Source organism: Dermochelys coriacea, chromosome 2 (assembly GCF_009764565.3).
Source record: "Dermochelys coriacea isolate rDerCor1 chromosome 2, rDerCor1.pri.v4, whole genome shotgun sequence".
NCBI lineage: Eukaryota > Metazoa > Chordata > Testudines > Dermochelyidae > Dermochelys > Dermochelys coriacea.
Window position 1 is genome coordinate 174,258,616 of NC_050069.1, and position 1,044,418 is coordinate 175,303,033.

Genomic DNA, 1,044,418 nt, shown 5'->3' on the forward strand with positions numbered 1-1,044,418 from the left:
ATTTTAGGCCCTGCCCTCCCTCCTCCAGAGGTAGATGGAGAACCCCTGCAGGGACCCAGTGAAGTCCTGACCAAAAGAACTCCAGAATCGATGTCCGGAGGTTGGTCAGGAAAGCCGGGGCCGGGACGAGGGTGTTGAGCCGGTACCAGAGCATGGAAGGGATTAGTTGATTAAGCACTAGCGCTCTCCCTCGAAGGGAGAGGCACCGGAGTAGTCCTGTCCATTTCCGGAGCCGCTCTATCACCCCGCCCTCTAAATTCTGCCAGTTCTCCGGCGGAGAGGGATGCGTGGCAGAAAGGTAAACGCCCAGATAGAGCAGCGGACCCGTGCTCCACCGGATGGCCTGAAGCGCGGGGTGGAAGGGAGCTCGCCTGCCGCCAGTCCCCTACCACCAAGCCAGAGCTCTTGACCCAGTTGACCCACACGGAGGAGGCTGCTGAATAGATGGCCTGGCAAGCCTCCACCCGCACCAAGTCGCCCGGGTCCTGGACCACGAGGAGCACGTCATCAGCATACGCCGACAGGACCAGCCGCAGCTCCGGCTCCCTCAGCACCAATCCTGTCAACCTTCTTTGGAGGAGACAGAGGAAGGGCTCGATCGCCAGAGCATACAGCTGGCCTGAGAGGGGGCACCCCTGCCGTACTCCTCGCCCGAAGCTGACCGGTTCGGTCAGGGTCCAGTTGAGCCTTACCAGACACTCTGCGGAAGCGTACAGCACCCGGAGAAAATTCACAAACCTGAGTCCGAATCCAAACGCCTGCAGAGTGCTCAGGAGATAACCGTGATCCATCCTGTCGAACGCCTTTTCCTGATCTAAGGACAGGAGGGCGAACGACAGACCATCCCTACACCCAAGTTCCAATAGGTCCCGGACCAGATATAGGTTGTCAAAAATGCTGCGGCCCGGGACGGTGTAGGTCTGGTCTGGGTGGACCACATCCGCCAGCACGGACCCTAGCCTCAGCGAGATGGCTTTTGCCATGATTTTGTAGTCCGTGCTGAGGAGTGAGACGGGACGCCAATTTCGTAAATCGCGGAGGTCCCCCTTCTTCGGCAATAAGGCGAGCACGGCTCGCCTGCACGAAAGAGGGAGGACCCCGCTCTGCAAAGACTCGGCCCAGATGGTGACTAGGTCTGGGCCCAGGATGTCCCAGAACACGCGGTAGAACTCCACGGTCAGCCCGTCTATGCCCGGAGATTTATTGGTGGGCATGCGACGGAGGGCTTCCGAGAACTCGGCCAGAGTGAGAGGCAGCTCTAGCCGGTCTCGGTCGCCCACGCTGACTGTCGGGAGCTCCTCCCAAAGCACTCTGCAAGCGTTAGGATCAGTTGGATCCGGGGAGAATAGGCTTGCGTAGAAGGCTCTCGCCCTCTCGCACATCTCCACCGGATCCGTGAGGGGGGTACCATCTTCTGCCAGTAGGCAGATGATATGTTTCTTAGCCCCCCTCTTTTTTTCCAGGGCGTAGAAGAAGCGGGAGCCGCAATCCATCTCCCGAAGGAGACGGATGTGGGATCGAACAAAGGCAGCCTGGGCCCGATGGTCCTCGAGGGTCCGGAGCTCCTCCCGCTTCTCCCGGCACGCTCCGCAGAGGGATGGATCCTCGGGGCTGGCGGCCAGACGCCTCTCCAGCTCTAAGACCTCCCATTCCAACTGCTCTATCGCTGCATCCCTCCGTCGGCTGGCGCCCCGGGTGTAGTCACGGTAGAAGAGCCGGGCGCGCACCTTCCCTAAGTCCCACCACCGCCGTGCCGAGGGAAAGGCACGCCGCTGCCCTTGCCAGGCCAGCCAGAACTCCCAGAAGGATGCCACGAAGCCCGCATCCTCCAGTAAGCTGTTGTTAAAATGCCAATAGGCCGTCCCCGGCCTCTCCGCGCAGAGGGAGGCTGTCACGGTGGCTATGTGATGGTCAGAAAATGGGGCCGGCTGGATGCTGGAGGAGTGGGCTCGTGAAAGATGAAAGCGTGATAAATAAATGCGGTCCAACCAGGAGTGGCGCGACTGATGGGCCTCCACCCGGACAAAGGTGAACGTGGAAGTCTCATCCGAGTGGTGGTCGCGCCAGACGTCCACCAGGGAGTGGTGTTCGACTATCTCCTGGAGGACGGCGACGGCGGCCGGGCTCTGCTCGGTCCCCGAGTGGTCCCCCTCCTCAAGGGTGATGTTAAAGTCCCCTCCCAGGACCAGGCACTCCTGAGGATCCCAGGTACAGAGGAAGGCGGATGCCTGCTGATAGAATTGCAGCCACTCCGGGCTCGCTGCTGGGGCATAGATGTTGACGAGGTTGACTACCAGCCCCTTCATGCAGACCCGGAGGTGCAGCAGGCGACCCGGCACAGCCTCGGCGACCCCCAGCACCTCGGGCCGTAGGTCAGGGGAGAACAGGGTCGCCACTCCAGCCGTACGAACTCTGAGGTGGCTAAAGTAGACCCTGTCCCCCCAATTCAGCCGCCAGCTGTCTTCGGCGGTCGGATCCGTATGGGTCTCCTGGAGGAAAACCACAGAGTACCTCCCCTCTCGAAGGAAGGAGAGCACCTGGGACGTGCGGAGACCCATCCTACAGCCACGGGTGTTCAATGTTGCGATGGTAAAGGGTGCCATAAGGAGGGCTGGGGGGGATCCTCGCCGGCAGGGATGCTCGTGGCTCCCGGCGGACCATGCAGCAGTCCGTGACCCACCCCGTAGGTGAGTAAGGAGTCACAGAAGTGGCAGACCCGCTGGTAGGCCGCGGCGCCCTGCCTCCCGGTCCTTTTACCCTCCCCCATGAGGGCCCTTGCGGCCCGGAGGATTTGATTAAAGTCCCCCCATCGCTGGAGGGCAAGCTGGACTTTGTTGCTGGAGCCACGGACGTCTTCTAGGAACTCCCGCAACTCCTCTCGCAGCGCATGGGGGGCTGGGTTTATGGTCTGGTTACTCCCCAACGGGGCCCTTGGTACAGCCCCGTGGCCCACCGAGACGGGCAGACAGGGTGCGGACCCCCGACGGGGCTCCTGATGGATTGACCTGAATGCTGGGGCAATAGGGGGCGGCGGAGGGAGGATAGCAGCCCCTGGTGGGTCGGGACGGGTAAACACAAAGGCCACTCCCTGGGAGTCATCTGTTGGAAAGGGGAAGGAGACAGCCCCAGGGGTGGCAATAATATCTCGGGACGTGGGCGGGATAAGGGCAGGGGCAGGGGTAGAGGTGAGAATCTGGGGTGGGAGAGGGCTCTCACTGATGCCGGGCGCAAGCTCTCTGTTGGATTTGGCAGCCACGACATCAGGAGGTGGACTTTCTTCTGTAGGGTCCTCTCCCGGGAAGGAGGTCGAATGTTCCTCACCAGCGAGGGATGCCCCTGGTGGCTCAGGTTCCAGCCGCGTGGCACTGGCCGTCACTTCAACTGGCTCGGCGGCTCTCAGCGGGGTGCCCTCTGCAGCCGGGTTGATGGAGGAGTCCAGGGGCTCCTCGGAGGTGGGAGCAGAAGCAACGGTTAGGGGGAGGGAACATAGGGAAAGGGGGGCTGGAGTGAAGTCGCCCAGATCGAGGCCTGCTGGCATAGGATCATCCTCCCCCTGGGTGACCGGGGTCAGACCCAGGGCCTCGATCTCCTCATATATAGACGGGAAGTTGTTTTCCGCTACCCCGGGATTCTCCCCGCCAGTACCTGACGCGACGGTTGCTTCGGGGCACACTGGGGTTTCAGATGGCGCCTCGGGGGTCTTGGAGGGGAGGGACTCCCGTGGAGGGGAGATACTGCCTTCCATTGCTGCCACGTCTTCCCCAACCGGCACTGGTGGATGGAACACACCCGTGGGTAGAGCGGAAGGCTCGGCATCGGTGCCCCCCTTCCTGGTCTTCCGGGGGGCATCCGCATCAGATGGGAGGAGCGGAGCTCGAGCCTTCCGCTTGCCCCGCTTCCCCTGGACTAGGGCCCAGCCCTCCATGGCATCATCCAGGGGATGGCTAGCAGGGGTTGTGTCAGGGGGCAGAGGCGATGGCTCAGGGACTCGAGGGGGTAACGGTGGGGCAGCACAAGGGAGGGAAGATTCCCCTTGGGGCGGGCCCTCTCCCATGCTTGGCGGTGTCCCTGCCGCACCCTCCTCCACAGGCCCCGCCAGATGGCAAACAGCGGGGGCGGGGTTCTCCCGCTCGTCTGGGCATAGTTGGGTAGGTGCCCCTTGGGCCCGAGCGGGAGCAATTGAGGACTGGGAAGGAGGAGGGGTGGTTTCGGGCGCTGGGCAGCCAGGGGTGTCGGCGTGACGGGGCCGGTGCCCTGCCGAGGCTCGGGGGTCCTGGATGCCCCTCCTTCCCGGGCCAGGGGGCAGTCCCTACGGATGTGCCCCATCGCCCGGCAGAGGTAGCACCGGGCCTCCCCCGTGGACTAATGCACCCGGTAACGGGCCCCCTGGTAGGGGACTAGGAAGGACCCCTCCAGTGTCTCTCCGTCACGCGCCGCCGGCGGCAGTTGAAGCTGCACTTGCCGGCGGAAGGAGAGGACGTGACGGAGGGCGGGGTCTTTGCAGCCCAACGGGAGAGGGCTGATGACAGAGATTGACTTCCCCAAGGTAGAAAGGGCGGGTAACAGGGCGGCATTGGGGAGAAAGGGAGGGACGGAGGTCAGGACCAGGTGGACGCCCAGGTCCTCTAGCGGCTCTAAGGGGACGAACACGCCCCCAACTGCCAGGCCCTTCTACACCACCTCCTGGGCGGCGGCCTCCGATGCTAAGAAGAAGACGACCTTGCCATACATTTTGGAGGCTGCCACGATGGCCGTGGGCCCCGCCACCCTCGCCAATGCCTGCACATAGGTCTCCACGTGGGGTGAGGCGGGCACCAGGAGGCAACGGACGCCGTGCTTCCTGGTCATGGTGGGAAAGGGGCCCCGGCCGCTATAGATGGTAGCGGAGGCGGTGGGCTGAAGAAATGATGTAGCTGCAGGCGGGGGGGCTGCCGCCACCTGGGCGTATGCTCTGGGGGCCAGGGGAGGGACACCTGCAGAGCTGGTGGAGGGAACAGCGGGGAGGGGTGCCCCAGCTGGAGATGGGGCCAGGGCATTGGGGGCAGCCCCTGCCATGGAGGGCCTGGTCTTTTTAGCTGGGCCCTTCCCCTTCTTCTTCCCCTGGCCCGTCCCGCCGGCTGGGGGGACTCCCCCCGAATCTGAGGGGGTGATAGATGTGGCAGCAGTGGAGGTCACCCCGGTGCCCGTCGCTGCTGGTGCCCCAGCGGGGGCGATGGCAGATGGTTTGGCAGCGGAGGTAGAAGCTTGGGGGGGTGACAGAGGGGCAGGCGGGGGAGGGGGAGCTCAGGCTACTGGAGGGGTCTCACCCGTCTCGTCCCCCGCCACCATGAGCAAGGAGGAAAGGGGGGACACCAAAAGGAGGAGGGGAGAGGGGAAGCAGGTCGACCACTCCTCCCCGCTAGGCTGCAGGCAGGGGAGGAGGACGGCAAAAGGGGTGGGCTGGACGGGGGGCAATCAGGGGTTAGGGGTCAGTCACCGACACAAGGTGGAATTCCGGCTCCTCTTGGTGCACTACGGGAGGGGGGGATACAACAACATTGAGGGTGCAGTGAAGAGGGTTGCAACTAAAATGGGGAATTGCACAAGCGCATGGGACAGGGCATGGGCACATGGAGCGAGGGGCTAAGCGGTCTGGAGGTAGAACAGGGAAACCAAGGGGCTAGCTTCAGAGGCTGGGGCGGGGCAAAAAACAAGGCTGCAGAAGGAAATGGGCGGGGCAGGCAAACAAACTGAAGCTAGTAACGGGGGCTGGATCAAAAGAGGAGGCAAAGCAAGTGGCAAATGGGGCAGGTAGTAAAGGGCAAATCTGGGCGGTAGGCAGTCCGGGGGGGGGGCACATGTGCCCATGTGCACTTGCACAAGTCTTTTTTTAGCTGGCTGCTGCTTCTGCCCCTAAGGGTGGAAATAGGGCGTGGCAAGCCAAGCAAGCAGCTGAGTCCAGAGGCAGGAGCTGAGGCAGATGGTATACAGCCAGTGGGGGTGGTGGAGGGGGTAGCGGTGGTGGTAATAGTGGTGGGGGTTGGGCAGGACACACAGATGGATCAGGGGGCAGCTCCACGCCACACCCCCTGTGTCCCTACAAACACAGTCAAGACCCCCACCACAAGAGCACAGTTTGAAAATTACTCAGTCTTAGGCCCCCTCCATGGTGGTCTGTAAAGTCTCTAGGTGCTCCCCCACTGGCAGATGGTCCTCTTCTTCTCCTCCTCGGGCTTCAGCAGCTTCAGGTAGCAGACTCCACAGCAGCAGCAGCAGCTCCAGGAACTCCAGGTGGTAGTCCAGGCAGGCAGAATGGACCCCTCTCAGGTGGTGGTGGTGGTATCCACAAGAGCAGCAGTGGCTGGGGTCCCTCACTCCTTCTCTCTGGGGAGTGGGCTAGCAGTCCCCTCCCCACCCCAGGGCTGCAGTTGGAGCAGTAGCAGCACCCAAGAGTGGGGGGTCCAGCAACCAGGTAGCAGAGAACAGGGTCGGGGGTGTCTGGCCCAGCCAGGGAAGCAGCTGGAGCAGCAGGGAGAGCTTAAGGCCTAGCAGCAGCAGGAGTAGCAGCTTCCCACCTCCCTCCAAGCTAGAAGGCTATGGGAGAGCAGTGGGAGGGAGAGAGAGAGAGAGAGAGATTCGCTCCAGGCTAAACAAATCCCTGGTACCAGGATAAGTGAAATGGCAGCTGCTCCAGGTGAATTAAGACACCTGGGGCCAATTAAGAACTTTCCAGAAGGCAGGGAGAAGGCTATGTTGATTGGGACACCTGAAGTCAATCAGGGGCTGGCTGAAACTAGTTAAAAGTTTCCCCATCAGTCATGTGGGTCTGCATGTCAGGAGCTGTGGGAAGAAGTTGCGTGGTTGGAGAGGCTGAGTAGTACACACCATATCAGGCACAAGGAAGGAGTCCCTGAGGTAAGGATGAAGTGAAGTTTGAGGAAGTGAGGGCTACAGTGGGGGAAGTAGCCCAGGGAATTGTACATGTCATGTTTCTAAAAGGTCAGCTACCATAGCTGATACTATTAGGGTTCCTGGGCTGGAGCCTGGAGTAGAGGGTGGGCCCGGGCTCTCCCCCCCCCCCCAACACACACACCTTTTCCCCCCTGTTTAATCACTGAGACTGGGAGACAACAGAGACTGTGCAAGGAAGGATAACTTCTCCTCACCTCCCTCGCTGGCTTATGACGAAAATGGCTCAGTAGATTGTGACCCTTGTCTCTAGAGAAAGAAGGGTTACGTGGAGGGTCACAGTGAGCCTCTGAGACTGGATCTGGGGCTTATAGTGGATCACAAGACAAATATGCATCAACAGTGTAACACTGTTGCCATAAAAGTGAACAGAATTCTGGGATGTAGTAGCAGGAGCGTTGTAAGCAAGACATGAGAAGTAATTCCTCCAGTCTACTCAGCGCTGATAAGGTTTCAGCTGGAGTATTGTGTCTGGTTTTGGATGCCACATTTCAGGAAAGATGTGGACTAATTGGAGAAAGTCCAGAAGAAAGCAACAAAAATGATTAAAGGCCTAGAAAATATGACCTATGAGGGAAGATTGAAAAAAAATGAGTTTTAGTGTGAAGAAGAAAAGACTGAGAGGAGACATGATAACAGTTTTTAATACATAAAAGGTTGTTAAAAGCAGGAGGATAAAAAATTGTTCTCCGTAACCTCTCAAGATAGGACAAGAAGTGATGGGCTTAAATTTGCAGTAAGGGAGGTTAAGGTTGGACATTAGGAAAAACATCCTAATTGTCAGGGTAGGTAAGTACTGGAACAAATTGTCTAGGGAGGTTGTGAAATTTCTATCAATGGAAGTTTTTAAGAACAGGTTACTTACATCAGGAATAGTCTAATTATTATGTAGTCCTGCCTTGAATGAAGGGGACTGGACTAGATGACATATTGAGGTCCCTTCCAATCCTATACTTCTATGATTGCAGACTGTAGCAGTGCAGTTATATTTTTGTATGTAGTTTGGGTGTTACATTGCTTAATATATCAGTACTAGATTTCCCCTCCAATATGCCTTTATTTTTAAGTATATAGGAAATGCTATGAGTGTAGGTGGGTGGCTACCTCCAAGAAAGAAGTTTGTCAGTTGGCGACATATGATTCAATTCTAATTATGTAGGCTTTTTCCCTTTAGCAATTGAGTCTGTGTCCTTTCACACAGGTCTAGTGGACAGATGTGTATTTCTATTTTCTAAAGTCCTTAAATATTTAACAGGTCTTTTTTGCATAATTGAAAAGTTCTTGGAAACATTTCCTGGCATAGTGATCTTTAGCAAGATTATAAAGAATGAATCCCATTTTTGTTAGACTGGTAAATGTATTCAAAGTTGCAGCATCTTCAAGGTAAAGTTCCCAGCTCTATCCTAGTATTTGACATCATTGGACCGTCAATTAACCAAGTAATTCTGGGAGATGCCAACTAAATTGAAATGTTATATGCATTAGGGATGTCCAACTATCCAGAACTGAATGATATTCAATTTGTAATTGGACTTCATATTATTTGGAGGATAATTAGAAACTTCTTGATTTAAGAGTTGAAAAAAATCATCAGGGAAATAACTTGTTCACAACGTGAACTCTGATAGCAAGAGACTATGAACAGCTTTAAAATCTCAAGTACAGAAAAAGAGAAGGGGTAATCAGATTATTTTTTAAATTTAAAGGATTATTGTTAAGTTATAAGTGTCCGTAGGAAAGATGCAGGCAGCCTTGGGAAGCCAGGGCTCAGTTTCAGCAGCAAAAAAATATTGATGATGTACTTTTCAGAGTACACCAGGCCTCAGTTTCCACAGCTGTAAATTAAGATAATGAACTTTATCTTCTGTAAATGGCTTTGAGATACAAAGCATTAAATAAGAGCAAGGTAGTAGAAATTAGTAGTAAAACTTCTCACCAATGAAATAATACAATTAAAAAAACCCTCTTTTAGAAAAAAACATTTTTACAGGAGTCAACACAGCTATTTTAACTGTCTCCATTTTATATAGCAAGTAGAAATACAACTAGCAAGTCTGGTAGAAATATGGCTAGCTTTAACATCTCTCTTAAACTTTTTTGTTTCAAAACCACTTTAAAATCATTTGAAAAATAGAGACTACATCACTATTAGTTCTTGACCAGTTGACCAAAACTTGCAATGCCTTGCAAGGCATGAAAATGCATTTTTAACTTTCAATTTCTATAAATGTAATAAAATTCTAGTATTCTTTCATGTTAATTTTTAACAACAGCTATCAAATCTCTGACCTATCAGATTAGTTTAGCTGCAGAACTTGCCAGGCTATTCTGAAAGTGATGGTGGAATTCAGTCGACATCACAAGTAGAACAGTATTGCGGAACATGGGGAACCTTTAGAGTTGGATTTTCAAAAGCACTTGACATTGTCTTAACTCTGCTCTCATTGCATTCAATGGGTGATTTACGATTGACTTCAATGGGAGGAATGTTGGGCCAACATTGAGTGCTTTTGAAAATCCCACCATTAAGCTTTACATTTCAGCAATACATATTGATGGACCGTGTGTATCATACTGGAGTTGATAGATTGTTAGGCCTGAATTCAAATGCTGAGTGTTGCAACCATGTGCGAAGAGGTAACATACGGGTTTAACATATACTTTGAAGTGACATATTAGGATTAGAAGACAGCCATGTGCAGATAGCTATAGTATTAAGTCTGTGGTTGGAGGGGAGAATAGAAACATTGTAAAAGCCATTGTAATAATTACAGATGGGCAGGACCTGAAATACTAAATCTGACCTCTGGCCCCTAGTGCTTTGTGACATTTGTATTTGGATCAAGATCTAAAGTTTGCAACTTGAACCTGCCTCTCATATTTATTTGTTAGACTAATAATAAGCTATTGCACTTTCCCTTCATTTTGTGAATCCCTGCATTTATGACAGTTTTTGTGTATCACCATGAGTTTCATAAAATCTGGATTTACCTTCAAGCACTCTTGTTAGAAAGGCCAAAAAGGCAAAGATAACTCTCAAGCTGCATCCTGGTGGCAACAATTTTGCTTTTTTTAAAACTTCTTCTTTTCCTCATCAAACATTCCAGCTATATATTATATATCTCAGAGACTGTTCACATGGAACTCAACCCAATGACTTTCCCGCGAGACACCTGAATTAGAAGTAATGTACAACTCCCAATTCACCATTTACCTGAAATTAAATGAACAAAAAATAAAATCCTCTTATTGCAAAAGGCAGGAGAGGAAGGGCTAAGCCTGGCTGAGAAGGAGGGAAAAAAGATAAGGGAAACAGGGAGGGGTTCACAAGGAAATGAACTGAAGGCCCAGAGAAGAACAATAAAGGGAAAGTTAGTGCATGTAGTTATATATTAGTTTTACTTTTTAAAACCTTACATTTTGATTGATCAATAGCCATCGAGTGTGGAGGTTCATTGATATTACTAGTGACATGATTCAGCAAACACAAAAGTAGCTCTGACCCAGGCTGTAGTGCTAAGCTAGTGCTATGGTGAAAACCAGCTCATTGGAATACAGGATTTCCTACTGCAATTTTGTATTGAGGCCTTGCATTCTTCTTTATGTCTACGCTTGTAAGTGTAATTCTGTTATCAGCAACGCAACTAGACATAGTAGCTGTGGTGAACAATACACACCTTCACTGATGACTTAAGAAAGCAGGTGCTTAGCTTAAACAAACCAGGTTGAAATAGTCCTGGTAAAAACAGTAAGTTTCCATCTGAGCTTAGCCACGTCTCAACCTCAGTGCGCCTCAATTTCACCATCCCTAAAATGGGTGTATGGATGCAGAAAACAAATAGCCACATCACAGAAATGTAATAAGGTTTAATTAATGTTTCTAAAGCACTCTGAGATCCGAGGATGGAAGTGTAAAGAATTGTTATAAGAGGAGTCACCAGGCAGCGCTATTTTAAAGTTTTTATTTTTCAAAAGTTCTTGGCTTGCGAGCTGTGTTCAGTTTTTGAGAAACTATTATTAGTTTTGTGATGTTGTTTCTTCTGAGGGAACTGTTGGAAGTACAGGAGAGTTCACTTTCTGCCTTAATCTTTCTATCTATAGTAAAGTCTTTGGACAGAATTGTTCCCTGAGAAACAGGCATTGTGTTGGGCTGAAATGCCTAAAAGAGGGGATTGTCTGCATGCTGTCTGTGATCACCTCTGTTCTAGAATTGGTGTGTGTGTCTGTGTGTTTCATACAATATAGAAATAAAACAAATTACACTAAGAAAATATCCAAGCTCCTTGTCTCTCTGATTATTCTTTCAATGGGAAACAGACCTCCAAGGCCTCAACATCTACTACCACAGCGAAGGAGCAATACTGAAACTATTAAAGGCAAAATCATGCCTTTCTCTTGTGTAGGTGTTCTCCATGCAGATTAAAAGATATACATGCAGTCTCTGCTCTCTCCTAAGAGCAGGTAGTGCTTCTTACTAGTGCCCTCAGGGTTGTAACCACCTCAAAATAGTTGGAAATAGACAGGATGTATGTGGGGACAGCTCCCCAAGCTTCTCTCCAGATGGTCCTAAAGACCTGTCAACCTACACATGGGAGTATATGCTCCATCCCTAAAAGGGTGTCATAGAAACCACTCTCCCTACTTACGATTTGGAGCTCTTGGAAGAACGGTGCAGAGACACAATGCATCTGAGCACAGGAGTGATGGAACTCCATATGTTCCCCCAACAGATGATTATTGTGAACGCCACATCAGAGCCCTGAGCTCTCTAAGCCAACTTCTTACATGATGGGAGCTTTGCTTCCCTGATTAACATCAATGGAAGTGTTGCCTGAGTAAGGTCTTCACTGATCTGGATCACTGCTAGCAAGTAACAGCTATCAGGTGCTTCTGCATTACACTTTGATTAATTTGTCTGTTAACTTCCCCTTAGGTTTTCCCAGTGCCCAGCTTTAAAACCAATGAAAGCTAAAGATAATTTCTCCTTTTTTCTATGTCTTCATTTTATATTATATTTATATTTACTATTCATGTTTTCAGCTTTCTCTTTCAGAGTTTACCAGTCTTACAAGGATTTACAGCTAAGAACTTCATATCAGGAGAAATAATCTTCCTGAGAAATCAACTCTTCTCTTTTCTTGTTCTATTCTATTCTTCATCCCAGTTTAAATGTTGCATGGCTCTGATCAAGAAAGAATCTTTGGGGTTGCCAAGCAAATACACATTGAAAACATTTACGAGCACTTACAAATGTGTGGGTTTTTTTCCTGATATTTTTAACGGGGCATGATTTCTGCCTCCCTTATCCCCCCACTCCCAGCCTCCCCACCACCTTTGCAGTGCATGTTTGAAGCTAATATTATAAGACTGTATGGGACCTGTGAACTTTTACAGCAAGCTTTTTGTTGGTCTGATTTCAAGGGAACAGAAGACTCACTCTGACTTGTAATCAGCCTATGAGTTTCTGTAGGGAATGATTGATCAGTTGGGCACTACACTCTGAAGGCTCCTGTAGACCTGAAATTTGGCAGCATTTGCATGTATTGCAAGCAGTTTTTTGAAAATCAGCTCAGCAATCTATAATTTCCCTAGCTCTAGATGCAAACATAGACCTAACCTGCTGTTGTTCTCTAAGGACTGGATCCTGCTATCCCTAGACACATGAGCGGTGCTCTGAATGTGTGTATGTCAAAGGTCAACAGGCCTATAGAACAAATAGAAATATTAGCCTGCACTGTATGTTCAGTGTTTAAGCACAAACGAAGAAAGACCCAAGAGAATTAATCATTCCAACTTGAATTCTTCTTCCACATATGCTATCCTCAAGCACTTCTCATAACTATTTCTATACATAATCATACTATAGCACCCCCTATTGGGAAGCTATGTTAACACTGCATTTGCACATTACATTAACTGAACTACAGAAGCTGACATTACAAATAAATATGTATTTTAACTGAGGCACCTGATGGAATCAATGGAAGGAAGTTTTACCAATGAATTCAGTGGAAAGAAGATTATGCCTACCATCAGACCATGGCTGAGAAATTCTGCCTTTAGAATGGGAGGGATACAAATACAGTTGGTTGCATTTGATTATTTTTAATATTTCAATGGATAATATTGATGTTTACTTTTAGTTTATTAGATTGTTCTAGATTTATATTTTCACATTTTCAGGAAATTATGGGGAGGGTCAGACAATAGGGGAGTTGGCCAATTATTTAATGACAGTAGAAGTTCAGCTTCAAAAAGTTAGTTTTTAAACCAATGAAACACAAATGGCCAACTTCACATGTCAAAATATATAAAGTAAATAGTCTTTGTATATTAACTCAAACTCTAATAAGTTCCCAAGTAGCGTTTTTCTTTCTTTGCCCATCTGTAAAGTTCGATTCTTATCAGGGAAATATTTTTTTTCATCAGATTGTGTGTGTCTGTGTGTGTGTGGGGTGAAACTGACATTTACCAGTGATAATCTAATCCTTCCAAGCCTAGATATATGTATTATAAGTAAATGCAGCATGTCCATCTATCGTAGGTATTTGTATGGCCCCACTTCATAATCTTTTTATGTATTTGTGATGCTGGTAAATTGGGTGTCAGCTTTTGCCCGGGCTGCAGGCGTTGGCTAAGAACTGACAACCTCATCACTAGAGCTGTATGAAGAAAGAAAAGGAGTACTTGTGGCACCTTAGAGACTAACAAATTTATTTGAGCATAAGCTTTCGTGAGCTACAGCATAAGAGCTTTATGTTAGTTTTGTTCAAAACAGGTGTTAGTCTTATAAGAATGTAGGTAGTGTTTTAAATGCTATGAAATGCTTGTAAATTGCTGCACATATTAACCTCACTTCTAATATCGATATTCCATGCTAAAAGCAAAACTTGCCTATTTTCTTAATAACTCAGAAAATGTTTCCTCTGAACTTTTGTGAACCCAGGCACAGGAATCGTTGTTCTCTATCTCGCCCATCCAGAAAGATTATCAAAATCAGATGGGTCATCAAGGAACATCGTAATACAAAGGCTTGATTAATGGCCCTGTGGCAGCTTGGAAATGCTACATGCAAGGGAGCTTTGTCCTGTGGACTTGGAAGCTGAATGGAGGAAATAAACAAAGACGCAGGAAAATTTTCCAAATCTCCCTTCACTCCTTGAACTATGACAGGGCCAGATACTCTAAACTGAGGCCAAGTCTACACTACAAAGTTAAGTCGACTTACATTACATTGACGTACAGCTACCACTGTAATTAAACCACTGTTGCATGTCCACACTGTGCAGCTTGTGTCAGGAGAGCGCATCCATAATACAGGCTCTTGCATCAACACAGAGAGCAGTGCACCCTGGTAGCTATCCCACTCCGCCACTGGCCACAGGGTATTTTGGGAAGGCCTCCTGGAGGCAGGTTCAATGTCACATGATGTAGGTTTCTCAATCCCATCGTTCCATGGGCATCCTACTAGGTTTCCAGCCACTTTTCAACTGCCCTGGTAAACTGGGAGCCAGCTATCCCTGTAAGAAAGCATGAATCCTGCACTGCTCTTCAGTATTGTGCTGTGTGTTATGAACACAAGGCTATAAGAGGAGATCAATGGGGGAGGAGGGGGCTATTCCCCTGAGGGAGGCCTTGAAGGTGCATTTTAACTCTGAGCCACAGTAATGTGTGCTGAGCCTGGCATTGTTTGTTTGCACCATGCTATGAACCTTGCAATGATTACTGTGTGTGCCCGAAAAATAACACCTTTTAAATCAATTTTCAGAGTAGCACTTAGTAATATAACCAAACTGACATTGCTGAACAGTTGCACAAAAAGTCCACAGGTGAGTGTGTGAGAGAGATAAAGTATGTGTGTTGGGGGAGAGTGTGTGTGCCTGAGTGAGTTTGTCAGCTTGCGGTCTCTTTAAGTTCAGCTGCAGGGAGGTCAGCCATTCAGCCCACCCTACCTGCCTGCTGCTGCAATCCTAGTGGTGTGGAGAGCAGGATTCAGTGTAAATATTATGATTCCATGATTTCGTGTTGTCATAAAAATACAGGGAAGGGTAACCACCTTTCTGTATACAGTGCTAAAAAATCCCTCCTGGCCAGAGGCAAAACCCTTTCACTTGTAAAAGGTTAAGAAGCTAAGGTAACCTTGTTGGCACCTGACCCAAAATGACCAATGAGGGGACAAGATACTTTCAAATCTGGAGAAGGGGGAACAAAGGATCTGTCTGGGTGATGCTTTTGCCGGGAACAGATCAGGAATACAGCCTTACAACTCCTGTAAGTTCGTACGTAATCTAGCTAGAAATACATTAGATTTCCTTTTGTTTAATGGCTGGTAAAATAAGCTGTGCTGGATGGAATGTATATTCCTGTTTTTGTAACTTAAGGTTTTGCCTAGAGGGATTCTCTATGTTTTGAATCTGATTACCCTGTAAGGTATTTACCATCCTGATTTTACAGAGGTGATTCTTTTTACCTTTTCTTTAATTAAAATTCTTCTTTTAAGAACCTAATTGATTTTTCATTGTTCTTAAGATCCAAGGGTTTGGGTCTGTGTTTACCTGTACCAATTGGTGAGGATTCTTATCAAGCCTTCCCCAGGAAAGGGCGTGTAGGGTTTGGGGGGATATTTTGGGGGAAGACATCTCCAAGTGGGCTCTTTCCCTGTTGTTTATTTAAAACGCTTGGTGGTGGCAGCGTATGGTTCAAGGATAAAGGCAAAGTTTGTAGCTTGGGGAAGTTTTTAACCTAAGCTGGTAAGAAAAAGCTTAGGGAGTCTTTCATGCAGGTCCCCACATCTTTACCCTAGATTTCAGAATGGGAAAGGAACCTTGACATGATGGGATAATCATCATAGACTGCAAAAGTCCACGTTTCTGACCAGCCCTTGTATTGGACCGGCAACTTGGCTGTAGGCAAGTCAAAAGAGTTTGACTTGAAGAGTTGAATCGTCACTTGGATCTCTGGGTCGATTAAATTTGGGTCCACTAAGGAAGCATGGATAGCCAACACTTGTTCTCCAGTGTTCCTCCACATGGTGACCTTCTTTCCTCCTACACTCATAGTTTCCCTCCACCCTGAGGGTATCTGGCAGGCATCTGGGCCTGATGCCCTCTGGTGTGATTCTGGTGCAATGAAGTGTAATCTGTTGGGGTTCTTGGGGCATGTGGCCTTTACATGCCCTGGCTCATTACATTTAAAACATCGTCCAGCTGACGGGTCACTGGGCGAGGTGGGTTACTGGAGAACGGTGTGGCGGGACGATAAGGTGTCTGGAGTGTTCCTTGGTGTGTAGTTTGGGCCTTGGGCTGCCCCCAGTAGTAGGGTGTGGTCTGAGGGTGTCCCTTCTGGTATCTGCTCCAACTGTGACCAGGATTGTTCCTCTCTCCTCCCTCCACCCATTTTGTTCTGGCTTGCTCCGCCTCTCTGGTGGTCTGGGACTGCTCATATTGATCAGCGTAAGAAGCAAGACTTTCTGCTGAGTCCATTTTTTTTATCCCATAAACACTGTTTTATATCCTCCTTGGACATATTCAGGAATCATTCCTGAGTCATCAAATCATACACTTCTTCAAAGCTAGTTACACCCCTTCATTTGACCCATTTATCTAACAGATCCTTCATCAGGTTTACATAAGCCACATTACTTAGTCCAGGCCCTCTCTTAAGGGCTCTAAATTTTACTCTGCAAGTTTCAGGTGTAACTTGAAATTGCTTTAAAACCAAATCCTTAAATTTTACCATAGTCAGAAGCCTCCTCAATAGGCATCTTATTGAATATGTCCAGACCTCTTCCAGTCAATTTTGCAACCAAGATGGTCATCTTATGAGCTTCAGGAATTTGATGGAGTATGCACAGTCTCTCAAAGGTGAGAAAATATTCAGCAATATCACTGGAGTCATCATACTGTGGACATAGTCCCTCCCATTTGTGAATTGTTGGGGAAGGATTGATAGGGTTATTCAGAATATTCTGCTGAGCCTTTGCCTTCTCCATCTCCAGTGCATGCTTCCTCTCTTTTTTTCTCTTTTCCTCCTCAGCATGCTTCCTCTGTTTTTCCCTCTCCTCTATTTCTTTAGCCTTTGCCTCCTCAGCATGCTTCCTCTCTTTTTCCTTTGCCTCCATTTCTCTCCTGTGGGCAGGCTCCCTTTCTTTTTCTTTGGCTGCCATTTCTTTTTCTTTTGCCTCCATTTCCATCTGCCTGAGTTCTACCTGTCTTTCATGTTCCTTTTGTTTTTCCTCAGCCTCAAATCTGGCTAATTCCAGCTTCTGTTGAACAGTGCAGTCTATCATTGTAACTTCTCTGTTTTTAACTAACTTTACACCCAAGAGTTAGAAAGAAAACAAAAAACTGGCTTTTAATATTTTGCTGTGCTGTAATCTGATACCTTTTTCTCTGATAGCTGTTTTCAGCCTACAGAAAAATCCTTTTATTATGCCTGCTGCTCTGTCCCCCAGGCACAGAGACAGAATCTACAGCTGCAATCACCTTTTACAAAACCCTTTAAAATCCTGCTGTGCTTCTGGTTCAAAATGACCCCACCGTTCTACCACTCTGTCAAGGTTGCTTCCCCACTCTGAACTCTAGGGTACAGATTTGGGGACCCGCATGAAAGACCTCCTAAGCTTATTCTTACCAGCTTAGGTTAAAAACTTTCCCAAGGTACAAACTTTGCCTTGTCCTTGAACCATACTCTGCCACCACCAAGCGTTTTAAACAAAGAACAGGGAAAGAGCCCACTTGGAGATGTCTTCCCCCAAAATATCCCCTCCAAGTACTACATCCCCTTTCTTGGGGAAGGGTTGATAAGAATCCTCACCAATCGGTACAGGTGAACACAGACCCAAACCCTTGGATCTTAAGAACAATGAAAAACCAATCAGGTTCTTAAAAGAAGAATTTTAATTAAAGAAAAGGTAAAAGAATCACCTCTGTAAAATCAGGATGGTAAATACCTTACAGGGTAATCAGATTCAAAACATAGAGAATCCCTCTAGGCAAAATCTTAAGTTACAAAAACAGGAATATACATTCCATCCAGCACAGCTTATTTTACCAGCCATTAAACAAAAGGAAATCTAATATATTTCTAGCTAGATTACTTACCAACTTAAGAGGAGTTGTAAGGCTGCATTCCTGATCTGTTCACAGCAAAAGCAGCCCCAGACAGATCCTTTGTCCCCCCCCCCCGCTCCAGATTTGAAAGTATCTTGTCCCCTCATTGGTCATTTTGGGTCAGGTGCCAGTGAGGTTACCTTAGCTTCTTAACCTTTTACAGGTGAAAGGGTTTTGCCTCTGGCCAGGAGGGATTTTTTAGCACTGTATACAGAAAGGTGGTTACCCTTCCCTTTTATTTTTATGACACGTGTTCGCATTAACATGGATTTCCTAGGGCCCTGTGTACCTGATGCTGTCATTGTGTTCAATTTCCTATGGGGTGGAGTGCCTTGGGTAGTGCTGTGGCCCCGGAAAATACATTGAATCAAAAGGGGGATATAGGGAGGTTCTTGTGAGTCTCTCCCCCTGTCTCCATACAGTGACTTCTCCCCACAGACCCAGGAGATACGCCTCCCATGTTGTCCAGGCAAGAGTGTGTTTGCTGCCTGGAGTGGGCCTGTTAATCTGCACAGTTGCTATGTGAGCTCTTCAGCTGAGAAAACAGGAAGAGCAATTTCAAAACTTCCTGGGGCTTTGAAAGAGGAGTGATGCATGGCTTTGTAATTGGCTTCAGGACAGTGGAGTTTAAAACAGTGACCAGAGCAATCACCTTGGGCATTGTGGGATACCTGCTGGAGGCCAGTTACAGTGATGTAAGCAACAGTGTCTATACTGACATTGTGTCGCTTTAACTATGTCACAAAAAGCTCTATGCCTCTCGTGGAGGTGGTTGTATTATGTCTGCATAGCAGGTGAGTTAAATCGGTGGGAGGAGCACTAAAGTGTGTAGACCTCCAGTGTTTTGTTGACAAGTGTGTAATGTAGACAAGGCCTGAGGCAGAGATCCCCTGGAACCACCCAGAAAGACACTTTGAATTTGCAGATGACAACTCTGTCACTCTTAGGATTTAGACCAGGGGCAGGCAACCTCTGGCATGTGTGCCAAAGGCAGCATGTGAGCTGATTTTCAGTGGCACTCACACTGCCCAAGTCCTGGCCACCACTCGGGGGGCTCTGCATTTTAATTTAATTTTAAATGAAGCTTCTTAAACATTTTAAAAACCTTATTTACTTTACATACAACAATAGTTTAGTTATATATTCTAGACTTATAGAAAGAGACCTTCTAAAAACATTAAAATGTATTACTGGCATGCGAAACCTTAAATTAGAGTGAATAAATGAAGACTCGGCATACTACTTCTGAAAGGTTGCTGATCCCTGATGTAGATAACTCATTTGAGTACATATGTTTTCTTGCTTTAACCTATAAAAATTCTTATTTCTTTCTCCTAATTAAGAAACCTTTATATAGTTTGTTACAGGATTGACTACAGATGTTGTCTTTGGTGCAGGATTTGATGCAGGGTACCAACGGGTTCAGTGTAAGTGACTCGTTTCTCAGGACTGAAAGTAACCTAAACATTGTGTGATTTTTTTTTTCAGTGTACATGACCATTTGTCACAAAGTGCAGTTCGTCTAGTTGGTAAGATAGACTGAACAGTCTAAGGGGACTCTGTGACTCCATGGTAAGATTGTCATAGTGATCCAAGAGTTCACATTTGTTACTGGCTTGGTGAAATCTAATTCTAGAACACACCACCAGTTTGCCCTGTTTTTTACAGTCTGCCCTGAGTTAGGTACTTCAGACAGTGTGACAGCATTCTCACAACACCCTTTTGAAGTAGGGAAGTGCTATTATCCCTGTTTTACAGATGGGGAAGTTATGCACAGCGAGATTACAAATAATGTTTCCAAAAGGGCCTAAATTTCACTGAAAGTCTTTGAAAATGGGTTTATGGCACTTTTGAAAATATTACCCTATATGACTTGCCCATGGTCATGCAGCAAGCCTTTGGCAGAGCTGGGAATTGAACGAAATCTCCTAAGTCCTAGGCTAGCACCTGAACCACTGAGCCTTCCTTCCTCTATTAGTTTAAACTGCTAGTATTTAACTCGGTGAGCATATTTGGAACAATCTGGTCACTTTTATAAAGACGTAGGGCCTGACACCCAGTTATTTGGGGGCAGGGAGGGAGCCTTTACATGGAGAAAAGTCACATTTGTAAGCCACATTTGCTGTTCCCCTATTCTGGGGCTTTGCCAGACCCCCAAAGGGTTCAGGGAGCATCAGAGAGTAGGCAATGCGAGAGATCTCCCTTCCTCACCCTGTGTCAGCCAGCAACACTGGTCCCGCCATGTTAGGACAATATACTGCAGAGAGGTATAGCAATGTGCACTCTCCCCTGGTACACCAGGGATCTCTGGGAGGCATTCTGGCTCTTTGCAGCAGGATGCCTCTGGCATTCCCCTATCTTGGTGCAAACACGCACCACTTCCAATGCAAGGCTGTGATTTTAAATGATGTAATCTAGCATGTGAGTCATTTCTGACACTGGACTAGGGCCAAATGCTCATCCATTACACAATGGGCCTTATACAGGGCAGTACACTAGTATGTGGATCTTGTTATGGTGGACCCTCTCTGAACACAGTGGCAGCTCATGGTGAGATGAAAAAGAGAGTTTGCATCCAATAGCAAGAACAGTGTGCTGCAGTGGGTTTCTACAGGGTTGAAGACACTGTGCTGTTGTTCCACAATACAGGGCTTTTGGTTCTTGAAGATATTAATTATACCCCTGTGCCTTCCTCCCCAGTGGCCCACTGGAAATCCACTGAAAGAAACTGCTCTGTGACACAGGGTACTGAAACTCTGCCATCTCTCCATAACTGCCTTGCCCCATGCAACAGAAGCACACTTTCTGTGTTGCATTTGGGACTTGTATGACCATGGTGGTGGGAGAGTGGAACAGCATTTGGCTTTCCTATTGGTCGCTCAGAAGGAAAGTATCCAGTAAGTCTTAAAAGAAACAAGCTGATAAATTTTAAAACATTCTGACCAAGCCCATTTTTGCTTTGCTCAGAGTTTAAATTCAGAATCATAAGAAACAGAGAAACTAAAGCTCCATCAAATGGAAGCTCATTTGTATTGGTAATTTCATAGTCAGAGTTATTAAAGACCCATAGGTAACTTTTGAAGAATCCATAGAATCACATTGTAGATTCCCATTGCCTTTGCTTACAATCCTACTCCTGTTAATAATAAATATGGGCCTGAAAAGAAGCTCTGGACCTGAACGTCTGGTCTTGATCTCCCTTTGGATCCGAGTTCATAGCTTTAAAATCTCTATATTAGTCTCGCCAGATCATCAGAGGTGGACCACCCAAATTTAGGAAAGCTCAGATTCAAATATTTGTATTTATTTTGTGGAGGTGTTTTGAGCTGTATTTTTTTAAAGCGTTGCTTAATTTAAATGAATGAAACTAGCATCTTTCAATATTTTGAATGAATATCAGATGACTAAAAGGCCATAGAAGATTTGTGCCAAAAAAAAAAAAAAGAGAGAGGAAAAAAATGAACCCGATAATGCATGACTGTGTGCAGATGATGGTCCCCAAATGTATCCATAAGGTCACCACATAGTTGGAGGAGTGGAAAATAAAGCAGTTTTAAAAGAAAAAACAAGCTTCCAGATTAGAAAATAATGATTCCTGCAATCCTTTGTTCTGAGTGCCATACTCTGTGTACTGAAAGCACTGTCACTTTAATGAGTTTCAAGACTTTCAAATGGAGGTATTTAGAACTGAAGTCAACATATGGGGGAGGCAGGTGGTCATTTTCCTCAATAATGGGATATGATATGAGTTCATTTAGCACACTAAATTGAATAGCAGTAGGTTCCAAAATACAAAAGCAAAATAAGCAAAGCCTTTTTCATGTTTTAAGTGATATTAGAAGAGCTGTTTCATAGGTGTGGTTGTCAGTGGGTTGATATTAACTATTTCACCAGAATTGAGGCTGGTGAAGCAAGGTCTTTGTTACCACATTTCAGAAGCAGATCCACGTGGAAAACCTTAAGTTCTGTATCCACTTTACTAATTGACAAGCAATAGGAGAAGAATTAATGATAATTTTCAGACACCAGTCTCCATCTCAGAGTATGTATTCTCAGCAGGAAGTGAACTACATTATCTAGAGAATTTTCTCATCCACTATATCAGAAAAGTTAGGGTAATTTTGCTGAAAAGTTTAGAAAGATAGCAGAAACACTAAAATACTGCATGATTTACAGTCTTCTAAATTTCTGATATACTCCAGTATGGAGGTTGCTATATGAACACTAGAATAAAGATTCCATATGATACTAAATTCCATTGTAACCTTCAATCTAGCCATTCTTAACTTTCTGTCTCCGGGGATGGTTCCCATCATTTACCCCGGAAGACTATGCTACCCTATCATCGCACTCACTGAACCAAATGCTTCCCCCTTGTAGAAAACCCATGGAAAGAGAACAACTATTCCATTCAATGCATCCAGTCCTCCATACATGCACTACATGGTATAGGCCCCAATTCAGAAAAGCACCCCTATTCAGGATGAAGCTTAATTATAAGCACTGGACTTAAACACAATGTAATAGTCAACAGTATTGCAACTCATCACTACATGCAGGAAGCAAGAAGTGTAGGCTTGTAACTACACAGGAATCATGGATCCATTGGCAAATCCAGGTCTAACCTCCCAGACCGTGGGGGATATGCACTGCCATCCTTCAAGGCTGTCTTCCTTGGTTTACAGCGGCCCGCACCACCAGATTGGCTCACTCATCGGTCATGCTACCACTGATGTCTCAGCTGTGACTACATGATAACTTTTCTAAGGATGGGGGGGAGAAGTATAAACTGCCAAGCTGAAGCCATTACCACTTTAAAAAAATCCACCAATCCGCCATAAGGCCCCAAAGCAAACATCTGCTCCCTTGTTGCTTATACTCTGTCCAGCTCTGCCTCTCCAAAACTGCACTGACTGTATGGTGTTCCCATGGAAAGACTTCAAGGAATCAGGTTGTTTAGGGTTTTTTTTTTCCTCTCTCTCTCTCTCTCTGTGAGATTTTCCTCATCTCCTGCAGTAACTTTTTGTTGGATTGTTCATTAGTTTAGTATGGGTTTTTTTGCTCACCAGTAACTAAAAATATACAGAGGCTCAGAGACAAAAGCCTTCAGACTTGGCATATAACATGACCTCCGCCAGGAAAGTCTCTTTGCAAAATTAATTTTTTTAAAATTTAAAAAGAGAAGGACAATTAATTAAATATGTTTCTGAAGTGCATGCTCAGTAGCTAATTGTAATAACTATCCACCCACTTTCGCCTTATCTGTTGAGATCACATCAAAACCTGTAATGAAGTGGTCTCTGTCAGCATGGGGGAGTGATGTTATCAGTGTGCAAACAGTCATCAGGAAAAGGCCTGTGATTGGAAGAGCATGCCTCAGCTATGGTAGCAGAGGAGGTTAACTGGCCTAAGGAGACTCCTGACTTGGGCCCACATGCGTGTGTGTGGAGGGAAGGAAATGGTGGCCTGAGAATCCTGCATTTTAGGAAAAGGTATGGGGCAGGGTGCTTACCCATTGTGCCTGCCCAGGAGGGTGCCCCAAGCTTCCACTGCTTTTCTTTAGCTCCAATATTTCAGTCAGCAGAGAAGAAGATTCTCGATTGTGTGTGAGGGAAGGGGTCAAGGTGGAGAAGGGGAAAAGGACCCAGCTAGAAAACTAGCATAGATATTAAATCAAAATTACGTTAACCCATCAGGAATGGGTTGAGCTTTGGAGCCGCCAAATACTGAGGACAAAGCCCTGATTTTGGGGATTTATCAGTGCAAAGGGAATCATGGATTCAACGTTCAGAAGTATTTTCTTTCTTACATGTAGGTCTACCCGCAAGGAGTTTGTTGTGGCATTGAGGTCACAATGGCTAGGAACATAAGAATTGCCAGACTGGATCAGATCTGCGCTCCATCTAGTTTAATATCCCGTTTTTGACAGTGGTCAGCACCAGATGTGTCAGAGGAAGGTATAAGACTAACAGTAGGCAGATGTGGAATAATCTTCCTCCCACATTAGGTCTCCTGTTAATCCCTAATATTTAGAGATTGGTTTAAACCCTAAAGCACGATATATAATATCTCTGCCAGAATTTTTGTTCACAATAGTAATTCTGAATGTTCTTGCTAGAAACTTTATATTAAAATGAGTGTCCCTTCTACACAAATGGATGGAGCCATTATTGAAGTATCAGTGCAAAGTACCAATGAATATAGTATCTAATCCAATGCCTGGGATTAGCAGAGTAGAACATGATTTCAGTGGACTAATTTCTCAACAAGGAGTCACTATAAAAGGAATAAACTTACTCCTAAATTCACGGTGTTTAAGGCCAGAAGGAACCATTATGATCCTCTACTCCGGCTTCCTGCATAACAGATTCCATGAAACCTCACCCAGTAATTTCTGCATTAAACTCATTACTCCTGATTGAGCTATATCTTTTAGAAAATGTCTAATCTTGATATTAAAGACTTACATTATATGACATTACCTGGTTATGCTCACTATTAAAAATGTGCACCTTATGTAGTCTGATTAGTGATTTGTCTGCCTTCAGCATCCACCCAGGGGGCTTGTTATGCCTACTTCTGTTAACATGCATGAATTATGCTGTGTTTCCATTAACCAGCATTGAAGCAATTCTAGCCTTTCACACCTCAGATTCAGAATCCTATTTTTAAACAAATGTTCTTCTCTATGTCAATAACAGCATCTCGAATTACTGAACTGGAAGGATTTTGAAAATCTTTTTTTTTCCCTGTTCACCACTGACTCACTTTGTCAGTCATGTAATGAGGGAGCAGCTTGCTGTTTCGTTGCCATATGGGAGACGAAAATTTCAGGATGACCTAATTCCTTCATTTAGTGAGGGCTGGATGTACAGCAAAGCGAAGGGGAAGGCATGAAGAGCATGTTGCATCCTGTCCTGCCTTCTGTTGGCATACAGATGCAGCATCTGGGCAAACCAAAATAGAGAAAGAAATCCAATGTTTAAAAAAATAATCAAGATCAAACGTTTCTGAAAAGGACATGAACAGAGCTTTATGATACTTGCTGTGTGGTTCCTACTCATTTAATGAACCTTTTTCCTTAGTATTGTTTTGAGCTTCTTCACTCCCTTTGGATTGTGCTTTAAGTTTCAGCTTCATTTGACCCTATAGGGTTAAGATGAGACTCTAAAAATAAAAATCTTCATTGCATGTAGCTTTGTGATGGTTAGTGCCTATCAAGATTCACTCCACTAAGGATACATCTACACTTCATCTGAGAGCATGCTTTCCTGCTCGGGGAGCCAAACATGTCCAAACTCTGCTCAAGCTAGTGCGCTAAAAGTAGCAGTGTAGCTGAGGGTAGTACGGGCAGTCGTTTGGGTTAGCCGCCCAAGTACATGCTCAGGGAATCCAGGCATGTTGTATTCAGGTGGCCAGCCCAAGTTGCCAGCCCTGACTATGCTTTTTTAGCACCGTAATTCAAGCAAAGCTAATGTGTCTTTCTATCCAAACTGGGAAGCACACACCCAGCTTCAGTGTAGACATATCCCAAGATTCACCATGTGACTGTCTCACATCTCATTACAAAACCAAAATAAAAAAGTGTGATATTCAGTCTTGAAAAGTTAAAAAAAAATCGCTTGGCATTTCAAAGTTTGTAAACCCCAAAAGTTTAGCACCCAACTTAGCAACTTTTGTTTCCATATTCAAACCCTGAGCCAGCCCTATGTTTCGTGGCTTGGGGTTTTGTTGTGCAAAGTGTGCCTGGCTCAAACAGAGAACAGTTCTTCAGAAAGCTGAATTGCAACATGCTGGAAGGAAAGTCATGTTTTAAAACTATATTTCGGTCGAGTTTTTTTTGATAACTCTCCACTGTGCCCTGAGGAATAAGACTGCAGGCATGATCTTGCGTGATGCATTCACTCCACATGTATAACAACTCTTGAAGTCAGCTGTCATTATATATATGAAAAGTTTATAATCTATGGCCAGAGAAGCTCAGATAGGGACTTGATCCTGCAAAGTGCTCGGCACTTTGACCCAATCCTGTGAAGCATTTAAGCATGTGCTTAACATTAGCAGCCAAACAGACCCCCTTGACACTGTTCATCACCTTCCAGGACCAAGCCCTAGAAGAGTTCTACAAAAAATTTGCAGCAAGAGGAAAAACAGTAAACTGATCAGATTGTGCATTGTGATGCTGTAATAGCCATAAATGTGAGTAGTCCCACAGAGTATAAGGATCTTCCAGTGATGCAGAGCTAGTCTAGCAAGCCTCTATGCTACACCTCCTTTCTCCTTCTAGCACAGCTGTTATGGCTGGGGGAAAGGGACAGGCACAAGATTTCCTCACAGTCCCTGGCTGCCGTACCAATCCCTTGGGACTGTCGGCAGCCAGGTCCAGAGCCTCAAATCAGTGGAGTTAGGCACCTAAATATCTTTGAGGAGCTGAGCTCCAATCTAATTTAGAGCAGCCAGCTGCTCTAAATCATGGGCAGGGACTAGCCTAGGGTACAACAAGCCAATAACAAGGGAGCACACAGGCCACTTTTGAAACCCTTTCCTGATCCACACTGTACACTCCTTTAGGGGTTAGGTAAAGATCTGAGACTGAGATGTTTGGGGCAATTTTGTGTGACGTGCAATATTTTGTGGTTTCACTTGGGAAATTAACACGAGGCAGTTTTTTGAAAGGAAAATGAGACCAAAGAGTTAGGGAGAAGAGTACCAAGGAAAAGAAGATCTTAGACTGTTTGGCTAACTGTGCGGACTAAAGATCAAACCATGCAAGCATTTGTGCATGTGCCTAACTTTAAAGGGTGAGGTACTATCTTTTCTTGAACCAAACTTTTATTGGTGAGAGAGATAAGCTTTCGACCTACACAGAGCTCTTATTCAGATCTGGGAAAGGTATTCCAACCATCACAGCTAAATGCAGGGTGGAACAGATTAAGCATAAGTAGTTAACACATACCTTTTCTAGACCTGAAGAAATGCTTGGTGTGACTCAAAACCTTCTCTCTTACCAACAGAGTTGGTCCAATAAAAGAGATTTCCTCACCACCTTGTCTCTAATATCCTGGGATCGACACGGCTACAACTGCACTGCATATACCTTTAAACATGTGAGAAGTCCCATTCAGTAGGGCTGTTCATGTGGTGGGAATTAAATGTGTCCACAGTGTTGGGACCTAAATCAGCAAGTTGTAAGGTTCAGCCATCAGCGATTAATGCTGTACATAACACACAGCAAACAACTGTCTTTTGTTATCCAGTAGGTATTAAGTGACCATTTCACATAAGTCACGCTGCCTGGCAGCTACAATTCTCTATATTGGTTACCTACAGGTGCATTAGTTTTTAACTCTGACTTGAGTTTTCATTAGAGAGAGAGAGCACGTGCAAAGTTAGCAGCATTACAAATTCCCAGTTGAGCTTTTATTAATAAAAAGAAAATTAAGGGCTGCCACAGCTACAGGTCAGCATTATGGAAAGTCATGCCCAGGCATCAGTTATCATTTTCAAAGCAATTATAGGTAGGGAAAGAGAGGAATACCAAGGGGTTGCATCTGCTGATCATACTCTGGAAAATGCACACTGTGCACAGTGACTGCATAAAGCATGGATTAAATTGACTTTGATATACTAATGTTCTGGTGTGATGTAATGCTTCTGTTTGTGTGTGCTGGTATAATCTGTAGGAGGCAACTCTATTCTTGAAATTACTGAGCTAGACAGATTTTAAGGCAAAACAAACTTGACTGGTGACAAGCTCAGCATCTGAAAAGATGACAATTAGCATTTATCCAAGATCTAACTCCTAGCCACCCAGTTCAAACAAAACTAACAAGACCCTCTGCAACGGCTCCATCTAGTGGCTTCCCTTAGTGGTGCATAAATAAATTTAGCATATTTTGCCATTGTCAATATCAATTGTAAACATCACCTTGTTAATTCAAGATGTTACTAAGAATTTCTTCTGATAAGATTATGGTTCTCTCTCACCATCTTTTGGATTTTACACCAATGTGATTTTTATACTGTATGTCTAGGTTCTTGCATCAAGGGAAAACTGATGATTTTCTTTAAAAACTTTTTAGAAAATATCTCTGTCATGCCTGGGAATGTAAATACTGTTATTGCTCTATACTCCTTGTTATAATCACAGTTCAATGCTGATTAAGATGGACTCACTAGGGAAAGCCTAATTTGTTTGTCTTTCCCAATGTCCGGCCTGTGTAGCTATCAGGTTTCCCTGCTGTGGACAGGAAGAGGAATCCACAAAGGAAGTAGAAAAGAGTGCAGTATAGGGAGCCATCAGGGAAACTGAACATGGGTATGGAAATAGTAGAATAAATAGGCTTTCTGTAACATGAATCTTTCATGGTAACTTTGGTTTAGGAAAGATGAATTTTGTCTGGGTCTTGAAGTGGTTTGAGTAATACACATCCATTGTAAGTGGAACTGACTATCTGGAGTTTCTTTTCAGCAGCAACTGGAGATTACCACAAATGAGATATTGGAACAATATCTGAAATCCTTGTTACAATTTTGGAAAGTAAATACAATTTTCTTCTCCCAGCATGTTTTCCTTCTGAATTTTTTTTACATGTTGTAAGAGATTAGTTTGCAATAATATCTATTCTGAATAGCAATAGTAGGGCTCATTATATTACTACAGGGACAAATCAGCCAAAGAATAGATATCTGCAATGTAAATAAATTTTAGGAAACAATGAGTTTTACTAATTGAGTTCATCTTTGTAATTTAATAAAATTCTATCCAATATATAAAAAATTGGATATTGTTTGCCTGTGTAAAGACCATTAATTGTATACCTTCTGACACAGTGGGCACAGGTGAAATCCAGTGAAGTTGTGCAATGCTGAGGAAAATTACATTCTGAAAAGCACATAGGAAGAGCTTCATCTCCTAAACTGAAATAGTTCTAGCACAAGAGCACCTACTACATATCCTATTAATTTGCTAGTACATTAGCTTGATGGAAACCACATGACATTTGAGTTCATAGATCACACTTTATAGCAAATGTAAAGGAAGTTACTTTTCCAAAGACGCTTACAGCAGCACAACTTTCAACTCCCAGTGCTGTGTGAGAGAGAAAGATGAACAGTTGCCAAGAAACCACACTACCCAGCTCCTTGTCTCCCCGCTTGGTGAGGGGGCTGGCTGCCCGGCTCTCTGAACTGTCTGGCTCCCTGGATTCTGTAGCTGGTTGGCTTGCCAACTCCCCAGCTGCCTGCTTGGTAAAGGAGTAAGCTGGCAGTCTCTCTGGGCTGACTGGCTGGCCAATTTGCTGGGTCCCTGTTTGCCTGTTGGGTGGTTGGCTGCCAGGTAACCAGGGAGCTGGCAAGCCCACCAGCCAGCTCCCCAAAAGCTGGAAACCATTTCAACCTTATCAAAATGAAATAGTCCATTAAAGTTGAAATGAGGTGTCGTTTTGACTTGTCTAACTCTGCCGTCCATAACCGGTGTCCCACTAGAGCCATCTTGTCAGTATTCATCCAGACAAGAAGAAAATTCTTAGCCCACATGCTACCCTTAATAATGATCCAGGTGCAGTTGCTGTAGCACAACTTCGAGGAGCAGCCCTTGGAAAAGACCTCAATGTTTTAACTTTCTCTGTTTAGAGTTTCATATTGAATATCTTCACCAGTGCTTCACAACATGTATTACACTAACACCTTTGTATATTATTATTACCATTTGTTTTTTGCTCGACAAGCAGCAAATGTTTTAATCCACCCCCAGCAAATGTTTTAATTTTACTCAGCCACAGCATTTATTCTTCTTTGTAATTAGATTTCATATTAATAGTCATACATTTTTAAAGACAGAAGGAATCATTATGATCATCTAGCCTAACCTCATTCATAATATGGGCCCTAGATTTCATCTAGTGGTTTCTGCATCTACCCCTACAGCCTCTGGTTGAGCTAGAGCCTATCTTTTAGAAGACATCCAATCTTGAAAGACTCAGCTGGTGGTGAATTCCACATCCCTTGACAAACTATTGCAATGGTTAATTACCCTCATGGTTAAAAATATGCATATTGTAAATTGAAAAAGTTTTTATAAAAATGGAGTTTTCCTGTAAGTGGCTTTGAGAATTTTTAAGAAGTCTAAAGTTCCTTGAGAATTTTCAGATATTTCTTCTCTTTGAGGAAGCAGTGAAAATATTTCTGCAAATAAAGAACAGTTCAAAGTTGCCAATCTGAGGGGAGACAGGTGCCCTTTAATATTTAGAGATCTCTGGTGGCTGCCCATCTTCTAGGCAAATTTTTCTTTCTCCCTCCTGGATTTAATGCCGTTACTGCACTCCAAACTCCATGAATAGATATGGGAAATGTAAGAGTAAAACTTTAACTAGTAGCAGAATAGAAAGTCTGATCTGGTTTAACAGATTTTATATGGCTTTGTCAGTGGCTGCTATCATAGATTGTTAGTGCTTTATATATACTCAGTGTGTGTGGGTGTGTACACACACACACAATCTATATATATATATATAATGTCAAAGCTCTTATTGATGTCCAAGTCTCTCTGTGACAACAACCAACAACTGTTTTGGATGGCAGATCAGATGCCTGAACCAGTTAAATGGCATTTTATATGTTCGTTGCTCCATCATTTGAAAAAAAAATATCACTTTAAAAAAGAAAACTGACTTGCTAACTAGACATCTTAATTAACTTTACCTTGTCATCCATTAATGTTTGAAGTCATGAAACTACTTCACACTCACTTATTTTCTCTTTGTTTTAAAGCATGTATTTTAGTTGTCATTTCTGGTTTTCTTAAATAAAAACTGAGGACCATTGTACGGCAGCTTATACATTTTGCATTCTAGTCTTTAGACTAGACTTTAAGCAAAAAGTATATTTCAAAATCCTTTTTCTCTTTCTTCTTACTACATTCATTGTTTATCCTTCAGCTTTTTTATCTGCTAAACCTCCATGCATTCAGTCAAAGAGATGGATTAACCTGCAATATAATAGGCACATGATTCAAAAACATCGGATGTCAAGTTTTAAACTAGAGTGAAGAAGTCAATTTATATTCAAAATATAGAAGCCCTTGAAAAGAGGAAATCTCAGCTGAGAAAGAGGATGATGTCATCTCTAGATAGTATTTAATCCAAATGCTGTGCACTCATGGGTATAAGTGAGAAGAAAAGACTTGTAAGAAAGAGGTTCTGTATAAGACCATGAATTTTGAAATAGCTAGATGAAATAAAAGTCTTAACTAATCTGTGTCAGCAGGATCCCTGATTTTTGAACTACAGATGTTAAGGTTCATGTTGATTTTAAATTAGCAATGAACCTCAGAATATTCAGGGGATGCAGAATTCCAGAGGATCAAGCTCTTGGTTCAGAAAAGCACTAGAAAAACTTGAATACTTAAGACTTGTGTCTGCAAAACTGGAAAGGGAATCTTGTGAGAACAAGTTTTCTCATGAGATGTCTGCCATAAGAAGAGCCTTAGGCCAAAACTACAGTAAGACAAGTTGTTCTTCCTCTATCGGCTATGTTTTCCCACATATCGGCTTCCACACCTACCCAAAACCATTAGCAGAGATCTCTCTGTATCACAATGATCTTCCTGGGCTGGATCCACCAGTTGTATGATCAGATTCTGTCAAGGGTACAGTGGAAAGCATCAGCACTTCATGCAGGAATCTGTCCCAGTGTGTTTTCTGTGCTACTTTAATGGTATTCCATGAAGATGTCATTAATTTTGCCTATCAGTTCCTCCCCCAGCTCTTCCCCCAAAGGTGTATGCTTCTCTAACTTCTTGTTATGCATGAAGAGAAACCTTTCATCTTATCTGTACCTTAGCCTTGTATACCATGTCAGCCTTCAGAATATATATCCTTCAAGGAGACAGTGGCTTTCCCCTGCTGATATACAATAAATTCCTTCTGCTATCAACCCCATGGCTAGTGCTGTAGTGGATGTTCCATGTTTTTACTTTTATCTTAGCACTTCAAATCTCAGAATCCTGGTAGTGATTAAACTGAGTCCACACACCATAAATCTCCACTGACCAGAGCTACAGCCTGTCCCTTCCACACTTTCTCTAAAATAATGTTAGTATATAGCTTTATGAGCAGTAGAGGGTATCTTTGGGATCCAATGCACAAGTTGGGGGGAAATTTTAAAACTTTTTTTAAAGTTAAAATATTCTAAGGAGCAGTTCTATCATGAGCAAATGGAATAATTCAGAGGCTATTAGGACATGGCAGTAAGTGTAATTAGCAGGCCATCCTGATACTAAATCCTTTCTATTTTACACCATATGTATTTTAGATTTTTCTCAACAGCCTGTGTTATATATAAATGTTGTAAGAGCTTTTGGCTCTTCCATGCACTATTGCATTCAATCCTGTGAGGTACTTTAAACTGAGCTGTTAAAACTTTCAAAATTACCTACGTTCTCAGGCTTAAATCTTTTGAATAGCTGAAGTGCCCAGCTCCTCTCTGATATAGTTATGGACTACAAAGTCCTCCTAGCTGCTAAGGCCAAATTTATTTAAATATAGCAAAACATTGTCTCGAGTTTGAGGCAATGGACTAAGATTCAATAAATCAGGGTCTGGCACAGGCTTCCTATATGGTTATGGTCAAGTCACTTAATATTACTGTGTCTCAATTTTTCATGTGTAAAAATGAGAATAAATATGCTTCCTTTCTGCCATCTGTCTTGTCTGCTTAGACTCTTAAACTCTTCAAGGCAAGGACTGTGTCTTACTGTACGTTTGTACAGATCCGAGCACAACTGGCCCCTGATCTCAAAGGGGAATTGTAGTCATTACTATCATAGAAATAATAATTAATACAGTCTCAGACGTTATATGTTGTCATGGCAAACAGTCAATGACTCAACATTGTTTCTTGCTGGTATGGGGCCATATTTCTAACTTTGGTTACATGGAATTGTGTGTACCTATGGGATGCTATACAAACCCCACACTGGGCAACAAGAGTTTAAGGACGTGCTCTGGGCTCAGCCAGCCCCACCCTGCCACACTAGGAAGAGATGCACAGACTGGAGGAGGAGTTAAAAGGAAGCAGAACAACTCATCTGTGGGCAGGCCAGGGAAGGGAAAGGACCTTTACCTTGCAGCTCCTGATAAAGGGACTGACTGAAGGTTTCTCCCTGAGAGAAGGGACTGCTTCTATTCTACCTGGAGAAGGAGACATTTGCCCTCTCACCTACTCACCCAGTTTGTTTGTGTTGTGTTTTGCTTATGGACTATCCCTGAATGGGGAAAGACTTGGAAATGACCTGGCTGAAGGGCCAAGACATGAGAGGAGGCAGCTGCTTCCCCAAGAGGCAGAGATCTGCCATGCCATGCCTGGCTATGAAGAGATGTCAAGTGGTGAGCTGATCCCTTTCACAGCCTACTGCGATAGCCTGTGAACTTTGGACAATAGTGGGGTAGTAGGCAGTGGTCCAAGGAGGGAAGCCTCAAGATGCTCCTGGGTATCAGACCCATGTGTTGCCCTCACAGGGCCTTGGGCTGGAGCTAGGTGAAATTGGGTGGCTTGGACTCCTCTACCAAAACCCCCCCTCTGCATGTTGAATGCCCTAAGCCCTGACCACTAGGCAATGCTCCTTGCAAGCAAAGACCATAACCAACTAATATATACTTGTTAATACCCCATGTATACATTGAAGTCATCTATTTGTTCTTAAATTAGTTACCTATATGTGCACAAATACTAAATTTCCACCTGTTCATAGTAATATCTGCTACACTGTGGCGTGCCTGAATGAAAATCTACTCTCATATTAGGTACTGTTTGATATGCCTTTTCCTGGATACAATTATACTATTGTCTAGTGGCTGGATTTAAAAGGATATCATACATTTTTCAGTAGTACACTAAAGGACATTTTTGACTTAGTTCAAGTGGTGGAGACATGTATTTAGAAGCCAAATTAATGAGTTCAGCTGTGCAGAAATGTTGTTACAAAACCTGAAACTACGTAAATTCATATTCAACACAGGGCAGGTTGTTCTAAAGGTTTTCTAAACTTCATGCACCTTTTGAAGGAATCTAGGTTGGTTTTATAGTTTCATGTAGACTCCTGTTAAAACTTGGGTTCACTCAACTCTAAAACTCAAAGTGGATCATGAAAGCAAAGGGAATGGTAAAACCATGCAAACTGAAACATTCGTAGTTCTCATTATGAGTTCTACTCCCTATGTCAAGTGCAGCACCTATGACAGTGATTTCTCTGTGTATATCCTGTCATAGACTGAGACTATATGTCCTATAACTTTTAAACAGTGATGCTTTGATGTTGCAAACTTGTAAAGATATTGTATTCCGTATAACTATCTCATCATGTCTCAGATTTTCCAGGGAAGCAGAGTTATTTTCCTCTTCTGACTCTGAAGAGTCTAATTAGTTGGTGAAAAGAAAGCTTTGTTCTTTTTCCTTCCTACATCACTGACAAACAAAACAAAAGATAATCCCCAAACCAACGAAAAACCGCAAACCTATAGTTCTCTTAAAAATCAAAACAAGTTTCTTCTTATATGACTGAATTTTAGCTAAAGAAAGAAGACAACCTGATTTTCACAGCCCCCTTGAAGCTGGAGACTTTTAACTAGAGTCGTGACAGCCTGTTTCTAAACCAATTTAGACAGGAAAGCAATACAAACAAAAGATTTGTTTGCCGACATCCATGGCAATTAAGAATTTGTTTGGGTTCAATCTGAAGCATTCACTACAACTTCAACTCCCATTATTACAATTTGGTACTGTATCTTTATGTTTTAATTGCAGAAGCACTGGTGACTAAAGTCTGGAAAAAGCCACCCTTAGATTGATTATTATCTATGAACAATACAGGAATTCCAAATGACTGTCTGTTACAGAATCTTGTCTATGTTGGGATTAATTCCAGTTATAGCTATTGGTGGCCAGCCACTAGTGTAGCTATATTCATAAAAATGTCTACTGTAAACAACAAAGCTGCTATAAGCGGAGATTCACATTCTTGCAGTTTTCCTTTTTCAAGGGTACCTAATGTGACTGGCTACCTGAGATGGACCATACTGAGAATGCCACACTCAGGGCAGACTGCAAGAAATAAGACAATCCCCTTGGTTTACTCTATAATTAGATTCACCAAGCCAGTAACAGAAGTGCTTCTGCAGTACCACCCTGGTTAACCAGAAACCAAACATAGACCCCTTTAGGCACTCCAGCCCTTGGCTCCCATCCAGACAAACAGGTCTAATATAGTGAGAGTTTACTGAAAATCCAAATCACCATATGTGAGATTTTCACTAATCCCAAAGGATCAGACACATATCTTCAGGTCAATATGAATCTCAGATTTTACCCAGATATCACACTGTCAGCCAGTCCTTAGAAAACTAACTAAAGATTTGTTGTTAAAAGAAAAAAGAATAGAGTTATTAATGGATAATAGATAATATACATACAAATGATTGCAAAGTCCTTATATCAGGTTTGTAGTAGTGATGGAATAGACAGCTGGCTTGTAAAGTTTCTCCGGTAATTTACAAAAGATTGGAAGGTCCTCAGTCCATAGTTCTAAATATTCCTTTTAGAGGTAGAACCACAGTCCAGAGAATTAGAGCAGAAAAGAGACAAAATGGAGGTGTTTCTTATATCCTTTGCTATGTGCATGGAAATTTACTGTCCCAAACAATGCCCCCAGCCCCACTGCATAGAAAGTTACTGACCCAAGGTGGAGTCCAGAGTCACATGTCTTTATCACATGTCCTTACATGCTTTGCTGACTCACTGGAACAGCCATTGCCCTTATTCTTTCTGAGATGTCCACAGGAAAGGTTTACTGGGTAGGATGAATTTTTTCAATGGCCCATTGTGAGTTGAATATCCTTAATGGGTCAACAACACTTAGCTGTCTCGCCCTAATGTAAATCTGTTTGGGGGTGTCACCCAGGAATACAACACATGTTTAAGATACAAGTACATATCCAATATTTATAACTTCAGATACAAAGATGATATATGCATATAAACAGGATAATCCTACTTAGCAAATCATAACTTCTCCATCGATACCTTACATGTCATACTTTGTACTAGACATTTGGAAACTAATAGTGATAACAGTGATATAAATGTCTATCTTCAATCATACAGCATCACACCCTGTTCTATTGGTGCAAAATGTAGTTGATAGCTGTTCTGCCTTGTCTTCAGTAAAGGTTTCCACCAGTACAGCTATATCCATGGCTGGACACCAGTGGCTGAATTCCCCAGTGTAAGCAAAGTCTTAGGCCCTCAATCCTCAGCTCTGACCAAGATGTGCTAACTGATCTGGCTACACAGATGCTTATAGGCTTCACTGGCAACAGTATTTAAAAATTGTTGTAGGTCTGTTCAAATGGGGTGAAAGTCAGGGCATGGGTATATATGAATATATGTGAGAACCAAAGCACATAAATATCATGATATATTCAGGAATTTGTTCTGAACTATTGTGGGCAGTTAGCTGAATCTAATCATTACTAGTGCTTTGCAAAACTAATATTTTTTATAACTTATGATTTACAGGAAATATTTCTCTATTTATTTCACACCCAGAAATTTTGGTTATTCATACAAGTTGAAAGAAAAGGAGTATTTTGTTCGTCTCTAAGGTGCCACAAGCACTCTTTTTCTTTTTGTGGATACAGACTAACATGGCTGTTACTCTGAAACCTGTCAAATGTTGATTCATCTGTTTAAAAAACGATTCAAAATAATGGAATTTTGCCCTATTCTTGCAATCAAAATAACCAAGTCTGTTGAGAGAAGATCTAAACAAAACTGATGAGTGTTTAAAAAAAAAAAGCCAGCAGCTGCCAATGCCTAATCGACACTAGTCTTCCCATTGTTAATACTATCAGTGATAGCAAGAGTGGGAATTTTTTCTTGGGCTGGGAGAAATGAGTGTCAGTAAGATCACCGAGACTCAATCCCCCACACCTGTGGGCTAAAAAGTGGGCTCTGTCTGATGTAACTGAGGCAAAATGCTGTTTTCAGCTGCCCTAGTTAGCCTAATATTCAACTCTGCAGTCCCTTGCACTAGATTATTTTCATGGATTTTATGCCATTCTATTTCTAAATTCATATTATTCCTGAATGCTAATAATCAGTGTCAGCACATCCCTAATGACTGTTAGCTAAGGCCTTAATATTGAAAACGGAAAGGAGAGAAACTGGGCAAAAACCACCTTGGCAAGTGAGCCTGTTTCAATTATTCAAACAAATCCTCCAAACCTGCTAGGTCAGCAAAGCCTATACAGAGATTAATTGAAAGGACATTCAAAATTAAGTATTTGAAAGTAGTTTATCATGAGTTCATGAAATCCATTATCTATGATTATTGATTTATTTTGGGAGCAGAGGGGTTTTCAAAAGAGTCAGGGAATGCGAGTGCTCTGTTTTGGATGCTCTAGGTCTCTTCAAAGGAACAGTACAGGAGCTCTGAAAATCCAGGATGCCTGAATTGCCTGCATTCCCTAAGTCCACCCACTGAGATTTTCAAAAGGCAGCTTTACCAGTACTTTATGATACTGAGCTATTGCTCTGAGTGAAGGATGCTAGATGCTTGTGAGATCCTCTGATGTTCTGGAACTCAAGCATTGAGTAGGAAAGCAGACAGTCAATAGAAGGAATATTATATGAGGAATAGAAGGAAGATCCCACACAAGTCCTTCAAATAAGCAGGACTTCAGAGGCAAATACTGATCAAATGCATAGAAAAAATATCTACCACATTGCACATACCATGTCTGCTCAGGCTAGCTAGAAGAGAAAGGGTTCAGAAAAAGAACACAATCAAGATAACGGGCAACACCAGCATATATTCACCTCACAATTATATGTTTCTAATAATAAAAAATCCAGTTGTTCAATTCCATTCAGTCGTTCAAATATGGGAGAGTAGTGGCGGCATGACATGAATTTTTTCCCTTTTTTGTTAGTTTGGAGTACTCTGTGTCTCTTCAGATGTGTGCAGCAGCATCTAGACCCTGGGTGTGGCAGTCACTAGCATGCTTGGCTATTTTGAGGCTATGTAGGAAGCTTTCATTGTGGGCAAATCACCTGGCAGGACGCACCCATAGTCACCATCTGAGGGCTGAGCCAATTGGTGCTCAGTAAAGAAGTGGAGATGGCCTGAGAGAGCTCAGCAGCAGAATCAGGTAGGGATGAGAAGTATCTGCTGTGAGGTGGGCGTCTCAAAGACTGTCAAACTCCATCCGGATGCAGATGGTGTACTGAAAGGAAACTGGGTATGTCTACACTGGAAATGAAAACCTGCAGTAGTGAATCTCAGTGCCTGGGTCAATTGACTTATACTTGCAATACTTGTGCTGCAGGGTTAAAAATAGCAGTATCAATGTTTGGGCTCGGGTTGGAGCCTGAGTTCTGAGATCCTGCTAGGGGAGAAGGTCTTAGATCCTGGGCTCCCTTCTGAGCCTGATCATCAACACCTAGTGTTAGCCCTGCAGTCTGACCCCTGTGAGCCCAAAACAATTGATCTGGGCTCTGAGACTCGCTGTCATAGGTCATTTATTGCAGAGTAGACATACCTTTAAACTAACTACTGGATGTTAGAATTTGACTGTTGTTACCAAAGAAATGTGAAGGTGTTAGGAGGAGACTATGGAACAGCCACCCTGCCATAGCTGTAAGAAACTCAAAGAACATACAGATTTCAGAGTAGCAGCCGTGTTAGTCTGTATTCGCAAAAAGAAAAGGAGTACTTGTGGCACCTTAGAGACTAACAAATTTATTAGAGCATAAGCTTTCGTGAGCTACAGCTCACTTCATCGGATGAAGTGAGCTGTAGCTCACGAAAACTTATGCTCTAATAAATTTGTTAGTCTCTAAGGTGCCACAAGTAAAGAACATACATGTACTATACTTTGAATTGCACACCCTGCAAGGAAAGGCTGAGGATTCACCCCGAGAAAGTTGGAGGGAAGTCTATGCATATGGGTGAATACAATGTATATGATTTTTTTAATAGCAACTAGTGTGGAACCGTTTTAAGAATGTGTCACAATCAATTCAGATATTCGTCCTGGGGGTATTCTGTGCCTAAAACTTATGTGCACAATATTTTAAAATTCTGCAAATTTTGTCAAAATAATGCTATATAATCATACCAGTTTCAATTATTTTGGTAACTTTATTTCAAAATACCTCTCAGCAAACATGTCTGTAACAATACAGATACATAAAAATTCTCCCAGGAGTAGAGAGTTAAAGAAACCCCTATGACAACCCACTTACTGTTTCTCTGCCCCCTTACCTTCCAGAGCCCACCTGTGGGGCCCACCCAGCTAATACACCCTAACCCAACCACATACCCCCAGCCCAGATACCTATACCCCATCCCCCCCAGAGTTCAGCTGCAGCCCACCCCTTACCCAAGCATGCCCCCCCCCACAGAACCAGGGGTCCAGAGGGAGAAACAGCCTGACGCTTGGTCCCAGGCTTGAGCAGAGTTTCCTGTGTGCCACCCTCTCCTTCCCTCAGGGTTTGCTGGGAACTGCAGCTGCCAGGAACTCTCTAGCTCCTTCTCCCTCCCCACAGCAGTGTTCTCTGTGTGCAAGCTGGGCTCTGCCAAGTCCAGTGGCCCCTACTGGTGGCTAGCAGCACTGCAGCCCTTTTCTGTCCGGAGAAGAACATTCTGCGTGCACAACGTTAATTTCTGCAAAATTCTGCATTGCGCAGTGGTGCAGAATTCTCCCAGGAGTAAGATATTGCTAGTAGACTATTTATACTTATTAAATGTTGTTGTTTACGAAACTGTCGTACTCTTCCTCTCAAAGTCAATTCTGTGCAATGTTAAATCTCCATCCTATCCTTCAGCAGAGGAATAGGCTCAAGAGCAGGAAAGGGGAAGTAATCATAAATAATGTTACATCTCAGTCCCCTTACACCTTAAGCTATACAAGTCCATTTTAGGAATCATCCATTGTGCAGAGCATCCTACTCAGAAAACACCATAGTGATCAGGAAACAGGCACCCACGTTAGGGTAAGTCCTGATCTGTGATCTGCATAAGGACATGAGACAGGAGGGGAAGCTTTCTAAAGTCAGCAGGTCCTCAAGACATCCACTGCCCCGAGTTGTTGCAGAAACAACAATCAGGGAAACCACATGCAGAGATTTCTACTCAGCATTCCTCTGTCCACTGTCTACTACACACCATGTGGCTCTCAACCTTTCCAGACTACTGTACTCCTTTCAGGAGGCTGATTTGTCATGTGTACCCCAAGTTTCACCTCACTTAAAAACTACTTGCTTACAAAATCAGATATAAAAATACAAAAGTGTCATAGCACACCATTACTGAAAAATTGCTTATGGTCTCATTTTCCCCATATAATTATAAAATTAATCAACTGAAATATAAAGATTGTACTTATATTTCAGTGTATAGTATATAGAGCAATATAAACAAGTCATTGTCTATATTTTAGTTTGTACTGATTTCGCTAGTGCTTTTCATGTAGTCTGTTATAAAACTAAGCAAATATCTATCTGAGTTGATGTATTCCCTGGAAGACATCTGTGTACCCTCAGTGGTACGTGTACCCCTGGTTGAGAACCACTCTTAGACAACTCACTAGCTAGCTTTGCCATTCAGTTGTTTAATAGGATGATACTTACCCACATCAGGGTATAATATTACAAGCAGCATTCAAGCTTAAGCAGGGTCTGAGGAAGAAGGGCTTATCTTGATGCAGTGAAGATTTGCTGGCCACATGGATATACCAGAAATGTGCTGCTCTCACCATTGAGTTCTGGGATAATACTTGAAAGATCAAAAGCTTTCTGAAAAATTGAATGTTCCAGTTAAACTCCTTCTGTTTAAGCAGTACCACACTTCCAGGCACAGAGTACCACCAGCCAAGAGAATATGGTGTGGCAAAGCCACCACTGGTTTAATTCCTGTGGGGAATGGAAGTGAACCGCCTGCTGCAACCTGTTCAGCGTGCTCCTATTCCTGACCCAAGTCTCTCTTTGAGATGCCCAGGAGACCTGCATCTGTGTCATGACTGCATTTGTGAATATATCCCTGCAACCATTGTCTAGTTATTCAATTATATTTAAAGAATCCTTAAGGATAGGACTCTTTGGGGCTGGACTTTGCATTTGTGCAGGAGTCAAATGCACTGAACTTCATCGTAGGGCTTGCGTGTTGAATTGCACCCGCTTCTTGCTATCAAAGGGCCTCTTGTAAGTTGTGTTAAAGATCTGATATACAAGGTGTGCTAGGTGCAAGGTGCAAGATATATGCAATGTGTGTTAAAGATCTGATATATAAGCAGATAAGAGACTGGTCTTTCTATCCATGTTCCAGTCATATGGCATAGATCAGGGTTACTTCAGTGGAAACTGTTAAAGAAGGTTGCTTTATAGTGGAGCTGGACAGGACATTTCTGGCAAAATGAAATTTCATTCCAGTATGAAATAAAAACAAATTTCAAATCCTCAAAAATGGCTGTGAAGTGAAATAGTTGTCCTCTGGTCAGCACTACTTTATAGACACTTATCCATATAATTAACTGAGAATTCTATCATTTTCTAAAAGCTTTTATAACATTTGTTCCGGTAGCTATTTTCCTGGCACTGCAGAGCAGCTTATACTTACCTTCCAGGACTAAAGTAGCAAAGTTTGCTGTAGCCCACACACTCAGTGCAAACTTGCAAAGGGTTCCCTGCTGCCCTTGTGCATAAACTGTTGGTTCTTTGTAAGGGAACATAGCATTTTGCTTTCAAACCTGTCCTCAGTTAATGGGATGAGGAATCACTTTGTGGAGGTATAATCAGTTTTGTGACTCAGTGTTTATCTACTGTAGTCAATAACTCTTTAAAAAAAACAGGATCTGCAAAAGTAATTATTTCAATTCATATGTTAAACAAGGTCTTTATGCTTCTACTCTTTCCACAAATAGAGCCCAGAGGACAATGCAAAGTGTACAGTCAACTCTGTCCTGTAAAACTAAGTTAACAACATTAATGCAAAAGGAAGCACAAAATGGGCAATAAATCACCCAATTAATGTCTAAAACACATGTTGTTTATACATTCATTGATTTTTTTCCTCCTCTCTAATCTTGTCTAGCTCCTTCAGTCATCAGTCTCTTGACTGCCCCCTACAACCTAGCAACAACCTATCAGACTTCACCTAAACAATAGGTGCAATTTATAGGAGTGACAAGGAGTGCCTTTATCCCCCAAAGAGACTCCTTCCCACTTAAAGGGCAAACAGTTTGGGTGACTTTCAGACCCTACCCAAAAATCAGCACAAAGATAACATTTTTCTTCTAAACTGCTAATGAAGCAGTCAGAGTGCTAGCCAGAGATCTTTTATTTATTATTATTTATTATTTGCTAGTGCAATTAAATCCAGGGCAGAGTAGATGGGACAAAGGCCAGGAGGCTGTCTTCTTATCACAGACCACAGCAGATGTGTTCCTCAGATCACCCTGACTCAGGCAGACTGGCAGCCTACTCCTCCTCCTCCACAATACAGAAAAATAACCATATTCCTCCTTTCTTTTTAGAATGCAGGAGTGTCAAGGTTCCTTCCCCACTCTGAACTCTAAGGTACAGATGTGGGGACCTGCATGAAAACCCCCTAAGCTTATTTTTACCAGCTTAGGTTAAAACTTCCCCAAGGTACAACCTATTTTCCTTTTGCCCTTCCACTTTATTGCTGTACCCGCATCCGCACCCTCAAGCGTCTAACAGATGTATAACCGGGAAAGAGCCCACTTGGAAATGTCTTTCCCCCCAAACTCTACACCCCCTTTCCTGGGGAAGGCTTGATAAAAATCCTCACCAATTTGCATAGGTGAACACAGACCTGAACCCTTGGAACTTAAGAACAATGAAAAAGCAATCAGGTTCTTAAAAGAAGAATTTTAATAGAAGAAAAAGTAAAAGAATCACCTCTGTAAAATCAGGATGGTAAATACCTTACAGGGTAATTAGATTAAAAACATAGAGAATCCCTCTAGGCTAAACCTTAAGTTAAAAAAAAAAGACACAAAAACAGGAATATACATTCCATTTAGTACAGCTATTTTATTAACCATTTAAACAAACCAGAATCTAACACATATCTTGCTAGATTACTTACTAAGTTCTAAGACTCCATTCCTTTCTGTTCCTGGCAAAAGCATCACCCAGACAGAGAGAACCTTTGTTTCTACCCCCCACCCCCGCTTTTAAAATATCTTGTCCTCTCATTGGTCATTGTGGTCAGGTGTCAGTGAGGTTATCCTAGCTTCTTAACCCTTTACAGGTGAAAGGGTTTTTCCTCTGGCCAGTGTTTACCCTTCCCTTTATATTTATGACAAGGAGGTTGCCACTCTTAACCAGTCCTGGATACTGATGGGTGTTGGGAACTGTAACTGCTGAACAGTGTTGGTGTTGATGAGCGGGTGAATGAGACTGATGCTACCAAGCTTCCAGGACTGAACATTTTTTCTTCTGATCCTTGGGCCAAAGAGCAGGGTTTAGTCCTGATCCCATTTGTACTGCTTCTGCCAAAATGATTCTTCACCCTAGCAAGCCACAAGCCTTACAGCAGAAGTGGCACCTAAATTATTACATTTTCTGCCCTCGGTTTTTATGATTGAATGTTAATTATGTAAAACTTCAGCAACTTCGTAAAACTTGGAGTAATGTAAACATTTCTCTTAGCTCTTCCACCTAAAGCTGGTCTAGGGTTGCCAACCATCCTGGTTTCGCCGGGAGCCTTCTGGAATCAGGTCCTATTTCCTGGAGGTTACTGCTGCCAAACTAGGAGACTTAAGATGCTAAAAGTCCAGCAGCACAGCAGAGCTAACGCAGGCTACCTGCACCATCACATACCTGCAGCCCCGGGGAAGCAGGGGGTCTCTGTGCGCTGTCCCCACCTCAAGTGCCGACTCTACAGCTCCCATTGGCCGGGAATTGCAGCCAATGGGAGTTGCGGGTGCAGAGTCTACAGGCAGGGGCAGCGAGCGGAGACCCCTGACCCCCTGCCTAGGAGCCTAGAGGGATGTGCCAGTTGCTTTTGGGAGCCGCCTGAAGTAAGCCCCTCACCCCCTCCTTCCCCCCTCATCTCTGCCTTACCCACCCTGCCCCTAAACTCCCTCCCAGAGCCCAAACCCCATCCTGCACCCAAACTCCTTCCCAGAACCTGCATCCCCTCCTGCAACGCAACCCCTTGCCCAGCCCTCTCCTGAAGCCCTTGGCCTCGCCCCCCAGCCCAGAGCCCGCACCCTCTCCCACACTCCAACCCCGTTGTCCCAGCCTGGTGAAAGTGAGTGAGGGTGGGGAGAGCAAGTGACAGAGGGAGGGAGGGAGAGGGGCTGGAGTGAGCAGGGCGTGGGGCCTCGGAGAAGAGGCAGGGCAGGGACGTGGCTTTGGGGAAGGGGCAGAGCAGAGGCAGGGCAATGGTGTCTGGGTTTGTGTAGTTAGACAGTTGGCAGCCCTAAGCTGGTCCCCCAAAAAAGGGTGAAAATGTAGGGTTTTTTGGGAGGGATGGTGTTTAACTTCCCATATATCCAGATTCAAAATATTGAAATTTGAAAAACTTTGACCAGCTTTATAGTAGATTGAAAAATTTTGGTGGTGAGAGAGGCAGTTAAATCAAAATATTCTCTCCCCCCCCAAAAAAATTAAAATTTCATCAAAATTTAAAAATTTCATCCAGTATTACTCCCAACAAAGTGTAGGGCTATTTAAGTCCCATCCTGCTGCTGTGAACTGTCCTCATAAGCAGTCTCTGTTTCCATCTTCTCAATAGCCCTGTAAAATGTAGTATTTCCACTGTTATAATTACTCCACTGCTCTTGATGATATGCACTACTACCAGCAACATAGAATGTACAGCCATAGCTTACTCGAAGCATCAGAATTGGCCAGATCAGGATCATCAGTATGGACAGAATGTAGTGACGTAGCTGAAGTGTGCTGGATGAGTCAGGGCACCTAAAAGAGTTTGAGTGGCTCCAGAGCAGGATGATTGGAGGTCTGCGGCTACTGCCAATTTGAGGGGCAGGTCTGCTATTTGAAACAATGTAGTTTCAATCTACCAATCCTAGGGTTTACTGCCATGCCAAGCAAAGGTACACCAAAAATAACACTCAATCCTGCCATTTAATGATAAAAAGAAAAGGAGTACTTGTGGCACTTTAAAGACTAACAAATTTATTTGAGCATAAGCTTTCGTGAGCTACAGCTCACTTCATCCGATGAAGTGAGCTGTAGCTCATGAAAGCTTATGCTCAAATAAATTTGTTAGTCTCTAAGGTGCCACAAGTACTCCTTTTCTTTTTGCGAATACAGACTAACACGGCTGCTACTCTGAAACCATTTAATGGTGTGACTCTTGGTTTCATTGGATTCACACTGGTATAAAACCAAAGTAACCCAGTTGTGAATCAGGCCCCAGGTATCCAAATGGGGAGAAAAGAGTGTGTAGTCCTCTTCTGGGGGTCATTTTAACTGAATAAATGTCAACATAAATTGATATTAAAGCATATAGTTTCTTATCAAAACAAAGAGCACCTTGTCCATATAGAAAAAATGGCACAGTGTAAATAACTAGCAGAATAGTCAACATATGGAACACATAATTAAATATGGCTATCTTATAGGAAAACATACAGTGTGTTAGAAATAGGATGATCCAGGTTAAGCAAACTGAAAATAATTCAGCACTTCTATATAACTACATTTTATTTACGCAAGGTCCAACAATGAAAATTATATTTGTATTTCTTAATAAGAAGAAGCAAAAGTGTGTGTAAGCTGGAAGGATAATACCTGCAATGATGGAAAGCTTGAAATCACATAATAACGGGGCCAAAGTTCGAAAGAAAGCTAAGAAAAGCAGCCAGACTTGCAGAGGGTATTAGTCAGTAGGCCTGGGTGGCATGGCAGCATCAGTAGTGGGCTATAAAGTTTTTTACCAGTGCCACTGTTTCACATCCAGTCCATATCAGTAGTGCTCAAAAGTTGTCAACATCTGATGCCTGTTTAGTGGTCTGTTTGAAATGACTGGTGATCTTACTCCAGTTCTCAGCAGGTAGGAGCCCATAGCACAAGACTCATCACCAGAAATGGCAATCTTGTTGGCAATCTCAGTAGAGGAGTTAAGGACTGAACAGCACATGGAGACTAAAGCCTGGTTACACTACAGAGTTAGGTTGACAGTTAGGAAGGCAGCTTATGTTGACCTGATTATGTCAGTGTACACACTACAGACTTGTCCCGCTGATGTAAGGGCCCTGCTACACCAAGATCATAACTTCACCTTCACAAGAGGCATAGGGCTTCTGTTAGTGTAGTTAGCGTGAAGCAGTGTCTGTGTAGACACTGCATTCCTTGCATTGGCTGTTGGCTGTCTTGTCAACTGACTGCACCAAGGCTCCCAGCCAGGAGCCCAGCTGCCCCCTCCTCCCAAGCTCTCTGTTCCCCACCAGGAGCATGGCAGCTGAGGGGACTGTGGGTGCAGATCTCCCTGCCTGAGGTGACAAGCCCAGGTGACTTCCCCCTTGTTCCCAGCTGGGAGTGGGAAGGTGAGAAGCCCCGGGGGGAAGCAGGCTCCCAACAGGGAGCTGCGCAGAGTTGAGAGCCCTGTCTCTGTCCTCCACACTGCCCCTCTTCAGTTGGTATAAGCGCTCCTGGTGAGGACACACACCACTGATGGAAGGAGGGTAGTGTGGACAACTACGATGACTGTAAGTCGACCTAACTTAAAATTGTAGTGTAGACATGCCCTAAGTCGTATGCTAATGATTCTCTTTCTAGGTAGAGGACTATGAAAACAATCAGTCACACAAGATGTTACTGGGGAGCTCCATCTCTCTCATTCTGATAACCAAACTTTGGCCCTGTCTATGTTATGTCCCCTATGAGGGTATAGATACTGTACCAGTGCCAGCCAATTAGAATGGCCCTGTGAAAGTCAATAGATCTGCAAAGCTAAGTAGAATTTTCTTCTCTGTGCTCTTAGGCTGGGGGATGCTGAATGCTAGCCAACTGTAGTGGGGCCAGCCAGTGTTGTCTTTCTGTACTGTGGGGTTCGGGACCCAGGGGAAGTCTTTTCAATGTCCTCTGACCAACTACCCCTATTATCCAAAATTCAACTTTGTCCATGGATTTTGTGTCTCTCTTGCATCGTTTGGGTAAACAGGGTTGTAAAGTATGAGCCCAATCTGCATACCAGTTTGCACAGGTTCTGACTTTTGTTTTTGCCAGTAGATGCTCCTTTCTGCTTTCTTCCCCCAACCCCCCATGCGAGTGGTGGGTGGGGCCTCAGGAGGAAGAGGCTGAGCAGGGGCAGGGCCTCAGGTTGAGTGGGGGAAAGGGTGACAGTCAGGGTGCCAGGGCCACAAAAGATTAATCTGGCCCTGTGGGTGCAGAGCACCCCCTATTTTTTTTCTGTGGGTGCTTGAGCCTTGGGGCACACATGGAGTTGGTTCTTATGCCAGTTTGTACAGCAGTAAGATATGTAAGACCTAACAGATCTCATAAACTGGCTATGCATTGGGCTAAGCAAATTTTACAGTGCTTAGGCATGGTGCAAGAAGGGGACCCATACCTGATCTATAGGCGGATAATGCTTGGATGAGGGCAGGAACCTCACAGAGATCTGTCTGGCAAGCACCTCTACATGAGTCCTTGACTCTCTCTTGCTCAATTGTCTAGGGCCACAGATGGTAGGCATTAGGGGTTTCTGAATACCACTCTGCTCCTGTGGGGTCTTCTTCAAACTTAACAGAGCGTATAGAATAGGCCTTTCCTCTCCACTGCCTAATTGCCATGGAAGGTAGAATTCTAGAAGTCCCCATCTCAAGACACTGGCTGGCAGCACCATTTCAGAGACCTGTTCAGCCATCTCCATTAGTTGTGAGGCCCATTCATATCTTCCCAGATATCTTGTCGGAACCCAACCTACGCTAGGGTATTGAAAAGATGCTCTGTGTGCTCAGTGACCATGTCATCCCAAGGACCTACCAGTCATAAATGGCATCGAGGCTAGGAACAGTCTCAGACCTCATCTCCAGGAAGGGAGAAGACATAAATGGATGCACAGCAGTGGTACCCTTCCACCTGAAGAACCTCTCCATTTTCCACTGCTGGAGATGAAGCTCCTGCAGGCTCTGAGCTTGTGGATGCTGCAATTTGAGCCCAGGATCTGACTCTACATTATGTGATTTAGTGGCTGCCGTAGGTGCTTATAATTGAATTCTGACGTGCCTCACAAACATATCTGCAGGTGCAGAGAGGATGCGAAGTGATGCTGTTTTTTCCTCTCCTCAGCTGGAACTCGAACAAGACACTTTATGATCCAATTAGTGCCTCCAGGAGCTCTCTAATTGCATTATAAAGCAGCTTAACAAAATAGAAAAACAGAGGTTGGTTTTAACATTGGAAAAAATAGTTGTGGTATTTAACTATTCATTCCCCTCACTGTAATTGAGTGGTGACAGGGCCCAGCAATTCATCTGTGTGGTTCATAAGGTGCAAAATGTGTTCCACCAGCCTACAGATGAATGTTCTTTATTGCTCTATAATCCAAGCCTGAAGAATTCTGTGACGGAATGTAGCTTGTGGCATATGCCTCTTGCTCATTTAGGAAAAGCAAAACTGCTGCATTATCTGTGGCCATTTTTAGCCTACTAACTATGCTTTCTCTTGAATTTTGATACCATGCTCCTCTCCATTGTGTCAGAGATACATTAAATATAATGAGCTATGTGTTGCTTTCTAATTCAGAGCGCAACCACTGTATAATATTCATCACATACTTTATTGGTGAGTGGGCAGGAAGAAGACACTGAAATAATATTTAAACTTGTGCTTTTCATCTATCGATCACAAAGTCTTTTATATTGGCAGTTAAGCATTACCATCCCATTTCACAGATGGAGAAACTGAAGCACAGAGTTTGTGTGATCTAGGGTAAATCATTTAGAACCAGGAATAGAACCCAGTCTTCTGCTTCCTAGTTCAATGCCCTTTTCATTGATTATACTGCTTCCAAGTAGCACCTGCTGTTTTTCTCCATTGGTTGTCAATAGTACTAGGGCTTGTTCCTTCTTTTCAAGCTAGGCGTTAAAGAGTGAAATGTTTAAAAGCTGATAAACACTTGAACAGATCGGACATATTCCATCCTTTAGATAGCAGTGGTGTGTGTGGGTGCGCACACACGCACACAAGAGAGGGGCTGCTGGAGATTGTCGCTACAAAATCCGGACTTTCACCAACCCCCTTTTTAAGGGAGTTTGGATATCTGGCTTTGTTTCAATCATTACAGAGCTAAGACACAATGGCAACATTCTGTGATAAGATTAGATTGTGTGCTAAGCCCCCAGGAGTTTCAGCACACACAGCCACCGGTAACAGCAGCAAAGGTAGCTTTAAGCCACCTTTACATCCTTGGGATTCTGGGTTGGTCAGAGACTGAAACAGTCACTTTCATAACTTAGGTTTTGTCTACATTGGCAAGTTGCTGCGCAGTAAAGCAGCTTTCTGCGGTGTAACTACCGAGGTGTAAACACTGCCAGGCCACTTAGTGCACAGAAACTCCTCAGTTGCAGCATTGCAAAAAAAACCCACCTCGCCAAGAGTCGTGAGGCTTATAGTGCAGATGCTCCTGGGCTGCATGGTCTTGGCCTCCGGAAGTGTCCCATAATCCCTCAATTGGCCCCTCTGCTCATTGTTTTGAACTCCGCTGGCTTCCCTGAAGGCATGCCCCTCTCCCCTTTCAAAGCTCTGTTTCTGACAGCTCTTGCGTGCTGTGCTGATCTGCTCTGGGACACAAAGCAAACCATAATTGTGGAATGCTTGTGCTGTGGAACACAGAGAGATGTGTGTGTACGTGTGTGAGAGAAAGAGAGAGAGAGAGAGAGAGAGAGATTGCTGTGCAGAGAGCTGGGGAGGGAGGTGGGGGCTGATGTTGGGGTTTTCCACCTCCCCCTGCCTCAGGACTAGTTGCTTCCAGCCGCTGTCTAAATCCTGAATCCAGATTCAAGGTTGGATGCCAAACCCTCAAAAGGCTCAGGGGGGTTGGTTTGGGTTCAGTTCTAGTTGTGACGTTTTCCAAGCAGCAGAGGACATACCTATTCACAAACCATTTGGATTAAAGTGTCAATTGGGCTTATTTTTGGCTTAATTGTCTTCTCAGTTGCTTGTTGGCTAGTTTTTGGTTTGTAGCTTGTTGCTTTTTTTTTCTTGCTTTTTTTTTTTTAATCCGCTCATGGTAAGCAGGAGCAAGGAGGGACAAGGGGAGAGAGAGTCAGGAGTGCACAGTGGGCCCAGCACAGTCCCAAACAGCACGCCAGGGGGATCTAGTCACATACAAAGTTGAAGTTCTTAGTGATTGGCTTGTTTTGGCCTTGTTTTGAAATGGGATTAGCTTGATTTTTGGCTTATTGTGAAAGTTGGGGTGCTTATTTACCATGTGAAAGCTGGCTACTGTGCCATCAACCCTTTGTGGTTTCACTTCGTGGAACCTTATGGGAATATTCTCTTTGGTTTTATTCTGCTCAGTCTTGCACTGCCCTGCACTTTGCTCTGAGTTTTGGGTTCAGTCAAATTCAAAGGCCCAAATTAAAAATCAGTCACAACATGTTATACTCACACTAAATTACACACACATTGTCTCTCAAAACCGGATCTAGTTTCCACTGTAAAAATCGATAAACCTTACTCAGTGTTCCAACAAATCTGGTTTGCATTTCAGGTTTGTTCTTTATTTTTTTTTTTTAAACAACAGCTGTAATAAGAAAAAAATTTGCCCTCTTTGTCAATCTGTCATGAAATGAATTTCAGCTCAATCATCATGCTTCAGGGGTTTATGGAAATCACAAAGCATCTCATTCAGATGAAAGGGCTGACGCTATAAGCAGTACAATTAATATCTTCAGTTTTTGCCTTCAGCATGAAAAGAGGCTCCTAAGCCTTTCTGAAGCTGAATCACTAATGCTGTCTAATAGTCTACATCTGGTTTGTGCTGTTTCTGTAAAAGTTGTGATCAGCAGTGCATTCAGTGACACACATACTAACCTTCTTGCCTATTAAGGCATGAGATTAGAAGTGACCAAAAGTCATTTTCATGAAGGTGGTTTGGCAGGTTATATTTAGCAAGTTGACAGTCTCAATGCAGTTTTCACATCCACGTCCAAATGTTATCATCATGAATGTCTGAGTTGGAAAAATTTTGTTATACCATTTAGTTCAGGCCCTACCAGTGTAGGATTGTTCCCCATAATATATTTTCCACAGTTTACAAGAATCATACAATAAATTGGCAACAATCTGAGCAGAGTGGCCAGTATCAGCCATTATTTATTATGGATATAAAGATGCTGGCCTCCTTTGTAAAGTGTTTGAGATCTACTAATGAAACATGCCATATAAGCACTAGCATTATTATTATTATTATTTTATTTATTATGATGTGCATTATAATTGAGATTAGGGTCCCATTGTGCTATACAAAGACATAGTAAGAGACAGTCCTTGTCCCACAGAGTTTACATTCTAAAACTATAATGCTATGACCCTAAAACTCCTCAATGCCAGATAGCAAGGGATTTACCCATGCAATACCCTAATCTTGGTACATTCATGCTGGTTCACCAAAGACTGTCATGTAAGATCTTAAATGAAATAAATATACTTACAGTGAAAATATGTTTCTAAAGTTTATATCAAGGCAAGGTTGACAAACCAGTTTCTGCCAGACAAAGGATGTATATTCACCTGTTTCTTAGTTCTGAGTTTTGAAGCCAACACAATGGAAGCCCCATTTACATACAAAATCAACAGGGGGATGGGATATCAGCAGGGAGACAGGGCACCAGAGAAGGAACCTCAGGGGGTTGTCCTGTCTCTGGGGAGAGGATGAAATTTGGGGAATATAAGAATGCGGCACCTTTACCCTGCATCTACGAAATAATCAGGCAGTGCCATTACATTCATGAAAACAGGATCACAGACAGCCTGGTTGAAACACTGCAGAAGACGATTTGGGATGAAATTAGCTTCTTTAGACAGAAGGTTAATCTGCTAAATTCAGTTTCTAGAAAGCATGTTATTACTTTTGTTTTATATGGAACCTGTTTGTTTTATCCTTACTATCTCTTAAATCTTGGTCTTTGATGATAAATTTAAATTGTTTTCACTATAAAGATACCTCATGCTGTGATATTAAGTGGTGAGCTTGAGTTGAACTTACTATCTACCATCCTTTTGGAAACAGCAGACGTGGTATTCTGTGAGTGTTCAGGGGATAAGGGACTGGATACTACAAGGGAATACATTGAAGGGGCTCGGGGACTGGGGTACACCTATTGTTAACCTGCAAGGAAAGGAAAGGTTGGCAGAGCACCAAGGAGATTGTCTGGGTAGCTAACAGACTAGTGATGCCAGGGAGCTGACACCCATTTGAGCACAAGCAAGTTTCCCTCTCCCTGGAGACAGGAAGCTACCATGGTGACTCACAGTTCTGGGCACCCTGGGAACTCACAGATGCACCAACAACCAGGCACCTGTGTCTGCCCCTTTGGTTCTCAGTGCAGGGTCAGAGCCTATATAGATCAGGCAGACACACAATAACAACAAAGAAACGTTCTCCTCATTTGACATATGGAGAATGGAGGCACAAAGAGTAAATGACTTGCCCATCAGAACTCAGTGGCAAAGCTGGGTATTGAATCTAGTTCTCCTGTCTCCTAGTCCAGTGCCTTGACTATAAAATCATCCTTCCTCCATCCCACCCTATAGGATGTCTTCTGAGCCCTAGACATAATCCTCACAGGTCACTACTGATATGCAGTAGACAGGATCCTATGTTGCATTTGTTCTGTTGATAAACAAAGGAATTCAGTTTATACACCTCTGTCTCGCACTTTTGCTTAGTACAGTAACTCCTTACTTAACATTGTAGTTATGTTCCTCAAAAATGCAAATTTAAGTGAAATGATGTTAAACGAATCCAATTTTCCCGTAAGATTTAATGTAAATGTGAGGGATTAGGTTCCAAGGAAATTTTATGGGGGCAGACAAAAGGCATTATATACTGTACAGTACTGTACTGTACTGTACTGTACTGTGGTTGGGAAGTGCCCCTGGCTTACTCCTCACAGGCACAGCCTGCTGCAGGCAAGGATGCTAGGAAGCACCTTCGCAGCATCAGTGGCAGCTTACCCAGAGAAGAACAGGTGCCAACTTTGCCGGGGGATGCTCTAGGCCCGCCTCTTCCTGTCCCTGCTCCACTCCAGGCTCACCTCTTCCCACCCCCATTCCACCTCCTCTCCGGAGCATGCTACATCCCCGCTCCTTCCTCCCTCTCCCCCCCCCCCCCACACCTGAAAGTCCTAAGTGCCTTAGGACTTTCTGGGAGGGAGGGGGAGGAGTGGAGACATGGCACTTCCCCACTCTTTTCCCCTCCCTCCCAGTGCTTCGTGCTTAGGACTTTTTGGGAGGGAGTGGGAGGAGCGGAGACGCAGCGCTTCCCCGCTCTTCCCCCTCCCTCCCAGCGCTACCCTGCTGCCAGACAGCTGTTTGGCAGCGCTTAGGATTTTCTGGGAGAAGTGGAGATGCAGCACTTCCCTGCTCCTCCCCCTCCCTCCCAGAAAGTCCTAAGCACTGCCAAACAGCTGTTTGGCAGTGGGGGGGAAGCACTGGGAGGGAGGGGGAGGAGGAAGAAAAGAGGAACTTTTGCAATGTTCCCTGGTAAAGTCGCTGCTCTTCCACAAAATCTTACAAGCAGTGGACAGAGCAGGCAGCCAAAAGACGTTATAAGGGAGCATTGCACAACTTTAAATGAGCATGTTCCCTAATTGAGCAGCGATGCAACTTTGAAACAATGTTGAGCGGGAGGACTTTAAGTGGGAAGTTACTGTACTGCATTAAGCAAGTTTTTAAGAAAATCACTCTCCTTTTAATTGATGCACATTTAAAGCTTTTGTGTCAAAATTAATTGTGTTGGTGGACAAATGACCACAACTGGCAGAAGATAACATTTTTGTGAGTCTGCTCAATAAATAAATAAAAAATTAAGGAAAACACTTTTTTTTTCTGTTTCCCTCCACCCCGCTCCCCTGCCCATGATATGAAAAGTAGTTATCACAGGAGACAAATGGTTATTCCATTACCTGACTTGCTGAAAAATGGCAGAACTTCATCCTGTGCCAGATTTGGAAAAATTTATAACTGTCCCTGTCAGAATGTCACTGTGTTCCTGACAAAATCTGGGACCAACATTTCCAAATGGACGTGCCTAAATTTGTCAGCTGAATGTATGAGAGTCTGATACAATGTGTTTTATATGAGTTGGCACTGCACCCACTTCTTTGACTTTAGAGAGGTTCCAGGCAGACACAGCTCACTTAAGGATTGAGGCTATCGACACCTAACAGATTCTACATAGATGCCCAAATATGAATTTAAGTGCCTAGCGATGAGCACTTATTGTTGAATTTGGATCTGAGCGTGCTGACCTGATGCAGGAAAGAACCCTGGGTAATATTCCAACTCCCGCATTCCTCCTCCTTGGTCCTGGCTCAGATTTTCTTTGGTAACTTGTGTTTTGGCTTTTTGCTTCTCTTCATCCTAAGTAAAAAAAAACAGAAAGTGAATAAGGGAAGAAGAAGAAGCAATTGGATCCCATTGCTGGTCAGGAAGAACATGGTGGCTTATGTTAGTATTCTCAAAGACGGTCTCTCACCAGGCAGAATGGTGCATAATAGGCCAACCATTTCTAAGGAAGCTGCTCACAGTCCAACTCTATTTGATGAATGTTTTCCAAATTCTGTTCTTTTAAAATATAACAGAAAAAAAGTGAAGGAAATATTTTTTTCATCTTTCCTTGAGCTCCCTATATCCTCATTTAAGGTCTAAAGATACATCACCAAAGTTTACTGGCCAAAAAGTCAGGCAAGGAATGACAGCAGCACTTGACCTCTTCCTTGTGATTAAAGTGCATTGGAAAAATTCATGTGGTCAGCAATAAATTATCTTCTGCTTCCTATAATGAAACCAAATTCTGATCAGAGGTGTGCCTTGTCTGTGCAGTCATGACACTGAAATACATGAAGAGTTGCTGAAGAGTATGAGTTAATGCTTCAGTTCCAGGACATGAAGCTACCAGGCAGATGAAAGAATTCCTAGGGAGTTCCTAACAAAGTAAGTCCTGCATATGGTTATGAATAACTAAAGTTTTCACTTCCTTAATTTCCACAGGTGAAAACATATTAAGAATCTTTTTTTTGACAAATCACAATCTTGTCCTTGGAAGATGCTCATTGCAGAATTTCTCCAACACCCTTAGCTGGTTCTTTAACCCATCATAGCCTATACCGTGGGACTCTTTCTGTGCAGAGTGTGGGTGTATAACCCTCCTGATTGGGTGTAAATTGCTACCAGTGTTGCATTGATGTAAGTGGCTGTGTGCAATAGAAAGCAGTGGAGAATTAGGCCAAGATTGTCAGAAATGTTTAGCCTGTGTTTGAACTAAAACATATGTTGTTTGAGACAGGGACTATGTCATCCTGTGTGTTTATACAGAGCACAGCAAATCATTAAATAATAATGTTATGAGATTAACCTCCACCCTTCATTTTAAAATAAGTTCATCATGAGCTCCCATCTAAGACAAAACAATACATGAGCCCACTCAAAAATTAGCATCATGTGCGTGGAGGGTTCTGTTGGGTATTGTTTGACCAGAGGTGTCTGTCAGAGACAGACAAGTTGAAGACAAGAAACAGAGACACTGAATAGGCAGCTGGCAACTCAACTCTGAAAAAAGCCTAGAGAGAGAGCTGGCTGAAAAGAGTGTTTTGGGTGCTGTGGGCACCCCTGTTTGGCTTCTTCTGTGTTCAGGGAAGCATGGCTTTGTACATTCCTTGTAAATAAAAAAGATTGCATCAAAGAAAATACCAGACTCTATCATCAATTTCTTCTCCCACCTGGAACACCCACAGAGCCTCAAACTTTGACTAGCCACTCAGGTCAAAAGGGGTAACAATAATTTTGCCAGAGATGTAAATGCATTTCCTTCAGAGACACCATGGGCTAGGTACACCATGGGTGTATAGTGGGAGAGTCCAGTCAAAAGACCCTTTGCATAGCCCACCTCTGGGATGGATAATATTCCAGTTCCTGGGCTCCCATGGACTGCATTGCCTGCTCACTCACTGTTTCCCACAGGACATAGAGTCTCACAAAGGGGCCATGTAGGAGAACTGGCTAGACAAGCAAGGGGGGAGTATGCTGCACAGCATGAAGGGATGTAACAGTGTAAAGTCCCCCTATGTATCAGGGAACTGCTAGAGGCATTCTGAATTGGTTGGCTGGACTCAAAGAACCCTTCTTATGTTCAGGCTGTGTGGAATTGGTACAATCTAGCCAGTGTTTGCATCGGAAATGGCAACATATCATCCTAATGCAGATTGTAATTGTTCACAAATTTTCTCCAGGTGAAATGTTGCTATTTTCTATAGTAAATTAGTCATTTTTATTATGAGGATGGTTCCCATCCCACCCCCTCACCCCCCGCCACAAGGAAATGGTTGGTTCCTACTCATAATAAGCTGCCTTTCAGATGAGTGAAAAACTGCAAAAGGCTGGAGGCAAGATTTTAAAATGTATTTCTTTTTCACAAAAATAGAGCAAACATCTCTTCTTTTTTTCAGGTAGTTTTTCTGATATTGCAATTTTTTCCCCACCCTCATCTAGTCTTAAGTCACAAGTGAGGTCAAATTCTGATGGCCCTTTGCTGGTTTTAAATCAAACTGAACCCAATTTCCTAAACTTTAACTATTAATGGGTAGCACAAAATAGTTCAGTGTTTAGCACAGAAAGGAGGCCATTTCCACATGCATTAGCAGCAACAATTCTGGCCACAAACAAGAAGCCTGACTAAATTAGCTCTTTGATGACTTTTAAGATTCTTTAACTACCTCTTTCACATTCTCTTTGATAAACTCGAAAACATGTCCAGTCATTTTACCTTTTCTGTTGCAATTATCTTGACAATGTTGATTTGAGTGTATACATCAGGATAGAGTATTTACCAGTCTTTTTATATTTGGATCAAATCATCTGTCCTCGTTTCTATATTTCTAATGGAGCTTTAGAAACCTATTCTTTAATTGTTTAAAAATCCTTTCTTTTCCCAGACAGCTGGGTGAAAATACAAAGGTTTCATAAACATGTCTTCGCTGTGATTTATTACATTGTCTTCATTGTGGAAAGTCTGATCAGTAACTGAATGGGATTGCAGGTTCCATGGTCCACTCTGTAGCAAATGCAACAGAATCAGTGGCAGGGAGTCTAAATGAAAGAGAAAGAAAAGGAAAACAGAGGTGCTTGCAATAACATGTGGGAAGAAAAATGCTGTAGGCCTGACCCAGCTTCTGTTGAAAGTAAATGGGAATTTGGCCAATGACTTCAGTTAGGATCGGGGACTTGAATGTTCTGTGAGACTCATATTTTAGCAAACCTTAGAACTGGGGAAGGATAGGAGAAAACATCCATTGCATTGGAAAGATATAAAATAGAAATATATGTGGGGAAATTAACTGTTATCACTGCAACTCCTCCCTCTTTGTATTTATGTAGGATGACCAGATGTCCCGATTTTATAGGGACAGTCCTGATTTTTGGGTAATTTTCTCCTATTACCTCCCACCCCCTGTCCCAATTTTTCACACTTGCTGTCTGGTCACCCTATATTTATGTGACACCTATAATCTGAGGATCTCAAAGACTTTTACAAGTCTGATTAAATTATCACATATAAACAAATCTCATCATGAATTTACAGTCAGCTGATTGCCAACTCACATATAAGGAAAGGGCAATGAAATTAAATGCTCCTGTTTCTCCACTTTCAAAATCAAGCATTTGACTAATTTAAATATTAAGGCTGAATTCCCAAAGTTCCAATTGCCAAATAATCCAATCCTTTTTACACGTATAAATGAGATCAAGCCATGCCTGAATAAAAGATTTAGGGCGTGATCTAAAATCAGTGGAAAGACCCTAATGGGATTTGGATCACATTAATAAAGAGCTCACATTTCCTCACATCCTATGCTATCCTGAATCTAATATAATTTCTCTTATGTTGCATATTATAATGAAGAGACTCGTCTCAATTTTTTCAGTACTTTAACATGTTTTCAGTTATTATTCATGTTATTTAATTCCCAGTAGTATTAACTCCTGGTTTCACTTTGGTATGATTTAATACACCAAGACAGAAAAAGATGTTGTAAGTGTGGTCCTATCATCTACTTTATAACACTGAGTATTTTTAAACCGTTATTTTCAGGTTAAGCATCGGCCAAACTGTGCTCTCAATCACACCTGTGTCAATGTGAGATAATTCTATGAAAGGATTTACACCCGAGTAACTGAGAAAAAAAATTGGCTCTATACATTTAAAAAAACAACATGATGTCCTTATCTGTGTTAACAACACCTGAGATCATTAACAAAGTGAAAGAGCTCTCAAAAACTCATTTTCATTATTATTGATGCTGGTTATTTACATTTTGTATTTTGCTCAGGTTGGGCAATGACAATGGATAAGTCAATTTTACTTTCCTTTTCAGTGAGCTTTAGATTCAGCCCATCACACATTAGCAGAAGCCAAGAAATGTTTAAATTCAAATATTTTTTTAAAAGTTCCTATTAGAATTTTTAAAAATGGGGTGTATGAAAACATTTCTATTGTCTTTAGGTTAATCCTTGTTTTAAGAAATATTATATTTTAGCTTAGATCAACCTGGCAGTATCCTTTTAAGGCATCAGGAAGAAATCTTGTTTATATTGTTTGGCATATTTTCAATGCACCTTAACATTTAACACTCATTACCACTTCATATTCATTGGTTTATAGCTCCTCTTTGAAATTTATGGTTGAGTTCTGTTTGCTCATTACAAGGCTTCCTATACCTGCTCCACTAAGGGTCAGACTGTGATTTCCCCTCCCTCCCATCCACCCTATGCAAGGACCAGGCACAATAGTGGTTCCTGTGTTCTCCAAACAAGCCAGGATGAAGAACAGATGAGCCATGGCTATATTCTTCCATCTCCTGGGGAGATGATTAAGCAAGCAGGATATTTAAAGTCTGACTACAAGTCCTCTCTAGGACTAGGTGGTGTCATTTTCATCCAAAGCAATGGTACAGCGTGCATGTTCCCCTGTCCTTTGGAAACACAGTCCCTTGCAGAGCTCTCCCCCCGATGGTGGTGTGACTCTGTCCACATTTGGGTCATTGTCTAGATTAAACAGTCTGGCCTGAAAGGTGATTGTGACGCATGACCAGAAAGGGTTAAGCATCCTGCAGAATAAATGACTCAAATTCAACCCTTAAAGACATATGGGGAAATAATTTTTGTGTTTTTGTGTATTTACATATATATATATGGGTAGTGGTCAACAATGTAATCAACAGTCCCTTTCTATGCTGTATTCTATTAATTCAGAGATCAAAAGAGCATCCTAGCATTTAAATGAATTGTAAACACGGAATATCTCTGTATTCATCTCTTTGACATGTACAGCAAATCATCTGTGAATGGTGAAGAAACAGGCTATTTCCTTATGTTAATTCATATAGCAGTGATGGACCTACTTCAAAGTCTCACTAATTACCTATTGTAAGCCAAGGTACTCCGACCTGTCAAAGAAGGCTTAAAATTTTATAAAAGATCATTGGGTCCCATTCCTTTTTATCTCAGATCTGCTTGAGGTTTCATGCAGGGGAAGCCTAAGCCACAAGGACTGAGATCCCAATTCTGACTGGACTACCCTGAAATATAAACATTGGACTATAACCTATGGACTATTTCTGAAAGAACGCTTTGCAAAGCTCACCATCTCTGCTATGAATCTGAAGATTACTCATGTCTGTATGTATATTAATCTTTTAACCATGCTCTCTCTCTTTTCTTTTTAAATAAATTTTAGTTTAATTAATAAGAATTGGATGTAAGTGTGTATTTGGGTAAGATCTGGAATATTCATTAACCTGGGAGGTAATGAATCTGATCCTTTGCGAATGGTAGAACCTTTTCTTTTATATGATGAAATAAGATTTTCATTAATTCTCATCATATCTGACTTGGGTAACTAGGTGGAGACCTGAGCCTGGGTTACTTTAAGGGAACTGTGTTATGGACTTCTGAGTGACCAGTAAGGTATAACAGAAGCTGTTTTGTGCTGGCTGGGTAAATCTAAATATTGGAATATCTACCAGCTTTGGGGATTGTCTTCCCCCTTTGTTGCAGTTCATCCTAATTGAGTGACCTCAGCTGGCTCCCCTGGGATTCCGGTATTCAACGATATTCATCCCTGAGCAAGCAGGGTTGGCAGGTGTCTGGTTTTTGACCGGAAAGTCCGATTGAAAGGGGCCCTGTGCAGTGTCTGATCAGTACTGCTGACTGGACACGAAAACTCTGGTTACTGCAGGAACTGGCCTCTGCTGCTGGGAGAGTAGGAAGAGTAGCTGCTGCTGGAGGAGTTCAGCTGATGGACTGGAGAGCTTAGGAGCTGGCTCCCAGTTCTGTCAGAGAGGAGGTGTAGATACCTCCTTCTCAGACTCCTGGGACTCCAGCTCCGGGGACCAAAGCCCCCTGCCCCATACCCTGATTGCCCCTGGCCCCTTGCTCTGGGTACTGCTCCCCCACTCCCCGCCACCATTCTCCAATTGCCCCGGCCCCTCACTCCAGGGACCAACCTGCCCCACCAGGCTCCAATTTCCACTTACTTTGAGAACTGACACACCCCCTTGCCAGGTCCCAGTTGGGCAGGCAGGCTCTGCATCAGCTCCTCCCAGCCTGGCTCTGCAGGTGAGTCCCAGGGAAGGGGGGAATGAGCAACGGGATGGAGATGGGGTGGGATTGTAATGTTTGGTTTTGAATAATTGGAAAGTTGGCAACCCAGCAGTCCAGCATAGCCCTTTGCACCACTTAAAAGCCACTAAAATTGTCAATGTAAGGCTTAATTGGGGCTTAAGCGATGCATAGGCCATATTGTTGGCTCTCTGCACAGAGGACAATTTCACCTGTAGAGAGCATTTTGCAGGGATAGTGGAAGCGACCTTTCTCTTTTCACCTATTAATACTTTCAAACAAAAGTTTTACTATGCTCCATTTGGGAATTATGCAGATTAAGTGGGAATTGCCTGTGCCACAGTATATTTCTTCAGCAAACATGCAGTTACTGATAAGCAGTAAAGGTAAATGATATGACATGGAAACAAGAAAGCATTATAACCCGTATTGTATTATTACCTATCTGGAAGATTTATTTGGCCAACACTCAGGGGGCTTGAAATAGTGTCACAGGTTTCACACATGACTGTAGCATAGTGTGTATGCTTCATTTGCATTGGAGATGTTTCATTTTACTAAATGTAAAGGAAAGCTACAATAAGTAAGGGAAAACTAAATTAATTATTTAAAGTGACAAATCTGGTTTTGAAGTAGGCCCATATTACCACTGGGCTCTTTTCAGGTGTGAATGACTTTCAGCGTCGTCTAAAATTGGTGATCAATGAACCTCGATAAACGTTTCGGAAGTTCCATTCAGATACATTTATCTGACCTCCTTGGCTCTGCCAAAATAGTTCTCTCATGAGATTTTCAGTGATTTCTGCTCTGTTCGTGTTGGAAATGCAGGATAATGTTTTTTTCTCATGGTATTCTGATGCCTCCGCTTCTACTCAGAACATGTGAAAGTGAAAATTAAGTCCGAAAAAAATGAACCAAGTTTCTTCAAACCTCAGAAAAAGTTTTCTTCTGACTCCATTCCCATGGAAGTCAAGCTAGGATTTGGTTTAAATTTGGGGATTAAGGTCAAGTCCAGTTTTTAGTTTATTTATTTTTATTGAACTCATTCATCCATCCATTTAAGACACCCTCTTTCCCCCCCCCCCACCCCGGGGGATAATGCCACAGGTATGATCAATGGAGCTCCTTGAGCTGATGCCCCATTGATATAAGAGAGAGGGTGCAGCTGGCATTTTCTATTAGGGCTCTGGATCTTTGGAATGCCCTATGTCCACGACATCCTGAGTTTTAATCTTCAAAGCCCACCTTTTCTCTCTTGCTTGTGAAGAGGGAGGAGGCTCATTAGTGGTGATACGGGACTCTGGTGGGGGACTGTGTATGCAGGTTGATTAGATCTTGTGGTGTTTACATTATTGCTGGGTTATTTGATTTCATTGTGGTAAAATTCAGGGTGAAATTTTCAAGATTACGTCAGTACTCAGTAGGTTCCTAAATCCCATTTTCAAATGAAACTTAGGCAATTAAGAGTTAATTGGTGGTAAAGATAATGGCTAAGGCGTTTACAGTGCAAGAAAAGCATGAAAGTGCCCTCAATTCTGGGTCAACTACATGTTGCACTAGTCCCCCTGTGTCAGTTAAAGTGTCCTGAAGTTTGGTGCAATTTGCACCTGCAGCTAATTACCCAAAAAGCCTCTTATATGGCAGCTAGAATCACTAAGGTTTAGGGAAGTCCCACCCATCCTCCCTTTCCGCCAGTTACACCCTGTATTCCAGCAGCTGCAAGAAGGAAGGCTTGAGCCACAGTTAGGGTATTAGCCTTTGACTTAGAAGACCAAGGTTCAATTCCCTTCTCACCCCTGAATCTCTGTGTGATCTTGGGCCAGTCACTTAGTTTATGTCTACACCACAATTAGACACCTCCAGCTGGCCCATGCCAGCTGACTCAGGCTAAGTTCTAGACAGCTACACTGCAATTAAACAGCTCCACAGCACAATCCCGAGTTGGATTTTTAATTGCAGTGTAGACACGCCCTTAGTTGTTCTGGCACATATCTTCACTGGGAGTTAGGTACGTAAATACCTTACAAAATCTAGGTCTTGAGGCCTCAGTTCCCCATCTGTAAACTGGAGATAATAGCACTCTGTGACACACCTGTGATGGGATCCATACATTTAGCATAACTAATTAATACAGTTAGCAGAGCCCCAAACTACTGGATTGGGAGAAAGAGGAAAAACTGCCTCCCTCAACACTTCTTCTGGTGCAGGTATCATGTACTGAGATTCCTTTCCCATGGTCACTGTACCAGAATGGAAGAGTTATTTGGCCCATAAAATCTGAGCCCCAAAAAGAGAAGGACCTCACCCAATTTCTTGTGTTGTGTTTTGCTTAAGGCTGCCTAGATGAAGGCACTAGTCCTGCAATGAGTTGTACATGAGCAGACCGCTGTGCTTATGCAGAGACTTGTTGACTTCAGTGAGGTGCCAGGCAGACACCTGGATCACCTGTGTGGCGCTTCTTGCAGGACTGGGGCCCAACACACTACATTACAAATGCCTGTGGCAGGGAAGTAGGGTGTTTAAACAAAATTGATCCTTTTCCATTTTTATGTGTTTATTTAATCATTTGCCCATCAGACTGTCATATGGTAGAAATCCAATTTACAAATAGTTTTAGTGGTGTTTTCCAGTTTGAATTGTCATGCTCTTGGAGACTGCAGAAGTCAAGGACTGGAGTACACCAATAGACTTCTTGTCTTTGCCTAGACTAGCATTTTACTCTTGTACTACTACTTGTGGTAGCAATGGTGAGGGACTAATGTAGATTGGATTCAAGCATTTTGTGACCACCATGCTATCTAGCCCCATGTTCAACAGGGCTAGAAAATACAGTAGTGAAAAAGCCAGTGACCAGTTTGTGCCAACTCTCCCACTGCTGCTACCACTTATAGAGCTGAAGTGCAATGGTGAGATGATTTAAGAAAACTACCAGTGTAGAAAAGGCGCTTTCGGTTGAAGCTGTAATTTTACATTACACTTGCAGTCTCATTCAGGCAGCTCCTGGATGGGTTAAGAAGAGGTTCAGATAATCTCAAGCATCACTGGTTTAAATTGCCTTAAATTATCCCAGACTATATTTTCTTACATTACCAAGAATGATGATGTGTGTCAAGTGTACTCAGAGTCTTAGTTTTTTACTAGTCTCCTCTAGATAAATTCAGCTGAGGTGCATGAATGCCTATGTAGCATGAATAACATGCTCTGTCTGTATTATTGTTTTAAACTTTACCAACTTATTTTAATGTTCAGAAAACTGCCTTTTTCTTAAAATCTGAAATTAAAATGTCTCTGTTGAATCAATGTCAGTTCTCTTGGTAAAATTAAGGTAGACGTTAGAATTTTAGTAATCATCAGAACAATGTAAAGGCAGCCCTGAACCAGCACTTTGAAAACTGGTTAGGGTTCACCATCAAAATGAAAGAAAAAAACTATTCCAATAATTAATCTTATCCATATTCTGCATTATGGATATAACAGTCTCTCATAAAGTCCCTGATCCTCCAGACTTGTGCATGTTCTTAACCTTAAGCATGCGAGTAGACTTTAAGTGAGGCCAGTGCATAAGTGTTCTCATGACTGAGGCCAAATGCATGTGAATATTTGGCTGTTGAAGGATGCAGGTGAGCTTTTAGCTCAATGATAGCTGCTCATCCTTTCTCTGTATCGTGCACTTGGCACAATTCACCACTGTGCCTGTAAAGAGTGGCAGACTCTAAGGCCCTGATCTACAAAGCTACCTAGGTGCCTAAATCTGGGGATTAGGGCCTAAATCCCAGTTTTAGGATACACTGTGATCCACAGAACCCCCACTCAGCCCTGTAGGTGCTAAACTCAATGCCTAAGTTTTCAGGATAAAAGTTCCCTCTGTGTCCAAATTTCTGCCTCTGGGATGCTCCCCGCTGCCTCACTCTAAGTGTCCGGACACCTATCTCCTGCGTAAGCCCCAGAGTGATCCACAAATGAGGGGAAGATAGGCATTTGACCACCAATCTCATGTGAGGGACCCAATCCAATAGGCATGCTCAGAGGCCGCCTACCAGATCAGGTCCCATTCAAAATGTGGCTGCCAGAGGAAGTGGTGGTGATGCTGCCCACATTATTACTTTTAGCTTCATGGTTAAAGCACTCACTTAGGATGGGGGAGTCTCAGATTCAATTCTCCCCTCTCTGCCAAATGGGGAGAAAGGATTTGAACACATCTCCCATCTCTCAGGGGAGTGCTCCAACAATTGAGCTATGGGATAGTCTGGTGTGAGACTCCTTCATTGTCTCCTGTTGACGCTGTTCCACTGTGGATTACATAATGAAAGAGTGATTGGAGCAGTGGGACTTGACCATGGATATCCCACCTCCAAGATGGGTGCCCTACCCATTGGATTACAGTCATTCTCTGTCTGGCCAAGTGACTGTTCCAGGATGGATAAAAACTTAACTATTGGTAAATCCCTCAACCATTGGTAAATCATGGGAGATGTATTGTCTGCCAGGGAAGCTAGCCCACAGAGAAGAATGGGGACATGAGGTACCAGAATTACAACTCCCAGCAGTAGCATTTCCAAATAAAAATATTTAAGTTTTTAGACATTTGTTCAGTTTCCCACAAAAAAAATTAATTTAGTCAAAATCCCAATTTTCCACTGAAAAACTGTTTCAACATAACGTTTTCAACCAGCCCTACTTGCAGGATCACACCCTGGGTGAAAGAGACCCTGGTGTAGAGTGCCAGTACAAAGCTTATGTATTGCTTAAGTGAGATTTAAGTGGCACTGTGCTGGCCTTTTGAATGGGGATGAATGAATAGGAATAAGATACTTTGTGAGCATTAGAATAACAACTGTCAGGGTTATTACCACTTTTGAGGTATTTACATTAAAATGCTGTTTTACCTGGCTTGTAGGTAGCCTGGGAAGACTCAATAAGGCTATGCGCAGTCTCCTGAAATCCTCTGCACTAAACTGATCCTGATGAGCTGTAGTTGCAGCCCTAGTTTTACAGGCATTGTATTACCACTGGTCTTTAAATGCATACTTAGAGGGACAGAAAAAGTTTTTCACTTTCTCTGATGCTTAATAGGCCAGTGACCTTTATAAATGACAGCAAATCTCTGCTGAATGACAGATGAAGGAAAAGAGGAAAACATTAAGATATTTTGTCCTACTTTTTTGGTGGCATGTTGAAAACAATCATAGGCCCTATTTGTCATGCTCCAGCTTCGTCTCCTTTCCCCAGTAGCATTTGACAGGCTGAATGAAGAAAGTGTAAGTGAAGATGAATTGGCAAAGGTATCGCTTCTGGTCTGTCTAATTTTTCCCTAGATGAAAAATATATATAATATCAGATCTGTTAAGTGAAAGAAATATTAAGATCAAGGAGGTTGGGTGGTTGAAATAGGAACTCTGTGAGCAATTTAAAAATCAAACGAATAAAGCTAAATAAATCTCTCTCTCATAATTTAAGTAGTTTCTGCCAGGTATTTATATCATCAAAATAATAACCAGCTTGTTTACGATGAAATGGAACACACAGAAAAAATAGTTCTTAGAGCAAAGGAAAATACCGGTAAAATTTCCCAAACAGTGAGGATTATTAGACTGTAGAATCATCTCCCAAGGGGAAAAACATCTCTTTGCTCTGATTCACTTAGTACTAGACTGGGAAAAACACTCAAAAGCAGCCTGTAGAGAAAAATCCTGCATTAAATAGAGGGATTAATGAGATAACCTGCTAGGTCTTTTCTATTTCTAGATTCTACGAGTTAGTGTGGAGCAGACATTTTAAGCACTAAAGTACAGATACTCCTGTGTTGGGATGCTAGACATGAGACAGCAGTCCATGGAGTCCTTTCCTTAGTTCAGCCATATGGGGTCAGGCTTAGTCTGTCTGTTTCAGGAATCAGGATCTGTAGCTGTACCTGGAACCAGCTAATTGACCTTCAGACGAACACCCTGATTGACCAGCCACCCTGAGTGGCTGAGAGGCATCCCAGGCCTGCTCTTAAACCCAGAAACTGTAGTAGGCCAATGGCTTCTCAACACTTGTATCTGCAGCTGCAATCACTTCATTGCCTGCCTTGTTCCCAACCCTGCTCAGTTCCTGACTTAGGCTCTGGTTCCTATTTCCCAGCTCTGGCTATGACCATTTATTCTGACTCTGATTCTGACTCTCTGTACCATTCCTGGCCTCTGGCTGCCACTGTGCTGCCCACTAGGCCTGAGCACACATGCCCCAGTTCAGGACAGTCTGCCAGCACTGTGTGGGAGTGCGATGGTTGGCTCTGCCTTCTTCCCATCTCAGTGGCTGTCTACGTGAAAGTTTCAAGGTCCCCTGGTGGTACTTAGAAAAAAGACTGGGCTAAGGTCAGCAACATTCCCTCTATCAGTAAAATAGATTCTAATATCTGGGCCTGTGTGTGTGCTATCTGAGTGTGTTATGGCTGCCGTGTTAGTGGTTGGAGTCTGTGCTGTCAATCATTCATTATTAAGTACAGTTCTGTGGTATACCTTGAATAGGAAAGACACTAAAGTACACTTGTGCATACACATCCACCTCACGAGATTCAAGTAAAGAGAGAGGAGTTGCTGTTTCATAAATTAATTCAAAGCGGTGTCAAGTAATATTTGGTGTGCAGATTGTGGGCAAGCTGAGGCATGACGTTGATAAAGAATCTCCATACTCTTGAAGTATGTGTTTGTGGGAAGAAAATTCCATGGGTTCTGAAATTCTGGCATCCAATCAGAATGCAACTTTCAACAAGCCATTTTATACACTTCGGGGCTGTGCTTCTTTCTGCAATGGGAGCTCTGCCAGTGACTTAAATGAGAGCAGGACTAGCTCCTTAGTTATCCCATCATTTATAAGTAGGTTTGGGAGAATAATTTTTATATATATATAATGACAAAGTTCCTACTCTACCTTGGTGGGTCTTGCACTTATTGGTGGATTTGCTCACCTGGGAGCTTCATGGCAGCCCTCAGCTTGGCCGTTTCTCTGAACCCACAGTCCAGGGCAACTCCTCCTGTGTCTGACCAGAAGTTGGGAGGATTTGGGAGGAACCTGGGCCCGCCCTCTACTCCGGGTTCCAGCCCATGGCCCTGTGGAATGCAGCTGTCTAGAGTGCCTCCTGCAACAGCTGTGCGACAACTACAACTCCCTGAGCTACTTCCCCATGGCCTCCTCCCAACACCTTCTTTACCCTCATCATAGGACCTTCCTCCTGGTGTCTGATAATGCTTCTACACCTCAGTCCTCCAACAGTCCATGTTCTCACTCTCAGCTCCTCACACACACACCACAAACTGAAGTAAGCTCCTTTTTAAAACCCAGGTGCCCTGATTAGCCTGCCTTAATTGATTGGCTGCAGGTGTTCTAATCAGCCTGTCTTAATTGTCTCCAGAAGGTTCCTGATTGTTCTGGAACCTTCCCTGTTCCCTTACCCCAGGAAAAAGGACCTGCTTACCTTAGGACCAACATCTCTCCCTTCTATTGCACTCCTGCATCCCTCTGGCCTGGAGGAAGAAGGAAGGAGAGGGCTGATGCTGCTAGCCCTGTGCTCTCCTTGCTGCTGTTGCTACTCCAGCTGCTTCCCTAGCTAGGCCAGGTACCACCCCCCTTCTCTACTACCTGGTTGCTGGCCAGCTGCTGGACCCTTCACCCTTGGGTGCTGCTACTGCTCCAACTACAGCCCCTGGGGGGGGGCTTGCTGGCCTACTCCCTGGGGGAGAGGGGGGAGTGAGGGACCACAGCCCCAGCCGTTGCTGCTGTGGACATGACCACCACCACCACCACCACCACCACCTGAGAGGGGGCCTTTCTGCCTGCCTGGACCACCACCTGGAGTTCCTGGAGCTGCTGCTGCGGAGCTTGCTGCCTGGAGCTGCTGAAGCCCCGAGGAGGAAAAGGAGAGGACCATCTACCGGTGGGGGAAGCACCTAGAGACTTTGCAGACCACTGTGGAGGGGGCCTTAAGACTGAGTAACTTTCAAACTGTGCTCTTGTGGTGAGGGTCTTGACCGTGTTTCCAGGGACACAGGGGTGTAGCCTGATCCATCTGTGTCCTCCCCACCACTACCACCACCGCTGCCCCCTCCACCACCCGCACTGGCTGTTATACCATCTTCCTCAGCTCCTGCCTCTGGACTCAGCTGTTTCCTTGGCTTGCCATGCCCTATTTCCACCCTTTGGCCCAGAAGCAGAAACCAGCCTAAACAGACATTGTATAAGCGCACGTGGGTGTACATGACCCCCCCCCCCCGCCCGGACTGCCCACCCCACAGCTTTGCCCTTGCAACCTGCCCCATTTGCCACTTGCAGCTTTTGCCCCCCCTTATGCTCCAGCCCCCCCCTTACTAGCTTCAGTTTGTTTGCCTGCCCCGCCCATTTCCTTCTACAGCCTTTGTTTGTTTACCCTACCCCAGCCTCTGAAGCTAGCCCCTTGGTTTCCCTGCCCTAACTCCAGCCTGCTTAGCCCCTTGCTCTGTACACCCATGCCCCCTCCCATGCGCTTGTGCCACTCCCCATTTTAGTTTCAACCCTCTTCACTGCAGCCCCAATTTTGTTGTATCCCCCCCTCCCCTAGTGCAGCTAGAGGAGCCGGAATTCCACCCTGTGTCAGCGACTGACCCCAAACCCCTGATTGCCCCCGTCCAGCCCACCTCTTTTGGTGCCCTCCTCCCCTGCCTGCAGCCTAGCGGGGAGGAATGGTTGACCTGCTTCCCCTTTCCCCTCCTACTTCTGGTGTCTCCCCCTCCCTCCCTCCCTGCCCCCAATGGCTGGGGATGAGATGGGTGGGGCCTCTCCAGCAGCCTGAGCTGCCCCTCCCCCACCTGCCCCTCTGTCACCCCCCAAGCCTCCACCTCTGCTGCCGAACCATCTGCCACCACCCCCGCTGGGGTGCCAGCAGCAACGGGCACCAGGATGACCTCCACTGCTGCCACGTCTTTCCCCCACTCAGATTCGGGGGGAGTCCTCCCAGCCGGCGGAAAGGGCCAGGGGAAGAAAAAGGGGAAAGGCCCCGCTAAAAAGACCAGGCCCCCCATGGCAGGGGCTGTCGCCAATGCCCTGGCCCCACCACCGACTGGGGCATCCCTCACCGCTGTTCCCTCCACCAGCTCTATGGGTGTCCCTCCCCCAGCCTCCAGGCGTATGCCCAGGTGGCGGCAGCCCCCCCACGTGCAGCTACGTCATCTCTCCTGTCCAACGCCTCCGCTACCATCTATAGCGGCCGGGGCCCCTTTCCCACCATGACCAGGAAGCATGGTGTCCGTTGCCTCCTGGTGCCCGCCTCGCCCCACGTGGAGACCTATGTGCAGGTGTTGGCGAGGGTGGTGGGGCCCACGGCCATTGTGGCGGCCTCCAAAATGTATGGCAAGGTTGTCTTCTTCTTAGCATCAGAGGCCGCCGCCCAGGAGGCGGTGGAGAAGGGCCTGGCAGTAGGGGGCATGTTCGTCCCCCTGGAGCCGCTAGAGGACCTGGGCATCTTCCTGGTCCTGACCTCTGACCCTCCCTTTCTTCCCAATGCCACCCTGTTACCCGCCCTCTCTACCTTGGGGAAGCCCATCTCTGTCATCAGCCCTCTCCCGTTGGGATGCAAAACCCCCACCCTCCATCATGTCCTCTCGTTCCACCAGCAAGTGCAGCTTCAACTGCCACCAGCAGCGCGTGACGGAGAGGCACTGGAGGGGTCCTTCCTAGTCCCCTACCAGGGGGCCCATTACCGGGTGCATTACTCCACGGGGGAGGCCCAGTGCTACCTCTGCCGGGCGATGGGGCACGTCTGGAGGGACTGCGCCTTGGCTCGGCAAGGAGGGGCATCCGGGACCCCCGAGCGCCAGCAGAACACCAGACCCATCATCGCTGGCGCCCCTGGCTGCCCGGCACACGACACCACCCCTCCTCATTCCCAGTCCACCATTGCTCCTGCTCGGGCCCAAGGGGCACCTCCTCAACTATACCCAGACGAGCGGGAGAGCCCTGCCCCCACTGCTTGCAATCTGGCGGGGCCTGTGGAGGTGGGTGTGGCAGGGACACACATATGGGAGAGGCCCTGCCCCAAAGGGAATCTTCCCTCTCTTGTGCTGCCCCACCATTATCCCCTCGAGTCCCTGAGCCATCGTCTCTGCCCCCTGACACAACCCCTGCTAGCCAGCCCCTGGATGATGCCATGGAGGGCTGGGCCCTAGTTCAGGGGAAGCGGGGCAAGTGAAAGGCTTGAGCTCTGCTCCTCCATCGGATGCAGAGGCCCCCCGGAGGACCAGGAAGGGGGGCACCAATGCTGAGCCTTCCGCTCTACCCACGGGTGTGTTCCATCCACTGATGCCGGCTGGGGAAGACGTGGCAGCACTGGAAGGCAGTATCTCCCCTCCACGGGAGTCCCCTCCAAGGCAGTATCTCCCCTCCAAGGCCCCCGAGGGAGCCCGCCCTGCCCTGGCGCCATCTGAAACCTCAGTGTGCCCTGAGGCGACCGTCGTGTCAGGTGCCGGCGGGGAGAATCCCGGGGTGGCGGAAAATGATTCCTCATCCATATATGAGGAGATCGAGGCCCTGGGTCTGACCCTGGTCACCCAGGGGGAGGATGACCCTATGCCAGCGGGCCTCGATCTGGGCGACATCACTCCAGCCCCCCTTTCCCCATGCTCCCTCCCCTAACCGTTGCTTCCGCTCCCACCTCCAAGGAGCCCCTGGACTCCTCCATCAACCTGGCTGAAGAGGGCACCCCGCTGAGGGCCGCCGAGCCCGTTGAGGCAAGGGCCAGTGCCACGCGGTCGGGACCTGAGCCACCAGGGGCACCCCTTGTTGGTGAGGAGCATTCGACCTCCTTCCCAGGAGGGAGCCCTACAGAAGAGAGTCCACCTCCTGATGCCGTGGCTGCCAAATCCACCATAGAGCCTGCGCCCGGCATCACTGAGAGCCCTCTCCCCGCCCAGAATCTCGCCTCTAACCCTGCCCCGCCCCTATCCCGTCCATCTCCCGAGATGTTATTGCCGCCCCTGGGGCTGTCTCCTTCCCTTTTCCAATCGATGACCCCCAGGGAGCGGCCTTTGTGTTTATCCATCCTGACCCATCAGGGGCTGCTATCCTCCCTCCGCCGCCCCCTATCGCCCCAGAGTTCAAGGCGGGTCTAGTGGCGCCAACCCATCAGGAGCCACTAGGGGGTCCGCAGCCTGTTTGCCCATCTCAGTGGGCCATGGGGCTATACCAAGGGCCCCGTCGGGGAGTAACCAGGAGACCATAACCCCAGTCCCCCATGCGCTATGAGAGGAGTTGCGGGAATTTTTAGAAGATGTCCGTGGCTCCTGCAACAAAGTACAGCTTGCTCTCCAGCAACAGGGGGACTTACATCAAATCTTCCGGGCCACAACGGCCCTCATGGGGGAGGGTAAAAGGACCGGGAGGCAGGGCACCGTGGCCTACCAGTGGGTCCGCCTCTTCCGTGAATCCTTACTCACCTACTGGGTAGGTCACAGACTGCTGCGTAGCCCGTCGGGAGCCGCGTGCGTCCCTGCCGGCGAGGATCCCCTGCAGCCTTCCTCATGGCACCTCTTACCATTGCAACATTGAACACCCGCGGCTGTAGGATGGGTCTCCGCAGGTCCCAGGTGCTCCCCTTCCTTCGGGAGGGGGGTATTCTGTGGTTTTCCTGCAGGAGACCCATACGGATCTGACCGCCGAAGACAGCTGGCGGCTGGATTGGGGCGACAGGGACTACTTTAGCCATCTCACAGTTCGTACGGCTGGAGAGGCGAACCTGTTCGCCCCCGACCTACCACCCGAGGTGCTGGGGGTAGCCGAGGCTGTGCCAGGCCGCCTGCTGCACCTCTGGGTCCGCATGGAGGGGCTCGTAGTCAACCTCGTCAACATCTATGCCCCGGCAGTGAGCCTGGAGGGGCTGCAATTCCATCAGCAGGCATCTGCCTTCCTTGGCACCTTGGATCCTCATGAGTGCCTGGTCCTGGGAGGGGACCTTAACATCACCCTTGAGGAGCGGGACCACTCGGGGACCGAGCGGAGCCCGGCCACCGCCACTGTCCTCCAGGAGATAGTCAAACACCACTCCCTGGTGGACGTCTGGCGCGACCACCACCCGGATGACACTTCCACATTCACCTTTGTCCGGGTGGAGGTCCATCGGTCGCGCCACTCCTGGTTGGACCACATCTATTTATCACGCTTCCATCTTTCACGAGCCCGCTCCTCCAGCATCCGGCCAGCCCCATTTTCTGACCATCATTTAGCCACCGTGACAGCCTCCCTCTGCGCGGAGAGGCCAGGGCCGGCCTATTGGCATTTCAACAACAGCTTGCTGGAGGATGCGGGCTTCGTAGCGTTCTTCTGGGAGTCCTGGCTAGCCTGGCGAGGGCAGCGGCGTGCCTTTCCCTCGGCGCGGCGGTGGTGGGACCTAGGGAAGGTGCGCGCCTGTCTCTTCTGCCATGACTACACCCGGGGCGCCAGCCGACGGAGGGATGCGGCGATAGAGCAGTTGGAACGGGAGGTCTTAGAGCTGGAGACGCGTCTGGCCGCCAGCCCCGAGGATCCGCCCCTCTGCAGAGTGTGCCAGGAGAAGCGGGAGGAGCTCCGGGCCCTCGAGGACCATCGGGCCCGGGGTGCCTTTGTTCGATCCCGCATCCGTCTCCTTCGGGAGATGGATCGTGGCTCCCGCTTCTTCTACACCCTGGAGAAAAAGAGGGGGGCCAAGAAACATGCCATCTGCCTTCTGGCAGAAGACGGTACCCCCTTCACGGATCCGGTGGAGATGTGCAGGAGGGCGAGAGCCTTCTACGCAAGCCTTTTCTGCCCGGATCTGACCGATCCTAACACTTGCAGAGTGCTCTGGGACGGACTCCCGACAGTTAGCATGGGCGACTGAGACCAGCTAAAGCTGCCTGTCACTCTGGCCGAGTTCTTGGAAGCCCTCCGTCGCATGCCCACCAATACATCTCCGGCCATGGATGGGCTGACTGTGGAGTTCTACCACGTGTTCTGGGACGTTCTCGGCCCACTTGTCATCGTCTGGGCCAAGTCTTTGCAGAGCGGGGCCCTCCCTCTTTCGCACAGGTGAGCCGTGCTTGCCTTATTGCCGAAGAAGGGGGACCTCCGCGATTTACGAAATTGGCGTCCCGTCTCGTTCCTCAGCACGGACTACAAAGTCATGGCAAAAGCCATCTCGCTGCGGCTAGGGTCCGTGCTGGCGGACGTGATCCACCCAGACCAGACCTACACCGTCCCGGGCTGCACCATCTTCAACAACCTATATCTGATCCGGGACCTTTTGGAACTCGGGTGTAGGGACAGTCTGTCATTTGCCCTCCTGTCCCTGGATCAGGAGAAGGCGTTCGACAGGGTGGATCACGGGTATCTTCTGAGCACTCTGCAGGAGTTTGGCTTCGGACCCCAGTTTGTGGGTTTTCTCCGGGTGCTGTACGCCTCCGCAGAGTGTCTGGTCAGGCTCAACTGGACCCTGACCGAACCGGTCAGCTTCGGGCGAGAAGTACAGCAGGGGTGCCCCCTCTCGGGCCAGCTGTATGTTCTGGTGATCGAGCCCTTCCTCTGTCTCCTCCGAAGGAGGTTGATAGGGTTGGTGCTGCGAGAGCCGGAGCTGTGGCTGGTCCTATCGGCGTATGCTGATGACATGCTCCTCGTGATCCAGGACCCGGGCGACTTAGCGTGGGTGGAGGCTTGCCAGGCCATCTATTCAGCAGCCTTCTCCGTGCTGGTCAACTGGGTCAAGAGCTCTGGCTTGTTGGTAGGGGACTGGCGGTAGGCGAGGTCCCTCCCACCCACGCTTCAGGCCATCCGGTGGAGCACGGGTCCACTGCTCTATCTCGGGGTTTACCTTTCTGCCACGCATCCTCTCTGCCAGAGAACTGGCAGAATTTAGAGGGTGGGGTGACAGAGCGGCTCCGGAAATGGACAGAACTACTTTGGTGTCTCTCCCTTTGAGGGAGAGCACTAATGCTTAATCAACTAATCCTGTCCATGCTCTGGTACCGGCTCAACACTCTGGTCCCGGCCCCGGGTTTCTTGGCCAACCTCCGGACATGGATTCTGGAGTTCTTTTGGTCTGGACTGCACTGGGTCCCTGTAGGGGTTCTCCATCTACCCCTGGAGGAGGGAGGGCAGGCCCTGAAATGTCCGCTTACTCAGGTCCATGTCTTCCATCTCCAGGCCCTGCAGAGGCTCCTTTATGGTGCAGGTAGTCCGGCGTGGAGCATACTGGCGCACACCTTCCTGCTCCGCTTCTGAGGGCTCCGATACGACTGGCAGCTCCTTTATCTCCATCCGAGAGGTCTTCTGCGAGACCTCTCTGGGCTGCCGGTCTTCTACCAGGACCTCCTCCGGACCTGGAAACTCTTTTCAATGACCACGTCCGTGGCGGCCACCGAAGGGGCAGATCTCCTCGCGGAGCCCCTGCTACACAACCCCCAGCTCCATGTGCAGGTGGCGGAGTCCCGCTCAGTGCACCAGAGGTTGGTCCTGGCAGAAGTCACAAGAGTCAGAGACCTCCTGGATTACGACCAGGGAGACTGGCTGGATCCCCTGACGCTCGCTCAGCGCTTCGCCCGCCCACTTCCTGGATCCCAATAGGATTACTCTCCTATAGCCATTTGGCCCGACCCTGTCACTATATATATATATATATATATATATAATTATGATTCATAATATTGATGTTTATTTTAAGCATTTTTCTATTTTTATCGATTTTTAAATTTTCACAGTTGCAGGAAATTATGGGCGGGGGACAGACCATCATTTCAGGAAATTATAAAGAAGTTAAAGCTTTATAACTATAACTTTATAACTAAACCACAAATGGCCAACATCATAGGTCAAAATATACAGTGTAAATATCCTTGACTCAAACTCGAATGATTTCCTATGCATGGAGAAAAACTGCTGCTTATCTGTAAATTTCAGTTATTATCGATGGAAATATTTGTTCATCATTTTGTGATAGTACAGTGAAATCAAGGTTTACAAATGTTTACTGATAAAACTGTAATCCTTCCAAGCCTATTTGTAATACAAAGCAGAAGAGCTGGTTGAAATATTTCAAATCAAATTGTTTAGATTTTTTTTTTAAAAAGGAGGAGGAGAAACTTCTTTTTTTTTTAAGTGTTGGAAAAAATAGACATTTGAAATTTCTCTCTTACTTAATAAAATGTTTCATACCATGTTTGACCTTGTTTCAAATTTTTTATTAAAATATTTGCACCAAAAATGTGGGGGAAAAAACAAATATGGATCCATTTCAAACACTTCTAAATGCAAACAACTTCAACATTGTGAAGTGTATTCAAAAACTTTTTTTTATTTCTTGATCAGCTGTATAGACTAGTTTTATAGTTTGTGAATTCTTTAAGAACTGAATTTCTGCCATAGATACTTTTACTTTAAACTTCCTACCTGTACGTAAGAAGCAATCATAAGAGAAAAAGGCATGACAGAATGTCTAGTTCAAATTGTACTCCCACTAAATTTGATATGAGCCAGAGAGTGTGTGAAAAACAGAAAAATTGTCATCTGGATGTAGATTGATAGACTCCATATAACGTAACACCACAGGGCAGTGGTTGTGACAGTCACGTCATACACAAATGACTTGATGTATTCCACAGAGCGATTACTTTGGATCCAGTTGTGCTGCCTACATACAAATGCAAAATGATGTACCTGTTGTGTCCCCAGTTACTGGGGAGTTCCTGAAATTAAGGCATTGAGAGTCTAAAATGAGGTAATACCTGGGTTTTATTTAGCATACCTGTACTGCTTGAGTATCTACCAGTACTGAATTAACTTTCATAATGCTATAGGCTTAATGTAAAATGTGTCTGGGAAAAGGATGCTCCAGTGATAAGTGCCCTAGCTTTGGATTTAGGAGATGCAGGTTCCAGCCCCTGCTCCACTAGAGGCATCCTGTATGATCTACGGAAAGTCATTTAGTTTCTCTGTCTAGATCCTCGGAGGTAGTTAGATGCCTAACTTTTATGGAAAACAGTGGGAATTAGGCATCTAAATATCTTTGAGAATCTGTGCCTCAGGTCCGCATCTGTAAAATAGCATTTCCTTATCTCATAAGGATGCTGTGAGAATAAATACATAAAAATTGGTAGGTGCTCAGATACTACAGTAATTGGAGCCACATAAGTACGTAAAATAGAATCTCTGAGAGCAGTCACTTTGGATAGTCCATTGTTCTGTTTAAAGATTTCAGAGTAGCAGCCATGTTAGTCTGTATTCACAAAAAGAAAAGGAGTACTTGTGGCACCTTAGAGACTAACAAATTTATTAGAGCATAAGCTTTCATGAGCTACAGCTCACTTCATTGGATGCATTTGGTGGGAAAAAAAAAACAAAACAAAAAAAAGTTCTGGTTAAGAATCTTTAAGGGATATTCCCAGGACAGTAGAGAAACTATCTTGCAACAGCCAAGAAAGCAGGCCATGTCACGGTTACAAATACTTTTTATAGTTGTTCTTGAAAGAGGAGTTGAGGACCAGTATCCAGTTATTGTCCCATTGCCACATGATAACAGTGATTAAACAGCAAAATAATAGCCTTGCAGCTACTTTTCGGTCCATCTTATTTTCTCCCACATTAAAACGCAAGTGATAAATGTTTTATTTGGAGGTAGATGTCACTTCAAAAAGCACTGAGTCACAAATTAGTCATTTTGTTTTGTAGCATGTTTAGTTTCAGTTCTTCAGCCAATTCTAGTTTTCAGAAAATAATTGCTAGACTCAAGGTTGCGTAACTAGATATTTTGTGGCCTTTATGTAACAGTATTTTAATAGTGTTATACCCATATTAAAGTAATTTTAGTAAAACAATTGTCATCTCCAACTGTGGGGTTTTTTATAGCAAGCTTAAAAACCCTATTCCCTTTTAGAGTGTGTTATAAAATATTTAAGGTATGTAAATTTAGAAACTTCTAAACAGAAAAATGCTGCTATTTTAGAGATAGGATGGCCTTGCAATTAAAGCACTGGCTTGGGACTTAGGACATCTGAGATCTTGTTCTTGGCTGTCTAACAGTGTTCCTTCATGGTCTTGGGCAAGTCATTAAATCTCCCTGTGCTCCATTTTCCCTCTTTATAATGGGGATAATATTTCCTTTGTCTGTCTTGTCTATTTAGACGGTAAGCTCTTTGGGATATGAACTCTCTCTTGCTATGTGTATATGCAGTGTCTAGAACAATGGGGCCTTGATATTGGTTTGAGCCTCTAGAGTCTTATGTAATACATATAATTAAAAAGTAAAAAACTCTTAAAATAAAACTTCCTTGTGCTACTGTAATGCAGACAGACCCTGGTTGTCGGCGGGCAGGATCGAAACGGGGACTTCTTGAGCTTAGTGCGTGAGCCTCTACAGCATGAGCTAAAAGCCAACTGGCTGTTATCTAAGACTGCAGAGCAGACTCATTTCCTCTCTCTCTCTCTCTCTCTTTTTAAGTGGTCTCGGTGCCACTAGATGGGACAGAACACCACACCCAGAAAGTGTGTGGGTTACACTACTTTAAGAGAAAGCTGTTTCTAATATTATGTGTAGTTAGCTTGAGTTCTGTGCCTGGCTTTGACACAGTCTCCCCCTATACCCTCTCTATCACAAGTTCTTCACCTCTAAAAGGTTGTTTGCATCTGTAGCTTTGTTTTTACAGCTTCTATCCTCCCTTGTCTACAAAGTTTCCTTCACACAATTAATATATTTATTTGCCTGTCAACTCATTATTTGCTGATACTGTATCATTTCCACTGCAATGCTATTTTACACCTTGTGTAGATAACTCGTGGATTTCATTGCCACAGAGTATTACTAGGAAAAAGTTAAGATTCATAGATTTTAGGACCAGAAGTGATCATTATGATTGTAGTGTATATGAATTGGGTAACATCCCTTTAAATAGTTTGGGAGCCCTCTAGTTGACCTCCTATCTTGTGTTGCAGAAGCCACTAGAAATTAACAGAGCAGCAGTGTAGCTCTATGTGTGAATATATATATGTAGCTGAGCCTTGCATGTTTATATAGATATATAGTTAGTAAACACAATTATTTGGAACACAAGCATGTCCATATAATTTCCTCCTCCTTCATGTCGTATAGAGGGCAAAGACACAACAAAAATCATTTGGTTTAATCTCCACACAGGCCATAGAATTTCACCCAGTAAATTCCTGCACCTAGCCCATATCTTGAGGTTGAGCTAGATCACAGTGGTATTAAAAAGCATTAGTCATATGGATAAGAAAATCTCACCCACTGGTATAGTATTGCACTGTTTGATATTGTAAGGCTTTTTTACACCTTCTTATAAAGCATTCAGCATTATACCTGTGGGCGAAGGCTACAGGAGTTGATAGACAATTGTTCCATTCTGAAGTGGCAATTCCTGTGTTTCTAAGCTTCATTTTGTGGTATGGCACAACTACATATTGAGGTTGTTTTACTGTGTTACCCTTATCAGAATTAGGGATACTTTTTTCAAATGTATTTAAGAAACATTGATTTAAATCTCCTGATTAGCAGCCTGATATGAAACAGAGACCATAAATCAATGTGTAATATTTTAACAAAGAAATACTGAAGTTTCCAAACAACAGTACCTGTCTTTCTATAAGAAATGCTAGTACAGTAGCCTCAGCTTTTTATATGTTTAAAAAATATTTTATCTTATATGTGATATATTGCACTTCACTTTGTTCTCTGGAATGTAATTCTGAAAGCTAGTATTCAATTTATTGGTCTGACATGTCTAGCCAAATTGTGCTCAATTTACTCATTGAGTAGTCCCCTTGGACCCATATGCATAACTCTGGTATGAGCAGTCACCAATGTGATAATTTGCCAATAGTTACCACATACAAAGGTGTCTGCAATTCAGGGTTATTTCCTTACACTCTTTAAATAGAACATATGTGCAGTAACTCAGGTACCAGTGTATGGTCACTACTAGACAAAGAAAATTGGCTTTTTAGTGGTGGCAGGTTTAAAATGTTCATTCTCTTTAGATTCTACAACGTAATATTTTTAGAAATAAATTCAGGCAAAAGCTGAGATTATTGATTATTCTTGACTTTTTTACTCAAACAATCTCCCATTAGGGCTAATTTAGTTCACCACACTAGTGTTACGCTGGTATAACTCCATTACCTTCAGTGGAATTACTCCTGACTTCCAATAGTAGGAGAATATAAACAAGCCTACTGAGTTTAATGGGAGTTTGGCTGAGTAGAGCCAAATCCCAGGGCATCTAAGAATTCTTTCACGAAGGAAAGCATGAAATTAGGATCAAAAGAAAAGATGAAACTCTCTTGGTACTACATGACTCACAGGATAGTTGCAGACAAAAGCAAATTAATATAGTCAGAAGTGTAGTGTTGCTACATCTTGTTCTTCCACAGGTATATTTCATTCTGCTTCATGAGTCATGAAAAAGTGGCCATCTTAATTCATATTCCAGTATCCTTGTTGGTCATGACAATGGGGAGAGACAGAGCACACAGTTTAACTGTTTGTTTTCCAACATCATGTTGAGTTTGCAGTTTTGACACTTGGGAAAATCTAGTTTTGACTTGTAAAACTGAATACATTTGATGTAAAAATAATTGGAAGAGAATAAATAGGGAACATTCAGATGTCATTTTTTTCGGAGTCATTTTTATGGCCTTACCCAAATTTAAATGCAAGCTAAGGATTCAACCCTGTGATTAACCCCAGGAACAAGATGCAACTGATATATTAATTAACCTAATAAAATGTTCTATTTTAGGCAGCCTTTGTCTACATCCATTATATCACAGAACAGCCAGCCAGGCACATGAGTTATAATTCACATACAAAAAAACTGCGTTGAAGTAATAGACATAATGTGCCAGCCTATATAAACTGCCAAGTGGGAACTTAAAAAAATCGGCTACTAAGCCAATAATACTAGGAAATGCAAGGGTGAAGGTTAAATATCCTATTCTTAAGTTAATGTTTTACCAACATTTTCGTAGTGAACATTACTCACTTTTATGATACGGCTTGATTTTTCTCATTTTTGCCATTTAAGACGAGAGATCTGTTTAGTTGAATTTTCATACAGTTTGTGTATTTGACTAAGTTTTCTCTTTTAATATTTGTGAAAACATTTTTTCAAAAATTGTATGTTTTCCAGATTTTCACTGTGCGAGTACCTGATATGATCTCTTGATGATAGTCTCTTAGAATCAGAAAATATTAAATAAATCTATACATCTATGGGTCAGATATATCAGGCTTCTCTGAAAAGCCTTCCCACAAAGGGCATTGATAAGTAAAGTAGCAGTATGCTTACCCTATAAGTCTAGCCTGAAGAATTCTGAATTTATAAGGTTACTGAAATCCATGAAAGACAAACCCTTGTTGTTATAGCAGCAAGAGACCATTACCTATAATCTGTGCTACACTCCGGAAATGTAAAGTTTTCAGAACTACAGAGAAGCAGATGCAACATTAACTGCTGTGGTTAAAGTGGAGTGGAAGCTGTCAGTGCAGTAGGCCAAGGGAGTTGTGAGGGAGCACCGCTTACGCAAGCCTGGGTGAGGTGGGGAACCTCTTCTGTTTTGAACAGAGCTCCTCTGTTCACTCCTGGCAGGGCCGTCCTTACCCACATGCAAAGTACGCAGCTGCATAGGGCACCAGGAAATTTGGGGCACCAAATTTTCTGGTGCCCTGTGCAGCTGCTTGCTGCTCCAGCCCCTGCTCCAGCTCTTCCTGCCCCACCCCTTCCCTGCACCAGCCCCCTCCCCACTCCCCTGAGCTGTGCAGCAGGACAGGGCCTGCACTCACCGGCGGCGGGAAGTGCAGCGACCCGGTCCCATCCATGCCTCTGATGAGTGCTGGGGGATGGTTCCCCCCTGCCCCCCAAGCCAGCCCCTCCCTGCCGCAGAGCCTGGTGCCAACCCCCCTGCCCCCCCCCACAAAGGCCTGCCCCCCTCCACCCCCCCCCGCAGGGGAGCTGCATAGGGCCCCAGAATTGCTAGCGACAGCCCTGACTCCTTGTTACTCTTTAACATCTCTGAATTGGAAGCCAGTCTTTCCCAGAGACACGGAATCTTTCTGAGTGAAATCCTGGCCCTATTGAACTCAACAGCAAAACTTCCAGTGATTTCAATAATTTGGGCCAGGTCTCGGGAAGCTGTCTAGACTCCCAGCTGGAACACTGGGGGCTGGGCTATTTCTTTATCTGAAGCTTAATACATGACTTTTTTCAGCTTGCTGATCTACACTTTTCCACAAGTCTTCTGTTCACCCCACACTGACACTAATATGTAATATCTTTTATTAAACCAATACAAGTATAAACTTGTAATACACACAGTTTCAGACCTAAAGCACACCTACTTCATGTTACCCCCATCACCAATTTTTGTGATCATCAAGAATCAATTCAGTCACAAACACTCTTTGCAGGGGAACTGAGGATCAGGCTTGAAATATGCAGGTGGATAGCCTACCTGTACTGGAGCAGAAGTGCCATTTGCCTAATGCCCTTCTGTACTACTTCACTGTTCCCCATTTAAACATGTAAATCTTGCTCTGATTGGGACACACTGTTGGTGAACTTAAGATTTGCATTTTCCTAGGTACACCTGTTACTCCATCTCATGATAAATGTTTTATGAGGATTTTTTTCTTCACATCTCCAAAAATATAATAACCTCCATTCCCTTCCTTCCAAACTCTCTAAATTTTCTGCATTGTTATCTACATTGTCATGGATTTTCATTAACTCAAGCTGTTAAGCATCAGCTAACTACAAGCAGCTCTGAGAGCAGATATCTCAGTAACCTGGAGCTTGCTTCATATTTTTGTCAGAGCAAACTGTTTTCCAGTAGAAATATTCCAAATCTTAGCCACTCTAACACCTCAGAAGTTTCTGAAAGGTCTGTCTGGCTCAGGAAGTTCTCTGATTTATAAAAGGACCTAATCTTATTTGGGTGCAACAGTAATACAGGGGCACAAGTTACCAGTGTTTAAGATTCATTTTATCCTGAATCCAAGGAGAAAATGTTTACTGTGGCTTCGAGTAAGATTACTTTGTGATGACAATATCCAATGAAACTTTGGGAAGAAATAGTGATCGAGTTAGGGAGTGAAAATAGGGTTAGCTTCTATCTTTCATTTCACATTAGGTTTTCATAAAGTATCCAGCTAAAATGGAAATGCAGGCTCCTGAAGAATGACGGACAGCAAAAGGCATACTGGGCTAGATTCTGTTCTCACTTCCACCTGTATTGTGTTGTCTTCTGTGGAGTTATTCTTGATTTAAACTGGTGTGAGAGCAAAGTCAGGGCCACAGAAACATAATCTGTGGGAGATGATTTAAAATCTGTCATCAAAAGTGTGTATATAGCTTAAGAACAAAGTCTTACATTTCCTGCAACCTCACTGATTTCAGTGAGTCCAGGATTTGGATCTTAATAAAGAGGTTATTATAGTATGAGTTGAGGTGGACAAAGATGATCAGGGAACCTAGTTTAATGTGACACCAGGGGCAAGCTGAACTGTGCTGCTCACAGACAAACAAGCATATCTGCATGTAGCAGTGATCTTTCTGCAAGCTCCGTAAAGATCTTTTTCTTTTCCCTTTATGCCAGTTCTCAAGGAGCAGGATATTGCCTGTATCCTGAGAACAATGCAACTTGCTATCACCCTTTCTTGTGCATCATACAATTCTAAAGCATCCCAAGAGTCACTATTTTATTTCGGTTGCATGATTGGCCACTGTAACAGACCAACAGATTCTAGGACCCTGCAAAGGAGTAGAGGATTCCTCTGAGTATTGTGAGGTCAGGTTCTTGAGAACCTGGGCTGAAGAGTCTAAGAGACAAAGGAAAGTAGGGACTGGGACAAAGCAGGGGAGAAATGTAGGTTAAGGCTTATGTTTCATTGTCATTTGAGACTAACAAATTTATTTGAGCATAAGCTTTCGTGAGCTACAGCTCACTTCATCGGATGCATTTGGAGTGAACTGTAGCTCACGAAAGCTTACGCTCAAATAAATTTGTTAGTCTCTAAGGTGCCACAAGTACTCCTTTTCTTTTTGCGAATACAGACTAACACGGCTGCTACTCTGAAAATTGTCATTTGAGTTATCAGTAAAGCCAGAAATCTTCAAGTTTGGACTGTATATAGAGTCTACTCTCTGTTCAGACCCAGTGTGAAAACTACACTTGCTTACAGTACCCTAAATGGCATGATATTGTTTCTGCTCTCTGATTTGATGATAGGCAAATAAATAGTAATGCAGGATTTTTAGAGGAATAATAATATATGTTAAAATTAATGTGTCTTTTGGGAATTACAAACAGTTGTTAAATATTAAATAATATGACCCCATGAATCATAGTGACCCTTGATAAAATATAGTAATTTTAGAAACTACTCAAATTATTTACCTATTTCAGTGGTTTTAGAAAATAATTTGTAGAGAGGAAGCAGTGGTATCATACAAGTTAAAAGAATAGCAATTGGGTTGTTGTATCATATTTACAAAATTTTTCAAATATCATTAGAAAAGATAGCCAAGAAACTAATACGCAATTTATTTTTCCTCTTTTTTTCTCGTGTGTGTGCGTGTGTGTGTGTGTGAAATGATACTTATCTTTATAATACAAAACCTAATGTGCACTGAAACGTTATGTAATTTTCTTTGGTTGCAGTACAAAGGCTGATCAATCTTTTTTAATTCAGAAGAAAATAATGTGATTGTTTGACAATATTTATATTTCCCAGGGCAAATCAAAAAACAATGTTAAAATTAGCCAATGACTTCTTTTTGTACATTATTCCCCTCACTGGAAAGTCTGCTTATTCTGCTGGTAGACTTACACTGATGAATTATTAGGCAATATATTGATTTCAAAGTTTTGTTCTTGGTCATTTTATTATTTAGCTGGTAAGGCACATCCTTTTTTAAGAAAAGGTAATTCATTCTTAGATGTGTTTGGCTGTTAAGCAGCATCTTCTTCCACTTACTAACTTATCTTACTGCAAACTGCTATGAGCAACATCAAGTGAACTTAAAGTGCCATGAGCTGGACAGTGGAGAATTTCCACTGTGCAGGGGACCTCATTCAGTGGAAAGCTCGCAGAGACAGCTCTGCCACCTCTTATGCCAGCTGCCTATGCACCAGCATAACAGAGTGGGGACATGGTGGTGATGGGCTGAGAGTAGGGTTTGGCTTGGCAGAACATGGCTATCCTATGACCAGTCCTTCATTAGTGTAAGGTCTCTGAGCACCCTTGCAGCTCCAGCTTGTACCAGGGCCAGCCATCTTGAGATCAGGGGAGCTGCAGAGAGCTCCCTAGTTGTCCCTCTCTTTCAATGGGTCTGAATGAGAATCCAGCCTCCTGTCTTTTGCTATCTGTCTCTGCCTTGGGTATTTCTATAGTTCTTAATATTGGGATTATGGTAGCACCTATCTGAGATCAGGAGCCTGTGTGCAAGGCACCATACAAACATGGTAAGAGCCAGTTCCTGGGCTAAAGAGCTGTCATGTACCTGTGGTTCTTTCTGGATTGTGGTGATATGTAGACGTATTTGAACCATTTTCCTTTCTGATGAAGCTCATTAAAGTAAAGCTTTTCACAAGACATTTGGTGAGAAGTAAAGTAGTTTGCTAGCCTCTTATTTCAACCAGCATATACCATACTGTATAATTCCAGCATTAACAGAGGCAACTAACTGGCATTTCCATAGCTATTTCGAGTCCAGAAAGCAGTTCACAAGATCTAGTGTCAGACATGTCGACTGCAAATCACCAAAGAACTGTTTCAGGTTACTGAGTGTGACAAGATATTCCCATACTCTATACACAACCAAACTCTTATGGGAGTTTGGGAGTTTGAATTTCCTAAAGACTGGGCTAAAACCCACTTCATCGGATGCATTCAGTGGAAAATACAGTAGGAAGATATATATACACAGAGATCATGAAAAAATGGGTGTTGCCATACCAACAGTAATGAGACCAATTAATTAAGGTGGGCTATTATCAGCAGGAGAAAAAAAACTTTTTGTACTGTGCTGATAATAGCCCATCTTAATTAATTGGTTTTGTTACAGTTGGTATGGCAACACCCATTTTTTCATGTTCTCTGTGTATATATATCTTCCTACTGTATTTTCAATTGCATGCATTCGATGAAGTGGGTTTTAGCCCATGAAAGTTTATGCCCAAATAAATTTGTTAGTCTCTAAGGTGCCACAAGTACTCCTCGTTTTTTTTGCTGATACAGACTAACACGGCTACTACTCTGAAACCTAAGGACTGGATCTTCCATTACAGAGATTGGGGAGATGGGGGGATGAGAGATAGAGACAACATCCTCTGAGACCCATTCCTACAATTTCAAATGCTCTGTTTTACTCAACAATATCTCTATGTCCCTGCAATATTGAGGATAGGAGAAAGGGGGAGCATACATTCATTCTGATTCAGCAAGTTATTTAAAGTGTCTCATTTCAAGCATGTGAGTAGTGCCATTAAGGTCAGTGAGACTATTCACATACTTAGTTAGATGCATGCTTAAGTAAATTGCTGAACCAGGGCCAAACTACTTATTTACACACGCACACACACATCTTCTTCATCTGTGTGTCAAGCACACTTAACTTTAAAAAATTAATTAAAAGTGAGCTTTTTCTCTAGGCAGGCTTCCCAAAATGCTCTCAGTCCTAAGTCATAAGAAGTAAATTTACTATCCCATATATCACTGCTGGTTTATTACGGGAGGAGTAGTATAGCAGTGTTGGCAGCAGTGCTAAATTGGCTACTGTCTGCTTAAGCTTCCAGTTTCTGTCCAAACAACTGCAAGTAGTTCTTATAGGAACTGATCTTTGTTTGGGGAGGGGGGCAGGTGTTAAGCATACAATTCAGCTTATAGTTATCTTGTTTTATATTAGAGCTTAACTCAGACTGGAGCTTATGGAAATCAAGACCCAAACTTAGATCTGAATGTTCTCGTTTTGACCACCTCTAATTTATATGGCACCTGTCACTGCAAGGAAACCCAAAGTGCTCCAACAGCACTGCTAAACCCTTTTATGACAGAGAGCATCCAATAAGCATCACATACTACACTACTAAGAAAGGAATTGTTAGCAAAGGACAGTGGGATGAACTTCTTACAAAAGTGCCAAGGGAACTTTAATGTCCATGCAGAGAGTTCAGGACTTGGATTTTCAACATCTCGGTTGATTCCCCTCCTTGTTCAAGAGAGTCATTGTGGCCAAAGGGTGGCATGGAATTCATTCTCAAAGGAAAGCAGACCGTTTTTCTACCACCAATGCCCCACAGAACATTCAACTGGGGATCAGGGATAGTTTTATTCCCTACCAGGGGTTCTATAGGAGGAACAGACTGAGTCAGTAGAACTCCTCCATATCAGCTGTCCTGGCCAAAGTCTCTCCTTTGCTAGTGCTGCCCACTTTTGGCCAGGAAAGAGGAAGTAGCGGTCACCAGGCATTGGCACCCTGACAGCAGGATTGTCTGGCTATGTAGACTCCCTCCTCAGGCCCTTCGTTACCAGCACTCCCAGCTATCTTCGAGACACCACTGACTTCCTGAGGAAACTACAGTCCATTGGTGATCTTCCTAAAAACACCATCCTAGCCACTATGGATGTAGAAGCCCTCTACACCAACATTCCACACAAAGATGGACTACAAGCCGTCAGGAACAGTATCCCCGATACTGTCACGGCTAACCTGGTGGCTAAACTTTGTGACTTTGTCCTGACCCATAACTATTTCACATTTGGTGACAATGTATACCTTCAAATCAGAGGCACTGCGATGGGTACCCGCATGGCCCCACAGTATGCCAACATTTTTATGGCTGACTTAGAACAACGCTTCCTCAGCTCTCGTCCCCTAATGCCCCTACTCTACTTGCGCTACATTGATGACATCTTCATCATCTGGACCCATGGAAAAGAAGCTCTTGAGGAATTCCACCATGATTTCAACAATTTCCATCCCACCATCAACCTCAGCCTGGACCAGTCCACACAAGAGATCCACTTCCTGGACACTACGGTGCTAATAAGCGATGGTCACATAAACACCACCCTATATCGGAAACCTACTGACCGCTATTCCTACCTACATGCCTCTAGCTTTCATCCAGATCATACCACTCGATCCATTGTCTACAGCCAAGCGCTACGATATAACCGCATTTGCTCCAACCCCTCAGACAGAGACAAACACCTACAAGATCTCTATCATGCATTCCTACAACTACAATACCCACCTGCTGAAGTGAAGAAACAGATTGACAGAGCCAGAAGAGTACCCAGAAGTCACCTACTACAGGACAGGCCCAACAAAGAAAACAACAGAACGCCACTAGCCATCACCTTCAGCCCCCAACTAAAACCTCTCCAACGCATCATCAAGGATCTACAACCTATCCTGAAGGACGAGCCATCACTCTCACAGATCTTGGGAGACAGACCAGTCCTTGCTTACAGACAGCCTCCCAATCTGAAGCAAATACTCACCAGCAACCACACACCACACAACAGAACCACTAACCCAGGAACCTATCCTTGCAACAAAGCCCGTTGCCAACTCTGTCCACATATCTATTCAGGGGATACCATCATAGGGCCTAATCACATCAGCCACACTATCAGAGGCTCGTTCACCTGCGCATCTACCAATGTGATATATGCCATCATGTGCCGGCAATGCCACTCTGCCATGTACATTGGCCAAACTGGACAGTCTCTACGTAAAAGAATGAATGGACACAAATCAGACGTCAAGAATTATAACATTCAAAAACCAGTTGGAGAACACTTCAATCTCTCTGGTCACTCGATCACAGACCTAAGAGTGGCTATACTTCAACAAAAAAGCTTCAAAAACAGACTCCAACGAGAGACTGCTGAATTGGAATTAATTTGCAAACTGGATACAATTAACTTAGGCTTGAATAGAGACAGGGAATGGATGAGTCATTACACAAAGTAAAACTATTTCCCCATGATATTTCTCCCTCCCACCCCACCCCACCCCCCACTGTTCCTCTGATATTCTTGTTAACTGCTGGAATTAGCCTACCTTGCTTGTCACCATGAAAGGTTTTCCTCCTTTTCCCCCCCCTGCTGCTGGTGATGGCTTATCTTAAGAGATCACTCTCCTTACAGTGTGTATGATAAACCCATTGTTTCATGTCCTCTGTGTGTGTGTATATAAATCTTTCCTCTGTTTTTTCCACCAAATGCATCCGATGAAGTGAGCTGTAGCTCACGAAAGCTTATGCTCTAATATATTTGTTAGTCTCTAAGGTGCCACAAGTACTCCTTTTCTTCTTCAGTAGTAATCCTCCTGTGAGCAGATTTCCTGTCATCAAGGTCCCTCTGCCAGAGTCTGTGGCAGTGGAAACTAATACAGACCTTATAGTGAATCTAGCCCACAATCTGAAAGACCCAAAGGAAGTAAACTGCATGGAAGTCAATTTATCTATCTTGGAAGAATGAAGGGCTTAGTTATTCCTACTGGGATCTGAATTTTAGTACCAAGGAGTATGGAGCACAAATGCATCCCTGCTTTAACTCCATTAATTCCAGTGCAGTTAACACTACAGATGAATTAGTTCCTACATGTTTCAAACCTAAATTTAAAAACAAACCATCCCTCTGGCACATAGAGCAGCATTTTCCTCCCACACCTCCGTTGTTGTTCCTCTCTGTGCTTTCTCTTCAGTTTCACTTCTTTTTTTCAGTATTATTAAGCTGTGGAAAGTTGATCTGATGATGATATACATTAAGGATGCTCCTCCTTTACATGGGTGAATGGGTAGCTGTAATTGCAGCCTGTTGTAATTAATTTTTCTCAAATATGTTTTTACTCTTTTTTAGAAACAGAACAGATCCATGAGGATGGGGGATGAAATAAAGAGACAAAACAATGTGATTAACTCTATTTTCTCCAAAATGACACAACATAAGAAGGATGGCTAAAAATGCACAACTTTCTCAATATTCCTTTTTCCATGTAAGCAATTGCTGTAGTTCCCACAGAACTAACAGAGTTGCAGATGGGTGAAAAGGTGGTCCATGGGATTGCAACTGGATGGGCGCTGACCAATCTTTCTACAATGTGGTCCAGACTATTTAAAACTGTAGGAACCTCTGGTTTATTTGATAGCATAGATAGTATTTCCATTCATTTACCATTCATGGGTTTGTTCACATGTCTGTACAAGACCTGAAATATGTAATGGCTGCTGTACAGCACCTAGCATGGTTTGTGACACTTTGTATATTGTTACAATTTTTGTTTAGCATCTTTCAGAAACTGTAATGAGATATATAAATAAGTTGATAATATAAGAAATCATAAGTGGTATTTAAATGTCTGATTTAATTACTCAGGTTAGGTGTATTTTCTTCTACAATACTTCAGACGGTCATGAATATATTATAGATCATTGCATTGTAGGGCAAATTCGTCCAACATCAGCATAGCTTTGTCAGTTGTCCACCAGAAGGCAGTCACGTCTTAAGTGTCATTGTTTCTACTTCTGGTATCCTTGCTACAGTGCTTTTTTACCAGGGACACCAGAGAGGTGCTGGTAAATAACAGAAAAAGACACGTGCTGCCAATATACAAAAATAGAAAGATCCTAGTGATTACTGGCTAGTAAGTCTAGCTTCAATCCCTGCTAATATCATATAACAAATGTTAACAGAATAGCCTCTAAGCTTTAGAGCATCAGAATAAGAGTGGCTTATAAAGAGAACATCTTGGTGATAGAATGGGTGATGGAATTACCAAATAAGAGGATGAAAGGAATGTGGTAGGTGTAATAAGTTTTTTAAAGCATTTGATAATGTGCCACATGAAACCTTACACTCAAAATTAATTGACATTTTTTGAACATGAACAGTGTCACAAAAATTAAAAACTGGCCTAAGGACCCTAATCTAAGAATAATAAGCAGGAGGTAGAAGGAGGGGTGAGTGCATAAGGTGGAACCACTGGGATTGTTGTTAGACTAGCCACATCTTATCAGGTATATTAATTAATAATCTGAAAAGGAGGTGTCATGGTTCAGGGCTATTTCTGACCCTTCTCTGGTCTCAGTGCACACCCTTAAGTGTCAGGCCGTGCCTTTAATTCTGTGATTCTCCCACTCTCAGACTGGGTCCCTGGCCTGCAGCCCACTGGGTATCAGCCCTGATTGTTCGGGTCTTGCCACTCATGCCTTTGGGAGCTGCACCCAGTGTTGAATACAGTGACCCAGAACAACCTTTGTTAAAAGAAAGTACTGTTTAATCACAATAACAGGAACAAAGCATAACAAGCAGAAAGGATTTTTAAGATAATAAAAGGTATATCCAAGTCTACAGGTTTAGGTAAGTCTAGTTTATCCCAAACACCCCAGCTTCTGGGGGGTTGGGGGTCCTTTTCTGCCTCCTTTTCCCTGTTCTTCAGACGCTATTTGTTTTTTTTTAATCCACCCAACGTTTATTGTTCCCATTTTTTCTGCATGAATTCCCCCTCCTGTGGTTATCGACGGGACTCCCCCTCTCACCCATAGTCAGAAGTAAAACTTTAACAAGAATGACACCTGCATTGTCCTCTAAGGCTACATCTACATTGTGATACAGAAACATGCAGCACGGCCCTAGCTGGCCCAGGTCAGCTAACTTGGGATCTGTCTGCAGGGCTATAAAATAACAGTGTAGATGTTTGGGCTCTGGCAGGAGCCTGGGCTCTGATACCCCATGACGGGGCGGGACGGTCTCAAAGCCCGGCTCCAGCTGGATCCCAAATTTCTACACTGCTATTTTTAGCCTGCAAGCCTGAGTTGGTTGACCTGGGCTCTGAGACTTGATGCTGTGTTTTTTTTATCATATAGCTGTACCCTAAGTATGCGTAAATGAGGTGCTATCTGAGGCTGTTGTCTGCTTTCCTGCATATGTACAGTCAGCTCTTGCTTGAATTAACCCTTTATTCTCATCCAGCTAACCATTCAATAACAACCAAACAGATGAAACAGAATATTCATAAAATATTACAGCATCTCCCAGGTCCTTCTCAAGGAACAAAAAGCATGGGAATTAAAGATTCAGATAATATTAGTTTGGGAGCAGTTAGTAACACCAATAATCCCAGAGAAATAATATAAAGTGACCTTGAGAGAGTAAGGATAGAAAACAGCACAAAGACTCAAGATGACAAATTCCAGATAATAATTTGTCTGCACGGAGTCAGCAAATATTGAGAAGGAATTATGCAGGGTGGATCAAGAAAGCAGGAATAGGAGAAAATAGATGAAACTGAGAAAGGAAAAATGTAAGGTGAATAGTAGGAAGATAGTGAGATTTATAGGATATTCTAAAGGAATTGTATAAGCCCCATCACTAGAGTTGTTTACATCACTAAAAAATGTATTGTAGGAAATACTGGTAGGGGGAGAGACTAACCCAAAAGTTCCCATGGGGAACGTAAGTAGGTTGCAGGGGATCACAACCATGCTCCCTTACCGTATGGCTCAAGGGGAGAAGAGCACAAAACCCTTTTTCTGTTATATCATGGCATCAAAGCAAGGAAAAGGTTGAGAGTTATTGGTCTAGAATATCCTAACTGGTCTCTTTTATCTTTAATTTTTCATTGTAATTCATATTAACAACAAGCAGGGGAAGGAACAGATTAAAGAATATTTAGGTAAGTTAGATGGGTTTAAGTCAGCAGCGCCTGATGAAATTCATGCTGAGCTACTCAAGGAACTACCTGAATGTGAACAGCCTTCCCCTTCAGCTCTTGCAAATGCAGGCTGATAAGCTGTCCTGGTGAATTATACTGCACACTCAGTACATCGGGGTATCTTTACTAACTGTGTTGTTGTTGTTTGTTGTTGTTTCTTCCTCAAACTCAAAGTACAACCTAGTATGTAAGTTGGAAGCCTTGCCTGCTTGCTGGATTAGTTTTTTATACTGCTTACTTTCTTCTTTGAGTTCTGTAGCTGGTGAGCTAATTACCTCATTAGCTCATCAGGCTTCCTACATGTATAAGTGATCCCATCTACCCTTCCAACCCCAATCAAACTACCTAGCTCTCTCCTATTTTCATCATATTCAGTGCCCTGGGTGATCTAAGAGACCAGGATGCTGGCCTCTAAAGGGCTCTCTATATAGTTTCTAACGGCACCCTGTCACACTGAAGCAATTATCTTTGAGAACTTATGGAAGATAAGTGAGTTTTCAGAGGTATGTTTATGTCTTGGTTTATGCTGAAGTCAAGAAACTTTGAAGGTTGGGGCTCACCAAGGAACTCTCAGACCACCTGCTAGTTAAAGGATGTTGAGATTTTAATTCTTTTGGGTCTGCTTATACTTGTGCCAGCTGCTTAGGAGCTATTCTGGCAGTAGGGATTGAAAAAGTACAGCAGCATTTCAGCCACAAATCCTTCTCTTGACCATGGCCCATAAATCATTGTCTGTGAGGTGATGGATTCTCCCACATCAAGGTAATCCTCGATAGCAGGGTAAACCAGTTATACTTTGCATTGGGGTTAAAATGCAAATGAGGTGTAACAGGGGGTAGATGTGATCTGATATCTTCAAAATAAGTCAATGAGGGTCCCGTGCTGGCAGGAACTTAGAGGGCCCAGCCCCATTCTCATTTCACACTAGTTTATACCAGTATAGCTCCACTGACATCAGTGAGAATAAGGAGCACCTCCACTGGTTGAGGTGAGATCAGAATCAGGCCCTGAGCATGTCTTGGCAGTGTCCTGTCTAGCTAAGTAAAAGCTAGCATTAACAGTTTCCAAAGGTCCTCATTTTTTTTATGTCAAAGGATGATGGGTGGGATTCCTAGGGGTCTTGTAGGAAGAGATGTTCTCTCCACTAAGAGAAAACAACAAATAGTATTTGGATGCAAAAACTATGGTCCAGATGCTCAGCTAGTGTAAATCGGGGTATCTGCATTGACTTCAATAGAGCTTCGCAGATTTATACCACCTTGGTGTCTGCTCCTATATCCATTAACTGAACATTGTCAAACTGTTGAATGCTTTTTCCACAAGCCTTGTTGAGTTGATTTTATGCCCTCAGGTTTAATTTTCCATTGAAACTATTGAAACACTGAAACAAAATAGTGGGTTTTCCATTGAAAACATAGCAGAGTTCACATTTCAGTATTGGACTTTGGAATTAAGAAATATAGTTGCTTAGAATGGGCTCACTTTCACTCAAACATTTACACAGTTTTCTAGCAAAAACATCCACAAAATGTTTTTAAAAACTTCAGCCCAGTGGGTCTCTTCTCATATTTGTGAAGGAACTCAAAAATATTAATTAGTTTTGCCTGTTTGCAATGAATATTTAGACGCCTCTACTTTTAATGACCTTTAAGCCTCTGTATTTAATCTTTTAAAATAAAAAAGTGAGGCACTGCAATCCAGCTAAATCAACCCTGAGCTTCTCCAAGGGAATAGGTCTGAAATACTGCTTATAGAGCAGCGTGCCTCAAAACTTGAAGCAACTACAATCATAAATAAGGATAAAATGCCAATGCCTATTTTAAGTTAATTGGTTATGCCACTTTTAAGGCAGTTTCAAGCTTTGGGGCTTTAGGGCAAAAATATTATTTCTTTTGGGGAATATGTTGGAGTGTTTGCAGCTTTCCTACTCCTGGTGGTATAAGTAGCTGGTGATTGGCTGTTAGAAAATGAAAGCCAGATATTCAGCTGGAGTAAATAGGTACAGCTCTCCTGAAGTCACTGAAATCAATGGAGTTACAAGTGTATTCTATCTGAGGACCTGCCTCTGAAATTACACACAGTTTAGAGCAGGATTGAGAAGCCAATTAAATTCTGGCAGTTTTTTATTCATATTTGTTCTTCTCCTTTTTGGCTTGAAAGCAGAGGAGAAACTGGTAAGCCTACAGGGTCATAACATGTAATTATTCATTCCAGAAGATCCTTTGAAGTCTCTCTTTAGGGGCTGTGACAGATATGGCAATTTCCTGCGATGTTTTGGGGAGATTTTGCTGTATTCAGTTTATTTATCATTTTAGGCCAGGATTATATGTAGTATCATGGGGGAGGGTGATAACAGCACTTCTAGGAATTAAGAACTGTTGGAGTGATTAAGCAAATTCACTCAGGTTATAACACCTCCAGAGAGCTACCTCCCCCTGTAGAGGCTCACATATACTAGTTCAAACTGGATTCTCCAGAGACCAACAAAGAAAGGACTGTTGATTAAATAGCCTAAGTTTGAACTGACATAAGGCTTTCTTTCTGATCCAGCAAATAGACTGGATCTTCTGTCAGAGGGGGGACCCCAATCCTTCCAGGGAATTGTTGGAAGGACTTTGGCCTACTGGAGTCCTATTAAACTGATGGTGATGTTTTGTAAGCTTTTAGGAACTTCTATTGTTTTTTGTGTTTTTGCTGTACTGCTTTCTGCCCAAGAATAAATGTGCTTGCTTATAAAGAGCTATATGGTAACTTATATCTGCTGTCAATTATGTTGGTCATAAGCCTTTATAGAGAAATCAAAATGCACATACTTGTCTTTTAGGTACTGTCTTTCTGGGAATATCACAGCATAGGCAGGGAACTATGAGATTTGGAAAAATCCTTGTCAGAAGGAGAGAAATGCCCAAAAGAGGAGATAGCAGAAGAGCCAGAAGCCTACAGTGGGTGCTCTCCAGGGACCAAGGAGGGGGAACACAGGTGCAGTTGTCCTTGGCTGTGAAAAGGGCCATCCTCTGCATCCATGAAGTCTGCAGTCATGGGCTCATTAATATTTGTGATGCCTCCAATGATAGTGCTCTAACTGCTTTCATTTTTTAAGAAGACATTTATAACCCTTTCTCATGAGAGGGAAAAAAAAAGTCTTCAACTGCTAGGGCTGACAGCCTGTCTCCGTGATTCCCAAAAATCACTGGCTTTTCACAGATACTTTCCTGAATGGAACAAAATTTTAGGGCATGCCATTTTGGAGACGTGACACGGAAGCATTAGAGGCCTTCTCAATCCTATTTTTAAGATCCATATCTCAGAAACAATTTCTCTAATTCACCTCAAATTTTGCTACAAGGAAATCTATTTCATACACATGAAAAATGTAAAGTGCACAGGATTTCCTATTATGGAATTTGGGGCCACAGTGACATAAGCAGCCTTATTATGGAAAGCTTTGTCGACACCTGAGTGAAAAGATGCCCTCTCTCATTAAAATAACTTGTGGACAAAATACTGTACATCAAATGGTTTTGAAGTAAAAAGTTCCAGGTAGAAAAGGCCCTGTAGTGGCTGGACTAAAAATAAGGCATATATTTTTAACAGTGAACTTAATTAATCACCAGAAAACCTTACCAAGGATTATGGCAGATTCTCTAGCACTGGAATTTTTTTAATCAAGATTGGATATTTTTTCTAAAAGATGTTCTGTGGTTCAAATAGAAATTAATGTGGGGAAGTCCTATGGCCTGTGTTATACAGAAGGTCAGACTAGAAAGCCACTGTGGTCCTTTCTGGCTTTATAATCCATGAAATCTATGAATAAACTAACATGGGGTTCTTAGTCAAATTTTACTGTGGCCATGTTGATCATGTTCAGTGGTGACACAAAGATACAGAGCACTATTCAGTCAACATAACCAGTAGTTAGTCCCAAAGGCAGCTTCGTGGTTGATAGTGTAATTAGCAATGGAATCAGCCAAAGCGCTTACAGCAGAATCAGATATGCAGCCAAAAATTGGAAAGATACATTCCAGAGAGCTTGGCCTAATGGTGCTCAATCTGCCAACGTACCTCATGTGTAACCACAGCTGTTAATGCTGCTATTTAATAGGATACAACAGAAGGAGGAGGAAGCATCATCAAATAGATATTTCTGCTCACATTGTTGTCATTTTTTAAAATTTTGCTTTGCTAGGCTGATAAAATCCAGGTTGTTAATAATGGAGGCCACAGCATATAGCATATGAGGAAGTTTACGCTTTAATGATGTTGGGTGTGATAGCGTATTTGTGGATTGTCCAGGCCTCAGGAGTGTTTAGACAAGGACCTAAACTACAGACCTTAGTAACTATACATATTTATACAATGCAAGGCGTGTGACTGGATGCCTATTTTAGTAAAGCATCTGTTAGAAGATATTTCTTTAGAATAACAAAGATCTTAATTGTAATATTTCTTAAATAGAACATGTTTTTTGCTTCAGTTGATACACTGAGCTGATACATGTTGATAGAGTATACTGACACTTTTTTCCCTAGCTCTAGTCCCCCTAAATTTCAGTGTGGCTATGTGTAAACTACCAAAAAAATGTTTTGCCACAGAATAACTAACATGTATTGCCTGTCCTGGTATAAAATCCTAGTGGGGACAAGGCACTACCGGGACCTGCAGTTTTACCACAAGGTGAATTTGCAAGGTCAGCCATGGGTGCAGGCATAGTGTTGACCTCATCTAGCTACCTTATGGTAAATACTAAAGGTGCCTTCTCTCCACTATTTTACAGCAAGATTGCTAATGCACATTACTTTGGCAGTAAATACGTAGCATAAGAATTGAAAGTGGAGTTGAAATGGCCAGGCCAGAAGGACGTAGGCGCAGACATTCTGGTGAGAAACATTATGACAAGTTAAATTACTCTTGCACCTATTAAAAATAATGCAGGCAAACCAAGACCTCATTCAGGCCCAGCTTTTCTATGCCTCATGAGCTTACTAGTCCATTTATACATGGATCAAAAAAATCATCCCTCCCCATCAACTGTGGAAAAATACAGACTTTTACTTGCTATGTTTTAGACAATTGGGACAAGCATCTTGCTCTCGCTACTGGCACAGATGTATATGATCAGCATTTTTAATTGAAGTGGAGGCAGTGATGTTCCCAATGAACCCTATTCATACTCTTCCAGCAGAAAAACAGTGCTTCCCATACCTACTACATCTTTGTCACAAGTGAATATGAATTAGTAGATATCATGGGCTTTATTCTGCCCTGATTTACATGAATGGCAACCCCACTAACTTTAATGGGTGTGTGGAATATAAATGGTGATAATCTGTGGGATCAGAAAGCTGAAACATTACAAGGGAAAGTGCATCCCTTTTCTTCAATTATCATAGTGATAGTAATGGGCCTAACTTACTTGTGTTTTATGTAATTATAACTTTATTACTTCATTGGCATATATGGCTTTACTATTGCTTTACACTGGTGTAACTAAGAGGACAGCCAGAACTAGTTACTGGACCAAGCAGAAACAGAGATCATCATAAATACTGCATTTATTTCTATGTGCTGGATTTCAAAGGAAAGGATTTTTTCCATCCTTTGCTTTGTATCCAGTATCTTATGTGCCCACCTTTCTGCATCAGTTCTGAGAAGACGAATAGTAGACCTGAGGAAATGAATATTCATTCATGTAAATTAAAAAGTGAATTTTTATTAAATTGCATGTGTATTCCTTTCACATTCATTATCTGGGAACATTTGCACATTCAACCATTACTAGCTCTAATATGCTCTGAAAGTGGAGTTTTAAGCTCAAATATTTCTTGGAAAGTGAATTTTATAGTTCGAATCCAAAATTAGGCTCCAGTGCTGCAAACACCCATTTGCTTGACTAGGAGCATCTGAATAGTTTTGTAGAAATCAATGGGATTACTTGTGTGCTGAACGTTAAGCACATGAATAAGTGTTTCCAGGATTGAAAGCTTAATTTGAGATTTTTTCCTGTCTATTAGCAAAAGTTATACAAGCAGTAAAGAAAACACAAATTCAACAAATAAATTACTTATTGTGAATTATTCATTAAACTATGCTCTGAAGTTTTGTCAGTGACAAAAGAACTAATTGAAGCTGTGCCTGAAGCTTGACAATACAGAGGAACTAACCATTTCAAGGTTTAACATACTCATTTATTCCCATAAAAAGTCTGTCATTAATAGAGGTGAGAGTTTTGTATTTATTTTCTTCCATGGAAGGATGGTGTAGCAATTTGAGATAGTATTTCATATCTTCTCTCATGAAACCCATCCCTGCCGCTATATATTTTCCCCCAAATTAAACAGCTGCACAGGTGGAAAAATAACTTATTTTATGTACAAATTTTTATGTAATAAAAAATACACTGATTTTGAATACTCAGTTAAAATATGTTTGAGATAGAAAATGTGTGTTAAATCTTATTAAAAGACGCAGTTCTCATAGTATTTGATTATCCTCACTTCCACCAGTGGAAATCAGGAGCTACTGCACTGGAGCCAATGGCGTTTCACCAGTTTAAGACCAGTGAAAGTAAGAGGAAAATTAGACCCATGGCCTATATTCTCAGCTGGTGTGAATCAATGCAACTCACTTGAACTCAGTCGGGCTAAGCTGATCTACACCATCTGAAAATCTGTCCCACGATATGTCAAAAATGAGGTAAGATACATTCCTCTTGTGTCTGTGTTCCATGCTCTTCCTTTTCTTTTACTCTGATTCTTTACTTTTTATTCTCACTTCTGATTATTCTACTGTACTGCAACTTTCTTAAAGGTTTCAGCAGAGATGACTGTTGTATGCCATCAAAAGATCTGAAGTGGTGCAACTAATCTTCATTGATTCAATGTCCTTTTCTTCCCAATGTTTCTGAAGATCTCTAGGCAGAAGTAAAGTGTTTTTGGTGAAATAGTTTCTCCTTGTTTCCATGCTTCAAAGTGATATCCTTACTATTTTTGTCAAGGCTGAATTTCACAGTATTCTATATGGAAATGAATTTCAGGAATCTTTCTCCTTTGCTCTTTGAAACATTGCTTCTATTTCCATGAGTTTAAAACCCTCCTTATCCTCAACCACAGATATAAGAACAAAGGGTTGAGCAAACCAGTTTAGAAACAGCGAAAACTGTCTTACAGCTCTGATCGTGTACTAAACAATATCTGAAATTCTTTAATGCTTCAGATCAGTTTACTTATGAAAATTCCCTAGGTCAGGATCAGTTCAGCCCTAAACAAGGCATTCTTGCTTTAGCTGTTATCTTACAAAATCTATTGAAGGCCTCATCAGGTCTTCATGCTCTTTTGAAATGTCATATGCACTTTGGTTTCTCAGGGGTAGGAAGCTCACACTGTGTTCCTTTTCTCAGCCAATTGAATGCTGGAGAAAAATGACATTTGAAAATAGCAGCTGAGCCAGTAGACCAGAAGAGAGGCTATACCTGCTGGTGAGACTCTATGCTTCTTGGATCAGGTTGGGGAATGAATGAATGTAATAAGGGATTTAGTGAAAAGTGGGATGAAAAGCATCATAAAGAAGAGAGAAAATTGGAATCGGAAAGAGATCTGCCAGAGAACAGATTTTTCTTTGAGGGGAAAAAAGAGGAAATAAAGTGGGATCAAAACTGCAGGCAGTGATTTTTTCAAAGGAGACTTGGATGCCTAATCTTATATTTGAGCTTTTTTGAAAATTCCAGCCTACAGGAATAGTCAGAGGAAGAGCTAGGATGTTGTCAGAAAGATTGGGCTATGTGTGGAGAGAGAAGGATGGATTACAGTGAAGGGAAAGGTCAGAAAAGACCTCAGATAGAAGTAGATAAGTTCATTTGGATCTTCTTCATACTCTGGTTCAGTGATTTGTAGGTGAACTTGAAATAAACATTATTTCTCAACCTTCCTTGCTGAAGTGGCTGATTGAAGTTTAGGAGAGAGATCCATTGCTGCTGTAATGACAGGTTTCAGAGTAGCAGCTGTGTTAGTCTGTATTCACAATAAGAAAAGGAGTACTTGTGGCACCTTAGAGACTAACAAATTTATTTGAGCATAAGCTTTCGTGAGCTACAGCTCACTTCATCAGATGCATCGGAAGCTTATGCTCAAATAAATTTGTTAGTCTCTAAGGTGCCACAAGTACTCCTTTTCTTATTGCTGCTGTAAATTGGCATTGGTCCGTTGACTTTAGCTGAGGGTTTTCCCCCAGAAGTCCAGTAGGTGAAAAGTGCAAAAAAGACTCTTGTGAAAATGTTGAGGGAAAATGTGTCCCCCCCCCACCCTCTTTTTTTTCCAAAATGTAAAAGCTTCCAATAGAGCTTTTCAAAAAAGAGACACGTGGGTCCCATCTCCCCACCAGCTTCTCAGAATTGCCCCGTCTTCTCAGAGTTGTGAGGGATGATGTTCTTATGGAAATAAAAGCATTCCAAAATCTGAGGAACTCTGAATGCTGATTATGGTGGGTGAGATGGTATAACACTAGGCCAGGCTATACACACTTCACACTGGGGGCAGGCACAAGGCTCTCTTAATTCTCTGCATAAGCTTTCCAGACTGTGGGTGACTGTGTAGGGGGAGACTAGACTGCAGATGACTTCTGTGCCCCACCCTGAACAGGTGGCTGAAAAAGAGTGGGAAATGGAAAGAGCCTTGGCTCTGCCTCTGCAATGAACTGGCCAGTGAAACTGCACCAATCCATAAAAACTGTACCAGGTATGGAGATGGTGCAAGGTACATCCCACTTCAGCAGAAGAAGGGAGGCAGATTGTGATGCTCTGAACCATAAGCAAGCCCTGTGGGAGGCAGTGTTATCTAGTGGATAAGGTTCTAGATAGGGAGACAGCAGAGCTGTGCCAATTCCCAGTTCTGCCAGTCCTCTGCTGTGGTTCCTTGGGCATATACATTTAGTTTGTATACTCTCTGAAGCAAGGATGATCAGTCACTCAGTACAGTGCCTAGTACAATGGGTCCCAGGTCTCAGCTAGGGCTTCTGGTTTCAACTATAATACACATGAAATAACCAATTCACGTGAATGACAGGAAGGCCCACCCCAAATCACCAAATTCTGCATTTTTTGAATGACAACTTAATTTTAAAAGTAGAAGATATATTGATTTTTATTTATAGACTTATCCACTGTGCTCTTCACCCCAGCAACTGAGTGACTAGCCAGGATACTGTTCACAGAATGTATTTTGTTCTTTTAACTTGACAAATGTAATTTTAGTTTTTAATTATTTAAGGATTTTTAATTATTAAAGACAGTAATTCACAGTAGTTGAGTAAATTTATTGTTGTACATTTTTCTGAAAGTAACGAAGTCTTAGTTATCAGACCTGACTGTAGTTCTCCACTGCTTAATCTTTTATGAGAAGTAAGGTAGGGATGTCAGGTGTTTTGTTTTGTTTTTTCTTTCCTGTGAGCATAATTGTGTTTTCAAATTATCCAAGTGGGAAATGGTGTGATTCTGCCATAAGTGACCAGGTAGTAAATGCTTTCCGCTGTGAAAAAAGTTGATCAGCACATGTAGTTTGTAAAGTGTTCCCTATGGGCTTGTCTACGCTAGTCTTTATTCTTTAAAAATTCCTACCATTACTTACACTGCCCTTGCAATTCCACCAATGGAAGCATTAATACAAATAGTGTTCACACAACCACTGGTTATCTAACCCTGCTCTGAGTATGTCTAGACAGTACAGTACTATAAAATCAGATACTTGAACCTTATCTACACTAGAACTCTCTCTACTACTCTACACCTGAGCTGCACCATTCCTAGCACTGATGTGAAATGTTAGGAGGTAGGAGGGACTGGTATATACATGTCTTATGATATCATCATTTTAGGGGGTTTTTTTCTAGCATTTTCCATCTTATGGAGTCCAGAGTAGTCATCAAAGTTGGACTTCTTGTTTAGAAATGAGGTTATCATTTAAAACAAACCTTCTCATTGTTCAGTCCATCCTGTGTTAAGTAGTGAGTTTAATCACCAATAAACAAACACCAGAAGACATAAATTAAAACTATCAAGAAAGATTTCCTTATTTTTCAATTGCAATCCTATAAAATAAGATTATAAAACACACAAAATTCAATAGAACAAGCTGGCAGGCACAAATACTATTAGACTGAATCACACAGTTTATGGTTTTTTAATAGAAACATATTTAGGGAGCAGCAGTAAACACAATGGGCCAAATTCATTGCTGGTATAACTCAATTTTATTCAGTTATGTTACACACAGAATAAATGTGCCCAAAACGTTTTAATGAGAGATGGACTGTGAACATAACATATTTAACAATGACAAATACAACTTGTTCTTTCTCTGCAATATTAGGAAATCAGCAAACATATTTTTGGTAAGTATCAATTCCCGCGAGTTATTATCTTCGGTTAGATTGTAATCTAACTCCTAGCACTGTGAAGAGGAGGCACACAGCTGCATCTTCCCAAGAGAAGTCTGAAAGGGGAATCCTACCTGAGGATTCATACTGGAAGCCTGGCTGAATCCAAACAAAAGACTAGAGGCTGTTCCTGATACTCTGTCCCAGTTTAAACTGCTACTTGAGTGAGGTGTATTTATAAATATCCCTCCTGGATATTAATTGAAAACATGCAAAACAATACAAGGTGCAGCTCACTTTCCCATTTGCACCGGCTCATCTGTGTTATCTGATTGCCTGGGGGACAGAGCCAAAGTTCCAGCCCTTTCTGTCTACTGCCCAAACCATTTCATTGCTCACCCAAGTCGCATGGTTTTGTTTCTCCTCCCTGAATCTCAAATGACAAAGGATTTTCAAGACGTCTCCATGAACATTTCTCCTATGAATACTCTTCTGAATAGCTATTCACAGAAGCACTTGCAAAAATATGTCTGTCTGTCTACAGATTAAACTGTGTGTAACGGGGGAGGGAGAGGAATTCAGTCTAGTTCATGTAACTCAATTGAAAAATATCTTTTCTGGCCATGAAGATGGGACCTCTGGTATGTCTCGACCAGGCAAAAGGTGTGTTTACAAAATGAGCAATCTCACTCAATTTAAATAACATGATCTGAAACACCACTTAGCAGCTATCAGTTTAGAGGCTACGATGAGAAGGGTGGAATAAGAACCTGAATAAAAGCATGTGGACACAGTATAACCTGATCTTGTGTGATTAGAGGGAGGGGAGACAGACCCTTGAAAAACAAGTGTGCCAACAAAAATTTTCTCATAGACATGGTGATAGGTAAGGAATTAAAGGGTTACAAACAACAATTAAGTGATTTTTTTTTAATCCAAATCCAATATTTGAGAGTAACTTACTTCAGTTTTTGCCCAGCTGTATCTGAGGAGGACAGCCAGTGGTCTCTGAGGAAGAATGAAACCTCTAACTAAGCTTTCCTTATGGACGTTGAATATCTAGTCATGTAATCATGCAAAAATCTTTAGGCAAAATAAGAATGCTGGGTAACCAACAGTCAGCAGCACTCTATAGTCCCTTGGTTTCATCTACTCTCTGCTAGGACAATGGCCGGGGGGGGGGGAGCTTTTATTGTAGGGTTCTAGGCTAACTTTGTTTGTACAGTCTATTGTAAAGGCTTCCTGTTCATTACCATAGCATAGCCAACGTAAACGTGCCCAGATGCATTACTCCAGAGCACTGGTTCTTAACCAGGGGTACGTGTATCCCTCAGGGTATGCAGAGGTCTTCCAGAGTGTACATCAACTCAGGTAGCTATTTGCCTAGTTTTACAAGAAGCTACATAAAAAGCACTAGCGAAGTCAGTACAAGTTAAAATTTCCTACAATGACTTGTTTATACTGCTCTATATACTATACACTGAAATGTAAGTACAGTATTTATATTCCAATTGATTTATATCATAATTACATGGTAAAAATGAGAAAGTAAGCAATTTTTCAGTTATAATATGCTGTGACATTTTTTTGTAATTTTAAGTGAGGTGAAACTTGGGAGTACGCAAGACAAATCAAACTCCTGAAAAGGATAAAGTAGTCTGAAGCAGTGGTTCTCAACCCTTCCAAAGTACCTGAAGGAAAAACATTTTTTTCTCGTGTTAACAGCTGTGCAGTTTATTGCACCTGTACTAGAAGGAAGGATCTCTGGAAGTAATTGCTGTTTGGTATGCTAGCCAATTTTCATTTATTTATTATTTTTAAGTGTATTAAAATTACAAATGTGTGCATTTAGCGATATGAATATCATTCAACCAGATTTATAGAATGCAATGCATAGATCTGGATTCAGTTTAAATGAAAAAAAAATATTGTGTTCCCTCCATTTCTCTTTCTTTAGGAGGAAAGATCCCTTTCTAAGATTTAAAGAGCTCTGTTGTTGTTTCAGAGTTTCTTCTCTTTGTCATTACTTTTCTGTACATGGATGTGGTGCTGTCTGTGAACTGAAAGACTGTGACAGCTGATGGAAGTCTTTCAACGGGAGTAGGCTTCCAGAGTTGTTTCTGGGTGTGACTTTAAAAGAGGTTTTCATGCAATAAAACACACTGTGCTGTGTCAGGAGATGGAGCATATACCATGCATCTTAGGGTTTTTAAACAGCTTTGTACTGGCCCAGGAAGCCTATTTTGTAGAAGAATTTATAACATTCTCCATTATGTATGACAATCTATAACCATCAGGAGGTAAGATGTGTTACAAATATAGGCATACCCACCGACACAGTCTTTGCCTTTTAACTCTGTTCATGAATCGGTTTAGCATAAAAACTAGGGTTGTCAAACAATTATTTTTAAAATCGTAATTTATTGTGAGATTAAAAAAATAGTTGCAATTAATTGCAGTTTTAATCGCACTGTTAAGCAATAATAGAATACAAAATTAAATTCATTTTAAATATTTTAGATGTTCTACATTTTTCAAATATACTGATTTCAATTACAACACAGAATGCAAAGAGTACAGTGTTCACTTTATATTATTTTAGATTACAAATATTTGCACTAAAAAAAAGAAATAGTATTTTTCAATTCACCTAATTCAAGTACTATAGTGCAATCTCTTTATGGTGATATTGCAATTTACAAATGTAGATTTTTTTTATTTTATTTTTTTTTACATAACTGCACTCAAAAACAAAACCATGTAAAACTTTAGAGTCTACAAGTGAACACACAAAGGGGTATATGAATGTTTAGCATATCTGGCACATGAATACCTGTACCATGCAAACGCCTGGTCTCACTTTCAGTTGACGTTGTAAATAAGAAGCAGGCAGCATTATCTCCCATAAATGTAAATAAGCTTGTTTGTCTTAGCAATTGGCTGAACAAGAAGTAGAAATGAGTGGACTTGTATGAGGTGAATTGAAAAATTCTATATTTTTTTTTCTTTTTACAGTGCAAATACTTGTAATCAAAACTAATAGAAAGTGAGCACTGTCCACTTTGTGTTCTGTGTTGTAACTGAAATCAATATATTTGAAAATGTAGAAAAACATCCAGAAATATTTATAATACATTTAAATTGGTATTCTGTTATTGCTTAACAGTGTGATTAAAATTGCAATTAATTGCAACTATATTTTTTAATCTAGTTAATTTGTTTTGCGTTAAGTGCATGCATTATCTGCAATTAACTGACATCCCTAATAAAAACTGCTCAATGACAGAAGATTAGTTCGCATGGGGTATGAGAGTATATAAAACAAATAGTACTACGATGGCATGATAAGCCCTTTATATTTTAAAATTCAGCTTCACACTATATACTGTGAACTCATTCTAATTGATGAATCTCTACTATCTTGGAGGAATCCAAAGGTCTGATTCATTGTCCCAGTCTTGTGCTGGTCTGATTTCAAACAGGGGGGCAAAGAGTGCTATGTGGAAGGGGGTTCTTCAAAGCCAAAAGTGAGCTACTTCCCTATTCTGTGAAGCACTCCAGTTCAAATACTGGTCTCTGGGGGATTGTATTTTACTCATTCATGCATTCCAATTTTAGGCTTTTCATGGCCTTTTTGGTATTTGCTTGGTACAGTTAGCATGTTGTCTTGCAGTCATTTCTCTATATAGCATATCGTGGTTGCCAATAGCTGAGACAAATCTTTGACCTGGATAGATAGTATAATCCTGTCTTTATACAGTTTTAAAAAAAGGTTAAGCATGACAACTAGAAATGCTACAAATGCAAACAAGATCTAGACATCTTATATTAAAGCTAGAATGTATGGAAGATCAAAGATGCCTCCTTTAATCATTGAAATATGGGTATCAGTTACTAATACATTTTAGAAAAATGAGATTCATGTGCTATCCTCAAAATATGCTTGCACAAGGTGCTGAAACACCCCCAGTAAATATATATCTCCTTCATTTAAGGGAGTATGAGAACATGTGCCTAACCGCTCCTGAAAAACCTGCATAAAGGATTAAAAAACTGCCAAAACAGACAGTTTGTAATTCTTTAACAATAAGAAGCACGCTGTAGCTAGATTTGGAAAATAATGGCATTTGAACAACTGACTTGCACCTTTGTCCAGTATTTCCATAGAGTAAATATATATCAGGCTCCAAATGACATCTACTGACCAAGGAAATCCTCCTTGTAGAAAAGAGGATTGAGTACCCAGTTTCCTTGCTATTAATTTAGAATATTTCCCCATTGGATTCTACTTCCCATTGACTTACTGTTCAGATATAACACAAAGGATAGACGCAGGGATGATTGATTAAAAATAAAATAAGGCTAAGAATGTATCACAGTTCTGCAGTAAAACCTTGTCCCTTGCAAATAAGAGATGAGTATCACCCTCTGCACATGTCTTGATGATCTGCTGTATCTCTTCTAAAGGACTGCTAGTGTCCATCCTGCATACTAGTATGACGCTTCCCAGGGGTACCCAGGACCGTAATGCACCACACTTCCACCTGCCCTTGGGGTGAGAAAGCTTTGCCTGGGCCTGCTGTAGGTCAGCTCCCCCACCCCCCTGGTCATAGGCCACATAGGAATTCTCCTATCGGTCTTGCAGGCCCAGCTGTTTCTCTACAGGTCAGTGATTGGCAAACCCCTATCCCTGGAGTGTCCAGCCCCTGGTCCACTGGACACTTGTAGTGTTCACAGACTTGCCGCTCCCAAAGAAACAGTTCACCACAGCTTACCAGTTCCACCTCAGATCATAGCTCTGCTTAATCACACGGTACTTATGAGTTTATTTAACAAATCATGGAGAGTCAAATAATAGCAAGTAAAAGTATTAGAAACAAAAGGTTACATATAAAATCATAACGTGCATTCTAGAGCCTAGACTTAATTAACAAATACTCCCATGTCTAAACAAGTATTGCTCACCCAAATATCGCTGCAGCACTTTACAGCCAGGTTGGCTGTGACCCTCCTTTCATGAGACAGATCTGCTGTCAGCTTGCCTCATAGATGAAGGATTCCATGTGGGGTTTATTTATTTTTTGTGGACCCTTTCCCTTCCCCCTCACCCCCGCAAGATATCTGCCCCATCCTTTGTCTTTATTATTAAAAAGGACACCCTCCGCTGTTTGTTTCATCCTGTAGTATTCTCTCCTTCACAATCTCTTATTTTGCCTGGCCCAGTGTGCAAGTAGGCATACAGTGTGAAGTACACAATACACAAGTGACCAAACAGGGAAATACATGTCTGTTACCATATGTCTGAAAGGAAAATATCAGAGGTATGTCACCTCCTGATGACCTACCGTTACTCCACAACCTTAAGAACATATATATAAGATGGATTCCCCCCAGGGTATCACCTAGAACTGGGGTACCGCTGCACTGAGCCCTCTGACCCACCAGCCTGGGCTCCCTCTCACAGTTTGCTCCTGTGACAAGCTGCAAACATGTTCCCACACTTACATTTTCACTAGCATACACACAGGTGGGGACACACCTAGCTGCAGTTATATGCAGTGACATAAGATAGTTACATAACTGGCCTGGAGGTGGGTGAGGGGTTGAGTATAGTGTTTGGGGTAGGTGGGGAATGGTAATCTGGCATAAATAGCCCTTGTTAAATATGATCATTGAGATGGTAAAGACGATGTAAAAATGTTGTTCTGAGTCTCTAAGGCAGTTATCCAGACATGTCCTAAAAGCAGACACTGAATTTTTTTTCTTGTTGCCTTTTCTAGAACATCCATCCCAATCAGAAAATATGGAGGCAAATTGCTATTCCTTCAGGCTACCTAATTAACCAGTGGCATTCTGAACTAACTGGAAAGGGAAGGAACTACTATCAGTCTCTTTCATCCAGTCTCTGGATTGGTCACTGGAGAGTAACATGATCACAAACACTAATCTACTACGTTACACCAGGTCTTTGAAAGCTTGTAGACATGGATTTATGTTATTTGAAAGTCTCACTCTTTCCCAACCTTTCAACCTCCTTTTACCCCCGCAGGCTGAAAGGAGCCCCTATTTACCTTTATGTCTTTAAGCAGAGGCCTGACCACCAAACACCTACATATTGCTGTGGCCTATTACCTCCCTCCTAATAGTTCTTCCAAGACTCCAGTTTACCACTGTCCTCCACTTGTAATATGAGGAACAACAGTCTCCAGTAAACACCGTTTCCTCCATGTAGGGTGCTTTGGGTTTCTTTAGCAACTATGCAAAAACAATGCTGAGATTTCACTTCCCAAATATGTGGGAGGGAAGGTGTAGGGGGTTCACATAGGTTTGGTTTCAAGAGAACCCAGCAAGGCTTGGACTGGGGCTTACTTCTCTTACTGGATTTTAAGGGGATCTTAATGGGCATCAGTCATGTTCTTGTATTAATCTGAGAATCTGACATTGGCCTGTAGCTCAAGAGCAAAAGTTTCTGGTTTTATTCCAAGTTTCTTTCTGGATTTGAATGACCATCTTTTGCCTTTCCTGAACAGAAGTCAGGGTAACGGCACTGATTGGATATAGCTATGCCTATTGCCAATCTGCTATAGGGCAGATTCACACATTTCTTTTTTGAGGCCCTTGCAAATTTAGGGTATGTCTACACTACGAAATTAGGTCGAATTTATAGAAGTCCGTTTTGTAGAAAGTGTTTTTATACAGTCGATTGTGTGTGTCCCCATACAAATACTCTAAGTGCATGTAGTCGGCAGAGTGTGTCCACAGTACCGAGGCAACCGTTGACTTCCAGAGCGTTGCACTATGGGTAGCTATCCCACAGTTCCAGCAATCTCTGCCACCCATTTGAATTCTGGGTAGAAATCCCAGTGCCTGATGGGGCTAAAACATTGTTGCAGATGGTTCTGGTTACATATCATCAGGCCCCCACTTCCCTCCCTCCTTCCGTGAAAGCAAGGTCAGACAATCATTTTGCGCCTTTTTTTTCTTGAGTTACTTGTGCAGATGCCATACCACGGCAAGCATGGAGCCCGCTCAGCTAACCGTCACCGTATATCTCCTGGGTGCTGGCAGACGCAGTACTGCATTGCTACACAGCAGCAGTTTATTGCCTTTTGGCAGGAGACAGTGCAGTATGCCGTCATCGATGTAGTCCTGGGTGCCCTTTTAACCAACCTCGATGAGGTCAGGGGCGCATGGGCAAATATGGGAGTGACTCAGCCAGGTCATTTCCCTTTAAGTTTCGTCTCATGGCAATTGAGTACTACCGGCAGTGCACTGTCTTTTAATCAGCAACAAGCAGATGATGGCCAGCAGTCATACTGCACCGTCTTCTGCTGAGCACCCAGGAGATGATGATGGCTAGCGGTCGTACTGCACAGTCTGCTGCCAGCAAGATGTATAAAGATAGATGAAGTGGATCAAAACAAGAAATAAACCAGATTTGTTTTGTATTCATTTTCTCCTCCCTCCCTCTGTGAAATCAACGGCCTGCTAAACCCAGTTTTGAGTTCTATCCTTAAGGGGGCCATTCAGTTTCTCGCAAAGCCACCCCCTTTGTTGATTTTAATTCCCTGTAAGCCAACCCTGTAAGCAATGTCATCAGTCGCCCCTCCCTCTGTCAGGGCAATAGCAGACAATCGTTCCACACCTTTTTTCTGTGCAGAAGCCATACCACGGCAAGCATGGAGCCTGCTCAGATCGCTTTAGCAATTAGGAGCACATTAAACACCACACGCATTATCCAGCAGTATATGCAGCACCAGAACCTGGCAAAGCGAAACCGGGTGAGTGGGCAACGTCAGCCCGGTCACGAGAGTGATGAGGATATGGACACAGACTTCTCTCAGAGCACAGGCACTGGCAATGTGGACATCACGGTACTAAAGGGGCAGGCTCATGTGGTGGAACGCCGATTCTGGGCTTAGGAAACAAGCACAGACTGGTGGGACTGCATAGTGTTGCAGGTCTAGGATGATTCCCAGAGGCTGCAAAACTTTTGCATGCGTAAGGGCGCTTTCATGGAACTTTGTGACTTGCTTTCCCCTGCCCTGAGGCGCAAGAATACCAAGATGAGAGCAGCCCTCACAGTTGAGAAGCGAGTGGCAATAGCCCTGTGGAAGCTTGCAACACCAGACAGCTACCAGTCAGTCGGGAATCAATTTGGAGTGGGCAAATCTACTGTGGGGGCTGCTGTGATACAAGTAGCCAACTCAATCAAAGATCTGCTGATATCAAGGGTAGTGACCCTGGGAAATGTGCAGGTCATAGTGGATGGCTTTGCTTCAATGGGATTCTCTAACTGTGGTGGGGCCATAGATGGAACCCATATCCCTATCTTGGCACCGGAGCACCAAGCCAGCGAGTACATAAACCGCAAGGGGTACTTTTCAATAGTGCTGCAAGCTCTGGTGGATCACAAGGGACATTTCGCCAACATCAACGTGGGATGGCCGGGAAAGGTACATGACGCTCGCATCTTCAGGAACTCTGGTCTGTTTCAAAAGCTGCAGGAAGGGACTTTATTCCCAGACAAGAAAATAACCGTTGGGGATGTTGAAATGCCTATAATTATCCTTGGGGACCCAGCCTACCCCTTAATGCCATGGCTTATGAAGCCATACACAGGCAGCCTGGAGAGTAGTCAGGAGCTGTTCAACTACAGGCTGAGCAAGTGCAGAATGGTGGTAGAATGTGCACTTGGATGATTAAAACACGCTGGCACAGTTTACTGACTCGGTTAGAGCTCAGCGAAACCAATATTCCCACTGTTATTATTGCTTGCTGTGCGCTCCACAATATCTGTGAGAGTAAGAGGGAGACGGGGTGGGAGGCTGAGACAAATCGCCTGGCTGCTGATTATGCCTAGCCAGACACCAGGGTAGTTAGAAGAGCACAGGAGGGCGCAGTGAGCATCAGAGAAGCTTTGAAAACCAGTTTCATGACTGGCCAGGCTACGGTGTGAAAGTTCTGTTTGCTTCTCCTTGATGAAACCCCCTGCCCCTTGGTTCATTCTACTTCCCTGTAAGCTAACCACCCTCCCCTCCTCCCTTCGATCACCGCTTGCAGAGGCAATAAAGTCATTGTTGCTTCACATTCATGCATTCTTTATTAATTCATCACACAAATAGGGAGATAACTACCAAGGTAGCCCAGGAGGGGTGATGGAGGAGAGAAGAACCAGGAGGGGTGGTGAAGGAGGGAAGGACAAGGCCACACAGCACTTTAAAAGTTTAAAACTTTAAAACTTATTGAATGCCAGCCTTCTGTTGCTTCGGCAATCCTCTGGGGTGGAGTGGCTTGGTGGCCGGAGGCCCCCGCACTGCGTTCTTGGGCGTCTGGGTGAGGAGGCTATGGAACTTGGGGAGGAGGGCGGTTGGTTACACAGGGGCTGTAGCAGCTGTCTGTGCTCCTGCTGCCTTTTCTGCAGCTCAACCATACACTGGAGCATATTAGTTTGATCCTCCAGCAGCCTCAGCATTGAATCCTGCCTCCTCTCCTCATGCTGCCGCCACCTTTCAGCTTCAGCCCTCTCTTCAGTCCGCCCCTTACTTTCTTCAGCCCACCACCTCTCCTCCCAGTCATTTTGTGCTTTCCTGCACTCTGACATTGTCTGCCTCCACACATTCGTCTGTGCTCTGTCAGTGTGGGAGGACAGCATGAGCTCAGAGAATATTTCATCGCGAGTGCGGTTTTTTTTGCCTTCTAATCTTCACTAGCCTCTGGGAAGGAGAAGATCCTGTGATCCTTGAAACACATGCAGCTAGTGGAGGAAAAAAAGGGGGCAATGGTATTTAAAAAGACACATTTTATAGAACAATGGGTACACTTTTACGGTAAACCTTGCTGTTAACATTACATACATAGCACATGTGCTTTCGTTCCAAGGTCGCATTTTGCCTCCCCACAGCGCATGGAACATTTCTGTTCAGCCACAGGCAAACAACCCAGCAGGAACGGGCACCTCTGAATGTCTCCTTAAGAAAAGCATCCTATTTCAACCAGGTGACCATGAATGATATCACTCTCCTGAGGATAATACAGAGAGATAAAGAACGGATGTTGTTTGAATGCTAGCAAACATACACTGCAATGCTTTGTTCTACAATGATTCCCGAGTATGTGCTACTGGTCTGGAGTGGTAAAGTGTCCTACCATGATGGATGGACATCTTTTGCAAAGGCTTTGGGAGTACAGCCAGGAGAGCCACGAATGCCAGGGCAAATTAATCATTAAACATGCTTGCTTTTAAACCATGTATAGTATTTTAAAAGGTACACTCGCCAGAGGTCCCTTCTCCACCTGGCGGGTCTGGGAGGCAGCTTTGGGTGGGTTCAGGGGGTTCTGGCTCCAGGTTCAGGATGAGAAACAGTTCCTGGCTGTTGGGAAAACTGGTTTCTCTGCTTGGTTGCTGTAAGCTATCTACAACCTCATCATCATCGTCTTCCTTGTCCCCAAAACCTGCTTCCATGTTGCTTCCATCTCCATTGAAGGAGTCAAACAACACAGCTGGGGTAGTGGTGGCTGAACCCCCTAAAATAGAATGCAGCTCATCATAGAAGCGGCATGTTTTGGGCTCTGACCCGGAGCGGCCGTTGGCCTCTCTGGTTTTCTGGTAGGCTTGCCTCAGCTCCTTAAGTTTCACGCAGCAATGCTTCGGGTCCCTGTTATGGCCTCTGTCCTTCATGCCCTGGGAGATTTTGACAAATGTTTTGGCATTTCAAAAACTAGAACATAGTTCTGATAGCACGGCTCCCTCTCCCCATACAGCAATCAGATCCCGTACCTCCGTTTGGTCCATACAAGAGCTCTTTTGCAATTCTGGGACTCCATCATGGTCACCTCTGCTGATGAGCTCTGCATGGTCACCTGCAGCTTGCCACACTGGCCAAACAGGAAATTGAAATTCAAAAGTTTGTGGGCCTTTTCCTGTCTACCTGGCCAGTGCATCTGAGTTGAGAGCACTGTCCAGAGCGGTCACAATGGAGCACTCTGGGATAGTCCCGGAAGCCAATACCATCTAATTGTGTCCACAGTACCCGAAATTCGACCCAGCAAGGCCGATTTCAGTGCTAATCCCCTTGTTGGGGGTGGAGTAAGGAAATCGATTTTAAGAGCCCTTTAATTCGAAAAAAAGGGCTTCGTCGTGTGGACGGGTGAAGGGTTAAATCGATTTAATGGTGCTAAATTTGACCTCAACTCCTAGTGTAGACCAGGGCTTAGATGCTTCTCACCACAGGCTGGCTGTCCTTCAGCCAGGCTCTCCCCTTTGATCAGCGCTTCAGTCGCTTTGCGGTGATGTCTGTAGATGGAGGTGAAAGAGAGAGAGGAAGAGCATAGCAAACGTCTCTCCCTTTTATCAAGTTCACTTGAAGAGAGCTGTAGCTCACGAAAGCTTATGCTCTAATAAATTTGTTAGTCTCTAAGGTGCCACAAGTACTCCTTTTCTTTTTGCGAATAAACATACAGTAATTATAGTCACAAGCTACTGCTAAGAATTTCTCATCATCTCACTAGCTAGAACAACATTTATCTGGGCATATGTTCCTGGGTTCTAAAAGGAGATGAAAAGTTCTTGTAATGTGACCACCTATGTTCTAAGCTCACTGGAGAAAATCCTGGTAAAACACTCTACATAGAGGAACACAATATGCAGTTAACATGACAATATAGTTCTTTTCGACAATATAGCATCTTCCATGTGAAATTTTCAATGTATTTAATACACATATTTGCATTCATCTTCACCAGACCCCGGCAAAGTAGGACAATAGGAACTGCTACCTCCATTTTAAGGATGATGCAGTTGAAGCACAGGCAGGCCATGTTCATCCAAGGTGTAAATCCATTGACTTCAGTGGATGAATCTGGCCCAGAGAGATGTATGTGATTTGTCTTGTAGAAAAGCACTTCAGTGAATAAGCAGATGTGAATTGCAATCTGATAATAAAGTCTCTAAATATCTTCCCCTTTTGTTTAGTTTGTTGATCAAAATACTCCAATAAATAAAAAGCTGTTACATTTGGCAATATGTTCACATATAACACTATGTATTTTCCATATAAAGACTTCCAAGTCAACTGGCTAATTATTATTATTTTCTCCTTTGGTATTAGAAAAGCATCTCCAAATAAGCAAGAGACTCCTGTTGTTGAGCACTAGATAGTTCTTTGAGGATTTATAGACCAGATTAATTAGCAGATGGAACAGGAATCATTGTCTAACAACTTCCAGTTCCATATTAACAATCTGTGATTTGGTGCTAAATCTCAGGAGGCAACACTGCTATTTATGGTTCTATTTAGTGCAGGACTGCTCCTTCTTGCCTGCTCCAACCTGAATGAAAATGCAAAGGTACCCACAAGATGAGGTGGGTTGTAACAAACAGAATGTCCTGGATAATGCTAAACTCACTGCTGGATTTTAACATTCTTATGAATTTAGGCCAACATAATTTTTATTTCATGACTAAAGCATTAAAGTACAATAAAATGAGCTTCAGGGGAAATAAAAATGTGGACATCTTTTTAATACTAATTAATTAAAACCAAACTTCGAATTATTTACAGGAAGCTTTTCCTAAGTACTAATGTCCCATTTCCATTGGTTTAAAATTCTTAGGGCATGATTCTGGATTACAAAATGGCCATTTCAAGCTACTCTGGCACCATAAAGGGATCCAGATCTTGGGCCAATTCTTGAAGGGATCTTGAACTTGGTGGAAATAGTCCCCTAAGAATATACATTTCACAAAGGACCTCCCTGATTGGTATAGAGCTGCGAGAAGGGCTCTACGCTGGCCCTGCTTCCTGCCCCCTGTCGGGGAGGTGTTCGCAGAATAGCTGGACTGCACAGCACTCTGGCTATTCTCTGCTTCCCAGCGAACATGGGGATCCATGAGAAGATCAGTGTAAATAAAAGGAATTCAGAAGCTGATCTAACTTATGCCAGGAATGGGCAGGGCCCAGCACACAGGAAGTGCAATGGTGGCCTAAAGTCACATTTGCTCCTTGCACCGGGTTCCTTTCCCATGGTGCCCCTTGGGCTGGGCCCTTTTACCCACCCAGGTCTCGTATGTGTGATATCCAGGTATACCATCACACCAGTCCAGTTGTAAGATGCTCAACCCTCCGGATGCACCATGGACAGTCTGCCCTTTCCAGGATTGTCCATGAACACAAAAAGGAATTAACACAAATAAATTATCCTAGAAGTGGGCCATGGCTCTCATCCTTCAGAGAGGCTTCTGTTAAGCTGTGGCCCCAAGTAGGCTCACATGAAGAAATAGTTCCAATAGAGGCAGATCAGAATCTGTCTGTGTCTGCCTGTCTTCCAGGAGGGGCAGCCTAGGAGGAGCTCCTACCTTCAGCCAGCCCTCTGTTCAGGAGCTGAAGACTGGAGGTCATTAACCCTCAGTTGCCCAGTGTGGGGTTTGTATACTCTACTACAATCCCCCGTTCCCCACCACACACACATGCACACCATTCCTGCCCCCAAGTACAGTAATGGCGTATCGGAGTCAGATCCTTTGTTTCTTGCCCTCAGTATGAGATCTTGAATGTTAAACAGTACTGGTCCAGCAAATTGTGAAATGTGGAGCACTCTCATTTCACAGTGGGAAATACTGCACTTTCACTTTATTTCTTCCAGTGATTCCTTGTGTATCCTCAGCCATCTTGAGAGCCTCAGGCAAACAGTTACGCAGTACCTGAGTAGGAGACTTCCAAGGAGCACCTAGCTTCTTCTGGAAGTTGTGTTGGTGGTTCAACAGATGGCATTCTTCTCTCTGTTAGTACCAGGAGGATAAATAGTTTTGTGGTTAAACTCTATCACCGGAATCACTATCTGAACTTTGGTCACTTCTCGTACAGTACTTCAAAGTACCTCAGTTTCCCGCATCTGTGAAAAAAAATTGGTTAATAATAATACTTTTCTATGACATAACCAAACACTATGTGTTTGACATTATGTGTTATACATAAATAGAACTAATATCTTTTAATAGGAGACTATTCCCTTGTAAAAGTCAGCCACCATAATAGGAAGCTTAGAAATCTTAGATACTGTAAAATTAATGCTGTTCCCAATTTAATGTTGAGAATTCCAGATAGTAAGACTTCTAGCTTAAGGAAATTTAGACCTATGCGAAGACTACATACATATAGATAAAGAACAGGAGTCTAATATGATCTCATTCATACCAGCAAACACTGTGACCTGAGCATGGTTTCTACTGAAGGCAATTGCAGAATTTCCATTGACTTCAGTGGAAGCCAAATTGAACCCTTAATGGAAGACACAATTATTGTGTGTTTTAAATGCATGACAATAAGTACCAGCACAGAGATGTGGACATTTTCATTTCAAAAGGTATATATACACTTGGCTTTACATCACCTTTTAATTAAATAGTCCCTCTAAGAGGTTTTTTTTCAATTTATAAAGGAAAATAAGAGGTTTTTTTGAGGCTCAAGATTTTGAACCCTTTTAAATAATTCACCCTCTCATAGGTTAAATCAGTGGAATACCTAGCTGATTTCATTCCAGCAGTTTACAAGGATACAGAGCTATATTAAATCTTTGACTCAATATTCTATGGAACCAAAACGTAGCATTTTTATAAGTCTCGTCTTCTTCCACTAACATGGAATAATTTCACCAAAGTTAGAGATTGTGGGCAAGACTTTTGAAAGAGATCCACTCGCTGCTAGACACCTCAACAGGTTAGCTTTGTTTTCAAAACTGTAGGCACCTAGTTTTTCTGATTGGAAATTGCACATAAAATAATGTATGAGACTAAATGGGAATTGAACTCTTTTGAAAAACTGCAATTTTTTTTTTGCTTTATAAGCGTGTCTGTAGAAAATGGGAGCAACTTTTTCATGATGCTCTTTGAGTTTGAGCTGGGCTGGTCATGTCGTGGAAATCACCTGCTTTAAAACTTATGATACTTCCGCTTCTTTATTGACTCAGACTACCTGCAGCAGGTCCAATGCCTTGTGCTCTCAAAAGCAGCGTATCTGACCTTCCTTTGATAACACTTCCAACCTGCACTTCTCCCTATTTTCCCACCCACCTGATCCTCTGTCAAATTCCCAGCTACACAAACATCCCCTTCCCCACCCCACTCTCACTAGATCCAACCTCACCTCATTTCCTGGCTTGTGATGTAGCCATGTCCTACCACTAACTGAATTATAACCCTGTGACTATCCAGTTAGGTATGATATCCCCTCTTGGTTGCCACCCATCCCATGCCCAATCGTATCCTCTGATTCTTCTGGTCTCCCCCATTACACCTACCACCTCACTCATTCTAATCAGAATGAAGTTGGAATCTCAGGTGAAATTTCATCATGCTGCAAGTTACTTCAGAAATGAGGAATTTTAAAAAACCCCTATTCATCCACAGCTGAAATGTAAAGTAGACTTTCCATTGTTGTTCTGCCCATACAAACGTCACTTGGGACTCCTGGATAGTACAGAGTGGTTCAACTGCATTAATGAATCTACTTTTTCATAAATATCCGTAGGGCTTCCATGCAATACTTGTATCATTTTGATGCTTTCATAAAGGGAAGGCTGTAAAGTAATAAATTAAGTCATTGGGCTGTCTTGCCTTTCCCTAAGAAACTGAGATACCATGAAAATTCATGGTGGTCATGTAGTAACATTTGACACGCTCTTTGAAATACTCTAAGAGTATCCAAAAACATTCCTATCTGAGTTGAGTTCTGCAAGCAGCTTTCATACACTATGCTATAAATCTTTGAAAACCCAGGGCTGTTTTTGTAATGAGCTTAGAAAACAAAAACACCTTATAAATCAGCAAACATTTTCAGAGTAATATTAAGTACCCCAAGTTTAGATTGTGCCTCTTTAGGCATTGCCTATAGAGCAGTATTTCCCCAGAGAGAGCACTGGGAGGCTCTTTGTTGTCTGAATGTCTTTTTGAACTCCCAAGTGCATAGCCTTTTCGGAGTGCAGCTGACTACCCTCCATGCACCAGCCAGCTCTGCAGGCCAGTGATTTGGAAGATGGGGCCATGATCCTGTCTCCACCTTCCCCACACCAGACACAGGACTGGAATTCTTACAAGTCTTTTGCATGCACACACAACCCCCCCTCCCCACACACACACACACACACACACATACAATGTGCCCTCATACAAAGGACTGCAAGAATCTGTTCCCCAGTCTGCAGAATATTTCTCCACGCTAATGTGGATTCAGTTTCCAAGTTTACAAACATTTTTATCCTAAAGGAATAAAAATATCTTTCCTAGTAAAATTTCAAAGCACATTATTTCTTTGTATGCTCTAATCCCTCTGCATTACTGAGGACAAATCATGTCTAGAACGGATTATTTCCTCATCCATAATGCTTACAAACTATATTGAAATCTTGACACACCATTTTCATGGCTTATAAATACATCCTCCACTAACAGAGTCAGGCTGTCTCTCTCACAGAAAGCTTACATTGGCTTCCTTGGAATCAAAGTAATGTAACCTGGACCATATGAAAACCATAATTAGCGGTCATTAATGGCCAAGAGAATAGCTAACCATATGATGTTGCAGCCTTCTAAACCAAGGCCTCTACAGTTCATGTTTTGATTCAAAAAGTCCATCTTGGTCTTTAATTGGGAAAATTTGATAGTTTCAAAAGAATAAATCAGAAATGTATGCCGGGGACTTTACATTAGGAAACATTTAGAGAAATCATTGATTACTGTACTCATGGTCATGGAAAATAACATAGATGGAATCTGAAAATAAATCCCTGTTTCTTTGGGCTTATGTATCATCCCCAGCAATAACTATTCTGCAAGTAGAACTCAATGAGCACTTCTTCTCAAGATGCATAAGGCAGAATAGCATCCACTCTCCCATAGCTGTGCTAGCTGTGCAGTGCTCACAGGAGAGAAGAGTCGCAAAACTTTATTTTTTCCAGCAAATTATTTCCTACCACAACCACATTCTTTAAATGGTATGGGATTCATTCTACTCCTGCTGCCAATAACAGGCAAATGCCACTCAACTGTATATCTTGCTCTCTAAAAGCAGAATCTATGATCAGAAAAATCCCAAAAGACCTCAGCTTCTGGATACATAGCTAACTCAAATTAAGCCTGGTGAAAACAAAGGGATGCTCAGGAGATGGAAAATGCTTCAAAAAACTAATTGGGACACTATCTCTTGCTTCCACTGAAAGTATCCACTCCCCATTTAGAAAAGCTCTGGGTCCTATTTGACTTATTGTTAACTTGGAATAATCAGGTAGCATCAGTAGCAAAAAAAGAAAAAAAAAGCTTATATACTGAATATAGATGCAATGCTGAGACTTTACCTTTAGCAGAATATGGCTGCCTACCTCCCTAAGTGCATGGCCCTGTATGTCAAATCCTACTCTTGCTCTCAATCTGCCTTGGCTGTTAGTTTAAGACTTTAGTCTTGATCTTCCAAGCCCTCAACATTCAGACCCCAGCTACGTTCATGACTACCACTCCATCATGCCCTCTGAGGCAGCTGCCTTGCACTGAGACAATGCAGCTCAAAAAGAGCAGCACAAAGTGTTTGACACCCAGAGATAAATCAATCTCAGACAAGGGGATTCAGCTGTGGAACTAATTTCTGGAGCAGATTAGATTATCCAGAACCTGTTCATGCTAGAAAACCTTTTTTGATCAAACATTCCTCCCATAACCAAAAAGATTTATACGAGAACTAGTTGGGAATTTTCCAACTAAATGTCTTTTCATGAGAAAATGCCAGTTTGTTGAAACAGAACTGTTCACAGTAAAGGGTCACTTTTGATGAATCTCCCAATTACGTATTTTTAAATCATCAAAACATATTAGTATCATGAGCCAGTTTAGGAAACAATGGCTTTGAGCAACATGCTCTTTTAGATCTTAGTGTCAGCTGCATTCACATTTAATATTGAATTAATGCACATGCAAATAATATGAATACACACACACACACACACACACACACACACATAGGATATGTGTATCTTCAGAAAGGTTTCATACCTGTTGAAATTTATGGACATATCTGCTCTATTACGATGTATTGGTATCACCCTATTGCTTTTAATTAATGGCAATAATGTAAATAATTATTCCACTTCAAGTGAAAATAATGGCATTAGAAAAGCTATAAAAATGGCCATGTATTTAATGAATTCACACACAACTAACACTGGTTTTCAAACAGTTTTTTAAAACTGTAATAGAAACTTTTCCAAAACTCTCATCTCTGTGGAACAAACAGAATATTCCATGGTTTAATAAAAACTGTGTGTATATATCTTTATTGTAAGTGCTTTCACAAAGACTAATCCCATCAGTATCTGTGCATTACAGAGATCTCAGAGATGAAGTCAATTTTATGATTTTGTAAAATAACTGGTAGCACTGAAGGGTGAACCAACCAATTATGCCCTGAAGCAACCAGTATGACTTTGAATAGAAATAAATCACTGAAGGTTTTTTTAATACAATATTTCAAAGTGCATATGAAGATTTGCTCATCCTGTGAATGCAGTCAGTTTTCATTATACTGTGTGGGATATTGTGCTTAAATAATTGTGGACATTTTATACACATGCTGCATATATTCTGGCCTATAACAGTGATCAAAGATGCTGCATGGGCCACTGGAGATAGCTTATGACATTGATATAAAGCCAGCAAAGAAAAAGTACCAGCAAATGAAACTCACAGAAAGTCATATATGGCTAATAACAATTGTGTCTTCCTGTCACTTCTAGATGAGAATGAAGGCTGTAGCACAAAGCAACAGTCACCTTCTGCTTGATTGACTCTCAAGAAACATATTCTTTAGCGGACACATTATACCATCTGCCAACTTTGATAACTAGTCACTATGGATACCATGGTAGTCCTGAAAATCTACTATAGAGAGGTTATAGCCCTACTCTACAAACCCAGAATTCATTAGTTTGATGAAATAACTATGTTAATTGGCGCTAATAATATCACAGCTTTCACAACAGAGCTAATTCGTGGACAGCAGTTATTGCAGTGATGCACCGAGCATTTGCATGTAACAACAAATAAATGTTCTTCTAGTGGTAGAAGCATGTTCCATATACTTGCTCATTAGTGTTACCTCCCAAAACAGAGGCCTGTTTCCTCAAAGGTCTCCCTTCTGTCAGGTAGATTCAGAGATTTTCAGGCCAGAAGAGGTCATTATGATCAACTAGTCTGATCTGCATAACACAAGCCACAGAATTTTACCAAGTGGTTCCTGCATCCAGTTCATAAATAGTTTAATACATCTGAATAATAGACTAACAATAATATTAATATTTAGCTCATGCATGGCATTTCTCTTGTTTTTTTGCCAATGTTGACTAAGTAATAGTCATAATACCTCTGCAAGATAGGGGAGATATCATTCCTATTTTACTATGGGGGAACTGAGACACAGGTAGGATAAAGGATGTCCCCTCTAGTGAGTCAGTGGCAGTCAGAATTATCAAGTCTCTGTTCACTGTATCCCTTCCCAGGCCCCATCTCTTAGATCACACTGTTCTCCCTTCAGTTTATGCAATACCTATTGTTAGTACTAACCTGTAGACAGCTATGATTGTGGTGACAAACTGAGCAAGTGAAGACCCTTCATCAGAAATACACTCCCATAGATCAGGTTTCAGAGTAGCAGCCGTGTTAGTCTGTATTCGCAAAAAGAAAAGGAGTACTTGGGGCACCTTAGAGACTAATAAATTTATTTGTTAGTCTCTAAGGTGCCACAAGTACTTCTTTTCTTTTCTTTTCTTTTCTTTTCTTTTCTTTTCTTTTCTTTTCTTTTCTTTTCTTTTTCCCATAGATCACCTCCTGTATAAACCCTGGGGCTGTTAGCTCCACGGTATCACACAAGCAGGGAGCAACCTGATCCCAAACCTTCCATGGCTGAATATGCTAAAACCAATATCTGGAAACCCACTGATAAAGCCAGTACAGATCACTAAATAGAGGTGTAAGGTGCTTCTAAATAACTGGGACCAGGCCCATTCAGAAGGAAAAGGTTACAGCCTTCTTGCCAAATGCACATCTAAAATATCATCCTTTGGGTTGATCCTGTTATCCTGAATTTCTAGGAGAAAGTGAGAATCCAATGAGACCCAAAGGTTGTGAACCAGAATAGGAAATGGAAGGGTTAATCCTTCAAATGACTGAGCTGAATCGCTGCCCTAGATCTCACAGACAAATGCTCAGGTGGGGACTTCAGGGAAGAGAATCTCTGTAAAGACTCCCATGAAAAATTTCTCCTGTGTGTGTGTGTCGGTTTTTCTCTCCTCACACAGAATAGGCCAGGTTCTGTTCAAAACCAGGCAGGTCCGCAAGGTTTCACAGGCAGCCTCCACACCATCACTGTCCCCCTTCCCTAACAACTCCACCATGTCTCTGGCTGCACAGCTTCATTGAAACCACATTATCAGGGTTTCCCTTGTCTGCAGCGACTTGTGCAATTCGTGGGGGGGACCTCCACAAAACAGATAATAAATCTCTAGGATGCAGTATATTTTTTGGCTTAAACTCCTTAAGACTGGAGGGAAGATAATGTATGTCCATTCCTCTAAGAATCTTTAAATCTGAAGCAGGAGGCCAGGCAGAAGCTCAGCTGTGAGACAGAGAGAATGGGGCGGGGGGAGGAAGAGAGTAACTTTCAGCAAAATGTTTTCCTTATTCTAATAATATTTTGTGTTCGACTCCAGAAGAAAGCAACTCTTCTGTGATTCTTCATCATTATCACATGACACCTCTGGTCCTCCCACTCAAGCTTCCCCCCTCCCTTTCTGTAAGCCAAGAGATTTGACAAGGGCCTTCTACAATTTCCATAGGCAGAATGGGCAGTGTGACAGATGGGCAGGGTGCAATGCACCTTACCATTGCATGCGGGTGGTGAGATATCCATATGCAGAGGGGGCCTCTCTGTGTGTTAAGCTAGAGAGTATGATCCAGAGTCGACCTTGCCATTTTTCTATTTCCACAGCTCACAAGCATTACTTCAGTTTTCTCCATTTGAGTCTAATTCACTCCCTGATCCCCGTTAAACGTGGAAACCCTCAAGTTTGTTAGTAACTTTTGCCTTTGGGAAGATTTATCTTTTACAGTCTGTATTTTTTATTTAATATGCATAGAAATAAGATCAAAGTGGTACTTATACCCAGGTGTTAGTCTGCTATGGGTCCTGTAGCTCACTCCAGTACAATAGGTTGCTGTTGCTTTCAAGTAGATTTGTGTATTGCAAGCTTACCCCAGCCTCTTTATTTTCCCTTTTTCAACTAAAGAAAATAATAATGTATGTTCTGTGAGTTCCCTTATTCACAATCATTTCCACTTTCCATAACCCCTAAAATGAATAAAGTAGACTGCAATTCCTTTTTTCTTGAGAAATCTAAACTTACAGTATTGATTTTTATTTGTTTATTTATTTATTTTTATTAAAAAAGGTTTTGAACATTTTGCAAACAATTTCAGTTTCATCATGGACATTACGATTTCAGTTGAAGAAAACAGTGGGCTGTGTTACTTCCTTTGATAAGGTTAGATATTGCATTGTACCATGAACTGTGTACCAATCACTGGAAACTCAGCTATTAACGGAAGCTAGAACACAGAGTGGTGGCTTGTTACTCTGTGAAAGGGCACTGTAACCAGCAGAGCTGACTCAGCACACTGTCACTCAAATCCCTGCCAGTTTATGTTAATTGAGCTCTGATTGAAAGACGGGCAGTTGGCAGAGGAGGCCAATTAATTGACTGGAGCTACAACTGAGGGGTTAATTGGTTGAAAGGATCCCAAGCAGCTAGGACTATATAAGTAAACCAGACAGCAGTGCTGGGGAGAGAGCGTTATGGAAGGCAGTAGTAGGCATGATGGGCTTCTGCACCTGTGCCCTTCCCCAGAAGCAAGTGGGGAAGCTGGCTACTGATTGTCAATACATTAAAAGCATGGTGGTGGATAAGCATGGTTGTGATCAGTGACTGATATTGCAGAGGACTTTTAGGGGACCACCCCATGACAGGCATGTAATGAACATCAGTCATCACCTGAAGTGCATCAATATCTAAGCATAGTTGAGTTAAGGGTGAGTTAGTTAGTTTAAAACTGATTCCTACATATCAGTTTCACATCACTTTTACAGATTAGGACTGTTTCCCTTAACCCCAGTACTTCCCCCTAGCTGTTGTCACATCCACTCAGGAATCTCCATTTTTCCCAAGATAATGTTCATTTATAAATTGACCGAAAGACCCAACTAGAAGCTGCAGTCTCATTGAAAACAAGTTATCCATATCCATTTAATATATAGTACTGGAATAACAAAAGCCACAACAATGAAATGGAAGGGTTTGTGAGAATGTATTTCCTTTCAAAATGAGAAATGGCATAGTCCAAAAAACCATTTGCTTCACAAGGCAAGGCACCTCATGTGCAAAATCATAGGGTTAGAAATGTTCAGCCGATCGAGCAATAGGATTGGCTGAACATCCCTGAGGGCTTTTATAATTTAGGTCATGAGGTTTAATTAGCATATTACAGTTTGAGTAAATGAACAGTGTGACGATGCCAAAACCTAAAATTAGTAGCACGTAAATCTTCCTGCTGCGGTGCACACATGCCGCTGTAACGTAACTGATGGAATGGAAATTTTGCCTGAGTATAGCATTAGGGTTCTAAACAGCAGAGGAGCGCCACTAAACACATTTCATAGGTCAGCAGAAATTTATCTTGTTTGTTCTGTGGCTGTAACTCGCTCCTTCCCAGCTAAACCCCATAAAGGAGCAAAGGAAGCAATGAGTGCAAGGTAAAGGAAAGGGAAGGGAGTGACATCAAAAAGAAACTTAAGGAGATTTTTTTTTAAAGAGATGTATATAAAAGGTACTTTGAAAGTACACTGCTCCTTGGGAAAGAGAAGATGTAAAACAAAAGAACAGCAATAACTAGTATTTGGGGGTGTGGGGGACGGGGGCATGGGCAGATGTTGTCCTGTGTTTCATTTCATAGTGTTTTCTGAGGTATTCTGTCAAATACAAATTCTTCACCCTTCTCCATATAGTGGACATAGTAGTTCTACTTAAAGAGAAGTGGAACATAAAGCCAAACAGTACATTCTGTCACTAGTCATTCTGACATTTAGAACACCACCCAAAACAAATGTTTTCTTAAGAAAAAGGATAAAATGTTGGACTAGCCAATCTCTCTCTCTGTCTCTCTTGGTGGGCTTTGGCTCCATCTAAATAGTGCCAACCCAACTTTCTGTTTTCCCATCAATGCTATCGGGGGTCCAACATGACCTACATGCAGTATTGCCAACACCATGCATTCAAAAAATCATGAGACTGTCTTTAAAATAATGATGTAAGGGCTAGGAGACCTAGAGGGATGGAACTCTCAGCTCTCTTTTTAGTGGAGAAAGGGAACAACCAGCTCTGGCCAGTCTCATGTACATGAATTCCATCTACTGAATTTTGATGCTTTGGCTGGAATTTATTTACATATTCATGTGCTAAAGAGATACTAATTGTAATAATCTACTATACTTATGAAAGAGCATAGGAATTGTGCAGGATAGGCCTGGAAGTGAGGGGTCAGCCTAAGAGTATGGTACTGGACTTTGGTTTGATAACAAAATGCAAGCTCTGTACACAAGATTAGTTTGACATTTTGATCAGAAGTGCTAGGTGGAGGTACAGGGATTCTAATTTAGCGCCATGGTTTGGTTGTGTTTCCTATCTTGAGGTTGTGGTCTGTGTGGAGTTAATTGACTAGACTAGCCGTGCTGCAGGCTTTGCAGTGAGGATTAACTAGAGCAGGGGTGACAGTAACAGAGCTGAGCTGACTTTGCAGTGAGAACCAAGTGGACTAGCAGCAATATAGAGCTGACTGCACAGCAACCCGAAAGATGGTGGCAGTATTGAATTGACTTTGTAGTGCCTCAGAGAGGTGTAGCCTCCCGATTCAATGGGTCCACTATGCTAAAATGCTGAGGGGGCCTTGATCACGCACAGCATCCTCTGCTCTGGTACAGCAAACTTAGTCTTGGCCTGGTATGTAGCAAAGCCCCGGGGGGCAGTAGAGGGACCTGGACTCACACTCACACTGCCACGGCAGCTCATTTGCTGCAGGGCTGGGCCCAGCTCCCCGCTCTGGGCATTGCAACCTGACATGTGAGGTCACGGCCCCACAAACGTTTGGCCCAGGCACCTTCTGTCATGTCAGAGGAATGGCCAGGCAAAACCTGTAAGGTGCTGCAACCCCTTGCACCAGGTTACAACACCTAAAGCAGACAGCAAGGCAGAGCCTTGCAGGACAGGACCTACCACTGTAGGGTGAGTGCAGGGCAGGCTCACTCTCCAACCTCCCTCCACCCCTCCTCCCCCGTGGCCTCCCCTACGCACCAGGCCAGGAGAAATGTATGTTTGCCCCTGTTCTTACCCCCTTAGTTTAATAATTTCTGTGGGTGCAACTGAGCCATGAACCCACATTAACACCACCCCTGGCCCTCTAAGCCAGCAGAAACAGAGCTAATGTCACAAAGCTGCACAATGGAGCAGAATCTGACAGAGCGGTTCTCTCTGGTTTGGAGGAGACCTACCCTTCAATTACAACTAAGACCAACTGGAGAATTACTGAGACTAATTGGTGAACTAAGAGTGACTGTGGTTTTAGGAGGCTGGCTGCCATCACATGGATAATTAATATTAGTAACCCTGGGACTGACCAACTTCGTGATGCATTGATCTGAGCTCCAAATTTTCTTGCATGTAAACAGATGTACTGAGTTTTCATGTTTCCCTTTTTTCCAAGCAAAAAGATATTGTAGATCCATATTCCTATGGCTTCCTGAATGCTTGTGAAGGGGAAGAACCACCTGGAAAGGTAAGCAGGGAAGTTTCACTTTAATTTCCCAGAGCCAAGAGTAGAGCTCTGAGTGAAGACTTAAGCCACAGTTTCTTTTACTTTAGAGAAGGACTTCTGGACAGAGTGAACTCAGCTCATGTTCCTTCTATTGGCACCTAGCAAAAGAGATAATATGAGAATTCTTTTTTTAAAGTGGTAAACTTAGAGTTCTTATATAAGTCTTCTCGCACTTGAGCCTATAGGTTTCTCATGGTTGCAGAGTTAACTTGGAAACATAGGCTAGAAACACTTTTTATGAAAGCTGAAGATCTGGCATAATTACACAACTCTTCAGGCCTCAGCTCCTAGAAACAGAAGAGACACACTAAACACTGTAGGACTTACGATATAATCACAAGAGTTGGCAACACTATAATGTAATGCACACCATCAAAAATCCCAGAAGATGATCAGGGGGTTTCTGCACCTATTTTAACAGAGAGCAAGATAAAATTTGGTCTTAGATAACTTTTTCTTCAGAAAACATTTCTTTTGGCTAATGTCCTGAAAACTATCACAGCGATTACTGTAGAAAGCAGATGGTGAAGGGTTAAGCCAAGTGAAGCATGTGCAGTTGGGTTCAGTCACTGATCAGGCCTATCTGCTCTCTATAAAAAGAGAAGGAAGGGAGGAGCAGAGGGGCATTTTGGTTGGCTGGAAGGTGGGGGAAGGCTGTTCTTTTGCTTGAATCCCATGCATAAGGGAAAGAATTTTTATTTTAAAGCTTTGGCTGAATCCTAGTAGACAGAAAAGGACATTGGGTATTTATCTAAACTGTTGTTTTACCATAGGAGGGACAGTTCAGTTGGGAATTTTTGATTGTGTTCCAAAAAGAAGATGTAGGCTGTTTGCACCTTAAGGGAAGGAGAGTCCTTCAGTGACAGGCTTATTAACACATTCTTTCAGAGACTAAATGGAGTCTAAGGCTTTGTCTATACTAGCACATTTGTTGGCAAAACTTTTGTTGGTCAGGGGTCTGAAAATAACACCCCCTTGACCGACATAAGTTTCACCAACAAAAGCACAGCTGTGGACTGTGCTATGTCAGCGCGAGATGCTCTCCTGCCGACATAGCAACCGCCAATCATTAGGGGTGGTTTAATTATGCCAGTGAGAGAGCTCTCTCACACTGGCATAAGGTGGGTACGCAGGACACCTTCAGACCTCACCCAAGGGGTGTTCTGTGGTTCCTCAGTCCATAAAAGCTTTGGTTCATAACCAGCACACTCATAAATATGTGAATCTCTTTTTTATGCAGCTTGGGCCTTTTGGTCCTGAGAACCAGTAATTTGAATAGCCAGGTCCCCAGTCTAGGGCGAAGCTTCAGAAGGTTAGGTCCAAAGATGAGCATTTGGATTCCCCTCCTTTCACGTAATTTCTAGGAAACCTACTCAACTAACAGTTTGTTTTTGTTTTAGCCGCTTGTTTAAAAGAGTCTTTTAAAGCTCATAACATTTCCCCAGGCTTACATTAGTTAAGTGTCCTAGACAAGTTACATACAACCTCAATAACACTGAGATACTTGCATTTTTAATGCAATGAGCTCCTAAAATATTTAATTCAATAAGGTTTGTCCAGGATATTACAGGAAATTGCCATATCTGTCACAGTGATCTCTAGAAAATAGAGATGTAGCTATATATTTATTTTGTGAAATTGTGCCAAGAAACAATGTTTTATTTCTATGGAAAGCAAAGGAGTACAAGTTATAAAACTGCAAATACAAAGTCCTTCTTTTCTATTGTTAAGGGGGAATGAAGGTTGACAGCCATTCCAATTAAAATACATTATTCGCAGCTCGCTAATACTTTCAGATGATAAGCCTTATTCTCCCATAAGGCCTTGCCTACATGGGAAAGCTGATATGCATAGCTATAGCTGAATGGAAATAGCCCCTATCAGGCATAAGAACTTGAGCACGTTTAAACTTGCAGAATTTCCTCCCCACTTCCATTGGGAGTGGAATCTGGCCCTTACAGAAGAAGCTGAGGATGTCAATTGCCCTGCTTCTACTCTGCTGCCTGCATCACTGATTTTTCCATGTGGACTCCTCCAAAAGGGATTGTTAGCCTCAGGCTGTATCCGTTTGTGCCATTTTCTTCCATGGATCTGTGGGAGAATATGGAGGAGCACAGGTCCCTCCACTTGCACAGGCTTACAGCTTCCTCTCAGTCCTTTGTCCCCAAACAGAGATTTAAAAAAAACCCAAGCAAATCTAACAGTTACTTTGAAAATGTCATTGTTACTTTTTGTTGTGCTCTCATTCCTAGGGCCTCACCCTTTTATGTGTCTGTGCATGTAAAATGTATCCACTGAGGAATAAACAAATAATGATGGGGTGGACTCATTTATAAAATCACTGAGCTTAGTTCTTTCCTGAAGGTGTGTCAGTATTCATTTTCTCCTAAACCTTCACAGCTATAGGACTACTAATTGCTCTCTGGCCTAACAGACATTCTTCATGACTTTATCATTTAAAAGAGAACTCGGTTAGTGACCTTTGTGTAATTAGTTTCTGAACACAAAGGAGACATTTCAGAAAGAGGGAAGGGGAGGAGAGGGGGTCAGAGATTAAATGTGGTGTGAGGGACAGTGGAGGGGGCGTTATATTGTTTCCTCTATCTCTCCCTCTCTTTAATGACCGGTTATTTCCCTAAGCTGTAAGGTATATATGAGTCTTGACGACATAATACATCCAATTATTCATTAGTATTATCCTTCTGCATTCCTCTACAATTGTATGAAAAGGGATTCATTTTCTGTATTAAATCACGAGGAACTTTATTTTTACAGAGATAATCTTTCCCATCTTGTGCAGCTTGTCTGCATCCTGTTAATGGAAGAGTGTCTACTGTTGGGAAAAGAAAGGAGGGATGATAGGTCTTCTGCCTTCCCCATTCCAGTAATCTTTAGGAATTCATTTGAATCATCATCCATAGCAACGGGGGCGGGGCCTACCTGACTTTGATCCACGAAGCCTCAGTAGTGAACTCTTCCAGTTATATGCGCAGTTAGCTAGTGTCAAAGCAAAAGAAACATTAATATTTAAAGATCAGTAACAGCACAGAAAAAACAATTAAGATATCAATGATCCCTGCTAGCCACACCAATGGGAGTTGAGGGCATTCTGCTCCTCACAAAAGGTGCTCACTTTGGTCTCCATCCTGCAAAAAGTTATGCCCATGCTTAATGCTATACACAGTGACTGGTCCCACTGTCTTCACGGAAATACTCCCAGTGCATAAAGGTAAGTATGTATGTGAATTTGCAGGCTTGAGGCCAATATTGCAAGATCTGGGTCTTGCACCTAAATCTGTATCTAGATATTTAAAATGGGTAGTTTTACCACCTAAGTTTGAAGAAAAGAAGTACTTGTGGCACCTTAGAGACTAAAAAATTTATTTGAGTATAAGCTTTCATGAGCTACAGCTCACTTCATCGGATGCATTCAGTGGAAAATACAGTGGGGAGATTTATATACACAGAGAACATGAAACAATGGGTGTTTCAATTCTACGGCAATTCTAAATAAGGTGAGCGAATTAAGCAAAGGAAATCAGACACATTTTAAGTGCTCACTCATCAAGGAGAGAAAGAGGAGCAGTCTAAGGGTCAGATTGTGCAACCTTTACTCAAACAGAGTAGTGCCATATTCCATGAATAGGCTCATTTAAGTCAGGTATTACTCAGGGTCTGGCCAGTAACAAATGTGTGAGAGACCGAAGGCTGTGAATTAGTGCAGTGGATACTGTGATGCAGCTCGGAAGTAAACCAAAGTGAAATGGTGGTATCAACAGATTGGAGCAAGGACATGGGAGAAAGAAGGCATAGAGCAGCTGTTCACAATTTCAAGTGTGTGAAAGGAGTGAGAGACAGGACAAGAAGGAAAGTACAACACTGAAGTAGAACAAGTGTAGGTCACAGTGAGGGGATTCAATGACATAGGGCCAGGTTCACCAGTATGCTCTGGCTACTTTGCATCATTGTAGTAATGCAGAACCTCCATAGCTTAACCAGCAACTTTAAGACAAGTTTAAAGTTTTTTTGCTCTGCCAGAGCAGCACAGATCAGCTAGGGTGTGTAAGTGGCTACTCCATAGCCTCTGGAAAGAGAGCACTATTTGGGAAAGATTAGGATCCAGACTGATGGCTGGTGCAAATCAGTGTAGTTCTGTTGAAGTTAACAGAGTTATGCTGATTTAGACCAGCTGAGGTTCTGGCTCTAGTGCGAATGAGAAGATAAGTGAAAGGAAGTAAGAGGCAGCAGAATAAGAAATACAATAATAAAAATTCAAGTCAACTGTGGCAAGCGTGGGGTATTGAGGTGTGAGGATGCAAGGGAGCTATGCATCAGTCTGATTAAAAATTGAGTCAGCAAAAGGTGAAAGAGATTACGTAAAATGGACCTCCAAGTAGGCCAAGGATAAGGACTGAGGAGAAAAGAGGCTGAAAATGGCAAGAGGAGAACTGCAATGCCTCTTAGATAACCAGGGTGTCAGGGACAATATGCAGGAGAAATAGGACTGAAGCTGAGTCAGAGTTGTGATTAGACTCCAGAGAAAGAAAATACCCAGGGCAGTAGGTATGATCCTTTGTCTTTATTCCTGCCCTAACCTAGGTGAAACCTGTGGGCCCTTTACAGTATTTAATATTCCTAGCTACCTTTGTTTATAGCTCACTACTTGTTCTGTTTCATACTGGGGGGGAAGGGCGATGTATTTCCTTTGTTTTTTTCCCAGTATTTCTAATGTGGGTCTTTAGGGACAAATTTAACAATTGTGAACAAAATCTTTTCACATTCACATTTGCACCCACATAACTAATAAGTTATCTTTGCAGGGGTTAGCTCCTTTCTAGGCAAGCCTGTTCACCACCCTGGAAGACCATGAGAATATTAAGCTAAGCAGAGATAGGTACCTCTCTCCGTGAAAGGGATGGGGTTTAGCACACCATCTGGTTGGCATCTCCTATTGACTAGTTGAGGCAGCTCTCCCTCCCCCAGTATGCTGGCTTTTGTAGATCTCATTCCAAGGTGGCACCTATTCATTGCTTAGGGAGCCTAGTCACCTGACTCAGGATTTGTGGATGGCAATTTTGTTCCTGGGGTAACGTTTAGGTGCCATGTTTCTCAGCATTGCAGTGCCTAGTTTCTTTTGTGGATCTGGGCCTTACTTCACAAGAAGTCCCACTGGTTTTCAGTGGAAGAACTTGGAGTAAGATACTACTTGACATGAGTAAGGGTCACAGAATCAGTCCCTTAATAAGAAATCAATCACTAGCTCTTTTATAATCCAAGTTCGGATTAAGCAGAGAGAAGAGGTTGGCAGTAAAATAAATGCCTGGCCCCAGTCCAGTAATGCACTGAAGCATGTGCTTAACTTTAAGCTCCTGAGTAATCCCCATTGACTGCAATAGAACTGCTTTGTGTGCTTAAACTTAAGCACATGTTTAGTGTACTGGAATTTTGTAGTGACTGTGTAGCCTCCTTATTCTTGATGATGTGCTGAGTCATAACAACATGCTTAATTGCTTTGCAGGACTGTAAAATGTAAGATCAAGTGGCAAACTAAGTACAAGACTGTTTTGGTTTAACCTAACAGGGCATTTCTGGAGTGTAAGAATAATTTGTTTTTAACCCTATCTGACAGAGACACTTGGGAAGAGAGCAAGTGCCCTTTTGAGACCTGGGATGCATAGGTGTTAATGACTCTATTTTATAGAACAGAAGAAACCAAACTGTTTTCCATGAGATGGAATCTGTTTGAGCTCAGATGTGTCAAAACCAAAAATGACCATCCAAAAGTTAGTAAGATGATAGGTATTTCACTGCCCTGAGAACTTACTACAGGAAGGAATATTCTGCAGCATTAAAATACGAGAGGATATATGTTATTGGTCTGTGTGCGCATTGTAAAGCAGACAGCTATATTTAGAGGTAGATGAGTTGAAGTAATGGGTGAAATGGTTATATGCAGTCTCTATATTGTCTGTGATCTTTCTGAATGAAAAGCCATAAATAAATATCATTAACATTAGCTGCCTATGATATTGTGTAGATATAGTGATGACACAACATTTTTGAGCCACGTGAAGAACTTCAGACGTGTTCTGATGCATTCTTTTCCTGTATACAGACACAGGAGCTGCCTGGGGAATTTGTATAATGATATTAAAAATGTTACACCCAAGACAAACTTATAAAAAGAAAGGAAATTATTAGATAAAATTGTGGCAGCATCTTCACATTACTCTATATGTAGGTGTAAAAGCTTTTATTATGGTTTAAATGTGAATGGAGAGATCTGTCTGACAGCTGCTCTCCATAAGCAGTATACCCTTATTTTTGCGCTCTCTTTTACGATATTAAAAATTCACTGAGTTTCCTCCTTAGCTAATCCACAACATAAATAGTGTTGCTATTTTTAGCCTGAGTAGGTTACCCGATATACCGAACCCTGATGGGTTGTTTCCACTGGGAGGAGAAATTGAAGATAGTCTGACATTTCTTGGGTGCAATCCTGTTTCTTTACAAAGAATGTCCAAAGTACTGTTTCCTTGACCACAGCAGGAATAAAACAACAGGAGGCAGTTTCCTTCTTCAGAAATCCAAGCCTGCTTCCAGCCATTATTCTGCCCAAAAGAAGCAAACGCTTTTAGCATCCTCCCAGGGACATGCTTCCAGTAATTCCTTGTTTTTTTCTTTCTGCTTTCTCTGCTTTTTGCAGAGACAATTCTTTTTTTGCCTCTGACACTCTCAGAGATTGCCATCGTCCCCCAGGGAAACTGCTCTTCCCATATGATTCAGCTTCTGCACATGGCCTAGTCCTTTCGGTGGTGTCCTCTATTGTTTCAGCCATCTTACTCCATAAGGAGCGCCATTGCTTTTTACATTTATCCTGAATGAAAGGTGGCTAACATGCCCATCAGCCTGCACCAAAGTCTCTGATTGCCTACAGATCAAAGAGATGCATGTTGGTTGCTACCATCACCCTCCATCATGACAATAACCTGATAAATTATTCTGGGAGTTGCAGTTTTCAGAATCTTGGTACAGGAATGCCCATCAGTGAGTTGAATACAGAATGGCATTGAGTGAGAAATCCCATTCTAGGCCTTGGTGAGTGAACCCTTTCAAAAAGGCTGAGTGCCATTTCCAGAAATGCCTATTCAGCGTAATATTATGACTTAGAATAGACTCAGCACCGTATTGAGGATCCTACTGTAGAGAATATGAATAGGTTTGGAATATCCTATCTGATCTCCTACCTGATGTCTGGGTCGAGGTTGAAATCTCTTGAGATAATGAAAGAGTTGACCATCACCACCATGTTGGACAACAACTTTACCGAGGGAAGCCTTCGGTTTCAGAGGGATTATACAGTAGAAAGGTGCCCAGGTTTGTTCTGTTTCTTCACTATCTGATTAAGTGAACACACAAAGGATCTGAATGACCCCATGATACTAGCCTCCATCGCCTGCTTGCTAAATTTCCAGACAAGCACCATTGTGCTTTTTTTTCTGCTGCTCTTCATGCTTAGAAAGTGCTTCCCATAAACATCAGTAAAGCAACCTCATTGATCTCCTTCAAATCCCTCGTCAAAACTTCTCCTTTGCCATGATGCCTGCAAAAAACTTGACAACCGGTAGGCAGTGGTCTCGGCAGTCTGTCACACTGATTCCTTTTACTCCTTCATCTGTCTGTGTTCATCTGTTGTCTCTTGTGTTTTAATTAGATAGTAAACTTCTTGGTGCAGGGACTGTCTTTTTGTTCTATGTACAGCACTTACCACAATGGTGTCCTTGCCCATTATTAGGGTTCCTCAATGCTATGGTAATATAAGTAAACGATAATATTAATGAGTGAAATGATCTCTTTCTGTATTTCAGTCCCTGAAGGAATAAAATGACAACTCTGCCCCCAGGTCTGTCTGTGCTGGATCTGGAGCTGTGGTGAATGGAGTGGGGGGGAGGAGAGAGATGACATGAGCTAAACATAATACGCTTATCAGAAAATTAGCACACACACATCTATGAAACAACTGCTGTACTGGACACCTCACACCAAAACATGGGGGGTGACAGTCTCTTATTGCTTAAAAAGTAAGCAAGACTCTTATTTTTCTTTCCAACACTTAATGTATATGAAATATAACACTAAGAAAAAGCAAAATAATTCTAAGAAATAAAATCCAGGAAGAAGAGGAAAGGGGAGTCACATACTGCACCTGGTGGTTCAATAGCCCTCTCATCCCTTTTGTTTTGTTTTCAATCACTGAAGCTGGATTTGAAACTTTTGAACTTCAGAGATGCAGGAAAGAATGCCTGACAGCAAAGAAAACATTTTCCTGCAAAAATAAATTGATGATGAATCAACACCAAAAATAATCTGCATCTAACTAATGCCTTCCCTGCAGGCATCTCTGAAAACAAGAAATATTCAGAGTCAGAAAACAACAAACAACAGAAGAGGAAACCTAACTTCCAGACCTAACCACCCCTCTGTTTGGGGAAAATTCATATCTAAATGCAGTTCTCAATTTAGCATCTCAGGACAAGTCTAGATCAGAGAGGTTGAACAGCAAAAAGAAACATTGATAGGTTTAGATTTAAATTATGAAATAGTGCCAAGTTTAAGATCTAGATTACTACGATTGATGTTCAGGGTTTTTCAGATCCTGGGTTTTAGCTCTGCCCATGACAGGCCATCATCTTTGCCAGGAAGCAATTCAGCAGTTTAACTGTCCAGCCCAACCAGAATAGGCTGGCGACAATTTTTAGAGCCTTGCAAATTTAGCAGCATAAGCACTTAGCTGCAAGACAGTTTAATTGTTGTTTGTTAAAAAGAAATGAAAGCTTGCAAGATGTAGGCTGCAGTCAGATAGTTTAAGCTGGCCAGAAAGGCTAGCAGTAGTTTAATTTGACATCCAATCCAAAAACTAAACTTTGTAATAAAATAAACTACAACTGGATTACCTGATGCTACAACCATAATTTGATTTGGATTTTTAGGAGGGCAATGCCTTCTCTGTAATATTATGTTATAGCTTTTCAGTTACAAACTTAACTACTGCAGCCAGGACTACAGATCCTTTACTTGGGTGTTGTTGTTTTTTTCCAAATCATTGGTATATAATCTGTATGCACACAGACTTGGTTGGTTTTAAATATATATTTATTTGAAAAATGCCTACGACACATTAAACCACCCTGCTAAAATTAAGCCAAATTAACAGCCCTGAATATGTTAACTGAAGACCTTGGGCCAGGCAAGCATCAAAAATATGGCACTTGAGAAACTTGGACATAAACACACTTTCCAGAATTCATGGAAAGCCAAAACATCAGCTTCGATCAGAAAGATCAAATGTCTTGTGTAATTTGCCAGGAAAAAAAAAGAGCAGCTCTTTTATGGTGAGGTCTAAGACTTTTAGAAATTATTATCTACATGTATTTGACAGATCTGGAGTTCAGGTGATTCATGGAAGCAGAAAATGTGTTACATTGTCCACAGGAAGCTTTTCTCTCTGTAATGCAAGATTAGAAGGTCCAAACATTTACCACTTTGTTTAACACCACTTGTGCAGCTGATAACCATGATTTCCTTTTAAGAAATTTTGACATTTCCAAAAGTGAAATCAGGTTTAGTGACTGTGGGGCTGATGCCCAAGGTGTAGAGAGAGCAAGGGCTCCACTATACCTTAGCTGTGTCAACTGAAGGCAGTGAGCTGATAACTTTGCAAACAAAGGGAAGGTATTTGTGGCCTTCTGATGCAAGGGATGAAGGTCCTGTGTAGACCCCAGAGAGAGGGCTTCCTTTGAGAAGGAGGATTCTGTTGATCCCCTTCACCAAGGAAAAAGGCTTAATATTTGTGGTGGTGGTATTTGTACTTCCCTTTACCCCATAAAGAGAAGAGAATTTGGCCAAAAGGCTGAATTACCCAGGAACAAGAGGAAACAGAGGCACTATGCCATCTTGATGTCAGAGAGGTAGTGCCCTATCACAGAAACATTATATTCTCTTTGACATACAAGACTTAAAATATGGGAGACACAGGGAATACTACACAGGGAATACAGTTTTAAGAACTATGTGGATCAAGTCAGGAGAACTCAAATGAAAACTAGTTGGCCTGAATTTAGTTGGTGCAGCAGTAAATATGGGCTCTTTGTGCAGGGCAAGCTTTAGACAAAATACATCTTATGTTGTAGTTCAGCTCCATATCAGGCACTGAGCTTACTAGTCTGGATCATTACAAGTCTGAATTTATTTTGGAAGATCTTGTAAGACTTTACTATTTAACCCCTGAAAGGACATCTTAGCTTATTCCTTTGAGTTAACTGTTTTGGAGGTGTCTGCCACCTACGCTGAGTTACTAGTCAGGCTAGAGCAATGATCCATAATTGTCATTCAGCTGCCATTCACTTGGAACAACTGGCAGATACTGGGCTGGGGCTGATGTAGTTTGAGTCTGGGATATCCTTAGGAAGATCAAAAGAAACAAGTGTGTGGGCAGATAAATGTCATTAGACAATTCCAATAGCATCAGAACCAAATCTGAAGTCCTAGCTACCCATGGACAAGTGATCAGATTTCCCCTCCACTCCGTGGCTTTGTGAGAGAAAGGTGCATCTTATACTAGTTATGTTCTTCCTTTGTTCTAAAGAAGTTCTTTCCCATAAATATAATCACCTCCCTGAGTGCACCTAATTTTCTTGTACTCAGCCATGAAATACTGGAAATATTTCCCAGCAGAAAAGATAGGCCAGTCACCACTGTATTTTAAGAAAGGGAAGACTGGATATAAAATAAGGACCTGGCTAATGTTCTTTGTGTGGGTGTGTAATGCTTTCTTTTTTTCCCTTGCAAGTTTTCAGGAATTCCTTAGTTCAGTGGACAATATTTTTATTGACTACAAATTATGTCAGAGTCACCTTTGGTACACCATTTTAACAGACATTGACCCAGGTCCTCCAATCTGGCTGAGCTATGCTCAGAGTCCAGACTGGGAGGAAGGTGGCTTTGAGACACCTTTTGATTCTGAAGCTGGGTTAAGAGTTAGACCAGCTTTGGCCCAAAATGTTCTAAAAATCCTCTAGGGACTGTTCAGACTTCCCAAATAAAACTCAAAAACCCCTTTGGGCTGAAAAGCCGTGTGTGAAACTGCAAAGCAAAATATTTCTAGTTAAAAGGAAGTGGAAATAAAATAGGCTCTTTCAGCTTTCACTGAGGAGTCAGGATATAGCGATTCCATTAAGCCATTACTGCAGATCTGTATGTTTCATATATCAAGGCCATGTTCCAGAGTGCTCTGTAAGCCTATCAAGAGATATTCTAAGAAAAGTCATGTATTCCCTGGTTCTTAATTGGTGAGAGTGAACAGTGCTCTTCCAGAAAAAATGTTTTGTTTTAAAATCTTGTCTCTTCAAGGCATCTCACTGCACCTAAGAGCCATTCACAGTCTGGTTTTGTTCTTTTTTTGGAAATACAATTTAACATCATCTTCAGGCAAAGTACTTGAAAAGATTTTCTCTCCTAATAAAAAGCACCTGTGCCGCCTTTCCCTAACTTAACTGATTCTATTCAGCTGAGTCTGCCCCTAATGTGCAGTAATCCAACAGCTAGAATTGGTCTTCACTTGAGTTTATTTCCATTTTAATTAATTTCTGGTTACCTCAAATCCTGAGCAGCCCACACATAAATAGCATTTGCTTTAATTCTGCCAAGGCTCAGAGGCCACAGTCCTATCAGGAGCGGAGCATTTTCATTTCCCATTTTAAGACAGCTGAGCATCTCAGAGGAGTACCCCCAAGAACTGTAACATATTGGAGACCATGTCTTCTGCATGTTCAGTACCGCACTGAGCACTCTGGCCGCAGGCAATGAATAACAATAATTTTAATCTTGCTTCAGGAACACGATTGATGTTATTTTTAGCTCACTTATTGAGATGCAAAGTGTGTATCTGTAAAACTAAACTCAAGCCCGAACTTTCAGACATCGGCATCTGAATTGTCGCCCCAGAACCAATGGGCATCTAGCTGCATGTGCAAACTCACATTTACATATTCAAAATGGCACCCAAGTTGAGTGTGAAAAGAGTACATGTACATTTTTTGCAGATACAGGTTAGCTTCCAGTCTCTAAAAACTCCCCCCTTCATGATTGCTGTTGGCTTTTTAATTGAGAATGTGAATCATTTACTGTAATTAAAATAATTTGTATTTCACCTAAGCTGGGTATTATAAAATAGCAAGAAAAAGAAAGTCTGTCCAGTTAGGAAATGTGTTCATTGGAACATGCATACCTTTTCTCAACCTTCCAAAATGGATTGTATTGTCATCTTTTCACATCATTCTATCTATTTGGAATATACCCACAGGAGCAGGGTTTGCTTAAAAGCTGCTGTATAGCAGTGTTTCCACTGAGAAGCTGTTGCAGACATGAAACATGCAAATACCATTTTCAGAAACTCAGGCACTCTTTCGTCACAGCAAGACTGCCATAGGGACCATATTATGCACTCATCCCTCAAAGGGAGAGCCTAGTGCCTTTAGTGGACAGTTAAGCTGAGGGATGTCTTATATGCCATAACACACTGAATCCATTCATTTCTTTTATCATTTTGTTTACTTTCTTCTCGTGTTTTTTCCCCAAACTTCATCTCAACAATTCATCCTTAGCCAGCTTTATAGTCTCACTTATATCACTTATAATACAGTATCTCTCCCAGCATGGCAACAAGTTTTTTGCTTTCCAAAGTTGTTTTCTTGTTCCTTTCCTGCTCTTACAAATTCACCTTTTGTTTATTCTTGCAGCCTGTGTTCTCTCTTTCCTTTTACTTTCCGAAGTTGTTTTCATTCTTTTATCTTTTATTTCTACCCCATTCTCCCTCTCTTCTCAACTTGTCATGTTTGGACTTCTTCCAGAAAGTTTCAATTCTCCCTTCCTCTAAATCTCTAGCCAGACACTCAAATGCTGGCTTGCTTCCCATCCTTGTATCCAAGCTCTATTTTCTATAGCTCTGATTTGACTGATTTCAACATCTTATATTTCTATAATTCATCTTGTGGTCTGTCTCTCCATTTTTCTATCGTTAGGAATACTTCATCTAACTAGTCTATTCTCTCCTCTTCGTCTTTCATTTGTTACTGTACACCTCTCATTCTTTCCTTACTCTTGCATGCTCACTTCTCAATTACATTTGCAATCTGTGTTTTTCCCCCTTAGTTCAGCATTCTTTACTCACTGATCACTTTTTATACATCTTGCAGGCAAACTAAAAGTTTCCCATTTTCTGTTAAACTTGCCAAAGCAACCCATAGAACTAATGCCTGGAATTCAGATGAGGCATGGTTTTCTTATTTAAGTAGGTCTTTCTGTTTCCTATTTACCTGGCCCCAAAATTCCTGTTTTCTTGGCTTAATCCATATTGGAGAACTTGTTAGAAAGAATCTTATGAAAGCAGTGTTGATGGTGCCTCTCAAGGACCTTCAAGTGGCGTCTATAGGTTGTCCAAGTTTTGGATGCATACAACAGCACTGGGAGAATAACGGCTTGATAAACAAGAAGCTTGGTGTCTGTTTGAATGTCGTGATCCTCAACAACCCTGTGCTGTAAACGAGAAAAAGCTACACCAGCACAGCTCAGGCGATGTTGAATTTCTGCATCAATATCTGCCTTGGATGAAAGATGACATCCAAAGTCGGGGAAATGATTGACATTCTCCAGTGCCACTCCATTGATTTTGATAGATAGGGGATGTAATACCTCATTTGGAGAGAACTCATGGGCTCATGGAGCACTTTAATCTTCTTGATATTAAGAGTGAAATCAAGACATGTGTAAGCATCGGCAAATACATTCAAGATAGTTTGAAGATCTTTCTCAGAGTGGGCAAAGATTGCATTGTCATCAGCATACTGAAGTTCCCCAATAGATGTTGTGGAGATCTTACTCTTGGCTTTCAGCCTGCTAAGCCTGAACAGCTTTCAATCCATTCTGTAAATGATTTCAACGCCAGCTGTAAACTTTCCAGCAATTAGGTAAAGAATGATGGCAATAAAAACCGCAAACATGGTTGGAGTGATGATACAGCCCTGTTTCACTCCTGTTTGTACTTCAGCACTGGCTCCCAGAGTGAACCTTTCACTCAGAACAGTAACTTTCATGTTATTATGAAGCAATTTTAGGACATTGATGTATTTATCAGGACATCCAATCTTAGAAAGTAAATCCAGAGGCCACAGCGATTCACTGAATCAAAGGCTTTAGTTAGATCAATAAAAGCCACGTACAGTGGTCAGTTTTGCTCCTGACACCTTTCTTGCAGCTGCTGTGCTATGATCATATCCATAGTTCCATGACATGGTCGGAAACCACTCTGAGACTCCAGTAAAATTTCTTCTGACGGGGCAGAAGGCAGGTTGCAAGGATCCATGCCAGAACTTTGCCTGCAATGGCTAGGAGGGAGCTACCAAAATAATTTCCACAATCCACTTTATCCATTTTCTTTAAGAGGGTGACAATCAGGGCATCCCTCATTTCACTGGGTATCTCCTCCTTTATCCAGATTTTAAGGATAAGCAGTAAAGCTGCCAAATTAGCTCTGGTCCACCGTCTTTAAGGATTTCAGCAGGGATCCCATCTAGACCTGCTGCCTTGTTGCTCTTCATCTGCTTGGTGGAATTGTGTACCTCATACAAACTGGGAGGGTCTCCGAGCTTATTCCTAAATGGTCATTGAGGGATTTGTTCAAGGACTTCATCTGCAGCCATAGAATTACGATTAAGGAGATCTTCAAAATGTTCTTTCCAGTGAGAATTGATGGCTTCATTGTCCTTCAGAAGTGTGGTTCTGTCCTTAGAGTGAAGAGGATTCATACCATGGCAAATTGGTTCATAAACAACCTTGGCGGCACTAAAGAAACCACATGTATTGTGGATATCCACGAGATGTTGGAGTTCTTGTGCTTTCTCAATCCACCATTTGTTCTTGAGTTCTCTGGTTTTACCCTGGACTTTCACCCTCACCTTGGCATGGGCTTCTCTCTTTATATTGCAATTTGTCGTTCTGCCAAGCACAAAATGCCATTCTCTTCTCATTGATGAGTTGATCAATTTCAGCATCATTCTCGTCAAACCAGTCCTGATGTTTTCTGGTTTGGTAGTCTATGGTTTCCTCACAGGCATTGGTGATAACTGCTTTCAACTTGCTCCAATGTTCCTCAATTTCTTCTGGAAATTCTGATGGGAGCTTTTCTTCTAAGACTGCTTGGAAGTGGTCACGCTTAATAGGGTCCTTCAAATCTTGAACCTTCAACTTGACCCTGACCTGCTTCTTTTGCAGCCTCCACTTGGGATCGATCTTAATTTTCATTGTGGATCAAATAAGGCAGTGATCAGTCCAACAGTCATCAGCACTTGTCATTGCTCTTGTGAGAAGTACATCACTACGATCTCTGGCACGAACTATGACGTAGTTGAGGAGATGCCAGTGCTTTGACCATGGGTGTCTCCAAGATGTTTTGAACTTTTCCTTTTATCAGAAAAGAGTGTTCATAATAAGTAGCTCATGTTCAGCACACTTGGTCAGAAGCAGAATTCCATTTGAATTGCTTCTGCCAACTTCTTCTTTCCCGATTGTTCCTTTCCACAGGTCTGAGTCTCATCCAATATGTGCATTGAAAGGATGATTTTCTCTTCTGTAGGGGTCTGATAAAATGGTTTCCAACTGAGAATAAAAAATCTTCCTTTACATTCTCATCGGCTTCCAGTGTTGGAGCATAGGTGCTCACAATAGTTGCTTGTTGATTTTTGGTGAGCCTCAATCAGAGTGTCATAAACTGCTCATTGATGCAACTGGTACCTCAGAGAGACACCTTACAAGCTTATTCTTTATAGCAAATCGATGCAATCGGGGTTCATCTATAGATTTTTCCCTTCCAGAAGTAGGTGTATCCTCCTTTCTCCTCCCTCACCTGTCCTTCATCAGCTCTTCTAGTTTCGGGCAAAGCAGCAATATTGATGTTTAACCAACTCAATTCACGAGCAATAATGGCTGTACATCACTCTGGTCGGTCGTTGTTTGAGTTGTCCAACAGGGTACATATGTTCCAAGTTCCAAAGTTGAAAAGTTTCTTACATTTTCGACCGCTGAGGTGGTGATCCTGCTGAATGAGATCCAGCCAGGAAAAACAGAGGCAAGACTATTTTTAGGGTACCTTTTCTAATCCCCTCCCCATGTGGGCAAGTAGAGTGGATCCTAAAAAGGACTGCTCATTTGTGGGTGCAGCCGCCAAGATGCTCGACCAACCTCAATCCTTGAGCAAGACAACTGTATCATACACCCACCGCCTGTGTGTCAGTCTGTGACTAGGAACTTCCAGATTTCACTGTCCTGTTCCCATCACCACTCGCTGATCGCCACCGGACTTTTGACTTGTGCAAATGTTATTTTCCCAGAAAAACGGAAGATGCCTGTGCAGGACTTTTAAAGTGGGGAGACTGGTGCACAATAGTCACCACACTATCCTTGTAAGATAGAGGACTTGAAACCAATGGCATGAACATCATGACCGATTGGAGATCCTCTATCTGCTGTAGCCTTTATCCTGTCGAGCCAAAAGGCGGGGAGGAGGCTCAAATACACGCAATGAAGCCACACCAGGTGCATAAGTATATCCAGTTTTATTGCCAACGTATGATAAGCTTCCCAGCCTTCACACGTTACTAAATACGTGCTTTCCAGCAAACAAGCAAGCAAGAATGAATGCTTATGCCCCTTCTGCTATGGACAGTCCCGGACCCTCCAGCCTTGTCCTTGAGGGCTCATAGCAGGCGCTACTTCAGCGTGAGGAATTCCTTGGCACCCACAAAGCTAGGGTCCGCAGGTGAGACTGTTTGTCTAAAGCAATTTGCATGGTTTTTTATCATCATCTCTTTCAAAGGGGGGGGGCATGTACATCCACAAGCAGGCTCTGGCGGGAAACACTACTGTTTTCTATTCCCACACTTATCCCTCCTTATCTCTTTTCTAGTTTATCCAGTCGAGTTGCTGCAAGCCAGCCCAGCTGGTCAAAGCCAGTTCACTTTTAGCTCCCCCCGAACCTTTCTGTGCCAACAGGCCAAGGTAACTTGCAGTCAGCCCCAAAACATCCACCTTCACAGCCGTTGTAACATTACACAACAGTTTCACCTCCATTGTGCAGTTATCCTCCGTCTGCTCTGCCATTAGGGACTTCTTGGATCACACTTTGTCTGGAACCTTGTCCTTGACTGTTCTGCCATGGGTAGCCCTAAGGGAGTACATGACTCCAGGCAGCATTGCTCTTGGGTTCATTAAGACACGCAAGCCTCTTCACCTAAGATTATACCTGATTTATATCACTGACTTCTCTTAATAGACACAACCCTGTAAGGCCCCAAATATTGTCTGACTACACAGGCCAAAGGGGTAGCAGTATGACTTTAGAGTGCAAATTTAAAGGGCAAGGCAAAGCCAGTTTGAAAGATGTATGGCTCTGTGTATGATTGCTACACTTCAGCAATTTGCCTTTTTTAGATAACAAAAAGTGAACTGCATCACTCTAGACACTTAAGAATTCTAAACTATATCATGTCCCTATAAATAAATAACTACGAGACTATGTGTTGAGGTGAGGCTTCAGGTCCTGATGAAGTTGCAAAGAGAGACAGATAATTTATTCAAATATGCTATAAAATGAAGCCTTTTTTTAAACCCGGACAGGTGAAAATTCATTCATTCATTCAATGAAGTGAGCTGTAGCTCACAAAAGCTTATGCTCAAATAAATTTGTTAGTCTCTAAGGTGCCACAAGTACTCCTTTTCTTTTGCGGATACAGACTAACACAGCTGTGACTCTGAAATGTGATTTAGAGTAAAAGTTGTATGAAAATAATGTAATGTGTTTAACATCTTTTTCTGTATTCTTAACAAATCAGTACATCTTCATAAAAACACTCTCATATAAGGAAAACAAACACAAATTTGTTAATATTGCAGCAAATTTGCTCACATTTTACTAGATATGGGGGAGGGTTACAGTACCTTTCCTTGAACAATTCTGTATCCCATATTTTGTTCTCAAATGATAAAAGGTAAGTACATTGCAATACACTTAACCAGCACAGTGGCTAATTCTGTAAAATGCTAATGCCTTCAACTCCCATTGATTTCAATGGAAATTGTGGATGTGAAGCACTTTCCAGGGGGGACCTCTGTGCTAGAAATGTTGGAAACTGAGTTTCCATTCTGCAGAAAATTCTCACACTTTGAAACTTTTTCAACACAAATTCATGTTAGGTCAATCAAAATTGTGACATTTTGTTCTGATTTTGACTTTTAAAAAATTTTATTATGCGTATGATGAAATTTGAAAACAAAGAGATTTCAAAAAGAAAAATAGAAACATTATGACAAGGTCAAAATGTGATTTTTTTTAACCTTAGCAAATGCTTCATTTCAATTTTTTAAAACCAAAATTCCAAATCAACATATGCCCCAGGAAAGTTTTGATTTTGACAAAATGGCATTTTCCAGCATAAAAATGTTCCATTGGAAAACTTTTTTGACCAGCTCTGCCTGGTATCTTTAAGGCTCTGGTTCATGATCTCTTTATACACTTGGGACCTCATGTTCCTATTGACTTGCTTGGGACCTAGGAGTGCTCAGTCCCTTGCGGGCTCAGAAGCAATCTGGCCCCATTAAATCAGGCTTTTGCAACTTCAGTTGATTGCAATATTGCTAATTGCATCATTTAATTATTTGCCCATCCAACATAATTCCAAATGCTGCTCTTTTCATTGTCATCACTCTAGACAAGAGAGTTGTCTGTCCACCATCTTTTTTAATATCACTCTTACTGTGTATCTAATAGGAAATTCAAGTACTCTTTTTAAGAGCTTATGAAATGAAAATATTCACTGGAAAGGCAAGAATTTGCAAAACATTATAGTTAGAGGGGAATTTCGTCTGAATAATGACAAAGGCAAAACTGATCAAGGACTTCAGAATTTGGTCTTTTAATATTAGCTAGAATTTGGAATTCACAGGGTAGGTACAAGCAGATAATCTTCACACTGAACTGTGGGTTGTCAAAAAAGAAAGTAGCATTATGCTTGCTTTCATTTAAATCAAGGAAATGATTCCCTCATTTCAAATCCCCATATATTCTGTGCATTTAGAATATTGTGCTACATTGTAATACTGAAAGCAATTAGAAATAACTGAAGATATTGTTGCTTCATTCTAAAAAGAATGAGTTGCCACCTACACATCTAATTAAAAATCTGAAAAGCCAATTTCAAAAGTACTGTGCTGTATTTCATCAGCTACCTTAACTGTACTGTTATGCAAATGCACTCTAGTCAGAAAAAATGTAATGATTTCACCTGCAAGCAATGAAAATCCATCTTAGTTCATTCTTTCCTTAGTACAGTATGTTGAAGAGCTGGTGTTTCCACCATCTGGTCTACCTCATGCCAAAGTTAATTAGATATGACTAAAGCGTCTTTACCTTTTCTATTTACAGGTGTCCAAGGAAGGCATTTATGACAACTGGGAGTTCTATTTGATGATAACCCATAAAAATACATTGCAACCATTGTCACAACTAGTAACAGCTTCCAATATCTGGACATAATATAAGTTACTGTTGACTGCTAGATGATGCATACAGATGATTGCTGCATGTTAGTGTCCGATGCTAAAAAGAGTGACATCTTTTTAAGACTTCAGTCTTAGTATATTGGCTGTGTATCTTCAGATACTAGTAATCATATACGAAGTTGGTGAATGCCACGCTTATTTGTTTTCCGCTCTTCATATCTTTCCAGAATCTACTTCTAGACTTCAGTCTGTCAGATGACTAATATATTAATCAGTTAAGTCTGTATCTATAAGCCACTTTGGTATTACAAATGTAAGTTCAAAAATTTGGAAACATCCACACAACTACTTTTTCCTCTTGCTACTATTTGGTTAGGGACACAATTGGAAAAAAAACACTGTTCATGTCTACACAGCAAATGTTTAGCCATTAGTTAATAACTAGCTAATTTTGATCATGCACAGTCCCTGCTAGTAGGCTAATCTGGCACACACTTTAGTAGCTGTAAGTAGTTAGGCACATAGCTCTTTTTAGAATGGGTTGAAATTTTTCCAACAGAGTAGTAAACGATCAGGAAATGCCGATTTGCTAAAATTGAAATGTTTTGCGGGAACATGCCAACTTTGTCAAGATTTCCAACAAAAAAACTATCAAAAGATTTCATTTCAATAAGGCTGAAGTGCTTTGTTTCAAAATTATATTATAAAAAGCAAAAGTGAGGGCTTCAGCCTTACTGAAACAAAACACTTAGATAAGGTCACTCCAATATTTCCAAAAAAAAAATTTTCATTTCAGAATTTTCATTTCACAGGATATTTTGCCTTTTCAGACTAATTTGGGGCAAAAGTGGAATTTTGAAATGTTGAAAATTTTTGCAGAATGAAATACTAAGTTTTGACCAGCTCTAGTTATACTGTTGTATCGATGGTTGCCTCTAATGGGGCCACCGTAGCTGTCAAACCAGGTTCTCCTACCTCCCATAACTCTCAGCAGTTAGCTATCCCAAGGTGTACTTTCCCACATGTTCAGGGTGCTACTCTGTATATCTGACCTCTGGTAACTCTGTACTATGCATCAGGACTTATCTGAATATGTCACTCATAAGCCATAACCAGGCTGAAAATGCTCTGCATTTATTTTACCAGTCATATAACTCACTCCTCTTTGCGACAATATCCCACATATCCCTGCCTTTTAAGTATGTAGGGTCCCCAGAAATCACAGTTGGCGCAGAAAAACCATTAACATCCCTGTTGTGGCACAGGAAATGGTTGCTGAGGCACTTCGAGGTAGCTGCCCAGAATGCTGGATGGGGATGTGAAAGTATGATTCTGACAACAAATGTCACCATGTGGACACAAGCTAATTTTTGTAACTTCTAACCTAAGTTGATTGTGCTTTCAATAGGGTACATAATCACAGTATAGCTGCCGTATGGATGGGGCCTAACAATTGCTGCTTTTAGCACAAAACAGCTTTTGGCCTTTGTTAAAGACTTATTGACTGTTGTGATTATTATCTAGCATTTTATGTTTGAATGGAAAGCATAATTTGCAGTACCAAAGAGCAACACTTCTTGATCCTTTGTACTAGGTCATTAGAGCAAGCTGACATCATCTATGATACATAGCTTCCTCCATGATGTTCTTTTTCTTGTAATGCTGCTTAAGATTCTGGCATATTCCCTGGTCTATTTGTTGGATTAAATATGTGGCCTTAAGCAATGGAGAGAAAAAGGTGAAACATTTCCCAAAGAAACTTTAAAATGCGCTGCACACTTATCCAGAATCAGTAAAATTTCTTTTTCCTTAACTGTGACACTTGTCATCAATCTTATGCAGCTAGTCAAGTGAAAATCTAAATTGTCGTCCATGTATAGTATGATAGTCACAGCCAAGCAGCAGCAAATTTTTAAATTCAGCTAACTGAAGCCTAGGGCATCTTAATTTCACTGATAGACGCTTCCCTTTTGCCATTGCTATCATGTTGGCTAGCACAAGAGGGAAAAAAAAATCTGTCCTCTGGATCTGTTTCCTCTTCTGCTACAGCATCAGTTTTGAAAAGGAAACAATTAAAGAATAGCCTGTTACCACTGCAGTTGTAGAGTTCTCCAACAGATTTGCACAAACATCCAGGGTTGACAGTTTCGGTCCAAGATATTTCTGGAGGTTTCAGTCATATGACATCATCTTTAATTAATCTTTAATTCCTGGAGACTCCACGACAATCCTGGAGGGTTGGCAACCATGCCTCAGTCCCTAGTTATATGCTTAAAGGGGTGTGGCCTGACTTTCAGTGGTGCTAAGCCCCTGTAGTTCTCATTTGCATGAATGGGAGCTGGGGTTGCTCAGCATCTTTGAAAACTCAGACTTTCTCTAAACTTTCTCTGTCTTTTTTTCGCCTTCCTTTCCTTTTGTGGCCAAGCAATCTTACCACTGCCATGCAAACAGCAGTTACTGTGCTCTGTGGCTTGTTAGTGTTCTGCCATAATTACTGAAGAACATCAATGATCTTCACTTTCCAGTCTTGCAAAATGATAGCTTTCTCTCTCCTGTCATTTATTCGCCCACTCATCTGAAATTCCAGAGAACAAAGCTTGTGGCATAACATATCTCTATGAAAAAAACTGATCATATTTCTGCCTTGCAGGCAGGGCTTCCAAAACAACATATATTTCAACAACAATGCAGATCATTTCAATAGCTGTAACTGTAGGTAAAATGTCTTCAATAATACAACTAATTTCATACTTTATTGTACTTTAACTGTCATACCTATACTTGAATGACAATAGCCCTGCTGAGAAGCAATTGGTACAAGTCAGCTTATTGTGCTACTCTTTTTAATGTCAGGTACATTAAAAAAGAGTTTTTATTCTTGTCGATTAATATTTTTACTCTGTTCTAAAACATGGTCTGATGGGTTTTTCATAATAAAGAATGATAACCTTCATAGATTTGAGTAGGAGCCATATGAGGAGCCTGATTCTCTTTTCACATTGGTGTAAAATCTGGGATCACTCCACAGAAGTCAATAAATTTACAAGGGTGTTAGCAAGAAAAGAATCAGACCCTATGATTTTTACTATGGATATGTTGTGTGTGAACTAGGAATTATCTGAACTGAGCTACTATTTTACACAAACCACAATAAAGAATAGGGAATTATTGTTATCAAAACCCACTTGTGTGAAATAAATGTAATATTGTCAGTAAAACAGCAAGAGTGAAACTGACTGCACTGGCAGATAACTCGTATTTTCTGAAAATATTAGTTACAATTAATCAAAGTGTAAGCTGAAGTAGTACGTGGTATATGTTGCACTAAGAAGAAGATGGAATAGAAATTGTCTACAGATCCTTCCTTTCGCTAATTTTTATATTTCTATGAGTTAGTGGAGGTGGCAGTGAGGGAAATGAAGACTTTAAGAGTTAATATTATAAAGTGTTAGTTTTATTACAGTGTCTAATTTAGTGCAAACTAAACAGGCGATATTATACTGACTGTGTATTGGGTTGTGGTTTTGTTTTGTTTGTTTTTTTAAATCTGACACTTAATGTTGATAGATTTGAAGGAGAGGACAGATGAAGAAGAATAATCGCTTCTTTGGAACCCAATCTTGCATGGTGCTGACAGCCTCCTGTGTGGTGTTAGCACCCTCCGTTCTCATTAACTTCACCTTTCAGCACCTTCAGTGCTAAGTTCAGTATTCTCATTGACTTTATTGATCAGCACCTGGCAGGATCAGTCCCATATTCAGGCTGTCTGTACTTCTCCTTCATCCCAATCTTCCCATTCTTCTCTTTCTTGTCTTTGAGATCCCATCTCCTGGGCACTAGTCTCCTGGATGAACAGGAGAAGCTCTTTAGTTGGCTAGAAATATATCTCTTCAGTGACACAAGGTGCTTCTTCCTTCCTCAGAGGAACAGAGACAAGAATTTAAACTGAGCTCTGCTGCATCCCACTGCCTCTTGTAAAATGTTGGGGGACATCAGGAAGAAGGGAAGATACCTGATGTCAGAGACTGGATGTGTTACATACATTTTGTCAAAGAGTCACTGAAAGACCAGAGAAGCTGAGAGGATTGGCACTTGGAAAATATAAGCTATAGCTTATTCCTTGTATCTGCATGAACGGTGCTTCTCTGGGTTATCTCTGGCAGAGTTTAGGAACAAATATGTAATGCACACTGTTTCTCTTGTTATCTGATTATTTTTCCTCTCTCCTTAATAAATGTGAGGTCATTTTACTTAGATTGTTTTTTCTCTTTAGGAGCATTCTGCAATGACTTTAAAATCTTTTCTCTTTGGGACCCCATTAGGGAGGATATGACACTTATCCTGGAATTGCTTAGCTAAACCAACATCTAAACAGAAGGCATCCTGATACAGCCTATCAGAGTTCGTTGAAACTCTTTGTGAAAGAATTCTTGTGAAAGAATGAGAGAAACTTTTGTGATAATTTTGTGCCATCTTTCACTAGAGTTGGTCACGTTTTTAAAATGTTGATGAAATTTATTTTTTTTAAAAAAGTGGGGGAGAAATAGTTTGGAAAATATTTCTTACCTTTTTTTTTACTATCCTTATTATCAACAGGTCTGTTGGTTGTGATAAGCAGGACACAGGAAAGCCAGCCAACCACAAGGAATGGTGGGAATAGGAGACCAAGCATTACAGTCGTGCCCTGGAGAAAATAGCTGTGCATTAAATAACTGAGAATATTTAAAAGGTTAATTATGTTTTTGTTTATATGTTTGTGACAGACTGTACCCCTGTATGCACTCCTTGCATACTATTGTCGTAATATATTTACAAAGTATGCCTCATTGAGGTATCATTTGAAAACTCATAATTTGGCTGGTCATTATTGACCTGGTAAAAGGTGGGTAGCAACATTATATGTAGAGTTATAAGATTCCACTGTATGGTGTTACTAAAACATGTTCCGAGTCTGGGGAGTAGTCAAACCAGTTTCTCAGAGACAAAGGGCAAGCTGACGTCTCAGCCGGGTGTCAACAAGGTCAATGGACGGTTACTTGCTAAATGGCCATTCTTTGGCAGGAAAGGGGTCATGGGTAAAAACTCTACATCTTAGCAAAGAAACAGCATAGGGTTCCTGTCCACAAAGACTGCTGGTCACCGTGATCCCAGCTGGAAATGCTTCGCAAAGGGGAGTGGAAGACTAAAAAAGGAAGGGGAAACACCCCAAGGGACCGCTCCTCCTAGCTCTCTTCCTGTCCATTGATTCACTGCACCACAAGGACAAAGAAAGCAGCCATCTCACACAGGTAGGGAGCCTGGCCTTAGAAGTTTGGTCCATAAATCCGTTGAGAGCATGTGGTAAGAAAAACTTTGCTTTCAATTTAACATAGTTTGTTAAGTTAGGTATTAGTTTTGTTTCATCTTTATTGTTCTTGTAATGGTTTCTGACTTTTATGCCCCATTACTTGTATTCACTTAAAATCTCTCTCTTTGTAATTAATAAAATTGTTTTACAGTTTTATTTAAATCACTGTGTTTGAACTGAAGTGTTTGGGAATCTCCATTTGGGGTAAAAGGATTTGTGCATATAATTTCTATTCATAAAATGACTGACTTTATATGCACTTGTATTGTCCAGGAGAGAGCTGAGCAGTCCAAAACATACTTTTCTGGGGGGAAATCTAGGACTGGAAGTGTGTTGGGATCACCCTGCAGTATAATTCAGGTTACAATCACACATAGACCTAGCTGGGAGTGATTTACATGCTGGAAGCTGTTTGTGACCAGTCCAAGAGTAAAGCAAAGCAGTGTAAAGAGCACCCCAAGCTAAAAGGCAGGGGTGATAAAGCTACTCACTAGCCTATATTGTACCCTGAGTATATCACAATGTTAACAAGTGTAAAGATGTGCAATTTTCTATTATTTTTTAAACTAACTAAAGTGATGGTAACATTTCAAAAACAAGCCGTTTTCTTTACGTATTGATAAAGTATTAAGGCTCCAGCCTTCATATAGGTGATAACAGAATGGGAAAATAAATAAGTAGGTCAATCTCTGAAAGTAGTGGTAAAATTGCTGAAATAGAGGATTAATTGCATCTTTATCTTTTTACTTTTATTTCTGCACTATACTACTATGATGTGACTGTTTACTTATATAGATGATATAAATATTTTTGTCTTTCCATGCACAGCAGTAAAAAAGAAACATTGAGAATTCACACATTTGTTTCTTTTGCACTGTCTGTATTTCCTACAGCTCAAAGGGTTGAGAAACTTTAGATGGCAGTGCCAAATATATATGCAGAATGATGATATAGAGTGCTATTATGGTAAAAAATATATAGAGAAGAAACTGTTGGAGGCAATAAAGAATACTTTTTAAATTATTCTTGTTCACTCTGTTTGCATTTACCGTGACACAGGAACATTTTACAAATAATAATAAGAGCAAAGCAACCTGCTCATTTCTTCAAATTATACATTTTCAATACTTTATATTTTAAATTAAACATGCCTTCTTAAAAGGAAGGTGCATCTACTCTTGGCTTCCAGATGAGGCTGATTGTTACAAATGCAGAAAAAGTAGGAGCCACAACAGGTGCTGACAGCAGTCATGTTAGTGCTGTTTTGGGATCAATGATTTAGAAAGTGATAGTATTGCATGGCCTGTTGGCCAGGAATAGGCAGAAACCAGAATTGCTAAGTGATGAAACAATGAAAAAAGTATAATGAATTAGTCAATCCTTGAGAAAAGAGCCTTTAATTACTATTAAAATCTAAGAACCAGATTGTGATGTCCTTGTACTTCGCACCACGAGTAGTCCCATTAATGTCCACTGTAGCATTTGTGGCTTGTAGTATGAGTAAAGGAATTTCAGCTTGACCCTAAGTAAACGTAGTAGGAAGAAAAATATGTTGAGTGGACTTACAGAAATTTACTTGTTAATTTCTCCTATTATACCTAAAATATTTTTGATAATTCTTCATAAGGTGAGCAGGAGATGGACTGAATATAGGCAATCCCACACTGGCACAGTTTCAGGGCCCTGGGCCAGGTCCCAATGGAGCAGGAGAGCCTGGGTCCACCTATCCACCCCAGATCCCTCCATACCTAGTCCTGCAATGGGCAGGAATAGGGACTTACTGACAAGGAAGCTGACCCAGATGAACCCCATTCAGGGGGTCCCTGACACATTGAACTAAAAGGGACTGGAGCACTAGGCCTGCTGGCTGAACAGACAACTCAGCTACAGCTTTTTTTCTTTCTCATTTAAAATGCATTGTGCTAGTTATGCATCTTAAAGCTCTGTGGAATTATTAGTGGGTAAATTAGAGTCACCCTTGTGGGAGTAGATGGAGAGATTGTTATTTAAAACCATGGATAAGAAAATAAGAGCTTAACTATTGCCTTGTGTGATGGGGCGCCTGCCCCCACTGAATTCTAAGGGGTTAACAGAGCCCTTGGGAAGCGACCAATCAGGGAGGGACTGTGAGGAGCAGCCAATCTGGGCTGGGCTGGCCCATATAAGAAGGGTTGCAGAGTAGAGCAGCTTTAGTCACTCCCTGGAGCTTGAGGAAGGAGGAAGACTGGCTGCCTTGCAGGCTGAAGACAGCAAGCACCCTGGACCAAGCAGTGCTGTAGGCAGAGATCTGGGAATCTAAAGGCAGCTCCTGGTGGGCTGCAGGAATCTGCAGGTTGAGGCCCTGAGGCCAGGGCAAAGAGGGTGCTGAGACCATTGGGAAGTGGCCCAGGGAGATCTGCATAGGAGTCGGTAGGGAAGCAGCAAGTGGAGACCATTGGGTCCCTGGGCCGGGACCCAGAGTAGTAGGCAGGCCTGGGTCTCCACCCTCTCTCACCCCCCTCCCATCCCCCAGTCATCACCGCAGAAGTGGCAGAAATCTGGACTGCAGTTGCCACTGAGGAAAGTGGCTGGACAAATATTGCAGAGTCCCCAAAAGGCGAAAATGCAGAGCAGAGCTAATCCCCATGACAGTCAGCAGTAGGCACTGGAATGGTGAGTCGTACCCCATCACACTTTGGAAATGGGGACATTATATGTTATGGCTGAGTGATTTAAAAGTCACTATCTCAATCAACCTGTGATGGACCCAAGCTACAAAATCTACATCAAGATTTTAAACTCCCACTCTGTGGTCGTGTGTAGTATGTGGTGTTTTTGATTTAATACAATCTCTAGATTAAATAGTATCCACCTGAGGAAAATACTAGCAATAAAAAGGGACAAATGAGGATCAATACAATTAATAGATTACTTTCCTCAGAGCTATTTCAGTGCCATGTATTTGAAGCAGATTAATAGACAGGCCTAGATTGTTTCAGTGAAGCAATTTGGATGGAGGATGATTCACCTTGAAAGTGAACAGAAAAACAAAGGGCCAGACACAGAGTTTGTGGTGGCAGATTCTGCTAAACAAAGCAACCCAAAAAATGGGAACTTCAGCAGGAGAAGGGGCCTGGCAAAGGAAACTGCAAGCTACCCCAAATACATTGACACCAGTTCATATTCTACACTCTGTAAACATAGTTCTTGCTATTGGGGTATGTCTACACTGCAATTAAAAACCCAGGGATGGCCCCAGTTCTCTGACTCAGGCTCATGAGGCTGCCAGGCTGTAAAATTGCTGTGTAGACATTCATGTTCAGGCTTGGCCACAAAGGTTTACATAGCAATTTTTAGACCTGTGAGCCTGAGTTAGCTGACCTAGGCCAGCCATGGATGTGCCCTGGGTCTTTTATTCCAATGTAAACACACCCTTAGAGGCCATGATTCAGCAAAGCTCTTACGCATGTGCTTAAAGTTAACTTCAGTGGCGCTATCATGTTTGGAAAAATGGGAGACTCTTTCACAAATATTTTGCCAAAAATGTGTCCATTTTGTCAAAAACCTTCTAAATTGGGGGGGGGGTAGGGGAAGAAATTGACTGACTCCAATTCTAACTCTTCCCACAAATGGAAGCAAATAGTGGGTCAAGTAAGTAAAACAAAATTCTCAATAGATGTGTCTGTCCAAGGTTACACCGCATGTCTCAGCATTTTAAATAAGTAAACTTTATACAGTTCTTCATTTATTTATAATTAAGTGTAAATACTTAAACTTTGGTGGAAAGTTGTTAGAGCGTAGAGAGTATAGCCTTGATTATTCATCAAGTTCCTCTTGTTGGTCTTTAACTGGTGGCTTGTTCCTTTAAATGGTATTAGTAATATAGTTTTAAGGTAAATGTTAAAGGGACTGTCCAAATAAATTATAATAAAATCCACTTAGAATTTTAACATTACTAAAGTTAAAAGAATATTTAATGTCTAATTTAGGTTCACTGTCTATTCTGCTTATTTCTTTCATTTCCCCCAACTTGGATAAAGGGGGGGAGGGGGAAACAGTAAGTTATAGTTACTTAGTTCTCACTTTGTATCTAATGCACTAGGACTAGAGCTGGCTGGGAAATTTTCAACAAAGCATTTTTTTCTGCCAGAAAATGCCAATTCATCATAATTGAAATTTTCCACAGATGTGTGTATCATTTTCTACAAAAGTTTTCTCAGGTCCAGGATGGAGGTGGGGAGAGAGAGAGAGAGACCCAGGAATAGCCAATAGCCTGGTGGTTAGGGCACTTGCCTGAGTTTCCCATGCTCTGAGTGGGTGCCCTAATCGCTGTGCAATAAAGTTAGTCTGTCTGTCTCTAGCCCCAACAAGCATTTTATTATTTATACAAAGGGGAACTGTTCCAACAGGGGTGGAAGAGGGGGAGGGGACAGATACTAACTCCATAACATAAAGATGTAGGAGACTCAGGTTCAAATGCCTTCTCAGAATCAGGCAAAATAGGGTCTGGCTCTCAATGTGAGCTCTATGGAATAAATCCCTCCCTCCAGTGAGCAGTAGAATCTGTGGGATCTCTCTTTCTGCAGGATAGATGGGGTAGGAGAGAGGATTCTCAGAGCTGATATAGGGTGATGTATCTTCTGAGTGCTATAGGGCTCAGCTCCATAGCAGTTCCCATGCCTTACAGAGAACAGTGGGGAATCAAGGGTGGTCCATAGAAAGCCAGGGTCTGTAGATTAGTATTATTTATTTGTATTGAGACAGTGGTTTGGGTGCCCCATTCATGGACCAGAGCCCAGGAACAAACAAACAGTTCCTGCCCCAATGTGCTTACAGTCCTTCCACTGCCCTTGCTCCCTAAAGTGGAGGGTAAATGCATGCCACTCAGAGGCTACTCTAGATTAAAGTAGTAATGTGTCCCCTGCCACTCTGCTACATGTGGGTAGTGTTATGTTTGCAGCATGTGCACAGAGAATTTTGTTTAAAAACACATATACTCTTGCTGGAAGGTTACAATGTAACACTACCTTGTTTTTAGAATTCAGAAGAACCCTGGGGCAGGGAGGAACAGCCTGCTTCCTAAAACAGAGAAACACAACTCACCCCACCTAGCTTTAATCTAGCAGTCTGCAAACGGAATGTGCTTGAACACTGTGCTATAGAGCCCCCTAGCGTGCGAGCAGGAGCAGTGATAAGTGACAGGGTACTCTTCCCCTGTGTGCCTTTGTGGAGATCTGCATTGTGTTAGGCACTGCATACACCTACTAGGAAACAGTTTTCTGAGGCAGGAACTAACAGTCTAAATAGACAAGACAGGCAAAGATGAGAGAAAAGAAGTAATATTACTCCCCTGTGCCTCAATCTCCGAATTGTAAAAAAAAAAAAAAAAAAAAAAAAAAAGTGGTTTGGTAAGGTCACACAGGAAGCTTATGGTAGATCCAGAAATTCAACCCAGATCATCCGAGGCTTAGTCCAATGCCTTAACCACAAGAACACTCTTCCTTTCTTCTTAAAGTGCTGCACAAGTCCATTACGTAGTACATAAATACAAACTTTGGAAAGCCTGTTGTGTGATAGTTCCTTCCCTGCATGAATTACATAGTGAACCAAGCTTTAATGTCTTTATTAAACACCTCTTAATATTTGCTACTGTGTCAAATGCAAATTAGCATCAAGCTGAAACTAACTACTGTTGGCTACAGAACTATCTGAACTGAAACCAAGCAACCCAAAGGTCTGCTGACCTCTGTTGCAACATTTTGTCAGCATAGGCTGAGATGAACAGATTTAAACTGAGTGTTGGCATAGGAAATATGTCCGGCAAAAGGAATGGAGACTTTAGTATTCAATTAGTTGTCTGAATCAATCAATTTGCTTACATGAATGAACTTCATTTAAATGACAGAGTTCAGGTCACATTAAAAGCACTAATGAGAAGCATTGGGTAAATATAGAGAAGTTGTTTGTTAGTTTAGGGATGGTATCTATTTTATTTTCATGGTCTGAATTTTGAATAGTAAAATGATGGATAGGAAATCATTTAAAAACAAATCTTGTTTAGGTCTTTAGTTTGTAAAATAACATCTGATTTAATAGAGCATCTTATGACATTCCAGCGGAAAACTCATGAAGAAAATTCAAGATCTGGGCAACAGAATGGTTTTGCATTCTGTCAGAAGGTGAGATGATGCACTGAATTGTCTTAAAAGCAGGTGTATTTCTTTCATTGATTCTCTCAAAAACATTCTGGGCATTTTTATAGTTTTCTTCTTTCATTTCCATGATCAATCTATAATTAGTTTCAGGAAGCATGTTTTGTGTACCATTGTTTCTGGATAGTTTGTGAGGCTTCTTTGGAAGCAACCTCCTCTTACTGTTGTTGTGAGACAGAGGAGGACTCTGGTCAGGAAGCTCATGCTCAGCTCTTTCATTTCAAGCTGTACGGACCCCCTCCATATATGTGAAAATGCAAGAAGTACAGAAAGGGGGGAAGGAGCTCAAGGCTTTATTGCAAAATGTAACCAAACATATCAAACAGACATCAACTTCTTGTGATATTCTATTGTGTATAATAATACTACTGAAATGTATGTATAACATTTATCAATCAGTATTTTGGATACCTCTTAAAAATATAACTAAATCTAGAGATGGATAGCAGAAGCTATGCTTTGGTTTTGATTTTTTGCAATATGTTATCGGTTAGTTTTCATTTTGCAAAACCAAGGTGGTTCGATTCTAGGACCCATTCTATATGTATTGCCGTGTAGAGGGAAATTAGGATAAAAATCTCTCGAGCTCACAATCTAACGATAAACTATTAAACATGGCCAACAAAAACCACCAGAAAATAGATCTTTTTAGGGCCCCTTTTTAAATGAACCTCTCTGCTGAGCTGAGATGCTAAAGGGTTCCAATAAGATGCTGCTACAGCTGTAAAAATGAAGTTATAGAAAGTTTGTCACTAAAATATAACTAAAATATTAGCACTATTAATTGTAAAGTGGTGATGTATTTACCTGGTTTAGGAGGAATGGGAAAACATTGATTCAAAATTTACAAAGGGAAAACACAGTGCAGGCTGTATCTTTGCAAAGGCAAAGAGCACTCTCTGAATAGTTTTGCAATACATTCCATATTGTGGTATTTTATATTGTGAATATTACTTCAACCAACACAGACAGAAATCTTTCAAGAACTGTTGCCTTGCAACCACAGTAGTGATGCAGTTACTCTTGGGATGGTGCTGCTCTATAAAACTCACCTAGTGAATGATTTCTTAGCTGTGTTGACAGGCTCCAAGATCTGTAGACCTCCCCATGATAGATCTTTGTAATGTGCTGGTTTGTGAGATGAGGAGCTTAAAATTAGTAGGTATTTTTAAGTACCTTGTGATCACACTGAACAAAAAATGCAACTTGGATATCTTTGAAGGCCAAGATTTTCCAGTAGCTAGTAGAATGTGGAAAATAATGGATTATTTGGTTCACTAGCAATTCGGGGGGAGGGGGAAGATTCATTTCAAGTCAATCCAAAAATGATTTTTTCTTTAATTTTCAGTGAGTCAGAAAACATTTTAAGTCGAGTTGAATGAAATGTTTCATTTGGCCCAGCTAGAAATAGTTGCTGTTGTTAATGGCCTGAAATCAAAGGAGAACTAGCATCACGGTGGAGGAGGAAGAGGAGAAGGAGGAGGAAATTTGGTTACAATGACTAGTCATTAGGCCAGGGAAAGAGTGAGACTAATTCTAAAAGAGCTGCCCCATTGTAGGTGAGTGACTCAAGTTCAGGTCCCTGCTCCAGTGGCTAGGGCACGCTCCTGCAGTGTAGGTGACCCAAGATCCTATCCCTTCTCCACATCAGCCAGAGGTAGAAATTGAATCTGGGTCTCCCATATCTCAGCTAAGTGCCTTCACGATTGAGCTAAAAGATAGAATGAGACTGCTGCTCCCATATCTTCCTCCAGCTGGCTTGTGACTCCAGACTGAAAAATATCAAAATGGTTCACTAATGTCAAAACAAACCATTTTATTTCAACATTACAGCAACATTATAGTTTGTGTCAAAATTACCAGCCAATTTCAGTTTGTTTGGTCAAAACTGTTTGGCAAACCCAGCACAAACTACTGAATAGTTTCGGGTTAACCAAAACTGCACTTTTCAGTGAATAAACTATTCACTTAAAAAGTGTCCAGCTCTAGTAACTAGTAAAAATTGACTAACTTAAATTTTGGATACTCCATTAGAGACAGATTAGAGAGGCGTGATTTTCAGCAAATGGTACTCAGTGGGTACCTAAAAATTGAGGTACCCCAAATCACTAATCCTTTTTAAAATCTTGGCCTGCGTCTATAAAAATGAAGGAGGAGAAAAACTATGTGCCCTTGAATGCACAAGTGATGGAGCTTCTACAGTCCTTCCTATCCTTTGTTCTCCTTCCCTAGTTTTCCCTTCTCCAAAAAACTTCTCATCAGCATTACTCTTTACACTCCAGTATTTTCTGCTGCTTAGTGTGTAGGCTAAGATTCAGTATCATATCATTTTAATATCTGCTCTGTCTATAGATCTGGTCCTGTCTTCTTACATAATGACAATTTATAACTTGACTTCATTTTGCCTTGAAACGACTTGCAGTTTTCCCTGGGTACAGACTTCAGAATATCCTGAGAAATGTGTTTGTAAGATGGCAAAGAAATGCTGAGTTGTCTCTAGCAGAATCCAACTCCTGTTTAGCATCCCTCCCTTGCAGAAATTCCCATGGTAACAGCACTGGTGGTAACTTTGTAATACTTATAATTTTAGGTAGCAAATACAGGCCTTTGAAAAGTCAGCAATCCTATTCCCCTAACTATATTTAGGAAAGCTTTTTTTTTTTTGGTTTATTGTCAACCAAAGATTTTTTCAGGCTAGAGTGACCAATAATAGAATTTGATTTTACTGCTTGGGAAGCAGATCATTTTAATTATTACACTCCAGAAACACGTAAAAAAATATCTATTTCCAGAATTTGTTATTTTTCTAAAAATTTTACTAAAATATCATTTTAACTTTGTACAGGAAGCTTTAAATCGGTTCATTCAGTAAAACTAGATACATAGTTCTTTAAATGTGATTTCTTAAGACACCCTAATAGCCATTTTCCAGGTCTTAATTTAAACTGCCCTGAAATTTTTATAGTAATAAAATTGTCCGCATAAAAATAATCCTGAAGGAATTGTTTCTGCTGCTCGTATACTAGCATTAATAGACAGGTATAAAATGTTAGTAAAACCTATTCAAAAAATCACTAATTGCCCAGGGTCACTGTTTTTAAAAACTGTAATAATGAGCATCTTAATATAATAGGCAATATGTCTATATACAGGAAGCATGGAAGAGTGTATGGAATGTTACAGGTGAAAAATTTACATCTAATTTAGGGAAGTGAACTTCTGCCTTAATTTTCATGTCTGTTTGCTCTGCCATAACAGAGGAACTTCCGATGTGAAAACTGTGATTGCGTTAGTTTGAAGTCTCAGTACATTAGTTTGTGTGCTTATTCAGATATATCCTACCTACCGCTTTGGTCTTTGAAATTGGACTGAAATCTCAGAAGAATTAGTCTTTCTTTCAATTTCCATTATTGTTAGATTTTTGGACTCTGTCAGAAATAGCACAAGAACTAACTTTTTCAAAGGTTTTTAGTATTTTTGCCTCCAGCCAAATTCAGAAAGTGTCAAAGTGTGTGCTGCTGTTTTTTTGCTAAAAACAAACTCAGTTTTTCAAACCACAAGATCTATATTTGATAAAAGTTTGAGACTTGTTGATGTTACATGTTGATTCTTTTTTTTTATTTGAATTAGTGCCCCACATTAAATGACCCTGTGGCAATTTATGGCCCACATACAGCATGCAGTTTGAATGAAAAATGAACCAAGTTGAGCACAGTTTCAGACAATATTTTTCTAGACTTTTATACAACTGAAAGCTTTATTGCAGCTATCAATGAAGATACAGATTTTGAAATAAATCTGCTCAATATTTACCTCTAATTGTCTGTCTATTCCAGGTTTTTCTATACAATAATAATAAAACCTTTAAGAATTAAGAAAAAATAATTGCCTTAGGCAAGATTTTCAAAAGTGAATGGAGCATTTGGGTGTCCACTTTGAGATATTTATGGGGCCTGATTTTCAGATGGGTGCTATGCTCGTTTTCTGAAAATTGGGCCCCTTTAAAAGTTGCACCAAAAACCTGAGGCAAAAATCGCTAGTCACTTTTGAAAATCTTCGTCTCAGTTTATACATCTTTAAAGTGTGAACACCCAGATTTGGAAAGCACTTTAAGAACCTGGGACCAAAAGTAATACAAAAATGCTAAAGTTTAGTTATGTCATTATTTTAAAATATGCTTGGGAACACAGTCAAAAAGAAACTCTGCCTACTTTTTATTTACATATCTTTCCAATAAGGCAGATTTAAATATAAAATCCACACTTGAGAACATCATGTAAACTGGTGACTCTCTATAGAGGATTATAAATCCATAAAACAGTGACTGGATTATTCTCGGACACATAGGTAGCCATTTCATCTGTAACAGATGTATAGTAATATTGATAACATTCTTCAGTTAAAAAGTCATGCAATTATAATTCAGTATGAAGTATTAATGTAGATCAGAAATATTCTTGATCTGTTCCATAAAACCATATCTGAAAAAACCTCAATAGACTGGATATTGCTTTTTTTTAAAAAAAAAAGTGGAGTGCAGCATTTGATTTCTTGTGGCATCCTTCTGATATGAAAGACAAGTCAACTTTGGCTTCCTATTGAGGGATGCCACAGCTTACAAGATGGTTGTTTCCTATTCATAAATACCATATATGGTATCCAAGTTGGCAAAATATCAGGAAGGTTTCTCCCCGACACTATGACCCTCTCTTTGCTGCTATACAGAGGCCATGAAAGCCCCATACTTAGATCAGGAGAGGTTCCCCGAGAGCAACCACTGCATAGGGTCAACATAGGCAGCCAACACAAGCACCCTCAGCACAGGGGATGGATGGGAGGTGTCAAGAGGTGACACCTGGTAGTTCATACTGTTATGGAGGTTCTGGGCTGCTCCAGGATGCAGAGTTGCCCATAGGCAGCCATGAAGCTATGCTAGGTGTCTCACTGGCCCTCAGAGCAGCTCACAATCCTGGGGCATCAAGGTAGCTTAAAATAACCTTCACTCCTTCTTTCCTTGTGCTGTGCCTTTTAGAAAGAGATGAGCACCTACTATTGACTTCTTCATAGCAGCCACTAGACTCATTCTCTCCAACGCATCATCAAGGATCTACAACCTATCCTGAAGGACGACCCATCACTCTCACAGATCTTGGGAGACAGGCCAGTCCTTGCTTACAGACAGCTCACCAACCTGAAGCAAATACTCACCAGCAACCACACAACAGAACTACTAATCCAGGAACCTATCCTTGCAACAAAGCCCGTTGCCAACTCTGTACACATATCTATTCAGGGCACACCATCACAGGGCCTAATCACATCAGCCATACTATCAGAGTCTCGTTCACCTGCACATCTACCAATGTGATATATGCCATCATGTGCCAGCAATGCCCCTCTGCCATGTACATTGGTCAAACTGGACAGTCTCTACGTAAAAGAATAAATGGACACAAATCAGACATCAAGAATTATAACATTCAAAAACCAGTCGGAGAACACTTCAGTCTATCCGGTCACTCGATTACAGACCTGAGGGTGGCTATTCTTCAACAAAAAAACTTCAAAAACAGACTCCAACGAGAGACTGCTGAATTGGAATTAATTTGTAAACTGGATACAATTAACTTAGGCTTGAATAGAGGCTGGGAATGGATGACTCATTACACAAAGTAAAACTATTTCCCCATGTTATTTCTGCCCCCCCCACATCCCCCACTGTTCCTCATTTGTTCTTGTTAACTGCTGGAAATGGCCTACCTTGCTTGTCACCATGAAAGGTTTTCCTCCTCCCACCCGCCCCCCGCTGCTGGTGATGGCTCATCTTAAGTGATCACTCTCCTTACAGTGTGTATGATACAACCCATTGTTTCATGTTCTCTGTGTGTGTATATAAATCTCCCCACTGTATTTTCCACCAAATGCATCCGATGCAGTGAGCTGTAGCTCACGAAAGCTTATGCTCAAATAAATTTGTTAGTCTCTAAGGTGCCACAAGTACTCCTTTTCTAGACTCATTCTGTGACTGGAAATTTCCATTCCTGTGTGTTATGCAGACCCAGATTCTACCACCCTTACTGACACTGAGTAGTATCTTACACTGCCAATAGTTCAATTGATTTAAATTGTGAAATCTTAAACAACCCTGAGAAGCAACACTAACACAAGCTGCTGCTCCGCTGCTCACTGAGCATCAATCTTGACCTGGAGAGACCATCTTGAGAGGAGCTCAGTTGTCCATTCATTCCTTAGTCAATCTCCAAAATAAGTACAATAGTTTAACTGTTAGAGAATCCCCTGAAAATAAAAATCTGGGTCAGAAAGGTGCATTCTGCATTTTCCAACTAGTCCTAGTGTGTGAACATGTCCCATTCTAATACTGCCAAAATCACAAGAGGACCCAGCAAACATAATGGGGCCCAATTTACCATTGATACTTTGTGTAGTCACTTACATTGATGTGCAAGGGTTGCACAGCACTACTATGCTGATTTGATAGTATTGTACCTGCACTGGTATCAGTCCCCTACACATTGAGTAGTTAATGGTAAAGAAGGCCCAATAATACATTCCCAGGGAAGAGTGATTTCCTGAGATTAAAGGAAAGTTAGGAACTCAGCAACTGAAATATTTGGACCCAGCTACTCAAAGGTTGTTAGCTAAATCTCATTGAAATCAATGGGAGTTAGGCACCTACATACTTTTGAGGATCTGGGCCTTGGTTTGTATTAGGACTGCCTCATAAATAGTGGAGAGTTCTGGTGGGGAAAAACTGGATTGTTTTTTTGTTTGTTCTTCAGGTTTAGAACAGGAATAGATTCATTTATTTGAAACTTTTCACATTTTTTACTATCTCTTTTCCCCACCCCACTCTTTTTTTTCAGTTTTGCCACTGAAAAAGGGGGCTGAGTTGGAGGGTGAAGAGAACGATAAACTAAGACCAAAGACTCTTCCTTTTGGAGGTCTTCAAAAACAGTTTGAAAAAAAATACTTTGTCAAAATGTTTTTAAAACAATTATTTTTAACAGAAACTTTAGTTTAAAAAATATTGACCATGTTCAGTTTCTATCATGCCCTTGACCTCACTCAGATAAAATTAGTAGATAATTTTTTTAAAAATCAAGTTGAACTCGGTGGAACTTGGATGTATGCCTCAAGACTTTTCAAGCAATTCTCTGTAGTTGAGGGCAAAAGCCTTCTTTCTTTGATATTTTCTAACATGTTGCTCTATCCGCTCTCTTCCTCTCACATTTGTTATTTTGTCTTTCCTTTAAATGTGTAGTATCTCCCTCAGTCATGTGTGAAGGGCAGCCTCCATTCTTTTTGTTAGACACTCATTGGCCAAGTCTATCAAAGAATTGGACTGCCCGATGTGTCCACAGTACAGGAGGACCTAAGGACTAAGGAAGCAAAAGATAAAACTCATCTTTCATTCGCCTCCCTTCATTCCCATACTATTTCATCCACAGAGAAGTCAAGGGTTAGATTACAAGATACACCTGTATACATTGGGAGTAAGGCCAAATTTAGAAATTTCAGAAAGGCAACAGAAAAGCTTCCTTAGAATTGTCTTAAGAATAGCTGAGTTTGAATTATCTAAATTATGACAGACATTAAAGAAATGGAATATTATCTAGAAAAATTCTAGTGCCATGGCTTTCTTTTGAAATTTTTTTGTAGAAAGGGACCGGTAATGAGATCTACAAACTCCATTCTGAGGCTAGACAGAGGGGGGAGGAGAACCTCTCCTGTTTATAGGCTGACAACTATGGGAACAGGCACTGACAGCTGCCACCAATAAAGGAAACAAGGCCCACTATAAAGGAAGGAGTACAGAGAAGGAAGGGGAGGCAGAAATGCCTGGGATAGCAAAGGGGAGACAGCCCTTCACCAGCTGCCTCCAAGAAAGTAACCAAGTGACTGAAGCAGATTGCAAGCCCTAAAATTGAAGAGCTGCTTGCCTTAATTAAAGATGATGGTATTGGTATTGAATTGGTTGAAGACAAGCTAAGGAGGGTTAGCCAGGAGAAGCTGGGCCCTCTCGAAAGGCCACACCAAGAGACCATGAGAGGCCCAACGTTTGTAGGCTATGGGGGAAAACAATAGAATAGGCAGATTTTTTGACCAAATTACTTATTTAGATTACTATATATTTACCACTATATAACTCTCATTTGCGTCACTGCCTTTGCCCACTGAGTCTGATTGTGAGGAATGTTCATTGGTACAACTCACATGTTAACACATGGAGTCATAATTTAAAGTATCTTCCACCTAGCTTTAAAGTACTCCTTCCATCCTTTTGACAGCTAAATGACATCCACTTAAACTCCTTTATATATAAGTGGGGAAGCAGCTCTAAGCATGTCAATTCTACCAGGGATAACTTGGATTTCCTTACACATTACCTCTGAATTTGGCCCCTAGTCTTCACACCTCTTTACCTTGTCTTGGACCACATATGGAGGACACTAGGAACAGCAATCTCTTTTTATGCTGCTTCTCTAAGCGAAAACTCCTCCAGCTTCCAGATATATTACCTAATATCTGCAGTATCCTAAACAGTTGACCAGTGTTTGTGTGCTGTTAAACAGCTGCCACCCTTCATTGCTGTTCATTGGTGGGCAAAAGGCTTCTGACCCATCATTTGTGAAGTCATATGAGTACCTTCTGAATGGAAGGCTCACATGGGCATTATAGGAACAGCTCTAGGACAGCAGTGCAGAGTTTTTGCTATGGTTAGAGTTTTGAGGAAGGTAAAAGCCACAAAATTAGCAACATGAGACAATCCAAGTAAAAAAAAATGGGATACAAAAACCAGTTAGCATATCTATATTTTTCCCATATTTGTCTGGAATGCACATATGATAGCTTCATAGGATGAGCTCAGAAAAATCAATACTCTAAATGAAATATCATTGGAATCCTCTTCTCATTTCAGCTCTGGCTGGAGTGAGGAGTGGTAATGTATCCATAAATAATGTTTAGCTTCAATCTCTTTTACTCTCATTCCAAACAAATGAGCAATTTTTGAAAAGCAACTGTAGAAGATGCACTTTTGCCTCTTCATCAAAAACGTATAAAAATGATATATATTGCAGTATTTAATGCAATGTATTACAAACTTTCATGGTGATCCAATACAGATGCCTCTTTTCTCTGTGGCACCGACCTTCAAAAGTGATGATGTGAAAAGCCCCAGATTTTATAACAGCTTAACTCAGAATACATTACAGCTTCTATATTAATATGTATTTCAAGCTCTGCTATAAACTTCGGATATGAAGAGAAACTCTGTACCCTGTGTTCTGTTATAAACTTTAAATATGAAGAAAAAATGTTCATGTGGAAAGAAGCAGGTTTTGACAATATTTATGTGCAATAATATTTCCTCTTTCTCTTTGTCTAGCAAATGCATAGCTCTTTTTGGGAGTTCCATAAATTTTACATTTGCTGGAGATGTAACTCTAATAATCAGCGATATAAGGAACACAAGTAAAGAGAGATATATATATGATGCAGCATTATGGAGATCCACGAGTCACTCCATACTTACGGTTCCAAGCCCAGTTTTTACCCTGATAGTTTAAATGGGGAGAGAGGGAGGAGCAGAGGGAACTGACATCAACAACATTTTTGTGGTCTTTGCTTTGTCAGTGGTAGAAGTTCAACTTAAATTTAGGTTTCAGAGTAGCAGCCGTGTTAGTCTGTATTCGCAAAAAGAAAAGGAGTACCCGTGGCACCTTAGAGACTAACAAATTTATTAGAGCATAAGCTTTCGTGAGCTACAGCTCACTTCATCGAATGCATTTGGTGGAAAAAGCAGAGGAGAGATTTATATACACACACACAGAGAACATGAAACAATGGGTTTATCATACACACTGTAAAGGAGAGTGATCACTTAAGATAAGCCATCACCAGCAGCAGGGGGGGAAAACTTAAATTTAGTTTCAGTTACATTTAATTTCATCTAAAATGATCAAACCATTATTTTCAGCTGTAGAATTTTAAATGTGATCCTTGTTTGAAATTTGGATTAAAATGTTTTTGGAATCCCTGTAACACCAAAATTTCTTGCCTCTTGCACTTGTATTTCAGTATAAAACAATTTTCATAAAACATCTTGCATAGCCTAACTAAAAAAATCTAAAGAATTATTAACATTTTTCATTTTTAATGCTTCTGAGTTCCCAGTGCTTAAACATAAAGATCATATTTTTAAAAATGTTCAGTGTACAAAATATTCAATGTGAGCAGTTTCAACAGGGCAAATTCTGAATTTTGTTGCATTTGACAAGGAAAATGCTAAGTGTACTCCTGCAAAAGTTGAACTGTGGCAAATAATTCTTTACTTCTTAAGGACCAATCCAGCAAAGCTCTTCAATACAATCTTAATTTTAAGCACATGAATAGCATCAATGAAGCAACTCATGTGTTTAAAGTTAAGCATGGGTTTAAGTGCTCTCTTAAAAAGGGCCTTAATTGTTCCTTTTCTCCATGTGCTCCATGAGGCTAGTCTTCTCCCAACACAAAATTAAATTTGATGAAACTGGATCACATTCCCTCTTAGCAGATTTGTTCCATGCGGTGCTTGTAAGAACTTTAAGGACCACCATGGAACTTAGAAACACAGTAGCCCCAGTCTTTGTGGTGCCCCTACCATGGTTCAGGAGCCCCACTATCTGTGGACATTGCAGGGGCATTAGCAATCTTCACCACCCTTGGATGAACCAGAGTAATTATTTCTTTGCAAACCTCCATCACCACAGCACCAAGAGTCGACGTGCCAACAACCTGATTAGCCACAGACCCGTAGCAGTCTGGGACAGTCACTTTCCAGATGGCAATCACAACCCACTTTTGGACTGGTATGGCCTCCCTCATCTCTGTGTACAGGCACTGAGGGATTAGGGCACATTGCACACACAATTTCATGCAGAAATTCTGGACCCACTGCTGGTCATCCCTGGTCTGCATAACAATGTGATTCCTCCACTCTGTACTTGTGGTCCTGCTTCGGAACCACTGGTCAGCATAGGCACATTCCCCAGCTATTAAACCTTCATCAGTTATCTTCACTCCACCATGTCTGTGATCTTAGCAAGACACACCTTTGCTTTCCCAGGGTAACAAACAGCTACTGCTACCAACCATGTCGCATACCCTTCACCTGCCTCCTTTTTCCTCTTCTAAATGTGACTTGCATTAGCAACTGCTGGAATAGGTCATTATCCAGAGTAGGTCCATGCCTTGCCATCTCTGGTTTAACTTTACAAAATTGGTGAGCTAAGATCACTTCTGCACAGGGGCTCAGGAAGGACAAGCAAGTTCTCCCACAATATGCAGTGAATGACTTCACAGCGCAGTGCAGCTTGTGCAGAACTCAGAGCCATGGGCTGTCCTGCAAAAGTCTGGCTCAGGACATGGTTTAGTAGAGCCTGAATGTGAATGCACATACACAGCTCTGGCACAGATAGGGCTTTGAAGCAGGGATGTTCTAGTTGGACTAGCCAAGCCCAGGTTCACTCTGAAGTGAATACCTACTCCAATCCTTTCAGGAGCGTTGCAGGAAATTTTAAAGCCATAGGTCTTTTTGCAGTATGTAGAGTCTGTAAGTCTGGAATCAGTCATAAAACCATCCCAGACCATAAAGCTCATGAGCATTAAACTCAGTAAGTGATTAAAATAGTTCAGAATATAGACTGCTGCATATAACACTTTATGCATTGAAGTGCAAAAAATATTAGTATGAAACAATGGTCATACTTAAAGTGATCCATTCTAAGCCCTGTTTTTAGCTCCCTGTTACAGAGTGAGCTGATCCTCTAAGGGGGTGGGGGGAGGGTTGGGGCTCAGTCTCACCTCTGCCAGTTTTAGCTTGCCTTCCCAGGTGAAGGGAATGAGTACAGGTCTCATGAGAGAGGGAGCTTGTAACTAAGAGCCAAGCCTCCTGGGAGAGACAAGGGCAGCTTGTGCTCAGTAAGAGGAAATCCTAGAAAAAGCAACGTTCTACTAAAAAGGTGGAATCTGAATAGGAAAGTTTCAACAAGAAGTTATAGGATGAATAACTAGGAAGAGGTCCTGGAAAGGAAAGACCAAGCAGGTTGGATTATGGTGCAGGCAGCTCAATTGGTTTCAAATCCCGGGTTCAGAATTCCCCATGTACGATGTTATAAGCTCATGTTCAAAACAAGATAGCCTTGCCTAGGCAAAAGTTATTAAACAGGTCAATCCTAAAAAAAGGAATGGGTGTTTACTACATACTTATAAACAGGTTCCTCAAGACAGCAGTAAATGGCAGGAAAAAGAACAATTTGCATTTCAGCAATCACAAGTATGGGGAGGAGTCCGATGATGAAGAAAGCTCCATGGTGTATGTTGCCTTTGTCAGAGTCAGTATTCTCTCTAGTTTTTCCCATCCCTGGGCGGAATGAATTGTTTTATGTGCACCAATGGAGGTGATGTGTAGTGGGGGTGGGGCTGAGGGATTTGGAGTGTGGGAGAGGGCTCAGGCCTGGAGCAGAGTGTTGGGGTGCAGAGGAGTGAGGGTTCTGGCTGAGGATGCAGGCTTTGGGGTGGGGCTAGGGATGAAGGGTTTGGGGTGCAGGCTGCCCTGGAGATGCAGTGGGGAGAAAGGACTCCTTTCAGCCCTCTCTTGCTGCAGCAGCTCAGGGCTGGGTGAGAGGCACCTCTCCACAGCCACGGCAGCTCTGGCTGGGCTGGGAGGGAGAGGGCTCTCCCCACCTGCACAACCACGCAGCTTAAAGGGAACTCAGGTCACTGTTGAATAAACTTTACTTAAGGGATATCCTTCGGAAGAATTCACTTCAAAGGTTCACTGGACTATAAAAGAAAGGGGCAGAAACCCCAAGTTACATCTTTCATAAGAAGACAAAGGCACAAGCACCTTTGGACCTCTGGAAGAGATCCTGATCAAGGAGAGGGTCAGTCACCATCTTGCTGGAAGACTGTGAGTGAAAGAGGTTATTTTGAACAAAGCCTTGAACCAAAACTTGTTTAAGTTTTAGACTTCTAGATTTTTTTTTTACTTTTTTTGCTTATAACTATCTTTAACTTTCTGATACTTCAACTCACTTTGTTTAAACTTTTATTATTAATCTAAACCAACAGTGCTGTGTTTGTAATAAAATAAATGTTCCTTAAAGGAGCAAAGGAACCATATTATTTCTCTGAACATTCTAGGAGACAGCTGGACATTACAGAGCACACAGTTTTGGGAAAATTCTGGAATGGGGAGTGTGCCACGGTCACCCTGCAAATAATAATCAGGGTTTGTGTAAGCTGTCAAGGAGCTGTAGACAGGCTATTGGAGTCAGAGCTACTGACCCAGGGCTATCTAGCATACAGACACTCGGGGTGTGACCTGAGGCCGTTTGGGAGCAGCCAAGGTTGGGAACTACAACAGCAAAGCATTGTGAGGCACTGGAGTTCACAGGGCAGGTGGTGACACAACCCCTCACTGATCTGGATTGCATCCCAGCATGTGACAGTGGGCCAGCCACAGGTATTTAATTGCAGTGTAGACTTACCCATTAATATTTGGCACAATTATGGCACTTTACAGCTGGCAATGCAGAAGGACAAGAAGAAATGGCTATCAACATTGTACAAATTTCAAATTGCTAGAGGCAGCATGCTCTTGCAGTGAGGAACAGCCTCTACCTAGGTATGTTAGTAGAGATTCTTGACAGTGGGTCGCATTCAGCAACTGACATTTAAGGCAACTGAGTCACTTTCTTTGATTTGCATTAGATATTGTTTATATATATTGCTGCAGGAATATCTTACAAATCTAAGGAGATGTAAAAGTACCATAAGCTCCCATTGACACATGTAGTTTATTTTTATTTTAACTGAATGTGAAACTAAGGTGACTGTGGTCATTTGTCTCCTTAGCACAAAGCCACATAGCAGTCTCTATGCAGTTGACACTATGAAATGTATCAATGACATTCCTAATGTGTCCCACTGCATAATATTGATGGTAGGCACCAAGAGGTGCCAGATATTTAACACATGAAGGTTGATGGTTACTGTCAGATTTATAGGGTAAACTATGCTATACACCCCTATGCAGACCTGCTTATGTGCACCCCTCAGGTGCTAAGGTTGGATTCATTCACTTCTCTGAAAGCTGAAATTCAATCACTCTGAGCTTGGATTGTGGTTTGCAGTCCCCTTGTTTATCCACCATTGCTCTTCTGGGAGGACCACTTGGGTTTTGCCCTTGCAGGAAACTTTCTCGAGATGAGAGCACTACCTGACTTACAGAGCCTCAAAACACCTTTTTCAAAACTAACATAGCTTATTCAGCCAAAGATACATAACAAGTGGAGAAGAGGGTTAAAACAACAAAAGGCCTCGGTATAACTCCTATCCCTTCCTGATAAGTTCCACTTCGCCCAGGTTCCCTGGCTTCTGGGCTTGGAGGCTGTGCTGCTTTATTCTCTGTCTCTCTGTGTGTCTCCTTGTCAGTGTCTCCCCTCAAGCAGAAGCTAGCAACTCTCTTCTCCCTCCACCTGCAGCCGATTTCTGCTTGGCGTGCTTTTAACAGTTTATGCCCCTTTTGTGCTCTAAATTCTGGCCTTGGCAAACCAGCTGTGTAATTCCATTTGGTGCCTGGAAACAGCACTTTCCCAACCATTGGCACAGCCATTGTTTCCTTACCCGCTCTGACCCTTGTTTCATTTTCTCCTCGTTCTTCCTAACAGCCCCTTTGGTTTAACTCCATGCAGTCAGACAGATAAGATCAAGCAGGTAAACTGAGGTGCATATAATCATACAAAATAGAGATCTCCCTCAATCTCCTTGGGCACAAAATGAAACCATTGCTCTAATCCAACACAAAGGCAATTGCCCCGTGGGAAACTTGCTCCCCTTTGGAAGATACTGTTTGTTGTCACCCTCACTGGAGAAAGCAGGTCTAAAAGTATGGAACCTCCCAACAGCCAATCCCCATTAGATGCAACGAATTATCACATCTCACTGGGACCTGTTCATACTTCTTTCCTGCCCAACTATGACTGCTTTAGGGGTCTGTCATAGGGAACACCTCCTGCGGGCCACAGTATGGCAGGCACATCTGCCTCAGTTTGCCTTTTCAGAATCCATAGTAGCAAGACTGTCCTCTAGTGTATCCATATGTTTTTGTTACCAGAATACAGATCAAAACAGTCCATAATCAAAATCCCAAATAATTCCTTTCACCGCCCCCAGTGCAAATAATCATTAAAATCACCTAACATCTTGTCCCAGTATGATGCATATGCCATACACCAGTGCCTTCAGCCACTCCCAGTCTCTGTCCTCCCTCACCTTGTACTAGGACAGCCACCCCAGTCCTTCAAGTGGAGTACAACCTTGCCCACCTCAGAAAGAATCCCCACTCCCATCTCTACTAGGGAGCCTCCTTGCCAAAGGAGCAACCATCATTCGCAGGCATCCTCTAATAGTTCCTCTGGGTCCTGCTCTCTGGCCCTGGTATCAGTGAGTACGCTCCTCTTTTGCTCCCCTACCTTCAGCCTTCTCTAGACCTACACTGGGGACACCAGCCAGCTCTTACTGATCTTCAGCTTTCTCACAGGAACCAACCTGTACCTCCTTCCAGGACTCCTGAAGTCCACTGGTCTTTGGTAGCTCTTACGTTCCTTTCCTGAATGAAGCAATTTGCTCTGACTCACTGAGACTCTCTCTCTCACTGTGTCTCTCCTGACTGACCCAGGCATTCCTGACTCATTAGGTCTCTCTTGATCCTTTGCATACCCCAAGTGCTGCCTTGTCTGCTTAACTGGCCAAATGGGAGCACTTGTCCAGGGACACAGGCCCTACTTGAGATACTGCAGCCAGCTTCCTGTGACAGGTTCCGCTGACTAGCTTTATACCCTCCAGTGACATCTTGCACCACTATCTACCAGGCATACTTTCCACCACAGGGTCCCACAGTCCAGGGTCTGCTGGCAGAAATGAAGCAAATCCATTGTGTGGTGCTCTAATCATAGAAATATAGAGCTGGAAGGGACTGTGAGAGGTTGGCTAGTCCAGCCCCCTGAGCTGAGGAAGGACCAAATATATCTAAGTTACAAGAAACCACGTCCCAAACTCTAGCAAGTCTAACATTACATGATGGATATGATCTTTCTTAGGACAACAGAGGACAAATCTCAGCACTCCAACTCTATGAACTTTGTCCATGAATCAGAAAGGTTTGGGGGGGTTTTGTAATTTTTTACTTTTACAAGACCTGTAGCCAAGATAGGATCAAACCTCAGATTACAACACCCTCAGTCTTTGACAAAGCTAGATCCTCATCCAGATGTTAATTTTGTGACTCAGGCCCCTCTCTCTAGTTTTCAGGAAATCTCTATAGAAATATTAAATGTCAATAGCCCTTTAATCCTCTATTACATAAGACATGGTTCAAAAAGCACAAAGAGGAAAATATTAGACAAGCCAGCATTTAAAGTCTTAATTATTAATAGGAAGTTTGGCTAAATTCCATTTTTCTGATTCTCCTTTATCTCTCCCATTTGTAAATAGATCCTCAGCTTCAGATTTAGTCCGTTTTAATATTTTAGAAAACCAGTCAGGTTTGTTTCATTTTTAAAGATAGTCCTTAAAGGAATTAATTTGGCTTAATGACACTTTTTGTGTCTTTTTGCAATCATGTAACAAATATGAATTTCTAGTACAGTAAAACAGTATGAAGTGAACCAACAGAACCATATTTGTCATCAAAATGACCTGACTAGTTTCAGAAAACACTCAGCAGTTTGATAGAATGAGATATTTAACTAACAGAGGTCCAATTTAAAATAGACTGTTAATGAAATAATTTCAGTCTCCCACCTAGACAATCAACACGAGCAGCAGGGAGAGAATGGCAGTGAATGCTGCAGGAACCTGATGCATTTTGGGTGACAAAGAGAGGACATTAACCTTTATTTTCAAGTGCAAAACTGTGTAAATCAGAATTAATTATCCAGTAATCAAGCAATAGTTTTCTTCCCTATTGCAAATGGAAAATAGTGCATATCTGCCAGGACAATGTGGTTTACTGGCAAAGCAATGTATCAGTGGGGAGGGAAAGCTTATTGATCAATTAAGGGACAGCTAAGTGCTACCTTGAAATTTCATAAATCAAAATAAGAGTAGCTTCTTTGAAAATTAAAGAAGCTAGGTCTCCTGTAATGTAACATAATTCCTGAATAGGTGAGAGCTTTTATTTTAGTCCTCAGCTTTTATCATGTGCTTTCCTAACAATAACTTCTTCCTCTAAAACCCATCTCCTTTTCTGGTATGTGAGATACCAGGATAATGATTGTCTAATCCCATCAATTCAGAAGAGACTAATATTTCACATTACTGTGAAGAGAGAGAACAACCGGAGTCAAAAAAAAAAAAGGAAGCTAGTCAGAGGGAAAGTTCTGTGTTGCTCAGACTTCAGGGCAAAAGGAAGAAATTCTGGCAGCAGGTCAGAAAGCTATAGGAGTCCAAATAATAGCTATCAGAGCATAGGAAGTGAAATGGGGGAGCAAGAGGCCAGAGGGGCTCAAACCAACTCCCGTTAAAGACTCTCAGAATAACAACAGTGTGGTTTAAAAAACACACACAGCCATGTGGCAGCCAACTTATGAACTTTAAGAATTCAACAGCCTGTGTTGGCAGACACATTTAACCATCTTTACTTGGGATGAGGTTTACCCAGCAAAATCACAAGATAACATAAGGTAGATGTCATTAAACATCTGGAGGTAGCTGACAAATTATGAATAACAAATGGTTAAAATGGTTGTAAAAGTTATCAATGTCTGTCTTACAACAAATATGTTGGGAAGGTAGAATAGGTGTTGGGTAGGACTTTTGCATGTATAAGAATTGTAAGAAGTGAAACACTATTACTATTCTGCGAATGAAGGCTGAACTGGAGGAGAGGATCTGTGGTTGTACTGGGTTGCACATATAAAATGGATGGGTGCTGCAGTATGTTGAGTATATACCAAGTATTCATGTGGCTCTTATTGTCAGGGGTGAAGATGTACCATAGGATGCGTGGGCATAAAGCTGTCTCATGCTTTTGGATGGAAGATGGACAGGGAATACAGATACAAAGTGTAGACTCCTTGAGATACTTTAATTATATCACCATTATTTCTAATGATTGGTTTTTGTTTTAATTTCATCTGGATTTAGAATTTTCTAGTATCCGGTCAATAGGGAAGTTTAAACCTTCTTTAAGCTTTTTCCCCTGTATGAGTGATAAGTATTTTAACTATGTCTTAATCAAGATTTGTAAATAGAAACTTCATTTTTAATGTCATGTTGTGACATTTTAACATACGTTCTTGGTTTCAAAAGATGGAATGTATTTGTCTCTGTGAAATATTAATGTTGTATAAACCACTGCATCACTCCTGCCAGGTTTATAACCCGTGTGTGATTCTAAGCAGGCTTTCGCTGAGTGTTGGATTAGCGCTGTAAATCAATACAAGGATTTTCATTAATTTCAGTGGGTATTGGATCAAGTCCAGAATCCTCCCAAGAACCCTTGCAGGGATTACAAACTTTATATGACTCAGGCAGATTTAATAATTCCTGTAGGAATCACACAGGATTTACAAACTTCCTAGGAGTCACTGAAAGGCTTATCATCTCTGCCAAAGTCCCTGTAAAGATTATAAAACACACAGGGATTTTTACTGGGTTTATAAAATTTGCTGGAGTCCTTGTACAGCATCTGGGCCTTGCAGGAGTCCCTGAATAATACAAATTTGTTCACGCCTGGACCCGCTTTTCTATTCCTGCCCTTTCTTCTTTTGTTTTACTTCTCAGAACACTAAGTACATCCAGAGCCACCGCTTCAGTGCCTGAGCTCCCATAAATATGGATATCCACTACAGACATGACTATGTACATGAAACGTCCCAGGTTCACAAAAACTAGGTTAAGTAACACAAATTTCCTAGCCTGTCTTCCTCAGTAATCAAAATCAGTCTTTGCTGAGCGCTACATAACAAAACATATTCCTAGGTAGGTGTCTCTTTGAACTAAGACATTACAAATCAACACTAGATCAATTTTTATAATTGTGAAATGCCTCTAATTTTTAATGCTGTCCTATGTAGTGGTGATACAAACAAGGTGGATCTTATTAATGATATATGCACCACGCATAGGCCAGAATCCTTGGCACAATTTAGTCTTAAGCCTCCCACCCAGGAGCTATAGATTGACAACTCAACAGCTGACTTAACCACTGGTTGTCTATTAAGGCTTGACTTAATTTTTCTGACATACTTTCTTATACAAAACATTCTGTAAAAATCCCCTTCAGTTCAAGGAAGTTTCATTGCCTCGGCAACCTGATCACAAAGTATTGTAAATAGCTCGGACCACGCTGTCTTTTTTTAAATTAGAAATGTGATCAATAAGATACCTTTGTTAAATATTAGAGGTATTTAAAAAATACCATAAAGTATTAGTTTTGTATTAAAGAAGTTGATAAATTGAAGTGGTACATTGGCTTCTCAATATGAAGTACAAATCTTTAAGGTGAACCAACTGAAATTTTATACAGCCTACATGAGCATAAGGCCTGATTAACTGTACAATTGGCAATAGAACAGAGTTCCTCATATAATGTGATATGAGGTGCAGAGATTAATCAACTAGTGACAGGTGTGTACAGCTGTTTTTTTTATGATTTTATTAATTGCAGTCCCCTACTGGTGATTGACCAAGCAAATGAGTCAAATGACTTTATATTGCTGCATGAACTATTACACAAGGCCAGAATCATCAAGGAGTATGAAGATGCTTTACACAAAGATTCTGTTCTAATTTCAGAACTGACATTTCTGAAGATAGTTAAAGTGCTGATGGAAAGAGTATGGAGTCTGTCATGAGGTGTGTACCCACCACACACACATGCCTAAAAAGGTTAAAGTGGCTGGAGAGGCCAATTGACCTACTGAGCTACACCTGGAGGGGTTTTTGGCCTAATTGGAGATCAAGCTCAGCTATGGAGGAGCTGTGCCTTCATAAAGAAAAGAGCAAAGGGCTGTTAAAAAAGCGGCCAGGGAGGAGACTGAGGTGAGAGGTAGTTGTGAGGCTTTCTCTCTGGCATACGTCTGAGAGAAGCTGGGGCAGTTTAGAGCCAGAACTAGAGGGCCTTCAGCCAGAAAGAAGCCAGAGAAGCTATGCTCTGAAACAAGAGCAAGAGAAAACATTGTAGATATGAAGCTAAGTCCTGAGCTGGGAGCCTGACTGGAGAGGGAGAGGCTAATCAGGAGCTGCCACCTCCTTGAAATCCTGATTATAATCAGAACTGACAGTCCCCAGGTAGTGGGAGTCACACCCAAGAACTGGGGGCCAGGGTTGGAGCAGTTTTTATATGGACAGCATTAAGGTCAAGAATAGAATGCTCAAGAAATGGCCAAAGGCCAGATCTGCTCCTTCCCTTAGTGTTCTCAGAAGCAAAGCGGATGGTCTCCATCAAAAACAATGTTATCTTTCTCCAGTCTTTCAGGCAACTTCACCATCCAAACATTATTCCTGATTATTTTATCAGAATCAGCTTCTTTGCATTATTCTTTATCTTCTTTTCAATGCTTGGAATCCTGGCCTCACTGAAGTTATGAGTTTTGTCACTGACTTCAGTAGAACCAGAATTTCACGCATCAGATCGTCTTAAGAGTCCACTTGTTTGTTAAGAGCAAGATTGCATACACTGTTCCATGTACCCAGACCTGTGAATCCATATGGATCTCCACAGAAATCAATGAGGCTCTATGAAGATATAATTCTCTCTCCCCGTGGAATAGTTTGATGGGCTAGTTCTTAAATATAGATGACTAATATTTTACTGTTAATATCTCTGAACCTACAGACTCATTTGGTTTCTTCAGTGCACCAATATATTCTTGAACAGTCCAAACCTTTTATGCATAGAATCCCTATGTCTGTCATACACCTAATTTCAGGCATATTAGGAGTGGGACCAAGCCAAAATTCAAGATGTAAGCACAGCCTCAAACTGTGGGCAAGTTCTGATCTGAATTTGACTGGTGATCTGAACTCACAGCTCAGACGCATCTCTTTTCGATAGGTCTGTATGTTCATATCCATATTTTCATCAACAGAGGACAATGCTGCTGACGTTCTACAGCAGCTCCCACTTGTTTGCAATTGTCCCCAAACATGCACAAAAATATTAAATATTGTTCTTGCATTTCTGAAATATATGAGTAAAAAGAGAACAAGAAAGGAAGAGATGGGGCCACTATACAGTAAAATGGGGTTAAAGATTAAAGGTAATATGGGTGTGGCCCAAAAACTAAATGAATATTTGCCTCAGTTTAATAAAGTGGATAATCTAGAATAAGGGCACAAAGGTAGGATGATGGATAGAAATGTGTATAGAAATGGCAAAAGCTTAATGTGTTCAAATCAGAGGGACTGGATAATTTCAACTGCAGAATATTGAAAGAACTGGCACATGAAATTGCAACTTTAGTTACAAAGATTTTTAATAAATCTATCCATTTAGTGGTGGTAGCATATGATTGGAGAATAGCTAATGTTGTACTTATATTTAAGAAATTGAAATAAGATCCAGGCAACTACAGACCTGTTAGTCTGACTTTAATAGCATGAAAGGGTCTTGAAGAAATTTTGAAGGAAAAAAATAATTAAGTACATGCAGGTAAAGGGAATGAATTGTAACATTGGCTCACCAAAGATAGATCATGCCAGTCTAACTTTAACTTTAACTTTGATGATATGATTAATATTTTTTAGGCCTGGTCTACAGTACTCATTATTTCAGAATTAGCCGAGTTAATTTGAAATAAAATTGATTCTGTCCAGACGACCAAACTAGTTTTTTTCAATTTAAAGGGCTCTTTAATCCGATTTCTGTATTCCACCTCGGCAAGTGGAGTAGCACTAAAATCGAAATCGCAGTTCCGGATTACAGGTACTGTGGACACAATTCGATGTTATTGGCCTCCGGGAGCTATCCCAGAATGCTCCCTTGTGACTGCTCTGGACAATACTCTCAACTCCGATGCACTAGCCAGGTAGGCAGTAAAAGCCCCTGGAACTTTTGAATTTCATTTCCTGTTTGGTCACCATCAGAACAGGTGACCATCAGCACAGTCCACCATCACAAAGGACCACACAGTCCCGGATTCGCAGACAAGCTCCAGCTTGGCCCGAACAGGAAGTACGCATCTCATCGCATGTTGGGAAGACAAATCTGTTATGGCAGAACTACATTCCAAAAAAAAAAAGAAATGCAAATACATACGCTAAAGTCTCCAGGGCCATGACGGAAAGAGGCTACGCCAGGGACACAGAGCAGTGTCGTACAAAAATCAAGGAGCTCAGGCAAGCATACCAAAAAAACAGGGACGCGAATGGGACTCTGGGTCACAGCCCCATACATGCCGCTTCTACAGTGAGCTGCATGCAGTTATGTGAGGTGACACCAACACTACTTCACCACTGTCCGTGGACACCTGCAAGGGGGAGTTGAACGGAGCAAGGAGGATGAGTTATTGGAGGAGGAGGAGGAGGAGGAAGAGGAGGTGGACAGTGCAAAGGAGGCAAGTGGGGAATCCGTTTCCCCCCCTAGCCAGGAACTAGTCTTAAGACTGGAGCCAACAGCTTCCGCCCACTCCCAAGGCGGTCTCCTGGACCTGACCCAGGAGAAGGCACTTCTGGTGAGTGAGAGCCTGATCGGAGCCAGGGGGTGTAGGGAAACCCAGCCACGCTGGGCTGTTCGCGTTTAGTTTAAAGGGCTCATCCCTGCTCAGAGCCTCATTGGAGCCACGTGATGGATGTGGGGGGGAAGGGGGAGGGTATTGTATGAAACAATCATCCCAGAGAGCCTGAAGGCCCTCCTTTTATATGGCAAACCCACCAGGCATTGCTTGCTATGGGAAAGGGGACCCAGCAGTTTGAAAGCATTGAAATGAATGTGGAAGAAGCAAAACCCCGTGTGCCCCTAGGGCTTACCGTGGTTGCCTGCAAGCTGAATTCTATTGCCCGGCCACGTGTGATGGCTTACTCACACCAAAGTAGGAGGCACTTCAGTATAAGAGGCAAAATGCGACCTTGTACAGAAAGAACATGTGCTGTGTACTATGAATTGCCTGTTTCACTGAGAATGAGTGTCCCCTTTGTTCTCTAACATGTTTTTTTTAAATACTACCCTCCCTTTTTCTCCTCCTGTAGCAGGCGCAAATGTTTCGGCCCCTATCTATTCCATCCCAGAGGCTGGTCCAGATTAGAAGGTGGAAAAAATGAACTCGGGACAACATGTTCGCTGAGCTCATGCAGTCCTCCCGCACCGATAGGGCCCAGCTGAATGTGTGGAGGCAAACAATTGTGGAGTCCTGTAAAGCATTAAATGAACATGAAGAGAGAGGGACGCGCAGGAATAGAGCAGGCAGGATGCTATGGTCAAGCTCATGGGGGAGCAAACTGACATGCTCCGCTGTATGGTGGATCTAATGCAGGAAAGGCAGCAAGACCACAGACTGCAGCTGCAGCCCCTCTCTCCTCCCCAAGTTCCATAGCCTCCTCACCCAGACACCCAAAAACACGGGGGGGGGGAGGCTACTGGGACCCACACAGTCAACCCTAGAGGATTGCACAAGCAGCAGAAAGCTGGCATATCTGAAATTTTGATTTGGTTTCTGGACTTGTCCTTCCCTTCTCCTCCACCCCCCTAACCTAATACCCCCTCCCCCCCTGCAAGTCTACCTTCTTATTCCTCTCAATGTGTTGTGCAACAAATAATAAAGAACAGTTTTTAAACAATTGTGACTTTATTTCCTGTCATATATATAGGGGACGGGTAACTTGAAGAGAAACAAACACAACTCTCACACCATACCCTGGCCAGTCATGAAACTGGCTTTCAAAGCTTCTCTGATGCACAGCATGCCCTGCTGCGTTCTTCTAATTGCCCTGTTGTCTGGCTGTGCGAAACTGGCTGCCAGGCAAGTTGCCTCAACCTCCCACCCTGCCATAAATGTCTCCCCATTACTCTCACAGATATTGTGGAGTTCTCAACAAGCAGCAGTTACAATTGGAATATTGGTTGTGCTGAGATCTAACCGAGTCAGTAAACTGTGCCAGCGCACTTTCAAATGTCCAAAAGCACGTTCTACCACCATTCTGCACTTGCTCAGCCTATAGTTGATCTGCTCCTTACTACTGTCCAGGGTGCCTGTGTACAGCTTCATGAGCCAGGGGTAAGGGGTAGGCTGGGTGCCCAGCGATATCTATAGGCATTTCAACATCCCCAACAGTAATTTTCGGGTCTGGGAAATAAGTCCCTTCCTGCAGCTGTTCAAACAGACCAGAGTTCCTGAAGATGTGAGTGTCATGCACCTTTCCCAGCCATCCCACGTTGATGTTGGTGAAACGTCCGTTGTATCCACCAGTGCTTGCAGCACCATGGAAAAGTACCCCTTGCGGTTTATGTACTGGTCGCCCTGGTGTTCCGGGGCAAAATAGGGATATGCGTTCAGTCTATCGCCCCTCCGCAGTTAGGGAACCCCAGTGCATTAAAGCCATCCACAATGATCTGCACATTTCCCAAAGTCACTACCCTTGATAGCAGCTGGTCAATGATTGCGTTGGCTACTTGCAACACAGCAGCCCCCAGAGTAGATTTGCCCAATCCAAACTGATTCCCGACTGACTGGTAGCTGTTGGGCGTTTCAAGCTTCCACAGGCTATGGCCACTTGCTTCTCAACTGTCAGGGCTGCTTTCATTTTATTGTCTTTCTGCTTCAGGGCAGGGGACAGCAAGTCACAAAGTTCCATGAAAGTGGCCCTATGCATACGAAAGTTTTGCAGCAACTGGGAATCATCCCATACCTGCAACACTACGTGGTCCCACCAGTCTGTGCTTGTTTCCCGGGTTCCAGAATCGGCATTCCACGGCATGAACCTGGCCCAGTGCCACCATGATCTCCCAATTGCCACATGCCATGCTTCTAGGAACATCTGTGTCCATGTCCTCATCAGTATAGTAATTGAGCTGTCATCACTTCCTCACTCGGTTTTGCAGGTACTGCACATACTGCTGGATAATGTGTGAGGTATTTACAATGGTCAAAACTTCAGCAGAGATCTGAGCGGGCTCCATGCTTGCTGTGCTATGGCGCCTGCATGGGTAATCCTGGGAAAAGGGTGCGAAACATAGGAGAGCGGAATGGCAGTGGAAGAGGTGCTGTTTGGTTCACGATAGCTGAAAAAAGGTGGAAATGGTTGTCTTCTATAGTTTTCATGGAGGCGGGAGCCTGGGACAGACAACATGGAGAAGCTCGGTAACGTGGCAAGAGCAGGAGAGCAGAGCTGGCGGCAGAAGCTGTGCTGCTCGGTTCACGATAGCTGAGCAGAGTTGGCAGCGAAAGCAGTCGATGAGGAAGAGAAAGAGTAGATACTTAAAGAGATTACATAGAAAAATGAAAGGAAATGCAAGGTGGATTCACAGTACCAGGAGAGAGGCGGTACACCGTACTGCACCACCTGCCGAAAGCATCTGCATGCCAAAAAGGTGCAAAACGATTGTCTGCCGTAGCTTTCACGGTGGGAGGAGCAACTGATGACACACACCCAGAAACACCCGCGAGAATGTTTCTGCCCTATCATGCACTGGGAGCTTAACCCAGAATTCCAATAGACGGCAGGGACTGCGGGCACTGTGGGCTAGCTACCCACAGTACACCACTCCAACATTCGATGCTAGCCTTGGTACTGTGGATGCACTCTGCCAAATTCATGCATTTTAGTGTGGACACACAAGACCGAATGTATAAAATCACTTCCAAAAATTCGAATAGAATAATTTTGAAATAATTTTGTACTGTAGACATACACTAGGGAAATGCAGTAAACTGAATATATCTGGACTGCAGTAACACATTTGGTATGCTATCACATGGAAAATTAGTTGTTTAAACGAAGAAGGTGGGGTTTGGGACAAGAACTGTAAGGTGGGTAGGGAACTTCATAAAGGGGGTGATGCTGAAGAGGGAGCTATCAGGCCAGAGAGACGTTACTAGTGGAATCCCTCAAGGATCAGTCTTGCCATTGATCTTATTTAATATTTTTATTAATGACCTTGGTACAACAAGTAGAAGTATAGATTCATAGATTCATAGATACTAAGGTCAGAAGGGACCATTCTGATCATCTAGTCTGACCTCCTGCACAGCGCAGGCCACAGAATCTCACCCACCCACTCCTACAAAAAACCTCACCTATGTCTGAGCTATTGAAGTCCTCAAATCATGGTTTAAAGACTTCAAGGAGCAGAGAAGCCTCCCTCAAGTCACCCATGCCCCATGCTACAGAGGAAGGCGAAAAACCTCCAGGGCCTCTCCAATCTGCCCTGGAGGAAAATTCCTTCCCGACCCCAAATATGGCAATCAGCTAAACCCTGAGCATATAGGCAAGATTCACCAGCCAGATACTACAGAAAATTCTTTCCTGGGTAACTCAGATCCCATCCATCTAATATCCCATCTCAGGGGATTAGTCCTATTACCCTGAATATTTAAAGATCAATTAGTTACCAAAATCACATTATCCCATCATACCATCTCCTCCATAAACTTATCGAATAGAATCTTAAAACCAGATAGATCTTTTGCCCTCACTGCTTCCCTTCGAAGGCTATTCCAAAATTTCACTCCTCTGATGGTTAGAAACCTTTGTCTAATTTCAAGTCTAAAGTTCCTGGTGGCCAGTTTATACCCATTTGTTCTTGTGTCCACATTGGTGCTGAGCTGAAATAATTCCTCTCCCTCTCCTGTATTTATCCCTCTGATATATTTATAGAGAGCAACCATATCTCCCCTCAACCTTCTTTTTGTTAGGCTAAACAAGCCAAGCTCCTTGAGTCTCCTTTCATAAGACAAGTTTTCCATTCCTCGGATCATCCTAGTAGCCCTTCTCTGTACCTGCTCCAGTTTGAATTCATCCTTTTTAAACATGGGAGACCAGAACTGCACACAGTATTCTAGGTGAGGTCTCACCAGTGCCTTGTATATTGGTACTAAAACCTCCTTATCCCTATTGGAAATGCCTCTCCTGATGCATCCCAAAACCGCATTAGCTTTTTTCACAGCCATATCACATTGGCAGCTCATAGTCATCCTATGATCAACCAATACTCCAAGGTCCTTCTCTTCTTCCGTTACTTCTAATTGATGCGTCCCCAACTTATAACTAAAATTCTTGTTATTAATCCCTAAATGCATAACCTTACACTCCTCACTATTAAATTTCATCCTATTACTATTACTCCAGTTTACAAGGTCATCCAGATCCTCCTCTATAATATCCTGATCCTTCTCTGAACTGGCAATACCTCCCAGCTTTGTATCATCTGCAAACTTTATTAGCACACTCCCACTTTTAGTGCCAAGGTCAGTACTAAAAAGATTAAATAAGATTGGTCCCAAAACCGATCCCTGAGGAACTCCACTGGTAACCTCCCTCCAACCTGACAGTTCGCCTTTCAGTAGGACCCATTGCAGTCTCCCCTTTAACCAATTCCTTATCCACCTTTTGATGTTCATATTGATCCCCATCTTCTCCAATTTAACTAATAATTCCCCATGTGGCACGGTATCAAATGCCTTACTGAAATCTAGGTAAATTAGATCCACTGCATTTCCTTTATCTAAAAAATCTGTTACTTTTTCAAAAAAGGAGATTAGGTTGGTTTGGCACGATCTATCTTTTGTAAAACCATGTTGTATTTTGTCCCATTTACCATTGACTTCAATGTCCTTAACTAATTTCTCCTTCAAAATTTTTTCCAGGACCTTGCATACTACAGATGTCAAACTAACTGGCCTGTAGTTACCCCGATCACTTTTTTCCCCCTTTCTTAAAAATAGGAACTATATTAGCAATTCTCCAGTCATTCGGTACAACGCCTGAGTTCACAGATTCATTAAAAATTCTTGCTAATGGGCTTGCAATTTCAGGTGCCAATTCCTTTAATATTCTTGGATGAAGATTATCTGGGCCCCCCGATTTAGTCCCATTAAGCTGTTTCAGTTTCGCTTCTACCTCAGATCTGGTAATATCTACCTCTATATCCTCATTCCCATTTGTCATGCTACCATTATCCCTAAGATCCTCTTTAGCCTTATTAAAGACTGAGGCAAAGTATTTGTTTAGATATTGGGCCATGCCTAGATTATCTTTAACCTCTACTCCATCCTCAGTGTTTAGCGGCCCCACTTCTTCTTTCTTCGTTTTCTTCTTATTTATATGACTATAGAACCGTTTACTATTGGTTTAATTCCCTTTGCAAGGTCCAACTCTACTCAACTTTTAGCCTGTCTCACTTTATCCCTACATGTTCTGACCTCAATTAGGTAGCTTTCCTTGCTGATCCCTCCCATCTTCCACTCCCTGTATGCTTTCTGCTTCTTCTTAATCACCTCTCTAAGATGCTTGCTCATCCAGCTTGGTCTACAACTCCTGCCTATGAAATTTTTCCACTTTCTTGGGATACAGGCTTCCGATAGCTTCTGCAGCTTTGATTTAAAGTAATCCCAGGCCTTCTCTACCTTTAGATCCATAAGTTCTTCAGTCCAATCCACTTCCCTAACTAATTTCCTTAATTTTTGAAAGTCAGCCCTTTTGAAATCAAAAACTCTAGTTGCAGATTTATTTTTGTTAATCCTTCCATTTAGTTTGAACTGAATTAGCTCATGATCACTTGAGCCAAGATTGTCCCCTACAACCATTTCTTCTATGAGGTCCTCGCTACTTACCAAAATTAAATCTAAAATGGCATCCCCTCTAGTCGGTTCAGCAACTACTTGATGAAGGAATCCATCAGCTATCGCATCTAGGAAAATCTGAGCCCTATTATTATTACTAGCACTGGTCCTCCAGTCTATATCTGGGAAGTTAAAGTCTCCCATGATCACGCAGTTTCCATTAGTATTTACTTGATTAAAAACATTAAAAAGGGCTCTATCCATATCCAAATTAGATCCCGGAAGTCTATAGCACACCCCAAGCACCATCGTAGGAGAGGCTTTACTAGTTATCTTCCCCAATGTAATTTTTACCCAGACAGACTCTGTCTTATCCATTGCATCGCTTCTTATTTCTTTACATTCTACCTCATCATTGATATACAATGCTACTCCACCACCTTTACCTTTGTTTCTGTCTTTCCTAAACAGCACATACCCTTCAATACCTGTAGTCCAGTCATGACTACTATTCCACCATGTTTCTGTTATCCCTATAATATCTGGTTTCACTTCCTGCACCAATAGCTCTAGTTCCTCCATTTTGTTACCTAGGCTCCTCGCATTGGTGTACAAACATCTTAATTTTTGCTGTTTGGCCTCGCTCACATTTTGTACCCTATTAGGCACAGTCATTCTACAGCCAGTATAACCTATTAGACTAGTATCCACACCGCCCTCGGTCCTTATATACATTCTCCTACCCACGGCTGTATCCTTTCTTACTTCGTCTTCTTCCCTCTCAATGCTAAAATCTGGCGTGGAGATTACCTGGACATCTCCCAACCATCTCCCCCAAATTCCTAGTTTAAAGCTCTCTTTATCAGTTGTGCCAGCCTCGATCCTAGAAGTCTATTTCCTTCCCTACTCAGATGAAGTCCATCCCGAGAGAATTGTCCTCTGTCTGTGAACGCCTCCCAGTGGCCCTACATCCCAAAGCCCTCCTTATAGCACCACTGCCTAAGCCATCTGTTGACAGTCATAATCTTGTCAGACCTTTGTTGCCCTTCTCTAGGAACAGGAAGGATCCTGCTAAAGATCACCTGAGCCTCAATTTCCTTAAGCGTCTTTCCCCAGCCTAGCATAGTCTCCCTTGATACTTTTCAGCTAGAATCTGGCTGTATCATTTGTTCCCACATGAAGGATAACTAGGGGATTCTTTCCTGCTCCCTTTAGGATCCTTTTCAACCTCATGTCTACATTCCGTATCTTAGCACCCGGAAGACAGCACACCCTTCTATTCTCAGGATCAACTCTAGTTACAGGCCTGTCTATTCTTCTCAATAAAGAGTCCCCTATCACATAGACCTGCCTTTTCCTGGTGACAGTGCTATTCTCCAGTCTCTCCCCTGTTCCCTCTGGCTGCAAGTTCTTTCCATTCCTATTTTCCCTTATAATCCTCTTCAACCCATCCTGTATCCTCCTGGGGCTCATATTTGGTGTAGTCTCCCTTGACTCTTCTGCTTTTCCTACAGGACTAGCCTCTCTTCTCTTCTTCCTTACCCTTCCACCTTCAACAAGTACCTGCTGAGCCCCTTCTTCATTTGCCAACTCTGCAAACCTGTTCCTAAGCTCTATTTTTCCTTCACTAGCCCATCTTTTCCTCTGCCTGGTCCTTTTAGTCACATGTTTCCACTGACCACTTTCCTCACCCAGTCTCCCCTCAAAATTCCCCAGCCCTGCTTCCCTCTGTTAAAGTTAAAGTATGCTAATGAATTTGGCTGATGATACCAAATTCGGGGGGTATTGTTGATACTGAGGAAAACTGGAATAATTTCTAGGAAGAACTGGATGACCTAGAGGACTGGAATAATAGAAATTCGATGAAATGTAATAGTACAAAGTACAAGCTCATGCACTTAGGAATTAATAAGAAGAATTTCTGCTTTAAGCTAGGGACTCAGATGAATATGAATGAAGAGACCTTGGTTTATTAGTCATTTGCCAGATTACTATGAGCCACCAATGGAGTGCAGCTGTGATAAAGGCAAGTGTAATCCTAGGATATATCAGATGAGGTATTTCCAGTAGAAGTAGGGAAGTATTAATGCCATTGTACAAGGTAATAATAAGATGTCATTTGGCATACTGTATACAATTCTGGTCACCATGTTCAAAAAAGATTAATTTAAATTTAAACAGGTGCAGAGAAAATCTACTAGGATGATCAGGGGAATGGAGGATCTATCTTGCAAGAATAGGCTAAAAGAAAGTGACTTGTGTAGCCTAGTAAAACAAAAGCTGACAGGGGAGATGATTTACTCTCTATAAATCCATCAAGGGAGTGAATGCTAGAGGGGGAGAAGAGCTATTTAAGTTAAAGGAAAATGTTGGCACAAGAATAAATGTGTAGAAACTACCCATGAATAAACCTAGGCTGGAAATTAGAAGAAGGTTTCTAACCAACAGAGGAGTGAAGTTCTGGGTTAGCCTTCTGACAGGAATTGCAGGGGTAAGCAACCTACTTAGTTTCAAGGTAGAGCGTGATAAATTTGTGAATGGAATTGTATGAGCTGGGTTGTCTGGGGTAAGAGGATGCTGAACTTGGCAGCCCTGGATCACTCTTCCAATTCATGTCTTACGTTCCTAAATCTCATGTTTCGGAGCTTCAGCCAGACACCTGTAGGGGGTCAGGAAGCAATTTTTTTCCTGTTGATATGTTCTGTTTTTTGTTTATATGGTGTGGTGGGTTTGTTTTGTTTGTTTATCTTGTGGGAGGGGGTTTTCACCTTCCTCTGAAGTATCAGATGGTCATGAACACCAAATGGGCAGGTCAGTGCTCTGAGGCAGTATAGAGAATTCTTTCTCAGGTGCATAGCTGATGGGAGATGCTTACATGCACAAGGTCAAACCAATCACCATTTTCAAGATCAGGGAACAAAATTTCCCCCAGATCAGATTGGCAAGGACCTTTGGGTATTTTTGTCTTCCTATTCAGCCTGGGGTGTAGGTCACTTGCTTGCTTGGATCATCTGGGTATATATTCCCAAATGAATTCCCTGCCAGTGCAGGGGTCTCAGGTATTGGTATACCTTGGTCCCTCCTTTTCTCTGCTTGTGGTTACACCATATAGTTTAGTCTCCTGTAACATTTTAGTGTAATCCAGGTTACTGAGTATAATAGAGAGATAACCTGGGTGTGGTTTAGTAACCTGTGATGTGCAAGAGTCAGACTAGATTATCTGGTGCCCTTCTGGCCTTAAACTCTGGCTCTAATTAAACAAGTCTTTCAGACAAATATTTTATTCTAAAACTTCATTGCAGTCCAATGTGCAAAAGACACATTCTCTCTACTCACCTACTCCTGGCATAACAAACTGCAACAGAAGATTTACTACTGTTTAAATATTTTTATTTTTATTTCTTAATCCCATAGGTCTCCAAAACCAGTGCAATTTGTGTGGCTTTGGTATACAGGTCCAATTCAGAATTGCCCTAGTATAATTATAACTTTTTTTTAAATCGCCTTCCAACAATTGATTAGAACCGGTTCTGGGGATAAAACGTAACGTTCTTTAATCAGTTTGAACTTTAGTTTCAATCTGTAATACTTGAAAATAGAAACTATTACTTGGCATTACTGAACTGAGGGACTCTTTATCAAAGTCATCAAAAATGTCAGTGGCTCAGAGCAAGGAAAATATCAGGAAAGAAGAGCTAAGCTGCTACTTAGCTTACTAAAGAACAGATTAAGTGAATGGACTGTATTTTTATGGCTCCTCTCACTCAAAAAAAAAGAGGTATTCAGGAGGGTGTGTTGTGGCTTTTGTATGTTGGCATTTATAGAGCAGCTAAATAAAATATAATAAAATCTTCTGACTTAACTAACATCACACTGGGAAATAGAACATTTTATGTAAAAAGAAAAACATAATAAACAAGTTCCATTAGCAAGCCAATTAAATTAATCCATTGAAGTATTGTTTTCAGTGAGTGAGTGAATAGGAAATAAAAGAAGATTTTAAAGTATGTCCATACAAAGATCTACATTCTGAAGACCACCTAAATTCTTCTTCAGACCAAATGCCCACTGGAGTCAGTGTGACTTTGTGTTGCTGAGTTAGAACTTCAGGGTTTGGCCTGGTCTTTGTTCTTGGTTTTTTTCTGTTTTTAGCAGTCGAAGAATCAGCTCTACAGATTCAACATAAGTTAACAGAACGGAGTGTTTTACATGTCAGCAGGTGCCTTTACCAACTTGCTCTAAATCAAAGTAAAGCAGTGTAACATGCACAGATTTGGCTTTCAGAAAATGTGCAAAACATACACACACAGGGGGTTGTCACAGGAGAAAAGCAACTAACAAAAGGGGGCAAAACAGGGTAATGGGAAGCCTACTTGAACTTGCACACTTTTACGAAAAGCATTTCCCATTCCACACCTATTTTCACTGATTTTGCATGACCATCAAATGCCAGATCAGTGCAAATTCTACTCCTATGCCACTTATCCATAATTTCAGAATAATTTACAGCCTGGACTTGGCTCTCTGAGTTTCCATTTAGACCTGACTATTTCATGTACTGCTTACTGGGTAATAACATGAAAGGACTTCTTGCTTGTAACACTAAACTGGCTCTTTGTTAAGAAAACTATTTAGAGATGTTAAACTGCAACGAGCAGTTAAGCCATGTGCAAACTGACTGACTGCTGCCCATAGACGACTCATGCCTCCCGATACTGAGGAGGGCACAATCTAAAGTGGAGGACACATGACTGCCCCACATGTCTCCTCTGCCCAGCGACACTCCACTTTGCACCCAGCCTGGGGCTCTCCCCGCCCCACCATGTTTGGCATGTTCGGCCCCTGGCAGGCAGGCCTTGGTTGGAGAATAGGATGGAGCTGCTTCTCACGCCAGCTGAAGCTGGCCGCTCCCGGTCACTGCCTCTGAGAAGAGCAGAAGCTGTCTGAGAGGAAGCCCAGCTGGGGAGTTGGCAGTGGTGGCCAGCTCCATACCTGGGCCTGGCTGCTGGGGACGGGCCAAGTGAGCAGGAAATGTGCATGTGGGGAGAGGGGACTCCAGCTCCTTCAGTCCTGCTCCCCAGCAGCTGGGCCCGGGCAGGGAGCAGACCGCCGCCCCAGCCAGCCTCTCTCTTAGGCAACTACCAGGCTGCACAGAGCAGTGACCCAGAGCAGCCAACGTGAGAAGTGGCTGGTCCCACCTCTTCCACTCCCTACCCAGGGACAGGGGCCGAACGTGCCAGGTACCAGAAGCGGTGAGAGAAGGACAGAGCCCCTCCTGCACAGAGGGCTGTGCAGAAATCTGGTGGGGGTGAGGGGAACTATACTGCCTCCTCCACACTCTTCCCTCCTGCAAGCTGTGCTCCTCCCTCCACGTTCCATGCAGTTTGCTGCAATGCTGATCATTGTTAATTCCCAGGACAAAAATGTGGTTTCACCTAAGAGAAGGTGAGAGGATATGGGGGCCAGCCATGCTCTTCATGGGGAACCAAGTATTTGCTCCAGAGAAGAACCATCCCTACTCTCCTCAAAAGTGGATGGTAGTAACATGATTTTTGGTAGTAACATGGCCCAACCCTCCTCGGCACTGTTCGGTAAGAAGCTTGAATCTGAAATCCATTTTCATAGTCATTCCCATTCTCTTGCCCAGCATAAACACCTATTTTGGCATTACAGAGTTACTCAGTGTGGCAGAACTCCTGCCATTTTGCCTTTGGGGATAAAAGCAGCAGTAAAGTGTTTATTTTTATGGGGGAAAGCAAGATTTACAGAGTTTGCAAGTGAATATAAAAAACAAATTTTGTTGTCAATCTTGAAAGGGTTTGTTTCAGCGGAAATGTCTAAAGTTACTCAATAACTGATCAATGCAAGTGTCACTTAAACAGAAATAACAAAGGAAACAGTCTAAATCAAAAGAGCCCCTACTCCTATAAATAAAGTGGGATTTGGCCACTAATGGTCACATCAGATGTGTCAGGAAATAAATGATATGTTCATTGAAAGAATTAGATCTATAATGCCCCTCACACCAGAAAAGAGATTATTCTGCTGTGATCAATGTAAAAGAGAGTCTTTATTGAGACTGGTTTCAGAGTGTTAGCCGTGTTAGTCTGTATCAGCAAAAAAAACGAGGAGTACTTGTGGCACCTTAGAGACTAACAAATTTATTTGGGCATAAGCTTTCATGGGCTAAAACCCACTTCATTGGATGAATGCAGTGGAAAATACAGTAGGAAGATATATATACCCAGAGAACATGAAAAAATGGGTGTGCCCTACCAACTGTAACGAGACCAGTCGATTAAGGTGGGCTATTATCAGCAGGAGAAAAAAAAACTTTTGATAATCAGGATGGCCCATTTCAAACAGTTGACAAGAAGGTGTGAGTAACAGTAGAGGAAAAATTAGCCTTGGGAAATAGTTTTTACTTTGTGTAATGACCCATCCACTCCCAGTCTTTATTCAATCCTAATTTAATGGTGTCCAGTTTGCAAATTAATTCCAATTCTGCAGTTTCTCATTGGAGTCTGTTTTTGAAGTTTTTTTGCTGGAGAATTGCGACTTTCAGGTCTGAAATTGAGTGACCAGGGAGGTTGAAGTGTTCTCCGACTGGTTTTTGAATGTTATAATTCTTGACGTCTGATTTGTGTCCATTTATTCTTTTACGTAGAGCCTGTCCAGTTTGGCCAATGTACATGGCAGAGGGGCATTGGTGGCACATGATGGCATATATCACATTGGTAGATTCGCAGGTGAACGAGCCTCTGATAGCGTGGCTGAGGTGATTAGGTCCTATGATGGTGCCTCTTGAATAGATATATGGACAAAGTTGGCAACGGGCTTTGTTGCAAGGATAGGTTCCTGAGTTAGTGTTTTTGTTGTGTGGTTGCTGGTGAGTATTTGCTTCAGGTTGGGGGGCTGTCTGTAAGCAAAGACTGGCCTGTCTCCCAAGATCTGTGAGAGTGATGGGTCGTCCTTCAGGATAGGTTGTAGGTCCTTGATGATGCGTTGGAGAGGTTTTGGTTGGGGGCTGTGTGGGGGTAGGGGGCTGTATATGGCTAGTGGCGTTCTGTTATTTTCTTTGTTGGGCCGGTCCTGTAGTAGGTAGCTTCTGGGTACTCTTCTGGCTCTGTCAATCTGTTTCTTCACTTCAGCAGGTGGGTATTGTAGTTGTAAGAATGCTTGATAGAGATCTTGTAGGTGTTTGTCCCTAGATACAGAAAACTGGCATTCTCTCCCAGGCTTTTTAGTGCCCATATTAAATGTACAGAGTCAGCATTGCCTACTTTCCCTATACAAAGTCTGCCCAAATCCTCCTCTGGGCCAAACAGTCATAGAAGAGCCTGCAGACTACACTATAGGATCTGGATCAAATTTTCCCTACAGCTGGGGTGACCAGATATGAGGGCAAGGGGATGGGACTTAGACCAGCCCTTACTTGATACTGACAGTCACAAACTTCAATCTGGATATTGATGTGAATTTCCCAAAAATGTGGGTTTATATGATCCTGGTTTTTGGTATGATTGGGCCACTCTCTAATGGCAAATAATGGAATAGAATTAGTTTTTAAGTGATATCAGTAAAAAGCCTGACCAGGATGCCTTTAATTGCCATTTGGTGGTATTACAGGCTAAACTTGATTCATGTTCTTTTCACAATTAGAGATGTAAAAATTACTCTCTGTTGCCATGTCCAAATTGCAAGGGAATGTTCAACTAACAATAAAGGTTTCCTCACATATAGTCTCAGTCGACAGATCATAAAAGAGAAAATTGGTCCACTAAAAAATTATAGTAGGGAATTGGAGACAAGGATGGAGATGGAAGATTTGTTAAACAGTTATTTTGCTTCAGCCTTTTCAGAGGACAAAGAATATGGAGAACTACTTTTTAATGACAGGACATACTCCAGAGGACTGGAAAATGGCAAACCTAATACCACCATCTTATCAAAAAAGAAAGCCACAAAATATACTATAGCAGGCAATTATAGATTTCTTAGCTTCATAAATGGTGGAAATGTTTTGAAGGATGTGCTATGAAAGACCTTGAAATATGTAATTTGATTCTAAATATCTAACAAGGACTTATAAAAGTCTTTTTTTAACTCACTTTAGTTCTTGAGAGATATTGCTGCCATGGCAAACAAAGGAACTACATTGTGTTTTGTATACTTATATTTTCAAAAAGTAATAAGATTCTATGCTGAAGATAATTTAATAAAGCAGGGAGTTATGATACATGGGTTAAAATAACTTCAGGATAGAAAATTAACTGAAAAAGGAAACCATGAGAGGTAAAGAAATGTCTGAAAGCAAAGAGTTTATTAGTGATGTACCTCAGAGGTCAGATTTGGAATATCTTTTACCTCTAATGCATTAAAACAATTTGGATTACAAAGGGAAATTTCACCTCTTCTGTCCACTCTGCAGATCTCTCAGCCACAGGGCAGAAAAGAAACACAGAATGCCACGCAGGTTCACAGTGTAGGGATAAGAAGTGACGTTTGCATTGAGTTTGTTGATAATATAAAAGTACTAAATATTATACAACAGTATTGCAGGGCCACCTGGCAGTTTTAGATAACTGGGAGACCAGATTCCTGATGAAGTTGTGCCAATATGTGTTGTGGGTTTTGTTTTGTTTTTCTATGAGCAAAATTATGCAGGTGGGGAAGAGTTACGTTTATTTCATATTTTTCTTTTAAGTGTAATCCTGATTTGGGACATTCAAGGTAATATTTCTCCAACTACAATATTCTCCTAGAGTTTGTTTTCCTTTCAGTAAATGGATATATACAGCCTTAACTCCAAGTTAACAAAGTGTGGCTTTAAGTCCTGGCCTATGTGGCAGGGAGTGAAGAGATGAGCTGCAGATGGAAGAACTGGAAGAATGACTCAGACGGAATTTGTCCAGGGTCTCTGATAGCTAGCAACACAGATTCTGCATTCTGTGTTGGGTCTCTGAAATCTCTACAGTTTGTAGTGGTAGCTCACCTATGTTTTGATAGGAAGCAACATGTGCTCATTTATGTGACTGGGCAGCTCTGTAAACTTGGGACAGGTTATTACATATTAAGCAACGGGGTGGATCCTATGCTGTGTCCAGTGGCTCACTGGGAGTTGGTTAATGCTCTCTTTGCAGCCCCAACTCCAATGCAAATTTGAGCAGCTTAGGGGCTGCTCTAATTTTCCCTACTGGGTATGGCTTTCTAGGGACCATATGCTAGCTGGTGAAAGCTGGAGCACACTGTGGATTCAGTTGGAGAATGTGAATTATCTTCTTTTTTTCTTTAATGTACATTTCAATCTATACTTCTAAATATTTTTTCAATAGTATCACCTTTTCAGGTAAGGTTGGAGATTCCTTTGAGTTTCAATGGTCTGCATGCTGTCCAGCTTAGGGAAACCCTGTTTTGTGGCAAAGAATCCAATGTCATGTCTCCCCATTTCCCAGGTCCAGGGGGGAAAAGAGTGCATTAAAACTGGAGCTCTAGTGGTGCTCCCTTCAGATTTGTCCATTTCCCAACCAGAGAAAAACAACAATAGACACCCTCCCATTTGAAATTTATGAACATTATGCATATCTGTAATTATTTTAAGTACAGCTTTTATGTCCTTCCACGGACAAAAGAGCATTGCAATAAAAAAGCTGCAATTTCCCACTCTAATGCCAAGTAAAAAGGTAGAGAATTACTTAAACTCCACAGATCATTCACCTTGATTGTTTTCTTCCCTTGTTAGCCACTATTCTGATGGCTGCATTGGGGTTGGGGGAACTAAAGAAGTTAAAGTTCAAGAATCAGACGAAAGATGCTGAGGTTAAAACTTCAAAGTCAACCAGTTAAAGGTTGGGAAATAGTTTAATGGACCTAATAAAGGCTCAGTGCAGAAAGATTATTTTCTGTCTTCCCACTCAAAAACCTGTATCAATAAAACCTGAGGAGAAAGATATGTTTAAAAGTTTATGTGGCCTTTGGTCCATTTCAGACGGTTAGTTTTACTACAATTGGATCTTAAAGAAAATCAATTCTCCCTCTCTAAAGTGGGGATCAATCTATATTTAAAATTATGCTATGACAGAATGTCCCCAGGACTTAAGCAGCATCTTGACAGAAATGTGACTCTTTCAGCAGCAAGATGGCAGTCACTCAAACTATCTGCGTTGTTCCTTGGTGCAGTAGTGCTTTAACTCATCTTCAGTAGAAAAAGAGAACTTCTCATTAGTGAATTTAAGTTTGGGCCTATCAGCCACTCATGTACAGGAGCAGGCACTACGATCTCTTTGAGTCTGTCAGCTTCCAAAATGCCAGAGCTCCTGTCTTCTGATATGTTTTTCTAATTGAATCAGATTTTTATCCAGTGCATGGCAAGATACAATCATGCTTGTATCAATGTCGGGAAGACACGCTGCTACATTTTTGGGTCAACCCTGCACTCTGGGGTTCCAATTAAGTACCTAACTCATCATTGGTACTTTAAAGACTAACAGATTTATTTGGGCATAAGCTTTCATGGCTAAAAAACCCACAAAAGCTTATGCCCAAATAAATCTGTTAGTCTTTAAGGTACCACCGGACTCCTCATTGTTTTTGTGGATACAGACTAACACGGCTACCCCTCTGATACTGAACACATCATTATCCAGAACACATATACGCTGACAAATCTCTCTCTCAGATTGGTATAAATCTAAAGTAACTTCATTGACTTCAATTGGGGAATTATTAGTTAAATTGGAGAAGATGGGGATCAATATGAACATCAAAAGGTGGATAAGGAATTGGTTAAAGGGGAGACTGCAACACGTCCTACTGAAAGGCGAACTGTCAGGCTGGAGGGAGGTTACCAGTGGAGTTCCTCAGGGATCAGTTTTGGGACCAACCTTATTTAATCTTTTTATTACTGACCTTGGCACAAAAAGTGGGAGTGTGCTAATAAAGTTTGCAGATGATACAAAGCTGGGAGGTATTGCCAATTCGGAGAAGGATCGGGATATTATAGAGGAGGATCTGGATGACCTTGTAAACTGGAGTAATAGTAATAGGATGAAATTTAATAGTGAGAAGTGTAAGGTTATGCATTTAGGGATTAACAACAAGAATTTTAGTTATAAGTTGGGGACGCATCAATTAGAAGTAACGGAAGAAGAGAAGGACCTTGGAGTATTGGTTGACCCCCGATTTAGTCCCATTAAGCTGGTTCAGTTTCGCTTCTACCTCTGATATGGTAATATCTACCTCTATATCCTCCTTCCCATTTGTCATGCTACCATTATCCCCAAGATCCTCTTTAGCCTTATTAAAGACTGAGGCAAAGTATTTGTTTAGATATTGGGCCATGCCTAGATTATCTTTAACCTCCGCTCCATCCTCAGTGTTAAGCGGCCCCACTTCTTCCTTCTTAGTTTTCTTCTTATTTATATGGCTATAGAACCTTTTACTATTGGTTTTAATTCCCTTTGCAAGGTCCAACTCTACTCGACTTTTAGCCTCTCTCACTTTATCCCTACATCTTCTGACCTCAATTAGGTAGCTTTCCTTGCTGATCCCTCCCATCTTCCACTCCCTGTATGCTTTCTGCTTCTTCATAATCACCTCTCTAAGATGCTTGCTCATCCAGCTTGGTCTACAACTCCTCCCTATGAATTTTTTCCCCTTTCTTGGGATACAGGCTTCTGATAGCTTCTGCAGCTTTGATTTAAAGTAATCCCAGGCCTCCTCTACCTTTAGATCCATAAGTTCTTCAGTCCAATCCACTTCCCTAACTAATTTCCTTAATTTTTGAAAGTCAGCCCTTTTGAAATCAAAAACCCTAGTTGCAGATTTATTTTTGTTAATCCTTCCATTTAGTTTGAACTGAATTAGCTCATGATCACTTGAGCCAAGATTGTCCCCTACAACCATTTCTTCTATGAGGTCCTCGCTACTCACCAAAATTAAATCTAAAATGGCATCCCCTCTAGTCGGTTCAGCAACTACTTGATGAAGGAATCTATCAGCTATCGCATCTAGGAAAATCTGAGCCCTATTATTATTACTAGCACTGGTCCTCCTGTCTATATCTGGGAAGTTAAAGTCTCCCATGATCACACAGTTTCCATTAGTATTTACTTGATTAAAGACATTAAATAGGGCTCTATCCATATCCAAATTAGATCCCGGAGGTCTATAGCACACCCCAAGCACTATCGTAGGAGAGGCTTTACTAGTTTTCTTCCCCAATGTAATTTTTGCCCAGACGGACTCTGTCTTATCCATTGCATCGCTTCTTATTTCTTTACATTCTAACTCATCATTGATATACAATGCTACTCCACCACCTTTACCTTTGTTTCTGTCTTTCCTAAACAGCACATACCCTTCAATACCTGTAGTCCAGTCATGACTACTATTCCACCATGTTTCTGTTATCCCTATAATATCTGGTTTCACTTCCTGTACCAGTAGCTCTAGTTCCTCCATTTTGTTACCTAGACTCCTCGCATTGGTGTACAAACATCTTAATTTTTGCTGTTTGGCCTCGCTCACATTTTGTACCCTATTAGGCACAGTCATTCTACAGCCAGTATAACCTATTAGACTAGTATCCACACTGCCCTCGGTCCTTATATACATTCTCCTACCCACGGCTGTATCCTTTCTTACTTCGTCTTCTTCCCTCTCAATGCTAAAATCTGGTGTGGAGATTTTCTGGACATCTCCCATCCATCTCCCCCCAATTCCTAGTTTAAAGCTCTCTTTATCAGTTGTGCCAGCCTCGATCCTAGAAGTCTATTTCCTTCCCTACTCAGATGAAGTCCATCCCGAGAGAACTGACCTCTGTCCGTGAATGCCTCCCAGTGGCCATACATCCCAAAGCCCTCCTTTTAGCACCACTGCCTAAGCCATCTGTTGACAGTCATAATCTTGTCAGACCTTTGTTGCCCTTCTCTAGGAACAGGAAGGATCCCGCTAAAGATCACCTGAGCCTCAATTTCCTTAAGCGTCTTCCCCAGCCTAGCATAGTCTCCCTTGATACTTTCCAGCTAGAATCTGGCTTTATCATTTGTTCCCACATGAAGGATAATTAGGGGATTCTTTCCCGCTCCCTTGAGGATCCTTTTCAACCTCAGGTCTACATCCCGTATCTTAGCACCCGGAAGACAGCACACCCTTCTATTCTCAGGATCAGCTCTAGTTACAGGCCTGTCTATTCTTCTCAATAAAGAGTCCCCGATCACATAGACCTGCCTTTTCCTGGTGACAGTGCTATTCTCCAGTCTCTCCCCTGTTCCCTCTGGCTGCAAGTTCTTTCCATTCCTATTTTCCCTTACAATCCTCTTCAACCCATCCTGTATCCTCCTGGGGCTCATATTTGGTGTAGTCTCCCTTGACTCTTTCCCTTTTCCTATAGGACTAGCCTCTCTTCTCTTCTTCCTTACCCTTCCACCTTCAACAAGTACCTGCTGAGTACCCTTCTTCATTTTCCAACTCTGCAAACCTGTTCCTAAGCTCTATTTCTCCTTCACTAGCCCGTCTTTTTCTCTGCCTGGTTCTTTGAGTCACATGTTTCCACTGACCACTTTCCTCACCCAGTCTCTCCTCAAAATTCCCCAGCCCTGCTTCCATCTGTGAGTCTGAGCTTTTCCCTTCAGATACCTCATGTCTTTGCTCCATCATCTGCTCAAACCCCTTCCTAAACTCAACCAGACTTTCCACCTGCATCTCCAAACCTCAGATCTTTTCCTCCATCAGCTCTATCAGACGACATTTCATGCAGAAAAAACTCTTACCGGTTCCCCCCTCCAGGATCATGTACATACCACAGCTTCCACATCCAGTCATCCTCAATGTGTCTTCCACTACAGGAGTCACTCCCACAGCTGCCTCCATATCTGTCACCACTTTCCCACCTAAATCCTGTTAATCTGGGAAACACAAGGCACACCAAAAAGACCACCCCCCAGCAAAAGCAAACCCCAAACAAGCACCACAAGCCAAACTCCCCTGTTTAGAGCTCTGTTTGCTAGCTCCTGTGCCGCTGTAGCTGTCTGTGCCGCTGCCTGACTGGCTGGCTACCTTTATAGGGCCCCTAGTTAGAAGCCCCGCCCCCTAGGCAGGGCTCAGCTGCTCTCTCAGCACAAAGCCCCACCCCCTAATCAGGCTCAGCTGCTCTCCCAGCACAACCCATAGGAGTGGGTGGGTGAGATTCTGTGGCCTGCACTGTGCAGGAGGTCGGACTAGATGATCCGAATGGTCCCTTCTGACCTTAGTATCTATGAATCTATGAATTGAATCTGAAATCAGTGGCATTACTCTGGATATACATTAGTCTACATGCATAGAATTTGGTCCAATAACATCTTTAAAGTAATGAAATAGACAAAACTTTCAAATCTCTCAGATCTCCTGCATTCTCCTTTTATTCCTCTCTCAACATATACTCACACTCAGTGAATTGCAGAATGAAATCAGAGAAACTGCTGTCACTGGAGATTTCTTCTTTCCTTCCTTTACTCTCCCACACTTGCTGGTGCACAGGGAATCCACCAGTTTCTACCATTTATTTCGGTTTTGTGCTAGTCTGTTCAGGCTTCTGAGTGTCATGTTGATTGGATTTGGCCTCTTTCTCTATTGTTCTAAGTATTTTTTCTCTCTGTCACCCTTTTTTCCCTTCTTTCCAGGTGGTGTCCATATTATCATTTGCCATGGAAGTGTTGTTGGTGGGATCCTTAGAGCATGTCCTAAATATGTCCATCAACTCCGTCTTACCAAATTTGATGATTTAGATTGACTTGCTCTGCTTAGAATTTCTTCTTAGAATTTCTGATGTTCTGAAACTCTTCTGATGGACTTTGAATTAATCTTTTATCCATTTCTTCTGTAGATTTCCATGACTCTCCTCTGTAAGGAAGGACAGGCATGATGCTGCTGTTAAGAATTTGTATCCATGCCAGTTGTGCCACTTTGCCAAATCTTTTAACATTTATGAAAGTTGTTTGCTGCTTTTGATGTTCATTGCTCGACATCTAGCACTGGAGATATCCTCAGGACATTTTTCATATTCCTGATCAGAATAACCATAGAAAAGACTGTCCCCAGGTTTTATGCTGGGCCCAAAGCATGCTCGGACAGGACTTTGGGAGTTTAATCATTGACAAGTGACTATGTTCTGCATGCAAACAGGATCAATAAACCTCATAAGTATGTACCTCACTTCTGTATCTCAGTGCCTTGATTTAAGAGTTCCGTATATATTTTAAAAATCCACCAACAACCTTAAGCTTGTTCCTACTAGATGGGGTAAGAAAGATTTTTGTAGGTTTGTTTTTTGTGGCTGGCACTCAAATACTGTAGTGAGGGATGACCTTATAAAAACGAGGTGAGACAAATAGTAACCCCTGACATGCACTGCTACAACCTCTCCTTAGATGAGTTGTAATAAATCCAGATCAGGAGAATGCATCTTCCCTGCCCAATCTACTCTTCAGGCTGAACCTTGCTGCATAAGCCCACAAGCTAAATTATATCAGGCTTGTAAACTTCGAAGGGGCTGTTCATCTGAGAATCCCTGATAGCCCAAGGTCCTGCAATACAGCCAGAGAAGCAGGGAGTGTCCAGAGGAGAGATAAAAGAGAAGTGTGTGAAAAGGAGGGAGATTGCACAAAACAAGGTGTAGAAGTGATGAGATGTGCCTATGAGAGGCAAAGATCCTGGAAAGCAGTGGAAGATACTGTTTCTTAAAGTGGAAAATTAAAACTTCTGGAATACTGTCTCCTATCCAGTTTGTCTACATTCAGCCTGAGACCCCTTCACTGATCCCTGGAGTGACTGAAAATCTGAATTTCCAGGCAGTGGGAATTTCTGATATGTCAACACTTGTTTTCCTCCAGAATTGGAAGAAAAATTTGAAATATCAAACCTTTGTTTTATGGAATTAAGAGTTCTGAAAAGTTTTTATTTGGAAGTGTCAAAGTGTTGGTTTGTCCAAACTGAATTAAAACTTTTGTTTCAGGTCCATTTGACATTTAATCTGTGTCCTCCTGAGCAGTTGTGGTACCTCATGGGAGTAACTGTATGAATCCCTCATGTCCCTATTCCCTCTATGGTCTGGGCTCCAAGAGGCCTGCATCTCTCACGGTATACCTAGATATTTCCACCAGAGAGAAGACTGCAGTGCATCATGAGACATGTAATCTGGTCTCCTGGATTTGTAATGGAGTCCCCTCAACACACATGCCTATCAAACTCTTTTGTAAAAGAATAGCACAAAACAATATGTGACTCAGGCTATGTCTACATTGGCACTTTTGTCCCTAAAACTTTTGTTGCAAGTTTTTGGTGAAAAAACACACCCCTGAATGACGAACGTTTTAGCAATGAAAAGTGCCGGTGTGGACAGCGTGAGCCACACTACCATCGACGAAGCCTCTGCCCCTCGTGGGAGGTGGTTTTATTTTGTCTCTGGGAGAGCTGTCTCCTGGCAATAAACAGCGGCCACACAGCGCACCTTACAACAGCCTGGTGCAGCGGCACAGCCACACCATTGTAAGGTGCATGGTGTAGCCTCAGTAGTTAAAATGCACTAACCTCAAAGTTATGGCTCTGGAGGATGTTTGTTTGGTGGCTTGGTTTTCTCTTTTTTCATGTCTTTATTTCCTCTCTCTTATTAACTGTGTTTCTCACAGCTCTTTTCTTGGTTCCACTTGCTTTCTTTTCTTATTTATCAATATTATTTCTCTTTGTGTTTTTATTTACTGTTCTCTTCTGCAGTGTCTTTCCCATTCCTGACATCAGATCCTGATCTGTACTCTCTTTCCTTTCCTTCATTATCCCTTTTCCTGTGATAGCTCCTACCTCCTCTCACAATCTTTGTTTTAGTCTTCTACTATGTCCCATCCCCATCTCTCTTGGACCTACCTTTGCTCCAAGCAGCTCAATCCTGGAGTCCTCATTCAGTCATAACTCCCCTCAATTTTGGAAAGATCCCCACAACGGGATTTCTCAAGAGTTTTCCTCTCCCGTAGCTTCTGTAGGCATTTCGTACCAACTGGGAGGGGGGAAAGGTTAGTAATTGCTGTGGGGCAAAGTGGAATTCAATATGTTTTATGGAGAAAAAATATATACTCTTTTGTGTAAGGTGCACTTGACTTGGCTTTCCTGAAGACAGTATGGTGGGAAAGTAATCTTACTGTCTTAATTATGTCTTAATTATGGAATTGTTACCATAATGATACAAATGGTATGTGGCCGATTCTCCTCTCGTTTAATCTGGTGTAAACAAGAAGTAATTCAATGGAAGTCAATGGAGTTACATAAGTGTAAAACCAGTATTAGTAGGAAGAGAATACCGAAAAGGTATTTAGCCTGCACATGTTGAAGGGACTATTCAAGTTAAATGGCTCATCAAGGAACACTTAACTCACAGTGGACCATGGGAGAGTCTTATCTACACTTAATGGACTTTCCTGTGAACGTTCCATCTGGAGTATAGGTAATGGCTTCTGTTGTGACTAAGTGTAATCATGTATGGACATATGACTTGCCCATGTGACCCCAAACACCATCTTGCTACCTGTAATTTTCCACAGTGAGAACAATGGGTTTCCCTTCAATTGGCAGAAGCTATAGAAGGTGCTGGAAACATCTCCAGTTTGTCTCTTTCCTGCTCAAACCTCTGGATTATAAACTTGTACTAATGGGAGCATTCTAACCAAAGGACTGAGGACCTATGTTCCCTATAAGCTGTGCAGTTGGGCAGCTGCCCAGGAGAGATTCAAGTGCAGCCCAGTTCATTAGCAGAGCATGCACATCCGGCAGCATGTGTTCAGGTGCCCCTCTCGCTGCTGCTTTGCAGCCATGTTGCTCCATCCTGCAGCTGCTCTGGTACCCTTCTGCTGGCGGTGCAGAGTGGGTGGGGAGAGGGGTGCTGATGTCAGGGTGTCCTCCTCCCCCTGCCTCTGTACCCCATCTCCGCAGAGCAGGGGAGAGGGGACAGCCTGACTCAGGAGGACTCGGAGCTACTGAGGTCTGAATGGTGAATGCCTTTCTTAAAGAGACATGAGTTTGTCAGCCCAGTCTGGGAGGCTCGCTGCAGTGCAGACATACTGTATGTGCCCAAGTCACTTTTGAAAATGGGACTCGGGTGCTTATGAAAATTTTACCTTATGAACTGCAACTTTCTCAAAGGAGACTATCACCTTCTTGGTCCTGAGCCTATGGTGAGAGCCATGTAGAGAAACACCCTGAGCCTGCCTGGATCTGTACTGAACAGGACTTCTGTGGTTTGTATATTGGGGTGCTACAGGAAATGATAATAATAGAAACTCCAGGAATACACAGAGTTTATTCTGTGGCTCTTTGGCAATGTACATTGGTAAATTCTGGCTCCTTCTCAGGCTCAGGTTGGCCACCCATGTCCCAGACATTACTGACCCCCCTACCTGACACCTGAGCTGAGACTGCTGAATGGTGAACAATGCAGAGGGGTGGCAGATCCACAGAGGCAGCAGCAGCAGCTGAGGAGGTGTGTACAGGGCTAAGGAGTAGTGACAGTAGCTCCAAGGCAGCGCAGTGATGGCGACACCTTCGAGGGGATGGACAGTGCAGAGCTAGGCAGCTTGGGCTGAAGCCACAGAGATACCCAAGGGATACGGATACAGGCATCCCTGTCCAGTAACTATTCACCCCAGCTGGATTAGCCAGTAGAGCCTCCAGTGCAGCCAGGGCTGCTCTCGTCGGCTAAAATCCTTCGATTTCTCCAATCCAGAACAGCCAACTGTGAGCTAGCAAGCTGGGCCGGAGGGAAGTGGCCAGAAACATATCAGCCATTTACAACAGCCGATAGAGGACTGAGGTTCGAACTACTGTTAAGACACCCTGCATCAGTGCTCTCCAGCTGAGCGTTCTCAGTAAAAACAGTCAGATGTTCCATCTACTAGCAAAGTAAAATATTCCAGCAGTGTTCTTAGGGTCCTGGCAGCCTAGGATCTAGGAAATGGTCCTAAACTCTGATTTTATTCCCTTCATTTTGCTGCCAACTGCTAAACCATTACTTACAATTTGATATTAAATAAAACAAAGACAAAGGTGGACTGGCCTGTTAGGGCATCTTTGGGTTCAAACCTCTGTCCTTTGCAGTCTAGCTAGAAGTGCTTCAAAAATCATGAACTCCGCTTATCCCTCGAGGAGCAGAGAGTCTTTTGTGCAAACTTTCTGGCCAACTGACCCTGATGGGCTCTAGAGGGAGCCATGTCCAGACTTTCCCTTGCCCTAATGTTGAAATTGCCCAAATTATTGTGCTCACAAAGGGCCCAGTTCTGCAATCTTTACTCACACCAGTCAGACTAAATGGTACTGAGTGGAAAAGCTTCAGAATCAGACTAATCTCCGGTTTAAAAAATGATCCCTACAGTAAAATGACTTTAGGGAAGAAACCATGAATACATTTTGTGTGTGGTTGTGTGTGGGGGGGAGGGAGGGTTGGCTATTGTTATTCCATATGGCCTAAAACTCTTTCACTAGTTGATATTAACAGTCATTCAAGATCATGTCATACGAAGTGGTTAGTGAGAGCAAGCCTAGTAACTAATAAACTGATACTATTGGACAAGAAATGTGCAAAGCACCTAATATTGCAGAATGGCTTGCCAGACTGGGGGACCTAGTGACACATTATTATTTGAAGCCTAGGAGCCCCAGTCATAGACCAGAACCTCATTATGCTAGGTGCTATATAAATGCAGAGCAAAAAGACAGTCCCTGCACCCAAAGAGCTTAAATCTAAGTATAAGATGGGACAACAGATGGATACAGATGAGGAGCACAAAGAAACAATGAGACAACATTAATCAGCATGATGAGTAGGAGGTCACAGCATAGGAGAGGCCTAAACATTGCAAAGTCCTTTTTTAAACTCTTTTCAGGAAGTGTATGATTAGCCCTTTGTTACAAACTCAGTGCAATGTGAGCCAGATTTAAGAGTTCAGCTGCTTAATGCACTTATTACTGGTACTACATATAATTATTTATACACATTCAAAATAAATGCTCAGTGGGTATAGAATAGTGCCATAGCAGAATTCTCAGCCCACTTATATCAGAGGTAGCATTTTACTCTCGCTCTGCACAGATATAAATGACTATACAAGGCAGAGGAGAATCAAGTCCCTAGTGTAATGGAGAGGGTTGATGGTTACAGGTTAATGATCTTCTGCAAAAGTTCCTGTAATTGTGTGACATGCCTTAGGAGCAAATATTCATACATAGAGTTTAGAGGGTGCAACAAAGGGGATAAGAGAGGAAGCAGAAGGAGGGTTGAGGACTGACCTCTGTAAAACAAACCGTGAAACTACTGCTCTTTGCCAGTCTTCATCACAGTTTAGGATTGGATGTCAAGACCACTCTGGCATGTCCCTTGTGAAGCCACTAATCATTTCTAGCTTGATGATGATTATTTCTAAATCTTTCTAGCATAGGATAGCTGAGAGTGACCACACACAGATCTACTATTGGCACATGCTGCCAAAAAAACAGTTTACAATTGTCTGCGTTCTTACAAATTTGAAAAAAGCACAGTGGAAATTAATGAAAAGCTTTACTCCTGCATGCAGCGATTTCTCTTAAATACTTATGTAGCAACTGAAACTGGATAACAGTATACACACAGACATAAATCATAATAAGATCCATTACTGTTGGGACATAAAACAAGAACATGCAGTCTATGTATTGTTCCATTTTCAACTTGGCTACTAAAACACAATAAAACAGATTTGGATGAGGCAAGCTGGATAATATGTAACAAACCTTTTGAAATGGAAGAGTGATTTGCATATCCCTTAAGTCCTCTTTTTGTGTGGCTTTAGAAAACATATATAGGCTGGTGCCAAGATATCTCGTTCTTCTGCCAGTGCTTTGGCAACTTGCAGTGAGGGTGGTGCCAGGAAGCATGGGCTGCAAAATACTAAATAGAAAAAAGCAGATGCAGGTTGTTTGATCCACATGGAGTCCTGAGCTCCTTTGAAAAGGCATGCGTGTTTGCCTCTGTTGTGAGCAGTACATACTGAGCCATACAAAAATGTGCTCATTGTTATCTCAAAAGTTTATTTGCTAGGTTAGGTGAGGATACTTTTTAAAAAAAAATTAAAGTTTTATTGTGCTCCTCAGTGATCACTTCTGGTGCAAGCAGGATTTGGCAAAGTTGTGTGAAATAAGGCTTGCTTTAAAAAAAACACCATATCTGTACAGTGCCTGGGTAAGTGTTTGACATTTAACTAATTTCAGTTTTAATAAACATTGAACCTGCTGCACAGGAGCTTGAGGTCTGATTTTGAGCTACAGTGTGTGGGGAGGAAACTCATACAGAGAACAACCTCTCAACACCAGCCTCCTCACAGCTCCTCCTCCCCCACCAAGCTGCCCTTCTACCTTCCACCAAGCCTTAGGACCCACCAATGTATCTTTATTGTTGCAGAAGTAATGGTAATGAGGAACATGTGGGCTCCACCCTCATTTTACTATCTCTAGGTCTGGTAGCCCATTCCCCAAGTCTTCAGTGAGCTCTATATTTCTGGATACTGCCAGTCAGAAGCACTGTTTCACACTCCCCTCGCACCCATCCTCATAATTATTGTTTGAACAAGGATTGGCCAACTCCTTCATGAATCTCTAAACTTCCCTTCTTGAGGTATATAGTCTGGATTTTCTTAATAGCATAGCAATACACATAGCAGTAAGAAAAGGAGTACTTGTGGCACCTTAGAGACTAACAAATTTATTAGAGCATAAGCTTTCGTGAGCTACAGCTCACTTCATCGGATGCATCCGATGAAGTGAGCTGTAGCTCACGAAAGCTTATGCTCTAATAAATTTGTTAGTCTCTAAGGTGCCACAAGTACTCCTTTTCTTTTTGCGAATACAGACTAACACGGCTGCTACTCTGAAACACATAGCAGTGTAACCCAATCTAATTTACATGTGTATGTTTTATGTTACAGTGAATTTTATTTGCAAACTGCAATTTTTTGTGTGTTTGGGTGGAACTCACTGTAATACCAGTGTAATACCAGGAGCAGATACCAGCAAAGCAGTTAGGGCCTGTTGAAGCCAAGGGGAGTCTTTCCACTGACTTCAATGGGTTTTGGATCAGGCCTTTCCTGTTCTCTATCATCAAATACAAAAATGTGCTTGATCAGAACTGCGTGTGAGCACTCACACGTGATGCTAGCCTTCACTGGAGGACAATAGACTTGCTCTTAGAGTGGATCCCGAAGATCTGTTCCTTTAGCTGCCCACTTTCATTTGGAGTGAAAGATGCAGCTGTTGAGTCCTATGCATTGCTTCTGATTGATACCTACACCAGTTATAGCTGTAGGGATGAAGCCATATATAGCAGAGATAAGGTAGCTGAAAATGAATAGAAAATGACAGTGTTTTATGCCAAGAAACTGTCCTGGAGACTACTTATCCACAGAGAGTTACCCTAGTAGTCAATGGTACTACTCACATATACAAGTAGGTGCAGGATCAGGGACTAAATTTGACATGACATAAATGAAGATCCTACGCATATAAAAAGAGGTAAGGGAGACATAACAGGAACTATATGATTGCAAGAGTACCTAGGTCAGAAAGGCCAGTGCACCTCTCGATTGGCTGCTGAGTTCTTGGGGTGTTTTTTCCCCTTTCTCCTTTTGTAGGGTTAATGGCAGAAGCAAGTTTTTGGGAGGGAACTGAATGAGGTCAGGCAGTTTGCTTTGTTTTGGGTGGGCATTCAAAGGAGCAGCATGGAAGAAGGTCCATAGAAGGAGACAAAGGGGTAGTGGAGAGGGCAGGAGACAATAAGGAAGTAGAACAGGTCAGGGATATAGTCAGGAGGTGTGTGGTATACAGCAAGGACAAGGGTTGAGATTTTCAAAGCCCGTTAGGGTGTTCAACCATACAAGTCTTATTAATTCTAATGGGAATTTAGCTAAAACCTTTGAAAATCTCAACCAAGACAATTAAGCTTGATATGCAAGACGATAGGGAGCCAGTGTGGAAGTAAACCACATTAAAATAAAAATATTTGCTCCAGATGCTGCCCCTCACAATAGCATTATTACATCAAAACCCAATCATTTGGGTTTGAGAGAGCTTGTTGCATTTTACTGCTGCTCTTGTCTGTCTGTAAATTATAAACATGTTTGTTAGGCTGTGAAAAATAATGAGTTGGTTTCTTTCTTTCTTTTTTCAAGACTGGCTAGAATAGATCACCAGGAAAGTTGCGCTTCCTGACATACCACAAATATGTATCCTATATGATGAGTCTAGGCTCCAGGGGTTGTCAAAAGAAAATCTCTTGGGTTATTTTTTTATCACATTGACAGCAAAGACTGCTCTCCTGCGACACTAGAAAAAAACGTGAAGCTGACAATACAAGAACGAATTGGTTCTTTAATAGAAAGAAGCTGCATCAAGCAAGAAGGTAATCCATAGGCTGTGGGAGGAGAAGATAAATATGAATGTGTACATGAGCAATCTTTCCTATACTGAGAGTCAGAGGTCATTCTTCTCCTTTTTCTTTCTGTCTTCTCCAAGGAAGTATAAGTTTTTCTTAGGTTTCTACACTTTCTGCTTTACTAGTGATTGCCATGTATATATTATTTGTACCATCTGAACTTTTTACATATAAAACACCATCTAAAACTTCTCTTTTAATTCTGTATCATCTCATATTGTCCCTAAAATGGTGTTTAATCAATGACATGGATATAAGTCCCTCACTTACCCAACTTGCTAGATGTATCAGAAAGCCTAAACTGTTTCTATTTTAAAACCCCATGCTAAGCAGCAGTATTAAATGTTGACTTGCAAGGTTATCTTATCCTGTATTGGAGGCTTTGACTTTAATGCCCTGGATTGAATACTCCTTTTTGGTGCTCTTTTGTTTCTTCAGCTCTTAGTCAGTATGTAGAAATGGGCAACATTTTGATCTGTAGCTATTTAAAATGTAAACTTGCTAGCTTGGAAGCATATGTTTGAGACGATTGTTCAAATAATAAATGAAAGGTACAGTTGGAATTGTTTCCCTACAATTACAGATTCTGGAGACCTGGTGCAACCAAAATTAGTGACATTATTTTGATTCACCTAGGTATTAGTCCTTCATCCTGACTTAGCCTCATTGCTCCAATTAAGTTTACAGTGAAGAATGAGAGGAAAAAAGGAAATTTATGCTAATGTATTGGCAGCAAATTCTGACTGCATGAAGCAAGAGCAACTGAGCCACTGTTGAAATGTAGGGTAAGGTTATGATCGAGATTATATGATCTTACACTCAGTGAGACTTTCTTTGGTCTCAGAGAGAGGGTGGAGATTGCTAGCTTTCTGCTGCTTTACCCATACATGTTTCTATTGAAAACTCAGCTTTGTGCAAACTGAGAGATGAAAGTGGAGTATAAAATAGAGTTAAAATAAGAGAAACAGTCCTGTAGTGAGCAAGAGATGGATTAACAATTGCATAAATCTTTCCCACCTCTACATTCTATAACCTAGCACTCTATAGTCCCCTGTCCAAAAAAATGTGTCTAAATCATCTTAAATTAGGACAAAAGTTATCTGCTAACAACAGACTACACAGGCAAACTTTGAAGTGAAAAGAAGAATTTCACAGGGGAATAAAATAAATAAATTCTCTGTCTGAACTAGGGAGAGGCTACTTCATCTCCATGGTACTGAAGCTAGGTTTTTAAAATTCCAACTCAAAACAATTGCAACTTGTGAAACTTTGTCTTCCCCTCCATACCTTCCTGTGCTAGTCTACGCAGACATCCAAACCCCATGTTCTCACGAGAGGACAGAACATAGGGGGAATGTGCAGTTGTGCATGTAGCATAACCACTGGCCACACCATTAAGTCAATAATATAAGATTATGGCCTGCCATCCTGGTAGAGGAGACTGTTCAGAACAAACCTCTTAAAGCAAATAGGTCCAGTAACTTCTAAAATAAAGTAAAAATGTCTGAGCCCCATGCAAGAAACAAATAAATCACTCTCTAGGAAGGTAAGGAAGTATTTTTAATAAGAGCAATACTGTCCACTGAAGCACACCAGAGGTCAAATCAGGATGATGCATGGAATTCAAAGGCTCTTATTTTTTGTCTTGGAGGAGACTATTGCATATTCTATACATGGTTTCTCCTACCCATGTAAACAACCTAGCAATCATTTAATCATACATTTAAAAGATTGACATTTTCTGTCTGACATTCTCCTAACCTTCACCTACAAATCAAGCTCTGCCCACTTGAGAAACAGCATTCTCTTCCAAACTGGGCCACTGTCATATTGTACAGATCTTCATTATGTGATGTTCTTGTGAAGGGTTGGACCCCCCGCCCCTTCTGGGATGCCACCTGACGTACTGGGATTTCACTGAGCCTGCCTGTTCCACTAGCCTGGGCTCCCTCTCCTTGTTTTGCTGAATTAGGCTCTCCATCCTCTGGCAGCTCACACACAGGTAGGGATGCACCAGCTGTAGATTCACACAGAGTCTGGAAACAGCTCTCTATGAGAAGACTCAAGTGCAGCTCCCCTCTGGAAAGTACACCCAAAATAATATTGTCTTGTGCTGTAGAGAACTTTATACAAGTTAAGCTCATAAATTTGCCCCCTCCCTCAATGTAGAGGAAAGTATGCACAATTTCTCCCTCCCCACCACCAGTTAGAAATTGCACACACTGGGTTAAATAATAAACAAAAACAAGTTTATTAACTATAAAAGGCAGATTTTAAGTGATTGTAAGGGATAGCAAACAGAACAAAGCAGATTATCAAGCAAATAAAACAAAACACATATACTAAGCTTAAGATCTTAGAGACTGGTTTCATAAAGTAATTTCTCACCCTAAATGTTGTTTTAGGCATGTTGCAGAGTTTCTGTAGCTTAGAAGTCTAGTTATTTCTCTTTACAGACTAGACTCCTGTCTTAGTCTGGACTCAGCCCTTGCCTTTCTCTCAGCTCAGTTCCTTAGACAGATGAAAGTACCTGAAGAGACATTCTTCTTGGGCAGGAAGGTAATGGAGTGCTGTTTGCCTTCCTCACCAACCTTAAATAAGATTTACATAAGGCAGGAATCTTTTGTTTCCCAATCTTGACCTCCCCCTCCTTTTAATGGAAAATTACCAGAAGTCCACAATGGTATTTAGTAGCAGGTGACAGGACCACTTGACTTAGTAGTGTCACTGCTAAGTCCAGGATGCCTCTCAGGAATGAGAGAGATTAGTATCTTCAAAGTCCTATTGTTTCTTTCTAATGGCCCATCAAGGCTGGTGGCCTGTTGTCTGGTGGGTCTGTCCCAAATACACACACAGTTGTGATTGTTACATAGTCAATATTCCTAACTTTAGATACAGAAATGATACATGCATACCAGTTGGATAATCACATTCAGTAAATTATAACCTTTCCAATGATACCTTACAAGACCCAGTTTGCATAAAATATCTGTTATGCCATATCCATATCATAAGCATATTTCCATAAAGAATATGGGGTAATGTCAGAGTTCTCTCCCCTTTCTTGTGTGTTTTGATGAGCAGCAAAAGAAATATAACATTTTAAACTACCATTTTTAGGCTTCAGAGTCAACACAACTTTTGATGAATGGAGGCAGTTCACATCAGTCAACATTACTGTTTCTGTGTGCCTGCAGTCTTGGGTGGATATTGTTGCATTGGTTTGCACCCTGGTAACAATCTGAAGATTCTGTTTGTAACCATAAAGGTTTCAAGTCATAATTTATAAAAGAAACTCTAGAGAACAAGAGGGCAGCCTCCAAGAGGAGAGAGGAAGGTGGGGGGCCATTGCTAGCCAGACAAATTAGATTCTTGCCCATTCCTTTTTCAGTTCCCTCTTGACTATATTATTCTTCCCCTCTCCTTTGATACTGGCAAATGTTGAATAATTTTATATTGTAGTGTGATGGGCACTGTCTTATCCAACACACTGGGGACCTCTATAGCTAAAAGCATGAGCTGCTACAGTCTGAGCTGAAGAGCCAATACTCTGTAATTAGGTGCAGCAACAAATCTATATGCTCTATGGATTGTCATAAAGGGGGACTATGGGGTAGATAAACCCAACATTGTAACAGCCAGGAAAGAGTTGATATACAAACCAATTAGTACTCCAGCTGTACTGAAGGGGCCAATTAGCAACAGTTGGCATAAAGGCTGCTGCCCAGGCAGACAAAGGTGTCTGTCAGAGGCTGAAAGTTGCCTTGATGTGTCTCACTAGCAGGTTGGGAGACAGAACTCCAGAATTGGAGTAGTGCGGTCTGCAGCTCTGTGAAAGACTCAGACAAACAGCAAATAAAGTGGGAGCAGCCCAGGGAAGTGGCAAGAGATTGGAAGGAACAGGCATTAGCTGCCTAAAATAAGACCCTTGGGTTGGAACACAGAGGGGAAGGCTGGCCTGGGTTCCCCTTCCCCAGCAAGAGAAGCACAAACCTCAGGATTAAAAGAGGTAAAAACTGATGAGTCCAAGATGGGGCTGAAGACAATTAAACTGTATTTTTCTCAATGTATTTTTATCCCTGGAAAGGTGAGCTGGCTGAAGGGCTGGGCCATAGAAGCTGCAGACCGCTGGAGAACTAGAACCAGACAACAAGGGGTGGTAGAGTACAAAAATTCCTGCAATGCCACATTCTGGCTCAAGGGGACACTCTCGTGATGAGTTCTTCCATCACAGTGACATATAACACCCACTCACCAATGGGTTCTAGTAATACCTACAGTCCAGGATCAAGTGGGTCCCATCTGTACTAGGTTCTGTACATATATTTATTTACAGTCCCTGTCCCAAAGAGCTTACAAGCTAAAATGTCTTCCTTTATTTGATTCCATTTGTTCCCCTGGAGCCCAGACTCATGCTGTCCTGGTCTCCCTTGATTCACACCCTTTTCTCTTTGGATATGTCTATGCAGCAACTAGACACCCATGGCTGGCCCATCACAGCCAACTCGGGCTCACGGGGCTCATTGCTGTTTAAATTTCCAGGCATGGGCTGCAGCCTGATCTCTGGGACTTTCCCACCTGCTCTGGTTATTGTTAATAAATGCATGGTCTTTGAACACAGCTAAAGTCTCAGAATAAATAGGTGTATAATAGTTAACACTAGAAAAAGCCTTTATAATTATTGGTTCCCAGAAAGGAGAGCAGGTTTTTTTTTCAATAGCAACAAGTTTAGATAAATGTGTACCCTCTGCCCAACCAGAATTCCACTTAAATGCAAACTTTTTATTATAAGAGGTTTATCTCTTACCTATCTTTGCTCTAAAGTAAAGTAATTGAAAGTTTTAAAAGGTAATTACTATGTGTAAGGTTCCTCAACAGGGAGTTTAAGGGAATAAGAGACTATGTCAGTTCAAAATGTTAACAGCTACTAGCCACCTCTCTATTTCTCAATTTAGCTGCCAAAAACCTCCTTCTGTACTTTGGAGCTTTCAAGGGGTGGCATCCAGGGCTTCCTGATCATAGATGTCTTCTGTAAAGACAGTTCCCTTTGACGTACATCATGGGAATCACTCCATCTATATACATGGATAAAACTGCACTATTTGCTAAATGCTTTACTGCTTTGCAACCATATATTGAACTAAAATCTGGAAACTAGAGTGAAAGTTTCACTCATTTGCTCTAATGAATAGAAGAACCATTGCAGGTTAGCACTTGCTTTTTTTAAACGTTCAGTGGGCAAATGCTATAAATGACATCGTGGAATATAACTTGTCAATTTATATTCGCAAGAGTAGTTCAACTTTAATTTATAAGACTTCATCAGATCTGATCCCAAGGATGTGTGAATGGGCAGCTGTATGTGAAATATTCTTGTTGAAAAAGCTCCATTGGCTGAGAAAGCACCAAAGCTTGGAGTGGCAGGAAGGAAATGGAAAACAAGAGAGTGTATGGCATGCCTTTAGACCAGGGGATGAGCAAGTGGGTGGATAGAGCAATAGCCTTAGTTCAGGGAGAAGTGAGTCAATAGTGGGCATCTGAGTTGCTTAGATACTATGGTAATATACAAGATATGAAAACCAGCAAGATGGTGGGGAGGAGCAGGGGACAAAAGAAATGATAGGCCCTTCTCTCTACACGAGTGATTCTCAAACTTCCTTTGAATAGATAGAAGTCCAGTGTGCTGATGTCAGTGTATGGACAATCTTATTTTGAAATAAGTGTCTTATATCGATTTACTTTTAAGTTGGTTAAAAAAAATTAAGAAAATTTATATAGGACAGGGCACATTCCATTTGGTACAGTGGCATATTTTATTGTTATTTAAATCATGTGTTTTGATTGCATAAAATAAACTGGGATATTTCAGGTATGTTGAAAGAAGTTCCTGGGATAGTAGGACATCCATATGGAAAAACCAGAACTGTCCCAGCAAAAGCAGGACATATGGAGATAATAAAGTTCTATCATAGCAATAGAGTACTGCTGTTTAGACAGAGTAGTGATGTCAAAAGAAGACTCCTTGCTATAGTCCAGCACAGGGGTGGCCAACCTGTGGCTCTGGAGCCACATGCGGCTCTTCAGAAGTTAATATGCGGCTCCTTGTATAGGCACCGATTCTGGGGCTGGAGCTACAGGCGCCAACTTTCCAATGTGCCAGAGGGTGCTCACTGCTCAACCCTTGGCACTGCCACAGGCCCTGCCCCCACTCCACCCCTTCCCGGCCCCTCCCCTGAGCCTGCCGTGCTCTCCCTCTTCCCTTCTCCCCCCTCCCCCCCGAGCCTCCTGCAAGACAGGGAACAGCTGATTGGGAGTCCGGGGAGGGAGGGAGAGGGCTGATCAGGTTAGTGGGAGGTGCTGGGGGCGGGGGAGCTGACGAGGAGGCTGCTGACATATTACTGTGGCTCTTTGGCAAATATACATTGGTAAATTCTGGCTCCTTCTCAGGCTCAGGTTGGCCACTCCTGGTCCAGCAGTTTCAGTATCAAGTTCCATTCTTGGAGGAATTCCCTCAATCAAGGTCATGATCCACAAGCCATCTCTGATTCCAGCGTCTGATAACACATACAGTGCTAGGTGGTCAGTCTGACTAGAGCTCTTGTCTTTTTCCACATTATGAATTCTTGCCTTCCAGAAGGCTTAGCTTCTTAGCTTCAGCCTTCATACATTTCTTCTTGGATGGAGGATATTCTGTGTTGCTGATCATTAAACTATGCAACAGGTCATAGCAATGTGACCTTTCTGCAAATGACCTGGGCATGCCCAGCAATCCTTCTCAGTGAACCTAGCTTTGTGCATAACAGCCATATGGGATTTTTCTTAGATTCTCATGGACTTCTGTCCTGCCAATTCAGGAGATGAACTTCTCGGCTCACACTAAATTCCAGAGAATCCTTCCCTGTGGCTTCAATGGCAATATCTATCTCAACAACCTGCTTGATGTAAGCGTTGATACAGTCAGTAACTCCTTTTGGATCTGATCATTACATAATTCAGAGACAGACTGGTCATGCAGTGCATCACTTAATGTTTATCTGAACTGACAATGCTCTGACAACTTCCTCAGAGTAGAAATGAACTGTGCTACCTATGCTCCACTTCCCTGATGTTGCCGATGGAACCGATGTCATTCTGCTATCGTTGATGGGGTAAGAGAAAAATGTTGTTGCAGTAACTGTGATGTATACGGCAGTTCCAGGCACATATGGAGACAACAGGTCACACAGCAGTCCATATGCCTTCAGACCCGTCGCTGTCAGCAAGGTTGCAACTTGTTGTTTATCTGGAATGGAATTCAGGCTAAAAATTTCTCAAACTGTTTGAGGTACACCACCCGTGATTCACTGTTTTTTGCCAAATTCACTAACATTGCCCACACAAGTAGCCATTTTTCTGCACCTCCCCCCTCCCCCCATTGCACTTCACAGTCTCCCAGACATCTTCTCTTCCAAAGGAAAACTGTTTTATTTTTTCTTTATTGAGCACCATTTGCACTTAATCTCCTTTTTCTGGCTGGGTGCTTACACTGCAGAATCACTCTGTTGATTGTACTTGGGCTCCCACTGCTGGCTGTAGACCCTCAGCACAGGCTAAAGGTTGTCTCTCTCCCTAGGTTGCCTGAGAACAAATATGGCTATTCCCTCCTCATTGCTTTGTCTCTGGCAGCCACCTTCTGCTTTGTCTTGCCCTTATTCGCTTGCTGGCTTACACTGTCCCTTACAGCAAAAATAGCAGTCTGCCACCTTGTGCCTGTAGGTGAACTTTTTTCCTTTTATTATCAATTATTTATTTGTTTGCTTTTTCTCTTACTTTGTGCAGACAGGAGAGCATTAGACATTTGTGGGCTAAAAATTCTCATTGCCTATGTCTGTTTGGTAGAGTAGAGAAGGAGATAGACACAAGGGGAGCTGATTTAAACACAGCTATCTGCTGTGGTGACTTTATTGCTGTGGCAGCAAAACAGAAACCAAGACAAAACTGAGGCTTTGCGACGGGCGGAGTACAAAGTTCCCAAACATTTAAAGGGACAGGGCATCACAGTAACCCCATGTTACAACAGAAAAAAAGTCTTGGGAATGCCCTTCCATCTAACTTTATAGAAAGGAATGGTGGTTGTGACTGTCCCATTTCTTCCAGACTTATTCCGTTCACCTGGGTGACATGACCCATAGGATGAAAACTCATCTTCAGAAAGGATTTTTTTTTCTTCCAAGGAAATAACTCATTCCTTGAATTTCAATCTTCCTGACCACACAGAAATTGGGGCTTAAGGAAACATTTCCAAACAAAAAAAGACTATTGGGCTTGGGAATCGTTTTCCAAGGAAACGTGTGAAGTCTGGCTGCTTTGAAATTAGACTGAATAAAACCTCTTAGAATATGTTGTGGAACGCAACAGTGCCTTGGTAAGAGGTTGAACAAGATAATATTAGGCCTAGCTTGAGATCTTCCGTCTATAACTTCTGGAATTCTTTAGGAACCCCATAAACAGGTTGAATTGTTGAAATCTTTCCCCACAAGTCTCATTTAATTTAAAAGTAGAAATAAAAAAAAGTTTGGTGTAGATAATGATGGTTCCACAGAAGGACTAGGAAATTTTTTTTAAAATGGAACCTTTGGCAAAGGAAGAGACCACTGTAGTCTTCAGTGGTAACAGGAATTTATTTATTTATTACCACTTGGAGAGCAGCTTGTCTCAGGGTATGCCTACACTGTGATTAAAAAAAAAACTCTGCAGCACCGAGCCTCAAAGCCCAGGTCAGCTGACTCAGGCTCATAGGGCTCTGGTTGCAGGGCTAAAAATTGCAGTGTAGATGTTCGGGCTTAGACTGGAGCTAGAGCTCTGAAACCCTCCCACCTTGCAGTGCCTCAGAACCCAGACTCCAGCATCAGCCTAACTTTCTACACTGCCATTTTATAGCCCCACAGCCGAAGCCCCGTGAGACCAAGTCAGCTGACCCGGGCCAGCTGTGGCCCTGCTGCTGGTCTTTTATTGCAGTGCAGATGTACCCACAGGGCCATGATTCTATAATAATTCTTTCTCTATGTTATCAGGGGAAGTGAGGGGTGGGCGGAAGAGTGAATTATTCTATAGCAAATTTAGTTCTAACCCAACACATGTTCTCTTTCTTGCTCTGTGGAAACCATTCTATAACTTTTCAGGCAATGCAAGGAGACAGTGGCAGAGGGTGAGTTTTTATGATTAGTGTTGCATACTATACTATTTACACAGTAGTAAAAGGCAGAGGATTTCTTGCAACAGTAAGTCATACAACTTGTAAATACATGGATCAACTAGGGAAAAGACATCTTAGATGGTGAGAGTGGCTTTAAACATGACAGATAAAATATACTGTGAACTATTCTTTATATTTTGTGTAGAATAACTGATATTTTATTAATTGTGTTGAAATCACAGTTTCTCCAAACTCTTCTGTTGTAAGAAAAATGGCCTGAAGCTAAATCATGAGATCTTTTAAATATTTGGCAGTACAGTTTTTCTGGAACAGCTGGATGCAGTTAATAGGCATATACTTGCTGCTAGATCAAGCAAATTTGTAATCCCTCTCATGCTTACAGTATGAACTGTTCTCATATTGGCCCCAGAGCACATAATCACTGAATGTATTCTTATTGTCTTACAAGTTTTTTGTTCTCCCCCTTCACAAAGTTGTGCTTATGAGAGATGCTAAATCTCTTTTGTTCTTCTAAGCCATGCTTTCCTTTAATTATAGTGTATGTTGTTTATGGGGATGAGTAAAAGATAAAGCTCAGGAATCTGTATAATAGCCTTTTCAGAATTATAAAATATATAAGAATCTACTATATCTGACTTGCTTTTGGGACATCATTTGAAATGTAGAATCATTGCTCGTGTTACAGTTATGCAGTGGTATGTAATATTCACAGAAGTATCTATTGCACCAAGCATCAGCCTGACACGTAGGGAAATGATGATTTTTAATAGCAGTTTGCAGCAGAAGCTCATCATTCCTGGTAAACTGAAATCAAGTTATTCATAAGTGATCACTCACAGGGTGTCGGTGACAATGTGGTGTTTTATCATTGGAATAAAGAATCAGTCCAACAAGGAACCAAGCATGCTTGGCTCACCTTCTCATCAGAGAGCCTTCAGCACCCTCCAGGGAGATGCTCAGTGACTCTCTGGATCAGATAATAAATTATAGAAGCAAGCTAAAAGCAGAGCTGGCTGGGAAAAAATTTTCCCAGAAAACTTAGATGAAAAAGAATTATTCACAATTTCACTGGAATCTCTCAACTTTTTACTAAAAAAATTGAAACCCCAAAATTTTGATTCGGAAAGGCTACATAGTTTCTCATAAGAGTTGTAATACAGGTGCAGCATGCCAATGTTTTATATGGGCTCCCTGTCTCGACTATATCTCCCACGATGCACCACGATTTTCCCCTCTTGCTGAGTTGCCATGGTGCATTATGGGAGAAGTAGTCTGGCTGGGGAACCTGGCCAAAAGAAGAGAACTGGGGCACGAAGTAGCTGAACTATAACTAACGGGAGGAACTGTGGCAGCATATATGAATAGAAATTTGTCCATTGTTGGGTGGTTTGTTTTGTTTTTGATAAAATCAAAATTTTCCATAGAAAGCAAATACAATTTTTCGCCCCACAAAAAGTATTGAAAATCTAATTTTCTGTAAAAAACAATTGATAATTTGTATCAAACTGATATTTTAATATAAAATGTATATACCTGAACACACTCAGATAACTGCAAAAAGATCAGCTAGATCCACTTATTTGCAAACAATCTCACATTTGACAGCATCCACCCACCCACAATTCTCAACTAATATTGTCTTTTATTACTGGAAAATAGCCTTTAATAAGAACACACTTTATATATTGAAGAGTAGCCAAGCTTTCTAACCAAGTATACTTGCTATGCTATACAGACATCTCTCTCTCTCTCTTAAAGGGAAAACTAAACACTTTCTCTGTATTTTCTTCCTTTTTTGGATTTGTCAGTTTGCATTGAAAGCAGGCATTTATACAGATATACAAGCTAGCAGGCTTTTATGAATTGCATGATTATTATTGCTTTCCTCCATACTCATACAGCAAATGGATCATTTCAGCCTAAATGAATTTCAATTTAGTCTCGGGGAACAACAAAACAGGAAAGCATAACTAAATGTTCATGAGAGAGCCTAGTGTATCCTCTCTGCAAAGTAGCCTGTCTACAGTTAATATTGCTTGGACACTTCCTTTATAAAACTCTGTTTCCAGTTATTTATAACTTTGCCAAACAAAAATTTTCCATGCTGGGTGTCTGCCTCAGGCTGAGTTGGGGGGGTTGGTTTTTTGGGGGGGGGAGAAGTAAGGGTTGTTTGGTGTTTTTTTGTGTTTATTTTATTTTATTTTTTTAACATTTCAGAAAAAAATGGCTCCATATTTGCAAGAAAAAGAGTAGGGAAATAAGTTTTGAAATTTGGGGCAGTATCACCCTGGTGTCAGGGATATCCCTTTTGCTGTTTCTATGGGAATACTACCCAAATTTGATCAAGTTATGAACCAAAAAAAACCATGTTTGCATATGCTCAGATTTATTGTAACTTGGCACCTAAATTCTGCAAAGATTTTCTACTCGGAGCATGTACTATCACCTGTGACTGGCCTGCCAATGCACGGTCCCCACAGAACAGAGCATGTGCCATCCCAGAGCTGTAATGGGCTGAGCTGGGCTTTCCCTGCAATTGTTGATCCCAGTGGCTGTGGACTACTGTGACACATAGTGGCCTAAAAGCAGGGCTTTCACTTAGGATGCCAGAGAGCCTGGGTTCTCATCCCATTGGCTCCATGGCTTAGGAAATGAAACAAGCTCAGGAACTGAGAGCAGGAAGTCTGTCTCTCCCTGTGCTGTCAGTGCTCCTCCTACTGGGCTCCCAGGTAGCAAAGTAGAGAGGGCAAGAGATGGATGCACAGGGAGTGGCAGAAGGAATAGATTGGGACAGAAAGTGGTAAGAGGAAGACACTGGGAGCTGGGGGAGGGAGGGAGATTGGGATTGGTTGGACAAGGAGACAAATGTAGGAGCCTGTGAGTGGAAGTGTGGACGATTAGAGCTGGGATTTTTCAAAACACTTGAAGGAATCTGGATGCCCAGTTATCCCTAGAAATGAATGGGCAGCCAACTCAGTTAAATAGCTTCGAAACTTTCACCAAGAATTCTGTATCCTCTATTTCCCCCCTGAAAAATAATAGAAATAATTTTCTACCAGTTGTGAGGATCTCCAGCCTTTATCATACATTCACCAGCTGAGCAACATTTTCTTCATCACAATTAAGGGCCTGATCCTGGAAAGGGTTGAGCTAAAGTGTTTAAGTGGGTGAAAGCATGAACAGCTCTACAGTGCTCAAGTTGGCACAGCAGAAACAAGGTAAACTCCATTATAAATGGCATGTCTGCTAAATTCAGCCCCATTCATAATAGGGGGCTGTGAGGGACATATAGACCCCAGGTTGTGGCAGCCAGGAATGGTTTAGTAGATGGCCCAGCTACCTCTCCAGCTGCAACTAACTGGCCTATTAACCACAGCTGGAATAAAAGGCTGCAGCTCAGACAGGAGAGGGTAACTATTAGAGAGAATAGGAGTATCCCGAGAAAGTTCCTTGGCAACAGACTGGGCAAAAGCTGCAGAGAGACAAAACACAAGGCAGAGGGGACTGGAGAAAGCAGTCCCATGACAGATGTCTCCAGAGAGGTAAAGGTAGGACGCAGCCCAAGGAGCTAGAGAGGGACAATAAGAAATAGAACCTAGCTGCTTATCACAAGGGCCCACTAGAGCCCAGAGAAAAGTCCCAGCCTGCATTACCTACCACCCCCATCCAAGACTGTCCCCAGACAAGGAACATCTTTGGTGCTCCCTGCCTCATTTGTTTTCCATCAAATTTGCCCCTTGCTGCAAGCTAGATTGCAATTGAACTTTTTGCTTCCTACAGTGTGCTCGAAAGGCTTCTTCTTTTATTTTTCTGTAGGGAAAACAGATCGTATTAGGGAAAGCAAAAGTCTATGTTCTGCAGTCTTAGACCGTCATCAAATATTATGTGTTAAGCATGATAAAAGAAGTAAAAGTATTTCTTTTATATTGTTGGGTAGACAGGCATTGGATAGATATCTATGGAGTCTCATTAAATATGTCCTTTATTAGTTGCTACTTACACTCCTCATGTCTTAAAACACAAGTACACTTTCACAATAAAACAAGGTTCACAATATCGCAGCTGGGCTCTCACTTCACTTCAGTTTGTTCTTATTGTGATGTTGCATTCCATATTCTTTATGGAAATATGCTTATGATATGGATATGACATAACTGAGATTTACTTTAAGCAAGATGGGTCTTGTAAGATACCATTGGAAAAGTTATAATTTATTGAATGTGTCTATCCAATTTGTATGCATGTATCTGCAAATGGGAATATTGACCATGTCTATGTATTTCAAATGTGCTACATTGGATGAGGCCAAACAATGTTAGTGGTTTATTGAAGAAATGCACAAGCATAAGGATTACCCCAGGAACTGTGTTCAATAGAAACTTCTCAGACATAGCTCTACACAATGGGCAGGTCAGATAGCTCTATCCAATGGGAACTTTGACCCAGATCAAAGCAAAAAAGCTTTCCAGCAAGTGGGGGAAAGATATAAGAGGGAAAATGATAAAATGAGGGGGCCTAACTCTCCCTACAACAACATACCTGGAAACACCTTAGGAACAGAGACTAAACGGTGGGAAGTGATGGTCCCAGGCTGGAAGGATTTTTAGCCTGTGTGAGAAAACCTGGGAAAGACAAGGCAAGTTGTGCCTTAAGAATCTGCCAGCCGGTTTATCACTCAGGGTGAGAATTTGCTAATTTGTATCCTATCTAGTATGTCAAACTTAGTTTGCATGTTTTGTTTTATTTGCTCAGTAATCTGCTTTATTCTGTTTGCTATCCGCTGAACCACTTAAAATCTGCCTGTTATAGTTAATAAAACCTGTTTTGCTTATTATTAAACCCAGTTTATACAATTTCTAACTTGGGGATGGGGGGCAAGAAGTCATGCATATCTCTTTTCACATTGTGGAAGAGGGTGAATTTTATGAGCTTGCACTGTACAGATATTTCTATACAGTGCAAGACAGTATTTTCATTTTGTCTCCCAAAAGGGGTGGGCACGTGAGTGCTTGGGGGAGCCCTCTCACACAGAGCTGACTTCAGTCTGTGTCTGTAGTGGGGTATGACTCTACGGTGTGTGTGTGTGTGTGTGTGCTGCAAGAGGACAGAGAGCCTAATTCAGCAAAGCAGGGAGAGGGAACCCAGGCTGGTTGAGCAGGAGAGGCTCAGTTAAAATCCAGTACATCAGGTGGCATCCAGATGGGGGAGGGGTCCAACTTGTATCTTGCGTGCTAACTGACTGGCAAGGCCTCACCCCTTATGTTCCTGCAAGGGCATGGCTAACAACATTCTAGGAGGTTGGAGGAAAACATGGTTCTCAAAAGGTCTGGAAGGTTCCATGAGATTCTACAAAGGTCCAGAACATTCTAGGAGGTTAGTGAAAAGGAGTCTACATACAGAATACCTGAAACATTTTACTTCAAACATGCTATTTTTCTCTTTTGTCATGAACAAAAACAGCACACTGGACCCAGCTTCCCCAACCCCAGCACCCCAGGCAGTTGCACCAGAACCAAGACTGAAGAGCTGGGATACGGTCAGTGAACTTCAGGTTTTGTTTGGACTTTTCTGTTACCCTGGAATGGGTGAGGCTCCCAGCAACCCGTCTGAAGGCCTGAATTGAGAAAAGGAATAGATCACTGAGTGGCCTAAGCTGTGGCCCATGAGGCAACAGAGAGAGAGAGAGCCTTCTACATTGTCCCCGGCCACAAGGATGCACACCACCCAGTGAATGACTTTTACTGCTGCTTCTGCTGAATTTAATGCAAATTTTACCATTTGGCTTCAATGGAAGCAGGATCTGGCTCTTAGAATATGCCTACATTACAGCGGCACAGCTACAGCACGGTGCTGCTGTAAACCATAGCATAGACGCTGCCTACATCAACAGAGGAGGGTTTTCCATCGGTGTAAGTCATCCACCTTTCCTATCTGTGTGTACACTGAGAGTTGAGTCGACCTAACTATACTGATCAGCATGTGAATATTTTTTTCAGCCCTGAAAGATGTAGCTAAGGCAACCTACGTTTTAGGTGTAGACCAGGCCTTAATCTCATTCCTCACTTTCTGAATAGATTTGGCGGTATTTATTATCTTATACAAGACAGTTGACAAGACCAGTAAATCCCTGGTTGGATTTACAGCCTACAGCTTTCCTTGTCTAAATTAGAATTCATCAACATCTCTGGACTTCAGTCTATTAGAAAAACAAATTGGGTTGTGTTTAAATTGGGCTCTACCTGCTTTTGGCTTGGAATATTATACCTTCTATTCCCTCTCCTTCCTCTTTATTTTTTTTAAGGTTAATCTTGCAATTGAATCCAAATTTCTGTGAGTGTTTCTACCCTATTTTAAATGATGGTCACATTTTTTAGAGTCGCAGATAAAATTAAGGTTTCAGAGTAGCAGCCGTGTTAATCTGTATTCGCAAAAAGAAATTTTTTTTTGTGGCACCTTAGAGACTAACAAATTTATTTGAGCATAAGCTTTTGTGAGCTACAGCTCACTTCATCGGATGCACGTGAGCTGTAGCTCACGAAAGCTTAAGATAAAATTAAGTTGTTTCTCTCCTGTTTTGCCCTTTAGAGCCTACAGAAAATTCCTCAGCTGAAGATTTTTGTTTGTTTGTTTGTTTGTTTGTTTGTTTTGGGTGGGGGGGTTGGTTTTTGGCTTTCTTTCTTTCTTTTGCATGGCATGTGCTCAGTTTTCTTGGCTCTTTATGCTGCAGCAGTAAGCAAAGGGATTATTCCATCCACATTCTTATCATTGCCAACAATGAAACAAGATCTAGTGCTATCTTAGTTCCCCCATCTGCTACAAAATAGCTTTTTGAGCATCTATTCATTTCTAGGCTAACCTACAACATGCTGCTTTCTAGTCACATTCACTGTTGTTGTAACCAAGAACTATTTCCCATCTTCATTTTAAAGTTATCTGACCTGGGGTTTTGCTGTTTCTTTAGCTTTTGGATGTACAAAGGAGTCTCATTCAAAGTTAAGTGTGTCTCTGCTGGCTGGTTCCATCATAAATTCTAAAAGCTTCTTCTTCTTCAACTATGCACCTTTAAGGATAGGGATTATTGTTAGTGTCAACGGCTATTCTAATAAAAAAATGTAAGATGGGTATGGGAGTGACAGAGGCATCATATTTGCTTAGAACATGCCCTATGTGAATTTATGTTCTTAGATGGCTCAACAGAATCTGATTGAGCTGAGTGCCATGCAAAGTGCCTTCTCTCCAACCAACTTGAGTGCTTATTAAATATTACAGCACACAACCACAGAATTGGCTTATAACATAAATGCAAAGTTCTCCAGCATGGTGGTATAACCCACTGGTCAGCATGTGCTAGCATCCCCTTCTGCTCACTCCACAGAAGATGTGGATCTGTTATTGCTTTCAGTTAGTCTTTAGCTCAAGCTATAGAAATTCATGCATTCAGCTCTAGTGATCACAAGTTTATCCCCCAGGAAGGTGCCCAAGACACATGTTCTATGAAATTCTGAACATAGAGAACTGAGTCGCTGGCATCTTTCAAATCGCAGGTGCTTCCTTCTCCTCTAGACAGCCTTTAGCAAGCAGGTTCATGAAGCCAGTCTCCCTTCATAAGAGACATAGAAATCCTAAGTAGTGCTGAGCACTTGCAACTCATTGACTCTATGAAAAAAAATACAGATGCTCAACACCACTCAGGATTTGACCCATTGGAAGAAAATATCCTTTAAAAAAAGTGGGGAGGAGGGGAAGGAAAGTCTTCCTGCAGACCTGAGGCCAATAGAGACTGAATTCCCTGGCAAGAAATTACTTGGTCTATTTATGCACACAATCATTGTGACAATTTCATGAGATACACATCTCATTTTCATGTGGGCATTATTAAGGAAATTGCCCATAATATTGAATAGCAAAATGTAACAAAAAAAAGACATAATCTAGAACAGCAGACAAGATTTCAGTCAAAATTTCCCTGAAAAAACCTCTCAAAGGTGGAAAAAGTCTTAAAACAAAACTGTGTTGATACCTCTCATTGGAGCAGGTAATGTAACTTAATCCAGTGGGTAGGGGCTGCAGTACCAACAGCACTCCTCCCAGAATCAGGTTTCAGGCAAGGCACTTTGAAATGAACAGGGAAGGTGGAGCAAAGTGCAAGTATTTTGAACCCACAATTGTGGTATTTGATAGCTCAGGATGCTCAGAGAGGAAGCAATCATAAGGTTTCAGTTAATCAAGCTCAGCATCTGGGACTGTGTTTGAATAAAATTATCATTAATAGAAAAAAAATCACATCTTCACAAAATATATCAACATTTTGTATTTGACTCCAGTCCTTTCTATTTTGGCAACAATTAAAAATGACTTGTTTGTGTGTGTTAAACTGGAGTGAATTAGAGGTAAAACTTACACATTTGTGACACATTAAAGTTTGCTTCCTTTTACGACCTTTCTTCTTATAATTATGATATACAAGTGTGTCACAGCCCAACTTGAGCTCCCCTTTCTGCATGTTCACCTAGCTGCTGTTTTTGAGTCCCACCACGATGTACCTAAGTTTCCCTTAATCAAGGCAGAGTCAAGCACTGTCTGTCTTTGGTCTCCCTGGAATGCTTCCTTGGCACAGCCTCAGTCTGCTACCCCTTTGTGGAAGTGTGATCTTGCAAACCAGCTGCCCTAAGTCCGTGGGACTAGGATTGCCATCTGGCTGGTTTCTAATTGGCCTGGCCAGTTCTTGTACTACCTTCCCAGTTAAAAGATTTAATGTGCTTCTTCTCTCCCCAGGTGTTAGCTTGCTCTACAACTCACACCCCCTAGACTGGACTGCAGTGCAATGTTAGCATAAGGTCAGAACAATGATAAATTAAGATCAAAATACTGCATGTCAGAGAGAGCCTGAGTATGTAACATGGATCTCTAAAACATTTTAGTAATTAGCCAGAGTTGGCACCAGGACCCTTTTTGTTGGTGGGAATGGCCAATGACCAGTTTTTCTGCATTTTGGAGGTGGCAACCCTACCCAGGACCAGTGATGACCCCTAAGACACATCAGTAATTTAAGCACCCCCTTTCCAAGAGCTCTAAGCTTATGGGCATTCTGGTTTACTGTTTGCTGAACACAAATCGCTGCCTCCGTTTCTTTACACTCCAAGAGCTCTTTGGAATTGGCCAATATCTGTTCATGGCATCTGGGTTTCTGCTTTACACTCATCATCTTCGTTCCTCCTGGTGAGCCTGGATGTGGGGTCCTGGTCTCTTCACCCTCTCTCAAATGGCTGATCAGAGTGCCTTCCTTTTATAGGTCTCCAGTTTCCTTTGTCAGATAATATCCTGGTGAACCTCAAAACCCCTATCAGCTGATCAGTTGCTTATCAGCTCACCTGGGTAGACTGGTTCTTCTGAGCAGTAGTGAACTTTTTGTCCAAAGGTACTTTCTTTTGAATAGAGGACCAAAAAGGTTTAATGACCACCTCCTCCTCCTCCGCATTATTAGCACTCTGTTACTATCTCTTGGAATGTCAACTCAGGATGGAGATAAAAAAAGACAGCAGAGAAGGCAAACTAGCCTTTCAATCAAAATAGCATTTGTAATTTGATAAACATAGAGTTCATTATCAAACAGAATTAATAAGTTGTAAATAGAATCCAAATTGCTCCATCAACTTGTATGCAAAGGCTCAAAGTGGAAATGGGTTTTTTTTCAGCACAGTTCTACTTACAAGCAGACTTTTTTTAAAGATGCACATTTTCAACCTCATTTACATGAAATTTTATTCTCTACCCTAACGTCTTTTTCTAGACTCCCTAATATCCATACAACAAAGGGTACAAAGTGCTTTCAAAAGTTTAGACGGTTGCTTTCAGAGAAAGAAATTCAGTCAGATCTGCCAGCAAATATCTTGTTTGATTAAATCAACCCTATATAATTGCTCCTAATGCCACGATACTCATACGGAAAACTTTGTCATTTTGAAAGACTTCACTTCATTAAACCCTGCATATCGCTGCATGGTCTGAATTTAAGTTTAAAATATTGATCAGTTGTTTCCTTCCATACATTTGAAAAATGTATGAGGCATAAGACAGTCTTCCTTGGAATGAAATTATCTTCAAATCTGAAAATATATTGTTACCTTTTTGTCTTATTCAGAGTAGAAATAGGCATACACTTTTAGGACAATGTGAGCTGTCATATTCAGACCCTCATTCCAGATGATGTCATTACTGACTTGTCTCATACTGAGGATACCTCTCCAGGAGAGAGAACTCCTGTTAGGAAGAGACAGGTAATAGTAATCGAGGATTTGATTATTAGAAATATAGATAGTTGGGTTTGTGATGGCTGGGAGAACAGCATGGTGAATTTCCTACTGGGTGTGACAGTTGCAGACCTCTCGAGACTTCTAGATATAGACTTAGGTCCAGTGCTGCGGAGGAGCCCGAGGTCATGGTACATACCAGTGGCATAGGGAAAGATAGGAGAGGTCCTTGAGGCCAAATTTAGACTGCTAAGTTAGAGGCCAGGACCTCCATGGTAGTATTCTCTGAAATGCTTCCAGTTCCATACTCAGGGCCAGTTAGATAGGCAGAACTGTAGAATTTCAATGTGTGAATGAGATGATGTTGGAAGGAAAGATTTAGGTTTATTAGGAACAGTCGAACCTTTTGGGAAAGAAAGAACCTATACAGGAAGGATTGGCTCCACCTAAATGAAAAAGGAACCAGATTGCTTGTATGCAAATTTAAGAAGGTCATAGAGGAATTTTTAAACTAAGGACTGGGCAAAAACCGACATACATGGAGCAGCATGCAAATTGGACAGACAGTCTCTTAGGGAAGGATTTATTAAAAGGGATATTCTGTAGTCTAGTAAAGAGGAGAGGGATAGAAGTTGATAAAGTACAGGTAGGAACTGAGGAGAAACAGTCAAACAAAATAGTGTCATTGAGTTACATCATATCAAGGCTGTCTAAACATTGATAGATTTTATAAGTGCTTGTATATAAATGTTAGAATGCTTAAATACTACAAGGGTGAATTTAAGTGTGTGGTATTAAATGAGGAGATTAATTGATATAATAGGCATCACAGAAACTTAGTGAAATGATGATGATCAATGGGACATGGTAATACCTGTTTAAAAATACATAGGAATGATAGAGTAGGGGAAGTGCACTTTATGTGAGAGAAAGCATAGAGTCAAATACAGTAAAAGTCTTAAATGAATCCATCAGTACCACAGAATCTCTATGGCTAGAAATTCCATGCTTGAATAATAAGATCATAGCAGTGGGAATACACTACTGACACCTGAGCAGGATGGTGATGATGATTGGAAATGCTCAGGAAGATGAGAGAGGCTACAAAAACAGGAAATGCAATAACAATATAGGGAACTATCCCCACATTGACTGGAAACCAGTCATCTCAGGACAGGATGCAGAGATAAAACTTCTAGACACCACAAATGACTGCTTCATGGAGCAGCTAGTCATTGGTAGTCACAAGGGGAGAAGCAACTCTTGATTTAGTCCTAAATGGCAGATAGGATATGGGCCAAGAGGTGATGATTACTGAACCACTTGGTAATAGTGACCATAATGTAATTAAATTTAACATCCTTGTAGGGGAAGGAAATACCAGAGAAACCCACCATAGCAGGTGGAGAAAAGGAGATCTACACAAAGATGAGGTGGCTAGTTAAATGGAAATTAAGAGGAATCATCACAAGACTGAAATGTGTGCAAGCTGCATGGAGATTACAAACTATTAACTGTGGTATGTAATCTATCACTTAAACTAGCCTCTGTACCAGATGACTGATGAATAGCTAATGTGATGCTGACTTTTTAAAAAAGCTCCAGAGGTGATCCTGGCAATTACAGGCAATAAGCCTGACCTTAATACCAGGCAAATTGATTGAAACTATAGTAAAGAACAGAATTATCAGACACCTAGATTAACGTGATTTGTTAGGGAACAGTAAATATGGCTTTTGTAAAGGGAAATCATGCCTCACCAGTCTATTAGAATTCTTTAAAGGTGTCAACAAGGGTGATCCAGTGGATAGTGTGTACTTGGGCTGTCAGAAAGCTTTTGACAAGGTTCCTCACTAAAGGCTCTTAAGCAAAATATGTAGTCATGAAATAAAAGGTAAGGTCCCCTCATGGATCAGTAACTGGTTGAAAGATAGGAAACAAAGGGTAGGAATAAATGGTCAGTTTTCACAATGGAGATAAGTAAATAGTAGGGTCCCCCAAAGATCTGTAATGGGATGAGTGATGTTCATCATATTCATAAATGATCTGGGAAAAAGGATAAACAGTGAGGGGGCAAAGTTTGCAGATGATACAAAGTTACTCAAGATAGTTAAGTACAAAGCAGAGTGTCAAGAGTTACAAAGGGATCAAGAGTTACAAAACTAGGTGACAGGTTTCAGAGTAGCAGCCATGTAAGTCTGTATCCGTGAAAAGAAAAGGAGTACTTGCAGCACCTTAGAGACTAACAAATTTATTAGAGCATAAGCTTTTGTGAGCTACAGCATCTGATGAAGTGAGCTGTAGCTCACAAAAGCTTATGCTCTAATAAATTTGTTAGTCTCTAAGGTGCCACAAGTACTCCTTTTCTTAAAACTAGGTGACTGGACAACAGAATGATGGATGAAATTCAAAGCTGCTAAACGCAAAGTAATGCACAATGGAAAACATAATCTTAAATATACATACAAACTGATGGGGTCTAACTTAGCTGTTATCACTCAAGAAAGATATTGGAGTCATTGTGGCTAGTTCTCTGAGCAGATGTTTTTAATGTGCAGCAGCAGTTAAAAAAAAAGACTAATAGAATGTTAGGAAGCATTAGGAAAGGGATAGATAATGGGACAAAAAAGTATCATAATGCCACTGTATAACCATGGTATGCCTACACCTTGAATGCTGTGTGCAGTTCTGTTTGTTAGAAAAAAGTACAGAGAAGGGCAACAGAAGTGATTACGGGAATGGAACAGCTTTCACAGGAGAAGAGATTTCAAAGAGTAGGACTGTTCATCTGGGAAACAGATGAGCAAGGTTGGGGAGGGGAGTATGTTGGAGGTCTATAAAATCATGAATGGTGGAGAAAGTGAATAAGGAAGTGTTATTTACCCCTTCAAATAACACAAGAACCAGTGGTCACCCAATGAAACTAATAGGCAACAAGCTTAAGGGAGGGTTGTGAAGTCCAAAAGTATAACTGGTTTCAAAAAAGAATTAGATACGTTCATGGATGATCGGTCCATCAACGGTTATTAGCCAAGATGGTCAGAGATTCAACCCCATGCTCTGGGTATCCCTAACTTCTGACTGCTGGAAGCTGGGACTGGATGGCAGGATGGATCACTGGATAAATTGCTCTGTTTTGTTCAGTCCTTCTGAATCATCTGGACCTGGTCACCATCAGAAGACAGGATACGGGGCAAGATGGTATAAGAAACTGGGGTGTATGCAGCCTGGACGAGCAGTCACAGCTGGGCTGGGGTCTACACATCAGGGAAGGTAGTTGCTGTGGAGGAGCCAAAGGAATCACAAGAGTCAGGTTCAATAAGCAAGAGTCTGGGTCAGATTCAGGCTGGGGTCGGAGACCAGAAGTCAGTGGTAGAACCAGGCAGGAATCAGGATCAGAGTCAGGCTTGTTTTGGAGATCAGAAGACGAGGCAATGTCTGGAGTCACAGCAGGTCAAAGTCTGTGTGGTTGCCCAGACGACTTCCTGGGGTAATCCCTAGGGGTAAATAGGGCATTTGGCCCATCAGAGGGCTGCAAGGTACTATCACTCTGGCTTCCTTGGGTGGTACTTCCTGGAGAATGTGCTCTCCACAGTGCTCCCACGGCTTACCAGAGGCATGGTGGGAAAGCCATCCATCCCAGGTTCTGCAGACCTGGGTTCTTGTCCATGGACCCTTACCGATGGACCATTGGTCTGATCCAATATACCTGTTCTTATGTCCTCATCAGTTTCCCCTCTTGTCTCCTGCATGTACAGATACTTCAGAAATTTGTCATATGGTTGCAATACTTTTTCCTCTTTCCTTACCATTATTTCTTATACTGTTATATCTGCCATATATCAAGTAACTTCCTCTGTTTGTTCCACATAAACTCTGACACTCCCTGTCTTTGTCTTACTATCTTGTTTCAATCACCTTGGCAGAAGATATGTTCACTCTCATGGGCCCTCAGTTCATTGTGTAATGTGTTGAAATTTAGGGATGGGTCTGAGCCACATATTTCACATGTGGAGTCAGAGCTAAATCCTCCTTCAAAAAATGTAGAAGGTGTTCAAAGAAACCAAATATCACACAGGGATCTGAGGGACCTTGGCCTATATCATTCTTCAGCGAGTGGTGCCTAACTTTCCCTGTCATGGCCACCTCTTACCAGTAATGGAATCTATCTGTGCCCACTCCCAACATGACTGCACAGTTAGCTCAGCAGGGGAGCTTGGGGTGAAGGTGGAGCTGGGGGCAGAACTGGGGATGGGGGAGGAGCAGGGGCTTGAGGTGGAGCTGGCCTGGGGGCAGAGCAGAGCTGGGTGGCTCCCTTCCCACCCCGCATGGGGGCAGTCCAGGCCCTGCCATGTGCCTCCCACCCCCCTCCCCCAGTGTTCCTCTGCGTCCCCTTAGCGGGAGGTGTCCCACAATTTGAGAACCACTGACTTAAGCTCTCAAGCCTATATAGTTCTTAAGGGTTCTGCCATGTGTTACCTGCGGTTCCAGTGAATTCGAAGTTGTCAGTACCTGTGTTCCAGTGAACCTGAAGCTCTCCGTAACCCTTATTACCAGGGGTTCCAGTGAACCCGAATCTCTCAGTACCCCGGTTCCAGTGAACGTGAAGCTCTTGGTAACTTTTCTCTTTCCAAGTCAGTATCAGGACAAACCAAGGGAGACGCAGTCTGCTATGTGGCTGGCACAAATAAATCAAAACCACATGCTTTCACTTAAAGCCAGCACTTTATTAATTCCCTGCACTACCAATGGAATGCCTCTACTTAATCACTGCTTTATCTAGTCTCAAGCGCACACAAATACGATAGGTTATAGAGCACCCCAAACCGCAGAACACCACTCAGAAGTTTGTAGTGGTCTTTGGGTAATTCTTCAGCCACAGAGTTCCAGTGGCCAGCTTTCTGTCTGTGGCTGGAGATCTTCTCAATGTATCCATGATGCAATCCACTTAACTTTGACTCTCAATTCCTCTTTTATACGCCAAAGTTACAAAGACATGTCAATCAAAGGTGTTACATAGCTGATCAAATGGAATCATTTGCTGGTTACAAAGAAAGTGAAAACAGGATGCGGTTTTGTGGTTTCCAGCGATTAGTCTGGCAGATGGAAAAACAGGCATACTGGAAATATTTACACTGACACTTACCTCACACACATCAAGAAAATGGCACAGAGAGTCAGGTTCACCCCTCCTCCCTTTAGGCTTTGCCTTAACTAAGTTATTACAAAGATCTACTAAATAACTATTCCTACCAATAAGCAAAATAATTGATAGTCCATCCCAATAGTTGGTAGTGGCTTGGGAACCTGGTTGTTTGTTAAAATACCCCTCTACTCCATGCTTGTGCCTTCCCTACTCTGCTGAATTCCTAAGGCCCACAGGAGGGGAGCACTATCCAACCTGAGGTTCCATACACAGAACGGAGCAAAAAGCCTCTGATCTCTCTATCTTTTGTGTAAGTATACAAAGTATGTATGTTTGAGCCTTTTGAATGATCAGTACTAATGGTATTTAAAAGCTGATAAAGGAAATTACGTTAAACTGGCCTTGAATTTGACCATCTGTTACACCACAGCCAAAACTGCACTATAAACCTCAGGTATGCATTTAATTTACAAGTGAAACAATCCTAAAGCATGCTAGGGAGATCAATACACAACCACCTCATTCATTACACAATACTGCTTTGTTCACTGTGTACTGTCCATCCATGTGCCCTGAATGAGACAGAGGGCCTCTGGAGAAAATAGTATGTGATCATGTAATTAAAAACTGTATCAAAATGCACATGCACAAGGGGGACAATGAAGGTTGCACAGTCAACCTTAATCCTGGCATTTCCTAACTTTTGAGTGGTTGGCTTTGCAGCCTAAGTAATCCTTTACTCTAGTTTATGTTTTTGTGATGCATGTATGTATAATACGGTATTGTATGCTTTATTCTTGCACCATCATAATATAGCATAAAGAAGGGCCCAAGTATTAGGTAACAGCATATTGTTTTCTCACACTGTCACCCGCACACGAAATACAGAGAGAACTACTTTATTTGTAGATGGATTTTTTTTTAAATTAAAATGTAAATTAAACCAAAACCCTGAATCTATGTTCCAATTCAGATGTGAGTATGGTTTGGTGATGAGGTCATTTCTTTTATAGATGGCGTAAAAAAAAAAATTTAGCATGTGAGGTGCCTAGACATAATGGAAATTATAGTAGTCTTACCTATATATATTTACAAAAAGAGTGCAGCAATGATATCTTCATTAAAAAGAGATTCAGGTATTTGGCTAATTGCTACCAAGTAATAATTTCACCGCTTAGGTGTCAGCAACAATTTTGTAGCTGCTTTAAACTCCATATAGTGGGAGTAATTTCACTTGGGGGATAATGCTACCATTTGGCTCAATTACTATCAAACAGGTAATTTGTAATTCCTAGAGGCAAAACAAACTTCTGTTTCAACAATACAGTCAGATTCAGAGGGCTTCATCACCAGAACAATTTCTCAGGGCATGAAATATGTTTCATTTAAATCATAAATCTTGTTCACAACCAAGCAAAATCTGTAGCAAGAGTTTCTCCTTCTGATTTCTCAGAGTTTCTCTTCAGTGGATTTTAAGTATCTACCAGTAAAAGATAAATTATGAACTTATTTTTGCCTCATTATCAAGCAAGGTCTTAATTCTTTTTTTAGTCCTGTATGTGAGTGGGTTGCTCACACTGCCTATTATTAAGGTTGCCCAATGCTGCACATTATAACTCCATTTTTCAGAAGCTTATAACTTTGCCAAACTTTAACTGGCTGGGCTGAAATTTCACATGCCAGGTGTCTGCCGCAGGTTGAATTTTTTTTGAAAATTTTCACTCAAAATGAATCTGTTGTTTCTAAGAATTCGGCTTGGGGTGGTGGGGGAGGAAATTAATTGTTTTGCCCATGTTAAAAAATGTTGGTGACCTTTTCTTTGAGAAGCTCTAGCGCCCCCATGCTTTAGAGCAGGGATTTGAGATTTGGCTGGGTGGGACACTTTTCCATCACCATGAAAATCTATCCATAAGCCTTTTAAAAATTGCAGTTAGCAGGTGCTCGGTGGAGACTTGCTAGAGCTTTGCAGCTTAATTCTCCAAAGATACTGTCCATGAGCAATGCTTCAACTCAGGGGTTAGACAGACTTCCTGCTCTTGATTCTGGTGCATGGGCCCAGACCTGCCACAGCTGGGAGCAGTAACAATAGGGAAAGGCCTGCTCAGGCACATCTAGTCCTGGGCTTGATTATAAAGTATGTACTGTTATTGAGTTTAAATGCTGGGAGTGGAGAGGCTACTTTGCCTGTTTTATTCTTGAATGCTCAAGCTTTGCATAGCTGTGAACCACACTGGCAACCTAATTATCCTAATTGCCATATTCTTATTTAATAGAATTAATCACGGTGGGCTACACTGCCCAGTTAATGATTATGGTGGCCATGAGTCAGATTCAGCATTGCTATCACCAAGTGGCTCAGGGTTTGTTTGTTTTTTGGTAGTTTTTGTTGTTGCAGTTTTTTGGCTTAAAAAGGCAAGATGGTTCTTTATTTACCATCTGGGTTTTGTCAGGTTGGATTCATGTTTTCAAGCTTTTCTTTGCAACCAGCAGAGCTAGACACTGCCTTTCTTTAAAAATAAATAAAGCAAGCTGAGATTCTCATAACTCCAGGAGCAGAGGTTTTAAGAAAAACACTAAATATCATGATGCTTGCAACTTATTATTGATAGTTAGCAATAATGCAAACTATAGTGCTCTATGGGCTGCACCTTGTCACATACACTAACTAAAGAGATTTTATCTTATTTAGATCCTTATGTAGTAATCTATGATCATTCTTTTAAAAATGTTATGCTATAGTAGTAAGGTCAAAGTTGTAGCCATTTATTCTTTTATTAGATTTCATTAGAATTCATATGGGTTTTAGATAATATTTGATTTTTTTGGAACAGGTATCACATTTGTGGTCTCTTTACTCAAAAATGTTCTGCGTATCTCAAAGCCAGTGTTTGTAAAGTTTAATGACCATCCAGAGGAGTCACATTAGCAGAAAAAACTGCAAGAACTTGTCCTTAGACTTATTCGTACTGGAAAGAAGATTCTACTTCACCACAATATACTGTTGGTTCGTTATTTTCTAAAGAAAGAAAACTCAATTCTAATAATTGCTTACATAATCCAATGTAGTATGGTAACTTGTTTCCAGTGTAGTTATTATAGTTTAAATTTTACAAAGACAATTTACATAAGATGATGCAGCGATATATGTAGATATTTAAAGACCCAAAGATTAAGATGTCCTCCATGCATCAGCTTCCTTTTATGTCTGCCACTGGTTCCACAACTGGTATCCATCTCAAGTTTTTAAGCTCTCAAAATTTCCGTTGCCACTGTATCCCCTGGCCCAGTAAAGGGCAGCAGGCTCATCCAGTTCTGACAACTTCAGGCTCATCAGTACTTGGGGGGAGGGGGGAAATCTGTTCCTTCTATAAATTTGTCTCTTTTGAGTCTTGAATGGGAATGTAGTCTTCCAGTGCCTCCCAAGTGGCACTGACTTTTCTCCCAAATGATACTGAGGAATCTCTGACTCCAAAGATTTGACCTTTTCTGAAAAGTGAGTCCATTTGCTCCCATTGTCTGTGAAAGAGGAGGGTTTAAAAAAAGATAAGTGAGGCCTTTTTGTGTCTTTCTTGCTAAGAAGTTTCATTTAAAAACATTTTCCTTGTGCCTTTTCTTGAAGACTGTACTCTTTTTTTTTTCATACGCTTCCACTTAGCGTGCCATTTAATAATAGGAATGGTATGAGAGTTGGTGTATGTGTTTCCTTGGGAGGGTGAGGGGGAGAATAGACTGAATCCCATGTTTCTGCTCCACTGTTTGTGATAAGGATTTCATGAGGGCATTTTTTAAATGACTAGATCATGAAGTGGCCTAACAATGTGGCCACATACTGAAGGCTTTTTGCAAATGTTTCAGCTATTAATTTTACTATGAATATCAACTAGGGCTGGGTGAAATTTTTCAGCCAAAAGGTGTTTGCATTTTTGGTGACAAATTTTAAAAAACAAAAATTCAAATTTTTAAAAAACAAAGTCAAATTCATCTGATTGTCTTGATATTTAAAACAAAAACAAAAAAAAACATTTTTGATTTGCAGCCACTTGTCATTTTGAATTTGACTCAAATTTAATTTTTTTAAGTTTTAAAATGAAACTCAATGTTGTGTTCAACCTGAAATTCTGCAAATGTTTGGTCCAAATCTGAAATGAATATTATGTGCTATGGTGAAGAGCAAACAGTAAAGCCCTGATCCAGCAAAGTACCTAAGTATGTGCTTAATTTTAAGCATGTAAGTAATTCTGTTGAAGTCAATGGAACTATTTATGTGTTTACATGCTTTGCTGGATTAAAACCTAAACCCTTAAATTTGCTTAAAACTGAAATAGCATTCTAAAATTGGTCACAAATTTAGGGCCAGATTATGAAACTTTTTCTCACTAATGGGAGTAGTTACTCACTTGAGCAGTCCCACTAAATTCAGTGTGGTTATTTATGGCCTTTATAGAGGAAAGTACTTAGGCAGGCACTTAAGTCCCATTTGACTTCAATGAAACTACATACTTAAGTGACCTTAAAAGCCAGGGATGCTTTTCTGATTTGGGGGCGGCTTAACTGCTCATCAATAGGAATAAGTGTTTGCAATCTAGCCTTACCATTTTATTCTGATTGTAATGTCCTGTGGACATCTCCTCCAGATTGATCAGGACTCAGCAACAACTAAAGAGACCATATCAAAGAAGCCTTCCCCAGCTTTATACTGAGCCTACTATCTGCTGAGAAAAGACTTTGGGAGTTTAATAGGTGATTTGTGAATACTCATTCCAGACAGACTTGATCAATAACATTTAGTCACATACTTTGCCCCCATTATCTGATTTACTGTGCCTTGATATGAGTTCCCATTAACGGGGAACACAGCTATAAATTCTAAGCCTTTGGTGGCACTTGGAAGAGAATGCCCCTTATTCTCTTAAGGAAGAATGAAGGAAATATGCAGATCCTTGGCTCTTTGGTGTCCCACAAGACTGTTATTTAGAACAGGGGTTCTCAACCTTTTTCTCTCTGAGGCCTCTCCAACATGCTATAAAAACTCCAGGGGAGGGGAGCACTGGGGCTCAGGGCTCCCTGCAGTTCCACTCCCAGTTTCAGACCCGTGGGGGCACTGGGTCTCAGGACACTGGGCTTTAGCCGTGGGGGCCCCATGGCCCCCTGATACTGGTTTACGGTCCCCCAGGGGGATGTGGTTGAGAACCCCTGAAGAGGAAACAAAGTAAAACATTCAGAAGCAATGCCACTGCCGGATCTCTTGGAATATCCAGATGGAGCTAAAGAACCAATACATATGCCAGCAGATCTTTTTCAAAGTTGCTTCAAAATATGGTTTCAATTTATAAATTATATAGTATATTTAATTTATTTGGATAAGGGTATGTTTACAAGAGGGCAATAGAAATAATTGTGCCATCTTTAATTAAAATAACAAATTACACGCTATGTATTAAGCACGTGTAATAAAGATGCATTTACGAGGCGATATTGGGGGATTCCTCAGAGTTCTGGTAATGAAGAATGGATAAGTTTGGGGTTTGTGTTTTTTTCTTTTTCCTTGCCATTTGTGTTTTAAAAGTGTATGTGGTGGATGAATGGTGCAGAACACCCACCGGCAGCTCCCCACCCCGCGCCCGGCCCCAGCTCACCTCCGCTCTGCCTCCGCCTCCTCCCCTGAATGCACCACCCTGCTCTGCTTCTCCGCCCTCCCGCCCCTGGCTTCCCACGAATCAGCTGTTCGGCAGGAAGCCTGGGAGGGCTGAGAAGCAGGCAGCGGCTTCCTGCTCAGGCCGAGGTTGGCGGAGGTGCAGAGATTAATCAACTAGTGACAGGTGTGTACAGCTGTTTTTTTTAATGATTTTATTAATTGCAATCCCCTACTGGTGATTGACCAAGCAAATGAGTCAAATGACTTTATATTGCTGCATGAACTATTACACAAGGCCAGAATCATCAAGGAGTATGAAGAAGCTTTACACAAAGATTCTGTTCTAATTTCAGAACTGACATTTCTGAAGATAGTTAAAGTGCTGATGGAAAGAGTATGGAGTCTGTCATGAGGTGTGTACCCACCACACACAGGTGCCTAAAAAGGTTAAAGTGGCTAGAGAGGCCAATTGACCTACTGAGCTACACCTGGAGGGTTTTTTGGCCTAATTGGAGATCAAGCTCAGCTATGGAGGAGCATAAGCTTCTTTTAAAAAAAATCCCTGCAAAAAACAAAGATTGGAACCTCTTCATAAGACTGTATGAAATCAAAAGGAATGCAGAGGACTTATAAGAGAAGGACTTAATAAGCTATTGAGTGACAAAGCAGCATGCTAAAGAAAATTAGCTAAAATACCTTTTATGAAAAGAGCAACAAAGCTGAAAAAAATATTGGCTTATCTCCTTAGGAGAGCTCATATGAAAGCAATTTATCAAATAAGAACTGAAAAGGGGTACGATAAGGAATCGTAGACCTATTAAATCTGCTTTTCAGGATTTCTATACCTATTATATCATATCACATCCCAGTACAGAGTAGATATAATAATATTTTTAAAAGCGAAGCTGCCATTTATATCAGAAGATACAGTTAAATTAGAGGAGCCAATATCTCAAGTGGAGACTGAAACATCTACTTTTTAAAAAACTTTTAGAAAGAATGTCTTTCCTTTGCTGAAACTTTAAAAAAACAGAAAGCTGCCATTACATTGTTATTCAAGGAGATCAAACCTATAGATTAGAGCTGGTCAAAACGTTGCAATGGAAGAATTTTCTGCTGAAAAATGCTATTTTCTTTTAAATCAAAACTTTTTTGCAGAAACATTTTTATTTTGAGAACATTTTCAATGGGGAAAAAGTCACAACAAATAATTTTGACTTTCTCATTGCATTTAGATTGTTCTTTTAAAATTATATTTATTAGCATAATATATTTAATATTTTATACTGTTATATTATGATGGTTCTAAACTGACATTTTTCAGAACTTCTGTTCTGCAGAAAACTTTACTCTTTTTTGCTCTTACTTGGAAACAAGTTTAGAAATGTCAGAATATTCTGCACAACTGAAATTACTGTTTCTGACCAGCTCTGCTATACATGATTGTGGTTCTTAGTAACCAATTTCTCTTTAAATATAGATCTTAAAATCATGCTAAACTATAGGCAGCAAGAACGTAGACTAGCCAAACAAACAGCCTTTATTATTGGAGGGCAATAATCAGATAATCTACTACCTACAATTAACTTAATCTCTTTGGCCTAGTTAAAGAAACAGAAACACGTCTAATCACCTTGACGCATAGAAGGTCTTTGATATGGTTGAGGGCTATTATTAATGGATTATTATAAACTGTGTATTCACCGCAAATTTAGAAAACCAGTAATATGCCATGTACTTAACACCAAAATATAGTATTTTAGACTGGCATTTAGGAGACTTGAGTTCATTTTGTGGCAATCCATAAATTTGGACAAATCATTGGGGACGCATCAATTAGAAGTAACGGAAGAGGAGAAGGACCTTGGAGTATTGGTTGATAATAGGATGACTATGAGCTGCCAATGTGATATGGCTGTGAAAAAAGCTAATGCGGTTTTGGGATGCATCAGGAGAGGCATTTCCAGTAGGGATAAGGAGGTTTTAGTACCGTTATATAAGGCACTAGTGAGACCTCACCTAGAATACTGTGTGCAGTTCTGGTCTCCCATGTTTAAAAAGGATGAATTCAAACTGGAGCAGGTACAGAGAAGGGCTACTAGGATGATCCGAGGAATGGAAAACTTGTCTTATGAAAGGAGACTTAAGGAGCTTGGCTTGTTTAGCCTAACTAAAAGAAGGTTGAGGGGAGATATGATTGCTCTCTATAAATATATCAGAGGGATAAATACAGGAGAGGGAGAGGAATTATTTAAGCTCAGCACCAATGTGGACACAAGAACAAATGGGTATAAACTGGCCACCAGGAACTTTAGACTTGAAATTAGACGAAGGTTTCTAACCATCAGAGGAGTGAAATTTTGGAATAGCCTTCCAAGGGAAGCAGTGGGGGCAAAAGATCTATCTGGTTTTAAGATTCTACTCATAAGTTTATGGAGGAGATGGTATGATGGGATAATGTGAATTTGGTAATTAATTGATCTTAAATATTCAGGGTAAATAGGCCTAATCCCCTGAGATGGGATATTAGATGGATGGGATCTGAGTTACCCAGGAAAGAATTTTCTGTAGTATCTGGCTGGTGAATCTTGCCCATATGCTCAGGGTTTAGCTGATCGCCATATTTGGGGTTGGGAAGGAATTTTTCTCCAGGGCAGATTGGAGAGGCCCTGGAGGTTTTTCGCCTTCCTCTGTAGCATGGGGCACAGGTCACTTGAGGGAGGCTTCTCTGCTCCTTGAAGTCTTTAAACCATGATTTGAGGACTTCAATAGCTCAGACATAGGTGAGGTTTTTCGTAGGAGTGGGTGAGTGAGATTCTGTGGCCTGCATTGTGCAGGAGGTCGGACTAGATGATCAGAATGGTCCCTTCTGACCTTAGTATCTATGAATCTATGAATCTGTCATGTGCCTCAGTTCTGCATTCTTAAACGGAATAATGCTTTCCTATGCCATGGGAGTTTTGCGAGGTTAGACTCTATCAATTTTTTTAGGGAGCTAAGGTATTATGGTGTGGAGGACTATCTAAGTATCCAGAAAGATAAATACAGAAAAAGAAAAATACGTTGTCATCAATTCTATTTGTTGTAGCAATAGAGCCACTACCTTGAAAAATTAGTTGGTAGAGATATCTTTCTAAAATACATGCTCTAGTTCAAGCAAAATTTCTGGGCTTGATGAGGGAATTACTCAGTGAGATTTTATGGCCTGTGTTATGTGGGTCAGACTAGATGATCCCAATACTCCCTTCTGGCCTTAAAAATCTATTTATTTTACACAACCCAAAACTGAAACCAAGAACAAAAAACAGGTTTGTAAATGGACGATGTGTCATAGCTCTTATCCTCATTACCTCCAGTTCTCCAGGTGCTACTGTAATTAGTTTTAGTGAAGTGTCAGGTTATAAAATAAATAATCAGAAACCAGTGCTATCATCTATATTAATAAATCAAAGCACAGGGAAGCTCAAAGCTTCATGCAATTTCTCATGGGCTTCTGCAAAAATAAAAGACTTAAATGTATATGTAATAGATAAAACAGACTACATTTATGGCCCAGATCCTCCATTGTACTCAAGGTCTTCTGGGCCTAGCCAGAGGATGGGGAATGGAGAAGAGGGGCACAAGGGAGTTTATTAAGGTTCTTTCATTGTGTAGCCAGTTCTATGCAAGTTCAGGCATGGGTAGCTTGGAACAGCCTTGGGGCTGCTCTACCCTATGCCTTTTGTCTAATGTCTCCAAAGATCCATTTGCCCTAGTCATACCACTCCACTCTTCAGCACATGAGGGTTACTGGAGGAGAGGAAGAAGGCTGTGATAGATCTATCTTTCCCCCCACATGTATATACAAACCAGGGATATGCACAGGAGGAGTGATCCTGATGGTTTGACACCCTTTTGTGCCATCACAGTGTAAATGGGCCACAGCGTTGTAGAAAAGCTGGCTCTCTAAGATTATCTTCCTCCTCCTCCTCCTGCAATAATTCAGAAAGGAAGCCAGAGCCTGGGAAAAAACTAGTAATTGGCCATGTACCGACTTAAGTAGACATGTGAACTGGCTGTCTTTTCTATATGCTTCCATAAGAGTTTCTTTGAGAAATAAGGAGAAGACTGCAAATGTTCCTGCTTGTTTTCTTTAAATCCACAAGTTGAAAAGACAATTCTATAGTACTATCCAAAAAATGGAGTCACGGGACTCCCACACTTCAAGCTATATTATTAGCTAGTGAACTTATTGGAGTCATACTGAAAAACAGTTTCCATAGGCCAAGAGTAAAGAATATGTACTAGGTTGGAATTTTGAAAAGCAATTTCTGTTGGCCTAATTCTGCTTCCATCGAAACCAATGAGAAGTCTACCATTCCAACAACATTTCTTAATTATGACAATAGAAAGGATACAGCCTTCCATTAATAAAGAAAAAGGAAATAACATGCAAGATAACTACAGTTATGCCAATTACTGAATTTAAAATACTTGCTCCAAAGTGTTTAAGATAATTGAGAAAGCAACTTAATCAAAAGTGGCACAAAATATTACAATAATCTGTTATTTAATCTGAATAAAATAAGAAATAGGAAGGGACTTAATATTCCTTTTCCCTCCCCCATTTTTTCTGTGATAAAACTATGTAACTTTTAAAATATCTGGTTTGGGGATAATTTTATTCCTGGATACTCAAGGAAAGTGATTACAGATAGCATATATTAAATCTTACAGAGTTCAAATAAAAATATCAAAATGAGTTAAAGAAGAAGCAGAAAAAGCTTTTGACTTAGAAATTATGTACAGGAGGAGCACTATCACTGGGTGGAAACTCAATGGAAATTGAAAATTGTTTTTAGAGCTTTTTGAAAAAAAAATTTGTCAAAACATTTCTATGGAAAAATGGTTCTTCAACTGAAAACAGAAAATGATTGTTAAAAAAAGATTTCTACCAAACTTAGACCCAAAACCTGGCAAAAACTAATCTGTTTTCAAAACCCCAAAAGAAGTAGGTTTCTTCCTCCACACACCCACACTTTCTTGCAGTCTTCCTCCCTTCTCCAGTAGAAAAGGGACAAAAAGTTGAAAAAGAGATTGGTTTCATGAAAAAAAGACAAATGTGTCATTTTCATTTCAAATTTTAATGGAAAATATATTTATAGCTTTTCCCAATTAGCTCCAATAGATTCTATTATACACCAGAAAGGCTGTTGTGCATAAAATTACTGCCTCAGAAGCAGTGCTACACAGATTTCAATGAAGAAAAGAACTTAGAAAATAACTGTGTTTTCCCAAAAATACAGAATTATTGGTAAAAAAAAATATAAATGTTGCCAAAAATACTACTGGAATCAGAAATACGAAGTTCTCCCTAGAAATGGTCATATTTGAAGTACCAAATACTAAAACAGCCGGAGCAAAAACCATCAATATTCTAAGAATGTTATTTCTAGCACAGAAATGGAGTATTGTAAGAACCCTGGAAGTTTGAGGTAAAGAATCTTGTTGATAAAATTATTTGTAGATTCACTGGAGTCACAGATTTACACCAGCTGATGAGGATTTGGACCACAGAAAGAATTCATGCAGAGGAAAGAGCCAATGCAAGCCCCATGTACCACATAAGCCCTCAAAATAGGTTTCAGATAAGACTTAAGTCATGCATAGGCTTTCTGCACTGGGGTGAATTTAACCCAGAATGACAAGCTGTGCAGTGGATAGCATGTGATGAAAATGGACCTTTGATTTATTATTCTCCAAAAAAATAAAAGAAGCTTAAACTATGGACTCTTTAAGTTATGGGGTCAATAATCCTCAAATTGTGCAGAAGTAGAGAGACACGAAAAATGGACTGATGGAAAAGTTAAACTGAAATTGGACTAGTTAGTGTTAATTCTATGCTCTGAAAAGAGTAAAAACTTGCAAGGGTCAGCGGAAGAGAATGGAGAATTCTTCTTTGGCTGCGTATTTCATAATGCACAATAGCAATACTGGGCATTATGTAATGGCTTATTAGTTTATTTAATAAGCATCTGCTTTTTTGTTTAACTTCAGCTCAGTTTCCCAATATGGAGTAGGGGAGTTATAGCCAGAGTATAATAGAACGTCCAAGTATAAAGTTCAAACACAGTGTGTCAAGAAAAAAAAAGTTTCATACCTGATTGGTTTGAGATGTATGGATACAGCTTCAATAATAAGCAACATTTTAAAAATAAAATTGTAGTCAAAATACAAGCACAAAGAAGCCTCATGGGTGGAGAATTGGTTAGGAAGAAGTTGGGTGGGGAGAGCCCTCATTATGGAAGATGTTAAATGATACAAAATAGCTTTTCAGGAGATTTCCACACAATATGATTATCATGTCATGATTTTAATCTGAGTTTAAGATCCTGGAACGAAATTAAATTTTGAGCCAGTTCTTGCTATCTCTGAAATTGGTCGCAATGGTTTTATTGATGCCAGTGGGTTAAGGTCAAATTCATTATTGTAAGACAACTACTCAATTTTTCTAAAGTTTGTTATTTCTTAAATTCTATTTTATTGACCATCTTAAACAATTTCATAGATAATTATATGCCTGTTATATAAGGGAGTCTGAAACACCTATAAAATGAATATAATTCAGTATTAAACTTTACTGATTTTTTTTAAAAATAATTTCTATAGAACTCTCTTAGTTTCATTCTTATAAAATTCTGCAGGGCTACTTCCATAAGGGAAGAATACCAAGCCTTTAAAGAGGCTGTAATCAGATGAAGTCCAACAGCAGATAACTTGAGTAATGTGTGGTTTAAGTGTCTCATACAATAAAAACTCCTAGGTCTCAGTATACATCCTGGAAGAATTCTGTATTATACTGATGCCTCTAACCTCCTTCCTACTTAGTCTTATGTCTCCTATGCCTCTAAGCTTCTGCATACCTGATAATGATGTCTTATTGTTTATCCCAGTAGACATTATTAGTGTAGTGTTGTTTATAGTCCTGTTTCACAAAATACATTAAAGTGTGAAATATCAACTTAGTAGTAGAAGGGGGAGAAATAAATTTGCTTGTTTTTATGCTTCAGGCGTGAAATATTTATAAAAGTGTATGTTAAATATTTAATGGAAAAATTCAGGCTAGTGATAATACTACTTGGAAGATAAATTTAATATAGAAAGATTATGGAGTGGTTAAGCTAGGCATGTCCAACTGAAAACCACCATCTTTATCCTTACTATTTATACTTACTCAATAAAAGTGCATTTCACCCTAGTGCAGAGAACAAGCAAAAGGCCTATGCACTACTTAAGTCTCAAAATAGGAATTAATTTCTGTAAGTCTTAAGGTGGGAAAAGAGGAAGGTGAGGAGTTTGTTTTTAAAAGATATATAGACTAAAAACATTCCATCATCAATTTCCAGTGACTGAAACCAAGTACAATATTCTACGTTAAACCTATCCAAACAACTTTCAGAATTGTGACTTTCAGTTAGCTTCACTTGGATTGAAGATTTCTTTTAACATTCCTGAAACTTCTTATAATATTAACATGACCAACGTACATAAAGTGAGAAAAATAGACATGCTGAATGAATGAAGTTAAATAAAATACATCAGGTGAAAGTCTAAAGAAGAAAGTAGTGATATTAGCCAATAACTCTAAAGGTGAATGGTATGTGAACTGGAAATTATAGATATATATTTTAAAAGGCTTATTAAATGACTAACATTCAAATTCTGCAACACATGTTTAACTTTACTGCTGTGAGAAGTTCCATTGATTTCGTTGGGACTATTCTTGATAGAAAAGTTAATCGTTCATATATACTCAGGATTGGGGCCTAAATGTTTCCCTTTCCCCATAAAGTTCAAGTTTTCTTGTCCCCTACGAAGCACACTTTAACTCTGCGCTTTTGACACCACTTTCCTTTCCTTTCCTTCTCAGTAAGTCCACCTCAAAGTTCCTTCCAGCTCTGTTTGGCTCTTTCACCTATTGCTGACGGCATGTTGTCCTTCATACTGCTCCATAAGTCTGGAATCATATCTCAGTTAATATTCACCAAGTTTGTTCCCCCTCTTCTCTACCAAATGTCATGGAATAGGTGTGCTTAGTGATTCCAGATCTGATTCTGAGGGGCTACAGGGTTGTTCTGAAATGTGTAACATTATTTCACTAAGTTAACTTTAAAATGTGTGCAGGCCATAACTGTGTGATCTTTTTACTGTAACCTTTGTCCTTCATCACCCCATCCTCACTTATTTATTTCTCGCTTATTGCATCATGCCTAAAATCAGATTGTAAGCTCTTTGGGGAATGAACTATGTCTGTGCTGTAAAGTGCTCGGCATGCCTTTGGGCGGTGTATAAATAATACTAAGCCTATCGGCATTTTTTCTGAAATGTATAATAATTTAATGACCATATGCTACTCAAAGTTTGTTCAAAATTGTTTCTTTAGAAGATAAGCTATTGGGGCAAGACCCTATTATTTTTATGGCAAAGTTCACCCATTGTGTGATACCATCTACACTTATAATGCTATAAATATTAGGCTGTATACTACAGACTTTGCAGAATAACTAGTCTTTCTTATCTGGTTCTCTAAATTATAAAGACTGCTGCTAATTATTGTGTATTTAATTTTAGAAAACATAATTAATTTAAAATTCACTAACATTGATCATCCTATTAGGTTAGAGCTGTGAAGGTTTATTTAAATAGGGTGATTTCTGGTAGTGTAACAAGAAACAATCCTTGAATCCCACTAAAAGCATATCTGCTCAAACAGAGTAAGAAGACCTTCTAGTCATACTGTATGGGGATTATTTTTGTTGATTTGGGAATCAGAAATCTTTTAGATACAGCAGAGGTGAGAGAAAAGCTTTACTAGAATTTGATAGAGCTTAATTGATAGAGATTAATTATGTTCTAAATCTCGAATCATCTAAAACACCTCTGTATGTGTATTTTCTTTCTTTTACATGTTTCCCTGTCATTTGCAGATCGTTCTATTTCTTTATTGCCAATGGCTCAGTAGATAAAAGAAAGAGAGGAGATGGCAGTCCATAAGTGCAGCTAGCTGGAAGCACGAAAAATGACAGATGTTTATGGATCACTATGTATCATAGGAATCTGTCCTCTAAATCCATCACCTAACACTGTACAATGTCATTCTTGCTTAAACAGTGCCAATACATGTGTGGAAGAGGGTACAGATATATTTTTAGAAGACATGAAGGAATTGCCAAATATTTCTCCATCTTTGTTTATTAGTCAAAAACTCAACCCAATGAGCTACCTTCCTATTTTATCATTTATGATGTAGAATTTTCAGCTAAATCTACCAACCAGAGTTCAATAAAAACAGCAGAATGAGAATTACATGGGTATATTCATAGCTGAATATCATTCCTGTACTTCTGTTAGTTACTATATAGCTGAGGAAAAGCCAAAATCTTTTCTTTTCTTTTTGAATATCAGTGTTCTCTTAAAGTGTGATCCCAGTGAGAAGGCTTTAATAAAGCAGGCATAGTTTAATACAATTCAGCAGGAAATTCCTGTAAACCTTCAGACTCCTTCTCATTAATGCTTTCTAGCCTTTCATTCTGAAATAGGGCATTTTGCCCATTTGGTGTCATTTATCCTTACTAAATCCAGAGATTGGCTCTAAAAAAGATGTATATCTTTAATTGATAATCTGTTGACCTGTCATCAACTTGCCTCCATTTATCCAGACTGCCAAAATACGGTATCGCTTATTCAATTGCTTAAAGTCTAAAGCTAAAAATTTGCTTGGCTTCTCTTCCTCCTCCCAGGAGGAGTACATCAGATGGAAAAGTGCATATTAAGTCTCTGTATGGAAAAATATTACTAATAGGCATATTTAGTACAAAGACTGTTTCTTTGACAAAGGACTTCTCTTGGTGTTTGTAGTTGCCTGTTAGATATGCAGTTAACTGAACACCAAAGAATTCTAACTCATTCTGGTTTGCCCTGTTTAATGTTATTCTGTAGAGGCATTAATAAATAATGGACCCTCCAAGGTACAGTACATTTTAAATGTGCCACTCCATAATATATCCCCTGGATATCTCTTGTACATCATTATTTTCTGAGTTTAGTCCATTTCAATTTTTTGTGAAAAAACAAAAATCTTGTAGAAGAGAAAATCCAGCCTTCAATAATAAAATTTAGCACTTTTCATCCTTAAAGCCAGAATTCATCCTTTACCAGAAGTAACTAATTAATCCTGTAGGCACTTCAGTTTGAGGGGAAAACAGTAGTGGTAAAATTTTCAAAAGCAACTCAGTGATTTAGAATCTTCAAACTTCTTTTTTCCAAACTTCTTTTGGGGCCAGACTTTTAATGGTATTTAGGCACCTAACGATGCTGGTAGGCGTCCAGTAGGATTTTCAAAAGCACCTAAGCTGGTTAAGGGTCTAACTCCCATAGGTGCCTGAGCTCCTTAGGTACTTTAGAACATCACTCTAGGTGCCTATCTGCATCTCTAGGTGCCTAAATACCATTGAAAATCTGCCTCTTGAGCATTTATCAGCCTAAGTCTCAATGCCTTTCAATGAGATTCAGGCTGCTAACTGCCAAAGTTCCTTTTGAAAATGGGACTTAGTAGCGTAAGTTCCTGAGAGGCTTTTGAAAACTTTAGTCTAGATCTGAATGAAAGGTGTGATTGTCACTTTCCTATACCATAGTAGAAATTTTCAGACTTTCTTAAGAATGTGGTTTTGCCCAGTGTGTTTTGTGTTTTTGTTGTTTGCTTAATTTGCCACCTCCAGAGAAACATGGCAAGTGAAATCAACAAATTCTGCTTCTGGACATGAAGTTCTGAGATGGTGGTATATATTTGATGTACAACTTGTGGGAATTTGGCTTGGTTTATGTGCATATGTAATATATCCATCTCACTATCCATCCACACATAAAAGTTCAGTTATTTAAATGAAAAGCAACCCCAAGAACTCACATATTCTCAAAGAATGTATTTGATGGCTTAACAAAAAGTTTCCCTCTCCCTAGCCATCACAGGCTTCTGTACTCCATAACTTTCACTGCAGTATAGAAGTGGTCAGGAATTTTCCAACAAAACATTTTTTCTTTAGAAAATGTTGGTTTTTCAAAACTGAAACCATTAGTGGGGAAGGGTCAGTTTTTGGCAAATATACCAGTTCAAAACCTCTTTGAAAAGAAGGATGTTTGAAATTGTCAAAATGCCCCTTTTTGACATTTTCAAAATGAAGAAAAGTTATTTTTGTCTTCTGGTTTTGAATTTTTAGTGAATTTATACCTAAAAAGTCCAAAAAAAAATCAAAGATTGAAATTTAAACAAAACATATTTTGTTACAGTAATCTCTGAATGTTTCTATTGACCTGATCCAGTTTTTTTAGATTATTGGTTCATGAAAAGTCACAAATTTGACTTTTCTTCCAGATCTGGGACAAAACTTTGAAACCTCAAACACTTGCAGGATTGGAAAACTCATTTCTGGCCTGGCTCTACTGAAATCCAAAGCAATACCCTGACTCAGGACAATTTATCATCTCTTCTCAGAGGGTGGAAGCTTATTCTATTCCTCCACTAAGCACCTTTGTGTGAATTTACCCCCCAAAACAGATTAAATTCCAAATGTCATAATGAAAACAACTTAATTAGGAAAAAACCTGAAAAGTAATTATCAGATCTAATGAAAGCCATTTTAGTGCCTACACAAGGAAAAATTATGTAGGTAGAAGGCTAATTTATAGGCACATTTTTTCCCAGTTGAGAAAAGACAGGTATCTTACATTCTACATCTCCCTCATGTTGAAGTACTTGCTGGTCAGCACTGGAACCTGTTCATCACTGACCCCTATGTAGATCAGACTGACCTTATCAACCCTCTAAAGTGTTTTTGCCTACCCTTTCTCTTTTTCTCTGTTCTTATACCAGCAAGTTTTAAAAGTAAAGGCTGTGGTCACTCTTACTGTGTAAGGAGTGAATGAATTCCTCCTTAGTGTTCAACATCCTGACCATAGTGCTTGTGCAATAGGTGGGCAGATGCTGCAGTGATGGTTTTTGATCTTCATTTGTCCAGTCCCACTTTTTGAGTCTGCAGCTGTTGTTTTCATGTCCAAGCACTCTTGTCAAGTGTGTCTCTCAATCTGACACCAACCTTCTTCATGTCCTCCATCAGCACCTCAAACACCTCTTTCAAAATCTTCTCATGGTCTTCGTCTTGTGACTACTAGCTCTTCTGTCTCTAGCCAACATATCCACATCTCATGGCTTCATATGACCCAGCCATCTCAGTCTATCCTCCCTCAGCTTTTCTGTGATGGAGGCTACCTGCATCATGGCTCATACCATTTCACTGAGTAGCCCTTCAGCCCTTGTCCACCTAAACATTTTTATTTCAGCAGTGAGAAGCAGTTGTTGTTTTCTCTTCCTCATCAGCCAGCATTCCGACCTGTACATCACAGCTGCCCTAATCATGATCTTATGCACTTAACTCTTTTTAATTTACTTGGTATAGTCTTATCACAGAGAATTTCTATCAACTCCTTCCATTTACACTAGTTGCTCTTCATGCAGCTCCTAACATCCACATCCACATCCCCCATGACTCAATACTGAACCAAGGTATTGAAATTATTGCACAGATTTTAATGCTGTACCATCAAGTTTTACTGTCTTTTTGTTACCCCCTCTATGAACCATTACATGATGGATTATATGATTGTGATGGAATGCACCCCTGTATTCACACCCTATACTCTATCTTGTAGCAATCTTTGTACAAAATATGCCTTGTAAAGTATCGTATGAAAACTAATAACTTGCTGGTCAATAACATGGTAAAATGTATGTAGCAACATTATATGTAAAGTTATGAACATAAGCTGAAATCATGACTGAAGTATGTTTACCAGACAAGTGGGTAAACCTGTTTCTCAAAGTCAAAGGACAAGTTGATGCCCGGCCAGGTTTTGTCAATACTGATGGGCTATCACCTATCATTCTTTGGGAAAGAAAGGGGCCAGCAAAGAACAGTGTGACACCTTCTTTCCTTCCCCACAAGACTCCATGTCTCCTTACTCTCAGCTTGTAAGAACTTTGTCTAGCAGTCACTCTCAGGGAAACGCATTTCAAAGGGTTACTGAGCTATAGAATTGAGGGACAAAAATCCCAAATTCTCTCCTTGTCCATCTCTCTCTTTTCCACTGAAGAAGATAAAAGAAACAGCCTATGGTCTTTGTACGTACATCCTGACCTAAACTTGGTCAGCAATGATACTAGGAATCTGTGGTAAGAACTTCACCTTAAACCAAGTCTAGTTTAAGTTTAGAAAGCATTTTTTCTTCTTGTAACCATTTCTGACTTTAATTCCTTATTACTTGTACTCCCTTAAAACCAATCTCTTTGTAGTTAAATACACTTTTCTTTGTTCTTTAATCAAAATTAATCCAATGTTATGAACTGTGTGAGTAACTCTATTTAAGGTGGCAAGTTGTATATTGTATACAATAGACCTTTGATATCTGAACTGTCCAGAAGAGGGCTGGATAGTGCAGTACAGAATGCACATTTGGGGGTGGGGGAATCCAGATCTGGGAGTATGTTGGGATTACCCTGCATGTGGTAACCAGGCTGGTGGAAGACAGAGTGTGACTGGAGCATGCTGGTAGGCCACAGCTATCCACAGACACTCAAGGTGTGACTTGCATGCTGGAAGGCTGTTTATGAATGGCCCAGGCAGGAGCTATGGCAGCAAGGCTTTGTAAGGTATGCCATGTTGCAGGGCAGTGGTGACACAGCCCCTTACTGGTCTGGATTGCATCCCAAAATGTCACAATGATTCACCATCTAGATTAGAGGCATCTGAGAAAAGTGTGACTTCCAATATCTATTGCCAGTTACAGGGTCATTCAATATTGCATAGCACCCTGTTTCCATAAGTAGTTCTGGTGTTGTCATTCTCCTGTTCCTTCTCAAGCTAAATTGAAAGCATCTCTTTGACCTCCTTGAAATGGGAGCTAATTGTGCATATACATGCTTTTCTTAGCCTTGGTCAGGCTAAAGTTTATTTGCATAATAGTGGTCTTCTTCCACCAAACAGTCTCTGGGTTTCCTTGCTTAATTGTGAAGCAAAAGGTCAATTTTTTCCCAATTGTACACTTACAGTTGCAGCAACTATATCTGCTTAACTCCATATTCCTCATTGTCCCTGATAAATAAAGTTAATAGATAATACCCCATTGTGATGAATGGAATTGGTTCTTCCCATTTTGCTAAGTGATTGTTTGTCTATTCAGCTGCACACTCTGCAAGAGAGGAGTGTGTTGTTTACCTTGACATAATCTCCAATATAAGGACTGGGAACTTGATTATTCTGAGTGGGGAAACTTCTCTCTCCCCACAGAAAGGCTTTAGGCCCAGAATTTTAAAGCTATGTAGGCATTACTGCACTCAGCGTTGCAATGCCTACCTGAATTAGGAAACTAAATCTTGTATTTTCAAAAGGAATTTAGGCACTTGAGTCTAAATGCCACGGGACAAAGGCACTACCACAACATAAATGTTAATTTTGTGGTTCTGAATTTCTATATGGAGTCCAGGCATCTTTGGCCATTTTTGATTTTTTTGTGTGTGTTTTGCAATGTTTTTATGGTAAAACGTCTCAACTTTACCAAGGACAAGTGGATTGTTTCTCCACTTCTGTTTTTTACAAAATAAGAAATAGAAAAACAATTTAGACCCTTGTGGCTTATGTACCAAACTCTTTCATACATCCCCAAAAACCTTGAGTCTCAGTGGTATATAATCTGAAAAGATATTAACCCCTATAATCTGCCATATTAATTTCACAGAGTAAAAACTAATTAAATGTGAATGATCTTTAATGCAGGAAATAAACGTATTATAACCTTGTACCGCAAACATACTTAACTATACAGTACATATAACACTACTAGAACGCAGTCATCTCTGGCATGGCAGAGAAGTAACTATTAAGCATACCACACAACAGAGTCTGAAGGGAAAGTTTTGACCAAGAGCTCAGGGGCACAATCCTATTTTTACATTAATGTACTTAATGTTTATGGAAAGCCAACAGGATTGCTTTTTTAATGTCTCATTTGAAAGACACTACACACAGTAAACTTCATGGAATTCAATGGATATCTACTTCAGAAAGATGAAGCAACTCTGCTGGATTGCTTTTTTTGGTGCTCCTCCTGCATACAATAATGCCTGAGAAGATGAACTTTGATCTGGCTTTACACAAATCCTGAAGTTACCTTTTGTGATAAAATATATGCATCTGTCATTGAAAGTAACAGATATATGAGACCAAATTGAAAAGCTCAATCACTCCTGTTACAGCCATGAATAGAGAATAATGATTTTTCCCTTTTTTCCTTATTTGTAAATCCTTGTTATTGCCTTTGCTAATGATGCATCTCTCCTCTTTACTAGCCACTTGATGTGTGAGTAAACACGCCAGTACTTTGTACAATACATTTATTTTTAATTCGATATCAAGAAACCAGCTAGGTAAATATTACAGAATGTGTTTATAGATTCATAGATTCATAGATACTAAGGTCAGAAGTGACCATTCTGATCATCTAGTCCGACCTCCTGCACAGCGCAGGCCACAGAATCTCACCCACCCACTCCTATGAAAAACCTCACCCATGTCTGAGCTATTGAAGTCCTTAAATCATGGTTCAAAACTTCAAGGAGCAGAGAAGCCTCCCTCAAGTCAACCATGCCACATGCTACAGAGGAAGGCAAAAAAACCTCCAGGGCCTCTCCAATCTGCCCTGGAGGAAAATTCCTTCCCGACCCCAAATATGGCAATCAGCTAAACCCTGAGCACATGGGCAAGATTCACCAGCCAGATACCCAGGAAAGAATTTTCTATAGTAAATCAGATCCCATCCATCTAATATCCCATCTCAGGGGATTTGGCCTATTTACCCTGAATATTTAAAGATCAATTACTTACCAAAATCCCATTATCCCATCATACCATCTCCTCCATAAACTTATCGAGTAGAATCTTAAAACCAGATAGATCTTTTGCCCCCACTGCTTCCCTTGGAAGGTTATTCCAAAACTTCACTCCTCTGATGGTTAAAAACCTTCGTCTGATTTCAAGACTAAACTTCCTGGTGGCCAATTTATACCCATTTGTTCTTGTGTCCACATTGGTGCTGAGCTTAAATAATTCCTCTCCCTCTCCTATATTTATCCCTCTGATATATTTATAGAGAGCAATCATATCTCCCCTCAACCTTCTTTTAGTTAGGCTAAACAAGCCCAGCTCCTTAAGTCTCCTTTCATAAGACAAGTTTTCCATTCCTCGGATCATCCTAGTAGCCCTTCTCTGTACCTGCTCCAGTTTGAATTCATCCTTTTTAAACATGGGAGACCAGAACTGCACACAGTATTCTAGGTGAGGTCTCACCAGTGCCTTGTATAACGGTACTAAAACCTCCTTATCCCTTCTGGAAATGCCTCTCCTGATGCATCCCAAAACCGCATTAGCTTTTTTCACAGCCATATCACATTGGCAGCTCATAGTCATCCTATGATCAACCAATACTCCAAGATCCTTCACCTCTTCCGTTACTGCTAATTGATGCGTCCTCAACTTATAACTAAAATTCTTGTTATTAATCCCTAAATGCATAACCTTACACTCCTCACTATTAAATTTCATCCTATTACTATTACTCCAGTTTACAAGGTCATCCAGATCCTCCTCTATAATATCCCGATCCTTCTCCAAATTGGCAATACCTCCCAGCTTTGTATCATCTGCAAACTTTATTAGCACACTCCCACTTTTTGTGCCAAGGTCAGTAACAAAAAGATTAAATAAGATTGGTCCCAAAACCGATCCCTGAGGAACTCCACTGGTAACCTCCCTCCAAACTGACAGTTCGCCTTTCAGTAGGACCCGTTGCAGTCTCCCCTTTAACCAATTCCTTATCCACCTTTTGATGTTCATATTGATCCCCATCTTCTCCAATTTAACTAATAATTCCCCATGTGGCACGGTATCAAATGCCTTCCTGAAATCTAGGTAAATTAGATCCACTGCATTTCCTTTATTTAAAAAATCTGTTACTTTTTCAAAAAAGGAGATTAGGTTGGTTTGGCACGATCTACCTTTTGTAAAACCATGTTGTATTTTGTCCCATTTACCATTGACTTCAATGTCCTTAACTAATTTCTCCTTCAAAATTTTTTCCAGGACCTTGCATACTACAGATGTCAAACTAACTGGCCTGTAGTTACCCGGATCACTTTTTTTTCCTTTCTTAAAAATAGGAACTATATTAGCAATTCTCCAATCATTCGGTACTATTCCTGAGTTTAGAGATACATTAAAAATTCTTGCTAATGGGCTTGCAATTTCAGGTGCCAATTCCTTTAATATTCTTGGATGAAGATTATCTGGGCCCCCCGATTTAGTCCCATTAAGCTGGTTCAGTTTCGCTTCTACCTCTGATATGGTAATATCTACCTCTATATCCTCCTTCCTATTTGTCATGCTACCATTATCCCCAAGATCCTCTTTAGCCTTATTAAAGACTGAGGCAAAGTATTTGTTTAGATATTGGGCCATGCCTAGATTATCTTTAACCTCCGCTCCATCCTCATTGTTAAGCGGCCCCACTTCTTCCTTCTTAGTTTTCTTCTTATTTATATGGCTATAGAACCTTTTACTATTGGTTTTAATTCCCTTTGCAAGGTCCAACTCTACTCGACTTTTAGCCTCTCTCACTTTATCCCTACATCTTCTGACCTCAATTAGGTAGATTTCCTTGCTGATCCCTCCCATCTTCCACTCCCTGTATGCTTTCTGCTTCTTCATAATCACCTCTCTAAGATGCTTGCTCATCCAGCTTGGTCTACAACTCCTTCCTATGAATTTTTTCCCCTTTCTTGGGATACAGGCTTCCGATAGCTTCTGCAGTTTTGATTTAAAGTAATCCCAGGCCTCCTCTACCTTTAGATCCATAAGTTCTTCAGTCCAATCCACTTCCCTAACTAATTTCCTTAATTTTTGAAAGTCAGCCCTTTTGAAATCAAAAACCCTAGTTGCAGATTTATTTTTGTTAATCCTTCCATTTAGTTTGAACTGAATTAGCTTATGATCACTTGAGCCAAGATTGTCCCCTACAACCATTTCTTCTATGAGGTCCTCGCTACTCACCAAAATTAAATCTAAAATGGCATCCCCTCTAGTCGGTTCAGCAACTACTTGATGAAAGAATCCATCAGCTATCGCATCTAGGAAAATCTGAGCCCTATTATTATTACTAGCACTGGTCCTCCAGTCTATATCTGGGAAGTTAAAGTCTCCCATGATCACGCAGTTTCCATTAGTATTTACTTGATTAAAGACATTAAAAAGGGCTCTATCCATATCCAAATTAGATCCCGGAGGTCTATAGCACACCCCAAGCACTATCGTAGGAGAGGCTTTACTAGTTTTCTTCCCCAATGTAATTTTTGCCCAGACGGACTCTGTCTTATCCATTGCATCGCTTCTTATTTCTTTACATTCTACCTCATCATTGATATACAATGCTACTCCACCCCCTTTATCAGGAGGTGTTCAGCTCCTCCAATTACAGGCCGTTCTTTTTCATACCATAATCCTCAGATGTGTGCCAGAATCCTACCCACTGGATCCCATTATTCTTCCAAGCACCATGCTTCTCCATCCCCCTGAGTTTTACCCCTTGACATTCCTCCTCTGTTCCTCTCCCATCATGAACCATATTGTATAACTGAAGTTCCTACATACTTCAAGTGAGTACCTATATCCAAACAACTATACACATGTAGGCATGCATATATCTAGGTAAATATTTACATTTAGTAGTACTTTCAAGATGCCACCATAATTCCCTTGGTGGGAGTAACTATAACTGTTAACAGTTCTCCTTAGGCTGAGTTGGGCTCTTGAGGCAGGAAGAAGCAGCCTGGTTTGCCTAGGAGGGGTTGCCTCCTCCTGAGTGGCTGGGGTTTTAATAACCCATCTGGGTAGGGAGGTTGCACTTCTCCTCCTGAGTTCTGACAATTCTCTCATTACTCTTGAACCTTTTAGGGGAAGAAGACACAGTTCACTGCTGATTCTCCTAATTAGATCTGGTTACCAAGGCAGCACTATAGAGATCTCAGCCTCCCCAGGGTGCCAGCCAGCAACATCTTCCTTCTTGGAAGTGGCCACTGAGGTTCTGCTGCCCACTCTTGTAGTCAAGACCACACCACCCTGTGTAGTATCGCTACAAAAAGCCAACCTATGACCATTCCATTGAGAATGCTGGGGGTTCTCGTGTGGAATATCTATGCTGTCTCTCTTTGCCACTAGGGATAGTTTGAAGTCTTGGGACTCGCTGCCTGGGTCCCTAAGAACTGATTGCTTAAAGTTGTGGGATGGGGGCCCCACAAGAGCAGAGCCACTCCTCAGCGCAGACCCCAAGACTGTCCATAGTGAGGTCAGAGGCAATGGTGAAGAGCTTGAGAGACTTGTGTTTGGGACTGCACAGGCTTGATGACTTGACTGGACTAAACCAAGTCTGCCGGGCTGACCCAGTAGCTGCTCATTTGGAATTGCTGCAGAGGAAGAGGACACAGATGTGATATCCATAAGAGTGATGCCAGAACTGTGGGTCAGTGTCTATCATTGAATTTGGACTAGAGGGCTGGGCCAGGAGTCACCAGCTCTCAAAACAGATAAGTGGAGTCTTGCTGGACTAGGAAGGTTCTGAAGAATACCCATTCCATGAAGTCGTAACCCTCATGCATTGTCTTTCTCCAGTTTTCCTGCTGTCACTCCTCCAATCTATCTACCCTGGCCTTTTCTACAGAATCTCCTGACGATTACAACAATTCATGAGCAGTCAACTGGATGTACAACCATGGTAGGATGCAAAAAGAACTGGAGGACTTGTGGCACCTTAGAGACTAACAAATTTATTAGAGCACACGCTTTTGTGAGCAACAGCTCACTTCATCGGATGCATAGAATGGAACATATAATAAGATATACAGATAATTTGGAAGTTACCATACAAACTGTGAGAGGCTAATTAGTTAAAGATGAGCTATTATCAGCAGGAGAAAAAACCTTTTGTAGTGATAATCAAGATGGCCCATTTAGACAGTTGACAAGAAGGTGTGAGGATACTTAACTTAAGGAAATAGATTCAATATGTATAATGACCCAGCCACTCCCAGTCTCTATTCAAACCCAAGTTAATGGTATCTAGTTTACATATTAATTCAAGCTCAGCTTTTTCTAGTTGGAGTCTGTTTTTGAAGCTTTTCTGTTGCAAAATTGCCACCCTTAGATCTTTTACTGAGTGGCCACTGAGGTTGAAGTGTTCTCCTACTGGTTTTTGAATGTTATGATTCCTGATGTCAGATTTGTGTCCATTTATTCTTTTGCGTAGAGACTGTCCGGTTTGGCCAATGTACAGGGCAGAGGGGCATTGCTGGCACATGATGGCATATATCACATTGGTAGATGTGCAGGTGAACGAGCCTCTGATGGTGTGGCTAATGTGATTAGGCCCTATGATGGTGTCCCCTGAATAGATATGTGGACAGAGTTGGCAACGGGCTTTGTTGCAAGGATAGGTTCCTGGGTTAGTGGTTCTGTTATGTGGTGTGTGGTTGCTGGTGAGTATTTGCTTCAGGTTGGGGGGGCTGTCTGTAAGCAAGGACTGGTCTGTCTCCCAAGATCTGTGAGAGTGATGGGTCATCCTTCAGGATAGGTTGTAGATCCTTGATGATGCGTTGGAGAGGTTTTAGTTGGGGGCTGAAGGTGAGGGCTAGTGGCGTTCTGTTATTTTCTTTGTTGGGCTTGTCCTCTAGTAGGTGACTTCTGGGTACTCTTCTGGCTCTCTCAATCTGTTTCTTCACTTCAGCAGGTGGGTATTGTAGTTGTAAGAATGCTTGATAGAGATCTTGTAGGTGTTTGTCTCTGTCTGAGGGGTTGGAGCTGATAATACCGCATCTTAACTAATTAGCCTCTCACAGTTTGTATGGTAACTTCCAACTTATCTATATGTATGTATATATATATATATATATATATATATATATATATATATATATATATCTTACTATATGTTCCATTCTATGCATCCGATGAAGTGAGCTGTAGCTCATGAAAGCTTATGCTCTACTAAATTTGTTAGTCTCCAAGGTGCCATAAGTACTCCTGTTCTTTTTGCGGATACAGACTAACACTGCTGCTAGTCTGAAACATGGTAGGATGAGCCACCTGGGGCAACCAGACCCCAAATAACCTGGAACAGAAGCCCCCTTGGGTTTATAAAATAGCTCCATTATTGTGTATTTGTAAGACTTGTCCTCCTCTCCCTTAGCCCTGCCCCATTGTTTGTTTGTTGGCAACATTTTTTTTTTGTCGTTGTCCAGATATTAGGACCCAATCCTTGCGTGGACAGCAGTAGCTATGCAGCATCACACTGAAATTGACTGCACTCTGCATGATTTCAGGCTCTGTGCTAATGGATCTGGATGCAGAATCAGGGTCTTAGATGGTGAGTTCTTTGAGACAGGAACCATGTCTTTCTTCACGTGCCTGGATGGCACCTAGTGCCCTCCATGGTGCTCAGTGAATAAATAATGAATACTGTGTTCTGTTATGTGGGAGAGGTGAGATTCAGACCTTTTCATATCCTGGACACACAACATGTATTCTTTTCTTGAGAAAAATGCATTCTGTATTTCTAAGGCTCCTTTATTCTTGGAGGGAAATATTCAGGTGAGTAGGGATAGAGTACATGGTTTGCCCCAGTTCATTGCTCGCTTTACTGAAAAGCTAAAGCATATACTTTTTTTTTAAAAAAAAGGGAACTCCTTTTAAATTACAAAACGTAGCATGGGTGCTTGTTCTTCTTTTGGATGAATCCGAATCAAGAGAAGCAATTTAGGATTGGCGTGTAGACATACCCTGAAGCATAGCACATGCAGATATACCCTAGCTAGATTACGTACTGGAGACGTGAAACCATGGCAGCACAGGCTTCAGCACAGGTTAGCTGTGGTTACCCAGGATTCCAGGCAGCCATGGCCCGCCTGCACTGAAGGATGTGCTGCTGCAACGTCACTGCTCCAGTATCTGAGCTAGCTAGATTGAAGCTAGTTTGGGGGTGGGTACACAAATTACAATCACACTCCATGACTGCAGTGTACATGTATCTTTGGAGTGAAGAACAAAGCAAAGACCAGCATGTTCAATGGGTGAAAGCTGTTCTATGTGAAGAACTGTATGTAATTTGTTAATTATGGCCTCCCGGGTGCACTGGTAAAAGTTTTTTGACTCACTTTTAGCTGTTTTTAATAATCTTGGCAATGAAGGCTGTATATCCATAAGAGCTATTTATGGACCAAGGCTTTTTATATTTAAGACAATGAGTAATTCATTGAATGAAATCATCCAGAGGATTTCAGGGCAAAGTTAAGAGTGCTGTTAGTCCCAAGGTGATTGAGCAGAAAAGACTTGCTGATAGACTTCCAGGAACAGGAGCTTTTAAAGTGTCCAGCAGCTATAAGCTCTTGGATATGCATAAGAACTTGAATGTTTTCTAATGAATATGGAAAATGTAGTTGGTTAGATTCACAACGGAGCTTTACTTTTATTCTAGTGCTGTCTTTCTCCTCTCTCCCCAACATTCATAGGCCCATACAACTTCTAAATTAAGATTTCTGAAGTTGTTTCTGGCTGGTGATGTCATACACTCCCTTTTCTAATAAAATGGGCTACCATATCTGGTATGTCTTCTGACGGCTTATGATTTCCTGTGGAGCGTCTGAGCTTATCATCAGGCAAGATGGATACACTGCAGCTCTAAGATGATGCAGTGACGGTGGTTGTCTTTTGGCTGTCTAGTCGTATTGTCCATGATAAATTACATAGGCTTGTCTTTAAAAAAGATTATAAACTTCTAACTAGTTTTGCAAATGCCCAAAATGTACTGAGAGATGTGCTTGTATAAGGCAAAAGAATTCCACAAGACTGGTCCATTCCTACTAGATATGAATGCTACTTTCATGTCCATTATTTATCCAACATGTTTGCTTGAATCTTGATTATTCATGTAAGACAGAACATGTATTATTTTCCAAACAGTGGGTCGCAGCCCAAAGGTGTGTCATGACACAGTCCTCAGTGGTCCACTGGCAGGGATAGAGATTTTGAGGGCATGTAGGGGTGTTGCTCCCTTGCCCCTAACTGCATCTTTCCACTCCCCTTCCAACCCTGGCACATCAGAGCTCCAGGGCACACAGCCCCACCCACTTGCCCTGCCTGACAGAGCCTGCGTGGAAAGCATGTGTAGGTGGGATGGTCTGGAAGAGAGGAATTTTTCAGGGGAGAGGGGGAAGCTGGGATCAGGAGAGCAGCAGAGGCACAGCTGGAAGGTTTCCTCCTCCCTTCCTCAGTGTCTGGCTTACAGGTAGAAGGTGTTGCTATTTTGTAGTGGGAATATCTTGGACACCCACACACCCTGGACACTGAACTGTCCCCTCCATCTCAGTTGCCGGCAGTGGGGTGTGGGTTTGCTGTTTTGCAGTGGGGGGTTGAGTCCTTCCCCCACCCCAGGGCACTGACCTGTCCCCTTCCCCCTCCCATCTCTGCTGTCCATGTTAGGAGCCACCCCTGCCCTCCACTGCAGGCTGCGCAGGGTCACCAGCCATTCATCCCTCGCCAGGGTGGAGTAGGAAGCAGCCAGTGGGAGCATCCTCAGCATGTCCCCGGCAGCCGGGCTCAGTTGTTTTGCCAACTGAGGGTTCCCCTGCCCCATTCCCCCAAACTTGGGGTTTCCCACACACCCCCCAAAATGTTGCTGCCCCACCCCTTTTGAAACACCCTTAATTCTTCATACACCACAGGCCAGCCCACCCCACCCCTCCATCTCCCTGTGAGCTATCTGTCAGTGTCCTGCATCTGGGACTAAACCAGTCTCGGTATCACCCCCTCTGCCCCAGGGCCAGGCTGGGGTTCTCTGGGACTGAACCCCTGCTCTGACTGAGGTTTTCTCTGCCCCACCACTCCACCCATTTCTCCCCAGCTGGAGGAAAACTGGGCTGTGCAGGCTGAGGTGGCACTGTGGCAGTCCTAGAGCCAAGAGTAATGTGCCACGCCTGCCACCAGTGACAGGCAACACCAAGGGACTTCAGCCACCCCTCCACCAGCGCCCCTGAAGGGCAGACACCAGGGGTACCTCGCTTATCGTAAGATGGGGACATAGAGCTTTGGCCTGATTTTAGGGATTAGGTCCAGGCTTTTGCCCCTGGCTCTGCAGGGGAGGGGGTGCTGGGCATCAGTGGGGTGCTCTGCGTTTGGGGAGGATGGGTGGCACCAAGCCAGAGCACTGAAGGGCCAGTGTCAGGAGGGAAGTGGAAAGAAAGCCCCCCCCCGACTGGTACATATAATTTATATGTATGTAATTAAAATTAATACTTTCCCTCAAGAAGTGGCAATAGTGGGCCACAGTGCCTGTTACAGCGGCACACATGGCCTCAGTGGGAAAAAGTTTGGGATGCCCTTGTCTATAGGAATATTTTTTCCATTGTAATGAATTCACCTGCAAAATATTTCTTCCAAGAATGAGTGCACATCATTAATTTTAATTTATTTGACATTTTTACTGCAGTAACACCTAGAAGCCAACCAGATCGGAGAGCTGCACTTGGCCTCATCTCTGACCAATTACCTGCCTCCCAAGTGACCATATGTGAGGCCAGGGGTCAGGTGATAGGACCAGATAACCTGCAGGCTTAGACACAAGGCCAACAGGGAGACCTGCAAGAGATCCCAGGTCAGGGGAAAGGTGCCAGGCAGCATAACCTGGTTTATTTGTTTTATTTATTGTGGACTGTTTTGGTCGGTTGTGGCTGTTGGTTGGATGGCTTCTCAGAAACGAACCTGAAAAAATGGGACTGAAATTTTGTTGCCATTTGTGAGCTTTATTTGATGTTGTCTCACGTTGACCCAATGGCTTGCAGGCCCCATTATGCTAGTTATTGTATAAGTGTATACAAACAGTCTCTGCCCCAAAAAGCTTATCTAAACAGGCAACACATATAAGGTATATGCACATACAGGCAATTCTACATCATATCAGTGAGGTCTTATTTGTTCTCTTCTGCAGTTTTGGGGTTATTAATAAGATCTGTCATCTTACTATCTATCAGGAGTCCTGCAAATTCTAAAATATGCAGAATTATTTTTAGCCTTAGACCAAAAATTTCTTTGTTTTACATATTTTAACTAGGTCTTATTATTCATATTATGTTTAAGCCTCTTCCATCACATTAATAGTTTTACTTTCCATTCCTTTAATCATCCTGTTGTTGCTTCATTCTCTGGTATTGTCCTCAGGTTTCAGAGTAGCAGCTGTGTTAATCTGTATTCGCAAAAAAGAAAAGGAGTACTTGTGGCACCTTACAGACTAACAAATTTATTTGAGCATAAGCTTTCGTGAGCTACAGCTCACTTCATTGGATGCATTCAGTGGAAAATACAGTGGGGAGATTTATATACACACACACACACAGAGAACATGAAACAATGGGTTTTATCATACACACTGTAAGGAGAATGATCACTTAAGATGAGCTATTACCAGCAGGAAGGAGGGGGGGAAGGAGGAAAACCTTTTGTGGTGATAATCAAGGTGGGCCATTTTCAGCAGTTAACAAGAACCTCTGAGGAACAGCAGGGGTTGTGTGGGGGGAGAAATAACATGGGGAAATAGTTTTACTTTATGTAATGACTCATCCACTCCCAGTCTCTACTGAAGCCTAAGTTAATTGTATCCAGTTTGCAAATTAATTCCAATTCAGCAGTCTCTCGTTGGAGTCTGTTTTTGTGTGGTATTGTCCTAAATCTCTCTAGCATCTGAAGTGTTTGAGGATGGTTGGAATGTGTTTTTCTTCCAAACATACATGGAAGTATCTGCTCTTATTCTTTGTTTTTAAATGTGATTTCAGCAAGGAAGAATGATCTTGTGTTTGGGACTCAGGTGATCTGGGTTCAAGTCCCAACTCTGTGCAACAGACTTGCTGTGTGACTGTACAAGTCACTTAATTTCTCTATGCCTATGTAAAATAGGGATAATACTTGTTTTTCCCACACTTTGTCTTGACTGTGTAGACTAGGGTAGAGACTGTCTCTTGCAATGTGTTTGGATAGCACCTAGGAAGTAGGGTCCTGATCTCAGTTGGGGCCTCTAGGTGACACTGCAATAAAAATAAACAGTGAGCCACAATCTGCACTCTTCAAAGTCAATGCAAAGGTGTACCTGGGGACAGAATGATAACACTTTAGATTGGATTAAACTTTTGAGCAAGATAGCAGAATCCTTGTCACTTAGAGGCACCTAAAACTAGTCTGCACAAAGCCATAGGAATAGGGAACCTCTTTCACTGGCAGTAGGACAGATTAAATAGGTCCTTTAGAATATAAAATCTTTGTTTACTCTGGTGCTTGTAAAGCGCCTATACATCCTCTTCTTTCCTCTGGGTAGAGGCTGTAAAAGACATACCGAATTAGTTCTGGTAACAGGGTCAGAGGCAGAGCAATAGGAGAGAGTTCACCAAAAGCAAAGGTTTGAAAACCCACTTTCTAGGTAGAGTTTGTTAGTACAGGGGTCTGATTTAACCTGAAATTATGCTAACTTGGCAAAATTCTCAAGCTACATCTATTTCCATGCAGTTTTCGAAGCAGCTACTTCAAATTCAAAAACCAAGAAGTGCAGGCCATTCAGGATAGCTCTGTACATTTGCTGCTGGCCTTGATTATCTTGCCTGTCACTCACCTCTGTGCATACTACACTCTTCTTTTTAAGTTGTTGAGCCTAACTGGCTACACAGGCTCTTTGATCCAGGGGTTTGGCCCATCCGCCAATCCTCCCGATAGATTTCAGAAGAGGGATGTTGGGAGCCAGTGAAAGGGTCAGAAGTGCACAAGAGTAATCTATGGTAGAGAGAAGTGTTGCTTGAGTAGGGTTAGAAGTTCCCGTCTTATGCAATGCAGTCAGAGTTCCCCATTATGACATCTGCCTCCCTTTGGCTCCCTGCCTCTAGTCCATCTGTGGTTGTTTTTGCATCAACAGATGCAAAACCTGCAGACATATCTCCACTGCTATAATGATCAATGCACCTTTCAAAATCCATGGATCCCATGCATGTCTATCACAATACAAGGTACCTCATCCAGAGAATCAAATCCCCCAACAACTTCTATATGGGTGAAACTAGGCAATCATTATGCTCTCAAATGAACTCACACAGAAAAATGATAAAAGACAAAAACATCCTATCACTCCATGGGAGAATGCATTTCACAAAGTGATCACTCCATATCTTCTCTTTCGATACTCGTCCTCAAAGGAAACCGGCACAACAGTACCTTCAAAAGGTGAGCCTGGGAACTTAAATTCTTAACTCTGCTAGACACCAAAAACTGTGGACTCAACAGGGACACTGGTGTCATGGCTCATTATGATAATTAGTAGCACACACCTGCCTGCTAATCCTTAATGGCCCACTTCAAATTCTTTAAGCATAACAATCTAACCCTTATTGCTCACTCCATTTCAACATGCATTACCCCTTCTGCTTAACAATCTGTCCCAACTTGAATTTAGCTCAAACGCTCTCATTTCCTTCTCTAGACCTGAAGAAGAGCTCTGTATAGCTCAAATGCTTTCATCTTCTACCAACAGAAGTGGTTCTACTAGAAGATATTACACCTCTTCCACTTTGTGTCTCTATCTATCATGTCTTTCTATGTTCAGTAATAATGCTCTCACTGGAGTCAATGGCAGAACCTTCCACTGATAGGGCCTTTGGTGTAAAGTGTTAGCCCCAGGCTCTGGAACCAGATCTATGAGGGCAGATCTCTCGGCCCATGCAGGTTCAGCTGCAGGATCAGCCTCTACATTTTCACATCCTAGAATTTTTGTATTTTTAGTTTTAACTTACTGGATTTGGGGCAGGGAGGAATTAAATATAATAAAAGGACTTTTTTGAATCATGCAATTTATTGTGCTCAGGCAGACTGTGGCATCCACATGGAGCTTCACCAAAGCCTCTGGGTGAAATCCTGGTCCCACTGAAATCAATGAGGTCAGAATCTCAGAAAGACAAAGCAGTAAATCTGTAATTCCATTCAAAATATCTATCTACTACTAATTCAGTAATCTAGGTTATTGCCTAGTGTTTGTCACATACTGTGCTAAACCCAGGACAAACAGCTACAAAAGGGGGGCAGTAATTAGTCCCAGGGGATTAAAAGGCCCCTCCCTATCCACTGAGGAGAGAGAACCACCAAGCAATAAGATTCAACTGGAAAAGGGGTTGCTAGGGAACCAATTAGGTTCAGCTGACTCCAACTACTTGGGACCTTTTTTAAACCCTTCCCTGGGTTGTAGGAGGGAGAGAGTGAGGGAGTGAGGGGAGCAGGGAAGCTGCCAGTAGGCTGTTTGCAGCAAGACACTAGACCTTCCCAGTATGGGGGAAGGAAAACAAGCATAAAGGACTGACTGAGGAGAGGAATAGCAGGAGCCTGTGCCACCTATAAGGATTCGCCTTGCTCCAAACCTGAGTCTCCAAGGCTAAAAAGGACTGAGCCTAGTGAGGCGAACAAGGTATTTTGCCACAATACCTATGATAATTGGCTGATGGACCTCAGAGCTTGGAGAAAGGCAAGGCTAGCTCAACATATACAAATTTGTTTTAAAATGAGTATCATCTTTTATGCTGCTGTACCAGTCTCTGCTTTGAAATGGCTACCAAGTGTCTATAACAAGTTTACATGTCCTCCCACATAGATTCCAGTTTTTTTCTTCTTTGCTGCAAATAAATGTTCTTTCCCTCTAGCATCGGATGCCAGGTGAAGGTCAAGTATCAGTCTTTTGGGTTTTTTTACTGGACAATTTGAAGTCCGTGAACTCTAAACTCTATATTGAACGCTTGTCTTAGTTCAAGTTGTTTCTAACTCGAGCTTTTCACAGACTGTTATTGATCTGCTCCTCTAAAAGTAATAAATCCTGTAGTGTAGTAATTCCATAAGTACAGCAGAGTTTTGGGGGGCTTTGAATCTTCATCTGATCAAACAGTTTCAAATCTCTTAGATAAATTATTCCCCAGGCTCTCAATGTCAGCTCAGTATGTATTAAATCCTCTTCCCCCAGACATTAAATCAGATGCTGCAGGTTTATGTTAAACTTTTTTGTATGCTTTCGCCTGTTGTATGGACACTGAACACAAGTGAATGAGAAGCAAATAATAAATTTCCATTTGTTATTATTATGAGAAACAGGTTGGCCACATAAATTGAAATAATTCTTTCTCCTATTTAATTTACAGTCAATTCATGTTTAATTTAATTTGAGGTAGAGAGGGGCAAACATTTATAAAAATAAATATGTATAATACTTTTTTGTAAGAATCTTTCACAAATTGGATTTGTAAACTATATCCCTAGAGAGGAAACTAGTAAAATGTATAAGTCCCTCTGGAATTTTGTTTAAAAGGGTTTTGAATTTTTTACACTCTGGTTTTGAATTAATCTCCTGAAGATTATAATGAGGCAGTGCAGTTAAAAAGCAAGACTCTGAACCTATTCCTGAGTTTTCATCTCGGCTCTGTTGCTGATTGGCTGTATGGCTTTGGTAAAGAGTATCCATGTGAACTTTTTCAATGGGGGACAGTGTGCTCTGAAAATTGGGCCACTTCTTAATTTGTCTACATATGGGGGTAAGTGCCTAACATGAGGTATCTAAGTTTGATTATGTTGGCTGTAACCCCTCTGTGCAGCATGTTCTTTCCCACTAATCATGCAGATGCCCCTCCATGAGGGTTTGGCAAGGGTTTAGCTCTACAGAGTTGAAAGTATTTCTGGGGAAATGAGGCCCTCTACTAGATTCTGAATATATTTCTGCCACTGCACATGTATTCTTTGTTAGCAACAACAAATGTTCACAAAGAACAAAGCATCTCAAACATGAACTGCAAAATACATCATTTTGCATTTACAGAGATCCCGATTCTTATTTGTTGGTGCAATCTAAGGAAAAACATCTTTTTATGTTCTCTTCCTTTGTTAGAAGATGGCAGAAGCTGACTTTTTTTCCTCTTGACACACATGCACTCCTAACTAGAGCTGGGTGAATAACGGATTCTTCAGTTCACCAACAATTGTGAAAAATCAAATTTCATTTTAGATTGAACCAAAACCAGTGTCTTTCAAAATTTACAACTCAGTGTTTTTTGCTTTGATTTGGGGCATTTTAACAAAAGCAAATGAGAACTAGATTCACAGAGGAGGATGAAAGGAAGGTGGTCTCCTTATAACTTTTAGCCCGGGGGTTAGGGCACTCCCCTGCGATGTAGGGGACCCAGGACCCAATTTGTGCCAACTGGCAGAGGACACAGAAGGGCAAGAGTTTTACAGTGACCCCCTGGGTCAAGTACATACTAACCTTTAGTGAATTATCATGCATATAAGGTCTCTACTGAGAGCCAGTAGTACACTGGTCATTATAATCCTTGCAAAATGGATAACATTTAGGAAGTTATGTATCTATACTGGAAAACATGTTCTTAAAACCTTGAAGTTAAAGACAGGTCACCAAAAGGTGACATGCTGTGGACATATTCTGTTCAGGCAGGGGATGGCAGATGCTTATCTCTGTCTGGTCATTGTGTATTGTGTCTTTCACAATGTAAATCTATTTGCATACTAAGCCACTAGTTAATCAAGACCATGAAATCAACAAGATATCACAAAATCCACAGAAAGGAACATAAAGCAGAAGGGTGTCCCGTTTATGAATAAAGATCAAAGGACTGTTTTAATATATTTGGGTTTACAAAGAGACACATAGTATCCTTCACCTACGGGACAAGCGGGCAGCATGTTTGTCTCATGACAAAAGGATCACAGCCAGGGTTGGATGAAAAATGCAGGAAGGACTTTGGGGTGAGCTTGGCTCTATAGGCATGAACATATCTAGTTAAATAAGTCTAAATTCTACAGTGCATGTTATGATTTTAATTTATATGTAACCATTTGTTTCCAATGCTTCAATTTGCTATCATTTGAACCTTTGTTAATAAACTTTTGCTTGTTTTCACCATAAACATATCTAAGTGCTGTTTGTTAAATAGGGCAGTGATTTAGGTGGAACTGAGAAGCTGAGATACCCTGTTTCTTTGGGATAGCGAGTCTGTGAACACTGAGTGTCCTCTGGAACAGGGCTGGAAACTCCAGGGACATACTCTGAGGTTGAACAATGCCTATTGCTAGCCTGCAGAGGGACAGCCATGCTTGCATAGGCTGATTGTTTGAATTGCCTGTGGTGATGGTCAGGGAGATGACCAACAGAGGCACAGGCAAGGTTTCCTCAGTCTAAGGGCACGTGGTAGTGAGGTGCCTCACAATCTTCCCTGGGTACCCATGGGAAGTATCACACCTGCTCTGCTTGATATGGAAAAGGGAGTTGAACTCTGGTCTCCTACAAGTGCTGGAGAGTGCCCTAGCCACTGGGCTCTGCACTTTTCTGGTGTGGGTCTCTCTCTCTCTCTCTCTCTGTGTCTCCAGTTGAAGCTGATCCATTTCTAAATCTAAATGATTAAATAGTATTTGGAATAGGCACTTGAAGTTGGGTTGTAACTGGAATCACTTCATTTTCATATTACCCAACCATTTTGGTGGGTTTTTTGTTTTGTTTTGTTTTGTTAAAACTGTTCAGGGACAGTTGATGTGCAATTTCAATTGAGCCAAACCATTCAATTTTTGGTGAATAGTCTCTTCATCAAAAAATGTCATCCAGCTCTACACCAAACTCCTATCTCTGGATTTTATAAAAAGAATCAGCCTTTACATTGCTGAAACCAAATCAGGACACAATACAACCCCGGTAGTTTCATTTCCCAATTTCTTCTGCTTCTTCAGCTCTTTTTACAGTCTGTCCAGCTCCCTCCAATTATTCCTCAGCTACAAACCCTACATGCTCATACATTTTGTATGCCAAAAGGGAACCTTAATTGATTATTTCTTTTGGCTATTAAGCAGTCCTTTCAGCTTCTCATTCTAGTCCTCTCTCTGGATTCCCAAACCCTATTAAGTTAATGTAACCAAATTAAACTGTTATATCACAAATATAATAACTGTTACCATAGAAACACAGGACTGAAAGGAACCTCTTGGGTCACTGAATCCAGTCTTCAGCTATCACCTTGTCATGTAATTCCTTTAATAAATTTATCAAGGTCAATCTTAAAACTAGTTAGGTTGTTTACCCCTTCTAATAAGAGGCTGTTCCAGAACCTCACTCCTCAGATGGTTAGATATCTAATTTCCAGCCTATCTTTATTCATGGCCAGTTTGTACCGATTTGTTCTGAAGATCAGTTTCATTAATCCAAAGGGAAACTGCTCTACAGTACCACCTAGTGATGACAAGAGAGGTGCACCTTGCAACCAAGCTTTCAAAGCATTCAGACTAATGCTGCAGTTTTGAAGACTTTGATCTGGGTCTATTTCTAGCCACTTTCTGGAGTGGTCTTACTTTGTTCATGTTATCTTCCTGATATCCATTCTCCTTGCAATCTAATTGGCCTTCACTACAAAATGGAGACTGCTGCCTTTTGCCTACATAAACAAAATAAATCCTTATTTAAAATATTGCCATAATCTACAGCAATATCCCAAATTACTGCAGTAATACTACTGCAAAATGTTCAATAGGTCAGAGTGACTGACTACTGTAGAGTTTTTAATAAGAATAGAGAATACCCCAGAATTTGAAAGCAGCAGTCTTTTTTTTATATTTTTTTATTTATAGTGCTGAATATGCTGAATATATTTGTATCACAGTAGCATCTAAGGGCCCCAATCAGGGACTGAGCCCATGTACTAGAGACTGTACAGATATGAAATATAAAGACCCCAAAGAGCTAATAATTTAAAGCTACTATCAAAACTGTAATACAGTTTATCCCCATAACAGTCCATACTCCTTGCTGGATCTAAACAGAATGGGCCAAATTCTGTTCTTACCACTATAAACCAGTGTTACACTAGTGGTGTCTGGATTTGCACCAGTGCAATCAACAGCAGAACTTTGAATGTCTGAGCTGAAGGATGCTTAATGAAGACATCATTTAATGAGCTGTGTTTACATAAAACAGGATGCAGATCTGCATTTCAAAAATTGTTTTATATTGAATAACTCAATTCCCCTATATTTTAAATCGAATAGCGTAAATACTTTAAGAATCAGGCAATCCAATTTAGATCTCCACTTACTGTAAACTGTGTCTGACAAAAAGTGAGAGTCATGGGTCAGATCCCTTAGTAGTGTGGCAAATAACACCTGGTTTTCATCTGTGTACACTTCAAGAACTGTCCTGCTTGCAGTCCATCAACACTGCTTTTATCCAGTTTACCTCTTACCCCTCACTTTGAGCAAGTGCCTGAAAAATTCCACATGAATGAATTCCTTAATCTCTTCACTATAAAGATAAAAGAGAAACACAAAAACAACCCTAAAGAGTAATTGAGAAATAGAACCCCTTCGAAGGCTCCCTCATAAAGCAATTTTAGCAGTTTGCACATCTTCAGCTGTTGTAATTCACTGTTTGCTTGGTGTTATGTAGCTTAGTCTTTTCACCTGTATTTAGCAGAGGAGGGGAACACATTTTTAATGCATTTATTATTACAGTAAAGATGCTGACAAAGGGCAGTGACTGGAGAGACTCTGGGGCTCTCCAAAAGCCAATGAGTTCAGGAGGAGGGAACCACATGCAGAAGGTCTGAATGGTTTCCAGTAAACTAACTTTGCTTGTCCCCTATCAGGACCAATATATTCTCTACTGGGCTCAAATCCACACCCTTGAGCAATGCAGGTAAGCCAGCCTAAACCCTGGTGTAGACAGCATCTACATATTACTACCATATACATACTACTACTACTACCGGTGAATTAACTACCGCAATGGGAGAACCCCTCCTGTCACTGCAGTGAGTGTCTACATTGAAGCAGTACAGCTACAACTTTGCAGAAATATAGAAATATATTAGAAATAGCCTCTGTTACATTAGAGGAAGGGCTCCAAAGAATCCCATAGTTATTCCAGATTTACACATGTATAGCAGAGCAGAATTTGGTCGACATTTTATAGAGTGGGTAGAAAAGAATGCAACTCTCACATGGGAAAGGAGTTTAAGTTTTAACTAGAGCTGATCAGAAACTAGAATTTCCATTCTGTGGGCAATTCTGACATTTTGGGGTGGGAGGAATGGGAACTGTTCTGAATCTGAACAAAAATCAGAATTTTGAAATTTCCCATAGAATAAAACTTCTAAAAATGATGTGGATCATCAAATTGGTTTCATTTCAATAATGTTGAAACATTGTAATAATATATAAACATAATAGATATATTAATAAAACACTTTTTAATATAAAAATCTAAACAAATTGAATCGAAACGATGAAGTCAAAATAATTGATTTTCATTTTCCCATTCCGGAGAAACATTTTTATTCAACAAAACTGCATTTTCCAATGGAAAACTGTTCTATTGAAATATTTTCAACAAGCTCTGGTTTTAACCCTGTGTGCCCACAGCACTGTGCTCTATTTACCAGTGGTGAATTCAGTGTTCTTTGGTAACTGTTGACACATGATGACAATAAGATATAAGGCATAGGGCAAAGACCAGGAAAATCTTTTAAAAATGAATGCTACTTCCAGCTGGGGAAAATGGGGGGGTTGGAAAAGTGCCTCTTGCAACTTCTAACTTTCTTTCCTATGATAGATGTTGTAATGTGTTGATTTATTTTTTTGCAATTTCTGCTTGACTGCATCTAAAATATATTGTACCCTAAAACTGTCCTGACAACACTGTTAACTCCTAATTCTGGGTATTTTTAAACACTTATAGATTCATAAATATTCAGGTTCAAAATGATTTCTTGGGTCACACATGCAATGCTTCTGCAATATTACAGGATTCCATGGATAGATGCCTTTACTAACTATGCTTTTCCTATCTATTCATGCTTTAAGTTACTTCACTGCGTAATAGATATAAATGAAAGAGCTTTCATCTATTTATCCAAAATATTTGCATTCTTAATTTTAGGTGATGGTTGTGGATGTATCTGCTCTGGGACACCATTCTGGTATTGGTATCAGACACCCAAGTTGGTTAAAAATTGGCTTCAGTGAAGATTCATACTAGTATTGTATTCCTAGGAATAGAAGACTACGGCAAAGGCTTTGAATGCTTCCATATCTGGGTTGATGAAATTTCTCCTGCAGAATTTATAAGTGAGTTCTTACTACTTCAGCAAAAGAGCATTCCCCCCCCCACAAAAGGTGGGGCTGCCTCCTGGGTTATGAAGATGGTTGACTGGCAAGCATTGTTAAACATTCTGAAATCATTCTGGAGTTTAGCATCAGATTCCTAGTGCTCCTGACTAATATAGAAACAAATTCCCTCTTGCTTATTACTCTGCCTAAAATGATAAATAGGGCTGCATGAGAGGGCGCAGCAGAGCCTTTGAGGCTCTCCAGAAGGCCCTGAGGTCCTACCACAGCATGCCGCAGAAAAAGGCAGCGTGGGGTCCTGCAGCAGCCTAGAGAGGCTGCAGCCTATCAGGGCCCAGCAGCCTGGTATAAAAGAGCTGCAGGGCCAGAGCGAGGGCACTTCGTTGCTGGAGGAATGTGGATGGTGGAGTGCTGGCTGAATGAGCTATAGGAGCTTGGACAGAGCAGTACTGGCAGAGACTGTGGGGAGCAAGAAGGAGCCCCTGGCTGGCTGCTGAGACTCAACCAGGACAAGGTCCTGAGGTAAGGGTGAAGAATTTTCTGGGACTGCGAGGAAGTGGTGCAGGGTATCATAGCAGCAACAAAGCTTAGATAAAGGGACACTGTGGACGGCTGCTATGTATACGCTCCCTGGCCTGGATCTTGGAGCACAGGGGAAACCCAGTTTCCCTTCATTAGCCAGTGGGGAAGTGGCCTGGACTTTGATGCATCCCAGAAGAGGAACCGAACTGTTTTAGTGGCCCAGTAGGAGAGCTGGGGCCAGAAAGGCCCAGTAGGAGAGCTGGGGCCAGAAAGGCCCAGAGAGGGTGAGAACTTTGCCTCCAGGGAGGCAAGCCCTGTAATACGGCACGATACTCAGGCCAAGACCATCTGAAGTCTGTAGGACTAATTAAGGATCTGACCAAGGAGAGCTACAGGGGAAGAATGGACAAGCACACACACTCCAACAAGGGGTGCTTCCGAGAGGTGTGCCACGTCTTTACAGGAGGGTTGAAAATTTTCCATGAAAAGTGTTTTTTAACACAATTGGGTTTTAGCTAATCAAAATTTTTAATGAAAAGCATCTGATTTTGTCGGGAAATTTCAAATTTTCATTAAAATGTTGAACACCCAAAAAGTGAACAATTTCAGTTTGGACATGCCACAGTGGTGCTTCATGAGAAATATAGTTCAGTTGCCTCAGGTCACCCCTTCTCCTCTACATGTCCCATGATAAGCTATGGTCTCCACTCTTTCTCAGTCACCATTGTGCATCATGGGAGAGGTAGTCCAGCTGGGAGGCCTGGATCATAGATGGGAATAGGGGCCTGAAGCATCGGAACTAAACTCCCCTGAGGCCATAGCATCATTTCTGAATAGAAATTTTTGGTTTCAGACAAAAGTTTTCAGTTTCCAATTTTTTGCTGAAACATCCACATTTTTCATGAGGGACAGGGAACATTTTCTAATCACTTTGTTAAAATATACCTCCTTACATTAGCAGAGGAGGTTGAAAGGAAAAGATCTCCAGAATCATAGCCAAATTTTTCAATTAATATTAATGCAGTGTGATGCATTTCTATAGCACTATGCACCTGATGATCTTTAACTTTTCAGTCTAATAATTAAGCCACACAACACCACCATGAAGTAGGTGAGAAGAGTTATATCACTTTATAGATGTTTGAATTCATTTGAGACACAGGGAAACAGTAGCCTGCAGTCACGTAGAGCCAAGGAGCCTGATGACAAATCCTCTATAATTTACTCCTTTCCATAACATAATTCATCCTATTCCCAACGGCCATTTTCATAATTACTCCCTATTAGAGCAACTTTCTTCAAGCTAAAACATCAAAGCAGACATTATCATTCATCTTAACCAGCTAAAAGAGCAAAAACCATTTTAGCCTCTCTCTTTGGCAAATGTCTCTCTTAAATTGCTGTTTTTTCTCCTTTGGGCAAATATCTCAGGAGCATGCTGGTGACATTGTATGGGAGGCTGCCTTACCCAAACTCAGTAAGATTGCTGAATGTTTAGCATTAGTGCCCTAATGAAATAAGTAGTCTATTCTGGACTGGTGAAGAGCAGACCTATGAAAACTATTACTAGTGGCTAGTAACTGTTACATTATCTTTATTACATTATCCAAAGTGTTTTGTTTTGGGCATTTCTGTTGTCTTATTTTGGTCATGGCTCAGATATTTTTAAAGGCAGTGTGCCACCTTAGGGAGAATCCAAAGGGTTTTTTTTCTCCTGTTCATGTATTATGTGCTTTAATTCCATTTACATATTTGGAAAGTCATTGTCTTTGTTGTACCTTTTTAAAAGACAACTATTGTCGTAATTGTTTATGTAGATTGTTAACATTTCTTCCATTGTTAAGAGGTTTCTTCAGTACGGAGAGAATATAACTAATGGTAGAGCAGGTAATGAAGTCCGGTTATTCTTATTATTTGTATTACAGAGGCACCTAAAGGCCCCAAATGAGGCCTTCCATTGCACTAGGTGTTACATAAAGCTGTTCCATGCACATAGTATGACACCATTCCTGTCCCTGAAGAGCCTTATTAGCTACACTCATCGTTTCTTGCCCCTTAGCATGTAAGTTATAGCAACTTAGTCTCCTTTAGACTCAGATCATGGAAGGGGCCACCCAAATACACCAGGAAAATCCGCTTCCATACAGGGAAAAAAAATAAAACTCACCACCCCTAGTTGTCACTTACAATCCCACACTGGAACCCATATGGGGTTATGATGCTAGTCACCTTGATTTCAAGGGCAACATCAACAATCATAGTTTGTACTAATGGGTCTTCGTGTGACTCCATAAACCAATTCGGGAAGAACAACACTTACTGCATTGGCCACAGAAGCATTTGCCTAGTAGTGTTGATTGAGCTGCACATTGTTTTCATGCCTGGCATTTACTTTCAGCAGATCAACGTGATTCTTCACAATGTTATGGATGCCTGCCCTTAGGTGTGGTGCCATGCAATATAATCAATCACCAGTTGCTCAAAGATGGAGTCAGAAATATTTGTTTTGTGTAGATTTTGTTTCAGGGTATTTTTGAAGCAATTTATCTGATGTCTAATTTTAGATTTCCAGGGTTTAATTTGGAATATAAGACTTGTTTTGATAGATGGGTCTCGGGATATGAATTAAATATCCAGTCCATCTCAATTGGGTGCAGATCAAGTAGGTCTCAATGCTGACTGAAACAGCTTTTGCCATGATTTCAGTGATAGAAACCCAGTCTCGCCATTTGATTCCCAGTAATAAATATAGCTGTCACCAATGGAAACTGTCAAGCTTTTTAATTTGCCATTGAAAGCAGGTCCATATTTCACACAGGTAAAGCAATGTCATGAGAACAGCATTATAGACTTCAATTTTCGTCTGTAGACAGATTCCATGTTAATTCCTGATTCAGTGATGGAGACAACCATATATGGCTCCAGCTTTCTTAATTTGCACATCCACTTTGTGTTCACTGGTCGCTTCGTTGTTCAACATGCTGCCAAGATAAGTCAACTGTTTGATAGCTTAGAGCATGGTACCATCCAAGATTATTGATGGGCTTTGATCAAGTTGTTCAGAAGCTGGCAGGCACATAACCTTGGTTGCTCAAGTGATGGTGAGGCCACAGTTACAAGCCTCAGCAGCAAAGCAGTTTGTAAGATACTGTGCTGCTTCTTCAGAGTGTGCAATCAAGACACAATTGTAGGCATAGAGCAGTTCCTGAATCAACATTTCCATCACTTTTGTGTTTTCACGTAGATTGGAAAGATCAAAAAGCTTACCAGTGCAGAAGTGTCAAAAGGCACCATTTGAAGAGCCATGAAAGGGTTCCTCTAGCATCACAGCAAAGAATAAATGAAAAAGTTTAGGAGCAAGAATACATCCTTGCTTCACCCTGTTTGTGATTGTCTGATAGATAACCATCAACACTAAGTCTTCCAGCCAGGTCTTCCTGGAATTGCTGAATTATGTTAATTAATTTTTCTGGACATCCAAATTTAGTCATTTCCAGAGGGCGGTATGGTTGACAATGTTGAATGCCTTCGTTAGAATGAGAAACACAATATTCAAAGGTTGATGCTGCTCACAACACTCTTTCTGTAATTGTCAAATGATGAAAATCATGTCAACAGTTCTTGGCTGAGCACAAAGTCACCCTGACACTCAGGTATAACCTTGTCAATAATCTGGGTCAGGGTTGGTTCAAGAGGATCCGTGCAAGATTCTTGCCAGCCCCGGAGAGGAAAGAGATACTGCAGTAATTACCACAGTTGCTCTTTGAGACTTTATACTTATAGATAGTGATGATGTTGGCATCTTTCAACTGTTGCAGTATGATTCCTTGAAGCCAAACATAAGGAAAATTCAGAAAGCCTGTCAATGAGATTTCCTCTATATTTGAAAATTTGAATTGTAACAGCAACAGGACCAGATTTGTTGTTTTGCATTACTTGAACAGCTTTCAATACCTTGGCATGCGTGGGTGGAAATACAACCTCATCAGATGTAGGCAATTTGTGGGCATTATCCAGTAAATCATCAGAAACAGTAGAAAAATGATTAAGTAGTTCACTAAAATATTCGTGCCACTTTGGTGCATGGTAGTGCAATCTGTGTTGACAGATTCACCATCAGCACTTGTTAGTGATGTGAAGGCAGATTGGATAGGCCTCTCCACAACTTTAACTGCATAATAGAAATCTTTGGAGTCATGTTTATCAGCAAGGGCTTGTTGTTTATCCACTTTACAGTCAAACGATATATTTTGCATTTGGCAGAGTTTGCACTGGAGCATGATGCAAGCTGTCCTATATCTGGCCTTTTTCGACTCAGAGCTAAGATTGTGGCATGCACTTGTCACTTGACATCAAGGAGATTCAAGATTTCCGGGTCATTATCCTAGAACCAATCTCTGTGATGGTGTTTTATATATCCAAAACAATCCACAACGGTGCTATACATTTTGCCATGCAGGGATACCCATTCAACAGATATGTCATTCCCTGGTCATTGGAAGAATTTCTAAAACAGGAGTTAGTTATGCTGAAAATTGTTTGGTGATTGACAGATCTTTCAGCCAGGCAATATTTACATGCTTAACTGACTGGTTTTTAACCCATTTTCAGCCAAATAGAGAGGGAAAGCTTTCAATTAAACATGTTGGTGGTCAGTCCAACAATCATCTCCTCATACTATCTGAGTTATGTGCACATCTCATAGGTCATGCTGTTGGACCAACACATAGTCAATCAGATGTCAGTTATGTGAATGAGGGTGCATCCAGGTCATTTTGTATATGGCATGGAATTGGAGGACAGTGTTTCTGATAACTAGATGGTGCTTGACACATGTCAGCAGAAGTAGGCCTTTGCTGTTCATCTTGCCGATGCTACATTCGCCAAGAACACTATGCCACACAGAATCATCACAGCCAACATGAGCACTGAAGTAATCTAAAATCAATTTGTGTTCATGGGGAGTCGATCAGATCACTTAGTTAAAAATAAAAATGCTCCTTAACTTCAGAGTTAGCCATTTTTTTGCTGAATAAGCACTGATCAGTGAAGCATAATGTCCACCTCTCAGGGGAAGTTGGAGCTTCTCCAGTATGTCATTTGTACTGATAGGTAGGCACTCCAAACTAGAAACAAGCTTCTTTCTGAATGCAAAGCTGACTCCTGCATCCATGGCTCATTTTATGGGCATTCCTTCCAGAAGAAAGTATACCCAGCACTCTCCTCAGTCAGCTGACCCTCTTCAGCAAGTCACATCTTGCTCAGCAGCACAATATCTTTAAAGTTCTTGACCAATGAAAGCAGTCCGCCTGGCAGGCCAATTAATTTGGTTTGGACGATCAAGGAGTGTATGAATGTCACAACATAGAGACAAAAGGAAACTTTTTGAGGCTTGTTTGAATTTTGACCACAAGATGGGACACCCTCCAGCTATGGTAAGCTAATCAGAGCTGTTCAGGATAAGCAATTTTAGGGACCTTTTTTAACCCTCTTCATATTGAGGTCAGCTGTGCTGTCCCCAAATAGGACAGCCGAGTCAATCAAGGTGCTGCTAGACTATGGTGTCATCCCAGGTCAACACAGAGTGACCAAAGTCTTGACCTGTGCAATTCACAACTATTACTCCCAGCAATGTCCATTACCTGTTACTTTCATCATTATCCCATAGCAGCAGGACTTGCTGGATTGTCAAAGGCTCCATGAGAATTTGTTTAACGAGCAGTTGCGCACCAACACGGACACTCCCTTGACACTTCTAGTGGCAAGGTAAACGGAGAAAACAGAAGGAATTTGTTTTCAGAGTGACCTTCTCTTAGACCAGTTGCCCAATTGCCCAGAATAATGAGCCTGGTCTGCCAGACCAGAGCCCATGCGGGGTATCATCAAACAATTGCAACCCATACCTAATGAGGACCACATCCTGAAAGAAATCTTTTCTAAACCCCCTCTTCTAGACATCAAACAACCCCCCAACCTCACTAAGCTAGTCATCAGAAGCAAGCTCTCCACAGACCAAGAGACATCAACTCAAAGCAGCACCAGACCCTGCCAGAACACCAGATGCAAAACCTGCAGACATATCGTCATTCCTCTGATGATCAACGCCCCCTACAACACACTTTTCATGATTCATGGGTCCTACAAATGCTTATCACAACATATGGTGTATCTCATCCAGTGCATTAAATGCCCTAATAACAACTGAGTGTGTGAAATGCGACAATCACTACACACTCGAATGAACTCGCATATAAAAATGATAAAAGAAAAGAACACCCTATCACCCATGGGAGAACACTTATGACAAAGCGGTCACTATATCTGATCTTTCAATACTTGTCCTCAAAGGAAACATGACACTTTCAAAATGCAAGCCTGTGAACTAAAATTGATAAGTCTGCTAGACACCAAAACCCATGGATTTAACAGGGACACTGATTTTATGGCTCATTACAATAATTTGTAGTGCACACACCTGCCTGCTAACCCTTAATGACACACTTCAAACCCTTTTAAATATAACAATCCAACCTAACCCTTATTGCCCACTCCATTTCAAGTGACCTTCTACAACATGCATTACCCCATATGCTTAACAATCTGTACCAACTTGTATTCAGCTGAGGCACTCTGCTTCCTTCTTCAGATCTGAAGAAGAACTCTGTGTATCTCAAAAGCTTGTTCTTTCCATGAATAAAAGATTATAACCTCACCTACTTTGTCTTTCATATCCTGGGACCAATATGGCTACAATAATGCCGCAAACTCCAAGAAATTGTCATGGCCCCGTTTTTGTGATATTTCCTTGGGGTCTGCAAATACAGGAGAATTGTGTAGCCTGTATTTGCAACATTTATGAGAATAGTGGGTTTGTGAGGGTTTTTTTTAATTAAAAAAGCATGAAAATTATGGGATATGGATGGAGAAAGTTGCATGATGGAAGGTTGAGCCCTACCTCCCAGAGATCTCTGGGCAAGTCATTTCTATCCAACAATATATTGCAAAAATTTCCACAAAGGCATTGCACTGGATGGAAGTATGTGGCACACTGGGTTATCCGCCTATGGTGCACTGCATTTTGCATTGACACACTCACCCCTAGTGAGTACATGCAGTGCTGATGCAAGCGGCCAAGAATGCATGCACTCAAGCAATATACAGACTTTGGTGGCTATACTCTAATGTGACTTGCATAGACATGGCCTTAGGGTTCAAGCATACTTATATTACTTAATATGTAGTATAAGTACACTGATGCAACATTCATGTTTCGCAGGCCAAAAGTTGATCCTAAAATATACCACTTTTGATTCCCTCTAGACTTAGATGTAATTTGGCCCAATGTATGTGTGATACTTGATAGGTCTCAAGTATCGGGGGTAGCCATGTTACTCTGTAGCCACAAAAACAAGGTGCCATCGGACTCCTTGTTGTTTTTGGTAGGTCTGTTACTGTAAAAGGGATTTTAGAAGTGTAATTATTCCAGTACAGGGAAATGCTTGCCTGAAACCATAAGGAAGTTAATTTTATGCAACTGAAGTTGGATTTCTAAACCAATCTCCTACATACACAACATAAACATCCTCCCTCTCATGGAGATGGAGACAGTTAAATGAGGTTCCTAATTTATATTCAGTGTTACAATGCATCCCATAACAGGGACCCATACCAGTCTGTGCAGCAGTGTGCTGTCTTTGGAAAAGTGGGGAGTCCCCAGGAAGTGACAAAATGATGGAAAATTTTTATGGTTAGCATTGTGTTTTTGCTAATAGTTCCATTGATAATCATAATATTGAACGACAAAAGTTGGCTTTGGCTTTACTTTGTAATTTCCAGATTTTGACTTTATTGTGCTCCTGTTCTTATTATTCGCTACCCCAGTCCTATTTCTCTCTCTCTCTCTCTCTCTCTCTCTCTCTCTCTCTTTTTTAATTGGCATAATCAAGCAGCTGTTCTTAATGTGGGTGCCTGATCACTGCTGCTTCTAATTTGCCATAGTCCCTCCAGGATTTTCATGTCTCCAACACCTGCTTCTTATTCTTTAGAGCAGTGACTGAGGAGCACATGACCAGATCCCTCTGTGTCAGGGACAGAATAAGAATGAACATTGCCCAGATCAACCAAAATAGCATGGCCCGAGGCACTCTACCTTCTTCCTAGTGGCAGTGGACTTGCAAAATCCATGGACCCTTTCAGACAAGTTGGGGGCTGTGACTAGTTATTCAACACTGGCCTCCATTCCTTCAGCCATAGATAGCTCCTTATACCAAAAGTCTCGGCAGCTCACTCCATACTTAGGGTCTGCTTCTCCTATTAACATTAAGGGGTGTTTTTAGCTATCATGTTTTACCTACCCACCTTAAATTGCAGGTGTGTTTAGATATAATACAAGATACTAAATGTTTTCTTTTACTTACTAACTGAATGGAAACTGATTTTTTCCCCTCTCCAAATTTGTCAATAATCACAACCCTGCTCCTTTGTCACCCTGCAGCTGCATTCTTTTACTCCCTGGTCCAGATATAGCTCTCAGGCCACCCACTGTGTTGTGGTGTTTTTTAAAAGAAATCGTAAAAAAATCAATGGAATTTCTTTTTCCAGACTTGCACCTTATAACTGAAATCAGAATCAGGCACCTTGATTTTTATCTTGACAGTGGCCTTTTAAGAAAATATAGCAAGCTGAGGAGGAGTAGGTTTAACACAGCGTTAAAAAGCTTTGATAAGATGCTTAAAGAACCTCACCAAATAGGATACTAAATCTAGCAAACCCTACTTCTAATAGGCAGGAAATGCAATTAACCAGATTTCCCTGGAGTAGCAATATAACAGGGCTCCAGCAGGTGTGTGACTATTGTGTTGTTAAAACAAAAAAATCAAGTCAGCTTTTCACTACAAAAACAAGTAAAAGGCAGAACAGATGCTGTAATAACCATTAATTTACATTTACCAACTATATGTGTTATAAAGCTAGATCAAGAACCCTGGAAAAACGAATTATTTTTGGCTCGCGTGTGCAATAGCATAGCAAAGCTACTGGTATGCTTTTAGCAGAGCTAGAATACATATTAGCCAAACTATCTCCGATGGAACAACTGAAGTTCAGAACATATTTGGCCTTGAGTGCTAAGGAGTATCAAAACCTGAACAGTTTATATCCCCCAACCCCCACATTTTAGATGTCCTGAATCTGAGCTAACTCTGGTATGGTCTTTTTTTGAAACCTTGATAAAGAGAACAGAGCAAAAGACATCAAATGTTCAGGTTACTCAAATTCCATTTTAAACAAGTTTCTACAAATTCCATTGAAAAATTGGGCTTGGAGTTTGACAGAGAGCCCTGTAGGTACTGGCTTGCAAAAGAGAATGTTCACTATTTTGGGGGGGTCTGATTCTGCAAGAATTTTGATACTGGCTTAACAGCACAAGCATCTAAAAAACCCCACTATTTAGGAATGTACATAAAAGTGGCTATCTGGTGAAGGTTCAGGAAATATCTTTGTTTATATAGCACTTCTCATTTGAGGATTGTAAAATGCTGTATATGTTAATAAGTAAGTTTCTCCATGGGGCAGTTCAGTGTTCGTATTATTTTTTTCTTGTAGGTGAGTAAACTGAGGGATTGAGTGGTCTTCTCAGGGTCATATGAGTCAGTAGCTGAGCTGGAAATCAAAGCACTCAGAGCACCCTTCTCTAACCATTAAATAACTGGGCTTCAGACTTTTACATCTCGTATCCCATTTTTGACTGTCCAAATATTTGTCATCCTGTATTAGCTTTTATATATAACAGAAAAAATTTAAGGAGAGGTGTGAAGTAATAGTCTCAGAGATTCCTTGTTTCATTAAATACTTGTATTAAACTAAAGCTTTGACTCTTTGCAAAAAAATAGTGTGGTAATAGCAAGATAGCTATCTTGGTGTTAAATCCTACTGGAGACCAGGCCTAGATCATTTTTTCCTCATAGTTAGCTAGTTGAGGTGGGTGGTTATGACGTTCTGAGCTTATGTGTGTCCCCATTCTGACTTTCTGAAAAAAATCTTGTATTTTGGCCTCCATAACCTTGATTATGTCTTTCATTATATGCTGTACCACCATGTTGGGTTTCCTCATCACTCTTGTGTTACGGGACCAATCTGGAGTCTGACCCTGAAGGACCATGTTGTAGCCGTGTTTGTCCCAGGATATGAGAGAGACGAGGTAGGTGAGGTAAAATCTTTTATTGGACCAAGTTTTGTTGGTGGAAGAAGCAAGCTTTTGAGCTCCATTCTTCTTCAGGTTTGGGGTTCCAGAAGAGTTAGTGTAAATCAGAGTGCCCACAACTTGAGCATGGAGTTCTAGTTAAACTGTACATAAGCTATTGGGGAGAGTTGGGGGTATTCAGCATGGGTCCCAGGGACTACGGCACCTGGACTGAGGGGGTCCCATTTTTCAAGGAGGGAGCCAGACAATCTGCACCCCAGGAATGTTCCTGAGAGGCCAGACTTAGAGAGTATCTGGATGCTGTTCAGACCCAGTAAGCTTGGATGCATGCAGACTCCAAAGGTTGGATAGATTATAGTAGCTCAGTAATCAACTACAAGGACGAACTCAGCTCAGGCTTTAACAGGAACATGGGGTTGATCTTGACTAGTTACATCAAGGGGAAAAAAACCACACATTTTTCAGTGAAGACATAGCCACAGAAAAGAGCTTCCAAAGATAAGGGGGAATAGGAAACTGTGACTGGGAGTTGAATGGAGATTGCGACTGGCTGTTTAAAGAGACTGTGGACCATTGGAGTGGTGGGACTTAGATTGGGAGAATGGGAGGCACATCTGACAAGGAGACAGGATCTGGGGGAAGGGAGAAAGAACTGGAACCAGTTGGGCAAACAGATTAGGAAAAGGCACTGCGTGTTCCACCTGAGATGTGGCAAGAAGGCAAGGGAGGGAGACAGGAAATGTCGGTGGGAGGGGCCAAGTGCAGTTAACGGAAGAAGGTGAGAAAGACGGACTGGATGCAGAGCTGGAAGATGGGAGGAACTGGGACTGGTTAGGCAAAGATACTACAGCAGGTTGGGGGAAACTTGAATTAGGAGTCTAGAGTGGGAGTTTCTGCAACTAAATTAGGCAGGGGCCAGACAGACAACTTCGTTTACTACATAACCCTAATTAATCTCTAGAGTAGCTCCATCTTGAGCACTGAATGAGGCAGGTGTCCTAGGGAAAACATGATCACAGACTATTTAATTAAAGACTGGTCATGATGCATATTCAGAAGAAGGCCAAATTAAGGTTGCCTAGACAACCTTAATTCTGGCATTTCCTAACTTTTGAACATTTGACTTTGCAATATGGATGTTCTTTTAACTTAATTTTTTTTGTGTTAAAGAAAATATACAGTGTTGATTTGGGGTTTGTAGTGCTTGTTTGGGGTTTGCTTTTGCTGGGGGGGTGGTCTTTTTGGTGTGGCTTGTGTTTCCCAGATTAACAGGATTTAGGTGGGAAGGCGATGACAGATACAGAGGCAGCTGTGGGAGTGACTCCTGTAGTGGAAGACACATTGAGGATGACTGGATGTGGAAGCTGTGGTATGTACATGATCCTGGAGGGGGAACCGGTAAAAGTTTTTTCTGCATGAAATGCCGTCTGATAGAGCTCATGGAGGAAAAGATCCGAGGTTTGGAGATGCAGGTGGAAACTCTCGTTGAGTTTAGGAAGGGGTTTGAGCAGATGATGGAGCAAAGATATGAGGTATCTGAAGGGAAAAGCTCAGACTCATGGATGGAAGCAGGGCTGGGGAATTTTGAGGGGAGACTGGGTGAGGAAAGTGGTCAGTGGAAACATGTGACTAAAAGAACCAGGCAGAGGAAAAGACGGGTTAGTGAAGGAGAAATAGAGCTTAGGAATAGATTTGCAGAGTTGGAAAATGAAGAAGGGGCTCAGCAGGTACTTGTTGAAGGTGGAAGGGTAAGGAAGAAGAGAAGAGAGGCTAGTCCTATAGGAAAAGCGGAAGAGTCAAGGGAGACTACACCAAATATGAGCCCCAGGAGGATACAGGATGGGTTGAAGAAGATTATAAGGGAAAATAGGAATGGAAAGAACTTGCAGCCAGAGGGAACAGGGGAGAGACTGGAGAATAGCACCGTCACCAGGAAAAGGCAGGTCTATGTGATCGGGGACTCTTTATTGAGAAGAATAGACAGGCCTGTAACTAGAGCTGATCCTGAGAATAGAAGGGTGTGCTGTCTTCCGGGTGCTAAGATATGGGATGTAGACCTGAGGTTGAAAAGGATCCTAAAGGGAGCGGGAAAGAATCCCCTAATTATCCTTCATGTGGGAACAAATGATACGGCTAGATTCTCGCTGGAAAGTATTAAGGGAGACTATGCTACGCAGGGGAAGACGCTTAAGGAAATTGAGGCTCAGGTGATCTTTAGCAGGATCCTTCCTGTTCCTAGAGAAGGGCAACAAAGGTGTGACAAGATTATGACTGTCAACAGATGGCTTAGGCAGTGGTGCTATAAGGAGGGCTTTGGGATGTAGGGCCACTGGGAGGCATTCATGGACAGAGGACAGTTCTCTCGGGATGGACTTCATCTGAGCAGGGAAGGAAATAGACTTCTAGGATCGAGGCTGGCACAACTGATAAAGAGAGCTTTAAACTAGGAATTAGGGGGAGATGGATGGGAGATGTCCAGGAAATCTCCACACCAGATTTTAGCATTGAGAGGGAAGAAGACGAAGTAAGAAAGGATACAGCCGTGGGTAGGAGAATGTATATAAGGAGCGAGGACGCTGTGGATACTAGTCTAATAGGTTATACTGGTTGTAGAATGACTGTGCCTAATAGGGTACAAAATGTGAGCGAGGCCAAACAGCAAAAATTAAGATGTTTATACACCAATGCGAGGAGCCTAGGTAACAAAATGGAGGAACTAGAGCTACTGGTGCAGGAAGTGAAACCAGATATTATAGGGATAACAGAAACATGGTGGAATAGTAGTCATGACTGGACTACAGGTATTGAAGGGTATGTGCTGTTTAGGAAAGACAGAAACAAATGTAAAGGGGGTGGAGTAGCATTGTATATTAATGATGAGGTAGAATGCAAAGAAATAAGAAGTGATGCAATGGATAAGACAGAGTCTGTCTGGGTAAAAATTACATTGGGGAAGAAAACTAATAAAGCCTCTCCTACGATAGTGCTTGGGGTGTGCTATAGACCTCCGGGATCTAATTTGGATATGGATAGAGCCCTTTTTAATGTCTTTAATGAAGTAAATACTAATGGAAACTGCGTGATCATGCGAGACTTTAACTTCCCAGATATAGACTGGAGGACCAGTGCTAGTAATAATAATAGGGCTCAGATTTTCCTAGATGCGATAGCTGATGGATTCCTTCATCAAGTAGTTGCTGAACTGACTAGAGGGGATGCCATTTTAGATTTAATTTTGGTGAGTACCGAGGACCTCATAGAAGAAATGGTTGTAGGGGACAATCTTGACTCAAGTGATCATGAGCTAATTCAGTTCAAACTAAATGGAAGGATTAACAAAAATAAATCTGCAACTAGGGTTTTTGATTTCAAAAGGGCTGACTTTCAAAAATTAAGGAAATTAGTTAGGGAAGTGGATTGGACTGAAGAACTTATGGATCTAAAGGTAGAGGAGGCCTGGGATTACTTTAAATCAAAACTGCAGAAGCTATCAGAAGCCTGTATCCCAAGAAAGGGGAAAAAATTCATAGGAAGGAGTTGTAGACCAAGCTGGATGAGCAAGCATCTTAGAGAGGTGATTAAGAAGAAGCAGAAAGCATACAGGGAGTGGAAGATGGGAGGGATCAGCAAGGAAAGCTACCTAATTGAGGTCAGAACATGTAGGGATAAAGTGAGACAGGCTAAAAGTCGAGTAGAGTTGGACCTTGCAAAGGGAATTAAAACCAATAGTAAAAGGTTCTATAGCCATATAAATAAGAAGAAAACTAAGAAAGAAGAAGTGGGGCCACTTAACACTGAGGATGGAGTGGAGATTAAAGATAATCTAGGCATGGCCCAATATCTAAACAAATACTTTGCCTCAGTCTTTAATAAGGCTAAAGAGGATCTTAGGGATAATGGTAGCATGACAAATGGGAATGAGGATATAGAGGTAGATATTACCATATCTGAGGTAGAAACAAAACTGAAACAGCTTAATGGGACTAAATCGGGGGGCCCAGATAATCTTCATCCAAGAATATTAAAGGAATTGGCACCTGAAATTGCAAGCCCATTAGCAAGAATTTTTAATGAATCTGTAAACTCAGGAGTAGTACCGAATGATTGGAGAATTGCTAATATAGTTCCTATTTTTAAGAAAGGAAAAAAAAGTGATCCAGGTAACTACAGGCCAGTTAGTTTGACATCTGTAGTATGCAAGGTCCTGGAAAAAATTTTGAAGGAGAAATTAGTTAAGGACATTGAAGTCAATGGTAAATGGGACAAAATACAACATGGTTTTACAAAAGGTAGATCGTGCCAAACCAACCTATTCTCCTTTTTTGAAAAGGTAACAGATTTTTTAGATAAAGGAAATGTAGTGGATCTAATTTACCTAGATTTCAGGAAGGCATTTGATACCGTGCCACATGGGGAAGAATTAGTTAAATTGGAGAAGATGGGATCAATATGAACATCAAAAGGTGGATAAGGAATTGGTTAAAGGGGAGACTGCAATGAGTCCTACTGAAAGACGAACTGTCAGGTTGGAGGGAGGTTACCAGTGGAGTTCCTCAGGGATCGGTTTTGGGACCAACCTTATTTAATCTTTTTATTACTGACCTTGGCACAAAAAGTGGGAGTGTGCTAATGAAGTTTGCAGATGATACAAAGCTGGGAGGTATTGCCAATTCGGAGAAGGATCGGAATATTATACAGGAGGATCTGGATGACCTTGTAAACTGGAGTAATAGTAATAGGATGAAATTTAATAGTGAGAAGTGTAAGGTTATGCATTTAGGGATTAATAACAAGAATTTTAGTTATAAGTTGGGGACTTAGATCAATTAGAAGTAACGGAAGAGGAGAAGGATCTTGGAGTATTGGTTGATCATAGGATGACTATGAGCTGCCAATGTGATATGGCTGTGAAAAAAGCTAATGCGGTTTTGGGATGCATCAGGAGAGGCATTTCCAGCAGGGATAAGGAGGTTTTAGTACCGTTATACAAGGCACTGGTGAGACCTCACCTAGAATACTGTGTGCAGTTCTGGTCTCCCATGTTTAAAAAGGATGAATTCAAACTGGAGCAGGTACAGAGAAGGGCTACTAGGATGGTCCGAGGAATGGAAAACTTGTCTTATGAAAGGAGACTTAAGGAGCTTGGCTTGTTTAGCCTAACTAAAAGAAGGTTGAGGGGAGATATGATTGCTCTCTATAAATATATCAGAGGGATAAATACAGGAGAGGTAGAGGAATTATTTAAACTCAGCACCAATGTGGACACAAGAACAAATGGGTATAAACTGGCCACCAGGAAGTTTAGACTTGAAATCAGACGAAGGTTTTTAACCAACAGAGGAGTGAAGTTTTGGAATAGCCTTCCAAGGGAAGCAGTGGGGGCAAAAGATCTATCTGGTTTTAAGATTCTACTTGATAAGTTTATGGAGGAGATGGTATGATGGGATAATGGGTTTTGGTAAGTAATTGATCTTTAAATATTCAGGGTAAATAGGCCAAATCCCTTGAGATGGGATATTAGATGGATGGGATCTGAGTTATCCAGGAAAGAATTTTCTGTAGTATCTGGCTAGTTAATCTTGCCCATATGCTCAGGGTTTAGCTGATTGCCATATTTGGGGTCGGGAAGGAATTTTCCTCCAGGGCAGATTGGAGAGGCCCTGGAGGTTTTTCGCCTTCCTCTGTAGCATGGGGCATGGTTGACTTGAGGGAGGCTTCTCTGCTCCTTGAAGTCTTTGAACCATGATTTAAGGACTTCAATAGTTTAGACATGGGTGAGGTTTTTCATAGGAGTGGGTGGGTGAGATTCTGTGGCCTGCGCTGTGCAGGAGGTCGGACTAGATGATCAGAATGGTCACTTCTGACCTTAGTATCTATGAATCTATGAAATAAACATTGCATTCCCGGGAGCATAACCTGAATGCCATTGGACTTTCAATCATCCCCCAAAGGACGTGCTGCTATAAGATTTTTTTTAATGTCATTTAAAAACGTAAAGTGATTTTCTATGACTGAAAAAGAACAACATGCAGTTTCCTTTGCTCCTCTAGCCAGTAATCCGTATTCTGTCAGGCACATCCATGGGTGTAGAAATCAATACAAATTTAGGCTGGGCACCTATTTCGTTCCTCAAAGAAACCCCACAGAGCAATTACAAAAAACACTTTCTAGTATTTACTAACGAGGGAACCATTGCTGTAAAATAAATGAATCAGACAAGTGAGAAACAAAATCATGTCAATAAAGTGGTAGAAGAGAAAAAATGCAATTGTATATAAAATATCTCTTGATGACACCTTGTGCTTATTAGTAATAAAAAGCCTTCCAAAATATCCTGCACGTATTAATGGATTATGTTGGAAAATTCAAGTTGTAGTAATATATTAACATTAAAAAACTGGAAAATTTAGTGTAACTAGGTGTATAGAGTAATTTGCACACATGATTAAGGCCCATTCAGGAAGATGCTTAAGTTTTTTGAACTAATCACATGCTTAAAGTTGAGGATGGGTAACATTTTTAGAAGTGCTTAAGTGACTTGGAAATCTACATCCCACTTTCAAAAGGAACTTAGGCTCCTAAAACACATTTGAAAATTTTATCTGATATGCATAAGTACTTGTCTGAACTACGTGGCCCGAGTGAGCAGTGGTGCAGTTCAGCACTTAGGCACCGTGTAATGAATGTTAATGAATGGTAAAATGATATCACTGGGAAGCACAACACTAAGCTGTAGCTCATGAAAGCTTATGCTCTAATAAATTTGTTAGTCTCTTAGGTGCCACAAGTACTCCTTTTCTTTTTGCGAATACAGACTAACACGGCTGCTACTCTGAAACCTGTCATTCACAGCACATAGGCCTTACTCCCACTGGAGAATAGTGGGACTGTTCATGTAAGTACTTGCCATTGTGTAAAAAGGCTGCCCGACCCAGACCGAAGTTACCTGTGCAATTCATTTCATTGATTCATTTCCCAGCATCAAAAATAACAGGAGCAGCCTTGTAAATATTTTGCCATATGGAAACCAAAAGTACAGCCATGTTGTAGAGGGGGCAAAGAGTGTACTTAAAATACTATACAGATATGATAACGAGCACAGGTGGCAATGACCCTGCTCCTGGCACAATCTCATCTTCCTGCACATTGACAGTAGCTCACTGATCCAATCTCGGAGGTGATATAGCTCTTTTCATCATATCTCAAAGCACTTTACAAAGGGAACTCAGTATCATGTTACAGATGGGGAAATTGAGGCACAGACAGGGAAGGTGAGTTACCCAAGATCATGTTGCAGACCAGTGAAAGAGCTGGGAATAGAACTCTGCTCTCCTGAGCCCCCATCTGGTTCTCTAAGCACTAAATAATACTGCCTCCTAGTGGGTTACATGATTGCTAGACTTCAGTAACATACTGGAGATGAAAAGGACTAACAAATTTATTAGAGCATAAGCTTTCGTGAGCTACAGCTCACTTCATCGGATGCATTTGGTGGAAAAAACAGAGGGGAGATAGATATACACACAGAGAGAACATGAAACAATGGGTTTATCATACACACTGTAAGGAGAGTGATCACTTAAGATAAGCCGTCACCAGCAGCGGGGTGGGGGAGGAGGAAAACCTTTCATGGTGACAAGCAAGGCAGGCTATTTCCAGCAGTTAACAAGAATATCTGAGGAACAGTGGGGGCTGGGGGGGAGAAATAACATGGGGAAATAGTTTTACTTTGTGTAATGACTCATCCATTCCCAGTCTCTATTCAAGCCTAAGTTAATTGTATCCAGTTTGCAAATAAATTCCAATTCAGCAGTCTCTCGTTGGAGTCTGTTTTTGAAGTTTTTTTGTTGAAGTATAGCCACTCTTAGGTCTGTGATCGAGTGACCAGAGAGATTGAAGTGTTCTCCAACTGGTTTTTTAATGTTATAATTCTTGACGTCTGATTTGTGTCCATTCATCCTTTTACGTAGAGACTGTCCAGTTTGACTAATGTACGTGGTAGAGGGGCATTGCTGGCACATGATGGCATATATCACATTGGTAGATGCGCACGTAAACGAGCCTCTGATAGCGTGGCTGATGTGATTAGGCCCTATGATGGTGTCCCCTGAATAGATAAGTGGACATAGTTGGCAACGGGCTTTGTTGCAAGGATAGGTTCCTGGGTTGGTGATTCTGTTGTGTGGTGTGTGGTTGCTGGTGAGTATTTGCTTCAGGTTGGGGGGCTGTCTGTAAGCAAGGACTGGTCTGTCTCCCAAGATCTGTGAGAGTGATGGGTCGTCCTTCAAGATAGGTTGTAGATCCTTGATGATGCGTTGGAGAGATCTTGGGAGACAGACCAGTCCTTGCTTACAGACAGCCCCCCAATCTGAAGCAAATACTCACCAGCAACCACACACCACACAACAGAACCACCAACCCAGGAACCTATCCTTGCAACAAAGCCTGGGAAAGGAGTGCGTGGTTTAGTTCTTTGAGACAGAATAATTGAAGCACAATCAAGAATGAAAAGGAGTGTGTTCATGGTTTAGGTTTACCATATTAGAGGAGCAGCTCAGAATCTTACCCCAGGTCTCTAATTCAGCACAGAACTCACAGCTCAAAAACAGCAGGAATTTAAAGGAGATTTATAAAACCCCTTTTGTGTCCCCCCAATCCAGGGCTGCTCCAGGGACTGCCTCCTTATGTAATTTGTATCACCCTGGGAGCCTGTGTACATCACAGTAGCCTCCTCAAGCTGTTCTGTAGGCTGCAATGCTGGAACCTCCTCAGTGCTTTGTGTGGCAGAGCCCCCCCCCCCCCCCCCCCCCCCGACAAGCTTGCTCCCAGCACAATCACACGTGGCTAGCATGGGAGGCCTGAGAGGGAAACCTTATAGCTGCCTTCCACAGTGCCTGTCCTGGTGGAATCCTCCCCTGTTGGAACTGGGGCTTTGAGAGTCCCTCTATGCCACTTCTTTTACCTAGTATAAAGGGGCTAAAGCAGGGATCAGGCTCTCAGTTCTGGATGCTACTCCCAACTGTGCCTGCAATAGCCTGTGTTAACTTATTTGTAAAATAGGGCCTCTTATACTAGCATTATAGGGCTGGTGTTTATGGCCTTGGTTAACAATTAGGGTGAGGAAGTGCATGAAAATATGAAAAGCAATCAGGAGCAGTGAGATGTTAACTCAGTCTCCTGGCTGACAATTCATGGAACTTTCTGCAGGGATATTTGGTGAGAGTCTCTTTCTTCTCACTTTTCCAGAGTCAGTGTCTCCCAGTGGACGTGTTTATCATTGCTGCCAAAAACCGCAAGCTCTCCTTGGCACTTTTCAGTTTCTAGAGGAAAAAATGACAAATCAGGAGACAGACAAAATACTTCCTATATATATAAGTAACAATATATTAATGAGCACATGAGACGCAACATATGGAACAAACCGTGTTTTAGATTTATTGCAAAAGGTGATAAAAGGAGAGACAGTCCAATGTTTCAAAACGTCTAAAATTAACAACTCATTATTCTCTTTGTGTAACTCAATTTTCATCAAACCATCATAAAATCGTGAAATACTACTCAAAGGGTGGAAAGTGTTAAGAAAATCTCAGGATAGTCACAGCTATTTCTCCAGATTTAAAATGGAAATATCCATCACTGTAAGGTGCTTTGAGTTCCTCTCTTAATAGATGCTAAAAAAAACTACAAAGTATTATTTATCAAAAAGCTGTGAAAAATGTCATTCACAGGCATGACATCCCAAAGATGAATTATAAATATATGTGGATTTTGTATCAGAAAAAGTAAACTATTGAGTTTTATAGAAAAGACTCATTCTGAATGATTTCTTGTGGAGAAAAAATAATTGACACTTGCAATCTTTAGCTGGTTAGAGCTCCTTGGTTAAAAAATAAAAAAGAAATTCTATTAGTTTGTAAAAAGAAAAGGAGTACTTGTGGCACCTTAGAGACTAACAAATTTATTTGAGCATAAGCTTTCGTGAGCTACAGCTACCTTCATCGGATGCATTAGTTTGTGTTGTTCACAGGCTTGTTTTATAATACGTACACTATAAATTACAAGGAAGTACATGAAGCGGCTCGGTAATGTCCTTATCCAGATGACCTGTGCTCTTGTGATTTATTATGTCACCAGAACTCTGGTAATCTATAGCTGTCAGTCTCTTATTTATCTGTTTATTGGGCTATCAAATGCTCCTATTCCATTAACTGCTTGTTCTTCATTGAAAAAAAGCTTAATACATTTATCATCACTCTAGGCCTCCCTTTTCTGCAACTCCCAGCTGCCCCCTGTCTACCAGTAGTAGTACTCCTAGTCTGAGGTCAAGCCTTGCAGGATCATTACCATCTGTATAGGAATAAAAATGCGCCCTCTATGCCAAGGGGTTTCTTGCCTCTGTTGTAATATCCACAAAGTCCCAGTCAGCAGACCTGCTCCCAGCTGTAGGTGGGTTTATAAGTGCTTGCTGCCTCCAAAGATGATATAAGGATTTCTTATAAGGATTTTTCCTTATATTTTACTGGATTTACTGGATTCAGAGTGATCTCCGAGTTGTCAGGGGGACAGAGGTGCAAAGCACAGAATCGTCCCTATTTCCTCACTAGGGTGCTGGAGATGCTATAAGTATTTCCTGCAGGGAGAACAATACATCTGCAATATACCCCACTGTATTCTTCAGTCTACACTGGCTCCCAGTTCATTTGTAGGTGCAATTTAAGGTGTTGGGTTTTAACCTCAAACAGGTTAGGTCCCGGTTAAATTGGAGAACACCTCAATCCTGCTACTACACTACAGTAGTTAAGATGTTCCGAGGCTCTTGAGCCAACAAGCTCAACAAGCTATGATTAGGGGGTTGGTGACAAGGCGTTTGATCTCAAAAATATTCTCAATCTGTTTCCATTTTTGGTTGGCCTTAGGGGATCATGTGTGTTTGTGTGTCTACGTGAGACAGCTTCTGTTCCAAGTATCTGATAGTGTTGTACAAAGGTTGTAGGAAGTTGACCTTGTCAAGCCTTGAGTGAATTAAAGAGTTCGCCTCAACTGAGTGCCAATAAACACTTCATGCCACACTAAATCATCGTGAATTCTCTGTATCATATTTTACAGAGAACTATTTTAGATTTTTTTTAAATGATTGGAACTATTTTTGTATCCCTCCACTGAAGACCTTAGTTACCATGAACTCAGTCATGTAGGGTCCAAAAGGCAAGAAATAACATCTAAAATATTCAAAATAATGTTGCTAGACATTAAAAATTAGACTTTAAAGTTGTGCTACAGCTAAAATATGTCAGGCCAGTAGCAAGTACTTTGTACCCTTTTGGGAATCACCGAAAGGGCATCACCCCTTTTCCAGGAGCATAAGGTCCCTATTTCTAGTCCTTCGGGGTCACAAATGATCAGACCTTAATTCTGTTCCTAGTGCAGGACTGAAATCCCCCATTTTAGAAGGTGTGTGAGGGGGTAGCATTCGGTGGAGGGGAGACAAATGTCGCTGATAAAGACAAGAAAGGTGGCTATTAGAAACTGCTCAGAGATTTTGAATGTTAGTAGTCATGGAGGAGGTGGCCAGCGGGCAGAGGACAGGTAAGATGATAAAAGGGTGCATTTTAAATTGCTTTTAACGTATGAATATTGTCACCATATGATGTGTGTGTGTGTATGCATACACAAAAAGCACAGAGGTAGTTATACATCATTTAAAACATGATTTTTTTTACCAACACATTTCAATCTCAGCTTTGTTTTTTGGGCTACACTCTGTCATGGTTGCTGGTATTTGTACAGCTGCCTTCTATCCTCCAGATCTGCTGAATAAGGGTCTGGTTATTTTCAAACAACTTTTGCAATTATCCTTGAAGAAGGAAATTGCTACTTTATGTACAGTACATCTGTGATTATAACTGTTCCTTTTTTATACTATTACTGTGTGGGCTTTAATTTGGCAAGCTTTTGTAGCTAGTGCTTCATGAGCACCCTCTATATGCTCTGAAGAACAAAGAACAAATTTCAAAAAGCAATAGGACAATCCCAGCATGTTTAGCTCTTACCCAGTTTAAAGGTCTCGCTCTCTGATAACTCTGTTCAGGTGTTTTCTGTTAACTGTACATTGGTGCATAATAACCTCAAAAATAAGAAAAAAAATTTTTCCCTAGAATCTATATTCCCCCATATCCTTTTCCATTTGGCAAATAATGGGGATTTCTATAGATACAGGCCAGCCACCAGATTTGGATTCTGAGCACTTTGAAGGTACATGGTGTTTAAATCAAAGTCTGGAGGGATGGACCCATTTTGACTAGAAAATAGATGGTGCGAGGAAGAAAAGGAGAGAAATATGTACTGCACATTCTTTTATTAGGAAAATAAACCATTACTGAGCACAGTTTTTAGAAGAAAAATGCATAGAAAGTATGTAAGGGTGTATATTTCTCTCAATAAAGCATTATAATAAAGAGCCATTAGATTCCCCTGTTTAGATTCCCAAATGAGGTGAACCGGTTCAAACAATACAGTTGAAGGAAATTAGCATCACACACAAGACAGCGCTGTATATTATGAGTGTTAAAACAGTGCCATATAATTGCAGGTTTTACCTGTCAGAGGCTATCGTAATAGCCTACCTTTATGGAGTGAAGTGCTTTTCAACAAGATTCTCAAAGTGCTTAACATTAATTAAGCCCCATAAAACCTGTGGCAGGTACTGGTTTTACAGATGGGCATATGCAGATACTGAGAGCTTAACAGACTAGCTGAAGATCATACAGTGAATCAATGTCAGAGCTGTGGCTAGAATCAAGGGGGTTCTGACTCCTAGTACCCCACTAAAACTGGACCATATTTCCTCCTTTTTAAGGGAATAGAATTGTAAAATAAATTGTTTATACATGGGAGGTGTGCAAAAAGTGAGGGCATCTTTTCTGCAGCTGTTTAGATGAGCATCATACTACTGGCCATGACATGGGAACGTGAAAAGTAAAACCTGATCCAGCGCTGAGGGTGTCTTCCCATATTCTTCCGGAGATAACCTATACATAAAAGTGTCATGATGCAGTGTTGCCTCATATTTTTTCAAAACAATTCTCCCTAACATCCTCCCAAAAATAATTAAATTCTCCTGAGATTTCACATGCCATATCTCATCAAAGAATAGACTTTTGGGGGGAAGTTTTGAAAGCACCAGAAAAGTAGTTTTAAATGGTTTTTTGAGAGATGGAGCTTATTTTGTTTTTAATCCTCCTCTTGTTCACTTATTATGCATTATGTATTTAATCCTCCTCAGAGTTCAGAAAATGGCTTGGCCTATGAACACCAAATGTTTCTTTGTTCCTCTTCTTGGGGACAGGAAGTGGAGGTAGGGAGCTCAGGACTTGTCTACACTACAGGGGAGATTTGATCTAAGCTACGCAATTTGAGATACGTGAATAGTGTAGCTTAGATCTACTCACTGTGAGCTCCACACTAAGCAATGTGGACAGGAGACACTCTCCTGTCCACTCCCCCTACTCTTCTTGATCTGGTGCAGTACAGGAGTCGACGGGGGAGCAATCGGTGGTCGATTTAGTGGGTCTTCACTAGACCATCTAAATCAACTGCCGATGCATCGATCACCGCTCATTGAGCCCCCAGTAAGTGTAGACAAGCCCTCAGTTACTGAAAGGAGTGATATAATGGAGTAGAGAAGGTGAAGGGGGAGGTACAGGAGATTAAGGGAAGCATAGAGGAGGACAGAGAAAGCCAGTCACTTATCCATCCTTAAACTTCTAAATACATTACTAAATGATTAAAATATTCAGTGGATAAATTCATGCCCTTACTACCTATTTCCACCTAATCACGTTCCTCTTATAGTCTTGCAGGAGAAGAAACAGAGCATAGCTTCCCTCCTGTGGACTTTCTCCACCACTCAAATTTCAACTTTTGATGCTTTGTTTAAAAAAAAAACCAGCAGGGAAATTCCCAAACAAAGCATTTGGTTAAGAGAGTTACGGTTAAAAGTATGTTTCTGTGGAATCCTGTTAATATGTAAAATAGTACTTACCTTAACAAAAATAGATTTTTTTAATAAGTTAATGAATTAATAAATAAATGAACTTAAAAATGTTGCAGGTTTTATGTAAATATCAAAATAACACCTGAGTAGGAGATTATAATTTCCTATATAACACTAATATATACTATATTATCATTCACTCCCAAAATATGACACGTTAGGTACACAACAGCTAAAAGTCCCCACTTACAGTGTTAACATGCTTACATGCAATATCATACAGAATCATACAGAACAGATCAGTCATTCCAATTCTATTCATAAAAGTATTCTACTCCATCATCACATCACACTGTGAGAATTTAGATTGACTTAACACACCCTTTTTATTATTTGCTAATTCTATTACTATAGTACTTAGGAGCCCTTGTCATGGACCAGGACTCCAACATACCGTATTTCTTTTGAAATCTATACTATACACATAATAATGAATATATCAAGTCAATAGTACATATCAAGCAGCACATATGTATTCCAGAATAAATCAAAGGATAGTATTAAAATTGTGGAGGCATTGTAAGTCAGAGAGGGTGAAAATAAATGAAAAAGGATCATATAACACTGTTAAACTGAACTCCATAATTGTTCACTTCCAGTTTGTTGAATTTTGTAAAGAAATGGTAGGATTTCTTTTGAGTGATCACTGGACTCTTGTGGAACACACTTTCAGTGTTAACAAAGTATAGTTTAAAAAAGAGTTATCTGGGAAATCTTATTGAGTCAGATTTTTCAGGAGATGGACCCAAGCAAACAATTATATGCATTTTAACATTGCAAAATGTAAATGTATACATCTAGGAACAAAGAATGTACTTACAGGATGGGAGACTCTATCCTGGGAAGCAGTGATTCTGAAAAATGTTTGCAAAAAGAAAAGGAGTACTTGTGGCACCTTAGAGACTAACAAATTTATTAGAGCATAAGCTTTCGTGAGCTACAGCTCACTTCATCGGATGCATCCGATGAAGTGAGCTGTAGCTCACGAAAGCTTATGCTCTAATAAATTTGTTAGTCTCTAAGGTGCCACAAGTACTCCTTTTCTTTTTGCGAATACAGACTAACACGGCTGCTACTCTGAAACCTGAAAAATATTTGGCGGTCATTGTGCATAATCAGATGAATGTGAGCTTCCAGTGCAAAGCTGTGGCGAAAAGGGCTAATGTGATCCTCAGATGCATAACTAGGGGAATCTTGAGCAGGTATAGAGAGATTATTTTACCTGTATTTGGCCCAAGTGTGACCACGGCTGGAATACTGTGTCCAGTTCTGCTGTCGATAATCTGGGGAGGGATTTAGAGAAGAGCCATGAGAATGATTAAAGGATTAGAAAACATGCCTTATCGAAATAGACTCAAGGAGCTCAATCTATTTATTTTAACAAAGAGATTACACTTCATTACAATCTATAAGCACCAATAGGAGGAACAAATATTTAATAATGGCCTCTTCAGTGTAGCAGAGAAATGTATAACATGATCCAATGGCTGGAAGTTGAAGCTAGACAAATTTAGACTGGAAATAAGGTGTACATTTTTAACAGTGAGAGTAATTAACCATTGGAACAATTTGCCAAGGGTGGCTGTGGATTCTCCATCACTGAGAATTTTTAAATCAAATTAGATGTTTTTCTAAAAGATGTATTCTAGGAATTATTATGGGACGTTTCTATGGCATGTGTTATACAGGAAGTCAAACTAGGTGATCACAGTGGTCCCTCCTAACTGTGGAATCTATGAATTTGCAAAAGTACTCAGCAACCAGTCACTCCCATTAAGCATGCTTCGTGTAAGTGCCTAAATGAGAGTAGACCTCTCTCTGGCTTTGAAGCTACCTGTGTTTCCATATGAAAACACTTGTTGAAAAAAGAGTTCCGCTGAAAGTGTGTTTTGGTGGGAGCTGAGTTCTGTTGAAACCGTGTCCCTCAATCTGTTCATTTAAACCTGTGCAGAGTGTGAATACCTGATATTTGATATTATGTCTGGGTCTGATGCAGTATAGCAAATGCAGATGTTCCGGCAAGTATTCTGAGTAGTGGAATACAGCTGCAGGTTAAGATAGCCTTCTGTAGGTCCCATAGTTGGAGCTTGTTGCTGCTGCTGCTACACTTCACTACTTGTTTTAAATGGAAAACTGTGTAGCTAGCGAATAAAGTGCACCTTAAATTACAAAGGTAGTTTATTCACATTCATGGTAATGGATGAAATTAGTTTTCTTTTTCTTCCTCTTTTTTTCATGTTTATACTTAAAACTAAATTGAACAAAAGAAGAGAAAATCAAAGGTAACAAAGTAGGGGATGGACTAGGTGGTTTTAAGGCTAGGTCTACACTGGGCACTGGGGGTGTCATTCCCAGGTTGAGTAGACATGCTTGCGCTAGCTCTCATCAAACTAGTGTACTAAAAATAATAGTATCGCCATGGTAGCACAGGCAGCGGTGAGTCAGGAGTGGGTGGGTGCAATGTGGCCTGCAATGTGCAGGAGGTCAGACAAGATGGTCATGATGGTCCCTTCTGACCTTAAAGTCTACGAGTGGCCCTCCCAAGTACAAACCTGCCCAGACCCTTGGGGACCTGGTTGGGGTGGCTAGCCTATGCCGCTGCTGCCTGTGGTACCACGGCTGCACTGTTTTTAGTGTGCTAGTTCAATGAGAACAAGTACAAGTATGTCTACTGGAGCTGGGAATCGCATCCTCAGCTCCCAGTGTAGACATAGCCTCAAAGGGGGTTTTTTTTGGCCTCTAACTTGTATTATTCCAAGAATGACTACGTTCTGCAGTTACTGGGTCAAATTCTGATCCCAGTTACTGTTATAAATTCAAACTCAATTGAGTTGTGCTTGATTTAAACATGTAACTGAGATCAGAATATGGCCCAAGATCTCTGTGCTGTAGAAAGTTGGATGAAAATACTTTAGGAGAAGAATTAGTATCCTGCTGATAGTCTTCGGCAGTCAAGTAAACACTAATAATATTCCAAATTTAGCCTCACTTTTCATCCCTGTGTGGATACCACTGGCTGATGAGAAAGCACTGTGGAAATGAATAATAAGCATGAACTGCCAAAATTTGTCTTCACTCGAATGGTGCCATGGTCCAACTTAAACAGCTTCAGTAGTGGGAGACAAATGAGTCGTGATTATCATTTATTCTGTCAGAAACAATGGTGGTATGAATGGCTCTGTCCAAAATAATAATCAGGATATTGGACCTGAGCCAGAGCAAAGAAAAGAGCAACACATGGTGTTTATGGATTTAAATAGTTATGTTGCTTTTGTAAGAGAGAGAGGCTGATGTGCAGGGAAGGGAGTGAGAAGATGTGCATAATACCATCATTTGAGAAGACAAAGTACTGCAAGAGCAGCTTTAAGAATATATGTATCTTTAAATCATAAGCAGTAATAAATTGGTGTCTCTGTATTTTATTTTCAAATATACAAGTGGAACTCCAGCCTTTTTTCCATTTGAGCAGTCTGAAGCCTCTATTTATTCCCTCACTGACTCTGGTAAAGGTGTCTGCTACAGGTGATCTGCTCTTATCACTTTGCCTAGGCAATGGTTACAGCATGGAGAATTATTTAATCTGTAAAGGAGAATATTACATGATTTAATCCAGGCCTTAGTTTGGTCATTTTTCTCACGCCTCAATTCTAACTTGCATCCTCTCCATTGGTCGCTTCTCCATTGGCTACCAGTGGCTACCTCTCCATTGGTAGCCATACTGGTACTGCAGCTGGATAGGCAAGAAACCTTTGATTCTACAGCACAAGTGCCAGTTGACAGGGTGGGTAGCCTTTTCTTCCTACATTTGCAGACAAAGAATGAAAAGCATCATCTTTCAAATGCTTTCAGCTTCTGCTGGATCGATGAAAGTAATTGTGTCAAATTCCAGCCCTATGAAGGCAGATACAGACCCACTGGTGTCAGAGTAGTTGAACTAGATTCCACTAGGGCTTATCTGGGCATATGAGATTTTTTTTATCATTTAAATTATATATAATATGTTATATATGTGTATATATATTAAAAAACCCACTGTTTTTATATGGGGCAAGCTAGTTCTACTCCATATGTCTTTATTGGGGAAGGGTGCAGGAAGTCATTCTGTGCCCACATTCTAATGTGCAAAGGGGTTTCAGCATCTTGAATCTGCCCTAAGATTCATGGGAGCTCAGAAAGCTGTCAGAGGCCAGAGCCATTTGCACAGAGGCTATATCCCACATTGCCCTCCATGACTTCCCCACCATCAACAGGGCTTTTGTGTAGCTCCCTCGATGTGCTGCTGTCCCAGACAGGGCTCAGAGTGAAAGTGATTCAGCCTGAGGCTGGGATGCCGAGCTCTCCTGTCCTGTTCACCAAGTCAAGGAGCTGCTCTGCATATGGAAGGCGATCTTCTCTGTAGCCTAGGAGCCATGATGCAAAAGTGATTAAGTCCCCTTCTCGCATGGAGAGGGGATGGTCCTTCTCAAGCATGGAGCTCTGGGTGATTATTTAGCTACATAGTTTTAAATTTCTTTTTGGCTCTGCTCTTTCCAAGAAGAATGCCATTTTCATAGAGCTAATACTTGCCTTATATAGAGCTGCATAAATTGACTCGGTTAAACATTTGAGCAAATGGAAGAGAGGCAGGTTGAGGCGAGCACTTTATATCAAACTGGACAACCATTTGGGCTGCATGAGGCGGAATATCACTTAAAAGGGTGCTTTTTTTCTCAACATCTTGTGCTTGTTGGTGCTGATTATTGGGACTTCTTTGTACGTCTGGGTTCGCTATGTGGTCTTGCTGCAGGAATTGTTATCTCCTTTATTAACTTCTCCCAGGTCAAGCTTCCTGATCTTTGACCTTTACAAAGAAACAACTACAGCATTTTTCAGTAATGGTACTAAACAGTGCATTTTACAAAGTGCTATTGCAATGCTCTGGGCAATTACTGTAGAATAAAAGGTAAGTATGTCATTGAACATTGCCTATACCACTGACTTGCAGATCTATCTTTACACTATCTTTACACTTCTGATCTATTTCTTGTCCTGCATCTTAGCTTGTCCCTTTTACATCTCCTTCTTGGGGTCTTACCCTCCTCTTCCCCTTAATATGACCAAAGCTTCTCATTTTCACCTTCCCCCCTGCACATCACTGACAAGTCCACCATCCTTTCCATCTTTGAAGTCTGTAACCTAAATATTCAACCTCTCCCTCTTGTACCATTCATCCATTTTGTGTCCCAGTCTTGCTCCTACTTCCTCATAACATTTTTAAGATCCATCTTTTTCTCTTCAGCCAGCCAGCCAGCCAAAACTCTCATTGGTGCTATTTTTCTTCCACCTTGATTACTATAACCACCACCACCACCACATCTCTATTCTCCCCTAATATCCTTGTCATCCTGCACCAGTACATATAAAATGCAACTGCCAAGTTCATCATCCTTGCCTGTTGCTCTATCCGCACTTTGAATCCCTTCCCCGCACCAAGTTCAAGCTTTTTGTTCCCAGCTTCACGGCCATTCACAAGTCTCCCCATCCCTAGGTGTCTGCCTCTTATCACATTTCTCAACCAATAGTCTGCTGTGCCTTTTTCTGTGCCTGTTTCTGCAATGCCCCTTATATGTGGAACTTGCTGCCTGAACTGATCTGTAAGGAGATGACTCACCTCTAGTTTCATGCTTGTAAGAAATGAACCAGTTAACACTGGCTTGAAGGGCAGATGGGGTTAGATGATATTTAGCTATTTATAATAATTTTAAATCCATACAAATGAATATCAAAAATGTGTGTATGTGATTGTATCTTCTTCTCCACCCTTCATGTACCACTTGTATTTTTTTTTAATAACATACTGTATTGTTGCTATGTTTCTACAACATCCAGGATAATGCGGAGCTGATCTCAAATGAAGAGACAGGGTGGGATGGGAAATGGAGTCAGAGATAGGTGAAGTGACTTCCCCAAGGTCATGCAGCATGTCAGTGGCAGAGCTGGGAATACACTGGTAACTCCTGACTCACAATCTAGTGCCTTAGAGAGAGAGAGAAGGTGGGTGAGATCATATCTTTTATTGGACCAACTTCTGTAGTTGGGAGAGAAGCTTTCCAGACATATAGAGCTCTTCTTCAGGTCTGATCTGATCTAGTGCCCTATCCACTATACCATTCTGCTTACAAATATTTTTTAAAAAAAACTTACCAGTGATATCAAGAAAAAATCATATAGTACATGTCTCTGTTTATATATGTCTTTGCAAAGGAAAATATGTTCACTTTTGAGTAACAAGAGACATTTTCTGAAATGTTGTATGCCAGACTTTTGATTAGATGCTGAGCCAAAATGCTAACCTTTCATATCAAGCATGCATTTTAAAATATAGACTCCCCTTAGAGAATCATAGACTCTAGAGAGAGAGGAAGATCTATTACATCTCTTATCCGCCCCACGTCACTGTTAGGTTGTTCACAATACTCTGCTCACAAGTCCTTTGTCCAGATCTGTGCTTTAGCCAGGTGACTAACTAATTGGAAAAAGGCTGAACATCGTGTCCATTCAACACCAATAGATTGTTACATTATGCTTTCTGAATGGGTATTTAAGAACAAACATTTGATGTCTCTACTCGATTTTTTGCCAAAGTTGAGAACTGTCATGGTTACTCAGTGAGGCACAGGGAGAATCCTTTTAGGTACAAGACAGCAGTGTATTTCTGGATTAGATTGGTTTTGAAGGGCTCAGAAGCATACACCTCACAGTCGGGGAGCAGGATGGAATAGATGACCTAATACTAGCTCTCTTTCATCTCTAACTTCTATTGATCTGGGATTCTTTTGTTTTGCTCTTAAACTTAGAGCATGACTGTTCATGTAAAATCCACATTCAATTAAAATTGCCCTTGTCATAAATATAAAGGGAAGAGTAAACACCATTAAAATGCCTCCTGGCCAGAGGAAAAGCCCTTTCACCTGTAAAGGGTTAAGAAGCTAGGATAACCTCGCTGGCACCTGACCAAAATGACCAATGAAGAGACGAGATACTTTCAAAGCTGGGGGCGGGGGAGAAACAAAGGGTCTGGGTCTGTCTGTGTGATGCTTTTGCCAGCGACAGAACAGGAATGGAGTCTTAGAACTTAGTAAGTAATCTAGCTAGATATGCATTAGATTCTGATTTCTTTAAATGGCTGAGAAAATAAGCTGTGCTGAATGGAATGGATATTCCTGTCTTTGTCAGGTTTCAGAGTAGCAGCCGTGTTAGTCTGTATTCGCAAAAAGAAAAGGAGTACTTGTGGCACCTTAGCGACTAACAAATTTATTTGAGCATAAGCTTTCGTGAGCTTCAGCTCACTTCATCAGGTTTTGCCTAGAGGGATTCTCTATGTTTTGAATCTAATTACCCTATAAGGTATTTACCATCCTGATTTTACAGAAGTAATTATTTTTACTTTTCTTCTATTAAAATTCTTCTTGTAAGAAATGAATGTTTTTTTCATTGTTCTTAAGATCCAAGGGTTTGGGTCTGTGGTCACCTATGCAAATTGGTGAGGATTTTTATCAAACCTTCCCCAGGAAGGGGGGTGCAAGGTTTTGGGAGGATTTTGGGGGGAAAAGACGTTTCAAAATGACTCTTTCCCAATAATAAACCCGGTTAGATGTTTGCTGGTGGCAGCGAAAGTCCAAGGGCAAAAGGTAAAATAATTTGTATTTGGAGAAGTTTTAACCTAAGCTGGTAAAAGTAAGCTTAGGGGGTCTTTCATGCAGGTCCCCACATCTGTACCCTAGAGTTCAGAGTGGGGAAGGAACCTTGACAGCCCTAAACTGCCTCTCCTCTCCCTCAGAATTATCTTTTTAAGTATTCTGTTGTATCCAATTCCTGTATTGAGGGCATGCAAATCTATCACATTATAAAATCCGTTTCACTAATGATGCATACACAAAAAATAATGCAACATTCTGTGAACTGTTGGACAACTCCTTCATGTGCATTTTTAAGGCAGTTTTCAACTTTAACCCAAGCTTCCTTTTACTTAGCATGCTAACTAGGTGAACATTCCAAGAGTGGCTCATGGGGAGAATAATGCGTTATTTTAAGTAATTGAAATATTATCCAGGGCTCGGGAATCATTTTTCATGATTTTACCTTTTTCCTCTAGGTAGGTTACTTTGTTTGCATGGAAGTTTTTAAAGATAAACCAGTCCAGTGTCTCCTTTTTATAAATTTATTAAAAGAATAAGCAAGCAGTTAAAAAACGAATATTAGTTTAAGTGAAATGTCACTAGCTCATTTAATTTATAGTTTCCAATCTTAATTTACAAAAATACTATGCAATAGTCAAATCCAGGTTATCACTGAAATACAATCAATAAGTCCTTCTGGCAATCTTGCACAGAAACGAAATGATTTTTAGAATCCCACACATCCAGCATCTTTAGAATGACATCTGTAACAGGGTGGCTTGCCCCTTAACAGTTGGAAGGCTCTGGCTAACCAACCCTGATTACAGAATGAGCTGCAGCTGGGAGCAATGAGGGTGACTGCCTTATAAAGAGCAGCAGGAGGCTGCAATGAACTGGGGAATGCTCAGGGATTAGAGACTACTGGGCATGAGCAAGCTCTAGCAGAAGGTTCTGAGATTCCAGCCATCTGGGATGGGCTGTCAAAGCAGGAAAGGCCCCAGGCAGGAAGGCCTGGGCAGAGGAAGAGAAACCTTTGTTTCTGTGGATTTTTGGATGGACTTGAAAACTTTATTTTGAATGTTTGTTTATTTAATGAAGCACAACTTGATAAGGGCTGGAAACGGGCAGAAGTGTTTTTTGAATAGTTCATGAGAAGAAACAGGCAGGCTGCTATAGTGTAAACCTATGCAAAGGAGGCTGTCACTCCAGTTACACACTCCTTTAGCCTGGAGAGCTCTTTCTAAGGAATTTTCCTCCAGGGCAGATTGGAGAGGCCCTGGAGGTTTTTCGCCTTCCTCTGTAGCATGGGGCATGGTTGACTTGAGGGAGGCTTCTCTGCTCCTTGAAGTCTTTAAACCATGGTTTAAGGACTTCAATAGCTCAGACATAGGTGAGGTTTTTCATAGGAGTGGTTGGGTGAGATTCTGTGGCCTGTGCTGTGCAGGAGGTCGGACTAGATGATCAGAATGGTCCCTTCTGACCTTAGTATCTATGAATCTAGTTAGACAACGAGCTTTTAGGCATTTAATATCTACTTTGGGAAACAGTGACACGCACAGACACCACTCACGCTCATGGGACTGGGAATGATTTGAGCATCCTCACATTGTTTGGCAGAAGGATTTTTACACTTTCTTCTACTTAGTCTTTATTTTAGCCAAATCAGCTGGGAGGAAGAATTTAAACAGAGCAAGGTGAATGGTAATTGTGAATTATTTAAGAATACTTTACTAGATGCCCCAAAAGCTACAATCCCATAATCAGGAAGGACATGCTGCTTAAAAATACAACTGGCTTAAAAGGAAAGTGAAGGGAGCTGTAAAAAACAAACAAACCTATATATATAACAAATGGAAGAAAAGGGAAGTTGACAGATGAATAAAAATCAGAAGCTAAGAACTGTAGAAAATTTATAAGGGAAGCAAAGGTACACACGGAGAAATCTATGGCCAGCAGAGTAAAGGGAAAATAAGGAGTTCTTAAAGTGTGCTAGAAACAATAAGAATCCTAACAATTGGCCCATTACTAGATAGAAATGGTAGAATTATCAGCAGAAATGGCTAACGTGTTTGACACATTTTTCTGTTCTATATCTGGGAGAAAAACAAGATGATATATTTGTACCATATGATGACGATGAAACGCTTTCTATTCCAATAGTAATTCAGGAGGATGTTAAACAGCAGCTAATAAAGTTAGACTATTTTAAATCAGCAGAGTCCAATAACTTGCATCTAAGAGTTTTAAAAGAGCGGATTCGGGAGCTCATTGGATCATTAATGCTGATTCTCAATAATTCTTGGAACATTGGACAAGTTCCAGAAGACTGGGAGAAAGCTACTGTGCCAATATTTTAAAAGGGTAAATGGGATGACCCGGTTGATTATAGACCTGTCAGTCTGACATCGAGCCCTGGCAAGGTAATAGAGTGGCTGATACGGGACTTGATTAATAAAGAATTAAAGAGGGTAATATAACTAAGAATATGGGTTTATGGAAAATAGATCCTGTAAAACTAACTTGATATCTTTTTTTGATGAGTTTTGTTGATAAATGTAAGTGTTGATATAATAGACTGACTTTGTACTCACATTTTGATTAAAAAAGAAACAAACAATACAAAATCAACATTGCACACATTAAATGGATTTAAAATTGGCTAACTGACTTGGTCTCAAAATGTAATAGTAAATATGGAATCATCATCAAGTTGGTGTGTTTCTAGCAGGGTCCTGCAACAATCAATTCTTGGCCCTACGCTATTTAATATTTTTATCAATGACCTGGAAGAAAACACAAAATCATCACTGATAAAGTTTGCAGATGACAGAAAGCTTAGAGAAGTGATAAATCAGAGGATAGGTCATTGATACAGAGCAATCTGGATCACTTGGTAAACTAGGGGCAAGCAAAGCATTTTAATAAGGCTAAATGTAAATGAATACGTCTAGGAAAAAAGAATGTAAGCCAGACTTACAGGATGGAGGACTCTATCCTGGGAAGCAGTGACTCTGAAAAAGATTTAGAGATTATGGTGAATAATCAGGTGAGCATGGACTCCCAGTGTGACACTGTGGCCAGAGGGGCTAATGCAATCCTTGGCTGTATAAACAGGGGAATCTTGAGTAGGAGTAGAGAGATTATTTTTATCTCTGTATTTGGCATTGGTGTGACCACTGCTGGAATACTGTGCCCAGGTCTGGTGTCCACAAATGAAGACACTGTGGATAAATCGGAGAGTGTTCAGAGAAAGCTATGAGAATGATAAAAGGATTAGAAAACACGCCTTACAGTGATAGATTCAAGAAGGTCAATCCATCTAGTTTAACAAAGAGGAGGTTAAGGTATGACTTGAGTACAATCTACAAGTACCTACATGCAGAACAGAAATTTGAGAATGGGCACTTCAGTGTAGCAGAGAAAGGTATAATACAATCCAATGGCTGGAAGCTGAAGCTAGATAAATTCAGACTGGAAATAACACATACATTTTAATGGTGAAAGTAATTAACCATTGGAACAACTTACTAAGGGTCATGATGGATTCTCCATCACTGCCAACTTTCAAATCAATTTTTTTTTTAAAAAAAGATATGTTCTAATTCAAAAGGCATTATTTTGTGGAAATTGTATGCCCTGTGTTATACGAGAGGTCAGGTTAGATGATCACTATAGTCCCTTCAGGCCTTGGAATCTATTAATTTATTAATTGTAGTCATGCAGCAGAGGGTACATTGGCAAATGCACTGCAATTTGACCAGGATACAGGGATTAACACAACTATTCTTCAAATGTGGCATGGGATGTTTAATGAACCAATATGGTTAGTACAATGATGTGCAGACCACAGTTTCCAAAGAGAGAGAGAACCTCCACAGTATAGCTCACCAAATAGAGGTATAGCACAACTACTAGGGTGACCAGATGTCCCGATTTTATAGGGACAGTCCCGATTTTTGAGTCTTTTTCTAGGCACCTATTACCCCCCACCTCCTGTTCCGATTTTTGATACTTGCTATCTGGTCAGCCTAACAACGAAGTGCAGTGGTCACACAATAGGGGCCAAATTTTCAAAGGTATTTAGGCTCCTCGATGCAGATAGCTAGGTAGTAGGATTTTCAAAAGTCCATTAGGAATTAGGTACATTTGAAAATCCCACTAGGGACCTATCTGTATTTTCGGCTTCAAATACCTTTGAAAATCTAGCCTTAGTTCTTTAGTAAATAGCAAATATCTGACTATTAAGAGCAAAGAAATGTTAACTAGAAAGTTACTTGTTACAAAGTATTTGGTTTCCCCCTATGTCCCACCCCTTGAAACAGTTAACTTTGTGGGTTCATTCAATTTAAGATTTCTTTCCAGGAATGTTTAATTCTAGTTAGACTGGATCAGTGGGCCTTAACAGAAATGCTTTTTTTTTTTTTTAAACTTTAGACATAGGCAAAACATTTGGAATTTATCTAGAATATCCTTGCATTTTACATCCCATACACATTCTCTATTATAGCAGTTAAGGGGAGAGTGAGGTGGCTGATAACAAAGCTGACACTGATATTTGAAATTTGAAGCGCATAGCACTTTAAAATTAAGCTCATTAAAGATAATGGAGTGATCCATTGGTAGGACTTGAGCTGCAAACCCAGAGGTGACAGGCTATTTGGTGAACAATTTACTGAGTGTCTCACTCCCTCTTCCCTAGCCATGGACATTGTAAGTTCATTCTATTAACCTTAATAGGTTTTCTCTCAAAGTGCTTTACTCTGAACATTTAAATGTGAAGGCTTTCTTAGGTTAGTCTGAAGCTAACTTGAGCAACTAAACTAAAAGTAGAAGCAATTTATTCATCTATATAAGCATATTTGTATGTGCATACTCTGCCTGTAGGTGTTAACTATGGTGAAACCTATAAATGTAAACCAGGAAGTGGTGTGACAGCCAGAATGCATTGTCGGGTTTTTATTGTTAAATATTGTACATCAGTAATTTCTCCTTTTCCTCAAATCCATAAATGCCAATGGAAATCCTCTGCAGCTAGTCAGTGCTGCTCCTTGCTCTAGATGAAGAGAGTACTATAGTGAGATACTTTCCTCAACTCAAGTCCCCAGTAGATATACTTGAGGGTTTGGGCTCTGACAGCATGTCCCCTGTAGCATGTGCAGCTCTTGTCATCTTGGGACCCAAACTCAAAACCAGCAAGCTCGAAGAGGGTACAGAAACAGCTCTGGTGGCACTAATGGATGACCTCTCAGTGGCAATGGAGAAGGGCCAAGCATAATTGCTCATGCTGCTGAACCTCTGATCTGCAGTACCACTTTTACTAAATCTAGCAAGAACAGACAAGGAAGCAAGCAGAGGGCTCCAATCACTTTTGTCTAATAGATCCCCTAAAGTGGTTCCTCCTTCACAAAAATGATCACTTAGGATTGTTCGTCACAAGGACTTACATTTCCTCTACTTGTCACTACATACATAAAGCCTCTTGCAAAGCTCAGATCACAGTACAGGTGTAAATGTCAGCCATTGGTGATACCCAGCTTTGTCTTCTTTTCGACAGACATGTCAAATACTGTCATGCACATATTACAAAGCTCGGAAGCACAAGTTGCTCAAGCTAAATCCACACACGAGAGAAATTATCCTAATTCTAAGACACAAGCACTTACAGGAGCTCACTTAGTTCACTAACATTGCCAGAGACAGCATTCACCCTCCTATCATCAACAAGAAGAGTTCATGGGTTTGGAATTGTGGTATCTTGACTCCTGACTGCTGAAACAATGTTAGCAATAATTGTCTTTTATGGGTTGAGGGCCTGGTAACTGTGACACGTCTTCCTCATTGCTAAGTATAGGTACTGCAACTTTTTTATCAGTTGGCCGCATTCACTACATCTCATTCAGAATGCAGCAGCACTTGTTCTGGGTGGGACAGACATGTATCACACCGGGGCTTCATGCACCTTCCAAATTGTTTCCAGGCCTAATTCAAGTGCCTGGTATTGATTTACCAAAGTCTGCTTCCTCATCTACTGGCTAGTGAGAGAACTATACTTACCAGGGATAGAGCCACTATCAAGGCTTGAGGTGAAGCTATCAAGAACCAGAGGCAAGGCATTTTTGGTGAAAGGTCCTAGACAAGTGATACTTAGACTGAGGCTTCTGCACGGCAAGTGGTTTTTTAATGTGGCTCTTTGTAGCACATGATATTAAAACACTGTAAGATTTAATTATTAACCAGTCAGGATGCTTTTACTATGTTATTAACCTACTGTAGTTGATAAAATAACACTACTTGGTTAGTCATTTTGCTGTGAGACTAATATGTATATATAGTAAATGAAACAATGAATTCACACTACTGTGGCTCTTTTGGGTAATGCTGATTGCTAAGTTGGCTCCTGAACCACTGAGGTCTGTCCTAGACTATGGAATATATTGCCACAAGAAATTAGATTGAGTCAGAGACAGGTATTAAGAGGAAAATGCAAAACAGTTCATTACATTGGCCTTTCTACACTGAGGAGACAATTTTTTCTCAGACAAAATTTATACAACGCCCCCAAAAAGAATACCCTCCTTTTAAGTAACAGCAATAGGCAGAACAGAGTCTTTTACAGCATTTCTCTGGAATATTCTTATGTCTTAATTCTTGTGCCTAGACATCACAGTGAAGGGGCATCTCATCAGTTCCTAGCTAGATTACATACTAGTTTGCCTAAAACCACAGCAAATCTACTGAGCAGCATCAGGAATTGAATCCAGATCTTCTGCCTCAGAGATCACCATATACCACTTTCCACACTTATCATAGGTCTTTTTCTTCAACACTTAGCTGAACAGTTGGCTGTAGCGATTGTTCGCTGCTCAAGGACTTGACAGCCTGAGAATCTAACATTAGAACAGACTTGATGAACCCTCGTAATAGGGGGTCAGCTGCTGGGCCGCCTCCACCCCTTGGCTAGTGGAATTTTATCCCGGATGTTACAAGCCCCCCCCGGAGAACGGCGTTTGCAGGAACATCCTCTGGCATTCTCACATGTCCGAAAAGTGTAAGATGCCATCTGCGGACAATGGCCCCAGTAGTCTGTAGATCAGAGTTGGTTTTGTGAAAAAAGCATTATAGTGTTAAAAGCTATACTACTTATCCATAAGAATATCATCCTCTTCTTTTGGAAAGTTGCCTTGACAGATCTTTACCACAGAATATTATTACTGGTTGTCTTAGGGTTTTGTCAATATAACATATGTCATTCAGGGGTGTAAATAAACCACCCGCTAGAGCAACATGAGTTACACTGACCTAAGCCCTGGTGTGGATAGTACTATGTTGGCAGGAGAGCTGCTCCTGCTGAGATAGGTGCTGCCTCTCATGGAGGTGGTTTTATTATGCTGATGGGAGAGCTCTTTCCCCGTTGGCATACAGTGTCTTTACCATACGTGCTACAGTGGTGCAACTGCATTGGTGCAACTGCGCTGCTGTAATGCTTCTAATGTAGACTAGCCCTTAGTAAATGGCTTTCCCCCCTGATTCTTATACAATTAACTAATAAACTAAGACTTCCCTTTATTCTTTCATTAATAAGCATTTATATAGTGCCTTTGTCTGCTTTTAAAGAGTGGGTAAGCTTTATTAACTCCATTTTACAGAATGGTTAATTGACTTGCTAAGGTCACAGCATGAGTCAGTGGCAGAACATGGAACAGAACCCAGGTCTTCTGGCTCAGGGATCTACCCGGTGTTCACAGGATTATGTTCCACTGCTTTTTCCTACTCAGTTGTGTGATCTAAAATAATCCACAAGATTTACCTTTGGTGAGCAATCCACCACTGCAGCAACTGATTGCACTTAACTTTTTTAATCTGCATGAAAAGTTCTATCTGCTAAGGAGACTCAGAATGACTTGGAAGTTGGCTCCAGTGCTGATCTAGGAGATGGGCTTGAAAGCTGTTTGTGTTACCCAGTTTTTGGCTGGCGGTGATTGACTGTCTATTTGTGGGTGTTTCTTCCCTGAATTATCGTACCTCTCAAAATGCTGTTTCAGGGAATTGTGGGGACTTAAATGGTTGACACAGGAGAGTTGCACAGATATAATATCTATAATAAAGCATCCTATTTATTTTCTGATGTCTGCACTTTTTGAATTATAAAGCATTTAGGGATGTTCGGATAATCAGATAGCTGATCTGGCTAATCATTCCTAACCAGATTATTCTGCATAAAGACACTGGAATGAACTCTTCCCAGGCAGCTCCATTTTAACTGTGGGATTATTTTAAAGGAAGAGAAGGGGAAAATATTCTTCACTTTTACTTTCAAAGTGGGCTGGGGGTGTCAGATTGACAACCATGAAGACTGAATTTCTCCGTTTAGCTAAATAGGAATAGCACAGGCAACATCAGTGCAAATTTCTTCGTACTAGCCAACCAGCAAGCCTCAAGGAGCTCTGGAGCTGATATACATTTCTATGTAAATAAAACCACCTTACTAATCATCCTGCAGCTCTTCGTGTTTGATTGGTTTTAGTAACACTAAAGTGCAGTGTTAATGATGCAGCAACTGCATTCTGTGGCAACTGCCCAACTAATAGTTTTCATAAACAAAATTAGTCCACCCAAAGTCTTATGTATCCAAAATTAAACATAGTTCTGATTTTAAAAAACAACAAAACAAAACAAACCCAGTGTCTCCATATAAATGCCAGCTCACTAAACCTGTGCAAAAGTAAGAGAAGGGGGAAATGTTTTGAGTCTGTGGCCTGAATTGACTGGTTATCAAGGAAATTTTAAAGGGTCCATGAATTCTCCCCACAACGTTTTCTCTCAATCAACTTCCTCTATTAGATATGAATTCTATTGCCTGTTTAATGTATTTTCTTATGTAGGTTGAGCTTTACACCCTTCCCAAGATTCTTCCCTTCTAACTAAACCAAAGGAAAGAAAACCCCCAAACCTCTACTTTTTAGGCACCCCTCCACCATCTGCACCCTTGAGCAGCCTCACAGCAGCAACCTCCCAATGCCCTTCCAAAGTATTGGGGGCTGGGCAAGGACACAAACAGTAGAAAAAAACACCTGTTAGCTTCAATAGTCAAGTTGAAAAGGGGGAGGAAATCTTGCCAAATCTTCTATGCTAACCAGGGATGTTAATCTTCTATGCTAACCAGAGTCTGTACTTAATGAAGGACCTCCTCTGTGCAGTGGGAAGTGGTGATGGTGGTTATTAGGTGATGCTCTTACTCTGGAATATTAAATTGATGTCCAAGCATAGTGGTAAGGTGCAAGATGCTGCTGGAGAAGCTTGGTTTTTCAGAGCTACTGCAAAATCAGTGGCCTGACTGCTTGTTGTCATTAAAGGACACATGACACTTTCCGCACATTTTGTCTACATAGAATGTCCTTTGCAGTGTTCAGTGGGACACTGTATTTCTCTTTCTTTCTGTCCTGAACTGCGTGATACTGTTGCTGTTCTCTGTTAGATAACTGTCAGGTTCCACCCTAGAGGTGATGGCATTTCACTGTTGAGTGAACTGGTTCCTGTAAAGTTAACTCTTAATGTAAATCTGTGGTTGAGATCATCCTCGAATCAAGGGACAGCTGCTGCTGCTGAGTTAACTCGTAAAGAGCTTTAAGATTCTGTTGGATAAAAGAGGTGCACCCAAGTAAGATGATCGTTTTTTCAAAAAGCCCATCAATCAGCAAGAAGGAAGACTGGATAGCATGAATCTTCCCCTTCCTTGCAGCAGAGCCTGCAGATAAAGTATGTTTCCTTACAAATTCTTGCACATGCTGTAGGGATTGAAAGGTCCTTTTGTCAGCCCACTCACTCACTCACTCATGAGTGATTTCCCCTGTAACACTTCCCTTGTGATAAATCTTACATTACAATACACAGCAGTTAGAAAGAGATACAGTTACTTTGTTACAAAAGGTTTCAGAGTAGCAGCCCTGTTCGTCTGTATTCCAAAAAGAAAAGGAGTACTTGTGGCACCTTAGAGACTAACAAATTTATTTGAGCATAAGCTTTCGTGAGCTACAGCTCATTTCATCAGATGCATTCAGTGGAAAATACAGTGGGGGAGATTTTATATACACAGAGAACATGAAACAATGGGTGTTACTATAAACACTGTAATGAGAGTGATCACTTAAGGTGAGCAATTACCAGCAGGAGAGCGGTGGGGGGAAGCCTTTTGTAGTAATAATCAAGGTGGGCCATTTCCAGTAGTTGACAAGAACGTCGGAGAACAGTGGGGGGGTGGGGGAAAATAAACATGGGGAAATAGTTTTACTTTGTGTAATGACCCATCCACTCCCAATCTTTCTTCAAGCTTAAGATAATTGTATCCAGTTTGCAAATTAATTCCAATTCAGCAGTCTCTCCTTGGAGTCCGTTTTTGGAGTTTTTTTTGTTGAAGAATTGCAACTTTTAGGTCTGTAATCGAGTGACCAAAGAGATTGAAGTGTTCTCCGACTGGTTTTTGAATATTATAATATTTGACATCTGATTTGTGTCCATTTATTCTTTTATGTAGAGACTGTCCAGTTTGACCAATGTACACGGCAGAGGGGCATTGCTGGCACATGATGGCATATATCACATTGGTAGATGTGCAGGTGAACGAGCCTCTGATAGTGTGGCTGATGTGATTAGGCCATATGATGGTATCCCCTGAATAGATATGTGGACAGAGTTGGCAACGGGCTTTGTTGCAAGGATAGGTTCCTGGGTTAGTGTTTCTGTTGTGTGGTGTGTGGTTGCTGGTGAGTATTTGCTTCAGATTGGGGGGCTGTCTGTAAGCAAGGACTGGCCTGTCTCCCAAGATCTGTGAGAGTGATGGGTCGTCCTTCAGGATAAATTGTAGATCCTTGATGATGATGCGTTGGAGAGGTTTTAGTTGGGGGCTGAAGGTGATGGCTAGTGGCGTTCTGTTATTTTCTTTGTTGGGCCTGTCCTGTAGTAGGTGACTTCTGGGTACTCTTCTGGCTCTGTCAATCTGTTTCTTCACTTCAGCAGGTGGGTATTGTAGTTGTAAGAAAAGCTTGATAGAGATCTTGTAGGTGTTTGTCTCTGTCTGAGGGGTTGGAGCAAATGCCGTTGTATCGTAGAGCTTGGCTGTAGACAATGGATTGTGTGGTGTGGTCTGGATGAAAGCTGGAGGCATGTAGGTAGGAATGGCGGTCAGTAGGTTTCCTTAAGTGATCACTCTCATTACAGTGTGTATGGTAACACCATTGTTTCATGTTCTCTATGTATATAAATCTCCCCACTGTATTTTCCACTGAATGCATCCGATGAAGTGAGCTGTAGCTCACGAAAGCTTATGCTCAAATAAATTTGTTAGTCTCTAAGGTGCCACAAGTACTCCTTTTCTTTTTGTTACAACAATGGCTGGCAGGCAGTGGACCACTACACTTGGAACTTTCAGGGTATGTCTACATTGCATCTGGGATGGAGCCTCCCAGACTTGAGGTAGTGCAACTCTTGCTATTGCGCTAAAAATAGCTGTGTATATGTTGTAGCTACTTTTTGAGCACGCTAGTGCGAGCCCCACCATCACAAGCCTGTGGGGCCAGCTGGGGAGGTTCATTTCTAGATGCAGTGTAGACATACTCCGAGGAATAGAAAAATAACTCAGTGAAGGAGGGAAAGTTAGAGTGACCAGATGTCCCAATTTTATAGAGAGACAGTCACGATTTTTTTTTTCTTATATAGGCTCCTGTTACCCCCTGTCCTGATTTTTCACACTTACTATCTGGTCACCCTAGGGAAAGTAAAGTAGAAGAGGTAAAGGAAAACAAATGGAGAAGAACAGAACTTGAGATGGGGACAAAGACAGGATAGAAACAGCAGCAGAAAACTGGTGAAAGGGGGGCAGAAAAGACAAACAAGAGGCATGCTGTTCCAAACCAGCACCTCACATCAGGTGGACAGATTAGCCGCTGAGGACAGGTAGAAAACTCTTCTCAGAAAGGTTGATTCTGATGTTTGTGAAGCAGAAGCAGCATCAGGAGAGAATGAATTACTTGATCTATGGTTGGGAAAACTGAAAGAAAAAAAACGAGAATGTTAAATAAGAGGATGAGAGCAGAGGCACCACAGAGGCTGCGGTAGCAAGGTATGAATTACCATTCATTCTATTGCTCCCTGAGCCAAATATGTTGTGGAAGCAGCATACTCAGCCTCTGTATAATTTGCTCTTTACCCTGTTTAAAGAATGGTGTTGGTATGCTCCAAAATCCTGTCCAGATCTGATCCTTTGATTGAAATATAGAATCTCAAGAGTGGGAAGACAATTTTGAAATCGGGAGGTGATTTGTTCCTAAGGGCTGTCATGGGGATGGCCTTGCTGGTATGTGTAGTGTAAAGTAAGTCTGTCACCATTTTTTAATATCTTTCATTAAAATGCTTCCAGACTGCATCTGTTTTCCCCCCTCACTTCTTCAAGATGAGCACTCCATCTACCACTGCCCTGAGTTTCTTGCTAACTTTGAGTAAAATTTGTGTGAAGATTTTAATCTTTATTCTTAATGTCTTTGCAAACTGCTGGAGAACACACCTGAAAGATCAAAAATGCCTAAAGGCTACATCCTTTTCCAGAGACAATGGTCACATCTACACAGCAAAGAGAAACTCGCGGTGGGCCTGTATCAATTGATTTGGGCTTGCGGGGCTCAGGCTGTGGGGCTGTTTCAGTGCTGTGTAGACTTCTGAGCTTGGGCTGAGGCCCAGGCTCTAGGACCCTGGTAGGTGGGAGGGTCCCTGAATTCAGGTTCCAGCCTGAGCCGGAAGTCTACATAGCAATGAAACCGGCCGAACCCCGTGAGCCTGAATTGGCAGCCATGGGCTAACCGCAGGTTTTTCTTTGCTGTGTAGATATAGCTATGTTACCAAACCTAAAGCCATTGGAGTCTGTTAATGGGGTCCACAGCTAGTGACCATGCTTCAGGTCCATATGTTACGCAGCACTGGCTCTGTCATAACTGAGAGCTCGATATCTCTTGGGAACTGGGATGCTGTTTTCTTTATATTGGGCATATTAGCTCCATTATCCTCCAGTTTAACTGGAAACCTCTGTTCACTTAATTTGTCTTTCTTAATTTCCCCAATGCATCTATCAGTTCTGGATACATTATCTATTTCTCTTCTCTGACATGACCCCTGAACCAACATAATATAGAGTTTGAATGGAAGAGAGGGTGGCATGTTAAATTCTGGAGTAAGGTGTTCCAATTGAATGGGTTTGCCGGAGCCCCAGATTGCTTCAACTGTCTCTGTTCTTCTAGGAAATAAATGCAACTAGCAAATTTGAAAATAGCAATTGCCAGCTCAGTCCTTGAGACATGTTCCTTTACTGCCCTCTACTGCACGGCTCAGTATAATTCCTCTAAATTGTGCAAAAAACAAACAAAACAAAAAAACCCTTATATTTCCTCTGAGAAGCTGCCAGTCAAAGCAGGACTTGAACCCCAGGAAAACACCCTGAGAACTCAAAAAAGAAAGAGATGGTAGGTGATGTTAAGAAGTAGCATAGAATAAGAAAGGGCATTTGTTACAGGACAACCAGCTCTGAAATATCAGCAAAATCAGACATCAATCTAAAAGATGGCAACTAAAAGCCATATTTTCAGAGCCTCAAAGAGCAATGACAGAACCATTCAGAACCTTTTAAAAGTTAAATTTAAAGAGACGTTGTCAGATACTTTAGGCCTCATGCTGTTTTTCTGTTATTATATATTTTGCATATATTTACAATACCCAATCTTAAATGGAAACAGTTTCCATGACTTTCTTAAATATAAATGAAAATATGCTTCTTTAGATTTAAAGATCACCCTTCTGTATTGTGAGTGCAGGGAAACTAGAAAGTGAAACTGACTAGGACCAAAAACCTTTCATGTGAAGTCGTTTCATGATCCAAGCCAAAAGCATTGAAAAAAGTAAACCTCAGAAAGGATACCGTAATCCAGGCCCTGATCCTGCAATTGGTGCTCCTTTATACCTGCACGGAATCCCCCTGAAGACAATTGACAATTGCAACCTTAGGCCCCAGATTATTTTAGTTTTCATAGTTTAGGATAATACAGTTATTATTTGTAGGTTGACTGCACAATCATATAAAGAATCCTAAACCAGAATGTTTCTTACAGGTGTTGGTAGGTTTTTTTTGTAATTAAGCATGGTGGTTTCTCTCATTTGCTTCATGCAACACCTCCATTTGTTTGGAAAAGTTAATACAAAGGAAAGTTGATTTTTTTAAACCACCTTTAGATTTTAAATTGATTTTTATTAGCATTAGCCATTATATAATCACTTGTTATACCAACATGTACACATCTGAAGTTATCTTAATATATTCAGCTTTACATCTCAGAGCAACACAGACCTACAACACTGTTATTAATTTAAGCACTGATGACCTGTAAGCCTGTGCACAGTCGGGCTCTTTATATTAAACACAAACTTACTACTGACTATAGGCCTTAAGCCAAAGCCCATCAAAATCAGTGAAAGCCCTTCATACACTTGCATGCACTTTAGATCAGGCCCAAAGAGTATACCACCTTAAACAGTCCTAATAGGGTAGGATGGCTGCTGTAGTGGGATAAAGCACTCAATTGGGACTATAGATCTGAGATAAATTCTCAGCTCAGCCACAGCCCTCTTGTGTGACCTTGGGCAGCTCACTTAATCTACCCGGTGCCTCTGATCCCAATCTCTAAAATGGAGGTAGTACTTTCCTGTCTCACAGGGATATTCTTAAGAAATAAGTCCATTAATGACTGTAACATTCAAATACAGTGATGAGAGCAATATAAGTACTTAGATTGAAGTCAATGCCTTATATTATATAGCTTATAGTGTTGCAGAATCAAACTCAGACAATTTTTGTCCCCGAGATCTTGCAATCTGTTATCCCAGAACTGTACTTCCTCACATCTTAATACGCTTTTAAAACTGTTCTTTGCAGTCCCCCAGCTTTATTTAATAAACTTTTTCCCCCCTCAAAATATCACTCTGCCCAAATCTAGTTCAAGAGAAATAAAAACCTAATGGGCTCTCCCACAGTTTTCTCTTACCAAGTTGTTTTTTGTTACACACATCCAGTAATGACACTAACTGAAAAAATATAAAATATTCAAACATCAACAAAAGCTTTTCTGTATTCTTTGCAACCCTTTTTCTACACCTGTTTCTTCTGAGACTTTTTGTTTGTTGGCAGGGGTTGCAGTGGAAAGCTACTCTGACTTGATTTTACAGGGAGCAGAACTGGATCACTGCCACACTCTTCAGCATGCGGTTCTCAGGGGTTTTATCCTACACTATTATAGGTGATGCAAAAAAATCTGAGTTGTCTGCTATTAAAGCACCCCTTTTCTTTTGGCAGCTGTTGTCCTTTTGCTGTCTTTCTTTACAGCTTGATTGTAGAGCTTAATATTTTCCCTTGAAAGATAAGTCTCCCATTCTTCCCTCCCCACCAAAACAAAAATATAACATTGAAAAGCCAGTGCAAATCCCTAGTGCCCCCAAATGGCCAAGGAATCACTCCACATGGTCTAGTGAGCCCCAGGCACAGCACGCACACCAAATGCCCAATCAACGAGAAATGTAACATAACACGGTGCTAAAACCATCCTTATGGTGTGCGTGTGGGGTTAATAACGCGTTCATGCAAGAGGACAGAGCACAAATAAAAAGAGCTGCCATCTCTCTCTCTCTCTTTACAGCTTAGCTGGGTGGGTCAAAAGTCTCAGAGGTGGATGAGTGCCTGCAGTCAGGCATCTAACATGCACAGCCCAGGAACGATCTCGCAGGGGCTGGGCACCTGCAGCTCCCCCTGGAGTCCGCAGCAGCGGAGGAAGGTGCTCAGCCGGCCCACTGCACACAGCCTCCCGCTCTCTGCCCGCATGGGCTGGGCGCTCTCCCGCTCGCTGTTCCGGCAGCTGCTGCCGCCGTTCTAAATCGATCGCGGAGCAACGGATCAGTGCCGGAATCGATGCCCTCGCCGTTCCTCCCCTTCCCTTATCCTCGCTTCTCCCCCGGGCACCTGCGCGCGCCCGCCCTAGCGCCAGGCCCCGCAGCAGCCGCAGGCAACGGAGCCTCAGGTACCCCAGCGCGAGCGCCCCGCTGCCAGCCCGCCCTTCTTCGCGTGCTTGGCGCAGGGGCCGCGGCACGGTCAGCTGCTGCTGCTGCTGCTTCCTAGGCTGAAACCCACGTGCTCAGCAGCCCCCGCTATTACTGGGCCTCCAAGGCGCCTCTTCTCACCCTTTGCTTCCCTGGGGGATGGGGAGAGACCTACCCATCTCTCTCCTCCCCCCACAGTGGGGTACAGGCTCCTAGGGGAGAAAGGCCCCCCCCACCCTCTGCCTGCTCTTCCCACTTCTGCCTTTCAGATCTAAACGTGGAGCCCCCCCCCCAGTTTACGAGCCGAGTTTGCAGCTAAAAGCAGCTGTTTCAGCTCAGCAAACAGAGGATGCTCGTGGTTCCTCCTTCCCAGCTCCTGCTCGCTCTGCGTTGGCTTTAAGCACTGGCGCCGTGTGGCGAAAGGTCTCAGGTTTTGGCTAGAACCAGATGTGCCTGTGGTTTAATCCCCCTCCCCCATTGAGACGGGCTCGCCCTGGGTGCTGCAAATTATCCGCAACTCAGCCTAAAACGCTTTTAAAGCTTTGCTTATGTCTTTGGAAAACAAATATTGGTCTGTACGTTTCCTCCGTTTAGCGTAAACTTGAACTGTGCTTTTTCAAGAATATGCCGATAAAATAAGCGAGGTTTAATTGACAGCTGAGGTTTGCAAGAGCTTGGAATCTTTTTAACCCCCCGTTTTGTGTGTGTTTGTTTTTTAAAAGCAGAAAGTTAATAAGCTATGGAACGTGTGTTTACTCCGCTGGAATGTCTGCTTCCCACTGGTATTGTACCTCTTCTTACTGTTTAAATCAATTTCAAGTGTCTTTACCCTGCAAATAAGTATATTTTGTGTGCACAACAATAAGAATTCACAAAAAGAAAAGGAGTACTTGTAGCACCTTAGAGACTAACAAATTTATTAGAGCATAAGCTTTCGTGAGCATAGCTCACGAAAGCTTATGCTCTAATAAATTTGTTAGTCTCTAAGGTGCCACAAGTACTCCTTTTCTTTTTGCAAATACAGACTAACACGGCTGCTACTCTGAAACAATAAGAATTACGTTCTTGGTTTGAAGGACAGCTCGATTATCATCTATTATTTTGAAAGGTTAATAATATAAGGCCTAACAGTCCCCTTCATTTGTTGCTAGTAGAGCCAATTTGATATTATTGTGATGGGAATCATCCCTTGAGGAGGTAAAGAGAAGAGGCACATGTGGTGGAACTGGGGTACAAAGTTTAATTTAAAAATGTTTTAAACAGATGGAGTTAAATTGGTGCTAGTGCCTGTGTAGGCACTCTTATTTTGGTTTAAGATTGGCCTATTTCAGTTTAATGTAAACTGAATGTTCCCGCGGAAGTGCTTTGAAGTGCGAGTGTGGTCAGCTGCAAGCGCTGGGAGAGAGCTCTCCCAGTGCTCCTGGTAATCCACCTCCACGAGGGGATTAGCTCCCCAGTGCTCAGAGCCTGTTCACACTAGCGCTTTAAGGCGCTCAGACTTCCTGCGCTGAGGGAGGTGATTTTTTTCACACCCCTGAGCCAGCAAGTTAGAGTGCTATAAAATGTAAGTGTAGACCAGGGGTGGGCAAATTTTTTGGGCCGAGGGACACATCTGGGTGGGGAAATTGTATGCAGGGTAGGAGGTCGGGGTGCGGAAGGGAGTGTGGAGTGTGGGGGGAGTGCGGTGTGCAGGAATGGGCTCAGGGCAATGGATTGGGGCAGAGGAGGGGTGTGGGGTGTATGAGGGGCTCACGGAAGGGGGTTGGGGTGCAGGAGGGGGTTCAGGGCAGGGGTGCAGGAGAGGTGCGGACCGCAGGAGGGAGCTCAGGGCAGGGGTTGGGGTGCAGGAGGGGTGTGGGTGCGACGGGGGCTCAGGGCAGGGAGATGGGTGCATGGGGGTGCTGGGTGCAGCAGGGGGCTTAGGGTAGAGGGTTGGGGTGCAGGAGGGGTGAGGGATGTGGCAGGGGGAATAGGGCAGGCAGTTGGGGGGCGGGGTTCAGGCTCTGGCCTGGCGCCGCTTATCTAAAGTGGCTCCGGGGTGGCAGCGGCACACACCGGGGCCAGGGCAGGCTCTCTGCCTGAAGGAGCAGGGGGGCACAGGGCTCTGCGTGCTGCCCTTGCCACCCTCCGAAGCGCCCTTTGGCCGCGGTTCCCTGTTCCCGGACAATGGGAGCTGCGGGGGGCGGTGCCTGGAGGCAAGGGCAACATATGAAGCTCTCTGCCGGCTCCCCCCGCCCCCCCAGGGCTCCAGGGACATGGTGCCAGCCATTTCTGAGAGCAGGGCGGGGCCCACGGTGCTATGGGGGGCAGTCCCGTGGGCCGGATTCAAAGCCCTGAGGGGCCGAATCCGGCCCGTGGGCCGTTGTTTGCCCACCCCTGGTGTAAACATACCCTAAATGGAAATAAGATAAATGATTTAAACTGTAATAGGAGTGTTTACACAGGAATTTGCACTGGTTTAACTAAATGAGTTTAAAATACCAACTTTAGTTTAGTTGGTGAAATTTTCTCATGTAGACAAAGCCTAAAGCTGATGAGAAGGCCGGCCTCTGGCTGGGGATCTTTGGATACACATTCTAATATCTTAGTGGATCCTTGGGATATACTAGGTGAAGATCTTGCCTGGTACCTACTCTGAAGCCACAAATGTGTCCTCACCAATTCTGTAAGCTGAATCTCTGTTTTTGGTTTGATCTTCCACTCTTATGTTGTTGTGGCATGTTTTGCAATTTTGAAAATGCATTATTAAATATCTCCTTACCCTGTGTGTGTAATATATAAAAAGTGAAAGTACAAAAGTAACCTCTATGCTCTTTGTGGCAGGGACTGTGTCTTCGTATATGCTTGTACAGTATTATTGTTAATTATTATTGGTATTATCATAGCACATAAGAGCCCTAGTCATGGACCAGGACCCCATTGTGTGCAGTGCCTGAGACTATCTCTCATCATAACTGGATCCTTGGGAGTGCTATTCTAATATAAATATTAAATAATATGGCATTACAAGAGTTGCTTTGGTAAAGGGGACTGAATTCTTTATTATGATGCTCTGGCTTTGCTGAGAGTGGTTATGACAAGGCAGATTCATTTAAGCCACCATGGGGTAGGTGGATGGGAGGGGTGAGTGTATATAATCGTGTGTGTATATATGTCTGTGGTTTTTTTTTATATATATATAGTGTGTGTGTGTGTGTGTGTGTGTGTGTGTGTGTGTGTATATATATATATATATATATATATATATATATATATATATATATATATATATATATATATATATATATATATGTATAAAAATACCAACAAGCAGACATATTGGAAAATAAGAATTCTAAAAAATTGTCATCTTTTTGAGTTTAATAAATCTATTAATCTGTTTCAAAATCTTAAAACAAAGCATTTTCTCCAGAATTTTTTTGTGTTGTGTTTGGCTTATAACTTTACAAGTTTTTCCTTCTTGATCCAATTCAAGGACGGTTTAAAGTTACTAAAAAGGGAAGATTTACATGAACTCTTCTTAATAAAAACAGATACTGGACAACATAAGATGCATTTATTTTGGGCACTGTTGGTCTTGGTTAGAAAGGTGAGTGGTGTTTGGAGAGTTCATTGATTATCTTTTTCTAGTTACACCATAATCTGATTCTAAAACATAGCTACACAGTAAAAATGTTATTTGGTGCATCAAAAAAAATCTATGGGATTTAACGCTATCTATCTATACAGTCGAAGAGTGGGTATTTGTCACCATTCATTTTGTAAAACAGTTGCTGTGTGTAGTCATCTGTGTGCAGTAGTCAATTTTACATGGTAGTGTAGGGTAGGATACATCTAGATACTACAGATAAAGTCTTGTCCTCACTAGCAAAAGTTGCTTTGGTTTTCAGTACTTTCACTGATATGATTCTATACCAATGTAGCATGTCCAGATTACCATTCCTGACACAAGCCTCAGTGTGCTAACCGAATGGTTCTGAAACTTCAAGACCCTGGTGTACAATATCTGGAACTCAAAGCCAAGTTTTGCAAACTGTGTATCTAAAACTAGGCAACTAAATTAATATTTAGGTACCTGATTAAGTGTCCAGTTTTCCCAGCACTCCTATTGGCTGTAGTGGGATATGTTAGTGCTCAGCATCTCTGAAAATCAGGGTGCCTAAATAGGGAAAACCCTGTCTGTGCAAGAGATTGCACTTTCTTGAGATCTGGTCAAGAATGTGGAATGAACTTCTGCAGGAACTTTGAAGCATAGCAAACCTCTCCATCTTCTGCACCAAGTGCAAGGCTTACTCCTTCGACCTTGTCTTCACTAACATATAAACACACAGCAGCATATATGTATAATAATACCACCCAGCCAAAACAAAACATTATACTGTATTCACAGTAGCATAACCCTGGGGAGAGGATATGAGAGAGAAGGATCTACACGTGGCTGATGTTAGTTATGTGGTATAATGCACTTCTAGAAGGTGCTGAGATGCTACTATGATGATGGCTATAGAAGATCCTGTATTGAACAGAATAAAATAAATATGGGCTTGGGAGCCAGACTTCAGGTACCCCATTTTGAACTCATTGGCCCAAAAATACTTGCTGTGCCAACTTTGTAATTTTAATTCGTGTAGTTATAGTGGGTTTTTATTTTGGCAGTAATTTTAAATCAACCCATATAGCACCTGATTGTGGCCCAAGTACCAAAGGTTTGAGAACTGCTCTCCAAAATCATTATAGTCAAACCTCACGAGCTCTGAAGACAATTCAATAAAAAAGCTGGAGCACAATTTAAAATTGCAGAGGGGTGGACAGAAACTGTGCTATGTGCTTCAAAACAGTGTTAATTTGCTTAATGCCATTTAAAATGGATAGTGAAGTAGACCTTAAGAGCAGGATTGAAGTCTACAAAGCCTGGGAAAAATATTTTTTCTCTGTAAAATGAAACTGCAGTGGGATTCATTACTGTATATGACATGTAAATTATGAATTTCAGTGAGTGATAGGTCCATGCCAAAGCCCCATGTTCTTTTTGGGCCTGTGTTCTACGACCAAGATTCCTGCTCTGTGTGGCACCCTAGTGCTAAATTCTAGGACAGCTATAGGTAAATTAAAAAGGGAAGTTGTTATTCATTTAATTATTGAAGTGAGTAACACAATCAGTACAGTGCGCCTTGCATTAGTTATTTGCATAGTAAATTCAGATTTTTGTGTTTCACCCAAATTTTAATTTGTATTGCAGTGTAGTTATATGCATTGTAAGAGCATTACAGGAAAGAAATGGAGGAGCTGGAGAATATGACATGTGGCTGTGAGGTAGTTGACAACTTTTGACAACTGGAAAAGTGATGGAGGCGTTTGATTTTTGGCACCCAAGAGGATCGTTGAACTTTTTGGCCATAGAAAGAGGATGCATGTCCTCTTCTGCACTTCTGGTGGGCAGAAGTAAAGTTAGCATTCAAATTTCCTGGTAGGGCTTGAAGTCCTACCTCGCCACTCCTAGAGCAGATTCCTTCTTTCATGTTATCTAAATAACCACCTAACAGCAGTGGATAAGCTCATTAACTGGATGTTTGTGATAAAGTGATCTGCAATGAAATTGTTAACAATGGCTGTATCTTCACTGCCAAAAAGGTGTTGTTATTTTTACAGTGAGATAACTAACATATGATGGTTTTCCCACTGTAAAATCCTAACAGAGATAAGATCTCTGTGGTTTCTGTCAGAAAGCACTGACCTGACCTAGCTTCATAAGAAAGGCCATACTGGGTCAGATTAAAGGTCCATCTAGCCCTGTATCCTGTCTTCTGACAGTGACCAATGCCAGGTGCCCCAGAGGAAATGAATGGAACAAGTAATCATCAAGTGATCCATTCCCTGTCACCAGTTTCCAGCTTCTGGCAAACAGACACTACGGACACCCTCCCTGGCCATCCTGGCTAATAGCCATTGATGAACCTATCCTCCATGAATTTATCTAGTTCTTTTTTGAACCCTGTTATAGTCTTGACCTTCACAACATTCTCTGGCAAAGAGTTCCACAAGTTGACGGTGCGTTGTGTGAAGAAATATTTCCTTTTGTTTTTTTTTAAATCTGCTGTCTATTAATTTCATTTGGTGACCCCTAGTTCTTGTATTTATGAGGAGTAAATAACACTTCCTTATTTACTTTCTACACACCAGTCATGATTTTATAGACCTCAATTATATCCCCCCTTAGTTGTCTCTTTTCCAAGCTGAAAAGTCCCAGTCTTTTCTCATATGGAAGCCGTTGGATACTCCTGATCATTTTTGTTGCCCTTTTCTGAATCTTTTCCAATTCAGATATATCTTTTTTGAGATGGGGCGACCATATCTGCACTCAGTATTCAAGATGTGGGCGTACAATGGATTTAGAAAGCGGCAATATGATATTTTCTGTCTTATTATCTGTCCCTTTCTTAATGATTCCCAACATTCTGTTCGCTTTTTTTACTGCCGCTGCACATTGAATGGATGTTTTCAGAGAACTATCCACAATGGCTCCAAGATCTCTTTCTTGAGTGGTAACAGCTAATTTAGATAATTTTATATGTATAGTTGGGATTGTGTTTTCCAATGTTCACATTTATCAACATGGAATTTCATCTGCCATTTTGTTGCCCAGTCACCCAGTTTTGTGAGATCCTTCTCTAGCTCTTCGCAGTCTTCCTGGGATTTAACGAGCTTGAATAGTTTTGTATCATCTCCAGATTTTGCCACCTCACTGTTTGTTTACTCCCTTTTTCCAGATCATTTCCAATCTATGTTGAATAGGACTGGGCCCAGTACAGTCCCCTGCGGGACACCACTATTTACCTCTCTCCATTCTGAAAACTGACCATTTATTCCTACCCTTTGTTTCCTATCTTTTAACCAGTTACCAATCTATGAGAGGACCTTCCCTCTTATCCCATGCTTAAGAGTCTTTGGTGAGGGACCTTGTCAAAGGCTTTCTGAAAATCTAAGTACACTATATCCACTGGATCCCCTTTGTTCACATGCTTGTTGACCCCCTCAAAGAATTCTAGCAGATGGGCGAGGCATGATTTCCCTTTACAATAGACATGATGACTCTTCCCCACCAAATTATGTTAATCTATGTGTCTGACAATTTTGTTCTCTACTATAGTTTCAACCAGTTTGCCTGGTACTGAAGTCAGGCTTACTGGCCTGTAATTGCCAGGATCACCTCAGGAGCCCTTTTTAAAACTTGGCTTCACATTAGCTATCCTCCACTCATTTGGTACAGAAGCTGATTTAAATAATAGGTTATAGACTACAGTTAGTAGTTCTGCAATTTCACATCTGAGTTCCTTCAGAACTCTTGGGTGAATACCATCTGGTCATAAGTGACTTATTACTGTGTAGTTTATCAGTTTATTCCAAAACCTCATCTAATGACACCTCAGTCTGGGACAGTTCCTCAGATCTGTCACCTAAAAAGAATGACTCATGTTTGGGAATCTCCCTCACATTCTCAGCTGTGAAGACGGATGCAAAGAATTCATTTAGTTTCTCTGCAATGGCCTTACCGTCCTTCAGTGCTCTTTAGCACCTCGATTGTCCAGTGGCCCCATTGGTAGTTTAGCAGGCTTCCTGCTTCTGATGTACTTAAAATTTTTTTTTGCTATTACTTTTTGAGTCTTTGACTAGCTGTTCTTCAGATTCTTTTTTGGGCCTTCCTAATTATATATTTATACTTCGCTTGCCAGTATTTATGCTCCTTTCTATTTTCCTCACTAGGATTTAGCTTTCACTTTTTAAAGGATGCTTTTTTGCCTCTCACTGCTTCTTTTACTTTGTTGTTTAGCCACGGTGGCACTTTTTTGGTTCTCTTGCAATGTTTTTTAATTTGGGGATATACATTTAAGTTGAACCTCTATTATGGTTTCTTGAAAAAATTTCCATGCAGCTTCCAGGGATTTCACTTTTTGCTCTGTACCTTTTTAATTTCTGTTTAACTAACCTTCTCATTTTTGTGTAGTTCCCCTTTCTGAAGTTAAATGCTATAGTGTTGGGCTGCTGTGGTGGTTTCCTCGCCACAGGGATGTTAAATCTAATTATGTTATAGTCACTATTACCACGCGATCCAGCTATATTCACCTCTTGGACCAGATCCTGTGTTCCACTAAGGACTAAATCAAGAATTGCCTCTCCACTTGTGGGTTCCAGGATTAGCTGCTCCAAGAAGCAGTGATTTAAGGTGTCAAGAAACTTTATCTTTGCATCCCGTCCTGAGGTGACATGTACCCAGTCGATATGGGGATAGTTGAAATCCCCCATTATTATTATTGAGTTTTTATTTTAAGGGCCTCTCTAATCTTCCTGAGCATTTCACAGTCACTGTCATCAGCCTGATCAGGTGGTGGGTAATAGATCCCTGCTGCTATATTCTTCTTATTAGAGCATGGCATTACTATCCATAGAGACTCAGTGGTACAGTTTGGTTCATTTAAGATTTTTACTTCATTTGATTCTACGCTTCCTTTCGCATGTAGTGCCACTCCCCCACCAGCACGACCTGTTCTGTCCTTCCAATATGTTTTGTACCATCTCCCCTCTTACTCACACAGTGGGCCTCATATAGTTCATCTCAGTGTAAAACCACAGTGCTTTGTCTCCACTAGGAGATTGCAGCAGCATAGCTAAGGTGTATTAGTCATCCTGTTGTGGAAAACACATTTATTTTGGCAGTGAAGGCATAGCAAATGATGATATTTAAAATGTCAGTAGTAGGCATCAATTAATGCTCCATTGCAATGAATGGGAGGGGAAAAGTACTCAGTGGCTCTCTAGCTTTTTTCTGAGGCATTCTGTTTCTGCAGACAATATTCCATTGATTTACATTTGTTTCACGCTTGGAAAGTTATTTTTGCAACTTGGGGGCCTAGATACTTTTAAAAAAATGAAAGCTTAGATTCTGCAGCACAGCTATGTGGCATGGGGTAGATTGTATACATAGCTGTTCAAGTGTGATACAGCAAATGCACAGGGCTCATAACAGTTTGTTACATTACAGTTTGTGAATTCATTTTAAAAGCAGCTCTGTTTTCTTTTTTTTAAAAGATCTAATGCCTTCTACAGTGTACCACCCTTTGTTTCCCTCCTATGGTTTGTTTATAACCTTTGCGTTGGTGACCTTCATGTTGTGCCTAGATTGCCCATTGTGGGTTCTGCAGTGAACTAGTCTAACTAAACTTTAACTACAGTGGACTTTGAAAACTCTCTACCATGCCTTTGTCTCCTTAACATTGGTGTGCTGCTGTATGCTTTAGACAGGCCTGCACCTGATTAGTACTTGGAATCTTTGGGTAGTAGGGTTTGCTAGGTCCACTTACTCGGCAATATTGCTAACGTGGAGCACTGTATTGCCATAGTCTACACTGGATTTCTGTTTGTTCCCACATGTAATTCAAACTTTATTTTCTGATGTACAAAAGCCCTTTCATCTGCAGCATAAATGTTGACTTTATTTAGTTTTAAGGGGCCCCGATACAGCTTCTGTCATTTTATAACTTCTGCCAGATGAGGAGGATGAAAGAGAGAGAAACATCCTCCATTGCCCAAGTCCACCAGCAAGGTAGCTCCCTGGTGGACGCTTCCTTATCAGCTCTCCTGCAGAGGGGAAGGCTCTTTATAGCAGAGAATCCTCTTTCCTTGCTCTCTGTATCCTGGCCCACAAAGAGCTCTGTGAAACTACTTCTCACATCATGTGGGGAGTGTGAGTCATTGTGGGGGCTGTCTCCTTTATATCCTATTCCCCATACCAATTGTGCGTCAGAACCACACTAGTTCCTGGGGTGGTAGTTGTGGCTCAGATTTGATTCCTTCAAAAGAGGATGTATTCTTTGATAGTCTCTTTACCCTTTTCATCAACTTGAATGGGCTTTGAGGTTTTATCAAGATGATTATTTTAAGTATCTCTTAAAACTTAAGTTTATATGGTTATAGTTGATGATATAGTTATTTCACTGATGTCTGGAATCACATTGTCTCCAGTTAAATGAGCCAAAGCTGTTTCAGCTTTAAAAGAATATCGCCAGGTAACTGTCTGTAAAGCTGAAGTGTCCATTTATTGCAGGTAACTCTTTGCATCCTTTCCCCCCCTTTCTCTCCTTCTCCATTTAAAACTAGAGCTTTGTTCTGTTAAAGCAAGGTCACCTGTATGTCACAAGCGAGCCACAGGACAGAACACCCCTCACCCCATAGTTTAATGTTGTATATAGTCCGGGGTAAACTATTTTCTGACAGAGAAAAGACAGGCAGGCCTGCACCTGATTAGTACTTGGAATCTTTGGGTAGTAGGATTTGCTAGGTCTACTTACTCAGCAATATTGCTAATATTGCATCAGTGGTTCTCAACCTGTGGCCCAGTCAGCACACAGCTGCAGCCCATATGACCTCTTCAGGACCATACAGGTAGTATTGGATGCTGCCCACAATGGTGAATAGGTTGAGAACCACTGCTATACATGGAAGTGATATAACCTGGGAATAACAATGTTTTTAAGTGACATTTGAATTATATGAGAATTTTACCATTCAAGCAAGTGAATAGAAACTGTTACTTATGTTAATCTTTTAAAAAAAATGGGGTTAGGTGGGGCAAGAACATTTTTATTCATCATCCTATAACTCAAATGGGTAAAGATAAGTTGCTAGAAGCTGGGAATGGGTGACAGGGGATGGATCGCTTGATGATCATCTGTTTTGTTCATTCCCTCTGAAGTACTGTCAGAAGATAGGATACTTGGCTAGATGGACCTTTAGTCTGACCCAGGATGGCCATTCTTATGTTCTAAGTGGCTAATCAAAGTTCGGGGATGGTCCAGTTGGGAGTAGAAATTGGTAATGGAGTCTGGTATTGTCTATGATGTAATCTTATTTATTTACAACAAATGTACAAAGTCCTGCTTCTCTAAACGCAGATGGAACCACAAAATGTGACAGCTTCTTATAGCCCTAAGGCTCTTTAGCCAGCACTAGACCCAAAACTGTCCACTAGGCTTCTCCAGGGCCTCCTCCTTCTTACAGGCTATTGCTTGGGCCTTGTGCTGACTTTCTTCCTGCCTCTGAGTCTTTCTCAGTTCCTTGCCTGCCTGTTATACCAATAAAATAAAAACCAGCAGGATCTTATTAAAGGGGAAAAGGCAAAATGCCACATTTATTGTGAATACAGAAAGAATCATAGTAAGCAGTTAGTTATAGCTATAACATTCCATTCAATTTCATATTTATTCACACATTCATTCATACACACAAACACACAGGTTCTGCAAGGTTGTTATCATAGTTACCAGCCTTAGAATTGTTCATGCCAAGCCACTGGCCAGCTGGCCTGGACATGAGGAGGGAGCAGAGCCTTGTCAGTTGCTCATCTGATGCTCCTGGAAGTTGGTTTGCAGAATCAGACCCCAAAGATCTCACTTTCTAGAGTCCATTTTTATAGGAATTTTTTCCTATGCCAGTCTATGGGAATTGCTTCATCATGCTGTTACTGAATCAATCAGCAGATGGCAAATTCCTGACAGCTCCGTGCTGCCAGATGTTATCTTGTTCTTTGGTTCTCCCATTCTTGAGGCTGTTGGGTGGATTCCAGTCTGCCCTCCGGGGTCCTCTGGTTATTTCCACTTGACGCCTTCTTCAGCCATTGGACACTGGATTCTTAGGCTGGCACTTCCCTGATCATTCAGTTATTATCCACACCAAGCATCCATCCACATACATCCTCTATCTCTGTTTTAATCACAATTGTTAACAAAGCGAGATGAATACAACAAAATGGCAGGGACTCTCTGGGTGCTGTTTCTGTGGTTACAGAGTATTGCTTTGAGTCTCTCTCTGTGTGAGTAGTTGTTGTTGCAAAGAATTGCTTTGAGAACAGATTCTGTCTTAGAATGTACTAACACAATTAGCAGCTTGCAAGTTTCACACATAGAGGGAGAGAAACATTACCAAAAACCAAGAGACCTCTTAATTAGTAATACCCTGGAATTTAAACTATGGGTAATCAAACTCATTTGTGATTTTAATACAGAACTTCTTTAATATGATCCAACATGCCCCCACATCTCCCCAAGCTATACTTTTTCTACACTCACAATCCTGATCAGAAAAACGCCAAGGGAAACTCTTTTCTCACACGGTGCTAGTTTCTGGGCAGACTTCATAGTGCCTTGTTTTAGATGTGACCTCTTAAATATCTCTTACCGCTATCTTAAATGGAGGTCACGTTCACACACAATTTTTAACAAGGTTTTAACTTAACCCATAAAAATGTTTTACCCAGCTCATAACAGTATAATGGCCCTGCTGAAAGGACCAGGAGTTAATGAAGCAAACGTGCTTTCAGAAGAGTATTGTCTTCCTTTCTTAGTCCTGATGGTACCCTCCACAGTAAGGTTTTTAAAGATATATATTTTGTGGTTTCACAGCAGCTTTATTATCAAATCATATACAAACTGCATACAGGTTTCAGATACAAGTCCACATTTAGGCTTGATCTCTGAATATGGAAAACAATACAAGAAATTGTCTGTTTGCAAATATGAACCCAGTCTGAATAAAATAGAAGCTGAATATGAAGTAGGAACACGTGGTAAATTGTTGCAAAGGAAAAACTATGCTAGGTGACTGGTCCAGGCTTGGAACTCCTGGGTTCCAAAAATTACAAAACCCTCTATTTCCCCCATTCCTCCCAAAACCCTGTACTTGTATTTGTGATCTATTTTCAGCTTGTACGTGTGAAGACAATTAGCCCAGGTTCAGTGCAAGTTTTTGAATAGGTAAAACAGTGGTTCTCAAAGTTTTGTACTGGTGACCCCCTTTCACATAGCAGGCTTCTGAGTGTGACCCCCCCCCCTTATAAATTAAAAACACTTTTAAAATATATTTGACACCATTATAAATCCTGGAGGCAAAGCGGGATTTGGGGTGGAGGCTAACAGCTTGCGACCCCAGTTGAGAACCCCTGAGGTAAAATGTTGCACTTGATCACATCATGTTTGTAGAGTTTTAGACCAAAACCTAATACAAATATAATTCCTCACCCATTCGCTGAAAAACACAGTATCCAGCTGCCAAGTACGGTTGGTAATCCTCCTCCTACAGGCTTCCAGATTTAATAAGCTTATTAGGCATGGATCTAAGAGCCTCTTGCTAACAGCATTGTTGATTGACAGCTTAGTCCAGAAAACGTTTTTCAATTGCTAGTGAAAATTTATCTCTATTTAACACACTAAAAGAAGCCTATCTTAAAGGCTTCCTTGGCAATTATTAAGGACGAAGACCAGTTAAAACCAAAAAAAATATATAAAAAAAGAAAAGTAGTGGCAGATCTCGCCCACCACAAAATACCACAAGAAAACAAATATCTTTATTCTGCATACAACGACCTAGCCCTACTGTCCCACCTTTAGACATCCAAGTCAGATTTTTTTGACCTATGTCTTTCTGTAAATTGAGAATGACGTTTAAATACCATCTTTTTGATGCATATGTATTCCAGCATGTGTATGTGAATAGAGGATTCTACCCAGACAGGTGACCTCTATATTTGATGAATGCAAACAACTATGTTAATGCATCATTAAGTTTGCATCGTTAAAAAGTTAGCAAATTGAAAAGTTAAATTTTCTTCAGCAACATTCACTCAACTATGCTATATATAGATAGCTACATACAGCATTTTTGGAATGCTATACCAAATTGCTAGTGAGAGGCTCGTGCTGTCATTTCCTGGGATTGATTTTTTTTTTAAAACACCAGTAGCATTTTCTCAGTAGAGTGTCCTGCCTTTGTAACTTGTCTTCATGGATTTTCTGCCAGAACCTATATCTGGAAGGCATCGAGGTATGATGTAAGGCATGTTTGTCAGGCCACGTCCTGCTCTGATTGACATCCATGGGAATATAGTCAGTAACTTCAATGGGAGCAGGATTTTGGTCTCTTACGTTTAGTTTAATTTTTTTTGCTTACTCCTCTTTGGTTTTTTTTTTTTTTTTTTTTTTTTTTTACAATTTTCCTGGGGTTTTTTACTCTAATTTTTCATGTCTTCTCCTGCAACAAATTATTCTTTTTGGCAGCCACAATGGGAATGGAATAGTTGAAAAAATGTAATTTGTGTCAGAAGTGCTTAGTTGCTTCTTTGATAAGAGTTGGACGCATTTCTTTTTTAAAAGGGGGTAAATATTGTTTTAGCAAAAGATGTTAATGTTATGAGTCGCTGATGTATAAGCACAGTAGAAAACTTCCTATAGAAAGAGTTAAAGGCACCACATGCTGTAACCACAGTCACCCAGACAGTCAATAAACAAATTGCGTGGATTAAAGCACTCTCCTTTGGATGGGCACTGCAAACTTTCCTGAGGTTTCTTTGTGTTGCTGGATGGCCACACAACAGGAGAGTTATTCTTCAGGCTCACCTTTTTGAGACCTGGTGCTTCTTGGCAAGTGGTTTTGCCTAGGGATTCTTTGGTGAAAAAACCCCCAAGGCTACAATACCAGCTTCTGCTGGCATAGCTGTGTCAATGAGGGTTGTCAAGAGGAGTCATCCCTGAACGACATAGCTATACCACGATAAAGCCCTTAGTTTAGATACAGTTATGCTGGCCAAACTGGGCTTTTGCCGATGTACACTGTAGCCACACTAGGGGTGCTTTGTTGGTGTACATAGTGTAGACATAGCCTCAGGAAAACAAAGTGTGTTAAATAGGAGAACTAGGGAGACAGGGCCCAAGGGAGCTGCTTCTTGGCAGAGACTTGAAACGTGGTACTTTTAGTTGAGGTTTCTGCCTTTGTGTAGTTTGTGACCATCTCTGTTCCTTTTCAATAGGATTTGAGTACACTTTGTAACTGAACAGATTTACAGTAGGTAAAAAAAACCTTGATCCTGTATCTCTGATTTTTCCTCTGATGGGAAACCAGCAAGCCCCCCAAATCAGCCACCACTCGTTAAAGAGGCAACAATATATTTAACATAGCTTCATTATTTTTGTTGAGAGAACCGTAATGTTTGAATTTCCTGATATTTTTGCCGTTAAAATTGACGGGCCTGACTTACCACCTCATTAGTCTAGTTTTAAGCTGGTGTAACTGATTTAACTGGTTTAAAACTGGAATAATGAGGCCCAACTCTGTCATCTCATTCTTGACCCAAAATTTAGGTTCTGAAAAAAACAAGCTTTTACAAAACCAATAGTAGTAATTCTGTGAATGTTTTCATTTAAATTGTAAGGGAAAAATCGTTGATTATCATATAGGCTTTTGCTCAAAGTCTTTGAAACTGAAATTTTGTAGCAATGAGAACCCGAAAATGAAACAGACCGTGAACAAAAGCAAAACTGACTTTGTTCATTTTTTTCATTGTCCATGTGGAGAGAAATACAAAGTAAATGAAAAGCATAAACATGGAAGAGTGAACTGGAATTTGAAAAATGTCATCAGGGTTATTAATCTTTAGTAATTGTTATTAATAAACATTATTTCTAAATTGACACTTGCTTTAAATTCTCAGGGCCAGAGTGTGATGTTTCCCTCTCCACTTCCAGGACCTCAAGAGCAGGGCTGTAAACAGGCTGAGTCCCTCTTCAACAAAGCACACAGACCTTGAGTTAGGGCCTGATTCTGAAGTCAAGGGGAGCTCTACCATAGATTTCAATAGGTCTAGGATCAAACCCTTAATGGCCAGACTCATCTCGTTCATGGGGTTTTGTGCTGATAGTAACTGAAAAACAATAGTACAATGTAAGCTTTAGCCTAAGCTTCCTGCTTGAACTTGCTTGTTTTTAGGGTTTCCCCTAGAATCTGCCCTTCCTCGCTCTTCAATGGTTCTCTTTATGTCCTGATACAAGATGGTTGTGCCCATCTACCAGCATGACTCTTAATTCAGTGTTTTATCACTTGAGCCTGTGGGACACTGAAAAGAAGGACCTTCTTTTCTTCACATTCTTAGTCTGCTACCCTGTTACAAGGTCACAGTTTCAATTCTTAAATTTATGGGGACTAATCCAAATCCAAGTGAAGTTGGTGTAACTGGTTCTATAGAGCTGCAGTTTCCTAGCAAGAATGTCCCCCCAGAGGCTGCTGAAGGACCAAAACAAGGCAGAAACTGCTGCTACACAAGTGCCCATATCTTTCATGCATCCTCCAGTATGGTTTATGGCACTGTTGAAGTATTTGACAGTTGCCATCTGCTCGATGTCCCATCCGGATAGGGTAATACTGAGCTGGTTGTAATCTGGGACTGGAGGTTGCTTGATGGTAATGGCCAAAGACTTAGTTTTATCTGGATTCATAGCCATGTCAGTGTGCATTGCTTCTTGCCTGACCAGATTGGCCTTCAGCTCCAGCGATTCACCAAACTGAATCAACAAGATAATGTCACTCACGTATTTGAGATCTCAAAGCAGAATGGGTGTTCAGCTCAAGGCCATGGGCAGCTGAGTTGACTCATCAGATCCCATAAATTTGCTCGATGCACTAAATGAAAGGCTTCCAGGGTCAGTATGTTCATGTCATGAGGGTGTTTATGCTGAAGATCACCACTGTGAGAATCTGGTCAATTGTATATATGTTAAAAGAAAAGGAGTACTTGTGGCACCTTAGAGACTAACAAATTTATTGGAGCATAAGCTTTCGTGAGCTACAGCTCACTTCATCGGATGCATTTGGTGGAAAAAACAGAGGAGAGATTTATATACACACACACAGAGAACATGAAACAATGGGTTTATCATACACACTGTAAGGAGAGTGATCACTTAAGATAAGCCATCACCCACAGCAGGGGGGGGAAAGGAGGAAAACCTTCCATGGTGACAAGCAGGTAGGCTAATTCCAGCAGTTAACAAGAATATCAGAGGAACAGTGGGGGGTGGGGTGGGGGGGAGAAATACCATGGGGAAATAGTTTTACTTTGTGTAATGACTCATCCATTCCCAGTCTCTATTCAAGCCTAAGTTAATTGTATCCAGTTTGCAAATTAATTCCAATTCAGCAGTCTCTCGTTGGAGACTGTTTTTGAAGCTTTTTTGTTGAAGTATAGCCACTCTTAGGTCTGTGATCGAGTGACCAGAGAGATTGAAGTGTTCTCCAACTGGTTTTTGAATGTTATAATTCTTGACGTCTGATTTGTGTCCATTCATTCTTTTACGTAGAGACTGTCCAGTTTGGCCAATGTACATGGCAGAGGGGCATTGCTGGCACATGATGGCATATATCACATTGGTAGATGCGCAGGTGAACGAGCCTCTGATAGTGTGGCTGATGTGATTAGGCCCTATGATGGTATCCCCTGAATAGATATGTGGACAGAGTTGGCAACGGGCTTTGTTGCAAGGATAGGTTCCTGGGTTAGTGTTTCTGTTGTGTGGTGTGTGGTTGCTGGTGAGTATTTGCTTCAGATTGGGGGGCTGTCTGTAAGCAAGGACTGGCCTGTCTCCCAAGATCTGTGAGTCGTCCTTCGACTCACGTGGGTCGTCCTTAAGGATAGGTTGTAGATCCTTGATGATGCGTTGGAGAGGTTTTAGCTGGGGGCTGAAGGTGATGGCTAGTGGCGTTCTGTTATTTTCTTTGTTGGGCCTGTCCTCTAGTAGGTGACTTCTGGGTACTCTTCTGGCTCTGTCAATCTGTTTCTTCACTTCAGCAGGTGGGTATTGTAGTTGTAAGAAAAGCTTGATAGAGATCTTGTAGGTGTTTGTCTCTGTCTGAGGGGTTGGAGCAAATGCGGTTATATCGTAGCGCTTGGCTGTAGACAATGGATCGAGTGGTATGATCTGGATGAAAGCTAGAGGCATGTAGGTAGGAATAGCGGTCAGTAGGTTTCCGATATAGGGTGGTGTTTATGTGACCATCGCTTATTAGCACCGTAGTGTCCAGGAAGTGGATCTCTTGTGTGGACTGGTCCAGGCTGAGGTTGATGGTGGGATGGAAATTGTTGAAATCATGGTGGAATTCCTCAAGAGCTTCTTTTCCATGGGTCCAGATGATGAAGATGTCATCAATGTAGCACAAGTAGAGTAGGGGCATTAGGGGACGAGAGCTGAGGAAGCGTTGTTCTAAGTCAGCCATAAAAATGTTGGCATACTGTGGGGCCATGCGGGTACCCATCGCAGTGCCGCTGATTTGAAGGTATACATTGTCACCAAATGTGAAATAGTTATGGGTCAGGACAAAGTCACAAAGTTCTGCCACCAGGTTAGCCGTGACAGTATCGGGGATACTGTTCCTGACGGCTTGTAGTCCATCTTTGGAGAGACTGCTGAATTGGAATTAATTTGCAAACTGGATACAATTAACTTAGGCTTGAATAGAGACTGGGAATGGATGAGTCATTACACAAAGTAAAACTATTTCCCCATGGTATTTCTCCCCCCCACCCCACCCCCCACTGTTCCTCTGATATTCTTGTTAACTGCTGGAATTAGCCTACCTGCTTGTCACCATGGAAGGTTTTCCTCCTTTCCCCCCCCTCCTGTTGGTGATGGCTTATCTTAAGTGATCACTCTCCTTACAGTGTGTATGATAAACCCATTGTCTCATGTTCTCTGTGTGTGTGTGTATATAAATCTCTCCTCTGTTTTTTCCACCAAATGCATCTGATGAAGTGAGCTGTAGCTCACGAAAGCTTATGCTCTAATAAATTTGTTAGTCTCTAAGGTGCCACAAGTACTCCTTTTCTTTTTGCGAATACAGACTAACACGGCTGCTACTCTGAAACCTGTATATATGTTGTGTGGGTACTATATGTAATTATTTATAATGTAGTAGTGCTTAGATCAAGGACAGATGTATTTAGGTGCTGTACAAACACACAGTGAGAGAAATCTGTACCTTGAAAAGCTTGCTGTCTAAATAGGCAAGTGTAATGGGGTTCGTTCACCACTCTGGCACCTCCTGCTGGCTGTCTTGGGAATTAGCTCTGTGTGTTAGTGCACCCTCTTTGGGTGGTGCTTCGCTGGTGTCACTCCTGCTCTAGGACTACATCTCTTCCTGAACCACGGCGTCCTCTTCAGCTACATAGCCCTCTGGCCGTGCTACACGCTGTGCTGCCCCCTTCCGGGGGACCTGCAGTCTGCTGTTCAGCCACTTCCCTTAGTGGCTACTGCAGGGAATTGTCTGGCCATTTCCTTGAGGCCTCAGCATCCTCTTTGCCCTTGCCTCAGGGCCTCAGACTGCCAGCCCCAGCAGACAGCCTAGTTCCTGCTCACAGCATTGCTCTGTCCAGGGTGTTGGCAGTTCTCTCTCCTGTCCAGAGACACAGTCCTCCCCCCCTCGGCTCCCGGGAGAGCCAGCCTTTGTCCTGCAGCTCCCTTTTTATGTGGGCCTGCTTGGCCCTGATTAGCTGCTCCCTTCAGCTTTTATCTGATTGTTTTGTATGAATGTACAAATGTTTTAAGATTTGTAGTCTGAAGGGTTGGATCACAGAAACCCCCTTGGGATTGCCACCTCATGTACCAAGATTACTTCTGCTCCTGCTTTCCTGCCCTGTCAGTTTAGGACTTTAGTGCCCTGCCTGGTTTGAGCCAGACCTGCTAGCCTGCTGAAACCCAGACCCCTGTCCCCTAACAGCTCTAGGTTTAACTGAAAGCAGCTTACAGAAGTGTGCCTGTCTTTAACACTCAAATGCCCAACTCCCAGTGGGGTCCAAACCCCAAATAAATCTGTTTTACCCTGTATAAAGCTTATATAGGGTAAACTCATAAATTGTTCTCCCTCTATAACAGTGATAGAGAGATATGCACAGCTATTTGCCCCCCGCCTCACAAGTATGAATACATATTCTGGGTTAATTAATAAGTAAAAAGTGATTTTATTAAATACAGAAATTAGGATTTAAGTGGTTCCAAGAAGTAAGGGACAGAACAAAGTGAATTACCAAGCAAAATAAAATAAAACACACAAGTCTACGTCTAATTAAACTGAATACAGATAAAAACCTCACCAGTTCCAGTAAGCTCTCTTTTACAGACTAGCCGCCTTCTAATCTGGGTCCAGCAAGCACTCACACCTCTGTGGTTACTGTCCTTTGTTCCAGTTTCTTTCAGGTATCCTGGGGGGTGGAGAGACTCCTTAGCCAGCTGAAGACAAAATGGAGGGGTCTCCCACGGGCTTAAATAGACTTTCTCTTGTGGATGGAGACCCCCTCCTCTCTCCTATGCAGAGTCCAGCTCCAAGATGAAGTTCTGAAGTCATCTGGGCAAGTCGCATGTCCATGCACGACTCTCAGTTTTTACGGGCATAAGCCATTGCCCACATGGTATCTTGAACGTCTCCAGGAAGACTTCTTATGTGGATTGGAGCATTCCAAGATGCATTGTTCCTTAAGTGCTTCTTGATTGGGCACTTAACTTTGCAAATTCCTTTCTACAGAAACTGACCAAATGCATCCGATGAAGTGAGCTGTAGCTCACGAAAGCTTATGCTCTACTAAGGTTATTTAGAAATCAAGCAGTACATGACCAGTATTCATAACTTCCAATACAAAAATGATACATGCATACAAATAGGTTTAACAGATTCAGTAGATCATAACCTTTACATAGATATGTTACATGGCCTATGTAGCTTAGAACATATTCCAGTTATGTCATATATATTCATAAGCATATTTCCATAAAGCCTTATGGGGGGCACCATCACAGTTGCCTTGGGTCTCTTTGCATTAGTTTTTCACCATGTCACAGGCATTCCCTTAGCCACTCCATTGTGCCACACTGTCTAGACTATTTCTATCACCTAATGGTCATAAACTTGCCCAGGCTCTTTTCCTTTCACCATATGTATCTTTTATGCCTGTGGACTTTTACACACTGAACATGCCACAGGCATCTTGTAGCAGGAGCTTTCCATGCAGCCTCTCTCCTCTGTACAGCTCACCTTCTGAGCTTCTCCTCTGAGCTCTCCTTGCTTCCTGTCCTACTTACATCATTAGCCCAGTGATAATCACCTAGGTGCTCATAATCTTCCAACAAAAAGTACTGAATTGCTCCTTTAGCCTTTTCTGTGCTGCAGTAAGTTCAGTGATCAGGATGCCACTAATAGTACTCTGTCACTCCCTTTCCATTCCTATCCGCATGGTTAATCTTTGCAGGAGAGTATGTATGTTGTGCACAAAGCATTGGTTAGAAAAAATGTAAAATCTAGGAGTCCAATTGTTTGTGCAGTGGGGAAAGCTGTAGAAAGCAAAGAAGTGGGAGGAACACTCATGCATGAAAAGGGTTTGCAGGATCAAGCTTTACATTAGATCATTCTGCTGTCTGAATTTGCATTTTTAAGACTTAGAGTATCAATACATTTTGACTTGTTTTGTCCAACATGATTTCTAATGGAATTAATCATAGAGATAAAATTAAAGCTATGTAAATATATCAATTACTGAGACTGTGTCCAAGGCTCCATGGTATCAAAGTAAAGGGTGAAATATGGGAGAGGATGGAGAAGTATGGTGAGGTGCACCAGATGGCAAAATCTCCTGACGTAAATTCACTTTAGCACCACTGCTACTGATATTCAGCATTTACGTTGCAGAGTTGCATACATTAGATAGAGCATCTAGAGCAGTGGCTCAAGCTTAAGTGTACCCCTTTCAAGAGTCTGATTTGACTTGTGTTCCCCCAAATTTCAGACAAAAAGACAAAAAATACCAAGGTGTCACGGCACACTATTACTGAAAAATTTTAGTTTCTACTGACTTCACTAGGGCTTTTTATGTAGCCTGTTGTAAAACTAGGCAAATATCTAGATGAGTTGATATACCCCCTGGAAGACCTTTGACATGTACCTCCTGGTTGAGAACCACTGATCTAGAGTAACAAATGCTTTGAAGGAGAGTGTTAGATAATGAACTGCTGGTTCATGGGTTCTATTATGCATATATTGTTATAAATGAATCTTTGTATTATAACTAGAGTGTCAGCAAAGTTACTTGTAAAGAGTCTGACTGCACTTTTCTGGGACATCCTCTCTAGATTCCTAAATGGGACTTTGAGCAAACGGAGAAAAAAACATTCTTTACAAAATCCTTCCCAAAGTTTACACTGATCCTAGTGCATTCTAGGATGGGACTCAGAAGGTGAAAACTGGGAAAACGCCCATTGACTTCAGTAGAGCTAGGATGTTACCCTGAGAGTCATGACATAGTCAATACTGCTTATATAATAATGTACCGCTCTAAGAAGTCACAGTGTCTTGATTTAAGGGGCTCCCAGTGAGCTGGGACATAACAGTTATCTGTAAGATCTGCCGTTGTGATCATGTTATCCATAAACTAAACTGGTACAAGGGAGGTTGAGTAAAGTGAATGATTGGCCTCTACTTAGCTTAAGGTCATAATTGGTGGCAGCACAAAACAATACTTGAAGGGAGGTACACGATGGACTTCTGTCCCATGGAAAATTCTTATGAATTAGGTGTGGTTTTAAAACAGGTGAGTCAACCTTATCTCAGAGTATTCATATTTGGGTTTTTTGTTGCTTTTGCTTTTCTTTCCTGTCCTTTTTTTTAAATAAAAAACAAACCCCTCCTCCACACACCTTACCTACTAAGCGTAACAAAAAGATGATTATTATTAGAAATGGCTTATGCCCCTAGAACGGTTTCCCTAATATTGGGCATCAAGAGGCATTTCTGCTTACACCTCAATTGTATCTCACCTTCTGTCTGTAAGTGTAACTCCTAAGTAGGTGTGGCAAATGTTAATGGTTGGCAGTCCACAAAAATGGGGCTATGGTTACACTATAGAGCTTACGTGTGGATGCCTTAATACGATGGGAGAGAGCTCTGCCATCAACTTAATTACTCCAGCCTCTGCGAGTGGCAACCTGTGAGACATAATTTGTATCGACTTAAACTGTAGTGCACACACAACCTAAAACACATCTGGAAAGAGAGAGAGCGCTTTCAGAACTGCTGTATACCATGAAGCTATCACACATTTTTGGAATAGCCAGAATTATAGGTGATTTCACTGGGGATGGGAAGCAAAGCCTCTCTCCTGGCACCTTTACAGACGGATGTACATGAATGTAGAGGACAAGGGATAATGTCAGAGAACAGAATTTAAACAAAAATGAAAGGTTGTAGGAATGAATACAGGCAACAGTTAAGTGATATGAGGAATGGTATTAATTTGCTGGATGGCAAAGGCTAACATTTTTTCTCTTAAAAAAAAAAACCCAAACAGCTAAAAGGACAAAAAAAGACATTTTGTTCTTTGGGAGGTATATAGAACTAGTTTCCTAATTATTTTTGACATTTTGTCATTTGTGCTATGAGCTTCCGCAGAGGATAGAAGTAAATAGCCAGCCTCCTCTGAGAGCAAAGCATGAACTGTATGTGTTTAAGGTCTGAAATGTGCTAGCGTAGGCACCAGATCCTAAACTAATGCTGTCATATTTCCAAAATAAGACAGTTGGGAGCAATAGAAGATATACAGTGTAAGGTAGGGCGCAGATAGAGTAGTTCCACTGAATTGATGCATGCAAATTTTTCAATGTGAAGTTTTGGAGGAAAAATAATGGATGTTAGTAGTCATGAAGGATTACATCTCTAGCTATGGGTAGCTGAGGAAAACGAACTTGCAAAAAGCCAGCAGAACGGTGGTCAGGGGCTTCTGACAAGTAATATGTACCGTCAAATACTGACAAATATCATGACAGATAAGTGGGTAAAGCAGCAAGAGGGAAGCTCAAGAGCATGAATCTGGATCATTTTGTAACCTGCTAGTTAGTGTTTCAGCACGTTTAGCCACTGTTCCATTGAATGTATATAAGACTTTTTGATTTGTATGAAGCCTATACGCTTTTGTTTGCTCTGTTTAGGCTCCAATATTAAAATAAGCTGCACAAAGACCTCCAGGTCTTCATATAATTCCATTGACTTCACCATGTGGACACAGGGGTTTTTCCATTTACATTTCTTTTTAAATATTCAGGTGAATTTTAAATTTTCCACTAAATTTATCTGTTTGGCTCATCAGCTCTTGAAGCAATCCCTTATCCTGTAATAGTGATGACCTAACTCTATTGTGGATTATAACATCTGCTTCCACCCCTTTGAATGTCACCATGAGGAGCAAGGCCAATTATTTTTTTTTGTATTAAGGTTGAACAAGTGTGATGTGGAAAAACAGCAATTCCACCAAAGTTCTTTTTTTATTTCAAGCCAATCAGTTGTGCATTTTGTTTTGGCTGCTGCTGTCTGGTCATGATGCAGCTGAATTGTTGGACAAAAATCCCAAGAACTAGTTTAGGGAATTACATAGTATTATGGTGAAAGGTTCAACTTCTTTGTTGTGACATGTCAGAATTTAATTGACAGTTGTGTTGATGGTGCACAGCATGGAATAGAATGCAACTGACCACAACTGGATTGATCCAGGTGTAGTAAAAGTGATAGAAAATTGTTGTGTCAGTATAGCACATAGAAAGATAAATGTTTGGAAACTCGTATCGAATTAGAATTTCATATTTATACAGTAGAATCGTAATAACACTATTTTGATTATATACTGATGCAGCATGGTCTGATGGATGATGCTGAGTGTTAAGTGTACTTTCCATACTCTACCACTGTATTGCTGTGTGAACTTAAGCAACTCATTCAGGCTACAAGTACATTGTAAATGAAAGTGTAATTATAGCACAGGTAAGAATAGTAGTGAAGGCATAGTGGCACCTACTCAGCATGAGCTCCCTGCCTCAGTACAGCCCACTGAGGACCCTGGGTATGTATTTCAGTTTCGGGCCTATGCTGAAGTTTGTGCTGCCATGTCTTCACTGCTGTTGTTACCTGCACTAGCTGGACTAAAGCTGGCATGGGTCTGTGTACCTGTAGTATAATCACACCTCTTCTGTGCATCAGTTGCCTCACAGGCAAAGTGTATTTTACTCACCTTTTGTAAATGTATTGGAGATGTTTGGATGAAAAGCTAGATATTAGTAGTATTAAACTAATAGTATAATTATGAACATGAGTGTTATTCTGTGGCATTTAAAACATCCCTGTAGTATTAGAAGGAGGTGGTCAAACGTTTTGGCCCAAGGGCCACATCTGGGAATAGAAAATGTATGGCTGGCCATGAATACTCACAAAATTGTAGGTATTATTATTAAATCATTATTTTAAATCATGTTTCAGATTAGAATTTTACCCAGTTACTCCTGGGTTGAGCCCAATAACATAAGTTAGACTAAAGCATTTTTTTCAGTCCTTAGGAGACTAAATTGTTGTTGTGTGGAACAGGAGGAGAACAGGAGAAACTAAGGTGCCACCAAAATTCAAGGCCCCTGCAATGACAGGGAGTTGATTAAGTGGGATATGCCCAGATGATCCTAGAAGGTTATCTGTGCTCTGCGAAGCAGACAAAGGTTAAAAACTGCCAAGGTCCCTGCTAGTCTGACCTGTGTGGAAATTTCTTCACTAACCAAAATTTGGAACTGAATTGGACCATAAGCATGTAAGCAAGACACCCCAGCCAGGATTCTCTACACCACCTCAGGCCAGTGGTCCACCCCTCATCCTCATCCCCATCCCCATCCCCATCCCCTTTCCAGCTGTGGCCAATTCCTGATGCTTCAGAGGAAGATGGAAACGAAAACCAAAAAACCCAGAATACATCTAGCCAACTGTGCATCAGGGGAGCAAAATCCTTTTGTACCCCTGCAATTACAGGTTTTGTCTTAATGCAGAGCTGCAAGGATTGTGAGTAAGCTGAAGACAAGGTACAGCTTTCAATTCTTTCCATGGCCCAGGAAGGGAGAGAATGGAACAGGGGGGTTTGTAGACTTCAAGGTCAGAAAGCACTGACCACAACCTTCCAGCCTGACCACCTGCCCCACCCCCACATACATACACATAGGCTGTAGAATTTTCCCCAGAAGCTGGATTAAAATTTGTCTTTTAGAAAGATCTGGAATCTCAATTTGAAGACTCCAAGCAGGGGCGAGTCTACCACAACCTCTGATAAGCTGTTCCAATGTTTGATTACCCTGACTGGTAGGAAATTGCATCTTATTTCAAGGTTGAATTCGTCTAGGGTTGGCAGGTGTCCGGTTTTTGACCAGAACACACAGTTGAAAAGGGACCTTGGCGACTCCAGGCAGCATTGTTGACCGAGTGGTTAAAAGTCCGGTTGGCGGTGCAGTGGGGCTGGCAGGCTCTGCGCAGCTCCTGGGAAACGGTCAGCATGTCCCTTTGGCTCCTAGGTGGAGGGGCAGCCACGGGAACTCTGCACTGCCCATCCCCGAGTGCAGGCTCTGTAGCTCCCATTGGCTGGAAACCATGGCCAGTGGGAGCTGGAAGGGTGGTGCCTGTGGACAGGCGGTGTGTGAAGGCCCCTAGCTGCCCTTCCGCCTAGGAGCTGGAGGGACATGTTGCTGCTTTCCAGGAGCCACCTGAGGTCAGTGCCTCCTGGAGCCCGTACCAACTTTTTGCCCTAGCCCTGAGCGCCCTCCTGCACCCAAACTCCCTCCTGGACCTCGTGCCCCGAACCCCCTCCTATGCCCCAACCCCCTTCCGCAGCCCAGAGCCCCCTCCCACATTCCAAACCCCTTGGCCCCAACCCGCAGTCCCTCCTGCATCCCAAACCCCTCATCTCCGGCCCTACCCCAGAGCCTGCAACCCCAACTGGAGTCCTCCCTCATCCCTCCCGCACCCAACCCCCTGCCTGAGCCCGGTGAAAATGAGCGAGTGAGTGAGGGTGGGGGGGGAGGGAGTGGGGATTGAGTGAGAGGGGATGGGGCCTCAAAGGGTGGGATGGGGCAGTGCCTCGGGGCAGTGTGTGAGGCAATGATGTTTGCTTTTCTACTATTAGAAAGTTGGCAATCCTAAATACATCTAAAGCCTTTTCTACAATACAGAGCCTATGCCAGCTCTTAGTGTAGACATAGTTTAAGCTGACAGAAGGAGTTTTTCTGTCACTGCAGGACCATCACCGATGGTTTACACCGAAAACTTTTGTTGGCATAACTACATCTGTGAGAAATCCACACCTCTAAGAGATGTAGCTATGCCAGCCTAATCCCTGGGGTAGACAGCACTAGGTCAATGGAAGAATTCTTCCATCAACCTAGCTACTGCCTCTTGGGGAGGTGGATTTTTAAAAGTGTATGTTTACGCTTAAAATGTTACAGCAGTACAACTATAGCTATGTGGCTGTATTGCTTCAGTGTAGACACTCACAAGAGCGACGGGAGAACCCCTCCCATCACTGTAGCGCGCATCTGTGCTGAAGAGCTACAGCAGTGCAGCTGTAGCTGTGTTGCTCTAGCGTTTTAGATGTAGACATACCCTGAAAGATGTTAGCTGTGCCAACAAAAGGCCTTTTCTGTCAGCATAACTGAGTCTACACTGGGGGTTTTGCTGGTATAGCTATGTCACTGAAGGCATGTGTGTTGTTCCCCCCTACACACACACACACCTTGACAGAGATAGTTATGATGGTATAAGTTTTAAGTGTAAACTAGGCCTAACTTCAGCTTTTAGCCATTTATCTGTTAGATTGAAAAGCTCCCTATTATCATATCTTTGCCATCTATAAGTAACTGTATACTGTGATCAAGTCACCTCTCTTTAATAAACTGAATAGTTTTCACACAACTAAATTCCAAGACATTGCCCGATGTTGCTTACAGCCTAACTTAGTAAGGGGTAGTTCTAAACAGAAGGAGGGATCATTACACCTTTGCATATCCTGCAGCTAGTCAGGGAATGTTTTCCTTTTCCCCCTTATTACTGGAAAATAGCCTGATGACAGTCTTTGTTATCAGGACCTGTCTTTCTCTGAGTGTCTGGGGCAAGTACCTTTTTGAGTGGTTTTGTGGTTATTGTAAATATAGATGTAAATAATAATTATAGTAGTGCCTAAAGGCCAGGGCCCCATTGTGCTAGGCGCTGTACAAACATAATAAAAAGATGATCCTTGTTACAGAGAGCTTACAGTCTAAGTTTTAAGATGAGAAACAACAGGTGAGTAAGATGAGCAGAGAGGAGCACAAGATAAGAGTGAGACAGTTAAGATTGGTGTGACATGCAATGGTTACAGCATATCAGCTGCCTAAGCAATATTCTGTATTTTGTAGCCATCATGACATAGGTGGGTTTTAAGAAGAGATGTAAAAGAGGACTGTTTAATTTTTAAAGAGAGTATGGTTAAATGTGTTGGAGGCAGTCAAGAGGGTTGAATTCTCATGGCTACTTAAAGCTTTTTTTCTCTGGACAAACCTCCCTTTGAAAGTATGCTCGTTATGTTGCTAAAGGGGTCATGTGGAATCCATGTTGATGGCTGCTTTGCGTGTAGAAAACTTAGTTTGCTGGGCCAAAGGTTCCAATACGGATCTCACTTACTCCAGTGAATGAAGTTACTTGAGTTTTACCAGCTTAAAAAGTAGTGTAAGTGAAATCAGAAAAGGAGTACTTGTGGCACCTTAGAGACTAACAAATTAAGTGAAATCAGAATCAGGCCTAATGTGTAGAGAGCCCTGCATGAATACAAAATTTGTATCTGCATCTGATCTGTAAAAATGATCCACGTATATTCGCAGATTTGCAGGGCACTAGTTTTGGCATCTGTTGCACTTCTACAGTGACAGGATGGTATTTTGTAAAGTCACCTAAGCGTACTAGTTTATTATGTAAAGTCACCTAAGCATATGAGTTGTATACCTGCATATCTGAAATCAGAATCTATCCCTACACATTGTATATTGTTCATAATGATTAGCTAATTGTAAGACACAGCTTATTGCTTTTTCAGAATTCATTATTGTAATTATATCCTGTCTTTGAGGAGAGACTATCATTTATTTTTGATGTCCATAAAAATGTCTTTTATCCTTCCAAAAAACACCGAAGGAAAACAGATCTTTCTATTTAGGCATCTGCAAACAAAGAAATAAAGAAAAACAACAACTCGCAACAGAAAACCAAAACCCAACTACTACTACTACTACTGCTTACGCTTTTTTTAGATGCTATCCGTTACAGCACAGTTGGGGTTTTGTAGTCTGTTAACTCTTGCCTTTTATCTCATTTGATTTTGTGTTCATATTCATGTCTTAATTTTCATTTCACTTTTAATTAGTTTCATTATATTTGATGGCACAATGTTTGGTTTATCTTCATTGTTAATAGCCTAATTGTTTCTCTTGCCTTAAGTAATATCTCGTTAACTTTATAAGCCATCTTTTCCACATCATCTACAGAATTAATTTCCTGTGCATATATTGTCTGCAGCATTTCCCCCGAAACTTCCCTAATTAGCATTTTTATAGTTGTACTGGATTTTTTCTTTAAGAATTAAGCTTCGGAGGAGAGTTTACAAAATAAGTATCATCAGTTGATGATGATTTCTAAACATCATTAGAAACCTGGGGATTCCTTTTGATGGAGCAATTCCAAAATTGAGAGGAAACTGATCTTAAAAATTGGGAAAGGGATATTTGAAATGTTAAAATACATAGACTGTTATTTCATAGCACTAAATTAAAATCTTTTTTTTATTTTTTCATACGTTAATGCCTGATGTATTTAGTGGTTTTACAGGAATATGAAGACTATATAAGCATTAAGTTGCCCATAGTAAGCATCTTCTTTCTTTTTTTTTTTTTTTGTTAAATTTGTCAGAAAGAATTAGTCTTGGGAGATAGCAAACAGATGCTGCAAACAAATAGGGTTTATCTCTGAGAATATTCTTTGTCTGTAACAAAATATTGTTTTCCCTCCTTAATTCTACATGGTACATAATGACAGTTAACTAATGGTGCTCCACCACGTTCATCATCACCACAGATATATTTCTTTTATATCTTTAGCTGGGAATGTTGGATTTCCACTCAGGTAGAAAGTGTCTTAATTTTGACTTAGATCTTGATACAGTTTTCAGTTTTGATGTTCCAGAAATCTTTTCGAAATGGTGTACAATCAGTGTCAGTTTGGGGTATTAAAGGTCATATGACACTTTTTGCAAGAGTAGGGATGTTTATTCTGGTGTCCTGGCCAAATTTCAGCTATGGATATTACATTCTTAGTTCTCGCTCATGATTTTTGAATGGTTAGGGTTAACAATACTCAGTGTTTCTGTGCACTGGTAGTAGCCTGCCATTTTCCACTCCGGAAGTTGACTATATTTCGTTTGTGGATTAAGTAAGCGATCCGTGTCTGTATATTATGCCCTGTTCTTGGGATTAAAGTTAAGCATGCACGTGAGAGTTTGCAGAATTGGGGCCTTAGTTTGTTCAAAGCATGTTGGGAATCTTTCAGTCATGAAGATGTTACGTTATGGAAGCCACATTAACATCCATAGTTAAAGTTTGTGTTCCATTTTTCTACTGGACTGGATTTTAAATCACTTTGTTAGACATTAAAACAAATGAAAATCATAACAAAATTTACCCTATTTTCTCTTATTAAATATTTATATTTATAGTAAAAAAATTTTCTTAGTAAATATTTAATTTTCTGGAAATTTACAAGTCAATCCTTGCAATAGTTTACAGGCTTAAAACTGAAAAATCACCCCTTTCCTCAAAAATCTGGAACTGGTGTCTCCATTTTTTTCTAGATTCCCCTATCATACAATTGTTAAAAACAAATCGGTTTGTACCTTATGATGGATGCAGAACTAAATAAAATTTGGTGCATAAGTTAGATTTGAAAAAAAAACCCAACAAATTACAAGAACAAAGTTATTAGCATTGTTAGTAGTTCTTGTGTCTGTGTCATGGGAACAGATGGATAAAAGATTATATATCAAATAATGATCAAATCACTGTCGTGATTTAAATGCAAGACATTGCTTCTTTTGAAAGAAAAATGATGGTACCTAGCCAGGTGAACGGTCTGTAGAAACAGGGTCCCTGCTTCTTTGGACCTCAGGAAGGTAGCAGAGTAGGCATCTGTGGCGATTTGGGAATCTGTATAATAGAGGAATGCTATGTGAGATTATGAACTCTGTATCCAAGCTGCAAACTCCATTTGAATGTGCAGCCTTTTTGGTTTCCCTGTTGTCTGTTTGCCTCCATGTTGGGTTGAGATTCCAAAAGAATATCAGAAGAGGGTCATTGATCTAAAGTGCTTTGACTATTGAAATGTAATTGCTCTAGACACTAGACTGGCATCCAAACAGGAAAATGTTTTAGCAGAGGCCTGAATCTGTCAGGGGCCTCTGCCTGCTTTCCGGATCCCAGATGCCCCGAAGGATTCCCTACGGAAGGGATGAGACTGATCAAGGACAAAGGAAACAAGCTGACGAAGGGGGAAGAAGGGGCCATATTGTAGCCCATAAGCCATGCACTGAAGCAGAAGGACTCATCAGTTGAAATATTTCATTTAGATAATTTCATAAGGTTTTGGTTTGATTTCAACATTTTATTTTATTTTATTTTTACTATAACTAGCTTAAATTTCTAAACAAGTTGTCATATTGAACTGAAAAATTGGAATCTTTTGTTCAGAAAATGTCAGAATGGAACATCTTGACAATTTTGAATTTTTCTTCCAAAATTTTTTCCAAACGGGAAATTCATTACAGTTGATTATTTTCCCTGTGAACAGTTTCAACTTTGATAAATTGGCATTTTCCAGTGGGGAAAAAATATTTTTGTTGAAAAATTTCCTTGAAGGAGTTGAACACTTGGGTGCTTTCCAGCACAAAGGTTTGTTATATTTCACAGAGCAGAATGTGGTCATAGAACCCTGTATCTCCAGTCCTTTCCCCGAGTACATCAAATGTATTCACTTCCAATGGTACAGAACCTTTACATTCATTGCTGATTTTGTAAAATATAAAATAAAATAAAAACAGAGAGGACGTGTTGTTTTAAGGCCAGGTTCTTTTATCCTTTATTCACTTTGAATACAACCTTGCTCTGTGAATAGCCCTCACTGAAATTAATGTGACTACTCCTGGAGTAAAGCATCATTTGACACAAGTACAGAGGACAAAATCTCGCTCTTCCTTTTTTAATGGTTTGTAAAGCACTTCGGGTACCTTGCATGAAAAACTATATAAATGGAAAATTATTATTATTATTATTATTATTTTATTATGGCAAAGCGGCTAGGAAAATGATTAGACCTCTCTCCCCACTGGAAAAAAAGCCCCAAAACAAACCCCCATTCATGTGTGAGCAGCTTTGTACTTTTTAATCATTCAAAAGAGATAAAAGCAGCATGGAAGCAAAGTAAATCTGAGTGGAAATGGGAAGTTAGAAGAAATGTTTAATCTTCATATTTTCATTCCACCTGCCATGTAGTTTAATATCTGAGGTTGGAAAAAATAAAATAAGCCTATATCAAAAGGCTAGCAAAAATACCTGCATCCATTATACAATATTATTTTTTTAAAGAGAGGTTTTTTTCAAAGAGAGCTGTAATTAAACGTAGCCAATGAAGATGTTATGAGCGGGTTGTGAGCCACAAAGCATTATAATTTGTAAAAGGAATTTCCCATCAGAGCAAACCAATGAAATTTGTTTGCTAACCACCGTTGAAATTAAAATGTAAATATATTCATAACAGTGTGTCAACAGGATGGGCTGACTACAAAAAAAGTTCTATTCGATGACTCTGGAGGATTGAACATGGAGCAATGTGTCCTCTTTGGTTTAATTACTGTTTGGAACTTACTGAAGTGACATCTAATGAAGAGTTCACTTGAAACGTGGACTGCAATATTAGACCTTAGGCAAGCTAGAAAACTGATTTTCATCTAGCGCCCACCCTATATTGCTGTCCAGCAGACTTTCTCTGAAATTTTCAGAAGCCAGCAGATGCTAAGCCATGGAGATGTGTTTAGGAGTGCTTTATCACACAGTTATGTTTTTACTTTTTCTCTTTAAAAACCTCATGAATCTGTGTACTGAGGAGGAGGTGAGTTTTAAAAGTATAGTATCGTATGGAACAGAATCTAATGAGTTAGAATGTTGTATTGTTACAACATTTACTGTTCACTTTAGATCCTAGCTGCTTCCTGAGGATTGACAGACAGTGATTTATTTCTCCCTAAACTGTTTTTAATTGGTTAAAAACAATTGGTTGAAAAAAAAATGTTTTTAATTTCTCAGTATCAGATTATGTAATCTTGTAACTAGATATCAGAAATGTAGTCTTTTACTTTACAAAGGAAAGACTGAAATTTTAAGGGCCACACAGAGGTTTTGGGGGCTTGGGGCAAAATCTGAAACAGAGGCCTCTCCCCACCCTTCCAAAAAAAAACAAGGGTGCAAAAACAATGAAGGGAGGCTCCAGGTGGTGGTAGAAAGATTGATGAGTAAGCCAACCCTGCACTCACCAGGTGGGTGACTCTTATACCGTAGAGCTGGGCCTGGCTCCTTGCTCTGGGTGTTGTGACTTGATGCATGGGGTTGCAACTCTACTCAGGTTTTGCGGAGGGGAGGCTGGGTGGTGCTGTGACCCAGTGTGCCAGATCCTGCCACTCACTCAAATTTGGTCTGGCGGCCACTTTCTGGTAAACCTGAGTGGTACTGCAGCCCAGTGCTGCAGGTTGCAATGGCACTCAGTTTAGGGGGATGGGAGGAGGTGCCTTGGGGAAAACTACCCCTTTTGCCCCCCTCTGCTGCATGGACAGCTGTGAAAATCTGTGTACTAGGGGAGAGAGAAAAAACAGTCTTGTAAATGTATTGAGACACTTCTTTTTCGTAAGTTACTTATTAAGTTACCCATTTCTGCCTTTTATTTCTTAGCTTATCAGCTTACTTCAAGGGAAAAAGAAAACGTAAAAGTATTCCTCCATATTTCAGAATGTTAAATTCTCAAAGAATGATTGCAGGCATAATTGATGGTGTAAAAAAACCCCAAGAATTGCATCTTCTTACAGAAGACACACTGTCAGTTCAGTAGGACTAGGTCAGTGGCCCCTCCCAGGGTATGATAGTGGTTAGCACCACACAGACAGATGGCTTAATTCCTGTCACAGTGGTTCAAACTGGCATTGACTCAAATGAAATTATTGAAGTTAATTTGTGTAAAACTGGTGCAAATGAGAGGAGATTTTTGAGTGGAGCATTCAGCTTTTCACACAAAGTAATTTTCTAGTCAACTATGAGCTAACTTAATATTGTAGAAATACAACAAGTTGCAATTCTCTAACGATAATGCTTTGCCCTTTTACAGAGCTGTTCATATGAGGATATCAAAATGATTTACAAATATAAGTATATTGAGCTTCAGTACACTGTGGTGAATTAGGTGTTACCTGTGTTTTAAAGAAGGGGAAACTGAATCACAGAGAGGCCAATTCACTTGCCAGTGTAACACAGCAAGTCAGTTGTAGAGATGGGAATAGAACTTGTGTCTCCAGACTCCCAATCCAATGTACTAACAAGCAGACAAAAGTTCCTTTCCTAAATGTACCTAATTACAGCTTTGTAACATTTCCAAATACCTCCCAGTAAGTCATCCCACGAAGTCATCTTATGATCAAGTGGAAATGCACTTGGACTGTGGGCTGTAATATAGATCCACATACCCCAATCACGAGCCATAACTGGCTTTTCACTTTCCCATTATTGGTTTTGCCAACACTACACATCCAGCTGTGCCAGGAAACCTGATCAGGAAATAGTTGTCCTCTGTACAAGTTATGAACATGACCCCACTTTGTACTTATTGCCCTAAACCTCAACCGTGTTTTGTAAAGCAGTGTTTCCTTGCAAGACTGTGTTTGTAATGTAGTCACACACAGTCTTAGATGGTGCCAACAGAAACAATTTGGTCCATGTGCTGTCCAACAGGAGGATGGCTAATGAAGACCTAACCCTGTGATGTTGAGAGGTGTGCCTTTTCTTCTCCATTTCCATCCTCAAAGTTGTATGTAGGTCAAAGTTGCATATAGGTCAAGGGGGATGTTGCAGTTCTGATGATAGAAACTTTTAAAATCAAATTATCTGAGAATTTTTGGGAGCGCCATCTTGTACCTTCCTAAACTGATTTCTGAGGTATGTTTAGCTATGAATTATTTAGATTCATAGATTCCAAAGCCAGAAAGCATCATTGTGATCATCTAGTCTGACATCCTGTATAACACAGGACATAGAACTTCCCCAAAATAGTTCCTAGAGCATATCTTTTTTTAAAAAAAGTATCTAATCTTGATTTAAAAATTGACAGTGATGGAGAATCCACCGCGACCCTTGGTAAATTGTTCCAGATGTTAATTACTCTCACTGTTAAAAAATTTATGCCTTATTTCCTAGCTGAATTTGTCTTGTTTCAACGTCCAGCCATTGGATTGTATTTATATAATGTACTTATAAACCTTTTCTTTGTTAGACTCAATCTGTATAGTGTATCATTATAAGATATGTTTTCTAATCCTTTAACCATTCTTGTAGCTCTTCTCTGAACCCTCTCCAATTTATCAATGTCCTTCTTGAACTGTGGACACCAGAACTGGACACAGTATTTGGCAGCGGTTGCACCAGTGCCAAATACAGAGGTTAAATAACCTCTCTGTTCCTACTCAAGATTCTCCTGTTTATGCATTTAAAGATCGCATTAGCCCTTTGGCCACAGTGTCACACTGGGAGTTGGTGTTCAGCTGATTATCCACCTCCACTCCCAAATCTTTTTCACTGAGCCCCAGGATAGAGTCCCCTATCCACCAATTTGGCCTCCATTCTTTGTTTCTAGATGTACACATTTACATTTCGCCATATGAAAACACACATTTTTTGTTTGTGCCCAGTTTACAAAATGATCCAGATCACTCTGAATCAGTGATCTGTCTTTTTCTGTATTTGCCCATTTCCCCCAATTTTTGTGTCATCTGCAACTTTATCACCGATAATTTTGTTTTCTTCCACATCACTTATAAAAATATTAAATAGTATAGGGCCAAGAACTTATCCCTGCAGGACTCCGTTGGAAACGCATCCTCTTGCTGATGATTCCCTGTTTACAATTACATTTTGCCCTATCAGTTAGCCAGTTTTTAATTCATTTGATGTGTGCCATGTTAATCATTGTGTGAAACAACATATCTGTACCCTTATTTCTTCTTCTTCCCCCCATTTGCTCCCTTTATGCTACCCAAACATCTCTCTTCACTGCTACTTTTTTTCTCTTCCAGTTTCACACTCTCTTCCTTGCAGCTTCGGAACACCTTCCAGATCACCGTACACTAAGCTCCTTCCTCTGTCATGTGATTGCTGAACTACCATCTCCTTTACAAAGCCTACTAGCTACTGCATAGCATATGGCCTGTGTGCTCTGCTTTTTATTTGTACATATGCTTATATTGCAAACTGCTTGTGCTTGGAATTAGGCTGTTGGTTTTGTTTAATATGTTTTCTTGCCAAGCACCATGTACAGCTAGGTTGCTATATAAATAATAGTGAAAACTAGCAGCAGCAAAAAGTCTCTCTCTCTAGTGGAATAAAAACCTAACATTGTATGTTCATTATAAATAAACACAGCTTGGAAAAAAAAAAGCGATTTTTAATAGGCTTTTTTTCTTCTGGGATAATCAGAAGATCCATCATTTTATATAAGGAAAAAGAATAAATAAAGTGTAGCTGGCTGTTTGTTAGTACACACAAACAAGAGTGGATCACAACAAAAAGGAAAGGAAAAAAATAAGCTTTACAATTCATTCCTTGTTGTAAGCCCATGGGGTTGCACTGGAGATTAATTTAACTCATTGAGCCTGATTCTTATTTACCCTAAGGCCACTTTACATGTTTCCTCAGCATAAAAGGACCATGAAGTAGATGCAAATTATACTTGCATCTATTTTAAATCCTTCTTTTGCCATATTATAATGGTGTGTCCATTTAATGCCTAAGTCGTACAGGGCTAACCTCCATGTTGCTCGTACAATCAGTCAAACAGCAGGGGCTGTTACAGCCTGTGAAGTCTGCTAAACAGTGGTGAGCTGGAGCCGGTTCTCTAGAACCAGTTGTTAAATTTAGAAGGCCTTTTAGCACTGGTTGTTCCGCGAGGGACAGCCGGTTCTAAAAGGGCTTCTAAATTTAACCGGCCAAAAGTGGCGCCTTCGGCGCCGACTCCATGGGTGCTCCAGCCCTGGAGCACCCAAGGGGAAAATTTGGTGGGTGCAGAGCACCCACCGGCAGCTCCCCACCCTACCGCCGGCCCTAGCTCACCTCCACTCCACCTCCTCCCCTGAACGCGCCGCCCCCCCCCCCGCTTCTCCCTGCCCCACCCCCGGCCCCAGCTCACCTCTGCTCCGCCTCCTCCCCTGACCGCGCCGCCCCGCCCTGCTTCCCCGCCCCCACAGGCTTCCTGCGAATGAACTGTTTGCGTGGGAAGCTGGGGCGGGCTGAGAAGCAGGTGGCGGCTTCCGGCTCAGGCCCAGGGAGGCGGAGGTGAGCGAGGGGGGGCTACGAGGACAGCCGTCCACGCCGCAGCAGGTAACCAGGGGGGTCGCAGAGGAACCGCTCCCCGCCCCAGCTCACCTCCGCCACCCTCGGCCTGAGCAGGAAGCCGCCACCTGCTTCTCAGCCCTCCCCAGATTCCCGCCGAACAGCTGATTTGCGAAAAGCCAGGGGTGGAGGGGCGGGGAAGCAGAGTGGGGCAGCGCGTTCAGGGGAGGAGGTGGAGCGGAGGTGAGGTGAACTGGGGCTAGGCGCGGGGTGGGGAGCTGCCAGTGGGTGCTCTGCACCCACCAAATTTTCCCCATAGGTGCTCCAGCCCCAGAGCACCCAGGGAGTTGGCATCTAAGGTGCCACGTTAGATGTGATCAGTGGGGGGAGCGGCCGCTCCTCCTGCTCCCCCCCAGCTACATTCCCCCGCCCCTAGGAGCCAGAGGGACCTGTCGGATGCTTCCTGGGAGCTACCCCAGGTAAGCACCTGCGGGACTCCCCACCTTGCCCCCCGGCAGGTGCCTCTGGCTCTTAGGGGTGAGGTGGGCACCCACTACGGTGGCACACGAGACCCTCCTGCCTGGTTCTGGGGGCAGTCAGGGGAATGGAGGGCGGTGGATGGGGCAGGGGTCTGGGGGGGTTGTCAAGGAATGCGGGGGGTTGGATGGGACAGGAGTCCCATGGGGGTGGGCAACGACCCCCTTGTGGGGTGAGGATGGAACCCGTTGTTAGGATTTTGGAAGCTCATCACTGCTGCTAAACCCTTGTGTGATAATCTCTTGTGGGTGTGTGTGAACATTTTCTATATCTTTTAAAATTCTTATTTTTATATAGATTGGACAGGATCCATTTGAATAATTCTAGCTTGTTCAGGGGCTTGACAATGTACAATTCAGGTGTGGTATGTGAACCCACAAGGTAAAAAATGATCTGTAGGACTGAAATGGAAAAGGAACCAGATTGGTACGTGGTGAGTTCCTCTTCCGGTGAGATGCAGCAGCCAGGCAAAAATAAGTCACATCATATACCCGAAGAACCACAAGCTATTTATTGCTTTCTTTGGCAGCAGATAGGCTGAGGGATAATTTTAGTATATTTATAAAGCACAGGAAAAGTCTCTAATTTCAGCCTTGATGCTGCAGTGAGCTCCATGTGGATGAATTCCTGGACCTTCATGGAGTCCTGTGTGTGGGTACAGGGGTCGACACGCTTCAAGCTCATAGTATGGCCAATCCCACTTAGCATGTAAAAAACGATGAGTTAAGGCCCCAAACATTATGGGATTTTTAGAGAAGAATAATGCATTTGAATTCTTTAACTGCCTTCTGTTTTTTGAGCTGTTAGGTTTACAAGTTTTCCTCTGCAACGATGAGAGCTAGAAACTTAGGTTTTTGTTTTTTGGAAAGGTGGTGTATAATTTTTATTCTGTTTTGTGTTTTGGGTAAATAAAAGCTGAGATACTCTCATAGTCACATGAATCCAGGGAGCTGGAGCTTTAAGGAAAATGGCAAGGGCTTGCTACACAGTTATGCCACATTATCTATATCAGTTTGAAACTAATGGTGTGGGCTCAGTTACACTGCTACAAAGCACCTTTTATACCATTATAACTTGAAGTAGGGCTTGTACTGATTCAATGATTTCTGTATAATATCTATGCCCCTTTGTTTTCAGTTTAAACCAATTTTTACAGAAAAATTCACAGTATTATTCCTTTTTTTCTGATTTTCACCCTACTTTTGTATCATTCAAATATATAAAAATAACTTTTTATTAGGAAAATACAATATGTTGCATGATATATATAAATGTTAATACATTAGACTATATGTATATGCAAAATTGCCTGTTGAAGTAAAGTTATGTATTAGTCTAGAAGATACACAGAATAAAGAAACAGTCATGCATGCAAGCTCTGAAGAGCGTGCACATCTGAACTTACTGATCAATCTCACATCCACCATGTCCACAGTTCAAGCTGCTAGCAGATAATGGTTTAAAGATTTGACACATTAAAATGGGAAGAAAATGAAAATCTGCGTCAAAATACGTTTCAGAACACAAGGAAGTATTTGAAAATTAAAAAAAAACAGGAGAAAAGGATAAAGTTGAGCATATGCATTGCAAATGATATTGCCAAATTATAAACTGTAAATATTTATAAGTTAATAGTTCTAAGTCTACAATAGTAAATTGTTTATTTAAATGAAAAGTTTTATTTGGGGATTAGAGATGTATTGTTTTCTTAAACTCCGAGGTGGCATTTGTGTTTTGAGTTCTGTTTTAGTTCTGCAACAAACCACATTGATGAACAGAATTCAGAGCATTAATCTACTGAATACTTTTCCCCCCGTTTTTCCGTCCATCAAAATAAACCCCAATATTTACCTAGTAAAACTATTAATAGTAATTTGCACTGATTTCCACCTGTTTTTGTTGTTTTGGTAATAAATACTGATAAATTCCTGGAGAAAATAAAATAAAATATGAAAACAAAGGGCTATAATAATATCACAGCTCTAACCAAAATAAGTAAATCTGTACAAAATTTTGTCTCTCTCAAATATCCCAATAGATCCAAATATCAGAAGACTCATTATACATTCAAGAGGGTTGGCAACACTGAGCTCACCCCAGGATTGGGGGCCTTAATTTATTACTTGGTACTAGGGCTGTCAAGCGATTAAAAAAATTAATTGTGATTAATCGTGAAGTTAAAAATATTAATTGCGTGATTAATCTTGCTGTTAAACCAAATAGAATATCATTTATTTAAATTTTTGGGGATTGTTTTACATTTTCAAATATATTGATTTCAATTACAACACAGAATACAAAGTGTACAGTGTTCACTTTATATTTATTTTTATTACAAAATAATAAACTGTAAAAAACGAAAGAAACAGTATTTTTCAGTTCACCTAATACAAATACTGTAGTGCAATCTCTTTATCATGAAAGTTGAATATACAAATGTAGAATTATGTAAAAAAAAACCCCAAAAAACAAAAAAAAAACTGCATCCAAAAATAAAACAATGTAAAACTTTAGAGCCTACAAGTCCAGTTCAGCAATCGCTCACACAAACAAGTTTGTTTACATTTGCAAGAGATAATGCTGCTTGCTTCTTATTTACAATGAAAGTGAGAACAGGCATTCTCATGGCACTGTTGTAACCGGTGTCACAAGATATTTAAGTGCCGGAGGCACTAAAGATTCATATGTTCCTTCATGCTTCAACAACCATTCTAGGGGACATGTATCCATGATGATGATGGGTTCTGCTTGATAATGATCCAGAGCAGTGCGAATCGATTCATGTTCGTTATCATCATCTGAGTCACATGCCACCAGCAGGTTGATTTTCTTTCTGGGTGGTTCGGGTTCTGTAGTTTCCACATCAGAATAGTGCTCTTTTAAGACTTCTGAAAGCATTCTCCACACCTTATCCCTTTCAGATTTTGGAAGGTGCTTCATGTTCTTAAACCTTGGGTCAAGTGCTGTAGCTAAATTTAGAAATTTCACACTGGTGTACCTTCTTTGCATGTTGCCAGATGTGCAGTTAAAGTGTTCTTAAAATGAACAATGTGCTGGGTCATCATCAGAGACTGCTCTAACATGAAATATATGGCAGAATGTGGGTAAAACAGATCAGGAGACATACAGTTCTCCCCCAAGGAGTTCAGTCGCAAATTTAATTAACGTATTCATGTTTTAACAAGCATTATCAGCATGGAAGCATGTTCTCTGTAATGGTGGCCAAAGCATGAAGGGGCGTACGAATGTTTAGCATATCTGGCATATAAATACCTTGCAATGCCAGCTATAAAAGTGCCATGTGAAAGCCTGTTCTCACTTTCAGGTGACATAAATAAGAAGTGGGCAGCATTATCTCCCATAAATGAACACAAACTTGTTTCTCTTAACAGTTGGCTGAACAAGAAGTAGGACTAAGTGGACCGGTTGGCTCTAAAGTTTTACATTCTTTTGTTGTTGTTTTTTTTAGTACAGGTAACAAAAAACCCTTACTTTTGTAAGTTGCATTTTCATGATAAAGAGATTGCACAATACTTGTATGAGGTGAATTGAAAAATATTATTTCTTTTGCTTATAATTTCTACAGTGCAAATATTTGTAATTAAAAATAATATAAAGTGAGCACTGTACACTTTGTACTGTGTATTGTATTTTAAATCAATATATTTGAAAATGTGAAAAAACATCTAAAATATGTAATTTTTCAGTTGGTATTCTATTGTTTAACAGTGCCATTAGAACGGCAATTAATCATGATTAATTTTTTAATTACAATTAATTTTTTGAGTTAACCACGTGAGTTAACTACAATTAATAGACAGCCCTACTTTGTATTTATAAATGACTTTTATTAGGAGAATTGGTTAAATTCTGGACTAGATCTAGCCTTGATGGGACAGCTCTCATTGATTTCACTGGGAATAGTGTTTGCTTCTGTTATGGCTGAACTGTTATGGCTGTTACAGATGAAAACATACCTTATGATTGTATTCTCAGCATTCAAACAAGTAACAAGGAAATAACAGTAGAAACTATATTAAATGTGGATCAAGTAATTTTGAATTATAATGTTGTGAGCAGACATTGCTTGTTCCCAGAGAAGTTAGCTGTAATGTGTGGATATGTTTTATGAATTAGTACAAATAATTTCAGCTTGCACATGTTCCAGTTTTTTTAATAGCTTGGCAGAATTTGAAATGAAGTTTTTATTTTAGTATCAAACAATTTCTGGTGGCAAATAGAAAAACTGACTTAAATAGAACCATATAGAGAGAGAGAGAGAGAGAGAGTGAGTGGGGAGGAAAGCAATTTATGCCATTGTTATAGGAATATTTTTGTTTTGAACCTCTATTGTGTAATATGATATTTGGAACTGATTAAAATTTCTCTACATTCGTAGCTAAGAAACATCAGAATGAAATTTAAATTGCAAGATACATTATTTTAATATCACATAACTCAAGTTATCTACTACAAAAAATCTACTGTTTTGCATTTACAATCAGAATTTTTTTGTTATAAAAAGTCTCATAAAGTCATGCTGCTATGTTGAAATTTTTATTAATGATGACAAAGACAATAACCAACTTCATTGTGTGTGTGTGTGTGTGTGTGTGTGTGTGTGTGTGTGTGTGTAAAAGCTTGGAGCTGAAGTTGGTTTCAACTCCTGTTTGAAAGAAGTATTATAATTTATTTTGAATTAATGTGTTTATTTATAGGAATGTATAGGATACTGTAGTGTCTGTTGGGATCGATTCCAAAGCCCATTGAAGTCAGTGGAAAGACTCCCGTGGACTTTGGATCAGGACTTTGGGCCCCTACTTAGATAAGCACTTATATGAATGCTTAAATCCATCCCTGTTCAGGAGAGCAGTTAAGCACAAATTTAAATCCTACTCAAGGCAGTGAGATTTAAGCCTCTGATTAAAATTAAGAACTAATTAAGTGCTGTCCTTCAAATCTGCATCTTAATATCCTTACACCAAAGAACCACTATTCTTCCTGCACCATTGATACACTGAGGTTAATGGCAAATAAACCATTGAAGGAGGCCTCTCTCTCAAAAATATGTTTTGTACGTATCTTTATATTGAATTATAGCAAAGTGATCTTATTCTTGATAAATGCTCTTTATAACTGTGGGTATTTTCCTCCTCTTTTTCCTAAATCTTCATTAGAAAGGATTGCAGTTTTCTCTTGCATTCAATTATGGTATAATTTGCATAATGTTGATTGGAAGTGGTTTGAAGTAAAAATGTAAATTGGATTCAGCAATCAAAAGGTTGATACTAAAGACTGTAATTTTTCTGTATATAGAAAAATATTTTATGAACTGTAAAATATGCAGATACTGAAAAAAAATCCATTAGTTTAATAAAGCTTGCAATGAAATGGATATACCGTAATACAAGAGTGGTGATATTTTTTCCTTTTAAAAAAAATTGTATTATACCTACCCATTTTAGAATGTGCATTGGGACACTAATGCATATCTTCTATTACAAGTATGTATTTTTCCTTTGTTTTTGTTTTGGGGGGGAATGAAAATATGTTAAGAACTAACTGTAAGTAAATAAAATTGATGCTTCTCTTGAAGGATAAAGGAAAGGTGATGGAGTTAATTGCGTACAGTTCCAAGTAGATTTAGAACTAGCAGCAGGAAATTAGCTGTTGTGTGAAAACAGCATGAAATGTAATTCAGAGCAGCTGTCTAATTTATCAGCAAGAACAAACTGCTCATGTTCTTAAACTGTACTCAATTACTCTATCCACTCTTCTTTGACCTGTTCAGCCTGCTAATGTTTGCTTAAAACTAAAAACTAAAGAAAGTTTGCCAACCTTTTGAAATAAGCCAAAAGAATTCCTTTAATTTCCCTTACAATATCCTTTCATTAATTTTTGAATTGATACCCATTCTGCAGCCATAATTTCTTTGCAACCAATAGATGAAATTCTCCACTTAGCAAAGCAGATTCAATTAAGTTGTATTCTTTTGTGGATGATTTCAAAATATTACCAAGCTGGTGGTGTGCAGCACCATGCTAAAAGGTTTTATGCCAGTGAAAATGACCGCAAACCTTGAGATAAAAACTATATCTTACTTGTGGTCTGTTGGGAATGCTGTTTGAATGTATTATTGTAATATTTCCTCCTACGCTGACTTTGGCTCTGTTCTTATTGTTTTTTAAAACAACTTGTTTAGCTCTATTCCATCTACATACTGCATAGAGATTAAGCAAAATAAAATAACATAAAATATGGCCAGACCCTTGGCAAGTGGTAAACAGCATAGCTTCACTGACTTCAATGCAGCTGTGCTAATTTACACCAGCTATAAGTCTGGCCCAAAAAGTTGCTCTTGTGAATATGAAGTTTCTTTGCCATGGAAAGAACTGCTTTTAACAGTTCCAGAGTTAACAGTTCAAGTTTGTATGTTGATTTCTTTTTACATATGGAGATAGCAAATTTTAATAGCAATAGAAGCCATTGGCATTATATTTTTATCCATTTCTTTGCAAAGAAAATTCTATAACTAGATCTGGTATGGATGAATCCTGTGAGGAGTTGAAATACCTATGGTAGCATTAAACACAATGGAGTTTAGCAAAGGTCCCATCTGTAGTACAGCATGCTACTATGCTGCGAGACCAGATAACAATATCAACATGTCTCAAACGTGGTTTGTTGTATAGATGGGATTTGAACCATATTTTGACTCATTTATGATACAGCTCAGGGGACTTTGGTAAAGCTTTCACATGATTCTTAAAATGTGTAGGTCATATCTACATGGCAAAATGGAGCCATGTTTTGACTCGGTTGGAGGACAACAATATGTAACCTGGTCTCTTGATATAGTTAATTGCATTTGTAGTGTAGAATGGTCCTGAGTTAAACTTCATGCTTTTGAGTCATATAGGATACTTTGATTTTCATTTTTGTTCTTAAGAGCTAATTTCTCCTGCTTTAAACTTTAGCTTAAGTTGAGTCAAAGAAGTGGGAGGTTCCAAGGTTTGTGGTTGCTTAGATATCTTTTCAGAACAAGTTCTAGATTTGTGTCCAATTGCTGAAGAAGTGCTCTCTTTCTCTCTCTTGAGGTGAATAGTTAAGGTGGAAAGAACTAATGCTGGGAGGTTCATGGTAGTATAGACTTGAGGCATTTCTCCTTGACAATTGGGGTTAATTTCAGGGGGTGGTCTTTGAAGATGAAGACCAAAACCTTACATCTGAGCTGGTATTCAGTGAGGAGGCAATGAAAAGAGCAGAGCATGGGTGTGAGATTCTTTCACCAGCCCATATTACTGAGCAGACAGGTTCTGTGTTGTGAACCAGTTGTAGTTTTATTAAGGGTCAGTGGTTTCATTCTTAGGAGAGAGTATCAACATCCTGGTGTTTGTCTTCATGATGACCACCACCTTTGCAATACTAAATATTGAACACGAGGCATCCAGAGCTTGAGAGCATGAGTCTCTAATGGCTAGAGTTAAAGAGCCAGAGTCTCTAGCCAGGGGATGTAGTAACAAACCCCCGTCCTCTCTGGATTGAGTGCGGAGCGGGACCGGTAACACACGCTGACCAGTACGTTACAGATTCACTTGTTAAAAATTTGTGTAAAGCAGATATTAAATTATTGCCTCTTCGTAGCCATAAGTGCTCAGTAGTGATCTCTGCTTTGGGTGCCAGTTTATGCCTCCTGTGACTGTTTCTTCTCAGTGTGATTTGGGTGTATGCTGTGGTTGTTGGTGAGCTGGGCATGTGCCAACTGATGTGTCTGACAAGTGTGCTCAATATCCATGCATGCCTGTTGTCCCATCTCCCTCTATTTGCATGTAAAATGTCTTGATTTGTAACAAATAGACCATAAGCCTGAGGACTGTGTGAAAAATTTAATCAAGCCAGCATGTGAAGGAACTCAAATCATGTATAATATTTGTTTCAGTTGATCTATGCCTTCCCAGTTGGTGTCGTATATGAAAACATTTTTGTGGGGTGAAGTGTAGCAATCCAGAGATGTGTAACAAGGCGGTTTTGTATTAAAACCTGTTATGAATTAATTGCCCGGTTGTGTATTGTCAAAAAGCTTCCGACCAAAGTTTGCTGCCTCGTGGTGACTAAGTGGAAAATAAAAGTGGAATAGAATAAAGTTACAGTGAGGACATGCAGTTTTCCTCAAGGCTTGCCTATGGAAAGTTGTTAGACCCACTTATCCAACAGCAAAATTGTAAGCAAAATTCTCAGTGTTTTTCCTTATCAAACATATTGGACCCTTGGGAGACCTGTTAAAAAGTGTTCCTTGCCCACTGCTTGGACAGTGCCTCTCCTTATGCTGAAACTCTTCAGTAACATTTTTTCCCAATTTTTGCATCAAGAACAGTTTTTTTGCCCATGTGTTAAAGGCTCTGCACAACTCTATCATTTTCTCTATCTCAGTCCATGCTCTCTCTGCTCTTCCAAGCCTGTCACCTCATTGTTCCCTTTTGTATCCTCTTCCCACTCCTGTCTGCATGCCTGATTTGCTGCTACCTCTTTAACCTGGAACTGCCTTGCTCATGCATCCATTCTCTCTTACCTCAAATTCTTCCTTTCAAACACTGTTTTTCCATGAACATCGGCATTAATTGGCTATAAAAAAATTAGACTGCTTTGGAATCAAACCATCTGTCCTTCCTGTGCATCAAGGGTCTGATTTTTCCTCTCACTAAACACTGCTATAAATCAGTTTACCTTGAAACTTCTCCAAATTTACCAGGTGATCAGATTCAGGCCCACTGTGTAACAATGGTATTGGTTGTCTGTCCTGTGAGAACCTTGAGCATTTTTTGCAGAGTGCCAAGTACCCTCAGCTCCACTTCCTTTATCTTCTTCCCGTCTCATCTCCCTCCCCCTTCGCAACCCTGTGTTGTGGAAGGTGTGGAGCCTTCACTGGAAAACATTCTCCCTCAGACATTGGATGGGGAGCCCTCAGGCATGTACAGCAATTGTTGCAATAACCCTTTACTGAGGCCAGTTTGCTGTCCCTGCTTGGTATCAGTTCTGTTAGTTGGTATATGGGGTGGTGGAACCATGGCTATTTTGAGCCAGCCAAAGCAGGGGTAGAAAGCTGCTCTCCATGTGTGGCCTTAGGGGAGTTGGAAGACAGTCACTTTGCTCCCTTGAATTCAGGGACTGAAAATCTGCCTGGTTCTTATGTGGGCTGTGCTCACAGGGGGTGACACCCATCCCTCTGTGCACCCACTGAATGGATCATACAAAATCTGACTCTTCAGTATTATGGGGGGGATTTTCAAAAACACCTAAGTACCTTCAGAGCATTTTGAAAAGCCCACCTTTTATCTTCTATTTCAGGATTACATGATCTCACAAACACATTTGAAAAGCTTGGTACATGTCTATTGTCCTTATTAAAGATGGAGAGTTCCTAATTTTTTCCCCTTTTAAAACATTAACTATTTTTCTTCTGTCCCTTTATAAAGCTCTGCTGGCCTCATGTGTTCTGACAAAATTATAAGATAACTCACTGCATACAGGAGTCCCAGAAGCGCCTTAGAAGTGGGGGAGCCACTGGTGCCTGAACCATGGTTCCGCCCCCCACTCTTCCTCTTCCTCTGAGGCACCGCCCCTGCTCTGACTCTTCCCCCAAGGCCTCGTCTGCGCACTGCCTCTTCACCCTAAGGCCTTGCCCCCTGCTTACTTCTCTCTGCCCCCCCATCCCCTCCCATTGCTCACACTTAAGGAAGGTAAAAAGTGGAAGGGCATGAAAGTAATGGGGCCATGGCCTCCTGGTTCCCCCATTCCGGAACCCCTGACTGCATATTGTCATGGGCTCTGGAGTTAGTCTTGTCCAAGTCTCCTGTGCTCCAGGGAGAATTGCTGCAAAGTGGGACATTTGACGAAGAAGACGGTGAAAGGTGGAAATACTGAAATGACCTGTCCCTTCCTTAAAATGGGCAGGATGTTATGTAGGTTGCTCTGCCTTTACTGCCTTGTGAGCTGTACCTATAACAAAAACCATTTAAAAAAAATCCTGCCAACAATTGTTTCTACAATCACTCAATGACATGGTTAAATTACACCTGAAACATGGGTAATTTAAAGTAAATGCTAACTAAGAAAAGCCTTTTTCTTGCAAAACATTCACAAGTGCAGAGTTTCTGATACAAATCTTTACATTTTATATGTTTTTCAACCCAACAATTCTATCTCATTTTACAACAAATTTTATATAAGTTAAAAATTGCTGAGGATAGAGTTTTGAGGCCAGCCTTGAATCATGAAAGAACTCAAGATTACTGAGCCAATGACAGATTTGTAATTATTCCTGGGACATAGAAGAGAAGTATCTGAGAACTGTAGGGAAACAAACATAATTCTAAACTTAAGAATCAGGACCGGAAGGGATTGGGAATATCGACTAAGGCTGTCTTTAGTGGCAGATGCGTTCAGTTTTGATTTGCCACATCAATTGTATTTTTAAGGTAGATCAGATGGAGAAAATGCAGTTGAGAAAGGAAATTCTGTGCCTATAATTACGGTTTATGTGTACATCAGGAGAAATATGGAGAAAAAGCATGAATTTTGTTGTGACAAAACACGTCAAAGTTATGAAATACATGTGTCTGAAAGCTCTCCATCAGCTAACATAGTCACATTTTTAAGTACATACTATATTGATTACAATCACAAATGGATATATCTGTTACCTGGGCTTTTAGGCCCCAGTTCAGCAAGTTACTTTAAACAATTTACTTGCCTCTGTTTAGGCATGTGAGTAGTTTCATTGACTGCAAGGAGGCTACTCACATGTTTAAAGTGAGATAAGTGCTTAAATACCTTTCTACATTGCGGCCTTTAAGATCATCCTCAGAAGCTTCAATGGTGCCTGAAACTGAACAGGAAGTAATTAGTCTTGAACTCTGTAACTGTGTGCTCAGAAAGATTCACACCAGTTAAGTTAATAAGCAGCTACATAGCATGTTTAAAGAGTAGCCCTAGTCATTGTAACAATTTACTCAGGAGATGACAAAAATTGTGGATGGCAATTAGGAGGTCTATGTTAGGGAGGAATAGTCACAATCCATTTTTTTTTTTTTTAAGAAACTGCAGAAGTGGGGTTTGTGAAAATCATTTTGAAAAATAATTATTTGTTTTATTTTTAATTAGAACGTTCCCTAGTTAAATAAATAGTAGGAAATTGCTCTACTTTATCCGCATGAATATATTTTGAGTGAATCAGTCATGACCAAATTATAAAAACACATACAGTAGTTTATTTTTGACTATAAAAGCAGGGAATCTCTCCACAGAAAAAGATACTGTATAACCAAAGGGATTTTTGGCTCCACAGCACAAACAGAAGATATTGTTTGGAAATAAGGAGGAATCCAACCTGTGAGTGTTGGATATGGGCATTAATTATGACTATAGCTATGCAACAATCCTGGGACATGAAATTTCGATGCCTCTGGAATCAACAGGGTCAACATACAAGTGCTAAAGTATTAGGACTAGTCTACACCTAAAACTTAGGTTGACCCAGCTATGTTGCTAAGAGCCTTGAAAAATGTCATGCCCTGAGCACCATACTTAGGTCAGGCTAACCACCGGTATAGACAAATGGCTAGGTCAATGGGGGGATTTGTCAGTCGACCTCGTTACCACCTCGCCGAGAGGCTGATTGCCTTCATTGACAGAAAAGCCCCTTGCAGTGATGTAGGAAGTATCTATGTACTATGGCAGCATAGCTGCAGCACTGTAGCTGTGCCACCATAGTGACTGTAGTGACCTTAAAGTCGTTACTAAGCCTTTATATTTGACATTTTAAAAACTATTCCTACTTAGCTACTTCAGGTATGATATGAATTTGTCTTGTAGAATTCAGAGCATTTTTAAAATGCAGGTTATTTCCTTTTTTTTTGTTGATTGAGTGTGCAGATGTAGCATGGGCCAGAGGATTCATTCATGAATCATTCGACTGGGACTTCAGCTGCTACTCTAATACAAATAACAACAACAATACAGCAAAAATGTCCAGTAAGAGGAAAAATTGTAACAGTATAATAATACTTAGTCTTATATAATGCTTTTCATTAGTAGATTTCAAAGTCTAAAGTGCTCTAACCCTGTCTCTGTCTGTCTGTTTTTAAAAGGTGATCACCATGATCTCTGAATGCATTCACTATGGCATGACTGCTTTATTATACTCTTGCCAATCCTGTTTCAAGTCTGGTAGTAGTTAATGACCCCCTGTCATCATTTAGGTGTAAGGACACCAAGGTCACATGGAAAAAATGAGCGCAGAAAACATTCCTATAGTGTAGTATGTGATTTGTACATTGAAATATCTCTCTTTATTCTCCATAAATTGGAAATAACATGATTTGACAGAAATATAGATTACCTCACTACACAGTAATGAATTCTTTAGGAATCGTGATCAGTCGGGAAACTATGCCAAGCAGAGAATTTTGTCTTCAGCCATCGAAAAATGTACATTGTAGAGCTTATTGGCTATATTGGCATCTATTAAGCAGCTTGCTAGAAGCAGCAGAGACAGTAAACAAAGTATGTTGGAGGAAAATGGTCCGCCATGGGGAATAATTTAAAGTGCTGCTTTCAAAAGACATCAAATTACTTTCCATTGGAATACTAGAAATACCTGTGCAAGGGAAGTCGGTTTTGTAGATAGCAATGCTTCTGTATTCACTGAAAATCTCTACAACTAATGCTTATCTTCACATCTCACAGCTCTTGCTCCATATTGACCTAAAGTACATGCATAAATTTCTTAGCATCATGTTTAAGAGAAGACAACAACAACAATATGCTTAGATAGCAGAGATGTGTAGTGCCCCCTTCTTACCTCCAGTCCAATTTTCAGAGCTCAATGGGTGGGACTTTTGTCTCCGAGGCAGGCAACAGGAACAAACAAGGGCCACCTGGCCAATGATGATGACTTCAGTCCTCTTGAGACCAGTTCTCAATGATACATCCCTATTACTGATAGTCAAACAATCTTATACTCAGTGGTTACCACTGGCAGTGCATATGAAATGCCTCCATCCTTCTGATGCCTTGTTTAAGCAACATCCATGTTTCAGATCCATATAAGAGGATCAGAAGTATTCAGGTTTCATAAATTTGTTTCACCTTCTTTTGGCTCCAGATCCTATGTAGGTCCTTCGTGGCTGAGGTGGCTAAACCAATTCTCCTTATGATGTCTGTCTAACTGTGCCCATTCAATGACTATCTGCCTGGACAGCTGAAGTCATCCACTGGTTTCATCATGTGACCTGAAGCACAGATGTCTTGAATCACAACTTTTGTGCCAACACTCTGGATTTTTGTTTTTGCCCAAGAAACTCTTAACCCAAGAGCAGCTGCCTTATGCTGGAAACTCTCGCATCTTTGAGATCATTTGTGTCTGGACCAAAGAGGACAACCTAATCTGTGTAATCCAGGTCTGTAAAAGAGGTTGAACTGATAATTATACCGATATTTGTGGACCTGTGTTCAAGGAGGCAATTCATTGTGCTGCAGAACAGGGCTGGGGCCAGGACACATCTCTGTTTCAGCCTTGATCTACTGTGAAACCTGTCAGACCTGTGGGTCCCCCAATGCACCTCTGCCCCATAGTCATTATGTAGATCTTGAATTAGCCTCAAGAGGATGTCGGGAACACTGATGCCTCATAAGGCCTTCCACAAGGCAGCTGTATTGCCAGAACTGAAGGCTGTCTTTGGGACTATATATGCTGCTGTCAGAGGCCAGTTAAATTCACAGTGGATCTCGGATAAAAGATGGAGAGCAAGTATAGTACCCATTGTAGATCACCTAGCAGTAAAGCCTGATTGCCCTGGGTGATGGTATTTCATAAAGAACGGCTGAAGCTGGGTGAGTAGGACATGTGTGAAGGTTGCTCCAGAGACTAGAGAGCAGAATTATTGGCCTATAGCTACTGCACACAGTGTGTGTCCCCTTATAGAGCAGGATTATGATCCCTTCTTTCCATGCTGCAGGTACCTTCCCAGTAGTCCAGGCTATGGCAAAAAAATATGTATAATGCTACCCTTAGGGGCTCTGTGGCTTACCTGAGAAGTTCAGACATTATGCCATTGGGTCTGGTAGCACACCCCTTTCACAAGTTTCTTTATGGCAGAGCAAACCTTGTCCAACAGAGGTACATCTACACAAGTTTTGGGGTCAGGCATCGTATCTGCTGCTAATGAAGCCAGATGTGGACATGGAGTCACTTCAGAATGGTTAAGTGTAGGCTCAGAATATTCTTTCTGTCTTTGCAGGATTTCTGGGGGTTAAGCATGTTTTACCATCAGTCTTGTCTTGTTTAGCAGCATGGATCATGTGCAATGGGAAGAGGCAAGAGCACACCCACACACATACACACCAAAAAAAAAAAAAAGTCTAGTATTGTAAAGAGGTATTTACATTTTGAGCCACATGCAGTATGCCCATAATAGATTGGTAAATACAGTGTAAATGCCCGTGATACATTGTGAGGACTGCAAACACAGCTCCTTGTTCTCTCACTTTCTTGACTTGACAGTGTCTCTTTTCTTCTTTCCATGGCTGGATATTTCTTATGGCCCAATGATGAACTGACCTACCTGGAAACAGAATTACTACCCAGTTTTCTCAACAAGAAGCTTTGCATCCTCTAGACCAGTGGTTCCGCTTGTGCAGGGAAAGCCCCTGGTGGGCCAGGCTGGTTTGTTTACCTGCAGGTTCAGCCAATCGCGGCTCCAGACCAATGGGAGCTTCTGGAAGCGGCAGCCAGTAAGTTCCTCGGCCCGCGCCTCTTCCAGCAGCTCCCATTGGCCTGGAGCAGCGAACCACGGCCACTTGGAGCCGCGATTGGCCGAACCTGCGGACACGGAAGGTAAACAAACCAGCCCAGGTCACCAGGGGCTTTCCCTGCAAAAGTGGCATAACTAGTTTGGGAACCATTGCTCTAGACCAAACTACTCAAAGAGCTACACACACTCATTTGGAATATATTTTATAAATGGGATGTACAGGTGAGTTGCATCATACTTGCATTTAATTTACGCGAATTCAGCTATACGCGCTCGGGGGGGTGGAATTGATCTAAGTTATACAACTTCAGCTACGTGAAGAAGGGAACTAAAGTTGATGTACTTAGATCTACAGTGGAGTTGCATCTTACGTGCATTTAACTTATGTGAATTCAACTATACGTGCTTGGCAAAAAAAAAAAAAAAGAAAAATAACAATAACTCATGGTGGTGGAGTACTGTACAGGAGTTGACGGGACAGCGCTCGGGGGTCAATTTATCGTGTCTAGACTGGACGTGATAAATCAACCACCACTGGATCGATCACTGCCCGCCAATCCGATGAGCATCTCGCCGCGTGGAGTGTGATTCTAGTGTTTAAAGACGCATATTTTTCAGACAACATGGCCCCTAAACACAAGCCAACTACTTCATCTGGTGCTCAACTGAAGAAACAGCTATCTATTCCAATGCTGGAGGAAAAACTGGCTGTGTTGGACTTATTGAGAGATGCTATGTTGGTCTCCAATGTGGCGCGTAAATATGGCCGCAACAAATCTAGCATCCGTGCCATCAAGATTCAAGAGAGAGGAGTTCTTCAAGCCGTGGCATCAAGTACAAGCCAGGTGTGTGATTAAGACTTTAGTGAAGACTGAAAAGGCATTAAACTTACGGCTGGAAGATATGAACCATAAACGTGTGCCTATTGATGGCAACACATTGCGAGAAAAGGCTCTTAGCCTCTACGCGCTGTTCAAACCTCCTGCCGAAGAGAGACAGCCTTCTGATGAGAAGGAATTCAGAGCCAGCCAAGGTTGGCTTAACAGTTTTAGGAACCGCTTCAATGTCAAAAACGTGCAGACTACTGGTGAAGCTGCATCTGCCAATGAAGAGGCAGCAAAAGCCTTCCCTGAACAATTAAAGAAAATCATAGAAGAAAAGGGCTGTCTTCCGGAACAAGTTTTTAATGCTGACAAGACTGGGCTCTTCGGGGAAAAAAATGCCCAACCGCATTTACACTTTGAAATCAGAAAGACAAGCCCCTGGCTTCAAAGCAGCTAAAGACCGTGTGACTGTGTTGTTGTTTTGTGGCAATGCAGCTGGGCATTTAATAAAGCCAGGCTTTCTCTACAGGGCTGCAAATCCCCGTGCCCTAAAAGGCAAGAACAAAAATCTCTTGCCTGTGTTCTGGCAATCAAATAAAAAGGCTCGGATGATGGCAGCATTATTTCTGGATTGGTTCCACAAGTGTTTCATTCCGGATGTCAAGTGGTACCTTGAAGAGAAAGGACTTGACTTTAAAGTGTTGCTCATCATAGACAATGCTCCTGGCCTTCCTGAGGCATTCCAGTCGTGTTTCTCCCTTTTTTATTGTTTCATTCTTCTCTCTCTCTCTCTCTCTCTCTCTCTCTCTCTCTTTGACTATATGCGATTTTCCCCTTACGCGCTGACTTTAGAACCTAACCCCCACGTAAGATGCGACTCCAGTGTAGAGGCAGTCAGGTGGGCAAATCTTGCCCTGGTTATTGCAAGGAGGCATAACACATGCATGGTCTAGTATGTCTTCAGTCCCAGGAATCCTGCTAGGATAGGATCTGACAGGCCAGGCTGGAATGGTGTATTGTGGGTGCACTTTGATGCTTCTCTAAACAGAAGAAACTCCCATGACCACTAACAGCAAAGAACAAGTTTGTATCTCTCATGTTACAGTTCATACAGAACTGCACACTTCTGGCTTTAAGAGATGCCTATGTCTTAGTCCACTAAGTGAACTAGACTAAGAGATGGAACGTTCTTCATTTTTTCCCTCTTTTGGGCACCAAAAACCTCATGTTCTGCTCTTTCTGAAATTAGATTGGCCAGGTCTCCATGAGAAGTAGTGGCTGCATCACAGCTGGGCAAATCTTTCATAAGAGACAGCCCTCTAATTAAAGAACATTTGCTGCCAATTTTATTACTAATTATTTATTTTGATTTAGTTTCCAAAACCCCTGCCATCCAGAATTCTGGGGAAAAATACAAAATGTGTTAATAAACACAATGTACAAATTGAACGAATGTCCAAATCTAGCAACCCTCTTGATCCCTCCAAAATGAGTCTATCGTCTAACTGACCCTAACTCAGAAAAATCTTATTTATTATAAGTTTATAATTGCTGACTTATTGTAAACGCTTTACAAAGGTTTCCTAATTGCAAACTATGCTCAAAATCATGAACACACATAAATTATATTTACAAACTGATGTCTTAAGGTGGGTGATAAGTTGACTTTAAATGGAAAATTGGGTTTTTATCACAGAAACAGAACATGTATATTTGCATAATTATAATTTTCTACATTATTAGCCAAGGGGCTCCCATTTATTTTCAATGGGAGTGAAATTGGGCTGTTAGGAAAAAAGGACCCAATTCTCTAAGTCATTCCTCATATGACTAAACTTATTCAAATAGACCCATTGCAATGTTGCAACCCAATATGTTAGTATTGCATTTAGTTAATTTATTGTTTTAATTGCTTTTTATCAGGAAGCACATCACTTAGTGAACGGAACTGTTTTGCAAGGAGAATGTCACAGTCACCAAAATAACTGAGATAGTGACATTGTATCTCCTTTTATATTCACACCAGTCTAGTGCTGTACATGGATGTTCCAAGAACAAGCCTGCCATTTAGTTTACTACTGAGTTTACAAAGGATCCCTCTACTAGATGGCTAGTTTGGGCCAGATTTTCAAAAGGGTGTACACAAAATTGGTGTATGTATGCATAAATGTCAGTGTTTGCAAATACAGCAGTCAGGTATGTGAAGAGTGTATTACCCCTTTTGAAAATTTGGCCCCTTATGACCAACTAGTATTCTAGTATCTTCTAGCTATTGAAGGCCTGATAATGTTACGAACAATTTTGATTCTGTCATACTGGAATAATAAATGTTGAAAAAAGTGACCAGACTCTTGAATCCACATGGATCTGAAATTCATGGCTTTTAGATTTCATGGGGATATTCAGATCCTAAAGGGAGCGGGAAAGAATCCCCTAATTATCCTTCATGTGGGAACAAATGATACGGCTAGATTCTCGCTGGAAAGTATTAAGGGAGACTATGCTAAGCTGGGGAAGTCGCTTAAGGAAATTGAGGCTCAGGTGATCTTTAGCGGGATCCTTCCTGTTCCTAGAGAAGGGCAACAAAGGTGTGACAAGATTATGACTGTCAACAGATGGCTTAGGCAGTGGTGCTGTAAGGAAGGCTTTGGGATGTATGGCCACTGGGAGGCGTTCACGGACAGAGGACAGTTCTCTCGGGATAGACTTCATCTGAGTAGGGAAGGAAATAGACTTCTAGGATCGAGGCTGGCACAACAGATAAAGAGAGCTTTAAACTAGGAATTAGGGGGAGATGGATGGGAGATGTCCAGGAAATCTCCACGCCAGATTTTAGCATTGAGAGGGAAGAAGATGAAGTAAGAAAGGATACAGCCGTGGGTAGGAGAATGTATATAAGGAGCGAGGGCGGTGTGGATACTAGTCTAATAGGTTATACTGGCTGTAGAATAACTGTGCCTAATAGGGTCCAAAATGTGAGCGAGGCCAAACAGCAAATATTAAGATGTTTATACACCAATGTGAGGAGCCTAGGTAACAAAATGGAGGAACTAGAGCTACTGGTGCAGGAAGTGAAACCAGACATTATAGGGATAACAGAAAGATGGTGGAATAGTAGTCATGACTGGACTACAGGTATTGAAGGGTATGTGCTGTTTAGGAAAGACAGAAACAAAGGTAAAGGGGGTGGAGTAGCATTGTATATCAATGATGAGGTAGAATGTAAAGAAATAAGAAGCGATGCAATGGATAAGACAGAGTCCGTGTGGGCAAAAATTACATTGGGGAAGAAAACTAGTAAAGCCTCTCCTACGATAGTGCTTGGGGTGTGCTATGGACCTCCAGGATCTAATCTGGATATGGATAGAGCCCTTTTTAATGTCTTTAATCAAGTAAATACTAATGGAAACTGTGTGATCATGGGAGACTTTAACTTCCCAGATATAGACTGGAGGACCAGTGCTAGTAATAATAATAGGGCTCAGATTTTCCTAGATGCGATAGCTGATAGATTCCTTCATCAAGTAGTTGCTGAACCGACTAGAGGGGATGCCATTTTAGATTTAATTTTGGTGAGTAGCGAGGAACTCGTAGAAGAAATGGTTGTAGGGGACAATCTTGGCTCAAGTGATCATGAGCTAATTCAGTTCAAACTAAATGGAAGGATTAACAAAAATAAATCTGCAACTAAGGTTTCAAAAGGGCTGACTTTCAAAAATTAAGGAAATTAGTTAGGGAAGTGGATTGGACTGAAGAACTTATGGATCTAAAGGTAGAGGAGGCCTGGGATTACTTTAAATCAAAACTGCAGAAGCTATCAGAAGCTTGTATCCCAAGAAAGGGGAAAAAATTCATAAGAAGGAGTTGTAGACCAAGCTGGATGAGCAAGCATCTTAGAGAGGTGATTAAGAAGAAGCAGAAAGCATACAGGGAGTGGAAGATGGGAGGGATCAGCAAGGAAAGCTACCTAATTGAGGTCAGAAGATGTAGGGATAAAGTGAGAGAGGCTAAAAGTCGAGTAGAGTTGGACCTTGCAAAGGGAATTAAAACCAATAGTAAAAGGTTCTATAGCCATATAAATAAGAAGAAAACTAAGAAAGAAGAAGTGGGGGCCGCTTAACACTGAGGATGGAGTGGAGGTTAAAGATAATCTAGGCATGGCCCAATATCTAAACAAATACTTTGCCTCAGTCTTTAATAAGGCTAAAGAGGATCTTGGGGATAATGGTAGCATGACAAATGGGAATGAGGATATGGAGGTAGATATTACCATATCTGAGGTAGAAGCGAAACTGAAACAGCTTAATGGGACTAAATCGGGGGGCCCAGATAATCTTCATCCAAGAATATTAAAGGAATTGGCACCTGAAATTGCAAGCCCATTAGCAAGAATTTTTAATAAATCTGTGAACTCAGGAGTAGTACCAAATGATTGGAGAATTGCTAATATAGTTCCTATTTTTAAGAAAGGAAAAAAAAGTGATCCAGGTAACTACAGGCCAGTTAGTTTGACATCTGTAGTATGCAAGGTCCTGGAAAAAATTTTGAAGGAGAAATTAGTTAAGGACATTGAAGTCAATGGTAAATGGGACAAAATACAACATGGTTTTACAAAAGGTAGATCTTGCCAAACCAACCTAATCTCCTTTTTTGAAAAGGTAACAGATTTTTTAGATAAAGGAATTGCAGTGGATCTAATTTACCTAGATTTCAGTAAGGCATTTGATACCGTGCCACATGGGGAATTATTAGTTAAATTGGAGAAGATGGGGATCAATATGAACATCAAAAGGTGGATAAGGAATTGGTTAAAGGGGAGACTGCAACGGGTCCTACTGAAAGGCGAACTGTCAGGTTGGAGGAAGGTTACCAGTGGAGTTCCTCAGGGATCGGTTTTGGGACCAATCTTATTTAATCTTTTTATTACTGACCTTGGCACAAAAAGTGGGAGTGTGCTAATAAAGTTTGCAGATGATACAAAGCTGGGAGGTATTGCCAATTCGGAGAAGGATCGGGATATTATACAGGAGGATCTGGATGACCTTGTAAACTGGAGTAATAGTAATAGGATGAAATTTAATAGTGAGAAGTGTAAGGTTATGCATTTAGGGATTAATAACAAGAATTTTAGTTATAAATTGGGGACGCATCAATTAGAAGTAACGGAAGAGGTGAAGGACCTTGGAGTATTGGTTGATCATATGATGACTATGAGTGTGATATGGCTGTGAAAAAAGCTAATGAAGTTTTGGGATGCATCAGGAGAGGCATTTCCAGTAGGGATAAGGAGGTTTTAGTACCGTTATACAAGGCACTGGTGAGACCTCACCTATAATACTGTGTGCAGTTCTGGTCTCCCATGTTTAAAAAGGATGAATTGAAGCTGGAGCAGGTACAGAGAAGGGCTACTAGGATGATCCGAGGAATGGAAAACTTGTCTTATGAAAGGAGACTTAAGGAGCTTGGCTTGTTTAGCCTAACTAAAAGAAGATTGAGGGGAGATATGATTGCTTTCTATAAATATATCAGAGGGATAAATACAGGAGAGGGAGAGGAATTATTTCAGCTCAGCACCAATGTGGACACAAGAACAAATGGGTATAAACTGGCCACCAGGAAGTTTAGACTTGAAATCAGACGAAGGTTTTTAACCATCAGAGGAGTGAAGTTTTGGAATAGCCTTCCAAGGGAAGCAGTGGGGGCAAAAGATCTATCTGGTTTTAAGATTCTACTTGATAAGTTTAGGGAGGAGATGGTATGATGGGATAATGGGATTTTGGTAAGTAATTGATCTTTAAATATTCAGGGTAAATAGGTCAAATCCCCTGAGATGGGATATTAGATGGATGGGATCTGAGTTACCCAGGAAAGAATTTTCTGTAGTATCTGGCTGGTGAATCTTGCCCATATGCTTAGGGTTTAGCTGATTGCCATATTTGGGGTCAGGAAGGAATTTTCCTCCAGGGCAGATTGGAGAGGCCCTGGAGGTTTTTTGCCTTCCTCTGTAGCATGGGGCATGGTTGACTTGAGGGAGGCTTCTCTGCTCCTTGAAGTCTTTAAACCATGATTTAGGGACTTCAATAGCTCAGACATGGGTGAGGTTTTTCATAGGAGTGGGTGGGTGAGATTCTGTGGCCTGCACTGTGCAGGAGGTCAGACTAGATGGTCAGAATGGTCCCTTCTGACCTTAGTATCTATGAATCTATGAAAGTGGAAATGTATTTTAGGTTCCTATGTTTGTTTTTATGATGGTATCATTTGGTGCCAAATGGGGCATTTTAATCACTTTTTTAATGCTGAAATTGCTTCATTTTTAGCATTCCACATCACAGAACTGAGGTAATTAGAAGAAAAGATTCATTCACTTGTCTGTAAAAGTGCACTCAGCAGCCTAGTGGATTGTCATTTGAATTTCAAAAATACTTGAAGTACAGGTTTATGCTTATTTTAAAAAGTGACTCAGCAAGAAAAGTTTTGCAGAGGTATCATATATAATTATATTGGCAGTGAGATTGGCTTTCTAAGGAACCGGGAATTTAAAGTCTCTACTCTCTTACTCCAGTTTGACACCATATAAACTCCATTGATTTACGCCACAGGTGCTAAACTTTTTAAATTCAGTTGCTTACCACAATTGATTGGGCAAACCCATACAAATCGTGTCTGTCTTTAGTAAAATAACAAAATCATGTTAATGTACAATGGTATGATTCTGGCAAAGGTGGTAAAGAAATGCATGTTGTTGAATTATTGAGATACAAGAACTTGACTTTTCATAAAATTGATTACACTTAGGGTGACCTGGCAAAAGTTACTTCACAGTATTTGATAATAGTTGGCTCATTACTCTTGGTGGAATTCTGCATCGCTGTGCATACACAGAATTTATATCCCCTGCAGATTTCTTTGCTTCCCCACAGAAAGAATTACTTTTATCGGGGAAGCAAAGGGAATCTGCAAAAACAGTCATGTACCCCTCCCCAGCAGCACAGGTGCATTGGTTTGGGCACCCAGAGCAGCCTGTGAAGACGTAAATCACCGCTGGGGTATGTGTGTAGGGCAGGGTGAGTGTGCATGCATGGGGAGATGTAAATCACTGCTGGGGGGGGTGGGGCTGAGTGTGCGAGCAAAGAAGACTTTGTGTCTCTCCCTCGCTATTGTGACAAGCCTGACATGCAGGGGCAGGGCTTTGGGGTGTTTTCTTGGAGGTAGGCCTGGGGCAGGCTTTGTCCCCTCGGGCAGGCTGTGTCCCCTTAGGCAGATCAGAATGTAGCAGCCTGCCTGCTTAGTCAATTGTCCCCATTGTTCTTAGTGAATTCCCCCCAGGAGTATTAAACAGGTGTAAAAGATTTAAGTCTCCTTTACGTTGCTAGAGTGGTGTAGGAGCCTTATTATAAGTGACAGTATGGCCTTATAAATGCTTGTGGTGCTTCAGTGATTAGTACTGGTCTAAATTTTTGGACTGAAATCAAAAATGTGCTCATTGAATTGTTTACTACTGACCTTTCTGAGATGTTCAGTAGCCAATATAAATTGTGAGTTTGATTCCCCATCCCCCACTTGCTCTTCAGTTGCCTATGATGTTCTACTGAGCATATGTCTGCATATAAAGGATCTAACCGAGCTACATTACTATTAGACAAAGAGGGTTTGGGGATTTCCTCCAATGCTTCCCACTCCCATTCTCCATCCATTGTGTTGTAGTTTAAATTAATTACACGGCTGTCAAGCGATTAAAAAAATCAATCGTGATTAATCACATGATTGAAAAAATTAATTGTGATTAATCACACTGTTAAACAATAATAGAATACCATTTATTTAAATATTTTTGGATGTTTTCTACATTTTCAAATATACTGATTTAAATTACAACACAGAATGCAAAGTGTACAGTGCTCACTTTATATTTCTTTTTGATTACAAGTATTTGCACTGTAAAAAAACCAACAGAAATAATATTTTTCAATTCACCTAATACAAGTACTGTAGTGCAATCTCTTTATCATGAAAGCTAAACTTATAAATGTAGAATTAGGTACAAAAAACTGCATTCAAAAATAAACCAATATAAAATTTTAGAGCCTGCAAGTCCACCTAGTCCTGCTTCTTGTTAAGCCAATCGCTCAGACAAACAAGTTTGTTTATATTTGCAGGACTGCCTGGTCCTTGTTTACAGTGTCACCTGACAGTGAGAACAGGCGTTCTCATGGCACTGTTGTATCCAGTGTCGCAAGATATTTACGTGCCAGGTGCGCTAAAGATTCATATGTCCCTTCATGCTTCAACCACCATTCCAGGAGACATGCATCCATGCTGATGTTGGGTTCTGCTCTATAAGAATCCAAAGCAGTGCGGACTGACACATGTTCATTTTCATGGTCTGAGTCAGATGCCACCCGCATAAGGTTGATTTTCTTTTTTGGTGGTTCAGGTTCTGTAGTTTCCACATTGGAATGTTGCTCTTTTAAGACTTCTGAAAGCACTACACCTCTTCCCTCTCAGATTTTGGAGGCACTTCAGATTCTTAAACCTTGGGTCAAGTGCTGTAGCTACCTTTAGAAATTTCACAATGGTATCTTCTTTGCATTTTGTGTAATCTGCAGTGAAAGTGTTCTTAAAATGAACAACATGTGCCGGGTCATCATCCAAGACTCCTATAACATGAAATATATGGCAGAATGCAGCTAAAACAGATCAGGGGACATGCAATTCTCCCCCAAGGAGTTCAGACACAAATTTAATTAACACATTATTTTTTTAACGAGCGTCATCAGCATGGAAGCATGTCCTCTGGAATGATGGCCGAAGCATGAAGGGGCATATGAATCTTTAACATATCTGGCACGTAAGTACCTTGCAGTGCTGCCTACAAAAGTGCCATGCAAATGCCTGTTCTCACTTTCTGGTGACATTGTAAATAAGAAGAAGGCAGCATTATCTCCTGTAAATGTAAACAAACTTGTTTGTCTTAGCGATTGGCTGAACAAGAGGTAGGACTGTGTGGATTTATAGGCTCTGAAGTTTGATTGTTTTGGTTTTGAGTGCAGTTCCATAACAAAAAAAAATCTACACTTTTAAGTTGCACTTTCACGACAAAGAGATTGCACTACAATACTTGTATGAGATGAAATGAAAAATACTATTTCTTTTTATTATCATTTTTACAGTGCAAATATTTGTAATAAAAAATAATATACACTTTTTGATTTTAATTACACTACAGAATACGATATATATGAAAATGTAGAAAAATATCCACACACATTTAATAAATTTCATTTCTTATTCTATTGTTTAACAGTGCAATTAAAACTGAGATTAGTTGCGATTAATTTTTAAAATTGCGATTAATTTTTTTGAGTTAATCACGTGAGTTAACTGTGATTAATCAACAGCCCTAATAGATTACCAAAATAATTGAAACTGGCATGATTATATTGTGTTGTTTTAACAAATAAAAGATGCAGAATTTTAAAATATTGTATGCAGAATTTTAATTTTTGGCGCAGAATTTTTAATATTTTGTCACAGGATTCCCCCAAGAGTAGCTCATGTAGGCATGTCTAAGGCAGCTGTTAAAGGTACATGGGTTGAGTGTGCACTCTTGCATGAGTTATCTCAGACTAGAGGACTCCAAAAGGGCCAAAGATACTCAGTGAAGAGAAAAAATAGATTGTGTATTAGCAGGAATGGAGGGTTTGGGCTAAGGTGGTTGTCTGGCTAAACTGAAATGCTAGGAGGGCAACGAGTTAAAAAGAGGAGAAACAGATGAAGGGCCTGGAACATAGGGGCTTAATTGAAGGCTGAATTATCTCTGTGGAGCTTTGGTGCTGCTATTTGCTGTCCTTGTTCAAGGTGAACAGGACTTATATTTTTTATTCACAGTATGTATACTAGATGGAATCTCTGTGATACTAATTTATTTTTTACCCATGAAACAGCCTGTTTTAAAAGACCCAACCTGTTCTTTTAATCACGTCAGGCAGAGCAGCATGAAGGTGTATGGTATTTATATGACCAAATTTTCACAGTTGGGTACATAGGGTGAAATCCTTTCCCCACTGAAATTAGTGGCTCCTGACAGGATCTTACCCATGGACTTTGATCCAGCAAAGCACTTATGCACTTTCTCATGTGCTTTGCTGGATCAGGACCATAATCATGCCTGCCTAAGATATTTGCAAATACAAGATGTGTATAAATTAAGTATTTGCGCTTGTACTTGGCCAGTTAGATGTCTAATTAGCCACACACCAGTATTTGATTTGGTGCACAGCTCACATTGCCAGCACTTTCAGAGTCTCAGCAAGTAACACTGGTGGAAACCCAAGTAGAGAAGACTGCATTTGTGCAAATGTGTGATTTGCACACCTGCACATACTTAATTTTGAAAATTTTCTCATATTATATGATCATTCACATGCAGCCTCACATAATTATTAAATAAGGGTCACCAAATACATTTATCCTTGTGGCTGATAAAGATAACAAAGAATTGTCAATGATAAAACTGATCTTAAAAGAAACAGCTATTGGCCACTGAGGTCAATACTACCTCCATTTTGATGTAATCATTTAAATTATGGTTGTCATTAATATGCACATCTTGTGTACTCTAAAGAAACATTAACTGCTGCCTGCATTCTAACTGGTTCTATTGAGAAAGGTAATATGAAGGCTGTTAGGAGAGCAAGCAAAAGTAGTGAATGTCTGTGGGCTGAAGTGCAAGCTGTGAATTTATAACCAATGGAACTTTTTGCAATGAAGCATGAAGAACAGCAAAGATACTGACAGTATTAAGTTCTAGAGTTTCTCTTTCCTTCATTGATTTTTATTGTGTTTATTATATTGCTTCCAGGCATATGTATTTTCATTTTCCATTAGAACAGCCAGTAGTCTTCAGAGAGTCAGGCTGGTATAAGTAGCACCCATTTCATTAAAAATGGTTCCCTTTACCCATAATGGTGACTGTGAATATTAAAAAAATATATTTTAAAATAAATAACTTGACATTTGCTATTAGGCCTCAAGGCTATTAAGTTTTAAATGCCATTTGTTTTTCATTAAAAAGGCTTTTCTTTTTTAAATCCTTGGCTTATTCATATTAAAAAAAATTTATTTGGCTTTTTGATTTAAAAAGCAAACAAAAACCTTATTGAATTGGTCTGCCAACTGAATACAGCATTACCATTTCGTAAGGCAAGATATGTTTAGCCAGTTGTTTTTTCTGCTCATTGGCTTTTAAATAGAAGCCAATGGGAGTCAAAATAAGTTTGTCCTAGACTGTTAAGGAAATTATGACTTTTATTAAAATTATATTTTATATTCCAAGTACAAAATTGACATAGTCCTGCAGGGACAGCTTTTTATTTCTTCTCTTCATCATTAGTGATGCTGTTCACATTACTCCACACTCACGTTTAAACTTATATGAATAAGTCACTTGTACTTCATATGCTTTATTTATTTTAACTACATTCAGATAAAATATCAGCCTCCTATTAAAAATCTATATCTGCTGGAGGCATATGAAGTTTGTAGATTGGATCAAATTTGCAGTTTATCAGCTCTGATCTTGGTAATGGTTATCACATTTGTCAATGAGAATCACAATTTTGGGTTGGTTATTTTTGGGGTTGGGGTGGTACGGCAGCAGTGTAATAGTCGTATAAAGAGGCTAAAAGCTGTTAAACAAAAAATAACAATGTATTCCAGCGGAGATCTCTTAAAGTGAACTTGTATATAGTTGAACATTCATTATATGTATTATAACTACATGTTTTCATTGTTTCAATCCACTAAAATATATAGCCATGGTCTACACTGCAGAATTACTTCAGTATAACTACATCACTCAAGGGTGTGAATAATCCACACCCCTGAGAGATGTAGTTATACTTGACCTAAGCGCCAGTGTAGGCAGCACTATGTTGGTGGGAAAGCTTCTCTCACTAGCATAGCTACTACCTTTCCCAGAAGTGGATTAACTAAGCCGATGGGAGACGCGCTCTCCTGTTGGCTTAGTGCATCTTCATTAAAATGCTACAGCAGTGCAGCTGAATCGGTGCAGCTTGTGCCATTGCAGCATTTTAAGTGTAGACTTGCCCACAGATTGCAAGACCTACACTTCTCCGGTGAAATTCAGCCATAGTGCAAAACCTCAACAAAAGACTCTCTGAATCTCGTTAAGTCCCACATTGGGGCTGCTTGGAGAAGTCTGCAGACAGCGTAATTCCAGAAAGAGACCTCTACTCCCCTTGGGTGCCATAAGAAGAGGCCCCTGGGCCACTCCTATGTGGGCCTGCATGTAGGGTGTTAATTGGGAAAAAGGATCTGCTTCTTTATAGATCCAATGGCCACAACGTACAGAAGAAGTCGCTGCGGGGGCTGCAGCTGATATTTAAGTCTCATAGTCTTCAGTACCACACTGCAGCTCTGGGCCTGAGTTGTGGAAATATATTTCACTTCTGTAAAGCCCCTGCATTTCACCGACATGGGGCCTTATCCAAGCCTTATTGCAGTAATTGGAAAGATTCCTTCTGACTTAATTGGCCTTTGGATCAGGCCCACGCCATTTGGGAAGTGAACAGAACCCATAGCAAAGTTCTTATATTGGAAAATAATGATTTCATTATAGAGAACTGCATTCTCAGTTTTTGCCCTCTTTCATCTGCACCATGGGTGCTAAACTCATTCCATGGAGAAGACCAAATTCCTTTTTTAAAGAAAAATTAAGTTTCAATTCTTTTTAATGAATTTGAACAGAGTAACTTAGCTAGGTAGAAAATTGAAACAAGAGAAACAGAGAAACCTTAAGGGTAAAATGTTCACAAGGCCCTAGGCTCCTTTGATTTTCAATGGGACTTGGAGACTTTTGAAAATTTTACCCTCAGTGACACTCTTGAGTCAAAATTATTGATGTGTCTCTTTGTTGTGGTAATGAAGATGTATATAAAGAGAAAAGGGATAGAGGAGAGGAAGAGAGTGTCAGGTAGAGGAGAAGGATCATCTATAGCGACTTCAGGAGGAGGATTAGAGGAATAATAATTAATATAAAAAAGGCAAAGAGGCAGATGTTAGAAAAACACCACTTAAGGGTGTATCCCTGATAGTCCATGTAGGTGTGTAAAATAAAAATGTTTAATGCTAGACAAAGAAAGAGAATGATTAGTTCATTTCTAAAAGAAATAAAGACCATGTGCATTTTTAGTTATGGTTCATGGGCTGAGTATAAGTTCAGGACTACATACTGTCCCTAGCCTACAGCATAACATCTGGTAACCTCAGTGGGAGGTTTACACAAAGATTAAGGCAAGAATATGTCCTTTATTTAGTAATGAAGATTTTAGTTATTACTGTTAAGGGACCCTCTTGTCACATTCAGCCACACTCAGTGACAAAATATGTTCATCTTTATGACCATTGCTGTTTCCACCCTCAGTTCTGCTCCTTTTCCCCTTCTGACTTGTTTTCTCTTTTTTGTCTCTCCATTTATCTTTCTGTCGCAACTCCCAATTTCTACCATATAGGTTTCATTCCCACACCTTTCGCCATCCAATCTACTAAAATAATAGCAATGACAAGCTAACATTGACATTTATAAACTGCCATCATTATGTTCTTGCATTAATAACCCAATGAGCCATTGTATCGGGCTCTCTGCAGCAGACTCAGCACAGCAGTGGTTTATGTACAGTACTTGAAACTGGGCCTTGTTGAAAAATGGGTGCATTTGTCATTAAACTGTTTGTGAAAAATTCATACTTTTCATTATTTCACATTTTAATAAATTTTCAGTTGTCTCAAAAGCAGGTCAAAATGGATGAATTTTCTCAAAAATGTGAAGAGACACATTTGGCCCACAGACACAGATCTTGACTCCACTGCTCTATATTAACAGTGCAGGTGATTAACCATTGGAAGAAACTACCCATAGAAGTGGTGTATTCTCCTTATCTTGCTGTATTCAAATCAAGATGGGATGCCTTTCTGGAAGATATGCTTCAGTTAAACACAAGTTATTGGTCTCAGTACTAGACTAACTGGGTGAAATTCTTTGGCCTGTTTTATGCAGCAGGTCAGACTAGATGATATAATGGTCCCCTTTAAAATCTACAAACTACATTATACAGAGAAGTTAGCCTGTTCCTATTTAAAATTTCATAATAAAGTCCTGTTTTAGCATTTCCTCACCCCCTTAACTTCGGCTTGGAAAATTAGTCTGAAAATTAGTCTACCTCACAATACTATGTAGGAATTGGTGATTATCCAGTAACAGTAATATGTTTGGTACCTGAGTTATTCAGGGAATGATGGGGTTCACCTCTCTGACCAGGGAGCTAGGTGTATTTTTGGCCAATAGTTAGAGAGGGAATTGTTAACTATTTGGGAATCCAGCTGGAGGTGTGGGGAGTCAGACAAGCTGTTTGCTGGTGTGCTAGAACCTAGGCTTGTAGAGCAACCAGTGCTCCACTTCTCTTGACCTGCTGAGGACACAGACCAGGGGAAGTTCCGCCTCAAGGGTTTACATTCAGCAGCCCCATGACTCCTGATTGGCTCCTTGCCCTATAGAAACCCAAAGAGCATCCTAGAAAGCGTCCAGACAACCTCTGAGGATAGGACAAGAGACAATAGCTTAAATTGCAGCAAGGCGGTTTAGGTTGGACATTAGGAAAAACTTCCTAACTGTCAGGGTGGTTAAGCACTGGAATAAATTGCCTAGGGAGGTTGTGGAATTTTGATCATGGAGATTTTTGAGAGCAGGGTCGACAAACACCTGTCTGACTAGATAATACTTAGTCCTACCATGATTGCAGGGGACTGGTCTAGATGACCTCTTGAGGTCCCTTCTAGTTTTATTATTCTATGATTCTGTAGCTGCCATGACTGTTCCTGCTCCTTGCTCTTGTATTTCTGGCTTGACCTTGGTTTGATTTGTATTTTGCGTCCTGATTCAGACCCTGAAACCTGACTTGGACTCTCACCCTAGGTATCAATCCTAGTCTGTACCCAACTATGACTCCTTGGGCTACTCCAGCCTCAGCTTTTCCCCTGCTCTGAACCTTGGCCCTACCTTGTTGGGGTCCTGACACCTGGTGACAGGTGTCCAGTGCAGGTTCTTGTTCCACAGAGGGTCTGGTTTCCTCATATTCCAGAATTGGAAATGGACTTAGGGGAAAGCATCCCCTAAAGAAGCTAGGATGGGGTTGGGGCTCTTCATGTCTGGTACAGTGAGGAGCTAACCCTCTTTTTCCCAGCCCTGTGTGGGTGATGGGATCCCAGTAACAGGCTGGGACCCTCTGTGGAGGGGAGGGAAGTGGCAACAGGCCTCCACCAGGGGAAACTATTAAGGAATCATGACCTGCACTGTATGTGGTGTTGCAGGATAACTACTGAGACATTAAGTTAACAGTGTTGCAGCTTAAAAAAACACATCCCTTGTGTATTGTCATCTTCCTGCCTGGCAGTGACAGTGACCTGAGGGAATGTGCAAAAGCCCATTTTCCAGATGGGAGAAGTAATGCAGTTAATTGACTTGCTCAACATTGCATAGAAAGGCCTTGAATTAGCGTTGGAATTTGCTAGCACAGATTCCTTTTCCCATGCAGAGTCCCTCTGACTTCAGCTGGATTCATCTGGGTCCATCCCAGTGGATCTCAGTGTAGGTTGTGAACAGAGCTGGGAACAGAACCACTGGCTGATAATTTCAGCCTCAAAGCATATTCATTAAAACACAGTGCCTCTCATGCAAATTGCTTCAAATCTGTGTACTTAGTGAGACCAACTGTGAAATGAGGAGGAAAATGTATATGCACCTTTGTAAAGTGATTTGAGATCTACAGATGGAAAATTCTATATAAGTGCAAAGCAGCATTATTAAAACACATTTTTCAGATGATGTAATAAGGCACAGAAAGGTTCAGTGACTTGGCTGTTTTTCTTAAAATAATCTCCTGGATGCCTGCAGCTCCCAGGTCACTGTATGTTATGTGCTGCCCTCTGGGACTGATCTACACACAGCATGGGTCTGTGTGAGCTCTTTGTTGGAGAGCTCATAAATTAAGCTGTAACAGGTTATGGTGTTAGCTCTGGAGGTCTTTGGTTCAGTCCTCAGGACAAGATGGTAGCCACTGTATAGAAGGGACCTCCAGATCCCACTTAAAAATTAGAGAGAGAAATATTTATTTCAAAAGAGGAGAGGGGTTTTGTTTAATGGTATCATTGTGTTTCAATAAATTGAGTGTGATGGATTTGCAGGCCTGTAGACTGAGGGCTTCTGTTTATCTACAGACCAGGTTGAGTATGGACTATAGCATGACAGGGTTTTGCCACACCAAAATGATCCTGAGCCTGGCTTTAAAATCTTGAGATTTAAAAAGAACAAATTTGAAGTTCCTTTCATTTGTCTTTTGGTTTTTGAACCCTTAAGGTTTACCTTTTCAAGCTTATCTCTGCAGCCACAATGTCTAGAAATGTTTATTTTTAAAAAATGAAACCTAAGATTCTCAGACAATCACATGACTCCAGAGCTAGGGCTTTAAAACAAACAAACAAAAATCAACCAAAACCTGCAAAATTTATAGACTAAGAAAAACACCAAATAGCATTGTGACGTTGCACCCCATAGTGCTTTATAGAAATATGCTTATGAATGTATATATGACATAAATGAAATATGTTTTATGCTACATATGCCATGTAACACATCTCTGTAAAGGTTATGATCTACTGAATATATTCATCCTATTTACATGCATGTATCATTTTTGTATTTGAAGTTATGAGTATTGGCTGTGTACTTGTTTGATTTTAAGTATCCGTAGTAAGGCATTTGGTCAGCTTCTGAAGAAAGGAATTTGCAAGTTAAGTGCCCAATCAAGAAACACTTAACAGACAATGGAATATTGGAATACTCCAGTCCACATAAGAAGTCTACCTGGGGACATTCAAGGTAGCATGTGAACAGTGGCTGCCACATGTAAAGTTCTGAATCATGCATGGACATGTGACTTGCCCATGTGACTCCAAAACTTCAGGTTGCAGCTGGGTTCTGCATAGGAGAGAGGAAGAGGTGTCCACTCACAAGAGAGGAACTATATAAAGTCCTGGGAGACCCCTCCATTTTGTCTTCAGCCGGCTCAAGAGGTATCCTCTCCACCCCTAAAGGATACCTGAAAGAAACTCGAACGAAGGTCAGTAACCACAGGGGTGTGAGTGATTGCTAAACCCAGACTAGAAGGAGCCTAGTCTGTAAATGAAGCTTACTGGAACATCTCTGAGGGTGAGATTTCATCTGTAATCATTTTCTTACTGTACTAGGCTTAGACTTGCGTGTTTTATTTATTTTGCTTGGTAATTCACTTTGTTCTGTCTGTTATTACTTGGAATCACTTCAATCCTACTTTTTGTGTTTAATAAAATCACTTTTTACTTATTTATTAACCCAGAGTATGTATTAATACGGGGGGGGAGGGAAGTCAAACAGCTGTGCATACCTCTCTGTCAGTGTTATAGAGGCGAACAATTTATGAGTTACCCTATATAAGCTTTATACAGGCTAACATGGATTTATTTTGGGTTTGGACCCCATTGGGAGCTGGGTACCGGAGTGTTGGAGACGGGAACACTTCTTAAGCTGTTTTCAGTTAAGCCTGCAGTTTGTGGGGGACATGGTTCAGACCTGGGTCTGTGTTTGTAGCTGGCTAGCTTGTCTGGCGCAACCAGGCAGGGTCGGAAGCCCCAAGATGCCAGGGAAAATGGGCTTAGAGGTAGTCTCAGCACATCAGTTGGCAGTTCCCAAGGGGTCTCTGTGATCCAACCTGACACAAGCGTGAGACTCCAGACTTGGATACACTGTAAGTAGTTCAGTCTACATGCCTGTCAAGCTCTTGAGCTCTCTGTTGAAAATGACAACAATGGTGCTAATTGCAGTGGCTTTTATGATTTGGTTACTTGTCCAGTAGAACCATGATCTGAGAAGTGCTGAGCCTTTTGGCCTGATCCACTGAAAGACTTAAGCATGTGTTTAAAGTTAAACGCATGAGTAATCCCACTGAAATGAGGACTATTCTCATGCTTAAAGCTAAACATGTATAGAAGTCTTTTCCTGGACCGGGTTAGAGTGCTTATCACCTTGCAGGATTGAGCCCCCAGAGCTGGACTTTAGAAGTGTCTTTGAGAATCAAGCTTAATTTAGGATCTTTTGCTGATATATCGTCTTTTAACAATAATTCTGCTTAAGACTCTGAGAGCATGTGGACAGCTGTATGTACTTAATGTCTGTAAGTCTAACCTTAAAAGGCGAAAATTAAAGGGCATAGGAGACACGTTTAATGCTCTGAAGAATTTTGAATAATCTCAGAAAGTTACAGTTGGTTTGGGTAGAATAGCAGCATAAGCATTGGAATATGCATTAAAGTCCATTTTAAATAGTCACATAAACCAGAAAACATCAGAATGAAATTATTTCCTGACAGCAGTATATTCATGGCAGGAGAAACAAAGCTATTTACAGTATGAAGTTCCATATACAGAACATAAATTAGATCTCAGAGAGAGACATTGCTTATTTGAAAGAGATGTTCACTGAGACAGTCATGTTACTTTCCTGCAATATGGATTTATGGTCTTGAAAGGGTTATGCCCCATAAGTCTTAATTAAGTCTGGCAGTGTTAAAGTTGAAGGATCTAGTTGAAAAGACAGGTTGCAATAAGGACCTTTCTTACTGGCCCCAAAGCTTGCCTTTATTTGCAGGCTTTACTGTATTTTGGAGGAAGAAGAAAGTAATAGTTTATCTTTAATTATCGTCGTGGTCGGCAACATGTCAAGCATGTAACCATAAACAAGCACAAGCAGCTTACAATAAAAGCAGTTGTTATAGCTAAGGCTACATTTTAGTCACAGATATTTTTAGTAAAAGTCATGGACAGGTCACGGGCAGTAAAACAAAAATTCATGGCCTGTGACCTGTCCATGATTTTTACTAAAATACCTGTGACTAAAACTTGGCGGGGGTGGTCCGGGGGCATCGAGGGTGCTCGGGGAGGTGGCCTGGGGGGACCCCGCTAGTTGTGGGGGTGGCTGGGCAGCACGGCCCGGGACCTCCGTTGCTGCCGGGGGCAGGGGCAAGCCTCGGCACATAGCTTGGCACCCCCGCTGTTGCTGGGGGTGAATGGTTTGTGGGCCTGACGGGTTCCCTACCCAGCTCTGCATCTCTGCAGCTCCTAGGCGGCAGAGGGGTCAGAGGGTGTGGTGCACTGCTCCTGCCACAAGCGCCGGCTGCCGCAGCTCCCATTGGCTGGGAACCGTAGCTGTGGAGTCGGGACCTGTGGGCGCAGGCAGGTGTGATGCAGAGCTCCCCCCTTCCTGGCTCCTCCACTACCTAGGAGCTACAGGGCCATGCCAGTGGGGGCTGGGCCCCCCCTCCCCGAGGGAAGTGCCTCCCCACACCCCCTAGCGCTGAGCCCCCTCCCACACACCCAAACTGCTGCTGCTGGCCCAGTGCTGCAGAAGTCATGGAGATCATGGAAAGTCACGGAGTCCATGACTTCCATGACCTCCGTGACAGATTCACAGCCTTAATTATAGCCTTTGTGTAGGGATTGAGCCTGCAAACCCTTATTCATTTCAATAGCATTTTACTCATGCAAAGAGTCCCACTGATTGTGATGTGACTACTTGTATAAGTAAAACTAAATATGTAACAAAGGGTTTGCAGGAGTTGGGCCATATGCCTCATAGTGCTTATTCTGGTTATAAATTGGGATTAATGTTATTTACCTTCTCTTGTAAAGTGCTTTGAAATTTTTGGATGAAAAGTTTTAAGCAAGGGGTGATGTGTATTAATGTTCTACATCATGTAGTTTGAAAACTTTGGAAAGAATGTCAATGCTGCAAGAGTAGCCTAAAGCTGTTTCTTTAACATTTTGGAATAAAGCTTCTAGATATAATGTTAGCCAGTTTCTGATTTTAGTAGACCCATTTAATGGATTCCAGAGTAGCAGCCGTGTTAGTCTGTATTCGCAAAAAGGAGTACTTGTGGCACCTTAGAGACTAAAAATTTATTTGACCATTAGCATCCGATGAAGTGAGCTGTAGCTCCCGAAAGCTTATGCTCAAATAAATTTGTTAGTCTCTAAGGTGCCACAAGTACTCCTTTTCATTTAATGGAGTATCAGTGTGCTTACAATCCTAGTTTTTGATCATATTTTTGTACTATAAGGCAACATGAATGACCATTGTACAATAAAATGAGAACTCAATCCCCTCTCCAGAATACATAAAAATTCCTTATGTGGCTCTGATATTGTAATGTGATTTTTTCTGGCTTTTTTTTGTTTGTATTTTAGCTTATTTTCTGTAGATGCAGATTTATCTAATCATGCAGTAAACAAAAGTGATCTTAAAAGCCATTTGTCAAAAGGAGCCTGTAATAGACTTAGAATTGTAGACTGTCTCAGAGCAGCAACAGATCTGCGTTATACGTTCATTAGGTAGTAAATTCAGCCTCCAAGTATCAACTTCTAAAGAGAAGCAAATGAAGACAAAAGACATTGTTTTAGAAGTCAAATGTTTTTAAATGTTGTTGCCAAATGCAGTCATTCCTTTTATGTCCTTCATCTGTTAGGATAAGAACTGTAGGATAAAAATGTAAATATTTCCTTGATTTATATTTTTAACAGAATCTCACTTCGAGGGCTTGGAGTCTGTATTTTTCCTTTTTAGGGTATTTATAACTTTTTTTTTTTTTTGAACTTCAAAAGCTTCAACTGGCACTTGGAGAACTATCGTTAAATCTGTTCATTTTTAAAATTAATCACAGCTTTCCCTTGTAGATACATATGGGATAAATTGCATGTGACAACATTGAGAAGCATGGCTATTTGTGCACTATGGCCCTAGTCCAGCTCCCAGCCTGCATACTTACAGGGGATTGCCATGGAGCTCAGGGGAAAAAGCCAAGCTTTCTCTCCAAGCTTGTGAGCAGCTCTATAATTACTACTACAGTATCAGTATTCTCTGTGGTCCTAACATGTGCCTTAGTTTGAGCATGATCGTAAGAGTACATCACCACACAGGGCTGGCCAAATCCGTGCTTGTCAGAAAGAATAAAGTGAAATCCTGGCCCCGTTGAATCCAAGGGAGTTTTACTATTGACTTCAATGGAGCCAGGATTTCATCCATAATTCCTTAGAATCAAATCCTCTGTGGATGCAGAGATCACCTTCCATTTACATATATACTTTAATCTCAAAAGATCTCAGTGCACTTCACAAATCAGTTAATCCACAACTGATAATTAGTTCCCTTTTTAATTGCATGCAGCAGTTATTGAACAGCACAGCAATATTATATCAAGGTCTAGGGCAGTAAAAGACTATTATATCTCACTGAAACTGCAGACGGAGCTAGGTAAACATTACGGGTATTGTAATTATAATCCAAACTGGAATTTGCCTAGGATATCAGGCCTAACACCCTGCAGCATGACCTTGGCGGATAGTTAGTGACCAATTAAAAAGTTCACAACTTTTCTTTTCAATTTTGAAATTGCAGGGATTTCTAGAGTAACATGTCTAGTGGGCTCCTGTCACTAATTTCATTGAAGTGAGATAGTTCAATATCTTGTTAGAAGAAAGAAGTAATTAACAGTTGAGGCTTTATAGGAAAGAATGTTTATTTTGAAGCTTAAAAATAAAAGAGAAAATTTAATTTTTCTCCCTTTCTGTCTGTCTGTATATTTTTATTTTGATTAAGCATTTATCCCTGGCTTTGCATTTACAAAGTTAAAAAATAATACAGTACACTACAAAAATAGAACTTCTAAACTTCTAGCTTACCCGATATAACAGTTGTAGAGTATCACTTTAAGGCTAATATGTGCATTTGCTTTGTTCACTGTTACCAGCTCCTGTTTAATCTTTGTCAGCTGTATAAGTCTAGATTTAATTTTCTTAGATCCCTTTGCCAATAAGCTGTTAATGATTAACTTAAGAGTGCAGAGAGCTCACCATTATTACCTCAAAGATAAACATACTGAGTATTTATCATTGTACTATGAAAGCAAATTTACAGTTTGATTCTGTGCCTTCAGTATAGTGCAGATACCTAAGTCAACAGCCCTCTTTCTTGTCAAATGCAGAGAGTGTCATTACCTAGCCATCCTGGTGACTGAGAGAGAGAGAGAAAGATTTGGTCAAAAGCAGCTGGATAAAACTCACCCAAGGCATTGTGTAAAGAGAGTAGTATTCCCAAGAATTGGTGAAAATTTTGACTTGCCCGTCCATCTCTCAGATCATCAAGATGTTTTGCAATCCTATGGTCAGCTTCTCTGCCATGTCAGGCTTAAGCAGCATTGGTGTGGGGGCCGGTCAATTGTGGCTCCTGAATTCTCTTCTCAGTCCCATTCAAGGGTGCAGGTTAGAGATCATAAACCATCTGGGTATTGTTCTCTAGCACCTGTGCCTGCCCTTCTTGAGTCCATTGTGCTCTTCTCCACCCGTGGGCTCGCCAGGAGGCTGCATCTCCCTGTAGACCCAGCCATGGTGCTGGTAACATGTTAGTTACCTCAAAGCTTGATTCCTACAATGTGTTTTAGGTGAGGATAACAGCTAAAACCCTCACAGAAGCTCCAGCCAGCTCAATGTAGCATGGCTGGCTATTAGGTGAGACAAACTAACAATTAGTCTGTTGCATTGTGTACTTCCCTGTATATATGTTTTAAGACGTATATCTCCTGAGCCCACAATAGGCTGGACCTTGGCTACATCAGATGTTTCCTCTCCTTTCAACCCAACAGGACTTGACGGTGGAATGAGCCCATATAACTCTGGCCCTTGTTCATGAGAGTATTTTCTTGGCAACATGATATTGCCTCAATTATAGAACTCCCTTTCAGATAAGGCTGATATTCAACACTCTCAAATTGAATGGAAGACCCCATCTCTTTGCACAGACTTCCCAATATATATATAATATATATATATATGTCTGAAGAATGGCCATAACTCATTCCTGAGACACGAAAGTTAAGTAATCCAGAAACCAACCAAAGACCTTGTGATCACAAACGGCATAAAATGAGAGGAGTGGAGAGAATACAGTTCTATATGCAATATTTTGCTTACCATGATTGTTGTCCATGGCCAGGTGTGATGGTGATGGTGACTCAAGAGAGGATACAGGTGCTAAGCCACTTTCATTTACATGCCTAAATATGGATATAGGGACGTAGTGCTAAGCACATTTGTCTGAAAATAGTGGCCTATTTTTTTTTTTTTAGCCTGAACTTGTTTAGTTCAATAATCCTACTATTTTTAGGGCTTTCTTGCCACTTCAGCTTTTGCTTTTTCAGACAAAGGATATCCTAATTTAAAGTCATTAGCAAAAACTCTGTACAGTTTCCGTAATGTGGCCTTGCATGGCTTTATTTAGTGGAATAATTTTCTCCCTAGCTTCTAATTTATTTCCCATGTTTATGTAACCTAACATCCTGTCCCACAGCAAAAATGATTCTTAATGCACAGTGAAGACTGAAAATTAATTCACTTTAGCAAAACAGTTTCACACTAGCAAGTTAGGAAATATTCCAACAAGGTTTCAGTCTCTACCTTAACTGTGCCCCTTGTAGTTCTCCATATCAATGTGTTGCTTCTAAGGTGTCTCTCCCCACCACCCCTCATCATCAGAGGATCTCAAAGTGCTTTAGAATACATGTGTCCATTACATTAAGAGACTTGGCCACTATATGATCTACATGTATAAGGATCTCCTGGGCATTTGAGAAATAGGCGGCAAATTAGGAAGATGCTATATCTATGACAAATGGCTCCATATTTACTTGGTGATTGTTCCTATGCTGTATTAGGAAAGAAGGATGGTCTTATCTTATAGGGGACTGGACTGGGACTGAATTCCTGTGTGACTTTGGGCAGTCATCTACTCTGTGCTTCACTTTCCCATCTGTAATGTAATGGTGATAACTGATACCTCATGAAGTTAATGAAGGTAAAATCCAGAAATGATTGTTACATGGTGATCAGGATCATGTTACAACATAGATAATCAAACTTCGTTAGTTCTGTGTTATCTTCACTTACTTAAACAAATGTTTTGACTGAGAGATTGGGAGATGCAGTAACTAAAAACCATTGCATCAGTGTTCTGCGCAGAGATTTACTTTCAGTGTTGGCCTGGATTGCCCATTAAAGCATTTTACTAGATTAAAAAAATGATAGGGCACAGGGAGAACCAGGTGGTTAGCACATTTGACCACCAGCTCCTTGTCTCTCTCTGCAGGGATGGTAGAGTTGTCTGGCTCTTGATCCTAGGTCAAGAGTGTATGGGACTCCACCCACATCTGGGTCTTTCCCTTTTAAGTGGGCTGTGATAGGGAGACCTGGGACCTCCCTCTCCACTGGGTCCCCACCCAGGACTTTGGGGCAAGTAACATTGGCAGGGTCCTCACTACGGAGAATCCAAGTATGCCACTCTGGGCTACTTTCTTACATGTGTGCCTCTTTCAGTTTGGGGCATAGTCCAAGAGGTCAGTAGCTTGCCAAAAAGTCCAAATGAGCAGGGTCCTCTAGGGCCTTCTGGTTCTCAGATGGGGTGGTGGTTGGAGAAGGCACTGCCTGGGGACCTTGACCTGATCTGTGGTCCCTCCCAGGAAGGATTAGTCTCTCCTGCTCCTTGTGCACATCCCTTTCCCTGGGCTTCGGAGCTCCTTTTAACCCATTCTGCCATGCTCAGCAGGTCTGGCAGGGAGGGGTGGTACCTAGCCAGTATTATCTTTTAACCCCTTGGGCCCATGTGACTGGGTGCCTGGGATGGACCCACACTGAGAATGCTACACTCAGGACAGACTGCGAGAATTAGGGCAGACAGTCCCTCCCAACTGGTGGTTTATTCTATAATTAGATTCACCAAGACACTAACTAAAGAGCTTCTGCAGTACCCACACTGGTTAACCAGAAGCCAAATGCAGTCCCCTTTAGGCATTTCAACCTTTGGCTCCCATCCAGACAAATAGGTCCTAACATAGTGAGAGGTTACTGAAAACCCAGTTTGCCATATGTGAGGTTCTTACTAATCCCAAAGGATGAGATACTTACCCAGATCATAAGTATCTCAGATCTTACCCAAATATCATGCTGTCAGCCAATCCTTAGTAAACTAACTAAAGATTTGTTAAGAAATGAAAGGAGTTAATATGGTTAATAGATCATATACATACAAATGATTGCAAAGTCCTTATATCAGGTTGGTAGTAGTGATTGGAAATAAACTGCTGGCTTGCAAAAGTCTCTCTGGTAACTTCCAAAAGATTAGAAGGGCCTCATTCCATAGTTCAAATACTCCTTTTAGTTGTAAATCCACAGTCCAGAGAACTGGAACAGGAAGGAGTCAAAATGGGAGATTCCTTGGGTATCTCTTATATCCTCTGCAATGTGCATCAAAATTTACTTTCCCAAACAAAGCCCACTGTATGGAAAGTATGGAAAGTTACTGCCCAAGATTGAGTCCAGGGTCACATGAGCACATCACATGCCCCTACATGTTTTACTGAATCACAGGGGGCGGCCATTGGCTTCCTTGCTGTCTGAGGCATCCACAGGAAAGGCACTTCTGAGCAAAACGTTGATAAGGAGAATAACAAGGGGCACAGTTAAGGTACACCTGCCCCTTACCAAAGGTTGACAAACTGCTAGAAAGACTGTGGGTTGCCAAATCTATATCTACCCTCCACCCAGCAAAGGGGTATTGGCAGATCCCTCTGACACCCTAGTTTAAAGAGAAGCCCACCTTCTCCATTCCATTTGGGTTATATCAATTCAGGCTCCATGTGGCCGCTGCCAATTTTCAGCAGTTGATGGAAAGAGTGCTGTGGCCACATGATTCATATGCAGCTGCCTACATTGATGATCTCATCACCTACAGTGAAGGGTGGACTGTCCACATGAGACATGTCACTGTGGTACTACAAGCCCTTGAGGCAGCACCAGTGATGACCAACCCAACCAAGTGTTAACTGGCCACCCAGGAAGTCACCTGCCTGAGGTATACAGTGTGAGGGGCACAGTTATGACCCTCCCCCTCCCCAGTGGACAAAGTCCAAGCCTAGCAGACTGCTCTGTCCCCTCCACCAAGAAGCAAGTTTTCTGTTTCTTGGGATTAGCAGGGTACTATCGGCAGTTCATCTCAAATTTCGTCATCATTGCCACTCCTTTAACAGACCTAGGAAAAAAAATTCCATCCCATTGGACAAAAGCTGTGGTGAGGCATGTAGAATACTGAAAGACCAGTTGAGCAAGGAACAAGTGCTGTTCCCCCCCAGATTTCCTGAAGTTGTTTATCTTACAAATTGATGCAGCCGATGTCTGGCTTGGAGCAGTGCTGTCTCAAGAATCAGAGGAGAAGAGCACCCCATCCTCTTTTTTTTTTTAGCAGAAAGATGTTCTCATGGGAGGCTGCATGCTCGGTCATCGAGGAGGAGGCCCTAGCAGTGAAATAGGCTGTCGATGACTTGCAATAGTACTTATGGAGGCAGCCCTTCTACCTAGTAACGTGCCGTGAACAACTCCAATGGCTAAACTCCAATGAAAGATCCAACCACATGTCATACAATGTACATACATACTCTTGCTGCAGCTGTATAGCTTTTAAGTTTCCCACCACACAGGCACAGAAATAAAAATGCTGAATTCTTTTCAAGGAAGAAGGGGGATTTGGATCAGCCCCCTGACACCACAACTCAGGAACTGAAAGGAGAGGGTGTGTGGAAGTGGTGCATATAGAAATCCTAAGTGGGCTGTGATATCGTATAAAAATGATGATGGTACATTAATACAGACACCATTGTTACAAAATTGCAATAAATCTTGTACAAAGTATATCATTAAGGTTCAATGGAAAAGTTATAGTCTGTCAAGAATGATTATCCTGGTAAATCCATGTTTCATTACTGTATCTGAAGTTACAATAGTGGTTATGTATCTCTATCTCAAACATAACACCCCTTGCCCCAGATGGATTTACTCAGGGCTAGGTACCTATGTGTCGATGGACCATTAAGGACACACAGCTCTCACAATTGCATAGTCCGATATCATTGATCTGTATTTTTTACCTGGCTATGGACTTTTCTAACGGGTCACCAGGGCCACATCTGTCCTTTCAAAGGGCATCCCTATGATTGGGCAGCGATGCCAGAGGGGCCTTGGGATCTTTTTCTGACCTGTCCACCAGCACTTGGGACATGATGTGCAATGGTCCCGCACATGAGTGAGTGACATTAAATTTGACAAGGAAGTCACCCAGGTATCAGGGATGTGTCTTTTGTCATCCCTGTGAAAATTCATCAAAATTTGGTCAAATTATAACCTCTGGAAAATCTCAGTTCCATGTGCTCATAGAGATATGTTAGCATTTGGTAGCTGAATTCTCAGAAGGTTCTGTCTGCACTGAGCATGCTCCATCTCTGCACAGGTTCTGGGTGCTGATTTGCTTGCACCCTCCGCAGAGAGCCACTGACCAAGCTCCATACCAGACAACAGGGGCTGAGCAGGAGTTTCCCTTCAGTTGCTCCTCTCTGCTGTTGTGGTCAACTCTGGTGCCAGGCACTGGAAGTGAGAGTATGAGAGTAGGAAAGCGGTCACTCCTTGCCCTAATTGCTCTTGCCCAGGTGGTGTGAACTAGGAAGTCACCTGACTGAAATTCAGAGGGGTGAGAAGGTAGGAGGTAGGACATGGAGGAATAGATGCATGAAGGGGGATGGTAGCCTTGGGTTGGGGAGTTGGAGCAGGAGCTGAGGGTAGGGAGGGGTTGTGTAGGAGCCTGGACATATGCAGTATGATATACTTTTGAATTACATGATCGCGTACTATTTTTCCATTGAATGTCTGCCTCATTCAGTACATTGGATAGACCTGCTCTGCGGATGAATCAGGGTTGTGAAGGACACTGTTGTCTGTAGGACCCTGCCTCGTTTGTTGCAGAAGTTGGAAGGCATATAGTGAATGGGCAGGGGAATGCAGGAAAGAGAAGAATGATTCAGTAGTTAGGGTGCTAGCCTAGGACATGGGAGACCTAGATTCAAGTCCTGTTCCAACACAGCCTTCCTCTGTTACCTTGGACAAGTCACTTTAACCATGTAGTTTCTTGGTGCCTCAGTTCCCCATCTGTAAAATGGAGATAATACTCCTCTATCTCACAGGACTATTGTGTATATTCAAGATTGTGAGGTGCTCAGATATTATGGTAATGGGAGCCATATAAATACCTAAAATCTAGATAGCTAGGAAGAGAAGGATGGTCTTGTGGTAAAAGGAGCATGCTTCTGGAGAACTGGATTCTAGCCTTTGCCTGTACCACAGAGTTCCTGTGCAATACTGGGCAAGTTGCTGAAATCACACTTTTCCAGGTGGCCACCGTGTGTCCTTCATTTCTCAGTACCCAATTGAGACACCCAGGGTCTGACATGCAGAAGTGCTGAGCACTCATAACTAGTCAATAGTAGCTCTGCTCTGGACACACAAAGTGCTATGACATATTAAATGCTCTGGAAGATCCAGCCCTAGATGTCTCAAATGTCTCAACCCAAACATAGTTGATGGGATTCTTTTTGGGGTTTTTGCCGTGACTCGAATGGGAGCAGCAATGAGCCCAAAACATAAATGACCATGGCTCTGTTAGTGGATTCTTATGAGGAATTAGTTTTTGATTTGTTTTGAATCTTCCACAATATTCTACTGCTAAGCTCTCGAGAGAATGCACTTCCTTCCTTTTCATTAAGATTGATATATGTGTGTCTGCACAAATCCCTGTTTCTTCCTATCCCTCTTGGAAGTTACCTTGAGAATTGATGGCTGTAAAATACTTTAAAAAGTCAATAGAATGTACAGTAAAATTAACAGCAAAAATACATTGAAGTGGATAACACTGCATTCACAGGAAAAGCAAATGGCTGTGCAGATTTGAATTATTCATTTAAAAAGTTTGAGAACATATTTGTAAGGGCTGTGATCCATTGGCATAATTTTGCTGGTTTATTAGCGGCGTTGTCACTCTTAAGAGGAAGAGTAAACATCTCGTTTGGTGACTTGGGATTCAGGCTAGTAAAATGCAACTACAGAAATAATTTATAAATAGTGGATATAATAACTTAACTGCATCTCCAAATTAGGGTTGACAACTGCTTTGTTAGCAAGTGCACAGACACAGGGCACAGACTTTACTGAAACTGATGCTAAGGAAGATTTTCAGACTCAGAAATACCAGTTACATGGGAAATCATTTTACTATTGAACTTGTTTAAATATTAAATGGTAGACTATTGGCTAATTTTGTATTTATATGTCCCATATTCTTTTTATCACTCCTATAACACGCCAGAGTGCCAGTTCTAAACACAGATAAGGTACAGACTAATACACATAAGTAGCTTCAAATTATAGAGCAGGAGACTGAGCATCAGTTGTGTTATTTGTATGTAGAAGTGTCTCGCTGTTGGCTTTCATATAAAATGAGTCTCTACCTAAAAAATGACTCTCAAAATTGCATTGTGAGTTTCCATGTCTACTGTATCGCAACAAGAAAAGGAGGACTTCTGGCACCTTAGAGACTAACCAATTTATTTGAGCATACGCATTCATGAGCTACAGCTCACTTCATCGCAGTAACTTACAGTGCTCATTTTTCAGGTAAAACTTCCCCCCCTCCCTCCTGCAGCTGCCAGCCCTGCAACTACAGATCTGAGGGTCAGCTGGGTTCTTCGGTCAAAATTCATCAGTAGTAACTGATCTGGAATCAGAGGTTTTGTCCTCATCTATCTCTCTGTAGTCTCCTGAGCATAAGAAAGCAGAATTTGTCCTGGACTGACAATTCGGATGATGTGGTGATGAATGTGTGTGTGTGTGTGTGTGTGTGTGTGTGTATATATATATATATATAGTGGAGAGGGAAAAGGAACTATTAGAGTACAGAGTCATAGAAAAGAAACTTATCAAATCTGGGCCAGGTTTGATCTGTTTGGACGTCAGTGAGCTAATCTGATCTACAACAGTATTAATAAAATCAGAATCGGGCCCTCTGAGTCAAAATTTTACTGCAAAATCATCTTCACACCAGAGAGATTAGGGGACAGTATCTGCAATTTGTGTAAGAAACTACTGACTCTGAAGTTGCAACGTTTAAAAAACAAAACATTTACAGCAGCAAATACATGATGGTCAGAAGCCTGCTGAACTCTTTCTCAGATAACTGTGCTGACTAATTTTTTTTCTAACGATGCCTCTGCTCTCTCAGCTTTTGATATGGAGGTGGTTCCATTTGATCATGTTTGGGAACTCCATGGTACTGCTATTAAAAACATCTTTGAAATAAATCTGTGGCTTCAAAGAACTGGCAATAGCGCTTTTAGAAACTAGCAACTATTTCTTTCCACAGCACTATGGAAAAGAATTCTATTTCTGACTTTTAAAAATCCTGGTCCAATTGCTCAATTGGTGCAAACTGGCATAGCTCCAATGGAACTGTGTTGATTTACACCAGCTTCGAATCCACACTCCTATGCTGTGAGATAATCTCCTAAATGCCATTCACATATTAGAAGTTTGAAGTGTCTGTTCTCTTTCCTTCATTTCTTACAAGGCAAATGAGCATACTGTGCATCTTCATTTGATTAAGGTAAAATGCATTTTTTTAGACTAAAGTCTGGGGCTATCTAAAGAAAGACCAGTTATGTCTGAAATCAAAAGGCTGAGGGGTGTCAAGAAGAGCCTGAATTAGCTGAGGGTACCTAACAAGTGTAGTAAGAAATTGACTTAGAGTGAGGACGTATGAGATCAATTAGTGGTCAGAAATGATCTTTCTTTCTGCAAATTAAAGGCATTCATATCCTGGTGCTGGGAGTACATAAGGGTCGTGGGCCAAATTTTTCTCATTTGCACTTATGTGAAGCCTGAATAACTGAGGTGAAATCTATGAAGTAATTCTAACTTTGCACTAGTGAGAATCAGAACAGAACAGAGACCATTACCAGTAATCTGGGCTCTGATAAAATGTTAGAATATTATTCTGCCACCAATCATGTATTAATCTCAGGAATGATGACATATAAACCTTTTTTTCTAAGCTTTCATAAAACAGCTTGTTAGAATTCCTGGAATTGAAAAACGAGGTTTTATTTGACGTTGTATCCCACGCTTTCACTAAGTCACTCATGTTGAGTAGATGTTTTTCAGTCATTCTGTTTGTGGAATTCTCGTTCCTGAATAGAAAAAAAATCCCTGTTCTAACATTTTTTAATTTAGTAATACCCTAAAGGTGTGCAGGAACCAGGATTTAGTCTGTGAAAATATTTGAAATTTTCTGCCAAAACGGAACTTTTGAACAAAAATGTTTCAAGTGGATTGGAAAATTCTGTTTCAATAACACTGAAATGTTTCGTCCCTTTTGACTTTTAAAAATAAAAATTCAACGTGAAAAATTTTGACCAGCTCTAGTAATACCCTTTCCACATCCAGGATACAAGTTTGCATAAGCATTCTTTTGTCATTATCTGCTGGCTCCATAAGCACTATGTTCTTAGCCATCCCAGTATTGTTGTGTGACAGATTCTCACTGCAAATGAATTCTTTGCAATAGAATCACAAGTTATAGGGAAATTCTGATACAGTAGTGGAGACATCACCGGGAAAAAACACATTCCAGGAAGTCATTCAGCTGTCTTTGTTTTAGGCCTGGTCTACACTACCAAGTTTTTCTTGCCAAAAGGCAGCTTTTGGTGATGAAACGGAGAGGTGTACACACTGCAAAGCCACTTTTTGTGCCGAAGTCCTCAGTTGTAGCATTGTAATAAAACCAGCCTGACGAGAGTCATAAGACTTTTTGCGCCGAGGCTTTAGCACCATAGTGCAGTGTAGACACTGTGATTGATTTTAGTGCTGTTATTGGCCTCCGGATGGTATCCTACAATGCCCCATCCTGACCACACTGGTCAGCAGTTTCAACTCTGCTGCCCTGACAACAGATAAACAGCCTTCTGCCCCTCCCTCTTTAAAGCTCTTTAAAATTTTGAAATTCCCCTTTCTGTTTGCTTGGCGTGCAGAGCTCACATCACATCTTCCCAGCTGACCACAATGGCTCCACGCAGCAGGACAATCTCCTGCATGGACCACTGCGTAGTTACTGGATCTGATAAGTGTTTCGAGAGAGGAAGCTGTCCATCCCAGCTGTGCTCCAGCTGTTGGAATTCCAATACCTATGGCCAGATTGCGTGCAGCTTGCCCAAAAAGGGATGTGACCGGGACATGCTGCAGTGTAGAGCAAAGTGAAGGAGCAGAGGAATAAGAAAAGGAGTACCTTGTGGCACTTAGAGGACTAATTCATGAAGTGGGCAGATTTCCACTCTATACGGCTAAATCAGTGCCTTGCATAATGACAGGTTTTCAGAGTAGCAGCCGTGTTAGTCTGTATTTGCAAAAAGAAAAGGAGTACTTGTGGCACCTTAGAGACTATGACAGTCGCTAAGGTGCCAAAGTACTCCTTTTCTTTTTGCGAATACAGACTACCACAGCTGCTACTCTGAAACCTGTCATTGAGCAGAGGAATGTGTACCAGAAGGCAAGGGAGGCAAACCGTCACTCCAGTGCTGCGCTCCAGACCTACCGTTTTTTATAAGGAGTTGGGACACTATTCTAGGAGGCAGCCCACCTCCACCGACAAATAGCACTGTGAATATTTCAGCGGGTCTGAGCCAGTGGAAAGTGAATCTAACCCAGAGGAGAAGTAATTGAATGAACAGGTGGAGGCTGAAGAAGATGGTGGAGTACTATGATGTATTCAGTCAGGAGCTGTTCTCCATTCCAGAGGTGTCTAGCCAGTCTATGCAGTCACTCTCTGGCGAGCCAGAAGCAGGAGAGGAGACCCCAGTAAGTGGTTTTGCTTGTGAAGTTCTGAAGTGGGTTGAGGGCAGAGAAATGTAGAAGGCTGGCTTTGTTTCTGTGTGCTGGGCATTTCCCTGTTCAGCTAGGCAGTGTGATGGACCGGGGAGTTGAAGGCACTGTGAGATTTCATGGGAATCCTCCAGAGAGATCTCTAGGAAAGTTTCCTGCAGGTACTCAGCAGTCCTCTGCCAGAGGGTCTTTGGCAGAGCTGCTTTGTTTCTTCCCCCCACTGAGAGACACTTTCCCGTGCCACTCTGCAATTACTTGGGTAGGGACAAAGGTGCACACAGGCGAGCAACATAGGGACTGCGGCGGAAGCCACAAGTATGTAGCAGATGCACCCTTGGTTTCCTTCAGGGAGTTAGATATCTTCCATAGTGACACTGTCTGTGGAAAACAGGGGAAAGTTTAGAGTGTTGCCCCCATAAGTGCCCCGTGACCTTTTCAGATGCCTTTCTGCAATACACAAGGCCCCCTGCCCCTGGGTTCACTCACCATTCTTGCTTGCCTACGGTCACTGGAGAAAGTGATAGGTATGTACCCAACAGTGTTGCTGTTTCAGTGCTCATTGTGTAGTGACTGATAGTAGTGCTTCTGTTTATTGTTAATTATGCTTCTCCAGACTTGACCTTGAGAACCAACCCCTCAACAGCAGCAGCGCTTCTGCGCAAGATAAGGAAAACGGCCGAGATGGACCAAGGAAGATATGTTTCGGGTGGTGCTGCAGCAGTCAGAAGCAGAAAAACACTGAATGCAAGAAGTGGAGCGGAAAGACAAGAGAAGGATTCTTACAACAGGGATGCCACAGAGAGGCTGATTAAAGTTCTGGAGCATCAAACCAACATACTCCAGACTCTCGTAACACTCTAAACTGAGCAAATGCATGCCCACCTCCCCCTTCAGCACATTCAGAACTCTTTCCCATGCACTCCCAAACTTCCCCTGTGTATTCCTTTTCACTTTTTGGCACTTCGCTCTTTCCTCTACACCTCCACCCCCGCGGGACAGCTTTTCAAATGAAAGCTGGACCTATATTCAGCTATGAAAATCAGCCCCCCACTGCCCGGTACCTTCTCCCTCCAACACTGTCTGTGTTGTGTTTTGGTTTATTTGGCAATAAAAGCAAGTTTTTTGAATTATAAGCACTCTGTTTCCATGCCGGGTGTAGGTACCTCATGGCACCCTGCAAATCAACAGGGCAGTTTTATTAGTCCTTACATGAATCCTAGGTCTTAACAATCACAACTGCTTCCTAGCATACCAAATGTAATAACCATTGCAATCTCAAGCATTACAACAAACATTACTTGTTTTCATCTTCAAGTGTTGCCTGAAGGATCCCTGATTTCTTATTGCCCCGCGTTGCGCCCCTCTAATAGCCCTGGTGTCTGGCTGCTCAAAATCAGCAGCCAGGCATTCTGCCTCAGCCATCTATCCCTGAGTAAAACTGTTCGCCCTTCCCTTCACCAATATTATACAGTGTACAACATGTGGCTATAACCATGGGAATATTTTCCTCATTCAGGTCTTACCTGCCATATAGGCATCACCAGCATGCCTTTTAATCGGCCAAACGCACATTCAACTTTCATTCTGCACCTACTCAGGCTGTTGTTGAACTGCTCCTTACTGCTGTCTAGGTTTCCCATGTATGGCTTCATGAGCCATGGGATTAAGGGGTACGCCAGGTCTCCCAGGATCACTATGGGCATTTCGATTTCGACTTCCACTTTGGTGATCTTCTGGTCTGCAAAGAAAGTCCCTGCTTGCAGCTTTCTGCTACAGGCAATGTTCCTAAAGATGTGTGTGTCATGCATCTTTCCAGACCACCCCATGTTAATATCAGTGAAACGCCCATGGTGATTCACAAAGCACCTGCAAAACCATGGAAAAGTTCCGATTGATGTACTCGGTCACAAGGTGGTTTGGTGCCAGTATTGGAATATGCGTGCCCATCTATTGCCTCTCCGCAGTTAGGAAAACCCATTTCTGCAAAGCCATCCACAATTTCATGCATGTTGCCAAGAGTTATGGTCTTTCGCAGCAGGATGCGATTAATGGCCTTGCACACTTGTGTTAGCACAGCCCCAACCGTCAACTTTCCCTCTTTAAACTGGTTCGCAACTGACCGATAGCAGTCTGGAGTTGCCAGCTTCCATGCTGCGATCGCCACATAGAATTCATAGATACTAAGGTCAGAAGGGACCCATTCTGATCATCTAGTCCGACCTCCTGCACAGCGCAGGCCACAGAATCTCACCCACCCACTCCTACGAAAACCTCACCCATGTCTGAGCTATTGAAGTCCTCAAATTGTGGTTTAAAGACTTCAAGGAGCAGAGACGCCTCCCTCAAGTGACCCCGTTGCCCCATGCTACAGAGGAAGGCGAAAAACCTCCAGGGCCTCTCCAATCTGCCCTGGAGGAAAATTCCTTCCTGACCCCAAATATGGCAATCAGCTAAACCCTGAGCATATGGGCAAGATTCACCAGCCAGATACCAGGAAAGAATTTTCTATAGTAACTCAGATACCATCCATCTAATATCCATCTCAGGGGATTAGTCCTATTTACCCTGAATATTTAAAGATCCATTACTTACCAAACTCCCATGATCCCATCATACATCTCCTCCATAACTTATCGAGTAGAATCTTAAAGCCAGATAGATCTTTTGCCACCACTGCTTCCCTTGGAAGGCTATTCCAAAACTTCACTCCTCTGATGGTTAAAAACCTTCGTCTGATTTCAAGTCTAAACTTCCTGGTGGCCAGTTTATACCATTTGTTCTTGTGTCCACATTGGTGCTGAGCTGAAATAATTCCTCTCCCTCTCCTGTATTTATCCGTCTGATATATTTATAGAGAGCAATTCATATCTCCCCTCAATCTTCTTTTAGTTAGGCTAAACAAGCCAAGCTCTTTAAGTCTCCTTTCATAAGACAAGTTTTCCATTCCTCAGATCATCCTAGTAGCCCTTCTCTGTACCTGCTCCAGTTTGAATTCATCCTTTTTAAACATGGGAGACCAGAACTGCACACAGTATTCTAGGTGAGGTCTCACCAGTGCCTTGTATAACGGTACTAAAACCTCCTTATCCCTACTGGAATGCCTCTCCTGATGCATCCCAAAACCGCATTAGCTTTTTTCACAGCCATATCACATTGGCAGCTCATAGTCATCCTATGATCAACCAATACTCCAAGGTCCTTCTCCTCTTCCATTACTTCTAATTGATGCGTCCCCAACTTATAGCTAAAATTCTTGTATTAATCCCTAAATGCATAACCTTACACTTCTCACTATTAAATTTCATCCTATTACTATTACTTCAGTTTACAAGGTAATCCAGATCCTACTGTATAATATCCCGATCCTTCTCCGAATTGGCAATACCTCCCAGCTTTGTATCATCTGCAAACTTTATTAGCACACTCCCACTTTTTGTGCCAAGGTCAGTAATAAAAGATTAAATAAGATTGGTCCCAAAACCGATCCCTGAGGAACTCCACTGGTAACCTCCCTCCAACCTGACAGTTCGCCTTTCAGTAGGACCCGTTGCAGTCTCCCTTTAACCAATTCCTTATCCACCTTTTGATGTTCATATTGATCCCCATCTTCTCCAATTTAACTAATAATTCCCCATATGGCACGGTATCAAATGCCTTACTGAATCTAGGTAAATTAGATCCACTGCATTTCCTTTATCTAAAAAATCTGTTTTTTTCTAAAAAGGAGATTAGGTTGGTTTGGCACGATCTACCTTTTGTAAAACCATGTTGTATTTTGTCCCATTTACCATTGACTTCAATGTCCTTAACTAATTTCTCCTTCAAAATTTTTTCCAGGACCTTGCATACTACAGATGTCAAACTAACTGGCCTGTAGTTACCTGGATCACTTTTCTTTCCTTTCTTAAAAATAGGAACTATATTAGCAATTCTCCAATCATTCGGTACTATTCCTGAGTTTACAGATCCATTAAAAATTCTTGCTAATGGGCTTGCAATTTCAGGTGCCAATTTCTTTAATATTCTTGGATGAAGATTATCTGGGCCCCCTGATTTAGTCCCATTAAGCTGTTTCAGTTTCGCTTCTACCTCGGATATGGTAATATTTACCTCTATATCCTCCTTCCCATTTGTCATGCTACCATTATCCCCAAGATCCTCTTTAGCCTTATTAAAGACTGAGGCACAGTATTTGTTTAGATATTGGGCCATGCCTAGATTATCTTTAACCTCCACTCCAGCCTCAGTGTTAAGCGGCCCCACTTCTTCCTTTTTAGTTTATTTATATGGCTATAGAACCTTTTACTATTTGTTTTAATTCCCTTTGCAAGGTCCAACTCTACTCGACTTTTAGCCTGTCTCACTTTATCCCTACATCTTCTGACCTCAATTAGGTAGCTTTCCTTGCTGATCCCTCCCATCTTCCACTCCCTGTATGCTTTCTGCTTCTTCTTAATCACCTCTCTAAGATGCTTGCTCATCCAGCTTGGTCTACAACTCCTTCCTATGAATTTTTTCCCCTTTCTTGGGATACAGGCTTCCGATAGCTTCTGCAGTTTTGATTTATGAGACATGCGTCTCCACTGAGAGGGCAGTTCTCATTTGGGTGTCCTTGCACCGCAGGGCTGGAGTGATCTCATCACACAGTTCCAGGAAGGTGGCTTTCTGCATTCAAAAGTTCTGCAGCCACTGCTTGTCATCTCATACTTGCATAATGATGTGATCCCACCACTCTGTGCTAGCTCCTCCGTGAATGCCAAAAGCAATGTATTGTTGCTGCTTTCCATGTCAGACACCACATCAGGCAACTGTGACTGCCCTCGCCTTTGTAATTTCAAGAATAACTCCATTGCCACTCATGATGTGCTGGTGAGAGCTAGCAGAGCAGTGGAGAGCAGTGTGGGATCCATTCCTCCAGACAGATGTGGCGGGGAAATCAGAAAACAAGGGATATTGAAAAATGCTATGAACTGAAGACAGAAGCACATGGAATACTGGACAGAAAGCAGTGCATCATGGGGCATTGAGCCCGGACCCATGATGCGTTGCAATCCCCTCTGCCTTCTCACGGGATCTAGCATCAGAAGGGGCAGAGCTACACTGTGGGATAGCTACCCACAGTGCACTGCTCTCATTGGCGATGCAAGTGCCGCAAGTGTGAACACGCTATGCTGCCAGTGGAAAACAATATGAACATACAACAGCAGTTTTCTTTAAGTACTTTTTTATGAGCAACAAAACTCTCGGCAAAAATACTCTGCAGTGTAGGCATAGTCTTAATGGTATTATTTCAGAAGATCTGAAAAATTCCAGTTCCCAGGCCCCATGTTTTAACACAGTGATAAGTACCTAATGATGGTATGTTTGAGGTGGTTTTTTTAAGTGAATTTGTTCTCAGTGGAAGATGCTGCAATTACAGTACCCGAAGACTGAAGCCCCTCTATTTATCCTCACAGATAATAGCTTCAGTGTAAGCTACATTGTCTCATCAAAGTAAAGCTTGTTTTTTAGCAAGGTCTCATATCTCCTCTATCATTACATTTGAATAAGAACATAAGAACGACCATACTGGCTCAGACCAAAGATCCATCTAGCCCCAATACGCTGTCTTCTGACAGTAGCCAATGCCAGGTGTTTCAGTGGGAGTGAAAAGAACAGGTAATCATCAAGTGATTCATCTCTATCACCCATTCCTAGCTTCTGGCAAACAGAGGCTAGAGACATCATCCCTGCTCATCCTGGCTAATAGTCACTGATGGACTTATCCTCCATGAGCTCATCTAGTTCTTTTTAAAATCCTGTTAGTGTCTTGGGCTTCACTACATCCTCTGGCAAGGAGTTCCACAGTTTGACTGTGTGTTTGAAAAAATACTTCCTTTTGTTTAGTTTAAACCTGTTGCATATTAATTTGATTGGGTGATCCCTAGTTCTTGTGTTATGAGACAGAGTAAATAAACACTTCCTCATTACTTTCTCCAAACCAGTCATGATTTTATAGACCTCAGTCATATCCCCCCTTTAGTCGTCTCTTTTCCAAGCTGAAAAGTCCCTGTCTTATTTAATCTCTCCTCATATGGAAGCTGTTCTATATCCCTAATTATTTATATTGCCATTTTCTTTACCACATCTGCATGCAGTATTCAAGATCTGGGTATACCATAGATTTATATAGAAGCAATATGATATTTTCTGTCATCTTATCTATCCCTTTCTTAATGATTCCCAATATTCTGTTAGCTTTTTTGACTGCCGCTGCACATTGAGCAGATGTTTTCAGAGAACTATCTTCAGTCACTACAAGTTCTCTTTCGTGAGTGGTAATGGCTAATTTAGACTGCCATCATTTTGTATGTATAGTTGGGATTATATTTTCCAGTGTGAATTACTTCGTATTTATCAACATTGAATTTCATCTGCCATTTTGTTACCCCAGTCACCCAGATTTCTGAGATCCTTATGCAAGTCTTCACAGTCTGCTTTGGACTTAACTATCTTGAGTAGTTTTGTATCATCTGCAAATTTTGCCACCTCATGTTTACCCATTTTTCCAGATCATTATGAATATGTTAAACATTACTGTCTCAGTACGAAGCCCTGGGGGACACCTCTATATACCTCTTCTCAGTCTGAAAACTGAGCATTTATACTTACCCTATGTTTCCTGTCTTTTAACCATGAGAGTTATTGATCCATGAGAGTACCTTCCTCTTATTCCATGACAGCATACTTTCTTTAAGAACCTATGGTGAGGGACACAGAGGTCAGCCTAGATCTGGACTTTCATCTATCTACCTTGGTATTTACATGGCCCAGGTCCCCTGAAATATCCTTTCAGGGTAGGAGGAAATATTTTGATTTTTGTATATCTTATTTCCTTTTACTTTGCAACTTTCTGTTTAGACTCATGCAGTATTTTGCTAGAAGGTAAAATTTCCTCTTTCTATGGAAATGAGTCTCTTCTCTTTTTTTCCTTTTCTCTTCCCCCTTTAGAATACCACTCATCAGATCACTGGGAATGGTAAAGAAATGGTTGTTCTTCAGGCAAGCAATAAAATGTAAATATTATTGGTTGACAGGAGACTCTTTGTATGGTTGAAGTTGCTCAGTCTTTGGATTCAATGCTTTAGTAGCACCCAGAGGCATGGCAATATGCACAACATATGCCCTATTGTGTCTTATTGCTTACATCATTCCGCTAAGAACAAGCGTAGTACTTGTCTTCCTCAAAGGCCTTTTTATTTGATGTAATAAAAAATTTTCTAGTCTCAAAATGCATAGAAAGAAACTCATAGTATGTATGGTAAATTAAGATATTTTTCTGACACCCAAGGGAAATAAGGAAGGGGTATATGTTATGTTAGATCTCAGACAAAGCTGATATTTACAAATATATATGCTGCTTTTGTGAGAGCTATATAGCCTGCAGACTAGTGTATACTAAGGGACAATCTATAAAAAATGTATAATGATATTATAAATATTTATAGTGCACTAGGTGAGTGTAAGATAATAGGGACAGGCCAGAAAGGCTTTTATAATAGTAAGTTTGTGTCTCTCAAACAGATTGGAATTCTTTTGAAAGAATTAAATAATGCATAAAGGCACAATATTAGATATAATTTATATAGAGATTCTGACAAAGTTCCTGCTCTAGCTTGGTGTGTCTTGTGCTTATTGGCGGATTTGCTCGCCTTAGAGCTTCTTGGAAGCCTTCAGCTTGGCCGTTTTTCTGAACCCACAGTCCAGGTCGACTTCTCCTGTGTCTGACCAGGAGTTAGGAGGATTGGGGAAACCCGGGCCTGCCCTCTACTGTGGAATGCAGCTATTTAGAGTGCCTCCTGGAACAGCTGTGCGACAGCTACAACTCCCTGGGCTACTTCCCCATGGCCTCCTCCCAACACCTTCTTTATCCTCACCATAGGACCTTCCTCCTGGTGTCTGATAATGCTTGTACACCTCAGTCCTCCAACAGTCCGCGTTCTCACTCTCAGCTCCTAGTGCCTCTTGCTTCCAGCTCCTCACACACACACCACAAACTGAAATGAGCTCCTTTTAAAACCCAGGTGCCCTGATTAGCCTGCCTTAATTGATTCTAGCAGCTTCTTGATTGGCTGCAGGTGTTCTAATCAGCCTGTCTTAATTGTCTTCAGAAGGTTCCTGATTGTTCTGGAACCTTCCTTGTTACCTTACCCCAGGAAAAGGGACCTACTTAGCCTGGGGCTAATATATCTGCTTTCTATTACTCTCCTAAGCCATCTGGCCCGACCCTGTCACAAGATTCAAAAGTTGATTAAGTCCTTTAGAAGCAGCTACTAAGAAAACTCAGAGGAAGAGCAATACGGGTAGGTGTTAGAAAGCAAAGAGGACAAATATTTGACCAATTTTTCAGAATTGAAAGAGGTTAATAGTTAAGTGGCAGTATGCCGGGGTAAATATGAGAATTGTTGTTTATATACTTATTTGCAATCTAGAAAAGAGAATGAATAGAAGTCATACTTTGTTGTTGACATAACAATTATCACGTTATTCAAGACTAAGGATTGCAAGTTTCTTTAGGAAGACTGAACAAAACAGTGTGAGCCACATGATCCGTTCTGCTTGAACTGTCTCCCCATGTTTATACCTGTACTTTTATGGGTATAACTGACTACTGACACATTTGTGCACCTATAATAATTTGTGCCCATAAACTATGCCCATAAATATGGAGGGAAAGTGTTTGAAAATGGTATGTACTGTCACAAAAAAGTGGGTAAGCTCTATAAGCAGCAAATAGGAAAACATGGATATGATTGGAAATTAACAACAAACATGTAGTTGGTTAAATAGATGGAGGTTTTTTTTAAATCAGAAGGTAAAACCAAAATTAGGAATCAAGCGTGAAATCCTGCAGGATCAGTTTCCTGAGATTATGAAGGGACTGGCATTGTGGATTTTGGTCCTTTTCTTTTTTGTTTATGCCATAAGGACCAAAATGAACTGAGCATCTTATATTTTAAGCTTTATGTGTATGCAAGTATTTATTTTTTTTAATCCTCATGCTACAGATGGCTTGAGTTGTACAGTCTGCAATAATAAAGGCCACAAGAAAAGTACATAATAAGAGAGAATTGCACTAAAAACTGTAAGAAGCTACGTGAGGGACCAACTCTCTCTCTGTGCATCTCAGCAGCAATTGAGGTCAGTACATGTCCTCTCAGGAGAGATCTCCATATCGGGATTGCTGGCAAGTTAATTTTCGCTGTTGGACCCTTGACTATGGAATTTTTTTCCCCTGTTAGTCCAGCACAGCCCAGTTGGTTAACCTTCAGCTCATGTGCTGATTGCCTTCTTGATTAATGGATGGACAGACAGTCCATGAGATAGATTCTTCTTAACTTATTAAGAGATTTTAAAGATGAAGACCTGGAAGTGGATTTTTTTCAAATGAGAAGCCAATGGAGTGCACGGAGCAATGCTGTGGTTTACTCTTAACAGTCTTTCTTGATTAGCAAGAGGGCTGCTGTGGATTGTACTAGCTGAAATTTCTCTGTGGTCTTCATTTTTATCAGAAATCTTCATTTGATTAATAGCTGCTTTTTAGTCAAGATTCTCAGTGAGTGTAAATGTGTATCTCCAATTTACACTTCACTCTCTGTTGAATCTAGCAGGAGCCAGGCGACAGCTTCTCATTTATAAGCAGAGCTATGGTGCTCTTACCTCAATAATGGCTTCCCCATTGGTGGTGAGCATGTGATCTTCTAGCATATCAGGCCAATGCCACATCCCAGCATATAATGATACTCATGTGAAAAGTTGTTTTATGTTTGTACATCATGGGCTGACTTGCCCTACAGTTAAGTCTGGTGTAGTTTTTAGTTGATTGCAGGTGGCCTGCCGGTCATGCACATTCATTTGTGGCTCAATGTATGCAACTCCTTCTTGTTTTGCCAAATTTTCATGCACATGCAGAGATTTTCTTCACCTTTATGTTTCCTCATACTTCCACGTGACTCTTTCCTCGCTCCACCTTCTGCTCTACTAAATGTGCTCAGAGGCACGGAAGACCTTCTAGGGATAGATCATTTCTCCTTGCAATTACATTGGCTTCACATGCTCAAATAGACTTCATTAACCTGATAGCTTAAGGAACTGAAGCTCCAGGGGAAACTTCTATTCCAGATAGATAATTAGGAAATGAAGTAAATGCTATTCCAGCATATGCAACCCTAATAAGGCATGGGGGTTACATTTGCTCCCTGGAGCCACAGTCTGGGAATAGCAAGTATCCATTTATTTTAAAACTTTTGCATTTTGTGTGTTCATTTTTGTCCCTTGAGTGGACAAAGTCTTAGGACGGGTGGGGCTTACAAGCCTGTTCAGGCTGTGGGAATGTGGACTGGTTGGTTAGTTGCAGGCTTGCAGGGCTGCGTGTGGTGATAGCCTGTTTCCAGGAGTGAGATTTAGGCTGTGGAATCACACATGATAACAGACGTACACTAAAAAAAAAATGTTTTGGTAAAATAATTATATCTTATCAAGTATGATCCCTGTGTTGTTTTCTTCGATTGTATGCTCTTTGGGGCAGGGATCTCTTGTTCTGTGTTGTGCAGTGTCTAGCACAGTGGTGCCCTGGTCCATGACTGTAATACTAATAATAATTAACAGTAATGCTGAATAATGTAGCTGCAATCTTTGCTGTCTCTCAGAACTCTTAGCTTGTATACTTTTTTCATAGTGCTCCCTAAGTGTGTCAACAAACAGTTTACTGGCAAGTTCTTCCAGCTCTGCCCAGCAAATCTTGACTGCCGTTATCCACTCTCACACAGTTGCAGATGCTGTTGATGTCAACAGGAATACTGCACCCGAAGGGAAGCAGACTTTCAGAGTCTAGATCTTCTGAGTAGATTTGAGAGGAGAACTTTACCTTGAGATAGCAATGCCTCTGTTGTTAATAGAACACGTGCACCTCCCTAAAATGCTAATACCATTAAGTGTCATGCACAGGCTGCAACAGCAAGACAGAGGTTGAACAAGAGAGTTGCACAGACATTGGGTCTTATTGAGGGGGGCCTATTAGCAGAGAACATCTGTTATAAATGAAAAGGACTTGCTAAAATAAAATGTTTCTAATGAATCTCTCGCTGTCTCTATATATCTGAAATGATGAAACCTAAGAAGAAGGATAATCAGTGAAGTATGATCCAAATTTCTGCTTAACATTAAATGGGGGGGTGTTAGGTGCAAACAAAACAAAGAAAATGAGGGGAAAATCAATTTACTCGTTAATGAGCACTATCATCTCTTTTTTTATAGGAAACCTGACATTTTGCCTATTGATTGTTAATCAGCCTTTGGACAAGATTACTTTCATCCTCTGTGGAGAAAGGTAATAATAACTTACATATATCTTAATTTGCTTATTTACTTAGCTGCTGCCCAGCTAATCTACCCTATGTCCATTGAATCTCAATGTGGCAATTTCCACTAACTAGAGCAATCACCGGGTGAGAATGTCAATCAGCAGAATACATTCCTTATTGTTGAGTGCAGCAAATGAGTGGATTAGTCAAATTTTGCATTCTTATGCATTTCAGTGGGAACTTCATGGACTGGGAAGGGATGCATGTATGTGCGCTTACCTCAAATAAGCCTGCAGCTTTTCAGAGGCATCCTCAGGAATGAGGTGGTTTTGCTGACAAAGTGCATAGATCAGTGCTGCATTGATAACTTAGGAAGTGAATGTCCATGATAGGTCATCAGCAAAATGTGTTAGTTTTAATCAAAATCAAATGAACCACGTACAAAGATTTATAAAAATATTGGGATATTTTTCTGTTGGAAATGTGCAAATCATTGGGCACATTTGCTTTGTTTAGTAAGCATGGAGCTAATCATCTCTGGCATGATCACTGTAAAGCTACTAATATTTATAGAGTTTTTTTTTTTTTACAAATGTATACATGCTTTAAGCTGTTCATTCTTTCAGTGGAGAAGCTCAATCTTTCAGCAGGTTGCTAGGAATTCTTGCCTAAAATACTCTTAAAATGCTGCAGCACAGAGACAGAAACCCTAATTTTCAATATTCATTCATGGAGTTACTCTTACTTGCTACAAACGGAGCTTGACTTAAAGAGATGCTGTCCGTTTGAATATTTTAAATTGACCAGTTTAAAAAAAGAATCTAGCTTCTGATAAAACACTGGGGCAATGTGTAACCTGTTAACAAGTTTGGAATCCTTCAGAGAGTCCTGCTGACTCATTGTGACTGGTGTGAATTGTTAATTCTACCTTGGACATGAGGGAGGGTGAGAGTGGCTTCATGGCTGTAGGAAACTAGGGTAGGAGATAGAGAAGTCTCTGCAGAGAAATCATAGGAATAGCCATGCTGAGGGAGAGATTTATGTGTTGCTATTATTTGAGTTACTGTTAAAGCCAAACCCCAGGAAGTGGATTAATTTTGAACTGAAACCTATGAGCCAGATTGTCTCCTCTGGTGAACTCCCTTACTGGGAGCTTTTTAGGTGGAAATATCCCCTTGCAGAAATTCCCTCACTGAACCTTGATGAGGTCTGTCCCCAAAAGTGATTGCTCCCAGGAGTTTCACAGAAGGCCAGGGCCATCTCTGCAGAGGTCTTGTACCCCTGCAGCAGTTTGGCCCCAAGCAGTTCCTCACCTGCTTGGAAGGACAGCTACAATATATAGGGGTCCCAAAGGAGGGTGGTGCTCTTTAAAAAGGATAATGATACAGTCTGGAAGAAACTTCGGTTATAAAATTTCTGGGGCATGGAATATTTCTGACTTTATAGCTGTATAGCACCAAGCACAATGAGGCTTTTATCATAAACGGGTCCTCTGGGCTCTACCATCATTTAAAAAGTAATAAGAATAACTGATCATCTCAGTAGCTAAAGCTCTTGTTGGGGCCCAGGTCACTTGCTATCCTAATTACTGCATCTTTTTCCTCTCTGCCTTCCTGTAGCCTGCATTGCACTATTTCAGTCTAGTCAGAATGCCACTGCTTAGATCATCTTTTCTACTCACCCGCATCACTTTCTTTATCCTTCCAGTGGCTCCCCCTTTTCCACAACAAAGCACAAGCTTCTTTGTTGGTACCCTAAGTCCTTTACCGGCTGTGCCCCTCCCATCTTGTCCACTTCTGTGTCTTCTTGTGTTGCTTTTGACCATGCAATTGTCTCTTTCTCCCATAAACTATATACCAGACATACCATCAATCGCCTTCTGATGGTATTGCAATACCCTGACCCTATTGCTTGTATGTTGTATTCTGCTATACCTTTCCTTTGGTCTGTTCTTTGATATTTAAGCCCTGCTCCTGCAATCAGATGTGTGTGTGGTGACTCTGAGACCTGCACAGGACCACTGCAGGATGGGGGCATTAGACTGTTAGCTCTAGGGACAGGGATGCATTTTACTGTAAGAACGGCCATACTGGGTCAGACCAAAGGTCCATCGAGCCCAGTAGCCTGTCTTTGACAGTGGTCAATGCCAGTTGCATCAGAGGGATGGACAGAAGAGGTAATCATCAAGGGATACATCCCCTGTCGCTCATTCCCAGCTTCTGGCAAACAGAGGCAAGGGACAACCTCCCTGCCCATTCTGGCTAATAGCCATTGATGGACCTATCCTCCATGAATGTATCTAGTTCTTTTTTTAACCCTGTTATAGTTTGGGCCTTTACAACATCCTCTGACAAAGAGTTCCACGGGTTGGCTGTGCGTTGTGTGAAGAAATACTTCCTTTGCTACACTACAGTGATGGGAGTGAAATAAGAACTTGAATCCAATTTAATACAATAGTGTGTCTGGACAGAGCATAGCACAATGGGATCCAGTCCTCTGAGGGCTGCTGCAGTGAAAATAACAATTACTCCTACTAGGAAGGATGAAATTTTCAAAAGTGTCTAAGTGAGTTCGGAGCACAATCCCATTGAAAGCCAGTAGGATTTGCTCTCATAAGTCACTTAGAATCTATTCAAAATTCCACTCTTTGTGACTGCAGGAGAAACAGAGAACCGACTGTACCCACTGCGCTGTCAAATCCACAAACTGAAAAATAAAGGGGAGATACTGGGGAAAAATGGAGAAAAACATTTTTTTGGCTAACTTCTTTTAGTTACAGTAGCTTTGGTTTAACAGCAGGTAAAACGTGTTCAGACAGAAATGTTATTTTCAAGTGGATGGTGTCCCTTTAACAAGATAACTTATTTCATTAGTCCTATCACCTCAGCAATAGGTGAGAACAAAGGTGTGAGGTGATCTACACATTTTGCTCTGTCCTGAGTTTATCGAGTCGTGGATAAATGTGGACATTCTGGGCTAAATCCATCCCTGGTGTAACTTCACTTGACCTTAAGAATCAATAGTTTCAGCTAATTAGCCTCTGTTTTATTTCTGACTTTCATGGCAGATATTTTTACTGACATAATTTGCAAAGAACTACTTCAAATTGCATAAGTTTGAATAAAGTTATTTCCAGTCTGTGCTTTGTGAAGTCCACTGTAATGTGATTTCTGCACTTAATTAGCCTTTTCGAGGAATAAATATATCAGCATTCACCACTCTACTCATGTGAGGACTTCCAGTTTCTGGCAATAGGATACTGTGGATCAGAGAACAGTACCACTTCCTTCTGTCTTCTGTTGATAGCTTTTCAGCCATGCTGTACATGGATCTTTGCCTTCATAAGAAACTTCACCAACCTCTGCTCAAACTTCAAGTTCAGCTTCCAGTATCAATATCTCTTCTTATTCAAAAAAATCTATACCATATCTGTCTGTACTTTACTACTGCTGATCTTCAGATGGTGTGAAAAAATGGTAACACTTGAAATATAATATGTCTACAAAAGGATGGTTTTTGGATTTAAAGACTGAAGCAGTCTCCACGTTAATTCAGAACCCAAGGAAGCCCAGACTTTGGCCACAAAAACCACAAAGGCCTTCTGGAAGGTACAATAAATAAAAGTTTCTAAAAGTCCAATTTTTCTCAGCAATGTAGGTCACTTATGCCAGATTTTTCAAAAGTGACTAGCAATTTTGAATGCCTTCATTTTTACATGCCCAATTGCTGAGACAACTTGAAAGGGATCTGATTTTTCAGAAAATGCGGAACATCTGACTTCTGAAAAGTATCTCAAGTTGAGCACCTGAATTTGAGGCACCCAGAGTTTCTTCTCACTTTTGAAAATGCTGCCCTTATAATCTCTAGTATCCTAATGCTCTGGCATTGTCCGTGTGCCCTCACTCGGTGGCAGAATGCTAAATAATTGTGCATTCAGAATCCTCTCCATGGCTGAAAGATTAATGATGAAAGCTATAAAGAGCAGCAGTTATGCACTGAAAAAATAGTGTTATTACTTAAAGAGTTAGAATAATATGTTAGCATTCTACAGGGATTTGATAAAATTCCCATACAGTATTGTATTTCTAGAAATGTTAGTCTGTGCTGTTAAATAGTCTCCAAGTTTGTGAGTAGGGAAATATGTATTACAGAAGTGTTCTTCCTTAGATTCCCTCCTGCTCCCAATTGGGTGGGCTTGTATCCAAGGGCTTACTAGTAAAATCTGGTTGCAGGATTTGAGCGTTGGTTAGTAGAGTCCTGTTTCTAGGCTGTTGACAGATGTTGTGGTTATCTTGCTGATCCGTTGATACTCCATAGCACTAGCTGCTGTCCATTCCTGAAGCAAGTTTTGACTTCATCAGAAAATAAAGGCTGTCGTAGAAAGTTATAAATCAGGCAGAACAGCTTAGGTTCTTTTTTTCTTTTAAGTATTAGGCACTCTTGCTAGAAAATATCCTTCAGCCCCTGTATTGAAATATATTACCAGCACACTCTCAGAGCACTGGAGCTGGCTGCACCTTGACTGTGAGCTGCGTATTCAGTAGTGAGTAGGCACTACAGATGCAGAGCATGTGCTGAGTAAGCAGCTGTGAATGGGTCAGGACTTTCTGAGTGGGGAATCGCTGAGTGTAAGTCTGTAGCCTGTATTATGGAGGAGCTCAGATTAGATGACCATAATGGTTCCTTCTGGTTTAGAATCTATGAAAGTGGAAGTGGGGCTAATCTCAATTTCCTCCTAAAACTGGCCAGCAAAATTCCTTGGCTTCCAGGAGCACTTCTGGGTTTCCTCTTCCTCCTGTCTGCCATGTGGGATTCCTTCCTCTGCAGGAATTTGAGATCTAGCTGAGTTTTGTTATGCTTCCTGCCAGTAATTTCCTTCTTACCCCCCAAAACGACCCATAGGTATATTATGAGAGTTCTGATCACGGATAAGAAGCAAGAAAAAGATGAATAAATCTCTCCTCTGTTTTTTTCCACCAAATGCATCCGATGAAGTGAGCTGTAGCTCACGAAAGCTTATGCTCTAATAAATTTGTTAGTCTCTAAGGTGCCACAAGTACTCCTTTTCTTTTTGCGAATACAGACTAACACGGCTGCTACTCTGAAACCAAAGAAAAAGATGAACAGCTTGAGGAGGAGACCGGGGGTTAGAAACTAGACTCTGCTCTACAGCCAAGACAGGAAAAATCTTACAAAGGCCTTTCCACTATCAAAATCGCTATCTGATATAGAGCTAAATGTGGGCCAGCTTATCTATCCTGGTCAGATGGGGTGTGGTGGTTTGAAGTGGTTTCCATCATATACAGGGTTTACAGTTTTGTTCAATGGCTTTTAACAACCCCCATTATAAAAATTGTGCCCGTGCAACTCCTGATCGGTCTTATTCAGTATTGAACTAGGATAGGGCAGCTATTGAATGGAGTAAGTTATCACCGGAAGTTGTTTAATAACTATGCATTACTTCTTTTTTTGAGTAATTTGTGTTACTGATGACACATGTTGTTATTTACCTCTTACAAAAACTCTTGCAAGGAAAAAGATAGAAGCATATATTAAGTATCACCGTGCAGCTTGTCTGCAAATACCATATACTGTGTTACATTTCATGTTCCATATGCTTTTGTCCGCAATATATTCAGTGATTTATTTTTTTAAATCTCTGAGGTTGAGGCTGAAAATCTAGGTTATTCTCCCCTGTGACAGCTATCTTTTCCTTCATTGCCTCAATGTATCATGATGAAAAGAGTTGGAGCAATTCACCTAAGCCTTTGAAATGATTAAATACATATACATAGATTCAATTGCTCTGTTACTAGTCTGCTATGAACTTGCTGTGTTGGCATATGCTGTACTCTCTCTTCACCTTTTATTTTCATCATTTCCATCTGAATGTATGTCTAATACATTTCAAATTTGAACCGGACCCAGAATTGGCAGCTGGCATAAAATTTAAGAGAATTTAAAGCAGCTACTATTAATAAATAGGAAAATGTTCATAAAAATGGTGATTGGAATGTCACATGGACTTGTGTACTTTATTGCAATTTCATGCAGGCATCCAGACTAGCAGTAACTCTTACTGCTGGCCTCAGCAAAACTTCTTCATCCTTTCTGAGGTGATGCTAGGCACCTGATAAGTCAACAATGGAGTATATTTTTCCGTCTCAAAATTTAAGTCAAATCAATAATATAATTTCTTTTTCATGTTTAGTAATTTAAGTTCATTATTCTGTACACTTTCTATAGATTTAAAACTTTAATATTTTCCAAGTGTAGAAGGCTTGATGTTGGACTTCATGCAGTGAGTTAATTTTCTTTAACTACAGGAGTCTGAGCAGAGTTATTATCAGCTTTCTTGAGTGTATGGGCTTGAGAATGTACTGCTATAAGCAAGTAAAGGTGGTCAAGGTGAGCATGGGCTATTACTGCACATCAATCTTGAAAGCAAAACAGTAACAATGGTCAGATCCTTGGTAATACAGTATTTTACATCAGCTGAGGCTCTGTCCCAAGAGTTTCCATTCCCAAATGGCCAAAGGAAGAAAATTAACTCTACCACATTCCCAGTGGTGAACTCAGAGGTTTACATTTCTTTTCATAAACATGAGAGGCTTCAAAGGTTAGAGTCACAGCAAATGCCTCCTGCTCAGAAGTGCACATACTCAGCACTTTGAAAATCATAGCTCAGGTGACTCCGGTTTCACATTCTACAATTGAGGTATCCAAAATTAGTGGACACTTGAAAATGAAGGTTTAATTTGGTTTGCCCAAGGTTACTTGGTAAGTCATTGGTAGAGCTAAGCACAGAGTTACTGCAAGTCCCTTGACTTTGTTTCGCGCTGTAACCACCGTTCGATCTTGTTTCCCTTAATATGTGGGATAGAATAAAGTCCTTACTTAGTAGCTGTGGTCGATGGCCATGAGACTGTAAGCTTTGTGTTGTTTTTAGTTCTGCGCAATTTCAGCAACTGGAAATGCTGAGATCTAAGAGGAGATTTTGTTTGTTTGAAGAATTACAGATTTGTTTTGTTTTGTGTTTTGTTTTTAAATGGAAGAATGATGAATAATTAAGAACTCTCTTTGTGGTGCTTTGAAAAGCTAAACCCTGCTGAGCTTTAGTTCAGAGTAACAGGACAATAGAGAATTACTTTGAAGTGCTAGGGAAAAGCCTAACAGATGATTAGAGCAGAAGGGAAAAAAATAGGGGAGGGAGGCTATTACAATGCTTTTTACTACTGAGCTGAGATGCAAATCCCATTAGGGAACTTCCGTTGTCAAAAGTTTTGCTGTATCAAAGCCTTTGATAGCATCCTACTGTATATCCTGTTGCCATCACATTTTGCAGAGGATATTTAAAACGTGAAGCTTCAGAAAGTATTATGAAGAGGAAACTTCAGAGCACCCAGTACGAAGAGGGAAGGGATGAGCCGCTAAAAAAAGAATATAGTCAGCAAGTGCTTTGGCTGCAGAGCTGTGGCATGGGAAGCCAAGGGCCAGGAGTAAGTATACAGAATTAGCACAGATGCGTGAGTTGAGAGAAAGGAGAAAGTTCTTCACTTAAAATATCCATTGGATTTTCACTGGCATTACACTTAGAACTGACCTGCCTGCTGTAGCCATAGCCATCTAGAGGGAAATTATGTTCATCAAGGCAAAACAACCTCAGAATAAAGGGAGGGAGAGGACCAGTGGGGTGAGGGACAAGCTTGAATTGATATAGGCCTGGCAGGGAGAACTCTTCTGCCAGACTGAAGAACAATTATGGTGGGGAGTTATGGTGCTGTGGACAGTGAAGGAGAGGGAGGCAGTCCATTGGCTGATGGCAATGGGACTGCCTATTTTAAGGGATGTTCCTCATTCAATGACTAATGTCCATGAATTAGATCAGTAACAAACTACAAAGTGGAAATTTCCACTACATGCATCCGCCGAAGTGGGTATTCACCCACAAAAGCTTATGCTCCAATACATCTGTTAGGCGATAAGGTGCTACAGGACTCTGCCGCTTTTACAGATCCAGACTAACACGGCTACCCCTCAGATACTAAACTACAAAGATACAATTGAGCAGATAAAACCTATGATTTCAAGCAATAATGATGCAAAGGATCAGAAGCTGGAGTTAGACCTGGTTGAAAACAGGGGCATAATTTGTGAAAATCTTCACAAACATTGTATGCTATTTTTTCACTGAAATTCAAAATTTTGTCAAGTTTTTGTTGAACTTGTGAATCTTAAATTTTTGACTGACACATGTATGAATCATGACACAACCCCATGCTCTGAGTGTCCCTAACTTCTAACTGCCAAAGGTTGGGACTGGGTAACAGAGGATGGATCACTCGATAATTGCCCAGTTCTTTTCATTCCCTCTGAAGCACCTGGCATTGACCACTGTCAGAAGACAGGATACTGGGGTAGATGGATCATTGGTCTGACTCAGTGTGGCCGTTCTTATGTTCTTCTTAATGTTTTATTGACAAAACATTGTGAGGTGCCATCCTTTTAAAAAATAGCTTTGTCATGCATTTTTCATGCCCTTGTCCTTTACTTCTTTGAAATGTAGATGATCAGCCTATATTGGGGGAATTCAGCAGGTGGAGGGAGAGGAGAGAATACAGTAAAGTAAAGATCAGGAGACCGGGGAAGAAAACAGGGTGAGAGTGGATGAGAAGAGAGAAGAGCTCACTGGGGAGTGCATGAGTGTTCATATAAGGAGAGGTCACTTTATGTGCATTGAAAAAGTTTGGGCTCTTGAGACCAGAGTGGCTGAACTGGAGGAGTTCAGGAAGACAGAGTAGTACATAGATGACCCCTTTTGGGACAGAGTAGGGCAGTCCCTTCCCCCATCTCACAGCATCTTTGCTGTTGAGGAGGATGAAAGTCTTGGGGAAGGAGAACATCAAGCTAGAGCAGATGGAAACGATCCAGTAGTTGGGACCCTCCTTCCTGATGATGTCATAGTCATAGGCACCGAGTTATATCTCCACGTGGTGCCTTGACATCAGCAATATTCAGAGCCCAGGGGCCCAGCTCCACCAATATTTGGGGCTGGGTGTCCTCCCCCTGACCCCACCTGCCGCCCCCCCCGCGCCTCCTACGAGTGTCCCCCGGCCTCCCCTTGCTGCCCCCACGCACCAGAACAGTGGTCTGCTTCTGCCATGCAGCTCCATGTTGCCTCCCTGCAGCAACTGCTGCCGCAGGGTCCTAGGGCCGCCCATCTCCATTGCCAGGGCAGACTGACTCTGAGCCTGCCCTTCCACCTCAGACCCTTCCCTTTTTCGGCGGGACCCTCCGCCAGCACAGGGGGCCCTCCTGCCCGCAGTCACCGCTCCTGCCCCATCTCTCACTCCCAGTGAGGCTACAGTCAGGGGCAACAGCAGGGGAGGAGGCGCACGCAGCACCTCCCCTTCCCCCGGCACCCACCACGGGGGAGATGAGAGAGATTCCTGGACCTGAGAGAGGCCCTAGGAGCACATGCAGAGACAGTGGTGGGGGTGAGTGTGCTGCTGGGGCAGCAGGAAAGGGGGGCTCCTCCCCCAGAGCTCGCTGCTGCCAGCAGGGAAAGGGTTGGGGGGAGTCCTCCTCTCTGGCCCCTGTCCCGGAGCAGCCTTCCTGCACCCCAAACTCTTCCCCAGCCCTGCCCCACCCCAGAACCTACACCCCCAGCCAGAGCTTTAACCGCCCCACACACCCTCAACCCCCTGCCTTAGCCCTGAGCTCCTCCAGCTCCCCAAATACCTTATCCCCAGTCCCAGTCAGAGCCCTCATCCCCCTGCACTCCAACCCCCTGCCTTAGCCCTGAGCCTCTCCAACACCACAAACCCCTCATCTCCAGTCCCATCCAGAGCCCTCATCCCCCCACACCCTAACCCTCTGCCTGAGCCCTGAGTCTCTCCAGCACCCCAAACACCTTATCGCCAGTCCCAGTCAGAGCCCTCATCCCCCTGCATTCCAACCCTCTGCCCCAGCCCTGAGCCTCTCTAGCACCCCAAACCCCCTAGCCCCAGACAGAGCCCTCACCCACACTCCTACTCTCACCCTGAGCCCCTCCCACACCCCAAACCCCTCATTCCCAGCCCCAGACAGAGCCTTCACCCCCTATATCCCTACTCTTGCCCTGAGCCCCTGCCACACCCAAACCCCTCATCTGCAGCCACACCCCACAGCCCTCATCCCTGCACCCCTCCCTCTGCACCTCCTACCATCCCCAAACTTCCTCCCAGAGCCTGCACCCTGTACCCCAATCCCCTGCCCCAGCCTAGGGCCTGCACCCCATACCTCCTCCAACTCCCTCCCAGAGCCTTGGGCAGGTGGGGGGTGGAGTTTGGGCAGGGGCGGGTTCTGGGCACCCCCAAAAATTATGCAAACCTGCCGCCCCTGGTAATAGTGTCCTCTCATATTGAGGATACCTTCCTGGGACTGGAGCCCAAGTTATTAGGAAGAGACAGGTAATAGAAATGGTGGATTTGGTTATTAGAAATATAGATAGCTGGGTTTGTGATGACCGGGAGAACTGCCTGGTGAAATGCCTACTGGGTGTGAAGTATGTGGACCTCTCAAGACATCTAGACAGATTTATGTGCAGTACTAGGGTGGAACTGGAGGTCGTGGTACATGTAGGTACCAATGACATAGGGAAAGGTAGGAGAGAGGTCCTTGAGGCCAAATTTAGGCTGGAAGGTTGGAGATTTAAATTCGAGGACGTCCATGGTAGAATTCTCTGAAATGCTTTGAGTTTCATATGCTGGGCTAGTTAGATAGGCAGATCTTCAGGGTGTCAATGCATGGATGAGACGATGTTGGGAGCAGGGATTTATTAGGAACAGGGTTATCTTTTGGGAAAAGAGGAGCCTATCAAGGAAGGATGGGCTCCACCTAAATCAAAATGGAACCAGATAGCTGGTATGTAAAAGTAAAAAAGTTGTAGAGGAGTTTTTTAACTAAGGGCTGGGGGAAGCCAACAGGTGTGGAGTAGCACATGGTTCAGACAGACATTTATTTAAGGGGATACTCTATGTCCTCATAAAGAGGAGAGGATAGAAGTTGATGAACTTCATGAGGAGGGTGCTGAAGCACTGGAATGCGTTACCTAGGGAGGTGGAGGAATCTCCATCCTTAGAGGTTTTTAAGGCCCGGCTTGACAAAGCCCTGGCTGGGATGATTTAGTTGGTGTTGGTCCTGCTTTGAGCAGGGGATTGGACTAGATGACCTCCTGAGGTCCCTTCCAACCCTAATGTTCTATGATTCTATGAAATACAGGAAGGAATGAAAAGAAACAGTCAGACAAAATAGAGTCCCATTCAGTTACATCATATGAAGGCAGAGACCTAAACACTGACATATTTTACAAGTGCTTGTATACAAGTGCAAGAAGTCTAAATACTAATATGAGTGAAATTAAGTGCCTGGTCTTAAATGAGGATATTGATATAATAGGCATCACAGAAACGTGGAGGAACAATGATAATCAATGGGACACGATAATATCAGGGCACTGGTGTAGGAATGGCACTATCTGTGACAGAAAACATATTCAAATATAGTAATAATCTTATCTGAATCCAGTAGTGCAACAGAATCTCTATGGATAGAAATTCCATACTTGAATAATAAGAGTATAGTAGTAGGAATATACTATCAACCACCTGACCAGGATGGAGAATGTGATTGTGAAATGCTGAGGGAGATTAGAGAGGCTGCAAAAACAGAAAACTCAATAATAATGGGGGATTTTAGCTATCCCTATAGTGACTGGGACCATGTCATTTTAGGACTGGCTGCCAAAATAAAATTTCTAGACACCATTAATGGCAGCTTCTTGAAACAGCTAGTCCTGGAACCCACACTGTGAGAGGCAATTCTTGATTTAGGATTGAGTGGCATACAGCATCTGGTTCAAGAAGTGAATATAGCTGAACTTCTCTGTATAAGCAACCATAATGTAATTATATTTAATCTCTTTGTGGGGCAGCAGGGAGGGAGGGAGAGGAAATACCAAAGTATTTAACTTCAGAAAGGGGAACTACACAAAATGAGGAGACTAGTTAAACGGCAATTACAGGGAACAGTTACAAGAGTTAAATGCCTGCAAGCTGCCTGGAAACCTTTTAAAAACACTATAATACTGGCTCAAACTATATTTTAAATTTTAAAAAAAACAAAACAACCAGAGGACAAAAAATCCCAACATGGCTAAACAACAAAAGTAAAAGAGGCAGTTAGAAATTAGTTAAGGACATTGAAGTCAATGGTAAATGGGACAAAATACAACATGGTTTTACAAAAGGTAGATCGTGCCAAACCAACCTAATCTCCTTTTTTGAAAAAGTAACAGATTTTTTAGATAAAGGAAATGCAGTGGATCTAATTTACCTAGATTTCAGTAAGGCATTTGATACCGTGCCACATGGGGAATTATTAGTTAAATTGGAGAAGATGGGGATCAATATGAACATCAAAAGGTGGATAAGGAATTGGTTAAAGGGGAGACTGCAACGGGTCCTACTGAAAGGTGAACTGTCAGGTTGGAGGGAGGTTACCAGTAGAGTTCCTCAGGGATCGGTTTTGGGACCAATCTTATTTAATCTTTTTATTACTGACCTTGGCACAAAAAGTGGGAGTGTGCTAATAAAGTTTGCAGATGATACAAAGCTGGGAGGTATTGCCAATTCGGAGAAGGATCGGGATATTATACAGGAGGATCTGGATGACCTTGTAAACTGGAGTAATAGTAATAGGATGAAATTTAATAGTGAGAAGTGTAAGGTTATGCATTTAGGGATTAATAACAAGAATTTTAGCTATAAGTTGGGGACGCATCAATTAGAAATAACGGAAGAGGAGAAGGACCTTGGAGTATTGGTTGATCATAGGATGACTATGAGCTGCCAATGTGATATGGCTGTGAAAAAAGCTAATGCGGTTTTGGGATGCATCAGGAGAGGCATTTCCAGAAGGGATAAGGAGGTTTTAGTACCGTTATACAAGGCACTGGTGAGACCTCACCTAGAATACTGTGTGCAATTCTGGTCTCCCATGTTTAAAAAGGATGAATTCAAACTGGAGCAGGTACAGAGAAGGGCTACTAGGATGATCCGAGGAATGGAAAACTTGTCTTATGAAAGGAGACTTAAGGAGCTTGGCTTGTTTAGCCTAACTAAAAGAAGGTTGAGGGGAGATATGATTGCTCTCTATAAATATATCAGAGGGATAAATACAGGAGAGGGAGAGGAATTATTTCAGCTCAGCACCAATGTGGACACAAGAACAAATGGGTATAAACTGGCCACCAGGAAGTTTAGACTTGAAATCAGACGAAGGTTTTTAACCATCAGAGGAGTGAAGTTTTGGAATAGCCTTCCAAGGGAAGCAGTGGGGGCAAAAGATCTATCTGGCTTTAAGATTCTACTCGATAAGTTTATGGAGGAGATGGTATGATGGGATAATGGGATTTTGGTAAGTAATTGATCTTTAAATATTCAGGGTAAATAGGCCAAATCCCCTGAGATGGGATATTAGATGGATGGGATCTGAGTTACTATAGAAAATTCTTTCCTGGGTATCTGGCTGGTGAATCTTGCCCATATGCTCAGGGTTTAGCTGATTGCCATATTTGGGGTCGGGAAGGAATTTTCCTCCAGGGCAGATTGGAGAGGCCCTGGAGGTTTTTCGCCTTCCTCTGTGGTATGGGGCATGGTTGACTTGAGGGAGGCTTCTCTGCTCCTTGAAGTATTTGAACCATGATTTAAGGACTTCAATAGCTCAGACATGGGTGAGGTTTTTCATAGGAGTGGGTGGGTGAGATTCTGTGGCCTGCGCTGTGCAGGAGGTCGGACTAGATGATCAGAATGGTCCCTTCTGACCTTAGTATCTATGAATCTATGAAACAAAATGGCATCTTTTAAATATTGGAAGTCAAATCCTACTGAGGAAAATAGAAAGGAATGTAAACGGCAAATGAAGCGAAAAAGTATAATGAGGTAGGACAGAAAAAAATTTGAAGAGCAACTAGCAAAAGACACAGAAACTAACAGCAAAAATGTTTTTAAGTACATCCGAAGCAGGAAGCCTGCCAAACAATCAGGGGGCCACTGGACGACTGAGGTGCTAAAGAAGCACTCAGGGAAGACAAGGCAGTTGCAGAGAAGTTTAAATTAATTCTTTGCATAGGTCTTCACTGCAGAGGATGTGAGGGAGATTCCCGCACCTGAACCATTCTTCTGAGGTGACAAATCTGAGGAACTGTCCCAGATTAAGGTGTCAGAGGAGGCTTTGGAACAAATTGATAAATTAGAGTAGTAAGTCACCAGGAACAGATGTTATTCACTCAAGAGTTCTGAACAAAGTCAGATATGAAATTGCAGATCTACTAACTGTGATTGTAATTTGTCACTTAAAGCTGCCTTTGTATCAGATGACTGGAGGATAGATAATGTGGTGATGATTTTAAAAAAGGCTTCAGAGTTAATTCTGGCAATTACAGGCTGGTAAACTTAAATTCCATGCCAAGGAAATTGCTTGAAACTATAGTAAAGAACAGAATTATCAGACACACAGATGAACACGATATGTTGAGGAAGAGTCAACATGGCTTTTGTAAAGGGAAGTCATGCTTCATCAGTCTATTACAGTTCTTTGAGGATATCCACAAGCATGTGAACAAGGGTGACCCAGTGTATATGATGTACTTGGACTTTCAGAAAGTCCCTTACCGAAGGCTCTTAAGCAAAGTAAGTAGTCATGGGATAAGAGGGAAGGTCCTCTCATGGATCAGTAACTGGTTAAAAGGCAGGAAATGAAGGGTAGGAATAAATGGTCAGTTTTCAGAGTGGAGAGGGGTAAATAGCAGGGTCCCACAAGGATCTGTTTATCATATTCATAAATGATCTGGTAAAGAGTGAGGTGGCAAAATTTGCAGACAATTGAAAATTACTCAAGACAGTTAAGTCCAAAGCAGAGTGTCAAGAGTTATAAAGGGAAGTCACAAAACTGTGTGACTGGGTAAGAAAATGGCAGATAAAATTCAGTGTTGATAATGCACAGTGATGCACACTGGAAAATATAATCCCAACTATACAAACAAAATGATGGGGTCTAAATTAGCTGTTACCACTCAAGAAAAAGATCGTGGATAGTTCTCTGAAAATATCTGCTCAATATGCAGTGGCAATCAAAAAAGCTAACGGTGTTAGGAACTATTAGAAAGGGTTAGGTAATCAGACAGAAAATATCATAATGCCACCATATAACTCCATGGGTGCATACACACCTTGAATACTGAGTGCAGTTCTTGTTGTCCCATCTCAGAAAAGATGTATTAGAATTAGAGAAAATAAAACGGAATAAACCCCCCCCCCCGTAAGGGCCATATTAACTGCTTATGTAAATAGATGGAGATCTATTGACTTCAGTGGTGTTTCATAGATTTACACAGCACAGAATTTGGCCCATAAAAAAAAATGTTTTTTTCAAACACGTATGTTTATAAAAATAGGAGCACCACAATCCCAAATCAGCCAGAATTATAGTATTATAGACTTAATATACAGTAGATGGAAGACCCTACACAGTAGTCTGATTTCAGAGATGGAGAGAGAGGGAAAGGGAAAGTGGCTCTTACTGAGGGGAGAGAAGCATTTTTTCACACCCTACTCACTTTGCAGTAGTTATGGGTAAGGTTAAGATTTTGTCACTCCTATTTTTAGTAAAAGTCACAGACAGGCCATGGGCAATAAAAAAAAAATTCACGGAAGCCTGTGACCTATCTGTGACTTTTACTAAAAATATGTACCACAAAATGGGGAGCTGCAGGCTCCCCACACCACCCGGGGTGCCTGGTTCGGAGCTGCAGGGTCCCCACATCTCCAAGCTTGGGACACCCCCACCACTTGTGGTGGCTCTGGCTCGGAGCTCTGGGGCATCCCCGCTGGCTGCAGCGCTCTATGCTCCCGTGAATCCCTGCCAGCTGCAGAGGCTCCATGCTCTGGGGCACCCCCGCTGGCTGCAGGGCCGGGATCTGTGTGGCACCCACCCCGGCCGCAGCAGCAGGGAGCTTGGGCCCTCAGTTCCCAGCCGCCAGGGGTGGCAGGGACCCTACAGTTCCCAGGCTCTGGGGGCTCAAGTCACGGAGGTCTCTGGAAGTCATGGATTCCATGACTTCCATGACCTCCCTGACAAAGTCGTAGCCCTAGTTATGGGTATGACCCTGCTTCCATCCAAGACAATAGCAAAAACTTCCAGTGATAATAGTGGAAGTCTGATCACTCCATGGGTTTCTTGCAGCATTTTTTATTTTAAACTCCTGTTGTCAGGAGTTGATGATTTAGAGCATGATCAAAAGCCCCCTGAGGTCAATGAGAATAGTTTTATTCAAGCTAATGGACTTTGGATCAGGCCCTTAGTGGGAAGCTTGGCATACAAGGGGCTTGCTCATGCTTCTGTTGAAGTCAAGTTTTGGGGTGGGAGCAGAATCAAGGCCAGGGTATCCAGGAAATGGTGATGATTTGTAATTTGTATTACTGTAGCACCTAGGAACCCTAGTCATGGACTCCATTGTGTTAGGTGTTGTATAAACACAGGACAAAAAGACAGTCCCTGCCCCCTGGAGCTTATAGTCTAAGACGGCAGTTTCCAACCTTTTTTTCATTTGTGGAACACTAAAAAAAAAAAATTCAAATGGGGGTTTGGACCCCTTTGGAAATCTTAGACATAGTCTGCGGTTCCCCAGGTGTCTGGGGACTACAGGTTTTAAACCACTATTCTATGGTAATTACAGCATTTCGCGGACCCCGGCTTAGACGTTGTCTGAAGACCCCCAGGGGTCCAGTCACCACAGGTTGAAAATCCACTGGTCTAAGATAAGGGACAACAGATGGATACAGGCAGATGGGAGACTACGAGTGAACAATGAGACGGTATTGGCCAGCTTGATAGGCAGTGGTGTCAGGACACCACCATCCTGATGGATATCAAGTTTTTTATAGCCATTAGAGCAAAAGAAAGTTTTGAAGAGGGATTTGAAGATGGATAATGAGGTAGCTTTGTAAAAGGGATTTGAAGATGGATAATGAGGTAGCTTTGCAGATGTTTACAAGAAGCATGGAGCAAAGGTGTGAGGCAGCATGGGAAAAAGCATGAATGAGTTTGTTTGAAAATTTAACAAGTTGGCAATAGGAGAGTGGCATAATGGAATCTGAAGTGAGCATTGATAGCTAAGAAGTGAATGAGAGATGATGGATAATGTGTATTTTTCACCAAACAGGAAAAATAAATGATCAGTTTGGGGCTATATTATCACTGGTACACTCAAACAATTGAAACTTTTAAAAAATTTCAACTTTGTGAAACTTGACAGAAAAACTGCTGCACAAGCTAACTGAGAGATGCATGTTATGATCCGCAAAAGTCAAGGCAAAGGCTGACAGTTGGCCCTTTACACTCTCGCAAGAGGAGTGACTGCATGAATGAACAAAATTTTGGCTTCATCTTTGAACCTATATTTATCCCTTCACTACTTTAGGGTCAGATACACTGAGCACTCTGGGTTAGTCCTTAACTCCCATTAGCCCTCAATGTTAGCGGGGCATTGCATTTGTGTGGAATGATAAGCTATGAATGAAGTGTTTCCACTCTGGACAAGGCAGAGGGACCTGGAAGATTACATCTTGGTGTGTCCAGAGACAGAGTGAATTTGACTTTCCTCCAGATCTTGGAAGGAAGCCCAAATATTTTGAAGTTAAGGAACTTGATAAGCTCAGAATTCACCTGGACTTGACAATTTTGGCTGCATGAGTAGCTTCAGAAAGAAAATACATTTGTAAGTCTAGAAGATGCTTTGAAAGTGATTTAAAATTATCTGGAGTCTGTGCCAAATCTGTACTTATATAATTAACTTGGGTCTTTACTAAGGATTTTAATCAAGTTATTTTAATCCATTAAAAATGTTTTAAAGTAAAGTTAAAGAAAACATCAGGGGCCAAATTCAATACTGGGTTAAGCAGATATAAGTGCACTGAAGTCAATTGAGTTGTATGTGCTCACACCAACACTCAAGTACGGGGTGGAGGGTTACTCACTATAAGAAAGTGGGAACTTTGCCCAAGAGTTTCAAAAAGGGCAAGTGACTTAGAATGCCCAAATTGACATCTTAAAAGGGTTCAATTTTCAAAAAGTGTTACCTGCGAACCCTTTGAAAATCAGGCCCCATGAAGGTGTCTCAGGGTAGGCACCAAGAAATCGTGGCTTTCAAAATCTTGGCCTATGTTTCATCATCCTTTAGCACTGTTTCACCATTTTATTTACATATTTAGTGTCTGCCCAGTCCAGTTACTTTTCTGATAGCGAACACAAAAGTAAACTAGACTGTAGATGGAATTACATAATATGATCAAAATCATCTCAGTTCTGCTCTCTCCCTCAGTTTGCAAAATACTCTGAATCCTTTTCCAGATTATTAACCTTATTTAAATTAAGATGCAGACTCAGATCACGGTTGTGGCACTGAAATGATCTTTTTCTAGTTGTCAGAGTCAGTTCCCACTGAAAACCTCCTGATTGAACTTCAAGATCTACTGACCATGTGTCAGAAGAACAGTTCTTTTGTGTGATAATAAAACTGATTGACAAATTTAATGCTGTGGGAAATTAATGTTCTCCATTATTGGTACAACACAAATGATGGTAATGCAAACATCTATGTCCGTGTGTCTCAATCTTCACCTAGATGCACTTCCCTAAGTAAAAGAAGCATTTGCCATGTTCATTCAAGCTTTCATGTGTTAAGTACTATAAAGGATGTTAAGAAGTGCCAACATTTGGCGATTGTTTGTGATGTGGTCACTTGTCTGCTGATCTCAGACAAATTCCCAGTAAACAGTTACCAGATGACAGCTGTGAAACTCAGTGTCTCATTGCCAGTCACCTGAGCTATCTCATTGTTGGGGTAAATTTATACTAGGATGATATGTGCCCCCCCACCCCTTTTTTTGTTTGATAACCAAAGGGCATACTCAAATAGCCTAAAAGATTGCAGACTGTCTGCAGTAACTCTTGCCTCTTCCCCACAAGTTTGACAGGGGCAATAATCTAAAGGAGAACGATGTCCCGGTTCTAACCTGTACATTCTTTACAGAAGGGATCATCTTTTTGTTCTGTATGTATGATGCCTAGCACAATGGGGTTCTGGTCTGTGACTGGGGTCCTATGCAAAACCACAATACAAATAACAATAATAGAACTAAACTCTGTGGATTGGGACAACGAGGGGTTATGAGCAACTAGGATTACCTAGATCATAAAATCTCTGGTCTTGGACTGTTTTGTATACATGTCTGTACAGTACCTAGCCCAGGGGGGCCCTGATCCTTCATGAGGCACCTAGGCGCTACGGTAATATAAATAACTATTTATAATAATTATTTCACTGCCCATGTCTCCTCAGTAGGAATGTGGGGGAGCAGACTTCCCTCCAGTTGCTGAAGAGGAGAAGAAAGTGGGAAGACCTAAATGGCCAAGGAAAGTCATGCAGGCCAAATCTAATCCCTTGCTTGCTGTTCATTAAAGAAAGAGAGATGCACTTTAGCAGCAAGGATGTTTTTCTAGCCTTCTTCTTTGGTCAGTTTGCTAGGAAGAGCAAAAGCCATGTGGGAGCTGCTGTCTACATTTAGTCTACTTCAGTGATTCTCAACCTTTTCCATACCAGGACACCATCCCCACCCCACGCCCTCTTCCTATCTAGTTGAGACTCCCCTCCCGCCCCATCCCATTTCGTAATCTGGGAAAGGCAGGGTAGTCTAAATCTGAATTTACATTGCCTGGGCTGCCTTTTTTCTTGACCATCCCTTTGGAAGCAAATGCATCTTTGTCATGGAGTGAAATCCTTACTGCAGCTTTCTAAAATGTAATGATGCTTCTGAGGTTCACCTTTTGGCTGGGAGAGGGAGAGGTAATGCTCTTGCCAGGGACTTTTGGAGCTTGTTTTCTGCAATAAGTTTAGGAGCAAGTTAGTTTTTTAAGATCACTTCAAAATCATGCATTTAATTTGATTGCTTTATTTAGATCTAGAGATTTGAATGAGCATTAATGCATCAGTCAGCTTTCGTTCAGTACTTACAATGCTAAGATACTCTTTGTATTCACCTTCTGAAAATGCTTTGGCAACAGAGCTTGCTATAAGGAAAGTGGGAGAAAGGATAGAAATAATAAACACACCATCAATTTGGCTGACGCAGTTGAACATTTTACAGTTTGTTTGCAACCCAGCTTCTGTCTCTGATAATTTAAATAGACACTTACAGTACAGTGTCCTTTCTGAAACATGCAGGACAATAGGTAGGTTCCAAAGTTATTAGTGCAATAAATCTTTGCTAAAATAGGCTTCTTGTATGCACTGCAAAAGCTTGGTGCATGCTGCTCTTCAGTTTCATATTTAGATATTAAATTTAGAGATGTGCAGAATTTGTTCAAGTTTGCTACAAGTCTTAGCCATTTATTATACAAGCTTGCCATCGTAGTGAGTTCTTCTGGGACTTCTTAAAGTAACATGAGTAACTACATATTAAACCTGGGTTCCAGCTTTTACGGTAGCATTGCATAGTCTAAGCATTTATTTATCATGACAGTGTAGCATCCTTTAGTTGATGACTCATCTCACAAACTATAAAGCAGGGGAAAATGAGTCTTGAAGCCCCTTTTTGAGCCACAGATTTGACTTAGATTTTGTGTGTCTGTTTAGATTTAATAAGGAGGCATCCATTTTAGTAGTCCCTACCAAGCTCCAGAACAACTGTTGGAACCCCACAAAGTTAGTGCTTTTCATCAGTTAGAGTGCTCTTTTAAGGAAAGACTAGGTAGGCCTTTTGTTTTACTCCCAGCATCATTCATATTTTATTTGTTTTACAGCATCTAACGTATTATAATGGAAGAAGACAGATATTTCCCATTAGTTATTCTGGATACTTGAAACAACATGAGCTCAGAAGATATGCTACTGCATGTCAGCTGGAAAATGTTCAGTCTGACTTATATAATCATTAAATTATTGAAAGAAAGGATATCATTCATTGAGATTACCTGGAGCTAATTAACTAACCTGGAACTAACTCCCACTTCTGTGGGAGGCAGCACTGCAAGCTGGGCAATAGCAGATACGAGCTGATAGTGGCTTTAAGCCTACAGAAGGCCTAAAAGCTGCATTGAAAAATGGTACCATGATTGGAAACAAAACTTGTACTGTACTAAGGGCTAGAATGTTCCTGTCCTTGTGGGGAGTGGAGGAAGGCGAAAAAAGCCATTTCCTCCATAGTTCCCCCTCCCCATGCAGAGTCCTGGACTTCAGTCCCTGAACACATGGGACTGAAGGATTTTTTCCCTTAGCACTGTGAGACATGCCAGTAGCCCCAAAAGAGCAGGGAGAAGGTGTGGCACGGTTCCCCTTCACACTGTCCTGTTGGGTGGCTTGTTATGGCACTGTCCTAAAAGTAGCATATTGTCCTTTGTGTGCTGGGGACAATCCTTTCCCAAATTCCCCCCTAGGTTACTGCATTTCTGCGCTGCCCCTACCATGGTTCAGCTGCTAATTCCACAGTTCTTAGATGGGTACAGTGAGTACACTTAAACAGTTCCTTCTGGTTTTAGAGACATCACCAGTTCTAGCACCATTCCCCATTTTAAGTTTAGGGAACATCTCTGGAATCAGTAATATGTCTAAAATCAGAATGTACTTTAATGATACCCACTAAGTATGACTCTGAGGCAGGTCTCTCTTTTGAAGCTTCGAGGTGCTAATGGGGCTCCAGACACAGGATACGATCAGAGGGAGAGAGAGAAACAGAAGTAACAGCTGAGCTTCTCACACAAGTGTTCTGAGTGACCAATGTAACAAAGCAATTAATGTTAAACTGTTTTTGTAATATCCCCTTGTTCATGCAATTCTTTGACCATAAAACCTGAGGGTCATGAGTTGGGTCTTGGCATTTATCATCAACTATTATTGTATAAATAGCCACACATTCTGATTAAGGTAATAGTCACTTTTTTCAGAATGTTATTTCTTCTGATTTTGAGAAATCAAAATGGCCTAATATTATAGGTGTATGCAAATTACAAGCTTCATCCTGTATCCGTGGCAAGAATAGTTAAATGGTTAGAACACTGACACCTAATGTTCTTATAGAGAAACAATACGGACATTTTCAGAGAAGTTGATAGATTAATAACTTAACTGAACATAAATAAATACAGGATGAGATTTTCAAAGGATACTAAGGTACTTTGAGTCCATATCCCAAGGAATTTCAATTGGAAAATTTCAGCCAAATATGTAAATATACATTTTGATGTAAGTGAGAATCTTTGACATTTAGTATTGATTAATAGCACAAAGCTACAATCATGCTAAAATATGGGTACCCCTGAAGAGTAACCCAGAGATTTTGTGCTGGCTATTGAGAACAGTATAAAGAATAACATTCAACATAGTTTACGGCTGCGAGACTTATATGGACACTTGGGGTGTAATAAGGCAAGAGGCCAAATGCCTTCAGCACCTGTGAAGCTTGTACATATCTGCATGGCCATACAGCCTTCATCATGTTATTACCATATTTTAGAAGGTAATTTATTAGTGCATAGAGAGTAACAATGGAAATAGCTTCCCACAGCTCTTGTTGGCAAAACACACTAAAGAACTTGAGACATACACACAAGCACTTCTAAACCTCTTTGGCTTTGCTCCAAACCATGCTGAAATTAACAGGAGTCTTTCCACTGATTTCAGCAGTCTTTAGATCAGGTCCTTTTTCTCAGATTACCATGAAATGTCTGTGAGCTGGAACAGGATTTAGATACGGGTTTGTACAGGAGGAGATCAAATGCTCTTACAAAATGGCAGATTCACAGGTTTTAATGAAACAAAAAGAAAAGGAGTACTTGTGGCACCTTAGAGACTAACAAATTTATTTTAGCATAAGCTTTCATGAGCTACAGCTCACTTAATCAGATTTTCCACTGAATGCATCTGATGAAGTGAGCTGTAGTTTATGCTCAAATAAATTTGTTAATCTCTAAGGTGCCACAAGTACTCGTTTTCTTTTTGCGAATACAGACTAACACGGCTGCTACTCTGAAACCTAGAGTAAAGAAGTAGTTAATATAATATATTAATTCTTGCAAATCTGTACTAAATACCAATTAAGGGTAGTGTCATTGCTGTCCAATTTTTTTAATTTAAATTTAGTTCTTGTGAAATGTGCCTGTGACATACCAGGGTATAATCCAGACTAATGAGCGGATGTGTCACCCCTTCCTTGCAATCTTCGGTGCCATACAATGCCTTGCTCCCATCTGGGCCACTCTTAAACAGCCTTCCAGCATGCAATCCACATCCTGAGCATCTGTGTGTAACTGTAGCCTGCCAGCCACATTGGGTCACACTCTGACTCTGACCAGGCTGGGTTATACTGCAGGGTGACCCCACCACACCCCCAGTCTTAGATTTTCCCCCAGAAATGTATATCTTGCACTGCCAAACTCGCTCCTGGACAACACAAGTTATATTAAGCCTGTTATTTCTTTAATAGAAATAATATGTCCACAATTTGCCATCACAAATGGAGTTTCCCAAACACTTCCATTTAAACACACTGGATTAGATAAAACAATAAGCAAGTTTGTTAATGACAAAGAGAGAGATTTTAAGTGAGTACAAGTAATGAGACATAAAGATCAGAGATGGTTACAAGAAAAATAAAGATAAAACTCTACTGGTGCCTGGAGCCTGGGTTCAAGCATGAGCTTACACTGCAGTGTAGGCATGCCCTTAGGCCCTCAGGATTAGAAAGACAGTGGGTGAACTCCTGACCCTGCTGAAGTATATAGGAGTTTTGCCACTGATTTCAGTACAGCCAGGATTTCACCTAAGATGTAGAAGTTTTACTCTATTTTATGCTCACTCTTTTTCAGTTTAACTCTGTTTGCCCCATAGCATTTAATAGATTCCCACAATCTGTTAGGTGTTTTTTGGCTCCACATTTATCAGAGCCGATTCTATATCTAACCCACCAGATGTGACATTTCCTTTTGCTTCTCTTTATGTCATTTTGAGTAGAGTAGACAGCCTTCTGATCTTTCGTACAGTGACTGTCCTAGTTTAGTCTGTGCTGCAATAGTAATGAGGCCTGAACTTTCCCCGAAAAGAAACTCTTCCATAAGTAAGAACAGATCTGGAGAACTGCTTCAGATCTTGGTCACACTCGGTACAGTTATAAATAGTTTATAAAGGGTTAGTAAATAATTAATAGGATGTTTTAATAAATGGTTATTCCATTCTAGAGTGCAGCAGGTCATTAGGTTGCTTATTATCATTTATGAAGGTGTTTAACATTTATAACACATACAACTCATGTCTGTAACATGCATATAACATCTATTAATAGTTTATAAAGGGTTAATAAATAATTTATACATGTACCCTTAATATAAAGCTCAACACAGATCTCTTTATAAAAATGCATGACCTCTACCTCAAGAGAGTCGAGATCAGTGGTAAAACATTTTAAACACACCAAACCACCAAAAACTTCCCTTTCTTCTCTTACAATCACATAAAGCTTCGGTAGCAACTCCCTTAAAAGAAGACATAACCCTGTACATAATATTCCTGTCAGAGGACAAATTGGGCCAGATCATGGCAACTTGACAAGCTGGTATGATTTCTGGAGGCTTATGTTCTACTGCGCTCCAGAATCTAAACTTTTAAAAAAAATTCTAGACTTTGTTATTGATGATATCACTGAGATTGAGAGCAGAGTGAAAACTGCCTTAATCTGCAGACAGTCTGCAAAAACTGTTCCTATTGATGTCAGAGGAATGTTGACTTTGAAGCTTAATGGCAATTTAAATATTAATGTTGTGAATTATTTCCCTGCTGATCAAAATACTTAAGAAAGAAGCAAGACATATATTATGAAGATCTTCTCAATCTGTGTAACTGACATCTTGTTCAGATGCCTTATTTCACCTCAAGAGGGTGGGACTGGGTTTGGCAAAGAATTTGGGCGAGTACTACGAATGTTGTTTTTTTTTTGTCTGTTTTGACACCTGATTCCATCTTTATAAGAGCTGACAAACTCTGGGGGGAAAAAATAAGCACAAGCTTAATATCAACTATTGGACATTCTCTCACAGTGCAAATGATAACAGAAATCTAGTGTGACACTTTGTGTCATGGTGGGAAAAATATTAGTTTTTCTTCGAGTGATTGCTCATGTCCATTCAACTTAGGTGTGTGTGCTCGATGCTTGCACCGGTGCCAGAAGTTTTTCTCTCAGCAGTATCTGTAGGGGCCTGGCTCTGGTGCCCCCTGGAGTGGTGTGTGTATGCCATGGCATATACGGTGCCACTCGCCCCTTCCCCTCTCAGTTCCTTCTTGTCATCAGTGACGGTGCATGGAACTGGTGTTGCTTGAGCTACAGCTGTTGCTTCTTGTTCGATCGAACTCATTTGCCTCTTGCAAATATTATTGTATATAGTTTCCCTCTAGTTAGTTCAACCTATTTTTTAAGTTAGAGACTTTATAGGTCCCTAAAGGGACTTTGCCTCAGGACGGGGCATGCGCCAGTCCCCGGACTTTAAACCCTGCGATCGCTGTAAAAGGCCCATGCCCATTAGCAGTCCACATAATAGTTGTTTACGTTGCTTGGGCAAAGGTCACATTAGTGAACAGTACAAAATCTGCAAGTCCTTCAAGCCAGGATGAAGAAAGAATGTGACATTCGATTGAAGGTGCTCCTGAGGGAGTCTTCCCTTACACCAGTGCCAGCGCAGCACTCCTATTTGGCACCGATCATCGTGACCCCGGTGCGCAGCATCCTGCCGGTACCGTCTATCAGCTGGCATTGGTCTCCATCCGTGGCTCCAGCCAAGAAGCCCAGGAAGACAGGGCGATTAAGGTCTCCAGCTTCCTGCAAGGGAAAGGACAATTTTGGGGCGGACCAAGTGCCTGTCTTAGGCGCTTCTTCACCCCCTTCGGGATTCTGGGCCCCAGCTCAGGTTGAGTGGTGTAGCCCAGTCTGCTCTCTGCTGACTACCCTGGATAGCAACAGAGGTTCTCGTCAGCCTCGGGTGCTGCCCATGCCAGAGGCCCTACAAGTGGCACAAGATGTTATGTCCCTCCCTGTGCCCTCCATTCACCCACTCTGGCCCCTGCAGGGTCCCTGTCCCAGGGTAAACCCGCATTGGGACCAGCACAGTCTCCACTTTTCTGGCAGTGTTCCCCGTTGCAGTGAATGTGCTGCCATCAGTCCCGCTGACATGCACTGACCATGATAGCAGAAGCCTCGCAGCACCATCTGGTCTCCAGACCTCAGACAGGGGGCTCGAGGAGTGGCTCGCCAGTAGCTGGGCGCAGACCTCTGGAAGCATGAGTCGGCACCTGGAATCTCCGCGGCACCGGTACCTAGGGTGACCAGATAGCAAAAGTGAAAAATTGGGATGGAGGTGGGGGGTAATAGGCACCTACATAAGAAAAAGCCCTGAATATCAGGACTGTCCCTATAAATTCGGGACATCTGGTCACCCTACTGGAACTCCCCAAGTGGATTTGTTCGGTACCAGGCAGAACAGGAGGTGCCACAGGTTTTGCTCCAGACGGGGTTTGGGCAAGGACTCCCTCTCCAACGCTTTCCTCTTGCCATGTGCAGGAAGTTTAATGTATGCGTTCCCTCTGATTCTATTCATCAGCAAGGTCCTAGCGAAAATCAAGAGGGACAAGGCGCAGGTTATCATGATCTCCCCAGCGTGGCCTCACCAGCACTGGTTCGGGACGCTATCAAGCTTGTCAGTGATCCCTCCCTGGCCCCTGCTGAACCGACCGGACCTTCTGTCACAGGATCATGGTCGACTCTTGCACCCCAACCTTGCGTCCCTCCACCTCACTGCGTGGATGTTGCCTGGCTGAACCAGGATGAACGGTCCTGTTTGGACAGAGTCCAGAAGGTCCTCCTTGAGAGAAGAAAGCCCTCAACTAGACAGACTTACCTGGCAAAGTGGATGAGGTTCTCCTGCTGGGCAGCTGAACAAGGCATCTCCCCTTTGCATTTTTCGGTGCAGTCGATCTTGGACTACCTGCTCTCTTTAAGGAACCAGGACCTGGCACACTCTTCTATCAGGGTGCATTTGGGCGGCCATTTCAGCCTTTCATCTGCCAATCCGGGGCAGACGGTGTTCTCCCATGACATGAGAGTCAGGTTCCTTAGAGGCCTCAAGAGGCTCTTTGTTCAAGTCAGGTCCCCGGCCGCTCAGTGGGATCTCAACTTGGCTCTGACCAGGCTCATGGGCCCAATGTTTGAGCCTTTGATCTCATGCTTCCTACCTCATCTATCATGGAAAGTAGCTTTCCTGGTGGTGGTGACATTGGCGAGGTGAGTCTCCGAGCTGCGAGCCCTGACCTCAGAACTGCCATACCTGGTCCTCTATAAGGACATGGTCCAACTCCGGTCCCACCAGGCCTTCCTTCCCCAGGTGGTGTCCATGTTCCACATGAGCCAGGATATCTTCCTTCCAATCTTCTGTCCTAAGCCCCATGAGAATCGTGAAGAGAGGCGCCTCCACACTTTGGATGTAAGAATGGCCTTGGCTTTCTACCTAGATCGGACAAAACCTTTCTGTAAATTGACTCAGCTTTTCATCTCTACAGCTGATAGGATAAAGGGCCTCTCAGTGTCCACGCAAAGGATTTCTAACTGGATCACCTCTTGCATTCGGGCCTGCTACGAGTTAGTGGGAGTCCCTCTGCTGCCGATAGTCAGAGCCCACGTTCACAGCCCACTATGCCATCACTCAGCAGGCCAGGGATGATGCTGAGTTCGGCAGAGCTGTATTGCAATCTGCATGTCTGTGAACTCCTTACTCGCCTCCAGGGGTACTGCTGGGAGTCATCTAAGTTGAATGGACAAGTGCAATCACTTGAAGAAGAAAAGACAGTTACCTTTTTCTACAACTGGTGTTCTTCGAGATGTTTCAGAGTAGAGCCGTGTTAGTCTGTATCTGCAAAAAGAAAAGAAGTACTTGTGGCACCTTAGAGACTAACAAATTTATTTGAGGATAAGTTTTCGTTTGCTACAGCTCACTTCATCGGATGCATGCAGTGGAAAATACATCTTCATCATCTGGACCCATGGAAAAGAAGCCCTTGAGGAATTCCACCATGATTTCAACAATTTCCATCCCATCATCAACCTCAGCCTGGACCAGTCCACACAAGAGATCCACTTCCTGGACACTATAGTGCTAATAAATGATGGTCACATAAACACCACCCTATGCCGGAAATCTACTGACCGCTATACTTACCTACATGCCTCCAGCTTTCATCCAGACCACACCACACGATCTGTTGTCTACAGCCAAGCTCTACGATACAACCACATCTGCTCCAATCCCTCAGACAGAGACAAACACCTACAAGATCTCTATCAAGCATTCTTACAACTACAATACTCACCTGCTGAAGTGAAGAAACAGATTGAGAGAGCCAGAAGAGTCCCCAGAAGTTACCTACTGGAGGACAGGCTCAACAAAGAAAATAACAGAATGCCACTAGCCATCACCTTCAGCCCCTACATCATCAAGGATCTACAACCTATCTTGAAGGATGACCCATCACTCTCTCAGATCCTGGGAGACAGGCCAGTCCTTGCTTACAGACAGCCCCCCAACCTGAAGCAACCACATACCATACAACAAAAACACTAACGCAGGAACCTATCCTTGCAACAAAGCCTGTTGCCAACTGTGTCCACATATTATTCAGGGGACACCATCATAGGGCCTAATCACATCAGCCGCACTATCAGAGGCTTGTTCACCTGCGCATCTACCAATGTGATATATGCCATCATGTGCCAGCAATGCCCCTCTGCCATGTACATTGGCCAAACCGGACAGTCTCTATGTCAAAGAATAAATGGACACAAATCAGACGTCAGGAACTATAACATTCAAAAACCAGTCGGAGAACACTTCAGTCTCTCTGGTCACTTGATTACAGACCTAAAAGATGCAATTCTTCAACAAAAAAACTTCAAAAACAGACTCCAAAGGGAGACTGTTGAATTGGAATTAATTTGCAAACTGAACACCATTATATTAGGCTTGAATAAAGACTGGGAGTGGATGTGTCATTACACAAAGTAAAACTATTTCCCCATGTTTATTTTCTCCCCTACTGTTCCTCAGACGTTCTTGTCAACTGCTGGAAATGGCCCACCTTGATTATCACTGCAAAAGGTTGGTTTTTTTTTCTCTCTCTTGCTGGTAATAGCTCACCTTACCTGATCACTCTCCTTACAGTGTGTATGGTAACACGCATTGTTTCATGTTCTCTGTGTATATAAAATCTCTCCACTGTGTTTTTCACTGCATGCATCCGATGAAGTGAGCTGTAGCTCACAAAAGCTTATGCTCAAATAAATATGTTAATCTCTAAGGTGCCACAAGTACATGCCAATTTAGAGAGAGACTGGGATATCATACAGGAAGATCTGGATGATCTTGTAAACTGGAGTAATAGTAATAGGATGAAATTTAATAGTGAGAAGTGTAAGGTCATGCATTTAGGGATGAATAACAAGAATTTTAGTTATAAGTTGGGGACGCATCAATTAGAAGTAATGGAGGAGGAGAAGGACCTTGGAATATTGGTTGATCACAGGATGACTATGTGCCGCCAATGTGATATGGCCATGAAAAAAACTAATGTGGTCTTGCGATGCATCAGGCGAGGTATTTCAACTAGAGATAAGTAGGTGTTAGTACCGTTATACAAGGCACTGGTGAGACCTCACCTGGAATACTGTATACAGTTCTGGTCTCCCATGTTTAAGAAGAATAAATTCAAACTGGAACAGGTACAGAGAAGGGCTACTAGGATGATCTGAGAAATGGAAAATTTGTCTTGTGAAAGGAGACTCAAGGAGCTTGGCTTGTTTAGCCTAACCAAAAGAAGGTTGAGGGGAGATATGATTGCTCTCTATAAATATATCAGAGGCATAAATACCGGAGAAAGAGAGGAATTATTTAAGCTTAGTACCAATGTGGACACAAGAACAAATGGATATAAACTGGTCATTGGGAAGTTTAGACTTGAAATTAGATGAAAGTTTCTAACCATCAGAGAAATGAAGTTTTGGAATAGCCTTCCAAGGGAAGCAGTGGGGGCAAATGACCTATCTGGCTTCAAGATTAAACTCGATAAGTTTATGGAGGAGATGGTATGATGGGATAACATGATTTTGGCAACTAATTGATCTTTAACTGTTCATGGTATATAGGCCCAATGGCCTGTAATGGGATGTTATATGGGGTGGGATCTGAGTTATTACAGATAAGTCTTTCCTGGGTATCTGCTGGTGAATCTTGCTCATATGGTCAGGGTTCAGCTGATCGCCATATTTGGGGTTGGGAAGGAATTTTCCTCCAGCGCAGATTGAAAGAGGCCCTGAAGGTTTTTCACCTTCCTCTGTAGCATGGGGCACGGGTCACTTGCTGGAGGATTCTCTGCTCCTTGAAGTCTTTAAACCATGATTTGAGGACTTCAATAATCTCAGACATAGGTGAGGGGTTTATTACAGGAGTGGGTGGTTGAGATTCTGTGGCCTGCATTGTGCAGGAGGTCGGACTAGATGATCAGAATGGTCCCTTCTGACCTTAATATCTATGTATCTATGTACTCCTCTTCCAGATGTGTTGCTCATGTCCATTCCACGACCCGCCCTCCTTCCCCACTGTCGGAGTTTCCAGCAAGAAGGAACTGAGGGTGGAGGGGGCTGGCACCGCCCAATATGCCACAGCATACGCGTACCATTCCAGGGGGCGCCAGAACCAGAGCTCTGCAGAAACTGCTGAGGGAAAAATGTCTGGCACCATGCATGCGGTGTGCACACACACCTAAGTTGAATGAACATGAGCAACACATCTCGAAGAACACCAGTTACGAAAAAAGGTAACTGTCTGCGGTGGAAACTCTGCTGAGATGGTCCCCAATTACCAGTTGTGGTAAGTTTTTATAATTTGGACACTTATCTATTTGGAAACACCCTGAAAACACCAAACTGTTTTCATATCAGTTAAAAACAAAATAGTCAACAGCTATGCATACTTTTGCTACTTACATGAGCTGGATTCACACCAGTGACATAGAGAGGAAAGACTGTGTGGCCAGTTCCCTGAGTCACCAAAGTACCTGTTTCTTATCTCTCTAAAAATTACTTAGTTTTTGTGTTGTTGTTTTTTGTTTTGTTTTTTTTTGGGGTGGGGGGAAGAGTAGGGAGAGCAAATGTTCCTGATTGTATCTGTAAAACTAAAACCAAAAAAGCATTGCTCATATGTGAAACAAAAGAGCAAGGAAACAACCAGAAACAGTAGCTGCAGAGAAGCTGGCTGGTATTTCAGTGGGACTGAGAGTCTAAATGATAAATGAGTACTAACAATGACAGTAATTTAAATTACAGGAGAATCCTGGTAATCCAAACTGCTTGGGTGAGGCTAAATATGTTTGCGTAATTGGGAGTTCAGATAATGGAAATCAATAGAACAGAGAAATAGGCTGGCAGCTTGTTCGAAAGGGAGACAGGTGCTTGGATAAACAGGCTTCTAGAATAATTTACAGAAAACAATGCAGAACTAGTCCTGAGGGGCCTCGTGACCCTGAGAGAGAAAGAAGAAAAGGGTTTTTGTTTGGTTGTTTTTTTAATAAGTTGGTGTTATCAATTTTTGAATTTTAACCAATAGTGAACCACTTGCTCCCTGGAGAACTTTGGACTTGGTTCGGAGGTGGAAGGGAGAAAAGGTGTTGAGATCAGTGGCTTTCTGACACACAAGTAAGATTTTTATTTAAATAGACATTCGTGGGAAGTCCTTTCTGAACCACCTGGATTCTGATTTTTCCAACCAAAGGGTCATTCTTGTTTCCTCCTTTTATCTGTAGCAGTATGTAGCTGTTTGGGCCTATATCTTCAAAGGTGTTCAGGATCCTAACTTTCATTGAAATCAATGGAAGTTAGAGTCAAAATACTTCTGAGGATCTGGGCTTTGGATCAGAGGTGACCCTGGAGTTAGGTGACACTGGAGTTGTTTTTGACATGGAAAGTCAATGGGAATTGGGTCCTGTCACAGGATGAGCTGGCCCTTTTTGAGGGGGGTTGTTTGGATCACAGCTCCATTCTGAGCTGGGCTCAGCCCACTCCCAAGGTGAAGGGAATAAATCTGTGGATCAAAGCTGTGACTCAAAACAGGCTACCTGAGTTTGGGGGCAGAGAAGGGTACAGAGAGGTTCTTCTTAGTTCCTAGGCAGGTGGCCTAGGGAGTACAGTTCTGAAAGGAGCAGTTTAGAAAGGCATGAAGCCAGTTTGATTTAGCAGAGAAAGACTCACCTTAACTCACAAGCAGAGGGCATGGGGAGTGAGACCTACAAGAAGCTGGGTAGGCTTCTGCTGGAGACCTTGGGTCAGGGGAAAGGACCCAATTTAAATGTTGATCTATGTTATGTGGAGAAATAGAACTCAACCCTGAAGAACATGGTCTGAAATCCTGATGCTGTTGAATGTAGCTTTTAATGGACTGGCTAGTATATTGGCCTACCAACCTACAGGTACTTAATTGCCCTTTCCCCACTGGCTCCACTCTCCATGATTATGTAACCTCTTTTCCGCCTCTCCCCAAAGGGAACATTACAAAGAGATTGTGTGTTACAGTATATACTTCTGTACTGAGTAATGTATAATATATACATTTGTCATTACAGTGTATATAAAGAGAGAGCTCCCAAGGCCCCTGCTTTTTGGACATCTACGGAAAACTCAAATATTGCTAAAAATAAACCCAGAAAAATGAAATTAGTAAACCTGAAAAACAAATGGCCAACATAAGATCTTCACTAGTGTTTCCTCTGAGATACATGTCAGTATATTTATATACTCTGCTGGTTGGCCCTCTGAAGTGCTCCTTCTAGTGCATTAAAGATACTTGAATTAACTGAGGAGCCTTTGGAAGTTAGCCACCTAATTCCCAGAGGATTCTTCTTAAAATTCCAGCCCAAATCAGTAAATAACATACATAGAACAGTAAAAATGCAAACAATTCTCAATTCATAACATTCATTCTGCATTCATTCTAAACAGCCCTTTTCAAAACATGTCAAGTTAGAAAATTTTCTTTAAATATGTAATTTCAACATTATTTATTAAAACCACAAGAAAGTGGGTAAATATTGAACATCATTCACACTTGAAGCTAGAATTCTTTACTACCTTCTGTTACATTTGCCAGCTTTCCCTGACACATTACAAATAGTAATCTGTGCATATTATTTATCTTTTGCTAAACTGCTACTTAATGCCAAAGATAATACACCTGGTGAAAAGCCAATACATTAAAAGCATTAGTCTGATATAGGACTTATTAATAAAGAACTAAAGGAGGGTAATATAATTAATGCTAACTGTAGGCATGTGGCCTTCTGTGAGGCATTCCCCTGTGGTAGCCCTGCAAGTTGGCCTTTCACCTCATTTTCCCTCCAGGGTCCCCAGTAACTCCATATGAGCTGATATTCAAGGCCATTAACATAATTTATTCACAAAACCATAGTGCAAAAGTCCATAACCTAAAGTCCCAGAGTTCACATCACCCCTTTGCAAGTAGTCTTAAAACCCGGCTTCATTCTAACCATCCTGGTGTCTTCTGCCTCACCTGGACTCTGTCAATTCTTCTCTGTCCCTCTGCCAAGACAGCCAGCCCAACTCTTCCTTCTAGGTGCAACTCCACTTTTCCCAGCGGGAGCTCCCACAGCCTCTTGGCTGGGAACCTCACCTGGTTCCTCCAGGGCCCAGGTCTCTGGAGAGGAGATATAGGGCATAAAGTCCCTCTCCTGCTCTCCCTTCCTTCAGCCCTCTCTGGCCCTTGCTTCCTGCTTTCCAGCTTAGAGCCAGCAAACATCTCCTCCTGCTGCTCCTCCTGCCTTCAGCCCTCTCCAGATGTGACTCTCTAGGTTGGGGATGCCAGCCAGCAAATTTCTCTTCCTGCTTTCCTGCCATCGCCCGTTCCCAGGAACCGCTCTTTGGCAACTATCATCTCCTTCCCCCTTGTCTCCGACTCCTGACTGACTCAGTCTGCTCTAACACCCTGGTGTCATAGCCCCCAGATTCTGCCCTGCCCCCTTTTAGTTGGCCCAACTGGGAGCCCCTCTCCTGGATCAGGAGAGCTGAGCCGAATTTCATTCATGGGCCAGCAACCCTGCTATACCAATCTACATGGGTTTATGGAAAATAAATCTTGTCACATTAACTTGATATCTTTTTTGATGAGATTACAAGTTTGGTTGATAAAGGTATTAGTGTTGATATTATAGACTTCTGGAGGGCATTTGACTTGATACTGCATGACGTTTTGATTAAAAATCGAGACATATCGAATTAACATGGCATACAGTAAGTGGATCAACCACTGGCTAACTGATCGGTGTCAAAATGTAATTGTAAATTGGGAATGATCATCAAACAGCTGTTTCTAGTGGGGTCTTGGAGGGCTTAGTTCTTGGCCCTGTGCTATTTAATATTTTTGTCAATGACCTGGAAGAAAACATAAAATTATCACTGATAAAATTTGCAGGTGACACAAAAATTGCGGGGTGGCAAATAATGAAGAGGGCAGGTCATTAATGCAGAGCCATCTGGATCACTTGGGCACAAGCAAACAATTTTAAATTCTTTTAATAGAGTGAAATGTAAATGAATAAACCTAGGAGCAAAGAATGTAGGCTATGCTTACAGGTCGGGGGACTCTGAACTGGGAAGCAATGACTGAAAAAGATGCAGGGGTCATGGTGCATAATCATCTGAACATGAGCTCCCAGTGTGACATTGAAGCCGAAAGAGCTAATGCAATCCTTGGATGCATGAACCAGGGCATCTTGAATAGGAGTCAGAGAAGTTATTTTACCTCTGTATTTGGCACTGGTGCAACTGCTGCTGGAATACTGTCTAGTTCTGTTGTCCACAGTTCAGGAAGGATGTTGATAAATTGTAGATGGTTCAGGGAAGAATTGCAAGAATGATTAAAGGATTAGAAAGCATGCCTTTAAAGTGATATACGCAGACTATTTAGTCTAACAAAGAAATGGTTAACGGGAGACTTGGGTAGAGTCGAGAAGTACCATCCAATGGCTGGAAGTTGAAGCTAGACAAAATCAGACTGGAAATAAGAGTACATTTTTAATGGTGAGAGTAATTAACCAGGAACAATCTACCAAGGGTCTCCATCACTGACAATTTTAAATTAAGTTTGGTTGTTTTTATTAAAGATATGCTCTAGGAATTATTTTAGAGAAGTTCTATGGCTTGCGTTGTATAGGCAGCCACACTAAATGATCATGATGGTCCCTTCTGACCTTGGAATCTATGACTATGAATTAATCAGATCACAGAGGGGTTGCAATCTAGGACACGTTAAAAATACAAAACACCTAAAAAATAGAGTCTTCTTCTGTACACAGTGGGTAGGACGTAGACCCCTCATGAATCAGGTGATTCCCAAACACATTTCCCATGTTTAAAAAGGATGAATTCAAACTGGAACAGGTACAGAGAAGGGCTACTAGGATGATCTGAGGAATGGAAAACTTGTCTTATGAAAGGAGACTCAAGGAGCTTGGCTTGTTTAGTCTAACTAAAAGAAGGTTGAGGGGAGATATGATTGCTCTCTATAAATAGAAGGATAAATACCGGAGAGGGAGAGGAATTATTTAAGCTCAGTACCAATGTGGACACAAGAACAAATGGGTATAAACTGGCCATCAGGAAGTTTAGACTTGAAATTAGACTAAGGTTTCTAACCATCAGAGGAGTGAAGTTTTGGAATAGCCTTCCAAGGGAAGCAGTGGGGGCAAAAGATCTATCTGGCTTTAAGATTCTACTTGATAAGTTTATGGAGGAGATGGTATGATGGGATAATGTGATTTTGGTAATTAATTGATCTTTAAATATTCATGGAAAATAGGCCTAATCCCCTGAGATGGGATATTAGATGGGTGGGATCTGAGTTACCCAGGAAAGAATTTTCTGTAGTATCTGGCTGGTGAATCTTGCCCATATGTTCCGGGTTTAGCTGATTGCCGTATTTGGGGTTGGGAAGGAATTTTCCTCCAGGGCAGATTGGAAGAGGCCCTTGAGGTTTTTCGCCTTCCTCTGTAGCATGGGGCACGAGTCACTTGCTGGAGGATTCTCTGCTCCTTGAAGTCTTTAAACCACGATTTGAGGACTTCAGTAGCTCAGATATAAGTGAAGTTTTTCGTAGGAGTGGGTGGATGAGATTCTGTGGCCTGCATTGTGCAGGAGGTCGGACTATTTGATCAGAATGGTCCCTTCTGACCTTAGTATCTATGAATCTATGAATCTATGGCAGTAAGAGTCCTCTGGTGAAGAGCTCCTGATTTCTTTTGAGTAATAAGTTTACATGGAGGCCTGCATATGTGATTTTATAGACTCATCCACCTTCACTGTTCCCTCCCAGACAGCACTAGCAACATTACTGAACCTCTGAACATGGCACAGTTTTACAACTCTGTACAGTTTTCTTATGACTTATTGTACCAATAAATCCATAAAGTTAACAGAATACAAGCATTACTGGCTTTCTATAAGCGTTTTGAATGTTTTGAGACTTTTGAAGGTTAGAAAGTAGCTCAGGCTTTTGCAGTTACCATGGAGTCTCGCAGAAAGACTTTCCAATAACCTTGTTCAAAAATCTCAAAACATTTAAAACAGTTATAGAAAGCCAGGAATGCACCACTATCAGTCCCATGTTTGCCAGCCCTCAAAAGTTCAAAAACCATAAGTCAGGCCCCCCAAAATCTTGACTTTTTGTTAAAGATTATGTTGTGGATTTTGGTTTGTTGGTTTTTGAACTCCCCTTGCCCACCTTCAACTTGAGTGTGGCAGTTGGTGTTACCAACTTTCCCAATTTATCGAGTACAGTGATTTTTGTTTCCCACCTGGCAGGAGCTCTTTCTGGCTAGCTGAAGGCATGTAGAGCTTCCAGCTTCTCCTCAAGCCCCAGCATTCTAATTAATTCTGTATTCCTCCATATTCGGACATGCTCACCCAACTCTGCCCATCCCTCAACATCTACCCATCCCTCAACGTAGCAATTTGTTATGCACACCCCCAATCAGCCCCTTGCTCCCCAAAGCACTTCTGCAACTCCAAGCATTCTTCACCCCTTTCTCCCAGATAGGATTGCTAGGTGTCCAGTTTTCAACTGGAATGCCTGGTCGAAGAGGGATCCTGGTGGCTCCTTAAAAGTTCAGTCAGCAGAGCAGTGGGGCTAAGGCAGGCTACCCAACCCCCTGCCCCAGCCCTGATTCCCCTCCTGCCCTTCGAACCCCTCGGTCCCAGCCCAGAGCACCCTCTTACACCCCAAACTCCTCATCCCCAGCCCCACCCTAGAGCATGCATCTGCAGCTGGAGCCCTCACACACCCCCACACCCCAACCTTCTGCCCAGCCCAGACCCCCCTCCTGCACTCCGCACCCCTCAGCCCCAGCCTGGATCCCTCTCCTGCACCCCAAATCCCTCATCCCCAACCCCACACCAGAGCCCGCACCCCCAGCCAGAGCCCTCACCTCCCCCATATCCCAACCCTCTGCCCCAGCTTGGAGCCTCCTCCCGCACCCTGAACTCCTTATTTCTGGCCCCACCCCAAAACTCTACTCCCAGGCTTGTGGGGCAGGGGAAGCTGCAGCAGGGTCTTCCTCTTCTTCTCCACAGGTATGGAGAGGGGCAGCTCCAGGGGATTTTCACTCCTCTGCCCCTTCCTAGGTCTCAGGAGAGCAGCTCCAGTGCTGCTCTTTATTCCCCTTCCCAGGAAGAGTGGGGAGGAGCTGACCCAATTATTACTGGAGGGGTGTGGAGAGAAAAGAGCCATCGAGACCTGCTGGAGTCTGTACTCCTTCCCTCCCTTGTCCTGTGAGCATAGTGTTAGCTGCTCCCTCTCCCCCACTCCTCATTACAAACTCTTCTTGGCTCCTTGTAAGCAGGGGGATTCCTTCTTTCTTTTTGCTGAGTCTCAGTTTTGATTATCTTAATCATTTCCCCACAGATAACACTCAGTATTTTAGAACCATTTTGACTTAAACACGAACTCCCCAGCAAACCTGGTGAGGAAACGTTTCTACGGATATTTCATTGAATTCAACTGGATTCCTCACTTACTTAAAATTAAACACATTCTTACGTGATTTTGTGGCTCAAGCCCTCTACCCTCCTACCCCAGTTAATTAGAGCAGGTGAGACTTTCTCAGAAACATTGACTGGCTGGTAAGTCCTGTACATTGTGTTCATGAGCAACGAGCATTTTGGTTCTCACCATAGACTGACAAACTGGTTCACAGTCTGGAATTGAAAGGGAAGTGCTATTAAAGCAAATGATCCGTTTTTTTAAGAGAGGCTCCATAGAGACAGAGAGGGAGAGGCTAATACTTTCCCAAGAGAGGATAACCTTCCCAATCTTTGTGTATATTAAAAAAGGAAATTCAAACCACCTTTCACTTTAATTACTCTATATACATTGCTGAATGTAAATTTATACAGGAAACAAAACTGCGCCCAAACCCAAAAGCACAAATCATTTTAAATAGATGATTATAATCCACTTGATCAAATGCCTTTTCCCAGTCAAGAGAAATCCATCCTCAAATAGACACAAAACTATTTAGAAATTTAAATTATGTTTTAAAAAATAAATGTTTTCCAAAAATAGATCTTCTGGGGTCGGAAAGTATAGCCAAGACATAAAATGTGCTGGTCCTTTTTCCAACACTGCAATGTAAAACCTTAACTATGACCTCATATTTTCCCCTCTACCACATGATGGATCACACATAACCAGCGTGCGTGTGTCCATGCAGACTACATATTTATGTTATTGAGGTTCTAGTCAAGATTTTGCATTATCGTGCAGACTAAATTATTGTGTTCTGTGTGCAGTGTATTTCTTTGTGTAGGACGTGGAAGGGAATTCACTGTGCAGGGCAGAGACTGCCAGTGTTTAATGTCATGTGTAATGTGTTGCTTCACGTGTGTGGGCATAAGAGGTGTTTTGTCACTTGGCTTCTAATAACATATGTGAGCAGGTTTTACCCTTAGCAGTTCTTTAATAAAAAATTGTTTGTTGGAATTGGAATTTAAGCATTCATTTGATATTATTTTAAGAATTTGAACATTTGTTGGAACTGGTATTAAGCATTTGAAATTGCTTTCATTATTTTAAGGGTTGCCTCACTAAATCCCCAACCTGGCCCAATGTTATTGAATACACGTCTTAAGATGAAGAAAACAAACTATAGTACACTGTCTTATTTCTACTGTTGTTATCGTAGGTAAGTTGTGTTTGATTTTATTTGTGTGAATTCACACTTAACATACACCCAGGAACTTGCACGATTTATTGACAGATGCTTGATTGGATTTACTTGTGGCTTCAAGAAGTTTGTTGTCACAGGAATGCTTCATTTCTCCTGGTCCAGAGAAAGACCTTGCAATAAAGTATTTAAAAAGCTGTTGCTTTTAGTAAGACGTACGGAAGAGCACTGTATTGTTTTCTCCCTACTTTCTCTGCTACAGCAGTTAACTACCAAACTCTGTTCTCAAATGTCTGGTGCACGTTTCCACTGATTTCATTGATGAAGTAAACAAAATAGAGCCATGAAGGCTGGTGCTCCTTTAAAAAGATGGGAGAAAAATCAATGTGTGTTAAGTGCAAAAGGACAAGCTTGTAGTAGGTGAAAGAAACTATATTTTCAACTACTAAAAAAAGGCAATATCGATAGTGCAGAGGTAGAAAATAAAACCTTTGTTTTAAAAGTGAACTTTCAAATTGTCTTGACTACTAGCAGGAGAAAGCACTGAACAACGTTTTTTTTTAAAAAGAGAGAAAGAGAGGACTTGTAATTCAGCATTATTATGAGAAACTTCCTTTGTAAAACCTCTCTAATCTAAAAACACTTGCACATCTTATGCATAATACTTATTCCGTCTTTTTGTTGTGTGTACACTGATTTTTGTTCTGGTTCCCTGATCTCATTAGTGCTTATTGACAATAATTAAAATCCATGGCTGAGGATCATAAAGGAAGCTAGTATAAAAGAATATAAATGTGTGCAATAACAAAGAAAAAATTGTTTTTGAACACCCAGGATTGCCTTGTTACTGCATATTACAGATTACATTAATGTTTTATTCTATATATATTTGTCATATTTCCCACTGTATTGACTGTTTTTTAACAGAAGAAAGCCATGTAGTTTAGAAGAAAATAAACATCCTACATATTGTGATTTACTGTTACGCAGTGGAAGTTATGGAGCTATACCGATCTATACCAGATAAGGATCTCACCCTAGAAATTGTTTTGTTGCTGTTTGTCCCAACATGGCACAGAACTGAATGGCTAGTATGCAAAATACTGGAATGTCCGTTCAGGAATTAATAAATCATAGTCTGCATGTCCAGGACATACAGAGATTGGATTGCAGACAACTGGCTATCTATTGAAAAGTCATAAACATGTCTCTCTCTCCCACAACCGTCCAGCAGCAATTTCTGTGGGGCATCAGTATAAAACCGACTAGGAAATACAAATTCCACTAGTTGCAATAATATTGTATCCTGTATACTTTAGATGGTTTTCAGGGGTGTGTACTCAAGGAAGCTGAATATATCAGCAGTGCATTTAGGATTTGTGTATAACACCTATTAAAGCTCATGGGAATTATTTAGATTAATCTCCAGTGTATCAATTGATTGATCAAACTGTAGAGTATAGTAATCTCTTATATCTTCTGATTATCAAAGAATCATAGAAATGCATGGCTGGAAAGAACCTTAAGAGGTCATCTAGTCAAGCCCCTTGCACTGAGGCTGGAACAGGTATACCTTGATCCAATATTTCTTTTTCAAATGCTTGCTCATGTCGATTCCATTCTAGGTGTGCGCGCGCCCATGTGCGCGGTCGTCAAAGACTTTTGCCTTAGCGGTATCCATAGGGCTGGCTGTGGTGCCCCCTTGAGTACTCCGCTCATGCGTTGTTATATCAGGTGCCACCGGCCCTATGCCCTCTCATTTCCTTCTTACCACCTGTGGTAGTTAGTCAAAGCACCTTTCCTTGCATAGCAAGGGCTAGAGGTTTCGTCTCTTCTGACTTCAAGCCTTAGGGTTTAAGCACTGTGCGGACTGTAACAGGTCTATGCCTGTAAGCGACCTCCATAGCAGCAGCCTCAAGTGCTTGGGGGAATCACATGTGAAGGACAAGTGTTGTATTTGTAAAAATTTTCAAGCTGGGACTCAGAAAAAGTGGGATATTTATTTGCAGGCTCCACTCAAGGATGCTGCTCTTCATCCGGCTTCTGACCCGACCCATCAAGACTCGCCTAATACCTCGGCCTCGGTGCAAAACCGAAGAAGTATGGCTCCGTGATACTGGCCAAGAAAGGCTATGGGGCAAAGGACCCAGTTTGGGCTGCCCTGCCACTCTGCAGCCACATAGACATGCCTAGACAGGATCCACCACCAATTCCCGGGAGCGGTAGGGGACACAAACTTCTGGAGATATCAACACCTTCCCAAGCTCCCCTGGTGCTGAGAGAGCAGAGGCCTCTGCCTGTGCCACCAGCACTACATGTGCCGTAGGAAGCAACAAAGGCTCCCTATGAGGGCAAGTCAGCCACTAAGACTCCTCAGGGGGCAGTGGAGCACTGCTGATCCCCTGAGACAAGGCAGCGCTCTCCATCTCCACACCGCAGATCTCCGGCATTGCAGCCCAGATCCTCTGGGGCTCGCCCTCGGCCACAGCACCTGGTCCACGCCATCTCAACACGGATTGCCTAATGGGAGGTGCTGGTCTTCATTATACCAGCACCATTCGCCCTCCCGCCGGTCGTCCTCTTGCAGCAGTCGGTTGTCTGACCCGTGGATTAAAGGACACTTGGGCCACCCTTTGCTTGCTGGGTATGCATATGCCGCAATCTGCATGGAAGCAGTTTTGGCTGTTCCACCGCCAAGGCCTTGGCAGCCTTATAAGGGGTCTGCAAAGAGAAGGGATAGAGACACGAGCCTTAGTTGTCGCTGCCTTTCCTCTTCCTGCTCACCCACACAGCCCAGCCCAGCAAAGCATCCTGGGGGCCAGAAGCGCTCATTTTGAAGGCGTGTTCAAGAGTGACACCCAAGTCAATTCCCTGGATCCACCTTGTTCTTTCCTCGACCATCTTCATCCCTACTGTTCGGCCTGGTTACAGGTCACCTTGGACTACTGGGTGTTGGACATAGTATCTCAGGGCTATACCCTGCAATTTTTTGCCGCCCCACCCTCCCATCCCTCTTCATAGTCCTTCTCATAAGCAAATCCTCATCCAAGAGGTTGAGAACCTCCTTCACCATGGCACGGGGGAGAAGATCCCTTGGGACATGAAAGGAAAAAGGTTCTATTCACACTACTTCCTAATCCCGAAAGCAAAAGGAGGCCTCAGATCCATTCTGGATCTGCGGTGCCTCAACAAGTCTCTCAGAAAGTTGAAGTTTCACATGGTCTACCTGGTCTCCAGCATCCCCTGCCTGGATCTGGGAGACTGGTAAACCACCCTTGGCTTGAAGGATGCTTATTTTCATATTTCCATATTCCAAGGTCACAGATGTTTCCTCCGTTTCATAGTGGGTGGATGTCATTTTCAATTCACGGCGCTGCCCTTTGGCCTCTCATCGGCCTCGAGGGTATTCACAAAATGTATGGCACCAGTGGCTTTTTACCTGAGACGTCGAGGAGTCCAGGTCTTCCCGTATCTCGACAACTGACTCATCAAGGGCAGATCTCAGGAGCAAATGCAGAGGAGTCTCGATGTGGTGTGTTCCACCTGTCGCAACTTGGGCCTGTTAATAAATAAGAAAAAATCCACCGTAACGCCTGTCCAGTGAATAGAATTCACTGGGGCAATTCTCAACTCCATGCGAGTCAGAGCCTTTCTTCCGGAAGTGCGTTTTCAGGCCATGTCAGATCTGATCTCCCAGATAAAGAACCACCCACTTACCATGGCTCACGCCTGCCTTCGGTTGTTGGGCCAAATGGCTGCGTGTACCTACGTGATCAGCCGTGCGTGGCTCTATCTCTGGCCTCTGCAAGCGTGGCTGTCATTGGTCTACATCCCCAACAGGCACGACCTAGACTGGGTAGTGAAGGTCTGGACCACATCAGGTCATCCCTCAATTGGTAGTTGGACTCCGGGTTGGTGTTGGAGAGAGTCCCCTCTGTGATCCCATCTCTGTTGCTGATCCTGGTCTCCAGTGCTTCGGACCTTGGCTGGGGAGCCCATCTGGGTGAGCTAAGCATCCAGGGCTGCTGGTTATGGGAAGATCTAGCCCTGCATATCAATTTCAGAGAGCTCAGAACAGTTTTCCTGGCCTGCCAGGCTTTCTTGCCCCACCTGAGAGGCAAGATGATGCAGATCCTGATGGACAATACCGCCGTGATGTATTACTTGTTTTTGTTTATTCCAAAACCCAGTTTGTGCAATTTATATCGGGGCAGGGGTGGAGATGGGGCAGGGGAAGCTGTGTATATCTCCCTCCACTTTGAGAGAGAAGGTGATTTTTATGAGCTTGGGTGGTACAGATCTCTCTATATAGCACAAGACAACATTTTTATGGGTTTACACCCCAAAGGAGGTGTGCACGTGAGTGCTGGGTAAATCCCTGAGCGGAATCCTCCCACATAGAGCTGATTTCAGTCTGTGTCTGCAGCTGGGTGTGGCCTTACCTGTGTGTGTGCCAGAAAAGGCTTGAGGGCCTGGCACTGTAAGGACAGGGTGAGGAAGCCAAGGCTGGTGTAATGGGCAGGCTCAGTAGGACACCAGGACATCAGGTGGCACCACGGACAGCGGTGGTCCAACCCATCACAGAATCGACATGAGTAAACACTCAAAGAAGAAAAATGGTTACCTACCTTTCGTAACTGTTCTTCGAGATGTGTTGCTCATGTCCATTCCATTACCTGTCCTCCTGCTCCTTTGTCAGAGTAGCCGGCAAGAAGGAACTGAAAGGGCGTAGGGCTGGCGGTGCCTGATATACCAATGCATGAGCGTGGCACTCAAGGGGGCGCCACAGCCGGTCCTACGGATACTGCTAAGGCAAAAATCTCCGACAACCATGCACGTGGGTGCGCACACACCTAGAATGGAATGGACATGAACAACACATCTCGAAGAACAACAGTTACAAAAGGTAGGGAACTGTTTTTTATAGTTACAGAATTTTTCCTAATATCTCACCTGAATCCCCCTTGCCGCAGATTAAGCCCATTATTTCTTGTTGTACCTTCACGGTGAACAATTGATCACTGTCCTCCTGACAATAGCCCTTAACATATTTGAAGACCATTATCTGATTCCCCGTGAAGTCTTCTTTTCTCAGGACTAAAAGATGACCAGGTTTTTTTTAACCTTTCTTCATAGGTCAGGTTTTCTAAACCTTTTATCATTTTTGTTGCTCTCCTTTGGAGAGCATAATACTCTTCCTATAAACATCTTAATGGGCTTTTTTTAAAAAAAAAAAAAAGACTGAATCAAGCTAGTTAAAAAGTTGTAATGATGAACAAGTGAGTCTGTAAACTTAATAGAAACCTATCTAGTGACTCAGTAAGGATAATCTGTGTAGGAAGCAAGTTTAATGGATGTGGGATAAAATATCTAGCTCCCAGATGTAGTATTAACTCAGCCAGTTCTGCAGCCGTGCGGCAAATACAACTTAGAGTGAATGGGGGCAATTAAAGTGTTGATGCTTCTAACATGGCTAAGGGGGATCATGCAGATCCTTTTGGTAATGTGTGCCAAGGAATTGTGACCCCCTACACCTTGCAGATACAATGGGAGAAGCTCCAACTTCATTGTCTTTGTTACCTTCCACAGTAAAACTATGCAGCATGTTGTCTATTAATTAACTAAAAAAAAAGCATTGTTGTTCTATGGCTGGCCTTGGTGAGTCTCAGCAAAGCAGTATATGGCTAAATAAATCATTCCAACCATGTAATAAAATAGTAATAAATACGGTAATATAAGGGATAATCAAATATGCTTAATCCTCCTAATTTGGGCCAAATACTAAATTTTAATCATAACAGTGTATAAACATGCACACAGTGGTACAGCGTAAAAAGAAAAAAAGCACAGCAAAACTAAGACAAGTACTTATATCCAGGCCTAACACTGCTCTTTTCTCTTTATTATGGCCGAAGCACTAAAGACGTCTGTAGTCAAGGTTGTATGAAAGTTTCCATTGCAGCCTCTTGTTGATTGCTTATAACTTGCTAAAACTTTCATCTTTTGAGATGAAATTTTCAAGGTTTGATAATTGTACAATGGTGATTTTAAAATTAAATAATAACTGAACAAAAAGGTTCAGCTCTGTTGGAATACAAGGAGAGTGAAAAAATACATTTTTCTCATGATAATATAGCATTGATTCCTCTATCCCTCTCCCCACTAAAAAGCTCTGGCATTAAAATGGTTGAGGATAGGAAGTTTAAATTCGGCGGAGAGGAAAAAGTTCTTTGAGTGTTCCACAAAAAACCTGGTTTTGTTTATAAAGAGCACTTTGTACATATGCAATTCACGTGCTATAAATTGTTAGTTTCGCCAGTGTTCTAAATGAAAAGTGAGTTGCACATGGAAGAGTGGTTAACGTAGGTGCTCAGTGTGTGTGATGGGACTCTGTGGATGCTAAAGTGCTCAGAAAGCATAGATGCTAAAGGAGTCACAGATAGTGTTCAGGAAAGCAACTATGAGTATCAACCATTCTTGCAGAGCTCAGGAACAATATAGGAGTTTATCTACTATGGTATGGAATTTCTGAGTCATGCAGGAAGGAGGAGCTGCTGTGCTGGGGGAGAGTTGAGGATGAGGGTAAAGGAGGCCTCATGCATAGAGTATGAAGGGGTGGATGGCATAAGAGGCTCAAACTCCCTATTTCATAAGCAATGTGCACCTGTAAAACTTGTCTCTAGGACTCAAGGTATCTTGGAGTAACTTCACTTCTATTTGCCTAGCTGTGGGCACAGATCAGGTAACCTGAGGCACCAGTCCTTGGATTTAGGCCTGTAATTTATTTTGTGGTGCAGATTTTGCCTGAACAATTAGCCCTATCTAATAGAGAGGCCAGGCCATTTGCAAATTGTAGCCCTTTGAAAAATCTAGCTCTGAAAGAGGCAGGGCTCCTTGTAGACGTTTGGCTATGTGGGATGACTGCTGATGTGGAGTACTTCTCCTAATATTTTTCTATCCCATACAAACTGTTACTGAAGGGGCCAAAAATGCATTAGGGATTTCGCTTTCTTCTTTGGGTGTTTTTGAGAAGCTATCAGAACAGATATATAAATCTGTCAAGGAAACAAATAGAAAAAACCCAATAGACAGCACTACAAGGGAAACTGATGCTCAAGCTGGCATCTGTCTCTAAGGCAGCCCTAAGGCACAAATAAACGTGTTCTTGAGGTGTCAGCTTCATTCCTTGCAGCGCTAAGAGAGAGACAGAATTCACATTCTCTAGAACCTTGTCTTAACAAAAAAAATCTCCAGTCCAGGTCCAGCCTGAGTGATGAGATTAGGGCCACAGGTGGAACAGGAGACCATCTGGAGCAAGGGAAAGATTGGGTATTAAAGGCTCCCTGTCCGTGGTGATTCCAGCAGAGTTGCATGTTGGAGAACATACTTTAAATGGCAGGGGCAGCAGGCTGGCTGCAGAAAGGAAGAACCTGGATTCTGTGTTCCTCCTCTTAGGGTGATGTCATGTTATGCTGGGTTGAAGAGAATGGGCAGCAGGAACAACATTAGCTGTGGTTGTTAGACACCTGTAGACTTTATGCCATGAGGTGCCATCTACATTAAAATATATTAATTACATTAGCTCATTATTACTTTATGGTTATATATAAATTAAAATGTAGTATTAATCATTGTAATCATTAGTGAACAATAGCAGCTGAACAGTTAGTCAATATTTTGCCTTGTTTTATCTGGCTCTCTCTTAGTTGTCTTACATCATTTGATCCAGCATAAGTCTTTTTTAGCTGTCATGTAGTTTGTTTGACTGAAAGAAAAACGTGTTCACGGTATAAACTGCTGACTTGTCACAGTAGGTAAGGAGACACTTCAAATGCTGCTGCTGGTTTTGGATGTAACAATGTGCATGGCATGTTGGAAGTTTTCAGGTTGCTTTTTTTCCATTAGTGAACACCTTTAAACCACTATACCTGCTCTGCAGCTGGAATGTCAACTATATCCCTGTTTCTCTTCTGGGTTTGGAATTCTTGGGGCTGAGATGAGTAAAGCAAAGCAGAAAGGGGCTATGGGAGGGTTGGACTGTAAATCTCAGAAATATTTTCCAGGTTTGTTACTTAGTAGCCATTGCCATATGAATCACTCTATTCATACTGGGCCAGGACAGAAATTTGACTGTGTAGTATCATGTGCTCCAGTTTTGAAGAACAGCTTAAAATTATCTACCCCTAGTCCCTTGAATTACTTCTCCATCTTCACTCCCTCTTCTGTTTAATCCTTCCTCAAAACACGTCATCCATGAAGCCTATCTCTGTTAATCCATCGCCCCCAAAAAGGTTGTCATTTTATTCACAAAAAGGAAGCAAAAAACCTGCTGCACTGTTACGGATTGGCTTCATCTTCCGGTCTTATGGCATTTTGCATCTCTGAATTACTGTCTATTGGTAGTTCAGCCATATGTTCCTTGGGGCAGAAGAGTTGGTGCTCAGAGCTTACTGAAAAGAAGGCCCCTCTGGTGTCTCAAATTTGGCCTCTGCTATTACTAGTCAGTTCTGAAAATGTAGGCTCTTACCTCTGCTTGTTCTGTGTAGTACTGACCACGTGATTAATGCTCAACAAGTAATAAACAACACTGAATTTTGGCCAGAGCGCTGTTTATGAAAATATTCTCCCTAGTGTTTGATTATCAATAAGTGATGTGGCAAGCAAGCAAGCAGAGTTGTAAAAAACAGCTTTATAAAACGTGAGCAGAGGCCGGCATGACTCAGTCAGGTTTTGCTGTTTCATTCTCAGCCACCTGCCCCAACTTCGCATTTCTGAGCTTTTAGTCCCTCTCCAGTCCAGGTCTCTCCTGAAACCTGATCCCCTTTCCTTCGTTCCACATATTATATATTACAAAAGGAATGTGCCCATTTAAAAAATGCAGTTTCCTCCTTGACAAATCTGAAGTTTAATATGGTGGCTACTAGAACTTTAGCATCTGTGACAGGGTCAGGCCAGATGGCTATAGGAGAGTAATCTTATTGGGATCCGGGAAGTGGGCGGGCAAAGCCCGTCCACTGCTAAAGGATCCCCCCAGCCTAAAAGGGGGATCCACAGGACCTAGATGCCCAAAAAATTCCGGGGGACAACTAATGAAATAACAGGGACAGGAGTGCGGTCAAAGGGTCAAACGAAGGGAACCGGACGGGGACACTGAGCAAAGAACCCCGGACAGCGCCCACTGTTCCTCAAAGGCATCAAGGGAGTCAGAGGACGCCGCCCAGAGGAACTCTGCCTGGATACGTGAACGGACCGAGGATCGGAAATAGGCCCCACAGTCACAGGAGACTCCATCGGCCAACCTCCTCACTCTGGTTTTGTAGATGGCCATTTTAGCTAGGGCCAGGAGGAGGTTGACCAGAAGATCCCGTGACTTTGTGGGGCCACGGATAGGGAGTGCATAAATGAAAAGGTGAGGGGAGAAGTGCAACCAAAAACGTAATAAAATATTGGTGAGGAGCCGGAATAGGGGCTGCAGCTTGGCACACTCCAGGTATACATGTGCCAGGGTATCCCTCACGCTGCAAAAGGGGCAGGTGTCTGGGATTGAAGTGAACACGCCAAGTACACGCCCGTGCTCACGGCTCCGTGAAGGAGCTGCCAACTGACATCCCCGGCGGGCCTTGGGACTAAGGTGGAATATAGGCTGGCCCACCGGGGCTCCTCACCCTCCAAAGGTGGCAGGAGGTCCCGCCATTTTGTATCGGGGCGGGACACGAGAGTGCGGGCGTGAAGGGTGTGGAGCACGAGCGTATATAGATGTTTTCTTGGCGCGGATTGAAAGCAGACCGGCTGCATCTCGTGCAGCCGGCTTCTAGTGAAGGGGTGAAGGGATCAGTTGGGTCCACGGGGCAGGGGTCCAATTAAAAGGTCCGGTGGGCCTGGGGTAGCGGGTGGGCGGGGCGTGACCTCATGCAGGACCCGGTCGAGATAAACCCGAGCAGCGGGCGGCAAAGCGGCCTTCACCTCCTGAAGTATGCGCCTGGGAGTACAAGGTCTGGAAAGCCCCATGCACTGAGCGAAGGTTAGGGGATCCAGCCAGTCTCCCCGGTCATAGTCCAGGAGGTCTCCGACTCTTGTGACCTCTGCCAGGACCAAACTCTGGCGCACCGAGCGGGACTCCGCCACCTGCACACGGAGCTGGGGGTTGTGTAGCAGGGGCTCCGCGAGGAGATCTGCCCCCTCGGTGGCCACCACAGACCTGGTCGTTGTAAAGAGTTTCCAGGTCCGGAGGAGGTCCTGGTAGAAGACCGGCAGCCCGGAGAGGTCTCGCGGAAGACCTCTCGGATGGAGATAAAGGAGCTGCCGGTCGTATCAGAGCCCTCGGAAGCGGCGCAGGAAGGCGTGCGCCAGTGTGCTCTATGCCGGACTACCTGCACCATAAAGGAGCCTCTGCAGGGTCTGGAGGCGGAAGACATGGACCTGAGTAAGCAGACATTTTAGGCCCTGCCCTCCCTTATAGGAGAGTAATAGAAGGCAGATATATTATCCCCAGGCTAAGTAGATCCCTTTTCCTGGGGTAAGGTAACAGGGAAGGTTCCAGAACAATCAGGAACCTTCTGGAGACAATTAAGACAGGCTGATTAGAACACCTGCAGCCAATCAAGAAGCTGCTAGAATCAATTAAGGCAGGCTAATTAGGGCACCTGGGTTTTAAGAAGGAGCTCACTTCAGTTTGTGGTGTGCGTGTGAGGAGCTGCGAGCAGGAGGCTGAGAGTGAGAACGCATAGTGTTGGAGGATTGAGGAGTACAAGCATCATCAGACACCAGGAGGAAGGTCCTATGGTGAGGATAAAGAAGGTGTTGGGAGGAGGCCATGGGGAAGTAGCCCAGGGAGTTGTAGCTGTTGCGCAGCTGTTCCAGGAGGCACTCTAGACAGCTGCATTCCACAGGGCCCTGGGCTGGAACCCGGAGTAGAGGGCGGGCCCAGGTTCCCCCCAAACCTCCCAACTCCTGCTCAGACACAGGAAGAGTTGTCCTGGACTGTGGGTTCATGAAAATAGCCAAACCTGAGGGCTGCTGTGAAGCTCCAAGGCGAGCAAATCCGCCAATAAGCGCAAGACTCCCCAAGGTAGAGGAGGAACTTTGTCACACATCATAATACAGCTTTTGACATTTGTTGGCAAAGCTGAGTTCTAATTGACTGATTGGGCCTTTTCTGTGTGTGCATGTGCGTGTATTCGCATGTGTGGTGGGGCGGATTGTAGTTGTGTTTAAATCGCTGTGGAGCAAATGAGTATGACATCAGCCCTTAACACCAACTCTTCTTGGGCCAAGCCTGGTTGATACTGAGGAGTTGACTGATGCTGGTGGCTACAATCCTGGCTGCATTCCTGTGCTTGGCTGATGTTGAGGATTTCTCTTAGGCAACTCTAGAGCCCTGGGGGACCATAGTCCTCAAGGACCTGTTAACACAGAATAAGCAGGATTTGACCTTCTTATTTGCTTAATTGCTTTCAAGACACCTATTACACAAATAAAATGGGTGAGAGGAAAACCACAATAGAAAACCTTTTGTGATCTTTTCATTGCTTTAAAATGCACCATTAACCGTTAGTTGCAAAGGCAGCCTTTAGCATCTGTTTCCTCCAACCGGCTTGCATCCATCTTCTCAGAAGCACTCTGGAGCTAGCTGGGCATATTTGAAGGTTTGCCTTTACCTAAGGCTAAAGTGAGCCTTTTCTTAAGTGTTGCAGATTTAAGTTGCTAAATGAAAGTCAAAATGTACTGAGGCCTGGCTGGCAAGTGGAGGAGGGCCGTAGCAATTTCCTTTGAGGATTGGCTGCCAGCTCTTCTCAGAATCTGAACTTCAAAAGGAAATGCCATGTTTGTCCTCTAGCCTCACCACTGCACTCCTCAGCACTTTGCAAGCAACTAGGCTGCTTTGAACTTTTACTTAAACTAGAGACTGTGATTTATCTTCTTAGCTCCTTAGGTTTAAAAAAAAAAAGGAAAGGAAGTAAGCTAGAAAGCAGTGCAAACAGTGATCTAAAGTGCTCCTGCTGTGGAAGAATCAAAGGGAAGAGGTGGGAATAGGTAGAAAGAGGAGAAAGGGAGAAAAGTGATAGTGGGAATAAAAAGGTAGAGAGAAAATATTGTGGAGGATTCAAAGTAAGTTAGCAGCAAAACAAAAGAGGTGGTGAACTGGAGGATTTTCAGAATAACATTAAGAGTTTCCAGTGTGTTTCTTTGTCCATTCATGCAAGCCTGGAGTAGTTAAACGCATGCAGTCACCTCACAGTGCATCAGTCATACATAAATGAATCAATAAAGCACATCCCGTAGTGTCTAAAAACTTTAGTGAAGCACTTGAAAACATTCAGTTCCTACATCATTATTTCTCTTTAACAAAGTTGTGCCCTGTTATTGCACACTGGAAGAGGTGGGGTCTACTCTGAAAGAAGAGGAGAGCGTCTTTGCACACTGACTTGTCTGCCCAGTAAGAGGGGCTCTATACCAGGTCCAAAAGGAGCAGATGACAGTAGCCAACAGGTAGGTATAAAACAAGGTGACTTTAACAGAGGGCTAAATTTTATGGAGGAGATGGAAAATTACAATAGGGTTATGGAAGTAACAACAGGGGTAACAGTGAGAGAATCTGCTCAAATCTTAGATGTCTATACACAAATCCAAGACGTATGGGGAACAAACAGAAAGAACTGAAAGTATTAGCGTGTAAGCTAAATTATGACTTAATTGGCATCACAGAGACTTGGTGGGATAAATCTCATGACTGGAATATTGGTAGAGAGAGGTATAGCTTCTTCAGGAGGACAAGCAGGGAAAAAAGGAAGTAGGTGTTGCATACAACATCAAGAATATATACCAGGGGTGGTCAGCCTGAGCCTCAGAAGGAGCCAGAATTTATCAATGTACATTGCCAAAGAGCTACAGTAATACATTAGCAGCCCCTATCAGCTCTCCCACCCACTAGCAGCCCCACTGATCAGCACCTCCCTCTCCTTCCCCACACCTCCCAATCAGCTGTTTCGTGGCATGCAGGAGGCTCTGGGGTTTGGGGGGGCGAGGCCGCTGAGCGGAGTAGGGGCAGGGGTTGAGCTGTGAGCACCCCTTGGCACACTGGAAAGTTGCCGCCTGTAGCCCCAGCCCCAGAGTCGGTGCCTATACAAAGAGCCGCACATTAACTTCTGAAGAGCCGCATGTGGCTCCGGAGCCACAGGTTGGCCACCCCTGATATATACATTTGTTCTGACATCCAGAAGCTAGTGACCTGCTGAAAATCTCTGAGTGAAGATAAAAGGGGAAAAAAAAGGTACAATTTCATGGTAGAGGTCTACTATAGACCACCAAATCAAGAGGATGAGGTGGATGAAGCACATGGGTGACAGCTCTCATAGGCCAGAAGAGGCTAAGCCTCCACAAACAGGCCGACCTCCTGCCTTTGGAGTGCCGCTGCAACTACCACTTGAGTCCCCCAGCACCGTCCCCATGTGTCAGCTGTTAGGCAGGGTGCTGCCACTTGCTCCTCTCCACCCCCTCGCCCTGTCACACATCCTTAAGGAAAGAGGGGGCAGTGGGCAGGGAGGCTTGGGGGAGGGGGTGGAAGAGAGGGGCGAGCAATGAGGAAGGGGTCCATGGGGAGGGGGCCGAGCGGGACCCGGGGCAGAGCGAAAGAGCATGGGTGGGGTCTGGGGGAGAGGCGGCCAGGCTGGGGCAGAGCACTGGGTGGGGCCACTCTTTGAGCTCTGCCCAGCCTCCCCAAATGCTGGAGGCACTCACCACTTATGATGAAGCATTTCTAAAACAAATAACAGAAATACCCAAAACACCAAACCTGGTAGTAATGGAGGACTTTAACTACGCAGACATCTGTCAGAAAAATAATACAACAAAACAGAAAATGTCCAATAAGTTCTTTGAATGTATTGGGATAACTTTTCTTTCATAAGGAAGTAACTGGAAGGACATTTATTTTAAACTTGATTCTGACTGATAGAGAGCAATTGGTTGCAAATCTGAAGATAAAAGACAGTTGGGGTGAAAGTGATTACGAAACTATAGATGTCGTGATTCTAAGGAAAGGAAGGAGTGGAGTGAAAGCAGCAAAATAAGGACAATGGACTTCAAAAAAGCAGAATTTAACAAACTCCGAGAACTGGTAGTTGAGGTCTCATGGGAAGAAAATCTAAGGAGCCTCCTGAAAAGGATTTGAGAAGAGCTGACAGTTTCTCAAAGAGGCAGTATTAAAGACTTAACAGCAAACTGTCCTGATGCAAAGGAAAGATAGGAAGAACAGTAAGAGGCCAAAATGGCCACATCAGGAGCTCTTTAATGAGCTGAAAAATAAAAAGAGACCTACAAAAAGTGGAAATATGGACAAATGGCTAAGGATGAGTACAAAATAATAGCACAAGCATGTAAGGACAAAATCAGAAAGGCTAAGGCACAAAATGAGTTACCTAGCAAACAAACTGGGGGAATGGAGTGTATCTGGTGAGGTACTGCAATGATCTCCATATTCACTGAAGGTAGAGAAGAAATAATTGTCTTAATCTGGAGCAAGGGAGGGCTAACTTTCCAACTATCAGAGTAGTTAAGCACTGGAATAGGGGCCCATGAGAGGTTGTGAAATCCCTGCCATTGGAGTGTTTAAGAACAGGTTAGACAAACACCTGTTGGGGTGGTTTCAGAGTAGCAGCTGTGTTAGTCTGTATTCGCAAAAAGAAAAGGAGTACTTGTGGCACCTTAGAGACTAACAAATTTGGTATACCTGGACCTGCCTCAGTGCAGGGCACTGGACTAGATGACTTCTTGAGATCCGTTCCTGCCCTGTATTTTTATGATTGTATTAGTTCATGGGACACTGGACATACAGGTAGGAGATACATATTGGCTAGATGGCACAATTGAGTTCTTAGGTAAGGATGATGTGGAATGCCTCCTGGAGTTCCTGTCGTGCTTGCTGTTGCATAGGAAGGGGGGGTCCTTATGCAGGCAAAATTCCCATTGAACCTTTATGCACTGAGTAGTGAAGATCTATGTGGAAAGCCAGAGTGCAAAGGTGGCAGCTGTACACTTTCCTTTCATATATACATATGTAAATGGGACAGCAGTTGGTAGCTGTCTGAAGGTGGGGTAGGGAGGGATGAAAACAACTGAAATATGTGCAGCAGCCCCTTTAAATGTTTTGTTGTTTTCTGAGAGCTATATGAGCAATATTACACTTTTGCTGGCTCCTGGCCAGTAGGATTAGAATGTAGAATTGTAATAATTTTGGTCCTTGAGTAGGTAGAGCTTATTTCAGCCATAACCATACTTTACAACAATTTACGTTAACTAGGGAAGAAGTCTTTGGTATACCTTTGATACTGTACAGGAAATTCAAGTTGACAGGATGTTATTACCTAAATTAGAGTTGGGCCAGGAGATGATGGGTCACGTTCAACTCTCTGTTACACCAGTGTAAATCCAGGCTAATTTAGTTGAAGCTAATGGAGTTTTGGATTTACACAGACATAGCTGAGAGCAGATTTTGACCCTAAAGACAATATCTCATTCCTTGGAAAAGTTCAAGATACCTTCAATGACCACAAATGGTTTGGACCTTGGTTTGCATCTCATCTCAGAGATGTCATCTCCAGCAGCACAGAGCTTTTGACACCACTCACAAGGGGCATCACTTCTGTAATAAGTGCCCCCGGTTGAATCGCCAGCACCTGCATCACTCTCAAGGATCTGATTCTTTGAGTGAGCCGCACTAGTGTTCTTTTGTGGCTGCATGGATTTAATATGACAAAAAGTGGATGGGAAACAAATTTCTTTCTGGCTCATAAGTTATCGTTATTTTATGATGTTTAGTATTTGTATTACAGTAGTGCCTAGAGGCCTCAACCAAAATCAGGGCTCCATTGCGTTAGGCACTGTGCAAACATACAATGACAGTCCCTACCTCTAGTAGCTGACAATCTAAAAAGACAAGATGAGGGTCACATGGTACCCGTGAAGAAGATGGTTGCCTAGTCACAGACCACCTCACTTCCCACATATGAGTTCATCTTTAATAATTACTTTTCTAGCAAATTGGCAATACGTTTCTATCATAAAAGTTTAAATTAATCCCCTGGATAAACTTCAAACCGTTGAATATGGATTCCAGTGGACAAATGAGAGGCAACAAAAGAGCTTAAGCCTGAATCACTTAAGCAGCTGAAGAGTGAAACCACAAGACCACCGCAGAACCTATGCCAGGATATCGCGGCACTGAAAGAATTCCTCACAGACTGGCTGGATTCCATCTCAAAAGATATGAATTGCCTCTCTTTAGATGTATGTGATATAAACTCCCAAATGGCTCACTTGGAAAATGAGCTATAAAAGACTGCCTTTGAAACCAGGGAAATTATAGAAACAGCAACCTTAAAGCTTAGGCTTGTGTGTTTTATTAGTGCTGGATGAGTAGTTATTACCAGTTAGCATTAAGAAATGGATTGCAGTAACTATTTTAGTGGCCAAAAGAGTTATTTTGAGAAAATGGAAATCTGCAATTCCTCTTTCATACACAGACTGGTTTAGTGAACTCTCTACTATTGCCTTAATGGAAAAAAATGACTGTCTAATAGAAATGCTTGGAAAAAATATGAAGACGTCTGGTCACACATAGTTTAGTAGATATTAGATTCCAATACTCAGAGGTTATGTTCTCACTTATTTATCTATTTAGTCACTTCAGCAGTTGATGCCTTTCATGACCTCTGTGGGTTCAGGTGTTTTTATTTTGTTTGGTTGGTTGGTTGGTTTTGGTTGTTTTTTCCCCGAGGTTTTACAAACAATCAACACTGAATTTTGTTATTCATATTTCCGTCTTGTCCATGTAGTTTATATACGTTTTCTTTTATAGTGTTTATATTTTATCTAAAACAATAAATATAAAGTTAAAAATAAAAAGTCAAGACAGTCCAAAGGTGAGAGAAAGGAAGTAGTATTATGCCCATTTTACAAATGGGGAAACGGTGGTATGAAGCAACGAAGTAACTTACTGAAAGTCACAGAGGGTGTTGTAACAAAGCTGAGAATTGAATCTTGATATCTTGAGTTCCAGTCCACTGCCGTAAGACCATTCTTCCTCTCAAAATTTTATTATTTAACATACATACTGTGGAAGTCCCTAGAGACTAACTAGAGTGATACCCTATTGTGACAGGTGCTGTGCAAACAAAGAAACTGGAGCAGAGCCTATACTGGCAACTGTCTCACTTGTGATGCATGTGATTTCCTTTGTTACTCATGTTCTGTTGGAGCAGTGAGGCTGAGAGTTGCTGTTTTGGTTCGATGCAGCTTGATTTTTCTTTCTTGCTATTTTATTGCTTATGGTTGAGTGTGTGCAAATGTTTGGTTTTGTATAAGTCTATTGGAGATTGTTTGATCAAATGGCTCCTTTGTCACTTTATTGTTCTACATAAGTAGGGTGACCAGAGTCCCGTTTTTATAGGGCCAGTCCTGTTTGTTGGGACTGTTTCTTAAATAGGCGCCTATTACCCCCCACCCCCTGTCCTGTTTTTTCACAGTTGCTATCTGGTCACCCTATACATAAGGCAAATCCTCTTTTGTTCCTGCTCTTTTCTCCTAACAATAAATGTCATTAATCTTTATTTATTGTATCTTTTGATACAAGCTTGTTGGTCAAGCAGCCACACTTGTTAATATACATCCATTTTGAAATTCAAGTACTGTATAAGTCTGCGTGTTCTGTGTTTTATATCTATAAAGCCATCTTTAAAATGCTTTCCAGAATGACTCTAATTTTTTCCCTTTACCTCTGCCTTAGCTATAATCCATTGTTGTAGGATATAGCTGATTGATGTCAAAGTTCACCATCTCTTCATTATCTTTTATGCAGATATTCTGGATTGCTATATAAACACTTCATTTTTATTGCGCCCCTTTCGCCATGTGTCCTGTCTTTATGGATTAGGATGTTTACTAAAAAACATTGTCAAGGTCTTTTTAATATATAGTCCAGATACTGTAGGGTTTAGGTTTTCATCAGACCTTTTTTCCCCTTTCTCTGCTCAAAGCACAATAATATAATTTACAGGGGGTGTGGCGGGGGTTAGAATGAAATGCACTCTTGTGCATGCTGAGAAATCTTGTGCACGCTGTAGTAAGTTCCACTTAAAACCTCAAAATAGAGCTTATGTGTGACTTAAGTGGTGCACAGGCATTGTCTTGGGTCCTCTGTACAGGGATGAATATTACTTTATAATGTCTGTATCTCAGAGGTTCCCAAAATTATCTTTAGAATTTTCAAATGTGGGCACCTGAAGTTAGACATCCAACCACATATTTAGGTAGCTAGGTAAGTGCCTTGATTTTTAGAGATGCTGACCACCCCACAGCTCCCAATGAAAATGTTGTCCCAAATACAATCGTCTCAACTGAAATACAGCACCTCTTGGTAGAATGTGCATGACCTGTTACTGGAGGTGGTTAGCAGACTGGAAATTCTGATATTTCAAAACTTGTTTTCATTCTGCCTCAGAATAAAAAGCTGAAATTTCAACATTTCTCATGAAATGGAACTTCTGAACAAATTTAGATTCAGAACCATTGAAACATTTCATTTTGATAAGATAGAAACATAATGTACAATGTATTATCAAAATGATTCATTTTAACTTTCTTCTATCTATAATTTAATTGAAATCGACACGTTCATGTGAAACATGTTGATGAAACTGTTGGAAATTTTTCACCCAGCTATAGTACACAACAGGGGCTGAAGGAAAAAGGGAAAACCTTGCTGTTCCCATTGCAGTCAATGAATTTAATAATTCTGCTCTGAAGTGTTACGATAACATAAGTGAAAACAATTGGTTTGTAAGACTGGTTTTTAACTTAACAGTTTCTCTTTAAAATAATTTTTATTACACCCGTTGATTTTCTTGGTATGTAATACTAAATGTTCCAAGCCCAACCCTTTTGCTTTTCAAGTGTCTTTTATAAACCATGTCACATTTATATACTGTCACATCACTAAATTAAGTAAAGAGACTAACCTAAACAAATGCCAAAATCATTAGCACTTAATTAACCTTACGAACTGCTCTCCAAATTGACTTCAGTTTAATTTGCGATATGGGCTTAGTTCACATGAAGTGTGCTAATATAAACAAATAAAATAAATGCAGCACAAAACTGAATTTGGGGAAAGGATGGGGGAATGTAAATATAAAGTCAGTATTACAGTATACCCAATAGCAAAACTTTGGTTGTTTTGGTTGTAACATAGGACAGGAAAAGGATGAATGGCAATTAGAAAATTATATTTTTATTGCTTTCTTTTTTTCTACCCCCAACAAGGATAGCCTGTCTGATGACAAAGTTTTTAATACCTTTGACTATTAGATTTTTAGAATATGCAACATTTGGAAATTCCTCTTAAATTGACATTAATGATTTCAGTGGGACTGCACGTGGGTGCAGGAATTCACAGTATGGAGTCATTTGTGGGATCAAACGAAGGCTATGTCTACGCTGCACTGGCATTGGCGCAGTGGGTATGTGTAGCTGCGCACCACAGTGAAAAGTAGGCTGCATCCACACTATGGTGTGTGGCGACATGTCAGTGAAAGGCTCTGGCAGAGGGGATGCAGTAGGAAAAGGCTTAAGCAGCTCCTTGCTGCCTAAATCTTTCATGGCGGCAAGGAAAGGGTCTGGCAGTGTGAAAAAGCTGAGCCTTTCCCCTTTGCCTTTCCTTGCCAGACCCTTTCCCCGCTGCCAGAGTCTTTGTTCCTGAGGAGGGGAAAGGCTCCTGCAGCAGGCATGCAGTGGAATGCTACATGGCTAAAAATAGCTGTGTAGACGGGTAAATAGAGATCATCTGGGATATGCACTCTCTCATATATAACGACACCCTCCAGGTGTCTCTCTAAAGTGTTGATTGGCAGTCCAGGGCATTCCTTTAAGAGGCTATATGTTCTGATGAAGTGGGTTTTAGCCCACGAAAGCTTATGCCCAAATAAATGTGTTAGTCTCTAAGGTGCCACAAGGACTCCTCGTTTTTTCTGATACAGACTAGCATGCCTACCTCTCTGAAACCATTTTTTTATTATGTAACTGTACCAGAAATATGTATTTTTCTACATATTAATACCATTTGTCAAATATATTAGCATATCATGTTAGTTGGAATATCACTAAAGTTAACATAAAACTCTTTTTACCTAAAATATGAATCAAAGTAGTTCTGAAACTGCAATTACGGTTGAAGAGACATGGTAGTGATAATGGATATTGTTTCTCTGCTCCCAAAAGATACAAACAAGCTTTTTTCTGCTATGTTTAAAAATTCTTTGTGTCTTTTGTTGTAAGGTATTAAAGTATATCTAGCATATAGATATATTTAATATGTAGTATCAAGGAGATCTCTTGAGGTTCCAGGAGATTTTACAGATACATCATGCTAGAGAAAGTAATATCAGAAAGAAAGGATATGGTCCCAGATAGACAGTAATCAATCAGAATATGTTCGTAGAAGGATGTGAGCAGAAGGAATCATTGATCAGTGATAAATTTGTTTGGATTATTCCATTACTTCTGAAAAAAGGTCTTAGTTGGAATTCTCCTTGGTCTATCTTCATTCTAAAATTGCTCATTTTTTATATATATTAAAATTTTTTTTTTCCTTTTCCCCAGATGTTTGCATTCAGTATAATGACTTGGAAGCCCTGGTTGAGGTTGTATATTTAAAAAGCACAGGAAATAATAAATTAAAGCTGGAATGTTTGAAAGCACAGGAAATAGCATTGCCCAATAACTATGCTAATAAGGAGAATGTATACATATTGGCTCTACTTGTTCACATATTTCTCTCCCCCCTTCCCTCACTGCACTCTTTCTTTCTAAGGTCAGCGCTCAGTGAGAGGAATTTGTTTTGAATTTACTCCAAAGCTACTGTGAACTGGATTTGTGTGCTAACTTCAAATGGTTTTTAAGTTTGCTGATAACTTTGCCCTTCCCTGATGAGATTTTCTTTTATTAGTTAATGCTGACTTTGCTGCATTTGCACTGTGTTTGCCCTCACTGTTTATAAGTAGCATAGTTACAACCACCATAAATACAGAGAACATGGAGGAGGAAGTAGAGTAAACAGTTTATTTTCATGTGCTTGGGATTACCACATAACTCAGAAATGGCAGTGGAAAGTGGAGTTTAATGGTCATCCTTAAAAAAAAAAAAAAAAAAAAAGAAAAGAAAAGAAAAGAAAAAAAAAAGTAAAATTGTGTACTCAGACTTCCTCAGTTTTTATGCTTGTATTAATGTTGCTTCGGTTTAGAATAATGATTAAATAATGTCTTATGATTCAGATTTTATTAATAGGATAAAAAGAAAAGGAATACTTGTGGCACCTTAGAGACTAACAAATTTATTTGAGCATAAGCTTTCGTGAGCTACAGCTCACTTCATCGGATGCATTTGTTGGAAAATACAGAGGGGAGATTGATATACACACACAGAGAACATGAAACAATGGGTTTTATCATACACACTGTAAGGAGAGTGATCACTTAAGATAAGCCATCACCAGCAGCAGGGGGGAGAAAGGAGGAAAACCTTTCATGGTGACAAGCAAGGTAGACTATTTCCAGTAGTTAATAAGAATATCTGAGGAACAGTGGGAGGTGGGGTGGGGGGGAGAAATAACATGGGGAAATAGTTTTACTTTGTGTAATGACTCATCCATTCCCAGTCTCTATTCAAGCCTAAGTTAATTGTATCCAGTTTGCAAATTAATTCCAATTGAGCAGTCTCTCGTTGGAGTCTGTTTTTGAAGTTTTTTTGTTGAAGGATAGCCACCCTCAGGTCTGTAATCGAGTGACCGGAGAGATTGAAGTGTTCTCCAAATGGTTTTTGAATGTTTTAATTCTTGACGTCTGATTTGTGCCCATTTATTCTTTTACGTAGAGACTGTCCTATCTCGGGGCCTCTCCTTTTGCCCCTCCACCCCCACGAACATGATACAGTTCTGTGGTGACCTAGAATCCTATTTTCAACGTCTCCGATTCAAGGAATATTTCCAACACACCTCTGACCAACATATTAACCCACAGAGACCTTCCTACCAAAACTACAAAAAGAAGGATTCTGGGTGGACTCCTCCTGAAGGTCGAAACAGCAGACTGGACTTCTACATAGAGTGCTTCCGCCGACGTGCACAAGCTGAAATTGTGAAAAAGCAGCATCACTTGCCCCATAACCTCAGCCGTGCAGAACACAATGCCATCCACAGCCTCAGAAACAACTCTGACATCATAATCAAAAAGGCTGACAAAGGAGGTGCTGTCGTCATCATGAATAGGTTGGAGTATGAACCTACTATGAACCTGCTATGAGGCTACTAGGCAGCTCTCCAACACCACTTTCTACAAGCCATTACCCTCTGATCCCACTGAGAGTTACCAAAAGAAACTACAGCATTTGCTCAAGAAACTCCCTGAAAAAGCACAAGAACAAATCTGCACAGACACACCCCTAGAACCCCGACCTGGGGTATTCTATTTGCTACCCAAGATCCATAAACCTGGAAATCCTGGATCCCCCATCATCTCAGGCATTGGCACCCTGACAGCAGGATTGTCTGGCTATGTAGACTCCCTCCTCAGGCCCTACGTTACCAGCACTCCCAGCTATCTTCGAGACACCACTGACTTCCTGAGGAAACTACAACCCATTGGTGATCTTCCTAAAAACACCATCCTAGCCACTATGGATGTAGAAGCCCTCTACACCAACATTCCACACAAAGATGGACTACAAGCCGTATCCCCGACAATGTCACGGCTAACCGGGTGGCTGAACTTTGTGACTTTGTCCTCACCCATAACTATTTCACATTTGGGGACAATGTATACCTTCAAATCAGCGGCACTGTGATGGGTATCCGCATGGTCCCACAGTATGCCAACATTTTTATGGCTGACTTAGAACAACGCTTCCTCAGCTCTCGTCTCCTAATGCTCCTACTCTACTTGCACTACGTTGATGACATCTTCATCATCTGGACCCATGGAAAGGAAGCCCTTGAGGAATTCCACCATGATTTCAACAATTTCCATCCCACCATCAACCTCAGCCTGGACCAGTCCACACAAGAGACCCACTTCCTGGATACTACAGTGCTAATAAGGGATGGTCACATAAACACCACCCTATATCAGAAACCTACTGACCGCTATTCCTACCTACATGCCTCTAGCTTTCATCCAGATCATACCACACGATCCACTGTCTACAGCCAAGCTCTACGATATAACCTCATTTGCTCCAACCCCTCAGACAGAGACAAACACCTACAAGATCTCTATCAAGCTTTTCTTACAACTACAATACCCACCTGCTGAAGTGAAGAAACAGATTGACAGAGCCAGAAGAGTACCCAGAAGTCACCTACTAGAGGACAGGCCCAACAAAGAAAATAACAGAACGCCACTAGCCATCACCTTCAGCCCCCAGCTAAAACCTCTCCAACGCATCATCAAGGATCTACAACCTATCCTTAAGGACGACCCACGTGAGTCGAAGGACGACTCACAGATCTTGGGAGACAGGCCAGTCCTTGCTTACAGACAGCCCCCCAATCTGAAGCAAATACTCACCAGCAACCACACACCACACAACAGAACCACTAACCCAGGAACCTATCCTTGCAACAAAGCCTGTTGCCAACTCTGTCCACATATCTATTCAGGGGACACCATCATAGGGCCTAATCACATCAGCCACACTATCAGAGGCTCGTTCACCTGCGCATCTACCAATGTGATATATGCCGTCATGTGCCAGCAATGCCCCTCTGCCATGTACATTGGTCAAACTGGACAGTCTCTAGGTAAAAGAATAAATGGACACAAATCAGACGTCAAGAATTATAACATTAAAAAACCAATCAGAGAACACTTCAATCTCTCCGGTCACTCGATTACAGACCTGAGGGTGGCTATCCTTCAACAAAAAAACTTCAAAAACAGACTCCAACGAGAGACTGCTGAATTGGAATTAATTTGCAAACTGGATACAATTAACTTAGGCTTGAATAGAGACTGGGAATGGATGAGTCATTACACAAAGTAAAACTATTCCCCATGTTATTTCTCTCCCCCACCCCACCCCTCACTGTTCCTCAGATATTCTTGTTAACTGCTGGAAATAGCCTACCTTGCTTGTCACCATGAAAGGTTTTCCTCCTTTCCCCCCCCTGCTGCTGGTGATGGCTTATCTTAAGTGATCACTCTCCTTACAGTGTGTATGATAAAACCCATTGTTTCATGTTCTCTGTGTGTGTATATCAATCTCCTCTCTGTGTTTTCCACTAAATGCGTCCGATGAAGTGAGCTGTAGCTCACGAAAGCTTATGCTCAAATAAATTTGTTAGTCTCTAAGGTGCCACAAGTACTCCTTTTCTTTTTGCGAATACAGACTAACACGGCTGCTACTCTGAAATCTGTCATTAATAGGATAGGGATTGAAATATATGTATGTATTTCCCTTTCATTGCTGAGAGTACTTTGGCAAGAGTGATTGTAAATGAGCTAACCCGGACCCAGAAGCCATGGCACAACTCTCAGAAAAGCAAGATTGTCACCATGCAGAGAATGCTCAAAGGGCGAGATAGCAACCGCCTTATGCACTCTGGTGAGCAGTTAGACACTTGAGTGACTCCACTGGAGTCAGTAGGACTACTCTTGTGAGTTACTACTCACCAGTGTGTGTAAAGGAGTCACAAATCGCTGATGTGCAGGAAGTAGCACAGAGGCTATTTATTGAGAAGTTGCACTAACCCTGTAAGCTAAATCCTTCTTGCATGGAATAGAGAATCTGGGCTGGCCCTGTCTGCCTCAGTGGAAGGGATCAGGAAATCAGGGGCCATGTAGTAATTTCAGCTATTGCTCTCCCAGTCCCCACCACTGTCTCTGGAGTCTGTATCATTTGGAGTGCGGCAGGGTTAGACAAGCAGATGTTTGATTGAGGAGGGCCCTCAGTGTAGGTTGTCTTCATGTCTTGTGAGTGCCTGCATGTTCCTTCCCTCCCTCCAAGAGGGTAGAAGTGGGGAAGCACACATTCAGTAAAATACTTTAGTACATCCCCCCTAAGAATTAGCCAGAATAGAACAACGGTTACTTTTGATTATTGTCATGATGGCAAGAAGCTTGTGCTTGAGTGTGTCAGGTGGAGAGGAAAAGGTATATGTGGAATGGGAGGGGGTGGAGAGGGGTGGGGGTATCCTGGGTTGTATTCCTGATTGTGCCACTCTCGTGCTGTGTAAATTTTGGGGAAGTCACCAAACATTGTGCCTCAGTTTATCTAGGGATGTTATCACATTTGTAGGGCCAAATTCAGGTTGCTTTCTCCTCATTTTTATTTACTTAAATTGATATTTAAAATGCACAGTATAGTTGTACAATACCATAAAAGTTTATTCAGCCCATCTTGAGAAATAAATAAGATTCTATTAGCAAATATGTTGAAAGAAATAAACCTAAATGTCTCCAGATCTCAGCCTCCCTTATCTCAAAAGACCAAGAGAAAAGGATGAGCTTTGCAGCATGCCTGGAAGGTTATCAAAATGGGCTACATTGACCTAACGCCATGACTTGCTAGTTGGATCTGTGGCTGTTGCAGGAGAATGCCAGGTCAGTTTGTCTGCTATTCTGTGTTACAGAAAGTGAGATGCTGTGTAAATAAGCTACTAAACATGTAAGAATAAAATGAAGTGGAGGGAGTTAGACCTGCAAGATGTTGTGAGCACTCCTGTTACATGCTGACCTCTCTCAAAGCCCACTGATGTATAGCCCCAAGTCACCAAAGCAATGCTTAGCTTTAGGGACATAATTTAATCCCTAGTCAGCGAAGACATAACCACATGCATAATTTCAAGCACATGTGTAGCCCCACTAATTTCAATGGAATTTAAACATGTTTGTAAGTTGTTTACTTGATCAAGGCCTAACTGTGGCTGCCTGCAGTGGAAGCAGATGGCGTGTAGCACATTGCACAGTCAAGCCCTAAATGAGCAATGCAGGTCTAGAAATGAGTTCCCCCACCTTTCACTGTAAAATCAGACCCTAATGTGCATTCTCAGGTGTCTCTTTATGGCATAGATGTTTCAAACATAAAATGGGAGTAATAAAAGTTTCATTATTTTCCAAGTGAAGATAACACCTTCTCTAGAGTCTTTTTTTAATTTTGAAATGAGAATTTCTTTACTGTTAGATTTAAAATGTTAAAAAGAATCCACAAAAATTGTTTACATTTTTTGTCAAAATTTCAGTTTTCTGTAGTTCCAACCATCTTCAATGGTAAATTATCTTCACCTTTAGTAGTGTTTTGCACATGAATCTCATGGCTTCTGAAGGCGACAAACAGTATTAGAGTATAAAAATGCTGCTTTCAGTTTTGTGGCATCTCAGAAGTGCTCACTTTAGTGTGCAGTGAGTCTCAAACATTTTCCATTCTTGGCCCCAAAATCCTGCCACAGAATCCTGTTGTGCCCCCAGATCTCACTATCTGCTTGAGGGGAGTTTCCAGATTGGGTTTATATTGGATCATACATGGAGGAGGGAGATACGTGCTGGATGGATTAGTTGCTGGGTAGAGAGGCTGCTGAATGTGTACTGGTTGGTTCTAGTGAATTAGCTGACATCTTCAAAAATACAAATTTAATAAATGCTTTTTCACTTTCAAAGCACCTGTAATATTTTACAGTGGAGAAATTTTGATCTCCAGATATTCACAAACGTAATTAATTTTTTATACCTTTGATATCCTCCCCCAGACAGCCTTATCATGAAAAATGTGTTTCTAGGGTTTAAGATAACTCTGGGAAAACAAAGAAATTATGGTTCAGCAATGTTGTGTACTCTGTCTTGTTCTTCTGAATTTTATTAATATGGTGTTCAGGCTTTGGATGCATCTAGCCTCACATGTGTACATATGTATATTATATAAAACTTGTCTTTGGTCTTTTTCAGTGGTGGATTTAGGGAGGAAAGGTAGCACAGCATGATGTTAATATCTATAAAATCTTAAGGGGGAATTCACACCTTTACAGTTATGAAGAAAACATATCAAAGTTGTATTATGTGCAAACTGATACTATTCTGAGTCCACTGCAGAATCTCTCCCTCTCCCCACCCTCCATTTATGCCAATTGAATGCCACTCTGAAGATTGTCTCTGGAGGGCAATTTAAGGGTGGAAAGAATTGTCAAACGTCCTCGGCCCTGACCTGACTCCACTCCCATTGAAGTCAATGGAAACATTCCCTTTGATGTCAGTGGGAGCAGAGATAGGCCAACACTGAGTGCTTTTGAAAGTCCCACCCTAAATGTGTACATTATGGGCCAGGGGATGGGCAGATTAGCCTATCATTACAAATCCCTGGAAGCCTGAGAACAGTAAATCCATGGGATTTGCAGAGGGACAGTATCTGTGTCTCTGATTAGAGAGGAAGGGTGGTCCAGAGGTTAGTGCACTAGCCTGGAACTTGGGAGACCTGGATTCCAGTCCCTGTTTTGTCACAGACTTCCTGTGTGATCTTGGCCAAGTCTATGCCTCAGTAAAATCAGGATAATAGTACTCACCTGCCTCACAGGAGTGTTGTGAGGATAAATACTTTAAAAATTGTGAGGCGCTCTTATCCTATGGAAATGGGGGCCATATATAAGTACAGAAGATAGGTAGCACAGCATCATACTTGGAAAAAAGCAGACAGAACTGAGGACTCCATGCAAGTCACCCTGTTCACAGAACCAGCACCTGCAGCATCTAGTGACTGGCAAGAAATAAGGAAAAGATTCTTTGAAATGTTTAACTAAAGAAACATTATTAAAGGTAAAGATTTTTTATATGCATTTTTTTAAAAAAACTTTCACAAATCTTTGGCTGCACTAGTTTATTTTCTCCTTTTTTTCTGTTGTCTTCCTGCTTTCCTCTCCTCTTTAATGTTGGTATTGATGGAGAGAAACATTGCAGGAATAGAGCAGCACCATGGGAAGAATTCAAGTGTGAGAGGCTAGATTTGAAGGGCAAATGTGTGTGTAAATGAATAGTGAAGAGCATGGGCTCCTAACAGAAGAAACACATCAGAAATTGATAATTGCTTACAGCAGTGGTTCCCAAACTTGTTCCGCCGCTTGTGCAGGGAAAGCCTCTGGTGGGCCGGGCCAGTTTGTTTACCTGCTGCGTCTGCAGATTGGGCTGATTGTGGCTCCCAGTGGCTGCGGTTTGCTACTCCAGGCCAATGGGAGCTGCTGGAAGCGGCGGCGAGTACATCCCTCGGCCAGCGCCACTTCCAGCAGCTCCCATTGGCCTGGAGCAGCGAACCGTGGCCACTGGGAGCTGCGATCAGCCGAACCTGCGGACGCGGCATGTAAACAAACCGGCCCGGCCCGCCAGGGCCTTTCCCTGCACAAGCGGCAGAACAAGTTTGGGAACCACTGGCTTACAGTGTCCTGATTGAAAGTTAATCAGATGTTCTGAGGTCTGGGTTTTCCCATTTCATACTCTACGGAACCATTTTTTAATAGAACAATTCATTCAGTCAGATATATTGTTCAGTATATATGTTCTTGTATTTTATTTAAGCTCTTCCTTTCTATTTCCAGGATGTATATGTGGTGTTGTAAATTGTATTGTTATTGTATATGGTAATGCCACTGTTTGCTAGAGTGGTCTCTGGAGGTATTGTTGGGTTGCTGATCCATAGTTAAGCAGATGGGGAATTTAAATTTAAGTAAGTGTTCTCATTTTTAAGATTTTATATACCCCCTCTCCAAAAAAAACAACAGCCATGCAAACTCATGCACAGGATATCCAGCATGTCAGCTAAATGGACTGGGATCTTTCCAGCTAAATATCTGATCCAATTCCTGTTGACTTCAATAGAAAGACTCCCATTGACTTTAGTAAGCTGTGGTTCAGATCATAAGAGACCTACCCCTTCTCTAAAAAAATTTCCACAACTGTGGTCACCTGAGCTGGATTGCCTTTGGTGTAAAAGAGAGGGGGTTGCTACCAGGGTGTACTCTGTTAGGACCCTGCACCATCAGAATTTACTACCCTCCCACCCCCACCTCCGGCATAATGACTTGAATTTTACTTCCAGAATATGGTGTAAGGTCCATCTTTTCTCCCTGACCTTTGAGAAGATGGATGAAGCTGGGGGTTGTGGGAGAGGGACTCTGGTGGGGATTTATTTATTGAGAGTTTTAATTTTTTGTTGTATTTGCTCTGAATTTCTGAATTGTGTGTGGGGAATAGTTGAGAGAATCTGTTTGTTCTAAGAGTCTGTATGGGATTTTTTTTTTGTTTAAGAGATTGTTAAGAATGCCCAGAGCTTAGGATGGTTGCTCTTTTGTTGTAGAACATTTAAAAAGATAGATAAATTGTAGATTCACATAAGGACAGAAAAGCTCAACTTCTGCTAACTGGATGTATTGGCAATTTGCTGCAGCTAGTTTGCATAAAAAATGGAATAAAACCTGATAGCTCTCATTTTATTGTGAAGATGGAGATTTAAGCTCAGGTCAAGATGTGGCATCACAAGCATGAAGCAACAATGTTGTCACAATCCATGTTTTAGAACTCAAACATCTGCATTTTGCCTAAAAGCCATACTTTTGCAACCCTGGTATTTTGACAACAAAGTTCAGTATTGCCTTCAGGAGATGTGTGTGTGTGCACGCATATAGACAGCTTAAAAAAAGTCTTTGCAACCACAAAATAGGGAAGAATAAAAAAATAATTGAAAACTAGCCAATGGTACAATCCTCTGAATGTTGTTGAAGAAAATAAATAATGAAAACAGAAGTGGAACAGAAGTGTTCTGAATGTACCAAATATATTGAATATTTTAGAAACTAATTCAATATTTTTTTCATTATACACATCCTGTTATCTTTTTGCTACATCATAATTACATTCCCCCATTCCTCAAAAGAAGCCCTTTAATTCATTACTTTCAAATAAAGTAGAACATTTGTTGGAAAGTGATCACTGATTTTACCACTGAACTAGTTTTCAAAATAAAATTTTCCCTGAGCTCTCTCTATCAAGGGAATAGTCCAACTAGTGTCTCCCTGTTTAGATATACAATAGCCTGTTGTTAAATCTATAGTAAATCAACTTTAAACACATCAGACACTTTTGTATCCACTTTTTGAACCTAAATAGAGTAAAAATCCAATTTGTAATTGAAATAGTTTCTTGTTTAACAAAGTTTTATAATCAGTGATTAATATAATGTCTAAGGTGAAACTTTACACAGTCGTAGTTTTACCTGAATAGAGGCTGCAGGATTTGATTTTTAAAGCCATTTATTTTAATGGTTTTTTTTTCCGTTGAAAAGAATACATCAGGGAACTAGAATTGAAACAACATTAAAACAAATAAACAGAATAAACCATAATTTTGATAGACAGATATAATAGTTTCACTAGTATTGACAAATACGCCAGTTTTATAGAAGGATAAGATAGAGAGTGGAAATGTATACAGTATATGAGGAAGAGAAAAGGAAGAGAAACACTAAATAAATAAATCAGAACTAGCATTTGATGGGTCTTTATTTCTGGACTGATTGTGCTCCATCATTTGTTATATCCTTCCTTAATTAGTGTCAATGGGCCCTTTTTCCTTTCTGTGGCTTCAGCGTTTTTAGGCCACTTTGCATTAAGCATAGATATAGTATCCTGGTATATTTACCCTTTTGGCTGTTTAATCATTTTTTTTCTCAACTGTGTAGGACCATTACTCCCTAGATTAGCCTGTGTTCATTCCTGTCCTCGACGGTCCCATAATTAAGGGTATTCTAGCTGCCTGACATCCTGTGTATGGAGCCTGATTGGTTCTAAACCATGAATATCCAAAATATTTAAGATGTTTAATATTTAAATCATAAAGATCCAAATTCATGAGTATGCATTTACACATATGCTCATCTTTAAGCATTACGAATGAAGTTCTGATCATACTGAAGTCCATAGGAGTTTTATTATTAATGCTAAAGGGGCCAGCATATCAACCTAGAACTCTCCAGATAACAATTTAATCTCAGATCACGTAAACCTGCCCTATCAGTAAGCAGGCAGACATGGTTATGCAACTCCAGCTCTTTCGCACTGTGTAAAGGGGTTGGAGTGGAGCAAAGTAGAGGTCAGGCATTTGCCACTGGGCCTTGTTTTGCTAGGAACTGTACAATTATATAACAAAGAGATAGTCTCTACCTTGAAGACCCCCTGCCTTATTTGAACTAATTGGATATTACATGTTGTAGATCAGTGGTCTCCAACCTTTTTACAGCCAAGATCACTTTTTGAATTTAAGGGCAACCCAGGATCTACTGCGCCCCTTTCCTGAGGCTCTGCCCCTTCTCCAAAGCCCTACCCCACTCACTCCATCCCTCCCGCCCCCTTTCCGTTGCTCGCTCTCCACCACCCTCACTCACTTTCACCATGCTGGGGCAGGGGTTACAGGGTGCTGGCTCTGGAGGGGGTGTCAGGGTTGGGGCTTGGGGTGCAGGAGGGGGTTCAGAGTACAGAAGGGGATATGGGGTATTGGCTTCAGGAGGGGGCTCAGGGATGGGGTGCGGCCTCCTGCCAGGCAGTACTTACCTCCGGTGGCTCCCGGTCAGTGGGGGGTGCAGCGAGGCTAAGGCAGGCTCCCTACCTATCTACCCCAGTTCCACACCACTCCCAGGGGGCATGTGGTCCGCGTGCTGACCCTCTCTGCAGGCACTATCCCCGCAGCTCTCCCAGCTAACGGGAGCTGCGGGGGGTGCTTGCAGGCAGGAGCAGCGTGCGGAGGGAGACATCTTCCCCCAGGGTTGCGGGGCTGCCCTGGCCGCTTCCGGGAGTGGCATAGGGCAGGCAGGGAGCCTATCTTAGTGGCAGCCCTGCTGCGCCATCAGAGATTGCAATCAACTGGGAGATCCTCTAGGATCGACCAGTTGATTGCGATCGACCATTTGGTGATCGCTGTTGTAGTTACTGTTGCAAGGTGTTTATTTTTGGCATGTGTTTTGTATGTTATTTGTACTGCAGTAGTGCCTGGAGTTCCCAACTTGGATTGGAGCCCTATTGTGCTAGCCACTCTATGCCTTACAGTCTAAATAGACAAGACAAATAATGAAAGTGGAAACAGGCATAGAAAGATGAAGTGACTTGCCCAAGGTCTCATAGCTGGTGAGTGGCAGAGCCAGGAACAGAGCCATGGTCTCCTGACTGTCCACCACACCAATAATCTGAATATGCTGAAAATCCATAATACTTTCCCCATTTCCAGAGCAGAGGCTCATAGTTCATCCTGGCAAAGATTTGACTAGATATAAAGCTATGCCAGCCAGCAGCATCAAGAGAAACAACATGCAACATTGCTCCCTGCAGAAACATCCTGGCTCACATCTGAAGAGACCTGACTACCATTACTTGCAAGGTAGTACATGCTTTTGCTCCACTGAAGCCATTGCAAAAGTGGAAATGGAATGGTGCAATAGACCTATTGGCTGACAAAAGTTTTTAGTGCTGAACTCAGAGAGGGAAAGCAGATGTGACCTAGATATGAAAGAAAATTAAAAAAAATTTTTTAACGAAGATAATTTTGTATACAGATTTATGCAAGTTCATTGTTGCAATAAACCATATGTGCTTCTTTTGAGGTGTTGCTATTGCATTGTGACAGTTCTCAGAGTACCCAGGACTGAGTCACCTTGTTACTCCCCAGCCTCCAGTGAGAGAGAGACTTGCTGATGCTTAACCGAGTGTCAGGTCCTTGACACAATCAGTCTGTTAACCATCCACGCATTCTCCTCTTTTTCCCTTGTCTGTTAACAATATGTGCACTGCAGTCCCTGAGCCCCTTCATATGTAAATGACTTTCCATTGTGATAACCAGAGAGACAGGTGAATAAACGTCTTTGGTCTGACAGGAAACCCATTTGTCAACTATGCCTTGAACCAAACTTTAAAACATATTCTTAATATATACGCAGAATTTCTTACACATAGAATCTGTTCATACATTTCACAATGATATTAATGACCAGTGTGACCTTGGCTTTTTGAGACCTCACATGACATTCTTTTGTGAACTGGAGTGTACGTACCAAAAGAAAGATATTCATGTAACTCCCTTTCCAATTTGTACTGAGTAGTTCATGGGTCACAGCCATGTCAATGAGCAATTTTGTATGCTCTGTAGTGTCTGTGTGTCTCGTAGAATACCTCAGTTTAACAGCTATGTGCTAGGTAAGTTCTCATATCTTTCCCCAAGGAAAACATGGGTTCCAAGAATACTTCATAGGAAGCAACATAAAATCAGTACCCTTGAAAAAGACTGTGGCTAAATAAATGTTCACTTCAATTAAAGCTGAAAGGGGAGTTCACACTGGCATCCATGGGGAAGATTACAAGCACTCTTGATTCTACTTTAATGGGTCACCTAGCAGGAATTATAGCCAAATACTGAGAGATTCTGGCCACCTGCAACTTCCATTTGCTTCTATAAGAGTTGCAGGTGCACAGCACTTTCAAGACTGTGATTGGCGTTGGTCTCTTTTTAAGCTCTGGCATGTGACCCTACTTTGTAAGTGTTAGCTTTATCTCTTGAACTAAACGAGAATGTATAATATTAGTCTCTAGCAACAGCAGTGCTGACTCCTATTCCACACCTATAACCACTAAAGCAAGACCAATTGCAAGCTGCTTCTAACATACTACGTTTGAGCATTCCTGTTTCCATCAGCGTCAGTAAACCAAGGAAGCAACGTTCTAGCAATCTCTGAACTGGTGATGCAGCATTTTTCCAGTTCAGTAATTATTCGCACTTCCCCGTGGAAGCCTTGGGATTGCTTTTGCAGCATCTGTTTAAAAATGAGTCTTCTACTTTTTTGGCAGTCTGTTTATAACATGGGCCTTGTGACTATGATAACTGAAAGCTAATGTTTAAGACTTGAAGCAGCAGAGGGCAGAGCCTTCTTGACAGCAGGTCAATCTCGCCTCTCAAATTAGACCAGGGAAAGAAGCAATTCTTGCCATCTTCAACCCATGCTGTAAGAAACCCTTCAAAGATTCTCCAGGGAACTGAAGGAGCAGATGCCCCAAAAGGGTAGCCTTTAATAACAACCCATGCCTGAACGCATAGCAGGATTGAGACCTGAATATACACAAATCAGGTGTCTGGACTACACATAGAGAACTAAACTTACTGTCTTCTGGACATTCTCTCACTGTATTTTTAACCTGTGCTTAGATATAAAAGTGAATAGGGGTTTTATAAATACTTAATTTCCATATTAGGGCAAGCAGAAGTGAACTGGCATCAGCCAGTTTGAATATAATATTGTTACTCCCAGATAAAATGCCTTCACTTCTTGAACTAAAGAGCTTATAGAGATGCTAGGATCTGAAAAGTTTAAGACTAGCTAGTTCACCTTATCCATTGTATTTTAGATGCACCCCCAATACTGATGGTCTCCCAGAGCCATGTTTCTTCTTTTGTCAATTATGTTAATTCAAAATTTTAGGAAACTATCCCTTGTGCACTTGTTGATCTATTTAACATTTTAAAATAATTTTCACTGATGGTGTTTTCTCCTCTCCTTTTTCATCTTATTAGATGTATTAGATTCTCTTTTATGTATTAGATGACAAAATTCATTTTCAAAGTTGCATTTTTGCAGTTGATTAGAAAACCATTCCTCAGGCCAATAACTTGTTTTTCAGCTGTGTTCACCTTGCTCTTAGTATCCAATAAAGGAACAAAAAGGGGGAAATGGTTTAAATAGGAGCAGATTAGGTAACAAGTCCCTGATTCAAAAAGCTACCTACTTTAAGTACAGGCTTGAAGTTAGGCACCTGTGGTCCCCGGAGCTCAGTGGGGGCTATTCACATGCTTAAAATTAAGCATGTGTTTATGTGCCCTGCTGAATTGATGCCTAAATAAATTCATGACCCTACTCTGTTATGTTCTGTGTGAGATATTCTGTCTTCTTTATTCCTAGTCTAGATAATGTGGTAGTTAAGATCCCTTTTTGTCCTCACATCTGAGTTTAAGTTGAGGTCTATTTGAATACATTAAGAAAAGCTTTTACAGATACTAATAGGGCCTCCTCCTTGTGTCCTGTCCTGTACTTGGCTCCCTTTTTCTGTTTCATTCTTCTACTTATAACTTCATACAACATTTTAGACCTTGTTTATGCTGAGTCTACTGGGATGGTTCTTTTGCTCTGGTTGTTTCAATGATCACTGCAAGAGTTTTATTTAGTGTCTTCAAACTGCACGCTCAAGAGTCTCAATAAATTTTGCTATACTCACATTTTAATGATATGCTTAACAGACTAGTTCCAAGATGATGTGTGGTCTGAAGTAGAGAGTGGCTTATCCCAGGTATCACTATGAGAAAAAGACCAGACCAACAAATTTTGGCTACTGGTACTAAAATTTAGTATTCTGGGCAGGGCAAAACCACTAGGTAGCACCCCTAAATTACAGAAACAATGAGGGAGCCTTTGTGGGGAGGGAAAATGGGAATCTGTTCAGATTTGGAAATAATCCACCTAATCCTAACTCTGTGATCACTTGTCCTTTATATGCACTGTAATTTAGGAGCCTTTGTGAGTTAAATTCAGTAACTCAGTTCTAGGTTAATATAAATTTCCCATTTAATTATTTGATTATATTGGATAGATGTTTCAGAGTAGCAGCCGTGTTAGTCTGTATTCGCAAAAAGAAAAGGAGTACTTGTGGCACCTTAGAGACTAACAAATTTATTAGAGCATAAGCTTTCGTGGGCTGTAGCTCACGAAAGCTTATGCTCTAATAAATTTGTTAGTCTCTAAGGTGCCACAAGTACTCCTTTTCTTATTGGATAGATGATCAGTTTTATCAAGGCAGGACTTTTACTTATTTTTTTCCAGAGTTCAGGATTTCACAAGCCCAAAGAGAACTTTGAAAAGACAGATGTGACTTTTTTAATGATCCCACCCCACCATCATATGTTACTTATTAAAGCAATTTTTATAAACTTTGATTGGAACTTTAAAATGTGCAGTTTTAGATTCAAAAGAACCACTGCTAGAAAAGCTTTAGGATGGCTTTTTCAGAAGCACATTGTCCTAACTCTTCCCATTCAAGTCAATGAACAATTCCACCTGAAAGATGCTTTATTTGGGCAGTAGATAGCTTTTTATTTTCACTAAATATTGTAGTTGTGGTTTAAATGCACAGAAGGCAACTGACACCAATAAAGGAGAGAAAACTGCATATAAATGGAAAACCCCTCAGATATAATATATGCTATTTATAGCTGCTTCTAATTTGTGAACAAAACAATGCGAGATTTTCCATACTTAAGTATTTATTTCTCAGATGTATACTAGCAAGCTGCTCTCCACTGATCTTGTTTGCAAACAAAATATCACTTAATGTGAGAACTGTGCCCAGTTACCAGCTGTTGAGAATTTCCATGTCACCATTCTTGATGCTGTTGCCTGACTATCCATAATACTTTTTTCCCTCCTCATTTTTCAGTTGTCCTCATCCTTTGTTTTTATGCTCGCCCCCGTATCTCAGTACTCCCAGAGTTCTCCTACAGCTGCCTTATAGTGACACCTGCTGCCAGAGACAGGACTGGAATAAACATGTTGCCTCTTATCTTTGGTATCTAATTTTCTGCACCTGTATCACCTGCCAGCAGTTCATCCTGAACATATTTCAGTTTCCTATCTTTTTCCAGTCTCCAGTTTATCGGCAGGCAAGGAATGGCCTTCATGCCAGCAGTTCTGATCCACGTAGTGCTTACATTGGGCCTGATTCTCATTTACACAAAGGCCACTTCACACTACTCTAGTCATTTAAAGAACATGTAAAATGGGTGCAAATATAATTTACTCCCACTTTTTTAGGCTCTGTTACATTGCCAGAGTGTTGTAAAACGTCCTCAGCATAAATGAGAATCAGGCCAAATGTGAACATTATGTTAGCTTCAGAAATCATGGTAAGGTGCTGTAAATTAGCTATTGGTAGAGGGATGTAAGAGAAAGTGTGTAAGTGTAATTGCCTATTAAGGGTCTGGAAGTGGGAAGGGTAGCCAAAAAAGTAGCTAAGGGGAGGGTGTAAGAAGGTGTAGATTCATGTAGTTCACCTACTACTTTAATATTATCCAGCACCATGGAATAAGACTCCAATTCAGCAAGCTAGTTAAGCATGTGCCTAGATTAAAACCTGTAAGTAGTACCATTGCATTCAAGGGACTACTCGTACTTAAGTTAGGCTTGTGCTTAAATACCTATGTTACATACCAAGACTTTGATTCTTTCAGGTCCCACTTCTGGCTTGGACGTAGTGAATAGTGGTGGCTGCAGGAAGCTGGTTGCAGCTGTTCTATGGCTGGCTGCTTGGTCCCAGCAGAAGTTTAGTTTCACTTTGCACTGTATAAATGGTGAAAAATGAACTTGGTGGATAGTGAGTCTTGCTCTTAATGTCCCTTGTCACTCCTGTACAGTTTTGTAGACTCCGACATGCCTTCCTGGTCATCTCTACTACATAGAGGATTTCAGCCTCCAGGGCTGGCACTGTTTACCTGCATTAAATTGACTCTGACATTTAAGAAAAATAATAATCTGGAGTGTTGTCACACAACTTTTGGGGGGGGCATTTAATTTCACTCTGAATATCAAGGTCTAATTCAGATAGGTCAGTGAGAGTTCAGCAACAAAAGTGATGTGAAGTGTGTCACTTATAGCCTGGTCTCCCCACATCGTCCATCCTCTGAATGCTACCAGTTTGTATCACCTACTTCTCTGCTCCTGCCATAGATATCTTTGCACTTTATTCTACAATAATCCTTCCCCTAACTGAAACGTAAGGCTACTGACCACCTGCTTTTCAAGTCTCTTATCCAAACGCATTTCTACCACAGGACCTACAAGCAATCAGCCACTCTTTAATAGTGCAGAGACAGTTGTGGGAGGTGATATTTATTTGTTATTACAAAACATAAATGTTTTGGGCTTTCAGAATGTTAGATGGACTTTCACAAGCACTTGCCTTAACTCCACTTCCGTGGAAGTCAATGGTCCCATTGATTAAACTGGGAGGAGAGCCAGGCCAACACTGTGTGCTTTTCAAAATCTGACCTGTTTGTGTGTGTGTAATAAATGTGCTTGTTTGATTTTGTGCCTCTCTCCCTTTATATTATTATTTGTATTGCAGGATGCACTAGGAGCCGCAGTCATGCACTAGGACCCCTTTGTGCTGCACAGAGACAGAACGAAAAGATAGTTCCTGGCCCAAGGAGCTTACAGTTGTTGCTCATCTTCTCAGATTGCAATCTTGTAAATCATAGAGTGTGATTGCAGCTTGAGCAGACATTCCTGAGCTAACTCGGATGCTGGAACAACAAAGCCCTGCACGCACTTCAGCACTGAAACCCTGAGGAATTATTCAGGCATCTTGCCTGCATGGAACTATGCACTGCCATGGCTTTACTTCTCTTGTAACCGAGCTAGCTAAATTAAAGCTAGCTCAAGTATGTCTACTTGAAGCTGCAGTTGTACCCCATGATTACCGTATAGACATACCCTGTGTCTACCACTATTATTGTACAGTGCCTAGCACAATGGGATCCTGAGTGAGGTATTTGGGCTCTACTTTAATATAAATATATTATAAATTATATTACTTAGAGATTACACAGGCAAAGTTCCTAGTGAGGTTAAGAACTGAGCAGGAATGTTAGGACTGAATGCTCATTTATTAATTTTAGTACACAAGTGAGTTAGTATTATGTAAATCGTATTGATTAATGCAAAAAAGTAAACTACGTTATTGCTGGCTACAGATTTTAAGTACATGATGAGAGAAACTTTATTGATATCCTCTTTGATGAAAGGTTTTGTGTGGGTGAAATATATTTTCTACTGTAAAAATAGATAACATATTTTGGTAATAGAAAAATAACACTGTTTTTTCCAGCATGAAAATAATCCCAGCAGGGGTAGACATGGTATACCATGCTAGTATCATTTTACTTTAATATAAAGTGGAATCTTAACGTTGTTCGTGAGATGTTATTACTGCATTACCAAAACTGAATTTCTGCAAGAGCAAAGTGATTGATGTGGTTACAAACATTATTATTAAAGTTTGCAGTAGTTCTCCAGCCAAACTATAATAATCATTATTTCTAAGATCTAGCTTTAATTATTTTAATGTTTTTATGGTTACTTTTAGTTATCTTTTGTTATGCAACCATATTTTTTTTTCTAATATTTTTGTCTCCACTACAGTAAGCATTATTAAACATTTGGCATTACTTCACCTAATTGCTGAATGTGTGGTATTTTCTTACACAGAGACTAGGAAATACTGCAAATATATCACAGTGAATGTAGCTGTTGTGGACAGTAAAGGTTTCTTTAAACAGTGCCTGTTGTTTAAATAATGTATTTTGAGATGATTGGCTTCTCCTGGAATGGGCAGAAGCAATAACATAGTTCACTTTCCTACCAGTCCATCCGTCCCTTGCAGAATCATAGATTGCTACATCCTGAGAAGGGGAGGGAAGTGAAAGCAAAGAAGGTGGACAATCACCCATTCCAAAGTGAACCTCTCTTTGTCCTACTGGGAGAGGCTTTCTTCAGCTTGTGTCGTACTCCTAGATTACAGGGAGTTAATTGACCTGGTCACAGGCGCCAACTTTCTTTTTTCTGGGTAGATGCTCCACCCCTGCTCTGCCCCTTTCTGAAAAGCCCCAGCCTCACTCACCCTCTTCCCACCTCACCCTGCCTCTTCCCTCACCTGTTCTGCCCTCCCCACCTCCTCCTACCTGTTACTGAACAGCTGATTGATGGGTGCTATTTTTTTTTTCTGTTGGTGCTCCTGCTATGGAGCACCCACAGAGTCAGCACTTATGGACATGGAGGCTCCTCTTTAGTATAGTGCGATGGAGTGGTGAGCCAACAGTGGCTGGTTTCCCCTACTCCATTTCGACTGTGGGAAGGAAGGCAGGATAAGAGAGAGAGAAGATAGGAGGCTGCGAGTTTCCCCATCCTCCCAGATCTGCTGTCCTGTGGAACTCCCTAGGAACAGATCAGATGAAGGAGTCTTTCAGATGATCGCTTCCTTGGGGCCTCTCCATGTGTAGGTGGACTGGGGAGGCTAATTGCCCATAAATGACTTACCTTCTAATCTTATTGCTTATGTATGATGGATCATTAAATAGTGTTATTGAAAATCACTAGAAGTGATCCCTAGAAATATGTGTTAGCTACTTATGCTAAACAATATGTTCCACCTTGTATTTAGCTGTGACACTCTAAGTACAATTCCCAGAGCTCTGTTTAACCTCGAAAGCGTGTCTCTCTTACCAACAGAAGTTGGTCCAATGAAAGATATTACCTCCCCCACCTTGTCTCTCTAATATCTTGGGACCAGCATGACTACAACAACACTGCATAGAAATGATGTGGCAGTTTTGTTTTATTATGCTGCTGCTTCTTGCCTATTATACTAGTTCCTGTAACACTTTTTTCCAGATTTGCGTGTAAAAATATATCCATTTTCAGAAAAAAGATGCTGTCTTTCCTATGGGTACATTTTCTGTTCACTGTCACTCCAATTGTTAAGTTTTCACAGCAAATTAGAAATGAAATAATTCTTTGTTAAAGACGAGACTTGAGACAGCAAAATTAACAGCAAAAACTTTAAGCACAACTCAAGCAGGAAGCCTGCCAAAAAATCAATGGGGTCACTGAGAGAGATTGAGGTGCTGAAGGAGCACTCAAGGAAAACAAGATCATGCACAGAAGCTAAATGAATTCTTAGTGTTGGTCTTCACTGCAGAGGTTGTGAGGGAGATTTCTACCCCTGAACCATCCTTTTAAGATTACAATATGAGGATCTGTCCCAGATTAAGTTGTCAATAGAGAAAGTTTTGGAGACAATTGATCAATTAAACAATAATAAATCACTAGGACCAGATGATATTCACCCAAGAGTTTTGAAGGAACTCAAATATGAAATTGCAGAACTGCTAACTTGGTATGTAACCTGTCACTTAAAGCTTCCTTTGTATCAAATGAATGGAGGATAGCTAATATGATGTCAATTTTTTTTAAAAAGGCTCCAGAGGTAGTCCTGGCAATTACAGGTCAATAAGCAAGGCAAATTGGTTGAAACTATAGTAAAGAACAGAATTATCAGGCACATTTTATTGGGGAAGTCAACATGGCATTAGTAAAGGGAAATCATGTCTCACCAATGTATTAGAGTTCTTTGAGGAAATCAGCAAACATGCCAAAAAGGGTGATCCAGTGGATAGTGTGTACTTGGACTTTCAGAAAGCCTTTGACAAGTTCCTTCACTAAAAACTTTTAAGCAAAGTAAGCAGTCATGGGTTAAGAGGGAAGGTCCTCTCATTGATCATTAACTGGTTAATAGATAGGAAGCAAAGGATTGGAATAAATTATCAGTTTTCATCGTGGAGAGCGGGAAGTAGCAGGGTCCCTGGAGGATCTGTACTGGGCTGTGCTGTTCATGTTCATAAATGATCTGGAAAAAGGGTTAAACAGTGAGGTGGCAAAGTTTGCAGATGATACAAAATTACTCAAGATAGTTAAGTTCAATGTTGACTGAAGAGTTACAAAGAGATCTCACAAAACTGGGTAACTGGGCAAAAAAATGACAGATGAAATTCAATGTTGATAAATACAAAGTAATGCACGTTGTAAAACATAAACCCAACTATATATGCAAAATGATGGGGTCTAAATTGGCTGTTACCTCTCAAGAAAGAGATCTTGGAGTCATTGTGGATAGTTCTCTGAAAGCATCAGCTCAGTGTGCAGCAGCAGTCAAAAAGGCTAACAAAATGTTAGGAACCATTAGGAAAGGGACCGATAATAAGACAGAAAATATAATGCCTCTATATAAATCCATGGTACATCCATGTGCAGTTCTGTCACCCGCTCTCAAAAAAGAAATATTAAAATTGAAAAAAGGTACAGAAAAGGGCAACAAAAGTGATAAGGGGTATGGAACAGCTTCCCTATGAAGAGAGATTAAAAAGATTGGGACTGCTCAGCTTAGAAAAGAGAGGACTGAAGGGGAAAATGACTGAGGTCTATAAAATCATGAATGGTGTGGAGGAAGTGAATAAGGAAGTGTTTTGTTAACCTTCTCATAACACATGAACCATGGGTCACCCAATGAAATTAATAGTCTGCAGGTTAAACAAACGAAAGGAATTTGTTCTTCACACAGTGCACAACCTGTGGAACTTTTTGCCAGGGGACGTTGTGAAGGCCAAAAGTATAACTGGGTTCAAAAAAGAATTAGATAAGTTCATGGAGGACAGGTCCATCAGTGCATATTAGCCAACATGGTCAGGGATGCAACCTCATGCTCTATCTGGGTGTCCCTAAACCTCTGACTGCCAGAAGCTGGGACTGGATGGCAGGGCATGGATCGTTCTGTAAATTACTCTGTTCTGTTCACTCCCTCTGAAGCATCCGGCACTGGCCATTTTCAGAAGACAGGATATTGGTCTAGATGGACCATTGGTCTGACCCAGTATGGCCATTCTTATGATAGGAGATGCTGCGGGGAAGACGGTTCCTTACAGTAGAAGGGAGACCAACCAGTGCATGGCTTTGTGTGAGCTGTGCAAAGAAAGTGACTGACTGACTACATTTGTAGTGTTGACGGATTGAAGGCCTGGTGATAGTGTGGAAACAAGAACAGGTGAAACAACAAAGGGAGGAGCCAAGGGGATTAAAGATAATAGGGGCAAAACAGCAGGAGGAGAAGAGAAAATAGTGTATTAGGCGTGGAGCTTTAACAGGTGGAAGTCAGGTATGTCACCAGAGTTATGGACACACTATATTTGAACAGAGTACGATAGATATTCAGTAAGGGCCAGATTCTGATACCTTTACTCATATTGAGTAATACTTTATTTCTCAAGTAGCCTATGATGGGGTGTATGAGGCCCGACAGTCCTCCTACACCTTGCCTCAGGAAAGAGGCAGTGAAGGTGGGTTCTCCAGGTCTGCCTATGGAGGCTGCACGGGAGCAGCCAATCAGAGCCTCACAGGCTCAGATCAAAGTAGCTGCAGGGCCTTAGCAGGTGAATTCCTGGCTAGAATCAGTGGAGCGAGGAAGGGTGCTCCTCTCTGTCCACAGGAGTTCAAGTGGCTGCATTTGCTTAAACTGAGAAAGAGGACCCTAAGACAAGGGGTGAAGCTAAAGGGGCCAGATGGGAAGAGACCCAGGGAAGCAGAGGCAACTAATTGAAGAGAGCAGTAGGTGGCTGCTGTTCATAGGGTCCCTGGTTGGAACCTGGAATAGTGGGCAGATCCAGGTTCCCCCACTGGCTACTGGCAACGTGGCCTAAGCCCTGAGAGGGGGATAAGACTCGTTTAGAAGCCCAAGTGAAGGGCTCAATTTAAGGGCCCAGAACTGAGGCTGAAGACCCTGGTGAGGGCAGACAGTTTGTTGAACTCTTTGCTACCCCAGAAGGGGTTCATTTTTATCTGTGACCTGGTCAGAGGGCTGAGTCACTGAACATTCAACAAGTGAGACTGACAACCTACAGGGGGCTCCAGGAGCAGGAAAAAGCATCCAGTACTGCATGTAGCATTTCTTAAAGGGTGAGGAACGTACTTAGTACGAGTAAGGATTTCAGAATCTGGACCCAAGCAAGTATGTCACCATACTCACTACCTAGTTTCTCTGGTTTTAATATGCTTAGGACTGGAGTAGGTTAATGGAAGAATAAATAATATAAAGGGAAGTTTAACTTACTTTTGTTTTTCATGTCTATTGATTTTGGTTTGCTAAAAGGGCAACAGCAACAAATATTTCTTAGACTGGAAGGCTAGCTGTTAAACCAAATTTGTGAAACTCTTTCTCTGCCAGGGGAATATTGATAGATTGAACTGTGAGTTAACAATGTTCAGTTTTACCTGTGTTCACATGATGAATAAATGAGATCACCATGGTGTCTTTTTAACTTTATAAAGATGGAAGTTTGATCTGCTTTCATAAAGGAATCATTTAATCTTTTTGTTTGAAGTTTATCAACCATCCCTGTTGCTCCACTTAAAATTTCAAACCGGTGCCAAAGCCTTGTGCTGTTGAAGATAGCAACAGAAGATCCTTTTTCACTTTGTCAGTGAAACTACCCTTCTCTCTATTGTACAAAAACATACAATATCCAAGCTCAGGGAGGCAAGTTAGGAAATCCATTTGCAGCTGATGGCTTGGGCTTGCTATGCCTCTAACGGGTAAAAAAGATACTATTAAAGTTCTGTGTGATGAAATCATGCATGGAGACAGATTATGAAATATTTTTGACTGATCAGACAGGCTCTAGTTGTAGTTGCATTTGTGGCAACCTCTAGAATACCTGGTCAGGGATTGGAGCCCCATTGTGTTAAGCACTGTACAGACATACAACAAAAAGACAAGTGGTTGTTCCAACAGGCTTATGATCTTATGAGACCGAATCAAATATAGAAGATGTTGGTCTCCCTTGTCAATAATCCTAGGAAGAAGAAGGGGTCTACAGCAAGAAAACTCATACCAAAGAGGAGTTTGTGAATAAACTGAACTTGATTGTGAAGCGTTACAGATACAAAATAGTCAAAAGTAGCTGTTGGAGTCATTCTACTGACTGGAGGCAAAGGGAAGATGACTAGTATATAGATATCTTTGCTGATATGGTGCAGGAGAAGGAGAAGTTGCCCCATTTCAGGGGTGGCTTTTTGTTTTTCCGATGTTGCATTTATATAAAGTAGAACCTCCGAGTTACAAGCACCTCAGGAATGGAGGTTCTTCGTAATTCTGAACAAAACGTTATGGCTGTTCTTTCAAAAGTTTACAACTGAACATTGACTTAATACAGCTTTCTTACTATGCAGAAGAAAAACTTAAAAAGCTTTTAAGCATCTTAATTTAAGCACAGAAAGTTTCCTTACTGTGTCAGATCTTTTTTATAACTTCCCCTTTATTTTTTTTAGAAGTTTACGTTTAATACGGTACTGTACTTTATTTTTTTGTCTCTGCTGCTGCCTGATTGTGTACTTCTGGTTCCAATGAGGTATGTGGTTGATCGATCAGTTCATAACTCTGGAGTTTGTAACTCTGAGGGTCTACTGTATAGATGATGGATAGATAGATAGATGGATCAACACATAAGACTGCTAGCCCTAAAATGAAGTTGTTTTCCCTGTAAAGCCCAGAAGTGTTGGTGGTTTGAGGGGGACAGAGGGAAGTGAGTATGGATGTGGAGAGACAAAATAGGCATGGGGGAAAAGAATGAAATCTTATTTCTGTAGAACAAGGAATCAAGAGGCAGAAGGAAGACCATAAGAAGAACATAAGAAGGTACATAAGGAAATAACTATAATTTTAAGCTATAAGGTTCAATAACTATATTATAAATTGTATACTGTCAGGGTCTGTGAAAGATAAAATCCTGGTTAAATAATTCAAAGCCCCTTTAACACCTTTGCCATCTTCTCAGTGCTGTGTATTTAAACCAGGAAGGGGTGGGGGGTGGAACATACTACTTTTAATGAAAAGTGTCAAATATTTGGTAATGCAGCACATCTGGTAGGTAGGTTGACACAGGATTGATGTAATGGTGACTCAAGTCACATTTTAAGAACCCTTGTCTTCACATGTCACTTGCTCTTATTAGCTAGCAAAGTTTAATGGAAAGATTCACAATAGTAGAATTCACATCTATTTTATTGAACAGTTTTAATAAGCGAACAACGAACATCATAATACATTGTATACTGCATTACAATTCAGACAAGAAAGTGTGTGGGGAATTTTTTCAACTGGAGTGAATTTCTTAAGCGTATTATAGTACAGCTCTGGGTGAGCTAAATATAGGTTTTCACTTAATGGATGGATAAGATCCCACTATGCAGAAAAAAGCAGAGCAGTATTTTTCTTCCATATTGAACTATAGTTTTGATTTGTGATTCTGAGAACATTTGATGTTGAAGGCAAAATAATACAACTATACATCAGGTTCTAAAAGGCCACCAGTCTTCCATAAGACTCTAAATCAGGACAGCATCATTTTAACACATGCTTAAATTCATCCCTATTCAGCAAACCATTTAAGTATGTACTTAACTTAAAGCACATGCCTGACTGCTTTGAATAATGATGCACTGCTGAATTAGTGCCCGAGGACATAAGGACCAGATGTCCATCACTATTCTTGTCCCATATGAAGTCCATGATTAGTTTATTGACACCATTTTGTAGGAAGATTTTGAGAAGTACAGTAGATTATCAGACACAAAGCTGTGTTCATCATGGCAATTTCTAGTCTACATAAAATGTAGTACAGGAGGTTCTGTCATTTTACAGACATTGAATCACTTGTTTCAACAAGATATTGATGTCTCTTCCAACAAAAATTGGGGAAAGCTGAAGGTCTCCAGTAGCAGTGGAGATAGATCTAGAGTGGAAAGAGCTTATATAGTGAGTGGATCTGGAAAAAAGAGTAAACAATGTGATGGCAAAGTTGGCAGATGATACGAAATTACTCAAAATACTTAAATCCAAAAATGACTGAGATTACTAAGAGTTACTAAGGTTTCAGAGTAGCAGCCGTGTTAGTCTGTATTCACAAAAAGAAAAGGAGTACTTGTGGCACCATAGAGACTAACAAATTTATTTGAGCATAAGCTTTTGTGAGCTACAGCTCACTTCATCGGATACATTCAGTGGAAAATACAGTGGGGAGATTACTAAGAGATTTCACAAAACTGGGTGACTGGGCAACAAGATGGCAGATGAAATTCAATGTTGATAAATGCAGAATGCACAGTGTAAAACATAATTCCAACTATACATATAAAATGATGGGTTCTAAATGAGCTGTTACCACTCAAGAAAGAGATCTTGGAGTCATCGTGGATAGTTTTCTGACAATATCCACTCAGTGTGCAGTGGCAGTCAAAAAAGCTAAGAGAATGTTAGGACCCATTAGGAAAAGGATAGATAAGAAGACAGAAAATATCATGATGCCATTATATAAATCCCTGGTACTCCCACATCTTGAATACTGCAAGCAGTTCTGGTCGCCCTATCTCAAAAAAGTATTAGAAAGGGAAAAGGTACAGAGAAAGGCAACAAAAATGATTAAAAGGAAGGAACAGCTTCTGTAGGAGGTGAAATTAAAAAGACTAGGACTGGTGAGCTTGGAAAAGAGACGATGAAGGGGGGACATCTATAAAATGGTAGAGATCTATAAAATGGTCAGAAGAAAGTGAATAGGGAAATGTTATTTATCTCTTCACATAACACATGAAACCAGGGTCACCCAATGACATTAATAGGCATCGGCTTTAAAACGAGCATAAGGAAGTTCTTCTTCACACAATGCACAGTCAACCAGTGGAGCTCATTGCTAGTGAATGTTGTGAAGGCCAAAAGTATAATTGCGTTTAGAAAAGAATTTAGATAAGTTCTAGAAGGATAGGTCCCTCAATGGCTATTAGCCAGGATAGTCAGGGATGCATCCACATGCTCTCCATGTCTCTAAGCCTCTGGCGACCAAATGCTTGGTCTGAATGACAGGGGATATATCACTTGATGCTTGCCCTGTTCTGTTCATTCCTTTGAAAGCATCTGGCATTTGGCCACTGTAAGAAGGCAGGACATTGGGCTAGTTGGACCACTGATCTGACCCAGCATGGCCATTCTTATGTTCTAATGTCACTTGAAGATAGAGATGGGCAACCTGAATAAAATATTTATTGAATAGACTGAATATTGGCTGGTATACGGGCCTGCATGTTTCGTAAAAACATTTTAGTCTCTAAATATTTGGACTACCCAGCCTCTAAGCCAGGGGTGGGCAAACTTTTTGGCCCAAGGGTCACATCTGGGTATGGAAATTGTATGGTGGGCTATGAATGCTCACAAAATGCTCACAAAATTGGGGGTTGGGTGCGGGAGGGGGTGAGGGCTCCAACTCGGAGTGCGGGCTTTGGGGTGAGGCCAGAAATGAGGAGTTCAGGGTGTGGGAGGGGGGCTCCGGGCTGGGGCAGAGGGGGAGGTGTCGAGGGGGAGGTAAGGGCTTTGGGACTGAGGGGTTCAGAGGGTGGGAGGAGGATCAGGGCTGGGGCAAGGAGTTGGGGCATGGGAGAGGGTCAGGGATGTAGGCGGCACTTACCTCAAGCAGCTCCCAGAAGCAGTGGCGTGTCCCCCACTCTGGCTCCTACACGGAGGCATGGCCAGGTGGCTCTGCACACTGCCCCATCCGCAGGCATTGCCCCTGCAGCTCCCATTGGCCCTGTTTGCTGGCCAATGGGAGCTGTGGGGGCAGCTCTTGGGGCGGGGGCACCGTGTGGAGCCCCCTGGCTACCCCTACACATAAGAGCCAGGGTGGAACATGCCGCTGCTTCCAGGAGCCACGCGGAGCAAGCCCCCGACCCTGCTCCCTGGCAGGAGCTCGAAGGCCAGATTAAAATGCCTGAAGGCCCGTATGTGGCCCCCGGGCCGTAGTTTGCCCACTCCTGCTCTAAGCCCTCCACAGGGATTCCCTTCTTCCTTGAACTCCAGCACTTGTCCTCTCAATATCCCTTGGGAGCCAGCCCATTCCTCCTGAAAAGACAAGAAACAAGAGAATCATCTGCCTAATATAAATATAAACCGTAAGTAGATATTGCCTACCATTTAGGCAAGTTACCAACTAGGCCACTGGACAGTCTGCTTCCCCTTCATCTCCTTGCTTCTGGATCACATCCATAAAAGTTCATCAATATTAAGGAAAGGTCTAAAGATGCTCCCCTAGGGAAAGTAATGGAAGCTGGGAGGTGGAGTCTATCGCAGGGTTTGAACCTAAATGTTGAATAATTGATTTGTTCAGAGAGAACAGTGTTTTGTTTCTGCTGTTTGTAAGAGAGAGTTTAGAAGAGAAGTGTCATGTGCCTCCAGCTTACAGTTTATGATTCTTTCAAAGTTTCAGTTTGTTTAAGTAACTGATTCTCTTTGCCCAGGTAAGATTTGTTATCTTCTTGCGACAGTTTACTGCATTCTGCTCTCAAGATAACTTTCAGAACTTCCCATAATCTGATTGCTAGTGGTGATTGTCTCTTATGAAAATGTCACCTCTTGTCTTCAGAAAATTGAAAAGACTGGGATATTTCCTCTGAGGCATGTTCCACTTCCATTTTGGATATTTCTTTCTGTTAGCATTTATTTTTGAGATAAACATTTGGCAAAATGGTTCAATATACTGTGTGTGTGGTTAACCTGAGCTCCATTATGGAGCTACACTGATACACCCCAGCTGAATATCAGGCCCTGTGTCTTGACATCTGGGAAACTTAGGAGTGAGAGAGTTAGGATGTTCAGCAATAGCATTGTCTCAGTTCCAATTTTTTCCTATGCTACACTGCAGGATTTTAGATTTTGGGAACCAAATTCACCCCAAGTTAAGTGAGTGTAACTCATTTCTCTTCAATGACAATATGACCTCTAATATCAGTAATTCAGCTTGGTCTATGCTATTAAATTTTGCCAGAATAGCTATGTCATCTAGGAGTGTGGAAAAAATCACATGCCTATCCAACATAGCTATGCTGGCCAAACCCCCAGTGTAGATGCAACTAGTTAATGTTGTTATGGGAGGTGGTGTAGCTATGCCACCAGAAGAACTTCTGCTGACTTTGCATCTATACTAGGGGGCTCTGCTGGCATAGGTAAACCAACCAAGGCTTTGTAGTGTAGACAAGACTTCAGCTTGATCCTTGAACTCTTCTTAATTTTAAAGTTCCATATTTTGCCCTGGGTTACAACAATGTAAATCCAGAATAGCTCCATTGACTTACGTGGAGTCACTCTGAATTTAAAGATAGAATTTGACTCTAGATTAATGGGTACAATTTTCAAAACTGCATAAATCACTTCGGACTTGAGAGGAGTTATTCCTGATGAACTGTTCCCGATTAAATACATGCTCTTATTCCGGAAGAAGAGTGTTTTATTCTGAATGATTTTACATGAATTAAGCTGATTTGGAGTAAAGCACTCTGATTCCATAAAAATGTTCACACATGGAGTTCATCAGGAACAATTAATCTGCTTTAAATTCCTACCCTACCTTATGCAGGATTCACTTTCAGGTGTCTACAAGCCCTTAAACTTCTGCATCCTATTTTCAGAGGAGCCTTTGTCCCACTGGAAGTCAATAGAATTTAGGTTTTTAAGTGATTTAAGCACTTTTGAATATTTCACCCAATATTGTTTAGTAATACAGTGTTAGTATCAGAAATTTATTGAAATGGAACAATATCCCACCATTGCCAAAACATCAGAGTCAAAGTGAAAATGATAAATGGGTCATGGTTGAATACGGTGGGACAAAACCATTGCAAAGGGAAATACGACTGGTTACTTTCAGTATTACAGACACTAGTAACTCTACTCCTTGGGTCATTCTGTGCCAAAAATTTAAAAATTCTGCAAATTTCATTTGTCAAAATAATGCTGCATAATCATGCCAGTTTCAATTATTTTGGTAATTTATTTCAAAATACCCGTCAGCAAGTATGTCTGTAACAATACAGACACACACACAATTTTCCCCAGGAGTAGAGAGTTAAAGAAACCCCTATGACATCCCAGTTCCTGTTTGTCTGCCCCCTTCCCCCACTCCCCCTCCGAGCCCAACTAGGAGTGCAGATACCCACAACCCTTCCCCCCTCCCTCCACCCCCAAGCCCAATACACTGAACCCCCTCCTCCCCAGAGCCCAACCACGCCCCCCCAGCCCAGATATCTGTACCTCCTCCCCCCCAGAGCCCAGCTGCAGGCCCCCCCTTGCCCAGACTCCTGTCCCCAGAGCCCAGGAATCCAGAGGGAGAAACAGCCTGATGCCTCTCTGTATGTATCTTTGTTAGACTGCAAACTCCATTTTGAATGGAGCCTTCTTTAGTTGTCTTTTCAACTCTGTGTTGGAAGAAAATTCCAATAATGGTAGGGGACACAGGTCTCACAATAGAGGGTCATTGAATTTAAGGGCTTGACCATTGAAATATAACTGCTATAGACAATAGACTGGCTCCCAGCCAGGCAGACTGGCTTGGCAGAGGAGAGGTCACCTTGACAACAAAGTCACCTAGCCGGGGTTTATGCTCACCTGGGGAGGCCAAGCAGGACAACATCTGACAGAGGGGCTAAAAGTTATAAAAAGGGAGGAGCTGATCTATGTGGAATCTTTGGCCATTTGATCTCCAGCTGAAGAGGAGAGAGAAGCAACCCAGCATGTAGGCGTAACACCGACAGACCCCGGTCATTGGTGGGTGGAATCGAACCTGGGACTTCAGTGCATGAGCCTCTACCGCATGAACTAAAAGCCAACTGGCTGCTAGCTAAGGCTGTAGAGCAGACTCATTTTATCCATCTTTCTCTAAGTTATCTCAGTGCCACTAGATGGAACAGAACACCACACCCAGAAGGTGTGTGGGTTACATAGCAGCCTTCATGAGGTTGGGACTTCGCCTGCTTTCCTGAGCCCATATTCCCCCTCCTGCCCCCTACAAGGAGTCCTGAGGTAGGGCAAGCTAGTATGGGGCATTGCCCTTAGGGTGTTTGTTTTCTAACTTATTTGTGCTCTCTTGTGCTTTATATGATTGTGTTAAACTCTGGGCTAAGTGTGTGGTAAATGGTTTACAATTACCACAAGCCTCCAGAGGGAGTTAAACTGTAAACCAGAAGACTCATACATCGGGGAGAGGGTTTAAGCATGGGGGAGTCTGAAATATCAGCACTGAGCGAAGGGGCTAAGCAACTGGACCGCAGGTGCTAGCTCTTGGGATGGAGTTGTATACAAAGGATCTGTACCCCACAAGTGTGTTTAGGGACCCCAAAGACCAGGGCAGTGTCTGGACCCCATTCAGGCCCCGATAGACTTAAAACACCCAGGGATCTAGAGGCTTGGATTTCCCTCACAGCAGTCTGGTGGTGGATCTGTGACAGCATCTAGGCGCACTGTGCTAGGAGCACGCTAAAGAAGAAATTGTGATGCTCACTTCAGCGGGAAAGTACTCTGCTACCAGTCTATTATAGTAGCAGATTATTTTCCTCTCCATGCTGTCTCAGCTCTGCTGGTCAACATATTCAAGTGTGGAATCAAAGCCTGTCTGACTGACCCCTCCCCACACATCATGGTGATGGAAATTGTGGACTTGGAATAGCTGCTCTCCCCCCACCTGTGCTGAGTCCAGCCTCACAAGTAGCTCATTAGGGTTACCAACTCTGACTGAAGCTATTCTGGGAGATTTTTTTTCCCAACATGACATAATGTCATTTTCTTAAAATATCCTATTAAAATCTTACGGATTGCTTTCAATAGTCACCGGGAGATTGATGCCAATTCCTGTAGATTCCAGGCCAATCCTGGAGGGTTGACAGCCCTATAGCTCATGCAGGGAGTAAGAGGGTGCTGAACTTCCCCTGAGTGGGTGCATAGACAATTTTGCCTTTCACGAATATGTTTTCATAAATACTGTCAATGTTGAGAGTTTATTTTTTCCATTAAGGATGAAGTTAGTTTGCTTTTAAAGTTTGCTTGATGGAAATCCTGAATGGCAATTTAAAATCACAGATAGTGAGAGCATTCCATCATACTTGTAGCTGTTTGTCTTCATTGTGTCAGAAATCAATGATGCTGCTATGGAAAACAACATGAAATGAAGAAATAAGTCAGTCAAAACCTAAAGTCAGTGCATGTTACACTGAATTATTAAACAATCTAATTTTAAAACTTCACAAATACCATCATCACGGAAACTTCTCCATTTCATCTGCAAAATCAGATAATAGATGTAGAAGAAAACCCAGCAACACACACTTTCAGTAGTTTTAACTTTAATTTGTGATTTTATGTACGTTTTCTCTCCAAGTTCAAGACACCTGTAAACAAGTTGTGGTGAAGCAGATATAAAGTCTTGGGATATCAGCAGGATATATTTAAGAAATCAGTGGAAGGAGAGTGGTATTTGAAGTGCTGCTTAATAGAGAAAAACACTATAAATGCAGGAGTAAAGTCAATCCTGGCATTAACAGGTGCAATGCCCCTTCAGAGGTAACCAGGTTCTAGTGATTCCCATCCTGTGGCCTGTGGATCACTAGTGACCCATGACGGACTTGCTGCTGTTCTGCAGACATCTGGCTGATGATGCTAGTTTTCCTCCTTGTTTCCTGTTCCTAAATCACAGTAAAGCCATCTAAAAATATCTACCACACAAATAGAATTTGCTCTGCTTTGCTCTGGGTCAGGATGCTGCTTTGCCCTAGGGCAGTGGTTCCCAAACTTGTTCCGCTGCTTGTGCAGGAAAAGCCTCTGGCAGGCCGGGCCTGTTTGTTTACGTGCCGCATCTGCAGGTTCGGCCGATCACGGCTCCCACTGGCCGCGGTTCGCCGCTGCAGGCCAATGGGGGCTGCGGGAAGTAGCGTGGGCCGAGGGGTGTACCAGCCGCCGCTTCCCGCAGCACCCATTGGCCTGGAGCGGCGAACCGCGGCCAGTGGGAGCTGCAATCGGCCGAACCTGCGGACATGGCAGGTAAACAAACCGGCCTGGCCTGCCAGGGGCTTTCTCTGAACAAGTGGCGTCCCAAGTTTGGGAAACACTGCCCTAGAGCCTTGTGGTGGCTCCCATAGTCTTCATGAGGGGTCATGGCTGTGTGGCCATGCGTCCTGCTTGCCACCTGCCAGTGGAGGAAGCCTCAGAGAAATTTGTTGTCCTTGTTTATCCTTTCCTTTTCACTGTGGGTGGGTGGGAGGATGAGTGATGCCTATCCTAAAAGGGGGATTAATATTAAGAAAAATTATGTGAGCCAGTAATGTTACGTTCAACTATCTCTTCCTTTTTGCCCAAGAGTGACATTTGTTAGCGGAGAACTCAGTGAAAACCCTGAAACCAGAAAAAGAAAAACACTTTTCCCCTGAATGAATGTTCATTTGACTTTTGATTTTCAGATATCCTAATTTAAACTGTTTTTTTTTTGACTCTTTAAAGAGTTCTTTCACCTGTTTGTTTAAGGTCAAAGTCCCTTTGCAAAATCCCATAAAAGGAATATTTTGATCGTATCTTGTAGATTGCCTTTATACAGCACAAACTAGCACTCTAGAATCAGGGCTGCTGCTAAATGTTATTGCTGCAGGTAGCAGCTCCCCCTAGCTGGTTGCTAAGCTTTTGAAGCCCAGTATAAGTCCTCCTCACAGAAACCTTTCTTTCTCAGATACCATGAAATATTCCTTTGGGCTTGTCTATATGAATATTTTGTTCACAGTGGCGGCAACCTGGGGTGTGAATCTACTCCACACTAGCATGTTGTGCCTAGCTGTCCATTTGGACCCTGCTGTTGTGCACTTAGTGCACTTTGATTTAGTTTCTTTTCAAAGTGGAATAGATAAGGGCACAATAGAACTGTGAGTGTATGTCAGCAGGGTCCACATGAACAATTACTGCCTGGTAGGCTAGTGCAGTGCAAGATACATTTCCAAGCCCTCTAAAACTAATGTGCAAGTAGACAGACCTTCCTCAAATGCAAATTCAGAACAGAGAACTCTGATTAGAAAGGGATGGAGGGAGGGGAGAGAAAAAAATGGTAAGACTTGCAGATGGGCGGCTTCCTTCACAGAAGGGCAATTTACAAGATGCCACCAAAATCCCCCTTTCTCCCGGATGTGTGCTTGTCTGAAATGCAATCAGCTCTTCCTGGTGATGTCCTACGATAACTGCAAGCAGGCTGACTGAAGACTGAACAGAACTGCTAGGCCAGTAACATTGAAAAGTATCAGAGCATGGCATTCTGTGTAGCTCACCAAGCTAGCTTGTTGCTCCGTGTGTCAACCTATTGGCTTATATACAACACTGCACTATTGTTTATTCAGATGTGCGCTACCTTGGGTTTCAGAGTAGCAGCCGTGTTAGTCTGTATTCGCAAAAAGAAAAGGAGTACTTGTGGCACCTTATAGACTAACAAATTTATTAGAGCATAAGCTTTCGTGAGCTACAGCTCACTTCATCGGATGCATCTAATAAATTTGCTCTATGCTCTAATAAATTTGTTAGTCTCTAAGGTGCCACAAGTACTCCTTTTCTTTTTACCTTGGGTTTGTTGCCCAAGACCTAAAAGCCCAGAGGAACAGTTGAACTGCCTTCAGCTCAAGGAATTTGATGTGGACAATCAATTCCCTAATAGATCAAGTTCCTTGGGATCATATATACATGCTTGTGCTAGCTCTCATTGAGCCAGCATGCTAAAAATAGTAGTGTAGCTCCACTATGAGCTAGCTGGGCCAAGTACAAAGCAGCCTAAACCCTGTGGGTATGTACTGTCCAGGGCTAGTCCACACCACTTGTTGCTGAACATGTGACCAAGGCTGCACTTTTATATTTAGCATGCTAGCACAATGAGAGCTATCGTCAGTCTGTCTAACCGAGTGGGGAATTAGACCCCCTAACTTCAACTAGTGTGACTGGGCAAGGCCAGATGGCTATAGGAAAGTAGGGGGAGACAGATATATTAGCCCCAGGCTAAACAAATCCCTGTTACCAGGATAAGCAAATGGCAGTTGCTCCAGGTCATTTAAGACACCTGGGGCCAATTAAGATCCTTCCAGAAACCAGGGAAAACAGCTAGGGGGATTAGGACACCTGAAGCCGATCGGGGCTGGCTGAAACTAGTGAAAAGCCTCCCAGTTAGTTACGGGGGGTGAGTGTGTGTGTCAGTCAGATGCGCGCACGCATGCACGCACGCACGCACGCACGCTAGCTAGCTAGCTAGCTAGCTGTGGGAGAAACTAAGCAGTACAAATCCTCTTAGGTACAAGGAAGAAGGCCTTGAGATAAGGGTGAAGTGGGGGCTGCTGTGGGGAAGTGACCCAGGGAATTGTACTCATTCTGTTTCCAAAAAGTCAGCCACCAATAGCTGCTGCTATTAGGCTCCCTGGGCTGGAGCCCAGAGTAGAGGCTGGGCCTGGATTCCCCCTCCCTGTTGATTACAGACTGGGAGACAACAGAGACTGTGTGAGTGAGGGTTGCTTCTCCTCACCTCCCTTGTTGGCTTATGATGAAAATAGTTCAGTAGGCTGTGACCCTTGTCTCTAGAGAGAGAGAGAAGGGCTACGTGGAGGTCACAGTGAGCCTCTGAGGCTAGTGTAATCTGCCAGGAAGTGTGGGACCCACTGAGACAATGTCAGAGCTTTGTCACACTAGGTATGTTATACTTGTGATCTGCATTGATTTCCAGTTAGTTTCTGGTCACCATTCAAGATGTGTTTTGTCTGGTGTTTTAAATCCTATTAAAGCACTGAGTGGTTTGGAACTTAGGGTCTGACCGGGCAATGTGCTTAATATTTGGTACTTGATTAGTCCTGTTTACTTCAGAGAACAATCCCTGCCTAAAGTTAGGTATGTCCTTGAGTATGTTGCTGAGCAGGCTTAACAGGACTAAGATGTTTGTTGACTTTGAAAGGATAATTGGGAAAGGAGGATTTCATGACTCCTATAAATAGAGATGAAGGGGTCGGTAGCGAAGCAGGAGACAATGTTTTTTTGGTAAATGTTTTAATGAGAAACTTTTCAATTTTTGAGCAGGTCTGTTCATAACTATTTTTTACTGTTTATGCACAATGAGTGATGCCTAGGCACATATTCAACTTTTTCCTCATATTTATTTATATTTTAAGAAGTATTTTATTTTTATGTGCGCTATCAGCTTTCATCTTCGGAGTCCCTTCTGCTTCACAAATTTTAGAAGATGGCAGAATTTTTGACAGGGCCTTAAAACATCTCCTAGAGCTGAAATTGTGTGTGTGTGTGAGAAAGAGAGAGGTATGTTTTTTTTTGTTGTTGGTTGTTTGTTTGGGGTTTTTTTGTGGGTTTTTTGGCTGATATTTTTCAGATTTTGGCCAATATCTTTGGTTTTTCAGCTGAAAACTCAAAAATGTCCATGGAAAACATCAACAAAAACATTTTTTCCATTTTTGTCAAATTTTCCTGGGGGAGAACCAGCTCTCATTTGTAATGATGTAAGTGGTGTTTTGCCTGCCCTCCCGGAACACCATAGTAGTTCATTGATTCAGTATTGACTCTGAGGGAAAAATTGCAGTATCCTGGCTTTTTTTTCATGGTCTCCCATTTAACTACTTGACCAATCCTGCCCCTGCTTGGCTTGTGAGATCTAAAGAGTTCACAACTCCAGGTGGAATAACTGCAGGAGGAATTCAATAGTTTTGCAAGAGAATCCAGAATTGCCTCACCGGAAGTACATTGTTGTCTTTTTTTTTCTTTTTCTTCTTCTCTAGGCACCAGCACAGTATATAGAAGTAGACCTTCAACTACAGTACTTTATGACATATCCTTGACAGATGTGATTTTTTTAATTGTTCATCTGAATGATGTTCGTACAAAACATCTGCAACTGACAAGACTCTTTTTTTTTATTTTTGCACTTGTAGAATTTAAAAATAGCAACCATTTTGTTTGGAACACTTTTTAAAAACAAAACTTGTTCAGAGGCTGAAATGGTGTATGCGAAGTTGTAAATGAAATAGCAGACACAGTCATAACTATAGGCTCAATCCTGTGTAATGCTGAGCGCTCCTCTGTGATGCTGCTCTCATCTCCCACTGACTTATAACAGCGTGAACGCACACTTGTAACTGCTGGTTAGGAAAGAACCTTATATCTTGTTAATTTTGTTGATATCACAGTGTAACCTGAGCACAGATGGTATGCTTAATCATAGAATCATAGAATCATAGAATATCAGGGTTGGAAGGGACCCCAGAAGGTCATCTAGTCCAACCCCCTGCTCAAAGCAGGACCAAGTCCCAGTTAAATCATCCCAGCCAGGGCTTTGTCAAGCCTGACCTTAAAAACCTCTAAGGAAGGAGATTCTACCACCTCCCTAGGTAACGCATCATGTTCTTTCAAGGCCTGTGCATCACTGAAAATATAGGGATAAGTGTTGTACAATTAAATATCAGTGACAAGACTAGATTTTTTACTTGTAGATGAATTAGCTTAAAATATACATACTTTCAATGGTCAAAAGTAAGCAATGTAGTTGCATTAATGTCTTGCTGCAGAACAGAAAATTACATGGATTTACAGTATGGGGTGGATTTTGCATGGAGAGCTGTAGCAAAAGAAATCCATGGATTCTGTGACTGTAGTCTCATAACTTCTGTAGAACTAAGCAAAAATGTGCAGAAAACAAATTCACAATTCTATGGACTTCCATTGCTCCTGAGCACTAGTATTACTTTAATGATGAGGCAAAGAACTTTAGTCATATGTTGTAGCAAACAATCAAAGCAATTTTGTGCATTTCTACCATATAGTTTTAAATATAAATGTTACATTTTCAAGTCACTAATTAGGTAGGGGTTGTCTCACATGTAGATTATTTCAGTAGGTTAATTATGGTAACCAGGTTACCAAGCCAATAAATGAATGGGGGAGATAGATGTGAACAGCTATGCCTGGGGGAAAAGATGGCAAGAGCAAGTTGTGGGGCAATATGAGGAAGTGGGATAAACTCTCATAATTGGGAGAGTTAATTGTGTTTAATTTCAACATCCCTAAAAGGCCCTTCTTGTAAGAGAATTGAATACATAGTATTGCAATTACAAAACATGTTTGTCTTCCTGAGCTGGTTGTGGTTAGGAAAACATGTTCTCTTTACCGTATGTACCTTTATCTTATTTTTTTTTTGTTTTTTTTATTCAGAGCATCACAGCTGAACATGCTGTACATGTACAGCATCTTTTCCCACATGAATGTGCGATGTTATTGAACGCCCAGTGTTACGATCTGTAGGTTGCTTGCCTTTCTCCTGTAAAGTGCATGACTTTGTCTTGGTTGCAGCTGGATTCATTTCCTTGTGGTTTCATTTGCCCTATGGTTCTGTTGCCTGCCATGGTCACAGAATGTTTATGTATTTTTACACCTTAGGATGTAATGCCTCTTAATGACTTGCAATTTTGTTCTTTTTAGTAGCCAGAAGTGTCTGTAGCAAACTCACTGAAGACTGTAGAACCGGCCTCCAGGTTTCTGTTATAAAGCGGTACATAATCAGTCTCTGGAGCAGTAGTTCTCAAGCTGTTTATCATGGTGGACTGCAGGCTGGGAACCAGAGCGCCCTCCCTCCCCCCCCCGCCCACAAACTCCTCAACAGTCCCCTATGCCTAGCACCGGCACCCAGAGCAAGGCCAGGAGTGCTGGGCTGGGACCCGGACTCCCATGTGGGCTGGGCAGCAGGACCCTGCAGCAGGGTCAAATGCCGGTTTCCCGCATGGGTGGGCAGTCTGCAGGACGGACCTCCATGTGGGGAGGGGGGGCTAGATCCCAGGACAGCCCTCCATGTGGGGCTGGTAGCTGGTGCCTGACCCTGAAACCCCACAGCATGGGAGTGGGCAGCCGGACCAGGACCCTGCAGTGTGGGGCCAGGCAGCTGGACCCTGGGACCCCCTAATGAGTCAGTTTATGGAGCAGTGGTTCTTAATCTGTTTATGTGCGGGCCACAACGATTTACACAGGCCGCAGGCTGAGAATGACAATGCCATCCCCAAGCCCCTCAACAATCCCCTATGCCTAGTGCCCCCGCCCAGAGTGGGGCCTGGAGCAGAGCCCTGGGTGCTGGGCCAGGTAGGTGGGACCCAGATGTCAATGTGGGACTGGACAGCTGGACCCTGCAGGGGGGCTGGACGGTGGGTCAGCCCCCCAACGCTGAAACCCCACTGCGTGGGGCCGAGTGGCTGGACCCTGGGACCTGTGCTGCGTGGGGCCGGGCAGCTGGAAGATGGACCCTGGGACCCCTGCTGCACAGGGCCACGTGGCTGGACCCCGGGACCTCCACCTGTGAGAGGCTGGACAGGCAGCCTCTGGACCTGGACCCAGACCCCTGCATGGTACGGGGCAGCCACACCTGATGCCTGGAGCGAAGTCCCACCTAAAACCTGGGGGTGTTGCAGCACCCCAGAAAACTCTAGATCCCAGCGCTCCTCCACCCCCTCACTGCCCAGAGCACCCCCACAAACCTATCCACAGACCCACTCTCCTGGCCCCTGCCCCCCTGTGGCATGCACCAGCCCCTTGCTGGCAGGAGCGCTCCTGCAGGCTGTCTTATTCTCTCTCCCCCTCAGCCAGCCCCGTCCACTGCCTCACCAGCATGGCAAATTTTTTGAAATGTTTTTAGCACATAGCTGGGCTGCAGCTGTATGCTAATTGGGCTGCATGCAGCCAGTGGGCCACAGGTTGAGAACTGCTGCTCTGGAGTGTTATGAGAACTGAGCTTTTGCATTAAATGTGGAAGGCCATGCATTGGTAGAGTTGAGGAATGTTTACCGCAATGAGCGTTTCAAACTTTCAGGTCCTGATCTTGAATGATAAGCATCTGCAATTCCAATAAATTCAGTAAACAGTGCAGATGCTGGGATCCAGCCCTCAGTGATGTGCATCCCCATTAACAGTAAAACAAAGAGGGATTTTAAAGGTCTCAGCACAAATTCATCTCTTAAATTCATGTAAGTAATTGAAATTACACCAGGGAAGAATTTCACCCACAAAGAAAGTGGCAATTGTGATAACTATTAACTAAGGCTATGTCTACACTACAGACTATGTTGACAAAACTTATGTCTCTCAAGGGTATGAATATTTCACACCCCCTTTTCTCCCAAGCAACATAACCTTCTCTCACTGACATAGCTTCTGTGGCTCGTGGAGGTGGCTTTGTATACTAATGGGAGAACTCTTTCCCATCAGCATAGAGCAGGGGTGGCCAACCTGAGCCTGAGAAGGAGCCAGAATTTACCAATGTACATTGCCAAAGAGCCATAATACCTGCTCCCAGTGCCTCCCGCCCACCGGCAGCCCTGCTGGTCAGCGCCTCCCCCTCCCTTCCTGCACCTCCTGATCAGCTGTTTCATGGTGTGCAGGAGGCTCTGGAGGGGGGAGGAGCAAGGGCACAGCAGGCTCGGGGAGGGGGGGGAAGGAATGGAGTGGGGACACAGCCTGTGGCAGAACAGTGGTTCAGCAGTGAGCAACCCTGAGCACGTTGGAAAGTTGGCACCTGAAGCTCCAGCCCCGGAGTTAGTGCCTATACAAGGAGCCACATATTAACTTCTGAAGAGCCCCATGTGGCTCCGGAGCCAAAGGTTGGCCACCTCTGGCATAGAGCATCTTCACTAGGCTAGCTGTGCCACTGCAGCACTGTACGTATATACATGGCCTAAGACAAGGTGGGTGAGGTAACATCTTTTATTGGACCTACTTCTGGTGGTGAGAGAGACAAGCTTTTGAGCTTACACAGAGCTCTTCTTCAACTCTGGGAAAAATATACTCCAAGCATCACTGCTAAATGGGAGGTGGAACAGATTGTTTAGCATAAATAGTTAGCACATACTCACACGTGCACAGGCTGAAATTGTGGAAAAGCAGCATCACTTGCCCCATAACCTAAGCTGTGCAGAACACCATGCCATCCACAGACTCTGAAACAACTCTGATAATATAATCAAAAAGGCTGACAAAGGAGGTGCTGTTGTTGTTGTGAATAGGTCAGAATATGAACAATAGGCTGCTAGGCAGCTCTCCACCACCACATTCTACAAGCCATTACCCTCTGATCCCACTGAGGGTTACCAAAAGAAACTACACCATCTGCTCAAGAAACTCCCTGAAAAAGCACAAAAACAAATCCGCACAGACACACCCCTAGAGCCCCGAGCAGGGGTATTCTATCTGCTACCCAAGATCCATAAACCTGGAAATCCTGGATGCCCCATCATCTCAGGCATTGGCACCCTGACAGCAGGATTGTCAGACTACGTGGAGACTCTCCTCTGGCCCTAAGCTACCAGCACACCCAGCTATCTTCGAGACACCACTGACTTCCTGAGGAAACTACAATCCATCGGTGATCTTCCTGAAAACACCATCCTGGCCACTATGGATGTAGAAGCCCTCTACACCAACATTCCACACAAAGATGGACTACAAGCCATCAGGAACAGTATCCCCGATAATGTCACAGCAAACCTGGTGGCTGAACTTTGATTTTGTCCTCACCCATAACTATTTCACGTTTGGTGACAATGTACACCTTCAAATCAGCAGCACTGCTATAGGTACCCGCATGGCACCACAATATGCCAACATTTTTATGGTTGACTTAGAACAACGCTTCCTCAGCTCTCGTCCCCTAATGCCCCTACTCTACTTGCGCTACACTGATATCTTCATCATCTGGACCCATGGAAAAGAAGCCCTTGAGGAATTCCACCATGATTTCAATAATTTCCATCCCACCATCAACCTCAGCCTGGACCAGTCCACACAAGAGATCCACTTCCTGGACACTACGGTGCTAATAAGCGATGGTCACATAAACACCACCCTATATCGGAAACCTACCTACCGCTATTCCTACCTATATGCCTCTAGCTTTCATCCAGATCATACCACACGATCCATTGTCTACAGACAAGCTCTACGATATAACCGCATTTGCTCCAACCCCTCAGACAGAGACAAACACCTACAAGATCTCTATCATGCATTCCTACAACTACAATACCCACCTGCTGAAGTGAAGAAACAGATTGACAGAGCCAGAAGAGTACCCAGAAGTCACCTACTAGAGGACAGGCCCAACAAAGAAAATAACAGAACGTCACTAGCCATCACCTTCAGCCCCCAACTAAAACCTCTCCAACGCATCATCAAGGATCTACAACCTATCCTGAAGGACGACCCATCACTCTCACAGATCTTGGGAGACAGGGCAGTCCTTGCTTACAGACAGCCCCCCAACCTGAAGCAAATACTCACCAGCAACCACACAACAAAAACACTAATCCAGGAACCTATCCTTGCAACAAAGCCCGTTGCCAGCTGTGCCCACATATCTATTCAGGGGACACCATTATAGGGCCTAATCACATCAGCCACACTGAGAGACTCGTTTACCTGCACATCTACCAATGTGACATGTGCCAGCAATGCCCTTCTGCCATGTACATTGGCCAAACCAGACAGTCTCTACATAAAAGAATAAATGGACACAAATCAGAGGTCAAGAATTAGAACATTCAAAAATCAGTCCAAGAACACTTCAATCGCTTTGGTCACTCGAATACAGACCTAAGTGGCAATTCTTCAAAAACAAACAAACAAACAAAAAAAAAAAACCCCCACCTTTCAGACTGCTGAATTGGAATTAATTTGCAAACTGGATACAATTAACTTAGCCTTGAATAAAGACTGGGAGTGGATGGGTCATTACACGAAGTAAAACTATTTCCCCATGTTGTTTTCTCTCCCCCTTTCCCCCGCCCCCCCCGCACTGTTCCTCAGATGTTCTTGTCAACTGCTGGAAATGGCCCACCTTGATTATCACTACAAAACATTCCTTCCCTCCCCCCACCCCGGCTGTCCTGCTGGTAATAGCTCACCTTAAGAGATCACTGTCGTTACAGCGTGTATGGTAACACCCATTGTTCCATGTTCTCTGTGTATATAAAATATCCCTGCTGTATTTTCCACTGCATGCATCTGATGAAGTGAGCTGTAGCTCATGAAAGCTTATGCTCAAATAAACATTAGTCTCTAAGGTGCCAAAAGTACTCCTTGTCTTTTTGCGGATACAGACTAACACGGCTGCTACTCTGAAAGAAAATGTGAGTTATTGACTTTTTGCCGAACTGTTAATTACCTGCTAGCTACCTAAAGCACCTGGGGCTTTGGTCTATACAGTGTAAGTCATTAACTTGCAGGTAAAGGATCAGCACTTTGTAAATGGCTTTCTAAATAACTTTACAGGACTGAAGCAGGTGGCAGGGGCTCTTTAAACTCCAGCTACATAAGGCAACTATTTTATTTGAGAGATCCAATAGTTGCCCTTTATGAGTGACACCTGAGAGGGAAAAGAGTGAGCTTCGGGTCTTCATTAGAATCCCAAATGAGGGTTATTTTATTTTAGCTCCTCTTTATTTTGATTTTGATTTTTGGGTGCATACATATTAAAAAAAACAATGGGCCAGATCCCTAGCTGGTATAAATGGTTGCATCTCCAATGAAGTCATGTAGCTATACCCCTTTACAACAGCTGAGGATCTAAGCCACTTCAAAATAAACCAAAGACTAGTAATGGGCTCTTCCCTCTGACTTCTGTATAAACATCCCCATAAATTCTAACCCATCCATTTTTTTTTTGAGCCCTGGAAAAAGATGAACTTTGGCGTATGCCTAGAAAGATGAGACTTAGGGTCCTGTTGAACTGAGGAGAGAAGCAGGTTGCGAATTGATGGGCCATTCACTGAGAATGCCCTGCCTGCCGTCCTCTTATGGCTATAGCTAGGACAAATGTTGTAGCTGATCTACAACTGCGGTATCGTAAGAGGGTAAAGAACCTGGCTTGTAGCCAGATTCCAAACATTGCTAGGCTTCTAGATTACGAGACTGTTATGCGCTCTGAAACAAGTTGATGGCTAGTGTAGATCATGTGACACAGCTGCTATATGCCCTCCCTGCAAGGAGCACTGCTACTTGAATGGACTGCCAAGTTGTATACTAGTTGAAGCTTCCAATTGTATACTAGCTGAAGCTATCTTTACAAATATACCTATGTAAAAGTAAATTACAGTAATCCAATCTCAAGATAACAAGGGCACAGTTTAAAGTAGTGATATTTTCATTTGAGAGAAGGTTACAACCTTCCAGCCAACGCAGGTGAAAAGATGTATTCTTTGCCATTCAAGCTATCTGATTACTCTGAAGCAGTTACATTATCAGGTTTCAGAGTAGCAGCCGTGTTAGTCTGTATTCGCAAAAAGAAAAGGAGTACTTGTGGCATCTTAGAGACTAACAAATTTATTAGAGCATAAGCTTTCGTGAGCTACAGCTCACTTCATCGGATGCATTTGGTCTCCCCTCTGTATTTTCCACCAAATGCATCCGATGAAGTGAGCTGTAGCTCACGAAAGCTTATGCTCAAATAAATTTGTTAGTCTCTAAGGTGCCACAAGTACTCCTTTTCTTATTATCAGGTTTGTATCACAAACTGCTGACAAAGGTTGTTTCAGAATCTGTCTGGTCTTCTGATTGCTCCTGCTAAGAAGCATGAACCCTGTCTTGCTGGGATCGGACCTACTGGGACTGGTCACCAATGTGAGGAGGAGCTGGTGGGGGAGAAACAGGTTGAACAAGGAGCCTGCAGGTTGGGGGAGACTGGGACAAGAAGCCCTCTGAATAGGCAGGAGGAATGCAACAGGCTAGGCAAGGATCCTAGGGAAGGAAACTGGACTAGCTGAACAGACTAGTACTAGGATGAGGAGCCTCAGGGGTGGAGACTGGGCTTGGTGAAGGTGAAGAAACTAGTATTTCTATACTACATTTATAGCAGCATAGCTGCAGCAGTTCTGGTGAAGATGCTCTAAGCTGATGGGAGAGAGCATCAGATTTTGGGTAAGACTTTTCCCTCCCCCCCCCACCACACTCCCTGAGCAATGCAGTTATACCAATGTAAGTTAATAATGTAGACCTGGCCTGTGATTGGGGGATGAGCTGCTGTGGTGGGGAGACGGGACTTGCACCAGAAGAGTCTGGAGGAGTCACGGGCAGAAGGGTTTGGGGAAAGTAACAAAAGGGTCTGTGACCACTAGAGCTCAAAATCTGGAATGGAACCCGATTCTTGCCATTCCTCTCAACAACTATCTGAACCTCACTAGCAAAATATGTCTAATTCTCTTCCCACTCTGTAGCTGGCTCACATAGAGAATGACAGCCTACTATTGCTATCATCATGTACTCTGTTAGCTCAGGTGACAAAGGCCTGTGGGGTGGATTTGAAAGGTTCCAGTCTGACCCTGATGGCCAATATGGGTGTCAGTATGAATACACATGATGGACTTTCTGGTTTTCAGCTTGTGTTGAATTCCAAGGTGTGGTTTTTTTTAAATTGCATAGGTTGGTTCTGAAAAGTTTCCAAGAAACACTAGAATATTTGGGGAGACACTGAAGTGTCTAGCATGGTGCCTCATAATCCTGCAGATACACTTCCCTGCTTCTCACTAGTATGCCCACTCCAGGGGCAGAAGTGTCCATGGTTTTATTATTTCTATTGCACTGTCACCTAGAGGCATCAGCTGAGTTTGGGGTCAAATTGTCAAAGCACCATGGAGATACCTAGTAAGACACTCTCATCTCAGAGATTATCTAAATAGATAAGACAAACACAAGGTGAGAGGAGACACACACAAAAGTTAAATGTCTTACCCAAGATGACACATGAAGTCCGTGGTTAAGCCAGGAATAGAACCTAGTCCAGTGCCTTATCTACTGGACCATGCTGCCTCTTTGGTATGGGCTGTGTTGGCTGATTGTCCAGGAACTGCAAAAGGGATGCAGGAAGGAGGAGTATTTAACTCATCATTGGATTTTCACATTGAAATCCATGGAGTTAGCAGGAGCCAGTCCAGGCTGATCTGCTAGTATACAATGTGCTTCCTCCAAAATCTTGCAAACTACCCCACTTGCAGTGCTTCTTTGAGGTTTGGAGGAAGGGAGAAAATGTCATCCCATCCCTCAGCCACCACACATCTCACCCGAGATCACGAGCTCAGTCATCCTCTCTACTCATGGAAGCGGAGAGAGTGAGATCTGACCCTGTGTAGGTCTAAGGGCTTCCTCTATCCTGGATATTGCTGTTAAGAGGCTTGCACATCTGAGTGTAAGTAATATAAGATGGTCATTTACTTTTTTAGTAGCATGTCATATTTTAAAGCCCGGTGTGAGAGAAGGCTATATGCCTAGTAGGTTCTCATTACTAGGGTGGCATATGGGTGTTTGTATTTCATAATGATACAGTTAGGATATTTTCCTCTTATAAAATGTAAGGTAAAATATGGCAAACTACAGGATCAAAATAAAGCCTCACATCTGTGCTTGTCAGTACAATTTAAATCAATTGGTGACCTAATGATGGCAGCCAAACTGAGTGTGATTTTTTTATTCTTCTGGACCAGGCTAGCTAAAGATTTAATACCTAAAGGTAATATCCATTGAGACAAACCATCTGTGGAACAGTACAGGAATTAGTTGTCTACTTGGTTACCATCATGGAACCAGACTTGCACATTGCAGGACAGAGAATGTAAGAAAGAAAGCAAACAAAGAAAAACCGGGATCAGAGCAGACCAGATCATCGTTCTGTTAACAGCCTATTCCATTTTGTGCATAAATCATTGTCTGTGGTATGTCTACACTGCAGTTAGACACCCGTGGCTGGCCCCTGCCAGCTCAGTTGGGGTCATAGAACTCAGGCTGCAAGGCTGTTTAATTGCAGTTTAGACATTTGGGCTTGGGTTGCAGTCTGAGTGCTGGGACCCTTCCACCTCACAGGGTCCTACACCTTGGGCTCCAGCCCAAGCCCAGAAGTCTGTACTGCAGTTAAACTGCCCTGCAGCCTGGGCCAGCTGAAGGTTTTTTAATTGCAGTGTAGACATGCCCATGCAGTTTAGGCCTTAGTAATAGTACCCACATAGGGTAAGTTGGTGGGTTTAAATTCACCTCTTAAGCCTATTTTACTCCTGAGGGAATTCTGCACCAAAAAATTAAATATTCTGCGCACAATATTTTAAAATTCGGCAAATTTTATTTGCCAAATAAATATGGAGGCTCCAGCATGGCATTAGGGAGCACAGACCACTGGCTGCCCAGAGGTGGGAAGTCACTGTGCAGCTCCCCCCCACCCTGGACATGGACTCACTGGAGATGCTGCACCTAATCCTGACACAGAGCAGGCACTGGGCCTGCACCAGAAATACCCCAGGTCCCTGCCCCTCCGTGCCAGGTGCACCAGGTGTGGACAGACAAGCTCAGCAAGGCAGGATCCAGGTGTGGGTTGAGAGGGTTCTGTGGGCAATTTGGGTGTGGGCAGCTCAGTGGGGGATCCAGGTGTGGGGGGATCTGGATGCATAGGGGCTTGTTGGAGGGTTCTGGGTGCAATGGTAATGGGACTCTGCAGGTGAAGGTGATTGGGGCTCAGCAGGGTGGGGATCTGGGTGTGGGTGGCTTGTCAGGGTGGTCCAGGTACAGGGGGAGTGGGGCTCATCGGTGGGGAGTGGGGTGGGGTGGTTCCAAGTGTGTGGGGGGGGGCGTGAGGATTGGTGGGAAGGTCTGGGTATGAGAGGTTCTGGATGCTCAGGGGTTGGCTGGAAGGGGGAGCAGCTCCCTGTACAGAGATCCCTCTCCCTGCAGCTGAGGAGCAATGGGTGCAGGAAGCATTGAGGGGGTGGGGGGAGGAGGGAAGTTTGCAGAGCTCTCTTCAGCTGGGGGAGAAATCTGGGAGTGGGTCTGACCCAGCTCTGGATGCAGTCTCCCTACCCTGCTGCGGGCTCAGCTTTCTAGTCTTGGCTGGGCAGGGGAGGATGCGAGTTCCTCTTTCCCTGCACAGCATCCAGAGCTGGGTCATACCCACTCCCAGATCAAACTATGTCTAGAAGCAAAAAAATAAGATTATTTGCTTATTGTGACAGTATCTTGATGACACATTTCTTTATTTTCAGCTGTTCTAAGAGCTTGTGCTGATGGAGGTGCTAATCGCCTGTATCATATCACAGAAGGAAATCGTGAGAGGTACATTAATAATCGCATACTTTACCTTTAGTCTTGGGTGAGTGCATCAATGGGCCTGCACTTTCCATCTGCACATTCTTTCTCTAATTCCTCTCCTTTATTCTGATGAATATATTTTCATTACACTCTACCTCAGTTGAAATGAGGAGTTTAAACATGCAGCATCTGTACAATAAAGGAAGTCACACCCCTCACCCCAATAAATTGGCAACAGACTAGTGATACCCAATTGAAATGAACAAAAGCTGAACACTTGTAAATGAAATACATAACTGACTTTTTTTCCCCCCGGGGGGGGGGGGACATTTACAGCATTATCAAGAAAAGACCAGTATAATTTATTTTTCTGTAATTACTTATGAGTTCTGAGCACTTTCCTGTCTCAAGAGGTGATTGGTACAACCCTTAAGTTGTCATACTCTTTCTTTCCTCCTCAAACCTTTATGATGAGACATTAGCCAGCATGCTTAGGATGCAAGAGGAGAGTGTGGTAGAGGGTGGGGAGAGTTAGAGGACTGTTTATAAGCAATTGATTTGTTCTTTACTAACCTTTTAGTGATACTTGTATTCTGTATATTTGGATAAGACTAGTGGATCCCTTACTTAATACACCACATCTCATTTACACACAAATATTCAGTACACAATTATGGAGTGATTTGTATAGAAGAGGCACTGGATAGCAATATTTCCTGGTGTATTTAATAATTTTGCCAGCTCTGCCTTATTACAACATACAGAAATGTGAAACATCCTAAAACTTTTTTTTATTGTAAGCCTAGTCCTATTATCCTTTGACATCTTTACTTTGTACTATGGTCCTGTCACTCCTCATATGCTCAGCAGAGTTGAGCATGTGGAACAACCTTGCAAATAGCATCCACTGGTGGCTTCCTAGTGAAAGAGCTTCTGCAGTGTCCCAAGAAAGGTTCAATGATGCCTCTACGGAAAATCTAGGTGCTTTTAGGAGATATGGAGATAGGAGGAAGAGTGACACTTTGTCACTTTTGAGCCAATGCTGCAACTTTATACATGAGCAAACCCAAATACAAATGTCACAATGTCCAGAGAAGAAAAGGATGCGACAGATGAAACCTAATCCTGAGGTTCCTTCCTTCTCTTCCACGTCTGTTTGCAAAGAAGGTTGTGTCACAGTGCGTTGCATCAAAATGGTGTAAAATTTTGGAAGTAAAATCATGGAAGACAGGACAATTGAATTCAGATTCTTGTCAATATTAAATAGGCACTCTTTTTTTTGAAGCCTGCTCTGGATCAACTGAGTCTGAGTCTGTTTTTAGTACATTTGGATTGATTTGGTCAAAGCTTCATGAATGGTTAAGGACAATAAAAGCAAGTAAGCCAGTAAAGCTATATTTAAGGGCAGATATGAAAGGGAGATAGGCCTAACTAGCTGGTAGACAATTCACTCCTGAGTCTTGTGGTTTTCATTACAGAATTGCAAGCTTACCAGTTTGAAAAGTGAATCCCATAGCATGGATTTTGTGTTTTCAGTTATTTAAAACATAATGAGATTTCTCTCTTCTCTCTTCCCTCTCCCCTCACCCCTTTCCTGATCAGCTCCAAATAAAGATATAGTGTGTTGGGTTTTTTTGGTCTCTTTGTCAAGTTGGGAAAAATCATAACACAACCTGTACCTGGCATCTATGGGGAACATGATGCCTAAGATCAATGATCACAATGACTGTGGTAGAGGCTGGCCTCTGCTTAGTGGTGCAAGAATGTGGGAGTCTCCTTTACTTTCTGTATTACCCTTCCCCTCTGCCCCAGTGCAGCAGCAGACAATGTGACCCTTAATGTGAAGTAGAACCTGTTTGACTAAAAGCAAGCAGTTTTGGTTGATAGACATAATGAGCTGTGAAATATGAGCAACAATATTCTAGAACTCTCATCTTACCTCATTCCATAGCCCATTCATCTCTCCTGCACACACTTCATTCATTTAATATAAAAGCAATTTGGGAAAAATAGCTGATTGTACTTTGACTGACTAGTTTCAAATACTCTCTACATACTTGGCTCTTGAAGTGTTCTTTTTGGGGGGTAAATTATACCATCAAAGTCAACCTTTAAAAATTAAATCCAGCAGGGCTTTATATCTTCCTTTAAAGAAACTAAGTCTGCTGGAAGGAATATTCATTTACTTTTCTAAAAAATTTCTCAAAATTCCCTGTCCAACTTCATTAAAGGACTGTCTGTTCAGAGACTACTGTCACGTTAATTATTTAATACAGGCAGTGAATTTTATTAATTCACAGCTTTGGTAGTTAATAGTATTGTATCAAACTAAAAGCCACAGTATGTTAATTATAAATTATAGTGTTGAGATATTACTGAAAGGATTAGACTGAGACTTTGGGTCTGATTCTCATTCACACAAAGGGCACTTGGCAGCATGAAAGATCATTGAAAATGAGAGTAAATTACAACAGTTTAGAGTAAATAAGACTCGCATCCTTTACAGCAACCTTGTGTTAAGTACAGCTGGTAACTGCACCTCCCCAGGGGACTTCATCTGGCTCTGGAGTTGAAGTAAGTTATTGCAGCCCTTGACAGGATACCTCCTATTCCCACTGCATCCTGGGAGGTGCATTGTGGGGAACCGGGGGGGGGGTGGTAGGGGAGAAAGAGAAGCAGAGTCTAGGCTTTGCCCACTTTATGCCTGTAATGGGGTCAGCACCCATCTTTTGTGAGTACCCCTTCTGGTTGGATGTCTACATTTTTTCAGTAAGTAGTCCTAGTCCCAGTAGGGCCATATCCCCAGGCCCCGTTCCTACAAGTAGACTGCTCTATTCAGGCCCTTTCATCTCCTTTTTATATGAGCCTGCTGGGCTCTCATTGGCTGCTCCCTGAAGCCGCTCTAGCCCACTTGGAGGACCTCTCCATTGCTCCTTTCCTGGGATGGGTGTGGTTGGACCCTGAGGCCTCCAGCAGGGGGCCTTTGGGCCTAGTCCACCCCATCACATTCCTCCTCTCCCCATAAGGATTGGGGTGGTAGTTTTACTATCTCTTGCCCTGCTTTAGCAGGGTCTTCTCCCTCCTCGACCTCTGTATGGAGAGTTTGTTTCTCTGGCCGTTTTCACCATTTAGTCAGGGTCTACTCTCCGAGGTCTCTCTTTCCTGGAGAGCATTTAAGTCCTTTCAGTTCCCCTTCGCCTCCTGGACTTTGGGGTCTCTGCACACCACAACTTATCCATCCCTGTACACTGAGCCTCTGCTTCCATCTCAAGGTCATATATCAAGTGGAGCAGGTGCTTTTACTCCACCTTAGCAAGCTGGAGATCCATGACCAGCTGCTCTGAGGCACTTCATGCTCCATTGACTCTAGATGCTGGTTTAGCTCATCAACACTTAAGAGGGACTTGAAGAATTGTACAGCTATACCTTTTTCTTTGGGGCAACCCTGTTTGAGCCCCTATGGTAATGTGTTCACTGAAGTCCAGCTTGGGGTCCCACCATAACTGGCTGACCTTGAAAATTTGTCTGGGTCCCACCTGTATCCTACGGCTCCTGGGATTCTGTATGGATCCCCACACTATCCTTCTGTACTTGGGGCACCAGCTAAACCCCTTCTGCTATTCTTCCTTTGGTTCCCAGTCTCTTTGCTTCTTTATGCAGTTGGTCCCAGACTCTCCTGGTCCTAGGCCACCATCTTGGTCTCTCCTGCACAAGGGCTGGGAAACCCACCCAGTCTCTTTTTGACTGTCCCAGTCTTGCCTCAACCTTGGATGTTTGTCTTTTTTTCCATTGTTTCCCCTCCTTTCTCTGAGAGGGAAGATCTCTTTAAATGCCTTGCCATCCTGCAGGCAGGACATACTGCTTCTTTTTTTGCTTTGGTCATGGGCTGTGAGTCACTTAGGGCTCTTACAATAGCCCTACTGTTCTGCTGCCCAGAGTCACCTTGCCTGGTTCCCCTGTCAGCTCTGGGGCACATCCCACTAAATCATAGGGATTTGTGCCTGGAGTCCCCTTTTCATCTGGCCTATCCTTCAGGCCCTTGCCTTTTCCCTTGAAGTAAGCCCACCTCCTTAACAGGCAAAATCTTTTCATGTGGCCATCTCTCGCCACTATAAAGGCCGTTAAACCTTGCCCTTCCTCACTGGTTCCTTCCAAGACAAGTCCTTCTTAAATGTCCCGACTGTTCACACCCATAGCATCTCCATGGCTGGGCTTCAGGCCTCTCATCTGCTAAACCCCCATGTTACCAGGTGTGATGTGGCTCAAGCATGTCTCTATCCGCTTCTTAGAACAGATCTCATGCCACTGCTGTTGTCTCAAACTGGGTTTCCTGTTCCTTTGCTGGCTTTCTATCAACAGAGTCTGTATGCACTGCTGCATTTCAGTTACCTGCTGCTGTTTGGCCTGCCACCAACAGGTGGATTACCTCCTCCATAGTCCTGCCCCTTGTTAATCAGGGGTCAGGCTGAAGAATCCCACTTCTGGTACCAAATGTAATGGGGTCAGCACCCACCTCTTGTAAGCACCCACTCTGGCTCAGTCCCTGAAAGCAGACTAGGCTCTTTCAGCTCCTTTTTATATGAGGCTGCTGGGCCCTCATTGACTGCTCCCTACAGCTTCTCTGGCTGCTTCCCCTGCTTGGAGGACCTCTCCACTGCTCCTTTCCTGGGATGGGTGTGGCTGGACTCTCAGGCCTCCAGTAGAGGGCCTTTGGGTCCTAGTCTACCTCCATCACAGTGCTCCTTTCCTGCTCACAGGTGAGGTAGCAGGTGTAGCTGCTCCACAGAGCATGCTTTTTCCTGGCTCCTCCCTCCCCCACATGCTGGACTCTTTGTCTGGCTAAATCTTATGGCTACAGGGGAAAGAGCTGCTTGATAGGCTGCAGCACATAAGTTAGGTTGCACCATGGGCCAAAATAATTAGCTTAAAACGTTAAAAACTGGAGATGTAATTATTATAAAGAAGTTATTTTGTTTCTGACATATTAATGTACATCAGAGCTGACCTTTTCCAAATTAGGGTTTTGTTAAATTGGAGGAGTTGGGGTGGGAGTGAAATCCAGCTGAATTAATAAAATCCCATTTTTCAACCAGTTATGGAAATGATAAATTTCAAAATTCCAGCAACATAAAAGATATAAAATGAACACATTACATGAATTAAAAATAGGTTAACTTATAGCTCTCTAAATATAACGTTAAACGGGGAATCAAGTGGGTCTGTTTTCAGTGGGGCCGTGCAGGGGCTGGTTCTTGGCCCTGCAGAATTTAGCATTTTTGTCAGTGATGTGGAAGAAGACATAAAACCACTGATAAAGGTTGCCAATGACCCAAATTGGGGGAATGGTAAATGAAGAGGACAGGTTTCAGAGTAGCAGCCGTGTTAGTCTGTATTCGCAAAAAGAAAAGGAGTACTTGTGGCACCTTAGAGACTAACAAATTTATTAGAGCATAAGCTTTCGTGAGCTACAGCTCACTTCATTGGATGCATTTGGTGGAAAAAACAGAGGAGAGATTTATATACACACACACAGAGAACATGAAACAATGGGTTTATCATACACACTGTAAGGAGAGTGATCACTTAAGATAAGCCATCACCAACAGCAGGGGGGGGAAGGAGGAAAACCTTTCATGGTGACAAGCAGGTAGGCTAATTCCAGCAGTTAACAAGAATATCAGAGGAACAGTGGGGGGTGGGGTGGGAGGGAGAAATACCATGGGGAAATAGTTTTACTTTGTGTAATGACTCATCCATTCCCAGTCTCTATTCAAGCCTAAGTTAATTGTATCCAGTTTGCAAATTAATTCCAATTCAGCAGTCTCTCGTTGGAGTCTGTTTTTGAAGCTTTTTTGTTGAAGTATAGCCACTCTTAGGTCTGTGAAGAGGACAGGTCACTGATCCAGAACAATCTGCATTGTGCTGGGTGCAAGCAAACAATATGCATTTTAATACAGTAAATGTAAATGAATACATCTAAGAACAAAGAATTTAGGCCATACTTACAGGATGTGGGACTCTATCCTGGAAAGCAGTGACTCTGAAAAAGATTTGGGGGTTGTGGTGGATGATCAGCTGAAATGTGAGCTTCCAGGGTGACACTTGCCAAAAAACAAATGCAATCCTGGGATGCCTAAGCAGGGAAATCTTGAGTAGAAGAAAAGAGTCTATTTTACCTCTGTATTTTGTACTGATGCAACCACTGCTGGAATACTGTGTCCAGTTCTGGCACCCACAGTTAAAGAAGGATGTGGAGAGGGTTCAGAGAAGAGCCATGAGAATGATTAAAAGATAGTCTCAGAAAGCTCCATCTATTTAGCTTAACAGAGAAAGTTAAGGGGTAACTTGATTACAGTCTAGAAATGCCTACATTGGGAACAAATATTTAATAATGGCTTTTTCAGTGTAGCAGAGAAAAGTATAACCCAATCAAATGTCTGGAAGTTTTTTAGTTAGACAAATTCAGACTGGAAATAAGGCGTACATTTTTAACAGTGAGGACTCATCTACACTGGCAAGTTTTTGTCACCAAAAACTGGCTTTTGGCACCAAAACAGTGATAGTGTACACACTGCAATGTGACTTTTGTTTTAATGCCTAGTTTTGGCAACAAAAACTTCCCCCTGTGAGAGACTTTTGTCCTTTCCCCTCCCTTTATTGTTGACAAACATGCAGTGTAGACACCAGTGAGTGTTTTGTTTTGTTTTTTTTTTTTGTGGTTTTTGGTTTGTTTGTTTGTTTTGTTTTTTATTGGCCACCAGAAAGTATACCACAATTCCCATGCTGCCACTCTCTCAGCGGTTTGAAATCCACTGCCCTGAAGCCAACCCGCCCCTCCCCTTTGCAAGCCCCAGGAATTTTAAATCTCATTACCTGCTTGCTGGCTTCCCAGAGGAGCTTCGCAGGTGGCTTCCCAAGTCAGCTTGACTGGCTTTCGCACCAAACGTGCTCCCGCTCGGACCACCGCTGAGTTGTTGGATCCAATCAGTATATGGGGAGAAGAGTCTGTTCAGTCGCAGCTGCGAGTTACCCGTAGGAATTGGGACACACAGGCAAATTTCTCAAGGCTTGTGTGAAAATGGTTATGATCGGGATGTGCAGAGTGAAGATAAAGGAACTGAGGCGGGGTACCATAAGGCATGGGAGGTGAATCATTGTTCCAGTGGTGCATCTAAGACCTGCTGCTTCTATAAGGAGCTGAATGCTATCCTCAGTGGTGACCCTACCTCCATCGCTGATAGCCCCATGGATACTTCGCAGGCAGCTGAAATTCTGGATGAAGTGGAGCTAGAAGAGGATGTGGAACTCCCAGCGAGGTCGCCTGGTGGGGCAGGCAGCCAGGAACTTTTCTCCACTCCAGAAGTGCTCAACGGGAAGCAGGAAGCAGATGAGATGCTGGGTAAATTGCTGTGGGTTGTGTAGGGAATCAAAAAGTAGGAGGCAGGTAGTGTTTTCTGTGAGCTGGACATTGCCCTGTGTAGCTAATCTGCATGTAGCTAATCATGCAAGCAGAGTGCCGATGGACATGGAGACCTGCAGGGAATCCTCCAGAGAGGCTCTGGAAAGTTTCCAAGAGGTACTTATTAATCCTTTGCCACAGATTCCAAGGGATTGCAGCCTTATTAGTTTCCCCCATTGTAGGAAACTGTATCATGCCATTTAGCAATCACTGGAGCTTGGACCAAAGCGGCACATAGCTGAGCTGCATGTAGACCAAGGTGAAAGCCGCAAGCATGCAGTATTTGTGCCCTGGTTTCTCTGGTCACCCACAGCAGTGAGATGTCAGCCAACAGGTTGGCCACCTGTGTGGGATAACTTAGAATGTGGTCCCTGCAAGCCATGACCTTTTCATCCGTACGCACAACCACCTTCCTCCCAACACTCACCATGATTGGGGTGTTCATGGAGCTGTGTGCCTGTGTAGAGTACCAGAGAAAGTGCTTTCTACTAGCCAAAGGCCCTTTTTTACTAAAATGTTTCAATCATTTGCTGGAATGTAGTAAGCCCTCTTCTCTTCAGCACAGACTTTGAAGAACACAGCACACATCCCTGCAGACCGGCTTTGGCAGATAAGAGAAAACCCTAGGCGCAGCAAAGAAGACCTGTTCCGGGAGGTGCTGCAGGTTGATGAGAGACAGACCAGGGAACACAAAGAGGGCTGGGAAGCCAAAAGGCAGGACAGAAAAGAGAGGGCTACTTTTGCTAGGCAAGCGACGGAGCGGATGATAAAAGTTATGGAGGATCAGACAGAGATGCTCAAGTCTTTGATACTTAGCCGATCCATGGTCGACCTCCACTGCAGCACATGCAGATGCGCAGTTCTTTGCTAGCCCCACTCCCTCTATGCCTACACCTTACTTTCCACTTCACAACACTCCTGAGTTTCCCCATCACTCCACCCTCCCTCACAGCTTGCACAATGATAGCTGGAGCTACGCACAGTTGTGAGGTTTTAGCCTTTTATTTATTGTTTAAAAAGGCACAGTGTTTAATGATGATGATGATGATAACAGCGTTTTTTATTCTGTTCTACAAAAGCGTATAGCAATCAATTCAGCTTCGGGAACAGGTTTCTAAAGCATTGTGTTGCATGAATCTTGGGCCCTAAAATTGTACATAGATGCACTAGGGAAGCAACTCCAAAGCAGCCATGTTGCTGCCTCTTATTGTCAATGTGGTTCCTCAAAGCCTCTCTGATGTTAATAGCAGCCATCAGGCTCCTCTGACAGTCCTAGCATCTGGCTGTTCAAACTGTGTGCAGCCAAGCGCTCTACCTCAGTGCTCAGCACCCGAGCAAACATTTCACGCTTAGATTCACACAGATTATGCAAAGTGCAGCATGCGCTATGACCATGGGAATATTATCCTTGGTAAGGTCTAGCCTGCCCTTGAGACACCTCCAGTGAGCTTTCAAACAGCCGAAGACACATTCGACTACCATGCAGCACCTGCTCAGCCTGTTAAAATGATCTTTGCTGCTGTCTAGGTGCCCTGTGTAAGGTTTCATGAGCCAGGGCTCTAAGGAATAAGCTGGATCTCCCAGGATTACTATGGATATTTCCACATTCCTTGTCTTCCTTCCTCCTCCCTCCCACTCCCTCTCCCCCCGTGAACTTGTGATCTGGAAAGAAAGTCCCTGCCTGCAGCTTTCTGTACAGGCCACTGTTCCTGAAGATGCGTGCGTCATGCACCTTTCCAGATCAGCCTGCACTGATGTCCGTGAAATGCCCCCCAATAATCCACAAGTTCCTGCAACACCATGGACAAGTATCCCTTCCTACTGATGTATTCAGAGGCAAGGTGGTCTGGCACTAAAACTGGAATGTGTGCACCATCAATTGTCCCACCATTGTTAGGGAAACCAATCTCTGCAAAGCCATCCACTTTTTTTCATGCACAATTCCCAGAGTAATGGTCCTATGCAGCAGGATACAATTTATTGCCCTGCACACTTGGAGTAATACAGCCCCAACAGTGGACTTTCCTACTCCCAATTGATTTGCAACTGACCAGTAGTAGTCTGGATTTGCCAGTTTCAAACACAGCGATTACAACATGCTGCTCTACCGAAAGAGCAGCTCTCAATCTGGTGTCCTTATGCTACAGTTTGGGGGACAGCTTGGTACATAGCTCCATGAAGGTTGCTTTATGCATCCTAAAGTTCTGTACCCACTGGTTGTCATCCCACACCTGCATGACAATGCAATTCCCACTAATCAGTGCTTGTTTTCCTAGCCAAAAAGCAACAGTTTACTGTATGCAGCTGCTCTGTGATTGCACAAAGCACTGATAAGTTGCTGCCATCCATATCGCACTCGGGTGCCTGCAATTCGTTCTCCGCTAACTTTGCGAATAATTCTGCAAGTAACTGTGCTGCCATGCACGATGTTCTCACAACAGCTAACAGAGCATAGGGGAGAAGTGTGGGATCCATCCTCTCACTGCAGATGCTGATGCGCAGTACAAAAGAATGACTGTTGGAAAAACCATGTGAAAGGAAGCCAGAGACCTTTGGAGGGGTGGAACACAAAGTGGTGCATGATGGCACATTTTTGCACATCCCAGGATGTGCTGCGTTCAGCTTCTGCATTCCCATGACACCTAGCATGGGAATGTAGTATCGCCAGGCACTGTGGGATACATACCCACAGTCCATTGCTCTTGCTGTCGACAAAGATGCCCAGAATGTGCACATGATCCGTCGACAGAGGGAGCAAATGTAGACACGCTTCGGTGACGTTAGTTTTGTCTTTCTCTTCTCCCTTCCCCGCCCCCCCTGTCGACATTAATTTCATCGAAAACTTGCCAGTGTAGACAACACCTGAGAATAATTAGCAATTGGAACAATTCCCCAAAGCTCATGATGGAGTCTCCATTGCTGACCAATTTTTAAATCAAGACTGGATGGCTTTTTTTCAGAAAGGGAGGGTGGGGGGAAAAAAGATTCTCTATAGGAATTTATTTTGGGAAAGTTCTATGGCCTGCCTTATACAGGTGGCCAGATTTAGATCATAATGGTCCCTTTTGGCCTTAGAATCAATGAATACAAGACAAATATTTTGTGAACCTTTTTTGCAAATATATTTCCTGGTTTTTTGTCAGCTCTAATGTACAGGAAGAAGGGATTGCTCCCTCCAAAAAAAATAAAATAAAAAGTCCTATTTTATTGTCTGATCATCCTGTGATGCTGCACATTTCACTGAATTCTTATGGAGTGATGGTAGCCACTCTACAAGGAGGCTTCTACTTAACTGTTAATCTCTGAATAACTATTTTTTTAAACACTTTTGGATTAAGGCATTGATATTTTTTTTTTACATGTGACTAGCATCCTGAAGCACACAAAGGTGAAGCTGCATTAAACGCGGTTATAATATTGACACTGGAAAAAGCAATTGTTAATAATCACTCATGTCTCTGAAATACTACTTTTTAGAATGGTGGTAAATGCTCCGTAGTCTTTACTTCGGTTTTATAGGCATTAATAACTTTCTTAATTAGACCTTAAGGCCATAGTAAAGTAGAACTGGATAGTATGAGAGGAAGGATGGTGGTGTGGTTCAGAGGGTGCAGGAGACCTGTGTTCAATTTCCAGCTATGTGACAGACTTCCTGCGTGACCTTGGGCAAGTCAGTCGGAGCCTGAGTCTGTTGAAGTTGAAATAACTAGGAGATCATATATGCAGAATGAGATTAGGAGTGAAATCCAGGCGCTACTGACACCAATGGGAAAATTCTCATTGACTTTATGTGGGCCAGGATTTCACCCCAGGATTTTGAAAGGTAAGCAGCATACTTGCTACTGAAATGAAGAACTGATCAGTCGTCTACTTGAGGGTGAGCAGCATGCTCCAATGAATGAAATGTGGAAAGATCACATGTGATGAGACAAGCCAGTAAATCTTGACAGCCTTGCCTGTGTTCTCTAGAGGTTAGCATAGTTTAGTGACGCTAATTCAGCAGCCAGCCTGTCTTATTTTGATTTAATATTTATAGGACCTTTTTAAATTTAGAATTTGCCTAATCATAGGAGGCTCCAGTCCCCATCAGTAGTCCAATGAAGAAGTATAAGTCACTGCTGGCAGCATCGTGTAAAGAAAACCAAATAGAATTGAGAGGACAAGTACAATAGAAGTGTTCTTTAATAGGGCAGCAGAGAATAAGAGTTTCATGTGTTTTAAAAGAAATAGAGTATTATAAATTGTAGACTAGAAATAAGATGTGTGGGGTATTTTTTGTTTGTTTTTAAACAGTGAGGGTAATTACCCATTGGAATGTCTTTCCTAGAGAACCGTGGTGGCTCCTGCATCACTTGAAGTCTTTAAATCAAAACTGAGTGTCTTTCTAAAAGATAGTCTAGAGCTCAGACAGAAGTTGTGGGCTTGATACAGAAAGTTCTGTATATAACACACAGGCCATAGGAGGTCAGATGATCATCATGATCCCTTAAAAAGCTATGAAGCGTTTGTTCAGGATGATGCAAGCTGGTTTTTAAAAAAGCAAGCAACATTTTTCTGTTTCCCAAAGTACATTTTTTGTAATTTAGGAAAATTATGTGACACAGAATATAAAGAAAAATATCTTTGAAATGACACTCTCTGCACTATCAGTCAGTTGATGGTTAGGAACTGCCCTTTGAACTGAAGGCCCAGAGTTCAAGAACTCTAGAAGCCATTAAAAAGTTAAACTGATTTCTTTCTTTTAATTTGGCAAGAATTTTAGGGAAGGAGTTTTTACATTAAACATTCTCTGCCTGACCCTAAAATGGCTACTGCTCTTAAGGTCCAATATCAGGATCTCGGGCTCCTTCTGATTCATGCAAGATCAGTGTTTGTTTTTGTAAATCTACCATCTCGACTGATCTCTTATGAGATGCTGGATCTGGCCGGCATTTCTGGAAACTAATTTCAATACTATCCCCATGGCTAGAGTAAAAAAAAAATGATTTTAACAAGGGAGGTGTAGTGTTTTTGTTTTTTTGCTGAGTCTTTTTTAAATCCTTGTTAGAGAGTAAGTGGTCTTATTCTCCTTCCCCCCCCCCAAAATGGGATTAGCTAATGGTGTTTGTTTTTTTTTCTTAGTGCAGCTAAAGCCTATAATGCTAGGAACAATTAAGATTGCATCTATTTTCTTTATTTAAAATTTTACTAATTAAACTTTGATACACATTTTCAAATATTTGTTCTAATAGATTTAGTCTGATAATGAAATTCAAAGTTTGTTTCAGAATTAGCAAAGCTCTTTAAAAATCTTGGTGGTTATAATCCTAAATTTTAAGCAAAAATTATCTCCCTGCATCAGTAGGCATTTTCTAAAGGTATGTGGGCAATAAAATTGCTACATTATGTAAGCGTATCAGTCTTATTGGGTCTCTGATTTGGACGTTCACAGAGCAGTGCAAATGATTGGTACATCTGAGAGGGATTTACTACTGGATTTCTGATATAAAAGAGCAATATAGAGCCAAAGCATCAGGATGTTTTTATCTTGAATTATTGACTAAATCAGTATGGTGGTGGAGTAGCATTGTATGGTGGTGGAGTAGCATTGTATATCAATGATGAGGTAGAATGTAAAGAAATAAGAAGCGATGCAATGGATAAGACAGAGTCCGTCTCGGCAAAAATTACATTGGGGAAGAAAACTAATAAAGCCTCTCCTACGATAGTGCTTGGGGTGTGCTATAGACCTCCGGGATCTAATTTGGATATGGATAGAGCCCTTTTTAATGTCTTTAATCAAGTAAATACTAATGGAAACTGCGTGATCATGGGAGACTTTAACTTCCCAGATATAGACTGGAGGACCAGTGCTAGTAATAATAATAGGGCTCAGATTTTCCTAGATGCGATAGCTGATGGATTCCTTCATCAAGTAGTTGCTGAACCGACTAGAGGGGATGCCATTTTAGATTTAATTTTGGTGAGTAGCGAGGACCTCATAGAAGAAATGGTTGTAGGGGACAATCTTGGCTCAAGTGATCATGAGCTAATTCAGTTCAAACTAAATGGAAGGATTAACAAAAATAAATCTGCAACTAGGGTTTTTGATTTCAAAAGGGCTGACTTTCAAAAATTAAGGAAATTAGTTAGGGAAGTGGATTGGACTGAAGAACTTATGGATCTAAAGGTAGAGGAGGCCTGGGATTACTTTAAATCAAAGCTGCAGAAGCTATCGGACACCTGTATCCCAAGAAAGGGGAAAAAATTCATAGGCAGGAGTTGTAGACCAAGCTGGATGAGCAAGCATCTTAGAGAGGTGATTAAGAAGAAGCAGAAAGCATACAGGGAGTGGAAGATGGGAGGGATCAGCAAGGAAAGCTACCTAATTGAGGTCAGAACATGTAGGGATAAAGTGAGAGAGGCTAAAAGTCGAGTAGAGTTGAACCTTGCAAAGGGAATTAAAACCAATAGTAAAAGGTTCTATAGCCAAATAAATAAGAAGAAAACTAAGAAAGAAGAAGTGGGGCCGCTTAACACTGAGGATGGAGTGGAGGTTAAAGATAATCTAGGCATGGCCCAATATCTAAACAAATACTTTGCCTCAGTCTTTAATAAGGCTAAAGAGGATCTTGGGGATAATGGTAGCATGACAAATGGGAATGAGGATATGGAGGTAGATATTACCATATCTGAGGTAGAAGCGAAACTGAAACAGCTTAATGGGACTAAATCGGGGGGCCCAGATAATCTTCATCCAAGAATATTAAAGGAATTGACACCTGAAATTGCAAGCCCGTTAGCAAGAATTTTTAATGAATCTGTAAACTCAGGAGTTGTACCGAATGATTGGAGAATTGCTAATATAGTTCCTATTTTTAAGAAAGGGGAAAAAAAGCGATCGGGGTAACTACAGGCCAGTTAGTTTGACATCTGTAGTATGCAAGGTCCTGGAAAAAATTTTGAAGGAGAAATTAGTTAAGGACATTGAAGTCAATGGTAAATGGGACAAAATACAACATGGTTTTACAAAAGGTAGATCGTGCCAAACCAACCTAATCTCCTTTTTTAAAAAAGTAACAAATTTTTTAGATAAAGGAAATGCAGTGGATCTAATTTACCTAGATTTCAGTAAGGCATTTGATACCATGCCACATGGGGAATTATTAGTTAAATTGGAGAAGATGGGGATCAATATGAACATCAAAAGGTGGATAAGGAATTGGTTAAAGGGGAGACTGCAACAGGTCTTACTGAAAGGCGAACTGTCAGGTTGGAGGGAGGTTACCAGTGGAGTTCCTCAGGGATCGGTTTTGGGACCAATCTTATTTAATCTTTTTAGTACTGACCTTGGCACTAAAAGTGGGAGTGTGCTAATAAAGTTTGCAGATGAAACAAAGCTGGGAGGTATTGCCAATTCAGAGAAGGATCGGGATATTATACAGGAGGATCTGGATGACCTTGTAAACTGGAGTAATAGTAATAGGATGAAATTTAATAGTGAGAAGTGTAAGGTTATGCATTTAGGGATTAATAACAAGAATTTTAGCTATAAGTTGGGGACGCATCAATTAGAAGTAACAGAAGAGGACAAGGACCTTGGAGTATTGGTTGATCATAGGATGACTATGAGCTGCCAATGTGATATGGCTGTGAAAAAAGCTAATGCGGTTTTGGGATGCATCAGGAGAGGTATTTCCAGTAGGGATAAGGAGGTTTTAGTACCATTATACAAGGCACTGGTGAGACCTCACCTGGAATACTGTGTGCAGTTCTGGTCTCCCATGTTTAAAAAGGATGAATTCAAACTGGAGCAGGTACAGAGAAGGGCTACTGGGATGATCCGAGGAATGGAAAACTTGTCTTATGAAAGGAGACTTAAGGAGCTTGGCTTGTTTAGCCTAACTAAAAGAAGGTTGAGGGGAGATAAGATTGCTCTCTATAAATATATCAGAGGGATAAATACAGGAGAGGGAGAGGAATTATTTCAGCTCAGCACCAATGTGGACGCAAGAACAAATGGGTATAAACTGGCCACCAGGAAGTTTAGACTTGAAATTAGACAAAGGTTTTTAACCATCAGAGGAGTGAAGTTTTGGAATAGCCTTCCAAGGGAAGCAGTGGGGGCAAAAGATCTATCTGGTTTTAAGATTCTACTTGATAAGTTTATGGAGGAGATGGTATGATGGGATAATGGGATTTTGGTAAGTAATTGATCTTTAAATATTCAGGTAAATAGGACTAATCCCCTGAGATGGGATATTAGATGGATGGGATCTGAGTTACCCAGGAAAGAATTTTATGTAGTATCTGGCTGGTGAATCTTGCCCATATGCTCAGGGTTTAGCTGATTGCCATATTTGGGGTCGGGAAGGAATTTTCCTCCAGGGCAGATTGGAGAGGCCCTGGAGGTTTTTCGCCTTCCTCTGTAGCATGGGGCATGCTTGACTTGAGGGAGGCTTCTCTGCTCCTTGAAGTCTTTAAACCATGATTTAAGGACTCAATAGCTCAGACATAGGTGAGGTTTTTCATAGGAGTGGGTGGGTGAGATTCTGTGGCCTGCGCTATGCAGGAGGTCGGACTAGATGATCAGAATGGTCCCTTCTGACCTTAGTATCTATGATATATTTCTAGACAGTTGGTTATCAGATGCTGCAAACTGGAGATTGAAAAGATGCATTATGCTGATTCACTTTAGGATTATTGGAGGGCTAGAAGTAGTATGTGGGTGGTTTTTTTTTTGTTTGTTTGGGGATTTTTTTTTCAGATCGCACAAAGTGAGAATAAATTTTGAAGGGGATATCATTGGAAGCAGCTGCAAAAGCCATTTTATAGCTAAGTTTATTTAGAGGCACTGTTGATTATAGTTTTATATTACATACAGTATGTTCCTGAGAAATGTTGTCCAAGTGGGTAGGTCCTTTGGAAGTAAAATACCCGAAAGTCATCTGCAAGGAAATGTGGGTTACCAATTACTCTACAAGACTGAGGTGGAACTGCTTTTCTTAGCTGAATGTCTGCATATCTCGCAATTAATTATCTTTATCAGAAAGTGTTGCTCATTTCCAGCAAATTATCATAGCTATGCAATAGGAAAACACATGAGAGAGGTCACAGATGAATTTCAGCCCTGAGAAGCAACTCCCAAAAATCAGAACTTAACCAGAAAGATGGCATCTTCTACACACACACTTGTAAAGTTAATGAAATGTCAGTTTCTTCTGTCTTGATGTAGATTGCTTCTTTTTATGTTATGGGAGGAAAAATAATAAGGTAAGCCATGGACAGATGGCTGTGATTTCTCTAGTCAAACAATAAGGACTGTTAAAGTAATGCCTTCATGCACATCAGCTCTGTGATTAGTTAACTGAATCCCTAGGTATATTAGAGATGTATCAGGCATAATGAAGTAAATTTCATTTATGGGGATGGTGGTGTGTTGTCTAGTGGTCCAGAGCAGGGAACTGGGAATCGGGATCCCTGGGTTCTGATCCTAGGTCACCCAGTGAGTCAGTGATACAGATGCTTACCATCCTGTGCCTCAGTGTGCCCATCTGTAAAATGAAGAAAACACTTGGTGGGTGGTTTAGTAAGGACCAATCCTGCCCTTATTCTCAGGGCCATTTCCCATCCAAGTTTCTAATGTTATGTTATTGATGAAAGATAGACCTGTATCAGGACCTGATCTTGTACCTTCTCAAATTCAATGGCAGTTTTGCCAGTGATTTGACTGGGAGCAGGAGCAGGTCCTACATGAGCAAAATTTACCCCTAAATTTTAAGAAAGCACTTAAGCACATTGGAAGAGATCTTAATAATGGGAAGTAGTATTATTTATTTGTGTTCTGGTGACATCTAGAGAGCTCAAATGAAATGATGCCACATTTGGATAGACACCATTCATACACATAGTACTAGAGAGTTGTTTCTCTGAAGTGATTCTAATGTAATTGAACAAGACTGAGAAAGGATGGGAGGGGAAACAGAGGGGTGAAATGACTTTGCTGAGGCCACAGAGCAGGGCAGTGTCAACTGGGAGTAGAATCCCAGTCTCTTGACTGTCTGTGTGGTGCTCTCTCTACTGAATCATAAATCATAGAAGATTAGAGTTGGAAGAGACCTCAGGAGGTCATCTAGTCCAACCCCCCTGCTCAAAGCAAGTCCAACTACAACTAAGTCGTCAAGCCGGGCCTTAAAAACCTCTAAGGATGGAGGTTCCACCACCTCCCTAGGTAACCCATTCTAGTGCTTCACCACCTTCCTAGTGAAATAGTGTTTCCTAATATCCAACCTAGATCTCCCCCAGTGCAACTTGAGACCATTGCTCCTTGTTCTGTCATCTGCCATCACCGAGAACAGCCTAACTCCATCCTCTTTTTGGAATCCCCTTTCAGGTGGTTGAAGGCTGCTATCAAATCCCCCCTCACTCTTCTCTTCTGTAGACTAAACAAGCCCAGTTCCCTCAGCCTCTCCTCATAAGTCATGTGCCCCAGCTCCCCAATATTTTTGTTGCCCTCCGCAGGACTCTCTCAAATTTGTCCACATCCTTTCTGTAGTGGTGGGGCCCAAAACTGGACGCATTACTCCAGATGTGGCCTCACCAGTGCCAAATACTCACTCCCCTAGATATAATAATTCTGCCTCCCTATTAGAAAAGAGAGTAGGAGGAGGTAAGCGAAGCAGTAGCTACCAGCCATGAAAATGGAGGAGCGTGTATTATCCACTATAGCAATTCATGAAAATACAATTACTCTACAATGGATAATAAGACTGGGGAGTGAGGGGAGCTGTGACAGTTGCCAGACAGAGAACCTGTTCTGGGTAAAATAGGGATAAACTTTGTTCCCACAATCTAATGGTTTTTATTGCTCCAGCTCAATAGGCAGATAGTATGCTGAAGGCACAAAAGCAGTCTGTAAGTAGAGCAATGTCACTGCGCTCTGGTGATTTCCAGCTTTATGGCATGGTAAGTCATTTATAGCCATCTTGGTGACAGGAGTTAGGATTTCCTAGCAATGAAATACTGTGCACTGAGTCACTAGTGCAAAAGAAGTTCAGAAAGAAATCTGAGTTAGTCTAAAGTATTCTTGTTTAGTGTTCCAGTTCACTGTGCATTAGGAGTAACTGCCAGTGTCTGGGAAGTTTGTTAGTTGTGTAGCATTAAGGTGAAAATTGGGCCAGTGGAGTTATTACAACCCTGAATATCCATAGAAATAAAAGGTCAGGTGGGTGATGATTTCTTTTATAGATTAGTATTTTAAAAAAAAATAGAAGAAAAAGGAATTACAAATCAACTTTAACATGTGGGAAAGAGTTTCCCCTATTTATAAATAAATAAGAAGATAGACAGACAAACATAACAGGAAGCTCATATGACTTTTTGTTCATATTTGTAAATTTTCAAAAAGCAACAGTAACTCAGACTCGTGACCAATTTAAAGGAAGCCCTTAAAGTGAACTACTCTGCACTGCTACACCATTGAGAACTAAGCAAGGGTTAGCAGTATTGCAGTACCTGTTTGCTTTTTTTTCATAGCCCAGAGAGAAGCTGAAGGTGGCAGGAGAGAGAATGCCACGAAACTTCAAATTTTATGGGAAGTTGTGTAATGGGAGTAAGTACGGCACCTGAACACAAATTATTCAGATTACTTTCTGCTGTCACTGGAATGCTTTTTCAGTAAACTTATTAGGGATTGTTAGAGCGTAAATAGATTTTGAATGTTTCTTAGTTTTTCCCGTTCTCTTTCTCCTCTAGGCCCTGCTCGCTTTTTATAAATATGTGAAAGCCTGAAGTTCTAACTTAAACAATTTGCATTCAAATATGCACCTTCATTTTTGAAAATAGATTACTGTGTACTACAAATCTGTTTAAATTTAGTGATGTTATTGAAGTCAGTAGCTCACAAAAAAGGGGATTTTGTACATACTTGACGGTAATGGGAAAACATAACTTTCAAATGTAAATCCATTTATTTTTAAACTGTTTTTCCTAGTTACTCTTCTATGATTTTTATAAATCTAATTTTATTCCTGGCAAGTCTTTCCATTTTATGTATCACCTCCTTCAGTTTTTTTTCATTCTAAAATGTTGTGTATCACCATTGTTTTCACAGACAATGCTATTAGGATGCAATTCTTTGTTCTTATAACTGACAGAATATTTATTGTAATGAATAAACAAGAATAAGATGAAAATTAACCATTTAGGGAAATCAGCAACCCTAGCATCTTGTATGTTTGGCCATGAACTTACACACTTGTGTAGTGAAAAATCCAGGCTTTCATGGTGAACAATAGGGAAGGTAGTTTTTTGTTTTTGCTCTAGATACATCTTCTTGTCAGTGCTGGAACTTCTAAAAAATAGTACTGCAGCAGTCTTGCCTGGTGCATAGTTTGGGCAAAGACGGTTCAAGAGGCAACCTCCGTTGGTTAGCTGGGCAACGACTGCCATCTAAGATGGTCACTAGCCAGGGACTACTTTATTGGCTAATACCGCCAGTCATCCATTAAGCAATCTGTATGGTGGATTCCTATGCTACTCTGAGCTTTTTTTCGCAAAAAGAAAAGGAGTACTTGTGGCACCTTAGAGACTAACAAATTTATTAGAGCATAAGCTTTCGTGAGCTACAGCTCAGAGCTGTAGCTCACAAAAGCTTATGCTCTAATAAATTTGTTAGTCTCTAAGGTGCCACAAGTACTCCTTTTCTTTTTGCGAATACAGACTAACACGGCTGCTACTCTGAAACCTGAGCTTTTTTTGTCACTGAAGACCTTGGATTGTGTCCTTGGCAGCAGCGTATTAACACCTAGGCCAACAAATTTGCAGGGGCGGCAAATTTATAATAGCAGCCAGAGGCGGCTGCTTCCCCCAGCACCCGTGCCCTTGCCCCTCCCTGCCCCTATTGGTCCCCTTCCCCAAATCCCTGGCACTGCTTCCTCTCCTGAGTGCGCCATGTTCTCTTCCCCCCCGCCCCCCTTCGTGAACCTGTTTTGTGCACAAGCACTGGCAGGGAGCGGGGAGAAGCAGGACCCGGCGGCGCGCTCAGGGGAAGAGGCAGAGTCTGAGCAGAGGTGAGCTGGCACGGGGAGCTGCTTGGGGCGGCAATTTATTTCAGGGCCTAGGGGCAGCAAAATCATTAATCAGCCAGTGGTCCTTGGCTAGAAGCTACAGTTGTAAGTGATCATGGCACCCACTTCAAGTTGTTATGCACCAAAAACAATTTATCTATCAGCGTTAATATACATGGTAATATCTCTTGAGCTTTGATCTTCGTTTCATTGCATTCACAAAAACTCAAATTTACACATCCAAATTCCATCGACATGCATAAATTCAGACTTTTGTGCAAGCAAATTACTCTGCACACTGAACAAAATTTACAGGCTGGGTTCTGACATCTACTGCTAGATTCCTTTTCTAAGAGACTGTTGGTGAAATAGAAAATCAAGAAGGACCACATGAATGTTTTTACTTCCCAAGTCCTGCACATAGTATGATAAAATGGAATTCAGCATTTTCTGTAGTTGCCTTTCATAAAAACTGTATTCCAAATTGTTTTAAATAATGCATGTAAAAGTTTTATAGTAAAAAATTAACAGTAGATGGAGAATTTTGGTCAAGGGTGAAAAGGTATGTTTTTGGATAATTGAATACGTATCTATGATGTGCAGAAATGCACGAAGGCTGTTGTAGATGACAGGAGCTGTGCAGAACTTTCTTACGCCACACTGACAAGATTTTCAGTAAGTAGACAGACTGGCATGGAAGATGTGGACTATAAAATCCATGTGGTAATCTGTGGATCTAAGAATTTGAAGGTTCTTGAACTAAATAGAAATGCATCAGGACCCACTGGAGTTGTCTGCAGATATGAAGGGTGTCTTCATGCTTCACAGCATGTGAGAGGTGGGCTCTGGTGTGACCAGAGAAGAGAATAGCAGTAGTCTTGCTGAATGGAGATAAAAGCATGGCTGAACTCAGAAGAATACTGAAAGCAACTGGAATAATATGCAAAGCAGTCTGAGTTTATGCATCTACATAATGGTCCATACTCAATAATTCTAGTTAACTTGGAGTATGGTTGAATGCACTGTATACAGAACATCTTGAAATTGAATTGGAAAGAGATACGTGTTCCATGGCAAAGCACAAGACTATTTGATATGCACTCCTTTCATGGTTTATTCCTCTGAGTTGCCCATGAATGTTGAACTAAATTGATTGCAGAGTAAAGAAAAGGTCGTATAAATAATGCTTGGAAGCAAACATAATATGAGAATTAATAAAACTCTCCATGTTCGCAATTCTTATTTTTTTAGGAGAAAACCATGACCAGTGATTATCTGTGGTCACACTTCAAATTGCTTCTGTGCTATATTCAATTTTTATTTTGTGTGTTAAAAAGCAGCTGGTGAGTGTGGGGAAGCTGTGGCTCCAGTGAGTTATATTAATGTGCTTCAAGCTTTTTTGAAATTGATTTTATTTTAACTGTGGTGGTGGTTTTTCCTGTATTAACTTCATAACACAGGAATAGACAGAGAGACTGGGCCCTTATTTGACAAGTGCTGTCTAACTCCCATTGAAATCAATGCAATCTCCTGTTGATTTCATTAGGAAGTGCATCAAACCTTAAATGCCTTGGATCCAACTGATGCACACTTTATTTTTGGACTATCTGACATTAAGTTTTGGATGCAAATGTTGGAAACACATAGGATGAGATTCTGTACTGCATCTTGAAGAGATGTGCACACACACAACTCTCAGGCCAGGGGGAGTGTTAGCTCAAGTGGCTTTAAGCCACATTTATTGCCTTCTGATTGGAGGTGCTCTGGGGGCTGGAGAGGTTTCTACTCTGACAGCGCTGCAGGCCTGTCTGAGTTCCAGTACCCTCTCCAGGCTGCCTTATAGACTGCAGTACTTTCCAGAACCTCCACAGCACAAAATACCACCCACTACGTTGGCATTCCCCCTTATGTCAAGGCTTGTGAGGTGGTCCTTGGGTTGTCCTCCATAATGCCTGCACTGGGAAATCTTCCCCCAGCTGGACATGAGGCTTTTAGCTTTAGCCCGTTCCTGCCATAAGTGGCTAGAGAGGGTGTGAGGATTTCACCCATAATCTCAACCAAGTACTAGATTAGATATACTATTGATGGATAGATAAAGTAAGCTATTTTAGGGTCAGTGTGGAAGATATCTACAATATCTAATGTAGATACTGCATGTTGACTTTTTTTTTTTGTTTGTTCAATTTTCTGTTTTTGAATTTCCATTGAAAGAAAAGGATGAATTTTTCAGATCTGGGGGGTTTAAGGAAAAATTCATTCTGTTTTTGACCATTTACCTATCTCAATGAAATTTTCCAAACGTAGACCGCAAAAAAAAAAAAAAAAAAGTTTCACAAAAATATGGTGACCTTTTTCCCGCCATTTTTCAACCAGTTCCAATTGAAAAGAGTAAATAGGAGTGAAAAAAAGAGTACAACATTGGAAGCTGACTTGAACATTCAGAAAAAACAAAATCACTTGATAGAAAGACTTTTGGTCATTGTATCTATTGACACATAATTATCAGTCACATATATTCAACTACAGTGTTCAGGAGCAAATTTTTTTTAGCTATTCAGTTGCACTGCAGATAACTGCCATTCTGATTTCAGATTTCAGGCACCATTTACATTCCTAACAGATAGTTCTCATAAATTGTAGTTTTAAGTGACTGAATTAAAGATCTTTATTGCAAGTATAAAATGGGGTCTAGATAAATGTATTTATGATCTGTATACAAAAATTAAGAGGCATCTGGGAGTATAATATAGTTTAAAATCTCCTTCCATGGGCAAGTTAGTGGGAGAAACGTAAGGGAGGTCTTATTTGATTCTGTAAAAAATCTACAGAATCACAGTTTCGATAGTGCTACCCTCAGTGGCATGGCAGGTGGGCTCTCTGCCACTCTGTCCAAGATCAGGGTCCTTCAGCTGGTGGAAATGTTGATGATACAAGGACATTGGACATGGGTCAAGTTAGGGCTTTCTAATGATACCCTTCTCCCATGAACACAATGGTACCAAATATGACAAACCTAGAACAATTATGTACATATATATATATATAATATTTGAGCAAATCCTTAAAAAGCAACATTTTTTAAAATTATACTTTAAACAGAGGGATGTATTGCTTAAATAAAAAAGACATTGATCTTAACTAGTCATAGGGGAGTTAGCCTTGGCACATAAGATCGAAAACATTTATTTGTCAAAGTCTTCAGTGGTGACATCTCTGGCTAGGGCCGCCCATGTCTAGTTGTGAAGCCCTGTACCTCAGGGGAACACACTGGACCCCTATGTTATCCTTATAATATGATTGTGTGGTAACCAGTGCACAGTTTGTCATGTTGGGTGTCTTCAGAAGGCTCATGATGCACTGAGCATTGTTATAGTAATGTTATAGATTGTAATTCCATATATATAGTTATGAGGCTGAAAATGTGTCCCCTTGGCTTAAAACAAGCCCAGCCTTAGAGGAACAAAAGGACACTGGCCTAGGTAGCAACAAAGGATCTGTTGGACTCTTGAGTGAGTCACCCCCCCTTCTCTTGGTCAATTTGGGACTATGATGAGGTAATGCTCACCTGACTCTGAAGCAGGGGGAGCAAAGCCAAAGGAAAGAAAGAACATGATAAAAGGGAGAGACGCTTGCCATGCTCTCTTCCACCTCCTTCTACAGACACCACCACCAAGCGACTGAAGCACTGATCAAAGGGGAGAGCCTGGCTGAAAGGCAACCAGCCAACCTGTGGTGAGAAGCATTTAAGTTTGTAAGGGCACTGAAAGTGTTAAGATCAGCTTAGAATGTGATTTGCTTTTATTTCATTTGACCAAATCTGACTACTTGTGCTTTGATTTGTAATCACTTAATCTATCTTTTGTAGTTTAATAAATTTGTTTGTTCTACCTGAAGCAGTGCATTTGATTTGAAGCATGTCAGAGACTCCCCTGGGGATAACAAGCCTAGTACATATCAATTTCTTTGTTAAACTGATGAACTCCTATAAGCTTGCAGCATGCAGCAGGCATAATTGGACACTGCAAGACGAAGGTTCCTAGGATTGTGTCTGGGACCGGAGATATTGGCTAGTGTAATTTGGTTGCAGAATCCGAGCAGTGGCTGGTCAAATGTGCTCACTCACGTAGCTGGGAGCAGCTTACGTGCCAGAGGCTGTGGGTGAAAGCCTGGAAGTGGGGGCTCTCACAGCAGAGCACGGTAAGGCTGGCTCCCAGAGTCGAGGCTTGGAGGGACCTAGCATATCACCGGTCCAGATAACACGAGGGGAATGTCACACTAGTGCCGTGACACGTTTTGATTCAGTACCTCAAATGTATTCATGCATTCCAGCTGCATAAGAAATGTTAATTGAAGTGAGAAATCAGTGGGGCTAGCAAGTATGATTGGTAGGATGCATACACGGGTCATTCGCTCTGGCACCTTGTGTAGTTCAAGGCTTTAACACCAAGTTAAAGGCTGACCATGGTGGAATGTATCTTTTTCTCCTGAAATAATGTGGTGTGATATGTAGTGTCATGGGTATCCAGATCTTCTATATCTTCAGGAATTATTTTTTTGCCTCTGGAATGCATCCTACTTTTTCACAATAACCCCAAGTGAGGTCCAGGTTGGTGAATGTAGAAAGCTCTATTACAGTCAATGTAACTGCTGCATCATTGAAAACTGGACTTCTTGGCATCAGAATTTTTGGGCCGTGATTGGAAAGTGAATGAATCCGGAAGCTCCTTCAAAGAATGGTTCTTTGGTGGTCCAAACAGCTGGGACTGGTATCTATTAATATGCTCCTATTAATAGACTCTCGGTAATAAAGTTAGTGTTGGTTTCTGTTGCTCTTACCTTTTTGATGGAACGCTTTACATACATTCTTGGTGTTGCACTCGATGTGATATGCAAGGTCGTATGCCTGGATATCTTTTGGGTCAATACATCCACTTTACCTCCCATGCAACGTTCTCTTTAAGAGTGACTGCTTCGTACAGTTTCTCATCTGTGTTAAATGTTAAAACTGTGCTTAGTGAATGCCTTTTGGGCATTCAGCTTATCGCAAAAGAAGGTGGTAGTGGTCTCAAAATGCATGTCATGGGCCTAGTGTGGCACTTGTCCCAACATTTTCAATTTTTACCTGATGCTCTATGTACATCCTCTTCATTCTTGCCAAATTCCGTTTATGGGTGCACTTCTTACAGCATGTAAGGGGCCATCAAGTGTTTGACCAGGTCCTCCAGGGTGGTATTCTCCAAAGATTCAGTTACTAGTCAGTACCCTTTGTCTCCCCATTGATGCCTAAAAATGATCAAGACCAAAGGAAAAACAAGGATTTTGTAATAAATTACTTTGGGATTGCAATTAATTATGTGATGTGCTGTGTAGTTCTGCAAATATATGCATATTGTTTGTGGTTAGATTTCAGTAATTGCTGGCTGGATGCTGATGTGTTAACCTGTGCCTTATTACAACTCTTTGGCATAATAAACAAAGCTGATAATCAGTACCACAGAACTGTATCTTGATGCAGTGATGGAAAATCAACTTGAAGCACTCTTTCAGTTTATTGTAATCTGTAACATTTAAATTTTTTTTATCAGCTATCATGTTCTGAGCATTAACTGATAACACAGTACTGTCAGTCACAAATAACATTGTTGGGGCTGCATGTTTGACATGGCTGTGTGTGTGTGTGTGTGTATTTAAAGTTGATTTTTAAACATTTTCTGGAATCTATAACTGCCTAATTGTTCTAGATTTGTCATGTTTGGTACTACAGTGTTCGTGGCAGAAAGGATTTTGAATGATATCCAACTTGACCCGCATCTGATGACATTGTATTATCAACATTTCCACCAAACAGAGGCCCAGAGAGTGCCCTCTGCCTCACCACAGAGGGTGACACCATTGAAATTGATGCTATAGAGCTTGGACTCAAATTACACCTCTCTTACCTTTCTATCATCAATTTGCCCATTGGATTACACATGCTTCCAGATTTTATCCTGGGCTCAACCTACCACAGAAATAGTAGCTGCAGCAGATCATTCTATAATAATCACTTCTTAAATAGGCAAGTGCTTGGAGAAATATTCCAAATCCCTGTTCTGATTGAAAACCCACCCACCCAAGCATCTCATCCCTTTCTAAAAGTCCAAACAAATGGTTGGGCCTTGCAGCATGGCCTGGTAGATGACCGATTCAGACTATTTCAGATTAAAGACAGAAGTGAATTTCAAAGCTGAAGAGCCTTCACCAGGACCCTAGTTCAGGAAATCCACTTAAAGTGAATCATGTACTTAAATGCCTTCCTGAGTCTGGGTCATGGTGTGTGGGAGGGAGGATTTCCCCCCCAAAATACAAAGTACTTTATCTTTTAAGCTCAGTGAAAGAAGTGATTGGCATGCAAGAACAGCAAATAATTACTTATCTGCCCCACTCAATTATCCATCATTAACATTGGGCTGTAGACTGTATTAGGGTCTTTGTGGCTTGAGACAGAGGATGATCCCATTATTGTGGAGAGGACTAATAGAATGTCAGACTGATAAGGAGCAGAGCTGTAGATAAGTATTTTTAGACTGCCTGAGCTATGAAGTAATGACAGTCGATAAAGGATGATATCTTTGACAACTCCCTCATCTTATTCTGCAGTGCAGAAATGGCTAAACAGCAAGATTTTGATATTTGATATAATGGCTGAGATGAAACAATTCATGGTGTTAGTACAGTGTTTTTTTTAAGCATCTGATTTGGGAATCGTGGTGGTCTTTATTTGGAATCTAATATTTTGGGAGCTCTAGCATTCATTTATAGTCTTCAGATTGCTAGACATGCAAATATTGGGCCAGATTTTAAGAACTGGCCATTATGTTTTGCCTTGAGTCTGTAGACTCTTCAACATTTACATGAGACTGCTCAGGGAGATCATGAAATGCTGTGAAGTCATGTGGCACCCATGTGCTGATGAAACACAACTGTATGTCTGTCTCTCTGCCAGCACAGCTTCTGCCATCATCGGCATCCTCCAGTGTTTAGAAATCAATCGATTTTGCTCAAGCTGAGCCCAGGAAAGGCAAAAGACCTCCTGGTAGGAAGAAGAAAACACTCAAAATGCAAGGTGCAAAGCCGCTGGGCTCATGGCTACTCATGGACATGCAATTGCCAGAGGAGCAAAGAATACTCACCATCACTGTGGTTGCTCCACTGTTGGGCTTTAAAAAGCAAGTGAGGCTCTTTATAGGTAAAACAAAATGTTTTTTGCTATCCAAGCATCAGCACTACTGGCAATAGGATTGCTGCTCTCTTCCTGCATATTAGGTTTCAGAAGGTAATGTTCACTGTTTGGGGCAAGTCTGTTTGGATTTGTACATAACAATGGTGGAGGGAGCGACTATCCCAAATATATAATTCAGGAAAGGAGAAGGGCTAAATAATTTAGTGACATTTTTCTCTTAAAAAATCAACTTTTGAATTGTATTTGACAACTCTCCTTTTAATCACCAAATGGACGAAAAAGAGGGAAACATCTTTGTGTTTTTTCATTTTAGATAAAATAAGTATTATGCACAAGATGAATGATGATGGTTTAAGGCTTTTTTGTGTGTGGAGGGGATTTGTTGAGGAGTGCATGATGGATTTCTGGAGATATTGGCTCTCTCTGGGAATTCATGTGATAAGAATCTTTTTTAAGGAATTAACAGCTGTGCTAGCAAGCAAATTACTGAACCTACACATGCTCTGAATGCAACTGTGCTGATTGGCACCGTGGGGCCAACATTGATCCATAATTCTAAGCTTTGCCGTAAAGAAATGTAAGTGCCTGCATGCTCTGTGGTTCCATCTCTCATCTTGTAAAAAGGTTATTGCTCTCTGATTTCCTTTTAGAATCAAAGAATTTCAAATTGGACAGCAGTTTCTGAGAGCTGGACCCATGCCTCTGTTTTCTTCTCCATCCCTGTTTCTTGACAGTGGGACTTGCTGGACTACTTAATCTTCTGTTGTCTTAAGCAAATACGAATTATATGGGCAAAAATGATAGCAGCATTTGTGGAAGTGGGGTCATGGTAGCTTCCATGGTCTTATTCTCTGTAATAACTGTTTGTTTTAAAAATAAATTGTTCTTTTTTTTTTTTTCAAAAACTTTTATCTTTTACTGTCTCAGTGTTTGATTTTTGGATGCTAATTGTATTGTGTTTTTATTCAGCAGCCATGTGCAGGAATCTATCTCATCTCTCATACATTCCCCACGAATACCTCTGTATTTCGTTAAATCTCAGCGTCAGAGGAAATGTTTCCTGACAGGGTAGTTTTCTAACAGCACATTGCAAATGCGCAGAAGGGCCCCAAGGTCAGAAACTCTTTTTGAAAGGTTAATTAAGTCTGAAGAAAAGGTATTATGTTGTAATTAAATAATAATGAATGAGGAGCTGTGAAGTATTTAGTGTATGATGCAGTACCACAAGGCAAAGCTGAAATCATCTGCAAATTTATTGTTTTATTACATATTCTATTATAAAATACCCCTGGGTGTCAGTGTAATTTTTATTCCTGAACTTGGATATGACAGAAGGGGGATTAAGTGGTCAGCTCTGCCATGCATATATGTAATCATAATACATCTCGAGCAGTTCTAAGAACTTTAATAACATTCCTGACATACTTAAGAGAACTTTCATCAAAAGTGCAGTGCCTTTCCAGCTATGTAGAACTTCATTTCTAATCCAAGTGTAACGTGCTTTTTACTGTGTTCACATTGGAAAGGCTGCCACAAGTTTTCATGCCTTTAAATTTCTCACGAGTGTTATAGAAACATCGTCATGACCCTATTTAAGAGTACCATCAGAATTTTCCTTAAAGTCCTTGTGCTTTCGATAGCATTTCAACATTTTAAAGTGCATTGGGGGGAAACTTGGTACAAATATTGGAGGCAAGTTGTTAATCTAGATGTGGATTTTTTGAAAACATGGTTTAAATTAGCTGATTCAGACTTCTGTTCATAGCCTTGTGCCCAGATATTGCATTTCATAATTTCAGAGATCAGTGAAGAATTAATGAATCTTCCATACCATATGTACTCCACTATCTAGACAGAAATATAACCTACCAGCAGTTGGCAGTTTTAACTAAGTACTCAGTACTTAGAAGTCAAAACCTTAATTATTTTATGTGACAAAATAAATTGCATTTATAAATAATAGCCATATGATATGATAAAACAAAATGGGAAATTGCAGAAACCCTACTTTTACTCAGGGCTAGATTAAGGCAGAAACACTATGGGTATACACATAGGGCCCTGGCTGCTGGAGTCGCATGATATTAGAATGTCAGTTTTCACCTTAAATGTTTCTAGCCCTCAAATATGACCTGAGCATAACCAATGCTTTGTCTGCCTGAGTTTTCAGACAGCCTGAATCAATAGCTGTGAAAGTTAATTGCCCCCATTCATCACAGTACGATGTTAAATCTGAAACCTGCAGCTCTGTAGCACTCCCACTGACAGCACTCTGACTTCTAGAAAGGACTTGGTGTAGGTAGGTGGCCCTCACTAATGCCACCTAATCATGGCTCTTCTAGGGTAGTGTTGACGGTTGTTTGCTCAAGTGGGCAGGGGGTGTATCCTCCTTTCTCCAGATGAATCTCTGTGCACTTGAAGATATGGGGACGGTGTTCTGGAAAGGGTGGTTAATTATTCTGTCCAAAGAAAAGTGGTGGTGGGCTCTCACCAAATAATGATTCTGTGGGCAGCACCAGCCACCGCCATCCCAAGAAAGGGATGGGGTATGGCATTAATGGGACATGTGGGTTATGCCTAGGGTAGCAGATTGCCTTAATCTGATTCTGCCGCCTTCTACTGGTAGATTGTGCAGTCTTTGCTCACAGTGGTGAGCACTTACGAAAGTGAGTAGGCTCATTTAGTGGAACCCTAACCAGCATGAGTAAGGGTGGCCCAGTCTCACCAAAATTATTTTTTTAAAGCTGCCTAGGTGCCTCTTGATGGTCTCATCCTTTATATCTTGTAAGGACAAATTTTCAAAAGCAAATTATCTAAATTGTGCCCATTAGCCTGCATATGAACGCTAATACACAAGCTCAAACCCTGATTTGCAGGCACGCAGGTTAGAACCTTACTGATTATTTTGCTCCCATTTTTCAATGTATATGTAATAATTTAGAATTGCAATATTTGTACTTTGGCTCATATTTTGGTAACATCAAGTCCTCTGAAATCAAGTCCTTCAGCAATACTTTCATCTTCTCCAGCACAATTAAGGAAGTATCTTCAGCTAGAAAAATGTTTTCTGGCAGCCTAGTTAAAATATGCATCCTTCACCTGTCTCATTATCGGGCAGATTGGATTATCCCTCACAACTTTGCATACACCTGAAAATCTTTCAAACTCATGAATAAACAGCCTGATGCAAATATTGGTCTTAAAATGATGTGAAAAATTTAGCTAGCAATGAATTTTTCACAGAAAGAATGGACCACCCTGTCATCCATAGTATTTTACCGACTACGAAATGCCATCTCTAATGACATTGAATGTAATATAACTGTCATCGGAAGTGGTCTATGGGCTCCTTCTCAGGGCAAATTAATTCCAAGTGTCTGATTCGCCACTCATCTGCATTGTGTGTAGTCATTTACACTTGAGCAAGCAAGGGTGTAAAATGCTACCAAATTGGAATGGTGGCATTTTATACCCAATTTTGATGCGTGTAAATGGCTGCACAAGGAGTGAGGCTGTGTTTAATCAGGCTGTAAATGACTTGCTCCTCCAGAGAAGACAGTTTCTTTAATAACTTATTATACTGTGTTATATTATATTTCTATAACTCTATCTATATTCTTAAACTGTAAAATGTAATTTTTGATTCCATAAGAAACACTAATCAGTGTTTGAAATATATGGTAGTTGCTACATACCGTATTTATAAATATATAAATGGTAGTTGCTACATATAGTATTTATACAACAGCGTAACTTAATTAAAAGGCAATGAATAATTTTTTGCAACCCCTTTTCAACCTAATCCATAATGAAGGTTGGTGAAGAAGGATGTTATACTCTCATATTCTGTGGCTGATATCAACAGTCAATATTGTAAAGTGAAAAATATGTTTAGCCCTAATGATTGTTCTGATATAATAATTTTTAAAGACGGGGGCACTTTGTGCTAGGACTGTACATACACACAATAAGACACTAGGATTAAAATCAAAACAGAGTATGAGAACAAAAATCAAAACATCATCATCCTTGCACTTTCTTAACATATGATACACTAATGCATCTAGGAAAAGTAAATGTTAACAGTAGTATTTTTTAAAACAGCCACTATAATTTGAGTCCCTTGTTCGTCTATGCAAACTGCTGAGTGCAAATGACAGAATTTAGACATTTAACTACCGGATTGTTTATCAGCTGGTTAGATAACTAAAGGCTGGCATTTGCATTCAAAATTCTGCATCAGGAACTGATGTAAGACTAAAGGTGCAGATACCGTGAAGGACTGCTTGAAGCTTATTTAAAAGTTGTCCTCAGAAATGAATTTCACTGCTTTTAATGAAGCATTGATGATGATTAGATCTATGAAAGGTGAAGGAGTTTAGCAGACTAGTGGCAGCCAAAGTTTTGAGATTAAATTTAACATAACATGGGGATCCATAGCACTTGTCATATGTCTTTTTTTCTTTGTAATCCAATACCATCATATTGAACTGTAATCCTTTCTTGACTCTCAGGTACAAAAACATAATTTTGACATGGAGACCTTTGGTATGCATTTTGTTTTTCATTTCTACATGTACTTAAAGTAGCAGAAATATTGGAAAATGAAGAGTAGTTTAAGAGGTAAGACAAGAGGGAAGAAATTTCCATCATCTTAACATAAATATCCACTGGTCAGTAAGGACCTGATCTTGCACTTATGCATACAAGTAACTTCAAACATGAGAATAGTCTCATTGAACTCAGTGGGACTGTTAATGTGTGTAAAGTTAAGCAAGTGTGTGTTTGTAGGATTTGGTCCTACCAGACGAATTTTCAACATGGGATTTTAGATTCACAATGACTCTTAATGAGTGTTGTTGCTAAATCCTTGTACTGACAACTAGCTGCTAATACATGTTTTCGTTCAGTAAGTTATATTTAAAAACCTTTACCATCTGGAGTAGTTCATTTTACTGCAGTATTTTCATAGATATTAAGGTCAGAAGGGACCATTATGATCATCTAGTCTGACCACCTGCACAATGCAGGCCACAGAATCTCACCCACCCACTCCTGCAATAAACCTCTCACCTATGTCTGAGCTATTGAAGTCCTCAGATCATGGTTTAAAGACTTCAAGGAGCAGAGAATCCTCCAGCAAATGATCTGTACCCCAAGCTGCAGAGGAAGGCAAAAAACCCCCAGGGCCTCTTCCAATCTGCCCTGGAGGAAAATTCCTTCCCAATCCCAAATATGGCAATCAGCTGAACCGTGAGCATGTGGGCAAGAGTCACCAGTCAGATACCCAGGAAAGAATTCACTGTAGTAACTCAGATCCCACCCCATATAACATCCCATCACAGGCCATTAGGCCTATTTACCATGAATAGTTAAAGATCAATTAATTGCCAAAATCATGTTATCTCATCATACCATCTCCTCCATAAACTTATCGAGTTTAATCTTAAAGCCAGATAGGTCTTTTGCCCCTACTGCTTCCCTTGGAAGGCTATTCCAGAACTTCACTCCTCTGATGGTTAGAAACCTTCATCTAATTTCAAGTCTAAACTTCCCGATGACCAGTTTATATCCATTTGTTCTTGTGTCCACATTGGTTCTGAGCTTAAATAATTCCTCTCCCTCTCTGGTATTTATCCCTCTGATATATTTATAGAGAGCAATCATATGTCCCCTCAACCTTCTTTTGGTTAGGCTAAACAAGCCAAGCTCCTTGAGTCTCCTTTCATAAGACAGGTTTTCTATTCCTCAGATCATCCTAGTAGCCCTTCCCTGTACCTGCTCCAGTTTGAATTCATCCTTCTTAAACATGGGAGACCAGAACTGCACACAGTATTCCAGATGAGGTCTTACCAGTGCTTTGTATAAGGGTACTAACACCTCCTTATCTCTACTGGAAATACCTTGCCTGATGCATCTGTAAGTGGGGGAATAGTCCTGCTATTGTGGGGAACTTTCCTGGCTTCTGTACTACCCCGGTGAAGTGGGCTAGTGAAAGGATCTGAGTCCTCGCTCCCACTTCCTTTACCCAGTGGCTTCCCTGCCCTTGAGGACTCCCCTTCCACTCTCCTGTCTGGCAGAGTCCTCATAACCCCAACAAGGTTGGGCCCAGGATTCCTGGGAGGCTCGACCCCCAACCCTGCTGTGGTCACCTAGAACAGGGGATAGGGTGTCCCCACTCCGAGGTACTCTCTCTGCACTGGGCACTTCTCTGACCCACTGACCATTACATACAATCTGAAGCAAATGCAAGTTATTTAATCAACAATTAATTTTAAAAAGAGTAAGGAAGAGTGGGAAAGGTTACAGGAAACACATCAACCTGCTCTGTCGCAGAGAACATCACAAACAGTGTCTCTGGAATGTCAGGGCAGTTCACAGTCTGTTCCTTGTAAGACCCAGACCTTCTTCTCAGGCCCTGGCTGTGCTGCAGGGATGCTGTGAGTTGGACACTTGCTCCGGTGGTGGCCACACACTCTCAGGCTCTAAGTGGTAGGACCCTTCTTCCCAGTGTCGCCCACGCCCTGTCGGGGTTACGATCCATGTCTGGCCTGCAGAGCGTCTTGGCTGAGGCGTCTCCCTGTGCTGGGCCCGCTGCCCAGGGTCCCCCTCGGTCTCCCCAGCTGCTCACCGCACCCACCTCCAGACTGCTCCAGCCCCAGCTGCACCACTCTGTCTCTGCACTGCTGCTGCTCTGCCTCCAGCTCCCTGGGCTGCTTCTCTGGCCCCTCTGGCTCTGGTTGCTACAGATCTTCTCCCAGGACAAGTCTGCTCTGCAGGCTGCTTCTGTGACTCTGCTCCCAGCACTGACCTGCTTCCTCGGCTGCTTTTCTGGCCCCTCTGGCTCTAGTTGCTGCAGCTCTGCTCCCAGGGCAAGTCTGCTCTCTCTGGGCTGTGCCTCTGGCTTTGGGGCTGCAGCTCTGCTCCCAGGACAGGGTCTGCTCTCTCTGGGCTGCTTTTCTGGTCCCTCTGGATCCAGCCCAGCTCTGCTCCCCAGCTCAGCTTGGGCCTCTGCTTTCTCCTTAGCTCAGCCCCACTCTGTCTGACCCAGACAAATCCAGCTCACACGGAGGACGGGACCTTCACACGGAGGACGGGACCTCCCTGGCCTCCTGACTCCCTGATTAGCCTGCCCGCCCTGTCATTCAGGCTGACCTGGAGCATTGGCCTCTCCCCATTGTTCCTGGGGGCTGTCAGTCTTAGGGTCCTGATTCCCCATCAACCCTTCTCCCTTTTAGTACTGGGAGCTAGCCAACCAAAACACCCCCACTGAATGTTAGTAAGGGGGTAACAGTCCCCTTACACATCGCAAGTACGCATTAGCTTTTTTCACGGCCATGTCACATTGATGGCTCATAGTCATCCTGTGATCAACCACTACTCCAAAGTCCTTCTCCTCCTCTGTTATTTCTAATTGATGCGTACCCAGCTTATAACTAATATGCTTGTTATTAATCCCTAGATACATGACCTTACACGTCTCACTATTAAATTTCATCCTATTACTAGAGTTTACAAGATCCTCCTGTATGATATCCCGGTCCTTCTCTAAATTGGCAATACCTCCCAGCTTTGTCTCATCCACAAACTTTAGCACACTCCCCTTTTTGTGCCGAGATAGCTAGTAAAAAGATTGGTCCCAAAACCGATCCCTGAGGAACTCCACTGGTAACCTCTCTCCAGCCTGACAGTTCACCTTTCAGTATGACCTGCTGTAGTCTCCCTTTTAACCAATTCCTTATCCACCTTTCAATTTTCATATTTATAGTATTTCTCTTTCTATACAAAGTTACTACAAATGCTAGGTGGTAAAGGTAAATACCACATTTTGGCGAACACCTAATGTTTTTATGGTACCCTTTGCAGTTTCAATTTATGATCACCATTTGTATGGTACATTATATAATAAGCAGAAAGAAACTTTACCCCAAGATTGTCAAATGCTCTGAAATCAAATGAACACTCTGTAAGATATTATACAACCTGTCTCTTCTTAACTACAGTGCCTGGTTTAACTTTTACTTATTATAAGCCAAATTCTAAAGTCCCTGTCAAAGGCAGATGCTCAGCTGTTGTGATTTGTCATAGCTCCATTAACTTTGAAAGAGCTTTCACAATTTACACCGGCTGAGGATAGGCCCCTCGGTCCATACTCAAACAAAACTCTGTGTGCTGTCCATGGGACATCAGGATTTGGTCCTGTGATTTTTGTCTACTTATCTAAACTAGTGCCCTTCCCCCATATAACATTAGGCTCTGTGGCTGACTAACTACTACGTACATTTTCAGTTACCTCTACAGTCTAAAATATAATGTTTACAGATTTCTTCTGCCTGCTTTGTGTGCAGTGTTGTTGTAGCTGTGTTGGTCCCAGGATATTAGAGAGACAAGGTGAGTGAAGTAATATCTTTTATTGGACCAATTTCTGTTGGTGAGAGAAACAAGAAGTTGGTCCAGTAAAAGATATTACTCATTCTTCTCACCCACTCCCCCACCTTGTCCCTTTTGCACACTTTGGCATTTAGGCACCGGGGATGGCTGACTTTTAAAAGTATTTTACTTGTCTTTGTAGAACATTTAGTAGCTGTGCTGACTGCTAAGCAAGAGGGAATCCATGCCTGCAAACATAGCAAAAGCAACACCTTAACAAGGCTAACTTTTCTTCTTATATTCAGTGGCCACAGTCTTTGGGAATGCAGACAGCCCATTAGTGATCAGTGTGGAATTGTCCCAGCTGTGTTTGTTAGATTTTATTTGTTTTGTTCACAAAGAAACAGGATCAAGGAGGAGGGGAAAAAAATTAAATCAAATCAAATCCACAGCAAGTCACTGGCAACCAAAGGGCCTGTTCTTTGATTAAGGTGTAGAGCGTAGGCATGAACCTGGATGTCTGCTTCGGTGACTTCAACATCTTACAGGAGGAAACTGCTACAGATGACAGTGGCAGATTTTGTACCAATAGATGCACACTATGTTGTCCATTCTTCCCTCCCCTGACCCCAGTCGGGGGGAAAAAAAATTGGTATATGCAAATCTTATATTTAATAAATCAGACTGGAGAAATCCTAAGGATAGAAATCTTTACTTCTATAGTACAGAGCACAGCTTAGTTTTGTTTTTTGTTTTGTTTTTTAAATGTGAGAAGTAGGAATGAGAAACTCTTGTATTCTTTTCTGAAATTTAATTAGAGTTTGATCAGTGAGGTCAAAGTTCAGTTATGGTCAGAACCAAACTTATTTAAAATACTACCTTCTTCCTCACGAGCCCAGCTCCTCGTGTGTATTCAAATTCACATCTGCTGGCTTTACTGCCTCAAATAATTTTTTGGTACTATTTATTCCGGTTAACCCTGCAGGAGATGCTCAAGCCCCAAAAGACACAAAGTAACCGAGACAGGCCAAGTGCAGATTAGTTTAACACTTTCCTATGTATTAAAATGTAGTTGTTGCTAAGAGTTTCTCAGAGCATTGGGTACAATGTCTACACTCTATTATATGCTCTGTATATAGAGAATTTTTAGAAAAAAATTTCTAGCAATAGTCTTGATGGGGGGTGGGGGAGAGAGGATCAGTTTCCACAGTGATCAGGGAAATTGTGCTGTATCCTACTAGCAAAATCTGTCTTTCAAGAGGGGTTTCAGCTTTAATATGGTCAGTTTGTTTATTTAGATTTAAAATAATAATTGAAAAGATGCCTATCCAAGGTCTCAGGTGCCTTAATAATACAAAATCCCAGCAGCATTAATCCTTTCAACCAGAACTCAGCCAACTACCTCCAGAATCTTCTCTCTGGCCTGCCTTGTTGTGGGAAGACCACTCTCAGTGCTCACCAAAACACATCTCAAACAGTTGTCTTGTCCTTGAAGGGTCACTAAATTTGGGCTATTTCGAAACTTAGGGAGCAGATTCTAGGGTCCCTGAGCCCTCCCAGAGAATACCTTGCCAGCCATCCCATCTCATTTATAATGAAGGGGATCCAGCTCAAGCACCCTGCTGACCATGGATGTGGCACTATGGCCTGGGAAGAGTGGGGATGCCTCCAGTAGGCTGGTCTCAGGACAGTTAGGGCTTATAGGTCATAAGCAACACCTTAAACTCCACCTGGAGACCAATGGACAGCCAGTGCAGATCCTGGAGCTCTGGTGACACGTGCTCCCAGCGAGATGCCGCACTCAGTAAGTGAACTGCTGTGTTCTGTAACAGGTTCAGTCTCAGAATGGTTTCAAGGGAAAGCCCCATGCAGAGCACATTCCAGTGTTTCTAATTTTGAAGAAACTAATGCTTGGGTAACAGTAGCAAGGTCCACATCCGAAAGAAAAGGTCATAATCTCCTAGCCTGATGCAGATGAAAAGCTGACTGGCTTACAGCTGTAATATGGTAATAGAACAGCAGCTGGGAGTCTAAAATAACCCTTAAGTTGAGAATCCTAGTAACTGACTGTCTGCATACTTTCTCAATCACAGGGACTGATACGATACTCTGCCATCTTCTCCCAGCTGCTCAGTCTTATCTAGGTTAAGTTTCACCCAGCTTGCTCTCATCTATGCCCCAGTCTCGTCAAGACACTGCCCGAAGAGCAGTACTACACCATCTGAGTTGGATGAGAGAGTGACACCTACAGTTGGTCATCATCAGCCTAATGACAACATCGCATCCCATGCCTCCTTACAGTCTCTCATAATGGTCCCCCGTAGCTGGCTGGCCACAGTGTTGATTGGTGTTTGTCTTGCTCACTTGAAAAAGAGGACATACCTGCTACTGCTAACAACATAAAGATAATCTTTGCTTGCTTAAGGAATAAGAGGTTTATGGTTTCTGGAGAACAAGATTGTATACATTATGTTTTCCATACATAATTATGCAAATTAGACAATGACTATACATAAATTGCTGTTACAGTTAATTATTGAAATTAGAATGGAGCAGTAAGTACCATAACACTCCAGAAACTTTTAACTTTCAAAGATTGCACCCAATCACAGTAGCATAGCAACACGTAATATGCTTTAGCATCTTCTAGCTAACGTTCAAGATGATTCACATAACCACTGGGTCTAGAAAGTACAACTGATCCCACCTTTGTTCAGAATATTTGGCAATTCAAGAATAATGAGAGTTTTCACCCACGTCTGTGTTATGGAACTCCATTGCACATTAGATGTCATTGCACCCTTCTTGATGCATCAGCTGCAGCTCTATGGCTGTATAAAACCTGAGGCTGAGAGTGCCGAGAGACTACCTTATGGCTACGTCTACACTTGGAGCTTGGGGTGTGATTTACAGCTTGAGTAGACATACTTAAGTTAGCTGTCATCAGCAAGTGCACTCAAACTAGTTGTGTAGGACAGGCAGTGGTGAGCGGTGGCACAGGTTAGCCACCCCGAGTATGTACCCTTGGGGTCTGGATGGGTTTGTACTTGGGGCAGCTAGCATGGGCTCCTGCACATTTCTGCCTGTGCTACTGTGATTACCTTTCTATTTTCAGCATGCTAGCTTGATGAGAACTAGTTCAAGTGTCTCTACTCAAGTTGGGAACCACCCCTCCTGCCCCACACCCTCATGCTGATCTTCTTGGTAGTGTTAAGTAGCAATGCAGTATGTGCCATCTTCCCATAAGATGTTTTCAAATCTTGTCCTGACACAGAGATTCCTATGTTGGAACAGAAAAAATGAACGCAACTCTCTCACGTGCTCATGTAATCTTACTACCGGACAAGCCAGAAGTCTTGCCCAAGTCCTGACTTAGACATCCAAATTTCCCTGCGTTCTCTGCAGACCTCTTGCTGTCTAATTTTCACGCAGGTATTAACCTTGGAAGAGTGGAACTCCCTACTAAACATTTTGCTCCATCCTTTATTTCTTGTCCCAAATGCCATCTTTGGTAGTCCAGGCATATATATGTGTTATAATTAAAGTACATAGAAAATGGAGACTCTTTGCCTGAGTTACACTGTTGAAAATAGGAAAAATTATTGTAAACATCACTAGGCACTAGCATGAACCCAGCGCTCATTCTGAACATACATTTATCTTCTGTCTCTGCAATTATGTGCTTCCATGTTGCACTGTGTACGAGGTGTGGTCATATTTAAAATGCCAGTGGTCCAATGGAACATCATTATGTTCCACCAGTGCACAGAAGCTGCAGCAGAGGACAGCAGCAAAAGGTTTCATAAGACTTCCATATCCTACTCATTTATCAAATATCAGCTGTGCAGGAGTTAGACAAATACAATTGTTTGGCTGGTAACAGTTCTACACTATGCAGCTTCTAACATTCCTCCGCTCTTTTTCTCCCCGTGTGTTCACGTGTATTTCTGAAATGGAGCAATTTCTTTTTAATGTATATTAATGTATAATAGGAATATTTCAGAACCCACAATGCACTGCTTTCCTTTAAAACGAAGTAATCATGTTACGCCATGTTTGGAGTGAGGAATGAAAGAAGAATAGAAATAAATCTGCAAGGCTCAAATACATCCTTGATGACACCGAGGAGTGAGAGAGTTTAAATTAATAGAGTGGAGGGAGTTTGTTCACAGTGGCTGACTTATTGCTAGGTTAGAACCTAAAGCAGGAGATATTTTAACTAACCATAGGGGAGTCATCTTGTCAAATCAATAAGAATATGGTGTCATTGTAGACACACACTTTATTTTTTCTTTAAACCTTTTTGTCTTTAGGTTAAACATATATTTGAAGTAGTTTTTGTCCTGGTGGTTTTTCTTGCTTTTTTTCTTTGCTTTCTTGTATTGCCATAATTTTAAGGCATCTCTTCTCTGCTCAGTGCACCTAGGCAACTGAATCATTGATATGACTTATGTATGGACATAAAGAGGAGAATATGCTTCCAAGCAAGAAGCACTCTGAAAAATGAACATGCAAGCCCTGTCTCCCACATTAAGGACATAAGGGCCCAGTCCTGCACTAATTTCTGTGTGAGTGGATAGCTGCACCTGTGTGGAATCCCACTGAGTTCAATGGCATTCTGCCATATGGAATTCAGTGTAGGATAGGGGACTAGGACTCTAGTTCAGCAAAGCACCTGAGCAGCTTCTTAAGTCCATTTTTATTTGGCAAAGTACTTCAGCACATGCTTAACTTTAAGCATGAATTAAAGTCCCATTAAGGTCAGTAGGACTAAAGCCTGTGCTTAAAGTTTAATCAAGTGTTTCAGGGATGTGCTGACCAGTGATTGTTTTGTTAGCAATAGGTGATGCAGCAGACAACTAGAGTGGTAGGAAAGAGACCCATATTAAGCATTCTGGATGCCATTTTTATATGCTGAGGCTCTGGAGTTTGAGAGCTAACAATCGGGATTCCATTTGCATTGCTGAGCCCCCTGTTGCCACACTGAACTAGGTCCCTTTGGAAACCTGACACTCTTTCTTCATTTTCCCTTATCCTATTACAGGTGTAGTTTGTTGATTCATAGATTTCAAGGCCAAAAGGGACAACTGTTATCATGTAGCCTGACATCCTGTATAACACAGGCTGTAGAAATTCACTGAATTCCTGTTTGAACTAGAAAATATGTTTGAGTAAAGCATCTGATCTTGATTTTAACAATTGCCACTGATGGAGACTCCACCAGGATATTTGGTAAATTGTTCAAATGGTTAATTGCCTTCACTGTTGTTAAATTATGCCACATTTCCCATCTGAATTCATCTAGCTTCAGCTTCCAGTCATTGGATCATGTTTTTCTTCTAGATTAAAGAACCCTCTGTTACCAAATTTCTCTCCCCCATATAGGTCCTTACCAACTGTAATCAAGTCACCCACAACCTCCTCTTTGTTAGATTAAATAGATTGAGCTCCTTTAATCTATCACTATCAGACATGTTTTCTAACTCTTTAATCATTGTTGTGGGTCTTCTCTGAACCCTTTCCAGTTAATCAACATACTTCTTGAATTGTGGATACTAGGACTAGGTACAATATCCTAGCAGCACCAAATACATAGGTAAAATCACCTCTCTATTCCTAACTTGAGCTTCCCCTGTTTATGCATTCAGGTATCACAATGGCCCTTTTGGCCACAGCATTGCACTGGGAGCTGATGCTCAAATGATAGTCCACCTTCCCCCCCTCCCCCACCTCCCAAATCTTTTTTGAGTTGCTGCTTCTGAGGATAGAGTCCACCATCCTGTAAGTATGGCCTACATTCTTTTTTCATAGATATATATGTCAGATTCCAGGGTGCAATCCAGAGGGGTGTGTCACCACCTACCCTGCAACCTTCAGTGCCTTAAAGTGCTTTGCTAACCTGGGTCCCTCACAAATAGCATGCAGGTCACACCCTGAGTATTTGTGGGTAGCTGCAGCCTACCAACCACACTCCAGTCACACTCTGGTTTCTACCAACTACAGTTACCACTTGCAGGGTGACCCCAACACACTCCCAGTCTTGAATTTTCCCAAAAATGTGTGTTCTGCTCTGTACTGCCCAGCCCTCCCCTTTTATAGTTCAGATATTAGAGATCTATTGTCCTTGTAAGAGGTCAGTATTCAACAGGTTTCAGAGTAGCAGCTGTGTTAGTCTGTATTCACAAAAAGAAAAGGAGTACTTGTGACACCTTAGAGACTAACAAATTTATTTGAGCATAAGCTTTTGTGAGCTACAGCTCACTTTATCAGATGCATTCAGTGGAAAATACGATGGGGAGATGATTTATATACACAGAGAACATGAAAGAATGGGTGTTATCATACACACTGTAAGGAGAGTGATCACTTAAGATGAGCTATTACCAGCAGCAGGGGGGAAGAAGAAAACCTTTTGTAGTGATAATCAAGGTGGGCCATTTCCAGCAGTTGGCAAGAACGTCTGAGGAACGGTGGGGGGGGGGGATAACATGAGGAAATAGTTTTACTTTGTGTAATGACCCATCCACTCCCAGTGTCTATTCAAGCCTTAGTTAATTGTATCCAGTTTGCAAATTAATTCCAATTCAGCAGTCTCTCGTTGGAGTCTGGTTTTGAAGTTTTTTTGTTGAAGGATAGCCACTCTTAGGTCTGTAATCGAGTGACCAGAGAGATTGAAGTGTTCTCCGACTGGTTTTTGAATGTTATAATTCTTGATGTCTGATTTGTGTCCATTTTAACAGGAGTTACCAAACAATTCAATTTAAACACAACACTGGATTCATTTTGATTAAAAATAAAACAAGTTAATTTAATTACGAAGAGATTTTAAGTGAGTACAAGTATAAGGCATTAAAGTCAGAAATAGTTACAAGAGAAAGAAAGATAAAATGCTTTTTAGTAACTACAACTTAACAAACTAGATTCGCTTCAAGGTAAAATCCTTACCACATGTTCCCAGCAACACTGCTAACCAACCTTTCAGGGTCCCTCCCAAAATCAAAGGGCTGGTTCCTTTTTCATCTTAGGTGAAAGAGAGAGAGAAAGATAGGGAGAGTGGGGAAAAGGTAACCCTGCAGTGTTTATCCTCCTCACTTGAATAGCCCAGTCATCCTTTGAAATGCATTTTCCTGAGAGTTAAATAAATAAATAGAAATTAGAAATAAATAAATACCTTCCCACTATGAGGACGGAGACATGGAGTCTCATGGGGAAAGAGGTTATGTGTGGTAGCTTGCTAAAATGCAGATCAATCTGTTCCTGCCCGCCTTCTGTGCCAAAGAATGGCCACTTGACAGATGAATGACAATCAGTATTGGTGACACCTGGCTAGAGGCATCAGCTTTTCTCTTTTGTGTTTGAGGAACAGGTTTACCCTACCCAGACTTGTCTGGTAAATATATTTCTGTCATAATTTCCGATTATGTTCATAACTTTGCATGTAATGTTGCTACATACTTTTCACCAGGATATTATTGACCAGTGAGTTATTGGTTTTTAGATGATGCCTCAAAGGCATATTTTTTTACAAAGATTATTACAATAGTGGGTAGGGTGTGAATATAGGGTACATTCGGTTACAGTATATGTTTACATTTGGCCACGTTAAAATGTGTATTGTTTGCTTGTACTCAGCATACCAAGAAATACAGATCACTCTGTATCCATGGCCCGTCCTCTGCATTAGCTGCTTTTTGTGACCATAGTCTGCCAGCAATGGACAAGTGGTCATCCTCCTAACCCTCAGACCCACGTGCAGTGTGATGTGTAGTCATGCTAGGTAAGAATTTACTCCTTTTTTGAAGACACAGCAGGGTGTATCCCACTGCAAAATTCCTCTGGCCGGCCCTGAGTTAAGCTGACCTTTTTTGGATGGATGATTCTGTTAACCTCCAGTCCTCCTTTTTCAAACCACCATGACTCCAACAAATAAAACAAAGTATAGTGCTTGATCTTGTGAGCCGCTAAGGCTTTTCCTGGAAGGTGCTGAATGCCCTTCGCTCACATTGCTTTCAAATTAAATAAACTTATGACTGCAATGGAGCATGTAGTTATACTTGCCTTTTAAGTAATGTGTCAGTAGCAATAAATAATAAAAAGGGAGTTAAGGGTGCTCAGCAACTCTGTGAAGATTTTATTACCTGATTTTTCAGAAGGACAACTCCAGTTCCCATTGAAGCCAATGAGATCTGCGGGTACTCTGCACCTTTGAAAGTCAGGCTATTAGTTCTGAAATCTTGGATTAGCATTTTAGTTTATATTGCATAGCTCATTAGTGACGGGAGAACCATTTCAAACATTAGCAAAAATAAGCCCAATAGTTCTACTTATCATTAACATTTCTTCTTGTCACTAAGGGGTAGGTTTTCAGAACAGAGAATTTTGCAGCATGATTTTTATTAATGATAATGGAAGTTGCTTGGCTGTCCCTGTGCAGAAAATTTCCCCCTGATGTATGCTTTGGGTAGTAGTTAGAGATGATGATAATCTATTCTACAATTTATTTCAAGTACTACATTTTTATTATTTGCGGGGTGGCACACTACATTAGAAGTAAGCATAAAAGCATACATTATTGAAGTGATAGCCTCCCACAATTTTATCTTTTTCCTTAAATCATAGCATTTCCAAATTAAATAATACTTAATGTTCTTGAATATTAAAGCTTTTCAAAGGTATTGGAAAGAAATTCATCTCCAAGACGGGCAAATATTAGGAAACAGCTTAACACTGTCTATGCAACACTTTCTGGTAGTCCACAGCGGGCTGGCTGGTCATATGTGTCCTGATTCAGCAAAGCAGTTATGTATGTGCTGAAGTGCTTCGCTTGAATTTTTGCCAAGGTGCTGGTTCTCTCCCACATTTCGAACTGCTAAATCTCACTACAAGAAGCTAAAAGTACACTACATAATTTCCAAATATTGCTTTTCTGTGTAAAGGTGTTACTGTCGCTGTCATTAAGGATTACTAAACTCTTTGAGGCAGGGGTCATCTTTTAGTTCTGTTTTTAAAGTATCTAGCACAGTTGGGTCCTGGTCCATTATGAGTGCTCCCATGTGCTACTGCAATACAAATAATAATAAGGGAAGTTTTGTGATTGCAAGTGAAAGTGGAGGTAGACTATGGGATCATGAACAGAAGTGGAAGTGTCCACAATCTATATTTTAAGATGTGGTTCACACTATGGAAAAATCATGAGAACTCATGCTTTAATTCTGCTAAAAAACTATTCTCTGCAGCAGTGTTTCACAACCAGGAGTACCTGTACCCCTGCGGGTACACAGAGGTCTTCCAGGGGGTACATCAACTCATCTAGATAGTTGCCCAGTTTTACAACAGGCTACAGAAAAAGCACTAGCAAAGTCAGTCCAAACTACAATTTCATACAGACAATTACTTGTTTATACTGCTCTGTGTACTATACACTGAAATGTGAGTACAATATTTATATTCCAGTTGATTTATTTTATAATTATATCGTAAGAATGAGAAAGTAAGTAATTTTTCAGTAATAGTGTGTTGTGACACTTTTGTATTTTTATGTCTGATTTTATGAGCAAGTAGGTTTTAAGTGAGTTGAAACTTGGGATTAGGCAAGACAAATCAGACTCCTGAAAGGGATATAGTAATCTGGAAAGATTGAGAGCCTTTGCTCTACAGGATATAATAGCACATTTATAGTATATGGGGTCTGTTAACCTTGGGTGACTAGTTCTAATACAGATGAAGATGCTGTGACTGCAAGTTGCTGTCATCTAGTAGCTTTTTTGGTGATGTGTTTGAAATTACAGTAACTCCTCGCTTAATGTTGTAGTTATGTTCCTGAAAAATGCTACTTTAAGCGAAACGATGTTAAGCGAATCCAATTTCCCCATACGAATTTATGTAAATGGTGGGGTTAGGTTCCAGGGATTTTTTTTTTTGCCAGACAAAAGACTCTCTCTCTCTATATATATATATATAACACACACACACATACACAGTATAAGTTTTAAACAAACAATTTTAATACTGTACACAGCAATGATCATTATGAAACTTGGTTGAGGTGGTGATGTCAGAGGGTGGAAGAGGGTGAGAGATTTCGTAGGGAATTACTGCTAAATGATGAAGTAGCACTCGGCTGAGCCCTCAAGGGTAAACACATTGTTGTTAATGTAGCCTCACACTCTACAAGGCAGCACAAATGGAGGGGAGGGGAGACAGCATGGCAGAGAGAGACAGACACACCCAGTGACCAGTTCCCGTGTCTCAGATAATCTTGTATGTAATCTCAGTAGAGAGTTGATAGATTGAATAGGCTTGGGAACTGAATGTAAAAAAAATTTGCTATGCCTGTTCTTAGGATGAACAGGACTTGTCAGTCCCCACAGCTGTCCTACTGCATCCTTCTCCAAGTACTAAGTTCACAGAACACCACCCCGCTAAAAACCAACCTTCATTCCCTTAGGGTGAAACTCACAACAGAGCCACCAAAGAGCCCACTTTAGGCTTACGTGGAAATATGGACTTGTACAGGCTGGCTGCCTGGAGGTGTTTGTTGTATTGTAATTGAAAGCAAGCTGTACTGTACTCTGTCTTCAAATGTTCATGTCTCCGGGTTAACATTTGGTTAAAAAAGGTTCATTGCACACCATTATATGCTAAAGGAGCTACATCACAAGAAAAATCAGTAGTAGGAAATTGTAACTTTGAATTAATGATACAACTGAGTAGTTATGCCAGAGTAATTTATTTAAGAAAATGGCACTGTATTTTATTATAAAATGACTTCTAAAGTGATTTTTTTAATTGTATAAAAAGGTATTTTACTCTTTATGTTAAAGTTTGAAATTGAGTTCATAAAGGGCCCAGTCCCAGTTCTGCAAACACTTCAGACTCAACATGATGCTCGCTAGCTTTTGTCTCAATGCCCTGAGGGATGGGCTTTGTCTTCTGATCACCTGTTCCCTGAGGCCAATGTCAAAGGCCCAAGCTGTATAAAGGAAAGACTGAACTATTCCTGGGTGTTCTTGTTCTGAATCTGAGATAGTTACAAATTTGTAACTACCAGAAAGACCGACTTGTGGGTTTTGAGGGACTGACGCCTATAAGATCCTGAGGCTGGGGTGACCTCTGGAAAGCTTTTTATCATGCATGTAGGTTTGTTTTTTGTTTAAATATGTTCTCTCTCTAATACTTTCACCTTAAGAATAAATGAATACAGTGTGTTCCAAAATTACCTAATATTGCTTGGTTTTTTTCTTTCTTTCTCTTATTGGATGAGCCTCAGTGACTCCCCTTTTTATCAGACTCGAAGGCCAGGAGGGACCATCATGATCATCTACTCTGACCTACTGCATGTCACAGGCCACAAAACCTCACCACCCACTCCTGGAATAGACCCTTAACGTTTTGCTGAGTTACCAAAGTTCTCAACTCTTGATTTAAAGATTTCAAGTTACAGAGAATCCATCATTTACTCTTGTTCATACCAGCAAGTGACCCAGGACCTGTGCTGCAGAGTAAGGGAAAATACCCCTACGGTCATTTCCAGTCTTACTTGGGGGGGGAGGAATTCCTTCCCGACCCCAGATAGGGCAATCATTTGGACCCTGAGCATGTGAGCAGAACCCACCAGACAGACACCTGGGAAAGAATTCTCTGTAGTGTCAATGTAACTCATTCAGTCTTTTCCAAGGGTGGAGGGAAGAACTTGGGCTAAATCCAGTTCACTCTACTAAGGTGATGAATTCCACGGCAGTCAATGTGATTAGTCACTTTAGTAAGGTAAACAAGATTTTGACCCAAAATTGGCTTTCCTTTATTGGTTTGCCTAAGCAATGAACTACAAGCAAGCTAACCTCTGAATACTCAACTGGATCATTTTATCTCATCCATTAGGCATACAGTACAAGTGGAGAACAACTTATGGAGCTAGCTTCACAACAGGACTTAGATGCCTAACTTCCACATTAGGCACCTAAATACAAGAATCAGGCCTCAGTGGGATTCACAAGATCCCTGCTCAGCTGCCCCCACACCCTGTAAGCACCTGAACTCACTCAGATCTTATTTTTTTTCCCCAGTAAATTTTCCTAGGTGCCTATGTTTCTACCTCTGAGCATACGTACTGCAGCCCCACACCTTGTGTCCAGACGCCTGGGCCCCAGAGCAATGCACAAACTGGGAGAACATAGATGTTGCTCTGTCTAATTTGTCCTCAGGGCCTGATCATGAAATGTCAGGGAGGAAGAGGAGCTTCCTCCTAACGGTTAGCCTGGGGGCTGGGCTATGGGATATTCTGATGTGGGACTTTCTCTGGCCTTGTCTATACTACAGGGGAAATTCGATCTAAGCTATGCAATTTGAGTTACATGAATAGCGTAACTCAAATCGATGTAGCTTAGACTTACTTACTGTAGGGTCCACACCACGCAGTGTCAACGGGAAACACTCTCCCGTCGACTCCCCCTACTTTTCTCAATCCGGTGGAGTACAGGTTGATGGCAGAGCGATCTGAGGTCAAATTAGTGGGTCTTCACTAGATCCGCTAAACTGACTGCCGATGCATCGATCGCTGCTCGTCAATCCCCCGGTAAGTGTAGACAAGCCCTCTGTCTCTCCTGTTGAAGCTGTGCATAGTGGATAAATTATTAAAGAGCAAGTGAAGGAGAGGGACTGGATCCTAGGTTTCCCGCTTTCTACAGGAGTGCACTAACCATCAGGCTACAGAGATTCTCATGTTTGATTCTTTCATTATTTAATCACAGTTGAACAGCTTCAACAGGAAAGACTGAGATTTCCCCACAGTGGACTAAAGTACAAGATATAGTCTCTTCCTGTTCAAATACCTTCTCCTCTGGAGGGGGTCTTGAACCAGCAGTCTCCCACATCCCAGGTGAGAACCCTAACCACTGGGCTAAAAATTATGAGAGAGCTCCTACTCTTTGCTAAAAACAGTTTAGGTGCCTGATCCCAAGAGAGGGTGTGATGGGGTCCCCGGGGTGCAAACTGGGCTATGGGACTACTGAGCTGTCCATACCCACCAACCTGGGCTGCCTCTTATGCTGTAATGCTGATGTCAAGCTACAAGCCTCTGACAGGCACTGCACTTACAGAGACATCCACAGTCAGTGACACCCAACTGAGTTACATGAATGATCTCCCAGCCACTCATGAACAATTAATAGGGAGGCTTCAGTCAGTTTTCCCCAGCTCCCCAGACTTGCATTCCCAGAACTGTACCATCTTGCACTGGTCGGAAGCCTGGCCAGTGTATGCTCATTACCTAGTTCGCCCCCTCAGACAAAAGGGTAGTGGACATGCAATAGCCCTTGTTAATCTGAGCTGGATTTCCCAAGTACTTTTCCCTAAAACAGTGTGTTTTGGTTGAATATAAAACAATTTATTAACTACAGAAAGAGATTTTAAGTAATTGCAAGTAGCAGGCATAGAGATCAAAGTTGGTTACTTAAGAAATAAAAATAGAAACGCAGTCTAAATTCTATCTTTAACAGACTACGGGCTTGTCTACTTCACAGCACTGCAACTTGCTCGGGGGTGTGAAAAAACATCCCCTGAGTGCTGCAAGTTTCAGCACTATAACGTGCCAGTATAGACAGTGCACCAGCACTGGTAGCTATGCCCCTTGTGGAGGTGGCTTTTTTAGAACTCCGTGAGAGCTCTCTCCAGTTCTGTGCCACGACTACACAAGCCACGTGGCAGCGTTTTAACATTGCCAGTGAAGACGTGCCCTAAGCAAGATTTGAATCAAGCAGTCTCACCCTAATAGATGCATATATAGTTTACAGTTCCTCAATACGTAGACTGGGATCATTCTTCCACAGTTCAAAGTCTTTTACCTCCAGATGGTCCTCCAGGTGTTGAGATGGAGAGGGGGAGAGAAGCCGCATGATGATATTTCTCCCTCTTTTATACTTTCTTCCAGCTGTTAGAAAGATCCTTGCTGTGATGTGGGGGCCAGGCAGTCTCTATTAGTCAAGCAGTTTCCATTGCATATGTGCCTTCTCTAAGGAGCCTCTGTAGGGTGACCAGACAGCAAATGTGAAAAATCAGGACGAGGGTGGGAGGGTAATAGGAACCTATATAAGAAAAAGACCCCAAAATTGGGACTGTCCCTATAAAATCGGGACATCTGGTCACCCTAAGCCTCTGTGATAGTGGATTGTGTGTTGAGCCATTAATGAGCACTGGCCAATGAGGACTCCTCCTTTGTCGTAACTGAAAGACTGACCATGGGTGTTCCCAAACCTCACAACATATTGCAGTAACACATAGGAATACTTCATAACTTCACATATAACTACAGTACATACATTCCAACAGGATATTAATGTTCAACACATCAAGACATTTAAAATGATACCTCACAAGGCATACTTTGTACAAAACATATAATTATATGACAATGGTGAATATGGAGGTTCCAGGGTGCTACTTTGAGGTACCAACTGTCACATGGGGTTTACAGCTGAGACTCCCAGGCAGAGGGAGTTTCACCCCTGCAGGCCAGATTTAGATGCCTCTCTGTGAGAGAGGCAGCGGGGCTTAGCAGCTCCCCTTGGCTACCTTAGGCAAGGAGCCATCTAGTGTGCTGTTTTTTTTGTGAATCCCATTCTAAGGAGCCTCTCTCTCCCCATTCGTTGTGTAGGAAGCCCAGGCTTTGTGAATCCCAGCGCTTTCCCAGACACCTAAAAGATAGGCATGGTGATGCTTATTTAAGTTTCTTTGTGAATCTAACCCATGGTGTGTGTCTTTTGTGTCCTTCAGGAATGCTGTACCCTTTCAAAGATTTTCCTCCTTTGTTTGTTTTTGTATGTTTTGGGGAAAGAGAAGAAGAAAGGAGAAGTTACAATGACCTTGGGGTTGGGCATACAGGCCGTTTGGGGGATTCTGAAGCCTTGCTCTATTCCAGCCCCCAGTGGTGTTTTTTGGGGGAGGTAGTGGCCTGGGGTTTGCGGGGGTTAATTTTCAGCCAGAGTTCACAGGCCTCTCAGGAAGGCATGCCTATCTTTGAGATAGGTAGATGAAGCTGAATCCATTTGAAGTCAACATTTTAAAAAGGATGTATTTTGCCAAGAGGAGAGGGACCTAAGAAGGAGTTGTATTGATCAGAAGCCAAAGCAGGGTGTTCTAGGGATACAGCAAAGCTACTTGTTATGGTTTGTACTAGTTTCTTGAGTTTACTGTTTGTAAAATTCCATGGATGGAAATTCAACTAGCAACAGTTTCTTAGTATCAATTTGGGTTAAGCCAGAATCTCTGTTGTAAATTGCTACCTGGAGAGGATGTGTTTTGTTTCTATTTCTCTTGTAATTCTGCTCCTAGCCCCTCAATATGTCTCTTGAAAAATCTATGTTATGAAATGTTTAATGGTTAGAAAAACACTGCAGCTAGTAATTAGTGTAAGGAATTAAAGCATAAGAAAACAGGTGATCATAAAAGTAAATGTGACATATCATATGATGTTTTCCATAACAATTGTTTTTCCTTCTTAGATGTGGTGAATGGCAGGAATTGACTTGTGGGGGCACCATTTTTACATCCAGAGTAAACTTAGTTTCAATAGCCTCCCCTGCATTAGCAAGTAGGAAAGCACGGAAAAGAACAAAGGATAGGAGTTCACCTTTGAAATTTCTCAGGCTTCTGAGATCTTCTAATTGCTATTGAGTCTAGGTTTTCTAAACTAAATTGCTAGCAGCCTTATTGAACAGGTGTTTTTTGTCTGACTAGAACAAAGCAGGAGTCCAACCCTATTTCCACTGAAGTGAATGAGCCTGATTCTCTTCTCACTTACATTTGTGTTGAAGTCAGTAGAGCTACACTGATGAGAATGAGAGGATCAGGTATAGTGTGTTTTGTTATTGACTTCAGTGGGCGCAGGAGCATTCCCTAAAACTTGGAGTGTCCTGCTCAAGTATGCAGGAGTCCTGGGTAAAACCAGGCAGCATAGGGGACTGCCATTTTCCCTGAGAGCAGGTTGGCTTTGCTTTTGTTGCGAACAATGATGGCTGTTTTGAAAGAGAGTAGTTCTATGTTGTGTAGAAGAATATTACTTTCAGCTCCTGCTGAAAAAAGAAACTTTTCAGTTATTAAGAACAATGATGGCAAATAACTATTAAGTCTTTAAAGAAAACAAATGTAAGATAACCAGTGCAGAAGATTTTTATGAGCTTTAATCATGTGTGAACTTTAAAGATGATGTGTTATTCTGTTAAAATCAAGTAGGAGAAAATTTTCCTGATGTGGTGCTAAGTTTCTTTAAGGACCTTTTTAAAATTAATTTTAAGTTATAAGCCAGTGAGTGAATTTACTTGTAAATCCTTTGAAAAAGCATGCTGTCCTCAAGTGAAAGTTACAAAATGGCCCAATCCCTACTTAATTTCAAAACTAACTTCAGCCTTATCTATGGATAAGCAGTAACCAGCACTTTCATAATACTATCTTTCCTTTTCATCTCTCTCGCTATCTTATCTACATTTACAAGATTTTAGTAATGTGGAAAACTATTTTTTCAAAACACTTAAATGATACTTTAGATAGCACAGTTAAAGTTTCATTATACATTTGAAAATAATAATGGAGTTTACAAATCTGTTTGATGCACTTAAAAGCTATTCTGGGGAGAAACCAACCCAATTAAGGTAAAATAAATACCCTAAAATCTCCATTCCTATGTTTGTTTACAGCAAAGACAATGGCACTTTAGGAGAGATGCTTTTAAGAATTTAAATTTAATTCTTACAGATCTTAGCCTCTTTTTTTTTAACAGAGATAATGTTTCCAAAACCTCAGGCACAGATAATTTTTAGGAGTACTTATCATGGACAAGTTGTTTTTTTTTTTGTTTTTTTGTTTTTTTTAAAGGCGGGGGGGAGGGAACCATAATAAAATAGAACATCAGTAATAACTTAAAAACAAACCACCTGAAAAAACAAATGAGCAGTTGCCAATATTAATACAGTGTGTCCTCTTCTCCATAGGTATTTAGAGAAAAAATAAACCCAGCATCTCATGCAATGGTCTGAGCACACCACAGCAGGAAGAAGATTAAACAAACTTTCTTTATTCAGCACATTTCTAGTGTATTAAATCATTAGGTGAATGAAAACCAAATTAAATGAATTTTCATGTAACTTTATTTGATTAGCTATTTTTTTATATGTGTGTAGGTGCAATGTATGGAACAGATGCCTGAGTGCTAAATTGGGCAACAAATTATCTCTAGTGGCTGCCAACCCACAAAAGCTCTAAAGGTTTCATGACATCTGAAGGTGCAGAGGGCTAATTCAGATCCCTTTAAACCTTTCTCTCTGTGTGCTGCTTGCCAGCATAGAAGCTCACACTTATGCCTTTTGTGATGGCCTGTCTCCCATCAAGAATCCATTATTCTTTCTAGCCAATGCGAGCAGAGATGTTGTGTTGGATTTCACTTGCTTATAATGTCTTGTAACACTTTGATAAAAGAACAAATTCTGCTAAATGTCTGACACCCTGAAACTATTTTTGCTGTTAGCAAAGGAACAAGATCCTAAAAGACTAGATAGTACAGTGTAATGAATTGGCTTTTAAGCTGTTTTGTTGCTGTCAATGTATTGAAATAAAAAAAAATATTTAGAGCCAATCTTTCTTAAAATATGCATGCACAGCTCTTGCTGAACTTCCATCTAGGAGTTGCATGTGTCTATGTAAAGGTGTAGTATTTGCCCCTTAGAATAGAGAGGACACCAGTTTATTACAGTCCTGCAGCATGTTAAGATAGGGGCTGGCTTACTTGGTATTAACTTTGTATGTAGACTGCTTCATAATCTTGTTTCTTTTCTCTTTGAGAGAGGAATATTCCTCCCCCCATCTTTTTTTTTTTAATTTAAGAAAATAAAATGCCTTAATTTTTCATTTTACTGTTCACTGCTTTTCTTTCAGCTTCTTGCCTGATTACATCAGCGGTGACTTTGATTCCATTACGTCTGAAGTCGAGGAATACTACAAGGTCAAGGTAAATTGCATTGGTTTTTTTGTTAAAGCACCATGGGACCCAACTCATTAGTGAGAAATCCTTAGCACCTACTGAGCATCCTCAATTCCTTTTGGCTTCTGAGGAATTGGACCAGGCCTTGTGTTATATGTGAGTGGCTCAATACAATTTAGTAAGTAAAATGTATAGAAAAAACAAAGCAACTTTGATGCAGTTGGCTTTTAATTGGGAATTTGCAGCATCATCTCAATATGGTAGAGATGTGTAGAGATTTTCCTGGAAAGATACTATTGAAAACTTTCTGAAAGTCTGAGTTTGAAAAACAGTTTGTTTTTCCTAACTAATCTTTACTTCCTGACTCAATCTCCTGTGATTTATATGTAGCCAGGTACCCACATAAGCTCTTCAGATGTTTTCAGAAATGTGATTTTCATGGGATATGATTTTCTTCAAGCAACAAACAATATGTAAAGACTTTTTTTTGCTGCTGCTTTCTTGATCACATATTGAAACAGTGAGTCATGCGCTGACTAGCTCTACACTTGACTAATACAGACTTTAATTGGACTTCTGGACAGATCCCTGCATACGTTAATTTGTAGCTAATGCAGCCAGCACATTTTCCACCAACAGAGTTAATGTTAACACTTTCTCTTTTCTTAGGTCTTTGCCTTGACTATTGATTAAACTCCCCTTCATATTAAGAGTCACCACATCATGTTTAGAATCACTATTCTGAAACTACTCTACATTAGAGAGACATGATGAGTGAGGTAAAATCTTTTATTGGACTGCACATAACACTTTGGCAGTCTGTCTGGGACTTGGTGCTCTGAGTCTTACCCTCAGGCCCAAGAAAATGGACCTTTTGGAGTAACATCTGTGAATTTGCAGAACTCTGCTTATAAACGCCGCAGGCACTAGTTACAAACATGCTAAATTACTGCTTGTTCCTCATGAGGTGGACAACTTAGCCTCAGAAACTCACAGATCTGATATTTCTTCTTTGGGTTTCAACCATGTGGGAGAACATACACAAGGACGGTCCTACTGAGACTAAATAGAAAATAGCTTATGGCCCAATTCCCCTCTGCTAGTTCAACTGTAATATGCTATCACTACAGACCCAACCCAAGCTTTTGCTTAAGGCACAATGGATGTAAGGTGCTCTGTTGGCATTGTCTTCTGATCTAAGAGCTCCCATCTGATCATGAGTTTTCATGTGTTGTGTGCCAAAGACTTAGAGTTTCCATCTTCTAGCAGTTTGTGAATCTGATCCAGATTCAGCTACTAAATTCATTCGTAAGAGTGCATGCTTAATTGGTTAATGTTTGCAAAGTGAAGTTTAAAAAGATGTCATTTGTTCTGATTATTAGTGTTTATCCAACTCATTCTGTATAAGTAAACCGCTAATTTCAAAGTATAGTGGGAGATCAGGCTTGAAGAGTGCTACCACAGAGAACTTTTGACTTAATCGTTGGATGCAAATGGTGCTGTAAATTACACATTGGTAAGTGGGTGTAGCCTACATGCCGAAGGGTTCAAGCAAGGGACTGCTGTAATGTAGGGGTTGGATTGGTGAGGGAGAACTAGTAGGAGGGTGTTAGAAGGTGTATGGTAAATCAGGGTGTTGTATCTTTTTATACTAGTTCCTTTTCCTGTTACAATTTATATGATAAAAGAAATGTTTTATCCACCTGTTCATGTGTAACTTACACCACCATTTTGAGTTTGCCTAGCAAGTGACATAAAAGGCAAAAGAAGAGATTCTTTAAATACACTAGGAACAATGACAGGCAAATGTAGGTCCTCTACGTAATGGGGAAGGAGACCTAATAATGACACCAAGAAGGTTGAGGTGTTTATGACCTGTTTTGCTTCAGTCTTCACTAAAAAGGTAAATGGTGACTAGATACTTAACACAATACTAACATGGGGGAAGAACAGGCTAAAGAATATTTAAGTAAGTTAGATATATTCAAGTCCACAATGCCTGATTAAATTCATCCCAGGGTACTCAAGGAACTAGCTGAGGTAATTTCAGAACTCTTAGGGTATGTCTACACTGTGAAGTTGTCGACAAAACTTCTGTCTTTCATGGGTACTTAAAAAAGAGCCCTTGCGAAAAGACAAAAGTTTTGGCGACGCAAGAGGCAGTGTGAATGTGGCTTTGTCGGCAGGAGAGCGCTAACGCTGCTCGCGGGGCTGGAAGTATTTGTTGGCAAAAGTGCCGACAAAGTACAAGCAAGGAGTGTTTACACACGCTGACTTTTAGTGACAAGGCTGTGTTGATACAGCTTTGTCGCTAAAAGCTGCGTGGTGTATACAAGCCCTTAGTAATTATCTTCAGGAACTTGGCAAGCATGGGTGAGGTCTCAGAAGACTGTAGAAGGGCAAAAATAGTACCTGTCTTTAAAAAGCGGAATGAAGAGAACCTGTGGAATTACAGACCAGGCAACCTAACTTTAATACCTGGAAAGATACTGGAATAATTTATTAAATGATCAGTTTGTAAGCAGTTAAAGGATATTAAGCTTTATAAGGAGTAGCCAACATAGGTTGGTTTAGCATGATTTGTTCTTGACAAGCTATTTCCTTCCGTGACAGGGTTACTGGCCTAGTGGATGGGGGAAGTAGTAGATGTGATCTATTTTGATCTGAGTAAAGTTTTTGACACAGACCGACATGACATTCTCCTAAGCAAACTAGGAAAATGTGGTCTTGATGAAATTTCTATAAGGTGGGTGCACATCTGGTTGAAATACTGTACTCAGAGTAGATATCAATGGTTCACTGTCAAACTGGGAGGATGTATCTAGTGGAGTCCCACAGAGACCAATCCTGGGTCTGGTATGAATCAATATTTTCATTAATGTATGGATGGCACCAAAATGTATGGATGGCACCAAACTGGGAGGAGTTACAAGCTCTTGGGAGCACAGGATTAGAATTCAAACGCCCTTGACAAACTGGAGAATAGTCTTAAATCAACAAGATGAAATCCAATAATAAGTGTAAATTACTTCACTAAGGAAGGAAAAATCAAATGTACAACTATGAAATGGGGAATAACTGGTTAGGTTGTGGTCATGCTGAAAACAATTTGGGGCTTAGTGGATCACAAATTGCATGCGCTAAACAATGTGATGCAGTTTCAAAAAAGGCTAACATCATTCTGGGGTGTATTCACAGGAGTGTCATATGTAAGACATGGGAGGTAATTGTCCTGTTCTACTTGGTACTGATGAGGCCTCAGCTGGACTACTGTGTCCAATTCTGGGTGCTATCCTTTGGGAAAGATGTGGCTAAATTGGAGAGAGTCCACAGGAGAGCAACAAAAAATGACAAAAGGTTTAAAAAAAACCTTGGCATATTTAGTCATGAGAAAAGAGTACCGGGGCGGAAGAAGAGAGAGAGAGGATCTCCTAACAGTTTACAAATGTATTAAGGGATGTTGTCAAGAGGACTCATCAATTGTTTTTCATGTTCACTGAATATAGGACAAGAAGTAATTGGCTTAATCTGCAACAACGGAGATTTAGGTTAGATATTAGGAAAAACTTTCTAACTATAAGGGTAGTTAAGCTCTGGAATAGGCTTCTAAGGAAGGTTGTGAACTCCCCATTATTAGAGACTTTTAAGAACAGGTTGAACAAACACTTGTCAGGCATGGTCTAAGTGTAGTAGGTCCTGGGTCACCACAGAGGGGGCTGGATCTGATAACCTCTCAAGGTCCCTTCGAGCCCTATATTTCTGTGATTCTGTGACTTACGTCCACTCTGAATTTGGTCCTATGTATCCTTCAACTCTGAAAAGAGTGTCTGTAAGCCTATAACTTTGTATTTGTGATGTAAAGGTAGCAAGTAGTTCAATGTGATTGTACGAATGGAAATGAGGGCATAATCTAACCTGAAGAATCTGTACTATTGGTGGTGGTGCCTGAGCCAGAAAAGACACCGCTCGACTTGAGATCCTATAGGAGTGTGGCTTTGCTGGAGAAAATAAACTCTTTTTTTTAAACTGAAATAATTTGGTCTGAAATTCAGATGTAAACATGGAAGTAAATGTATGAAATTCTTCTGTTGGGGGAAAAAAAGTAAGATTTGGCTAGTACTCTTCACTGTTGTCTCCTACTGCAATATTTGGGCTAGTAAAGTACCAGCAGTAGTTTACTCAGTTCCTGTAGCCATCTCATTTTGTTTACAATCTGTAAAATGCAGTACACCTATGAATCACATAAAAATAGATGATACCTACCCAGATACGTTGGGACAGGTCCTCAACTGGTGTAAATTTGCAGTTTCCTTTTAAAATCAGTGGAGCTACACTGATCTGATTTCAGTGAAGCAAGGCTGAATTATACCAGCTAAGGCTCTACTCCCCTTTATGGAGAGCCCTACCAAATTCACAGTCCATTTTGGTCAATTTCACAGTCATAGGATTCTGAAAATCGTAAATTTCATTATTTCAACCATTTAAATCTGAAATTTCACAGTGTTGTAATTGTAGGGGTCCTGACCCAAAAAGGAGCTTGCGACCCCTCACAACTTATTGGGGGGGGGGTGGTAGTACTGCCCTTATTTCTGCACTGGTGCTGATGATGGTGCTGCCTTCAGAGCTGGAGAACGGTAACAGCTGGCCAGGAGCCCAGCTCTGAAGGCAGCAGTGCAGAAGTAAGGGTGGCATGGTATGGTATTGCCACCCTTACTTCTGTGCTGCTGCTGGCAGGGTGCTGCCTTCAGAGCTGGACCCCTGGCCAACAGTTGCTGCTCTCCAGCCACCAGCTGCCACTCTCTTGCCTCCATTGAAGGCAGTGTAGAAATAAGGGTGGGAATATTACGGCCCCCCTAAAATACCTTATGACCCCCCTGCAATTCCCTTTTGGTCAGGACCCCCAGTTTGAGAAACGCTTGTCTCCCATGTGAAATCTCTATAGTACAGAGTAGAAGCATACAAAAGACCAGATTTCATGGTGGGAGACCAGATTTCAGTCTGTGACATGTTTTTTTTTCTCATGGCCACAAAAATAATTGATCTTTAACTTTCCCCTTCCTTTGAGCTTGGCTTCTATGGCATGGAATAGGAGATTGGGATAAACAAGATATCAAGTCATGTAGATAGATTGTTAATGAAACATTTATATTATTAGGAAACTGAGTGAATGATTGCAAATGGGAAAACGGAGGAACTTTTATTGCTCTGCATAGATGGATAAAATTATGAAAAATCTGCACCCTTGAGCAACGCAGTTATACCAGCCCTAAAACCCCTGGTGTAGACAGCGCTGTCGACAAGGGGGTTGCTAGTGTCAACATAGTTATTGCCTCTCGTGGAGGTGAATTAAATACGTTGATGGGGTCTGGGAGAGCTGTCCCATTGGCATAGTACTGTTTTTATTGAAGCGCTACACAAGCACTGTGCTCGTTTTGAGAGTAGATGTGCCCTTGGAAAACTGTATGGGTTCATGAAGGGAAAGCAGTGGATGTATTGTTTCTTGACTTTAGCAAAGCTTTTGACACGGTCTCCCACAGCATTCTTGTCAGCAAGTTAAGGAAGTATGGGCTGGATGAATGCACTATAAGGTGGGTAGAAAGCTGGCTAGATTGTCGGGCTCAACGGGTAGTGATCAATGGCTCCATGTCTAGTTGGCAGCCGGTGTCAAGTGGAGTGCCCCAGGGGTCGGTCCTGGGGCCCGTTTTGTTCAATATCTTCATAAATGATCTGGAGGATGGTGTGGATTGCACTCTCAGCAAATTTGCGGATGATACTAAACTGGGAGGAGTGGTAGATACGCTGGAGGGGAGGGATAGGATACAGAAGGACCTAGACAAATTGGAGGATTGGGCCAAAAGAAATCTAATGAGGTTCAATAAGGATAAATGCAGGGTCCTGCACTTAGGATGGAAGAATCCAATGCACCGCTACAGACTAGGGACCGAATGGCTCGGCAGCAGTTCTGCGGAAAAGGACCTAGGGGTGACAGTGGACGAGAAGCTGGATATGAGTCAGCAGTGTGCCCTTGTTGCCAAGAAGGCCAATGGCATTTTGGGTTGTATAAGTAGGGGCATAACGAGCAGATCGAGGGACGTGATCGTTCCCCTCTATTCGACACTGGTGAGGCCTCATCTGGAGTACTGTGTCCAGTTTTGGGCCCCACACTACAGGAAGGATGTGGATAAATTGGAAAGAGTACAACGAAGGGCAACAAAAATGATTAGGGGTCTAGAGCACATGACTTATGAGGAGAGGCTGAGGGAGCTGGGATTGTTTAGTCTGCAGAAGAGAAGAATGAGGGGGGATTTGATAGCTGCTTTCAACTACCTGAAAGGGGGTTTCAAAGAGGATGGCTCTAGACTGTTCTCAATGGTAGCAGATGACAGAACGAGGAGTAATGGTCTCAAGTTGCAATGGGGGAGGTTTAGATTGGATATTAGGAAAAACTTTTTCACTAAGAGGGTGGTGAAACACTGGAATGCGTTACCTAGGGAGGTGGTAGAATCTCCTTCCTTAGAGGTTTTTAAGGTCAGGCTTGACAAAGCCCTGGCTGGGATGATTTAACTGGGACTTGGTCCTGCTTTGAGCAGGGGGTTGGACTAGATGACCTTCTGGGGTCCCTTCCAACCCTGATATTCTATGATTCTATGATTCTATGTGGAGCAGAGCTAGGCCGACACCTGAATGCTTTGGAAAATCCCATCCTATGTGCTCATCAGACTGTAAATGGTGGAAAAGTTTGTATGACATTTAGTTGTATATAATACACTCTTGATATACTTGCTAGATAAAGGGCAAGTTGTATTCAAATATTTGAAGGTACTGGGCCAAAACAAATCATGTCTGCTGCTAATTTACACCAGCAAGTAAGTAATTTTGTTCATATTTGTGAAACTAAAGCTATATTTCTCTCTGGTTTTATAAATGTATTTTATCATTAATTTAATTTTCACTCATGAATAAATGTCAGTGTGTCAAACCCTACTTTTTAAAGCAGCATTGATTGACTGAGATAAATGCATTATTTTTGACGTGTCTGAATAAGAGGAGTTAGTTGTTAAAGCTTACATGTGAAATTAATCATGTTATAAAATATACTCATTTGCAAGTAGTTGTCACAGGGTGTATCACCCTGCTGGTTAAGAGGAAGTATCGAAGCCCACATATGAAGTTAATTGTGATATAAAATATACTGATCTGGAAGCAGTTTTGTCAAGGAGCAAGAGACAGTTATGGGCCTGATTTTCCCATCACATTATTTTCATACTAAGGTAACTCCACTGACTTCAGTGAGTTTACTCCTTATTTACCAGATGTAAATAAGAAGAGAATCAGGTCCATTTTCTTCATTATGACATTAATGTTACAGGAGATATGGCATCCCTTGGTAATTTCAGAAAGTCAAAAGGTTTTAAATGGAACAGGTAAGCTCCTTCAGAATCCTTAGGTTGATTTATTGTCATGCTCATAGGTAAGCAACATTATGTGAGGATTATATAGCAACACCTTCCTTTTTCCCTTAGCAGGTTCAGCAATGTTATGACAAGTGTTACAGGGCAGTCATTTAAATCAGGATGGGGAAAAAAATCAATGTTTTTAAATCAAGTTGCAATTGAACAGATTTTAAATTCAATTATATTTTTCTTTTGTAATTTATTCACTTCAAATTTAATTTTGACAACCTATGTGATGGCCTAAATTTACTATAATATATTGAATTTTTTTAAGTTTAATTTAAATTTTAAGCAGTAAACATTTTTAAAGAAAGTCAAACCACGGAGCTGGTGGAAGTCACTGAGAACCAGTTTGAAATGCTAAACCAGCTTTTGACAGAAGTAGCCTCTTACGCAGGTGCAGAGAGAATATTTTCTTTATTTCTGTTTGTTCAATCAGTTCATTTTCAATGATTAGTTCATTCAAAATTGAGAAACTGATTGGGAGCTGAAAAAACAGTAACGCTTGTTTTCCTCTTCCAACCTATGAATAAAAATGAGGTCTGAGAAGATGAGATCTACTAGTTCTTAAAATTTTGAAGGACATGGTGATTGGGAACAATCAGTTCAGTTCACTAATTACCAATGATACTTCCTTTGTTTAATAAATCGGTCAGTTCTAAATACAAACATGTTTTGTTAGACTTTTCTTCTTATATATACAGCACATATAAGGTAGCTTTATATAACTAATGAAAAACAATTTTAAAATGCTGTATTTTGTGCATTCTAACTGAATTCCATTTTTTATCCAAATTATTTTTTTTACTTGTGATTTCTATTAAACTTTATCTAGTAAATAAGAAATGAGCCACCATTTTCTAATATAATATAAAAAAAGGAAAAAAATTAAGAATTTGAATAAATGTATGTTAAACTGTATAAATTGCTTAAATGTGATATACTATATCTTTCTGGTTAGCAAAAAACATCACATTTACTGTATGGACTATATGTAATTGCAAATCAACATGTTTTAATGTTTACCAACAAATGAAAATTGTTGACATTTGAACATTTTCGTGTTTTTTTCCAAAGAAGACTAAATCAATTATTTACATCAAGACTTCCTGCATACTGATTTAAATCATTAAAATCAGTGATGTAAATCACTTTGATTTAAATCAGTGCTCCCTGATTTAAATAAGTTCATAAAACAATTTCTCTTGGTTTATCTTCTGTAGATGTGACATGTAGTAGTGGATGAAGAGGTGTGGGAACAAAGCCACTGGATTGTGCAGTTTAACAGGATATTACTTGTTTACTGGATAATTATAAATGTGAAGCACAGAAGATGGGTTAGGAGCGCTTTGTTTTGGGGAAGGAACAGAACAAATGTATTTATTACTGAATAAAGAGCTCAGGTTGAGCTTCATTTTTCTATGCTGCAGTCTTGGTTTTGCTAGTTCAGTACATGTATAATAGGCCCAGTAGAAGAGAAGGCGGCCTAAAATTGATTTCAAACCTGTCGTTCCCACTTATTTAAGCATTCAATATCTTTAAAATTGGACAACATTACCCTGCAACTATCAAATAATTCTTTTTCGAATACTGTATCTCACTTTCGTCTTTTAATTAGGATTTTCTGTATATAATATCAGAGGTGGACAGGAATTTAATATATCCTTCAGTTAGGGTTACCATATTTGAACATTCAAAAAAAGAGGACACTCCACATTGGGGTGCTGTCGGCCCCACCCACAGTCCACCCACGCTCCTCCCAAGCTCCACCCCCACTCTGCCTCAGATCCCACCCCCTCCCCGCTCGACCCTGCCACCACACCCCTCCTTACTCCCTGGCCCGCTGTTGGCTAGCTGTGTCCCTCCTCAGTCCCCCACCTATCGCTCACCTTCTGCCACTCACTTTCTCACTCCCCTGCCAGAAACCCCCATGCCTGCCCCGAGAACCCCCGCCTGCCACTGGCTCACCGCTTGCCTCCTCACCCCCACCTGCCCACCCACTGCTGGCTCCCTCGCTGCTCATCTCTTCAACCTCCACTGCCCACCGCTGGCCTTTTCACCCCTCCCCCCACCTGCCACTGCCTCGCCGCCCTCCTCCTCACCTTCCTGCCGGCTGCTGGCTCCCTTACTGCTTGCTTCTTCACCCTCCCCGCCTGCCACTTGCCTCCTCACCCACCAGCCAGCCACTGGCTCCCTCGCCGCTCACCTCTTCATCCTCCCCGCCTCCCGCTCGCCTACTCACCCCTCCTGCCGCAGGTCTCTTGGCTCCTAGAATCAGGGGCAGCCGAGGCATCTCCACGTGCTGCGCCCGCCATAAGCGCGAGCTCCATGGCTCCCATTGGCCGGGAAAAAGTGCCGATGGGAGCTGCCGGAGCCATAGAGCGGGGCTTGCAGGCGCTGGCAGTGTGCAAAGAGCCCTCTCCCCCCTCCCCCCCGGCTCCTAGGGTCGGGTGGGGGGGAGGGGGGCTTGCAGGTGCTGGAAGCAGGCAGAGAGCCCCCTGACCTGACCCAACCCAACCCGACCCTAGGAGCCAGAAGCACCTGCCGGGTGCTTCCTGGGAGCCTCCCCAGGTAAGTACTGCCAGGACTCCCCACCTCGCCGCTCAGCAGGTCCCTCTGGCTCTTAGGGTCTGGGGGGGCAAGGGCTCTCTACACGCTGCTGGCGCCTGCAAGCCCTGCTCTGCAGCTCTGGTAGCTCCCATCTAGGGTTACCATATGTGCCTCTTTTCCGGGGTGTTTTTAGATATTTAAAATTCCTCCCGTATGGTGATTTAAGAACTAAAAAGCCGGACATTTCCTGGAAAATACGGATGTATGGTAACCCTACTTCAGTACTCCTGCCCCTCTGTGATTATTAAAACGTGTGAAATGGCACTAACTTGATCATATTGAGTGATCCCATAATAAGAGCCTAAGCTATCTTTTCCATTAGCATGCATAGTTTGAAATATCTTGGGGAAAAGATACCATACATGGAGAGGGCATGTGGTGATATTGCTGTCACCAGTGTTGTCGCCTTGTTAATACAGCTGAGCGTTTCTATTAGGATCTTTTAAACATTACTTTAAAAGATGAAACAACCACTTGTACTGCTGTGGTGCCTCAAACAAAGCCCAATTTAAAAAGTTTTTGAAAGTAAAGATGTTGTGGGGGTGTTCTTAAAATAATACAGGATCCACACTTATGCCTAAAACCAGAAGGCCCAATCTGATGCCCCTTGAAGCCAACGGGAGAGGTTTGCCATTGCTTTCTATGGGCACTAGTACAAATCTGTGATCAGACACTATAAATATATGCATTTATAGGTCCAGTATCTCTTTTAATTTATAATTTAGAGGCTTGTTTTCCCTATTCTTTCTTTTTTTAAAAAAAGCCCTTGAGAGCTGCTTATTTTTACAGAGAGGCTACTACCGCAAAACTTTCCTTTCTAATAACTCTTCAGTTGCTTCAACATCTGGCATTCCTGTTACATTTTCTGATTTTTACTGTTCGTCAAGGTTGTGTTAATGCTAAAGTCATACGGTGTTGACAAAGAGCATTCCCTGCCAATGTATTTACTAGGCTCAGTAACATATTTGTAATACTGAGGCAATGTATATGTGTATGTTTACATTCTGCACTGCGGAGTTTTGCTCAGCTATAAATGTGTTTCTGTTTGCTCGCTAAGTGCTACATGTGTTTATTAGAGGCTGAAAATGTGTGTGGTCAGGAGAAGTGAACAGTTATCCCCCCATGTTAACTAATTTTCATCAGTTATCAGTTTTAACACATACATTAAAGGTTATAAAAATCTCAGTGTCTATTCTCATGTATTTCTTTTTCTAAATCTTAAATTATATGACTGGACACGGGATAAAACTGAATCCTGAGCAATTTAACAGGATCATTAAAATTTATTTAATTTTTAAAAGTAAAAATGGTTTGCATTTAGGACATAATTCTTCCCTCAGGTGTACAGCTTGCATTGAATTTTGAGAGGGAGAAATTGTTTGACCCTCTAATAGTACGGAGCCGGTTTGTTTTTTCCACGCATGTACCTATAAAAGCCACTGTAGTAAATCCTCCCCCTTAAGAGGCGGTAACTAAGTCAACAGAACAATTCTGGTCACCTAGTGCTGTCTACCCAAGGACTTTGGTTGGCTTAACTATGTCACTCAGGAGTGTTGTTTTTTGATCTAATTTTCTAGTGTAGACCAGCCCTAAATCTGTCATCACACGGCGCTACAAACTTTTATCCATTCATAAGCTGGACTCAAATTGAAATGTAATTTAGGTTTGGAAGAACATTCTTAATGCCTCCCTGGTTCTTCCTCCAATCTCTTAACTGTGCTGGCCATTCACTACCGTTGATTTGTGGTTTTCCTGCTAGTGATGTCCCAGAGAGCTCAGCCTTTCTGGGAAACCTCAAGTTTCATGTCCTTTTTAATTTCATGGACACTCTGGCACGCTTTTGTTCTGTACTGCTTTCAAAAAGATACCACTGCTACTTTTGGGGGATGGCACTCTCTGGAGCCTCCCCTCAAAACATGATGGGAAGGCTGCTGACAATCGCTGCCTGGGGTGTGAGGAAAGTGTGGGTCCTTCCCTTTAGAGATGCCTGACACAGTTGGCAGATGGCTGCTGCCAGATCATACGGCAGAGCTCTACTACAGCAGAGGTTGGAGCTAGGCAGTGATAATAGGTTAGTGTGTCTAAGCTTTGGATACCTCTGAACTTTAGGGATATCCAGAGTTTCCTCACCACAGAGAGCTGCCCAGCCAACCCAGTACATCAGTTTTATAGCAAAAATCATAGTCCTGTGTAACCGAGCCTTAAATAACTCTTATTATAAAACCCTCTCTCAACAGGTATTCATTTAAGGGGGCCTGACTATATTAATATAATATTAGTTTGTCAAGTGTAAAAAATAGTTTTATGACAAGATAATTCCATTATTCACAGGGCAAATTGTGTACACAATTTAGATTTCTGTGACTAGGATGATTATATGCCATGTAATTATTTAACAGAAGCCAAAGTATTTGCTATGTTAACAACTGTAGTATTTACGCCACTAATATATTTTTCTATTCTGAAACAATATTTTTCAGATCCTGTTGGGATCAAGTTTCCTAACAAGTGATAAAAGATGACTTAAGTTTTATGTTGGTCTTCTGCTGAAGCCTAATGGAAGTAGTATTATACTCTTCCAGAAATGTCATAAATTATCAAGAGCTATTGTGCTGGGTAGGCAGTTTTGTAAAAGTGGGTTAACTACACACACTAATTGGTCTCTATTAATCAAGTGACTGCGAAGGATGGACTAACCAAACAAACCAATAGTGGCCTGCTAAAGTTTTGCTGAAATGATTTTTTTTTAAGCTCCTTGAGTAGAACGAAGTGACATCTGTCTTTTAAATGTGTAATTACTTTGTTTCACTCTAAAATAAGAATACTATTAGTTCCTTAAGATCCTGATGAATCTGAACTGTACCCTTTCTTTTTTCTCTGCTAGAATGAATGATAATGGTAGCATGAGCTATTCTTTACAAACAGCCATGTCCGGAGGTTTGCATATGTGGCTGTAAGGACAAATGGAATAAGCCCCAAAGCATAAGCAAACTCTGTACCTGTCCAATAGATACTTCAGGTTTTACATTATTTTGTATATGAGGCTGTTTGGATGCAGAAGATCCTCTGTGGATACTTGTCCTGGTTCCTCTCCCTCCTCTTACTGAGCTAGACTGCAATAGCCTTTCTCGTGTTGAGTAGATCGTTAAACTGTCAATTGACCTCAGTGAGACAACTTGTAGAGTAAATTCCCTTGTGACTAGTTGTATGTCTGCTCTTCTCTCTATAAGCCGCCATGAGGGTGGAGTTTTGACTTCTCTTGCTGATAGCTCCGTTTCACAGCCAAAATATTTTAGTGTACATGGGCAACTAAAACCAATCAAGCCTCCAATATTTCAACTACAGAACAAGGAGTGTTAGATTTTATTTTCTTGAGATTACTTCTCATGGCTTTAACATTTGCATACATTAAACAGTGCTCTATTGAATACTGTCACTGCTGCAACTTCCTGTCTGCACAGGAAGTATGGTGAATGATCTATAATGACAGTCTTATTATACCTTTTATTTTCCTTATGCCATAATATTATAAAAACATACCCTTACAATATATTACGCTTCTGCACATTTGAGGCAATGTCTTCAAAACTAGGACTTTAAATTTGTACTCCTAAAACCTAATCCAGGGTGGGATTTTCATAAAAAACTAAGTGATTGAGGACCATATGTCGCATTGAAAGAAATTGCAATATGCTCCTAAGCCACTTAAGTGCTTTTGAAAACATCTGAAATTGTGAAAGTGAACAATTTGAAAACCCTCTGGCTGTGAAATTGACCAGAATGGCAGAATTTGGTAGGGCCCTAAATATAGGGTTGTTTCTCAATCCAAGGTGAAAGTGCTTTCTCCCCTTGATAAATAGTCTAGAAAAAAATAAAGACCATATTGCTTTAGACAGATACTTCTTTCTCAGAGTTCCAAAGAAATTAGTTCTGTCATCTCTTAAAAAGACATTGCCCCAGTCTGTCAATCTGTGATGGAGAAAATATTGGAACACTTTGAAAAGCAGAAATTCATTAGAAAGAAAATAAATACAAAGATTGTGGGGGCGGGGGAGTGTATTAAACAATGACTGCTGAATCTAGAGAAGAAAATTTAACAGAGTTATTTTGTGATTAAACCCTTTCAAGCAAAAGACAGCTCTAATATAGCACCAGCTGCTGAAGACTCTTGGAATAGATGATATAGGTGGGCCTCATACGTCTGTTTCACCTTGGAGCAAATATAAGAGAAAATTGTCTTCATTTTTAGGTGCTCACTATTTATCTCTGAGGGCAGAACATTTCAAAGAACTTATGTTCGGTATCTGTTATCGGTTATTTGTAAGTAATTAGAGCTGTGCTCTTACGTTGCAGGACTCAAACCCCCCAACTTACCTGGTTTTTCTACAAACTCAGAATTCAGGCCATGTTCTTTGAAAGGGGTGTAAGTGTGAGCCAAGTTTTGAGTGAAGATGGCAGAAGTTAGTATGCCTGTCTGGGTGACAATGACATTTAAGTGAACCATTGATACCAAAGAATGGAAAATAGCCATAGAAAACATACAGCCAGGTTTTGGCTTCTTCCACACAATTGGGAACAAGTCATTCTATGTTTTGTATCTGCCTGAGAAGTAGCCTGCTCACACTTCAACAGTACGTGTGGGGGGGTGCAAACTGTGCTTCCAGTAGGATGGGTTGTTGGAGTGGTGGGAACATACAGGAGCCCTGCTTCCTTCCATGCCATGAGAGATCTGAAACTGGCACTACGGGCAAGTGCTGTGATTTACAGAATTAGAGTGGCTGAGCAATAGTGGGTAAAGAAAGCCCTGCCTCTCAGCAGCTAATGGGCATGGTCTCTACGGAGGACCTACTTAATAGGGAGGTCTGGCAATCTGGTGGAGGGAGAATGAAGAAGAGTGGCTGCAAGAAGGCAGACAGGCAGCAGCTTCTGAAGCAGACTCATCTTCAGGGGAAGGACTGGGACTGTAAGACTCAGGTGGGAGGCCAAGGGCCTGCCCCCCGTTCTCCCTGTCTAGTGGGAACAACTGATTTTGAAGGTGTGCTGATGCTCTGAATTCCTGAGACACTGGAAGGAAAAGGCTGGGGCCACACACTAAACAAAAGGAAAAAGAGGGAAGGTAGGAAGGGGCCCAGAGGAGGCAGATCTGGAGTGGAAACCAAAAAGAGACCAACCCAGCCCTTGCCTCTCTCTCTACTTGGGCCCTGGGCTGGAACCAGATAGAGAGGGAAGGCCAAGGTCTCCCTATCCTTCTCTCCACCCCTGACTACCAGAAGACTTTAGGGAAGGCGATGAACTGTGACTTGACCATCCACCCCTCGGTCCACAGACTTAGAGGTACTCTTTGGTCATGGCCTGACCATTAGGTCTGCTGCCCCTGAATGAAGCCTGCTAAAAAGTAGTGGAGAACATGGGCAACCTAGAAAAGGAGAGCAAGCTAAAGAGGAATGTGGAGAAGCTGTTGAAATGGGTATGGACGAAGAGCAGCAGCAACAGCTTACCGGGGAATTAGCCTCCCAGCAAAGAGATCAGCAAGTTGTGCAGCAGATGGCCATGGTGTTTCAGACCAGGGTACACTGGGGAGTGCTGCGGAAACAGCTCAGTCCCTGTTCTGAGACCTCCACTAAAGCTAACAAAAATGGGGTTGCAGGATGACTCTTGAGGCGTTGCTGGTACCCTTTGCAAGGGTTGCTATGGTGGCTTGCTGGCCCGCAGAGAGCTAGCACCCTACTTGACAGGAATGGATTAGGCAGTGTGGCCCATGCAGTGGAAATGTGATGGCTGCAAAAGACTATCCACAATTTACAGTGGCCATCCTAGTCGCCTTTGAAATTTCCACTGTGATGTACCACCAGCGGTTTCTGTAAGAAAGGTTCACACCTGGAGCACAGCCATGGGTGGTGGCCCAACACCTAAGAGAACATTGCTGGCCGTGGCTTCAGCTCAGCAAAAAGACAGGAGCCCAGGTAGCCAAAAGAATTGTCCTAGAACAATTCACGGAGATTCTCCTGGCTGGAGGATGAAAGTGGTTGATCACCACCATCCCCAAACCCTTGCTGAGGGATGAGAATCAGCACCTCCATCCCAGAGAAATACCACAGGGAAATACTAGGCCTGGTATATGCCATACCCTGTAGGGGACACCTTGGTCAGGAGAAAACACTTGACCGAGTGATGCTTTTATTTTATTGGCCAGGTATCCACCAAAAGTACTGTACCTCCTACTCTGAATGGCAGTGGCCAAGTCAATGGAAGGTACCCCAAGCCCCACTGATACCCTTCCCTTTGATAGGGACTGCATTTGAGAGGATTGGCATGGACATGATGGGCCCCTTTGAGAAGAGTGCAGCTGGATTCCACCACATAAGTCATATATTGGACGATGCCACATAATACGTTGAGGTGATTCCACTCCACCCCACGAAGGCAATAGCCCTTGCCCTGGAGCTCATGCAAGTGTTTGCCTGGGCGGGAATTCCTCAGAAAATAACAGATCACAACACCAACTTCGTCACAGCTCATGAAGGAGCATGCATAGCCTGTTGAAGATAAAAGCTTTAATCAGATTGGTGTGTACTACCCCCAGCCTGGTGGCCTGGAAGAGAAATGTAATAAGACCTTGAAAAGTATGTTGTGGAAGTTGGTAGCCATGGAACCTAGCTACTGGCATCAAGTACTCCTTTTCTTTTTGCGAATACAGACTAACACGGCTGCTACTCTGAATTCTGCCATTCCTGTTCACCATCCACGAAGTCACTCAGGCACTAATAGGGTTCTCCCCATTCAAATTACAGGAGACAGCCAAGGAGAATACTAAACCTCCTTCAGGCAACATGGGAGGAATGAAGTTCCAAGGCTGCAAACTTGGTACAATATGTGCTATTGCTGAGAGAAGTTAAAGTTTTTAGACAAGTTTGCAAGAGATAATCTAGTCAAGGCATAAAAGGGGCAAGCAAAGGTATACAACAAGGGAAGCCGTATCCAGGAGTTCCAACCAGGGGCCTGGGTGTTACTCCTGGTTCCCAGTTCAGAATCCAAATTGTTGGCCAGATGACAAGGCCTCTCTGAAGTGATCAGATGAGTTAGAGCACTAAACTGAGATTTGTGAACCCAGGAAGTAGAAAGACACTAAGGTGTACCATGTCAACATTCTAAAGGCCGGAAAGATCAGGAAGAGTTCCTGGAGACTCCATTCCCCTAAAGGCCCAGCCCCTGTAGTTCCCAGCTATGATCAAGTCCTGGTAGAAAACCTGAGATGGAACAAAAAGTGGTAGCTCCAAAAACTGCCCAGTCCTTCTCTGCGGTCTCTTCTGCAGTTTCAGGACAAACTGTATGTGATAGAATCATAGAATATCAGGGTGGGAAGGGACCTCAGGAGGTCATCTAGTCCAACCCCCTGCTCCAAGCAGGACCTAATCTCCAACTAAATCATCCCAGCCAGGGATTTGTCAAGCCTGACCTTAAAAACCTCTAAGGAAGGAGATTCCACCACCTCCCTAGGTAACACATTCCAGTGCTTCACCACCCTCCTACTGAAAAAGTTTTTCCTAATATCCAACCTAAACCTCCTGCACTGCAACTTGAGACCATTACTCCTTGTTCTGTCATCTGCTACCACTGAGGACAGTCTAGATCCATCCTCTTTGGAACCCCCTTTCAGGTAGTTGAAAGCAGCTATCAAATCCCCCCTCATTCTTCTCTTCCACAGACTAAATAATCCCAGTTCCCTCAGCCTCTCCTCATAAATCATGTGCTCCAGTCCCTAATCATTTTTGTTGCCCTCCGCTGGACTCATTCTAATTTTTCCACATCCTTGTAGTGTGGGGCCCAAAACTGGACACAGTACTCCAGGTGAGGCCTCACCAATGCCGAATAGAGGGGAATGTTCACGTCTCTCGATCTCCTGGCAATGCCCCTACTTATACAGCCCAAAATGCCGTTAGCCTTCTTGGCAACAAGGGCAGACTGTTGACTCATATCCAGCTTCTTGTCCACTGTAACCCCTAGGTCCTTTTCTGCAGAACTGCTGCCTAGCCATTCGATCCCTAGTCTGTAGCAGTGCATGAGATTCTTCCGTCCTAAGTGCAGGACTTTTTACTTGTCCTTGTTGAACCTCATCAGATTTCTTTTGGCCCAATCCTTTAATTTGTCGACGTCCGTCTGTATCCTATCCCTACCCTCCAGCATATCTACCACTCCCCCCAATTTAGTGTCATCTGCAAACTTGTTGAGGGTGCAATCCACACTATCCTCCAGATCATTAATGAAGATATTTAACAAAACCAGCCCCAGGACTGACCCTTGGGGCACTCCGCTGGATACCAGCTGCCAACTAGACATGGAATCATTGATCACTACCCATTGAGCCCAATGATCTAGCCAGCTTTCTATCCACCTTATAATCCATTCATCCAGCCCATACTTCTTTAAACTTGCTGGCAAGAGTACTGTGGGAAACCGTATCAAAAGCTTTGCTAAAGTCAAGGAATAACACATCCACTGCTTTCCCCTCATCCACAGAGCCAGTTATCTCGTCATAGAAGGCAATTAGGTTAGTCAGGCATGACTTGCCCTTGGTGAATCCATGTTGACTGTTCCTGATTATTTTCCTCTCCTCTAAGAACACTAGGTTAGATCCTGGTAGCTCTCTCAAGCTCCCTGAGGAAATAAAAATATTCTTTGCTGCATAATGTAACCACGAAAGCTCTCCTTACGTTCTGATCTGGACTTTCACGGCGATGGAATGGACAGCTGACTGTACTACTGTTGTGTGGAAAGAGGTCTTAAACTGTATTGGGAATATTTTTATTGATTCTGTTGTCTATTTAAAAAAAGAAAAAAAAATAGGTGCCTCTGTTGCCATAAATCTAACTGTGCTGGGCCTAAGAGGAGCTATTAAACCCCCTAACCAGCCTAAAATAGCTTTTCAGTACCCTACAGTTTTAAAGATTAATATCATGGGCCTTCTGGAGCTAGAAGCATATGTTGTGTCCTACTGGGAAGCTGGGAATCTCCCAGGTCCGATATTATAAGTTCTTATTTTTGTCTCTGTGGAGCTGTTAAAATAAACTTACGAACTTTTAGTGACATTCTTCTGTCTAGAGAAGCTGTTACTGCTGCTGGTGTGAATCTTGCCCATATTAGGCTTCAGGCAGGTGTAATTTTAGGGAAAAATTCTACATTTCAGAGGAGGGGAGATTTCTTTGGCAAATTGACTTTTTTTTTTAAAGCATCTGTAGATGTTCAAGGGCTTGCAGTATTAAAACAATCCCAGGAATTGGTAGAGAATGAGTGGCAGGTGACACATTTATACAGTTTGTTACGGAACTAAATGCTCTGAAGTGTCACCATCTGTTGTCCTACAACCCAATGGTCATGAATTTGAACAATTTTACTTTCTTTGGTGGTCCGATTCAAGTGAGTTATGAAAATTGTGTATAGTCTTCTGGTATTACCCTTATTATACTGGTCCACCTGTGATCTGCAAATCTGGGTTGTGAATTCTGCAGTCCTGGGCTCTCATAGGCCTTGTCTACACTACAGGGGTAAGTCGACCCAAGTTACGCTACTCCAGTTACGTTATTCACGTAGCTGGAGTTGACGTAGCTTATGTCGACTTACTGCGGTGTCTATATCACTCTGCGTCGATGGGAGACGCTCTCCTGTCGACTTACCTTACATCTCTCGTTCCGGTGGAGTACCGGAGTTGACTGGAGAGTACTCTGCTGTTGATTTAGCAGGTCTTCACTAGACCCACTCAGTCGACCCCCACTGCATCGATGGCAGGAATGTTGATCCCCAGTAAGTGTAGATATGGTCATAGTGTGAGAGCTCCCATCGGTCTGCTGCTCCCTTTTGAGAAGAGCTGAAACTCTGTTGGCAGCACACCTATCCAGCACAGTAATACCAACCCTGTCTCCAAGTTCTTGGTGCCCATTTAGTCTAACTGGAAATTTGTTCTCATAATGACTATCTGACCACTACCACCACCACCTCCTCCACCAGTGCCAGTTCCTTTTCAGTCCTTTCCTCTAGCACAGCGGAACATCCCAGTAGCATTGTCTGAGGTCTTCAGTGAATTCCTGTGAACAGGTTGGAACCCTCTTCAGAATCTGACTGACAGGCTGAGAATCAAAGTGGTGCTACAAACTGTCAAGAAGCTTCTTTCTTCAGTAGAAAGCTTTTCTGCATATATTTCAACTAGGAATATCCCACCTTATTGTAATAAACTGTTATGCTAGTTGTAAATAATGCCTTTAATTATAGCTTTTAGTGCCATACTTCTCAATGAAACCTGAACAATGCTACACAATTCAGCTGTCCTTGAATGAAATCCTTGCCCCCATTGAAATCACTGAAATCAATTGCAAAACTCCCATTGGAGCCAGGATTTTCACCCTGGTCTTGATTGAGTAACTGATGACCTTTGAGCTTTAACCTGCTCTTCGAATGATATCTAAACTCTAACTATAATTCACATGCTAGAATACTTAAAGAGGTGGTAATAGTGGGAGCCATTAACCTGCAATTCAAATGTAAAATACATAAATTAATATTTGAATAATTAATAAGCCAGAGACCTATAGAGCCTGGTAGTTTACATAAGTAGCTAGTATGAGTACTTGACCAAGGGATATAAGACTTAACAATATGTATCTTGTAATGGACAAGTAAACTGCAAAACAGCCTATTCTCAACATAAAGGATTTGTAGGGGCTTGTTGGTATTATAACCCTGGAGCAAAACCGCATTAATGTATCAAATCCACTAGGATATATGTTGATGCAAATAGTTTACCATAACTGTCATAATCCTAATTATGGTCTCCTGGAATAACACACATGGGCAAAGGGTCAAGACCAAATCAGATATGGTCCTGGATATGAGGGGGTGTAAGGACAAGAGGGTAATAAAAGATGGTCAGACCAGCTCCTCGTTAGGGAGATCAGAATGATAGGTTGATACAAACTGGATTGTCATGCCCACTTATGGTGCTTCCTCTGCATACTGTTTTTCTATCTCTTCACTTTAATGGTCTCCGTTGACTTGGGAGTATGCACAATTCAGTGGAGGTTGCTTTGCTATCTATATTTCTATTTATGTTTCTGTAACGGCAAATATGCCGGTTTGTATGGAACTAAAATCTTCATGTCCGTGTGACTCACTAATCTCATTATGTACATAATTTTATGTAGCTACCTGACTACGAACCTGTTATTGGTGATTTGTGCAATTTGCACCCAACTAATCAAAAGCTATACAGCCATCTGAAAAATGGACCAGAAGCCAGAACTGCAGTGCATCTCAGCATTGCTATATTAGACTGAAGTAGCTAGTGAATTTGCCAACCATTTTACTTAGATCCCATTTCTTAAAATGATGACCTGACACAGCCCTTTTTTTTTTTTAAGAAAGGCTTATCAAGGAGCTGGGGTGGGGTGGGGGGAAGGATTTCACAATACTGAGGATCGCAGTATATTGTTATGCTCTGATTAAGCTTCAAGAATCTCCTGGTAAAGCAGTACATAATACAACACAAGTTTGTTTCATGTAAACTTTGTCCCTCAATGCTTTTCAGACTTGCATACAATTAGGTAGAGGGGTAGGAAAATGAAGTATTATGGGAAAAGGACTAAATATTGATTTTTGTATGAGAGATGGATTCCTTAAGGTTGATGGATACAAGAAGGTGATTGTCAGATAGTGCAAGCTACAGAGCAGCTGTAAATTCCCACACTGACTGAAGCGAGATGGTTGATTGTTGGGGACAGGGATAGCTCAGTGGTTTGAGCATTGGCCTTCTAAACCCAGGGTTGTGAGTTCAATCCTTGAGGGAGCCATTTAGGGATCGGGGCAAAAATCAGGGATTGATTCTGTTTTGAGCAGGGAGTTGGACCAGATGACCTCCTGAGGTCCCTTCCAACCCTGATATTCTATGATGGGACAGAGAAGGGGCTGGTGCGAGATGAGTGGAATGATCAGAGAGAGCAGTAGATCAAGATAAGATTCCTTTAGGTAATAATAATATTCACAGTTATGTATAGCTTTTCACCTGAAGATTACAAGATGCATTAGAAAGTTGGGCTAAATGTGATTTTTGTCTGGTAGATATAGAAAGATGTATATCCCTAAGAGATATGTAGTCTCTCCCTAACACTCGTTCAAAATGTTTAAGCTGTGTGACTCCCATTAAATTCAATACACTTAACGGAGTCTCCTCGCTACAGCCATATACATGGAAATCTAAGGGACAACAGAGGCACAAACTGTAACCATTTTATAGGATGCTTCTTTCAGCACAATCTGAAACTTCTTTAAAAGATTTCTATTTCTAATGTAAAGTGAAGAGGTCTAATCCTTACTTCCTGAGAGTGCTGCCTGAGTAACCAACAAGTAAAGATCTCAGGATTTGACCAAAGGAGTTCAGTTAAAATGTAACAGGAATTCCAGGCTTTGAGATTGTCTGTCTATATAACACTGTATGAACTCCATTTGTGCATGTAGTGATTGCAACTAATTGTGCAATCAGTTAACCGTTTGCAGAAATGCCTTTTAACTGGCCACCTCCCTCTGGCACCTGCATATGCAATTACTGTGATTAGACATGAAGTCATGGTAACTTCAAGCACAAATTCTGGGCATGTATTTTTATACTTGCTGTTGCTGGGTAACTGATTCACACAGTTCTTAAAATCTCTGCGTCAATTACTTCTGAGGGTTCCCACTGTAGTAATATCTAGTGTACTTATGTGATGTATTCATGGAAGGATCTCGGAGCAGTCCATAACCATTAATTGAATATTTTGCAATACCACTGTGAGTATTTTATTGTTCAGATGGATCTGCTGAGACTTAGAGACTAAGTCCACCTTTTCAAATATAACCTCTAACTTTTCGATCCTCAAATTAAATGCTTAAATAATTTTTCCACGATCCCCTGTAGAGTCAGTGTCAGACCAAAGAACAGAACCCAGGAGTCATGATTTTCAGTTCCAAACTCTAACCCACTAGCCAACATTCCCTTTCTGTGTACATTAATATATACTGCTAATTTTGCCTGTATTCTGAGAAAGGGTTTTTTAAAATTACCTAGCCTGTTTACTACAGTTTAATAGTAAGTTGAATATGATTTGATTTTGTTTTTGCTTTTGCTATATAGAGAACATAGGTTTTATTTTAATAACAATTACATTGATAAATTGCCAAATAATTTGGGTGTTCATCTCTCTAACTCAGGAATTAAGTGGGTGAGGTAATATCTTTTATTGGACCCACTTCAGTCCAATTTAAAAAAAAAATAAAGCTACCTCAGCCACCCAGTTTCTCTCATATCTGGGGACCAGCACTGCTACAACACGGCTAACTTCTGTATTGGTATTTGGAAATTAAAGTGATTTATTGGCACAAAGTTTCTTGCAATCATTTTTCACAAATCCACTTCTCCGAAGTTTTGACAAGATTCTTGGCATGATTTGCAAATAATATTCAAAGATACTTAAATAAAACTTCAATTTTGTAGAGAGCAAACATATTCCATCTAAAAATTTAATTAACCATATACACTGCACACAGAAAATGTACAGTGCTGTCTTAATAAACATGCATATTATATATTTACATATAATATAATTTTAATAACTCATCAAACTATATATAATGCGGTACAGATATTTCGGTATCACTTGACACATTTCACATTTCACTTGACCATGTTAATTTTACTGTAGCAGTTATTCATCTGGATTAGTAGTTTAGCATACAGAGAATCCACTCCCTCTGTTGGCTCTCCTCTTCATTCCTGGATTGAGGACACCTTTTAAAATCCTGGTTCCACTTACTGAAACCCATCCTAATAAATCTGAACTTAATGCTTTCCTAATTTCAATGGGATGAATTCATTCACCTTGCAAATATCTATGCATGCCTAAATTAAGGGCACAAATACCAGATGCACACATACAAATCAGTTATTTGTAAACACACACACACAGGCCCCATACTCACAAAATGCCCATTTATACATCTGGTATTTATATTCCTAAACTACGTGTGCACAAATAATTTACATGTGCCTAACTTTGAAACTCTGGCCCTATGTTTTTTCGAAATATAGAGGCCCAAACAGACACCTCAGATCTAGTCTCCTTGCAGCTTTGCCTTCATATGCATGTGAAGATGCAGTATTCCAGCCAGAGTGTGACTGCAAAAGGCATTGCAGCTGAAGTCATGTGAAATAATGCCTTCTAGAGCTCCCCTGTGCACAGATGTATCTTAAAGGTGTAGGAGGCACATAGGGATAGTCTCCTTACCCTGTTACATTCTCACATGTGTAATATGCCTGTGTTAATGTTGTTGGAATCTTAAATATTGCATTTCTCAGTCTCTGCATTTGTTACCAAGACAACTTTAACATTTTTTTAATGTCATGGTTATAGGGCTAGCTGCACCTCTGTCCCTCTCTGGTCTCTGAGTGTGCTCTCTCAGGTATTGGGCCTTGAGCCCTTGCCTCCCTTTGGGTGGAATCACATAATTTTCTTTGTCTTAGGCTATGTCTGCCCTACAGCCTATATCGGCAAAACTCATGTCAGTCAAGGGTGTGAATAACATAGTTATACTGACCGAACTTCCTGTGTACACAGTGCTTTGTTAACGGGAGAGCTTCTCCTGTCAATATAGCTACCGCCTGTTGGGCAGGTGGAGTACCTACACCAACGGGAGTAGCTCTCCCGTTCGTGTAGGTTGCATCTTCACTAGGTGCTACAGTGGCCCGCTTGCACCAGTGCAGCTTTGCAAGTATATATAAGCCCTTAGTTTTCCAGGCCTTTGGCTCTGCTGCCCAAAACCAGTCCAGAGACCTCAGCAGGGTGTTGGAGGTGGAAATGTCAAAGCCAGTGGCTCTTTGTGTTGTCCTTTAAGCGATGGAAGGTGGGTGGGTGTCTGAAGCCATTGTACTCTTTTCTGCTTACCCTCAGGTGACAATCAAACATATAGTATTCATAAGTTATTACAAAGCAACCCCATGTCCTTCACAATTAACTTTTTTTTTTAAGTAATTTTTATTTGCAGTGTTGTAGCCATATTGATCCCAGGATATTCAAGAGACAAGGTAAGAGAGGTACTATTTTTTATTGAACCAACTTCAGATGGTGAAAGAGACACGCTTTTGAACTTACACAGAGAACTTCTTCAGTGGTACCCTATTACACTGTGATATCTGAAGCAATAAATGTCAGCTGTGATTAATTTATCAACTGTAAAAGCCATTTTTGCAAGCATACCTCTGAGCAAGAAAGTTTACTGTTGTGGTAAAATGAAGTACAGGAAAACAAACATTGAGGGGGACAAATGTTTTAGTGATAGCTCTGTTAAAAGTTGATACATGATTTGCTCCTGCTGTTGGTGCTTCCCATGTGCATACACTTGAGGGGTAGAGCCATGGGTCCATGGCATGTCTGGAAGTGAGTTATTGGTGGAAGAGGGTTGAATGGTATGAAGTGATATGGGTTATCACTAATGATTTAGATCTCATTTGAGAGACCACTTCCAATTTTTTTGGTTTCTGACTGAATGCAATGCTTCTCTGGTTCCATAATTTAGTCTTCACATGATAGCAATATATTAACTCTTGGGTCCATGTTTATTTATTTTTGAACGCTTTCCATTTCTCCATGTCTTTATCACATCACTTTATCACATCCCAGTCTTCCATTAAAACACATATCCTCATTTTCTCTTTTGAATCTGTTTTCTTAGGTACAAATTCAGTGAGTTTATAGTAGCTGTTTAGATAGATGTGCCATTGTGTCTGCAGCTCCAGATGCATTTCCAATGTTCTTCTAAGCATAGTCAAGAATTGCTTCTTTTCTGTGTTCCTCTTTAACAGCCTTGTGACACTTAGCATCCTTGTATTCACACCCTACAGACTATTATAATAATCTTTTGTACAAAATACGCCTTGAGATATCATTTGAAAACTAATAACTCACTGATCATTAATATTCTTGTGTTATGTATGTGGTTGGTATTAAGAGTTATGGAATATGATTTAATTAAACCCAGGTATGTCAGGGGAGTTAGCAATCTGGTCTGTCCCAAACAAAGGAATGTGTTTTCCCCAGCTGGAAGCTACTTCTAAAATACTTTGAAAGACCATGAGAATTTAAGTATATTTAGGCACAAAACAGATCCTTCAAACTAGTAAAAGGTGGATGCAAGCCTTACACTAATAACGGGGGGGGGGGGAGGAGAGGATAGCAGGGCATCTACACCTATCGGGGAGAGAAGCTCGGTCTGGGTTTTAATTTTCAAATAATACATTGCAAAGGTTTACTAGTCTATGAAGATAGAGGCTGAACCTTGGGTGATAAGCAATTGAATCACCTGCTTATATACAGTATTACTATATCATAAAAGTGTATAGAGTGAGGTTGTTTCTGAAAGCTAATGACATACTGGTGATTAAAATCACCAAAATGTCTATTAAAATTACATGAGGAAATATGGATGCTTAACGAAATTATGTTTTAAAGTATTAGTTGAACTCACTTGAAATCCTATGTGTACTTTGCAAAAAGAAAAGGAGTACTTGTGGCACCTTAGAGACTAACAAATTTATTAGAGCATAAGCTTTCGTGAGCTACAGCTCACTTCATCGGATGCATTTGGTGGAAAAAGCAGAGGAGAGATTTATATACACACACACACAGAGAACATGAAACAATGGGTTTATCATGTTCTCTGTGTGTGTGTGTATATAAATCTCTCCTCTGCTTTTTCCACCAAATGCATCCGATGAAGTGAGCTGTAGCTCACGAAAGCTTATGCTCTAATAAATTTGTTAGTCTCTAAGGTGCCACAAGTACTCCTTTTCTTTTTGCGAATACAGACTAACACGGCTGCTACTTTGAAACCTATGTGTACTTTGTTAGTAATTTATTTCATTTTCACCATAAGCATTTCAGTGCGGTGTTTAAAGGGAACGGTATATTTACCCCAAGTTAATAAGCTGGTGGGTTTTGTCATCTTAAGGGAGCAAATAAATCTTATTATTCATCTGAATGTTGCCGGAGGAGACTGAACATATCCGAGCATTCTGGTCCGGGGAAGTTCGGGATAGGGCATGTGTTGGGGTCACCTGCTAACTTCAACCAAGTGTTTGACAACTGCTGGCAGGCTGTTGGATTCAGCATGGTTGAATCAGAGCTGTATAGCATACAGAATAGTAAGTACATGCTGGGTGCTGGCTGTGTAAATGTCCCAGGCAGGGAGCCACAAATATTTCAGGGCGCTCAGGGTTGTAATACAAGTGGTGACACAATCTCTCACTAGTCTGAATTGAACCCCAGAATATGACAATTGCTGCTTTTTCTGTGTTCCTGTTTCATAGCATAGAACTCCTGTATTGTGTGGGCTGTTGGTGGGCCCTGATCATGCAAGGTGCTGAGTGTTTCCTGGAAGTAGTTTGGTGCATTCAATTCCCATTACAGTCCATAGGAACTTTATACATTGAGTAAAGTGTGCTGGATCAGGCCCTTAATGGTTAATTACAGAGTGTGCTTCTGTGCATTTGCACAGCACCTCAAACTAAATAGCCTGATTTAGGACCTCTAGAGGCTAATATGAGGTAACAATCTTTGAATATTTCTAGCAGTAAACAGGATGCAGATGACAATTGGAGATACATTTTCTCAATTTAAATCTTTACACTTGACTTTATTATTATGTCTACTATGTCCAACATGCTAGGAGCCTCCAGAAGCAAATAGGGAGTTGAGGTCAGAGAAGTATATAATTTAAAATCTAGAATGTATACAGGGTGTAATAAGTGAGAGAACAGACCACAGTGGACAGGGTGCAGGTACAATCTGTGCCAATGTAGACTTCTGCTTGGGTCATCTGAAATTTCCAGTGTGATAAGGGAAGGTACTGACTGATAGCTCTCGGGTGGCTTGCATTTGAAGAGTCTTAAAGTTTAAAGCCAGAAGGGACCCTCAGATCATCATCTTAGACCTCCTGCATCTCACAGGCCGCCACCGTGACCCAACAGCCAAAATTAAATCAAAGTATTACAGCCCACAGCAGAATAGACTATTCACCATAGGCAGAGAATAGGAGGGACTGAGGTGCACCAGTGCCAGAGGCCTCTGAAATAGCAGAAGAAAATTTCAAATAAGAGGTGCACAAAGTACCATTTCTCCTTGTTTTGAGAGCTTGCTTGCAGTAGAAGGATTGTGGTGCTCTTACAACAACCCCACTGAGCTGAAGTGAGACAAGAAATCTATGTAAGGGCAATAATGCATAATTCTTCCTATCCCAAAAATGTATGATAACTTCACAAACAAAACGGAGTAGGGATGTGCACACTGACTAAAAATTTTTGAAATAGCTTCAATACTGGCTTAAATTTCACTCAGATATTCTGCTCCAACTATTTGGGCTGCCTTTTATTGTCTGCAGTCCCTTCAGCAATGCCTCCTCTACCTCCATGGATTTGAAAATCCCCCTTCTCTGTGGTGTTTTCTAATGGACAGTTGTCTGTTATCTGCCTCCCAAAGTCATCCTATATCATGTATCCCTCGTCTCCTACACCAGTTTCAGGGCCCATCAGTTCTCCTCCAGCTGTGACTGCTTGTACCCTCAAATTTAAGAGAGGTCTTTCAAGCAGGCTCAAGATTTCCTACTTCCCATACTCCAGCAGGCAGAGCTGACAGAACTGCAGTGACAGCAGTTGAGCAGAAATACCAAGAGCCTTTCTACCGGCTATAGCTACAGAGACTGTGCTTTCCCCACCAGTAGCTCAAGAGATTTGGAGTTAACAGCTTATTTTATGTAGATAAAACAAGATTTTACTCTTATTACTGTAAAGCCAGTACAGCTACGAGAGAGGGAGCTGGATTCTGTTTTGCATCACACATCAGCAAAATTCAGTTAAGTTGAAATTGCAGAATCTTTCTCACTGATGACAATGTGAGAGGCTGAAAGAACAACACAACCTAACTCTTTCAGATTCCAGGATGAGTTGCAGGATTAGAAATAAGGGGGGAAATGTGGCTGGAAACTATGGTATGCTGTGACTGAAAGTGAATAAATCTCCTCCTGCCTCCCCCACTCCTGTTAAATTTTTACATAGATACTTTTGAGAGTACAAAACAAGTCTGTCCGGGGTTAATGTCTGCCTCATGGAACTTCATCGAACATCCTAATGTTGACTAATAATAGCAATTTGTCATACAAACATATCAAAATAATTGGCTTTGCTTCAGTGGTAATGTTGATCAGACTCCATGGCAGTACCGTCTGTCACCAAAATGATGTACAGTAAGAGTGCAGATGTTATTTACAGTGTCTTATTAATTCCTCTCACAGGAAGAACTATATTTCTTCCTGTGCATAATAATCTAGCTGTTTTATAAGGAGTGCTGTTCATTTTCAACACCTTGAGCCAAATTTTAAGGGAACAGATAAATAGTTAATGAAAATGTCCTATGCTGTAGCTCTCTAAGGCATGATATTAGCAAAATTTTGGATGCTCTTGCTATGAAAGAAGACGTTTCTGTTATAATTAAGACACACTAATATGGTGTGTTCCAGAAACATACAGAGCACATACCTCTTACCTTGTACTTGTACCTTGTAGAATGCATTCATTGTTAGCTAAATTTGTATTTGTTCTTTTTTCATTAATCTAATAATCTAATCAGATCCTTTGCATGCTTTGTATTAATTTGAATTACGTGAACAGAGTTTTTCACTTCAAGAAAACCATTCAAATATAGTATATGATTCCATTAGATTGCATTTAGATTATAATTTCCATAACTGGCTGTCACATTCAAGACTCCAGTTTGTATTCCATTTTCATAACGTACACCAATAAAGTGAGGAAAGGTAAAGCCCATATATGAAAAAAATTGGTCATGTAAAATATTCGGGAGTGTAAGAGAATGATGTTAAATGTTTATGTGAAGGAAAAGAATTAAATAGAAACATCATCTTTCACTTAGTAGTAATATAATTTGTTAGTGAGCACAACCTTTGCCTTAAATCTGCTATAAAATCCTTTCTGCTGTGAACTCCCAATGAAGTATTCAAAATGAGCATTTCCCATCCTCTGCAATAGAATTGTTATTTTTACTTGATGGAATCCTTAATTTCCAGCCTAGGCCTTTGAGAGAGTTCATTCTATGAAAAGGAAGCAGAAACTTGCCTCAGGGCTAAGAACAGAGCTGTTGAATAGATTTTAATTGATGCATTTGTATGCCTTCTAATTTATCCTCCAATAAAAATAAAGTTTGGGATTTTTTTTGTTTTAGGAGTTTATTATTTATCCAAAGCACAGATGACTATTCATAGCTACTTCACGCAAAATTGACAGTATTGTTCGAGGCAATAATTGCAGGTAATTGCACCCCTACACCAGCACACAAATTGACTAATTAGCCCATAACACTAAACAGTGCATACAGTATTGGGCAATTATCTACAGAGCATATACAGTAAAGATATATTGGAGCATTAGAAAAGTATACTACACCCTGCTATGTTCATAGCCATCCCTGTGGGCAAAAAGGATTGGAGGTGAAATCTTGTCTCCTGGGAGTTTTATTATTGAGTGGATTTCACCCTAGATCAACTTCAGTGGCGAAATCATTAGCTCAGCTTCCAGCCTGAGTAGCATAGCTAGGCTGGACATCGAAGAAAGAAATCGAATAGGTGGGCTTAGAGTAGAGGAGCTAAGCTAGGGAAATGGTGCAGATGAATCCCTCTCTGCACCTCCAACTGTGGAGCTATCATTGGGCTACTGCTGTGGCTCTGAGGCCTTCATGCATCCCTGCTGTGAACTGGTAGGAGTGCAGGAGGGTCCACATAACAGCAAATTCTCCAGCATCTGCAATTCCCACTGCATGCTGATCACACAGGAAACTGTTGCAGATCTTTTTGTTGAACAAGTTTGAGCAACTCGAGTGTGGCTCTCCAAATCCGATTACCCTTGCACCGCAGCCCTCTGTGACATACTCATTGGTTTGAATTGTAGCCTGGTATCTGTGTCACCCCTGCCCTGTAACCTAGGGTGCCCTTTATAATGCCTTGCTCCTGTAGCCTCCAACCTGGATTGCTCACAAACAGCCTTCAACATTTAAGTTACTCTGAACTCTGTCTGTGTGTGCTGCAGCCAGCCAGCCAGCCAGCCACATCTTGGCTCTTATCAGCCTTACAGATTACCACAGGGGGATGCCAACAAGTTCCCAGCCCCAGATTTCCCCTGGAAACATATGGCGTGTACTGCTCAGCCCTTTCGTGGACAGTAAAAATATATTGAGTCTGTTATTCCTTTAAGGGAATAATATGCACACAAGTTGTTACACCAAATGGAGTTACCCAGACACTTCAACTTGAACACACTGTATTTAGATAAAACAATAAAAACAAGTTTATTAACTACAAAGAGATTTTAAGTGAGTGCAAGTAATGGGGCATAAAGGTCAGAAATGGTTACCAGAAAAATAAAGATAAAACACTATTAGATTCAAAGCAAAGTTTTCTGCTCATAGACTTTCAGCAGTCTTATTGACCAAACTATTTAGGTCAGGACCCCGCCTACGGAGTCCAATGGCTGGGGGAGAGAGTGGGGAGACTTGGGGTGTCTGTTCCTTTCTTTTTATAGTTCCAGTCCCCCCTCTTGAAAACATTTCCAGCTGGGAGCAAGGTGACAGGTAGTCTGTGTGGAAGTAAACTCCATGCTGTTTCTTTGCTAAAATGTAGATTTTTGTCCTGGCCACCTTTCTTGCCAAGGATTAGCCACTTAGCAGGCAATGGTCCATTAGTCTTGTTTACACCTGGCTGAGGCATCAGCTTGCCCTTTTCCTCTGAGGTACTGGTTTGGCCACTCCCCAGACTTATCTGGAAAACATACTTTTAGTCCTTATTTCAGCTTATATTTATAACTTCACATATAATGCTGCTACATGCATCTTGCCATGATATTGATCAACAAATTATGAGGTTTTTAAATGATACCTCCCAAGGCATATCTTGTACAAACATTATTATAATAGTGTGTAGTGTATGAACACAGGTATATTCTTCTTTGAGTGATTGCTCCTGTGTATTCCACAATAGGTGTGTGTGCTCACCATGTGCACCGGTGCTGGAAGTTTTTCCCCTAGCAGTAGGGAGCGCCCCAGCGACCCCTGGAATGGCACCTCCATGGCACGGTATAAGGGGAACTGCGAGCTCCCCGCAACCCTCAGTTCCTTGCCGCCAGTGAAAGTGCGTCGGAACTACTCCTGCTCCAGCTTTGCTGTAGCTCATCCCCAGAACTGCTTGTTCGTTCAGTGTTGGTACCTGTAGTTAGTTAGCTGTTTAGTTAATTCACTTAGAGTGCCCGGGCGGGGCATACCCCGCACTTCGGGTTTTGAGTCGTGCAACACTTGTAGGTGATCTATGCCAAGGAGTGACCCGCATGTGGACTGTCTGCGCTGTTTGGGAGAAGCCCATATCAGTGATCGTTGCAAGATTTGCAAATTGTTTAAGCCTTGGACTAAGAGAGAAGAGTACATTAGGCTCCAGGCCATTCCAATGGAGTCGGCGCTGACCCCAACTCCGGTGCGCCGCTCCGAGTCGGCACCGGGCACTGTGGTGTTTGTACGCAGCGACCCTCTGGCGCCATCAACCAGTCGGCACTGCTCCCTGTCCACAGGACACGCCAAGAAGGCTAGAAAGACGCCTTCTTCGCAGCAGCACCGAAGTAAACCCGGGACAGAGGCTAGACCCATGTCGGGCAGTCCTCAATCTCCACCGGCCTCTAGGCCTCCAGCTCAAGTCGAGTGGAGCAGGCCTCCCCGGATGTCCGGATGCCCTTCACACCTGAAGGTGACCCAGGATATTATATCCATGCTGGTACCAGGAGCATGCCAATGTCGGCTCCACGCTCCAGAGGCAAGCTGCCGCTGGGATCTCTGCAGTCAACCCTGACTCAGTACCGGTCTCGGTCGAGGGAACTTGCCCGACACCGTTCACTGCCCAGCGACCATTCATGGCAAAGTCCACATGCCCTCGACTCCCACTAAACTGTCTGGCTTGGTTCCATCCAACTGAGACTCTCGGCACCGCTCCACCTCAAGGAGCGAATACCAACTGGACCGAGGCAGACGTTGCCAAAGGTCCTTGTCTCGGAGGGGTTATCGCAGCCGGTCATGGCATGGACGTTGACGCCGACGCCGTTCCCGCTCGGAATCGTGCTCAAAGACCCTGCCTAGGCATTACCTCCGCAGCCCCGGGCGTTGGTCGCCAGCATCTCGCCATCACAGGTCCGCCCGTCAGAGCCGATCGCAGAGCAGCTGTTACTGATGGTAACAGTCCTCCACGTCAGGATCGCGGTCCTATGGTCAGCATCGCTCCCAGCACCACTGCTCCTCCTGGTCCAGGGACAGTGGCAGGTCGTACGTCAGCCCGCCCTCCATTCGTAGTCGTCCATTGATGAGCCAGGCCGAACCACACAGTGGGGGCTCACTCGGTGGTCGGAGCCTCAGAAGGACTATTGGCCTCCCTCTCCAGACCTCCAAGGAAGGAGTCAGTGGGACGTACATCCTCGGCACCATGCACGGAAGCCGACCAGGTGGTGGACCCTCCAATGCCGGCGGACACCCAGAGTAGCATACTGGCCTCCTTGCCCTCCCAAGATGAGGCAATTATGGCCCCGCCCCACTCCGTCCCGCAGGAAGACTTTAGGACTCACCAAGAACTCTTAAAAAGGGTGACATCAAGCCTCCATCTCCAGGCAGAGGAGATGGAGGAGCCCTTGGACTTCCTATTTAATGTGCTGTCCTTTTCGGCACTGGGCAGGGTAGCCTTGCCTCTCCCTGAAGGGGTGGCAAAAATTTTCAAATGCCCTGCAGCAAACACCGGTCTCGTTGGCCCCCATCTCTAAGAGCACAGAACACAAGTACTTTGTACCCGCCAAGGCACACGCGTACTAATACACGAACCTGGTGCCCAACTCTCTTGTGGTCGAGTCGGTCAACCACAGAGAATGCCAGGGCCAGCCAGCCCCTACCCCAAAAAACGAAGACTCACAGAGGCTGGACTCTTCTGGAAGAAAAATTTATTCATCCTCGAGCTTTCAGTTACCAGTGGCAAACCACCAGGCTTTCCTGGGCCAGTATGAGTTCAGTCTCTGGGGCTCCCTACCCAAGTTCGAGGACTTGCTCCAGGAGAGCGATAGGAAGGAGTTCAAAGCACTGGTGGAGGAGGGTACAGCGGCGGCCAGGGCAACCCTGCAGGTAGCTTCGGATGCGATGGACATGGCCGCGCGGTCCCTGTCCTCAGTGGTGTCCATGAGAAGGGCGTCGTGGCTCCTGCTCTCTGGGCTGTCCAGAGAGGCAAAGACCTCCATGCAGGATCTCCCGATTGACGGCACAGCTCTGTTTGCAGAGCAAATGGATACAAAGCTGCATGGCATGAAAGACTCCCGCGCAACCCTCCAGACTCTGGGTCTCTATGTTCTGGCTCCAGCTAAATCTAAGTTCAAGCCGCAGCAGACTCCCACTCAGGTCACCCACCTGAAATATGAGGCCTCCTATAAAAGGTCATGGGACAATAAGAGGTGCCCTCAGAGGCAGTCTTGGCCTTCCCCGCACCCTGGGTCCTCCCAGGGCAAGCAGGCGTGGAAAAGGCGGTTTTGATGGGACGCTCAGGGGCGCCCTGCCAGTTCTCATCAGGGATCCACCCTCAATAAAGCTTCCCTTCTCCAGCTGGTTGCGTGCTTTCCTCTCGGAGTGGTCGCAGCTGACCTCGGACCAATGGGTCCTCAATACCATCTCCCGGGGCTACACCCTCCAGTTTACTTCCTTCCCGCCCAACCATTCCCTGCCCCTATCCCTCCTGGGAGACCCCTCACATAAAGCTCTGCTCGAGCAGGAGGTGGGGCAGCTCCTGAGCCTAGGAGCGGTGGAAGTGGTGCCCGGGGAGTTCGAAGGCAAGGGATACTACTCCCACTATTTCCTTATCCCAAAGGCCGGGACTCAGGCCCATCCTGGACCTGCAAGGTTTCAACCAGTACATGGTGAAGCTCAAGTTCTGCATAGTCTCCCTGGCCTCCATCATCCCCTCCCTGGATCCTGGGGACTGGTATGCTGCCCTCGATCTGCAGGACGCGTACTTCCACACTCATATATTCGAGGGGCACAGACGCTTCCTCCGTTTTGTGGTGGGGCGGAATCACTACCAATTTATGGTCCTTCCGTTTGGCCTGTCCACTGCCCCCAGGGTATTTACAAAATGTATGTTAGTGGTAGCAGCCTACCTCAGGCGCCAGGGGGTCCAGATCTTTTCCTATCTGGATGATTGTCTGGTCAAGGGCAGCTCTCGGTTGCAGGTGAGGGATCAGGTGATGCTCCTCCTGTCCACGTGCACCACTTTGGGCCTGTTTGTAAACACCACCAAATCCACATTAGTCCCAGTTTAACGCATAGAGTTTATCGGGGCACTCCTGGGCACCTCATTGGCCAGAGCCTCCCTCCCACTGGACAGGTTTAAGATCCTGAAGGGGCTAATCGACATGGTCACAAGGTTCCTGGTGACAACAGCCAGAGCATGCCTCCAACTCTTGGGTCACACGGCGTGCATGTACGTATCTGTCACGCCAGACTCAGGATGAAGCCCCTCCAGCTCTGGTTGGCCTCGGAGTTCTCCCAGGCCAGGGACAGGATGGACAAAGTCCTCACCATACCTCCCTACAGTGGTGGTCCACCCCAAGCAACATGCTCCAAGGAGTCCTGTTCAGGGATAGGGCCCCATCGCTGGAACTGGTGTCCAATGCATTGGACCTGCGTTGGGGGGCCCATATGGGGAACATTCACACCCAACGTCTGTGGTCGGCTCAGGATCTGACCCTACACATAAATGTCAAGGAACTCGGGGGGTACGGCTGGCGTGTGTGGCCTTCCGCTCGTACCTGGAGAGCAGGGTGGTCAGGGTCCTCACAGACAACACGGCCTCGATGTTCTATATGAACAGGCAAGGCGGGGCCCGATCCTCTGCCCTCTGCCGTGAAGCCCTCAGGCTGTGGGATTTCTATATAGCCCACGACATCTGCCTAAAGGCCTTCCATTTACCGGGCGCCCAGAAGGATCACTTGAGCAGGGACTTCTTCTCTCAGCACAAGTGGTCTCTCCACCTGGAAGTGGCTCACAGGCTTTTCCGAGTGTGGGGGACTCCCCAGGTGGACCTGTTCACGACTCGGCAGAACCAGCGCTGTCCCCAGTTCTGCTCTGGGGGGGACTGGAAAGGGGTGCTATCTCTGATGCCTTCCTCCTGTCCTGGTCAGGCCAGTTTCTCTATGCCTTCCCCCCGTTCCCACTGATCAGCAAAGTCCTGGAAAAAGTAAAGACGAACAAGGCCCGGGACCTCCTCATTGCCCCGGTATGGCCCAGGCAATATTGGTATGGGACCCTCATGGGCCTGGTAGTTGCTCAGCCGTGGCCATTGCCGTTCCACCTGGACCTGCTCTCCCATAACCAGGGCCGCTTCCCCCACCCCAACCTAGCGGCTCTCCACCTCACGGCATGACTGCTCAATGGTTTGGTAGGGAGGAAAGGACGTGCTTAGAAGGGGTTCAACGCATCCTCCTAGAAAGCAGGTGGCCCTCCACGCGCCGCACCTACTTGGCAAAGTGGTCCCGGTTCTTCAGATGGGCGGATGAGCAGGGCGTTTCCCCGGTGGCCACCTCAATCCAGTTTATCCTGGATTACCTTCTCCACCTTAGAGCCCAAGGCCTGGCGCCCTCATCAGTCAAGGTGCGCCTGGCGGCCATATCGGCCTTCCATCTGCCTGTGCAAGGTCACACGGTATTCTCCCATGCTATGACTGGCCAGTTCCTCAAGGAGTTGCACCATCTTTTTCTGTATGCTAGGACCCGGTCCCGCAGTGGGACCTGAACCTGGTGTTGGCCCGTCTCACAGGGCCCCCGTTTGAGCTGCTAGCCACGTGCTTCTGGTCCCACCTCTCATGGAAGATGGACTTCCTGGTCACAATCACGTCGGCCAGGCGGGTCTCGGAGCTCAGGGCCCTGACTTCTGAGCCTCCATACACGGTTTTTCATAAGGACACGGTCCAGCTCCGCCCACATCCTGCGTTCCTCCCAAAGGTGGTCTCCGCCTATCAGATGGGTCAGAACATTTTTTCTACCTGTCCTCTGCCCCAAGCCCCACCCGTCCAGTGAGGAGCTCCATCTCCACAAACTCGATGTGCGATGGGCTCTGGCTTTCTACCTCGAGCGGATCAAGTTGTTCAGAAAGTCCTCGCAACTGTTCATTTCCTCGGCTGAGCGGATGAGAGGTTGGTCATCTCTCCAACTGGACTTCGTGCATCCGTACCTATTATGATCTGGCGGGTATCCCCCCTGCCACCGAGTGTGAAAGCACACTCGACTTGAGTGCAATCCTCTTCAGCTGCCTTCTTGGCCCAGGTCTCCATGCAGGACTTTGGAAGGCTGCCATGTGGACTTCGGTTCACATGTTCACCTCGCACTATGCGATAGTCTCCCAAACCAGGGATGACGCCGGGTTCAGGAGGGCTGTACTCCGTCCTGAGAATTTGTGAACTCCTATCCACCTCCAACATATATAGCTTGGAATCACCTATTGTGGAATACACATGAGCAGTCACTCGAAGAAGAAGACAGTTACCTTTTCCGTTACTGGTGTTCTTCGAGATGTGTTGCTCATGTCTATTCCACATCCCGCCCTCCTTCCCCTCTGTCAGAGTTGTCTGGCAAGAAAGAACTGAGGGTGAGGGGAGCACACAGCTCCCCTTATACCGTGCCATGGAGGCGCCACTCCAGGGGTTGCTGGGGCACTCCCCCCTACAAGTACTGCTGGGGAAAACCTTCCGGTACCATGGCGAGCTCACACACCTTTGTGGAATAGACATGACCAACACATCTCGAAGAACACCAGTTACAGAAAAGGTAACTGTCTTTTCTGTCACATCCTCATCAGCTGTGAATATGAAGGCAAGACTAGACTCAAATAACTGACCTGAATAAAAGGGATGGGGTGCTTGCGTGGGGAGATCCATCCCAAACAATAATAATTTATCTGTGATTGTGACAATGATCATCTCTCTCTGTCAGGGTCCTTACGTTTCCCATCGCCGTACTACCGGAGCACCTTATAGATACTAACATATGTATCCTCACAACATACTTCTGAAGTAGTATCCCCATTTTACAGATGGGGAACTGAGGCATAGAAAGACCAATGGACTTGCACAAGGTCACACAGAAATCATATTTCAGAGTCAGTAACCTGCATCTCTGGAGTTCCAGCTGTGTGGAGTTCCTCTGAGCCTGCTTAAGCCTGATGAGTTATCCCTGATCCAGAGAGTGTGATGAATCATCCTAGGCAGCTACCTTCAGGTCTTCCGATAGTACTCATGCCTTTCAAACAGGGATCAACCAATCCATAGGTAAGGACTCACCCCAGGTGATCCCAAGGCAGGTATATAGGCTCCAATGGGAAGTAGTATCTCCAATCTGCTGATGGTCACTATCTGGCTAGGAATGCTCCCATTGCCAGTAATTTCAACAGATTGCTTCTAGCCATGCTTGTTTTCATGCTCGTCAGCCCTTATTCCAGCTTACATCCGCTCCAGCCTCAGCTGATGATTCTGACACTAGCCTGGTGTCTTGATTACAACACTGTTTTTCGCTACATTCACAGATAAGACAGATGAGTGAAAAGAGGGCCACACCAGCAGTTTATTTGCAGTTAACAGTAAGCCCCAGGAATTGTTTCCAGATGCCAAGTGCATCCAACTCATCATAATGCATGAATGGAGTTCTCACTTTCTAAAAATAGTCAATGGATTTCAGACCCTATACATCTGGTTAATACAGAGGTTTTCAGAGTAGTACCTGCCAGTCTAAAAATAGAACCTCTCAGACAAACATGCCACTCCACAAATTAATTGTGTGTGCCAGAACTCAGTCATGGAACTTCAGTCTCATTGTCTAAGTCAATGCAGCATGAACTCAGCTGAAAGGAGGAGCTTTGCTGGCTTTCATCAACAGAGATTGTTTTATCTATTGTATGCACTTCTTTTATGCATTTTGCGTTTTTAATTTTTTCCCCGTTGCTAGGGATTTCAAAATGTGACTTAAAGAAAAGGTGCTGATGAGGAAGAGGACCTGGTATTGTTAATATTTGCAAAAGCGAACTCTGCCAGAACACTCACTTCTGAATTGTTATGCTGTATTTTAGTCATCAAAGTCTCATTAAAGCTTTTGGAATCACACAGGCTTTGTTATTTATTAATTTATAGTGCCCACAAGTAGAGGGATGTGATTAAGTAAAGGAACAGTTAGGCTGAATATCATGAAAAGCTTTTGATGGGACCTATTACGCTGTGAAATATCTTCTAAGGGAAGTGGCGAAACTTCATTGCTGGAGACATTTTAAAATTAAGTTGCACATAGCATTTAAGAATACACTGTATGGAACAAGTCCCCACTGGCAGGAAGATGAACAAGATGACCAGATAGGTCTATTTAATCTCTATCTCCTATGATCTGATTCTATTAATCACCATCACACAAGGCACCCCGCTCTGGAAAATTTAGAGGGGAAGCATATTTACTGTTCGTGTGAGCAATGCCTGACAAGAATTTAACAGAGTAGTTAAAGGATGATGTTCTCAAGTTTCTCCCTGCTTGATAATCTCATTGCACTTGTGGGGGTGAGATGGGATGTTGATTTTTTTAACCTTCTGTGCTTGCTTAAAGGAGTGCAGAAAATCCCAAATGTTGCAGATGTTGAAAGTGTGTGTAGCATACATGTTCAAATGAGATGTGTGTGCAGGTCTGCTGTGCACTGACCTGAGAAGGAAACATTTTTTAGAAATGACAGATACTCTTCAGGAAATGGTTTTCATGATGGTAAGGGAATTGTCACCTCTTAAAATTGTGCACAAGCAAATTTGTTGCTGTCCTATTTTCTCGTCACATAACTTGGTGTGACTCGATCGGGCTAGATGGCTAAAGGAGAGTAATAGAAGGCAGATATATTAGCCCCAGGCTAAGTAGGTCCCTTTTCCCGGGGTAAGGTAACAGGGAAGGTTCCAGAACAATCAGGAACCTTCTGGAGACAATTAAGACAGGCTGATTAGAACACCTGCAGCCAATCAAGAAGCTGCTAGAATCAATTAAGGCAGGCTAATCAGGGCACCTGGGTTTTAAAAAGGAGCTCACTTCAGTTTGTGGTGTGCGTGTGAGGAGCTGGGAGCAAGAGGCAATAAGAGCTGAGAGTGAGAACACTGACTGTTGGAGGACTGAGGTGCACAATCATTATGAGACACCAGGAGGAAGGTCCTATGGTGAGGATAAAGAAGGTGTTGGGAGGAGGCCATGGGGAAGTAGCCCAGGGAGTTGTAGCTATCGCACAGCTGTTCCAGGAGGCACTCTAAACAACTGCATTCAACAGGACCCTGGGCTGGAACCGGCGTAGAGGGTGGGCCGGGGTTCCCCCCCAGACCTCCCAACTCCTGGTCAGACACAGGAGGAGTTGACCTGGACTGTGAATTCAGAAAAACAGCCAAGCTGAGGGCTGCTGTGAAGCTCCCAGGTGAGCAAATCCACCAGTAAGCGCAAGACCCACTAAGGTAGAGCAGGAACTTTGTCACATTGGTTTCTGAAATTGTATGCTTTTTTGGATCATTAATACAAATGCAGAGAGGAGCAGGCTTTGAAGTTTTACTTACTACTTTTTAAAAAAAAAACAGAAACAGGTGTGGTTTTGTTAAGATATGATTGGAAAGATGTAAGGAACAAAGAGAAATCGCTAAAACTTGGTCTTATGTGCCAAAACCATGGATGTGAAGACTTCACCTTCTGACTTGTTTAGCTTCTATATGCTCTTTCCCTGGTCCCAGTGCAAATGATTTCTACTATGATGCCCTCACCCAGAGATATTACTATCAGTCTCTACGGCCGTACACTAACATGAATTTCCACTTCAGCACCAGGCTCTCTTCAGTGTCAGAATGAGGGCATGTTAGGTCAGGTTCATACACCAATAAACTTACCCTGTAAATAGAAGTAACTGCTAGGGAATTATTCTTACATATGAACACTGCCACAGAAAATGAAACATCTCACTTCCCCAAGGCAGAGGTTTATCTTTTTGGAGCAGTATATTGACTCATGTAGGGCCAAGTTTTACCCTTGGATATTTGCACACAACGCTTATTGACTTCAGTAGAATTTGTGCATTTGTATCTTAGAGACAAATTTTTTATTTCTAAAGTAAGTAGTATATATGATTATAGCCTTTACTTCGTTACTCTTTACAAAGCTTTTATAATATTCTGTTCCAAAAACAGTAGGATAAACTTCCATAACTACAAGGATTTCTACAAAGAATGTTAGCTTGCAATTTGATATCTGTGTAGATGCACTAATTGGTCCATTGCCCCTCATCAACTGGGGGATGTCCGGTCAGAATCTGACCTGAGTTACCCTGGCGTGCATATGGTGAAATTCTGATCTATTACTCTGGTGCAAAGTTAGAGGAATTCCTTCTGGATTTACATCGGTGTAGTAGAGATCAGAATCTGACCTAAAGTGGACACCTCAGTGGATACAGTATATTAGTGTAGTAGGAGCAATTAACAGAGGGAGATTTGAACAGGCCCTGTCAGAATCACTACAACAAAACGTGCTTGAAAAAAACTGTTCCCCCCTGGGGACAGAGATATGTGCATAAAATAGTTTATGTATTGCACAGTGTGACGGGTTGCCCCCCCTTAGGATGCCACCTGATGTACTGGGATAACACTGAGCCCACCTGTTCTGCCAGCCTGGACACCCTTTTTACCGGTCTTGCTGAGCGAGGCTATTAAGCCTCCTCCAGCACATAGGCAGGGACACACCCAACTGCAGAACGACACAGACACTGAGATCAGCTCTGGGAAGACTCAGGTTTAAGGGACTTGCCCCAGCAGCCAGTTGTCCACCTCCCTTGGAGTGCAAACCCAAAGGTATATTATGAAATCCGCCTCCTCTCTCAATGTGGAGGAAGGTATGCACAGTCTCTCCCCACCCCACCCCCAATTATGAATTGTACAAACTGGGCTATATTATAAACAAGAAATACATTTATTAACTAAAAAAGGTGAATTTTAAGTGAATATAAGAGATAATGGACAGAACAAAGCAGATTACTGAGCAAATAAAACAAAATACGTAAGCTAAGCTCAATATACTTAAGAAACCGGTTACAAAATGTAATTTCTTACCTTAAATGTTATTTTAGGCAGGTTGCAAAGTTTCTGTGGCTTAGAGTTCCAGTTATATTTATTTTCAGACTGGACCCGTCTCCCCCCTTGTCTTCCCTTCCCTTCAGGTGTCTTTAACAATCTGTCTTCTTGGGCGGACCGGTAATGGAGAAGAGTCCCATTTTCCTTCCTCCCCACCCTTAAATAAGGTTTACGTGAGGCAGGAATCCTTTGTTTCCCAAATTTGACCCCCGTTCCCTTTTAGTGGAAAGTTACAAGAAGTCCAAGAAAATGTTTAGGATCAGGTGACAAGACCACCTGACCTAGTAGTGTCACAGTTGCATCCCCCGGACACCTCCCAGGTGGGAGAGAGATTAGTATCTTCATGGTCTTGTTGGTCCTTCCTAATGGCCCATCAAATCTGATGGCCTGTCGTCTGGTGGGTGTCTTCCCAATACACATCCAGTTGTAATTGTTACATAGTCCATATTCCTAACTTTAGATTCAGAAATGATACATGCATACAAATTAGATAATCACATTCAGTAAATTTTAATCTTTCCAATGATATTTTACAAGACCCATCTTGTATAAAGTATCTCTGTTATGTCATATCCATAACATAAGCATATTTCCATAAAGAATATGGCATGTAATATCACACACAGTATTAGCTTACCTACACCGTGTGTGAAACAGCCTGTAGGAGCACTGGATATGCCAGTGGTAGATTCTGTAGAGTACTGGAAAATCTAGGGAATTGGAATATTCCTGCTATGAGATGTAGGTGATGGTAACCTAACAAGGATCCCAACACACTGTATAGTAATGCACTGTGCTGCTTGCTGAGCTGCTGCTGTTAACCAGCTACCCATTATTTTATTCATTTTCATGCATTTGGCATCTTTCCCAACCTTGAGGCACCTCACACTATTTAAAATCCACAGCCACAAAAATGTGTCACAACACAATAAATCAGTTCTTCAGCTGAGCTGAACAGGTCTTTACTTCCTACACAGGGTGGAAAAAAATGCGGAAAAAATGCTGCCGAACTGCCAAACCTCCATAGTCCGCTTGAGATAAAAGCTTGGCTTCAAACCATGCCCAGCAGATTAACAAATCCAGTCTCTTGGGGTCCAATTAAGAAAAAGCTTTTCCGGAGTTGAAGACCCCTCATAGCAAATGGTCTATCATCCCCCTGTTTAAATAGAGTGAACTTGAGTATCTCTGCTGATCAGCTACAACAGTGTTGTAAAGGAGAGAGGTGACCTCTGAGGTAACTGGAATCAAGCCAGTGAGGGCATTCTAATTTCAAGCAAGCACCTTACATTTCCAGCTGTAATTCATTGGTAGCTAGGGCCTACTCAGCAGTAATGGTATCAAAACCTTTCTGCAGGCCAATGGTTTAATTTTTGTCTGAGGTTTCCCTTGGGTCTGTCCAGATGTCGGTGTTCCAGTTACCACGTACTGAGCTACCAGATGGTTTAGTGATCTTTGTCAGAGGAGAAGGATAACGCTTCTGATAAAGGATCCTTTTGTTGGTGTTTATCGTTGTTTGCGTCACAGTATTTGGCTTATTCACAGAAAGTTTATTTAACTTTCTTAAACAGGTAAAACCTGTTTAAATCTGTCTACCAAGAGAGTAACAAAACACTGAAGCTGAAAAATCTATTAAATCTCTACAATTCTTTCCTTGTCAAAGTTCAGGGTCAATACTGTGGCTGTGGTCAATAGTAATATTTCTTCAACAGCCATTTACAGTCATAGTGTTTTGGACATAATCAGCTGTTTATGCATGAGATATGAGCTTTCTACACAAATTATTTATTGGAAAGCGGTTCATCTTTCTTCTTTGCTTTGTTTTGCTTGTACCTATAGCAGGTAATCCAAGGAATCAAGTCTTTCAGAGGGAAGTAACAACTTTCTTCTGAATTACCCTTCTGAATTACCAGACTCAAGAATCCCACACTTAGAAATATTCCTTCTAGAGCAGTGTTTAGATGTTCTGACAGGATCATGTCGGGAGTAATCCTGCTGGGTATGCTTCCCCTGTTTTGCAAATGAACAAGCATTATGAACCTGACACCTTTCCTCAGCAACAAAATACATTTAAAAAGTTAAGTCCAGCTATGCAATCCCTATTCCTGATGACCAATACATGGAAGGCAAAGGTTGAAAGTCAACCCTTCATTCACACAAGAGGTAAGAGAAGTGCCACTCAAGGATAAGACAGTAAAACCAAAGGATGATGTTTCCCCTGGCCAAGTACTCTTTAGTGGAGAGTTGAGTGCCCAGTTTAAAATTATGAACATAGGAACTGGCATACTGAATCAGACCAATGGTTCATATAGTTTGATGACCTGTCTATGTCTGAAAGTGGCCAATACCAGTTACTGCAGAGATAACGCTAGATTCCAAACAGTGAATAATTATGGAATAACCTTCCATAGGGAAAGTTTCATTGTAACTTTCATCAACTAGTAGCCAGCTTTCACTCTGAAGCACAGGGGTTTATATTCCATATATATGTGCTATCTAATGTTCAATAGAGTTGTGTATATGCCTTGTTTATGCTTCTGTTGGGGTAATAGCACAGTCTATATTATATTAATTTACATATATTTTGGGGGGTAATCTATTGCTGGAAATTTTGCATTTCTTAATTCAGAGTTTTATCCCATACCAAAAAGATCTAAATATTTTTCTGCAAAGACGTATATTTATTGGTCTATATTAAATTAAAGTTGCATGTTTAGAGCACTATTTGGGCCAACATATATTTTGAGAAAATGATACAGATGTGGTTTCTCTCTCACTTCTTTGGGGCATTACATTACCTCAGAGGAATCATGATTCATTATATTAAAAAGTGAAGCAAAAGATTCTAGAATAAGAGCTGTTTTGTACTCTGCAAACAATTTGCATAGTATAAGTTGCTATATTTACTGACTTGCATTAGACAAAAAAGGAATAGTTAGGTTTAAATATGAGTTGGATTTATTTATTTCTCCATTATATGAAAAAAGATTCTGAATTTTTAGAGAAGTCAGCTTCTTGGCTCACCCTGATAAAATTATTAAGCTAGAAGAAAGCTAAACTTTTTTTTTTACTGAGGTCTCACCTGCTCAGTTCAACTTATGCAGGGCAAAACTGCCATTGAGGTGGGTGGGAGTTTTGCCTGTTTAAGGAGGGAAAGATCAGGTTTGTATGGTCACAAGGATGATTTGATGTGTGATTCATGAACTTTTAGTGACAGCATTTCAGATTTGGGGAGGAGAAGGAAAGAAGTTATCTGAATGCATATAAGACTGAAATAAATGTGGATGGAATTAAGATGCACTTTTCTTCAGAAATTCTAAATTCTGCATTTCACACTGTCATAAATATAAAGGGAAGGGTAACCACCTTTCTGTATACAGTGCTATAAAATCCCCCCTGGCCAGAAGCAAAGTTATTTTTACCTGTAAAGGGTTAAGAAGCTCAGGTAACCTGGCTGACACCTGACCCAAAAGGACCAATGAGAGGACAAGATACTTTCATATCTGGAGCGGGTGAAAGGGCTTTTGTTGGTCTGTGTGATGCCTCTGCCCAGGGTCTGATCAAGGAAACAAGCAATTCAACTCCTGTAGAATTAGTAAGTAATCTAGCTAGAAAATGCGTTAGATTTTCTTTTGTTTTTGGCTTGTGAAATTCACTGTGCTGGAGGGAATGTGTAGTCCTGTTTTTGTGTCTTTTTGTAACTTAAGGTTTTGCCTACAGGGATTCTCTATGTTTTGAATCTGATTACCCTGTAAGGTATTGACCATCCTGATTTTACAGAGGTAATTCTTTTACCTTTTCCTTAAATAAAATTCTTCTTTTAAGAACCTGATTGATTTTTCATTGTTCTTAAGATCCAAGGGTTTGGGTCTGTGTTTACCTGTACAAATTGGTGAGGATTATTATCAAGCCTTCCCCAGGAAAGGGGGTGTAGGGCTTGGGGGGATATTTTGGGGAAAGATGTCTCCAAGTGGGATCTTTCTCTGTTCTTGGTCTAAATCAGTTGGTGGTGGCAGCATACTGTTCAAGGACAAGGTGGAATTTGTGCCTTGGGGAAGTTTTTAACCTAAACTGGTAAAAATAAGCTTAGGGGTCTTTCATGCGGGTCCCCACATCTGTACCCTAGAGTTCAGAGTGGGGAGGGAACCCTGACGCACGCATTTTCACATTTCACATTTTCACACCAATACCATTATTAGCCTAGCTGAGGCCTGGCCTGACATGAGCAATTAACGCATGGAGGAAGCCTCATTTCTTGGAAGATTAGAATTAGGGAGGTAAATGAATTATCAGGTTGAAAACAGAAGGTTTGTGCTGAATAAGATAAGTTAATAGGTCAGTAGGTGAAGAATACAGAATTTCTGAGCCAACTAAGATAAGAGGGAGAAGGCCCAAGGAACAATTTACTATGAACTAGGTAATGGGACAAAAGAAGATAGGAATGTAGATATGAGGTAAAGAGGAAGTCAAAGTACGGACAGTACGTGGACAGTGCCTGCTGCACAGGGGATTGGTTCTTGCAAAATCCAAAAATGTGTGGCACAATGTATAGTAAATGCAATGAGATTTATAATAAGGGAAAGGGTTTCTGTGTAACTTTGGAGCTGTGATATACTCGGCATCCACCCCATCCCCCTGTGTTTGAATCTGATCAACTCAGCGTAGTGTTGCTGTATGCCAAATAAAGATAGATGAGTGACCAAGTCTGGAGTTGAACTGAGTTCTTGGGACGCTGAGTGGAAGGAGGTCTTGGAGGGACTCCCAACAGTTCGAAGGTCTCGCAATAGAGGAATTTGCAAGGGTCATAGATTAAAGGAATCTAATGAATACAGGTGAATGCTTTTACAAAAAGTTTCCTCAGGAATGTGACAACAATTACAGCCCCACCAAAGATATAGATTTTGACATCTTGACTCATGCTGAGTACTTTTTCCCTATGCATTGGTTTCAGTGGGACTACTTTGTGTAGTAACATACCGTTTAATGTGAGTAAGGCTGGCACAGTCTGACCCCAAATAAAGTGAAGGAGGAAACTATTCTTATACTGATTCCTGTATTCCTCTTAGACCCCCTTCGAAAGTCACAGCCTACAATTTTCTAGGTAACATGAGAAAGAGATCCCTGACCTATCTGCATACAGGTATAAGATATGCCATGCAGAATAATTTGCTGGTTTGTTCAGTAACAATATTGAATTAAAAGAATGAAGAAAAGCCAAAGCAAATAACACATCAGCCTGGAAGGGACGTCTCTAAAGGGCACCATGGGGCAGGGAGGATGATAGTCAGCATACTACAGTAAATTATGACATGCTGGAGACTAAAATATATCTAGTTTCTATTTGTAGTGTGAAAATAAGACACACTGCTCAAGTGTCTTGAAGGTCACAAAAAAGGCATCCATTTCTCCCCCAAAAAAGGAACATTAATATAAGCTAATTGTATTTGAGTATGGGCTATAATTTAATGAAATCTGAAAAAGTTCTCAGAGCCATTTCAAAGAGCTACAACAAATCCAAAATGTGAGCAACCCTGCTTTTGTAACCTCTGAGAAGTGATCGTATCTGAGAGCTGCCACCTCACACTTGTCCATGCCCTAGGTGTATCAAACAAAGATAAAACATTTCAGAATCCTCAAACTATGTATTGTAATCACTTTGCACCTGAGAGGCAATGTGCTGCAGGGGTTAAGGCACTGGACTGTGAGTCCGGTGGTTTCTCTTCCCAGCTTTGTGACTGACTTGCTGTGTGACCTTGGATTATTCAGTTCACTTTTCTGTATCCCCTCACACTTTGTCTTGATTATTTAGATAAGCTCTTGGGTGAGAAACTACCATTTCTTATTGTGTGTGTGGTGTGTATATATGTACGTATGTATGTATGGTGTCCCTAACTTCTGTTTGCCAGAAGCTGGGAATGGGTGACAGACGATGGATCACTTGATGATCATTCCCAGCCCCAGACAGAGCCCTCACCCCCTATATCCCTACTCTTGCCCTGAGCCCCTGCCACACCCAAACCCCTCATCTGCAGCCACACCCCACAGCCCTCATCCCTGCACCCCTCCCTCTGCACCTCCTCCCATCCCCAAACTCCCTCCCAGAGCCTGCACCCCAATCCCCTGCCCCAGCCTAGGGCCTGCACCCCATACCTCCTCCAACTCCCTCCCAGAGCCGTGGGCAGGTGGGGGGGGCGGAGTTTGGGCAGGGGCGGGTTCTGGGCACCACCAAAAATTATGCAAACCTGCTGCCCCTGGTAATAGTGTCCTCTCATATTGAGGATACCCTCCTGGGGCGGGAACCCAAGTTATTAGGAAGAGACAGGTAATAGTAATGGTGGATTTGGTTATTAGAAATATAGATAGCTGGGTTTGTGATGACCGGGAGAACTGCCTGGTGAAATGCCTACTGGGTGTGAAGTATGTGGACCTCTCAAGACATCTAGACAGATTTATGTGCAGTACTAGGGTGGAGCTGGAGGTCGTGGTACATGTAGGTACCAGTGACATAGGGAAAGGTAGGAGAGAGGTCCTTGAGGCCAAATTTAGGCTGGAAGGTTGGAGATTTAAATTCGAGGACGTCCATGGTAGAATTCTCTGAAATGCTTTGAGTTTCACATGCTGGGCTAGTTAGATAGGCAGATCTTCAGGGTGTCAATGCATGGATGAGACGATGTTGAGAGGAGGGATTTATTAGGAACAGGGTTATCTTTTGGGAAAAGAGGAGCCTATCAAGGAAGGATGGGCTCCACCTAAATCAAAATGGAACCAGATAGCTGGTATGTAAAAGTAAAAAAGTTGTAGAGGAGTTTTTTAACTAAGGGCTGGGGGAAGCCAACAGGTGTGGAGTAGCACATGGTTCAGACAGACATTTATTTAAGGGGATACTCTATGTCCTCATAAAGAGGAGAGGATAGAAGTTGATGAACTTCATGAGGAGGGTGCTGAAGCACTGGAATGCGTTACCTAGGGAGGTGGAGGAATCTCCATCCTTAGAGGTTTTTAAGGCCCGGCTTGACAAAGCCCTGGCTGGGATGATTTAGTTGGTGTTGGTCCTGCTTTGAGCAGGGGATTGGACTAGCTGACCTCCTGAGGTCCCTTCCAACCCTAATGTTCTATGATTCTATGATTCATGTTCTGCTCATTCTCTCTGAGGTATCTGGCATTGGCCACTGTCAGAAGACAGAATACTGGGCTAGATGGATCTTTGGTCTGACCCGGTATAGCTGTTCTTATGTAATGGGGCTATAGTGTTAGTTAGTGCTGCTAGACACCTCTATATTACAGCTAATAAGTAACTTGCAGATGCACTCCACACCATCCAAAACTTTTTCTGAATCAAGGGACTGATTATCCAAGATCAGAGCTGAAACACCATTGTTATATGTTAGCTAAGGGGGAAAATGGCTAGTATAAAGCTTCTCTCAGCGACAGATAAAATGCTTCTTTTTTGGTGGTATATTGACCATATTTTTTAACATTCTGAGGTCTCAATTTAATAATGAATGACAACAGCCTCTATATCTGCACCTCTAAGTAAAGGTCTGTACCTGCTATTTGAAATTTTCATTCACAATCTGGGGGAGTTATTGGATCCCTGGTTGCTGTAAAAGGCTCATTTAGCTGTAGTGACTAGGATGACTATCTTTTGTGTGGGCAAATGCGTCTTCCTGATGCACCCTTTGCAGCTAGGGTTGCCAAGTCTCCAGGAATTGAAGATTAATCTTTAATTAAAGATTATGTCATGTGATGAAACCTCCAGGAATATGTCCAACCAAAAATTGGCAACCCTATTTGCAACTTTGATCTGTGCCTTTGTTACCTTGAGATTAGCCTACCTCAATACATGCAAGATGGGGCTACACTTCCCAATGCCTGCTTGTTAACTTAAGTTCCTCTTCTGTGAGCACATGACACTAGCACTTTGTGATCTGCTGTGGTTGCTTAGTGGTCTTTAGATGGAGTTCAAATAGTTGGTTTTGACTTCTAAAACTCTAATTGACTTGGGATCTACTTTTCTCCCTATATGATAGTGGTGATAGTGCCACAAATGAAGTCTGCTGAGGCACTCAATCTGGAGCCCCTATTAATTAAAAAAAAGAAGAAGAATCAGCTGGCAGGTGGTTCTCCATGAAAGGCTTTAGAATTCAAGTTAACCTCCCTTCCCCCCCCACCTCAATCCAAAATAGGCAAAATCTGTTCACCTTCAAGGCATACTGCATATTGCATATATTTCTATTTTTGAGGAGGGCTGGGATTTATGGTTGGAGTAATTTTAATTTTTTTTTCTACCTTACGTGGGGGAGGTTGCTTGGTTTACCTATGTATTAATATGATTGCATTTTTTAATATGTGGTGGTGCATAAAATCCTGGATAAAGTGCTGTACAAATCTACATGTTTTATCAATCCTAGCTTTAGGTCCTGGTCCAAAGCCCATTAAAGTAAATGAAAAGACTCTCATTGACTTCAATGGGCTTTGGATTAGGCCTTTAATGATCAAAAATGACATGCAGTTTCCTTGTGTCAGGGATTGATTCTGTTTCTAAAATATGATTTCCTTTACTCCAATCACTTCTTTATACGTGTATGTTCAAATGTGTGAACATACTCATATGTACACATGTATTACAATAACTATAGATAACTTCAGCTTAAAGAACATTTTATAAAAAAAAAAATAAAACAAGGGAATATAACAAGCCACGTTGCGATCTGAAGATCCAATCTGGTTGGTAGACAAATTATTTACACAATATTGTTGATAGACCTGAGTCTAAACTGCTCTTTCTAAACCTCTTTGCTTTTCAGGTGAAGACGGACATGTAAGGGGAATTTCATAGGAGATCCAAAAATAGGAGGCAGCTATGTACTGTGCTGTGTTCAGTTCTAAGCATCAAACTGCAGAAATAACACATGGTTGAACCGATGCAAAAGTAGAAAGGCAGGTGAAGCAAGACCTGGTGTGTAAACCATAGCAATGGGAGTTGGGAGATCTGGGTTATAAATCTGTGTTGTGTGACTCTGAACAAATCAGTAAACCTCCCTCAGCCTTAGTTTCTCCATCTGTAAAATGTGACTACTACCTGCCTCGCAGATGTTACAAGGCTTAACTCCATAATGTGTTTGAAATGTACTGATGGAAGATCCCATATATATTGTTACTATTCTTGTTACTATTATGATTGTGATGCACTCCATATGTTTTATGGAAGTATGCTTATGAGTGTGAATATTATGTAACTGGAATAAGCTTTATGCAAAAGGTCTCTTGTAAGGTATCCTAACAAAGGTTATAATATATTATTGAATATATTCCTCTTATATGTATGCATGTATCATTCTTGTATCTGAAGCTAAAAATAAGTAGTATAACTCCATTAATGATAGTTTAGATTCTTGCTGACTTCCATTGACTAGGACAATTGGTTGTAAATGGTTTATTTACCTGCAAACCTTCCTGTGTACGTGTGGGCCAACCCAGGAAGAATGGAGACTAGGGGTCTTACAGTGATATATGACCATATCACATGAAACTGGAATCCATCTTAATCCTTGTACTTTTTCATTGATGAAGCGGGGTTGGGGACAAGCACAGACAAAAGATTCCCGCCTTGTGCCAAAGCTATAAAAGGGGGTGGAGCAGGACAAATGTGGCTTCTAGTCATGAGAAAACCCCTGCTCACCACCTATGGGGTCTACTGGAACTAATAAGGACTGTACCAGTGAAAGGATTGGGCCCAGAGTAGGAAGGAGTCTAGTCTGTGAAAGAAGCTTATTGGAACATCTCTGAGAGTGAGATATTAACTGTAATCAGTTTCTTAATGTATTAGGCTTAGACTTGTGTGTTTTTGTTTTATTTTGCTTTGTGACTGACTTTGTTCTGGCTGTTATTACTTGAAACCTCTTAAATCCTACTTTTTATACTTTTGTTTATTAATCAACCCGGAGTAAGTGATTAATGCCTGGAGGAGCAAGCAGCTGTGCATATCTCTCTATCAGTGATATAGAGGGCAAACAATTTACTAATTTACCCTGTATAAGCTTTATACAGAGAAAAATGGATTTATTTGGGGTTTGGATCCCATTGGGAGCTGGGTGCTGGAGACAGGTAACCTGCTGAGCTGTTTTTAGTTAAAGTCTGCAGCTTTGGGGATGTGGCCCAGACTCTGGGTCTGTGTTGCAGCAGGCTAGCATGTCTGGCTCAACAAGGCAGGGTTCTGGACTCCAAAGTTGGCAGGGAAAATGGGCTCAGAGGTAATTTTAGCACATCAGGTGACAGTCCCAAGGTGATCTCTGTGACCAAACCCGTCACAATGATGACTATTACTATCATTGGATGTCTTTACTTGGCAGTTGGATGCCTTTGGCTTGCCTCTTGCTTTGATGAGATTAATCTCTGGGACCATATCCTGCAAATAAATGTATGGGCCCTGATTCTGCTCTCATTTACACAGTTTTTCTGTGCATGTAATCCCAGTGTCTTTGATGGACACTGTTGTAAGTGACTGCAGAATCCAGGCCCAGAGTCCTTCTAAAGATTTCTACTTTTGATCTTGCATTTCTAATAGCTAGTAAATTGCCTTCTTTGCCACCTTTCTCTGTTTCTGGCCTGTAATGAAACAGTCTTTTTCGTACTTTGTGCATTAACGTGTACATTTATATTGTACATTCTTTGTACATCTTGTACAAAAGTAATCATTAGAGTGGAAAAAAGAAACACTAGAAGAAGTAAGTTATTTTACTTATTGAGGGAGGGAGATGTACAGTGAGAGTTGACACCATGGTAGATGTCAAGTAACAAATATCAAAAGCAGCATTTAATTTACATGCATTTTAAATATTTGGAATAGGAGTATGATTGGCACTGACACAAAATATTAATTTTTAACATAGGAATCATTTCTGTCCTCCTTCATGGACAGAGTCAAGGAAATCCACAACAGAAATTGGTGAGAAGATCTTCTCATTCCAAAGTTAAATGTCTGTGAAAGATCTTCAGAGTCCATTGCAAAGAGTTTCTTGCAACATCAGAATTTCTAAGTAGAGCAAACCAATCTAAAATATCAAATATTGTAAGAAGACAATTATGGACATATTTAGGACATGCTTTAAGGATTCCATCATCATGACTTTCATGGCAATAATATGGACATCACCTGGAAACAGAGAAAGAGGGCAATCTAGAGAAACATTAATCAGAACAAAGGAGAAAGAAGCCAAAACAATCAACATGACAATCAGAAGCCAAAACAGACCAGCATAAGACTGGAATAAATAGCATAAACTGATGGATGCCCTAAGCACCTGCAAGTGTGGGAGGATAAAAAAGAAGGAAACTATCTCTCATACTTTGCACATGTAGGAAATCACTGAAATCTCTTAAAACAATATGCAGTTCTTTTTTTCTCAATGGTGGACAATTTTTTCATTGCTGCTGTTTTAGCATCAAACATATGTTATGAAAAACCATCTTCCACAAGAAGCCACATGCTGCTTCATTAAAATAAAACAAACCAAACAAACAAAAACAACCCCACGTCTTATTTACTTAGAAAAAATAACATTTTGAGAAAGGAACCAGCAGGGAAGGAGGCTGCAGATATTGAAGTCACAGTTTCGGCTGTGGAGTTTTTTTCAGCACTTGTCAGATTTGACAAGTTCATGTATATTTTGGTTTGTGGAGGGATATTTTATATTTATATTTTCTGTTTCATGCCAGCAGGTGGTATTCATTTGATAAATTGTTATGCTTGCTTAGTAAGTCATGTCCTTTTTTTTTTAAAGGCTAAAGGGAGTCTTGCCTGAGTAGGAATTCTGGTTTACTCCTAGGGGAATTCTGCACCAAAAAATTCTGTGCACAATATTTTCAAATTCTTCGAAATTCTGCATATTTTATTTGTCAAAATAACACAATATAATCACAGCAGTTTTGATTATTTTGGTCATTTATTTCAAAATACCTGTCATCAAGTATGTCTGTAACAATATAGACAACAAAAAAGATTCAAAAAATGTTTTTTGACAAATAGATTCCATATTAGGCATATTAATACAGAACTCTGAGTAATAATTCATTTAAATTTCAATACAGAACAGTATTTTCCACACCCCTTAGAAGCAGTGCAAAGGCTTGGGGGAGTCAGGGTAAAAGAGGAGCTGAGGGAGAGGAAAGTAATTGCTGGGAAGAAGTCTGGGTGTGAACTTGGAGGGTTGTTGGGTATGAGTGGGAAAAGTCTGGAACAGATTTTTTTGTGGGGGTGGGAAGGGACTGTTAAGGAGCTTTCCCCCATACAGACTCTGGCTGACCCCTATTCTCTCCCATTCAGTCAGGCATATCTTCCCTCCACTCCCACTCATACCTCCTGTTCCCAAGTGGCCCTGCACTCTTCCCCCTCCCCCCCATGGCCGTGCACCTTCACTCCCATTAATCCCCTGACCCAGTCTTTCCTCCCCCACTAGCCCTTATGAACCCCTGTCTGACCCCCCAACAACCCCATGCTGTCTGTCTCCCCATATCCCCGTCTCCTGACCTGGCCCAGCAGGCTTTGTGAAGAAGGCAGGCTCTTTCTCTTCCCTCGCTGGGAGTGGCTGCTCTGTTCTAGCACCGCAACACCCTCTGGTAGGCAAAAGGTGGAACTGCAGTAACATTCCAGCAGAAGCTTTTTTCTGCACACAAAAATTAAAATATGCATGGCTCATTAATTATGCGTGCATGCAGTGGCGCATAATTCCTCCAGGAGTACTGGTTGTTTGGACTTTGCTGCATGCACTGAAACCTGATTAATAAATTGCTTTTGTTAATCTGGAGTTGCAATGTCACTTGCAGTGTGAAGTTTTAGCAAATCAGATCATCCCACCTCAAAGTTAAAGGCTGAAATGAAGCCACCCCATAGTTAAGGCAAGTGGTCTGCATAATATTCACTCTGTAGTACTGCTGAACAATAAGCTAAAGGCAGAGTCCAAAAACTGGAAAGAAATGCATTTCACTTAATTATTCTGTACCTTTAAAAATCCAAAGTCCCTTTCACCAATTACAGTAATTAGTTTTGTTCTCTAAAATAATTAAATGATTTGTTCTCTTTAAATAGTCAAACAATTTCCTTTTGGTTTTAGGATAACTCTGATCCAAAAGGAAGTCATTCAGTAGTTTTTCTACTCAGCATCATTTGGGATTCCTGAAAGAAATCTGTGAGCCCCACTCTGTCCCTTCACAAAAATTGAACAAGTATTTAATTCACTAATTTCTTGCTGATTGATAATTAAATTAATCAGCTCAAGTGTGTTACATGTTTTTAGATCCCAATCCATCCTAAATTAGCCTGGCCTGTGGACAATGTATAAATCACTCATACTTCACAGCTGCTTAAGCCAAATATGCCTTTGTTTCTTCAAATCCTCTTTCTCTAGCTGTTGTGAAAAGCTCATGATGCATTTCAGTCTGTCCCCATCCAAAAATCAGTTTTAGGCTCTGAGGGCGCTCACTGAGCACTTGAACAATATAAAATGAGGCAATACTCCACAACTTGATAAAAGGTCTGTCAGCCTGAGAAGAACTTGAGAGGGAATGTTTCCAGGAGTAGCATTTCAACATTTCTAAGATGTGTTAGAGAGAACTGTTTTCTCTCAAGCCACAAAGCTCCCCCTCTTACACTGACCTGGTAGTTGAGGCCAGTGGCTGTATGGAAACTCAGATACTGAGATTGTAAAAATGGGTTCATACCTTATTCCTCAATAGCCATGCTGCCAGGTGCACTTGAGGACACAAATGGTGGCAAAAATACATATTTCTATGAAAACTTTTTTGTTCAAAATGTTATGTGGCTGGAGGAAAAATTTGAGTGTATGAAGATGCTCGTAGATGGAGGATTCAGACTTTCACTCTTGTAACCCATTGTGCAGCAGGCAAGCACAGTTGTAATTCCTTTGCTCCCATAATGACCGTCACTCATCTTTAAGTATGACTATGATTGGAAATCACTTTCCACGTGTAGGGGTCAGGAAATGTGCCAAGGCAAGCACTGTTCCCTCTAAGCTGTGCGCGTGTGTGCACGGACACAGATCCTAAACCCCGCACACATGGTGAAACACCACGCACACAAAAATTTGCACAGAAACACAACAATTTGCACAGAAGAAATTTTTTGCGCACACGCCCTATCAAAAATTAGAGGGAACATTGAAGGCAGTTGGTGTCTATGTTCCTTCCTACTGTCCATCAAGATAGCGCAACAATATTCTATTGCAGGAATCCAAGGCTCGCTGGAGGCTGCGAGCAGGTTTCAGGGGGGCCGCCAAGCAGGGCCAGCATTAGACTCGTTAGGGTTCAGGGCAGAAAGCTGAAGCCCTGCCACGTGGGCTTGAAGCCCGGGCCCTGAGCCCCGCCATCCGGGGCTGAAGCCAAAGCCTGAGCAATGCAGCTTTGCAGAGGACCCTGTAGCATGAGACTCCAGGCAATTGCCCTGCTTTGCTACCCCCTGACATTGGCCCTGGCTTTTATATGCAGAAAACCACTTTTTTGTGGCAGAGATGGGAAGTAGAATTTGTATAGCATGTCGGGGAGGAGGATCAGAAAGGAAAAATGTTGAGAACCTCTGTTCTATTGCATGTTCTGCTTCCTTCAAAATAGAGTGCTAAGCTCGCTTGTCATGTGCCATATCCTCCCAGGTCATTAAGTTGAGTCCGGCAGACTGTATATACTGCCTCATGCAGTCCTTGTAGTGGAGTTTGGGATGGCCTTCCTACTGCCTTTTTGAAATTCACTATCTAGAACTCTTAGTTAGTCGATTTGTTATCCATATGTATGATGTGGCTGACCCAAGTCATTTGCCTCCATGCTAGCATGGCTGCTAGCTGTAGTAGTTCATTGTTGATGAGTGTCAGAGCAATTGATTCCCATTATACTGTGTAGGTGGCATTGTTGCAGGCAGTTAAGTTGTAAGATATGGCGACAATAAAGGGGGCAGGTCTCTAAAGAGTATAGAAGACAGTGGAGCACAGCTGTGTAAGTTTGGTGTTTTGTGGACACTTTGATCTTCCCTTCTCTTCTCCTCCCCTCCCCCACCATCTTGTCGAAAGACTTTTTTGTAGACTACCAAAAGTTGAGGCCACTGACTTGAAGTGTGCTGAAAGTTCTTTATCAATGCTGCTGATGTAACTGTGCTACCTAGGTAGCAGAAGGACTTAATGTTGTTTAATTGGCAGCCATTCAGTTTTATTTCTGGTGGTAATGGGCTTCTGCCAGGAGATGGTTGACACAGGATGTCAGTTTTCTTTACATTAATACAAAGGCCAAAAAGAGAGAGAGCATGGGCAAAGGAATTCAACAAATGTTGCAGGTCATTCTCAGAAAGGGCGACAACTGCTGAGTCATCAGCATCCAATAGATCCTTTATTTCATTTTGCTGGGTTTGCTTTTGGCCTTGAATTGGCAGGGGTTTAGAAGTCTGCCATCAAATCGTGTTGTTAAAGTGATACCGGTAGTGGTAGTACGTGCTGCAACTTCTAGTACTCTAGCCAAGAACAAAGTAAATAATGTAGGGACAAACACACAGCCCTGATTAACCCCAGGGGAAAGGGATCAGATGAGTTAGCACCCACTGATACATGGGTTTGTATGTTGTAATGGAAGCAGAGTATAAGATTGATTAGTTTGTCTGGGAAGCCAAACTTTGCAAGAAGGCACCAGAGAGCAGAGCATCCGATGGAGCTGAACATCTTACTAAGGTTGACAAAGGCAACATACGGGGCATTTGTTGTTCAGCAGCTTTCTCCTGTAACTGGCATAGGGTAAATATGTCAGCAGTGCTGTGTGATGAACAAAAACCACACTGGGATTCAGGGAGTATATCATCTGCAATAGCCTGAAGCCTTTTCAGCAACAGCTTACCAAAGGTCTTTCCAGCGATGGAGAGGCATGAAATGCCATGATTATTGCCGCAATTATGTATGACCCTTTTACGTTTGTAAAACCTCATGTTCCCAGCAGGAAGTAAATAAGTCTAGTAGAGCTAGAAGTGTAAGACCACTGTGTTTCAACACTTCAACTGGGATTTCATCAGCTCCGTTTGCCATTTCCATAAATGCATTCTTAGTCTCCTCCGAAGTTGGTGGATCTTCAAGTTCAAATCAAACTGGTCTTTGCTTGATTGAGTCTATTTGATCATATATGCTCAAGTCACGATTGAGGAGAGTCGCAAAATGTTCTTTTCATCTTTCTAACATTCTACTGTGCTCAAGCAGGTGGGTGGTGCCATGAGTGGACAGGATTGGACAGTTATTGACTCATCATGATCCGCAAATGGACTTTAGCTCCTGAAAAAAAACCTCGGGTGTTATTAGTATCAGTAAGAGCTTGTAGTTCTGTTCCTTTATTTCTCTACCAAGTGTCTTCCATCTCCTGCAGCTTTTTCTGCACTTCAGATTTTGAGGAGGAGGGGTTGTTCAGTTTAACTCTGTGCATGGCTTGATGGGCCACAAAGAGGGCTTGAATATTGTCATTACCATCAAACCAGTCCACATTTTGTCAAGTTTGGACACCAAGGACTTCTTCAGCTGTTGATTGTGCTGCAGTTTGAAAGGCACCCCACCTTTCATCGACAGTCCGCTTACTTTTGCATTGGCACAGTTTAATGGAAGTTGCTAACTGGGTTCTCCCCTCTTCTGTGCAGAGTTTCAAGATCTTGACACATCTGTTTAGTTTTGGTAGGCATTTTTCAATCTAGGACTGTGAATCCTGAGATTGTCTAGTGCGGATAAGCTGGTGATCTACAAAACATTCTGTGCCTCGCCTAGCCCTGGTAATGTAAACATCCCTCAGGCATTATGATAAGTAATGACATAGTCTAGAAGGTGTCATCTTTTAACCGAGAGTACTGCCAAGAATAAAACCACTTTTCTGGCACCTTGAAAAAGGTGTTCGTAATAACACTCTGCCCAGAGTTTGACCTTGCTAGGGAGTAGTTCTCCATTTGTATTTAGAGATCCATTTTGAATTTCCTCATGACTCTATTACAAGTGATGTAATAATTTCCAGTGCAAGCATTGAAGTTACCCAGTAATAAGATTTTGTCGTTGTTGGGTATGTTTCTTAAAGTGTCACTCAACTGGTCGTAGAACCTAGTCATCTTTTCTTTGGGAAAAAGTTGTGTTAGGGCATAGGTACTTATTATTGTCAGAAAATTGTTGTGAGACTGTAGTATCCTCAATGTCATTAGGTGCTCTGATATTGACACAGGTTGCTGAGCTAGTTGATTATTGATGGAGTTTGCTATTGCAAGACCTAACCTGTGTTGGCTGATGTTTTAATTTGCCTTGTAACTGAGCAGAAGAAAGTGTTTTCTTTTTCTCTAAATTCATTGCTTTCATGTAGTCTAATCTCAGATAAGACAGCGATATCCCTTTCATATCTTTAACTTTTTTGCTATTAATGCAATTCTTCTATAGGCTTGATTTTCCTTTCGGTCAAGTAGTGTGCGAATGTTCCAGCATCCAGTTGTCAGTTACTATCCATTTTTGTCCATTTCAGAGTTCAAGAATCCTATTTGTTTGTCTCAGTCTTGTTTTTCTTTAGTAACGAACCATTTATAAATGTCATAATGAGGCATAACAACAAAGGCTCTAAATCCATGGTGCCTCATCCTACCACTCTGTAATGTGATGTGACTGCCAGACACAATCTCCTATTTTCTTTCCTGCTGTGATATTGAATTGTCTTAATGTAAAATTTGCTTTGCTTTTAGTTTTCTTCCCAAAGGTTAATGCCATTAAGTTTAACATTACAGATATTATTGCTTAGTGTTGCAATTATTATAGTGTCTTTGGTTAAATTCTGCTTGCCTTGGAAAACTGTGTCTGGAAGACCTTTTGTTATTCATGAATAAAGCAATGACGTTTGACAAGAGCTGATTTGAAGTGCTGATCAAGAAAAGTGAGAAATCATAATATAAAATGTTTAGATTTGGTACATCGGTACCAACAAATTTATCTATCAGTCAGTGAACATGCAAGTCTATGGAAAGTTTAGTCACTCGGACATGAAGGAGACTAAGAAAGATTTGACTACTATGGACATGCCTTCTCCAACACATGTTGGCCAAGCTTTGGTATGCGCCAATTCCTCTAGCATTGCAGCAGCAGGAATAGTCCTAAAGAGGCGGTCATATCCCGAACAGATGATCTGTTTGTGGCTATGAAATAGAATGCGGAATCTGAATTGAATTTGAAGAGACAGTAAGTAGCGGGAGCGGTTTTGGTGGGGATTCATAGATTCCAAGGCTGAAAGGGACCACTAAAATTATCTAGTATTATCTAGAGCTCTTGTATAACACAGACCATAGAACATCCCCATCTTTAGAACATTCAATCTTCATTTTAAAAATTGTCAAAGATAGAGAATCCACCACAACCCGTGGTAAATTGTTTATTTCTGGTCTGAATTTGTTTATTTTCAACTAGTCCTCCATTGGATCATGTTCTACCTTTCTCTGCTAGATTAAAGAGCACATTATCAAATATTTGTTCCCAATGTAGTTACTTACAGACTGTAATCAAGATACACTCCCTAACCTTCTCCTTGTTACGCTAAATAGATAGTGCCTGATAGCTTCAAGGAGCTCAATCAGGCATATTTTCTATTCCTTTAGTTGTTCTTGTGACACTTTTATGTGTACCCTCTCCAATTTATCTATGTCTTTGGTGAATTGTGAGAACCAGACTGGACACAGTATTCCAGCAGTGTCAAATGCATAGATTCCCTGTTTATGTAACCAAGGTTTGTATTAGCCCTTTTGGCCACAGTGTTGCACTGAAAGCTCATTTTTTTCTGATTGTCAACTCCCTCCTCCAAATCTTTTTCAGAGTCACTGCTTCCCAGGATAGAGTTCCCCCCACGCCCCACATCCTATAAGTATGGCCTACATTCTGTGTTCCTAGATTCTTCATTTACATATAGCTATATTAAAATACTTGTTGTTTGCTTGTGCCCATCTTATCAAGTGATCTAGATCGCTTTGTATCAGTGACCCTTCTTATTCATCATTTATCACTCCTCCCCAATATATTGATTTGCAAACCTTATCGATGGTGATCTTGTTTTCTTCCAAGTCATTGATAAAAATGTTAAATATAGTAGAGCCACGAACCGATCCCTGCAGGACCCCACTAGAAACACATCTATTCAATAATGATTTCCTCATTTACAATTACATTTTGAGACTATTAGTTATTCATTTTATATCATCCTCATTTTTTAATCAAAATGTGGTATCGTCTTAAAGAAATCTGTTATATCAACATTATTACTTTTATCAACCAAACTTGTAATTTTCATTAAAAAAAAGTTATTTTGACATGATCTATTTTCTGTAATCCTGTGTTGATTGATATTAATTATATTACACTCCTTTAATACTTTATTAATTGAGTCCGATATCAGCCACCCCACTATCTTGCTGAGAATTGGTCAGACTAACAAGCCTTTTTAAAAATTGGCACAACATTCACTTTCTTCCAGTTTTCTGGGAACTTGCCCATTTTCCCAAGACTTATTGAAGATCAACACTAATGGTACAGAGAGCCACTCAGCCAGTTCTTTTAAAACTCTTGGATGTAAGTTGCCTTGACCTGGTGATTATAAATATCCAACTTCTGTAGCTTTTGTTTAACATACTCCTCAGATACTGGTGGCATGGAAAGAGTGATGTCATCCTCATCATCTGACTACATTATCTTTTTCCCCCCAAATGCAGTAATAATTATTGAACGCTTCTACCTTTTCTGCTTTATTATTGATCATTCTATCATTTTCACTTAGTAGTGGAGCAATACAATTATTAAGATTCTTCTTGTTACTAATATACTTAAAGTCAGAAGGAGGTTTATTTTAATTCTGTTGGCCATAAATTTCTTTTTGTATCCCTTTGCTTCCCTTCTTGATTTTCTACAGTTCCTCGCTTCTGATTTATATTCATTACTGTCAATTTCCACATTTGTTACATAAAAAATAAAAATAACTGTCTTCACTTCCCCTCTAAACCAGATCAGTTTTTTTAAAAAAAAAAACAATACAGCCTTCTTCCTCAATTGTAGAATTGTGGCTTTGGGGGCATCTAATAAAGTGTTCTTAAACAATCCCCAATTAAAATTTATATTTTTTCTGATTAAATTCTACCCAGCTGATTTGTGTGATAATTATTTTCAGCTTTGTGAAATTGGCCCTTTTAAAGCACCAAGAAATTGACTCTGGAGGGAGGAGATAAGACTCTCTCCTGGTGATTGCAGAAAGGGATACTTCAGTGTTGAGGGGTTTTTAAATTAAGCTATAAACTGCTTACTTCTGCCAGCACTCTGGAGCCTGTCAAATGATCCTGTCAAAAGATAAGACCCTCCTTCTCTATTGTGAATTTAGGAGCTAAGACCTGTCCTAAACTCTCCTGTCCTCTCCCCAGGCTTGGGAGTAGCCATTCCTGCCATTGATTTTGTCATCTTCACTTTCTTGTTATAAGACTGGCTATGGGGGTTATGCTCAAGATGGAAAAAAGGTACTGGAAGTTTGTTCCAGCAGCACTTCTGTAACCCATAAGTGATAGTACCAGAATGGTGGTCTAGCTCCCAAAGAAAAGTGCTAGGATAGTGTTCCAGAGTGTTCCAGCATGACTTGAGCCTTGCATTGGAGTCTGGGATTTCCAGTTTGAGGAGGGTTCTTGTCTTTTCATGCAATCATTCATAACCTAGTTTCTCCTGTCACTGGAGACACAAAGCAATGAGTCTGCCCCACTATGAGTGAGTGAGCAGACTCTTTTTCTCAAGTGGGCTTCAGTTAAGGAATCACATTTAGCATTGCTGGTGTCCAACTCAGTGCCAGTTCAGTATCTTCAAAAAGGGGGCCTCACAGTATTAGCAACATTCCACCGAGGAAACTCTACCACTCTCTAACCTCCCTTGGTTTGGTTTCTGTTATCTTTCTGGTTAGGATGAAAATCCTTTCTGGTTTGGGGTAATATGACAAATCTTCACAACTTCTCTGAGGCTTTTTTCATGACTGTACAACATGAAGTGTCACAAGATGAGAGGAAGGCATTCGAAGGTGGATCTCACCAGATCTTGGCTGGATTCCAGTGACTTCATTGAGGTCAGAGGACTCCCCCTTAAAGAGTGCCCATCCTCTTCTAAATGCGCTGTGGACAGTTTTTCTGTTGTCCAAGAGTTTGGGGGTAAGAGCTGTCTGTAGAGTATTTTGAACAGGTTGGATCCCTGTTGTAATCAGCACAGATGATTTGAAGTGACTGCGGAGGCACTAATTGCTTTGGGTGTCTGGTGGTGAGCTGAGATGACACTACTCAAGCCCTGAGGTGAGTTTTTTCCAGAGGAGGGGGCTTTGGAGTGCAAACAAGAAAGAAACCATACAAGTCCCAGCAGTTTTTAAAAAAAGCTCCCAGTTGTTCAGGTCATTTTAGAGAGAGGAAAGTCCAAGGATCAGATGCTTTGAGGAATGGATGCTGTATCAGCCTCAGGAAAGTTGTTGATTATGTGAGAAACAGTGGGATACAGATTCTAAGTCAGACAGAAAACAATCTGACTTTTCTTCTGTGGAGTCAAAGAAATATATGATGAGGTGCATGGAACCAGCAGGGATGCAGCCCTACAGGCTGTATCCAAAGGCAGGAGGGGGCAGCCTCCAGTGTGGCCACTTGTTGCAGGAGGCAACAGGTGAAGAAATGAGCTTCCAATTGGAAGCTTTTTGTTGCAGGAGGCAACAGGTGAAGAAATGAGCTTCCAACTGGAAGCTTTTTGTTGCAGGAGGCAACTGATCCCCTTTAAGAGGCAAAGTGTACAGCCCAATGGTAGAAAAGTAGTGTGGCTTTTTCCGTTAATATTCAGAGAGCAATTCCAAGTTGGGAGCCACAACTTTGAGGCTTGCTAGAGAAGTCTTCCTCACTTATCAAACAATACTGCACCCACATGGTTAATGAGATGCTCTCAAGAATTGTATGGGATTTGGAAGAAGCTTTGTGAAGTCAGGGTTTTTTCATGCACTCTCTATTGCCCTGTAATGTAGTTATGCAAAATATTAATAGATGTTGCCAAAAAACCCAATCCCAAAACCACTTTCAAATATATGTTGATGACAATGACCTCTGGGACTAATTAGGTTAATAAACTGTATGTATTATGGATGCTTCAAGGGACTCATTCACCACCAACTTCTGTGCTGTCATGGTGGCAGGCAGAATTAATATGGTCATCTGCACAAAGCTCTATGCTGTTTAATTTGGAACACTTCTCTAGGCATTGAGCAGTGATGAATTTTTTTCCCCAACGTTGTTTGTTTTCCCAGCTCCCCACAGGGCCTGAACGATAAATACATTTGATAAGTTTTTTTCCTGGCTGCTGAGCAGCTCTAAACATTGCTTGTACTTTTTTCTACAAGTCATCTTATCCTGATTAAGTATAGGACTGTTTTTCCTGTCATTAATGCTCAGGTAAGGCTCCATATTTGTCTTGGGAGGGAGAATGAAGGGGAGTGATACCTCATCCAGGTGTTGGTGGATAGTAGAATAGTAGTGGCTATAACCTCCAAGAGCACGCTCATAGCTCTTTCTACGCCTGTAGGAGCTATGTAGCTCCTCACAGTGCTTGCCTCTTAGCCTTTGCTGTTGGACACAGGAGTGGGAATGCAGCCACACTCCAAACTACTTAACACCTCCTGGAGCCTTACAATCAGTGCTAGATTTTCCCTATCTCTCTATGGTGGCAATAGCATTATTGCTGCCTTCTGCATAGGCTTTCTGGGTGGGGAAGGAACTCCCTGGGCACTTGTATGGAACAACCTATTATGCCCCTAAACTTCAGAGTACTGTCAGGTGCCAGAAAAGCCACCACTTCGTTCTTCACAAATAAACTGGTTTGGCCTCAAACACTTTTGAAGTGCGCACATGTGTTGGGAACAAAATATGTGCCATTCTCTTCCCACTGATTCCCCTCTCTTTCTCCCTTTCCCAGTTTGCTGCCATTTCGTTTGTTTATATATAAACTCCAGCTGTAAACAGAAAACACATTTTCAGTGAGCAAAATAAGAGGTTACTCCGTTTTCCTATTGGGGATTTGTCATTTTGCTGTAAGTGAATAACTAAGTGCTACTTGCATGTTGAACTAATGAATTCTGCCTCTGTTTTGAGTTTCTGGCCCTATATTTTAACTATGGAGGTGGGGAAGAAACTTGACAAGATTTGTTTTATTTGCCTTACCAACATTGTATGCAATATTTTTTTAGACTCTTTTAATTCATTTTGAGCAGCGAGAACCTAATTTTCTTATCGGTCACTACAGTGTAGGGCAGAAATATAAAATGAATCAGACAGACATAGAGCCAGGAAGCTTTTAAGGAGACCTTGAAGTGGTGTGTAAGGGAACCTCTAAATCTAGCAAGTATGGTTCTTATTATAATTTATGATACCATACGGGTGTTTTGTATCCTTGAAACCTCTTTCAATGGTGACTTTATATGGTAGACATTACTTTTTCCTTACTCAGCTCTTTGGCAGAGGTTTAGGAATTATTTTATCTTGAATTAAGAAATCTGAATGCCTGCTCTGTTCCATTTTTAATGTGTTCTCTCTATTATTTACTGTAGTACAAGGAGGCTTCATTTTTAAATCCTTGAGAATTAACTTACACAACGTTGCTAGTTCCAGCAAGCTGACATTTTCGTGGCCTTACATTTATACATGGGTTTCAGCATATGGCAGAAATGTAACAATTGCAGTACCAGGGCAACCACTGTAAAAGTTTCTGATCCTGCAAGGTGCTGAGTACTTGCAACTTTCATTGCTTGGGAAGGCAGCGATCCAACAAACCACTTAAGGACATGAGTATCCAGAGTCTCAAATGTTCTCTCTGAATTTAGTAGGGTGACTCCTGTATCTAGTTAGGTGTGGGGCTTAGGTCCTCTTAGCATTTCTCAGCCTTACAGTTTGTATTCTGATTCTGCATCTCTATGCACAGACTTGTGGGCAAGTGGGCCGCAGTCCATTTAATTAAAAACAACATACTCCAATCTACATAGTCTTGATGTACATCATAAGACCAGCAAACAACGAGAGAAACCTTTTTTTTTTTGTTCTTGAAATTGAGAAATAATTGACCTTTTGTGTTCTTTCTTTTCCTATTTTTATTGCAAGGGGTGTGAGTTGATAGAGACACCGGATCAAGACTTCACTGACTTCACCAAGTGCCTTCAGATACTCCAGAAAAAGATAGAAGAAAAAGGTCTCCAGGTAAAGCCACCTAATCTTTCAATCTGTGGTAGTGTTATAACTCTTCCTCCCGAGAGAAGCTAGGCTGTTGTATTAAGTTTGCACTGAAAGAAATGGTTATTTACTGTAGCCCTGACAGTCTGAGCCCTGACCATATTTACGGCACAGAGAGTAAATATTTATGTTTTTGCTAGGTGAAATTACCCTAGACAGACAGACAAACAAACAGCTTTCTTGAGACAGCTTGTATTGATTTGTGTTTTAATGAGCTGCCTAACGTGTTGAAAAGTGATTTGTGGGTGGTTGCTGACGCTGGTGTTCAAAGCAAGAGTCCCACTTGGGTATGTAAATAACTCTTCAAATCTTGGCACTCTGGACATTGATGCTGCCCTCCGAAAAGGAGTTAAGAAAACAAAGAACCTCAAGTTGACCAACAGCTTACTCCCTTTGAAATCAAAGAGACTATTTGCAGAGTAAGCAAAGGTTAAGCCAAGCGTGAGAGAAGTGGAATTTAGCTCCAGCTTCTCTGGCTTGAGGGAGCTGATGAGGAGGAGTTCCTAGGGATCCCATCCTTTTCTTCCAGTAGAACAGCAACAGCACCTGATAGGGAAAGAAGAGGGAATCCCCTTTTATTCCTCCTCTAAAGAAAGAGCTCTCACTTCCACCGATGACCTTCAGGGCGAAAGGCCAATCCTGACGGGAGAAAAAGGAAATACCAACTCCTGTTGCCTTCCCTCTCTGAGAGAGGAGAGGTGAAGGAGACTCTAGCCTTTCACTCACTCTCTCCACTGCAGTGGTAGAGGGGGGGTAAAGATTTCAGCCTCCACCAGCTCCCTTTCTCATTCAGTGGAAGCGGGGAAAAAAGAAGTGTTAATGTTAGCCCCACACTGCTCCCTTGTTCTCGGTGCAAATACATAATGCATCAATTTTGCTTACAATCCCTTTGAAATGTCTACACCTTCTAATAGGGAAGCATTTCCCTGGAGCATTTTTAGAGATTCTGGTGAAGAATCTCCCACCATGCACCTTTTTCCGTGCTTTTTCCATCAATACAGATTCTCCATCCTGATAGAAACTGTGGTGGGGGATTCCCCTCCACATGCTGCAAATGCTCGTATCTGGCTCCTTATGGGTCAGACAGCCCTTTCAAATATGTTTACTCTTTTGTACCCTACCTCATCTCCTGGGTGCACAAGATAGTGTAAGGCTGTCTCACTTTGTAACACCACGATCTGTGACAACAGCCATTAGCACTGGTGAGTTTCAGAATCTGCTTTGACCACTGGGGCTGTCAGGTGCTGCTCATTATGAATGAGGGTGGTAGAATTGGACCCAGAGTGAGGAGGGACTACAGTAAATCTAAACTTGATTGAGTTCTGCACCCCATGCTCTTATCAGTCTAATTTACTGTGGACAGATGGGTTTTAAAGGGATGTTATGAGACTTTAAAACTGAATAATAACCACACAGTTAAAACAAGTGCAGTAGGAGTGTGACGTCTATAAAGGCATTTCAGCAACAAGTACCCTCTTTCTTAAATCTTTGACTGCTTTGATCCCCCTTTTATTTACTAGTGTAATGTATTTTATTGTATTAAGACCGATAAAGGATATCACACTTCAAATCCTTGATATTTTGTGACGCACAAAGCTAAGTGTAATTGCATTAATTGTTCAAAATACTTGCTATAGCACAATACCTAACTTTTCCATTCAACTATATTGTTATGTTGCTATATTTTAATGGCAGCTGAGGTGTTGACTTTGAATTCGGGTACTAACCTTTTGCTTTTCTGAGGATACAATCAACTGAAAAGGGCATGATTTCTCCAAACAGAACTACTGTGTTTATTAAATGCTAGCTATTTCTTGTTCAGGGTGTCTATTGCATAAAATACCTAAGCTGCGAGGTATTTGTGTAGTTGTGAGCCATGCAGTTGGATGGAAAACATACATTTATTTTTCTATTGTTGACCTTTCTCTTTCTTGCATCCACCTTACGGCAAAAACAATTACTGCTTCGATATACATAAATGACACAAACGAAATCCCAGACTGTGTCACAAATCTGAAGTTTAAGTTTTTGTTGACAGTTCCTTCAGCTTACAAGCATTAAGTGTCATTTGTCAGGAGTAGCGTGAACACTAATTTTGGGTGCCTCAATTTTTAGGGGCCTTGCCTGAGAAACCTTGATCCTGATTTAGAGATGCTGAGTGCTCACAGCTGTTGTTGACTTAAATTGGAAACGCAGGTACGCAGCACCTCTGAAAATCTGGCCCCTTTAATAGATTCTGTGTTTAACCTTCGACACCCAACTTGGAAAATTTTGGCTTAAAAGTATCAAGGGATGGGTCGAATGGACCCCAAAACCAGAGGATTAAAACGCTGTTGAGTACAGCCAGATACAAGCAATGCTGACGTTGGATAAGGTAGCAACCATCTGATTCTGTGGCAAAAGCTTATCATGATGGCCAGCTTGATCTCCAGAAGGGAATGTTGATGAGCCACACAATCACTTGGTTCCCCAAAAACTAAAAGCAGCAGAGGGTGAAAGGAGCGTCTGGTGTCTGAAAGTTTGAGGAGAACAGAAAGCTATTGTACTGTACTCCTTTTTGGAATGTAGGAAGATCTTTCATTGTACTTTTGTGATTTTTGCTTCAGAGAGTCCTTTTCCTTATGTGAATGGTTACTGGGTAAAAGACGCTTTCCTGGTACCAGAACTTAAACCCATATGTGCAGGTTCATTTTTATATAAATGTATATATTATTATTATTAAAATTATATATAGGTATAAAGAAGGGCCCAACATCTTTTTCCTTGCAATAGTGTTGAAGTTACTTTTTGTTTTATATCGTCGGTACTTGTTCAAAATATTTTGAGCTTACACTGTGTTCCTTATTTGCTCTTCAGGTAAGCAATGATAAAAAGCTAGTAAATTAGGGCTTGGCTACACTTGCAGATGTAGAGCGTTTTGGGTTAAACCAGCCTTCAGAGAGCACACTAGGGAAAGCACCGTGGTCTGTCCACACTGACAGCTACAAGCACACTGGCGTGGCCACATTTGCGGCACTTGCAGCTGCATTGGAAGTGGTGCATTATGGGCAGCTATCTCAGCGTTCAAGTGGCTGCAATGTGCTTTTCAAATGTAGGGGGTGGAGTGGAGTGTGACAGGGAGTGTGTATGTGGGGGGAGAGAGAGTGGGTTTTTTGGGTGCTGAGAATGTGTCAGCATGCTGTCTTGTAAGTTCACCCCCCCCACACTCAAAGCAAATATTTACTGTTTGCTTTGTCTTGGAGCAGATAAGCAAACACTGTCTGAAACGGAGCTTTGAAAGGGTACTTCCGCATTCCTGCAGCCGATTTCAAAACAATGAGAAGAGCGGCCACTTGACTTAAGGGGATTATGGAACATTTCCGGAGGTCAATCAGAGCGCAGTAACGTAACTCCTCGTTCACACTGACACTGCAGCATCTCACCCAATACGCAACAGACATTATCCTTCTTACCGAGGTGGAGTACCAGGAGCTCTCTAGTCAGGGAGTCAGAGCGCTCTACATGCCTTGCCAGTTTGGATGGGGAGTAAGGTAGAGCTTTCTGGGCGGCTTTATTGCGGTATAGTGTGCAAGTGTAGCCAAGCCCTTAGATGCACTCAATATGTATTGCATCCTCACAATCAAATGTAACATTCTGTCTTAGAACAAAATACAACATTTAGAAGCCTGGATATCTGAGCAGAGGTTTTCCTAGATTGGCATGAGAGCTGCTTATACTCACCAAGGAAATTGCTTCTTTTATGTCTGTAGAGAAAGTTAAATGTCAGTCAAGACCCAACATGCAGGTCTCTAAGGGGAGTTTTTCTTTAACAAAAATAATTCATAGCATCATTTGTTAGTCATATGTGATTACTGTACCTTAGACAGTCCAAAAAAAATTTCTCGTGTACAGATTCAATATGGCATCTAACATCTCCGGAGTGCTTGCTCTTGCTTTACATGCTCTAATTTGGTATCACATTGTGTATCCATAACTAAATAATGTGCAATAAAATAACAATATAATTCTGTAATTTTTGAATCATCAAATTATGTGTGTGCATAATTAGATATTGTAGTACATTGCAGAAGGATACAAGCAAGACTACACTTGTTAAATTCTAAAAGCCAGATTCTGCCTTGTTTTACCCCTTGTATAACCTATTCACTTTAATTGCGGTTGAATGGATAAGTTAGAGGTATGAAGTAAAGCAACACAGAATTTGACACTAGACTTTGTTTCCAAGGTTGTCAGATGTTTTTCTGTTTTATATTTTTCTCCTAGTTTATGGCTCTCTTAGGGTCCATGGGATACAGTTCCATGACAGGAAAGCTCTCCATCCTTCTGGCATGTGCCCTTTTTATACAGTTTAAGTCACTTGATGTTTCAGTGTGCACATCCTGTTGTACGACTTTAATCATGAAGTCCTCTTTCATGTCAGTGTTTGGACAATTTCGTTTCCTTTTAATATCTGCAATAAATTTATTTAGGATTATTCTTCTCTGGAGTAATATATTACTATGTCTACTGTTTAATGAAACCTGGCTTTCCTAGATAAACAGCACATCCCTCCTCCCCTCTCATGCAGTGCATATTACTACAAGGAATCCTTCAAACTTAGGTGTTGAACACACTTATTATAACAATAATACCTAGCGTTTTTACTGATGCAAAGCACTATATATCTCAGTGATTTACTAAGGAGGTCAGTATCATTATCCCTAGTTTACAGATGGGGAAACTGAGACACAAAGAGGGGAAGTGACTTGCTCAAGGTCACCCAGCAGGCGGATGGCAGAGCCAGAAGTAGAACCCAAGTCTCCTGATTCCCAGTTTAGTGCTGTCTCCATTAAGCCACACCACTTCTTAGTGACAATCATCAGTAACTCCACTGAAGCCTATAAAGTTACCAACAAGGTAGGTGAGGGGAGAATTAGGCCAATAACCTTTCTTCATACAACTTAACTTTATCTAGAATACGTCTTGATTAGAAAAGATGTTGCTTGCATTTTCTTTCCTCCTCTAGTGATGGGTTTATAAGATCATTCAAAAAGTCAGCATCAATATAGGGTTTAAAGCCCCACACCACAAAAGCTAACTAAGTTTACACTCTGCCCCATCTCTCACTTCCACTTGGGATTCTGAGAGGCAGCCAGGAATTTCAGGATCAGAAAAAGTTGTGCAGTCAAATCTCATATAGCTTTTGCTGCCTCCAGCTTGTCTTTCTCCCCATCTTTGGTATTTGCCAGCTTGTTTCCCTCCCTACCCTGTCAGAACCTGCTGCTGGCTAGCTTAACCACCACCCACACCCCTTGTTATTTTGGGCACCCACTTTTTTACAAACCAGTTTCCAGGAGGGAAAATGAGGAATAACTTCTCCAGTTGAAACTACCTGCTTAATTTTTAAATAGGTAAAGTACAATTTTCCAAGTTTGAATTGACTCAAGTACTGGGGCTAACACATCTGCTCTGGCAAAAATTCCATGTCCTCTTGAATGACCATGACTGGTCTAGCCTGGGTTTTATATTCAGTCAAAATCTGGCACCTCCTGTCATTTCATACCTGTATTACCACAGTGAATCATAGATTCAGTACTGATTTGAAGAGATGAGTCCTCACCTATTGAATCACTAGTACCACTTCACACAGCATCCTGGGTTTTCCTTCTAGGTTTTCCATGTGTGTAATGTATAACCTGGACCCAGCTTAACATCCTGTGTGAAACTTGACAAGTCACTTCCCAAGGTGATACGTCTCCCAGCAGTATCAACATTAGTTCACACTGCAAAATAAACCCATGACTTTACTAAAGTGTGTGTGTGTGTGTGTGTGTGTGTGTGTGTGTGTGTGTGTGTGTGATATAGTTTCGCTTGAATAGAAAAGGGACTGAACTAATGCAAACTCCGCTTTCTATAGAATGATAAAAAGAAAAGTTCAGATTCAAATTTATACTGTACATTTAAAAGAGCTAGGTTCTGAAGCTGTTGAGATGCTGAACCTTTGAAAAATGTGATTTTTAAATGAAAATGCTAATCTATTATCAAAAAAAGAAAAGGAGTACTTGTGGCACCTTAGAGACTAACAAATTTATTTGAGCATAAGCTTTCATGAGCTACAGCTCACTTCATCAGAACTCATGCTCAAATAAATTTCTTAGTCTCTAAGGTGCCACAAGTACTCCTTTTCTTTTTGCGAATACAGACTAACACGGCTGCTACTCTGAAATCTATTATCAGTGACCTTAAAAAATGTCTTCTTTTCTTTAAGTTTTCCACACTGACATTGAGGGTTTTATTAATTTAAAAGTGTTGACATTAAACCTTTGAAAGGCAATAGGAGTTTCAATAAAATTCATTTTTATATTGTTGGCCTATATAAGGAAATGCTATACCCTTGTTTTAGGCAGGGAGTATAATAAAGCTATATTAAAAGTCTCCGAGCTCAGTTTTAAAGTACATGGTATTTTAGATTAAACAGTTAAATAAAGAACAATCTGTACTTTCCAGACAAAGATAACACTTTAAACCTATCAATGGATTATAAAAAATCCCCTGTAAATCTGAATAATGGATGAATAAACTAAAGCTGATTTGACTCCTTGAGCGTGTGCTTTTGAGGACTGTTTATATTTGAAGTCTCTTCATTAGTTATTAAGAAGCCATCTTATGGGCTTGTCTACACAGGGACACTCGGGAAAGTTAACAAGGCTCTGTCTACACTAGACACCTCTGGCGGTGACGTGTAGTGTACATGTAGTTACACCTCATAGTGAAAAGCAGGTTGTGTCCATGCTGTCGTGTGTAGCTACACATGCCAATGAAAGGCTGTGATTGGGGGAAGCAGTGGGGGGAAAAGGCTTGAGCTGCTCCCTGCTGCTGGAGCTTTTCACTGCAAGGAGGAAAGGGGCCGGGGGAGCAGCAGGGAAAGGCTGAGCCTTTTGCCCCTGCCAAAGCTTTTTCCATGGTGCTGGAGTCTTCCTGAAGCAGGGGGAGCCTTTCCCCACTGTCTCCCTACTGCCAAAGTCTTTCCTATAGTGGGGAAGGGCTCCAGCAGCAGGGAGTCAGTGGGATGCTATGTTGCTAAAAATAGCATGTATCTGGGGGAGGTATGACATGGGTAAGCAGAGAGCCATGTAGGATATGTACTTGACTGCATACCCGGGCCCTTCACGCCTGTCTTTACTTTACTCTCCTGAGCTGTGCCTCATAGTCTATGCTGCTGTTCATATCCGTGCTAGGGGGAGTAGGTCTGTATCTAGGGCAAGGAGTGTGCCGCGTAGGTACACCCTAAAGTTGTGAAGTTAGCATACATAGGTTAACTTATGCACTTTAACTTCATAGCTTTGGTTAATTCATTTTAACTTTTTATGTAGACAAGCCTTTAGTAAATCTTTCTTGATTGGACGATGGAATCTGAAGTGTTGTCAAGCCCGTTTCTGATCCTGAGGAGTGCAGAACACCCTCATTTCTCATTGTGATCACTGAGAGTTGAGGGTGTTAGCACAACATGCCACTTGGCCCGTTCCAGAAGGGACTAAATGACTTTGTGTGATGATTTGGGGGTTCTGTCTTTACAGCTTATGAATTCTGGTTGATATAATGAAGTTGTTACTATAAATATTTCTGCAGTATTGCCTCTAAGTAAATGTGGAATCTACCCTGAGGTGGCAGGGCTCTGTCATGTTTTTGTCAGACCAGGGGCTTTGCTGGGTCATAAGAACCCAAGAACTGCCTATGCAGGTAGAAACATCTGAATGACAATGGGTTGGCTGGAAACTTCCCCCAGGTTATTTGCAGGGGCAGGGAAAGTGGGGAAGGTAGAAAAGTCTCAAAACTAAGACACGGAGCTGATAAAGCAGCAGTTTAAAGAGGACTAAATGGGAAGTCTCCAGGATACACGCAAGAAGCATGGGACAGGAGTGAAGGGTATGGACTAGCCAAAATCAGAAAAGGTTAACTGGGCAGAGAAAAATTCATGTTTCAGAACACAAGCCATGCACTGCTGCCTGACCCCATCCCAAAAAATGTTCTGGAGCAGTGGTACTCTAGGTGTGGGTCGGGACACCAATGTGGGTTGGGACCCCATTTTATTGGGGTCACCAGGGCTGATGTTAGACTTCCTGGGGCCCAGGGCTGAAGCCAAAGCCTGAGCCTCACCACCTTAGGGCTTCAGCCATGGGTGATAGGGCTCAGGTTACAGGACCTTCCATCTGGGATGGTAAGGCTTGGGTGGTCTTACGCTTTAATCCTCCTTCTGGGGTCATGGAGTAATTTTTGTTGTCAGAAAGGGGTCGTGATGCAATGAAGTTTGAGAACCCCTGCTCTGGAGTGATGAGGAAACTGAGGCATGGATATATGTGTAAGATTTTTTTCTGAGGATCTGTGTATTTCTCATGTGATTCAAGATAAATGGTGATAAATTTCTGTGCAGTGTGTCTGTGTGTTTTATACATTATGCCCACCATGTGCCCCTGTCAAGGTTCCTTCCCCACTCTGAACTCTAGGGTACAGATGTGGGGACCTGCATGAAAGACCCCCTAAGCTCATTCTTACCAGCTTAGGTTAAAAGCTGCCACCACCAAAGTGTTACACAAAGAACAGGGGAAGTGCCCACGTCTCCCCCCCCAAAATATCCCCCCAAGCACTACACCCCCTTTCCTGGGGAAGGTTTGATAAAAATCCTCACCAATTTGCATAGGTGAATGTAGACCAAACCCTTGGATCTTAAGAACAATGAAAAAACAATCAGGTTTAAAACAAGAATTTTAATTAAAGAAAAAATAAAAGAATCACCTCTGTAAAATCAGGATGGTAAATACCTTACAGGGTAATCAGATTCAAAACATAGAGAATCCTTCTAGGCAAAACCTTACGTTACAAAAAGACACAAAAACAGGAATATACATTCTATTCAGCACAACTTATTTTATCAGCCGTTTAAACAAAACGGACTGTAACGGATATCTAACTAGATTGCTTACTAACTCTTTACAGGAGTTCTGACCTGCATTCCTGCTCTGGTCCCGGCAAAAGCATCACACAGACAGAGAGAGCCTTTGTTCCCCCCCTCCCCCAGCTTTGAAAGTATCTGGTCTCCTCATTGGTCATTTTGGTCAGGTGCCAGCGAGATTATCCTAGCTTCTTAACCCTTTACAAATGAAAGGGTTTTTTCTCTGGCCAGGAGGGATTTAAAGATGTTTACTCTTCCCTTTATATTTATGACAGCCCCAGTGAAGAGGTAACCCAGAGGCTTGTACAACTGGGTGGGATTTTGGAAGAGAGTGTGCGTTTAAGCTACAGGAAGTGTCTGAGGAGGCAGCATTCGGGGCTAAGAAGGGGGCCACATGGACACAGTTCTTAGGCAGAGGTGCCAGATAGAAGATCTTCACCCTGAGAGCTCTCCCAGAGGTCCTAAGACAGTGGCAGTTCCTGGTCTCTGTTTGTACTCTGAAGGATTAAAACAGTTGGGGATTCAGTGGCTGAATTCCCTCTGGAGAGCGGCAGACACTTCCACCAGGAGTAAGTATTCAAGCAGGACAAAAATATAAGCTTGCAGGTTCCTTAGTGCTTCAGGTTGACAGCCATTCCACTACTGTTGTATGTGAACCTGATTCACCTCTTACACTGGTTTTATACCACTGTGATTCCAGTGACCTTACTAAAGATACTGCTGCAAGCGGAGAATCAGACCCAGATTATAAGTATGTCTGTGTAGCATCATGACCCACAGCTGGAACACTAGTTATATTGATTCAGTCAAATTGTCAAACTCTTTATCATGTCCCTAGAGGATCATGATGAAGAAGCACATCAAGTCCCAGCTTCTGCTGCTCCTTTTTAGACAATAGCAGACATTTAACTTAAGATGAAAAATAGATAGGTCTGTTTCTCATAGATGACTCTGAATACACTGCAGTAGTTCTAAAAGAGGCCTCGGGCTGCAATAGCTAATCCATCCTTGCCACAGGAGAAATAGAATAGACTTTCTCACAAGGAAGACCTGTTTACCAAACCCAAGTGAATGTGATCTGTTGGGTGCTCAGCATTTTTGAAAAATCAGGCCACTTGTTGAAGGGCTTAATATAACTTTAGGCACCGATGTTAGAAGTCTCACTGTTGATGTTTAGAATGTTACCATTTTATACACTTATTAGCTAATGAAAAATTCTTTTTTCCTCCCATAATAAGTAATTTTGGGAGATTAATGTAATTACATAGTGGTATGGAAATGTTGAATACAAATAAAAATGGTTACCCTTTTAAAACAAAAAAAAACCCTTTACAATGTGAATTTTTCCAAAGTCTAGATTTTTTTTCTAAGAATAAAAGATAGCACTATGGGAAAACTAAACATGGAGCAAGTTACCAAACTTGCTCATAATGGAGTCCTGATCTGTGACTGGTGCTCTTAGGTGCTACTGCAAGAGAAATAATATCAAGCCAAATCATATCAGAGTACTCAAGTTTTATTCATTCAACAGCTTGTATTCAGCACTGCTTTTCATCATAGTTCTTGGTTCTTAAAAAGTGAGATTTTTAAAGGTAATTAGGCACTTAAAGATGCAGGTAGGTGCCTAAGTGGAATTTTCAAAAGCATGTAGGTGGCCAATTTCGTTGATTTCAACAGGAATTAGGTGGCTACATGCTTATCAGAATCCCACTAGGCACCTATTTGCATGTTTAGGTACCTAATTACTTTTAAAAATTTGACCCTAAGCAGAACTGTGGAGTCTCAAGGACTTTATTGGAAGTAATACCCCAGTGATTCCCCTCCCTCTCCCCCCCACCAATATTTGAAGGTTGGCTCAGCAAATGGGAGAAAAAATTACCCCTTTTCCATTACTTCCCTTTCCTGTCACATTAAAGAAATGCAGTCAACTTGAAATATATGTACCTGATAGAAAACTTTTGACTCATCGTCAAGAAACACCTCAGTTGGTTATAACCGAACAAGATCAGAGGAAAAAACTGTATTTTTTCAGCTTGTTTACTTGATATATGGACAAAATTTTGTGAATAGTTAGTTTATAGTGAAGTTAATGTCTCTTGCCATTTGTAAGAGTTTCATGTAGCAGCAAGGAAGAGAAAAATATTTTTAAAAGTAGGAATGTGAAAAAAATTGAAAGAAGAGGTGGGAATGGGGCAGTGCTAAGGACTGGTCTCTGAAAATAAACTGATCTTTAAAACAAAAAACTGACTATATTTCAAGTTGACTGTGCTCAGTTAAACAGGCAGACATGAGCATTTCACCCCACTTCACTTAAAGAACCTGTTACAGTTCTCTTCTACAATACATTAAACAACTAAATATCCCTACCTACACAAAAATAAATGTAAGCATATGAACTTGAAACAGGAGTCACTCTGCCCACAAATCTGTAAAGAAATTCTGCTAGAGTGCTCTTCAGATGAATGGAAATATTTTATCTGGGGACAAAAATAACGTGTGAAATACTGACTCTGTAGCAGCAATGTGTAGGTGAGGCTGAAGCAAAATTTTTTAGAAAGGGACTTTAAAAGGTGTCTATCACGAAATCAATGGGGAGTTGTCTGAGGATAAGGGAGGTGTGAGAAGGTGTATATTCTCATTTGATCGGTGCCCTGGGATTTGTGCTTTCTGGCTCTGAGCTACTTGGTGGAATTTAAAGCTGTGCTTTTGCCCTTTCCAGCCATGAATGGTCTGGGACCTTCCTACATGAGACTATTTCTCAGTCTGTGCCTTACTGCTGCAGTGGAGATCTTCAGAAGTTCTTAAGATGGATGCTCCCCTTCCCTCCCCCCCCCCCCCGGAATAAACAGCAGGGAGCTGCTGGCAGGGCCTTCTCAGTGAAGAGTGCCCTTCCTTTGGAATGCTCTCTTCTCTGATTGACATTTCTTGAATCTGTTGATCTCCTGGATATGCTGCAAAGCAAATGTGATTTGAGCAACCCCTGGTGGAGCACTGAGGAAAGGAGGGAAGGATTTCTGTTTGGTGTCAGGTTTGAATCATATTGGTCTGCTGACTAGTGATTAGATGACAGGAGAAGGAGAAGTCCTGCTGCTTTGGATGATTTATGTATTTTAACTACTGTGGTATTGTTTTTTAAAGGTAGGTCATAGGTGTTCAGTTTCTTTTGGATCATATCTCAGTGAATGACTACTTAACATAGTTGACAGTATTAAAGAACACTAATTCAGGGGCATGTGTGTTTGTTCGCAGCGTTTCCCAAAACTTCCACTTGGTTGTCAGCCTCTAACAGCCCATTTTTCTTCTTTCTCCCATCAGAAAACGGAGTCTCTAATACAGCTTTCATTTAGCTATGACTCATTGGTCGTGGATTAAAATTTTAAAATGAGCTGGTATTGGGAATCCCGACAGAATAGTTTCCACAAGCTGTCAAGAAGTGTTCGCATCCTTTTGTCTTTCATTACAGCTATTGCTATCAATGGTTGAATGCAAAACTTTAGGCCCGTGGTATAATCTCCTGTTGATCATGATTTGACCAGTGGCTGGGGTTATATTTTGTAGTCTTATTAAAGCTTACTTCACTATTACTGCCTTTGTCAGTTAATTTGTTTTCAGTTATACCTGATCCAGCTTTTTCCTCTCCAGTATTTCACAGTGTCCTCTGTTTTCAGATTGGAGCATCAAACTACCAGACCAGAGAATTGCATTATTCAGTTCAGGCCTCAGTGCAGTGAAGGACTGGTCTTTGAAAGTAAAAGGGAAGCGGTTTAATCATTTCAGTTAAATTCTTTCCTGAGAGCAGCGATTTTCTTCGCTGTGGTTGATTTCACTGGAACTCTTGCACTCCTATTTTTTTAAAACCTGCAAAAGCTCAATAGGCATAAAGCTTGATTAGGCTTCAGTGTATTTTACAGAAGTCTTTAGATTTAAATTTAGAGCTTTGGTTAGAAAATCATTTAGGGCCTGAACCAAACTAAATCAAACACATGGGAAAGACTCTTATTAGGTAAAGTGAGTCCTTTTATTTGGATCAGGTCCTCTCTTCCTTTAACCAATAATCAGACAATGAGGGAGTTTATTTAAATGAAACACGAGATTTAAACCACTCACAAAGAACAAATTACCATGGAAAAAATTAGGATAATTTTTCAATGAGCTCTTAATTGATGATGGAAAGTCCATGGGGCAGGAACTGTCTTTTAATTTATGTGCACAATGTCAAGCACATCTCTGGTACTAGATACAGATTTTATGTAATCCCCATAGAGGTCACTGAGAGAATGTTAACACAACCACCTGGAAATACACGCTGTAAATCTGGGCAACAAGGATGTGTACTGCTTTGTAAAGTCAAGTTGTAACGGTTGTGGAAGGGGCTGGCTCTGGATAAGAGATGAATGATTAATGCTCTTTAGTATCCATGTTTCAACATGTATGTTTAGAGTTGCATATCTGCTGCTGCAAGTTTAGGTGCTCCATTTTTGGTTGATTTATTTTTTAAAAAAAAAATGAATATAGTACTTGTGAAAGGTGCCTGTCTGACTGTTCTGAAAACCTCTATCTACAGAGTAAGTATGGCACTGGCAGCAACCATGCAAATTCCCCCCTTACCCCCACAGCCTCCATTAATGGGTTGTAATAATGGTTTTAGTGTCCACTTATCCATTGAGGAAAGGCACAGTAGTAGCTGTAATTAATATTGTACCCTTCATCTATAGCATTTAAGTCCAGAAAGAACTATTTTGATCATCTGGTCTGGCCGCCTGCATAACACAGGCCATAGCACTTCACTCTAACAGGCAAAAAGAGGGAGAAAGGTAATATTATTATTCTGTTCTGTGGATGGAGAACTGAGATGCAAAGAGATTCAGTTACTTGTCCAAGGTCACACACAGTCTGTGGCAGAGTCAGAAAATTAACTCCAAGCCCAGTGCCTTTAACACAGACTGCCCTTCCTTACTTACAGAACCTAAATCAAAGGCTGTCAAACACTGAGTTATGTTTTACGGCATTATACAGGTAAAGCAAATCACTTTATTTATTTATTTATTTATTTATATAAACTAACTAACTAAATATATATATTAGTTAGTTACGGGTAGAGAAACTGAGGTATGGAAATTTAAGTGACCTGCCCAAAGTTACATAAGAGAGCTAAGAACAGAAAATCACTTAACTTGCAGTTCCATGATCTAGCCATTAGATCATCTTTTTCCCTTTTTGTATCTCACTGTCAAATATGTTGCTCAGTTTAAGCAGACCAACACAATCCATTGGCATATTATTGCTGCTATCACAGTGAATTAAATCCTCCCTTCTTAAAATTAAAAAAAAAGGGCTATGAATAGAAAAGTACTGTACCAAAAATGTAAGGGAAGGAACATAAGAAGAGAGAGACTCTGTGAAGGAGCTGGCAACTGACCTGGAACGAAATAATGTCAAGATTAATGGAATCAGTGAGGTGACAATGAAATTGATTGAGGGCTATCATCTCAGGTACAGTGACAGGCATCATCTGAGAGTTCTTTTTCCCTTGGAGAGTCAGATGGTTAGAGCAATGAGCAAGAGGTAAGATGATTGTACCTGAGCAAACTTCCGATGTCAATATATGATTGTTTTACTAGGAAATGAAGGGCCAACATATATTGTAAAACAAAAATTATTGATTTTAGCTTCTATTTGGCCTAAAAATGTTGAAATATTTATAGATTGCAAAATGTACATAGCACAAGCTGCAAAGTAAAATCACAATAAATTGACTACTTTACATTCCAGCTAGCACTAGAGAGCTAATACTGCTGCGGGAAGGTGAACTGAAATCTATTCTGGCTCATGCATCATCAAAGGAATTGTCAACTACTTTCCAAATGACAGAATCCTCAATACTGCTGATGATGTATGAAGCAGAGAAAGTACAGCTGTATATGGAGATCGCAGGCTGCGTTTGCAAGGCTGACTGAGAAAAATGTTTTTTCTTCTAAAGTTTAGAATCTAAACGGATCAAATTTGTTACAGTGTTACTGAGAGATAATAAATATAACTCAGTGCCATTTATACAGTCATTTTTCAGCAAGTAAATGCAGGCATCTAGGTATTGCTAAGGTATCTGACTCTCCAAATAACCCCCTTTATTATGTGTTGTAGCAATTAAATGAAGGGCAATGCTCTCCAATATCTGTGAGAGATGGGCAATTGGGAAATGTACAAAAAATTGTCAAGGACAAAGGGATAATCTCTTTCTGAATGAGAACTAGTAGAGGAATGAGAGAGTAAAGGAAACACCATTCAGCCCTTTCAGCCCAATCAAGTTTCTAACCAGGATATGGCACAGAAATAGCACTAGAGATAGAGGATCTCCATAGTCACAGAGAGTGGACAAAATATCCATGCTCATATGACCAGTCTCTTGGGAGTTTTTGACACTGTTGATCAGAAGGTGTTGCTGACTTGCATATAAACTGTAATAAGACTGAACTGTGCAGCACTATACTGGTTTTGCCCAGTCTTCTGAGACAGATTTCAGAGTTTTTGGTCAAACAGCTGTTCTTCCATGAAAGCCTACAAGTGAAGTCATGGAAGGATCAGTCTTCAATCATATCTCCTTTAAAATTTCTCTAAGGGAGATCATAAGATGCAATAGGTTCCAGTGCTATGTGTGTTTAAAAGTTAGCTGGCTGAAGCTGAACACAGGTAGAAAGAGTGAAGCCTTTTGAGGAATGGGCCCAGAGCATTAACCTTACCATCTATGGGAGGACATTTCCCCCTCTGTGTGCCACAGCGCAGTCTCAAGGTTACTGTCAGATATGGAGATGGCAACAGAAGTAAGAGAGGCCTACTTCTATCTGGTTATCTGCATGTTCATGATATACAGTACTGTGCAGATGAGCATAATATGAGAATCTAGATAGAATATAGCTGACTGTGAAGGTGCTTCAAAAGAGTGGACAGTGCGTATTCTGTGTGATTCTTAACTTTGGATTTGGCATCTAGATCCACAGTGGTGGTGATAGTAGAAATGTATAGATAGGAAATCCTTTTCACCCATTTCACACTGCTTCCTAGCTCCCTCCCCTTCTCCCTTTTACCTGTTCCTTAAATACACATTATTTAATTACATAATTAATTTCTTGGTAATTAACATGTCCACACAAGAAAGAAGAACATCCGCAAGACCAATATATATGGAGGAATATTGTTTAAAGCCATTGTCTATTTAAATAGTCTCAGTAGGAATGGTAGCAAAAACTAGGCAACCTGATCATGATGTGATGGCAGCCTTTGTTCCCCATGGTTACCATATGTTCAGAATCAAGTCTTATTGTGCAAGAGAGAAATCTAACAGTCTCTTTTTAGCTGCGGGTACAAAGTAATATGTTTTTTGACTCCCTTGCTGTATTATTTTATTGTATGTTAGTAACTCCTCAAATCCTTCGTATTGTGAATTCACAAGTAAATCATTTAAAAACAGCTACATTGTTCATTAGACTCCAACTGTCTCAGAATTAAAGTGAATTGTCCTGTAAAATGCTAAACAATATGGATAAGTCTTACAGAAGGTGTGTGAGGAGTATGACCCTGTCCATGCACAGCTATTAAATGGCCATGATTTCTAAGGTTTTAAACTTCAAAAAATATTTTGTATTTTTGTTGCTGTGAATGGAGAACACTTTATGAAAACAAATTGTAGATAAGGGGCTGATGACCAAAGTGAAGATTTGCTGGAAGATGTGCTTTGCTGGAAGATGTGCTTTAGTTAAACACAAGTTAGGGGACTCATTAAAGGGGTATCTGGGTGGAATTTTGTGGCTTGTGTTGTACAGGAGATCAAACTAGCTGATGGATGGTCTCATTCTGGCTATAAAATCTCTGAATCTATGAGAGGTTCTGGGCTTTGGAATTCACTTCTCTTTTGCCCCATAGTCTGAAATAAGCAGGGTTTCTTGGGGATTTTTTGTTTTGTTTTGTCTGTCTGTTTTTAGGGCACACTGCAAGCCATATCCTTTGGCATATCCAAGGCAGGAAAGAGTGTTCTGTTTTGCGCGTGTGTGTGTGAGTGAGTAAAGTTTGCATTGACAGCTAGTGCTTCAAACAGATCCTTTATAAATCAGTATATAATCTGCACCTGTTTGTCACTGCTGATGCCAGGGTTCTTTCGTAAGACAGGGACGTCGACAATCAAAACAACAAAAATCTTAGTTCTCTCTTCCTGCTTTTGTGATGCTGCTGCTGTCTTCACTTGCCTACTCAGTTCTATTATGTGTCTTCCCAAGTCCAAATAGTTCCTGAATAATAGATACAAGGATCATGTGAAAATGAATATCATCTTTTTCACCCAACCCTGATATTTTATAGCTTTGTGCTCAGCAGGATATTCCTATGATGTTTAAAATGCTAAAGTAGAACTAAACTTTTTTTTTAAAGTACTGTATTGTACACTAATCTCCAAAAACACTGTGGTGCCATTATTTTAAATGGAATAATATTTTAGACCATTTTTTGTGTAGTATTATAGTACACTTTTTTAATAGAAATAGAAAAACTTTATATTTTTTTTAACTAGTGATCTTTTACCAGTATCACAAAATAATTCAGTCAGGACTTTACAGTATTATTTTCAATAGGCCCTATAGTTCATGGCAAAAGGTATCATTTGTGTATGTATCTGAGAGCAAAATTCATTATCCAAATTTCCCCCCACCCCAAGTTAAATAGCATGTACTTCAATATTGTCAGTTCCCTTCCCTTTTATTTAAAGACAGAAAGTATCAAAGTCAAAGGAAAGAACACAATCCTTTTGGGTTCCCATATGGTAGAAAACCCATCTCATAAAACTAAGGAGCAGTTGCTCAGCTCTCTGAAATTTGGCTCACTGGGGCTAATTAAAGCCCCAGTCCTATAGCTGACCATATGTTGTATGCAGGTCACCCACTGAGCCTTTCAGAGCCTCCTTGAAGTCAGTGGAGCTCCAGATGGGTGTAACAATCCACTCACATGCTGTCAGTTGCAGGTTTGGGGCCTTTCTACTGTTAGTGATTTAAAGGACTTCTGTTTTTGTAATAATATAACATCAGATTCAGCTTTGTTAAATAGGAATTGCTCCCAGTCACACTAAAGCAGCTTGTTTCTACAATAGAATCAATACAATGAAAAATGTAGCTTAAGTTAGCCAGAGAATCTAGGCTGTATAACTTTATTAAACAGAAGATCAGTAAGACAAGCAGGGGAAGTGGAGGAAAACCCAAGATTATGCTGGTTCTATTTTAGATTTGTGTGATCTTTATTAATATAGGAAAATAGTGCTTTCTCTATTGGAAGACTCTGGATGTTTCTCATTTAAATGTGCACAGCTAATACAAATTATTACTTCAGTTCAATGTAGTATTTTTGGGGGCAGGGGGTTCTTTTGGTAGTAGCTGGGCCAGGCAAATGGGGCCTACGCCCAGGGCTCCGTAGCCAGGGAGGTACCACAAGGGGCTTGGGCTTCCCCCGGCTGGCTGTGGCTGGACTCCTCTCTTCTCCGGCCCCTCCCGCCCGCTGGGCCAGCAGGCTTCTCCCTGATTCCCCCCCCTCCCCCCCCCGCTCCTCAGCTGGCCGGCTAAGGGTTCCGGAGCGGCGCGGGCGGCCCACTACTTGCTGTCCGAAGTGGAGCCAAGCCCCTCCCTGCCTGTGGCCCTGCGCTGCTTGGTCTCCGGCAGGGCACGGCCGGGCCAGGGCCAGGAGGAGCAAAACTTCAATGGGGTGGGAGAGCCAGGCCGAGCAGCGGGAGAGGAGGGACTTAAAGTGACAGTGTGCTCACTGTCTCTCAAACTTCCCTAACGCACACGGGCTCTCACAGTCCCCCAACACAGATTGTCACACATACACACAGTCTCACACTTCTTAACACATACTCTGTGTTTCACACAATCCCCCAACACACAGTCATGCACACACATTGTCTTGCACACACAGACTGGCTCTCATACCCACATATACTCTGCCTCTCATAGTCCCCCAACACAGATTATCACACACACAGTCTCACACTCCTCAACACACACTGTCTCTCAGTCCCCCAACACACAGTCTCTCTCTCTCACACACACACTGGCGCGCTCTCACACACACACATATATATACATACACACACACTTGTATTGTTGTTGTTGTTATTATTACTGCTTGGTACTTCTGGTCAAAATGCTTGTGGTGAGCCAGAAGTGGCTAGGGGCTGTAAGAGGGCCGTGGGCTCAGACCCCCATGTAACAGCACGAAGAGCCAGGCACCACAAGCCACCCCAGCAGCACGGAAGTAAGTGTGGCAATACACCATATACCGTGCCACCCTTGCTTCTGCTGACAGTCGCCTAGGAATTTGCTAGCTGTAGCAGTTACTCACTGTGATGTTATCTGATTAAAACATGACCATGTAGATCATTGTTGCATCCACTGTTATATTGGCAACAAATCTTGTACAAAATGTGGCATGTAAGATGTCTATGAAAAGGTTATGAATTGCTGAATATGTTTGCTATTTCTATGCAAGTATCATTTTTGTATTTGAAGTTATGAGTATTGGTTCTATACCTGTATTTCAAATGTTTGCTCCTGGGGTAATGCACACATGGTAGTTAGCTAGCACATCTTGGAGGGACTAGTCAAAGTAAGGGGCTCATCAAGGGACACTTAACTCACAATGGACCATGGGAGATGCCCATCTACACTGAATGGACTTTCCTGTGGACATTTCATATGAAGTATAGGTAATGGCCTGGAGGTGATGGGGGAGTGGGATGGAGCCCAGGGAGCCCGTAAGAGCCAGGGGTGATGGTGGGAAGGGGAGTGGGGTGCCAAAATACAAGTTCAGCCAGGATACTATTTTCACTGGGTAATAGGAGAGGTGGCAATATTCTTGACTAAAGGAAAGGGGCTTAATTTCTATGCAAACAAGTATACCACAATCATAAAGTCTTAGCCCTTGTAATAAAAATGGAAGCTGATGTTTATTAATATATCATTCCAGATACCCAAAGTACCATTATGTGGCTCATGGGTTAAGTAAAATGTTGTGTAGTCATCCTGGCTGTAGACTAAAACTCTGTAATACTGGAAATTCCACCAGATGGCCATTGTCAAAGCAGACTGTAAAAGTTTTAGAGCTGTGTTGTGGCAAGGCCCTAGTCACGACTAATATGAAAATAGCATCTTAAAAAAATAAATAATTACTAAGCATAACTGACCTATGTTATAGTGCTAACAATAATCATACTTTACATGTAGATGATACCTTTTGTCTGAGGGTCTGAAAACACTTTACAAAGACTGGCAAATGTTCCCATTTTACTGATAAGGGAAGATACAACATGGAGAGGTTGTGCCTTGCTTGTTGAGTGACAGAGTTGGGATTAGAACCCAGTCTCCAGATTCTGTGACCTATTCCAAGCAGTGTTTTCTACTGGCTAGACAACTGGACAGGTGACCTGAATTTTATTCCTGGCACTGCCACTTGCTAGAGATGGAAAGAATGAGCAGGAGGACCCAGAGGCGCATTGAGTAAACGGGCTTCTTTATTGCGGTATTTGTTCCCCTCAACCCAATTGTTGCGTAAGCACTGCGTTAATCACATCACGCGCTTTTATCTAACTTAATATGTAAATACCTACATTTACCACAACCCCACCAAAACCCTTATTTGATAATATGAACGCCAATATAATGAATATTAATAGCTATATACTGAATATAATTATTCTGTTTGTTATTTTCAGCATTAAGCATATTATACAGACATTTATACCTTGAAGATACATTTCTTTGCAGTAATTATAGCCACAAGTTCCCTTAATCAGCAGTTCACAGGGGTGGGAGGAAGGAGTCATGACCCCAAGCTCGTTTATGTAGCTGGGAGAGGAAGGAAGGAGGAAATAACACTTCTTCACACAAAGGGTATCCTTTAGACAACCACATTTCTCATGCAGTTGCAACACTTATATCTCCTTAACAAGCAGAAGGGAAGGGGAAAGGGTGGCAACTTTATCTATCAAGCAAAGAGACAGTGCCTGCCTGTGCTTTTACTCTCTATTGGGTAGTGGTTACCCAAGTCTTTGCTTAACCCTTACATACCCCAACTTGCTATGGGGCGAAATGCAGATCACTCAGGGCAAGATTCTGCCATCCTTACACTGACTAATACTTAACTGATTGAGTAGACCAAATCAATTGATGGATCTGCTCCTAGAGTAAGGTACTATGCAATAAGAGGGTGACAGCATATAGCCCATAAGTATTTATTTGCTTTGGTTTCCATATTTGTAAAATGGCAATAATACTTATATTTATTAAAGTACTTTGAGATCTCTGGATGAAAAATACTACGTGCATGTGTGATGTTAATAGCTGTTCTTTAGTTATTAGATTAACCATCACTAACCATGAATTTATAAAGCATTAGTCTACAGCCCTGGCAAATACATGAAGTTTTATTAACCAAGGAGTCACATAATCATATTCAGTGGTGCTAGAACAACATTAATATCAGACTGTATTTTTGCTATGGAAACACAGAGCAAGTGCCTCTACATATAGATCTTCAAAAGTGTCCTCAACTATGGCTGTTGGGTTTAATTCATGAGCACATGGGCAAATAATGTGAGCTAAAGGACCCCTCTGAAGATTTGGACTTTTGAGCTGCCAGTGAGTTCACAAACACATAGGCACAAATTAATTGAAGTCAGTAGAGTTGCAAACAGTAATAGCCCATAGATACTTAGAAGTCACCAGCAGACAGATTGCCAAATCCTGGAGTAACATACCTGGTCCAAAGACTGTTCATTTGGGCAAAAGCCTCTGAAGTTAAAGCATTGTTTGTGCTCCTGTCATATAAACTCTGATATTTTGTTTTGTATGTAGAGAATTGTTCTTAAAGTTCTCCTTTTTAAATCTTGGTGTGTTTTTTTTTCATTTAGATTGATATGATTGTGACCTTGGGTGGACTTGGAGGACGCTTTGACCATGTCATGGCATCAGTGGAGACTCTCTTTCATGCAAATAATATCACTCACACTCCAGTTATAGTTATTCAGGACTTCTCCCTCATCTACCTGCTTCAACCTGTAAGTGAAATGAAGTGTGAGACCACAATAAACGTGACCGTGTAATTCCAACAGTCAAAACTGCCATTTCCCTCAGCAGGGCTTCTACTTGTTTCAGTACTGTAGAATTAGTTTCTAGTTCTAAAATATATTTCTAGCAGTTGGGAGATGACTTATGGTTGCACCCCTACAGGAATAGAATTTTTTTTTCACCTTCTGTCTGTAGAGATTAGGATTAACTCACCAAAAACAGATTTTAAATAGAGGGTGGGAAACTAAAAAAGTGAAAAGTTAGTAAGAGCTAAAACTTTATTCAGTTTTGTGCTTGTTATTAATGGAAATATCTTTGAACTTTTAAATTAAATTCCAATGGAATTAAGCGTAGCTCCCTCTGCCCTTTGTTTTTCATTTTAAACAGAAATATATATGACTGACACATGAGAAACTCAAGAGGAAATTCAAGAGCTTGACAAACATGTCAGACAGAATTCTCATATAGTCCGAGTGCTGCAATTCATTGACTGAAATCCAGATGAAATGAGGGAATCTATTTAAAATTGTGTTGATTTTGTGATGTTCAGGTTGTTATCCAGTTATTGGTTCAGAAAATAACACAAATGTTATCTTGAGAAGCTTTCACTTTTAAGATTGAATTTAGAAGCAAAATCTGAGTAAAAAAACCTTTTTTCTAACAGCTACTTAATGGCTTCTGTTTGGAAATATTTTTTTCTGATGGCTGGATTTCTAGAAGTTTAATTAGCTATACACTTTTATCCAGTTTGTCTTATAAACTGGCTATACACTGGCAAGGTTGATGACCAAGCCTGCACTATGCATGCATGCTTCACTGTAATCTGAGAGGTATTAATGGGGTTCTGTAAGAGATTGCAGATTTAAATCCACAGAGGCGAATTCTACATTATCAACATGAGGCACTCTGTCTGCAGGAGGGATGCTAGGCACAGGAGCTCATTTGCCACTATGACAAGGAATGACTGTGATTATTAGTTGCAGAGCTAAAAGGCTAGATACAGAACAAAGTGAGGGAAAACCAGGGCTGACGGATAATTGCGGTCAAATCTGAAAGTGGGAAGTAATTTACCTGTGAATGATTTGCACATACTGTACTGACACTAAATTAATGTTAGGAACCTTTTGAGAAGGCTAGCTAGAGCATTTTGATGCGTTTCAATAAGATTAGGAATGCCCAGTTTAGCGTTTAAAATATTTGCTTTTATCGTGTAGCTATTTTAATTCTTTGTTTTTTATAAATGGTTTCTAAAATGTCAGAGTTAAGATTATGTAATTTTTGAAGGAATAATTCACCCCCTAACAACTTGAACCAAAAGTCCTTTATATCAATAACAATAACAATTTATATCATTGTTACTTATTTATGCAGTGTATTAAGTGTGGGTTTTTGTTTTACTGATGATTTTTTACCCCTTTATTACACTTTTACAAAATGTATTAATACTGTTTTTCATTGGCACAGGCTAATACTTCTTTCACTCAGTTTCTGGCTGATGTACAGTATTGCCAGCTGATGACTTTTATAACTCCGGGCTGTTTCTAGTATTCAGAAATAAAGGGCAGATTCAGGGGGTAGGAATCTTACAGCAATTTTAGAGCTAACTGACACAAAATTCCATTCCATTGCTGGTTTAAACTTGTCATCTCCATTATCTTCCATCCACTGCCATGGTCCTTTTGGAAAATAATTTTAACCCTCTGTTTTCCAGATAAGATCAAATAAGTAGTTTATAAATAGGAATAAATAATATTCCTATACTGGAAGTACTTTCTTCCTATTCAGTTTAATTTCAATTTACATTACATTGTAAATAGCTACAGAAGATGATAGCTCTTTTTTCTTTGTAATTTAAAATCAAGGTAGGAGAGAATTAGAGCACAGTGGGAAATGAACTGGCTTTTTTTGAAATAATGCAAGTCTGTGGAATAAAAGAAATGTGATATCATGATACACAAAGACAAATTTTAAAATTAATAAGGACACCTGTGACAGATGTGGCAATGTCTTGCAATATCCTTGAAAAACCCTATTGAATTAAGTTTAAAGTATCTTTGGAATCCATTGTATTAAATGCAAAGGTTACCTGTTATTGTGGGCCTAGGTGATCAAAAGACTATACTGAACAATGTGGCAGATAAGAATGATTTGGGTTAAGGTGCGGGGGAATGTGTGAAGTATAATTCCTTGAAAATACTTGGGGGGAGGTGAAAGCAAATGCCCTCCATCTGTTGTTCAAAACGGAAAACTTCGGAAGCGATACCCTGAGGAGAGAGCCATTGTTTGCAGTTCACCTGTTCCAGAATGCTGGAGCTTAAAGGCCCAAGCTGTATAAAGAAACAGGTTGATATGCACAGTTTGAGTTCTTGCTCCAAACTGAAGCTGTTAGGAATTTGTAACCATAGGAAAACCTCTTTGTCAGGTTTAAAGGATTGACCTCCTAGTAGAGGCCTTGTTGGAGTGGGGAGTGATCTCTGGTGAGCTTATTTGTATACAAGTAGGTTCTTTTATTGTTTTAATGTTTTATCTCTGATGCTTTCACCTTAAGAATAAATATGCTTGCTTAGAAACAGTTGTGGTAATTTATAACTTTGGGCAACTATGATGTTGATAGCCACTAAAGGAAAATGAAAGCACTGATGCTGGCCTGTTTAGGTAGTTTGGCTACCTGGGAATAATAAAATATAGGCAGGGAACTGTGTAGCCTGGAAAAATCCCAGTTAGGGAGGGAAAATATAGGGTTTTCTGCCCAAGTGAGGTGACTGCTGGGAGCCAAAAGCCTAAAAATAGATGCCCTCGCTGGACCACAGAGGGAGAACACAAGCGCAGTTGCCCTTAGCTGTGACAATGTCTTGCTAGGAAATCTTTCACGTTCATGTAGCATGCGGATTGGAAAGCATTCTCTCTTCGGGAGGAAGGATCCATTTTTGTTTTTGGGTTTCTGGGACAGCAAAGTATGAGCAAAAAAGCATTTAAGCTCCAATATAAAATTAGACTCTTTCCTATTAACATAAGAGTATAGTATAGTTCTCTATATATTCTGTATCCTCCCTATAGTTGTTTGTTTTTTCATTTATAACCAAAATAGAGAGTACACCTACCCCATGCTGTACACATCTTTGACATAGTTAGAGACAGAGTGACGTAAACATAAAGCCAGCAGCTTTCTGTAGTCCCACCCCTCAGAAATAATCAGCAGAGATAGTCACACCCCAAAATTATCTTGCCTCACCCAAAACCATCAGTCTCTATCAGTTTTCTCATTTCCCCAAAAGCCTGAATAAAGGGTGATCCTTCCATTGTGCCCTGAAGACCAACAGATTTGGAAGCCACTGCTGATCCCAGAGCACTGGTGTCATGTCCCATTTTGATATGCCACTTGCTAATGAGGCTGCTACAGTCTTAATTCGTTTAAATTTCTGGATTGTTTTAAGATGTAGCCCCAGGTAGAGTTCATTGCAGTATTATAAATTAATATATCTATCAGAGGACAGAGGATGTTTTTGGTAAAACACTTATAATCCCTGTTCATACAATGTGTTTTTAAGTATATGAAAGTATATAACCAAGTCAGTTTAATGTCAGTTTTTTATACTTTATAAGAATGATCTCCTGCCTCATTCATTTTGAATCTTAACCAAATGAATTGACAGATTGAATTCTGTGTATGGCTGAATTGGTAGAAGTGGACAACGTGATTAGGTCAGGAAAGCAGCAATGCCACTGGCTCATGTTGTGCTCTTAGTAGGTCACTTAACCTTTCTCTGTGCCTTTTTATTTACCTGTCTGTAAAATGGCTAAAATAATACCGTTAAGAGCTTTCTTTTTAGGCCGAACACTTGTAAAGCACTTTGGTTTCTTTAAAGGAAAGATTGCATAATAGTGGAAATTATATTTTTTAATATGTCACATTCCTCTGCTTATAAATAGGGAGGCAGAGTAGATGCTCCAGCAGGTGACATTTCCTTTGAAACAGTTTCCAATGTGATGATTTAAGCAAAAAATTAAAAATAGAATACATATCTCGGCACTGAATAGTGATCATATTTCTCTCTGTGGTGAAAAAAGAATCCTTAATAAGGAATAATCATTTCTTATGAGCAGGATATTTTATGTAACAGTCCATACTTTTTATGCTTGAAATTTTGCTTTTGTCAATTACCATTAGGATATACCCTGGCTGAAGAACATTAAGCCCTTAGAGTCATGTTTATCATGTTACCCATGCTCAGTACGAATGGCTTAAGATTTCACATACATACTTTCTCATTTTCTGGTACTGTGCTTCTCGGGAGTACAGAAACATTAGCTTCTGTACACTGAGCATAAATTATCTTTTATCTGTGAGTTTTATGGCAGTTTGTAATACAAGGTAATAGGATTTATGACCAAGAAATGAGAAGATGTACAAGAGTTAATGAGGCCTGTCTTTTCATTATACTGAGTGGAGTTCTGTGTTCCCCATGCAGGATACCACCATTGAGCTGTGGGAAGAAGTATTGCTACTTGTACTTGAAAATATGTTGCACAAGAATACTTTTGTCAGTTATCTAACTCTCCAGAAATGCTGTATGACCTATTTCTTCCATGCTGTGTTGTACTTCTTTGTGTTTTTCCTTCCCATAAGAAATAATGAGGAATGTAATAATGCTCATAGAAACTGAGGAAGGAAACAGAATGCTGATAATATTAGGAGTGTAACCCTTGTGGTTAAATCTAAGGTGTCGGGGTCAGGATTTCTGGAGGGTTTTCTCAGCTCTACTGCTGACCCAGGGTGTAATCTAGGACAAGTCACTTAACCTCTGTGTGCCACAATGTTCCCATCTGTAAAGTGAGTGAAATGCAATTACCAGACTGGGTGATGTGGAGTTTAATTACTTGTAAAATACCATAAGATCCTGAGATGCTCTATAGAAAAGCTCTATAGAAAGTGCAACATAATGCTGTTGGTAATAGTTGTAATAATAACGAACAGGCTTTTAATTAGCTTCCAGATCTACACCTATGAAAAAGGTGTGTGTGGGGGGAAGAAGTACTATTTATTCTTCATCTCTACAGATGTAGGCTCTGATCCTGCCAGTGACTCCACATGGGCAGACTTGTATGCCTTTGAAGTCATTTGGGTTCTGCACAGTGCAGGATGTTGCAGGACTGGAGCCCAAGTCCATCCTCTCAATAAATAGGCAAACTACTCAACAGGGGCAAATGTCTGCCTGTCTTTCTCTCACTCTCACACATACACACATGTCAAGTTCTGTGAACTGATTTCAAAACTGAGGATAAAAACTCCTCACTTTTTTGCTCCTTATGTGAGTAGACACAGTCAGTGCAGTATGCATCAACAAGAAAAAATATAAGATTAGGTATTTGCTCTCCTGTGGTTTGTTATTGCAATTTGATGTAGCAACATCTATTTGCTTTGTTTGCCAGGATGTCCCTGCTTGTATGGTAAAAGATGATGGAAAATCCAGATAATATGTGGTCAGCCTCTGAGTTTCACTCATGCGTCTAGTATCATGAATTTCACAGAACAGATGTGTCTTAAGCTACATCTATACTTGATCTAGGAGTGTGATTCTCAGCTTGAGTGGGCATACTTCTGCTAGCTCTGATTGAGCTGGCACGTTAAAACTAGTGTAGCTGCAGTAGCACAGGCAGTGGCAGCCTGGGCTAGGTTTGTATTTGAGGTGGCCCTAATGGTGCTGCTGCTGCCACTGCCTGTACTACGGTGGTTAGTACCACTATTTTTAGTGTGCTACCTCAATGAGCAAGTATGTCTATTTCAGGTGGGACTCACGCCTCCACCGCCAAGTCAGAGAAGTGGTCTCTGAGGAGTAAGCCCTGTTGTCAGATTAGTTCCCTACTGCCTTTCTTCTGATACAAGGCTGTCTCTAAGATCCTGATCTCACTCCTACTGAAGTTTCTAATAGGCAGATCTCAATTATTGAGTCTCTCCTCATTCTTCCTCCACAAAATTTTGGAACATCAATGTCTATTTTGAAAACACTCTTGTGAGGGTAGTCTCGTTTACAATTAAGCATTGATAGCCTGAGTGAAAGAGCTCTTTAAGATTCTGCTCTAGAGATATCAAAATATTTTATTTTCCTCCTCCTCCTCTAAGGTTGCGTCTCATTTAGTGTTTCTGTTTCTAGCATGAGGACATCACCATTCTAATCAAAGCAATGAATCTCTGTTCTTCAACTTACAAAGACCTCTCTTTGTATAGCTGGTGTAATTCAGGACCTTGCATTTTATGGAGTTCTTAAGGATAAAATGGTCTGTTCCTGAGAAAGCAGATCTTTCTGTGTCTACCTATTTAAGAAAATAAGGCATTTCTTTCCAGCTGAATGCCTGATGTCTAAAACTAGCAACAGTGAAAATGGACTGAATTCCTCCTCTTGGAGTCTGAATCTTCACTGAGGATTGTTATGAAATATGTGGTGTTTCTAAGGCTTCATAAGAGTGATATACTAATGCATTCAACTAGTCTTCCAGAAAATGTTATGATACACTTTAATTTGGCTTGCTTAGCAGGTGGATTTATACTTGAAGCAATACTGAATCACTTAAAGTTCTCCCCTAGTTATTGGCTACCAAAGATGGTTCCAGAGGAGTGAGTGTCTGCTTGAGGAATGCCAAAACAGAAGTATATAGGAGAATAAGACATGATAGAAACTCTAGCCATTTTGTTTTACCCCTTGTAATGATGCGGCCTCTAGCAGGATACAACTGAGAGTATCAATTCAGGACAAATTTGGTTAGAGCAAGGCAGTTACAGCCCAAGGCTGGGGTTCCTTGCACACCAAACCAGCCAAACAGAGAGGATTTCGGTTTTACCCCACTGGCTAACCAGAAGTCAATACTAGAAATTTCCTCGGACTTCCCAGTATAACCACCAGGGCCACTTGTTATGGGGACAAATGGTTACCCCAGTACCCCAGTAAAAGAGAGAGGTTCTCTAGATCCCAAAGGACCAAGCCCCAGACCCAGGTCAATATACGAATCAGATCTTACCCACAAATCACACTGTTGCCAATCCTTTAGACTGTAAAATCTACAGGTTTATTTTTAGAAAGAAAGAAATATAAATGAGAGCTAAAATTGGTTAAATAGAATTAATTACATACAGTAATGGCAAAGTTCTTGGTTCAGGCTTGTAGCAGTGATGGAATAAACTGCAGGTTCAAATCAAGTCTCTGGAACACATCCTCAGCTGGGATGGGTCATTCAGTCCTTTGTTCAGAGCTTCAGTTTGCCGCAAGGTTCCTCCAGAAGTAAGAAGCAGAATTGAAGACAAAATGGAGGGGCTTCCAGGGCCTTTTATATTCTTTCTCTTGTGGGTGGAAACCCCTTCGCTCCTGTGCAAAATCACAGCAACAAGATGGTGTTTGTAGCCACCTGAGTAAGTCACATGTTTATGCACGACTCAGTTTGCAGGCGGCAGGCATTGCTCACATGCTATCTTGAATTTCCCAGGAAGACTTCTCATATGTGGATTGGAGTCTCCCAAGGTCCACTGTCAGTTAAGTGTTTCTTGATTGGACACTTAGTCTGCAAATTCCTTTCTCAAGAAGCTGACCAAATGCTTCACTAATGCTATTTAGAATCAAACACATAGAGATACAAGTACATAGCCAATATTCATAACTTCAACTACAAAAATGGTACACATATAGAGATAGAATAATCATAACCAGCAAATCATAACCTTTTCATAGACACCTTACTGGACCTGCTTTGTTCAAGATTTGGTGCCACTATATGACCTTGGTTGCAACAATGATCTGTACAGTCACAGTTTGTCAATAACGTCACACCTCTAAAGATGGGTCATTTTACATAAACTTTCCCTGCAGTCAGATTTAATCATGATGCTCTAATCCCAGTACTGGGCAAATGTCTTGCTGCCTCCAAAGTCTTTGGATGTAGCTAAGCCTATCAATGTGAGGTACTTGCTTGCCTATTCACAGGATGCTCCATATACTGAAAGTTCTTCCTTGCAGGGTCCATGTCTTTATATGCATTTGTACAGCACGCCTCTCAGCTGGGGTGTGAGGGTGATGTTTATGTAAATGGATATATAGTAATATAAATATAGTCCTAATTAAATTTTTAAAGGTGCCAATACCCTTGCTCTCTTGCTTCTTAAGAAGCTCACCCTGAGGAATGAACTATTTCCTTCCTGAAACAGAAACTTCATTTGATAGCACAAGAATTTAGTTTTGCCCAGCTTCTACCCTTAAAAGAAATATGAGAGTCAGCACTCCAACGCTTTTATTATGAAAGAATTCCTTTCCCGCCCAACCCTTAAAGGAAAATATTGGTGGATGATTAGATTCATTCGTCATTGGATTCACTATTTTAGTATTGCAGCTTTGATGACACTGTATAAAGGTGGCCTACCAAAGCCTCCATTTCTTTTGGTCAAGTCTGTGTAACTGTCACCATTTGTTTCCTGCATCTACTGAATTCAGTAGATCCATTTGTGATTAATTTTTTACCATTCATATTTTAAGAGGTGGCTGGAATTTATGAGCTATCCTACTTTTTGCTGTTTCCACAGGAAAAGCTAAGGGCAAATTTCTCATACTGATACTTTGTTTAGTTGTTTTATTCCAATATGACACATGATTGCTGTGAAATAAATTTACAAATATGAAATAAAACTGTGTTAAAAATATCCTTGTAAACTCTGTCATCCTTTTGAATTGCATAATTAGTATCAGTAGAGAAGTGCAGTATTACACCAATTTTCAGAAGAGTGTTTTAGAATAATCCTGAATTTTGTGAGATTGTGTAATTCAAATGTGTTGACAGAGCACTTTGTAGGGTAAGTGGAGGGACTGTTTGTAGTATGTGACAGCAGATACTTACAAAATGTTTCTATTTAATGCAGGCATACATGCAAAATATGAAAGATGTTATGTGCTTTGCATACACAACCCTTGCATACACGAATAGTCCGTACTCATGCAAGTGACTGCTTTGAATTCAGAGGTCAATTTGCCTATGTAAGAGCTGTTCACATGAGTAAGGGCTGCAGGATAGGACACTAAATTGCAAGGAAACTTGAAGAGAGTGCTTGCAGGATGCTAGGCTTTAACTTTTAACAAGGGCTTGATATATCCAAACTGTCACTAACAAACAAGAGGTACATTTTTCATTACTAAACAAATCCTCTTTTAGCCATATTTTCTATGATACAAGGGTAATATCCTGTGGCCAGTTAGATTAATCACACAGACTGTTGTTCCTATTAACCTCTGAGATAATGTGTCTTCCAAAGAGCATACTGATATAACTAGAAATGAGCTAATTGGATTACTTTTGTATTTCTAAAATCTGGACTGTGTGATTGTTTGAGTCAATACCCAGATTTCACTATTCTTCTATGCTTCTGCTATCAAATGTTCAATCTTTGTCCAAACTTCTAATTTGGTCTCACAACAGTTCATACATGAGCATATTGAAGCATCCTGAATCTAATAAAGTTCTTCCTGGAAGATTGCTTACCATTGCTGTTGAGCCTAGCTGTGGTAACGGGACTCTACTAATACTTTAATAACTGATCCTTCCAGTTTCATGAAAACAGGGTGCACTGTACCGAAAGAAGCTTTCTGCTAAAAGACTGATTTTCTTAGGGCTGGGATTTTCATGTTGACACTGTTGATCTTCACTTTCTTTGTAATCCTGATTTTTACTTCTTTTTGCAGTACTCTGATACCATTCATTTGTGTGTGTGATGCAATATGAACATTTTCCTTTGCCATACAAACAATTCTTCATATATTATGTCAGACTGGAAATTGTTCAGCAACTTCCTTTAATTTATTTTTAAATGAATTTTCATTGAGTTATATTTGAAAAAGAATAATACACTCAGAACAGTAGCCTCTGCGATATTTATTTTGACTTTTTTGACACTGTCTGCACATTTTCAGGTTTTATTCACTGTGCTGCAGATTTTTGTATTGATTAGTTCCTGACTGCACTTCAGGAGTTATGACTGGCTGAGGGAAATAGCTGGAAGTATTGGCAGCTGAGTTTGTTAGCCAAGGAGATATGGGGAAGGTGACCTAAAGTAGGATAACCACATTAATTAGGTGTTTCTACTAAAAGAGTCAACAATGAAATAATGACTTTTACATTGTGGTCTTCAGATTTCAGAGTTAACATCCCATTGAGATGGATGGGAATAGATCATACCTCTCATCTTTTGTCTTGGGGTCTATCTACTTGGAAAAAGGTATGATGTTACCTCGGATTAAATAGCAATGAAGACTTGGCAGACCAGATTTTAACTTGGATTAGCAGCTCAAATTCAAACCCAGATTCCTCTATATGCTTTTACGTGAACTGCTAACACCAGTTAAAAGCAGAGTTGCCATGTATCCACTGCTGAATGAACTAACGTGGGTTAGTTAACCCAAGTTAAGAACTTTTTTTTCTTTTGCAGTGTAGACATATCTTAGGCTATCTGCAGATAGGCAGACTGAAGTGAGCGATTCAGATTTTATTGATCTAGAAGATTTTATTCATAACAAAAGGGCCAGAAGAGTTTTTCTTTTCAGTCAACTCTCAACTACAGCTTTGGAATACACTTGCTTTTCATGCATGTACATGCTTGTAACAATGAATTCATATTGATAATAAATACTGGAAGATCATCATTTTGCTTAGCTTATCCAAATATGGGAAGCAGTATCAGTTCCAGATTTTGCCAAGAAAGCCTGAGTTAAAAGCCATATAGTAAGAAATAGACCTGACTTAGAGCATAAATAAACAAGAAAGCAAAAGAATTAAAAGAAAACAGGGGAAGTGATTTGTGCAAGGTCACACAGCACATCAGGCAGAGCTGAGACTAGAACCCAGGATTCGCCAGTGCTCTACCCAATAGACGACACTGCTTCTCCAGAGAGCATCTTTTCCCCTATCCTACTACCTTATTTGAGGTGAATTTCTCCTAAACGGTTCTCTAAGGGGAAACCTGATATTGTGGTTTGCTTCACACTTCTAATATTAGCAGGACTCTCATGATAGATGGGGTATGTAAGAAGTGAGATTCTTCACCTCTGTCCTCCATGTAATTTTCCCTGAGTGTTGTAGAGAAATTGGCAGGTATCATGGGATCTGAAATCTATAAAACAGTTGCTTCTGGAAGGAAAATAGATGTCCAAAAAGTATTTTATTACATGTTATTAAAATTGTAGAAGAGAAAAATGAGTACTTGTATTCCTAGATTGAAGGTAAATGCCAGGAAAATTGACAAGATAGAGAATGACGTTCAATTATTATCTACTACGAAAACCAGAAAATTTAGAATGCAAAATACTCAGTCTGATCAAGGCTTTAATGACTGATATTTTCCTTTACAGGAAAACTGGAAATGTTTTTGAATGTACAAATCTCAGAGTACTGAGTTCATCCATACTCGAGTCCCATAACTATATTGAAAAATGTTATCTCTTCAATTTGATCCCATTGTAAAATTGCTCAGGCTTTTCAAATCCTTTCTAATATCAGTGTTAATTCTGTTTCTGCCATTGTGGCGGATTGAGCTATATATGGATTGACTACATTTACTCTTCTTGTTACATTAGGATCTACCAACATGGTTTTATTATTCCAACCCATGTACAGATATATCTCCAGATATGCTGAAGCCATGCAATCATCAGGGATGATGGGTGTTCGTCCAACCTATTGTTAAAAACTTCCAGTGATAGTGATTCCACAGCCTCTCTTGGAAGCCTATTCCACCATTAACCACCATTATTGTTTGAAAGTTTTTCCTAATATCTAAACTAAATCTCTCTTGCTGCAGATCAAACCCATAACTACTTGTCCTTCCTTCAGTGGACATGGAGAACAATTGATCACAGTCCTCGTTGTAACAGCCTTTAACATATTTGAAGGCTGTTGTCAGGTATGCTCCTTAGTCCTCTTTTCTCAAGACTAAAAAGCTCCAATTTTTTAACCTTTTGTTATAGTTTAGGTTTATGAAACATTTTATCATTTTTGTTGTTCTCCTGTGGACTCTCTCCAAATTGTCCACATCTTTCCTGAAGTGTGGTACCCAGACCTAGACATAATACTGCAGTTGAGGCCTCACCAGTGCTGAGTTGAACGGGAGACTTACCTCCCATGTCTCAAATACAGCACTCCTGTTAATACACCCCAAAATGATACTAGCCCCTTTTGGAACTGCATTACATTGTTGATTCATTCAATTTGTGATCCACCATGTCCCCAGATTCATTTCTGCAGTACTACCATCTAGCTAGTTATTCCCCATTTTGTAGTTGTGCATTTGATTTTTGCTTCCTAAGTGAAATACTTGGCACACGTCTTTGCTGAATTTCATCTTGATGAATACAGGCTAATTCTCTAGTTTCTCAAGGTCATTTGGAATTCTAAACTGTCCTCCCAAGTGCTTGCAGTCCCTTTAATGTCATCTGCAAGTTTTATAAGCGTACTGTCTACTCCATTATCCAAGTTGTTAATGAAAATATTGTATAGTACCAGACCCAGCAACATTTGGCTTTTGAATGTGGTTTTTGAATAGTTAGTTTGTGGTTAGAATTTGTTATAGCCTTACTGATGCGTTTTGTTGAAGACATATTTTTCCCTTTACTTTTGATGGTTATATTTTTATTAACTATTTCCTATAGTCTAGGTATAATGTTTATACAATTATGTAATAAATGAAATACGATTTTTAAAAGAAGCTTAACAGCCAGGTGCATTATACTAGTGTAAAAGGCAAAAGAAGTATTACTTGTACAGGTTAGATTTAAGCATACAGCTGTTAAATTCAATTAGACTTAAGCACGTGCTATGTGCTTTGTTGAATCAAGGCCTGCAAGCTTAAAGGTATAGTATCCCATTTTCCATCCAGTCCATAATGCTAAATTAATCTGTCTGTCTTCTCTCTTGCATAATGACAGGTTTCAGAGTAGCAGCCGTGTTAGTCTGTATTCGCAAAAAGAAAAGGAGTACTTGTGGCACCTTAGAGACTAACAAATTTATTAGAGCATAAGCTTTCGTGAGCTACAGCTCACTTCATCGGATGCATCCGATGAAGTGAGCTGTAGCTCACGAAAGCTTATGCTCTAATAAATTTGTTAGTCTCTAAGGTGCCAGAAGTACTCCTTTTCTTTTTGTCTTCTCTCTGTATTCTCCCATCAGTATGTAATACTCATTGAATTCTTCGTAGGGAAATATCTAAACTTCACTGATTTCTACATCTGTTTCTGAATGGTTAATTTTATTAGAAGTTCCCATTCTTTGTTAATGGAATTAGTCTTCAGTTTTAGTAATGTCAAACACCTGAGGCAGATGAAGGAGCTACACCCAGAAGGGAATCCTTTTGATCTGACTCAAGGAATAAATTGTCTGATGGACCAATAATTAGCTTGCATGGTTCCTAGCTTGCATGGTTCCATTTCTAGAAACCAAAATGTTGGCAATAAAACAAGAACTTGCTTCTTGATTCTGAGCCATTTTAAGCCTCTTACATGTATTCTGCTAAAAAGTGTAATACAATAGAATAGCATTTCCTGAGACAAATAGAGGCCAGCATATTCCGTCCCTGTTCATACATCACATCTCTCTTGGGGGAAATAAAATGTAAAACTTCTTCCTAATAAATAAGTATTATTCTCCAATTTATAACTACTGGCAGCTTTTTTCAGCTGGGGAAATACCTCAGAAAAAGAGGCCAGGGGAAGGTCGTGGAGGTAGGCTTAACTCAAGCATGCCAATGTAAGAGCTTATCATTAGAAGAAAATCTGTTAAATTTGCATACAAGGAAGAGCTACCCACAGAGTCTGTGCCACTGGAATTTGGGAACTAGAAAGGAATTGGCAATAACGTTTCACTTGGGGATAATGGAAACGTTAAAGTAATTAAATGAACAACAGCTGGACAGATTCATGTGGGGAAGACAGATGCAAGAGTCATCTCCATGAGGAGCATTCATTCCTCTTCCCTGCTTTCTATGGGTGGAAGATGGAAGAGACAGAATTCAAAGCCCCACACCCTCTTGCTCCTTTATTGCTGCCAAGGAGTAGTTTCCTTGTGTGCAGGGCTGCTAACCACCTTACGAAGCCTCCTTCCTTCTTAGGGGTTCTCCATACCTCCTGGTGACTGAAGAGCCTACATTTGTCCCTCTATGTAAGGAAAGCAAAGTTCTTGGGAGCACACAAATACTAATATTATCCATTGTGCCTGTTCATGTATTCTGTGAATGAAAGTACATCTAGTTAGAGATCTGTCCATTCAAAGAAGTTCCACCCAGCCCTCTCTTACAGACATTTTTAGTTCCTTTATTTGATGGGTCAATGAATTCAGTTGAAGTGCTACAGTGTCAGTGGCTTAACTGCCTCTAGGTCACTTGTGTGTTTGACTTGTCAGTGGAACTCCTTTCTTCCCAGCACATCCACTATTTATTACACAGCGTGCATACCAAACAATCATTGTTGTTTTTATTCATTTACTAATAGTAATTCCTCCTCATGAAGACCACTTTGTACAGGCCTGGTACCAAACTACTGCAATTTACATTCTGCTATATATCTCCTTTGACCTTGAGGAAGTCTTATACTAACATACATTTAGGAATTACGTCTCTTAACAAAAGCCTTTATCTGATTGCTAGGCACAGACACATTCAAATATCAAATCCATTCTTCAGGAAGCGATATTTAAAAAACAAACAAACCTTGAATGTTTACCTTTTATCCCCAGTCATGTGCGACTGAGAATAGTTTCAGTTATTTAGTGCAATCCGTTAAAAGGTGCAGAACAGTCAGAAATAACTGTCAGTACTAGGCTGAGGTAGTTGACATATCTCCTCCTCGCTCACCCCTTTGGGGGCAAGGACAGAAGTACACCTGGTCACCAACATTTACTTGACCACTATCTTCTGATGATAAAAAAAAAAAGTAAAAACTTATTTGTGTAGTACCAGGAAACTTTGTGCTGTGATTCGAAAGCTCCTCATTTTTAAAATGGCACAATTCTCTAGGACTTGTGACTGGCACTGACAAATGTTGCTTGAAGTTGATAACATTACTGTGTGCTCCTGGTAGAAGAGTGAAAATCTCTATGGGAAGGAATTCTTGTTGTACTTCACAGATATGGTTGCTCAGAAGCAAATTGAGCTTTGTTTCCTTGGAGGGAGCATCTGGTTCTGGAAGGGATAAAAACAAATATCTTCTCTGCTCCAATGTGCCAATATTTCTCACCGAGGTTCTGGAGATGCTCGGGGAGCTTCAGGCCCCCCACTGTTACAATGAGGCAGTAATTTTAGGGATTCTCAGAAACCATCTTTTGACACTTGTCATCTTGCTAATTACCCCTTGGCTTTTAATCTTCTTTGGGAGAAAAGTTACAGATATAGATGGTAGGAAAGTAAATCGGAGAATACTTCTAGAGTTCAGGCTTCCTCAGACCTGTTCAATGTAGTTTTAGGTCTGGGTATGGTAGAGAGATGGCAAGGTTTTATTTAATTATTTATTTATATTTTTGCTGGCAATGAATGAGGATTTCCAGGTTGAATTCATTAGATCAATCAGTTGTCTGTGATGCTGTTGATCTTGAGATGTTGCTTGACATAGTGAGCCCCTGGTGGGGATAGTTGTTTTGGTATGGCCATGTTCTTGTCTTGTTGAGAGGATGCAAGATGTAATGGTAATACTGATACCTAACTTTTATGTAGGCCCTGTGCTACAGAAATCAAGGATAAACCCCATATAACACTTTGCATCCATAGATCTCAAAGCACTTTAGAAAGGAGGGCTGTATCATTATCCCTATTGTATAGATTGGAAAACTGAAGCACAGAGAGGTGATGTGATTTGCCCAAAGTCCCAGTAGAGCCAGTGGCAGATCTGGGAATAAAACCTAGGTTTCCTGCATCCTAATTAAATACCTTATCCACTGGGTCATTTAGCCTCCCTAATTTGACAGTGAGCTACCTTATGGATGAGCCAAACCTAGTCCCAAACTAAAATATTTATTTTTCTTACTTTTTTGAATTTCTGAGAATTTATAAACAACAAAAAGTTCATAATATCAAATCACTTCTGTGATCAATATGACAGTGTCTTGCAAAATACTGGACAAACTTTACTGAATTAAGTATCATAGGAGTTCATTATATTAAAAATGCAAATGTTTGTGTATTTATTGTGGGACTATATATAACATCTCTAAGGGGGAGACATAACTAACATCTCCAGAGAAGTGTTATGAGCTTCAAGAAATAACTAGTTGGAATAATGTGAACTTTTAAAGTTAAGTGGGTTTCTTAGGAAATACCTGGGGGAAGGAAATGCAGATCCCCTCCTTCCCCCAACCTAATCTTTTGAAACTACATTCTAAGGAGAAGCCCATTGTCTGACTGATTGCCTATTCAGGGTCTCTTTGGGTCTTTGAACCTTACTCTACAAAGGAGAAACTCACTGATTCGTGGATGTGCTTGTTGTGCATTAACAGCCGTTATGAACATGTAACCACAGAATAACCTCTTGGAGGGGTTTGAAAGACTGTTCACATGCCAGAGCCATTGTTAGAGTTGGAGGTTGATCTCTAGTAAGCTTCTTAGCATGTATGTAGTTTCTTTTATTATTTTAATACGTTTTCTCTTAAATGCTTTCTCCTTAAGAATAAATGTGCTTGCTTAGGAAAAGCTGTGCGGTAACTTAATTGTGGGCAATTGTGCTGTTTGTAGCCTTGGAGGACAAAAGCAAAGAAGGACTGCTAAGGCAGTCTGACTTTCTGGGGGATTCATAGTATAGGCAGGGAACTGTGCAGCCTGGAAATATTCTGGTCTGGAGGGAGAGAGAGAGCTGGGGAGCTGGAAGAAAAAGAGTAGGTGCCTTTGCTGGACCACAGAAGAGGAATATGGGAGCAGTTGCCCTGAACAGTGACAGCTTCATTATAGCATTCAGAAATATATTCTGTGATGTTACAACAGCATTACATTTAGGAGAAAATCAGATGCATATAGAAAATTAATAATCTCAATTCTAAAAAACACAAGCGATCTTGCATCAACAGCTGTTAATTTAATCCCATAAATTGTTTTTTTTTAATGAACAACCTCACCAAAGAGAGAGCAGGAAGAGGACTAACTAGTCAAATTCTGGTAAACTGTTCAACTCCTTTGAAAACCTGTGTCACAAAGTTCTCCTCCTTGTCTCTTTGTATTTGACTAGTGGATGTTTTAGCATCCAAGTATATTTTCCCCCTCATCAAAATATTACAAAACCCTTTATGATTGTCACCAGAGATCACACATGTGGCAGGCTAAAGGATGGTTATGTGCATGCTTATTTCATTAAATTCTTTTTTAAGCATTTCAAACCTTCACCTCCCTAAAATATTTTTAAGGAGAAAAATAATTATATATGTGACCGTCTTTCATAGATGGATAAGCACAAGAGAAGCATAGAACAGCATAGAAATGAGCTTACAGTTAGACTTCAGTTTTGCTCACATTGGAAGAATTTTCACAGAAAATTCATACATTATGTCACCAATGCAATGAGCTGTCATCCACACAAAATATTGAAGCAGAGTACTTACTAAAAGAGTAAAATTAATCAGAAAAAAAACATTTGTGGATGAGAGGACAGGGAAAAAGTCCATAGTCTAAACTTACCTCATCTCTAGTTCTGTGTGTTTGATAAATTCCTAACCAAGGAATGTATATGGGGTGTGCTCAGTAGATATTGACCTAAACGTTGGTTAAAAAAAAAAAAGAAAGATGAGATGTGGTTTGGCAGGCCAAAATATTTTGAAGTATAGTAGGAAGCATGAAGAAAGGTACTGAATCAGTTGTGGGAGAAGCAGATGAATTGGGAGTCAAAGCTAGTACTGTTGTGTCACTGTGTGAAATAGGGTAGACCCACCCCAAACTGATGATTATTCTAACATTAGATATATCAAGCCAGTAACAAACATAAACTTCTGTCTCACCATACTGGTTAACAAGAAGTTAAAAATGCAGTCTCCTTAGGCATTCCAGCTCTTATTTCACCATCTAGACACTAGACTTCATGATGAGTGGTTATTGAATACCAATTTCATAAAACAAAGGGTGGTTCTGATCTCAAGAGACCAGACACATAGACAGGTCAATATATAACTCAGATCTTCCCCAATAATCACGCTGTTGCAAATCCTTTAATAGCTAAGATCTAAGGGTTTATTTTTAAGAAAAAGAAATAGAGAATTAAAATGGTCAGTAGATTATATACACAAAATCATTGTAAAGTTCTTATATCAGATTTGAAGCAGTAATGGAATGAACTGCTTTAATTTGCAAAAGTCTCTCTGGAAATTACCCAGATACCTTGAGGGTCATTAGTCCTTGTCTGAAGTCCTGTTCAGAGAAATGAAGCAGCAAATGAAGACAAAATGGAGGTATTTCCAGGATCTTTTATACCCTCTCCCATTTGGATGGAATTTTACTGTCAACAAAGCTCTGTCACAGTTTATGGAAAATTACCGGTACAAGATGCAGTCCAGGGTCACATGAGCAAGTCACATGCCCTTACATGGCTTTGATGACTCTCAGGAGCAGCCATTGCCCACTTGGAGGCTAAGGTGTCCACAGGAAGACTTGCTGGGCAGGACCAGTTTCCTCTGTGGCCCATTGTGAGTTAAGTTTTATTTAATGAACTGTCAGTTTGAATAGTCCATTCACAATGTGCTGGCCATACTGGATGTAAATTATCTTGCGGTTATTATTCCAGGAACAAACACATTTGAAATACAGCTACACAGTCAATATTCATAACTTTATTTATGTATCTTCTCTGTATCACAGGATCAACATACTTAGCAGATCATAACTTTTCCATTGACACGTTATTGATATACTTCGCACAAATTTTGTTTCAATTGTATAACAGTGGTAGCAACAATTATATACCTGGTAATTTTTCAGTCATACCGCATCATATGCTGGCAGAATAAAAAGGGCAAGGGGAGAAAGGCAAGAATGTAGATCAACTATATAGTCAGGGCTGCAGTTATGCAATGGCCTTGAAGCAAGGAAAAAAAATTTCCACTAGAGGCATTGCAGAAGTCCAATTAGTAAAAGAGCAAAGACTAGAGTGACATGAGGGGGAAGAACGCATGCCAAAATAGGAAAAGAACAGGTTAAAGAATATTTAGATGAGTTAGATGTCTTTAAGTTGGGAGAGCCTGATGACATTCATCCTAGGGAATTTAAGGAATTAGCTTAAGCAATCTTGTAACTCTTAGCAGTTATCTTTGAGAAATCCTGGAGGATGGGTGAGGTCTCAGAAGACTGGAGAAGAACAAGCATAGTACTCCTATGAAGATTGAAGAGGGACCTGATAACAGTTTTCAAATATGTTAAGGGCTCTTACAAAGAGGACTGTGATCAAGTGTTCTCTATGTCTCCTGAAAGTAGGACAAGAAGTAATGGGCCTAATCTGCAACAAGGGAGATTTAGGTAAAGTATTAGGACAAATTTTTAAGTGTAGTTAAGATGTGGAATAGGTTCCAAGGGAAGTTGTGGAATCCCCTTCATTGGAGATCTTTAAGAACAGGTGGGAAAAGCATCTTGCAGAGATGATCTAGATTTACTTGGTTCTGCCTCAGATTTTGAAGTCCCTTCCAACCCTACCTTTCTATAATTCTGCTACAGATCCATGAACGTGATGTGGTCAGATCATCCATAATTTTAGCCATATTATGAATGGAGTGTAGGGGTACAGTGTAGGTCCCAAGGAGGAGGGGATGTCAGTAGTCAGAGTGAGGAACAAATAGGGTATTTAGCTGTGGATACCTAACCTGACTTGAATAGCCATGTCTTAAGAGTTTCAAAACTAATCATAGATGTTCTGATGGAACCACTCAGGGAGGAGTAGATACAGACACACGGGATTCCTTGTTATGAGTATCCATGTGGCCAAAGGTTAAATGTATGTATGTGTGTGTGCGTGTGTGTGTATAAAAATCTTGTCTAAATGACAACTTCATCCAGAGGCATAAAACAGTAAGCTTCCCAAATCAGACACAGTCATCAAAGTAAAACTTTCCTTTTCCAAGGATAGAACAAATCATGCAAAGCATGTCTGTCTGTTCAGAACTGGCTCTAATAGTATCATCACAAGATGTAACATTCTTCGCCTCTAATTGAGGGCTTTTCTACACAGGGACACTCAGAAAAATTAACTAAACTATCTGAATAATTATCTAAAAGGTGTGAACTTAAAGTGAAATAGTTAAACTGCATTAAAACTCTGTGATAGACACCGTCATATAGAATTAAAGTTGTCTTAATTCAGGTTACTTTAATATACACCGAGACAAATTAAGTCTATTTTAATTCGGAATGAAAGTCTCTACACAGGGTTTTATGCAGTTATCCACTTTACATTTACACTTTTAGTTAACTTGAATTAATTTTCTTGAGTGGCAATCAGAAAGGTGTGAAATTCTTTCCTATCTTAGAAACCATCAAAGAAAATGAAAGAAATTACTCCCAATCTGATCCTTGTAACCAAATTACTCCACTGATCAAAATAAGTGAAGGGCAAATACAGCAGTAGTAATAGAAAATAGTTCTGGAAAGTAGTTTTTTCTCTACGTTGCTGAAATGTTGACTACAAACCAGAATCACAAAAATACACTATATAATGTAATATATAATTAACATATGTAGTTTGTGATGTATATTACACGCACATACACATAGATCCATAATTCACATCTATCACAAAGCTAAAACTAACCTTATGAGAAAGTAAGAGCCTGCAGACAAATATGGCTGTAGGTTCTCCCCCCCTCCAATATTCTTCAACTTTTTCCTCTTAGCTATATTCTTACATATAGTGAGTACATAATTCCTGCCCCCCCAAAAAAGAGTATCATCTAAGAACATTTCATCATGTTTATACATCCATAATGTGTTCTCAAGAAAGGAACATGATTTTTGAAGAGGGAATTATTAAACATAATGTTATAACTGTTGTGCATAAAGGAATAAGATGAATGGATAGACAGGATGACTTATGTATAGTTTTAAGTCATGGGGGAGGAGTGTTGTGTGCCACTGTTTTATTACTATTCTGGGAAAAAGCAACATAATGATATCTACTGCAAATTATTTGTATACTACCCCATTGTGAATTATAGTTCTTGCCAAGATGATCAATGCTTCCCCTGGTTAAAAGGGATGTTTCCATTTTATCATATTTAATTTCTGGGCCATTTGTCATGATATGCCTGTAATAGGGAGCTCAAAGCACTGGTCTCCCTAGTGGGATCGCCTGATTTCTGGCCCCTTGCTTCTTACCTCTGTTTCTTCAGTTTGGCCTATAGGGGACAAGCCTCAGATAGTCTGTAGTGGCTTGACTCAAGTATTGCCCCCTTGTGGATTTTTTGCAGTGTCCAGCCACAGCCTCGGGTCCCTCTGGGTGGAAGGACGGAGTAAGATTGGAGGGGCCTATATTCAAATGAGCTAATTTTAAAAAAATAAGGAAATTAGTTAGGAAAATGGATTGGACTGAAGAATTTGTGGATCTAAAGGTGGAGTAGGCCTGGAATTACTTCAAGTCAAAGTTGCAGAAACTATCAGAAGCCTGCATCCCAAGAAAGGGGGAAAAATTCATAGGCAGGGGTTGTAGACCAAGCTGGATGAGCAAGCATCTCGGAGAGGTGATTAAGAAAAAAGCAGAAAGCCTACAAGGAGTGGAAGATGGCAGGGATTAGCAAGGAAAGCTACCTTATTGAGGTCAGAACATGTAGGGATAAAGTGAGAAAGGCCAAAAGCCATGTGGAGTTGGACCTTGCAAAGGGAATGAAAACCAATAGTAAATGGTTCTATAGCCATATAAATAAGAAGAAAACCAAAGAAAGAAGATGTGGGACCGCTAAACACTGAGGATGGAGTGGAGGTTAAGGATAATCTAGGCATGGCACACTATCTAAACAAATACTTGGCCTCAGTCTTTAATGAGGCTAATGAGAAGCTTAGGGATAATGGTATGACAACAAATGGGAATGAGGATATGGAGGTAGATATTACCACATCTGAGGCAGAAGCCAAACTCAAACAGCTTAATGGGACTAAATCGGGGGGGCCATATAATCTTCATCCAAGAATATTAAAGGAACTGGCACATGAAATTGGAAGCCCATTAGCCAAAAACGTTAATGAATCTGTAAACTCAGGGGTTGTACCGTATGACTGGAGAATTGCTAACATAGTTAGGTGAGGTGAGCTAGGTGAGCCCATAAGCTTTTTGAACTCTGTCTTTGCTGGTGTGAGGTTTCTCAGCCTCATCACAATACCGTAAACTACAGCCCTAGCCCTATAGATAAGTACAACAAAGGTGTATTTCTTGGTAAATCTTATCTAAAAAGATGAACCAGCCTAAATTACTTTTAAAACCATATAATAGTTATAACGTTATTTTATATATTCAGTGCTCATGAAGGTCCTCATCCTTCAAACAACACACATACCTTATTTTAAGATTGTGAGTAGCTCCACTGACTTCCTTGGGGCTGCTTTCACAGATTATAGTTTGAGGCCAGAAGGAATCATTAGGTCATCTAGTCTGAGTTCCAGTATGTCACAGGTGTTAAATTTTACCCCATTACTCCTGTATTGAACCCAAGAACTTGTGTTTGGCTGAAGCATACCTTCCAGAAAGGCATTTTAAGACTCCAAGAGATGGAGAATCCACCACTTCCCTTAGTAATTTGTTCCAATGGTTAATCACCATCATTGTTAAAAAATGTGTGGCTGATTTCTAATCCGAATTTGCTTAGATTCAGCTTCCAGCCATACAAGTTAAAAGTAGAACTGACATTTAATATTTGCAGGATCTAGTTTGAATTATTAAAGATATTTTAAGCATCACCAAAGCAATGCATGTGTTACTAACTTAACAGAGATGGAAGTTCTCTAGCTTTATTCAAAAAGTTATGTCATTGTGGAAGTGGAAGTCACATTCTTCAAAGAACTCGAATTCATGGTGTTGCTCTCAAAATACAGTGCCTGCAGAAAACTTGTGATTGTTGTGGCAAAAGTTAATTTAAATTATGATTTCTTGAACCCTGGGGTCAAGCAGGGAAATTTGGTTCCTGACACTTTTAATTTAACTTCTTATAATGGGATTTCTGGGGCCTTGCATGTTTGAGTATATATATATTTATTTAAAAACTAAATGTCAGTTTAATGAGCAAAATCCTGGCCTAAATTACATCTGTAAAATTGATTTTCTGTGTGTAGCAGAGGACAGAATTTAATCCAATGTCTGTTTAAATTGTATGCATGTTCGTGGTACGTGTGTCTATATGTATATACATACATAAAATATGCAATTGTGTGCTGTAAAAGTTTTATTGACATGTATTTTAAAGATTATCTTTTTACTCACAAGTTCATTGGCTTGCCCTGCCCCATACTTGGAGAGGTACAATTAGTGCTTATCATATTAGAGAAAGATGCTAATTGATTGACAGCAAGCAATCGAAACATATATTCAGAGTATTCGTATTATTGGTTCCCATATTCATTAAAATTTGAGAGCTTAAAAGACGTGTCAAAATGTTATGTCAAGCTAAGAAATGGTGCCTTCACATGTCTTAGTTTAGCAACTCTTATTGGATTTACTGACATTATATGTCAAGAGTAAGAAGGAAAAAATTCCACTGCTTGACAAGACATTTTTACCCATGTTAAATACCTACACTTTTCATTTTTTTCATTTCTTCTATATTTTTCAAAATTTTATACCTTTTTCATTTTATCCTCATGTACCAAAATTTGAAGGATTTTTACCTTTACTCCTCGGCCTGAATAACAAAGGTCAGTTCCAAACTCACATCTATACTTTTCTCAAGTTCTTGAATTCAAATTTAAGGTTCCCATTCAAGCCTATCTGTACCATTCTTTTATTTGTGGATAAGTAAACTTATTTTGGCTAATCTTAACACATATGATCATTGTGATGCAAATAGCTAAGCTCAAACATGGGTTGCTTTTTATTCCATGTAATAGACTTGATATAAATAGAGAGAAAAATATCCAGGAGATAAACATAGTGAACAATAGAGCAGAGTGACCACAGTGAAATATCACTGTAGAGAAACTGGGGGGAGGCAGTGGAGAGAAAGCTAATGAAAAATATAAGCAGTATATATTTTAGGAGGAGTTGGCAATAATACCTGTAGTTTTGAGATTGTCTAATGCTTTATATATGCATTATACTGTGTATAGGCACCCACTTGCACCAAAACGTTTTGGTTTTGGGAATGTTGTCCAATCCCTAATAATTACCACATGCTTGCCTTTAGAACATAAGAACTGCCATAATGGGTCAGACCAAAGGTCCATCTAGCCCAATACCCTGTCTTCTGAAAGTAGCCAATGTCAGGTGCTTCAGCAGGAATGAACAGAATAGGTAATCGTCAAGTGATCCATCCCTTGTTTACCACTCCAAGCTTCCGGCAAACAGAGGCTAGGGACACCATCCCTGCCTATCCTGGCTAATAGCCATTGATAGACTTATCATTCATGAACTTATGTAGTTCTTTTTTGAACCCTTTATAGTCTTGGCCTTCACAACATCCTCTAGCAAAGAGTTCCACAGGTTGACTGTGCATTGTGTGAAGAAATATTTCCTTTTGTTTGTTTTAAACCTGCTGCCTATTAATTTCATTTGGTGACCACCAGTGCTTGTGTTATGAGAAGGAGTAAATAACACTTCCCTATTTACTTTCTCCACACCAGTCATGATTTTATAGACCTCTATCACATCCCCCCCTTATTTGTCTATTTTCTAAGTTGAAAAGTCCCAGTCTTATTAATGTCTCCTCATATGGATCTGTTCCATACCCCTAATTTTTGTTGCCCTTTTCTGTACCACTTTCAATTCCAATATATCTTTTTTGAGATGGGTCAACCAGATCTGCATGCAGTATTCAAGATATGGGTGTACCATAGATTTATATAGAGGCAATATGATATTTTCTGTCTTATAATCTATCCCTTTCCTAATGATTCCCAACATTCTGCTAGTTTTTTGACTGCTGCTGCACATTGAGTGGATGTTTTCAGAGAATTGTCCACAATGACTCCAAGGTCTTTTTCTTGAATGGTAACAGTGAATTTAGACCCCAACATTTTATATGTATAATTGGGATTATGTTCTCCAATGTGCATTACTTTGAATTTCATCTGTCATTTTCTTGCCCAGTCACCCAGTTTTGTGAGGTCCCCTTGTAACTCTTCGCAGTCTGCTTTGGACTTCACTGTCATGAGTAGTTTTGTATCATCTGCAAATTTTGCCACCTCACAGTTTACTTCTTTTTCCAGATCATTTATGAATATGTTGAACGGTACTGGTTGCAGTACAGACCCCTGGAGGACACCACTATTTACCTCCCTCCATTCTGAATACTGACCATTTATTCCTACCCTTTGTTTCCTGTCTTTTAACTAGTTACTGATCCATGAGAGGATCTTCCCTCTTATCCCATGACAGTGTACTTTGCTTAACAGCCTTTGTGAGGGATCTTGTCAAAGGCTTTCTGAAAATCTAAGTATAATATATCCATTGAATAACCCTTGTCCACATTCTTGTTGACTCCCTCAGAGAATTCTAGTAGATTAGTGAGGCATGATTTCCCTTTCCAAAAGCCATGCTGACTCTTCCCCAACAAATCGTGTTCATCTGTGTGTCTGATAATTCTGTTCTTTCCTACAGTTTCAACTAGTTTCCTTAGTATTGAAGTTAGGCTTATCGACTAGTAATTGCTGAGATCACGTCTGGAGCCTTTTTTAAAAATTGGCCTTGCATTAGCTATCATCTAGTCATCTAGTACAGAAGCTAATTTAAATGATAGGTTACATACCACAGGTTAGCTAGAGATCTTTTTTATGTTTTTAATTAAGTTGACCTGGGGGTGGAATTGGAAGGGGTTTGCAGATATATACACATGCACCTGTACGCACGGAGTGGTTGTGTGTGTGTGTGTGTGTGTGTGTAAATATATACACATATACGTATACACACACACACACACACAATCACTCTGTGCAAACAGATGCGTGTGCGTATTATAGTTAGGCTCCGTGTCTGTCGTGGAAGTCACAGATTCCGTGACTTCTGCGACCTCCATGACTTCTGCAGTGGCCAATGTGGCTGTCCCCAGGGCTGCCCAAGCAGCTGAACACAGAGCCAGCTGCTGAGGCAGCCCTGCAGACAGCCACAATGGCCGCTGCTGGGGCGGCTCTGTAGCTAGCCACTCAGGCGGTCCCACAGCCAGCCACACTCCCCCCTCCCAGGATTTAATCATGAGTATTTTTAGTATAGATCATGGACAGGTCAGGGGTCATGGTTTTTTTTATTTTTTCCAGTGACCTGTCCATGACTTTTACTAAAAATACTCATGATTAAATCGTAGCCTTAATTATAGTGTGTGCATGTATCTATCAAAAACAATGACCATATCACACCAAACTAAAACCCAGTAATGTAGTTTGCTAATATATTTTAAGTAATATCAAGAAAAAAGTGAGAAGTCTATACAGAAATTATACTTGAACATTTAAATTGTGTTATAAAAAATTGAGTAGTAGTTTCAAAAGTGTTCAGCATTGGCCTAACTCTGCACCACCTGAAGTTAATGAGAATTTTGCCATTGATTTCAGTGGGAGCAGAGTTAGACCACCGAGTGCTTTTGAAAATTCCACACTGTCTTTCAGTAATGCTGCTATAGAATTTCTCCTACACGTCATTTGCTACTGCAGTTCTTGTTCTGAATTTCTCCTGTCAGTTGTCTCTGTGGTTGTTGAGGGTTCGTGAGTAGAAAAGTCTCCTGCTCTGTTTAAAAAAGAAGTCTTCTAATTACAGAGGCAAAGAATTACTGGTACCTCTTGTCTTCCAGAGGTTGCTTGTTCTCTGAGACAACTTATTCAATTCAGGCAAAGAAATCACTGATTTATGGTACTCATTCAATGCCAACGCCACAGGAAGCAAATCAGGACAAGTATCTTGGTACTAATATGCAAGAAGATGCTGAGCTCAAACAGCTCTGTAAAATCAAAGGGTAACAGTGCTTAAAGAATGGCACACTTAAACCAAGAGAGTAAGATGTTCATGATTCCGGTTAGCCATACCATGCTGAGCCTGGAACCATTAAGTGATTTTTAAGATGTTAATGTTGGATGGGAGGATTCACTGAATTAAACTAAATAAGTTTTGTGCTCCCAAAATGATCACCCTTATTGGGATAATCAGAGACTGTTTTATACTTCAATATTTGGCATTACAAAATTATCATCATCTTGCATAATTTACCGATGCAAGCTCTGATCACTGGAAACAATATAGTTTAAGGATTTAAGGTTGTTCCAAGTCATGGATTTATGACAGTGTTCAATGTTCTGTGGTAACTGACCAAAACCCAGAGTGAAAGATTACTGGAAAGGGAAAAATAGGGAGGAAAAATTCTCTCTGCAATTTTTTTTTCAGTTCACGTATTTCTGTTGTATTAAATTCCTTCCATAAATTAAACAGATGCAATTGTTTCTAATTTGCTGCTTTTCTTACCCTAGGTAAGAACCCTAGAACCCTGGAACCCTAGGGCACCAATGAATCTCTATACTAATGGTGTTAAACTTTAAAATAAAATCTAATTTTACTAAACTAACTTGAACCCACTAACACCAGTGACTTAAGAATGGGCAAGTACCTCATATTTCTGACAGAAGCTAGGAACGTTAACTTCTGTATATCTCTGCTTGAAGCGAATTTTTATAGTCTAGAAATAAGCACTTGAAAGAAGGTTTTTATAAGGGAAATAAACACTCACATGATTAACTTGTGGTATAGTGCTGGTAAAATGAAAATACTCTTTTGTCCAGGCTCTGAAACAAAACTGTTTTCTATGTGTTCAATATGAGTTGTATGTTGTGTCGTCAGATGTTTGGCTGTGTGAGTGTTTTCCGTGTGTGCTGTCCCAGCTCTGTGCAGATAGCTGGCACAGCAGATCTTGAGCGAACCACCCAATAACTACAAAATCCCTTAGGGTGCAAAGGCTCTTGGTCAGGTTTATTGTCAGCAAAGCACAGTCCTAGCTACCCAGATCAATGTCTTCAGTTATACTAGCATATGTATGCCTGTGACAATGGATGCAGCTCAGTCAGTGGTGGGACTTTCCATTGCCCCCTCGGCTGGACAAAGACACTCCCTCTGAGATACATCTTTATACACCAATACAAACAAGTTACATATCACTCTTGACATATCAGGGTGCCACCCTCTGATGTACTAGGGCACCACCCATTGCCTTGTACTTACTGGATCAATCAAAACATCTCTATTCATCATGCTGTGATCCTGACCGTATCCTTAAGGTGGGTCAGCATATTCCTGTTATCTTTGGGGAATGTGTTTATCGGGGTGTTCTGGTACCAGCCTTCTGGAATGTGCTTGCATTAGTGTTTTGTGCCTAGCACCTCTTAGGAATATGTGTGTTTGCAGTATCAGCCCTATGCTTGCCAAATTCTGTGAACAGGGCCTGCCTCTTGCTCACAATTTAACTTTGCTTTATATCAGCAAAGTTTTGACTACTTTAGCTCAGGCCTCATACCAGGTCTTTGTTACATGGGTTTAAGTTTCAGGCCATTTTCCTACTACATGTCAAGAAGAAAATGTGTGCCTAAAAGAGTATAGGTCAAGTTATACATTTCAGTGTGCTTGCAGCTCCCAGTGAAACCAATGGGACCCCACATATGTGATTTCATTTTTTGGTCTTTTTAAAAATTCAGTTGCTTATAGTGTTTGGGAGTTCAAAGGTAACTGCTTAACTAAGCACTTTCCCATGTTTTTGTGGGAAAAAGAAGGGTGAGGACTGAGAAACACATCTTGAAAGCACAAATTCATTCTGGCACTAATAAAATGATATCATTAGACATCAAAAAGAAATTGTAGGAAAATAGGCGAAAAACAGTCAAACTGTTCAGGGAAAAGATTTTGTATATGCTGATACCATATCCATCAAGTTATAACACTAGCTGTTGTACGAAATAAGGTTTGACATGAGAGGTTCTGGGGCTTTTATGCTGCTGACTATTTTTCTAAAATGTCACGTTAACAATCAAGAGTGCTTACCTTGCTTAGAAACTAATGATTGTCAGAGCAAAGACTACAAAGAGAGTTTGGTTTCAGAGAAAAGCTTCATACATTCATTTGCCTATCCTTGTTAATTTTTATTTCAATCTTAATTCCTAATGGTGGTATACATTCCATAATTATTAATGAAATGGCCGTGCTTCAGTAACTTTGACTGACAAGACATTCCTTTTTGACCTTCATTCTCATATTTAAATATTAGGCAGAATTGAAACTTGTACTATGAAAAGAATTAATAAAGTGTCTTTTGAAAGATGACCCTTTGTATTCAAATGAAAATATTTTGTTTGGTAACCCCCCAAATGACTATTAATTAAATGTAATTAGGATGCCAGAATTACCACATCATAGCAGTCACACAGCTGTCAGTTGCAAGCATAATTAGAATTATACTTTGCAGAATTCAATTTTTATTTTTTATAATTTTGACAGATCTCAATATTTATGTTTAATTTTTTTTAATCTACCTTAAATTTTCACATTGTGAGAATTTTTTTTGGGGGGGGAGGTTCAGATGAGAGAGCAAGACAATTATTTAATGACAGTAGATGGCTTTAACTTTTTGAATCTCACCATATAATCATTAAAAAACAAATTGTCAACTTTACATGTCAAAAATATGAGGGGGAAAAAAAAGTATCCTTAAACTCAAATACATTCTCAAACCTATCTATAATTTTTTGGCTGTGGCTGTGTGTGTGTGTATATTTTTTATATATGGTGAAATTGACATCTACTGACATTTGCCTATATAAGTCTAATTTTTCTAAGTCTAATTATAACTGATGCCAGATGTCCCAAACTAACATGTTTAATTCTTATACCTCTCATCCTTCCACTATGGGATGAAGAACTGAAGTGCAACATCCAAAGGGTCTGATCTTAAGAGGTTAAGAATTAATGGGAGTTACAGAAGTGCTGTACTTCTCAGAGATGGGGCCTTTATATCAAAGTTATTTACACTATGGCAGAAGTAGTGTAGATCCTCAATCTGCAAGGAAGTATAAGGTACATCAGTTAATTTACATCCTTCACATTCAGAAGTAGTTTTCTATAGTTTTAATATGAAAGTCAGTGGAATCATTCAAATTCTGTTTTTTTTTTCTGTCCCTAAGGCATGTACTGTGGAGTTGTTGTTTAGATAACTACAGGGAGAGGATCTTTTGGTGCCTTTGTAAAAAATGAGTAACTAATATAAAGGCAGGGAGGTGAGGAGTAGAGCAGATAATCGTGAATGGCTCACACCTACAGCACTTGTACATAGCTGTTTTTAAAATTGTACATGGATCTCTATATGAGGATCTTCTATTTTGGAAAAAATTGTGGTTGTTAAATCAAGGACTGTTCTCTGGGTTAGCCATTGACTTACCAACTATGTAATTACAAATTAATTATTTTAACAAAGTAATAAAATTAGTTCTGTAAGATTTAGTTTTTATTAGTTAAAAAAGAAATTAGAACAGTTGCAGCTGCATCAGAGGTCATACTGGCCTAGTGATGACACACTATTGTCAAGAAAAAACCTGCCTCTTCAAAATTGCTGCATCTTTCTTATAGAATTTATAGTAATGGAGTGCCTAGCAACATTATTTTGCACATTGTCTTTCAAACAAATTGCACCAACACACTTTGCAGTAAAGAGGGAAAAAATAAGAGGTATTTTACAGGCAAGGGAGAAGAGGTAAGTATTCAGCAGATTTTTTTGTTTTTAAATGAAATGGAGAGTAGATGAGCTGAGATATGCAGGAAGGCTGATCTGTACAGACATCAAAACTGCAAGGGGATGGTATCTTACATCAACAGTGTTGAGATTACATGTAGGGAAAGAGAGCAGTCCAGTGTTAAGTGAGGGCAGTGAACAGGAAGGATAGCTGAGTAATTCCATGGAGTATTTTAAAACAAGGAAGGCAATTTTGATCTGGGACCCGTTCCACTGACCCTTTTTTTTTTTTTGATTGAAAAACAAGTTTATTACAACATTAAAGGTAGTTATTTAACAAGACTCATTGTACATAGGCTTTGGATCATGCCTTAAATTAATGGGGAATCATTGGAGCTATAGATAGGGGGCGATGTGGTTGAGCTCTTTGTGTCTGAGAGAAATGCTGCCACTTTCCTTCTCCATAAACTGAGTCTGGAGATGATGATAAAACCTTTGCAACCCTAATGTGGGGTGGGAGGGATGGGAAGGAAAGAGAGAGAGAGAGAGAGAGAGAGAGAGAGAGAGTGTGTGTGTGTGTGTGTATAATTTATGTAGCTGGGGCATTCACTCACCCACCCGCTAATCTTAGCCCACTTCAACATGCTGAAGCCTCTGCAGTGGATGTTGTAGCAGCTGAAATCTGCAGGTTCTGGGAGGAGCTAGTTAAAGCCACAAAATCTAATCTTCATCCCATTGAAGACTGTGATGAAAGTCCCATTGATTACACTGGAACAAGGATTTGGCCTGCAGCCTATTGTATTTTAGTTGTGTTGCATAATTATGTGCAATGCTGTTTCACTCAAACTGTAACTGCCTGTGTGCCAGTAATTGCAGAAGTCATTAAAATGGTTTACAGGGAAGATTGTTGAAGTTAAACATTAACAGGTAACTGGGTAATGGCCATACACTTCATACAGTGGTAATGACTGGAAGATGTGAACTTTCACTACCAAATCAAAGCCGAAGATTGACTTATTTCTCTCCTCCCCCTCCCACACTTTTATTGGATCTGATCCAACAGAAGTTGCTCCAATAAATGATATTGCCTCACCCACCTTGCGTCTCTTAACCAAGAAATTTATTTTGTTAAAATCAAAAGTCCCTATGGTGAGGTCTGCCTTTGACTCCTGTTAAGCCTTCTCACTCTTTCATTCAGCTATTCTTTATGTGAAAGACAGAAGACTTATGCTGTGAAAGGAAAGAAATGAGGGTAGATTCCCGCTCTTTCAGATGCAAAAGGCACATAAGACAAAAATGGCTGCATTCCTTAAGGGATGTGTGATATACACTATGTGTGATTCTCTTGTGCTTTAGGATCTATCTGGTTATGTACAGGGGGCAAATATCCATGCTTCTAGCAAATATAACCTGTGTTTAAGCTCCATGTGTGGTATGGGTCATTACGTATAAATCAGCCAGTTCAGCATCTAGCATGTTTCTCATTTTTAAATACTGCACAGTAATTTAATTTACTTATGCTGCATTATATTCAGTCTTTTTTAAATGAAGATTATTATTCATGTTACAATGGTCAGTTTTTAAAAAAATATGTTACATGTATGGATATATATATATTTACCCGTGGATTAGTGTAATACAGTCAACAGTTTATGGACCAAAATTCCTTCATGCATAATCTCATGTCCTTTGTAGGGTTCCTAAGTGGCCAGTTTTGCATTTTTTACAGTGTTTGCCATTAAAAAGCCAACATTTCCCAGCAGTTACTTCTCCATTTATCTCACAGCTCCTATTCTGAATATAGAGGAAAACTGCAGTATCTGATTTCATTGTGTGGTAACTTGCCAAATGCCAACTTCTTACACTATACAGAAGTTATATATGAAAAGGCCACCCTAGGTTTAGAGGTATTACCTAATAAATTACACCAGATATTCCTGCTGCTGATGGTGGAATATGGAAACATGATCATGATCTCTCCTCGGTGTAAAAGACATGCATATCTCTAAGGCCTTGAAGCAGATGAGAGGCTGCTAGTTGGCCAAACATTTTGTGAGCAGGTTGCAGTCACCTCCTCAAGGGCCTAATCCAAAATCCATTGAAGTCAGTCCAAAGACTCCCATTGCTTTCAATTGGCTTTGGCTCAGGCCCTAAAGAGAGCTGTATAAAGGGCTGGTTTTCCACCCAGCTCTATCTAGGCTTCCCTGTTTGTGCAGTTTTGGGAACACTTTAGGCTATTTATATGTTTAAATTATTGATCTAGTGCAATAACGTATTTAAATGTCTAAATTAACTGAACTGTGTCCGCAATTATTTCTGCCTACAAATGGCAGATACTAAAAGAGAGGGCAGGCTTTAGAAATCTGGCCCAAAGTGTTTGGGGGGTTTAAAAACAAAACCAAACCAAAAGAACTACAGAACTGCACGTTGGATCAAAAGGCAAACTCAGCCCATAGGATGTTAAGAGAGTACAAGTCTTAAGAAAGAAAATGGCATTTTAAACTAAGAATCTTAAGCTGCCGACATTTAACATGCTGAAAGGAAACATAGAATTTTAACTGTGACATTCAAGAAATCAGTCAATTTCCTTTGATGTATGCGTTCAGTAACTCTAGATTTGGGTAATAGCTTATGATTTGTTATGTTGTGTTAGGTCTTTCTCTTCCCTTGTTTTCTAGCAAGAAGTTGAAAAACCTTTTCTGAGTGTTTGAAATTTTTGGACAGAATTGCCAGCTGCTTTGATGAAAATTGCCTAAGGAATATATAGCACTAATAATACAAAGGCTAAGCATTATGTGATTGATAAGAAAACTGCAAATACAGCAAGAGGAAAAAAGATGTCTGTTCTGAAGCAACTATTAACTTTGATGTTAAAAAAACCATGCACACACAATGAAGCCCTTTTCAAAACAGAACTACCAGTAGATTTATAGCAGATATTCCCAAGTGTAGTCTGAGAGAGAATTTTCTGTAATGAATTATATCTTTCTAGACTGAAGACAAATCAACATCTCAGGAGATTGTAGGACTGGCTATGTCAGTGATACTCAGACCTTAGTGATTCAAGAGCCAAATTAGTGATCAGCATTATCCAGAAGAGCCACAATAGTGAGAATTCATTGTTTCATTTACGATAGCACTATATATTTGTATTTAAACACTATGACGGGGGAAATATTTAGTTTATATATTATTCTCACAGCAAAATGACTAACCAAGTGCTGTTGTCTTTATCAACTATAATTGGTTAATAACATAGTAAAAGCATTGTGATTGGTTAATAACTTAGATGGACACATTATGAGCCACTTGCAAGCCTCTGTCTGACTATCACTGGGCTATATAATATAGTTCCTGTTTGGATGGCAGCAGCTGCAAACTTTAGAAATTGCAGGTAGGAGAAAATGTCTCCATAAAATATTTATCCACCCAATACATATCTAAAAGAGACAAAACTATTAATGCAAAGATGTGGAATTCACAGTTTGGTAAACTCTGAAATTTTCTCACTTAAAAAAAATCCCAATCTTTTCTCTCAAGATAACTCCTTGTTTTTCATAAAATATCTTTATAGGTCTTCCAACAATATTTCACCTTTGCTAGTCTGTCCCCTGGCTTCTATGCTGTGACATGTTTTCCAGGTTTATGAATGTCTGGTATAGAGAGAGTTTTACCAAAACCCCAATTCTTACTGCCAACAAAGTTTGAGGAAATTTTGGATCCAGAAAGGGATCTGAACTTTCTGGCTGCTTCATATCTATAATTGGCCAAACTTTAACCATGGCTTTTAAACACTCTCCAACTTAAAATGCAGATACTAATTTCTGTTATCTAACTATGCAGCTCAGGGCCATCTCTATTCTGGTAGCCCATATAAACCATGTTGGAGGAATAGAGCATGGACAATTCTGGGTTTGTTTGCTTGAGTGTGTGTTTGTAGTTTGTTTTTCTTTCTTCCCATTTGATCGCCTGTTTATTTCACTTGGTTATTACAATTGTGATTGCAAAGTGAGTTTGGGGATTCTTAAACAATAGTAAATAATATACCCTTTCATTTTATAATTAAACATTTATGCTATGGTGTGTATTCTAAAGGCCATACCCGAATTTGGGCTACATTGTGCCAGGTGCTTTGCAAATGACAGTCCGTTCCCCAAAAACTTAAAATTTCTTAGTATATTTTTTTCAACAATGCAATTCTTTGCAGTGTGGGAGATTGCATGTTTAACTCTATGCTGCTGGTTATCCATGCCCAAGCCAAGATGGAATAAAAGACAAAGCTAGCATTGGGTAAAGCAGAATGTTGAAGTTAATCAAAACCGCAGAAAGAAGCCAACCAGAGATTCTAGCCAGTAGGAGCACAAGCAGCCAAAACAGAGACTTGTGGTCCTTTGAACAATCAGAGAACTTTCTCTAGTTTTGACTGGACTTTCTCTACCCTGTCCTTAATTGGCTGTTTGCTCCAACCCTCCCTATCCATCACGGTCTTTTCACCTCAGTTTCACTCCTCACCTTCCTCTTACCCTCTTCTCCCCTATCCTGTCCTTCTCCCTTCTTCCCTTCCATTTTCTTTCCACTTAACTTATCCCCTCCTAACTAAATCCATACCCCACAAATAAATGGCACTAACATACCATTTGCTGTCAGCGCATTGCTTGTGTGTTCTACCTCTTCCCCCATCCTCTGTCTGTCTTGTCCATTGACATACTCAGCTCTTCAGGGCAGGAACTGCTTGCTACCCAGTGATGGTGCAGTGCCTAGAACAATGGGGCCCCATTCTTGCCTGGCCTTTAGGGCCCTATCATAGTAAACATGATTGAATTTGTCCCACTTTTTTTTTTTTTTAAATCAAAGGTAGCATAAATGGCTGTGTCAATGACATGTTGTTAAATCCATATACATGACTGAGTGTGTTTAAACTCTCATATTCTGGAGTCACATTGTTAGTTTCATTGTGGTCATTCCTGAAGATGTTGACTTTAATTATATCGTGGTCAACTACACCTACTCCTTGAACCAACATTAGGCCCTTTAGGAATAAGTCAAGAATAGCTTTGTGTGTGTCTTAAAGCAACCAGTTCCAAGTAGCAATTGTTACACCTCTCTTCTCTTCCTGATCGCTGATCCCTTTTGTTGCTGGACCTCTCAAGCCTTTACCTCTCCCGGGGTAGAATCATACAGTTCTTCCACTTTTAAGCCAAGCCCTGGGCTACAGTACCCAGTGTATCAACTGTGGTTGCCTGGCAGGTCCGATTTGGTTTGGCATGTGCAGTTCTTCCCTTTGGGAGTCTGTGACCAGTGGTGTATATAAAGGCCAGACAAGCTTCTCAAAACAAAGTATTGTTTGCTTTAACTATGGGGGGGGGGGAGAAGCATTTAGAGAGAGGATTTTAAAGCAACAGTCTACAGGTATGTCTCTTACCTAAAGCCCTTACATCCTGTAGTGGTGGCCAAGGCAGTCCTAGCTTCTTCAGATACTCCAGTGGATGCCTGTCTGGCAGTCTGTTTTCCCAACACCTCCCCAGCCACAGCCCCTGCTCTGGAGAGAGAGAGAGAGAGAGAGAGAGTCCTTTTAACTCAGCTGGAGTCCCTTTTTCTTGTCAGTTCCCAGGCTTTTGGCTGCCACCCCCACCCCAGCTAATAGAGCATTGACGCTTAAGCCTTAAGTGTTTACTAATGAGTGGCTTATCTGGAGCCACTGGTTCCTTCCTGCAGATTTTCCTTATAGCCCACTATTAAACTAAACTGATGTATCGTAAACTTTCCAGTAAGAAGGTCAACATTCAGTATCCATAGGCCATTATATAACAGCTTTTTTGCAACAGCACTGATTTTAAGGTTTCAAGAAATTCCTTCCCTCAATCTTACCCCATTGTGGCACCTGACTAGTTTATATGCAAGTAGCTGAAATCAGTTATTAACACCTTTGTATTATATTTAATTGGATCTCCTCCACTACTGCAAACTCAATAGCCTTTTCCTGGTACTTTAAGCTAAAAAGGCTTTTGAGCATTATTGAAAGCAGGAGCTGGGGGTACAGCTGATAGGTGTGGAGGAACGCTCAGGCCTCTTCCTCAAAAAGTTCCCTAATGCTTAATAGTAAGGGTCTTTGTACTATATTCTTATCCATGCATCAAGTTCCCCTTGTCTAGCTGTGTCTGCACTTGGAACCAGCGGTATGTTAGAGAACACTCCAATAGACACCTAGCCTCTTCAGTCTTTTAAAGAGAATTAAGATTGAGCAAGGTAATTCCTATGTTCTTATGTTATCGCCCATTGCACTGAGGCATGAGCACAGTAATAACACCAAAAGAGAAGTTCACAAGTCCAAGCTTCTAACCATCTGAAAATGGAATCCATGATGATAAAAAATGAAAGTATGGTAGGTTAACACTCTCTTCTCATTCTTCTTAGAACTTTTATGGGGAATTCTGGGCAGGAGGATAACAACAGATAGTGACAAGACAGTGGCATCTCTCTCTTTATCAGAAGTAGGGTTTCCTTAAAACCAGCTGAAATACTGCAAAGGATTTATTGCTCCTTGAGGCTGATAAAATGCTGTCCTAAAACTATCAACAGAAAATTTTAATGCCGTAGAAGAAGAAAGGAGGGGAAAATAACTGTACCGATTCAGAAAGCAAACATTTGCTCCCTTGTGTCCCAACTGACAGCATCCAAAACTTTGATCTAAAATAAGTAGTAAGAGAGCTATACAAATTGGTTATATTTTATACACTTCCATTGTATACGTGATCTCTTTCCAAATCTTAATTCGAGTTTGGATTTAGACATTTTAAAAGACCAAAATGTAGCAATTTCATTGTGTTTATAGGGGAATTGATAACCATTCAGATATTTCATCTTACTAATTGTCATTTTAAATTTAATTCTTGATGCAGTTCTATATTTTAAAGAAAGAGAGACAGTGTCTCCTGCTAATTGGTCGGATTGACTTAATTCAGAATTGTTTTAATTGGAAGTTCTGTTGTTAATTAATTTCAAATATCAAAATGAAACTAGTTAGTAAATTCATACTAACCCCAGTAGAACCCTGTAGCAGTGGTGGTTTGAAGTAACTTGTTAGCCAAGTAGCTATGTCTAACAAACATATGTAACATCCTGCAGGGACAGTTCTTGGGGTACCTAGGACTGTGAGGCATCTTGTTACTCCCTGCCTCCAGCCAGAAGGAATCTTACCCATGGTGTCTGGGTGTCAGCTCCGTCACACCACCAGCCTGTCAGCCACTAAGCATCTCCGCTGGGCTCTGCCAACCCTAACTTCACATTGCAGGTTAACAATAGATGCAGCCCAATTCTCAAATCCCTTTGAATCCTTCCCATGTACCACCCCAGTCCCTGAAACTGGCTACTCACATAAATTCCAGATCCTCCGCACCCAGAGGTGCAGTGTACTCCAGTTTTACCTTAAAGCGCTGCTCTTGTAAACCACACAACGCTTGGGAGCACTTATAATAAAACAAAAGAAGGGTTTATTTGAGAGAGAATGAGGATTTAACTAGAAATGAGGGTGTGGTGAAAGCAAATGGTACCAATAGTCAACTTTCCTATCTAATCCAGTAGATTTCCTCCCCAAAGTTCCATCCATTTCTCAAGAAACAGGATTCAAACCTTCATCAAAGCACTCCCTTCCTCAAGGGGTTTCCTCAATGAATGGCTACAGAGTGCTTCTCCCTCCCTGTGTTATACTGAAAACAACCTTTTGTTTTGTGCACACAAGGTGCGAACTCCTGGCTTGTTGTAAAGTTTCTTTTTTACCTGTAAGTGGATTTGATTATTTGTCCTTGCTTCCGGTGGTTTCCCATTCAAAGTCTAAGGGTGTAGCTACACTTGCAGATGTAGAGCGCTTTGAGTTAAACCAGTACTCAGAGAGCGCAGTAGGGAAAGTGCTGCAGTCTGTCCACACTGACAGCAACAAGCACACTGGCATGGCCACATTTGCAGCACTTGCAGTGGCATTGGGAACAGTGCATTAAGGGCAGCTATCCCACAGAACACCTCTTCCCATTCTGGGTCCTGTCCCAATGCCCCATGATGCATCAGTTCGCATCCCAGCAATCTCTGTGCTTCCGTCCACACTTGGCACCATCTTTCAACGTTTTTTGTACCGTGCGCTCTGTCTTCCCTTTCGGTCTGTGGGAATGGAGCCCAAACTGCTGAGGAATATGCTGACGAGTCTCGCCAGCACGTCACATTTGGCAGTCAAGTTACTCCTTAAGCTCCAAACTGACAGTGAGGACTCCAACGATGATATCGACTCGAGTTATGCATACGACACGAGATTGCTTGTGGCTTTCACAGACATGCTCACTACCATGGAATGCCACTTTTGGGCTCGGGAAATAAGCACCGAGTGGTGGGATCACATAGTCATGCAAGTCTGGGATGATGAGCAGTGGCTGTAGAACTTTCGGATGAGAAAAGCCACTTTAATGGGACTGTGTGATGAGCTCACCCCCATCCTCCGGCGCAAGGACACGAGATTGAGAGCTGCCCTGACAGTGGAGAATCGAGTGGCTATTGCATATTGGAAGCTGGCAACTCCAGACAGCTACAGATCAATTGCTAACTGGTTTGGAGTGGGGAAATCGACCTTTGGAATCGTCTTGATGCAAGATTGCAGGGCTATTAATCTCATCCTCTCAGAAGAACTGTGACTCTAGGTAAGGTGCATGACATTGTGGCCGGCTTTGCACAAATGGCTTTCCCTAACTGCAGAGGGGCGATAGATGGGACGCATATTGCAATTCTTGCACCAGCCCACCTAGCCTCAGAGTACATTAATCGGAAGGGGTATTTCTCTATGGTTCTCCAAAAAGAAAAGGAGTACTTGTGGCACCTTAGAGACTAACAAATTTATTGGAACATAAGCTTTCGTGAGCTACAGCTCACTTCATCGGATGCATCCGATGAAGTGAGCTGTAGCTCACGAAAGCTTATGCTCCAATAAATTTGTTAGTCTCTGAGGTGCCACAAGTACTCCTTTTCTTTTTGCGAATACAGACTAACATGGCTGCTACTCTGAAATCTATGGTTCTCCAGGTGCTTGTGGATCACCGGGGCGTGTTTCATTGACATTAACACAGGCTGGCCCAGAAAGGTGCATGACGCATGCATCTTTCATAACACTGTCCTGTTCAAGAAGCTGCAAGCCGGGACTTTTTTCCCAGACCAGAAGATCACCGTAGGGGAAGTCGAAATGCCCATTGTGATCCTTGGAGACCCCGCTTACCCTTTAATGCCTTGGCTCATGAAACCCTACACAGGGATCCTTGACAGCAGCAAGGAGCAGTTCAACAATAGGATGAGTCAGTGCAAAATGACTGTGGAGTGTGCTTTTGGCCATTTAAAGGGCCGCTGGCGCTCTCTGTATGGGAAGCTGGACCTGGCCTATGACAGCATCCCCAAGGTTATATCCGCATGTTGTACCCTCCATAACATTTGTGAAGGGAAGGGTGAAAGATTCACTCAGGCATGGAACTCGGAGGTTCAACACCTGGAGGCTGAACTTGAACAGCCAGAGAGCAGGGCTACTAGAGGGGCCCAGCATGGGACTGCAAGGATTAGGGATGCCTTGAGGGAGCAATTTGAGGCTAAAAGCCACCAGTAATGTCTGGTGCTCTGGAGTGAAGTGCAGTGGTTCCAATGTTAGTAGGAATCTGTGTTTGCTATGCTGACTTGCAGTGTCTGTTGCTTTCCTGAGCTAAGGTATCTTTTACTTTATACAATAAATAATCAAGAATGTTTTCAAAGCCAACAAATCCATTTATTGAAAAGAAACACAACTGTCTAGGAAACAGAAAGGGCAAGGGGGTGAGCTGGGCAACGGCACAATCACAGATTTGTGTATGTCCTGTTGTTATGCTCAGCCTTCCTGTCTGGAGTGTTGTGTAATGAGTGCTGCACTTCAGGATGGCTATACTGCACGATGATGGGGGTTGAGTGAAGCGGGTAAGGGTTGTAGTTTTCAGGGCTGGGTGGTGAAGCTACAGGTGTTGGAGGTAGCTGGTGGCGATAAGAACCCGGATGTTGGGGATCAATGTTCCCTCTAATTTTTGACAGACCATGTGCGCAAAAAATTTCTTCTGTGCAAATTTTTGTGCACGTGGTGTTTCGTCGTGTGTGTGGGGTTTAGGATCTGTGTACGTGCACACAGCTTAGAGGGAACAGTGTTGAGGATAGTGGGTTGGAGGTGACATGGGGGCACAAGGGAAAGAGTTTTGGGACAATGGCTGCAGGGGGGGCGGGCGTGGTAGTGCTCCACCTGCTTGGCTACGAGCGCCTGGATCGAGTCTGCTTGGTGCTCCATGATACTTATCAGCCGCTCCATGCTTTGTTACCGGAATGTTGCGCTTTTGTGCTAGCGCTCCTCATTCTGCTGGCGGATCTTCCTTTCACTCTCTCTCTCCACTCCTGCAATTTTTGATTCTCGTTAAGGGACTGCTGCATGACTTCTTTGCTTTTACGTGGCCTCTTCCTAATTCGTTAAAAGTTTTTCAGCCAATGGTAACACGGATAGCTGAGATCTCAAGGTTGCATCTGTAAAGGCAAAATGCAACACTTAACAGAGGCAGCATTGTTCATACCAGACAGAGCAATGATTCCCCCGTACTTAAGGGCAAACACAGTCAACACAACAGCATAATTTGCCCATCCCAAAGGGAGCATACATAACCCATGGGAGCCCCAAAATAGTGAGTAAGCACTGGGTCAAGGGGGACTGACTGTTTCATGGCCGTACTGTCCTCTAGGTTTCTGTGCCTTGGGGAGAGTCAACAGCTGCAGGAGCCCCCTATACTGAACACTCTCCCCACATTTTCCACAGGCGTTCATCGTGGAAGATATCTTTCTGCTGTGGGAAGCAAGGGCGGGTCTTCTAATACAATGCAGCTTCTGCCCTGGCTCATATGCAGCTTGCCTGTGTGCAGCAATGGTTCCCCCGCCCCTCATGGCACAGTGGCATGGACAAGATAATCTGACTGGGACAAGGGCTACAGGGACTCTCCCAAGAAACCTGTGCAAGCGCATTGCCCAACTTCTGGATGAGACCTTTGAAGAGATCACTGAGGCCAATTAACACTATGTGAGAGGGCACATCAATGCCCTATTCCGCATCTAGGCATGCATGCAGCCCTAACCCTGCAACCCTCCTCGCCCCAAGAGCCCGCACCGAATAACTTCTTTCCCAAAATAAAGCTGCTTAACAGGAACCTCCTCTGGTGTTTGTCCTTCCCCAAGCACTGGCTGCTGTGACTGGCTATCTTCCTCTTGGCTTGAGAACAGCTCCTGGCTGCATACATCTAGGGATGTCGGGGTGTCTCCCTCCTCCTCAGCACCCTCACTCCCACTTTCTTCCTCTTCCTCCTGCCTTGTTGAACTGGCCTCTGAAGTGTCCATGGTAGTACTCTGAATGGTGGTGGGGTCGCTCCCCAGTATTGCATCCAGCTCTTTGTAGAAATGGCAGGGGCAGCACCAGAGCGGCTGTTTGCCTTGCGGGCTTTGCGATAGGCATTCCACAGGTCCTTCACTTTAATCCTGCACTGCAGTGCATCCTGGTCATGGCCCCTTTCCATCATGTCCCTTGATATCTGCCTGTAGGTATTGTAATTCCTACAGCTGGAGCGCAGCTGGGATTGGACAGCTTCCTCCCCGCAAACGCTGATGAGGTCCAGCACCTCGCCATTGCTCCATACTGGGGATTGCCTGGCGTGTGGAGGCATGGTCACCTGGAAAGATTCACTGAGAGCACTCCACACCTGGCTGAGGAAAGGGGATTTTTAAAATTCCCAGGGAATTTAAAGGGCGGGTCTGACGGTTGATCACCTGAGAGCAAGGCAGTAGAGTTCAAAGTGATGACTAGAGTGGCTAGAACAAGCACTGTGGGACACTTCTGGAGGCTATTCAGAGCGCACTAACAGACCAGGGCATCCACACTGGCGCCGCAGTGCTTCAGCGGGGGCACACAAAATGTTATTCCACTCACCGAGGTGGATTACCAGGAGCGCTCTAGCCATGGAGTCAGTGCGCTGTATGTTCCTTGCCAGTGTGGACGCGTCATGAGGTAGGGCATCTGGGGCTGCTTTAATGTGCTCTAACTCGCAAGTGTATCCAAGCCCTAAGTATTGTGTGACGCTGAACAACTGAGCCTTGCATCGTCTCACCCGCCAAACAGGGTGGGGTGACAACTCCCCCTTGCCGGAATAGGCCATCATCAAAACGCATTACCTCCTGCTGATTAATTTCTACTCCAAATCCCTAAAGCATACATGAATATCAATACATTATTTCTTAAATATTCCTGTACGTGCATCTCCTAATGGTTATGAGTCTCGACAAGTTATGAGCTTTCTGTAGATACCTTACATATTGGTCTTCATGGATAAATATCCTGTGAGACGTGTTTGGTGTAGTGAGTTTGCCAGGTCTGAGGTGAGAGATGTTGCAAAGAACAGGGGACCCTCTTCGAAGGGGGTCTCTGTGTCACACCTGCTTATTGCTTAAGAATAATAAAATCTGTTAAGTGACCATGTACAATTAGCTTACAACACTCTAGTTATGCTTTTATTACATAAGAATTATAAATTGGAAAGTGTTTAAAACTGTTGGGATTTTGTGGTTCCCAATAGTAACCAAGTCAGATGCCGGGCAGAATCAAGGGTCTTTGATTTGATTCAATTCAATTCAACAAGACTTTATTCAATGTGCATAAGGAGAGAGCCCCTGGTACAAAAATCAGCCAGAGTTCCTCCAGCAAGGAGCCCTTCCCATTGTAATTTTATAGCACATGGCAGTTGCATAACAAGTTGCATAACAAGTTACGTAACACAAACCTCAAACCAATCATATTTAACCTTTCTATATATGGATTTGTTCATCACATGCTTATACTTCTCCACTCTACATGTTGAACTCGCCCTAATCCCTTTGGCCTTTTCTATAATGTTTCTAGGGTAGTGAGCCACAGCATGCTTCTTTATGCATAAGTACCTTCTAAATCACATTTTGTTTAAAATGAACACAAGCATACCCTTCATAACACTGCTAATGCATTTGAATAGAAATTAAGTCTATACATTGAATCAATGTATTATGATGTCATGGTTCATTACGGAGATATCAGTATAGGAAATCCTTTTTGGAAAACTCTTCCAAAGAAAACCTGGATTTCTGAACTGGCTGTCTAATAACAAAAATATGATTATTCTATGTATTTTTCCAAAAACCAAATTTTATTTTATTTTTTTAAATGAAGTATGTCCCTTTCGTAGAGGGAAGACGGTGTTTTGATCTAACATATGCATAAAAAATCCTGGATGTTTTGACTGACAAGTATGTCTGACCTAAGATTAGAAATGCACGTTGGCCTTCTGCGTAGTGTCTTTCTAAAGCCTTCAAAAAGTAGAAGAAATGAATGACTTGCCCAACCCAGTCAGTTAATTTCTAAAGGCCTTCTCTGGTTCCATTCAGCCAATTGCTCCTCATCCTGCTCTACCACCAGCATAGATATGGCTCATTATATAAGCATTCTTCCTAAAGTACAGTGTGGTTGTTGTGGGATATATATTTGATTTATTATTTTAGATTTGAATAAAAGTAAAAAAGATATCTTTACATGATATCTAAATGTACTGTGCAATCCTCTGCCAAAGTTTCCTTGGCAGAACTGCTTTGTTTCTTCCCCAATGTAAGAAATTTTGCCGTGCCAATCAGTAATTACTTCTGCAGGAACCAAAGCCGCACGCAGGCATTCCTTATGCTCTAGGCATTCCATATGCTCCCAGTCAATCAGTCTGTAGCCAGCTGTAGTTCTTTGTCTTACGCTTGATGTGACAAATTGGGAAAAGGTTGGATTTCTTAGGCCATGTCTATACTACAGAGTTAAGTCAACTTAAACTATGTCAGTGATCATAAACCTCTGTAATTACATCGTTTGTGAATGTTCACACGATGCTCCTTGTGTCGGTGGAGTACGTCCACAGTTGGTGCTTTAGCACCGATAGAGAGAGCAGCGCAACCTGGGTAACTATCCCACTGTGCAAATCGCCACTTTCTGTTGCTATGAGTTCTGAGAATGGATCACAGTAAATCATGGAGGTGGGCAAGGGTACATCTCCTACTGCTTACCTGTGTGCTGCTTTGGTTCCTGCAGAAGTAATTACTGATTGGCATGGCAAAGTTTCTTACATCAGGGGAAGAAACAAAGCCATTCTGCCAAGGAAACTTTGTCAGAGGATTGCACAGTACCTTTAGGAAAGTTTTCTAGAGATCTCTATGAAGGATTCCTGGGAGATCCCAATGTGCATTAACAAACTTTTCTGCAGGACCCCCACTGCATAGCTGCACAGAGGAATGAGAAGCAGATGCAAACTGTATCTAGTGTTATTAATTTCTCAGGGGTACAGTAATCTGGAAAGGTTGGGAAGAGACTGCCTTAGAGTATAGCTCCAGCTCAGAGGCTCCCACTGATTGCAGCTGTGGCAGAGTAACACAGAGAAATCCAAATATTACTCGTTATTAATCCATCTTCATTCTCTTCAACTAATTCTAGAAAGGCAATTTTGTTCACACAGTACCCGAATACAGACCCTATTCTGGCTAATCTGAGTTATGCCCATTAGTATTTGTTGCTGTCAGTTAAACAAATCTATTCTAAAATTAGAAGTTGACATTATTTAAACAATTATTGTTTTTCAAGTGTTGGTTTAAAACAAATTATTTCTCCAGCAGTAGTAATAACAAACCATAATTAATTTTTTTCCACATCTGTAGATAAGATCTATTACAAACCTCAAATACTCATATAGAGTAGTTTTTAAACTGTTTTTTCTCCTTTCATCTGAAATTCACTAATCAGGTATGACTTAAAAGTAATGAACTTTTTTTTCCTGGTTTAACCATAGCTAAAAACAAAGATAAATTCTTCAGGAGTCTAATCCTTAAATAATTAAGTCAAGTAATTGATTTCTTTCTTTCAGTTTCTTACTGTTTCAGATGTTAGGAGGTCATTTTAAGTACTTAACTCTTTGAGTTATAAATTGCTTTAGACATGCTTTCATGTCTTTTTTACTCTGCATGTAGGAAATAGTTTCTTGTATAAACAGTAATGGGCCATGTTCATCTGGTATAACAAACCGCCCCTTTACCTGTATTTCATGTAATAAATTTCAAGGTGTCAGAATGCTGAGCAATCATTCTCAATCCCTACACATCCAATATAAAACTAGTTGTTGTTCAAATATAAATAAATATACAATTAAGTGAATGTAGTTAATTAAGCCATTATATGCTTTCTATAGGTCTTTTGCTAAGATTTTCAGTATTGACTAGTAATTTTGGTGTCTCAAATTTTGGCTACTCAACTTGAGACATCATAAAGTGATTTAATTTTCAAAAAGTGCTAAGTATCTCTTCTCTGAAAATCAGACCTCTCTAAGGTGTATCAGATTGGTCTCCAAAAAACTGAGGTCCCAAAAATTGTTAGTTACTTCTTTAAAAATGATTATGATAATAATCTGAACCATTTTTGATTAGTTTAAAATAATAAGTCCATCACCTGGAGAATAATGTGTAAATATATAATGTCTTTGGAACTTAACAAATTAAAACCAACTTTAGATGTGAATTCTTCAGAGCTGCATGAATACTGCTGCTCTGCTGACAATTTGTGTTTGGCTGCGATCTCAGAAAACAGAATCTTCATTTCAGTTCAAAATGTTATGCTTAATATCTCTTCTACTAGTAGTGTAAGTGGGCTTCTCATTTCACGGGCTGAAAGAGTTAAAGAGCACTCCTGTTTTCCAACAGGGAAGCCACCTATATAGCCAGACTAGATTCAGAACAAAGGAATACAAAATTCAGGGCTTCCCCCTCTTTGTTACATCCTATGTAATAAATGATCCTTGATTATATGATATTTAATGCTGGGCACATCCATGTAGTTTTTCCCAGAAGTTACTGGTACTTCAGGTTATGTGAAGTTTATTGCTTGGCTTTTCAGGCTTTCAACAATTCAGCCATATGTGCTCCGACCATCCATCCTGTTTTATTCAGAATTTCTCTTTATGACTACCTCTCTCGGGAAGAAACTGCTTTGTTCATTTTTAGACTTGGACAGCTCTTGTCAAAATTATCTTTCCTACCTTGGAAACACAGGCTGTGAATAATCTGACCTGTCTCTGTTTATCAGTCTCTGTTCTTTTGTTTTGGGTTGTGTGTTTAGAGCCCCTGTCTCCTATCAAAAGTCCTTATTGCTTTTGGACACAAGAGAGCTGGAGTATAGTTTCTTTCCAGGAAGGTACCCTCTCTGTTCAACCTGATGCTGTTTGAAACTGGTTAAAAGTTTATATATGCTGATCATATATCACTATAGAATCATATGAAAGGCATAGAATACACAACATTAGTTGTTACAACCTCTCAGCACTTACATGGTTTTTGTTACAATGATCATTAGTTTTATATTTTCTGTGTAATAGTTCTTCTTTTTGCCTCATGTTGCTCTGCAATTTGTACAGCATTATTTAATTCTGGTTTCTTTTATTGGTCACATATTTTGAGAGTGCAAATGCTGCTTGGTGTATAAAAGGTAAATGAGGTGTAAATCAGTGTTAAGACTTAGATGTGCTGTCAGTCCGTAGATTCAGGATTTTAAATACTAATTTTTCCTGGTGCAGGAGGTCAGCACCTTGTCCAGAAAGCAGTAAGCAATTAAATATTGTCAGGGCTTTTTGTTGTCCTTGCTGCAAATCAATACAATTTCCTTTACCTTTTGGTGGTACTCTAATGTATCAATTTAATTCTGTAGAGATAATCTCTCAGAATTATGGCTGTGATGATAAATGGGATGCCAGGAAAATGCAAATATTGCTTTCAGACCTTCAGAGACCTTTGAGAAAGGGTCCAAGTTTGACTGTAACACTTACAGCACTGTGAAATAGTTTAGGACAAAATGTGCCCTATTTAAAATTATTTTAGTGTGATAGGGATTCTCCTCTGGATTCTAAGGATCAAATTCACCCCTGATATTAATGAGTACAATTCCTATTGAAATGAATGGGAGTTGTACCAACATATGCTCTACAAATATTTTAATATAAATTCCACATTCACTATACATTTTGTTGCCAAAAGGAATATGTTTTATGCACTGTAAAGTTCAATTGACTCCGTTGCTACATGAGAAAGGGATGGTGGTAGGGAAGAAACCGCTTCTGCAGGACACCCTAGTCTTTAACATATCTTGATTTAGGGAACTGGGGATCTTGGTCTTTATCCCCAAGTTCCAACCCTGCTTGTATTAATCAGTCATCCTCAACACAGACATCTGAAATGTAACTTTTCTTCAGATTCAGCTGGAAGAGGAAAGACCCCAGTTTTTTGAAGCAAGGTCTGTCAATGAGAGCACTGCTACAAGGGCATCAGATTACTCCTTCCTAGAACCAGAAGTAAAACCAGAAAGGTGTACATGTAGTTGTGACACTACACCCCATATTCCTCAGAGATATGGTTATATATGATATGATTATGGCATAACTAAGATGTTTTATGCAAAATGGGTCATGTAAGATATCATTTTAGAGGTTATGATTTACTGAATATGACTATCCTATTTGTACGCATGTATCATTTTTGTATCTGAAGTTAGGAATATTGTCTATGCATCTATTACAAATGTTTTTACACCTGGGGAATGCCCACTAGACAGAATGCAATCAGTCTGGATGGCCAGTTAGGAAGAGCCATTAGGGAGAACAATAGGTCTTAGAATACTAATCACTCACTGAGAAGTTTCCTGGGATGCAGCAAACAGCCTCTGGGTTATGGCTGCAGGTACATGTGACCAAAGGGAAATAAGGACAATCTGGGGAATTACAGACCAGGCAGCTTAATGTCTGTACCCGGAAAGATAATGGAGCAAATAATTAAGCAATCAATTTTCAAACACCTAGAAGATAGGTGATAAATAATAGTCAGCATGGATTTGTCAAGAACAAATAGTGTCAAACCAACCTGATAGTTTTCTTTGACAGGGTAACAAGCCTTGTGATTAGGGGGGAAGTGGTAGATGTGGTATATCTTGATTTTAGTAAGGCTTTTCATACTGTCTCGCATGACCTTCTCATAAACAAACTAGGAAAATACAGCCTAGATGGAGCTACTATAAGGCGGGTGCATAACTAGTTTGAAAATCATTCCCAGACTGTAGTTATCAGTGGTTCACAGTCATGGAAGTACATATAAAGAGTGGGGGCCCGCCGGGATCAGTTCTGGGTCCGGTTCTGTTCAATATCTTCATCAATGATTTAGATAATGGCATAGAGAATACACTTATAAAGTTTGCAGATGATTCCAAGCTGGGAGGGGTTGCAAGTGCTTTGGAAGATAGGATAAAATTCAAAATGATGTGGACAAAATGGAGAAAGTCTAGAGAAGAGCAACAAAAATTATTAAAGGTCTAGAAAACATGACCTATGAGGGAAGATTGGGTGAAAAAATTGGGTTTATTTAATCTGGAGAAGAGAAGACTGATTTTTAACTCACCATAACATGGTTTGGGTGCATTTATGCTACCGGGCCATGCTGCATAATAATCAGTTTGACCACATCTCTGTTTAAACTGTGCTTAATAATGAGTTGGATAAACAAGCCAGTTCTGTCACAACTATTTAAATCATGCTTAAGATCAGCTATTGAATACTGTTTACCACAGTAGCCAAACCCTGACATAGTTCCTTAGAAGAATAGTACAGATTTGCCAACTTGTTTTTGAAACCACTGTAGCATTCTTTCTTCTAATATGGGAATAGAGCATTGTTCTTACAAAGAAAGCACTGAAACCATCTACTCGCTTTGAAGCTTAGCTGATCTTGACTAGATATGGGGCAGCAATAGGTAGCGGTTTAATAGTGCAGTGAAGAGGCAGCTGAGTCTCTCAGCTCTCATAGCAAGTTATTTGTGCCATAGATATGCAAACAATATCCTTGTCGTGAATTAACTCACAAAGATCTCTGGTATCATAGAAAAAGGACAGAATGAATGTAGATGAGAGACTATCTGGACTCTTCCTCATAAAATTGCACTAAAAAGGACTGAATGATAATATTAAATGTCCTAAAATAATAAATTGAGGAAAATTACATTGTAATACTCATCACTTTGGGATTACAGAATATAAGGGCCTTTAGAATGGTTTTGATTTTTAAGCATGAAATCACTAAAAATGCTAATACTTGTACTTAGCCCATAATAATAGGCCTGCTGAGTATAGGACATCAAACTCACAGGCTTAAGGGGATAAAATGTCAGAATGGACCAGTAAAAAGCTAGTTGGAAATTTTGAGAAGAAACACATTATTCTTGGTTATTGTACTTCCCATTTGCATCTTCTCTCTGTACCTTTCTGATCATCTGAAAAGATTTGTGTAGGTGCACGTATAGTTGGCAGGTAAGGGTTAATAAAATGAGTGCTCAGAGGGGACATTCATACAGCACATTGACAGTTAAATTATGAGGCACCTGTGAATGCTGAAGATGCTCTTGTGTGCAAGAACTGAACTTCCCAAGCTCCCTCTGCTAGTAACTATTTCATACGCCCATCTAGCATGCTGCTCACTTCAGACTGTGTCATAATTTCAGTTTGTGTGTATATTTGTAATGTCTTCACCACTGGCAGTTTAACTGATGGAAGCATATTTTCATATTTGCATGCATCATTTTTCCCCCTCTTACCATTGCTGACCACTTACCAATCATCATATGGGCTTGACATAGAGGATAAAATTAGTGTTCCAAAGGTAGAAAGGTACTTTGCCCTCTGTTCCCTATGTATGGAAGTGACTCACCAAATGTGCTTGGTGAAAAGTGTCAGCATTAATGTTACATGATTCTGTAATCTCAGGAGAGTTAATTACTACTCCTATAATCCTATCCTACTTATCTATTCATCACACATTGATTACATAATACATGCGAGTTTACTACAACAACACAATTAAATGATCAAATGAACTAATTGGCTACACTGTACTTGAAAAATAGTAAATTTATCGCACTTCAAAACACTGTCCAACCTTTGGACCCAGTCCTGCAAATTCTTCCTATCAGCTGTAAATGATTCTATTGCATTGAAATTAATGGGACTGCATGTGCCAGTTGCTTGAATTATCTGCAGAATAGGGCTTTTCACTTCTAGTGCTACCCTAGAAAAGGCACACCTAATAAAGGAACTACTCCACAGTGAATTAAATCCCAAGTACTAGAGAGAGTGAATTATAATGATTATTAGACCCAATCAATGAACACATCTGCTTCAAACAATTTGACAAGTCTTTGGGATGAAATCCCTCTAGGGCGAATGCCAGTAAAATGAGATTTACTATCCCCCAAGGTTAAACACTTAAGTGGTCACCGCTGTATATATAAAATATACATTTTCTCCAAAGAGCAAATAATTGGTGCTCCTGAGATTACAGCACCATGTAATATTGGTGATGACGGTTTTCACCAAGCATTTTAGATGAGTGCCTTCCCAACATAGTGTAGGCCATTACTGCCTTACCTGACTTGTATCTCTAATACAAATCTATCACTCCTAAATACTTGTCAGTCTTCTACATGTATAATCCTGTCCTACTTATCTATTAATCACACATTGATTGCATATAATATGTGAGTTAACTACAATAACACAAATAATTATAGCCAGTTAGTTCTCTTTATCATTTAAAACTTATAATGCAAACAAGACTTTACTTGTAACTGTGGTGGTAGTCACTGTATTTGTTCTGCATGTGCTCTTAAGAGTCTCCCATTCTAAGAGAATCATAAGGGAAACAGTAGCAATAGGAGCTGAATCCATTGTAGGGTAACACAGAACTATCAATCAATTCAATTTAAAATAGATGCTACAGCAGATGTAAGTGATCTTCACTTTTTTGATTTAATAAGATCCTATCTTTAGCGGGTCAGAATTTTTCAAAAAAAAAATTTTCCCCCAACAAAAAAATGTTTTTACAAAAATTTCCCACTTTTGACCAGCTCTAATCCCATTGTGTAATTAATGTTGATACAATTGGTACTCTGCATCATAGACACCTTTGACAAATCATACAACCACTTGCTTTGTGACACCTCTTTATGCCAATACTATAGTATTACATTTTTAAAGGATATTCATTTAAAAAAGCTTTATCATATTCAGAAAAAGAAAAGGAGTACTTGTGGCTCCTTAGAGACTAACAAATTTATTTGAGCATAAGCTTTCGTGAGCTACAGCTCACTAAAAATTCTGGTAACAAATTTGGCCTAACATTTCAAGGCTGAAAAAAAAACCAAGTTTTTATAAAATATCACACCAAAAGAAATGGATCCAGAATTTGTTTAAAATATTCCTATCAAAATATTTGGTTTTAAACAAATAAACATTCTTATTTGGTTTAATTGTTATTCTCTTTATCTTTTCCATTTACACTGTAATTTTGGAGATTTAATTTGTTCCCATGGATTCAAATACTATCTGCCTGTCATTTGGGTAATCTTTTTGTACTCAGCATTATTGTGACTAAGTGCAAACATGTATGGAAAGAAAACAGTAAGACAGATTGTATTCTCTGCCCTTTCCTTATATAATACAATGACAGCTGTGCTCAGACTTTCTTGTGCTGCCATCTATAGGGTAGTCACTGAAGGAAAGCTAATATAATGAGTTAAGTCTTAAATTTTGTTCAGAATATTGTGAGAATCATAGTCTAGTGGCAGGGTGTTCCACAGCAGTTGGCAAGGTCCCAGGAACTCCTGATTCCCTGCACTTTAATGTCACAATGGGCACAGATAAAGGGCAAGCTGCCATGGAAAGTGGTGATTCCTGAGACAAATTTATTAATTTGTATTGGACCGGGTGACAGGGCAGTGGGCAGAGCACCAGGGTGATGTATTCTGATCACCCTCTTTTACTCAGAAGACTTGCTACCCAGTGGCTGCACCATTTGGAACTTCTTCTGGACATTCTCTTCTAACATATAAGGTACACAGTGCTGTAGTACTCAAGCCTGAGAGTACATTACTGGGGCCAGGGCATCATGCAATAGCAAAGGTGCAACGTTTTGGCCAGCCGGAGGTTGATAAGTCATTTGTGACTACTAATGCCATATTGGTGTCCAGGACCAGTGAAGAGTCTAGAAGAAGGCTGGAAGACTAGAAGAACCCTGACACAATACAAAGTTTTGACTGGAGGACAGATTCCTTCATTTGAGGATGATGATATGGTTTCAGCCAGTTCTTCAGAATGATTTCCTTCTCTTGTCACCATTGTGTCCATCTTACCCCAATTTAGTTTCAGCCATCTACTCTTCATCAAAGAGCTACCACACCCAAACACTGGGCAAGATGGATGATGGCTTTGCATATGTTTGAAATAGAGAGAGAGAGAATCATAGAATTGTAGGACTGGAAGGGACCTCGAGAGGTTGTATAGAACAGTGTGTCAACTGCATATTGCTGGCACTGACATTTGTGGCTTCTTGCAGTTAACCCTGAGGCTTAACTTGTTGCGTGTTGAATATTGGATAATATTGAACCTTGTGGGCTCCACAGTAGAGTCCTGTTGAGGCAGAAGAATAGCTGCCCATCACATCCCTCTCTATGCTGATGACTCCCACATCTCGCTCTCTATGACCTTTCATCATCTGTCCCGTCACATATTTCCATATGTTCTCAGCATGTCTTCCTGGATATCCCTTCACCTCCTGAAACTCCATATTGTTCCAAACCAAATTTATCTTTTCACATAAACTCTCTCGTCTCCTTCCCTTTACTGCTGAAAAAAACCACCCCAAGCCGTTCATTGTCATGTCTGGCTCCTCTCTTCCTCTCACTATATATAAGTTGTCACCAAATTCTGAGGCATTTTTCTCTCCAATACCTTAAAATCTGTCTTTCCCTCTGAATCCCACTAATGAAACACTAGTCTGTTCATTAATTATTTTTATCTCCTCTACTTCAGAACCCTCCCTGACCATCCGCATCTCCCTTTTTTTTCTTTCCAATCTACCCCAAATGTTGATGCTAAGGTCTATCTTCCTTCCTGCTCAGACCATGACTTCTGTCTTTAGATCTCTTCATTGATTTCCTTTCCTTCCATGTTAAAGTTCACACTCCTTATCCTTCAACACTTTCTATAACATCCACTTCCTACTTCTCTGCTGATACCCCCCTTCTCATTCTTATGCTTCCCAGCATCCTCTCTATTAACTGTTTCAATCTTTTGTCTCCTTCTCCTTGTGACCTTGTGCCTTTTTTCCATATTCCACTTTATATTTAGAACAATCTTTCAACTACAATGTGCCAACTCCTATCTCTTTCCTCCTTTAGATCTGTCTAAAATTGGTTTGTCAGCCTTTGTTGAGCTCCGCACCTATCATGTCTGCACACCTTTTTGTGTTTGAACCACCTTAATTATATTATATATTATATTGTTTGCAAGTTATATTGGATTTGTTTAAGTTACTCTGTAAGTGCCTTGGGACAGGGTCCTTGCCTTTGTGTTTTTGTGAAGCGACACTTAGGCACTATAAATAACTTAGAAGTCCAACTGCTTGTAACTTGATACTCTTTACTTGTTACCCACATTTAACTTTCATATTTTTGAAAAAGGTTATACATTCCTGTTATCTTTGATGTGTTAGTTAAGTATAGGTGTTCCCAATTTTCAGCTGATTATTTCATTTGTTCCATTTGATTTAGGAGACTTAACAGAGGGAAAATTGTTTCTCAGATTTTTCTTTACCAACAAGAAGTATTTTTTGTGTTTGTCCCCTATTCTGTTAGTGCTTTCTTATCTAAAATGAGTAACACATCAGAAACAAGAGTAAAAGTTAAGCCTGTTTGGATGAAACACACTAAAAAAAACAGCCTTCTGACATTTTCGTCGTACTGCTAAACTTAGAAGTTGATCTCATTTCCCAGCACCAGACACAAAGTGGGGAAAAATAAATTGAATCAGTCCTCAGAAATGATCAATTTTTTTTTTCAAAACTACTTTATAAAATAAAAATCAATACAGCTATATTATTTGCCATTATTATCATCACCAGTAACATTAGAAAATGATGATATTTGATTTATAAGTTAAAATGCTAAAGCAGTTCAGCTGTCTACTTCAGAGGTAAAAACTTAAAAGGAAGTAATTTTAATCCATCTTTGGGTTTCTTTTTACTCTTAAACTTTGTAACTTTGGTTTCGAGAGAGGTTTCTACAAACACAGTATCAGTTTCATTTTTTAGCACCAGTGTAGTATTTGTTTATTTAAAAATAAGAACAAATTAATGTTTGTATTTGCAAGTTATCAATAATGATGACTGATTTTGTGAACTCTCCCTTACGTGGGTAGCCCCATGTTGCTTCTATGGAAGATTTCTAGATGGGAACTTGAAAGTATCATTCTGCACCTAATTTTCCCTGTGGGTGGCTTACAGTACTTTGACTATCTAGCCCTTTTTGTACAAATGTGTTGTTGTTTTTAATCTTTCTGCCAAACAAATGAACTCATTCGTTAACTTTTTAAGATATGTATTTCCCAAAACAAAATAAACTCCTTAAGAATGTAGGATTTTTTTTTAAATAAGTCAATTTATTCCTTGTACAATATTGCTAAGGCCCTTTGTTTCTGGCTTTACTTGTTTAAAATTTCCTAGCAACGTGTCAGTGTTTACAACAAAAATTTAAAAACAGATGAAAATCAATGCAAACATTAACTTCACAGTTTTCTGGGAAAATATTAGGTTTAGTATTGGGGGACAGGACATTCAGCTTACCAAGTTGCCATCTGTCTTTCTGGAGCACAGAGCTAGATCTGGACTCTGGGGTATCCCTCAGGTGCCATACGGATTTTCTAGAGCTGACTCCCCCCTCCAGAAGGAGAGAGGTATATCTGGGGAATCCAGCACTTCCAGAATTTCAGTAAAAATTGGTAAAAACTGAAAACAAAGGGCATATAATTATTGCTAACTCTGAGCATTCAAAAACCATGACTCAGATCCCTAAAATCATGAGTGGCTTAAATCATGAGGTTTTAATTGAAGAGCATACATTTGTATTTAACTTGTAAATGCTTTTTATTTGCCATTTGGGTTTTGAGTGTTTAGTGCTTGTCTTCAAACTTTTCTCCACAAGCATGAAGGCTAGAAACTTTTCTTTCTTTAAAATGAAAGATGAGATTCTTCTGTACTCACTTGGCTGTGTAAGCTTGGCTTTAAGAAAAATGTGAAATATTACAACTTTTGTGGTTAAACCCTGAGAATTGGCAACACTTTGATAATTACCTGAGGAATTTCAGTTTTAAAGATCTCATGTTCTTTATATAAGTAACATACTTTTAGAGGCATCTGTTCCACAAGCATGTGCTTAACTTCAAGCATGTGAGTAGCTCCATTGTTGAATCAGGGCCACAAAGGCTAAAAGAATGATCTCAAGGTTACCAATCCAAAGAAACTGAGCTTGAGAAACCAGGAATTAATCAAGGTCCCTCTTAGGCCAGGCATCTTTACTTCACTGCTTTTCATGTTCTTTTATCGATAGATGTCAGAATAGAGATACGCATCAGTGTAGCTTGCACCTCTTGCAGAGTATCTCAGGGCTTATGTACACTTAAAGCACTGCAGCAACGAAGCTATACCACTGCAGTGCTTAGTGAAGACTATCTGTGCCAATAGGAGAGCTTCTCCCTTCGTTTTAGATATTCCACCTCCCCGAGAGGCGGTACCTATGTCAATGGGAGAAACCCTCCCATCAACATAGCAGCGTCTACACCAGCAGTTAGGTTGGTATAACTGCATTGCTTAGGGACGTTACACCAGCATAAGTTTGTAGTGTAGACCAGGGCCCAGAGCAATTTCCCAGAAAGGGAATGCTCACAGGATATGAGAAACATCGCAGTAGAGAAATAGCTAAGCATGTTGCATGGCTAAAAGGGCATTAGGCATGAATTTGTAAATACCTGCATTTGTGGAGCACCCACAATACCCATGGAAACTTGTGGCTCAGCACCTTATGAAGTTGCGTGATTTGAGATGATGGACCATGTTGAACTGTTCTCCATCTTGCTCTGCAAACAATCAAACATGTTAAAGCTATAAATTCTGATAGTTTTTAATTGACAACTTTAAGGTTCATTTGCTAACTCAGAGCATGGCTCATATTGAGGATTTTTATAAGATATTTGGCATAAGCAGTAGAATTTGTCAAACACCTCAGATAATTCATCTTGGCAGTAAGGTATTTCTCCTTCATTTTAGTCTAACTTGTCACTTCACAATGGGAGAGGCTGCTGGAGGAGAGGAAATACTAAATACAAGGCTGACGCTTACAATATTTTCATTCAATAAAAAGTTATTTACTTGCCACTTAAGATATTGCTTGAGTTACACAACTAGTTTTCTCTTGTTTTAAGGACCTTAGTCTTTGTAATACACTCAGTAAGTGATACGAAACCAAGAAACCCAAAATGTATTTTTTTAAATACCCATTTTGGTAGAAAAATTAATAAACCATAAAAAAAAATTAGATTTTTCACTGCTGTGAAAAGGAATTATGTTTGTGACTCCAATTATCACTTACAGGAGTTAAGTGCTCCCATCCATCCGAGAGAATAAAAGCCAAAATCATGTACTTCTGAAGCATCTTATCTCTTTTGTTAGGTAGAACAAATTAATTAGGAAGAATCTGATATTTTTCCCACAAATATTAGCACAATTTCCTTCTTTGATGTTTCTTGCTAGCCCTGTTGCAGGAAACCATTTCCTAAATAATTGAGAACAGATAATTATTGTCCCTGTACTGAGAAATGCTGCGTTTTCTTTCCCTCTGAACTTTGCACTTCGTTAGTTCATTATTTTGGATGGTGTTTAAAAACCTAACAATGGGGATGTCATTTTCTTAAATTCCATAGGTTTTAGATTTATTTCTCTAGAACCCTTTTAAACTTTGTAGAACCCCATTGTTTTATTACTGGTTTAGAACATTTTCCAGGAGGGAAAGTACATGAAACTTACAATTGTGGCCAAAATTTTGGCTTTGTGATGAACCCCCAAACTATTTTGTCTAGTTTTGTTTCTAAAGAGTTACACAGCTCATGTGGAAAGTCATCAGTTTAAAAAAATTAATGACTAGATCAGGATTCATCCAAAATGGAGGAAAAAACAACCTAATTTGGATGTGAATGCTAGTACAGAGGAATACTGCACAGTATTGGATTCAGATTATAGATGGGACCAAACCAAAAGCGCAGATTCAAAATCCCATACTTTCAGATCTGGATATTTGACTGGTCCCTCTCTGTATGATAGGCAACACTGAAATCCCAGATCCAAATACTTCTGAACTTTGGGAGAATTAAGATCAGTCCTGTATAATTCAGATGTATTCTATTGTATTTTTAAAATGTGTTGTATAAATGGTTTCCTGGTCCTTGGTTGCTACTGTCTAAAGAAGACTTCTTTCTATATTGCAGGGAAAGCACAAATTGCATGTAACCACAGGACTTGAAAGTAAGTGGTGTGGCCTCATTCCAGTTGGGAACCCTTGTGACAACGTTACTACGACGGGTCTAAAATGGAACCTCAGTAAGTAAGATGTCTCATTGCTGACACCCTTTCAAATTAGGGGTAGCTTCATTGGGGTTATTTCAGATTTACACCCATGTAACACACATTTAAATCTTGTCCTATATGATTTTGCGGGTGCAGGAGGAAGGAGGAATAGTAAACTTCAGTGGAGCAAGTTTTTAGAGCAATAAAAAAAGTCAGAAAAGGAAATGCATGAATTATATTAAATCCTAAAACATCACAGGCTGTAATATGTTTCGCTTTTGGGAATCATAATACTGTTTAAATAGAACATTTGTTGAGGTCCTGATGCATTACCAACCTGATACATTACTCTTCAGGGAGGTAAGGCTGCAAGTGCCTAAACTCCTGCCTATAAGCCATAAAGTTATGCGAGAGAAATAATAATGCGATACAGATTATTAAAGCCACCTCACTTTCTGAGATCTGGTTGACATATACTGTCCATTTGTCAACTCTGGATGAATATATCTTTTCTTTATTATTATTTAAAATGGGTAAAGTGCCCTAAACAGGAGTATTTGTTAGAAGAGAAAAAGATGGCAAAAATTCTTTTGACAAAAAAATAGAAAGAGAACATTTTTCCTTTGAGTCGTGTAGGGTATTTTCACCCAAGAAGATGAAGTCAACTTGTGTGTGTGTGTCCAAAGACCATTTTTTATTTCAGAAGGTGGAGAAATCCAGTAGCAGAGAGGCTGTTCTAGATTTGATTTTGACAAATAGGGAGCAACTAGATGAGAATTTGGAAGTGGAAGTCAGCTTAGGAGAAAATGATCATGAAATGGTAGAGGAATGGTAGGAGGGAAAACAGCAGAATAAAGATAATGGATTTCAAGAAGGCAGACTTTAGCAAACTTAGGGAGTTGGTAGGTAATATCCCATGGGAAGCAAGTCTAAAGGGGAAAACAGTTCAAGAGAGTTGGCAGTTTTTCAAAAAGATATTATTAAGGGCACAAGAGCATACAGTGCCACAAAGATAGGAAGTATGACTAGAGACCACTGAGGCTCAACCAGGAGATCGTCAATGATCTGAAACTCAGAGTTACAAAAAGTGGAAAATAGGCCAAATTACAAAGGATGAATATAAACAAACAACAAATAAAAAGGGTAACAAGAAAACATTCTACAAATACATTAGAAGCAAGAGGAAAACCAAGGACAAGGTAGGCCTGTGACTTGTTGCAGGGGGGAGAATAATAGAAAATGTGGAAATGGAAGAAGTCCTAAATGACTTTTTTGTTTCAGTTTTCACCAAAAAGGTTAATAGTGATTGTACATCTGACATAGTGAATGTCAGTGAAAATTAGGTAGGATCAGAGGCTAAAATAGGAAAAGAATAAGTAAAAAATTACTTAGGCAAGTTAGATGTCTCCAAGTCACCAGGGCCTGATGAAGTACATCCTAGAATACTCAAGGAGCTGATAGAGGAGCTATCTGAGCCATTAGTGATTATCTTCAAAAAGTCATGGAAGATGGGAGAGATTTCGGAGGACTGGAAGAGGGCAAATACAGTGCCCATCTATAAAAAGGGAAATAAAGACAACCTGGGGAATTACAGACCAGCCAGCTTAACTTCAGTACCTGGAAAGATAATGGAGCAAATAATTAAGCAAATCAATTTGAAAACACCTAGAAGATAATCAGGTGATAAGCAACAGTTATCATAGATTTGTCAAGGACAAATTGTGTCAAACCAGCCTAATGGCTTTCTTTGGCAGGATAACAAGCTGGGGGGTGAAGGGGAGAATGGTAGATACAGTATATCTTGACTTTAGTAAAGCTTTTGATACTGTCTTGCATGACCTTCTCATAAACAAATGAGGGAAATATAATCTAGATTGAGCTATGATAAAGTGGGTGTATAACAAGCTGGAAAACCATTCCCAACGGGTAGTTATCAGTGGGTCACAGTCAAGCTGGAAGGACATATCAAGTGGGGTCCTCCAGGGATCAGTTCTGGGTCCAGTTCTTTTTTATATCTTCATCAATGATTTAGATAATGGCATAGCACATTGAAAGGGGTTGCAAGTGCTTTGGAGGATACATTTAAAATTCAAAATAATCTGGAAAAAAATGGAGAAATGGTTTGAAATTCAATAAGTCCAAATGCAAAGTACTCCACTTAGGAAGGAACAATCAGTTGTACACATACAAAACGGGAAATGATTGCCTAGGAAGGAGTACTGCAGAAAGGGATCTGAGGGTCATAAATATGAATGAATAGTAACAGTTGCAAAAAAAGCAAACATCGTTCTGGGATTTATTAGCACGAGTGTTGTCAGCAACACCTGAAAAGTAATTCTTCTGCTCTACTCTATGCTGACAAGGAGTATTGTGTCCAGTTCTGGGTGCCACATTTCAGGAAAGATTCAGGACAAATTGGAGAAAATCCAGAAAAGAGCAACCAAAATGATTAAAGGTCTAGAAAATATGAACTATGAGGGAAGATTGGAAAAAATTGTATTTATTTAGTCTGGAGAAGAGAAGACTGAGAGGGGGAAAAATTCAAAGGCAGGAGTTGTAGACCAAGCTGGATGAGCAAGTATCTCAGAGAGGTGATTAAGAAAAAGCAGAAAGCATACAGGGAGTGGAAGATGGGAGGGATCAGCAAGGAAAGCTACCTTATTGAGGTCAGAACATGTAGGGATAAAGCGAGAAAGGCTAAAAGTCAAGTAGAGTTGAACCTTGCAAAGGGAATTAAAACCAATAGTAAAAGGTTCTATATAAATATAAATTATATATATATATATATATATATATAAAGCCATATAAATAAGAAGAAAACAAAGAAAGAAGATGTGGGACCACTAAACACTGAGAATGGATTGGAGGTTAAGGATAATCTAGGCATGGCACACTATCGAAACAATACTTTGCCTCAGTCTTTAATAAGAGTAATGAGGATCTTAGGGATAATGGTAGCATGACAAATGGGAATGAGGATATGGAGGTATATATTATATACCATATCTGAGGTAGAAGAGAAACTCGAACAGCTTAATGGGACTAAATCAGGGGGCCCAGATAATCTTCATCCAAGAATATTAAAGGAATTGGCACCTGAAATTGCAAGCCCATTAGCAAGAATTTTTAATGAATCTGTAAACTCAGGAGTTGTACTGAATGACAGGAGAATTGCTAACATAGTTCCTATTTTTAAGAAAGGGGAAAAATGTGATCCGGGTAACTACAGGCCTGTTAATTTGACATCTGTAGTATGCAAGGTCTTGGAAAAAATTTTGAAGGAGAAAGTAGTTAAGGACATTGAGGTCAATGGGACAAAATACAACATGGTTTTACAAAAGATAGATCGTGCCAAACCAACCTGATCTCCTTCTTTGAGAAGGTAACAGATTTTTTTAGACAAAGGAAACGCAGTAGATCTAATTTACCTAGATTCCAGTAAGGCGTTTGATACGGTGCCACATGGGGAATTATTAGTTAAATTGGAAAAGATGGGGATCAATATGAAAATTGAAAGGTGGATAAGGAATTGGTTAAAAGGGAGACTACAGTGGGTCATACTGAAAGGTGAACTGTCAGACCTGAGGGAGGTTACCACAGGAGTTCCTCAGGGATCGGTTTTGGGACCAATGTTATTTAATATTTTTATTACTGACCTCGTCACAAGAAGTGGGAGTGTGCTAATAAAGTTTGCAGATGACACAAAGCTGGGAGGTATTGCCAATACAGAGAAGGACCGGGATATCATACAGGAGGATCTGGATGACCTGGATGACTATTACTGGAATAATAGTAATAGGATGAAATTTAATAGTGAGAAGTGTAAGGTCATGCATTTAGTGATTAATAACAAGAATTTTAGTTATAAACTGGGGAGTCATCAATTAGAAGTAACGGAGGAGGATAAGGACCCTGGAATATTGGTTGACCATGGGATGACTATGAGCTGCCAATGTGATATGGCCATGAAAGAAGCTAATGCGGTCTTGGGATGCATCAGGCGAGGTATTTCCAGTAGAGATAAGGAGGTTTTAGTACCGTTATACAAGGCAATGGTGAGGCCTTATCTGGAATACTGTGTGCAGTTCTGGTCTCCCATGTTTAAGAAGGATGAATTCAAACTGGAACAGGTACAGAGAAGGGCTACTAGGATGATCTGAGGAATGGAAAACCTGTCTTATGAAAGGAGACTCAAGGAGTTTGGCTTGTTTAGCCTAACCAAAAGAAGGTTGAGGGGAGATATGATTGCTCTCTATAAATATATCAGAGGAATAAATACCAGAGAGGGAGAGGAATTATTTAAGCTCAGTACCAATGTGGATACAAGAACAAATGGATATAAACTGGCCATCAGGAAGTTTAGACTTGAAATTAGATGAAGATTTCTAACCATCAGAGGAGTGAAGTTCTGGAACAGCCTTCCAAGAGAAGCAATGGGGGCAAAAGACCTATCTGGCTTCAAGATTAAACTCGATAAGGTTATGGAGGAGGTGGTATGATGGGATAACATGATTTTGGCAATTAATTGATCTTTAACTATTCATTGTAAATAGGCCCAATGGCCTGTGATGGGGTGGGATCTGAGTTACTACAGAGAATTCTTTCCTGGGTATCTGGCAGGTGACTCTTGCCCATGTGCTCAGGGTTCAGCTGATCGCCATATTTGGGGTTGGGAAAAAATTTTCCTCCAGGGCAGATTGGAAGAGGCCCTGGAGGTTTTTCGCCTTCCTCTGTAGCATGAGGCATGGGTCACTTGCTGGAGGATTCTCTGCACCTTGAAGTCTTTAAACCATGATTTGAGGACTTCAATAGCTCAGACATAGGTGAGAGGTTTATTGCAGGAGTGGATGGGTGAGTTTCTGTGGCCCGCATTGTGCAGGAGGTCAGACTAGATGATCATAACAATCCCTTCTGACCTTAATGTCTATGAGTCTAAGAAACATAACTGTTCAAGTACATAAAAGATTGTTATAAGGAGGAGGGAGAAAAATTATTCTCCTTAACCTCTGAGGATAGAACAGGAAGCAATGGGTTAAATTGCAGCAAGGGTTGGACATTAGGAAAAACTTCCTAGCTGTCAGGGTGGTTAGGCACTGGAATAAATTTGCCAAGGAGGTTGTGGAATCTCCGTCATTGGAGATTTTCAAGAGCAGGTTAGACAAATACCAGACAGGTATGGTCTAGATAATACTTAGTCCTGCCATGAATGCAGGGGACTGGACTAGATGGCCTCTCAAGGTCCCTTCCAGTCCCATAATTCTAACCTGGGTCCTAATCCTGCAGTTTGATCTACAGAGGTAGACCCTTGTGCCCACCCACACAGATGGCCCCCACAGGAATACCTTCTCTATCTTAATGATGAATCTGAGGTCCAGCCACTGTGCTAGGGCCTACTGTGCCATTGCTGCCTGCCTCACATCTAGCTGTCTGCTTTTACTAGGGGTTTAATCTTTGGCAAAACATAGTTTTACATGGTCTCTTACACTGGACCTGGAAAGCCTTAAATTCCACTGCAGATTTGAGTGTGCACAGTTGAAATCCCTAGTTAGCAATGGCTCGCTAGTAGTTGGGTTCTGAATTTGGCATTAAATTAAGAATGGAAGGAAGTTTCCAGATACAGGAGAACGAGGTGAAGAGTGGTCTGGCTGGCACAGTCATGATCTAACTCAGTTCAACTGGTCTGTAAGGGTTGGCTGTACCATATAAAAGAAGCACTCATGTCTTCTAATTTGAAAGACTATTGAAGATATGTATACTCCATGATAGGGATAGGATGAGATTCTTCTAAATCCTCCTCACTCATCTGCTTTAGGCTGTACAATGAATTTTGTGTCTGCTGTATAAAAAATGAGTAACATAATGTCTCAGTAAATTTCCCAGACTTACAGAGAGTAGGAGAAGGAAGCTTAAACCACCATTAAGTTAATGAAGCAGAGTCTAAGGAGTTCACATCATTTTGTAAAATAGCCAGCTGAAGTTACACACTGTACTATATCAAAATGTGATGAACTTTGTGAGGAAACTTTTTGTTTGTTTCAAATGTATCAGAATTTCCCAAGTTTAATGACATAACCTTTGTCACCTTAACAAGGTCCCTGTCTAGGAAAAAAGAGGATTGTCAGGGTAATTTTGGGAAGACTCTGCCTGCTACCCCATGTAATATGTCCCATGGAATTTTCTGTTACTTCTAAAGCTGTCGTCTCTTTCATGAAAGGAAATTTGCAAAGAACAATGATAGTGTGACAAAGCTCTGTCCTTGTCTCCGTGGGTCCCGTGTTTCCTGGCGGATTTTGCTAGCCTCAGAGGCTCACTGTGACCCGCCACGTAGCCTTTCTCTCTCTAGAGACAAGGGTCACAGTTTACTGAGCCATTTTCATCATAAGCCAGCAAGGGAGGTGAAGAGAAACAACCCTCACTCACACAGTCTCTGTTGTCTCCCAGTCTCAGTGATTAATTGGGGAAGGGAGGGGGGAACCTGGGCCCACCCTCTACTACAGGCTCTAGCCCAGGGACCCTAATAGTAGCAGCTATGGTAGCTGACTTTTTGAAAATAGGACATGTACAATTCCCTGGGCCACTTCTCCACACCAGCCCCCTCTCAATATCTCCTTCATCGTTACCTCAGGGCCTCCTTCCTAGCACCTGCTATGGATTTGTACTGCTTAGTTCCTCCAACAGCACAGCTTCTGACACACACCTAACTGACTAACTGCGAGGCTTTTAACTAGTTCCAGTCAGCCCTTGATTGGCTTCAGGTGTCCCAATCAACCTAACAATCTCCATTGCTTTCTAGAAGGATCTTAATTGGCTCCAGGTGTCTTGATTAACCTGGAGCAACTGCCATTTGGTTACCATAGTACCAGGGATTTGTTTAGCTTGGGACTAACATACCTGTTCCTCACTACTTTACTATAGCCATCTGGCCTTGCCCCATCACAATAGCAATTTGATAAAAGCTCCATAACTCATAGCAACTCAGCATTTGTAGATCCTAATTGTAATTCAAGTCTGGAAAATGTTGCAATAGGTCTTTCCCCTAAGATCATTGCTAGCAGATAGTCAATTCTAAACTTGTCTTGCCACCCTCAGCTTTCTATGGAATCAGATAGTCAGAGAATCCAGTGGGAATGTCCAACCCGAAAATGTTTGTTTTCATGGGACGAGCCTGCCATGTCTGTCAATGAGGCTATTACCATACTGACATTTAAACAGGGAAAGGAAAGGGTAGATTGAAGGTTTATTGCCCTTGATCAAAGAGAAAAGAATGTCCAAAATGTGCTAGTTTGACCTGCTTGAACTAAATATACCCTGACCAGATAGAAAGAAATATTGTTTGGCAATGGGCAAGAGTTATTTTAAGTATTTGCTAGAGTAACTACGTATATAACAGTCGGGCATATTCCATGTTGGGCATTCTTGAATCACAAGAAAATGCAGAAGTATGGGGAATCCCCTAGCATAGGGCCATGCATGACTCGTATGATTGCAGACGTCCTGAAGTGAATGAGATCCAGAACTTTCTATGACATAAGCACCACAAAAGGCTAATGTGGATCATTATTGTTAAAGAGAGCACTGTGTGCTTTCATTATTACACTATATAACCTCAAAATGCGGTTGTTTGAAAACGTAAGTCTGGAGTTTTTAAAGGAGCCTAAGAGAGTTGGGAGTCCAAGTTCCATGGATTTGGGACACCAAACTCGTGTAGGCTAGGATTTTAAAAAGGAGCCTAAAGTGGGGATGGAGTAGCTGTCTGCTTTTTTGTGTATGTAAATACTGAGCCACTTTTGCTTGTTTTTTTCATTGGGGCAGGAGGGTGCAAAATAATTTTCAAAAGTATAAATAGTATAAGCAGCAGCATCTGACCAGAGAATTTGCTAAATGGACATCCAGGTAATTGGTGCATAATTGTCTTCTAGTAGGTGCTCTCACCTTTTCTCCATCTTATCACGTACCTTTTGTTTACAATCTAGTTTTTGTTAATAGATGTTTTACTTAAGGGAAAAGTGGGAACAGGCAATTTGGAATATGTTAGACTGTGACTGTGTACTAAAAATATATACTAAAATGATACTAAAAATCTGTCACACATGTAATTGGGTTGATCCATTCAGACATGTTCTGTATGGAGAAGTCTGAATTTAAACCTTATTTTATTGGCCAAAGAGTTGTTTGTTTTTTATGGATACATGGGTTACATCACTCCATGGTTGGTTTGAGGGGAGAGGATTTGGAGGGTTGTAATGGTATCAGACACAATTCATAGATGACATTGGACTGGGAATCCAGTTGTCCTCAATGCTTATGATACCAACAATACTGTGATTAGCTGCTGAATTCTGGGAGGTACAGCATTCTGGGTAATGCTCACGTTGCACATCAGTTGCTCCAACTGACTTGGTTGGTCTCATTATTAATGTTTTAATCACAGAATCTGTATAGTTCTATTATTTATACCTCAACCTCTTCATCATTAAAGTATAGAACCCAAGACATGCCGGGTTTCTTTAGGTATTCCAAAAGCAACTTGAGACTCTAAAGCCTGAAACTGATCCTGTGCCCAAGTAAGTGGCTGAATCTAACCATTAATAACTCAAATTCTGAATCTGATTATTATTCAGATGATGTTAAAACAAAAAGCAGAGAAACAAAGTAAAAACAAATACCCCAAATCCAGAATGCATGTTAATTTCCATGGCAACAAGCTTTCTTTCTCATGACAAGCTCTAGATTAAAATTGCTGGAAAAATGCCTTAGCTCTAGTACTTGCTATCACTAATGATCCTCCTGACTTCTGTTCTGCCTGTGATTTTACACTTAAATTGAAAATGGCGGCTTACCCACAAAGGATAATATAAAGAAGCAAAGGGAAGGGCACACATCGCTATGAAGTATGACTTAAGTGTCGTCATTTTTGCTGATAGCTTGGGTATGGCAGACCTTTTCCTGTTCATGTGTGCATGGAAGTATGAGATACACCCCTTCCTGGTAAACCTTAATGAACAGAATGCTTATAAATATTAGAAATTCAGTATTTTTCATGCTAAACATAACAAAAAGTAAAAGGCTTTTCCTTATTTTGTCATCAGTTAATAGAAAAAGATCTGAAAGGCTTATTTGAAAAACTTGATTTCTGGACCTTTTAAGTGTCTTAACTATAAATTAATTTGGAATCTGAGCTGTAATAGCTGGACAAATCAAACTGGTGATTTAGCTATTAATAGGGCCTTGGATCATGATTGGGGCATGTAGGCATTATTGTAATACAAATAACATTTTTCCAGCATTTTTAGTTTCTTTTGTTATTTCTTCTCTAACTTTCTTGCACAACAATATATTTAAGTTATCACTTATCAACCTTACTTATGAGTTTAACATGGTTTTCTTTCTGGGCACATATATGATGAAAGTGTATAAATATGATATTAATATGTGAAATGATATTCAATATGATGAAAATGTATAAAAAGCTCTCAAATGCTAGTCAAATGTGATCTACATTCAATTCACAAATACTGTGAGACTTTGTAGGTTCTGGACAGGAATAGAAAGGGCTTAAATACCTATGACAGAGACTGTGCTGAGGGATGCTACCATACCTCTCACATCTATGATGTAATAAATAAAACTGAAATCCATACATTCTCCTTCCAGTGGTTAATTGAATACAGCTTACATCTTGATTTCATATGCAGTACTACAGAGCATGTGTGTATCTATGTATACACGTGCATATTTGTATATAAATACTTCCTTACAAACTCTCATTTACTAATATTGCATACAAATGGGAGATTCAGCTGTTTTAGTTTCCATCTTATGAGCAAAGAAATTTGGAGAAGTTGGAAAATTGCTTAGGGGAACAACTCCTAGCTGTATTTACTATTGTAAAGTACACATTCTGGATCACACTAATAACATATTCCTTACCTGGTCCCAAAGGGATATAAATCTTTTCTCCATTAAAATCTGATTTACAACAGAGAATTTAGATAATACTAGTTCTGATTTGACTTATCTGGCTGCTTGCTGATAACAGCTTCATAGCATTTAAAAGGAAAAGAAATCCTCAAGTACTAGTGTTATCCGGTATATATCCTCTGAGGTCCCTTCATGGAGGTTAACTGAGAATGAAGAAAGAAAACTGCAGCACTGCAATTGATAAGGGAACCTGGCTGGAGGATAATGGCATACTAAGAATTTTCTTTAATAAGGAATGATCTCATTAGCAAATAGTAAGTTATGACTCAATGCATATTTCTTTTCATGTGCTGTAGCTTATGATACCTGTATTATTAATCTCTGCAAGTGAATGAGCACAGTGTGTGTACGTTTTTTTCCATGTAATTTTTGTGCAAACTAGCTTTTGTAGGGTGGGAATTATGTTTCTACTTCTATGCAACAGAGAGTCCCTACTGTTTGACTACAAGGAGGCAATAATAATAATAATAAAATAATAATAATAGAAAGCTCTTACTTCTGTTTCAGAGTAGCAGCCATGTTAGTCTGTATTCGCAAAAAGAAAGGGAGTACTTGTGGCACCTTAGAGACTTGTTAGTCTCTAAGGTGCCACAAGTACTCCTTTTCTTCTTACTTCTGTTGTAGTCAATAGTTTTGCTAATATTAACCAAAACTTTTTTAAATGTTGCCATTGATAGTAAAAATCAAACTTTTGCTGTATTACTTATTATTTTTATGTTCCTTGTTTGTTTCTAAACTGCTTAATTGTTGTGCTCATGAAATTGAAGAATTCCCCCCCCCCCAAAAAAAAAGAAAAAGGGATGCTGCCATTACTGTTAGGGCTGCAAATTTATTTTAAAGGCACTGCACTGTTTTAAGTGTTTAGGGCCAAGTGTTGCAGAGGAAACATAGAACTTGGAACTCCAAAGAGAAGAAGAAACTGATTTTCAGGCTTGTTGTTTTAAGTGTATTTTAGATGGCATTTGAGCTCCTGATTTGGAATCTTAAACCAATTGAGTTTCTTTTATTTTTTGGATTTATTGTTCAGGAAAAGTTCTGAATTAACAGCAGTGGAGACTGTAAAGAGCTGTTTGTCTCCCAGATTGGATACAGTATGGTCCACAGCAATCCAAGATTCCCCCATGCTGCCCTGCCAATGGACCTTCTTCCAATTAGGGAGGGCAAATAATCAACACACTGCTTTAATCCTTAGTGCCTCTTCTCAGAGTGTTAAATGATTGGTCCTGGTTCTGATGATGGCTTTTATGATACTGAGACTTGTCCACTAGGAATTGGATAGAGACAACTAAATTAAACTCATCTCTACAGGCTGCCAAACAGCTGTCAGAGGGCAGCAACTTCCAGTGTGGGCTGGATTTTAACCAGTGACCAGTGGTTAAAGGCTTCGCAACCAACAGTTTGAACCATCCAGTCCCCTTCTGTTCTATTAGTAAATAAATATCTTTCTAGTTTGTTAACTGGGAAGCATTTTCAGAGCTCCTGTGGGCAGTACCTTGCTTCCTTCCATTTTCCTTATTTTTAAAATTCTGTTTAGCATATTAGCTGCTCAGCTGTAAGCATTTTGTTGTCTGCCTTCGAGGCTGATGAGTTATTATAAGACAAGGCCTGCTGAAATATATTTTCAGTAAGGCTGATGTCCTGGTGGGGGCAGGCTGATGTCAAAGCTGAGCAACAAATAACAAAACAATGATGGGCACTGCCTAATGCATAAAATATTTTAAAACTAGGAAGTGTTCCTCACTAAACCAGTGCTCAGCTCAGTGTATGGTAGCTGCAAGTTTTAAAACCTAAAAGTAAGGTTTACAATTGTGACTGAGCTGCAAAATTTGGATCCCAAGTGTGTGATGGAGGCATTGGATCTGGGTTTTTGGTCCTTCCTGGTAAAAGCAGAGTCTATGCACAAACTTCAAGTCTGGACCTCCTCCACAAAACCAGACATCCACTGAAATCTGGGAGAAGGTTCCAGCTCTTTTCCAACAGAGAAATTTCCCCCTCTTATATGTTTTAGGACCATAACTGTAAGTAAAACCAGACTGAATTAGCCTGGCAGATGTTTGAATCCTGCTGTGTTCCACTACTAAGTACAGTGGTGCATTCCTTCAGACATTTGGTGTATGAGAGATTTCAGGAGAATGAAATCTCTTTCTTCCCCTTGCATCTCCTCTGTCCTTTCAATCCCTGTCTTTTTCTAGAGAGACGTGTGTTCTAGGAGTCTGAGCTTAAGACATGGAGCAAAGACCAGTTTAGCTCCAGTCCCAGCTCTGGTATTTTGACTCATTTATATAGATCAATGACTTAATTTAACATACTAAAATCACTCAAAAATCAACAGAAATAGGCCAAGCAGAAAGTGTAAAAAATTTAGCAGGCTTTTTGTTGTGTGGCAGGGGAAGGGATGTTGGAGAAGAAAAAGGGTCAGATTCTGCTCTCATTACACCATTTTAAATTCAGAGTGAACTCCACTGACTTCAACAGTTACTCTGAATTTATATCAGTATAATGGGAGTGGAATTTTTCCGAGAGAGAGTCTTGAGTTTATACTAAAGTCATTCTCATCAGTCAACCTGACCACATGAATATTAGGAAATCAACACATTTAGACAATTGTGGAGGCAGAGCTGAAATATAATCGTGTTCCTGAATGCAAGTCAATGAAAAATTGGCCAGTGTGCAAATGCTCATTTGTCATATCCCTTGCAAATATACTTTAATTGTTTGCATATTTAAATGCCCAGAGTCAACCATAACAAATGTGAGATGTCATGTTGCTGAGAGATTTCCAAAAACAAAAAAGATCTGAGGCATGTGGTGAGTTATTGCTGGTTCGTAGTGTTCTCTGCAGAGTCACAAAAGGGCAAGGACTGAAAGAAGGACAAATCAATCATGTCTGATTCAAGTTCCTGTAACTTAAAAGTGGGCTGTGCTAGCTCATGAGCTAAAGTAAAGAAATATATACAGTAGTTTATCCTATTGTATTTGTTTTTAAACTTCCTGTGCATAGAGCTAGATATTAGACTGTACACTTAAAAATTGATTTGTTTCCAATTAGCATATTTGCAAATGTATGTTTTAATTCTGTATACTGCAAAAATCAGTGTAATGCATTGTTCTCTTCATCCCAGTGCTGCTGAGAAACATTACCTTCTCTCTGCCCTTGTCCTCATCTAAGTAGCCATAATAAAGGTGCCAAGTGGTGCTGGTTATGTTGGTTTATTTTTCTTTTGCCCTTTCCTTTTTTCACCCTCAACCTTCACTTTCCATTTTGTGTCTTGGTGTAGCTGTTTCCCACATTCTGTCCTTTGTTAGAATTTCCAGCCACCAGTGTAGTGGGATAAATGTGTGTTTTGTCAATCAGTAAAAGAAACTCCAGAGTTCTGGAACTTCAGTGTGGGATTAAACAGTTCGCCTCAAAAGGATTCCTAATAGAGCTGAGCAAATAATTGATTTTTCAGTGTGGTGGCTGAAACCGAAGGAAGGGAATTTCAAACAAAAACTGATCTTTTTCCCCTTGCTGAAATGAAACACCAAAAAACTTTCCTTCAGGTCAAATGAAATGACAATTCAAAATGAACCGTTCCGACTTTTTCAAAATACAAAAAAAAATCTAATTTTTGTATTTGGCCAAAACTGTTTGCTAAATTGAACACAAATTTGTGAATAGTTTTGGTTGCCCCCAAATTACATTTTTCAGTGAAATTTTACCTAGCTCTAGTGCCTACGGCTCTCTGGTCTCTTCTGGTTTATGCCATCAGCCCATAATTGTTTCTATAGAAGATTAAAGGCTTTTTCCCTCATCACCATGTGATGGTACAGTGGTGTTGGTGGTGATATTCTGTTGAACACCATGCATGCTTTTAGCTTTGTACAATGCACAGAAAAACATATGGCCCGTGCTCATACGTGATTCAGTGTGACACTTAATTGTAGCCTGTAACAATCTTGACTAAAATGGGTATGATTTGGAATGATCTGTTTCCTGCCTAGATTCCAGCTATAGAGCATTGTGGCAAATCCATTCTTTCCCAAACAGTGGGCTTGTCTAATGTGCTGTTCTCTAATTGCCCAGGTAGGCCCTGTTAGTACTCTTTAAAAGGTACCTATTTCATGTTAACATAGTCCAGTTAGTGGCTAGTCCAAACAGAGGATGACAATCTTCTCCCGCTGTCACTTATTCCTTTAGTACTGTGCTGTGGATCTGAAGGTTCCAACCCTGCTGCTGACACGTGTAGAGGTCATTATGACTCCGCATGATGGAATTCAGCTGGGGTCAGACACATAAAAGCTTCATTCACTACATAACTCAGATTCATCCCCAGAGCAGATCCATCCTATGCACTAAGTGAATCAGGGGTCCTGTGAAAAAAATAGTATGAGGTCATGTAATTAAAGACTGTGTTATAATGCATACACACAAAGGAGCAATATTAAAGTTGCAGAGACAACTTTAATATTTAAAATGCATCCGATGAAGTGAGCTGTAGCTCATGAAAGCTTATGCTCTAATAAATTTGTTAGTCTCTAAGGTGCCACAAGTACTCCTTTTCTTTTTGCGAATACAGACTAACACGGCTGCTACTCTGAAAAGAGACAACTTTGGAGTTCTTGCTTTTGCAACCTTAATGCTCTTTTAAGATGTTTTCCATTTAGTGTGTGTGTGGGGGGCAGTGGAGGGAAGGTCTACACATATACATAATGTGTGAGTGTGTGTGTGCATATATATATATCTGTATATAATGACCAAACTTAATATTTTGTTTGGAAAGAGATTTAATTTACTTATTATAAGGAAATACTGATAAAAACAGTAAAAATTTTCAAACCAGTCAAAACATCCTCATCTATAACGATTATAGATCGATGACATAAGCAAATAGATAGCAAATGCATATTCCTCTTTATATCCTACACATACAGTATAGAAAATATATATACATACACACAGTATATAATAAGTTGCTGGTACAAGCCAGAATGTAGCAGTTATAATCTAATGATCAATTAAAAATGTCTTATAATTGCACCGCTAGGTTCCCCCAATGTGGCACATTACTTTATTATAATTTACACCCTGGCCTCCAGCTGTAGCTCCACTGTAGCTCTCCTGATTGGCTTACTGTTTAATGGCTGTGTTTGTAAGACAATTTTCTAATCAGCTATCTGAGTACTTATCAAAAATAAGGCTCTTAATTTTGAAGCAAATCAGCTGGAGGTGGAATGGGTTTTGTTTTTTTTTAAAGAAAAATGTCAATCATGTTCATTTCATAAAATGATGTATTATAGAAAAATGTTATAAACTCATTAATTGTAGAAAGATGCTTTTTCCTCAGAAATCTGTATTGTGCACTTATTAGCACTGTGGTATTGTCAAATCAAAAACGTATGTGTTCTGGAATGGCAATCATAATTTACATGAGCTCTTCCTAATTTTGCTTTGGATTGTCAGGGCAAAGTATGAAACCATGACTAGAGTTGTGTGAACACGTGCTCTTCAAACACTTTGTTCATAGCTTGTTCATATCCCAACTCTTTAGTTTGTTGACCTATAATTCAACTTAACATCCTATCAATACAGCTGCCATTCAGGTGCATCAGGTAAACTCTCTTATGACAATTTGGTTGACAATGTACTCTGGTACAGATGTTTCTAATCAATTATATATTGTCTCAAATAGCCAAAAGTAATAGGGTATAGTACCAATCTGCAAATTTGTAAGTAAGAGAACATAACACTTCTGAGTTAAAGAATTACCCAAAATAAATTTGAAATTGCTTTTTCCAACACCCGTATGTTGTGCCTTCAGGCCAAACTGCTAATAAAATTGTTCACTAGGGTTGAAACTTTTTATGCCACTAATACAAATACCATATATATTAAAAAGCACTCCTAGTGGAGGGCATGGAAAATAAGTTTTTTAACATAATGTTATATGCTGGAGTCTATGAAATATTAATCTGCAGACAAACTAGCCAAAACAAAAATGCATTTTTGTAATGGTAGTTAAAATGAAATATCAAGTTTTCATAATAGAGCCATATAAAAGACCAAAAATCTGGAGCAAATCTTTTAAATAGAGCTTTCTTCCTTTTTCTTAAGAATTGATTTAAACAGCTGCTGGAAAAAGCCACTTGCAGTGCACAAGAAGAAATTTTTTGGTTCTGCCAAAATTAAGAAGTATACTACATATTCTTTGGTGCCACCTACTCGTACCTTATCTATTAACTGTTTTCATATAAAATAGTAATAATACCTAGGTCTTATGTGTCACTTTTCATCTGTAGATCTCAAAGCACTTTACAAGGGAGGTTAGTATCATTATCTCCATTTTACCCATGGGGAAACTGAGGCACAGATGGGCCATGACTTGCCTGAGGTCACCCATCTTAGCAGGCCAGTGGAAGAGCTATTGAGCTATATAGAGTACTTCTGAAACAGTTTGGACTTCTTTTCCTCCATGGTTCTAAGACTTTCCTCCTCAGCTCTGTAAGTCAAAGTCCCAGTCCTGTATCTCTTACTCACACAAAATTGACACTGCCTTCAATGAGTGTTCGATCTGAGTAAGGAGTGCAGGATGTGGTTTAATGGCTTCAGTATTACTTCAGCTCCCCAGCTAAATTCATCTTGAAAAATTGTGTCCCATTGAAAAATCAGCTTTTCCTTTACTCCTGTCTCTCTCAGTCTTCAATTTCCATGGCTCTGATTCCCGGCTGCGCCAATCAGTCTTGTTTTCACACCACTTCTTTCTGGCTCTTGTTGTTAAATGTGTGATGCACAGCCATTTGATTCTCAAAAGGATGGATGTGAGCCATTGTTCAGTACATATTTCACATTTGCTATAATTGGAAATAATCTTTTTTTTTAAATATCTAAAATTTGAAGTTAGAAATCGTTCTACGCAGTACCTTCTGCAGGTTCACTAGGGCAGTACTGCATGTAAGTGACCTACCAAGGGGAATCTGGTAATTTAAATTATAAATTGGAGATCCCTTCCAGAGTTATGCTTAAAGATTAATATTGTGGAATGATCCCTTGGATGTTAATTATCATGTTTTTTGTGCTGTGTTAGATACTGTGTTGTTAATGCTTCACAGTATCTGTAGGGTAGGCGGGGGAAAAGATCATTGTTTAACATACAGTGCCATCTACAGAATAGGCCAGGCAGTCTGAAAGTACTTTATATCCTCTGAATTTTTTTGTCAGAGTACAGATTACACCTGTGGTCACAATATGTCATGAATGTGCACAGTCAGAAAATGGATCATAATCGTAACTATGGCAGATAAATGCCTGCTTACAGGGTGAAATTTTCCCCTTTGTAAAGGCAGACCCATGCTAAGCTGAGTTGCTCTAGTGTTTTAAGTGTAGACGTACCCTAAATCTTCACCTATGTGTGTTCCCCTTTGGCTCGAACGGTTTGCTAATATTCAGGGCCTTGCCAGGTTGTGTCCCACGCTGTCGAACCCTGTGAGGTGGGAGGGGTCCCAAAGCTCTGGCCCAGTCCCGAAAGTCTACACAGCAATGAAACAGCCCCTGAGCCCGAGCCCAAGCCCTGCGAGCTTGAGTTGGGTGGCACAGGCCAGCCGTGGGTATTTCTTTGTTGTGTACACATACCCTTATTCTCCCTGTCCTTGCTCAGGCCTGCCAAACCTTGACCATGGCTTCCATTGTTTCCAGCTGTGATTCTGTAAAAGGGGATTAATTGCTCCTCTTATTTAGCCCTGAATGAAGAGCACTTAGGACACTCATTGTCTTTAATGAGGTCTGTTCTATAAAAATCAAAGACCCAGTTGATGTCAGTCGTTAACATCTTCCAGTGTAAGACATGGATCTAGTCATCCAAATACCTTGCACAGGGGTAGGAAGGAATTAGCAGGTGTAAGTCTCAGAGTAGCAGCTGTATTAGTCTGTATTCGCAAAAAGAAAAGGAGGACTTGTGGCACCTTAGAGACTAACAAATTTATGTGAGCATAAGCTTTTGTGAGCTACAGCTCACTTCATGCCTGTTTGGTGTGGTGCTCTGTCCCTCTCTAGTGGCACCTAGGCCATCTAGAGATTGATGAATCAGTTACAGCTTAGCTAAGAGCCATGTGGTGATTAGCTCACGCAGTAGAGGCTCATGCATTTAGCTCCAAAGGTCCCCGGTTCAGTCCCACCTAACAACAACCAGGGTCTGTCAGCATTATACGGGCACTTATCTAGGTTGGTGTAGCAGCTGCAGAGTGGGAATTGCAATGCAGCCTTGTGGGCCTCTCTGTTTATTAGGGAGTTGGATTTTGGTTCCTGCAAATCTCCATGAAGTTGTTCACAAAAATCCTGGGGCAGAAGGCTGAATTACACCCATAGTCCACTTATTCTGGAAAAATACATAGATTAATAACCATTTAACTTTCAAGGTTTCACTGTTTACTTGGCATAGCAAAAATCCTATTGCAAGCTAGCAAAGAGAGTCATGGTTGTTGAAAAAGTAGGACTCCGCCCTTTCCAGTGATAATGTCAGGAATCAGGGTCTGTAGCACAGCCAGTCTCTGAGCAATCTAACAAGCGCAGTAGGTTGCCTCATTGGTTGGATGAGTCAGCAGACCAGTTCTTAAGCCCAGCAGCCGCCATAGTTCAGCAGCTGCTTAAAGCATTCACCCATAGCTATGATAGCTTCGGTGCTTGCTTGTTGCCAGCTTTACTCCTACCTTGTCTTGCTCCAGGTAGCCCAGTGCTGACCCTTGGCTCTGAGTCCCGACTTCTGATTTCAGCTCTGACACTGGGCTACGTTTCCTGACTACCAGCTCTTGCTATAACCACAAGGCCTGACTCCTGCTCTTAACACGGGTGTGACTGCCCCCATGTCCCAGTCATGCACAGATAAAATGCTTCTATTTCTAGCCTTCCAGGATTGCAAGGCAGCAGACTTAAGCTGTCACTAGTCCAAGAGTCAGTATTACACATCAGGTCAGTGTAGTTGGGAAAGGAGGATGGGAAACAGGCTAGATTTGAAGGAAAGTGAGAAATATTTTTATGGTGGGTTGTTTTGTTTTTTTAAATGATGCATGTCAGACGTAGCACGAAGGTTTGAAATAGTAGTAGTAGGTACCAGCAGATATGGATCAGTGGGCTTAGTGCCTAGGAGATGGTCGAAATTTCGTGCTAAGTGCAGTTTATCGCATGGATATCATTGCTTGTGAGAGAATGGGGATATGTATATGTAAATTAATGCTATTTTCTTTAATGTATATTAAACCTGAAAATGGACAGAAATGTGAGTTAGCAGAGCTCTACAGAATGTTAAAATAATTATGTTGCTGTTATGCTCAACATTTCCATCTTTAAATAAAGTGGTTTTGAACTGCTGAAGTATGGCAGTTACGGCAGACTGTGATTAGATAAATGGATGCAAATGGTAATTGTAACTGATGAGTGATTGATGATGGCTTTATATGTTTGCCATTATATAACCTTGTAACTAGTTTCTTCCACAGCAAGGATGGAACCTGTAACCAACAAGCTGATACACAATCATTGACTTTCATTTTTCTGAGTGGATTCTCCATTCCGGCTCTGCCCCGAAGCCCGGCTCCCACTCCGCCCCTTCCTCCAAGGCCCCACTCTCGGTCCACCTCTTCCTGCCCTCCCTGAGCGCACCCTGCCCTGGCTCTGCCTCTTCCTATCTCCTTTCTCCCAAGTGCATCCTGCTTGCCGCCAAATGGGCTGATCAGTGGGGGCCACTGAACAGCTGATTGGCGTGTGACTAGTGGGTGCTGAGCATCCACTCTTTTTTTTCTGTGGATGCTTGAACCCTGGAGCACCCAGAGAGTCAGTGCCTATGAGCTGATGTACCAAATTTGAATTCAGACCACAACTTTTAAACAGTATATGGGGTCTAGAATATAATTCTGGGGTATGCACAGGGATGTTGCATGATTGATTGATTAACTTTGCCATTGCTGTCAACATGCCTGGTATCAAGATAAGTCTCAGACAATGGACACAAGAGGAGCTGGGAAGTAGGTTCAGCAGAAGCAAACAATTACAAGTTTGACATAGCATGAGGAGACTTTAAGCCTAGCTGAGCTTCAGTAAATTGTGTGTACTGAGGGAGCCAGCCCATCCATTATTCAAGGGGGAAAGAAAGAGGGGAACCCAACCATCTCTTATCACTCTTCAGTGATCTCTCATATTTTATATTTCTTTCCTTACTTTCCAGTGTTTTGTGTTGCTTTCTTGGAGTATATTACTTACTTCAGACAGTAAGAGTGGTGAGACCTGTAAGAAATTTAAAATGCAACACTTAGGGCTGTACGTGAGCATGCAGTAGAGTTCCCATATACGAGCCACTAGAGCACTACCAAGTATGTTTTGATAATTGGAAGCTGATGGAACAAGATGAGCAAGCAGTTCCTTATAAAAGGAGGCTTGGATGATGGGGGTTCATGTAATCAGGATTAAACTATAATTTAATTTGATTTGCCACTTGCCAATTACTTGACAATCACTACAACAATGTTTGGTAACTAGATTAATTGAAAGAGATTGTATTACAGCAGATTGGATTCAACATTGATAAATAAATAATGTATGATAAATAACTTGGTTATTAATTACAAGGTAACTTTTCTTTGTACAAAAACTATTCACTGGAAACTTTAATAAACAGAATATTACCAAAGACAACCATAGAATTGTTACAGCTCTATACATATTTGCTCTATATGCTATGTTTCTTGACATCAGTTTATCTACAGTGCTGAAGTCTAACTTACTTTCACTGTGTCATTGCAGTACTGAAAATAAACTTGCTGTGCATATCTTATGTGCCTGTTCTTGTGTCTGTATAAGAGAAGTGAATTAGGTTATATTTTGTTGACCTTTAAAATGCAAGTGAAATGGTAGCCCTGTTTGCTTACACTTCAAAGTACTGCCAGTCTATAGTCTGCATTAACCTTTGTGAGCACCCTTGATGCGGTTGTTACACATAGCAGCAGCAAAACAGATGCCAGAGTGAATAGAAAAGGGATAAATTGTATGTATTATTCAAAATAACTCATCTAAATACATTTTTCTTAGAAACTAGGAAAAAGGTATTTTGTATGTATTTAAGAGTTAGATGGTCTGTGAGTCCTTTAATTTGCTTAGCCAAATAAAACTTCAAAACAGATGGTTTCTAAATTTGGGGAAAATAACCATTTCAGTATTTTCTCTCTGTGCAATCTGCTGTTATGTTTTAGTATGGGAATTATTTGAAAATTAAATGGGGAAAATAAAATTGGGAACTGTTCATTGCAAGAATATAGGTTTTATTACGTGCTAGGGTTTCACTGCACATTTAACCTAAGATTTGTTTATGCTCTGATTTAGTGTTCCTTGCTTACAACGTGCATAAACACTAGCAAATCAGTTAGTCGGAATCACCAGTGTATTTAGCTCCCAGCTGTATTCACTAATAAAAGGAAGAATGACAAGTTTCCTCCTTACTGCGTCTCTGCAGAGGAGGAAGTGGAGATGCATAAAGAAATGATTTATTGCACTTAAATAGCACCTGCCATCTAATGATATATAACCACTTTACGAATGTTAATATATTTGTTAAGTTGACAACATCTGTGTGGTAGGGTTTAGGATACAATCCAGACCAGTAAGGGGCTGTGTTGCCCCTTGCCCTGCAACCGTAGGTGCTATTATAGTGCTTTGCTGCTGTAGCTCCCAGTGTGTGACACTTACAGCCACTGTTCCCTCTAAGCTGTGCGTGTGTGCACACGCACACAGATCCTAAACTCCGCACACACAGTGAAACACCACGCGCACAAAAATTTGCACAGAAGCATAACTATTCGCACAGAAGAAATTTTTTGTGCACACGGCCAGTCAAAAATTTCACAGAAGAAATTTTTTGCACACATGGCCTGTCAAAAATTAGAGGGAACATTGCTTACAGCCACTCTGAAAGCATGCAGGTTACTCCCTAAGTGTCAGCATGCTATGCAGCCAGTCCTGGTTTAGCTATTCTAACCCCAGCAGCCTAGCTACAGCCCCACTCTGGCTTCCACCAAGTTTGGTTACAACCAGCATAGTGACCGTGACCCCAACACACTCCCAGTCCTGAATTTTGGGAAAACCATGTGCTCTGCAGTGACCAGCCCTCTCCTGGACAGTTCAGAGAAATAATAAAGTTTGTTTGTACTTCTGCTGACATAAAAGCACATCACAGCTTATTTATTTAACTGAGGTAAATACATCCTTCCCCTTAAATACAGCACCAGGTTGGTTTATAGTAAAAAAAAACCAAATTTATTAACAAAAACATTGGTTAAGGGATGCCAAACAAAAGGAATAAGGTTAGAAAATGTTACAAGAAACTAAAGGTGAAAATAGAAGAGGAGTACTTGTGGCACCTTAGAGACTAACAAATTTATTAGAGCATTTGTTAGTCTCTAAGGTGCCACAAGTACTCCTTTTCTTTTTGCGAATACAGACTAACACGGCTGCTACTCTGAAAGGTGAAAATGTGCATCTAAAAGTGTAAAACTTAACATAGCAAGGTACTCTTTGTTCAAGATGGGCTTTTTTCCCCCCTCATCGACATTCACCTCTCACAGACTTCAGCCTCCTTTGGTTGAAAGACCCATCTTTCTCAGTTTGCAAGAGTGCTCTTCCCTTGTCGGTCTAGTGATGGATGCCAAAGATGGCTTCTATCTTTTGCTTATAGGTCAATGACCTTGCTTCAAGAAACAGGATGACTTCATGCTGTTCTTCCCTTCCTGTGGACTTCCGAACCCCCTGTATGATTTCTATGTAAATGGAGCTTTCATTTTTGTTTTGGTCACTCCTTGCTTAATTTCTTTGGAGACAGGTAGATAACTGTTCATAAGAAAGCTTATGCTCTAATAAATTTGTTAGTCTCTAAGGTGCCACAAGTACTCCTTTTCTTTTTGCGAATACAGACTAACACGGCTGCTACTCTGAAACCTGTAGATAACTGTGATGTTCCCTCCTGGTTGAGAGAGACCTTTCTCTCCCTTTGTTTGGGTCACAGACTGTAAAGCATAATATTAAAGAGTATTCCTCATTCCTTATGTAGTGTTAATACATACAGTTCACAATGATATTAATCACTGGTGTAGCAGAGGCTTTCATAAAAGACCCAGCTCAATAGCAGTTAATACAGTAATATTGTATACAATCAGTTGATTGAATTGCTTATCACTTGAGGTTCAGCACCCCCCGCAGGCCCCCCCCATGTTTATAGACCAGTATACCTTTGAAATGTATTCTTTGAAAAATAAAACCTATACTAAGCTTCTCTCTCACACTGCGTGTATCAGAGTAGCTGCTGTCATCTCCCACGCTTGTTGGCTTGATAGCTTTGTTTACCTCATATGTAAAAATGGACCTGCATTGTCTCTGCCTGACAAGGTAGTGGGTCAGAGAATCAAATACACATTTCTTTATCTAAGGTACAGGAGATTGTGCTTATACATTGCTTGCCAAAGACATTTTAAGACTATAGTTCTAGTGCATATTCATAAGTTTTTGTACATCCTTATGCATACAGAGTGCAAGAATATTCATGATCAGTGAGTTATTAGTTTTTCAAAGATATCTTGCATGCCACCTTTTAGATACAGATTACAAGTGTGTTAAGTGTAGTGAGTATGTCAGGCGTGACAAGAGCTGCTGACAGAGTAGTGAACCACACATATGCTCTGTGTCACGATTCCCATTCTACAGAATAGGAAATTGAGGCGTAGGGGGCTTAGCTTGCTAAAAGTCACATGGGAAGTTTGGGGACAAACTGGGAATCTTTTTTTTTTTTTAAAGAAAGAAAATAGAACAAGGAAACTGATTGTTTCACTTTTAATAAACCCAGTTTATTATTTTGAAAATGTCTGCATTTTTACTACCACTATTGCTTTATTTTCATAATAGATGGCCAAATTCTACTCTGATACACTTATGAATCCCCATTACACTTAGATGTGACATAGATGTAACCATGAGTAGAAATTTAACTCGAAGTCTCATAAAATTGGTCCCAGGGTCAACATCCTGTTGATATTTAATTGCCAGCATAACTGCTATTTTTAGTAAAGTTAACCAGGAGATGAGGTAGCTGCCTTCGAAAGTGAATATCTGTAGTATTGCCAACTCACGATTTATTTTTTTTAAAGCAACAGGATTTCAGAGGGTGCATCTTGCATTCTTCCCTCCATGCTCCCTGCTCTCACAAGGCGGGAGGAGGGAACAAAGAGCCCAGTAGCTTAGTGCAGCTCTGCTCCCTCTTCTACCCCTTCGCCCCTCATGAGAGAGACAGGACAGCGTATCTGCTCCTCCCTACTGCAGCACCCCTCCTGGCAGGGCCATCCTTAGGCATATGCAGAATACGCAGCTGCGTAGGACACCACAAAATTTGGGGCACCAAATTGCCCCAAATTTCGTTGTGTCCTACGCAGCTCCATGCTTCGTATGCGGCAGCACCAGTGGCCAGCCCCCTCCCCCAGCTGGCCCCCCTGTGCATTCCTAGAGAGTTGTGGGGCCTGGGTAAGGTGACCTGATGTCCTAATTTTTCTTACATAGGCACCTATTGCCCTCCATCCCTGTCCTGATTTTTTACACTTGCTATCTGGTCACCCTAGGCCCGGGACAACTCCGTCCGCCCCTGCCCCCACTTTTCACCCCTTCTCCCAAGCCCCCTCCCCCAGCAACGAATGCAGCCTAGGGGATTAGCGGGGGGTGGGGGGGCTGGCGATGGTAGCAGGGGTCAGGCCTACCCCCGCACTCACCGGCAATGGTGGGAAGCAGAGCAACCCAGCCCACTCTGCTCCCCTTCCCGCTGCCGGTGAGAGCAGGGGGGACCCCTTTCCCGAAGCCCTCTCCCCCTCGCAACACAGCAGTGGGGGGGGGAAGCAGAGTGGGCTGGGGCCAGGTTGTTCCGCTTTCTGCTGCCGGCGCCAGGCCCCCCGCTAATCCCCTAGGCCTGTGGGGCCCCCCAAAGCTGCCCCCCACAGCTCCTGCCTCCGCGGCCCCACAGGCCTTGAGAGCAGCCCAGACTCTCCACTGTGGGGAGCGAGCAGATGCTCAGGCTACCTAGGGCACCATAATTGGTAGCGACGGCCCTGCCTCCTGGGACAGGACAGCTGGGGGAGGAGGACTTGTAGAGCCCCTGGACCTGCCCCTCCCAGCTTAAGAAGGGGAAGGGAGACCTTGCAGCAGCCCTCTCAGGCCTGGGAGTGGGAGTACAGAAACACAGGAGGCGCGGGGGAGTGAGCTGAACTGATCTTATCCAATAAATTTTGGGGGAGTGGGGAGCACTTATTGTCACACACAATGGGGGTGGGAAGGGGGTGTTTAAAAAAATCAAAATACAGATCAAAATGACACAATATACTTTTTTTTCTCAGCTGGTGACTTTTGATCTCTTGTGGCTGACAGTAATGGATCCTCAGTGTTTCCATGTGGGGTGTGAATTTACAGAGTCAGACATAAGACATTTAGAAAAATCTTAACATCTGTAGACTCTTCTCCTGCCAATGAAGGATTGTATTCTACAAAATATTATCTCGGGCACATTCTGAGCTGGTGTAAATTGTCATCATTCGTTGACAGTTTACACCACCTTGAGGGTCTGTGCCCTAGTGTTTTGGCCAGCCTGGATTTAAATGTTCCAATCAGACATTTGCACTTGTGCTTAGGAGACTATTCCAGAGCCTAACCTAATAGGAAGAATTGCCTGATTATTCTGTCTAAATTTACCCATTTTTAAATTGGGCCAGTGTGATCACTGATTCCCTTTCACAGATTGAGGGCTACTTAGGGACTGATGTGTATGGGGGAATAAACAAACATAAGGGAGTCTAAAATAATGGACCCTAAGAGAGGTATTACAATAAGTTAAGTCAGGTTAGACTCATCTCTGAATGTAGCCCCTCTTATGTATTCTCTCTCTGCTGGCCTCTGAGAATGGTTGTATGGGAAATGTGAGAGTAGCAGGACATATGAACACCCAAGACCCAGGTCTAGTGCATGCTCCGTTTAGGGATTTTTTTTTATGAGCCCGCTTTAGGGTTTGGAACAATTCCATAAGCACCTTTGTAGCTCATAGCACCACGTATAGTGAAAAGGCAAAACTCTAGTGTAGTGTTGGAGTAATCATTGTATTAAACTGTTTTCAATATTGTAGTTACTCTATAAACTCTCTGGTGTCCTGGAAACACACTGGCAGCTGGTAGTACCCTAAGGAGTCAGAATTCTGACTGCAGCCATTTTCTCTCTGTGACTTTTATGCCATTACCGTACATTTTCACTAGGGTAACGGGGAAGAGGGATGGAAGGAAAAGGGGTTTGCACATGCTAATGACAGAGTTTGACATTGACAGAGTATATAATAATTGGAGAGAAATATGTCTGCTGACTGCCGCTGTAGTATTTTCTTACTTGATTTATTCTTTTTGTGTTCAATTGGGCCATTGTAGGATAATTAGAAGGTCAAGATCTGTTTTTATTCCTTTAATTGTTCTGCCATGAGCTAAAACACTTCACTTTAGATTTTAGAACAGGTCATTTGATTTACTTATAGGGGAATGGAGATACATGAAAAGTAATGTATGAGGTAGAGGGCAAAGAATTACATGACATCAACTGGACGAAGCCCCCCAAGTATGCCAAAGGTCCCTATAAATGGGTCTGCCCTTTCCCTCTTAACTGACTCTTCAATCAGACGTCTTGAAATATAACTGAATCAATGCAGGGAATAGTTCAAGCAATATGAATAAATAACACATACCTCATATCTATTCAGGGGACACCATCATAGAGCCTAATCACATCCGCCACACTATCAGAGGCTCGTTCATCTGCACATCTACCAATGTGATATATGCCATCATGTGCCAGCAATGCCCCTCTGCCATGTACATTGGCCAAACCGGACAGTCTCGACGTAAAAGAATAAATGGACACAAATCAGACGTCAAGAATTATAACATTCAAAAACCAGTCGGAGAACATTTCAGTCTCTTTGGTCACTCGATTACAGACCTAAAAGTGACAGGTTTCAGAGTAGCAGCCGTGTTAGTCTGTATTCGCAAAAAGAAAAGGAGTACTTGTGGCACCTTAAAGACTAACAAATTTATTAGAGCATACGCTTTCGTGAGCTACAGTGGCAATTCTTCAACAAAAAACTTCAAAAACAGACTCCAACGAGAGACTGCTGAATTGGAGTAATTTGAAAACTGGATACAGTTAACTTAGGCTTGAATAAAGACTGGGAGTAGATGGGTCAATACACAAAGTAAAACTATTTCCCTATGTTTATTCCCCCACTCCCCCCCGCTGTTCCTCAGACTTCCTTGTCAACTGCTGGAAATGGCCCACCTTGATTATCACTACAAAAGGTTTCCCCCCTTCCCCCCGCACTCCTGCTGGTAATAGCTCACCTTACTTGATCACTCTCATTACAGTGTGTACGGTAACACCCATTGTTTTATGTTCTCTGTGTATATAAATCTCCCCACTGTATTTTCCACTGAATGCATCCGATGAAGTGAGCTGTAGCTCACGAAAGCTTATGCTCAAATAAATTTGTTAATCTCTAAGGTGCCACAAGTCCTCCTTTTCTTTTTGTGGATACAGACTAACACGGCTGCTACTCTGAAACCTAACACATACCTTGTAACAGATACAACTTGAGTACATGGGGGACTTGTTCATATACTATATTATAGAGAAAACATCTGAGTAGTCAATACTTTATCTTGTTTTGGCTTCTGCTCTGGGACCTGTGCAGCCTTGTTTCTGTATTCAGAGTCGATGAATGTTTATAAGGGTAGCAGAATCATTTTTGACAGTTTTGTGTATATACCTGGTTGTAGTTGGACAAATTGTACACAGTTCTGCTCTACTACCTGCAATACAGTGCAAGTCAGTAGAGCAGTGTGGGTATAGCGGAGAGTGGACAAAAACCAGTGTGTACAAATCCAGGTGAGGAAGAATTGCTTCATTCCATTCAGATAAACCAAAGCATCCAAAAATAATCAAAAATAATCTTTATAAATCAGGGGATAAAACTGCATTATTTTAAAAATTTGACATTGCATACCTTCTAATACCTGAGACTTGCACCTGCTAACTTCAGCTTGTTCACGTCCTCTCAGAATAAAATGATTATAACCTTTTTGCAGGCTGAAAGAAGTAAAATGCAAAACTCAGCCTTTTGAAGGCATTCATTGACAGCAGACATCTGAGAAGCTATGAAAGAGGACAAGCCCTCTCACAGTAGTATCTTATCCAGTCCAAAACCTCCCTGGGTGTTCATTGTATTGACCTCACCCTGGCAGTGTGTTCAAAGACATTATCTTTAAGTGCTGAAACCAGGCCCCTTGGTAGAACATAGGTGTGTAGAATCATCAATTAACTGGCTCTGTGATTTGGTCCAGGTTTTTTCCTCTGTAATAAATTGAAAGCCTGGTGGGAACAGATGACATTGAAGCCAACATCCCTAATGGGTTTACGAGTTAATGTATGGTATTGGCAATGAGGGTCTAAGTTTCTAAACTTATTCCATTCAGCAAAAGAAAAAATGTGCCATTGTTTCTTGTCTGGGAAAGAAAAAAATAAATGAAATTATTTAATATGTTAGTTCTTAGGCCAAAAGAAAAGGAGTACTTGTGGCACCTTAGAGACTAACAAATTTATTAGAGCATAAGCTTTCGTGAGCTACAGCTCACTTCATCGGATGCATGAAGTGAGCTGTAGCTCACGAAAGCTTATGCTCTAATAAATTTGTTAGTCTCTAAGGTGCCACAAGTACTCCTTTTCTTTTTGCGAATACAGACTAACACGGCTGCTACTCTGAAACCAGTTCTTAGGCCTTGTCAGATTAAGGTTTGCTAGTACGGGTACAGTTTGATTCAAATATATAGCTCCTGCTACAGCCTAGACACAATAGTTCAGTCTCCACTGTCACTAATCTGGTTGGGAGTAAGAACCACAGTAATCATTACAGGTGAGCTTCAGAACTGTCACCACCAAATAAAGTGTTCTCTTCATGGACCAGTTGCTTTTCTGAATGCAAAAGGAAGGCAATCATATTACTCTAGACATTCCTGTATTGATAGCTGGCTTGAGTAGCTCATACAGTAAGATTAGCTTTTATAACAAAACAGTAAGTAAAATTATCCTACTCTGTGTACCTAACGTTCGAGAACAGATGTGCTGTATTTTATCAATTCATAATTCAGTCTGTGCCCCTGAAACCTTAGTTAAAATGGCACTACTTATCAATGATTACTGCTGTATAACTGCTGTAAATAACCATTTCTTCTGGAACTTAAACAAAATGCATAGTCAGCAGGGGACATTCAGTGAAATTGAAAGGTAGAAAATTGAAAACTGATAAGAAAACAATTTTATACAATATGTGATTTGCCTTTGGAATTCATTGCTGAAAGATGTTATTGAGGCCAAGGGCTTAGCCGGAATCCAAGACTACTGTATATTCATATGGGTAATGAGACCATCCAGAGTTAAAATAGTAAATATTTTAAAAAGACTTTGGGATATAAAAACTTATGTTTCACAGCATGTAACCACCCTGTAGGGATTTAGGAGGAGACTTTCCCTGGAGGTAAGTTATCCCATGACTGCCTCATACAAGGTTTCTTGCGCTTGACTCTGAATTGACTGGAACTGGCCACTGTCAGAAACAGGAGCTGGATGGACCACTGATCAGCATGTCAGTTTCTCCATTCCATCACCAACTCTAGTTTGGATTGTGCTTGCCCTGCTATCCATTTGTGTGCACTATTACCCAGGTTTTGCATGCTAATTGGGTAATTATATGTGCAGTGAAACTGCCTACTAAAAATTTGACCCATAAAATCATGTTCTAAAAGTAATAGTAAACTCAGCATCTTCTTTTATAGCGAGAAATCAATTTAAAAAGAAACAACTCTGCATATAATTTAGCATCGTAATTTTTGTTTATATGTGGTTTAATAGGTATAATAATGCTTACCTGCTGAATCTCACAGGAGCATTTGGAAGCTTAAATAATTAATGTTATAAAGGAGGTTGAGATTGTGGGATGCAAAGGAACTTTATAAGCACAAAGTGGTGTTCCGGTTTTATTAAATAATTTTAAGTAAAGCATGGTATATCCTGAGCTCTGGAATGCTCTTCAGCAATTCTGCCATAATTTTATTTTCAAATAAAGTTTGCCTCATTTTCCCATGATTTTCTCCTTTTATAAATTGGATTCTTAACAGTAGTCCTTATTTCCCTTAAAATATTTAAGTTTTGAAACCAAAACATTTGACTTGGAACAACTTTTAATATGAATTAAATAAAATTGTTTAAATCTCATTTTTAAAATCCTCCTTAGCAATCCTCATGGAGAAACCAGAAGTGTTTGTAAAATTGTTTACATATCTTCATGTACTCTGGGCAATCTCAGTCACTTGTATGACAATATCAATATGCAATATGCTTTATGCAATACAGTATTCAGGACAACTTCTCAGCTGGTGAGAAGATTTTAAGAGCTTTTGTGGCACAGGGCCTTGGGGCCTGGCAACGATTTATATTTTGTAACAGAAGACGAGTTGGTCAATAACTTGGAAAGAAAGCTTTTGTTGGTTTTGGGTTGGTTTTCTTTTTTGTTTGTTTGGTTTTTGTTTTTTAAGAAGTTACACGTTTGTGTTCAACAGAAATGGAAACTGGGTATATGCAGCAGGAGAGATTGTGTCAAAGTTAGGTTGTTAAGCATTTGAAAGATAACTGTTGTTGTTAAAGGGTCTGTGCATACTCTCTGGCTCAGGAGTTAACCTCAGCAGAGCCCAGGGCTGCCCTTGGGAGCTAGTTCCACCTGGAGAAAGTCCCCACCTTGGGTGGGCACAGAGGGAACTTCAGTGAAGGTCTCTCCCCAGCAGAGACCCTTTATTTACATCCAAGAGCTACACAGTATCTGATCCTTTCATAAAGATGTTTTGTTCCACAGGAAACAAATAAACTACTCCCTAATCAGACAGGGTGGAGTTATCCATCACACATGTCATAAGATTAATTTAAAAAAGCAGCAGAATTATGCCTGAAAGGGAAATTGGTCCTTTTTGTGGATCATACATATTATCTCTTTGCATATAAACTCATGTTTGACTTCAATATATATTTTTATTTTGGATCAAGAGAGAATTTATGGGTCAGCATTTTCTTCTTCTTCAGAAGCTAAACATTGTCAAAATGAAAACTCCCTGTTTGACAGTTGAGGAATGAGTCATGGACTTGATCAGCAAGTTCCACATGTGAACAAGGGTGTTTGGAAGGTGAGGAGATCCTAGATGGCTCAATCATGTACAGAAAGGGACATGACAGTTCTTCATATTGTTTGTAAACTTAACTTTCATCAAGCCAAGCATAGCAAATTAATAATGGGTGGCGGGAACTTCAGAACTGTGACATTTGTAAAAAGCACCATTTGCAACACTGGACTCGAGTTCCCCTCACACAGGGAAATCTCCCAGTAGCAGCAAATGGAGTGACTTGCACAGATGGGAGAGAGCATAGGCCCTATTGTTTGCAAAGTGCTTTGAATATAAAAAGCACTTCATGAGTGCTGCTATTAATAATTGCATGTTACAATGAATACCAATGTGCTCTGTTCTCAGTGGTTAGAATGCTCTCACTGAGGTTTAACACCATAATAGAAACATAATGTGTGTTATGTTCTTGTTAATCTTCAGCTGTACTTTAGATAAGAGGCAATGTGGTCCAGTGAATAGGGTACTGGATTGAGTCCCAGCTCTGCCTCTGGGTGACCTTAAGCATGCCACGTTCCTCCCCGTGCCTTAGTTTTCCCATCTGTGAAATGGGGATAATGATACTGACCTCCTCGGTAAATCTACTGATGAAAAGAGTTTTATCAGAGCTAGATATTATTATTCCTGGCTGTGCCACTGACCTGCTGAATGTGACCTTGAACAAGTCAGTGTATCTCTTTGTGTCTTTGTTTCCCTTCCCTTCTTTTAATGTACTTTTCTGTTTTGATCCTAAGCCCTTCAGGACATGGATTGTTGTTTACCATGTGTTTGTAAAGTATCTAGCACAATGGGGGCCTCGAGGCACTACTGTAATACTAATTCTGACAGATGTGAGACCTTAGGAGTGGGGAGACTTCACAGATTTATTGAGATGTGACAGATATTATGGGCACATGCAATATCTTTGAGACTGTTATATCTATAAATGTTAGATGCACCTTTGTGAGCTAGAGATTGTACTCTGATTCCATAGGGGAGGGGTACAAAGCTTCCTACTGGAACTAAAATCAGCAAGAGGTAATTACTGCAAATCCCTAGACAAGTAAATAACTCTAGAGACATGCCACCCTGGGGGTTAGGCGAGAGCATATACTGAGTTTGACCAGGTTAAAGAAGTCCAGCAGACAAAGGACAGGGCTTTGTTATAAAGGGCCAGCCTGAACTGACTCATGGACCCTCACTTGATCGACAAACTGACATGATACTTTGATCAAGAGAGCAAAACTTTGCTAGAAGGGTTTGAAGGACTTTGAAACCTCCATATGGAAGACGGGTAACACCTGGCAAAACTTAACATGTGGGTAGACTGTTTATTGTTTTATGAAATGTTTTTTCTTGGTAATACTTTGTCCAAAATAAATGTACTGTGCTTTGTAAAAGTTGAACGCTCACTGATAAGCACTGTCAGAGTTACCAGCCTTCCAGGATTGTCCTGGACTCTCCAGGAATTAGATTGTCATGTAACAAAACCTCTAGGAATACATCCAACCAAAACTGGCACCCTAGTCAGAGCCCCTGGGAGCAAGCAGAACTGGATTCAAGTCAGAACTGCTGTGTTAAGCTCAATAAATTGCAAGGGGGCTGCAACCCTAAAACTCTGCCCGATAGGGAGATGACGGCTGAAACCTAACAGGGCAATATTGAGGAAACACTGGAGGGAGCAGAGATGCAGTTAACCCGAGAACTGTGCCACTAATAAATAATAACTTAAATTGATGGGTAATAAATGTATAAATCTGCTAATGTCCCAGTCCTGTAAACAATCATATAAGCAGTCCTGCTGTGTATAATAGGAGAAACTTTAACGAGTTGAATTTCCTGATTTTTTACTAGACTTATATGGATAAATAATGTTTGGTTTGTTGGCAGTTCTGAAAAATTGAGGGGGTGGGGGGGAAGAACTTTGGCTCTGCTAGGAGCGAAACTGAATATTCTTTGGAATTTTCAGCAAATTGAAAACATTGTTTTGATCTGAGGCGTTTTTAACTTAAAAGGAAAGGAAAGGCAAGGCATGGCTAGAGTCATAAAACAGGAGATGGTGTCCCCCTGATACTCAATAGCCCAGTGGATCAGGCACTCAGCTGAGATATGGGAGAACCTGGTTTCAATGTATGCTTTGGAGCAGGAACTTGAACCAAGGTCTTCCCCATGCCACCTGAGCATTCAAATCACCAGACTATTAGCTAGTTTGGGGTAGGTCTCTCAATTTCTCCTGTTGAATCTGTTCATTTATTTGACTAGTCATTGGGAGAGAATGAGACTGACTCCATAGTCTGGTGTTTAGGATACTTACCTAGGAGGGACAGCTGGGTTCCGGTTCCTGCTCCAGTGACTGCATTCTCATCACTTTTGTTTGAAGCTTAGCACAGAGCATATTGCTCATTAGCAGCTGTTTACCTAACAAGTTTGAAATTTGGAGTCAATTCTCTTCAGTATTAGTAGCAACAAAGTCATTAGACTCTCACCCGCTCTGGGTTTCAGATGTCAGCAATCCATTCTGGGGCATGACTACCAAGGAAGCTCAAGAATACAGCTAAAACTGAAGAGGTAAGACTCAGTAGACGGGATGCTGGCTTCCACCACCTAGTTGAAGAACCCATTCAACAGACCTGTCACAACTGGGCATGAAAAGGAGCAGGTTACCCATCCTTCCTCTATAAAGCACATGCAACCAAGCAGAAAATGGGTCACCCAGCATTCCCCATTCATTTACAGGAGCAAGAGATCATCAAAAGGGTGGTTTAAGAGTGCACAGGATTGCAGAAGGGATACCTCAAAAGGATCAAATAAGTATCCAAACTGAACTTCTGAATCATTTGAAGTTGGCCCTTTACTGATCTGTGGCACTTTTTACCATTGTACCTAAGTGCTCTAAACTCTTAAAATTCTCTCTGACAAGGCTGTAACACAAATAATACTACTTCTTCATGGGATGGTTCCTATATTGATTCCAAACATGGGTGTGCATGCGTGCCGTGCGCCAGAGCCAGAATGATTCATATCAATGTCCCTTGACCCGCACGTGCATCGTGCGTTGTCCTCGTGTCCATACTCAAGGCTATAAGAGGCTGTTTGGGTCAACTCTGTTCCAATTCCCTTTTACCGCTGCATGACCTGAGGCAGCACTTCTGTTCCTTCATGCTCTTTGTCTCTCTAAGAGAGTGATTTGTCCGTTCTTTTTTCCTTGTACATAGTTCTGGATAATATTTCTTTTTCTTTTTCTTGTAGTGTAATTCGTTAGGTTCACTCTCTTCTGGAATTTGTCCCCTGTCCCCGGGGATTATGCCACACCAACTTGGCTTCTAAAGATGTGCAAATGCTCCTCTGTGAGCAGGGAGCACCAGTGGTGTCTGTACTGCCTCAGCAAAGCCCACGTCATCACTTGCTGCACCATCTGCCTCTCATTCCCATCCACACTCAGGAAACTAGGGAACTTCATCTATTTAAATTCCTCATGTGAGAGGCTATGCGCCTACGTGCGCAATTGGATCCAGGACTGGTGGAACTGCTGGAGCAGTGTCCATCAACACCCATCAGTGCCCCTGTAACTACCTCCTGGGCACTGGCTCCATTGCTACCGCTGAGGTCCAACAAGCCCTACCATGAACATAAGAAGCATGACCCTGGGCATAAGGGTAGGTCCCTATCCGAGACTGCCCATAAATGCAGCATTGCTTCCCTGAGCTGAGCCAGGTCAGGTGAGAAGTCATGTGTTAACTCAGCTGCTCCAGCTCCCAAAAATCCTAGACATAGGGCAAGGAGAAGCACAGGCATGATCCACCGGTGCTATCACCAGCCCTGGTCACTGCTCCAGTACTGCTGCCTGCACCATTGTCACCGCCTAGCCCCTCTAGTCTGCCACACGTGTTTCCCTGCACCCGTCCTTTCCACACTTTGCCCAAGCTCTTCATCGCCATTGCCGAACATTGTAAGGGACAGGCCCTTTCCTTGCAGCACATCTCCAAATGGATCTCCCATTGCATTCATGAATGCTACGCTCTCTCTAATGTACTCCCACCTCCTGGAGTCGTGGCTCCCTCCATGTAGGCGCAAGTGGCCATGTTGGCCTGCCTTGCCAGCGAACCATGGCAGGACATTTGCCGGGCAGCTACATGGAGCTCTGTCCAAACCTTCACTTCTCACTATGCCATTGACCTGGCAGCAGCAGTGGATGTGCTATAGGCCGCACCATACTACAGACTATGACTTCTCATGAGTCCTCACACCCACCTTCATGGTGATCATTGCTTGCTGCTCACCCATATTTGGAATCCATATAGGGACCATCACTTGAAGAAGAAAAAGAGGTTATTTACCTGTAACTGGAGGTACTTCAAGATGTGTGGTCCCTATTTTGATTCGAATACCCACCCTCCATCTCTTCTGCTGTGGACTATACAGCTGAATGGTAAGAAGGATACTGGAGTGGCATCAACCCACACAATCTCTTATAACCTCGGTTGCAGACACATGACGGATATGCAGGTCAAAGGACACTGATACAAATCGTTCCGGCATATGGCACACATGTGCACCCATGTCTGGAATCCAAATAGGGACCACATATCTCAAAGAGCCTCCAGTTACAGGTAAGTAACCTCCTCTTATCTCTTATCTAGTGCTTTTCATCAGTAGATCTCAAAGCATTTCACAATCTTCAATGTGGCTATCCCACTATGAGGTAGGACGGTGCTGTTATCCCCATTTCACAGTGGAGGAACTGGAGCACAGAGAGGCTAAGTGACCTGTCCAAGGGTGTCTCAAGAATTCTTAGATAAAGCAGGGCATTGAACCCTGTTCTCCCAAGGTATAGACTAGCATCCATAATCATATGGCATGCCAGTCAAAAGCATAAGTGTTTCCTAGCCATTCTAATAAAAAATAATGACAAAAGAGCCAGTTAGGAGCCTTTTTATAGCAATTATTATCACAACAAGAGATAGTCCTACATAATTATTTGGTGTGGAAAGATTTATTGGAACTGCCATAATAGTTACATAAAATACTTATCAAATCCTTAGCATTACCATTTTTATTAGTGCAGTTTTGCACTTCCTTTGCATGGTATTTAAAGTGGTATTTTTTTTTCCCCCACACATGTCTTCCTGCATTGCAGAGAGTCATCTGTTAAAACTCCAGCATCGCTCATTCTGAGATCTTTCTTTGCATTCATGCTAGGCAGAATTCACTGACATGGTTTTCACACAGGCAGGAGCACCTTTTTCCTTGTCCAGCCTGTGGCTTTGCTTCCCCTTTCATCTGGACAGCTCTATCATTTTTCCTCCCTCTTTGTGCCAGAAACTTACTGCATATCTAACATGTTCAAAGCAGCCAAGCTTGCTATTTTAATACAAGCTCTTATCTCTTATCAAACATAGATCTACAAATAGTGTACTATGTCCCCCACAGCTATTCTCTGTTTAGAGATTCTTCATTGTGTGTTGGACAGATGGCACAATCAGTGGGTTGTAGCAGGGCATTATAAAAAGGAATTCTTTCTAGCTGCTTCTACCCAGCCTGTTTGAATTCAGTGAGACACAGGAGCTGGAACACAATCTTTCAAAGACAACTCTGAACTTTTCTGAAATTTGAAAGTCAAAAGATGCTTAGGAAAAATAACATAAAAAGTAAAGCAAGCACAAAAGGAAAGCAGGGAAGTTCAGGGTTAAGAACTTGGCTTTGGATGAGTTTCCTTGCTCTCAGCTGCTCCACATAGATACACACAAATCCCTGTTTCTATGCATTGATGTGAGGGAAACAGTAATGTTCCCTCCTTATGTCAAATATTTCATTCGGGTAATCAGTATATCAAGTACTGTATCTACACTGGCCTAGGAAAGTACTTAAAAGGTCCCAATCTTGGGGATCTGACAACATTGCAAGCTCTGTAAGTACTTTTTTTTTTAATGTGAAAGAGTCTTAAATATTCTTTTGTAATATTCAGTTACATAAAGTTGCCATAAAACAGTAAATCTTTTGCTGCTTTTGGCTCCTGTCCCCCACACAAGCCTATTTGTTTCTAATTTTTTAACTTAATCGACTTACATGACACTTTCTTTCATCTAGTTTGGAGCATAAGAAAAACTAGTTATTATGTAATTACTGTATGACGCTTCTGTGTTCTAGAAAAAGATACACACAGGTGCCCTTGCACTACATTAATTCTATGTTTGCTTTGTCTTTTCAACTAGGCAAATTTCTTATATTCTGTATAAGCAGAAAGGAAACAGGAAAATCTGACTTAGATTGACTACACTGAAAGACGTGTAACTCCTAAAGCCAAGGGGAGTTTGTCTCATGGAGGGAATCACAGGTGGTGGCTACATTTAATGTATGTATAGGAACTTTGAGAGTCCTTTGCTGTGCCAATCATACCACTTTTTGTAAGTGTGAGGAAGGCCTTAAGTGTGTCAGAGGGAGGGGCTAATCATACACACATCTACATCCAGTAATAGATGCACTCAGTTGTCAACCTATATCATTAAATAAGGAAGGAATAAACACTCTATTTTGGAAAGTTTTTCATCATTTAACAGAATAAGTTCTTATCAATTTGCCAATCAAGTTTTATGAACTAATCAAAAGTTATAGGACTGTAAATAATACAGATATTTACACACTACTCCTAAGTACCTATTTAATTATTCAAAGCTACTGTTGCTGTTTTAACTGGAAATTCACTTGTGCTTGTAACCACAGCCAGCTTCTTTTGGCTCTTTTCTCCAAAGCAGCAAGCTGTGACATAACAGCAATTTTTAAAATGGTTCCCCTGATAAACAGAATAACTCCTGTCAGAGAAAACTGTATCTAGATGTAACCACACCAACATCCTAAGTTGGGCATTTTTTTATACCAACCACTGCATTTCAGGGAAACAAATTCCAGACTGAGACTATCCTCCTATTCCTCTTCTCCCCATTCACTCTCTTCATTTGTTTTCACCTTAGCTCGTTCCATCCTTCTGACTTGTTCTCCATGCACTTACACTGGTGCCTCTCCATTCCTTTCATTCTGATTTGGTTTTACTTTTTCAGTCTCCCTGGTCTTCACCAGTAATTACTATGACAAACATTGCAGTGCTCTTTAATAATTACGCATACTATTTCCGCACTAGTGCGGTATTCCTGTACCATGTATGGGAATGGATATTTCACCCATGGGGTTTGTCATGGTAGCAGAGTCTAGCCACCTAGGCAATGAGAGAGTAACCTTTCTGGTAACCATCACCATCTGACTCGTAAGGGTTATTAAGAGACAATGCCAGCGCAAGTGTCTTTAATGGCACTAACCCAAACCAGTATGAACAAGAGAGAGTGAGAGACCTTCATAGACAGGAAGAACTGGACTTGAGAGGAAAGCCTATCCAACTTTAGCTTGTAGTGAAGTGTAAGATTAAATATGCCTATAGGTTGTCTGATATTTTAATGTCTCTTTTTTAATTTTTTTTCCTTGTAATGCCTTGTTCCAAGTGCTAAGTTAAAATACTTTGTTCTAAGAAGGGTGTTGGTGAGTATCACAGCTCTCAGCTTCCAAAAGGGAGGAAATGCAGGTGTTGAAAACCCAGTTAGGCCTGAAGGCTGATGAGTGGTTGGTACACACCAGATAATGTACCTGGGTCCCAGTTTAAGAGGGGAAGAATCGTGAGGGCAAGAGGATGAACACTTGAGCGCTCAAAGACCAGTGATGGGGCAAGGGTGCAGCTAGTCCTGTGGCTGTGAAAGGAAGTGTTCCATCAAGTCTCACAAACTACTTCTTTTAAAATTAGTTCCTGGGAGAATAGTTTGCGATTTGTAGAAGTGGCACCCCTCCCTCTGTATTCTCCAGCGCACATCACTCCAATGCACTGAAACACTCTCACTTTAACTTAGCATGGCATCTACCCGTACAGTTTATCTTACCTTGGGCAAAAACTCCTTGTTGGCCCCAACCCCCAAGGGCTCCCTGCTGCCCCTCTCTTGGCTGGCTTCCCCATGGTAGGCACTCACTGCAGCTCTACACACTATAACAGGTCTTGAAGCTGTTGCTGAGCGAGTCCTGCAGGCAGAGCAGGGTGGGGGTGGTGGGGAGACAGGCTGTTGGAAGTGGGGTGAGGCAGGGTAGGCTCCCAGGATGGAGGGAGCCTGGTGCAGGAGCCAGCCCCATGGCAGTGGCAAGGAGTAGCAGCTCTGGCCCAGCCCCTGCCATTCACATTTGGCCCTATGGTCCCTCTGTCACAGAGGGATTGTGGAGCCAAACCTGAGTGATGCTGAGACCCCTATGCAGCGGGTCTCAACATCACTCACTCCATTTTGGCCCCACTCCCACCTCATCATGATGGAGGGTCATGGGACCAAACCTGAGTGGCCAGTGGGGCAGCCAGCACTGCTCCTCCACACCGCTGCTGTTGGACCAGCTCCTGCATCAATACCTGAACCAGATCAGTCAGAGCTCAGATGCCCCCCGCAAAAGAATCAGGCCCTAGACATGTGCCTAGGTTGCCTGCACCTTAATCCAGCCCTTCCAGTGGTCTGCACCCTGGGTAATGTGCGTATGGCTGTGAGTACGACTGCATTGCTCAGTCCCATACATATTCAGAGATCTCTGTGATTTCCATGGGACCCATTAGTGAATTTCTAATGGACATTGCTTGCAATTTAATGATATCCAAGGTCTGGCTACACTGAAAAATTAGCTTGACCTAACTGTGTCACTCAGGGCTGTGAAAAGCATACACCTTAAAATACTGTAGCTAGGTCAACCTAACCCCCAGTGTAGATGCGGCGAGGTTGAAGAATATATCTGAGGGGTGGGTTAACTAAAGTGATGGAAAAAACGTCTGCACTATAGTGCTAAAGCTGCAGCACCATCGCTGTTCCACTGTAGCATCGGTAGTGTAAATAAGCCCCAAGGTCCTGTTTTCTCCCAGTTATACTAGTATGGTTAACTGCTGTTGTTATAACAATATAAGTCCCCAGGTGGACACTCTGTTCTGGTATGAGCGTGGTTTTGGATTTAGCTTAACCCCCTTCCCAAGTGACATAAACCAAACTGAAAAAGGCACCTCTTACACTGAAATAAGGGGGGAAGTTATACCAGTGTACCTTTCCGATGTAGACAAGTCCTTTAAAGAAAAAAGTGTTTAATTAAATAAATGCTAGAATTAAAAGGGTGGAATTGGAACAGTGGTTCTCTTTGTTATCGCTTTTGATATTAAATTCTCCACCTGAGGCTGCTTAGAAGGCAGTTTGAGATTGTGGCAAAAGCACAATATTTGTGCTTACACGATCAGCAGTGAAATAGTTGCACTGATATTTAGATTGTCACCTTCAGGATTGATAGTTAACAAGGTGCTGTGATGAATACAGCATTTTGAATCTCTCATAGCTGTTGGTTTTTCAGGCTGCACAGGTAACATGGCTTTGGCTTACATTCATGATCAGCGCTAGAAAAAGTTATTTTGAGAGAGTGAGATTCTTTACAGTTCTGCAGCAAGAGTTGGGGTCCATGCAATATAAATGGCCCTAACAATTGCAGTTGACCTATGTTTTAACAAAACTATATTGCATCGTTTCCTATTTGTATTGCATCGTTTCCTATTTGATAAATGCTGGATTTCTGTGAATTTGTTAAGCTACATCTCTTTGAGGGAAGGGAATCCAAATTCAAAAATATCTCATCTCTGGGATAACTCTATCCTGCAGTATGGCAACAAGCCAATGATCATTATGTTCTCCCATTTCTCCCCTCAGTATTTTAATTATTTCCAGCACTTAGAATTGCCTTCCCAGTCAATATTTACATTTCTATAAATATTGCTTTATAGTTAAGTGCTTTATCAAAAGAGGCTGAACCTGCCTTTCACCCTCCCCCAGTGACGGTAGTAAATAGAACACACTGTTCTTCTCAGGTTCATGCTGCAGAATTTTTTTAATGTATCCTGCACAGACATTGCTCCCCCAAGACAACACAAAGTGTTGCTAGTAAAGCAGCTGGCCAGCTGTGGAAGAACTTGTGCGCGTGGAGGGAGAGGGGTTTTTTTTCAGATGTTCCTGCCAGCGACTGCAGAATTATGATGAAACTGTTTTGCTGAAAGTTAAAGATATGTGCATGTGAGAGTGAGCACAACAGCTTGGATTGCCTTCTGCTTCCTTCTCTGTTTGTTTAGTGCATGATTTCCCAGCCTTCCTACTTAATTTAATAACTCCGCTTTCATTTCTATGCTGTTAACCTGCCTCGTGACTCATGGTGGTTGCACTTCAAGGAGCCTGCTAATGCTACACCAAATTTGCTTGTTTGTGCATTTACACCTTCCTTTCCTTGTTACTGATTCCCACAAGCCCTTGAATTGCTCTAGATAAACAAGGAAGTGTTGGCAAGGGGGTGTTAGCAGAGTTGGAAATAAGTGGAAAAGACACTGCTCGTCGGTGCTTACAGGGATTAAACCAATAGGACTCTATAGAAATTTAGTCACCCTTTATATTAAGATTCCATTTATATATAGTTCATAAAGAGTTAATAATCTATTAAATAAATGATGGTGATGCTTTGGGGGTTTATTCAGACCAGTAACGGATTGCATCAACATCTGCCTTGTAACCTGGGATGCTTTGTGCCATGCAGCTTTGGCTCAGAGCCCTGACACTAACAGCTTGCTTACAGCACAGTGACATCACCCTCACCCTAGCTTCCACCAGCTTGGTTACTCCATGCCAGGTGACACCAGCAGCCCCTCCAGTCCTAAGTCTCACTAAAAGTCTCCTCTCTAGTGTGCAGCCCCTCTCACTGTAACACTCACAAAAGTTCACTGCTCCTTTCTAGAGTCAGGGTGCAGGATTTTACTCTTCGGTTTATTCTGCACTGAGATGGATGTGTAATAAAACAAGATTATGTTTATTACCAAAGAACTGAGATTTAAGTGATACCAAGCAGAAGGAATTGGGATAGAAATGGTTACAAACATGCAAAAGTAAAAATACGTTTCTAAGGCTAAAACCAAACTTAACAAACTAGAGCCTTTTGTTCAAAATAGTTTTTTTCACCACAGTTGTTCTCCCAGCATGGTTGGCCAGTCCTTAGCCAGGATCTAACACACAGCTCCTAGCACTTGGTTTCTTTGTCCCTTCAGGTTAAGGATGCCAAAATGGCTTTCTCTGCTTATATTCTCCAAGTTTCTTTGTTTTCAAAGTCAGGAAAATCTCCTGAGGGCTCAGCTTTCTGTGTCCATCAGGGAGCTGATGTCATGTTAATTTTTGCAGTCTTCTCCCCCTATCATGATAGTTGAGTGGCTATCTTCTCCACTCGCAAGTTTGACAGCTTTGTTTACCTCTTATATAAATGTACTTCCATTGTCTGTCTTTGCTCAATTTACACCAGAGACCACATTTGTCTAGGGTGGGGTGATTCAAGCCCTCCCTGCCAAACACATTTCAAGGGCATACTTCTAGTGCATATTTATATTTTTTCATATATCACTCATAAATACACCATGTAACCATGTTAATGCCCAGCTTGTTACAGGTAGCGTAAGATACCTTACGTGATAACAGTGAAATGGGGTACACTGAACTGATCTGGCCAGCTGGGGCTCACTGCTAGATACACCCTTTCCCTCTGGCATTGGAGTACTCTTAGGGTCACAATGATTAAAGATTGTTAGAATCCAGGAGGTCAGTGAGTTGCTTGCTACGATTTATTACACATTCTCCTGGTAATTATGGGAATTATAGGCCTGTCAGTCTGACATTGATCCTGGGCAAGATAATCAACTTGATTAACAAAAAATTAAAGGAGTGTAATATAATTAATGCCAATCAACATGAGTTAATGGAACATAAATCTTGTCAAACTAACTTAATATCTTGTTTTAATGAGGTTAAAAGTTTGGTTGACAAAGGTAATAGTGTTGATGTAATAGATATACTCTTCTGTAAGGCATTTGACTTTTGATTAAAAAACTAGAAAGATATAAAGTTAACATGGCACACATTAAGAGCTGCTGGAATACTCTGTCCAGTTCTGGTGGCAACAATTCAATAAGGATGTTGAATAACTGAAGAGGGCTCAGAGAAGAGCTATGAGAATGATTAAAGGATTAGAAAACATGCTTGAGACTGAGCTCCTTGAATCTATCACTGTATTTATTTTAACAAAGATAAGGTTACAGATGACATGATTACAGTCTATAAGTACCTATATGGGGAGCAAATATTTGATAATGGTCTCTTCCTTCTCGCAAACAAAAACATAACACAATCCAATGGATGAAAGTTAAAGCTAGAAAAATTCAGACTAGAAATAAGGCATGTTTTTAATAGTGAGGGTAATTAACCTTTGGAACAATTTCCCAAGGGCCCTGGTGGATTCTCCATCACTGGCAATTTTTAAGTCAGATTGGATATTTTTTCTAAAAGATATGTTGTAGGAATTATGTTGTGGAAGTTCTTTGGCCTCTGTTATACGATGATCACAATGGTCCCTTCTGGCCTTGGAATCTATGAATCTCCTGATATGCTTATAACCATCTACAACACTTTGCCTTATCTCCACAGCCCAATCTATTCTTCTTCTATGTACAGGTTTAGATGTGTATGTTTTGGTGGCATACCACTTATTTTTGCATTTATATTTGTAGTAGTATGTGTACATATAAAATGTAAGTTTTCTTACAATTTTCAAGAAAACTGGGTGAAGCAGTGGACAATAGATAACGAGGGAGAAAGTTGCCTGTCCAGGGACTTGCCTGAAGACTGGCTGAGAGTCTCATTCTAAAATAGGCAAGGTCAACCCCAGACGGGGCTATAGTGTTGATCTCTGTGACCTCTGTAGGCTTCTCCCATGGCCATACCAGTGCTTACAGGCTTCTGCTTGGCCTTCTTGCTCTGGCCCGGAATCTGTTACTCTGTGTGTTCAGCCTCCAGCCCTGCCCTATGTTCCCCTTCCCCAAACAATAAAACCCTTCCTCCTACTCAATCCAAAACTCCTGAGCAGGTTCATAACTCCTTTTGTCTTAGGTGGGGGAGGGGGACTTGTAATGATTAATTTATCCTGACAGTTCCATTCGTTGACAGCCTGTTCACACTCAGTCTCAAAGAATTTGAGATTGATGCAGTCACCAGTACCTTGTAGCATAACAGAACAATTCTGACTCCCCTTTGTCATTTATGCAAGTGAGAGCTAAACTGTGTAGACTGGCTGGCCTTCGTTGCTAGACGTATGTACTCTGAGCTCCACAGCAGGCACTGATGTTTGTCTGCTCCCATGGCTAGGTCTGCATAGCACTTACGTCGTTCAGGATTGTGGAAAAAAACACCCCTTGAACAATGTAATTATACCGACCTAAGCGCCAGTGTAAGCAGCACTATGTCGGCAGGAGAGCTTCTCCCACCATCATAGCTAAGGCCGCTCGTGGGCTGGAGTAGTTAAGATGATGGGAGAGCTTTCTCCCATCGGCTTAGAGCAATTAAGTTACAGATCTTACAGCGGTGGCGGTGCATCGCTGCTGTTGCAAACGCTCTAGAGTTGCCTCTCTGTTGGTTTCCCTTTGAGCCTGTGGAATGTAGCCAGTTGACTCATCGACTGTCAGAAGGATTACATTATCACTTTACATCCTCTCCATTTCTGCAGTTTTTCAAAACAAACTCCCCTTAGCACTACCCTACATGCACTTTTTGATATTGTCATACTGAAGACATATGGTTTAAACTCTGCAGTTTGGAGGGATTAAATCTGATGTGGCATTTGAAATCAGTAGCTCAGGAAGTGTGTCATCTGGCACCTTTGCATAATCTCTAATGGCAACAAGTGCTGTGTTGACTAACATTTTCTTACTATAATTAATCAGAGTTTTTCAAAATATTTTATTAAGAATTAGTGCAACTTTGAGTCTGAAAAATGAGCACTCTAGTGGCATTTCCATGCTACCAACAATAAAACATTTACATCTAGATTTTTTTATTGGCTGTAAATCAGCACATTCAATTGAGTGTTTATTATAAATTTAGGAGGTCACTTCTGCAAAAGCCAAGATAATGTGGACTTTCTCTGCTACTTTGATTTGTTAGAACAGAAGGCCAATTAATTGCCCATACTTAATAACAGGCCTGTTTGGAATCCCCTCTGTTCAGAAATCAGTGTTGTGTATTGGTTGAATGACTGCTCAGGCTGCCAACTTTTGTTAAACCCATTTCTGGGTTAAAAGGAATAATATGGTCTGAAATCTGGGGGTAAAACTGAAGGATTGTTACATAATTTATATGTAAAATTGGGATTTCCCCTCTGTTCTTCACAACTTCTCTTTGGTCCCCATTCTCTTTGTCTTTCTTTTCTGTTTCTCCTGTTCTCACATTAAGTCTTGTCTTCCATCTGTTATACGCCTTTTTACATTTTTCCCCATCCAGAATATAAAGGGGATGTGAGGATCGAAAACAGAAAATTTAAGATGACTAGATCGTTGTAGTTTAGCCACATGATTGTTTGTTCCTTCATCATTTTCAGCATTGCAGGAGAGTAATGAACACAATTTGCATGATGTCCCGCTCCACCTGCCTAGGGAGATCTGGAGCTACACTCCCCAAGTGATCATTATGTAAATGAAGTAATTTGGGATACAGAAAATTAGTCCAGGTGGCTACTTTATTTATTTATTTTTAAGATGAACTTCAATGCTGGCAAAATGCACCAGCTTGACAGCCCTGGAGACTGAACATGTGTGTCTATTTCCAGAATAGCTACAGGGTGGGAAATTAATATCAGCTACCCCTGAGCCTCCAGGCACTCTTGTTCTCATCCTATACAACACTGCAATGTTATTTGTACAAAATATGCCTTGTACGGCATCATTTGAAAACTAACAACACACTGGTCAACAATCAATGTGAAATGTATGTGATAGTGATGTGCACGGAATTATGGATACTCACTGATATAATGATTTAAAGTCTGTGACTAAAAGGTATTTAAGCCTGACATGTCTGGTTGTTGATAAACACGTTTTTCTCTGGAAAGAGGAAAGAGGCCAACACCTCAAACCAGGTGTGGTCAAATTCAATGAGCTTAAAGGTTGTAGGAGGAAGATATTTACATTGTAAAGTTTTACATTTACTCTGTCTTGGTGACTTTTGGCCCTGCTAAATACTTCTGACAGCTCTTAGTACTTGCAATATTACTTGCACATCATGAACAATTATACTCTGTGTCGAGTTTTGGATAAGCTAATGACATGTTAGATGATATATGAGCTCATTTGCACATGTATAAAAATATCCCAGATAAAGAGTGAAGTGCAGAAAAGTTTCCTTCTACTTCATGGTAACTTATGCTTTATCGTGACATTGGTGTCATGAGACTAAATTGTCTTATTCTGCAGTAACAAGAAACCTTCCAATAAGCCTCTGCAATGTCCTTTTTCTTGAGAAGAGAATTAAAAATTGTAAGCATGTTATTTAAAACAAAAAACTCGAACACAGTGTCCTTTTTTTGGTCTGTCTAGCTGCTATATATGTACATGTGTATAGACAGGTGTGAGTGTGTGTCTATACATATATAATACTCGTGTGTGTGTGTGTGTGTGTGTGTGTGTGTTGGTAGCTAAGGAAAAATTACTGTATGCTATAATGCTGTGTTCAGATGGGTTTTCAGTAGAGGTCTAAGTCCTACAATAACTTCCAAAGCAAGTTAGCCAACATTGTAAAGAAACCATTTCCTATACTATAAAGCTAAGGAAGGAATATTTTTCATCTCATGGTAAAATGGTTGCGGGGGGGAGGGAGGAAGAGAGGGAGGAAGGGACATATCAAACAGCCTACACATACACTTGCAGAAACAAGGCATCAGATTGCAGAAACACAGAGAAAGAACAGATTTGTTGTGCGGACACAAGGTTTGGACAGAAACTTGGTATTACAGGGCAAGTCTTTGAGCCTTGACAGGTTGGTAGTTCAATCCTAGGTAGCCTTACTTGAGAGAGTTTTATAGCAGGAGTGCACTCTATATTAATAATGTCCAAAGACATAGCTGTCCCTCCAGTGCATCAGCCTCCCAAGAAAACATTAATCATATTTTCCTGAGGCAGCCGAATTGATTTCTTGGGAGAAATATTTCCTTGCCTAGTCCCTAACCATTTCTTAACCGAACACCAATTTACAAGGATCTGAGCCCAGTCAACAACTAACTATTGCTTATTGAGCGGGTGCAGGTTTTGCTTCAGGTTCCCAGGCAGGTTATTTACCATTTACTGGGGCACAAAACCTGCCTTAGCTGTTATGCATGACTGTGTAATATTGGCTTGTGTACCTCTGTACAGGACTTGTATATCACTCTCAACCATGGTAAGCTTCTTTGTTGTTTTTTCCTCAGTCAGATCCTTGGTAAACTCAGAAGCTTGGATTCCATAAGTAGTGGTATACATGTTTACTATGATAATGACAGTTTACATTTATCTATCTTAGGCTTTTGATAGAGTGTCTGTTGCAGTGGTATCTAGCAAGGTATACAATACCTTTTAAGAATGTGTGACACAGTTGTACAGCTTTGGATCAATTAATTTTTATTCATATAGTGCTCATCATTATGTATCTGTGTACAGAACTTAAGGTTGTTAAAATAATTTTGGAGGCCAAGAGAGAAGCCAACATGGCAGGTGGGGGGACAGATGAAAGAAAGAGAACCCAAAATGGTCAAATGTGAATTTGAAAAGCCTCAGAAGACCTCTGTTATATAGGTAGTATTCTACCCATTTTACCAACTCGGAAACCAAAAAAGCTGAAGGCCTAAATAACTAACTTTTCAGAGGTTCACCCATATTTCTCATTAACTATCTCAGTAAAGCACTTAAGATTTGTGACGCATGACCAGAAAGAGTTAAGTGTCCTGCAGGATGAATGACTCAAATTCAGCCCTTAAAGACATAAGGGGAGATAATGTTTGTGTTTTTGTGTATTTACATATATATTGGTAGTGGTCAACAATGTAATCAAACAGTCCCTGTCTATGCTGTATTAATTCAGAGATCAAAAGAACATCTTAACATTTAAATGAACTGTAAACAAGTACTCCTTTTCTTTTTGCAGATACAGACTAACACAGCTGCTACTCTGAAACATGTAAACATAGAATGTCGCTGCATTAAACTCTCTTTGAAATGTATAGCAAATCATCTGCGAATGGTGGAAAAACAGGCAACTGCCTTACGTTAATCTGTGTGAATAATTTAGGAAGTAGACCTACTTCAAAGTCACCCTGATTGCCTATTGTTTACCCAGGACTGTGTGATCAAGTAGATGCTAGAACATTGTATAAATGACCCTGGGGTCCTGATCCTGTCAGGCTTTCAGCAAAAGACTTGTGTTAGCAGCACTTATTATTGTTATTATGGTGTTGAAGCTCACTAAGCCTCTTCTAAACTTCTGCTAGCTGTGACTATCTTGATTTTTAGCTCCCCAGCAGGTGTGTGTGAGGCTGCTAGGATGGATAATCACCAGTTTCAGTTGCCTCCCCACATGGATTGAATATTTTACTTTCACTAGAAACATAAAAAGAAAAGGAGTACTAGTGACACCTTAGAGACTAACAAATTTATTAGAGCATAAAGAGTTGGCAACGGGCTTTGTTGCAAGGATAGGTTCCTGTGTTAGTGGTTCTGTTGCGTGGTGTGTGGTTGCTGGTGAGTATTTGCTTCAGATTGGGGGGCTGTCTGTAAGCAAGGACTGGCCTGTCTCCCAAGATCTGTGAGAGTGATGGGTCGTCCTTCAGGATAGGTTGTAGATCCTTGATGATGCGTTGGAGAGGTTTTAGTTGGGGTGTAAAAGTACCCAGAAGTCACCTACTCCAGGTCAGGCCCAACAAAGAAAATAACTGAACGCCACTAGCCATCACCTTCAGCCCCCAACTTGGGATCTTGGGAGATAGGCCAGTCCTTGCTTACAGACAGCCCCCCAATCTGAAGCAAATACTCACCAGCAACCACACACCACACAACAGAACCACCAACCCAGGAACCTATCCTTGCAACAAAGCCCGTTGCCAACTCTGTCCACATATCTATTCAGGGGACACCATCATAGGGCCTAATCACATCAGCCACACTATCAGAGGCTCGTTCACCTGCGCATCTACCAATGTGATATATGCCATCATGTGCCAGCAATGCCCCTCTGCCATGTACATTGGTCAAACTGGACAGTCTCTACGTAAAAGAATGAATGGACACAAATCAGACGTCAAGAATTATAACATTCAAAAAACAGTTGGAGAACACTTCAATCTCCCTGGTCACTCGATTACAGACCTAAGAGTGGCTATCCTTCAACAAAAAAGCTTCAAAAACAGACTCCAACGAGAGACTGCTGAATTGGAATTAATTTGCAAACTGGATACAATTAACTTAGGCTTGAATAGAGACTGGGAATGGATGAGTCATTACACAAAGTAAAACGATTTCCCCATGTTGTTTCTCCCCCCCACCCCACCCCACCCCCCACTGTTCCTCAGATATTCTTAAAAAGAAAAGCAGTACTTGTGGCACCTTAGAGACTAACAAATTTATTAGGGCATAAGCTTTCGTGAGCTACAGCTCACTTCATCGGATGCATTTGGTGGAAAAAAAAAAACTGTAGCTCACGAAAACTTACGCTCTAATAAATTTGTTAGTCTCTAAGGTGCCACAAGTACTGCTTTTCTTTTTGCGAATACAGACTAACACGGCTGCTACTCTGAAACCTATCAGATATTCTTGTTAACTGCTGGAAATAGCCTACCTTGCTTGTCACCATGAAAGGTTTTCCTCCTTCCCCCCCCTGCTGCTGGTGATGGCTTATCTTAAGTGATCACTCTCCTTACAGTGTGTATGATAAACCCATTGTTTCATGTTCTCTGTGTGTGTATATCAATCTCCCCTCTGTTTTTTCCACCAAATACATCCGATGAAGTGAGCTGTAGCTCACGAAAACTTACGCTCTAATAAATTTGTTAGTCTCTAAGGTGCCACAAGTACTGCTTTTCTTTTTGCGAATACAGACTAACACGGCTGCTACTCTGAAACCTATCAGATATTCTTGTTAACTGCTGGAAATAGCCTACCTTGCTTGTCACCATGAAAGGTTTTCCTCCTTCCCCCCGCTGCTGCTTGTGATGGCTTATCTTAAGTGATCACTCTCCTTACAGTGTGTATGATAAACCCATTGTTTCATGTTCTCTGTGTGTGTATATCAATCTCCCCTCTGTTTTTTCCACCAAATACATCCGATGAAGTGAGCTGTAGCTCACGAAAGCTTATGCTCTAATAAATTTGTTAGTCTCTAAGGTTCCACAAGTACTCCTTTTCTTTTTGCGAATACAGACTAACACAGCTGCTACTTAGAAACATAAAGTATCAGAGGGGTAGCCGTGTTAGTTTGGATCTGTAAAAGCAGCAAAGAGTCCTGTGGCACCTCATAGACTAACAGATATATTGGAGCATAAGCTTTTGTGGGTGAATACCCACTTTGTCGGATGCATGTAGTGGAAATTTCCAGAGGCAGGTATAAATATGCAAGCAAGAATCAGGCTAGGGATAACGAGGTTAATTCAATCAGGGAGGATGAGACCCTCTTCTAGCAGTTGAGGTGTGAACACCAAGGGAGGAGAAACTGCTTTTGTAGTTGGCTAGCCATTCACAGTCTTTGTTTAATCCTGAGCAGATGGTGTCAAATTTGCAAATGAACTGAAGCTCTGCAGTTTCCCTTTGAAGTCAGGTCCTGAAATTTTTTTGCTGCAGGATGGCTACCTTTAAATCTGCTATTGTGTGTCCAGGGAGGTTGAAGTGTTCTCCTACAGGTTTTTGTATATTGCCATTCCTAGTATCTGATTTGTGTCCATTTATCCTTTTACGTAGGGACTGTCCAGTTTGGCCAATGTACATAGCAGAGGGGCATTGCTGACACATGATGGCATATTTACATTGGTGGACGTGCAGATGAATGAACCGGTGATGGTGTGGCTGATCTGGTTAGGTCCTGTGATGGTGTCGCTGGTGTAGATATGTGGGCAGAGTTGGCATCGAGGTTTGCTGCATAGATTGGTTCCTGATTTAGAGTTACTATGGTGTGGTGTGTAGTTGCTGGTGAGAATATGCTTCAGGATGGCGGGTTGTCTGTGGGCGAGGACTGGCCTGTGAAAGTGGCCTACCAAGGCCTCCGAAAGTGAGGGATTGTTGTCCAGGATGGGTTATAGATCACTAATGATGCATTGGAGAGGTTTTAGCTGAGGACTGTATGTTATGGCCAGTGGATTTCTGTTGGTTTCTTTCTTGGGCTTGTCTTGCAGAGTGGGAATTTCCCAACCCCTCTCCCTGGGTGGCAGCTTTAACTTCCCCCAGAAGCTCTGCCAGTGGCGACTGTCCAGGAGATGTGCTGAATCAGTGTCCCTTCAGTCCAACCAGGCTCCTCAGGAGAGACCTGTAGGCAGTTTGCAGCACTGTGCTCCCATTCCTGGTAGACGTTCCTCTTCCACAGGCTCGTGGCCCAGGTTTTGTCAGCAGCACTTGGGCAGTGAATCAGACAAGGACTTGTCTCTTCCAGAAGTGTAAATTGGACCAGGGTAGAGCAGCTTCTATTGAGTCCAGATTAAATATTGTTATTCCGATGCACTGGATTAGATCATGTTTGCTTCCAGAGTGATGGCATGTAGCATAGAACATGACAGAGCTAATGGAATGTAGCACATCTTATCACAACTTTAAAGACAATGTATGTTTTTTGGTTGGCCCTGGTAGAAGCCATAAGGGATCTGGTCTGTTTTCCACTGCTTTGAAGTTCCATGTTTCCGCCTCCTCTCTGCTGCTGCAGGATGATTTGGGATGAAATTCCTGTATCCTTCCTTAATTGATCCAGGGAGGGGCTACTGTGCAGTGATGTGAAATGCATCCTGTCCCCAATGACCAGTTATGTCATCTTCATCAACATTCACCCAATTCTGCATGGCCTGGGGAGCAAGAAACTGGGAACCAAGAATCCACCCTTGATCTTATACATGGAGTTTGTCATGTCTCTGGTGCTAGCCCTGTGGGAAATTGATTTCCGTGCTAGTCTTTCATGAGAGAAGGATTTGAGGTTGAGTAGAGATTGAGCAAGCATAAGGGCTTGTCTACAAGGGCTTGATCGGTTATACTGGTGTAATTATATCATTTGTAATTATATTGTATCATCCCCATTTGGACACACTTATTCCAGTATAAGAGTGGCTTTTTTTCGTTTAGCTTAAATCCCTTCCAAAACAGCATAGGTAAACTGAAAAATGGTACTCTTGCAGTGGAATAAGTATCCACATGAGGGTTATAGCAGTAAAACTACATAGGTTTAAATTCACACCTTACAGTATGCTGGTGTAGACGAGCCCTTAATAATGTGAAATGCTTATATCAGTTTTTATCTCCAACTTGTAGAGATGTTTTCTCTTTCAGTTTTAATTGGTTATTTATAATGTACTCATCACTAGTGCATGAGAACACTTTATGGAATTACAAGATATGTAAACCATACACAAACCCTCAAGAATCTTTGGTACTCTTTGTTCTCAATCCCACATCTCCATGAGCACGTTAAAGGATTGATTTCCACAATGTAAAATGTTTATGGAAACCTCACAGCTGAAAAGGCCATCAGCTGGTAACTTGTATCGTGATCACACTGGGAAGAAATTGTTTGTTCATAAATCAGAATAAAAACAAGGCAGCGACTGGCCAGGTGCTGGCTATGGTCCATTACTTACAGTCCTTCACAAAGAGTGATGGACTAATTCAAAAATATGAAGCAGGAAAATTCCTTTAGTGTGCATAAGCTAAGTGGATCACACTGCTGTTAGCAGCAATCTCTCTTTAGTATGCTGAAGAACGTGTTAACCTTCCAGGAGACCCTGTTCCACTGTGGGGTCTTGGCCCAAAATTCTTTATACAAACAAAAGATCTTACCAGCAATGTATGTTCAATCATATCAAGATCAGGCAGGCATACTCTACTACTCATCTCATGTTATTTCAGTGCCAGTCAGCCATCTGGGCCACATTCAGCACCATCATAATTTGAGCCTCACCCTCTACAGCATATTTTCAGTCCCAAGGCATAAATGCAGTGGTCATTTTGCTCCAGAGTATTAAAGTGGCAAAATAATTTGCAAAATGTATTGGTTAAGGGCCTGATCCAAAACTCACTGAAGTCATTGAGGCAGGGAACTGTGGAAAAAAACAGTGTGATCAAGTAATTAAAAAATGGATCATAATGCATATGCACAAGGTTGCCAAATAATTCTGACATTTCTTAACTTTTGAGTGCTTGACTTTGCAATCTGAATAACATTCTTTTAACATAGATTTTCAGTGTGTGTGAGAGGGGTTATTTAGCTCCGAAGGAAAATATTTATTTGAGCTTGTTTGTGGAAAATGCTAGAGAACAGTGTACTAATGATTCATTTAATCATCTCCAGCATGTGTATGATGTCATCGAAATTAATGATAGAGAAAAACTAATCAGTCATTTTAACTATCCTCCCACAACTTTCTATTTTATTGTCAGTGCCAACTAAATTTTGAAAAGTCAAGAAGTTTTCACTTTTCAATTACCCATGGCCAAAATATTCAAAGTTTTCTCTAAAATTAGGCACCTAATCCAGATTTTCAGAGGAGCTAAGCATCCCCAACTAGGGCTAGTGAGAAAATTTTTGACAAAACATTACTTTTTTGTCAGAAAATGCAAATTTATCAAAACCAAAATGTTTTGTGTGAACATGCTAGTTTGGACTAAATTTTTGTTGGGGAAGTTTTTTGAGGTCCAGGATCAACTTTCTGGTCAGAGAGAGAGAGAGAGAGACCTTCCCCAGTATAGCCAGTATGTGGTGGCTTGTGGTGTGACACACAGGCTCCATGGAAAGGGGTCCCCTGTTCTTTACAAATAACTCTCACCTCACACCCAACAAACTCACTACCACAGAGGCATCTTAGTCTTTATGGATAAATATCCTGTATCTACAGAAAGCTCGTGGCTTGTCAAGACTCATAATCCTTGCAAGATGTATGTATGGGTAATATTTAAGTATTAATATGTTTACATTGAAAATATACTTTATGGACTTGGAGTAAAAATTAGTCACCAGGGGTAATGTATCTCAGTGATGTCCCATTCAAGCAAGAGGGAGTTGTCACCCCTCCCTAGCCAGCCGATAATTTAATACAAGGTTCTGTTGTCTGCCCAGGCCACATCTCATCAATGGAAAACCATCAAAGACCATTGAAAATGACTGTTTCAGTATAACAGAGAGAAAGGCACTCTGTATCATTCACTGAGGAAACACCTTAAGGAGTGAGGGGCAGGGAGGGTTCATGAACGTTTGGATCCTGATTCTTGTGAAACCATCCAACTCTGCAACTTTGGGCAGAAACCTATTTTATTAGATCGTAAAGGTAGTAGATTGATAAGTGTAGACCCAGGTTCACATTTTATGATTTTGTGTTGTAACCAATTGTTTCCATCACTTTGTCTCACTTCAAGTTAAATGTTAATTCTTTCTCAAATAAATGTACTTGGTCTTATTGTAAGTGCTCACAAGTGCTGTGTAGTTTACAGAAGTAGTGGTTTAAGTAAAACTGGGATATATTGCAGCTTGAGGTGCAGTGTATCTGGAATTTCTGTGAGTAGCCAGTGTCAGGGGCTGGATACCACAGGGGAACAATTCAAAGGAACTCGGGGTTGGGGTGAATTTACTGCTAATCTGCAAGGTAAAGTTAGGGCTGGGATAGCCCAAAGGAGAGTGCTTGAGCAGCTGAAAGGCTGGTGGTGTAAGGGAGCTGACACCCAGACACCACAAGAAAGATTCCCTCTCACTGGAGGCAGGGAGTAACAAGGTGACTCATAGCCCTAGGTGTCCCAAGTACCCTCACACCTGATGGTTAGGACACTCACTTGGGACGTTGAAAATGCACATATAACTCTCTGGTCTGAATCAGGCAGAGCAGGGACTTGAAGTTAGAACTTGCACTTTCCAGGTGAGTGCCTTAATCCAGGGATGGGCAAACTTTTTGGCCCGAGGGACACATCGGGGATGCACAACTATATGGAGGGCTGGGTAGGGAAGGCTGTGCCTCCCCAAACAGCCTGGCCCCCACCCTCTATCTTCCCCCTCCCACTTCCCACCGCCTGACTGCCCCCTTCAGAATCCCTGACCCATCCAACCTCCCCGCTCCTTGTCCCCTGACTACCCCCTCCTGGGACCCCCTACCCCTAACTGCACCCCCAGAACCCTACCCCCTATCCAACCCCCCCTTCTCCCTGTCCCCTGACTACCCTGACCTCTATCCGTACCCCTGACCCCTGATAGGCCCCCTGGGACTCCACACCCCTCCAACCCGCCCTGTCTCCTGACTGCCCCCCCAGAACCACCGACCCATCCAACGCCCCTCCTGCTCCCTGACTGGCCCCCTAGAGCCCCTGACCCATCCAACCGCCCCCTGCTCCCTGTCCCCTGACTGCCCCCTGGGACCTACCGCTCCCCACCCCCTTACCATGCTGGAGCCAGCCATGCTGCCGCGCTGCCCAGCAAGAGCGGTGGGCCAGAGTGCTGGCAGCATGGCGAGCTGAGGCTGCGGAGGTGAGGGGCAGTGGGGAAGGGGCCGGGGGACAGCCTTTCCGGCCGGGAGCTCAGGGGTCGGGCAGGACAGTCCCGTGGGCCGTAGTTTGCCCACTTCTGCCCTAATCACTGAGCTATTGGCTGTTTTGAGGTAGGGCGGTCTCAGAATCTCATTTTTTGCCAAAAAATATCAAAAGGTCTGTGGTGTATCCTGATGCAGAAAGGATTTTTTTCCAGATATTTTCCAGAAAAGTGTGGCTCATATTTAAGCTATTATAATTTACTATTTATTATTTGACTATTTCTATGGCAGTAGTGCGTGGGAACCATAACAAGGCATAAACAAATCTTTTATGAGGCATTTTACAAATACAGTCTCTCCCAAGAGAGCTCTCATCTAGGATTTAGATATGTAACTTGTGAATAAACCGACAATAAAAGTGGGGAGAACATGGTAACAATGGAGACAGGTGGTTTTGCGTAAATCAGTTGTCAGAGATCTCAGTCGTCACAGTAAGTGCCCTTGTTCTCTTGGAACCATAGCATTTCTGAGAGGCATATCACTTAATAATGTGCATGAAAGGTGAATGAGAAATTCAAATGTTAGAAAAGGACAAAATGCAATTATCTATAAATCTAAATATACGGTTATGTAAATCTGTCTATATATATCCTTTCTCTCTCTCTCTTTCACACATAGGGCTTCTGTTTTTCTGGTTTCAGAGTAGCAGCAGTGTTAGTCTGTATTCGCAAAAAGAAAACGAGTACTTGTGGCACCTTAGAGACTAACAAATGTATTTGAGCATAAGCTTTTGTGAGCTACAGTTCCCCACTGTATTTTCCACTGAATGCATCTGATGAAGTGAGCTGTAGCTCACGAAAGCTTATGCTCAAATAAATTTGTTAGTCTCTATGGTGCCGCAAGTACTCCTTTTCTTTTTGTTTTTCTGGGTTTATTTATTTCATATTTTGGGTTTTATTTTTAGAAATTTTTGATTTTTTAGTAATCCCATAAAATTGGGCGAGTTGGGGTTTCTTTTGTAAATACAGTAGTATATACTGTAATGAGTAATCTCTTTGTAATTGTTCACTAAGGCGCTTTAATGGAGTACTGTTTCACGCAGCACTCCATTAAGGACCACTAAGGAACCTTGAGTGTGCACCATCGAGGTCTACATGGACCAGTTAACGTACAACACATTAGCGCACATTAGAAATCCCACCTCCATAGTCTACATTGCTGTTGTTTGTACACAAGTCCTTATATACAAGTAACCATTTTCCAGTGTTTTTCTGATGTTTATTGGATAAACATACCGGTAATTTCTTTTTTTGTATTGTGTTTGGTTTTTTTGGTGTTTATTGCTTAAAACCTAAAATAAGAAGCCTTAGTTATGTATTAATAGTACCACTGCCAATTCTCTGATTAGAGGGATGGCACAGGGTAGAATTTCATTCTATTCATTCTGCCAAGGCAGAAAGACTGCTTCACCATCTCTTCAACTTCACATTTTAAGATAATCTGTTATGCACCATTTGCTTGTGCATGAAATATAATAATAATTACTAAAATTCACTGGTGTGAGGGGTTCAACTGTCATAAGTGGATATACATTTCTCAGTGACTTTTGCAGTACCCGTTAAAGATGTCAAATATTTGCAATACTGCTCATCAGCTTTATGGCAAAGTTAACATTTGCATACTGATTCTTTCATGACTTCACATATGTGCATAAATAAGTTGAGTTTCTGTAGAATGGAAGAGAGCCAGAGTATTTTCTGTTGAATCACTTGCTGACTTTCCTAATCATGGTGCATTGTCTCAGTGGGCTCCTGGAATAGACTAATGGCTAGCACTTTGGGACAAAGCTTCAAAGGGCTTCCATACTGCATGTGCGCAAAACTTGCATATTTGCAAACAAGTGTTTGCTCATGTAAATTGGATAATTGTCAGGAAATACAATGTTAAGGTTGAAAAATCAAGGTTTTGAAATCAGGGGGCCCCAATTCTCCACTGCTGTGCAAGAGTTGTTGTCACTAGTACCTGTGCAAAGTGGGTGTAAAATGCTCCCAAGTCAGAATGGTGTCATTTATATTCAGTTTGCACAGATGTCAATGATTATGTTAAGTGGAATTCAGTGAAGAATATGACAGGTTTCAGAGTAGCAACCGTGTTAGTCTGTATTCGCAAAAAGAAAAGGAGTATTTGTGGCACCTTAGAGACTAACAAATTTATTTGAGCATAAGCTTTCGTGAACTACAGCTCACTTCATCCGATGCATCCGATGAAGTGAGCTGTAGCTCACGAAAGTTTATGCTCAAATAATTTTGCTAGTCTCTAAGGTGCCACAAATACTCCTTTTCTTTTAGTGGAGAATATGGTCAAGGAAATGCAGAATTAAGTTTGAAAATGCAAACTTAACTTTGCTCCCTTTGGTCTGTCTTCAGATATGGTCTCCCTTTTATTAGAAGTTATTTGTCAGTTGGTGATGATGATGTATTATGGTTAAGGCTGTGATTTAGTCATGGAGGTTGTGGAAGTCACGGAATTTGTGGGGCAGTGGGGGACACCTGGAGCTGCAGGTGGCAGGTGTACCTCACAGCCCCCAGCTGCTACCGGCAGCTCCTAGTCCCTACAGCTGCCCCACTTGAAATAATGTGGGGATCTACAAATCCCCATTTTGTCAGGGATATTTTTAGTAAAAGTTAGGGACAGGTCATGGCTTATGTGAATTTTTCTTCTTTTGCCTGTGATCTGTCCGTGACTTTTACTAAAAATATCCATGACAAAATCTTAGCCTTAATTATGGTTACGGCTGGATGTCTGTCAAGAGGTCACAGAAGTCATGGGTTCTGGGTCTTTCCATGACCTCGGTGACTTTTGCAGCATCAGCAGTTTGGGTGTGAGAGGGAGCTCAAGGCTGGGGCAGGGGATTAGGGTGCAGGGTGGCACTTACCTGGAGGAGGGCATGCTCTCTGGAAGCGGCTGGCATGACCCTGCAACTCCTGACCTTGGCTCTGCGGAGGGGCCAGAGGGCTCTGCACTCTGTCCCTGCTTGCAGGCACTGCCCCCGCAGCTCCCATTGGCTGTGGTTCCCATTGGCTCTGGAACCGGAGCTCGACAGGGGCAGCACACAGAGCCCCCTGGCCTTCTCCCCCTAGGAGCTTCAAGGATACACGGAGCTGGGTAGGGAGCCTACCAGCCCCACCACCACAGCCGCCCGTTCCTCACCCCCCTCCACAAGCGCCAGCCAGGGTACAAGGCCGCACGTCGCTGCACACCCCCCGCAGCGCCAGCCGGGGAACCTGGGCCGCATGCCTCCCCAGCACCATCCGGAGACCTGGGCCACACCCCAGGACCCACGGTGCCCCCAGACTGCCGCGCCCCTACCCCCCATCCTCCCCGAGCATCTACCGGCCGCGGCTCAAGTTTTAGCTACAGGTAAATAGTACAAGTCATGGACAGGTCACAGGCCATGAATTTTTGTTTACTGCCTGTGATCTGTCCATAACTTTTACTAAAAATACCCGTGACTAAAACATAGCCTTGATTATGGTATATTATGGTAGTGCCAATAATGTGTTAGGCCCTATCCAAAAATATAGCAAGACACTATGTGCTGAGTCTTCTACAGTTTAAGGAGACTAACTGGACCTTCTTTCACAATCTTAGGTGCACTACCACATTTTCAGACCTACCTTTAGTAAGTCTTGGTGATATCTACAAAACAAGACAGGTTTGAGATGAAATAATTTGGAAGGTTGTTTGTTATAAATGATAAATTCATAAAGCTGAAAGTCTTCCATTATGGACTGTTTTTCAGTGGTTGTGTGTAACCCTGACTCTGATTTATGTCAGTGGGAACTGTAAGTGTTCAGCAACTCTGAAAATGAGGTCATTCCTTTGTTAGGGGAGAATTTACTTTTTGATTAATTAATTGTGAGAATTCATATGAGATGGGAATGAAAGAAGTTTGGGGAGCAGAGGAAAAAGAAAGGAGGGCATATTTGTCGGGGAAGATGAGAGAGTAATTGAAAAGGCAGAGTGGCACTAGGCGAGTGAGTGTGAGGAGGCACCACTATCCTGTGGGTGAAAGAGATGGAATGAGATAAGAGACAGAGGAGTTGAAGAGTAGGTTAGAGACAGTATGTGAATGTGTGTATACAGCATAAATAAGATATACCCGGTGGTGTGTTGTAGTAGGTAGGTTTTATTTATAATTTAGGATGTCCTAGTTACTTATGAGTGGCAAAGCTATGAGTGAGTAATGCAGATCCTCCCAAATGAGTGCTGAAAAAGCCTCTCTCTCTTTCTCATAGACTCCTCGCATGTCAACTTGAGCTGCAAGGGGCAGAGTAGGAGTTGCACGCCCTACACTTCCTCTCCTTACAGATAGGTGAGGAGTGGACAGAGTTTTTGCTCTGCCCCTGCAATATCACAATGGAAAGTAGTCTGCTGCTGGTAAGGACTGTGAGTTACAATTCTTTTCCCAGATTACTTCTGGGATGATACAGCTATGTCCTACCTTTTAAATAAATCTGTGTCTACAGGCACAGTCCACCCCGTGATTCCTTCTGTTTCAGCGGGAGAAAAAAATATCTCATGAATGTAACACACTTCTAAAAATGCGGTAGGACCACTTTTCCGTAGAAAAAATTCTCAAGACTTTAAAGTCTGGTATCTCTGGATCGTCCATGGCTAGACACACATACTGTGTCTCCCACTGGAAAGCTGGTATATCCCCTTGTTCCGCTGGTATAAAGCTCCCATTAGTGCCTTTCAGAATCACAAGATACTGGACTTTAAACCTGTTATACACCCAGACCTGAATTGTTGGACTTTAAAGTCATGACACTGTATAGAAAATTTATTTTTGATCATTTATAGAGGCTCCTAAAATTTTACTAGTTATAATCTTTCAGTTCCTCCAATCCCTGTGTCATCTGACTGATGGCAACTAAAGTACCTAGTTTTATAGGTCTGGGGATGCAAAATACAGCCTCAATAAAATTTTGTTAAACTGTCACTTGTAAATTGGTGTTTCTGTAGCATGGGGCATACACAGAATATGTGAGTTGTGAGATATAGGTTTTATTGACGCTCATTTGGGATGTCTGCAAAATACACTGATGACTTTGCCATAAGTATATAGTACAAGCATCCCAAACTTATGCCAATAAATCTTACACCATACCTCTTTATATATACTTGTGTAGGAGGTGTTATATACTGTTCAGTATATGGTTTTTAAGGTGGGGTGTATGAATTGTTACCCTTTTTGACACTAGCAGCTGATCAACATTCAGGGCTATAAGGATTGTTGCGGCTGGGAGGAGAAATTTAAGATGGAGTCTGGTACCTTTGATCCAATCTTGTTTGTATCACTAGTCAAAGTTCAGTATCCTGATACAATTCCTCCCCCCCCCCCCCACCCGCGAACATGGAGGAATCAAACAATAGGAGATAGCTTCTTTGCTTGCAGCCCCAAACCTCTTTAGCTAGCTTGTCCAGACCCAGAAGGGTTTCTCCCATGCTTGTCCAGGCTGTGTGTGTCTCTGGCCAGCTCTATGTTACAGGCAGTGCAGTGGCACAGCTCCGGTGCCATAGCTAGGCTGCTGTAGCACCATAAAGTAGATGCTTCCTACAGCAACGGAAGGAGTTTTTCCTGTCACTGTAGGAAGATCACCTCCCCGAGTGACCGTAGCTATGTTAATGGAAGCATTCTTCCATTAACCTAGCTATGCTTTCACTGAGTGCTTAGGTCAGCAGAGGTACAGCACTCAGGGGCATGAATTTTTCACATCCTGAGCGCCATAGCTATGTGGACCTAATTTTTAAATGTAGACCAAGCCTCTGTCTGTCTCTCTGTGCTGTCTTCTACTCTTCCTCCTCTCTCTCACACCCTTACACAAAACAAAGCCCAGCTAGAACCCCTCTGCCCAAGCCATTACAACACCTGAGTGACCTTGGGTATGACTTTGTCTTGGAGAGTGCTATAATTTCATAGGGCTTGTCTACACTTAAAATGCTGCAGCAGGGCAGCTGCACTGCTTCAGTGAAGACACTACCTATACCAATGAGAGAGTTTCGCCTGTCAGCGTAGGTACTCCATCTCCCTGATAGGCGGTAGCTAGGTTGACACCAAGGGGTAGGTTGGCTTATGCTGCTGCAGGTATAGATTTTTCACACCTCTGAGCGATGTACTTATGCTGACCTAATTTCCTAGTGTAGACCAGGCCTTATCTTTGACCTGAATGAAGGGTGGTTGTTACACTCCGGGCTGGTCTACACTGGAAAAGTTACATCACCATAGCTACGTCTCTCAGGGATGTGAAAAACCCACACCCTGGGAGATGCAGTTCAGCTGACTTAACACCTGGTGTAGATGACACTGTGTCGATAGAAGACTTGAGGCACTGAAAACCCCCATAGTTTCTATAGCATGGGCTGGTCTACACTGGAAATTTACAGCAGCATAGCTATGTTGCTTGGCCCGAGGGGGTGGGGCGCTGGGGGTGAAAAAGCCACATAGTTATAGAGACATCGCTATGCCAGCCTGACCCCTGGCATAGACAATGCTAGGTTGATGGAAGAATTCTTCCTTCAATCACCCTGGCTACTGCCTCTCAGGAAAGTGGATTACGTACAGCGATAGAGAGCCCCTCCCATTGGCATAGGTAGCATCTACCCTGAAGTGCTACAGCAGCAGCTGTAGCTGTGCTGCTGTGGCGTTTTAAGTGTAGACACGTAGCCTCAGTTTAAACAAGGTTTAACCCAACAACCCACAACTGTATTTCTTCATTAATGTGCAAGAAGAATAAAGAATAAATAATTGACTGCTTTTATTTAATGAAGATGTATCTTCATTAATTCCAGTTTCTAAACACTTGACCATTCCACGTAAGGACAAAACAAGAGCATTTCCCAGGGCATGTATTTGACTTCTAAATGCTCTTTAAACTGCCAAACGCCTCATTGTCTGCCCCCCACCCAAAAAAAAGCCTCTTTTTTTTTTAAAGCACAGTACATTTACACCCTTATCTGTGCTTAACAAAATTCCAATAATAATTTGAGTCAGCCACATATACAATATGTGTTTTTATTTAAGCAGTAATGACTGAGGCACACAGCATTTCCTGGAAATTAATGGCTGGCTGGGAAATTTTATAGCCCACAGCATGGCCAAGGGCCATTAACCTCAACTGGTCAATTCTCCAAGAAATGCCTCATTTCAGGGGCCATTTGTTAAATTGTTTTTCTCCAATAAAGAAGTAAAATTAAATGTTATTTTCCTCCCGTGAAATACTGGAACCTTTGGGCAGCCACGAGAATCAGGAGGTTGAATATGCTGTTGCAACCGTAGCACTGAGCATCTCAAGAATGAATGACAGACAACCTATCAAGAACTAGTGTTTCAACCTTCTATCATTTTATATTTAAGGTTAGTAAATAAAGCTCTTTACTTTGCTTCCTCCATCTGACAAAGAAGTGGGGAAAGCATCAGGCCTAGTCTACACTTAAAACTTATACCAGCAAAGCTCTCTCGATAAGGAATGTGGAGGTAAAAACCACACCCTCTAGCAATTATGCCGATAGAAACCCTCTCCACCCTCCACCCCGGTATAGTTGCAGGTTCGCCGACAGAAAAGAGCTTCTGTTGGCATAGCTAGCATCGTTCAGGGAGGTGATGTTCCAGCTACCTTTTTGTCAGCATGTGTCGCCTCTGCTTTAGGGGGCTATGCTGACACTGCTATGCCAGCATAGCATCTATAGTGTAGATATGGTGTCTTAGTCTCCCATAGTCATCAGAACGGTTCAGAAATAAATACAGAGAAACACTGGCATTCTATTTTTCTAATGCATCTATCTTATCTATCGCAGCCCCCATCACCATAGGCTCTGCTGCCTACTTATCACAGGCAGGGAAGAGGGGTGTTTACATAGTGGACAGTGTGTAGTATTCAAATATTTTAGCTTGATAGTTCAGCATACTTTATTATCCCATCTAGCGTTTGTAAAAATGGGCACATTTGAGGCGCCTCAATGTGGTCAAAGTCATTTGAGTGATGAATTGTCAAACAGGAAAGCTATGGTACATATTGTGTCTATTAAAGAGAATGAATGATTAGGAAGCTAAATAGGCATTAGAAAAAAATTACCACAAGCTGTCTAAAAGGTCATTATTAAAACATCAGATAAAAACTCATCTGCCTTGGATTTTTGATGTAACCTTCATAATTAGGTTGACAAATATTCCATTGCATTCTGTAAAGTGCAATGGAAATTAGGACATAGTTCATTACAGGTGAAAATTCTCTCCCGCACAGTCTGAGTGAATGACCTCTTCCTTTGTATAGAGAATTACAAGATGGCTGGTAGCAAAATCCATCCACAGGGCAGCTCTGCAGTCCTTCCAGGGGCACTATTCTAGCCCTAGCACAAAACCCACTTTCAGCAATGCAAAATCACCTGTGTGCCAACTCCATGTCTAGTGGGACCATCATAGATCCAGTCATAGGGGGCCTTGCTCCATCCCTACCAGCATACTAGAACAGAATGAGAAGCTGAAAAATTCATTATTTCTTAGAATTCTGATCTTTGGCTTTCAAGAGGGAAAATGAAAGGAGCCGAAGTTGGTATAGTCTCCCAGTGTAGCCTTTTGTGATAAGCATTTTCCCTTTAGTCAAAGGAAAATAAGTGGCTATTGTGTAACGAAATGATCACCTAGGTGCAAGTATTGAAAGTTAAAAGGCTTGATTTTTATTTCAGTGGGACTACTCAATGTAAGTAAGGGTGATAGAATTGGGCCCTTTGTGTTTCTTTGTGAAATTTGGACACACATCCTTTTGTAGTTTAACTCCTTGACTAAAAGACAAAATTATTTTTTTTTAAATAACTGATGTTCATCTTTTTTCTTGGCTCTCTGGTGTCTGGTGGTAACATTCCAATGGTCAAACAACTTTAGTCCCAAAATATAACTATTTTAAAAAACTATTTTTTAAAATATGAACATTTGAAACAGTTTGTGCTGTTATCTCAAATATATAACATAACTATTTTCTTTATCATAGGGACTTGTGCAAAATTATGAGTAGTCTATTTGGGGGCCGAAACATGTTTGCCTTAGTTATACCAACCTCCTATTTACTTCAGTAAAGTGAGCAAGATTTGGCCATGGAATATATGAAATCCATTCCATGTTCATAATCTAATATATTGGTAGTAACACTGTTAAGAAATATGTGCCCAATTCCTCACTGCATTACTCCATTGTGCATGGTGCAGTAACTCCTTTGATATCAATGGAATTATATCAGCATACGTGATGATGGGGAGTGTTATGAAATCAATGGCATTACACTGAAGCCAATTAGACTGATGACTTTTATTTTAACACTGCCATTCTAAGACCAGGTCTGCACTTACCGGGGATTGGTTTAGCGGGTCTAGTGAAGTCTAGCAGTCTCGCAAACATTTAAACACAAGTTGTCCCATTGAACAACAAAACCTCATATGTGTATGAAGTTATTCATATGCATTAGCTTTTGTGGCATCCAGATCTTTTTTATTAATGTAACAGATGTTTAACATTTTTTATGTTTAAAACAAACATGGCTAATGAAATCATATGATCTGGATACCAATTCCTCCACTCAGACTGGATTTGTTATCTTTTTAAAAAATTAATTGAATTATATTTCTTCTAATATTTATATTTGAATTTAATATTTTATTTTATTTTAATCACTTAAACATCTTAAATCAAAGGGATTCACTGAAACATGTTACATTATTATAACCCTTATTATGAATTATTCACAGTAATTACTGAGTTGTTGCAAACTGTATTATGAAATTTACAGTATCGGAACATCTAGTGATGATTGTTTTACTCTTTGGATGTTCTTAAAATAAGTAATAGTCACCAGATTGCAAAAAACATTCATTTGCATAATTATTAAAATGCAGATTTCTGGCACAGAGCTCTGTGGTCTCCTGTGTCCAATACATTCAGTTTACAGGAAACTGACCTAAATAACCTGTAGTGTTGTTTTAGAGTCATTACAGCTGATTGGGTCAATGCAAGTGCCTCTGTCAGGACCGTGTACAAGTTTTGTTTCCAGATCATTAACTTCATTTGGAGCCTTTTCAGGTACAGGGTATTCACAGAAGGCCATGTTCTGATCTCAATAAATCTGGAGTAACTCTGTTAACTTCAGTAAAATTACCCTAGATTTACATGGTGTTACTGAGGGCATGTATATATAAACATTTAGGTCTGGTCTATGCTACAGATCTATATCTGTATACCTCAGAGGTGAGCAAACTACGGCCGGCGGGCAACTGTCCTGCTCGGCCCTTGAGCTCCTGGCTGGGGAGGCTAGCCCCGGGCCCCTCCCCTGCTCTCCCCACTCCGCCGCAGCCTCAGCTTTTCGTGCCGCCAGCGCTCTGGGTGATGGGGCTGCAAACTCCTGCCGGGAAGCACAGCAGTGGGGCTGGCTCTGGCTGCATGGCGCAGCTGCCAGACATGCTGCTCTGAGCATCATGGTAAGGGGACGGGGAGCGGGAGGGTTGGATAAGAGGCAGGGAGTCCCAGGGAGCGGGGGGGGGTGGGGCAGAGGTTCTGTGGGGGGTGCGGTCAGGAGATGGGGAACAGGGAGGTTGGATAGGTGTGGGAATCCCGGGGGCCTGTCAGGGGGCAGGGGACAGTGAGCGGGGAGGGTGGGATGGGGCCCCGGAGGGGCAGTTAGGGGTGGGGGGTCCCAGGAGGGGACAGTCAGGGGACAAGGAGAAGGGGGGGTTGGATGGGTCAGGGTGTTCTGAGGAGGGCAGTCAGAGGGCAGGAAGTGAGAGGATGCAAGGGTAAGGCTGTTTGGGAAGGCACAGCCTTCCCTACCTGGCCCTTCATACAATCCTGGAACCCTGATGTAGCCCTCCGGCCAAAAGTTTACCCACCCCCGTTATAGCTACATTGCTCAGGAGTATGAAAAATCCATACCTCTGAGTGACGTAGTTATACTGACCAAACCCCCTATGTAGACAGTGATACATCAGCTGGAGAGCTTTTCCCGCCAATATAGCTATCACCTTTCAGGGAGGTTGTCAAGGTTCCTTCCCCACTCTGAACTCTAGGGTACAGATGTGGGGATCTGCATGAAAACCCCCTAAGCTTATTTTTACCAGCTTAGGTTAAAACTTCCCCAAGAGACAAACTATTTTACCTTTTGCCCTTGGACTTTATTGCTGCCACCACCAAGCGTCTAACAGATATATAACCGGGAAAGAGCCCGCTTGGAAACGTCTTTCCCCGCAAAATCCTCCCCAAACCCTACACCCCCTTTCCTGGGGAAGGCTTGATAAAATTCCTCCCAATTTGCATAGGTGAACACAGACCCAAACCCTTGGATCTTAAGAACAATGAAAAAGCAATCAGGTTCTTAAAAGAAGAATTTTAATAGAAGAAAAAGTAAAAGAATCACCTCTGTAAAATCAGGTTGGTAAATACCTTACAGGGTAATCAGATTCAAAACATAGAGAATCTCTCTAGGCAAAACCTTAAGTTACAAAAAGACACAAAAACAGGAATCTACATTCAATTCAGCACAGCTTATTTTATTATCCATTTAAACAAAACAAAATCTAACGCATATCTAGCTAGATTACTTACTAAGTTCTAAGACTCCATTCCTGTTCTGTTCCCGGCAAAAGCATCACCCAGACAGAGAGAGCCTTTGTTTCTCCCCACCTCCAGCTTTGAAAATATCTTGTCTCCTCATTGGTCATTTTGGTCAGGTGCCAGCGAGGTTATCCTAGCTTCTTAACCCTTTACAGGTGAAAGGGTTTTTCCTCCAGCCAGGAGGGATTTTAAAGGTGTTTACCCTTCCCTTTTTATTTATGACAGAGGTGAATTAACTGTGGGTGGGAGAGAGCTCTCCCATTGGGATAGAGCATCTACATTAAAGTGCTACAGCAGTGCAGTTGCACCAGTGCACCATTTTAAGTTTAGAAGTGCCCCCAATTTGCAGCAAGAGGGGTTGCGAATCTGCCCTGCACTAGCCTGATGTGCATTAACTATCTGTGTGGACCTGCTGATGTTAATGCACTTTGATCTAGTCCTCTTTGGAATGGGAGTAGATCAAAGTTGATTAATGGACTATTAAAGCACATCAGCAGGCTCCACACAGACAGCTAGTGTACGTCAGGCTAGTGTGGGGTAGATTCACACCCTAACTTGACTAACTGTTCATGTAAACAAGCCCTAAGATCAGAGTCTGGACCAGATCCTGCTGTTAATTGAACCAGTGTAAATTTTGAATAACCCCATTGAAATCAGTGTAGTTACTCTGGATTTACACTAGTGAAACTGTTATCAGAATTAATGATGTCCCTTTCAATTCAGAGCAACTCATGTCCGAGCATCTGCAAAGTGGTACTTTTCATTGGTAAAGCCAGTGGCGGATTAGCCACTGGGCCAACGGGGCCCATGCGTGGGCCCCGTGCCAATTGGGGGGCCCTGGAAAACCCCCACATCATGACCCATTCTGCCTGCCCAGCACTCCAGCCGGACAGTGGGGGTGGGACGCAACTTGTACATGTGCTTTAGCATGCTACTTCCAGCCTGCCCTTTATATTTCATTTAGACAGTCTCCTGTCGAGTGGCAGAATAAATTTCCTTCCTCACCTCCACAGTGCAACCATGAGATGGCCCTGGGTGTTGAATGCTTGAAAAGCCAGGAGAATTCAGCAATATCAGCCTTAGCATCTGAAACATCAAGAAACAGCATACTCTGCAAGAAACGCTTCTAAAAATGGAGAGATCTTTCTCTAGCGTATGGATGTATCATTTCACATTACACTAAGATGTGATATAGCAGAAATGATGTTAACATCTTACGTTCCAAAGCCTTAAAAGTTCTCCTGTCTTGCTTGGGATTTCCTGTGCTGTAGGACAAATGTCATTAATATCAATGAGCGTCTGTAATAAAGAGGATCCTTTTGTGCAGGACAAATGGCAGTTAGGGTTTGAAGGCTGCCTAGTAAATGATAAACCTTCAAGAGAACAATTAGCAAAACACCAGGGTTAATGCATGCAGCTACCTGATAATAGTACACTCTGTTCCTCAGATTTCAATATCTTCCTTCTGTCTCAAACCATTCCAGTCTGTGTTTGGCTGCCGCAATATCAAAAGACAGCAGCCACATAAGGCTCCACCTGTTCGTGAACTTTTCTAACTGGCAATGAAGTTTTTTCAGATTTTGAGCATACAAAACCAAAAGGTTATCATATTAATTGAAAATGGGGTGCTTGCTGGCAACTTTTATAGCCAGTAATATAAAACAGCTTGAAGTAATACCTCTTAAAAATGATATATATAAAATAAAAATACAAACAGCCCTCAACTATTAGAGATACACACTGGAAAGTGTGTGCATATACTATATATAAACAGGGCTGCTAAGACGGTGCTGTATAAATACATCCAAAGATCTCAGTTTTCAGGTACTCCTGAGCTGAAGTCACAACACCTGAGGGCTGGGGAAGCATCTTTCCACCCTCTTCTCCTATACTAATTCTGGGATCATCTGGGGGGCCAGTTTAGCCCCTGGCATCAAATAGAGCATCCTCGGTGCTGGTCTAACTTACAGCTATAGGTTCTATATGGGCTGTTCCATTGGTCTGAGATTCCCAGAGTGCATCATGCACTCGCTGCACCTGACATGCCATCAGAAGGGACTGGCAATAAAGAAAGTGGAAACACAATATGGGTTCTAGAAAGCATGTTCTGAGGAGTCAAGCCTAACAACGAGCAGGAAGTCTGTAAAGAAGAGTGGACACAATATGACAACTGAATTAGGGACAGCTTTTTTTTTTCCTGGTCCTGATTCTCCTCTCGCGTCAGTTTTACACTGGTGTTGATCCATTGACTTCAGTAAAGTTACTCCTGATTTACACTGATGTAGGTAGGGAATTAAGTGTCCTGAATACAAATTTGGGCATTTGCCAAGAAACTGAGTTGCTGGTGGACATGGTTTTCAAAAAGTATAAATGAGAAGAGGTGGCAAAGAAGATCTATTAAACAACGCAGAACAAAGTCCCATTAACTATGTAGGATTATTCCCTGCAGTGTATTTTCAGGTGCATTATCTAGTTTAGCTTTAAAAGTCTCAAGCAAAAGAGCATTAGAGTACAACAGACAAACATCAGTATCAGCAATGAAAATTGCTAAAAGGAGCAAACTAATATGATTCAGAAAATTGCACAATGCGGGAAGAGAGAACATCCACCAGTAGTGGTAACAAGTCGCCAAAAATGAAAAAGTTAGTGTCAAATCCTGCTCACATCACTCATGTAAAATTCCTATAGACTTCAGTACCTGTTTTGCGTGAGTGAAGTTTGGGTCCCAGGAAGACAACTGAAAAAGAGATGGAGAAAATGTGAAGGAGAAGTGTGAGTGGCTTGGGTCAAACAGGAGACACAAGACTGTTTACAAAAAAAGAAAAACACCTCTAGAATTAACAGGTACCTTGATCCCAATGAACTGAGATCAGAGAAAGCAAAATTCAGTGATGCAGTGATATTAGTTGCCTGGATCTACTGTATATGGTGTTTTTGTTAGTAAAACTACAGTTATATTTACTAAAGCTACCGTAGCTCCTGATGTTTTCATGCCATTATGTTCTTCAAATTCTATCTGTGGATGTCAGTAGGGGTTTAACAGCAACTTTTGTCAGAAGGTTCTTTCTTTGATTAACATTAAAGGGAGGCAGGCAGGCGTGTTTACTGCTCAACAGCACCCTGTCCCTCCCCCATTTTCTTCTCTAAAAGTAATCTGTTGCCACATCTAGGCAGAAAAATGGCCCTAATCTAAAGATTAATAGAGCGGTGTGTGAATGTGTCGAATGATGTACATGAGACTTGAATTTTTCTGTCTCTGTGTGCACTGAGGTGTCTCTTATCAGTGGATATCTAGATCTTAAAAACTAAGATTATTATTGAAGAGGGCAGTAGGCAATTTAGGAAGTGCCCTGTCTTTGTATGACAGAAGCTTTGCAGCTAAGCACAGTAATTTATGTTGATAAATTGCAGCTGTCGGAATGTCTAGATCACTTCATGGAATGTATTTCCAAGTTCACATTTCTAGTTCATGTATTAAAGGCTGGTGGTTTGGGTTTTTTTCCCCCTCCTCTCCTTAACTTCCTCAGAAAGTAATACCAGGCCTTCATAGTGCCCTTCAAATTGGCATAGCATAACTAGGGTCAAATTAACTCCATTTTATTTTATGTGTGAAAGAAAACAACTGCTATCCTCTGAAACAAAGTTGTGCCAAAATCGGAGAGACAACTTGGTTTCCAGATTCACTGGTTTTTGAACCCCAGTCCTTTCTTAGTAAGTGCCCTTCAGTTTCAGAGTCATGTGCTTCTTAACTGTGTGTGTCAAAATGTATAGCCTTTTGGCTCAGACAAAGCATATCTAAGTGAAGTAAGCGCCCTTCGTTTATTCAAGAGATGGAGGGGGGCATTACCATAATCACTGTACGGAAAACAGGTGTTGGAGAAAAGAGAATAGTTTTCATACCCCACCATTATTGATTCGTTTTCCCATTATTTAGAGCATAAATAAACAGCTTAAGTCAAAATAGGTTTTTAAATAATTAAGGATTAGCAGCACTGGTGGCTCCAGATATTCTGAAGTCTGATAGCTGTAAGGTTGTCTTCACTCCCCTGGCACTTTTCGCTTAAATCCTCATAAGTGCCACATTTTTAACTCAGTCTTTTTTCACTATACCACAAATCCCTTTTCAAATCCTGGATCTTATACTGGTTGGGGCCTCAATACACCAAAACACTCAGGCATGTACTATCCTGTCAATGTTAACAGGATTTCTATGTGTACTTAGCTTTAAACACATACTTAAGTGCTTGGCTAAATCATGGGCTAAAGGAAAAAGCAGTTAGCTGACCTAACTAGGCTAGGTCCAAACTGAGTGTGAGTTGATCCTAAAGATATGCCCATGCCCTTCAGAGTTGCAACTGAACTCCAAAGAGCTGTCTCGCTTCAGTGTTTTGCTACATCCCATTGCAGTGATCACACTCTACTGGCTTTAAAGTTTTTATGGGTTGAAAGAGATTTCTCATCATATCCTGGGGAATACTAATAGAAATGGCAGGAACTGTCAAACCTTGTAGAAAGTTTTACCCTGATATTGAAATGGGGCCACTTGCAAAGTTTGTACCTGCATCCAAACTTCTATAAAATTTTAGGGGCAGTTACATCCAGCATTTTGGTTTGGGAGCATCTCAAATTAATCTGTTAGTGGAGGAGATTTTATTTATAATAATAATAATATCTAGCTCTTATACAGTGCTTTTCTGCCATAGATCTCAAAGTCTCTACCGAGGATGTCAATATCATTATCCCCATTTTACAGATGGGGGAATTGATGCACAGAGATATGACCTAACTTGCCAAAGGTAACCCAGCAGGCCAGTAGCAGAGGTCAGAATAAAACCCAAGTGTCCTGAGTCCCAGTTCAGTGCTCTGGCTACATTGCCTCATGATGACTCCGAGAGCACTCTTTAAATAGAGTGCATTAATGTATCAAACAGTGTACTATAGCATATTTGTCCAATGCTTTATTTATATGCACCTGGATACCTGAGTTGGTAGTGCATCAAAATTTTAATCTGAGGGTCCAGAATTCAATCCTTGTTTCTTGATCAAATGATTTCTGCACTGGCATTGAGACAGTTACCATAGAAGACCTTTTCTAAAGCTATATTTACACTACAGAGCCTATGTTTGTGTAAATATGCTGGCATAGGCCCTATTGTAGATGCAGCATATGCAGACAGAAGGAGATTGCCTGCCTGTATAGCAGTGGTTCTCAAACTTTTGTACTTGTGACCCCTTTCACATAGCAAGCCTCTGAGTGCAGACCCCCCCCAATACATTAAAATAACTTTTTTATATATATTTAACACCATTATAAATACTGGAGGCAAAGTGGGGTTTGGGTTAGAAGCTGACAGCTCATGATCCCCATGTAATAACCTTGTGACCCCCCTGAGAGGTCCCAACCCCCAGTTTGAGAACCCCTGCCGTATAGAAACACAACCTCCCTGAATTACATTAGCTATATCGACAGACGCCCTCTCCTGTTGGCATCGCAGCATCTACAATGGGAGATTTGTCAGCATAGCGGTCAGCTAGGGGGTGTGGTTTTTCCACACCTCTGACTGACATAACTATGACTGGTTTCAGAGTAGCAGCCGTGTTAGTCTGTATTCTCAAAAAGAAAAGGAGTACTTGTGGCACCTTAGAGACTAACAAATTTATTAGAGCATAAGCTTTCGTGAGCTACAGCTCACTTCATCGGATGCATTTGGTGTTTTTTCCACCAAATGCATCCGATGAAGTGAGCTGTAGCTCACGAAAGCTTATGCTCTAATAAATTTGTTAGTCTCTAAGGTGCCACAAGTACTCCTTTTCTTTTTGATAACTATGACTGTGTAAGTTTTAAATGTAGACTGGGCCAAACACTAACTTTTGTGGTTGAAATAGACACAGACGTACATATACATACAATGGAAGGAAACATACAATGCTATCACTTTAATAGCGAGGCAATTCCTTGAGGCTGACTGCAGGCTTGGCAGGTTTTGATGGAAAGCTTGTAGAACTCATGAGTCCAAATAGCAGCAGAGGTGGAGGTTTCAGGTATGACTACTGCCACTTTAAAAGTTGGTGTTTTATGTAAAAAGAAATCCCTGAACATCAGATCCAGCTGTAGTATACATTCAAATAAGCCCGTTTCCCATTAACATCTTTTTACTGTCTCTGGTCTTTTCATTAGCAATATTTTGTAACAGCATTCTTCTCTCCCACCCCACCCCCCTTTTTGAAAACACATACTACAATATGCTGTACTCTTGATTCAGATTATTGCAATTTATTGAAGTTTTACTGTAATGTTTTCTGTTTTCATTATCATTTTCCAACTCCCCAAGTTTTTTTTTAAAGGCAAAATAAAATCAACAACAACAAAAACCCAGAGCTTTGAATGCACCATGTTATAGAGTAGCAGATTTTGTACAAAGGGTGTATTTTTCATTATTGATACAAAAATGATTGGTGGAAGAAATTACTGCTCTTGGACCTTAAAACCCATAACATGACTGCAAAAACACCAGTGACATACAGCACACCTCAGTCTAGTGTATTTTATCAGTCTAAATGTTTTATTTAATAAAAATTCATAATTGGATTTCTGGTGTGAGAGGAGAGTCGGGGCCTAAGGTGCCTGGGAGTGTACCATACCAGTCTAAGTTAAGATAGGATTAGGCACTGAGGTTTCTGTTCTTATTGCCCATTAATACTGAGGGGAGGGGAGCACACTGATAGATTCCTAAACTTATTAAAAATTTCCATTTGGGGAAAATCAGGTTTAAAAAAGCCCCGCAGTATTCACCCGAAAACCATTTTTATCACACTTATGTCAGCTTAACTGATTTTAGTGTCTAGAATAAACAGCAACTCACTCTTATGTCTTCCAATGCACACATGCTGTTGTAATGAGGAAACTTTTCTTTTTCAGTTCTTCCCAGACCACCTCTTACTGTTTTAACTCATTCCCCCCCCCACCCCTTTTACTGTCAGTCACTGTCACATTACTTTGCATTATGTGCATTAAGAAGAGCAGTTCCTTCCATCAAGTAAGACTGTTCTAAAGATGCCTCCCTGGAAGCTAGACAGGTTGTGTGAGGCGTTTGGGAAAGAGTAAGTTGGACAATAGCAGAGGTCCTTGACGCAGCTCTGAGCTGCCAATCTGTCATGCATGTGCTCACACAGAGTGATATATAGGGCATGCCCCTAGGGCCAGAATCCTGTCTGTCAGCTCAGAGAGCAGGCCTCCTCTCCACACCATTAATCACAGTGGGGAGAAGAGAAATGGCTCATTACACTATGTCAATGATATTGTCCATTCTCTGTTCTACAAATTAAGCAGGTCATCTCTGTGTTGTGTTCAGCCTCTGCTGACTTGATATCTGGGATTCAGGAGAGAGAATGAAATCCTGATGGAAGTTTACCTATGGTGATCTTGGACAAAAGATCCAAGCCAGTGAATTGCATCAACTGAGCAGACTTCCCAAATGTTATTTTCCCCTCTAACTGTCAAATCTACAGCTGCCTTTTGCCTCCTGCCCCAGAATGATGGGTTTTAGCAATACTTTGCTAGCAGTCCAACTCCCTGTCTAAACAGGGGACTGTCCTAGTGTACAGCATTAGTATTAAGCTCCTAGTCCATTTCCACATAATGTACTTTGAATTTCTGTAAATCATTCTTTGAAGCTGATTGACTCTAGACTTGTTATCTGAGTAACAACTTTACGAAGATTTCCCGCCTTCTTTAATGGTCCTTGCCCTTTGCCCAAGAATCATCTGACTATTTATGGATACACATTCGAAGTAGATTGCAGAGTTTTATCCACCTGGCTGCCACTGACATTAAAACCGTCATGTTGCTACGTTTTTGCACATCCCTTTCAAATTTTACATTTTATTGCTCTCCTCTCCACTTACATGCCCCGAATGAACTCCTTAGAAGCTTATGTAAAACCTGATTTCATTCTTGCATATAAGGTCACATTCTCATGCAGTGTAGTGATATCACTAGTCACGCATGGGCTCATCTCTCTCTCTCAGCTCAAAACAAATTTTTTATTAGACTCTGTGATTCTTTCTAGAACCTTAGAACCTTCTGCATAACCTCTCCTAAAACCTCTCATCATTAAGGCTTTTATCATGCTCCCCACAAGTATGTCCTACCACACCTTCCATGTGGCTGGTGTGGAGAGCCCCTACCAAGTCCTTTCTTTGACCCTGTGTTTCCTTCTCTGACCATCTGTTGCGTGACCCTGGCTTTCAGCTGAGGCCTTGAAATAGTGCTCTGGGTCATACATGTGTCTCAGGAGCAGTGCCCTGTTACAAGGGAATTTCTTCAGCTTACTTCATAACAAGGGAGCTCCAACTAGATAATTTTTTTAGAATTTCCCATTTAGGGCTAAAATGCCTGATGCCACCTTTATGGGAATGCCTCCAAATACTCTTCAAAGTTCCTCGGTACCTCGATGTGCTGAAGTGGCTGTTCCTCTCAATGAGCCTGAAATTCAAGATTATGCAGGATCATTCTTTCCCCTCAGAAGAGGAATCAGAATCTCTTGGTTAAGGCTCTCCCTTATCTCAGAAACAAGGAAGGGAGCATCACACTGAATTCATGGGGACACAAAGGCAAGATTCAGGCGATAAATTAGACAAAACCTAAGCAAAAGTCCGTACTCCTGAACATGTCAATCAAAACTAAAGACTCCAACTTGTGGAAATAAGACATACTGTCCAAAATCCAAAGTAACCATCAAGGAAAACAGACAAGGGATACATTTAATCAAGGATTTCTAAATCACAATCTGAAATATCTCTGATCTTATACTTCCATCGGAACAAAGAGGACATTAAGGTGGGGCAGGATTTTGTACTGAAACCGAAAGAAAATACAGAACATCTCCCAACAATTCTAGCTCTTCCAAGAAATCTAGTGAAAATCACAGGCCTGCAAAGGAAAAAAAATCAGAAAACATAAAAGATATAGAAAGAGGAAATTTCTGAATCAAAAGAGCAAGAAGTGGTGGCGACCCAGAAAGTCCATATTTGCACTGAATTTCACAAGATTTATGCAATCAACAGCATCAACAATTCCCAGGGAGATTCGGTTAAAGGATGAAGCACATTTACTATCACTTGGGGACAAGGGCTGTGAAGCGTCAACAAAAAAGAAGTTCTTTGGCAGGCACTTATTCTTCTTTACGGACCCCAAAGGTTATAGAGGTACCTGAGCAGTGCTAGGCCTAAAACAACAAAAAATGTGTTTCTGGATGAAAACATTAGACTAGCTTAATAGCTGTTGCATCAGGAGAGTTCTGGATCTAAAGGAATCCTATCTTCATAAGCAAATAAGCTCCACCAATCAGAGATATGAGCTTTGTTAGCAGTAGAGATGATGGGGGAAAGATTACGAGGTTTTTTTCCCATGAAAAATGTCTACAGAAATGAAGACTTTTTTGTCCTCATCTAGTTTTTTCAAATTTTGTGAGGAGGTTCATCAAAAGATTTGTTTATTTTTTTGAAAACTACAAAAATGTGTTTTGGAGTTTTTATCTTTCTGATGACCTCCAATTCCCCAAAACAAAACCAGATGTGTTTATGGAAATTTCACTTTGGATTAAAAAGGTTTTCCACAGAAAATTTTCAACTAGCTCTACTTACTAGTATAAATCTATTCCATCTAGCGTAACAAGATCCCCAAGAAAAGTCGAAGACCACCTAAAGAAGATGCACATCTTGCTCATGACTCACCACATTGTAGCAGTGTAATACATAAATCAACAAGGGGGAACAATATGTTTAAGGAAGGCATCAGGGTTCAGAGTTGGCTAGGAAGAAATAGTCAGCCATGCACATGAAGTGGGGGAAGAGCTACCAAGCCAATTAGCTAAGAAGGTAGATCAAAGAGAATCAAGTCTTCATTCAGAAGTTTTCACACGTGTCTCTAGAATCCCAACAGCCAAAATGTTTTCCTCAGTGCAGAATTTCAAAATATTCCATGCAAAGGGCCTCAAAGGCCAAATGCCCTATCTCAGATGTATTGTATGATTTTTTCCACCAGTTCCATCAATCCAGGAGACGATCAAGAAAATCAGACAATAATAACAAATAGTAAATGCCTGCAAAGTGAGTATTAAGAACTCTGTTAAAAAAATTTCTTATTGGGGTTATTTACACCTGACTAGCTTCAAGAAATATCTGTAAGTATGATCCAGTTAAAGACACAGAGAAAGATGGTTTGTTTGTGTAAGAAACGAGACAACTGAGTCTAGAATGATGGGGGAGTTTTCTAGAAGTATCTTGAAAATTGTTTCTGATTCGCTGAAACTACACATGACAACAAAAGCCAAACTTTATGCTAGCATTGGGGAAACACCAAAGGCACCAAGAAAATCTTAATCCCACTGGGATTTTGTCTTTCGTGGAACCAAAATATAGTGATACAAGCATTGGGGGAAAAAAAAACTTCTACTTGACTGCCCATGTAGTCTACACTATTATTGTATATACTTATACATGTGCATGTATACACACACACACACACACACAGATAAAAATGTAAAAACTTCTTTGATCACTGACATTGTGGGATCTGGAAGCTAGGCTTACTATCAGTGGAGGAGCAGTGCTGCATATTTAATAACAATGTGATGTTTAGAACAAACCCTGCCTTTAATCCAAAAGCAGATTCTATTTTTCAGTAGACACAGAATATTGTATATATATCATTCTGTCCCAGGTTTGAGCATGAGAAATCTCGAGGGTATGACAGGTGACCCATAAAATGCTGGCATTTTCCAGACCACTAGCTGAGTAAATGCTTAGGAAGAATGTATGCATATTTCTACAGCATCCAAAAAAGTCGAATCTCTATTGTGAATACATGTTCAGGTTTGGCTCATTTTAAAACAGCTAGGTTTGACTTGTCATGAAAATGCCCAACAATCACTGTAGATTGTGCCAGGTTCAGTCTTTAGATATGTACGTCACTGCATGCTTTATAAAACACTTCTGCTTGTGCAATAACTAATTTTACTCAAATTGTGGTGATGGGGATATTGGAGAGTAAGATTACACCCCTATGCTATTTTCCAGATTACTCTGTTAGGAAGGCCCTGAATTCTTGCAGTGTTCTCATTGAATGTTCCTGTTGTAGATTAGAACTTAGGGAGAAAATGCAGGTGACATTATATCTCTAAAACTATTGCTAAACACATCAGGTAAGTCATAGGAAGTACATTAAAATGACTCTTATGAAACCATGTGGTACCAGTCTAGTGCTGAGTGTTTTTTAAACCTCAAGATACAATAGGTTGGAATGTTCTTATCATTAGTTTAACTTGACAGAAAATACACAATTGTGCCTTGGGGACAGGTTTAATTTTAAGCAAACGGGTACACTTAAAATATGTGTGGAAACAAACAAACAAAAATAAAGTTAGAACTAATCATCTACACTAGCTATCTTCCCCATCACCTGAAAATATCAGATGGCAGATGGTATTAATACTTGCCTAACTTTGCATCATCATCATCTCTTTTGTCTGTGGTTTGTTTCCTTCTCTTATATTCCTGCCATATCTTTGGGAACTGCCTTTGTCTGCTGTCCATGGCATCTTTGATTTAGAAGCTTTTTTACAGTGTAATATTTTCATCCCTCTGATGCTTTGAGGAAGGCATGACCTGAACGCAGAATGAATGCAGGAGCTCTCCATTATTATTTGTCAATAGAACTGACTGAAATTTGTTATTGAAAAGTAGTTTTGACAAAAAATGGCTTTACATCTGAGAGAAATGTTCACAGAAATGTATTTTCAACAATATGTTTTTGAGATTTTTAATGAAAAACTGGAAATTGAAAACTGATGAAATCTTAAAAAGTTTTACCAAAAACTGTTTAAAAAACTGAAAATGTTCAAGTTTTGTTTTTTCATTGAAAAAACAAACAAAATATTTTCATGGGAAACTTTGCTGAAAACAAAAAAAAATTGAAATTTCTCACAGAAAATAGCTATTTTTCCATCAGCTCCAGTTGTTTATATTCTGAGAGTTCCTAGCAGCCCCCACTGGGTTTGAGGGCCCATTGTGCTAGGCCAGGGGTTCTCAAACTTCATTGCACCATGACCCCCTTCTGACAACACAAATTACTATACGATCACAGGATGGAGAACAGAAGCCTGAGTCCGCCTGAGCCCCGCTGCCCCAGGCAAGGGGGCCAGAGCCCAAAGGCTTCAGCCCCAGGTTTGGGGCCTGTAACCTGAGCCCTGCTATCCAGGGCTGAAGCCCTCAGGCTTCCGTTTTGGCCCTGGGCGGTGGGGCTTTGGCTTCGGCCCCAGGCCCCAGCAAGTTTAAGCCAGCCCTGATGACCTCATTAAAATGGTGTCCCGACCTACTTCGGGGGTCTCAATCCACAGTTTGAGAACCGCTGTGCTAGGCAATGTACAAACATATATAGGAGACAGTCCCTGCCCCATGAGGATTTATAATCCCAGCTATGACACCATTTTCTATGTAGATTTAGGTATATTCTTAACCTCTCTGAGGCTCCATTTTCCTATTTGTAAAATGGATTAATAATTACTACTTGGTGGTTTTGTCAGATTTTCTGTACAGGAACAGTGAGTGCTATCTAAATATCAAATATTTTATTAAGTGATACTGAAATCAGGGAGTGTTTATACTCAGTATAATAGGAGACACCATGTCCAATGAGTAGAAATGAAATACTAAACACCTATAAATGTTTTTTAAATTTAAAATAAAACATTGAAAGGTGATTTCCGTAATTACTGATATGTGTCTTTCTCTCTGCTCTCAAATGTTAGTGTTTGGTGTTGAGTAATATCTGCCTGAAAAAGGACAGAGATTTCAGGCAAGATGAGGAACGTCCCAGGCTATAAATCAGATTCACTTGACAAGAATTCAGAACAGTCCTGAAAAGATATGCTTTGAGAGTGTATTTCCTTACTCTTCAATTGCAATTGTCATCGTCTTTTAACCCCAAGTGCTGGAAATTAGTTGGTGTTGACGGAAATCCAGACAAGCTATAATGTAGTTGATTTAGTCTCTTATTTTAACACTTTATTCCAATTGGTGGCACTGCCTTTGTAGTTTTTATGCCTTCTGTTTTTTTCCCAGAGTTCTTAAGGTGGAGAGTGAAGTTTCTTTTTTACTTCAGGTTTATGGTTAAGTTGAAAGCCAACACCAGGTCCTCCATATCCTAAAATTGTGGAGACCGCTGACATACATCACTGTACTGCAGTGTGACAGTTGTAATTCATCTTGAACAACATATTTTGAAGGCTACATGTAATCAGTTGCACTATTAAAACATTAATGTTTTTGCAGAGTATACCAGTACATTAATTTAGTGGTGCATTAAGTCTCTGCTTTAAAGGGTCAAGAGATTACATCACATGGCTAGGTCAGTATGTAATACAAAACTGCATGATTAATGCCGAGGCTTTTAATTTCACTCAGCCTAGGCAGAAATCTTGTTCTATCTCTGGTAAGGTAATAGTCTCTGGAGGAAAATATATCCAGAACCACTGAATCCTTAACGATAACAGGCCCATGAGTATGTGACACATTTCTGAATTCAGAGATATTACTAGGCCAATTTGCAAAAGGGAATCCCTCTCCCCCGCCCCCCCGCAAAAAAAAGGGTGCGGTGGGGGGAACGTCAAAGAAGATTACAGAGAATGAGAACTTTTTTTAATTGAAAATTGCATTCACTGTGGGCTCTACTCACTATTGAAATCAACGCAAATTCACCAGAGTACAAAACTGAGTTAAAGACCCCAACACTGAGCTCAGTGCTAGAATAAAGAACTTTGCATTCAGCACAGTGTAAGAGTAAGATCCTTTGGACTTGGCTCTGTCTTAAAGCTGATAAATCCCCTATCTTATTTACATCAAATAGAAACCCTTGGTATGTTGATAAAATAAGCCAAAGAAAGTACACAAACAAGACTAAGAAAAATCTCCCAATATATCTGAGCTATTAGCAATACATTTGTGTCCTTTCTAGAATTTATAAAGCAGTCAGCTGCTACAGTAATGTGTCACACAGAAGATACCTAGAGCTCAATAGCTAACTTACGCTGTTTTATGATATTTTTATAGAAAATAATGTCAAAAGTTCTGACTATAGGTTTAAATTAAACAGAGAGAGAACAGAAAAAAAATGGTGGGTTGCATAATTTCAATAAAGTCATAATGATAATAATACCCTTTATTTTTAAATAAAACCAATTCAGTAATACTGAACTAATAGCTTAGTTCCTTAAATTCCTTTATCCTGGTAACTGCCGATTCATCTGTACAATAGCAAGTGTTGCTAGCTCTTGTGATTTTAAAGGCAAGTTCTGGGTTATTTATGTTTTTCTTAAAGGAACAGTTGCTGAAATCAGGAGATTCTCAGCTGATTCATGAAAAAAATTGTACGTTTCTAGTTCTCACGATGGTTGACATGAAAATCTTGAACGCTGAAGTGAGTGTAACCTAAAAGCTTAGAAACCAAAAGGCAAAGAAAAAGAACCCAACATTTAAAAAAACAAAAAAACAAACCACCATGATTTTTAAGCCACTCTTATAGTTTTTGGGACCTGACTTCTGATTCTTGACACTGGCATTCTGCTATAATAATGGCCTTCTCCTCCTCCAGAATCAGTGACAATGAAATCAGGGAGAATAAAAATGAACCATGAATCTCACGACTGTGTGAAAAACCACCAGCCCAATTTATGGGAATTTCTGCTATCTTAGTATCCCTTGCTGCCCAGGTTCTTACATGGCGGCTCTCAGTATTCTCAGTGGAACTGGTTCAGCTGTTTACTGCCACATCCAAATGCAAACATGCCCAAACTATCAAAAGCCATGCACATTTTGTTCGGGGGCAGGGGGGCAGGGAATCCATTAGCCTGGTATGAGCCTTGGAAATATTGTACAGTTAGATAAATAAAAATTGGAATCCACAGAAGTTAGAAAGAGAGAACAAAGAGTCTATCCCAATTTGATACAGGATTGTTCCTTGTGGAATCTTTTCTAGAGTTTTATCAAGGGTGCTATGGAATCCAAGGGACCCTCCATTACTGAGCAGGCCTCTAAAATGCTCTCTTCATTGACACACAAGGCAACTTATGCACACACTGAAAAAAATGTATATGAGACAACTACAGAGATAAGAACTTAAGAACGATACTAGGTCAGACCAATGGTCTCTATAGCCCAGTATCCTGTCTCCAGCAGTGGTCAGTACCAGAGCTTCAGAGGGAATGTACAGAACAGGACAATTTTGGAGAGATCCACCCTGGGCTTTCCCTCCTGGCTTCTGGCTGTTAGAGACTTGTGGTGATCATGAGCATACGTTTTCATCCCTGACCATCTTGACTAAAAGCCATTTGTGGACCTATCCTCCATGAAGTTATCTAATTCTATTTTGAACCAGTTATACTTTTGGCCTTGACAACATCCCAGGGCAATGAATTCCACAAGTTAATGATACATTGTGTGGAAAAAGTACTTTCTCTTGTTTGTCTTAAACCTTTCGCCCATTCATTTCATCGGGTGACCCCTGGTTTTTATATTGTGGGAAAAGGTAAATAAGACATTTCTGGTGACTTTTTCCACTATTCATGATTGTATAGACTTCTATCACAGTGGCTCTCAATCTCTCCAAACTACTGTACCCCCTTCAGGAATCTGATTTGTTTTGTGTACCCCCAAGTTTCACCTCACTTAAAAACTACTTGCTTACAAAATCAGACATAAAAATACAAGTGTCACACACACTATTACTGAAAAATTGCATATTTTCTCATTTTTACTATATAATTATAAAATAAATCCATTAGAATATAAATATTGTACTTACATTTCAATGTATAGTATATAGAGTAGTATAAACAAGTCATTGTATGAAATTTTAGTTTGTACTGACTTTGCTAGTGCTTTTTATGTAGGCTGTTATAAAACTAGACAAATATCTGAGTTGATTTACTCCCTGGAAGATCTCTGCATATCCCCAGGGGTATGCATACCCCTGGTTGAGAACAAGTGCTCTATCAAATCCCCCCTTAGTCATCTTTTCTAAGATGATCAGCCCTAATCTTTTTAGTCTTTCTTCATATGGAAGTTATTCCATACTCTTGATCATTTTTGTTGCACTTATCTGAATCTTTTCCAGTTCCACTATCTCTTTTTTTTAGATGAGATGACCAGAACAATGCAGTATTCAAGGTGTGGACATACCATGGATTTATATAGATTCAACTCCCTGTATACATGCTGGCTTGATTTTTCATTAGGACACACCTCTTCCCCACCTGAATCCAATTTCTGCTTTGTGGCCCTGACCTGCAGTTGAGCACCCTCCACCTCCACTTAAGTTAAGGCACTGGAGGAGACACTAGCTCCTTGCAAAAGGGGGGCCTTGAAACCATACCTACTTTGCATTGTAAAAAATAAAAATGTAAGAAGCAAGATGAATTCCATTTTATTTTAAAACAAAGTTTAATGGTGCTTTGTGTAACCATATGCAAGGTGGATGGCGACATCACGATATGGTCACATATGTTCTGTCACAATGTTGCCACATATGATATTACAGGATGACTTAATGTTGGAACCATTACCAGCCATCTCTGTTTAATGCTGAAAACACTTGGTAACTTTGGACATTGGAAGCCCTAACTTTGCAAAGCAGATCTTAAAGATATCAAGTTTAGCTGTATCAAAATGAAAACAGAGCGGAACATACAATTCTGTGACTCTTGTAAAAGCCTCACATTCCTTCCCTGCTTCCCAATGAATAATCTTTTACCAAGAAAAAAGTTGTACATTACAGTGAGGCGCATCTTGAGAGGTGATAGCTGCTTATCACTTCCATTCAAGTTAATGGGAGTTACTGGTGCTCAGCACCACTCAGGATTTAGGCAAATATATTTAGCTAAAACTTACTGATATCCAGCCCTGCATCCCTTACTCATACCAGTAATTGCCTAGTCCTGTAACATTTACTTATACAAATATTTGTATTGACTTCAGTGGAAATAACCAGTTAATTGCAGGATCATGGGCTTGGGTTTTGTTTTGTTTTTAATCTTCGGGGTCTTGTAAAATTCCTTGATGTATTTTCTGGTGCCCATAGACACTTTGCTGATTTTCTACAGAACAAGTTGGCAGTGGCTGCCACTCTATGAATGCCAACAGTTTGTGCATGTTCACCATATTTTGCATCTACAAGTTTTTCGAAAAACAGACTGCCTTAAATAAAAAAAAAACAACCAAAGAGCTTCAGTAATGACTTTATAAATGAAATAGTGTAGATGTTAGATGTACACAGTGTGTTGCTAGTAGAAGGAATTCATTTAATGTAAAGACCAAGTGATTAAAATTAAAAATAAAAAAACCTTGAAAGTTCACATGCAAATCTAAGAGGACATTTTGTAACAGAAATAATTGACTTGGCCTCATCTTTGGGGTGATATTATCTGTGTCTAATTGTTTTTATAAAGAAAGTGCAGCAATCTAAAATTCTAAGTAATAACATAGCAGTTGTAGGAGTAAAAATAATTACATATTGGAAGCTTAAAAACATCCCAGCCCAATGCTGCTACAAAGGATAAAGATAAACGTTATCCCTTTTCTATTAGACATATAATAGGCCTTATTTGTCATTCACCTGAGCTCAAAAATAGATCAGCTGCCAGAGAGAGCAAGGAGATGAGCATACACCTTGTGAACTGTCTGCAGCAGATCAATGTAGATTTTAAAAATAATAATAATTACCCCTTCAACAGGAATGGTTTAGACAAAATGCAGCTACTTCATTGGTGATGACCTTGTGTGCATAAGGATGAATGCTCTAGTTTGTTCTTTTCGTTTGCCTATGTAAATGCAATATCATATTTCCATAAACACTATAAAATTCTTGTAGGAAATGGCAGTTTGCTATTAAAACCTGCACAGTAGAGTTGTTTATTGTAAGGTTTAGTTTGATCAAAGGCTGCTGTGTATAATCGGAGCACTAATAGCCAAATTGTGGCTGCTCTGGAATTTAACATGTAGGGAGCCTTTTATCACCCCCTCTTCCAGCCCACTAACCATAATGCAACGGGCTACAGTCCTTGAGTGCAATGACTAGCACTGCCAGCAGCATTGCAAACCCCAACAGGGGCATGTCTGGCTGGGTTGGAAATGTGGCTGGTGTCCATTTCTTTTGCACCTTGGCTAGTGCTGGGAAGGCCAGTGCTTGAAGAAGGGCAGTGCACACTAACGCTTGGAACAACAGCTGCCACTTCTGACTACACTCCTCCTAGTGCCAAGGGCAGTATTAAGAACATAGGAATTGCCATCTGGCATCAGACCAATGGTCTATCTAGTCCAGCATCCTTTTCTCAACAGTGGCCAGTATCAGATGTTTGAAGAAGAATCCATGCAGTAGACAATTCTGGGATAACCTGCTCCCAGGGAAAGCTTCTTTCTAAGCCACCTTAGTTGGTGGTCCACAGTTTAAGTACTGGGTTTGTCTGCATTAATCCTTACAATTGTAATGCTAGATATTCCATGTAGCCACCTGTTGCTTTACCCATGATTAATGGCTCCAGTCACTGCCACTTGGGTACTGTGCTCCTGTCTCACCAAAACACCACAGGCTCAGAAACATAATTGAGCCTTTTCAATGCACACATCAATCATATTTGCACACTATCCCAGAGTGGCAAATCAACCTGTGTATATCAGTGTAAGATATTGGATATAGAGCTGAATTATTGTTAGAGACCACTGTAAGAATATGTGAGGATGAGGCCTTCCTGTTTAAACTCAGATAAAAAGGAGACGAGGAGCTGGTTTTAGGTTGACGCCCTTAGGCACATTCGACTCCCTCCACAGGCACAAGAGACCATATGTTTAGCAGAGCCATGGTGGTTCTGGTGCATGGGGAGGCAGGCTGTGGAGAAGCCATGCATGGAAACTCCTTTTGTGCTGAGGGGCAGTGCTGCCTATGCAGATCCACTGGCCAACACCACTCTGTGGGCTCTATAGCAGCTGTGCTGGTTTCCTGCACCTGGCATGTGTGAGTAGAATTTCTTCTCTGCCAAACTGTGCAATACCCATTTATATAGGCATGAGATGCGATGTCCTGAGGTTGGGGGTTCCACGACCACCACTCCCAAGAGGAGAAGGCGGGTGGTGGTGGTCGGGGACTCTCTCCTCCGGGGGACTGAGTCATCTATCTGCCGCCCTGACCGGGAAAACCGAGAAGTCTGCTGCTTGCCAGGGGCTAAGATTCGTGATGTGACGGAGAGACTGCCGAGACTCATCAAGCCCTCGAATCGCTACCCCTTCCTGCTTCTCCACGTGGGCACCAATGATACTGCCAAGAATGACCTTGAGCGGATCACTGCGGACTACGTGGCTCTGGGAAGAAGGATAAAGGAGTTGGAGGCGCAAGTGGTGTTCTCGTCCATCCTCCCCGTGGAAGGAAAAGGCCTGGGTAGGGACCGTCGAATCGTGGAGGTCAACGAATGGCTACGCAGGTGGTGTCGGAGAGAAGGCTTTGGATTCTTTGACCATGGGATGGTGTTCCATGAAGGAGGAGTGCTGGGCAGAGACGGGCTCCATCTTACGAAGAGAGGGAAGAACATCTTTGCCAGCAGGCTGGCTAACCTAGTGAGGAGGGCTTTAAACTAGGTTCACCGGGGGAAGGAGACCAAAGCCCTGAGGTAAGTGGGAAAGCGGGATACCGGGAGGAAGCACAGGCAGGAATGTCTGTGAGGGGAGGGCTCCTGCCTCATACTGGGAATGAGGGGCGATCAACAGGTTATCTCAAGTGCTTATATACAAATGCACAAAGCCTTGGAAACAAGCAGGGAGAACTGGAGGTCCTGGTGATGTCAAGGAATTATGACGTGATTGGAATAACAGAGACTTGGTGGGATAACTCACATGACTGGAGTACAGTCATGGATGGTTATAAACTGTTCAGGAAGGACAGGCAGGGCAGAAAAGGTGGGGGAGTAGCACTGTATGTAAGGGAGCAGTATGACTGCTCAGAGCTCCGGTACGAAACTGTGGAAAAACCTGAGTGTCTCTGGATTAAGTTTAGAAGTGTGTGCAACAAGAGTGATGTCATGGTGGGAGTCTGCTATAGACCACCGGACCAGGGGGATGAGGTGGATGAGGCTTTCTTCCGGCAACTCACGGAAGCTACTAGATCGCATGCCCTGATTCTCATGGGTGACTTTAATTTTCCTGATATCTGCTGGGAGAGCAATACAGCGGTGCATAGACAATCCAGGAAGTTTTTGGAAAGCGTAGGGGACAATTTCCTGGTGCAAGTGCTAGGGGAGCCAACTAGGGGGAGCGCTTTTCTTGACCTGCTGCTCACAAACCGGGTAGAATGAGTGGGGGAAGCAAAAGTGGATGGGAATCTGGGAGGCAGTGACCATGAGTTGGTTGAGTTCAGGATCCTGACGCAGGGAAGAAAGGTAAGCAGCAGGATATGGACCCTGGACTTCAGGAAAGCAGACTTTGACTCCCTCAGGGAACAGATGGCCAGGATCCCCTGGGGGACTAACATGAAAGGGAAGGGAGTCCAGGAGAGCTGGCTGTATTTCAAGGAATCCCTGTTGAGGTTACAGGGACAAACCATCCCGATGAGTCGAAAGAATAGTAAATATGGCAGGCGACCAGCTTGGCTTAATGGTGAAATCCTAGCGGATCTTAAACATAAAAAAGAAGCTTACAAGAAGTGGAAGGTTGGACATATGACCAGGGAAGAGTATAAAAATATTGCTCGGGCATGTAGGAAAGATATCAGGAGGGCCAAATCGCACCTGGAGCTGCAGCTAGCAAGAGATGTCAAGAGTAACAAGAAGGGTTTCTTCAGGTATGTTGGCAACAAGAAGAAAGCCAAGGAAAGTGTGGGCCCCTTACTGAATGAGGGAGGCAAGCTAGTGACAGAGGATGTGGAAAAAGCTAATGTACTCAATGCTTTTTTTGCCTCTGTTTTCACTAACAAGGTCAGCTCCCAGACTGCTGTGCTGGGCATCACAAAATGGGGAAGAGATGGCCAGCCCTCTGTAGAGATAGAGGTGGTTAGGGACTATTTAGAAAAGCTGGACGTGCACAAGTCCATGGGGCCGGACGAATTGCATCCGAGAGTGCTGAGGGAATTGGCGGCTGTGATTGCAGAGCCCTTGGCCATTATCTTTGAAAACTCGTGGCGAACGGGGGAAGTCCCGGATGACTGGAAAAAGGCTAATGTAGTGCCCATCTTTAAAAAAGGGAAGAAGGAGGATCCTGGGAACTACAGGCCGGTCAGCCTCACCTCAGTCCCTGGAAAAATCATGGAGCAGGTCCTCAAAGAATCAATCCTGAAGCACTTAGAGGAGAGGAAAGTGATCAGGAACAGTCAGCATGGATTCACCAAGGGAAGGTCATGCCTGACTAATCTAATCGCCTTTTATGATGAGATTACTGGTTCTGTGGATGAAGGGAAAGCAGTGGATGTATTGTTTCTTGACTTTAGCAAAGCTTTTGACACGGTCTCCCACAGCATTCTTGTCAGCAAGTTAAGGAAGTATGGGCTGGATGAATGCACTATAAGGTGGGTAGAAAGCTGGCTAGATTGTCGGGCTCAACGGGTAGTGATCAATGGCTCCATGTCTAGTTGGCAGCCGGTGTCAAGTGGAGTGCCCCAGGGGTCGGTCCTGGGGCCCGTTTTGTTCAATATCTTCATAAACGATCTGGAGGATGGTGTGGATTGCACTCTCAGCAAATTTGCGGATGATACTAAACTGGGAGGAGTGGTAGATACGCTGGAGGGGAGGGATAGGATACAGAAGGACCTAGACAAATTGGAAGATTGGGCCAAAAGAAATCTAATGAGGTTCAATAAGGATAAGTGCAGGGTCCTGCACTTAGGATGGAAGAATCCAATGCACCGCTACAGACTAGGGACCGAATGGCTCGGCAGCAGTTCTGCGGAAAAGGACCTAGGGGTGACAGTGGACGAGAAGCTGGATATGAGTCAGCAGTGTGCCCTTGTTGCCAAGAAGGCCAATGGCATTTTGGGATGTATAAGTAGGGGCATAGCGAGTAGATCGAGGGACGTGATCGTTCCCCTCTATTCGACACTGGTAAGGCCTCATCTGGAGTACTGTGTCCAGTTTTGGGCCCCACACTACAAGAAGGATGTGGATAAATTGGAAAGAGTACAGCGAAGGGCAACAAAAATGATTAGGGGTCTAGAGCACATGACTTATGAGGAGAGGCTGAGGGAGCTGGGATTTAGTCTGCAGAAGAGAAGAATGAGGGGGGATTTGATAGCTGCTTTCAACTACCTGAAAGGGGGTTTCAAAGAGGATGGCTCTAGACTGTTCTTAATGGTAGCAGATGTCAGAACGAGGAGTAATGGTCTCAAGTTGCAATGGGGGAGGTTTAGATTGGATATTAGGAAAAACTTTTTCACTAAGAGGGTGGTGAAACACTGGAATGCGTTACCTAGGGAGGTGGTAGAATCTCCTTCCTTAGAGGTTTTTAAGGTCAGGCTTGACAAAGCCCTGGCTAGGATGATTTAACTGGGACTTGGTCCTGCTTTGAGCAGGGGGTTGGACTAGATGACCTTCTGGGGTCCCTTCCAACCCTGATATTCTATGATTCTATGATTCTATTTAAGCCTTGTATCCAAGTCCAGTCTGGCCTGTTATAAGGATTTTTTTTTCCATACAAACATATTACAAGTGAAAGGAATAAGCAGTACATTACAAAAGCTGGGAGATTTCTATTACTAGGAAACATTTTTTAAATCTTGGTTCAATGGCTCATGTAGTGAACTTATGGGATGTCATGGGATCATAGAATATCAGGGTTGGAAGGGTCCTCAGGAGGTCATCTAGTCCAACCCCCTGCTCAAAGCAGGACCAATCCCCAACTAAATCATCCCAGCCAGGGCTTTGTCAAGCCTGACCTTCTAAGGAAGGAGATTCCACCACCTCCCTAAGTAACGCATTCCAGTGTTTCACCACCCTCCTAATGAAAAAGTTTTTCCTAATATCCAACCTAAACTTCCCCCACTGCAACTTGAGACCATTACTCCTCATTCTGTCATCTGCTACTGAGAACAGTCTAGTAATAATATGGAAGATCCTCATATGGACTGGTAACTGGTTAAAAGATAGGAAACAAAGGGTAGGAATATATGGTCAGTTTTCAGAATTTGGAGAGAGGTAAATAGTGGTGTCCCCCAGGGGTCTGTACTGGATCCCGTCTTATTCAACATATTCATAAATGACCTGGAAAAAGGGGTAAACAGTGAGGTGGCAAAATTTACAGAAGATACAAAACTACTCAAGATAGTTAAGTTCCAGGCAGACTGCAAAGAGCTACAAAAGGATCTCTCAAAACTGGGTGACTGGGCAACAAAATGGCAGATGAAATTCAATGTTGATAAATGCAAAGTAATGCACAGTGGAAAACATAATTCCAAATATACATATAAAATGATGGGGTCTAAATTAGCTGTTACCACTCAAGAAAGAGATCTTAGAGTCATAGGCACCAACTTCCCCTCTTTCCCATGGGTGCTTGACCCCCCGTCCACAATCCCCACCCCCACTCCACCCCTTCCATGAGGCCCTGCCACGGCTCTTACAACTCCTTTCCCAAAGTCCCCGCCCCAACTCCACCTCCTCCCTGCCAATATGCCAATTCCTTCCCCAAATCCCCACCCTGGCCCCGCCTCCTCCCCTGAGCGCAGCACATTCCCGCTCCTCCCCCCCTCCCAGAGCATGCTAATGCTGCCAAACAGCTGTTAGGCAGCAGCTGGGTGGGAAGTGCTTGAAAGTAGGTGGAGGAGTGGGGACGTGGCACGCTCAGAGGAGGAGGAGGAGGAGGAGGAGGAGGTGGGGCGGAGGGTGAGGGGACCTTGGCTGCCAGTGGGTGCAGAACACCCACTCATTTTACCCTGTGGGTGCTCCAGCCTATGCTTGGAGTCATTGTAGCTAGTTCTCTGAAAACATCCAGTCAATGTGCAGCTGCAGTCAAAAAAGCTAACATAATGTTGGGAATCATTAAGAAAGGGATAGATAATAAGACAGAAAATATCATATTGCCTCTATATAAATACATGGTATGCCCACATCTTGAATACTGCTTGCAGATGTGGTCGCGCCATCTCAGAAAAGACATATTGGAATTGGAAAAGGTTCAGAAAAGGGCAACAAAAATTATTAGGGGTATAGAATGGCTGCCAAATAAGGAGAGATTAATAAGACTGTGTGGAAAAGTTTTCAGTGTGGAAAAGAGATGACTAATGGGGGATATGATAGAGGTTTATAAAATCATAACTGGTGTGGAGAAAGTAAATAAGGAAGTGTTATTTAGTCCTTCCCATAACACAAGGACGAGGGGTTACCAAATAAAATTAATAGGCAGCAGGTTTAAAACAAACAGAATGAAGTATTTTTTCACACAACACACAGACAACCTGGGGAACTCTTTGCCAGAGGATGTTGTGAAGGCCAAGACTATAACAGCATTCAAGAAAGAACTAGGTACGTTCATGGAGAATAGGTCCATCAATGGCTATTAGCCAGGCTATTAGCCAGGATAGACAGGGATGGTGTCCCTAACCTCTGTTTGCCAGAAGCTGGGAATGGAAAAGCACAGGGAAAAATTGATGGGTGCTCTGCACCCACCAGCAGCCAAGCTCCCTGCCCCGCCCCAGTTCACCTCACCTCCGCCTCCTCCCCTGAGCGTCCCCGCTTCTCCTCCCAGTCCTTGCCGCCGCAAAACACTTGTTTTGCAGCGTAACAAGTTCTGGGAGAGAGGGGGGAGGAGCAGGAACGCATCACACTCAGGGGAGGAGGCGGGGAAAAGCAGGGCCAGAGCGGGAATTTGGGGAAGGGGTTGGAATGGGGGTGGGACAGGGGCAGGAGGGGGCGGGACAGGGGCAAGGCTGGGGGCAGTCAAGCACCCACCAGCGCCAGCAGAAGTTGGCACCTATGGCTAGATGGACCTTTGGTCTGACCCAGTATGGCCGTTCTTATGTTCTTAATATGTAAGGCTTTGGGGGGGCTTAACCAATTTTTACCAAAAAATTCTCAGGTTTACAAAAGCTCTTGTTTGTTTTTTTCACACACATTTTGGACCACTCTAATACATGAAAACAGCAATAAAGTTAAGAAAATCCAAAACACTGTATTAGGTAGATGTTTATGTTAATAATAAATTAGGTTACGTATAAATCCAAGAATGTCTATTAAAGTAAGGCGATGTCGTGGAAAATACACACATGAACATGCGTTTATGTATATCAGTGCTCAAGTCCTAAATAAAGAAGTGCTGAAACTCCCTGGACCTGGCTCCCTGCTCTGGAAGGATAGATGGTCAATTGGTAACCTAGTCAGACCTGGGGGACCTCCAGACCTCACTCCCTGCTCTGGAAAACTGTGAAATTAATTTTTTGCACGGATTTTCACCCTTTTTTAATTTTTGTAATAAACATTGATAATTTCCTGGGAATTTTTAAACAAAAACCAAAAACGAAGGCCTTGTTAATATGGCATGAATTGGTGTGTAACATAAATTATCAGGAATCCAGAGAACATAGTGTAGAGAGGAGGAGAAAAATAATTAATCATGTCCTGTTTCAGAGTAGTATCCGCAAAAAGAAAAGGAGTACTTGTGGCACCTTAGAGACTAAAATTGTTAGTCTCTAAGGTGCCACAAGTACTCCTAATCATGTCCTGATATTCAGATAGAAAACCATGCTTATAAATGTCTGGGGTTCAAGCCAGAGAAAGCAATGAAATGAAGAGTTAAAGCTGCTACTTTAGGTTTGATTCACCTCTGGGTGATGAAGGCTGCAGGCATAGGACCCCTGTGGTGGAAAATCCACTTGGAAGAGGGAGTTGTGGCAATGTAGCATCCCACGCATAGACCTCTACCCCACTCCATAGATTGAAGACTGGGTAGTGTTTCCTGGAGGATGTAGTAATTCAGTGCAGCCCTCGGGCAGACTCGAAATAGCAGGCCTCCCCTGAGAAACTAAAGCTGCTTCACCCCCACTGGAACTGCCCAACAGGGGAGCATGGTGACAGAAATACCACCTGCTGTCTAAAGGTGAATCACTAATGAAGGGAGATGCACTTGACATCTTTTAACTTGAATTTTCCCCTTTAGTTCATCCTAATAATAAAAAAACACAACTGTGTATGTCGGTGACAGAGATTAAAGTATCACCAGCACAGTGAGATTGGGAGGGCATGGCGGGATGAGGGAAGTCAAGAGCCTGGAAGCCCCAGCTGTGCCAGGAGTCTGAGAGCTTGGGAACTAGTGCTTACTGGCTTCCTGTCAGCCTACCTGATGGAATTTCATTTTGAAATGATTGAAATGAACCATTTTGATGAACATTTTTTAAATTCTAGTTTGCAGAGACTTTCAAAATGTGTGGTATTCATTCCAAACAGGAATAAAACAACATTCTGAAATTCTCCATGAAACAATTGCTGTTCTCCATACAGCTCTGTAGAAAATCACAGTTCATGCTTTATTTTATTTAGGACTTGCAATTTTCAGCACATCAAGACTAAGAGCCTGATATTTCCTTTCATTTTCACCAGTATAAATCGAAGTCAGTCAAGTTACACAAGGGTAAAAACATTGGAGGTGAGAGGAGAATCAGGCTGGAACCTTATAATTTTTAAAAAATAAATAGTAAAGTGAATGCTTGCTCTTCTGCAGGCACACGCTGACCTGCAAAGCACAAGCTTATGCATTACTAACATATCCCCATTTAAATGCAGATTTTTTGCTCTTTACACAGGACTTCAGGGAAATCCTCTCCAGATAAATTGTAATAGGATAGCAAATTGTAATTCAATATTTCACTTTAACATATGTTTCAGCTTATTGATCTTAATTTTCTATCACTTTTAATGCAACATTTGCCTGGGGGAAAAGAGAGAGGATTGCATGCATTTTAATAAGGCTTATAATTAATTATTAGTTATTTCTGATATTCCACATATCTGTGCCACCAGAGACATTGTGCTTATACCCTGGTGCCTATTTTCAATAATGGAAACTGGCAAGGTGTGACCTTACATATTGCAGGAAGTAACTGAGACAGAGAACTGGAAAGAGGAGGAAGGAAAAAGGGAGACAGACACTTCACCATAATAACCTTTCTGGTCACAAGGGGATTGGGCTTTCCAACACGTCTGGGTCAAAGTAAGGCCCCAATTCTTTGGTGGCAGCCACAGGATCAGGGCCTAAACGTTGTGATCCTGATTCATTAAATGACTGGAGAGAGAGTTGGGGGTGAATTTGGCTTTTTGTCCTACCACACCCAAAGTTCAATTTTCCTACTAAACCAGCCCCTTTCCCCATTTGGACAATAATGATTTGCATCGATAACTGCTAATGTTGGGAGAGGTCTATCATTGTAATCTCTGTTCTCTGTTTGTACAGTTCTTAGCATAGATTGATCCTGATTTGTAACTGGAGGTCCTAGGTGCTATGGTAATTCAAATAACTTTATGGCAATATTTATTATTATCTTCAGAAACTTCACTGCCACCACCACCTCAAAATGTCATTTCTTATCTAATGCTATTTATTTATGCAATTAATTGGTTTGGAGAATACCGTGTTCAATTAACCATTTAAGATTAATTTCAGGATTCCCTTGTGCCATGTAACAGGATGGCTCCACCTTAATGGCTGGAGGGTCTGGGGCTAGCCAACCCTGAGTCCTAAAGGAGGCACACCTTGGGAAAGTAGCTGATCCCCTATAAAAAGCAGCAGGGGGTGTGGGTGGTTCTAGAAATAGAAAACGGTGAAGGTATGGCGGGATGGGTGGCAGCAGTAGCAGCAAAGCAAAATTATAGAGGCTTTGAGCTGTGCCAAGCTCTGAGAGAGCTAGAAACCTGCCAACTAAGGGGAAAGAGACATTGAGCTGGTGTTCAGGCCTGAAAGGCCAGTGTGTGCTTGAAGACTGAATAAATTGGACCCCCGTTGGGGACTGGTTTTATTTCCTTTGGACTTTTGAGTTTAAGGAACCCTGTGAAGGAAACAATGGGGGCGGAGCACTGCCAAACTACCTCTAGTCTGAACGCGGCGCTCAGATGTTGACCAGCTTCACTACATACCATATCCAGTGGGGTATTACAGTGAAATGCTTCCTTGTTCAGAAGGCTATGATGCATCCTTCATTTCCCACTCAGGAGATTCTGTGGATTTAAGTGAGTTGTAAGAGGTGCATAGGCCTATGCAAGCCCCTCTCCACAGGAATGAACTTCATCTTTAAACAATACTGCTTATGACACATGGGAACCGTGAAGGTAACCTTAAAGGGTTAGATATTTTTACTAATATTAAAATATGAATGCAGACAATTATTAAAATTTATACAATATCTGAGATCCAGTTCTTTGGATCAGGGACTGCCATTTACTCTTTGTTTTTATAGTGCTTAGCACAGTGAGGCTGTATGGTGGTTGAGGGTTATAATTTAATAATAACAAAAAAAACCCAACTCAGTTGTTTTAATTGTTCTGATGTTGCAGATGAATGTCCAGTCCACAGTACTGTGGAACCACAGAAAGCAGGTGGCTTGGCAGCAGAATTTAGGTCTAGCTTACAGCATTGCCAGTTCGAAGCAGTCATAAATCATGAATCAAACCGCAATATATCATGAGATTAGATTAAAAATCATAAGGATTTTTAAAATAAATGTTCAGTTCTTTTTTATTTGTCCTCCAGTTTCTGAAACTTTACAGTGACCTTGGGTCACATTTTCAAGCTTTTCTGGGCAACAATGAGGGCTAGCAACTTGTTTGATTGGTTGATTGTTGTGGTTTTTTTGATTTAAATGAAGGCTGAGATTATCACCTAACCACATGTCCCCGGGGACGGGAGCTTTAAGAAGAACACCAAATATCACAAGACCTGCGAGGAAATCATGAGTTGCCAACACTGAGTTTACCACAGATGATGTGAGGCTTTGTTTATAATTTGGTCATTAGAAGTTAAAATGTACCAAAGAATATGTACATATGTAGTAGTGATCTCCATGTAATAAATTACATGTATCATGCCCCTTCAAAAGTCTCATCTATCATCAGCCCCACTAATCCATCTCTTTCTACATTATTGCCAGCATTCCAAATCTCTGGGTAGCTTCAAACAGCTGTCATATCAAATAAAGACCACCAGAGAAATGTTTTTCCCCCCCCCACACCCAAATATTGACTTCCGCCACTAAATGACAAGGCAATATTCCTTTGTGCACCAGAGACGGGCTGTGATTCATCAAGGCTAAAAATGGGAATTTTAAATTCAGTGAAAAGGTTATAAATTTAGAAAGAGATCCCCACTTTTCCAAAGGCTTTGCTTTTAGCCCTGGAAATTCTTGTGATGTCATACATTAAAAGGACAGCATTATAGATGGCAGAGTTTCTTTTAGGTAATTTTTACAGTTTGAAAATATGTAATATTTTCTTTCCCTTGGAAGCCTGGACAATTAGACTCATGATATTAGAGCAGCTTGGCTTTACAGATGGAGGGATATGAAAAAATAATATAGCATATAGGGGTAGAACTTGTCAGAAGAAATTCAGCAGAACGGTTTTCCATCAGAAAATTCAGTTCCATCTGAATTGAAACACTTTGCAAAATCATTTCATTTTCACCAAAATTCCAATTCAGAGGGGGGAAAGGGAGGAAAAAAACTTCCAAAATCAAAACAAGATGTTTCAGGATTATTAGAACTAAACTTTTGATTTTTCCTTTTGAAATGACTTTCGTTATAAATTTTCTTATTCTGTATTATAATTATAAAATAAAGTCAAAATCAAAAAAGCAATTTTTCTGTTCTGAAACTGAATGAAAAGAGATTTTGAAATCTCAAAATCCCCCCCAAAATATAACTTATGTTCTGTCTATATGGAGGTGTAAATAGGAGTAATGGGATAACACTAAAAAAAGGAAAATTTAATTAGAGTGAATAGCAGGAAAAACTTCCCGAAAAGAGTAGCTGAGCAATTGCTTGGGACTTCTCAAGCTAGATTGGCTACCACATAAGAATATGTACTATGGTAAATAATCTTGCATTGGCAGGGAATGAAGGGATCAGATATTAACAAATAGAGCTTTACTGTTTCTATTTTCTGATACTTTGAGAATATTATAACCTAGTATCATGATGTTGTGACACAAACATTAGGATGTAATAAATTTTCCCTGCAAGACTAACAGTTAAACCTAGAAGCTGCATTAGTTCTATTACCTTTGCCAGCTCAACTCTACTTTGCCACACATTACTGCTCATTTACTGGCTTAAAAATGTGCTTTCTTAATTACACGAGTTGAAATGTTGTCTGGGTGTGAAAGCAAATCATTTGAACTTTTCCATTTGAACTGTGTGAATCAATAAATTGTTGTTTATATCCTTTTGCATGTTCACCTTTGTTTCCATCCTTCCAAAGAAGAAAATCCCATGTAGATAAAGATAAAAGGCTCCACCTATTGGATAGAAAGGGAGTTATTACTGACAGTCTTTCTTCTAACTTATGTTTGTAGTGTTGTTGTCGCTGTGCTGGTCCCAGGGATATTAGAGAGACTTGTCCCTCTTTTAACTTACTTCATTTTTAACATTTTATTCATGAAGATGTACTGTTTCCGATTTTGTTTTATTATGATAATAGGTTCTTAATGCTTGTTTTGTTACTGAATTTTTATTTCATACTTGGAAATGAAACAATAGAAATCATTTTCATAATCTTAAGCAAGGTGCAAAAAATATTACTAGTAAACCATCAGATTTATAGAGGAAATGTCCCGGGCTGTACAACAGATAAGTTGTTTAGGGGGGTTTTGTGTTTTTCCCTAAAGCTGCAATGTACAATCTGTGTACTATACTCAAAGATGACAAAATCAAATGTCTGTGAGGCAGTGTAAAGAAATTTTATGACATTTCAGATCATAAACAGCTTCTACAAGCTGACTGAATGTTATAAATGTTTAACTTAATCATCAGTTTTTAGTATGAAAGTTCAGATATGCCGAGTTGGTTTTAAAGAAATAAGGTGAACTGCAAAGCTTGCAAAACAAAGCATGCAAACTATTTTAAGCCTTCTCCAGAGGAGGGCATTCTCCGTAGGCCTCTATGACTAGACAGCTGCAGAGGCTGCTCTCTCTTACGATGGAGTAGTTCTCGCCAGTCTAATGAAAATACCTAGCTGTTACACAGAGCTTTTCATCAGTGGGTCTCAAAGCACTTTACAAAGATCAGTATGATTATCCCCATTTTACAGATGGAGGAACTGAAGCACAGAGATGTGAATTGCTTGCCCAAATTCATCCAACAGGCCAGTGGCAGAGCTGGATATAAAACCCAAGTCTTGCCTACGTGTCTGTCCAGTGCTCTAACATTAGCCAGCCATTATGTAGTCAGCCGACATTAACTCCTTCCATTCTTCTGGCCTTTATCTAAGAACAACTGTAGCATGAGTCTTATTAGTCCTGGGGTAATTCTGCACTACTGCGTGTACACAGAATTCATGTCCACTGCAGATTTCTTTGCTTCCCTGCAGAAAAAATGGCATCTGACAGGGAAGCAAAGGGAAGCCGTAAGAGCGGTCACGCGCCCCTCCCCAGCAGTGCAGGCATGTCATTTTGGGTGCCTGGAGCAGCTGGCGGAGACACACATCGTGGGAGATGGGAGGGAGGGTGAAGCCACGACCAGAGGTTCCTACCCTTTGCCAGGCTCACTGCTAGTCCTGGCTGGGCTGGGGGAGGACAGGACTTCCTATTCCCCTGTAAGGAGCAGCTGGGGTTGGTCAGACCCACACCCAGAAACCTCCCCTGGCTGCAGGAAGCTCCACACCCCATCGCTCCTCAGCCATAGAGGGAGGGGTCACTACACAGGGAGCTGCACCCCTGTCCACCCAACTCCTGTGCATCTGGACCTCTCAAACCATAAGCCCCTGCCGAGCCTCGTCCCCCTGCACCCCCTCACCAAGCCTACCACACTCAACCCCCCTCTGTGCCGACCTTCACCCACTGTATCCAGAGTCCCCCTGCACCCCGGCCGAACTCCAACCCGCCTGCACACAGACCTCTCAGCTGCGCCGCAACCCCCTACCTCCACAGCCAGACCACCCCCTGCTGAGCCCCCTGCAGTCAAACCCCCAACCCGATGAGCGCCACCCCCCGTACCTGAACCACTGTAATGAGCACTCAGACGCTCACCCACTGAGCCTCAACCAGTTGCACCCAGACCCCGACTCCATCAAGCCCCACTTCCCTAGCACTCAGACCCCACTGCTGAGCCCTTGACACCCAGACCCCTGCAACTAACGCCATTCCCCCATACCCAGACCCCCCATTGAGCGCCAACCACCTTCACCTGGATCCCCCTGCAGAGTCCCATTGTCCCTGCACCCGGAATCCCCTCAAAGAGCCCCTGTGCATCCCAAGCCCCCCGCACCCAGATTGCCCCACATAGAATCCTCTCAGTCCCATCTGGATCCGCCCACACTAAGTCCCTCCACACTTGGATCCTGCTGTGCTGAGCCTGCCTGCTCACACCTGGTGTGCTAGGGGCAGGGCCCCAGGGTGTTTCTGGGGCAGGCCTGGCCCTTGCTCTGTGTCAGGGTCAGGTGGAGTCTCACCACCAAGTCCATGTCCCAGGGGGAGCTGCAAGGTGATCTCCCACCTCCATGCAGCCAGTGGCCTGCGCTTCCCACTACTGTCACGCTGGAGCCTCCACATTTATTCATTGACAAAATTTGCAGAATTTTAAAGTAGAGTGTGCAGAATTCTCTCAGGAATTGTTTTGTGTCTGATACAGCCCGCCTGGAACTATAAGCTGTGTTCTTCTTCGAGTGCTTGCTTATGTCGATTCCATTCTAGGTGTGTATGCGCCCACGTGTGCGGTCGTCAGAGATTTTTGCCTTAGCAGTATCCATAGGGTTGGCAGTGGCGCCCCTTTGAGTGTCGCGCTCATGTGCCGGTTTATCAGGCGCTGCTGACCCTACACCCTCTCAGTTCCTTCTTACCGCCCAGGGGAGTTAGAGCGCCTTTCCTTGCATTGCAAGGGCTAGCAGTTTTTTGTCTACTGACTTCGAGCCTTAAGGGCCTTGTCAATAATTTGTTTATAGTAGTTAGTGTTAAGCGTAATTAGTAGTTAGCAGGTAGGGTTCCAGAGGGGACTTCACCCCAGGCAGGGCATGCCCCAGGCTCCAGGGTATAAACCTTGCGCAGACTGCCACAGACATATGCCTCACGTGCTTGGGGGAACCACACATTAGAGATAAGTGCTGAATTTGTAAAAACTTACGGCCCCGCATGCAAAAGGAGTGGGATATTCGGCTACGGGCGCTCCTCATGGAGTTCACCCTGCCAGGACTTGACAAGTACCTTGGCCTTGGTGTGCAGTGCACCCCCCGTCACTGGTGCTCAAAGAGAAGACCAAAAAGCATGGCTCCCTAGCACAAGGCAAAAAGGGCCATAGGTCATCGGGCAATGGACCTGCTTTGGGCCACCCAGCCACTCTGAAGCTGCATGCTTGTACCTCCCCAGTCGGGGTCCTTAGCCCCATGAAAGGTCCATCACCGACTGGCGGGAGCGGCATGGGACCTAAAACCTTGAGAGCACTGACACCTTCACAGGCTCCCCTAGCGCTGAGCACAGGCCTTCGCCTGCAGCACCTGCCTCAGGAACCGGCAAAGGCTCCCCACAAGGGCAAACCAGCCGCTAAGACCACTCAGTCAGCAGTGGAATGATGCCAATCCCCCAAGACGAAGCAGCGCTCTCCACCTCCGCACCGCAGATCACCGGAGTCACAGCTCAGACCTTCTGGGGCTCACCCTCAGTCACTGGTGCCACGTTCACGGTCTCCGCTGTCTCGACACGGATTGCCTAGAGGAAGACGCCAGTCTCCATACTACCGATGCTGTTCACCCTCCTGCCGGTCATCGTCTCAGTACAAGTCCCGATCGCCTGCCTTGTGGGAGCGCTCCACATTGCATCCCCGGTTAACCATGTCGGATCTGATCTCCCATGTGAAGAACCACCTGCTTATCATGGCTCACACCTGCCTGCGATTGCTAGGCCACATGGCTGCCCGGGACCAAGAATGTGCTAGCACAGAGGTGGGCAAACGACGGCCCGCGGGACCATCTTGCCCGGCCCTTGAGCTCCTGGCCTGGGAGGCTAGCACCCAGCCCCTCTCCTGCTGTCCCCCCTCCACTGCAGCCTCAGCTCACCATGGCGCCAGCGCTCTGGGCAGTGGGGCTGCGAGCTCCCACTGGGCAGTGCAGCAGCGGGGCTGGCTCCAGCTGCACGGCACGGCTGCCAGATATGCCGCTCTGAGCAGCATGGTAAGGAGATGGGGAGCAAGGGGGTTGAATAAGGGACAGAGAGTCACGGGGGGGCAGTCAGGAGACAGGGAGCAGGGGGCAATTGGATGGGGCAGAGGTTCTGGGGGTGGGGGTGGTCAGGAGATGGGGAGTAGGGGGGGTTGGATAGGCATGGGAGTCCCAGGGAGCCTGTCAGGGGACGGAGGTGTGGCTAGGGGTTGGGGCGGACAAGGAACCATGAGCAGTGGGGAGCTTGGTTCGGCATGCTGCTGGACATTTTGGTAGCCGCGCCGCTGGACTCCTTCTTTGTCCGGACCTGCTGTCCCAGAACCACAGCAGTCTCCTGCACCCGAACCTGGAGGCGTTGCACTTGACAACATGGCTGCTTCATGGCTGAATGCGGAAGAGCGTGAATGCTGGACCCATGTGCAACAGGTCTTGCTGGGTAGCAGAAAGCCCTCCACTAGAGCGACTTACTGGGCGAAGTGGAAAAGATTCACATGCTGGGCTTCGGATCAGTGCGACCGGGCCGAGCAGGCCTCGCTGCAGGTGATTCTGGATTATCCTCAAACTTCAGGGCTTGTTCCTGTCGTCGATCTGGGTCCACCTGGTTGCTATTTTGGCTTTCCACTCATCTCTCTCTCGGTTCCAAGGAAGATCGGTCTTCACGCACAACATGACGGCCTGGTTCTTGAAAGGTCGGAGCGTCTTTACCGTCATGTCCAGGATCCTGTCCCTCCCCTGCGATTTGAATTTCATGCTGTCAAGGCTCATGGGGCCTCCCTTCGAACCTCTGGCTTCCTGCTCTCTTCTCCTTCTCTCCTGGAAGGTTGTGTTCCTGGTGGTGGTTACGTCCTCCCGCAGAGTGTCTGAGGTCAGAGCGCTTATATCAGAACCACCCTATATGGTGTACTACAAATATAAGGTCCAGTTGCAGCTGCACCAAGCATTCCTACCTCAGGTAGTTTCCCAGTTTCATACAGGCCAGGACTTTTTCTTTCCGAAGCCCCATAAATCTGAAGAGGAGCGCAGGTTACATGCCCTGGACGTCCAGAGGGTGTTGGCCTTCTATATCGATAGGACACGGCCATTCCATACGTCAATGCAGCTGTTTATTATGGTGGCAGACAGGATGAAAGGTTGCCCAGTGTCTGCTCAAAGGATTTAATCCTGGATCACAGCCTGCATCCAATACTGCTACGAGCCAGCGAGTGTGCCTCCACCGGCGATAGTCAAAGCGCACTGAACTATAGCACAAGCATCATCAGCGGCTTTTTTAGCCTAGGTGCCGATCCAAGAGAGCTGCTACCTGGTCGTCTGGCCACACGTTTACATCCCCTTATGCACTGACCCAGCAGGCTTGGGATGATGCTGGCTTTGGCAGGGCAGTGTTGCAAAACTGTTAACTTTGAGCCCACCTCCATTGGCACTACTTGTGAGTCACCTAGAATGGAATCGATATGAGCAAGCACTTGAAGACAAAAAAATGGTTACCTAGCTTTCATAACTGTTCTTCAAGATGTGTTGCTTATGTCTATTCCATTACTTGCCCTCCTGCCCCTCTGTCAGAGTTGCCAGCAAGAAAGAACCAAGGGTGTAGGGTTGGTGGTTCCTGATATATAGGCACATGAGCATGGCACTCAAGAGGGCCCCACTGCCTACTCTATGGATACCGCTAAGGCAAAAATCTTCGACAATCGCGCACATTGGCACGTGCACATTTAGAATGGAATGGACATGAGCAACACCTCTCGAAGAACAACAGGAAAGGTAAGTAACCAGTTTTGGGGCAGGGTATGGTCTTGACCTAACAGTACAGACGCTTCCCGGGTTACACAAGACCTGACTTACACAACTTCGCACTTACGGAAAAAGTTCCATAAACCAGAAATAGGATTTTCAAGTTGTGGAAATTTTTGCGTAACGTATGAGTATATGTTTCCGACTTACACAAAATTCAAGTTATGCAAGGCTTTCCGGAACGGAACGATTCCGTAAGTCAAGGGGTGTCTGAAGCTGTTTCCTGTTGAATTTCTGTATTCTTGTATGGCAGTCATGCTGTGGGGGAATGTCATCAGGGTGGGTGAGTAAAAAACAGATGCCTCTGTGTTCCGAAAGGTTTCCCAGACCTTTAGTGACTTAAGGAAGAATTTTGAAGGGACTGTGTGAATTGGACTCTACCATAATGAATGCTGACAGAGGAGACAAGCCTCTCCTTGACAGTCCCAAGTCAGCAATGAAAGTGAGGGTAAAAGGCCCATTGGAGCAGCAACTGAAGGTTTGACCTGAGGAAGGATTACTTGAAAATAAGTATATTATAAAGTTAGGCCTAGTTCTTGTCTATCCTGGTTCTTGAGGCCATGCAGAGGGATTGCTTTGCTCTAGATTTATGGAAACTCCTCTAGTTTGTGATTTAAGATGAGGGAGATAGTCCAGCAGAGTTGTGGGAGGCAAGGAGCCAGTCAATACACATGAACTGCCCAACCCACATTCCTGTCTGCAATGCGAATTTTATTTTCTTTGGGCTGCAGGTAAAGCAGCCAACTACTTAGCTGAAAAATGTAATTTTGCATGCTTTGTGCTCCCAGAAATCAAAGTCTTTTTCATTTACATTGGGCCACTTTATTGCAAATCCAGAGTGGTCCAGCTTCAGATCCATTTTCTGATGCATTTTTCCTGCACAAGTTAACAAGGTAGAGACCACAGACAGGGTCTTGCTGGTCTCTACACACTCCTGAGCTCTGTTTCTGAAGGTCTCGCTGTACCCTGCCATGTAGATCATGCTACCATTTTGTGAACTATATGCTTATTTTACCCATCAGCTAGTAATAATGTAACTGATGGATAAAATAAGCACATTTTGTAAATATTTTCCTCGAATGTGGCTTGCAAAGGCCTTAGCCTTATGAAACTGCTTAGCAGAAAATGGAGATAATCTTGGAGTTCATGCTCTTGCTAAGAAGAAATTGGTACAGGTCTTACTGATCTTAAAATACACACATGGATGGATATAATAATCTTTACATAGAGAGCCCTGCAAATCCACGGAGCATTTTTTTGGATAGTGGAGCGGATGCAGATACAACGGCACAGGGCTCTATAGATCTGGAGTGGAGACAAAGACTCGCACAGGGCCAAGCCAAGCTGAGCTGTGTCTGGCCAAGTCCCAAACCACTTCGGAGGAGCTTTGCCTCTTCCCAGTACCTGCTGGGTGGCTTATAAAGTGCAGCCGGGTCCCCGGTCCCTATTTATGGCAGCAGCAGCCACTTCCCCCCACCATTGGGGCTATGAAGCCAGGAAACATGGCCAGGAAAAGGAAATCCAATTTCCAACAGAACCTGGAGTGCTTTAAATAGGGATAAAAAGTCCTCTGTCCAGGCTGGGAGCAGCAAGAAGGGAGCGTGAGAGGGGAAGGGGGAGAAAGGAAAAAAAGGGAGATAGTCAGTGCCTGGCAGGGGATGGAGAGAGCATGAACTGCCAAGGAGCCAGGCCACCTGGCTGACGGCTTGGGGAGCAGAAGGATGAAAATAAGCCAGGGGAGAAGTAGGAAACAGGAGTGGGTGAGAAGATCTGGGAGCCCATCCCCAGCCTCTCAGGCTGGGTCCCCACAGGGAGGGCAGGCAGGCCCACACATGCAGCAGGGGCTCCAAGCCTGGGCCCCGTCCTGTCCCCCAGGGCAGCAGGCCCCATACCTGGCAGGTACATGTTTAGCAGCAGCGGCTGGGCTCCAGCGCCATGTCTCATGGCAGTGCCTGTCCCAAGGCATCTGGTTTGGGCAGCCTGGGGGGGTGCAGCATGCTTGGGGCTGGCAGCCAACAGCTGGAGCTGGGTGTCAGGTCAGAATTGGGGCTGTCCAGCACCTCGTCACCATCCAGTGGCTCGCTCCCCTCCTCCACACCACCCCTTCCCCCCGTCCCTACCCTTGTGCTGCCTCTTTCCTGCAAGACACATCCCCCCCCCCGCCCCTCAGACAGTTGCAGGTGTGGTTGCAGATAGAGGTAAAAGTCAGCTAGCAGATCACGGGTTGATCCTGGCAGATGCAAATCCACATTTATATAATGTAAAAGGAGGTGGTAACGCCGTATGACAGTTTTCTCTTCTTTTAATCATACTGACCTTTAAAGATCCAATGGTACTTAATACAAGTGTAAAGGAATCAATCCTGCTATCTTGGCCAGATTCCAACTTGCATAATTACAATTCTGCCTACCTAAAATTCCCCTTGCAGGAATTTCAGTTGGCTACTACATTCAGTTCCCTTCCTAAACTATTCCTGTGCATTGTTAAACAGCTGCTTTCTTCTACCCCTGCGTTTTCTTCATTCCAAAAGGAGATGATGCCTATATTTTGTTTATGAATCACTCTGGGCCAAAAAAGTACTCGATTCATGTAAGTTGTTTCCTTCAACGGCCTTTCAAAAACACCAGTATTTTTTAAAATGTGAATTGATTGAATTACAGCTGAATTTTTAACTTAACCTGCAGAGGAAAATGAAGAATCCTCTCTCACCTATTCTTATTTTCAATTAGTTTATGTATAAATATAAAACTCCAAACACACACACGCTACTGTCTGTTGCTGGCCTATGCTTTAGGAGTGGTTGCATTTTACTTCGTTATTCTGTAGTAGAGATGATGGATTTATTTTTTAATTTATACAGAATTACCTTTCAGATGGCACATATTGGTTCAAGAATGGTTTGGATATAAAAATTTAGGGGACAAAAGGATATACATTCTTAGAATACATTGTCCTCATTGCAATCAACAGGAAATCGAAACCTTCTTAACCGGACAAGAAATACATGTCACTTAATTTGCTTATTTGGCAGTTTGTTCTTTAAATGCCTTTGTAAAGAGATTTTTCCTGATGTTTACTTAAATTATTTTTTATTATTTACAGCTAACCATGTGCTAAAGTTTGGAACACTTGTCAGCACTTCAAATACCTACGATGAATCTGGAGTTGTCACCATAGAAACAGATAAACCATTGCTGTGGACAATGGGTATCAAAAATAAGCAAAATGCTTAAGATTACAACTGCCTTTTTTTCAGCTGACCGAAGACTTTAAACATGTTGGAAAATTTCACTCATTAAACAGAAACAATTATTGTGGCAGGAATAAAAAAAATTTTTTTTTTTTTTTGGAAGAGCAGAGGGAAGGGAAAGATAGTGGAGTTCAATAAGTCAAGTGTAAAATCTTTAGGAATATAGTAGTGACAAAACTGACTGAATATATCTCATTCTAGTTCCGTGCCTAGGACACATGCACTTCCTAAACCAGCAGCACTAAAAGGGACTAATGGGCATAGACTGATCTACTCTTACTCCTTGCAGGAGTGGATCCATATTAGGTTTTAATATTACTGTTAAATCAGTGGTTGAAGAATCTTTTCTCGAGTCAAATTTTAATTGATTATGTATATTTTTGACTTATACAAAATTAGTACAGCAGTATTGTAAGTAAACCTTTTCCTGTTTAATGCGACTAGAACAGGCTGATCTTCTGCTCTGCTGTTTAGTAAGATAGATTGTAAGTCTACTTCACTTGAGTTAATTGCAAATTTTAAAAGGGAAAAAGTAATAAATACCGCTGCAGTGAAGCTCAGAATAGCAGGCTGAGTATTTCTTTTAATGCTGCTGTCTATGCTGCCATTTTACTTCTCCTTTTCAGCATCAGGTACTATTTACAAACTTCTAATTAACAGAAGGTAAGCAGCATTAAACTAATCAAGTGCTAGTAAACTAATTAGTGTGCAAGCTTTTATAGATTAAAACATTCAGATTTGTCACAACTGTATGAGCTTTGTAGGCAGAAGTTCATGCAAGTTCTTTAAACAACTGGATAAAGTTGCATTTTAATTTGTAAAATTTGAAGAGACTGCTGTAATAACCAAACTGGTATATTTTCTTTTAAAGGGTTTGTTAATTTAAGGTGGCACAGAATGCATACATCATTGAATAGATGCTAAATACAATGGTATATAACATTTAGTGTTAATGTTGGTGTCAAGTTACACCATCTTGAAAAGCACTGTAAAGACAGTAGTGGAATCCAAAACTGTTTAGTAAGGAAGGATAATGGCCCTCAGCTGATCTGTAAGTACATCTATAATGTATGTATTTTAGTTGTGGCCTCTTAAAGAGTGTTTAGAACAAGATCTGATAAAACTAAAATACTTTTTGTAAGTAAAACCACAGATCATGTCAACTCAAAGACTAGAGCAAAATCTTTTCAGCTTGTTTCATGCTTCTAGAGCATTTTATACAGACATTCCCTTTGTAGGGGTTCTTCACCCCCCAGGTTACAAGACACAATATAGGAAAATGGCAGTAGGTTAGTGTTTTTAATCTGAATAGATTTAGAGTTGGTTTTTAGTACCACCTAATGCTGGACCAAAAGTAGTAATATGTAAAGAATTATTCTACAGCTGAAAGCAGTAAACCAAGAAAGGCAGTTCAGTCACCTTACCTCATCTTGTACAACTAGCAGCACACAGTGATAAGTTATTTACTGAGCCTAGAAAGTTCAAAGAGTCAGTAAAACAAAATGAGACCAACTCATATCAAGCTTGTTTTAAATCTTAGCCTGGTTTATAGCAGTAAACAAACAAGATACAGACTTATGGAATATTAGTAAGCAAAAAAGCCCCCCACACCCACCCCCATTGTCCATCACTCCAAACTTCAGGTAACAGATCTTGATGAGTGTTCAGCCACCACTGTAGAACAAGAGAATTTGATCAGTGTCAAATAAGACTGCTATCTTAAGTTACATCATCCCATTCTAACTGGAACAAAGTCCCCATTAATGCCTTAAAAACAGCACAGACATTACACAGCTACTTCTCCAAGACAATTTTCTTAATTTGAGGATCATGCCACTCTTGCTCCAAAAGGGGTAGTAAACAGATGTCAGAGGAGTCCTGAAACTTTTGCTGCAATATGCGTCCCAACTAGGGAAATGGTTGAGAACAACTTTTGGCAAAACAATTGCTATTTTAACCAATTAAGAAGCCTTAACTGAAGTGTTTGAAACGTTCAATATCAGTGATTTTTGTAGTGCTACTTACCAGATTGATTTAAGGTTCAATGTTCATATGCAAAAGCTTAATACACAAATTGTGGTATACTGTACAAAAGTTATGATTATGTAAAATTGGAAACACTGCTTTACTTTTAATAAAAAGGTATTTTTAATACTATTTATTAGCTTTGTTGGGTGACTTCTTCCAATACAGCCTCAAGTCTATATGGCTCATTTATACTACATTCTCTGCAAGTGTTCAGGTCACTTGGTAAAATTTCTAAAAATTTTGTGAAAAGTAAAAAGAATGAAAAATCCAAACAAACTATCTACTGTATTATCTAAACATGCAGCAAGTATTTACTCCTGGGGGCATTCTGCACCAAAACATTATGCACTCATTTTAAAAAATTCTGCGTATTTATATTGTGTTTTGACAAATAAAGCTTCCATTTTCAAAGTTTCACTTATTTTGGTAATTTATTTCAAAATACCTGACAACAATACACACAACGACAAAAAAAGATTCCCCTAGGAATTAAAGAAACCCTCTGACGACCTCGTTCCTGTTGGGAGGTATTGGAGGGGGCTGTGTGGGGTCCCCAGATCCCAGGCACCTGCACTCCCTTCCCTCCAAGCCCAAACACATACATCCCTCCTCCCAGAGCCCAGCTGCATGCACCCCCAATTTCTATACTGTCTCCGTTTCTTTACTGTCACTGGGACATGATGTGGTGCAACCCTACTCTTCCTCACCTTTTGCCAGAGCTGGGTTTCCCAGGCCCTCTCCTGTCCCCAGGGGAATGAGGATCAAGCTGAGCAGCCTGGCACACCGCTCACTGTAAGCTGTGCTCTGCTGAGTCCAGTGGCCCCTAGTGGTGGCCAGCAGCTCTGCAGCCCAATTCTGCCTAGGAATCATGTAATTCTGCACAAATTCTGCATTGTACAGTGGTGCAGAATTCCCCCGGAGTATTTAAACGTTCACAACATTTAGCTTCTAAACCTCCTGGGCCATCCTCTCTCCTCTACAAGTGCAATGATAGTACTAAAATTTTGCTGTATATTATTTAGTAAACAAAAGATGAAGCACTAATATCTGAAAGCAAAATAGATTTACTGAAAACTCCTAAATGTTTACAAGAGATAGATGAAGTTGCTGAAGTGCTCACGTACTATAGTGATAAGGGCCACATAAGTACTTGGATAAATGAATACCAAAGCGGCCTTATGGTTATGTTCACTGAAATACTAAGTTTAGTTATCAGTTCAATTCTGAACATTTGGTTATTCTTATTCTGATTACTAGCATTACCCTTTTATCAGATTTACTTACACAATGATGTTGTTGATAGGGATATGGATCAATTTCACAAAGAAACCAATAAATCCCATTATCGCAAAACCTATTGCTGTTGCCATGGCAATCTTCTGGAATTCTGCAATTTAAGAAGTTATAGGTTTTAGTCCTGTAAATTTAAACCTACCACTTAAAATGCAGATTAGGTTACTACAATGACCATGGAGGTTTGTGCCTTTGAAAGTTTCTCCCAATGTTAAGATAAAAGGCACTTTAGAAGTCTTTTAGGGTAATGCCCAGAGACATTTCTTTCATTTCTAAAAATAACCCAAGTTTTATAAATACTAGGTTTCCAGGGATTAATACCTATAGGATTACAAAATATTGAATCATGCATTACTTAAAGCCAGATAAGCTAACTTGAACTTTTAAGTCACTGACAATATTATAAACAAAGTACTAAAGCATTCAATTTCCAAAAGAAAATAAGCGAAATCAAGCTAGTGACAATGGAAAAGATTAATTTGAGCAGACTAAACATCAGGATGTGAAGTGTCCATAGAAACCTCAAAAGGATTCTGAAATTAAGCAATTTACATTTCAGAACACTTCAGCTGTGTAGAGTGCTTCAGAAACTCACTACCATACCGCTATCACAAGTTTGATTTCAGCAAGATGTATACCGAAGGGGGGGGGGGGCTTTCAAATTAATTTTGTTATTTACAGAATTAAGTGCACCTCCTGATTTTTCAGACAAAACTGTGCAAAACTGGTTTGCTACATAAATGCAAAACAGAGAATCAGTCAACGTGAAAATAGACATCAGTATGCCTATAAACACATGAACTTCCTGTTGTTTCAGGCAATATCATAAGCTAGAAAACTGAAGTGAAATGAGCATTATGGCCCTAGGTTTTTTTTTGCATACTTTACCTTTTCTGTCTGGCTTAGTGCATCTTTTAACAAGTCTGATGGAATCTTTTACAAATTGACGGCTGGGCTCAACAAATTGCATTACTTGATCCATGATTGCCTGGAAGAGTGTTACACTTTAATACACAGATTGTTGCAAGAATCATTTTGAAAAATCATTTCACATCTTACATAAAGAGGCCAATCCTCCCTTTGCCCCGCTGCTGGTCTTATGTAACCTACATTAAACACGGTATGTGAAAACTGTTAACACTTTAATCACACACACTGTCAGGATTCTAGATTTTTTTTTTTTAAAAGTCTACAAAGTTGTTAAAAACCCATATTTTGTTGCAGGGTATTTTCCTTTTTCTTGTGGAATTAGATCGCCCAACATTTGATATATTCACACTCGCTTTTATTTTTTGTATTCCCACACCGGCTTGGAGCCGCAGTCAGGAAGCAGGACCCTGCTGTGATTTACTACTTGCTTCTCCCCGAAGAAGAGGAACGACTCGTCAAGCTCTCCCGGGGGGGGAGGGGGGGGGGAAAGCGTGTGCCGGGGCGGGAGGGAACCACAGGCGCTGCCCAGGCTCAGGGCGAGGCTGGTTTATGGCCGGGATTTCGCGGACCATCCACAACCGAGGCTTTCGCCAGACTCCCCATCTCTTTTCCCTTGACACCCGCTCCTCTTTCGGAGGGCGCCGGCCCCTCGGACGCGGCGGGAGGGGAGAAGGGTTCGCTGCGGGCGGGCCCCAGGCCTCAGACACTGGCGCGGCGACCCCCCCCCCCCCCGGGCCCGCTGCGAGGCTTCGCCAGCCCCGTTACAGCCCCAGGAACGGCCTCAACGCAGGGGTGGGGGGGAAGAGACGGCGGCCCCCGCTCCCAGCCAGCGAGGGGGAGCCGGCAGCGAGCGCCCAGCGCGCTGCCCCAGGGACTGGCGGGGACCCCACATGGCCAGCGGCGGCGCGCGGCCGCCTTGGCTCGCCGCGCCGCGCCGTCCCCTCCCCACCGGCCCCCTGGCGGAGGAGCCGCTCCCGCTCTCACCTCCGGCTCCGAACGGACCGCTCGCGCTCAGGACACGTAGCAACTGCGGACGCCAGGGCGAGGAACCGGAACGAGAAACTGCACCGGAACTGACGTCGCCCTCTCCAGGCTCTCCGCCGGGACCCCGGCCCCCCTCCCCTCCGGAAGGCATACGTTCTGAGACGCTGTGGCGGGCCACGCCCACTCCCTTGTGGGTGGGGAGAGGGTGGGCAGGGCAATCCGCGCCTGCGCAGGTGGAGAGCGTTAAGTGCTTAAGAAGGGATGGGGTGGGTGGAACGCTGGTGGGTGGTGCGCGCGGGAGCAGGGTCACGCGCACGCCTCTCGCCTCTGTGCGTAAGTTTTAGTACGGCCCATCCCCCTGCTGGTCCCCGTCGTTGGAGGGGGCTTGGGGTAGCGACAGCGACCGTCCTTGTTTTTACTGACTGGTTACGTTGCCATAAGGGAGCGTCCCTTAGCAGCAGCAGCAGCAGCAGCAGCAGCGCTGTGGTGAGCCACTGTGTTAATTATATTGCAGGAGAGACTGTGAGCCCCGTTCATATATGAGGATCCCCCGCACTGTGCAAGGTGCTGTACGAACGGAGAGCAAAAAGAGGGGCTTTCCTTCCTTCTCTGCACAGGGACCCAGTGCACCTCTTGCAGGTACTACCCATCTGGGGAGCCTCTGGGCTAGAGTTTCCCATGGTGGTCCCTTCCCAACAGACAATACAGTGGAGGGGAGTCGTATAGGCAGCCAGTGGGGCAGTGGCTGTTATTTTCCTTGGTTTGACGGATAAGGGATTTCTGCTGTTAACACGCAAACCCAGGGGCACCATTTTTTTTTCTATTTGTTAGGCAAGAGGAAAATCCCCTGCCCTAATGGAGCTCAAATTTTCACATCTGGCTGCCTGAACTTAGGCTTCAAAATTTGTATTAGGCACCCACACAAAAATGGACAGAATTTTCAAAAGTGCTGAGCAACCCCAGCTTCCACTGGCTTCAGTGTGAATGTCTGCGGGGGAGGGGGATGCTCAGCACTGGTAAAAATTAGACCTCTTTTATGCAGCTGTCCAAATATGCGTTAGGAACCTAACTTCAGACATCCAGGAGCCAAAAGCCCAGAGGTAAGTGAAACGCATGGTCACCTGGCAGAAGGGTTAGACTCTGGGGGGAGCATAGGCAATTAGAGCAGGGACAAAGGAGAGACAAGAGGAAACGGGGGAAATGAAATCAGTATCTTACATGTGTATATACTAGAGCAAGAAATAGGGGGAATAAACAGGAAGAACTGGAAATACTAGTGAATAAACACAACTATGACATAGTTGGCATCACAGAGACTTGGTGGGATAATACATGACTGGAATATTGATATAGATGGGTGCAGCTTGCTGAGGAAGGACAGGCAGGGAAAACAGGGAAGAGCTGGTGAATTGAACATCAAAGATGTATGCACTTGGACTGAGGTTGAGATGGAAATAGGATACACATTTGTTGAAAGTCTCTGAGTAAGGAGACAAGGGGTAAAAAAGCAAGGGTGAGGTTCTGCAAGTTCTGAGAATGCATTGGAGATGATTTTTTATTTCAGAAGGTGGAGAAAGCTACTAGGGGAGAGGCTGTTTTAGACTTGATTTTGATAAATAGGGAGGAACTGGATGAGCATTTAAAAGTGGAAGGCAGCTTGGGTGAAAGTGAGCATGAAATGACAGGGTTCATGATTCTAAGGAATGGTAGGAGGGAAAACAGCAGAATAAAGATAATGGATTTCAAGAAGGCAGATCTTAGCAAACTCAGGGAGTTGGTAGGTATGATCCCATGGGAAGCAAGACTAAGGGGAAAAACAGTTCAAGAGAGCAGTTTTTCAAAGAGATGTTATTAAAGGCACAAGAGGAAACTATGCCATTGTATAGGAGAGATAGGAAAAGATGACCTTGTCTTAACCAGGAGATCTTCAATGATCTGAAACTCAAGAGTCCCACAAAAAGTGGAAACTAGGTCAAATTATGAAGGATGAATACAAACATCCTGGAATATAAACAACATGAGCATGTAGGGACAAAATTAAAAGGGCCAAAGCACAAAATTAAATTAAACTAGCTAGAAACATAAAGGGGAACAGGGGAACATCCTACAAATACATTAGAAGCAGGAGGAAGACCAAGGACAAGGAAGTCCCATTAATCAATCATGGGGGGGAAAAGATAACGACAGAAAATGTGGAAATGGAAGAAGTGCTAAATTACGTTTTTGTTTCAGTTTTCACCAAGAAGGTTAGTAGCTATCGAATATCTAACACGGAACAACAGTGAAAATGTGTAGGATCTGAGGCTAAAATAGGGAAAGAACAGGTTAAAAATTACGTAGACAAATTGGATGTCTTCAAGTTGGCAGCGCCTAGAATACTCAAGGAGCTGTCTGAGTAGATATGAGCCATTAGTGATCATCATCGAAAACTTATGGAAGACTGGAGAGATTCCAGAGGACTGGAAGAGGGCAAATATAGTGCCCATCGATTAAAAAATTGGAATAAGGGTAACCTGGGGAATTACAGATCAGTCATCTTAATTTCAGTGCATGAAAGATAATGGAACAAATAATCCATCAATTTGCAAATGCCTAGATTATAAGGTGATAAGAAACAGTCAGCATGGATTTGTCAAGATCACGTCAGGCCAACCTGTTATAGGATGTTGTGTACTAACAAGATAGATGGGCTCATAACAGTTCTAATTTAGGGGTAGTCTACACAGGCAAAGCTTTAACGTGGCTTGTGTGGTTGCTCTCCCAGCGCTCTAAAAAAACCCACTTCCATGAGGGGCGTGGCTTCCAGCACTGGTGCACTGTCTACACTGGCGCTTTACATTGCTGAAATTTGTGCTCAGGGGGATGTTTTTTCACACCCCTGAGCGAGAAAGCTGCAGCACTGTAAATTGTCAGAGTAGGCCCTTAGTTGTTTAGCAGGACTCCCACCCCATAGACAGATGCTGGAAGGGTAAAAGATCCTATCATCTGGTGTTGCTTAAAATAAAATAGATCATGATAAGGGTGTAAAGCAGGTAAGTAATTTATTGAAGGGTAAGATACAGTAGTGGGAGAGGGGGGAAGCAACAGATATAAAACAGAACAAACTGAATATATAACCGCTCGGTGGTTTATATTCCAAGGAAGGCTTGAAGCCCAGACCCTACCAATTACCGTAACAGACTACGGGCATGTGAATAACAATTAATGTTACTTTCAGATGGATGACACCAAAACACAAAATGGACAGTGTGTCAACTCAGTCTGTCTCAGCTTCAGCAGGATGGATCCAGACCTTCTATTGTGATGTTGGAAGCTCACAGGAGGAACTCAGATCAGATATGATGTTACTCAGGTAAACTCTGACTCCTTGGAGCTGGTGATCTTGCCTCTTGAAGACTGCGTAGATAGAACTGACATTGGCTGCCTCCAGGGTGGACAGCACCAGTGACTGGCTCACTGGGTTTATATATATCCTTCTATCTCTGGACAGATTAGTTTAGGATCAGGTAGTACTTTCTCACCTTTGTGGTTGCAAGGTAGATTAAGCTTCTGCGGCAACCAATCAGGAAATTACGCCTCAGAAAGGGCACCAAACTAACTGGGGAAGAAGGACATGTGGAGTTCCAACTACAACTTATGAAATTCAAGATGGTGCTTTCAATAAAATCACAAAATAACATACAAACAGTTCTAATAGGATTGTAAGGTGTATTTGTTTGATGTACTAATAGCTTTCTTTGACTGGGTAACAAACCTTGTGGATACAGGGGAAGCAGATATATCTTGACTTTAGTAAGATATACCACATAGTAAGGCATTTGTCCTCGGAGGACTGGACAAGAAGCAATTGGCTTAAATTGCAGCAAGGGAGGGTTAGGTTGAGCATTAGGAAAAATGTCCTAACTGTCAGGGTAGTTAACCACTGGAATAATTTCCTAGGGTAGTTGTGGAATCTCCATCCTTTGAGGTTTTTAAGAACAAGTTAGACAAACGCCTGTCAGAAATGGTCTAGTTATTACTTAGTCCTGTGATAAGTGCAGGGGACTGGACTAGATGACCTGTCGAGGTCCCTTCCAGTCCTACACTTCTATGATTCATCAGTATTGCCAATCGCAAACATTCAAAATTCAGTAATTGGGACTACCAAAATCATTAGACTAGCTAAAAATTATGAGACTTTAAGAAAATTGTGTGGGAACCGTTTCTTTTTACCTTCTGGTTTTTGAGCTTTAGAGAACTGTACTCACTCTTCTAGTTTTCATCCTTTCCTTCCTTCCCCTTCATGCCACAAAAACATGCTCCCTCTCCCTCTCTTCCTAACCCCCTGTGCTTTCCTACAGTCTTGTTTCACTATTGCACTCATGCAGGGGAGATGGAAGAAGTACAGAGGCCAGCACACAGGTGAGTAGCTAGATGCATATGGTGATGGTGTGGCTGAGTTGTCTATAAGCTTGCCCCTTAAAACACTGCCTGGAGTCAGATGGGGTCTAGTCTCTGACTCCCTGTTTGGGAAGAGGGGTGACTCAAAGTCTCATCTGGATTAGGGAGATCTCAGAGAGCTCTGAGGGAGGAATTGTCCTTGAGGTGCATATTTCTTCAGTCTTCACGCTGGACATTTGCACTGAGAAAGCTGTCCAGAGTTGGGGAGGGGTGGCATGTATAAACTTAGATAAAATAATGTTTTTATAAAAATCAGTCAAGCCCTGGGAAGTGGGTCATTCTTGATTTTCAAGGACATATAGCCACGCTATTCAAGGAGCTGTTTGGTTTCAGAATAGGAGTGGATGGCATGCTTGTAGCACAGGAACAAAATGGTGTCTGCAGTGAAGTGTTTGCAGTTCGTGTTCATGCCATGAATAAGTCTGTTTTCAAAGTCTTTGATTTTACCCTTGAACATCTGAAATCATTATGTGCAATTATGGGTTGTACCATGTCACCTTCTAAAATCAAGGTCCTGAGTTCTTACAGAGCAGAATAGATGAATAGTGATTTGCTGCAAGTCACTTAACTTCTTTAATTTCTGTAAATGGAAATGATAAAACCTATGATAGTGATGTATGGATGGAAAGCACATAAAGCTGTTAAGCATTCTGAATACTTATTATCTTTGTTTCTGCACTCTCAGCTTTGTTTCTGCACTCTCAGCTTTGTAGAATACCTTCTGTTTGGTGTTGAGAAGTGCCATAAATTCAGACCTGGATCCTGGAACATGCTCAGTGCTTTCTCTTGGAAGTGCATTCAACTCCCATTGATTCAGTGTTGCGGGTTCTACGCACCTCAGAGTGGGAGGTCTCAAGTTTGTATTACAAAGATCATTTTGGTTTGGAAGACCATTTTTGGCCTGGCACAATAATTTAGTTTTATTTTATGTGGGCTTATCTTGTGAGATTTTATCTGCTTAGCTCACAGATTCACTCTTTTTTTTATAGGTCTGATTCTGCTGTTTCACAGCCTGGAATACTATGACTGAAACATATTATAAAATTAAATGTGTTCTTGACCTGCTGTCTGTCTTTTTCTTTGTTCAAATTACCTGAATAGACAGAAAAAAACAAAAATCTTAAATACCTCACGTCAGTTACCTAGGTCTCCAGGCTGAATTTCTATACTATGCCTTACTTGGGCAAGAGCTATTGGGGAGCTGACTCAGGAAAGCAGCTGTATTTAGGAAGGGCACATAAGCACCTGCTTAAGGCCCCTTTAAAGTAATGAGGCTTATGCATGTACATTACTTTAAGCACATGCTTGAATGCCCTTCATGAATAGGGATGCTTTCCTGAATCAGGATGTAACTGAAGCTTCTGCTTTCTTGAATCAGGACCCTTGTGTGGAATGCAGCAATCTGCCTTTTGAATATGGTAGATCTCTGTCAGCTTGCACAGGCTATCTGTTCAGGTCCGGTAAGGGGAGGCAATGCGGTCCAGTGGACAGAGCACTAAATTTGGAGTTAGAAGGCATGGATTCTCTTTGTGCATCAAATGCTCTCTCTCCTCCTTCCGTCCACTTTCATGAATATTTCCAGTGACAGTCCCTTCCTTTCTTGTCCTTGACCAGTTATTCCATGAATTAGGGCTTAAGGTTTTCAGGGCAAGGATCTTATCTGTTTGTATATTTATGAAGAGCCAGCTACAAACATTGTAGCAGGTTTGAAAAATTCTACCTGCCCTGGATGAGCACTTCTTTGTGACTAAAATATTACTACTCCGCCCCAAACTCTTTTCATTTTACTTGTCATCATGATGGGGTAAGTAAGTTTGTGCCTGTACTTGTAAATTTTCATGAGTTTTACAAGGCTGAATTTGTGGCAGTAGATACATAATAAATAATAACTCTCAGCAGAGAGAAACATTTATTATCCTATAGTGTAATATGCTAATGTAGACTTGGTTCTGAATATTCATTGTTTTATAAGTGGCAGCCCTGTCTTATATTTTGTGTCTCTTCATACATTTTTTTAGGATGAGAAAATTATTTCTGGAGTATTTTTATTTTAGCTTTCTTTTGGCAGTGTCTATTTCTTGCTGGGTCTTTGAACCCTTGCCTTATTTTAATTAATGATCTTTTAGGCTTTTGTGCAGAACCCAGCTATATAGTGATGGGTATTATGGTTAAAGAAAAAAAACAAACAAGAGAATAAATCTACACCTCTTGCCCTCCTACCTTCCAGTATCCCCTCTCCCTACACTTGTCTTTCTGTTTAGCTAATCCCCTCCTAACTAAACTCCACCAGAAACAAATCATGGAACTAACATTTGCCACCATTACATTGTTTTTTAGGCTTATATGTTATACGCCTTTCCCATATCCATTATCCATTTTGTCTGTGTAGATAGTCCCAGTCTTTGTGGCAGGGACTGTTTGCTATTCTGTGTTTGTGCAGTGCCTAGCACAATAGGGCCCCATTCTTGGCTGGTCCCTAGGCATTACAGAAATAAACATTATCATAATTAATAATAAATAGAACGGTGCGGTTCTTCCATCTTGTATATTTTAGGCAATGCTTTTAAAGCCCCAAAGAGACTGTATTGGAAAGCAAGTTGTATAAATATCTTAACACCATGACTGATATATTTGACTCCATTCAGAGCTTTGATGGGGCTAAAATGGTCTTGCAAAGATGTTATGAACTGTAGGGAGTTAAAACCATGCACACAACAACTATAATACTTAACAGTGTCCTTTAAAAGAGAGTTTAGGGTTTTTTTTGAGAAAGCAGGAGTGGGTGAGTACAGTCGAAAGGATCAGATTGTCAGAATGTTGGATCATATTAAAGAAGTTCTGTATTAAAATCACAAATGAGTTTGATTCCCCATAGTTTAAATTCCAGGGTATTACTAATTAAGAGGTCTCTTGGTTTTTGGTAATGTTTCTCTCCCTCTCTGTGTGAAACTTGCAAGCTGCTAATTGTGTTAGTACATTCTAAGACAGAGTCTGTTCTTAAAGCAATTCTTTGTAACAACTACTCACACAGAGAGAGACTCAAAGCAATACTCTGTAACAACAGAAACAGCACCCAGAGACTCCCCACCCTTTTGTTGTCTTCATCTGGCTTTAACAGTTGTGATTTAAAATAGAGATAGAGGATGTATGTGGATGGATGCTTGGTGTGGATAATAACTGAATGATCTGGGAGGTGCCACTTAGAATCCAGTGTCCATCCGCTGAAGAAGGCGTTAAGTGGAAATAACCAAAGGACCCCCGGAGGGCAGACTGGAATCCACCCAATAGCCTCAAGAATGGGAAAACCAAAGAACAAGATAACATCTGGCAGCATGGAGCCATCAGGAATGTGCCATATGCTGATTGATTGATTCAGCATGATGAAGCAATTCCCATAGACTGGCATAGGAAGAAATTCCTATTAAAAATGGACTCTAGAAAGTGAGAACTTTGGGGTCTGATTCTGCAAACCAACTTCCAGGAGCATCAGATGAGCATCTGACAAGGCCCTGCTCCCTCCTCATGTCCAGGCCACCTGGCCAGTGGCTTGGCATGAGGAGCTCTAAGGCTGGTAACTATGATAACAACCTTGCAGAACGTGTGTGTGTGTGTGTGTGTGTGTGTGTGTGTGAGTGAATGTGTGAATAAATATGAGATTGAATGGAATGTTATAGCTATAACTATGATTCTTTCTGTATTCACAATAAATGTGGTATTTTGCCTTTTCCCCCTTTAATAAGATCCTGCTGGTTTTTATTTAATTGGTATAACAAGAACTGAAAAGTGAAGCTGTCACATTATCCATAGTATGAGCCGTAGCACAAACTTCCCATTGCTGCTCCACTGATTTGCTTCATCCTGTTAACACTTTTTTGTTTTTCATTGCACTTTCAAATATCTGAGGCCTCTGCTGTCTGCAGAGACAGGTAGGTATTTTGTATTCAGTTAGTTCAGACTGTCACAGAGGAGACACCAGGCTGGTAGCAAGGGGGAGGCAATACAGGACAGCTCCCCATCCCCTCCTCAGTGCTTTTCCTGCTGCCCCGTGGCATGGGTACTTAGCAGACTTGGGTAAGCCAGGAGAGATTTGAACATACTCTGTCTTCCCAGCTGCAGCTTGTCATGGCCTGCCTGCTGCATCCCAGGGGCTGGAAGGGAGGAGAAAGAGCAGCTCTTGCTGCTTCCCTGTTGCTCACAGGGGAATTGGGTTAGGTATTCCACTCACCCTCCTGAATCCCTACTACAGGATAGCTCCCCTCCCCATTGCAGGTACCCAGTGCAGCCCACAGGATGCTACTGAGAATCACTTAGCCTGGAAAGAAGCCAGCAGGTAAATTATAGAAGGCAAAATGTGAATTTGCTGGAGTGGGGGCCGAGGCACAGTTTAAAATGGCTGGATGTGTATGTATATGGGAAGGCACAGGCTGATTTTTACCAAGAGACAGACAGGTTTTGTTGCTTGGGCAGCCTGAGAGGGATGAGAAACGGGATCAGTTGACTGGGGGAGGCAGAGGACCAGTAATTTGCATGGCTTGATGGGGACAGACTCAAGAGGTGCAGGAAATAGAGGGACAGTTAGCTGAGGCAAATGCTAAATTGACAGGAAGAACTGAGGGGGGGCGGAGGGAGATTCAATTGAATGAGGCTGACGTAGGGTTGCCAGGATGCCCAGTCGAAAAGGGATCCTGGCGGCTCCAGTCAGCACAGCTGACCTGGCCATTAAGAGTCTGGTTGGCCACAGCAGCCAGATCCGTGTGGCTCCCGGAAGCGGCAACATGTCCCTCTGGCTCCTAGGCACAGGTGTGGCCAGGGGGTTTCTGTGCACTGCCCCCAACGCCAGCTCCACATCTCCCATTGGCCGGGAACTGTGGCCAATGGGAGTTGCACGGCAGTGCCTGTGGACAGGAGCAGTGCACAGTCTCCTGGCCCTGGCCACCCCTTTGCCTAGGAGCCAGAGGGACATGTCGCTGCTTCCGGGTGCCACCTAAGGTAAGCATCGCTTGGAGCCCTCATCCCGCACCCCAGCCCTGAGCCCCCTCCTGCCCCCAAACTCCCACCCAGAGCCCACACCCCCTCCTGCACCCCAGCCCTGAGCCCCCTCCTGTACTCTGAACATCTCAGCCAGAGCCCCCTCTGTACCCCGAACCCCTGATTTCAGGCCCCACCCCGGTGCCCACAGCCCATACCCTGTCCCATACCTCAACCCCCTACCCCAGCCTGGAGCCCCCTCCCACACTCCAAATCCCTCAGACTCAGGGAGCCCCCTCCTGCACCGCAAACGGGCCACTTCCGGGGTACAGTGCAGTCTGCAGTGCCAGGACAGGCAGAAAGCCTGCCTTAGCACCCCTGCTGCGCTGCTCATCGGGAGCTGCCCAAGGTAAGCCCGTGCCCCAATCCCCTATCCCAGCTCTGAGCCCCCTCTATCCCAGAGCCCTTTCCTGCACCCCAAATCCCTCCTCCTCAGCCCCACCCCGAGCCTGCACCCCCAACCCAGAGCCCTAACCTCCTCCCACACCCCAACCTCCTGCCCCAGCCCAGAGCCACCCTGAACCACTCATTCCTGGCCCCATAGCCTCACCCCCACACTCCATTCCTCTGCCTGAGCCCCTCCCACACCCCAAGCCCCTCATCCCCAGCTCCGTTGGGTCATGGGCATCAATAATTTTCTTCAACTGGGTCGCCAGAAAAAAAGTTTGAAAACCACTACTATAAAAGATCGTAAAATAGATAGGGCCTTTATTTCTTAATTTTATAATATCATAAATATCTGATTTAATTTTGTCCTGGAAAACCTTTGGAATATCTTTGCTTCTGAGGGTTTCAAAATTATTTTTCATTCCACTATGGGATCTTAATGTGATTATAAGTCTTTCTTTATTTGCTGAGCATCTCTACATGATTTACAATGAGAAGAATGATGATTTCCCCTCCACAATGGCTATGGAAGTGTGCGTTTGAAGGAAGGGCATACTAAGGGATTAATGTTAGGAAAAATGGTAGCTAAGATTCTTTGTTCTGAAGGAAGTGATTAAGTGTCTGTGCTCTATTTCCTTGCATCAGCTTCATTAATTTAAGAAGTGCCACTAGACCAGCCTTCAGCACTGTGGGCACAGAAAGAAATTTTGCTAGTCTCAAGCAGTCAACAAGCCCCATCTTCTGATTTGCACTCCTTAAAATTCAGTGAAGATGACATGAATAATGTAATGTGTGGCAGTAGAGAAGGTGCAGGATACTGTTTGAATAGATTTTTATCAGTGAATTTTGTGTGCATTTTTAAAGTTGACCTTTTAATCCAAAATTTTTATTCAATAGCATTCAGAAGAACTGAGGAACATGGTCATTTTGAATAGGCCTGGCATTAAAAATGTGAGTTTGACAGAAACAAGGATTGTATAAAAAAAAAAAATGACAATGAAACTCAAAGGGTGTGAAGAATCCAGAATAAAGAGCAAATAGAAGATAAAGAAGTTAACTGAAATAGATATCAGTCAAACAGAAGACACATTAATGTATGAGAGGTGATTAATGTATGAGACACATTAATTAATGAGACACATATTAAGACACATTAATGTATGAGAGGTGTTTCATTAATGATTTCCCTGATAAAATACTAGCAATGTTTTATTTCAACATGATGCTAGTACTGCTGAAGGCTAAGACTGTACTTCCAATATAGTGTATTTCCTTATTTTCAGCCACATATAAGTTAATAGTTTGTGGGCTGACTTTTTGTATTAAATATAATGTTATTTATGTATTCAGCATCATCTAGGAGTGTCGACAAAGATTAAAAATAACCCTGGGCCACTGAATGCATCCAGTGAAATGAGCTGTAGCTCACGAAAGCTTATGCTCAAATAAATTTGTTAGCCTCTAAGGTGCCACAAGTCCTCCTTTTCTTTTTGCAGATACAGACTAACACAGCTGCAACTCTGAAACCTGGGCAACAGTTGGCCACAAAATCAGAGTGTTCCTCCTTTTGGCTCTCTTCTCTTTGCTGACACTAGATAATAGTAATTTTCTTCAATTCTCTTTGAGGTCCTTTTCAGTGTCCACATGCAAACACTAGGAGAACTGGTCAGATGACATGGACTCCAGTACCAGCAATATGCTGGTGACGCACAACTCTACGTATCGTCCACAGACGGCCTTTGATACAGGCGAACAGGGCAAGCGGGGCGCCTCCAGAGCAGGAGTGCCCATCCCCCTGCTGCTGCTCCTGGCCCCTGCCTTGGAGCCATCCCTGGCCAGCTGCTCCCAGGAAGTTTCCTGTCCGCTGTGCAGAGCGGGGACAGAGGGAGCAATGGTGTCAGGGTGTCCCCTCTCCCTGCCCATGTACCCCATCTCCGCAGAGTGGGGGAAGAGCAGAGACAGGGCTCAGGAGTGAGATGGAGCTGCTGGTGGCTGCTGCTGTCTGAACTGGTGAGTGCCACTCTGCTTAAAGGGACAGCACACTGTCTCTCTCTCCACACACACACACACACACACACACTCTGTTTCTCACACACAAACTGTGTGTGTGTTTGTGTGTGTCTCTCTCACACACACACACACACACACACACACACACACTCTGTTTCTCACACACACACACACACACACACACAGTCTTTCACACTCAACACATACTTGTGGTGGTGTTGTTGTTACTTCTTGGTACTTCCTGCAATGCACGTATAGTCTCTGTAATTTTATTCTTTCAAAGTGCAGTTTTTTTAGTGTTTTGACTGGTCTATGCATTTCATAATTTTGTTTCTTATGCTTAAATTTAATACCTTGAGTAGTGAGTTCTAAAATGCCTAACGTGTCCTGGCTGGAGTAATTATCATTATTACTTTTATTACCGTATTATGCTTTGTCATTCATTATTTAAAGTGGTACAATCAAATAATAATATCCTTCTAGAATGTACCTTTTGCTTGTACTAACCTTAGTAGTGCCAGTTTAAAAACCATTAGCTAAACACATAACTTTAGATGCTGGGCAGATGAAGGTTGCTTATATTTAAATTGTATTTTTAGTTATATCTGTAAAATAACTTAAAATTTTCATGAAAGTAAATGAAGTTCCAACTAGGATACTCCAATAGCAATGATGGAGTCAAATGTTAGTGAGTCATGTACATGATTTTGATCGATAAACATAAATGCCAAAATTACAAAAATAAATTCCCTTTCTTAATAAAAGAGGGGAAAAAAAAAACCTTAATCATGTATGTTAAAATTAAGTATGTTTTTAGTGGAGTGAAAAACAGTTGACTAAAATAGCAGTAACACAGAGCGTGTCTGTTTGAGAAAGTAAGCAGATTTTATTTATTTTTATTTATCTCTACTAAAGATAGTGTACAAAGTATCAAACATGTGTTTCTAATATCTTTGTTAAAGCTCCAGAACTGATGCCTCAAGGCTAGGGATTGGGAATATCTTGCTGTATTGTCTCCTGATTGTTCTAAATTTACATATAAACGTGGCTTTAACTGGTGTTTCTATATATATTTTTTTTCTTTCTTTATCTATCAATTAGATGCAGTGCTCCTGTCAGCTAATTCGATGTTATCAGCAGGGCAGTCCTTACCCATACACAAAGTACGCAGCTGCGTAGGGCACCAGGAAATTTGGGGCACCACGTTTCCTGGTGCCCTGCTTGCTGCTCCTGCCCCTGCTCCAGCCCTGCCCCCACTCCCCTGAGCTCTGCAGCAGGGCCGGGCCTGCACTCGCCGGCGGTGGGAAGTACAGTGGCCTAGCCCCAGCCACGCTACCGGTGAGTGCTGGGGGGTGGTTCCCCCTGCCCCCCAAGCCAGCCCCCCTCCCCAGAGGCCTGGGGCCAAACACACCACCCCCCTGCGGAGGGCCCCAGAATAGCTAGGGACGGCCCTGATTATGAGAAAATACCCTAGAGTTTTCAGGTGCCTAAGTAGTCTCTGGAATCATGGTTAAAGTTTCCTCCCACCCCCCAAAATCTGAAAAGGCGCCCTGTTGAGCCAGCAGTAGCCAGAGGAGGGCCACAGGCTCTGGCAAGATGCAGCTCCCATGTGACAGCACGAAGCCCACCTTGAGCCTCATGCTGAGCAGCAAGCACCACAAGCTACAGCAGCAGCACAGAAGTAAGGGTAGCAATACACCATATACCAGGCCATCCTGTGCTGCTCCTGGCGCTGGCATTGCCTTCAGAGCTGCATACCTGTCCAGCACCCACTGGTATCTGGCCACTCTGCCAGTGCTTAATTTGTGCCAGGGCTGAGTTCTGGCGTCTCTTTCAATACAAATTAAATACTGCGGGAGGCAGCAGGGCCCAGAGATGATGGGATGGGGGGAAGCCCAGGGATCCCGTGGAGACAAAGGGGGATGGGGAGCGTGCGCCAAAATACAAGTTGCCATTTTCCCTGAGACCGGCCCTGATCCTACATCACATATAGTCACATTACTACCACCAAGATGGACCGGTGCATGGAAGAAGTCAGCTCATGGATGAGGAACAGTTGGCTGAAGTTGAACACAAACAAGACAGAGGTGATGCAGGTGGGCAGAGGAAAGCACTTTGAAGAGTTTGAAGCCAGGGTGCAGTCTCCTTCGGTTGAAGCTGCACCCCCACAATTGGTCAGTTCAGTCCTTAGTTTACTTAGTCAATGAGCCCCCATGCACACAGAAGCCACACCCGCAAGTCGGCCTGATGTTTGGACGGTGCTGCACCTGCGCTGGCTGGTGCCAGTGAGCTGCTGGCTGCACTGCTGGGCGTGCTCTTCTGGCACAGCCAGGGCTTCCACATGCCTGCCCAGTAGGATTGCCAACTGTCTAATGGCACAAACCCAAAGACCTTGCCCCGCCCCCTGTTCACTCCATCCCCTTCCCTTTATTGCTCGCTCTCCCCCACCCTTACTTTAGCCAGGCTGGGGCATGGGGTTGTGGTGTGGGAGGGGGTGTGGGCTCTGGGAGGGAGTTTGGGTGCGGGAGGAGGTGCAGGGTGCAGTCTCTGGGAGGAGCTGAGGGATCGGGCTCTGGGAGGGACTTTGAGTGGAGGAGGGGGTGTGGGCTCTGGGAGGGAGTTTGGGTGTGAGAAGGGGTGCAGGTTGCAGGCTCTGAGAGGGAGTTTGGGTGCGGGAGGAGTCAGGGAGGGAGTTTGGGTGTGGAAAGGGGTGCGGTGTGTGGGCTCTAGAAGGGAGTTTGGGTGCGGGAAGGGTGTGGGGTGTAGGCTCTAGGCAGGGGCAGAGGGTTGGGGTATAGGAGGTGGTGAGGGGGCAGCGCTTACCTTGGGCAGCTCCCAAAAGCGACCGGCACACCCCTCTGGCAGCAGCTCCAAGGCTGGGGGGCTCTGGGAGGGAGTTTGGGTGCAGGAGGGAGTGTGGGCTCTCGGAGGGAGATGGGATGCGGGAGGGATTGTAGGATGCAGGCTCTGGGAGGGAGTTGGGGTACGGGGTGAGAGCTCTAGGCTGGAGCATGGGAGAGGTGGGCAGGGGGTCGGTGCTTACCTTTGGTCCCGAAAGCAAACGGCACACCCGTCTGGCAGCAACTCCTAGGTGGAGGGATCTGGGGGTCTCCATGTGCCTCTGCCCACATGCACCAGTCCCGCAGTTCCCAGCCAACGGGAGCAGCGGAATCGGCGCTGGGGGTGGGGGCAGCACATGAAGACCACCTGTCCCCCATCCCCCTCCCACCCCGAGGGGCTGTAGGGCCGTTCCAGCGACTTCCGGGATCAGTGTGGAGCGAGGGCGGGCAGGAAAACACACCTTTGGTCTGCTGCACTGCCAGTGGCATCGGCCGGGGGTCCCTGGCCCCTTTTAAATAACCCGTGCCCCTGGGCAATTGCCCCCTTTGCCCCTCACCCCGTCAGCAGGCCTGGCTAGGAGACCCCATCCCATCCTGGCGGATCAAGATCTGGCCTCCATTATTCACGCTATTTGTCACTTCTTGGCTGAACTGTGGCAGTGTGATATACCTGGGCATGAAGGCTTCAAGGCTTAAGAAATTCCAGCTAGTACAGAATTCTGCAGCACATTTCTTCACCAGCTTGGGCTACTGCCACCACATCAAACCTGTCCTCCACTCCCTGTGCTGGCTTCCCATGGAATTTCAAATCAAGTTCAAGGTCTTAATCCTTACCTCAAGGTGCTATATGGCCTGTCCCAGGATATCTAAGAGACCGCCTAATGCTCTGAAATGAAAATGGTGTTTGACAACTTCGCTCCTCTGGCACAGTGGAACCCCCCACAATAAGAGTAAAGTTTTTCCTGTGAGATAGAACTTCTCAGGACTGTACAATGAGCTCCCGCCAAAACTTTACAAAGAGGTCCCTCAAGGAGAAACTGGGACTGACCTTCCAATCTTTGCTTATGGAAGGGTCTGTCTATCATTACAGCTTGTCAGATAATAGTCATTAAATAATGTATTTGAAGAATTTTACAATATTTTTCCAATAAATTATTTTGCAAATATTTTTTTCCAATTTAGAGAGCTGGGTAAAAATAATAAATCAGTCCTGAATCTTTGTGAGTTTCACAACATTTTTGAAATAAAAATTTCTCAAGTAATATTTGTCATTAGTCACCCAGCTCTAGTATTCATATGGCACCCCATCACTAGGAACTAGAATAAAATTAAGGAATGCAAATGATTGAATCAAAGACAACTCTGCTATTTATTGCCTGCCACCTCTCTCCCCTACACATACAGTTGCTCCAATCCACTCTCTGGATTGTCTGCTGGGCTCATTCCCTCTCCCTGCTGGTTCAGCAGCTCCAAGATGTTCTAAAGGGGGCTCATAATGAATGAATACACCAAATTTCAACATTGTAGTTTAAAGGATATTTAGAAATTTGAAGTCCTCTAAGAAAGATGTTTTGATTTTTTATGGAAAGATCAATTTCAGGGCATAGTTAATCCACCTCCGTGAGTGGCGGTAGCTATGTAGATGGGAGAAGCTCTCTCGCTGACATAGTGCTGTCTACACGGGGATTAGGTCAGTATAACTTCATTGCTCAGGTTTGTGGATTTTTCACTCCCCTGAGAGACATAGTTATACCAGTATAGGTCTGTAGTGTAGACCAGACCTCAGGAATTGTTTTTCCTGTGCTTTAGTAGCCCTTGGAATTACAAATTCCAGGTGTTCTAAAATCATGAGTCAGGCCCCCAAAGTCATAAGAGTGAATTAAAAATCATGAGATTTTTAAACAATACACTTTGGATTCTTTTTCTTCTGCTGCTGCTTCCTGAGGCTTTAGTGGACTCTGGGTCACTAAACATTTTTAAGTTTTAATTTGCAGCCATGAGGACTAGAAACTTGCTTTTTAAAAAATTGAAAGCTGTGATTCTCAATAAATCAAATGTCTCCAGCAGCTGGGTCTTTAAATAAAACACCAAATGATCAAATAGCAAGAGTTGGCAACACTAGTAATGAATGAGTGTGTAAAACATGCAATGGAAACATGGAAATTAACTGTCAGTCAGTCACCCTTTCTGTATTTTACTAGATATTTCTTAGACCTAGTCTACACTTAAAAAGTTTCACCGGACTAGCTGTATCAGTTATGGGAGTGATTTTTTTTAACTGACATAGCTATGCACCTAAAATAGATGCAATTATATTTGTATAATTGTACTTGTACTAATATAGCTTATGCCAGACAGGAAAACTGGCATAAGTTATAATGGTATAAGCACTTTTATTCTGACATAACTGTCTACACTAGAAGGTTTTACTGGTATAGCTATACTAATATAACTATACTGGCAAAACCCTTCTAGTGTAGACAGGACCGTAGACTCCTTCGTGCCCATTTAAAGATATGAAACTTGCAACACCGTACACCATCTTACACATCACCTCTGGTGCCTTGTGTGACTAACCTTGAGTTAGTCACATGAACTTTTTACCAAACAAAATATTAAATACTTTGTGCTGGGAAACCTATTTTCTCTGTTTAGGTCTTTTATATTTTAAGGCTAGATACTGTCTTTATTTTGTTTCTTGGCCAGCACTGTTCATATTGTGGCTAATTAACAAATAAGAAATCTTACAGCAATTTTAAAGAGATATTTTTTGTTTTCTGAATGTTACCTTTTTAATATTTAAAGTATATATTTAAAATATCCTAAAGTAAGTAACATTGCTCCTAGGAATTATTTTTAATGCACTGTATAAGAACGGGTAAATGGGTATTGCCCACATGTATTTCCATTTTTCCAGTTCTCTCGGGGCTGAGTTATTGATCTGTTTAACTTTTTGTTAAAAAAATTCAAACATGTTGATCCAGCCTGAAGTGAGTAATATGAAGGTCTTGAGTAATATCAAGGTTGGGAAAGGTGAAAGGTTTTTTACAGTTCTCTGAGCCATCTGGTCTTCCTTTATTTAGAAGGTAATGAAGTACATGCTTTTTGCTGAAGTTTTCTACCCACAAAACTTATTCTGCTATCTGATGTGATCATCTCTGTTTGGGTTCTTTTCATATGCCTTTTGTGACTTACATATGTCCATGGCAGGATTTCCTAGAGTGAAAAGGCAGGTATTCTTTTATGCACTCCCCAAGAGGGCTTTTCCGTGTATGCTGTTCAGTTTGAAAAACATGATTCCAAAGGGATCAGTTTGTAATGTTTTGTGGCACTAATTTGTTTTTGTAAATGTAACTTTTATGTTCTACGCTACTGTTGTTAGTGTCAAAATCTGCTCTTTAATTATGGCACTTCCTGCATAACACTATTAAACAGGCCTCTAACATCACAAGATTGTCCTAATTACATCAGTAATTTTATTCAATTTAGATTTCTTTTATGTGTCTCTGTGCATGTTTAGAAAAGGAGCACTTATCCAAAAGCATTCATTTTTGCATGGGAATATTAATTGAAATAAGCAAGTAAGATGGCAAGAATTCCTCAGCGTTGCTATATACTGGTCATTTTCATTTCTAATGCTCAGGAAACAGGTCTGACTGTTCCATAGTGCCTCACTTTACCCAGGTATAGTGCAATTACAGATGATGAGATGTCATTGATCGCTAATCAGGTAAATAAAAATGGACTGCATGCTCGTTTTGTAAGAATTGGTTTGTCATGGCAGTGAGATGTAACACCCATCAAAGGGTTAGGTTGGACACAGCAGCTGTGACAGGTTGCAAGACACTGTCACCTGTTCTTAGCATATATTCGGCTAGAGGGTTTGTTCTGTTAGAACACTGTGAGCACCACTAGAGGGCACACAACTATTTAAAGGGATACTACCCTATTCCTTTACACTAAAGCTTTTCGGTTTGTTTTATTGGTTACGTGGATTGTTATGTGCTATCCAGCTGGATGGTTGTTTTGGATGGAGCATTGTAGAAACTCCAAGAATTTTTTCTCCAACTTGAATAGTTCAGTCTTACAAACTCAGTTAACTTTTTTTTTTCCAGCCTGCCTCTAAACTTGGGTGAATGACTTTTGAGCCAAATTCAGCAGACACCAACCAGAAACAAAACACGATGCCATGATAGTTTAGGAACAAGGCAGCAGGTTAATATGCAGTCGCTAAGCAACAGTGTTGGGGCTATATTGTGACTGTAAAACCCACAGCTCGGCAAGGGGGTAGAGTTGGGGAGAAGCAGCCCACCAGCAGTGGTTCACAGGGACATTCTCTCTGTAGAGGTGATAGGCAGAAATGGTCTTCAGAGAAGCTGGGAGAGCACGCTAAAAAGTGGTGCAGCATGCACTCTCTCCAACTTAACCACAACTTCACCCCATTCATGGTGTCCAGTGGCACTATGGCTCCCTTGGTGCTTGGGTTGAGGGAATGTGAACACTTGGATTTTGCCTTCTCTCTATGCTTTCTCTGCAACTCTCCTCATATGTGCACATGGAAGAGAAGATAGAATCTGTCCATAGTACATTCCCTGGGCATGAAAATAACTATATAAGATGAAATGTTGGCCCATTTTAAGTCAATGGAGTTTTGCCACTGATATCAGTGGAGCCAGGATTTCACCATGGAATGCCAACTTAATGTATGCACTTCAAAATGCATGGTATTGTAAAATACCATGGGACAACACACTCCATCATATTATAATGAGATACAAGTTTAAGGAAAGAAACGAAATCTTGACAGAGACTAAATTGATTTTTTGATCCTGAGCTGCAATTTAACTGTGGGTTGTATCAGGGAGCCCAAGGAGGCTCCTTGTATACAGGGTATGCACTTTTTCTCTTGTTTGTAAAACAAATGTAAATCCATTTATCAGCTTTTTGGTTAGTAGGATCTATCTATCTGTCAGACTTATATGCCCCCCCATTAACATCTCACAATCTTTAAATGTATCTATGATTAGTGAGCCAAATTCACCAGAAGTTCTACGTGCAAACGGCTTATAGAATCAAGCTCTATATCAGGAATTGGGACCACTAAACTCTGAGGATGGGGTGGAGATTAAAGATAATCTAGGCATGGCCCAACACCTAAACAAATACTTTGCCTCAGTTTTTAATAATGGTAATGAGGAGCTTTGGGGTAGTGGCAGGGTGGCAAATGGAAATGAGGATATGGAAATAGAAATTACCCCATATGAGGTGAAAGTTAAACTCAAGCAGTATACTGGGACCAAACTGCGGGGCCCGGATAATCTCCATCCAAGAATGTTAAAGGAATCGGCACATGAAATTGCAAGCCCAATAGTAAGGATTTTTAATGAATTTGCAAACTTGGGGGTCATACCCAATAACTGAATAATTGCATATATAGTACCCATTTTTAAGAAAGGGGAAAATGTAATCCGGGAAACTATAGACCAGTTAGTTTGACCTCAATTCTTAGAACAAGTTTTGAAAGAGGAAGTAGTTAACGTAGATCATGCCAGACCAACCTGATCTCCTTGTTTGAAATGATAAATGTTTTTTTTTTTTAAACAAAAGAGATGCAGTAGATCTGCTCTACCTGGCATTTGATACAGTTCCACATGGGAAATTATTAGTTAAATTGGAGAAGATGGGGAATATGAGAATTGAAAGGTGGATAAGTAACAGGTTGAAGAGGAAACTACAGTTGGTCATACTGAAAGGTGAACTGTCAGGCTGCAGGGAGGTTGCTAGTGCAGTTCCTCAGGGATAGGTCTTGGGACCTCTCTATATTAACATTTTTATTAATGACCTTAGCAGGAAATTTATTATTCCCATAGAGCTTATGGGGACCACTTTAGTTTCCGTCTTATTTCAAGGTACCACGGCAATTATTGCCCAGATGCTAGCCCCCCTAGTTGAGCATTTTGTATTTTTATACACACTTTTTTTTTTTTAAGTTAGCCTTTTGAAGCTATTTTTCACCCATGTTACAAGGTTTCCTGTTCATTGAGTTAACCGCAGATTCACCATTGCCGCCCTCTTTTTTTTTTTTTTTAATTTCAGTTGCTGATAGTTGCTGTGCTAGTAGTTCATTGTTATGTTACTGAAGTTTTACATTTTGGCTTATTAATTATTTAGTTACCCAACGGTGCCCCAGATTCCATACACCCAACCCTGTGGTTCCTACTGCCCATAGATTCCTTCTGCAGGAACAATTCCGTGTGTATTTTCTTACCCTCCAATTAAATTGTTGCTTCAACCCTTTTATGTATGTGCTGCAGTTGGGGTGTACCTGGTCCATCCACCATTCTCTGGGGTGTATCACCCATCCATATAATGTCTGAAAGGACACATTGAGAAGCTCTGGTTGCACCTGCTCCCACAGTGGCTCCCATAGGTTCACCCATAAGGAAGTATTTTTAGCTCCAGGCTGCGGCCATCTTAAATCAGGATCCTTCCAGCTTGGCATCCATATTATCTGTAGGGTTACATTCTGCAAAGTAGTTAAATTGTTATATTCCCAGCATTTTAGGGGAGACTTCATGCCCAGTCTGGTATGTACATAACTGCAAGGTTAAGGATTGTCTTTTATGGAGGTACCATTATGATTACACATGGTAACACCACACCCCAATTGTGGAACCCCATAACCCAAACACACCAGGAGGCCAGAGAGTTATATTTTTGGGCCCTTCGTGATAACTCACTTGTCTGGATGACTATTTCCCACTGTCGTTCATTATGGCATATTTTAAGGAATACCATGCAGTATTTTCTGATAAATTTGATATTTTTTACCAGGTTAGGATTTCCCCCTCCAGTTCATACACCACATACCAACATTGCCAGATTCCCCTGGGGGGATTAGTAGTACAGTTTTTCACAGGTAAATTCTTAAAGTACTTATTTGCCTTATTATCATCACTTGGGGGTATAACAGTTCACATGTTTCCTTCCTTTGCCATTTTACATTGCTGGATTTGGGTAGGGTTTACAATAACAAGAATAGCAGCAATGATTGTTCTATTTCAGGCCAGGCCTTGTTTTCCCTTTGTGGGTTCACCTGTAAGATGCATGCAACAGAATTTATTTATTTCCATTTTTTATTTTTATTTTGTGCCTTTTTATTTGGGTTAATAAACCCATAAAACCAATAAACCCATTTTTGTTTTCAATTTTTTGTTTTTAATAGCAGCAAGCTGAGCCCCAACTGGTCAAAGACTAGGGGTATGTCTACACTACGAAATTAGGTTGAATTTATAGAAGTCGTTTTTGTAGAAAGCGTTTTTATACAGTCGAGTGTGTGTGTCCCCACACAAATGCTCTAAGTGCATGCAGTCAGCGGACTGTGTCCACAGTACCGAGGCAACCGTCGACTTCCGGAGCTTTGCACTGTGGGTAGCTATCCCACAGTTCCTGCAGTCTCCACCGCCCATTTGAATTCTGGGTAGAAATCCCAGTGCCTGATGGGGCTAAAACATTGTCGCAGGTGGTTCTGGGTACATATCGTCAGGCCCCCGTTCCCTCCCTCCCTCCGTAAAAGCAAGGGCAGACAATCGTTTTGCGCCTTTTTTCTTGAGTTACCTGTGCAGACGCCATACCATGGCAAGCATGGAGCTCGCTCAGCTAACCGTCACCGTATGTCTCCTGAGTGCTGGCGGACGTGGTACTGCATTGCTACACAGCAGCAGTTTATTGCCTTTTGGCAGCAGACAGTGCAGTATGACTGGTAGCCATCATCAATGTAGTCCTGGGTGCTCTTTTAACCGGGCGCCTGGGCAAATATGGGAGTGACTCAGCCAGGTCATTTTCCTTGTTTCGTCCCATGGCGATTGAGTCCTACCGGCAGTGCACTGTCTTTTAATCTGCAGCTAGCAGTAGACTATGGCCAGTAGTCATACTGCACCATCTTCTGCCGAGCACCCAGGAGGTGACGATGGCTAGCGGTCGTACTGCACAGTCTGCTGCCAGCAAGATGAAGCAAAGATAGATGAAGTGGCTCAAAACAAGAAATAGACCAGATTTGTTTTGTATTCATTTTCTCCTCCCTCCCTCCCTCCCTCTGTGAAATCAATGTCATGCTAAACCCAGTTTTGAGTTCTGTCCTTGAGGTTTTGGGTTCTATCCTTGAGGCGGCCATTCAGTTTCTCGCAAAGCCACCCCCTTTGTTGATTTTAATTCCCTGTAAGCCAACCCTGTAAACCATGTCGTCAGTCGCCCCTCCCTCCGTCAGGGCAACAGCAGACAATCGTTCTGCGCCTTTTTTCTGTGCAGATGCCATATGACAGCAAGCATGGAGCCTGCTCAGATCACTTTGGCAATTAGGAGCACATTAAACACCCACGCATTATCCAGGAGTATATGCAGCACCAGAACCTGGCAAAGCGAAACTGGGCAAGTAGGCGACGTCAGCGTGGTTACAAGAGTGATGAGGACATGGACACAGACTTCTCTCAAAGCACGTGCCCTGGCAATGTGGGCATCATGGTGCTAATGGGGCAGGCTCATGCGGTGGAACGCCGATTCTGGGCCCGGGAAACAAGCACAGACTGGTGGGACCGCATAGTGTTGCAGGTCTGGGATGATTCCCAGTGGCTGCAAAACTTTCGCATGCCTAAGGGCACTTTCATGGAACTTTGTGACTTGCTTTCCCCTGCCCTGAGGCGCAAGAATACCTAGATGAGAGCAGTCCTCACAGTTGAGAAGCAAGTGGCAATAGCCCTGTGGAAGCTTGCAATGCCAGACAGCTACTAGTCAGTCAGGAATCAATTTGGAGTGGGCAAGTCTACTGTGGGGGATGCTGTGATGCAAGTAGCCAGCACAATCAAAGATCTGCTGATATCAAGGGTAGTGACCCTGGGAAATGTGCAGGTCACAGTGGATGGCTTTGCTGAGAAGGGATTCCCTAACTGTGGTGGGGCCATAGACGGAACCCATATCCCTATCTTGGCACTGGAGCACCAAGCCAGTGAGTACATAAACCGCAAGGGTTACTTTTCAATAGTGCTGCAAGCACTGGTGGATCACAAGGGAGGTTTCACCAACATCAACGTGGGATGGCCGGGAAAGGTACATGATGCTCGCATCTTCAGGAACTCTGGTCTGTTTCAAAAGGTGGAGGAAGGGACTTTCCTCCCAGACCAGAAAATAACCATTGGGGATGTTGAAATGACTATAGTTATCCTTGGGGACCCCTACTCCTTAATGCCATGTCTCATGAAGTCATACATAGGCAGCCTGGAGAATAGTCAGGAACTGTTCAACTACAGGCTGAGCAAGTGCAGAATGGTGGTAGAATGTGCATTTGGACGTTTAAAAGCGCGCTGGCGCAGTTTACTGACTCAGTTAGACCTCAGCGAAACCAATATTCCCACTGTTATTACTGCTTGCTGTGCGCTACACAATATCTGTGAGAGTAAGGGGGAGACGTTTATGGTGGGGTGGGAGGTTGAGGCAAATCGCCTGGCTGCTGGTTACGCATAGCCAAACACTAGGGCAGTTAGAAGAGCACAAGAGGGTGCGGTGCACATCAGAGAAGCTTTGAAAACCAGTTTCATGACTGGCCAGGCTACGGTGTGAAAGTTCTGTTTGTTTCTCCTTGATGAAACCCCCCCGTCCTTTGGTTCACTCTACTTCCCTGTAAGCTAACCACCCTCCCCACCTCCCTTCGATCACCACTTGCAGAGGCAATAAAGTCATTGTTGCTTCACATTCATGTATTCTTTATTAATTCATCACACAAACAGGGGGATAATTACCAAGGTAGCCCAGGAAGAGTGGTGGAGGAGGGAAGGACAAGGCCACACAGCACTTTAAAAGTTTAAAACTTATTGAATGCCAGCCTTCTGTTACTTGGGCAATCCTCTGGGGTGGAGTGGCTTGGTGGCCGGAGGCCCCCGCACCACGTTCTTGGGCATCTGGGTGAGGAGGCTATGGAACTTGGGAAGGAGGGCGGTTGGTTACACAGGGGCTGTAGCGGTGGTCTGTGCTCCTGCTGCCTTTCTGCAGCTGAACCATACGCTGGAGCATATTAGTTTGATCCTTCAGCAGCCTCAGCATTGAATCCTGCCTCCTCTCATCACGCTGCCGCCACCTTTCAGCTTCAGCCCTCTCTTCAGCCCGCCACTTACTCTCTTTAGCCCGCCACCTCTCCTCCCGGTCATTTTGTGCTTTCCTGCACTCTGACATTGTTTGCCTCCACGCATTCGTCTGTGCTCTGTCAGTGTGGGAGGACAGCCTGAGCTCAGAGAACATTTCATTGCGAGTGCATTTTTTTCGCCTTCCGATCTTTGCTAGCCTCTGGGAAGGAGAAGATCCTGTGATCCTTGAAACACATGCAGCTGATGGAGAAAAAAAAAGGGACAGTGGTATTTGAAAAGACACATTTTATAGAACAATGGGTACACTCTTTCACGGTAAACCTTGCTGTTAACATTACATACATAGCACATGTGCTTTCATTAAAAGGTCGCATTTTGCCTCCCCCCACCACGTGGCTAACAGCGGGGAACATTTCTGTTCAGCCATAGGCAAACAGCCCAGCAGGAATGGGCACCTCTGAATGTCCCCTTAAGAAAAGCACCCTATTTCAACCAGGTGACCATGAATGATATCACTCTCCTGAGGATAATACAGAGAGATAAAGAACGGATGTTGTTTGAAAGCCAGCAAACATACACTGCAATGCTTTGTTCTACAATGATTCCCAAGTACGTGCTACTGGCCTGGAGTGGTAAAGTGTCTTACCATGGTGGATGGAATAAGGCTGCTCTCCCCAGAAGCCTTTTGCAAAGGCTTCGGGAGTATATCCAGGAGAGCCATGAATGCCAGGGCAAATTAATCATTAAACATGCTGGCTTTTAAACCTTGTATAGTGTTTTAAAAGGTACACTCACCAGAGGTCCCTTCTCCGCCTGGTGGGTCCGGGAGGCAGCCTTGGGTGGGTTCGGGGCGTACTGGCACCAGGTCCAGAGTGAGAAACCGTTCCTGGCTGTCGGGAAAACCGGTTTCTCCACTTGTTTGTTGTGAGCTATCTACAACCTCATCATCATCGTCTTCCTCGTCCCTAAAACCTGCTTCCGTGTTGCCTCCATCTCCATTGAAGGAGTCAAACAACACGGCTGGAGTAGTGGTGGCTGAACCCCCTAAAATGGCATGCAGCTCATCATAGAAGTGACATGTTTGGGGCTCTGACCCGGAGCAGCCGTTGGCCTCTCTGGTTTTCTGGTAGGCTTGCCTCAGCTCCTTAAGTTTCACGCGGCACTGCTTTGGGTCCCTGTTATGGCTTCTCTTCTTCATGCCCTGGGAGATTTTCACAAATGTTTTGGCATTTCGAAAACTGGAACGTAGTTCTGATAGCATGGATTCCTCTCCCCATACAGTGATCAGATCCCATACCTTCCGTTCGGTCCATGCTGGAGCTCTTTTACGATTCTGGGACTCCATTATGGTCACCTCTGCTGATGAGCTCTGCATGGTCGCCTGTAGCTTGCCACACTGACCAAACAGGAAATTGAAATTCAAAAGTTCATGGGCCTTTTCCTGTCTACCTGGTCAGTGCATCTGAGTTGAGAGTGCTGTCCAGAGCGGTCACAACGGAGCACTCTGGGATAGCTCCCGGAGGCCAATACCATCTAATTGCGTCCACAGTACCCCAAATTCAACCCAGCAAAACCGATTTCAGTGCTAATCCCCTTGTCGGGGGTGGAGTAAGGAAATCGATTTTAAGAGCCCTTTAAGTCAAAAAAAGGGCTTCGTCATGTGGATGGGTGCAGGGTTACATCGATTTAACGCTGCTAAATTCGACCTCAACGCCTAGTGTAGACCAGGGCTAGGTAAGGAACCCTCCATTTGGGAATTGGGAATGGATGGTGTTCTCCTGGAATGCAGTACCTTACTTGATTTCCCCTGTTGGGTAGACCGTGCTCTTCAGGCAGGTTATACCGTGCACTGACCTTTGCTGCTATATACGTTAACCGTCCTTGTATAATATTTACCAAAGTAATGGTAATAACAAGACAAACAACATAAAACACACAACACAATTTTTGTTTTGACAGTAAATCCGTGATATTCTGGGTTGTTCTTTCACTGGCACGAGCTTGCCAATAAAGTGTCTGAAAAACAAAATAAACATTTCCCAGCCCCTTGGCGGGGGGGGCACAGATTATTGCTTAAAATACCCCTTCCTTTTACAATTTTTTTTTTGCTAACTGCAGGAAAAAGCAAAAAAAATTACCTTTATATTTTTCTTGTTTTGTTCTACAGGCAGGCTAGGTTTTTACCTTTAAAGGGAAAGGGTGAATTATCCCACTGTTCATTTATGAAATTTATGAACTTGTGTACCTCAGTTTCCCCTCTTGTACAATAGACCAGGTTTGTAATGGTTTTTCTGCTGTGCCAAGTTTTAAGTTTATTCACAGGTAATAGCTGATAGGCAGTATTACCATGAGATCTTTGACATGAAATTTGCTTTTAATTACCATTTTTTACCATACTTAAAAATTCCCCCTCCCACTCCCCTTTTTTAATTTAAAAAACAAAACAAAACCAATTTATTTTCAACTTACAAACAGGATTTTACTAACCATGAGTGTTGATTTAGATTCTTAAAACATTACATAATTACACAAAAAGATTTACACACAAATTTCTTTTTGCCCAATACCCCTTGCACTGCTTTTATTATTTTTTATATAATTGTACCCTGATTACACTCCCATATTGTATAACTGGAGACAGTCAAATTAAATTTCAATAGAAACCCCTTACATTTTTTCATTGATTTTGATTAACTTGTCCAATAGTTAAATAATATAGATCAGAGTATTTGGCTGCTTGCTGCCTGCAGCAGTCCTTTACAGACCATTTCAGTGGGAAAAGGGCCCATTTTCCCACAGAAGAGCTATAAAGGCTCCTGGGGTCAAAAACACAGTGGTGGTAGTAGCCACCTGACCCCCTTGTGTAATTTCTTTAATTACCAGTGTTCATTGAATGTGATTGTACCGAGTTGCACATATATTACATTTACATAACTGGGTTTTATTTTTAAGCCACAAACTTTTCTTTTATAATACCACAATTGTTATTTTTTAACATTTTTACAACTTTTAATCATTTACTTTTTAAAAAACTTTTGTAAAACTTTGTAGCATTAATTTCTACAAAAGCTACTTGTAACTTTTCACTTACTTTAAATTATTCACTTGTGCATTTAATTTTTTAAGGTGGTACATTTTGCCTGTAATGACATAGCCACTTTGCAACACACAGCTATCTCACCCTGTGCTTCCTTTACCTTGGGATTATTTAAAAAGGCAGTAAAACATTTCTTTCTATGGTCACTCGAGGACCTTTTACTCTAAAAAATTTCAGTGGAATGCAACAGACTCTGTCCTGCTTTGTTCAAACAAACTTTTTACTAAGTGTTTAAAGTACTGTCCTTTAAAACTTCAGAAGACCAAAAGTGTGAGAGGGGAGATGGGGGGGGGAGAGAGAGAGAGAAATGGGGGCTGCGAAAGAAGAATTTTGTTTTCAGGCATCTACTTGACCCTTTAGAGTCAGGTTCTTTGATTCAGGACAATTAAAATTGTTTATACATTTTCAGCTAATCTGACTGCCAGCACACTGTGATGATTTACTGTGCGCTGTTAGTCAGCAATTTGCTGCAGAATTTCCACTTTGCTTTTAAGACTGGTAACCTCCTCCCATAAACCTGACAGACCCTCACACAGAGCCTGCAACAAAACAGAGCACTTGGACACCAGGGAAGCTTCCATCCACCCCTGGCGATCCTGACGATCTGACCATTCTGACAATTCTCGGGGAGGCTGCATAACGACCCCCCATTTCCCTACTGGTTTATTAATAAACTCCTGGGAGCACTTGGATGCCAAGGAAGCTTCCACCCACCCCTGGATGGCTTGGCAATCCTGACAATCCCCGGCGGGGAGAGTCGCCCATTTCCCCATCAGTTTATTAATAAACTCCTTAACCGGGGTTGCAGTAAAGGGCCGTTCAACTTACTCAGCAAATCCATGGCGAGACATGGTGATCAGGCTGAGATCCTGATCCGATGTTAGAAGAATGAGCAGGAGGACCCAGAGGCGCATTGAGTAGATGGGCTTCATTATTGCGGTACTTGTTCCCCTTGACCCATTTGTCGAGTAAGCACTGAGTTAATCACATCATGCTCTTTTATCTAAATTAATATGTAAATATTTACATTCACTACAACACCCCCAAAACCCTTATTTAGTAATATGAATGCCCATACAATGATGATTAACTATACGCTGAATATAACAGGTTTCAGAGTAGCAGCCGTGTTAGTCTGTATTCGCAAAAAAGAAAATTTTTTTTACACTGAATATAATTATTCCCACCCCGATTACTGTTTACTGCATTAGCATATTCTACAAATAATTTGTAAATTTTACTTTGAAAATGCATTTCTTTGCACTAATTGCAGCCACAAATTCCCTTAATCAGCAGTTTGCAGGGAAGGAAGGAAGGGGCCATGACCCCGAGCTCATTTATGTAGCTGGAAAAGGAAGGGATGGGGCAAATAACTCTGCTTTACCCAAAGGTATCCTTTAAATCCCCACATTCCTTATGCAATTGCAACGCTTATCAATCCTTAACAAAAGAAGGGAAGGGAAAGGAATGGCACTTTATCTTCAATCTATCAGGGAAAGGTGTAACATGATCCAATGGGTGGAAAATGAAGCTAGACAAATTCAGTCTGGAAATAAGGTATACATTTTTAACAGTGAGAGTAATTAACCATTGGAACAAATTATCAGGGGTTGTGGTGGATTATCCATCACTGACAATTTTAAAATCAAGATTGGGTTTTTTTTCTAAAAGATCTGCTCCAGGAATTATTTTGGGGGAACTTCTAAGGCCTGTGTTATATAGGAGGTCAGACTAGATAATCACAGTGGTCTCTTCTGGCCTTGGAATCTATGAATCAAACTTGCCTTAAGGAATATGGAAGTTAAGAAATCTCACATGTGATTGCTGTCAAGGCAGAGGAAATGATTGTGCTGAAAACCTTGATAATATCATTTTAATAGTGTGAAATTAGTGTTGGTGACAGTCTGACAGCTTCAGAAACAGAAATCCTGTCTTCCCAGAGCAGGTTTGAAGTAGCTCCCGCTTCCCCACAGCTTCCCACTGTGCTTCACCAAGAACTTGTCAGGCCACCACCATAGTGATAGGGTAGTTTGTCCTCTATGCTGATTCAGTCTTTGGCCTCTCTTTTGAGAGTGACAAGAGTGCCAGTGGCCGTGACTTGTGGGATTCATTTTTGTAATATGGGCACCAGTATAGTGAGAAAATGAACTGTCACCACCAGTTACTCCACCACAAACATCAACTAATAGGCATCAGCTAATAGTTTATGTGACCACTGATTTGGGCTGGATTCACATCACTGATACAGGGATTAAAGGTGTCACACACCTTCTCTTTGATCCATCTGATTCCATTTTAGTGTATGTGATGCTGGCAAACCAGATGCCAGCTCTTGCCAAGACTGCAGGCATTAGCTAAGAACTAACAAACTAAGAGCTGGAGATCAGACCAGTTCAGTTAATTTTTCTCAAAATACATAGTAGTCTTATAAGAATGTATTTAGTGTTTAAACTCTGAAATGCTTGTAAATTGCTTCATCCATTAATCTCACTTGCAATGTCTGTATTCTATGCTCTAAGAAAATATGTAAGTTTTGCTTTATAACTTTGAAAATGTGTACTCTGAACTTGTGAACTCCGAGCATGGGCATTGTTCCGCCTCCCTCGTCCTTCCAGAAAGACTATCAAAATCAGCTGGAACATCTCAATCCAAAGGATTGGTTAATGGCCCTATCACTCCTAGGAAATGCTATGTGCAAGGAAGCTCATCCTGTGGACTTGGAAGCTAAATAAAGGAAATAAAATTAAGTCACAGAAAAATTTTCCATCTTTTTGGGCATTTGAACTTTGACAGGGTTTGAGACACCAAACTGAAGTCAGAAATCCCGAAGGGCTGCTCCTGGGTCCACCCTGAAAGACACTTTGAATTGACAGATCACTACAACTCTTAGGATTTAGATGATAACCCATTTGTATGTGTATATGTTTGCTTGCTTTAGCCTGTAAATAATTCTCATTTCTTTTTCCTAGTTAATAAACCTTTAGATGGTTTATTACAGGATTGGCTACAGGTTTGTCATTGGTATAAGGTCATTCTAGGGTACCAGTTGATCTGGGGTAAGTGACGGATCTCTTGGGACTGGGAGCAGCCTGAATATGTACACTGTGATTTTTGGTGTAAGTGACTATTTATCACAAAGTCCAGTTTGTCTGGAGGGCCTAAGGGGACCATCTGTGACTCCACGGTAAGACTGTTATAGTGATCCAGGAGTTTATATTTGTTACTGGCTTTGTGAAATCTAATTATAGAACTCACGACCAGTTTGCGGTGTCTGCCCTGTTTTCACAATCTGCACTGAGATAGACACTCATAACCATGAACCACTCCAGACAGCATGATAGTGTATTTTTAATAAACTTGTAATATCCACAAAGGCCTTTGAAAATCATGATCTGTCTGGTTAAGTGTCTGTGGGGTGTAAGGGGGGGGAGAAATCAAGAATTTTAGCTTTGATAGTATGGATCTCAGTTTTACATGCAATGTATTTTACTCCCCACTAGAGAAATCAACCTGTTACCAGTTTTACACCAGCTATTGTAGCAATAGCTATCAAGTTATGAATATGGAAGTGGCTTAGTAAATGAGATAATGTAACTATGTAATATTAGCATGGGAGTGACTAGGCTGGTACCTGTGTAAAGCATCTGGGCATGATGAGTGTGAATTTGATGTTTCCAAAACCTTGAGGAGCCTGAGACTGACCTGGGTGCTAATGCATTTAAGAGTCCTCTCTTCAGCTAGCTTGGCTTTTGGGTGAGTATTAAACACAAGAAGTAGTAGTGCAAAACTGATGCAGGAGATTGAGCAATGTAATATATGAAATCTCTTGAAAACCTTTAATAGAACAAGCGTACATTCAAACATGCATCTGGAAAATGAAAGTTCTATTGTTTATATATCAAATTCTATAACAACACAATGGATTTATATCACATTTGATTTTAAAATACTCCTGATTACTTCCTGTTTCTAACCTTTTATACCATTGTCAAGAGAAAAACAAAATTATATTTACATCTGAGCTTACAATCTCATTGCAATACTAGCAGACACATTTTACTGCAATAACGGGTATTGGTGACACTTTATAGAGCATAAATAAGAGGCGGCTATGAATTGTGCTGTCATAATTCCATCATGGGGTCCTTGTTACAGTTTGTCAAACTAAAATAGTGAGGCGTGAATCATTTATTTAATTGCCAGGATTTTCAGAATTGCTGAGCACTCATTGCTTTTGTTAATTTCATCTGCAGTTGTGTGTGATCAACAACTGAAAATTCCAAAATCCAAAATAGAGTAACAGCCCCATAATTCAATATGTACCTGATTTTTATTTTATATATATATGGACCCTGATGTAAACAAATATTTACACTGCCCCTTAATCATCTGAATGGAAAGCAGCACCTGATTGAATAAACTTTGTGACTGGCAAAGTTTGATAATTCAGGAATTTTTCATCACACCTGTGATCACTTTTTTCTTGCATGGATTACAATGCATCCACAGGTTGATAATATTGTAATAAATATGCAGCCATAATAACTCAGGCTATGATCTTGTCAGATCTTATAAACTAAACTGGGGTCAGGCAGAGTCAGTGGAAGGAGAGGAGACCTCTAGGAAGGGTATTGGAAGACTTGGTGTTTCTGACTCAGCAGATGGGGTTCTTCTGTCTGGGTCTTTACTGAACCATTGTTCAGTACAGTGTTAGAGGAGGAATAATGTGGTTGGAAGTGCTAACTTTTGGATGAAATACAAAACAGAGTATTTGAAATACAAAACGACCACTTGTGATCATTCATGGTTGCCCAGCTACTACAGTAATGTGTGCATTATTAATGCCCTAGACCAGTGGTTCTCAAACTAGGGGCGCCACTTGTTCAGGGAAAGCCCCTGGTGGGCTGGGCTGGTTTGTTTACCTGCCGCATCTGCAGGTTCGGCTGATCGCGGCTCCCACTGGCCGCGGTTCGCTGCTCCAGGCCAATGGGGGCTGTGGGAAGGGTGGCCAGCACGTCCCTCTGCCCACGCCGCCTCCCACAGCCCCCATTGGCCTGGAGCGGCAAACTGCAGCCAGTGGGAGCCGCAATCGGCTGAACCTGCGCACGCGGCAGGTAAACAAACCGGCCCGGCCCACCAGGGGCTTTCCCTGAACAAGCGGTGCCCCTTGAGAACCACTGCCCTAGACAGATTAGATCCTGCTCACCGCAGACACCAACTTTAATTTTTCCAGGTGGGTGCTCCACCCCCGCTCTTCTCTGAGGCTCTGCCCCTCCCCCACCCTCACTCCACCTCTTCCTTCCCCTGCTCTGCCCCCTGCTCTGCCCCAGATCAGCTGGTATTCTGGGGGTGCTAAGCATCCACTATTTTTTTCCGTGGGTGCTCCAGCCCCAGAGCACCCACAGGGTCAGTGGCTATACTGCTCACTACAAGATTTTAATGCCACTCCCTGGTTTTGGGACCACCCAGTACCAATTTGGCTTGTGATGTAAGGTGGAGCAGCCTTATGGCTGTTGTAATTTATACCAAGCTGCCTATGACCACATTGGGCCATTCTCACAGTTAGGCATTTCCAAGGCATGGCAGCACACGAGCCAAGCTGCTTTTCCCCAGACATGCACTGCAGTCTGGGAGATGAACGATCTGGTGGTGTAGTGCTGCTATCCAGCTTTCAACCATCTGGGGCTTCCATTTATAGATGGGAAATTCCCACATAGTTGGTTAGGCTGGCATAACCTCTTAGGAAAGTCAGTAAAGCTTGCACAACCAGAGCAGTGCAAAGGAGCCATAGCATAGTGGAGAATCCCACCTGTTTTGTTTTATATACATAAAGAGTTAAATGTGTATTTTGCAAACAGCATCATCTCCCCAGGTTTCTTAAGGCCACTTCAAAATCAGCACCTGGATGAAGAACCATATAGTAGCCAGACTGATAGATTTTCAATCTGTCTGCCTAGACAATTTTTATCATCTTTAGTTAAGGAAAACAGTAAAGAAATCAGAACAAATATCAAAATTTAAGGGTGGCCATCAAAGATCTGTTTAACTTATTATTGCTTTAAAATATTAAGTGGTAACATGAAATAAATTTTTATTTTCAAAGGGGTTTCCTTCTGCATTTTTCATGCGACCATTTTAAGAAAAATATATTTAGAGATTGTATTGTACAAGTAGATCAGTGGTTCTCAAACTGTGGGTCGGGACCCCAAAGTGGGTAGCAGTCCCATTTTAATGGGGTCGCCGGGGCTGGCTTAGACTTTCTGGGGCCCAGGGCCAAAGCTCAAGACCCAACCCTACCACCCAGGGCCGAAGCCCATGGGCTTCCACCGTGGGTGTCAGGGCTCAAGTTACAGGCCCCCTGCCTGGGTCTGAAGGCCTTTGGCTTTGGCCCCCCTGCCTGGGGCAGCGGTGCTTGGACAGGTTCAGGCTTCAGTCCCCCCTCTTGGGGTCATGTAGTAATTTTTATTGTCAGAAGGGGGTCGCGGTGCAATGAAGTTTGAGAACTCCTTACATAGATAATCTAAATGTTTGGTACATTTAAAGTAATCGCCTTTTTCCACTAGGTGGCACCATAGACTTACTACAGTAATAGTCACATTCTAATTTGTGTTTTAGTTTTTCATCTCTTGTTTCTATTCATTCCCCTTTTTGAGGGTGAAATCACTAGACATTTTTTCTCAGTACCAGAGCTGTGCAGAGCACATGTTTAGCATGTTTAGCATAGCATATTTAGGATAATTGATTTTATTTTTTATTTTATTTTATTTATTTTATTAAGGGGTCTACTGCTCTGATAGTTTAGAATAGTAATTTTTTCTTTTGTTCCTGTGCTAATTCTTGATTCTGGGCTATACTGAGATTTCTTTTTTGGTTGTTTTTTGTCTTAAGTGTATTGACTCTGTGTAGATGATCTGGCAGAAGTGAATTCTAAGAAACAATTTAAGTGAAGAGGGGGTGGTCGCTTGGTGAGGAAATTTTGAGTGGAAGCTCCATGTACAAAGGCCATCATTGGCTGAAGGAAGTATTGGGGGAAACCTGGAAAAAGGTTGGAGGAAACCTGGAAAAAGATAAGGTCTGAGGTACACACTGGAGATGTGTGGATGTAGTGCTATAAATGCAAGACCAAGAAGTATGAACTTGATACATAGTGCAGTGTGCGGTGTTGTAGTCGTGTCAGTCCCAGGATATTAGAGAGGCAAGGCAGATGAGGTAACATATTTCATTGGACCAGCTTCAGTTGGTGAGAGAGAGAAACTTTTGAGCTACACAGAGCTTGTCTTGAGGTCTAGGAAAGAAGAGCTTTGTGTAGCTCAGAAGCTTCACTTTCTCACCAACACAAGCTGGTCCAATAAAGGATATTCCCTCACCCAGATGGTGCAGTGGGCAGTGAGTGGGGTTCAAATAATTGGTGAGGATGGTTCTGGCAACCTCATTATTCAAAGACTTTGGGGCAAGGAGGTGAGGTGGATATCCAGAAGGTCAGAGGGGAGGAGAAGGAGGTGGTAATTGAGAAGTGGGATGTTGAGAGCATGGACAAGTGCTTAAGCCATTGAGATCGATAGGAAAGGACAGATTTCTTATATGTTGTGGAGGAAGAAGTGGCAGGATTTCATCTTGGCCTGGCCATGGGACATAGAGGGACTTGGAGAAATGATCTTACAGCTGAGAAATTTCCTTGCTCTTGCACCCCAACATGCCAGTCCAGACTGTTGGAACTTCAAGAGCAGAACCCAATTCAAGAAATGACACAAAGTGAATACCTAGGAAAGTCTGATATCTAATGGAGTGTACCATGGAGGGCCAACTTACTGACCTGCAGTGGCTCAAAAGTGTGAGTACCAACCTCAGGGCAAACTATTAAGAGTAGGGCACAAACCCCAAAGTGGCTTTGAGCTCTGTACTTAGATTTCATCAACCAAGTACCAAGTGTAAACTCCTCAGGTAGTATAACAGCGTAATCATGGAGTCACAGACAATCTCCTTGGGTAGTCCAATGTATCTTGTCACCTAGGCAAGCTTGCCTTTGTGACAGATGGTCCCTTACCCCCAAAATCACAACAATATTCAGACTACTCCCCGTCCCAAAGGGCCAGTCAGTTAACCCAGGTCAGTGGCATCAAAGCAACCCTTGTAGCCAATCCCATAATAAACTATCTAAAGATTTAACTAAGAAAAGGAAATTTGAGAGTTATTGACAAGGTTAAAGCAGGTAAACATAAACAGACAAATGAGTTACTGTCTTAGGCTCCAAAAGGTAATAGAAACTTCTATAATAAGCAAGCCCTATATGTCCCTTAGGGCTAACCCAGGCTAAACCCGTGAGATCTTTTGCTTATGGCTAGAAAATTTTGCACTCAAGAGTTCATGCAGCACAGACAATTTCTTCTTGTTAGGGGTTTTTATCCCATCCCCCCATGCCTTGTTTGAGCAGCCAGGTCAGCTGATGGGAGGAATTCACCCACATGTCCTCTTCATTGGGGGAGCAGGGGAATGGGAAGAGCAATCAACCAAGTATTTTATCCTTAGATGTTCCACAGTAGTTCATCTACTGTCCATGGGCCTTCTCTGCTGGGCAGGACATAACACCTTCTGTTGAAAGCTAGTGTTTCATACTAATTCATGTCTCCTTCCTGTCTAGTGATTTACACAATTACAGAGAATCACAATGTAAATGCTCCAGTATTACCTCACAATATGGGTGATATAAGGGAGATTAATGAATACAGCAACTTACAAACATTCAATAAAGTCTAAATACTAAGCACATTTTATAACTCTAATATCTATTCGTCAATACTAATATATAGCTGAGCCAGACTAATTCTAGCTATGTATCTGTCAGTATTCAAGTGAGGCATGTGGACTTTGGCATAAGCTGGCACCTGGCTTGCCAGCATCACATGCAATGGAGATCCACAGAGGCTGACTCATCAACCCTGAACTGATGAAAAAAGTTATGTAAAGGTGCTTACATTGCAGTGACATGCAGAAAACACTTTAGGAGCCCTTCAAAGTGAAATTGGGGTGTTTTCTGTGACTCTGGTGGAGTTCTTGGCTTGTCTGGATGCAGCTAAATCATCCATCCTGAAATATTTGCTTCAAATGCTTCTGAAGAGCAATTTTTAAAATTTTGGCATAGACCAGTTCTCCCAAATGTTTGGAAAATGTCCTAGAGGATATCCCTCGCATTCGCCCTGAGATTTTCATTCCCATTCCCCACTTCAGAGTACTCAAGTTGAACATTGTGATATAGTATCAACATAGTTAGTATATTTTCACTAATGGAATATAAACATATCAGCAAAGCACATCTTAATAATAGAAGATTGTTTGCCAGATTCTGCCTATGGTTGTGAAAAAAGAATTTTTGTTCAAATGAGAAGACAAATGAATAAATTCTCTAATCTTGTACCCACTTCTGTCTGAAGCATACACACCCTTGGTAGACAAAATATATTATAGTCTGAGGAGGTAAATTTTTGTGGGAACTCCTTTTTAAAACATTGGTAGCACAAGACTTTAAGAACACATCTCAGGATTCTAATGATGACATGATTTATGACATCACAAAAAATATCACAATTTATGAAGTCAGTAGGACCCTGAGGATGACTTTTAGCCTTGTATGAGGATAAAAAGATGTTTGCCATGAGGCCTCACGTTAACTCATTAACCAAATCCTTGTCTAGAGTGAGTCATTTTCCTTCTTTTCCTTCCTTCCTCCTCAATTGAGACCAAACTGTGTCCCATACTCTCTCCTGGGATGGGCACCATGAATCCTAGGGCAGTTCGCAGTGAGATGCAGGACTTGGAGAAATTGAATCAGGGCTTTATAAATTCTGAAGATCGCCGCTTCCTTCGGGAATCAGTAGTGAGCCTGGAAAATTCCATGTCTCCCACTTCAAGCCATACAGCTGCAGGTGAGATGGTCAGGGAGGCAGATAAGCTCCTGAAAGAGGCTGGGAACAAAGTGAATGATTTGAAAACTGATGTGGAGGAGGTGATTGAATCAGATCAAGATGATCACCAAGAGATGGGAGACAAAAACTTGCAGGTAACAGATGAGATGATGATGCAAGCCAATGAAAAGAATAGGGAGGCCTTTGATGTCCTGTCTAAAGGTGAACTTCAGAAAGCAATTGACTTGTTCTCAGATGCCATCAAGCTGAATCCATATCTTGCCAACTCGTATACTAACAGAGCCAATGTTTTCATGTACCTACAGAAACCAAATGCTGCCATTAGTGACTGTAACAGAGCCATAGAGCTCAACCCTAACTTAGCACAGCCCTACAAGTTGCGAGGAAAAGCACTCCGGCTCCTGGGGCTCTTGGAAGAAGCAGCCTGTGACCTGGCCTTGGCTTGCAAATTGGGTTATGATGAAGATGCCAGTGATGTGGTAAAGGAAGTGCAGGTGAGAACCCAGAAAAACTCTGAACACAAAACAAAGGATGAGCAAAAATGTAAGCACGGGGAGACACTGGAGAGAGTGAAAAAGTCTCTGGCAAAAGGAAGATCTGATAAGACAGTCCCATGGGATCAGGAAAAAGCTCAGAGGGAGAAGGAGTCCAGTGAGGAGTCGGAGAGTGAGGAGAGTGAGTTGGAGATCGATAATGAAGGAGTGATTGAACCCGATAAGGATGAGCCCCAAGAGATGGGCGATGAGAATCTGAAGGTAACAGATGAAATGATGAAGCAGGCCATTGAAAAGAAGAGGGAGGCTTTTGATGCGGTGGGTAAAGGAGAACTTCAAAGAGCTGTTGATTTGTTCACAGATGCCATCAAACTGAACCCACGGCTTACGATTTTATATGCCAACCGAGCTAGTGTCTATGTGCAGTTGCAGAAGCCAAATGCTGCCATTAGAGACTGTGACAGAGCCATAAATATCAACCCTGACTCCGCACAGCCCTACAAGTGGCGAGGGAAAGCGCTTCGGCTCCTGGGTTACTGGCAGGAGGCTGCCGAGGATCTGTCCTTGGCCTGTCAGCTGGATTATGATGAAGAGACCAATGCCATGCTGAATGAGGTGCAGCCAAGGGCCCAGAAAATCACCCACCACTGGAGAAAATATGAGCAAAAGCAAAAAGAAAAGAGATTTAAGGAGGCCCTGGAGAGAAAGAAGAAAGCCATCGAGGAGAGGGAGGGAGCTCAACTTCAGACACCTGGGGAACTGGAAAGAGGTGAGCTTGAGGCCTGGCAAGACGAGGAAAGAGCTAAGCCTCAGGATACCCAGAAACATGAAAGAGTTAAGCTTCAGGTCTCCTGGGAACAATGGGATGCACATCTTAAATACTCTAGAGAACAGGAAGGAGCTCTGCCAGTGGCCCATGGGGACAAGGAGAAATTCCAGCTGAAGGCCCAGGGGAGAGCTGAGAGTGAGGAAGAGTCCAGTGAGGAGTCCGAGAGTGAGTTGGCGATCGATAATGAAGGAGTGATTGAACCTGATGAGGATGAGCCCCAAGAGATGGGCGATGAGAATCTGAAGGTAACAGATGAAATGATGAAGCAGGCCATTGAAAAGAAGAGGGAGGCTTTTGATGCGGTGGGTAAAGGAGAACTTCAGAGAGCTGTTGACTTGTTCACAGATGCCATCAAACTGAACCCACAGCTTACAATTTTATATGCCAACCGAGCCAGTGTCTATGTGCAGTTGCAGAAGCCAAATGCTGCCATTAGAGACTGTGACAGAGCCATAAATATCAACCCTGACTCCGCACAGCCCTACAAGTGGCGAGGGAAAGCGCTTCAGCTCCTGGGTTACTGGCAGGAGGCTGCCGAGGACCTGTCCTTGGCCTGTCAGCTGGATTATGATGAAGAGACCAATGCCATGCTGAATGAGGTGCAGCCAAGGGCCCAGAAAATCACCCACCACTGGAGGAAGTATGAGCAAAAGTGCAAGGAAGATGAATTTAAGGAGATGGTAGAGAAGATAAAAAAAGTCTTGGAGGATCAGGAGAGTGCTCAGAAAGCCCTGGAAGAACTGGAGATATATGAGAAAGCAGCCCTGGAGGAACAGGAGAAAGCCATGAAGGAACCTGAGACAGCTGAGCAGATAGTGCTGAAAGAACAGGAGGACAATCAACAGGAAATGGAGGAACAAGAAAGAACTCATCAGAAGGTGTTGCAAGAACAAGAGTCAGTTAAGCAGATGGATCTGGAGGAACAGTTGATAGCTTTGCAGACTGAGCTGGAAGAACAGTTGAAAACTCAGCAGATGGAGCTGGAGGAAGAGGAGAGAGCTCTGCAGAAGTTGCTGGAGGAACAGGAGAGGACCCAGAAGAAGGTGCTGGAAAAACAGGAGAAAACCCAGATGAAGGCTCTGGAAGAACTGGAAAGAGCTCAACAGCTGGCTCTGAAGGAATTGGAAAGAGCTCAGAAGAAGGTCTTAGAGGAACAGAAAAAAACTCAAAAGGCAGCCCTGGAAGAACAGGAGAGAGCTCAGAAGAAATCCCAGGAGGAAAAGGAGAGGGCTGAGAAAGCCCTGGAGGAGCTGACAAGAGCTCATAAGATGGCCCTGAAGGAACTGGAGATTGCTCAGAAAAAAGGCCTGGAGGAATATGAAAGAGCCCAGCAGAAGGCCTTGGCAGAACAAAAGAAAGCTCATATGGCTATGGAAGAACTGGAGAAAGCTCATAAGAAGCAAGAGAGAGCTCAGAAGGCTGCCCTAGAGGAGCAGAGGAGAGCTCAGAAGGCCCTAGAGGTACTGGAAAAGGAACAAAGAAAGGCCATAGAGGAGCATAAGAGAGCTCAAAAGAAGGCCATAGAGGAACAGGAAAAAGCCCAGAAAGCCCTGGAGGAACTGGCAAGAGTTCAGCAGCAGACCCTAGAGGAAAAAGAGAGAGCTCAGAAGAAGACCAGAGAGGAACAGGAGAGAGCCCAGAAAGCCCTGGAAGAACTGATGAGAGCTCAGAAAGAGGCCCTAGATGAACAAGAGAGAGCTCAGAAGAAGGCTACAGAGGAACAGAAAAGGGCTAAAAAGGCCTTGGAGGAACTGGAGAGAGCTCAGAAAAAGACCTTGGAGGAACTGGAGAGAGCTCAGAAAAAGGCCCTGGAGGAACAAGAGAGAGCTCGAAAGAAAGCCCTGGAGGAACAGGAGAGGGCTCAAAAAGGCCTGGAGGAACTAGAGAAAGCTCAGAAAAAGGCATTGGAGGAACTGGAGAGAGCTCAGAAAGAGGCAATGGAGGAACAAGAGAAAGCTCAGAAGAAAGTCCTGGAGGAACAAGAGAAAGCTCAGAAGAAAGTCCTGGAGGAACAAGAGAAAGCTCAGAAGAAAGCCCTGGAGGAACAGAAGAAGATTCAGAAAGCTCTGGAGGAACTGGAGAGAGCTCAGAAAAACTCCCTAGAGGAGCTGGAGAGAGTTCAGAAAGGAGTTCTGGATGAGCCAGAAAAAGCTCAGAAGAAAGCCCTGGAGGAACATGAGAGAGTTCAGAAAAAGGTTCCAGAGGAACAGGAGGAAGCTCAGAAAGAGGCCCAAGGAGAATATGAAATAACTCATAAAACGTTTTGTGAAGACCTGGAAAGAGCTCAGGACAAAGACTTAGAGGAATGGGAGAAAACTCATAAAAAGGTCTGTATAGAACAGGAAAGAGATCAGGAAAAAGACAGAGAGGAACAGGAAACAGCCATGGAGGAACAACTGAGAGCTCAAAAAGGTCCAGAGTATGCAACAAGTTCATTAAGACCTCTCGCAAAATCCATTTGGGACTATTTTGAATCAGGCTAGACTCAGAATTCCGACCCATTCCAATTCCGTCTGAGTTTGTCCTGGAACCCAGCAAACTTTAACAAACACAGGAATCAATGCATGCTCACTGCAGTGTGTAACTTTGGAGGTCGTGTACAACTGGTTTTCATTAAAGTGAAATTAAAACAAATATGAACAGAATTTTTCCATTATTTTTTATTTCTCCATCTAAACTGTTTTTAAAAGATTAAAGCATTTCTCATGCAGTGTTTTGACACATGCACAAGTATACATTGACTATTTGAAATACTCGTCTCCAGTTGAACATGAGTGCCTCAGGTACTCAGTCATTGGGCTGTAGAATGGGTTAGAGAACTCAAAGACACTTCCTTCATCAGCCTAAATATTGCTACACTAATAGATAAACTGCAAATGGAGCTCGCACATCTGTCTCTCTGCCAATGTCTATTTGATCCCCCTGGTACTTTCTCAAAGACTGGTCTGTTAAGGGGAAGAGGGTTTGGAATATTCCTGTCCTGATTATTGTTCCTGTAAAAGGGGATGAGGGAAAGAAGACATTGAACATCCAGCCAACAGAAAATCTATGGGAGGGATTTGAGCAACAAATTAGAGCTCACCATGACCAGCTGGGTGATGAGCCTTCAGATAAATGGGTGATGGAGGGAATTATTACTGAAGAGGGAGGCCAGGGTCTTGATGTGGATCTTTGAAAGGAAGAGGGAATTTATGGGTAGGAGCATGACTAAAGGGTGCATTGCTTGTGATGTATAGGCCACATGATCGGGATAAACTCTTAAGTTGCATGAGTTCATGAAAGGTGACATGATTCTGCAAGCTGCTCTGGGCAGGGAGAGCCCCTTTGATGTCAGCTGATATCTTTGCAGGCACAAGGGCCCACTCATGCGGAGCAGCTTGCAGCATCAAGACATAACCATTTTTTAAAATTAAATCTAAATTTGGGTGTGTAAAATCCAGTATTTCCAACTTCAAGAGCGCAAAAATCATGAGTCTGGCCTCAAAACTCATGAGATTGGCTTAAAAATCATGAGGTTTTTTTTTTTTTAAACACCTTTATTCTTTTTCTGTGTGTTCTGATTTCTGCGCTTTAGAGTCCACTTGGCTCATGGTTTCAAGCTCTTCTCTGCTACCATACATGCTAGAAACTTTTTTTTTAATGAACATAATTACTTGACTCCAGGAGCTGGGACTTTAAATAAAAACCACCAAATATTGTGACAATTGGCAACATTGAAAATTCTCATGAATTATACATGGCTGAGCCCAAGGCAAATAAAGCAGAGGTTTAGAATCTACAACGGGAAAAAAGAATCCATTGCAAAAATGCTGCAGCTGCTAATTGCTTGTGGAAGGAGAATCCTTCTGATTATGTTCATTATGGCTAGAGGAACTAAAGAGGAGGTAGTCCCAAGCTAGCTTTGGAGGAAAAGTAGAATTGGAAGCTCTTAGGCTGGACCAAAGTTTCTGAAGCTAACTGATTGCTGCCTGAAGAAGTTGGAGTGTATTGGGGCTGAAGCTTTGTGAAGGAGCATCCATCCAACACAAGCCCTGGAAGAGTTAAGGGGCCAATTAACTCCCTAGGCTGCACCTGGAGGAGGAGCCAGAGAGCATGGGAACAGGAAGGGCCTGTGTAAAGCTGAGAGTTGCTGTGGGCTGCAGTCACTCCCTGGGAAAAGGGGGGTGTGTTTGAGGCTGCGGAGTTCAGTAGTCTGTAGTTACTCCTTGTGAGGAGGAGGTTTGAGCTGGTACACCCAGAGTGGGGGGAACCAAAAGCTGTAGGAAGGAGTCCAGGGAAGGCGCAACAGGGTCTAAGTGAAACCACAGTAGCCAGATATAGGGTTCCTAGACTGGAACCTGGAATAGTGGCCAGGCCTGGGTTCCCCTACCGGCCACTGGGGAAGTGGTATCATCAATCAGGTAGTGCCCAATAAGACTGCCTGAGACCAGTCATGCGAAACGACTTTGGTACCCTGCAAGGGGGATATGTGGTGAGGAACCTGGCTAGAGTCACGAAAAGGAGACAGCAGCTCCTGGAGCAAGAGAGGGGTCACAGATGGCAAAAGACAGACTGGCAAAAGAGAGAGTGTGACAGAGTGTGCAGGAAGGGATATTGGCTGTGCAGAGCTAAATCTCAAGAACAACCAGGAGGGGACACCATCAGCAGTGAGTACAGTAGAGTGCCCCATCACAATCTTCTAGAAAATGACCAATGTGACTGGGTAAAAGAAACTCCTGGTAATTTTACTCTGGGACTTGGCTGGAGGAATTCGTACCTGAATACTTTCCCTTTCTATTATGGATGATGGAAGATCTATTTTGAACATGTCTTAAGCTTACAGATGTACCTACATCTACTTTTTTTATTTTTGTCTTAACAAACTACTCTGTAGCTTACCTTTTCCAATAGAGTCCTGCGGAAGTGGTGGTAGATGTGGAGTCCTCAGGGGGTGAAAATGCATTGTCTTTTGACCCTCCCCCACCCTTTGCAACTGTCCTGAATCTTGTGAGATGCTGAGTGCACTCCACTCCCGCTGATGTCCATGACAGTGGAAGATGCTTAGCAGAGAGTACACAGCAATACATTTTTAAAAGTACAATTGACACCAGTTTTAGGACACAAATATACCCTGGCAGTTCAGTAAACATAAACACATCCGCACAGTGCTAAAAGCAGGAGAGAGTGAGAGTGAAAATGGAACTGCGGATGAGCTACAATGAAACTGACTAATCTAACTTCAATGTTCTGGCTGAATCAGTGCAGAAGTAAACATTCACCATGAATAAATTAGTGAAAAGCAAATTGGTTATGAAACTCTTTCTACCTTTATTCATAAAGCTTTTCTCCCCATAGATACAGATATTTTAATATAAACAGACCACAGCATACTAAATTACAGACAAAATGAATTGCAAGAAGTCTATTGTAAATTCTCTGGGGCAGGGAATGTGTCATCCTGTATATATAGCTACAGACAGTGTCTAACATCTTGTGATCACTAATTATTAGAGTTGACCAACAGTTTTACATTTAAACTGTTTTTAATGGAAAATTGGGGTTTTGACTCAATGAAATTTTTCATGAAAATTATCTGCTTTCCACAGAAAATTTCAAAGCTTAATAGAAAACCCCCAAAACATTTTTGATTTGTTCCATTGAAAATGTGTGTGTGTGTGGAGGGGGGGTGGTGTATGTATAACACCTTTCATTTTAGTCAAATCTCTCTCTGGGGGGAAACCTCATTTTCCAGCTAGTTCTAATAAATATTTATTGTCATGGTGGTTTCTTTAAAAAAACAAAACAATCATTCATTCTAAGCAAACAACAGTGGATGGGCAAACTTCAAAGAAAAACATATAAAGTTTCAGTTTTATCCTAAATATGTCATCATTAAGAGAAAAAAAATAGAAAGCAACAAAATAAAAAGGGTATGGCATTGTGTAGGAGTGCAGCAGTTAACAGCATTCAGCTAACACCTTATTTATTTTTTTTAATAATGTATTAATATTACTGATGTGTGCAAAATGAAAACTGAGGAAGATGCATAGAAGAAAGGAAAGGAGAGAGGTAGTGTGAGAAGGAGAAAAAGGTACCAACATGTTATGATAAAGTGGCTTCTCTGGCATGAAAATATTTTGCACATTTTCCAGGATGGGGAAGTATAAGTCCAGACTGAAACTTACTGGAAGATGTTTTCCACACACCCCCCATTATGATGGTAGATGATAAATCTGATTTCCACTCAGACTGGGGGAGGGTGTGGTTCTGTCCTGTATATGAGTAAAACTCACTCTTGTATGAAACAAGAGCCATCTTCATCGAGGCTAAAGAGGAATGGTTTAACAGAAGAGATATTGGTATAGTTTAGTGCTTTTGAGGAACAGGTGCAGATAATAATCCAGGTGTCTGGTTCTCATGGACCAAAGGCTGTGATAGTGAGGGCTTGTCTACACATGAAAGTTTGTGAATTTAAAGCAGAATAACTAATCCAGAATAACTCTACATATGGACACTCTTGTTCCAGAATAGTTATTCCACAGTAGCTATTCCAGACTAACTCTATGTGTTGACAAACCATGAGGCATGTGCATAGCTGCATCTCTAGCAATTTGTGGCCTGTGATCTGTTTAGTATCCAGTAGAACCTGTTAAATATTTTGTTTTAGGTTAGGCACAGGAAGGTATTTATGATTTTTTTTTCAAAAAATTTGGTCTGATATACTATGCTCTCTAGTGAGTTATGACCCTGTCAGAACTGAGATTGATTTTTCTTTTTCTTAAATATCATATAAGAGAGAAGTTTTCATCACTACTTACTCCTAAATTGTTGTTGGGATAATTTTTCACTTATCTGTGCATTTATTTCCAAACTGGCAGATACAAAACTGTGCACTGTGATGACAGCAGAATGTGAAAATGGATACTTCAGCACGCACAGCCATGGCAAATGCATATGTTTGTTTATGCACTTTTGCCCACCTTTAAATATTGACTAATGTAGAGCTGTGCATGTGAAACAGACAGCTGCAGCGGCATAGGAGCTAGCAAACAGAGCTCTAAACAGGGGAGTTTGAGTGGGAGTTTGCAAGGGGAGTTTGGATTGTGGTGCTTGCTTAGGGTTTGCTTTTGCTGGGGGGGTGGTCTTTTTGGTGTGCCTTGTGTTTCCCAGATTAACAGGATTTAGGTGGGAAGGTGATGACAGATATGGAGGCAGCTGTGGGAGTGACTCCTGTAGTGGAAGACACATTGAGGATGACTGCATGTGGAAGCTGTGGTATGTACATGATCCTGGAGGGGGGAACCGGTAAGAGTTTTTTCTGCATGAAATGTCGTCTGATAGAGCTGATGAAGGAAAAGATCCGAGGTTTGGAGATGCAGGTAGAAAGTCTGGTTGAGTTTAGGAAGGGGTTTGAGCAGATGATGGAGCAAAGATATGAGGTATCTGAAGGGAAAAGCTCAGACTCACAGATGGAAGCAGGGCTGGGGAATTTTGAGGGGAGACTGGGTGAGGAAAGTGCTCAGTGGAAACATGTGACTCAAAGAACCAGGCAGAGGAAAAGACAGGCTAGTGAAGGAGAAATAGAGCTTAGGAACAGGTTTGCAGAGTTAGCAAATGAAGAAGGGGCTCAGCAGGTACTTGTTGAAGGTGGAAGGGTAAGGAAGAAGAGAAGAGAGGCTAGTCCTATAGGAAAAGCGGAAGAGTCAAGGGAGACTAGACCAAATATGAGCCCCAGGAGGATACAGGATGGGTTGAAGAAGATTATAAGGGAAAATAGGAATGGAAAGAACTTGCAGCCATAGGGAACAGGGGAGAGACTGGAGAATAGCACAGTCACCAGAAAAAGGCAGGTCTATGTGATCGGGGACTCTTTATTGAGAAGAATAGACAGGCCTGTAACTAATGCTGATCCAGAGAATAGAAGGGTGTGCTGTCTTCCGGGTGCTAAGATACGGGATGTAGATCTGAGGTTGAAAAGGATCCTAAAGGGAGCGGGAAAGAATCCCCTAATTATCTTTCATGTGGGAACAAATGATACGGCTAGATTCTCGCTGGAAAGTATTAAGGGAGACTATGCTAGGCTGGGGAAGACGCTTAAGGAAATTGAGGCTCAGGTGATCTTTAGCGGGATCCTTCCTGTTCCTAGAGAAGGGCAACAAAGGTGTGACAAGATTATGACTGCCAACAGATGGCTTAGGCAGTGGTGCTATAAGGAGGGCTTTGGGATGTATGGCCACTGGGAGGCATTCACAGACAGAGGACAATTCTCTCGGGATGGACTTCATCTGAGTAGGGAAGGAAATAGACTTCTAGGATCGAGGCTGGCACAACTGATAAAGAGAGCTTTAAACTAGGAATTAGGGGGAGATGGATGGGAGATGTCCAGGAAATCTCCACGCCAGATTTTAGCATTGAGAGGGAAGAAGACGAAGTAAGAAAGGATACAGCTGTGGGTAGGAGAATGTATATAAGGAGCGAGGGCGGTGTGGATACTAGTCTAATAGGTTATACTGGCTGTAGAATGATAGGGTACAAAATGTGAGCGAGGCCAAACAGCAAAAATTAAGGTGTTTATACACCAATGCGAGGAGCCTAGGTAACAAAATGGAGGAACTAGAGCTACTGGTGCAGGAAGTGAAACCAGATATTATAGGGATAACAGAAACATGGTGGAATAGTAGTCATGACTGGACTACAGGTATTGAAGGGTATGTGCTGTTTAGGAAAGACAGAAACAAAGGTAAAGGGGGTGGAGTAGCATTGTATATCAATGATGAGGTAGAATGTAAAGAAATAAGAAGCGATGCAATGGATAAGACAGAGTCCGTGTGGGCAAAAATTACATTGGGGAAGAAAACTAGTAAAGCCTCTCCTACGATAGTGCGTGGGGTGTGCTATAAACCTCCGGGATCCAATTTGGATATGGATAGAGCCCTTTTTAATGTCTTTAATAAAGTAAATACTAATGGAAACTGCGTGATCATGGGAGACTTTAACTTCCCAGATATAGACTGGAGGACCAGTGCTAGTAATAATAATAGGGCTCAGATTTTCCTAGATGCGATAGCTGATGGATTCATCAAGTAGTTGCTGAACCGACTAGAGGGGATGCCATTTTAGATTTAATTTTGGTGAGTAGCGAGGACCTCATAGAAGAAATGGTTGTAGGGGACAATCTTGGCTCAAGTGATCATGAGCTAATTCAGTTCAAACTAAATGGAAGGATTAACAAAAAAATCTGCAACTAAGGTTTTTGATTTCAAAAGGGCTGACTTTCAAAAATTAAGGAAATTAGTTAGGGAAGTGGATTTGACTGAAGAATTTATGGATCTAAAGGTAGAGGAGGCCTGGGATTACTTTAAATCAAAGCTGCAGAAGCTATCGGAAGCCTGTATCCCAAGAAAGGGGAAAAAATTCATAGGCAGGAGTTGTAGACCAAGCTGGATGAGCAAGCATCTTAGAGAGGTGATTAAGAAGAAGCAGAAAGCATACAGGGAGTGGAAGATGGGAGGGATCAACAAGGAAAGCTACCTAATTGAGGTCAGAACATGTAGGGATAAAGTGAGACGGGCTAAAAGTCGAGTAGAGTTGGACCTTGCAAAGGGAATTAAAACCAATAGTAAAAGGTTCTATAGCCATATAAATAAGAAGAAAACTAAGAAAGAAGAAGTGGGGCCGCTTAACACTGAGGATGGAGTGGAGGTTAAAGATAATCTAGGCTTGGCCCAATATCTAAACAAATACTTTGCCTCAGTCTTTAATAAGGCTAAAGGGGATCTTAGGGATAATGGTAGCATGACAAATAGGAATGAGGATATAGAGGTAGATATTACCATATCTGAGGTAGAAGCGAAACTGAAACAGCTTAATGGGACTAAATCGGGGGTCCCAGATAATCTTCATCCAAGAATATTAAAGGAATGGGCACCTGAAATTGCAAGTCCATTAGCAAGAATTTTTAATGAATCTGTAAACTCAGTAGTAGTACCGAATGATTGGAGAATTGCTAATATAGTTCCTATTTTTAAGAAAGGAAAAAAAAGTGATCCGGGTAACTACAGGCCAGTTAGTTTGACATCTGTAGTATGCAAGGTCCTGGAAAAAATTTTGAAGGAGAAATTAGTTAAGGACATTGAAGTCAATGGTAAATGGGACAAAATACAACATGGTTTTACAAAAGGTAGATCATGCCAAACCAACCTAATCTCCTTTTTTGAAAAGATTTTTTAGATAAAGGAAATGCAGTGGATCTAATTTACCTAGATTTCAGTAAGGCATTTGATACCGTGCCACATGGGGAATTATTAGTTAAATTGGAGAAGATGGGGATCAATATGAACATCAAAAGGTGGATAAGGAATTGGTTAAAGGGGAGACTGCAATGGGTCCTACTGAAAGGCGAACTGTCAGGTTGGAGGGAGGTTACCAGTGGAGTTCCTCAGGGATCGGTTTTGGGACCAATCTTATTTAATCTTTTTATCACTGACCTTGGCACAAAAAGTAGGAGTGTGCTAATAAAGTTTGCAGACAATACAAAGCTGGGAGGTATTGCCAATTCGGAGAAGGATTGGGATATTATACAGGAGGATCTGGATGACCTTGTAAACTGGAGTAATAGTAATAGGATGAAATTTAATAGTGAGAAGTGTAAGGTTATGCATTTAGGGATTAATAACAAGAATTTTAGTTATAAATTGGGGACGCATCAATTAGAAGTAACGGAAGAGGAGAAGGACCTTGGAGTATTGGTTGATCATAGGATGACTATGAGCTGCCAATGTGATATGGCTGTGAAAAAAGCTAACGCCGTTTTGGGATGCATCAGAAGAGTCATTTCCAGTAGGGATAAGGAGGTTTTAGTACCGTTATACAAGGCACTGGTGAGACCTCACCTAGAATACTGTGTGCAGTTCTGGTCTCCCATGTTTAAAAAGGATGAATTCAAGCTGGAGCAGGTACAGAGAAGGGCTACTAGGATGATCCGAGGAATGGAAAACTTGTCTTATGAAAGGTTTCAGAGTAGCAGCCGTGTTAGTCTGTATTCGCAAAAAGAAAAGCAGTACTTGTGGCACCTTAGAGACTAATAAATTTGTTAGTCTCTAAGGTGCCACAAGTACTGCTTTTCTTTTTGTCTTATGAAAGGAGACTTAAGGAGCTTGGCTTGTTTAGCCTAACTAAAAGAAGGTTGAGGGGAGATATGATTGCTCTCTATAAATATATCAGAGGGATAAATACAGGAGAGGGAGAGGAATTATTTCAGCTCAGCATCAATGTGGACACAAGAACAAATGGGTATAAACTGGCCACCAGGAAGTTTAGACTTGAAATCAGACGAAGGTTTTTAACCAACAGAGGAGTGAAGTTTTGGAATAGCCTTCCAAGGGAAGCAGTGGGGGCAAAAGATCTATCTGGTTTTAAGATTCTACTTGATAAGTTTATGGAGGAGGTGGTATGATGGGATAATGGGATTTTGGTAAGTAATTGATCTTTAAATATTCAGGGTAAATAGGCCAAATCCCCTGAGATGGGATATTAGATGGATGGGATCTGAATTACCCAGGAAAGAATTTTCTGTAGTATGTGGCTGGTGAATCTTGCCCATATGCTCAGGGTTTAGCTGATTGCCATATTTGGGGTCGGGAAGGAATTTTCCTCCAGGGCAGATTGGAGAGGCCCTGGAGGTTTTTTGCCTTCCTCTGTAGCATGGGGCATGGTTGACTTGAGGGAGGCTTCTCTGCTCCTTGAAGTCTTTAAACCATGATTTAAGGACTTCAATAGCTCAGACATGGGTGAGGTTTTTCATAGGAGTGGGTGGGTGAGATTCTGTGGCCTGCACTGTGCAGGAGGTCAGACTAGATGATCAGAATGGTCCCTTCTGACCTTAGTATCTATGAATCTATGAAATAACTCTTTTCAAATTTTGACACTAGGTGGCACTGCAGTACATCTGTTTATCATAGTAGTAAAGTTACACTGAGATATGGAGAATTAAAATTGCTTCAGACCGTATTGATAATTGTTAAAAATTTCACACTCTTACTAAAAAAGCAAGTTTTTATTAGCTCAACTTTTCAGTGTACAAAGTTTGGGTAATCTTTTTTGGAGGGGGAGGGGGAAGTGATAGGTATAGCTATTCAGGGCCTGTAGAAAGAGCCGTTCATGAGGAAAGGCTACAAAACCTTTAAATGGAGAAAAAAAAATTAGTTTTTACATAATCATAAGCAAAATTCTGGGACTCTGGCCTTCTGCTTTTTTAATCAGACTATATTGACACAGTCTGCCTCTCATTACACGAGACTTCCTAATGGTCAGTAAGCCCCAAACCTTCCTTAATAACCGGTTGGCACATTACTTTGATTAGTACCCAATATCTGTCTTGGATATGTACAGTGTCTTTATGTCCATAGTGAAGGTCAGAAAGGGTTGGAGAAAATTCTAGGTAGAAGTTCTACCAGGAAGGAGAAAGAAACTGAGTACTTTTAGGAATAATACTGTAACGGGAACCATTGGTTTGTGGTTACTGACCTCAATCATGTTTTGGGTATTAACTCTTTGAAGCCTTGCTCCAAGGCTTGACTTCATAAGGGACAGTTAAGGACAGCATATGGTAAATGTTCAGGAGCCAGGAATTTAAGATCAGGCTCTTACAAGCACTCTTGTGTGCCACACCTCTATTACAAATATTGCTTTTCTTTTTCTGATATAGTTCTTCCTTCAGCGTTAGGAAAAAAAGCAACTCTTTCTGTGATTTATGTACTCCTGTCACATGACAGTATTCTCTTTTCATCACTCATGGCCCCAAAAGGATCTCTGAAAATGTTTTGATCAAATCTTAATTTTTCTTCTCCCATCCCTGGTGTTACTTCTGTGTTAGATCAAATCTTCCTTCATTGGTCCTATTCTCTTCCTATGGGGATGTCTTTTGAAAAGATATGACCTTGTTCAACAAGATGTTGTCAAATTAGATATAGGAATGACTGGGTTCTACATGATCATAACAGTCCCTGATCAGAAGGGACTGAATCAGTTATCACAAAAACACAATTGATATTGCTGTGTGGAGAGGACAGTGTCCCTTCCTGTAGAAACAGGATTACTTTAATGTTTATGCATCATGAATCTTGCCAGAGCAGTCAGTGTTTATTCCAGGAAATGACCTATGTTATCCCACTACAGCTTGCAGGACCATACAGCAAGAGAACTCCATGGCCTGACTGAGGAGTAAAAACTGGGAAGGGAGTCACCCCCATCATAGTTAGGTTCTAAACCCTCTGTTATTTTACAAATGTTGGGAACATTAATCACACAGGTACTTGCTTTACTGTAGTACTGTAAAATACTCTGGTCTCACCCTTTCCCTCCTCGCCTCTCCCCTGCATCAAAGAACTCTGACAGGCTTCTGCAGTCAGTGTTGTCCAGGGCTATGGTAACTCTCTTGTCAACAGGGGCAGCAGTTCTCCAGAAAGGTGGATTTCCCATAGTGAGGCAGCTGCTGGCTCTGAACTCAGAGTCAAATAGGATTGGTTACGAGCAGATGTCTCAGGTAGTCACTGACTGTCTAGATACCCATAATATTGTCCTACCAATAGGTAGAATTTGTCCTGGCTCTGAATCTGTTGAACTGAACTACAAGGAGGGCATTGTAGCTGGACGTAAACTGCGTGTGCTTTTGCCTCCTTTTCAGGTAACACCTGAGTGCTCTGGTTGCTTTTACTATTTCTGACTCACACTGTGTCCAGGCTCCTAAGCAACAGAATGCAGAAGCTAAGCAGATCAAGCATCCTGTAGTGTCAGTACCGTCTATGATAGAAAATGGGCATAGTGACCCCTGAGGCAGGGGATTATCCTAGGCAGAACAGTGGGTGCGCTCTGTAAAACTCCCTGTGGTTCCTGGCAGAGGCAACTGGTCCTAAGGGTCTGTGAGACTGCTGCCCGGAATTCACTCATGGTTAGGCAGAGTGTAAGGTATAGAGGTAAAAACATTGTTGTGGTGGCAGAAAAGTAGCTGTGTGGACAGACCACACTATTTAATTTTTAACCATTTAAGCTACTGTGCCCTTAACTGCTTACAAAATCACAATTACAGCCGTAATGTGTACCTGGCCTTAGGCTGTTAACCTGACCTTGTGGAAAACAGTTCATTCAATTTGTGAACTTGATTCTTTCACACTCCATTACACCCTGTGAAGTGTAATCACCAAAGCGTAGTTAGGACCAAATCCATGCTAATATTATTGTTGTCCTGAATATCACTTGTGAAAGGAAGACTGAAATGGAGTAGGAAAGAGGGCAGGTTGGCCAGAAGCATGTGCTGCACAATCAGGCGGAAAAAAAAGGACAAAATGCAAATTATGTGTGAAGGAGAAGAGGGAGGTACAAATGAGAGGACTCAGGGAAGGGAGCATGAATGTGTTGGAGCCAGAGAGTTGTGGGACCAAGAGGGAGGGAAAGTGAGTTGGAGAAGGGTTGAGAGATGGGAAATGGGTATTACTGAGAAAGTAATGAGCAAAGACAGGGAACAAACAGGAGGGGGTATGTGGGGTGGAGAGAGAGTGACATTAAAGGGAGAAGGAGAAGAGGAGGAATAAAGAGAGAGAAAAAAACCCAAAGATGCATAAACCTTATGTTTATGTCCTCACATTATATTTTTAAGAGCCAGTTGGGGAAAATGGGTTAATAATTTTGTGAATATTTCAGTTATTTCTGTTTTGTGGGGTTTGAAGTGGATCCACTTTTCATTTTTATCGACATTCCAACTAACACTTCCGTTGACCTGTTTCAATAAGAAAACATGGTTTTCATTCCACAAAAGATTTCTGGGGGGAAATACTGCAGAAAATTTGGATAAATGTCAATGATTTGTCATGAAAAGTTTAGCTTTTGAGAGGAGCCAGTTTTTGAAGAGAACTGCTAACATGAATAACTTCATCTCTACTATATTTTCCTGTGGGAAAAGAAGATGTGGAAGAAAACTCCTAATTACTTAATTTGTAAAATATTTTAACACTTTACTACCTGGATTAGGTGTACCCTCAATACTTGTAAGATAGCAGATGCATTCATCACTGCCCCCAATGACTTGGTATCCTTGTTTGTAGAGGGAAGAAAGACCAATTCAATTTTTAGTTTCTTGGCTCAGTGATAGTTAATATCAAGAGTGCTGGTGGTTTCTGATGTGGCTATGGAAACTAACCAGTGGGAAATATAGTCTAATACTACCAGCATAGGAAATTGAGTACTTATGGCATTACTGAGGTGGGTTGGATTTGACCTGGTGAACAGGGCTGATGGGGGGGTGGGGTCAGTTGTACGAGGGCCAAGAGCTAAAGGACCCCCCTAAATCATCTGTAAGATCTGTGTAAGTAAAGTGAAATGGGAGGGGATGAGGCCCCAGCAAACATGATTCACAGGGCCCCCAAATTTTTCTTGATGGGCTTGCTGGTGACTCTACTATTTCCAACCCCCCAGCCCATCAAGTTGCCAAATACAAATAGTCTTTGTATATTTACTGATATATTGTAGCCTACTACAATAGCAAACATGAATCTGTAGTATTGTTTATTTCTGAAATGCTTGTCTGTCTGAACTTCAGAGTTTCTGCTTCTGATTAAGATTGAGCATAAATTTGAAAAGCTCTCTCTTAAGGTTGCATTTTACTCTGTGTTGAGACCAGCTGTAATTTAATCCACCGGGTTCAGATGCTTGAAAACTCAGAACTATAATGGGAAATAGAAATTCAGTATATTATATAGATTAGTTGAGAAGACTTTCATAGAAAGTCTTTATACTGCTGTTTCCTTTCTCTAACAAGACTATAAAAACAGGATTAGATTAAAATAATCAGTTACTAAAATCCAACTGTATATTCAGTTTCAGTGTAACCTTGAATGAATCCATCATGTTTGTTTACTTGGCCTCCAATAAATGGTCCAAAGTAGCATTTTTTGAGTCAATGCTTTGTGGGGTGTTTTACAAAAAAGATAAAAAGTTAGAGCTCCAGGAATTATTTTTAACATGAACTTTCCAAAAAATTAAGACAGGATCCTTCACCCACAACACCCTTGCTATGCACAAAATAACAGAAATTGGGTTGACTGGAAGGAATCCTTCTCTCCTTATTATTGTTACCATAGGCCTAAATTCCTTTGAGGATCTAGGGCATAGTGCCTAGAAGCCCTAGTTACAAACCAGTTATGCCTCCCTCATAAAACCCTAATCCAGTAGTTTGGTGCCACTTAACTGCCGAGAACCTGGTTGCTCACTACCCATTCGTTCCTTGTGTCTTGCTCCTCTTCCCCAAGCAGCTGTGCAGAGAAGCACAGTGAACCAGAGCTCCACAACAGGAGGAAGTGAGAAGTCCCCTCTCCACATAGCAGTGGAACCATAGATGTTTCAGGCTGTCATTTCAGAGAAAGGGGTGAGTACTTTATCAGCATTGTATATGTAAGGGGACTGTTGCCCTCCTACTAACAGTCAGTGGGGGTGTTTTAGTTGCTAGCTCCCAGTACTAAAAAGGGGGAAGGGTCGATGGGGAATCAAGACTCTGAGGCTGACAGTACCTAGGAACAATGAGGAGAGGCCAATGCTCCAGATCAGCCTGAATGACAGGGCGGGCAGGCTAATCAGGGAGTCAGGAGGCCAGGGAGGTCCCATCCTTGGTGTGAGCTGGAATTGCCTGGGTCAGACACAGTGGGGCCGAGCTAAGGAGAAAGCACGGGCCCAAGCTGAGCTGGGGAGCAGAGCTGTGCCAGATCCAGAGGGACCAGAAAAGGAGCCCAGGAAGCAGGTCAGTGCTGGGAGCAGAATCACAGAAACAGCCTGCAGAGCAGACTTGTCCTGGGAGGAGATCTATAGCAACCAGAGCCAGAGGGGCCAGAGAAGCAGCCCAGGGAGCTGGAGGCAGAGCAGCAGCAATGCTGAGGCAGAGTCGAGTTGGAGCTAAGACAGAGTGGAGCTGGAGCTAGGGCTGGAGCAGTCTGGAGCCGGGTGTCGAGAGCAGCTGGGAAGAGCAAGGGGGGACCCTGGGCAGTGGACCCAGCACAGGGAGATGCCTCAGCCAGGAGGCTCTGCAGGCCAGACTCGGAGGGGGATTGGTAACCCTGACAGGGCAGGGGCAACACTGGGAAGAAAGGCCCTGCCACTTAGAGCCTAAGAGCGTGTGGCCACCACCAGAGCGAGTGTTCAACCCACAGCATCCCTGAGAAGGAGGCCTGGGACTTACAAGGAACAGACTGTGAACTGCCCTGACATTCCAGAGACACTGTTTGTGATGTTCCCTGCCATAGAGCGGGTTAATGTGTTTCCTGTAACCTTTCCCATTTTCCCTTATTCTTTTTAAAATTAATTGTTGATTAAATAACTTGCATTTGCTTCAAATTGTATGCAATGCTCAGTGGGCCAGAAGTGCCCAGTGCAGAGAGAGTACCCTGGAGTGGGGACACCCTAGCCCGTCCTAGGTGACCACAGCAGGGTTGGAGTTCAAGCCCCCCAGGAATCCTGGACCCACCCTTGTTGGGGTTACGAGGACTCTGCCAGACAGGAGAGTGGAAGGGTAGTCCGCAAGGGCAGGGAGGCCACTGAGTAAAGGAAGTGGGAGCGAGGACTCAGATCCTTTCGCTAGCTCACTTCACTGGGGTAGTGCAGAAGCCAGGAAAATTCCCCACAATAGTGGGACTATTCCCCCGCTTACATATAGGTGTTTGTAAATGTCTGTATTACGTCATGGCAGAGCATACAGCCCATACTGTGGCTTATAGGTCCATTTAATATTGTAATTTCACAGATTCACTGGATGGTCATGACACCAATTTATGGTAACAGATTAATCTCAGAACACTTCACAAACCCTACATGCTAATACAGATTACTTTGCAGTCACCTCTGGTGTAGAAGACAGCTTTTGTTTAACAGCACATGGCAACGCTGTCAGAGGTGCTGGGACAATTTTTATTGTGGCGGTGGCTGCAAACCATTTCAAATCAGGGATGTTGCCACACCCCCAGCACCCTTAGTTCCAGCACCTATGAACGCCGTGTTACAGTTAGGACAGAAAGTAAAAAACACCATATTCCACTAAACCTAGATAGGAAATGTTAGGTAAGCAGAATATAATGACTCCTTAAAATGGAATTGGGCCAGGACATCAGGGTTAGGACTTCAGTTACAAATGCAATGGGGTTTTTATTCACTACAGTAATCTAGGCAAGATATTTTCAACTAGACATCAGGAAAAAATTGCTTAGTGATAAGAGAAATTGAGTAGCAGAATTGATACCAGGCAAGATGGCCAAGGCGCCATCCCTACAATTATTAAACAAGTTAGATAAGATGGTAGAAATTATGATGTATTGAGTATAATGTGGTCTGATAGGATGACCCAACTGGTTTCTTCCTGGCCCCATTATCTGGGATTCTATTATGGACCAGTTTTCAGAGTAGCAGCCGTGTTAGTCTGTATTCGTAAAAAAGAAAAGGAATACTTGTGGCACCTTAGAGACTAACAAATTTATTTGAGCAGCTTATAAATTTGTTACTCTCCAAGGTGCGACAAGTACTCCTTTTCTTATTATGGACCAATGCTTTTGCCTCATCAGCTGATTTCCTTGTCTTATATGACAGTTTGTCAATATGTACTGTTATCTGGCTGTTCATGTACAGCAAAAATGTAATGGACAAGGACAACCTGTGTCATGGTTCCTTCCCCACTCTGAACTCTAGGGTACAGATGTGGGAACCCGCATGAAAGACCTCTAAGCTTATTCTTACCAGCTTAAAACTTCTCCAAGGTACAAACTTTGCCTTGTCCTTGAACAGTATGCTGCCACCACCAAGCATTTTAAACAAAGAACAGGAAAAGAGACCACTTGGAGATGTCTTTCCCCAAAATATCCCCCCAAGCCCTACACCCCCTTTCCTGGGGAAGGTTTGATAAAAATCCTCACCAATTTGTACAGGTGAACATAGACCCAAACCCTTGGATCTTAAGAACAATGAAAAATCAATCAGGTTCTTAGAAGAAGAATTTTAATTAAAAAAAGGTAAAAGAATCACCTCTGTAAAATCAGGATGGTAAATACTTTACAGGGTATTCAGATTCAAAAACACAGAGAATCCCCCTCTGGGCAAAACCTTAAAGTTACAGAAAACCAGGAATAAACCTCCTTCTTAACACAGGCAAAATTCACATAAAACAAAAGATAAACTAATCCGCCTTGCCTGGCTTACCTATATAGATTGCAATATTGGAGACTTGGATTAGGATGGGTTGGAGAAGATGGAATTCTGTCTGGCCTCTCTCAGTCCCAAGAGAGAACAAACACAAATACAAACAAAAGCCTTTCCCCCGCCAAGATTTGAAAGTATCTTGTTCCATTATTGATTCTTTGGGTCAGGTGCCAACAAGGTTAACTGAGCTTCTTAATCCTTTACAGGTAACAGGATGTTGCCTCTGGCCAGAAGGGATTTTATAGCACTGTATACAGAAAGGTGGTTACCCTTCCCTTTATATTTATGACAACCTTACAAAATTCTTATCTATTAGCTGTTATTTAATCTCATGTGTTCCCTTTAATGTGAATATCGCAAAAGCAAAATGCCTTTCAGCGGTACTTGGGACTTTTTTATTTTATCTAAATGTTAAGACTGATATTTAACTTGCTAAATTGAACACAATCTTTCAGAAAATATAGAACTCTTTAGTACATGCCTGTTTCAGCCACTATCTTTTAAATAAGATAGACAAGCCTATAATAAGAGGAGTGTCTAAAACAGTGTATTCCTAGCAAATTGGACTCAGTGGTAGAACCAGTTGCATGAAATACAATCCGTAGAGCAATGAAAGTAAGTGATTGACATTTAGAAATAATTTCACATTAACTTTAAAGGAGAACAACAGTTATACCAAAAATCAAATTAAATTAAGCATTTGGTTTTACCCAGAGGAATCCATCAATTCCCAAAATGTAAACAAGGGTTTGCTTTCTCACAGTCCACCTGCTCCTATTATTTGATTCTTTAGCAAGGTCATAGGGTCTAAAATTTGTCTCAGGATGCATTTCAGTATTGAATAATGTATGCAAATCCAACACTCTGTAATGCAAAATTTGTAACATTACTACCCTTTTCATGGCAACTGATCATCACAAATGCAAGATTATAATGTTGCTGCAGGATCTGCCAGAAAACAAAATTGAGGTAAAAATAAGGAGAGCCCTCATACCACCAGGACAGGCAGACCAGAAATCAGACCTAAATCCATAAATAGTAGTGATCCCTTGTCAAGACACCAATGGGCTTGCATCTGATCTCATTTACATCAGTGTAAATCAGGAGCAACTTACTGACTTCAGTAGAATTACATCACTGTTATACTGAGTTAGATCAGAATCTGGCCCACATTTCTAACTGTTCTGTGCCACAGAAAATATATCTTCTCTCTGTAAACCATGAAAAACCTGATAAAGTATATTTCATTCTGTGTAAACATTCTCCCAAACTTTTAATGTTTTGCTTCAATCAGTGTTTGTGGAAGGTGCTAGATTTAGATCTCAAGTCTCTTATTCATCCACAGAACAAATACAGGCACTGCAGGAGAAATAAATACTGGAAGGAGAATTACTAAATTTCTACAGATGTCCACTTGCTCTTTGTATGAAAAGTACTCATTTTGGAAACCACTGAGAGGACTTGATGTCTCCAGACGGGGAAAGGGAGCTAGAAGATTATAGAACCTTGTTTGAGGCCAAATGAATTCAAGTTGCGGAGAACTCAGAGGAAAGCAAGCTACCACAGCAGTCCAAAAGAAGGAGCAGATCCAAAACATTCCACTGATGCCAAAAAGAACCAGGAAGTGTGGAGAGAGAAATGCCAGAACACCACTGGTGCTGGGACTTGCCTTTACCACTTGTTTGAACAATATACTTATAGCTTAAAATGACACCTTGTTTGTAATACTTAATACAGCGTAACACTTGGAGCTCAAGTCTGCATCCCTTCCTATTTTTGTAAAAACTGAAGAGAGATGAGATAATACAGTAGAATCTTAGAGTTACGAACACCTCAGGAATGGAGGTTGTTTGTAACTCTGAAATGTTTGTAACTCTGAACAGAACATAGGTGAGGTTTTTCGTAGGAGAGGGTGGGTGAGATTCTGTGGCCTGCTCTGTGCAGGAGGTCGGACTAGATGATCAGAATGGTCCCTTCTGACCTTAGTATCTATGAATCTATGAACATTGTTTGTTTTTCAAAAGTTTACAACTGAACATTGACTTAATGCAGCTTTGAATCTTTACTATGCAGAAGAAGAATGCTGCTTTTAGCCATCTTAATTTAAATGAAAACAAGCACAGACACAGTTTCCTTACCTTGTCAAATCTTTTTGTAAACTTTCCCTTTGTTTTTTTAGTAGTTTAACACAGTACTGTACTGTACAGTATTTGCTTTTTTTTGTTTTGTCTCTGCTGCCCGATTACGTACTTTCAGTTCCAAACAAGGTTGACCAGTCAGTTCATAACTCTGGTGTTTGTAACTCTGAGGTAGAGGAACGATTTTTTTCCTGTCAGTGTGAGCCTGGGATCTGAAAATCAATTTGGGTTCTATCTGGCTCACACCAGCAATATAAATTAAATATAAATTCTGCAATTGTAAGTTAGCTAACAGTTTTGTTGACAGGGTGAAGCAGAGTAGAATCCAGCTAACTCTCTCATGGCTGTACTGGCTCTTCAGTGCTGATAGGAGTAAAAAGGCAGAAAACCAATAAAGTAGGCAGTTACGTTTTTGATTTTATATATAGGGACCTAGTGTATAGAGTCAAAAGTTTACCACTTGCATAGACGCTCCTCAGAGCAGAATCCCACTGAATGGGTTCTGTGTGGGGTTAGTCCAACATTGCCTATATTAAGTGCAAATTAGAATGGCCACATTCAAACTGCGTTATCCTCATTTTACAGATGAGGAAGTTGAGGCATAGATTAAGAAAGTTGAAATCAGAGTTAGAAGTAGACATTCCTGGTGGTTTGTTTTCTTTTTCTATTTGCTCTCTAATTAGGCATAGGTTCAAGGATGAAAAATGCTAAACACTCATTCCCTCCTCCCAGGAAGTGAAAGACTGTCTGGAATGTGAATGGTTTTTCTCCTGTATGGCAATGTAAGGTAATACCTCTAGCCCACCAAGTCCACCAAAGTGGTGGTGTTTAAAAACCTGTAACAAATCTTAGAACTCTAATTTGGATCCATTCATGAATTCCCTCAGGATGCATTAAATTAAGAATCTGAAAAAATTCAACAGCTCTGTAAAAGAGTTCCCCTAGTTTTATCTCCCAGACAGTGGGAATCCCTGGCCATGCCCAGTTATTTACACTAGGTGGCTTATGTTAAGGCTCCAGTTTCTTAGTCCTTGCAAGGGGATCCTACCCTTTGTGGAGAGACTTGTGTCTTTTCTGATAGGGGGAATCAAAAGGAAAATAAATGTTCCAGTGCACCCAAGAATAACTTCTTCCTGGAGTCAACTAAAAGGGGAAAGGGCCAACAGTACTTTCTGCCATTGGGGCTGTCTGTGTAGGGTTTTCTAGGAGTCCTTGCTGAGCTATTGAATTGGGCTCACTCTGTCAGGCTTACAGAGGGTCAGAGATATCCTGGATGAGTATACCTCCTGCGGTTTCAGTAGTCGCTCCAGCCATTCCCTGCTCAGGGTGATCTCTCTTCCCAGCTAACTGCAGTTACTTCCATTTTAAAGGCCTCCTCCCTACCAAACATGATAGTCCCACCCATCCAGCCCTGTCTATCCGTTAACACATGCCTTCTCTGATGCCTTCCTCATCCGTCTGGGGTCTTTATATCCTGTGACAAGCTCATTGAGATGGTCCAAGGGTTAGGATGCTAACCTACTACTTTAGGTTCAGTTCCATGCTCTGCTACATGCTTTGTTTGTGATTGTAGCCAAGTAACTGAGCCCCAGATACTCAAAAGTATTTAGGCATCTGCTACCCATTGATTTCAAGGGGAGTTCGGAGCCTAGGTACCTTTGAGTATCTGGCCTTTAGTGTCTCTGTGCCCCAGTTCCCCATCTTTAAAATGGGGAATAGTAGTGCTTACCTTACTTATACTCACAGGAGTGTTGTGAGGATAAATACATTAGAGATTGTGAAGCACTCATATTATAGTAATGAGGGCCATGTAAATACCCCAGTATAATTTAAAGTACAGTCCAACTTCTAGTCTCCTATCATTTACTCACAATTTATCTGAAAAAGGATCCCCCTTCCCCCCGTTACTATTAATTACAGTGAAAATACCCTCAAGTACCCAAATATATTCAATCTCCCTCCCTCTTCACCCATGTGATTCAGGGAATTTAGGATGCACTGTATTCTCTGAAAAAACATACTCTTGAGGCCAGATTTTGCTCGGAGACATGTATGTACAGCTCCCATTCACTTTCATTTTGCACCTGTATTGGAGGGAATAATTTTGTCCATAAAATATTTTGTTTTAATTGATGCAAGTTTATAAGCAATGTCTTCTAAATTAAAAATAATTAGCAATCGCAAGCTTAACTAGGAAAGCTACAACTAGATGGCAGTGTTCCTTCAAAGGAAGGTTTAAAAACTAATTCAGTTCTGCAACTTGAATCTAGCAATCTGAACATTATTTAGCAGAATATGTCAAGTTCATATCCGGTACAACAGATAGAAATCTTGAAGTTTACTGAAGCCTCAAAACAGTAAATTTGCATTTTTTAAAACCTGTTCCACCTGTCTCCAGCCAGTCACTATTTACCCTATGTCCTTCTAAATGCCCAAGCCTCACAGAAACACATTTGCCAGTTTTGCTTGACTTAGTCCTTTCCAAGACTCTCTGTTCTGTCCCAATGCATCCTAACAGACTGTGTCAATATAGATACTACAATAACAGCTCCTCTTTCATGCTAGCAAGAATAGTAAGCATTGGATAAGTATTTGCTGTCAGAGCTAAATTGTCTTCATCAATCACTACTTACAGGTGTTTGTGTTTGGTTTTTGCCCCCCTGTGCCATGTGGAAACTGGCTTTCAAGCTCCTCTTGCAGGCTGGCATAGTGTTTAGCACACACAGTCTCTTAGTAGTAGTATTCATGAGTTTGGGTTTGTGAGAAGCTGAAAACCGCATATCCCATCTAGAAGACTCCTGATAAGAAAATGTCAAATCTTCAACACACCTAGGGTTTATTTCCCATCGTTAATTTTAGTCCTTGCAGTGTGTCTCTATCTCTTTTATATAACCAATGTTATCTACACAAAAATACCCCAAGGCATCTACAACAGCAGTAGACTCAAAAGCAGCATGTCACTACTTGCTATTTGATCACTTCTCTAAAATGTTTTGTATCAGTATAACCAGTTACTGTATTAAAATTCATTTTTATGTATTAGAACATTTATATGTGTCATTTAATCTTTTCAATCCCATGTATAGTTGTGGGTGTATATAATTTTATTTATGGACCAGACCAACTTTACGGTATTTGCTTAGGGTTTTATGGAGTTCAGATATATTGTGAAAATAACATTTGCGTAGCATTTCAAGTACTTTCACTTCACTCCTTACTAAATCAGGAAATTAAGAGTGACAGAAAAATAAATAACAAAAAATGAACAGAACTATGTTTCCCATGGCCCCACCATCTCCCCTACCATGAGGCTACCACCCACTCCTCCCTGCTTTTAGAGATTAAAATGTCACATTTGCAGGAAAATAAAAGCCAGTGGATTGGGGAGGGGGATGGGGTCTTAAGTATCTTTTCCTCTTCTATTGACCCTATACATTCTGATAAAATGGAAACTACAGAGAATAAATCCCACTTGAGAATAATCACACCTTGGCTTTTACCCAGCCTTGGTTATGCTGCAGGGTGACCCCAACACACACCCAGTCCCAGATTCCCTCCCCCAAAAATATATGTCTTGTACTATCCAGACCTCTCCTGGACATTACATATATATTGATTCCTTTAAGGGAATATGCACACAACTTGTTGCCCCATATGGAGTTACGCAGACACTTTGACTTGAACACACTGGATTAGATAAAACAGTAACACACATTTATTAACTACACAAAGATAGATTTTAAGTGAGTACAAGTAAGGAGACACAAAAGCTAGAAATGGTTGCCAGAAAAATAAAAGAAAAGGAGTACTTGTCGCACCTTAGAGACTAACAAATTTAAATTTGTTAGTCTCTAAGGTGCCACAAGTACTCCTTTTCTTTTTGCAAATACAGACTAACACAGCTGCTACTCTGAAACCTGTCAGAAAAATAAAGGTACTACATTTACTGATGCCTAATTTAACAAACTGCATTAGATTCAAAGCAAAGTTTTCTCACTACAGGCTGTCAGCAGTCTTACTGACCAAACTGTTTAGGTCAGGACCCAACCCTCAGAGTCCAGTGCCAGTCCAATATGATGGGCAGAGGGAGAGGAAGGGGTCGTTTCTGTTGTTTGTCCCTCCGTTTTATAGAATCATCCCTCTATTGAAAAACATTTCCAGCTGAGAACCTATGTAGAAGGATGTTCCCTCCTATTTTTTTCCACTGATTTGAACTTCCTTTGTCTTTCCTTCCTGCTTGATGACTCTGTTTACTGCTTAAATGCAAATTAAACAGAACCCATGTTCCTTTATTTAGGACAGAACTGTTTGCCAGCTTCTGGTATGGGCAGGACTGTGGGGTTTGGAACATGTGTTAATAACACCATACAGCGGAATCTTATAACTTCGCATACAGTATTGCCACACACATTTTATCAGGATGATACTGACCAGGAAATCATGAGTTTTCAAACGATAACTTGGAAGACATATCTTATACAAACATAATTACAATCAGATGTAGGATGCAAACAAGGGGTGTATTCTGTCACATCAAGATGAATGCCAGTTGAGGGGGACAGAGCTGACTTTGACTAGCTATATGGAGGTAAAAACTATCTGTCCTCTATCTCCACTGGGATTTTACATTGAGATAGCTATATTGAAGTAAAAAAAAACAACCCACATCTTTTTTGCAGTGAAGAGCCAGTCTAAGTTGTCCCTTGGGACCAATCTCTCACCTTGATCTGCACAGAGTGACAAATGGCCAGTATCCAGGATCTCATGGCTTGCATGATACTGGACCAAATTCCTGACACCGGTCAAGGGTTAAATATCCTTCACCCTGAACGGTATAATTTTGAGGGAAGAAATCTCTCTCTCTAAATGTTACCTTTTAAAATATTTATTAAATGGCAGCTGTTTGAAGCTACTCAGAGTCTGGAATGTTAGAAATAATCCTGATTGAGATGCATTAGTGAGCAGAATGGAGCTGAGACAATCAAAGATGCATGATAATCTGCATTTATGACTACCTATGTTGTGTGTGTGTGTAGACATCTCATTACTAAATTGTGTTGTTATATATCCATTATATATCAGCATTAAGTAGAGTGCAATAGGATTAAGCTGCATACTTTAAAGAAAGCTCCAATGATGTTTTTCCTAGTGATTCATAATGATGAAAAATATCCTTCAATCTTCCTAAAATTATGTAAATAAATACTAGTATAAGTTTTGTCAATTAGCTGGACCAAAGGGATTTTACTCTTTAATCAAGTGTGTTATTGGGTATGACTCACTTAAGAATGTCTTTTGATACTGATAAAAGGGAACACAAAAGACTGAAGGGGATCTGGGATGCTTAGTCTACAATTATTTAGGTAACAAAGCCCTAGATGTCTAATGAAGTCTTATTGGGGGGAAAAGACTTTGACCCAACTGTTTCCCAACCATTTTCTCTTTTTTTAAATGTCTTAAATATAAATTTTCTTGTGACTAGACTGGTCAGAGACTTTATAATGGGATATGGCACCTTGTAACTTCTGGCCAAAAGTCTGAATTTCACCTTAGTAGTGACCGAAAATTGTTACCCTTTCTTAGTGGCTGCAGTGGCCTATGTGAAATGAGTTTGGCAGTTCAAACACAGAGTTCCTAGTGGAGAGGTGAGTACATCAGAAAAAACATCACTTCAGTTTACAATTTTGACCATCTACCTGGAGAGACTACTAATTGGGTGAATAGTGGAGACAATCCAATCATGTTAGTGTTCACCCCTTCAGAACACAGTTGAGGCATACATGTGGGATGAGTGGTGAAATTTACACTGGTGCTTTATACTTGTTCTGTAGAGAGCAGATTTCAATTTCTGGGGCTGTCTTTTTCTTACGTTTCATGAGAATTAGAACTTATTTTACAAACAGTAATTGTTCAAACTCATTCATTTCCTTTCTCATACTCAGGTATATCAATCCTCAGAGTGCTTTTCTGGTCTCAATGGTAGTTGGAGGTAGAAATGTATTTGTGACTCACCAAGTAGGGGCTAGGCCCCATGCACTTAAAAACTCACCAGTTCTGCATCCAACCAGATTCTTTCTGCAGAGAACTTAGAAAATTATCCTTTTCAAAGGGTCTTTCTCAAAAAATGTAAGTAAAGATTTTTAATATATTCCACAACCTTAATTAGCTGACAAGAAAAGCAGAAAACAAAAAAATGCCTCAAACACCAGTCCCCTTCAGCCATATGTTCACTGGAGCCCACTTCAGACAGCTGGGCTCAACTCCATTTAAGGAAGAGTCCCTGAACAGAAGAGCTCTTGGTAATTAGATTTAATGGAAGCATAAAGGCCGAATGAAGAGAGAAAGGAGGCAGAGAAAATTGCAGATAGAGAGAGGGAAATTGGAGGACTTGTGGGGAGGAGAAAAAGGAGACTGAAAGGCCAGGGATTGGAGATGAGCCTCTCTTCAGTCAGCCATGGCTTATGGGGGGGAATAGGGCCAATCTGAATTCATGTTCTTTCTCTGCCTGCCTCCTTCCCATTTGTTTCCCAGAAAGTGTAACCTTGTCCATGTCAGAGCACATGCAGCCCCTTGTCATTCACTCTCCAGTGGCTCTGGGCCTTTCATAACTGGAGCACAACCACAGTGACTTTCCAGTTCACTTCTTTGCAGCTGAAATCTTTTAATAACTGGGTGCAGTCATACACCTACATGTAAACCTAGCAGTCCAAGAGTGCATGCACTGCCTTCTATTTACTCCCCAGAAATTAAACCTTTCACTACCCTATCCCATGGTTGGCTTCTGTATTCACCCCACAGCGAGTGTAACTTTTTCGTAGTCAGAATGCATTATGCAGTTTTCAATGCAGGTGCATAGTGCTGCTGTCCCCCATAAGTGTAGATGGGCCTAAAAGTCATATTAGCATCATAATTTCTTTCAGATAAAAGTGCCCCATATATTGTCACCCCGAAGCTGCCAACGAATGTGTGTCATTTCAAGCAGCAGGGGTGCAACATCTGTTTTTATATCTGAAGAATAACAACTGAATATAATGAAGAGTAATTAAATGCGATTTCTCATTTCTCAGAACCAGTTTCCCCTTTTCTCAGTAATGGTCTCTTTTGTTACTTCTCTTTTGCTTACTCTGCCATTCCAGGACTTGTGTCCTGAAGAAATCAGAGCAAAACTTCCAGCTTTGGGAAACTTTCCTCTCTATTTGAAACAAATGCCCCTGTACTGTAATGGAGCGTCATCCAGGTGGATAAAGAGATTTCTGTGATTGTGATTTCATCCAGGGGAATATTTTTTTTCTTTTTCAACTTTGTATCTCTGATAGGAATTGTAAAACAAAACAGTGGTATTGTTCCAAGTTTAAAGTAAAAAATTCTGCCGCAAGAAGCCTTCCTGGTAAGGCTGAACATTTTCAATTGTTTTTTTCCACTTCACATTTTGTAGCTCCTGCTGTAGGCCAGTTGCCGATCTCCAAAGACCCACTTTCAGTGGTAAGAATCTAAGCTCCCTTAGAGGAGCCTTATTCTAAATATTATGCGAGTCCAATGATATGAGTAAAAGAAGTAATACCAGAATTTCCTAACTGTGCTCTGAGATGCATGTCCTGAGGATTAGGCCAGTACTGCTGAGTGACTGGTGGTTGTTTATGCTTCTCTGGAAGGGAAGGGTGAAGAGAATTTGGCTGGATGTTTCACTGAACAAACAAAAGGTTTCATATGCTGAAGATATGACTAAAAAAAAACTCCAGCTAAAAGGACAGCTCACTGCATTTGGCATTTATATTATTGAAGGAGTCAGAGGCAGCGAGAGAGAAAGAACATTAATTACGGAGCACAGCAAGGGTTGCTACTTAAAGCGTCTGGTGCTAGTGTAATTACGGGAGACGGTCCTGCTCGGTGATGCTGAGAGACAGACAGACCTCTCTGCTGTTGGAAGGGGAAGCCTCGCTCACTTGAGATTCAGACTTGTTCATTCTACCAAACTTTAGAGCCACTTCCAGGGAGACGTGTGTGCTCTGAATATGACGTTTCCTGTTGCTTTCACTGTGGGTTTTCCCCACACACGGGTTGTTTGGAGGCCTTAAAAGGGGAAGGAGAAACTGAGACTGAGCCTGTCTAGCTGCGCCACTGACCTTCTTTGTGTGATCTTGGCTAAGTCACCTCCGTCTGTCTTGTCTCTCCAGGTATCCTGTAAATTCTTTAGGGCAGGGACTGTCTCTTACTGTGTGTATATATACAAGCGCCTAGTACAATGGGGCCCCCAATCTTGGTTGAGGGTTCTAGTACTACTACTGTTGATTAAAAAAATAACTGAGATTCTGAAAAACAAGATAGTAGCTTCCAAGAGGGCATGTGGGTATGTACCCATGGTTTCCAAGCTCTGGGCAGGAAGGAGTGAAATCCAGCAAAGGGATAGTATGAGATAAGCATCTCTGATATTAGCATATTGTCCCCACCCACTCTTTCAGCCCAAGATAAAATAAATCTCAAGGGCACAACCTGTTGACTTTTTTTTTTTAATCAGTTCACTTTATCAGATAAGTGTGAACAATATGTACATACCACTGTAAATGCAAAGCAATAGGTCAGGGACCAAATTAAAAAGTAAACCCAGTGGCCCAATCTTGTGAGCTGCTGAGCATACTTTGCAGGAGCCCAATTTGTAGAATCAGTCCCCAAAGGAACTGATGAATCATGAAGGAAGAAATGTGTGCCTTATAAAAACTTAATTTTTTTTAGCTGGAAGGTGAAGAAAACAGGGATTTATTTACATGCACCAACAAGATTGCCATTGGCTTTGTGCCACATGAATTACATTTCGGTCATTTCTTTCTTTCCCCACCCCCCCTCTCTCAATTGGCTAGTTTGATCTTGCTTAATAAAACTTTTTTTAGGATTGCTTCCAAGTTCTCGTAGATTTTCTGCTGTAGTTCACAACTTAATAATAATAATTCCTTCATTTAATAGAACCTTTCATCTTGAAGTATCTCAAAGTGTTTTAGAGACTCTGTGCCAAATTCTACTCTTTCACCAGTGAGAATCCAGAGTGTAACTTCACTTAGACCAATGGAGTTTCAAGTGAAAAAAAACAGTTGGCCTGATATGTAAAGGGGTCTCTTCACTTCTGAGGAGAAAAGGTAACCGATACTCCGTATCAGGAACTCTAGACAACAATCTTTTTGAGGTAGGAGCATATAAAATTAAACTCATTTCAAACTGAAGGGAATTAAATGGAGCAGAATATAATTACTCCAGATGGAATATTGCCAGGACACCAGGATTTATGTCTTTATCCCAGCAAAAAGTGGCATGTGATCTTTGACCACACATGTTCTCTAGTTTGATTTTATATCTTCAGTAGTGCCAATCTCAAATATTCCCTTTCAAAAACCATGAGATTTTAAAAAATTAAATTTGGGATTTTCAGTTTTGATCCTTTAGGAGTCATATTTTCCCAGCTTTTTACTTAAGTAATCAAAAGGGCTACAAATTTACTTCTTTTAATAAAAGCTGAGATTCTCACAGAATTACTTGATGCAGGAGCTTGGGGTCTTAAAAAAACACCAATTATCACAACATCCCTCATAAAATAGCAAGAGTTGACAACACTGTCAGAACTTTCAGGACCATGAGTACCTGTAAAAAGCTGGGGCATTGGTTCATTGCTGCCTCAGAGGGAGAAGGAATCACAAACACTTTCTACAACATCTTAGTCTTCCATAGAGCAGGGCTTCTCAGACCTTTTAGCTAAGGCATGCCACATCTTAATAAAGAGCCTGTCTCAGGGGCCCATCTTCTCTTGAAATAAGTGGAGTTATGCCAGTATAAGCAATTAGAGGCCCTATATGCTCAATTAATATAGAGTATTTGTAGCAGTCACTTTGCAAATCACCTTACCTTTTTCCTGGCTTTGACCTTTCTGTCAGAAGGAAATTATTCCACTCGCTCCACACCTGTTACTCCATGTTTGCCCCCTCCCAATTGCTTAAAGGAACGAGCGATATGATTGCCTAGCTGAGCAGCCAGTGCTTCTACATGTAGCAAAGAATTTCTTGGCTCCCAAGTTTGATGATAGCATAGATCACCTGTCTGAGGAAGGCTGGGAGAATATGTAATGGTCGCAAAAGATGGTGATGAGGCAATTTCCTGAGGAGCTACTAAATTTAATAGGGGAGCTGTTGGATAATAAGCATCCACAAATAAACAGGAAGCAAAAGGATGAAGGTGCTTTGATTGCATCAAAGGTGATCTAAAATGGGAAATTTGTGGGGAGTGATGCTTACTTGATGAACACTACCCAGCCCTAACCAATTTTTAAATAACTATTTATCCTTCTGACAACGTCTTAAAGTGGGGTTGTGTATTGTGCTCAGAGTGGAGAAAGAGTTATTTTTCTATGCTCATACTGGAGCTCCAGGGTTTCTCGTGAGCTGTTAAGCTTACATCTCTGCAGTTTTTAAAACAATCTTTTTGATTTATAAGACTATTGAGACGTTAAAAACAGAGAAGCTGATCAAGCTCAGGCCTGTACGCCGATCCCTGGCAGACCTCCTTCACGAATATAATATCACACCACATGCTGCACTTGACAAGGACAAGAAAAATCCCCTTTGTGCGGTTCCCACACTCCTCTCACACATGATCCAGCCTTTTGGGTAAAGTAGGATGGTTTCTGTGCATTTGGATTAAACACAAACATTTTAATCCTTTACGTGCAGGCTGGTTGATAGCAATCAACTCCATCTACTCGAGAAAGGAAAAGCCCAGACATGTGACAGGACAGTGATCTTAGTTAATAACCCTGGGGCTAGATTTCATAATCTACCACAAACCATACTTAAATCCTTAAAACACAGAGGTCCAAATCCTGGTTCCAATAAAGACAGAGTTTTGCCATAGATTTCAGTGGAATCAGGCTTTACCTCATAATTCCATCTGTAAACTGAAAGAATGAATAAACAAAGTATCTCACAATGATATTGAGGGTGACACGGTTTCTATGGGATATTAATTACTAGTTCTCATTAACTCTGTACTCCTAACTCTATCTTATTGACTTATATAGCTCCTCATTACCATAGTACCTTAGTGCCTCACACAATTTAATGTATTTATTCTTGCAACACCCCTGGGAGATAGGGAAATGTTGCTGTCATCAACATTTTACAGTTTGTAATCAGAGAGACTAAGTGACTCACCCAGGGTCACACAGGAAGTCTGTTGCAGGGCAGACAGTTGAATTGAGGTTTGAGTCTTAGGCTCTTAGGTCTTAGGCTACCACCCTAGCCAATGAACTCCTTCTTCTTTCCTTCTTTCAGTCTAAGGTCAAACTCATCTCTTGCATGCCCTCTGCCTGAAGTGTAAAGAAATACTCCATAATGTATAAAATTCATCATGAAATAAAATGGTTGCTATAATAGTAAATATATAAAGTAAAAGGCCATGGAAGTCTCTCTGAAATATTGTTTTGAATATATAACCAGTAAAGCTTTGTATTTGCTTTTCATGTAGTACAGTTGAGCCCTTACTAACCAATAATGCCGTTGTGGGGAAGGATAGAGGGAGATTTAGATCCAGATAGTCAGGATCTCTGAGTAAATAGTGACCACTTGAGAAATACATTGTGACTGTTATAAGAACTCTCCTCAGTAATCCCTCAAATAACATTCTGTATATGATCTACAGTGCATACACTATAGTTTGTTTTTATAGGGCAGACACTATACTGAATACTGTTTAAGGTCAAGGCTCAAACACAGTAAATAAAGCCTTCAGAATAAAGGGAAATCTGAATACTCTTCCCAGTGGAGCCAGACTTATAGTTATTACAACAGATTTTAGACAGACCTTCACCTTAATGCTGGTAATATCATTCAATGTATATAGAAAGCTAAGATATGCCTGAATATAGCCTTAACATGCATGTTTTGATTGCTGCACAAAAGGAATATGACGATTTGATTACATGTTTAAATTAGTTTATTCTCAGCAGGCACTAGTGTTTTTTAATGTGTTAATGAATAGAATAGGAGAAATGGAAGGGCGGTCAGAGACTGATGATAACAGAGGCAGGGAAAACCACCCATATAAAGAGAGAATGACAAGAATGGGGCTATTTGCTTTCAAGAGGAAGTGAATAAAAGGAGGCATAAGTAACTGGGTTGCAGGTAATTAGATAAGGAGCACCTGGACCTAATATAGGCTTATGAAAGCTCTGTCAAAAAGCACCAGAACAGAGGACTTGCTGGAGAAGAGAGAGATGTTAGTGAGCAAGAAATTACTCCTTGTGGTATTTATCTGGGGAGTAGAGGTCCAGAGAGAGAGGAGCAGATGTGGAGGGTAAGTGAAGCCAGGCCATTGACTAGAGCAGCCCAGGAGACCAAACTGGGCATGGCACTGCCTGTGGAGTTACTAGGAACTGGCTCAACAAAGAGTGATGCCCTGTTTGGGGAAGACTGGCATATGGCTGTGTGCCCAGTAGAGGCCCTAGCTCCAGACTAGAAATCTAGTCTGAGATTGCTTTGGGGCTAGAGGGGTGAGACATAAGACTGACTAACCTGGGGTGGATAGTGTCCAGTGAAGTAGCTGACTGAAGCTTTTATTTATGTTTTCATGTTATCCTTTTCTGTTAAATGAGACTCTCTGAAGAGAGTGTTCTTTAATACTAGAAAGCCTGCTTGGGTTTGTTTATACCCGGGGGGAGGGGAAACTGAGGCAGAGACTCATCTGCAATGTCGTGCCTCAGCACGGGGTGTGTGCTGGAGTGACTTTCATGCTGTTATAATGAAGACAAGAAATTGTGAAGTTTCTGTTCTGTATACAGCACCTTTAAATACCTATGAATCCTGTCTGGCTGCAGAGAGAGCAGACATTTTGTTCCTGCAATTGCTGTAGCCTATTAGAAAGGAAGCACGCTTCTAGAGACTTAAGTTTTGTCCACTCTTCCTGTTTTTGTTAGTCAAAAATAAAAGTAATCTAGACTAAACATATGTGGCTGTTTCTTGATTATGGAAAATGGCTGGCAGCCCTCAAATGGGAAGAGATAGGGAATAAAGAGAAAACAAACAAAGTACCTTTTTATACTATCAGAAGAAAATAATGAAAAATATCACCAATTTGCATAGGTACACAAAGCTAAAAGCTTGTCCCAGCTTAATGATGTGGGACTCTCTAACCTAAAGTCAATTGAAGGTGTGTTGTATGAATCCTATTTAGAGTTTAGAACGAACGCTTCTTGGAGAAGTATATTGGCCTTCTCGCTAAATCATTGATCAGGGACTGAAGTTCTGTATTCAATTCTGGGTTCTATCTATGTGACCTGGTCAGATTTTTTTAAAGGTATCTGGGTGTTAGAAGGTGTAACTAATTTAGGAGCCAATGGGCTTGTAGACTGAAGGACATCCAGGAAAACTAATCTGAATTAACTAAAAGTGTATGTTTGAAGTGGATTAATTAAAGTACATTAAACCCCTTTGATGCCATTATTCAGAATTAAAGTGGCCTTAATTTGGTTTAGATTAATTCACTTTGGAAATAATTTTAAAATAAACCAGATTAAGGCCGCTTGAATTCTGAAGAAGGGTCTTAATACATGGTTTAATGTGGTTTAATTAATCCACTTCAAATTCATATAGTTAGTTTAATTCAGATTAATTTTCCTAGATCACCCAGTGTGGAGAAGCCATAAATCTCATCTTCAAAAGTGTCTAAGCCGGGGTGGGTAAACTACGGCTTGCAGGCTGTATCTGGCCCATCAGGGCTTTGGATCCGGCCTGTGGGATTGCTACCCCCGTGGCACCACAGGATTAGGGCAGGTTCCCTGCCTGCCCTGGTCCCATGCTGCTCCCGAAAGCGGCTGGCACCACGTCCCTGCGGCCCCTGAGGTGGGGGGGGAGGCAGAGGGTTCTGTGCACTGCCCTCGCCTGCAGGCACCACCCCCCTCCCCCACAGCTCCCGTTGGCCAGGAATGGGGAACTGTGGCCAATGGGTGCTTCGGGGGAGGTACCCACAGACAAGGTTCAGCGCATGAAGCGCTATGCCCCCCCCCCCCCCCGGGACTTTGCACCGGCCGCTTCCAGGAGCGGCGCGGGGCCAGGACAGGCAGGGAGCCTGCCTTAGCTCTGCTGTGCGCCGCTGCCACCCCAGAGCTGCTCAAGGTAAGTGACACCGGGCTGGAGCCTGCACCTTGAACCCTTCCCGCACTGTGCACCCCAGCCCCTTGCCCTGAGCCCCTTCCTGCACACCTCAACCCCTCCCACACCCTGCACTCCCTCTCACACCCAAACCTCCTGTCCCAGCCCTACATTCATGGCCCTACATGCAATTTCCCTACCCAGATGTGGCCCTCAGGCCAAAAAGTTTTCCTACCCCTGGTCTAAGCTCTGCTCTACACCACAGAGTTAAGTCAATGTAAGACAGAGTTAGGTTGCTGTAAGTTGCAAGTTCTATACTAAAATGCAGCTCCCGCCAGTGTAACTCGCCCACTACTTGAGAGGCATAGCACTTGCGTCCATGTAATTAGATCAATGCAGTGTCAGTATAGACACTGTGTTCCTTACATCGACTGTTGCTGCCTTTCAGAAGCCATCCCACAGTGCCCCACACTGACAGTTACATCCAAGCAAGCACCCTGGTAAGGATGTGTACAGCTGACATAAGGAGCATAGTGTGGACATGCAAAAGCAGTTTAATTACTGCAGTGGCTGTAAGTTGACATATTTAGGTCATTTTAATTTTGTAATGTAGACTTGCCCTAAACCATTTTTGAAAATTACTTGGGCTCCTCAGTCAAGTGTTGCAATGCTAAGTGGAGCACTGCTTAAATACCTTTAAAAATCCAGGCCTTAGGGCATGGCTACACTGGAAACTTCAAAGCGCTGTTGCAGGAGTGCTCCCACGGCAGTGCTTTGAAGCGCAAGTGTGATTGTGCACGAGCGCTGGGAGAGAGCTCTCCCAGTGCTCCTGGTAATCCACTTCCACGAGGGGATTAGTTCCGAGCGCTGGGAGCCTGTTTACACTAGCGCTTTAAAGCACTCTGACTTGCTGCACTCAGGGGGGTGATTTTTCACCCCCCTGAGCCAGCAAGTTAAAGCGCTGTAAAATGTAAGTGTAGCCAAGCCCTTAGTCTCTCTATACCTCAATTCTCTATCTGTGAAATGGGAGGTTAATGCTTCCTTTGTCTCTCTTCTATTTAGATCTTCAGATTAAGAATGCTCTCTAAGGCCAGATCTACACTACAGATTTACATCACTATAACTACATCATTCAGGGGTGTGAAAAATCCACATCCTTGAGCAACAATTATACTGACCTACCCCTGGTGCAGACAGCACTATGTCAGCAGAGTTTCTCCCATTGACATAGCTACTGCCTCTAACTATACTGACAGGAGAAGCTCTCTTGTCAGCATAGGAGCATCTTCACTTAAGCACTACAGCAGTGCAGTTGTGCTGATGCAGTGCTTTAAGTGTAGAATCATAGAACCACAGTGTTAGAAGACACCGCAAGGGTCACCTAATCTAACCCCCTGCCAAGATGAAGGATTTGTAGTGAGAAGGAGGATTTGTTAGAGCCTTTTAACAACTTTAATGGAATTTGATTTAAAAATATGAAAGTAAATTCAAAGAGTGTAGACCTGTCCTTACTATGTTTTTATAATGCACCTTGCATAATGGTTCCCCAAGTGTTGTTTTAGGGCCTCGAGGAACTAGTGCAATAGTTTTGCATTTTACTGAGAGGGGAAGATGAAGATATCTTCTCACCCTGCAGTATTTCCCTGCTGTCCTCCCTCATGACAGGTTCAAAAAATTGTACATGCTTATGTTTTGACAGCCAGACTGATTTCAATGATTTTTTTGCTCGGTCTCTCAATCTTTTCTTCCATCACAATCTCAGGAAGGTTTTACTTTTTTAAACTTTGTTTCTTTTATTTAAGATTGCATAAATAAGGCTTTCAGCTCTGTGTTTTGAATTGCTTCGTCAGTTACTGTTCCTCTAGAATGAATGTAAAGCTTTTTTTTATTAGCCCTACTGGATGACACTGAGAGAACAAGTTAGCACGTAGATTCATGCCCTTCAATCAGTGTAAGAAAAACACACTTCCTACTTATGTAAATCTTTGCTCAGTTTCACAAGCCTATACATGCAAGAAGTGATTAACGCTCTTTGTCAAGGTTGCAGTTTTCACAGGTTACTACAGTTCCATCACATCCAGTGTGGAATTAACTTCCATAGCCTACGGCCTTAATTCAAAGATAAGGGATTAGTATGGAGGAAAAGTCTATTAGATACATCACCCCATTTAAGTTTCCCTCTATTGCTGCATCTCTAAGAAGTAATTAATAATAAACCTGAATAGAGTTGTTGAGCCCAGAGATCAGATAGAGGATTGTTCTGCCTCATGTGAAAGGATGTGCTGTCCATTCCAGGAAGCATTTTTAAATAAGCTTCTCGGAGGCTCTGAATTTCAAATCAATATTTCACAGTAATCTTAATTTGCTGGATATTTATTTCTTTTTCATCTGCTAGGGCTCTCTTCCTTTTAAATGGTTTAAACAAACGTCTTGGGACTAAATTCATCACTGGTGTTACTTCATGGGCTTCAATGAAGTTACACCAAGCATGAACTTGTTCCTTCTAGTCTATCTGAACACCACCTGGTGCAGACTTTTCTCACATCCAACAAACTATTGTGTGTTCATGACACATCTTCCAATGAGCCTGCCATACTGTAAAGAATATATATTTATAAATGCACCTATTTAAACTAGAGGCGAGGGGATCTCAAATTCTATTTAAAAGGTTAAAAACATGGCCAATTTTTATATTTTAAGTATACGGGTGACACCAGCAGCAACATTTCCTCAGTCCATATACCCAAATTTCCCTTCAGACAATGGAGTTGCATAGAATCTAATCTGAGTGAAAGTTGGACCATTATTGTATCCAGAGGGGCAGACACTTTTTTTGTTTAAAACTATTGGACAAGGGGGATCCAGTGGACATAGAATACTTAGATTTCCAGAAAGCATTTGACAAGGTCCTTCACCAAAAGCTCTTATGTAAATTAAGTTGTCATGGGATAACAGGGACCATCCTTTCATGGATTGAGAACTGGTTAAAAGACAGGGAATAAAGGGTAAGAATAAATGGTAAATGTTCAGAATGGAGAGGGGCAACCAGTGTTGTTCCCCTAGGGTCAGTCCTAGGACCAATCCTATTCAACTTATTCATAAATGATCTGGAGAAAGGGGTAAACAGTGAGGTGGCAAAGTCTGCAGATGATACTAAACTGCTCAAGATAGTTAAGACCAAAGCAGACTGTGAAGAACTTCAAAAAGATCTCACAAAACTAAGTGATTGGGCAACAAAATGGCAAATGAAATTTCATGTGGATAAATGTAAAGTAATGCACATTGGAAAAAATAACCCCAACTATACAAACAATATGATGGTGGGGGGGCTAATTTAGCTACAATTAATCAGGAAAGCGATCTTGGAGTCATCGTGGATAGTTCTCTGAAGACATACACATAGTGTGCAGCAGCAGTCAAAAAAAGCAAACAGGATGTTAGGAACCATTAAAAAAAGGGATAGAGAATAAGACTGAATACCTTATTGCCTTATATAAATCCATGGTATGCCCACATCTTGAATACTGCATACAGATGTGGTCTCCTCATCTCAAAAAAGATATACTGGCATTAGAAAAGGTCCAGAAAAGGGCAACTAAAATGATTAGGGTTTGGAACGAGTCCCATGTGAGGAGAGATTAAAGAGACTAGCACTTTTCAGCCTGGAAAAGGAGACTAAGGGGGGATATGAAAGAGGTCTAGAAAATCATGAGTGGTGTGGAGAAAGTAAAAGTTTCTTTACCTGTTCCCATAATATAAGAACTAGGGGCCATCAACTGAAATTAATGGGCAGCAGGTTTAAAACAAATAAAAGGAAGTTCTACTTCACACAGCACTGTTACCTCATGGGGAATAAGACAACGCTTCAGAAAAGAAAACTTTAGAAATGGTAGAGGGGAGATAAAAGGAAATCCCCTTTTCTCAGAAGGACAGACTCGACTCCCTTCTGTATCTGTCACCGGTGGATTTAGCTTACAATAAGAGTGTCCTTCCCTCCCTGTGTGATGTAATAAAAATGAAGAAAAGACAAGGCAATATAGTGCAAAGGTAAGCGTATTAAGGACAAAGGTACAGAAAACTGGGGAAAAATGGGGGGGAAGAAACACAAACTTAACCATACAGTGATTCAGTGACTGGCGTTAGGAGCTTGAAGCTCAGGCCCACAAAGCCTCCCTTAGCCTTCAGAAAAACAATAAATGAAATCTCAATACAGAAACCTTTCCTACGATTTAGGCTCAGCGGACACAGTGCACAGATGCGAGGCCCAGGACCTTCTACTTTCCAGCTGATTGAGAGCCTCTGAGGAAGACCACTGGGGAGTCCTAACGACCGTTGGACTTCATCACAAGCAGGGAGACCCTCTGGGATGTTGGACATCAGGAAAGCAGGATCCTCCACAGGTAAGATGGACTCGATTCGCTGTGATGGGGATAGTGATGATAGGGGTCTCCTTCCTCAACCTTGCTGCAGGATAGATGGTGCTCTTCTCTCTAGCTTTGGAGCTTTAGGAAGACCTGACCATGCACGCGCTGCCGCTGGAATGGACAGCGCCACGCAGGTGCTGAGCAAGATCTTCTATAATCTCTAAGGGCGGAAAAGTTTTGAGGGAATAGAATGTTGGGGGTTGGCTCTGGCAGGAAAAGATGGTTCAGTCCAGTTTGAGTCAGAGGACTCCAGTGTCTAAGTTGTAAACAGGTTCGCTTACAAAGATGGAGTCCAGGGGTCATAGTTCATATACTCCATATTAGATTCTATTAAAACCAGTGATTCACTTAACATCACTTCAAAAAGACATTAAAACTACTAATTGAACATATTAAACAGTACCAACATTTCTTACTACTTTATACCTAACAGCGCATTCCTTGCCTGAGGAGGTTGTGAAGGCTAGGACTATAACAGGGTTTAAAAGAGAACTGGATAAATTCATGGAGGATAAGTCCATTAATGGCTATTAGCCAGGATGGGTAAAGAAAGGACATTGGCCACTGTCAGCAGACCAGATACTGGGCTGGATGGACCTTTGGTCTGACCCAGTATGGCCATTCTTATGTTCTTATGAGAAAGGAACTAAGGAGTTTCTGATTTCTATATAAGTGTATTTTTCTTCAAACATCTGGTTCCTTTTGCTTTGTGTCATTAACACAAGGCCTCCACAGGTGAGTAGCAGAGTTCAAAATATTGATGTACAGATTTGCTATTCTGAACCAGGCCACCCTCTAGTCTGTTGTCTGATTGCCAATAGCAGTCTAAAGTCTTCATAATGCTGCACCTAATCCAGTGAGCTCTCTGCAGCTGGATATCAACTTATTCCTGGAAGCCTGGGGAATAATAATTGTCTTGGTGATTTTATCCGACATAGTGCAAATATAATGCACTGCTGTTCCTTTGCATTCATACAGGATAAATAATTGAGTCATTTATGATGGGCATTTCAAGTGTATTTCTTGCAAGAATTGCATTTACTTCAATGGGTGGTTGAGTTCTGCAAGCAACTCTGCAACAGATGTAACCAGAGGAAGATGCATTTCATCCATGGAATTAGGAGCCAGTGCAGGATGGGGGAACTGGCGTAAGACATTTTGAGTAACAGGAATTTGTCAGATAATTCAAAGCCTTTTCCACCTCATTTTTTTTCCAGACTTTAATACTTACCTTTCCTAAGAAACCTCTCTCTGACATGGTCAGTGTTAACAGGCAAGTAACTGGCAAATTATGAAACTCAAAATTCAAGGGTTTACAGAATGTGGAGAAGATCAAATACGGGGAACTGAAGTGTGTTGCAGGAAAAAAAATTCAGTCTATACAAACAGATTTTTTTCATTTCACAGGTTAGTTTAATATCCCTATAATAGACAGCCTAAGACACACAAAGTTACTTATACAATACATAGTTATTTATTAGTGTAAGGACATTTACAAATGTGCTTAACTTTACATAATTTGATTTGTATTGCACTAGCACCTAAAAGCCGGAGATACTGGTCCAGGACCTCGATACTGTTCAAATAGAGGACCAAAACAGGCCCTTCTTTCCAAGGACTGTACTTGTATTAGTTAAGCCTCACAATATCCTCCTTGAGATGCACGCAGTGACTTGTTTTAAAATGGAACCTTATCTCTCAAAAATAACGGCCTAAAGTAACCTACTCTTCTGCTCCAGGCTTTTATTCAGCAGAATACCCTTACTGCCTCCTTTTCTACTGACTGGTTATTGTGACACCTGTGAATCTTTAAATTGCCTTCAGCTGGTTGGGTCCTAATGTTTGTCTGGAAGTAGTTAGTTTACCTTTTCTATCTAGTTGGAGAGAGAATGAGGTCTGTTCTCCACTGCCCTATTCAGGTAAGAGCTCCTACCATTATGAACTGGGGGAACAAAGATTAAACAATATTGCGGGGGGGTTCTGTCATTGAGACACACTCATATTCTCTTACAACTGTAGCTGATCTATATGTTACACCACTCTGGAGAAGGGCTGAAAAGATGAAATGTTGTAGTGATTAGTAGAAAGCAGGGGAGAAATCTCAGTACTATCTAGATGCCATGTCATTCATCTGAAGGTAAAAAGCCATTAACTTTGAGTGCCAAGGGTGAATGTTTTGGAAAGATATAATAGAATGAAAAGAGAATAATAATTAGAGCTGGACAAATAATTTGCAAGAGTCAAAACCAGATTTACTTACTTTTTATTTGAGACTGTTAAGAACTTGATCAACTGAAGTTGGCTGAGGCAGGGATTTGCAAAGCGGCCTAAATAAAGCCCCCAGCTCACATACATCTTTAATTGGAGTTGGGACCTAACTCACTAAGACTCCTTTGAACATCCTAGTCTGAATGTTTTGTGTAAGCAATCTTCAGCCTTCGTAGATTAAAGCAAAGCAGTTTGTCAGTACTTATTTTCTCTGTGAGCTGCAAATATCAGCTACTATGTTTGACCCAGGTGACTGTCCACCTCAGTCACATAGTATCTTGTACTGTACCTTTGACATGCACAGCTTTATTATGTGCAGAGACACCAGAAGCCTGAAGACCAGAAGTCTCTCCCTAGTTAAATTGCCTACCTATCCAATCCCATTGCCAGATACCAAGGGAATCTAGTTATAAATTGTTGCCTCAGCTCTGGCCCAGGTAATTCAGGGGGAAATCAGGCCAGTGTGAGCTACTGAGTGAGAATTGAACTATGATATTGAAAGAGGTTTTGCTGGTGCTTAAGGCTGGTCCTGGCTTTAAACGTTCCTTTCAAGTCCCTACAAGTTGTATTATTTAATCCATTTAACTGATATGTGATCTCCTCCCCCCCCCGCCACCTTCTGTAGCATATAACACTGTGTGAAGGGCAATGATGGCAAAACACCACACATGCACCCAGTCTTGAAAGAGATTTTCACCTGCTAGAACTCCTTGTGAGCTCTTTAGGTATCAGAGGAATAAATTGCTCCAAGGTTGCAATGTTTGCTGTGCTATAACAGTTTAAGTACATGAGCACTTGTACGATATTTTGGAAAGTTCTGCCACTTCTGTCTCACTAGCCAAATGTTCTCAATGGTTTCTGTATCTGCTGATTATTCTGCATCTTGTTTATTACAGTAGTGCCTCAAGACCAACCAAAAATGGGACCTTATTATGCTAGGCACTGCACAAACACTAAGTAAGAGACAGTCCCTGCCCCAAAAAGCTGTCAATCTGAACAGACAAGGCAGACAGAGTGTGGGAAGGGGTAGAATGTACAAGCAAAGTGAATGATGTGATAGCTGCAAACCTCATGCTAGCTTCGTTATTTTTGGGAGTGGTTTTACTTGGGAGGGGATCAGCTAACTGAAAAGAAAAGCGATAGGAAAGGAGCTGAGGAAAAGAGGGTAAAATGGACAGGTGTGGAGTGAAGGGACTGTGAGGGAAGGGGAGGTTTGGTGCAAACAGCCAATCAGCAGAGGGTAAAGAAAGTTCAGTTAAAACTATAAAAAGGTTTCCGAATGGCCAAAGGACCACAGGTCTCTGCTGTGGCTCCTTCTGCTCCTACTTGCTTTTAGTGCTTTCCACCTGTACTGCTACCTTTCTCTACCAATCACAAAGGACAAGCATTCAATGCTTCATACCTGCCAAACATTGTCAAACCAGGATTAAGTTGTGCAGGGATCAAAATGGAGAGCAGTGGTGCGAGGTCCCAAAAAGATCTCCCCTCCTGTCTGTATGGGACTTGTGAAAATGACCAAAAAGCTAATTAAACCCAGCATTGTGTTTTGTTTACATATTGTGTTTTTAAAATATCATATGGCAGCTTGTTAAAATTCTATGTATGGTGTCAGGCCTGTTTTAAGAATCTGATCTTGCACTCATTCAACTCAATGGGACCTTTGCCAGGGAGTTCAAAATGAGCATCTGTAAGTCAGAAGTGAGGCATAAGCCTTGGAAATCCTGAATGTCCTATGGGTCTTGACATTGGGTAATATGTGGCTCTTCTCCATGGAAGACTGCTGTAATAATTACATAGTAATTCGTAAGTAGACTTCAGTCAAAAAAGAAAGCAGCCATTTGTGTTTAGTAGACTGTCATTTAAAATACACTGTACTGTAAGTGCCAATAAATATATTTATTTCTTTTAGGCAACTAAGAATGGGGCTTGATTTTTATTGTTTACTTATTTTAGGTGGGAGAGAGCTGACACAGTTGTAAGTTCAAGAATCACTTGTGAAAGCCTGTTTAGGCAGGAGGGATAAATGTTTCTTCAGTATTACTCCCTCCCCTTGCCAAAAAAATAATTAGAATGTCTGACATCAGGAAAAGTGAAGTGTTGTATGGTACATTTAATAGTGGGGTTTTTTTTTCCAAGTGCTACTATGAAATTCTGAACCTGCTTTTTAGTGTTAAGTAGTACCTCTGACCAGCTTATCTATTGGTCTCTTCCCTCCACAAATGGTCATACTTATATGGCCCCCTCCATTCCTGCAGTGTCTGAGCACCTCAGTCTTTAAATCTTTGTCTCTCAACACCTGTGCGAAGTGGGGAAGTGCTATTATCCCCATTTTGCAGATGGGAAACTGCGGCATAAGGAGACTGAATGACTACCCCAATCACCGCAGGGATTCATTGGCAGAACAGGCTAGAACCATAACCGCTGGACAAAACTTCCCCTCAGTCTCCTTTCATAAAAAATTTGATTTCTGTTTGGGCCAGATCCTGCTCCCTTCAATTAGCCAAAATTCTTACTGATGTCAAGATCAGGCCCTTTGTCTGCAGCATTTCTCTCTCATCATGAGAAATGTGTGTGTGTACACGCACGTACTTTGAAATGTTTGCATAACTGAAGAAAGAGAGTGCAGCCTCTGGGCTTGGTGAAGTCCCAGATAACCTGAATAGTGCAGTGCCAAATAATTTAAAAAAAAAATTGTTCAGGTTAACCAGTAGTAATCAACAGAGAGGTAATATGATCTCAAGTGTTATCCATAGCCACTGAACAACCAACACTCCACTGTCAAGCACACTGCCCTGCTTAATTAAACAGCATACATGTTTTCCATTTATGATACATTAACTCTTGACTTTGATTTGAAATGCTTTTAAAACAATATTTGCCAAAATCTCAGCACAATTTTGGCATTTGGTATCTTACTTGCAGTCTTGTCCCAGCATGGTAGAGCAGGGATGCCAGACTCAGTCTGGAGAGAATGCTGGATGTGGTCCATGGGCCAGGTATAAAATGAGGAACACATCCTCTGCTCAGTCCTCAACAGGCTACCCACATCTGTCAATGGGAGGTCTGCACAAAGATCAAGTGTAGAATATGGTCTTTAGGGACTTAACACTAAGGGCCCAACAGTTAATTCTGCATCCCTCACTGGAAGAGTATGTTTCTCAGGACCATGTTTCCTTCTGCCCTTTATTTCTCCCACTTTCCTGTTCTTCTGTTTTCCCCTCTGTCAAGGTTCCTTCCCCACTCTGAACTCTAGGGTATATATGTGGGGACCTGCATGAAAGATCCCCTAAGCTTATTCTTACCAGCTTAGGTTAAAAACTTCCCCAAGGTACAAACTTTGCATTGTCCTTGAACCCTATGCTGCCACCACCAAGCGTGTTAAAGAACAGGGAAAGAGCCCACTTGGAGATGTCTTCCCCCCAAGCCCTACACCTCCTTTCCTGGGGAAGGCTTGATAAAAATCCTCACCAATTTGTACAGGGGAACACAGCAAACCCTTGGATCTTAAGAACAATGAAAAAGCAATCAGGTTCTTAAAAGAAGACTTAAATTAAAAGAAAAAGTAAAAGAATCACCTCTGTAAAAATCAGGATGGTAAATACCTTACAGGGTAATCAGATTCAAAACATAGAGAATCCCTCTAGGCAAAACCTTAAGTTACAAAAAGACACAGGAATATACATTCCATTCAGTACAGCTATTTTACCAGCCATTAAACAAAAGAAATAACGCATTTCTGGCTAGGTTACTTACTGACTTTTTACAAGAGTTCTGAGCTGCATTTCTGATTTGTTCCTGGCAAAAGCATCACACAGACCCTTTGGTCCCCACACCTCCAGCTTTGAAAGTATCTTGTCTCCTCATTGGTCACTTTGGTCAGGTGCCAGAGAGGTTATCTTAGCTTCTTAACCCTTTACAGGTGAAAGGGTTTTGCCTCTGGCCTGGAGGGATTTTAGAGCACTGGGGACAGAAAGGTGGTTACCCTTCCCTTTGTATTTATGACACCTCCTTCCCTGTTTTTTGATTTGTTTATTTCTTCCTTCAGCTTTTCCCTTCCTTGCAGCAATTTCCAATAGGTTTCACTCCTAGCCTCTTCCACCTGTTAAAATGATCTGCAATCATTAGTAATCCATCACTTAGGGGACATAGGATACAGCATCTACAAAGCATGTGAGAGTTTGGATGCTGGTAACTTGAAGTAAGAAAACGGTTTAGGCAAAGGTTATATCTTGCTAAAATTGTTTGTTTTCTTTGTAACCATTGTGACAAAGTTCCTCCTCTACCTTGGTGGGTCTTGCACTTATTGGCAGATTTGCTCACCTTGGAGCTTCACAGCAGCCCTCAGTTGGGCCATTTTTGTGAACCCACAGTCCAGGACAACTCCTCCGGTGTCTGACCAGGAGTTGGGAGATTTGGGGGGGAACCTGGGCCCACCCTCTACTCTGGGTTCCAGTCCAGGGCCCTGTAGAATGCAGCTGTCTAGAGTGCCTCCTAGAACAGCTGTGCGATAGCTACAACTCCCTGGGATACTTCCCCATGGCCTCCTCCCAACACTTTCTTTACCCTCATCATAGGACCTTCCTCCTGGTGTCTGATAATGCTTGTACTCCTCAGTCCTCCAACAGTCTACATTCTCGCTCCCAGCTCTTCGCACACTCACCACAAACTGAAGTGAGCTCCTTTTTAAACCCAGGTGCCCTGATTAGCCTGCCTTAATTGATTCTAGCAGCTTCTTGATTGGCTGCAGGTGTTCTAATCAGCCTGTCTGTCTTAATTGTCTCCAGAAGGTTCCTGATTGTTCTGGAACCTTCCCTGTTTCCTTACCCAGGGAAAAGGGATCTACTTAGGCTGGGGCTAATATATCTGCCTTCTAACAGGTTTCAGAGAGGTTGGTCCTGGCAGAGGTCACAAGAGTCGGAGACCTCCTGGACTATGACCGGGGAGACTGGCTGGATCCCCTAACCTTCGCTCAGCGCATGGGGCTTTCCAGACCTTGTACTCCCCGACGCATACTTCAGGAGGTGAAGGCCGCTTTGCCGCCCGCTGCTCGGATTTATCTCGACCGGGTCCTGCACGAGGGCACGCCCCGCCCACCCACTACCCCAGGCCCGCCGAACCTTTTAATTGGACCCCTGCCCCGTGGACCCAACCGATCCCTTCACCCCTTCACTAGAAGCCGGCTGCACGAGATGCAGCCGGTCTGTTTTCAAACCGCGCCAAGAAAACATCTCTACACACTCGTCCTTCACACCCTTCACGCCCGCACCCTCGTGTCCCGCCCCGATACAAAATGGCGGGACCTCCTGCCACCTTTGGAGGGTGAAGAGCCCCGGTGGGCCAGCCTATATTCCATCTTAGTCCCAAAGCCCGCCGGGGATGTCAGTTGGCGGCTCCTTCACGGAGCCGTGAGCACGGGCGTGTACTTGGCGCGGTTCACCACAATCCCAGACACCTGCCCATTTTGCGGCGTGAGGGATACCCTGGCACATGTCTACTTGGAGTGTGCCAGGCTGCAGCCCCTATTCCGGCTCCTCACCAATATCTTATTACGTTTTTGGTTGCACTTCTCCCCTCACCTTCTCATTTATGCACTCCCTATCCGTGGCCCCACAAAGTCACAGGATCTCCTGGTCAACCTCCTCCTGGCCCTAGCTAAAATGGCCATCTACAAAACCAGAGTGAGGAGGTTGGCCGATGGAGTCTCCTGTGACTGTAGGGCCTATTTCCGATCCTCGGTCCGTTCACGTATCCGGGCAGAGTTCCTCTGGGCGGCGTCCTCTGACTCCCTTGACGCCTTTGAGGAGCAGTGGGCTCTGTCCGGGGTTCTCTGCTCGGTGTCCCCGTCCGGTTCCCTTCTTTTGACCCTTTGACCGCACTCCTGTCCCTGTTATTTTATTAGTTGTCCCCCGGAATTATTTGGGCATCTAGGTCCTGTGGATCCCCGTTTTAGGCTGGGGGGGATCCTTTAGCAGTGGACGGGCTTCGCCCACCCACTTCCCGGATCCCAATAAGAACAGGTTTCAGAGTAGCAGCCATGTTAATCTGTATTTGCAAAAAGAAAAGGAGTACTTGTGGCACCTTAGAGACTAAATTTGTTAGTCTCTAAGATGCCTTCTAACACTCTCTTGTAGCCTGCTGGCCAGGAGGAAAAGGGCGGCTGCTACTGCTCCTGCTCCTGGTACTGCTGCTGCTGCTAGGCCCTGGGCTCTCCCTGTTGCTACTGCTGCTCCAGCTGCTCCCCTAGCTAGCCCAGACACCACCCCCTCCTTCTCTGCTACCTGATTGCTGGCTGGCTGCTGGATCCCCCACCCTCAAGCGCTGCTACTGCTCCAACTGTAGCCGCTTGTGGAGGGGTCTGCTGGCCCACTCCCCAGAGGGGGGGAGTGAGGGACCCCAGTCCCAGCCATTGCTGCTGTGAACACCACCACCACCTGAGAGGGGTCCTACCTGCACCACCACCTGGAGTTCCTGGAGCTGCTGCTCTGGAGTCTGTTGCCTGGAGCTGCTGAAGCCCCGAGGAGGAGAAGAAGAGGACCATCTACCAGTGGGGGAAGCACCTAGAGACTTTGCAGACCATTGTGGAGGGGGCCTTTGGAACTGAGTAACTTTCAAACTGTGCTCTTGTGGTGGGGGTCTTGACTGTGTTTGGAGGGACACAGAGGCTGTGGTGTGGAGCTGCCCCCCCAACCCCCACCACTACCACCACCGCTGCCCCCTACATCACCCCACTGGCTGTTTACCATCTGCCTCAGCTCTTGCCTCTGGACTCAGCTGCTTGCTTGGCTTCCCACACCCTTTTTCCACCCTTTGGACCAGAAGCAGCAGCCAGCCCAAATTCACTTTGTGCAAGCGCACGTGGGCGCACATGCCCCCCCTTGGACTGACCCCCTCCCCACAGCTTTGCCCCTTGCTACCTGCCCCATTTGCCCCTTGCAGCCTTCTGCTCCTCCCTTTTTGCCCCAGCCCCCTTACTAGTTTCAGTTTGTTTGCCTGCCCCACCTGTTTCCCTCTGCAGTCTTTGTTTGTTTGCCCTGCCCCAGCCTCTAAAGCTAGCCTCTTGGTTTCCCTGCCCTAACTCCAGCCCATTTAGCCCCTTGCTCCGTGCGCCCATGCTCCCTCCCATGTGCTTTTTAGTTTTAGTTTAAACCCTCTTCACTGCACCACCAATGCTGTTGTATCGCCCCCCCCCACCCAGAGCAGCGAGAGGAGCCAGAATTCCACCCCATGTCTGCGACTGATCCCAACCCCTGTTTTGCCACCCCCCATCCAGCCCACCCCTTTTGGCGCCCTCCTCCCCTGCCTGCAGCCTAGCGGGAAGGAGTGGTCGACTTGCTTCCCCTTTCCCCTCTTCCTTCTGGTGTCTTCCCCTTCCCTCCCCGCTCATGATGGCGGGGGACAAAATGGGTGGGAGCCCTTCTAGAAAACCCCACCGTCCCTCCTCCACCTGCCGCCCCATTCCCCCCCTGAGCCTCTACCGCCGCTGCCGTAGCTGAACCACCTGCTACTGCCCCCACTGGGGCACCAGCAGCGGTGGACATCGGGATGACGTCTGTTGCTGCCATGTCCCTCACCTCTTATGACCCTGGGGAAGCCCCCTCAGCCGGCAGGAAGGGCCAGGGTAAAAAGAAGGGTAAGGGCCACGCAAAAAAAACCCAAGCCCTCCATGGCAGTGGCTGCCCCCACTGCAGCGGCCCCACCACCGGCCGCGGCGTCCCTCCTCGTGTTTCCCTCCACCATTTCTGCGGGTGTCCCTCCCCTGGCCCCCAGGGCATATGCCCAGGTGACAGCAGCCCCCCCACCCCGCCTACCTCTGTCATCTCTCCCGCCCACCGCCTCTGCTACCATCTATAGTGGCCGGGGCCCCTTCCCAACCTTGACCAGGAAGCACGGCATCCATTGCCTCCTGGTGCCCACCTCGCCCCACGTAGAGACCTACGTGGGGCCCACGGCCATTGTGGCGGCCTCCAAAATGTACGGGAAGGTTGTCTTCTTTTTAGCATCGGAGGCCGCAGCGCAGGAGGTGGTAGAGAAGGGCGTGGCAGTGGGGGGCATGTTTGTCCCCCTGGAGCCGCTGGACGACTTGGGCGTCCGCCTCGTCCTGACCTCAGTCCCTCCCTTCCTTCCCAATGCCGCCCTATTACCCGCCCTCTTGACCCTGGGGAAGCCCCTTTCCGTTCTGAGCCCTCTCTCACTGGGCTGCAAGGACCCCGCCCTCTGTCACGTCCTCTTGTTCCGCCGGCAAGTGCAGCTTCAACTGCTGCTGGCAGCGCGTGATGGAGAGGTGCTTGAGGGGTCATTCTTGGTCCCTTACCAGGGGGCCCATTACCCGGTGCATTACTCCATGGGGGAGGCCCGCTGCTACCTCTGCCGGGCGATGGGGCACATCCAGAGGGACTGCCCCTTGGCCCGGCAAGGAGGGGCATCCGGGACCCCCAAGACCTGCCAGGGTACCGGCCTATGATCACTGGCACCCCTGGCTACCCGGCACCTGAAGCCACCTCTCCTCCTTCCCAGCCCACCACTGCTCCTGCTCAGGCCCAAAGGACACCTCTCCCACTATACCCAGACTAGCGGGAGAGCCCCGCCTCTGCTGCTTGCAATCTGGCGGGGCCTGTGGAGGAGGGTGCGGCAGGAACGGCGTCGGGCATAGGAGAGGGCCTGCCCCAGAGGGAATCTTCCCTCCCTCGTGCTGCCCCACTGTTATCCCCATCACCTCTGCCCCCTGACATGACCCATGCTAACTGGCCCCTGGATGATGCCACAGGGGAAGAGGGACAAGCGGAAGGCTTGAGCTCCGCTCCTCCCATCTGATGCGGAGGCCCCCGGAAGACCAGAAAGGGGGGCCTATTGGCATTTCAACAACAGCTTGTTGGAGGATGAGGGCTTTGTGACGTCCTTCTGGGAGTTCTGGCTGGCCTGGCGAGGGCAGCGGCATGCCTTTCCCTCGGCGTGGTGATGGTGGGACCTAGGGAAAGTGTGCACCCAGCTCTTCTGCTGTGACTATACCCGGGGCACCAGCCAATGGAGGGATGCGGCGATAGAGCAGTTGGAACGGGAGGTCTTAGAGCTGGAGAAGCGTCTGGCCGCCAACCCAAAGGATCCGCCCCTCTGCGGAGCGTGCCAGGAGAAGTGGGAGGAGGTTGGCTGATGGAGTCTCCTGTGATTGTGGGGCCTATTTCCGATCCTCTGTCCATTCACGTATCCGGGCAGAGTTCCTCTGGCGGCGTCCACTGACTCCCTTGACGCCTTTGAGGAGCAGTGGGCGCTGTCCGGGGTTCTCTGCTCGGTGTCCCCGTCTGGTTCCCTTTGTTTGACCCTTTGACCACATTCCTGTCCCTGTTGTTTCATTAGTTGTCTCCCGTATTTATTTGGTGTCCAGTCCTGTGGATCCCCCTCTTTGCCCGCCCACTTCCCGGATCCCAATAGGATTACACTCCTGTAGCCATCCGGCCCGACCCTGTCACACCATACTATTTTTATTCTTGCTTAGTATGACTTATCTCTGCTCTTTGTTAATAAACCTTTTCTTAGTTTTACTGTAAACCTATGTAAACCAGTGCTGTTATACTGAAGTAAGTGTGAGTCTTCAGCCAACCTAACAGGATGATAAGTTTCCTGTCTCCAAAGAGACAGTGTACACAATTTCTTGAGTGTCCAATGAGAGGGCCTGGGTACTGCAGGGAGACGTCTCTGGGGAATTCAGATTCACTGATTGTTACCTGCAAGACAAGGTTAAGACTAGCAGTCTCAAGATGAAGCAGCCAGGCTGCAGTGGCAGGGGGCTGAGACACAGTCTAATCTCCAGCAAAGCTCACTCTTGCTGAGGCAGAGTGGTAGCACAGGGGCTTACAGTTTTGAGTGTCCTAAGCAGAACATCACAAAGCAGTAGTCGTCAGGATTTGAACCTGTGCAGGGAAATCCCAATGAATTAACACCCACCTCCACCCTCACAACTTCTTGCCCAAGGTAAAAGCCCCCTGAATTTGACAAAGATGAAGATCTACAAGTATCTGTCTCTACAAGAATGCACTAGACACAGTTGAACAGATACTGCTCAGTTGTACTGCAGTAAGTTTGGAACAACAGCAGAATCTGTCCCAGTGTCTATCTTTTTTTCCTTTCTCTAATTTCCCTTTCCAGCAATCACTTGCTTCCTCCATTTTTCTGGTCCCCAGGCATATACATGGAAAGGCCAGGTGTGTACTCTCTGGTTACACTAATCTTAATATAACGGTGTAACAATGCCCTGGTCTGACTGTATGCAGGGAATGAACCAGGGACCTCTGGACAGGACCTATATCTCAGTAGAAGTGGGGGGGCATAAAATCCCACCCCCTCTGCTCCTGCTCTTTTCCTGGAGGCCCCGCCCCTGCCAGGATGGAAGCTGGAGTCAGGCCGTGGTAAGAGCTGCCCAGGAAGACGAGGACACAGGTTGGAAGTTGCTCTTGGGCCCCCTCTGCCCAGGGCACGTGGAGGGTCCAGGGCTCCCTGCATGTCTCTTTCCATGGCCCAGCTCCAGTTTCTGGCCTGGCTAGGGTTGGGGCCTCAGGGGGAAGAGCAGGAACATGGAGTGGGGCCCCAAGGGAAGAGGCAGGGCCACAGTTCCAGCACCGGTGGCCCCCTTCTACACAGGTTCCAGCCACTAGAGGAGACAAATGATCACATTGGATTTATGTGGGTTACATATTGGGCACCCCCCAATCCCAGCCAGCAACACCTCAAGCTTCAACCGTCCATAGTAGTTCTAATTCCTGTATGGGGCATTGCTTGTGACTCACTGCTCACACCACCTTTGCAGGAGTCATCTGCAGAGGCTGAACCTAGGAACTCTAGATAAAAAAAAATCATGAGTTTCTAAAGCTTCAGTTAGAAACCTAGGACTCTTAGGCTAGTGACAGTAGCAGACTCATAAACCTTTGTACATCTTCCCCCCTCTAGTGATTAGATTAAGACCCACACTGGGTTAATGCAAGTTCCAGCTGCACACTGAGCCACAACTGCTGTGTTCTCCCCTACACTTTTTGGAATTTACCCAACACATTGTTTCACAACAGAGTCTGCAAGGTCCATTACAGAGAGATCATTTCAATACAGCATCCAAACTCTCACAGGCTCTGTAGGTGCTGTACCCTATGTCCCCTAAGTGATAGATTACTAAAATGACTTTTTGCTCCCCTTATATTACTCAAAATCCATTGTCTATGCTTCCAGAGCCAGGGGCTACCGACTTTGGTGTGCTCACCAAGCTGTCTCTTGTTAGCTTGATTGCTTTGCTTTGTTTATCTTATATGTAAATGTACTTTCTTTGTCTCTGGCTTAGCAAAGCTACCTGCCTTTGTCTGGATAAACATGTTTATCAGATATGCTCCAAAAACATATTTTAAAAACATACTTCCAGCACACATACATAACTCTTTACACACCCTCTGTGCATATATAATACAATGATATTCATCATCTAAGTATCACCAGTTTTTATATGATACCTCAATACTTTTAGGGTATGGTGATACCATATACAATTAGATGATTCAATTGCTTATTTGGGGTGTTCAGATTCTTTCTTCTCTCCCTGAAGTGTCTGGACCCTGATTGTCACAATAGAGGAGTGATTTTCTGCTTGGGCAACAGAGGGGTTACACACAATGAATTATCCCTTTCTGAATGCAAAACCGCAACAAGAGGGGAAGAAAAATATGTACTACTTCTCCCTTTAGCCTACATCTAAGAACTCCACTATCCCAGCCAGACATGTGTCCTATCGGGCCCAGGTCTTTTTGATCAAGCGGTGTGAGACAGCCAGTGTAATGCTAAAGGCTGCTGTTAGAAAGCTGCTTATGCAAGCTGAAGAACTGAACAAACATGTGGGTCTCCATGTATTGTGTAAAATAGGTACCTGATGTCCAGCAACTTAGAACTGTGGTGGGAGCTTAACCAGAATAGAAAAGGCGTTGCAGATTTCATTAATACAAAACTAATGATAGGACATCTTTTCCCCAATAGCAGCTCCAGGGAAAGGGCAATTGCTCTCTAAATGGGATATGGCTACATCTAGACAGGCCCATCCTACAGGAAACACACTTGACTTCAGCTTCCCTGTAACTGCAACCTAAAAAGAGACCTGATGACACTGTCATTCTTTTCACCCAGAGGATCCCAATCCTAGTCTTTCATGTGTTCACTTCACCCAGAACTAAAATGTTCCACCCCCATATTATAGGATGTATTGTGGCAACTATTTACCAGTACATAGCAACACTTACACTTCAAAATAACTTAGGAATGAGGAGGGAAGAATACCATATCCAATTTTAACTGTGGGGAGAGCCTTAAGTAGGTGGAATGTAATTATCTAAATTAGAATTAGGTAATGGGTTGGAATGGAAAGAGAAAATTGAGCAACCACCCATCTAACCTGGAGAGGGAAACATCAATCTTGCATCTCCTTGGTGTTGATCTGATTCAGCTTTGCCACTCCCTCCGCAAATGGAAAGTACCCAAAAGCCCATTCTTCTTTGTCTCCTTGGAGCATAGGTGGGTCCAGCTTTTTTAATCTGTCTGGAATGGATCAGAATATGCACAGGGCAGAACAATTAAGCAAAATGCTTCTAGCGAATTGTCATAAATATAAAGGGAAGGGTAAACACCTTTAAAATCCCTCCTGGCCAGAGGAAAAACCCTTTCACCTGTAAAGGATTAAGAAGCTAGGATAACCTTGCTGGTACCTGATCACAATGACCAATGAGGAGACAAGATACTTTCAAAGCTGGAGGGGGGGGGGAGAAACAAAGGGTCTGGGTCTGTCTGGGTGATGCTTTTGCCGGGGACAGAACAGGAATAGAGTCTTAGAACTTAGTAAGTAATCTAGCTCAATATGTGTTAGGTTATGATTTCTTTAAATGGTTGAGAAAATATTCTGTGCTGAATAGAATGGATATTCCTGTTTTTGTGTCTTTTTGTAACTTAAGATTTTGCCTAGAGGGATTCTCTATGTTTTGAATCTGATTACCCTGTAAGGTATTTACCATCCTGATTTTACAGAGGTGATTCTTTTTACTTTTTCTTCTATTAAAATTCTTCTTTTAAGAAAACTGAATGCTTTTTCATTGTTCTTAAGATCCAAAGGTATGGGTCTGTGGTCACCTATGCAAATTGGTGAGGATTTTTTTACCAAACCTTCCCAAGGAATGGGGGTTCTAGGTTTTGGTGAGGATTTTGGGGGGAAAGATGTTTCCAAACGGCTCTTTCCTAATAAAAAAAACAGTTAGACGTTTGGTGGTGGCAGCAAAAGTCCAAGGGCAAAAGGAAAAATAGTTTGTACCTTGGGGAAGTTTTAACTTAAGCTGGTAAAAGTAAGCTTAGGAGGTTTTCATGCAGGTCCCCACATCTGTACCCTCGAGTTCAAAGTGGGGAAGGAACCTTGACATGAATCAAAACGGATGGCTGAAATGTGAGTTTAGCTTGAGACTCTCCCCATCTGCCTTCAGAGAATAAGCACTTCTGAAAGTGATGCCTTTTGATCCATGAATCCAGCTGTTCAAAACTGCGTTGACACATGGTCAAGAATATTCACAAGAAATGAAACCAAGCACTATAAGAACATACACTCTGCCCTATATATGTAATCTTTAAAATAGTGTGTGTGTGTGTGCGTGTGTATTGCATTCTGTCTATGAAGTAGCTATTGCAAAAAGAGAGTCCTTAAGATAGTGCTATGGATGTAAAAAGATCAGTGAAAACATCATAAATACACTGCAACTTCTCCTTTATTGCTTTTACACCCCGTTTTGGCTGCAGTAGTGAGCACCACAAACAATGGGCAGCACATGGTGCTGCAGAGTTTGCATGTCCTCCAGACCATCAGTCTGTGTTGCTTATTGTCGTTTGAATTGCTACTAGTGACTGCGTGAGAATAGCCTGACTTTCCACCCTGTGCACTTTGGAAGCGTTCCCACATGGGGTAAATGAACAAGATAATAAATAATAAGTGATTTAACTAGCTGACTGGCTGATTCAGTTTATCAGCTGGAAACAGGTAAGAGAGGAAGGAGGAGAAAGCAGGGAGGAAGGATAGGCCAGAGAAGCCCAAGATCTCAGAGAAACAAGATCTCTTCTCCTCCCTGTTCTGTGCTATGGTAGTAGGTAAAGGCTTCGGGAAAATCCTTCACATTTTTAAAGCGCTTGGTGTTGAGATTGCCACTGATATATGTGAGGACCATTTGCAGTAAGAATCCCGTCCTGTGATGCTACCTCTTATGTTCTTTTATGCCCTCTGAAGAGAGACACTTGAGTAAGTCATTCACCCAAGAGCTTTGAGAGCAGTGGCTCTGGGATACTACAGACCTCTCTTAACCAAAGTTGTGCTCAGCAAACTGGAGCTGTTGGACAATTTTAACCTAGCTGTACGCTTATTTTGGCTGTAGGAATCAACAGCACAAAATTTATTTTGGCTCTGCAATAAAAGAATGTAGAATAGTGGTGCCAATCTTGTATCTCTCGTCTGGCAAGATCTCTGGTTGAGCCCACATAGGTAACAATAGAGCATACACATAATTTTAGTGCATCTAATCTATTTCCACATTTGAATGAAATTCTCAAAGCTAGCATGGAGAATATAGTGTGAGTTTCTAAACTGTCCTTGTCCTTGACAAAAGCTGATATAGGTATAATTGTCTTTCAAGTATGATTTACCAGCACATTCTTATGCTCTTGAATTGCAATTTACTGGTAATGGGTTACGCTCAGGTTCAGAGAGTTAGTTCATTTAGGTTAAGCACCCAAACAATCAGACCCTGATATGAGTTGTAGCCAAACTTTTGGGCATAAATGCACGCTAGGGTGAAAAAAACAAATGTTGAGTTAGTTTTACATGGAGAAGCTGCATGAGCTCAATAATAATACAGTGGTTTAAAAGAGAGCATAAGTTGTTCTCCTTTTCAGTAAGGCTGGTGTATTCTGAAATGTACTGACAGCATGGCTCAGATAAGAGGGTTTCCTCTCCACTCATTGATAGGTTGCGTTAACGATGGTCCCTGGTGGAGTGAACAAAGACACAACTGAACAATCTGAACTGGGTTGTATTTGTTTCCTCGCCCAGATGAAGTGTGATGGGTGCAGTAACAGGAAGTGCAAAGGAACTGCTCTCACATACCAGGGTGATGGATGTGCTCCACAGTCTATTCTAATAAGGCTTTTATACCACGTCCAGGGCTGTCGGTCAGAGAGTGCTCAACAGCTGGTAATGGATCAGATAGCTGTGTGGTCAAAGACTGATCTGAATGTTGAATCCAAAGTATTGTTGTACAGCAGCAGGTAAATTATCACTTGTTTCATTTCTAAATATCAAATCTCTAAACCTGAAAGATTGTTTTCAATATCTGGAGTATCTCTCTTAATTTTCTTGTAAATTTCAAATGTATTCTGATCTTTTCATAGAATCATAGAATATCAGGGTTGGAAGGGACCTCAGAAGGTCATCTAGTCCCACCCTCTGCTCAAAGCAGGACCAATCCCCAACTAAATTGTCCCAGCCAGGGCTTTGTCAAGCCAGGCCTTAAAAACCTCTAAGGAAGGAGATTCCACCACCTCCCTAGGTAACCCATTCCAGTGCTTCGCCACCCTCCTAGTGAAAAAGATTTTCCTAATATCGAACTTAAACCTCCCACACTACAACTTGAGACCATTACTCCTTGTGCTGTCATCTGCTACCACTGAGAACAGTCTAGATCCATCCTCTTTGGAACCCCCCTTTCAGGTCGTTGAAAGCAGCTATCAAATCCCCCCTCATTCTTCTCTTCTGCAGGCTAAATAATTCCAGTTCCCTCAGCCTCTCCTCGTAAATCATGTGCTCCAGCCCCCTAATCATTTTTGTTGCCCTCCGCTGGACTCATTCCAATTTTTCCACATCCTTCTTGTAGTGAGGGGCCCAAAACTGGACACAGTACTCAGATGAGGCCTCACCAATGTCGAATAGAGAGGAACGATCATGTCTCTCGATCTGCTGGCAATGCCCCTACTTATACATCCCAAAATGCCATTGGCCTTCTTGGCAACAAGGGCATGCTATTGACTCATATCCAGCTTCTCGTCCACTGTAACTCCCTAGGTCCTTTTCTGCAGAACTGCTGCCTAGCCGCTCGGTCCGTAGTCTGTAGCAGTGCATGGGATTCTTCCGTCCTAAGTGCAGGACTCTTCACTTGTCCTTGTTGAACCTCATCAGATTTCTTTTGGCCCAATCCTCTAATTTGTCTAGGTCCCTCTGTATCCTATCCCTACCCTCCAGCGTATCTACTACTCCTCCCAGTTTAGTGTCATCAACAAACTTGCTGAGGGTGCAGTCCATGCCATTCTCCATATCATTAATGAAGATCTTGAACAAAACTGGCCCCAGGACCGACCGTTGGGGCACTCCGCTTGGTACCGGCTGCCAACTAGACATGAAGCCATTGATCACTACCCGTTGAGCCCGATGATCTAGCCAGCTTTCTATCCACCTTATAGTCCATTCATCTATCCCATACTTTAACTTGCTGGCAAGAATACTTTGGGAGACCGTATCAAAAACTTTGCTAAAGTCAAAGAATAACATGTCCACTACTCTCTCTTAGTTCTGTGGTTTGCAATAAGCAGGAGGTCAGACTAGATATTATGATGGTCCCTTCTGGCCTTTAAGTCTGAGTCTTCATTGAAAGTGGTATTCCTGTTGATATTGGAATAGTGCTAGTGGTGATGCTTAAATAATGGATGCTTTAATAGTGTTGCTGAAATCTTTTAAAATTAACTCCTTAATTTTTTTGTTTGGTTTTTATAGGAAAAAAATCTCTCTCAATTATTTCCTCCTTTTTTTCTGATAGGGGAGGTGGAGGAGGGGGGAGAGGAGAGGAGGTTAAATGATCCAAAGTGTTTGGAGGGGGGGGAAGGAAAGAGAGGGGCAGAATCCCACTTTAACAATTCTTTTTCAACAGGGGAAAAAGGTCAGTGTTGCTTTCTCTGTCCTAGAGAGAAGGAGGCAGCTGATACAGTTCTAGGAAATGAAGTGAAGGATACTGCCAGCATGCTTTTGGATGCTGTAAAAATAATTTTGTGTGTGTGTCAAATAACTGAAACCCACTTCCAGAATGAAAAGGTGACTGACATCATCTCCTGTAGTGGGGACAGAGTGAGCTTGACAGTTAAATCAAGCCATACTTCCAATATGAGTTACAAGGAGGTGAGCCTCTGAGACCATTTGGGAACATGTACAGGATAGGTATACACTGAGGCTGAAGCAGAAATCAGTCTCTGCTCAACTGAGGATATGTTCTCTAAGAGGTGGTGTGATATACAGTCAATGACAGACAACCTGTTGAAAACAGAATTTTGTGTGATATTTGTAGAACAGGAATTGATAACTTGAGGCTGTCCCTACACTAGGGATTTTTATGGGAGAGCGGGGAGAAATTCCTACCATTGCTAACACCACTACATCTTCACTGTCCATAGCAAAGGAGGGAGCACTGCCATAGGCAGAATCCTAACCATGGTGCCATTTAAACCTGCTTGGTTTACACAAAATGATAAAAATGCTGTTGGTGCCTTATCTACATCAGTGCTGCCATTGGTGGAGCTGCACTGGTGTTAGAATAAAGCTTAGTTTAGACAACGTCTTGGTAAGAATTTGTATTTATACCAATCACTTCACCTTATCCTCTGTTGAAGATGTTCTTTCAGTCTGAATTCTTTAGAAATATAGGTAGCTCTTCAAATGTTTGACTATATGTTCCATAGTTTTTCAGAATTTACTTATAGGACGCTTTTGCCAAAGCATGATCTGTGTGAAAAAGAAGAGAAGAAAGTCAGGCAAGTAACACAATAATACTTTATTAAAAGAAAAGTGTTTGGATTTTTTTTCTGCAATGCCATTAATTCAGAAATTGAAGTGAAAGCTCAGCTTTGCTCACAATGTAAAGAGTTCTTGGAGATTCCCAAAACACAGGATATCAGCAGCAGCATTTTTAAAAGTTCACAGTGCAAAGGTGTCAGAGCTATCCCCATAATTATCACCTGTTACTTTGTCCTGCTGTCTCTTGTGCTGACTTTCCACTGCACTTCTCCATTTTTGTTTTCACCAAACAGAGAGAGAGAACCATCCAACTCATATCAAAAAACTTCAAATGAATGAGCCCTTTCTTAATAGTCTAAACTTCTTACTGTTCCGGTAAGCAACAGATCTTGAGGAAAATAATGCAGATATCCAGCACTGAAAAGTTACATTGGTGTAGCTACATCTCTCAGGAAAAATTGACGGCCCTGAGAGACCTAGTTAAGCTGACCTAACTCCCAGGGTACACAACACTAGTTTGACAGAAGAATTCTTCTGTCTACATAGGTATTGCTTCTTGGGGAGGTAGATTATCTACAACAACAGGAGAACCAATTCCATCATTGTAGGGTCTACACTCAAGTGCTACCTCGGTTCAGCTATGCCACTGTAGCATTTTAAGGGTAGTCATGGAAAACAAGGGTTATGTAATGGGGCTGAGCAAAGCTTTGTTGCAAAACTGTCAAGATTTGTGACACTTTCAACAAACATGGGCAAAATTGGGCAAACCTGGCTTTTGTTTCAGAGAGTGGGGGAAGACTTCATGGTCTTGAGTGGAAACCTTGCATAGCTGTATGTGCTGCATGGTTTGGAGCTTAGGGGAGATAGTGTCTACACACATCTGTGCTCTCAGTTAACTGAGTGATTTTTTTTTAAAAAAAACCCTGCTTTTGTTGTTCAGTGCAAATTGTGTGCTGATACTCTTATCACGCTTAAATTGGTTAATTTTGCTCATCTGTAACCCACACAAGGGTTTGCATCTTTGGGTGTATAGACAAGGCCCAAGTATCAAGCTTTGGGCACCCAAGTTTCAAACTTTTGGCCTATATTCTTGAGTCTGACAAAAGCAGAACCAAAGTAGCAAATAGAGCAAATCTTGATGGGTTACGTTCAACTGTTTCAATTTAGACATGTGCTTAAACTAAACCCTTGGAGTCAAATGAACTTTGGAGAAGGCCAGATCTATGCTTTTCAGCTTTAACTCATCTTGATTTTAAACACAGTTTTGTGACAAATGCCAAAAATCCCACAGGAGTGATTTTCAGCCAAATCCAAAATATCGCTCTGGCTCTCAGGACGGATGACTAAACAGATATTCTCCTCATGCTGTTCCCCAATTTTTCTGACCAGTGGGTTATGGATTATCCATTTGAATGATGCTATGCCTAGAGAAACCTGAAATACTACAATTCTTAAGTGCCTCACCTGCTTCGTTGCCTCAGTTCTGTGCCTCTTACTGTTTCCTTGCTTCAGCTTACTGCACTGAATTTGGATTGGACATTTGAGAACTGAAGTGCAACTGGATAGCTGATCTCAATGAAAGGCTTGTTCAATCAATTTCTGGCCTGGTAGCTTTAGATTATGGGCAATTGTGTACAAAATCTTTTACAACATGCTGTGCTTGACTTTGATATAGGATAGTATTAAAGGGCCAGATGCATGTTAATTTTTGTTAAAGATTTTCTTTGATTAAATAGCCATTAACGACTTTTCTGGCAAATGGATAATATGTTTGGTCTTTATCTAACATGTGGCACGGAGAAGGGGAGGAATACTGCAATAAAGAACAAAGATAAAGGGAGGGAGGTTGAAACAGGTAGATGTTGGTCACAAAAACACACATCTCCAAAATTATGGGATGCAGAGGTTAAATTTAAATCCTGCAGATTTGATTCTTCTCTGTGAGTTGTAACAAAGCCCTGTCCTTGCCTCCATGGGTCCCGCGTTTACTGGCAGATTTTGCTAGCCTCAGAGGCTCACTGTGACCCTCCACGTAACTCTTCTTTCTCCAGAGACAAGGGTCACAGTCTATTGAGCCATTTTCATCATAAGCCGGCGAGGGAGGTGAGGAGAAGTTATCCTTCCTTGCACAGTCTCTGTTGTCTCCCAGTCTCAGTGATTAAACAGGGGGCAAAGGTGCGGAGGGGGGGGAACCCAGGCTCACCCTCTATTCCGGGCTCCAGTCCAGGGACCCTAATAGTATCAGCTAGGGTAGCTGACCTTTTAGAAACATGACATGTACAATTCCCTGGGCTACATCCCCCACAGCAGCCCTCACTTCCTCAAGCTCTACTTCACCCTTACCTCTGGGCCTCCTTCCTTGTGCCTGATATGATGTGTACTACTCAGCCTCTCCAACCGCGCAACTTCTTCCCACAGCTCCTGACATGCACACCCACCTGACTGACTGGGAGGCTTTTAACTAATTTCAGCCAGCCCCTGATTGGCTTCAGGTGTCCCAATCAACATAGCCTTCTCCCTGCCTTCTGGAAAGTTCTTAATTGGCCTTAGGTGTCTTAATTGACCTGGAGCAGCTGCCATTTCACTCATCCTGGTACCAGGGATTTGTTTAGCCTGGAGCTAATACAACTATCTCCCACTACTCTTCCATAGCCATCTGGCCTTGCCCCGTCACAGAGTGTGAATTACACATTTGGTATTCATGCTTGGACTGCAGGATTCCAGGGAAACTTCCCAGGAGATCCCTGCACTGAGTATCCTACTGGGACTCCTCCAATCATAAGCAAATTTAAGTACAGATCTACTGATCTGCAGATAAAAATCCTAACTAAGCGGAGACCCACAAAACTATCTTTTGTGAAAGCCTTTGTTCCTCCATGCTACTCCCATAGAAAGCCATCCCCAAATTAATTTGTAAAGCCACCATTCTGTCCTTCAAATCACTCCTCACCCCATTTCTCTCTACAACCCCCTATTACAATAGTGTCTAGTGCCTCACAGTCTTTAGTGTATTTATCTTTACAACAGCCTTGCAAGGATAGAAAAGTGTTTTATTCTCACTTCCCAGAGGAACTGGGACACGAAGTGACTTGCCCAAGGTCACACACACAATTTGTGGCAGAGCTGAGAATTAAATCCCAGTCTCCCAAATCCCAGGCTAGCATCCTAACCACTGGATGCTATTACACTCATGATAAATTGCAAGAAACAGTGATTAGAGAGGTAGGCAGCAGGGATAATTGACATCACTAATTTCTCTGGGTAATTTACCTAAAACAAAATTTGACTCGAAACCTTTTGGTTATCACATGTAATAACACCTTCTTATCACTGTTACTCCTGTCCTCCCAATTCTCACAATGTCTGTTAAAACTCATTTGTTGCCTCTCGTCTTAATTTGAACTGCAATCTCTTTGAGGTAGGTTCTGTCTTTTAATGTGTTTGTACAAATGATCCCGAGCAGGGCCTTTGGATGCTACGGTACTGCAGATAATTAAGATTATTTCCATGCATTATGTGGTGTGATCTGAGATTCTGTGCTAAATTCAGACATGAGGCTACAAGAAGGCGTGGGCACAATAAGCATCAATCATAACATTCAGGGCTTTTATAAACACAGAGTTCCACCAATTTAACTAAAGTGTGATTTTATTTTTTTAAAAACAGATTTAATTAAATCAATGTGAAAGTCCATATGGACATTCTCATTTCAGTTTAAACTGGGCATATTTTGGTTTAGTTTAGGTCAATGAGGGACAATGTTTGCTGTCAGCAACAGATAATCTGGTCTAGCATTTTTCGCGGGAGAATAATTATTTCAATCTTTTCTCAAGAGTGTGTAAGGAACAAATGTGTTTCATCATCCTCCATTTTCTTGTCTCACCTTGTCTTTCCAACTTTATTGTTTGCTTTTAATAGCAAGTATATTTTATTGTCCCCGATTTACAGGAAATCACACACACTGCTTGTTTTAGCTCTGTTTCTGCCAAATCAGTCATACTTACAGGAGGCCATGACAGTGAGAGAGTGTGGGATTTTTTTTCCAAAGCATTTCTAGGTTTTTTTTGGATACCATTTCAAGCTCCCTTGTGCCATAAAGCAAAAATTAAAACACAGTGACTTTTGACACTTCTTGAGCACTGGATTGGCGCTGAACCAATAACTTTCCTACCACATGGCATATAGAGCATCAGGGCCAGATCACACTGGCCTTGGTCACACTGATGTAAACTGAGAATAGCTTCATTGTTTTCAATAGTTAGTTTGGATTTATGGCAGTGTAATTGAGATCAGAATCCAATTTATAAAGTCTGCCTCATCTACCAAGACTTTCCCATGGCACCTGCATGAGAGGATATGAAGTCAGCAGGCAAAGAAGTGTCAGCAAAGAAACTGTTAGCATGAGCTAGCTATGTTTGGGAAGGTCTCCCTCTTCCCTTCTAGACCTGGACAAACTTTTTCAGTGAAAAGTGCAGATTTGGGTTGACCAAAACTTTTCCCAAATCTGTTTTGATTTCATCAAATTGTTTTGGGTGAGGAGAGCACTTTTAAAAATAGTGCTGTTACATTTCATTTCAGCATTTTTCAAAGGAAACATTTTGAGTTTTTGATTCAGAATGACTTTTTTTTAATTTCCTTCAGTTTTCATTCAAAATAAGTTGACCCGAAACAAACATTTTTTGATGATTTGTTTTTCTAGCAAACTGAAAGATCAGTTACTCACACTACTCTATTCCCTTCCTCTCTAGTTCTGGACAGATTTTCAGAAGTGCTTGGCACCCGGCAACTCTCCCTATTCTCAATAAGAGCTGTTGGGTGCTGAGTATATTTTGAAAATCTGGTCATATTATGCTGAGTGTAAATGTTCAGAGGAATTGTATCATTTTTGATCTCTATTAAAATTCCTCTCCAAAACTCTGGTATTCCACTTTAAACAGGAAGCATAGTTATATGTTTTCCATATGGGTCATTTACCCCCTTTTCCTCTGTCCTCCTCTCTGAGCATATTTTCACTGTGATTTTTATTCTGCCTACATGGGGGCTTTCTACAGTATGTAAGCCACTCCCAAGTAATCTAGACACATATAGCAAGGTCACAAGTGTGGTTTATGAGTCTCTTACCTTCTCCCTTAAAGAAAATCTTGCTTCAACTTTACACTGGGTTAGCTTTCATCAGAATCTGGCCTGAAGTATGTGGTCATGGTTCCTCAGCCACACTGTATACTTGTGCTAAAATAAGGAAACTAAGAAGTTTGTGGGCCAAGTTTCCACCTGATGTAAATTGCTGTAACTTTACTGGAGTTGTACCAATTTAAACCAGGATCAACTCCAGAAATCTGCGCCTTTCCACATAATGATTTAATTGCAGGAAAGTACCTAACTTATAACATGTGATTCTCTCGCTGACCTTTTAGACAATAATTCTGCGCTGTTTAATATCATGTAGTTTTTATCTCCCGTGCACCCAGTCCAAATAGCCAGTCCAGGTGTAGATCACCTGTATCATATCGCAGTTGATTGGTTTCACATTTTAACTTGTCAGGGTACTTCTGAGATGAAACAGTATGTGTGGAATCATGTTGTACACGATTACTGGCAGCATAACAAAGACCAATCACTTCTCCATTACCTTCACTATGTACCTGATCTCTGACCTGAGCCAGCAGAGTTGTAGCCAGGCGATTTCACTGAACTCAGAAGGGTAGCATAATGTACTGCTGCTGTCACCACTGGAAAATGTCAACCGTTTTTCTTTTTAGTGAAATATTTCATATATGAAAAAAATAAGGCACCTGGCCTCCTACTCTGGCCAAGTGTGAGAATGGGGAAGGCAATCTTAAAATGTATTATTATTGCATTACTGTAGTACACAGAGGCCCAATAACATTCAGGCCTCATTGCACTGGGCTAAGTACTGTGATCATTGTAACTGTCACGATGATTAGAAATACTCAGCTATCTAAATTTCCATCTGATAATTTTGGGCATGTCTCATTTAAAGGACAATGTCGGCATCCTATGTATGCGTATCAGCAGTGCCTTTCTGTAGGGTTTACTCAATGGAAAAAGTAATGATAACTTCAATGGAAGGTTGTGAATCACTTGCAATATTTGAACACCACTGAGCTAAATTCAGAGACTCAAATAATAGCCATTATGGAAAAGTCCTACAGAACTTTATAGAAAATGGCATAAATGTATAATTATTTTAAGCCAATCTATAGAATCCTATGCTGCATTCTATAGAAAAAAGGTTAGTTTAAACATTCTATTAAAAAAAGCATAATTCTCTAACATTCTGTAGATTTTTTGAACCCCAAATCTTTGGAAACATTTGGTTTCTCTCATTAAATTCTAGAGGAGTCTTTCACAAGAGAAAAGTGTAAGAGATTGTAAATTGAAGTAGTTTTTGCTTCCTCCACTTTATTTTTCATCTGAATCCTTTCTCCCTGACCTTCTGCATGAAAGTTGCACGCTCTGGGAGTGAAATCCTGGTCCCAGCGAAAACAATGGGAACTTTGTCATTGATTTTAATGAGGTTTGGATGTGAAACTTGAACCATGTTACCGATCGCCTCTGAATCGGGGCCATTATCTTAGCTATTACAAGCTTTTTATGTCCAAAGGGCTCATTGCATACAGAATCATACTGTTTAAATGGAAGCAACTATTTGGTTCTAGGTCAGCAAAAACAACCTGTAATAACAAAACTACTTTCCTTGTTGGATGGTTCTTCTTTTGTAGAACTGAAAATTGGCTCAATAAATGACAGCCAGATTTAATAATAATAAAAAAAGCCTCCTGCTTTATACTTTGTGTGCCAGACTTCATTCCACAGCACAGTAAGGCCAAATAATAATAAACTCATGAAATGGCTGATTGGGCTCTGCAGAAATATTACAATCAAGTGGCAGGTATTATGATAAGTTAAGGTGTACTTGTGGCACCTTAGAGACTAACAAATTTATTTGAGCATAAGCTTTCGTAAGCTACAGCTCACTTAGCTCACGAAAGCTTATGCTCAAATAAATTTGTTAGTCTCTAAGGTGCCACAAGTACTCCTTTTCTTTTTTGTGAATACAGACTAACACAGCTGCTACTCTGAAACCTATGATAAGTTAGGAGCAGATTTTCTCTCTAAGTATTAAGAGCAGTTAAATAGCACCTTAGCTCAGGAAATAATGCTGTCTGTCCACCTCTTCCAGAGGAGTGGGAGGAGGAAGGGGAAATGGAATCGATGTATATTTTATATCACTGCCCCATGGACCACTTCATTTCAGACATGCAAAGCAAGTTGGAGCATTGTGTTTCTTTTCAAATGGATGAGTGGAAATGACGCATCACACAGAAGATGCCAGAAGGTTCCCAGAAAAAAATATTTTATCAGTAGCATTTTTTTCACCTCTTTCATAACAGGCATTTTAAATGGATAAGACTAATTTCCTGCTTGTCTCTTCTGGGGCTTTTGCCAGTATGGTTAACCTTCTTTCAGGAAAGAATTAAGAAAATATTTAATTAAATGGCCATGACAGAAAGAAGCAGCAATATTTCTATTTTTAAAATTCTCTCTCTCTCTCACACACACACACACACACACACACACACACACACACACTTCTTGACACTTTTGTTTTCAGTCTCCCCAGTTATTTATCACATGTCTACAGCTTGCTTAATTGGACTTTGAGGGGTTATCAGTTCTAGCAAAATAGTTAGGAAATACTAAACATTTTTTTTTCCTCTCAGCCTTGCCAGTGGCTAAAATTTGTTAATATTTATTAAAGGAACTAAGTCAAAGTGGGAGGGAAAAAAATAATCTAAAAGTTAACAGGGAAAAAGAGCTTGCCTGCCAGGGCTTGATATGATATTAACTGTTCATCAAAAGTATGCTAAAGGTCTTTCTTCCTCACTTGAAATAGTTTTTTGTGATGAATGTGGTGTCTGGGAAAAAGTAAAAGCCCTAAGAAAATGTTAAAAATAAAGACTTTTTTTCTATCAGCAGATCAGAGACACTATGGTTGCCGTGTAGTATTTGTGACATCATCAAAATATATATTAAAAGATGCGTAGTTCTGGGTCTGAAGGTTTGCTGTTAGACACTTCAGAGGAAGAAATAGTCCTTATTCAAATATAAATCTGAATGCATTCTAATGTAATGCCCAATATTCCATGTGTTAAACACTGCAGTTGTTAAGCAAAAATGTTGTTGAAATAAATGGGCCAAAATGGCACTGTGCTTGCTGAAAACAGGCTGAATTTGCCCTAGTGAGGACTTTACTGGCACATTTTCAAAGCAGCATGCTGAGTTTTAGCTGTCAAATTCCTGTTGGAGTCAATGGAAGTCAAGCAGTTAAAACCATACTTCTGGTTTGAAATTCTGTTTGAGTATTGTAGTGGATTTAATCTTCTACATACCACAACAAAAGATTATATCTAGGGCATGCTGCTCACCCTTGATCATCCTATGCTATAATAGAAATGTCATTTGTACTACGTCATAGCTGCAGTAATATTACTGTAAGCTGTTATGTGTTGGACCATTAGAATAGTGAGTAATTTTTATAAGGGACAAGTAAGACTATGATGTCCTTTTTCTCATCCATATAATCCCTTCATCTGCATCTTCCTGCTTCTATTGGTGGCATTTAATTGTACATCTCTTTTCCCCTCCTTCTCTGGGCTCAATGCCCAACCCTGCATCGACCACCTGAAAGTTCTGTGTACGTAGCCATTCACCCACATGCCTGCAGTTCTAATGTTACTAAAGGAAATGAAAAGTATGGTCAAGTCATTAATTCAGAAATGAGACCAATGGGGGAGCTTAGTTCTTGAGACTTTGGTTTTGTTTTGTTTTTTAAGCTAAAAAAAAGCTTAGCGTTTGTTGCAACAGTACAAATCCTGCATCTAATTTAAGTAGTTTTCAGTTCCACTCTTTTTTCTTTTACACAAATGTCTTGTAGCAAAACTTAGAGGAAATAAAAATCACCATTTTCCATTGTGTGTGAAAACATTTTGCACAACTAGAGTATGAAAGTACTATAAAAGCCAGTGAGAAAGTATGAACCAATTTTAATTTCTTTCAGTTCAGTTGGAACCAGTGTTGGAAAGACTCACTTCTCAAATATTTAACCACTTAAAAGTATAATTATGGGATTCCATTCTGCAAAGCTTAACTTCAGTGGGAACTATACACATAAACAAGAGCTATTTGTGAAAGTATCAGCATAAGGATTAAATTAGATGGCTCCCATTAAGGTAAATGAAAAGCGAACAGCTATATTTCCTACATCCATTGCTGGAAATATACCTGATTATAAAGCCACCTTTATAACCACCTATAGGAAGGGCCAAATTCTGGCCTTGTGAGCATGGTCAGGACTCCTCTATAAGTGGAAGCACATGCATCTTGAAGTGTCCAAGACACTGGAAGGGTATTGTTGAAGAACATAACACTGAATGAGGCTAGGTCTATACTAAAAAATGAGGTCCATCCAGCTACGTTGCTCAGGGGTGTGAATAATCCACAAGATGACCTACCCTCTAGTATAGGCAGTGCTAGGTCTTCCATTGACCTAGCTACCACTGCTCAGGGAGGTGAATTAACTTCGCTGATGGGGGAACTCTTCCCTTTGCTGTTGTGAGTGTCTACACTGAAGCACTACAGTGGCTCAGCAGCAGCTGTGTGGCTGCAGGGTTTCTACTGAAGACATAGTCTAAGAGAGATTAAAATTAAGAAGCCATCGGACAGAACGTAGAATGGAAAAAGTAGAATTAGATGCTGTTTCTCTTATTTTTCATCAAATCGATTTTAATGATGGCTAAAGATCTTGATGGATAGCCTTGAAGACTGATGTTTTCTATTAGCTAGCTCCCTCATCACCATCCTTGACTCCTGTTTCTTCTGCACCATTCTGTACACATAAAATGTCCTTCCTGAGCTGTCTGCAAAGCCATTTGGAAGCTCTTTGCAATCCAAATGCAGATACACAGATCACGGATTCCAAGGCCAGAAGTGACCATTGTGATCATCTAGTCTGACCTCCTGTATAACACAGGCCATAAAAGTTCCCCGAAATAATTCTTAGAGAATATCTTTAAAAAAAAAATTCAGTCTTGATTTTAAAATTGCCACTGATGAAGAATCCACCATGCCCCTGGGTAAATTGTTCCAATGGCTAATTACCCTCACTGTTAAAAATTCACACCTTATTTCCAGTCTGAATTAGTCTAGCTTCAGATGAAGATATGAACTGTGCAGCTGGCACCTATGAGCTAACTCAAAACCATGGATCCTAACACCATTGAGCTTGAGGTTGGATTTGAGATATTTATCTGAACTTTGTGGCCCATCTCTAGTAAGAATTACACAAGACTTGTTTTACACATCTATTCCAAAATACCCCCTATGTCAATTTGCAGCCTAATATTTTCAGCATTCTAGGCAATGAAGACCATCCTCAGTTGTTTCATATATTCCAAGTTGCTCAAGTCAGGTCTGTTTGTGATGTGATGTTTGTATTTGTGATGTTTTAGGGGGGTCAGACCAGTTAGGGGTTATGTCACCGCCTACCCTTGAACCCCAAAGTGTCATAATGGTGCTATCCAATAGATATACATGTGCAGGTATAGATGGAAAACACACAGTACAAGTGCTTAAGAGTAAGGCGAAAGGTCCTTTTGGTGTCAATCAGTTCTAAGAAAGGCTACACAGAACACCCAAAAGAAACACATTTCAATTTGTTTAATTTTTACTGAATGATATTAGAATTCTGTGTTTTCTCTTGAATTCCATCTACACAAGGCTTTAGAATCTGGGAGGTGAACTGTTTTCGAACTGTCTGAAACAGCAATGTATATTCATCAACTCTCTGTGTCTGAGTGTGTGTGTGTGTGTGTGTGAGAGAGAGAGAGAGAGAGAGAGAGAGAGAGAGAGAGAGAGAGCTAAAAAGTTCTATATTTGGTTCCCTTTGCACCAGACAGGGTTGTGTTTAAATTTACCAAGCAGATGAAGGAAATACTGTTCAGATGTTATGAAGCTCTTATCTGTGTTTTGTAAGGGAGACATGCTCTGGGAGATGTAAAGCAGAAGTGTCAGGCGGCTCACTCTAAAGGAATTAGATCATCTTGGACAAGATGAACTGAGCTTTACAGTGTAGATTCACGTCTGCTCACTGTACTTTGGAGAAAAAAGCCATGTTGAGCACATTCCTAAGATAGCACAACATATCTCCTCACTGCACAGATGGGAAGACGAAGCCAGTATTGCAATCCCCACCTGTTCACACAAAAAGAACAGGAGTACTTGTTATACCTTAGAGACTAACAAATTTGTTAGAGCATTTCTATGCATCTGATGAAATGGGCTGTAGCCCACGAAAGCTTATGCTCTAATAAATTTGATAGTCTCTAAGGTGCCACAAGTACTCCTGTTCTTTTTGTGGCTACAGACTAACACGGTTGCTACTCTGAAACCTGTTCACACAGTGCTGACTGAAGGGCGCTAGTATCACACGAGTATGTATCAGTGGGTGTATCTTCAAATGTAGAACCTCAGTTCAGTCAGTGTGAGACACATCTTAATGGTACTGATGAAATTTCCACCACCATTTTTTGTTCTCTCTTCAGTAAAAATTTAAAAATGCTGGGCATTTTTTCCCTTCCAGTTACAACAATCTAGAGTCAACCTAGATAAACAGCTGACTAAGTTGGGAAAAAATGTACTTTCTGCACACAGGAAGGCATTTATGATTGTCTCTGAGTGGAGGTATTGCTTCAGTTCACAAACCGGGAAGAATTAGTAGGGGAAGCAGAAGTGGATGGGAACCTGAGAGGCAGTGACCATGAGATGGTAGAGTTCAGGATCCTGACACAAGGGAAAAAGGAGAGCAGCAGAATACGGACCCTGGACTTCAGAAAAACAGACTTGGACAACTTCAGGGAACTGATGGGCAGGATCCCCTGGGAGAATAACATGAGGGAGAAAGGAGTCCAGGAGAGCTGGCTGTATTTTAAAGAATCCTTATTGAGGTTACAGGGACAAACCATCCCGATGTGTAGAAAGAATAGTAAACATGGCAGGCGACCAGCTTGGCTTAACAGTGAAATCCTTGCTGATCTTAAACATAAAAAAAGAAGCTTACAAGAAGTGGGAAATGACCAGGGAAGAATATTAAGAATATTAATATTAATAATAAGAATAATAAGAATAAAAATATTGCTCGGGCATGCAGGAGTGAAATCAGGAAGGCCAAATCACACCTGGAGTTGCAGCTAGCAAGAGATGTTAAGAGTAACAAGAAGGATTTCTTCAGGTATGTTAGCAACAAGAAGAAAGTCAAGGAAAGTGTGGGCCCCTTACTGGATGAGGGAGGCAACCTAGTGACAGAGGATGTGGAAAAAGCTAATATACTCTGCTTTTTTTGCCTCTGTCGTCATGAACAAGGTCAGATCCCAGACTACTGCACTGGGCAGCACAGCAGGGGGAGGAGGTGACCAGCCCTCTGTGGAGAAAGAAGTGGTTCGGGACTATTTAGAAAAACTGGATGAGCAAAAGTCCGTGGGGCCAGATGCGCTGCATCCGAGAGTGCTAAAGGAGTTGGCGGATGTGATTGCAGAGCCATTGGTCATTATCTTTGAAAACTCATGGCAATCAGGGGAGGTCCTGGACGACTGGAAAAAGGCTAATGTAGTGCCCATTTTTAAAAAAGGGAAGAAGGAGGATCCTGGGAACTACAGGCCAGTCAGCCTCACCTCAGTCCCTGAAAAAATCATGGAGCAGGTCCTCAAGGAATCAATTCTGAAGCACTTAGAGGAGAGGAAAGTATTCAGGAACAGTCAGCATGGATTCACCAAGGGCAAGTCATACCTGACTAATCTAATTGCCTTCTATGACGAGATAACTGGCTCTGTGGATGAGGGGAAAGCAGTGGATGTGTTGTTCCTTGACTTTAGCAAAGCTTTTGACACCGTCTCCCACAGTATTCTTACCAGCAAGTTAAAGAAGTATGGGCTGGATGAATGGACTATAAGGTGGATAGAAAGCTGGCTAGATCATCGGGCTCAACGGGTAGTGATCAATGGCTCCATGTCTAGCTGGCAGCCGGTATCAAGTGGAGTGCCTCTGGGGCCGGTTTTGTTCAATATCTTCTTTAAAGATCTGGAGGATGGTATGGATTGCACCCTCAGCAAGTTTGCAGATGACACTAAACTGGGAGGAGAGGTAGATATGCTGGAGGGTAGGGATAGGATACAGAGGGACCTAGACAAATTAGAGGATTGGGCCAAAAGAAATCTGATGAGGTTCAACAAGGACAAGTGCAGAGTCCTGCACTTAGGAAGGAAGAATCCCATGCATCGCTACAGACTAGGGACCAAATGGCTAGGCAGCAGTTCTGCAGAAAAGGACCTAGGGATTACAGTGGACAAGAAGCTGGATATGAGTCAACAGTGTGCCGTTGTTGCCAAGAAGGCCAATGGCATTTTGGGATGTATAAGTAGGGGCATTGCCAGCAGATCGAGAGACATGATCGTTCCTCTCTATTCGACATTGGTGAGGCCTCATCTGGAGTACTGTGTCCAGTTTTGGGCCCCTCACTACAAGAAGGATGTGGAAAAATTGGAATGAGTCCAGCATAGGGCAACAAAAATGATTAGGGGACTGGAACACATGACTTATGAGGAGAGGCTGAGGGAACTGGGATTGTTTAGTCTGTGGAAGAGAAGAATGAGGGGGGATTTGATAGCTGCATTCAACTACCTGAAAGGGGGGTTCCAAAGAGGATGGATCTAGACTGTTCTCTGAGGTAGCAGATGACAGAACAAGGAGTAATGGTCTCAAGTTGCAGTAGGGGGAGGTTTAGGTTGGATATTAGGAAAATCTTTTTCACTAGGAGGGTGGTGAAGCACTGGAATGGGTTACCTAGGGAGGTGGTGGAATCTCCTTCCATAGATGTTTTTAAGGTCAGGCTTGACAAAGCCCTGGTTGGGACAATTTAGTTGGGGATTGGTCCTGCTTTGAGCAGAGGGTTGGACTAGATGACCTCCTGAGGTCCCTTCCATCCCTGATATTCTATGATTCTATGATTCATTGTTAGGATGACCAGAGAATCCAGTCTTGTCTGGGATTTCCTTATGTTTGTCAAATGAAAAGTGCTAGTTTATGAGCTTATTGGGAACAAACCTTTTAGTTCCAGGGAGCAACTGAGGACCCAAAGGCAAAATTCTCATTGGTTTTAATGGGACCAAGATTAACGCAATGGAACTTTATATGGTATAGCATCTTTCATAAGAACTTCATAAAATATAAACCTCTCATCACAACAGGAATGCTGTGAATTGGCGTTATCCAGGCCACGTCTCTTCCTGGTTAGTGATGGACTCTTTGTACCTGATGGAAGGGAGGTCAAGGATGCTTTGCACTAGCTTAACCTGGACTTTGTCATCAGGGACCTGGCAATGGTATACACCCTCAGAAAATCAGAAAACATTGTTAAAACCATTAGACTGTCTGCTTTGCCTGGTGCACAGCCCTTTAAACTCTCTTTAAACTGCCCTTTAAACTGATCACTAGGTAACTTGTGGATTTCACAACAAATACGTGTTAAATTGGCACTTTCATTCCAAATTCCTATTTTCAGATGCTTACAACTTCTCCTTAAAATGACCTTCTGAGCTGATATTTCTGAGCCTTGTCCCAACCAGAAATTAATTTATTTGGCAAGTTCCAGGAAAGTCTATTCCAGTATTTCTGAATTATCAGGATGAAAAGCTCTGCCACATTGAATGTACAAGGAATGCTGCATGCATAAGGCACAGGCATGAACATGCCTGATAGAATGGAGTTGGTCCCAAAGTAACATTGTAGATCATTACAATCCAAAACTTCTGGAAAATCGGAACCTAGGTCTGTTGTTTGCAGTAGTCTTCCATCTATCTTATGAGCAGAACCATACCCAGTCTAGATATTCACAAAGATTGTGCCTCAGAACTATCTCTAATATTAAATAATACAAAATACCATATACAGTTTTGTGTCTGTTACATATGATATGGGAACATTAGCTTTGAATTTTTCTGACTTTTGTGCACATCTAAAATCGTGGCACTATCTACATCATTATTAGTGCAGATTTTTGCATACTGTTGTTATTTATGCTCCTGTATAGAAGAAAGTGAGCTAGATACTGAGTAGTTGCTGAGTAACTACATTCAGGTCTTATCAATGACCTGAAGAAGAGCTGTGTGTAGCTTGTAGGTTTGTTTCTTTCACTGACAGATGTTGGTCCAGTAAAAGAGATTACCTCACCCACCTTGTCTCTGTAATGTCCTGGGGTCAACATGGCTAAAGCAATACTGCAAACAAAACATGAATAAGAGTTTGAAGGCCCTAGACAAATCAGACTCAGATTTACCTGTAGTTTTCTTCACTCCTTTGAGGAAGAGTTTTAAAATAAATCTCAAAATATTGCAAGAGACTTGACTCTGAGGAAGTTAGCTTGGCTTTAGTGCTGCGTGCTGAAGCTGATAGTGTATTCTGAATGTATCATCTGTTCTCTGAATGTCTCTGTGTCGCTCTACCATCTGGCTTGAGTCAGGGTAATACACAGAGGGAAAAGAGTGTTACTTAGAATTGGCAGGAAAACCCAATCACTCAGTCAGCCTGATAATCGTGAACTTTAGATCCTTGAAAAAAGTTCCCTTTCAGTCTCAAGTGAAGGTTATTGTTAGGAGAAAGTCTTCATCAGAACAGTCATAAAATTGAACAACCTGAGAAGAAAACTTCCATTAGTTTATTTTTAATTTGAAGTGATACAGTATTTTACATTGGAGGTCAGGCTGAACCTTACTTGTAGTAATATTAGTAACTATTTTTCTGTTTAAAATTATAGGATTTACTGTATTTGAATTGATCAATAGAACCATATATAAAATTATCAGAGGCTGAATTGATTATCCTTTGTTCCTGCATTACAATTGCATTGACATCTAGATATGAAGGTGATGCCACTTTAGAAATATCTAGACAGATTAGATTGATTTGGGCCCTGACTTGACTTCCATCAAAATTTATCTTGGGGGTTTTATAGTATCTAAGTGCCTTTCAGGTAATATGGGTAGCAATACCTCACAGTCCTTAGTGGACTTCATGGAATCTGTGGCACTTCTGTCTTTTTGGGGTCAAAACTCTACTGGGGGTAAGATTTTTGTTCTTGAATTATTTAGGGGCAGAAGAAGGTGTCAGTATTGTGAATGGCATTCATATGGTGAAAAGATTATGAAAATTAGAGGCAAAGCCCGCAACGCTTTCAATATGAACAGGATCAAATCCTTCAGTCTGGTGTAGCTTCCTGCTGGAATATAAACATCCAAATAGAGGCAGTAAAAATAACTCTGGGATTATTTCGTGTATATTGCTCTAATTGTATCTGCACTATATGTAATCATCTGCCAGCAGATCTCTTATAAATTCTTCTTAAAGCTCACTCCAGCCAGAAACTTGCCATACAAAATCCAAACTAAAAGCATTTTAAACAAATGTTTCCAGATTCTTCTCTAAAACTCCAAACCAACTTTGATTAACAAAAATACAATAAATGAAATCTGGCATGTGGCTAATTCATAGAACAGTATTTCTACTAGTACTTGGAAGAGGGTAGAGAGGTTCAATTGTACATTACTTTATTTTATGGGCAGTATTTAGCTAAGGGAAGATCCAGTAGAGGGGTATACCTGGTGAGGGATGAGTTGAATTGGTAAAACAGTGTATGTACAAAAAACAAATGTCTGCTCATACAGGGCTGGATCCCAAGAGGGGATGAGCTACTGCAGATCCTATTGATTTAATTGAACTTATCAGGGTCCAGTTTGCTGTAGCCTGACTTTAGGCAGTGCTAATGACCATAAGACAAGAGCTAATTTTGTTTTTTAAAAAGAAGCCTAACTTTAGACTCCTAAGTGTCTATTGAGGCACCTACCTGATCTCTAAAAGTCCTGAGCCCCCAACAGTGTACACAGACCTCAAAGGGAGCTGTGCCAAGTACTCCACGATTTTGAAAGTTAGATAGATGCCTCAGTATGGACTTAAAAGCATACAGTCTCTCTCTCTCTTTTTCCCCTCCTTGGCTGATTACTTAAACAGAGCCTCCCTCTAAATGCAGGGGAAAGGCAATGTCTTAGCCTGGGTAGTTCACTGAAAGTAATATAAAGTTTATTCATGTGTAAACAGTGATATACCAGTCATGTAGCCTCTAATTTACACATTGTGTGCTCCAGCCTGAATCTGCAGGGACTTGGCAATGAGCAGCCAGAAGGAGAGAGTGATCCTGGGAGGGCAAGAGTGGCTGATGGGCACTCCCAAAGGCATGTTGCCATTTCCTCCTGTGCCAGGGGAATGGTAGCCAGGTGAGTGATGAGCAGAGTTGAAGTAGAGATCATAAGGGGTAGTCAGGCAGGGTCAGGGTCTTCTTCCTTTATCTGGTTTACAAAGGTCACCTGCACTCGCAACATGGGCTGAGCACATCAGTGAAGGATGCAGATTCAGGGATTAATGCAGAAAAGTCTTGATTAAGCTATTTTCCTATTCTTTCTTACATAGGGTGTAACTTGGAGTTGCAGTATTAGAACTGGGATTTGTGTGCTAGAAAGATCACAATCATGTGTAAGTGTTGGTTTGGAAGAAATGGCATATGCAACTTGACACAGCATGGTGGGTGTCTCATTGGGGCACAGCAATTATCTTAATGTGTACATGTTTCAGAATCCCCATTTATGGGCACACATCTCTTGCACAGCAATGTAAATCACTGTTCAGTCAGCAAGGACGGTGGTGTAAACTAGTATCCATTTCAAGTGTGTACATACGTTTATGGTAACAAGTATTGACAGATTGCAGATAGCTTACATACCTAATGCAAATTAATATTAGTCTTTACACATTTATATAATGTTTGCAAACTACAAACATTTGCAGATGAAGTCAGGCCCTTGCAAATTGTGTGTAAATTGCTACTTTATCTACACAATGTAAACCTCACTGTTCATGTAGTGTTAGGAGCTTTTCTAGTCCATTAAGCAGCTCTGAAAACAAAGACAAACAAGAATAGTACTGCAGTTCTGACTTCAGCCCTACTCTTTACTCTTCTTGCTCTCACAAAACATCTGGAAGGGTTTTAGTGGCAGGTTGTTGTTTTTTTCCCAATGAACCTCAGCAACACACTTTGCCTGGACAAACAGTTTAAACATAATGGCTAAAATTTGCAAATCTTTAGGTGTCTAATGTTAGGCCCCTTTAAGTGCCCTAATCTTCTGAGGTGTTCAGTACCCCAAGCTCCCTCTAAAGTCTGTGGGAGTTGTGGGTACTCAGAACCTCTGAAAATCAGGTCACTTATTCAGATGCCTACCTTCAAGCATTCAGTTGAAACGTTTGGCTGGGGAACGTGATAGATAAGCTCACCTTGTCCCCTACACTGCAAATAGCGTGCATACATATTTCCCCTTACACTGACTGTATCAGCTTCCCTAAAGGGAGCTTTTTTGTGTGTGGAGTTCCTGATAAGATAATGTGCTGCATGAAACATTCAAAGGAGGCTTTTAAGTTATTAGGACTAACTCAGTCTCTTCCCTTCTTCAGGAGCAGCCAAAAGGGGAGTCAGGAGAACTTGGCAAGTATACAAAAAGGGCAGGGCGATGACTGGAAGGAGGCAAGTGAAATGGAAATCTTGACTTGCTCCTAGTTTAGTTGATTAACCATCAATGGAATATGATATGCAGATAGCACCTCTCTGGGTTCCTTGCTCCCAGGAAGTCTTATTGTTCCAATTAGAGAAGGGAGAGCCATGATATGGTGTTTCCTGAAATGTCTAGAAAGATCTTGTGAGCAAATTAAAACAACTTTAAAAAAAAACTCTTTTGTCAAACAGTTTATCATTCTTCTTCACTCTTACGAGGCCAAAATCTAGAAGGGTCTAATTTTCTAAAGTGGCAACCTGAGTGAGGGCACCAAATCCTAAATATTTTTAATACCAGTCATTAATCTTACCTACCCCTTTTATGATCAGTACAGCCTCATGTCACTGTAATCAAGTCAGTTATATAGGGAACAAATTGCAATCCACTCCACATCTCTACGGTATCAGTGTGCGGGATGCTTTGCTCTTTGCTACGATGGTAGATATGAGCCAGACCTGGTGAAAAAGGCTGGGTCCATGTGGAAGGAGGAAATGTTGGCTCCATAGTATCTTCTCCCAGCATGGCACCAGATGGGTGGAATACCCTCTCCAAGTTCGGGCTCCACTTGTCAGGAGACAAGGAGCAGGACTGTGGCTTTTTTTCCCCTCAACTCCACATGGATTCCCCATGGAAGATAATATTGGCTCAATAGGCAACATCTTGTGATGACTGCCTCTACTATAGGAACCCCTTCCATAGTTCCAGGGCAGCCACCCAGGGGATCCACATAAGATCATAGCTTTGAGAGAAATAAGCTATATGGAAACCCTGGGTATTAAAATGTCCACACCAGTCTTGGTACAGTACAGGTCTATAGGGTTGAGTCTTCTGCCCAGTTGTCTCCCATGAGTGCTGTATTATATTGTGCACACATGAGATTTATTTACTTCTAAGAGTAATAGTCATAGACATAGTCCTTGAGGCATGTGGCTAGCAATCTACCAGTTTGTATACTCCATCCTCCAAATACACACATGCCCAACTTCCTGTTAAAGGTTCTGGAGTGTGCAGCCCAACTGGCATTTAGTGTACCAAATATCACAGCTAGAGAGGCCATTCAAACACTATATTCAGAAACAGGAGCTCACGTCACTCACCCAATGGTGTGATTTGAGGGCAATGTACTGAGTATTGAGCAGAGTTTGTTCTTTTCACCAGGAGGAGATGAAATGGCCCTTGACTTCAATATTTTTATTCAAGCTTTATATTGCTTCAATTAATTATTCTATAGAGTCTGAACCAACACTCACCCTTTTGTCCGTACCTTCTACTGTCTGCTCTGCTTTCCCATCATCTAATGAAAGTTGTTTCTTTTTCATGTATTTGTTTGGACAATGAATGTCATCATCTGCAACTTTGTTGGGTTTGTTCTTTCTCTATTCCTGGAATGACACAATTACTACCTCCATGTGCATCCTTTGGTTTTGGGAAGCATCCAACAGATCTCAGAGACCTTATGGACTTGTTTTTCTATCGTAAAGGCACCAATAATGTCAGATTTGAAAGTCCTGAAATAACATGCAGTAAATACCATTTCCATGTGCCACATTCTTAGTATGCAAAAAATCTGGTCCCAAAGATTTGCCTGACATCAGCTGTCAGTCACGCATTGGGGTAAGTGAGACTATTTATAGTTTGTAACCTGCATTCATTTTGCACCTATTTCGTTTTCATGGTGGGTGAACTTTTCACCCCATGAGCCACTTTAATTCCTGGGCCCTCTGCACAAGGGTGAATTTCACTCAGTAAAAATAGAAAAATGGCTTTGCTAAGATTCTTGTAGTCATGTTGAAATGCTGGGTAAGAATTGACAAATCCCAGAAGTAACTTGATAAGGAAACTTTATATATAGGTGGCTTAAAATCTAATCCCTAGACTCACACTGGGGTGCATTTGGGGTCACTGAGATCAGTGGAGTTGCCCCAGATTTACAATGATGTGATTAAGATTGGATTCAATGACTGCATGAGACTGGCTGTACTTTACTGGGGTCAAAGGACTTGGACACAATCCTTGGTTATTGTCATTTAAAATCTCTCTCTCTCTCTATATATATATATTTTACACCTGCTGCCCCATAGCCACAGCCAGGGGTGGAGCCTGCTATCGTGTGGCTGGAGCTCGGGGTTTTACTGAAGTTGGCAGAGCCAATGTGGTTATGGGAGAAGGACCTGGGTTCTGTTCCTTCTTGTGCCTCAACAGAATTGTTTACCAAGTTCCAATCAATTCTACATGGGCAAACCCAGTGAAAGCAATGGGCTTATACAAATTTAACGGAGGGCAAAACTTGGTCAGTAGACCCTTCATGACTGGTGGTGATGCATGAGAAGGAAAGAGCTCAGTCTGGCTCCTTGGACCAGTTGGGTTTGCACTCTGCAGAGCTGGAATCTGGAAAAAAAATCTTATTGCTTGTAAAATGAGCATATCTGATCTGGAAATAAGTGTGATCCAATAAGAATGAAATCCCATTGTCATTTTTGCCGTCACTTTTCAGCATTGTGGCTTTAATTGTTGTTTCTGGCTTGTCTGTCTATGGCCTACAGATTTACTGTAGTCTAGCATTTTATTTCCTTTTAACGCAGAGACCATACCTATGTACCTGCTAGATTCAAATTGTGAAAGAACTAGGAGGGCTTAGGATGTAGACAAGGATTGCACAGAGAAAGGGCAACAGTGCATTGCCATAACTGTGTAAAATGACCAACAAGAAGGAAGAGAACAAAATGAGTTTTATTCACACCGTATAGAAATCATCACATAGTCCTTCAGAGCTGCCAGCATGGCCTCGGTTTTGTCAATCTCTTTAGCAGCCAGAACCATCACAAATGACCCATCAATCAGGGGTTAGCTGGTCACACAGCTGTCACCAGTAATGCCCTGTCCAGGGCTTCATCTACCAGGGTTACAGCTGCCAGGACCAGTGTTCCATACAGAAGAGGTCAGTGGGGTGGCTGGACCATCTGCTTAATTTTGAAGCACCAAGGCTGTCCCAGGGATTCAGAACATGTCAAGAGGAAGATACTACAAAAGAGCACTTGAAGATCAGGAAGCGCTAATAGTCCAAATGCTGCTCTTAGCTACACTGGTGTAAATTGAGAGTAACTGATTTTGTTGGAATTACACTGGGGGAGTCAAACTGATGCTCTTTTTGTCCAATGTTCAGCTGAATTTAATAAAATCATTTTGTCTGTTTAAAATATTACTGTAAATGCAGCTGATTTGCATGAATAAAACTTACAAATTAACAAACTTATGTGGAAGTTAAGGCCAGGATTTTCAAAATTGGGTGCCTAAAGCTAGGTATTGTGAATCAGTCGCTCGATTTTCAAAAGAGCTCAGCCACTCATCGGGTATGTCTTCACTTTGAACTGGAGATGCAATTTCCAGCTTGAGGAGACATACCCATGCCAGTTCAATCAAAAATGGAAGTGCAGCTGCAGTGGCAGGGGGGGCCAGCTGCCCCAAGTATGATCCTGACCAAGAGGCTAGGTACGTACTCTGAGCAGCTAGCCACTTGTACCACTGCAGCTACATTTCTACTTTTAGTGCACTAGTTCAATCACTGCTAATGCAGGTCTGTCATAGAGCTGGACATTACACCTGTCAAAGGGTATGTTTAGTGCTCTGCATTCTTAAAATTTGGTCCACAAACTCATATACCTAAATATGGATTCAAAAGCCTAAAGTTAGACACTTTAATATATTTTTTTAAATTATAACCTAAGACTCATTTTTATTGAAGGATTCTTTTTGGAGTTTGGTCACTGTAACTTATATCCCTCTCCAGCCTATGGAAGTCCTTGAATAAAAATGCTAGCCACCAAATGCTGCATCAGCATTGTAGCTGATCAGAGATGTTTCACCAAATATTTTAAGAAAATATCTTTTTGACTAAATACAAATTTTTTCATGAAAATTTCCCTTTTCATTAAAAATGTTTAGGGATTTCATTTTCAAAAATTGCATACAAGTTTTAATTTGCAGAAAACAAATAAATATTAATTTTTCTGAGTTTTTTTTGGTGAGAAATAAGATATGCTTCCTTACCAGCTCTGGTTGTCAGATATCCATGTGGGTCTACAAGGAACTTAGAGAACTACATTGGCATCATATATGCCAGAATATTGATACATAAGCTTTTATAGTGGAAGCAAACAATTGTTTTTCATTGTTTTTCATTTTTCAATTGTTTACATTGTTTCTATGTAAAGTAAGCAATTAGGATAATATACCACCCTGGATCCCAATGAGAGTTTACTGTCCTCAATACACACGTCAAGTCCTTAGTTTTGAATTGCTACACTATGTTTGTCAAATGGAGTAATACATTCAAAACTATTGCACTGTGGAATTCCAGCATGAAAAATGTCTTGTTCAGAAGGAAGAGTTTGTTTAAAAGTCACAAATCTTATATGAGAAGCTCGGTTATAGAAGCCAAAAAAGGCAACAAAAACATATCTTACAAGGCAGACCTCTTAACTGTGAATCGCCTGATGTCTGAACTGTCAGAAATCCAAAAATTAACCAAGCACAGGAGAATATTTTGCAAAATCCCCGCGTTAGGACTGTCGTGGCAGCACGTATTTCCTGAGCAGCATTTCTAACACTTTCTTTGCTTGTCATAGTGCAGAGCTTATAAAATGAGGCTTTCTTGAGCAGAAATCTTGTTTTTAGATGCTGATTTCAACATTTGACTTGAAACAGGCCTTTTGTTGCATCTTCACCATTACTGGAGCCAATAATATAGACATCTCTTTGCTTCACTGTCCCAGGATGTTTTATTCAAGAATATCATCTGGCTAATATTCAGAGTATTGGAATATAGCACCTAGGGTGTCCGTTCCAAGACAAATATTTCTAACGCTATCCTTCTGGGGCACAGGACCCAAATAGTGGATCACTACTATTATTGTAATTCAATATAATAGTCTAAAATCAATCGTTGTACTTAGAGTAACATAGGAAATAGAGATGGGGCTCTAAGTATGAGCTCCAAACACCTCTGAACCTTGGGATTATTCAAAGCATGAAATCAGATTCACCAGATTCAAGATCTGCAGATAAATTCTCCTTCTATAACAGGCTATATCAAAACCCTGGAATTAAACTTCATCAGATATTGAGTGGCTTTAAAACTAAACCTGAATTCTGTGGCTTGATTCAGTCTCTAAGTATAACTACATTAACATTGCATCCGATGAAGTGAGCTGTAGCTCACGAAAGCTTGCTTATGCTTTAATAAATTTGTTAGTCTCTAAGGTGCCACAAGTACTCCTTTTCTTTTTGCGAATACAGACTAACACGGCTGCTATTCTGAAACCTACATTAACATTGTATACAAGGAATTAATAGCAAACACTTTGTTTCCTCAGAGTGCTGACTGTGTTAATTACAGTTCTCTGTGCTCAGGCATAATATGCCAGTTTCCCAAATGGATGTGAGGATTGGGAGAAATTACTGAAGCTGTGTGGTTAAAGCTTGTCCCACGTCTGTTTTAATAATGTTTCTGTGGTGAAGGGAGATGTTAAGTCTGGTGAGCACCCACAGTTCTCACTGGGCTGAAGGAGGAATTAATTTGCTCAGCACCTTCTGGGATTACACCAATTTGTGGACAGATTAGTTAATGTAGCAAGCAAGGAGAAAAGATAAATATGTAGCTCAGGGACCATAGGGCAATGTCCTAGGAGAGGGGTTCAGCTAGCCAGGGGCAAATCTGGTTGGAAATCAAATGGAGAAAAATTAAGATGAGGAGCTAGGGAGCTGTGGTGGAAAAGACTGGTGAAAGTTAGAAGCACAGTGGCTAATCAGGCCATGTCTGTATAACCTGAGGCTACACTGGGGAAAAAGACAGTAGGGAAGTGTGGTGTATAGATATTGCTTGTAATTATTAGAATTGGGAGCACTGGCTGTTGGGAGTCTGAAAGGACAGGAAACAGGAAGGAGGGGGGAGGAGTTGAAGAGGCTGAGGGAGAGCTACTGAGGGTGCAGCAGCAGCTTGGAAAAGAGGTTTCCACTTTAAAAAATAAAGTCCCGTTGAAGTTTATTAGTACCTTGCCTGGCTTCTACAACATTTTGGTGACGAGGATGGATCTTATGCCTCTGAACCTACCTGCATCCTTTCTACAAAGCCCAGGTGAGCCTCCAATTGCTTTTACTGTCTGGATCCATATGTTTGAGACTTATCTGCTTGCAATCAGTGCTACAGAGATTTCTGAAGTAAGAAAGCATGCTCTGCTAATCCACTGCCTTGGAGCAGAAGGGCAGCATATATTTTACACTTTTCCCCTTGCAGACGATAAATGTGAGACTGCACTCATTGCATTAAACTTTTTTGTGCCAAAAGTGAATGTAGTAGCTAATTGCTACAGATTTCGCCAGCATGAGCAGAAACCAGGGAAGAGTAATGTGGTATATTGCTTCCCTGAGGAGTCCAATTGTAATTTGTGACTTTGGGAATATGGCAGATAAGATCATTAGAGACCAGCTCATTGAGAAAACAACCATGCTTCATGTAAGAGAACGTTTACTTCTAGAACCACAACTTACACTAGAAAAAGCAATAACCATTTCTACCCAGATTGAGTCAGCTACAGCTGAAGCCAAAATAATGAGCATGGATACAGGAGGCACAGTCTAGGCTGTGACTCCTTTGCAGAAAAGTTCACTATCGCTGCAGACAAACAATTACAAGAGGAAAACTAATGAAAAAACACCAAATCAGCAAATTCAAAATACAGTAAAAGCATGGTTTCGCTGTGGATCCCCACAACACCTTGCAAGCTATATAGGATGTCCGGCAAAAGTAGCTCAGTGCAGTCATTGTAAAAAGATTGGGCATTTTGCTAAAGTATGTCACAGCAGCCAGTTCAATCAACAGGTGCATGCAGTTACAATACCAGATGTTACTGTGCTGAGTGTGGACAAAATCACTACTGCACATATTCCAGAACAAATAAAGTGGACAGTAAACATTTTCGCCATACCCTCAGGCAAATTACATCTCTATTCAGCTAATGTTGGACACTGGCTCAGCAGTATCTATACCACCTGATTCCATCTATTTGCATTACTTTAAAGATGTGCCTCTTACTGAACTCAAGCTTCACTTGGTGTGCTATTTGAAAAACCATATTCCAGTACGTGGCTGCCTGCCAGCAATAGTTACTTTTGGTGACTGCTCTGTAACTGCAGAGTTCTACATTGTCCACAGAGGCACTTCTATCCTTGGCAGAGATTTATTGGCTGCTTTAAATCTCAGGGTAGTTAATGGACTAATTGATCTTCCTCAGCAAAGCACTCTTGCTTCACATACCAGTTTTAGCTGGGACCCAACACCAGGTTGAGGAGAAACTTGGCTGTGCTCATGGGTTTCTGCATAAAGTTAAAATGCGGAATAATGTGATGCCTCTACAACAGAAATTACAGAGCTTACCATTTTCAGTCAGGGAAGCTGTTTCAGAGGAACTTAAAAACTTGTTCAAGAGGACATTATTGAAGAGATTAATTCCTCGGAATGGGTTTCACCTATAGTAGTGACGCAGAAGAAGGGTGGAGGCATTTGCCTTTGTGTGAACTTAAGGGAGCCAAATAAAGCTATTGTGATTGACAGTCATCCTCTTCCTCACATAGAAGAAGTACTTGCAGAACTCCGTGGAGCAAAGATGTTTTCTATTCTTGATTTGCAGAGCGCATACTACCAGGTTATGTTGTATGAAGATAGCAGAGACCTCACAGCATTTATTACACATGAGGGACTATTCCGTTTGAAATGTATTCCATACAGTCTCTCATCAGCCCCATGTGCCTTCCAAAAGATGATGATATTGATTTTGAAGAATCAACATGGAGTTCAATGCTATTTGGATGACATTATCATGTTTGGAAATACTTTGGAGGAGCATGACAATAACCTGCAGTCTGTACTAAACTGCATCAGCAAAGCAGGCCTCAAACTCAATAGGTCCAAATGCAAATTTAGACAAACTGAACTCTCCTTTCCGGGGCATACAATTTCACAGGCTGGACTAAAACCTGATCTGGCTTGTATCCTGGCAATATCAAATGCTCCTCCTCCAACCCAGATTTGCAAACCTTACATTCCTGCTTAAGTCTTACCTCCTGGTATGCAAAATTCATTCCAAATTATGCTTCTGTCATTGCTTCTTACTACGGAGAAGTTCAACCTTAGTGTGGACAATGGATGCACAAGCTAGTTTCGAAACGGTGAAAGACTTGATTGTACATAGTTCAGTACTTGCACTATTCAGTCCTGCATTGCCCACAATTATAACTACTGATGCTTCTGATTATGGACTTGGGGTTGTCCTCGCACAACTTCATGGAGGACAACATAGAAAGGACTGTTGCATTTGCTTCAAGGACACTAAGTAATGCTGAGAGAAAATATTCTACAGTCGAAAAAGAAGCACTTACTTGTGTCTGGGCTACTGAAAAATGGAGAACTAACCTGTGGGGCTGCACATTCAAGTTTCGCACAGACCACAGCCCTCTGATGACGTTGCTCACCATGAAAGGACTGAGAAGAGCAGGATATCATATTGCTAGATGGTCTGCAAGACTACTCTCTTTCAGTTGTGAACTGGAATATAAGCCTGGAAACCAAAATTTGGTAGCTGATTGCTTTTCTTGCCTGCCTTTTGCTTCACCAGATGGTCCACCGGAGGATGAGGATGTAGTAGTTGCGCTTATTACAAGCACTCTTACTGCAGTTACAAGAGAACAATTTCAAGCTGCTTGTTCAGCATGTCCAATTCAACAAAAACGACAGGAATTTCTGACAAAGAAATGGCCCAGTAATCCTAAAAACCTTGACCCAGTTTTGCTGCCTTATTTTAGAGTTCGGAATGAACTTTCTTTGCTCAATGGCTGTGTGCTACAAGGTACACACTGGCTTCTTGTGCCAGAAGAATTACAGTCAAAACTCATAGACCTGGCATACGATATCCATCAAGGATTTGTCCGAACCAAACAACGACTATGGGATCTGTATTGGTGGCCAGAGATGGAGTCTCAAAATGAAGCACTCATAAAATCTTGTGTCACTTGCCAAATGCATGATAAGACAGCAGTGACATGTATCCCTCCATTTCAGCCTGTTCCTCTTCCTGAATCTGCAAGAGAAAAAATGGCGATTGACATTTGATACAGCTCCAATTGACTGTCGTTATGCCATCACCTTAATAGACTATTTCAGTAAATGGCCTGAGGTAACGTTTACATTGCAAATCTCTTCTGCTACAGTAATTAAGTTCCTCTCTTCAGTTTTTAGCAGGGAAAGTAACCCCAAAGAACTGGTTTCAGATAATGGTAATTGTAAAGGTTCCTTCCCCACTCTGAACTCTAGGGTACAGATTTGAGGACCTGCATGAAAACCTCCTAAGCTTACTTTTACCAGCTTAGGTTAAAACTTCCCCAAGGTACAAACTATTTTATCTTTTGCCCTTGGACTTTATCGCTGCCCCCAAACATCTAACAGGTATATAACTGGGAAAGAGCCCATTTGGAAATATCTTCCCCCCCCCCAATCCTGCCAAACCTTACCCCCCCTTTCCTGGGGAAGGTTTGATAAAAATCCTCACCAATTTGCATAGGTGAACACAGACCCAAACCCTTGGATCTTAAGAACAATGGAAAAAGCATTCAGATTCTTAAAAGAAGAATTTTAATAAAAGTAAAAACAATCACCTCTGTAAAATCAGGTTGGTAAATACCTTACAGGGTAATCAGATTTAAAATATAGAGAATCCTTCTAGGCAAAATCTTAAGTTACAAAAAGACACAAAAACAGGAATCTACATCCTATTCAGTACAGCTTATTTTCTCAGCCATTTAAAGAAATCAGAATCTAACGCATATCTAGCTAGATTACTTACTAAGTTCTAAGACTCCATTCCTGTTCTGTCCCCGGCAAAAGCATCACAAAGACAGAGATGCTTCTCCCTCCCCCGAGCTTTAAAAAGTATCTGGTCTCCTCATTGGTCATTTTGGTCAGGTGCCAGCGAGGTTATCCTAGCTCCTTAACCCTTTATAGGTGAAAGGGTTTTTCCTCTGGCCAGGAGGGATTTTAAATTCCCTTCCCTTTATATTTATGACATGCCCCCCAAATCACAGATAGGGTGAAATGCTGGCTGTGATTTCTTCCTGGAGCTCTAGGAAAAAACAGAGTTAATAAGACACATACACCTCTAAATATAGTACCAAGTATATAAAGACTAACAATATTTTCCACATCTCAAGGACGATTTTAACCAGTTGATTCTGGGAAACTTTCATGGGAGAGTGCATCAGCCACTTTGTTAGAAGCTCTTGAGATGTGTTGGATGTCGAAATCAAAATCTTTGAGAGCTAAACTCCACCGAATAAGTTTTTTGTTATTTTCCGTGGCAGTATGAAGCCACTGTAGCGCACCATGGTCGGTTTGCAGGTGGAAATACCATCCCCAAACATATAGGCGTAGCTTTTCCAGAGCGTAGACAATGGTATAACATTCTTTTTCACTGATTGACCAGTTGCTTTCCCTCTCAGACAGCTTCTTGCTGAGAAACACTACAAGGTGGAATTCTTGATCCGGTCCTTCCTGCATTAAAACTGCTCCCACACCACGCTCGATTGCATCTGTGATTACTAGGATCGGTTTGTCAAAGTCTGGGGCCCTTAGTACAGAGTCAGACATGAGTGTTGCCTTAAGCTGATTAAAGGCCTTCTGACACTCTTCGGTCCGCTGAACGGCATTTGGCTGTTTCTTTTTGGTTAAATCTGTCAGTGGGGCAGAAATTTGGCTGTATTGCGGTACAAATCGTCTGTAATAACCGGCCAAGCCTAAGAAGGATTGAACCTGTTTCTTTGACTTTGGGACAGGCCACTTTTGGATAGCATCCACTTTGGCCTGTAGGGGGTTGATAGTTCCTTGACCCACCTGGTGTCCAAGGTAAGTCACTTTGTTTAGGCTTATTTGACACTTCTTAGCCTTAACAGTTAGTCCTGCCTCCCTTATGCGCTCAAAGACTTTTTGTAGCTGTTCCAGGTGTTCTGCCCAGGAATCTAAAAATATGGCCACATTGTCAAGGTAGGCGACTGCATATTCTCCTAATCCCACTGGGAGACCATCTACAAGTCTTTGGAAGGTGGCGGGTGCATTCTGCAGCCTGAAAGGGAGTACATTAAATTCATACAGCCCGACATGGGTGGTGAAGGCTGACCTTTCCTTGACGGATTCATCTAGCGGTACCTGCCAGTACCCCTTGGTAAAGTCCAAGGTAGAGATGAACTGGTCCCGTCCCAGTTTCTTTAATAGTTCATCTGTGCATGGCATTCGATATTTGTCTGGACAAGTTACAGCATTTAGCTTATGGTAGTCCATGCAAAAAATGTATCTCCCCATCTGGTTTGGGAACTAGAACCACTGGAGATGCCCATGCACTGCCAGAGGGGCGGATTACACCCATCTGTAACATATCCTGGATCTCCTGTTCTATAGCAGTTTTAGCTTTAGGAGACACCCGGTAAGGTTGGACTTTAATTAGGTGAGCATTGCCTATGTCAATGGAGTGGTATGCCCGTTCAGTCAGTCCTGGGGTGGCTGAGAACATCGGTGCATAGCTAGTGCACAGCTCCTGGATCTGCTGTCACTGCATATGCCTAAGGGTCATGGAGAGGTTCACCTCTTCCATGCCACCAGCACTTTTCCCTTCGTAGTAGACACCTTCAGGCCACTCAGCGTCATCTCCTCCCTGGGCTGTAAACTGACAAACCTTTAATTCTCTGGAATAAAAGGGCTTTAGAGAATTAATATGGTATACCTTAGGCTTTTGGTTGGAGGTGGGGAATGCTATGAGATAATTAACAGCTCCCAGGCGCTCCTGGACCGTGAATGGCCCTTCCTACGATGCTTCCATTGTATGGGCCCGGAGCACCTTTAAGACCATGACCTGGTCCCCTACTTTGAAGGAATGCTCTTTGGCATGTTTATCATACCTGTATTTTTGCTCTTTTTGAGCATCCTGTAGGGTTTCTTTAGCAAGGGCTAGAGAGGTTTGGAGGGTGTTTTGTAGGTTGGTTACAAAGTTCAGAATATTAGCTCCTGGAGAAGGTGTAAATCCCTCCCATTGCTGCTTCACCAACTAATGGCCCCTTAACCTAGCAGCCATATACAAGTTCAAATGGTGAAAACGCTAAACTAGGATGTGGTACAGCTCTGTATGCAGAGCAACTGCTGCAACACTAGGTCCCAATCATTGGAGTGCTCATTTATGAATTTATGTACCATGGCTCCCAAAGTCCCATTAAATTTCTCCATCAGGCCATTTTTTTGATGATGGTAAGGGGTGGCAACCAAGTGATTCACCCCATGAGCTTCCCATAGGCTTTCCATAGTTCCTGCCAGGAAATTAGTTCCTGCATCTGTGAGGATGTTGGAGGGCCAACCTATCCTGGCAAAAATGTCTTCTAGTGCCTGGCACACACTTTTAGCCCTGATGTTGCTTAGAGCTACTGCTTCCAGCCATCGGGTGGCAAAATCCATGAAAGTCAGTATGTACTGCTTTCCTCTGGGTGTCTTTTTCAGACCAGGACCCAGCATATCCACAGCTACTCGCTGAAATGAAACTTCAATGATGGGGAGTGGCTGGAGAGTAGCTTTGACCTGGTCTTGGGGTTCTCTCACTCTTTGGATTACCTCACAAGACCGGACATAGGTAAAAACATCCTTGCCCGTTCCCTCCCAGTGGAATGACCTCCCCAAACTGTCTTTGGTCCAGTTCACCCCAGTATGGCCACTAGGATGATCATGGGCTAAGCTCAAAAGCTTGACCCGGTACTTAGTTGGAACTACCAACTGTCTGAGGATGCCAGTCTTCCTGGTGTCCACCAGAAAGAGTTTCCTTGTATAAAAGTCCTCTTTCTACAACAAACCTAGATCAATTAGAAGAGCTGAGAGGTGGTGGGTTGCTCCTTGCCGCCATCCAAGCTCTCTGGATGCTTTCATCTGCTTCCTGTTCGGTCTGGAACTGTTCCCTTCATGCTGGAGACATCAGTCCCTCATTGGATTATGGACCTAGGCTTGGTCCCTCTGGAAGTGATGTAGGAGATGGGGCTGTTTTCGTTGACTGTGAACCGCTTTCTGCTGGTGCGCTATGTTGGGGTTTAGGCTCCGGCTGAGCCTCTTGTATAGGGTTATCGGCTGCTGCCGGTTCAGGTTCGGTGGGGCCCTCTGGGGTTGGGGTTGCAAGTACTGGATTCAGTACTGGCAATGGGTCTGGTGCTGGTTGTTCCGCCAGTTCTGGTTCTAGGACTGGCTCTCTCTGGGTCTCTGGGACTGGATCCACTACTGCTGTTGCAGACATTGGCCTGGGGTCCGGGTCCATCACCTCTGACCGGGTCCTGGTAGAAGTTTCCGGAACAGAGCTAGGCACGACAGCTGGTTTAGCCTGGCTGCGGGTGACCATTCCCACCCTCTTGGCTAGCTTCACACAATTGGCCAAGTCTTCCCCCAACAGCATGGGGATGGGATAATCATCATAGACTGAAAAAGTCCACATTCCTGACCAGCCCTTTTACTGGACAGGCAACTTGGCTGTAGGCAAATTGAAAGAGTTGGACTTGAAGGGTTGAATCGTCACTTGGATATCTGGGTTGATTAAATTGGGGTCCACTAAGGAAGCATGGATAGCCGACACTTGTGCTCCAGTGTCCCTCCACGCGGTGACCTTCTTCCCGCTCACACTCACAGTTTCCCTCCGCTCCGAGAGTATCTGGGAGGTATCTGGGCCTAAAAACCTCTGGTGTGGTTCCGGTGCAATGAAGTGTAATCTGTTGAGGTTCTTGGGGCAGTTGACTTTACATGCCCCGACTCATTACATTTAAAACATCGTCCAGCTGACAGGTCACTGGGGTGAGGTGGGTTGCTGGAGAACAGTGTGGTGGGATGATAAGGTGTCTGGAGGGTTCCTTGGGTAGTTGGGACCTTGGGCTGCCCCCGGTAGTAGGGTGTGGTCTGAGATTGTCCCTTCTGGTATCCGCTCCAACTGCGACCAGTTTTTTTCTTTTCTGCCACCTCCACCCATTTGGCTCCAATCTCCCCCGCCTCGATTACAGTTTTGGGCTTCCCATCTAGGATGTATCTTTCTGTTTCCTCAGGAACACCCTCTAAGAACTGCTCCATTTGCGTTTGGAAGGGCAAATCTTCTGGAGATTTAACACTTGCTCCTGATATCCAGGCATCCCAACGTTTCACAATATGGTAGGCGTGTTGGGTAAATGACACGTCTGGTTTCTACCTTAGGGCTCTGAACCACCAATGGGAATGCTTGGGTGTTAGCCCCATTCTGACTCTCACCTTGGTTTTAAAACAATTCATACCAGTTCATTTGTTCCTTAGGCATTTCAGCTGCCACCTCAGCTAAGGATCCACTGAGCTGCAGCCTCAGCTCTACCATGTATTGGTCCATAGAGATGCTGTACCCAAGGCAGGCCCTTTTGAAGTTTTCTAAGAAGGCCTCGGTATCATCGCCTGCCTTGTAGGTGGGGAACTTTCTGGGATGGGAAGTGGTACCTTGAGAAGGATTGCTAGGGTTTGTTGGTATATTCTGCTGAACCTTTGCCTTCTCCATCTCCAGTGCATGCTTCCTCTCTTTTTCCTTCTTCTCCTCCACATGCTTCCTCTCTTTTTCCTTCTCCTCCAGTTCTTTGGCCCTCCATAGCTTTCCTGTGGGCAGCCTCTTGGTTTTTTTCTGCCTCCATAGCTCTCCTGTGGGCAGCCTCTTGGTTTTTTCTGCCTCTTTCATTGCCTCCATTTCTCTCCTGTGGGCAGCTTCTAGGGCTTTTTTTGCCTCTTTCGCTGCCTCCAGTCTGGCTAACTCCAATTTGTGTGGTTTCTGTCATCTTTGCCTCTCTGTTTTTAACTAACCTTACACCCAAGATTTAGAAATAAAACAAACAAACAAAAAAAAACTTGGCTCATAAAATTTTGCTGTGCTGTAATATAATGCCTATATTCTCTTATAGTGATTGTCAGCCTACAGAAAAATCCTAAAAAACAAACAAACAAACAAACAAAACCCCTAACACCTTTGTCTCCAGGCAAATAGGCAGAAAACCCCTCTAGTTGCTCTTAGGTAAAAAAAAAAGAAAAAAAAACTTCTTCAGGTCTGTGAAGACTGGTGAATTTCCCTGCAGGAGGTTAACTACCCTGCCTTTAGGTAGAGAAAACTCCAGCTCACAAAAGACAATTCCCTTTTGTCTCTGCTCTGGCTCCCAAGCAGAGAAAAAAATTCTAACTGCTTTCAGCTTAAAACCTGCTTTCCAGCAGCCCAAAGAAAAAAAAAATTTCCTTTTCAAATCTGTGCTTCTGGTTCAAAAAGTCTCAAATTGATCTCAAAATGATTTCAAGTTAATCCCACCGCTCTGCCACCATGTCAAGGTTCCTTCTCCACTCTGAACTCTAGGGTACAGATGTGGGGACCTGCATGAAAACCTCCTAAGCTTACTTTTACCAGCTTAGGTTAAAACTTCTCCAAGGTACAAACCACAGACCCAAACCCTTGGATCTTAAGAACAATGAAAAAGCAATCAGATTCTTAAAAGAAGAATTTTAATAGAAGAAAAAGTAAAAAATCACCTCTGTAAAATCAGGATGGTAAATACCTTACAAGGTAATCAGATTCAAAACATAGTGAATCCCTCTAGGCAAAACCTTAAGTTACAAAAAGACACAAAAACAGGAATCTGCATCCCATTCAGTACAGCTTATTTTCTCAGCCATTTAAAGAAATCAGAATCTAATGCATATCTAGCTAGATTACTTACTAAGTTCTAAGACTCCATTCCTGTTCTGGCCCTGGCAAAAGCATCACACAGACAGAGAGAGAGAGGCTTTGTTTCTCCCTCCCCCCAGCTTTTGAAAGTATCTAGTCTCCTCATTGGTCATTTTGGTCAGGTGCCAGCGAGGTTATCCTAGCTTCTTAATCCTTTAAGGTGAAAGGGTTTTTCCTCTGGCCAGGAGGGATTTTAAAAGTGTTTACCCTTCCCTTTATATTTATGACAGTAGTCAATTTACTTCCCTGGAGTTTGAAACTTTTCTAGCAGAGAGGAACATTTTACACAGAAGGTCAGCCCTATACTACTGTCAAGCCAATGGGGAAATGGAACGGTTTAACAGAAGTTTGAAAGGGAGTTTGCAAACGGCTAAACTGGAAGGGTGATTGTGGATAACCTTCACTACTGATTTCTTGCAAGCATACCGGGCTACACGACATGCCACAATGCAAATATCACCCGCACAGTTACTGCATGGAAAACAGAGGAATACGAAACTGAACATTGCTGGATTGTTAAAGGCATGACCTGAGGCCCCAGCAGAGGATGATGTGAGAAAAACAGTTGAACAGAACCAAGCAAAGTATAAGACTTTCACAGACAAGTGGTGGGGTGCTAAGGAACCAAAGTTTCAGGGTGGTTCCTTTGTTAAAATATGAAAATCTGGAATTTTACGCAAAGGGGACCATAAATTCACAGCTCCTCTTAAAATAGAGAAGAAGGGATCTTACACCTATTGACTTTCTGATGGGCAGGTATGGAATGCTTCTTATCTTGCACCTGCCTATGCACCAAGAGGAGATTATGCCAACACCCAGTCTGCATTGGATGACTTCACTGTAGTATCAACAGAACAAGACATTGCACTGGAACTGGGGCTTGAGAGATGGCCTGTCAGACCCAGACAACTACCTGTCTGGATTAGAGACTGTTATGTAGTATCTATAGTGTTTTTAGTGTAATAATCCTGTCAGCAGTATAGTGCCTTGTTTCCTATTTGTTCCTGGGGTTAGAACAACAGTGTTTATTGTAATTGGGAGAGTTTCTTAAGAAAGGAGGGAATGTGGTGTTTAGACGTTGCTTGTAATTATTAGAATTGGGAGCACTGGCTGTTGGGAGTCTGAAAGGACAGGAAACAGGAAGGAGGGGGAGGAGTTGAAGAGGCTGAGGGAGAGCTACTGAGGGTGCAGCAGCAGCAGCTTGGAAAAGAGGTTTCCACTTTAAAAAATAAAATCCTGTTGAAGTTTATTAGTGCCTTGCCTGGCTACTACAACAGCAAGGGAAGCAGAGGTTCAGCCTTCCTTAACCTCACTGTGGCCCAGGTTGTCCAGAAATTCAGGCTAACAGCTAAAGCCACCCACCACCTCTGTGATGGGCTGAAGCAGGAGTATAAGAGAGACCAGCCCAGCAAAGCTATGCACTCTCCAAGCAGTATATGATCTTTTTCACTAGGGTAAGAGGACAACAAGCATTTCAGCTCTCCCAAAAGAAGCACAAAGCTGACTGCTAATGAGAGAGGGAAACCTACAGCTTTCTTGTGGCCTTTGTGACAGGAAAGTGTCTTAACCAGACAGCTTGGCAAAATCCAGAAAACAAAATGTATTAACTATCTGAAAATGACTGTGGTTGCCTTGAAAGAGGAGGCCAAGGAGTTCTGCTAGCTCGCTAGGAATGTTGGGAAATTGACATGCCATTGCAGTTGTGAAAGAAATATTTTTTCTGGATTAAATGTGCAAAAGACTGTAGTTCAATTGCTCCCTGTGGGTGGAGAGGGTAGGAAGCATGCTCATTTTGTAAGCCAAATATGTAACACTTCCAAATTTCTTTGCCTCATGCTCCCAACAATAGGCTTACTTTCCTCTACTTCATCTCCGTTCATTGCAACAAGAAGTACCAATTCTCAGGGGCCAGATCTGAGCTAAATAAAACAAGCTGCATGCAGAGCAGCATTAGGATCCAGGGACGAAAAGTCCTAACCAGAAAGAGCCTGATGGCTCTGCATCCTGTACCATTTTTAAAGAGAGACGATGGGCCAAATCTTGCAGTCCTAATCCAGTCAAATGTCTCATTGAAGTCCATGGAAGTTTTGACAGAGGAAAGACTGCAGGAGTAGGCTGTGAATCAAAATTGCCTTCCTCATTCCCCTTTTGAAAAATGTTTAGAAACAGTGACAAAATGAGCAAAAAATCTGCAGAAAAGCATTAATTACGCCATCACTACAGGTACTGGTGTGATCATCTGAGTGCACGTTACGATGGTGTGGTGAACCCACGCTAGCCAGACTGTTTCAACACACCCACCCATACCTCTCCTTGCCAATCTTTCAGGCCCTGTGGCTTGTTGCATCTATCCCATAATTCCTGGCAATGATGCATAATGTCACTGATACATGTTTGGTTTGTTCCAGTGGAATGTTTCAAAAGCTCCTATCCTGCCCCTAAGGAGTTTTGCATGCCTTGTAAGGGGAAAGGCATTCTGTTCCCTCCTGTGTGCTAGCAGTATCAACGCAGGAGTCAGGGGTCGCCAGCCTCTTGCTCTCCCCAAAGCTGCTGGTAGATCGACTGTGGGCCACAACACAATGGGTAACTCACGAAAACTTATGCTCTAATAAATTTGTTAGTCTCTAAGGTGCCACAAGTACTCCTTTTCTGTTGTACTTAGTGGGTGTGCATAGCTGTAACAGAGGGCAGTACATAGGCTTTTGGAACTATCATGCATTTACACTGGTGTAGATGATGCATGAGCTAAAACCTCTCCAACACATCATCAAGGATCTACAACCTATCCTGAAGGACAACCCATCACTCTCACAGATCTTGGGAGACAGGCCAGTCCTTGCTTACAGACAGCCCCCCAATCTGAAGCAAATACTCACCAGCAACCACACACCACACAACAGAACCGCTAACCCAGGAACCTATCCTTGCAACAAAGCCCGTTGCCAACTGTGTCCACATATCTATTCAGGGGACACCATCATAGGGCCTAATCACATCAGCCACACTATCAGAGGCTCGTTCACCTGCGCATCTACCAATGTGATATATGCCATCATGTGCCAGCAATGCCCCTCTGCCATGTACATTGGTCAAACTGGACAGTCTCTATGTAAAAGAATAAATGGACACAAATCAGACGTCAAGAATTATAACATTCAAAAACCAGTTGGAGAACACTTCAATCTCTCTGGTCACTCGATTACAGACCTGAGGGTGGCTATCCTTCAACAAAAAAACTTCAAAAACAGACTCCAACGAGAGACTGCTGAATTGGAATTAATTTGCAAACTGGATACAATTAACTTAGGCTTGAATAGAGACTGGGAATGGATGAGTCATTACACAAAGTAAAACTATTTTCCCATATTATTTGTCCCCCCCACCCCACCCCCCACTGTTCCTCAGATGTTCTTGTTAACTGCTGGAAATAGCCTACCTTGCTTGTCACCATGAAAGGTTTTCCTCCTTTCCCCCCCTGCTGCTGGTGATGGCTCATCTTAAGTGATCACTCTCCTTACAGTGTGTATGATAAAACCCATTGTTTCATGTTCTCTGTGTGTGTATATAAATCTCCCCTCTGTATTTTCCACCAAATGCATCCGATGAAGTGAGCTGTAGCTCATGAAAGCTTGTGCTCAAATAAATTTGTTAGTCTCTAAGGTGCCACAAGTACTCCTTTTCTTTGAGCCAGAATAGAATCCATCTCCCTTTCTCATAGCTGTGTTGACACTGCAGGGCAAATAGAAGCTAACAAGTAGTAAAAACGTATTTTTGTCACTCAAGTCATCATGTGACTGAATATACCCTGAGCTGATCTATTGAGTAAAATAATACCATTCTTACGGTAGGTACCTTTCCGAGCAGATTTGCACTTTATTATTATTTGCCTATGTCATGTGCAGAGAGCTTACCCGCATATAATGGTAGCTAGGGTTGTAGTTCTGATACAGGTGCTGTAGTAGGCCATTTCTTTTTCTAGAGTAGTCATGGCATGTCTGGCTCATGCTTTGTTGTGCAAAGAAGAGAAAGACTTGACTGCAGGAATAGTTACCCTCAAAGGTAGACAACCAACTCGAGATGACAACCTGACATGACTGGTGTTTAAATAAACATAATTCTATTGCTGTCATATATAGTCTGTACATTCTTTTATGCCAAGCACCATTGCTAAGATAGGATTAACCAGAGCAGATGCTGTACCCCAAAAAGAAATCCTGTCCTAAGGCCCCTCACCTCCCGCTCCTCCACACACACAATATTTTGCACTTAGAGAAGCCTCAGAGCTAATGGCTGTGGGAAGAAGGACTTCCCTTTTTTCCCTGTGTTCCCATGCTAGGGGCTTTGTGTTAATGGCCAGTATGGGCAATACTTTAGCCTTGATCCATCCATGGCTGGAGCTAACTCTTTTGCTTTCTGTCTTTGAGACTGGTTCACCATAGGACACTTTGAAACAACTCACCTGGGGCCCAGGAGACCCTGTAGGAAGGCTTCAGAATGAAAAAATGTGGAGCTTTCAAATCCTGATAGCTGTGGAAGGAAAGAGGTGTGCAGATAGACTGGTGATGGGGGCTCACGCACCCATAATGCAATCTGTAAAATAAAGTAATACATTTTGAACTGCAGTGAACAACCGATTGTCCTAGAGTTCAGGATACTTTGACTCAGGTGAGTTCTTTCTCTGTTTGTGTATCTCACACTGAGCATGGGAACTCTTGATTAAGCTGTGTGCACAGCTTTACAGGATCAGTATGAGATATATTGGGGTGTTGCAGAAATCTTTTTTTAGTTCACCAGCATGGAGTTACTCCCAGCCAGTCTCAACCATGAAATTAACCTAAGTGATTTATCAGTTCAACTCCCTGTAAAGTCAGTCAGTGTCTTTCTAAAGACTTCAATAGGAGTTGAGTTGGGCAATTCAGGTCTGTGGGCTCCAGGTGGCTCAGACAATAGAATAGTTACACTCTTAAAAGTTAGAGAAGTAAAAACTTACTGTGACCTCAGTGCCCACTGGCAGATAGGCCTGACACACTATTCCCAACACACTGTTCTGATAATAGGTATCTTGTAAAATATTGTGCATAAGCTGGTAATGCGTTGGTCAGGAATAACATGATGGATGTACGGACTGGGTACAAAGAGTTATGCATACGTGCTGGAAATATGTTCTTATACATGTGTGTTGGAACCAGTGCATAAACCCAGCCTGCCCTAAACAAAGGAATATGGATTTGCCTGTCTGTGTGGCTTGATTGCATACAGAGGACAATGAAGGTACCTTTACATATAAGGTAAACAGAGCAATCAAGTGGAAAACAACTTAATGAGAACAGGAGGGATGGACCCCCCCCCCCCCCCCCCGGCAGTCTTCCTGGCTTTTGAGGCAAAGACAATGGACTTTGGGGAAACATAAGGGGAACAAAAAGACATTTTAGTTATCCATGACTTACGGAATAAAGGGGATGACACCCTCTGCGTCTGTGAAACTGATGGGTGCTATATGTGAATTAAATCAATTTTTGAGTAGTTCTCAGGCAATTCTTTTCATGGCTGTTGATTGTTTAAAAAAAATTAAATCAAGTACTGAAGAGGTACTGTTTATTAAATCTAAATAAATAAATTAAATTGAGAGAGGAAGACTATGCTTGCACCTATATTGAGTGCATAGCCACCATTTACCATGGTGGTTCCCATACTCATTGTCCTGCTGGTTCTTTCTATTTCTGGAACTCCAGACAGCACCAGTTGTTCATCACATCTCTTTCTATCTGCGGCTATCCAGGAGACTGCAGCCTGTCCTTTCTGATGAAGGCCACTCCACAGTTATTTACCCCGGTATAATGAGCTATAGCTCATACTTGTGTTCCTCATGCTGCATTGCCAATAATTCTGTTTCAGGTGTAGTATTAAAGAGCTTGGAATCTTTAAAACCCTGTATGATTTTGGGACCCAGTTATCTGAGAGATTGCCTTTCTGTAGCCTGCCACAACAACTGAGGTCCAGTGGGGCATTTTAGGCATCTGAAGACAGCACTCAGCATTCTACAGTGAGCAATAGACATTCTCAGCTGAAGACTCAAACTCGTGTGGCTCTCAGACCCTGAGTTTGAGCTTTGGATCCGGCTGCAAGGTTTTCTTGTTCAATCGGGATTTGGATTGAAATTTTCCTCTGTATTTGTTGCTGGTGGTGGTGGTCATGGTGATTGTTTTTGTTCTGGTTCATTGGTTTCTCAGAAAAGCTATGATTTTGTGAAGAGCAGGACAGTTTGAGGGTTTATATAATTTTAATAATTGTTGTCCCAATCCCCCACATACTTTTGCTATAAACATTATATGAGACAATAAAAGAAAATAAACCAAGGCCTCTATGAAGTGCTTTGGCTGCTTAACTCTCTGTTAAGTGTTTGAAGTTAAATCTGGCAACTCTGCAATTGGCAAAACACATCTGTGTTTACTGAGTATCCTACATCTTGAATGCAATTTATAAAAGACCTCCCCTTCTTTCACGCAAGCTGCCAGGGATAATTTCGACACACGCAGTCCCAGATGAAAGTAACGCTGATGAATAATTCTGCTAATAGTGCCTTTGGGGGTTTTCTAATTAAACAGAGTAGTTAAGCTCTCAGCTTCATGCAGTTCAAAGGTTGCTCTTCATAGCATCACTTATTCACAGCTCAATCATGACATTTTTTTAAATTTGTTGGTAGCATAATTTGAAGTTTTAGAATCGCCAAACTACAGATTGAGGAAAAGTAGCAAACTCTGGTGAAAACTTCAACACAAAAGACTTTGCATGAGGTAAACATGGACAAGGCAACCCATTGGCTCATGGCATATTCAAAACACAATACACATTAAAATAATAACTTGGTGCAGTACACTGGAGTAAAACCCGTGAGAAAATGGAGTGTTTTAGCAGAAAGAGGAGGATACGTGATGGAACGTGCAACTGTTAGAGCGACTCACGCACCTCAGGTTTGTAGTGAGGTCCAGGGAAAGTAGCCAAGTCCTTCAAGCAACCAGCAGTACAGCTATCTCACAAGTGTATGCCCTAGAGTGTGTTGCTCCATTTATAATTTTATTATTTGAATAATATGGTTGAATTGTGCTGTTGGCGCCTAGACACTGCAGTAAAATGTTTAATAATTATCATTAAATGGCATGAGTTAGAACTTTAGTCAATGGGATTGCTCTCTTGGTCCTAATCATTTTATACTTAATTCTTTTGAACTAAAAAGAGTTATTTTCCATTCCCAAGAGAAGTTAAGTATTTTTCAAGCAAGCTAATTACAACCTAACTTAGGTTTGTTATAATGTGGATGAATTGCTTAGTTGACAAATAAGATTACCATCTTAATTTTTGTTTTGCATTTTCATTAAGAATAAGAAGTAGGCCAAAGTAGAGTCCATTTATCCATTCACCCCACTCGTATTCAGAGTCTTTAGGTTGTGATAAATGGGATTCTGAACCACTTGATGTTTTGGCTTTGCAATCAAAGCCCCAACCAATAATATGGCATGTAGCTATGAACTGTAGTCTGTTTTCTGCATACTGCACCTTTAAATTTAAGTTCTGTCTGCTGGAGGTATCTACCATTTAATATTCAGTTGATGCAACCTGCTAGGGAGGAGAAATACAGTATGAGCTTTTCTGAAGACTTCACTCTTAATTTCTTATTGTGTTGTTTTTTCATCTATAATAAAGATATGTAGACACTATGTGTGGTTGAGCTCCATGTATAGAAAATTACATATGAAGTAGTCAAATCTAAAACAAATGAAATAGGAATCTTGTAAAATAAATGGGGTAAAAACTGGAAACTTACTTTGAACACAATGAACTTTGGTAGAAGTTCAGATAAATGGGTCCAAGATTGGAACCGCTTTAGTTTTTGATCTTGCAAAACTAAAATCTGACTTTTTTATAAAACCTGGTTAATAATTTTACCAGTCGCTAACTTCCAATATACTCTTTGCTGCCATTGTATCTTAAAAGAAAATATGCAGTGTTAAGGTTGCACAGTTAAAAATAAAGAATCAGGAAATGTAAAAGGTAAGTTTCTCGTAGCAATTTATGTATATCTCATGCTTTACATTTAACAAGAAACTGAGAATGCTTTGTGTTTGGAATGTGACTCATCTAATGTTGCTTTGAAACTTTTGTATTTCCTGTCTGTTGCTGCTTTTAACAAAAAAAAATAAAATCACATTTGATTCCCCCCCCCTTTTAAAAAAAAAAAGAAAGGCTGAAAGCTTCTTTTAAGCCATTAAAGACTAAAAGCAGCTTAAGCATTTATGTTGAAATGAGTCATTAAATTGACTCGTGACTAATCTATAGAAGTACACTTTAAAATGTGACACTCCTGAAAAACTGCATGTGTGAAGTGCATTTGTTTAGATTCTCAGTCTTGGTGAAAATTTGTCTGCATATGTGCATTGTACTATTGATAAAGGGAGAGATTGTTCCACCCACATCCAGGAGAGAAGACCGTCTGCTCCCGTGTTTCACCCATCCTGTGCAAAAGCAGGGCTTACCTGCCTCCCAAAGCCTCCTTCCTATAGATTGCATGGAGGCAGGGGTCTGCACAGGGTAAAGTGGGAGAGGCGTGGGTGGAACCAACTCTTCCATTTTCCCTCCTCCTCCCCTGTGTTCCCAGCACAGATGAAAGAAATACCAGTTCAGGCTGTACTGCCTTTCATACAGGCCTGCTATGCAATTGAGATTCACTATCTCAAGGAAGGAATCCCAGGAGAATCACTATTAGCAAGGTTCGGTCAAATCTGGGTTGTTGGGAGTGGGAGGGCTAGAGAAGTTACAATCACAGAGCCAGTGCAGAAGGGTGGGGAATTACATTGATCCCCAAGGATCAATGGGATTAGGGAGATAGGTCCTGTGGGGGTGGGAGGGAGATCACACACATACACCCGACAGAACAATCAGGTAGAAACTTCACCAGATGCCCCCCCAACCTCCATTATAATGCAGGAGGAGGCCACCTGGCCCAGAGCTCTCATCTTAATCCCATTTTAAACCTCCCCCAACCCCTCCAAGCTTGTTTGTGGATGAACCTTAACATGAAGCCTATTTACATGAAAAGAAAAGGAGTAGTTGTGGCACCTTAGAGACTAACAAATTTATTTGAGCATAAGCTTTCATGAGCTACAGCTCACTTCATCGGATCCACCGTATGCATCCGATGAAGTGAGCTGTAGTTCACGAAAGCTTATGCTCAAATAAATTTGTTAGTCTAAGGTGCCACAAGTACTCCTTTTCTTTTTGCAAATACAGACTAACACGGCTGCTACTCTGAAACCTATTTACATGCATCATCTTAAAGACTAGCCATTTTTGAGTTACTGGGGTATGGGGAACTGACTTTCATCACATTCCCAAACACATTCTGCTTCCCCCCCCCCCCCCCACACACACTAATAACTCAGGAACCACTGAAGGGATCCTGATATCTGAGCACCTGTCAGTATAATACATGGTGCATTAATAGCTTGATAAATGACTCCGCAATAATGTATCTTTCCCAGCATGTGAACCCCCCCCTTCAGGGAGGCTAGCCTCTGGCCCCACCCCTTCTACCCAAGGCCCTGCCCCTACCCCATCTCTTCCACCCACCCCCCACCATGGCTGGGGGAACCCCAGCTGAACCACCCCGAGCACTGGCCCCCCCGGCTTGCCAGCCAGCCTATCCTGGCCCCACTGGCCAGCAGGAGAGAGAGAGCGCAAGGGTGGGGTGTGTGGGCAGTCCCATGGCCTGGCTTAGGGGAGACTTAGCCTCCCCTGGTCTATTATACCCACCGACTATGTTTCTCAGACATCGTCTATTGAGTTCTGTACTTGAGCTAAATAAGGACACCGAGAGCTTACTCCTCTCCTGTGCTGCTCTCTTTAAGGTAGCTTTGAGCTGAATTTTCATGCAATGCTTATGCCATAAGAATCTGGCTTTCTACTGCCTCTCGCCTTGATCAAGTGCCTTACGCCTGTGTGAGATGCTACCATTTTCATTCAGTAGCTTTTTACAACAGCTTCGCACAAGTGTAAACTCTGCAAGGAGAAAGGCAGAGAGCCAGGCCTATCAGATTATGGTGGGTGGGGGGGGTCACAAAATCCAAACCAAATGAACATTGTGGGAAAGCAAAGATGATTGAGGCCAATGCCAAAGGTGGACACAATTGGCTTAAAAGAATTGTGGAATTCTTCAAGGCTTCTCTGAATCTGTTGCAGTTGCTGAGGAGCTTCATGCTTTACAAATCTCCAGCATGCTCTAGCCTGTAGCAGTTTGAGCCTGGTAAAATGTTATATTTTGACATTAACATCTAAAAATCCCCCCTGCCCTCTCCCATAAATACATCTGCCTAACCATTCACCAGAGAGACTTTTCCAAGGTAGAAATTTGGTCCCGTGAGCATAAAGACCAGCCCGATGAAAAATCCTGTGGAGTTTTAAAGGGATGCTATCATGAGGGTTCTATAGAAATTACTCTTTAAAAAAAATAGAGAATTTAATAGAAAAATTCTCTATGGGTTTGTAACAGCCAATAGAATTCAATAGCTGTGGTATAATATTCTGTAGCATATGTCTAATCGGGAAATGTCTGGGACAATCTTCTCTCTGATGACCAGTGTCACCTCTTCAGATATTTTCCCCCTTCACTCTTTGTGAGGATCTCTCCTTTCCAGTGTTTAGAATGTATTTTGATGTGGTCCCTACTCTAATTTTCTAGCTATTGTGATTTTTTTTTTAAATGGCCCTTTTTGCTGCCTGGAGTGCCAGCCTTGTTTTGTGACCTGGAATGAGTGAAGAGCTCCAAGAAATCCAGGAAGTTTGCCAATGTATACAGGCTAGGGGGATGTCTCCAAAACAGAAGCCTTCCAGCAGAAACAGAAAGGTTGGCAAGTGTGGACTGGCAGTTCTGAGAAATACAGCCATTTGTTTATCCAGACCACAAGCATAGTGCAATCTAAATGTAGTAGGAAGTGAGCCTGAGACATAAGCCCTTGTATTAGAGGCCTGGTATGAGGCAGAACCTGCTTACAGAATCTGGCAAGAACAGGGCTGATATTGCAGAAATATACATTCCTAAGAAGTGCTAGTCACAGAATACTTACGCAAACACATCCCGATATTAAGTGGTACCAGAGTGGCCCGATATTAAGGATGGTACAAATACATTCCCCCAAGGATAACAGGAACACACTGACCCCTCCTAAAAGATAAGGTCAGGATGATACTACATAGAGATGTTTTGATTGAAACATGTACAAGGCAGTGGTGATAACTAGTCACATCAGGGGGCAGTAACTATGTCAGAGGAACAGTACTAACTTGCTTCTATTGGGGTATAGAAATGTATCTCAGAGGGAATATTTTTATCTGGCCTAAGTAGGAACGGAAAGTTCCGCTGCTCACTAAGCTGGTCCATTGTTACAGACATACATACATTTGTGGTCCGGTAGAGTCTGTGGGATAATAGTACCATGCTTTGTCGACAATAAACCTGGCCAGCTGCCTTTGTCCCTTAACAGATCTTGTGGTCATTGGGCGGTTTGCTCAAGGCCTGCCGTGCCAGCTATCTGCACAGGGCTCGGGTGGCAAATAGGGGGAACACACACACATGTATCCAAACATCTAACCACACTGGTGATCCAGGACCACTGATCAGGTAAATAAGCGAGCTGTCCTCTGTAGGACTCATGATCTAACAGGGCAGAAAACCACAAGCTAGGAAACTCCCTTATCCCCTCCCTGCAAATCCCCAAAGACAGCAAGCACAAAACCAGAACAAAACATTAGAAACAACTGTAAAAATCCTACAAAAGAGATGTGCCATCCCCTGTTATAAATACTTGTGGTCAACAGCAGGCTTCAGGTAGCTACTCTGTGCCTGAAGAATGGCAACAGAAATGGAAAAAGGTGGCTCTAGCAAAATTAAAAGGTAAAACGGGGCCCTCTGCATTGTGCCCACCATATAATTAAATCCAGGTTCTAGTAAAACCTAAACTGGGACCTAGACTAGTGCCTGTCAGAATGGAACAAGTAGCAAACAATACTGTCACTGAATTAAATCAAATGAAGGGAAAAAATGGAACAGTTCAGAAAGCACATTAGGAGACAGGAGCTGTGACCCAATTGCAGGGGAGTGAATAAAAAAAGCCTCAAAGTGAAAAACCAACATTGGAGCAGGTTAACACCTAGAATTGATTCATTGACAGATGGAATTGCCCCAAGACAGTTAACTAAAGCATGTAAGAACACTCCCGCAATCCATTTGGCATATAAACAAAAGCAACAGATACTGGGGGAACAAATTCAGGTTTTGCAAGAGCAGGTAATGACCCGCACTCTCCTTTCAAAGCCAGGATAAAAACCAGGAATGCAGGTTCCCAACTGCTTTAACCCCTGGAGCCATAGTCCTTGCTCATGGCTAGAGATATAACCACCTTTCTCAAACATTTTTACATACTGGTTAAGTTTTCCTTTAGATCCTCTCTCAGTTTGCTAAACTTCCTGCTGCTGCCTGTACCTTAAGATAACTATGGAGTTAGAAGAAAAGGAGTACTTGTGGCACCTTAGAGACTAACAAATTTATTAGAGCATAAGCTTTCGTGAGCTACAGCTCACTTCATCGGATGCATTTGGTGGAAAGAAAAAAAAAAAAGAGTTAGAGTCTCTTGGTACAGGTCTCACTACCTTCCTAGGTTACTCATCACCCCCTTCCCCCACCTCTCCTCACTTCAGCTCCAGCCCCAGCTCTCTTTTTTAAAAAAAAGTTATGGCCTCAGGTAACAAGTGTTCAGCGGACAATGGCCCACTCTTGAGGGTGCAGATTCAAAAGGCTGGGTTTTTGTGCAACTGGAGGTGGGGAATTTGCAATCATCTTCCTCCTAAATAGTGGGTTTCCTGAGGACTCCTTTCATTCCAAAACTCCATTCTTGTCTAGCACATGGTTCAGTATAGGCCTTTGAATATCCAGGTCTCATATCTGTCACATCTCTCCCTTTGAGGGGTTACATACAGTCCTGCCCCCCAATAATATATAAACAATTCATTTAATACAATGGACCCCAAAGATACTTGCACTTAATTCAGTATGGTCTCACTGTCAGGATGTTGCAAAGGCCAAAAATATAACTGGATTCAAAAAAAGAATTAGATAAGTTAGGTCCATCAATGGCTATTAGCCAAGCTAGTCAGGGATGCAACCCCATGCTTTGGATATCCCTAAACCTCTGACAGCTAGAAACTGGAACTGGATGACAGGCGATGGATCACTCAATAAATGGCTCTAATTAATTCAGTTGTTTGCCCGTACAACTCCTGATGGGAGGCTGTTCCAGAATCTTGCCCTCTGATGGCTTGGAAAATAAAAGGTTTCTGCCTGAATTTGTTCAAAGACTGTTTATATCCATTTGTTTTTGTGCCAGCATTGTCCTTTAGTTTAAATAGCTCTTCACCCTCCCTGGTATTTACCTCTCTGATGTATTAATAGTGAGCAATCATATCCCCTCTTAGCCTTCTTTTTGCAAGACTTCACAAGCCAAGTTCTTCCAGTCTCCTCTCAATAAAAGATAGGCCCTCCATTCTCCAGATCATCCTAGTAGCTCTTCTTTCCACCTGTTCCAGTTTAAATTCGTCTGTCTTGAACATGGGTGACCAGAATTGTACATGGTGTTCCAAATGACGCCTAACCAATGCCTTGTACAATGGCATTAATACTTCTCTATCTTCACAGGAAATTCCTATCCTAATACAACCTAGGATAGAATTTTCCTTTTGCATAAGCTGCATCATATTGATGGCTTATAATCATCCTGTGATCAGCCCACACACCCAGGTCTCTCTCCTCCTGTGTTGCTTCCAGCTGATGAACCCGTAGCTTCTAGCAGAAATTCTTATTATTAGATGCTAAGTGCATGACCTGGAGCTTTGTACTATTGAACTTCATCCCATTTCTGTCACTTCTGTCTTCAAGTTCATCCAGATCTTCCTATATATTGTTCTGATCCTCCTCTGTATTGTCAATCCCTCCCAAATTTGTAGTGTCAGCAAATTTTATCAGCACCCTCTTACTTTTTGTGCCAATGTTGTTTAATAAAAATATTGAATATGATTGGTTCCAATACTGATCCTTGAGGAACTCCACTAATTACCTCTTTCCAGTCCGATAATTCACCTTTCAGCACAACCCTTTGCCTTCTCCCCTTTAGTAAATTACTTAATCACTTTATAATGCCTGTACTGATCCCCATCTTCCCTAATTTAATTAATAACTTCCCATGTCGTACCATGTCAAATGCTTTACTGAAGTCCAAATATATTAAATCAAGAGTACTTCCCTGGTCTAAAAAAATCAGTTATTTTCTCAAAGAAGGAAATCAGGTTAGTCTGGCATTATCTACCTTTAGTAAACCCATGTTGCATTACATCTCCCTTACCATTTACTTCTACAAATTCAATTATTCTTCCCTTCACAATTTGCTCTAAAACCTTGTTGTAGTAGGATGGTCACCCACTCCGGGCTCAAAAGGGTTACAGCCAGCCCTGGGAGAGGGCTGGGGCTGTGAGCCAAAGGCTGGACTGATGGGGAAGGCAGCCACAGCTGGGGCCACGGCCCAATCAGGCCACAGCTGGCCTTATAAAAGGCTGTGATCCAGGCACTCAGACAGTCTTTCTCTCTAGCTGTATGGGAACACTCTAGATACCCTGGTGAGAAGCAGCGCTGGGGAAAGGCCAGAGGAGCTGGGGAGCTCCAGGCTGGAAAACCCCCAGCCTACAGGCCTTGCTGAAGGCCTAAGGCAGGTACTGGGGTTGCAGAGGAGCAGCCCAAGGTTAGGCAAAGGCAGGAGGTCCCCAAACCCTCCTTGCCAATGATGAGTGGTACAGACTGCAATCTGTCCCAGTGTGTGGAGGCTAGATGAGGACTGGCAGTAGCTTCTGAGGCAAGATGGGGATAGAGAGTGGGGAGACCCAGAGACCGTGGGGGGGGACTGCAGAGGGCAGAACTCTGAGGGAAGGGGTAATGGGGTCTGGGAGGGACATGGGGCCTGAGGCAAGCGGGACACTGGCCTGCAGAGGGTGCTCTGGAGGCTGGAGAGCTAATTCCCAGGATGACCAGCAGGTGGCGCAGCACCAGTGAGTCTTGGCCTTGCTACACTTGTGTACTATAAAGGTCAGATTTACAGGTCTGCAGTTGCCCAGATCAGTATTTTCCCTTTCTGAAATATAGGTACAATGTTAGATACGGTCCAGTCATGTGGCACTACCCCAGAATAGATGTTTATTAAAAATCCTTACTTCTGGACTAGCAATTTTATGTAGCAGTTCTTTCAGTATTCTGGGATTGAAGTTATCTGGGCTCCCCAATGTGAGCACATTAAGTTCTTGAAGTTTTTTCTTCTACCTCAGATGTGGTAATTTCCATTTCTAGACACTCAGTTCCATCAGCCCTACTGCCTTCATGCCCATGTTCCATATTATTGTCGTTTTTGAAAATTGGGGGAAAGTATCTATTCAGGTTCACGTTATCTTCAATATCCTTCCCATTTGCACTGCTTAGCAGTCCAACCTCATCCTTCCTTAGTCTCTATTTATATAAATAAAAAAAATGTAATATTGTTAATTCAGCTTGACTTTTAGCAAGTCTCACTTTATTCTTACATTTTCTAACCTCCACGTTGTAGCTTTCTTTGATCAACCACTTTTCCCCATTTCCTGTAGGCTCTCTGCTTACTCTTAATAAGCATTTTGAAATAGTTATTCATTCAGCTGGGGCCTTTCCCTACAAGTTTTTTCCTTGGGATGCAAATTGCAGGTAGTTGTATATAAATTTGATATGAAGAAATTCAAAGCCTCCTCCCCATGTAAGCCCGTGAGCTCTTCAGTCCAGCTGACTTCATTAAGGGAATTAGTTTATTTCCCAAAACCTGCCCTTTTGAAATCAAATACCATAGCTGATGACCTGGTTTTGAGTATCCTTCCTTTTAATTTAAACTAAATCAGCTCGTCATCACTCGCCCCAAGGTTATTTTGTATGACCAACTCTTCTATGATGTCCTCATTACTTGCCATTTTAGACTTGGTTTTAGTATCAACTCTTGTTGGTGCAGTGACAATTTGATGAAGAAAGCTGTCATCTATCCCATCCAGGAATAACTGGGACCTACCAGGACTAGTATCATTTATTCAATCTATATCTGGGAAGTTAAAGCCTCCCATTATGACAGAATTCTCGAAAGTCTTTCCCTCTCTAGTATTAAAGAGATCACTATCCCTATACTTAGAAAAGCAGTGACTGGTAACTATTAGTAAATATTGACACTTTTGGTACATATAACAGTACACTAGTACACTGTTATATGTACCAAGTGATAGGCCTTTCCCCTTGCTAATTCTGTATCCATGCCTTCCTGGTTCACACCCTAATAGATCTTGTAGTTCTTGTCATCTAATTTTCAGGCCAAATTTTCCTTTTTAAATTTTATCCCATTGCTCCTAGCTCTATCCTATTTATTTTGCTTAAGTCCTCCTCCAGATGTTTGTCTTACCATATGAATTTTCTTCTTAGTCATCATCACTTAGAGCAGTGATGTCCAATACGTTCGCCAGTAGCCACATGTGACTAATAGGCTATTGAATTGTGGCTAATGCATTTGGCTTTTTTATAATGTGGCTAATAAGAAAAATTCAAAACCACAAGTGTGGCTAGCATCAAATTTCTATTGGACACCGCTGACTTATTCGTTTCTCCTAAGCAATCCCACCCTCTGCTGAACTATTCTGGATGTCTCTCCTTGTTTAATATCTTGGCAAAATGTAGTACCCAAGTACTGCAGTGATTAGTGCTGTAACGTTCACTATGTAATAATGGCCTTACTTGGTAATGAGGTTTCTAGAATGTTATGCATCATTGTAGGTGCTATTTACCATTTTTACACAATTAATAACCATTTTCTAACTCAGAAAAACCCTCAGCTGAAACCACCAAGATTTTAACCTAATTTTACTTAGTCTTGAGTTTTTCTCATGATTTAAAATGATCAGTAAATCCATTTCTGACTCCCTGGAAAGGGAGTGAGATCTCAAGAAATTCTGCCTAGAATCACTCAAAACGTTGTCCAGGTTTGCTTGCTAGGTTCATAAACCACAGTGAACTCAGTAATGTAGTCAATGGTAAATGCAGTTAAACTGAGTTTACTCACTTCTCATTTGGGGAATATGGAGTTTAGTTTAAGTTTAATTTAGTCACTACCTTTTTTTTTTTTTTTTTTTTTTTTTTTTTTACCATTACACCACTGGGTAAGGTTGGGTTGTTGGGGTTATGAAAGTTCTATACAGTTCTCCACAGACCAGGCAGTACACACTTTTATGGGTGAATATACATCGAAAGGAAGCAGAGTCATTTGATAATTGCAAGAGGAATGTATTACAAACATGTACCAACATCAGGAATGCTGTACTTATTTTACAACATGGAAAACGATGATTCAATAAATTGGCACATTAAAAAGATTTTTTTTCTCCTCCATAAAATTTTGTAAGTTTTATGCAACCGTTGCTCCTCTTTTGAACTTCCCCTTTGGTGTTGTTTTGAGGGAAAAGCTGAGATGAATTGTTCAAGGACAAAGTCAAAATGAATGAATGTTCAAAGGTGGTGCTAAAAAGTGAACAATAATTTGAACTATTGGACTGTGAGAAACAGGAGTGCCCTGTAAGACAAAGTACAGGGTTTGAAGTTAGGAGGTCATGAGTGTCATGCTGTCTGGTATGGGACACAGCTAAGAGAGTCAGTCTCAGGTCAGACTGCTAGGAAACAGGACATGTGCCCCAAACTGATGGTATATTCTCTCATAAGATTTCACCAAGTCAGTATCAAATGTTTGCTTCCAAAATAGTATACTAGCTATTATGAAGCCACAGACAGTTCCTCTAGCCCCTCATGTACCACCCAGACAAAGCAGTCTTCTGTGATAAATGATTATTAAAACTAAAAATCACGTATATTAAGTTCTTCCTATTCCAAAAAACCAGACACCCCTGGTCAAAATATACTTTAGATTTTACCCCAAAATCATGCTGGTAGCCAGTTCTTTAGTAACTAAAAACTAAAGGTTTATTAATATAAAAAAGGAAGTGTTATTAAGAGGTTAAAATGAATCCTATACATTACAGTTGATTTCAGAATTTGTAGATCGAGATAATAGCAGTGATGTTAAATCTGCTAGTTTGAAATAAGTCTCTCTAGATCATCCCAGATATTGGGGTCCTCAGTCCATTGTTCAAAGTTCTTCTTTGTTAGAAATCCTAATCCAGAGATACAGAGCATGGAAGAGGCAAGGGGGTGATGTCACACTTTCCAATTTACACCCCCTAGTCCAGGTGCATGGAAAGTTACTGTTTCAAACATGGTGTCAGGAATCACATGTTCTGTGTGCCTTGCTGAATCATGAGGCATCCATTGTCTACATGTTCCCTGAGGCGTCCTTGGGAGGGGCCCACTGGAAGAGTTGATTCTTCTTAATGGCGCTTCAACCACGGTTGGCCAGTCTGGATGTAAATCTGTCTTGTGGGTGTTACCCAGGAACACAACATGTTTGAGATACAAACCTATAGCAAAGATTCAGAACTTCCTACACAATGATAATGCACATATATAAATAGAATAACATTGATCAACAGATCACAACTTCTTCAGCGATATCGTACAAGGCATACTTTGCATAAGATTGATCACAATTGTAGAGCAGTGGTAACAACAGCAATATACATCGTCATTTTCTTTCTAAACAGCGTCACACTGAGTTCTAACCCTGGGTCTGCCAGGGAATCACTATATGGTGGGCGAAGGGAAGTCTGTCTCTCTATCTTTAGTTTTCCTATTTATAAAATGGGGCTAATTTACAATTACCCACCCTCTTCTTATGGACGTTAGGAAGATTAGCCAGTTAATGTCCTACAAGTTTGTGAACATATAGGCAAAGATTTTCAACATAATGTTAGGCTCCTAAATCCTGATTTAGGCACCTAGATAAGTGTTGCAACTTTGAAAGGTGTTGAGCACTCAGCAGCAATTACTAACATCAATTACTGTTGAAATATTATCCTGAAATGAGTAGCTGCATTTACTCCCAAGACGTCTGAATGTAACCCATGAAGTCTTTCCATTCCTGACTTTTTGTTTAGTTTTAATGTACCACCATACTAATGGCAAAGAGTCCTGTGGCACCTTAGGTTCCACAGGACTCTTTGCCGCTTTTACAGATCCAGACTAACACGGCTACCCCTCTGATACTTGACACCTTATGTCAAGGTTCCTTCCCCACTCCGAACTCTAGGGTACAGATTTGGGGACCTGCATGAAAACCTCCTAAGCTTGCTTTTACCAGCTTAGGTTAAAACTTCCCCAAGGTACGAACTATTTTACCTTTTGCCCTTGGACTTTATCGCTGCCCCCAAATATCTAACAGGTATATAACTGGGAAAGAGCCCGTTTGGAAATGTCTCCCCCACCAAATCCTGCCTTACACCCCTTTTCCTGGGGAAGGTTTGATAAAAATCCTCACCAATTTGCATAGGTGAACACAAACCCAAACCCTTGAATCTTAACAACAATGGAAAAAGCAATCAGATTCTTAAAAGAAGAATTTTAATAGAAAAAAAAGTTAAAAGAATCACCTCTGTAAAATCAGGATGGTGAATACCTTATAGGGTAATCAGATTCAAAACATAGAGAATCCCTCTAGGCAAAAATCTTCAGTTACAAAAAGACACAAAAACAGGAATCTACATCCCATTCAGTACAGCTTATTTTCTCAGCCATTTAAAGAAATCAGAATCTAATGCATATCTAGCTAGATTACTTACTAAGTTCTAAGACTCCATTCCTGTTCTGTCCCTGGCAAAAGCATCACCCAGACAGAGAGAGCCTTTGTTTCTCCCCCAGCTTTTGAAAGTATCTTGTCTCCTCATTGGTATTTTGGTCAGGTGCCAGCGAATTTATCCTAGCTTCTTAACCCCTTACAGGTGAAAGGGTTTTTCCTCTGGCCAGGAGGGATTTTAAAGGTGTTTACCCTTCCCTTTATATTTATGACACCTTACTAGTGCATTAATGTTGTTTTGTATCTCATTTCCTAAATTCTTTAAAAGAAAAAAGTTGGGGGTGGAAAGAGGAATAAACGGGGAAAATGTAAACTGCATGAATTTTTCAACTACCGTAAGTCTTTAAACTTTTAAGCTTCTTTAAGTCCTTAAGGTGAAGTAACTTAAGAAGTTAAGGCAGAATAAGTGCTTAAAATGTAGGGTAAATATAGGGGCTTCAGCAGATTGGCCAGGGGGTGGAATGCTTGTGTTTTAGTAGTCGCGGTCAGGTAAAGCTTCTCAACCCTCTTATAAAGGTACATACTTCCCAAGCTGTACATATATGATTAGAACAGCGGCCTGTAAGTGTGAAACTCTAGACAGTGATTATCTACTGAGCATAGTTCTATATGTAATAATGAAATGGTCAGAACTTGATTAAATACTTTACTGCCCTTTCCAGGTTGGGGGGAGAATCAGTGAGGACCAGTCCTATGTCAAATTTAAAGTATTAGCTGTTTTGCTGAAATAATATCTAGAAAAATCATAGATAAGATTTATTTTTAATTTGAGAAGTGATTGACTGCCTTTTTTTTTTCATCCCCACTGAAATCTAGTGGGCTTTTGCTCAAACTTTTCACAAATAGAGTATTCAGCTCTGGGTAGAGACTAAGCATGCAAAATTTAATCTCCCATGTGAATTTTGGAGAATCTTAAGAGAATTTGGAAAACAGACAAGGCTTTACAAACTGTACTAAAATGATCATAGCCCAATTGAGCCCTAACATGGCTGTACGGTTCTGTAAATTGAGAGAAGGATAACTTTTTAAAGAATGGAAAATGCACTGAATGCATAATATCTCAGTTTAGCAATGGAGCAAGGGACCCACCTGTGCCACCTGCAATTGGCAACCAGGAGAGCTAGCTGATCATATTGTGAGGAGGGGAGTATGCTGTTCTACATAAGTTTTCATAGATAACTCTCCTTCCCAGTGCAATAGGAGTTCCCAGGAGGTTTTGAGAGGAAAGATGGTCCAGTGGTTAGGGTCCTTGTGCAGAAAGTTCGGTTCCTTGTGCAATCTGTCTGACCTTGGGCAAATTACTTAGTCTCCTGTGCTTTAGCTCCCATCTGCAACAGGATGTTCCTACTCTCAAGGGGGAGTTGCAAAGATAAATATTTTACAGATTGAGGTTCTAGAACAGGGGTGGGCAAACTTTTTGATCCGAGGGCCACATCTGGGTGCGAAATGTATGGAGGGCTGGGTAGGGAAGGTTGTGCCTCCCCAGACAGCCTGCCCCTGCTCCCTATTCACCCCCTCCCACTTCCCACCCCCCTGACTGTCCCCCTCAGAACCCTCGACCCTGCTCCTTGTCCCCTGACTGCCCCCTCTTGGGACCCCTGCCCCCAAACCACCCCCCAGGACCGCACCCCCTATCCAACCCTTCATCCCCTGTCTGCCCTGACCTATCCCCACCCCCACCCCCTGACAGGCCCCCCGGGACTCCCACGTCCTATCCAGCTCCCCCTGTTTCCTGACCCCTGACTGCCCCAGAACCTCCACCCCATCCAACCTCCCCTGACTGCCCCCCAGGAACCCCCTACCCAATCCCCCAACTCCACCTGCACTGCCCCCTTACCTTGCCACTCAGAGCAGCAGGAGTTCACAGCCACTGCCCGTGCGGCAGCATGGGAAGGGCCGGGGGCGAGCCTCCCAGACCAGGAGCTCGGGGGCTGGGCAGGACGGTCCTGTAGGCTGGATATGGCCCACGGGATGTTCTAGGATGTTAAGGTAGTGGGGGCCATATAAGTACCGTAGATAGCAGGAATCTCTGAGAAACAAGTTGCTCCCTCTGGATAGTCTGTCTGTGCATCACCTCGGCTCAGGGTTGTGCCTCAAAGCACTGTCTAGCCCTGGATATTTCATCAGACATGTTTTTCTAAGTGGGGTTTTTGCATTTAATATTTCACAGAACTTGTGGCAAAAACAAACCCTTTCTTGTCCCAGGGACACTAATAGTGACTATGAATGACGAAAAGCTGTTTCCAAGCAGTTACTTTTTCAGCTGTTAATTTCCTCTCTCCCTATATATTTATTTAGAGAGAGATTTCAAGCAGCTTCCAAGAAATGAAGCAATGCAGGATAAATGACTGAGTTTTGGACTGTCGATGCTTTTTTTTTTTTTATTTAGGAATTCTTGAGCAGATGAAGTAATGGACTGAAAATATATCACTGTGGCTTCTGCCTGAGGAACTTGCACTTTTGAAGGAGCATGTAATATTGGAACATGCTACCAACTCGCATTTTTCCTTTAATCCATTTATAATAAACTGTTCCCCAAAATATTCCATTCTTTGGTTTAAAAAGAAAATAAATTAAGCAGCTAGGAAAAATGTAGGGCTATGTCCACGACTGGTAAGCCTGTGTAGCCTCACTGAGATCAATACAATGACACAGATGTACTCCAGCTGAGGATTTAGCTCTATAGTCTTTCTTCCAACTACTAAAATGGAGTAATATATCAATAATTATTTATTGATGGGGCTTCGGGTAAACTTATGCTGTATTTACACTTAATCATTTGTTCACCAAGATCCAGTCAGCAATACTGTATTTCTCCAAGGTTTAAACTCATTTTGTGTTGGTGGATTGTGGTTGGCGAGGAAGTGAATCTTCCAATCGGAGGGTAGAGTCCGTGCTCTTAAATATTTTCCATTTTTTTTCTCAAAAAGGGCAATGAATGCTTCAAGTAAGATTAGTGTGACTTATAATAAATGACTAAAAGTTGTGTGGAGTATCCCCTAGGAATGGCCTTTTGTTTGATCTGTGGGTACCAGAACTCCTGAACTTCATACTTCTCTTATCTAGATGACACACTTCAGGCAAAATTCTGCTGCCTAACCGTGGAGCTGCTCTTGACTTCCATGTTTTGCTCTTGAATCTCCTGTTGCTCTGAGCAAGAGATGACCTGTGATACAAGGAGCTTTAAGAAATGTGTGTTACTGTACTGCTAAGGTTTTGGAACATTCTGTGAGGCTGAGTTTAAAAGATGTGTTTGACAGTAGCTGTTGCAGCTGGAATTAGAGATGGAATCCAGCAATGAAGTGAGGCTGGATGTAGCTTGTGAATAAGAATCTGCTTTATTAATTCACTTAATTTTGAGGCTTTGTTTTCTTATTGCTCTCAACCGGTTCACTAAAACAGCATGATGGGTTAATTTGAATCTGGAGACATAGCAGAAATATGTGCCTGAAGGATCTAAGACCTAAGCAATGTGGATGGGAACAGACCCGTGGAGAAAAATAGTGATGGTACAGTATGAAGGGGGGCAAGGCCTTTCAGATGGGAAAGAATAGCCTTATTTTCTGATGAACCACTTACCTCTTCTCTGCAACAGATCTGTGTGGCCAAAATAACATCTGGAAAAAGAGGATATGGGATTGCAATAAGCTGTATACTTTATGTAGTTAAAGTTGCAAAAAGCGAATACCAATACTCCATAATCTAGGGCAATAAGAGAGCCTGGTAATGGGCCAGCCAAATAATGGTAGCATGGTCCATGTTGAGGCTGGAGGGTGTCAAAGAAGGAGACAGTATCTGTGCATCTGGCTGGGTTCCATGGAGTTGGGACGTTGTTGTCCTTATTTTTGAGAATCTGCCTACTTCACACCCCCACTGGTACAGCATACAAGGGATGGACTGTGCCATCTCCATAGTTCTTCCAGAGTTTTTGCATTAACTTTTTCCCCTGTGTGCATTTCTGAGCAAGAGGTGAGCATCTATTAATTGAATGGAGCAAAGGCCAACAGAGACCATCTTCTGTTGTTTTTTTACCTTTGTTCCCTTCTTTCAGTGAATTAATCTATACAGTATGTTTCCTTCATTAATAAAACAGGACAGAGACTTGAATTCCTGATTCTAAGTAATTGCTAAACATCAAACGCATTGATCCTGAAGGCTGATTAAACAATATTCCTAAGCAGACTTCATCATGAAGCTGAGAATACATTAGCAATTTACACTGAAAGATTGACTTTTATAACTTTTATAAAGGCTATGAATCTTTTGCTCTGATCAGTTATTTGTGATTCTTTCTGTGGCTTGCTTCCTAAAGTTAAGAGAAGTAAGCTATTGAATCTGCAGTATTTTATATAGCATATACAAATACATAGTTGGAATGGAAAAAATATGGACTGTGTGAACTGAATCCAAATAAATCTGTGGGGGTTCATGCCCTGTAGATTCTGTGACAAATTTTGTGAAACTCCATTGAACTCTGTGGGCCTGATTCTCCTTTTACTTACACCAGTCTACATCAGAAGTGACACCACTGAAGCCAATTGAGTTGCCCTGGTGTAACACCAGTGCAAGGGGAATCAGGACCACTAGGTGTATGTCAGAACAGAATTTGGTACTCTGTGTCTATTCAACTCTACTTCCTCCATATTGGTGCTAATAGTTATACGGCTGCTACAATAGTTATAGTTCTTACTTTAAAGTTCATTAAGTACATCCCTGTAAAATGCACTGTAATTTCAAACCAAGCTTGATTCCTACCTCACAATAGGAACATAACTCCGTCCTCAGAGAGCAGATTTTCTATGGCACTTTTGACAGTATATGTAGGGGAGAGAAAATGGAATGGGAAGGTGTGCAGTACCAGTAGCTCATGTCAATTAAATATTCAGTACCTTTTATTTCACTTGTGTCAGTGATTTCCTCAGCCAGGCTTCAGTGGTTTCAAAAGTGCAAACCTGCTGCTTTTTCCCCATTTGCAGAGCCACTGGGACCTGAACTCGGCTTGCTCTATGAGTTAGCAGCTGTTTAAATCAGAGAAGGCATGTGGCTGATTGAATCGCCTGTCATATTGATTTATGGAGCTTAAAGGTCATTTTGTTTCGGACTTGTAAGTGATTTTCTTAGAATAAAAAATGTTAAAGAAGAAATTACAGGTTTCCTCTTTAATATTGTCTTTATTCATTATTTTAACCCTTTAAAATATTAAAGTCCATTGGAGAAGACCATTGTACCAATATAGCATCCAGCAGTACCAAAGGGTTGGTTGCTGTTGACAAAATCTTTATAATGCTTTGGATGAAAGGATATTAATGGCCTCTGACTTAGTAATAAATCCATTACCACATCCCCTGACTGAGTTTAAAAAAAAAAAAAAAAGAAAAGAAAAAAAAGTTCTTTGCAGCAGCAACTGTGCCTTCTGGTAGGCCAGATTCTCCCATGCATACTTCTATTTAGGTTCTTTTATCATCTTTCATCTACTTAGTATTTGAATCCCTGGTTTCAGAGGCGCCGAGTTTCTGATTCACTGGGGGTGCTTGAATTCCGTTCCACCTCAGGCCCCACCCCCACTCCACCCCATCCCGCAAAGCCCCACCCATGCCCTGCGTCTTCCTGCCTCCACCCTGCCTCTTCCCACCCCCATTCCAACCCCTTCTCCGCAACTACACCCCTTCCTCACTCCACCCCTGCCTCCCCAGCACCTCCTGCACACCACTGAACAGCTGATTCTTGGGAGGCGCTGGGGGAGGGGGTGGAGCTGAGCACTCACTATTTTTTTTTCCCCTGTGGGTGCTCCAGCCCTGGAGCTCCAGCCCCGGAGCACACACAGAGTAGGCGCCTATGCCTGGTTTCACTCTTTTTTCTATGGGACTGCATGTGGAATAAAGCACTGCACACTATGAGTAACAGTGAGATAATCTGTCTGTATATGATCACACAGGGCCTAGCACATCATGGGTACTGCAGTAATATAAGTAATATGTTTTATCTAGTGACATAGGACAGTTTCTGATATATTTTTCTATTAAAATAATAAAATGGAAAGGTACAATTTAAAATAAGCATTTTTCACTTGGGTAATTTCAATGGCCGGATTCTGCCCTGGGAAGTGTGTATTCTAGTAAAATTGATGGGAGTTCTGTGTCACATCTGAGAGCAGAATTTGGCCTGATATCTATTCTTTCTCTGGTTTTATTCCTTTTAGAGGATTTGCTCATGCCTTTCATTCCTTCCTCACCCCTCGGTTCTGACTAGGAATGCTGCTGATCACATGGGTAATATGCAGAGAGAAACTCTGTGAAGCAGCGTGGACACTTACTTTCTCCTTTGAACTCCAGCGCATCAATTACAGCTTCTATTTTTGCTTAAGTGAAAAGCTGTTTAATCGCCAGATTTGCTTGCTCTTTGCTGAACAAAATAGAAACAAGGGCCATGCTTGGGCCACTATCCAATCAGGAATTTTCAGAATAACCAGAAAGGCCCCAAGGGAGGACAATGGAAAGCTGACATCAGCTCTCTTAGGCACTGGCTGACACAATTTACTGAACTGACCCCAAAGCCATTCTGCTATAAAGTCGGAATTTCTTCATTTTCTCATCCACAGAAACTTTTTCATATATCAAGCAGTGATCCTTCCTCAGTTCAAATCAGTGTCAGTCAAAGTAGAGGAGCAGATGATGTCCAAAATCAAGAATACCACATGAGTGAAAATCTAGCTAAAACACAGAGATCTTTCATTAAAAATGAACTACTCAAATAATAGACTTTGTGACTCAAGTTTCACAGCTTCCGTATTAGCCAGACCGGTTCGGTTCACAGATATCTAATCACAGTTTCACAGGTACTGATTCTAGAGCCTGTGCTACTGGACTGAAGCTCTGTTTGAATTTGCACATAATTCAGAGAAGCCCTAAATTAATCCCTTCTTATGCCCTTGAAAATCTCAGAAGAGTTTCAACTGTTTCAGTTGTCACTTTTGAAGGGTTATATGCAAGTGTATTAAGTGTGCATTCAGACAGCAAATACATTAATTTACATGCCTGGTAAAGCTGTGGATTGGCCTTTTGGAAAAGTCATTTCAGTCCAGTCCTGCAATCCTTATTCACATGAACAGGCTAATTGACTTCACTAGGACTACCTTTGTGAAATATTGGTTGCAGAATCAGGCCTCTTATCTTTTGAACAAAACCTTGATCTCTGATAGCCCAGTGGGGGATAGGTTCTAACCTAGCCCTCTTGGATTCAAAACTTTAAGTTGTCAGTATTTGTCCTGGGCATTACAGTTAAAGCTACATGCAATCAAGTGCAATTCATGTTGTTTCAAAGTCTTGAAGGTTATGCATCTTTAGTGCAGAATAGACACAAACAAATCAATTCTTTTTATTTTAAGCTGTCATAATCTATATCCCTTTCTGCACAACAAGTAATGACTAGTTAGCTTTGCCAATATCCTGCCAGAGCTCATCCTTTTTTGATTAATTTCCTCTATCGGTATCAGTTAATGTGTCTTGCTATTGTACCAGTGTGATTTCCCAAAGACAGGTTCATTCAGTAAGTTTACATCAAGCATGAATTTGGTACTCATGTATTTCTTTTGAACTGATTTCTTACATCAAATCTCTGTTTAAGGCTCTGCCTACACTTGGAGCTAGGGCTGCGATTCCCAGCTCACATAAAAATGAGGAGTACTTGTGGCACCTTAGAGACTAACAAATTTATTTGGGCATAAGCTTTTGTGGGCTAAAACCCACTTCATCAGATGCATGGAGTGAAAAATACAGTAAGCAGAATATATATTATAGCACATGAAAAGATGGGAGTTGCCTTACCAAGTGGGGGTCAGTGCTAATGAGCCAATTCAATTAAGGTGGAAGTGGCTGATTCACAATAGTTGACAAGAAGGGAGGAAAAATTACTTTTGTAGTGCTAATGAGGCCAATGCAATCAAGGTGACCCATTTCTAACAGTTCACAAGAAGGTGTGAATATCAGCAGAGGGGAAAAATACTTTTTGTAGTGACCCATCCACTTCCAGTCTTTATTCAGGCCTAATTTGATGGTGTCCAGTTTGCAAATTAATTCCAATTCTGCAGCTTTCTCATTGGAGTCTGTTTTTGAAGTTTTTTTTGTTGAAGAATTGCCACTTTTAAGTCTGTTATAGAGTGTCCAGGGAGATTGAAGTGTTCTCTACTGGTGTTTGAATATTACAATTCTTGATGTATGATTTGTGTCCATTTATTCTTTTGCATAGAGACTGTCTTGTTTGGTCAATGTACATTGCAGAGGGGCATTGCTGTCACATGATGGTGTATATCATGTTGGTAAATATGCAGGTGAATGAGCCCCTGATGGTGTGACTGAGGTGGTTAGGTCCTATGATGGTGTCCCTTGAATTGATATGCGGACAGAGTTGGCAATGGGGTTTGTTGTCAATGGTTGAAAATGGGCCACCTTGATTGCATTGACCTCATCTGAATGTATCCGATGAAGTGAGCTGTAGCTCACGAAAGCTTGTGCTCAAATAAATTTGTTAGTCTCTAAGGTGCCACAAGTCCTCCTTTTCTTTTTGCGAATACAGACTAACATGGCTGCTATTCTGAAACCTGTCATTCTGCTTACTGTATTTTTCACTCCATGCATCTGATGAAGTGGATTTTAGCCCATGAAAGCTTATGCCAGCCTGTGCAGGGGGGAGGAACAACTCGATTGGGGGCCAGGCAGGGTTCGGGTGAGCAGCAACATCAGCTCCATGTGGGGAGTGGGGGGCAGGCCTCCGGTGAGTGACTTGGGTCAGCCCTGCATGGGGGTGGGGGGGATGCTCAGGCTAGCCCCACGCGGTGTCCCATTTTCCCTTTGGGAAATATGGTCACCCTAGTCAGTGCACTAAAAATAGTAGTGTAGCTTGGGTAGAGTGGGCCTCTCTCAGTATGTACACGGGGGTTCAGGTGGGATTGTACTCGGTACAGCTCACCTGTGCTGCTGCTCACCACTGCCCATGCTACCCCAGCTACACTGTTATTTTTAGCTCATTCATGCAAGTATGTATATGCATCCTGGGAATCTCATCCCCCAGCTCCAAGTGCATCAAAGCTCATTCAGCAACTGCATCAAAGTAGATGAAAGTCCTGCTGACAAGAAGAATGCTTTTGCCTTCAGAGGGATATAGCTGCTATAAAATCAGTAGCTGCTCCATGCACACAATCCATGTCTAATTTTGAGCCCAATGGAAGTGAGTAAGAGCTGCAGGACCGGGTCTCTGAGTACTAGAGATGGGTGACCTGGTTTGGAAAAAAAGTAAAGGATCTTTACTTTCAGAACAGAATTTGAATCTTTGAATTTGAATCTAAAAAGACAGAAATGTTCATTTAACTTTTTCCATTATTTTTATTCCCTTCTGAAAGTCAAGGTTCCAGACTGGACAAGAAGCAGAAATGCTGAAATCATATGAGCCAATATTTTTCATAGATTCCAAGGCAAGAAGGGACCATTGTGATCGTCTAGTTTCTAGTCTGACCTCTTAGTCTGCCTTGTTTGGAAGGAAGGAAGGAAGTAGTGTTATATTTTCCATATAAAAGAATAACCATGTTCTTCCAGTAGCAGTTTTAGTGTAAGTGAACAACAAGACAAAGAACAGAAGCAAGGTCGTTAGGCCAATACTGTTTGCTCTTTCATAACTCTCTGCTGCCTTGTACCCTGTGTCATCATTTACACTTGTGCAAAGTGGGTGTAAAATACTACCAGCTCAAAATAACAGCACTTGTACCAACTGTGAAGAGGTTTAAATGATGACCCAGCATGCAGGACAGTGAAAAAACAGGACCTGCATGTCTCCTCAATGACAGTCTGTGTCAAATGACAGTTGCCTTCTGAAGACCATGAGGCTAAGACCCATAAAAATGTAAGGTTGCAGAAAAAGAACCACAACTTACGTAGGTACATATGCTACAAGCAATATTGATAACCTCACAGTAGACTACATTCTTGCAAGGTCAACAAACCCATTCTCGCTTTCTAAAAATTTGCCTGTAGCTTCATTTATTAAAACCGTTACTAGCTTCGTTTTCTGAAAGGAATTAATTAATTTTAATTAATTAATTAATTAATTTTCTGAAAGTTATTAATTATAGTTGGCAGCCAATGGCTGCCATGAAATACTATGGGCTGGTACTGAACACACATGTGGCACTTAGAATCTTTTCGGCACTGGGATCTCCATTTTGCAGAGGGGGAGATGGAGACACAGGATGGTTCAGTTACTTGACAAGGGAGTTAGTGCAGAGCTCTGAATCCCAATCCTACCATCTACACACTGGCATGTGGCTGTGTTTCAGCAGAGGATGAAAGGATAGGAGATTTGCTGCCTCTTTGAGGAGAATATCGCAAATGTGAGCTCCAGTAGTTGGAAATAGAAAGATAGATTTACTAGGTGTATAAACTGACAGCATGTGGAAATGGTACAGTTATTAGTTGCTAAATACTTTTGTTACTCTCTTTTAAAAATGTCTTTATTTCAGTTACTTATTTGCTCATGTGAAATATAGCTCTGCGGTGAATGAGATAACTAGCGAAAACTGTCCTATTTCAAAGCTAGTAGTGGATTTTTTGGCAATGTCAGCATACACACACATGCACGCACACAAATATGCCATGGGGTTGAGACTGTAAAGTCCTTCTGGATGACAGGTGCTATGTAAATGTAAGGCATTATTACTATATATTGTGTTTTGACAGTATTAAGTTCTAAGAATATGCACCTGTATTGGTACTTTCAGCTGTGTTAGAGCTCCTGTAGGATTTACATTGACTTTACAACTGGGTTACCTCTTAAGTAAGCATGAGTAGCTCATGGTTCTCAGAGCCCAGGTACAGCATCTTGAGGCAAGATTTACTGGCCTTGAGAAGAAAAAAAAAGGAAAAATGGAACTGTTTAGTGTAGCCTAGTGGATAAAGCACAGGACTGGGACCAAAGAATCCTGGGCTCTGCTACTGGCTCTGCTACTGGCCTGCTGGTGACTTGGGACAAGTCACCTCACCTTTCCATGCCTTAGTTTCCCCATCTGAAAAATGGGGATAATAATACCCACCTCATTTGTAAAATGGTTTGAGATCTATGGATGAAAAGGTTTATATAAGAGCTAGGTTTTATTATTTATTATATAGATGGCATATAGAGCTATTACAGAATAGAACTGGCTTCCCTGATCCTCTGGATCAGGAAGTCAGTCTCACAAAGGAAGGGTACGACCTGGGGCACCTGGCATTGGCCACTGATGGAAGACAGGATATTGGGTTAGATGGACCTTTGGTCTGATTCAATATGGCCGTTCTTATGTTTTTAACTGCATGCATTGGGAGCTCCAAAACCTCAAGAACTTCTATTATTTTTGAGGAAACTTCCTGAATTTACTCAACCATCAGTTTCGTTTCACAGTTTCCTGGCCCAAAAAACTCTGCCAAAAATTGATAATTTGAGAGTCGCTTGGAATAGAGATTTGGATACATAACTATCCCCAACACAATGGAATACAATTGTATCTAATGTTAAAAAAAGCAGCTATAGACTTGAGACCCACTGGCTTATTCACCAAAAGACACTTTTTCAAATGTAATGTTCCTGCATCAACTAATGGTAATGGGCCTTATAAATGCTGGCCATCTTTGGAAATGTAGCTTCCTTGCTGCTACATTAGCTCAGATATTTTGAGGATATCCTTGTATCACGAATTTCTGGTAGGAGGTGGGTCAAGGACCCAATTTGAAATTCGATGATAAGTTGGAGTCTGCCCCTTAAGTTTCATTCTTAACTATGTTCTTCACCTTAGGAAAACAGAACATACTGCAAAGTTGCTTCAAACATAGAATAATCCTGTTGCGCTACATCATATGTATAGTAGATGCTTCAGAAAAAAGGGGAGACTTGACCACACACACTGGTAACCAGGCAGAGTGGTTCTATCATGCAGCTTTGGTCGCCTAAAAATTTATCCTGCAAAAAATGGAAAATCCAATCCCCGCCAAACATTGATCCCTGGCTCGGTGATATGGCTGATCTCACAGCTAATGAATACTGGCATTCCACAGAAGCGGCATGCCCAAAAAAATTCAAAGTAATTTGTATTGATTTTTTACAGGTCTATGAGTAATGTAGACCCTGAAGATAGATTTATTCTAATCCTATTTACTTTGTGTACTATGATGAATTTGGTATTTTGCCATATTTGTTGTATTTGGAAAAATTAAAAAAAATTATAGCTCAGAAAAAAGTAGGTACTAATGGTTTATTAAGGGCCCCATGTAGGTAAAATAAGATCACGCTATGCCAGATGTGTGAATGACAGCCCCTTTTTTAACCTAAATAGTAGAGCTGTCAATTAATCACAGTTAACTCATGCGATTAACTCAAAAAAAGTAATAATGATTACAAAAATTAATCGCGATTAATCACAGTTTTAATTGCACTGTAAACAATAGAATACCAGTTGAAATGTATTAAATATTTTGGATGTCTTTATACATTTGCCTATATATTTTATTCTGTGTTGTAATTGAAATCAAAGTGTATATTTTTATTAAATATTTGCACTGTAAAAATGATAAAGAAATATTATTTTTCAATTCACCTCAGACAAGTACTGTAGTGCAATCTCTTTGTCGTGAAAGTGCAACTTACAAATATAGAATGTTTTTTGTTACAAAACTGCACTCAAAAACAAAACAATGTAAAACCTCAGAGCCTACAAGTCCACTCAGTCCTACTTCTTGTTCAGTTGATCACTCAGACAAACAAGTTTGTTTATATTTACAGGAGATAATGCTGCCCTCTTCTTATTTACAATGTCACCAGAAAGTGAGAACAGGCATTTGCATGACACTTTTGTAGCTGGCACTGCAAGGTATTTATGTGCCAAATATGTTATACATTCATGTGCCCCTTCATGCTTTGGCCACCATTCCAGAGGACATGCTTCCATGCTGATGATACTCGTTAAAAAAATGTGTTAATTAAATTTGTGACTGAACTCCTTGGGGGAGAATTGTATGTCCCCTGCTCTGTTTTACCCACTTTCTGCCATATATTTCATGTTATAGCAGTCTCGGTTGATGAGCCAGCACATGTTGTGTATTTTAAGAACACTTTCACTGCAGATTTCACAAAACGCAAAGAAGGTACCAATGTGAGATTTCTAAAGATAGCTATAGCACTTGACCGAAGGTTTAAGTATCTGAAGTGCCTTCCAAAATCTGAGAGGGACGAGGATGGCGCATGCTTTCAGAAGTCTTAAAAGAGCAACATTCTGATGCAGAAACTACAGAACCCGAACCACCAAAATAAAATAGAATAAAATAAAATAAAAAAATTAGCCTTCTTCTGGAGGCATCTGACTCAGATAATGAAAATGAACATGTGTCAGTCTGCACTGCTTTGGATTGTTATCAAGCAAAACCCATCATCATCATGGACGCATGTCCCCTGGAATGGTGGTTGAAGTAAGAAGGGACATATGAATCTTTAATGCACCTGGCACATAAATATCTTGTGACACCGGCTACAACAGTGCCATGGGAATGCCTGTTCTCACTTTCAGGTGACATTGTGAACAAGAAGTAGGCAGCATTATCTCCTGCAAATGTAAATAAACTTGATTGGCTGAACAAGAAGTAGGACTGAGTGGGCTTGCAGGCACTAAAATTTTACATGGTTTTGTTTTTGAATACAGTTTTTTTGTACATAATTCTGCATATGTAAGTTCAACTTTCATGATAGAGATTGCACTACAGTACTTGTATCAGGTGTATTGAAAAATACTATTTTTTTTACAGTGCCAATAATTGTAATCAAAAATAAATATAAAGTGAGCACTGTAGACTTTGTATTCTGTGTTGTAATTGAAATCAATATATTTGAAAATGTAGGAACTATCCAAAAATATTTAAATAAGTTGTAATTTATTATTGTTTAACAGTGTGATTAATCATGATTAATCACAATTAATTGTTTTAATTGCCTGACAGCCCTACTAAATAAATATTATCATGTTTCTACTACCACAGGATTTTATAAGGTTTAGGGAGTTATTTTATTATTATTTATTTATTATCCACTAGGTATTTCTTTAGATAGTTCTAAAACTAGCCCAATTCCAAAGTAAGAAAAGTAGGAGTGGAACTTCCTCAATGTACTGCAATATATACAACTCCCATAATATAATACAAGCTCTAAGGCATCTAAAGGATTGCATATATTTATATGCAAATAAATATCAGTGGTACCCCCTCATCTTTATGATATACATACTAATTTTTTAAGTTCCTCAATAAGTTAATCACAGTTTTTGACAAAAATTCAAGGTTATTTTTCAACATTAGAAAAGAAGAAGCACCAACAGCGAGATGCCTACAAAGCTAGAATCTGAGATCAGATTTCCACATATCCCATCACAGGAATTGGCATAAAAATATAATCTCTGATTTAGAAAAACAGCATGAATTATATTGAGCAGGAATACCATTAACAGCCTGCCCAAAGGCAAGCAAACTTCAGTGTGATTCATAATAAACTGCTCATCCATGTCACAACTGTAACAGGGAAATTTAATTTTAGGACCCAGCAAGATGGAATGAAAAAGCAAGGCAATCTTTGGTGTGGTTGGTCAGAAAGCAAGAAAGTGGATATGCCATCTACCAAACAGAAACAAGAAATGGCCTCTTCCATAAATCTGTCAACATGAAATGCATTATTTATGCAGCTCCAGAGCCCAGGCTGACAATAATGCTTTCATATATTTCTTTGAATAAGTCCAAACAACAAGGTTTATCCCATAACAAACTGCCTGAAAAACAAACTATCTCAGAGAAAATATTGTGGTAGATTCAATCAAAACACTCAGTCCCACCAAATCCCAATGGACTGCCAATTGATCTAATAATTTGTAGACTTCCAAATATCATATGGCTATTTCTTGTAATAAGAGGAACTACCTAATAATGTCTTCAAGTTGTCTCTGCGTTACTGTTCTGTATTAAATCAGGACACTGCTGAGACCTATGTGAATCTTTAAAAAGTTTATTACACTCAAGAGGATAGGAGGAGAGAAATGCTTAAATTTGAATCCCATGAGTAGAAATATTGTTTGCATCAATAAGCAATCTTAGAGCAATAATTTGGCTAATGAAAGCCACAATTTGTAATTTAGAGAATATTCTCTGTTTCAAAGAAATTGGGGGCTGGGGCAAGTTTTGGCCATAGCTACAGAAAATGTTTCGGGTCCCTTGAGTGGGTGTATATGCAGGCTCCAGAAAATAACACATACATGTTCATTTGAAGTTAATGGGGCTACTTGAATGTTTCAAGTTACACGAGTGCTATGGTACTTGATGGAATTGGGGCCACAGAAATGAAAGAAAAGGGATTTCTCAGTAACTTTAATCCACTGAATAAAAATTCTGTACAAGGATTCTAAGAGCATTTTAAGAATATTATAAAGCAGATCCTAGTGGCATATGGCATAAGAAAGGGGTGTCCACTTTTCTTCCCATGTTTTTTAGCTTTGATAGTTGAACCACTTTTAGTAAAGTTTAAATAAACTACACACCAAAGCTGAAATTCTGGTCCCATTGAAGCTAAATGAGAGTATTGGCATTGACTTCAATAGGGCCAGGATTTCTCCCAGTTATCCTGGATACTTCTATAGTTAACGGTTCATTTTGTGGTTGATCTGTTGTTTTACCGCATATCATCACGGAGAACAGATGTGTTCAGAAAATTCTGAAAGCTTGGATATTTCCTGTGGGCAGAGAAATCAGTGATGATTTGGTGTGTGTTTATTTCAAACTGCTCTGATTAAGAACATGAATATGTTCATGACCTTTTTGAATATGTGGAAATCTGAGTTCACAAAACACTTTTTTTTTTTCATGCGCTTAAGACCATTTGAGTGAAAATTAGACTTTCACTTAGAGAGAGTGCTCTTTTTTTCCCTCCAAAGCGTGCATCCTCAAGTCTTATTAGTTTAAATTTTGCCCTCATTTGAATTTTGTTTAGGGAAAAATGAGAGGTTTGGGTTTTTTTGCCTGAAGCATGTGAAGATTTGATTTTTTTTTCATATTTCAATACAAAAAAGCGGCACTTTATGAAAAGTGAAACTTATGGGCCATGACATTTTCTGAAATTACATTGCAAATACTTTTTCATAAAATTTCCATTTTGGAGCAGGGAGGGTCACTTCTGCACAACACTAATTGACACAAAATAGTATCTGAGCTAGAGCCTTGACTTATGTAAACTAGCATAGTTCCATTAACTTCATTCAGTATAGATCCACTGATTTTTGTAAAGCCAAGGATCTGGTTCGGGAGCCCCCAGCACTGGAAGAATCCAAGCAAGAATTGCTACTGAACCTGTGTGACATGTAGGTATTCAACTGAAAGAACTCTAAAGCCAATGTACATCTTGATCTATGATAAGCTGTTAAAACCCCCATCAAAAGTCTTTATAGATGAATGAGGCTACCTCTTACTTTGCTGGGTAGAATAAATGTTATTAAAATGGTTATAGACCAAAATATAATTACCTCTTCCAAAGTCTATACAACAAAATTCCATATTATTTTGCCAGTTGCTCTAAGGAGAGCTAGTAATTTTCTCTATGCCAAGCATGATGGGGTCAGACTAGGTGTTACAGATCCGAGGGTACATACCAGCACAGCTGAAGTTCTGTGTTCTGTTTCGTGAAGACCAGCTAACAGTAGCATATGGAATTTCAAAGCTTCCTACTCATTGATATTTCTTTGCAGGAATCCTCACTCAAGTGGTGGGAAATGAGAATTCATCAATATGTACCTCTGGAAATTGTCTTGATAACTATAAAGTGCTTTATTTAAAAAGCTGGGATTTTGTCTAAGTAGTAACACGTATTTCAAAACTAGAAAATTATGGTTTTGTCTCTTTCTCCATTACAGAGATAGAGGTATGGGACAGATTTGGTATGTACTATGCTGAAAAATGAGTTAGTACAAATAATTCCTTTTTATCAACAAATCTGCCCTGTATATCTAGATTCATAGCTGCCTACTTTAAGGATATTTTTTCTCCCTTTTCTCCTCCTTTTTTACTATTGTCAGCCTCTCAGGGCGACACAGTTCTGGGATGATTAAGTTGGATCATTTGGTGCTGCTATGTCAGCAGAATTATCCGAATTCCAGTTCAGGATCACCTGAGTAACCCCATTGTCTTCATAGCATGAGCTGGTTTTCCTATTCATCAGCCCTGAAAGCAATGAACATTGCATAGGTGTAACTGAGAGCAGAATCTGAGGAGCATGAAGTTAGGCATCTAATTATTTGTGGGTGGGTGGAATTGGAAATTGGGGAGAAGGATGAGAAGCGTGGTGGCATAATATTTCACAGGGCTTGAAAAAAATACTAAGTCCTGCCTGGCTCATTGTTTTGTGAAAGCTTAGCTCTGAAACTCCAGCATTCAGATGTTTGGTTTCTTTAAACTACAATCTTTTAATGAGTTTCTATTTGCTTAAGGTATTTATATTTCCAATCTTAACCCTGTCTTAAAGTTTGTATGAGGCAGAGACAACCCGTACCTGCCGATAGTGGGAGCGGCAGAGTGAGGTCAGTGCCTTCAGCAGATGTTACTGAGCATGCTCAGTCCAAGCCAAGCAGCAAACGGGGGGGGGGGGAGGGTGACAACCCCCCCCCATCACTTCTGGTTTGAGGATAGCTCCTGATGTAAAGTGAGTAGGCTGGAGTGTTTTGGTGCAAGCTGAAGTTAAGGAAGAATGTTCGGATATGGAAGATTGTGGAGATCAGACAGAGTACACACCTGCTGCAAGAGAATTCATTAGAAAGCCTGAGAATAGTGACAGAATACCAAGCTGCTTATATATTCACTCAAGAGTCTTCACTGATGTAGTTCATTATTCATTGTTATGACTCAGAATACAGAGAATGTGTCTGCGAATGCAGTTTGTGAATGGAGGCAATGCCCCAAAGCAAATTCAGTTCTCTCCCATTTTGCCTGTGTAAATGAAACACAAAATACACCAAACATCCATACAGGTTCCATGCAAAACCTAGCAGTGTTGAGGTTTGACAAATCAACCATTCAAAAGTCCAGGAATGCAGATTTTAAAAATGAAAGCTCAATCTTAACCTGGGCCTCATGTATAATGCATTATGTTGCACCATAAAAGACCATACAATTTACCTTTCATGCCAAGATATTGCATAAATCTATTTGCATTCCGTAAATCTGCATTCAAGTCTCTTTTCCTGTCATCTTTCAGATTATCACCTTGCGCATCTGCTGTTTTGTGTTCCTTCTCCCTTGTACTCTTCCCCCAAAATCCCCAAAAGAGATTTCAGAGGCTCAGATCTTTCCTTTGGGGAATTTGTCTATAATGCAATGCTTCAGGTCCTGTGTGATGTCAGAGACGCACAGAGTTGGAGAGGTAAACACCCAGCATAGTTTATAAATTCTAGATGGCAGCTACATCCTGTGATTCCCACAAATAGCTGTTTTTTTCCCTTTTTGTCCCTCAGACTGCTGCATGTCCCTGGTCCTCCTTTTCCTAGCCAGCCATAGAGTCCAGTAAAGCTCCCTTTCTCCAGAGCTATAAAGCACACAGGAATTGTGTTTTACATTTTCAACAAAAAAAAAGCCTTTCTTTTTAAAATGAGAATTTTAGATTTTTTTCTCTTGTCCGTTTTGTTAAATTAAAACTGAAAACTGTTTTCCAAAAAAAAAAGGTGGGAGGGGCAGGGGGATTATTGACTCTTTTCTGACCAGTTGCCGTGGTATTCCTGTAGTACTTTCAAATTAAAAACATGCATGTTGGCTGTTTTCATTTTGTGGTGTATTTTTGCAGTTATTTCACTAAAACTGAGAGTTATACAATTTCATAGTTAACTAACATTGCTGTGTAATTCTCATTTTCCAGGAGAATTCAGCATAGAAGAGATTTTCAAAAGTACAGATAGCAGTGAAGTGCCGAACTGCAATTTGTGCATTTGAAAATCACCCCCGAGCTCTGAAACACCAATTGGAAGATATAACTATATAATTTAGGTCCAAAATGTGACACATAGTAGCTGGGGTCTTGACCTAAACTCTGCTCCCTTTTCTTTATGCCTTTAAAATATGGTCTTTTTAGAGCTGTCTGAAAATGTTCAAATGGAACGGTTTTCAGCGAGAAAATGCTGATTCTACAGAATCAAAGAGTTCCACAGAAACATGTTGATTCTGCCCAAATTTTTGATGGAAACTCAGCCAGCTGGCCAGCCTCCCTACCAACCTGCCTGGTTTTCTGCCAGCCCCTCCCTCCCTCATGCGAGCCAGAATGAAATGAAACATTGCCAGTCCAGAATTTCCCATGAAACGGAAATTCTCTTTTTTGGACAGCTCTCATTACATGTTATCCAGGCCTCCCTCTAGTAACAGGGAAAGCCAACTGACTGTTTTTTCTCTCCTCTTTAAATTGTTCAAACTTTTTTCCAAAATACATGTTTACCATCTGGAAATGATCTGTTTACTGCCTTACTTTATTGCTCTTTCACCCCACACATCTTCCTTGAAGGCACCTCTTATTTGGCAGCTAAATCCACTGAATATGATTCAGTTGAAGCCTTGCCATTATATGAGCTGGAGGTAGCTGCTGCCCCCCTGATCAACTTTGCAACTCCTGCTGACTCTACACGGTGAAGTTGAATGGAAAACAACTTGTATATTATATTTTGTGCTCAGAGCACCGAGTCATTCTCTAGTATGTTCTATAGAGGGATGAATTAGAGACTAGTAGAGCTAGGCAGTTCCTATGTTGACAAACAAGGCAGCCATTCTGTAGTCTGCAGTAGATTCCTAGACAGTTGGCAAGGGACAGCGTTGGCCAAGACACTAATATTTTTCTCTTGTTCTTTCAGAAAAGTATCATGTCTACATTGAGAAGATTGAGAAGTAGAGATTTGCTGAAAGTTTCAGCCAAAAGCAAAGTTTCAGCCTTTAAGCCCAGGTTGTACACGGCCCCCAGCACCATGTTCAAGTTAAATAGATAGCTGGAGATGGTCAGGCTCTTCCTCTTAACCTTCTGAGCCCTCCCTAGATTTTTCTAACAGCATTAGGATAGCCATAAGGGATGACTGAATTTATTAGGATGGGTCCTGCAAAAGGACCAGACATCAAACAGCATGCTCCTGTTTTATCTCTGATGGGCTTGTTCCGTGTGGGAAAAAAATTCAGAGTTGTGTAGCATTTATGCATACTGTGAAAAATTATCTATCGTTTGATTGTTTTGTTTTTGTGGGAGATTTGAGGTTAAGTCCAAAGCTGACTGTGAAAAGTTACAGGGGGATCTCATTAAAAAAACTGGGTGACTGGACAACAAAATAGCAGGTGAAATTCAACATTGGTAAGTGCAAAGTAATGCACATTGGAAAAAGTAATCCTAACTACACATATATAATGATGGGTTCTAAGTTGGCTGTTACCACTCAAGAAAGAGCTCTTGGAGTCATTGTGGATAGTTCTCTGAAAACATCCATTCAACACAGAACAGCAGTCAAGAAGGCTAACCATGTTTGGAACTATTAGGAAAGGAATAGAAAATAAGACAGAAAATATCATAATCAGGTCTTCAATTCTCAGAGATTATTTCCCAGAGCCCTCTCCTCATTCGGGGCTCCAAGCTTTAGCAGGGGTGTATGCCAGGGCTCGGAGCTGAAGCCCTGTGGTCTGGGCAGAAGCCCCGAGACCCAGAGCCTCCCCTGGGGCTGAAGCCCCGAGCTCCGGAGTGTCCCGTGGGAATGAAAATATTTATCAGTGGGCTTTGGCTGAATTTAAGCCCTGATCATAATGCAATCTATAAATCCATGTTGCACCCACACCTTGAATACTGTGTCCAGTTCTGGTTGCACCATCTCGAAAAGGAGATAGTGGAACTGGAAAAGGTTCGGCGAAGAGCAAGAAAGATGACCAAAGGTATGGAACCGCTTCTATCTGAGGAGAGATTAAAAAGACAGTGAGTGTTGAGCTTGGAAAAGAGAGGACTAAGGGAGGGTATGATAGAGGTCTATAAAATCATGAATGGTGTGGAAAAAGTGGATAGAGAAATGTTATTTATCCTTTCCCACAATACAAAAATTAGCGTAACCTGATGAAGTTAATAGGCAACTGGTTTGACACAAGCAAAAGGAAATACTTTTCCTCACAATGCACAATTAGCTTGTGGAACTCATTGCTATGGGACACTGTGATGGCTGAAAGTACAACTGGGTTCAGAAGAGAATGAGATACATTCAAGGTCCATCAATGACTATTAGCCAGAATGGTCAGGGATGCAACCCCATGCTTGGGACGCTCCTAAACCTTTTACTACCAGAGCCAGGAAGAGAAGATGTGGGAGATTTCTCCAAAATTGCCCTTTTCTGTACACTCCCTCTGAAGCTCTGGTACTGGCTACTGTCTGAGACAGGATACTGGCCTAGATGGACCATTGGTCTGACCCAGGGTGGCAGTTCTAATGAGGGAAGAAAATCCATTTCAATTAGATGTGTCTCTAGTTAAGCATGCGCTTAACTGTTTTGCTGGATTGGGGCTAGAATGTGCAAGCCTTCTGCAGGATCAACCCCTCAAAAAAGAAATGCCAAAGACTGGAGAATCCACTCATTTGTTCTCACTTTTAAACACACTAGCTTGTAGTCATAAACAAGGAAAGATGAAACGTATCTTGGCAAACAAACTTGTATTAAGTACACTGGCTAGAAATGTTTATACTTCCTTCGTGAAAAATGTAAGGAGTGTATTAATAGTAGTGCTCCGTTTGTATTGTGAACCATGAGCTGTGTGTATGCATGTGTGACATTGCCATGAGAGGCTAGTATCTAGTGCAGGAAGTCCAGGCTGTCCTCCTCCCTTATTATTTTTTTATATAGATCTGACATTTGGCACACTGATGAATTTCAAAATCAAACAATTGTTTTAATGAGCTTTGGAGAGAAGTCCTTTTTGGCAGGGATGATTCAATAGCATCCAAAGAGAAGGTGAATTCCCATAGGCTGGGAAACTGCCCCATCCCTCCATCTCAGGGAGCTCATAGTATTTTCTGGGAGTCCTCTTCAGCACATCACTGCTCAAGATTGTTACAAACAAGAATGTAAACTCCTTGGTACAGGGCCACTGACTCCTCTTTGTTCTGTGTGGCATGGTGCAGCGTGTCTGGGCCCAATTAGTAATGCCTGAAAATTAAGCATTACATCTCTGTTAAGTACGTGAATGATGTCCTAGGGAAACATAACTTACATTCAGCAGCACACAGGGACACTACACAATAACTCAGGACAGGAAATTATAAAAACCTCATTGAACTGAACCTGAAGGGCATGTTTTGGGAAGCAGATTATAATATCCCAGATTGGAATTTGGTCAGATCACGGGACCTAATGCCTCTACCCTTATGAAAATGGTAATGAGATTCTTAGGCACCACATATGGCCAGGCCCTTGGTTTTTGTCTCAGTTGAAGGCCTCTCAGCTGACCCAGTGCAACAATTTTAAATAAGAAATGTTTTTCTTTGCAATGGCCTGGCGATAGACTCCAAAATGAAATTTAGTGCATTATCAGCATTTCCCTCCTGCTTTTTGGTCTCATTGTATGTTTCTACAGGGGAAGCCCTGACAGAATGATTAAATATTTGTAATTTGAAGGAAACGGGTGTAACCTTACAGCTGTATATTTGTAATGGGTTTGGATTTAAAGAAAGTAGTTTTATTTGGAGAAGAGTACAAAAATAATTGGTGTTTGGCTGCTGATAAACACGGACTTGGGTGACTTAAAATTCTTACAGTGCAAGGCAACCCAATGTAAACAAATCAAAATAAAGAATGTAAGTAGCTCAAATTCATTCTTTCCATGTGGGGCCAATAACTGGGCTTCTTAACCAAAGAGAATTCAACTAAACAATGAAGGTGCACTTAATCGGTTTATATCACTCTGCTTTACATGTACCTGGGACTTCAGTCCCACACAAATATTAATCCAGAGAGACACGTAAAGGTGTATACAGCACAGACTAACTAGTGATAAGAGCACTTCAAAGTTTCATATCAGATACTTATTGCTGCCAGGATGCAAGTCAAACATTTTTAGTAGTCCAAGTGAGATGATGTAATTTTCAAATGTGCTATCCGGCAAATGGAGCTTGTTAAAAATGCTATAAAATGACAAAAAAATCAAAACAGCTAATTGGTAAATAGTTAAATACCAAATCAGGGTTTTAGTAGTTCTTGATGAGTTTATATGCTTTGCGGGGGTAAAAGCATGGCAATATTAAGAGTATTATATTTACAAGAATGTAAATAGAAGGTGAAAAAGAAGTACAGAACACGAGGTTTGGATTGGGGGCATAATCAAGTTTCTAGCTGGTAGCCAGATCCTGCAAAGTGTTGAGTGACTCATAAGAGGTGCTAAATCTCCTTAACTCCCCTTTGACTGCAATGAAAATTGAGACTGCACAGCGCTTCTCAGATTTAGGCTCAAAATTAGACTAATTGGCAGGCACAATGTACGTGCTCTTTTATACTGTGAACCATTTCTTTCTTCTAATACAGATTTCATTGATTTTTCTTGAAACTGGAAAGGGGCTACAGCAATGTGTAAAAAGGCCTTCAACTCTCATTGGGAGTTGGATCAAGGCCCAAATACACTTATAATTTATGCACAGATGGATATAAATGAAGCATGTAGGATGGGGATAAGAAATGGGCTTTGTACTAATTCTGCAAAGTGTTTTTAGTAGCAAGTGTGTGGGGGGCTGAATTTTTTCATTGGCTAATCACAAATTTTACTAACATTGTGACTAGCTGATGACCTTGGAAAAAATGGAAACAATTGTTGCAGCTAGTGAGGGGCCAGCTGTCCTGGAAATATTGTAGATTAGCCTTTCTGACTGTGTTTCTATATTCCCACTGCTGATCCAAACCAAAAATGTAAACCAGAATATTTTTTTGAAGCATACAGTTTTGTTTGTGATATGTTCTAAGGATGGGTAAAGTTTTCATCTGCACATTGGTTTGATACCTGTGCGTAATTGTGTTAGCATCAAGTTGTGACTCTTTCATCAAGACATCTCAATGCAGAATACTTGCTCTGCAGAATAAATAGCAAAAGGTGATGACCCTATATTAGCATGTTCCATGTCTCTGTCACAAAATATTTCTCTCTTTATAGACCATTTAATATTCTGGTTGGAACTGCTATGTGGAAAAAACCTAGTTGTTTGGACTAAAGCCCTGTTTCTAACCCAAGAGATTTAAATCCAAATTGTAGTATTATTATTAGACCAACAGCTGAGAATGCCAAATGGCTCAAGGGAAATGAGGTCAGCATGGGTCAAAAGGGGTAAAAATATAATATTTTGGGCCAGTTGGTGTGTCAGCTAGTTAAACTAAGGGCAGCAATTCCATAATGCAATTCTGAGTGTTGGTGTAAACTGAAGACTTCTTATAGCCAGGATTAATATAAGGCTTCAGTCTGCAAGGGTTAAAATAAAAGGTCATGCTTCTTGCAGCCCAGAATCAATTGTAGGATCGTAGGTAGTAAGGGAACTCATCAAGCTTTCAGTACAGTGTCCTCCCCCTCCCCCCACCAAGCTCTGGGTTTATAGTCTCATTCTTTAGGGGATCCAAGGCCTGTTGACAAATACTGAAGATTTAATAAACCAAGAGGAGTTTCCATTTGAGGACTGCTGAGCAGCATGATGGCTTAAGGTGGTGCCTTTAGCTGTCCAAGTGAGAATTCTTAACCCAACTTTGCCACACACTGTGCAGGATTCCGCTGCGCTGTCACACACGGCTACAGAATGTTTTGAATGGTTCTCTTTGTTAAAAAGCAGTATTGACTTCACCACACAGTTCTTGACGTACAATAGAAACTCAGGGTTTTGTCCACATTTTTCTCTTGCAAGGGTGTTTCCAGGTCATACCTACAAATGAAGTAAATTTTACCATTACCCAGCTGTGCCTGGCTTTTCTAAACAATTTGCTACATGCCTTTTAATATGCAAAGCAGACCTCCAAAATGTGCCTTGGCCATAGAATTCAGGATGACTGTGATTAAAATTTTTGGTTACTGAAATAGATTAGCCTAAATTTACTAAGTGCTGGGTGATTTTTGGGTGCCTGACTCAAAACACCTTATGGAAGTCTTATTTTCAGCAAGTCCTGAGCACCCTCTAAAAATCAAGCCCCTTCAAAGTGGGCACCCAAAAGCATGGGTCATTTTTTTGAAAATTTAAGTCACCATGTTTAAAAATATATATTTAATCACATATTCACTTGCAACACAGAGCAAAGAGCTGGCCCTTGCCCCAAAGAGTTTGCCTTGGTATTCCAGTAATATAACTAATATAACTGCAGTCACTGTTAGAAAGCATGCACACAACCTGCTGAAACACTTCTTCCTTTCAAAATTAAGTTGGATTTAATTGACCTGTGTGATCCATCAGGTAAAATTCCCATTTCCTGGGCTAGTTCCTGTGATCCTCCCTCAGTTCTGCAACACATCCACATGGACTTTAAAGGAGTGTCTTAGTTCAGGATTTGACCCCATAAATGTTAGTAATATTTCTCTGATAGACAAAGGGAGACAAAACGGGTTGCCTTTCAAATTTGATATTGGTCATTGCATTTCAAAGATGAGACTTGTCTGATCCTTCATACTTATTTTTAATTCTGGTAGACAGAATGCTAGTTCTGTAATTACATTGCTTACTTGTGTTGGCCTAAAAAGTCAAGCTCTGTCATGTTCTACAGATGTAGCTGTAGCATTCAGGGTCAGCAAGCTGCTGCTGGTGTCATCTCCACCATAATTGGTTCTTTACTGGGAATTCAGTTCCATAGGGTTTGGTTCCCTCTGGGCACTATTAAATATCACATTGTGCCTCCTCAGTGCTGACATAACTGAGCAGCATACCAAGATACAGGAAGGAGAGATGTTAGTCCATCAGGAAAAATTGTGTGCTTCATATCCTGTGCGAAAGGATCTGAAGAAAGAATCCTTTGGACCTTGTAAGATATGAAAGCATTGATGAAGAGTGCCTGTAGACTCTGTAAGGCATACAGCAGAGACCTTGGCTGTGCCCCCATGGGCAGGTATGGAGATGTTCTGGTGTCCTAGAGCTGGGCTCCCTCTGTCACACCTTGGTAGGTGTGCAAAAGAGATGCCGTGGATGCATGTGCAGGGGAGGTACTAAACTCCTTAAAATTCAGTCAGGTAAAGTGAGAGCTTTACAAACCATTGCTTTACCTTCTCCGGTCACCCTGGAACACATGAAAGGACTGAGTAAGGACTTATGTGGTCTCTGATTGTGTATAAGACTGTAGAAAATATGGTATGACTTTATATTGTATTTGGAAAAAAGTTTGTGACTATGTAACTATAGACTTTGTTGTGATGCTGTGCCAACTAACCTCTGGCACATGAGGCTCTAAATTGTGACCTTCAGGAGCAACTGTTTTAAAAAAGAAAGATGTATCTGATTATGAATTGCAAATGTGTTTCCTGAGCTGATCCCTGTGCCTTTAAGTAGAGGTGAGTAAAGTACCTGAATCACCCCCAACACTACAGGAAGGTGGTGGTATTGGTTGCTGCCTCGCCAGCTGACTCCCACTGCTTCCTCTGCAGCTTCCCTGCTGGCCGCCAGCAATAATAGAAGCTGTTGGGTAGAACTGGTTGGGAACTAGAATTTCTGTTCTGTGGAAAATTCCAACATTTAAAACCAATTGTTTGCATTTGGAATGAAAAGCTGAAATTTTGAAATTTCCTGTGTAATGAAAATTCCAAAAAACAAAATCATCTAAAGGTTTTGTTTTGGTAGTTAATTTTAGTTGTTACTTTTATTTTATTTAATATGATTACAATTATATAGTATGTCAAAACTAAATGCATTGAAAAGAGAGTGTTGAAACAAAATGTTTCACTCTATACCCATTGAAAAGTGTTGTCAAAATTGACACAGCCACAAAACATTTTGATTGTGATTAAACTTTATTTTTCAAAGGAAAACTGTTTTGTCGAAAACCTTTTGGCCACCTTTTCTGTTGGGCATTGAGAATTTTGGAAATCTGACCATGTGGGTAGGACTAAGTCCCTTCTGCTCAGTGAGTATCTGATTCTGATCTTGCACACATTGAGTTACCCGTGATTTATGCGGATGTGAAATCAGAAATTGGCCCAGAGAGCCTTCTCCGGAAGAAAAGAAGGGGAGGGGAAGGTTTAGCTCTCAAATTGAAAACCCGGAGTTGTGTACTTTTCTTCCCTGTGAGCATGTGAAACTATTCAAACATACAGCCTGTAATAAAAGGGAAATAGTCCTAAATCTTGCCATTTTTTCTCATATGTTTAATAATGTGTTTACAACTGTGCAAGTTTGAACCACTGACACTGTTCACCCACCTTTTGCCTATTCCTGCTGGTCTCAGCCTTTTCCTATGTTGCAGCAGCTATGGCCTTTGAAGTGAATAGCACTCTAGAACTAATGTTCCTCTAGAACAGTGGTTCTCAAAGCCGATCTGCCACTTGTTCAGGGAAAGCCCATGGCAGGCCGGGCCTGTTTGTTTACCTACTGCGTCCGCAGGTTCAGCCAATCGTGGCTCCCACTGGCTGCGGTTCGCCGCTCCAGGCCAATGGGGGCTGGAAGAGCGGCCAGCACATCCCTCGGCCCGTGCTGCTTCCCACAGCCCCCATTGGCCTGGAGCAGCAAACTGCGGCAAGTGGGAACCGCGATCGGCCGAGCCTGCGGACACGGCAGGTAAACAAACCGGTCCAGCCCACCAGGGACTTTTCCTGAACAAGCAGCGGACTGGCTTTGAGAACCACTGCTCCAGAATATTGAAATTTCAATAAGACTGTACCAGATATTTGGAACATGAAGTGTCTTTGGCTCCAATTTTTCCCATATGTTACTCAACAATGAAACTGCTAAAATATGTGTAGTATTTTATATTTTTAATGTAATTAATATTTAGTAAATGCAAGTGAAAACCTGTTAAATAGGTTACCCATGTGGAGCACTATCCTTATTATTTGTATTGAAATAATACATAGGAGCCAGGTCATACACCAGGATCCCATTGTGCCTTGTAAGAATGCTTCAGAATACACCCAAGCATATTGAATATAATTTTTCTCCAAGTTGATTAGAAGATCAGCTCAGTTGGAAAGCCAGATTTTTTGGTCCCTTGAGAAGTCACTTAAGACAAATGTTATTTTATAATAATAACATGTAATGTTTATTCTATTTGTGTGCCACACGTCATGGCAGATAATGCAAAATGCATGTTCTACTTGTTTCATGAATAAATATAGGTCCCAGCTCTGCTTTCATTTAAGCTGAATATTTCCAGCTAGGTGTTGGTGTATTTATTTAGATGGAGTAAAGGGCCCAAAGAGCCAAAGGTGTTACCATGACCCTGAAATTGTCCAACATTAAACGGTTTTAAACAAGGTTTGGTATTCAGAGATCTTAGCCTGTTTTGGCAAACACTATAAAATTCATGCCCAAGTTTAGAAATATATTGATAGAAAAACACAAAAGGCAAAGACTCTAAATGAGTTGAAGAGCTCTGAAACTGGTCGTTTATGCAAAACAAATTTAATCAAAACCTATTAGAGTCTCTCTTTAGAGACCATGAATATTGGTTAAAATTTATTTTTCAGTAAAACAGTTTTTCTCAATGGGAAAGAAAGGGGTTTGTTCTGTAGTTCAGTTCTGAGTTGGGACTTTCCTGCGTTAGACAAAACAGACAGATCCAGAAGGAAGGAAAAGCTAGGATTTTGTTGATATTTTCAAGATAAAGGATGGCTGGTCAGTCACAGATGGATACCTTGGGCTGGAGATCAGCCATGACAGCTGTTGCTCTGTGTGACATTACCCAGGGTACAATCTGGACTGTTGAACAGCTGTGTTCCCTCAATTCTCCAACCTGGGGTGCCTTTTACACTGCTTTGCTATGACAGCAACCACTCCTGGTCTGCTCACACATGGACTCCAGCATGTAAGTTGCTCCCAGCTGTATTATATGATCACTACGGCCAGCCACTCCTGAATTACACTGCAGAGCAACACCAGCAATTCCCAGTCCCAAACTTTCCCCCCAAACTGTGTGTCTTATACTGCCCAGCACTCTCCTGGACAATACAAGCTCATATAAAGTCTGTCATTTCATTACTAGAAAATGATAGGCACAAATTCTGTTATCTCAAATGCAGTTTCCCAAATACTTCAATACAAACACATTGGTTTAGATGAAACAATAATATGAGATTATTAACTACAGAAAGGTAGATTTTAAGTGATTACAAATAATGAGGCATAAAAGTCAGAATTGGTTACAAAGAAATAAAAAGTCAAAACACAACTAATATCTGACTTAACAAGTTAAATGAATATAAAGCAAGAGGTTTCTCTCACCACATGCTTTAGCAGTGTTGCTGGCTGGAATCCTTTCAGCCAGGACCCCTCCTCCCATTCTTCAGGTGGCGCTGACACCATGAGCAGAGAGAAATGGAGCAGTATTTTGGGGCATCTGTTCCCCTTTCTTATAGTTCTCTTTTCCTGTGCAAGAATCATCTCCAGCTGGGTTTAGGAGGCAGAAAGTCTGACAGAACAGGAACCTCGAGCTGTTCCTTTGTCAACTCACTCGCACCCTCTTTCCTGCCAAAGAATGGCCGCTTAACCAGGTGATAGTCCATTTGATTTTGTTGATACCTGTCTGAGGCATCAGTTTGCATTATTATCTCTGAGGAACAGGTCTGTGGGTGTTCCCCAGAAAGGTGAAGTGTCTAAGTAATCCCATGTAGTAGAATCTTATAATTTTACATATAATGTTGCTACACACATTTTAACAGGATAATAATGTTCAGCAAACTATGACTTTTCAAATCATACCTCACAAGGCATACTTTGCAGAAAAAATATCATAATTCTGTAAAGGGGTGAACATGAGGATACAGACTGTCACACTCTGGACTCTGGCTCATTTGCCTGGTCAGAAAAATCATTTGGTTGGTCTGGTCAGGTCCCTCTACTTCACTGGTCCTTCTCAGGCCAAGCAGAGTTGAATGAGCCATATCAGCTCACCATGCTGGTCATGCAGTACAACTGATTGCAGGACCAGGTGGAAAGCCGAGAGAGAGAAGACAGAAGGAAGATGGGCATGGGGAGGGACAGAAAAAAAAAAACCATGAGGGAAGGCAAGACACAGCAGGATCTCACATATGTTCTGTTGGGGTCCTCTCTATTGCAGCAATGATGGTCAAGCATCCCTATCAGAGTATCGAGGTGTCTGGTGTCATGGCAACAATCCTTATGCTGCAGCTGCAGTGATGGAAGAAAGTTCCCCTTTTTCTCCTCCAAAGTCTTTTTTTTTTTTTTCAAGGACTTCAAAAAGGTGATGGTTGGAATAATGCATCTCATTATTTGTCCACCAATTAGGCTTAATTTCTGCCACTTCAGCTTTGGTTTAACTAGTCGTAATTTTAACACAGTCCTTGAGTGGTGTCAGCTGACCCTTTCTTTTAAACTAATTCAGTCTTTCTGTCTCCTTCTCGCAGCTTTTCTTAAACAGTGTTATATAACAGATCATTGTGACAATTGCTCACTTTTCGCCAATTAGGCTAACGATTAAAAAAGGCCTGCTAGGCTCCATTTATTACAACAGTGAATATATTATCCAAATTTGCTCTTATTGTTGCAATCCCAGTAAGTTCAGTGGAGTTGCATTAGTGTAACTGAGGTCAGGTTTTGATCCCCAGTCTCTCCTCAGATTCTCTAAAAATGCTCAATACAGTTCAATTCACATTACAAATGCAGCCCCAAATCTCTTATTTCTATTTTATTGCTAAAATTTTATTTATCTATTGCCATTGCTTATTCCTTTAAAACTTCAGTGTTCCTGGACAGGAAACCACATGTCTGCCAGGCCTGTAGCTTCTCTGATTTGTGTATGAATCACTGGACTAAGCAGTTTGGAGGAGGAGGAGTGACAAAGTCAGACCGTATAGTCTTAGTATGGGGTGTGTCTGTCTGTCTGCACATGAGAAAAATACTATGGGATTTTTTTTGTTAAGATGTTTCAGTCAGGGATACTATTAGAGTCCTTGTTTTAGACTCTTTGTAATTATGGAAAGGAAGTTAAAATAAGTCTGTGAGTTTTAAGGTTGGCAGTTAGCATGTGGCTATCCATGGGACAGCAGATAGCCTATGCTTTCTTCTGAAGTTTAGTGAGATTACTTAATGTACTTAATCTGGGTGCCATTAAAGAATATGCCCTGGTTGCACCGGGCCAGATTCTTGTTTATACTATGGTCCCTTTTACATCACTCTGTCAGTGTAAAGAACCCTTGGTATAAATGAGAATCTGGCCCTCTGTCATACTCACTTTTGTTGTTGTTTAATTCTTTACAATTTTTAAAATGAATATAGTTCACATGAAGTGCATTCAGTGCTTGTGAGTTTCTGCAAACACTGAGTAGACCCAGTCTGTTGAATGAGAGTGACTCAAGCTGTGATCTCAGAATATGGATGTATATTAAAGATTAGTGGACAAATTCTCCAATGACTTACACCCTGTAAAACCACTGAAGTCAGTGGATTCTAAACAGGGTGTAAACGAGCACTGGTTTTTATTTTTATTTTATTTTGATCTCGGAATCAATGGGAAGGGTCTTCTAAATTACAGTATAATCTTTTACAGCAGAAAGTCCCAAGCTGTGGTTCAGAGATTTGATAGTTCACATGGTACTGGTTCCTTCTTTTTTCTAATAGCTAAACTACAATAGCAGATGCTGGGAAAATATTTAATCGATTTTAATGTTAATTTTCCATGTAAACTTTTGTCATAGTTGCCACATGAATGTTATGTGACCATGAATTACAGGGGTGAGGAGGGATGGGAGCTAATATTGTCAGTGCAGTTGTGAATGGTAGGGAGGTATCTGTGTCTATTAAGATGTCCACTGTAGGAAAAGTTGGAAATCCTCTATTGCAGAGAAACCAAGCTAAGCAATGTTTTAGCTGATCTGGAGGCACTGACAGGGCAAAGTGAAAATTCTCCTTGTGCTGTGCTGGGTCACCTCTACTGGCTCTACAGAGACTTCCCTATGTAAGTCCTGTAGTAAGGAGAATACCAGGGTCATGAGGAGATAGGGCTGTAGCATATGTCACTATGGCCTGTTGTATTAATATTGATCTCAAAGGCCTAAAGAGTTAAAGGTGTTTATAAACTCTGTTCAACATTAAACAGTGATAGATAGGTAGGGGGTTATTTTCTAGAGAGACCATGGATTGACTCGGTTAATTGGCAAACACCCAATTCATACAAGCAGAAAGTTTATTGATTAAACACACCCAAAGAACAAGGAATTAAAAATAAGTACTTATATAGAAACTGTAGCTGAATAATCACGAAAACCAAATTTAGTCAGATGCTATCAAAGTCAGTCTTCTTTTGGAATTAAAATATCAGAGTCTCTAATTTTCATTAATAACCTTTCTTTGATTAAAAGGAAATGGTTAATTTTACTCTAAGCCCAGGGCATTCACTTATCCTGTTTTTAACAAAGGTGGGGGAGAGGTAGAGGACACAAGGTGGAGGAGAGAGAGGATAGAAAAGATAGGTGAAACATGGCTTTTGCTGATGGTTTTGGAACACAGGACTGCTGGTTAGTTACAAGTGGATGCTTTGGCCAACAAGTACACCATGACACCTGCTTAGACCCTGGTTTGTGTTCTGGTCAGAAACATCTGTTTGGATCCTTTCTCCTTAGGCAAGGCAGGCTTGGATGAATGCAGTATAGTTGATTTCAGGATTCAATGAAAAACTGTGGGAATAAGAGATAGGATAGGAGGAAAGAGGAAGGCAGAAAGCAATGCAACAAGAGAAGGGAAAACTATATAGGATCTTGTATGTCTCTGCAATGCAGACAATTAGATAGCCCCACTGAGAACTGGATGGCATGATAATGACTTTCAGCACTGGCAGGTGAAAACAAAGTTCCTTAAACAAGAGCAAGGCCAGTCAGCCTTCCTCTCAGGAAGAAAGTCCCTTCGCCGTGTCTGCTCCTGCTGCCTCGAGGTTGAGGAAGCTGAGATGAGTTGTAAAGCTAGCAGGTGAGGGGATGAGCTGTGGAGAGATTGATTCTTTGTTTTTCCTCCCAAAGTGTCTTTTTAAGAACCCCAAAAAGGAGTAAAAGTGTTTAGCATATTTTATCCCCGTTATTTTGTCTGCCAATTAAATCCATTTCCATTAAGGCCAAATTTGGCATGGGTAAATTCGTTTCCACGTTTTCTTGTTTACCAAGTATGACTATCACCATAGTCTTTGACTTATATCAGTAGGCCATTTTTGTTTGCACTAATTCCATTTTTCTGTCTGGTTTCTTATGCCTGTTCATAACATTCATTTATTAAAAATAACTTATATTCCATGTTAATTCTCAGGCAGGCAAAAAGTCATAAGTTACTGTGACATCTTATGAACTTTCACATACTTTTCATTCTTACTTAGGGTAAAATTTTAGGTCCAAAAATCACAACAGATCTTTGGCTTATTCTGCCAGGGCATAGGCAACGCTGGGGAGGGTGCTATAACTTCAATTGTTAGATGGGTCCCCAGCACGGTTTGGGGGGGAGGAGGACACAATTATCTCAGTAGCAGGAAGGTTACTTCAAGCTGTCCTTGTATTCCCTCTCCCACCCCTTGTTTTGGAGGTGAAGCACAGAATCTGACCCAGAGTCTATGATAGTCATCTGTTACATGTACAAAGTAAATGTACTTACACACAACACTACAGATTAAAGGCCATATCCCCAGCTGGTCTGAATCCATTTGGCACCACTGGCAGATCTTCATCAATACACATGGCAGATCTGACTCTTTGGCCACATCACCAGAGTGACATGAAGTCAATGTGAATACCCAGATTGTGGCTGCCAGCACCAGGAATTGAACCAGGGCCCTATGGAGGGGAAAACATGAGTCTCTACAGTCTGAGCTAAGAAGTTGGGCTCTCTAACTAGGGCTGTAGCAGACTTGTATTCCCTGTGGATCAGACATAGAGGGGGGCATGTAACACACCAGTGAGTAACACAGGTATGTTAATAGGAGCAGAACTGGTCACACTGTGTAGCCATCATGGAGAAAGCAATTGTAGTTTTGTACTATTATTTTTGTCAAAATGACCTATAGTCCATGGGTTTTCTTCATTTGCATAGCAATCGCTGTGCACTGCACAGTACAAAGATACCCTTTTACTATAACGAACACCATCATTGGAGCATCATACTGGGACAAGAGGACTGATTGAGTTCTCTTCAAGAGAATTCCCTTTGATCTGAGCTAGAAATACCTAACACTGCTGACCTGAATTTTAAACCTTCATTCCTGAAGTATTTGAGTCCTGTGCAATTCTATTCTATTGCATTCTATTGCAATTCTTGCAACTTTATTGCAAGCTCAGTACTATAATAGCTTTTGCTTATATTACACCTTTACATTAACAACTGCTAACAATGTATTTATTTTCTACAGGCATTGGTATTGCTTTAATGCACCAAAAGGTGGAGGTTGCAAACTGAGAGAATATAAATGATGGTGACTCCATCCATCACATTTATGCTTATCAAAAAATACAATTAAATTTATATTAAAATATTATATTTGCGATTTGGCATCTGGCCTTTAATGGGCCACTTAGTTACATAAAAACATAAGAACCGCTATACTGGCTCAGACCAATGGTCCATCTAGCCCAGTATCCTGTCTTCTCATGGTGGCCACATCCAGGTGCTTCAGAGGGAATAAACAGAACAGGCAATCATTGAGTGCTCCATCCCTTGTCCTCCACTCCCAGCTTCTGGCAATCAGAGGCTAGGGACACTCATAGCAAGCGGTTGCATCCCTGACCATCTTGCCTAATAGTCATTGATGGACCTATCCTCTATGAACTTATCTAATTCTTTTTTTAACCCTGTTACAGTTTTGGCCTTCACAACATTCCCTGATAATGAGTTACATAGATTGACTGTGTGCTGTGTTAAGAAGTACTTCCTTATGTATGTTTTAAACCTGCTGCCTATTAATTTTATTGAGTGGCCCCTGATTTTTGTGTTTTGTAATTAGAAGCCTGAATAGCTCGAAGGTCTTTAGATGAAAGGTATATATGCATATTAAAATGGGGTATGTTTGATTATAACTTTTCCCCTGGATGCCTTTGCAATTCAGTTATTGTTTTAGGCCCTAATCCAAAAGAGGCTTGCACATGTGTTTAACTTCACCCATTGTGAGTGGTCCCATTGAAGTCTAAAAAATATTCAGTGAAATATTTTCAACCAGCTTTAATTGTATTTTAAGTTTTAAAAAATAAATGGAATTTCTGCTCTTTAAAGTTTGAAAGCAGACGCATTAAAATCAGTGACCATCTCCCATGGCAGGAAGCTGTATCCAAATTTGAATAAAATTAATATTTTTTTCTAATTTATGAGAAAAAAAGATATCAAAAATAACAATTCATGCTATTATCTTCACATGGGTTGATTTATTATAAATACAGAAATTTAGGTAATGGTTGGTATAGTGTCATTATTTGCTTGCTCTCAGATTTCAGTGAACAAGAATGCCACTCGTTCATTGAAGAACCTGACCCTTGTCACAAAAAAAATCTTGTTTTGCCACAGGTGAAACAGGCTTCTTTTATTCAGTGCTACTTCCACATAAAAGATAAAAATCTTTTTAGACTTCATCATTCCCCTCCTGCCACTTTCCACTGGGAATAGCAAGCCTTCAGTAGTCTTTTTTCTGCATCTTAGTGCTTTGCATAAATCACAGGCAATGACAGGGTCCAATGACATTGATATTTCTTTCTAGTTATTTATAACAGGCATTCAGTCCTCCTTTTCCCTTTATATATGTGCGTGTGCACATACTCAAACGTTTCGCCTCACAGGTACCAACTTTTCAAAGTGCTGGGGGGTGCTAGACCCCCAGCTCTGGCCCAGACCCTACCCCTACTCCACCTCTTCCCCCAAGGCTCCACCCCTGCCCCGCCTCTTCCTGCCCTCGCTTCACTTCCAGCCCCCAAGCACATCATGTCCTCACTCCTCCCCCATCACCCCCAGCCTCCTGCACGCTGCAAAACAGATGATCGCGGCGGGCAGGAGGTGCGGGGTGGTGGTGGTGGGAGCTAATAGGGGGCTGCCAGTGGGTGCTCAGCACCACCACTTTTTCCACTTTTTCCCAGGGCTGGAGCACCCATGGAGTAGGTGCCTAAGTTTGGCCTGATTTTTCACTGGGCCTTTACCTGGTCTCCACTTGTGCTTATGCAATTTCTGCACTTCTACCTACACGTGTAGGATCTGGAATCTACACACTGAAGGCCCACTCCTGCCTGTCAAGATAATGGAAGTTGTACATTGGCCCTCAGATGCCTGGGCACTACTACACTCCAGTTTGTACTATGATTAGAATCACAAGAACAATGCAACTTATTTGTGTGTGTATTTAATACAGTCCAGAACATGTAGAATGCAGTCTTTCTGTATAGCTCTTGTTATGTGACTGATGTTTGATATACCTTTAACAGAAACTCTCTTTGAAAACCACCTGCAGCATCTGAGCACAGCTCTCCTGGGTAAATAAATTTAAAAAGGCAGGTGAAGGGAGAAACAGCTCCCACTTGTGCTGTGGTCTTCCTTAGGAACACATTGCTCTTTGCTATTAGCCTCACACATGCCAGGCATTAAATAATTGTTATTAATTGCAACCCATAGGCGTCTCATTCCACCTCCAGATGGCTTTGGCCTCCATTCCCCCAAAACAGACTTAGTTCCCTTTCCGAGTGAGGTCAGGCTTAAGGGTGTCTGGGCAGCTTTCTCCCCATCTGTTTTCCATGAAGATGCCCTGGTTCACGCTTTCCCTCTGTCCAGGATTCTCAATAGTATTATTCCATGCTACTTGAATTCCCAAATCAAGGCTTGATGAAACTAGCTGCAATGGTTGTTAGAGGTACTGCATTTGTTTTGCCAGTGGAGTCTTCATATCCGTGCTGGTGCTGCCATTCTATGCCACTGTTTTTAGCATGGGAACTCAAACAGAGCTAGTCTGTGCCCGTCTACCTGTTCTGGGAAGCATGCTCCCAGTCCCAGCTGCATTGTAAACATACCCAGTGAGCATAGCAGAAAGCAGCACTTGGCCTACTAGCTACTGTGGGAGAAAACCTTCTTAGATACTTTGAGTGATTTTTCTGTATGAACATACAGATGAGGAACAGATCTGTATTGGGCAATGTCTTTACTAGATACGCCAGATCTGATTTTGCTCTCTGTTTATGCTGTTGTAAATCTTCTGTAGCACCTCTGAAGTCACAGAAGTTTCTCTGGACTTATGCCAGACTTCAGAAAATTACAACAGTTAATGTCATTAATCACCCACTTACCTACTTCTCATTCAACACTGGTCACATGCATTCCCATTACCCCAAATGTATGTTAATAATGTCCAAGTTAAGTAACAGTCATTACAATTCACTGTCATTAAGTTAAACTGGTTCCTTTTAGGAGATACCCTCACGAAGCAGCCATCCCTACTAAGCTGAGTTTATCCTGTCTTCTTGCAGTGTACATATTGTTATGCTCATGTCAGAGAGATTCTGTCTCATCAAGAGGTACACAGTATCTGATAATGTGTGCATGTGGTTTGTTAGGGGACATACAGGCGTGTAAACAGAAGTGTGACTGTCCCAACCCTCCCAAGATTAGAAGAAGGCAAAGAATTGGTGGTGCTACTCTTGACTGGGACATTGAGGAGGGAGCATGTACCACCCTTCAGGAGATGTATTTCCAGTTGTTTCTGCTCACCCAGTTTAGCAACTGTTTTGTTCTTCCATGCTTTACCTTGAGGGAAGGGAGTGTTCAGAATTTAGTTCACCTCTTGGGACTGCCTTCTGCTCTCAACAATGCTCTTTCACTGAGGGATACATTAATTAAAGTTTCAGTAAGTATTCCTAAAGAGTAATAAAAATGTTGATAAGCCTTCAAGCAAAGTTCACGTGCTACAAAACCTTGTGACTTCATAAGAGGAAAAAAAGCTAATGCTTTTGCAAACATTTTTGTAGCGCAAAATGTACAGGACTTCATGCTGCCCTACTTCTGTGCTAAAGTTTCGCCTGATAGCCACAAAAGTGAAGATATGTTCTGGTAGTAATGCTGGTCACAGCACCTAAGCCCCAACTTGGAAGGTGTCGTGGGGCAAGTACGCCCTGACCCCTCTTGAGGTGAGGTGCGATAATTACTTCCCAGCAGTCGCATCCTTATGACCAGACTTTGTCTTGGGGTGATGAGAACTAATTGAAAAAGTCAATATAGCCACTCTCCTCTCAAGGATGTGTGGCCCAATGGCCAGGGTCAGTTACAGTGGCCTTTCTTTTCAGGTCATCGTGGCCTAGAAGCCAGAGTCAATATCACAGCCTCCAGACAGGGGGCAATGTAGCTTAGTGGCCAGTACCCAAGGGGCCACCACCAAGTGGGGGTGGCGGCCTGGGTAGGGGGGCCCAGGCCCCCCTGACTCCACCGGGCCCCTACCCAGGGCCCTAACAGTGGCTGAGTGATCTACCACTGGGTCAGCAGGGAATCCTACCGAAACACATTGACCTCACTTGGGTGGGAGATACCACTCGCTCACCCTCCCTGGGTCACTTCCTACCATGTTTCCCAAAGCTGCAGTCTATGCGGTATCGGGGTATTGGCTCCTCAGTGTTGATGATTCCCTGGGACTCTGCTGGCCACAGACCTCCAGTCTGACTCTCAGGATCTCCGCTGGGACGGCTCTTCAGCTGGAGCCTCTGTCCAAGGTTCTTTCCCTCCGGTGGCCAGCGCTGTCTGAATTGAGCTTCTCCCTTTTATACCTAGTCTCCAGCTGGAGCATGTCCAGTAGGGCCTCGTGGGCATAGCCTCCTCAGCCCAGAGAGTGGCATTAACCCTCGCAGTACCAGTGTGGGGCAAGTGTGCCCCATCACAGAAGGTAATATGATTTCCTCTAAAAACCAGTGCCCATTCATATGCACAGTTCCATCTGCAGACATAGAAATAAAGGGAAAATGACAGAAAGTATTGTCTACTCTTTTTCTATCATGAACTAGAGTGACCAAACATAATGCTCCTGATTTGCCCATAATAATGTTCTAAGTGTGCAGCATGACCACTTTGTGCTGTGATTGCTTCAGAGTTCTTTATGCTAAGCAGACTCCTGTGGTATCAATACTTGTAGAAGATTTCAAGAATCACGTGAGTGTTATAGGATATAGGTAATTCAGTAGATGGCATTCTTCACTCTGAAACAGAACCAAAACTCCATACTGTACTGGGGGTATAATGTTTCTTCTGGCTCTGTCTTCTTAATAAGACATACATATGAGGTTCTGATCACTTTTGGTCTTTCAAGACCCCATTCCAATTTTTTAGTAGTAGAGGTACTAACTCTGGGGAACATGGCCAAATTCCAACTCAGGTGTTTATGTACTGCAATCCAAAATTCCACTATAATTGCAACTACATACAAGTGTCTTTTTTTTTAACTTCCTGTCCTATTGTGTAGTGTAACTGTTTGCTGTTAAATAGTTGTTGTTTTTCATCCCAGAGTTGGCTGCATTTCAGTGGCGCTCCTTATGTAGAATCTGTATAATTGTTTGAGAGACAATTTGGGAACTTCAGGGATAAGAGGTGCTATGTTCAGTAGACATAAGTAAGGTAGTTCATAAGGAACCTTGAACCAGTGGCAATTGGGCATGAGTTTTAGGTTCACTATATCTTATGATTTTTATGGAAAGAACATTTGCCAACATAGAAATAAATTAACTTCTACTGCCAGGCAGCCAACATCTCTTCACCATAATCAAAAGCTCTCTGCTTCCACCACTAGGATCCTTCACTTACAATTGATGATTTCATGGAAGACCTGTAGGCCTCTTTCCCCATGTCTGGGTGTCTCACTCCCCAGAATCTTATGGCTGCTTCCTTCACCTTATGCCTTTGGTAGGTGGACATCAGGCAGGGTCACTGTCCCACTAAATCTCAAGGGTATTTTATCTACCACAAAGTAACCATAAACCCTGTACACCGAGTACAGGTTTCTTGGGAATTTGAAGATTTTGTAACTTATTATTATTATTATTATTATTTCTGTCATCTCTAACCAGAAAATCTTATTTTTAGACAAAAGCAAAATGTGTGGTGAAAGGGGAGCCAGTTTTGGATTTGCATCTAGGAGAAAGATGAGAGATCTCATTACAGAGCAATTTTTGCTTATATTTTTCATTCTTTTCTGTACAGCCTTGTTCTAGATTGGACTAAAAGTGTAAGTACAGAAATTCCAAGATTTTCTTCTACGGCTGTAAGCCCAAGAGACTGTGGGATAGTTGGGATAAATTTTCCTTAAGTATTCACATCTCTGGGAGTTCTACAAACCAAATTTGACTTCAGCATTTCTTGTAGTTCTCTCCAGGTTAGTTGCCATCTGTACATTATGGACTAAATGGAAACCAAAAAACTTCTCATTAACCAGCTACAGTCTTGAAGCCTTATAATTCCATTTTCCCTACAGAGTGAATACCTTTGAGTAATATACTCTTATGGTAAGTGTCATAAGGTGGGGCTGTTCATATAGTCTTGCAAGCTCTTTTTCTTAGTGTGCAAGCAAGTTTTGACTCTTGAGGAGACATGCTGTGACACTGTTAGATTAGGCAAGGCTTTTGTGTGGAAGCAGGTTGGGGAGAGAGGAAGTTATGCAATCAGCACAAGAGTTTGCTATTTGCCTTGGGCTCTGATTAGAGTCAGTTCTTCAGGCAGAATTGCTCCCTGAGATCCGAGTTCTGGTGGTGTTCTGGGATTCCTGGAGGAAGGGATTGCGCACTGTCTGACCATCTCATTTCAGGACTGGACTATATGTTTAAATTAAGCAAGTCATACTTAAAATACCCCAGACGTCACATCACTGACTACTCCCCCACTGGGAAGACAACTGGCAAGGTCCCAGGCACCTGCTACCACTTGGCAGAAAGACAACACTGGCCTCAGAACATGGCACTGGTGTCAGAAGAAGGCACAACAATACTGATGGCCAGATTCACTATTATGTTCTATCTCCTTTGCATTGCTCTGGCAATACAAAGCAGCTATAAACCCAGTGTAACCAGATAGTGAAAGTGGGTTAATAATGGTTGCTTTGTGTCACCAGAGCTGCATAACACAGCTGGAGTGTACTAGTGAATCTGGCCCTGATTTCTATTTTTAAAAGGTCTACCTTCCAGTAGGACAGGTGGGATTTTAAGGCTCTAAGACTGTTTATTAAATATGAATTAATTTCAACTCATTTGAAGTCCATAGGTGAAAACTTAGTGTAGCATCCAGCTCTGTGTTGCTGTCCTGGCTGAAGTTGTAACCTTAGATTGGGGCTTAACAATCTAACCCCTGTTATTGTGAAGACAGCCCTGCAAATGGAACTCAGTGTCTACCACAATAGGGCCCTGATGCTGGCTGGAGCCTTTAGGAGCTACTATAATACCAATGATACATTATACCTTAGGTTGAAAGTTTAAGATGATTTTTAAAAGTCATGGTTTACTTATGGCTCCCTCCAATAATGCAAGGCTGCCCTTGGGGCCCAGGAAACCCATACTTGTGGGACACTTGACCTTTTGAGTAACTCAAGGCCAATTGGAGAGTATGGGGAAGGGTCATGTCACTCAGGCTGCTGCCAACGATGCTAGAACTCCTGAGTGCTCTCTCCTGGCCGCTTGCTGCCTGCAGTTGAACCAGCTCTTCTCCTGAGTAGCCAACCTGGCCTCTGACCATAGGAGGGGCAACTCAAGAGCACAAGTGGCATCAGGATCTGGTGTACTAAGCAGGGAATGGACAGCAGAGTATTTCAATGTCCTGGTCGCAGCTCTGACACTGATTTCCCTCTGTAGCCTTCATCAAGTCACTATGGGCTATGACGTGGACTATATGCCCAAACAGGGGCATAAGGAGGAATAACCACCTCCCCATTGAACGACTTCACAGATTACCCATACAGTGGGTGTGCAGAAGTAAGTGGCCTCCCGCTCTGGGAGCAGATGGGAAGTTGACAGAGCACTGGCTCTGCCCCCAATAAGCAATTAGCACAGCTGGACCAGCTTGCAAATTGTCATAATACGCAGATGTTATCAGCAAATTACTGTACTATGGGCTGGCCCAAAGCAATGGGGAATCAGGCAGGGAATTATAACTTTAGTGTCTGTGAAGCACAGCACCTCCTGGGACTACTTCTTGGGACAGTGCCACTTACACAGCACCTTTTGCTCAGGGCTATGTTTATAGGAAAAATCTAGTCCTTAACCTTTCTGCCTTAATAAAAATGATATGAAGTATTATTAGTCTCGTATGAAAAATAGGTATGATAATACTTACCTTTCTCATGATGGGGTGTGGTAACAATTAAAGTTTGTAAAGACCTAGTAATGTCTAAAAATATCTGATGAAATTTGAGCAAAATTTATTAATAAAATGGAGAGGGCAAGATATGGGACCTTCTTGAAAAATAGACATTTTGTCACAAAAAATGCACGTCTGTGTGTCAGTAGTTAAATACATGACCTATCCACTACAAACAGATGCCCATGTGTTTGAAAGTATATATATATATATATTTGTAGCCAGAGGGATAATTTCGATGCTACTTGCATCAGAGTACATCCATTTCATTAGAGTTTGTGGGGAGTTCCATATCTAAACATTCCTAACCAGCACTATTAGTTCCTGACCTGGGGGAGCAGTAAATTCACCCACAATGTTTTCTTTTAGAATGGAAACTAGAGCTTTTTAAACTTCTAAAATATATAACCATCTAGACAAATTATCTGCAAACAAATTGACATGTTCCCTGTAATCTCAAGGGAAGTTATAGGCAGGCGTGAAAGTAAGTGAAAGGACTTACTGAGTCCTGAGCAGGGGGTGTGGCCTCAAGCGGAAGAGGCAGGGCCTTAAATCCCCAGCTGTGGTAGTGGCAGCTGGGAGCCCGGGCCCTTTAAATTACCCCCGAGCTACCAGCTGCAGAGGTGGCTGGGAGCCCCGGGGCTTGGGGGCAGAGCTTTAAAGGGCCTGGGGCTCCACTGTGGTAGCGGCTGCCAAAGCCCTGAGCCCCTTAGATCCCTGCCTGAGCCCTGCTGCCCGAGCCCTAGGGTAGCGGCAGCTGGGCTCCATTGGGAATTTAAAGGCCGCCAGCCGCCGCTACCGCCCTGGCCCTTTAAATCCCCTCCGAGCCCCGCCGCTACCCCAGGGCTTCGGCAGCAGGGCTCCGGCGGAGATTTAAAGGGCTTGGGGCTCTGGCAGCTGCTACCGTCCCAGCCCTTTAAATCCCTGCCAGAGCCCCGCCGCTGCTACCCCAGGGCTTTAAATTGCCGTCTGGGAAAGCCGGTCCCAGTACGGTGCATACCGGCTTACTTTCACCTCTGGTTATAGGCCAAGTGTGGTCCTGCTTCCTGATTCAGCATAAAGCAAGATGCCGTGGCTGCTTCTTTAACCCATGTGCTGTGGCAGTGGTCACAGAGTAGTTATACAATTGCCCTGTGCTCTGAGTTATTTAGGGAGAGGAGATTAGGAGGGTAAGATTCCATTCTCCACCCTATAATTGTTCTTCATGTAAAGGTCATTTTGTTGGGCTTTGCTCAGCAGAAGACAATTGCACCCCAAGGTGAAATAGGCATCTGTGGTGAAGGAATTAGGTTAAATATCAAGCATAGACTGATGCAATCATAAGCACTGAAGTTAAATGGCTGAACAGGAGAATTTGCTACCTTAATTCATTTTGACTAGTACAGTACTCTGGCAAGCAGTAATATGGTAGTTAAGCATGAATAAAGGGGGCAGAATCTGGCCCTGAATTATGACTCTATCGGGCTGGTTTATTGTAATTCAAGAGCAGTTATCAAAAGCACTAAAGCCATTGTGCATCGTCATGTTCATCTTGGACGTACTTGAAAGCAGCTGTGAACATCTTTACAGCTTCAAACTGGAACAAGGCTCCAGTAGGAGCAAGATATTATACAGTCTATATTTTACATTCTCAGAGCTAATGTTTTGATATCTGTCTTCAGCTTTATGCTACCACAAAGTTGGCAAGTAACAAAGAAAGCATACTTTCCCAACCACATCCTTAATTCAGCACTCTAAGAAGTAATATTTATTCTGTTGGGTGGCATCCACTAATGCAGAACATAGAAACACTTTTAAGTGAAAGAATGGAAGCCATATCTGTAGAGGGTAATTAGTGCGAACAATTGCTTTTGAAGAAAGCGCTTGACTGTACTGTGGGGACAATTTTTTTAAAGTATAATTCCCTTTCACCACATATCATATCTCTAGTATAGCTCTGAACTACACACAACCCCCTCTGGGGATTGCAGAAGTGTAGCAGTGATCCAGCAACACCCCTTCCCATTGGGAACACTCTTGGCATGCCTTCTAAACAGGAGCTAAAAAAGGGGTAGGAGCTGGGGAAATCCATCTGCAGCTGGAGAGATCCAGCTGCTTTCCGATCCCTCTGTACTACTTCTGTACAAAGGGAGTAGAGGAGCTGAGCTCTGGTTTCAGTCCATAAATCTGGACTAATTGAAATGCTGTGATAATATAATAATTTGTATCAAGATCAAGTAAACTATACACTCTGATCTTAGACAGTATAGTATAAATCAAAATAAATAAATCAAAATTAATTAAATAAATACACTATAATCAAATCAGGGTGGAATTAGCCCCTGAAAAAAGTTCTGAAAATTTTTTCCCCTATTAATTTTTTTAAGACTCTATTTTATTAGAAGGCATTGAAAGGCCCCATAGAAGCCAATGGAATTTGAGGTGCAAACAGAAAGCAAATAGAAGTAGTAGAAGTATTCAAACCATACATAAGCCAGGAGAAAGCAATCATGGAATACTCTGAGTTCCAAGTTTATGAAAGGGAATCCGCACAGTCAATGTGTGGGAGCCCATTTAGGAGGCACTCCCTCTTGTGCTCTAATATGCCATAGATTCAGCATACTGATCATTATAAGTCTTAGGGGTAGTTTCTTAGCTGCTATAAATGAACATGAATGGAGCTAAGACAATTTACATCAGCTGAGGATCTGCCCCATAGTAGCCTTGACTTCACCAAGGTTGGCAGACAGTCTCTCCAACATCCAAGTCCTCCTACTATTAGATTCAGTGGAAAGATGCCCAGTGAGCTTGTGGGCACTGGATCAAGCTCCAAAACAACCATGAACTTCATTTGTCTACTGTCCTGGCTCCAGCTCAAAGTTCTGGAACAAGCTACTATAGGCAACTAACATTGTACTTCCAGAAATCGTGTAATTTAGGGCAAGACCACCAACACTGAAACTGAGTAAGTAGAACTGAATTTCTTACATAACAATTCCTTATGCCTAATGCATAAGAAAACGTTTGGGACACTATGAAAAACCTCAATGGTTGGATTTGAGACAGAATTTTTTTTTCTAATCAAGTAATTGAGGTTTATTTTTGTTTTTGAAAACTCAGAATTTTGATGAATTAATACTTTAAACTTACATAGATAGCACCTTTTCTATGAGGATCTTAAATAATCTAATTAAGGCTCACAAAACTCCTGTGAGATGGATAAACAGAAAGGTTAAGTGACTTGCTCATTGAAACACAACAAATTAGTGACAGAGGTGGAACTGGAATGCAAATATACTGTTGCCTAACCCTGTGCCCTAATCACAGTACAACCAAGTCTGGAGTAGTTAAGTGTGGTGGTATAGGAATGTTCCTGGCTCCTGTAAGTATAAACGCCCAGGCTTCTGACTGTAGGGGCATCTTTTTCTTTTTCTTTGGA

General features: G+C 41.7%; 3 protein-coding genes across 10 annotated transcripts; 2 read left to right on the plus strand and 1 right to left on the minus strand.

Moving 5' to 3' along the window:
* Positions 1 to 325,387: 325,387 nt before the first annotated feature.
* On the plus strand, positions 325,388 to 841,813 carry TPK1 (thiamin pyrophosphokinase 1). 7 transcript variants are annotated; one of them, XM_038390017.2, is made up of 9 exons: positions 325,401 to 325,575; positions 326,317 to 326,376; positions 423,377 to 423,448; positions 531,459 to 531,567; positions 585,526 to 585,598; positions 652,118 to 652,213; positions 674,116 to 674,262; positions 732,648 to 732,759; positions 839,509 to 841,813. In XM_038390017.2, the coding sequence occupies exons 4-9, from the start codon at positions 531,482 to 531,484 to the stop codon at positions 839,637 to 839,639; spliced, it is 645 nt and encodes a 214-aa protein (XP_038245945.1). In that variant the 5' UTR covers positions 325,401 to 325,575; positions 326,317 to 326,376; positions 423,377 to 423,448; positions 531,459 to 531,481; the 3' UTR covers positions 839,640 to 841,813. The 7 variants fall into 7 exon arrangements, with proteins under 7 accessions (XP_038245949.1, XP_043364618.1, XP_038245946.1 ...); XM_038390016.2 differs by having other exon boundaries at positions 326,320 to 326,376; XM_038390021.2 differs by lacking the exon at positions 652,118 to 652,213 and having other exon boundaries at positions 325,388 to 325,575; positions 326,320 to 326,376.
* SEC61G (SEC61 translocon subunit gamma) lies at positions 838,691 to 845,052 on the minus strand. 2 transcript variants are annotated; one of them, XM_043508684.1, is made up of 5 exons: positions 844,892 to 845,044; positions 844,434 to 844,437; positions 843,866 to 843,967; positions 842,969 to 843,071; positions 838,691 to 841,330 (listed from the first exon to the last, which is right to left on the minus strand). In XM_043508684.1, the coding sequence occupies exons 3-5, from the start codon at positions 843,957 to 843,959 to the stop codon at positions 841,321 to 841,323; spliced, it is 207 nt and encodes a 68-aa protein (XP_043364619.1). In that variant the 5' UTR covers positions 843,960 to 843,967; positions 844,434 to 844,437; positions 844,892 to 845,044; the 3' UTR covers positions 838,691 to 841,320. The 2 variants fall into 2 exon arrangements, with proteins under 2 accessions (XP_043364619.1, XP_038245950.1); XM_038390022.2 differs by lacking the exon at positions 844,434 to 844,437 and having other exon boundaries at positions 843,866 to 843,965; positions 844,892 to 845,052.
* Positions 845,053 to 882,589: 37,537 nt separating this feature from the next.
* Positions 882,590 to 886,553, plus strand: LOC119850660 (axoneme-associated protein mst101(2)-like). Its single transcript, XM_043508685.1, has one exon. The coding sequence runs from the start codon at positions 882,590 to 882,592 to the stop codon at positions 886,550 to 886,552; it is 3,963 nt and encodes a 1,320-aa protein (XP_043364620.1). The 3' UTR covers position 886,553.
* Positions 886,554 to 1,044,418: the final 157,865 nt, after the last annotated feature.

Coding starts and splice junctions, on each gene's coding strand:
- TPK1 (XM_038390015.2), top strand. CDS start 326,334: ATGGAACGTGTGTTTACTCCGCTGGAATGTCTGCTTCCCACTG. Junction 531,531..585,525: donor ACAGAAGGAAATCGTGAGAG/GTACATTAATAA, acceptor CTTTTCTTTCAG/CTTCTTGCCTGATTACATCA. Junction 585,599..652,117: donor AGGAATACTACAAGGTCAAG/GTAAATTGCATT, acceptor TTTTATTGCAAG/GGGTGTGAGTTGATAGAGAC.
- SEC61G (XM_038390022.2), bottom strand. CDS start 843,959: ATGGATCAAGTAATGCAATTTGTTGAGCCCAGCCGTCAATTTGTAAAA. Junction 843,072..843,865: donor CACTAAGCCAGACAGAAAAG/GTAAAGTATGCA, acceptor CTTAAATTGCAG/AATTCCAGAAGATTGCCATG.
- LOC119850660 (XM_043508685.1), top strand. CDS start 882,590: ATGGGCACCATGAATCCTAGGGCAGTTCGCAGTGAGATGCAGGACTTG.